A 1,003,613-nucleotide genomic window follows, 5' to 3' on the forward strand; every position below is an offset into this window, starting at 1 on the left:
TTTTCCTGACTTCTATCATCGAAATGAGATAGAATAAGCATACATAAAACTTCAGGAGACTGATTTGGTTAGAGGTAAAACGTTGTTGGAAAATATTTAAAAGAAAAACCATAATAAAATTCCCAAATTCTTTGGGATTGAGAATGTTTCCCTAAGAAGAAAACGTAGTTTATTTATTATTTTAATCCAAAATATTCTTTTATTATTAAAAAACAATTATATTGTAAAGTATACAATAGCATGAACATTTATTAAGAGGCTACATCAGCGTGTCATTATTATTTTTTCTGCGAACTTTCAACAGTGCGGCAATAGTGACAGTGACACTATATATACTATCAAAAACGAAAGCACAATATTGTGATATTAACAGTTATTATACTCATAGGAGCTCTAAATGTTGCCAAGTCAGTCAAGTTCGATTTCTTGTTATACAGTGTGTCCACGGTTGGGGTGCCCAAGAGGAAAAACTTTTTATTTTCAATTTTAGCGAAAAATGTCATTCGTGATAAAAAGTTTTGCTTGTTCTAAAACCCCATAAAACGAAATAAAATTCAAGTTTTTCAAATCCTGCTTAATTTTCTAGCCAATTTTATGTAAATCCCTATAAATTTTTGCACTAAGTTCGAAATCGTAACAATAATCTAGTGTTGCCAAGCCACAATGTAGCTTAGTAACTGTCAACTCCGATAAATAATTTGCGAATTGTCATTTTTTTCGACATTGTTAAGCGTTCAATAAAGAATTTATCTTGTGTTAAATTTCATTATTAAAATTATTGGATTAATAAATATTTAACTAATAAATAATTTGATGATTCAAGGAGAACGACAAAGTCTGGCTTCATAATCCAGAGAAGCGAAAGGGTTGTTCTCCCAAGTTATTATTGTTACAATTTCGAACTTAGTTCAGGGTTTCGAACTAAGTTCAAAACTTTATAGGAATTTACATAAAATTGGCTATTAAATTAAGCAAGATTTGAAAAACTTGAATTTTATTTCATTTTATGGGGTTTTAGTACAAGCAAAACTTTTTATCAAGAATGACATTTTTCGCTAAAATTGAAAATAAAAAAGTTTTTCTTCTTGGACACCCCATCCGTGGACACACTGTATATAATCGAATTTTAGTAATTCAAATGTGACACAAAATCTAGGCATGGGATAAAAAAGTTTTTTTTAATATTTTACATAATTATAGAGTAATTTTCACATACTAGCATATTTCTCAAATTGGGCTCTCTACCGCCACTATTTACTATATTAAGGATATGAGTGCAAATAACTCGACAAAATATTCAAAATTAAAGATGCAATCTTGGAACGCGTTTTCCGCACGCTGATGTATGTTGTCTCTTAATACTTTATTTTATCTTGTGTAAAATGTGTGCTTTTACTGAACTTTTTAGTAAATAAACCGAAAGTATCTAAATTTATTATTTAAAAACCATAGAATATGCGGATTGATTCCCTGGAAAAACTTAATAAGAAGGGCCCATAAATATTGTTCGTCCGCTATAACTTTCCCCATGAGTCACGATTCATTTTCAAACAAATTAAGTCAAAACATAAAGTGAAACGAACGTCGATGTGTATATGTAACGGACAATGATGTAAATTGGCCATTGACGTTAAAGACCGGGCATTGTCGTGAATGACCGTTTCCCCTGGGTATTAACGACCATATCCGGCCAATAACGACAATAATCTTAGCTATTGGCCAATGTTGTAAAAAAATAAACTAAAATTAGAGTTTTCATCAATAACCGGTCAATAACGACAGTGGCCAAAAGCAAATGGCCAATGTTGTTAAAATAAATAAAATAAGATATGTTGTCCTATTACTTTTTTTTATATAAGATAGCTTTTGAAGGCTAATCATTTTTATTTAAACAATATAGTGGACCATATCATCTTGTAATACTTTTTACATAAATTTACTACGAGTAATTTCAGCACGATCACAGAAATGAAGCAAATAATAAACATGGTAACCTATCTTTTAGTCTAAATTTCAACATTGACCGATTAACAACGGGCATTGTTGACATTGACCGGACAATGATGGAAATGTTATCAAGAATTTAAAATCATCATCGATGTCCAGTTTCTATGGACAATAACGTTAATATCCGGCTATTGTCGACAATGACTAATAATTCAACAGGCCATTGTCGATATTGGCCGGTTATTAACGTTATTGGCCGGATTTACGTTATTGCCCGTAACATATGTATTGTTATGATCTGCTTTCTATTACTTCTATATTAATTATTATTTATTTGATTAATTATTTAATTGTCGCAAATCATAAAAAAAATTAAGAAAAAATCTCAGGGTGCCTTTTTATAATATAAAAGAAATGTCTAAATTATCTTATGTTATACTTATCTTCTCTCGTGGTTTCAGTATCTCTTAGTTGATCCGTATCGGGATAAAAATAGGAAAAGGAAATAAATAGAAATACCATAAATAAACACATACAAATACCTTTATTATCAAAAGCAATGCTCTGTAAATTTATCATTTAAATTCTGTGGGCATAACTGTCCAAATGAAACCTTTATCATATAAATTAATCTAATTCAAAAAAATATTTATCGCTTTGTTCTTGATACCATTAATAAAACCAGCTAAACCAACAAATTTGGTATTCGCAAAATTACTTATACTTCCTATTAAATTTTTGAAATGTTGGAATCTTAAATTCATATGCTTTTACGTAAAAAAAATTAACTTCTGATTATAAAAAAATCTATCACATAGGCTATTGACTGACCTTTTTGATTCACACACAATGATGTCTCCTCTTGACCCAAACAGCTCCTCCTTGTTGATTATGTTAGGCTACCAATCAAAGCCCTCTCCGTTCTCAGCAAACAATCCAGCAGGATACCAGCAACTATTTCTCCAAAAACACAAGCCAGGCTTCCTTTGACCAGGACTCGTTCAATAAACTCCAAATCTCTCTCCTCTCTTTCTCTCAACAATAATCTCCTGAGACCCAAGTATCTTTTTTACTTGGTGTCACAAATAATTTTAATAACGATAATTCTTGTAACTTACTCTCTTGGACTTTACAGAATCAAGGAGGTATTTCTTCTATATTTGATTTGTCTCTCGTTCCACTTTTCAGCTACTCTCACTATCAATACGACCACTAGTACTTGCTTCTGAACTACCACGAAAACTTCTCTTATTCCCATTCCAAATTGCCAAACCAACCAGAGACATTTCTTCTTCCCCACTCTTTTTTTCATTCGAAAAACCCACTCATACTTTCAAAAATATTCCTACCATCATAATAATTACTTTCGGGAAATTCTACAAAATTTACTCGGGGTTAAACAAAAAGAGATTAAAATTCCAAACTTTCTTTACCTTAATTTTCTAAGAACTAATAACCTATGGCTTCTACCTTTCCCGTAATAAAAAATCGGTTTAAAATAATAATCCTAAATAACTTTCACTTCACTTTTATTTACAAATGTTTTTAATATTTTTCATGGAAAGATTCATTAAGGAGAAACCACCTTGCGTGAAAGCTAACTTTTAATAAATATTTACAAATCAATATACAGGGTGTATCAAATGTATGTGCCCGCGTTATTTTAAAAAAAATAAAAATTTTTATTCTTTGATTGATAAATTAAAACACAATAGTATATACATTTTGTATACTGTATACTACATACTACACACATCGGCGTACTATACGTTTCACTTTATGTTTGGATTTAATTTGTTTGAAAATGAATAGTGACGCATGGGAAAAGATATAGCGGACGAACAATAGGTGGCTTATTCTCCTGCTCATGCAATTTTCATAAATGTTTTAATCTAAAACATTCTTTAATTATTGAAAAGATAATTATATGTATTGTAAAGTAGACGATTCCAGGAATAGTTATTAATATTTTATTAATCCTGTTCGAAATGTTACCTTTCACTGAACATTTTAATAAATAAACCAAACGTAAGGCAATTTAAAGTTTTTCTTATTTTTAAATAATATACTCTGGGCAAATTAGGAAAAAACAAGGAGTGCTATTTACCAGATTATTTCATTCATAGGAGATTCTGACCAATAGAAAGCTACAGAAATAAAAATTAAACTGATTATTGCATTTATAGGAGATTCTGACCAATAGAAAGCTACAGAAATCTGAATTAAATCGATAATTTTTGATAATCTCCCTTCGTTAAGTATATTACGTCAGATGCCCTTCATTGCTACGAAAAAATACATTCAGTGACATTAATGACAATTAATGTTTTAAAAATTATAAAAGTGATGACTTTCAATCGTCAAATATTTATAAAAAATGTCTGTTTAATGGTACTTACATAAATAAATTACAATAAAATTTTGGTTTTGAACAGTTTTATTCATGAAATAATCGCAACAAATTGCACTCGACCTCTGAAATTAATATAGAATTTTTGCTCTCGTGACACTTTGGACATAATTTCACTCGCCTTCGGCTCGTGAAATTAAAACTGTCAAAGTGTCACTCGGGAAAAATTCAATAATTTCAGAGCTCTTGTGCAATTACTACTGATAATTTTTCATAATTTCCCGTCGTCAAGTATATTACGTCAGATGCCCTTCGTTGCTATGAAAAAATACATTCAGTGACAATAATGAAAATGTTTTAAAAATTATAAAAGTGATGACTTTCAACCGTAAAATATTTATAACAACTGTGTGTTTAATTGTACTAATTTGTACTTACATAAATAAATTAAAATAAAATTTTGGTTTTAAACAGTTTTATTCATGAAATAATCGCAACAAATGGCACTCGATCTCTCAAATTAATATATAATTTTTGCCCTCGTGACGCTATGATATAATTTAACTCGCCTTCGGCTCGTGAAATTAAAAACTGTCAAAGTGTCAGTCGGGAAAAATTCAATAATTTTAGAGCTCTTGTGCAGTTACTACTGAAAGTTTTATTGCTGGAATCGAATCTTAAGATTGCATATATTAGTAATGTAAGTATGCAAAGTCCGCAGAAACTGTGCTATTTTTTTACAATCAATTTAGAGCTCCGAAATTTTCTATTTTTTAATTATTGCTCTGTAACTCCGAAGGTTTTAACTTTAAGGAATATCCCAATTTAGGGAATAAAAATTGAGGCCTCAAAATAGTAGATCATCCGATATAAGGTCGATTGCGACCGAGCTGTTTAATGGATAAAAATTATTGGATATTATGTAATTTAATATGTCAACAATTACACGAGGACCAATTTAATATGTTAACAATTACAAAATCAACGATGACCAGGAAGGCGAAGGATTTCCTGGCTGAAGAATCTACGTACGTGGTTCAACACAACAACCATAAATATTTTTAGAGCAGCAGTGTGCAAAGTACATATTGCCATGATGGTCGCCAATATCCGACACGGATAGGCACTATAATAAGAAGAAAAATTGCAAAAAATAAGGGATGCCCCATCTAATTTTGTTCTGATTAATAAAAATAAAAAATTACTTTTTTTTATAAATTAAAAAGAAATTTCGACCCGGGTAGATATTATTTCAGATTTTTTGGACCATTCTAAACAAAAAAGGTCTTTTGTAATTTTTCTCGTAAGTTGATCGTTTTCGATTTATAAACAATATAAAACTGAAAAAAGAACGAAGGATGATGATTTTCAAGGCTCAAAAATATAAGTAAAAAATAATATTTTTGAAATTACGAAGTACCTAAATTCAAGTTCAAACCTTATTCTATTATTTCTTAATAAGTCTTTTAGACTTCTTTAATTTAGAATCATTGTTTTTTATTTGTCAATGCCCATTTTCCCATAAGAAACCTTCCTCATTAACAATTAACAAATAGTTATTAAGGTATCAAGGGTATTATAAGGATAATAACGCTTGAGGTCAATGGTGTATATGTTATAGTCAAAGCCCGAATTTCAGGCACTCATAGTTTTGACTAGGCAATCCTCAGGTCTGACTGACGGTCTTAGTCAAAGCCCGAAATAAATTACAGTTTCGGCCTTTGACTAGTCAAACCTAGGAGAGACTTAGTTGGTCAGGCAAAAGTCGAAATTTAATTTTATGAAATCGGGGTTTGACTAGTCAGCTATTAAAATATCCTAATTTGTTAGATTAGGTTTAATAGAACGTCATTTTTAACTTTAATGCTTATTATTTTTATACTGTCTTAATTAAAATAAAAATAAATAGTATTTATTATCACATGTTGAGGCATTATGGCATTTAGAGTTGCACAATAGGTACGTTATACCTTTTACACTTACATAATTTTGAAGAGCATTTCTTATTGCAGTAGCATTTTATAAAGCCTTGTCCTCCAAATTTAGAATCTTTTGTACTAATTCCTCTTAGAGACAGCTGAACGATCTTCGAAATTAAGAAAATTCTCTTTGCATTCTCTTATTTGATTTCTTCAAAAAAGTGTGTTTATTGTTTCTTATTTCGTACCAACTCTATATAAAACGTCAATTGTTTATCTTTTATGATACCCAAAATATTTCGAGCATCTCCTTTGGCTCTATCAAAGCTCGGGATAGGTATTGTTACAGTTTTTCCGATCGAAATTGAGTGCATAGTATGCACCAAGTGTGCTGTCAGAGCGCACAACATGTACCACCGTGACAGCACAGTTGGTTCATACTATGAAGGTTTTGAAATAAAAGTTCCATGCATGCGGTGTGCACCGACAGAAAAGACTAAAATAAATAAAGGAAAGGCCATTGAAGGTCTTCATGTCAAGGTTAATGCTATGAAACAATTAAATTAGAAAATAATGTCCTCCAATTTCGATCGAAAAAAATGTAACAATACCTATCCCCAGCTTTGATAGAGCCAGAGGAGATGCTCGAAATATTTTGGGTATCATACAAGATAAACAATTGACTGTTTATATAGAGTTGGTACGAAATACGGAACAATAAACACACTTTTTCCAAGAAATCAAATAAGAGAACGCAATGAGAATTTTCTTAATTTGGAAGATGTTTCTTTAGAAAAGAAACAGAAACTTAATTTGGAAAAGATTCTAAATTTAGAGGACAAGGCTTGTCCTCCAAATTTAGAATATTTTGTACTAATTTCTCTTAGATACAGCTTACGTCTGGAACATCTTCTAGGCTTCTACTGCAATAAGAAATGGTCTTCAAAATTATGTAAGTGTAAAAGGTCTAACGTATTGTGCAACTCTAAATGCCATATTGCCTCAACGTGTGATAATAAACACTATTTTTATTATTTTAATTACGACAATATAAAAATTATAAACATTAAAGTTAAAATATGACGTTTCATTAAACCCAATCTAACAAATTACATTTTAATAGGTGATCGTGGTTTGACTAGTCAAACCCCGATTTCATAAAATTAAATTTCGACCTTTGCCTGACCAACTTAGTCTCTCTTAGGTTTGACCAGTCAAAGGCCGAAACTGTAATTTATTTCGGGCTTTGACTGAGACCGTCAGTCAGACCTGAGGATTGCCTAGTCAAACCTAGGAGTTCCCTAAATTCGGAGTTTGACTATAACATATACAGGGTGTCCAGAAACTCTACCGACAAACGAAGACAGGAGATTCCTCATATAATTTTAAGACATTTTAACCCAATTCATCTAGTCCGAAAATGCTTCCCAAGGGAGCTAGAGCTCTTTGAAGATGGCGTCTTGTAATTAGTTTTTCTTAATACCTCCAGAACGCTTCAATTTAGAAAAACAAAAATTGGTACACATATTTATTTTCCAGAGATAAATCGATTTCATCCATTGTGAATTTCTAGTACCGGTCATAGCCGTCCGTTTTGGGTAGGGCAACGGTTATTTTATCGCATAACATTTTTGTCTTTAACTTTTAACCATTTTTGATACTGGATTATTATATTTTGAGATATTCTAGTACTAAAAGGTAGTTGATTTAAGTCGGTAGGACACACCGTTTTCTAGAAAAATCGATTTGAAAATTTTTCATTTTTGAATTTGTAAAAAAATTGAAAAAAATTTTCCAAAAAGTCGGTGTATTTTACCAACTTATAGCAAGAGTAACTTTTAGTACTAAAATATCTCACAATTTAATAATCTAATATAAAAAATTCTTAATAATTAAAGACAAAAAAGTTATGCGATAAAATAACTCTTCACCTACCCAAAACGGACGCATATGACCGCTACTAGAAATTCGCAATTAATGAAATCGATTCGTCTCTGGAATATAAATAAACGTACCAGTTTTCGTTTTTCTAAATGGTTTTTTTTTGAATTTTTTTTTGGAAATTCAATAAACGAAAAATTTTCAAATCGATTCTTCTAGAAAACGGTGTGTTCTACCGACTGAAAGCAAGAATACCTTTTAGTACTAGAATACCTCATAATTTAATAATTTAGTGTCAAAAATGCTTAAAAGTTAAAGACATAAAAGTTATGCGATAAAATAACCGTTGCCCTACCCAAAACGGACGCCTATGACCGGTACTAGAAATTCACAATAAATGTAATCGATTTATCTCTAGAAGATAAATATGCGTACCAATTTTCATTTTTCTAAATAAACGCGTTCTGGAGTTATTTAAGAAAAACTAATTACAAGAGGCCATCTTCAAAGAGCTCTAGCTCCCTTAGGAAGCATTTTCGGACTAGAAGAATTGGGTTAAAAGGTCTTAAATTTATCTGAGGAATCTCCTATCTTCGTTTGTCGGTAGAGTTTCTGGACACCCTGTATACCGAGGGCCTATGGCCCGAGGTATATACGTTGACTGAAAGCGTTATTATCTATAATACCCATGGTGCCTTCAACATTTAATGTCCGACTAAATTCTTTTTTATATGCAAAAAATTTGAATGAATTTTGAATTAATTAATTTTCAAATAAGTACATTTAGCAGCAATAGTCGTAACGTAATTGTGGTAACCATAGTTTTACTTAGGTTTTTATTTGTCAACTTGACAGTATTTATCTAGTTATTTAAATTTAAAGCCCAAGGGCGTTATTTTTCAAAATAACGTCCAAGTAGTCTAAGAGCTGGGAGCGCATTTTGTGCGTGATAAGTAATATGGAAAAACTATACGGGGATATGTTGAATTAGTTGTGTACACGACTTTCACCAACGGCCGGAAACCAGAGTTGGGGCCGAGGGTAGTTATAAGGGGTCAAAGTCGCGGAGCTTATTATTTTTTTTATGACGCTCATGATCGAGATAGTGCACCAAAATTTGGGAATAAGTAGGTCATGACGTACCTAAGTAAAATCTCTAGGGGCTCAACGCTGCGTGGCCGACAAAGGGGTGGGGGTAGGGGTGAATATAAAAAATATAAGGGGTTTTTTGCGACGTTCGTGATTGAGATAGTGCACCAAAATTTGGGTATAAATAGACCATGACATAGATAATTAAAATCCCCAGAGCCGGAAACCAGAATGGGGAAGGAAGGTAGTTATAAGGGGTCAAAGTTCCGTTTTTTATTATTTTTTTTGTGACACTCATGATCGAGATAGCGCGCCAAAATTTGGGAATAAGTAGGTCATGACGTAACTAAGTAAAACCTCCAGGAGTGGAACGCTGCGTGGCCGACAAAGGGGTGGGGCAGTGGTGAATATAAAAAAATGTAAGGGGATTTTTGCGACGTTCGTGATTGAGATAGTGCACCAAAATTTGGGAATAAGTAGACCATGACATAACTAAGTAATATCCCCAGAGGTGGAAACCAGAGTGGCGGACGAGGGTAGTTATAAGGGGTAAAATCGCGGTTTTTATTATTTTTTTTGTGGCGCTCATGATGGAGATAGTGCCCCAAAATTTGGGAGTAAGTAGGTTATGACGTAACTAAGTAAAATCTTCAGGGGCGGAACGCTGCTTGGGGTACAAAGGGGTGGTAGGTAAGTATAAAAATATATGGGGTTTTTTTTGCCGTTCTTGATCTAGATAGTGCACCAAAATGTGAGAATAAGTAGATCATGACATTACTAAGTAAAATCTAGGTAGGTAAGTATAAAAATATATGGGGTTTTTTTTGCCGTTCTTGATCTAGATAGTGCACCAAAATTTGAGAATAAGTAGATCATGACATTACTAAGTAAAATCTCCAGGGGCGGAACGCTGCGTGGAGGACAAATGTTGTGCCGAGTCACAAAAGAAATAATACACACTGCGACTTTGACCCCTTAAAACTACCCTCATCCCCAACTCTGGTTTCCGGCTCTGGGGATTTTCCTTAGCTAAGTCATGGTCTACTTATTCTCAAATTTTGGTGCACTATCTCAATCTAGCACGTCGCAAAAAGCCCATTATATTTTTTATATTCACGCCTACCCCCACCCCTTTGCCGGTCACTCAGCGTTCCACCTCTGGAAATTGTACTTAATTACCTCATGACCTACTTATTCCCAAATTTTCGTGCACTATCTCGATCATGAGCGTCACAAAAAAATAATATACACGGCGATTTTGACCCCTTATATCTACCCTCATGCCCAACTCTGGTTTCCGGCTCTGAGGATTTTACTTAGTTATGTCATGGTCTACTTATTCCCAAATTTTGGTGTACTCTCTCAATCACGAGCGTAGCAAAAAAACACCTCATATTTTTTGTATTCACCCCTGCCCCACCCCTTTGTCGGCCACGCAGCGTGCTACCCCTGGAGATTTTACTTAGTTACGTCATGACCTACTTATTCCCAAATTTTGGTACACTCTCTCGATCATGAGCGTCACAAAAAAAATAATAAAAACGGCGAATTTGACCCCTTATAACTACCCTCATCCCCAACTCTGGTTTCCGGCTCTGAGGATTTTACTTAGTAATGTCATGATCTACTTATTCCCAAATTTTGGTCCACTATCTCAATCAAGAACGTCGCAAAAAACCCTTTATAATTTTTTATTCACCCCTACCCCCACCCCTTTGTCGGCCACGCAGCGTTACGCCCCAAGAGATTTTACTTAGTTACGTCAAATCTACTTATTCCCAAATTTTGGTGCACTATCCCGATCATGAGCGTCATAAAAAAATAATAAAATCCGCGACCCCTTATAACTACCCTCGGCCCCAACTCTGGTTTCCGGCCGTTGGTGAAAGTCATGTACACGACTAATTCAACATATCCCCGTATAGTTTTTCCATAATATTACTTATCACGCATAAAATCCGCTTCTATCTCTCCGACTATAGGGCATTAGATCATATTATTTAACTGACTTCGAAATCATGTCGTTATTTTGTTAAATAATATACCAGTCGAACATTAACATATTTTAGAATAAAACATGGCAAAAATTCTTATCGGGACCTGATAGAAAAATGTTTAAACTTGAATTTAGATACTTGATGATTACAAAAATGATATTTTTTACTTATGTTTTTGAGCCCTGAAAATCGTCATCTTTCTTTCTTTTGTCAGTTTTAAATTGTATACAACACGAAAACGATTAACTTAAGAGAAAAATTACAAAAGACCTTTTTTGTTTAGAATTATTCAGAAAATCTGAAATAATATCTGCCCGGTCGATTTTTTTTAATTTATAAAAAAAGTCACTTTTTTTTCGGGCACCCCTTGTTTTTTGACACCCTTGTTGCATATTTTTCGAATAAAATTGGATCGGGCACCCCTTGTTTTTTGTAACTGTTAACATACTAAATTACATATCCAATAATTTTTATCCATTAAACAGCTCGGCCCCGATCGACCTTATATCGGATCCTCTACTATTTCGGGACCTCACTCAGGACCTAATTTTTATTCCTTAAACCGGGATATTCCTATAACCCGTATTCTAATAAGCGGATTCCACTGTTTATACACACTTAAGATTGGATTCCAGCAATAAAATAACTGCTAAACTAACTTCCTTGTTTTTTCCTAATTTGCCCAGCATAAGTCCCACTCTCGGTAGATCCCGCCCCTGTTGCCAAGTGAAAATTAATCCAAGCAGAGTGTAGGCACAACAACGATTTTCACGGACAAGGGCATACGCTGTAAAATGTCACCCCATTCAAGTAACCCTGGCTGCTCCTGTCAAGGTCGGCTAAAGCACTGCACGCTATAGCAACAACCTGCCCCACAACAGTCTGTATTAGGAGTTCATGAAATACATTTAATGGATAGCTGACAGGGTTTCCTATTTCCTGATTGTTTATCAATGAATGCGAGAGTTGACAATGGAATAACATTAATTTTCCAAGAGATTCGAAACAGCAACAAATTGTTGGATTTATGGTTTAATTCTTTTTTTAATTATTAAAAATTGATAATAATTGAATGGCAGGGAAATACTGTTTTGTTTATGTAAAGCTCCGATTAAAATTATATTTTTGAAGTGAACAATACTTCTAATCGTTCGGTATGGAATTTTGGCGGGTGTAAAATCGTATTGGGATGGCGTAACCTCGAAATAGGGATGGCGGTTATTGACAAAACACCGGTTTTCGGTTATACCGGTTTTTCTACCTACGGTTTAACCTGGCGGTTATAACCGGTCAAAAAAACCGGTTACTCCATAAACCCGTGTTCGGTTTTTTTATTCATAGCCAATACCCAATAGGTTACATTTACATTGCGCTTGAGTTTGCGATACTCCATTTGAATCGATATCAGTCTATATCAGTATAGAAATCAGCCATCAGTGTTTTGAAATCGGTTTCAGTCAGCTGAAAATTTCTCATTTACGAGCGGGGAGCATTTATATTTTGCCATTTTTTCTGTGAATTCAGTATTTTTTCCACTTATCCGGATTTTCACCGGTTATTACTTTAAAAAGGAAAAACCTGTTATAACCGGGTCAAAAAACAACCGAAAAACCGATTACTGCCGAGGAAAAAACCGGTTTCAAGTTATAACCGGTAGGTTTTTCCCATCCCTACTTCGAAAATCCTGACGCGAGAGGTTATCTTACGGTTACCCCTCGCGGTATAGGTAGGTACGTGACTTAAACTTAAATACACTCTGTTTCAAACATTAGAATCAGTTTGGTTGAATATTGCAAGCGGGTTTGCCATTCTGTGAATTATCATAAATAAATCCTCCGTTAAAAAGGGTAAGTTTTCATTCAAATCGCACATAAAATAACATTAAAAATGTTAAATGAAAAACCATTTTCAATTTCGTTGCAATACGAAACTACAGCCGCATCATTATTCCAGTTAAATCAGAGAGTGCAGCAAGCACCTCTACCGGTTTCGAAACTTATTAGTCTCTCATCAGGAGGCACATTGCTGCTCTCTCTGATCCAACTAAGACAAACCCCGGCGTGCAGTCACGGATTGCAACGAACGAATAGGCAGGGATGCCCTAGCGGCAACTGCTATCAAAGAACTAAGTTTTCAATCTAATAGCACATAAAACAACATCCAAAAATGTTATTCTACATCCTACCAGACTGAAAACAATGGGAACCTTCTCTGGTAACACCTCCGAGGCTTCTACAATTTGCAAGCCATAACGGATGCTGAGACTAAGGAAGATGAGGGAATTTTACAATTTATAATTCACGTCCCATTTGCTCAGCGCGGTAAAGTTCCAACGAGAATCCAACCGGAGTAAATGTAAATAAATTCGTACTCCAACCGGAGTAAATGTAAATAAAAAATGAATAACCATTTTCAATTTCGTTGCAACACGAAACTACAGCCACATCATTATTCCAGTTCAATCAGAGATGCGGCTGTAGTTTCGTGTTGCAACGAAATTGAAAATGGTTATTCATTTTTTATTTACATTTACTCCGATTGGAGTACGAAGGGAACCATTCTCGTTGGAACTTTACCGCGCTGAGCAGATGGGACGTGAATTATAAATTGTAAAATTCCCTCATCTTCCTTAGTCTCAGCATCCGTTATGGCTTGCAAATTGTAGAACCCTCGGAGGTGTTACCAGAGAAGGTTCCCATTGTTTTCAGTCTGATAGGATGTAGAATAACATTTTTGGGTGTTGTTTTATATGCCATTAGATTGAAAACTTAGTTTTTTGATAGCAGTTGCCGCTAGGGCATCCCTGTTATTTCGTTCGTTGCAATCCGTGACTGCACGCCGGGGTTTGTCTTAGATGGATCAGAGAGAGCAGCATATGTGCCTCCTGATGAGAGACTAAGTTTCGAAACCGATAGAGGTGCTTGCTGCACTCTCTGATTGAACTGGAATAATGATGCGGCTGTAGTTTCGTGTTGCAACGAAATTGAAAATGGTTATTCATTTTTTATTTACATTTACTCCGATTGGAGTACGAAGTAACCATTCTCGTTGGAACTTTACCGCGCTGAGCAGATGGGACGTGAATTATAAATTGTAAAATTCCCTCATCTTCCTTAGTCTCAGCATCTGTTATGGCTTGCAAATTGTAGAAGCCTCGGAGGTATTACCAGAGAAGGTTTCCATTGTTTTTAGTCTGGTAGGATGTAGAATAACATTTTTGGATGTTGTTTTATGTGCTATTAGATTGAAAACTTGGTTTTTTAAAAATATTACTCTACATCCCACCAGATTGAAAACAATAGGAATCTTCCCTGGGTACATCTGTGAGGCTTCTAAAATTTGCAAGCCATATCGGATGCTGAGACTAAAGAAGATGGGGGAATTTTACAATTTATAATTCACGTCCCATCTGCTCAGCGCGGTAAAGTTCCAACGAGAGTGGTTCCCTGCGTACTCTAATCAGAGTAAACATGTAAATCAAAAATGAATATCCATTTTCAATTTCGTTGTAACACGAAACTACAGCCGCATTATATTCCAGTTCAATCAGAGAGTGCAGCAAGCACCTCTACTGGTTTCGAAACTTATTAGTCTCTCTCATCAGGAGGCACATATGCTCCTCTTTCTGACCTAACCAGGACAAACCTCGGCGTGCAGTTACGAATTGCAACGAACGAAATGACAGGGATGCCCTAGCGGCAACTGCTAACAATAGTCTAAGTTTTCATTCTAATAGCCTTTAGAAGCCTCGAAGGTGTAACCAGAGAAGGTTCCCATTGTTTTCGATTTGGTAGGATGTAGAGTAATTTTTTTAATGTTATTTTATGTGATATTAGAATTAAAACTTAGTCTTTTGCTAGCAGTTGCCGCTAGGGCATCCCTGCCATTTCGTTCGTTGCAATTTGTAACTGCACGCCGGGGTTTGTCTTGGTTGGGTGAGAGAGAGCAGCATATGTGCCTCCTGATGAGAGACTAATAAGTTTCGAAACTGGTAGAGGTACTTGCTGCACTCTCTGATTGAACTAGAATATAATGCGGCTGTAGTTTCGTGTTGGAACGAAATTGAAAATGGTTATTCATTTTAGAGAAGTTAAGAAAGAGAAGTTAATTTGGATAACACATGGAGAGCCATAGAGGGAACAATGACGGATACAGTTAAAAAAGAATTAGGTTATAAACAAAAAATACAAAAGAAAAGTTGGATGACTGACGATATCCTGGCAATGTTCGAAGAAAGAAGAAAACATAAAAACCAAGGGAACCGAGACAAATATCGAGAACAACAACAACGCATAAGAAGAGAGATAAGAACGGCAAAAAATAAGTGGCTAAAGAAACAGTGTGAGGAAATGGAACAGTTACAAAAACAACATGATGACCACAACCTACATAAGAAACTAAAGGAGGTAGCTGGAATATACAGAAAAAAGAAATTTTCTAACTTAGAAAATGAACAAGGAAAAATGGCACAAGATGATAGAGAGAGGAAGCTCATATGGGAAAAATACATCAAAAATCTCTTTGCAGACGAGAGGCCTGAGATAGAAGTCGTTCAGGAACAAGTGATAGATATTAACAACCTATCTGGTCCCGAGATCACAATTGAAGAAATTACTAGAGCAATAAATACCTCGAAAGACGGGAAAGCAGTTGGACCTGATAAAATTCCTGTTCAGTTACTCAGATTGTTAAATGAAGAGGGAATTACGATACTCCAAAGATTTTTCAACCAAATCTATAAAAAAGGAAAATTCCCTGTCCAATGGTTTGTATCTACCTTTATCCCTTTGCCAAAAAAGAACAACGCAACAAAGTGTCAAGAGCACCGACTGATAAGTCTGATGAGCCATTCTTTAAAAATATTCCTCAAAGTTCTTCACTACAGAATCTCCACAAAATGCGATAAGGTTATTGGTTGCTCACAATTTGGATTTCGAAAAGGCCTGGGTACCACGGAAGCACTAGTGCAACCCAAGTACTAGCTCAGAACTGCTACGATCAAAGGAAAGATGTAATGATGTGCTTTATAGATTATGAAAAAGCCTTCGATCGAGTACAACATCATAAACTCGTACATATACTAAAACAACTCAACATAGATCAAAAAGACATTCGTTGCATAGAGGCTCTTTACTGGAATCGAACAGCTGTCGTCAAGGTGGATAATGAAACAACGCAGGCTCAAAAAATTCTCAGAGGTGTAAGACAGGGATGCATTCTCTCCCCACTACTGTTCAATCTATATTCAGAAAGTATCTTCCAGGAAGCTCTTGAGGAATGCGAAAGCGGCATCAAAGTGAATGGTACCTGGGTCAATAATATACGATATGCGGATGATTTGGTCTTAATAGCAGACAATATAGAAGACCTCCAAAACCTTCTTAATAAAATTGGAGAGCATAGCGAGAACATGGGACTTAGCATCAACATAAAAAAGACGAAGTTCCTTATAATCAGCCGTCAATTATGTCAACATCAAAATGCAAGGCTAGCATATAACAACCAAGATGTAGAGCGCGTAAGAAAGTTTAAGTACCTGGGAACCTGGCTATGTGAAGACTGGATGTCGGATATGGAAATTAAATGTCGGATAGAAAGAGCCAGAAGTGCATTCATGAAATTCAGAAACGTCTTTACGAACTCTGACTTTGACCTAAACCTAAGATTAAGATTCACAAAATGCTATATATGGTCGGTGCTCCTATATGGCATGGAAGGATGGACTTTAAAAATAAACACAATGAATAAGCTAGAGGCATTTGAGATGTGGATCTATCGACGAATCCTTAAAGTTCCCTGGACCGCAAGAATAACAAATGAAAAAAATCCTGAGAAGAATTGGTACAGAACGACAACTGATGTGCACAATTAAACAGAGAAAAACACATAATTAGAAATGAAAGATATCAATTTCTGCAAACCTTAATTGAAGGAAAGATCGAAGGAAGAAGGGGAGTGGTCAGGAAGAAAATGTCATGGCTCCGCAATGCCAAACAATGGACAGGACTAAAAAACATAGGAGACCTAATACTTACTGCAAGGGATAGAGAAAAATCGCGAACATCCATTAGTGGATTGCATAAGAAGAAGAAGAAGAAGAATTCATTTTTGAAATCCTCCTTTAGTATTCCACAGCAGTTAACAGCGATAATCCTCTACAAGTACCTGCCTAATATGTACTACCTTTCACGGCCGCTGCCGTGAAGAGTGGCAACGTTGTCAAGATGATTCTCATTTAGTAGGCATTGGGCTATCCTTGTACACTGCATCGAATATTTAAAATACGCTGTAGGTACTTGTAGGTACACTGCATACAAAAGTATTGCAATAATATAATAATGTTTAATTTGCAATACAATATAATAATGTGTAAATTGCAAAAAAAACCCACTTTGCTCACTTGCCTATGACTTTTTTTAATTTGATGCTAATTCAGCATACTAAAAATGATATATAGCATGTTTCATTAATTAGACACACTAGACCATAAATGTACTTATCATGTGAAAACAAGCTCAAATGGAAAACATGCAAAATCAAATCTCCAACAAACTTAATAGGTGAGTCAATATAGATTTTGACTTCGGAAAAAAATCAAACAAGTTAGAGCTTTTTGTAATTTGATTAAGAAATGTTTAGTAAACAACATATCAAAAAGTTCTACTCCAGAAGTGGGTGCTTCATTTTTTATGAACTGCGAAAACAAATGAATTGCGAAACTAGTTGTTTTTTAAATAGCTCCGAAAATATAAACCTTAGAAAAAAACTGACTCGACCATTGAAAAATTTAGAAAATTTTACAAAAAAAAACCTTATATAAAGATTTTTCTAAAATTAAATTTATAGCTTCTACATATAATATTTAATTTATAACGCTAAAGCCACCCTTTTCACAAACATTGGCGCACTGTAAACTAGCGTTCGGCGAAGTGCACGGTTGAGTTATTTTAATATTATTCTTGAACTAATGGATCAAATGAAATTTTACAAATTGGACATGAAAGAAGAACAATTAGGCTATCTTAGGGTTATAATAAAAAGAAATAAAATGTATGAGCATAAGTAGGGTGGGGGCGGAAAATGAGACTTACATGAATTTTGTTTAAAAATGATTCAAAATGTGTAACTAATACAATTTTAATTATAAAACTCTCAAATTTGGACAACTTACCTTTCAAGCATCTTACTAAATAATGTTTTATTAAAAAAATCACAAAATATTTAATTCAAATGATACGAGCGACACGACGTCTGAACAAATGTAATTTTTTAAAACTTCGTAGTTTTACGGAATTACTATCATTTTAAGACGGTATTACTCAAGTTTGAACAGATTTATTACAATTTTTTAGGCGTTTTTTAAAGCTTAAGATGAAATCTTTAAAATGTACTAAATCATTTTAATTTAGAGACGAAACAAATAATTTTTTTTTGAGAAAATTAAGAAAAATAAAAAATAAAATACAAAAACCGAAAATTACCACCTAGAAAAAATATTATACAAAGTGATCAAAAATTTTTTCTGTAAAACTTACCTAAAATACATTTAATAATAAGCTTCAACAATAATAAATGTTAAAATTTTTTTTGAGCTCTTATACAGTATGTCTGCGTAACTTGGAACCTATTGATAACTTTTTTATTATCAGTTTTATTACGAAAAAAACGTATTCTTTGTAAACTACTCTGCACCGTATAGAATCTAAAATGCAATCATCAGATATAAAATTTTATTAATTTTATACGAGGTATGTCAAAAAATTTCAGTACCTTTAAGTACCTTTAAGTACCTTTATATTTCACAATATCGAAAATTGTTATTTAGAAAAGTTGTTTGGAATTAAAAACTATGTTTCAATATTCAATTACATCCTTCTATTTGAAATATTGTGAACTATAAAGGCATTGAGCTATTAAGCCAAATTCATATTTTTTTACATAGGTACCTCGTATAAAATTAAAAAAGTTTGATATCTGATGTATCTGATGAAAAGTTTGATATTTGATAAGTATCTGATGTATCTCAGACTATAGAAAAAATAGAGTATTTTATGAAGACTAGCTTTTTTCGTAAAATTGAAAATAAAATAGTTATCATAATTGTAATAAACTGATAACGGATATCAGTAATTTGAGAAAAAATAAAAAATATATTGTAAATTAGAAGGACGTAGGTAAATGTGTATTAAAACATAGTTTTTAATTCCAAACAACTTTTCATAAAGGTTGTCTTTGACGAAATTCATTTTTTTGACATATTGCTTGAGTTTTAGACATCTGATGGTTAAGTTTTAGATTTTAGAGTATGCAGAGCATTTTAAGAAAAATAACTTTTTTCGTACAATTGATAATAAAAAAGTTTCCCATATTGTTCCTAGCTACGCAGACATACTGTATAAGATGTTCTGTATAAGAATTTTCAAATTGTAATGCCATATTCGGATTCAGCATAATCAAAAACAAAACAGAAACATATTTGATCAAAGTAAAATTATGAATTCAACAATATTTTTAAACTCATTTATACAAAACAATTGTTATTGATTAAACAATTAATAAACAATTAGCGGCAAAATCTGTGAGTAAAACTTTTTACTTTAACATCCTATATATAAACTAACAAAATAAGTTTTAGAAAAATAAACTTACGTGCATAGAAATCGGCCACCTAAAAATTTGGTCATTTTTGAAGTCTCGTATTTCCTAAGCCTGTTCGCCGATTTAAGTGGTTTTTTTAATATATTATAGCCTTATTCTTCAATATCGCTGTAATAATATTTATTATTGTTCAACAGGTAAGTGTTATTTTATACCGGGTGTAACAATGGTAGTGTGCTTTTTCCTCAAAGTTCGGAACACCCTGTGGAATATTCTAGCATATATAAAATATTGAAATTAAAACTCAACTGTAGCCTTAGGCTTTAATAACATTTTGCTTTTTAATTTATTCGCTTATGTTGGATAATAAAAGAGTTAGGTATTTTAACAACTAGCAACATTCTTCATCAATACAGGGTGTTTCTAAATAAGTGCGACAAACTTTAAGGGGTAATTCTGCATGAAAAAATAATGACCGTTAGGTTTATAATTATATGTTCGCATATGCTTCGTTTCAGAAATACGGGATGTTGAATTTGTTCGTACAATCTGACGATGTATTTATTGCTCTAAAACCGCATGAGATATACAAATGAAATTGGGTAGGTTTTAAGTGGTAATTATTGCGCATTTTTTGGCATACAGCTAAGAATTTTATATTCACCATTGGCGTGCGTACGGGTAATATGACCGGGTAATATGACCCGTATGCACGCCAATGGTGAATATAAAATTCCTAATTGTATGTCAAATATGCGCAATAGCTACCTCTTAAAACCCACCAAATTTCATTTGCGTATCTCAACCGGTTTTAGAGCAGTAAATAAATCGTCCGTTTGTAAAAAAAATTCAACATCCCGTATCTCGACAACGAAGCATTTGCGGACATAAGTTTATAAATAAAACGGTCATTATTTTTCATGCAGAATTTCCCCTTAAAGTTTGTCGCACTTATTTGGAAACACCCTGTATTGATGAAGAACGTTGCTAGTTGTTAAAATACCTAACTTTTTTATTATCCAACATAAGCGAATGAATCAAAAAGCAAAATGTTAAGAAAGCCAAAGGCTACAGTTGAGTTTTAATTTCAATATTTTATATACGCTAGAATATTCCACAGGGTGTTCCGAACTTTGAGGAAAAAACACACTATCATTGTTACACCAGGTATAAAATAACACTTAACTGTTTAGCAATAATATTATCACAGCGATATTGTTGAAGAATAAGGCTATATATAACACATTAAAAAAGTCACTTAAATCGGCCAACAAGTTTAGGAAATCCGAGACTTCAAAAATGACCAAATTTTTAGGAGGGCCGATTTTTATGCACGTAAGTTTATAAGCTTGTTTGAATTATTCCAAAACAATGCATATTTTCGTGCTATATTGACTCCCTTACAAACAAAATGTACCGATTAATACTAGTCTGTCCGATATGTCGGAAAAATTAACATGAAATTCTTTCATTTTTCCGACTGTATCTACACTAAGCACCAAAATTAACTCACCTCCTTAAAAATGGGACATTTTTGATGTCTTGTATTTCCTAAACCTATTGTCCGATTTCAGTAATTTTTTAATATGTTATAGCCTTATTCTTCAGGAATATCGGTGTAATAATATTGTTGCTAAATAGATAAGTGTCATTGTATACCGGGTGTAACAATGATAGTGTGTTTTTCCTCAAAGTTTGAAACACCCTGTGGAATATTCTGGCGTATATAAAATATTGAAATTAAAACTTAATTGTAGCCTTATGCTTTCTTAACATTACGCTTTTTGACTCATTAGCTTATGTTGGATAATAAAAAAGTAAGGTACTTTAACGACTAGCAACGTTCTTCATCAATACAGGGTGTTTCCAAATAAGTGCGACAAACTTTAAGGAGTAATTCTGCATGAAAAAATAATGACCGTTAGGTTTATAAACATATGTCTGCAAATACTTCTTTTCCTAGATACGGGATGTTGAATTTTTTTTTTACAAACTGACGATTTATTTATTGCTCAAAAACCGGTTGCGATATGCAAATGAAATTTGGTAGGTTTTAAGATCTAGTTATTGCGCATTTTTTAGCATACAATTAAGAATTTTATATTCACCATTGGCGTGCATATGGGTAATATGACCTGGTAATATGACCCGTATGCACGCCCATGGTGAATATAAAATTCTTAATGGTATGCCAAAAAATGACCAATAACTATCTCTTAAAACCTACCAAATTTGATTTGCATATCTCATCCCGTTTTAGAGCAATAAATAAATCGTCAGTTGGTAAGAAAAAATTCAACATCCCGTATCTCGGAAACGAAGCATTTGCGGACATATGTTTATAAAACAAATGGTCATTATTTTTTTATGCAGAATTACCCCTTAAAGTTTGTCGCACTTATTTAGAAACACCCTGTATTGATGAAGAACATGGCTAGTTGTTAAAGTACCTAACTTTTTTATTATCCAACATAAGCTAATGAATTAAAAAGCATAATGTTAATAAAGCATAAGGCTACAGTTGAGTTTTAATTTCAATATTTTATATGCGCCACAATACTCCACAGGGTGTTCCAAACTTTGAGGAAAAAACACACTCTCATTGTTACACCCGGTATACAATGACACTTATCTGTTTAGTAACAATATTATTACATCGATATCCTTGAAGAATAAGGCTATAACATATTAAAAAAATCACTAAAATCGGAAAACAAGTTTAGGAAATACGAGACTTCAAATATGTCCCATTTTTAAGGTGGTGCGTTAATTTTGGTGCTTAGTGTATTACAAACAATTTCCATGGATCTACATACAGTGCACCGATTCTAAAGGCGCTGGTGGGGGATGGCGTGTATGCGCAGTATTATAGCAGTCGGTGTATGAGAGAGAAAGTATTCAAAAAAATGAAATAACAAATTTTATATTATTTGTTTAATAAATTAAATATTATTTGTAACAAAAATAAAAAAAAATATTTGTAAACATATTGAGTAGTAATAGGCAAGCCAACGAAGCATTAAACCTAGGAATTTTGTGCATTAGGATGAATCGTTATGCAACTTTTTGCATTCGACTCGAGAGAGTGTCAGGAAATTTTATGAACTAAATTGGTCTCCGGGATATAAAAATTGAGAAAATTTAGAACTCGATAAATATTTACGGAAATTTTTCTCCTATAGTCATCACTACAATGATGATTATTACAATTAAAATCTGGTCATAATTGACGAATGAGCAATTTTAACCTAACCTTACTGTTCCTTAAAATTAAGAGCTTACCCTATAGCGTCTCTTATCTAACCTAACAAAATAGTGCACTATTCTAGCATACACACTAACGCGCACAAGCACTATGCTCTGCTTTTCACTATCACCTATCACTTAAACTAGTTCAAAAGGCTTTGTCCTCTTCAGTCTTCTGACTTGCCCAGTAGTATCGAGGAGCTGGATTGCCTCAATATTCTCGTGCATATGAAGTCGTTGCTCGTGACTTCCTGCCATCTTCTTGATGATTATATCCACAGTTTCCATTCCTAGGTCCTTATGGAGATCACTGTTTGTCACATACCAAGGAGCATCTACAATATTTCTTAGTATTTTGTTCTGGAATCTTTGTATTACTGTTATATTACTTGGTCTAGTACACCCCCAGAGTGGGCATCCATAAGTCCATACAGGTCTCAATATTTGTTTGTAAATTAGTAACTTATTATGCATCGACAATGTGGATTTTCTTCAAATTAGCCAATACATTTTTTTATATCTTATATTTAGTTCTTCCCTTTTTTTCTTAACGTGCACCTTCCAGCGTAGTTTTGCATCTAATGTTATACTCAAATACTTAGCAGTATCTGCAATTTACGGAAATGAGTTCAATTTTTATACTCGGGGGTTTTGGGGGTCGCTGAACACGAATTTCATGTCGGCGATGGTCTCCAAGGTACCTGGTGGACAGAGTGGAACTCGTCACCAGGAGTTTATTGTTATAATTATTCAAAACCAGTCAATAACCATTACTCGGGGTTTTGGGGGTCTCTGAGCACCATTCGTGTCGGCGATGGTCTCCCATGTATCTGGTGCCCAGGGTGGAACTCGTCGCCTCGAGTTTTATGTTCTAATCATTCAGAATCTGTCAATAACCATTACTTGGGAGTTTTGGATGTGGCTGAGCACGAATTTCATGACGGCGATGGTATCCGAGGCACCTGGTGTCCAGGGCGGAACTCGTCGCCTGGAAATCTGTTAGGTATACATATTCTAAAAAATAAAGTATTTGAATGAATAAATGTACTAGAGATTTATAGCTCTTGAAATTGCCTTTGAAATAGTTGGATGTGCCTGATATTATAAAAATTAACAGAGTTATTAAAAAAAAAACAGTAACACTTTTTGGAAAAATTTTTGGAGTATAAATTTTGATGCTATCAACTTCTTCTGGAGCTCATTTGATAGGCATTTCTTAGTACTTTGACAAGTATTTAGTAAGTTTTACAAAATGCATCCTTTTCCCGTTATTTAAGCTTGGATCCTTAGATTTGAGTACTCGCAGAAAAAAATATACATTCAATTACTTATAACTTACTTTGAATTATTAATATTAAATGGTTTTTCAAGTAAGGAATTTATTATATTTTTTATTACTTTCAATTTCGGTAATGAAAACTTTTTTGTAAAAACTTACAGTTTTTGAGTTATTTATGAAAAATCGCTTCCAAGCATGCATTTTTTTCACAGGAATTAAAATATTTGATCTTTAATAACTCAACTATTGATTTATTTTAATAAGCTTATATAACAAATTTTTACTTAGAATTTGTCCCTCTATCGATTTGTGGAGTTTTTTTAATAAAGTAATTTTCACCACCGAGAGGGGGTACTCCAGGCTAAAACCGCAAGTTGGCACCATGTTACTTTTGTTTCTTGAGGTATCCTCTATCCACTCACCAATTTTCGTGAAAATGAATGGAGGTTCACAGAAATCGAAGGTCATAGTTGATTTTTACCTTCAGTGACTGCACTATAGAAAGGAAATTGCAATTCAATCATTGAAATTCGAGTATTTAGCGAGCTCATAAATTATTAAGCGATATGTAGTGACCAAGTAATTAATTTAATTCATTTTAAGTACAACTATCTTTTAAGCCGGGAAGATGGAGTGGTTTTCTTGCGAAGGGTTGTAGCTCAAAAATCGAATTGCGCGTGATTTAAGAGTTTATTCTTAGAATATATAAGCTATACGAATAATATCCGCGATACGATATATTTAAATTTTTCTCAACAATTTTCTCTTAAGTTAAATCAATTAAAGGGTTGTTTGGGGTGAAGGGGATGAGCTCAAAAATCGAAACTATATCACTTCGAGAGCTCATAAAAGCTCGTAATTCTGCCGCAAAGATCGATTCAATATCCCTATTTTTAAGTAGAAGGGGAGGGGGGCTGACTCAACTTTAACATATTAAATTCCTGTCCAGTGTAACGAGCTCAAAATTTTTAATTCTCTGAATATGAAAGCTCATAAATAGCTCATAAATCAGCGCTATTTGTTTTTTAATTTTTGCAAGTGGGGAGGGGGCAGCTCAACACGGGTTCCTCTTTTCCTTTTCCCTTGGGGTGTTCACGTCAAAATCTGTTTAGGGATCCTGTCATCTGGCATTCTCTGTACATAAGCGTGCCATATTAATTGTTTTGTTTTTATTTCTCCTATTCCCTCATTTAGTATCCGATCTCTTCTTGATTTGCCTGCTACTCTTCTCCAGAAGTCCATTTCTGTTCCTCGTAACATTTTTTCTGTTCTTTGTTTCAGTGGCCAAACTTCACTGCCATATGTGATTACACTTTTAAATATGGTATTGTATATGAGTTGTTTTTTCGCTTTAGATATTGTTTAGTCTAACAGAATGCCGTTCATCATGAACATATATTAGACCAGGACGGATCTGTATGAGGTGGATGTGAGAGGTGGCTTTCGGATTTTTGCAGATAAAGTTAGGTGACACCTTCAGTAATAATAATTGACTTATGCTCCTTCTCAAATATGCCCGGAACATTAATAAAAAAATTAAAATATTTAAAAATTTCGATAAACATCGAATTCTTTCTACTTTCTTTGCTTATAACTTTAAAACGATTTATTTTAAAACAAAGTCCTAAAGAAATAAAATAAAGATAATTAAATTTTGTATTATATACGACTGATTAAAAATGTCTTAAATTATTACCCTTTCTGCAAAATAGCAATAAATACAAAATAAGGGCGCAAAATTTTTGTTCAATGTTTTTCAACCACTTTCGTTTCACTTAGTACTATCTTAATTCATTTACAACATATTTATAACATATCTAAACCGTCCACCAAATTTCATTAAAATCGACCTAATAGATTTTGCATAATAATTTTGCAATCTAAATTTAAAAAAAAAGAAAAAAAAAAAGGGGTATACATTAAAAAGGGGTATTATATACAAAAATGGTATACATTTTTATTTTTTAAAAAAGTTCAAATTTTTTAAAAATTTTCTGAACAAAAAGTAGACCATTTAAAAGTTTTCTATTGTTTTTACATATAAACAGGCGCTTTACCTATCTAAGACACCTTGCAGAATTAAAATCGGATTATTTAAGCAGCCTCAGCAATGTTTAAAAGTTATAAACATTTTTTTGGCTTATAAACAAATTAGTGCTGTGGCCAGGAGGGGGATGCAACGGCCTCCTTTATTTAGATGGACTTACACAAGTTTTTTTATGTATTTTGACCCGTAGAACACGAATTTTTTGGGTAACAGTTGATCCGGATGTCGATAAGATTGTTATAAACAAAGAATTTAAGGAATTATATAACATCGATTTTTCGCAAAATAAAACATCTTTTTTTGTATTTCTTGGGTCATTCTAAGCAGAAAATGTTTTTTTCTACAAGCGTGCAAAAATGTCTACTTTCGCGCACGCGTTTTAGTTTCACTTTTCCGCACGCGTTTTACTTTTCCGCACGCGTTCTTTTCTGCGCGCGTGTAGATATTTTAATATGGCCTTAAAATAATTATAATACATGCAATAAACTAATATTTAGATATTATTTACTATTTTATTTCAAATGTATCTTATTGTGTTCCTGTTTTAATGAAATTAACACGACAATTCGATGAAATAAAATTATTTTGACATAATACTCGAAAGTTAAATCGATAGACAATAACAGTCGTTTTGAATCATCGTCATGGAAACCAAGATCGTCGTCATGCTAACTAATTATATTGAAAGTTTGGTTTTGACAACCTTGTCAAAGAATTAATTTGTGTATGTATTTTCATATTAATTAAATTAATTGATTAAGATTTGGTCATTTTTTAAAGACTCGTAGAAAAAATATTGTTCCTAACTCTTGCAGAAAGTCTCTTTTCCGCACTACACTGTTTGCCGAACCCCCGCTTCGCGTCGTTCGGTAAACTGCAGTCGGGTGATGAAAAAAATTGGGCCTTTTTGCACTTATTAGGAAAATAACTATTACAAGTTTTTTCGTAGGATGTGTAGTTTTCGAGATAAACGCGGTTGAACTTTCAAAAAATCGAAAAATTGCAATTTTTGAACCCGAATAACTTTTGATTAAAAAATAAAATAGCAATTGTGCTAACAGCATTTGAAAGTTTAAGTCAAATTATACCTGTTTTGATTATTTGCATTGTTAAAAATTAATTTTTTTATTTTTAAACAAAGCTATTTGTTTATAAGTCAAAAAATTGTTTATAGCTTTAAAACATTGCTGAGGCCGCTTAAATAATCCGATTTTAATTCTGTAAAGTGTATTAGATAGGTAGAGCGCCTCTTTATATGTAAAAAAATTAGCCAACTTCTAAATAGTCTACTTTTTGTTCAGAAAGTTTCTAAAAAATTTGAACTTAAAAAAAATTTAGATTGCAAAAATTATGCAAAATCTATAAAGTAAATGTTAATGAAATTTGGTAGACGGTTTAAGTATGTTATAAGAATGTTCCGGGCATATTTGAGAAGGAGCATAAGTCATTTATTATTACTGATGGTGTCACCTAACTTTATCTGCAAAAATCCGAATGCCAACTCTCATATCCAAAAATAGACGTTTTTTCACAAATCAGCCCTGGTTTTTACAGCTTTTCTACCCCGTATGTTTCTGTCTGTTGAGAAATTCACACCGAGAATGCAGTACGGCTAAGATAGGGCAATACATTTCTAATGGAAAAAAAACGCACAGGGTTGTCGGTCTTCACCAGTTGTTGATTGTTCTCTCAAAAGCGTCGCGTAGGAACTGGGAGTACTGCAATCCCAGTGTAAATTTCACGTTGTTATAGCAGCAAAGGTGACCTTTTATTTGATTTTAATTTGGTCTCAATGTCTCGTTGGTATATTGTGGCATCACTGGGTTGTACTCATGTGTGTCGTTCATGTTTTCTCAATGTTGTTCTGAAGCTATTTCCTTGTGGCATTTTTATGATTAATTATTTATATGGGAAATAAGCCACAATTAAAATGAAAAAAATAATTTTATTAACGTTTCGACGCCCAAATCGGGTGCCGTTGTCAAAATACAAAATATTACTAAAATAAACTAAAGTGTTGTTGCTAAGCAAAAAAATTCTTCTAATAATTTATTTAATCTCACTCATTTATATTGGCAATTCAGACATATATTATACATTTTAAAGTAGAAGACTTTAAAATGATATTGCCAATATTTATGAGTTGCGTTCCTGGGACGACTTACTGAAAGATAGTTCATTCGATTACATGAAATTAACCCCAACTCAAGAATATCCGTCATAAAAAAATTATAGCATGTAAAAAATTATAGACATCAAGACCATTAGACGTTAGAATAAGTGAACATCAATCTTATATTAAAAATAGAGAATTTGAGAGATCTCAAATATGTCAACACGCATGGGATAATGAACATAGAGTTCAGTGGAGAGATTCAAGTATAGTCCTGAAAGAATCAGATAGTAAAAAGAGAAAAATCAAAGAAGCGGCTCTAATTATGCTAAATGAAACCAATTGTGTCGCAAATTCCTCGGTAGAATGCAGTAGGATGTGGTTACCCATACTGAAAGAGGAAGTCAATAGAAAGAAAATACCAAGATTAGTAAGTCAATAATATGGAGCTAGTACATATTTTATATTTTAGTATTACTTATATATCTAGTATTATTAATATTATTTATAATTTAAACATGTTACAAGTCAGAATTTGGTATTATTTTTTGAGAGTAAATTAATGTAAGACCAAATACTTACGATGTCGGGATAGTATCACAGGGTTTTTCCTGGTTTTCCCTTGTGATTTACTATGAAGTCTCTAACGCGAGAATTTTACTGTCGTTGCATTTGGTTGTCTTTTTAAAGACATATCACATGCTATAATTTTTTTATGACGGATATTCTTGAGTTGGGGTTAATTTCATGTAATCGAATGAACTATCTTTCAGTAAGTCGTCCCAGGAACGCAACTCATAAATATTGGCAATATCATTTTAAAGTCTTCTACTTTAAAATGTATAATATATGTCTGAATTGCCAATATAAATGAGTGAGATTAAATAAATTATTAGAAGAATTTTTTTGCTTAGCAACAACACTTTAGTTTATTTTAGTAATATTTTGTATTTTGACAACGGCACCCGATTTGGGCGTCGAAACGTTAATAAAATTATTTTTTTCATTTTAATTGTGGCTTATTTCCCATATAAATAATTAATCATGTTTTCTCAATAATCGATGTCTTTCCCCACTAACCCCAAAAACTTGAACTTCATCTCCATCTCAACTACATAGGTATACATAGTTTCATTAATTTTTTTGGTATAGTATGTGGTTAAAAAAAAGAAACACAGAAACACAAAGCATACTTTCATTTATTCTAGCATTTATTTACAAACAAAAAATTTTAACCTTCTTTAAATAATCCAGAACATAACAAATGAAATATATTATCATAGAGTTTAAATACTATAAATAATAACAAATTATTACTTAATATCCACCAGTCAGCTGACATACATTTTAATTATATCACAACTGTATATAGCATAAATAATTGTCTAAACTACATACAAAATAACAATACACATTAAATTAATAATTTTAATACTTTTTGTTTTACAGCATTACATTTTCGTGACAATGTGTCTGTCGAAATGCATTTCTAATCTAGTCAAAAACAAAATTTATCATTGGTATCCCCGGCAACAAAATTTATGTAGAAGTCATTTTTTACCCGATCCTTTATTATTCAATTCTATCATGTTCCATTATTATTTTAATACTGCATATTATAATTTGTAGTTTAACGTGGTCACTAATAATCGGCATAATAGACAAGGCGAAAACGGCGGGTTCGTTGAAATAAATATCCCCATGAGATTTTTTTACACAATCATATTCGTGAGATACCCCAGAATAAGGTTCAAGAAGTTGCCCACGCGAAAAGTGGTCCAAATTTTTTTAAACAAGTTTTTTGAAACAAATTGCAAAAATCTATATTTTCGGCCCGGACAATTTTTTTTTAATTTCTTGAACCATGCTGAACAAAAAAGGTTTTCTATAGTTTTTCTCTAAAGTTAATCGTTTTCGAGTTATAAGCAATTTAACATTGAAAAAAACGAACAATGGCGATTTTCAAGGCACAAAAGCACCAGTAAAAACTATTATTTTTCAGGTTACCAAGTGGCTAAATTAAAGTTCAAACCTTCTTCTATCCGTTACGATGAGTGTTTTGGGCTTACTTTATTTTAAACTATTGTTTTTTAATTGCTAATGCAGCGCTGATGATAGGGCGGGCGCTCGGGCTGTCGCGCGTCTGGACTATGATTATATTATCTAGCTCGGGTGTTCCCGGCGCTTTTTATACTTGTTAAATATACATACGATTTTGGTAACCATGTTTTTTAGTTTTTATAAATCAATATGATTTTTTGATGTTTATTATAATTTTTGAAGGTATAAATAACAATTAAAAAATTAATAAAGCGTTCGAAAGTTTACAAATGTGTAGCAAAATTATTTCTTTTAGTTTTTATCATTGAGATCGTTACGTGGCAGATGAAACAGGAGTAGGTATTATCAGTAGTAATTGCACAAAAGCTCTAAAATTCTATATTAATTTTAGGGATCGAGTGTAATTTGTTGCGATTATTTCATGAATAAAACTGATCAAAACCAAAATTTTATTGTAATTTATTTATGTAAGTACAAATTAGTACAATTAAACACACAGTTGTTATAAATATGTATTTGACGGTTGAAAGTAATCACTTTTATAATTTTTAAAACATTTGTCATTAATGTCACTGAATGTATTTTTTCGTAGCAACGAAGGGCATCTGACGTAATATGCTTGACGACGGGCAATTATCAAAACAGCTATCAGTTTAATTCAGATTTCTGTAGCTTTCTATTTGTCAGAATCTCCTATGAATGAAATAATCAGTAGTAATTGCACAAGAGCTCTAAAATTATTGAATTTTTCCCGAGTGACACTTTGACAGTTTTAATTTCACGAGCCAAAGGCTCATGAAATTATGACAAAGGCGAGTGAAATTATGTCAAAGTGTCACGAGGGCAAAAATTCTATATTAATTTTAGAGTTCGAGTGCAATTTGTTGCGATTATTTCATGAATAAAACTGTTCAAAACCAAAATTTTATTGTAATTTATTTATGTAAGTACAAATTAGTACAATTAAACACAAAGTTTTTATAAATATTTGACGATTGAAAGTCATCACTTTTATAATTTTTAAAACATTAATTTTCATTAATGTCACTGAATGTATTTTTTCGTAGCAACGAAGGGCATCTGACGTAATATACTTAACGACGGGCAATTATAAAAAATTATCGATTTAATTCAGATTTCTGTGTAGCTTTCTATTGGTCAGACTCTCCTATGAATGAAATAATCAGTAGTAATTGCACAAGAGCTCTGAAATTATTGAATTTTTCCCGAGTGACACTTTGACAGTTTTAATTTCACGAGCCGAAGGCGAGTGAAATTATGTCAAAGTGTCACGAGAGCAAAAATTCTATATTAATTTCAGAGATCGTGTGCAATTTGTTGCGATTATTTTATGAAAAAAACTGTTCAAAACCAAAATTTAATTGTAATTTATTTATGTAAGTACAAAGTACCATTAAACACACAGTTTTTATAAATATAATATGACGATTGAAAGTCATCACTTTTATAATTTTTAAAACATTAATTGTTATTAATGTCACTGAATGTATTTTTTCGTAGCAACGAAGGGCATCTGACGTAGTATGCTTAACGACGGGATATTATCAAAAATTATCACCTTAATTTGTATTTCTGTAGCTTTCTATTGGTCAGAATCTCCTATGAATGAAATAATTACCCAAATTTATGTTAAAAAAATCCATTACCTAATAAACTGATTCAACGATGCAAATGTACAAAAACTTGTAAAACTAAAGCATGTAATTGTAAGAAAAATAATGTTACTTGTGTACCTTTATGTGGTTGCGATGTAGATAAATGCGAAAATATGAATTTCAAATAAATTTTGATACACATTTGTCAACTTTCGAACGCTTTATTAATTTTTTAATTGTTATTTATACCTTCATAAATTATAATAAACAACAAAAAATCATATTGATTTATACAAACTAAAAAACGTGGTTACCATTACGTATGTACCTATATTTTTAACAAGTATAAAAAAGCGCCGAGAACGCCCGAGCTACATAATTGAAGACATAAGTGGATAAAGGTCATATTATGTCACATTTTTTGAGAAAATTGTTTTATTAGGTTTTTGTTCTTCTAATATGTTGTTTAACCTTTTAAAATTTTAAAATAACCTATTTTTAGCTAAATAAAAATAACAGGAAGATATTAAAGCAATATGTCCCACTAGATTTTCGAATTCTAGAGGATAAAGGTATTATGGCCAAGATCGCATTTGGTCATAATACCTTTATCCATGTGAAATGTGTAAATATGGAGAACTTTTTCTACTACTTTGAAGATCTGCTGACGAACCTCTATTTATGTAAAAAGCAAACAAACACTTCAAAACCAAAGGTTAATTTTCGTGTTACGTAAAATGGATAAGAGTGGACGAACTTGGCTTCTATATCTATAAGACATAAATACCTTAATGACTACATGCCATTTCAGCAAGTAGATTTAAGAAAAAAAAAAGGACAGCACATCTGACCACAACTGAATATAGACCAAGAAGACTGGAAAATAAAACTGGTAGTTTGAGTTTTAAAAAAGTGGGAAATTTAAGAGACAGAATAAAATTTGTTCCCGAAAAGTATAGATGGTTTTATGAAAACACGATAGTGGAAAATAAAAAAAATCCCAAAAAGAAAAGCAGAACCTACTTAAAAATATTAGGTCTGGATCCAGCGTATGAAAAAAAAGTTGATTAATAGCAAGCTGAAAATTTGTTAATAGCTTAAGGGTGTCTAGTCGGATAAACTTTGATATATGGGAACACTGGAACAGGGGCAGTTTTAATTGTGGAACAGGTTAAAAATTTGGAACGGTCAGACCACGAAAACGGCACATTTATTTTGTCCGACAGAATAGATTTAAACTCTCCGAACAGAGATTAAACTCTCATGCAAAAATCAGACTGCTATTTATCATCTGTCATAATTCCTGTCATTTGACATATTCTACATGTTCCACTGATGAAAACGCACATTTGGTAATACATAGCAGTCTGATTTTTGCATGAGAGTTTAATCTCTGTTCGGAGAGTTTAAGTCTGTTTTGTCGGACAAAATAAATGTGCCGTTCTCGTGGTGTGACCGTTCCAAATTTTTAACCTGTTCCACAATTAAAACTGCCCCTGTTCCAGTGTTCCCATATATCAAAGTTTGTCCGACTAGACACCCTTAAGCTATTAACAAATTTTCAGCTTGCTATTAATCAACTTTTTTTTCATACGCGGGATCCAGACCTATATATTTTTATTAATTTTGCAGTTTGTATTGCAATTTTTTTGACAATAAATGCCCATTTTTGATACTTAACTCTTTTATCCACTTATGTGGATAAATGTTAGGCCGTGCCTAACATTTTTTAATTATTTTTACTATGTGGATAAAGGTAATATGTACACAAAATTTAAAATATTAGGCTTAAAGTAACTATTTTTAAATTCAATTTAAAGTGTAAAAAAGTACCTTCAAATACCTGTTTAAAAAAGTGTAGCAATGCAAATTTATAAAATAAATAACTAACTTGGAACAAAAGACACTAAAATGCTCATTACTCAAAAACATTATTCTGTGACATATGACCTTTATCCACTTATGTCTTCAATTATTATTTATAATAATAATAGTCCAGACATGCGAAAGCCCGAGCGCCCGCCCTATCATAAACGCTGCATTTACAATAATTAAAAAACAATAGTTTAAAATAAAATAAGCCCAAAATACTCATCGGCAACGGATACAAGAAGGTTTGCACTTTGATATAGGGACTTGGTAACCTCAAAAATAATATTTTTACTAGTGTTTTTGGGCCTTGAAAATCGCCATTTTTCATTTTTTTAATTTTAAATTGCATATAACGGGAAAACGATCAACTCAAGAGAAAAATTACAAGAAAACTTTTTTGTCCAGAATGGTCCAAAAAACCTAAAAAAAGGCCGTGCCGAAAATACTGATTTTTGCAATTTGTTAAAAAAAAATTGTTTAAAAAAATTTGGACCACTTTTTGCGTGGACGACTTCTTGAACCTTATTCTGGGATATCTCACGAAGGCGATTATGCAAAAAAATCTCATGGGAATATTTTTTCCAACGAACCCGCCGTTTTCGCCTTGTCTAATAGGCTGAAAATGTTTAATATGTGTTTTCATAGAACATCTATCTATAATATCACTACTATTTTTCATGTAAAATATTTTATTTTATGGTAATAATTTTAACTTTAACATATTTAATAAATTTTTGTGAGACTTCTGCAATGTTATAGCAAGTATGACGATAAATAGAGTAGCTCACACTGGCTCACAGGGCGTACTTAGAAGTTGAGAAATATTCCTCAGATTGAGGCCGAGTATACAGGGTGAGGCAGATAAGCGACAAATTAGAAATATCTCGAGAACTAAAGGCAACAGAACCATGAAAATTTGAATAAAGCCGAATAAAGCCGAATTTGACATCAGCCGATTTGAGGTGCCTTTGGATATTAATAGTAAATAAGAAAGAGTCGTCTAGGGCGGTCTATTTCAAGAGATCTATGATAGACGAGGCATGAAGAAAACAAGAACTACAGCTTAATACCTGGGAATTTATACATTCTTGATATTTTGGGTTTGAAGAGTCGTGCAGGAACACAAAGAAAAAGAAATAAATTATTTTCTAGAAAATCTGTCAAGCTCTGAAGAAAAAACTACTTAGTCCGGAAATTGTCTAGAAAACTTTAAACACAATCACAAACTAAAACACCGACCAGAAAAATGATAGCACCTGGTCTCGAAGTGACGAAGAGAGAGCTAATATCTTTGCTAAGCATCGTGAGACAGTTTTCCAATCGCACAAGAGAGAGGTCGGTCACGACGGCTCAGTTGGCAAAGGCGCAGTCGATCGACAAGTTTAGTGGATTTGCGATCGACGGTTCGAGCCTCAGCCAGGTCATTAAATTAATAAAAGGACAACGTCAGCAGTATAAAATTCAATAGAATCTACGACTTGATCTGGGATAAACTGGTGTCTGATCGGCCTATGGAGGAGCGGTACGGCAAGGGATAAGGGCTTGTGTCTTGATGATACTCCTCCATAGATCCCTATCGAAGGGCGTTGACGCCTAATAACGGTGTATATATACAAGAGAGAGGTCCTAGAGGACGAAAAGAAATGTGCTACAGATATAGCATATAAACCCTACCAGATGTGTCTTTCTACCAGAAAAGATAAAATTACCGAAATCAAAGAAGTAATCAAAAACCTAAATACATATAAAAAAATCTCCTGGATACGACCCCATAACAGGACTAGTGCTTAAAGAACTACCTTAAGAAGCAATAAAGCCACTAATGTACATATTCAATGCTGTTCAATGGTTCTCTAGGAAATAATAGACACTGTTATTACAGAAAAAAAGCTAGTACCTCATTACCAATAGGGAACTTGCATAAAATTTTAAGTTCGAAAAAAATGTTATAAATCACAACAGAACATAATTTAAAACATGTATCAAAGATAAAAAAGTTTTGTTTGTCTTCCGTTTGGCCCCTAAAGACGATTAAAAATTCAAATTATACCAGCCAGCTGAAAACGCATCGTGACGTTATCCGGTTATATGTTTATATTCTGAACCAACAAAGTAAACGAAATTGTATATAATTTTAAATTAGACATTATAAACGTCAGTAGAAAATGTTATTATGTTAAATTAGTTATGTGACGTTGCAAGTGTTTTTGATCGTTTGAACTATTCACAGAAAATTTGTACTTTCAAAAAATGGTTTTATTTTCACTAGTAAACCTTCTTTCCTTTCCTTCAATAACTATATCAAACTCCAATTTCAACAAACTGGTATATTTATTACAATGACATACGATAAATGTCATTAGAATATAAATATTTTTCCTTTATTCCGCGACGACGAGCTGGCCAAATACCCAAGTAGGTGGAGGCCAATAAACTAAAAAATAAGAAGAAAAATATACCTAAATATAACCATAAATGGAACCATATAGTTAAACTATGTGACGTCACGGATCGTTTGAACTATTTTAAATACAGAAGACTTTAAACTTGTACTTCTAAGTTATTATGAGTTTTTGGAGCGTTAAATTTTGGAAATCTCATCTGAACATTATTATGTAATAAAAAAATGTGCAAGTTCCCTATTATGTTTTCGACAACAACACGGTACAATCGAACAGGTTCATAGGATTGTCAGAACCTCAGTAAATGCTCTCGAGAACAAGAAATATTGTACACCAGCCTTCCTTGATGTCTTCCAAGCTTTCGATAAGGTATGGCATACAGGGATAATATCAAAACTTAAGAGACAACTGCCGTATCCAATGTGCATGTTTCTTCAATCACATATGCCAGCAGATCGCTCCAGATCAAACTTAGAGGCCCTAACTTCTGCACATCCCATCCACTCTGGCGTATCCCAAAGAAATGTCCTTGGGATACCAACTTCAGATCGTACAACAATAATTGCACTCACACTCACATGTATTGTTTATTGGTTTGTGTAAAATGGATAATGTAAAAATATTTTGGGTTTACAATTTTTTGTATATTTCCCAATGGTATTTAAAATTTTAAATGTTACAGTACAGAAATGAATAGGTATACAAGCGAGCCAGTGCAGCTCTGTCTCTTGTATATGCCGTTCAAGTGCGTGCTGACTTATTAAATGACAAACAACCCTGCCGCAAGGCCTAGGTACATGCAAAGCTATGCAAGGACTTTACTATGTACAAAAATATAATATAAGATAAATATGAGTCGAGCATATAAACAAAAAGCAATAGATTTATTTTGTATCGGGCCTAGCTCAAAATAGTACGCACCTATCAAAATTTGTTGCCGACTTGATTAGGGAAATCAATTATTTATCTAATACTACTGAAACCATAATCTTCAGTTCTTTCTTGTTTACTTAATATGGCAAATTTATTATTTTAGATTGAAGCAGTTATATTTATTTGCAGTAGGTTTTAAATTAAATATCTTTTCTCACCCTCTAATCGATGTTAGAACGTTTAATTTGATTATGTATTACTAGTATATACGTCACTTAATCCGCTTAACTGACGTTGTGTTCATGGAATCACTGACGTTAGGTTTGTATACCCGCTTTTCATACATGTCCAGAGAAATAAGATTTTTCTCGTGACACATCTACCTCCAGGCCGAAACCAAATTTTTTGAGTAGTATGGAAATCTATATTAATAGCCTATATGTTTCCTGCAGCCGATTTTGATGATATTCATAGTTATAAACAAATAAAGATCAAAAACAGTAAATTTTCGATTTTTTCGTCTATTACCAAAAAGTTAAGCATTTTAAACAAATCTGAGAGTAAGAAACTCATAAACCGTATAAAAATCTCCATTATGGCTTCGCTGAATATGTTTATTCTTATTGGTTGCTCAGAAAATTGCAAAATAAATCATAAATTTTGAGTTTTTATAAATATTCATAACTTATGTAAAAATTAACTTAGAACCTTCTTATTGGAAGGCTGAGACTTCTGGTGCTTAAATCGTACCCTAAATTTCAATGCAATTGGTAAAATAGTTTAAAAGTGATTGAATTTGTTTATACCAAATTAATTTTCTTTGCAACACCAAAGTCATAGAATTATGAGGTTAAAGTAATAATTCGGACAGTTTATGAAAGAAGAACATTTATGCTATTAACTTAATTAAAAAAAAAATGACAAAAAGTAATTTTAAACAGTGTAAAATTATTTTGCAAAAACATGTCGATTTTTTGCTTACTAGAAAGAAAAACGATTGCCCTACGACAATTAGGGACGAAGTTAGCCCCCCTTATTTAATTCACATGTTCTTACAAAATAATTCTGCAATATTTTGAATTTTTTTTGTCATTTTTTTTAATCAAATTAAATTGCATATCGGTCAAATCTACTTAACAGTGACTATTACCCTACGACAATTAGGGACGAAGTTAGCCCCCCTTTTTTAATTCACATGTTGTTACAAAATAATTCTGCAATATTTTGAATTTTTTTTGTCATCTTTTTTAATCAAATTAAATTGCATATCGGTCAAATCTACTTAACAGTGACTATTCATTTCTGAATGCAATATAGATTTCGACACAAGGCCCCTCTTCGCTTTACTCGCCTTCCGTTGGCAGGTCTCACACATTGATATAGGTACAATTATTGAACATATCAGTTGATATGTTTGCGTATTTTCAGGCGGTTTCAGTCTTCAACCTATCCCAACCTCTATGACCAATAGCAATATGGGCCGCTTCAATTATGTCAAAAATGTCTTCAGCAGGTATATAATATTTGATGGGTTCAAGCCAACTTTTTATTTCGCAACTTTAACAATTCTAAAACGTTTTAATGTTTTCTTGGCAGACAGTTCCTTGGCATCTTTAGCTTCGGCCATCAATTTATTATACATGGTTTTGGTCACAACATTGTACTGACTTTCTTTCTTCTCGCTCTATTCCTTTTGTAAAATCTTTTCCAAAAACCGTTCTTTCCAAGTTCTTATATCTCTGCTCTCAACCTGATCTGCGACATGGACATTATCACTCATGGTGAATAATACACAGTAGTGTAATATAACCAATAAAAACGATGCAGAAAAATCAACAGTTGCACATATTAGTTTGTTACCGACCGGCCGCGGCCGCTTCGTCACTAACCCTATCCCGAACAAGCCAAATCGTATTTGTCTCTTGTTGCAACGATTTTAGCTGGCATTCGCTAGTAATTCCAGTAAAAACTAGTTTGAACTAGGTAGTATAAACTACTCTAAATGAAATTTGTTCGGGATTTCTAGATTTAACTGAATTTAGCGGTAAAATGTAGTGTTGAATAGTTAAAACTAGAATTGTCTAAAGCTCATAGTTAAAAGAAGTTTTTCCTAGTAAATTCGGGTTTTAACTGAAATCGAGTTTTAACGGTAACATAATATAAAGGTACACTCACAAGGAAAAAACGATATACATATGTGGTATTATTGTCTTGTGACACTTTATAGAAACATATTTAGTAAAGAATAAAGTTCTTTTTTATCAAAGTGTATGATTATAATGATCAAAAACTCTGAATTGGCTTTGAAATTAGTGTCCAATTCGTTTTGTTCCAATAATTGGCTCACACCAAACAATTCATTTTAACGAGATCTTCAATAGACAAGTTCTAACATCGATTATAAATGAGAAGATGATTACAGTATTATTCGATAAATGGTTTTATTAATTTTTATTATCATCTTCCACGGTTTGTAGAGTTTCCTTTTGAATATAACTTTTCGAAGTGGATTCAACGCTTGCAATTTTCTCCGTGTTTTCAGCTTCAACATCTTGTTTTTCGGACACTTCGTCATCTTCCTCTTTACTGGCATTACCTTTACCCTTTTTTTCTTTTCTCATCTTTTCCTCCATTTCTTGAAATTTAAGTGCGAGGTATCTAAAAAGTAAAAGGTAATGTTTAAAATGTAAAATTTTTAAGTAAATTTAATGAAAAAAATTCTCTTGGTAAAAGGTATATTTATTTAAAAACCCTTAAAAGGGCCACAAATAACACAGAACGTTTTCGCTCTCTAAAAAGAGTATCATTAGTGTTACAGGCAGGCGCGGATACAGAGGGGGTCAACGGGTCCATGGACCTACCTATTGTATTTAGTCTATAAGTATATGTTTATTATTTTTTCTGTCAACTGTAAACTTCAAACGATCAGTAGAACATTAAATATACACGACAACAGCTTCCAAAGAATTGGAAGAAGCCATAAAATCCAATAAAAGCAGCTTTCCCTGAAAAATAAATTGCAGGCGCATTTGTTTGGGTACCGATGGAACCATAAACAACGGATTTATCTTTCTCAATTCAAATAATATCAAAAACGATATTTTAAAACGCAAACATGTAGAAAGGTTAATCTTAACACCTACAGTTGGAAAAGGTCATGTTCTGAAGTAAGATCTCGGTCTACTAATGTTGCCGATGGTAATAATAGGCTTATGTTAACGTCATGTGTCGAACACTGCAGTCATCATCATCATCCAGCCTCAAAAGTCCACTGCTGAACATAGGCCTCCTCCCCTCGTTTCCAACCCCATCTATCCTGCGCCGCCCTCATCCAGTTTTTATTTACCTTTCTTAAGTCGTCAGTCCATCTTGTAGGCGGTCGACCGACGCTTCTCTTGTCTTCTCTTGGCCTCCATTCCAATAACCTCTTCGTCCATCGCCCATCTGTCATTCTGGCTACGTGTCCTGCCCATCTCCACTTCAACCTGGCTATCCTCTCGATGACGTCAGTCACCTTTGTTCTTCTCCTGATTTCTTCGTTTCTGATTTTGTCTCGCAGAGTTATTCCTAACATTGACCGCTCCATTCTTCTCTGCGTGACTCTTAGTTTGGTAGCCGAGGCTTTAGTTAAGGTAAGTGTTTCTGATCCGTACGTCAAGACTGAGAGGACGCACTGATCGAATACCTTTCTCTTTAGACATGTGGGTAACTCACTTTTAAAAGTTTCTCTCAGTTTTCCAAATGCTGCCCACCCAAGACCGATTCTTCTCTTCAGCTCATGAGTCTGGTTATCCCTGCCAATCGTAATTTCATGCCCCAGGTATTTATATCTATCTACGAGTTCTATTTCCTTCCCACCAATACTGATGTTCTGGTTGGGTACCAAATTTGTCATTATTTTTGTTTTTGAGATGTTTATATTTAAACCTACATTTTCTGTAGCTACAACGAGTTCTTGTACCATCTCTCTTGCCATACCTAGACCCTCAGCTACTATGACTATATCAAAGGCGAAACGTAAGTTGTTTAGGTATTCTCCATCTATTTTTATTCCCTTTGTCATCCAATCCAAACTCTTGAAAGCATGTTCTAAGACCGTATTAAAAAGTTTAGGTGACATTGGGTCTCCTTGTCTAACCCCCCGTTCTATTTTTATGCGATTACTGTTAGTATGTAATTTGACAGTGGTTGTTGCCTGTAAGTATATTTTGTGTAATAATTTTGTATACCTATAATCTAGCCTGCATTCTTTAAGCGCCTTTAATATTTTGCTAAGTTCAACTGTGTCAAAGGCTTTATGAAAATCGATAAAAACTAGAACTAGGGGTTTATTGTATTCCACTACTTTCTCTATCAGGGTTTTTATACTTTGTAGATGGTCATTTGTTCCGTAATTTTTTCGGAATCCTGCCTGTTCTCTTGGTTGATAAGTCTCTAACTTTCTTTCCATTCTCTTAACTATTATTCGCGTAAATAACTTATATAAATGGCTGAGGAGGCTAATCGGTCTGTAATTCTCTAAATTGGCTTTGTCTCCTGCTTTGTGTAATAGAATCATAGTAGCGTTGTTCCAGTCTGTTGGAATATTGGCGTTGTGAAGGCAGATATTGAAAAGTTGTTTAATTTTTTCAAGTAGTATATTTCCTCCAATTTTTAGTGCTTCTGATACTAACCATTTTCTTCAGAGCCTCTTTGATTTCTGATTTTGTTATATCGGGCATTAAATCCGATCCTTGATTTAATACCCCAGTTTTTACTGTAATTGGAGGTTGCGCATTGTCATCTTTTTTTCTTGATTTGTATAACTCTGTGTAGAACTCTTCGACTATTGTTAATATTTCATCTCTGTTTGTAGTTTCTTTTCCAGTTCTGTTTCTTAGTTTGTTGATTTCTATTTTTCCTTTTTGTACGCTTACGTTCTTCAAAACTTTCATGTTCTTATTTTGCTCTATTGCTTGTTTTGTTTTTTCTACATTGTAGTTTCTTATGTCTTTTCTTATTGACTTTGTGATAGTCTTATTTATTTGATTTAGCGCTTCTTTGCTGGAACTTGTATCTCCTTTCATCTGTCGTCTTAGTTCTATAAGGGTTTTAGTAGGTTGACTTAGTTTTTCATCTTTTTGGTTTGTTGGACAGTATTTAGTTTGAGCCTGTTGTATTGTGGTGATTATTTGCTTGTTCAGTATATTAATGTCTGTTGTTGTTGTATCTTTCAATGTATCATTAATATATTTTTCGAACTCCTGAATATTAGTTGGTTTTACCCATTTCTTAGGGTGATTCTTATTTATCATTTTGAGTCTTTCCTTTTCGATCGATATCGTTATTTTAGCTCTTACTAACCTGTGATCACTGCTTGTGCTGAACTGGTTTAACACATTTACGTCTTTAAATAATTCTTTTTTATTTGTTAAGAAATAGTCGATTTCGTTCCTTGTTTTTCCATCTGGACTTTCCCAGGTCCATCTTCTGTGTTTTTTATTTTTAAAGAAGCTGTTCATTTGATAGAGATTGTTTTCCAAACGAAAAGTTAACAGTTGTTTGCCTCTATCATTTCTGCCTTCGCTTCCAAAATTTCCCAATATTATTTCAGAGGGGTTTTCCTTTGTACCTATTTTGGCGTTGAAATCACCGCCTATTATTAAGAAGTGGCCAGGATTTTCCTTGATTGCACAGGATATTTGGTCGTAGAATATTTGGATTTCTTCATCTGAATGGCCTGTAGTAGGTGCGTATACTTGAATGAACTTTAGGATATATCTGGTGCTCATTTTGATGTTTAAGTAGACCACCCTTGTTGATATTTGGTTTATTGACACAATTCTGTTCGCAATTCTTTTGTGAACAAAGAAGCCGACTCCTCCGACTGTCGATTCCTCTTCTCCTTTGTAGTACCATAGATGGCCTGATGGGAGTGAGATAAGATTCTCTCCTTTTTTTCTAACTTCGCTGATACCCACAATATCCCAATTCACTTTTGAAAGTTCTTCCTCCATTTCTTCGAACCTTTCTTCGGTAGATAGCGACCGAGCATTATATGTGGCGATGTTGAGGTTTATATTTTTGACGCACTTTGAATAGGGTTGGTTTACACTGGTCGGGTTTGTGGCATTTAAACACCGTGCTTGCCTTGCATGTTGGTGAGTATTCATATTTATTCCCACGAGTAGCTGGGGATCGTTGTCGATTCCTGTAGAGCCCCGCGTACAGGAACAAGGCTAATTTTCAATGGGATTTTGCCCGGTGTCCCAAGAGCATCGTTAGCGGCCGCGTGACGTGCGACCATTCAGTTTTTAGCACGATAGCTTCCACCTTAACTTACGGATTTTTTGCATCTGGTTTTCTCCATATTTTGTTGGGTAAGATGGGGAGGGAAAAAGGTGTATATGGGAAGAATCTGCAGTAGAAAGAAATATAGTGACCCGTCTGCCTTCGGAAACCTAATCGCCATTCGGGGTCGGAAAAAAACAAGAGTTAGCCAAGAGAGGCTGATAGAAAAGATTAAAGACATTTCACTCAAGACAAGTTGAAGAAGAGTAAAATGTGAAGGCCCTTATGATCCGCCAGGTGCGTTTCATAAGCGTATGAGTATTGGTACGCTTTGTGTTCCCGCTCATACTTCGGGGTGTTGACTACAGACTGTATGGCTCGTCCAGCATGCCACAGCATGGAGGATAAGGTTCACGTAATTTTTACAATGTAGACACCCTAAACTCCATGGTCTGACATATGAACACTGCAGTACTGATGTAAATATATTTTCACCAGAATTAATTACGTGTGATACAGGTTCGGCAGTCCCTAATTATAACGATATCGGTTGCTTTGTGGGTAACGAAAAGTGCAGTGACGAGTTAAAATATCGTGACCTAACTGATCCTTGGATTCCAGTGAATACAGCTTTTCAAAGACATTAGAATCGGGATACTCAGGACAATTCCAGCTTATGTGGTTAAACAAATTCCCGTTGCTATCTTACAGCAAGAAAGATGAAGGTGCTTAATGCCGTGTGTGTGTTTTATTCGGACCTAAAGAGGGGGGTCAAAGCAAAATCGCGTTACAAAACGTAGTTAAATACCAAGTCACTTCGGAAACTCAAGAAAGCTTGTAAAATAATAAGGAGCCATTCTGATAATAACTGTCACGAAACGGCTCAATTAAAATGTAACAACTTTAAAAAAGTATCTCAAAGTATGACAGAAAACATTCTCTTTCAACTGAATAATGAAGTTGCAAAAACAGTAAACGAAAATCGAATGAAACTTGTTGCGATTGTAAAAGCAATGTTTTTGTGCGGCCGACAAAATATTCCTTTAAGAGGGCACATAAATGATGGTTTTATTGATTTGGAAATGGAACCGTCTGAACTAATCAATAATTCAAACGAAGGGAACTTCAGGGAACTTCTTAAATACAGAGTTGATGCAGGTGATCATATTCTGGAACACCATCTCAAAAATAATGAGCTCATAGACTGCTGTGGCACTGTTATTGAGAAAAAAAATTGTTTAAGCGGTTAAGCGAAGCAAATATTTTTCTATTTTGGTAGATGAAACAACTGACATCAGCTCCAATGAACAATTAACACTATGTGTGCGATAGGTAGACAAAGAAAAGTACTGTTTAAAAGAAGATTTTTTTAAGATTAGTAGTGGTGCAGGATTTAACTGGAGAGACAATGTCAAGCGTTATAATATGTAAACTCAGAGACTTAGGGATAGATATTTCAAATCTTCGTGGGCAATGTTACGATGGCAAAGCTAATATTCCAAGAAAGTTACGTGGTGTGCAAACTCGAATTTTAAAACAACAGCCTTTAGAATTGTATATGCACTGTGAATCAGCATTGTATATTTGGGATGAATGAATTTTCCCCTTTGAGGGAGTGTGGGCAGTATCGCTAAATCTGGAATAATAAAGCTGTACTACTCTTAAAATTCAGATATGTAAGACATTTTTTGGAAGATACTCCGACGTAGTAAGCCACCTACGGCTTGATATGAAAATGGAACACGAAAATGGTCCCACCAGAGATCAATCGTGAGTCGTATGGCTAAATCTGGATAATATAATATCTGCGGTAAGTCTGCCCCCCCCTATTATGAATTTCTAGATCCGCGCCTGGTTACAGGCTTGACATGCTTAGCCACCCAAAAATACAAAGGTTAAAAACTTTTAAATGTTGACTAAATGTCTTGTGTATATACTTAAATCAATTATGAAATCCAAAGGATGGATATAATCCCTAAGGTTAAGCCCCTGGGGCACTATATGACTCCCACGGGCACGTGGGTTGCTAGGTGAAATTTAAGTCTTCCCATTGAGAGCGGTGGATGGCAACCACGTATGAAACCATGTGTGACCATGTGTATGACCATGTATGAAAAAGGCTCATATAAAAGACGTATAATGTATGACAACGTTTAATAATTTTTTTTTCTATTTTCAATAATAAGATATTTGTTGTTTTACTGTTTAGTTTTTTTTAATTAAAGTATATGAAATGTGCACAATGCATACGTGGAAGACTGAACGGATTCATGAAGGATACTATGGGGGAGTATCAGGCAGGCTTTCGATCTAACCGTTCAGTAATAGACCAGATTTTCACGCTAAAATAATTACAAGCAAATTGCTATAAGTACAAAGCTACCCTGTATGCACTGTTCATAGATTTCAAGCAGGCATATGATCGTATAAATAGAAAAGAAATGTATCGTGCTCTGAAAGAATTAAAAATTCCCAAAAAATTGATTAGCTTGATTGAAATGACGTTGACAAAAACGAAAAGTGAAGTAGTGTGGAAAGACGTCTCAGAGGACTTCGAAATAAAGCAAGGACTCAGGCAAGGTGACCCGATGTCAACCACGTTATTCAACCTTGTTCTTGAAGTAATAATGAGGAATAGCAGCAAAAAAATGGAAGAAACCATATTTAAAAATGGACATCAATGTATAGCTTTCGCGGATGATCTAACAATATTAGCAAAATCAAAGAAATAATTGAAAAGAATTGTGAAAAAGATAGAAAAAAGGCCAATAGGTTTGGCCTAAAGATAAATGAAAAGAAAACTAAGTACATGATAATGGGGGATACACAGCAAGAAAATGAAGAGTTTATAAAAATACAAGGGGAGAAAGATTACATATACAGTTTAGACAGAGTGGAAGAGTTTATCTACCATGGTGTGAAAGTAAAGGAAAATGGACATAAAGAAATATAATCCAGAATTACAAAAGGCAACCAGAAATACGGCATGCTGAGATCCTTAATGAAGTCTAAGTTTGTTTTAAGGAAAACAAAAGAAAGAATTTACAAGACAGTGATTAGAGCTACGGTTGTATATGGAGCTGAATTATGGGTTTTAAAAAAGCAGATGAAGAAAGATTAGAAAGATGGGAGAGGAAAATTCTCCCATCAATTTCTCCCAAAAGAAGGACAAATAAAGAGTTGAAAGAGCTTGTATACAGAACCAAAAATCACCGCAATAATAAAGGCGCATAGAATAAGATGGCTGGGACATGTGCAAAGCTTGATATTGAACAGGATGATATTGAACAGGAAACCAGTCGGGAAAAAAGGAAAGGAAGACCCCGTAAAATATGGTTTGACAGCGTCCAAGCAGATTTACGTGAATTAAAAATAGATAACTGGAAAAACAAGGTATTAGACACAAGAGAATGGAGAGAAGTGGTAAGAAGAGCGCAAGAGAAATTGTAACACACGAATATGCCATGAACTTTAAAATAAGAGCTATATGTATATATTTATATAGAGTGTCCCAAAAGTAGTGGAACGGTCGAATATTTCGCGAACTAAACATCGGATCGAAAAACTGAAAAACACGTGTTCAATCATTTTCAAAAATCTATCCAATGACACCAAACACCAATCCCCACTACACCCCCTGGAGGTGGGGTGGGGGGTAACTTTAAAATCTTAAATGGAAACCCCCAGTTTTTCTTGCAAATTTGGGTTCGTTGCGTAAAAGTAGGCAACTTTTATTCAAGACGTTTTTTCGAACTGTGGATAGATGGCGCTATAATTGGGAAAAACGATTTATCCTGATACCATAGGTAAATTATAGAAACGGTCTAATATCTCACGAAATACACTTCCAAATGAGAAACCAAAACACAGATTTTTAATCTTTTCTGAAAACCTATCGAATAACACCAAACATGACCATCCAACCCACCCCCTGGATGTGGGGTGGGGGTAACTTTAAAATCTTAAATAGCAACCCCCACTTTTTATTGCAGTTTCGGATTCGTCATAAAAAATTAAGCAATATTTATTCCAAACATTTTTTAAAATTTCTGATAGGTGGCGCTAATAAATCGAATTTTTCCAATTAAGGCGCCATCTATTAACAATTCTAAAAAATGTTTCGAATAAATGTTACTTAGTTTTTCATGACGGATCCGAATCTGTAATAAAAAGTGGAGGTTGCTATTTAAGATTTTAAAGTTACCCCCCACCCCACATTCAGGGGGTGAGTTGGAGGGTCATGTTTGGTGTTATTCGATAGGTTTTCGAAAAAGATTAAAAATCTGTTTTTTAGTTTCTCATTTGGAAGTGTATTTCGTGAGATATTAGACCATTTCTATAATTTACCTATGGTATCAGGATTAATCGTTTTTCCCAATTATAGCGCCATCTATCTACAGTTCGAAAAAATGTCTTGAATAAAAGTTGCTTACTTTTATGTAACAAATTAAAATCTGCAAGAAAAACTGGGGGTTTCCATTTGAGATTTTAAAGTTACCCCCCACCCCACCTCCAGGGGGTGTAGTGGGGGTTGGTGTTTGGTGTCATTGGATAGATTTTTGAAAATGATTAAACACCTATTTTTCAGTTTTTCGATCCGATGTTTAGTTCGCGAAATATTCGACCGTTCCACTACTTTTGGGACACCCTGTATAATATATTTTTAATAGACAAATTATTATTGTAGGTATATTGTATATAGTAAAAAAAGAATGTGTGTGTACTTTGTACGCACGTAAGAAGTTATACTTACTTCTATATTATGATTCCAACAAAATCAATATATCTACTTTAAACAGTTTTTTTGTATTGTAGTTAAATATTAAATTAATATTAGAAAAAACTAAAAGAATACTAAAAAAAATATGCATTGTCCGGGATTCGAACGTGGGACCTTCCGATCTCTAGGCGAATGCTCTATCGACGAGCTACCGAAGTTACCCTTAGGTACGATTATTTCTCGGTCATAATAATGACAATCGCGGTGACACATAGATAATTGAATAAATATTTTCAATAATATTTATTACCGTACTCCCAAAGACACAAAAATTATAATAAATATATTTACTTAAAACACTAATATATTCTTTTCACGCACACCTTAGTTGCGCTACATAATTTAAAAGATTTAGCGACTAAAACCATACTGTCGTTGTGCGCATGCGCCGGGAATGTTAAAATTTCACCGTCAATCGCGCCTAAAGAAGTATAACTTCAAAAAAATGTAATTGTGTATTTCACGCCCAGGGCCTACATGACCTATTGAGCAAAAGAAATATAAATAAATGAAATATCAAGCAAAATTTGATTTTATTTTACTTGCCATTATGTAATTAGTTAGTGTAGGGTATAGTTGTGTTTGGAGGCTTTTCGTCGTTTGCGCAAATTACAAATACCCACAACTCGAAGTGGGTAAAATGGATTACTCACCGTCGGGTTATAGGTATTATGGTTTTGCTCAATCTCCGGTGAACGTGTTTATTTCGGCAATTGAGTACTTTCGTTTACCCACAACGCGTACTGGGTATTTCGCTTCGGCCAATGTCCGAATAAACTGCTTACTCCGTGACGTGGGTAATTTACGTTGTCCACATCGCAAAGTGAGTAAAAATTTCGGACATTGTCAGAATTGGGAGTTTGAGTGTAACAAACACGTGACATATTATCTAATATATCTTATATTTATACAGAGTGAGTTTTATGTATGGAAATCCTCAATTATCTCAAAAACTGCTTTCATTATTTTTATAGATTTTGATGGGTAAGGGTTCTCTAATGCGGCCAATAGATATTATAGCGGTAATAACATTGTTGTCAGATCTTCCGTTTTTCTGGAAATCTAATGAAATTTCTTATTTCAAATGTAACACTGTATATTTTTTGCGATTTGAAGTCCTTATGAAATATTGATCATTTTTCGTGTTATATTCCCTATACTTAAATTCCATAATTTCTGAGTTATTGCTACATTTCTTTAAAAAAATTTAAAGAAATTCTAAAAATAAATTTTTTTCGGCACGGATAGATATTATTTTTGGTTCTTTGGATCACTGTAATCGAAAAATCTCTTTTGTATTTTTTCTCTAAAGTTAATCGTTTTCGAGTTATAAACAATTTCAAACCCAAAAAACGGAAAATTCCGATTTTCAAGGTTCAAAAACACAAATAAAAAATATTATTTTTGAAACTACGAAGTACCTAAATTTAAGTTCAAATCTTATGTTTTCAGCTACCGATAAGTAATTTGGGTTTGTTTCATTTTAAAACATTGTTAGTTGTTAATGTAGCCAGATCGTCCGTCCTCTAATATGCGTTTTATTATCAATTAGAAAAACAATGTTTTAGAATAAATTGTACCAAAAATTCTTATCGGGAACTGATAGAAAAAGGTTTGAGCTTAAATTTTGATACTTCCATAATTTCAAAAATTATATTTTTTACTTATGTTTTTATTATGATTAATTACGAAAACGATTAATTTTAGAGAAAAATTACAAAAGACCTTTTTTGTTCCCAATGATCCAATAACCCTAAAATAATATCTATCTGAGCCAAAAAACTTAATGTTTATAATTGGTTTAAATTTATTTTTAATAAATGTAGCACTAACTCAGAACTTATGGCATTTAGATATAGGGAATATAACATGAACAATAATCAGTATTTCATAAGAACTTCAAAACGCAAAAAATATACAGGGTGTTCTAGTTGAAATAAGAAAGTTCATTAGATTTTCAGAAAAACGGAAGATCTGACAACAATGTAATTACCACTATAATATTGGCCACATTAGGGAACCCTTACAGACCAAAATCTATAAAAATCTTGCAAGCCGTTTCCGAGATGATTGAGGGTTTCCATACATAAAACTCACTCTGTACAACAAACTGTCTTGCTATAATTAAAATTTTTTGTAAACGTTGTCAATAAATTTTGAATCTTGTATATATATATATATATATATATATATATATATATATACAGGGTAAGGCAAATAAAGGGACTATTAGAAATATCTTGAGAACTAAAGGCAAGAGAATCATCAAAATTTGAATTAAGGGGTTTTGAAGAGTCATCTGTTTAATGAAAATATTTTCACCTATTTGCTACTTCCGGTTATACCGGAAGTTGCTTATAACTTCGCTTTTTTAAATGGGACACCCTTTATATTTTTACATATTTGGATTCTCTTCGATATCTTCTTTCTTAAAATATGAGGTTTTGTAATGTTATACAGGGTATTTTAAAAGATAATTACGTTTTTTTATTAATTTCGTAGCAATATTCACACCCTGTGGAATTGTAGTAGTTTGATATCTAAAACTCTACTTACGTTCAAATGATTTTTAATATAGTCTACTATTGTTAGGAATCATTAGTATAGCTAAATTTTTAATTTTAGTATACAGGATTGGTCGAAACTCGGAATGAGTATTTTCTGAGTTTTCTTAAATGGAACACCCTGTATTTTAGAAATTTAATGAAATTATATTTTATGATACTTTTTTATTTCTTAAGCATTCCCTATACCTAACTGCTTTAATTTGTGCTCAATTCTTAATCGCACCAATAATCTTAACTACGTAGGTGTTTTGATAGCTAAACCATTATTGGTAATTTCAAGGATCATCATCCAGCCTCAAAAGTCCACTGCTGAACATAGGCCTCCTCCCCTCGTTTCCAACCCCATCTATCCTGCGCCGCCCTCATCCAGTTTTTATTTACCTTTCTCAAGTCGTCAGTCCATCTTGTAGGCGGTCGATCGACGCTTCTCTTGTCTTCTCTTGGCCTCCATTCCAATAACCTCTTCGTCCATCGCCCATCTGTCATTCTGGCTACGTGTCCTGCCCATCTCCACTTCAACCTGGCTATCCTCTCGATGACGTCAGTCACCTTTGTTCTTCTCCTGATTTCTTCGTTTCTGATTTTGTCTCGCAGAGTTATTCCTAACATTGACCGCTCCATTCTTCTCTGCGTGACTCTTAGTTTGGTAGCCGAGGCTTTAGTTAAGGTAAGTGTTTCTGATCCGTACGTCAAGACTGGGAGGACACACTGATCGAATACCTTTCTCTTTAGACATGTGGGTAACTCACTTTTAAAAGTTTCTCTCAGTTTTCCAAATGCTGCCCACCCAAGACCGATTCTTCTCTTCAGCTCATGAGTCTGGTTATCCCTGCCAATCGTAATTTCATGTCCCAGGTATTTACATCTATCTACGAGTTCTATTTCCTTCCCACCAATACTGATGTTCTGGTTGGGTACCAAATTTGTCATTATTTTTGTTTTTGAGATGTTTATATTTAAACCTACATTTTCTGTAGCTACAACGAGTTCTTGTACCATCTCTCTTGCCATACCTAGATCCTCAGCTACTATGACTATATCATCGGCGAAACGTAAGTTGTTTAGGTATTCTCCATCTATTTTTATTCCCTTTGTCATCCAATCCAAACTCTTGAAAGCATGTTCTAAGACCGTATTAAAAAGTTTAGGTGACATTGGGTCTCCTTGTCTAACCCCCCGTTCTATTTTTATGCGATTACTGTTAGTATATAATTTGACAGTGGTTGTTGCCTGTAAGTATATTTTGTGTAATAATTTTGTATACCTATAATCTAGCCTGCATTCTTTAAGCGCCTGTAATATTTTGCTAAGTTCAACTGTGTCAAAGGCTTTATGAAAATCGATAAAAACTAGAACTAGGGGTTTATTGTATTCCACTACTTTCTCTATCAGGGTTTTTATACTTTGTAGATGGTCATTTGTTCCGTAATTTTTTCGGAATCCTCCCTGTTCTCTTGGTTGATAAATCTCTAACTTTCTTTCCATTCTCTTAACTATTATTCGCGTAAATAACTTATATAAATGGCTGAGGAGGCTAATCGGTCTGTAATTCTCTAAATTGGCTTTGTCTCCTGCTTTGTGTAATAGAATCATAGTAGCGTTGTTCCAGTCTGTTGGGATATTGGCGTTGTGAAGGCAGATATTGAAAAGTTGTTTAATTTTTTCAAGTAGTATATTTCCTCCAATTTTTAGTGCTTCTGATACTATTCCATCTTCACCTGGGGTTCGATTATTTTTCATTTTCTTCAGAGCCTCTTTGATTTCTGATTTTGTTATATCGGGCATTAAATCCGATCCTTGATTTAATACCCCAGTTTTTACTGTAATTGGAGGTTGCGCATTGTCATCTTTTTTTCTTGATTTGTATAACTCTGTGTAGAACTCTTCGACTATTGTTAATATTTCATCTCTGTTTGTAGTTTCTTTTCCAGTTCTGTTTCTTAGTTTGTTGATTTCTATTTTTCCTTTTTGTACGCTTACGTTCTTCAAAACTTTCATGTCCTTATTTTGCTCTATTGCTTGTTTTGTTTTTTCTACATTGTAGTTTCTTATGTCTTTTCTTATTGACTTTGTGATAGTCTTATTTATTTGATTTAGCGCTTCTTTGCTGGAACTTGTATCTCCTTTCATCTGTCGTCTTAGTTCTATAAGGGTTTTAGTAGGTTGACTTAGTTTTTCATCTTTTTGGTTTGTTGGACAGTATTTAGTTTGAGCCTGTTGTATTGTGGTGATTATTTGCTTGTTCAGTATATTAATGTCTGTTGTTGTTGTATCTTTCAATGTATCATTAATATATTTTTCGAACTCCTGAATATTAGTTGGTTTTACCCATTTCTTTGGGTGTTTCTTATTTATCATTTTGAGTCTTTCCTTTTCGATCGATATCGTTATTTTAGCTCTTACTAACCTGTGATCACTGCTTGTGCTGAACTGGTTTAACACATTTACGTCTTTAAATAATTCTTTTTAATTTGTTAAGAAATAGTCGATTTCGTTCCTTGTTTTTCCATCTGGACTTTCCCAGGACCATCTTCTATGTTTTTTCTTTTTAAAGAAGCTGTTCATTTGATAGAGATTGTTTTCCAAAAGAAAAGTTAACAGTTGTTTGCCTCTATCATTTCTGCCTTCGCTTCCAAAATTTCCCAATATTATTTCAGAGGGGTCTTCCTTGGTACCTATTTTGGCGTTGAAATCACCGCCTATTATTAAGAAGTGGCCAGGATTTTCCTTAATTGCACAGGATATTTGGTCGTAGAATATTTGGACTTCTTCATCTGAATGGCCTGTAGTAGGTGCGTATACTTGAATGAACTTTAGGATATATCTGGTGCTCATTTTGATGTTTACGTAGACCACCCTTGTTGATATTTGGTTTATTGACACAATTCTGTTCGCAATTCTTTTGTGAACAAAGAAGCCGACTCCTCCGACTGTCGATTCCTCTTCTCCTTTGTAGTACCACAGATGGCCTGATGGGAGTGAGATAAGATTCTCTCCTTTTTTTCTAACTTCGCTGATACCCACAATATCCCAATTCACTTTTGAAAGTTCTTCCTCCATTTCTTCGAACCTTTCTTCGGTAGAGAGCGACCGAGCATTATATGTGGCGATGTTGAGGTTTATATTTTTGACGCACTTTGAATAGGGTTGGTTTACACTGGTCGGGTTTGTGGCATTTAAACACCGTGCTTGCCTTGCATGTTGGTGAGTATTCATATTTATTCCCACGAGTAGCTGGGGATCGTTGTCGATTCCTGTAGAGCCCCGCGTACAGAAACAAGGCTAATTTTCAATGGGATTTCGCCCGGTGTCCCAAGAGCATCGTTAGCGGCCGCGTGACGTGCGACCATTCAGTTTTTAGCACGATAGCTTCCACCTTAACTTACGGATTTTTTGCATCTGGTTTTCTCCATATTTTGTTGGGTAAGATGGGGAGGGAAAATGTGTATATGGGAAGAATCTGTAGTAGAAAGAAATATAGTGACCCGTCTGTCTTCGGAAACCTAATCGCCATTCGGGGTCGGAAAAAAACAAGAGTTAGCCAAGAGAGGCTGATAGAAAAAAATTTAAGACATTTCACTCAAGACAAGTTGAAGAAGAGTAAAATGTGAAGGCCCTTATGATCCGCCAGGTGCGTTTCATAAGCGTATGAGTATTGGTACGCTTTGTGTTCCCGCTCATACTTCGGGGTGTTGACTACAGACTGTATGGCTCGTCCAGCATGCCATAGCATGGAGGATAAGGTTAACGTAATTTTTACAATGTAGACACCCTAAACTCCATGGTCTGACACATGTGTCAAGGATCAGTCTGGATTAATATGTATTTATTTCTAAAAAAATATTTGTGATTGAATATTTTCACGGCCAACCTAACAAAATTTTACTTATTTTTTGTTGTAATTAATGTTTAGTTTGAATCACCAATAACTCACAAATTAAAGCAGTTAGGTATAGGGAATACTTATAAAATAAAAAAGTACCATAAAATATAATTTCATTACAATACTAAAACACAGGGTGTTCCATTTAAGAAAACTCGTAAAATATTCATTCTGAGTTTCGACTAACCCTGTATACTAAAATTTCAAAATAAGCTATACTAATGATTCTTAACAATAACAGACTATACTAAAAATCACTTGAATATAAGCAGAGTTTTTAATGTCAAACTATTACAATTCTACAATGTGTGAATGTTGCTACGAAATTAATAAAAAAACGTAAATATCTCTTAAAATACCCTGTATAATATTACAAAACCTTATACTTTAAGAAAGACGACATCGAGGAGAATCCAAAAATGTAAAAGTATACAGGGTGTCCTATTAACAAAACGAAGTTCCGGTATAACCGGAAGTTGCAAAGAGATGAAAATATTTTCATTAAATAGATCATCCTTCAAAACCCCTTTATTCCAATTTTCATGATTCTGTTGCCTTTAGTTCTCGAGATATTTCTAATAGGCCAGTTATCTGCCTCACCCTATATAATTTTAGCTCTGTCCCATAGCATCTTACCATCTATTTTTGTAAGGGCTTTCATGTCAACTGTTTCTAATTAGCATTAGATATTTTTGTCCTCTTTCTGTCAGGTCGTGTTGCGGCAGCGTATGTCATTAACCTGATGACAGTTTTGTAAATTCCGTTTTTTATTTTTTTTTTCAATATTTTTATTTCTCCAGAGGGTGACAACAGCCGGTCCCAAGCTCGGATAAAATATGGAGGGTGATTGGCAAGGTTAGCTATCGTAAAAACGAATCATCATCATCAACAGCTAATCCATCCATCGTCGGATGCAAGCCTCCCTTAGGTGTGTCTATTCATATCTGTTTACTATTTTTTGGATCCATTCGTGGTCAGCCATTCGCTTGATGTTATCAGTCCATCTTGTTTGAGGTCTGCCTCTACTTCTTTTGCTTTCCCTTGGTTGCCATTCGAGAATTCGCTTTGTCCAACGGTTGTCTTCCATTCTTCCTATGTGTCCTGCTCAGTTCAATTTTAACATGGCAATTTTCTTAATCTGGATCTGGATCTGTTACTTTTGATCGTCTTATGATCTATTTATTGGACTTGCGATCACTGAGCTTAATGTTGAGCATTCTCCGTTTCATAGCCCTCTGAATCACTTGAAGTTTGTGGATTACGTAGTTGTTAAAAGCCCAAGTTTTAGTTCCGTATGTCAGAACTGGCAACATAGGCCAGGAACCGAAGCTTTTTACCTCGCAATTTTTACAGAATGGATCGATTTGATTGAAAATTTGAGAATAAGTAGTGGATAGTCCAAGGATCAAAATCTATATGATTCCGAAAGGCGCTTTTACTATGGGGCTGGTTGCCACTCCATCTCGGGGGTGGACATTTTTTATTATATTTTGACCGCAAAAGTTGATACAACCATTCATTCTAAGCAAAAAATGTTCTATACATTTTTTTGATAAAATTAATAATTTTCGATTTATTCGCTATCGAAAGTGTTAGTTTTGTATAGAAAAAATCAATGTTTTTCGATATAGGTACTCATTTACGATTCACTAAATTTTTGCCGTAGAAAATTTTTTTTTAAATCAAGTCCTTGGGAATTAAATAACCTACAATTTTATATTGAAACATTTTTTTTTGGTATCCCTGATGCTAATCTTTCTATTCTGAAGAAAATTGCATTTTTTACTAAAACTACAAAAATTCGTTATTCGTTTTTAACTCCAGTTTTTTAAAAACTAATCATTCTAAGCCAGTCAGACTTCTAGAATCTATTAATAATGCGTAAGTAAATAAGAATGAATAAGGCCAATGACTAAAAACACGGTTAACTTACATTTTTATGCTTCCTATTGGATTTCTTCTTTTTTTTTTTGTTTCAAAAAAATATATTGATTTTTTAACCGTAACTTTTTTATTATTTATTCTAGAAAGTTTGGTAAATAACAGTTTTGTAGGTTTTTATAAGATCTATAAGCCTGTTAATATTAGATCTTTTTAAAATCCTCAGTCGCAAAAAGAGGTGACTTTGAAAGGGTTGGTAAATGTTGTCTTTGCATGTAATTACAAGTTTTAATTGTCAATTTTTGCCATAGAAGAATTTTTTACAAACCAGTTTCTTGGGAATTAAATTAGCTACAATTTCATATTTAAACATTTTTTCGTATCTCTGATTCCAATCTTGCTATTTTGAAGAAAATGCCATTTTTTTCAAAACTACAAAAATTCGTTATTCGCTTTTAACTCCATTTTTTTTTAAAACTAATTATTCTAAGCCGGGGACAAACTTCTAGAACCTATTAATAATAAATAAATAAAAAAGACCAAATAAGGTTAATGACTAATTTTAATTAGGGTGGTGATTAGGGGGTTGCTTGCCATCACTTTTTCGCTGAAAAAATGGGGACTGACATTCTTTTCATTATAAGTCACTTAATTTTTAAGTCAGAGACTTTTTTATTTCTAGAGATAGATCGTTTTAAGTAGGTACTTTAAATTAGTTTAAACAAGTTGTCCTCGAAAAATGCATATTTTTCCCGTCTTTTGACTTTGAAGCTACAATATTTAGCATTTGACGAAGAAGAGCCAACATATAATAAAGTATAGTTCGATTACTATTGGTCTTAAAGAAAATTTAAAAAACGCTTTTGTTTATTTTTTCAAAAGGTACATTTTTGTTCAGTAAAGTTGTTTTGATAAAACGAAAACTTTTGGAGTTATTAGCAGAAAACTTATTAAAAACATTAATTTTTTCGATATAAAACCAACACTTTCGATAGCGAATAAGTCGAAAACTATCAATTTTATCAAAAAAATGTGTAGAACGTTTTTTGCTTAGAATGAACTTTTTTATCAACTTTTGCAATTAAAATATAATAAAAAATTTCCACCCCCGAGATGGGTGGCAACCACCCCGATGGTAAAAGCGCCTTTCGGCATGATATAGATTTTGATTCTTGGACTATCCACTACTTATTCTCAAATTTTCAAGCAAATCAATTTATTCTGTAAAAATTGCGAGGTTTTGTCCTATTTTAAGCTTCATTACTTGGACTAACACGCACTGATCGAACGTTTTTGCTTTTAGAGTATTTGGTAAGTTTGATTTAAATAAGTAATCGACCAAAATGGTGCCCGTGCTAAGGAATATCTTCTATTTAAATCAGCCTTTAGATTAAGCTTTGACAGTTCTATTTTTTGTCCTTAGTATATATGTTATAGTCAAAGCCCGAATTTCAGGCACTCCAAGGTTTGACTAGGCAATCCTCAGGTCCGACTGACGGTCTTAGTCAGAGCCCCAAATAAATTACAGTTTTGGCATTTGACTAGTCAAACCTAGGAGAGACTAAGTTGGTCAGGAAAAGGTCGAAATTTAATTTAATGAAATCGGGGTTTGACTAGTCAAACCACGATTATTATTATTATTAATCTTTATTATTTGTTATTTGTTAGATTAGGTTTAAAAAAACGTTATTTTATTCTCACATGTTCATGATTCAATAAAATTGTGTTTTGACTAGGAAAGTTTTGGGGTAGTTCTGATTTCTTTTAGTATATATAGATTTTGGGCTGCTGAATCCAAATATGAGGTTTGCGGATAAAATTTCTTGTCGGAACATTGAAAAAATCGCGAAAAAAGCGAAAAATTTCAGCTTTTTTCCGCTTTTATGCTCAAATCTCGAAAACTATTAACTTTTAGTAAATGGTATGTTAACAGAAATTAAAGTGCTTAAAATTATCTACAAATATCACTATCTACTTTTTTTTCAGACGAATCGTTTGGTCTAAAGTACAAGTTGAGAATTACCAATTTTTAACGGTCTCGGCAAAACCCACTTTTTTCATTTAAAAATTTTTATTTTTTATTAGAATGCTGTCATTTGATAAATTTTTTCTAGTTTTCTGTACAAATACTAAATGTTAGTTCATAGGTATGGTATGTCTTTTGTGACAGCTTCCATGAGTCCATTTCGTCCTAAGAGGCTGTGAATGTCTCTGCTTTTCCCTTAGAGCCACAGAAGATCAGGCACAGATGGAATCACAGTTTCAGTTGTGTGAACATTTCTTTCAGATCTGTTATCTTGATTTCTGATAAACCTCTAGGTTTTATTCTTTTAAAATGAATTATTTGAACCGCCCCCTGACTTGCATAAACCTCAGGTGCGGGTTTCTTTTTTATCCGAGGAATGAATTGCTTAGGAGCTACTTCATGCTTTGGTGCAATACAAGAAAAGCCACATATGACGTGAAAAGTGTGGTATTCGTCGATTGTATGTACGTTCAAATCAGCGTTATCGTACACCTGGTGTGTAAAGCACGGCAGTTCAATTTTGACTGACACTTCCAAGCGAACAGCTTCTGTATAGGATGAACAAAAGCCCAAAGAGGAAACTACATCAACCTATTTTCTTGAGCCGTACTTTTTGTAGAGAAAACGGCCAACACTGCAAGGAATGGTGAGACCAACTATCTGGGTCTTACTGCCGCTAAAAGACTTTGAGCAAGCGCGTTGCTTATCTGGAAGTGTTAGCAATCGCAGGCGATCCGTAGAAAATTGACCAGCCGTGCTTTACAACAAAAGGTCTACGAAAACGCTTATTTTAACCCTTTCTATGCCAGGCCTTAATTTGCATGTTGGACCTTCAATCCCAAAGGTTTTTTCATGCTTAGTGTCCCATTGCATTATGTATACGTCGCATATAAATAAACAAATAAATGACCAAAACACGTTTTTAATGATTTATTTTAACCAACTTACACGTTTTCTTTTCAAAAGTACTCATCAGAGAGCAAAACCAACTTGAAAAAATGTAACTAACTTAAAAAAATAATGTAATGTAAATTAACATTAAAAGTTTTCTTTTGTGTGGTACTCCTCAAAACATGAAACTACTCAAAGGCCGACTCCGCATCTTGCACACATGTATCTGGATTCGCTTCTTTTTTTTTCTGGTGTTTCCTGTGGCTACAAACGCTTCATCTTCTAGCAGCTACCTATAAGCGTTGCCACCAGTGCTACAATATAGCATATATCTAAAATATGTAAACAAATATATACGGCAATGGGTCCGCATGACCTGTCTTAGGTGCCAACATTTTGAGGCTTTGGGAACAATAATCTAACATTATCGGACATATTTCTATGGCATTGGGACACCAATGAGTCTAAAATTTTATAAGCAACGCATATTTTCGGCTTTGGTAAATTGAGACCATAACACCTTGAACGTATATATACGGCAGAGGGGAATAAAGACCCACTTTTTCAAAAACATATATATGCAGCGTTGGGACAGAAAGGGTTAACGTACATACAATCGAGGGATAGGTACCACACTTTTTACGTCATGGGTGGCATTTATTGTATTGCACCAAAACATGCAACAATAGCTCCTAACCAATCCATTCCTCGGCTAAAAACTAAACTCGCGCCTGAGGTTTATGGAAGTCAGAGAGCTGTTCAACTAGTACATTTTGAAAGGACAAAACCTCAAGGTTTATCAGAAATCAAGATCCGAAGGGAATGTTCACACCAACTGAAACTGTGACTCCATCTGTGCCTGATCTTCTGTGGCTCTTAGGAAAAAGCAAGACATTCTCGGTATTTTAGGATGGAATGGATTCATGGAAGCTATAAGAAGAGACATACCATATTTATGTTATGAACTAACATTTATGATTTGTACAGAAAACTAGGAGAAATTCATCAAATGACAGCCTTCTAATAAAAACTATAGTTTTGGAATGTAAAAAGTGAATTTTGCCGAAACCGTTAAAAATTGGCAATTTTCAACTTGCACTTTATACCGAACGGTTCGTCTGAAAAAAAAAAAGAATGTGTGTGTACTTTGTACGCACGTAAGAAGATATTCTTCTATTATATAATAGTTAATTTAAACGAAGTAAATATACTTAAAAGGTTATTTGTACTTATTTTATTTAAAAATCAAACTAACTTTCTTATCCACCACTTTCAAAAAAAAAAGATTATCTTCAAAAATTATATAATAATATACTTACAATCATAAAATCTAAAAAAAAATAGAAAAATAATAACTTGCTTGGGGCTTGAACCCACTTCACGTCTACCACGCCGTACGAAAGTTGACGCCCTTTCAAACTGCACCAAACTCTCGTATACGTCATGTGGGAATATACACAAACTAAACGTTTACACCATAAATTTATATGAATTTAATAAAATTATTAGTTTGATTTTTGTCGAAATAAAATACAACAAAATATAGAATAAGAAAACGATATATGAGATGAAGATTTGTAGAAAGTTTGTTCGTAATCAGATTATGTAAATTAAAGCATTGCCTACTAATAGGTAACTACATTATTTTGTTTACATTTTCCAAATAGATAGGTATTGAAACTATTAGGTATTTCCAACTGAAACATTTAGAATTACGTACCTGCAGCTTTTCAAAACTATTTCAAAAGTCACTATAATTATAAACTTGATTTTATTTCTGTCCACACATCAATAAAAACTAATATTACACAATATTTTTGTTTACCGATAACCTACACATTGAACAATTATTGACAGATCATTTCAAAATTTCAACACCCAATCAGAGCCCGTATAACAACTAATACCATACTGTCGGTGTGCGCATGCGCATGCGCGCGGATCAATAAAATTTTACCCTCAATCGATTCGCCGCTAAAGAAGAATATCTTCAAAAAGTAAATAGTAATATTTGTAGATAATTTTAAGTACTTTAATTTCTGTTAACAGACCATTTACTAAAAGTTAATAGTTTTCCAGATTTGAGCAAAAAAGCGGAAAAAAGCTGAAATTTTTCGATTTTCTCGCGATTTTTTCAATGTTCCGGCAAGAAAGTTTGTCCGCAAACCTCATATTCGGTTTCAGCGGCCCAAAATCCATATATAATGAAAGAAATCAGAACTACCCCAAAACTTTCCCACTAGGGAGCTCGTAGAGTACAAATTCACTGAATCATCAGGCATTATGGCATTTAGAGTTGCACAATAATACGTTAGACCTTTTACAGTTACATAATTTTGAAGAGCATTTCTTATTGCTGTAGCATTTTATAAAGCCTTGTCTTCCAAATTCAGAATCTTTTGTACTCATTTCTCTTAGAGGCAGCATAATGTCTGAAACATCTTCGAAATTAAGGAAATTCTCTTTGCATTCTCTTATTTGATTTCTTGAAAAAAAAATGTGTTTATTGTTCCGTATTTCGTACCAACTCTATATAAACCGTCAATTATTGTTTTATCTTGTATGATACCCAAAATATTTCGAGCATCTTCATTTGCTCTATCAAAGCTGGGGATAGGTATTGTTACAGTTTTTCCGATCGAAATTGGAAGAATTTTTTTTACTAATTATTTCGTAGCATTAGCCTGGGCATGCAGACCTTCAATGGTCTTTCCTTTATTTATTTTAATCTTTTCTGTCTGTGCACAACGCATGCATGTAATGCAACGCCCAGGCTAATGCTATGAAACAATTAAGTGAAAAAAAAATTCCTCCAATTTCGATCGGAAAAACTATAACAGTACCTATCCCCAACTTTGATAGAGCCAAAGGAGATGCTCGAAATATTTTGGGTATCATACAAGATAAAACAATTGCCAGTTTATATAGAGTTGGTACGAAATACGGAACAATACACACTTTTTTCAAGAAATCAAATAGGAGAATGCAAAGAGAATTTTCTTAATTTCGATGATATTTCAGACGTTAAGCTGTCTCTAAGAGAAATAGGTACAAAAGATTCTAAATTTGGAGGACAATGCTTTATAAAATGCTACTGCAATAAGAAATGCTCTTCAAAACGTATTGTGCAACTCTAAGTGCCATAATGCCTCAGCATGTGAGAATAAACACTATTTTTTTTATTGTGCCCCCTGATGAGAGACTAATAAGTTTCGAAACCGGTAGAGGTGCTTCCTGCACTCTCTGATTGAACTAGAATATAATGCGGCTGTAGTTTCGTGTTGCAACGAAATTGAAAATGATTATTTATTTTTTACTATTTTTTTATTTTAATTACGACAATATAAAATAATAAACTTTGAAATTAAAAAATAACGTATTATTAAACCTAATCTAACAAATTACGACATTTTAATAGCTGATCCGAGTTTGACTAGTCAAACCCTGATTTCATAAAATTAAATTTCGACCTTTGCCTGACCGACTTAGTCTCTCCTAGGTTTGACTAAGACCGTCAGTCAGACCTGAGGATTGCCTAGTCAAACCTAGGAGTACCTGAAATTCGGGCTTTGACTATAACATATATGTTAGGCACTCCTAGGTTTGACTAGGCAATCCTCAGGTCTGAGTGATGGTCTTAGTCAAAGCCCGAAATAAATTTACAGTTTCGGCCTTTGACTAGTCAAACCTAGGAGAGACTAAGTTGACCAGGCAAAGGTTAAAATTTAATTTTATGAAATCGGGGTTTGACTAGTCAAACCCCGATCAGCTATTAAAGTTTCGTAATTTGTTAGATTAGGTTTAATAAATCGTAATTTTTAACGTTTACTATTTTTATACTGTCGGAATTAAAATAAAAAAAAATTAGTGTTTATACTCACATGTTGAGGCATGTTGTTATGAAATCGGGGTTTGACTAGTCAAACCCCGATCAGCTATTAAAATTTCGTAATTTGTTAGATTAGGTTTAATAAATCGTAATTTTTAACGTTTACTATTTTTATACTGTCGGAATTAAAATAAAAGAATTACTGTTTATTCTCACATGTTGAGGCATTATGGCATTTAGAGTTGCACAATACGTTAGACCTTTTACACTTACATAATTTTAAAGATCACTACTTATTGCAGTAGCATTTTATAAAGCCTTGGCCTCAAAATTTAGAATCTTTTGTACTAATTTCTCTTAGAGACAGCTTAACGTCTGGAACATCTTCGAAATTAAGAAAATTTTCTTTGATTTCTTGAAAAAAGTGTGTTTATTGTTCTGTATTTCGTACAAACTCTATATAAACCATCAACTGTTTTATCTTATATATTATTATTATTCAAAATATTTCGAGCATCTCCTTTGGCTTTATCAAACTGGCGATATGTATTGTTACAGTTTTTTTGATCGAAATTGGAGGACATTTTTTTCTCTTAATTGTTTCATAGTATTAGCCTGGGCATGAAGACTTTCAATCGCCTTTCATTTATTTATTTTAATGTGTTCTGTCTGTACACAATGCATGCATGTAACTCTTCTTTCAAAACCTTTATAGTATGCACCAGTGTGCTGTCAGCCTACAAAATATGTACCACCTGATTTCAAATTATGCACGTATGTGCAATCTATTACCTCAATTCTGTGGCATCTACTACCTCAAAATATTTTTATTCTGTGTAAAAAATTTAATAATACTTTTAAATATTTAATGTTAAATAATTTTTTCAATTGTTATGGTATAAGTAACTTATAACTATTTATTAGCGTAAAAATTTCCTCCAATTTCGATCAGAAAAACTGTAAAAATTCCTATCCCCAGCTTTGATAGAGTCAAAGGAGATGCTCGAAACATAGCATATATAGTTGGTACGAAATACTGAACAATAAACACACTTTTTTTCAAGAAATCAAATAAGAGAATGCAAAGAGAAGTTTCTTATTTTCGAAGATGTTCCAGACGTTAAGCTGTCTCTAAGAGAAATTAGTACAAAAGATTCCAAATTTGGATGACAAGGCTCTATAAAATGCTACTGCAATAATAAATGCTCCTCAAAATTATGTAAGCGTAAAAGGTCTAACGTATTGTGCAACTCTAAATGCCATAATGCCTCAACATGTGAGAATAAACACTAATTTTTTTATTTTAATTACAATATAAAAATAATAAACAATAAAATTAAAAAATGCCGTTTTATTAAACGTAATCTAATAAATTACGACATTTTAATAGCTGATCGGGGTTTGACTATTGATGAATTTAATAAAATTAAATTTCGACCTTTGCCTGACCAACTTAGTCTCTCCTAGGTGCGACTAGTCAAAGGTAGAAATTGTAATTTATTTCGGGCTTTGACTGGGACCGTCAGTCAGACCTGAGGATTGCCTAGTCAAACCTAGGAGTGCCTGAAATTCGGGCTTTGACTATAACATATATACGACTCAGCCTTTTCTATACCTATTATTGTTGTCCAGAGTTATATTCCCAACTATATCTAGAGATTACTTGGTTAGATATTTAGTTTTTGCAAGATTTATTTTTAATTCTACATATTTCTTTTGATTTGGTATTTAGGTCTAATAGCATTTTCTACAATTCTTCTCTGTTTTTTGGTATTAGCGTAACATCATCGGCAAATATCAGATGGTTTAGGTATTCGTCGTCTATCGTCACTCATTTATTTGCCCGTTCCAAAGTTTGAAACATATTTTCTAGAGCTAAGGTAAATAGTTTGTGTGAGACAGAATTTCCTTGTCTAACCTCTCTTTGCAGGTTTTACTTTTTAAAAACGAATACTGCTCAAATAAACAATGTTATACCTCGGAGTAATATTTAAGTAGCTAATACTTTATATTTAAAATAAAACAATTTACTTACTTGTCTACTAACGGTCCAGTATAATCCTCTGGAAACTTAGGAGACAAAGGTATTATATATTTATAGAGCCTCTCGTTGAGAACATACAGCTGAGCAGTAGAAGAGCACTTAACGTTGTACCACCAGTCACATGTTAGTGCTACTTGACTAAATATTGTGCCGTTGGGACACAAGAAAGACGCTTGTCCTCCATTAAGATCACAGTAATGCCAAACCTGCAAGCATAATAAAAATTATATTAGTAAAATTTTACGTGATTTAAGTTAAAGTATTAAGAAGTCAAAAAGAGGTAGAAAAAGTACTTTCGCAGTTTACCAAATGAAGAATTTGGCAGCAAACCAGTCAAGTTAACGGAGAAAGTTAACTACTGTCATTGTTACCAAAATAACAAACAAGGAAGTTCCGACAGGTTTTGACAGGAAACGCTGGTTTCCGAGTCAGAAAGCCGACGCCGAGTCGGTGTAGCTAAATCCTTCGTATTTAAATGGGCCTTAGTATGTTCTTTAATGGTAAAATATTGCAAAACCTCTAAATTTTAAAGATCCGCTTGGATTGACATAAAATTTGAAATACACATAGCTAACAAGTCAAAGAAAAAAAGTGATATTGTGCCGATATGTACCCCGGGGGTGGTTTTCACCCTCTCTTGTGGGCGAAAAAATATTCGTCCAAAGTAAGTCCGGAAATGGATAAACTGACTAATTTTAAGTAACTTTTGTTCTATAGATTTTTTTTCACTAAGTCAATATTTTCGAGTTACTTGTCAGTGGATATGTTCATTTTTTCAACAAAATAACCACGCTTTTAGACAGTTTTTCGCAAATAACTCAAATAATAAGTATTTTGTCGAAAAGAAATTTGTAGCAAAAATATAGCCTGTAAATTTTTTTTAAAAATTGTGTAAATATCACGTCTCTGTACCTAGCAGAAGCAGAGTTATAGCTAACTGATAATTGGTTCATATTCGTCAAATTCCAAATGGAATATTTTAACGTGAAATAACCAAAAATGAAGCACATTTCGGGGAAAACTCATTTCAACTTAATTAAAGTGTTTAAAAAAAGCTTCATTTTTATTTTATAAAAAAAAATTCTAGCATCAAAAGTAAACAAGTTACGCTTAAAATAAAGTTAGTCCCTTTTTTTTGGTAAAAAAATCGGGAAAATCACCTCCTAATTAGTATATCAAATGAACTTAATCATTACGACTTCACAAGTTTCTTGACTCGTGTATGTATTGTTTTAAGGATTTGTAAGTTTCATCGGTTCAAAGTCCTTATTTTTGAAAGGGTTGTAGTTAAAATGGGTTGAACGAGTCACTGATCACGAATGTATGCAAATTAAAAACGTCAAATATTAATTAATTTTTGTCTAACAGAAAAACAGAAAAATACCTACATGATATTCAGATAAGCAATGCTGACTTTTTTTGTTTTTCGAGATTTTTGGTATCTCTAATAATTTTTAAGTTATTTTGAAAAAAGCATATTTTTCAAAATTAACATTTTTGAAAATTTTACTTTAAAACCAATTTTTTTAAAAAATAAGCGCTTTAAATCGATGAAACTTACAGATCATATAAACACAACATAGTAGAATAATTTGTGGAGCGGTAACGATTAATTTTATTTAAGTTGCTAATTAGGGGTGGTCTTCCCGATTTTTTTTGCCAAAACAAAAGGGACCAATTTTATTTTGAGCGTAACTTGCTTAAATTTAATGCTAGAAACTTTTTATAAAAACAAAAATTAAGCTTTTTTTTTAAACAATTTAAAAATGTTATAATGGGTTTTCCCCAAAAATTGCCTAATTTTTTGGGTATTTCACTTCGAAATATTCTATTTGAAATTTGGTGAATATGAATATATTTTTTATTGGTTATAACTTTAATTCTACGAGGTCCAGAGACCTAACGCGTATGGTTCATTCCACCAAGATACGCCTGTTTTGGATTATCGCGACAACGAATATTTCAGTGTGCAACATAAGAAGTACGAAAGTAAATGGCTCTAATAATTATTCCATTAAACAGCAATGTAATTTGCAATTTATTTTCGTTCTTTATATTTTGCACAATAAAATATTCGTTGTCGAAATAATCCAACACAGGCGTATGTTCGTGGAATAGGGTATACACCATGTTTTTACTTTTTTACAAGCTATAGTTTTGCTAAGAACGTTTTTTTCGATAACATACTTACTTTTTGAGTTATTTGCAAAAAATCGTCTAAAATGTAGTTATTTTGTTGAAAAATGAACATATTCACTTGCAAATAACTCGAAAAGTGTTGACTTGGCGAAGAAACTCTATAGAACAAAAGTTACTTAAAATTAGTCAGTTTATCCATTTCCGGACTTATTTTGGACATATATTTTTTTAACCCCGAAGAGGGGGTGAAAGTAACCCCCAGGGGAAAAGCACACATCGGCACAATATCAATTTTTCCTTTGATATGTAAGCTACGCGTGTGCCAAATTTCATGTCAATCCAAGCGGTTCTTTAAAATTTAGAGTAAAAACCGTGAAAGAATGGACTACCTCTCCAAAGTGCACCAGCGCGCTGACAACTATAACAGGGTATCGAGAAACTACGGAAACACGGTAATTCCTCGGAAACCGCTAGACCGATATTAATAGATTTTGGTGGGTAAGAATCTCCTAATGTGACCGATATTATAGTGGTAATTACATTGTTGTTACATCTTACGTTTTTCTGGAAATCTAATGAACTTTCTTATTTCAAGTGGAACACCATGTATATTTTTTGCGTTTTAAAGTCCTTAAGAAATACTGATTATGTTTCATATTATATTCCCTATACCTAAATGCCATAATTTCGGAATTATTGCTACATTTATTAAAAAGAAAATATTAAACAAATTTTAAAAATCACATTTTTTCGACCCGTGTAGAAATTATTTAGGTTCTTTAGATCATTGGGAGCAAAAAAGATCTTTTGTAATTTTCCTCAAAAGTTAATGGTTTCCGAGTTATAAACATTTTAAAACCGAAAAAAATCGAAAAATGACAATTATCAAAGTTCAAAAACACAAAAAAATTTTTTTGAAATTACAAAGTACCTAAATTCAAGCTCATCTTCTATCAGCTCCCTATAAGAATTTTTGACATCCACAGAGAACGACAGTTCTCACCAGTGGCGCACAACACCCTACAAGCGACACTATATATACACGAAATTTTCGATTTTCTAAACCTGACTGAATTGAAAATTGGGCCAAATCCCATCTTAAAGATTAGGAAAAGACTCGTCCATGCATATGTTACCTCTCCATTTGGGTCCAAGGGTGTGGATTTTACGGCCCTTCCCATTTAAGGCCTGTTTTTCGTTCTCGTCCCCAAAACTCCCAAAAATTTCAAAAATTTAAGCTCGACCTTTGCGGCTTCTGATAGCACAGATCATTACCTTTCCAACGCATGTTTAATTTTGAAAATCGGTTATACCATTCAAAAGTTATCGAGCTCAGAAATATGACTCAACTTTTATTTAAAAAATGGAAAATGTTTGTGGATATGTATGTATGTATGTATGTATGTATGTGTGTGGAAAAGTTACACCGATCTGAATTTTTTTTTCTGTGTTTCAAGAAGGTGTGAGGGCCGATTCAGAACCGGTCTAATTTTTGACTTCTTACTACCCGTAAGCCAGCTAGAGGACTAGGTAGATACAAAATAGCATATTTTTGGGCGTATATATCTTAGGTTAAAGGAAAGACAGGAAAACCGCAAATACACCAAATCAATAGGGTTGAGTTAAGCTTTCAAATGGCGCCTAAGCGATCAAGCTGAGACATACACACTGCTCACCATAGCCAAAAAACTGAAAAATAAACTTTGAAAATTTTGGTTTTTCGACAATTACTCAAAATTTCAACCTACGAATTGCGCCAATAACTGAGCGTTTGTAGAAGGACTCAGGACGCGTCTAACGGTGTATACCTCATATCTGGGAAAATTCGAATTTTTAAGTTATAGGCTTCATAAGTATAATCAAATCTATTTCTTATGGGAAAAACGGTTTTTCAAGCTCAATAATTCCTGTAATACGTTCAGTTATCATACTCGATCTTGGATGCGTCAGATACTACTTGTCAATACGTTTCAAATTCATGTTTAGTGATCAACATCAGGTAAACCGTTCAGAAGTTATAGAGGTCCAAAAGTATAATTAGTCCATGAACTGAAATTTTTCACTTCGCAATTTTTACAGAATGGATAGATTTGCTTGAAAATTTGACAATAAGTAGTGGATAGTCCAAGGATCAAAATCTATATGATGCCGAAAGACGCTTTTACCATGGGGTGGTTGCCACCTCATCTTGAGGGTGGAAATTTTTTATTATATTTTGACCGCAAATGCTGGTAAAAATATTAATTATAAGCAAAAAATGTTCATTATACATTTTTTTGATAAAATTAATAGTTTTCGATTTATTGGTTATCGAAGCTGTTAGTTTTATATCGAAAAAATTACCAGAGAACGGCAGTTCTCGCCAGTGGCGCAGAAATACACCCCCCTACACGCGACACTATTATATACACGAAATTTTCAATTTTCTAAATCTGACTGAATTGAAAATTGTGCCAACTCCCATCTTCAAGTTCAGAAAAAGACTCACCCATTCATATGTCAACCATCCATTTTGGTCCAAGGGTGTCGATTTTACGGCCCTTCCTATTTAGGGTCTGTTTTTCGTTCTGGTCCCCAAAACTCCCAAAAACTTCGAAAATTTAAGTCCGACCTTTGCGGCTTCTAACAGTACTGATCATTGCCTTTCCAACGCATGTCTAATTTTGAAAATTGGTTATACCATTCAAAAGTTATAGAGCTTAGAAATGTGACTTAATTTTTATTTAAAAAAGGGAAAATGTTTGTGGATATATATGTATGTGTGTTTGAAAGTTAAACCGATTTGATATTTTTCCTCTGTGTTTGAAGAGGGGGTCAGGGCCGATTTAGAACCGGTGTAGTTTGTGACTTTTGACCACCCATAAGCCAGCTATAGGACTTGGTAGGTACAAAACGGCATATGTTTGGGGGTATATATATTCGGATCAAGAAGAGCCAGGAGAACCGCAAATACATCAAATTAATAGTGTTGACTTAAGCTTTCAAATGGTGTTTAAGCCGTCAGGATCAGACATACACACAGCTCAGTATAGCCGAAAAACTGAAAAACTAAACTTTAAAAATTTTGGTTTTTCGACAATTACTCAACATTTCAACCTACGAATTGCGCCAATAACTTAGCGTTTATAGAAGGACTCCAGACGAATTTAATGGTGTATACCTCATATCCCGGAAAATTTGAATTTTTTAGGTTATAGGCTTCATAAGTATGATAAGATCTATTTCCTGTGGGAAAAACGGTTTCTCAAGCTCAATAATTCCTGTAATAGCTTCAATTATCATACCTGACCTTAGATCCATCAGATATTACTGGTCAATACGTTTCAAACTCATGTTTACTGATCAAAATCGGTTAAGCCGTTTAGAAGTTATTAAGCTACAAAAGTATAATCCAATTAACGATTATTCCCGAAATGGTTTATGTAGTTGTAGTGGTTACGACGCTAAATTTGATCTGGCAACGGGCAATCCGACTTCATTTACCGGCCATCTCAATTTTTTTTTCAATCTAATTCGAATAAAAAAAATCTAGTGTACATTCGATGGACACTAGATCATTTGGGAGATAATGCAACAAAGGTGACCATTTATAAAGCTTGACGTGTAATAGAGGAACATTGCATTCAACTTCATACATTTAATTTATAAATAACTTTGAAAAACTCCTGATACAAGAATAAAAAACCGCTAAACGCCGTAAAAATGAGTGGCGCATAAAATATTCCAGCTACAAAAGATCTGATATGAATATTACGTGGCGCGAAAATGGATTTTCATTTGATGCAAAACAAAATTCTAGTTTTATTTTAAAAGATTTTTCCATAATATTTGCTAAATTTGAAGTAAACGCGCCACAAAAGAGTTTCAAAATTCAAACTGTATCAAAGTTACTCTTTTGTGGCGCGTTTACTTCAAATTTAGCAAATATTATGGAAAAATCTTTTAAAATAAAACTAGAATTTTGTTTTGCATCAAATGAAAATCCATTTTCGCGCCACGTAATATTCATATCAGATCTTTTGTAGCTGGAATATTTTATGCGCCACTCATTTTTACGGCGTTTAGCGGTTTTTTATTCTTGTATTTTATTCTACACAAAACATTGAATTTTTTAATTGTTCATAAGCGCATATGAGAGGACGGGTGATCGCATTAACAACTAAAAACCAATGTTTTAAAATTAAATAAGACCAACTTACTTATTGGTACCTAATAAGTAATAAAATAAAGTTTGAACTTGAATTAAGACACTTTGTGGTTTCAAAAATAATATTTTTTTCTTGTATTTTTGAACCTTGAAAATCGTTATTTTTCGATTTTTTTCAGGTTTAAATTGTTCATAATTCGGAAACGATTAACTTTTGAGAAAAATTACAAAAGACCTTTTTTATTTCCAATGATCCAAAGAACCAAAAATACTGTCTATCCGGGCCTAAAAAATTGATTTTTATAATTTGATAATTTTTTTTAATAAATGTAGCAGTAACTCCGGAATTATGGCATTTAGGTATAGGAAATATAAGATGAAAAATAATCAGTATCTTGTAAGAACTTCAAAACGTAAAAAATATGCAGGGTGTTCTATTTAAAATAAGAAAGTTCATTAGATTTCTAGAAAAAACGGAAGATATGACAACAATGTAATTACCACTATAATATCGGCCGCATTAGAAGACCCTTGGACTCACCAAAATCTATAAAAATCGTTCTAGCGGTTTCCGAGAAATTACCGTGTTTATATAGATACTTTCTCGCTAACCTGTATAAGAATGACAATTCGCACACTGAGTCGGCGCTGGCTGTCTGACTCTGAAACCAGCTTGCACCATGGACGCGCCCTTACGAAGTACAATTGCTTGTTAAATATGTAATTTTCGTTAACGTAGAAGCGATCAATAATTTGTTATTCTGTATGTAATAGGCTATTAATTATGTTCAGAATAAGAGAGCGAAAAGGAACTACAACGTTAACGTGATTTTATTGTCTCGTATGGTCAATGGACCTCTATATTTAAAAAAACCGCGGAGTACTACCATGTAAATAGGTGCGTTTTTTAGAAATGAGCGAATTAGTCCCTAGGCTTAGGGTGAATTAGGGTGAGTTCTATTCTATATTGAAAATTGTTCCAGGTTAAATTTACTATCAAAATATCACTTTTTAGAGTCAAAAATACTTTTTTTACAAAAACACATTCAAAAGAAAAACAAGAATAAAACGCCAAAGAAAACAATTTTGTTTTTTGTCCCATAACTTTTTTCCTCAGTATAAGTATTGCTTCAGCGAAAAATAACTTCAGTCCTTTCTCTTTAAAATGACGTTTAGTAGAAGTCACTAGGATTTACATTTCCCGAAATAGGATTTTTCAAAATTCGCTGCTCACAGCATTTTTAGGGCCATTTTCCCCATTATTTCACAAACATTGTTCTGTAACTTTTTTCTACGGATTTCTAGGTATATAATATTATAATGGTGCATTTAGCAGAACTAGAAGTCTATGGTCTACCTTTAAAATGTTCTATTGTATGAGGTTGTGTGGCTATTTTTAAGCAAGTTATGCTTTTTCAAGGTTTTATACTACTACTAAACTTTAATGATTTTTGATATTTTTTATGACTATTGTTTAAATTTCTTATTATGACTTTTTTCTTGTACATTTAGGTATATACATTTTGCAATAAAACAGCTTATTTTCTTTACTTTAAAATGGTGTATTGCAAAAAATTCTAGGACGATTTTGAAACAAGATATCCGTGGGATACCCAAGGGTATCCGTAACTTGAGAAATATTTTAAAATTTTTTATTTTTTTTTTTCAATTAGAAGAATATAGTTGCATATTATAACATCATTTTTAATTCCAAATAACTTTTCTTAATAACACTTTTCGATATTGTGAAATATAAAGGTGCGTCACTCTTAAGCGAAATTCATATTTTTTAACATACATCGTAAGACTACAGTCAAATGCACACCGCCTACGTTTGATACTGACCAATCACAGCAAACGTAAGCTAGTGACAAAGAACTAAGGTACGATTCAGTATATTTGTGACAGTGACATTTGACATTTGATAGGATAGACGTAAAGTTTTATTTTTGTTTTTTAGGTAGAATTGGATGGAATATTTATATCACATTGTACATTTATATCGCTTGTACACATTGCAAATATCGAATATTATTATTTAATTTTTATAAAATGGTAATGTGTTGGGTACCCGAATGGTTATCATTGATATTGTAAGTACTAAAATACTTATATAAAATTGTAAATTGAGGGTATAATGACACCATATTTTTAGGAAATCTGCAGAACGGAGTAAAACTACTCATTATATTATGTTCCTGCTACTTTTATAAAGAAAATCTTCTCACCATAATCACCATATTTTCAAATAGGACTGGTGAAGATGCTGCAGAAATGCAGTACACTCAAAAAAATTTAGTTCGTAATATTGATTAACAGTGATTATTGAATGGTATTTCGTTGTCACAACAATTTAATTTGTTGTTTCAACGAACTTTTAGACATTGACGAATGTACTTGGTTATTGTCACAATGATTGAATAATAATTGTGAGAATAACTAGAGTACATTAATCAATAACACTCAATTTATTCAGCCAATAACTTAGTTTCGTATATTTAATAAATACTGTAAATTGTGGCAGCAACTCACGTTCTTGATTTCGTAGATGACAAGCAATTACCTTGGTTTATCGTGACAACGTACAAATTTCATTAAAACAATGTACAAAAGTTGTTAATATAGAGTAATATATGATTATTGAATAGATGTACACTGATTGTTGTGCCAACGAATGCATTAATCAATCTACTACTGCCTTTAATTCCCACAATCAATGCGTTAATTGTGACAATAATCGTGGTTGTTGAGACAATAAATGTTTTGCTTGACCATTTGAAATGTAACGGCTTTTCCTTATCGTGATACCCCTAGCTTCTCTGTGTTACCATTGTTTAAAAAAGAGTTCTTTGTTAAACAATGCTGTTACCTCTACCGAAGTGCCAAATAATAATTTTGCATTTTGTTTCCAAGTGTAGTCCGTAGTAGAAGGAAGATAAGGATAAGATATTACTTATTTTTTATATTTGAATAAAAGTAAGTTTTTTCTGATAAGGTAAATACGGGAGAACATTCTAATTAAAAATAAACTTGTCAGTGTCTTATGTTTGTAAGTGTTTACTTTTAATATTGTCTTGTGATGTTATTTATAAGATGAACTGAAAATGAATTTTCGAATCCTGAATGAAAAAAATAATTAGTATTTTTGAAAATTTAAACGCAGAATAAAATATTATAGTATTATCGAGGGTCTGACGTCCCTGAGAACTTCTATAATGATTATTTTAATAAGTCACAGGGGTGAAAAAGAGAAAATTTAGTATGACTTTTTTTATTTCAAATATACTATTCAAAAGAAACTTTTTGTTTATTCTAAGGGACTTTCAGCCCTCAGTAGTAATGTAGTCTTTTATTCTGCGGTTAAATTTTTCAAAAATACTTATTAGTTTTCTCAGGATTCCAAAAAAATGAATGCGTTTAAAAATAATTCGATCGAAATTTTGCCCCTGCGCTCTCAAAAATGATTAAAGTGTTATACATTTTTGAAATCACCATTTCAAACACTTTTAAATGAGCTGTCACATGATGTACTTTCCCATTAAAAAAAATCAAAGTTACGCCTGTCACCTGAAGAGGGATCGTGTAAAGTTCGAAACATTGATGTTATAATATACTTTGATAATTTTAAAAATCGACTTGTCTGAGCGTTTTGCTTATGTGCTAAAAATAAATAAGTTAATAAAGGGGGGTGGGAGTGTAACACTTACTCCAGTGCACTGTATAAGCGATATAATAATTATGAGAAATCACACAGTGTAAAGGGTGGGGGGGAGTGTAACACTTATTCCAGTGCACTGTATAAGCGATATAATAGTTATGAGAAATCACACAGTGTAAAGTCCTAAAGGTTAAGGACAAAAAAGGGGATTTAAAAAATTATTATTAATGTAAGAATAACCGTATTTATTGTACCAATGAACGGAATTAATTGTAACAATAAACGGAAATAATTGTAGAAATAAACGAAATACGTTAGGAGAAATGTTACAGGAGAAAAAACACTGTTATTGGCACAACGAATGGTCTTCGTCGGTCAATTAACGACGTTGTTGTTTCAATAAATAGTGTTCGTTGACTCAATGAACAGAGTTCGTAATATCAATAAAGTGAGATTATGGTATACATAATGAAAGTTCATTGTTTCAATAAATAGTGTTCGTTGACTCAATGAACTGAGTTCGTAATATCAATAAAGTGATATTATGGTATACATAATGAATGTTCATCCATTCAATAAACGTAATACATTGGCTCAACGAACGAAAATAATGAATTGATGAACATCGTTTTGTTGTTCCAATAAAACCAAGAATTGGACAAATTTTAAGTATTGCGTTTGTTGTCTGAATTAACATTTTTATTGATATTACGTACCTTTTTCGTTGAGTGTAAGTACTATGTAGTGTGTAAATCCTTAATTTTGTGTAGGACCTTTATAAAATTGAAAGCGATATATATGACTAACAAGGATTGTGTCTGTATAAAAAAATTGGTATCACAGGTACAATAATAATGTATTATTGTCTTTTTTTATAAGTATAAAATATTATTTGTTTTGTATTAGTATGCAAACTACAAGTAGGAGCATTAGATCTCAGAAATGTTTCCCACTGTTTTTTTTGGTTTTATTCAAATACTTAATGGATTGTATTCCAATTTGACTTGTGTGAATTGTTATCCTTGCATGGCTCATATAACACACCTTGCTCTTAAGTAGAATTAACAACATTTATGCCTTGATACGAAATATGCAATAAACATTTTTAAAATAATATAATGTGCTAAGTTTTAGTTATTAACTTTTTACATTAAAGCTAATTTTGTTATGGACATGGTGGTGGTTTATGGGGTAAATTTAGTGGTTGAATTGTTACCTTTGCCTCCCTCAAGTAATAAATCTCACACTTGTCAGAAATCAATAACTTTCACCCCTTAAATAACTAGTTTTAAATTTTACCCATATATTTTTGTATTTTGGTGGTTAGCATGTTAGATCACGTAAGCACTGATGATGATCAGTCATCCGGTCGAAAACTAGTTATGTGATGTAGCCCCCTTTTTGGGATTTTAACAAATATACCTTTTATAAAGGATTTTAGTCATTTTTAGTTTTAAATTGTCCTTTTATTATCATCATTGCTACTTTTTGGGTCTTGGCCTATTTAAGAGTAAGTACTTCTTTTTTATTTGTTCCCAATATCTAATCTTTGGTGCTTTAGTTGTGTTTAACTGGCATTTCTTCGTTTATTTTGAAACATATTTCATCTTATTCTCTCCTTTCCACATGTCCCTTCTACCTCGAGTCATCCTTTATATTATCTGTTGTTCAACGTTCTTTTGTATTTTTTTTTGGTTTATCTTCAAGCCCTCTAGACTCTAGATGCTACCTCTCATATTTGGACCCTATTTGAAGAGTGGAGATATATAATGAGGCAAGCGACAAAAAATAAATTTCTCTGATTTTGCTATTATAATGATCTATACAACAAAGCCGTTAACCTGTATTATGGGCAAAGTAATAGTCGCATTGGAAATAGTTCTAAATAAATTCAACAAATAGCGTTCACCGTTAAGTATAGTGTTCTGTTTCCTGATAAAAACTCATTTTTCTCGATTGTACATTTTTGTCGCTTGCTCTGTTATATATATCCACTCTTCATTTCTTTGTTGGTATTTATATTCTGGCTCTTATTATACTTTCTACCATATCCTAATCTGAACATTTTTTGCCCCTCTTTGAATTAATAATCATATGTTCTATCATATTGTGGGGCAGTAGGTACTGTAACTAGGTAACTCCAAATTTTTGGGGTTTTTATCAAAGTTATCTACTTTAAAAAATATCTTTCTGATGCTATTTAATTTCTGCAGTAAAATAATTATTTCTGAAGTAAAATAGTGAATTTAATAAGAAATTTATATTGTTATATTTACAATGCTATAAGTAATAAGTAGATAACAGTAAACTGTAAGCAAGCTTAAAAGATAGAAGTAATATTACCTATTTATGGGTATATGATATACTCTGTTGTAGATGATGCTGCAAGGTGTTTAGGAGAAATGTCAACTATCCAATCAAGGCATGATGAGGAAATTAATGAATTTGTCAGAGGGAAGCTAGAACAGACACATATGATACAGGAAAAAACCAAACGAAGTCTTCAACAGGAATACCTCAATAATGAGTTCAACGGATTAGATGACCAAGATTTTACCGAATTAATGAGGCAAATCAATTTTACGCTGGAAAAACTTAAAAAGGCGAAGAACATTACGAAGAAGCGAAAAATGGAGACTCAGGAGTATTTTCCTTAAAAAAAAGAACTGAATAAACATTTTTTATTAACAATTTTTGTATCTCACATGCATTTTTGATTTGTACCTGTATTGAATTTTTATTATAGTTTTATAGACTTACTTACAAGATCATTACTTAATTTAACATTACAGATTTTACTTGAATAGTAATAAATATAGTGAAATTTTATAAGATTATATATTATGTATGTTACTTAAGTTAGGTCTGAATTATAAAGCTATGTTAAGTAAGATGTAATTTGATAACTTTTATGAGTTGTATTTTTAAATTGGGATGTACTGGGCCCTAGGTGAGGTTTAGAGGGGTTTTACCTTCGCCATTGCACCAATAACGGCGCCCCCTCTTTCCCAATTTTTAATAAAGAAATTGTAAACAGCTATTTAGTATTTTTTTGATTTGCAATAATTATTTCAAGTAAACATTAATTTGCTTAATTATGTTCAGAAATAAATCTCGAAATTTGACTACTTTTATCCAAATGCTATGTCTGGTCGACTATTCTCTACGCAGTTGAGACATGGACCCTTAAAACATCAACCGTAAATAAGTTGGAAGCCTTTGAAATGTGGATCTACCGGAGAATTCTCAAAATTTCATGGACATCGCATACCTCAAACGAAGAAGTGCTGCATAGAATAGGCAAGGCAAGAGAACTTTTCAACACAGTTCACAGTTAGAAAAACATCATACCTAGGCCACATACTGAGAAATAATAAGTACCAATATGCCCAACTTATAGTGAAAGGGAAGGAGAGGACTATCGTGGCTCAGAAATATCTGACAATGGACAGGGCTAAATTTTGAACAGCTGAAGACAGAAGAGTTTGCAATTGTAGTAGGCAACCTTCATTGAGGAGACGGCACTTTAAGAAGAAGAAGTGGAAGACATATGGGAGGATATTTGGAGGGGAATTTTTGTGAAAGTGAGGATTCTTCAGGGTTCCGTGTTAAGCTCGTATTTATTGTCATTGGTGCAGGTGCTGGATCAGATAACAGCTTAACTTCAAGGGGAGGTGCTTGGTATTGAATGTACGCAGATGATGTGTTAGTAGAAAAGTGGAAGAAATACTAAAGCAGTGGAGACAAGCACTTGAAGAAAAATGATAGCATTAAATAGGACAAAAACAGAATATTCTTTTAAAGATGGTATTCCAAATATGGATCGAGTAGTCAGCTTCGATAGAAAAGAACTCAAAAGATTTTTTTAGACCCCACGTGAGAAAGCAAAGAGTAATAATTATGACTAATGTTCCAAAAATAATAAGTAATAACAAAAACAAACATTTCCTAATGCAAAAACTAAAACAATAATACCTGGATATCTAATAAAAACTACAACAAGGAACAATAATTACATTTATAATAAAACTAATAGTCAACTTAAGGGGAACGGCGCAAAATGTCGCCTGTCAAAATTTTCAATGTGTTTTAAATGTATTTTTTTTCGAATCCTGGGAAAACTGTCAAGTATTTTTGAAAAATTTAAACGCAGAATGAAAGATTACGTTATTACCGAGGGCCAAAAGTCCTTTATAATAAATAAAAAGTTACTTTTGAATGAAATAAGACGTTTTCAGGGGCGTTCGGCCCTCAGTGAAAATGCAATCTTTCATTCTTCGTTTATATTATTCAAAAATATTTAGTAATTTTCTCAGGATTCGAAAAATGAATACATTTAAAACACACTGAACATTTTTCTGCGTCAACCGCGTAACTACCAATAACAAATTTTTCAGGAGAGCAACAAAAACGTTTAATGTTAGTGTCATTAAAAATGTAATAATTTTAATTACTTGATAGTAATACAATTTAATTGTTAAAGGCTAATATTAGCAGTTCCAAATAATTTTCAGGCATGCAGATTAACGTTTACAACAATGTTACCAAGTCAACGTCAAAAATGAAAAAAGTGTAGATACGAGGTTGACGCAGAAATGGGCCGATTTTGCGTGTATGCAAACCTAAAATGCGATTATCAATACACAATTTTCATTTTAATAAATATGAAACCCGCCAAATTTTACATTAAGACAGACCCACCAACCAATCACAGAAAACGTGGGAATTCCACTACTTTGTGTTCTGTGTCACTAGCTTACGTTTGCTGTGATTGGTCGGTATCAAACGTAGGCGGTGTGCATTTTACTGTAGTCTTACATAGACACATCGTACACTATTGATAAAATTTTATATCTGATATTGCATCTCAGGTTTTAGATTATGCAGAGCATTTTATAAATAATAATTTTTTTTTTATAAAGTTAATAATAAAAAAGTTTCCATATGGTTCCAGCTTAGTGGGACCTGTTGCATGTGTATATGTCACATTTTGAGAACGTATATCTTGTTTAAAAATAGTCCTAGAATTTTTTACTAGAGACCATTTTAAAGTAAAGAAAATAGGCTTTCTTTTTTATTGTATAAGGTATATACCTAAATATACAATATAAAAAGTTATAATAAGAAATTTAAAAATAATCGAAAAATATATCAACAATCATTAAAAGTATACAATTTTCAAAAACCATATCTTGCTTAAAAATAGTCATACAGCCTTCTGCTACAATAGACCATTTTAAAGGTAATTGACAATTCTTCCTACAAAATGTACCATTGCATATACCTAAAGCTGCGTAGCAAAAAGTTACAGAATAATGTTTGCGAAGTAACAAGGAAAATGGGTCAAAATCGCTGTAAGTAGCGAAGTTTGAAAAATCATATTTTGGAAACTAAAAATTATATAGACTTCTACCAAACACCATTTTAAAGAGGAAGGATTGAAGTTTTTTTCTGTGAAGCAATGCCTAGCCTATACCTATTGTAATGTATTGGCCATATAATTATAATCCCCACTCGCGACGCTCATGTATTGTTAATTATCGCATTATATTTTAGTTAGTTACAGGTAAAAGAATTAACCAGTTGTATTTGATATGTAGTCAAATAAAGATTTGTTTTGGGTTCATCCAAGTGTTTTTGTGCCGAACATTTCATGGCGACGAAGATAAAAACGTTTTTAAAGTGTGTATAAGTGAATACAAAATGTGAAAAACGGAAAATTAGATTTATCGTTAAATTTGGAATTTAATCCCAGAATTTGTGAATGGAATGTGTTTATAAAAAGACTAGAACAATATTTCATCGCTAGAGAAATTACAGATGTTAATATTAAAAGAGCTATTTTGTTATATAGCCTTTCAGAAGAAGCTTATATCTTGTTATCCGACTTGTCCATGCCTAAAAAACCTGAAGAATGTGAATTTAATGTCATTGTAAAAAGCCTAGATAGCTACTATAACAAAACTTGTTTAGTGTGGGTAGAAAGGGTAAAGTTTTATGGTGCTTCGAAAACAAAAAATGAAAGTGTACAAAATTGGAGTGTACGTTTAAAAAAACTAGCCGGTACTTGTGAATTTGGAAATAATTTGGAAACGAAATTAACAGATATGTTTATTTCAAAATATAATGATGGAAAAGTAAAGAATACGCTATTTGCACTGAAGTGTCACGCGTGCATATAGATTTTGCCGAAACACGAAAAACTCATTTTCTTATCATTTTGGATGCTTTTTCTAAAAGGGTAGAAGTTTGTCCAATGTCTTCAGTCACCTCAATGGCTACGATTGCTAAACTTAGGGAGTGTTTTGCTCGTTATGGTTTACCGGAAGTACTTGTCAGTGATAACGGCCCGCAGCTAACATCGCAAGAATTTAAACATTTTACTTTAATTAATGGTATTAAACATATAACAATACCTCCTTTTTCAGCACATTGCAACGGTGCTGCTGAAAATAGCGTTAAAACAGTCAAGCATTTTTTGTTAAAATATATTGATCAAAGGAATATTAATTTATCATTGTCTAAATTTTTATTGACATATAGGAACACAGTGCACCTGTCGACAGGTAATTCTCCCGCTAAGATATTTTTTGGAAGGGCTTTGCGAACGCGTCTAGATTTAATTAAACCTGATGATTTACAAAACCAACAATCAAACCCAGTTGATTTAACACAAATTAGACGTAACTTGATGCAAGCGCAAGAAAATAATAAGAAATATTATAGGGGGAGGAGACAGGTAGAGTTTGTAGTGGGGGATATCGTTTTAGTTATAGATTATAGAAACACCAAGGTGTCGTGGTGCAAAGCAAAGATTTTACGAATTTTAGGTAGAAGAGCATATTTGGTAAATCCGTTAGGGAGTAAACTTACGTGGAAAAGACATTGTAATCAAATAATAGTTTTTAATAGTAATTTAGAAGGTATTACCTTTGCGGAGACGATGCACGATAGTTCAGAGGAAAATAATATTCAAAATAACGAGGAAAACGTTATCCAAGCCGCTACAAACTCAACAGGAAATCTAGGTGGGGAGCCTCAGCTAGACTCTCAAAATGATAGTGATGTTATCCAAGAGTCAGGCATCCCACATAGACGTCCAATAAGATCTAGAAAAGAACCAAAACGTTTTGGATTCGAAATATAGTATTTAGTAGTTTAGTTTTGTTGTGTTCCTAAATTTTAGGGTGGGGTGATGTAATGTATTGGCCATGTAATAAAGATTTGTTTTGGGTTCATCCAAGTGTTTTTGTGCCGAACATTTCACCTATATTCCCGTAGGAAAAAGTTATGGAGCAAAAAACAAAATTGCTATCTTTCGTGTTGTTTTCTTGCTTTTCTTTTGAATATATTTTTGCAAAAAAAATAATTTTCACTTTGAAATGTAATATTTAAATATTAAATTTAACCTGGAACAATTTTCGTTCGTAGATTTTCGTGTTTGTACCAAAAGTGCATAGAACTCACCCTAATTCGCCCTGTGCCTAGGGACTAATTCACCTCTTTCTCAAAAACGCATCCCTTTAAATGGTAGCACTCCGCGGTTTTTTCATATCTAGAGGTCCATTGACTGGTTTACTGTAAAGAGACCGAAAGCAGTAGACCGAACTCATTAGACCGAAAAGCACTTTACCGAAACCTCACTAGACCGAACAGTAGGAGACCGAAAAGCAGGAGATCAAAAAGCATTAGGTACATAATACAGGGTGCTCAAAAAGGATTGTACTCTGAGTAAGGGTAACATCAACCTCCTTTAACCCTTTATTCATAATGGTTGTTGTCATAATCATGAAATTCAAATTAGAAGCAAATAAAATTTACCCTTAATTTCTTTTTACTTGTCGCAGTAAAAGAGATAAGACAAATGTAATCACAACTAAATGTCATTTGGATGCTTATTAGAAATAGTTAAAATGGTGTTAACGTCACTCTACCCTTAATTTATTTTTACCTTCACTAATTTGTTTAACGGATGAAAATTATTTCATATCAGACTGTACAGTACAGTACTGTACTGTACACAGCCTATAAAATAATACAAAAAAACACAATAAACACACTACAAAATATTAGCATAATTTACTGCAATCTTTTTTAATTTATGTACCACTTCGGTCTAATGTTGTTCGGTCTAGCGAGGTTTCGGTAAAGTGCTTTTCGGTCTAATGAGTCCGGTCTACTGCTTTCGGTCTAATGATTTCGGACTAATTGTCATGTACTCCATTGACTATATTAAACAATAAAACTCCGTTAACGTTGTAGCTCATTTCTATAATACATAATCAATAGCCTATAAAAATAATTTTTGTGATTATTTACATATAGGGGACTGAAAGATTCACAAGCTTATATTTTTCTAAAACTTTTTTTGTTAGTTTATACAGCGTGTCTACTTAAGTTGGAAACATATAGGAAACTTTTTTATTATTAATTTTACGAAAAAAATTTATTCTTTATAAAAAGTTCTGCATGACCCAAAACCTAAGATTCAATCATCAGATATCAAATTTTCTCAATAATATACGAGGTATGTCAAAAAATATGAATTTCGGTTAAGGGTAAAGTACCTTTATTTCTCTCAATAACGAAAATTCTTAGCATAAAAAGTTGTTTGGAATTAAAAACTAAGATCAAATATGCAATTACATTCTTCTAATTGAAAAAAAAAATTTCTCAAATTTATGGATACCTAACATCTTTTTTAATTATTTCAAATATGATAACTCTTTTATTATTCATTTTACGAAAAAAAGTTATTCTTCATAAAAAGCTCTACATGGTCTAAAATCTAAGACACAACCATGATATATCAACTTTTATTAATTTTATACGAGGTGTGTCAAAAAATACGAAATTCGCTCAAGAATATAGTACCTTTATATTTCACAATATTTCAATTAGAAGGATGTAATTGCATATTAAAACATAGTTTTTAATTCTAAACAACTTTATTTAATAACCATTTTCAATATTGTGAAAAATAAAGGTACTTTACTCTTGAGTGAAATTCATATTTTTTTACATCCCTTGTATAAAATTAATAAAATATGATATCTAATGGTTGCATCTTCGGTCCTAGGATATACAGAGCTTTTTATAAAGAATACCTTTTTTTCGTAAAAGTAATAATAAAAGTTATTGTATGTGTAATAAATAAAAACGAAGTTAAGTATCAATAAATTTGAGAAAAATTTGGAAAATATTTTTTTCCAATTAGAAGCATGTAATTGCATATTTGATCTTAGTTTTTATTTCCAAATAACTTTTCATAATAAGAATTTTCGATATCGAGAGAAATAAAGGTACTTTACTCTTGAACGAAGTTCATATTTTTTGACATACCTCGTATAATATTGAAAAAATTTGATATCTGATGATTGTATCTTAGGTTTTAGAGCATGCAGAACTTTTTATAAAGAATAATTTTTTTTCGTAAAGTGAATAACAAAAAAGTTTCCCATATATTTCCAACTTAAGTAGACACGCTGTACCTATAAATAGGTACATGTTAAAGTAAAAAGTTCTACTCGCAGATTTGGCCGCTAATTGTTTAAACAATAACAATTGTTTTGTATAAATAATTTTAAAAATATCGTTGAAATCATCATTTTACTTTGATCAAATATGTTTCTATTTTGTTTTTGGTTATGCTGAATCCGAATATGGCATTACAATTTGAAAATTCTTATTCGCGGTGTGCAAGTACTTGGAAGGGGAAACGAGAAACGACCCTGCGCGAGTCGCGGAGAAATATTGCAACTATCTTAAATAATTCATATTGTCAATTGAAATTGTCAAATTGACGTATATTTCATACCTTCTGTCTCTGTCAATGAAGCAGAAAAATTATATATTGATCCACAATATTGATATGATATGCAATTATTATATAAAGGTAAATTTAATTAATTTTATTTTGTTAGCAGTACTGCATTTTAATAATTAATTTTATTTACTACATACAATTGTTCACGTTTTCATAACATAACCTGAATCTTATTTTTTCTTCTTATTATTTTTTTGGACTATGGCCTTGACAATTATCCAGTAACCAGGACTAATATAATTGGCCAATATAATTAAAAGTGCGAATTTTAGTATAGAGCGTAGAAATAGGGGTCGCTTTGCCGAACTTGCACGGTCCCAATACAGAAGCTCTTATACAGTATGTTTGCGTAGCTAGGAACCACATGGAAAACTTTTTTATTATCAATTTTACGGAAAAATGTATTCTTCATAAAATACTCTGGATAGTCAAAAATCTAAAACTCAACCATCAGATATTAAATTGTATTAATTTTATACGTCAAAAGTCATACGAGTTATGTCAAAAATATGAATTTCGTTAAAGAGTAAAGTACCTTTATGTTCCAGAATATCAAAAATGCTATAATGAAAAGTTGTTTGAAATTAAAAACTATATTTTAATATACAATTATAATCATTCTAATCGAAAAAAAATCAATTTCAATTTTTTCTCAAATTACGAATACCAATCATCATTTTATTTCAATTCTTGTAACTATTTTATTATCAATTTTACGAAAAAATGTAATTCTTCATAAAATGCTCTATCTGGTCTAAAATCTAAGATACAACCATCAGATATCAAACTTTTTCAGTTTTATACGAGGTATGTAAAAAGTATGAATTTTTCTTAAGAGGTAAGTGCCTTTATTATTCACAATATTTTAATTAGAACGATGTAATTGAACACTTAAAAATATTTTTTAATTCTAAACAACTTTTCTTAATAACAATTTTCGATATTGTGATTTATAAAGGTACTTTACTCTTGAGTGAAATTAATATTGTTTGACATACCACGTATAAAATTAACAAAATTTTATATTTGATGGTTGCATCTTAAATTATATATGATGCAAAATATTTTATGATGAATAACTTTTTTTCGTAAGACTGATAATAAGAAAGTTATCAATAGGTTCCAAGTTACGCAGACATACTGTATAAGAGCTAAAAATAAAATTTTTTTGTTGAACATTTATTATTGTTGAAGCTTATTATTAAATGTATTTTAGGTAAGTTTTACAAAAAAAAGTTTTGATCACTTTGTATAAACATTTTTTTCGCTGGTAATTTTCGGTTTTTGTATTACATTTTTTTATATTTCTTAATTTTCTCAAAAAGAAATAGTCTATTTCATTTCTAAAGTTAAATAATTTAGTGCATTTTAAAGACTACATCCTAAGCTTTAAAAAACACCTACAAAACTGTAACAGACCTGTTCAAACTTGAGTAATACCGTCTTAAGAGGGTGTTAATTCTGTAAAACTATAAAGTTTTCAAAAATTACATTTTTTGAGCCGTCGTATCATTTGAATTAAATTTTTGAGTTTTTTTTTAATGAAACGTCGTTTAGTAAGATGTTTGAAAGGTAAGTTGTGCAAAATTGAGAGATTTATAAGAAACATTGTATCAGTTACACATTTTTAAATCATTTTTAAACAAAATTCATGTAAGTCTCACTTTCAGCCCACACCGTACGCATGCCCATACATTTTATTTCTTTTTATTATAACCATAAGATAGCTTAATTATTCTTGTTTCATGTCCATTTTATAAAATTTCATTTTATTGATCATTTAAATAATTACAATCAAATAACTCAACCGTGCACTTCGCCGTACGCTAGTTTACAGTGCGCCAATGTTTGCGAAAAGGGTGACTTTAGCGTTATAAATAAAAAATTATAGAAGCTACAGATTTAATTTTAGAAAAATCTTTATATAAGGTTTTTTTTTGTAAAATTATCTGAATTTTTCAATGGTCAAGTCAGTTTTTTTCTAGAATTTATATTTTAGGAGTTATTTAAAAAAACATCTATTTTCGCAGTTCATTTGTTTAATAAAAAATGAAGCACCGACTTTCTCGAGTAGAACTTTTTGATATGTTGTTTATTAAACATTTCTTAATGAAATTACAAAAAGTTCTATCTTGTTTGATTTTTTCCGAAGTGAAAATCTATATGCACTCCCCTAATATGTGTAACGTTTTTTTTTAAACTTTAGAGCTCGAAACAATTTGGAAAATTATCAATATTCGTTAAATAAATGCAAATATGCGTTATTCATTATGCTGTTTCAGTCACCAGATAACCTTGTATTTTAATAAAAATCGTTACATATATAAATTGTTTAATCCTATGTAGAAATTTAGTTTCATATTTGATGTTCTCGTTTGAATAAATTAAAACATTTTCACGTGTTTGTACACATTGGTAAGTAGGTACTCATGTTTCGATAAAATTTGTTGTATGCATTTTGGAGGGCTTTTAACTGTAAAATTACTTTTTAAACATGTTATAAAGTTATATTATAATTATTATTCAATGTAATTGTTTGAAAAATAAATTTATTTGTTTACTATATTTTAATTATTATACCAGTAATTGAAACGCTGGAAAGCCATACTAGTTGATAAAATCAGGGAGTAATATCTTCTTGCTTTATCGTCCATATTGTGATTAAAATTACTTTATTTTATAACATCAAATTTTATACAATCTATATAAATGAACTGTATCATGATGATAGACCCGAAGAACTGGAGACTTTAAACGAAGCTAAAGGACCAGAAATACTAAAATCAGAAATACTACATGCTATAAAATTGGCAATCACCAAGAAAACCGTTGCTTCTGACAACATACCGACAGAGATGTTAAAGATCATACATGAGGAAAACATTGGAATACTGGTCAAACTTTTCAATGATGTTTATTCGTCTGGTGATATCCCTGAAGATTGATTAAAGTCCGATCCGAATTCATAACTACCAAAAAAAAAACAAAGTCCGAAAATCTGTATCGATTATAGAATGATAAGCCTTATTAGCCACACTTTGAAAATATTTCTACGTATCATCCACAGTAGAATCAGAGACAAATGTGAAGAAGACCAGGATGAAACACAATTTGGCTTCAGAAATGGACAAGGAACCCGGGACGCACTCTTTGCACTAAACGTATTATTGCAGAAATGCCGAGATCAAAGGAAAGACGTCTTTGCGGCATTTATTGACTATGTTAAGGCCTTTGATAGAGTACAGCATCACAAATTAATTAAAATATTCAAGGATAAAAGAGTTGATAATCAAGACGTACGAATCATAGAAAAATTATACTGGCGTCAAACAGCGACAGCTTGCATAAATGGTAAATCAACAGAAGTATGTAAAATTCAAAGAGGTGTCAGGCAGGGTTGTATACCGTCTCCGCTGTTATTCAATCTATATTCAGTTAAAGAAGCGCTGATAAATACAATCACATATGCAGATGATACAGTTATTTTAAGTGATGAGATGAATGGATTGCAATGCCTTTTAAATACTATTGACACAATGGGAAGAGAGATTGGCCTAAACATAAACTGTCCAAAAACCAAATACCAAAAAGCCGTTTAGCCGTTTAGCACATCAAGATTCACGGTTATATTATGTTGATGGTCATATGATTCAAAGAGTACCCAGTTTTAAATATCTTGGTTGCCATATTACTAAACAACTAGATCCAGATAAAGAGATACAATGTAGAATCGAGATAGCCCGCACATTTTTAAAAATGATGTCATTCTTTTGTAATGATAACTTGCAACTTCAACTTCGAAAGCGTATGCTTAAATGTAACATTTGGTCAGTCCTCTTATACGGTGTCGAAGCATGGACATTAAAAATATCCACCATTAATTGTTTGGAGGCCTTTGAAATGTGGCTGCACAGACGTACACTAAAAATACCATGGACGGCGATGCTGACAAATGTGGCAGTCCTTAAGAGAGCAAATACTACTCACGAGCTGCTTGATAATATCAAATGTAGAAAGATGGCCTTTTTTGGACACATAGTAAGGGGAAACCAATATATTTTTCGAATTTTTATGATGGGTAAAATCGAAGGACGCAGAGGAATTGGTAGAAAGCAGGCCCCTTGGTTGAAGAATATCAGGGAGTGGACAGGCATACAGAAAGCAGATCAACTATTTAGAATAGCTCGAGACAGAGACAGTTTCGCCATGTTAATGTTCAACGTCAAGGGGACTTGATAGGGCACGTTAAGAAGACTCTTATAAAAGCCTAATGCGGTAATGTTTGTTCGCCACAGTCCACGAGAGGCCACACGGGCGATAATTCTGCCGTGCTTAGCGAAAACGCCGTATCTGCAAAAATCTGAAAAAATTAGATTTATACATTTTTCTAACCCAAATGTGCATATCTATCTTATTTGCTTACTAAAAATGACGTAAGTTAAGCCAAAATACATTAAACACAACGCATTTTATGCCGTATCTGCAAAAATGTTCATGGATACTTAGAATAAATGCGTCATCTGAAAAATACTTAGAAAAAACGCCGTATTTAAATATCACTTGCCGCGTTTATCCTAAGCAGGCACTAGATGCGGCGTTCTGCCTAAGCATTTGACAGATTTTTACAGCATGTGTAAAATTTTTAATAAGGTTAGTTTGTTGCCATTTTTCAACGTGAACGGTTGTTTGATATAATTTTTTAAATATGTCAAATAGAAAATAGAACAAAGTTAATACTGCAGAAGGCTATTTTTTCTTTATCAATAGAAAATCTAAACACATATGTTTGAGTTGGTGATCAAGAAATAATGTGAGGTATAGCGGAGTTTCCTATGTGTATGAATATTGTTGTTGATGCGACATTGTATTATTACGTTACATCAGGCATTTTAAACAGTGCAAATTTTATAAAGTTTGTTCGAAGTAGTAATTTTGGTACGAAGTATTTTGATCGCCGTACGTCGTAGAATTTCCAAATAAAAAATGTGTTATAAAAGTACATAGTTAAATCAATGTATAATAATTAATAATTAAAAATAAACTTGATCGTAAATATTAATCGTTTCTGGAATGTTTTTAATTTTAAAATTTAAGAAACGCCCCTTAGCGGCAAACTTATTAATTCCAAAATTATTTCCAACACTTTTTTTATCCATTTTCATGACACACTTTTATAAAAAATGTTTTTTATTCTCCTTTTTCATCGTTATATTGTATTTATTATACAGTAGACTCCCTCTATAACGAGAACTGAAATGGCAGACTAATTACCTCGTTATACGCGGATCTCGTTATATCAGACAACAATTATATTGTGCATACATACCTAAATCGTTGTCTAAAATATTAACTTTCTATTATATAGTGATGCCATTGAGATCGGACGAGCTTCAGTCGCGGACCAATCAGCGTAGAGAGAACATGTCACACAAATTGTTCGAAACGCGATTGGTCCAACCACTTGGAAAATCCACTCTCCTACGTCATAATCCTTAGAACAAAGGAAAATATGGATATAAAAGGAGGTGGATTTTCCATCAAAAATCAGTTCGAGCTGTACCTCGTAATCGAAGACTCCTAGGTTCGGTACTTGTTTACCCACCTAGAATCTGACTTTTATTTCTTTACCTATTGCTATTTGTGTATATTGCAGAGAAACGAAACTCTGCCATTTATTTGAATATTTGATATTTCTTGATATATAATATTTACTTGTATATTTTTGTGTACTGTTTCCAGCGGAATCTCTGCTTGCCAGACCACGCGCTAGAAACATACCCCATTTATTTGCCATTTTATAGTTGCAATACTTTATATATTTTTTTACTTGCTGAAAAATAGTGTCCAGTGATATTCCTCCCGTAGGTCAAACACTTAGGGCTATTTTTCCCATTTTACCTGTGCATTCTTTGTGGTTTAATTCTATTTCGAAAATACGGCCCAGGTGCTCTTCCTTCCGTAAGTTAAGGAACCTCTTGGCCTATTTTCACATTTACACCTTCTACTGTTTGATCTACTGTTTGATTTCGAGAATACGGTCAGGTGTCTTTCCTTCCGTAAGTTAAGGAACCACCTCCACTTATTCTCGCATTTATCTTTTCATATTTCCATGCTGTTCTCTTTTAGGGTCCGTGTTTCCGAATGTAAGAAATCGTTTTGACTTGTTCTTATCAGAACTAACCAAAACTCCTCCTATATGCCCTGCCCAGCTTCTTTTTCAGGCATTGTTCATTTTAATATAAAAGATCAAACAGTATAAAATTTAACCTTTCGTTTTATATTTACGATATATATTTCTGTGCCAGGTATTCCTTCCGTAAGTTAAGGAATCACACAATACTTTTCTTGATTATCATTGCTTACCATTATATAAACACGCTCCAGTGGTATTCTTGCCGCAGCAAGTCACGCATCCGAGCTGTTTATTGCTTTCTGTGGACTTTCTCTGCAACTCAGGTGATATTTCCACTCCGTGGATCAGACACCCGAGCTCACAGCAACTCCAGGTCTGTGATATTTCCCTACGGGATCAAACACTCACCTGTATATTATTTTTTTCGTGTCAGAAACGCTCTGTACACACGAGATATAAGAAATTCTTGTCTTACTTGTTCGAATACGAATCATGGACACTCGAAATGTTCTCAGGTCCAACGACAAGGATCTTACTAAGTCGGAAGAGGGTCAAACTGACAAAATGGACACATCCAGCCTCACTCCGCGACACCATTCGGAGCAATATAAGTTGCTAAATATTGTTTCTTCCACAATAACGCTTCGCCATCATAAATTATAAATTTTTTTACAATATTCAGTATCGGCCAATAAATAAACAGAACAGGAAGAACTTTATTATAGGTAGGCGTGGATTTTTATTAAAGCACTACCCTCGATATCTTCAGTGGAGTCGGCCTTAACAGAAAACAGTGGAGGCATGTTGTCGGGTCGGCTAAAACCCACCAAGGGTTGTAACGCCACGGAGTATTAATTAAGTACTACCCTGGAGAACCGCACAGATGTTGGGAATTTATGTATACAGGTAGGTAGTTGGGCTATTTACTTATAGCCATTACAGCACTAAAAATAGATAAAGAATAATAAAGATACATATTTTACGATTTCATTTTTCCTCGTTATAGAAATGTTCAGTTCAATAGGAATTTTATGGGACATCTAGTGTACCTCGTTATAAGAGAAACCTCGTAATAACCGTATTCGTTATAGAGAGAGCCTACTGTATTATAAAATAAGAAAAAGCTTAGCGCAAACACAGTACTGCATTCTTCCTAAGGAGGAAGAAGTTAATTTTTATGTAGTATACTAAGAAAGAACGCAGTAACATGAGTTTTTAGAGTAAATAAAATATATTTTGCCAATCTTATGTATGGATATGAATTCTATGATATTTATTATGTATATAAAGTAGAAAACAAAAAAAATTCTAAATAGTTTTCAACGGCTAGACATTTAAACAAAAACCTATTTTACTCAAATTCGATCTCTCTGCAGATACGGCGTTTTTCCTAAGGACGGCAGAATTTACGGCGCCATAATACCCCAGGCTGTGGGTGAAAAAACGTGATATAATTTAGGAATTTTTGAAACCTATCAGGTGTTGTAAAGGACGATGCCAGGAATAACTTCTACTAAAATGTGACCAAAAATATTGTGAGCTTGTTTTCTATTGCGATTTTCATTTGTTAAATTTGCAATTTTTAAAGATTTTTAATTTTGCAGCATCCCTACAATTGCGTTATTTATTGTACAAATAATTTATTTTTTATTTTTTAAAGCTTTAAAATGAAGATCTTTCAATTCCAAACATAAAAAAAATTGTAAGGCCGGATTAACGAATTTGTTGCTTAGATATTATAAATTGTTTATCCCAAGAGGTCAAATGTCAAAGGCTATAACTTTTTGAAAAAAACCGTAGAGAGTTGGTGAAACATCCAATCTCCTTCTAAAGAGTTATATTTTCATATTCTGATGTAAATAAATGCTTAAAACATTTTTAAACCTCTAATTTTTGTGTTTGAAAATAAGGGGGCAAATTTCGTTATAAACATTTAGAACTGAAGCGGCCCTGTACATCCTATGAGTTTTTAACTTACAGATTATTGTTGCTGAAGACGAAACGAAGACTTGTAAAAAAAATAAAAAAATTCTACGACCAACGGAAGCCGAGCTAAATGTTGAGTTTGAAAATAAGGGGGTAAATTTCGTTATAAACATTTATAGCTGAAGCAGCCTTGTACATCCTATGAGTTTCTAACTTACAGATTATTATTGCTGAAGACGAAACGAAGATTTATAAAAAAAATACAAATTTTCTACAACCAACTGAAGCCGAGATAATTGTTTCTTTTTTCTTAAATCGTAGTGCCTTTATTTATAACAATTAAGAAATTATTTTACAGTCATTGACTAAAGAAAGACTTATGTTATCTTAAAATAAAAATTATTATAAAATATAGTTACATTTAATTATTAAAAATTATTTTTAAATTCGGTGCTTTTGCGAGCGGCCGAATTTTGCAAATCGCCCGGCTCGCTTCAAATCCGCGCGCTCGGAAAATTTTTACGTAACTTGTATTAAATTTTGACCGAAAACAATTTAATAATATTACCATTATAATATACAGTCTATTTACCACTATATTTATTTTTCATGATAAACTTTTATATGTGAAATCTCATTTCTGAAGAAATAATATTATAAAAATGATACATAATATATGTACTATATGAAATATAACTATATTTTTAATTTTTTCATTGTTATAAAAATATAATAATAATAATGTTACTTCTTATTATACAATATAAAACTTGTTCTTCTTGTAGTGACTATCCGTTTTGGATGTTGGCGACCATCATGGCAATTTGGCAAACCCATTTGGAAACTGAGAACCAGGAAGGAGAAGGATTACCTTGCTAGAAAATATACGTACGTCGTTCAACACAACAACTACAATTTTTTTAGAGCAGCAGTACCGATTTAGTGTGCAAGTACATATTGCCATGATGGTCGCCAACATCCAAAACGGATAGTCACTATTAGAAGAAAAAGTTTTATATTGTATAATAAGAAGTAACATTATTATTATTATATTTATATAACAATGAAAAAATTAAAAATATAGTTATATATTTCATATATACTATGTATCATTTTTGTAATATTATTTCTTCAGAAATGAGATTCCACATATAAAAGTTTATTAAGAAAAACAAATACAGTGGTAAATAGACTGTATATTATAATGGTAATATGATTAAATTGTTTTCGGTCAAAATTTAATATAAGTTACGAAAATTTTCCGAGCGCGCGGATTTGAAGCGAGCCGGGCGATTTGCAAAATTCGGCCGCTCGCAAAAGCACCGATTTTAAAAATAATTTTTAATAATTAAATGTAACTATATTTTATAATAATTTTTATTTTAAGATAATATAAGTCTTTCTTTAGTCAATGAGTGTAAAATAATTTCTTAATTGTTATAAATAAAGGCACTACGATTTAAGAAAAAAAAAAAAAATATCTCGGCTTCAGTTGGCCGTAGGAAATTTTTATTTTTTTATATATCGTCGTTTCGTCTTCAGCAACAATAATCTGTAAGTTAAAAACTCATAGGATTTACAGGGCCGCTTCAGCTCTAAATGTTTATAACGAAATTTGTCCCCTTATTTTCAAACCCAAAAATCAGAGGTTTAAAAATGTTTTACGCATCTATTTACATCAGAATATGAAAATACAACTCTTTAGAATGAGATTGGATGTTTCACCAACTCTCTACGATTTTTTTTCAAGAAGTTATAGCCTTTGACATTTGACCTCTTAGGATAAACAATTTATAATATCTAAGCAACCATTCCGTTAACCCTTAACTACCCGCGCATCAAGTTATAACATAACTACACGCGTGGCGTACTTTGTACGCCACAAGAAAATACACTTAAAAACAGCGGATTGGTTTAATTTTTTTTTGAAAAAGTACACTTATGTAGTTGGTTATTATAAACCTTATTCGGCATCAATGAATACTTGGAGTTCCTTTTCAGTAAGCCAATTGGGATTTATAACTGGAATCATGGAATAACTGGATTCCATGATAAATAAAATTACTAATAAAAAAAAATTTTAAATGTGATTTTTTACAGGAGAAAAAGTATTGTTTACAAAGAAAAATATATTTTTTGCCATAATGACTAAAAAACAATTAAAATATGTACTTATATTACGACTTATAGTAATATAATCCTGGGGTATATTGTCCACCACCGGAAACAACAAAAAATAAAATGTAAATTACGATCTTTCCAGAACGCCGATTATAACGAAACTAAAACCAAATTGTAAAGCACATTCCAGTGATAGGTTAGAAAAATAAGCAAGGTCAAAAATTAAATTTTTAAATATATTTCCAGTAGAATTCTTATATCTGGCGGACAAAGTACGCCAGCGCGTGTAGTTAAAGGTTAATCCGGCCTTACAATTTTTTTTATGTTTGGAATTAAAAGATCTTCATTTTAAAGCTTTAAAAAATAAAAAAATTATTTGTACAATAAATAACGCAATTGTAAAAAACGACCATTTTGGACCTCTCGCAGGCTGTTTTGCAATAACCAATAAACGAAATTAAACTAACCATATGTAGCTCACATTGTAGGTTTTTTAATTTACTACAACTTTCGCTTAAAAAGTTTTTCTCTAAAATCAATATCCTAAGCTGCAAACTTAAAAATCTTTAAAAATTGCAAATTTAACAAATGAAAATCGCAATAGAAAAAAAAGCTAACAATATTTTTGGTCACATTTTAGTAGAGGTTATTCCTGGCATCGTCCTTTACAACACCTGACAGGTTTCAAAAATTCCTGAATTATATCCTGAAATCGACCTGGAGTATAAGAGCAAACCCATTGGTTGACTAACTCCTTCACCATAGTATAGTTTGAAAGGAATTTATTAACAACTAATGTAAAAAGGTTATGTTTACATTTTTGTATCACGGACTCACCTTTAACGGAAGTAAGTAAGAAGTAATGGACCCTTCCATCCGTGTCGTTTTTGTTGGAAAAAGTAGATATTAAAATTTAAACTGTAAGTACGGTTTAGTATAGTTTTAAGTTCAGTGTACACTATGTGTCTGAGAGTTGTTAATTGTCATGTAGAAGTTTTTTATTAATAGGGCAGTCAATGAGGTTATTTGGCTCCGAATTCCATCCTGCTATATCAATTTACTTGATATTATCACAATAAGTAGAGAGTAGCTCAAGAAACAAAGTCTACCCTATGTTAATGTGCGCTTTTATCTTAGGGGTGGTTACCACCCCTTCTAGGGGGTCTAAAATTTTTTGGTTAAAATAACCACGGAACTGGCTAGAGAACCTAATTCTAAGCAAAAACTGATTATATACAGGGTGTTTCATTAATAATTGTCCATATAGTAACTGGAGAAACCTTAGCGCAAAATACGAAGATTTAACCTAAAACTCTTAAATAAAATGTGGTTCCTTACTGAGTTACAGGGTGTTTTATTTAAAAATTGAAAAATTATTTTTGCTCAGAATTTTAAAACTATTCGACGTATCCTTTTCATACTTGGCAGGAAGTATAGGTACTGTACAAACTACTAAATCATGTTAAACAAACGTTTCTGGCTATTACCAGTACAACGGGGGAAAGTAAATGGTTGACCATTTCCAAATTCTACGCCACTGGCGGAATTGCTATTTTAGTTCAATTATTGGATTCTCCAATACTTTTTTTTTGAAAATAATATGCTCTTCATTCGTAACGCTAAAGTCATTAGTTTTCGAGATCTTTGAAGTGAAAAATGAAACGACACGGTTATTTTGATTAATGTATTATGTTGCTTCATTTTTAATTTCAAATATCTCGAAAACTAATCATTTTATCGTTCCGAATGAAGAATATATTATTTAAATAAAAAGTACTGAAAAATCAAAAAATTACACTAAAATAGCAATTTCGTCAGTGGCATAGAATTTGGGAAGGGTCAACCAGCCACTATCCCCTATCATACGCCTCTGATAGTAGCTAGAAACGTTTATTTATCTTAATTTAGTAGAGTGTACAGTACATACACTTTCTGCCAAGTATAATAAGGATACGCCAAATAGTTTTAAAGTTCTAGGTACAAAAATAATTTTTAAATTTTAATCATATGAATCATATCATAAATTAATCAAAATAACTGTGCCGTTTCATATTTAATTTCAAATATCTCGAAAACTAATAACTTTATCGTTACCAATGAAGAGTATATTACTTACATAGAAAGTATTGGAGAATCTAAAAAGAGCACTAAAATAGTAATTCCTCCAGTGGCGTACAATTTGAGAAGGGTCAACCATTCACTATCCCCTGTCGTACGCCTCTGGTAGTCGCTAGAAACGTTTGTTTATCATAATTTAGTAAGCTGTATAGTAGTCGCACTTTCTGCCAAGTATGAAAAGATACGTCGAATAGTTTTAAAATGCTGGGCAAAAATATTTGTTAAATTTTTAGATAAAACACCCTGTAACTCAGTAAGGGACCACATTTTATTTAAGTGTTTTAGGTTAAATCTTCGTATTTTGTTTTAATGTTTCTCCAGTTACTATATGGACAATTATTAATGAAACACCCTGTATATAATAATTTTTTTTTGAAAACTCAATAATTTTTGAGTTATTCGTGGTTGAAAATTGGCCGTTTTCATTGAGAAATGACACCTTTTCGGGCGGTTTTTTGCGAATACCTTAAAAATTTTGCATCTAATTTTGCATTTTTTAGCTTATAAAAAACAAAGAGATTCGTTCGTTGATATATCTTCCACTTATATTACAAAAAGGGATATGGTAGGTAAGAAGAGTTTGTTTTTTTTTGGTGCATGCTGAAATAGGTGTATTCAACTTGAAATAAAAGAGAAACGGTCGATTTTAGTTGTATACTGCTACTAATACCTCTTGTAGTGATTGAAAAGGCCTTTAAAATGAGCAATACTAAATGTCGATTCCATTAAAAGTAGGCGAGATATGCTGCAAAAAAAATTGATGACTAATGAAATTAAAAAAAAAATATGAAGTACATTTAACTCCTTATCCAGCAGAAATTAAATGCATCGTTTTCCTTCTATAATACTTTTTATTATAGTGTTATTTCTATGTTCAAAAAGTTGGATGGGTTTAAAATGGATCTCTACATCTTTCAACTAGCACACGTATTGAAAAAAGTGCTTCTCTTTTTCCGAAGCCATTCTTAAAATCAAATTAAGTTTGACCAGTGTGTTCGTATAGTTTTTTGTATACTCTATTACTCTATTGTGTATTATTCGCAAGAAAAGCTTCAGAATATGATTCATCGGGCTATTAATCGTATGGTCTTCACATTTCTTGGAGTTTCTCTTCTTTAGGAGTAGTGGTATAAAAGGTCCTCTTTGGTAGTAAAATCACTAGTTATTAACTATACATCACACATTCCGTTCTAAACCGTAGCAACCCAAAATATTAAAATTTTACACGAGAGCCAAAACAATATATTGTTTTCACACATTTTTAAAAAATGTAAAAAGCTAAATGTATCCATGTCTGTCTGTCCTAGAGACTTTCTAAAAACAACTCCTCCGTCATTAGACCAGATTGTACTGTTTTATTGTCGTCGAAATAGTACAAGCGATATATTATTCGACGCGTTTGGCAAAGACCAAATTTATATTTCCGGTGTCATCCCGGTTATATTTGTTAGTTTGTGAATAATAATAATTTAAGCAATTAAATTGTTTATAACAAATTCCCGTCACTATCGAGGCAAAAGCAAGTTTCAAATTGAATTTGAAATAAAAAATACACTCTGAGTTTGAAACTCCGTACACTTTGATTGGAACGAAACAGCCCTAGACTATTTTGAAAAGATCATGTTGAGAGGATGCCGGAAGAAAACGGCAGAGAAACGGCCCTAGAAACTTGAAGTTAAACATGAGACACCTACATTATAGTCCAGGGTAATAAGGTTTTTCCAAGACACTTCAGCAGCCAGGGTACTGAAGCGTTTTTTCGACAGGTAATACCTATGAGAACAAATTGTAACTATTTCCTGCGTAGGATCTGGCGGCTATTTTTATTTATAAACAATTTAGTGTCAAAAACGGTCTTTTTCCTTTCTTTTTCAAATCAATCGAAAACAGTGAAACTTATGTATTTTAGTACACACATCTTCGATAGTATGGAAAAAGCTTTAAAATGACGTATTACAAAGTTTGGTATACTCATTTATTGTAAATATTATAGCGAAAAAAGTCGAAATTGTAAAAATTAGTGTGCAGCTTTGATATTTTCGTCAAATGAGGATCCTTTGGCGCTTAATATGTGACAAAAATTTCAAAGCGATTCATTGAATTGTTTAAATTTTATTCAAATTTTTTATCCCAGAGAGCTTTTCTTTGCAATAACATAATTTGGAAAAAAATTATACTAGAACCATTGTACGGACATCAAATGAAAAACATGAGCTAAATTTTCACACTGGTTTAAATAAAGTGAATAGAAAATACATTTATTAGTAATAAATAAGTAGGTACGCAAAAGTATCGTTAATTTTTCCTTATAAACTTTTATTTTATTTATTTATATAATAAATTATATACAAACTTATTTATTACAATTTTTTATCAATTATTATATACGTTACAGTTCAAGTTGATTATCCAGTTGGACTTGACTTTTCCTAGTTCGAGTCGACTCAAACGGCTGGTTTTAGTAAAAGTTGATTATAAATATAAAATGAAGATTTATATTCAACATTTACTAGTAAAAGTAGACTCCAACTAGTTAAAATATACTCTTCCCTATGCGGTTTAGTAAAAGTTGATTCACACAAACAACCGATTCTAGAAATTAAATGTTACTGTATATTATGTTCAAATCGTGATAATTATAGTCCAGGCTGTATCGTCGCCCCCGTTAGGTAAATTATTCCAGTTCGATTCTTTTGCACAAACTTACTCAAAAAGAGGTCCTTATAACGAATCCACAGGGTGCCAGGTGGTACCGTAATCGAAAAATTGTTTAAACAATTTTTTTAAAACAAATTCACAAAAAAAATTCACTTCGGACATTTTTTTTACATTATTTGGGTCATTCGGATGAAAAGAGGTCTTTTGTGATTTTTCTGTAAAATTTATTGTTCTCGAGTTATACGCGATTTAAAATTTGAAAAATGCGAAAATGACCATTTTCAAGGCTTAATAACTCAGTTAAAAATTATTATTATGAAAGTCAGAAAGTCACCAAATCAAATTTTAACGACCCCCCTACAAGATACTGAAGAAATCTTTGTCATTATTGTATTACTAAACTGTTATTTTTAATTATTAACAATGAGCGCTAGGAGCGTATTGAGGCGGGGCCTCTTCCTAACTCTTCCTAACCCTTGTGAGTAAAAGTAGATTATACAATTTATACGAGTATAATCTCACCTGCATTTTTGATGATTGTGCGTCTCTTTGTTTTGACCGTTTCAACTACTTTTTAGTCCAGGATGTAACGTCCCCCGTTAGGTAAATTATTCTGATTCGATTTTTTTGCACAAACTTACTCAAACAAATACATCCTTATAACAAATACACAGTGTCAGGCGGTACCGCGGTCGAAAAATTGTTTAACCAATTTTTGTTAACCAAATTCACAAAAATAATTCTTATCTACTCTACCTCATATTTATATAAGTTTTTATTGTGTGAAAATTGTAAATATAGATAGCAGTATACATGAAGGGTTTAAAGTGTGCCTGAAGTAATAATGTATGTTAAATGGGATTTACTTTTTTGCACTGTTTTTTAGCACACTTTCATATAATCAAATATCCTTAACTTTCGCCTTGTCATGGTGATGCCATGTGAGCAATAAATTACAAAAAAAGTGTTGACAGTTTTGTGGTTTGACAGAAGTTTGAATTTTTAAATGTCAAAGTTCTAAAAAAATGTAAAATAGGAATGTATTCCAGTGATGAAGGACTGCAGTTTTTTTATTTGTTTTTTGGTAGATGAAATATTGTATGAAACTGTGCGTGAAGTACGTTTTGCGCACTTAGGCGATGTATAGCACTCGGCTCTAAACATCGCGTGTGTGCACAAAAAGCATACTTCACGAACTGTTTTATAAATAACTAAGTATTTCATTCCGGACAAATTTTTTTAGATTATTTTGGTCATTCGGAGCAAAAAAGGTCTCTTGTGATTTTTCTCTAAAATTGATAGTTTTCGAGTTATACGCGATTTAAGATTTGAAAAATGCAAAATTTTTGACCATTGACCATTTTCAAGGTTTAATAACTCGATTAAAAACTAATATTATGAAAGTCAGAAAGTCACCTAATCAAAGTTTAAAGCCCCCCTACAAGATCCTGAAGAAATTTTTGTCATTATTTTATTACTAAGCTGATATTTTTAATTATCAACAATGAGCGCTAAAAGCGTATTGAGGCGGCCGTCAATGTGAGTGCGAGTAAGATCCTCCATTCCGACCGTCCAATGGTGCATCTCAGTCTCACTCACATTGACATCCACCTAAATACGCTCTTAGCGCTCATTGTTAATAATTAAAAATAACAGCTTAGTAATACAATAATGACAAATATTTCTTCAGTACCTTGTAGGGGGGTCCTTAAAATGTGATTTGGTGATTTTCTGACTTTCATAATAAGAATTTTTAACTGAGTTATTAAGCCTTAAAAATGGTCATTTTCAAATTTTAAATCGCGTATAACTCGAGAACAATAAATTTTACAGAAAAATCACAAAAGACCTCTTTGGCTCCGAATGACCCAAATTAATGATGTAAAAAAATGTCCGAAGTGAATTTCTTTTTGTGAATTTGTTTAAAATTGTTTAAACAATTTTTCGATTACGGTACCACCTGACACCCTGTGGATTCGTTATAAGGACCTCTTTTTGAGTAAGTTTGTGCAAAAAAATCGAACTGGAATAATTTAGCTAACGGGGGCGACGATACAGGCTGGACTATAAATATCACGATTTGAACATAATGTACAGTAACATTTAATTTCTAGAATCGGTTGTTTGTGTGAATCAACTTTTACTAAATGGCATTGGGAAGAGTATACTTTAACTAGTTGGAGTCTACTTTTACTAGTAAATGTTGAATAAAAATCTTCATTTTATATTTATAATCAACTTGTATTAAAACCAGTCGTTTGAGTCGACTCGAACTAGGAAAAGTCAACTCCAACTGGATAATCAACTTGAACTGTAACATATACAAAACATTATTTGGTAGTTATACACCTAAAACACGGTAAAAATGAAATTTTTGTGAAAAAATTTATTCAAAAAGTTTATAAGCAAAAATTGACGATACTTTTGCATAAGTATTTAATACTAATCAATTAACTTTTTATTTATTTTTTTTAAACCAATTTAAAAATTTACCTCATGTACTTTAATTTGACACCTGTAGGATGGTTCTAACATAATTTATTTCTGACTTGCGTTATTGCAAAAAACGCTCTCTGAGATAAACAATTTGAATATAATTTAAACAATTGAATAAATCGCTTTGAATTCTTGTCACATATTAATCACCAAAGAACCCTTATTTGACAAAAATTTCAAAGCCGTGCACTAACTCTTACAATAGTTATTGCGAAATTAATTTTTTGCAATTTCGACCTTTCTTCGCAATTATATTAACAATAAATGAGTAAACCAAACTTTGTAATATGCCATTTTAAAGCTTTTCCCATGCTCTCGAAGATGGGTGTACTAAAAAAACCATAAGTATCACTGTTTTCTATTGATTTGAAAACAAGGAAAAAGGCCGTTTTTTGACACTAAATTGTTTATAAATAATAAAGCCACCAGATCCTACGCAGGAAATAGTTACAATTTGTTCTTGTAGTTAAAACCTGTCAAAAAACACGCTTCACTACCCTGGCTGCTAAAGTATCACGAACAGAATATAATTTTTTATTATTACCCTGGTCTATTATAGTACTAATATCCAAATAAAAGACTAATAAAAAACGACTTACCTGGCAGTGTGTATCAGGATCTCCAAAAAATCCCTTGTATCGTTGAGTCTTGCAATTAAAGCTTGTTTGTGGAATACTGGACAAAGCTGGGTAATCAACGCCTGGTTTTCCTGGAGTACCACCTTCATCAGTATCTTCTGGATAAATCTCATTGATGCTTAAACCACCATCATTTTCGATATCGTCGATATACTCAGGAGCTACTTGCTCTTGTACCACAATGGGTTTAGATAGTTTCGACTGCTTCTTCAAAGCGTTTAAAATTTTAACTAAAGTTTTTATACTGTTGTCAATATTGTCAGGGGTAAGAGTTTTTGGTAGAGTATTTGTTGCTTGGAGATGTTTTAAAATAATAGCTAAGTTTACAGAATTCTTGGGGGGTTTTTCGTACTTTGGAGCTTCGACATATTTTGGAGTTTCTATGTATTTTGGAACTGCTTCGTATTTTGGAATATCAATATCTTTTGGATTTTCGATATATTTTGAAGATTCTATATATTTGGACCTTTCTTTGTATTTTGGAGCTTCTACATATTTGGGGGGTTCTTCATATTTTGGGGCTTCTACATATTTGGGGGGTTCTTCATATTTTGGGGCTTCTACATATTTGGGGGGTTCTTCATATTTTGGGACTTCTATATATTTGGGAGGTTCCTCGTACTTTGGAGTTACTACGTATGTTTCAGCTTCTTTATATTGTATTTGTTCATATCGTGGAATATCTTCGTATATTGGTTCTTGTTCGTATTTCGGAAAAGGTTCATACTCCTCATATTGAGGAGTGTTTAATTGATATTGGTTTTCGTACTGACTTGGTTCGTAGGAATCTGGATTTTTACTTAAAATAGGTTTTCTTTGTTCAATAATGACAACTTGTTTATTTCTGTTGTCTGGAGGGCTTGCTGGTACAATTATAAATGGCTTCTGGAATTCTTGATATGGCTTTCTTTTATAGTTTTCTTGAGGTATACTAGAATAAGGTATTTCTACAGCTATTTGTGAATTTATATAGGGTTTGTTCTGCTGAAAATTCTTTTGAGTATTATATTGGTATGTATCGCCGGGTCCAGTTGGTATATCTATATTTGTAGCAGTGTAGGTTTCTATTGTGGTTTTAGACGGTTGTATAAGTTTATGCTCGTTATAAACTTGTGGCTTTAGTAAAAACGATTGATGGCTAGAGGGACGTTTAATTTGAAAGTAGGCGGGTCGTCTGTAGCTTTGCGATAGTTTCAATTGAGCCAATTTATCGTAAATTTCGCTAAAGTTTGGAACTTTGTGTTGAGGTAATGGAACGTACTGAACTTTAACTCTCGACGGGGCAGACATCATCGGTTTAAAAGGACCTGGAATTGCATTATTGACAGAAAAAGGAGTTAACTTCAGGTTATGGTGGTATACGATATCCGAGTTTTGTTCGTTGTACACGGGGTAAACTTTTTTCGGGACAGTTGGGGGATATTTCTCATAGGTAACTTGATTTTGGTTTCCAGATTGGTAAAAGTTTACATATGGCAGAAGTCTCTTTTGGCGTTCAGTATGTGTTAGCGTAACGTTGTTTAGTTCTATCGTACTGTTGCTCGTCATTGTTGTTGCCATTCGGTGTATGTTGCTTTCTTCTGGCTTGTCATGATGGATTGTAGTTATTTGGAATGAACGCTGAAGGTCATCTGAAATATAAATTAAAATATATTAGCATATATTAGTATGTTTTGATATTATGCTTCTTAAGAAGGTCTGGAGAGAATGGGAAAAAGCTTTCTACATATATTCAATTTAGATATATACTGTGTGATATTGCATAAGAGGAAAGAGCAATATAAAGAGAAGATTTTAATGTACATCTCGACCAATCCAAGAGGGGATATAACTCGTACATGAAGTATTAGGCTGTGGAACTAGAAATGAAGCTGGATGTGATAAGCTGAGATTAGTAATAACAATATACAGTATAGTGCAAATAAAAGGAATGAAAGGAAAAGGCAATTTATGTAAATTATATTATGTAAAAGCATGAATTGGCGATGTAAAGTCACAATGACGACCTCTCATGGATTTCGTCGAATCTAAAATGGATTTCGGTGCTTTTCTTTATATTGGCCTGGTATAATGGGGTTTTTAATGTCAAATGGATGTTAAAATCGTTGTCAGTATTTTCGAAAATCAATATAATTAATAAATTTTAACACAAAAGATTTAATTAAAAGCTTACAAACCTTTTATCAAAAGTGTTCTTATGTGTGTGTTGTGTTGCAGAATATTTGGAGTAAATTTAGGACGAACACGTTCTTTTAATTCTACTGATGCTGATAGATTAATCGATGGAACTACTAACTTTTTCACTTTATTGATTTTGGAAAATACTGACAACGATTTTAACAACCATTTGACATTAAAAACCCCCATTTTGCAGGCCAATAAAAAGAAAAACACCCTCAATTTGAGTTTCGCCGAAATCCACGAGAGGTAGTCATTCTGACTTACATCGCCAATCCTACGTGTGAATTTTTTGAAATTTTTAAATTGATTGCATCCCATCTAAAACAAGAATTAAAAACAAAACAAAAAATGATGTTTTTCTTGGTAGGGGAGGGGGAAGGGGTGGAGGTTTAATGTTGCGCTAAAGCTTATTATTTTTTACTATACAACTTGAAGTTTTTACTTCTGTATAAGTTTTTTTTTATTATTTTTTAATCACATAAACCGTAAAGAAAAATAAAAAAATTGCGAGTGAGGGCATTTTGCCTATATTAACGGGGGTAATCTTTACTGTTTTATTAAATCATCCATCCTCGACACCGTAAGGTACAAGAGGATGGCTTAAGTAAGTAAGTAAGTAATGCCTGGTTGCACCAACAGATCTTAAGCTCCAGCTTAGCTAAGCTCTACTTATAGATAGGGCCTCCTTGAGTATCACTTACGTTGCACCATAATTTTAGATTCTCACCTTATTATCAATTATATCTATTATTATATTATGGTATTCTTATTGTAATATATTATAATTATATTATATTAATTCTTATGATATTCTCGACTTAAGCTTAAGATCTGTTGGTGCAACCGGGCATATCATCCATAAAATGTTATGTGATGTGTATTAATTTTTATGTATGATATATTATGTACATACTTTCCCTCTTTGTGATCACACACACACAAATACAACGACACCAAATTTTCAATTGTATGTGTTATTATGAAAATGGTGGAAGAACTTCCACCAAAATTTAGAATATAGCAATAATTTTTTTTATTCTAATACTGAAAACAAATTACATGGCAAAAATTCTGGAAACTTTACAAAAAATTTAGTGTTAGCAGATTTTATCTTTTTCATTGTTATTTAGAAATTATTTATAATATTATTTATAATATTATTTATAATTTGATTGAATCGTTTCATGTTCTACTACTTAACTTAACGTCTCTTTTAACCCTTAAACGCCCAACATTTTTTAGGTTCCATGTACTCCCAAGGGTGGGTAAAAAATGTCCACCTCGAAAATAGCTAATATATTTATTGAGAGTTGTTGAAAATGGATTAAACTTAAGAATCTTATGTTTAATAAACACAGCATCTTCTAAAATATTAATATAAATAATTTACAAACCTTACAACAAAATTACAATGTACATCAAAATTAACATACCAGTAATTCAGATTTGTCGATTTTTTCCATATTCTTTCTTTCAGCCTCCTCATTGGCGGATAATTATGTAGATTATGTAATTATACATCGATAATTATATGGAATATCTTCCTACCAACGAGAAATTATATAGAAACCTTTAGTAACAAGTTTTGCCAAGGGTGTACTTTTTATGCCCATCCATATTTAACTCAAGATGCTGCTTTTATTTTCAAAAATATTGGTAGAACCAAATTAACATTCGATAATGGGCTGTCTTTTTAACAATAAATAATTTTGAAAAAAAATTTGAGCACGTAATAAATATGTTACAAGGGAAAACGCATTAGGTGGACATTTTTTACCCACCCTTGGGCGTGTAAGGGCTAAGAGGACTCTAAAAATGTGTAAAAAATAAATGTGAAATAAAATGTTAAAAAATGTAAAATAAATAAAATAATAGCTGTTAGCTATTAGTAAATATACAGTGCGTCCATAAAGTAACGCATTAATTCATTATTAGCTAAATAAGCAACATTATTAGAAATTCCCAAAACAAAATCTATTTTTGATTTTACTTCAGAATTTTTTGGCATATAAATCATACTAGTGACGTCCAGAGGTGTAACCAGGATGATCCTAAGGGGGAGGGGGTTGCAACTACTTGATGGTCTCTGGGAGGTATTGAATAGTAATGGTGTTAAGCGTATAGAGCTCAAAATACATCCAAAGGGGGGGTTATAACCCCCAAAACCACCCCCTGGTTACGCCTATGGTGACGTCATCCATCTGGGCGATATGACGAATTCGGTGATTTTTTTAAATGAGATTGGGTCGTGTACACACATAAGAACACTTTTGATAAAAGGTTTGTAAGCTTTTAATTAAACCTTTTGTATTAAAATTTATTAATTATATTGATTTTCGAAACTACTGACAACGATTCAAACAACGATTTGACATTAAAAACCCTATTATACCAGGCCAATAAAAAGAAAAGTACCCTTAATTTTAGTTTCGCCGAAATTCATGAGAGGTCGTCATTGTAATTTTACATCGCCAATTCATGATTTTACATAATATAATTTACATAAGTGTGCTAGCTCATTTGAAAGGTAATTCAATTCTCTATTCAGTGATGTAAATATTATTATAATTATTTGCACTTGGTGTCTAAAAATTGATTTTTAATTAAATTGACTCAAAAAGAAGAATGTGTGTAATTTATTTAATTCAAGATACATTTACTGCTGTCAGGAAACAGAAATTAAATGTTTATTTAACAAATAAACATTGCGTTTCACTTCCATTAAAGTTTCAAACTGCCAATAAGCTGGTAGGTGGCAGCTTGAACATTGCATTTAAGCTAAAATAATGTTTATTTGTCAAATAAACATTTTATTTCTGTTTTTTCACAGCAGTAATATCTATTTTGAATTAAATACATTACGCACATTCTTCTTTTTGTCTCACTTAATGTATTTAAAACAATTTTTTTGGACACCCTATATAAAAAATTATGTTAATGAAATAAAATTTCAATTTTTATTCAGTTGTAATGCGAAGGCAAAACAATCTTATTTTTCTCTTAGAATAGGGAGCGCAGACCAGCAAACTGAATCGACGATTTTCGACTCTTGTTGGAGTCATCCTCGGAGAGGAGGCCTGCTGCTCTCTACTCGAAGTGACAAACCATGAAAGCTTATCCCCACATTGCAACTGACGTATATGGAGTAGGTGACTAGCGTCATCTGGGCAACTGAAAGGCAAGGTAAAGTTTTCATCTTAATAGCAACATTAATAATATTGAAAAATATTAAAAATATTACTAAAAGATTTTTAAATGAAAACTTTTTGGTCCATTTCCCTGGTAACACCTCCATGGCTTCTATAATTTGCAAGCCAGATGGATGCTGAAACAAAGAAGACAAGAGGGAATTCAAAAACTTACAATTCACGACCCCGTCTGTTCAGCTGGTAAATTCCAACAGAAAATGGACCTAGGTACTCAAAGGAGTAAAGACCAATATAAAAATAAAATAAAAATTCCATTTTTATTCAGTTGCAATGGGAAGGCAAAACAATCTTATTTTTTTCTTAGAATATGGAGCGCAGCTGCTGAATCGACGATTTTCGACTCTTGTTGGAGTCATCCTCGGAGAGACGCAGGCCTGCTGCTCTCTACTCGAAGTGACCAACCATGAAAGCTTATCCCCACATTGCAACTGACGATGACGTGTATGGAGTAGGTGACTAGCGTCATCTAGCAACTGAAATGTAAGGTAAAGTTTTCATCCTAATAGCAACATTAATAATATTGAACAATATTAAAAATATTACTAAAATATTTTTAAATAAAAACTTTTTGGTTCATTTCCTTGGTAACACCACTATGGCCTCTACAATTTGCAAGCCAGATGGATGCTGACACGAAAAAGACAAGAGGGAATTCAAAATCTTACAATTCACGACCCCGTCTATTATGTTAATGTTTATAATACTGAATAGATAACTGAATTACCTTTGAGTTAGCACACGACCCTTATTCTCATTTAAAAAAATCATCGATTGCGTCAACACGTCCAGACGGATGACGTCACGAGTATAATAGATATGTCAAAGAATCATAAATTAAAATAAAAAATCGACCTGTTTCGGGAATTTCTAATAATCTTGTTTATTTAGATAATAATGAATTTATGCGTTACTTTATGGACGCACTTTATTTAAAAAGTCAATAACAGGTTATATTAAAAAAAACAACTATTAGATGGGATAACTTTTGTTTTTTAGCAGACTCAATTTTGCGAGGCCAAGGGTTATATGATACGAGCTAAACCTTTCGGTGTAGTGACTTCAAACCAGTTTTGAATAAAGTTTTCTATAAGTTCTGACTGGTAACTTGAGGTCCGGCTTGATACTAACACGTTCAGTCTTTGCCATAAATTTTCTCTTGGATTTAGATGGGGACTACATATTTCCAAATCAAGAAATGACTTCATGGAATTCTTGGCCATATGATGGTGAATTATATTATACTGGAAGATACATTGTTGAGTACTTATCCTCTTCTAACAAATATACAGGGTGTAACAAAAAGGTAGGTCTCAAATTAAATTACATATTCTGGGACCAAAAATAGTGCGATTGAACCTAATTTACCTTGGTACAAATATGCACATAAAAAAGTTATAGCTCTATGAATTTACAAAATGAAAATCTTTTTTTTCCTATAATATATTGACAACTATCGAGATTTTTTATTAAAAATGGACATATGGCATTCTTATGGCAGAAAATCTTTAAAAGCGCTGTCATTTTTTTATATGCGCATTTGTACTAAGGTAAGTTTAGATTCAATCGAAATATTTTTGGTCCCAGAATATGTGATTTAATTTAAGGCCTGCCTTTTTGTTACACCCTGTGTACAAAAAGCTCCTTATTCGCGCTTCCTTTATTCGCATTTTCATTATTTGCAGATTGAAAAAATTCAATCAAATTCCTATATTCGCGGAGCGAATCGATACATTGGTATCCATTCGGTATCCTTTGTCAACGCGTCAGCAAGTGGACTAATAAAAAAATAAAATTGACTTTATTACAACTATGTCTAGATTGGCGTTTTTTTTGCTTCAACCTATGGACCAAGGAACAATCCAGGCCTTTAAGCTCTATTATATTAGACATTATAGACTGAATAATTATAGAATGTGATTTTGATATGATGCAATAGCATCTCTTAAAGATCACAAAGCACCAGGAAATGATGGTATAAATGGAGAATTGATAAAAAAAGGAGGAAACGTTTTACATCAAAAATTGTATGACATTATTCTCAGAGTACGGCAACAACAGAAAATGCCTAGAGAATGAAATGGAAGCGTTATAATACCCATACATAAGAAGGGAAATAAAGAGCAATTCCGAAACTACAGAGGCATATCGCTTATTAGTACAGCGTATAAGATTCTATCAATTATCTTACTAAAGAGACTCACTCCGTATTCGGAAGATATTCTAGGCGACTACCAATGCGGCTTTCGAAGTGGAAGGTCAACAATAGATCAAATATTTACCATCCGACAAATATTAGAAAAAAACTGGGAATTCAACCGAGATGTACACCAAATCTTCGTAGATTTCCAGCAAGCATATGACTCGATAAAAAGAAGCAGACTATGGCTAGCAATGCTAGAAATGGGAATACCAAGAAAATTAGTGCAGCTCACTCAAATGTGCGTGGCAGACTCATATGCACAGGTAAAGATAGGAAACAGAACATCGATGCCATTTAGTATAACATCAGGGCTTAGACAAGGAGACCCTTTATCACCATTGCTATTCAATTTGGCTTTAGAATACGCAATAAGTAAAATATCGTCTGAACTAACAGGGGGATTCGCAAATCGAGGATCAAAACTATTGTTGGCCTTTGCCGATGATCTAGATGCAGTCGCACATTCTACAAGAGACGTAAGGGAGGTGTTTTCACAGCTCGAGGAGGAAACAGGTAACCTGGGCCTTCGAATAAATGAAGAGAAGACGAAATATATGCTGGTGACCAAAAATCCAAGACCAAGAGTTAGGCAGAACGTAACTATTAATGACCACAACTTTTAAGTAGTAAAAGAGTTTAAATATCTGGGAGCAGTAATCACAGAGGACAATCACATAGAAAAAGAGGTCTCAGCAAGAATAGCTGCGGGAAATAGAGCATTATACTCCCTATCATCATTATTAAGATCTAAGCTGCTGAAAAGACAATCTAAATTAAGACTGTACATATCAATTATTCGCCCAGTTGTTACATATGGGAGTGAAACATGGACTCTACATCAGCGAGAAATAAATAAATTGCTGATATTTGAAAGGAAAGTCCTCAGAATGATATTTGGTCCTCAAAGAGATGAATTGACAGGAGAGTGGAGAAGGCGCCGCAATGCTGAATTGGTGACTCTATATGGTACTGAAAACATCGTCAGACATATAAAAGCTAATCGGATAAGATGGGCAGGTCATGTAGTAAGATCAGAGGAAGACAGAGTGCTAAAGACAGTGTTCTTCGAGAGACCAGACGGTAGAAGATCAGTGGGCCGTCCCAGAAAAAGATGGAAGGATGATGTTGAAACCGATCTATCTAGGATTGGGGTACAACAATGGCAAATCGAAGCGCAAGATCGCAGACGATGGAGGGCCATAGTGGATGCGGCGAAGACTCACCCCGAGTTGTAAAGCCAGTCAAGAAGAAGAAGAAGATTTTGATATGAATGTTATGGAATGCTGGAAGAAATTTGAAGTAGCAAAATGCATCATAAACATAAAAGAATCATTACAAGAACTGAACCCATACAAATTGGACACTGCCATTGTACATATTGAACAGCGATTGCACACATCGAAATCATGCTAAAAAATCTGTGGCCTGTTCTCTGGAAAAAACTGTGGCCTGTTCTGACTACAGGAATGAGGAGGAGTATGTGCAAGTTCGAACTTTAACTGCAAACATTGCCAAAATTGACGAATGGAATACGAAAGATGGGTTCAAACAGATAAAATCAAGTGACGTTCAGGAGTTGCTTGAATCGCAAGATGGAGGCAATTTTAAATTCACAACCCAATGAGAAAAGGCTTCAACAAGCATTAAAAACGTGACAGTTAATTTGAAAAATCTTTGAATGATTAAGGATGGTAAATGAGCTTTGTGATTTCTTTATGAAAAATGATTCATCTATGGAACAAAGTCTCATTTTTAAGAGGCATATGGCTAATCTACTGAATATCAAGTCTGAAATGGAGGAGTTTTTAAAAGCTGCTAATCAAGAGAAAATTACTAAATACTTTAAACCATGGCCTAAACCTGAGGGTAATATATTTAATTATTCAATATATGTATGGATACATAGATCTAGAGAGCGTAAGCGGCGTAACCCCTAAAGGGGTGTTTAGCCACTATATGTATGTATATATGTATGGTCAAAACTTCTACTAAACTGTTTTTTATGTATTCGCTTTTATATTTCTTTACTTGGGAACGTATCCCCTAGAACCCCGTATAAATAATTATCATTCTATATTCACGGTTTCCGTATTCGCGGAATATTTACGGAACATATACCCCGCGAATAAAGAGCTTCCACATAAAATTTTGAAAGTAGAAATTATTCTTGTGTAATAATAGAACAAAATTATCCTTATCCTGTAATTAACTTATACAAAGCATAAATTAAATCAATATGCAGTAATTGTAACAGTTGTTAAATTATTTTATATCAACAGTATTCTAAGCCAAGAAGTTTTTATTAAAATATTCATAACTATCGATTGTATCAAGAAATTATTAATAAGTAAAAGCCCACTTATATCAGATAATAGAGTAAAAGAGTAAGCTTTGAAAAAATTATAGTTTTTGCTTATTAACTTTTTTATAGGTCTGTGTAGTTTGTCTTCAATTTTAAAAATAATTGTTCTGTAGAAGAATTAACAGATATTATGATCTGGGTATTAGGAGAAAGTTCTAGAACAGAGGTAGGTGAAGTTACGAGTTTTTGAAGTTATACTTCTTTAGGCACGAGGGTGAATTTTTATTCTCCTGGGCGCATGCGCACACTGACAGTATGGTATTAGTCGCTCAAACGTTGTACGGGATCTGCTGGGTGTTAAAATCACCTGTCATTAATTATTGTTCAATATGGAGATTATGGATAAACAGATGTTTTGTATATTAGTTTTTATTGTTGTGATGGCAGAGAAAAAAGCAAGTTTATAATTATTGTGGTGACTTTTTAAATAGTTTTTAAAAGCGACAGGTACGTAATATTTGTAAATGTTTCAGTATCCTAATGAAAAATTACATAGGTAGGTACCTACCTATTTGGAAATTTTGAAATGAACCTATCAAAATAGTATGTAATGCTTTGATTTACGTAATTTGATTACCATCAAAATTTCTATCAATATTCACCTAATATATTGTTTTCTTACTCTACGTTTTGTTGTATTTTATTATTTCAATTCTGCAAAAATCAAAATAATTTGGTTAAATTGAGAACTTTCAAAAGTTTAAAGTAATTAACCAGTAATTTAAAGTAATTCAGTAATTAACTTTTTTCTATTCTCATACTATAATATATCAATTACGATGTCACTACCTGTATCATAACGAACTTCATTATGATACAGATTTTCATTATGATGCAGATTTTTAACCAATAGAATCGCGATATTGCATTTGCGATAAAGGTAGCACACGCGTGGTGACCAATGCTGCCGTACTTTGGCAAAACCTAGTAACTATGATTTAGACAATTATTCAGGAGAACAGATTTTGTAAAATTGGATTGCCTTTATTTCTAATAAAAGCTGAAACAAGACTAATGATGAAAATCTATATACTTTTTAGCGAAAATTTCGATAAAGTAAGAAAAAAGTAACCTATGTTAGTCCTTTATAACTAAATCTTACTTACTATGTTTTGCTGCGGCTAAGATTGTGTTTTTTTAGAATTAAGCAAATCGTAAAATATAGTATTTTTAGTTGCTAGCTTATGCTTAAGCATCTCAACTGACAATTATGTTCACTGAAACTGAAACAAAATATAGTAATTCGATGAAATAAAACGAAAAAATTATTTTATTATTAAATTTATTTGTTTTAAATAAACTGAAATACAATTTAAGATGTTTCTAAAGTTTTAATGAAAAGTATATGCGCTTATCATTGACAATAAACAATAAACTTAAACATGTAGCTTATACATTAATATATCCAACATAATAATAAATATATATGAAATATGTAAAAAATATAAATATATTATTATATAAATACTAAACTTATATACTAGACCTCGGATACTGTACATAAATCACGAGAATTATTGTTTGATGGTAAATATGTCCAGAATAATTTTTTTCTGTCATCACTAAACAGTGGGCAGAGCGTTTTTAAAATCTTCTCTTTTTTATCCGTGTTTATCCCTATACATTCCGAACGTGGAGCGGATGGCATATTTGGTTCAAATTTTGTCTTTAGAAAATCTGATTTGATATATACCTCATTGGACATTTTATTCTTATAAAAAAGGTTTTTAGAACCTTTACGAAACTGAACTTGTTTAATTTTATCAAATAATGGAATATTGTTGTTTTTACGTTTCTTACAACCATCTTTTTTTTTAATAAAGTCGTCCCAGGAACGCAACTCATCAATATTGGCAATATCATTTTAAAGTCGTCTACTTTAAAATGTATAATACGTGTCTGAATTGCCGATATAAATGAGTCAGATTAAATAAATTATTAGAAGAATTTTTTACTAAGCAACAACATTTTTGTTTATTTAGTATTATTTTGTATTTTGACAACTACACCCGACTTGGGCGTCGAAACGTTAATAAAATCATTTTTAGGTAAAATTGTGGCTTATTTCCCATTTAAATATACTTGATTACAACCATCTGTTCATTCTTTTTGATGATAAAGCCTCCTGCATTCTGGTTTTTACATTCGACTGTTTAACATGTGAGTCTAGAAACAGCCGTCGTTCACCAAAAGTCATTGTCCAAAAAGCAACTCTTATTTTATCTCTTTCGAGCAGATCAGTTTTTTTCTGAACAGCCCCTGCGGCATTTGTTATTACAGGGAGGTAATAAAGGATGTTTCTGAATTTGATCTATGATGCTTTTCTTCTTATATTTGTCTTTGGTTGCACAAACTTTATCTAACATATCTTCAATCACTTGTGTACAAACAGAGAGTATATCAGCTTCTTTTTTAGTACTTGCTTCCTCTAAAACCGGGCTATTGCAGATATTTTCTTGGATATTCTTCAAGAGTCCTTGGCAGGTGCAGAATCTTGAGCCTTGGTAAGATCCAGTTTTGTACTCAAACTTACAAAACCAGTTTCATGCGAATCAAATATATTTTGCAAATTAAAATATGTCTTATGCCTTTTATTTTCGTTCTCAGGTTCATAATCAGGATCCGCATCTGAGTCGTCAAAATCAGAGGGTTCTTCGGGTACATTTCGCAGAATATTATCTTGAGGAAATTTCTCAAATAATTGATCCCTTGAATGGACATTCTTTGAAGTGCCGGGAACTGGGTCTAAAGGCTCTTTTAAATTATTGTCCTCAGAACGTCCTCTAAAAACAAATACAATCCTTTTTAAATGTGCAATTTTTCTTTATACACTCACATTTAAATGATATTCCACATAAGTTTAGTGACGTCTTAAAATTCGATAATTTTATCACTATACCTAACAACCACCTTACTAACAGCTCGTTTAGTGGCAGAAAAGTTGCGCATTGGTGTGCCAAAAAACTATAGGTTTGTTTTATTTTAATTCAATTCTTGTTTTTATTATGGTTTCCATATTGAATTAATGTTGAATTTACGTTTTTAAAATGTTTACAAAAAGCAATTCACCCGTGTGTTAATAAAAAATCAATAGGTACGGCCTAGCGCAACATCGTAGACCTACAATGTTTTGACGCCATTTTTTTTATCGCCGGTTCCTTTAACCCATGCCCTGAGAATTTGATGATCTTTGCTTCTATAATAAAGAAAATATTGTGGTTTTTGAACATGCACATTTTCATATTTTCACCCTGTATATCCGTAGAGAGACCAATTTTAAATCGCAAAAAGCAACGAACGAATTACGGTTGGTCACGCATTAAAGTAGGTTCGCAACTTTTTTCCCATTTATCCGACTCTATAACCCTGTTTTCGATTTCTCTATTTACCCCCATGTACCTCATTTTAATCTGGACACTTAGTATTTCACCCATATTTTCACTCTATGCCCTGCACACTCAAGTAGAAAATGACCTATTCTTTAATCGATTTTGAAACAAATAAAAAAAAAATAAACTTTCTATTTCACCACTATCACAGATTCTAATGGATAAAAAAATTATAGGAAATCATGGCGCTTACCTTTTAACATACAATGACACTAATAATTTACTCCTATTGGAAAGATAATTAGAATTATCCATTTTACTTTAATTGTTAACTACCGAACCCAAACAAAACACTTCTGTTCTCGTTGATTAACTACTGAGCTCTGTTAATTATGCAGCAAACTCAAGAGAAAATGAAATTTGTAAAACCTAGCATATTGATATGCTACTATCAGTGGTCGTTGAAATGGTGGAAATAAACGTTGTATAAACTAGTAACTGAAAGTTGCTATCTTCTGACAAGTTCCTACGCCAAAATTTTTAGGTCAAAATAATTATTTAAAAGCTAGTATCTTCAAACCACTGGCGCCAATATATTATAAATTTTGACGAAATAATTTTCCAAAACCTAGTAACTTAAAATACTAGTTTTTACATAATGCAGATCTTAGTAAAATAAAGAAGAGCGAGGTAGTATCTTTATTTGCTATGTTCTTCTGTAGGATATCTATGCTATTCATCGACTTACTAAAAAAAGAGATCAGCTGATTGGGTTAACCTGTAGAAGGTAAAATGTAAAAAAAATATATATAATACGTAATTTTTAACGGGGATCCCAAAAATCATGTAATTTTTTAAAACCTAGTAACTCGAGTTACTATGTTTTGTTAAAGTAGGGCAGAATGGCGAGTCAAATACATACGCTTTGACAGTTCTCAATATGTAAACAAACTGTTAAACTGACAAACTACTTAATTGGTTTGCGTTACAAAATTAATAAATTTGAATATATTTTTATTGGGAATGATCATAGAAAAAATCGTGTATACAACTTGCATTTAATTATCATTATGAAGCTAGTACTCTATACCAGGGTTCACCAATTATATCCTCTGAGGGTCAGTTTCGAAAGCCTATGACACTTCCGGGGTCCAGATTAATGCTGCCTGTGTCTGATTGTTTTGATTCGGATTCTTAACAAGAAGACAAATCAGAAGGGTGCCGGGCGAAATTTTTGGGCAGAAATTTTTTAACAATTTTTTTACATTCAAAATATCACCTTTTTTGCACCCGAAAATTTAGTTTCAGCATTTTTGGTTAAACAAAAAATCTTCATGTTTCTCAAAGTTGATAGATTTCGAGTTTTAAGCGATTAAAATCTGAAAATTGCAAAAATAAGCATTTTCGAAACTTAAAAATTCATGTTTAAATTATTATTTTTGAGATTTTTAAGTGTGTAAATTGATGTTTAAAGTCGCACTATAGGTGCATATCGCACTATATGGTGCGTATCGCACTATATGATTGGCGTATTTAATTAGCACATTGGCAGTAATTAATTGAATAAATTAATAAATTATTTAATAAAACTACGTTAATAATATGTTATAAAATTTTAATAAATGTCAAGTACTTGTTGGGAATTTCTCGCATAAGTAAGTATAATTATGTATACTCACCATAAAGTGCTACGCGCGACGATTAACCATTAAAAACCAACGATCTATATTGAAATAATCCCCGATTACTTGTTAGAATCTTGAAATTGGATGTATAAGCTTCAATTTAGGCACTTGTATACTAATAATTAATTTACACATGAGTTTTCAAGCCTCAAAAATTCGTATGTGTATTTTCGCATTTTTCAGATTTTAACTCGCTTGTTGAGTCCGCGAGTCTTTACCCGTGCGTCATCATTTAAAGCATACGAAATAAGTCGGAAATTTACTGAACGCAACGGCAAATGGAAATTATTCCGATCACGGGTTATTATAAAATTTGACGTTATCAAATAAATAGAATGTCAAATTTAAGTTTTCCTTTAAAATTTTGGTGCATCATTACAGCTACCTTTGAAGTAGCTTAATAAATTATTTTATTGTCATTGACTAATAAATAAATAAACAATTTGTAAAAAAATTCAATAACATATTTTCTTTTTGATATTATATTGACTTTGGCGGAACTCTAAACACAAGCATTCAACTGTGTCAACAATGAGGTTAGCTTTGTACGTCGTCAAAATTTATCTTAAAATAACATAAACTTATCACAAAATTTCTAACTCCAATATAAAATTAGTTGTGAAAACAACTGTTTGTATACTATAAAAAACTTCAAAATGCAAAAACTCGACAGAATAACAGCAAAAAATTCAACAAACTGACACCCACAAAAGTAAACAAACCAAAACGTCAGAAATTGTACTTAAAATATGTGTAGACATCCCCAATCGTCTTTATTTGTACCTATCTCTTTTCAATACACTGAGTCTTAATCGTTCATAAAAATAACATGTGTTTTTACTTAATAACAGGCGGCAGCTGGTTTGTCATTAATTTCATGCGTGCAAGAGAATGATGCTAAATAGAAAGTGTGTGTTTTATCTCACCAGGTATTAATGACGCACGGGTAAAGACTCGCGGACTCAACTGTAACTTCGAAAACTATCAACTTTTGAGATAAATGACAAAATGCTTTTTGAGAAAAATGACTTTTTGTTCAAAATCATCCAAAAAAAACCTAAAATTACATTTTTCGGGTCAAAACATAATTTCTAATTTGTTTAAAAAAATTGTTTCCTCTGTAAAAAAAAACGTATAACCTGAATGAAGTTTGAAACGAGTTTAGTGCGACTGATTTTCATTAGGGAGTTGATATATTCATCTGTTATCTGAGAGCTGTACCGATTCTTAATAAAGTTCATTCTTGAAAAAACGGCTTCGCACCTATAAGTTGAGCCTAAGGTAGTAGAAAATTTCATGGCCAAAGATTTTCAAAATTACAAAACACTATATTCTGAATGTAATCGCGGTCCGCATAAAACTAGCCCACGGTCCGGATGCGGTCCGCGGTCCGCTAATTGGTGACCCCTGCTCTATACGAAACTCGTCGCTAGGCGGCTTGTTTCGTAATCCGCATAGTCGCTTTATAATGACCATCATTAAATCCTCGTTGCATAATATACTATTAAAATACTGTGTATAGGTAGATGATACAAAAGCGACACAAATGTAACTATGTGCTGAGCCACTACAGGGTAGTGAAAGAAAGGGCAGTTATTGAAATACGCACCATTTTAAACCTTGTTTCTGATGAATAATGACGCAACTGTAAATAGGGTTGAAAATGGGGCGGAATAAACTAAGATAATGAAATTCGGACCAATAGACATGAAAATAAAAGCTATCGCTGTAAGAATAAACGGCATATTAAATATTTAAAAATCATTTTTTTAGTACAGAAAAATTGTAAGATTAAGAATGACGCAATTGTAGATAGGGTTAAAAATGGGGGGATTAAATTAAGATAATGAAATTCGAATCAATAGGGATGAAACTAATAGCCACCATTGTAAGAATAAACGCCATAGCGATGCTGTTACTCTTTATTTACTCTTTATTTAATCACTATTTTAAATATTTAAAAGTTTTTTGACGAATAATGACGAACTGTAGGTAGGGTTCAAAATGGAATGATTAAATTAAGGTAATGAAATTCGAACCAACAGGGATAAAAATAAAAGCCATCATTACAGTGGCGTGCTGGAACTTTTCAAGCGGCCCGGTGATTTTATAGAAAAGCAGCCTCCCATCCTCATTTTACCTTCTATTATCAGGATGTTTTATTCAATGATTTTTTTTAATTTGCTATATTTTTTTCATTTAATAATATTAATAATTTAATAATTATTACATTTAACATTTAATAATATTTTACAAATAATAAATGATATGTATGACAATATGGTATGCAGTAAGGCAGAAGCCATAATTTCCTGAATAATATGATATGAATTTAATGTAATTAATATAAAATTAAAATAAAATTTTGAGAATTTTTCAATAATGTATTAAGTTGAATCATAAATCGTAAATCAATTATACAAGAGTACAAATACAAGTACAGTGCAAATTCCTACTTTAATTTGACAATATTTAAAATGTTAATACAACGCAATAATCTAAATATTCTTTTGCAATTATTTTATAAAATAATTACTTAACTCTCGATCAATAATTTCCGCATTAAAGAAGATTTTTGAGCAAATTCGTCGATTATTTTATCATTTTTAACTTCATACAAAGCTTCTTTTTCTATAGCCATTAGCATAAAAGTGATCTTATGCTAAAGTACTTCTTAACCGATTTTTTATATGTTTCAATGTTGAAAAGATTTTTTCGCAAGATACTTTGTCAATGACAGAGTTAATAACTGCTTTATATTATACTATATTTTAAATTTGGATAAGCACATTGATATAAGTTGTACTTATGCAAAAGAGCGTAACAGCAAGCTACACTTTTTAGGACCACACCATACGGAGGTGAAGTTTTCACGATATCAACATTGTCATTTGTTACTTCATGTTCATTATCACTTAGATTAATAATATCATCCTTCATATTTTCTGTAGACTGAACATACTCATCATTAACTCGATCTTCTTTAATCTCAGTATTTTTCAAAATCCTATTTTTAATAGGTACAATCCATTTATCAGCAAATTCCATGAGTTCTTCTCTAATTGCAGTCGCAGATATGGTAGGATACAAATTTCTTAATTTTTCAGTAAATGATTTAAATGCCATCAAAGGTGTACCATTTTTTATTGTATCAAAATTTCTATGATGTAGAGTGCTTATAAATATCATCATAATTATAAAATGATTTGATTTGTCTTGATTAAATCGTTTTTCAATACTTCCAATAATTCGGTCAAAAATGTGCAAAACGCTTTTCCATTTTTTATTCTGCATAGTACATATATGTTCGAAGGAAATTGGAAAACCATAAATATACTTATATGTATGAAAATAAATAATATTATCTGTAGCAATCTATTTATCCATATAGACTATGGAGTCTTATTCATTTACTTTAACTGTATTTCAAGGTTAAAAAAAAATTAATATTTTTTAAAATGTTTTATTAATATTATTAGCAAAATTAACATCCGATTAGAAATTAAAAAAATATTTTTTTTGTTATATCTAAATATTTTTCTAAAAACCTTGACCGGCCTCAAGAGGCCGCGGCCTCTCGATGATTGCACCGATTCATTTATAAGGTCACCACGCCACTGCATCATTATAAGAATAAACGCCGTACCAATGCTCCTGGACGATTATTCCTTATATAATCCCTATTGACTCCTGGACGATTACTCCTCATTTAATCCCTATTAAATAGTCTTCTTCTTAACGTGCCCTATCAAGTCCCCTTGACGTTGGCGATTAACATGGCGAAACTCTCTGTCTCGAGCTATTCTAAATAGGTGTTCTGCTTTCTTTATTCCTGTCCACTCCCGGATATTCTTCAACCAAGAGGCCTGCTTTCTACCAATTCCTCTGCGTCCTTCGATTTTACCCATCATAATAAGTTAAAGAATATTATACCGGTCTGCCCTTACTACGTGTCCACAATAGGCCATCTTTCTATATTTGATATTATCAAGCAGCTCGCGGGTAGCATTTGCTCTCTTAAGGACTGCCACATTTGTCAGCATAGCCGTCCATGGTATTTTCAGTATACGTATGTGCAGCCAAATTTCAAAGGCCAAACGGTTAATGGTGGATATTTTTGATGTCCTTGCTTCGACACCATAAAAGAGGACTGACCAAATGTAGCATTTAATCATGAACTTTCGAAGTTGAAGTTGCAAGGTATCATTACAGAAGAATGACCTCATTTTTAAAAATGTCGTGCGGGCTATCTCGATTCTACATTTTATCTCTTTATCTGGATCTAGTTGTTCAGTAATATGGCAACCAAGATATTTAAAACTGGGTACTCTTTGAATTATATGACCATCAACATATAACCGTGAATCTTGATGGACCAAACGGCTAAATACCTACCATGTATTTTGTTTTTGAACAGTTTATATTTAGGCCAAACTCTCTTCCCACTGTGTCAATGGCATTTAAAAGGTGTTGTAATCCATTTATGTCATCACTTAAAATAACTGTTTCGTCTGCATATCTGATTGTATTTATCAGAATTCCATTAACTTTCACACCCCATTCCAAATTATGCAGCGCTTCCTTAAATATTCTATCTGAATATAAATTGAATAACAGTGGGGACAGTATACAACCCTGTCTGACACCTCTTTGTATTTTGCATATTTCTGTTGATTTTCGATTTATGCAAGCTGTCGCTGTTTGACGCCAGTATAATTTTTCTATGATTCGTACATCTTGACTATCAACTCCTTTATCCTTTAATATTTTAATTAATTTGTGATGTTGTACTCGATCAAAGGCCTTCTCATAGTCAATCAATACAGCAAAGACATCATTCCTTTGATCTCGGCATTTCTGCAATAACACATTTAGTGCAAAGAGTGCGTCCCGGGTTCCCAGTCCATTTCTGAAGCCAAATTGTGTTTCATCCTGGTCTTCTTCACATTTATATCTGATTCTACTGTGAATGATACGTAGAAAGATTTTTAAAGTGTGGCTCATAAGGCTTATCATTCTATAATCGCTACAGTTTTTTGGACGTTGTTTTTTTGGTAGGGTTATGAATTCGGACTTTAACCAATCTTCAGGGCTATCACCAGTCGAATAAACATCATTGAAAAGTTTGACTAGTATTCCAATGTTTTCCTCATTTATGAGCTTTAACATTTCTTTAGGTATGTTGTAATGGGGTACTATATTAAATAGTACCCCATTTAATCCCTATTAAATAGGACCTTCAGTATGGCGTTTAAATATTTAAAAATCGTTTTTTGCTCTCCTGAGAAATTTAGCTTTTTGCAGTTACGTTACGTCATTCTTTTTCTGGACCGGCGATGTATACTTTTCCATTAGCCGGGTTTTCAATTAAAACAGACTATAACAAAATGTGTAAGTCTTTAGCGGAGGTTTATGAATAAAAGTTGAGAAACATTAAATGAAGCAATTATAGAATTCACTAAGTGAGGATTAAAATTAAAACGAAATTGTTAATTTGCGTGTATTCCAAGTTTCCACTGCGTTGAATAACAATGCTAATTCAAACGGAAACTAACTCGTGAATTCGACCGTATAATTTACTAATTATAAACCACCAATTTTAATCCTACGAATTAGATATTCATTTCTTTAAATACAAACAAATCTGTTAATAAATAGTTTTTAAATTTGTGTATACAATGAGCTAATTACATCTGGGCAGTAATAAAAAGTAGGCAGTAATAGCCCAGTAAATTAAAATAAAATCAAATTGTAATTCCGTACAGGTTTGAACAAGTTTTATATCAAAGTTTACGTGACAACAATAAATATTTTATCTACTCTATCTCATATTATGTATGAGTTTTTAGTTTGTGAAAACTGTCATTATAGATAGCAGTACGTGAAGGGTTTAAAGTGTGCGTGAAGTAATAATGTATTTTAAATAGAATTTACTTTTTTCTACGAGCGTGCAAAAAAGTCTACTTTTCCGCAAGCGTTTTAGATTGGAAAGTTTTACTTTTCCGCACTGAATTTAGATATTTTAATATGGCCTTAAAATAATTATAATACATGCAATAAACTAATATTTAGATATTATTTACTAATTTATTTCAAATATATCTAATTGTGTTCAGGTTTTAATGAAATTAACGCGACAATTCGATAAAATAAAATTATTTTAACATAATATTCGAAAATCAAATCAGTAGACAATAACAGTGGTTTTTAGTCGTCGTCATGGAAGCCAAGATCGTCGTTATGGTAACCAATTATATTGAAAGTTTGTTTTTGACAACCTTGTCAAAGAATAAATTTTTGTATTTTTGTATTAATTAAATTAATTGATTAAGAGTTTTATAAACGCTGATTTTTTAAACGCTCGTAGAAAAAATATTGTTCCTAACTCTGGCGGAAAGTTTTTTATGCACTCGACTGTTTGCCGAACTCCGCTTCGCGTCGCAATCGCGTGCGGAAAAGTATGACTTTCCGCACTAGTTACAAAAATAACTATTTCGCACTGCTTTTTGGCACAATTTCATATAATCAAAAATATCCTTAACTATCGCGTTGTCATGGTGATGGCATGTGAGCAACAAAAGTGTTGACAGTTTTGTGGTTTGAAAGAAGTTTGAATTTTCAAATGTCAAAGTTCTAAAAATTGTAGAATAGAAAAGTATTCCAGTGACGATGAGTTGCAGTTTTTTTCTTTGTTTATCGTAGATAAAATATTGTATGAAACTGTGCATGAACTCCTTTTTGTGCACTCGCCCCGCTCGTGCTCTAAACATCGAGTGCGTGCGAAAAAAGCATAGTTCACGAATTGTTTCATAAATAACTATTTTAAGAAAATATATGGTTCATAGGAGGGATCAATTTTTAAATAAATAAAAATGTGTCATTTTTGCACAAAATTTCCTTTTTTAATTGCTGTGGAAATTTATGTTTTTATGAAGGATTATCTGGAAAGATGAAGAAATGGTCTTTCATGTAAAACTTATTCATTTAAATTTGACTCATAATTTATTTAAATAATTGTAAATGAAATTGAGAAACAAATTTGCAAGAAAAATATTTGCATTATAAATAAGCAAAACTATATAACATTTTATTTTGAAGAAAAATTGCGTTGCAGTACCAGTATAAAGCAAAAAAAATAGTTGCAAAATATTCCGTAATTTATGAGATAATTAATTTGTTTATTAAATATTACTACTTTTTCAACTTCAAAAACGCGGTTGTTGCCAATGATTTTATGTATATTTTCGGTAATTGCGTTGAGAAATCAAAATTTCAATTATACTCTCCTCCAAAGTGGCGTTTGAAAATTATTGTAATTTGTTTAAAAGTTTATTTTGTTAACAACATCGCTGGGATTAAAAATTTTGAAAGGCTGTTTCGATATTCATATTCCTGGTAATTTTTCACCTATTTACAAAAGAAATAGTTTTTCCAGGACAATTTTTTGCCGAGATAACTATTCCAAATTTAAAAATTCATAATTTATTTATTTATCAATATTAATATTTAAAAGTGCGTGAATACATCTATCAAGCCTACTACTTAACAACACCATATATAGATATTGTAAAAATTGTAGAATATTTTGAAAAATACTGATATTCGTAGCGACCGTAAATGAAAACTTTTTGCCTGAAAATTGGTGGAGGAGTAGTTTGCAATAGCTCTGTTAATAATGGGTAAATTTCGATGTTTTTCTTTTAATTTGGGGTAGCGTATAAAAATAGTATCATCTGTATGATCCTTTTTGCAATGGATATTCATTAATTTGACAAAATTTTTTTTTTTTTCGATAACAAACGTGCTTTGGTTCTTCCCTATATTTTTTCTGACATCACGTTTTGGCATTGAATTAAAGTCCAATCCAATTAACATGAATATCAAATAATCTATATGTGGGACACACTCATATAGATTAATCATAAATATTGTTTGTATTTTGACAACGGCATACGAGTTGGACGTCGAAACGTTAATAAAATCATTTTTTAAAAATAGTTAATTACAAAAATGCCACAAGAAAATAGCTTCAGAACAACAACAAAAATAAGAAGAAAAACAGGCTTTTAAATTGTTGTCGATCCTTATTTCGGACCCTAGCACTTGCTTAGAATTTGTCCTTTAGTGCTGCAAGAAGGGAGTTGAAAGTTATGGATTTGATTTCGGTGTCGTCCATTAGGTGAGATCCAAGTGTACAGGTTTATTCACTATATTTTGACCCCCCTGTAAACTGCTTTACTTACAGAATTAAAAAAAATGTAAAATACAAAAGTTATTCGATTTTGAAATTATGATTTTTTGACATATATATCATACTAGTGACGTCATCCATCTGGGCGTGATGACGTAATCGACTATTTTTTTAAAATGAGAATAGGGGTCGTGTGATACCTCATTCGAAAGGTTATTGAATTCTCTATTCAGTAATATAAACATTAAGATAATTATTTGTACAGGGTGTCCAAAACTTTTTTTGAATAATTGACACAAAAAAAGAATGTACTATGTAATTTATTTAATTCAAAATATCTTCTACTGCTGTTAGAAAACAGAAATAAAAGTTTATTGCACAAATAAACATTGCTTAAATTCAATGTTCAAACTGCCAAGAGACAGATGGGTGGCAGCTTGAACTTTAAATTTAAGAGGATCGGTACGTATTTTCGGCTGCAATGCTATTCAAATGGGGATTCATTTTTTTCGAATCCTGAGAAAACTAATAAGTATTTTTGAAAAATTTAAACGCAGAATGAAAGATCACGTTATTAGCGAGGGCCGAAAGTCCCTGAGAACTTCTATAATGTTTATTTTAATAAGTTACAGGGGTGAAAAACTAAGAGAAAATTTAGTGTGATTTTTAATTTCAAATATATCATTCAAAATAAACTTTTTACTTATTCTAAGGGACTTTCGGCCCTCGGTAATAATTTAGTCTTTCATTCTGCGTTTAAATTTTTCAAAAATATTTATTGGTTTTTTCAGGATTCGAAAAAAATAAACACAATGCCGTGGTAATATTTTCCAAATCTATCTTTGTCTTACAACGCACTCAGCCGAATATAATATTGTCAGCATATATTGTCAGTCAGACACTGACAATGAGTGACAATTTTAAATTTTGAATATTTGACATTACATCGGGAATATGTTGAGTTATTGATTAAATATTATAGAAATATAGTGTATTTGATAAATAATTGGTTTAAGACGTGAATTTAATAAAAAGTTATTTATTGTGTATTATTTGTGGAAGATCCAAGCAGAGAATACATCAGGATAATATATTCTGTGATCCAAGTATTTTGTTGTTAAAGATGTTCAAAATTTAAGCGTTCCATAACAATATATTATTAAAAAATCACTTTAACACTTTTCCTCTTTTCTCGATTGAGTATTAGTCTTTGTTGTACAAATAAATTATTACAATCACTGAATACATAGTTAGTGAAAAAATTATCACATTTATTAACTGAATTAATAATTTCCAATTATAAAAATAACAGTTATCCAAGAACATTCAAAACCCATCTCTTTAAATTAATGATGACATTTTCAAGTAGAATGACATTCTAGTAATGTTTACATGTCCATACCAGTGTGAATTTTACTACACGTAATTTGCCGTGTAAAGACAGAAAAAGTAGAGATACACGTAAAATATTTGCGAATTATGTACCCATAGCCTTAAGTGAAAGGTAATGTTTATTTGTTCAATAAACATTTATTTCTATTTTCTGAGAGCAGTAGAATGTATTTTGAATTAAATAAATTACATAATATGTATGTGATTTATATCACAATGTATTATGAATAATAATAATTATACTTCTGAAAAGAAGTAAAATGTTTTCATTCTACTTCTTTTTGTGTAAATTAATTTAATTAAAATTATTTTTTGGCACCCTGTATAAATAATTATCTTAATGTTTATATTACTGAATAGAGAATTGAATGACCTTTCAAATGAGCTGGCACTCGACCCCTAGTCTCTTTAAAAAAATAGTCGATTACGTCATCACGCCCAGATGGTTGACGTCACTAGTGATATACAAGGTGTCCCAAAAGTAGTAGAACGATCGAATATTTCGCGAACTAAACATCGGATCGAAAAACTGAAAAATAAGTGTTCAATCATTTTAAAAAATCTATTTAATGACACCAAACACCAACCCCCACTACACCCCCTGGGGGTGAGGTGGGGGTAATTTTAAAATCTTAAATGGAAACCCCCAGTTTTCCTTGCAGATTTTAATTCGTTACGTAAAAGTAAGCAACTTTTATTCAAGACATTTTTTCGAACTGTGGATAGATGGCGCTATAATTGGGAAAAACGATTTATTCTGATACCATAGGTAAATTACAGAAACGGTCTAGTATCTCACGAAATGCACTTCCAAATGAGAAACTAAAAAACAGATTTTTAATATTTTTCGAAAACCTTTTGAATAACACCAAACGTGACCCTCCAACCCACCCCCTGGAAGTGGGGTGGGGGGTAACTTTAAAATCTTAAATACCAACCCCCACTTTTTATTACAGATTCGGATCCGTCATGAAAAATTAAGCAACATTGGAGAAATACGATTTTTTAGCGCCATCTATCAAAAATTTTAAAAAATGTTTCGAATAAATGTTGCTTAATTTTTTATGACAAATCCGAATCTGCAATAAAAAGTGGGGATTGCTATTTAAGATTTTATAGTTACCCCCACCCCACCTTCAGGGGGTGGGTTGGAGGGTCATGTTTGGTGTTATTCGATAGGTTTTCGAAAAAGATTAAAAACCTTTTTGTATTTTTGAAAGTGTATTTCGTGAGATATTAGACCGTTTCTATAATTTACCTATGGTATTAGGATAAATCGTTTTTCCCAATTATAGCGCCATCTATCCACAGTTTGAAAAAATGTCTTGAATAAAAGTTGCCTACTTTTACGTAACAAATCCAAATTTGCAAGAAAAACTGGGGTTTTCTATTTGAGATTTAAATTTACCCCCTACCCCACCTCCAGGGGGTGTAGTGGGGATTGGTGTTTGGTGTCATTGGATAGATTTTTTAAAATGATTGAACACGTAGTTTTCAGTTTTTCTATCAGATGTTTAGTTTGCAAAATATTCGACCGTTCCGCTACTTTTGGGACACCCTATATATGTCAAAACATTATAATTGAAAAATTGAATTACTTTTATATTTTACATTTTTTTCTAATTCTGTAAATAACGCAGTTTACAGGGGGGTCAAAATATAGTGAATAACCCTATACCGTTCTGGGATGAAGCCTATACATAAAGTTTATTATTGCCAAATCATTGATAACACAACACTGGATAAGAAGGCCTTCCATTATGATTATAATAATAGCGATTTATTTATTTGGGATATTTAGAAGATATGATTCCAGTTCTTTGAAGAAAGATTCCGTTGTATAACCGCCAGCGGTTGAGCTAGTCTCATATACCTGAACCAAATGAATAATAGAGAGGATCCATTCAGCTTTAGGGAAATGATGCGATCACTGGTAGCTCGAAAACTCAGTATACATATAGAAACAGATTTTGAAATAATGCGACATAATAACATTATTCTGTGATTTAAAAACGTTATTAAGGCGGAGATACATATGCGCTCTGCTCGGTGTGCGAGCCGCTCGCGCGCAGCGTATTCGTCAGATTAGTACGTGTTTTCAAGTGACGCACAAACGGCACGCACACGGCGCACCACGATCTAAATTCTGTCGGTTTTTCAACAAACGCTTTGATGGTTCGCAATACGTATTTGGACGGGTTTGCGAGTGGTTTGTTGGTTTTGGCGCGCATGAGTTGAATATTTGTTAGTAATGGAATGGTCGGAATTGTCGGAAGGAAATTGATGTTTACCGTGGAAAATCATTATTGTGGGATCCTCAATAAAGAACCATTTAATTTAAAGAAACAACTTAAATCCGATCTGAACGGAAATAGAAGCTGAAATAAAAAAATGTACATGCGGACCTTTTTAAAAAATGTTAGTTCATTGTTGTACTAAAAATAACATGTATTAAAAATAAGATTTACTATTTTATTTGGGCATAAGCCACAATTCGAGTTTGAAATCAAGTTTACTTGACCTTTCGACTTTCACTTCGGAAATAGTTATCAATATCAAAAAAACATTCATAAGCAGATATATATTATGTGTCACCGGAAAGCGAAATAGGTAACGCACGACTTGGAGAACCTATAGTTTTCTAACTTCGTGTCTGGTGAAGCAACGCAGTTGAAACAAGCGGATATATTATAATTGTGTCACCGGCAAGCGAAAAAGGTAAGGCACAACTTGGAAGACCCAATAGTTTTCTAACTTCGCTTCTGGTGAAGCAATAGAGTTGGAACAAGCAGATATATTATAATTGGGTCACCGGAAAGCCAAAAAGGTAACGCACAACTTGGAAGACCCAATAGTTTTCTTACTTCGCTTCTGGTGAAGCAACGGAGTTGGAACAAGCAGATATATTATAATTGGGTCACCGGAAAACGAAAGAGGTAACGCACAACTTGGAAAACCCAATAGTTTTCTAACTTCGCTTCTGGTGAAGCAACGGAGTTGGAACAAGCAGATATATTATAATTGGGTCACCGGAAAGCCAAAAAGGTAACGCACAACTTGGAAGACCCAGTAGTTTTCTAACTTCGCTTCTGGTGAAGCAACGGAGTTGGAACAAGCAGATATATTATAATTGGGTCACCGAAAAGCCAAAAAGGTAACGCACAACTTGGAAGACCCAATAGTTTTCTAACTTCGCTTCTGGTGAAGCAACTGAGTTGGAACAAGCAGATATATTATAATTATGTCACCGGAAAACGAAAAAGGTAACGCACAACTTGGAAGAGCCTATAGTTTCCTAACTTCGCTTCTGGTGAAGCAATGGAGTTGGAACAAGTAGATATGTTATAATTGTGTCGTCGGAAAGCGAAAAAGGTAACGCACATCTTGGAAGAGCCTATAGTTTCCTAACTTCGCTTCTGGTGAAGCGACTGAGTTGGAACAAGCAGATATATTATAATTGGGTCACCGGAAAGCCAAAAAGGTAACGCACAACTTGGAAGACCCAATAGTTTTCTAACTTCGCTTCTGGTGAAGCAACGGAGTTGGAACAAGCAGATATATTATAATTGGGTCACCGGAAAGCCAAAAAGCTAACGCACAACTTGGAAGACCCAATAGTTTTCTAACTTCGCTTCTGGTGAAGCAACGTATTTGGAATAAGCATATATATTATAATTGGGTCACCGGAAAACGAAAAAGGTAACGCACAACTTGGAAGAGCCTATAGTTTCCTAACTTCGCTTCTGGTGAAGCAACGGAGTTGGAACAAGTAGATATGTTATAATGGTGTCGTCGGAAAGCGAAAAAGGTAACGCACATCTTGGAAGAGCCTATAGTTTCCTAACTTCGCTTCTGGTGAAGCAACTGAGTTGGAACAAGCAGATATATTATAATTGGGTCACCGGAAAGCGAAAAAGTTAACACAGGGCTTGGAAGAACCTATAGTTCTCTAATTTCGTTTCCAGTGAAGCTACGCAGTTGAAACAAGCAGATACATTACAATTGTGTCACCGGAAAACGAAAAAGGTATCGCATGACTTGGAAGTACCTATAGTTCTCTAATTTTGTTTCTGGTTGTAGGAACAAGCAGATATATTATGGTAGGGGAGCAAAGTATGCTAAATGTGCAGTCACTCGAGCGCTTTGGGGACCTATTGGGTTGTGATTATTAGGTCCTAAAACCAAAAAAGTTAAGTAAAATTTTCCATTTTAGTGGGGACTTCCCATTTTTTAATTTAATTTTCCATTTCCAACAAACTTTTTTCCAATTATAGCGCCATCTATCCATAATTCAAAAAAATGTTTCGAATAAAAGTTGTTTATTTTTATACAAACAATCCAAATCTGCAATAAGAAACGGGGTCTACCATTTAAGATTTTAAAGTAACCCCCCACCTCACCTCCGTGGGGGGTCGTGTTTGGAACCATTCGATAGATTTTTCAAAAACATTGATAAAGTGTATTTTGCAGTTTTTCGATATGATGTTTATTTTGCTAAAGATCGCGGGATTTGTATTAAAAATTTTAAATTTACCCCCCACCCCTCTCCGTGGGGGTCAAGTTTGGTATTTTTCGATAGATTTTTGAAAAATATTGAACACGTAGTTTTTAGTTTTTCAATCTGACGTTCATTTCGCGAAATATTCGCTTTTTTTGTGAAACTTTTTGACTCACCCATTTCCGTACGCCCCGCTCAAATCGTCATATTTTTGAAATATAGACTCTTTTGCATGTACTAACTTACCTTATCTTAATCTGACAATTTCGAATATTTTAAGGATAGATTTTTTTTCGGGCCCCCCTGAACGAACTCCCCTGTGTTAAGAGCCAATATATGGTGGAGGTACATCTGCAGGGTACCACGTTTCTCCCCATATGATAATCTGACGCGCTCGAGTAACTGCAAAAATCCCCGCTTGGGCTCCCCTACCATTATATTTGTGTTGCCAGGAAGCGAAAAAGGTACTTCCCGAAATGTTCCCAAACTGTGGCTTATTCCACATAAAATAGTAAATTGCATAAGATGACACAAGAAAATAGTTTCAAAACAATACCAAAATAAGATGTAGTAGAAGTACAGGACAGAGACATGATTATCTACAATTACTAAACGTTCGTAAGTTTCCTCTGGATCCTCAAAATGAAAAATTTTAAAGGCGGAGATACATATGCGCTCTGCTCGGTGTGCGAGCCGCTCGCGCGCAGCGTATTCGTCAGATTAGTACGTGTTTTCAAGTGACGCACAAACGGCACGCACACGGCGCACCACGATCTAAATTCTGTCGGTTTTTCAACAAACGCTTTGATGGTTCGCAATACGTATTTGGACGGGTTTGCGAGTGGTTTGTTGGTTTTGGCGCGCATGAGTTGAATATTTGTTAGTAATGGAATGGTCGGAACTGTCGGAAGGAAATTGATGTTTACCGTGGAAAATCATTATTGTGGGATCCTCAATAAAGAACCATTTAATTTAAAGAAACAACTTAAATCCGATCTTAACGGAAATAGAAGCTGAAATAAAAAAATGTACATGCGGACCTTTTTAAAAAATGTTAGTTCATTGTTGTACTAAAAATAACATGTATTAAAAATAAGATTTATTATTTTATTTGGGCATAAGCCACAATTCGAGTTTGAAATCAAGTTTACTTGACCTTTCGACTTTCACTTCGGAAATAGTTATCAATATCAAAAAAACATTCATAAGCAGATATATATTATGTGTCACCGGAAAGCGAAATAGGTAACGCACGACTTGGAGAACCTATAGTTTTCTAACTTCGTGTCTGGTGAAGCAACGCAGTTGAAACAAGCGGATATATTATAATTGTGTCACCGGAAAGCGAAAAAGGTAAGGCACAACTTGGAAGACCCAATAGTTTTCTAACTTCGCTTCTGGTGAAGCAACGGAGTTGGAACAAGCAGATATATTATAATTGGGTCACCGGAAAACGAAAGAGGTAACGCACAACTTGGAAGACCCAATAGTTTTCTAACTTCGCTTCTGGTGAAGCAACGGAGTTGGAACAAGCAGATATATTATAATTGGGTCACCGGAAAGCCAAAAAGGTAACGCACAACTTGGAAGACCCAGTAGTTTTCTAACTTCGCTTCTGGTAAAGCAACGGAGTTGGAACAAGCAGATATATTATAATTGGGTCACCGGAAAACGAAAGAGGTAACGCACAACTTGGAAGAGCCTATAGTTTCCTAACTTCGCTTCTGGTGAAGCAACGGAGTTGAAACAAGTAGATATGTTATAATTGGGTCGTCGGAAAGCGAAAAAGGTAACGCACATCGTGGAAGAGCTTATAGTTTCCTAACTTCGCTTCTGGTGAAGCAACTGAGTTGGAACTAGCAGATATATTATAATTGGGTCACCGGAAAGCCAAAAAGCTAACGCACAACTTGTAAGACCCAATAGTTTTCTAACTTCGCTTCTGATGAAGCAACGGAGTTGGAACAAGCAGATATATTATAATTGGGTCACCGGAAAGCCAAAAAGCTAACGCACAACTTGTAAGACCCAATAGTTTTCTAACTTCGCTTCTGGTAAAGCAACGGAGTTGGAACAAGCAGATATATTATAATTGGGTCACCGGAAAACGAAAGAGGTAACGCACAACTTGGAAGACCCAATAGTTTTCTAACTTCGCTTCTGGTGAAGCAACGGAGTTGGAACAAGCAAATATATTATAATTATGTCACCGGAAAACGAAAAAGGTAACGCACAACTTGGAAGAGCCTATAGTTTCCTAACTTCGCTTCTGGTGAAGCAACGGAGTTGGAACAAGTAGATATGTTATAATTGGGTCGTCGGAAAGCGAAAAAGGTAACGCACATCGTGGAAGAGCTTATAGTTTCCTAACTTCGCTTCTGGTGAAGCAACTGAGTTGGAACTAGCAGATATATTATAATTGGGTCACCGGAAAGCCAAAAAGCTAACGCACAACTTGTAAGACCCAGTAGTTTTCTAACTTCGCTTCTGATGAAGCAACGGAGTTGGAACAAGCAGATATATTATAATTGGGTCACCGGAAAGCCAAAAAGGTAACGCACAACTTGGAAGACCCAATAGTTTTCTAACTTCGCTTCTGGTGAAGCAACGTAGTTGGAACAAGCATATATATTATAATTGGGTCACCGTAAAACGAAAAAGGTAACGCACAACTTGGAAGAGCCTATAGTTTCCTAACTTCGCTTCTGGTGAAGCAACGGAGTTGGAACAAGTAGATATGTTATAATTGTGTCGTCGGAAAGCGAAAAAGGTAACGCACATCTTGGAAGAGCCTATAGTTTCCTAACTTCGCTTCTGGTGAAGCAACTGAGTTGGAACAAGCAGATATATTATAATTGGGTCACCGGAAAGCGAAAAAGTTAACACAGGGCTTGGAAGAACCTATAGTTCTCTAATTTCGTTTCTAGTGAAGCTACGCAGTTGAAACAAGCAGATACATTACAATTGTGTCACCGGAAAACGAAAAAGGTATCGCATGACTTGGAAGTACCTATAGTTCTCTAATTTTGTTTCTAGTTGTAGGAACAAGCAGATATATTATGGTAGGGGAGCAAAGTATGCTAAATGTGCAGTCACTCAAGCGCTTTGGCGACCTATTGGGTTGTGATTATTAGGTCCTAAAACCAAAAAAGTTAAGTAAAATTTTCCATTTTAGTGGGGACTTCCCATTTTTTAATTTAATTTTCCATTTCCAACAATCTTTTTCCGATTATAGCGCCATCTATCCATAATTCAAAAAAATGTTTCGAATAAAAGTTGTTTATTTTTATACAAACAATCCAAATCTGCCATAAGAAACGGGGTCTACCATTTAAGATTTTAAAGTAACCCCCCCCTCACCTCCGTGGGGGGTCGTGTTTGGAACCATTCGATAGATTTTTCAAAAACATTGATAAAGTGTATTTTGCAGTTTTTCGATATGATGTTTATTTTGCGAAAGATCGCGGGATTTGTATTTAAAATTTTAAATTTACCCCCCACCCCTCTCCGTGGGGGGTCAAGTTTGGTATTTTTCGATAGATTTTTGAAAAATATTGAACACGTAGTTTTTAGTTTTTCAATCTGACGTTTATTTCGCGAAATATTCGCTTTTTTTTTGTGAAACTTTTTGACTCACCCATTTCCGTACGCCCCGCTCAAATCGTCATATTTTTGAAATATATACTCTTTTGCATGTACTTAACTTACCTTATCTTAATCTGACAATTTCGAATATTTTAAGGATAGATTTTTTTCGGGCCCCCCCGAACGAACTCCCCTGTGTTAAGAGCCAATATATGGTGGAGGTACATCTGCAGGGTACCACGTTTCTCCCCATATGATAATCTGACGCGCTCGAGTAACTGCAAAAATCCCCGCTTGGGCTCCCCTACCATTATATTTGTGTTGCCAGGAAGCGAAAAAGGTAGTTCCCGAAATGTTCCCAAACTGTGGCTTATTCCACATAAAATAGTAAATTGCATAAGATGACACAAGAAAATAGTTTCAGAACAATACCAAAATAAGATGTAGTAGAAGTACAGGACAGAGACATGATTATCTACAATTACTAAACGTTCGTAAGTTTCCTCTGGATCGTCAAAATGAAAAATTTTAACGAACAATAACCGCGCCACGAACGCGCGGCGCACACACGGCGCGGAGTTCGCGGCGCGGATATGTATTTCCGCCCTTAGATGAACCTATGAACGAATGCATCCGAACGAATCTACGAATTCATATTAGTATAATGTTGGTTCGAAATAAAAAAGAAAAAAGGGCTGGAGGATACACGTTACATAAAGTATATGAAATGAAATGTGAAAAGATTTTATTAGATCGTTAGTTGATGTAAATTAATAAAAAATATGGATTTTCCTCTAGCTCATTGTTGATTTAAAGAAATGGAAAACCCACTACAAAAAGAACTTCAAGAAAACAGACAGGAATACATAAATACATCACCAAAATACTACACTTTAATTGGACAAGAGGTAAAATTAAATGACGAATTGATTGAGAGAATGACAGAATCACTAAAAAATGGAAAAGCATGTGGTCCAATTGAAAATGCAAAATTGATCAAATTAGTAACCTTAATTTTCAACACCTACACAAATGAAGAAAACATACCAAAAAAATGGAAAAAAGGATGGATAACCCCAACACACAAAAAGGGTAACAAGGACGACTGCAAGAACTATCGCTGTATTACTGTCACCAGCAACTTTAGCAAATTATATGGAAAAAAAAACTTTAAAAACTCTAATAGAAAATGAATATGCACTTTTAGAAATCGAACAATAAGCAGGATTCCGAGCAGGAAGATCCTGCATCGACCACTCACGCTCAACCAACTCAATGGAAAAAAAGTAGCCAGAGACAGAGAAATACATCTACTATTCGTCGATCTAAGGCAGGGGTGGCCAACCTTTTTAAGTCGAGTGCCAATATGAGAACAAAAAAAATTTGGTGTGCCACTAAAATTTTTCGACATACTAATATGGATACTATATATTAATAATATACGGTACAATATGTATTTCTTATGTAAATTCCACATTTTTCCGTTTAGTCAAGATAGTGGAGGTTTAAAAAATAACGTAATAAGTAAAACATAACAACAAACTTACTTTATTGTTAATAAAAATAAAATAAAAACGTTAAACAAAAAAACTTAAATATTTTCTTATTATCTAAAATTAAAATTATTAAACAGTTACTTATTTAATGTGGTATTTGAACTTGTATTTTTTAATTAATTCATCTATATTGGGATTAATTTCGGAACTAGCCAACAGAATTAGATTTTTTAAATGCATGTCAGTTAATCGTGACCGATATTTTGATTTTATTATGTTCATAATAGAGAACATTTGCTCACAAACGTACGTTGAACCAAATCTACAACAATATCTCAGAGCAACTCGTGTAAATTAGGAAAATTGTTTGCTGGTACAAATTTCCAAAATTCAATATAATTGGGATCAGTAACAGTTGAAATAATTTCCCTATATTTGGTTTTTAGTATAGTGTGGTTCTGTAAATCAATAATTTCGATCTGTATTTCAGCTGAGTAACAATTGATATCTTGCAGAGAAATAGAAAAAGGATTTATGAAAAGGTCAACATTCATTTTGTCTTTTTGAAAATCTTCAAACCGGGTATTGAATGAACCTAGCAAAATAGATATAAGGTTTTTAAATCTGTCATAATTTGGAGTTCTACTGACCTTGTTGGCTAATTCCTGCATTAATGTGAAATGTGTCAATCTCTGTTCTCCAAAATCGTTACAAAAAAGCATAAGTTTATTCACAAAAGAAGATATATGACCAACTAGAGTAGGAAAAATACAATTTTTTCCCTGTAATCTTAAAATTAATTGATTTAAATGTCTCATAATATCAGTGAGAAAAGCTAAATCCCAAAGCCAATCTTTATCATTAAGTAACGAGCACTCACTGGGTAGTTCATTGTTTTCTTGCAAATATTTTAAGACGCACTCCTTCAAGTTCCAAAACCTTTCGAGTGCATTTCCTTTGGAGAGCCAGCGCACACTGCAATGGAGAAGTAACTCTCCATCTTGCTCCGTTTCTTCCGCGAACAGTTCTCGAAATTGTCGTCGATTCAATGCCCGAGCTCGTATTTTGTTAATGCAGCGTGTTACAGGGTCAACAACAGATGACATGTTTAGGTCCTTGGCACAAAGAGCTTCCTGGTGAATAATACAATGGTACTTAAAAACTTTTCTTCCCAAATAGTTTTCCAGTAATGTAACAAACCCCTTTAGTCTACCAACCATGCAAGGAGCTCCATCTGTACAAACACTATCTAATTTTGACCATTCAACTTTGTTGACTTCGATTACGTTTTTAAGCTGTTGAAAAATGTCCTCTTCCAGAAGCTCTTCGGCATTTTCAAAACTATCATTGGTATAACGGACAAAAAGGCTTAACTGCGCATTTTCTGTGTTGTCACAACTTTCATCCAACGCTAAAGAAAAGAATTTGCAGGATTGTAATCCACTTATAATTTGGGAAACAACATCCTGGCCCATATCATCTACACGGCGCATGACTGTATTTCGGGATAATGCAATATTATCGACCATATTTTTGATCTTTACATCTCCCACATTTTTAGCAAATATTGCCAGACTATTTTTAATTATCTCCTCTCCATCAGAGTAGGCTTTTTTCTTCCGGGCTAACAGCAGAGAAAGTTCATATGATGTTTTAACCATAGTTTCCATTTCATCACTTTTCTTCTGAAACAGTGACTGTTGGCTGGCTAGGTTTTTCTTTTTTTTTTTCAATAAAGTCGGCTCGCAAATGTGAACCAATAGGATATTTGTTGCTGAAGTCTTTATGCAGTTGTTTATAATGTCGTTCCAGGTTAAATTTTTTCGGAACTGCTACAGACAATCCACATATCAAACAAACAGGCTTTGAAGTATTACGATTAGTAAATAAAAATTGTTCTTCCCAAGCAGGTTGAAAATCGCGAATTGCAATATCATCTTCGTATTTTCGTTTTGAAGTCGAAGGCTTACTCGTGGACATATCGAACAAATACTTTTAAAATTTTAAAGAAACAATGCGCGATGACAAAATGTGCACATACAACGGGGCAGTTTAAAATAAACTAAGCAAAGGTAACGCAGTCCTATTGCACATTACGACAGCTAGGATCACGTGCACCAATCGCAGCAATATCGCTCGCCAGAGGATGCAATGATGCCGCATCTATCGTAACTTCCGTAAACCTACCAAGTTTCTTCTTATTATTTTTTGTTTTTCAAGTTTTAATTTTTTTGAAAGTTTTTTAATCCAAAACGCTACGCGTGCCACTGATAGGACTAAATCGTGCCACAGAGTGGCACGCGTGCCGCGGGTTGGCCATCCCTGATCTAAGGCATATGATACCGTACCACTGTGTAGATTATGGCAAGTCCTGGAAAAATCCCTATTGATATAACTTAAAAAAAGCAGTGCCAAAATTCTACATATAACAATATCCAAGCAAACATAAAAATCAACAACAGATTATCCGATATAATAGCTACATGTTGAATAAGGGACTACGACAGGGTGGCGGAAATTATGTTTTGGCATGGGGATACAGCTAAACGACGACTTAACACTATATACACCGCATTTTCTGACGGTCAGGCGGTGATTTCCCAGGATGAAGATGATCTAATATATGACAAACCGGCTGTTTCGAGTAAGTATACAAAAAAAATGGAGCCTATACGTAAATATAGAGACAACTAAATATATGTGTATAGGACAGAAAAATGAGTTACAACTAGAGATGATATGGTTATCGAGCCAAACTCTGATTACATGTATACCTTGGAACGGGAACTCAACAAAATGGAAGAACCGGTTTTATGATAATCTAGCTCTATATTCCGTCCTGTCTGTACTTCTTTTATTAACTGCACCACACTGTAGATTGCTAATAAACAGAGCTAAAAAAAGTTGCTACGCCAAAAATTATCACTATTAAATCAGATAATTAATTCTCCTAACCTCAACAGCTGGTTGAAAATGGACATAACCAATTACGTATTTAATAAAGCTGTAAATTTTGATGGAATGTGCTCTAAGTCATGATCACTGGATTTAAATTGAAAATCGCTCAATCGGTGAACACACACTAATTATGTTTTGAAGGATTATTGCAAGTGTTTCTGTTCTTGTTTATCGTGTTTATTATCACGCGCTGTTGTTTGGTTTACGAACTGGAGTTAGTCGATTCCATACAAGGTAAACAAAAGTTTTGAATATTGGTCGAGCATAGCACGTTTCCGGGTCCTAGTGGTAAATAAAAAATGGAAATATTTCAAATGGTGAACTAACATTGGAATTGGAAAAATGTCCTCTACATATTATTAAAATAAACATATCGCAACTCCGCTCAAAGAGTGTCATAAGTCAAAAACGCAAATTATCGAGAAAACGACGTTTAAAATTTATAGACCAGGGCGAATCTGTGAATAAACGTATATTTTTGGATGTGCGAGGTGGCATTCGGATTTTTGCAGATCAAATTAGGTGACAACTTCAACAATAATAATTGACTTATGTTCCTTCTCAAATATGCCCGGAACATTAAGAAAAAAATTAAAATACTTAAAAATTTCAAAAAACATCGATTTTATTCTAATTTCTTTGCTTATAACTTTAAAACGATTCATTTTAGAACAAAGTCGTACAGAAATAAAATAAAGATATGTAATTGAATTTTGTATGACATACGACTGGTTAAAAATGTCTTAAATTATTACCCTTTCTGCAAAATAGCAATGGATACAAAATGAGGCGGCAAAATAAGCCTGTTTTTATTCAATGTTTTTTTAACCTCTGTGGTTGCACATAGAACTTTCGTAATTCGCTTAGAAAATTCTTACAACATACCTAAATCGTCCACCAAATTTCATTAAAATCGACCAGATAGATTTTGCATAATAATTTTGTAATCTAAATTTTTTTAAAAAAGTTCAAATTTTTTAAAAACTTTCTTAACAAAAAGTAGACCATTTAGAAGTTCGCCAATGTTTTTACATATAAAGAGGCTCTCTAACTATCTAATATACTTTACATAATTACAGTCGGATTATTTAGGTGGCCTCAGTTCTAAAGTTATAAACAATTTTTTGGCTGATAAACAAATACAAAAAAAATAAATGTTTATAAGCCAAAAAATTGCTTATAATTTTAAAACAGTGCTGAGGCCGCCTAAATAGTCCGACTTTAATTCTGTAAAGTGTATTAGATAGGTAGAGCGCTTCTTTATATGTAAAAAAAATTAAGAAACTTCTAAAGGGTCCACTTTGGTTCACAAAGATTTTAAAAATCTGAACTTTTTTAAAAAAAGTTTAATTACAACATTATTATGCAAAATCTATCAGGTCGATTTTAATTAAATTTGGTAGACGGTTTACGTATGATGTAATAATTTTGTAAGCGAATTAGGTAGGTTCTAGGTGCAAACAAAGTGATTGAAAAATATTGAATAAAAACAGGCTTTTTTTGCCTCCTTACTTTGTATTTATTGCTATTTTGCAGAAAGCGTAATAATTTAAGACATTTTAAACCAGTCGTATATTATACAAAATTTAATTATCTTTATTTTATTTCCCTACTAGTTTGTTCCAAAATGAATCGTTTTAAAGTTACAAGCATTGAAAATAGAACAAAATTTATGTTTTTCAAAATTTTAAAATATTTAAATATTTTTATTATTGTTCCGGACATATTTGCAAAGGAGCATAAGTCAATTATAATTATTGAAGTTGTCACCTAACTTTATATACAACAAGCTGAAAATGCGAGCATTGTCATAACGAAAACTTTGTATATTTACGTATTTTAATTCATAATATGGAAAATTTCTATTATGAAAAGTAGTTTAGAATTAATAATTATGTTTTAATGTGCAATTATATCATTCTAATTTAAATGTTATGAACTATAAAGGTAGTTTACTCTTGATCGAAATTCATATTTTTTATATACCTCGTATAAAATTAATAAAATTTTATACAAGGTGTCCCAAAAGTAGTGGAACGGTCGAATATTTCGCGAACTAAACATCGGATCGAAAAACTGAAAAATACGTGTTCAATGACTTTCAAAAATCTATCCAATGACACCAAACACCAACCTCCACTACACCCCCTGGAGGTGGGGTGGGGGTAACTTTAAAATCTCAAATGGAAACACCTAGATTTTTTTGCAGATTTGGATTCGTTACGTAAAAGTAAGCAACTTTTATTCAAGACATTTTTTCTAACTGTGGATAGATGGCGCTATAATTGGGAAAAACGATTTATCCTGATACCATGGGTAAGTTATAGAAACGGTCTAATATCTCGAGAAATACACTTCCAAATGAGAAACCAAACAAATTTTTTTAATACTTTTCGAAAACTTATCGAATAACACTAAACATAACACTCCAACCCACCCCCTGGAGGTGGGGTGGGGGGATCTTTAAAATATTAAATAGCAACCCTCACTTTTTATTACAGATTCGGATTTGTCATGAAAACTAAGCAACATTTATTCGAAACATTTTTTAGAATTGTTGATAGATGGCGCTTTAATTGGAAAAATACGATGTATTAGCGCCATCTATCAGCATTTTTAAAAAATGTTTCGAATAAATGTTGCTTAATTTTTCATGACGAATTCGAATCTACAATAAAAAGTGGGGGTTGCTATTTAAGATTTTAAAGTTACCCCCCACCCCACTTCCAGGGGGTGGGTTGGAGGGTCATGTTTAGTGTTTATCGATAGGTTTTCGAAAAATATTAAAAGCCTGCTTTTTGTTTTCTTATTTGGAAGTGTATTTCTTGAGATATTAGACCGTTTCTATAATTTACCTATGGTATCAGGATAAATGGTTTTTCCCAATTATAGCGCCATCTATCCACAGTTCGAAAAAATGTCTTGGATAAAAGTTGCTTACTTTTACGTAACGAATGCAAATCTGCAAGAAAAACTAGGGGTTTCTATTTAAGATTTTAAAGTTACCCCCCACCCCACCTCCAGGGGGTGTAGTGGGAGTTGGTGTTTGGTGTCATTGGATAGATTTTTGAAAATTATTGAACACGTATTTTTCAGTTTTTCCATCCGATGTTTAGTTCGCGAAATATTCGACCGTTCCCCTATTTTTGGGACACCCTATAATATGATGGTTGCATCATAAATCTTAGAACATGAGGAGCTTTTTATGAAGAATAACTTTTATTTGTCAAATTAAAAATAAAAGAGTTATAAATGAAAATGTTCTTGGAATCCATAATTTGAGAAAAATCTTCAAATATTTTTTCCATTAGAAGGATGTACACAGACACTATACTGGCTAGTGATTTTAGTCAATAATTTTGCCAATTCGACAAAAAAATAATTTCTAAATAGTTAATAATTATTACTAAATAATTAGTAATTTTGCCAATTTCGGCAAAATTCTCAAAAACAAAAAAATTACCTTCTACAATCACTAGCCAGTTGTGTCGAGTTTAGGGAACGACTAGGTATACATAATATTATATTAATTTTATAGCAAATGGAACAGTCCATTTATCATAAAGATAAAGGGGAGGCCGTATTTATACTGGTATAAACGTTTTTAAAACTGTTAATAAATTATTGCTTTTAAAATATTTATACTCAAATTGTATTTTTGAACATCTTATTTATTTTATATAATAATTAAATTCACTATCAAATGTCATTGATGGTTTATTAATACTTAATTTAAAATTTAGTTTGACATTCACGAAGTGTCAAACTCAAATGTAAATAGCCTATGCTTGGCAAATCGAGATTTACAAAAAAGTAGCCTACTTCCTAATCAACCATTTGAGCTGACGTTTAGTGCGTCTGTAGGAGATAACCGGATTGTGACGTCACATTTTAGACTTTGAGGTCAATTATCTCGAAGACGGCTAGATATATCGAAATGCCGTTTTCAGATTTGGATTCAGAAGGCAAAACTACATAAGAATCCATCGATATACCTGCTCTAAGTATTGCAGGAGCGGCGACGCAATAACACACAGACTTTTGCAAATTAAAGTGGGACCGTGCAAGTTCGGCAAAGCGACCTCGATTTCTACGCTCTGTACTTTTATTCGTACTTTTAATTATATTGGCCAATTATATTAGTCCTGGTTGCTGGATAATTGTCAAGGCTATAGCCCAAAAAAATAATAAGAAGAAAAAATAAGATTTAGGTTATGTTATGCAAACGTAAACAATTGTATGTAGTAAATAAAATTAGTTATTAAAATGCAGTACTGCAAGCAAAATACAATTAATTAAATTTACCTTTATATAATAATTGCATATCATATCAATATTGTGGAGCAATATATAATTTTTCTGCTTCAATGACAGAAGGTATGAAATATACGTCAATTTGACAATTTCAATTGACAATATGAATTATTTAAGATAGTTGCAATATTTCTACGCGACTCGCGCACGGTCGTTTCTCGTTTCCCTTCCAAGTACTTGCACACCGCGAATAAAGTTTTAGTTGAAAATCCGAATGCCACCTCTCACATCCACCTCAAAACAGATCCGTTCTTTTCTATTATGACAGAACTTTTCCGGGTTTATTTCAAAAACTATTAAAATTAGAACAATAACTACTATGTTAATGGGTTACAAAGATTTTTGAAGTTCTACAAAATAGCGTATTAAGTCTACTAAACCTATTAAAAAATAATATTTTTTTTTAGTTATGACACTACAAAGATAAAATACCGAAAAATTTACGAAATATTATTTATTAAAGTGCCTTTGGCAGTACAGATTATAATATTATTATTACCTTGTAAACAGAGTTATACTTTTTAATTATCTAACTTTAAATATAAGTAACAAAATTAAATAAATAATACTGAAAAAGAAAAATAAAGGTGTCACTTTTCTTGGGCACATTCGCAGATTATTTTGAATAAAGCAATCACATAACACTGTCTTAACTTGACAAACGACAGTTTATACAGATCTGGACAAAAATAATGCCTTGCACAAGCCGATCTTTGACACTGTTTATGTTCGGTGCATCGTTGATTTTGGTTAACCATATAATGACGCTAGTGTCATCTAAGGATAAATATTTGAACCATAGACGTAACACTTTTTGAGATATGAATTCTTAGTTTTAATTAAACTGTTGATGCGATAAAACCGTTTTTATTTTGAGTTATTACACTGTTTTAGCGCAGGTGCGATATTATTTATCAATTTATTAAAACTACACACATATTCAAAAGTTACGCATTTCCAAAAATTTTTGCTAGTGTCTATTTATTAACAATTTTAAGAAACTGTTATTATTATAACGTTGACAGATATTGTTTGTTAAGAAAAGCTGTTTTTTAACAAATAAAAAAATAAAAACTAATAAATTTATAAAATAAAAAGGAAAAAATTCCTCTCATTGGCTGTATACCATAATAAAAAATTACTAAGGAAGTAAAACTTCTCTTGTAGGTAGACGGTATATAAATTTATTAAAATTTTTCTAAAAAGATCCAAGTTGGATTAAAGTGGGTACATCACTAGTACAAAACAAACGTTTTCGGACTAATCAGTCCATCATCAGGTTGAAAATTCAGATCTAAAGTAGTTAGAACTAGCTACATAGGTAGGTCGAATGACCTTACCATTATAAAAATTAAGCCATTTCGGCTACAACAATGTCGACAATAAGTCGATGTTAAAAGAATACAATTAGACTATAATAAAGTCTTCATCTTGGCTTCAAACTTATGAAGCCATGAGTTTGAAGACTTTATACATTTTAAAGTAGACGACTTTAAAATGATTTTGCCAATATTTATGAGTTGCGTTCCTGGGACGACCTTATTGAAAGATAGTTCATTCGATTACATGCAATCGTGAAAAAAACCATGAAAAAATCATAGCATGTGATCCGTCTTTAAAAAGACAACCACACGCAATGATAACAGTAAAATTTTCGTGTTAGTGATTCTATAGTAAATCTCGAGGAAATCGAGGAAAACCAGGAATTTTTTTTCCTGATTTTTCCTAACAGAAGACAGAGGGTTCGAGTTCTCTGAAAAGACCCTTTTTATTTTATGTGATTAAGATAAACATCTGAATAGAGGATAATTACCATTTCCGAAAAAATGTATTTTTAAGGAATTATTTCATGATGAATTCTGAAGGGAGTTTTTTTTGTCTGGACTATTTTGTCGGGGCTAGTTTGTGGGCGAGCTATTGTTCCGCGGCTGTTTTGTCTGCAGGCTATTTTGTCGGAACTGTTTTGTGTGCAGGATATTATGTCGGGGCTATTTTGTTGGAGCTTTTTCGACGGGGCTATTTTGACGGGGTACCCTACTGATTTTAACTGCAATCTCCTGATCTGCTTAAAAACTATGTAAATCTACTGAAAAATCTATATGATTTTGGTTATTCTGGAGGACCTTTGCCAATATTAGGAATAAAAAAAACTCTAACCTGTTGCAATTATGCTCTTGGAATATAGCCCAAAATGAAACTTATCTTCAATATTTTACAAGGTGAGGCAGTAGTATATCCATTTCCTGCTGTAACAGCTATATTGGACAGAAAATTCAGAGAATTAAAGTATAATTAAAATAATAGAGTATAATTAAAAGTAAAGAGCTCACATTTTCTTCTTTTCTCTAGCACTACAAGCTGAGGTCGGTCTTCGCTCATTTCACAATGTGTCTTTACTTGCAAAGATGCGCTATATTATGTTCTTCTGTTTGTTCAATATTTAGAGCTCGTGAATCTACTGCACTATTACCTATTGACCATATCTTTGACCTTTTCAGCAATCGATTTCTTTAGGGTTCTCTTCCAAGACCAGCCTAGCGACAGCGCGACACGCTGATTTCTGACTTTATTTTTATTATATCTCGCAAATAACATACAGTGAGCACGTAAAGGTTGGAATAAATTCATTTTCTCAAAAATAAACGATTTTGTAAAACAATCCCGAAACAAGTCAATTTTTATTTTTAAATTACGACTTTTTGGCATATATATCATACTAGTGACGTCACCCATCTGGGCGTGATGACGTCATCGATCATGTTTTTAAATGAGAATAGGGGTCGTGTGATAGGTAACTTGAAAGGTAGTTAAATTCTCTGTTCTGTAATATAAATATGAACATAATTATCAGAAAATAGGAAAAAAATATTCAGTTGACAAATAAATATTGTTTTCTGCTTAAATTCAATATTAAAGCAGCCACCTATCTGGCTCATGACAGTTTGAACATTTAATTTAAGCGAAATGCAATGATTATTTTTCAAATAAACTTTTTCTCTGTTTTCTGAGAGCAGTAAAATGTATTTTGAATTAAAAAAAATTCATACATTCTTCTTTTTATGTTAGTAAATTTATTTAAAAAAAAATTTGGACACCCTGTATAAACAATTATGTTAATGTTTATATTACTGAAAAGAGAATTGAATTACCTTTCAAATAAGCTATCACACGACCCCTATTCTCATTTAAAAAATCATCGATGACGTCATCACGCCCAGATGGGTGACGTCTCTACTATGATATATGTGCCAAAAAGTCGTAATTTAAAAATAAAAATTTACCTGTTTCGGAATTTTTTTCCAAAATCGTCCATTCTTGAGAAAATGAATTTATTACAACCTTTACGTGCTCACTGTATAATTTATAGATAATATTATTGCTATTATAACTATGATAGCTATCGTTCACCCTAGCCTTGCTCAGATTCCCAAGGTATGTGTTCGTCTTGTCCTAATAAAAAACTTATAATTATGTTCGTTTTGTCCTAACAGACTTATATGGCTTTTGGTATCTGTTCCGATGTTAACTTCTTGATGTCAAATGGTACTGCTGTTTGTGCAACTGGCGCTGGGGTCCTAGATGCTGTATTCCACCAAGCGTACAGGTGTTGGTCGGTTATTTCAGGTGTTCATTTGATCGTCATTGCTGCATCGCCGGCGACATTGGGGACTTCAGGTTCAGGAAGTCCTCCCGGTGAAGGGTTGTTCGGTAGTTTTATTGTTTATCCAAAAAAAACTTGAAATATAATGTGTATAAGACACCAAGAATAATAATTGAAAGATTTCCTTGCCATTAATCAAGAAATTAAAAGGTTGAAAAAAATTAATAGTAATTAAATAATTATTAGTAGTTAAACATTTGTGGATCATTACATGCATTGAAGATAATACAAAAATTCGACCATGTGCTATGAAAAATAAGAAGTATAAAAAGTAAGGTTAGATAGGAAGAAATGAACATAAAAAAATTGTGGATATAGGCTTAGAAAAAATTGTACAGTGATATTCACTTACCCCAATGAAGAACGTCTGTAAGAAAATAGAATAAAATAACCATGAAATCTTGGTTTTATAGTCAGAGAAATTATATGGTACCGAACTTTGCAGTTACTCGAGCGCGTCAGATTATCATATGGGGAGAAACCTGGTACCCTGCAGATGTACCTATACCATATATTGGCTCTTAACACAGGAAAGTTCGTTAAGGGGAGCTCGAAAAAAAATTTATCCTTAAAAATACTCGAAATTGTCAGATTAAGATAAGATAAGTACATGCAAATGAGTGTATATTTCAAAAGTCTGACGATTTGAGCGGGGTGTAAGGATATGGGCTAGTCAAAAAGTTACACAAAAAAGCGAATATTTCGCGAAATGAGCGTCAGATAGAAAAACTAAAAAATACGTCTTCAACACTTTTCAAAAATCTATCGGATGGTACTAAACATGACCCCCCACGGAGAGGAGTGAGGGGAAAATTTAAAATTTTAAATAAAAACCCCGCGATATTTCGCAAAATGAACATAAGATCAAAAAACTGCAGAATAAACTTTTAAAATTTTTTTGAAAAATCTATCGAATGATACTAAACACGACTCCCCACGGAGGTGGGGTGGGGGGTTACTTCAAAATCTTAAGTGATACCCCCAAATTTTTATTGCAGATTTGGATTCTTTACGTAAAAATAAGCAACTTTTATTCGAGACATTTTTTCGAATTATGGATAGATGGCGTTATAATCGGAAAAAACGATTGTTGGAAATAAAATATTAAATTAAAAAATGGAAAGCTCCCCTTAAAATGGAAAATTTTACTTAAATTTTTTTTGATTTGAGGACCTAATACAGTCAAAACCGCTTAATAGAATACCTCTTATAGGAATATCCCGCTTTAAGGAATAGAAATTTGAGGTTCCGAAACGTTTCTACTAGCCACCAACAATCGATTATTAGAATATCCCGCTTATAAGAATACTTTTGCTTGGGACGAAGGCTATTCTATTAAGCGGGTTCGATTGTAATAAGGAATTGACTTGACACGAGTTAGTTAGTGGGGGCAAATACATTAGACTATAATACATCCAACTCCCACAGAAAACTGGAAGCACGTTGCCACTAGCGCCTCTGCCTGCTTGAGTTGAACTACGTTTTCTCAACGTAAACATACAAATTTAATTTTGTTAATTTTTGGATAATTAATTAGTTAATCTTGGTAAATTTTGTTTGTATTTTTACACAAAATGGCTTATAAAATAGGTTCGGTAAAATGGATTGTCAGAAAATACCTAGGATGGCAACAAAATTAAATAAAAAGTGTATTACTTTGTTTCCATTCACCCCGATGGGAGGGTGTTTAGCTGCAATTTCTCTTTACAAGAAGGCTAATCCCAGACTGTATAGGAAATTTATTTTCTATTATTGGGGCAAAGGATACACCCGATAGTGTGAAATTTAGGTGTAACTTATAAAGGAAGCTTCAGATAGAATTAATGATATATTTAAAAGATATTTTCAAAATTATATACAAGAGAGTGTTAAAAATGTTAAATATATTTTAAAAGTAAAATGTTACTTACAAGAAACTCTCTAAAATGTATGTACCTACCTAAGAAATTGCTACAAAATTTTATAGATAAATATTTTGATCTTTTAATAAAAGCCTATGTAAATAAAATTAACGATAATAAAAAAGAAAAATTATGTAAATACAAAGTAAGAATATAAAATTAAAGAAAACAGCTCACAACTAAATTTGTATTTTAATTTAATCCTATAAAAATACCTTTCTTTTAAATGCATAGTTTGTGGTTACAACCCATACCACTAGATGGCGCTTTTTTTGCTTCCACAAAATTAATGGGAAATGTCAAGAGTTGTATGTATTATAGTCTAATGTAATTGATGGTTCTTGATACTGACATAAACGAGAATATAAAAAGTAGAATAAGAGGATGTTCCGTTTTATGACAGAGTGAAAAGAGAAATGCCCATAACAGGGCGTCAAACAAGTTTTTAACGGAAAAACAAGTTAAAACAAATACAGAAGAATATTATGAATGAATTATTGAAGAAGAGATAGAATAAAATAATTATTTCAAAATAAAATAACGCAATGTGACGTTTATAACGTTACACTTGTCAATAAAAGTTTACGTTTATCGACAAATTTCGGTACACAAACGTAGTTCAGTTATATTATGGTCGGATGGTCACTTTACTGGAATCAAATTGTAATGAACATTCTGTAAATATCTGGTATTTGAATATAGACTTTGACATAAATAATACTTTTAGTCAACATACCAATATGGAATATGCAAAATAAATTATCAATTCATATAGTGACAATGATTTTAAATCAACCCACATCGTAAAAGTCCACTTAGTAAATCATATCCAATTTATCGATCTAAAATTGAAAGGATAAATTCGTGGGTGATAAATTCTGTTTGAAACGGAATTAAGAGGTCATAATGTGCTTTAAAGCTCACAATTGATTTGTGTATTCCAGGATATTTTAATAGGCCAGGGCGGATCTGTGAAAACACGTCTCTTTTTGGATGTGAGTGGTGGCATTCCGATTATAGCAGAAAGAAAAAATTAGGTGATAACATTAAGAGTAATAATTTACTTACTCACCCTCTCAAATATCTTCTTCTTTTAATGGCGCTACAACTCTATAGCGCTTAGTAAGTCTTGGCCTGCTCAATGGCGTGTTCAGAACAATGTTTTTCCATTCTGCCCTGTCGGATGCTTTCCTTCGCCAATCCCTGGTGTTCATGGTTTTAAGCTCTTCCTCTACGTCGTCTATCCGTCTTTTATGGGACCTTCCTCTTGTTCTATTTCCATCTCTGGATTACTTTTACAGCTCGATTATCTGGCATTCTTTCTGGCCAAGTGACCGAACCCGTTTAGTCTTTATTACTTTAAAATCAATGGGAAAAACCCAAGATTTGGCTGTATACCATAGTTTAAAAAACTTATACAGAAGTAAAAACTCCAACTTGTATTCTGGTATAAAATCGTTTATTTTTTTAAATAAACGATTTTATACCAGAATACAAGTTAAAGTTTTTACTTCTGTATGACTTTTTTATTACTTTACAAATCTAACAATATCTGTACTCTGCATTAGTTCATCCAGCTCGTAGTTCATTTTATGTAATTCTATATGAAACACCGCTGCAATGAGTTGGTCCAATTATCGTCCTTAGAATTTTGGGCTCAAATATTCTCAGTTGATTTTCATCAGTGGTTGAGAGGGTCCACGTTTCACATCCATGTGACCACTGGTCTAATTACTGTTTTGTAGATTCTAAGCTTAGACTCACGATTCAGTAATTTATTTTCACTAAGCCTTTGTGTTTGAAATTTCATAAAATTGATTTGGTTGTTTAAATAGTTCGAAATCATGTCCCTTTTTTCCCTTGTCGACGACGGTGTTGTTCCTTGCTATCGAAATCCACATGTGTGGCGATAAAGAAAATGGGACGCTTACCACTTGAAATCCAAAAGATTCTACCCCTATGGCATAAGAAGAGATGCATCGAGACCACTAAAACGTGCAGACGCGAAATAGTGTCGACTTCGTCGATGATGTCCTGATTGTAAGTACCTTGTATTTTTGTTGTTACCTATATATCTCTTTTGTTTCGTTTTTTGAAATATTTACCAATCAGATTAATTTGAATAGGTATGTGTATTTATTGCGCCCATTGAGAAGGTCTACTTTCTTCCCATATTAGCTATCAGAAGGCATTAGCAGGTATTATAATTAGGATTTCTATTACTTGTTTTGATTTTATTACTTGTTTCGTGCAATACCTGCTATTAGTAAACTTACACTTTGTATTATTAAAAGCACTGATTCCCGCTAAGATTCCATGCTAGTATTTCTTGACTGGTGTTGTTGTTGTCATTTATTATTGAGCCTAAGTAAAGAAAAAGGCATATATTTGATTTTAAATACCTCTGTTCCATCTCCATCCATTCTCACCATGGCTTTGGAAATCTTAGTTATTCGTATAAGTTTAACTAACTTATTGGGTATCCTTAACATAGATAGTTGCTTTAACATTTCTTTTGTCTATCTACTCCATCAAACGCCTGTTTGAAATCGATATACAAGTTGTAAATGGGTATGTTATTTTCCACACATTTTTCATGTAGACCTCTTAACATATTATGTACTTGGTCTATAGTTGACCTCTTTGGTCTAAAACCACATTGATATTCACCAATCATTTCTTCCGAAAAGGATTCCAGGCGGCTGTATATAATTCCTGATATTATTTTTTAGACATTTAAAACTGTTATGCCTCTATAATTTTCGCGGAGTCATTTGTCTCCCCCTTTGTACATAGGAAGTATGGTTGTGATGGTTAGTTCTTCTAGGACGACAGACTCAGGAAAACACAGGTTAAAACAAAATAAATTTATTCAGTCTAATTATTTACAAAATTAAAAAAAAATTATATCTCATTCTATTCGTCACAGCGAAGTCCTCCTCCGGGCAGACGTCTGGAAAAGAAGAACAAAATGAACAATGTTATTCAAATATATACGTTTAACGGGGGCCCGCTCACTACGCGTGCCTCCGTTTACTTATGAGCCGCAAATCACTTCACTACGGTGCACCTTGCGGCTCGAGTTGGCCTGCCTATAAGTTTGCGACTCACGTCAGTACGGTGCACTTCGCTACTCAGGTCGGCCTGCCTAGCTCACCTCGCTTGGCTGGTGTTTGGAGCCCAGAACTGTCGTTTCAGGACTGTCGGATCTATAAATAAAAAAAAATAAAAATAAAATAAAAACGTTTATTGCCTAATAATATTTACATTTCATTCTAACTTAAGATATTTTATTTCTTCTTTCAGTGTTCCGCTATGTGCACCACCTCCTTTGAACTGCCTCCTTGGTCCTTGATTCTTCACTCGTTGATTGTTTCCTGGACGTCTTCTTCTGTAGGTACTTTTTCTGGCTTCGTACCTACTTTCCTGACCGGTTTGCAACCACCTGGCTATCGTCTGATCATGTGGTCGATCAGACGGTGTTTTTCTCGTAACATCCTCTGGATCCTGTTATTCTCGAGGATGTTCCTGGTCTTTAGGAGTCTTCTTGTGGCCTGGTGGAAGAAGTAGTGTGTCCTTTTCTCAGACACCTCCCTCAGTGGTGTGTACTGGAGACTGTCGGATCTCTGCTTGTGGCCTCCTTAAATATCCGTGTGCCGGTGTTGTTTCGGAGAGGTGGAACTAGGTGAGGGCATCTGCGCGATTTGAGAGAATCGCACGGTTCCAAGTGTCGATGTGTGTTTCTTGTAGCGTATCATTACATGGTTTCTACTTTCTAATCTTCTGGGATGACTTTTAGCGTCCATATGCGGTAGATTAGTTTATGGATACGCTTCCATAGCACATGTTCACCATTCTTTATCAGTAGTTCTCCAGTTACTCCATCTGTGCCAGGTGTTTTGATGTTTTTTAGATGGTCAACTAGTTGTTTTGCTGTGTGGTGAATTATTTGTTCATCTTGGTTTTGTCCTTTTTATGGGTTTAAGAGTTCGGTATACCCGCTCAAATATACCCGAAACATTCATAAAAAACATAAAATAAGTATTTAAAAAGTTCGCAAAACATAGTTTTTTTACTACTTTCCTTACTTACAACTTATGATTCATTTTGGAGCAAAGTCGTAACAAAATAAAATAAAGGTAACTGAATTTTCTACGAGATACTACTGGATAACAATGTTTTAATTTATTACTCTTGCAGCAAAATGGCAATAAATACAGAAAAGGCGAGGAAACAAGCCTTTTTTAATTTAATATTTTTCATCTACTCAGATTGCACTTAGAACCTTTACAATTCGCCTAGAAAATCTTTATAATACAGTGCTTTTCAGATAAAACTATGCACCTTAAATAACTTTTTAACCACTGATTTTTAGAAAAAACGCAAAAACCCGTCAAATAATACTCTAACGGGGAGACAAATAATACTCTTAGAGACAGCTTAACGTCTGGAACATCTTCAAAATAAAAAAAAATCTCTTTGCATTCTTTTATTTGATTTCTAGAAAAAAGTATGTTTATTGTTCCCTATTTCATGCCAACTCTATATAAACCTCCATTTGTTTTATCTAGTACGATACCCAAAATATTTCGAGCATCTCCTTTGGCTCTATCAAAGCTGGGGATTGTTACACAGACAGAAAAGATTAAAATAAATAAAGGAAAGGCGATTGAAGGTCTTCATGCCCAGGTTAATTCTATGAAACAATTTTCCTCCAATTTCGATCGAAAAACTGTAACAATACCTATCACCAGCTTTGATATAGCCAAAAGAGATGCTCGAAATATTTTGGGTATCGTACTAGATAAAATAATTAACGGTTTATATTGGGACGAGAGTTGGTAGTACGAAATACGGAACAATAAACACACTTTTTTCAAGAAATCAAATAAGAGAATACAAAGAGAATTTTGTGAATTCTCATAATTTAGAAGATGTTCCAGACGTTAAGCTGCCTCTAAGAAACGTTAGTACAAAAGATTCTAAATTTGGAAGACAAGGCTGTATAAAATGGTACTGCAATAAGAAATGCTCTTTAAAATTATGTAAGTGTAAAAGGTCTAACGTATTGTGCAATTCTAAATGCCATAATGCCTCAACACGTGAGAATAAACACAGGACAAGGCTATATAAAATGGTACTGCAATAAGAAATGCTCTTTAAAATTATGTAAGTGTAAAAGGTCTAACGTATTGTGCAATTCTAAATGCCATAATGCCTCAACACGTGAGAATAAACACTAATTTTTTTATTAAAATTACGACAATATAAAAATACAAACATTAAAATTAAAAAATGACGTTATATTAAACCTAGGGCCGGTTGTTCGAACGCTAATCAATAATAATCACTATCAAATATTTAATTACTGTCACCAAAACTGTCAGTGTCAACTTTTATTGGGTTGCTGAAAACATAATTGATTAAAATTATGAGATTAGTTAATCAATTAACATAACAATTATTAACATAATTGATTAAGTAATTTCATATTATGTTTTCAGGAACCCAAACAAAGTTGACATTGACAGTTGGTGACAGTAATTAAATATTTGATAATGATCATTGTTGATTAGCTTTCGAACAACCGGCCCCTAACAAATTACGACATTTTAATAGCTGATCGGGGTTTGACTAGTCAAACCCCGATTTCTTAAAATTAAATTTCGACCTTTGCCTGACCAACTTAGTCTCTCCTAGGTGCGACTAGTCAAAGGCCGAAACTGTAATTTATTTCGGGCTTTGACTGAGACCGTCAGTCAGACCTGAGGATTGCCTAGTCAAACCTAGGATTGCCTGAAATTCGGGCTTTGACTATAACATAATATGTACTATATACCTAGTTTGAAGGGAAACAAAACCTAAATATTTCAACATATTTGTTTATAAAAGTAAAATACTTTACTGTTTTTGTTAATAGTTATTGTTGTACAATTATTGGAATGTATCATTATTAGTGGAAGAAAGATTTAGGAACATGTTAGTTAATGTGTTGATTCTTAGTTCAATGAATATTGCAAGAAAAATTATATATTCGTAAAATATTAAATCCTTCTTCTTCTTCTTCTTCTTATTCTTCTTCTTTTTGTATAGACATGACTCTGTCTGTTTTTTTAATGTGCCTCTAGTAAGTTGTCGTTCCATCGTTTTCGTGGTCTTCCCACTGATCATCTTCCTATTGGGGAACCGTCTCTCGCTGTCCTGACTACCCTATTTGTTGTCATTTGGCTTATGTGGTCATTCCATTCTATTCTTCTGTTTCTTACCCAGTTATTAATGTTATCCACCTTGCATCTCCGTCGTATATCTGTACTTCTAGCTCTGTCCCATAGAGACTTACCATCGATTTTTTGAAGGGTTTTCATCTCCGCTGTTTCGAGCAATCTTTTTGTCCTCTCTGTGTCGGGTCGTGTTTCTGCCGCGTATGTCATTATTGATCTGATGACTGTTTTGTAAATTCTGCCTTTCATTTCTTTTCCGATATTTTTATTTCTCCATATTGTGTCATTCAGGCAACCTGCGGCTTTGTTTGCTCTATTCACTTGATCTTCCACTTCTGTTTCGGATCTTCCGTAGCTAGATAGTGTGATGCCTAGATATTTAAACTCAATCACTTGTTCTATTATCTGACCTTCCAGCTCCAATTTACATGTTATTGGATCTGCTGTTATAACCATGCATTTTGTCTTTTTTGAGGAAATTAACATGTTAAATTTTCTGGCGATTATGTTGAATTGGTGCAGCATACGTTGTAAATCATCTTCACTTTGAGAGATTAGTATTGCATCGTCCACATAGCAGATTATTTTAAGTTGTTTTTCTCCCATTTGGTATCCTTTTTAGTTCTTACTTTTTTTATTATTTCGTCCATGATCAGGTTGAACAATAAAGGACTCAAGCTTGCCGGCTTCAATTGGGTCAGTTAGGTCATCTTTCACTTTTACTTTTATTGTGTTGTTCTGATAGATGTTTTCTATTGTTTAATTATTCCTAGAGGTACCTCTCTCGAGTATAACAAGTGGATAACGTCCTTTAATGTGACCCTGTCAAATGCTTTCTTAAAGTCCACGAAACATAAATATGCCAGTTTGTTGTATTCCAACGATTTCTCTTTAACTTGCCTCATTATAAATATAGCGTCAGTGCATGACCTTCCCGACCTAAAACCTTGTTGTTCTTCTGCTAATGTTATAATTTCATCCAATTTGTTTGTTATCACTTTTGTTGTTAATTTTAATGTTGTGTTTAATAAGTTAATCCCTCTGTAATTATCCGGGTCTGATTTGTCTCCTTTTTTGAAGAGAGGTATTAGGATGCTTGATCTCCATTCTTGTGGTACTCTGTTTTGTTCTATTATTTTTTTATTAGTTTTAATAGTTGTTTAGTTAGATCTTGTCCTCCGTACTTTAGGAGTTCGTTCGATATTCTGTCCTCTCCTGGAGATTTTCTATTTTTTAATTTTCTTAATGCTTCCTTTACCTCTCCCTCCTCGATGTTTATTTCTTCGTTTGTCGTAACTTCTGGTGTTGGTGGTTCATTGTTGTCGCCTTTAGCAAATAGAGATCGGAAGTAGTCTGCCCATGTTTTCTTCTCAATGTGTTTCGCTTTTATTAATTCATTCATTTCCTTTCTTTGCCCTCTGATCATTCTCTATACTTCTTTTTGTGTTCCGTAGAAGTCGTGTTTAATCTGTTTTGAGAAACTCTGCCAGCGCTCCCTTTTTATTTGTCTCACTAAAGTGTTCGTTTCGTTTCTGATTCGTTTTCTTCTTTAATATGTTAGTATTCTTTACTTTTCTCTCTTCAAGTGATTCTGTTGCAGCGTCGATTATGTTATTTTTGAGTTTTTGCCAGCTTTCATCGATGTTATCGTTTTCTAATATTCCATTCTCAGCAATCTTCTCTGATATTCTTTTCCTGTATAAGTATTCCGTGGATTCTGTATGTAGTCCTTCGACTTTGATTTTTGTTTGTGTTGGTGCTGCCCTCTTAGGTGTGAAATATTTCATAATGATTCCTATTTAACATAATACTAGGCTATGGTCGCTACCTACATCTGCTGAGTTGAGGCATCTTACGTCGATTATTTTTGATGGATGTATATCTTTGTTGGTTACAACATAATCTATCATAGATCTTTGTCCACGGGTGTTATTGAATGTATATTTGTGTTGGTCTTTGTGGTCAAAAAATGTGTTGTTTATTCAAGTTCGTTATTTGTGCAGAAGTTTATCATCAGTTCTCCATTTTCGTTTTTAACATTTTCATTGTGTTTTTGCCTAATTCCGGGTATTACTTGGTTACCTATTCGAGCGTTAAAATCTCCCAGTATTTTCCATACTGGGGATAGTAGTACATAAAATATTTATGGGGACATAAAATAATAAATCCATACTGTATAATTGCTTAGAGCAAGACAAAGTACAGTATACCCAAATGAGCTGTCGAATGCAGCCGTATGCAAGCCAATAGGAAGTAAGAAGAAGAAGAAGAAGAAGAAGAAGAAGAAGAAGAAGAACAACTTGGCGGTTGTGGTTTCACACCATAGACATAATAAGAATAGACTAGGTAAGATATTAACCACTCTGTGAATAGAGGTGCAACGCCAATATCAAGGCCGTCATTTGTTAATATACACTTTGAGTGGTCTAGCTATCTTCGTCTGTCACCTGAGGGGGATCGCTTGGTAAAAAGAGATAGATAGACCCCTGATCGTCTGCCCGCGCGTTACACTATTTTGTTAAGTTTGCCTTGTCTAATCTTATTATATGGTCACTAAATGTCAGGTCAATAAATGTCCACACATATACCGTAAAATGGGGTTACTTTGACCGCTGGGGTGAATTTGACCGAGAACATAGAAAAATATCTATTGTGATATACTTCAGCCACCCTGTATAATTTTTAAAATTATTTTTAACGATTCAAATTTATAAATATCTAAGAATTTATTTTTTATTAAAAAACAGAATTAATATTCCAAGGGTTGTTAAATCCACCGATATAACGAAGTAAGAAAAAATGGTTTAAAAAACGGTCAAATTAACCCCACTTACTTGGGGTGAACTTGACCAAAGGCATTTTTTATTTTTTTTTCTAAGTCATGATTATTTTTTTGTAATTATAATCTAAGCTACTGAAAGTAGACGACTAAACCCATAACATATTTGCATATAGAAAAATGTAGCAAAATTTAAAATATGATTTTTATAGGATTAAAGTACAAAATCGGTCAAGGTTACCCCATTTTACGGTATTAATTAAGAACGTGCCTCTTTATTACAATTAATTTAAAAAATAACACTTTTATATTATTCCTTGACGTTAATGGAACAATTAAAAGATACGAATTTATAATTTGCCAGGAGTCTTCGGCTTCAGTGGAATTGGCATCATCGTAGGATACGAAAATATTTTTGACTTCTTGCTGTGCTTACCGCATACATACTTGCATTTTGAACAAGCTATGGTTGTTTTTGCCCACTTATTGGCCTTTTTTCTTTTAGATTTTGCTAATTTAACACATGAATTATATCGTCCCTTTCCATTTTGGGATGGTGTTGAAGGTATTCAAGGAGATTATTTATAGTCCACTGTCAAGTTTTTATAAAAGTATGAGGAAATGAATTAAATTATAGAAATGCTAATTATGCCATCTAATAGGGCAGTAGTACGCCGACAACTACTAATTATTTGAGATTTTTAGGAACAAAGGTATTTAGAAAATCGGATGTAATGCAATGTTGTGGATACTTTTTAACCCTCCTTGGTCCTTCTGGGGTTAATTAACAAATTTCTGGAGAGGGAATAGAAACGTTATTTATCTCATGTAAAAATGTGTAATTGTCATTACAACCCTACTGTGGCTAATCCCATATAAACATAATATTTAATCCAAACATGTCACAAGTTACTAGTTACTAGTTACTAGTTAAGTACTAGTAACTTTTTCTGCAAAAATCCGAATACCACCTCTCACATCCACCTCGAAACAGACCCGCCCTGGTCTTTAATTTAAAATAGGTACTTATATCGCACCCTCAGTGCAAGACTGCAGTAAGTCAAAATAAGTAAGTTTCGAGATAAAGACGATTTTGTTTATTTTCGTGCTAATATCGGTGAAATAAGACACAAGTTTTAAGAAAAATTAACATTTGATTATGATTTTGCATGCTTTTCAGCCTATATTATATTAACCAAAAATAGACATTTAAATAAAATAATATTAATGCAAAAAAAATTAGGAATTTCAAAGTTACAACACTTTTGCACGGAAAAAATTGTTAATCACTACATATTTAGTATTAGAATTTCAAAGTTACAACAGTTTTGCACGGAGAAAATTGTAAAAAGTGCAGACACATTTACTTTTACAGTAAAACCTGTGTTATCGGCCACCTGCCAAAATCGGCCACCTGTACTAACGGCCAGTTTAAAAATTCCCAAACCAATTATGTATATCTAGAATACAAAAACTGGCAATACCGGCCACCTTTATATATCGGCCAATAGTTCTGCAATTTTTAGTGGCCGTTGCTGACAGGTTTTACCGTAGTTGTTTTCCTCTTCTCTACATCATCTTGTGCCAAAATATTTTTATAAAAACTATGGTGGGCTTCTGGTATCATACCCGAATGGCATAAGTACAAATACCAAATCTTTCTTTTTGGCCATTTGAATTTTTGGCTGTTCTTTGGCAAGTTTTCTGAGAATAGATATTTTTGACCTCTCAGTATTGTCAATAAACAAGTTTTAAGATAACTGTTTTTCCTTTCATGGGAAAAAATACTTTTTGATCGTAAATAATTGTCTTAATTTATGTGGTTTTAATCCAACCTAACAAATAAATGGTCAAACGACATCGCACACATCTTATGGAAAATAAATATTATATCACACAAAGGACATAAAATTTTCATGAATAGCTTGTTCTCGAGAATCTTTGTTTATTTTCTCAGCCGTTAATGGATTACGTAAACGCGCTGTATATTAAAATTAAACACCACAGATATAGATATTAAAATAACAAATATCTTACTTTTTTCATTGCTTGTTATCAAATCCGTTGCAATGTTCCGTGCAAAACTGTTGTAACTCTCGTTACATTAGAGCTACAACAGTTTTGCACGGAACTTATGTTCAAAAACGCAAAATAGTTAAACTGTTGTTGTTGTAATATTTAGCCCATTAAGCATTTGAAAGTTAAGTTACTAAAGTTTTACAGGAAATAGATATGCATGTTTACAATCGAATTCCATGATTACTTCATTTTTATAAAATTTTGAGTTGCTGCAGTCTTGCACTGAGGGTGAATATATCCAAAATGACAAAAACATAATAATTCAATCTATTTCAATATATTCTGTCTGCTAGTAATGCCAGTTATTTTTTAAATTCCATTTTTTTCTCCTCACAGGAGCTAAAATCATGAAATTAAGCCGCTTGTCGCTTTACAATAGAATATATCAAACAACGATGGCAATAGGAATATTGTATTACGGATCAAATACAAATTAAAATACAGTCCACTGAAAATTTCGTCTTTTGAAAGTATTCGCATTATTACTAGTTTTCCACAAATTTTTGTATAGAGCCATCGAAATTCGTAATTGAGGCGTAAATTTGTAATTTGTAGTATTATAGTCACCTAGCTTAATTATATGACATTTATGGTATGACATTGTCAATGAAAAGTTTGATAAGGCCTATAATAGCATAAGCGCAAAATTCGGACCAATGCTTTTTAAATACATTAGTTTTTTTCGAATCCTGAGAAAACTAATAAATATTTTTGAAAAATTTAAATGCAGAATAAAAGATTACATTATTACCGAGGGCCGAGAGTCCCTTAGAATAAACAAAAAGTTTCTTTTAAATGAGCTATTTGAAATTAAAGACCACACTAAATTTTCTCTTTTTTTTTTCACCCCTGTAACTTATTAAAATCAATATCGAGGGGTTCGAGCGAAATCCCGATAAATACCAAAATTATTAAATCGGGCATTTTTATTTCTGCTGTAGTAAAAACACGTCTCCTACCACTGGTAAATGTTATTATTTGATATTAACATTTTTAAGCACAATAACTAATAGAAAACAAACATGGTAAAAACCGTTAACTCATATTTTTAAATAAAACCAACCCGATATATCGCACCTTTAATAAAAAAAAAGAAATAACTCAAAAAACACAGTTTGTGGGAATTTGCAGTCAAAGTTTTTAAGTTTTGCACAGTACAGGTTAAAAATTAATTTCACAAAAATCATACGGGTTAGAGAAATTCTAAAGGTTGGTGTGGAGAGTTTAATTAGTAAGCTCTTAGATTTTAGTAAATGCTAATCCTCTCGTCTATTGTTAAGGGTGCAAATGTGTTGTTCTTTTGATAGTTTATAGTTATTTCACTTTATGATTAATCATATATTCTGCGCTGATGAAATAATTCTACATGATGCTCTTTTATTGCTAAATGAACTGTCATGTAAAATAAACAATTAGGTTTGTTGCAGTTTTGATGTAAAAACTTTGAGTTAACACTGAATTAATCCTAGTTGTTTCTATATTTTCTTAAACACAAAATGAATTTTCGTTTTCTTTATAATAAAATACTGATTATTCGTTTATTTATCTTTATTAACAAAATTGCCTGTTTACAAAATTAAACTAAAACATAAGTAACACTATAATAATACAATGAAAAGATGTTAATACATTTTAAAAAATAAACCGAAAATATAAAATAGATTGTTTCAAGAAACTTGTGTGGCTACTCTCAAATATGGCACAACGTTTATCTTAGAACTATGAATTAAAAAAACGATTAAATTATTGAATTATAAAATTGGGAGTAAAAAGAAGGAATCAATCCTTTAGATAGCAATGCTTGCAAATCTTTCCGTTTGTTTGTACTCAATTTTTGTTTTTTTGTATAGGCGGGTTTGAGTGCTATTTCCGTTATTGATCCTATTTTTTTTTCGTTTGTTCCTTACATCTACCTGTTTATAAGTCTCATTATTGTATGATGTCTTATAAAAAAATATGTAGGATTATCTTTGTTCATTTGTATTGCTTTGATTTCGTTTCAGTTAACATTTTCTCCCTCAGTATTAATCGTAAAGTTATACCCCAATTCTCCTTGCAAACTTTTTAAATCATAAAATGATCGGTAATTCATCTCGTGCACAATTAAAGGTGGGTTCGATTTTCTAGCATTCCTTGTTAAAGTTACATATTGGTCTGGAGTGTAAATAGATCCAGATTTCAAGCTCTTTTTAACTTCTTTCTCAATAAGACTGTGCACACTATCGGCTTCGTTCTGACTGTGGCCCCTTATTAAAAATTTATGTGTCATTCTCTTAATTTTTAACGTGTGCACAGCGAATAAATACAGCGACGTTATATACTTATTCTTGTTTTGGCCACAGCAATTGTCTGAATAGAATATGACTTCTTTTTCACCATCGCCCTCTTCACTTATATTTTTTAAATAGGCCCATATGCAAGAACCGATTTCTATGGAGCCTCGTTTTGCATCACATTTAGATCAAAAATAAGTGTACATTTTTATATGCCTGCTTAGATTCTCTCTGTCAGTTCCGACACCGTTAAATTGTAACAGTTCAGTTTTGATTTATAATAAAATGAAGAAGACTGACCTGTATGACATTGCAGCACAACTAGCTACTCTTACATTTTGGCTGACTTTGTTTCGGTCATTTAATTTCTCAGCCCTACTCCAGTTTTTTTTCTAAATTTGATTTATATTTTTGCTCCAGGTCTTTATTTTCATTAACATTGGAATTGTTATAGGTATTACACAGATCGCATTGATCTTTTTTTTTTGGTTGGAAGAAACCGATATTAAATTCAGTCGTAAATATTTTATAATAGGTAATATATGTACCAATTTATTTATTGTTCCGCTCTTGTTCTAATTTAAAATCATTGTATAAATCTTCAATGGTTTTGCTGCCTTCTATGTATTCTCTTGAAGTAGAAGCGTGTAGGCAGTGAGTCAACCCTTGGTATAGAATTAATATGCCCCTTGATGTCGGTTATCAGTTCGGGATCATTTTTTCTGTGCTTGCCATGTGTTCCTCTTAAATTATCCATTGCAAAACCATTTGCATTAATCTTAGTCTGTATTGTAAAAATCATGCAGTCAGAAATATCTAAAGTTGATTTAAAAAATATTTTGCACACTCTAATTTTGACATCATTTATAACAAAATGGAAAGCCTGGTTGCAGCGCCTAGGATTCTCAGCGTTTGTGTACCTGTACTTATGGTAGGGGAGCAAAGTATGCTAAATGTGCAGTCACTCGAGCGCTATGGGGACCTATTGGGTTGTGATTATTAGGTCCTAAAACCAAAAAAAGTTAAGTAAAATTTTCCATTTTAGCGGGCGCTTGCCATTTTTTAATTTAATTTTCCATTTCCATTAATCGTTTTTTCCGAATATAGCGCCATCTATCCATAATTCAAAAAAATGTTTCGAATAAAAGTTGCTTATTTTTATGCAGAGAATTCAAATCTGTAATAAAAAATGGGGGCTCCCATTTAAGATTTTAAAGTAACCCCCCACCCCACCTCCGTGGGGTGTCGCGTTTGGTACCATTCGATATATTTTTCAAAAATATTAAATAAGTGTATTTTGCAGTTTTTCGATCTGATGTTTATTTTGCTAAATATCGCGGGATTTGTATTTAAAATTTAAAATTTACCCCCACCCCTCTCTACGAGGGGTCGTGTTTGGTATCTATCGATAGATTTTTGAAAAATATTGAACGTGTATTTTTTAGTTTTTCGATCTGACGTTTATTTCGCGAAATATTCGCCTTTTTCTTGTGAAACTTTGTGACTCACCAATTCCCTTACGCCCTGCTCAAATCGTCAGATTTTTTAAATATATACTGTTTTGCATGTACTTAACTTACCTTATCTTAATCTGACAATTTCGAGTATTTTTAAGGATTGATTTTTTTTTTCGGGCCCCCCTAAACGAACTCCCCTGTGTTAAGAGCCAATATATGGCAGAGGTACATCTGCAGGGTACCACGTTTCTCCCCATATGATAATCTGACGCGCTCGAGTAACTGCAAAAATCCCCGCTTGGGCTCCCCTACCATTAGGTTGAATATCATCCATACAAGAATTTATGTATGCTCTTTGCTTTAGCAAACTGCCCAATTCCCAGAACTTGTAAAAAATACCATATCTGTTTGCTGTATTGATATTCTCAGAGCACTTACGTCTGCAGTTTTCGGTACATGGCTCTTTCAGACAACGAGCGGGGATAGTTTTTTTATTTTTTTGACATAGATACGTAAGTTTACTATTATTACGTAAGATACTATTACTGTTTGATAGAAACAAGTAAAAGCCTTAGTTTATAATAAAAAAATGTGTATTTATACATATATTAAAGTAATACAAATTGAAAATTACTTCTTCCGTAGTTTCACATTTATTATTAACGGGTTTTTCATTGATATAATTATTATTCAATGAGGAATTTTTCGCTACTAATCCAAGTATTTTTGTGCTCTAGACTAGAAGACGACACTCTAAAACAAGAGTATAAATATTATACCGAATAGTTATACAAGAAGCTGATAGTCAACAAGAATCTAATTAAATTGGATTACCAAAATTAAGTACATATAAGTATCAATACGAACATCAAACCATTGCATATTAAAAGTATTACTATTACAATAATTATTGTTGATTTTATAATAAAGTGAAACAAGTCAAAAACGTGAAGGTTTCTAACTACCTATCTAATAAAATAATAGCAGAATATTGAAATAATACTTATTGTACTTTAGAAATTTTTTAAATTGTTAATTAGAAACTGCATAAAGTTGAAATAAGACGGCACATAATAAGAAATAATTTCTACTAAAATGAACTAACTCATAAATGAACTAACAAATCTTCAACTAGTTTTCTAATAAAGTGAAATAAATCTGAAAGAATACACTTTTTTAAAAAGCGATAGCAAATAATATACTTACTCGTTAGTAAAACACAGAATTATTTCGTATTGTATCACTTTCTTTGAAAATACCGGATATCTTACCACCAAACACAGCCGGAGTATAACTGAATTCCACCATTTTACGAGTACCGGTTTGTGCAAGGGCGTTAGTAAAAAAGAGCGGAAAAATCATTTATCTCTCTCATTTTCATCATTTTAACCTGGCTGTTAAACGGAACAGGTTCTTCTCGTCTAGTTATTTCACTTTATGATTAAATCTCGAAAACCATGAATTTTGAGTTATTCCGCTTTTTTATTAAAGGTGCGATATAACTTTACTGATAAAAATACTTTGTTGTAAACATATCTACTAATATGTTTGAGAATCCGGTAGAATCATTTTTCTTCTTTTTCCTGTGTAAAGTTACTAATTTTATTAGAAAAATTTCTAAGTTAAAAACTGATACTGATAATTATTTTTATCGGAGATGAAGATTACAAAATTGTTCATTTTGACAAAATATATTCATGCGAAAATCCGATAAAGAATTTTAGACTATGATAGTTTATTCAATTTCAGCACACTATTTTCCTGCGAAAACCAAGTAAAAGATGGCATACATTGACAATTCAATATAACGAAAACAAAAAAAGAGGTTAGAATGGGGCCCATATTTATAATGAAAAACAAACTCAGAGCTTCCAAAGTACCACAGCAAATCAATTGTAGTAAATTTAAATTTAAGTGTACTGAAAAGTTGTCTGAAGACTATTAACACTGTGTAGAAATTACTGGAGTCTAGTAGTAATAGTCTAGTCTAGAAAAAATTTTATTTTGAACAATACAACTGTCAAACTAATTAGGACTAGACTTGTCCCTAAAACTTTACAAAGAAAGGAACGAACATTTAGTAGGAAATGTTTTTTTCCACTAGCTTACCATAAATAAATTCCAGTGTGTCAAAAGTTTTTAAAAAAAGCTGTGTATATTCTCAGATAATATAATAAATGCTGTAGCTAACAGTGATTCTACTGAATGATATTCTAAAGAAGACAATAGCGGAAAACGGTAACCAGTTAATAAAAATATCAGAAGATATTGGTTTGAATTAAAAAAAAAACTCCTACTCTACGCCCTAAAAGGCTAAAACAAATTTCATCCCAAAAAGCAACCATATAGTCCAGAAAGACACAGCGCAACCGCTAGGAAAAATATTCTGATTCGGATTTTTTGCACAATCTTACTCAAAAAGGACTCCTTTTAACAAATTTGCATGTTGCCAGGACCAAAAGGTGGTCAAAAATTTTTGAAACGTTTTTTTTTTTGTTTTTTTCCTAAAATTATTTTTTGTGCATGGAAAAAGTTTTTTTAGGTTTTTTGGATCATTCCAAACAGAAAAGGTCTTTGCTTCACTTATTGAAAAGGTACTTTTATATAACTTTGGTAAATTGCCCGGAGTTGGTAAGTCTATTAGTCCAGAAAGCCACTGCGCATCCGCTAGGAAAAATATTCTGATTCGGATTTTTTGCACAATCTTACTCAAAAATGACTCCTTTTAACAAATTTGCATGTTGCCAGGACCAAAAGGTGGTCAAAAATTTTTTAAACGTTTTTTTTTGTTTTTTTCCTAAAATTATTTTTTTTGCATGAAAAAAAGTTTTTTTTGGGTTTTTCGGATCATTCCAAACAGAAAAGGTCTTTAGTAACTTTTCTCTAAAAATGATAGTTTTTGATATATAAGCGATTGAAAATTGAAAAATTGCGAAATCGGCCATTTTTAACCCTCAAAAACTATGTGAAAAGCTAAAAATTTAAATGTTGCCAAGGTAAGTAGATATTCTTTAAACATCGATTGATGAAATCCCGAAGAGTTTTTTGCAATACAATATTCAAAACTCCTTTGTTTTTTAATTGCTAATCAAGCGTGCGCGACACTATTTTCTACCGACAGTATGGTGCAAATGAAAGGAATAAATTCGTTATTTCGTAAACCGGCGACTTTAAGGAAAAATCCCGAAACAGGTCGATTTTTACCCTATAGGACACCCTGTATAAATAATTATGTAAATGTTAACATTACTGAATAGAGAATTGAAGAACCTTTCAAATGAGCTACCACACGACCCCTATTCTCATTTAAAAAAATCATCGATTACGTCATCACGCCCAGACGGATGACATCACTAGTATACCATATATGCCACAATATCATAATTTAAAAATAATAATCGACCTGTTTCGGGATTTTTCCTTTAAGTCACCTGTTTACGAAATAACGAATTTATTCCTTTCATTTGCACCATATTGTCGGTGGAAAATAGTGTCGCGCACGCTTGATTAGCAATTAAAAAACAAAGGAGTTTTGAATATTGTATTGCAAAAAACTCTTTGGGATTTCATCAATCGATGTTTAAGGAATATCAACCTACCTTGGCAACATTCAAATTTTCAGTTTTTCACATAGATTTTGAGGGTTAAAAATAGCCAATTTCGCAATTTTTCAATTTTTAATCGCTTATATGTCAAAAACTATCATTTTTAGAGAAAAGTCACTAAAGACCTTTTCTGTTTGGAATGATCCGAAAAACCTAAAAAAACTTTTTTTCGTGCAAAAAAAATAATTTTAGGAAAAAAACAAAAAAAAACGTTTAAAAAATTTTTGACCACCTTTTGGTCCTGGCAACATGCAAATTTGTTAAAAGGAGTCCTTTTTGAGTAATATTGTGCAAAAAATCCGAATCAGAATATTTTTCCTAGCGGATGCGCAGTTGCTTTCTGGACTAATAGTCCAATTCAATTATCCAAAAGGACAATTTACCAAAGTTATATAAAAGTACCTTTTCAATAAGTGAAGCAAAGAAAACGGATTTGATAAAGATGTGCCAAGAAAATATTTTCCAGAAGAGGTACATGCTTGAATAACAAATTTAAAAGCCGGTAATTATATCGTAGATCGAATTCCAGACGTAATGCTGGGAGAAGAATCGGAAGATGACACATTTTACCTTTTAATTTTATAAAAAGAATGCAGATTAATTTATTTTTGTTGGAATAATATACAATTAACTTTTATTTTATAATTAAACAAATTCAAAATAAAAACCAATAAAGTCAAATGTTATACTCATTCAACGAGGTAAAACCCGATAAATATTACGTTTTATTTTTTTTTGTAAATACGTTTTTATAAATTAAAATTAAAATAAACTATTCTAACTAAATATTAAATTCTCTGCCATTTGGTAATAACAAATATTTGATAAAACTTCCCATGACGATTTTAAATCTTCTTAAAACTTAATAAAATCTTTAATCGCGATTATCTGTAAACAATGGTTTTGTTAGTTATGGGGTTTTCGCTCGAACCCCTCGATTAGGGTTGGCGGTTGTTGACAAAACACCGGTTTTCGGTTATACCGGTTTTTTTACCTACGCGCTACGGTTTAATCTGGTGGTTATAACCGGTCAAAAAAAAACCGGTTATTCCAAAAACCGGTGTTCGGTTTTTCTAGTCATAGGCAATACCCAATGGGTTACATTTACATTGCGCTTTAGTTTACGAAACTTCATTCGAATCCATAGCAGTATAGAAATCAGTCATCAGTGTTGTGAAATTGGTTTCAGTCAGCTTAAAATTTCTCATTTAGGCGCAAGAGCGAAAAATTTTCCCATTTTTTTCTCTGAATTCAGTATTTTTTCCGCTTATCCGGTTTTTCGACGGTAAAAAAAACCGGTTTTAGGGTAAAACCGGTAGGTTTTTCCCATCCCTACCCTCGATATAGAAGTTTTCAGGGACTTTCGGCCCTTAGGCGAGGAAATTAACACATTCGTGTTAACACGAATATGCCCTCGTGAATAACACGAGGATATTACACATCTAACTTTTTAAAGCAAGACGGATCGTTATGAAACCTTTTGCATTCGATTCGGGAGAGCTTCAGGAAAAAGTTGACCTATTGGCATGAGGGACAAATGAAAATTGCATTGTTGTATACGGAAAATGCATTTTCTAAAGTGCATATCAAAGGAAAATAATCATGGAAATAAGTTCAATTTTCATACTCGGGGGTTTTTGAGGTCGCTGAACACGAATATCGGATCGGCGTAGCTGTAAGAGGTACCTGGTGCCTGTTATCTACGTCGCCTCCTGGAGTTTCATGCAAATTAGTTATGAAAATAGTTAGAAATAATAATAGAAATTATCCCGGGGTTTTTGCGGTAGCTGAACTTGAATGTTGCATCGAAAATGCTGTTCCAGGTATCTGGTGCCCGGTATCTACGTCGTCTCCTGGAGTTTTAAGGAGATTCGTTATAGAGTTCAACCGTGAGTAACAGTAACACTAAAGTTGGATTTATAGTTTGACGTAGCGTAGACTAGACGCAACGGAGACGGAAGAAACGGACTGGAGACGTAAGTAAATAATATGTCAATTTATAATTCGACGTAGCGGAATTTTTGCGCATGAGTAGAAACAATGATTTAATTCAACAACATAGCCTATAAATTATACGAACCCTAAACAAACTTTGTGTTTATTAATTTATACTATTATTTATTATAATATCTATATAGGTATCCGTTTTGTGTGTTACATGGATTAGGAAATACACGAAGGTATGCTTCTTGGTGTCGTGGGATTTCCAACTATTTTGTTTAATTTCCAGTCTTTAAAATGTTTTAATGTTTATTGGATTTACCTATCGTATATGTGTGGATAACCCCGAATTAGACTAATAAACAACTCATATTTATCTGAAATATTGAAACTACACTATGATATATTTTTATTAAATTAATAACTTAATTGTAACAAATAATTAACAAAATTCCAATATGTTGACAAACAACTTTTTGCAAAAGGGTTGAGGGGGCGGGTCCACTTTGAGTGACAGAACAAAATTCTTCCTTATGATTGGCCAGACGTAAGAAACGCACTGTAAATTATGAAACTAGGCCAACTCTTCCGTTACGTTACGTTTCTCTTACGTTCAGTCACCCGCTTACGTTCATTTATAAACAAGAGTACACAAAACTCGGTGTTGAACTTTTCCGATGCGTCTACGTTACGCCTACGTCTACGCTACGTCAAACTATAAATCCAACTTAAGTTATTTTTATTATATAAATAAATTTATTGGATGCATTGACTTATTTTGAATGCATATTATTTCACCCCCGAGAAGGGGTATTTCCCAATTTTTGTAAAATGAAGGGGATGTACAATGGTAAACTTTTTCTTATATGATAATAGACAATTTCAACTACCTATTCCCAAATGTTCATCCTTCCTTTATTTTTTTGGGGTCAGATCAACGAACGGTCAATACGGTTGGAATGGCCCCGTCCCATTCAAACACTGAAGCCAGATTGCGGCGAACATACAAGAGAGAGGTGGTAGAGAGAGAGACAGGGAATGCCAGAGAAAATTTGACAGGCCGTGTAATTTGAGTTGCCTATACAAACTTAAATCGGGGGAATGGACCTCATATTTTTTTAACTTGGTATCAGGGCTGATAGGCAGTATTTAAAAATTAAGTTAATAAAGTTAAAAAAATATGAGGTCCATTTCTCCGATTTAAGTTTATATAGACAACTCAAATTACACGGCCTGCCAAATTTTTCCTGGCATTCTCTCTCTCTCTTTCTAGGACCTCTCTCTTTTATGTTGGCCGCATTAAATTCGCCTCCATCAGTATTGACAGTTCGTTGGGTCAGATTGTTCTTTGATCGGGCTATTACGTAATGGTAGGGGAGCAAAGTATGCTAAATGTGCAGTCACTCGAGCGCTTTGCAGACCTATTGGGTTGTGAAGAGTAGGTCCTAAAACCAAAAAAAGTTAAGTAACATTTTCCATTTTAGTGGGCGCTTGCCACTTTTAAATTTAATTTTCCATTTCCAACAATCGTTTTTTCCTATTATAACGCCATCTATGCATAATTCAAAAAAATGTTTCAAATAAAAGTTACTTTTTATTTCGTAAGGAATCCAAATCTGCAATAAAAAATGGGGCTCCATTTAAGATTTTAAAGTAACCCTCCACCACACCTCCGTGGGGGGTCGTGTTTGGTGCCATTCGATATATTTTTTAAAAATATTAAATAAGTGTATTTTACAGTTTTTCGATCTGATGTTCATTTCGCGAAATATCGCGGGATTCGTATTTAAAATATTAAATTTACCCCCCACCCCTCTCCGTGGGAAGTCATGTTTGGTATCATTCGATAGATTTTTAAAAAATATTGAGCACATATTTTTTAGTTTTTCGATCTGTCATTCATTTCGCGAAATATTCGCCTTTTTCTTGTGAAACTTTGGGACTCACCCATTTCCTTACGCCCGGCTCAAATCGTCAGATTTTTGAGATATACACTCTTTTGCATGTACTTAACTTACCTTATCTTAATCTGACAATTTCGAGTTTTTTTAAGGATAGATTTTTTTTTTCGGGCCCCCCTTAACGAACTCCCCTGTGTTAAGAGCTAATATATGGTTTCTCCCATATGATAATCTGACGCGCTCGAGTAACTGCAAAAATCCCCGCTTGGGCTCCCCTACCATAAATAATCATTGTCAATAAAGTACATGGTGGTAGAGGTTTACATAGGCTTTACTATGATTATAAAATGAGGATAAAAATATTATGTATAAGAGAATGCTCGGAAAATATGTTTTATTCGAAATATTACCATTAACATTAAAAAGAAAACGATTCCTAAAAATGTTGTTATCTTGCATTAGTTGTTGTTTTCTGCTGTGTCAATGTCTTCTTCTTCTGTCTGGTTACTAACTTCTTTTATTTCAGTCTTGCTTTTGGGTTCTTCTCCTGTTTTGCTATAGATTTTTCCCTCTATTGATTTATAAGAGGCTTTTTGTGATTCTTCTGTTTTATTACTGGCTACTTCTTCACCTTCTGATTTGTTACTGCCTTCTTCTGCTTCTTCTAATATGGTATTAACTGCTTGAGATTTATCAGGGCAGCAATCTTCGTGGGCACAGATATGAACATGCTCATGCTTCATTTTGCAAGTAGTGATAGTTATTGTTAATGGCTGCTTATCTTCGATTAATTTAGCACATCTTTGAACCGGCTGCATAACAGTATGTATTAACACGAGAATTTAAAAATCGAGCATTAAATAGATTTATTTCTGACATTGTGACACTGACATATTTATTTAAAACTTTGGCATATGCCAAATTACTACAATCTCACGGTTTTGTTGTTGAGGTTACGTCAACAACACCAACTACTTCGTTGCAAATTTTGAACAGCCATAAGCATAACCAATTTTTGTCTAACAGGAAAACAAAAATCAAAAATATTCAGAAAAGCAAAACGTACATTTTATTACTATTTGAGATTTTTGTTATTGGGTACTAATAATTTTTAAATTATTAATAGTATATTTTACAAGAGAGAAAAAATACATATTTCTCACGAGCGCAGAAGTTTGTTGGCACGAGCCGAGGCACGAGGCGAGTGCCGCAAATCAAGCTAGAGAGAAATATGTCATTTTCTCTCGCGTTGTACACTGTACTTTTTCTATGGATGCGTTTTTGTCAAAAGTTCAAATTTCAAAATTAAATAATTTAGGTGCTTTTAGGTATATTATATGCCTAAATTGAAATAAAATACATATATACACATAGGTATTTAATATTCTTAATATTTATTTACTTTATTTATTTAAAATTATAATTCACAGTTGAATGGTCTTAAAAGGTAATTTTTGATAAGTTTTGACAAGTTTGAACACATTTTATTTGACAAAAATAATTGTGTTTTTATTATGCATGTTACCATGGAAATGGCGATCCTATTTATGTAAACCGGAGGTGAACCCGTAAGCAAAAATATTTCTAACTGCAATGGCCGACTTTTCTCACTGCCTGAGAAATTGTTCGTTTTGAATATATGTAAGTAGTGAGAGAAGTTACACATTATATAGCATCCATAGAAAAAAAAATTCAGAATTAAAAAGAAATATACTTTAAACCAAATTTTTTCGAAAATAAGCACTTTGAACCAATGAAACTTATAGATCATATAAACAATACATAAATAAAGTAACCTGTGAAGAGGGAATGATTAATTTTATTCTGGATGCTAATTAGGGGGTGATTTTTGCAATTCTTTTTACCAAAAAATAAAAGAGATCAACAATGTTTTGAGCGTAACTCACTTACTTTTAATGTTAGAAGCTTTTTTAGAAGACAAAAATAAACCTTTTTTTTAAACACTTTAAAAAAAGTTGTAATGAAATTTTCCCTAAATGTATTTTGTTTTTTGGTTATTTCACGTTGAAATATTCGATATGAAATTTGACTGATATGCACCTATTTTACGTTAGATACAACTTTGCTTTTACTGGGTGTAGAGAGTTCATACATACATACACCATTTTTTTCACTTTTTTATAAGCTACATTTTTGCTTAGAATGTTTTTTTCGATAAAATACTTACTTTTTGAGTTACTTACGAAAAACCATCCATAAACATGTTTTTTTTTTGTTAAAAATGTAAATTCACTTGCAAATAACTCGAAAAGAATTGACTCAGTGAAAAAACTCGATAGAACAAAAGTTGTTTAGAATTAGAAATTTTATCCCCGGACTAATTTTGAATGTATATTTTTTTACCCCCGAGAAGGAGATATTTCCCAATTTTTGTAAAATGGAAAAGATGTAGAATTGTTAACTTTCTCCTATACGATAATAGACAATTTCAACTAGTATATATTATGGATTAACACCCCATGTGGGATTTCGTCGCTTTCGCTTTCTAGATCCATTTTACGGGGTGGTTCAGTCCCCATGATCATTATATTTTTTCACTAATATGTCTCCATTTCTTCCGGTCTATTGTTTTCTCTTTCCATTTTGTAATTCCTCTCCCTCTTAGCTTAGGTGCTCCTCTACTTCAGTTAACCATTTCGATCTGGGCCGACCACGTCTCCGTTTTCCTCCTGATTGCCATAATATCAAAGCTTTATTTGAGCAGCAATCTTCGTTGGCACAGACATGAACATGTTCATGCTTTATTTTGCAAGCAGTGATAGTTATTGTTAATGGCTGCTTATCTTCGATTACTTTAGCACATCTTTTAACCGGCTGCATAACAGTGTGTATTAACACGAAAATTTAAAAATTGAGCATTAAATAGTTGCTTGCTTGCTTGTTTGGTTATTGGCCTTGCTTTATGCAATTTGGCCAGCTCGATCAGGTTGGCGGTCACGACGTTGACTGGCTCATGACCATGTCGGGCCCACCGAATATGTCTACTTCTTGATCTCTTTTGAAGTAAATTGGCTATGGTGATAACTTTGACTAAATATTTCCTGTTTGTACAAGGTACAATAACAAACATAATCTATTAGTAATAAGCATGAATTATAAATAAGTTGTAGCTAGTTGAGCATTATAATTTTATTCTGTTTATGCTAAGAAACCTCATAATTGCTCTGATTGATTCTTCATCTACGTTATGTAAAATTGAATATATTGTTATCGGGGTGGGAAGTCCTTTATTGGCGAAAAAATTGTAGATATCCCAGTTTGGAATGGAGTTAATAGGGCATTCAAAAAATATGTGATTAAGATTTTCTATTTTCCCACATTCGCAATAGGGATTGTCTGTCAGGTTCATCCTATGCAAGTTTTCTTTTGTTAGACAGTGCCCTGTACGTAACCTAGAATAGAATAGAAATATGCTTTATTGCCATGAAAATTTTTACAATTTTATCCACAAAGCTTATAAATAGTAAAAAAAAACAAAACAGTAACAATCCAATTTACTAAAATTACATAAATCGTCAATAAGTTAAATAAAATAAATAAATAAATCGAAGTTAAAACAGAAATAATCAATTGCAAAAATTTAAATAAATTGCAAATCCATAGTCTACCTAATAATTAATAAAAAAGGTTTAAAAGTTAAAAAGTTAAGCTGCTGCATATGACACCCAAATATAAATAAAAAAATAATAAAAATACTACTTGTGCAAAGGGTACTGTAATTTCTTAGTTATTGACTAAAATAATCTTCTACTGAATAATATGGTCTTTCAGACAGGTAGGCTTTTGTCAGTTTACGGAATTTGGGAAAAGATGGTGCAGATTTTAGTTGTAGGGGGAGATGGTTGTACATTTTTTTGCGGAATATAATATCGATTTCTTTACTAACTCCGAGGACGGGGTCGGCAAATAGACGTCAAACGTAGAATTTCTCGTGAAGTAGTGATGATTAGGTCTTGGTGGAAAGACATGTAGATGTTTACGAATTAAGCAAACAGTTTCTAAAATATACAAAGATGGAAGGGTTAAAATTCCGTGATCTTTGAAGTAACTTCTGCAGTGTGTTGTTCTTCTGAGGCCAAACAGATATCTTATAGCTCTTTTTTGTAATCTGAAAATAACATCGAATTGGGCAGCTGTACCAGAACCCCAAAAAGGAAGACCATAACGAAGATGTGACTCGAACAAAGAAAAATATGTTATTTTGGAAGATGCTAAATTGAGTTCATTCGAAACAGATCTTATAGCATAGCAGGCTGAAGAGAGTTTCTTCCGTAACAAATCGATATGGAGGGACCATTTAAGGTTGCTGTCTAAAAAAATGCCAAGAAATTTTACAGAATCAACGGTACTGATCTGGCTGTTATTAAGAGGTAAGGGTTGAAGAGCTCCTTTATAAGACAATGCTACTGTTTTATCTACGTTCAACGAGAGTAAATTTGAGTCAGACCAGGTTTTTATTGTAAGTAGATCAGAAGTTATAGTAGCATGAAGAGTTGCAATATTTGAGTTGCTCCAAGTGATACTGGTATCATCAGCAAAAAGAAAGATGTTTCCATCGATTTTTAAATTAGTGATGTCATTAATAAAGATAAGGATAAGTAGAGGACCCAATACTGAACCTTGAGGTACCCCACATACAATGTTTTTGAGACTAGAGTCTTTATCATTTGCTCTAACCAGTTGTTTCCTATCTTCCAAGTAAGATTGGAACCAATCTAAAGAAATGCCTCTAATTCCGTAGAAATTTAGTTTTTTATCAAAATGTTGTGATTTACACAATCAAAAGCTTTGGCATAGTCACAAAAAACGGTGGCAGTGCAAAGATTATTTTTCAGTGCTTGATATACCTCATGTAGTACAGAAAACATGGCATCAGTGGTGCATTTATTATTTAAATAGCCGAACTGATTTTGTGATAAAATGTTGTTTTCAACTAGAAAGGACATAAGTCGGGCTTTTATGAGTCTCTCAATAATTTTGGAGACTACCGGTAGTAGTGCAATAGGTCTATAATTGCAGGTATTAGATATTTCACCACCCTTATGAAGAGGAATAATGATGGCTGTCTTCAGGCACTCTGGAAATTTACCTTTCTCAAAAGAATCATTAATTAGTGAGGTGAGGACTTCTAACACATTTTCTGGAAGATTAGAAAAAATTTTGATCGATAGACCATCAGTACTACAGGAAGATTTGCTTTTGATACTATTAATTGTTTGGATTAGTTCAGATTTAACGACTGGTTTTATAAAGAATGAATTCGAGACCTTTCTTGAATTAGGGAGATATGAAATGGGATCTTGTTGTGGCAAAATAGTTGATGTAATATTTTTACTCACATTAACAAAGTATTCATTTAGATTTTCAGGGTCTGGAAGGGAAAATGTTTGAGCAGTGTGGGTTTTATTTCGAAGATCGTTTATTATGGACCAAGTTTCTTTTGCAACACTTTTGGAGCTTCCCAGGCGGTTCTGGTAGTAGACTTTTTTAGCTGATTTTATAAGTTTAAGATAGGTTGCTCTGTACTTGATGATATATTCAGTGATAGAGACGTTGGTAGTAAATTTCTTGATATAGAGAAGAGAACGCATATTCTTGGAAGATATTCGGATACCTTTAGTAGTCCAGGGTTTGTGATGTTTTGGCTTAATTGCAATTAAAGGAAATGCTTTATTGAAGATACAAATAAGCTTATCTAAGAATTCACTGAAATTATTATTCACGTCCATGGCAGGAAAGCGCCACTCAGAGGTTAAGCATAAATTTTGGAATTTACGAAAGTTCCGGGTGGAAAAAATCCTGCCTAAACATCGGGTTTTCGAGGACGGTTTGCTGGAGATATTAAACTTCGTATAAACTGCTTCATGATCAGATAGTCCAGCATTAATAATTGTAGAGTGGACATTAAATGGTGAGAAATCTGAGACTGTATAATCAATTATGGTAGATGAAGTTTTTGTAATCCTTGTAGGAGAATCAACGTGCATTGTTAGACCATACGATTCAAATATGTTGACCAAGGATATTCGTGTAGCACAAGCCTAATAATTGTAGTGATGTGTCTTCGATCTATGAATGAAAGAATAGCAAACCATTTATTTTTAGGAAACGTAGGTTGTACTTTTCGGTATTGATGGTCTTTGATTCTGATTAGGTTGTTCCTTTTATTTCTGAAATCATCATACACTTTAGATTTTAATATCAGTATATGTCTTGGACATCGAGGGGCATGACCATTGGCATGTTCAAATTTCTTCCTATATTAGCTAGGGGGTCAGCTTCTTCGTTACCCGAGATATTTGAATGTCCTGGTATCCATGCTAATCTGCTGTCAAAGCCATTTTCAGTTGCATGAACTATAAGTCTTTTTGTTTTAATAGGCCAAAACTCTGATATATTTTTGACTGAACAATTGCTGATATTTTCAATTGCACTGCTGGAATCCGAAAAAATGATTATTCTGAATAAGTTTTTTCTAAGTGCTAATTTAATTCCCCATAGATTCCTATAACCTCCGCCTTACATATGGAGAGGTGATTTGGTAACTTTGAGAGCTGTATTTGATGTTGATATCTGGTTTACTGATTCCAAACCCTGTTGTAAGATCTTTCTTCGATGCATCAGTGAATATAAAGGTATGGGTTGCTTTATATTTTTCTGTGTTTATTAAAAATTGTTCTTTGATCATGGGATCATTTTTTTTTAGACTCAATGGGACTGTCTTCACTATACTACACAGTGTATTATAAGGGACTTCATAACAAGGGAAGTTGTTTGACTTATAAATAATGTCCTTGAGATATGGCATGAATTCAGCCAAACCTGCTATCAAATAGGGCGTATTGTCATCATTAAATAGTATTATTTCAGACATTGTGACACTGACATATTTATTTAAAACTTTGGTATATTCCAAATTACTGCAATCTCACGGTTTTGTTGTTGAGGTTACGTCAACAACACCAACTGTATTTTTGTGATTGTAGTTTCCGCCCAATCAGGCACTGGAATACCATATTTGATTGCAGAGAAATTGAAGCAATTTTATTCCGATTTCTTCTGTTTCTAGATCATATTTGCAGTGATTATATTTGGGTGCCTTATTTAGTTTAAATTTAGTCATTGCCAGTTTTATTTCGCTTTCGATAAAATATTTAGCTTATTTTTCATTTCTATAAGTTAAGGTGGATATGCGAAGTCAAAACGACACCATTAGAAAAGGAAAATACCAAATCTGGCGATAAAGGAGTAGAGTAAACAAGGTGGAAATTTGACTGAACAGTATCCAGGCTTTGGTCAAACTTTTCACCGAATTCGTCTACCAAGGAAACCCTTTCTTAACGGAACAATGACTTCACTGACATTCGTGGACTACGATAAATCATTCGATAACATAAGCCAGCAGAAAATATTGAAAATCATTGACAGAATGCCAAATAGATAATCGCAACATAGCAATACATCAAGCGGTCGAAATAGCAACTACCAAACATCTAAAGAAAGCTATAATATTTTCTGATTCGCTCAATGCGATTACCAAAATTTAAACATGTAAAATTTCAGCTTCAGCAGGTATATGGGCCCTAAAATCAAAGAAACTTATATTGTCAACCAATGAGAATGACACCAAAATGATCCTTTCCTGGATACTTGGACACTCTAATATATTAGGCTGACAAGGCTGACATACTGGCCAATATATGAAGAGATCTGAATGTACCAATGGAATTACATCTGGATTCCCAGGATGTTCTATCAGTCATTAAAGGAAAAATTAAAAAAGAATACATACAAAGAAAAATGGAAATCTTTATTCCAGAAGAAAACTTCGCAATACAAAACATTTCAAGACTTCTTACCCGTCAAACCTTGGTTCTCAAATTTTCCACATAGAAACAGAAGATACACTATCACCATCATTAGAATGCGCACAGGCTATTTTCTAACAAAACAACATCTGTATAAAATAAATATAAAAGATAATCCTTTTTGTGAATGTGGTCGTCTCGAAGATCTAAACCACATCTTTCTTGAATGTCCACTTAATATGATTCTAACTTTGATATATATGTTATAGTCAAAGCCCGAATTTCAGGCACTCCTAGGTTTGACTAGGCAATCCTCAGGTCTGACTGACGGTCTTAGTCAAAGCCCGAAATATATTACATTATTAAAATGTGGCTTATTTCCCATTATAAATATTTAAAAATATATTACAGTTTCGGCTTTGGACTAGTCAAACCTAGGAGAGACTAAGTTGGTCAGGCAAAGGTCGAAATTTAATTTTATAAAATCGGGGTTTGACTAGTCAAACCCCGATCAGCTATTAAAATGTCGTAATTTGTTAGATTATGTTTATAGCCCAATAAATGACCGTTTTGAAGTGTAATTTCCAGGGGCAACTCCGAATTGCATGAAAATTTGGATTTAGGTTCTACTTACCCTTACTTCAAAGTTGAATTTGTGCCGTTGGTTGCTTTTACTTGGGGGGTGACATTTACCCCTTCTCGGGGGGTGAAAATCGCGTCTTTAAAATAAGGCCGGAAATGGATAAATTGACTTATTTTAAGCACATTTTGTTCAATAAAGTTTTTTACGTAAGTCAATACTTTTCGAGTTATTCGCGATTTAAAATGTTGGTTTTTCGACAAAAAAACTACGTTTCAGACCGTGCTTCCCAAATAACTCAAAAAGTAAATATTTTATTGAAAAAAATATTTTTAACAAAAGTGTAGCCTATATAAAAACGAAAAAAATGGTGTACCAGTAAAGTCTACAAATTGAGTAGAAGCAAAGTTGTAGCTCATGAAAAATACGTTCTTATTCGTCTAATTCCAAATCGAATAATTCAACGCGAAATCACCGAAAAAAGAAGCGTTTTTCGGGAAAACCTCATTAAGATTTTTAAAGTATCGTAAAAAAGCTTGTTATATGTTTTTTACAAAAGTTTACAGCATCAAAAATAAACGAGTTACACTGAAAAAAATGTTGGCCCCTTTTTTTGGTAAAAAAAAATCGTGAAAACCTCCCTCTATTTAGCACCCTGAATGAAATTAATCGTTTGGCTTTACCATCTATTTTAACTGTATGTGTATTGTTTATATGATCTGTAAGTTTGATTGGTTTGGAGTGCTTATTTTTAAAAACATTTGGTTTTATATTAAAAAAATTTTTCTAAAAATTATTGAAACATTTTTTCAAGATAACTTAGAAAGTATTAGTGATAGGAAAAATCTTAAAGAGTAAAAAAATGTAGGTTTTGCTATTATAAATATGCTAGTTTCATTTTGTTTCTCCGTAAGACAAAAATTGGTTAAGATATGGCTGTTCAAAATTTGCATACATTCGTGATTAGTGACCCATTCAAGCTTTCTCAATTATAACCCTTTCAAAAATAAACACTTTAAACCGGTGAGACTGACAGATCATATAAAAAATAGATAGGTAAGTAAATTGTTTGTAAGGCGGTAGCGATTAATTTCATTTGGGGAGCTAAACACTGCGAGATTTTCATGATTTTTTACAAAAAAAAGAGGGCCAACTTTATTTTGAGCGTAACTCGCTTATTTTTAATGCTAAAACTTTTGTTAACAATTAAAACAAAGCTTTTTGTAAACACTTTAAAAAAGTTTAATGGGTTTTTCCCGAAAACTGCTTAATTTTTCGATGATTTTACCTTGAAATATTCGATTTGGAACTAGACGAATAAGAACGTATTTTTAATGAGCTACAACTTTGTTTTTATTTGATTGATAGACTTTACTGATACACCATTTTTTTGGGTTTTTTATAAGCTACACTTCTGATAAGGATATTTTTTTCGATAAAATATTTACGTTTTGAGTTATTTGCGAAAAACCGTTTGAAAACGTAGTTTTTTTGTCGAAAAATCAACATTTTCGATGGCAAATAACTCGAAAAGTATTAACTTACGTAAAAAACTCTATAGAACGAAAGTTGCTTATAATCAGTCAATTTATCCATTGCCGGTCTTATCTTGAACGTATGTTTTTTCACCCCCTAGAAGGGGTGACTGTCACCCCCCAAGTAAAAGCAACCAACGGCACAAGTTCAACTTTGAAGTGGAGGGTAGGTAGAACCTAAATCCAAATTTTCATGCAATTCGGAGTTGCCCCTGAAAATTACACGGTATCGCCGAATTTCGCGTTCATTTACTGGGCTATTAATAAAACGTGCTTTTTTGATTCTAGTGTTTATTATTTTTGTATTGTCGTATTAAAATACTAAAATTAGAGTTTATTCTCACATGTTGAGGCATTATGGCATTTACAGTTGCACAATGCGTTAGACCTTTTACACTTACATAATTTTGAAGATAATTTTTTATTGCATTAGTATTTTATAAAGCCTTGTCCTCCAAATTTAGAATCTTTTGTACTAATTTCCCTTGGAGACAGCTTAACGTCTGGAACATCTTCGAAATTAAGAAAATTTTCTTTGCACTCTCTGATTTGATTTCTTGAAAAAAGTGTGTTTATTGTTCCGTATTTCAAACCAACTATATATAAACCGTCAATTATTTTATCTTGTATGATACTCAAAATATTTCAAGCATCTCCTTTGGCTCTTTGGGAAACTTTTTTTTAACTTAATTGTTTCATAACATTAGTCGGGGACACATTTAATCGCCTTTCCTTTATTTATTTTAATCTTTTCTGTCTGTGCACAACGCATGCATGTAACATTTCTTTTAAAACCTTCATAGTATTCACCAAGTGTGCTGTCAGCGCACAAAACGTGTACCACTTGATTACAAATTATTATCCACGTATGTGCGTCAGAGCTCTCTTTTTGGCAAATACAATAAACCACATCTGAAGAAGTTATCTGAATTGTTTGACAATTTTCTTCCTCTCCTAGTGACAACGGTCAAGGGCTTCTTTAGTATTATGGTGATCCTTAGTTTTTTCTCCGATTGCAATATCTTGCAATGCATATTTATCTTTAAAGCTAATCATGACATTGTCAAGTAATGTTTACATATCCACACCAGTGAGAATTTTACTGCACGTACCTAATTTGCCGTGTAAAGACAGAAAAAGTATTTGCGCCTTTACTCTTAAAAGTTATTCGTCGACGAATCTGAATTGGTTATGTGTACATCATTAATGTCTACCAACACACATCTCCATAAAAAATGATTACTGAAACACATTTAAAAAACTGTTTTTGTAACGAATTAATCATGTCTCAAATTTTAAATTAAATTTAATATTTTTCGGTTATTTATGTTTTCACGGTCTAATTATTTTCGACCGAGTCTCTCCTATTAACACATCGACGCATTTGTAACTGTCTCCCATTTACCACAATTAAAAACGGGTAATTAATTACATTTACAAAAATCTGTCGATATCGATTTAATTGCTATTACTGAAAAACTGACGAATTTAATTTTCTACTGGTAGTTGAGTCAATGTAGGTTATACTTCGGAAAAAATAAACAACATATTATATCAAAGTTCGACTCCAAAACTGAGTCCTTAATTTTTTAATAAACAAATTAACTGCAAAATTAGTTGTTTTTTTTAAATAACTATGAAAAGATAAATTTTAGAAAAAAGCTGACAGGGCCATTAAAAAATTCAGCAAATTTTATACAAAAATACATACATATTCATACATATAAATATTTTTCTAAAATTAAATCTACAGGTTCTATAATTTTTATTTGTAACGCGCTAGTCACCCCCACCCCTCTCACATGCATTGTCTCATTGTATGGCAGCGCTCGGCCGAGCGCGCGATTGACTAAATTTAACATAACGTTTTAATGAATTGATAAAGTTAAATTTTACAAATTATAAATGAAAGAAGAACATTAAGTTGTATTACAAAGGAAAAATATGTGCACAACTATAGTGTGGGCAGGAAGTGTGACTTATATGAATTATTTTTAATTATTTAAAAATGTGTTACCTAATAATACAATTTTACCTATAAAAATCTCAAAACACAAATTACTTTTCAAACATCGCTCTAAACGATGTTCCATTAAAAAAATCTCAAAAATGTTATTCAAATAATACGGCGGCGCGGCGTCTCAAAAATGTAATATTTAAAAACTTAACCGTAGTTTTACAGAATTACTACCACTTTTAAAATTACCCAAGTTTAAAGGACTATATTACAATTTTATAAGTGCTTTTTTTTAAAGCTTAGATAAAATTGATAAAATGCACTAAATTATTTTACTTTTAAAATAAAATAAACAACTCCTTAAAAAACAACGAAAACCGTAAAATATTAATTAAAAAAAATATATAAAAAAATATCAAATTTTTTTTTCTGTACACCTAAAATACATGTAATACTTAACAAACTTGAAAAATGATGTTGTTTTGAAGCTATTTCCTTCTGGCATTTTTGTAATCAACTATTCTAAATGGGAAATAAGCCACAATTTCGTTGTCAAAATACAAAATATTAATCATGATAAAATACAAAATACAAAATTATAAAATATTATATTAATATTTTGTATTTTGACAACGACATCCAATGCGGATGTCGAAACGTTATAAAATCATTTTTTAGTTAAATTGTGTCAACTTATCAAAAAAAGACCAAGAGGAAAAAAAGTTTTAAAAACACTGTGTTTACCTAATGCTACCACAATAATAGTTTAATTGGAACGTACACAAACATTTGGAGGGTTTAAAGAAACAAAATCCCCATAAAATTTTTATGTAAACATATTAAAAAAGAAGCCGCATCCCGATAAAAACTGGCTTATTTGAAAAATACCAAGAGGCAAAAAAGTTTTAGAAACGTTGTGTTTAACTAATGGTACCAAAATAATGAGTTAATTGGAACGTACACAAAAGTTTGGGGGGGTTTAAGAGAACAAAACCCCCCTAACATTTTTATGGGGTGGACAAATTTCACTATAATTTTGTTTTAAGATCTTCATAGATCTTCAATAAAAAATCTCTAATAGTTTTCGATATATTGAAAAAAAAAATCGATTTTCATTTTGTAACTTCAAAGGCTGTAACTTTTTTTATGAGCACATTTTTACTAAGGTAAGTTAGGTTCAATCAAACTATTTTTGACCCCAGAAAGTGTGGTTTAATTTATGACCAATCTTTTCGGGACACCCTGTATTTATAAACTAAAAAACAGTTTTAGAAAAATGTAAGCTTGTTTGATTTTTTTCGAAGCAATGCATGTTTTCGATCTACATTGACTCCACTATGGTCTGTAATTCACATTAATTTAAAAAGGAAAAAATACTTTCAGTGTACAGACTATAACTATTAATTAATTCATTTTAGAGTGTTACATTATGAATTTAATTTATTTTAGTCAAATTAAATAATTTATATTTTTGTTTACATTTAAATTTTGTTGTAAATTTTAAAATAATTTATTTAGTTTTATTATATGATTTATCGGTATATCATTATTTATTTTAATAAATAATATGCTCTTTATAGTTTGGTTTTACAATACTAGTCGAGGCATTGAAGGATTGAAGTGCCGATTTTTTTGCAGTAAGATGGATTTTAATGCGGATTGGTGCGTTGGATTCGTGAGAATGTCAGGAAATTTTGTGAACTAATGTAATGAATAAGAAATCTCAAATTGCATTTGTGCATAAGAAAAATGCATTTCAAAAATGCATTTCGGTAAATAGTGGACAAAACTGGCTCAATTTTCTTACTCGGGGGTTTTTGGGGTCGCTGAAAACGAATATGAAGTCGGCGAGAGTGTGCAAACTATCTGGTGCCTTTACGTCTTCCTTTGGATTTTTATGGTAATTTGTTAAATAATTGGCCCAAAACTGTAACACGGGGGTTTTTGGGGTCGCTGAAGATGAATATGAGGTGGCGAGAGTGTGCAAAGTACCTGGTGCCTGCAGCGGGTGTAATAAACATCTTCCTCTGGAGTATGATGGTAATTTATCATATAATTAGTTTAAACTCGTTACTCGGGGTTTTTTGGGGTAATCTATTTTCTTCGATATAACTATAGTGATCGAAAAGGGTGGTACTTTTATTATAAAAAAACATAAATTTTTATTATTATAATATACTTATTTATGGTTAAAAAAGTTCATTATACAAAATATATCGTAATTAATCTTTAAAATTGATTTTCTTCATCATTATCATCATCTTCTTCATTATTGCCTTCCTTTCTTGAGTCCAATGCAATATTTGTGCAGTCAGAGCCTGCACAATTTTCCAGGCTAAATTACAAAGTAACCCATGCTTTCTGCACCCGCATGAGTTGCCGCAATCTGACTTACGACTACAGAATATTAAATTTAAAATGTTTGGAGGACCAGGTGGCTGAGTCATTCTAACTGGAATTAATACATTATTTTGTAATTCCAATCTCCAATCGGTTGGGTTCATTGTACGGTCCTCTCCATGCAGCCAAATTTGTGTTTGTAAATATACTCTTTTTAAATGCTGGATAAATACATCAACAAATGAAAGAATTTTTCCAATGACAATTGGAGTATGTAGTGGAAAATGGCAGTAGCCATTAAATACATTCTGTATCTAGTAATTTTCTCTCAAGGCAAAACCACATCATCCACTTGCGCCTTAATTTAAACGGCTTAAATGATATGAAATTGGAATTTAGTCGTCGCGATATCTATTTTCAGTGACCCCAAAGACCCCCGAGTAACAAGTCTGGGCCAATTATTTATCAAATTACCATAATAGTCCAGAGAAAGACATTTATTACACCTGCTACAGGCACCAGGTACTTTGCACACTCTCGCCGACCTCATATTCGTTTTCAGCGACCCCAAAAACCCCCGAGTAAGAAAATTGAGTCAATTTTTCCCACTATTTATCGAAATGCATTTTTGAAATTCATTTTTGTTATGCACTTTTGTTATGTTCTTATTCATTACATTAGTTCACAAAATTTCCTGACATTCTCACGAATCCAACGCACCAAACTGCATTAAAATCCGTCTTACTGCGCAAAAATTGACAGTAAGGCCTTCTTTTTTTGGGCTTCAATGCCTCGACTATACACATTGTAACAATATTGCGAAGCGCAGTTCTGTAATAAAGATCCAAAAGGGAAATACGGATCATGAAGCTATGAAAAAGACGAGAAGACGACGGAATAATGGCTGAAACACTTGAAGAAATTAAAACAGTTCTTCTTCTTCTTTTTGGTGACAAATGTTGGAGACCATCATGAAAATCTTTATCTTTTCTGCAATGTGCGTTATCAGCATCTTGTCTTCTTGTTAATAATCATGAGCTTTGTCCTCTTAACGTTTATACTGAGTCCATATTATTGACCGTAATAGGTAATTTTGTTCATAAGAACTTGTACGCAAATACTGTGGTGACATCTGCATATCTGATGATGTTTAACCGGTACGCATTTAGTATATTGTCTTTTTCAATTTAGCGCAAAGCTTCGCTATATCTTCTTTTAGAGCAGGGATTCAAGATACTGTTTGTCTTCTTTGTCAACCATTTTACATCCTCTTTTGGATATTAGTATTTCCCAATTGGTTCCATCTTTCTCTATCTTGCGCCAAATCCACCGTTTGCCTGCCACTGCTATTATCTCTTTTGAAATATTCCCATGCTATTTGTCATCTCCTTGGTCTCCATCTCCGTGTCTACCTGTTGCGTCGAACAATTAGTTGAGATCAGGGAAGATGTTTCCCGAAACAGAAGGTTCATTACTGGCCATTCAGGATCAGGTTACACCAACCAAAAATTACCTGAAATAAATCGTCAAAGACCCTCAGGTCCAAAACGATAAAAGCCAATATGGATGTCAAGCGCAACAAACCATCCAACATCTTACAGGGAGCTGCCAGGCATTTTCAGCAACTGAATACAAGGAACTGAATGACTCAGTAGGCAAGATACTTCATCAAGAGATAGCTATCAAGCTGGGACTTCTGCAAAAGGACCATCTCCCATATTATCAATAGGTTCCTGAGAGAATGCTTGAGAATAACAACTACAAACTATACTGGGACCGCACTGTCCTCACAGATCAAACAGTGGCACATAATAGACCAGATCTCGTATTAGTTAATAAATTAACAAGACAAACAACACTTATTGGTGTGGCGATACCTAACAACAATAATCTACGTACTAAATTTACTGAAAAGATCGCTAAGTACAGAGATCTGGAAATTCAAATACGAAGACAATAAAGAATGCAAAGTACCCAGACAATACCGATTAATACGTCTACTACTGGAGTCATTCCGAAGAACCTCATCGAAAACATAAAAAAGGTCTAAATGAACATCTGTATAAGACCATGCAGAAAGTTGTACTACTCTTGACGGCCAGATGTGTACGAAACTTTTTGTGAGATACTCCAGTATACCAAGTCACCTAGTAAGCAAAACGCTCGGACAGGTCGATTTTTAAACTAACCATAGTATATTATAGCATCTACGTTTCGAACTTTACGCGATCCCTCTTCAGGTGACAGGTATAACTTTGATTTTTTAAAATGGTAAGGTACATTTAACATCTTTTGGAATACTGATTTAAAAAATGTATAATACTTTAATCCTTTTTGAGATCGTACGCGCAAAATTTCGGTCGAACTCTTTTTAAAGGCATTTATTTTTTTCGAATTCTGAGGAAACTAGTAATTATTTTTGAAAAATTTAAACGCAGAATGAAAGATTAGATTATTACCGAGGGCTGACAGTCCCTTAGAATAAACAAAAAGTTTCTTTTAAATGATACATTTGAAATTAAAAATCACACTAAATTTTCTCTTTTTTTCACCACTGTGACTTATTAAAATAAACATTATAGGAGTTCTCAGGGACTTTGGCCCACCGATAATACTGTAATATTTCATTCTGCGTTTAAATTTTTCAAAAATATTCATTAGTTTTTTAAGGATTCGAAAAAAATGATTGCATTTAGAAAGAATTCGACCGAAATTTTGCGCCTACGCTCTCAAACAGGATTAAAGTATTATACATTTTTGAAATCAGTATTTTACGAGCTTTTAAATGAGGTGTCACATGATGTACTTTCCTGTTTAAAAAAATCAAAGTTATGGCTGTCACCTGAAGAGGGATCGCGTAAAGTTCGAAACGTTGATGCTGTAATATACTATGGTTAGTTTAAAAATCGAGCTGTCCGAGCGTTTTGCTTATATTCTTAAAATAAACAAGTTAACAGGGGGGGGGGGCAACACTTATTCCACCGCACTGTATATTACTTTTGATTACGTATTTTGTTCTAACATGAATTCGTAATATAGAAATCAGTTTATTACAGTTAAGAGGAAACAGTAGCGATCAACAGGTAGCGAAAACGCGTTCCAAGATTGCGGCTGTAATTTTGAATATTTTTTCGAGATATTTGGCACACGTATTCGTAATATAATAAAGAATGGCGGTACAGACCCCAATTTGAAAAAATATTAATATGTGGAAATTACTCTGTAATTAAATACAATATTAAAAAAACGAGCCGGTACCACCATTAAGAAGAACAAAAAAATACACTTTCTTCAAATAAACTTTTTTATCCGATGCCTAGATTTTGTGTCATTTTGGAACTACTAATGAAATAAAATATTTTAGTAGTTCCAAAATTACACAAAATCCAGGCATCGGATAAAAAAGTTTATTTGAAGAAAGTGTATTTTTTTGTTCTTCTTAATGGAGGTAGAGGCTCGTTTTTTTAATATTGTATTTAATTACAGAGTACTTTCCACATATTAATATATTTTTCAAATTGGGCTCTGTACCGCCATTCTTTATTGTATTACGAATACGTGTGCCAAATATCTCGAAAAAATATTCAAAATTACAGCCGCAATCTTGGAACGCGTTTTGGCTACCTGTTGATCGCTACTGTATCACCTTAATATTTTATATTTACGCGGATACATGGAAAAATGTGCTTTTTATAGTATTTCTTAATCGACATAAAATATCTAAACCTACATCAGAATGCGCTAAAACGATAGTAAAACTAAAAATACCAAACCGTAAAGGTGTTTACCAAAGATTGATTTATCAGATGATTATATAAGATTAAAATCGGCCGCCGCTTCTCTAATAACGTAATATTGGACAGAGCATTAATAAAGCTAAAGCTATGAAATTATGTAATTTGGTAGTAGTTTGCATTATAATTACAAATATCATTTATTTCAATTTCAGAATTATAAATAATTGATTAATATGGCATTTTCGATATCCTCGTAAATTTTAATATGCATTTTTTAACATTGAATTAGATGAAAGAAATAATGATGTGCCTTGTAGATAAATAAATATTCTTAAAGCGATGTCACTTATTTATATCTGATTTAAATGGGCTTACTGGTGGAGCTATTTAATTTTTTTAATACGTTGATATCATATGATTGTACTATGGATTGCAATGGACGAGCTGGGCGCTCCCAAGAAACTAAATGCGGTAATACAATTGTGTGTAACTCCTTTGCACAAGTTAGAATAGGGGAAAATATCAAATGCTTTCTGCGTAAATTTTGGACTGAGACAGGGAGATCTGTTGTCCACCTTGTTGTTCAACCTGGCCTTAGAATATGTCATGCGAAAAATGTATCCAAAAGTCAAACCAGACATAGCTGCTCGGGGAGCAAACATTGTACTCGCCTTTGTCGATGACGTAGATACAGTGGCACAATCAACATTAGAAGTTAAGAATATTTTCTCGAACTTTGAAAGAGCTGCATTAAATATTGGTCTAAAAATGAATGACAACAAAACAAAATACATGGTAGTCTCAAAATAAGAACGACCGCGAGTAAGGCAAAATATTACTAGAAACGATCATAACTTCGAATTGGTTAAGAGTTTAAATATCTAGGAACAACAACACTAATGACAACAAAATAGATCGAGAAGTTAAGACGCAAATAATCGCAGGAAACAGATCTTCCATTGCAATAAAAACATCTACTGAAGTCCAAACTTATCTCACGAGGTCCGTAATAAGACCAGCAGTCACGTATGGAAGCGAAACATGGACGTTAAAAAAGGAGAAGTACATAAATTCCTGATGTGGGAACGTAACATCCTTCGAATCATATATGGCCCTTGCAGAGACAGATTTACAAACCAATGGAGGCGCAGATACAATAACGAGTTCTCTTCGGAAAGGAAAATATAGTCAGATAATATATAAATGCCAATATACTCAGATGGACAGGGCATCTGATACGTAGTAACGACAATCGCTTTATAAATAATATGTTTTGGGGAAGGCCAGATGAGAGAAGGTCTGTAGGACGGCTTAGAAAAAGGTGGAAATATGCCGTTAAAGAAGATCTAGAGAAATTGGGAGTGAGACAATTGGAAATAGTGGCACAGGACCGACAAAAATGAAAGGCAATAGCAAACGCGAAGACGCAACGAAGACTCACGAAGAGTTGTAACGCCATTGATAATGATGAAGTTGATATCAAAAGCTGTGTCTAAAAACAAGATATTTTTATCTTCCTGAAACCCGTTTACATTTATTTTACAAGATATTTTTATCTTCCTGAAACCCGTTTACATTTATTCCACTCCCAAAAAAACCTAATACATCATCATGTAAAGACTTTAGACTAATTAGTCTCATGAGCCACTCTCTCAAGCTACTTCTTAAGATAATTCTTAATAGAATCAAGCAGAAATGTGAAGAGACAATGGGAAACAAACAATTCGGTTTCAGAGAAGGATTGGGAGCAAGGGAAGCTTTGTTCTCAATGTTAACATTACTTCAACGATCATGGGAAGTACAGAAACCAATTTACGTCTGCTTTATAGATTTTGAGAAGGCGTTTGATAGAGTTCAACATGATAGGTTGTTTGAATATCTAGAAATGATTGGAATAGATGATAAAGATCTGAGACTTTTACAACATCTATATTGGAATCAAGAAGCTTCTATTCTGGTAGACGGCAAAGAAACAGACAAAATTTGCATTCAAAGAGGTGTCAGACAGGATTGTGTGTTATCCCCAACTTTGTTTAACGTATACTCAGAAATAATTTTTAATGAAGCCTTGGAAGGACAATGTGGAGTTCGAATCGGGGGAGAAACTATTAACAACATCAGGTATGCAGACGACACCGCGATCATGGCTGAAAATATCCAAGATCTTCAATTCCTTATTAATCGAGTCACTAGAGAATGCTCCAATAACGGACTTAACATAAATGCAACAAAGACAAAGTTACTTGTGGTTAGTAAACAAGACGTCGGCCCTATGCAACTTATTGTCAGTGATGCCGCACAAGATCGAGAACGATATCGGCAAATTGTTATGGAAGCTACCCACGCCTAAAAATTTGGGCACGGTACTTAAAGAAGAAGAAGAAACCCGTTTCAGTAAAAAGTCTTCCAGCAGGAACTTCAGAATTTTGACAGTTGAACGCTACCTACGGTAATTTCGGGGTGGGTAGATTCGTTGTGCGGTTACCACAGTAGCACCCAAGCCTGGATAAAATGTGGAAGGTGATTGGCAAGGTTAGCAACCTACCAATCGTAAAAGCGAATATTGCTGAAAGATGCAATAGATGCAAGATTGCACCACCTCGGATCCGGATTGGTAATATGAAGACGACCACGGAAAGAAATAGGGGCAAGAAAAATATTCAACACCCAGATGAGAAATAGAGAAATGTTAGTATATAAAGAGTCTAATTTCCATAATCTTATTAAAGGTTTTATTTACAACAGTTTGTGGGCGACCGGTTTCGGCGTTTACAATTTAAACGCCATCTTCAGGCCCTTCAGAAAATGAACAAAGCTAAAAAATTAATGAAGCTGTGTTAAAATACAGTTGCCCTAGGCTAAGTTTTAGGTTTAAGTTTAAACTTAAACTTAAATACTTAAACCTAAAACTTAACCTTAACCTTAACGAACTCGTGAATTAAAATGGCGATTAACAATCTCGAACATTAACGCGCTCGCTCCGATCACGCGTTAAAATATCTCAATTGTTAATCGCCCTTATTAATACACTTGTTGGTTAAATAACTATTTCCGTCGACCGTCCATTTATGATCAATTTTAACATCCTCAAAATCATTGATTGGAGACCGATCCTGCATCGATAACTATAATGTTGTATTCAATGTGGGCTCCGAATATTTTTAATATTAACAAAGTTTAATATAAGTTATAAATTGTGAATCTCAGTGATATATTGAAATAAACTGTAAGTGACAAACTCGTTTACATAATATCCAGTAAAATTAGCATTAAAGTCAGCAAATTGCAATTATTTGTTATTGTTGTCAATACACAAATCCAGTTTTACCAGCAAAATAACCGCTTTTAGTAAAGTAAAGATATTATATATAATATCTTTTTAGTAAAGATACACCTGTTTTAGCAGGTGTACAGGGTCGGACTTACTTTTCACTTAACGTTTATCGAAATGAATTCAAACATGGAATCCCACAACAGTTCTACAATACAAGACCATCAAAGTCAAAAAAACGCATCACAGTCATACTCTTTGGCAGCGTCGAGAGTGCAATTTCCTTTAAAGTCCCAAGAAATTATCTTTAGTGCCTTAGAAAACACCAAACTTCAAGACTACCTTCTCCCACTTGGAAATATAATTCAACCGAAAAATATAATCTTCTCTTCTAGATTATCTAATAATCGCATATGTATGTATTTATCCAATAAACAAATAGTGGATAATTTTATGAATAATTATGGTCAAATAGAAATACAAGGTGAAATTGTCAGAATAAGAAGGTTAGTTACACCAGCGGAACGACTTGTGCTCTCCGGCGTATGTCCTTCAATACCGCACGACTTGCTAATCAATGAGTTACAAAAAATCGGCATAGTTCCTGTCTCCCCCATGACATTCCTCAAAATTAGTGCTTCTATGCCTGAGTTCAATCACATCCTTAGTTTTCGAAGACAAATCTATATCAGTCCTCACAGTCTAACACTACCAGAGTCATTTACTCTTGTTTTTGACAACGCGATATATAGAATATTCATTTCTCAGTTTCTCAAGACAGTTTAGTTTGCTTTAGATGCAAGAAGCCAGGTCACATTGCATCACAGTGCTCCGAACCACTAGCTCAACTAAACCCCAACCAAAACAATGAAGCATCGGTATCCAGCGCAACAAATATATCTTTGCAAGCACCCAATGATACAAACCCTTCTCAGTGTGAACAAATGTCTATTTCCAATGTCCCGAAAATACCGAACAAAGAAGATGCATCAAATAAGGACAGTCACATAATTAATCAACCAAAACGTAACTTTGATGAAATTATTTCACCTGAAGCAGATCCATCTTCAAAAGAATGTAACATTTTTCCACCACCTAAAGTCCAAGCAAAATCTAAAAAAGCTAAAATTAGTTCAGCAAACACTTCTGAATGCTCATTTTCTCTCTTACTTGACCCTGCTAAAAACTTCATAGAATATCACCCTCTACCTTTCCCTCTAAACTTTGATCAACTGAACATGCTCCTAATGAATATCACGGGATCAACAGATCCTATAACCACAATTCAAGAATATACCACAGACCTATCAGCTTTGTCCCATATGCTCAGTCTAGTTTACCCCCATTTAAAGGAAAGATCCATAAAACGAAAATTCACTTCCATAAAGAAAAAAATTAATAGTTATCTTGGCAGTGAGGCGTCAGACTGGGAAAGTGACACATCTCAATTAAGCCAACATTAAGATTCAAGTTTCTACTCCAAAAGAATATTGATGGAATTTTTCATCGCCTTGTTATGCTCCTACATCTTTCTCTGAATTCCAGCATCTATACTGCAGAGCTCTTTGGTTTGTTTAAAGCCATCAAACTATGTATATATTAGAAACCTCCCTTGTTGCCCAGTCCTTTCCGACTCTCTTAGCACAGTCAAAGCTATGCAAAATATATACCATATACACCCCATTGAGAAAAGAGCCAAGGCCGAACTAATGAAAGCTCAAGAAAGTTTCAGAAGAATCCACTTTCTGTGGATACCATCCCACATGGGCATTGAAGGAAATATGAACAAGCAGATACTAGTGCGCGTAACGCTATCACTAATGATGCATCAGAAAGAGAGTGTCGGAGTGTCTCTGGCGATCTAAAAGTTCATTTCAAAAATAAAGTGTTAGTGCGTGGAATCCAATTATTGCTCCAAAGGTTTAATTGTATACAAATTGTAATTCATTTTTACCAATTTTTGATTTAATATTGTTACAAATGTTACAGAAATGTCGCTAATAACCTTCGGGTGGATGCGACTTTGTCTTTCTAAATAAAAAAAAAATAATTGATTAATGACCCCTATTAATGAATGATTTTCTATTAATTAACGATTTCATTATAGGCAACACAACATACATTGCTTGCATAAATTAATTAAACGCTCTGTGATTGGCAGTGACCTGTGGTGTAGGCAACCAAACATATACCTATTTATATTCCCACTAAAAAATTTAAAATCAAGTAGCCGCTGTTAGTACTATCTGTCATTGTATGTCATTATTTACTTTATTGTTTAAAATTCTGTGAATTTGAAAAATCAAAAGATGGATATATCTTTATTTCTGAAAAGTACGGTTGACGGAAAAGTTTTGTAACGAACTCGAGAATTAAAATGGCGATTAACAATCTCGAACATTAACGCGCTCGCTCCGATCACGCGTTAAAATATCTTAATTGTTAATCGCCCTTATTAATACACTTGTTGGTTAAATAACTATTAACTGGATGTACATCAAATGAACTTTTCAGAGCAGCCGTCTCTAAAATCCGAATAGGTATGATGACTACCGACGTCCCTCGCGGAGATGTCACTTAAAGAAGAAGATTCCTCATAGGAATGGAAGCCTCCTTAAGAGGTATGTATGTACAGTTTCTCATGACACCCTGTATACGAATGAATATTGTAAGATGGAGGTTCTTTTGAATTTATGGGAAATATTTGAATGTGGATGAGTCCATCTTTGTTAAGAGCTCTCTGATTTCAAAAACGAGTAGGACTATTATGCGTTTTTGTAGAAACAAGCCAATTATTTATGTTATAATACGTCATGTTGCTAACCAATCAAGCATTTGTAATCTATTTGTAGTTTCTTATTTGCGTTAGTTAACTTTCATATACACAAAACCATGCAGATATTAATTATGTATTGTTCGTTTACACCATCAAAACAAAAAATTCCATTGATCCATGACTTTTTTCATTCCTGCCTGCCAACTTTTCCTCGGCCTACCTCTTCTTCTTCTACCTTGCAATTTCCAGTTTTGTACTTGTTTTGGGATTCTGTCCTCACGCATTCATTGTACGTGACCAAACCAACTTAGTTTTATTTCGTTGATTTCGTCATTTATTGTATGTGTGACCTTCATTATTTCTCGTATCCATTCATTGGTGACATGTTCTCTTCTTGATCTACCTGCAGCTCTTCTCCAGATATCCAGTTCGGTGACCTCTAACATTCGTTTCATTTTTCCTTCATAGCCCATACTTCGCAGCCGTATGTTGTAATGCTTTTCACTACGGCGTTATATATCTATTTCTTGTTTTGGTTGTTTATCTGCTTGTCCCAGAGTACTGAGTTTAGGAGCGTAATTGCTTTCCTGTCCTGAGTATTTCGTTCTTTAATGGTCCCGTCCAGTGTTCCATCATTCGTGATTTTCATACCCAGGTATTTATATATAGGAGAAACAATCAGTAAATGTAAGGAATATGACACTCTGTATACGAATGTATATTGTAATATGCAGGTTCTTTTGAATTTCTGGGAAATATTTGAATGTGCATTAGTCCATCTTTGTTAAGAGCTCTCTGATTTCAAAAACGAGTAGGACTATTATGCGTTTTTCTAGAAACAAGCCAATTATTTAGGTTATAATACGTCGTGTTGGTAACCAATCAAGCATTTGTGATCTATTTTAGTCCAGGGCGCATCTGTTTTGAGATGGACGTTGAGAGGTGACTCAATTTTTTTTGCAGAAATTGCTTGAAAATAACTCAAATAATAATATTTGAGTTATCCTCCCACTCAAAATGGTCCGGAACATTGTTTAAATAATCAAAATGTCAAAATATGAAGGAAAAATTTGATTTTTTTATTGGTTTTTTGATTATAACTTTAAAACTATTCATTTTTAAGAGAAGTTGTACTGACATAATAGTGACGTATTTAAATTTCCCACAATATAGAATTCGTTAAAAATTTAAAAAATAGTCACCCTTGTTGCAAAATAGCAATACTTGCGAAAAAAAAAACATACAAAAACAAGTATTTTCATTTTACGTTTTTCAACCATTTATATTATACCCACTTATAACCCACTTAGGACCTTCATATTTTACCCAGACAAACTTTATGATATAGTAAAACAACACTGTAAATTTCAATAATATCGGTTAATAGATTTTGCAAAATAAATTTTGCAATCCAGCTTTCGCAGAAAAAATTCATTTTTTTTAATGTTGCAGGACTAAAACTAAAGCAGATGGCAAGTTGAATTTTTTTTTGCTTATAGAAGTGTACTGTACCTTTCATTTGCAATTTGCAAAATTAGAATCGATTAATTACCACGGCGTCAGGAAATTTTTTAAATAAACATTAATTTTTGGTGCTACGCGCAGGACAGCGGTGTTCGATTCACGCAAGTTGATTTCCACCAAAATGTCTTCCAATCTATATCCAATATATTATTTTCTTACTCTCTATTTTGTTGTATTTTAATATTTTAATTCCACAAAAATCAAACTAATTTTATTATTGTTTGTGAAATATTGTTTAAACAATTGCATATGTTTAAAAATAATAAAACTTTTATTCTCTAAGTTAAAATATATGAACAAAGAAAGTTTTTGCTAAAAAAAGTGTTATTTCAAAGGATAGAGTATGTGTTTCTGTTTTGCAATAAACAAATTTATTTATTTATATCGATATGTAATAAAAATTAAAATGTATCAATCAGTATCAAAGGTCACTGGAATGCCCATTCAGAGCAAACTATCCGCTGTCCTGCGCGTAGCACCAATAATTAATGTTTATTTAAAAAAATCCTGACGCCGTAGTAGTCAATCGAATTTAGTTTGGCGAATTGTAAATAAAAGGTACAGTACACTTCTATAAGAAAAAAAATCGACTTGCTATCTGCTTTATTTTTAGTCTTGTAACATTTTGAAAAAATGAATTTTTTTTGCGAAACTGGATTGCAAAATTTATTTTGCAAAATCTATTGAACCGATCTTAATTAAATTTACAGTATTGTTTTACTATATCATAGAGTTTTTTTGGGTGAAATATGAAGGTCCTTAGTGTAAAATAAATGCTTGAAACACGTAAAATGCAAATACTTGTTTTTATATGGTTTTTTCGCAATTATTGCTATTTTGCAACAAGGGTGACTATTTTTTAAATTTTTAACTAACTCTATATTGTAGGAAATTTAATTACGCAACTTTTATATAAGTACAACTTTTCTTAGAAATGAATACTTTTAAAGTTATAATCAAAAAACGAAGAAAAAAATCAAATTTTTCCTTCATTTTTTGACATTTTGATTATTTAAACAATATTCCGGACCTTTTTGAGAGGGAGGATAACTCAAATATTATTATTTGAGTTATTTTCAAGCCATTTCTGCAAAAACATTTGAGTCACCTCTCAACGTCCAAATGTACTAATATTTTTACAGATGCGCCCTGGTCTATTTGCAGTTTCTCGTTTGCGTTAGTTCACTTTCAAATACACAAAACCATGCAGATATTAGTTATGTATTGTTCGTGCCAAATCGTGCCTTTAATATTAATTTCATTTAGATCAAATTTTCCTATTACGAGTACACACCGTAATTTTGTTTATTTGTGTACGTGCATGAACGAATCTCGATTAGGGTTAATTTTTGCAATCTGACCATATTTAGGGACAAGGCTACGTTTCAAAATAAACGATCGCTGTATAATGACGACATTAATGGTTTTCCTTGTACAGAAACTTGAATAAAGATTAATTGAATTAAAGCGTTAAATGAAATTACTTTTTAGTATTAAAAAAGAGAGTAAGATCAGAGGCGGCTCTAGCCCATGTAGCGCCCGTGTGCAGTTGATGCCCTGGCCAGGGAATAGTCAATGGAATAGTCGAATAGGTACCTACCTAGTACTAGTACATAGGGTACAGAGGGTGTTATGTACTCTTATAATGTAGGTACACAAAAATCCGGATGACAATGTAGGTACCCGAATCTAATCTACGATGAACTACGTATTTTCAGTAGGTATTACTAAAAAAACCAACAACAAATTGTTCTGACTCCGCTGAAAGTCGCAATAATTGTGGTAGTAATAAAAGGAAATCTTCCTTTTAAATAATTTTAATCAAAAGAAAAGCCGCTTTGCTTTATATTTACATGTTAACTTAAATATAATACATAATCCGTTCCGTCAACGCTTATTTCGCAAAATTATCCCGCGACACATGTACAAACGCCTTTGAAAATTCCCGTCAAGTCCCAAGCAATTTGACCTTTATAGTTTCCACAACCTATTCCGAAATCATTGTCGATATGTCTTCAAACGAATCAAAAGATTGCCGCCCGTCCATTGGAGCGTTGGACGGACAGACGGGCGGGCGGCAATCTATAAATCGCGCCTAATTGCCAATGTAATTTTTCATTAATCGTTTTAAAGCCTTATTTTATGTTGAAACAAAGTAAAGGACCCGCTTTTTGGCGCTCGGCGACCCTAAGATGCCGGTACCCGTGTGTGCCGCACACCCTGCACAATAGGTAAAGCCGCCTCTGAGTGAAATCATGTTCTACTGTTGTTCTCTCAATGAGTTGCATAATGTCAATAGAAAATTAAATCTATAAGCACTTAGAGTGAGTTCGGATATTACGGTGGTATTTACATTGTTGTCAGAACTTTCGTTTTTCTGGAAATCTAATGAACTTTCTTGTGTCAAACAGAGCATTCTGTATATTGTTTGCATTTTGGAGTCCTTAAGAAATAATACTGATTGTTATTCATGGAATATTCCCTACACCTAAATGCCATAATTTTGCAGTTATTGCTAGAATTTATAAATATAAAAAAAAATTAACAAATTATAAAAATATATTTTTTCGGCTCAGGTAGTATTATTTTAGATTTTTTGAATCATTTGGAACAAAAAAGGTCTCTTGTAATCTTTCTCCAAAGTTGATAATTTCCATTAAGAATTTTTGGCAGGTATTATTGTAAAACATTGTGTTTTAGAAGTTAAGAGGAAACAGTAGCGATCAACAGGTAGCGAAAACGCGTTCCAAGATTGCGGCTGTAATTTTGAATATTTTTTCGAGATATTTGGCACACTTATTCGTAATATAATAAAGAATGGCGGTGCAGAGCCCAATTTGAAAAATATGTTAATATGTGGAAATTATTTTGTAATTAAATACAATATTAAAAAAACGAGCCTGTACCGCCATTAAGAAGAACAAAAAAATACACTTTCTTCAAATAAACTGTTTTATCCGATGCCTAGATTTTGTGTCATTTTGGAACTACTAATGAAATAAAAAATTTTAGTACTTCCAAAATGACACAAAATCGGATAAAAAAGTTTATTTGAAGAAAGTGAAAAGTTTTTGTTCTTCGTAATGGCGGTGCAGGCTCGTTTTTTAATATTGTATTTAATTACAGAGTAATTTCCACATATTAATATATTTTTCAAATTGGGCTCTGTACCGCAATTCTTTATTATATTACGAATAAGTGTGCCAAATATCTCGAAAAAATATTCAAAATTACAGTAGCAATCTTGGAACGCGTTTTTGCTACCTGTTGATCGCTACTGTATCACCTTAATGCAAGCCCGATCGCCCCCCGTTCTCTTATAAGTCCTTAACTAACAATTACTATAAAACAATGTTTTAGAATAAAACACGTCAAGTGAATAAAACTAGTCGTAATGGGAGCTGATAGAAAAGATTTGAACTTCAATTTAGATACTTTGCTATTTTAAAAATTATATTTTTTACTTGTGTTTTTGAACCTTAAATATAATTATTTTTCGTTTTTTTTCAGTTTTAGATAAAAATTATATATAACAACTGTCTGGAGATTGTGTAACGCCTCTGAATCGAAAGTAAACATAATAGATGGAGAGGCAGCGCTGAAAAATCTCTTTGAATTTACTAAAACTAAATGTTTCACAGTTGATTACTGTAATTGTTAGAGAAACATACTGCGGTCGGTCAAGCGAAACGTAGAACAGGGCTTACTGAGAAGGTATTAAAATTGCTTTCCTACGAAGGTAATTAAATACATTTACTAAGGCTGAAAATCAGTACACACATTCTAAATTGAATATAAATAAAAGTTATTATAGTCGGTCAGCTGCATGGCGGGACAGAGCCAGTCGGTCGGCCCAAATAAATGTACAAGGTTATTCAGTATATTTTGACCCCCTTGTAAACTGCTTTATTTACAGAATTAAAAAAATGGAAAATACGAAAGTAGTTCGATTTTTTAATTATGATTTTTTGACATATATATCGTACTAGTGACGTCATCCATCTGGGCGTGATGACGTAATCGAATATTTTTTTAAATGAGAATAGGGGTCGTGTGCTAGCTCATTTGAAAGGTTATTAAATTCTCTATACAGCGCTACTAATATTAAGATCATTATTTAAACACGGCGTCCAAAAAGAATTTTTGAATTATTAATTAAACAATTAATTTAATTAAAAAAATTTTTTGGACACCCTGTACAATTAATGATGTTAATATTTGTATTACTTACTGGAAATTGAATAACCTTTTAAATGAGCTAGCACTCGACCCCTATTCCCATTTAATAAAATTGTCGATTTCGTCATCACGCCCAAATGGATGACGTCACTAGTACGATAGATATGTCAAAAAATTATAATGTAAAAATTGAATAACTTTTGTATTTCACATTATTTTCTAATTCTGTAAATAAAGCAGTTTACAAGGGGGTCAAAATATAGTGAATAACCCTGTACATTCATTGGGACCGACCGACCGGCTCTGTCCCGTCATACAGCTGACCGACTATAATAACTTTTATTTATATTTAATTTAGAATGTGTGTACTGATTTTCAGCCTTAGTAAATGGATTTAAGTACCTTCTTAGAAAAACAACTTTGATAACCTCTCAGTAACTCCTGTTCTACGTTTCGCTTGATTATAGCAATTAATTAGCACATAAATAGCACTAAACTTTTCACCAAAAAAAATCAAGAAGTTTGAACTTTTTTCGGTGTTGGTGGGTGCAGCTTGCCATTAATTTGAACCCCCCACTTTGAACGCAATTTCCTGGTCAACGGTTTGAGCAACAAAATTCAGAATAGAGCAACTAATTAGCACATAAATAGCACTAAATTTTTCACCAAAAAAATCAAGAAGTTTGAACTTTTTTCGGTGTTGGTGGGTGCAGCTTGCCATTAAAGTGGACCCCCCACTTTGAACGCAATTTCCTGGTCAACGGTTTGAGCAACAAAATTCGGAGTAGAGCAACTAATTAGCACATAAATAGCACTGAATTTTTCACAAAAAAAAAACAAGAAGTTTCAACTTTTTTCGGTGTGGGTGGGTGCAGCTTGCCATTAAGCTTTTGTGAGCTTAATGGCAAGCGAGCTTTTGTGAGCAAGCGAATAACTTTTTTATTTCACATTATTTTCTAATTCTGTAAATAAATCAGTTTACAAGGGGGTCAAAATATAGTGAATAACCCTGTACATTCATTGGGACCGACCGACCGGCTCTGTCCCGTCATACAGCTGACCGAATATAATAACTTTTATTTATATTCAATTTAGAATGTGTGTACTGCTTTTCAGCCTTAGTAAATGGATTTAATTACCTTCGTAGGAAAGCAACTTTGATACCCTCTTAGTAACCCCTGTTCTACGTTTCGCTTGACCGACCGCAGTATGTTTCTCTACACAATCACAGTAATCAACTGTGAAAAATCTAGCTTTAGTAAATTTAAAGAGATTTTTCAGCGCTGCATCTTGGACTATAAACTGTCTTTCATTTTCACATAAATATGAGGCATTTGATATATACCGAAAAAGCCCTAGGCTAGGATATGTTGCTTCTGTTAAAAATCAAATTTCTAATATAAGATTTGACATAGTACAATCTGTGATATTTTTGGTAATTTATATTTTTAAAGTTATTTTTTCATGTGGTACTACTAGGCTATACGGTCAAATATTAATTTTTCTGTTTTTAATAACGATAACCCCTTAATAAAATTAAAACATAAATTCCCAGCAGGTATTATTAGTTGCAGCAACAAGTGGAAAAAAATCAGAGTAGTAGCAATATTATCATGTAATCGTCATTATAAAACGGTGGTGTATACTGAGAATTTTTGAAGCATAATAGTTATCTATGTATTTAAAACAATTTTTGTTATCGACAAAATTTATTAAAAATCTTTGAATATAACAGTATTCTGTACAAAATGTAAGAAGAAAATTGTTTATAAATATAATGGCAATGGAGAAAATCACTGTTCCCACATGGGACCAGTAGGCGCTAACCCGATAAGAGTTAATTGGCATGAAAATTGCGAAAACAGTCGATACAAAAGACTACATCAGATTTGTAGTAAATTATTTTACCCCGGCTTAAAAATCCAATAAGTTCGCTTCTTCTTCTTCTGTTTTGTGGTATAGAAACCACAAAATGATTTAATCCGTTGTACCGAATACCTCCAATTCGAGAGCCATTTCTTGCTGCTGCGGACACTCTTGCTGATGATTTCGGTGGAGTTTTATATCTTATTAGATAAGATAGATATCTTATTAGATAGATAGTTATTGTTTGGATAACAGCCCATATAAATTCCAAGTGTCTAATGTTACGACCAGATTTTCTCCACTATCATCATCATCATCATTGGCTCGACAGCCCTTTCTGGGTCTTGGCCTGTTCCAGGATTCTTCTCCACTCTGATCTGTTTCGTGCTTTTTTTCTCCAGTTTTTTATTTTTAAGGTTTTTATATCATTTTCTATTTGTTCTAAATATCTCAGCTTCGGTCTTCCTCTTGTTCTTTTTCCTACTGGCATCTGTTTGAATATTTTGTTTGGTATTTCGCCTTCTTCCATTCTTTCTACAAGTCCCATCCAACGCAGCCGTCCTATTTTAATGAATGTTATGATATCTGGATCCTGGTATATTTCGTATAGTTCAAAGTTGTACCTTCTTCGCCAAATTCCATTTTCTTTTGTGCCCTTATGTATGTGTCGCAAGATTTTTCTTTCAAAGGTGGCTAGCAATCTTTCCTCTCTTTTAGTGAGTGTCCAGGTTTCTGAGCCGTATGTGAGTACCGGTCTTATTAGGGTTTTGTATATTTGGAATTTTGTTTTCCTTGCGACGTTGTCTGATCTTAGTTGCCGAATTAAGCCATGATAACTTTTATTGGCAATATATATTCGCCTCTTCACTTCCTCTGCTACGTTATTATCAGATGTGACTAGGGATCCCAAGTATGTAAAGTTTTTTACTTCCTCAATGTTGTATTCTCCTATTGTTATATTTTGTGGCTGCCTTATTTCTGTGTTTTTACTTACCTGCATATATTTTGTTTTGTTCTGGTTGATTTTCAGGCCACTATTTTGTGCAGCTCGTTCTATTTGATTGAATGCCTCTATCATTTCTCTTCTTGATCTTGCGATTATGTCAACATCATCTGCAAATGCTAGTATTTGCACGCTTTTATTAATTATTGTTCCTCGAGCATTGACTGTTGTGTCCCTCATTATTTTCTCGAGTACAATGTTGAACAAGATGCATGATAGAGCGTCTCCCTGGCGTAGTCCCTTTTTCACATCTATTGTTTCCGTTAGTTCGTTTTGTATCCGGATTTTACTTTCTACTTTTAGAGATTCTCTTATCAGTTCTATTAGTTGTGTTGGTATATTAAATTCTTTCATTGCTTTTATTAAGAATTCTCGGTTTATATTGTCATATGCGCTTTCGAAGTCTATGAAGAGATGATGTGTGTCGATGTTATGTTCACTTGTTTTTTCAAGGATCTGTCGCAGAACAAATATCTGGTCTATTGTTGACTTCTGTCTACAGAAGCCACTTTGGTACCTGCCAACTATTTTTTCAGCGTGTGGTCTAAGTCTTTCATAAATGACGTTGGACATTATTTTGTATGCTACATTCAGCAGCGTGATTCCACGGTAGTTTCCACATTCTAACTGATTCCCTTTTTTATGTAATGGTACAATAATACCACTATTCCACTCCGCTGGTAGCTGTTTATTTGACCATATCTTTGGTATCAATACATGTATTGTTTTCTGTAGTGCGTCTCCTCCTTCCTTCAGTAATTCCGATGCTACTTGATCCGATCCCGGTGATTTATTGTTCTTTAATTTGTCTACTGCTGTTCTAATCTCGGCTATTGTTGGTGGACTCTTTTCTCTGTTGTCTGCTTGGTCTAATGGTATATCAGGGTTCGTCTCACTCCCATCTCCTTCAAGCTTTTCCGTAAAATGTTCTGTCCATCTTCTTAGTATTTCTTGCTCCATTGCTAGATTTTCTCCACTAGGTATGTAAAAATGAGCCAATACCATTTTTTGGAACGGATTCCAACTCGATAGCAAGATATATTGCTCTCCATCAAATCAGTGCCACCCATATTATTATTGTATTTTGAAACAATATTTTTGGCCTCAGAATAACAATATTATTTTTCCTCTTGTCTTGAAAACCTTTTAACGGGTCTAGTTGGTATAATCCCAAAAGTTATATAGGGCTTGAACCAGCATACTTTAAATAATAGACTGGAAAATCATACACTGTAGGAACCAAATCCCCTTTCTTCGTAAAAATCTGCATTTTGCTATGACTTGAACGTAATTAGACCTCACCAGTTGAAGTTGACGCAGTTGGAATTGCTCTGCTAGTAAGGGGTGGATCTAAGTGGTTTCTTCTATGATCGTGTCTTCAGAATGTGCCCCCGATTCTAGTATCATCCGAAAATACAATTTTCGCACCTAAAGATAACTGGTTATTATTTAGATTATCACTAAAACCAGCGTCACTTTCATCGGTCTGTCAAAATATTACCTGGAGATTATGTATATGTAAACAGTAGAAACACCGTTATTACTTTTGTTTCTCTCGAAAGCTATATCGAGATTCGAGAACTTCTTTCAAAGAAATTTCTCTAAAAATAAGAAAACTAAAAAAAGAATAGTAAAAACGACATATCCAGCAAACCGCCTAGCGGTTCCATTTGGGAGCCCACATAATTTTGGCGTAATTACGAAAAAAACCAAAAGATGAAATATTTTGAAAATATGTACAAGTGATTTATTGAAGTTTGTAGAAAATGTTTTGAAAACAAAAACGAGGATCCTGTTGCAAAAAGTAAGAAGTAAAATACTTAGACGAAACGAATGTCCATATTTTGTCACAAACAAAACCAACCGTAAATTCAAAAAGTTATTAAACTGAAAAATAAGTACAAAACTAAATTTGAGTTGTTTATTCAAGAAGGGGTAACCTTGAACTACAAATAGACCAAATCTCTCTGCAAAATTTTACCTAACAAAATGGCAAATAGGCTCCGATGGGTACGAAGTTTGGTGGCTCCATATGGTACCCGTAGGCGGGGTCTAGGACGTTTCATCGCCGCCGTTTCGATGCCGCCAGTTCGATGCCGATGCCGGCCGATTCATCGCCAGTCAATTAATCGCTATCTGATATATTTCCGAATTTTCGACAGTTACACTTATTAGTTATTTTTAGTATTAATTAGGAATTCTAGGAAATGCGAGATATGACGGCGATGAAATGGACTGGCGATGAACCGGCGGCATCGAAACGGCCGGCGATGAACCGGCGGCATCGAAACGTCCCATTCCGCCGTAGGCGTTAATGGGTCAAGAGCGAAAAGTGATACAAGAGGTAACACAGACGGGGCGGCGTACGTCGACTGAACCCCCGCTGAGATGTCGAAAGCGACGCATCTCTTACTATACTTTGATGCAGTAACACACACCAGACGCTCTTAAAATTTTCGATGCAGCGTCTTTCTGGCGACATATCCTGGAACCCATCTACCGCCAATCGGTTTTATGACTTCGACGGCATATCATAAATGCGTGTATCGTGGTGCAACACAGACGTTTGAGCTGTTTTCTAGCGAATTCTGTAGTGAGTGTTGTCAGATCATGTTTTTGTGATGGGAAATACAGATGTAGAAAAATTAATTAATGAAATTCAGATGAGACCAGCTATTTGGGATATGCGTATTGATGAATATTCAAACAGAATAATAAAAAAACAAGCCTTATTTATTATTTTATTTATTATTCTCTACAGGCCTTGTATTTAGAATTTTATATATAATTTATATATAATTGTATTTGATGTCTATGTAAAATTTGCTGAACTATGGTTCTCCACTGTATCCTATTTTTCACCTCCTCTTTCCATCGATACTATACCCTCCTGAAACTTTCTTGCCGTCTTTTTCTTGGTTTACCTCGTCTCCTAGTCCCAACTGGTCTTCTGTGCAGTACCATCTTTGGCATTGTTTCCTTATCCATCCCCTCGACATGACCTGCCCACCTGATTCTTTATGACTTTGTGTATCTTGTTACACTTGGTTCCTTGTAAAGCATCCTTAATTCTTGATTGGTGCTTCTATGCCAGCCATCTTCTGTATCTGTATTCTTTCCCCTGAAAATAGCTCTTAGTACGTTCCGTTCTCAACTCTATATCATTTTTTCTTCTGTTTTATTTAGCACCCATGTCTCACATCCGTAGGTGACTGTTGCTCTTATTACGGTTTTGTATATTCTGGTTTTCGTCTTTCTCGATACGTACTTTGGCTTTAATTTGAATAATTTTTTTGTTAATATTAATTTGTGAAACATCACTATTTCCCAATAGATGGGGTACAATAGAGGGGCATCAATTTAACACCTGTATTTGCTCAGTGGCGTACCATAGAATGGACAGCCTCTTAGCGTTATAAATAGTTTTTCTTAGGTGATATGCTTTCCCTCATAACGGTTTTATTTCTTGAACACAGCTCTTTAATACTCACTAATAACTCCTGAAAAGATTTTTTAGATATTCTTGTAAAATTAAAAAACATCTCTGGGCCTTTATTATATTAATTTCGTTAACATAATGTGTAAAAAATCCCTTATAATTTCGTTCTTTTATGATGGGATGTATCCAATATCTGCGTTTTTTTTTTACTTTAATCTAAGATAAAATAAACTTGTATTTATTACAAAAGCCAAATCGTCATAACTTTCAGACATCGTATCGTACAGCAGCCAACACGTGACTAAATTTGGCAACAACGAAATACAAATACTTTAAATCGTAGCATAGCTGCCGCTGTTACACCGCGCCATGTGTTTTACGCTGCCTCGACGTCGATTCGACGCGCGCCGCCTGGTGTGTCCTTGCAGTTACTGCTCGACGCGTAGCGGAGAGCGGTAATTACTCGAAAGCAATAATGTCACTTTGCGCTTGTAATACATACAACATTTTTTTCTACAATCACTTAATAAAATGAAACTATTTTTAAATCATTAACTTTATTATAACTATTTTATATATATTTTTTTTGGCCTTCGGGCTCATGTGCCCATTCAGCCAGTAGCAAATGTGTAACCTATTCTAACTAAACTGACTACACTATTATTCTGGAAATTAAAAGAAGAACTACGATTACCATTTTTTATATCTGTGATTATAATGTCATAACATTAACTTTTATATCTTTCAGTTCGAATGTTCAATGTGTTTGTATTGTATGGTTGTACGGTTGCTATGGACGACGAGCGTAAAATCAAACTTTACGCGCTAGAGCGATAAAGTGACGGTACTCAGTAAACGTCAACTTTTCGTTGCCATTGACAAGCGAAAAAGTCTTCTTTATCAAGTGATTGTAGAAAAATATTGTTTTGTGATTGGTACATTCGCTATGTCTGTAATATTTTCTTGCGTTTAGAATACTTAAGTTTTCGGTATATTTTTATAATAAGTATGTGCCTATAATGAAATTTATAGGCAGTAGATAAAGCTGAGCTTTGTTCCAAAAAATATTACTACGACAAAATATTTTTCTTATTAACGATATCAATCAGACACCTGAAAGGATATAAGGAAGGGGAGAAAGATTAACGTTATTATATACAGGGTGTATCATTAAGAATATCCAATCTCTGAGTTGTAGATTCTAGACCTCAAATTATTAAGATTTAACCCAAATCACTTATATAAAATGTGGTTCTTTACTGAGTTACAGGCTGGGCCGCGTTTAGGTCAATTAACGGCCTAGGCAATTCTCTAACCCTTCAAACATGTACCATTTTTGCGAAAAAAAATTAAATAAGAATACATTAAAAATGGATTTAAACTACGATGTATATATATCTATAACAGAAAAAATTGTCATTCCAGTTCGATCACATCAGACTTCTTTTCAAAAAAAAAAAATTATCGACAAATTGTTAACACGTTCTTCCGTCATACTTGATGGGAAATTATTTTTAATTACTAAAATTGGAGAAAAATCTTCTGCGTAAAAGGTATACGTATTTATAAAAAAAATAAACCTCGTTGAACCTCGTTGAATTTCGTTGAACCTTCATTGATTTTCATGAAAATTGGTGAGTAGTTAGAAGATACCTCAAGGAACAAAGGTAATATGATGCCAACTTGTGCTTTTACCGTGGTGGTGGATGCCACCCCTTGTCGAGGGTGACATTTTTTTTAATAGTACCATAAATCGTTATAGAGACAAATTCTAAGCAAAATTTTTTATGTGTATAAAGTTATTAATATAAATCACTACTTTTTGAATTGTTAAAGATCAAAGATTTTATTTTTTCGTGAAAAATGCATGTTTTAAAGCTCTTTTCCACGTATAACTCAAAAACTATAAGCTTTTACAAAATGTTATTCTTACCAAAATTGAAGATAATAAAAAGCAGAATACACTCCTCACTTAAAGAACTAAACTAATGTTAATTCAAAGTGTTATGGGTAATTGAATGTATATTTTTTTCGACGAGTACTCAAATCTAAGTACAGTAAAACCTCCGTTAACCGAAATAATTGGGGACAAGGCGGTTTCGGATAACAAGAATTTCGGTTAAAAATGAAATTGGTTTTTCTATTATTCTTGTATCAAATTACATAGTATTCTTATTCTTGGTCACAGTTGGTATTAAAAAATACTATGAGGTGATTTCGTACTGTGTTGTATATTTAATTGCGTTCTTTAGTTGTATAAAAGCAATGTTGACGATGTTGACAAATTAACATCGAATTGTTTCCATTTTGCGATAAAAATTTACTTTTATTGACGAAATTATTGAAACTGTCAGCCGTTTCGGTTAAACGATATTTCGGTTAAAAGGGTTTCGGTTAACAGAGGTTTTACTGTACAATCTTAAATAACGGGAAGACGATGTATTTTATAAAATATACATGCTGAGCACTTATCAAAATACTTCGAAGTACCTATCAAATGAGTTCCAGTAGAAGGTGATAGCATCACAATATTAAGCAAGTTATGATGAAAATAAGAGAACCCTTTAGAACTTTTTAGAAAAAGTGAAAAATAAAACATACGCCATTTCCACAAAAATTAAAATTTATAGTAATCCTTGGCAGAACTTCTTTATATTAGCATAAGTAATGATTTCAACAATTTTGACAGGTTTAGAATGCATATTATTATTTAAAAAAAAGATATAATTTAAACAAATCAGAATTTTTAAAATTAACGTAATTTTCATTTTCTTTTGATAATATCTCCAAAAATACCCAATATACGTAAAAAGTGATAAATGTAATTTTAATTTCTTCTGTATCAAATATTTTACCTTTTTACTATTTCTGTAGGGTAAAAAATACCCGAGATAGAAACGTTTGAAGCTAAAATTTTGCTGCGAGAACCATCTAACCGGGGCCATTTAACCTTTTATTTTTAAAAAAGTAAGGCATTTAAAATATTGAGTTCAACGTAGTTTAATAGCGATTAAAATTAACTTTCAAATGGTTTTTAGATGAACCTGATATCGTAAAAATTAACGGAGTTATTAAAAAAAAACAATAACTTTTTTGGAAAAATTTTTCAAAGATAAATGTTTTAAATAAACACAAAAGTGTTTTGACAAATGTTTAATAAGGTTATGTTATAAAATGCATCATTTTCCCGTTATTTAAGCTTGAATACTTAGATTTGGGTACTCGCCGAAAAAAATATATATTCAATTACGTATAATTCACTTTTAGTTAACACTAAAAGGTTTTTCCAGTAAGGAGTTTATTTAATTTTTTATTAGCTTTCATTTTGGTAATAATAACTTTTTTGTAAAATTTTATAGTTTTTGAGTTATTTATGAAAAAGCGGTTAAAAACATGCATTTTTCTCACGAAAAATTAAAATCTTTGATCTTTAATAACCCAAAAAGTTTTGATTTATTTTAATAACTTTATGTAACAATTTTTGCTTAGAATTTGCCCCTCTATCGAATTCTGGGGATATTTTTAATAAAATAATTTTCACCCCTGAGAAGGGGTAGCATCCAACCCCAGGGTAAAAGCGCAAGTTGACACCATGTCACCTTTGTTCCTTGAGATATCCTCTAACCACTCACCAATTTTCATGCAAATCGATGGAGGTTCAACGAAATCGGAGGTAATAGCTCATATCCACTTTCAGTGACTGCACTAACTCATCTTTAAATATTAAGATAAATGTGTCAATTGGTGATTTTATTGTGGTATCCAAATGACCCTTTACGTGAATGCATTCATGTATGAATGATGTATCTTCGTCGTCTTTATTTTGTATCAGATTTTCAGCTCCTTTAATGATTTCTTCATTGCTTAATTTTGGCAAATTTGTTAATAACACGAAAACGTTCATAAATAAGTCGATAAATATTCCAGACGTCTATTTATACAGGTCTCTTATCAGAGTGTCGATTATAATATAGAATGTATGGATTTTCATCTCATCACTAGCTGAAAAGTTTCGTTCATCATCGGCCCCCTCGTCAAATTGAATTTTTCTTTTTCTCTTTTTATTACTTTATGTCTTATTTGGGCACAATTTTTTGGCTTCCTTGCGGTAAAGTAATTTGAAAGAGCTTCATACTCTTTAATGACAGAAGCCAGATCCATAATTTTTATACACAAATATTTTTGTACAGTATTTTTGTAGCCTTCTCATAATGTGCCGCCCTAGACAACTGCATATATTGCCTAATGGATAAAGTGGCCCTGGTTACAGGGTGTTTTATTTAATAATTTTAAAATTATTTTTACCCAGTACTTTAATGCTGTTTGACGTTTCTTTATCATAATTGGCAGAAAGTGTAGGTACTGTATATCCTACTAAATTATGTTAAATAATCGTTTCTGGCTACTACCAGAGGCGTACAACAAGGGAAAGTGAATGGTTGACCCTTCCCAAATTCTACGCCACTGACGGAATTTCTATTTCGAAGTGAAATAGTTTCAATCTTTAATCTCATCGCCTTCACCCCCAAACAACCCTTTAATTGATTCAATTCAAAAGAAAAAGTTGAGAAAAATTAAAATATATATCGTATCGCGGATATAATTCGTATAGCGTATAAATGCTAAGAATAAACGCGCATTTCGATTACTGAGCTACAACCCTTCGCAAGAAAACCTCTCCATCTTCCCGGCTTAACAGAGAATTGTACATAAAATAAATAAAATTTATTATTCCACGACTACATAATCGTTTACTAATTTATAAGGCCGCAAAATGCGTGATTAGTGAACGATATCTAGTGACAAAATAATCAATTTTGTTCATTTTAATTACAATTATCTTGTAAGCCGCGAAGATGGGGAGGGTATATTGCTAAGGGGTTGTAGCTCAATATTGGAAATGCGCGTATTTTAAGAGTTTATTCTTAGAATTTATACGCTATACGAATTATAGCCGCGATACGATATACTTTTATTTTTCTCTTAAGTTAAATCAATTAAAGGGTTGTTTGGGAGTTAAGGGTATGAGCTCAAAAATCGAAACTATATCACTTCGAAAGATCATAAAAAGCTCGTAATTCTGCCACAAAGATCGTTTCAATATCTCTGTTTTTAAGTGGTGTCAAAATATATTAAATTCCTGCCCAGTGTATCGAGCTCAAAATTTTTATTCTACGTGATATGAAAGCTCATACCAAGCTCGTAATTTAGCGGTATTTTTGTTCATTAATTTCTGCAAGGTGGGGGACCAGTTCAACAGGGGTATATCTAATCTCACTCTAACACTCACTGTACTTAGCACATCATACACGCAGCACAAGTTAGCATGTATCTAACTTCTTCTATTCTAGGTCAAACTTATTCAATATAAGAAAACAATTTTTCTATTTTCTGTGGAACAATATTCGAAATAGGTTGAACTATAAAAAATAAACACTTTAAAAAAATTTTAAAAATAAATAATAAAAAAACAAACACAGATAATATTATTGCGTAAAATTACTTTTAATATTGAATAATCTATACAGAAATAAAAATGTAAAGCAGGTAATACTGCAATAGTAATTTACGTAACAAGTTCCGAAAGTGATATTTTACGAGACGAATAGGAAGTTTGTGAGTCTCGTAAAATCACTTTTGGATCGTGTTACGTACAATAGTTTTTCTGCAGCCGTTTTGTATGTTAAAACGAATACATTCGTTGCTGATTTGCAAAAAGGCGTTAAGTGACATTTTATTCAAAAGAGGGGTTATGTGCAAAAATGATAGTTACGATGGTTCTACCTATTCTGTAAAAAGGGGTCAAGTGTATTACTTACTGTTGTTGAGATAGTCTCATAATTTTTTGGTGCCAAGTAACATTTTTTTTAAACTGGTTGTGTAAAAAGGAGCTATGTTCCATTTAGTTAAAATATAAAAATATTACTTGGCCCCTTTTTGCAAATCAGTGACGATATATGGATAAACTTTACTTATGAACTTCTATTAAACACTTCAAAATTACTCTCGTCATTTCAATATTAGAAAAATCTACTTATGAATATTAATAACACAATTATAACAATTATTTACATTGATATTGATAGGAATATTAACAGAAGTTGCAGTATTGAAATTAGTGTTAGACGTGTCATTAGTTTTACTATTTTTTGTTTTTTGGGTTAGTAATTTGGTTGTTATAATAGTTATATTTGACAAGCGTTGTCACATCATAATAAACTACAAAGTTGATGTTATTGTCAAAGCCGTTACCTAGCTACCCAAAATCGTCCCGAAAGTAAAAAAAAGCGTTCCGAAAGTGAAAAAATTAGTTCCGAAAGTAGCTACTTTCGGTACGAGTTGTGTAAAATGGTACTTTCGATTTAATAAATCATACCGAAAGTTTAATTTTCGGGACGGCTACAGAAAAACAATTTTGTGTATACAATCCCGTCTCTATGTCTAAGACACATTATTTTTCTCAAAACCTTTAAACATGAGTATAACGCTTATAAAAATACAATTTTTTTATTTAAAATTCAGCACAAAATACACCAACTTTTTGGTTGTAATCATATGTAAACGCTCAAACTTTGTTCATATAGAATCATTATTGAATCATATAGTCACTTCCAACTCATGTCAAAATTACCCCAACTGAAAAAAATGAATTGCTGGTAAACCGTCACTTGAGGCACGAGTGAGCTTGCGAATATACCGGTGAGATATTAACTAATAAACTCCAAACAGATTTTTTCCCGTTTCTATTTTCTAATTACTTCTAATACGGTATGGTAATAATCTTGCTAATATTATGGTAATAAAGTTAATTGGAGATAATTTTAGAGAAATAGCCCGAAATATATTATTTACGTTTGTTGTAAATTGAAATATTGAAAATAGAATTTTAATTAACCATTTTGCATAATCTAAAAATCATTTGCAATCAAACTTGTCACACTAGACTAGAAGTAGTTCAACTTTTTCAGTGAACAATACCATAAAATAGTTCTAAATGTACTAATAGAATTTTGCCAGGAAATAGAGTATACAGTCATGAATACCATTTTGAGGTACCTCTCAGAAGGTTACACATTTCCAAGTCCTGACATGTTTATGTATCCAGCTGATCATCATCATTATAATCAATCAGCCCTTTGTATCCACTGCTGGATATATGCCTCTCCTATTTCCGTCCACTGTGTTCGTCCTGGGCGCTTAGAATCCAATTAGTGGTCATTCTTTTTAAGTAAAATTTAATAAACAATTTTTAGCTTGGTACAAGGTATATTAGTTTAAAACGCCCCTATAGGGCTACAAACATAGAAACAAAACGTTTTCGCTCTGTAACAAGAGCATCATCAGTGTTACAAGAACATGGTGAGCCAACCAAAAAATACAAAGGTCAAAGCCTTTCAAAAACAGACTAAAAGTCTTATATAGATGCCAACATGGCAAAATCCACAGGATGGATAAAATTCCTATGGCTACGGCCCTACTTGGCTAATTTCATCTCTTCTTGTTTCACAACGTATTATGTTTTCCATCTTGTGCGTTATTTTGCCCGTTATTAGCGCACTCATCACTATACAGTGTGACAAAGCGAAATGGAATAAATTCATTACTTCGTAAACCGGTGTTTTTTTGGAAACTCTGTATAAATTATTATGTTAATATTTATATTACTGAATATAGAATAACGTTTCAAATAAGCTAGCCCACGACCCCTTTTCTCATTTAAAAAATCATCGATTACGTGATCGCGCCTAGATGGATGACGTCACTAGTATGATATACACACATCAAAATAATCTAGGGACACCTATTTGATTAGCTTTAAATCAATGTTAAGCCGAAATAAAAAAAATAAATTTATGTTTTTAATCTTTTTTATTGTTTTGTCGATTATTGTACCAACTTGGACGGTAATGCTAATAAGAATAGCTATAAAAAATTTAACAAAACTTCAATATGCTATGCTTTGTCTATAAGATAAAAAGTAATATTTCTCTATTGGTACTTGAGTTTCGACATCTGTGTGAATTTTTATTTAGATTTACAATTGCCAGTAATGGAGAGACATCATTTAAGTCAAAGAGACTTTGCTGAGGTCCTCCTGAAGTGTCATTAGTCGTTTGTGGTTGCGGTTTCAAGAAACTGGTGATGTTGCTGAACGTCGTAGAGGCCGTACAAGGATAACCAACCAGAATGAAGATCATTTTATTAGGTTGCAGGTTTTGCGAGGTCTCACTGTAACTGAATCACAATTACAAATGAGCTTGCAAGAGACCCATCAGGTGTTTGTAAGTGGCGAAACCATTAGAAATAGACTGCATGAAGTAGGGTTAACTGCTCGAAAACCTGTAAGAGTGACTGTGTCATCCAGAGGAAACCGCGCTCGTCGACTTCATTTAACGCAAGAACACGCATATTAGGTTAGACGTGAGTGGGTCTCTATTTTGTTCATAGATGAGTCCCGATTTGGATTTGCACCAGATACAAGACGGACATGAATTTGGAGACGATCTGGCAATGCTGAACGATTGGCCAGCGTGCAGGAGGTTCATAGACAGCAAGGCGGCAGTATAATTGTATAAGGTGGCGATATTTCTGGTGGAAGAACCAATCTCGTTTGCCTGGAAGGGTTTCTAAATGCAACAGAGTTTCGCGATATTATTCCCGAACCTATTGTTGTACCCTTTGCAAAACAAGCGCACTCCAATTTCAATTAATGTAGGAGAATATACGTCCGCATACTGCCACGGTCGTGCGAACATTTCTCGAAAATAATGAAATTGAGGTTGTGCCATGTCCTGCAAAATCGTCAGATTTAAACCCAATTGAGCATGTATATGACAGTGTGCAGACGCCTTTTACAACAAAATTGTGCGTTCAAAACAAGACAGTATCTGTTTGAGAGCATTTCAATGGAGTGGAACAGAATACCGCAGCAAGACATTGACCATCTGATCATGAGTGCATAACAGACGTAGGACAGCAATCAACAACTATGGAGATCATACACGATACTCACTTAATCTAAAGACTACTTTGTTGGGAGTTGGGTGGCAACAAATTATTTTTTAATTTCTGTTTTGTTATCATTTGTTGACTTACGGAGCTCTCATTTAATTTTCTTAGGAGCTATTGCAATAAATCTAAGAAAAAATGTTTATTTTATATTCAGGACACTTGTTTATAACTTTTTTTCTAAATATTTAAAATAAATCATTTGACATCCTTCTGTAATCTCGCATTTTGTTTTTGTCCCCTAAATTATTTTGATGTGTGTATATGCCAGAGAGTCACAATTTAAAAATATCAGGATCGACAAGAAAAAATCGACCTGTTTCGGGATTTTTCCGTAAAGTCACTGGTGTACGAGATAATGAATTTATTCCATTTGGCTTTGTCACAGTGTATATAGCTAAATATCTAAATTCTAGCAAAAAATGATCGTTCTTTCCCGTGACCCTTCAAATATTTGATGTTTAATATTTTGCGGCTTAATTTTGGCGGGACAATTTCTTTCGATGATTTTTCTAGGACGGAAAATCGTCCCATATTAATTAACATTATTAACTTACTACTGTAATTAAAACTCTTCGATGGCATAGTACCATCAAAGAGTTTAATCGTGAGGAAGATTTCAATTATTTTACGTAAACCAACAAAAATCAAAGCTTAATGGTTACTAATTACTGCTTAACCAAGTCTATTACGTAAATGAAAGAGTGATGGTATTTATAGACTAGTAACGGTATTTAAAACTAATGTATATCAAAATAACTTCATGGTGTTTCCATCAATTACACTTTCTAGTTGATGATGTTGCACTGAGAGTGATGTGCCACCTACTGATTAGTAGTACTCAATTCACAGCAGGTGGCCAAATCGTATATTTAATGATTATGGAGATTGTATTGGTTTCTGCAACTATTAATTAAAAGGTAATGATTCTAAAAGTGTACAGGAGGTCGTGTAGATGGATCGTAGAGATTTTTGCATAAGGATGAGTCAAAGTATTTCTTATCATTTATTAACATTCCGCAACTAACACAAGTTTTCTGAACATTAAAGCTGACATCGGTGTCAGAGATTGACATAAAAAAAAAATGTTTCCGTTGACACACTTTTTAGCGTAGGATTGTGTTTACTCCTTGAAGGAGTGAAATTAAACAAGATTGATACCTATTTTTAATTTATTAAGCCTCTTAGACATTAGCAAAATACCAAAGAAAATAAAAACACTTATAATATAAAATCTCATTTGTGAAAAACAAGATAAAGTTTTCCACTGCTGTTTTCTTGTACTTAGCTTCACCTTTTACTCCTGGAAATTGAGATACGGAATTGTCAGCACTTGTTCACACGTTTTTCATTAATATAAATATTTTTTTCATTGAGTATGTCACGTCCAACATCGGCCTCTGAGGCAAAATTTGCCGATAATTGCATAATCACTTGACACCAAAGACTCAAACTTCAACACTAAAAACAGGCACCTGAATCAGGCAGCTAGATACTGATGGCGGCGAAGATACATATTATACAACAATTTTGATATAATCGTAAAAACTCTAATAGTCCATTAAAATGTTACATTTTTTAGGCCATACCTTGCATTTGTTAAAGGACTCAATTTTATTTTTTTAATGTGTAGGGGGCTTAGTAGAAGCTTAAGTTCAAGTTTTTGGGGTCGACACCCTTGTCCCCCGGCCGCCATCTTGGAAAAGGGTTGCAAAAGGGGTTCGCGCTATATCTTGTAAACTACCAACCCTACGGAAAATATAATACAACATAAAATATAGTAAAATAAATTTTCTACAATTTTGTTTCTATTAGTTTTTATCGTCAAATGACCAACAAAAAAGACATAAACAAAAATAAGTAACAATTTTTATTAAGTTTCCTTTTGGAGCTTATAACTTTTTTTAAGTTCATTTTACAATAAAATAACATTATAGCAATTTTGTAGAGGATTTTTCAGCGAATAATTTACACTATAAAGGTGTTTAATTCTATTTATTTATATAGGTTTAACAGGGCTCCAAACTTGACCAGATTCTCGAATGCTCATAGGGATACAATAAAAACAAAACGTTAGGCTTACTTTTCTGTCTTAATATTTTTTTATTCATACAACTTATTATGATTTTAACATTCCTATGCTATTATTAATCTGTTTTTAACCTTTCTTCCCACTATAAAACTTAGAACCCTAAGCATATATAGAAAAGGTCCAAGAAGTTGTTTGAGGACAAATTCGCCGGTCCAGAAGAAGAATGACGCAACCGCAAAATGCAAAATTCTTCAGAAGATCAAAAAAACGATCTATAAATATTTAAAATAGGGATTAAATGAAGAGTAATCGTTCAGGAGCATCGGTATGGCGTTTGTTTTTTGACAACGATGACTTTTATTTTCATTGATATTGGTTCGAATTTTATTACCTTAATTTAATTGCCCCATTTTCAACCCTATCTACAGTTGTGTCATTATGAATCTAAAACAAGGTCTAACATAGCGCGTACTTCAGTAACGACGCAACTACCCTATAGTGGCTCAGCACATTTTTACAGTTCGGTTTTTTTGTATCATCTTTACATATAGTCTGGGCTGATTATCGGAGAATAGGCCATTTTTGGGAAAAGTTATTTACCAGCATTTTTATTGCTGGAATCGAATTATAAGATCCTATATATTAATAATATAGGTATGCAAAGTCCTCAGATAGTGTGCTACTTTGTTTATAAACAAAATGGCGTCCGAAAATCGTGTTTTTTCAATTATTGCTCTAGAACTCCGAAGATTTTAACTTTACAACAAAAACACTCAAATAAAAATTCACCGTGATTAAATTCTGCATAGAGACGTGTTTTTCCCGATCTGCTCCGACGAAAATTTTCCTCGGAAAATGCGGGTTTTCCCAACAAAATCTTTAATTTTCAAATAAAGTTTTAGATAAGTAATTATTTACCAATAATTAAATAATTTGGTGACTTAAAAGCCTTCTTGGTTTAGATTATAGTTCCAGAAGCTGGTGAAAATTAAACGAATATTTTAGCAACAATTCAATTGTTAATTAATAATTTACGGTCGCAATAATAACCAAAATAATTATGATACACTGATCAAACTTTGAAATCTTATAAAGATGAGATGCCTATTTAACATTTTGTCGATAAAATATAAATTTTTTATTTTTTTGCATAATCTTTAAATGTTTAAAAAAATAGTTATAAACAAATTAACCTTTCTCAGAAATTTTTTATTATATTATAATTTTAAAAAATAGCTAAAATGCGCATTTCAAATATCTTGAAAATGAATGCTTTAAAACTTTTTTGCAACCATTTGCAAAAAAGTTATGAAACAGCAAAGTAAACATACGATTACTACGGTGTTAATAATTTTTTTTAATTCTCTCAAAGCGTAGAAGTGTGTTTAAAGTACAAGCTAATTATTTATAAAACAATATCGATTATCAGCTTAATGGTTATATTTTAATTAAAGATTATAAATATATTTTTTTTTTAATTTACACGCGCGAAAGTAGAATAATACAGTACCGTAGCTACCCGCCCACATACACAACTCGCGCGAGTTTAAGCGTGTCAGTCGCTTCGGGTGAACATTTTATCTCCGGCTCTGTATCAAGCCTACTTTCGCGTTAAAAATGACAAAAAAAAGTGTTTTTAATCTTTGATTAAAATATAACCATTGCACTAATTTTTGACATTCTTTGTGAGTAATTAGATTGTACCATAGCCTCACTTTTAAGCTTTGAAACAATTAAAACAAATTATAAACAATGGAGATATCGTATATTTATTTTGCTGTTTCCTAACTTTTTTGCAACTGGTTGGAAAATTTTTTTAAAGCATTCATTTTTAAGACCTATGAAATACGCATTTTAAGTATTTTTTAAAATTAGAATATAATAAACAATTTCTAAGAAATGTTAATTTGTTTATAACAATTTTTTTAAACATTTAAAGATTATGCAAAAAAATGAAAAATTTATATTTTGTCGACAAAATATTAAATAGGCATCATACCTTTATAATCTTTCTAAGTTTGATCAATGTCTTATGATTATTTTGGTTGTTATTGCGACTGTAAATTGTTAATTAACAATTGAATTGTTGCTAAAATATTCGTTTCATTTTAACCGGCTTCTGAATTTATAATCTATAGCAAGAAAGCTTTTATTTCACCAAGCTATATAGGGTAGGTGGGGGCAAAAGTACGCACGGGGCAAAGGTACGCACTTACATTTTTCAGTAACTTCTTATATATTGGCGACAACATCTTGTGGCATATGTTTGTACTACTCAGTAGCATTGGATGAGAAACTTTGGCGCAATCAGGGCGAACACAACAACAAAAATGAGATAAAAATTATTTTTGTACCTTTTGATCTAATTTTTCTTAAAAATTGATTGATTCTAATTCTTAATCTTTCAAACTCAGATTATTATTGGTTAGGCATGTTGAAAGTTTATTGTTAGAAGTCTTCTTCTACATGACAGTTTGAAGTTTATATGTGCATAGTTTCATATTGAGGTTAGATATGTTATTGGTTGCCGGATGGGGCAAAAGTACTCACACAAATGGGGCAAAGGTACGCACTGTGAACATTGAAATGGGGCAAACGTTCGCAGTGCGTACCTTTGCCCCCAGTGAGGTAGACTTGGCAAATGCATGTTTCAAGTCAATCCTCAAAGTGAATATCAAGTTGAGCTTGATATTCTATCAGCTAATTTTGTCTCAATTTCAAAATGTCTTAAATCCACAAAAGTACGCACATGCATACTTTTGCCCCATTGGGTACCCAAAGGTACGCATTTACATTTTTTTTTCATAAAGTTATCAACACTACAAAAATAATATTGAAAAATTTCCATTTGCCTAATATGATTACAAAATGTATCAATTTCACTTTCATCTATACTCTGTGCCAATTCAAGCATTGGGAGATTCACTAGAGATGAAAATTTAGAAAATGCGTACCTTTGCCCCCACCTATCCTAATTATTGATAAATAATTACTGGCCCAAAAAATTTATTTGAAAATTCGAGATTTTGTTGGGAAAACCCACGTTTTCCGAGGAAAATTTTCGTCGCAGCAAATTGGGAAAAACATGCCTCTATGTAGAATTAAATTGGGGTGAATTTTTATTTGAGTATTTTTGGTGTAAAGTTAAAATCTTCGGAGTTATAGAGCAATAATTGAAAAAAATACGATTTGTTGGCGCCATTTTGTGTAAAGCAATAAAATTGCCGGTAAATAACCTTTCTTTGTACTTTACTAATTACACCAACGTATTATAACTATTATTTTTTCAAAATTTAAAGTTTATGCAAAAAAAAGAAAGATTTATATTTTGTCGATAAAATATTAAACAAGCATCTCATCTTTATAATCTTTATAAGTTTGATCAACGTATCATGATTATTTTGGTTATTATTGCGATCGTAAATTGTTAATTAACAATTGAATTGTTGCTAAAATATTCGTTTAATTTTCATCAGCTTCTGGAATTACAATCTATACCAAGAAATCTTTGATGTCACTAAGTTATTTAATTATTGATTAATAATTACTTACCTAAAACTTTATTTGAAAATTATAGTTTTTGTTAGGAAAACCCGCATTTTCCGCGAAAAATTTTCGTCGGAGCAAATTGTGAAAAACATATCTCTATGCAGAATTTAATTGCGGTGAATTTTTATTTGGGTGTTTTTGTTGTAAAGTTAAAATCTTCGGAGTTATAGAGCAATAATTGAAAAAAATACGATTTGTCGGCGCCATTTTGTTTATAAGATAAGTAGCACATTATCTGCGGACTTTGCATACCTATATTATTAATATATAGGATCTTATAATTCGATTCCACCAATAAAATTGCTGGTAAATAATTTTCCATGAATTTTGCTAATTAGCCCAGAGTAATAGTAATTTAGAAGTTAATTGCGCAATAAACAGAAATTGACAAAATTTGCAGTTACGTCATTTTTCTTCCGTACCGGACTGAATATCTGCCTGCTATTACTTTTATTATTATAATTTATCCTAGGTGGCACAGCAGGCAGTCCCCCCCTACTTAACTTATTCTTACAGTTGTGCTACCTATTTGGCCACGTGCAGTGATATTAAAAATTGTGAAAAGTATTTTGAGTTTTATAGATAATATTATTGAGAGTCTTGTGGGTAAAATTTATATTTTTGTAATTAGATAGGCACTTTGTGTTTTGTTTAAGAGCGCATCATGGGTGGTGGGTATTTTATTTGTAAGGAACCTCTAGGGAAAATTATTTATCAGTGGGAAAGTCGAGCCATCATTACTCACTGTTGTCGGCGAAGGCGAGGCTGAGATACAAATGATTCGCTAAAACAGTGACAAAAAATGCATTTAATCTTTTCTCACTTCCTCCAACACAAGATGCAGCTCATTTCCACAGACTCCGAGTGTATCACCAGATTCAGTCATGGCTCGGTAAACATTGTGATCCAGAAAATTGAGGCTGGAAAAAGTATGGAAAATTTTGGATACCAATCCAAACTTCCAAGCCTCCAGTACCCTCGAGCTTATGAAATTCATCTTTAGCAGATGCAATGGAAACTGGAAGTGCACCTGGTTGCCGAAAAGCAGACCTCAAATGTTTAGCAGTGTGTCTTCATTGTGGTGGTGAAAGTTGCAGCAACATCGTGGACATCATCAACATTAATTTTTGAAGAAAATGTAGATGACGCCAACTGTCCACAAAAATTCACCTCGGATACTGATTAAAATCTTGACCCGCAGCCTGGACCACAGATCTGGTCAAGTATGGAGCGCTGTAAAGCCTAGGTAAATAAATAAAATTAAACAACTTTATAGTCAAAATTGTTCGCTGAAAAATCCTCTATAAAATCGCTATGATGTTATTTTATTGTAAATAAACAGAAAAAAGTTATATCCTCCAAAAGGAAACTTCTTACAAAATTTTCTCTTATTTTTGTTTATAACTTTTTTGTTGGTCACTTGACAATAAAAAGTAATAAATATAAAATTGTAGAAAATTGAATTTGCTACATTTTATGTGTAATTAAATTTTTTGTATGGTTGCTAGTTTAGGAGATACAGCGCGATAGCCTTTTGCACCCCTTTTTCCAAGATGGCGGCCGGGGAACAAGAGAGGCGACCCCAAAAACTTGAACTTAAGCTTCTACTGAACCATAAAATTACATAAAAAAATAAAATTGACTCCTCTAAGAAATGCAACCCTAAATGTAACATTTCAATGGACTATAAGTCGTCCGTCTCACAGACCGAATGTACACGGAAGGTTAAATACTCGTGATTTTACCAGTCGCCATTCGGCGGGGGATAAAATAAATTACCCCCTATAGTCACTGCACTCAATATTTTAACTTCCTCCTATTTTATCGTATCACCCTCAAATTTTTTCTGGATCCCTCAAATTTTTTTTCTGACTACCTCTAATTTATCTTTATTACATGGGGTGTCCGGAAAGTCCCTTTACACTAAAAATAATGTTTCAACACCCCGACAATGTTTGTAGGCGTTACGGCGCATGCGCATCGTCAAGGGCACTTGTCTGGTCACGCAGACAGACAACAATCAGCCGTGTGATGAATCACTCACGTTGAATATAACGTAAAGTTATCCTGTAGTTAAGTTATAATCCTCGAATTGGTATGATGTATCATATTTAACTTAACTACTTGCGTTATTTTTTGACAGTTCTTGAGTTTATAAGGCGACGTTAAACCTCAAGTGATGAGATAACTCTGTAGTTATGTTAAGAATTGTAAGGTTAGGTATATGTTTTGATTTGTTTTTAGATATAAATCAAGTGAATATTTATATTAGAGATTTGAACCCTATTTTCTTTGAATGCAAAATTAACGAGAGATATATAAATCAATTATATTACAATTTACGACAAACACAAGTTCATTTTCCAATTAGTATAGAATATCTAATAAGTTGTCATAAAATGGAAATATTTAAATTACTCATTAACTACTTGAGAGAAACAAATATAATCATTTAAGTGAAATAGGTGTAAATATAACAAAACTAATAAATTGAGGTAAAAATAAAATAAAAATCTGTGGCTAACGGACCCGCATTCAAGCCATTTTTTCTCTCACACACACAAGTGAATATTTAACGTAGAACGCTGATTCAGGTTGTTCCAGGATCTTGTGCGGCATTTTATTAATTTAATAAATCAAATTTAATATCAAATATAAAGCAGCACATAATTATCAAAATACATGAAAGAATTGAAAAAAAAACAACAACATATTTTTAAATAAAAAATCAGGAAAAACACAACTTCTGGTAAACCGATTCTTCCGGTTCAGGAACTCGATCTTATACATCATAAAAATAACCTACATACCAAATTTGGTTGAAGTCGGACTTTTCATTTAAAAGTTATCGTGCTATTAGTCACATATGTATCGTCGCCATTTTGAATGCCCGCCATTTTTGTAAAAGGTAAAATCTGAGATGGCCTCATATCTAATTTTGAACCTTTATATGTGGTGTTTATGTGATATAAATTATATGCTTCAATCATTAAATGCACAATTCTTATAATATTTGCACGAATCTGCCGCACTATGAAAACTTCTATAATGTTTATTATAAGTTACAGGGGTAAAAAAAGAGAAAATTTAGTGTGATTTTTAATTTCAAATATTTCATTCAAAAATAACTTTTTGTTTACTCTATGGGACTTTTTGCTCTCGGTAATAATGTAATCTTTCATGTGAATGTATTTAAAAAGCATTAGAGTCGAAAAGGAAAACAGTAAAACATGCAATATTGAAGCAAAACAACGATTCTGAAAAGATTTTAGAGACAAACTAGAAGAAGACAGCAGGAGCAACCAAAAAATGTTGTATAAAGTTATACAAGGTTAATTTAATATTCAATTTAGCAAAAAAGGACATATTCGTAATGTACGGAAAGAGTATCTACACACAGTTTATGAAAAGAAACATCAAAATCCATCAATAAGAAACGGAGATATTTTATAGCTCAAGTTTGAAATTTATATTTCATTTTTCGATATTTTAAAAAAGAGATAAATTTTGTCCAGAATACTTGTAGGACAACTTTTTTAAACTTGCCAGCTTTTGGAATATGAAAAAAAAGGTATTCAAAATGTTTATAAGGAAAAAATTGCTGCAATCAAGTCTTGCTTGCAATATTTGAAATTATTTTTACTAACTTTGTTTAAATTCTTTTAAAAGAATAACTCTCTCTCTTTCTCTCTCTCTCTCTCTCTCTTTCTCTCTCTCTCTCTCTCGTCTCTCTCTCTCTCTCTTGCTTACGCTACCAGTAGAATCATTATAAATTTACTTCTTTTGACTTGTGTTGACTATCAAGATGCAAAAGTGTCATCAAACTAATTTGAAATAAGTTTGCGGTGAAGGGGTATTTGAATTTGAATAATTTTGGGAAAATTCAGTTTCTAACAGGCCACCCTAATAAAATCCATCGCATACCTACCTAAATTTCCGAGAATTTCATCGGGAGCCAATTCGCGCAAACCCCTTTATCCGAAGAGGGCTAATTACCAACGAGCGGTATCCAGTTCATATGCAACCGTTTCATTGCTAACTCCCTTTTATAATAACGAATTGAAAGACTATTCAGTTATAACTATACAGATACGTATAACCTTTGAAGCGTATATAATATAGTCCAGGGCGCATTTGTTTTGAGATGGATGTTGAGAGGTGACTCATATTTTTTGCAGAAATTACTTGGGAATAACTCATATAATAATCCTTTTTATAATAATTCCTTAAAAGGATGGCGTTAAACACCATTTGGCTAACAAAGTAGAAGAAACGTACCTCCAAGCAGTCAGCTTAGTCGTAGAGGATTGGATAGGGCAAATAGCGGTTTCAGCTGCCTACTAACCTCCCAGTTATCCACCTAACAAAGAAGCATTCACCAACCTCTTCAAAAGTCTTGACAATAGATTCCTAGAAGGTGGTGACTACGATGCTAAACATAAACATACCAGCTGGGGATCTCGGCTTACAGCATCGGGTAGAGGCAGAATACTAGCCAACAGATCATCGAAAAATAACTGACGGCCTATATTTCTTCACTACAAAAGGTTTTACACAAGGATGCCTAGACATACAGTCAAATTTTGGTATTGCCTCTGATCATACACCAGTAATGCTACACTTAACTGGGATCTATTCCGGGATAAAACTGAAGAAATGCTAAACCTAGCTATATCCTTAAAGGATGCAAAAGAACTCGAAGATGCGGTGGAGTACTTCACAACACTGGTCCAAGTGTCCCACTGAAATCCAAAGCAAAAACGAACAAACTACCCCTTAAATGTCAGAGAGATGATTAACCAAAAGAGAAGACTGAGAAACACATGGCCAAGAATAAGGCATCCAGATGATAGACGAAGATACAGTCAAGCTGCAAGGCAGGTAAAAGAAACACTTAGAAGACTTAAAAATGAATCATTCACAGAATATCTACAAAACTTCTTCGGGACCCTCAGCCGACATTAACTATAGTCTCTGGAAAGCCACAAAACACCTAAAACAGCCACGAGATCAAATCACACCAATTAGAAAATCTGATGGTACCTGGGCCAAAACAGATGTAGAAAAGGTAGAAGTTTTCGGTAGATATTTGAAGGAAGTATTTCAACCGTTACCACCTGCAAATGGAATTAATGACGACGAACTATATGCATTCCTTGAGGAAAACGAGCAACAAATTGAGCCTATTAAAAACTTTACAAGACAAGAAACCCACGACGTTATAAAAAATCACTTAGACCTCAAGAAGTCACCTGGATATGACCTGGTTACCGGCCAAATTTTAAAAGAACTCCCGAGAAAAGCGGTCGTTATGTTGACGCAACTTTTCAACGCAGTTTTAAGACTAAAATACTTCCCTACACAATGGAAGGTAGCAGAAATCATATTAATTCATAAACAGGGAAAACAGCCACATGAACCTAGCTCCTATCGACCAATCAGTTTACTACCGTCTTATCAAAAATAATGGAAAAGTTACTGATGAAGAGATTGATGGAAACTGTCGCAGCAAAAATCTTAATCCCAGACTATCAATTTGGGTTTCGTCAGAAACCCTCGACAGTAGAATACGTGTATCGTGTTGTTAACATAATTATCAAAGCATTCGCAAATAAAAGTTACTATGAATCAGCTTTTTTGGATGTGAGCAAAACCTCGGACAAGGTGTGGATGAGCGACTCCTTCACAAATTAAAAAAACAGCTACCAACAACAATATTCTCCTTCAACGTGCTGACACGGAGATGTTTGATTGTTAACCGTCCTCTTTACGTCTGTTTTATAGACTACAATAAAGCGTTTGATAAAGTAAAACATGATTGACTCATGGAAATTCTGAAAACTAAGAGATTTAAGACTAATAACACACCTCTATTACAATCAGCGAGCAATAGTAAGAATTGGAAAAGAAACATCTGAAGAAATGGAAATAAAGAGAGGAGTCAGGCAAGGCAGCATACTATCACCTCTATTATTTAACGCTTATTCTGCAGAGGTAATGCGAGAAAAACTGGAAGATGAAACAGCCGGCATAAGAGTAAATGGAGTCTTAGTAAACAACATTAGATATGCAGATGATACCGTAATAATAGCCGATAGTTTACAAGACCAGCAAAGACTCATGAGTAAAATAGTAAGGTGTAGTAGGGAGTACGGACTCTTAATATCAAAAAGGCGAAGTTTATGAAAATTAGTAAAAACAACCATAATACTAACGAAATCTTGCTAGTAGAGGGCCAACAGATCAAAAGAGTAAAAAAGTACACTTACCTAGGAACACTTATAACAGAAAATAATGACTACACTGCAGAAATCAATGTCAGAATCGAAAAAGCACGTTTTAGTTTTACGAAAATGAAAAAGGTCCTATGTAGCAAAGATTTAACATTAGCTCTTAAAGTACGCCTATGGAGTGGAATCATGGACGTTAAATGTAGAGACAATGAGACGACTTAACGCCTTTGAAATGTGGACCTATAGAAGAATTATGAGGGTTTTCTGGGTAGATAGAGTTACGAACAACGAAGTACTGAGAAGAATAGGTAAAGAGAAGGAAGTTGAACTTAAAATTAAAGAAAGAAAACTACAGTATCTCGGACATGTGATGCGGGGCGAGAAGTATGGCATCCTGGGACTCATAATGCCAGGAAAGATACATGGCAGAAGAAGCATCGGAAGAAGACGAATTTCATGGCTGAAGAACCTGAGAGAATGGTTTGGATGCAGCTCAAAACAACTATTTAGAGCTACTGCCTCAAAAATTAAAATAGCTATGATGATTGCCAACTTCCGTAGCGGAGATTGCACCTGAAGAAGAATAACAACAATATATTTGATTCTAAAATCCTACTTATAAGAACGATACTTCAGAGTCAAATACGAAAATTAAGTAACTAAACTACGCATCATCAAATGAGGAGTCCCACTAGGGAGTGTCTTAGGCTTATTCTTATACCTACTGGTCACGGCTGATCTGCCATGTGTTGATGACACAGTCACCTCTAAGGTTGCGGATGACTCAGGTATATTAGCATTAAAAAAAATCCTGAAGTAGCAGCGACAACACTACCAACCATTCTCAACAATATAGCAATGTGGGCAAGAAAATAGCGAATTACAATAAACGAAAGTAAATCTGCACACATAACATTCACAAAATGCCATGGTGAAACGCCAAGCATCACATTTAACAATGAATGAATACCTAAAACAGACAGCGTAAAATATTTGGGAATACATCTGGACAAACATCTAACCTGACGTACTCACATGTGAAAAAAAAAAGAAAGCAGCTGGATACTAAATGGAAAAAGCTGTACTGGCTCATTGGCAGAAAATCACAATTATTATCATTGCGGAATAAATTACTGGTGTACAATATCGTTCTCAAACCAGTATGGACCTATGGAATCCAGTTATGTGGAACAGCATCTAAATCGAACATTGCTATCATCGAGAGATTCCAGTCAAAAGCCCTGCGCACTTGCGCAGTAGAGTAGATGCTCCTTGGTTTGTAACAAACCGAGACATTTATAATGATTTAGAGAGGCCAACAGTTAGTGCAGTGACCAAACATCTTAGCACAAACTACCTAAGATGCTTAGAGCAACATCCAAACACACTTAATCTGCTTGACAACAGTGAAGACACCCGAAGGCTGAAAATAAGAATACCTTTGGATCTACCATTCCAACAGCAATTGTACATATGAAATTAATATTAAATAGTGATAGTTTTATTTTTTAATATTAATGTAATAATGTAAAGTTACAAATTTTTATTTTTTTTTTAACATAAATGTAATAATGTAACAGTGCATACAGAGAGTGGATCATTGGACAAACTCTCTTTTACGACATTTTATTAATCAACATGTATGCTTATTGTAACATTTAAAAAATATATGTAACAATAATTAAGATATCCTCACACTCAAAAAGTTCCGGAACATTGTTTAAATAACCAAAATGTCAAAAAATGAAGAAAAAATTCGATTTTTTTCTTGGTTTTTTGATTATATCCTTAAAAGTGTTCATTTCCGAGAAAAGTCGCATTTTACTTTTTTCAACCATTTATGCTATACTTGGGACCTTCATGTTTCACCCAGAAGAACTTTATGATATGGTAAAACCATACTGAAAATTTCTTTAAGATCGGTTTAATGCAATTCAGAACAGCTTTCGCAAAAAATTCGAGTTTTAAAAATTTTGCAGGACTGAAAATAAAGAAGATAGCAAGTTTAATTTTTTTTACATAATATATAAGAATACTGTACCTTTCATTTGCAATTTGCAAAATTAATAATATCGGTTAATTAGCGTGGCGTCAGGAATTTTTTAAATGAACATTAATTTTTGGTGTTACGCGCAGGACAGCGGATACGTTTGCTCTGATTTTGCATCCAATGATCTTAGACCTGGATCCCGCTTACCAAAAAAAAGTTAATTAATAGCAAGCTGAAAATTTTTTAATAGCTTAACGGTGTCTAGCCGGACAAACCTTGATGTACGTGAACACTGAAACAGGGGAAGTTTTAATTGTGGAACAGTTTGAAAATTTGGAACGTCAGATTACGAAAACGTCCCATGTATCTTGTCGGACAGTACATCTAGTTGATTTGTTATCCTTTCATTAAACTCTCATGCAAAAATCAGACTGCTATTACTAATTAACATGATTCTTGTCATTTGACATATTCTCATGTGCCACTCAATAAAATGCCCATTTGGTGATAAACACCAGTCTGATTTTTGCATGAGAGTTTAATGAAATGGTAACAAATCAATTGGAAGTTCTGTCCGACAAAGTGCATGGAACGTTTTCGTAGTCTGACTTTCCAAATTTTTAACCTGTTCCACAATTAAAACTTCCCTGTTCCAGTGTGCCCATACATCAAAGTTTGTCGGGCTAGACACCGTTAAGCTATTAACAAATTTTTAGCTTGCTATTAATCAACTTTTTTGTACGCCGGATCCAGGTCTACCTGTCAAAGGGTGTATTTGTGATTTCACGCTTGTGTCACCCTTGTATGCAGCAAGGGTGACAATTTTTAAAATTTTTAACCAATCCTATCTTGCAAAAAATTTAATTACGCAACTTTCATGTTAATGCAACTTTGCTCCGAAATGAATACTTTATAGTTATAATCAAAAAACCAAGAAAAAAATCGAATTTTTTCTTCATTTTTTGTCATTTTGAATATTTAAACAATGTTCTGGGCCTTTTTGAGTAGAAGGATAACTCAATTATTATTGTATGAGTTATTTCCAAGCAATTTCTGCAAAAAAATATGCGTCACCTTTCAAGATCCATGTGTACTCATATTTATACAGATGCGCCCTGGACTAATAATAAAAGCTATAATTCAAATTCTCTGTAATTGTTAAAATTGTTTGATTAGTAAACTCAATCATTAATTTTAGATTTCAACAAAAAACGTGTTAATTAAAGATAATTAAATATTTGTTCGGTAATTAACTTCAGTTTTAATGAGAACTTGTTACATATTACATTAATTTAAAAACTTCTATAAAAACTGTGTTATTGGTAGAACCTGGATTAAATGGACTAAAAAATGGTTAAAATTTTCATGCAAAATGCACTTAAAAAGTAACAAAATGTGCCTTTATTTTATGCAATATGCATTTATATAATAATATGTACTTTAGAAAAATCATTTTGCAATTTTCAAGGCTTGAGATTGAGTGAGAAATAAAATTATATTAGGTATAACTTAGAGAGTGTTTATTTATTATTACTGTTAATAATAGAATATAAAGGAAATTGCAAGATGCCCTCGTTCCTGCTGTTACAGAGGGATTTTATGATGTTACATCATAAACTGTTCAATATTTTCCAGATAAATGCTATGCTTTCTATCAGTTAATACATACACCCAAACTTATATGGAATCACCTGATATTTCTTATTATTTCGGACGAATTTAAAAAAATGAACACACGAAGTCAAACAATGTTTATTTTAAAGCAATTTAATAATAAATAAAAACAATTACATAAAACAATAACGTATTTAACAAACAAATTGAAAGTAGTTGTTTTAAAGTCAATAGCATACAAAATTTCAATGTAAAACGAATAATGTTTAACTTGGTTTTATTTATTTTTTTTTGTATTTTGTGGTAGTCAGTGTTATCACCTCTAGTCCTTATGCAAGCTTCAGTTTGCGTGGACACGCTCCTAATCAAATTATCAACATTTTGTTGTGGTAGGTTGCTCCATCCTTTAAAAGCAGCTTGTACTACCAGTGCGGTGTTTTGTGGATTATCCTGGCGAGCTCTAATTTTTCTTTTAAGCATATCCCACAAATACTCTATAGGATTAAGCTCGGGTGAGCAAGCAGGCCACTCCAAACAAGGGATACCTTCTGCTTCAATGATGTCTGTAGTCACTCTAGTGGTATATAAAGGTCCATTATCATGCAATAAAATTAAATTTTCTTCTTACATTCCAAAACTTTATTTTTTATTAGAATGCTGTCATTTGATACATTTCTGCTAGTTTTCTGCACAAGTAATTAAAAAGAAAAAAAGTCGAAATTGTACAAATTCAGTATCACAACAGGCCAGACAGGGGGCCACGTTCTGCAAACGGTTGAAGCTCGAATTTAAATTCTTCTGGCACATATTTTACAATATTTTTACATCATTAGAAAGAATCACTGTTCTGTCTAAGTTGAACAAGATCTCCTCTAATTGATCCACCATTGTTGATGATAGGGCCATTGACTTAATCACTATTTTGGCCAGAGTTCTGTGAGCCAACATATAAGCTCGTACTGCTCTTGTGTAAGCGTGACCAGATATAATTTTTTCGCTTGATTTTGCCACATATATGGTATTGAAAAGTTCAGCCAATCCACCACCTTGCATAATGTAACCAATTGCCCCCATGAAGGACATCAATAGTGAAATCCATCGAGCCTTATAACAACATTTGACAGATCAGGATCATCGGGACGACTAACAAGAATGTCTCTTGCCTTGAGGTAGAGGGGTTGGTCAAATGTCACCAGACATGTAACTTGCTTCAAGGATTTAGTTTTCTCTACTCCGTTCAACAATTCTGTAAATATTTTATCATAATCACTTGGAGGAGCGTTGATAAATAGCTGGTAAACAATAAATGTTTATTCATATGGCATGTTTCTTGTGACAGTTTTCCTTGAATCCATTCCATCCTAAGAGGCCGGGAATATCTCTACTTTTCCCATAGAGCCACAGAAGATTAGGCACAGATGGAGTCATAGTTTCAGTTGGTGTGAACATTCCCTTCGTATCTATTATCTTGATTTCTGATTAACCTTGAGGTTTTGTCCTTTCAAAATGAATTAGTTGAACAGCTCCCTGACTTGCATAAATCTCAGGCGTGAGTTTCGTTTTTAACCGAGGAATGGATTGGTTAGGTGCTACTGCATGTTTTGGTGCAATACAAGAAATGCCACCCATGACGTGAAAAGTGTTGTATCCGTCGATTTTATGTACTTTAAAATCAGCGTTATCGTACACCTCCTGTGTAAAGCACGGCTGGTCAATTTTCTGCGGATCGCCTGCGATTGCTGATTTTTTCAGACAAATAGCTACTTTATAGGATGAACAAAACCCCAAAGAGGAAACTACATCAACCAATTTTCTTGATCCGTACTTTTTGTAGAGCAACACGGCCAACCCTACAAGGACTGGTGAGACGAATGATCTGGGCCTTACCGTCGCTACAAGAATATGAGCAAGCGCGTTGCTTTTCTTCTTCCAGTTATCATACACCCCACGTTTTTTATGAAGTACAACTTTTTCCATAAATGTACGTAGTGTTTCAGGAATTAGTTCTTCATTTCCTTCTAAAAACTTATCCGGTTGGGGGTATTCCTGTGTCTCATAAACCTGGCTCCGGGCATCATCAACAATAATGGCAGCAGCCGTCTGAACAATCCGTAGTCTTTCCTCTTTTTCATTTTTTAACGCTTGTTGGTACAAAGCGTTGTTCAAGATTTTGTAACCTGTGTCTTTGAAACAAACGACCGACTTCTTGTTTCGGGACATGGTAATAGTAATAATTATATCGCTTCCGTATTTTTTGAGTAGATGAACTTCGGTAGTCTATTTGTCAGGACGATATTTACCCTTGATTTGGCCGATCAACTCATCGAGCAAAAATTGGCACTCCCCATCCCTATTCTCTAAATAATTGTAAACATCTTGCATTGCTCTTTCAAGATCATCGGCAAATGGACCCGATTTTTTAATCTTTTTTTGAGTGATTGGGCGATTGTAGAGTTTTTTCATGCATAAACTATGATACCGGCAATCAGAGGCTACTAAGTCTGAGACAGGCAAAAGGCGTTTGATTATGGCTTTGCCATACTGATCATCACGTTCTTTTGCTCGTTTTATAACAGTTTCTTTAAATTTTAAAACTCGAACCTGATACACCATATTGCGGTAGGTTGTCTTTTTATTTTGCTGTTCTATAAACTCAAGTGTTATGACGAGACCACACATAAAACATTGAGTTTTGAATTTAAAAGTGGTGCAGTAGAACGTCTTTGAACTTGCTCCCTATCCTCCTCAACTTTCTTCAAGTAAGCGTTAATCATTTTTACATCATTGTAATTTTTACGACCTCACGCTATTAACAGCTTAATTAATCTTACTCTGTCACTAAAAAAAGAAAAAATATTGGAAATAATTCTTATTTATTTATAAGTAGTAGAAATGTATTATGTATTTATAATAATCTAGGAGAAATTTATCAAATGAGAGCATTCTAATAAAAAATAAAATGGGTTTTGCAGAGACCATTCAAAATTCGCAATTTTCAACTTACACATTAGACCGAGCGGTTCGTCTGAAAAAAAAAGTAGATAGTGATATTTGTAGAGAATTTTAAGTACTTTAATTTATGTTAACAGATCATTTACTAAAAGTTAATAGTTTTCGAGATTTAAGCAAAAAAACGAGAAAAAGCAGAAATTTTTTGCTTTTCTCGCGATTTTTTCAATGTTCCGTCACGAAATTTTGTCCGCAAACCACATATTCGGATTCAGCAGCCCAAAATCCATGTATAATGAAAGAAATCAGAACTACCCCAAAACTTTCCTATCCAAAACACAATTTTATTGAATCATATACCGTACCGGGCTGTACTATCCGATTGTCTTGTATATTTGTTTATTTTTAATAAAAACCTTTAATCTTCGCAACACTAACAAGTTTTTTAAAAAGAAATAAATATTACTCTGAAATACATGGTGATTCCATATAAGTTTGGGTGTGTGTGTATGTGTTTATATGAAGAAATCGAAAGATCTTTCAACATCACAAGATGTAATTAGCGCAAATCTAAAGTTTGACCCTAGCCAGGGATCCTCATCGATTATGTTATTTGTTGATCGAAAAACAATGCAAATATTGCAACATTTTAGTACGGGATCCGAATATAGGTCGAACTGTACCCATTTGCTTGCCGGATGAAACACTGTTTTTATTAAATTTCATACCTAGACAAATATTTCTAGCATGGGTTGCCTATCAAAATCGTGTCATAGCTATGCTTAAGAAGGGGGGGGGGGAGTAGGAGTTGAAATCAATATTTCAAGCACATTTTTTTTGAAAATATGGTAGAATTATGTTATTTCTAAATTAAATAGGCATATTCAGTACAATTCATAGACTATTCAAGGAAAAATATTGAAAAATAAGCCAACGGTGACAAATTTTTAAAGACACCTCAAAAAACAATGAATTTTGCGGTGGACATCAGAACTCATCATTAGATCATGGTAAACAAAAAATTCAAAAATATTTTATTAGCTTATGAGTTTTTCGAGGTAACGCTGTCGAGTTTTTTTAGTTTTATTGAATTTTGACGTAAAGTGATGCACACCGGAATATGTTCTTAAATCGCGCAGTAATTTACAAACGAAAATGAAAACAGCTGTTGACCGTTTCTCACTAGGCTCAAGCGCGCTGGCGCGAAGTTGCTGCAAAGCGAGTCGAAGGTAGGGAGGTAATTTTCTATATCTCGGGATCTACTCAATGGACTTTGATCTTTCTTTTTTTAATGTGTATATAATTTTTGTGTAAATTACAGATATGCAATTTGTCTAGATATTTATTAATTAATAAAGAGTCTAATTTGTTTAAACAATTTTTGAAAAAATAATTTTTCCCAAAAATCCATGTTTGTAATCATACTGTCATTACTAAGCATAGAAAAAGATAAGGTAAACTTTAATAAATAAATTATCTTTAATAAATAGTTATCTAATAAAAATTATTTATTTATTAAAGTGTCCTTTAACTTTTTCTGTGATCATTAGTTATACTATGATTTAAAAAACAGATTTTTTAAAAAAATATATTTTTTCAAGAATTGTTTAAACAAATAATTCGACTGTTTATTAAGTAATAAATTTGTCAACAAATTGCATATTTGTAATGTACGTAGAAATTGCATACAAAATAAAAAAGAAAGATCAAAATCCATTAAATTGATCCGGAGATACAGAAAATTGTATTAGTTTCAAATTGTTTTTTGGTATTTTAACTCGGTGTATTTGTAGGTTTCCCCCTAGTACCCGTTTGAAATACATTTTTGAAAATTCGTAGAGGGTGCTGTGAAGGTACAATGTTTGTGCAAATTTTTTAACAAAAAATACAAATCTCATTCTTTAAAATGGTATCAATGAGATTTCTTAATTATTATAAACAAATTAGGTGCGAATGAAAAAATAACACATTGCTAACTTTGTCCCAAATGAACCCAAGCTAAATTTTTTATTTTTTGAAAATTCGTGTTAAAATACTAGATTAACTATTTATATGGGAAATAAGCCACAATTAAATTCAAAAAATAATTTTTTTAACGTTTCGACGCCCAAATCGGGTGTTGTTGTCAAAATACAAAATACTACTAAATTAAATAAAAATGTTGTGCTAAGTAAAAAAATTCTTCTAATAATTTATTTAATCTGACTCATTTATATTGGCAATTTAGACGTATATTATATATTTTAAAGTAGAAGACTTTAAAATGATATCGCCAATATTTTTATGAGTTGCGTTACTGTGACGGCTTTATTAAAAGATAGTTCATTGTATATATTATCGTATATTATACATTTTAAAGTCTTCTTCTTTAAAATGTATAATGTAGTGAATTCCTACTGAATTGCCAATATAAATGAGTCAGATTAAATCAATTATTAGAAGAATTTTTTTACTTAGCAACAACATTTTTGTTTAATTTAGTAGTATTTTGTATTTTGACAACGACACCCGATTTGGGGGGTCGAAACGTTAATAAAATTATTTAAGTTTTGTGGCTTATTTCAAACGTTTAATTGTGGCTTATTTCCCATATAAATAGTTAATCATAAAAATGTCACAAGGATATAGCTTCAGAACAACATTAAAAAACTAGATTTTCGGATGTATAAAAATAATTTGTTTACGGAAAATATTTTTAAAGTCATTCTAAATGTTTATAAACTATAAAATTTCAAAAATTTAAGAGATAAATTTAAAACAACATCCCGATAGTTATGAAACGGAAGACATTTGACCAATGCGTTCTTCCTATTATATGACGTACGGAGCAGAAACTCTCACGCTCACAAAAACAACAGCACTGCAAATGCGAATTGCACAAAGGCGCATGAAAAGATCGATTCTTGACGTGACAAAGAAATACAAAATAAGAAACCAAGACTTAAGGAAAAGAATAGGTAACGTATGGTCCTAAAGTATGGAAAAATTTCAAAAGCATATAACTCTGACCACAATAATCTTATATTTTTATTAAATTATTCAACAATTTAACTTAACTATCCTTATTATAAATCAAAATTCAAATGACAGACAAGGGACCATTATTTTCGATTTGCCTAATAATTCCCCTGACACGTTGCATCATCCTTTGGACGACCTCGGCGTCAATTTCTCTAATTTTTGTATATATGCGGCGTCTTAACTCTTCCTGAATTTGTGCTTCCCATCCGTTATTATAGACTGTTCGACTTAATATTGCCCAGAACTCTTCAATTGAACGAGCCTGAGGTAGGTTAGGGGGATTGTCTGCTTTCGGTACAAAGGTAATGTTGTTAGTTTCGTACCAGTCACTTGTGATCCTCGCGTAATGACATGAAGCAAGATCTGGCCAAAAGACTATTTGATCATTTGCATGATGTGTGTTCACAAACTGAAGCAATTTAGAGAGACATCTTTGAATATAAATATTTGCGTTTAAGGCTTCGCCTCGAACAACACCAATGTAGGGCTGTGAGATAAAGCCAGCCTCAGAAATTGCACACCATACCAAAATTTTGTCCTCAAATTTTTTCTTACTTTTGAATTTTATTTCATCAGGTACATTTTCGTAATCGTTCGTGTAAAACCCATCGTTACCCTTCATCTCAGAGTTGGACAAAGTAAAATATTATTCATCGTCCATCACGATCAACTTGTTGACGAAATGCACTCGCCTTAACGCGCGGCAACATCTCGGAATTCTCTCTAATTGATCCTCTGTGTATTTTGGAGCTTTCCTTCTTTTCCGGTAGATAATATTGTTACTCGATAGGGTTCTGTATACTGTAGTCTTTCCAACATGAAATCTTCTGGCCAGTTTTCGCTGTGAGACCCCAATTTTGTTCTTAGCTGCTTCAATCAGTCTTGCCTCTCTTATATGGTTCAAAATCCGCGGTCGGCCACTTTTACGCAAGTTAAAACATGGTATCCCTTCTTCACATTCTCTGATTGTGCGATAAATTGTCGATTTGCTTATGTTTTGATCTCGATAAATATTAACAATATCTCGTTTCGACATTCGCCCAACCATATTATAAACACCTCGACGAATATCAATTTTATAAGACATTTTGCAGAGCACAAACCAAAATATTCTGCTTTGTTTATTAAATGTCAATAACTGATGACATTTCAATTCCATGGCCTTCTTTGTTAAATGCATTTTGCTTCTCAATCAGACCAGGTGAAATTTTTCCCAAAACTTTAGGACCATACGTTATCACTTATATGTCGTCGAACGTATAGCCAAGATTAAATGGAATTGGGCAGGTCACATAGCGAGACTGAAAGACTTAAGATGGACCAGAAAACTAATTGACTGGCGCCCAAGAGAAGAGAAACTCAGCAGAGGATGACCACCAACACGCTGCATGGACGATATTAAACGAATATCCAAGAAATGGCAACAAGACGCACAGAACATTGGAGAGTGTCGAAAAATGGGAGAGACGTATGTCCAGCAGTGGACGGAAGATGTTGAACGATGATGATGACTGTAATATTTTCTTTTCATAAAGTTAAAATCACATTTACTTTGATCAATGTAGGTTGGTTGGAGAACAAGTATTAAGCCACGGACAAACGTTGCCACCAAAAAGCTGATTCTATTATATTTTACAAAAAATAATTTGCGTTGGTCTGTAACTTCTAAATCCTTAAAAGAGCACGAGATCCTACTTTTTCTATTCTCTTTTAGGAATATGTATAATCGTATTGGTAATGTACAATTCTGTTTTGGAAAAGTGGCGAACCGGTTTAACATCTTCCGACATTGATTGATATAATAAAAATAAACCGTTGTCACTGGTAAATGTTTGGGCGGTCTGCCCGAGAGTTTGTTACAAATTTTAACAATTAACATCATTTTAACTGACATTATCTGTTATATCGCAATTGCTAAATCTTGTTTAATATGAATTTTAATAACTACATTCAACATATTGCAGTATTATATGTATATGTGATATAAATAAATAACGACGGAACAGTTATGTGTTTAACAGCATCAGTTTTCTCAATTAAATTATCGAATGATTATCATTACGTATAGTACAGTAGTTTGTTTGATTACGCAAATCCTATAATATCTATTTACATATGTAATTAGAAATATCCTTATTTTTATATAAAAAGTACTTTGTTTTTTTCAAAGTGCCTGCAGTAAGTTGCCATTCCATTTTTTCGTGGTCTTCTCACTGATCGTCTTCCTATTGGGGAACCGTCTCTCGCCGTCCTTACTACTCTATTTGTTGTCATTCGGTTTGTGTGGCCATTTGGTCATTCCATTCTACTCTTCTGTTTCTTACACATTATTAATGTTCTCCACCTTGCATCTCCGTCGTATATCTGTACTTCTAGCTCTGTCCCATAGTACGTTACCATCGATTTTTCGAAGAGATTTCATCTTCGCTGTTTGTCATGTTGTCTTCTCTGTATAGGTCATGTTTCTGCCGCGTATGTTATTATTGGTCTGATTTTGTAAATTTAGCCTTTCATCTTTTTTCCGATATTTTTATTTCTTCAGATTCTGTCATTCAGGCAACCTGCGTCTTTGTTTGCTCTATTTACTTGATCTTTCACTTCTGTTTCAAACTTTCCGTAGTTAGCTGGTGTGATGCCTAGAATATTTAAACTCCATCATTTGTTCTAGTATTTGACCCTCTAGCTCCATTTAATACCTATCTTATTGTATTTGCTGTTATAACCATGTTTTGTGTCTTTTTTTTTTGGGAAAATGAACATGTTATATTAAATTGGTGCAGCACACTGTAGCGTTCCGCTACGTTTACGAGTAGCCACTCCCGACAACCGTAATAATTAACATCGAATAACAAAAAGTTACCTTACGATCGAGGTAGGAAAATGAAAACAGAATTAGTGCTAGCTAACCAACGACTAAGAAGGTCAAATACAGACAAATATGTGTTGGAGAAAAAACGGCAGATGTCATACATAAAAGAATAGGAGATATTCAATAAATCTATTTTGGAATTGCAATTACAAAGCAAGCTAAATATATCTGTAAAGATATAATATACCTAAAATGAACGTCTGGTAAGTGATTTTATTTTAAAAATTTCTTTTGGAAATTTAGGAAACACATATATCAAAATGAATAATTTTATACCTTAAAAAGTCAAATCTAGCAAAGCTACTTTTAGAAATATATTACTTAAGTAATAATGTAATTTCATTTTGGATAAATGACCTTCCCATTTATGTGGAAGAATATGTTCGGTTATCTTTTGTAACCGGTCTGTCTCACCTTGTATCCAGGAAAAAAATTTCTAGATACCTAATGAGAACCTCTCTTTTTAGCCGTACCTAGAGAATTATAAAATAGAACCAAGCTTTTAATATCCCACAAAGACAACTTATATGGAAAATGCACTAAGAATAACATTCCTATTAATTATCTGGAACGTAAATCTTCCCTAAGATGTGTATACTCATAGAGCCGCTTACCGTCTGATAAACCGGCACGTCCATAAGCCAACACTTGGAATTAGAGCTGAAGGAATTTCATCTAGATTGGAACAAAGATAAGTGTACTTAATTAATGTTCTCATTTATAGACCGAATTGTGTTCCGCAATATATTATATATTTATTCTACATTTGTTGTTAAGCATTAGATTATTTTTTAACTTCCCTTATCATATCTTTTACTATCGGTTGTGTCTACACAACAAATAATATTTTGTCAATTTTTCATCTAAATCTCAATGCATGTAAGGGAACATAAGTACTTATAGACCTAGAGCATTGGTCTCTATAGGGTTCATTACATAATAACTTAGGTATTGTGGTAGATAATATACAAGTATATTAATACGGTATTATGAAGAATATCATCTTGTTCTGTTGACTAGCACTCACTATTGTTTTTCTGTCTCTTTATTGTTTGTATCTGAAAGAAACGTAAACTCATAGAAATCATTTAATAGTCGGAAACTTTTACGTTATCTGCTTATATCTTGGCAACCAAAATTTTAACATTACTCATATTCATTATTTATATTATTAATTAAATTTTACTATTATATATTCATCTTGCAAGCCAATGTTTTACATTATTATACATTATTTATATTTTTAGCTAGAAATTTTACATTATATATATATACATTAGTTACCAAAATCTTACTTTACATATATCTAGGTATTTTTTTTTACACAATAAAAATAAGGTATACCAATTGGGTTTGTATCATTTCACCTGCACCTGATATCTCTCAACTATATGGGTTCATATAATATTTTATTTCAGGATTAAGTTATTTGGTTTGTTTATATCTTTCTCCTTATTTCTCTCTCTCTCTCTCTCTCTCTCTCTCTCTCTCTCTCTATATCTCTCTCTCTATATATATATATATATATATATCTCTCTATATCTCTCTCTCTATATATCTCTCTCTATATCTCTCTCTCTCTCTTTTCTAGTCTCCCACACTGTTCTATCAACGAAGTAAAGGCTCTAAAAGGCATTTACTTCTGGCGCCCATCTTTGGTTTATTGATCATAGGTCAGTTCTTTTCTCTTTAGTATTTCATTACTTTTTAATTTTTCTGGTTTCCTCCATTATCACTATCTCTTTCTCCCCTAAACAACAGCACGAAAATAAGCCGATCTCCACTTCCTGAGCTTTTACGTCTCATCCTCATCCTCATAAATAATTTGTTATCTTTATTCTAATTTTAACTGGTTAAGCCGTTTCTCACTACCCCTTTCTTTTCATCAATCAAATTTTAGTACAAAAAAAAATATAACCCTACTATAAGGGTTACAAAGTGGCGAGCCCATCGTGGAGCCGTTGTTTTCATTTAGGTGGTGATTTAGTGTTAGTTACACTACATTCTCTTATTCAATTTGGTTATTGCGAATTATCACTTACAGTTTGTTGTTGTTTTGGAAAAAAAAAAAAAGAAAAAGTTGATAGTAGCAGTGTATCATTTTTTTTTTTTTGAGAGAGTATACAGGTGTAAGGGAAATTATTTTAGAATTGAGGATATAGCATGAATTGTTGGGTGGTATACGAACATAAGTTAAAAGGTAATATATAAATGTTTATTGAAGGTGACGTTAATATTTAATAAACTGAATTTTTACATTTTTATACGTTACATATTTTTTGGTATCTTATAATTATTATGATATCCTGTACTGGCACTTGTATCCACACAATTATATATTTTGGGTTATAGGTATATGTTTATTAGGTTCTGATTTCTATCTCAATTTTAGATTACTGTATGCGATTAAATTTGCGGGCTTTGTGCCAGTTGTAAAATTTTTTTTATTGAGTTTATCTATCTAACCTTCATTGGGGTGTTTTGTCTTGATACTGAAAGTTTCTTTTTTAAAATGTCCACTTTTAAAGTTGATCATTTACTGGTAAAAGAGTTAGATTACGAGCTTAAAATCCGAAGTATTGATGTTACTGAATATCCTACCGTCGAGGCTAAACGCAAAATATTGCGTGGAGCTCTGCGACAGGAGAAGGAAAATAGGAGTTTTCGGCAAATTTCTTCCTCCTGTATTCCCTTTGACAAACATAAGGAGGAGATTGAGGACACACTGAAAGACCTTACCCAGAAAATCGGGATATTCAGGGGTACAATACTGGATCCTACCTTTGCTAGATTGTCGTCTAGAGTAGCTCATTTATCTGAACGAGTAAGTCGCTTAGAGTGTGATACCGATGAACAGGAATTATACCAGAAAACCGTCGCAGTCAAAATCTTGGATATTGAAGGTGACCTCGATGCTCGGGGAAACCCAGCTGCTACCTCCACTCCAAATGCACCCATACACAATGCGTCACCCTTCCCATTTTCTAAATCTGCCCAAGTTCATAAATGGGGTATTTCTTTTTCTGGTACAGGTGATCGTGATACTGTTGTCGCTTTCTTAGAGAAAGTTGAATGTTTGCGAATCTCTAGATGTATTCCAGAGGATGACTTATTTGCAGCCTCCGCTGAGTTGTTTACCGGTCCTGCGTTCACTTGGTTTATGAATAATCGCTCTAACCTTTCTTGCTGGAAAGATCTGGTGCAAAAACTTAAAGCTGATTTCCTACCATATTCCTACCAAGATGATCTTTTGGATGACATTAAAAAGCGGAAACAACTCCAGAATGAACCCGTTACTATGTTTATCAACAACATCCTTGGGTTGTGTAGTCGTCTTGACATTCCTCTCACGGAATCCGAAAAGGTAAGAATCATCATGAAATCTTTGTTACCCTCATATCACTCTCAACTAGCTCTTGTAGAAATCCGTAGTATCGACGAACTTACGGAAAAATGTAAGCGGTTAGAAGAAACATTTTCTTGGTCTAATCAACCCTCAACTGTAGTTTCGTCTCGTCCTTTCCCGTCTTCTAGTCAGAATTCCTTTTCACGAAATCGATCATGGCAAAATAAAGTACCGAAACACAATGTATCTACCGTTACCTCCACGATCGTATGTTGGAATTGTTATACTCAGGGACATGCCTTCTCTGCATGCCCAAACCCCAGATTGCGTCCCTTTTGTTTTGGGTGTGGCCTTGAAAATACCACTAAACCCAGGTGTAGGAATTGTCAGGGAAACGGTCGTTTAGAGGATTGTACCCTGAGCCCTCCTCTGACAGTCTCTCCATCAGGGAATTCCGTAACTTCCATAAACAATACAGGACTCAACACGTCAAGCCCTCCCGTACCTTCTACCAGTCGAAAAGGGAAAGGTATTTCGTCCAAAAAGACAACAACTTCAAACAACAACCTATCTCAAGATTAAGTTATCTGAAGCAGACACCCTTTAATGTCGAATCAGATAATGATAGTGTTTCTTTCTCAGTATCTTCATTAAATCTCCCATCTCCTTGTCTCGAGCAAGAACTTAACTCTGCGTTAATTCCGTTACCTTTACCTTCTTCTTCCAGAAAAATTAAGGAAGGAGATACCTGTCTACCTTTATCTCAATTTTCTGGCAACACCATAGTGATTGATAAAACAACCTTAGATTTAAATTCTCTATTAGTTAGGAAACATAACGATAATCGTCCGTATCTCCCTATCGAAGTATTAGGTCAATCTTGTTTAGCACTTCTAGACAGTGGTTCAAACATATCTTTACTAGGTTCTTTATCTCTTCGTTTAATAGACAACGATAAAGTCAAAGTTAACCCGATTTCTTCTCTTCAAGTATCGACTGCTGATGGCACTGTACAACCCATCACGGGAAAATTCGTAACAGAAGTCTCTGTAGCGAATATACGCAGAAATGTTACTTTTTATGTTATCCCCTCAGTGCAAAATTCAATTATCCTTGGAATGGACTTTCTTAATGTTTTTAATAGCACACTTAACTGCTCTGATTTTTCTATGTCTATATCTTCATTTAATATTTCGAGCTTGAATGCCGTACAAGATTTTTCTAGTTTATCAAATGAGGAACAAAATCAGTTACAAGAAACTATCTCCAAGTTTAATTCTATCTCCTCTACGGATAAGTTAGGCCGTACTACCTTGCTTTCCCATTCTATTGAAGTGAATAATCCCACACCATTTAGGCAATACCAATATCCGATACCCCAAGCGTGGCAAAAAGATTTAGACCAAGAGATTGATGAAATGCTTAAACTTAATATCATCGAACCGTCTACCTCTTCCTATAGTAGTCCATTATGGCTCACGAAAAAAAAGAATGGATCATTTAGGGTCTGTTTTGATGGACGTAAGTTAAACAGCATCACAGTAAATCGGGATGCTTACCCGATCCCTCGAATTGATATTATCTTGAGCAAACTTCAAAACTCGAAGTTCATATCGTCTATAGATCTTTCAAAAGCTTTTTTACAAATACCTCTTAGTACTGAAAGTAGGAAATATACCGCTTTTGCCGTCAATGGTAAAGGATTGTTTCAATTTGTAACAATGCCTTTTGGGTTAGTATCTGCTCCCCAAACTATGTGTCGTCTCATGGATATAGTAATAGGTCCTCAGTTAGAGCCCTACGTGTTTTATTATCTTGATGATATCTTGGTAGTCACCCCGGATTTTTCTACTCATATCGAAATTTTGAATAAATTATTTGTCCGGTTAAAAGAGGCCAATTTAACGGTTAATCTTGATAAATGTCAATTTTGTCGACCAAGTTTGAAGTTTTTAGGCTATATGGTTGATAACCAGGGTCTTAGGACAGACCCTGAAAAGGTCGCCGCTATAAGAGATTTTCCCATCCCAAAAACTACCACCCAAGTTCGCAGAATTTTAGGCATGTGTGGATATTATCGTCGGTTTGTTCCGTCTTATTCTACCTTACTATCACCCCTTACTGATCTTCTGAAGGATAGGAAAAAAGGCCAAACGATTATTTGGACTCCTGAGGCCGATGAAGCGTTTAGGCGCGTTAAAGATGCACTAACGAGCGCTCCAGTCATGATCTCACCTAATTTTAACGAACATTTTTATCTGATGACCGATTGTTCTAACACCGCTTCTGGTGGCGTGCTATTTCAGGTGAAAGATGGCTCTGAACACCCAATAGCTTATACAAGTAAGAAACTGAATAAGGCGCAGAAAAACTATTCGACTACGGAGAAAGAACTATTAGCTATTATTCAGGGTTTAGAAGCTTTTCGTTATTATTTAGAGGGTCGTAATTTCACGATAATTACGGACCATAGTTCTTTGGTATGGCTTCACAGCATGAAAACCCCTTCTCAGAGACTTTCCCGATGGATATGTAAACTGACTGCCTATTCGTATAAGATTGTCCATCGAAAGGCAGCCGGAGTAGTGGTTGCTGATGCTCTTTCCCGTGTTTTTGATATTAATGTTTTAGATCTATCTTCATTAACTCCTGATGCGTGGTATCAAAATATGGTCGATAAGGTTACTCAAGACCCACAAAGATATCCCGATTTTAAGGTGGAGAACAATGTGCTGTACAAACACATTTTAAGTCCTGTTGAGGTATTATCGAATATGACCGAATGGAAAATAGTTGTACCTACGCCAAACAGGGAAAATATTTTGCGTATGTGTCATGACGAAGTTACTGCTGGCCATTTTGGTTTCTATAAAACTTACCACCGTATTGCTGAGTTATATTATTGGCCTGGCATGCGCAAATCCATTAAAAGGTACATCTCTAAATGCATAGTTTGTGCTACTTGTAAACCAAGTAACTTACCACAAGCTGGTCTTATGGGTTCTTTTAGAAATATTAATTTCCCTTGGCAGATGATTTCTCTCGATTTAATTGGTCCATACCCTCGTAGCTATACAGGAAATACTTATTGTCTCGTAGTAGTGGACTATTTCACCAAATTTCCTTTGGTTTGCCCTCTTCGGAAAGCCACAGTCCCAGCATTTATTAAGTATTTGGAAGAACAAGTATTTTTAGTATTTGGTGTTCCTCAAATTGTCTCCTGTGACAATGGGCCCCAATTTATCTCGAACGCTTTCAAGACTCTTATGTCCAAATATAGGGTGCAGAAGATTTTCTATAATGCTGCATATCACCCTCAAGCGAACCACTCAGAACGTGTAAATCGTAGTATTGTTACCGCTTTAAGGTCTTATACATTTGAGGACCATAGGTCGTGGGATCAATACATTCATTCTGTTGCCCAAGCCATAAGGACTTCCACTCACGAGGTCACTAAATGTTCTCCCGCGTATCTTAACTTTGGTCGAAATGTTCCTCTCTCAGGCGATTATTTTGGTTTAATTTCCGATAATGCAACTACTTTACCACAAGTTTCTGAGAATCTTCATCGACTAGAGGATCTCCAAAACCTACCCCCTATATTTGCCGATATTCGGAAGAGATTGAAATCTTCTTATTTACGTTCCCAGAAATATTATAATTTAAGGAAAAGACCGTTACGTTTTTATCCTGGAGACCGAGTCCTAAAACGAAATTTTGTGAAATCAAGTAAAAATGATGCCATAGCGGCGAAATTTTGTCAGAAGTATATTCCATGTACGGTTTTAAAAGTCATATCGCCTCTTGTCTATGAACTAAAAGACAATTCGTCCAATAAACGAATTGGTCGTTTTCATGTCAAAGATCTCCTACCTGATAAAACAGTCATGGATTCTGAGTCCTCGACCTCAGAGGATGATTAGGTATTAACTTGCGTTCTGCATTAATTTTGGAACCTTTTATCGCAGTCTGCAACTTGCTAGTTTCCTAAAAAAACTCTTATTTTTGCTATTTGGTAATTATTATTTTTACCTCTGCTCTTGATTTTACCTTTGATAGTTAAGTTGTTCACATATATTATGGACTCAGCGTTTGCACAGGGAATGTCATAACATTTGTCTGGTGTAATAAATGCATTATACAGGGTATTCCATTATTATCACTTCTCAAAATATTAGACTGTTATAGGTAAATTGCTTTTAAATATTGTCTTTTCACTTTTATTAGTAAATTTTGTTGTATATGGGTATATAGGTGTATCTAAGCATAATACGTGGGTTCGAATTCGTTGATCAAATTCCGGACTAGATCGTTAGCGGATTTCGTAATCCATGCTATATTTTGTGATGGATGTACTTTTACCTGGAGTCGCTATGTGGCGAATATGGTCGTTGACCATCTTCGGTTCTGTAGCATAGATTAAGTCTTCATCAAGTTATACAATGGATTTTTTTCTTGTACAAGGCGATAACCCAATACCTTTAATATTAATTTCGTTGATGGTTGTTATATCAATAATTTTGGAAAATACATTCATTAGCTGTTGTTTAGTGACTACTCTAATATTTGATTTTCGTTTTCTTACGCATTGGTCCACTATAGTAGTCCAGTTCGGACCTCTTCTGTCATTGATTTTAGGAACTGATCTATAAATATACGGTTTCAGATGAAATTGTTTGATTTTGGTTCTTAAATTTTAGTTTTACCTTTGAGAAATTGTAGTTAAGAACTTACTTGTGTTGATGCTTATACATGTGTTAGTATAAAAATACACTGATTATCAAACGTTTTGGTATATCGTACACTGAAATCAGCTGTAGCCTTAGGCTATAGATTTATCGGATACAGATATTAAGTTAGGTTATCTTTAGGTTACCTTTCAATGATTATTACCTGTGATTATATTAAGTCAATTCGGGAATGGATTATGAATTATACTGACGGAACCATATTTGGATGGATACGATAATGGCTATCCATTTGTGGAACTGTTTTGTTTGTCCATTTTTTGTTTTGCTGTGCATTCTTAACTACCTGGTTTATATCTGCATTGGATATATAATATATTTAACTTAGCGTATCGTACTTCACTTTATCTTATCTTATCTTATCTTACCTAAGAGAGTTATGTTACATCTCTATTTCCTTACCTTAAGTTATCTTTGATACCATGTTTTGAATCGGTTGGAGAATATCCTGGTTACTCTCGGTTGAATATGTCAACAATAAATTTTGTGTTCATCTTTGGATTAACTTAGGTGCTAATATCCAAATCGATAGTGAGTCCGATAGTGAGTAAGGCCAAATTTAATGGTTCTTTATGTAGTTGGGTGGATACTTTGTTTTAGTCAGGAATATTTTTTTCTAGTACCTTTAGTTCACTTTGATCACAATTTGGGGTTACGTGTAATCTAAGCCTTTAATGTGAACGATTTAATAAGTTTAATTGATGTAAGTAATGGTACAACAAGAATAACTATTAGTAAACTTTAAGATACCTAGTATACGGTTCATTCGTAAATAAAGTCTGGATGCAGATCATCAGACTAGTCCTTGTCTACGTTAAGGAAGGAAAAGTTCCTTTCTCGCGATCTCCGTAAACCATACCGGTTCCGGAAGCTTGGGAACTTACCTTGATGCACTCTTGTGTTGGATCCACACAAGTGTGTCATACTTTTGTGCCCGCACTCTTCCATGCTCGGAAGCATGAGAAGTGTTGCCTTTTATTTCCCTTGTGTAAATATGTGGTATAATGTGGATGTTTACCCACTTTGAGCCAAATTCAAAATTAATGTTTTAGGTTAGATTAGATTAGTTAGTTGATGTACTAATCCTATCTTTAACTTTGTGGAGTGGTTGTGACTGTAACTACAGCTACAACTGCTAGGAGCTACTACTCCTGACCCATATTAAAGTACTAACCCTGCCAAGAATAAACTTCGTTTTGGTTTTTGCCAGAATAATTTTCTGAAGGAAAATTATATCGAGTGGAGGGGGAATGTAGCGTTCCGCTACGTTTACGAGTAGCCACTCCCGACAACCGTAATAATTAACATCGAATAACAAAAAGTTACCTTACGATCGAGGTAGGAAAATGAAAACAGAATTAGTGCTAGCTAACCAACGACTTAAGAAGGTCAAATACAGACAAATATGTGTTGGAGAAAAAACGGCAGATGTCATACATAAAAGAATAGGAGATATTCAATAAATCTATTTTGGAATTGCAATTACAAAGCAAGCTAAATATATCTGTAAAGATATAATATACCTAAAATGAACGTCTGGTAAGTGATTTTATTTTAAAAATTTCTTTTGGAAATTTAGGAAACACATATATCAAAATGAATAATTTTATACCTTAAAAAGTCAAATCTAGCAAAGCTACTTTTAGAAATATATTACTTAAGTAATAATGTAATTTCATTTTGGATAAATGACCTTCCCATTTATGTGGAAGAATATGTTCGGTTATCTTTTGTAACCGGTCTGTCTCACCTTGTATCCAGGAAAAAAATTTCTAGATACCTAATGAGAACCTCTCTTTTTAGCCGTACCTAGAGAATTATAAAATAGAACCAAGCTTTTAATATCCCACAAAGACAACTTATATGGAAAATGCACTAAGAATAACATTCCTATTAATTATCTGGAACGTAAATCTTCCCTAAGATGTGTATACTCATAGAGCCGCTTACCGTCTGATAAACCGGCACGTCCATAAGCCAACACTTGGAATTAGAGCTGAAGGAATTTCATCTAGATTGGAACAAAGATAAGTGTACTTAATTAATGTTCTCATTTATAGACCGAATTGTGTTCCGCAATATATTATATATTTATTCTACATTTGTTGTTAAGCATTAGATTATTTTTTAACTTCCCTTATCATATCTTTTACTATCGGTTGTGTCTACACAACAAATAATATTTTGTCAATTTTTCATCTAAATCTCAATGCATGTAAGGGAACATAAGTACTTATAGACCTAGAGCATTGGTCTCTATAGGGTTCATTACATAATAACTTAGGTATTGTGGTAGATAATATACAAGTATATTAATACGGTATTATGAAGAATATCATCTTGTTCTGTTGACTAGCACTCACTATTGTTTTTCTGTCTCTTTATTGTTTGTATCTGAAAGAAACGTAAACTCATAGAAATCATTTAATAGTCGGAAACTTTTACGTTATCTGCTTATATCTTGGCAACCAAAATTTTAACATTACTCATATTCATTATTTATATTATTAATTAAATTTTACTATTATATATTCATCTTGCAAGCCAATGTTTTACATTATTATACATTATTTATATTTTTAGCTAGAAATTTTACATTATATATATATACATTAGTTACCAAAATCTTACTTTACATATATCTAGGTATTTTTTTTACACAATAAAAATAAGGTATACCAATTGGGTTTGTATCATTTCACCTGCACCTGATATCTCTCAACTATATGGGTTCATATAATATTTTATTTCAGGATTAAGTTATTTGGTTTGTTTATATCTTTCTCCTTATTTCTCTCTCTCTCTCTCTCTCTCTCTCTCTCTCTCTCTCTCTCTATATCTCTCTCTCTATATATATATATATATCTCTCTCTATATCTCTCTCTCTATATATCTCTCTCTATATCTCTCTCTCTCTCTTTTCTAGTCTCCCACACTGTTCTATCAACGAAGTAAAGGCTCTAAAAGGCATTTACTTCTGGCGCCCATCTTTGGTTTATTGATCATAGGTCAGTTCTTTTCTCTTTAGTATTTCATTACTTTTTAATTTTTCTGGTTTCCTCCATCATCACTATCTCTTTCTCCCCTAAACAACAGCACGAAAATAAGCCGATCTCCACTTCCTGAGCTTTTACGTCTCATCCTCATCCTCATAAATAATTTGTTATCTTTATTCTAATTTTAACTGGTTAAGCCGTTTCTCACTACCCCTTTCTTTTCATCAATCAAATTTTAGTACAAAAAAAAATATAACCCTACTATAAGGGTTACAACACGTTGTAAATCATCTTCACTTTGAGATATTAGTATTGCATCGTCTGCTTAGCAGATTATTTTAAGTTGTTTTTCTCCCATCTACTCTCTTTTTTAGTTTTTATTTTTGTGTATTATTTGATCCATGATTAGGTTGAACAATAAAGGGGCTCTCAGGGTATCTCACATTCTTATCGCATTGCCAGCTTCAAATGGGTCAGTTAGTTCATCTTCTACTTTTACTTTTATTGTGTTGTTCTGGTAGATGTTTTCGATAATTATAATTATTCTTAGTGGTACCTCCCCAGATAGCACAAGTACATTTTATGGACATCCAATGGACGTACATCTGTGTACATTGGAACGTCCAATGGACGTCCCGCTAAGGTACAATGGACATCCGACCGATGGACGTGCAAACGAACGTCCAGAGTTCGCAAAATTGGACGTCCATAGAACGTCCTCAACAAACGTACAGTGTACGTTGTTGGAGTTTTCAGTGTACGCCTTATGTACATTTAATGTACATCTGATGTACATTCAATGTACATTTGATATTTATTCAATGTACGTCTTATGGATGTTACACTCAAACTCCGAATTCGGACAATGTCCGAAATTTCTTACTCACTTTGCGATGTGGACAACATGAATTACTCACGTCACGGAATGAGCATTTTATTCGGACATTGGCCGAAGCGAAATACCCAGAACGCCTTGTGCGTATACGAAAGTACACAATTGCCGAAATAAAGACGTTCACCGGAGATTGAGCAAAACCATAATAGCCATAACCCGACGTGGGTAATTTATTTTACCCACGTCGGGTTGTGAGTATTTCTAGTTTGCGCAAACGCCGAAATCCGTTTCTCACGGTTCAGTCGTGCAGGTCGGGACATGTTACCCTCATGTAAAAAATTTAATTAATAACATCGATGTACCTGATGAACAGCTCAATGTCCGTATAGAAGCAATGATGTCATCCGGGTCCAAGCAAGGTTTCATCAGAGATGGATGCAAGAAGGACTGTTCGGACAAATCTTGCAAATGTATAACATTAAAAATAAAATGCAATTATTCTAAATATCACAGTAGTAGCACTTAAGAAGTAAAGTGAATATTTTTTGAAAAGAACAGTAATAAACATTGAAAGTGGTACATGTATGAAAAAGACTCATATAAAAAGCGTAAGTATAAGTATGTATGAAAAGGTTTAATATTTTTTTTTCTATTTTCAATAATAAGATACTTGTTGAATTTTACTGTTTAGTTTCTTTTAATTAAAATAAATGGAATTGCAAGGAAAATTTTATGTTATTTTATTTGTTATTATGGAATTAGTGTAGGGTATTGTTGTGTTTGAAGGCTTTTCGGCGTTTGCACAAATTACAAATACTCACAACCCGATGTGGGTAAAATACGTCGGGTACCCACGTCGGGTTATGGGTGTTATGGTTTTGCTCAATCTCCGGTGAACGTGTTTATTTCGGCAATTGAATAAAATTTATCTGAATAAAATGCTCACTCCGCGACGTGGTTAATTCACGCTGTCCACATCGCGAAGTGAGTAAAAATTGGACATTGTCCTAATTCGGCGTTTGAGTGTAACAACATGGACATTTTTAGCCCACTTTTCACAAAGCAATCTAGTATCTATAATTTTGTGAATACATAGCAAAAAGCCTTTATAGGAAATAGTTCTTTAATACTAAAATTTATACATTAAAATATTTCACAAAAGACGTTTTTTTTATTTTTCTTTACTATAACAACTTTATTATAATATGTAGGTACTTTATTATAGGAACTTCATTAATACACGACTGAACTTGCACGATAAACAGCAAACACAAAGGTATTATCACAGGATGTATTATATTGTATGTAATAATTTAATAAAAACGAGATTCAGTTAATGAAACCACATTAAGATGAAGTCATGAAGATGAAATACGCCGCGCCGGGCCAGTTGATAACCAGCGTTGCCAGATTTGGTACAATGATTGTACCAATTTGATACAATTTTAACAACCAAACTTTTGATACTAAGTTATTTTAAAGTAAAAACCTCAAATTTTGTGATATAAAAAATTTGCTTCAAATAACATTAAACGACACTCATTCCAGTGCACTTACAAAAATTTGTCTTAAAAAAACTTCTTGTTAATTAAAAAAATAGTTATAAAGTGACCCTATAATATTTTGTATTTTATAGTTATTTGAAGCTAATTAACACACAAATTACTCTACTTAATTATGTTTGCTGGCCTTTTATTAGTACAACTTTCGCCTCGGTAACAGTATTTAAAAAACTTAAATCTAAACTGCTCGTAAATTGTTGCAAACAATTTTTCATATTCATTATTGTTTGCTTCATATGAAAAATACCTATGCAAATCATTTATACGATAAATAGCTATATCCTTCTTTTTATTAAAAAAATCTATTTTAAAAATCATGTAATACCGATATGCTTGATGAGTTTGCCATTCTACAGGATGTTAACCTTCCGTAACTAACATAGGTTTTCTGAACATTAAAGCTAACACCGGGTTTCAGAGACCGACATAAAAATGTTTCCATTGACACACTTTCAAGCGTAGGATTGTGTTTACTTCCTGCAGGAGTAAAATTAAACATAAAATGATACCTATTTTTAAATTATTAAACCTCTTTAACATTAGCAAAGTAGGTACCAAAGAAAATAAAACAATTACATAACATCTGATTTGTCAAGAACAACCTCAATATTTCCATTGTTGTTTTCTTGTACCTAGGTTCACTTTTACTCCTGGCAATTGGGCAACCAGCCTTTTTCTGTTTCATAGACCTAGAGAAAGCGTTTGATAGAATCCAATTAAAAGATGGGATACACCTTCTATATGAGAAAAATTTACCACTGGATATCATAAAACTGATAGAAAACATATATGTAAGAAATAAAATAGAGATGAAAGTCAATGGAATAATAACAGAACCCATAGAAACAAACACAGGAATCCGGCAAGGAGATTCACTAAGCCCTCTACTGTTTAACATAATATTGGATGCAATAATAAAACAAGTGAAGAAAAAAAGAGGGTACAAAATGGGCAATAGAGAGATAAAAATACTCTGTTACGCTGATGACACCGTGTTAGTAGCAGAGTGCGAAGACGACCTACAAAGATTATTGCACGAGTTCAACATTAACGCAAAAGAAATGAATATGAAAATATCAGTCCAAAAAACAAAAAGCTTAGTAATTGCCAAAGAACCAATAAGATGCAAATTGGAGTTAGACAATCAAATTATACAACAAGTAATGACTTTCAAATATCTGGGAATTAATCTATCAGCCGACAACAATATCGAAGAAGAGGTAAAAGACCAAATAATTAAAGCCAGTAGAACGGCCGGATGCCTAAACGACACAATTTGGAAAAACAAACACCTAAGATTGGAAACAAAGGCCCGAATATATAAGTCAGTTATTAGGCCAGTTATGACTTACACGGCCGAAACAAGACCAGATACAAGCAAAACACGAAGACATCTGGAAACCAACGGAATGAAGATCTTAAGAAGGATTGCTGGAAAAGGACTACAGGATAGGGTAAGAAGTGAGGAAATCAGACGCATATGTGGAGTAGACAATATAAATACCTGGGTAAAGAACAGAAAAGAAGAGTGGAATGAGCACATAAGCAGGATGTCTGAATCAAGGATAGTAAGAATAGCCAGGGACAAGTCACCGTTAGGCAGGAGAAGTATAGGACGCCCAAGGAAAAGATGGAATGACAACTTAGGAGCAGAATGAAAGGCACCGTTGAAGAAAAACAGGCAGTACTGCCTATATAAAAGAAGAAGAAGAAGAAGAAGAAGAATTGGGTTACTAAATTTTCAGCACTTGTTTGCACGGTCTTTCGTTAATCTAATTATTTTTTTCATCGAGTAGATCATGGGCCCAACATGGGTCCAACATGGGTCTCTGAGACAAGATTTGCCGATAATTGCATAATTAGTTGACACTGAAGACTCAAACTTCAACACTAAAAACAGGCATCTAAATCAGGCAGCTACTGATGGCGGCGAAGATTCATAACGAACGATTTGGATATAATCGTAAAAACTCTAACTGGTCGGTCTCACAGACCCAATGTTAGTCACGGAAGGTTAAAGGCATACGAATGTCAATTTATATAGATTTTTCACGTTAATTTGATAGGATTCCTGCAAAGACACTGCTAAAGCGAGAACATTGCGTAGTTCGTTAAGAGTTACATTGGGGCTACAAAACTTTCTTTTATAGAGAACTTTTCTGTCAAAGAGGAAAATGACGGCACTATTCTATGTGTTGTGACTAGTGGTACCCTTCAGGGATTAATATTAGTCCCACTTTGGCCTAGGCCAAACTAGTTTATCCTGGTATTAATACGGACACTGCAGGATAAACTAGTACGGCCTAGTATAAACATTATAATATATTATGTATACTAATAATAATTAAAAATAACTCATACGTTGTTATTCGATTTTCATTTGTTTCCTAGATACGGTGTGTTAAAATTTTTCTTACAAACTGGCGATTAGTTTATAGGCTATTGATAATGTTCAAAATAAGAGAGCTAAAAGAAGCTACAACGTTAACGGGATTTTATTGTTTCATATAGTCAATGGATCTCTAAATTTGAAAAAACCGCTGAGTGCCACCATTTCAATGAGTGCGTTTTTGAGAAAGGGGTGAATTAGTCCCTAGGCACAGGATACATTAGGAAAAGTTCTATGCATTTTTGGTACAAATATGTCTACAGAAAAATTGTTCCAGATTATATTTACTACCGAAACATCCCCTCTTAAAGTCAAAAATATTTTTTTTACAAAAATATGTTCAAAAGAAAAGCAAGGAAAAAACACGAAAGACAGCAATTTTGTTTTTTGACCCATAACTTTTTTCCTTAGGGATATAGGTGTAGGCATTGCTTTAGTAAAAAATTACTCCTATCCTTCCTTTTTAAAATAAAGTTTGGTAAAAGTCTCTAGGATTTATATTTTATGAAATAGGATTTTTTTTAAATTCGCCGCTCACATCATTTTTGGGACATTTTCCCCATTATTTCGGAAACATTGTTCTGTAACTTTTTTCTACGCATCTCTAGGTATATACAATGGTACATTTGGTAGGAAGAGAAGTCAATTACCTTTAAAATGGTCTATTGTATAAGATTACGCGACTCTTTATAAGCAAGTTATGCTTTTTCAAGATTTTATACTTAATAATTTTTGATATTTTTAATGATTATTTTTTAAATTTCTCATTGTGAATTTTTTCCTTGTAAATTTAGGTATGTACATTGTAAAATAAAAAAAGGTTGTTTTCTTTACTTTAAAACGGTGTATTGCAAAAAAAATTCTAGGACTATTTTTAAACAAGATCTTCGTAGGATATCCAAGGGTATCCGTAATTTAGGAAAAATTTTAAATGTTTTTTATTTTTTTCAATTAGAAGAATATAATTGCATATTATATCATAATTTTTAATTCCAAATAACTTTTCTTAATAACACTTTTCGATATTGTGAAATATAAAGGTACTTTACTCTTGAGCCAAATTCATATTTTTTAATATACCTCGTAAACTATTGATACAAATTTATAACTGATGATTGCATCTTTGGTTTTAGAATATGCAGAGCATTTTATAAACAATATTTTTTTTCATAAAGTTAATAATATAAAAGTTGTCCATATGGTTTCAACTTAGTAGGACCTATTGCATGTGTATATGTCACATTTTGAAAAAGCATATCTTGTTTAAAAACAGCCCTAGAATTTTTTACGATACACTATTTTAAAGTAAAGAAAATAAGCTTTCTTTTTTATTGTACAATGTATATAACTAAATATACCATAAAAAACGTTATAATAAGAAATTTAAATATAATCATAAAATATATCAAAAATCATTAAAGGTATAAAATTTTGAACAACCTTATCTTGCTTAAAAATAGCCATATAGCCTTCTACAGGAGACCATTTTAAGGGTAATTAACTTTTCTTCCCATTAAATGTAACAATGAATATACTTCGTAGAAAAAAGTTACAGAACAATGTTTGAGGAGAAGTAACAAGCAAAATGGGCCAAAATCGCTGGCGAGTGGCGAAATTTGAAAAATCATGTTTTGGAAAATATAAATCATAGAGACTTCTACCAAACGCTGTTTTAAAGAGAATAGATGGAAGATTTTTTTCCGTGAAGCAATGCCTATACCCATATCCCCGTGGAAAAAAGTTCTGGGGCAAAACACAAAATTGCTATCATTTGTGTTTTTTTCTTGCTTTTCTTTTGAATATATTTTTGTAAAAAAAATATTTTTGACTTTAAAAGGTGATGTCTCGATAGTAAATTTAACCTGGAACAATTTTCCTGTAGACATGTTTGTACCAAAAGTGCATAGAACTCACCCTAATTCGCCCTGTGCCTAGGGACTAATTCACCCCTTTCTCAAAAACGCACCCCTTTAAATGATAGCACTCCGCGGGTTTTTATTATTTAGAGGTCCGTTGACCATACGAAACAATAAAACCCCGTTAACGTTGTAGTTCCTTTCTAAAATACATCATCAATAGCCTATTATTGCTCTAAAACCAGAAGTGTGCAAATTAAATTTGGTGAGTTTTAAGACGTAGTTATTGCGCATTTTTTGACATAAAATTAAGACCATTGGCGCGTGCACGGGTAATAGTCTGAATTTTTTAAAGAAAAAATAGTACGCCACTAATATATTTCAAATTAAAAATCATTTTTTGAACTCCTTGTTCACTTTGTGACCGAAAATCTATCTTCACGTTTTTTCATGCGACGCTTCGTTTTCATGCAAAAAGAAACATCTTAACCCTTACGAAGTATTCGACGAAGTTTCTTATTATGTAGAAACTTATTTCGAATACCTTGTAAGCGTTAAGATGTTTTATTTTTTGCAGGAAAACGAAGCGCCGCATGAAAAAACGTGAAGATAGATTTTTTGTCACAAAGTGAACGTGGAATTCAAAAATAGTTTTTAATTTGTAATATCTTAGTAGCGTACTATTCTTTTTTCTTTAAAAAATTTCAGACCATTATCCGTAAGCTCGCCAATGGTGAATATAAAATTCTTAATTATACGTCAAAAAATGCGCAATAACTACATCTTAAAACCAACCAAATTTCATTTTGCACAACTCAACCGGTTTTTAACACCTCGTTTGTGTATCACCCCGGTGTTCAATTCTCTATTCAGTAATATAATATAAACAATATCATTATTTATACAGGGTGACCAAAAAAATTATTTTTGAATAAAATAAATTGACGCAAAAAGAAGAATGTATGTAATTTATTTGACTGAAAATACATTGTACGTCAGTAAATAGAAAAAAATGTTTATTTCACAAATAAACATTTCTTTTCGCTTAAATTAAATCACAAACAGCCTCCCACCTACCTCTTGGCAGTTTGAACATTTAATTTAAGCGAAAAGCAATATTTAATTGCCAAAGAAACATTTTTTTTAAAAAGAATAAGTTTTCATTCTAATGGCATATAAAACAACATAATGCTATTCTACATCCCAACAGAATGAAAACAATGGGAACCTTCTCTGGTTACACCTCCGAGGCTTCTACAATTTGCAAGCCATACGGATGCTGAGACTAAGGAAGATGAGGGAATTCTACAATTTACAATTCACGTCCCATCTGCTCAGCGCGGTTAAGTTCCAACGAGAATGGTTCCCTTCATACTCCACACAGAGTAAACTGTTACTCTGTAGAGAGTAACACTCTGTAAAGAGTTACTCTGTATGGCTTGCAAATTGTAGAAGCCTCGGAGGTGTAACCAGAGAAGGTTCCCATTGTTTTCATTCTGTTGGGATGTAGAATAACATTATGTTGTTTTATATGCCATTAGAGTGAAAACTTTGTCTTTTTGCTAGCAGTTGCCGCTAGGGCATCTATGCCATTTCGTTCGTTGTAATCCGGGACTGCACGCTGGGGTTTGTTTTGGTTGGATCAGGGAGAGCAGCATATGTGCCTCCTGATGAGAGACTAATAAGTTTCGAAACCGGTAGGGGTGCTTGCAGCACTCTCTGATTGGACTAGAATATGGTTCGGCTGTGTTTTCGTTTTGCAACGAAATTGAACATGGTTATTCATTTTTAAACATTTTTTTCTATTTTCTGACGGCGATAGAATGTATTTTGAGTTAAATAAATTGCATACGTTCTTGTTTTTTCGTCAATTAATTTAATTCAAAAATAATTATTATTTTGGCCACCCTGTATAAATAATGATATCAATGTTTATATTACTGTATAGAGAATTGAACACCATTTCAAATGAGGTGTCACACGACCCCTATTCATATTTAAAAAAATCATCGATTACGTCACCACTCTCAGATGGATGACGTCAATTGTATGAAATATATGCGAAAAAATTGTAATTTGAAAATAAAAATCGACCTGTTTCGGAATTTTTCTCTAAAGTCGTCCATTTTAGAGAAAATGAATTTATTCCATAATTAAGATCCTCTCTGTATAATTGTGTAAAGTGCAATTTACTTACAACAGTTTTGCAATGCAGCTGGTGAAATATATTGATTTGGTTTAAGTCTTATTGCTTATTTTGTGGAGCACTGTAAGCTAAAGAAATGCACTTCGGTTTATTAAAACTCTAACGTTAAAACTTACCAGTTTTAAGTTTGAGAAACTAACTTTTAATCTGGTATATATTGACATGATTCTAAACTTACTTGGCTTATGCCAACTACATGTTTTCGTATTTTAAAAGTTCGCTGCTGTGTTACAGTATTTATACCTTAGATTCTTGAAGTTAATAACTGTTTGCTTCTACATTTTTACGTTTATATTATAACCAAAATAATAGATTATTTGTAATCCATGTACCTATAATTAATTTGATTTTATTTCAATGTTGCCAGTAGTTTCGGCAAAATCGTAAAAAACATTTAAATTTTTTTTTCTTCAACGCCCTGTATTTTGAGAACGGATGGTATCACCGGAAGTAGAAAATAAATGAAAATATTTTCTTTAAACAGTTCACTCTACAATACGCCTAAATTCTAATTTTCATGGTTCAGTTATCTTTATAATATAGTTCTCGAGATATTTCTAATTGGCCCTTTATCTGCCTCGCCTTGTATATTTTGTGCTCAACTGTCTTTCTTGCACAAAAAACATGGATATTTCATTGCCAAAAGTTGCCAAAAATATTGGCTATACATTATTTTGTTAAGCAACAGCTCAAGATCCTCATACCTTTTTTTTGAGATGCACGCAGTGAGCAACAGGTACCAAGGCATAAACATTAAGACCTTAAGATCTAAGTAACCATTCAGACTTATCGAAGCCTTAGGCTCTTAGAAGAATTAATTAATAACAGTCGTGATGTTACGAATGTTATTACAATGCATCTGTGAACCCTCTTGAGAGAAATACTCCACGAATTCTCTTCACGATGCCTAACGCCTGAACCACGAAAATGTGGTTCCTGGATCCAACAGATTTTGATCTTTCAGTCGTGATCTGCTTGCAGTCGGAATTAGCTTGGTTAAACTATTGAGGTTGGTCTATATTATCAGGATTGAATTCGATTTCACCGGTTTTTTAGTGTGAACTTTCATCTGATGATTTCTATCGTGTGAAGAAAGGGTGGATGAATCAGAATTCCTGATTCCCATGAGATAAAGGTCGTTTAGTGGTCGGTAAATCACGATACTGAATCATATTTGTATTTTTCGAATTGAAAACCTTGACATCGCAGGAGCAAAATAATCGTCGTCTTCATGGTTTTTTGGTTCTCTCCATACCATAGAAATGCCAAAAGGTAATTAGCTACGTGTACCTTATGTTCGTTTTCTCGGTTTACTGTAAAGAGTCCAAAATCATTAGACCGAAAGTAGTAGACCGAACTCATTAGACCGAAAAACACTTTACCGAAACCTCACTAGACCGAACAGCAGAAGACCGAAATGCAGGCGCGGATCCAAGGGGGGGTCAATGGGGTCAATTGCCCCCTCCTTGAGACTTCGCCTGGTGTCGCCTTTTTTTAACCCTTAACTACAGACATCCCAATATTAGCACGTAATTACAGATCCCCGGTATTTTTTACCGGTCATTATAAAATAAGGTCAAAATATAAAGTTAATAATAAAAAACAAAAAAAATTGCATTATGAGTTTTTCTGGAGTCTCTAGATATGGGAAAAATGGTAAAATGAGTGATTTTAATAATATAATACAAGATTTTTGAAGAATAATCTATTAAACCAGAATTTTGGTAACATTTTTGGTCTATTAAAAAAACGGCCATAAATGCTATGAACAAAAATTTAGACTTTTTTTAACAAATAAACGTAAAATAGAATCACAAAGGAAACATAAAATAGCATTTACAAAAATTTTTACATCCATGAGAAAAAATCTGCAAGGGGTAAAATTATCACAGAATTAAATGGCAATTCCATTTTTGCACAGTGGCCTCAAAATTTTTATCGTCAAATTTAACCTTCATTGAAGGTCCAGAATGACTTCCGCAGTCCATTTCTTTACGTTCTTTCTAAAAACATAAAAAATAATATGAACATTTCAGATTTACAAATATAGTACTCATATAAAAATACTTACTTAACACAGACATCCGGTAATTTTTACCGGTTAAGATTTTTGATGTGTGCTAGAACAGAAAATATTGACAATACACACTACACGCTTTAACTAGCATTGTTATACAAACTACCCGAGAGGTACAGAGACACATGAACTTGTAAGTCGTGAGGTTACCATGAAATCCATATTTTGGGAATGCCCGCCGGTAAAAAATACCGGATCTCTGTAGTTAAGGGTTAAGAAAGAGATAATTACGATTGACAATAAATAGTGAGTTTTGTGTTCTATTCACAATTGAATAACGGAATGAAACATAAAACAGAATTCCTTCTCCAAAGTACGTGTTCTCGGTCTAACTGTATGGTGTCGAGTCTTGGACTGTGAATAAAATCGATCTACTTACCTAAATCGCCTTGAGGCTTTCGAAAAGGCTATAAAAGAATTTAAAAGTATCCTGTAGGAAGAAGATTCAAAACTCCACAATACTAGAACGTATCAGCAAGACTATTGAAATTATAGAAGGCATCAAGAAGAGAAAAGTGGAGTATTTTGGACATGTAATGAGAAGTTTCAAATATAGGTTGCTAAAAAATATTATGCAAATGAGAATAGAAGGCAAACTCAGTCCAGGACGAAAAAGCACTTTGTGGTTGATTTATGGTGGCAGTGACTAAAATTAAGATAGCTATGATAGTAACCAACGTTCTGAAAGGACATGGTACATGAAGAAAAATAAAGCAACAGCCCATACCGAAAAAGAATCCTGCATACGCGAGTGACGAGAAAATTTTTATTTCATTGCCCCCTCCTTGCAAGGTTGCTGGATCCGCCGTTGCCGAAATGCAGTTCTTTTTACTTGTCGCAGTAAAAGAGATAAGACTAATTAAATGTAATTACAACTAAATGTTATTTGGATGGTTATTATAAACAGTTAAAATAGTGTTAACGTCACTCTACCCTTAATTTATTTTTACCTTCACTAATTTGTTTAACGGATGAAAATTTTTTCATATCAGACTGTACAGAGTAACAATTTACAGTACTGTATAAAATAGTACAAAAAATAAAATAAACAAAAAGACAGATTTACAAAATCTTATCATAATTGACTGCAATCATTTTTAATTTATGTACCATTTCGGTCTAATGCTGTTCGGTCTAGTGAGGTTTCGGTAAAGTGCTTTTCGGTCTAATGAGTTCGGTTTACTGCTTTCGGTCTAATGATTTCGGTCTAATTGTCGTGTACCGTTTTCTCAATAGCTCGACCCACTGAAAGCATACTTTTAGGAGCCCAAAGTTTGTCTTCGTCACCAAGCTTAGAGACAAGTAAGCGTGAGAAGCTTTCTTGATAAATTCTGTTATGTTTCGTTGATGCTTTGCCATCTTCAAATCAGCACACACGTAACAAAATAGATCAGGACTGTTTTTTTCGTCAAGTTGACGGGATTGGCAGTGTTGCTATTGAAATTTAATAAACATACTAAAATATTTTTTCTTCAAACGTCAAATAATGATGACATTACTTATCTAACTTGATCCTGTCAAAGTTTGATGTCTCCGCCGGCAGCAGTTTTTTTTCCCATTTCTTTACGGCGGAGGGAAAAATGTTGTCATGGCAACAATATGAAACATGTCACAAAGCAACAATACAAATGTCATTAACAACAATTAAACATCATTTTTATTTATAGTAATATTAAAAGTACAATTAGTTAATGAGGCATTTTCAAAATTGAAACCGTGCAAAAATGTTCCCGACTCTTGATACGCATTGGTAATTGTTGATGATACTGATGGCCGAGCACAACTTTCAGCAATCATTCCCGATGTTGGCGAATCATGAGGGTTTAAAATTTTTTGAGCATTATCGTTCTTATTTCTTATTGAATCCTCTATATATCCTTCGGCAACCGTGCTTGATTTCCAGCCCCCATGTCGTTTGAGGCATTCTAGATTTCCGCCTCCATCAATTAAAAGTGTTGCTGAAGTTCGTCGTAAAGAGTGACCCGTGTATGCGCTTGCATCGTTTAAATTTAAATAACTAGCTACTTTTTGGGCTACTGCGCTGATCGAATGTATTCCCATGACGCTTCGGTAACACTTTCCATTTTGGTACTTGATAAAAAATCGGTTTTCTGTGAAATTTTCAGGCCGCAGTGATGCATACTTTTTATACAAGTTAATGTAGTTTTGACCAATTATCGTAAAAGATCAAATTTGTCGTGTTTTACTGTCTGGGATTTTGATAATTATTACATTTTCTTTATCCTCAATGTCCACAGTCTTCATTTTTACCATTTCGTCGCATCGACAGGCGCCGGTAACCCCAATTAACAAAACAATCTGAAATATTTTTATAATTTAGTAGAGTATACTACATGCTTTGCAATATAATTTTTTTACCTTTAATCCTAAATACAACTTATCTGGCGCTTCAAACAAAAATTTATCAAACTCGTCTTTAGTGAAAACTTTAGACTTCTTTGCAGTATATCCTTCGCTTGTCTTTTTCAGAAAGGCACGTAACTTTAAAAATTTGCTTATATTCAAATTTTTTCTAATAACTAACTCGGATTTTATCATAGAGTATCGTGACCACATTGTAGAAGATTTCCATTTATTTTCATTTTCGATTATATTAAAATATGCCAGTAAAACGTCTTCGGAAACTTGCCGTACTCCTCTTGTATCGCACCACTCTTGGAAGTGCTTGTACGCTAACCGATACTTTATTCCGGACTTGGAGGGCCCCAAACGTGCTACTGCATCATTAGCCGCGGACTCAATTTCGTTTAGGTTTTCCATTTTCGCACTAAATTTGTGCTTGCGGTTGCAACAACAATAAGCTGTCTTTAATAATTGCAAACAACTGTCAAACAACTGTAACCAGAGAGACGCAAATCCCACCGACGACTTAATTATTTTAATTTCTAACATCTAGACGACTTTGATAGTTGTCACAGTTAATTTCGAGTAAAAATAGTGTATAAATTGTACTATTTATGGTTGAAAATTGCTACGTTTGAAGAAAAAATAGTATACTTTATTCGGCAAAGAAGCGACTTTTCTTGACTTGCCCTCTATTACGCGCCTCACTTCGTTCGGCGCGTAATATCGGGCGCGTCAAGAAAAAGTCATGCTTCTCCGCCTCATAAAGTAATATACTATTCTATCGATATATCAAGTATTTTAAAGAAATTATTTTAATGCAATTTACGAAATAAGAAATTACAAACAAAAATGAGAACAGCTGTTGGCCGTTTCTCACTATGTTCAAGCGTGCTAGCGCGAACCTGCTTCAAAGCGAGTCGAAGGTAGGGAGGTAGTGTTGAATATCCCTACCTTCGACTCTCTTTGCAGCAGGTTCGCGCCAGCACGATTGAACGTATTGAACAACGGTCAACAGCTGTTCTCATTTTCTTTTGTAAAATACTCCGCGATTCAAAAAGATATTCCGGTGTGCATTATTTTACGATTTGACAGACAAAAATGAAATTGAAAATAAAAGTTGACAATACTTTAAAAGCTTTTTCCTCAGAACTGCTTTTTTCAAAGGCTGTAGACGTTATAACTCAAAAACTACTTGACCGATCCACCTGGAATTTTGTATATATTTTCTTTAAACATTCCTTAAGGTAACATTGTCGATGTATTTTTTGTTTTATGCTTATTTTTTGTTTAACAAAATAAAATATGTTGATTTTTACCCTTTTAAAAAAAAAATCGTTGTTTTGCCTTACGAATGATATCAAAAAGTCAAAAGTCGATAAAACTAAAAAAACTCGACAGCGTTACCTCGAAAAACTCATAAGCTAATAAAATATTTTTGAATTTTTTGTTTACCATGCGCTAATGGTGAGTTCTGATGTCCACCGCAACATTCATTATATTTTGAGGTATCTTCAAAAATTTGCCAACCTTGACTTATTTTTCAATATTTCTTTGATTTTTTTCTTGAATAATCTATGAATTGTACTAAATATGCCTATTTAATTTAAAAATAAAATAATTCTACCATACTTTAAAAAAAATGTGCTTGAAATATTGATTTCAACCTCTAAGGCCCCCCCTTAAGCAGAGCTATGACACGATTTTGATAGGCAACCCATGCTAGAAATACATGAAATTTAATAAAAACAATGTTTTATCCGGCAAGAAGATGGGTACAAATCGACCTATATTCGGATCTTAGACTAATGCCATGGACCGCACATCGCACAAATAATTCAATACCAGAAGAACTTAACATAAAAACTAGACTCACCACAACTATCAACCAAAATATACTTAGATATTTTGGACATATACCTAAAAGAAGATAAGGCATGGAACGAATGATAGTTGAAGGCAATGTAGCGGACAAAAGATCCGGAGGAAGATCTCCAGTACGGTGGTAGGACCAAATACAGGACATGACTGGTTACTCATTCTCCGAAGCAAAACAACACGCACAGGAGAGAGATAATTGGAACGAAATAGTCAAACAAATTACATGACGCCACTACATCCTCATGGAGAAGAAAAGTGTATAATCCTACCACTTTTACATTGTTAAACATATTTTTAAGATTAAAACGAATTCCACCATTTCGTTTATATTCATCATCATGGCATCTACACTCCTAGCGGAGTGATTGCCGCCCTCTTTGGGCTCTTTCGATTCGTTTGTCGCGGTGAATCAATCCGCATTAACATTTTGGTTTTACAATTGGTTGTGTGACTTGGCATCTTTTACAATTTTCCTCCATTCGTTCCTGTTTTTGCTTCTGGTTACCCATTCTCTAACTCCCATCTTCTTAAGGTCCTCCACTATCTAGTTCTCCCATCTAGTTTTGGGTCTTCCTCGTTGTCTGCCTGATACAGGTCTCCATTTGGAAATTTTCTTGATAACGGTTTCTGGATTCCTACTTTCTATATATCCCATCCATCTGAGTCTCTGTGCCTTGATAAATCTGACGATGTCTTTTCCTTTCAGAAGTTCTCTTACTTTTACTTCGTGGTTCATGAGTTTTCTAAATTTATTATTACCTAAGTTTAGTGGTCCTGCTATCCTCCGAATTATTTTCCTTTCTAGGATACTCAATCTTTCTTCCTCTTTCTGTGTCAGACACATTACTTCAGCACCATATGTGATTACTGATCTAATTGCTGCTTTGTAAATTTTCAGTTTTGTATTCTGAGTAAGCTTCTTATCTTTGAGGCAGTTACTGTATTTCCACTAGGTTCTGTTTCCTGCCTGGATTCTTTCATTAATTTCGATACTTCTATCATTAGTTCCATTAACTGAGACTCCAAGATATTTAAAATGTTCTAACTTTTCAAATTCATATTGACCAATATTTAAGCTTATCATATTAACTGGGTTTTTTCTTGAGCATATTAGGTATTTTGTTTTATTTTGATTTATTTCTAAACCCCTTTTGGATACTTCTTTGCATAACTTCATAAATTCTTCCTTTAAACTGTTTAGGTTTCTGCTAATTAATGCTATGTCGTCAGCATACGCCACAAGTTGCGACGTCGATGTTATAATCGTACCTTTTGTTTTCGTAGCTCTTATTGTTCCTTCTATAGCGACATTATGTAAATAGTGACGTTAATAGAGAGTCGCCTTGTAGTACTCCACTTGCTATTTCTATATTTTTGGTGATTCCGTTATCTGTAATTATTGCTACAGTCGATCCTTTCATTGTCACTTTCGTAAGCTTCATAAGTTTCATTTAGTCTAGGCGCCAAATAGAAGTCACTGTGTCATTTTCAATTCTGATGGACAAACTCAACGGTTTCTTATGGATTTTGTCTGCTGATTACGAATTTCGAGGGGGGATTTCGATCCGAGTGGTCAAAAAATTGTTATAAACAATTTAATTGTTTATAAATTGTTTATAAGGCTCTGGCTCATAAACTAAAAGAGATAAAAAAAATGTTTCAAATAAAATTTGTTTCCTAATAAAAAACAAGGAAACAGCCGTTTACTAAACTTAAATCCGACAATTAGAACTCAAGATATTGTAAAATAAGTGCACAATGCAAATTGCAAATTGCAAAATAAGTATTTTTCGAATCTTTACCGATCGTAACTCGGCTTCTACGCATGCAAATAAGCCTTATAAGGTGTTATTTTAAAGCTTAATTAAGAGACTTTTAAACAAAGTTTGTTAATTTGTTTGATCTTCATTTGTTTTAAAGTTATACCCGTTTGAAATTATAATTTTCTTAAAAAAATTGTACATTAATTTGTTTATAAAGGTTTCAAGCAAACTTGAGCTATAAACATTTATACTGTAATTAACAATAATAATAAAACAACTCCAAAGGAACAATTTAAGCTTACGAAAGTGTTCGTAAGTTTATTTGTGGCTAAGATGTCGATATTTTAATGGCGCGCTATGAGGCGCAAGATTGGCTCACAGTCAAGTAAGTATGTATTCTTCGAAGCTTTATCGATCGTAACTCGGGTTCTACGCATGAAAATGAGCCAATATGTGATATCCATATAAAAATGGATCGAGTTCTTTTGCAGCATCATCATTGCATATAAAATGAGCATTTATGATGTGGCGGCATACACACAATTGACGGGACTTGATGATGCTGCAAAAGAACTAGATCCACTTTATATGGATATCATATAGATAATTAGACTCTGAAGCCTCAAAAAGTTTTAGTTTTACTGCCTACAAGAACAGACTTGTACCACCATGTAACTGTTAAAATTTCGCTAAGAACTTATGCAGATGTAAAAAAGCTGATATTCCCTGTATATCTCTATGCAGATTTGCAGATACATGAAAAAAATGGTTGTAGAAATAGTATTAATAAATAATATCAACTTACTTTTTAGTCATACTTCTGAAATATTAGTTTTTAATGTTTTTTTTCTCATTTAGTGCAAAAAATAGAAGACAATGTAAATAGAATGAAAAGTGATACGAGGTACAGTATGATGATTTAATTATAAGAATTATATGATAAAATTTTATTAGGATCTTCAAAAATGAAAAATGAAGATAACGTATGTATACATAGAAATTATAATTTGCATCGAGAAGTTAGCGCGTGAACCTTTACGCGGTGAGCCGATCTTGCGCCTCATAGCGCGCGCCATTCAAGTATCGGCATCTTGGCCAAAAATAAACTTATGAACATTTTCGTAACCTCAAATTGTTCCTTTTGAGATTTTCTATCATTATTGTTCATTAAAGTATAAATGTTTATAGCTCAAATTTGCTTGGAACCCTTATAAACAAATGAATGTACAATATTTTTAAGAAAATTGTAATTTCAAACGGGTATAACTTAAAAAAAATGAAGATCAAGTAATTTAACAAACTCTGTTTAGAAGCCTGTTAATTAAGCTTTAAAACGACGCCTTCTAAGACTTATTTGCATGCGTAGAAGCCGAGTTACGATGGATAAAGCTTCGAAAAATACTTATTTTTCAATTTGCAATTTGCATTGTGCACTAATTTTACAATATCTTGAGTTCTAATTGTTAGAATTAAGTTTAGTAAACGGTTTTTTCTTCGTTTTTTATTAAGGAACAAATTTTATTTGAAACATTTTTTTATCTCTTTTAGTTTATGAGCCAGAGCCTTATAAACAATTTATAAACAATTAAATTGTTTATAACAATGTTTTGACCACTCAGATCGAAATCCCCCTCAAAATTCGTAATCAGCAGCCAAAAATCCATAAGAAACCGTTGAGTTTGTCCATCAGAATTGAATATGACACGGTGACCCCTCTGGCGCCTAGACTAATTGGTATATCTAGGTTTTTCATGCCTTCTATTAGGTCGGGTCTTGTTAAGCTGTCAAAGGCTTGCTCTAAGTCTATGAAAAGGATGTGTAAGTCGATATCATGTTCGTGACATTTCTCAATTGACTGTCTGGTTATTTGAACTGCGTCTATTTTTGACCTTCTCTCTCTAAATCCGTGCTGGTAGTCTCCTATTTTAGTTTCAATGTGTTTCGAGAGTTTTTGTCTGATTAGTGATGTCAATATTTTGTAGCAGCTGTTTAACAGTGTTACTCCTCTATAGTTGTTACATTTTGTGGTTTCCCCTTTCTTAATAATCGGAAATATCCATCCCGTTTTCCATTATTCGGGCATTCTTTCTTCTTCCCAAATCCTTATTATTAGGTCGTATATTTTCCGTTGTAGTTCTTCTCCGCCTCGTTTTATTAGCTCATTTGGGATCTCATCTGGGCCTGCTGCTCTCTTTCGATTATATTACACAACATTTTACATGATCCTAATAATTTTACATAACAAATCCGTTAAAATGTTAACATAACCTTTTGTTGAATGTACTCGTACTTCCACGGGATAAATTATTGAAATTCTTATTACTACATATAAAATACCTTATTCATCATTTACGTCTTAATAAATCTTTACAAAAAAGCGTTCAACGTTTCCGCACTATGTTCTTAATTGTCTCAACATCATCAGAGCGGAACGGACGAATTTTTTTCTGAGTGCCGACATACAATCTACTCATTTAGTACCTTAGGCTCGTGAACTTTCTTTCCTGGTACCTCGTATTTCAAGAAAAAGTTCTTGATATGATACAGGGTTGCTCAATTTAAATAAACCAATATATTTAAATATAATATTATCTGTAATAGAATTTTTAGTGCAGTCAATGAAGTAGTACGTTCTTTAAAGGAAAAATATTGCAAAACCTCTAAATTTTAAAGAACCGCTTGGATTGACATGAAATTTGGCATAGACAAAGAAGAAAAGTGATATTGTGCCGATGTGTGCTTTTACCCTAGGGGTGAGTTTCACCCCCTTATGTGGGTGAAAAATATATGTTCCAAATAAGTCCGGAAATGGATAAAATGATTAATTCTAAACAACTTTTGTTCTATACAGTTTTTTCACCAAGTTAATAATTTTCGAGGTATTTGCGAGTGAATATGTTAATTTTTTTTACAAAATAACCACGTTTTCAGAGTGTTTTCGTAAATAACTCAAAAAGTAAATATTTGGTCGAAAAAAGTTTTTATCAAAAATATAGCACGTAAAAAAGTGAAAAACATGGTATATATGTATATTAGGTCACTATACCCAGTAAAAGCAGAGTTATAGCTAATGAAAAATAGGTTCATATTCGTCAAATTCCAAATCGAATATTTTAACGTGCCATACCCAAAAAACGAAGCACTTTTTTGGGAAAAACTCATTTTAACTTTTTTAAAGTGTTTAAAAAATGCCTTTTTTGTTTTAAAAAAAAATTTAACATCAAAAGCAAACAAGTTACGCTCAAAATAAAGTTGGTCCCTTTTTTTGGTAATAAATTGGGAAAATCACCCCCTAATTAGCATTTCAAATGAACTTAATTGTTACCACTTCACAATATTTTTACTCGCGTATGTATTGGTTATATAATCTGTCAGTTTCATCGGTTCAAAGTTCTTATTTTTGAAAGAGCTGTAGTTAAAAGGGCTTGAACGAGTCACTTATCACGAGTGTATGCAAATTTAGAAACACCGAATCTTAACCAATTTTTGTCTTACTGAAAAACAAAAAAATACGAAATATTCATAAAAGTAAAGCGGCCTTTTTTATTGTTTAAGATTTTTGGTATCTCTAACAATTTTTAAGTTATTTTAAAGAACCGCTTTTTTCAAAATTAAATTTTTTTTAAATATTATTTTAAATTTAAATTTTTTCAAAAATAAGCACTTTGGATCGATGAAACTTACAGATCATATAAACACAACATAAGTAAAGTAACTTGTGAAGCGGTAACGACTAATTTCATTTAAGTTGCTAATTGGGGAGTGATCGATCTGACTTTTTTTTTGCCAAAACAAAAGGGACCAACTTTACTTTGAGCCTAACTTGCTTACATTTGATGCTAGAATTTTTTTTTATAAAAACAGAAATAAAGCTTTTTAAACACTTTAAGAAAGTTGTAATGTGTTTTCCCCAAGAATGCTTCATTATTTGGATATTTCACATTATTATTCTATTTGGAATTCGAATATGAACCTATTTTTCATTATCTATAACTCTGCTTTTGCTAGGTATAGAGACCTAATATGTATATACACCACTTTTTCACTTTTTTATAGGCTATTGTTTTGAAGAATATTTTTTTCGACAAAATGCTTACGTTTTGAGTTATTTGCGAAAAACCGTCTAAAAACTTGGTTATTTTGTTGAAAAATGAACATATTCACTTGCAAATAACTCGAAAAGTATTGATTTGGTGAAAAAACTCTATAGAACAAAAGTTGCTTAAAATCAGGCAGTTTATCCATTTCGGGACAAATATTTTTTTCACCTCCGAGATGGGGTGAAACTCACCCCTAGGGCAAAATCACACATCGGCACCATATCACTTTTTTTTATTTGATATGTTAGCTATGCGTATGCCCAATTTCATGTCAATCCAAGCAGTTCTTTAAAATTTACAGCAAAAACCGTGAAAGAATGTACTAAAGGTGGATATGAGCTATTACCTCCGATTTCGTTAAACTTCCATCGATTTACATGAAAATTGGTGAGTGGTTAGAGGATATCTTAAGGAACAAAAGTGACATGGTGCGAACTTGCGCTTTTACCCTGGGGTGGATGCCACCCCCTCTTGGGGGTGAAAATTATTTTATTAAAAATAACCCCATAATTCGATAGAGGGACAAATTATAAGTAAAATTTGTTATATAAATTTATTAACTTAAATAAACTTTTTGAGTTATTAAAGATTCAAGATATTAATTTTTTGTGAGAAAAATGCATGTTTTACCGATTTTTCATAAATAACTCAAAAACTATAACTTTTTTGTAAAACCTAATTTAAAAAAAATTAAACCTTATTGAAAACCAAATAAACTCCTTACTAGAAAAAACTTTTAATGTTAACTAAAAGTGAGTCATAGTGATAATTGAATGAATGCTTTTTTCGGAGAGTACCCAAATCTAAGCATTCAAGCTTAATAACGGGAAAATCATGCATCTTATAACATGAACTTATTAACCATTTGTCAAAGTTTTTAGAAATATCTATCAAATGAGCCCCCGAACAAGTTGATAGCAATAAAATGTATGCTACAAAAATTTTTCAAAATTTATCTTTTAAAAATTTTTCCAAAAAATGTTATTGTGTGTTCTTTTTTTAATAACTCCGTTAATATTTATGATATCAGGTTCAACTAAAAACCATTTGAAAGTTAATTCCAAGGGATATTAAAGTGCATTAAACTTAATCTTCTAAACCCCTTACGTTTTTAAAAATAAAAGGTTAAATTGCCCCGGTTACACGGTTCTCGCATCAAAATTTAAGATTTAAACGTTTCTATCTCGGTTATTTTTTACCCTACAGAAATAGTAAAAGGGTAAAATATTTAATACAGGAAAAACTAAAACTTGGATATATATCATTTTTTGCGTATATTGAGTATTTTTGGAGTTATTATCAAAAGAAAATGAAAATTACGATAATTTTAAAAATTCTGATTTTTTTGAATTATGTTTTTTTTTTCAAAAATATGCATTCTAAACCGGTCAAAATTATTGAAATCATTATTTATGCTAATATATAGAAATTCTTTTAAACATTACTACAAATTTTAATTTTTGTTGGAATGGCTTATGTTTTATTTTTCATTTTTTCCTAAAAAATTCGAAAGGGTTCTCTTATTTTCATAATAACTTGCTTAATTTTGATGCTATTAATTTCTTCTGGAGCTCAGTTGATAGGTATTCCGAAGTACTTTGACACGTGCTTAGCAGGTATATATTATAAAATGTATCGTTTTAAAGTTATTTGCTTCGATTCGATTTGAGTACTCGTCGAAAGAAATATACATTCAATTACCCATAACTCACTTTAAAATAACATTAGTTTAGTTCTTTAAGTGAGGAGTGTAATTAGTTTTTTATTCTCTTCAATTTTGGTAATAATAACTTTTTTTGCAAAAGCTTATAGATTTTGAGTTATACGTGAAAAACAGCTTTAAAACATGCATTTCCTTACGAAAAAAAAATCTTTGATCTTTAATAACTTAAAAAGTATTGATTTATATTAATAACTTTATATAACAAATTTTGCTTAGAATTTGTTCATCTATCGATTTATGGTATTATTTTTAATAAAATAATTTTCACCCCCGAGAAGGGGTGGCATCCACCCCCAGGGTAAAAGCGCAAGTTGGCATTATATCACCTTTGTTCCTTGAGGTATCCTCTAACTACTCACCAATTTTCATGAAAATCGATTAAGGTTCAACGAAATCGGAGGTGAAAATCTTCAGTGACTGCACTAATTGTAGTAAATTCAGAATATAGTCTTTTTGCTACAAAACATGCTTACGTCATTATGACGAAGATTTCTGACGTCAGAGCATGGCCAAAATATTAGAATAAGACTTTTCATAATGGTCATGTCTCTTGTAAAGTGAAAAGATAGTTATGGTCGATTCGCTAATCTGAGACACAACTGTCTAGTGACGTTGGTAATTTTTTTGGGAAGTTAGGTTGCTAGACGTTACTGGGACTGGAAATTACTACAAAACCAAACATACCTGCTCATAGCGAATATTATTAATAGTAAACACACATAAATAACATAAACCAAAGGCCAATCAATAATTATTTATTTACACCATTATAATGTATTGATAACAAATGAGAAAATTATTTATTGTTCAAAATACACAATTTTATGAGTTTAGTATACACTACCACTATTTCCAATAATTTTTCTTTTTTTAGTGAAATATTAAGTTGATTTGAGCAGTTAATAGTGTGAGGTATATAATAGTAGGATTTTTTGTGAGTTACACCAAAATGACGCGATACGGGTGCCGTGCCGGCATCTGTTTACAACGAAAGTTTTACTTCAATAAAATTAAAAATAATATTTAGAATAATATTAAAATTAAATTATTATTTCCTTTCGCTTGTTGTAATCTTATTATTTCGAATTCTAATTATTGGATTGAAGTTTGGTAAATGCCATTACAACCAAAATGCCAAACAAATTATATTTGATTTATTTTTTATTTTTTTAGTTTACTAACTAGAGCCTTACACTCGGAAAAATGAAAGAATACGCATGAACGATCAAATCAATCACTTATTTTGTATTTGGTGTCTTTTTCTATAAAAAATAAACGTTTGTTATAGAAAAAGATAGCAAATACAAAATAAGTGGTTGATGTGATCGTTCATGGGTATTCTTTCATTTTTCCGACTGAATACGCTCTGAGCTTCGCTGGTGTCGCTCCTAGCGGATTACTAATGCAACTTTCATCGGTAATTTTTAAATTTATTATTTAATTGATACCGCTTAATATTTACAACGCAAAAAAGTAATTAAATTGTAATCGATTTTTTTAAGATTTTGCTAATCATTTTGACGTTCTATTGATGAAATATTAATTTCTTACTTCGAATACTTTCACAATTATCCTGTAGACGGCGCTAAGAATAATAGATTAATTTATAATTACATATTACGGAACATTAAAAAAACTTAAATTCAGTATTTAAAACGTAAGTATATTTAAGGTAAAAATATATACCACAGCTTTGACCAACTAATATTTTTTATAATTAATGTTTTTAATATTAATTTTAAATTAATCACTTTGAAATTTATGTCAAATTTCCAGTAAACGTTTACAGACTTGTCACTACTGGCGCTCGCGAATTTTTAAATATCCCCTCTACGTACGAGCTCACAGCGTATAAACAATTTATCCAAAATTCAATTCAATCCAATTCAATTCATAATAGCCTAAGAGCTAGATCCGAAAAATCATCGTCATAAGTAATATATGGAGTTTGGCGTGTGAAATATGTCTATTGTATATTGATAATTATGACCCCTTTCAAGCTGACACCTCAGTGGATACAGGAAGTAGCAATAACGGATGAAAGGGGAAAGTTAGTGTAGCCTTTAAAGGTTTTCACCTCCCATTTTGTTAAACCTCTATCGATTTGTATGAAAATTGGTGACTAGTTAGAACATACCTCAGGAAATAAAAATGATTTGGACCCAACTTGCACTTTTACCCTGGGGGTGGATACCACCCATGGACGTATAAATAAAGATATATCTTTATTTATACGTCCATGATACCACCCCTTCTCGGGGTTGAAAACGATTTTATTAAAAATAACCCAACAAATCGATAGAGGGACAAATTATAAGTAAAATTTGTTATATCATGTTTTTAAATTAAATCAATACTTTTTGAGTTATTAAAGATCAAAGATTTGTCTGTTTAAGAGCACATGCGTGAAGTTACGGATGATAAAAGGAACATATTAATTTTGTGTAGAAGGTCGTTCATGCTAAACCGCTTAGTTTTAGAAATATTGACGAAAAACGTAAAAAACTCCGAATTTGCAGATTTCTCCCCCTCTCCCCACCAAACCCGACGCTCAAAATGGTGTGACTTTTTTCTGAACATTATGTGGACCATATAGAACAATTTGGTGTTGGAGGATAACTTTCACTTTGGATGTCTGGGTTTGGGTCTAACTATACCATACTAATGGAGGTTTAACAAAATAGGAGGTGAAAAGCTTTAATGACTGCACTCAGTGCCGGTTTATGCACTGGGCGCTTGGGGCGGGCGCCCAGGGGCCCGGGCCCCGGAGGGGCCCGTACGGACCCCTTCCTTTTACTAATAAAAAAAGTAAAGTCCGCTAAATAATCTACTTATTTTCCAAAATAGAAAAAAAAACGACGAAATACCTACGATTTCGAAATGGTCTGATTTTAAGACTGATGACTTTATAAAAACTGCGAACTTTTAAACCAAAAAGTGATTTCTTAGAACGTTATAAAAACATGTTTGAAGATGTAGAAAAAGCTTATTATAGAAGATTAAATAAAAGCAACTTTTATAGAGCAAAACCCAATGGAGGCAAAGAAAAGAGAGATTGGCTAATATACGGCGCAAGTGTTAAAGCTGTTTATTGTTACCCATACAAATTATTTTCAATTGAAAAAATAGTTTAACTGAGTTTGGATGGACCCACTGGAAACATTTGAATATTTTGCTCAAATCTCACGAAGAAAGTAAATTTCATCTGAACTCTATGGTTACATTAATCATTGATTGGAGTTATAGACGCTGTCTTGAAATAGCAAGTAAAACGCGAAGCTAACTATTGGATAAACGTCCTAAGAAGAGTTGTCACTACTAGATTACTTGCTTCTCAAGGACTAGCTTTCCTTTGATCCAATGAGGATTTAACGAGTCATCATAAAGGAAAGTACAGTTGTCTTGTATACTTGGCTAAATTTGACTACTTCTTAGCTGAGCATTTACAACGGAATGCGAATAAATGAAAAGGTTCAGTTTGCTATCTGTCTCACCAAATTTGCAATGAATTTTTGGAAGTAATGAAATCAAAGCTTGTAGAAACTTTTGACGCTGTAAATGCTTTAGTTAAAAACTAGGGATCCATCAAACCTATTTTTTCCAGTTAAGCAATAACAGAGACGAAAAATTAGCAATTAAAAATGAAGCCAAGACACTGCAGAATAAAATCTTTGAGACAGCTCTATTGACACTGATTTTGACAAAAACTTTGGAACGAATTAATGCAAAAGCAATACGCGAACGTGAAGAAACTGTGGACTTAAACGTGCCAATTGGAGTAGAAATAATGGCTAATGACAATATATTTTGAAATTTGTTGGAGACGTAAGAAATATGTCAAGCGAAATTGAACTAGAAGCCAAAAATATTTGTTTTTCGAAGACGAGGATATATGCTACAAAGATGTTACATCAGCTGTTAGATGATTTTCTACGGTAGATAAAGAAGCAGTCAAGACGTGAATTAATACTTTATATGTGAAATATAAAAAAATATGTTGATGAAACCAAAGAGAACTTGCATAATGGAATTACCCATTCTATAACATTATGCCAAAAGTTAAATAAACATTTATAAAATTTGGTATGATCCAGGATGTAAATATTGTACCTAAAGGTAACATTTCCCAATATTTTACCTTTACTGCGAGTTTATTTCACGATACCAACTTCTAATGCATTAGGCGAGTGGTCTTTTTCGGCTTTAAAAAGAATAAAAATATATTTAACGCCAAATTTGGGTCAAGAAAATCTAGACGCATATCACTATTGTATTATAGTATAGTAAATGAAGACCTAGAGCAACTGAATTGTGATAGTATCATCTGACAGATTGCTAATGCCTAATTAAGCAAAAAAGTGATCTAATTTTTGTCATATGTACTTTTTAGAATATATTTTTTTGTTTGCCATGTGTTGTTTTGTGTAACTTTCTATTTTTTTTATACATTTTTAAATGTATTTTTTGGAATATTTTTACGTTTGCTATTCTTCTTGTTTGCTAAAAATTGTGTATGGATTTTACGGGTATAAATACATGAATGTGTTTTCTTGTAAAAAAATCTGACAACGAATAGCAATTAAGGGGCCCCCAAATATTCAGCGCCCAGGGTCCGAAGTTAGGTTAAACCGGCACTGACTGCACTAACTTTCCACTTTCATCCCTTATTGCTACTTCCTGTATGCACTGAGGTGTCAGCCTGAAAGGGGTCATAATTGTCAATATACAATAGACACATTTCACAGGAAAAACTCCATATTACTTATGACGATGATTTTTCGGCTCTAGCTCTCCGTCTATAATAATTATTTGACCACTCCTAACCTCTAAATTCAGCAGCCAAAAATACATAAAAAAAACTTGGGTAGACCCACCGGAATTAAAAATGCCACGGTGACCTACGCGCCTAGACTAATTTGTATCATAGCATTCTCTGATTATTTTAAAAATCTATATATTTATATGTAATAGGTACATATAAAACCATGCAATCAAAATTGTATTATAAAACCATATTACAAATTTATAACATAGCTTAATATATTACTTTATTCCATCATATATTTTTAAAATGCAAGGATGTTTGTCGTGATGTAATTCATAAAATATTTCCTTCCTTTTGTGTCACAAAAAGTTATTTATGAATATTTGTACGTTGTTATAAAATGTATTACTGCTCTAACAATCCTTGCATTCAGATTCACTGTAATAAATAATCTGTCGTCCTATAAAATATATTAAAATAAATTATAATAATAAATTATAATAAACTATATCATCCACTGCAGGTCACTACGCTGAGTATTTTATTGCTGTTTAAGATGCCAATTATGTATTCAAAATTTGGCATGAAGCCGAACACTAGATACAGACGCAGGCGTTTTCTTATTTTTCTTGTTTCTTGTACGAAAAAAGCTGATTGCCAAATAAAATTTGACATTTTTAATTTAAAATAAAATCAATGGGAAAATCCCAGTAGCTGGCTGCATATCATAATTAAAAAATCATACAGAAGTAAAAACTTTTGTAAAATGGTATAAAAAAGTTTATTAAAAGCCATTAAAAGTCATCCAAAAGGATTCGCAAAACGTTTTAGATCTAGATCAGATCATCTTCAGTGCCTAAAACGAAGTATTTCCCCGTTATAATGAATGCAAAATGTTAAAATTGTGACTATAAAATTATAGTTGAAGAAAAAATGTGGTAATACTTACGTTCTGCTTAGTACATGAAACTAGCAACCTTATGAAATTGGTAACATCGAGAAATATGGTTTACATGATACTTACCGTAGAGTTGGGTGACTTGAAATTGTTGGGGTGACTTGACACAACAGGCAATTATTTTTGGAACTGCTGTTGCCAGCTATTAGGTAAATGATTAAACTTCAAAATCATTTCTAAAGTATTCTACAATGATGAAATAATATACCTAATGGTCAAGAGTGGTACAAACAATTGTTTTATTTGGCTCCTAAAAAATATCGAATAAAAGGTAAGAAAACCACGATTTTTGATATGATATTAATACAGGGTGAGGCAAATAAAGGGCCTTTTAAAAATATCTCGAGAACTAAAGGCAACAGAATCATGAAAATTTGAATTAAGGAGTTTTGAAAAGTCATCTGTTTAATGAAAATATTTTCAACTATTTGCTACTTCCGTTTATACCGGAAGTTGCTTATAACTTCGTTTTTTTAAATGGACACCCTGTATATATTCACATTTTTGGATTCTCTTCGATGTCTTCTTTCTTAACATATGAGGTTTTGTAATGTTATACAGGGTATTTTATAAGATAATTACGTGTTTTTATTAATTTCGTAGCAATATTCACACCCTGTAGAATTGTAGTAGTTTGACATCTAAAACTCTACTTACGTTCAAATGATTTTTAATATAGTCTACTATTGTTAAGAATCATTAGTATAGCTAAATTTTCAATTTTAGTATACAGGGTTGGTCAAAACCCGGAATGAGTATTTTCTGAGTTTTCTTAAATGGAACACCCTGTATTTTAGTATTGTAATGAAATGATATTTTATGGTACTTTTTTATTTCTTAAGCATTCCCTATACCTAACTGCTTTAATTTGTGCTTAATTGTTAATCGCACCAACAATCTTAACTACAGTTGAGTCCGCGAGTCTTTACCCGTGCGTCATCATTTAAAGCATACGAAATAAGTCGGAAATCTATTTCACGCAACAACAACTGACAGAAAGTGGCTACTTTTCCTATTACGGGTTTTATTATAAAATTTGACGTTATCAAATATATAGAATGTCAAATGTAAGTTTTGCTTCAAAATTTTTGTGCAGAATTACAGCTACATTTGAAGTAGCTTAATAAATTCTTTTATTATTATTGATTAATAAATAAATAAACAATTTATAAAAAAATTCAATAACATATTTTATTTTTGTTATTTTATTCACTTTGACGAAAATCTAAACACAATCATTTCTTGACTATGTGAATGACGTTAATACAGGGTGTTCCTTTTAAGAAACTCAGAAAATATTCATTCCGAGTTTCGACCAACCCTGTATACTAAAATTTCAAAATTAGTTATACTAATAATTCTTAACAATAATAGACTATATTAAAAATCATTTGAACGTAAGCAGAGTTTTTAATGTCAAAATATTACAATTCTACAGGGTGTGAATATTGCTACGAAATTAATAAAAAAACGTAAATATCTCTTAAAATACCCTGTATAATATTACAAAACCTCATATTTTAAGAAAGAAGATATTGAGAAGAATCCAAAAATGTAAAAATATACAGGGCGTCTAATTAAAAAAAACGAAGTTATAAGCAACTTCCGGTATAACCGGAAGTTGCAAAGAGATGAAAACATTTTCATTTAATAGAACACTCTTCAAAACCCCTTTATTTCAATTTTCATGATTTTGTTGCCTTTAGTTCTCGAGATATTTCTAATAGGCCAGTTATCTGCCTCACCCTATATATTTAAGGTCATCGACAGGTGCTCTTATCAACAAATTACATGAACTATTTTTTTTACAAGAGTTTATTGCCTTCTTAAGGGGTTCTAAACCTTATTTTTTTTATTTTTTAAGGTTAAGTAACGGTTTTTTAAATATTTTGTTACAGATTTTGGGTGACTTGACAAAATGCCTAAAAAGTCTAAGAGAGTGTTAGGCAAGAGAAAATACCACGACTTTAGTAAAGAAGAATTAGAAGAAGCATTAACAAATATTCGTAACCGTAGATAGACGTTGGCGGAGTCTTCAAGTGGTCTCAAAAATTCGTTTGACCATGTACAATAGTATCAGATTTTTTTAAAAATTAAATTTATTTCACCCTGTACAATAGCAACATATTTTTTTAAAAGTTAAATTGGATGTCAAGTCACCTATAGGACAGCTTTACTTGCCATTTACACCGATTTTTGCTTACATTTTCAAGTCACCCAACAGGTAGGGTGACGTAAAAAACACGGTTTTTATTTTTTTTGTATTTTTTTTTGGTTTTTAAAAAAAATTAGAGAGGTTATATTATTTGCCAAAAGTGGCATAACACCATATTTTTTGTTTTGTGATATATTTATCAGTATGGCAGGTATTAATGAATTAGTGTCCAAATTGTAGTCAAATCACCCAACTCTACGGTATATGATATTTATAGCGACTCCAAGTCGATGTTAAAATATTGAATGTGTTGGGAGTGCTCAAAGGGCAACATGGTTCCCTGCTCGATAAAAACTTGTGGTTCTTGCCAGTTCAATGGACACAGACCAACAAAATAAGTGAAGGAGATGACAATCTAATTATTAGACAGAAGCGACATGACAAGACAGGTAGCCATTTTTTGGATATGAATTTAATATAAAATAGTTTTGTTTAGAATTTAGATTATTAGTTAAGCTGAATGTATACAGGGTGTAACAAAAATACAGGTCATAAATTAAATCACAATATCTGGGACCAAAAATAGTTCGAATGAACCTAACTTACCTTTGTACAAATATGCACATAAAAAAAGTTATAGCCCTTTGAAGTTACAAAATGAAAATCGATTTTTTCGAATATATCGAAAACTATTAGAGATTTTTTATTGAAAATGGATATGTGGCATTCTTATGGCAGGACCATCTTAAAGAAAAATTATAGTGAAATTTGTGCACCCCATAAAAAATTTATGGGGGTTATGTTCCCTTAAACCCCCCCAAACTTTTGTGTACGTCTCAATTAAATTATTATTGTGGTACCATTAGTTAAATTTAATATTCTTAAAACTTTTTTGCCTCTTAGTATTTTTTCGATAAGGCAGTTTTTATCTAGTTGAGGCTTATTTTTTAATATGTTTACATAAAAATTTTATGGGGGTTTTGTTCTTTTAAACCCCCCAAATGTTTGTGTGCGATCCAATTAAAATATTGCTGCGGTACCATTAGTTAAACATAGTGTTTTTAAAACTTTTTTGCCTCTTTGTATTTGTTCCAGAAGGCACATTTTATCGAGATATGGCTTCTTTTTTAATGCGGTTCAAAATATACCTAAAAATGTAAATCATTCATAAATTTTCATATTATTACCAAGTCTCCATAATCGTACTTAACCATATACAAATATGTGGTGTATTTGACAAATATTCAAAATATCTCGATAAAAACTGACTTTTAGAAAAAGTACTAAGAGCCAAAAAAGTTTTAAAAATAATGTGTTTAAGTAATGGTACTACAATAATAATTTAATTGGAACGTACACAAAAGTTTGGGGGGGTTTAAAAGAACCAAACCCCCATAAAATTTTGATAGGGTGTCCAAATTTCACTATAATTTTTTTCTAAGATGCTACGGTCATAAGAATGCCATATGTCCATTTTCAATAAAATATCTTTAATAGTTTTCGATATATTCGAAAAAATCGATTTTCATTTTGTAACTTCAAAGGGTTGTAACTTTTTTTATATGCAAATTTGTACTAAGGTAAGTTAGGTTCAATCAAACTATTTTTGGTCTCAGAATATGTGATTAAATTTATGACCTGTATTTTCGTTACACCCTGTATTAAGGTGATACAGTAGCGATCAACAGGTAGCGAAAACGCGTTCCAAGATTGCGGCTGTAATTTTGAATATTTTTTCGAGATATGTGGCACGCGTATTCGTAATATAATAAAGAATGGCGGTACAGAGCTCAATTTGAAAAATATATTAATATGTCGAAATTACTCTGCAATTAAATACAATATTAAAAAAACGAGCCTGTACCGCCATTAAGAAGAACAAAAAAATACACTTTCTTCAAATAAACTTTTTTATCCGATGCCTAGATTTTGTGTCATTTTGGAACTACTAATGAAATTTTAGTAGTTCCAAAATGACACAAAATCTAGGCATCGGATAAAAAAGTTTATTTGAAGAGAGTGTATTTTTTTGTTTTTCTTAATGGAGGTACAGGCTCGTTTTTTTAATATTGTATTTAATTACAGAGTAATTTCCACATATTAATATATTTTTCAAATTGGGCTCTGTACCGCCATTCTTTATTATATTACGAATATGTGTGCCAAATATCTCGAAAAAATATTCAAAATTACAGCCGCAATCTTGGAACGCGTTTTCGCTACCTGTTGATCGCTGCTGTTTCCTCTTAATAACTGCATTAAGAGGATCGGTACGTATTTTCGGCTGCAATGCTATTCAAATGGGGATTCATTTTTTTCAAATCCTGAGAAAACTAATAAGTATTTTTGAAAAATTTAAACGCAGAATGAAAGATTACGTTATTAGCGAGGGCCGAAAGTCCCTGAGAACTTCTATAATGTTTATTTTAATAAGTTACAGGGGTGAAAAAACCTCAGAGAAAATTTAGTGTGATTTTTAATTTCAAATATCTCATTCAAAATAAACTTTTTATTTATTCTAAGGGACTTTCGGCCCTCGGTAATAATTTAGTCTTTCATTCTGCGTTTAAATTTTTCAAAAATATTTATTGGTTTTTTCAGGATTTGAAAAAAATGAACACAATGCCGTGGTAATATTTTCCAAATCTGTCTTTGTCTTACAACGCACTCAACCGAATATAATATTGTCAGCATATATTGTCAGTCAGACACTGACAATCAGTGACAATTTTAAATATTTGACATTGCATCGGGAATATTTTGAGAAATTGATTAAATATTATTGATATATAGTGTATTTGATAAATAATTGATTTAAGACGTGAACTTAATAAAAAGTTATTTATTGTGTATTATTTGTGGAAGATCCAAGCAGAGAATACATCAGATATATCCTGTGATCCGAGTATTTGGTTGTTAGAGATGTTCAAAATTTTAAGCGTTCCAAAATAACAACATATTATTAAAAAATCACTTTAACACTTTTCCTCTTTTCTCGATTGATTATTAGTTTTTGTTGTACAAATAAATTATTACAATCACTGAAAACATAGTTAGTGAAAAAATTATCACATTTATTAACTGAATTAATAATTTGCAATTATAAAAATAACAGTTATCCAAGAACATTCAAAAGCCATCTCTTTAAATTAATTATGACATTTTCAAGTAGAATGACATTCTAGTAATGTTTACATATCCACACCAGTGTGAATTTTACTACACGTAATTTGCCGTGTAAAGACAGAAAAAGTAGGGATACACGTTAAATATTTGCGAATTATGTACCCATAGCCTTAAAGTGAAATTTAAATTATAATTTAAAAAGTCTAAAAGGCAACTCTCTGTTACAGAAAGAACTGTTGTTAATGTTAAGTTGATAAAAATATTACTCATAGTAGAGTCAATGACGTCATTGATGACAGTTTTGAAAAGAAGACGAAAGTTTAATTTAGTTTGAAATAGAAAGAGAAAGAAAAATAATTAAATGTGAACAACTTATAGACGTACAAACGTAATAGTCCAGAAAGCCACTGCGCATCCGCTAGGAAAAATATTCTAATTCGGATTTTTTGCACAATCTTGCTCAAAAAGGACTCCTTTTAACAAATTTGCATGTTGCCAGGACCAAAAGGTGGTCAAAAATTTTTTAAACGTTTTTTTTTGTTTTTTTCCTAAAATTATTTTTTTTGCATGGAAAAAAGTTTTTCTAGGTTTTTTGGATCATTCCAAACAGAAAAGGTCTTTAGTGACTTTTCTCTAAAAATGATAGTTTTTGACATATAAGCGAATAAAAATTGAAAAATTGCAAAATCGGCCATTTATAGTCCTCAAAAACTATGTGAAAACCTGAAAATTTGAATGTTGCCAAGGTAGGTAGATATTCTTTAAACATCGATTGATGAAATCCCTAAGAGTTTTTTGCAATACAATATTCAAAACTTCTGTTTTTTAATTGCTAATCAAGCGTGCGCGACACTATTTTCCATCGACAGTATGCTGCAAATGAAAGGAGTAAATTCGTTATTTCGTAAACCGGCGACTTTAAGGAAAAATCCGGTCGATTTTTATTTTTAAGTTATGATATTGTGACATATATGATATACTAGTGACGTCATCCATCTGGACGTGATGACGTAATCGATGATTTTTTTAAATGAGAATAGGGGTCGTGTGCTAGCTCATTTGAAAGGTTCTTCAATTCTCTATTCAGTAATATAAACATTTACGTAATTATTTATACAGGGTGTCCAAAAAAATTTTATTAAATTAAATTATTTGAAAAAAAAAAGAAGTAGAAGGACACCCTGTATAAATAATTATGTAAATGTTTACATTACTGAATAGAGAATTGAAGAACCTTTCAAATGAGCTACCACACGATCCCTATTCTCATTTAAAAAAATCATCGATTACGTCATCACGCCCAGACGGATGACGTCACTAGTATACCATATATGCCACAATATCATAACTTAAAAATAAAAATCGACCTGTTTCGGTATTTTTTCTTAAAGTCGCCGGTTTACGAAATAACGAATTTATTCCTTTCATTTGCACCATATTGTCGGTGGAAAATAGTGTCGAGCACGCTTGATTAGCAATTAAAAAAAATAGGAGTTTTGAATATTGTATTGCAAAAAACTCTTCGGGATTTCATCAATCGATGTTTAAAGAATATCTACCTACCTTGGCAACATTCAAATTTTCAGTTTTTCACATAGTTTTTGAGGGTTAAAAATGGCCGATTTCGCAATTTTTCAATTTTTAATCGCTTATATGTCAAAAACTATCATTTTTGGAGAAAAGTTACTAAAGACCTTTTCTGTTTGGAATGATCCAAAAAACCTAAAAAAACTTTTTTCCATGCAAAAAAAATAATTTTAGGAAAAAAACAAAAAAAAAACGTTTAAAAAAGAATGTCTGTGTACTTTGTACGCACGTAAGAAGTTATACTTCTATTATATGATTATAAACGAAATTAATATACTTTTTATTTATATTTTATTTAAATATTAAATTAATTTATACTTACTACTTCTCAAACATTTTTATTGAAACAGTGCCAAAAAACACATTAAAAATGCCACAAATGATTTCTGAACATTAATTGTCGGAAAATTTTTTAACTAAATACGTATTTTCTGAAAATAAAATTATATAATAAATATACTTACAATCATAATATGTATAAAAAAAATAAAAAAATAAAAGTTTCTATTGGGATTCGAACCAACTTACCACGCGGCTGGTATTTGCGTTGTATTGGGATTCACCCGCATTAAAACTTCGCCACAGAGACAGCTTGTCATTATGTGCGAAGATCGTCTAACTAAACAGATTAACCTTTTGACATTTTTAACTTATGTAAATCAAATTATTTTGATTTTGAATTGAAATGATTTAGAATTGAAAAAATACAACAAAACATAGAGTAAGAAGACAATATATTAGGTGAATATTGATAGAAATTTTGATGGTAATCAAATTATGTAAATAAAAGTATTACATACTACTTATGTGTTTTGGTAGGTTCAAGGTAGGTATCGGAGCCCGTATAACGACTAATAAATTTCGCAATCACTTGCGTCGTGCAAAGTGGCTATGTTCAAATATCATAACAAAATTTGATCAACTATTTATAAAACACTTACCAGTGAAAGATTCTTTAGCTTTGAATAAGCGAGATCTGCGGCACTCATACTAGGCACAGTTTGATGAGCTTTCACATTGGCATGCAACAATCATCTCTTCTATGTAAATAAGTCCAAAAATATAATATGAAAACTATTTAAAAAGGCAGTATAACCATTAACTAACTTTTTGTTTGTTGTTTCTCTTCCTACAAATTTTAAAACGCAACAAGCATACATTATAACCAAACCATGCACAGTCCCACAGCTGTGCCACAGCTGCCATATTGGATAATTTTTGTCATGTCATTTGAACATCCAATCAGAACAAAGTTATAATGCGCATGCGCCCGGTCGCTAGGTTTTCCCATATAAAATTTCACCGTCATTACGCCCGTAAAGAAGTATAACTTCAAAAATTTTTGACCACCTTTTGGTCCTGGCAACATGCAAATTTGTTAAAAGGAGTCCTTTTTGAGTAAGATTGTGCAAAAAATATGAATTAGAATATTTTTCCTAGCGGATGCGCAGTGGATTTCTGGACTATAAGATACATAGTAATGTTAAACATTTAATTTGTATAACTGGAATATTAATCGTTTTTATAAAGCATACTTATTCGGATTACACTCTAACTGCGACCGAACAAAAGTCACGTTTTGGCATAATTTAGAGTACCATTTATTTGACAGTTGCGGTGGCGATACTTCAGATTTGTTTTTATTCTTTACTAATTTGTTCTATTATATTTATTAGATTTATTGTTTACTTTAATGTAAGATTATAACTTAATTCTTGTTTTCTATTCCTAATGTTTTTATTTATTTGCATTGAATATAATTATTTCTTTTGTTGTATAATCCACTTCCGCAATAATTATGCGATTTATTTGATGTAAAATGAATTCTAGAATTTTTTGTAATTAGGCAACAGTGTCAACTTAAATCTCCGACGTAGATAATGACGTGCAACGGTATATGTATTGTACGCACTGTATATATGTACACTGATTTTTATGCTGATATTCTAAAAGTTTAATTAGGTACCAGTTGTATATGGTGATTCTATATTACGGCATGAACTAAATTTCAACATGACAAAAACATAATATTATTAAACACACAATAAAATAGTTAATTATAAAATTTATTACCAATATTTCTTAATAATTCAATATTCGATTGCAGTTGTTGCAAGTATGAAGCTAAGCGTGGTTTAATATAGATTGAGCAGTAAAATAAGGACATTAATTTCACGTAGACAATTTAATTGTTTTTCTGTTTTTTAACTGTAACAAAGTGTTATTTTACGTAACTGTGTTACAGGATAACTAAGTATTTTATGGATATCATAAATTTACTCTGTAATATGAATCACATCCGTGAAGAAAGACAGATAAATTGTCGTGCGAAAGATTATTTAATTCATGAACGTACGTAAGTAATTAATTGCTCTAAACAATTTATTCAACCTATTTTAGTTCGCTCTAACTAAACTATTTATTTAACTTCTTTTTTAGAAACAAAATTCAGATATCGAGCACTTAAATTTATTAAATCTTGCCGAAGTAAACTTTCGCTAGCAGAGCATCATCACGGTCATCTGAAAAAAGCCAAAAAATCCATTCTCATAAGCAATGTTATCACCTTCTTCTTCTTCTTATGCAATCCACCAGAGGCGTGCGGTCCATGGAAGCGGGGGAAGCACCGCTTCCCTATTATACTTCGATATAACAAAATATATTATTAACTAATATTTAATTATCAAAATTTTTTCCCTAATCCCAGAAATCTACATATTATTACCTAGGCAATAGGCATTGAAAAAGATTAAAAATTAATCGCATAGGACGGAACTCAATAGGCACACAATTCAACTATTCGGTCCACCCCTGACAGAAGCGCATCTCAAAATCGCCGCTTGTCATGCAGTTGTCCCATTTAAAAATTGGTCAGGGTTCAATGACCGCTCCCACAAGTCGCGCGAATTTTGGTACCCTTGAAGCGATCGTTCGAGCGCCTTCCAAAAGTGGGATGCTCTGACTGTTACTGCTGCTAAGGGGTGCTTAGGTACATACATTCGCTTAAAGAATATTTCGATTTAAATTTTTTGCAGAGATTTTTCCTTCTACTGATCTTTTATTTGACATTTTACATATGAAATCAATTGACATTGCATTTTGTATAAGACAAATTGATGACTTTATTAATACGATAATTAAAAAAAACGCAGCAGTTTAAAAATATTTGAGATAAAACTGAAAATATGGGGTTTAAACATGAAAGAAAGATAATGAAGATTGATAATGTCGGCAACAGAGAGACCTTTTGATAATATTCTACAACAAATGAATTTTCGCTTTCAAAATTTTAACGAATTAAAATTTGTAAAATTATATATAATCTTAATATTTCTAATTATAATTGAAGAGGTGGATTCCAAAAGGGCTTAAATCATTTTTTTCACATTTTGAGGTTTTAGTTGGATCTGATTCTAGAGCATCATTTCTAACATTGGAAAAACAATTCATGTCATAACAGCTTAAGTCAAGTATAATATACCGATTACAAATCAGTAATGTTTTCCAAAAGTGCTTTAGTCATGCCTTTTTCTCAGGGCCGTGTCGTGCTATGATGCGGTGAGGCAGTCGCATCAGGCGGCATCACAAGGGGGCGGTATAATCAGTAAAAACAAAATACAAATTGAACCATAGGGCCAAGTGTCGACCGAAAGTGTAAATATTATATACATACAACCTCTTATATTTTTCTATAAGTTCTTTGTTATTCCGACATTAAGGTATTGGATTTATGTTTTTAAAGCCATGTTTTGTCTAAGCGAAAAAATGAAAAGTTGCAGACAATCTGGCTATGACCAAATGAAAATTACTGCAAATGAAATTGCAGAAAATATTGATATAAGTTGATATTTTGATTTAAGTTGATTACGAAAAGTTTGGAAACAGTGGAAAATAAATTTGAAATACATTTTTTCATCTATATTTTAGACATCGTCTTAATGTTTTGATTGATCGATTTTTGCTTCTAGAAACTCATAAAAATTTAAATTTTTGATAGATTTTATTTAATTATAAATTTTAATTTAATTTAATAATTTATTTAATAATTTAATAATTTAATAATTTTAATTTTAATTTAATTATAATTTTAAATTGAGGGAAATATATGATACAACACTAGAAAAATGTTGCATGAATCTTCATTCAATACTATTAATAGAAAAAGAAAAAGAATTGGATATAAAGTCAAATGATCTTCTATAAGAATTTCGTGATATATCCCAAATGATACCATACTCCAAGAAATCTTTGGAAGTTTTGGACTATGTATTTATGCCAAAATAACGTAATTTCTTTATACCTAAATGTAGTTTTATTACTAAGAATTTAATTAACACTCCCTGTCTCGGTAGCTAGTGGGGAAAGAAGTTTTTCAAAATTAAAAATTATGAAAAACTTTTTACGAAGCTCCATAAGACAAACAAAACTAAAAAATTTAGCAATCATTTCAATAGAGTTCTCAGTAGCTGCTACTTTAGACTACGACTACACCAATCTGATTGACGAGTTTGCCAAAATTAAGGTCAGAAGGGTAAAATTGAAATTTTTGTAAATGTTGTTTTTTGTAAAAGTTTTGGTTCATTTTGTGTTTCATTTCGGCTCCAATGCTTTTTAGATGCATTCATTTTTTTCGAATCCTGAGAAAACCAATAAATATTTTTGAAAAATTGAAACGCAGAATGAAAGATTACATTATTACCGAGGGCCGAAAGTCCCTTAGGATGAACAAAAAGTTTTTTTTTTTAATCAAATATTTGAAATTAAAAATCACACGTAATTTTCACACAATTTTCTCTTTTTTTTTTGTCACCACTGTAACTTATTAAAATAAACATTATAGAAGTTTTCAGGTACTTTCGGTCCCCGGTAATAATGTAGTCTTTCATTCTGCGTTTAAATTTTTCAAATTAGTTCTCTCAGGATTCGAAAAAAATGAATGGCATTTAAAAAGCATTGGAGCCGAAATTTTGCGCCTATCCACTTTAGGGGCGGCATTTCGAAGACTTGCATCATATTGAATAGATGTACCGCACGTCTCTGCTTTTTCTATGCAGTTGTGTCTCCCACATGAATTTTCCAAAAGTGCTTAAGTCACTGACTAAGGTCGTTTGAATTTTCCAAAAGTGCTTAAGTCACTGACTTAAGGTCGTTTAAAAAAAAAGCTTCTTAAAAGCCATGATTTTGTGTTCAAATCTTACTTCAAATTGTCTTGAAACAAGAATTTGAACCTCCAAATTACATGACTGATTCTATTTCAAAGTAACATTTTTTAATTATATTCTTAAACATAGAAAAAATTCGTTCCTGAAAAATTTATTTTTGACTTAAAGACCTTTTGGAATCCACCTCTTCAATTCATCTAAATTTCCCACAGAGGAATTTATTTCACTACGATTAAATAATGAAAATATTTTGATATGCCAGCTTTGCATTTTAAGTTAAGTATTGTTTATGAAACAACTGACATCAGTGATAAAGATATACTCAGAAATATGGGTATTTCTTTATAACTACTGGTTTAAACAAGTCCCTGTGGGAAGTGTTCAAGTTGTGTGAATTACTACTAAATATCCCAGTCACAAGTGCATCAGTTGAACGAAGTTTTTCATTATTAAAATGCATTAAAAGTTTTACAAGAAATTTAACAAGCGAAGACAGACTTTACAAGTCCATTGAAAAAGAGTGCATTCAACAATTATCAGAAGTTGATAGGAGAATAGAGCTCAAGTATAAATAAGTGTCATATTGTTGAAAGTTGTGTGTTTTGAAAAATGCCTCGAAATTTAAAAAAAAAATTTAAATAGATCTCTTCTTTAGGAAACGAAGCCCGGAGCGAGGACTTAAGGCCCGAGCATGCAATACAGATCAATGATAGGTCACTAGTCACTAGAAATAGCGGCAATAGAGTGACTCACGCATTGATCGGGGTAGGATTTAGTGTGTGACTCCTTGTACCCAGGACGTCTCACATAAGCACTTTGCTTATAGAGAGCCCTATAGCGAATCAGAGTGCTATCAGGTGAGAAGTGGCTCGACCCTCGACCCTTAAGAAAATATTTTTATATCTTTATTGAATCGCTTCCACTTTAGAAAAAGTCACCGCACGCCACTGCAATCCACTAATGGATGTTTGCGATCACGTTTGACCATTTTTCTCTATCCCTTGCAGTGTGTATTAGGTCTCATTAATATGTTTCTTAGCCCTGTCCATTGTTTGACATTAAGGAGCCATGACATTTTCTTCCTGCCCACTCCTGTTCTTCCTTCGATCTCTCCTTCAATTAAGGTTTGCAGAAATGGGTATCTTTCGTTTCTAATTACGTGCCCCAGGTATGCCGTTTTTCACTGTTTAATTGTGCATAACAGTTGTAGCGCTGTACCAATTCTTCTCAGGATTTCTTCATTTGTTATTCGTGCGGTCCAGTGAACTTTAAGGATTCGTCGATGAATCCACATCCCAAATATCTCTACATTATTCATTGTGTTTATTTTTAAAGTCCATACTTAAATGTCATATAGGAGCACCGACCTAATATAGCATTTCGTGACTCAAGGCCGTCCGCACATGGGTCGATCGAAGACACTTCTCGAAGTTCGCGCGTCTTGCTCGTCTTATACGAACCCTGCTGCACAAGCGATTGTTCTCCGCACACTAGTCGATTCAGTTTGCTCACATCTTCCAACCAGGAAGAACGCATTTTTTATATATCAACCAAAACGACTATTTCGATCTATGAAAAGTACGGTTTTGTTACATTTTTAGTATATTTTGAATACAATGAGCATTATACTAAGGACATTTTTCTACTTCCCCAACGAATTTTATATTAAACACCTAGAAACAGAAGTTCAATGTTTTCAGAATTTTGTATTACAAACAATATATTTCCTCAAAGTTAGTAGGTAGTACTACAATCAACGAACATAATATGCACCGATCTTTAAATAAAAGTAAAATTTCATTCAGCGCAAAAAAAACAACAAAAAACGAAGGAAACCAATAAAATAAACTACCTATTTTGACTGGAAACGTGCGTCTCACTCGAACTTTCTCGTGCACTACGGATCGCAAGCGACGAGAGTCGTACAAGACGAGGAGATTTGCAATCTTAAACGCTCCGTGTACGGAGCTCAATGCCACAACGAAGGAACTTGACTGGCGGGGAGAGACCTACCTGACTGGAATCGAGTCGAGAAGTTCGAGCGTCGCCCCATGTGCGGACGGTCTTAGGCCGTCCGCACATGGGTCGATCGAAGAAACGTCTCTAAGTTCGCGCGTCTTGCTCGTCTTGTACGAACCCTGCGGCACAAGCGATTGTTCTCCGCACACTTGTCGATTCAGTTTGCTCACATCTTCCAACCAGGAAGAACGCATTTTTATATATTAACCAAAACGACTATTTCGATCTGTGAAAAGTACGGTATTGTTACATTTTTAGTACAATTTGTATACAATAAGCATTATACAATTGAGGGTATGTTTCTACTTCCCCAACGAATTTTATATTAAACACCTAGAAACAGAAGTTAAATGTTTTCAGAATTTTACATTACAAACAATATATTTATATACTCTACAAAGCTAATAATAGTATTACAATCAACGAACATAACATGCACCGATCTTTAAATAAAAGTAAAACGTCATTCAGCGCAAAAAACAACAAAAAACGAAGGAAACAAATAAAATAAACTACCTATTATGACTAAAACGTGCGTCTCACTCGAACTTTCTCGTGCACTACGGATCGCATGCGACGAGAGCCGTACAAGACGAGGAGATTTGCAATCCTAAACGCTCCGTGTACGGAGCTCAATGCCACAACGAAGGAACTTGACTGGCGGGGAGAGACCTACCTGACTGGAATCGAGTCGAGTAGTTCGAGCGTCGCCCCATGTGCGGTCGGTCTTAGACCGTCCGCACATGGGTCGATCGAAGACACGTCTCGAAGTTCGCGCGTCTTGCTCGTCTTGTACGAACCCTATGTCACAAGCGATTGCCCTCCGCACACTAGTCGATTCTATTTTTATAAATTAACGCATTTTTTATATAGTAACCAAAACGACTATTTCAATCTGTGAAGAGTACGGTATTATTACATTTTTATACAGTTGCATTATACAGTTGAGGATATTTTTCTACTTCGTCAACGAATTTTATAATAAACATCTAGAAACATAAGTTCAACGTTTTTAGAATTTTACATTACAAACAATATATTTCCACAAAGCTAATAGTACTACAATCAACGAACATAACATTCACCGATCTTTAAAAAGACTAAAATTTAATTTACGGCAAAAATCAAGAAAAACGAAGCAAACAAATAAAATAATGAGTAAACGTGCGTCTCACTCGAAATTTCTCGTTCGCTTTAGATCGCACGGAACGAGAGTCGTACAAGACGAGGAGATTTTGCGATCGTAAACGCCTCGTGTACGGAGCCCAATGCCACAACGAAGGAACTTGAGTGGCAGGGAGAGATCTACGCAATTTGAATCGAGTCGAGTGCTTCGAGCGTCGCTCCATGTGCGGACGGCCTTAGGCCGTCCGCACATGGGTCGATCGAAGACCCGTCTCGAAGTTCGCGCGTCTTGCTCGACTTGTACGAACCCTGCGGCATAAGCGATTGCTCTCCGCACACTAGTCGATTCAGTTTGCTCACATCTTTTGTATTTATCAACCCAAATGACTATTTAGATCTGTAAAAAGTACGGTATTGTTACATTTTCAGTATCATTTCTATACAATGAGCATTATACAATTGAGGGTTCTATTTCCCCAACGAATTTTATAATAAACACCTAGAAACAAAAGTTCAATGTTTTCAGAATTTTATATTACAAACAATATATTTCCACAAAGTTAGTAGATAGTACTACAATCAATAAACATAACATGCACCGATCTTTAAATAAAAGAAAAATTCCATTCAGCGCAAAAAACAACAAAAAACGAAGGAAACAAATAAATAAACTACCTATTACGACTGGAAACGTGCGTCTCACTCGAACTTTCTCATGCATTACGGATCGCAAGCGACGAGAGTCGTACAAGACGAGGAGATTTGCAATTCCAAACGCGCCGTGTACGGAGCTCAATACCACAACGAAGGAACTTTACTGGCGGGGAAAAACCTACGTGACTGGAATCGAGTCGAGTAGTTCGAGCGTCGCCCCATGTGCGGACGGTTTTAGTCTTAGGTTCAGGTCAAAGTCAGAGCTCGTAAAGACGTTTCTGAATTTTATGAATGCGCTTCTGTCCCTATCTATCCGACATTTAATTTCCATATCCGACATCCATTCTTCATACAGTCAGGTTCCCAGGTACTTAAATTTTCTTATGCGCTCTACATCTTGATTGTTATATGCTAGTCTTGCATTTGGATGTTGACATATTTGACGGCTGATTATAAGGAACTTCGTCTTTTTTATGTTAATGCTAAGTCACATGTTCTTGCTATGCATGTTTTTAAATTTTATTAAGACGGTTTTGGAGGTCTTCTATATTGGCTGCTATTAAACCGAGTCACCCGCATATCGTATATTATTGAACCAGGTAGCATTTACTTTGATGCCGCTTTCGCATTCCTGAAGGGTTTCCTGGAAGATACTTTCTGAATATAAATTTAACAGTAGTGGGGAGATAATGCATCCCTGTCTTACATCTCTGATAATTGCGTTATGATAATCTGCTATAATGAGATTGCGTTGTTTCGTTATCAACTTTGACGACAGCTGTTTGATTCTAGTAAAGGGCTTCTATGCAACGAATGTCTTTATGATATATCCCCGCTTCGCAAGAACGTAGGCTTAAGTCAAAATTTGACGAAATTGACTTACTAATGCAGATCTACTAAAAATAAAAGTTTCGATCGCGTGAATAAAGACTTATGACGTTAATAATAATAGACGTTAAGAGATGGCACCAAGTGTCTATATTGTTTGGCGCGAAAGTAGTTAAACACATAACATTTTCGTATAAATACAGAACCAAGTTAGTTAAGCCGCAGAATGTGAAGCAATTTGTGTGTTTACTTCTAGTCAAGGATGACTCTTCTTATAATTTCGATTAGTTTTTGTGAAAATTCTCTCTAAAATAAGGACCCTTTTTGTAGTGAGGTCAGTGCTTCAACAAAGTTGAAGTAAATGTTTTTCAGGAAAATAGACTCAACTCTAATATGGGTAACAAAATGATAAAATTTAACCATTTTAAAACTTTATAAATTTATCTAGTTATCACAGTTTGTATTTAGATATATTTCTAACAAAATTGAATTGGTAATTTCGTTAAAGTAACAACTTATTCGGAGTTATGCCCATAATCATATCTATAAAATTTTAAAATGCCTCTCATCTAAAATCGTCTTTTTTGCCTTAAGCCTACGTTTTAGTTTTAGTATATGTACGGGTTTATGATGTTGTATTCTATCGAACTCTTTTTCATAATCTATAAAGCATATCATTACACCTTTCTTTTGATCGTAGCAGTTCTGGGCTAGTACCTGGGATGCAACTAGTGCTTCCCTCGTACCCAGGCCTTTGCTAAATCCAAATTGTGGGCAACCGATAACCTTATCGCATTTTGTCGAGATTTTGTAGTGAAGAACTTTGAGGAGTAATTTTAGGGAATGGCTCATCAGACTTATCAGTCAGTGGTCTTTAGACTTTTTTCCGTTGTTCTTTTTTGGCAAAGGAATAAAGATTGATACAAGCCATTGGACAGGGAATTATAATCACTAGATGTCGCTTTTGCGTTCTTTTACAAATTATTTCTTATTCATTTGCTCACATGACAGTTAGATCTGGTTTCGATTTAGAGCACACTATGGGCTGTTCTGAACCGATCAAGAGATCGGAATGTGCATAAGCAGATGGTAATGGTCTCTGAAACGAAATTAAATCTTAAAGTGTCTTTTATTTACCTTCGGTTTACTCACAAATTAAGTACTAGGAATCAAAATTCGTTTGATCTTTACCTAGATAAATTGATATGTTGTGGAATGCATATAAGATAAGAATGCTATAAGAAAATATAAGAACGCTAATTTGACAGAATACAAAAAGCTAAACAGTATGATTCAATGAAAAATTAGATCAGCTAAATCAGAGTGGCATAAACAACAATGTAAAGAAATTAAGAACTAGAAAAGCTGAAAGAAGTTGCAAGACTGAATAAAAAATGTAAACCTCCAGTAATCGAAGATAATAACGGAAAAATTATAATTGATATCGAAGGTCAACTAATAGGGGAGAGTTGGATAAACGGGATAGTCGGATAAAACGGGATACCTAGCCTAGAGACCCAACTAGTGCTGCTATCAATCGAACAACGACGAAAACTGGTTCTCAGTCGCCATTTTAACATTCTCAGTTCGTTTTACCTCGATGCCATTATTTGATGAAAAGTTATTGTGTTTAGAATTGTTTGACTCTATTTTTTAGTACTTTATACTTTTAAGTACGTTGTTTTCTACATTATGTTGGCTACATATCTAAACATATAATTCCGGTGACTATTATATTTAATTAAGCACTCATTAACGAATATTCTCATGTGTAGTCTATCTAATTTTACTTTCACGTTTAGGCAGGAGTCATTTTTGTTTTGAAAAATGTCTGAATTGGACAAAATGGGACACTTATAAGTTGGATAAAATGGGATACAATTTTTTATGTCCCGTTTTATCCACCTATTTATTTGTTGGCATATAATTTTTTTTAAATAGCGATAAAGTGTGTTCTCATACTGCAGAAAAGAACAACATCTTTATATGTGACTTTTGTTGTGATATACGTACCTAGTCCTAAATAAAAGTTCTTATTTGTCATTTTGCAATAAAACATAAAAAAGGCCTATTTTTAAGCTTTCCTTCCCCCTTCAGACTACTGAAGATATTGTTTTTTCAAAGGTAAATTTTTGCTTTATTGGGCTATTACTAAAAAGTGAAGCATTCTAAACTGAAAATAAAAACTCATAAATCATATAAAAAATTTCAATATGGCGTTCGCTGAATATGTCTATCCTCATCTATTGCTTAGAAAATTGTAAAATAAGTCATACATTTTGAGATTTTATAAATGTTCATAACTTACAGTAGGAAAAATGAAATAATACCCATGAACGAACATATAAAACACGCTGTATTTTCCTGTCACCGTGTCACACAAAAAATTGGCCAGTGCAAGTACATGTAGTAATTATTGTTACATGTACTTGCACTAGACAATCTTTTTGTGACAAGGTGACAGGAAAATACAGCGTGTTTTATATGTTCGTTCATGGGTATTCTTTCATTTTTCCGACTGTATGTAAAAATTAAGTTAGAACCTTCTTACTACACGGAATGCTGAGCCTTCTTGTGCTTTAATTATATTTTAAATTTTAAAGCAATTGGTAAAAAAGTTTAAAAGTTATTTAATTTGTTTATCCCAAATTAATTTTTTTGCAACACTATAAGTCAGAAAATTATGAGGTTACAGTAATACTTTGGACAGCTCATGAAAGAAGAACATTCATACTATTAACTTAATTAAAAAAAATGACAAAAAGTAATTTTAAACAGTGTAAAATTATTTTGCAAAAACATGTCGATTTTTTGCTTACTTATAAATAATTAGAATAACTTTTTAACTGTTACCCGTAGAAAATTATTCTTTCATATTTAGAAAGACTGAATTTTTATATACATTTATAAAGAAAAACAATTGTGCTAGGACAATTAGGGACGAAGTTAGCCCCTCCCCCGTTTTTTTAATTCACATGTTCTTGCAAAATAATTTTGCAGTATTTAGAATTATGTTTTGTCATTGTTTAATTAAATTAATAGTGGAAATCTTCTTCTTTCATAAAATATCCAAAGTATTACTGTCATTTTATGACTTATAGTGTTGCACACTCAAAAAAATTTAGTTCGAAATATTGATTAACAGTGATTATTGAATAGTATTTCGTTCTCACAACAATTTAATTTGTTGTTTCAACGAACTTTTAGACATTGACGAATGTACTTGGTTATTGTCACAATGATTGAATAATAATTGTGAGAATAACTAGAGTACATTAATCAATAACACTCAATTTATTCAGCCAATAACTTAGTTTCGTATATTTAATAAATACTGTTAATTGTGGCAGCAACTCACGTTCTTGATTTCGTAGATGACAAGCAATTACCTTGGTTTATCGTGACAACGTACAGATTTCATTAAAACAATGTACAAATGTTGTTAATATAGAGTAATATATGATTATATATTGAATATATTAGGGGTAGAGGGGGCTCCTTAGCTGTGGTGAAAGCAACCTCTCTAAGAGAAGGAACTCTGAAATCAAACCCTGGTCCTCCAAGGTGGGGGTTAAGGCATCGGGCTAACTCCTCGGTACTTGTAAAAAAAATGACTGAAGTGGGGTAGAGAGGACTCCTTAGCTGTGGAGAAAGCAACCTCTCTAAGAGAAGGAACTCTGAAATCAAACCCTGGTCCTCCAAGTTGGGGGTTAAGGCATCGGGCTAACTCCTCGATACTTGTAAAAACAAGCAAATGTTAAACGACCCAATAATCAGACTCGGATGAATGGACGGATCACTCGGCAACGAAAAAAGCGACGAAAAAGGACTATGAATTTTGGAACATGGAACGTTCAAAGCCTCTCAAATAAAATGGATGAAGTTATATTAGAGCTAAAATACATGAAAATGGACATCGCAGTGGTGACAGAAACTAAGAGGAAAGGCCAAGGATCACAGAAATTGGGCTACTATGATCATTTTTATAGTGGAGTTCCAAAACACATAAGAGCTCAACAAGGAATATCGATCTTCATACGCAGAACATTAAGAAAGCACATAACATCGTGGGAAGGAATAAATGAAAGAATGATAAAGGTCAACATGAACATATATGGCTATAGAATAACTATTTTGGGAGTATATGGTGTAAACGAGGACGCACTGGTAGCTAACAAAGATGAGTTCTATGAACAGCTCAACGATGAAATCGTCAAAATAGGAAATGCCAGAGAAATTATATTATTAGGAGACCTAAATGGCAGAACAGGCAATAAAAAACAGGATGACGTAGTAGGCAGATACGGCGAGGAAGTACTCAACAATAATGGAACAAGAATAATTAACATCTGTAAACAGAACAATTTAAGAATTATGAACGGCTTCTTCCAGCATAGATGCATTCATAAATATACTCGGACCCAACCTACTATGAACCAGAAAAGTATAATTGATTATCTTTTGATAAAACAACGGAGTCGAATGAAAATTAACGATGTAAGGGTTTATAGAGGAGCAACATGCGGCAGTGACCATCATCTTCTAAAAGCGGAAGTACTGTTCTCCGGAATGAAATCTCAAAAAAATCTAAATCCACGAGAACAAGGAGGAAACAAATTGGCACCAAAAAAGAAATACAACCTAGAAAGCTTACAACAAACAAGCATAAGAACGTTATACGAAAAGCGACTGGACGAGAAACTGAAAGGACAATATACATTTATAAATACGGAACATCTTCATACACATATAACACAATGTATACACGAAGCTGCATATGAGGCATTGGGGGAGTACAAAGACAACATAAGAAATAAACCATACTGGTGGGACTTAGAAATAGCCACCGAAATAGACGATAAGAGAGAAAAGTACCGGAAATATATGAGTACACAGAAAGATTCCGATAAGGTTTTATACAAAGAAGCACAAGCAAGAGTGCGGAAAAAAATCACACAGAAGAAAAACGAAACGTGGACAAACAAATGCAATCAACTTAACGCCTATATAGGGGGGACAAGAAACACAGAGAGCTGGAAATTCCTTAAAACGTTGAGAACAGATACCAAAAGGGATATAATAACACCGATTACTCTGGAAAAGTGGGATGGCTATTTCAAGCAGTTACTAGTAGAAAATAGAGAAGATTTTATTAAAAACGAAGATCACGAAAGTTTCAATGTAATTGTCAGTGGCTCACCGATTCGGTTAAGACTGGAAGAAGTACGAAATGCATGCAAATCCCTAAAAAATAGAAAAGCGTCAGGGCCTGGCGACATAGCACCAGAACTGCTCAAATACGGTAGCAACACCCTGTATGAATACCTAAGAGATCTATTTAATAGATGTATGAATGGCGAAGTCATACCAAAAGAATGGCAATTGTCTGTAATTTCTACAATACACAAGAAAGGCAGTAAAAATATATGCGATAATTACCGGGGAATATCTGTCACAAGCACCATCAGCAGAGTTTACGGAAAAATTATCAAAAATAAAATAGAAGAAGAATACAAGGACTTAGAGGCCGAAGAGCAAGCCGGTTTCCGCGCTGGCAGATCCACCACTGACCACCTATATTGTGTAACACAGTTAATAGACAAACAAATAGCCTACAATCAAGAACTGCATTTAGTGTACGTAGACTTAAAAAAAGCATACGATACTGTACCACAAAGTAAACTTTGGGAAGCCCTCGAAAAAACTAACATCAGTCTGAACCTCATTAAAGCTGTAAAAAATCTATACCAACATAATATAGCAAAAGTTAAGCTAGGCAAGGAAATCTCGTCAGGATTTGAAGTGAATAAGGGTCTTAAACAGGGCTGCTGTCTATCGCCGACACTATTTAAAATATATTTAGAGCAAGTTTTGAAATCCTGGAAAAGGAAATGTAAGAATATGGGTATACCGCTAAATGATGATAACATGCTATACACTCTATGTTTTGCGGATGATCAGATTCTTATGGCCCAGGATTATCACGATATTGAATATATGACCCGAAAAATCATAGAAGAGTACCGGAACTGGGGTTTAGAAGTGAATACCAAGAAAACGGAATATATGTGCGTTGGAGGTATACAGCAGGATCTAGCGTTGGAAAATGAAATAACTATTAATCACTGTCAGGAATATAAATACTTGGGTCTTACAATTACACAAGATGGAACGTTGGACAAGAATATCCAAGAAAGGTGCACACAAGGAAGGAAAGCTATCGCATTATTGAACAAAATCCTATGGGACCAAAGTATTGTTAGGACTTTTAACCTTTATAAAAAATGGCAACGGTGGCAACACCGCGCGCGCCTCAGTGACACCTAAAAACTAGAATTCGGGAACTGGTTGTTGTTGAGAGTGTAGACAAGAAAACAGACTACAGACGAATACGCGAACCAAGAAGTGTATTTTATGTAATTTGTACCTCTTTCAATTAATTACAAGTATCATACAGTCCACTAGTGTTTATTTCGATTATCAGCGACAGGAAACGAGTAAATTCCAAACAAGTATCTCCAAAGAAAATAAACGTAACATCTATAACAGCATTGTTAAGAGCATTATAACATACAGCAGCGAAGTTTGGCCACTTAAAGAAAAATCCGAAAATATGCTCAGAACAACTGAAATGGACTTCTGGAGAAGATCTGCTGGTATATCAAGAATACAAAAAATCAGAAATACAAGAATATTGGAGATAATGGATGTAAAGCATACAATAATGGACGATATAAAAACAAAGCAACTAAGATGGTTTGGCCACGTACAACGTATGGAAGAAGACAGATTACCCAAGCAAGTGCTACGATGGGCACCAAAAGGACGGCGGAAGAGAGGAAGACCTAGGAAAAGCTGGATAGAAGGAATCCATAGGGAAATCGGAGAAAGAGGCTTGAACGAAGACATGTGCTACGATCGAGAGCAATGGCGATTGGGAATCGGAAGACGTCGTAGAACGTTATAAACCGATTATATATATATATATATATATATATATATATATATAACATACCTACTTTACATAACTACTTACTGCTTTATATAACATACCTACAACAATTCGTAAGTTATATCATTGTAATATTATGTTTGTACCTAACTGTTAGTTAATTTTGTAGTTTGTTCCTGATGAAGATGAAAAATTAATAAATACTCATCGAAATATCGAATTCAACAGAATTAAATGTAGTTTCAATCTAAGCCACAGACCGCATTTCCCGATAATTTCAACACTGTTTTATAGTGTTATAGAATATACTTGCACGGTCGATAAATACATCGGATTTCGAATCCAGTTCTGTATAAATGATGGGTTTCTATCAACAAATATCAAACACCTATGGCTATACAACAACAAAGTTAATGAAGCAATGGTCAAGCATCAACATCAAGCTAGCAAGTGTCACCAATAGAAGAATTTTCTTATTGAGGTGTAGAACATCAAACACGTTTCCACGACACGTTCAAGACGGCACCAAAAATCTACATTACTTATTGACAACAGGTAACAATTTTAGCATGACTAATAGGATTAACAGTTTTATGTCGAGCACTAACAAAAAAACATTATCATTAGAAATAAAAAAATTACTTGCAATAACATCTCGAGATATAATCGACTTATATGTAACATCAAATCTGAACTTTCTGAGATTCTTCCAACTGATATGATACGTGAATACGAAAATCGTCTGAAAAGAAAATTTAGATCTGAATTTGAGAAAATAAAACTTACGAATATCAACAAATTTGAACGACTATACAGCAATAACGAAAAACACAACCGTGTATTTAAAGACAACAGCAAATGGTTAAAAATATCTCTAGCATAACCATACCGGAAGAAGTCGCAAATTTCTTATCATTGGGACCTAAATTTAGTGTGCCCTGTGTTGGTAAAGCTGTCAGACTAGATAGGTTTGTTGCAGACTTAGAAAATATAGTGGATGATATTCCAGATGAATCAAAGGATGTCGTACGAGCTAGAGCAACCAATATCATAACTAATTATGTGAACCACACTACAACAAACAAACCAAACCACTTCAACAGGATGTTTGAAAAAACACGCAAGTTTTTGAAATCAAATCCAGATCTATACATTTTGCAATCAGACAAAGGTGGGTGTACGGTTGCCATGGATAAATCAGAATATATGGATAAAACTGAGATAATGCTACAGGATTCTTCCACGTACACCAAATTAAACACTGATCCAACGGTGAAAATACAAACCAAATACAACAATATTATTAAGAACCTGAAATCCATAGGTGAGATAGACGCTAATGCTGCAAAACAACTAATGATTTACAACTCGATGTTTCCAAAGTTATACTGTCTACCAAAAATCCACAAAAGCAATGTTCCTCTTCGCCCTATCATCAGCTCAATCAACTCCACTACATACAACATCTCGAAATACTTGGCAAACATTCTAACTGCCACTTTTGAATATCAAACTAATTATAATGTGAAAGATACATTTACGTTTGTAGAACTAATTAAGAATGTTACAATTCCTCAAACCTATGTACTTATATCCTTAGATGCGGTATCGCTTTTCACGAATATTCCTCTCAACTTGATCATTGAAATTTTAGAGCAAAATTGGCACTTAATTGAACCCAACACCACACTAAGTAAGAATAACTTCTTCAAACTAATCGATTTTATTTTTTCTAATGTTTACTTTTCTTTCGGGGGAACTTTTTACTCACAAATTTTTGGCACTCCCATGGGCTCTCCTATCAGCCCCATTCTAGCCACCATAGTTTGAGATCATCTATTTGATATAGTAATTCCACGACTACCGTTCAAGTTACCGTTCATATACAAATATGTGGATGATGTGATAAGTGCGATCCCCGAGGACTCTATTCAAACTACACTGGACCTCTTCAATGGATTTCACAAACACCTACAATTTACCGTTGAGGAGGAGAAAGAACAAAGTGTTCCCTTTTTAGACACTAAGGTGATAAGAACCACAGAGAACAAGATAATTTTGGATTGGTATCAGAAACCAACTGACTCTGGAAGATATATAAATTATTTCTCTCAGCACTCAAAAAGCCAAAAACACAACACTGTTGTGGCAATGAAAAACAGAATTTTACACATCAGCAATGACCTGTTCACACAAAAGAATTTAAAAATACTCTATAACATATTCTTGAACAACGGCTATCCAAGTAAAATTCTTAAGCAACTGATATATAACTCAGACTTATACGACGGGCAACGTGACAACAGACCATCAGATCCCGTGATTTACAAAAAGTTGCCCTTCATAAATGGCTTAACCAACAATATAATCAAGCTGCTGAACGGAATTCCGAAAATCAAAATAGCGAAATACAATAGCATATCCAACTATAGCTTATTCTCGAAGCTTAAAGACCAGACACCGCTTCTAAATCAGAGTCATATCATCTATCAACTTTCTTGTCTCGAATGTGATGGGCAGTATATAGGACAAACATCGCAATGGTTGAAACAAAGAATAACGCAGCACAAAAGTGATTGCAAAACACACAAAAATACTTGTGCAGCAGCACACCATTCCATAACAACAGGACACCAATTTAATTTGTCAGATATCAAGATCTTAGATTCAGAAAGCAATTATAAGAATAGATTGTTCCTCGAGATGTACCACATAAACAGTAATAAACGTTCAATTAATTACAAATCAGACACAAGTAGATTAAGCGAAATTTACTGCAATGTTTTAAAATTCTAAAAATAGCAGAATATTAAACAGATGGCTCGATATTGGAACTTTTGGCCCTTAACACATGTGAGAAAAGATACCTGATTCAGTGCCGCCCTCGACGTTCTCGTGAAACGACATGCATAGCTTTAAGTTAAATTGCTTTATATAACATACCTACAACAATTCGTAAGTTATATCATTGTAATATTATGTTTGTACCTAACTGTTAGTTAATTTTGTAGTTTGTTCCTGATGAAGATGAAAAATTAATAAATACTCATCGAAATATCGAATTCAACAGAATTAAATGTAGTTTCAATCTAAGCCACAGACCGCATTTCCCGATAATTTCAACACTGTTTTATAGTGTTATAGAATATACTTGCACGGTCGATAAATACATCGGATTTCGAATCCAGTTCTGTATAAATGATGGGTTTCTATCAACAAATATCAAACACCTATGGCTATACAACAACAAAGTTAATGAAGCAATGGTCAAGCATCAACATCAAGCTAGCAAGTGTCACCAATAGAAGAATTTTCTTATTGAGGTGTAGAACATCAAACACGTTTCCACGACACGTTCAAGACGGCACCAAAAATCTACATTACTTATTGACAACAGGTAACAATTTTAGCATGACTAATAGGATTAACAGTTTTATGTCGAGCACTAACAAAAAAACATTATCATTAGAAATAAAAATTACTTGCAATAACATCTCGAGATATAATCGACTTATATGTAACATCAAATCTGAACTTTCTGAGATTCTTCCAACTGATATGATACGTGAATACGAAAATCGTCTGAAAAGAAAATTTAGATCTGAATTTGAGAAAATAAAACTTACGAATATCAACAAATTTGAACGACTATACAGCAATAACGAAAAACACAACCGTGTATTTAAAGACAACAGCAAATGGTTTAAAAATATCTCTAGCATAACCATACCGGAAGAAGTCGCAAATTTCTTATCATTGGGACCTAAATTTAGTGTGCCCTGTGTTGGTAAAGCTGTCAGACTAGATAGGTTTGTTGCAGACTTAGAAAATATAGTGGATGATATTCCAGATGAATCAAAGGATGTCGTACGAGCTAGAGCAACCAATATCATAACTAATTATGTGAACCACACTACAACAAACAAACCAAACCACTTCAACAGGATGTTTGAAAAAACACGCAAGTTTTTGAAATCAAATCCAGATCTATACATTTTGCAATCAGACAAAGGTGGGTGTACGGTTGCCATGGATAAATCAGAATATATGGATAAAACTGAGATAATGCTACAGGATTCTTCCACGTACACCAAATTAAACACTGATCCAACGGTGAAAATACAAACCAAATACAACAATATTATTAAGAACCTGAAATCCATAGGTGAGATAGACGCTAATGCTGCAAAACAACTAATGATTTACAACTCGATGTTTCCAAAGTTATACTGTCTACCAAAAATCCACAAAAGCAATGTTCCTCTTCGCCCTATCATCAGCTCAATCAACTCCACTACATACAACATCTCGAAATACTTGGCAAACATTCTAACTGCCACTTTTGAATATCAAACTAATTATAATGTGAAAGATACATTTACGTTTGTAGAACTAATTAAGAATGTTACAATTCCTCAAACCTATGTACTTATATCCTTAGATGCGGTATCGCTTTTCACGAATATTCCTCTCAACTTGATCATTGAAATTTTAGAGCAAAATTGGCACTTAATTGAACTCAACACCACACTAAGTAAGAATAACTTCTTCAAACTAATCGATTTTATTTTTTCTAATGTTTACTTTTCTTTCGGGGGAACTTTTTACTCACAAATTTTTGGCACTCCCATGGGCTCTCCTATCAGCCCCATTCTAGCCACCATAGTTTTAGATCATCTATTTGATATAGTAATTCCACGACTACCGTTCAAGTTACCGTTCATATACAAATATGTGGATGATGTGATAAGTGCGATCCCCGAGGACTCTATTCAAACTACACTGGACCTCTTCAATGGATTTCACAAACACCTACAATTTACCGTTGAGGAGGAGAAAGAACAAAGTGTTCCCTTTTTAGACACTAAGGTGATAAGAACCACAGAGAACAAGATAATTTTGGATTGGTATCAGAAACCAACTGACTCTGGAAGATATATAAATTATTTCTCTCAGCACTCAAAAAGCCAAAAACACAACACTGTTGTGGCAATGAAAAACAGAATTTTACACATCAGCAATGACCTGTTCACACAAAAGAATTTAAAAATACTCTATAACATATTCTTGAACAACGGCTATCCAAGTAAAATTCTTAAGCAACTGATATATAACTCAGACTTATACGACGGGCAACGTGACAACAGACCATCAGATCCCGTGATTTACAAAAAGTTGCCCTTCATAAATGGCTTAACCAACAATATAATCAAGCTGCTGAACGGAATTCCGAAAATCAAAATAGCGAAATACAATAGCATATCCAACTATAGCTTATTCTCGAAGCTTAAAGACCAGACACCGCTTCTAAATCAGAGTCATATCATCTATCAACTTTCTTGTCTCGAATGTGATGGGCAGTATATAGGACAAACATCGCAATGGTTGAAACAAAGAATAACGCAGCACAAAAGTGATTGCAAAACACACAAAAATACTTTTGCAGCAGCACACCATTCCATAACAACAGGACACCAATTTAATTTGTCAGATATCAAGATCTTAGATTCAGAAAGCAATTATAAGAAAAGATTGTTCCTCGAGATGTACCACATAAACAGTAATAAACGTTCAATTAATTACAAATCAGACACAAGTAGATTAAGCGAAATTTACTGCAATGTTTTAAAATTCTAAAAATAGCAGAATATTAAACAGATGGCTCGATATTGGAACTTTTGGCCCTTAACACATGTGAGAAAAGATACCTGATTCAGTGCCGCCCTCGACGTTCTCGTGAAACGACATGCATAGCTTTAAGTTAAATTGCTTTATATAACATACCTACAACAATTCGTAAGTTATATCATTGTAATATTATGTTTGTACCTAACTGTTAGTTAATTTTGTAGTTTGTTCCTGATGAAGATGAAAAATTAATAAATACTCATCGAAATATCGAATTCAACAGAATTAAATGTAGTTTCAATCTAAGCCACAGACCGCATTTCCCGATAATTTCAACACTGTTTTATAGTGTTATAGAATATATATATATATATATATATATATATATATATATATATATATATATATATATATATATATATATATATATATATATATATATATAACAAAATTGTTTTTCTTGGGCTTAGGTTCAAAGATTAGGTTTTAAATTTGGAACTAGATTTTATTTTCCATTTATACACAATCAACGTTTCGGTGGATATCTCTCACCTTTGTCAAGATTGATTCTAAAATTACAAATGAAAGACAATACATTATTTTAGAAAAATATTAAAAACTTACCAAACACGTAAAACGACACACTAACGACGATGAACAGACACAAATTAAAAATTGAGTGTTGATATCTCATTGCTTACTGTCCAAACATATTTTATAGTTAATTACAGGAGCGTATCTTTTATGTTGTGAAGGGATACAAAGTGGAAATATGTTATTTTAAGAATTTTTTATTGATGGTGTGATTTATTATTAATTAAATTAGATTAAAATAAATTCTATTTAGGTTATCCGTGTCTTTCCTATCGTTGATTGAATTTTTGTTTCTTTTTATTTCTATTGATTCGTAAATCTCCCTCTTCTTTTTGTTCTTCTCAGTTTTTAAAATTTTTGTGTTTTCGAAGTCAAATGTATGCTTCTTCCCATTCTCGTGTTTTGTCAGTGCAGTGGTGTTGTTTTTGTCGTATTTGTGGGAACGAATTCTGGATTGAAGCAGTTGACTTGTTTGCCCAATGTAGACACCATCACAGTTTGTACAAGGTATCTCATAAACAACATGTGATTTTTTGAGTTTGGGAGTTTTGGTTTTAAGTTTGGTGAAATATTTATTTAAAAGGTTGTTTCCTTTATGAGCCACTGTTATATTATGTTGGGCTAGAAGATGCATCAGTTGTTCGGATAAACCTTTTATATATGGAAGAGTTGTATATGTAATCTTGGTTCTACTACTTTTGTTGTTGTTGGTGTTGTTATAAAATTTGTTTATTCTTGATTTAAATACCGATTCGATTAGATGTTCGGGATATGCATTACTGAGGAGGGCATTTTTTGCTTTTTTTATTGCAGTTGGTCTATATTCTGGATCTGTTAGCTTTATGGATCGATCAGCAAGACCTATAATTACCGACTTCTTCTGGGAGAATGGATGGTGAGATTTATAGTTGAGATATCGTGAAGACCATGTTTCTTTTGTGAACCACATAGTTTTAATTGTGTTATTAATACGATGTAAAGTGACATCCAGAAAATTTATTTTATTGTGCTGTTCAATCTCTATAGTAAATTTTAGCTTTGGGTGGTAGTTGTTAAAATTTTCTAAAATTTCGTTCACTTTATTTGTTGGGACAGCACATACACAGTCATCAATGTAGCGGTAGAAGAATGGTACATTAAAATCTAAGTGACTTATGACAGATTCCTCTAAATCTTCCAGAACCAGCTGGGCAATGACACTGGAAATACTCGCAGAGTAGATCTTGGGTGGATCTCACTGGAGAGATCTTGGGTTGAAAATTTAACTGACGTTGTAATACCTAATGATGTACAGGAGATTTTAAGTTTAGGAGACAACTTTGCAGTTCCTATTCATGATAAAAACGAAATTCCTGTGTCTGATATTATCTGTTCGATTGAAAATTCAATTTCTAATTTAAATGGGGATGCACAGCATCAAATAAGAACAAAATGTTGTAATATTTTAACCAATTTTAAAAACAAAAATAAATATTCATTCGAAAATAAAGCATTACATAAAAAAATTCAAAAAACAAAAGCTTTCTTAAGGGAAAATCCTAATGTAGTTGTACTAAAACCTGACAAAACTAACAAAACCGTCATAATGGAATATAATGATTACGACCACAAAATGAATGACCTCCTAAAAGACGAAACCATATACCGTCAACTTAAAAATGACCCCACTAACATTTTTCAAAAAAGAAATAATGATCTTATTGACAGATGGAACAAAAATGCTTATATATCACCAAATACAGCAAAATCACTTAAACTACACAATGCTATACCACCAAAAATTTATGGGTTACCTAAGACACACAAAAAGAATGTACCTCTACGTCCTATCGTTTCCTGCATACAATCGCCTTTCGAGAATCTTTCAAAGTTCTTGAAAAATATTATTTCTAATATCACAAATAAAAATCCATATTACATTAAAGATTCCAATGACCTTATTTCTAAAATTAAAAATATTCATATACCAAATAACTACATATTAATATCTTTAGATGTCGTTTCACTATACACTAACATCCCAATAAAGCTTGCCACTGACATCATAAAAAAGAAGTGGAATGACATAAAGAAGTACACTGATATCCCATTGCAAGAGTTCCAATCATCTGTGGAGTTAACATTAAACTCAACATACTTTTTATACAAAAACGAAATATACCAACAAATAGATGGATGTGCAATGGGTGCGAGTATTTCCAGTGTCATTGCCCAGCTGGTTCTGGAAGATTTAGAGGAATCTGTCATAAGTCACTTAGATTTTAATGTACCATTCTTCTACCGCTACATTGATGACTGTGTATGTGCTGTCCCAACAAATAAAGTGAACGAAATTTTAGAAAATTTTAACAACTACCACCCAAAGCTAAAATTTACTATAGAGATTGAACAGCACAATAAAATAAATTTTCTGGATGTCACTTTACATCGTATTAATAACACAATTAAAACTATGTGGTTCACAAAAGAAACATGGTCTTCACGATATCTCAACTATAAATCTCACCATCCATTCTCCCAGAAGAAGTCGGTAATTATAGGTCTTGCTGATCGATCCATAAAGCTAACAGATCCAGAATATAGACCAACTGCAATAAAAAAAGCAAAAAATGCCCTCCTCAGTAATGCATATCCCGAACATCTAATCGAATCGGTATTTAAATCAAGAATAAACAAATTTTATAACAACACCAACAACAACAAAAGTAGTAGAACCAAGATTACATATACAACTCTTCCATATATAAAAGGTTTATCCGAACAACTGATGCATCTTCTAGCCCAACATAACATAACAGTGGCTCATAAAGGAAACAACCTTTTAAATAAATATTTCACCAAACTTAAAACCAAAACTCCCAAACTCAAAAAATCACATGTTGTTTATGAGATACCTTGTACAAACTGTGATGGTGTCTACATTGGGCAAACAAGTCAACTGCTTCAATCCAGAATTCGTTCCCACAAATACGACAAAAACAACACCACTGCACTGACAAAACACGAGAATGGGAAGAAGCATACATTTGACTTCGAAAACACAAAAATTTTAAAAACTGAGAAGAACAAAAAGAAGAGGGAGATTTACGAATCAATAGAAATAAAAAGAAACAAAAATTCAATCAACGATAGGAAAGACACGGATAACCTAAATAGAATTTATTTTAATCTAATTTAATTAATAATAAATCACACCATCAATAAGAAATTCTTAAAATAACATATTTCCACTTTGTATCCCTTCACAACATAAAAGATACGCTCCTGTAATTAACTATAAAATATGTTTGGACAGTAAGCAATGAGATATCAACACTCAATTTTTAATTTGTGTCTGTTCATCGTCGTTAGTGTGTCGTTTTACGTGTTTGGTAAGTTTTTAATATTTTTCTAAAATAATGTATTGTCTTTCATTTGTAATTTTAGAATCAATCTTGACAAAGGTGAGAGATATCCACCGAAACGTTGATTGTGTATAAATGGAAAATAAAATCTAGTTCCAAATTTAAAACCTAATCTTTGAACCTAAGCCCAAGAAAAACAATTTTGTTATATATACTTAGTATGGTTCAAGAACATCAATAAAACTATATATATATATATATATATATATATATATATATATATATATATATATATATATATGATTATTGAATAGATGTACACTGATTGTTGTGCCAACGAATGCATTAATTAATCTACTACTGCCTTTAATTCCCACAATCAATGCGTTAATCGTGACAATAATCGTGGTTGTTGAGACAATAAATGTTTTGCTTGACCATTTGAAATGTAACGGCTTTTCCTTGAAAGTGCCGAATAATAATTGCATTTTGTTTCCAAGTGTAGTCCGTAGTAGAAGGAAGATAAGGATAAGATATTACTTATTTTTTATATTTGAATAAAAGTAAGTTTTTTCTGATAAGGTAAATACGGGAGAACATTCTAATTAAAAATAAACTTGTCAGTGTCTTATGTTTGTAAGTGTTTACTTTTAATATTGTCTTGTGATGTTATTTATAAGATGAACTGAAAATGAATTTTCGAATCCTGAATGAAAAAAAAAATAATTAGTATTTTTGAAAATTTAAACGCAGAATAAAATATTAGAGTATTATCGAGGGTCTGACGTCCCTGAGAACTTCTATAATGATTATTTTAATAAGTCACAGGGGTGAAAAATAGAAAATTTAGTATGATTTTTTTATTTCAAATATACTATTCAAAAGAAACTTTTTGTTTATTCTAAGGGACTTTCAGCCCTCAGTAATAATGTAGTCTTTTATTCTGCGGTTAAATTTTTCAAAAATACTTACTTATTAGTTTTCTCAGGATTCCAAAAAATGAATGCGTTTAAAAATAATTCGATCGAAATTTTGCCCCTGTGCTCTCAAAAATGATTAAAGTGTTATACATTTTTGAAAACACCATTTCAAACACTTTTAAATGAGCTGTCACATGATGTACTTTCCCATTAAAAATATCAAAGTTACGCCTGTCACCTGAAGAGGGATCGTGTAAAGTTCGAAACATTGATGTTATAATATACTTTGATAATTTTAAAAATCGACCTGTCTGAGCGTTTTGCTTATGTACTAAAAATAAATAAGTTAATAAGGGGGGGGGAGTGTAACACTTATTCCCGTGCACTGTATAAGCGATATAATAATTATGAGAAATCACACAGTGTAAAGTCCTAAAGGTTAAGGACAAAAAAGGGATTTAAAAAATTATTATTAATCAATTAATATGATACATTGGGCTAATGCATTCAGTAATTATTAATATAAAATACGTTCATAGCAGGAATGAACGAAACTGATTGTAAGAATGAATAGAATTGCTTGTAAGAATAACCGTATTTATTGTGCCAATGAACGGAATTAATTGTAACAATAAACGGAAATAATTGTAGAAATAAACGAAATACGTTAGGAGAAATAACACTGTTATTGGCACAACGAATGGTCTTCGTCGGTCAATTAACGACGTTGTTGTTTCAATAAATAGTGTTCGTTGACTCAATGAACTGAGTTCGTAATATCAATAAAATGATATTATGGTATACACAATGAATGTTCGTCCATTCAATAAACGTAATACATTGGCTCAACTAACGAAAATAATGAATTGATGAACATCGCTTTGTTGTTCCAATAAAACCAAGAATTGGACAAATTTTAAGAATTGCGTTTGTTGTCTGAATTAACATTTTTATTGATATTACGTACCTTTTTCGTGGAGTGCAAAAAAATAATTTGGGATATACAGATTAAATAACTTTAAAACTATTTGACCAATTGCTTTGACATTTAGTGTATGATTTAAGCACCAGAAGTCTCAGCATTCCGTGTAATAAGAAGGTTCTAAGTTAATTTTTACATAAGTTATGAATATATATAAAAACTCAAAATTTATGATTTACTTTCCAATTTTCTAAGCAATAGATGAGGATAGACATATTCAGCGAACGCCATATTGAAAAAAGCGAAAATTTACCGTTTTTGATCTTTATTTGTTTATAACTACGTATATCATCAAAATCGGCTGCAGGAAACATACACGTTATTATTATAGATGTCCATACTACTCAAAAAATTTGGTTTCGGCCCGGAGGGGGTTGTGTCACCAACATGATATTTTTTTCCTTATTTCTTTGACCTATTATAGTTAATTTAATATTAATACTCGTTCCTACAATAAGTCTTCTTTATAAAAATAATCTCAGTAATGTGCTATTTCGTGACAGTTCTCTAGAGACCCGCCCATGAACGATCTAAGTCACCTCCGATGTATATCACGCTTGCAGTTTAACCGTTTTATGATCAAACGATGATGTTGCAACGAAAGTAAAAAAGTGCATGGGCAATCGTGATCTAAATGCGAAACATGATCTGATACACTTGGTGATACCACCGGCAATGGAATAGATGTGACGCGGAAAGTTATCGCAAACACGAATATATTTGTTACCGAAGGTCTCGCATTTTTGTGAAAGTGTCGCCAGATTTAAAACCGTTCATCGAACGACTGTTAGCGTAACTGGTAGTTTGTTAACATAATTAAGACGATGCTGAAATTTACAAACACCAGCTGATTTTAAATAAGTACTGTTAAGTTTAAATATTTGCACGGCCAAATAGGATAAAAATATCTTGGTGATGAACGTTGAACCCAGCACAATTTTAGAGCTTCATTTAACATTTTGTTTTTTAACATTTAACATCATTGTTTAACATTTTATACTTTTTCTTCTCCATTACTGAAGCTTGGTTATAACTACAAGAGAGCAAATTGCTTTCTATCTTGAACGGTTCTTAGTATCGAATGTGTGTCCATACCTCTCCAGTCTCTTACGTTCTTCACCAGGAGCATTTTTGTTCTTCCTGGACTTTTTCTTCCTTCCACTTTCCCTTCCAGGTTGGGATGGTTTGGTCGTGTTCAACGTCGAGACGCTAATCACCCAATACGAAGAATTGCTGAAGTGCAGATTCCTGGAAGGAGTAGGAGAGGAAGACCAAAGAAGACGTGGGGGGAGACGATTAGGCAGGATATGTTGCTAAAGGGGGTTAATATTAATATGACCCAAGATAGAATTGTATGGAGAAATGCAATTAGGGAAGCCGACCCCACATAGGGATAAGGCAAAGAGAATGATGATGATGATGATGGTCAAGATGGTTTGTTATCCAGCAATAAAGATACTAGAATTTTTGTACGGATTCTATCTGTTTGTTATAAATTCGAATATTAATGTCGGCTTTTGGTGCAAGTGTAACAGCCATTAGTTTTGTTTTATTTGTATTTATATTCAGCCCCAAGCTATCTCCCTCTCTGGTTATGACATTCAAAAGCTGTTGCAAACCCTCAGCACTGTCCGCAAAAATAACGGTGTCGTGTGCGTATCTTAAGTTGTTTACGTATTCTCCGTTGGTTTTTAGTTTTTATTCCTTTTTCGATATTTTTCGAGGGCATCTTAAAAGATCTTTTCGGAGTATATATTAAATATTGGTGGAGAAAATACACAGCCCTGACGAACTACTCTTTTTATTGACATTTCTGCTGTTAGACGATTGTCTATTTTGATTGATGCCATTATTTGATCCCAATATATGTTTTTAATAAGGGCCACATTGCTATGGTCTATCTATACTATGTTGCGTTAGGGGTTCTATGAGTTCTGTGTGTTTCAAACAAAAGTCGATCAAACGCATTTTCGTAGTCGATAAAATAGAGAAACACGTCTTTTCGCTGATCTCGGCATTTTTTTAGTAGTATCTGGAGGCTGAATAATGCCTCCCTCATACCAAGCCCCATACGAAATTAGCATGGGGCTCCCCTGTATATACAGGGTGAGTCATGAGGAACTGTACATACTCCTACCTCGTATAGAGGCCCCTATGGGGAATAAAAAATGACCATTAAAAAGTGTCTGCTCCCATTGTTTAATAATATACAGGGCGAGTTTCACATTTTGACAGAAATTTATATTCGTCATAATTTTTGAACGGTCAGATCGATGTGTCTCTTATTTTGGTCAATCTTTACACTATTACCACCTAATCAACTGATTTATTCAAACTAGAAAAAAATCAGGTCCGGCTTTAAAAAATTAGTTCGTTTGGGTATTAGGAAAAATTTCACCCTGTATACGCTTTTTGAAAACTCTAATATTAATTTTACAAATTAGACAAGTAGGCAATTAAAATGACATATTTATTTTTTTCTCCACACGATTACTTAATTTTTTATAAAAAAATCAAATTTGACTATGAATTAAAAATTTGGTAAAGTGAACCATATATTTAAAAAAAATTAACTTTTATTACAAAAATTAATTTTTTTAAACAAATATTTGATTTATGTTAACACCCAATTAACTGAGTTATTCAAACTAGAAAAAAAAACAGGTCCGGCTTTAAAAAATTAGGTCGTTTGGGTCTTAGAAAAAATTTCACCCTGTATACGCTTTTTGAAAACTCTAATACGAATTTTACATATTAGACAAATAGGCAATTAAAATGGAATATTTATTTTTTTCCCCACACGATTACTTAATTTTTTATTAAAAAATCAAATTTGTCAAAATCGCAATTTTACCATAAAAATAAAAAAAATTAAACAACGTTTTTCTTAAAATTAAAAGTTTCACCATTTTTTTTCTTCTATAACACGTAAACTCTTTGGACTCTATAGTTAAACATAGACGTGATCAAATAGATAAATTTTATATTTTTTCACTTAATTTTTGCGATTTAACTTTGCAATTCACGAAGCTGCACCTTTTATTTTTAAAAATTCATAACTTTTACGAGAAGAAGACTGAAAGTCTACAACAATTGTCATAGTCGTCACAATGGTAAGAGATATGTGCTGTAAAAATTTCAGAATTTTTTTTTAATGGAACGGTGTAGCGAGTTAAACCGTGATTTCATCTTTTTTTTTTTCATTTTTAGGTTAAAATTCCGATTTTGACAAATTTGATTTTTTAATAAAAAATTAAGTAATCGTGTGGGGAAAAAATAAATAGGCCAATTTATTTGCCTCTTTGTCTAATTTGTAAAATTCATATTAGAGTTCTCAAAAAGCGTATACAGGGTGAAATTTTTTCTAAGACCCAAACGAACTAATTTTTTAAAGCCGGACCTGATTTTTTTCTAGTTTGAATAAATCAGTTGATTGGGTGGTAACATAAATCAAATATTTGTAAAAAAAATTAATTTTTGTAATAAAAGTTAATTTTTTTAAATCTATGGTTTACTTTACCAAACTTTTAATTCATAGTCAAATTTGATTTTTTTTAATAAAAAATTAAGTAATCGTGTGGGGAAGAAAATTAATATGCCATTTTAATTGCCTATTTGTCTAATTTCTAAAATTCATATTAGAGTTTTCAAAAAGCGTATACAGTGTGAAATTTTTTCTAAGATCAAAACAAACTAATTTTTTAAAGCCGGACCTGATTTTTTTCTTGTTTGAATAACTCAGTGGATTAGGTGGTAATATTGTAACGATTGACCAAAATAAGGGACACATCGATGTGACCGTTCAAAAATTATAACGAATATAAATTTCTGTCAAAATGCGAAACTCGCCCTGTATATTATTAAACAAGGGGAGCAGACATTTTTTAATGGTCATTTGTTATTCCCCATAGGAGCCTCTATACGAGGTAGGAGTATGTACGGTTCCTCATGACTCACCCTGTATACTCGCCTGTAAAAAATATAGAGGGTTTCCATTAAAAATAATGCTTATGAACTATGCTAGTCTTGCGCTAATCACCCTGTACATGTAAATTTATTTTGAAAAAGCGCATTTATATACAAAATCGACAGGTCTCACCGTTTTTTATAATTTTTTAAAATAAGGGAAAAATAATTGTAGGTATTCCATAATTGGTTTCTACTCTACAGAGTGGGCCAAATAAAACAGTCCACCCCGCTATTTGTCAGTATTTATTAGATTTTAAGAAAATGACGAAACAGGTCGATTTTAATCTAAGGGGAACACATTTTTACGGTACATACATATGTCATTTGTCATCCCCCTCCCTTCCACTTTCCCATCCCTTATTTTTAAATAGGGAATAGGGGTCGTGTGTTAGCTCATTTGAAAGGTTATTTAATTCTCTATTCAGTAATATAAACATTAACATAATTATTTGTCTTATAAATAATTATGTTAATAGGGTTTAATTAAATTGACACAAAAAGAAGAATGTATGTAATTTATTTAATTCCAGATACATTCTACTGCTGTCACAAAACAGAAAACAATGTTATTTGATAAATAAACAATGCTTTTCACTTAATTTCAATGTTTAAGCTGCTACCCATCTGCCGCTTGGTAGGTTGAATATTGAATTTAAGCAGCAAACAATGTTTATTTATCAAATAAAGATTCTTTTTGTTTTCTGTCAGCAGTAGAATGTATTTTAAGTTAAATAAATTACATACATTCTTCTTTTTGTGTCAATTAATTTAATTCAAACTAATTTTTCTTGGACACCCAGTATAAATGATTATGCCAATGTTAATATTACTAAATAGAGAATTGAATAACCTTTTAAATGAGCTAGCACACGACCCCTATTCCCTATTTAAAAATAAGGGATGGGGAAGTGGAAGGGAGGGGGTTGACAAATGACAGATGTATGTACCGTAAAAATGTGTTCCCCTAAATTTACCTGTTTCGTTATTTCATTAAAATTTAATAAATACTGCCAAATGTCGAGTTGAACTGTTTTCTTTGGCCCACTTTGTATATAAACTGCCAATAGGTAATATAGAAATTACGTACGTTCTAACGTACATTTATTGAAGAAACTGTATCCGTTTAAGCCCGTAATCAAATCCTGAAATTTTCGATAAGATCTGACACGGCAATTAATAGTTAATTCATTTTGCTTAACGCAAAACATTGTACATTGTACACGCTTCTCTAAATGACGTCTTTAATTATGTGTAGAAGGTGTCGACTGCCCCTGATTTCTACGAATTGATCAGTTACCGCAAAAACCAAATTTCTGTTTTCGGTAGTTAAGGATGAATGGAATTGCAATCCGTATGTATCGATTTTGTGTCTATAACATGAACATGTGGACGTTTTGGTGTTGCTGTAATTAAAATAGGTGTCAAAATATAATTGAATCACTTATAGAATTTGCTCGTACTCGTAGAAATATCTCTTGCTTGGGTATGTTTAGGAAATAGCATTTGGCCATACAATAAACTTCAGGTAGATTATTTATGACAACAATTATACATTCTACTCTTAGTCCTGGATCCCGCGTTCCAAAAAAAGTTTATTAATAGCAAGCTTAAAATTTGTTCATAGCTTATCGGTGTCGAGTCGGACAAACTTGTCTTCTTCTTCTTAACTCAGGCGAGCCTCGTTAGTCTCTGTCACTTAGTTATAAGACCTTTGTACCGCACCCTGTCCTTCTCCTTAAACTCTAATAACTTCTGTGGCCTTAACGAAGGCTAACAGTTTTCTTATTGGTAGTTTTAGGATCTCTTCTGGTTCAAACCTCATTTGACAAGTGAATTCCTGCCTTACATCACATAGCAAACTGCAATGGCATAGTATGTGTATGGCAGTATCTTCTTCCATTTCGCACTTTCTGTACCATGGTTATCTTACCAATATTCTTGATTAATTTTTTAGTCTGGATTTGCCCTTGATGGTTCTCTATTTCTTTTGATGATTCTTTATTAGGGTGGGTCGGTTCTCTAGTTTTTTTATGCCTGTAGTGAAGAAAGTTGCCAAATGGTCTAGAATGACTAGTGATACCCGACCCCCTACAAAAATTAAAAATTTAATTCTTACATCAATAAAACCTGATACTTTAAACGACTAAAAATAGCTTCAAATGCACTTAAAAAAATACATATTTCATTTAAACAACCTTAAACCCCACCGCCAGGTAAATTTGTCCAGGTCCAGAAGGACCCCTAATACCCCTAAGCACTCTATGCCTCCACCGGCTACCTTTGACTGCAATAGACCGAACTGGATTATCGAGTAGAAAAGGAGCAATGATCGCTAGTGCAGTTCTTGAAGACATTGGATTGATATCCAAAAATGACAAGTCTATGTAATAGACAAGTCTAAATTAGATCGACAAAGAAAGAGGCAACGACTTGATTTACAAAAAAAAAAAACATAAAGGATGATGCTAGTCTGTAAGCTCTCTATTTTTATGGTCGCAAAAATCAAACCCTTCACATTCAAGAACAGGGAGAATCGTCATCTAGAAAAACCACTGTCGAAGAGCATAAAGTGTTATTGAAGGAACCTGGTAGCGACTATATAGGGCACGTAACACCTCAAAATGGTACAGCAAAGACCATAGCATCAACGATTTTTAACTATTTAAAATCAGGTGTCAATTATCCAGTTGACTGCTGTTGGCTGCGATGGTACTGTCGTTAACACTGAGCTCCGTGGTGGTGTAATACATTTTATGGAATTGTGAGTACGTCATAAACGACCCTTGCAATGGAAAATATATCAACTACATACAAACGAATTGCCAATACGACATTTGGTTAGATATCTGGACGGAAATACCACAGGCCATCTATCATTCTCGTGTTCATTCGGCAAACTTATTGAAACTTATGAGCGATTACCTGTTGTGTCCTACGAAAAATTCAAAGTTGAGTTTCCTGAGGTAAATTTAAACGAACTAAGCAGCAATCAAAAATATTTATACCAGATGTGCACTGCCATGTTTTCCGAAAACTGTCCAAATAGTTTAGCGAATAACCCTCCTGGCAAATTATCTCATGGAAGATGAGACTAACTACGGCGAATCGTATCTTGAGGGCTTACATTGGAAAAAAGAATCCGCCGCCTAGTTTAAAAATTTTAACAGAGTATATTCTGCGAGTATATGCTAAGGTTTGGTTTTTAATAAAAACTGTACCAGTGTGTACATTTGGAATTCTTCACCTTTGGAAGCTAATTGAATATTCCAAATAATTAAGTGATGAACTAAAAGCTGTAGTTGACCCTGTCATCCTGTGACCCTTTTCGAAAACATCAAGAAAAGAAAAACGGCGTATTTGGGTCACATCATGCGAAACGAAAAATACCAGTTCCTTCAACTTATAATCCAGGGTAAAATTGAAGGCAAGAGAGGAATAGAACGCAAGAAAATGTCCTGGCTCCGAAACATAAGGCAATGGACAGGGATTACCGACATACAATCACTGATCCACATTGCAAGAAACAGAGAGTTAATGGAAAATGTGATCGCCAACATCCATTAGTGGATTTGCATTTGAAGAAGAAGAAGAAACCACAAAATAAGCGAAGAGCTGCTCCAAAGTGGAAAAGTACTTGATTGTTTTTAGCCAAAGCTTGTCACATACGGGGAGCTATAGTATAATGTACATATATTATAGTATATCATATCGCTGACTATAGTAATGAGCGAGCCTGCACACACGGAAGCATTAGTTTTATGTATGCAGCCTCACTCATTACTATGAGAGCGATATGATATAATATAATATTATATTATAGTAGAGCTCCCCGTGCGTAACAAGCTTTAAGGTGATACAGTAGCGATCAACAGGTAGCAAAAACGCGTTCCAAGATTGCGGCTGTAATTTTGAATATTTTTTCGAGATATTTAGCACACGTATTCGTAATATAATAGAGAATGGCGGTACAGAGCCCAATTTGAAAAATATATTAATATGTGGAAATTACTCTGTAATTAAATACAATATTAAAAAAACGAGCCTGTACCGCCATTAAGAAGAACAAAAAAATACACTTTCTTCAAATAAACTTTTTTATCCGATGCCTTGATTTTGTGTCATTTTGGAACTACTAAAATTTTTTATTTCATTAGTAGTTCCAAAATGACACAAAATCTAGGTATCGGATAAAAAAGTTTATTTGAAGAAAGTGTATTTTTTTGTTCTTCTTAATGGCGGTACGGGTTGGTTTTTTAATATTGTATTTAATTACAGAGTAATTTCCACATATTAATATATTTTTCAAATTGGGCTCTGTACCGCCATTCTTTATTATATTACGAATACGTGTGCCAAATATCTCGAAAAAATATTCAAAATTACAGCCGCAATCTTGGAACGAGTTTTCGCTACCTGTTGATCGCTACTGTTTCCTCTTAAGGGCTGGCGGTGGCCTAAATATATCTAAAAATTAAAAATATTTTTTTTAGGTAATAAGAGAAACATATTGCATTATTTCATAATACAGGGAAATTAATTTGTTGATTAAATTTTTTTTTTGTTTTTGAGGGGGCTGGCGGGGGCTCAAATAGTGACGAAAACAATTTAAAAATATTTGTACAAGATAATTTTACCAATAGCAACTTTTTCAACTACAGACGTCTTGAAATTTAAAAAAACGTATAAAAACGACCCACCCTATTCTTTATCAGCCATTTCTGAACCTCGTTTTTCGCAGCATCTTTAGTGATGCCACAGAAAGGTTCTGGGCCTTCAAAAGTTTCTCTAGAGCCTTGTTTGGCTAACATATCTGCTCGTTCGTTCCAATGCACCCCTTAATGACCCGGCATCCATATTAAAGACACTCTATTGTCTTTTGCCAGGTTCTTGAGGAGATCTTTGCAGTTTCTCACCAGTTTTGATTTGTTGAGAGGGTTCTTTACAGCCAGAATAGCCGATTGGCTATCTGTGTAAATGGTGATTCTCTTAGCTTTAGGGTCTTCATCAATGCAGGTCACCAAAGCAAAAACTTATTATAGTTGTACGTTTGGCCAAAGACTCCTGATCCAGTACCATGGGCAGTTTCAGATCCATAAGTGAATTATATTAAGTCCCCATTAATATTTGGGACTTTTTGTTCTCTAGATGGTATAATTATGTTAATCTTCTCAGTGAAGATTAGTTCTGGTGTCATCATATCTGAGTTCATCATAAAGATGGATTCCTCAAGTATAGTCCCAGTGGGTCTACCCCAAAATCCCGACAGCCAAAATCCTGACAGCCACAATCCCGACGGCCAAAATCCCGACACGCTAGAATCCCGACAGGCCAAAATCCCGACAGGCCAGATCCCGACAGGTTTGATAAGTTTCTTTTTAACATATAATTACATTTATTTCTTGTTTTTTGTTTATGGCCATCTGTTTTTTATTTTTTGTTACTAATCAAAAGTATTTTGTAATAAAAGTATTAAACAAAAGTCGGAATTTTTACTTCTGCGAGGATTGTTGCATGTCGGGATTTTGGCCTGTCGATATTCTCGCGTGTCAAGTTTCTGGCGTGTCGGTGTTTTCTGGCGTGTCGGGATTGTGGCTGTCGGGATTTTGGCTGTCGGTATTCTGGAGTGTTGGGATTTTGGCCGTCGGGATTGTGGCTGTCGGGATTTTGGCTGTCGGGATTTTGGGTGGCACCGAGTCCCAGTAGTGTTTGTGTGGCTATCCAATATATAATTCGACCTCCAAGTATTGTTTGCTTTGAGTCTCAGGATGGTCATAAAGGCTACCGCCGAAATAAATAATTCCAGCGGAGGGAGACTTGTGATAGCCTCTAATGAAGCCGTTCCTGTACTATTCAAGGCTCCGGTTATATTTAGAAGCGCTTGTATTTGTAGGGTGGTGAGAGTGGTCACACAAGATAGCAAAGCTATATATATATAAGTGACTGTCAGTCGTATCACACTTTGATGTATGGGAACACTGGAACAGGGGAAACTTTAAATTGTGGGACATGATAAACGTGTTATCCTGAAAAGTTGAGGTATGATTGTGAAAACTAACAGGTTTTTTTAAGTTTATTCAATAGTCAACGTTTTAATTTAATATATAAAAAAATATTTGTTCGACCAAAATTTTGGGCATTTTTACAAGTCCGACACATAAAACATATCAAATGATTAACAGGAATTATGTTGATGATAACTAGCAGTCTGATTTTTGCATAAAAATTTAATGAAGGGATAAAAAAAATCAATTGAAAGTTGATGGAAGAATCAGGCGAATGGAACGACCGACGAAGCTGGAAACTGGGAACCGGAAGGCGACGAACGCTATAAATAGCTGGGATAATAATATTAAATTGTTTTAAGCATATGTCGCTACTGCATCCATATCGAGTTATTTGTTGTAATTGGGTATTGGGAAGATGGATTTATTTCAGTTCGTTCAGAGACAGCCCTCTGAGGATATCTAATGAGAGCGTAAACGTATGTAAAGGCGTTCATGCGTTCTCTGAACAAATTTAAATTAGACGTTTCTTAATTCCGTTTTAGAGCGAACCCAGTCTCCGTCTTCCAATTCTTTCTTAGACATGGCTTCCTCGACTTCGTTTTTTCAAGATCTTCTCGATCGTCCTCTTCTTCATGTTCCTCTTGGGCTCCACTCTGCAACCTTGTTTATCCAAAAGTTTTCTGCTCAGCGTACGTGGCCGTACCATTTTAGTCTTCTCTCGTCTATATAGAGTGTGTCTGCGTAACTTGGATCCATATGGGAAACTTTTTTAATATCAATTTTACGAAAGAAAGTTATTCTTTATAAAATGCTCTGCATAGCCTAAAACCTAAGTCGCAATCATCAGATATCAAATTTTATTAACAGTATACGAGGTATGTCAAAAAATATGAATTTCGCTCAAGAGTAAAGTGCCTTTATATTTCACAATATCAAAAATTATTATTAAGAAAAGTTGTTTGTAATTAAAAATTATGTTTTCTTCTTCTTCTTCAGGTGCCATCTCCACTACGGAGGCTGGCAATCATCATAGCTATTTTAATTTTTGAGGCAGTAGCTCTAAATAGTTGTTTTGAGCTGCATCCAAACCATTCTCTCAGGTTTTTCAACCATGAAATGCGTCTTCTTCCGATGCTACTTCTGTCATCTATCTTTCCCTGCATTATGAGTCGTAGGGTGCCATACTTGTCGCCCCGCATCACATGTCCGAGATACTGTAGCTACTGTAACTCTATCTACCCAGGAAACCCTCATAATTCTTCTATAGGTCCACATTTCAATATGCATTTACACTCTTTTAATTGAAAAAAAAAAATTGAAAATTTTCCCCAAATCACGGACCCTCAACATCACGTTATTTATGATAGCTCCGTTATTATTGATTTTCCAAAAAAAAATGTATTCTTCATAAAACGTTCTGCATAGTCTAACAACTAAGATAAAATTATAGGATATTAAATTTTGTCAATTTTATACGAGGTATGTCAAAAAATATGAATCCCGCTGAAGAGTAAAATACCTTTATTTTTCACAATATTAAAATTTGTTATTATAAAAAGTTGTTCCGAATTAAAAACTATGTTTCAATATGCAATTGCATTCTTCTAATTGAAATATTGTGAACTATAAACGTATTTTACTCTTGAGCGAAATTCATATTTTTTGACATACCTCGTATGAAATTAAAAAAAATGATATCTTATGATTGCATCTTAGTTTTTTGACTATTCAGAAATTTTTATAAAGAATAACTTTTTTCGCAAAATTAATAATTACGGAGTTATCATAAAATAAAAATGATGTTAGGTATCCCTAATTTGATGAAAATTTTCAAAAAATTTTTTTTTCAATTAAAAGAGTGTAAATGCATATTATAACATAATTTTTAATTACAAACAACTTTTCTTAATAACAATTTTTGATATTGTGAAATATAAAGGCATATTACTCTTGAGCGAAATTCATATTTTTGGACACACCTCGTATATTATTGATAAAATTTGATATCTGATGACTGCATCTTAGGTTTTAGACTGTGCAGAGCACTTTATGGAGAATAACTTTTTTTCGTAAAATTGATATTAAAAAAGTTTCCCATATGGTTCCAAGTTACGCAGATACCCTGTATATTGCAGAGCATTTTTTCCACTTGCATTCTTCTCCTTATCTCCTCATTTGTTATTCACTCTCTTCTGGTGAGACTACAGCATCTTCTCCAGTATTCCATTTCGGTTGCCAGAATTCTCTTTTGAGTTTTTTTTGTTGATGACCCAAATTTCTGCGGCATATGTCATGATGCTTCTTACTATTGTCGGGTATATAATTTTTTTGTTTTTCCCCTGATGTTCTTATTCCAAATTACATTATGGAGTTGTCTGATGCAAGATCTTGTTTGTCCTAATCTATTTTTTATTTCTGCTTCTATTGTTCGGTTTTTCGACATTACAAAGCCAAAATATTTAAAATTCTTTGTTCCTTTTATTTCTATTTTTTCTTCTATTTTTAAGTTTTTTACGTCTTTTTTCGATATTGCTAAGTATTTCGTTTTCTTTATATTTATTTCCAGGCCCACTTTCTGTATTCCTCTTTTAGTTTTCTTACCATGTAACTGATATCCTCTTCATCTTCAGCTATCACCACCTGATCGTCTGAGAAACACAATGTGTAGAGATAATCGTCCCTTATCGGTATTCCCATACTCCTGCATTTTGTCTTCCAAGTTGTTAGTGCGTATTCTAAAAATATTTTAAATAGAGTTGGTGACGTTGGGCATCCCTGTAGTAATCCTTTTGTTGTTTTGAATTTAGCAACTACCTTGTTTCTGATTTTTATATTTACTTCATTGCCACTGCACATGTTCTTCATTGCTTGTGTTAGGTTAGGTGGTATCCCTATTTTAGTCATAGCTTTGTACAGTTCTTTCCTTCGCACGGTGTCGTATGCCTTCCTAATGTCTACAAACGCCATGTGTACATCTTTGTTCTTAGCTTTTTTCTTCTCTATTGTCTGTTGTATTGTATGGATATGATCTAGGCCTAATTTCCCTGCTGTGAAACCTGCTTGTTATTCTCTGATTTTACCTTCTATATTTTTCTCTATTTTGTTCCTGAGGATTCTGCCATACAACCTTCCCATTGTAGCGATGATGCTTATCCCCTGTAATTTTCGCAATATTTTCTGTTCCCTTTTTTGTATATCGATATTATGGAGGCTTCCCGCCATTGTTTAGGGATGTTCTCTCCATTTATTGCTCTTTCCATGATTCGGCATATCATTCTTCTTAATTTCTCTGTTCCGTAATTGATTAGTTTCGCCACAATTCCTCCTGGTTCTACAGCTTTTTTGTTCTTCATGGAGTTTATTGCTCGTTTAATCTCTTGGTCTGTTATGACTATTTTTTCTTCCTCTGTGGTCATTATCTTTGTTCGTATCGATCAATGCTGAATTCTGGTCTTTGCTCTATCAGTAGATTTTTATAGTGGTTCTCCCACTCGTCGTCTTGTATGTATTGTATAAAAGTTTTCTCGTTCCTGTTAGTTCGTAATGATTTTACAATTTTCCAGGCTTCTGAACTTCTTGTTCCTCCCATATTACGTTATATACTTCTACATGACCTTTCCCATTGTTCATTTTCTTTCTTTCGTTGTAATAGCCCTAACTTCTCTGTTCTTATCTCTATATTTGATTTCTTTCTTCAGTATGACGTAATCTATTATCGACTTAAGGTTTCTTGTTTCTTGAAACCATGTGTACTTATGAATTTCTTTATGTTTAAAAAAGCTGTTGGTTATTCTGAGTCCGTTCATCTCACATAGTTCTGAGAGTCTTTCTCCATTGTCGTTTCCAACACCTTCTCCAAATCTTCCAATTGTTTGGTCATTTTCTTTTTTCCCAACTCTACCATTCAGATCTCCTGCGATAATGATTTCTTCCTTTTTTTGATCATTATGATTTCTCCTTGTAGCCTATCCATGAAGTTTTCCTTTTCGTTGATGTTACTGTTATCTGTTGAACCATATACTCCTAATACCCCTATATCTCTGCCGAATAAGGTCATATGGAATTTTATAATTCTTTCATTTATGGGCTCCCACTATTTGAAGTTTCTTTTATACTTTTTCTTAATAAGAATTTCTACTCCTGCTTTGGCTCTTTTATCTTTATCAACTCCACTCCATATGTGTATTATATCTCCGATTTCCTCTATGCCATTTCCCTTTTTCCATCTTTCTGATTTCTATTAAGAGTTTCTTATATTTTGTGTTTCATCCTTGAATATTCCATGTTTCCATCTTGATTCTTCACTGTTTATTCTTTTGTTTTGCCTTGCTGACGTTTTCAACTAGGCTCTGAAGATCTATAGCAAAATTGAGCCCCGTATCCGTTGGGGCTCCCTCTTAAAAAGATGTGGATTATCACCAGGGGATATTTTCCGTGACTTTTCATTTTGCCATTTTTTATTCATAATCCCTTTGCTTTTTACATGTGTTCGGTTGTTTAGTCCTGAAAGCCATATCCACCATTTGGAGGGCCTCTTGTTCAGCCGCCCACTCTGGGCCAGTCACTGCATATTTAATTTTATACGAACCCTAAAATCGGGGGTCGCCAGTTCCGCCATACACACTGTACCGAAGATATTCTTCTCTGCCGTGGATACCGTTGTGGTCTTCATCCGTGACCCTGGACAAGTGGAGACCCGGGTCAGAAAACTCCTGGATTCTGCGGAGGGCAGGGATTGATTCACTTTCCCTGGTAGGACTGTCCAAATGAGTTCCTACCGGTACCCGTCTAAATATCCTCTTTCTTTTAAATACTCTTAAAATATTGTGTATTTAATTTTTTGTCCATTTGTATTTTTTGTACTCGTAATGGATTTATTCACTTTTGTTATTAACATCTCACGTCTTTAAAAAAACTATTATTCTAGTAATTTTATAAATTGTTCCGTCCTTTTATATCTACTTACATAAAACAACAATGAAACGTAAAATAAATGCACATAGTCCATTTGTCATTTTTTCTGTAATTTAATATAAACAGGTGAAGGTAAATACCGCAATAATTACTTAGAATAGTGTTTTGGGTCAAGTTTTTTTTAAGAAATATATCATTCTTTGCTGCAATAATATACATGTAAAGTAGGTACTTTCAATAACAGCGTTGTTTTTTTATTGTTAGGTTATATAATTATAACCTATATTGTACATTTCATGGTGGAATGTAATATTGAGCTCGTAATATAAAAACAAAGCAGAAATAATTGATACTGCATTAAATTTGAATAGATATAAATAATTGAAATGAAAAGTTATTACCAATAATGTAATTGGTATACTGATATCGTATAATTATCCGCGTCACGAAAAATATTACACTAGTGGATTGTTTCTAAAAGTTTATTTAATCACTATTGATTTTTAGTGATTTTACTCGTCACCATGCGACGTGGGATACAATCAATTGCCCATTTTTTTACTTCGTCTTATTTTATCTTATCTCCCTCCAATTTTTTTGATTTACTCTATTTTTTTTTCTGACCTCTCCTATTTTTTTTCTGCCCCCTTCCTATTTTTCTGGTACCCTCCAATTTCTTACGACACCCTCCAATTTTTTCTGAATCCCTCTAATTTATTTTTATTTTACATATAGATTTCAAAATCTAAAGACAATAAATAACGGCAAGTGGCACTTGCGACAAAAGTAGTACTACTTCTTATGGGCGTTATATACTATTGGAATTTTATGTCTGCTTATCACTAAAGTATCGTCGTGCTATCATGTTATATTCAACAAAACCAGCTTCGTACAACCTTTTATTACATATCGCAAATCAATTTGGCTGATTGTGTCTACAGATATACATATGTTTGAGGAATCCCTTTTGTGAAACGAGATATATGACATTTCTTAAGGCAATCGGTACATAATTCGCAAATATTTTACGGCTATCCCTAGTTTTGCCTGTCTTTACACGGCAAATTACGTGTAGTAAAATTCGCACTGGTATGGATATGTAAACATTATTATTTGACAATGTCATCATTAACTTTAAAGAGATGGCTTTTGAATGTTCTTGGATAACTGTCATTTGTATAATTGCAAATTATTAATTCAGTTTATAAATATGATAATCATTTCACTAATTATGTATTCAGCGATTGTAATAATTTATATATTTTATAATTTAATTTTATAATTTATATATAATTTATACATATACTGTACAACAAAATCTAATACTCAATCGAGAAAAGAGGAAAAGTGTTAAAGTGATTTTTTAATAATATATTGTTATTAAGGAACGCTTACAATTTTGAACATCTTTAACAACAAAATACTTGGATCACAGAATATATCCTGGTCAATTCTCTGCTTGGATCGTCCATAAATAACAAACAATTAACTTTTTAATAAGTTCACGTCTTAAATCAATTATTTATCAAATACACTATCAATATTATTTAATCAACAACTCAAAATATTCCCGATGTCATGTCAAATATTTCAAATTGTCACTGTCTTGTCATCATCTTCTATTTGACTCAGTACGTTGTATGACAAAAATAGCGAATTTTTGATTTGGAAAATATCACCACGGACATGGTGTGCATTTTTTTCAAATCCTGAAAAAATAATAAATATTTTTAAAAAATTTAAACGCAGAATGAAAGACTAAATTATTATCGAGGGCCGAAAGTCCCTTAGAATAAATAAAAAGTTTCTTTTGAATGAGATATTTGAAAGTAAAAATCACACTACATTTTCTCTTAGTTTTCACTCCTGTAACATATTAAAATAAGCATTAGAGAAGTTTTGAGGAACTTTCAGCCCTAAGAACGTAATCTTTCATTCTGCGTTTAAATTTTTCAAAAATGCTTATTAGTTTTCTCAGGATTTGAAAAAAAATGAATCCCATTTAAATAGCATTAGACCCGAAACTACGTGCCCATCCCCTTAAGCATTACATCCCATTCATGGTAAATCGTTGGTATAAAGGGATATTCAATTCTCCAATGTTATGGTAGGTATATGGCAACTATTTCGAATTAGCCGATATTGTCACTTTGTTTGATTTAGGGCCGGTTGTTCGAACGCTAATCAACAATGATCATTATCAAATATTTAATTACTGTCACCAACTGTCAATGTCTACTTTGTTTGGGTTGCTGAAAACATAATTGATTACAAATCTGAAATTACTTAATCAATTATGTTAATAATTGTTATGTTAATTGATTAACTAATCTCATAATTATAATCAATTATGTTTTCAGCAACCCAATAAAAGTTGACATTGACAGTCTTGGTGACAGTAATTAAATATTTGATAGTGATCATTGTTGATTAGCGTTCGAACAACCGGCCCATAATGTGTTAAATATAATACAGAATGTATTCATTATTTAAAAAGATATAAAAAAGAATTAAATGCCATTTATTAAACGTCATTTAATGTTTACATATCGACAAATGCCCGGACAGATTGCGTAACTTGCCGCATTAGGCTTTTATAAGATGAGATTATCTCTTAAAACTTTTAGAAAATGACAGGCAATGAAACGTGTATACAGTGATGAGCGCGCTAATAACCGACAAAATAGCGCAAAAGGTGGAAAACGTATTAAATTGGGAGATAAAAAGAAATAAAACTAGTAGAGTTGTTAAATTTATCGATAGTAACATATAAATTGACATTATATTGATTGTTTCCCATCTTTAGACGTATAGGAGGAGTATGTTAACTAAATCTGTCTTACAGTTGACAGTTTTTAATTTTTGCTAAAAAAACCTCATCAAACCTAATTTAGTGTGGAAACAGTTGTTAATTCTTGTTAATTTTTTATTTATCGTTGATAAGAAGTCGAGGTCCGCTGGGATGAACAGCCTCGGCTTCTTTTCGCAGTGAATATCTGTTGTGAATTTTGTTGTGTTTGACATTTGATTTTTTGGAAGAAAACTTAAAAAAGACAAATCTGTGATTATCGTTCGAGGTGAACGGACGACTCATCCAAAGGGTAAGGGCCAAAACTATCTATATTTCCCTGTTAATTTCTAATTTGCATCGACTGGCATAGATTTTAAATTCGTCAATCTGCCGCATAAGATGGAGGAAGAAGTTCCTCCCGATCCTCCTCCACCACCTGACCCTCCTAATAAAATCAACCAACATGAATGTCAATCTCAACCTCCAATTATTCAGAAAAGTCTTAAAGGAAAAAAACAAATGCTATTTTCGGAGACCGACATAGGTCCTTATGAAGTATTTGTCCAGGGTCAGGATAAAAATATTGGAGATTACCACGTGTTAAGTATAGCTAAATCTATTTCTGTTTTAAAAATTAAAGACATCACGAAAATCAGTAGAAAAGGTAAAAACAGGATAGGGGTATTATTTGCCACTAGAAAAGCAGCCAACGATTTCGTTGTGAGGAAAGATTGGGAAGCCCTAGGGTATGACGTGTTCATTCCATTTCATCAGATTTCTTGTAGGGGTATAGTAAGGGGAGTTAATAAAAGATTCACAGAGGAAGAAATAAAGGAGGCATCAGAAACCAACTTGGCTTTATGTAAGATATTAAGTGTAAAGCGAATGAACCGGAGAGTACAAGTGGATTCAAAGGTTGAATTTGTCTCCACGGGAACTATTAGCATAACTTTTTCAGGAAAAACTATTCCTAAAGAAATTTTCATATATCAACTACCAATGAGGGTCACACCATTCATCAGCCCTGTTCTTCAATGTGGAAATTGCTTACTTTATGGCCATTCTACGAACCAATGTAGAGGAAAAAAGAAATGTGCTAGATGCGGAACTTCTCATGAGGATTCTTCATCTAATACGTGTACAAAATATTGCATTTTCTGCAAATCTTCTGACCATGAATCAAATAGTCGTAATTGTAGAGAGAGAGTCAGACAAAAAGATATTAAGGATCTAATGTCCTTTTCTAATCTATCTTTCTATGAGGCAAGTCAGCAGGTTCCTAGGATCCATAATATTTCATCTTTAAACATAAACGATTTCCCCCCCTTACATAGCGATCAGAATAATTCTAATGGCATCATACCACAAGAGAGGAGGTCTGCAGCCTCAGCTCAATATTCAAAACCTTTTAGTCAAGTCACTCAATCTCCACCAAAAAGAAGAAGACCTTCAATACAAGAAAATACAGGTTATGATAAAATCTCCCACCAAAGACTACTTATTAATCCATCAGGTAGAAGAATAAATGAGCCTTCGACTTCAAAATTCAATCCTGCTCACTCTGATTCTCAAATCACTAACTCACAATCTTTATCCCAACTTCATTTGGATTTCAATCAGGCCATGTCTATGCTGAACCAATCTCACAGGGAGCTCGTCATGACCTTCATTGGGGACTTAATAAACTCAAAATCATACTCCATTCCTTACAATATGGCAGATCTAAAGACTAGCATAAACAAAAGTGTATCACCTTTCAATACAAATGTAAACCAGGGTCGGAGGGGAATAGAGGATCTCGAGCCTGAGGATTCGAGATCTTTTGACTCCTTGGTCTAGCAAACATACTCTTTATAATGAATCCTAACACTCCGATAACTATTATTCAGTGGAATATACGTTCGTATAACACTAATTCTGACAATCTAAAAATCCTTATAAAAAACCTTAACCCAGATATAATCCTTATTAGCGAATCTTGGCTCTCAAACCAACATGTTATAAGATGTAGAGGGTATCAAATAATCAGAAAAGATCGAGAGGATGGCTATGGCGGATTAATTACTCTTATCAAAAATAATATTGATTATAGGGAAATTCAAATTGCCAATCCAGGCTTCAATCATGATGTCCAATTCCAACTCACATTTCTCCCTAACTTTAATTTGAATATTCTTAATATATACTGTCCACAAGACAACTCTATCTCCAAATCCAACTGGTTTTCCCTTGTTAAATTACTTAATAAGCCATTTTTAATCATGGGTGATCTAAATTGTAATCATAAGGCATGGGGTAGTTCTAGAGACAGTCACAATGGTAGGATTATTTTTGATTCTTTGGAGGAACTTGAGCTAGTATTTCTCAATGATGGGTCCCCAACTAGACTGGTGGCCCCAGGAGGCAGTAAGTCGGTAGTAGATCTAACAATGGCATCAGTCGATGTGGCAGCCAGTGTGGGCAAGTGGTCCACTATTTCAGATACTGGAACTAGTGACCACTTCCCCATAATATGTCAGATAGGTGTATGTCCTCAATCTCCCCCGCATTCATGTAAAAGAAGAAATCTAAAGAAAGCTGATTGGTCTACTTATCATAACAATTTAAACAGCATTTTCTTAGCTTCTCCCAGGGAAGATTACGAATTTTTTACTAACTCCATATCATCGGTAGCTGATGAAACAATACCTTGGCTTCACCCTCCTAATAATTCCAAATACCACATTCCATGGTGGGATGACTCATGTGCTGAAGTCGTCTCTGCGAGAGTGTCTGCCTTAAAAAAATTTAAAAATATCCCCTCAATGGAAAACTATATCGAGGCTAAAAAGAATATAGCCAAATCAAGAAAATTCCTAAAATCAAAACGTAAAAATAGTTTCAGACTATTTTGCAGTAAATTAAATAGAAACACTCGTCTAAAAGTTGTGTGGGAGAAAATTAATAAGGTATCGGCTTCGAAACCTTCAATATATACACAATTGCCCTCTACTCCTATATCCCACGAAATTCTATGTTGCTTAACCCCCCTTTCTGCTGTCAATAAAGTATTGGTTAGATCTCCTCAAGCCCTAGAACCGCCATTTGCTCTCGACGAGTATCAGAACTCCCTCTCAATTAAATCTGACTCGGCTCCTGGTTTGGATCAGATTTCCTACTCAATGTTAAAAAATCTTCCCGTTGTTGGATCTTTGTTATTAATTCAACTTTTCAATGAAAGTCTTAGAACGGGTATAGTTCCTGTTCAGTGGAAACAATCAGTAATTTTACCTATAATCAAAATAGATAAAGATTGTAATAATCCGTTAAACTTTAGACCAATAGCTCTTTCTTCATGTGTAGGCAAAATGCTCGAAACTCTTATAAAGAATAGAATAGAGTGGATTGTGGAACATAATAAGATTTTTAATCCACTACAACTAGGATTTAGAAGGGGTAGAGGTTGTACGGAATGCCTTACATACCTCACCTCAACAATTCAAATAGGCTTCGCTCAAAATCAATACACTGTTGGCATATTTCTAGATATCTCTTCTGCTTATGATAATGTCAATATATCACTCTTGTATTCCAAATTATTAAAGTATAACATTCCAACCCAACTGGCTAATTTGATTTTCTGCCTTCTAAATGATAGAGAGCTATTTGTCAAAGACAAACTGGGACAAACCCATGGCCCAAGAAAATCAAGTCTGGGACTACCCCAAGGTTCCCCATTAAGCCCTATCCTCTTCAACCTATATTGTCTTTCCCTGTATAATTTAATCCCCTCTTCATGCAAACTAATTCAGTATGCAGACGATTTGGTTCTTCTGATTAGAGGGAGTGATATTAATGAATTGGTAATTAATGTAAATAAATTATTGATTCAGATGGAATCATGGTTGCTAGACCACAATTTAAATCTGTCTAAGAACAAATCTTCTGCAATATTATTTACAAAAGGAAACACGAAAATCTCTCCCCCTAACGTAATATTTTGTAACCAGAATATTGGTTGGGTGGATTCAGTCAAATACCTGGGGGTAAATATTCAAAAAAACTTAAAGTGGAATTCATATGTAAACTCAATAGAACTAAAAGTAAATCGTGGCCTGAATGTGATGAGAGCTCTTTGTGGGACTTATTGGGGAAGTGATCCAAAAACCTTACAAATTGTACACAATGGTCTGATTCAGAGCCATCTGGACTATGGCTGCCAGGTAATTTTCGATTGTCCAACTTCCTTAATTAAAAGATTGGAGAAACTAAAATACAAAAGTATCCGAATTATAACTGGATGCATGAAATCTACCCCTATTCATGCTCTCTTAAGTGAAAGTGGTCAGATCTCGCTTAAATCTAGATGGGAATGGCTTAGCTCTAAATTTATATTAAAAAATTTAATGTTAATTGGCAACCCAATTATTTCCGCTCTCGACCTGTTAGACTTGGCAATTCAAAGGAACCAAAATCATTGGAAAAACAGAAGTATTCCATTTCTAGTGCTTTTAAAAAACAAATTTAAAAGTACTTATCCCAACTTATATTTAAGTGACTTATACCCATGCCATAACTTTGAACTAGACCATCAATTATCAACAATTCCAATCATAAATATCCAATCTAATCGTTCAGATGAACTTGCCTCAGTTCAACTCCAAAAAATAATTCTAAATAAACCTAGTCACACCAAATTCTTCACGGACGGCTCGGTTGATGATGAAGGATCAGCAGGCTTTGGTGTCTTTAGCCGAGAGATCAACTATTCTTATACCAGTAAACTACCTAAGTATACCCAAATATGTACTGCTGAGATTGTCGCAATTAATCATGCCCTCCAAATTATTTTGAAAAATGGGATTAAACAAGCAATCATCTGCTCGGACTCTAAAAGTGCCTTACAGAAAATAGGCAGATCAACCTATTCTATGGAAACAGAACATTCATCGTTCATGACCAAGAGAGGCATCACTGAAGCGAAAGAAAATAACGTTAATATTAGTCTGGCATGGATTCCAGGACACTCGAATATTAAAGGGAACATGGTGGCTGATAAACTAGCTAATATAGGTAGAACCTTAAATGTAGCTGCTGATATCACTCTTCACTATTCCAACTTTCTACCAGTCATCAAGCATTCCATCTGGAATCGGTGGAAGCAAGAATGGCAGGGGAAAAATCGAAATAATTCATTTTACTCTAAAATTGTAGGTCAGATAGATAAACTCCCCTGGTACCACAATTTTGCATACCAAGACAGAAGACATATAACCACCATTATTAGAATGAGGACAGGTCATTGTGCTACTCCAGTTCACCTATTCAGGATAGGAGTAAAAGATGACCCATATTGTGACTGTGGCCGAGTTGGGTCCTTAAATCATCTGATTTTTGAGTGCCCTATAAATATGTCACCCAATTTTGACCTATATAAAGAATTAGCCAAGACAAATATCCCTACTCCCATTGAAATTTGCCTACTTATGTCCAACCTTAATCCACGTAGGATTAACCTGATCCTTAAATTCCTTAACTTAGCCAAACTTAATTTATAAATTAATCAATTCCCAAATTTGAATTAAAAAAATTAAGAAGATAAAGATATAAAAAGATATTGGACCTCCAAATGATAAAAGTCTTAACCCTTATGGTATAATATTGCCTTTCCTGTAGGGACTGTCTGGCCCTATACGAAGATGTTCCTGCTAATATATATTTAAAAAAAAAAAAATTGAGGCTTTAACATATATATTTGGAAATATTCGACTGCCCAGAGCAAGACAAGAGTATTTCCCTGGTGTAAGCTGGGCGAATTATCCCGAGGGATATAACCCAATAAAGGAAGAAGAAGAAGAAGAAGAACTAAATCTGTCACTGTGACAGGTGGCATATCTCAAACTTGTCCGATACGTATAAAGGTGGAAAGCAATCAATATAATGTCAATCTATAAGTTACTATCGCTACATTTAACACCTGCACTAGGTTAATCTCTTTTTATCTCACATCTTTTGCGTTATTTTGCCGGTTATTAGTGCGCTCATCATCGTATAGTCTCAAATTTATTTAATTTTTGACAAGTTATTTAATTATTATTGATAGATCACTACTTACTTACCTAAAATTTTAGTTGAAAATTAAAGATTTTGTTGGGGAAACCCGCATTTTGGCGAGGAAAATTTTCGTCGAACCAAATCAAGAAAAACATGTCTCTATGAAGAATTTAATTACGGTGAATTTTTATTGGAATATTTTTGGTGTAAAGTTAAAACCTTTGGAGTTATAGAGTAATAATTGAAAGAAACACGATTTGGTGGCGCCATTTTGTTTATAAAACAAACACTATCTGCGGACTTTGCATACCTATATTCTTAATATACAATAATATATACAATTTTAAGATTCGGTTCTAGCAATAAAATTGCTGGTAAATAACTTTTTCCAAAAATGCTATATTCTCCAATCTGCCCAGACTAATAGTTTTAATCACAGAGTGTAGAAAATGCAAAAACTAATAGATATTTATATTTATTTATAATTAAAAAGAATATAGAATTTAAAAATTAATCTCAATATCTGAATCTCAATAAAACAAAACTTACGATGATAAATGAAGAAGAGAAAAAAGAAAGGAATACCAATATAATAGTAAAGGAACAAGTAATAGAATAAGTATCTACTTTTCAAGATTTGGAAAATATTATTATAATAGGATAATAACAGATGAGAGAAAAACGAACATGACAATAAGTAATAGGTAAACTGAAGTAGGCTTCTAACGTGTATTAACTCTTTAAATAATACAATATTTGGGAAACCAGAATTAGACAACAAAACTAAACTCAGAGCATAGTAAATCAGATAATGACATATGGGACGGCAACATGGATTGTGCAAAAGAAACATGAGTTAATGATAAACGCGACCGAGATGAAATACATGAGAAGAATAGCTGGAGTTACGAAGTATGAAAGACTCAGAAATGAAGATATAAGGAGAGAGTAAAAGAGACTAACAAAGAAGGTACATGAAGCCAAAGTAGGAAACAAAAAAAAACAGGGAAAGCCGAGGAAGATATAGATGGACCAGATCCATGATATAGGTGAAAGGAGAGATCTCAATATAGGAGATATGAAGAATCTGGTCACCAATAGAAGCACTTGGAAGAAATTGATGAGGCGAAACCCTACATCCGATGCCCTGAAGGGCACTAACGATTATGAGAAAAAACAAGAAGAAGATACTTAATATACTGAGCTTTTAAAATCCGGTCCTGTTAGTTAATTCCCGAAAAGGTTTTTGAATTTAACTTGTTTAAATTGAGGTTTTGATGTTGTGATTTATTCGGTATGAAATTGTAATTCGCTGCTAATAATTAATAAAAGTCCTTTACTCTAATAAAGGTGATACAAAACACGTATAACAGTTGATTATTGCCCAAATTTCTCTATAAATTTTACCACAATATGCAAATTGTGAATTATTGTTGGAGCTGATGTTATTCTATATCTGTATTCTAGCAGGCGCGGATCTAGTCAAAACATGTAAAAAGCGTAATCCTCTATAGAATATAATAGAAATATGCTTTATTATCACTGAAAATTATACAATTTTATGGACAAAGCTTAACATAGAGTCACGAAAAAGATATACATAACAATAACAAACACAAATTTATAAAATTAGATAAATCGTCAATAAAAAAAATATAAACAAGTTAAAAAAGTGAAGTAAAAAAACAAAAACCAATATATTGCAAAATTGAACATACAACATAATATAATAAAACACAAACAAAGGAACTAATAAATTTAAGCTGCTGTATGTGACACCCAAATATAGATAAATACACTTTAGTTACTTGTACGTTACCGTGATTTCTTAGTTAGTCATTAAGAAACTCTTCTACTGAATAATATGGTCTTTTAGATAAATGAGCTTTTGTCATTTTACGGAACTTGAGAAAGGATGTTGCAGATTTGAGTTGTAAAGGGAGATGGTTGTATAGTTTTTTTGCGGAATATAGTATAGATTTCTTTACTAACTCAGAAGAGGGGATCGGTAAATAGACATCAAAAGTTGAATTTCTGGTGGAGTAGTCATGATGAGGCCTTGCTGGAAAGACATGCATGTGTTTAGGAATTAAGCAAACAGTTTCTAAAATATACGAAGATGGAAGGGTTAAAATTTCGTGATCTTTAAAGTAACTTCTGCAATGGGTTGTTCTTCTGAGGCCAAACAGGTATCTTATTGCTCTTTTTTGTAATTTGAAAATAACATCAAATTGGGCAGCTGTACTAGACCCCCAAAAAGGAAGACCCTATCGAAGATGAGACTCGAATAAAGAAAATATGTTATTTTAGAAGATGCTAAATTGAGTTCCTTCGAAACAGATCTTATGGCATAGCAGGCTGAGGCGAGTTTTTTACTTAACAAATCGATATGAAGGGACCATTTGAGGTTGCTGTCTAAAAGAATACCAAGAAATTTTACAGAATCAACGGTAGAGATCTGGCTGCTATTCACAAGCAGGGGTTGAAGAGCACCTTTATATGATAATGCTACCGTTTTATCCAGGTTAAAGGACAGTAAATTAGAGTCAGACCAGGTTTTTATCGTAAGAAGATCAGAAGTTATAGTTGCATGACGAGTTGCAATAGTTGAGTTGCTCCAAGTGATACTGGTATCGTCAGCAAAAAGAAAAAATTTTCCATCGATTTTTAAATTAATGATGTCATTTATAAAGATAAGAAAAAGTGGAGGACCCAATACTGAACCTTGTGGTACTCCACATACAATGTTTTTGAGACTAGAGTCAGTATCATTTGCTCTAACCAGTTGTTTCCTATTATCTAAGTAAGATTTGAACCAATTCAAATAAATACCTCGAATTCCACAGAAATTAAGTTTTTTAATCAAAATGTTGTGATTTACACAATCAAAAGCTTTGGAATAGTCACAGAAAACAGTGGCAGTATAAAGATTATTGTTTAGTGCTTGGTAAACCTCGTGAAGTACAGAAAACATGGCATCAGTTGTACATTTATTAGTTAAGAAGCCGAACTGACGTTGTGATAAAATATTGTTATCAAAGAGAAAGGACATAAGTCGGGTTTTTATGAGCCTCTCAATAATTTTGGAGAGTACCTGTAGTAGGGCAATACGTCTATAGTTGCAGGCATTAGATTTTTCGCCACCTTTATGAAGAGGAATAATAATGGCTGTCTTTAGGCACTCTGGAAATTTACCGTTTTCAAATTAATCATTAATTAGTGACACGAGGAGTTCTAACACATTATCTGTGAGATTTGAGAAGATTTTTATGGATAGTCCATCAGTACTACAAGATAATTTGCTTTTGATACTATTGATCGTTTGGATCAATTCAGATTTATAGATTGGTCTTATAAAGAATGAATTCGAGACAATTTCTGAATTAGGGAGATAGGAAATGGGATCTTGTTGAGACTGAATAGTTAATGTTATATTTTTACTCACGTTAATGAAGTATTCGTTTAGATTTTCAGGGTTTGGAAGCGCAAATGTTTGAGCTGCGTGGGTTTTATTTCGAAGATCGTTTATTATGGACCAAGTTTCTTTTGCAACACTTTTGGAGCTTCCCAGACAATTTTGATAGTTGGCTTTTTTAGCTGATTTGATGAGTTTTAGGTATGTGACTCTGTAATTGGTGATATATTGAGTGACAGAGACGTTGATAGTAAATTTCTTGATATAAAGTAGTGAACGCATATTTTTTGCTGATATGCGGATACCTTTGGTAGTCCAGGGTTTGCGACGTTTTGGCTTAATCGTAATTAAAGGAAATGCCTTATTGAAGATACAGACAAGCTTCTCCAAAAAATCACTGAAATTATAGTCCACGTCCGTAGAAGGTGTTTGTTTTAAATGTTTTAAAAAATATTATACGTAAAAAAAATGTTAAAAATAAATTATATATTAGGATGCCAAACCTGATAATAATGGCGACCTTAATATTTCTGCACTCTTATTTGCTAGTACGATCTTGATAAATACAAAAGTGAGTATACATCGGAATTATATGGTAGCTGTGTGTTTTATCAACATTTTGTTTTGTGAATCTCCCTGATTTAGAAATAAAGAAACTAAGCGGTTTTACTCCTTAACATGCGTTTTAATGGAAACAAATCTAAATTAACAGTAAAAAACAGTTAACAAAACTTTCAAAACAGAGAGGCACATAAAGTAAACAGTTATTATCGACACCTATAATATTTATTTGTCGACCAGATAAGCGGTATGCACAACTCAACATAAGCGAGACGAGATTGTTTAAAGGAGGCTCTGTGATGTTTTTGGGGTGGAATTTCCTTGAGAGTAAGTAAGGATTTGGTGTATACGTGAAGGCTCTTTGAATAGCGAAAAGTTCATTACACATATTTTTTTTTCTTTGAATACTCTGTTTTTTTTTCTCAGTATGTATAGGAAATAATTTCACCTTAGTGGTATGATAAGAATAAACCGAACCGCAGAAGTCAGTCAGAGATACTGACTTTCACCATACACTAAGAAAACACAATGAAGTATGATCTCTAAGAAGAAACAGCAATTTAGACGAATCAAAGTGAACGGTCAACAAATAGAAAGAGTAAAAACATACAGCTAGCTTGGTACGAACGTCAATGAAAATTGGGACCATTCCATAGAAATCAAATGTAGAATAGACAAAGCAAGATCTGAATTTCACAAAATGGCTAAGTTATTCAAATGTCATGATTTGCCGTTACCCATGAAAAACAGGTTACTACGATGTAATATCTTTCCTATACTGTTGTAAGAAGTTGAGTTATGGATTCTCACAGACGCCACCTGCAAGAAAATTAAGGCTTTTGAAATGTGGCTTTATCGTCGAATCCTGAAGATATTTTATACCGACCACATTACTAATGAGAGTGTTTTGCTGAGAATGCAAAAAGAAAAACGGTTGTTAATCACAATAAGAATAGACAAAATTGAATACCTCGGTTACATCATGAGGAACAGTGAAATATATGGACTGCTGCAACTAATCTTGCATGGAAAAGAATTAAAGCAAGGACCAGGAAAGCGAAGGACTTCCTGGCTGAAAAATCTATTATTGTGTATCAATTTATCAATCAAAGATAGAATAAAAACTTTATTAATTTTAATATAACGCGGGCACATAAATAGTATAAATAGTATACATAAATAGTATATTGATTTGTAACTATTTATTATAAGTGGTTTTTAAGAAGTGGGCTATCGTTAATGAGTTTTTTTCCCTGAAAGTGATATGAATAGACAATAATTGTTCAGGGTATTGGAGATTATAACGGTGCTTTGTTATGCACGAGGCCAAAAGCCACAGGTAATGATATCTTTAGAAAATAATGTAAAAGAAAGTTTGGAATTTTAATATCTTTTTGTTTAACCCCGAGTAAATTTTGTAGAATTTCCCGAAAGTAATTATTATGATGGTAGGAATATTTTTGAAAGAATGCGTGGGTTTTTTTGAAAGAAAAAAGAATGGGGAAGAAGAAATGTCTCTGATTGGTTTGGCAATTTGGAATGGGAAGGAGAGAAGGTTGAATTTTCAGATAGTTTTGGAAAGAGGAATTATTATGTGATCGGCATCGCTGAAGAGCAGTCAACGTTTTCGTGGATAGTTAAAAAGCAAGTACCAGTGGTTGTTGATAGTGGAGAGTGGAGCTGAAAAGTGGAACGAGAGACAGATCAAATTGAGAATAAATACCTCTTTGATTCTGTATTATTGTGAGAAGAAGAGGAGAGAATTTTGGAGTTGTTTGAATCGAGTACTGGTTAAAAGAGGCCTGGCTCGTTGTTTCTTTCGAGAATTAGTGCTGGTATGCTGCTGGATTGAAGCTTGAGAACGGAGAGGGCTTTGATGGGTAGCCTAACATAGTCAACAATGGAGAGCTGTTTGGGTCAAGAGGAGACATCATTGTGAGTAAAGCAAAAGGTCAGTCAATTTATGTGAAAGATTTTTTTATGTTCGGAAACTAAAATTTTGAGTAAAAGCATTTGGATTAAGATTCCAATATTTCAAAAATTAAATAGGAAGTATAAGTAATTTTTGCGAATACCTAAATTTGTTTGTTTAGGTATTTATATCAAAGTCATCGGGAACAAACGGATAAATTTTTATTTGAACTAGAATAAATTTAAGTGGTAAAAATTTCATTCGGACAGCTATGCCCACAGGTTTTAATTGATCGATTTTTAGAGTATTGAATTTGATAATCAAAAATATTTCTGTATGTTTATTTACATATTTCTATTTATTTCCCTTTCCTATTTTTCTCCCGATAAGAATCAACTAAGGGATACTGAAACCACGAGAGAAGATAAGTATAACATAATATAATTTAGATATTTTTTTGTATTTTAAAAAAGGCACCCTGAGATTTTTTCTAAATTTTTTTTTGAATGATTTGCAACAATTGGATAATTAATTGAATAATTAATTGGAGTAATCAAATAAAGACTAATTGATATGAAAGTAATAAAAAGCAGATCATAACACTATGTAGGTACGTGGTTCAACACAACAACCTCAAATCTTTTTAGAGCAGCAGTGTGCAAAGTACAGATTGCAATGATGGTCGCCAACATCCGAAACGGATAGGCACTACAAGAAGAAGAAAGTATAGTAAGATATGGCCTCCTCACATATCGCATGTCGTCAATTAAAACATAAGGTGTTAAAGAGTAAAACCGTCTAGTTTCGTTGTTATTAAAGATATAAGAGAAATAAAAAAATATGAAAAAAATATTTTTAAGAAATGCTTTTCTTTAGTCACGAGTGACTAAAATTAAACATATAAAAAAATCAACGAAAAATAAAAAAATAAAAGAAATTTAAAAATCTAACATTCGTCAAAGAAAAGCGTGGCGCGTGTTAATCGAATAAACAATAAACGATTTTCGCACCACGCTTTTCTTTAACGAATGTGTTAGATTTTTCAATTTTTTTTATTTTTTGCTTTTTAGTTGATTTTTGTATAATATGTTTAATTTTAGTCACTCGTAACTAAAGAAAAGCGTTTCTTAAAAATATTTTTTTCATATTTTTTTATTTTTTACTTTTTAGTCTTACACTTTTCAAACATTAAAATATATCGTCATGTTTCTTAAAATATATGTATAAAACATATGATGTACAAACATGAAAAGTAGTCGGAATCGGCAAAAAATTTGAAACTTTATTGTTTATTTATGAAGCATAACGTAAACAATTAACGTTTTTTTTTTATTTAAACAATATAAATACACCTAATCTACAAGATTAATCAGTATTTTTTCTTTAACCTAATTTCCCTAAAAACTGTTTGTAAACTAGATGTCACCTGGTCCATCCTAGCTTTTTTTTTACATGAAATGTCCACTTCTTTGTTGTGGCTACACAGCACAGCACTGACTCTGCTTTTCACTAATTGCTCACGTATTTGTTGTGGCTACAATACAATGCACAACACTAACTAAGCCCGGCACAACTTCACACATTACACGAGCTCGAACGGTTTAGTCCTCTTGAGCCTTCGCATCTGGGGTTCGTTGACAAGAAGCTGAAGTGCTTCATGGTTGGGATGCTTATGGAGCCTGTCTTCATGTCTCCTGGCGACTTTCTTAATTTCATTTGGAATAGATTCGATTTTAAGATCTCTACGCAAATCGTCGTTCCGAACATACCAAGGAGCACATACAATATTCCTTAATATTCGGTTCTGGAGCGTTTCTAAATTTCGGTAATTACTTTTTTTGGTACAGCCCCATAATTGTAGGCCATAGGTCCACACCGGTTTCAATATCTGTTTGTAAAGTAGTACTTTGTTCTGGATGGAAAGTTGAGAGTACCTACCTATTAGCCAATACATATTTTTGTACTTTATCTTCATCTGTTCAGTTTTCTTTTTAACGTGCTCCTTCCATTTTAGTTTGACGTCGAGATTTAAACCCAGGTATTTCGCTGTTTTTTTATTAGGAACAACGTTGTTGTTTAGGATAATTGAAAGATTATTGATTTTCTTGTTAGTGAAGTTAATATGAACTGACTTCTGTTCATTAAACTTTATACGCCATTTTTTGGACCAGCCTTCTATGCCATTAATTGCATTTTGTAAGTTAATCGTAGATTCCTCTATAGTTGCTCCTATTGTCATGACTGCTGTATCATCAGCAAATGTGGCCAGTTGGATGTTTTCCCTCTCCGGAATGTCAGATGTGTACAAAAGGTATAGTATTGGTCCAAGAACGCTACCTTGTGGAACCCCTGCATTTATTTGCTTTAACTCAGAGTACTCGTTTTCCATTTTAACTCTAAATGTTCGCTGGTGTAGGTATGACTTCAATATTTCAACGAGTTGTATAGGAAATATTTTCTGTAGCTTCATTAACAGACCGTCGTGCCATACTTTGTCAAATGCTTTTGCGATATCCAGGAATACTGCCGAACAAATTTTGTCCCCTTCCAGTGCTTTTTCTATTTCAGTTACTAGTCGATGGATCTGGTCAATTGTGGAGTGTTTATCACGAAATCCAAATTGATGAGTTAGAATAATATTTTTTTGTTCAATTATATGGTTCATTCTTCGTAGTAGTAATTTTTCAAACACCTTTAAGATTATGGATAGTCAGGAGATTGGCCTGTATGATGTTAATTCATGGTTATCTTGTCCTACTTTTGGTATCATTATAACCTCTGCAGTTTTCCAAAGGATGGGAACATATCTAAGCCTAAAGGATGCATTTATTAGTGTAGTAAGCTTTACTATGGCTTTTCTAGGTAATTTTTTTAGTATCTCACCACTGATCAGGTCAAACCCATGCGCTTTTTTTGTATTGATGTTTTTGATTAATTTTTGAACTTTTTTTGTAGTAGTCAGTTGTATGTTAACAGAATCAAAAGCTACTGGTTCATCGTCTACATGAGTTTCCCCAGGGTTTGTCTGAAATATGTTTTCTAAATAATCAGCGAACGCATCCACTTTGTCTTTGGGATTTCTTGCCCATGTTCTGTTTTCTTTTCGTAGAGGAGGTACATGCTGAACTGGCTTATTTATCTTTTTGGCTGCCTTCCAAAGGGAGTAATCGGTGCATTCATCATCAGTTAGTTCTCTCAGGTACTTACTGATTGATTCGTTTTTAATTTTCGAGATTTCCCTTTGCAGCTGTTGTGTGAGCCTATTAAGCTTATTTTTATTTTCTGTAATTCGAGTTCTTTGCCATATCTTCCGAGCCTTTCTTTTTTCCTGTATCAAGTCTCTAATTTCTTTGGGGTAATTGTTTCCTACTGTTTTTCTTTGAATTATAGGTGTGTTGTTCCACGCTGCCTGCTGGATGTTTATCATAAATAGCTCGGTTTCTTGTTCCAATTGTTCTGTAGTTTGAATAAATCCATTGAACTCAATTTTCTCATTAATTTCTGATTGGAAGTTTACCCAGTCCGTAAACTTATTGGTCAACGCGGGTTTCATTTCAGTGGTAACAGTTTGCTCACTAATTGTTAGTAGAATTGGAGAGTTGTCAGATTTAAGCTCCTCTACATCCTCTACTTTTATAAAATTTGTTGCTACACCTCTGGATATGAAAAAACAATTAACGTAAAAGTGAAATTATGTATTTACTACATATATGTATGAATTATTACATGTGTCAATTACTACAATCTGTAAAATTTTAAGTTTCTTCATTGTAAAAAATAAGAGAATTTAAGTATTTTCTGTTAAAATCGTTTTCTTATTTAAACAATTAATAAACAAAAAAAAAATGTTATTGACTATTCGTGTATTAATTGTTCCCGCGAATGCATGTCTGCAAATTTTTAGTCATTTGCATTGAAGAAAAGGCAGTCAAATTAACGTCCAAAGATTTGACCCAAACGATTGAACTCAAGAAAAGCGTTTAATTAACTAATACAACAAAACTAATTCTAATGTTCATTGTAGCACAAAACGTCTCTACTGGTGCTTTTTCTAAGACTACGATAACAACACGAATTTTTTCAATTCGAGTTTTGGTTGAAGTTTTGTTTCGTATCGTATTGAAATTTGACACGACTAAACGCCGAATTATATATAAACAAATATATGAGCGTTCAAAATTTGAAAATTTATTGTTTATTTATGAAGCATAACGTAAACAAATAACGTAAGAAGTGAAATTATGTATAGTTCATATCATTAGCTACAATCCGTAAAAGTTTTAAGTTTCTACATTGTAAGAAAACAGAAGATTTTAATCATTTTCCATTAAAATCTTTTTTATTTAAACAATTAATAAACATAAACAATTTTTTTATTGACTATTCGTGTATTGTTCCCGCGAATACATATTACTGCAAATTTTCATTTATTTGCATTGAAGAAAAGTCAGTCAAATTAACGTCTATAGATTTGATGCAAACTATTGAAGTAAAGAAAAGCGTTTAATAATTATAAATAAAATGTTCACACAATATGAGACTACAACATAATATCGATATATACTCCCATGTGTACCTTTTCCTTCCTAAAGGGCGTCCCGAATTTAACATAAGAAAAATATTTTTTTTCTTCCACCCGGTATAAGTACAGTTGAACCTCGATAAGTCGGATTAATCGGGACCGCGGCCGATCCGGGTTATTGAAAATCCGTGTTAGCCGGAGAATATGGTAAAAATTAATAAAATACGGTGTACTTACAGATAAACTCCATTATAATTCCAAAAACATGAAATACATATGCACAATACATCTAAATTACGTACAGTTGTATCAGTATTGTTCATTTCTGGGTAAATAACTCAGTAAAACTAAAAAAAATGTTTGTTTTTTCTTATGAAAATCTGCCCGGGTTAGCCGGACTTCCGGGTTATCGGGGGCCGACTTATCGGGGTTCCACTGTAGTACAAAAAACAAGTTTGAGTAAACCTTTGCACAACTGTGTAAATACTAACGAAAAATTTAAAATAATAAAAAAATATCGGAATCCGTTAATCTGTTTATGGAAAAATCAACTATGAAAATGACAATGTATATCCCTAACTACCTAACTTATGCCTTGCAGTATTATAGTTTATATAACTCAATTAGACATACTTAGTGCAATTTTGTCTTTTCCACTGATTATCTTTCGAAAAAAATAAGACAGACGCTTTGATAAATGTGAACATTTGCTCGGTAGTGAATAAAAAAGTAATTTCTTGCCGTTAACACATGGCATTAAAATAAAAACAACCATAAACAAGAGAAAGCTCAGCCTCGGGATTTATAATGTTAAGAATGATAATGGAATACAGTTAATATAAATAAATGTTCTTTTTTCTCTAGAAAAGGACAGGTTGTCAGATTAAACTAAAAGATAATTAAGTATCTCAGAAATATCTTCTTAAGTGGTGTAGGAGGTCAAAGCATTAATATAAAGGAGGATATTAAATAATTTTTTTAACTTAAGGATTTTGTTAAATTATGCTTTTTATAAATATCAACTTGCTAAAATGATTGCTTCTGGGCTTAATAGTTATTTATATACCAAGAGAATTCAGCATAATAAGTTGTTGTCATTAGAGTCAAATCTATTTCTGGGATGCCTAAAATTTATGTCATAGTTATCTAGATCTTTATTATGTTTAGATAATATACATATTTAAAATATTCCTCTAATTAAATAAAATTACCTTTAAATCTTCCTAAATTAAATTCATTTATCTTAAATCCTCCTTTTATTTAATCCTTAATATATTTAAATAATTATAAATAAAGCCTAACAAACAAATTTGCAAAACAATATTATTTGCATTATAAGCACTGTGACATGTTTTATTACAGCAAAAGTTGCATTAATTAACAGTATAAAGCAAAAAAAATGGTTGAAAAATATTGAATAGTTTAGGAGATATTTAATTTGTTTATTAAATGTTACTATTTTTTCAAACTCATACAGAAGTATATAATAGTTTATTAAAAACTTCTAAAATGTCATCCAAATGGATTGTAAAACGTTTTCGATCTAATTAGATCATCTTCAGTGCATTCTGCTAAGTAGTTGAAACTAGCACACTATTTAAAGTGGTAACCTCAAAATTAAATAACTTTAAATAGTGTGCTAGTTTCAACTACTCAACAAAATGCAATGAAGATGATCTAATTAGATCGAAAACGTTTTGCAATCCATTTGGATGACATTTTAGAAGTTTTTAATAAACTATTTTATACCAATATAGGAATTAGAGTTTTTACTTCTGTATGAGTTTTTAAACTATGGTATACAGCCATCTACTGGGATTTTCCCATTGATTTTACTATTTCTTCAATTGTAAAACCGCGGTTATTGCCGATAGAGTATACACTTTTATAAGGCCTCATTTTTTTTTTAATTTATGTACCTACATTTCCGATAAGTGCTTTGATAATTCAAGATTTAAATTAAACTTCCTCCAAAATGGCGTTTGAAAAATTATTGAGATTTGTTTATAACTTCTTTTTTAACAATCTGACGATTAAAAATTGCTGTTTCGATACTCGTGTTCCTGACAATTTTTTATACATTAAAAAAAGTTTATCTAGGATAATTTTTTGCCGAAATATAGTTCTTTTAATGTGTGAAAAATTATCAGGAACACAAATATTGAAAGGATCAAAATTTTTAATCCTCACGACGTTATTAAAAAAAAAACAAGTTATAAACAAATCAGAACACTTTTCAAACGGCATTTTGGACGGGAGTTTAATCGAAATTTTAATTTGTGAATGCATTTATCGAAAATATATGCAGTCGGTAAAATGAAAGAATACCCATGAACGAACATATAAAACACGCTGTATTTTCCTGTCACTGTGTCACACAAAAAATTGGCCAGCGCAAATACATGTAATAATTATTGTTACATGTACTTGCACTGGACAATTTTCTTTGTGATACGGTGACAGGAAAATACAGCGTGTTTTATATGTTCGTTCATGGGTATTCTCTCATTTTTCCGACTGTATGTACATAAAAACAAAAAAAATGGACCTTACAAAACTGTATGCTCTATCATTTAGCACAGTAACATTTAGTAAACAAATTAAACATTTCATAAACTGTTGCAGTTATACAACATTATACAAAAAGTAATGACTTTCAAATACCTGGGAATACTCACCGGAGGGACCGCAGACGTTCGGATATAATTAGCGTCCCTTTGCAAAGACAATGACGTCGACTTTGCAAAGTAACAAGACACTTACTCAACATACACACTACACATGACACTAATACTCATGTTGTGACTGGCCGAATGACATAAAGTCCATGCCAATATAAACAAAAAAAAATACCTGGGAATTAATCTATCAGTCGACAACAATATTAAAGAAAAGGTAAAACACCAAATAATTAAAGCCAATAGAACGGCCGTATGTCTAAACGACACAATTTGGAAAAACAAACACCTAAGAGTGGAAACAAAGGCCGGAATACACATATAAGTCAGTTATTAGATCAGTTATGACTTACACGACCGAAACAAGATCAGATACAAGCAAAACACAAAGACATCTGGAAACTAACGAAATGACGATCTTAAGAAGGATTGCTCTAAAAGGACTGCAGGACAGGGTAAGAAGTGAGGAAATTAGATGCATATGTGGGGTAGACAATATAAATACCTGGGTAAATAACAGAAAATAAGAGTGAAATTAAAACATAATAGACTAAGAGCCGCTATAGGTGAAATTTCTTAATCATTTTAGGCACGACGGGACCCTATAACTTAGGTCATCCAAATGGATTGTAAAACGTTTTCGATCTAATTAGATCATCTTCAGTGCATTCTGCTAAGTAGTTGAAACTAGCACACTATTTAAAGTGGTAACCTCAAAATTAAATAACTTTAAATAGTGTGCTAGTTTCAACTACTCAGCAAAATGCAATGAAGATGATCTAATTAGATCGAAAACGTTTTGCAATCCATTTGGATGACATTTTAGAAGTTTTTAATAAACTATTTTATATCAATATACGAATTAGAGTTTTTACTTCTGTATGAGTTTTTAAACTATGGTATACACCCATCTACTGGGATTTTCCCATTGATTTTACTATTTCTTCAATTGTAAAACCGCGGTTATTGCCGATAGAGTATACACTTTTATAAGGCCTCATTTTTTTTTTAATTTATGTACCTACATTTCCGATAAGTGCTTTGATAATTCAAGATTTAAATTAAACTTCCTCCAAAATGGCGTTTGAAAAATTATTGAGATTTGTTTATAACTTCTTTTTTAACAATCTGACGATTAAAAATTGCTGTTTCGATACTCGTGTTCCTGACAATTTTTTATACATTAAAAAAAGTTTATCTAGGGTAATTTTTTGCCGAAATATAGTTCTTTTAATGTGTGAAAAATTATCAGGAACACAAATATCGAAAGGATCAAAATTTTTAATCCTCACGACGTTATTAAAAAAAAACAAGTTATAAACAAATCAGAACAATTTTCAAACGGCATTTTGGACGGGAGTTTAATCGAAATTTTAATTTGTGAATGCATTTATCGAAAATATATACAGTCGGTAAAATGAAAGAATACCCATGAACGAACATATAAAACACGCTGTATTTTCCTGTCACTGTGTCACACAAAAAATTGGCCAGCGCAAATACATGTAATAATTATTGTTACATGTACTTGCACTGGACAATTTTCTTTGTGATACGGTGACAGGAAAATACAGCGTGTTTTATATGTTCGTTCATGGGTATTCTCTCATTTTTCCGACTGTATGTACATAAAAACAAAAAAAATGGACCTTACAAAACTGTATGCTCTATCATTTAGCACAGTAACATTTAGTAAACAAATTAAACATTTCATAAACTGTTGCAGTTATACAACATTATACAAAAAGTAATGACTTTCAAATACCTGGGAATACTCACCGGAGGGACCGCAGACGTTCGGATATAATTAGCGTCCCTTTGCAAAGACAATGACGTCGACTTTGCAAAGTAACAAGACACTTACTCAACATACACACTACACATGACACTAATACTCATGTTGTGACTGGCCGAATGACATAAAGTCCATGCCAATATAAACAAAAAAAAATACCTGGGAATTAATCTATCAGTCGACAACAATATTAAAGAAAAGGTAAAACACCAAATAATTAAAGCCAATAGAACGGCCGTATGCCTAAACGACACAATTTGGAAAAACAAACACCTAAGAGTGGAAACAAAGGCCGGAATACACATATAAGTCAGTTATTAGATCAGTTATGACTTACACGACCGAAACAAGATCAGATACAAGCAAAACACAAAGACATCTGGAAACTAACGAAATGACGATCTTAAGAAGGATTGCTCTAAAAGGACTGCAGGACAGGGTAAGAAGTGAGGAAATTAGATGCATATGTGGGGTAGACAATATAAATACCTGGGTAAATAACAGAAAATAAGAGTGAAATTAAAACATAATAGACTAAGAGCCGCTATAGGTGAAATTTCTTAATCATTTTAAGCACGACGGGACCCTATAACTTAAATAGTAGAACCTAAAAGAAAATGTTTGAGCACTGTGCCGTTACTTTTCAGTGGCACATGCGTCTACAGTGGCGCATCAAACTTTCCACTTATGGACGGGATACATAAATTAAAAAATACCCTCCCTCATTACCAGAATTTAATTTTTTTCATTTTTTTAAGTTCTACGTGATTAAGACATAATATTCATCGTAATTTTAACCCACCACCCCCTTCTCCCTGCCCCCACCATCAAAAACTTTATTTTTCGATTTTATTTTTGTTTTGGTGGGATGCAATCAATTTTAAAATTTCAAAAAATTCACATGCATAGTTAAGGCTTTTGTAAAACACGTCTATTTTTTATAGACCTGTAGGTTGAGTGTACATAACCTCAAAAAATTTTTAAAATTTGTTTTTTGGAAAAAGGTATATAACTTTTTTTTGGGGATAGCTGCAGATCTAATTTTTTCTTAGTCTTGTGTATTTTATCAAACACTATATTTATAATTTTTTTCAGATTTTTCTGTAACGCTGGCCACCTTCAAAAATCCAAAAAACTGTTTTTTAAGGGGGTTTTGGGGGATTTGAACGTGTTTTTCTGATTTTTAAATATTCTAAAGGACTCAGTTACTTCAAGTTACATAATATGGCCTATAAAAACAAAATTGATTTGATATATTATGAAGTCCATAAAATAGGGAAAATCCCCCAAAACCCCCCAAAAAACAGTTTTTCGGATTTTTGAAGATGGGGATCCTTACGAAAAAATCTGAAAAAAATTAAAAATATAGTGTTTAATAAAACACACAAGAATAAGAAAAAATTAGACCTGCAGATATTCCTCAAAAAAAGTTATACGCTTTTTTGAAAAAAAAATTTCTTTTAATTTTTTGAGGTTATGTACAATCTACCTATGGGTCTATAAAAAATAGGCATGTTTTATAAAAGCCTCAGCTATGCGTGTGAATTTTTTGAAATTTTAAAATTGATTGCACATCACCAAAGAAAATAAAATCGAAAAATGAAGTTTTTGATGGTGGGGCAAGGGGAAGGGGGTGGTGGGTTAAAATTGCGCTGAATCCTATGTGTTAATCACATAGAACCTAAAAAAATAAAAAAAAATTAATTCTGTTAGTAAGGGAGGGTAACTTTTAATGTATTTATCCCGTCCATAAGTGGAAAGTTTGATGCGCCACTGTCGACGCATGTGCCACTGAAAAGTGACGGCACAGTGTTCAAAGCTGTTCAAAGCACAGTGTTTTCTTTTAGGTTCTACTATTTAAGTTATAGGGTCCCATCGTGCATAAAATGATCAAGAAATTTCACCTATAGCGGCTTTTAGTCTATAAGGAGGATGTCTTAATCAAGGATAGTAAGAATAGCCAGGGACAAGTCACCTTTAGGCAGAAGAAGTATAGGACGCCCAAGGAAAATATGGAATGACAATTTAGGGACAAAATGAAAGGCACCGGTGAAGAAAAACAGGCAGTAGTGCCTATATGTATAAAAAAAAAAGAAAAAAAAAGAAGAAAGAGAAAAAACTGTTGAATAATTTTTAACCAATTTTTTTGCTATTTATTGGTAATATATTGCAATTTTCCTGCAAAATAAAATATTTTATGATGCTTATTATGCAAATAATAATGTTTTCCATGTTTCTTTTTCAAGCTTTCTTTATAATTTATTCAAATAAACTAAAGGTTAAATTTAATTTTTTCCGTTAGTTTTTTCCAGATTTTTACGTAAGGTGTGCCACCGTCAGAAACCCAAAAAACTAGATTTTTTTCATTTTACGAACTTTAAAATAAATCAAATCAAAGTTTCTTATAGCTTATATGACGTAACTGTATCATTTAGGGCACTCAGGAATTGAAGAAACATGTTCAAACCCCCCAAAAACGTGGGGATCTTTTTGGGGAGTTTGACATGTTTCGCTCTATTTTTGAATGTCTCAAAGGACTCATTTACTTCAAATTATATATATATATATTAATATCCTATACAAAACCCTATACATATATACAGCGTTATTAGGCTACTTCACATTATATATATCCTATTGGGACCGTGCAAGTTCGGCAAAGCGACCTCTATTTCTACGCTCTGTACTTTTATTCGCACTTTTAATTATATTGGCCAATTATATTAGTCCTGGTTGCTGGATAATTGTCAAGACCATAGTCCAAAAAAATAATAAGAAGAAAAAAATAAGATGCAGGTTATGTTTAGCAAACGTAAACAATTGTATGTAGTAAATAAAATCCGTTATTAAAATGCAGTATTGCAAGCAAAATACAATTAATTAAATTTACCTTTATATAATAATTGCATATCATATCAATATTGTGGAGCAATATATAATTTTTCTAAGTCAATGACAGAAGGTATGAAATATACGTCAATTTGACAATTTCAATTGACAATATGAATTATTTAAGATAGTTGCAATATTTCTCCGCGACTCGCGCACGGTCGTTTCTCGTTTCCCTTTCCAAGTACTTGCACACCGCGAATACAAAACCCTATACATATATACACCGTTATTAGGCGTCAACGCCCTTCGGTAGAGATCTATGGATCTATCTTGCAAGCCGCAAGCTCTTATCCCTTACCATACCGCTCCTCCACAGGCCGATCAGACACCAGTTTATTCCAGACAAGTCGTAGAATTTGTAGAATTTTATACTACTACGTTGGCTTTTTTATTTTTCAATGACCGGGCCGGGAATCGAACCTCGATTGTAAATCCGCTAGATTTGTCTATCGAGCGCCTCAGCCCACTGAGCCATCTGACGTTCAAATACCCTGATTTGATCTATTTTGAAGTCTACGGAACGGGTAAAAAACCCTAAAAATCCCTAAAAAACCAGTTAGTCATGTTTTTGACAGTGGCGCAGCTTACGGAAAATCTGGAAAAATTGGAAATATAGTTTATGATAAAACCCACATAATAAAAAATAGTCCTGCAGCCATTTCCAAAAATATGAGTGAGGTCAGCCCAAAATATGCTTTCAATTATTATTGTAGATGCTTGATGTCTTTCTATAAATAATATATTTACCCATATTTCCACATCTTACTAATTTCACATAACCACCTCTCCCAGTTTCTTTTTCAATTAAATAAAACCTCCATTGTACATACGATAATTTTTAAATAATATAATAATAATTTTTTACAATAGCCTTGAAATAAATCATATCAAACCTTTAACCTCTCCGTCTTGTTTCTCTTCTGTACCAATAAACTTCCGTTACCTGCAACAAAATGCAAGTAATATTAGATTAAGACTACGCGTGATTACCTCATTAGCATTGAATAATCATAATCATAGATAATTTCTAAACCGGCACGATTAGATACGAGAATTGGTCCATTGTGTGAGATCGCACACGTATGAAACAAATTCTGACGGGATTCTTTGCTGATTCCTATTCAAAAATGTGACCTTTAAACAAATCAGAAAGGTGCTGGGCGAAATTTTTATGCAGAAAGTGTTTAAACAAATCCAAAAATCATCTTTTTTGCTCCGAATTTTTTTTAACAATTTGGGGAATTCTAAACAAAAAAGGTCTCTTCTCATTTTTCTAAAAAATTGATAATTTTCGAGTTATAAGCGATTTAAAATCTGAAAAATGAGAAAATACGCATTTTCGAGGCTTGAAAACTTATATGTAGATTATTATTATTGAGGTTACCGAGTGTCTAAACTGATGTTTAAACATAATGAGTAATTTCAAGATCATGATGAGTAATTGGGGCATATTTCAAGATACATTGTAGTTTTTTAATTGTTAATTACAATACATATTATCGACACCCCATCGAACAAGGTTGTAACTCAGTTTTAGCGATTTTACAGAAGAGACAAAAAACGAAAACATGACTTTTTAAAAATTTGTAGCGAAATGATTAGACTATTTTACACTAATGTGATATGATATCTATATCATAATAAGGGATTACTGTGAGATATATGTTTTGTAATTTTACTAACTATTGAAAATCTTGAGTTTGATTGAGATACAACCTTGAGATTAAATATGAGTATTCGTAGAAAAAGGTTGTAAGTCGCCTAACAACCATTTTACACTCTCTGTGTTAATTATTTTTCCCGTTTAACTATTAAAAGGTTGTATGTTTTGAGTTATTTGCAGTATATCTAGGAGAAAATGAGTTTTTAAGGGAGATATAAACAAAATATCAACTAACAATTTTCACAATTTTAATTGGAAATTATAAATTTTACAATAATAAAAATATTCTACCACTATGAAAAAATCATGGTATAAAATATCTCAAATTTTTCGCATTTTTATTGCGTATCTGTAAATATTTAATTCTAGACCATTTTACTTGATTACATTAGTCTTTTACTATTAATATCTACTTCAAAATTAACATGTGTGTCCTCAAATAGGTTAAAATTTAGAATTTGTTTCTGATTTAATTCAGTTACGGATTTAGGCTTGCCTGATGTTTTGGCATATCGTATCATGGTTATCCATTGTTCTGGAGCATATACAACTTAATGTTTTCTCCGTTTTTCTATAAGGGCATGCATTGAATCACCCTCGTTTTGTGAATGTGCCATTTTGAAAAATACATGTGTAATGTTATTATTACACTGTTTCACTATATAGAAGTATGCAGCAAAAACTATTCTATAAGTATTTATTTTGTCCACCGCAACTATCAAAATGGAAAAAAGTCTTTAAATCCTTTTTTTATTTTCAGTTCGATAAATTTACTTATGAGATACACCATATGTTTAAATACTTAATAAATTAAACATACGTGCAACAAAGTTGTAACTCATTTAACAACCTTGTTAATCGTCAAGTATAAAGAAAGTAATTATTTAACATAGGGAGTATCCAGTGTTACTGCCTTTTTCACGCTAAAATGGCACACGTAAGTTAAAATACAACTTTTTTCAATGGAGTATTAGCCAAACTATTGAGAATTAAACTATGTCGTTTATATTGACGTGTGCGCAATTTTTTGCTGAATTCGCCTGTGTTGAAATCTGAAAATAGATGTAACTTGAGTTACAACCTTGTTCGATGGGGGTCTCGTTATGATACGTAATTATGCGAAAAATTCCCAACAAATACCTGACGTGTGTATTAAAATCTTATAATTTAGTACTAACATAGGTTTTTTAAATAATTTTTTTTCTTTATTCAATGAATAATTGGCAATATGCAAACTAAGTACGCCAATCATATAGTGCGACAGAGACGCACAGAGACGCATATATTGGACGCGCCTAATTAATAATTAAAACACAACGGCCGAATTTGAAAAAAATACCGATTACCCGTCAGAATTTTGAAATTGAATGTTTAAACTTCAATTTAGGCACCTCAAAACCATAAAAAAATAATAATTTACATATTAGTTTTTAAGCATCAAAAAATGCGTATTTTCGCATTTTTCAGATTTTAAAGCACGTATAGCTCGAAAAGACAAAAATGACAAACTATTTTTGTTTGAACTGGCCAGAAAAATTTAAAAAAATATTTTTTTACGGCCGTGCTAAAACAGCCACTTTCCCGCACTAGTGGAGGAAAGTAAAATATCTTGTAATATGGCTTTATAATATATTAAAATACATGCAATAAACTAATATTTAGATATTATTTATTAATTTTATTTCAAATTTATGTTATGTTGTTCATGTTTTATCGTAGGGGAGCAAAGTATGCTAAATGTGCAGTCACTCGAGCGCTTTGGGACCTATTGGGTTGTGAAGAGTAGGTCCTAAAACCAGAAAAAGCTAAGTAAAGTTTTCCATTTGAGTGGGGACTTATCCATTTTTAATTTAATTTTCCATTTCCAACGATCGTTTTTTTATATTATAGCGCCATCTATTCACAATTCGAAAAAATATCTCGAATAAAAGTTACTTATTATTACATAAGGGATCCAAATCTGCAATAAAAAATGGGGGCTCCCATTTAAGATTTTAAAGTAACCCCCACCCCACCTCCGTGGGGGGTCGTGTTTGGTGTCATACGATAGATTTTTGAAAAATATTGAGTAAGTGTTTTTTAGCTTTTCGATCTGTTATTCATTTAGTTAAATATTAGCTTTTTTCTTGTGAAACTTTGGGACTCACCCATTTCCTTACGCTCCGCTAAAATCATCAGATTTTTGAAATATACACTGTTTTGCATGTACTTAACTTACCTTATCTTAATTTGACGATTTCGAGATTTTCTAAGGATAGATTTTTTGTCGGCCCCCCCTTAACGAACTCCCCTGCATGATGTGCCAATATATGGTAGAGGTACATTTTCAGGGTACAAGGTTTCTCCCCATCTGACGCGCTTGAGTAACTGCAAAAATCGCCGCTTGGGCTCCCCTACCATTAGTACCCTTTCAGACTAAGACACTGGTGTCTTAGACCGGTGTCCGCCACCGTGCAGGAAAGCATTGTTTTAAATAAAGGACTACAGATGAGCCATTTTTGAGTGTCTGACTAATTTTAGTGGCTCATGCTTTTCTGCAAGTGAACACCGATGGTGGACACCGTTGTCAGACACCAGTGACTTAGTCTGAAAGGCCACTTATTAAATCTTCTAGAGATTTTTCACCACAAGAAACCCTTGATGAAGCTAAGTTTCTTGCTAGTTTAAACGACGTATCTGAATAATTTAAGGAGAAAGGAAAAAGGAAGAAGAAAGCCATATTTGACGAACTATGTGAGGATGAAGTTGTCAACCGTTCCCAAGAACTTAGTCAAAAGTCCAATGCTAGAAACCACTGACAGATTGGTAGTAGAGTTAAGTACTAGATTCAAAGCTTTGGAAAATGTCAATGAAAAGTTTGGATTTTTGAATGGATATCGAATTAACGAAATGGACATCTCTGATCTTAAGGTGAAGGCAGGCCTACAAGAAAGATATGAACAAAAAATACTTTGTATTTGAAATTGAAAGTTTCAAGAACCATGCTTTGGCAGTAGATCCTAACTTAAAAAGGATGCAAATGCTTCAACAACTCTTGACATAATTTTGAAAAATAAACTTGATGAGGGTTATCCCAATATTACAACAGGACTACAAATATTTCTAACTATCCCAGTATCAGTTGTTTCGGGAGAAAGAAGTTTTAGCAAATTAAAAATAGTAAAAAAATATCTAAGAAATTCAATGGAGCAACAAAGGCTCACTGATTTAAGCATCATAGCTATAGAGCACAAACGTGCATCTTCCATTAGTTTTGATGACGTAATACAAGTATTTGCTTCTAAAAAAGCCATAAAATACAATTACCTTTGTAAGGTGGTTTATGAGTAAAGAAAGTTAGTACACCTCGCCCTGTTTTTTGTGGATTTGCCGTAATGAAGTATATAGTAATGTTGCAAATTTGTAATAACTAAGTATATTTTTGAAACACAAAATATACAATTAAATTCATTCCTTCCAATAAAACTGTATGTATAAATACTATTTTTTATTTACCAACACCTATGCTAGGATTTACATCCATTTTTTCAATAAAGGGGGTGGCAAGTTTAAACTTTCCCCCTTACGGTGTAGCCTAGATCCGGCTCTGTGAAATGGTCCTAAAATTAAATTAACGCAATGATTTCATTCATAGGAGATTCTGACCAATAGAAAGCTACAGAAATCTAAATTAAATCGATAATTTTTGATAATTTCCCGTCGTCAAGTATATTACGTCAGATGCCCTTCATTGCTACGAAAAAATACATTCAGTGACATTAATGACAATTAATGTTTTAAAAATTATAAAAGTGATGACTTTCAACCATCAAATTAATATTTATAACAACTGTTTGTTTAATTGTACTAATTTGTACTTAGATAAATAAATTACAATAAAATTTGGCTTTGAACAGTTTTATTTATGAAATAATCGCAACAAATTGCACTCGATCTCTAAAATTAATATAGAATTTTTGCTTTCGTGACACTTTGACATAATTTCACTCGCCTTCGGCTCGTGAAATTAAAACTGTCAAAGTGTCACTCAGGAAAAATTCAATAATTTTAGAGCTCTTGTGCAATTACTACTGATTATTTCATTCATAGGAGATTCTGACCAATAGAAAGCTACAGACATGCAAAATTAAGGTGAAAATTCCACACCTGTAATTTTGAACCAATCAAAATACGTTATTTTGACAGATCACCATGGCAACGGAGGTATTTTATCGGAAATTTTTTGCTCGTGGGGTACCCAACAGCGAATTATAGTGGAAATTTTTTGACGTTTACAATAACAGAACATTTTTGACAGACTGGTTTTTATTTGTTTACATAATTTAGTTTTGATTCATTTTCTATCACTTGTAGTTACTCAAAACTTATGTAAAATTGAAGAATATACTATTTTCTATCTTGAAATGGTATTCCCATGCAACTACAATGAGTAGAAATTACGAATTTGAAAGCCTAAATAATGGCTGACAAAGCTATGGCGCGCTATTAATCTGTTCATGCAGCTTTGGATTTTCAAATGCAAATTTGGTGTGGAATTTTCTTACCGAATACCACGCGAAGTCAAATTAATATCCGGAAATTTTTTTTTGATCATGAATATTTTTAGAAAATTTCCCTCGTCTGCGACTCGGGAAATTTTCAAAATATTCATGATCTCAAAAAAATTTCCGGAAATAATTTGACCTCTAGTGGTATTACTAGTGATAATTTTTGATAATCTCCCGTCGTTAAGCATATTACGTCAGATGCACTTCGTTGCTACGAAAAAATACATTCAGTGACATTAATGACAAATGTTTTAAAAATTATAAAAGTGATGACTTTCAACCGTCAAATACATATTTATAACAACTGTGTGTTTAATTTCACTAATTGGTACTTATATATATAAATTACAATAAAATTTTGGATTTGAACAGTTTTATTCATGAAATAATCGCAACAAATTGCACTCGAACTCTAAAATTAATATAGATTTTTTGCCCTCGTGACAATTTGACATAATTTCACTCGCCTTCGGCTCGTGAAATTAAAACTGCCAAAGTGACACTCGGGAAAAATTCAATAATTTTAGAGCTCTTGTGCAATTACTACTGATAATTTCCCATAACTACCAGTTTCATCTCTCTTTATTTCACAACGTATTATGTTTTCCAATATGTTGCCGATTATTAACGCACTAATTACTGTATTCTTCTACTAATTAAAATAAAAAGTCTTAGAAAAAGTATAGTATTCTACTAACATATCGCATACCTATTTCAATAGTGCCACAAGTGCATAACACAATAATTCCGAGAAATGAGCAAAACGTTCTGTAGCAAACGCATTATGCCCTGTAAATAATTTATTTTGAGAATGACTGGTTTCAAAATTACAATTTAGGTAGCAAATTATACAGTTATTCGCTGGATCTTAAAACAATTTTAACTAAACTCAAATTTATAAATTGATACCTAGAATATACGGCGGCAATATAACCAAAAAATCAACTAGTTATTACAAATAATATTTTTATTATTGTTATTACAAGTGTATACAAACATGTTTTTAATTGTTGTTAACCAAGTTCCTATAAAATTTATGATGAAAAGGTATTATTAAGTTTTTACCGCACAGTTCCAAAAGATGTTTCTTGGTTTTTGCAGATGTTGAGGGTGGCATATATAAATTACAATAAAATTTTGGTTTTGAACAGTTTTATTCATAAAATAATCGCAACAAATTGCACTCGAACTCTAAAATTAATATAGAATTTTAGAGCTCTTGTGCAATTGTACTACTGATTATTTTTTGATGATTTTAACTTCAAATCGTATAGTAAGATATTTGATCACTTGTTTAATTCTGTCCAATCAGATTAAAATTATACTGAGAATTATCTACTGTAGAAAATTACCGATAGAATTTTTTTAAGTAGATTGTTTCTGTTTAATGGCAACCAGTTTGACAACTGTCACATTTAACAAAATATCCATAATATACGTATTAAAAAATAATCTTACGAATATCACACGACAGTAAGAATAAATAAGAAAATAATGCTTCATTTTTACTCAAATTTGTTGTCATTGGGCAATAGCCACTCGAGCCCTGCGGGCTTTCGTGTCTATTGCCAGACAACAAATTTTCGAAAAACTGTCGCATTATTTTCAATTTATTCTCACACTCTTGTGATATTATACCCGATAATTCGTTGAAATATAATTGTTTTGATATAATATTCAAAAGTCAAATCATTAGACAATAACAATGATTTTAAATCGTCGACATGGAAATCAATTTAATTTGATTGAAAATTGGGTTTTGACAAACTTGCCAGAAAACCTCTTGAACAGTTCAAGGATCATTGCATCAGTGATTCATTCGCAAAATGTAACGAATTGCTCGTTTACATTTAATATTACCAAGCAAAAAGTAAAGACGTTCTTGTTGTTCCAAATGATTAAACTTGCATACCTTTTTGTATTACGTATTGTTGTATGTTGTATTTACTCGTAAATAAAAATTAATATTTGTTGAGGCTTTTTTCCAAACGTACAGCCGTAGAAAAAATATTGTTCCTAACTCATGCGGAAAGTGTCTTTCCCGCACTCGACTGCTTATGCGAACTCCGCTATCGCGTCGTTTGGGTCAACGGCAGTCACGTGCGGGAAAATATCACTTTCCGCACTAGTTAGAAAAATAACTATTCCGTTGCAAAAAATGTGATCTTGTGAATTTATTTAAAAAAATTGCTTAAACAATTTCTGTCCAAAAATGTCTGATTTTTTTTACAGGAATCTGCAAAGAAACCGAATCAGAATTATTTTTCACACGGCAGCGACCTCACATTATGGACTAATAGATAATTATTTCTAAACCAGCAGGATTTAATACGAAAATACCGTCTTAGTGTATCTGTGGGAGTGTTGAAATACGGTTTCGAATTACAAGGTTTCTGGTAAAAAAACGTATCAACACCTCCCTCGATTGCGGATATTAACAAAAATGGACATTATTAGAATGTGGACAAGGTTGACTTTAATAATAATTATGAAAATTGTTCCTGTTGGGCAAGGAATTGTTAAATTCCAATTAGGTACGTTCGAAGACAGCATGCACGAATTGTTACATTAACATGTGCAATTATTATTTATCGAGTGCTTAGTTGTTTATTTTACAACAAAAAATCTATATACTCTATATTCCGTCTAACATACTTACCGTTGCACGTCATCCGCGTCATAGCCCGTGACGTCACATGATACCAACACGAAATATTAAGGCGGTAAGTGTGTTCTTTTTTAGAATTATTTTGGTGAGTTCACTGGAATTACAGCCACTAGACATATTTTATTATATACGCGTAGAAATAATATTTGAAGATATCTGTTAATGTTAGCTTAAAGAAATACACAATAATACGTTTCATCTAATTTGTATAAATGGATTATAAAGCGTTTTTATGAAGCACATTTGTTCGGAACACACTGTAACTGTAATCGAACGAAGGTGATATTTTGGCATAAATTGGTAACATTTATTTGACAGTTGCGGTGATGACACTTCATATTTGTTTTTATTCTTTACTATATAGTATATAGTAGTACTATATATTAACGTAAGATTATAACTTAATTCTTGTTTTCTATTTCAAAAGTTTTTATTTATTTACTTTGAATATTAATTTGTTTTGTTGCATAATCCACTTAGTCAAAAATTATGTGATATATTTTATTTAAAATGACTTTAAGAATTTTTTGTAATTGGGCAACAATGTCAACTTAGATCTCTGACGTATATAATGACGTGCAACGGTAAATATATTAGACGAACTGTATACAGGTGTAATATCTGTAATATCAAAGTCACTGGGGAGGATTTTATTTGCAAAATCCACAAGGAAAAAAGTTTTCCTGTATCTGGCTGTACAGCATACATCACAAAAAATTTAAGTAAAATCATTTATAAAAGGTATATAATTTATTAAAATTCCCTAAAAAGAGCTATATCACATATGCAGAACGTTTTCGATCTGACTACATATCATCATCAGTGTTGAACAGGATGCTCACATGCTAATCCACCAAAATTAAAAATATATGGGTAAAAACCCTTTAAAATTATACAGTAATGGAAACATTGTCTAAAGTTGTTATAAATAACATGGATGTTGTAAATATTACATGATTAGGCCTCGGGCACCATTTGGTTCCCACTTGAGTTGGACACGTTCAAAGGTTCAGCTACCTCATATCTTGAACGGTCGATGGCAACTCGCGCAACAAAGTTGTACAAAGTACAGGGCCTTTAACACTAAAAACACCGGAATAAATCGACTCTTAAATACAGCACCTAGAGATTTACAACTTTCTGCATTGTGCTCAGGATGATGTCAGGAAAAAGTCTACTATTCAAGAATTGGTGGAAATGCATCCAAAAGTGCATAAACATGTCAAAATAAGCATATTATGGGTCAGTTACTGGTTTATATTACATATACATTTATACATATACATATTATATTATACACTAACGCCCGGTTTCATAATCAACTTAAAGTGAACATTAACTAAAGTTCACTTTAACGTTGACATTTACCCATATGAACTGCATTGATAAAGGTACCAACTTAAAATTTAAAGTCCACATTAACTGATTATGAAACCGAGCGTAAGCTTCAAAATTAACGCACCACCTAAAAATGGGACATTTTTGATGTCTCTATTTCCTAAACCTGTTGTCGGATTTTAGTGATTTTTATAATAATATGTTATAGCTTTATTTTTCAAAAATATCTATGTAATACTATTCTTCCTAAAAAGATAAGTGACATTGTATACCGGGTGTAACAATGATAATGTGATTTTCCTCAAAGTTTGGAACACCCTGTGGAATATTCTAGCGCATATAAAATATTGAAATTAAAACTCAATTGTAGCCTTAGGCCTTCTTAACATTTTGCTTTTTGACTCATTCGCTTATGTTGGATAATAAAAACGTTAGGTACTTTAACAGCTAGCAACGTTTTCCATCAATATAGGGTGTTTCTAAATAAGTGCGACAAACTTTAAGGGGTAATTCTGCATGAAAAAATAATGACCGTTCGCTTTATAAACATATGTCTGCAAATGCTTCGTTTCCGAGATACGGGATGTTGAATTTTTTCTTACAAACTGACGATTTATTTATTGCTCTAAAACCGGTTGAGATATGCAAATGAAATTTAGTAGGTTTTGAGAGGTGGCTATTGCGCATTTTTTGACATACAATTAAGAATTTTATATTCACCGTTGGCGTGCATACGGGTAATATGACTGGGTAATATGGTAGGTTCACAATGGTGAATATAAAATTCTTAATTGTATGTCAAAAAATGCGCAACAACTACATCTTAAAACCTACTAAATTGCATTTGAATATCTCAACCGGTTTGAAAACCATAAATAAATCGTCAGTTTGTAAGAAAAAATTCAACATCCTGTATCTCGGAAACGAAGCATTTGCGGACATATGTTTATAAAGCAAACGGTCATTATTGTTTCATGAAGAATTACCCCTTAAAGTTTGTCGCACTTATTTAGAAACACCCTGTATTGATGAAAAACGTTGCTAGTTGTTAAAGTACCTAACTTTTTTATTATCCAACATAAGCGAATGAATCAAAAATCAAAAAGTTAAGAAAGCCAAAGGCTACAGTCAAGTTTTAATTTTGTTATTTTATATACTCTAGAATATTCCACAGGATGTTCCAAACTTTGAGGAAAAAACACACTATCATTTTTACACCCGGTATACAATGACACTTATCTGTTTAGCAACAATATTATCACGTCGATATTCTTGAAGAATAAAGCTATAACATATTAAAAAATTACTAACATCAGACAACAGGTTTAGGATGTAACGTTACAAACGTCACATCTTTGATATTTTATTTTTAAATAATTATTTTATTTTATTTTCTTAAATATTTCATTAAGGCTATGGGTACATAATTCGCAAATATTTTACGGCTATCCCTACCTTTTCTGTCTTTACATGGCAAATTACGTGTAGTAAAATTCACACTGGTATGGATATGTAAATATTACTAGAATGTCATTCTACTTGACAATGTCATAACTAACTTAAAGAGATGGCTTTTGAATGTTCTTGGATAACTGTTATTTTTTGTATAATTGCAAATTATTAATTCAGTGAATAAATATGATAATTTTTTCACTAACTATGTATTCAGTGATTGTAATAGTTTATATGTACCTACAACAAAAACTAATACCCAATCGAGAAAAGAGAAAAAGTGTTGAAGTGATTTTTGAATAATATATTGTTACTATGGAACGCTTACAATTTTGAACATCTTTAACAACAAAATACTTGGATCACAGAATATATCTTGATGTATTCTCTGCTTCTATCTTCCATAAATAATACACAATAAATAACTTTTTATAAAGTTCACGTCTTAAATCAATTATTTATCAAATACACTATATATCAATATTATTTAATAAACAACTCAAAATATTCCCGATTCATGTTAAATATTTAAAATTGTCACTGATTATCAGTGTCTGACTGACATTATCCTGACAATATTCTATTCGACTGAGTGCGTTGTATGACAAAGATAGATATGGAAAATATTACCACGGATTGTGTTCATTTTTTTCGAATCCTGAAAAAACCAATAAATATTTTTGAAAAACGTAAACGCAGAATAAAAGACTAAATTATTACCGAGGGCCGAAAGTCCATTAGAATAAATAAAAAGTTTATTTTGAATGAGGTATTTGAAATTAAAAATAAGACTAAATTTTTTTATAGTTTTTCACCCCTGTAACTTATTATAATAAACATTATAGAAGTTCTCAGGGACTTTCGGCCCTCGCTAATAACGTAATCTTTCATTCTGCGTTAAAATTTTTCAAAAATACGTATTAGTTTTCTCAGGATTCGAGAAAAATGAATCCCTATTTGAATAGCATTGCAGCCGAAAATACGTACCGATCCTCTTAACAATAATTTTCTTCTATTTGTTTTACCAGTTTTCTTCGTTTTGGCGCCCTCTTTTATTATCCTCTTTTATTACGCTCTTTTATTATCTTCTATTTACTATATCTCTTTTCATCTAAAATCTAAATCATCGATTGAACATACTGAACGTACCCCGTTACATTCTTACTCTGTAAGTATCTGTCTCAATACGGAACATGCCCGCCACCTATGTCGCACTGTCATGAAAGTGTCACTTTATCCCTACTCGCTGACACAAAATCCAAACGGAAGGGAAAAATAAATCTATTTAAAGAGATGGGCCCATAAGGCCCTATCTATTTCCAGACATTCACTCTCTTGGGGTAAGAAATCATTATTGATTTTTTTTGTAATCACAGTTCAACATCTAACAGTCTTTCTAATAATTTTTTATATCTAACCTTCAAATGTTAAGCCATGTGTTTAGTTTCTATATTTTACATTCTCATCTATTAAATATTTCTTTCTAGTTTACATGTATGCACGTTTAGTAATCAAAATTTTAACTATTCACCTCATTTAATTCCATTTAATCTACCCCTTGCCATCTGCTACTGTTTGAATACTTTTTGGCAAAGGGTACCTTTTCTTCTTGATGTCAAAACTTATACACGCATTGTTCTTCTAGTTTTTGGGAATAAGATCACCGTTCTCCCTCCGGGAGTTTCAACAACCCTCAAATCGCCGGCGATAGAACAACGAGGACATGGCATCCATACTGCAACCACAACAACTAGACTGCAACGACCAACATCTGTAGGCCTGGTGGAGTACAGCCTTTAGAACCCCAGAGCCCGTTGCAGAACCAGCAGCAGTACCATACGACATCAAGAAGTTACCATCAGCTGCCAAAAGCCATAAGGATAATCCAGAATTGTTAGTTTTTGGCAAGAATTTGAATACATTTCTTAATGCAATTTACTAAGTCATATTTTTATTATATCTTTATTGAACAATAAACATGATTAGTTAAAAATAATGTTTTGTTTGCTTCCATGCTAAATTTCCAGAGTTCATATCTAAGGTTACGACAAGACGAACACACACCTGAGTGACTGAGCTAAGCTAAGGGTGTAACGATGGCTATCTTGGTTGGTTGAAGTAGTATTTTCGAATATTATTTCAATTAACTGGGTAGTCCATCGCTTAACTCGTTTCAAGGAAATACGAGACATTTTTAATGTGTCGTATTTTAGAAAATACGAGACATTTTAATTTAATTTTGATGCTTAGTGTATATTATAGACTTTGTTACTCGAGGTTTTTTGGGGTCGATGAACACGACTACGTCATCAGAACCGACATACGGAGCACCTGGTGCCCAGTGTCACTTGTCACGTCATTTGAAGTTTCGAGGGTTTTCTGCATTAAATTGATGCAAATAGATTACTCGGGCGATTTTTGGGGTTGCTGAAAACGAATAAGCCGTCAGTGTAATAATAATACTCAGGTATTTATTAAATATTATATTTAATAAAAGTATAAGATTTACAATCTCCACGTTACATGTTTATATCCTAACCTGCTAACCTATATCTAACTTCATTGTGCCAAGTCAAGCCTCTTCTTCTTTATCATGGCCTATTACTACATCTCCCCCTTTTTCCTTTTTTTTTTTACAAAACAGTGATCTTTAATCGAACAAAACTGTGCTAATAAAAAATACAATCAGAGTAAACTATACTAATATAAAATATAATCAGAATACTTAGTACGTGATTGTCTCAAGCTCATGTGAGTATCACACTGTACTGAACTGCTAGAACTTGAGCTTCACTACAACTAGGTGTGTCATCATTGTCATCACTTAAATTCTGAGTTTGCCTAATATCATGATCAATTTTTGACTTGCGCAAGTGATAGCTGTTTTTTCTTAAGATGTTTTTACCATTATCAATTAAATAAGACCTTGGAGCCTCATGTTTATTGACAATAACAGCCGGACTCCATTGATTATTGTCCTTGTTTACCACATTTTCACCTTGCTTATATTCGGGCCTATTTCTTGTCTTGCTATCATAATATTCCTTATAAGTATTATTTCTTTCTTCTAATTTTGACCTAACTTCTTTGATATTATCATTTTGCTTTTCACCAAATGGTAATTTAGTTTTAAGTTTTTTGCCAAATAAAAGTTCAGCTGGTGACCTCTTGAGATCAGTAACAGGAGTATTACGATAGTTCATTAGAGCAACCCACATGTCATCTGATTTTTAATAATATTTTTAGATATCTGTACAAACCTCTCAGCTAAACCATTCGATCGAGGGTAATGGGGGCTACTAGTTTGAAATTTAAACTCAAATTTATCTGCAAACTTTTTGCATTCTTACGATCCAAAAGCCATATTATCAGCTATAATTACATCTGGTATAACATGTGTTGCAAATATCTGCTTGAGTGCATTTATAACATCAGACGATTGTTTTCCCCTTATAGGGATTATTTCTAGTAACTTCGTTAAATAATCAGCAACAACCAAATAAGCTTTGCCACCATGTTCCATAATATCAGCACCCAACTTTTGAAATGGCAATTCCGGGATATCATGAGATATTAATGGCTCTTTACTATTTGCATATCTATACTTTTCACAAATTTTACAACTCTGTATCTCATTCGCAATATCCACACTCATCCCTGGCCAAAATAAGACATCTTTTGCTCAATCTCTTGAACGATTTATACCAAAATGACCTTCATGTACAATTTGAAGCATCTCTTTTCGCAAAACTTTAGGTACAACAATTAGTCATATTAGTGTCATATTCACAGCTCTGTATCAACTTTTTTAGATCACTAAGATAACTATCAAAAGGTTCATCTGCAGCTTGAATCCTTTTATTAAATACAAAACGTTCATATGTTTATATCCTAACCTGCTAACCTATATCTAATTTATTTTGCCAAGTCAAGCCTCTTCTTCTTTATCATGGCCTATTACTACAATCAGAACCTACACCCGGAGCACCTGGTGTCTTGGGTTACGCCATCGTCTGGAGTTACGAGGGATTTCGGCACTAAATTGATGCAAACAGATTACATGAGTGGTTTTTGGGGTTACTGAACACGAATTCGCCATCAGAACTGACCCCCTGGTGCACCTGGTGCCAACAGTCACTGCTAAGGCACGTCATCTTCTGGAGTTTCGCAGGTTTTCGGCCTTGAATGCATGCAAATATATTGCTAGGAGGTTTTGGGGACGCTGGATACGAATACGCCATCAGAATCGAATCCGGGACCACCTGGTGTCTAAGGTCACTGCTTATGCATGTAATCTTCTGGGGCGTGGAGGGTTTTTGGGCACCAGGTGCACCGGGGTTCAGTTCTGATGGTATATTCTTATTCAGCGGCCCCAAAAGCTCCCGAGTAATCTGTTTTTATTAATTTAGTGCCTAAAACCAGATGACGTGCCTTAGCAGTGAATCTGGCAACCAGGTATTCCGGTGGTCGGTTCTGATGGCGTACTCATCTTCAGCTTCCCCAAAAACCTCTGAGTTGTAAAATCTGGTCCTTAGTACACTTATTTTGATATGTTTTCCACATGAATTTCCACCCATTTTTCTATAGTAGAGTTTTTTCCTGACATCATCCTGAACATAATGCAAAAAAGTCTCTAGGTGCTGTATTTAAAAATAGATTTATTTTGTGTTAAATGCCCTGGTCTAATTGTAGTATGTGGAATAAATGGATCCGGTTAAGACCTACGAATATTAATGAATTTTTGACTTAAAAGATGAAACGTCAAATAGAGAATAATTTTATAATTTGTGATTTAAAAAAACAAAAACCTGTAATGGCACATATTATACATATTTTCCAACTAAGTAACTAATCATTGCGGTAACTTTAATTTATCAACAACAGCAATATAAAATAAAAAATGAAAACCCTCCACCACTGCACAACTGCAAATTATTTTTTGACCGGATCTAAAACAAAACTTGCGGAACGTCCTTGCTTGTTGCGTCGTAGGCCGTCGCACTTGCGGAAAGAAGAAGAAATAAACGACGAACCTTCCGTTAACGATGACATTAGCATTGGAGAAAGTGGCCGCATAATATTTTTTGATAGCCGGAATAGGAATTTAAAATGCTGGAAATGTAAATAGATATGATGGCGCTTGATGATACATACTAAATTTGGATTATTTAAAACATTTAGGGACAGACAGGCGGTTTCACATTTTTTGATTATTTTCTTAATTGGGAGATCTTGATAACAAAATTGTGTAAGAGCTTTTTTATTTAAAGAATAAGTTGCATCCATCTAATGTTATTTTAGCGGCCGGTTTGTACAATATAATGTCTTATTAAAAAAAAACAAAAAAAATTTTTTTGTGGAGATTTTTTGACAAGATGATAAAGTAGCTATTACTCCGGTCAACTTACGCATCCGAGGCTACAAAAATTACCATCAAGCTGAAAATTGGCAGGATTGTTCAAAATACCATCATAAATGAAATCTAAAAAGTCCTCAAAAATCCGACCCGTGCTAAAAATTTTACGCGGGGTCAAATGTCACCAAATATGGTTTTTAGCGATTTTCAGCGAAACGGTAAGTTTTATCGTAAAATTAGTTCTAACAAAAAATATAGATTAGATAATTATCTATAAAAAATTCCTTATTACTTTTTTTCCTGAGAGCCACCGTTTTTGAGATATAACGATTCAAAAAGTGGTAATCGTCATAATATGCGCACACGTTTCCACACCACCTTTGAGGTAGTGTACTTAGCGCGTTTTTTTTAACGTGGTTTCCCCAGTAGGCCTTTTCCACGGATCTGTTATGATTCTGTTTAATTTAAATCTATTTAATAATTGATATTGGCAATGGTTAAAAATGATAAAAGTTATATAAAGCGGTATAAATTAAAAAAAAGGGAAATTTATCAAGTTGGTTCATAATTTTCTAATACTTCTGCTTCCCTTGTTCTTTTTCTCATTGTTCTTCTTCCTCTTCTTCATCTTCTAGTTCTTCTTCTTCTTGTTCTTCTTCTTCTTCTTCTTCTTCTTCTTCTTGTTCTTCTTCTTCTTCTTGTTCATCCTGGGTGCAAGTAAATTGTCCCAATAATGACACATCGCATGGCTCCTCGATAGAAGCAAATGAATCCTCAATTGTTGGTGATTCAACATTGGAGCAAGACCGGTTTTGACAATTAGTGCATGCTACCGAACAAAACCGTTCAACTTTTTTGCAACCACATTTAGCGCTACATCCCTTTTTACAGTTGCAAAAAATTGTGTTCAGGATTTTTTCCGGCGCAGGGGGAGTAAAGTTTGAATTGGTTCTAATGAACTGTCGACTAATTTCCATCCCCAGTCTTTTGGATCTAGCTGATAACCAAGCCACACTTGAACTTGGTAATATACCCGAAAAAGATGTTGATGAGCAGCCGCTGAGGTTGGAGGAAGACAAGATAACTGATAACTTGTTTTTTGTTTCGAGTACTTTTAAAAAAACATGCATATCGAAACTTATCTAAGCACGTAGTTTTCTTAGGCGCTCCATACATAGAGAGAAGAAAGCTAATTCCGTTGGAAATAACTTCTTGTGGAGTGGAATTAGTTTTTTAAAAACTTCAGCACATTCAAGTAAATCTTGTTTTTCAAACATTTTAAAAACAGTCGTTTTACCCCTCCTGAAAAATGCAGATGTCGTATCACAGCCAGTTATTGCGTGTAAAAATAGTATATGATTTTGACATTTTGCAAAAGTAGATAAATTTTTCGATGAATATATTTCCAATTGGTGTTGATCTTTTCCAGGTTTAAAAAAAAAATAGTTTTTTCGATTGGAGTTCTACCAGTGAGTAATACGAGCAAGTCTACATCTTCATCTACAACAATAGTTGTATTTGTTAAATTGAATTGCTCTATGGCTGTTTCAATTATCATTACGTCAGCATCATTATTAGCTTGTTTTACCGATATATTTTCAGCAATAAACTTATCTCTCAGCATTGAAATGAACCCAGATTTGCTGTGAGTATTTGCAAGAAATTTCTGTTGAGTGGTAAATACTGTCATAGATTGATCAAATAAAATATTAGAAGATGAAGATGTTGCTGAAGTTCTACGACGTTGTTCTGCAGCTTTAATATTTCTCGTAAAATCATTATAGCCATCAAATACGACAGTAACTCTGGGACCAAAATGACGCCGTACATACTAAACGTATTTATGTAAGATAACGTTGAATGTTTCTTTGCTATCCCACACAATGCGATGTAATAGATATCATCCATCAATGATGTATGTCGTGTTTATGTTGTTAATATTAATATTTACTAATATTAATATTATTAATATTAATATTTAGAAAGCGGAATATATGCAAAGTGCATATAGATGCATATATTGCATATTTTCAGACAACAATCACAACATTGCATATTTAAGCGAAACACTATTTATTTTGCATATTTTAAAAATAAATTATATAAAAGTTTAAAATTTTCCTCCCTTAGTTGGAATTTTATAACTTCGATATGAAGGAGCTCGTTATTTATCTATCTATCGCTCATCTGGACTTTCCCATTACTACCTGAATTTAACAATTATGGGTGTTCCCAGAAAAATATTATTTTATTAGCGTAGCAAGTCGTAGGTACCTACCTGCTTTTAAGGGTCTAATAATTATTTTGTCAGTTTCCGGCCAACATTTGTTTAAAGTAAACGTTGTATCGTATTTAGTGTTTTTGAAGTGATTGGTATATATTAAATTTAAATATGTCTACCATTCAAAAAAGTGCTTGGATAAAGTGTTTTCCCGAGTTAAAGCTAAGTGGAGACAAAGTATTTTGCAAGGCCTGTTCAAAAATCGTAAGTTACATTCATTTTCACATTTCATTTTTTAAATGAGGAACTGACAAACAAAAGCATCATGTCCCACAAAAGAAATTTTTCTGGAAAGAGTGTTTTTTTCGACAAATTCGCTTTTACTTCTATAAAGACGGACATAGAGAGAAGCATCAAAATACAAAAATCCATCAAATTGTAGACAATTCCGCTTTTGTTCTTCAGCTTAAGTAACGTACTTTGTTCTTTAAGTAACGTACAAATTGCTAAAGAACTTACTTATGTTCATAAAAGTTAATTTTAGTTATTTACCAGATCTAATAAAGTCATTAGAACAAAGGAATTTACAATTAAGTGATTCGGTTAATCTTGTTAACACTTTTTCTGCTCATTGTCAAAAAATTCCCGGAAATACAGGGATTATAATTAGAAAAAAATTAAAAAATGTTTTAGAAAAAAATGAGGGCTTTAATTGTTTGAGGAAATTTGTACGTATTTTTAAAGGCAACTTTTCTGAAGATCTTACGACTTAATATATTGTTTTATTTTTGAGTATTTTTAATATGCATTTGCATATTTAGACAAATTTAGAAAAAATACCTGCATATTTGTAGTAAAAGTAATGCATATATATGCCCATATTTTGGTAATGTTGTGTTGCATATATTCCGCTCTCTATTAATATTTATAATAAAGTTGTCTACAAAAAAGTTGTCTTTCATTATTATGTTCAAACCCTTCTGAGAAAAGAATAGGTAGGGTGATTAGATTAGCCGACGAACGTGTTTATTCCGACAAAACCCATCTTTATAAATTGAACTAAGGCGCATAAATAAAAAGAATTATTATAAGTTAATACTTTGTCATATCAATTTACTATTTTTGTTGGGATTAAGCCGTAAAATTCACATAATTCTTATTATTTTCGCGTTACATTCACTTTGTAAAGATTTTTTTGTTGGCACTGTAATATAATATAGCTTATACATTGCATCCCTCGGTAGACCGCAAGCTGTATAGTAGAAATATATTCATATTTATAATCTTATATTAATATGTGTAATATAAGTTAAGTTGACCCATAGAATATTATGTTTACTTGTATTACAGATTCAGTGATGTATATAGGGTGAGGCAGATAACTGGCCTATTAGAAATATCTCGAGAACTAAAGGCAACAGAATCATGAAAATTGGAATAAACGGGTTTTGAAGGATGATCTATTACACGAAAATATTTTCATCTCTTATAACTTCTTTTTTTTTTAAATGGGGCATCCTGTATATTTTTACATTTTTGGATTCTTTCCGATGTCTTCTTTCTTAAAATATGAGGTTTTGTAATATTATACAGGGTATTTTAAAAGATAATTACGTTTTGTTATTAATTTCGTAGCAATATTCACACCCTGTAAAATTGTAGTAGTTTGACATCTAAAACTCTACTTACGTTCAAATCACTTTTAATGTACTCTACTATTGTTAAGAATCATTAGTATAGCTAAATTTTAAATTTTAGTATACAGGGTTGGTCGAAACTTGGAATGAGTATTTTCTGAGTTTTCTTAAATAGAATACCCTGTATTTTTGTATTGTATTGAAATGATATTTTATAGTACTTTTTTATTTCTTAAGCATTCCCTATACCTAACTGCTTTAATTTGTGAGTTATTGGTGATTCAATCTAAACATTAATTGCAACAAAAAATAAATAAAATTTTATTAGGTTAGCCGTGAAAATACTCAATCTCAAATAATTTTTCAGAAATAAATACATATTAATCCAGACTGGTTCTTAAAATTACCAATAATGGTTTAGCTATCAAAATACCTACGTAGTTAAGATTGTTAGTGCGATTAACCATTAAGCACAAATTAAAGCAGTTAGGTATAGGGAATGCTTAAGAAATAGAAAAGTACAATAAAATATCATTTCATTACAATACTAAAATACAGGGTGTTCTATTTAAGAAAACTCAGAAAATACTCATTCCGAGTTTCGTCCAACCCTGTATACTAAACTTAAAAATTTAGCTATACTAATGATTCTTAACAATAGTAGAGTATATTAAAAATCATTTAAACGTAAGTATAGTTTTAGATGTCAAACTACTACCATTCTACAGGGTGTTAATTTTGCTACGAAATTAATAAAAAAACGTAATTATCTTTTAAAATACCCTGTATAATATTACAAAACCTCATATTTTAAGAAAGAAGACATCGAAGAGAATCCAAAAATGTAAAAATGTACAGGGTGTCCCATTTAAAAAAACGAAGTTATAAGCAACTTCCGGTATAACCGGAAGTTGCAAAGAGATGAAAATATTTTCATTTAATAGATCATCCTTCAAAACCCCCTTATTTAAATTTTCATGATTCTGTTGCCTTTAGTTCTTGAGATATTTTTAATAGGCCCTTAATTTGCCTCACTCTGTATACCTGGTGTACTCTAATACATATTATATTATGACGATTAGAAGTCTTTCAAATCTTTGAATCGTTGTATCTCAAAATATTCGTTCGTTTGTCATTCGTTTACTAGCAGTGGAAGTATACGGATGTATGTTTTGATTTGTTTTGTTGTGTTTGCAAGTTTTGTTATTTGTTTTGATTTATGTGTTGTGAATACTAGCTGTAAGTGTTTCAATTTTTATTACCATCATCACATCGACCTAGTTAATTTTTGCACATCTAACCTTGAAAATGACGTACACTTGTGAACATTGTCTTACACAATATTCTGACTCGGATAAATACAACCAGTTAAGATGTAATGGAGATTGCCAAAGAAACTTCTGTATGAAATGTACAAAATTAAACAAGACCATCACTAAAGCCCTATTGGACCAAAAGTCTTCTCACCTTAGATTCTTTTGTACCGTATGTGACTCTCCAAGTTTAAATTATTTAAATGACAAAATTACAAATTTATCAAAAAATCAAATACCTTTGGAGAACTTTGAGGCCTTAATTCAAGTTACTAAAAAACTAAATGACAATTTGCCTGTTTTCATCGAGACTTATGACCTATTAACTAAAAATGACGGCAAACTGGACTATCTTACGAAAAAAATTGACGAGATCCACAAACTAAACAACCTGCTGAATCCTGAGAAGGTTTTAAAATCTGTAAGGCAGATGGAACACGACATTTTTAATATATCGTCAGTTTTTTTCGGCTCTTCTTCAGATGAGACTATCAAGGTTGAAATCCAAGACACAAATTCAACTGAGATTAAGTTGGGATTAGAAAGGCTCTCTTCAAATATCGGTGAAATGTCAAATCAAATGAGCAGTCTTACAAAAAATCTATCTAATATACCAACTAAAAAAGAGATATTGAAGAAAAATACATCTTATGCCACCGCAAGTACCCAAACTGAAGAGCCCCGATATCTCGAACCAAGTCCAGAGCAAAAGCCAAAAATTACAGAAGATAAATGTCACTTTGTAGTTATTAGTAACTTGACCCCAACGTACACCCCTATACAAGTTGTGCACTATATCAAAGAGAGGCTAGGCATTAAGGAATACATTAGATGTTACACACTCCTTAAAGATGCCGACACGGCAACTGGCTCTTCGTTCAAAATAGGTATAAAATCTAGAACAGCTATTAACCTATTATTTAATAAGGAAATTTGGCCACCTGGTGTTAACATCAAATGGTCTATAGAATCATCCAATTCTGAACCAACGCTTTCATCTGAGTCACATAAGAATCCGAAGAATCTCAGAAGTCCTGTCACCTTGGAAAATCCAATTACCAATTCTCGCAAGAACAAAGATGAAGTAGAAAACACAAACATAAGTACAGACAAGCAGGCCATCGAAGTTTGTAAATCTAAGAATCCGTTCCATTCGCCTGTAAATTTCATTAAGAAGGATACTTTAGAACCTTCGATAAATCTGGATCCTTTGACCCCACCAAGAGTTAGATTAACCAATAACTCGAATAGTCGATATCTTCTAGCCAGATTAAGGGAACCGGATATCTTAAAAGCCATTAAACTTCATCTTGCTTATCTACACGACCAACCAGCTTCAGTGTTTTACGATGGATTTACCAATACAAGCGTTAAACTCTTTTTGGCTTCCGAGGGACTTCCCACTAAGACTGAAGATCTACGACGAATTCTGCTGGAATTTAACAATGCCTATGGGATTGGTCCAGATGAGGTGGAAGCTGATCTTGATGCTTACAGATCCTTTCTCACTTCTGAAAGAATTATTCACCTGCAGAAATCAAGGGAATGTCACCGAAATTACTATTCCGCTGCCTCTCCAAAACGAAATTTTTAAACATCACGACGTGTTCTGAGGGACTAGAATCCTCAAATTGTTTTAGTGATAACAACTTTAGCATGGTTCTGATTAATATTCGTTCTATAAGGTACAAAACTGATGAATTATTTTTGTTCCTAGAGGAATTAGGATTTCCCCCGGTAGTTGCGGTTACAGAGCACTGGCTTGAAGTCAACGAGCCTTTTTTTGTAGAAAAATACACCACAATTGCTAGGTATGATCGTCCAAGCTCAGCTTACGGAGGCACCCTAATTCTATCTACGAGCAATGATTTTTCTTCGGTAACAAAATATGACTTTCTGCTAAGTGAAGCCTTCTTTGAGTTTTCGTTAATTTACAATAAGAATCTTAATCTTTATATTATTTGCATTTATAGATCACCTAACTCTTCCGTGGAACTATTTTTTCAGAACCTGCTAAATTTGTTAGATGACCTGCCCCATAAAAGTAGAAAAATTTTATGCGGGGACTTTAACATTGATTATGCTGCTGCTAGTGCTACACAAATATCCTTGGTCAACATATTTGAATCGTATGGTCTAACAATGCACGTTGATTCTCCTACAAGGATTACAAAAACTTCATCTACCATAATTGATTATACTGTCTCAGATTTTTCACCCCTTGATGTCCACTCTACAATTATTAATGCTGGACTATCTAATCATGAAGCAGTTTATACGAAGTTTAATATCTTGAGCAAACCCTCCTCGAAAACCCGACGTTTAGGCAGGATTCTTTCCACCCGGAACTTTCGTAATTTCCAAAATTTATGCTTAACTTCTGAGTGGCACTTTCCTGCTATGGACGTGGATAATAATTTCAGTACTTTTTTGGATAAGCTTGTCCCTATCTTCAATAAAGCATTTCCTTTAATTGCAATTAAGCCAAAACATCGCAAACCCTGGACTACTAAAGGTATCCGAATATCTTCCAAGAATATGCGTTCTCTTCTCTATATCAGAAAATTTACTACCAACGGTTCTATCACTGAATATATCACCAAGTACAGGGCAACCTATCTTAAACTTATAAAATCAGCTAAAAAAGACTACTACCATAACCGTTTGGGAAGCTCAAAAAGTGTTGCAAAAGAAACTTGGTCCATAATAAACGATCTTCGAAATAAAACCCACACTGCTAAAACAATTTCCCTTCCAGACCCTGAAAATCTAAATGAATACTTTGTTAATGTGAGTAAAAATATTACATCAACTATTTTGCCACAACAAGATCCCATTGCTTATCTCCCTAATTCAAGAAAGGTCTCGAATTCATTCTTTATAAAACCAGTCGGTAAATCTGAACTGATCCAAACAATCAATAGTATCAAAAGCAAATCCTCCTGTAGTACTGATGGTCTATCGATAAAATTTTTTTCTAATCTCCCAGAAAATGTGTTAGAAGTCCTCATCTCACTAATTAATGATTCCTTTGAGAAAGGTAAATTTCCAGAGTGCCTGAAAACAGCCATCATTATTCCTCTTCATAAGGGTGGTGAAATATCTGATACCTGCAATTATAGACCTATTGCACTACTACCGGTACTCTCCAAAATTATTGAGAGACTCATAAAAGCCCGACTTATGTCCTTTCTAGTTGAAAACAACATTTTATCACAAAATCAGTTCGGCTTTTTAAATAATAAATGCACCACTGATGCCATCTTTTCTGTACTACATGAGGTTTATCAAGCACTGAACAATAATCTTCACACTGCCACCGTTTTTTGTGACTACGCCAAAGCTTTTGATTGTGTAAATCATAACATTTTGATAAGAAAACTAAATTTCTACGGAATTCGAGGTATTTCTTTAGATTGGTTCCAATCTTACTTGGATGATAGGAAACAGCTGGTTAGAGCAAATGATACAGACTCTAGTCTCAAAAACATTGTATGTGGGGTACCTCAAGGTTCAGTATTGGGTCCTCTACTTTTCCTTATCTTTATTAATGACATCACTAGTTTAAAAATCGATGGAAAAATCTTTCTTTTTGCTGATGATACCAGTATCACTTGGAGCAACTCAAATATTGCAACTATTCATGCTACTATAACTTCTGATCTACTTACAATAAAAACCTGGTCTGACTCTAATTTACTCTCGTTTAACGTAGATAAAACAGTAGCATTGTCTTATAAAGGAGTCCTTCAACCCTTACCTCTTAATAACAGCCAGATCAGTACCGTTGATTCTGTGAAATTTCTTGGTATTTTTTTAGACAGCAACCTTAAATGGTCCCACCATATCGATTTGTTAAGGAAGAAACTATCCTCAGCTTGCTATGCTATAAGATCTGTTTCGAATGAACTAAATTTAGCATCTTCCAAAATAACATATTTTTCTTTGTTCGAGTCACATCTTCGTTATGGTCTTCCTTTTTGGGGTTCTGGTACAGCTGCCCAATTCGATGTTATTTTCAAATTACAAAAAAGAGGAATTAGATATCTGTTTGGCCTCAGAAGAACAACACATTGCAGAAGTTACTTCAAAGATCACAGAATTTTAACCCTTCCATCTTTGTATATTTTAGAAACTGTTTGCTTAATTCGTAAACATCTACATGTCTTTCCACCAAGACCTAATCATGACTACTTCACGAGAAATTCTACGTTTGACGTCTATATGCCGACCCCGTCCTCTGAGTTAGTAAAGAAATCTATATTATATTCCGCAAAAAAACTTTACAATCATCTCCCTCTACAACTTAAATCTGCAGCATCTTTCCCCAAATTCCGTAAACTGACAAAAGCCTACCTATCTGAAAGACCATATTATTCAGTAGAAGATTTTCTTAATCAATAACTAAGAAATTACAGTACCCTTTGCACAAGTAGTATTTTTATTATCATTTTTTTTTGTCTATATTTGGGTGTCATATGCAGCAGCTTAACTTTTAAACTTATTAATTACTAGGTAGACTATGCATTTGCAATTTACTTAAATTTTGCAATTGACTACTTCTGTTTAACTTCATTATTATTGTTATTATTGTAAATATATTGACGATTTATGTAATTTTAGTAAATTGGATTGTTATTGTTTTGTTGTCTTGACTTTTTATAAGCTTTGTCGATAAAATTGTACAATTTTTCATGACAATAAAGCATATTTCTATTCTATTCTATAAAAACAGTGGCTCTTAGGAAAAAAACTATTAAGATATTTTTTATAGATAATTATCTAACCTACATTTTTTGTTAAAACTAATTTTCCGATAAAACTTACCGTTTCGCTGAAAATCGCTAAAAACCATATTTCGTGACATTTGACCCCGCGTAAATTTTTTAGCACGGGTCGGATTTATGAGGACTTTTTAGATTTCATTTATGATGGTATTTTGAACAATCCTGCCAATTTTCAGCTTGATGGTAATTATTGTAGCCTCACTCCTATTTTTGAATCTAAGTAGACCGGTCTATATCTATTCTGAATAGACTAAGAGCTAGTGAACCCTACGACTAACGGTCCTCCTGTAAGGCTAGAAATTCATAGCACACCAAGGCTAAAAACCATGACCTGGCAGGCCTCAGCGGTGCACGTGTATCTACCAGGTGAATCGAAAAGTGCAAATTTAGGGGGTAAAATAAACTTTCTCCTGTAAGGTTTAAATTGAAGTATGTGTTTGAGTAAGTCATTTAGAAGAAATGTGTAAAATGACAGGCGATTCTGAAGAGCATAAGACCTTGCCAGGCGAGGGGAAAGATTAGGGGTTTTTCCTAAAATTATTCTTTTTGCATCGAACAAATTTTTTTAGGCTTTTTGAATCATTCCAAACAGAAAACGTTTTTAGTGATTTTTCTCTTAAGTTAATAATTTTTCTTATATAAGTGATTCAAAATTTTAAAAATTCGGCGAAAACGGCCATTTTTAACCCTAAGTCGGACATTTATCTAAAAATTTCAATGTTACCAAGGTACGTAGATATTGTTTAAACATTGATTGATGAAATCCCGAAGAGTTTTTTGCAATAAAATATCGAAAACCCCTTTGTTTTTTTTAATTGCTAATCAAGCGGGTGCGACACTGTAGTATAAGTGAGGACGTTTGAGTTTGCATAAATTCATTATCTCGAGAATGGGCAAATTTCAAGAGAAATCCTCAGACAGGTCGATTTTTATTTTTGAATTATGACTTTTTGGCATATATATAATACTAGTGACGTCATCCATCTGGGCGTGATGACGTAATCGACGATTTTTTTAAATAAGAGTAAGGGTTGTGTGATAGGTCATTTGAAAGGTTATTTAATTCTCCATTCAGTAATATAAACATTAATATAATTATTTATACAGGGTGTACAAAAAAATTTTTTCTTCTGTTTGTCAAATTTAATCAAAATTAATTTAATAAAAAAAAATTTTTGTACACTCTGTATAAATAATTATGTTAATGTTTATATTAGTGAATAGAGAATTAAATAACCTTTCAAATGAGCTACACACAACTCCTACTCTCATTTAAAAAAATCATTGATTACGTCATCACGCTCAGATGGATGACGTCACTAGTATTATATATATGCCAAAAAGTCCTAATTTAAAAATAAAAATCGACCTGCCAGAGGATTTCTCTTGAAATTTGCCCATTCTCGAGATAATGAATTTATGCCAACTCAAACGTCCTCACTTATTCTACAGTGTCGCGCCCGCTTGATTAGCAGTTAAAAAACAAAGGCGTTTCCGACATTGTGTTGCAAAAAACTCTTTGGGATTTCATCAATCAATGTTTAAAGAATATCTACCTACCTTGGCAACTTTGAAATTATTAGATAAATGTCCGATTTAGGGTTAAAAATGGCCGATTTCGCAATTTTCTAAATTTTCAATCGCTTATATAACAAAAACTATTAACTTAAGAGAAAAATCACTAAAGACCTTTTCTGTTTGGAATGATTCAAAAAATCTAAAAAAAATTTGTTCGATGCAAAAAGAATAATTTTAGGAAAAACCCCTAATCTTTCCCCTCGCTTGGCAAGGTCTTATGCTCTTCAGAATCGCCTGCCATTGTACACATTTCTTCTAAATGACTTACTCAAACACATACTTAAATTTAAACCTTACAGGAGAAAGTTTATTTTACCCCCTAAATTTGCACTTTTCGATTCACCTGGTAGATACACGTGCACCGCTGATGCCTTCCAAGTCATGGTTTTTAGCCTTGGTGTACTATGAATTATCACTAGAAAAATTTCTAGCCTTGCAGGACGACCGCTAGTCGGAGAATTCACTAGCTCTTAGACTAGAAAACCTTGTCCGCATTTGAATTAGTTGTGAATAAAAACCGATTTTCCAAGAAAGGGTGTCCAGAAACTCTACCGACAAACGAAGACAAGAGATTCTTCAGATAATTTTAAGATAATTTAACCCAATTCACTTAGTCCGAAAATGCTTCCTAAGGGAGCTAGAGCCTTTGAAGACGGCGTCTTGTAATTAGTTTTTCTTAAATACCTCCAGAACGCTTCTATTTAGAAAAACAAAAATTGGTACGCGTATTTATCTTCAAGACATAAATCTAATCCATCCATTGCAAATTTCTAGTACCGATCATAGGCGTCCGTTTTGGGTAGGGCAACGGTTATTTTATCGGATAACTGTTTTATCTTTAACTAATATGCATTTCTGACACTGGATTATTAAATTGTGAAGTATTCTAGTACTAAAAAGTACTCTTGTTTTAAATCGGTAGGACACACCGTTTTCTACAAAAATCGATTAGAAAATTTTTCGCTTTTTGAATTAAAAAGAAATTCAAAAAAAAACTGTTTAGAAAGACGAAAACTGGTACATTTATTTATATTCCACAGATAAATCGATTTCATTAATTGCGAATTTCTAGTACTGGTCACAGGCGTCCGTTTTGGGTAGGTCAACAGTTATTTTATAGCATAACTTTTTTTGCGAAAAATTCTGCAAAAATTCTTTTTCGCAGAAATTGCGAAATTCCAAAAACGAAAAACCCTCAAATCGATTTTTCCAGAAAACGGTGTGTCCTACCGACTTAAAGCAAGAGTACCTTTTAGTACTAGAATACCTCACGATTTAATAATCCGGTGTCAAAAATGCATAAAAGTTAAGGACAAAAAAGTTATGCGATAAAATACCCGTTGCTCTACCCAAAATGAACGCCTATGACTGGTACTAGAAATTTTAAATGGATGGAATCGATTCATCTCTGAAAAGTAAATACGCATTCCAATTTTCGTTTTTCTAAATAGAAGCGTTCTGGAGGTATTTAAGAAAAACTAATTTCATGACGCCATCTTCAAAGAGCTCTAGCTCCCTTAAGAAGCATTTTCGGACTAGGTGAATTGGGTTAAATTGTCTTAAAATTATCTGAGGAATCTCCTGTTATCGTTTGTAGGTAGAGTTTCTGGACACCCTGTATATTAATTAAAATTTTTCAATTTCGATGGCATAGTAAACAGATGTGGTATGTGCGGTAAAACAAATTTTTCATTACAGAAATTTTAAAGCTTGGGTCCCTAGAGTTCTAAGCCATTATTTTAAAACTTTTATATTTCTTTAAAAGTCCAGTGGAACCCTGATAAGTCGGTCCCCGATAACCCGGAAGGGCGGCTAACCCTGACCTGATTTTTATCAGACAAACCTTATTTTATATATAAAGATTTTTTAATATAATATTATTTGAGAGATAATGGGTATTTGTGTAATTTGAACTACATATGAAGAGTGGATATATATAACGGGCCAAGTGACAAAAAAACAATATTTCCATTTTTTCCATTATAATGGTCTATGAAACAATGCCGATGACCTGTATAATGGGCCAAGTGACAGTTGCATTCGAAACAGGTCTAAATAAATTCAACAGATAGTGTGCGCCGTTAAGTATAGTGTTCCGTTTCCTGATAAAAACTCATTTTTCTCGATTGCGTATTTTTGTCACTTGACCCGCTATATATCTTCATTCTTCATATACGATAGTAAAAATGACTCATGGCACACGACGTTCATTGTCGTGTTATCGGAAACAACAGGCGCCTGTAGTATCCTTTATTTATTTCAGACTGTCTTAGCATTGTTTAAAAAAGACTAAAAGACTATAAAAAATTATTTTTTAAACAATGGTCTAGTCTTCATTGTTATTAAATTCCATAACATCGTTGCGATTGAGACCGTATTGTGTATAGTACAGTCGTATTGTTGGCTTCCGTTTTGTAATCGTTCGTAAATCTATTCAGATTTTGTGTCTGCGTGTTTTTTTGTCTACTTAATGGCAACATAACTTAAAAATGTTATCGTGACAATGGAAAAGAAACTAGAAGCATTAGGTAGCAAATCTTTAAAAACAATTATTGCAGTATTATATGGTGTCGGTACATCTACAGTATCGGATTGGAGGAAAAATAGAACTAAAATCGAAGAATTTTGTTTCAAAATGATAAGAAAAGATAGTTTGGACAATCGGTGCAAAGCTAATAAAGCTAAAAATGAGACTCTCGACGACACTCTGTATGTGTGGATTTGTGCGGAACGCGAAGGTGGTTTACCAATGTCTGGACCAATTATTCAACAATCAGCACTCAAGCTGAATAAAATGTTACCTGATTGTGAACCAAATTTCACTGCGGGTCAAGGTTGGCTGGATAGATGGAAAAAACGTCATGGAATGCGCCAACTATTTGTAAGTATACCGTATTTTATTAATTTTTACCATTTTCTTCGGCTAACCCAAATTTTCGATAACCCGTATCGGCCGCGGTCCCGATTAATCCGAGTTAACGACGTTCCACTGTATACTAGTTTCTTTACTACTGTTTATTAACAATTTTAAACAAATACAGTGCATTTTGAATGTTTAGTATAGAATTATTTACCCATAGGTATGCACTTACCATTTCTGTGCACTTCTTCTCAAATTTGTATGTGTCAGGCGCCGAAACATACTGAGTACTTTCCGAACGTCGTTATAAGGTATGTGAATGTCGTGATAATGTTAGGTGTTTCAGAATGGTTCTTAGTTTTACAGAAAAAATTTTTAGGGTGGAGTACTATTTTCGAACGGTCCAAGCTTAAAATCAACAATGGTTTCAGCAGGACGGGACAACCTGTCACACTGCCAGGGAGTCTCTTCGAATACTTCGCGATCATTTTGGGAGTTGCCACTCACCAGAACTAACGCTGCCAGATACGTACATATGGGGAATGCTGAAGGAGTCAGACAGATTCACGGTCTGCCATTTCGGAAATGCGGACTGACAGTAACTATTTTTTCGTGTCAGAGGCAGTGGCGGATTTATAAACTTGCCTTGGGAGGGGAAATTTGCCTTAGGGGGAACTTTCAATGAAAAACCAACAAAAAGACATGAAAAAAGATAAACTTAGATTACACAAAACATAAATAATAACTTATAGTCATTAAGTTAATTTCATTTTCTTAACTAGCGTGTTTATTGGGTTGATTTTGTCTTTCTGTTGTTTCGGTTTTATGTCAGCTAATATAATTTATTTCAACAATTTTTTTTCTTTAATTTTGGACATTATTAGGATGGGAAATTGCCTCATTTTCTCACCCCGTAGATCTGCCACTGGCCAGAGGGCATCTTTAACATCTGTTTTATCGGGAACTTGCGTCGTCGTGAATAATGTTTCCAAGACTATATCATGTATACTAGATATATAAATAATCATAAACATTTCAATATTCATTTCAGTAGGTACTATTTTACCGCATAGTGTATAAATAATCGTTTGTGGTTTTCTTACCCTTACCTGGATTTCAATAAGCAAAAATTCGTCAAAAGTGAAGTGCATAAAAATATATGAATAGTAAAAACAATGTATTATATTTGACGTATTTAATCGAATAATTTACCATATTTATGCGCATATTTAAACCATTTCTTATGCATAAAAAGCAAAACTTTAATGACAACTTAGACGACGGCAGGAGCATTTAATGGCAAAAAGTGACATCTACTACATTCGTACAATTAAGTTCAAGAATACTGAATACTACTACACTCACCGGCACAAAATTCCGCCTCCCAAAATTTTTGATTAAGTTTGACAATGTATAACTTTATTATTTTTGCTCCGATTTACAAGATTCTTGCACCAGTTTGTAGATACATGTATTGTAGCCCAGTAAATGAACGGGAAATACGGCGATGCCGTGTAATTTTCAGGGGCAACTACGAATTACATGAAAATTTGGTTTTAGGTTCTACTTACCCTCCATTTCAAAGTTGAAATTGTGCCGTTGGTTGCTTTTACTTGGGGGGTGACAGTCACCCCTTCTCGGGGATGAAAAAACATATGTTCAAGATAATACCGGAGATGGATAAATTGACTGATTTTAAGCAACTTTTGTTATATAGAGTTTTTTATGTAAGTCAATACTTTTTGAGTTATTTGCGATTGAAAATGTTTATTTTTCGTCAAAAACACTACGTTTTCAGACGGTTTTTCGCATATAACTCAAAAAGTAAATATCTGATCGAAAAAACATCCTGAGTAAAAGTGTAGCTTATAAAAAACCGAAAAAAAAAATGGTGTATCAGTAAAGTCTATCAATGGAGTAAAAACAAAGTTGTAGCTCATGAAAAATACGTTCTTATTCGTCTCATTCCAAATCGAATATTTCAAGGTGAAATCACCGAAAAATTAAGCACTTTTCGGGAAAAATCCATTCAAACTTTTTTAAAGTGTTTATAAAAAGATTTATTTAAATTGTTTTTAAAAACTATTTGCATTAAAAATAAGCGAGTTACGCTCAAAATAAAGTTAGCCCTCTTTTTTTTTGGTAAAAAAATCATGAAAATCTCCCCGTGTTTAGCTTCCCAAATGAAATTAATCGTTACCGCTTTACAAACAATTTACTTACTTATCTATTATTTATATGATCTGTCAGTCTCACCGGTTTAAATAGCTTATTATAGTTGAAAAACTTGAGCGGGTCACTAATCATGAGTGTATGCAAATTTTGAACAGCCATATCTTAACCAATTTTTGTCTTACGGGAAAACAAAATGAAACTAGCATATTTATAATAGCAAAACCTACATTTTTTTACTCTTTAAGATTTTTTCTTATCACTAATACTTTTGTTTTTTACTTTTGTTTAAGTTATTTTGAAAAAGGAAATTTTTCAAAAATTTTTTTTATTATAAAACAAATTTTTTTCAAAAATAAGCACTTCAAAGCAATCAAACTTACAGATCATTAAAACAATACATATACAGTTAAAATAAATGGTAAAGCAGTAACGAATAATTTTATTTAGGGTGCTAAACAGAGGGAAGTTTTCACGACTTTGTTTATCAAAAACGGGGCCAACTTTTTTTTCAGTGTAAGTCGTCTATTTTTGATGATAGAAACTTTTGTAAAAAACAAATATAAAGCTTTTTTTAGATACTTTAAAAATTTGTATAAGGTTTTTTCGAAAAGTGCTTAATTTTTTGGTGATTTCACGTTGAATTATTCGATTTGGAATTAGACGAATAAGAACGTATTTTTCATGAGCTACAACGTTGCTTTTACTCAATTTATAGACTTCACTGATAAATCGTTTTTTTCATTTTTTATAAGCTACACTTTTGCTAAGAATATTTTTTCGATTAAATATTTACTTTTTGGCGAAAACGGTCTGAAAACGTAGTTTTTTTTGTCGAAAAATCAACATTTGCAATCGCGAATAATTCGAAAAGTATTGACTTACGTAAAAAACTTTATAGGACGAAAGTTGCTTATAATCTGTCAATTTATCCATTTCCGGGCTTATTTTAAGCACGCGTTTTTCACCCCCCGTGAAGGGGTGACTGTCACCCCCCAAGTAAAAGCAACCAACGGCACAATTTCAACTTTGAAGTGGAGGGTAAGGAGAACCTAAATCCAAATTTTCATGCAATTCGGAGCTGCCCCTGAAAATTACACTCCAAAACGTTCATTGATATTGTTCGGTATTATTCCGGTAACACAAAATTTTTGCTTGCTTGGCATTATACAGGGGTAAATGTAAGCGTTGTATTTTCTCCTAACTTTAAAACATTCCGTGGAAAAATGGAAGAGTTGATTTTGTTTCATAGTCCTGTTATATTATCCCGGAGGCGTCGCTAAAATTTTGTTTTTTGAATTATCCGAATATCTCTTATCTTGTAAGAGCTGTACCATTTTTTGTAAATAAAAACACTGATTGACGCATAAAATAGAGGTTGGATTGATAAGATTAGAATGGCCCGCATGCAGCCCAGATCTCAATCCTATTGAGTATTTATAGGATGACTTAAAAAAAGCTATTCGCCGTCATCCTAGGCCTTCAGAAAATTTGGTACAGTTATGGCCCTGGTAGAGGGATATCGGACTATTTCCCAGGCAAGGATAAGACATCTTTATTCGATGCCAAAAAGATTGCGAGCAGTCGTTGCTGCAAGAGGTGGACATACCCGCTATTGAATTGTTTTGTTTTGTTGGCAATTTTATTTTGTTTTGTTAATTTTAGTGCGTTTGATATATTTAATTAAAACCCTTCAAAGCAATGTTTTTATTTACAGCTCTTACAAAGAAAAGAGCTATTCGGATAATTCAAAAGACAAAACCTTGGTAATACCTTCAGGATGATACAAAAGGAGTAAGAAAAAAACAAAATTAGCCCTCCAATTTTTCCATAGAATTTTTTAAAGTTAGGAGAAAATACAACGTTTCCTTCCACCCCCGTATAATGCCGTCTAAGAAAAAAGTTTTTGTTACCGGAATAATAAAAAACGACATCAATTATAAGTTATAATTTATAGTACAAATTATAAAGTTATAGGTTGTCAAACTTAATAAAAAAATTTGGGTGGCGGAATTTTGTGCCGGTGAGTGTATAATTCAAGAACAATGAGATAAGGGCACATACTATAATATCAATTATGATGTCAATTATATCATGAATATCAATTATCACTACCTGTATCATAATGAACTTCATTATGATACAGATTTTTATTAAGATACAGATTTTTAACCAATAGAATCGCGATATGGCATTTGCGATAAAGATGGTACACGCGCAGGGACCAATGGCGAGTCAAATACATACGCTTTGACAGTTCTCAATATGTAAACGAACCGTCAAACTGACAAACTACTGAATTTATTTGTGTTACAAAATTAATAAACTTGAATATAATTTTTGTTGAGAATGATCATAGAAAAAACAGTGTATACAACTTGCATTTAATTATCATTATGAAGCTCGTACTCTATACGAAACTCGTCGCATACGGCTCGTTTCGTAGCCCTCATACTCGCTTCATAATGACCATCATTAAATGCTCGTTGCATAATATACTATTAATATTTATTGCAGTTACCACATTTCGGCTGTTATCAAAGCTAAACCGTTATGCGGTGCTGTTACAATATTTGCGCACAACAAAGATTAGGTCAAAAGAGTAAATTTTGTCTATATCCAAACAACTCCATACAACTCATTTTTAAAAAAAGTGTACAGGGTGTCCCAAATTGGTATGTTTTGCAGTGTATACCGAAAACTAGAGGAGATAGAAAAAAAGTAGTTAAGATGTCATGACTTCTTTTTTCATTAAAGTAACGATTGCCCAATCAAATCATCAATAGCTCCTCACATTATCGAGATACTGGGCGATTATTGAAAAATGTCGAAAACGACAGGGTTACAGATCTTCTTTATTAAGAAAGTTTTAAAAAACTTTATAGGAACTTTTGATAGATATATTATGGACGGATTCAGTGGCGTACAAAAAACTTTTTAGGGGGTCTCGCTAAGGAAATATAAACCATAATTATGTTTTTTTTAATGGGACACCCGGTATACACTGCAAAACATCTTTCATACGACATCTGTCATATGTACCAACGATTTAATGATTTTCAATCTGCGATTTGACATAGTAGCCCCTTATTGATGTTTCTTAAACCTTGCAATGTTTGTAAAGGTTATTTGGCAGATATTCTGACCAGTTCTTATAAGAATTATTTTATTTCGACCCTTTTATCCTGCTATAATAAGAAATAGCTTTTTCTAGATTCTAGACCCTGTTGACTGCCGCTCTAAATAATTCCGCACTACTGCATTCGAACCATACCCATAACTTCTTTTTTTTTCTTTGGAGTTGTATGACTACGGGCCCTTCAAGGCACATTCGCCGATTCACCAATTTGCTCATTTATTTTACAATATATTTTCCTATACCTATCTATCTATTTAATATTTTCTATCCTACCTATCCTACATAATTTATAAGGATAAAACTTTAAGTTCTTAAGCCATGATATTATTTGTCTTCCCACATTTCGCTTTCCTCGGATTTGCCTTCCATAATAAGTTGTAATAATGAGTACTTTTGCATTCTCATCATATGTCCTAAGTAGGTACACAAGTTTTAATCTTTTGATAGTTAATATTATTTCTGCTTCATTTCCTATCCTTTTCGTCATTTTCACGTTTTTTTTTGAATCTATGATATTCGTAGGATTCTTCTGTAACACCAAAATTCAAAGGCGCCCAACTTATTCAGATCGCGTTGTTTTAATGTCCACGCTAAAGCCATAAAGTCTAAGCCATAAAGGATAGAGAAAACTTTTTAAGTTTAATGAATGATGCACGTACTATTCCAATACGTGTCTTAATTTCTTTGTTTTGGTCTACATTTGATGCTCTCGGTACCTATCCAGCGATATAAGTTTTTTAAAATCGGTTGTTAAATGACTGAACAATTAATTTTTAAAATGAGAGATGCAATGTGGAAATCACATAACATAATATCAATTTGCTTAGTTGTGATATTTCGTTATGTGATATCCACGTTGCACCTCTCATTCTAAAATTAATTACTCAGTCATTTGACAACCGCTTTTAAAAAACTTTATATGGCTGGATAGGTGAATGATCGTTCTTTCAATTTCCAAAAAAATACTGGGTTTCATTAAAAAAAGTCAACAAAGTCTTTTTCAAAAATCCGCCATTTTTTTTTTCGTAATTGAATGCGATATAAAACAACTCAATCCATTTAAACAAAACTTTTACTAAAATAAAACATTTCAGCGAAAACCGTATATTTCTATCTTGAGTAGTTTAGAAGTTATAGGCAGTTAAAATGGGGGAAATATAAGTGGACACCCGGTACAATATTATATTTTAAGTTAAAAGTAATTTTCGTTAAAGTTAATGATACATTTAAATTATTTGTAAAGTGTTTGAAGGCGGTTTCTCTAAATAGCTACACAAAACAAAACGGTTGGCTATCTAATTTATGGATTTAGTACAAATAGTTAATTACGTTAACACACTGTGAAACAGACTAACAAACTAATTTTTGGATTGTAAACTATTAGGTATATACACCACACTGCTTCATTAAAATTTTGATTATTCAGAATTTTGTGTACACCAATAAATAAAATAAAATATTTTAATAATTGGTTTTAAGAGTACAACGCCGGTCCGAAACAAGAATGACGTAACTGTAAAAAGGCAAATTTCTCAAGAGAGCAAAAAACTGTTTTTTAAATAATTAAAATAGGGATAAAAAAATGAGGGGAAATCGTCCAGGAGCATCGGTATGGCGTTTATTCATACAATGATGGCTTTTATTTTTATCCCTATCGGTTAGAATTTCATTCTCTTAATTTAATCCCTCCATTTTTAACCCTATCTACAGTTGCGTCTTTATTCATCTAAAATTTTTTAAATATTTAAAATAGTGATTAAATAAAGAGTAACCGTTCAGGGGCATAGGTATGACGTTTATGCTTACAATGACGGCTTTTAGGATCATTCTTATTGGGTCGAATTTCATTATCTTAATTTAATCTTCCTATTTTTAACCCTATTTACAGTTGCGTCATCCTTGATCTTAAAATTTTTCTATACAAAAAAAAATATTTAGTATGCCGTTTATTCTTAAAGCGATGGCTTTTATTTTCATCACTATTGGTCCGAATTTCATGATCTTAATTTAATCCTCCCCATTTTCAACCCTATTTACAGTTGCGTCATTATTTATCTGAAAAACGGTATAAAATGGCGCGTATTTCAATAACGACGCAACTACCCTGTAGTGGCGCAGCACATAGTTACAGTTCTGTTGCTTTTGTATCATCTGTACTAGTTCAGAGAAATAAGGAAAAAAATATCCTGTTGGTGATACAACCCCCTCCAGGCCGAAACCAAATTTTTTGAGTAGTATGGACATCTATATTAATAACCTATATGTTTCCTGCAGCCGATTTTGATGATATACATAGTTATAAACAAATGAAAATCAAAAAACGGTAAATTTTCGCTTTTTTCGTCTATAACCAAAAAGTTAAGTCTTTTAAACAAATTTGAGAGTCAAAAAGTCATAAATCGTATAAAAAACTTAAATATAGCGTTCGCTGAATAAGTCTATCCTTATTGATTGCTTAGAAAATTGCAAAATAAATCATATATTTTGTGTTTTTATAAATATTCATAACTTATGTAAAAATTAACTTAAACGTTCTTATTACATGGAATGCTGAGACTTCTGGTGCTTAAATCATACCCTAAATTTCAAAGCAATTGGTCAAATAGTTTAAATGGTATTTAATTTGTTTATCCCAAATTAATTTTTTTTCAACGCTATAAGTCAGAAAATGATGAAGTAAGTTACAGTAATACTTTGTATAGTTTATGAAAGAAGAAGATTTATTCTATTAATTTAATTTAAAAAATGACAAAAAATAATTCTAAATACTGCAAAATTATTTTGCAAAAACATGTGAAATAAAAAAGGGGGGGGCTAACTTCGTCCCTAATCGTCCTAGGACAATTGTTTTTCTTTCTAAATGTGTATAAAAATTCAGTCTTTGCAAATATGAAAAAATAATTTTTCTACGGGTAACGGTTAAAAAGTTATACTAATTGTTTTTAAGTAAGCAAAAAATCGACGTGTTTTTGCAAAATAATTTTACACTGTTTAAAATTACTTTTTGTCATTTTTTTTAATTAAGTCAATAGTATAGATGTTCTTCTTCCATACACTGTCAGAAGTCTTAGTGTAACCTCATAATTTTCTGACTTATAGTGTTGCAAAAAAAATTAATTTGGAATAATCAAATTAAATAACTTTTAAGCTATTTGACCAATCGCTTTGAAATTCAAAATATAATTTAAGCACCAGAAGTCTCAGCAATTCGTGTAATAAGAAGGTTCTAAGTAAATTTTTACATAAGTTATGAATATTTATAAAAACTCAAAATTTATGATTTATTTTGCAATTTTCTAAGCAACCAATAAGGATAGACTAGACATATTCAGCGAAAGCCATATTGAAATTTTTAGACGATTTATGAGTTTCTTGCTCTTAAATTTGTTTAAAATTCTTAATTTTTTGGTTATAGACGAAAAAAGCGAAAATTTACCGTTTTTTGATCTTCATTTGTTTATAACTATGTATATCATCAAAATCGGCTGCAGGAAACATAAAGGTTATTAATATAGATGTCGATACTACTCAAAAAATTTTAGTCTAGGCGCCAGAGTGGTCACCGTGTCATATTCAATTCTGATGGACAAACTCAACGGTTTCTTATAGATTTTTGGCTGCTGATTACGAATTTCGAGGGGGGATTTCGATCTGAGTGGTCAAAAAATTGTTATAAACAATTTAATTGTTTATAAATTGTTTATAAGGCTCTGGCTCATGAACTAAAAGAGATAATAATAATAATAATAATAATAATAATAATAATATTTATTCATCCTTTAAGACATACAATGTATAGGACATGTCATTAGTTTTACAAACAAACAAACAATAAAATTAATACATTTATAAATTTTATAAACATTTGAAGGTAGATAGAATTAATAACATTCAGGTAATATTTCTGTCCGAAACAAACTCTTCCACAGTATAATAACATTTGGTAAGCAATAAGCTTTTAATGGATTTCTTAAAGAAATATTTATTCATTGTTCTATATTTTTTTGGTAAAACGTTAAACAATCTAATGCTCATATACTTTACTGACATTTCAAATTTACTCGATCTATGACCAGGTACACTCAGCAAATCGCCACCTCGCGTCGAATAATTGTGGAAACTAGAATTTCTGTCATACGTATGAATATTATCAACAGCATATAGTAACATTCTGAAGATATAAATACATGGAAAACTTAAAATATTATTCTTAATAAATATGGGCTTACAGCTCTCAAGAGGTCTAATTCCAAACATTTTTCGTATTATACGTTTTTGTGTTATAAATATTCTGTCACTGTTGACTGCATTCCCCCATAAAACTATGTTGTAACAAAGTCTACTATAAACAAGGCTATAGTATACATTTAACAGCGCAGAGATGGGCATAATATTTTTAATACGGGATAATGCATAGTACGACTTATTAAGGGACTTACTGAGCATGTCTATGTGAACTGACCATTTTAATTTTGAGTCGAGATGGATACCTAAAAATGTTGTATGATTTGAGGAATCCAGTAGTACATTGTTAAAACTTAGGTGTAGTACAGGATTTACAGAATTTAAGTTATTAAAATATATTACTTTTGTTTTGTCTACATTTAAAATTAGGTTATTAGATCGACACCAGTCATTAAATCGAGCTAAAAAACTATTGCAAGTAGATGCCAATTTCTCATAGGTATGTGCTGAGACCACAAGAGAAGTATCATCCGCAAATAACGTCAGGTCTAAAGCATCAAACTGGTTAGATGCATCGTTAATAAACAACAAAAAAATTAGGGGTCCTAATACAGAGCCCTGTGGAACTCCCAGATTAATAAAATGTTCCTTCGAAATAGATTCATTGATTTTAACACAAATTATCCTATCTGATAGATAATTGATTAGCCAGTCTAAAAATATACCTCTAAAACCAATATTATACAGTTTATTGCTAACAAAACGGCTATCAAGACAATCAAAGGCACGGGTTAGATCAAAAAAGAGACCTGCCACATATTCACCTGCATCCAAAGATCTGTAGACCCTTTCACAAAATCTGCAGGCAGCAGACTGAGTGGATCTACCGGTACGGAAGCCATGTTGACAATCACTTACAATTTTAAATCTACCCAAAAACTCAGACATACGGTTATACACAATTCTCTCAAATACTTTGGAAAGTACACACAATAAGAAAATAGGTCTATAATTTGAAATGTCTTCCGGATCGTCTTTTTTGTAAATAGGAATAACGATTGCTTTTTTTAGAATACTTGGAAAGACTCCTTTACCTATTGATAAATTTATCAAATATGCAATGTGGTTTATTATATCAGATGACATAGCCTTTAATACTCTTATCGAGATAGAATCAGGTCCAGTGCTTTTTTTATTTTTTAAATTATTGATCACATTCATTACCTCATTACCAACAACAGGTCTAAAGAAAAAACTGTTTTTAAGAATAGTAGAAGATGTGCAACTATTAGATCGAGAATTCCCAAAATGATTTGACAGTTTCTCTTCGGTTACTGTAGCAAAATAATCACAAAAAACTTCAGACAACTGCTTAGAATCAGTACAACTTTCACCATCTATATTTAATGCTATGTTTCTTTGGATAGACTTCCTGCCAGTTTCCTTGTTAACAAGATTCCATACAGTTTTATTTTTATTACTTGAATTATTTATCAATTTATCATGGAATTTTAATTTAGATTTTTGTAATAGTTCCGCGTGGTCTTTCTTAATTTTTTTATAATTTGCAAGAGAATTGGCATCTTTTAGTTCTTTATCAAGCCAGTAAGCATTTTTTAAATGAACACTAGACTGCTTAACTTCCGGAGTAATCCATTTTTTATTGCAAGGCTGCTTACTGATATTATACCGTTTTACTGGACAGCAATAATCTAACACATGTATTAAACTACTTATAAAATTTTCAAAGGATTTATCAACATTATCGGTTAAATAAATATCGTCAAAGTCAGTTACAGATAGCACAGAAGAAATTTGTTTAAGGTTGTTGTCAGACAAGTCTCTAAAATATTTATAATTAGGCTGGTTATTCGATTTAGTACAGCTACTATTTATGTCTACTACAAATTCCAAACTAATTGCTCTATGGTCACTTAAATGCGCTTCAAAAACATTAGAATTGCATTGAAGTATATTAGCTGTATTGGTTATAATATAATCAATCTTACTGATAGAAGTTTGGTTCAAACAATTTGTCGCTACCCTTGTGGGAACCATAGAGGTTATGCTAAGATTGTAGCTCATTAGAACATCGTTAAAAAGAATTTTAAATAAAGTATTTTCTAAATAATCAATGTTTAAGTCACCACATATAAAAATATCGTCAACATACATATTACAGAGTTCAATCGTATAGGAAAACTGCTTCAAAAACAAATAAAAGTCTCCACTGGGAGGCCTGTAGATACTGATGACTGCAACTTTTCTTTCACAAAACATTATTTTTACCGCACTGCACTCATAATGCATCTCCACAGCTAACTGGCACACATTGATGATCTGATATTCATACCCACATTTCACATACAAAACCGATCCGCCATGCTCATGGATAGGTCGACAATAACTGGTTACAAGATCGTAACCCGGAGTTACCATTAGAGATATTTCATCCTGCTTACACCAGTGCTCCGCAATACTGACGACAATGGGATTTTCTTGATCAAGCAGAATTTCCAACCTTTCAAGTTTGTTTCTAATGGACGCTGTATTTAATTGAATAATTTTAAAAATTGCTGTATGTTTTGTTTCATTGTCGATAGATACTTCTACTCGATTTGCTCTTTCTTTTTCCTCAATTGAAAAAAATTTCGTATACAGGCTTTGTTTGGCCAAATCGAGGCATCCAACGCCTTATTGTAGTTTGCTTTCGAGATTTCCACTTTGAAAGAAGAATATATATCAGGACGACGAGATGGAAGAGCTGAGCAGCTGGCTTCTGACAGGTTTTTTGATAAAAATGATTGAAGGTCTTCTGCAGATGTTTGCGGTTTCAGATTAAATACGTGTAAAGCAACTGTTTGATCAATTCCTTCTACATTAGAATTTCCAGAATAGTTACCCACTAATAAGTTTTTTTTGGGTGTTCTTTTTTTGTAAGTCACTTTCTGCCAATCCGTAGGAATGTTACTGCTTATTTGCATGTTGGCATCTCCAGTCTTTTCGGTTCGACTAGATGCAGGTATTATATTTTGCGCTCGGTTTATGGCTTCGCTGACATCTTTAGCGCTAATTGAATTGTTTTCCTTATATTTCTCCTGGCCTATTGTTGACTCTGGTGAATTGAAGACTTGTTTATTGTTATCAGTTTTGTGTTTAGATTTTTTAAATAAAGAATAGTCAGTTTTTTCCGGAACTTGTTTTGTTTCTAATTGTTTCAATGAGTCAATTTGTGTATTTAATAGGAATATTTTTTCCTTTAGTTCTGATATTAAGAGATCTTTTTGTTTGATAATATATTTAAAGATGTGTATATCTACCTTATTTTCTGTCGACGCAGCTAAGTTTTCGATGGCATCGAAAAATTTGTCATCACAGTCGCCGTTTGCTTTATCTTCGGTTTTTTCACAACATTTAGTAAAAACTTTGTCAAAAATTTGTAACTCCAGTTTTTTGGCACAACTGGGATGATAACAGCTATCACATATTATACACTTTACCGGTGAAACAACTTTAGATTTACATTTTCTGCAAACTATATTACTACTGATATCGGCAGTGTTATTTGAACGTGCTTCTCCTGCCATGGCTACTGACTTAAAAAAAATGTTTCAAATAAAATTTGTTCCTTAATAAAAAACGAAGAAAAAATCGTTTACTAAACTTAAATCTAACAATTAGAACTCAAGATATTGTAAAATTAGTGCAAAATGCAAATTGCAAATTGCGAAATAAGTATTTTTCGAAGCTTTATCGATCGTAACTCGGCTTTTACGCATGCAAATAAGTCTTAGGAGGTGCCATTTTAAATCTTGATTAACAGGCTTCCAAACAAAGTTTGTTAAATTACTTGATCTTTATTTATTTTAAAGTTATACCCGTTTGAAGTTACAATTTTCTTAAAAATATTGTACATTCATTCGTTTATAAGGGTTTTAAGCAAATTTGAGCTATAAACATTTATACTTTAATGAAGAATAATGATAGAAAAACTTAAAAGGAACAATTTGAGGTTATAAAAATGTTCATAAGTTTATGTTTGGCCAAGATGTCGATATTTTAATGGCGCGCGCTATGAGACGCAAGATCGGCTTACCGCGTAAAGGTTCACGCGCTAACTTCTCGATGCAAATTATAATTTCTATGTATACATACGTTATCTTCATTTTTCATTTTTGAAGATCCTAATAAAATTTTATCATATAATTCTTATAATTAAATCATCATACTGTACCTCGTATCACCTTTCATTCTATTTACATTGTCTTCTATTTTTTGCACTAAATGAGAAAAAAACATTAAAAACTAATATTTCAGAAGTATAACTAAAAATTAAGTTGATATTATTTATTAATACTATTTTTACAAACATTTTTTCATGCATCTGCAAATCTGCATAGAGATATACAGGGAATATCAGCTTTTTTACATCTGCATAAGTTCTTAGCGAAATTTTAACAGTTACATGGTGGTACAAGTCTGTTCTTATAGGCAGTAAAACTAAAACTTTTTGAGGCTTCAGAGTCTAATTATCTATATGATATCCATATAAAGTGGATCTAGTTCTTTTGCAGCATCATCAAGGCCCGTCAATTGTGTGTATGCCGCCACATCATAAATGCTCGTTTTATATGCAATGATGATGCTGCAAAAGAACTCGATCCATTTTTATATGGATATCACATATTAGCTAATTTTCATGCGTAGTAGCCGAGTTACGATCGATAATGCGTCGAAGAATACATACTTACTTGACTGTGAGCCAATCTTGCGCCTCCTAGCGCGCCATTAAAATATCGACATCTTAGCCAAAAATAAACTTACGAACATTTTCGTAAGCTCAAATTGTTCCCTTTGAGTTTTTTTATCATTATTGTTAATTAAAGTATAAATGTTTATAGCTCAAGTTTGCTTGAAACCTTTATAAACAAATTAATGTACAATTTTTTTAAGAAAATTATAACTTCAAACGGGTATAACTTTAAAACAAATGAAGATCAAATAATTTATCAAACTTTGTTTAGAAGCCTCTTAATTAAGCTTTAAAAGGACACCTTATAAGGCTCATTTGCATGCGTAGAAGCCGAGTTACGATCGGTAAAGCTTCGAAAAATACTTATTATGCAATTTGCAATTTGCATTGTGCACGAATTTTACAATATCTTGAGTTCTAATTGTCAGATTTAAGTTTAGTAAACGGTTATTTCCTCGTTTTTTATTAGGGAACAAATTTTATTGGAAACATTTTTTTTATCTCTTTTAATTTATGAGCCAGAGCCTTATAAACAATTTATAAACAATTAAATTGTTTATAACAATTTTTTGACCACTCGGATCGAAATCCCCCCTCGAAATTTTTAATCAGCAGCCCAAAATCCATAAGAAACCGTTGAGTTTGTCCATCAGAATTAAAAATGACACGGTGACCTCTATTTGGCGCCTAGACTATTTGGTTTCGGCGTGGAGGGGGATGTGTCACGAGAAAAATCTCTGGACTATACACAGTATTCTAGAAGTTATTTACGCAATAAATTAATAGAAATTGACAAAATTTGCAGCTATTTCATTCTTGTTCCAGACCGGCGTAGGTGTTTTCCAGAAAATCACATCCTTCATTATAATTTGGTACAAATGGAGGTGAACTATTTTTAATTTTGTCTGTGATGGTTTCCAAAGAGTTGGTTTAAAGCGTCGTTTAAACACAACGATAAGTCACAGCAACTAGTTGTGATGACAAGTTGAAACGCTGTTTAGACGCTGCGATTCAATGCGATACCACCTTCAACCCAACTCCAACTTTGATAAGTTGTGCGATGCACCGTTTACACACAATGATAAGTTGCAACAACTCGATTGACCTTGATAAGTTGTTTGATTTATCGCTGTGTTTAAACGACCCTTAAGGATCGTTTAAACACAGCGATAAATCAAACAACTTATCAAGGTCAATCGAGTTGTTGCAACTTATCATTGTGTGTAAACGGTGCATCGCACGACTTATCAAAGTTGGAGTTGGGTTGAGGTTGGTATCGGATTGCATCATCACAAGGATCGAGTTGTTTTAATTTATCGTCGTGTCTAAACGGTACAGCGATTTATCATTGGACTTGGGTTGCATCAATTTAGGAAAATCTTACAGAATTAGAATTTATTTACATATCCAATTAAATAATGTACAGGGTGATTGATTAGTGGGGTAAAGCTACGTAGATCCGTTATAGTAATAAATAGCAATAAAAGTTAATAACAAAAATTGTAACCAACTTTGAGATTCACATTTATAAAATTAATTAGAATGTTACATAGGGTGTTCGATAACATAGTGGCAGACCAAACTTAATTTTTTTTTATTGGAACAACCTGTATTTTATTTTATATTCAAAATCTTCTTAACTTCGCCATTACAAATGTATAAAGGATTGTTATGTTATACAGGGTATTTTACAAAGTTATAACCAATTTTATATGAAAATTGTAACAAGTTAACTCATTGTATAAATAAAAATAAGCACAAAAGCAATGGATTATTGATGCCATTTTTTTATTTATTATCAAAATTTTCATAAATTATTATTCTTCTTCTTTTTGTATAGACATGGCTGTCTGTTTTTTCAATGTGCCTCTAGTAAGTTGTCGTTCCATCGTTTTCGTGGTCTTACCACTGATCGTCTGCCTATTGGGAAACCGTCTCTCGCTGTCCTGACTACTCTGTTGTCATTCGGCTTATGTGGTCATTCCATTCTATTGTTCTGTTTCTTACCCTGTCTTCTGTCGTATATCTGCACTTTTAGCTCTGTCCCATAGAGTCTCACCATCGATTTTTCGAAGGGTTTTCATCTCCGCTGTTTCGAGCAATCTTTTTGTCCTCTCTGTGTCGGGTCGTGTTTCTGCCGCGTATGTCATTATTGTTCTGATTACTGTTTTGTAAATTCTGCCTTTCATATCTTTCCAATATTTTTATTTCTCCATATTGTGTCATCCAGGCAACCTGAATTCAGGCAAATCTTTCATTATGCGTTTAAATTTCTCAAAAATACTATTAGTTTTCTCAGGATTCCATAGTTCTACATTCTACAGTGTGGCAAAACCAAATGGAATAGATTCATTATTTCGTAAACCTACGACTAAAAAATCCGGAAACAGGTCGATTTTTATATTTAAATTATGATTTTTTGGCATTTACATACTAGTGACGTTATCCATCTCGAAGCTAAAATAAAAAATATACATGCGGACCAATGTAAAAAAGGTCATTTCATTGTTGTCTTCTTACCGGCGTGAGAAATACAAAATAAGATTTACTATTTTATTTGGACATAAGCCACAATTCGAGTTTGAAATCAAGTTTACTTGACGTTTCAACTTTCACTTCGGAAATCGTTATCAATATAAAAAAAAAACATTCATAAATTAAAAATTTAACTTTGTTTCTGGTGAAGCAACGAAGTTGGAACAAGCAGAATATTATAATTGTCACCGGAAAGCGAAAAAGGTAACGCACAACTTGAAAGAACTTATATATTTCTAACTTCGTTTCTGGTGAAGCAACGCAGTTGGAACAAGCAGATATATTATAATTGTGTCACCGGAAAGCAAATATGGTAACGCACAACTTGGAAGAACCTATAATTTTCTAACTTCGTTTCTGGTGAAGCAACGCAGTTGGAACAAGCAGATAATATTATAACTGTGTCAGCGGAAAGCGAAAAAGGTAGTCCCTGAAAACTATAGGTTCTTCCAAGTTGTGAGTTACCTTTTTCGCTTACTGGTGACACAATTATAATATATCTGCTTGTTCCAACCCTGTTGCCTCACCAGAAGCGAAGTTAGAAAACTATAGGGTCTTCCAAGTTGTGAGTTACCTTTTCAATTTCCGGTGACACAATTATAATATATCTGGTTGTTCCATCCCTGTTGCTTCACCAGAAGCGAAGTTAGAAAACTATAGATTCTTCCAAGTTGTGCGTTACCTTTTTCGCTTTCTGGTGACACAACTATAATACATCTGCTTGTTCCAACTCCGTTGCTTCACCAGAAGCGAAGTTAGAAAACTATAGGCTCTTCCAAGTTGTGAGTTACCTTTTTCACTTCCCGGTGACACAATTATAATATATCTGGTTGTTCCAACCCTGTTGCTTCACCAGAAGCAAAGTTAGAAAACCATAGGTTCTTCCAAGTTGTGCGTTACCTTTTTCGCTTTCTGGTGACACAATTATAATACATCTGCTTGTTCCAACTCCATTGCTTCACCAGAAACGAAGTTAGAAAACTATAGATTCATCCAAGTTGTGCGTTAGGTTTTTTGCTTCCCGGTGACACAATTATAATATATCTGCTTGTTCCCACTCCGTTTCTTCACCAGAAGCGAAGTTAGAAAACTATAGGCTCTTCCAAGTTGTGAGGTACCTTTTTCGCTTTCCGGTGACACAATTATAATATATCTGTTTGTTCCAACTGCGTTGCTTCACCAGAAACGAAGCTAGAAATCTATAGGTTCTTTCAAGTTGTGCGTTACCTTTTTCGCTTTCCGGTGACAATTATAATATTATATCTGCTTTTTCCAACTGTGTTGCTTCACCAGAAACAAAGTTTAATTTTTAATTTATGAATGTTTTTTTTGATATTTTCAACTCAGGCGCGCCAAAACCAACAAACCACTCGGAAACCCGTCCAAATACGTATTGCGAACCATCAAAGCTTTTGTTGAAAAACCGATAGAAGTTAGATTGTGGTGCGCCGTGTGCGTGCCGTTTGTGCGCCACTTGAAAACACGTACTAATCTGACGAATATGTTGCGCGCGAGCGGCTTGCACACCGAGCAGAGCGCATATGTATACCTCCCTTTACGATGAATTCTCTAATATTTTCTGCGAGTTAGGAAGTACCACGTTTTCAATGAGGAGTTATCTAAAAAAAAAAAGAAATTAACTATCTATGCCTGCCGCGTGGAAAAGAACTAAACTCTCGTCTCGCGTAACTACCAGCTTCCACTCTGGTTTAGCACTTCTTTGCTCTTTGCTCGTACTCTTTCTTCGCTCCATTCTGTGCACTTCTTTGCTCTTTGCTCGTGCTCTTTGCTCGCACTCTTTCTTCGCTCCACTCTGAACGTACGCATAGGGAACGTTGTATACAAATGAAAGTATGGTAATGGTACTTTTTAATAGTGATATAAAATACAGGGTATCCCATTTAAATTTTACTGAAAAAATAATGTACTTGAGTTTTAACTCACCCTTTAGATCTCTTCGGGAGGTTTTGGAAATAGTTTTAAGATTTTTTGCGTTTAGATTGTTTAGGGATATTGCAGATAAATGAGTCGGTTTTTGGATTGTCTTTGGATTGTCGGTAATTTCAGCAGACGATGTAATATGTGTTTTTAGCAAGTGTGAATTGTCTATATTATATAAGGATATTGATGTTTCTGATATCATAGTATTTTGGATGTTATCTATATATTGCTAATGATGTTGTTCTGGAAGAAGAAGACGAAGAGCTTATATTATTTGGAGATATGATTTTGATGGGGTTTGTCTCCATAGATTCATCATGATTCTCTTTGCCTTAACCCTATGCGGGGTCGGCTTCCCTAATTGCATTTCTCCACACAATTCTATCTTGGGTCATATCAATGTTAATCCCCTTTACCAACATGTCCTGCCTTATAGTTTCCCCCCAGTTCTTCTTTGGTCTTCCTCTCCTACTCCTTCCAGGAATCTGCACTTTAGCTATTCTTCGTATTGGGTGATTAACATCTCGACGTTGAACATGACCAAACCATCTTAACCTATGCTCTCTCATTTTGGCATTAATTGGTGCCACATCTAGACTTCCCCTAATATACTCATTTCTAATTTTATCCTTCTTTGTCACTCCACTCATCCATCTAAGCATTCTCATTTCCGCCACATGCATTCGTTGTTCCTCTTTCTTTTTCACTGCCCAACATTCAGTTCCGTACAGCATAGCCGGTCTTACGGCTGTTTTATAGAATTTTCCCTTCAGCTTCATTGGAATTTTTCTGTCACACAACACACTACTCGCCTCTTTCCACTTCATCGGACCAGCCCTAATTATACTGCATGCATCTTCATCTATTTCTCCATTACTCTGTAATATCGATCCTAGGTACTTAAAACTATTGCTTTTCACAATCATTTCCATAGATTGGTCTCTTCCATAAGTTAGTTTCTTCCATAGGTTAACCATAGATTGATGTATCTATATTAGGTTCATGAGGTGTACTGTACATAATCATGATTTTGAATTGTTATATCAGTGCATCTGAATTCTTGATGACCAATGGTTTTGTATTCGGAGCAGCTGAAATCGCCTATTTAAAGACATAGCCGGAAATAAATATTACCATGAATACGGTAAAAGGGTCAGGAGTTGCTTTACTTTTCAAAGGTGGAATGAACAATTGGTTTGTAAAATTTAAAACATAGCTGTACTTGCTTACATACCTACTCGAAGAAAAGTCATTTTGCAAACGACGTGGATACCAAGCTTTTGTAATTCTTGTTCAATTATTTCTTTCAGAATTGTAGGGCATGCATTAGAAATTATAAGTCTCTGAGCTGGAGACTTCTTCTGAAAACCGAAGACCGAAAAACAAAACTCGAACAAAATATACTCGCTTAATGGAAACAAGAGTTTAAATTTGGTTTCAATTTTCTTTTTATTATTCTAGTTCTAATAGAAAATACATTCAAAATATAAACTTAACTGTCCTTTTAGTTTAAAATCGCCTTAAAAACATATTACCAACGTACATTACACGATTACATTTAACGTAAGTACTGTTCAAAAGAACGAACAACTTAACCCAAAATATCTAAATAAACACGCCCACAACAAAAATAAAACTAGTTTTTAATGATTTTCAAGATGTGATCATTTTATTCATTCATTTTATTTTTAATACCCGGAGCAGTGACACTTCAGGAAATCATAATATTTGATTTATACTTAAACTTTGATGGAGAAACCACGTAAGACAACATAGAAAATTCTACTGATTACACAAGTAGATCTAAAAACCTTCCTAATTTCGTCTGTCATAACCGAGACCATAAATTTGAACGGGCTACTTTGTAATTTATTTAAATTTGAAATAAATCGTGACATGATTTAGCATTTAACTGACCAAATTGTTTGGGTAAAAGTCTTTATTTATAAGAAGAAAGTGATCTTCCATCTATCAAATATTGATAGGCAAGTGGAAAGTTAAAACTCAAACGGACATATTTAAAATACTCATTTTTATTTCGCTAACATTCATCTCACGTTTTTAAACTAAAAAAAATTAAAAACTTTTTGTTTGATTGGTTAATCTTTTCTGTAGATTAAAAAATGAAAATTGATCGCGTAACTCAGTAATTGCCAGCGTCAGTCCTAAATTTGGACGAAGAAGGTCGGTCCTCAGCTAACTTCCTATAAAAAACATACGAAATACGAATATTTTTACGAAATCTACTAGGCCTGGATCCTTCGTACCAAAATAAAGTTTATTAATAGTAAGCTGAAAATTTGTTAATAGCTTAACGATGTTTATTCGGACCAACTTTGATGTATTGGAACACCGAACAGGGATTTTAATTGTGGAATTTGTCATCCTGACAAGTTTATGATTGTGAAAACTGGTAGTATGGGACTGCATATAGATTTTCACTTCGGAAAAAATCAAACAATATAGAACTTTTTGTAATTTCATTAAGAAATATTTAATAAACAACATATCAAAAAGTTCTACTCGAGAAGTGGGTGCTTCATTTTTTATTAAACAAATTAACTACGAAGTTTGATATTTTTTTAAATAACTCCAAAAATATAAATTTTAGAACAAAACTGACTTGATGTTGTTCTGAAGCTGTTTTCTTGTGGCATTTTTACAATTTTAACTATTTAGAATGGGAAATAAGCCACAATATTATTAAAAAATGATTTTTATTAACGTTTCGACGCCCAAATCGGGTGCCGTTGTCAAAAAAAAAATTGTCAAAAAACTGACTTGACCATTGAAAAATTCAGAAAATTTTACAAAAAAAAACCTTATATAAAGAATTTTCTAAAATTAAATCTGTATCTTCTATAATTTTTTATTTATAACGCTAAAGTCACCCTTCTCACAAACATTGGCGCACTGTAAACTAGCTTACGGCGAAAAGCACGGTTGAGTTATTTTAATGTAATTCTTTAACTAATGCATCAAATGAAATTTTGCAAATTGAACCTAAAAGAAGAATAATTAAGCTATCTTATGGTTATAATAAAAAGAAATAAAATGTATGGGCATAAGTACGGTGGGGCAGTGCCGCACCAGCACGTGGTAGCGCCTGTGTGCAAAACATTTAATGGCGCCCAAAATGAACAATTATATATTGTAACCAAAAAAAATAACTAAAAGTTCTTACACATGCAACAGGAAAATAAAGTAAGTTAAAATAATTAAGTAAAAATATATCTTTGGTATAACTCATTCAATGGATAACAACTGGATCCAATTATCTATTCAGTAATATAAACATTAACATCATTAATTATACAGGGGGCCAAAAAATAATTTTTGAATTAAAATAATTGACGCAAAAAGAAGAACGTATGTAATTTATTTTTTCTACGAGCGTGCAAAAATGTCTACTTTTCCGCATGCGTTTTAGTTTAGAAAGTTTTACTTTTCCGCATTACTTGTCGGCACTGAATTTAGATATTTTAATATGGCCTTAAAATAATATTATTTAATAATTTATTTCAAATGTATCTTATTGTGTTCATGTTTTAATGAAATTAACGTGACAATTCTATGAAATAAAATTATTTTGACATAATATTCGAAAGTCAAATCAGTAGACAATAACAAGATCATCGTCATGCTAACCAATTATATTGAAAGTTTGATTTTGACAACCTTGTCAAAGAATTAATTTGTGTATGTATTTTCATATTAATTCAATTAATTGATTAAGATTTGGTCATTTTTTAAACGCTCGTAGAAAAAATATTGTTCTTAACTCTTGCGGAAAGTCTCTTTTCCGCACTCGACTACTTGCCGAACGATGCGAAGCGTCAAACTGCAATCGCGTGCGGAAAAGTATGACTTTCCGCACTTGTTAGGAAAATAACTATAACTCAAAATACATTTTACCGATGCCACATATAATAAAAAAAATGTTTATTTTTTTACCGCCACGCACCTGCCTTTTGACAATTTGAACAATTAATTTAAGCGAAAAGCAGTGCTTATTTGTCAAATAAACATTTTTTTTCTCTTTTCTGACAGCAGCAAAATGTATTTAAGTTAAATACATTACATGTATTCTTTTTTTGCGGCAATTAATTTAATTCAAAAATTATTCTTTTTTGCCATCCGGTATAAATATTGATGTTAACGTTTATATTACTGAATTGAGAATTGAATCACCTTTCAACAAATGAGCTACCACACGACCCCTATTCCCATTTAAAAAAAATCATCGATACCGTCAATACGCCCAAATCAATGACGTCACTATTATGTACTATACGTCAAAAAATCATAATTTAAAAATAAAAATCGAACTGTCAGAGCTTTAACTCTGAAAATAATTAAGTCATGAGATAATGGACCGTTTCCACACTTTACGAATGTATGTAGTTTCGTAATAAATTTCAGCAAAATTGTTGTAACTTATTTTTAATGTACGTTTGATTGCCACCGTTCTCTTTTGTGTTCAGTCTTACAAAATTGATTAAAATTTATTCGAAACATTGAATATTTCTGCGTATTTTACGTGTTTTTAAATATTTATAAATGTTGATTAGTGCTAATTGTCCAAGCAACTGTTATTTAAACCACTTACACCTTACACCTTGAAATACTTCCATAAAACCACCTCCTTTCAATAATAAATAACTTGAGTTTATTAGAATTAATCAAACTACCTTAACAACAAGATATTATAAGACATTTAATTATGGAGCGACAGTATTAACTCTTACAACCGTTCATCGATCGGAATAAGTAGTCAAGCTCGTGCAATATAGAGCTTAATAAGGCCCCACTTAACAGGCGGATGGCCGATCCCCACAAGGTGTTTTAGATAAACCCATAATAGGGGAGTGCATTTAGATTCTCACTTCGGAAAAAATCAAACAAGATAAAAACTTTTTGTAATTTCATTAAGAAATGTTTAATAAACAACATATCAAAAAGTTCTACTCGAGAAGTGGGTGCTTCATTTTTTATTAAATAAATGAACTACGAAGTTTGATATTTTTTTAAATAACTCCGAAAATATAAATTTTAGAACAAAACTGACTTGACCATTGAAAAATTCAGAAAATTTTACAAAAAAAACCTTATATAAAGATTTTTCTAAAATTAAATCTCTAGCTTCTGTAATTTTTTATTTATAACGCTAAAGTCACCCTTCTCACACGCATTGGCTCACTGTAAACTAGCGTTGGAAGAAGTGCACGCTTGAGTTTTTTTCAATGTAATTCTTTAACTAATGGATCAAAAGGAATTTTGCAAATTGGACATGAAAGAAGATGAAATAAGCTATCTTATGGTTGTAATAAAAAGAAATAAAATGTATGGACATATGTACGGTGTGGGCGGAAAATGAGACTTACATGAATTTTGTTTAAAAATGATTTAAAAATGTGTAACTAATACAATTTTACTTATAAAGCTCTCAAATTTGCACAACTTACCTCTCAATCATCTTACTAAACGATGTTTTATTCAAAAAAAGTCTCAAAAATTTAATTTAAACAATACGCTGTCTCAAAAAATGTAATTTTTGAAAACTTCGTAGTTCTACAGAATTCCCACCACTTTAAAACGGTATTACTCAAGTTTGAATAAATCTAATACAATTTTTTTGATATTTTTTTTTAAAGCCTAGGATGTAATCTTTAAAAAACAATTTCTTTTTGAGAAAACTAAGAAAGATAACAAAAATGTAATACAAAACCTGAAAATTACCAGCTGAAAAAATGTATATACAGAGTGTTCAAAACTTTTTTCTGTAAAACTTACCTAAAATTAATTTAATAGTAAGCTTCAACAATAATAAATGTTCAACAAAAAAATTTTTTTTTAGTTCTTATACAGTATGTCTGCGTAACATGGAACCTATTGATAACTTTTTTAATATCAGTTTTACGAAAAAAAGTTATTCTTTATAAAATACTCTGCATCGTATATAACATGAGATGCAACGATCAAATATCAAATTTTCTTAATTTTGTACGAGGTATGTCAAAAAATATGAATTTCATTCAAGAGTAAAGTACCTTTATATTTCACAATATCGAAAATTTTTATAAAGAAAAGTTGTTTCGAATTAAAAACTATGTTCCAATATGTCATTATATCCTTCTAATCGAAAATTTGTTTTTTTAATATTGTTTCAAATTAATTATACCAAACATCATTAAATTTTCATTTATTATTTATGATAACTGAGTTATAATTAATTTTATGAAGAAAGTTATTCGTCATAAATAGATGTGCATGGTCTAACACTTAATATGCAAATATAAAATATTATATTTTATCAATATTATACGAGGTATTATGTAAAAAAATTGCATAAAAGTGTAATTGCATATTGACACATCGTTTTTAATTCTGAACAACTTTCCATAATAACAATTTTCAGTATTATGAAAAATATAGGTATTTTACTCCTAACTGAAATTTTTATTTATTGACATATCTTGTACAAAATTAATAAAAATTGATATTTTATGATTGCATTTAAAGTTTTAGAATATGCAGAGCATTTTATTAAGAATAACTTTTTATTTATGATCCCATTGCAACAATTTTTTGAATATTGAAGAGATAGATTTTGAATAATTTGTTCTTTCTTTCTAATACATTTTAATTTTTAATATTATTGTGAAAATTATTTGTTTATCTTTTTTTTTAAGAATGAAATTCCATATTTGTTTGATTGGATTCTACTTGTTTTTTATTTAAATATCCGCCATTTTGGATCCGCCATTTTGAAATTTAAATTTTTAATCTTTAATTCAGATTCAACAACCTGTTAAAAATAAAGACAATAAATGTTTTAGAAAAATGTTCTTTTTTATGTTCTTTTTAGAAAATTCGCATTTTGGATCCGCCATTTTATAGTTTATAATGTTAACATTTAAGTTAGGTTTATCAAAGCTCTCAAAAATAAATATATGTAGAAATAAATAGCTTTTGTAAAGAAATTATGATTTTACAACTATTTTTTAAGTTATCCGCCATTTTGGATCTGCCATTTTATAATTTAAATTATCAAAATTTGATTCAGGTTCAGCAACCTCTCAAAAATATACACATGTATGTAAACAAACACGTTTTATAAAAAAAATTCGGATTTTACAACTGCTTTTTAAGGAATTTTAGGAAAAAATCGGCCATTTTGAATCCGGCATTTTGAATTTGCAAATTGTAATGTCAGATTCGGGTTCAGCATAATCAAAACTAAAATAGAAACATTTTTTATCAAAGGTAATACCACGAGTCCTCTAAATTTTATCGATAAATTTTTTTGTTTTCACGAAAACTTCTTTATTTGGTAAAATTACGAAAACAAACCGAATGATAAAATCACGAGTCCGAAGGACGAGTGATTTTATCCATTTCGGTTTGTTTGAGTGATTTTACCCTAAATAAAGAAGGTTAAGTATGAAAATGAAAAATTTTTTCAAGCAAAATTTAGAGGACGAGTGGTATTTGAAAAGATTATTTTGTGAACCAATATCGAATCCTTTTATGTGATAACACTGGTTTGTTGAAATCGGCAACAAAATAGAAGAATTAGTTCTGTGTTCTGTGTACGGTTTACATCGGTTCTGTTTGACGTTTATGAAAAGTTTAGAAATATTTATTTTGAAAATAAAATCTGTAGAAAATCTGAGTATATCGTGGTTAGTGTTTTTAAAAGATCTATGTACCAGGGCTGTTCATAAATTAAGTTAGTAAACACAGGTATGTAGGTATTATGTGAAATTTAGGGTACCTTAAGTTTTATCAGGGAAGAGACTGTTTTATCAAGGAAGAGGCTGTTTTATCAGTATTACACTCAATGATTGGCTAGAACGATGCGTGGTGATTGGCTGAAAAAGCAAAAACGTCAGAATTTGACAGGTGAAAAAAATAATCAAAATAAAATGTTGAATTCACCCATATTCTTAACATTATTTATACAAAACAATTGTTATTGTTTAAACAATTAATAAACAATTAGCGGCGAAATTTGTGAGTAGAACTTTTTACTTACACATAAACATATTTATAAACTAACAAAAAAAGTTTTAGAAAAATATAACCTTGTTTGATTTTTTCTGAAACATTGTATCTTCTCGTTCTAATTGCACTCCCCTATAATAGGCGAGCGGCACACCCCTAATTTGAGGCTTAGAAATCGAAAAAGCGACCATGATGGATGAATGACAAATTTTGGTCATTCTTTATATTTTCGAGGTCGCTGCATCCGAATATGAAGTTTATTTTTACCTAGAATTGGTGGAACATGTTCAAAAATCAAATTTTATGCAAAAATGCGAAAAATCAATCTTGATGGTTTTTCATATTTATCTCGCTGTATCTTTGGTCGCGGTAAATATTTTATTTTGAAAATTTTACTGTGTCATCTTTGAAGTATTTAGATAACAACGAGCTTTTTCGAAAAGGTTGAAACAAATTAAAAGAGGAGTTGTTAATTTTTAAACATTTGGTCGTCAGATTTCGTTAGTTTCATGTTTACTTAAAGAAGTTGAGTGACAAACTGTTTAGTTTATAATTTTATCCAACACATCAATATAAAATTCATGAAGAAGTTTTATGGAAAATTTTAAGTCAAAATATGAAATAGGAAAAAGTTATGTGACGTTATATACGAGTGGCACTCCCAAAAACACTTATTTCTCAAAATACTGACCACGGTGTGGTGAATAGCTAATTTTGGCCATACAGTATGATTCTAATGGTGCTGAAAACGAAAATGAGGTTTCTATTGAAATTTAATTGGGAGAACATTGTCAAAATCGCAATTTTACCTTAAAAAAATGGAATCACGTTTTTCTTAAAATTAAAAGTTTCGCCATTTCTTTCTATAAAACGTTTTATTATTTGTACCCTATATTTTAACACAAACTTGATTAAAAAGGTGAATTTCAAATTTTGTCACTCAAATTTTGCGATTAGACTTTGCAATTTAGGAATCTGCACCTTTTACCTTAAATAATTCATAACTTTTATTACAATAAGAAAGATTAAAACAGATACCATTGTCTTCAGAAAGGCAAGAGAAATATACTGTAAAAATTTTAGAAAAAAATATTAAAACAAAACAGAGTTGTAGCGAGTTAAACGCAGAAAAATGTAATTAAATTTTTTATTTATTTTTAGGGCAAAATTGCGATTGTGCCAATGTTTCCCCATGTAAAATTAAAAATAAACCTAATTTTCGTATTCAGCATCAACAAAAACATACAGTATGACCAAAATTAGCCATTTACCACACCGTGGTCATCACACCACACAGTATCTCGGAAAATAAGCATTTTTTGGGGTGTGCTTCTCGTATATAAAGTCACATAACTTTTTTACTGTTACATATTTTGACTTAATATTTTCGAGAAAACTTCTTCATGAATTATGTTTTATTGCTGTGTTGGTTAATATTATAAACTAAAAGGTTTGTCACTCAACTTTTTTAATTGAACATGAAACTAACGAAATCTGACGACAAAATGTTTAAAAATTAACGACTTCTCTTTTAATTTGTTTAAACATTTTGGCCAAAGTTCTTTATTATCCAAATACTTCAAACATAACACAGTAAAATATTCAAAACGAAACATTTACAGGGACCAAAGATACAGCGAGGTAAATTTGAAAAATCATCCAAATTAATTTTTCGCATTTTTGCATAAAATTTGATTTTTGAAAATGTTCCACCAACTCTAGATAAAAATAAATTTCATATTCAGATTCAGCGACCTCGAAAACATAAAGAATCACCAAAATTGGTCATTCACCTTAAAGTTGATTTTTGTGGTCGGTATAATGTAATTTTAGGGGTTGCTGTCGCTCGCCTATAATACGTTATAGCTATCGATCAAATTTGGTACCAAAATATTTGTAGAAAAAATATGCAAAAGTTCCCTAAAAGCCCAGTAAATGACCGATATGGAGTGTAATCTACAGGGTCAAGTCCGAATTGCATGAAAATTTGGATTTAGGTTGTACTTACCCCCACTTCAAAGTTGAACATGTATCGTTGGATACTTTTACTGGGGGGTGACAGTAACCCCTTCTCGGGGGTGAAAAAACGCGCGTTTAAAATAAGTTCGGAAAAGAACCAATTGCCTAATTCTAAGCAACTTTCGTTCTATAGAGTTTTTTCACTGAGTCAATACTTTTCGAGTTATTTGCGATTAAAAATGTTTAATTTTCGACAAAAAAAATACGTATTCACACGGTTTTCGCAAATAACTCAAAAAGTAAATATTTTATCGAAAAAAACTATTCCTAATAAAAATGTAGCATATAAAAATACGATACATGATGTATAAAGCTTTGATATTGCTTCCTTAAAACTAGCTTTGCTGTATATATTAAATAACAATGGAGACAATACGCAACTCTGTCTAACACCTCTTTTGATTTCTATGGTTTCCGTTTCGACATTTTCAATTTTAACCTTTGCTTTTTGATTCCAGTACAGATTGACAATAACCCGTAGATCTCGACTATCGTCATTCTTTTCTTTTAAAGTTTTACGAGCGATTCGATTTGCTTCGCGTTCAAGATATCGAAAAAAGTTATTTGGAAAAGATGTTCCAAATATTTTTATAACCCCACATACCAAATTTTATGACAAAATTCACACTTTTAGTGTTTTTTCAGTTGTTGTAGTCAGGATCCTAAATCCAAAAATTGGCTGTCCCGAGATGCATCTCGAGACAGCCAAAAACGGTTTTTTTCAATTTTTTGACCATCTTATTCCGCTAGCCTTTAAGCCATTGACTTCTACCGTCCTAATTTAAAATCCGTTCAATATGTGAACGGTTAAAATATAGTCATCGTGAAAATATTTTTATTTTATTTCATTGTATATTATCAAAATATGTTTCAAGTAAATTATTAGTCTGCAATTATGTGAAATCAACTATAAATATTTCACAAAACCGCACGAAATGAAAATATGATATCTTCTCTGCAACACAATCAGACTATTTTAGGGTTCAGGTTTCTAAACGAGAACACACGATGGGTGTTGCTAAGGAGTCCTGAAGGTTGACGTACCTAAAGAATATACACTCTAAATAAGCAATTTTATGTAATTATATATTATGTCGAGAACTACAGTTCTCGACAAAAGTAGTAGAACACTTTCGAGCAGCTATAACTTTTTGAAAAAGACATTTCTAAGTAATTTTAATAGACATAATATTTATATATGCAGTAAAACCTAATTACGTTAACCGAAATAATTGTGGGGAGGCCGTTTCGGATAACAAGAATTTCGGTTAAAAATAACATTGTTTTTGTATCCTTCTTGTATCAAATGACATATGCCCGATTTCACCAACGATACCTAAACAGTTGCCTTATTAAGTCATTCTTATCGATAGGAACTTCTTAAGTCAATACTTAGGAACAATCGCATTTCACAACTAAAACAACTGCTTATCTAGGAAATGCTTTCCTAGGTATTACCTAGGGTACGTTTGAACTATTTTTGATAAATAAAAAGAAGAATAAGATGACATTTTCTTACTTTTTCGATTATTTGTCATTATTGTTTGTTTGCCAATTTGGTTTTATTCAGTTTTCTACTGTTATAGTAGTTATTTTATTTAGTAGGTAGTTAGTTATTTGTGCATTAAGTTTGTATATAATAAATATAGTCTTGTGTGTTATTTGTATAATATGTACAGTGAAATGGAGGAAAAGAAAAGAGTTGTAAATTTTACATATTATGACGAAAAATTGAAGTTAGTTGAATTTTTAATTAATGAAATAATTTTAAAATAAATAATATGTTGAAAATTGCTTTTTATTATTAATTTTTTAATGACACACTTTTAGTTATATCGTGAATGGGTTTTTGAAACACAACACTAGTTTGTTAGATAGTAGGTAGACTACATAATTTTGTCAACAGACCTGTAAAAAACTCCAAAGGATTTTCTATATTTTCTATATTTTCCAACACATATTATATTAATAATATAAAAGAAAATACAAAATTACAACTAATATACCTAATATTACAGAATAACGTGTGTGTTTATGTTTTATTGGCACTGGTTTAAGCAACCAACTGGCCAGTCAATGTGTTTTGAATTCTCTCTTTTACAAAATATATGCTTAGTATCTAAATTTAAAACTATTAGTACTACTGTTTTTTTTTTACTCTGTTTTTTTTATTATTTTTTTTATTATATTTTTTAACATTTTTTTTATTACATTTTTTATTTTTTTTTTATTTTTATTTTTTTTTTATTTTTTTTTTTATTTTTTTTTTTTAGTTTTTTTTTTTTTTTTTTTTTTTATCGCGCTAAGACCTAAACCCGATTCAACCTCGCGGAGGTTTAGATCTTAGTAACTTTTTATTTTATTTAATTATTTTTTTTTTATTTTTTTTTTCTTTTTTTCTCAGAGCTTTAATTTTAAACAATTAACATGGTTGTACAAAATTTTATAAACATCTAGATTGTTTGATTGTAAAAGGTATATAAGATTAAAAGGAAATTGTACATTAACTTGAACTAGATTGGCAAAAAAGTTTGATATTTCAATAAAATGTAAAGGACATTCTAACAGCATATGTTGTAGATCAGCTAGCTCTCCACATAAACATTCATCATTATCTACAAGTCCTATTTCTCTTTTGTAGACTGGAGTCAGACAGTGATTACTTCTTATTCGACAAATAGTTTTGATAAAGCCTTTGTTGGAAACTTGATTAAACCATGTCTTGATGGGAAGTGTAGGCTGGATTTTTTTGTAATAATTTCCTTTGTCTGAATTATTGTATTGTTCCTGCCATTTCGTCCGTTTGATAGATCTCATAATAGAAATTATGTCTCCCATAGGAAGTTGATAAGTATGCAGAGTGGATTCCTTCGTTGTTGCTTTTTTAGCCAGATCATCTACTATTTCGTTGTTTTTTATACCAATGTGTGCTTTTATCCAACACAATATTATATTTTTGCCCGATTTCAAAGCTTCACTGTTCATTGCTATGATGTCACTGATGATATAATTTTCTGCAAAATTATGTACATTATATTTCAATGTCTTTACAATGCTTTGGCAGTCTGTAAATATAACATAATTGAGTTCTGTTTGATTAATACATATTTTGTATGCTTCTTTGATTGCAATGAGTTCAGCTGTGAAAATTGTCATTTTATCAGGTAATCTGTTGTTTATTTTTATACTTTTTTGTGGGTAATATATAGCATATCCAACTTTTCCTTCCATTTTTGAACCATCCGTATATAATTTCTGATAATTCCCCCAGTTTTTTTGTACACACTGAAGGTGGTCTATTTTAGTAAGGAAGTCTGTCGCACGAATATTACTTAAATGACAGTTAACTGGAGATAAATAATCTTCATAATTTAGCTTTCGAGACGAGCTTTGTTCAATTTGGTGTATGTCGCCAATGGAATTAGAAACGTTGAGGAAGCTTTCCACAACTAAAAGCAGTTTCTTTTTTTCCCAGTAATAATGAGTTAGGTATGAGGTGGTTAAATGAACAATTTTATTTAATAGCAGTTTATCGTTAACCGCTGTTTTAACTATAAATTTCTCACTTAGGTATTCCCTGCGTAATGAAAGTGGAGGTTCATTAAGCTCACATTCCATGACCAATATAGGTGTGCTACGAAGATAACCAGTGCATAACCTAAGTGCCTTATTTTTGATCCTCTCGATTTTTTGGAGTACAGAGTTTGATGCTGAGCCATAAAAAATAGATCCATAGTCTAAGATTTATCTTATCAAATTTCTGTATAGTAATATTAATATGTTTGGATCAGCTCCCCAGTTACTGACACTTACAGTCTTCATGATATTCATTGCATTTTCCATTCTTCGTAATATGTAATTTGTGTGTTCTTTCCAATTTAATTTGGAGTCTAAAAATACGCCAAGAAATTTTATTGAAGTTTTATAAGGAATACTAGTATTATCAAATTGTAGATGGCTTTGAGGAACATATCGTTTTTTAGTAAAGGTAACAATGGTTGATTTACTCTCTGATATTGTTAAGTTATTATCGGTAGCCCATTTTTTTATAATATTCAATGTCGATTTAAGGTAGTTATTACATCTATCTATTGACTTATTTTCTGCATATATCGCAACATCATCAGCGTACTGTAGGATTTTTATGTGTTGAGGAAGTTTAGTTTCTAAGTCAGCAGTATACAGTATATATAATATAGGACTTAGGATGCTACCCTGCGGTAGTCCCAAAGATGTGTATCGGGAGTTAGATTGATCTCCATTTAATCTAACGTGAACTGCTCGATTAATGTATAAGTTAATGATGTTCCATGTTACTATCTCGGGTATTCCTATTTCCAACATTTTCGCGTATAGTATGTGAAGATTAACGTTGTCGTAAGCCCCTTTTATATCTAAGAACAAAGCACTAACTGCTTTCTTATAAGTAAAGGAACTATAAATGTCTATTAAAAAGTGGCAGAGGCTATCTTGTGTGGATTTACCTTTTCTAAAACCAAACTGACTTCTTGGTAATAGGTCGTTCTTTTCTAGCCAAAATTCCAGACGGTTTTTAATAAGTCTCTCATATGTTTTTAGTATACAGGAAGCCAGACCGATTGGACGGTAAGAATCCCAATTCTTTGATGATTTTCCTGGTTTTAAAACCGGGATAATAGTGTAAACGTGCCAATCGTCAGGAATCTTTATGCGGCGCATCCAAATTTCATTATATATATTTAGTAGTGCAGCCTTACCAATTCTTGAAAGATTTGATAGCATCGAGTAATGGATATTATCGGCACCTGGTGCTGAATTTGAGTTTTTCTTCAACGCAAAGTTTAGTTCAGTGGCAGAAAATGGTTTGACTAGGAAACGGATTGGTTCTGGATAGTCGTACAGAGCATTTAGTTGTAAATCAGGAATTACTAATTCTGCAGACGGCGGTGTGATATTTTGATGGAACTCTTCTATCCACGAAGCTTCCGACAGAATAACAGGGACTTTGTTCTTTGTTTTTCTATTTTTTATTCGGTTAACTTTTGACCATACATCTTTAATAGGGACTGACCTATTTAGGGATCCGACATAATCTCTCCAGCTATTTCTTTTAGTTTGTTTAGTGATCTTCTTGACATGTGCATCATCTTTTTTATACTTAAGTAGATTTTCATGGTTTGGATTTTCTTTGAATATACAAAAACTTTCCTGTCTTCTTCTGACTGCTTCTTCACATTCTAAATCCCACCAGTATTTTCCTCTGGAAGTCGGTTTTTTTATTTTAAATTTGGGGATGCAGTAGGATGCAGTTGTATTTATATTGTGCAAAATTTGTTCATAAGAATTTATATCTTTAAATTGAGAGAATACATCTTCCGAATACTGTTCATATAATTTCCAGTCGGCATTCTTTAAATTCCACTTTTGTGAATATGGATTATATGTATGAGTTGGTTGATCCTCTAACTCTACTCTTATAGGTGTATGGTCTGAACCAAATAGGTCTTGAAGTGTTTTCCAAGTGATCAGGTGGTTTAAGTCAGGAGTACAAATGGTCAGGTCTATTGCCGATTTCGAGAAGTTCCTAAAGAAAGTAGGAGAGCCATCATTTTTGAATATTAAATTATTATCGTCTATACAGTCCATCAAGATTTTACCTTTCATATCTGTTTGGTTGTCTAGGCCCCAGGCAATGTGGTGAGCATTAAGGTCACCTCCTATTATAAATGGTCTTTCTATAGATGTTATGAAATTGTTCCATTGTTGTAACAATAACTTGGTTCCTGGGGGAACATACATAGATATAAATGTGACAGTATATGACTTAAACTTTATTTTTATTGCTACTTTATTGACGTTTATTAAATCTACTTTCATGGTGACTTCCTCGTAATATAGGTTTGAATTTATTAAAATTGCTGAGCCACCGCCAACAGTTACTGAAAAGCGGTCGTCTCTGACAATATTGTACCCGTGAAAGTTATAATACTTTTCTGGTTTAAATCTAGTTTCTGATAATAATGCGATATCAACTTTCTGGTCTTCTAATAGGTGGATAAGGTTTTCTCTATTAGAGTTAGCCGATCTACAATTCCATTGACAAATTACCAATCTATTCATTATTATATAAGAGAGAACTTAAAACTGATTGAATTGAATTTACTAGAACTGATTTTTCTGGAATTTCAAAATTTTTGTGATTTATATTAGAGATAATACTTGTAACTATATTTGATATTAATTCTGTTAATTCTTTTGATGGTTCATGTATTTTAGATCCTTGTTCTGGATTAAATGTAGATTGATACGAAGAAGAGGTGATAATACCACCAGGTCTGTTGGACATGGGGTTTAACTTTATTATTTTTTGATGTTCCATTGTTACTTGGTCTGGTGAGGAAGAGATAGGTCGTTTGTATTTTGGTGGTTTTATTATTGTATATCTATTTGAAACTGAAGGTAGAGCGAACTGATTGGAAGATGTTTGAGACGTGGACAATTGAGTAAAGGAATATGAAGAGGATGGTGCATTCATATTTGGAGTTTGATGAGAATTTATTGAGGAATTATTGGCTGCTATAGATGCATAAGTTATCTTAGGAAAGAGTTTAATTGTTTCCTTAAAAGATAAGCTGTTTTCAGACATATAATGTTTTATTTTCTTTTGGCGATCAAATTCTGGGCATATCTCCCATTCATTAGTGAAGTGTTCACCTTCACAGGATAGACATTTTTTGTTAAACGATGATAAAGAACAAGAATCGGAAAGGTGAGATTCATGACACTTAAAACAGCGAGGATTACTTTTACACTGCTTACTCATGTGCCCATACCTATAGCAGTGGTAACAGATAATTACCTTTTGCTGGTATTTTTCAACAGTGTGTAAGACATGATTAATTACTACATACTTTGGTATATTCTGGCATTTAAAAGACACAATAACTGATTTTGTTGGATTAAATATTACTTTGTCATCTGCTACTATTTTTCTTGTTATTCGTTTCACATACTCAACCGAGAATTTGCAATGGTGATCAAATTCCTTTATTCTATTTTTAAGATATTCTTCCGATATATCTGAATCTATATCCCTTACTACACCTAGTTTAAACAATTGAAATTTTGGAATGTATGCGGTCAGATTTTTTTGAATAAGGAATTTGGAAGTAACTAAAGCATTTGCGCTACTATAATTTTTAAATGAGACCCTAACTCGGTTGCGTCCGATTGAGTCAATTTTTTTTATATAATTGTCAATTTCTGGATGTAACGTAAATAGGATCTCGCCTATTTTAACAGCGTTTAATTTTCCTGTAAAATTTAAACTGGAGTTTTCAATGAAAATGTAAAAAGGTCCTAAATCAATTTTTTCGTATAAATAAACAGGCCTGGTTTTTTCTGGTTGATCTGAGTTTACTAAAGTATTTTGTTTTTCATTAATATTGTTAAGATTAATACTACTACTTATCTTATTTTGAGGCTGGTTGGGTAGAAATCCGTTTAAATCTTGTAAATCACAGCTACTGTCCATCGAATTCTCAATATCAGGCGGTTCGCCTCCACTAGATGACTCCATAGAGGAGTTTTCAAGTAACGTTTAACTTATGAACACTTTCAAAATGTAAACTAAATAAGGAAAAGTTTAACAAAACTAAACAAACTAAATTAGAACGGTATAAATCAAATAATCCGCCAAAAATTAATATTTTTCGGAGAGATTTCCAAATTTAAATTAACTTTGACAATTATTTTTGATTACAGAATAACAGAAAAATTAAGGTAAGAAGCAAATTATTGACAAACGTCACAAGTACATTAGTCAAAATTGTAAAAATATAACCTGACTGTCAACGATAAGTAATACCTAAAGTTTAGGGAGATCGAAATCCGTATCCTAACGTAAGGTAATACTTAAGCGGTTTAGGCAATTCTTATCGTATGGTGAAATCCGTTTTAGAGTTAGGAAGTACCTAAACCCACTTAGGTAATTCTTAAATATTTAGGTATCGTTGGTGAAATCGGGCAATAGTGTTCTTGGTCAAAATTGGCATTAAAAAATACTATGAGGGGATTTCGTAATGTTTTCTTTAACATGTAAATAATATAAAGTAATAACATTAAGGAAAATGACCATTATTACCCGATTTCACCAACGATACCTAAATATTTAAGAATTACCTAAGTGGGTTTAGGTACTTCCTAACTCTAAAACGGATTTCACCATACGATAAGAATTGCCTAAACCGCTTAAGCATTACCTTACGTTAGGATACGGATTTCGATCTCCCTAAACTTTAGGTATTACTTATCGTTGACAGTCGGGTTATATTTTTACAATTTTGACTAATGTACTTGTGACGTTTGTCAATAATCTGCTCTTACCTTAATTTTTCTGTTATTCTGTAATATTAGGTATATTATTAGTTGTAATTTTGTATTTTCTTTTATATTAATAATATAATATGTGTTGGAAAATATAGAAAATCCTTTGGAGTTTTTTACAGGTCTGTTGACAAAATTATGTAGTCTACCTACTACCTAACAAACTAGTGTTGTGTTTCAAAAACCCATTCATGATATAACTAAAAGTGTGTCATTAAAAAATTAATAATAAAAAGCAATTTTCAACATATTATATATTTTAAAATTATTTCAATAATGACAATTCAACTAACTTCAATTTTTCGTCCTATGTGAAATTTACAACTCTTTTCTTTTCCTCCATTTCACTGTACATATACAAACAACATACAATACTGTATTTATTATATACAAACTTAATGCACAAATAACTAACTACTAAATAAAATAAGTATAACAGTACAAAACTGAATAAAACCAAATTGGCAAACAAACAATAATGACAAATAAACGAAAAAGTATGAAAATGTCATCTTATTCTTCTTTTTATTTATCAAAAATAGTTCAAATGTACCCTAGGTAATACCTAAGAAAGCATTTCCTAGATAAGCAGTTCTTTTAGTTGTGAAATGCGATTGTTCCTAAGTATTGACTTAAGAAGTTCCTAACGATAAGAATTACTTAATAAGGCAACTGTTTAGGTATCGTTGGTGAAATCGGGCATTAGTGTTACAACTCTGTAACATATCGTTAAAACTATTTCTTAATTAATTTTCCCTTCTGTAAAAGTCTTATTAGTATCATGTAGTATATAATGTAAATAATCTCAATTCACGGCTCCCTTATTACTACTTCAGATTTTGACAATCTCGCTTCATCATCATTCTCTTTGTCTTATCCCTATGCGGGGTCGGCTTCCCTAATTGCATTTCTCCACACAAATCTATCTTGGGTCATATCAATGTCAATCCCCTTTACCAACATGTCCTGCCTTATCGTCTCCCCCAGGTCTTCTTTGGTCTTCGTCTCCTACTCCTTCCAAGAAACTGCACTTCAGCTATTCTTCGTATTGGGTGACTAACGTCTCAACGTTGAACATGACCTAACTATCTTAACCTATGCTCTCTCATTTTGGCATCAATTGGTGCCACACCTAGACTTCCCCTAATATACTTATTTCTAATTGTATCCTTCTTTGTCACTCCACTCATCCATCTAAGGATTCTCATTTCTTCCACATGCATTCGTTGTTCCTCTGTTCCTCTTTCTTTTTCAATGCCCAACATTCAGTTCCGTACATCATAGCCGGTCTTATGGTTGTTTTATAGAATTTTCCCTTTAGGTTCATTGGAATTTTCCTGTATCACAACACACCACACGCTTCTTTCCACTTCATCCATCCAGCCCTAATTCTACTGCATGCATCTCCATCTATTTCTCCATTACTCTGTAATACCGATCCTAGGTACTTAAAACTATTGCGTTTCACAATCATTTCACCATCCAAAGATACCATTTTTTTTTGTAGTAACTCCATCTTCAAATGAACATTCCAAATACTCTGTTTTTGCCCTACTAAGTTTTAAACATTTTTCTGGTAGACTATCATGATTACGCCTTCCTGGAAAGACATGTAGGTGTTTATGAATTAAGCAAACAGTTTGAAGTAAGAAGGGACCATTTGAGGTTGCTGTCCAAAAATCTAAATGAATACTTCGTTAATGTGCGTAAAAATCAATCAACATCAACTATTTTGCCACAACAAAATCTCGTTTTCTATCTTACTAATTCAAGAAAGGTATCGAATTAGTATGTGGGGTACCACAAAGTTCAGTATTAGGGTATCTACTTTTCCTTATCTTTATAAATGACATCAACATTGCGACACTTAATTATTGCAACTCTTCATGCAACTATACCTTCTGATCTACTTACAACAAAAACCTGGTCTGACTCTAATTTACTTCCTTTTAATGTGGATAAGACAGTAGCATTATCTTATAACAGTACCGTTGATTCTGTAAAATTTCTTGTTGACAGTTATATTGTACCTACTTATTAGTTTTAGTTCTAATAAATGATGTTGGTTAGTTACATAAATAAATTAAGTAAGAAAAAATGGCTTGTTATTTTAAGGAAGGTCGAAAAACCATATGTATAACATGGGAGTAAAGTGCCTTTTCCTCTCTTGAATGATTGCTGCCCGACGCCGACGCGTAGCGTACACAAATATCTATTTGTATAACAAGGGAGGAAAGTGCTACTTTTCCTCCCGAGAATGAAGTTTACTGCCCGACGCGTAGCGGACGGCAGTAATCATTCAAGGGAGGAAAAGGCACTTTACTCCAATGTTATGCATATGGTTTTTCCACCTTCCTCAAATTAATAATAAGTCATTTTTCATTTTGACTTAATTTATTTATGTAACTAACCAACAAAATTTATTAAAACTAAAACTAACAACTAACAAGTAGGTATAATATATCTGTCAACTGTCAAATATAAGTCAAATTATTAATGTAAACATTGTTAAATCAAAATAACAATTTACTGTTTTTACCATTCCGCAAAATACAGGGTGTTTTATAAATAAACGTTAAAATGTAATAGAAAATATAGTAGAATAATATAGTAGAATAATATAGTAGAATAATATAGTAGAAATATAGTAGAATAATATAGAAAATACGTAATATAAAATATAGAAGTCAGAAGTCATAAAAGCAATACAACAAGCCAAAAACAATAAAGCACCTGGACCAGACCAAATCCCTGTTGAGCTACTTAAACTTTTGGATGAGGAAAACATTACCTACTTGACTACTTTCTTTAACAAAATTTACAACGAAGGAAAAATACCAGATGATTGGTTGGAGTCACTGTTTATAACATTACCAAAGAAAAGCAGGCCCACCAAATGCAGCGATTTTAGACTAATCAGTTTGATGAGTCACAGACTTAAGATACTTCTACGTATTATACAAAACCGAGTATTCCTTCTGTGCGAAACTAGAATGGGTAATAAGCAATTTGGATTTAGAAATGGTCTAGGCACTAGAGAAGCACTATTTTGTATGCGCGTTCTATTACAAAAAAGTTGTGAATTCCGAAAGAACGTTTATGTTTGTTTCATCGACTTCGAGAAGGCATTCGACCGAGTACAACATGATACACTTTTTGATTGCCTGCAGGCAGCAGGACTTGACCACTACGATATAAGACTGCTGAAATACTTATATTACAATCAAGTAGCCTCTATCCAAATTGGAGACAGTCGTACTGAAAAACTGCCGATAAAACGTGGAGTACGACAAGGTTGTGTTTTATCACCCACCCTTTTTAATCTGTACTCTGAAGAAATCTTTAGGGAGGCTTTGGATGACAGACAAGAGGGAGTAAGGCTAGGCGGAGAATAGAATAGAATAGAAATATGCTTTATTGCCACTGAAAATTTTTACAATTTTATGGACAAAGCTTACATACAGTCAAAAGAAAAACATAATATAAATAACAAATAACAACTACAATTTACTAAAATTAGATAAATCGTCAACAATGTACAGTATAAGATATAAAAGCCAAGACAAAAACAATTTATTGCAAAACATATATAAATTGCAAATTGAACATACAACAAATAAAATAAAATAGGTACAACATAAGGAACTGACAAGTTTATGCTACTGCGCATGGAACCCAATTTTCTTAGTTATTCATTAAGAAATTCTTCTATTGAATAATATGGTCTTTTGGATAGATAGGCTTTTGTCATTTTTCGGAACTTAGGGAAAGATGTTGCAGATTTAAGTTGTAACGGAAGATGATTGTACAGTTTCTTTGCGGAATATAATATAGATTTCTTTACTAACTCAGTGGATGGAATCGGTAAATAAATATCAAAGATTGAATTTCTGGTGGAGTAAAGATGATTGGGCCTTGATGGAAAGACATGAAGGTGTTTACGAATTAAACAAACCGTTTCTAGAATATATAAAGATGGAAGTATTAAAATTTCGTGATCTCTGAAGTAACTTTTGCAATGTGTAGATCTTCTGAGGCCAAACAAATATCTTATTGCTCTTTTTTGCAATCTAAAAATGACATCAAATTGAGCAGCTGTACTAGAACCCCAAAAAGGAAGACCATATCGAAGATGAGACTCGAACAACGAAAAATATGTTATTTTAGAAGATGCTAAATTGAGTTCCCTTGAGACAGATCGTATTGCATAGCAAGCTGAGGCGAGTTTCTTACTTAACGAATCGATATGAAGGGACCATTTGAGGTTGCTGTCTAAAAAAATACCAAGAAATTTTACAGAATCAACGGTACTGATCTGGCTGTTATGAAGTGGCAAAGGTTGAAGAGCTCCTTTATAGGATAATGCTACTGTTTTATTTACGTTAAAAGAGAGTAAATTAGAGTCAGACCAGGTCTTTATCGTCAGTAGATCCGAAGTTATAGTTTCATGAAGAGATGCAATAGTTGAGTTGCTCCAAGTGATACTGGTATCATCAGCAAAAAGAAAAATTTTCCCATTGATTTTTAAATTAGTAATGTCATTTATAAAGATAAGGAACAGTATAGGACCCAATACTGAACCTTGTGGTACTCCACAGACGATGTTTTTGAGACTAGAGTCAGTATCATTTGCTCTAACTAGTTGTTTCCGATTATTCAAGTAGGATTGGAACCAATTCAAAGAAATACCTCGAATTCCATAGAAATTTAGTTGTGTAATCAAGATGTCGTGATTTACGCAATCAAAAGCTTTGGAATAGTCGCAGAAAACAGTGGCAGTATAAAGATTATTGTTTAGTGCTTGGTAAACCTCATGTAGTACAGAAAACATGGCATCAGTGGTACATTTATTTGTTAAAAAGCCGAACTGATTTTGTGATAAAATGTTGTTATCAACGATAAAGGACATAAGTCGAGTTTTAATGAGTCTCTCAATAATTTTGGAGAGTACCGGTAGTAAGGCAATAGGTCTATAGTTGCAGGCATCAGATTTTTCGCCACCCTTATGAAGAGGAATAATAATGGCTGTCTTTAGGCACTCTGGAAATTTACCTTTTTCGAAGGAATCATTAATTAGTGAGAGGAGGATTTCCAACACATTTTCTGTGAGATTAGAGAAAATTTTTATAGATAGTCCATCAGTACTACAGGATGACTTGCTTTTGATACAATTGATTGTTTGGATAAGTTCAGAGTTATCGACTGGTCGTAAAAAGAATGAATTCGAGACCTGTCTTGAATTAGGAAGATAGGAAATAGGATCTTGTTGCGGCAAAATTGTTGATGTTATATTTTTACTCACATTAACGAAGTAGTCGTTTAGACTTTCAGGATTTGGAAGGGAAAATGATTGAGCTGTGTGAGTTTTATTTCGAAGATCGTTTATTATAGATCAAGTCTCTTTTGCAGCACTTTTAGAGCTTCCCAGACGATTTTGATAATAGGCTTTTTTAGCTGACCTGACAAGTTTTAGATATGTTGTCCTGTACTTCATAATATATTCAGTGACAGCAACATTGGTAGTAAATTTCTTGATGTATAGTAGTGAACGCATATTCTTAGCTGATATGCGAATACCTTTCGTAACCCAAGGTTTCCGATGTTTTGGCTTAATAGGAATTAAAGGAAATGCCTTATTGAAGATGTGGAGAAGCTTATCTAGAAAAACACTGAAATTATAGTCCACGTCTATAGAAGGAAATTGCCACTCAGAAGTTAAGCATAAATTTTGGAATTTACGAAAATTCCGGGCGGAAAAAATCCTACCTAAACGTCTGGTTTTTGAGGAGGGTTTGCTGAAGATGTTAAACTTCGTATACACTGCTTCATGATCAGATAGTCCCGCATTAATAACTGTAGAACAGACATCAAGGGGTGAGAAATCTGAGACAATATAATCGATTATGGTAGATGTAGTTTTTGTAATCCTTGTAGGAGAATCAACGTGCATTGAGAGACCATACGATTCAAATATGTTTGCCAGGGACACTTGGGTAGCACTAGCAGCAGCATAATTAATGTTAAAATCACCGCATAGAATTTTTCTGCTTTTATGAGGGAGGTCATCTAACAAATTTAGCAGGTTCTGAAAAAATAGTTCCACGGTAGAATCAGGTGATCTATAAATGCAAATAATGTAAAGATTAAGATTTTTATTATAAACTAAGGAAAACTCAAAGAAGGATTCACTTAACAAAAAGTCATATTTTGTTACCAGAGAAAAATCATTATTTCTAGAGAGAATCAGGGTGCCTCCATGAGCCGAACTTGGACGATCATACCTGGCAATTGTGGTATATTTTTCTACAAAAAAAAGGCTCGTTAACTTCAAGCCAGTGCTCTGTAACCGCAACTATCGGAGGAAATCCTAATTCCTCCAGAAACAAAAATCATTCATCAGTTTTATTTCTTATAGAACGAATATTAATCAGAACCATGCCAAAGTTGTCATCACTAAAATAATTTGAGGTTTCTAGTCCCTCAGAACACGTCGTGTTGTTTAAAAATTTCGCTTTGGAGAGCCAGTGGAATAATAACTTCGGTGACATTCCCTTGACTTTTGTAGGTGTATAATTCGTTCCGAAGTTAGATAGGACCTATAAGCGGCAAGATCAGCTTCCACTTCAGCTGGACCAATTCCATAGGCATGGTTAAATTCTAGAAGAACTTTTCGTAGTTCTTCAGTCTTAGTAGGGAATCCTTCGGAAGCCAAAAAGAGTTTCACGCTGGTGTTGGTATATCCGTCATAAAATACAGAAGCAGGCTGATCGTGAAGAAAAGCAAGATGTAGTTTAATTGCCTTTAAGATGTCTGGTTCCCTTAATCTTGCAAGAAGATATCGACTGTTTGAGTTATTAGTTAGTCTAACTCTTGGTGGTGTTAAAGGATCCAAATTTATGGATGGTTCCAAAGTATCTTTCTTAACAAAATTGATATGGGAACGGAAAGGCTCTTGAGATTTGCAAATTGTGATGGCCTGCTTGTCTGTAAATATATTGGTGTCTTCAACTTCATTTTTGTTGTTGCTTGGAATGGTAATTGGGTTTTCCAAGCTAACCTGGCTTCTGATGTACTTCGGATTCATATTTTCTTCAGATGAAGTCTTTGGTTCAGAGTGTGGTGATTCTATAGACCATTTAATGTTGACACCAGGTGGCCAAATTTCCTTATTAAATAATAAGTCGATAGATGGTTTGGATTTTATGCCTATTTTGAATGAGGAACCAGTTGCTGTGTTGGCGTCTTTAGGGAGAGCGTAACATCTAATATAATCCTTGATATCTAGCCTCTCTTTAATGTAGTGTACTATTTGTATAGGGGTGTATGCTGCGGTTAAGTTACTGATAACAACAAAATGACACTTATCTTCTGAAACTTTTGACTTTCTTTCTGGACAGGTTTGGAAATGTTGAGGGCCTTCAGTTTGGGTGCTTGAAGTGACATACACTATCTTTTTTTTAGGTACCTCTTTTTCAGTTTGTATAGCAGGTAGTTTGCTGGAAAGATTACTTATCTGATTAGATATTTCGCTGATGTTTTCAGATAGCCTTTGTAATCCCAATTTTATCTCGGATGAATTTGAGTCTTCAACTTGAACCTTAATAGTATCATCGGAACAGCCGAAAAAAACTGACGATATATTGAAGATATCTTGTTGCATTTGCCGTACCGATTTTAAAAGATGTTCAGGATTCATTAGGCTATTTAATTTATGGATCTCGTCAATTTTTTTTGTAAGGTAATCCAATTTGCCATCTTTTTTTGTTAATAAATCGTATGTCTCTATAAAAACGGGCAAATTATCAGTCAATTTTTTAGTTAGTTGAATTAAGGCATTCAAGTTCTCATGAGGTATCTGATTTTTTGATAGATTTGTTATTTTTTCATTTAAATATCTGAGGCTAGGCGAATCACATAGTTTACAGAAAAATCTTAGATTTGAATTTTTTGGGTCCAGGAGAGTTTTGGTGATGGTCTTGTTGTATCCAGAACAGTGCATACAGAAATTTTGCTGACATTCCCCAAAACAACGAAGCTTATTATATTTGTCATTTTCGGGGAATTCATGTAAACAATTCTCACATTGGTAGTTTGCCATAGTTATGGTCAAGGTCAATTTGCAATATTTAACTGGGTCGTTGATAAACAAAACATAAAATAAATTAAACAAAGCTGGTGCAAAACTTACAGTTTCGTTCACTCCAATAACAATAACAAAATAACAATAACATACTCGTGTATGTCGACCGCTAAACAGAACAAAAACAAAACGTGTTAACACACCGACGATTCAAATACGAATCAGAAGTAATCAACAATATTAGATACGCTGACGATACAGCCATTCTTGCTAAAAATTTACAAGATCTTCAGACACTACTAAATCTAGTCAGTGAAGCAAGCTATCGGAGAGGCCTTAAAATCAACATTTCAAAAACAAAGTGGATGGCAGTTGGAAAGATTAATATAGATCAAGGTCAGCTTTCTCTTGATGGAGAGGAGTTAGAACGGGTAAATCATTTCAAGTACCTTGGCAGCTGGTTAAATGTAAATTGTGACTCTGATGAAGAGATAATAACTAGGATCGAAATATCACGGAAGGCTTTTATGACCTGGAAACCAGTTTTATGTAATAGAAACATGTCGATGAATATTCGAAAGAAGGTGCTGAAATGTTATGTGTGGTCTATCCTATTGTATGGTTGTGAGACATGGACGTTAAAAACCACAATGCTAAACAAAATAGAAGCATTCGAATTGTGGTGCTATCGACGAATCCTAAAGATATCGTGGGTTTCGCACACTTCCAATGAAGATGTTCTTCAAATGATGAATTCGTAACGTCTGCTCATAAGCATCATAAAGAGGAGAAAAACAGAATACTTCGGCCATATAATTAGAGGACCTAAATACCATCTGTTTCGCCTTATAATACAAGGAAAAGTGGAGCGAAAGAGATGGATTGGTCGAAAGAAACTTTCATGGCTGCGTAATATTAGACAACGGTGTGGCTGCACAGTAGAAGAATTATTTCGCGCAGCAGCCGATAGAGAGAGATTTCAGGAAATTGTAAACATGATGGCGGCCAACGTCTGAATACAGACACGGCACCTAAAGAAGAAGAATAGAAAATAGATATTGTACATTGCGTCAATAAGTTATATTTTATGAATGAAATACCATGACGTCACTTTTACTATTCCTCCCTAGGGAGGAAAAGTACAACTTTACTCCCTACAATCAGGTCCGGAAAAGTATACTTTCGGTAGAGGTAGGTAAAAAAAATATTTATAACAAAAGTCGCCTCGGGAAACCCTTGAAATTATTTTCATAATTGTAGGTCCACCGCTAGAGAGCGTAATTGAATATCAAAAATTAAAAACTCAAAATTTTACAAAATTTTCCTAATAAAAGGGCACTAGAAATCCAATCATCTGATTCTTCGTAAAATTCTGCGCATATTTCATTTCACAAGTTTAAGTCTAACTTTGCAAATAAGAGGTGGGGGTGAGTGGGAACCTTCTTCTGAAAAAATGGCTGCAAGTTCGGTTCTTCTAAATGGAATTTTGCATACTTGGTCTTGTTGAAAACAGATCTTTTTCGTCAATGTAAGTGTCTTATTTTCGAAATAGCCTAATAAGTAATATGCAAGCTAGGAGGCGTTATTTAATTATTTTCACAATTCTAGTTTTCTTTGGAAAATATTAACCCTGCTGTCCCGTTCGAGTCAACTATACAAAAATGTACTGTTCGGGTCAATATGACCCAACTATGGTTTAAGCTCCTTAATCGAAATAAAATAAGCTAATGATGATAAATAAAACTTTATTAACAAGAAATTATGGTTAATTAAACAAAAATTATGTTGTTAATGTAAATTAAACCTTATTAACAAAAATAAAAGGCATTTTTTCTTTCAAAAAAGCCTAGTAACAAATATCTACAAAAATTTAATTTAGTTTACAACTGGGACGGTAATAAAACGAATGGATTTTACAAACATATTTGTGATATATACAACATAATAATTATTCTTGTTATCGTTTTTAGGGCAAGTTTACAGCATGCTCGTTTAGCAGGCGGAGTTAGATTGTCCATAGACGGTTCACTAACATTTCCATCTGGTCTACTTGTTCCTGCTCGTGTCCTTTTTACCAGTTCGTGAGAGCCTTTAGTTATTGGTATATTTTTTCTGGAAATGATGACTGGTTTCACTAGTTTTTTACCAATTCCTCAAGAAAAATTCGCCGTTTTCCCAATTTATTGGTATTCCATTGGATATTTATTGGTTTATGCCCATAACACGAACGCGTTGTAGGCAGAAATGTCCAGCAGATTAGAAAAAACAATTATTGGCAAGCGATTTATCTCTTCTCACATGTATACGTGCTAACAAGCTAATCTAGAGTATCCACTGCTCCCTTATTGGAATTCAAATCTAAAATAATTTGGGGCTTTTTCATTTGATGAAAATGATGCATGATGCATCGATTCATGATGCAAAGTACTCATAAGAACAACATTTTTATTATTTTTAGGAATATTGTCAACAACAGTGGTATCTTGCATGAAGCAAAAAATATGAGCTATGAACTTCTTTATTCGCGATTTTTGCTGAAAGCTCCGGTTTATTTTACTTATAATCCCCGGCATTGTATCTACTTTGCTTTAGAAGAAATTGTCCTAAATTTTACGATGTAAAAAAGTTATTACATGTAATATTGTGGCCTTCCAAATCTCTACTCAAATCACACATCACACGCATTCCTGTACAGATCTACAATTTTAGAGCATAAGAAGTTTTACTGTTCATAATTACACAAAACCCAAACTTTTGTGCCATATTTCGCTGGCTAGCTTGGAATGTACCATTTGAAGGGAAAGGGGCCTCTAAAGGCAACTAGTTGCTTATCGACGGTAACATTTTCATCAGGGTTAAAAAATTTTGGTACATTTTCTACCTAGGTTTCATAAATTTCACGTATTGTAGCAAGTTTATCAAAACATCTCCTATCCTGTCTAGTAGTTTTGTTATCAAAACGTATTACTTGCAAACTTTTTGTAACTACATATATCAAGCGACATTGTTGATTGAAATATACTACGACTCGTTTCTTCATTCCATAAACTTTTAGTTGATTCACTATGGGACATATAAACTCGAGCTAAAGATAAAAGACCAATCTATGCTTCGAAACCAACTTTATTCATGTCTTTCCAGTTGGTTCCAAAGACTTGTTCGTCCATGTTGATCATATTTATAATTTGGTTTGCAACATCGTCCAGCTATAACTACAGTTTATTTTAAGTTTTAGCTTGCAGGAACCTGTTTTTATTTACAGACGTATCCGGCTGACAAACACACAGGTACTGCCAATATAAAATACTGCCAGCTAAACACACATACGCAGGTAATTTTTAACGGTTTAAATACGCGGGTCGCATTGACCCGAACGTAACCTAGGTAACAATTTCATTTTTATCAAAAAAATCAGGAAGTTGATTGTTTAGCTCATATGCTATTGAAAGACCTCATATTAGGTAATAAAGTCACGAAACACCAAATCGTTACGCCGCGTAATAATTTGTAAAATAAGAAATAAATTATTTTTTGGGTCAAATAGACCCGAACAGGACAGCAGGGTTAAATACAAATATGCATTTTTAATCCTGTATTACAAAATATTAGACCAAATTAGCAACATAATACCGAAAACCGCATGTCGATAACTTTTTTTTATCTCGAGATATGTTAAGAAATGTGTAAATTTTAAAAATAACTGTTACTATCACTGGTAAATGAGGTTAAGGAAAAGTAGTGTGCTATGGAAAAAACAAATAAACGTTTTCCAGATGTAAACGTATATAATTAATTAAAACAAAAATAAGAAAAACAACACTATAAAATATAACAAAGAAATAAAATCAACTACTTAGTTAGTCTTAGTGACTGCCTAAATGTTCAAATTGTTGCCCATCATATTCGATTCAAGCATTTACTCTTTCAAGAGTAGGTTGAATAGCAACAGATTTAACTGTTTTGGACTTTTATTTATGGGGACGGATTAAAGACCTTGTTTTTGCCGCTAGGCCCACTACTCGAGAAAACTTGATCTATAATCTAGTGCATACGAAACGCCATTCAAAGCATTGCGAAAGTAGAAATTGAGACTGTTGTTCAATTTACTCTTGAAAGAGTAAATACTTGCATCGAAAATGATAGGCAACAATTTGAACATTTAGGTCGTCACTAAGTAAGTAGTTGCATTTTTATTCCTTTGTTATATTTTATAGTGTTGTCTTATTGTTGTTTTAATTAATTATATACGTTTACATTTGGAAAATGTTTCTTTGTTTTTCCATAGCACACTACTTTTTTTAACTTCGTTTACCGGTGACATTAATAGTTGTTGAAAATTTATAAGTTTCTTAAGATATCTCGAGATAGAAAAAAGGTATCGGCATGCGGTTTTCAGAATTATGTTGCTAATTTGGTCTAATTTTGTAATACAGGATTAAAAATGCATACTTGCATTTAATATTTTCCAAAGAAAACTAGATTTCTTAAAATAATTAAATAACGCCTGCTAGCTTGCATATTATTTATTATGCTATTTCGAAAATAAAACGATTGCATTGACGAAAAAGAGCTATTCTTAACAAAACCAAGTATTTAAAATTCGATTGAGCAGAACCGGACTTTCGGAATCTACATTCCGAAACGTACATACTTAGCAGAATCGACATGCGGTTTTCGGTATTATGTTGCTAATTTGGTCTGATTTTGTAATAAAGGATTAAAAATAAATAAATAACGCCTACTAGCCAGCATATTACTCATTAGGCTATTTTGAAAATAAGACACTTACATTGACGAAAAAGAGCTGTTAATTTATTTAGAAGAACAGCCATTTTTTCATAAAAAGGTTCCCACTCACCCCCACCTCTTATTTGCAAAGGAAGACTTAAACTTGTGAAATCAAATATTCGCAAAATTTTATGAAGAATACCATGATTGGATTTTTAGTGCCCTTTAATTAGGTAAATTTTGCAAAATTTTGATTTTTTAATTATTGATTTTAACTATTTATAATGGGAAATAAGCCACAATATTATTAAAAAATGATTTTTATTAACGTTTCGACGCCCAAATCGGGTGCCGTTGTCAAAATACAAAATACTACTAACATAAACAAAAATGTTGTTGATTATGTTAGTAGTATTTTGTATTTTGACAACGGCACCCGATTTGGGCATCGAAACGTTAATAAAAATCATTTTTTAATAATATTGTGGGTTATTTCCCATTATAAATAGTTAAAATTGTAAAAATACCACAAGAAAATAGCTTCAGAACAACATTAATTATTGATATTCAATTACTCCCTCTAGCGGTGGACCTACAATTATGAAAATAATTTCCAGGCTTTTCTCGAGGCAACTTTTGTTATAAATATTTTTTTCTCAAAGTTGTACTATAAACGGTTCCTGAGATATGGCCGAGAGCCATTCTTATTGGGACACCCGGTATAAGTACCTAAAGTATTTTTATTTATATTTGGGTGGCATATCCAACAGCTTAAACTTATTCAGTTCCTAATGTTGTATTTAATTTGTAGTATGTTCAATTTGAAATTTATTTAAAATTTGCAATAACATATTGTTTTTGTTTTACAATAATTATAATTTATTTTGTAATATTGACCTATTGACGATTTATCCAATTTCAGTAAATTGTTTTTGATATTGGTATTTTCTGACTCTATGTAAGCTTTGTCCATAAAATTGTAAAATTTTCAGTGACAATAAAGCATATTTCTATTCTAAAATTCATTGGTTTTAATTTTATCAAAAACAAAATAATATCAAGTTGCCTTTGGAAACAAAGTTTGTTTAGGTACTTTATCTACTATGAGATTTATTTGTTTTGAGTTTTCGCTTTAAGGTGTGATATAAATAATTAGAAATAAGAAAAAGTTTTTACAAGTCGGTTGGGCGGGTACCCAAAGCAGAAATAATGAATCATTAGAACAATAACGGAGTGCGACAGTGCGAGCAGAAAATACTATGTTTGAATTTACCCAAAAGTGGAAGATCACGTGCATTTACTGCACAAAGTTCACAAAATATTTGTGGGAAGAACAAAAAACCAGGTTGGAATATAAATTAGAAGATTGGCGCGTCAATACAAATCATCTAATAGTAGGACATCGTTGGAATTGAGGAGGAATGGTCTTAAATATCGTGATAAAAGTATCGTCTTACAAAAGAGACTTGGTAATTGCACCAAATATTCGCAAGCACAACTCCGTGGTATACCAAGATACAGTCGACAACTGAAGCAAGTACACTTTGGCAATGAAAAAATGATCGGTAGTTACAGGAGGGACCGCAGTCGTTCGGATACAATTAGCGTCGCTTTGTAAAGATAATTAAGTCAACTTTTCGAAGTAACAAGACATTTACTCAACACAGACTACACACCACACTAGGTATCTGATTGCAAAGTCTTAGAAAGAAAAGCTTAGCAGCGCTAAGTGTGTGAATATTAATTGTATTTTGCTTCTGCATTAAACCCGTTTTTCGCGAAATGCAGAGTAAATCAATAACCATGCAAATGGCCATTATTTGTTGAGGGATTTAGTTAAAAAAAAATTCATTAGAAAAAAAAACGGTAAATATTTTGTGCCATAACTTCTAGGATATACTATTAAAATATTTCTAGTGGAGACAAATCTGATGGCCGATTCGGCCATTAGATGCATAATTTGGAGGAGCACCATTCTGTTGAAAAGACGAAATATCATCATAGTATCGATCATTTTCCATAATATCAGTCAAGGCAGGATCAATCAGTATTCCAGTAATTACTGTAAATATGTTTCACCAGTTGCTGTCCTCGCAAAATAATTATGTTTGGCTCTTTTATTGCAGCACAATCTTTTAGACCAGGGCGCGTCTGTAAAAATATTAGTACATTTGGATGTTGAGAGGTGACTCATATCTTTTTGCAGAAATTGCTTGAAAGTAACTCATATAATAATATTTGAGATATCCTCCCACTCAAAGAGGTCCGGAACATTGTTTAAATAATCAAAATGTCAAAAAATGAAGGAAAAATTCGATTTTTTTCTTTGTTTTTTTATTATAACTTTAAAAGTATTTATTTCCGAGAAAAAGTTCTACGGGCATAAAAGTTGTGTAATTAAATGTCCTACAATATAGGATGGATTAAAAATTTTAAAAATTGTCACCTTTGTTGCAACATAGCAATAATTGCGAAAAAAAAACATAAAAAACAAGTATTCGCATTATACGTTTCTCAACCATTTATGCTATACTTAGGACTGTCATATTTCACACAGAAAAAATATATGGTATAGTCAAACAATACTGTAACTTTCATTAAGATCGGTTTAATAGATTTTACAAAATAAATTTTGAAATCCAGCTTTCGTAAAAAAAAATTCATTTTTTAAAAAGGTTGCACGACTGAAAATAAAGCAGGCAGCAAGTTGAGTATGTTTTTACTTGTAGAAGAATACTGTACCTTTAATTTGCAATTTACAAAATTAGAATATGTTAACTACCACGACGTCAAGAATTTTTTTAAATAAACATTAATTTTCGGTGCTACGCGCAGAACAGCGGATACGTTTGCTGTGATTGGGCATTCCAATGACCTTTGATAATAATGATTGATACATTTAATTTTTATTAAATTTCGATATAAATAAATAAATGTGTTTATTGCAAAATAAAAACACATACTCCGTCCTTTGAAATAACACTTTTATTAGCAAAAACTTTCTTTGTTCATATATTTCAACTTAGAGAATAAAAGTTTATTATTTTTAAACCTATGCAATTGTTTAAACAATATTTCACAAACAATAATCAAATTAGTTTGATTTTTGTGGAACTAAAATATTAAAATACAACAAAATATAAGGCAAGAAACTAATATTTTATATAAAGATTGGAAGAAATTTTGGTGAAAATCAACTTGTGTGAATCGAACACCGCTGTCCTGCGCGTAGCACCAAAAATTAATATTTATTTAAAAAAAATTCTGACGCCGTGGCAGATAACCGATTTTAATTTTGCAAATTGCAAATGAAAGTGATAGTATTCTTCTATATGTAAAAAAAGTTTAACTTGCTATCTACTTTATTTTTAGTCCTGCAACTTTTTGAAACAATGAATTTTTTTTGCGATAGCTGGATTTCAAAATTTATTTTGCAAAATCTATTCAACTGATCTTAATGAAAATTACAATATTGTTTTACTATATCATAGAGTTTTTCTGGTTAAAATATGAAGGTCCTAAGTATAGCATAAATGGTTGAAAAACGTAAAATGAAAATACTTCTTTTTTATAGTTTTTTTTTCGCAATCATTGCTATTTTGCAACAAGGGTGACAATTTTTAAAATTTTTAGCCAATTCTATATTACAGGAAATTTTTTACGCAACTTTATTGTTTGTCGAACTTTCCAAGCAATTCCAAGCAATTTCTGCAAAAAAATATGAGTAACCTCGCAACGTCCATCTCAAAACAGATGCGCCCTGGACTATTTGCACTACCTACAATTTACAACTCAATATTTTCTATTTTTTCTAATTACACCAAATATTTTAACTATCAAATTTGTAACAGTAAATTATCAGTAGTAATTACACGAGAGCTCTAAAATTATCGATTTGTATCCCAAGTTACATTTTGACAGTTTTCATTTCACGACCCGAACGCGAAGGTGAGTGAAATTATGTCAAATTGTCACAAGGGCAAAACAAATCGATAATTTTTAAGAGCTCGAGAGTAATTCGGTAACATTATTACATGAATAAAACTGTCTTTTTAAACCATTTTAACTAATATGTTATTGATATCTTCGCCTGAATATTTACTAAACCTGTTTCTTGTTGTTGTCTGTGACAAGTTGTAAAACATTAATTGTCATTAATGTCACTGGATGTTCATTTTTTTGAAACAACGAAGGGCATCTGACGTAATACTTGACGACGGGAAATTATTAAAATTTATCGCTGTAATTTTTATTTCTGGTGCCTTCTATTGGTCAGAATCTCTATGAATGAAATAATCGTTTTTAATATTATGTAGCTTGTTTATTTTTGTAACTGGGACAACAAATCCTATTAATATACAAAAAATTAGATATTAATTTAGATTTAGACTTTTTTAATATCACATATAATATGTAGATTTCTAATAATATGTAGATACCTAATCCACTGGCTTATCATCATCCAATTATCAAATGATTTTTGTGTTTAATAATTAAAAGTAATTAATAACCAGGTGTATATTAATTAAGATTGTCGTGACTAATAAAGATCAACAGCTGGTATAAAAATACTAGGATTAAATCATCAATTATTAAATTTCAAGCGGACCGATTATAGAATAAATATAAATTAAAAAAAAATTCGTAGACATTATAAACAGTAATTAATAGTTATTTATGATATAAGTGTTAAAAGTACACGTTTAAGGCACGCATGTGAAAGTTTGCAGAATGAGCGAAAGCGATTTCTGCAATTCACATGAGTGCCTTAAAAATGTACTTTTTAACACGTATATCATACAATATTTTTTCTACACACGTAATTACAGGACAATATCTACAAAAACTTTTACTTAAACTTGACTGACATTCCAATTTTATATTTTTTTGACATTACATCAATATTTTTTTGGCATATACGGTCAATACGAACTGCAGTGCCTTAAAAATTTTTTAAAGCACTAGTGCCTTAAAGTATAGTCGGTTCGCTAAACTCAGACGCAACTGGCTAGATATTTTAGTCGATAATTTTTTTGTTTTTTGCCAATTTTGCAAAAATTGGCAAAATAACTAACTATTTAGTGATTATTAACTATTTAGTTATTATTTTTTGCTAATTTTACTAAAATTGGCAAAATTACCGACTAAAATATCTAGAAAGTTGCGTCTGAGTTTAGCGAACAGACTATAGCATTTTTAACGCTCGCATGGAGTGCTAAAAATTGCATTTTTAACACGGTTGTAGAAAAAGATTATACAAGATACCAGGACGAAAACAAAAGAGAGATTAAAGAGATTCTCTTTCTTTTTTTGTTGTAGACCATTAACCACCATAGTTATAGTGTTAACCAAATAAAATCAATAAACAAATCTTCTTTCTTAACAAAGTCAAAATACCTTCAAAAAAAGGTAACACCGTCTCTAAGATAGGTAAAAAACTAAAAAATAGTTGGGGTTTGCTTAGTAAAAAATTTTTGTAACGCCATCTTTTTTCAAGATTCTTCTTCTTAAAGTTCCCTCTCCTATCGGAGGTTGGATATCATAATGGCTATGGTCACTTTGTTGGCTGCTGCTCTGAATAGTTGTAATGAACTACAGTTAAACCATTCTCTAAGGTTCTTCAGGCAGGAAATGCGTCTTCCTCCTATGCTTCTTCTTCCTTGGATCCTTCCTTGCTTAATAATTCTCTGCAACTCATATTTTTCTCCTCTGGTAATGTGACCCAAATATTCCAGTTTTCTAGTTTTTATACTTTTCATAATGTCTAACTCCTTATTTAAACGTCGTAGCACTTCAACATTGGTAATCCTTTGAACCCACTGAATTTTCAATATTCTTCTGTAACACCACATTTCGAACGCTTCTATTCTTCTTACGTGTTGTCTCTTCAATTTCCAAGCTTCCATTCCGTATAGCAATATAGAAAATATGTAGCATCTTTAGTGCTGCCAATACCCGTTCCAGTGCACAATGGACAACCTCTGGAAGGCCAACACCAACGTCATTGCGTACGATTTTTGGACAAACACCCGAAATGATAATTGCTGCTTTGTTACCAGCTTTATCAGTACCTAAACTTAAGTCAACTTATCACATCGACTAATTTGCATTGTAACTGAAGGAGCTGGGTAAAACTGAACCAAATGAGATCAAGCGTTCCGCTGTAAAAACCAACACATGAAGATGGGGCCAGCTTGATGAAAATGACACCTAATGCACATGTGGCCAACATGACATGTGCTACCTGCTTCAGTGCTGCCAATGTCCATTCCAGTGCACAATAGACAACCTGTAAAAGCCAACAGCAACGTAATAAGTTGCGTACGATTTTGGGACGAACAACTGAAATGATAATTTATGCTTTGTTACCAGCTTTATCAGTACATAAACTTAACTCAACTCAACACATTTACTAGTTTGAACTGTAACTGAAGGGCATGGGCAAAACTGAACCAAATGAGATCAGGCGTTCCGCTCTAAAGACCAATAGATCCAGATGGGACCAGCTTGATGAAAATGACACCTGATGTACATGTGGCTGGCCAACGAGAGGACAGGTACTACCTGCTTTAGTGCTGCTAATGCATGTTCCAGTGTACAATGGAAGGCCAACTGGAAGGCACACTGTGGAAGGCCAACACCAACGTAATAAGCTGCGTACTATTTTGGGACGAACACCTGAAATGATAACTGATGCTTTGCTACCAGTTTTATCAGAACATAAACTTATATTCGATACACTCTGTATTCGCGATACATTCGACTATGATCAATAAGTCGCACAATACAAACTTCACCTACTCTCGAAGATTATAGATTTTTCCGAAGGTTACATATTTAAAAATTGTAATATACATAAAATGTATGAAAAGAAAATATGTTTCTTTAGATTCAGTCTGAGTGAAATGAAAATAAAGATGTGTATTTGAAATATCCGGAAAAAGTATCTGGAGAGTTTTGAAACAGATTGAATTTAAAAAGAAAATCAATAGAAACTCTATGTGCGACAGAGCAGGTCTCGTTAACAAAAGAATATAATTCTTTAGAAATCATATGTATACACCGTTCTTAGGCGTCAACGCCCTTCGGTAGGGATCTATGGAGGAGTATCACCAAGCCGGAAGCCCTTATCCCTTCCCGTACCGCTCCTCCATAGGCCGATCAGACGCCAGTTTACTCCAGACCAAGCCGTAGACTCTATTGAGTTTTATACTACGGCGTTGGCCTTTTATAAATTTCATGACCTAGCTGAGGCTCGAACAAGCGACCGCAAATCGCAAATCCACTAAACTTGTCGATCGACTGAGCCCCAGCTAACTGGACCGTCAAGACCGACTCTTAAGAAATCATAACAATTAAAAAAAAACTCTTTATTTTTGTATTGGAATGAAACTTACATTTTTTGCTGATCCATAATGGTATAATCAAGCAAGTTTAAAACAAGAGACAAGGGAACCATAAAGCCGGGTTTACATATTCGAGCCAAACTGTATGCGAAAACTGTATTCATATATAGTACGTTCTTTAACGGAAAAATATTGCAAAACCTCAAAATTTTAAAAAACTGCTTGGATTGACATGAAATTTGGGATACACATAGCTAATAAGTCAAAGAAAAAAAAGTGATATTGTGCCGATGCGTGCTTTTGCCCTAGGGGTGAGTTTAACCCCCTTTTGAGGGTGAAAAATATATGTTCGAAATAAGTCCGGACATGGATAAAATGACTAATTCTAAGCAACTTTTGTTCTATAAAGTTTTTTCACCAAAATAATACTTTTCGAGTTATTTGCGAGTGGATAAGTTAATTTTTCTACAAAATAACCACGGTTTCAGACGATTTTTCGCAAATAACTCAAAAAGTAAATATTTGGCTGGGAAAGAAATTCTTATCAAAAATATAGCACGTAAAAAAGTGAAAAACAGGGTGTATATATTAGGTCACTATACCTAGTAAAAACAGTAGTTTCATATTGGTCAAATTCCAAATCGAATATTTTAACGTGCCATAACCAAAAAACGAAGCACTTTTTTGGGAAAAACTCATGTTAACTTTTTTAAAAAAGTGTTTAAAAAATGCTTATTTTTGTTTAAAAAAAATATTTAGCATCAAAAGTAGACAAGTTACGCTCAAAATAAAGTTGGTCCCTTTTTTGGTAAAAAATCTGGAAAATCAACCCCTAAGTAGCATTTCAAATGAACTTAATTGGTACCACTTTACAAGTTTTTTACTCGCGTCGTATTAATTATATTATCTGTAAGTTTCATCGGTTTAAAGTCCTTATTTTTGAAAAAGCTGTAGTTAAAAGGGCTTGAACGAGTCACTTATCACGAGTGTATGCAAATTTAGAAACACCGAATCTTAGCAAATTTTTATCTTACAGAAAAACAAAAAAATACAAACTATTCAGAAAAGTAAATCTGACTTTTTTATGGTTTAAGATTTTTCGTGTCTCTAACAGTTTTTAAGTTATTTTGAAAAAAAGCATTTTTAAAAAATTTATTTTTTAAAAAATTTTACTTTAAAACCACATTTTTTCAAAAATAAGCACTTTGAATCGATGAAACTTACAGATCATATTATAGACACAACATAAGTAAAGTAACTTGTGAAGCGGTAATGATTAATTTCATTTAAGTTGCTAATTGGGGGGTGTTCTTCCTGATTTTTTTTTGTCAAAACAAAAGGGACCAACTTTATTGTGAGCGTAACTTGCTTACATTTGATGCTAGAAACTTTTTTTATAACAACAGAAATAAAGATTTTTTTAAACACTTTAAAAAAGTTGTAATGTGTTTTCACCAAGAGTGTTTCATTATTTGGATATTTCACAATATTTCACATTGAAATATTATATTTGGAATATTTCGAATATTAACATATTTTTCATTAGCTATAACTCTGCTTATGCTAGGTATAGAGACCTAATATATACACCATTTTTTTAATTTTTGATAGGGTATAGTTTTGCTAGGAATATTTTTTCGACAAAATGCTTACGTTTTAAGTTAGTTGCGAAAAACCGTCTAAAAACGTGGTTATTTTGTTGAAAAATGAACATATTCACTTGCAAATAACTCGAAAAGTATTGATTTGGTGAAAAAACTCTATGGAACAAAAGTTGCTTAAAATTAGTCAGTTTATCCATTTCGGTACTTATCTTGGACATATATTTTTTCACCCCCGACATGGGGTGAAACTTACCCCCATATCAAAAGCACACATCGGCACCATATCACTTTTTTTCTTTGACATGTTAGCTATTTGTATGCCAAATTTCATGTCAACCCAAGCGGTTCTTTAAAATTCACAGCAAAAACCGTGAAATAATGTACTAATATAGTTTGTACGGCAGAACGAACCGCTTACGAGCTTTATGTACTTTATGCACTATGTACTTTGTATACTTTATGTACTTCAGTGCTGGCCAGCATCAGCTTTTGCTTCAGGTTTAATGTCCTATATTTGTGACATGTTTTGCAAGGGACGACGTTTATTCTCACTTTTCGATATTCGATTTCGTCTTGGAGTCGACATGGATTCTTGGAGTGGGAGAGCCAGTTTACTTCAAGACCAGCAAGAAGCGTTACAACCTGACTTGACATTGACAAGTACGACCTAGCGGAAATAACGTCAAAACGATATTTTTTTCTCCAAACCAAAATTATCATTCAACCTGTAGTCATACCCGGAAACAACAGAAACAGAAAGGATATAATTTCTTAAGCAAATAAGAAATGAATACAACATTAAATAAGTTTTAACAGGATAACCCTAATTCGTAAATGTTTGGCAAATGCGATACCAGATGCTAAATGATTTATTTTGGAATAATAAAACCTGATAATTATTTCGTGACATGGAATTTAAAAACTCCCAAGCTTTAATGCTGTCATAAATTTTACAGAAAATTTCAGATAAGATTTTCGCCAGTTTTATGAAGACGATGACAGATGTTAGGCTTTGGAGTATGCGTTATAAACAAACATCTTCATAGTTTGATTTATTGTTGAACATATATAATATCTTTGTTTTATTTAACATGATCAGTGTTAGTATTAAGTAGTATTTATTTTTATATTTTATTTTCTATTGCGTACAACAAATAATGTATTGACATATTGCACTATAAGAATTAATGGTATTTATTAACATTTTTCTGAGAAATCTACGTATTAATATTTTTTGGTTTAGCCCTGTTTTTGTTTTTTTTTTTTATTTTTATGCGATTTTAATCCTTTTTATAAGTATACTTATTTTTAATATAAATAAATTAAAATAAATGCGAGGTGATACGAGGTATTATATGATAGTTTATTTGAAAGAATAATATGATAAAATTTTATTAGGATATTCAAAAATAAAAAATGAAGATACGTAGAACGTATATTTATATATGTACAAATATTTTCAACCGTACTGTGTTAAATAGTATTTTTTGAATAACTGCGATTCGGTCAGATGAAAGAAAATTCTATTTGTTTTAAGTCTCAATATTTCGTCACTATTTGGTGACCTCTTCAGGAGAAAACTGTAAATTTATTAATATTAGATATGGACAAAAGTTAAATATTTCATTACTTACAACTATAAGAGTAATAATTATTATATTATCTTGAACATTGATTTGGAAAATGACAGATTTTATTTTGACATATTTGGGAGATATGGTAACTACACTACCATTTATTTTAATAAAATGTTGTCTAATATTGAAATTTTTTATTGAGTAGGTCAAAGTAAACAAGAAAAATATCATATTTACGAAATTTTAAGATGGAAAGGTAATAGAAAACTATGACAGGACCTGCAGTATATTAAATTGATTTATAAAATGTAATTGATGGTACATAATGAGTTAGTGTAAGACTGGTATTTAGAACTTGGATAAAAATAAGGTAGATTAATTATTAGAAGATTAATTGAGTAATTTGTTTATTTAAATGTTATGTATTACTTAGAATATTACAGTAGATATTACTCAAATGGTTAGTGTCAGTCTTATAATCAATTGATTCTGGAGTTTTGTTAATATGTACCATCTCAAGGAAGAGTCGCTTTTTATAATTGTCAACTTGTTCCAATATTTTTACATTATTAAAATTAAATTAATGTCCTATATTAAGTGGTGATCTACTAAGGCACAACAATTTTTTATTATATTGCAGCCACTTTTATGCCGAATAACACGTTATTTAAGCCATTGTTTATTTTGACCAATATACCAAACTTGACATCCAATGCAATTTATTTTGTAAATTATGTTGCTCGTGTGTTTGGAGTATTAGCATTAGTTTTTGGGAAAAACCTTGAATTTAGAAGTGGATTAATACAGCGTGTCTACTTGAGTTGGAAACATATGGGAAACTTTTTTATTATTAATTTTACGAAAAAAAGTTATTCTTTATAAAAAGTTCTGCATGCCCCAAAAACCTAAGATTCAATTATCAGATATCAAATTTTCTCAATATTATACGAGGTATGTCAAAAAATATGAATTTCGGCTAAGGGTAAAGTACCTTTATTTCTCTCAATATCGAAAATTCTTATTATGAAAAGTTGTTTGGAAATAAAAACCAAGCTCAAATATGTAATTACATGCTTCTAATTGGAAAAAAATATTTTATAAAATTTTCCCAAATTTATTGATACTAACTTCGTTTTTATTCATTACACATACGATAACTCTTTTATTATTACTTTTACGAAAAAAAGGTATTCTTTATAAAAATCTCTGTATGTCCTAAGACCGAAGATTCAACCAACAGATATGACATTTTATTAATTTTATACGAGTTATGTCAAAAAATATGAATTTCACTCAAGAGTAAAGTACCTTTATTTTTCACAATATTGAAAACGGTTATTAAAAAAGTTGTTTAGAATTAAAAACTATGTGTCAATATGCAATTGCATCCTTCTAATTGAAATACTGTGAAATATACAGGTGCTATAATATTGAGCGAATTTCATATTTTTTGACACACCTCGTATAAAATTGTGTTAGTTATTTCACATGGCAGAATTTTTTTGCATAGTGGTGCTTAAAACAGTTTTGTTTACATCAGTTACGGGTACAGGTGGCGTATTATACATTTTATCTGTTTAAAATAATATCAAGCGTGCTACATTGTCCACTTCGAAGAGAGTCTTTCCAAATATAAAAGGCATTTTGAACAATTACCCTTTGTTTTTATGATACAAAATACGTAATGTTAACGTTCTAACGGTTTTTTTGTCCAGTCATACATTATTCGGCTAACAAGTAGTGTTTCTGCAAAGTTTCTCAGTGAGTTTATTTATTAGTTTAATAATTGCATTTCTTCATTAATGAAGGTAAGTGTTTCGTTTTAGTTATCTGTAGTTAGATTTTTATTATCAATCTTATTATACCTAATACATATTTGCAAAATTTCAAACAAAACATTAACACAGAGAAGTAAAGACATGGTTTATTAATATTTTGCGAAAAACACTCATAAAAATATAAATTAGTTATGTCTGATAAGTAGACAATTCTTTAATTTTTTTAACAGTTTTTTAATTCTGACTTCACCTACAGAAACTTAATTTTATGGTAGGTATATGTACATGTACAGTGTGAGCCAAAATGGCAACGGCAATTGAGAACTGTTTTATTATAAATCTCTTAGAAATATTTCTTCCTGATAAAAGTTGGTGCATAAGATAATTTCAGTTTTGGCAATAAAACATTTAATTTTCATACACATAATATTCTCATAATAAACTCAAAGTTTAAAATATTGAAATATTTACAACACAAAAATTAGAGTGTCATAATAGTATATTATGCAACGAGCATTTAATGATGGTCATTATTAAGCGAGTATGAGGGATACGAAACGAGCCGCCTAGCGGCGAGTTTCGTATAGAGTACGAGCTTCATTGATAATGATAATTAAATGCAAGATGTATACACGATCTGTTCTATGATCATTCACAACAAAAAATATATTCAAATTTATTAATTTTGTAACGCAAACAAATTAAGTAATTTGTCAGTTTCTTTACATATTGAGAACTATCAAAGCCATCAAAGTATGTATTTGACTCGCCTTTGGTCACTGCGCGAGCGCCACCTTCATCGCGAAAGCCATATCGCAATTCTATTGTCTACAAATATGTATCGTAATGAAAATTTGTATCATAATTAAGTTCATTATGATACAGGTAGTGAAATTATAATTGATATACTAGGTGTCCACTTATATTTTCCCCCATTTAACTGCCTATAATCTCTAAACGGCTCAAGATGGAAATATGCGGTTTTCCCTGAAATGTTTTATTTTAGTAAAAGTTTTGTTTGAATGGATTGAATTTTTTTATGTCGTTTTCAATTACGAAGAAAGGCGGATTTTTGAAAAAGAAAACGTTTTTTCTTTAAAAAAAGACTTTTTTAATGGACTACCCAGTATACTTTTTCGTAAATTGAAAGAACGGTCATTCACCTATCCATCGATATAATTTTTTCAACCAACAGATATGACATTTTATTAATTTTATACGAGTTATGTCAAAAAATATGAATTTCACTCAAGAGTAAAGTACCTTTATTTTTCACAATATTGAAAACGGTTATTAAAAAAGTTGTTTAGAATTAAAAACTATGTGTCAATATGCAATTGCATCCTTCTAATTGAAATACTGTGAAATATAAAGGTGCTATAATATTGAGCGAATTTCATATTTTTTGACACACCTCGTATAAAATTAATAAAAGTTGATATATCATGGTTGTGTCTTAGATTTTAGACCATGCAAAGTTTTTTATGAAGAATAACTTTTTTTCGTAAAATGAATAATAAACGAGTTATGATATTTGTAATAATTAAAAACGATGTTGGGTATTGGGTATCCATAAATTTGAGAAAAATATTTTTTTTTTCAATAAGAAGCATGTAATTGCATATTTTATCTTAGTTTTTGATTCCAAACAACTTTTTATAATAAGAATTTTCGATATTGAGAGAAATAAAGGTACTTTACCCTTAGCCGAAATTCATATTTTTTGAAATACCTCGTATAATATTGAGAAAATTTGATATCTGATAATTGAATCTTAGGTTTTGGGGCATGCAGAACTTTTTTTAAAGAATAACTTTTTTTCGTAAAATTAATAATTAAAAAGTTTCCCATATGTTTCCAACTCAAGTAGACACGCTGTATATAAACAAATTACTCAATTAATGTCCTAATAATTAATCTACCTTATTTTTATTCAAGTTCTAAATACCAGTCTTACACTAACTCATTACGTACTATCAATTACAATTTATAAATAAATTTAACATACTGCAGCTCCTTTCTTAGTTTTCTATTACCTTTCCATCTTAAAATTTCGTAAATAGGTACTTTCTCTTGTTTACTTTGACCTATTTACTAAAATTTTTTAATATTTGACAACATTCTATTAAAATAAAATGTATTGTAGTTACCGTAACTCCCAAATATGCCAAAATAATATCTGTCATTTTCCAAATCAATGTTCGAGATAATGGTAAAGAAATTTAAATAATTACTCTAGTAATAATATTACTATAAGTATTATTACTATAAGTAATGAAATAATTGTAAGTAATCAAATATTTAATTTTGTCCATATCTAATATTAATAAATTTACAGTTTTCTCCTAAAGAAGTCACCAAATAGTGACGAAATATTGAGACTTGAAACAAATAGAGTTTTTTTTTCATCTGACCGAATCGCCGTTATTCACAAATTACTACATAATGTATATCGACGCTTGAAAGGTAAAATGTATAATACGCCATTTTTGGTAAAATAGACTTTATATACCATAAGATTCAGTGAATTTTTCTACGTATGTATAAATGGGATTTAGGCTGTTTGAACTACTTTTTTGGCGTATTAAACATTTTATTTTTGGGGTGGTTTTAAAAGCAGCTATGTCTTATGCGCCAGATTTTAATACAAAAATATGTTAACAGTCGTATAATACACCCACCACGTTTGATTCTAGCAAATAAGTCAATTTCACTTTCAGGTATTAGAGCCTAAAGGCCGTGTTAGTTATTTCACATGGCAGAATTTTTTTGCATAGTGGTGCTTAAAACAGTTTTGTTTACATCAGTTACGGGTACAGGTGGCGTATTATACATTTTATCTGTTTAAAATAATATCAAGCGTGCTACATTGTCCACTTCGAAGATAGTCTTTCCAAATATAAAAGGCATTTTGAACAATTACCCTTTGTTTTTATGATACAAAATACGTAATGTTAACGTTCTAACGGTTTTTTTGTCCAGTCATACATTATTCGGCTAACAAGTAGTGTTTCTGCAAAGTTTCTCAGTGAGTTTATTTATTAGTTTAATAATTGCATTTCTTCATTAATGAAGGTAAGTGTTTCGTTTTAGTTATCTGTAGTTAGATTTTTATTATCAATCTTATTATACCTAATACATATTTGCAAAATTTCAAACAAAACATTAACACAGAGAAGTAAAGACATGGTTTATTAATATTTTGCGAAAAACACTCATAAAAATATAAATTAGTTATGTCTGATAAGTAGACAATTCTTTAATTTTTTTAACAGTTTTTTAATTCTGACTTCACCTACAGAAACTTAATTTTATGGTAGGTATATGTACATGTACAGTGTGAGCCAAAATGGCAACGGCAATTGAGAACTGTTTTATTATAAATCTCTTAGAAATATTTCTTCCTGATAAAAGTTGGTGCATAAGATAATTTCAGTTTTGGCAATAAAACATTTAATTTTCATACACATAATATTCTCATAATAAACTCAAAGTTTAAAATATTGAAATATTTACAACACAAAAATTAGAGTGTCATAATAGTATATTATGCAACGAGCATTTAATGATGGTCATTATTAAGCGAGTATGAGGGATACGAAACGAGCCGCCTAGCGGCGAGTTTCGTATAGAGTACGAGCTTCATTGATAATGATAATTAAATGCAAGATGTATACACGATCTGTTCTATGATCATTCACAACAAAAAATATATTCAAATTTATTAATTTTGTAACGCAAACAAATTAAGTAATTTGTCAGTTTCTTTACATATTGAGAACTATCAAAGCCATCAAAGTATGTATTTGACTCGCCTTTGGTCACTGCGCGAGCGCCACCTTCATCGCGAAAGCCATATCGCAATTCTATTGTCTACAAATATGTATCGTAATGAAAATTTGTATCATAATTAAGTTCATTATGATACAGGTAGTGAAATTATAATTGATATACTAGGTGTCCACTTATATTTTCCCCCATTTAACTGCCTATAATCTCTAAACGGCTCAAGATGGAAATATGCGGTTTTCCCTGAAATGTTTTATTTTAGTAAAAGTTTTGTTTGAATGGATTGAATTTTTTTATGTCGTTTTCAATTACGAAGAAAGGCGGATTTTTGAAAAAGAAAACGTTTTTTCTTTAAAAAAAGACTTTTTTAATGGACTACCCAGTATACTTTTTCGTAAATTGAAAGAACGGTCATTCACCTATCCATCGATATAATTTTTTTTTAAATCGGTTGTCAAATGACGGAGTAATTAATTTTTAAAATGAGAGATGCAACGTGAAAATCACATAACTAAATAAGATTTGATTACTGTATAATAAATTAAGCAAATTTGATATTCTGTTATGTGATTTTCATGTTGCATCTCTCATTTTAAAAATTAATTACTCAGTCATTTGACAACCCACTTTAAAAACTTAATATCGCTGGATAGGTGAATGGCCGTTTTTTCAATTTCAAAAAAAATATACTGGGTGTTTCATTAAAAAAGTCAACGTTTTTTTTTAAATCCGCCTTTAAAAAAAAAACGATATAAAAAATTCAATCCATTCAAACAAAACATTTACTAAATTAAAACATTTCAGCGAAAACCACATATTTCTATCTTGAGCCGTTTAGAAGTTATAGGCATTTAAAATGAGGAAAATATAAGTGGACACCCGGTATTATAGTATGAGAATAGAAAAAAGATATAAAAATGCTCTTTGTTTCTTGTCATTACTCTGGTCAGAGCCAATCCTCTGAATTTTCAGCGAAAATTTTGTTTTCGTTTTTAAATTCCCAAAGTTTGTTCGTTCGTGCGTTGCCGCTCCTGCGATACTTAGAGCCGATCTACTGATGAAGTCCTATTATATAAAACCATCTTCGAGATAACCGACCTCAGAGTCAACTTGCATCTCGGGACAGCAATTTAGGGTCTGTTAGCAATTTTAGATAGCGAGAGAATCCTACAATCGAGACACTGCTAGAAACGCATTAAACCTAATATACGTAATAATGCAAATGAAAATTTCATACTATTTCAAACTATATCGCGTGACTTCCTATTCCTTAATTTCTGTCCCGAGATGCAAGTCTTTGTTTTGTTTGATACATAAACGTCAAGTTGAAGTGTGAAATAAGTAAATTTTATTTATTAATGTGATGTAGGTAATGTTAAATTGCAGCTTACTATTTTTTTATTTGAGGTGTCTATCCAATGATATCTTTTATGCTAGTATACAGTGATGAGCGCTCTAATAACCGGCAAAATAACGCAAAAGATGGAAACATATTAAGACGTGAGATAAAAAGAGGTGAAACTAGTAGAGGTGGGAACTTTAGCGATAAAAACCTATAAATTTACATTAAATTGATCGCCTCCCACCTTTAAACGTATCAGAAGAGTGTGTCAACTACAACTGTCACTGTCACAGTGGTAATTACCAAACTCGTCCGATACGTCTAAAGGTGGGAAACCATCAACACAATACAAATTTATAGGTGCCTATCGCTAAATTTCTCACCTCTGATAGTTTTATCTCTTTTTATCTCACAACTTAATATTATGTTTTCCACCTTTTGCGTTATTTTGCGGGTTATTAGCGCGCTCATCACTGTATACCGTGTGTCTACTTAAGTTGAACAAATATATTATTATAATGGAAAACTTTCTTATTTTAATTTTATAAAAAAAAGTTATTCTTCAAAAAAAGCTCTTCATGATCTAAAACCTAAGATACAATTATATCAAGTTTTATCAATTTTATACGAGGTATGTCAAAAAATATGAATTTCGCTCAAGATTAAAGTTTTTTATCGTTTCCATTATTGCAATTGGAAGGATATAATTGCACATTAAAACATAGTTTTTAATTCTAAATAACTTTCCATAATAGCATTTTTCCGTCTTATGAATTTAACTACGTAAATAAACAAAGTTTTCGTTATGATAATGCTCACATTTTCAGCTTGTTATTTATATAATATATATTATTATTAATCAAATATTATTTGAATGTATATTATAATATATTTTTATACAGTGAGGACGTTTGAGTTGGAATAAATTCATTATCTCGAAAAGAGGCGAATTTGGAGAGAAATCTTGAGACAGGTCGATTTTTGTTTTTAAATTATGACTTTTTGGCGTATATATCATATTAGTGACATCATCCATCTGGACGTGATGACGTAATTGATGATTTTTTTAAATGAGAGTAGGGGTCGTGTAATAGCTCATTTAAAAGGTTTATAAATTCTCTATTCTCTATTCTCTATTTTTCTCTATTATTAGTGTCATTTTGAAAAAAATATAATAACTTGTTTGAGAAGCTTGTTTTTATTTTCAAAGCATTTTTATTGCAGATAAAAATGTCGCGAGCAGATCGCATTATGAAAAAACTTCAAGACAGAAAGAGCATTATAGATCTTCAAACAAGCTGTTCTTCATCCACAAAGGCTATCCAGGCCACTGATGTAGTTGCTCAAAATGCGGGAAGGCCTTCAGAGTCGCAATCTTGCAGTCGGGGTTTTAACTATCGAAAACTAACTAATGTACCAATATCCCCTAGCAAAGCAGTAATTAATTATGAACTAAATCCACAGAAGATCACGAAATTATATTCAGCAGCTGGTCCTTTCAATGTTCAATCCTGGATTGAACAACATAATTTTAGTACTTCCAACCGCACTTCTGATTATTTAGAACAAAGCCAATCTGTACCTGATTGTTCCTCTGAACTAAATTATCCGGCTTCACCAATTTATACAGATTTACAACCAATTCAAAACAGTGAATCTGCCGTAGTTGCCCCTGTCATTGAGTCTGAAGTTTCTCCTAAAAATTCACTATTGACTAATGAATTTTTACCTATAATTTCTCAAGAAATAGAAATTCAGATTCACTCAAATAACAATCAATATTTGGATATTGACCCCCCACCAGTTGACCAGCAAAAGTACTTCAATACAAATACAAGTTTGTTGCAAGATGTTCAAAATTCAACAGTTCTTGAAGAAACCGTGGGTATAGAGTTGTGTAGTGGTAATGCCGGAGACGTTTCAGCTGATGATAGCAAGGTAGCTAACTTTCGTAGCTGTAAAAGTGTTTTGAAATCGGCCTATACAGACTTCTTAGATGAAGAAGAAAGGATTTTAGAGTACGACTGCGATTCAAGTTCTTGGGAAGGTTCGTCTGAGGAAGAAGATAGTACAGATGAAACAACATCCAAAAAGATACTGAAAAGGAAAGAGAAGAAAAGAAAAGCGGTTGTTGCTGAAAATGGAACAGTGGGAGAATCAGCATATAAGAAAAAACGGCCTAATAAAGCGAGTGAAAGGCAACAATTATATCGAAGTGGCAAGAAATATAAGAAGAAAAATGGTATAGAAGTTCCAGCAAAAGAAATAGGACCAAATCCATGTCAACTAAAGAAATGTACTAATCGCTGCGACGATATATCTGAGGAAAGAAGATTGAATATATTTAATTACTTTTGGTCACTATCTCCACAGCGACGTCGCGATTGGCTTGTTTCGATGTCAAAGAAAGAATCTGTGAAGAGAAAGAGAGTAAAACATGAAAGCAGAAAATCCAATACATTTCTCTATTTTATTAATGAAGGTGAAGGACAACGTCAAGTTTGTCTGAAGTTTTTATTATCTACTTTAAATGTTTCACAAAGATATGTTTATTACACACTCTCTAATGCTTGTTATGGTTTGGGTAAAGAGGATATGCGAGGAAAAACTATCCCTCCAAATAAAACAAAGGATGAAGTCTTGAATTCTCTAAGAGACTTCATTACAAGTTTGCCAGCAGTGCCGTCACACTATGCAAGAAAAGACTCCACGAAACTTTATTTGCCCAATGAATTTAAGAATATTACAAATCTTTATAATCTATATAAGAAAAGAGAAATAGAAAGAGGTATAGATGTTGTGTCAGAGAGGTTATTTAGAAAAATATTTACGGAAGAATTCAATATCGGAATTCATATTCCCAAGAAAGACAAATGTGTCAAGTGTGTTGGTTTCGAAAATAACCCTAGACCGGAAACTGTTGTAGAAAAGCATGAACATGACAAAGAAAAGGTTGAAAGCAAGAAAAGATTTGAATATCATCAAAAAATTCACGAAAAAAATAGAAGTGTCTTGTGCGTCTCGTTCGACTTACAGAAAGTTTTAAATACACCGTACGGGGAAAGTATGCTACTTTATTACTCCAGAAAATTGGCAGTGTATAACTTTACTTTCTATGAAAGTACAACACGGAAAGGCCACTGTTATTATTGGAATGAAAGCTTAGGAAAGAGAGGAGCTAATGAAATAGCTACATGTCTAGTATCTTACATGAAAAAAATTGATGATCGTGGGACAATCACGAAGCTATTGCTTTATTGTGATTCATGCCCAGGTCAAAATAAGAACCGTACTGTTTTGGCCTCTCTCCACTACAACTTGATGTCCTGCAAAAATGTAAATGTGATTCAGATTAATTATCTTCTGCCAGGTCACACTTACATGCCAGTTGACAGCATGCATTCTGTCATAGAAAAAAGCATAGCTAAGCATATTATTTGGGCACCTTCACAATGGCCAACTGTGTTTGAGTTAGCTCGTCACATTCCTGAACCTTATGAAGTTCATCCCATGCTCCATAAAGATTTTACGTCATGGGATGATATATCAGACAAATATTTTAAAGGAAATCTTGCAGGGAAAATAAGTAAAATTAGAGTCGCTACATTCAAGAAGTCTGAACCAAATAAGATGTATGCAAAGTTTTCGATGGCGTCAGATGCTCAAGAAGAGATCATACAAATCAGCGGTAAAGTAAAGAATCCACCAAATTGCAACTTATATCCAAATCCTTTGTTAATTTCCAAAGCAAAATATAACGATCTGGATAAATTGTGCCAATCGAATGTCATACCCTTGCAAAATCATAATGAATATTCAAATCTACCTAGAGGTAATAGTGTAAAGGATGTCCTTCCAGAGACTGACGAAGAAGATTGAGTTCAACCTTAATATTGCTGATGTGTTTTTTATTGTTTTTGTCATGAACCTCACTTGTTTTTTTTTTGTAAAAATAAATTATTTTCTAGTAACTTGAACTATTTCTTTTTGTTTTTTAATGTAAAATGTCTAGAACATCTAATAATTTTGCAATAAATATAATAAAATGATATATTAGAATTTAAACCGAGAATGACTTATATTCTTGTAATTTGCACAAAAGACACTTCTAATAGCTTCCACCCATCAGATAAATGTATTATAAAACATTTCACCTTCTCATAAAATTACTCATATTTGGTAAATTAGCCGTTTTCAGCTACCTGGTTATATAACGCATTATGCTTATAATACATTTCTCCTGATTGCATTCAAGAATCACTTTGTATAATGCGCCTTTAATTTTAAAACTAGATAATATTTCTTTTAGAAATTTATACCATGAAAGCATTTTACTATAAAACATTTATATTCCTAAGATTTGTCAAGATAGTAAGCTTACAACTAAAATTATGATTTTTTTTATAAAATTTCAAACTTTAAACGGCTCTCCTGTAAAATTCGTAATTGGCGTATTAGCAGTTTTACCTTTCAAGCGTCGATATGTATATAAATTATAATTTGTATCGAGAGGTTAGAATTTCAAACCGGTATAATTTTAACAAAAATAAAGATAAAGTAATTTAACATACTTTGTACGGAAGTGTATGCGTTAAGCTTTAAAATAATTTCTTGTAAGCCTCATTTGCATCCGTAGAGACCGAAATATGACCGAAAAAGCTTAAAAAAATACTTATTTTACAATTTTCAATTTGCACTATGCACTAATTTTACAATATATTGAGTTATAATCGCTGGATTTAAGTTTAGTAAACACCATTTTCTTTGTTTTTTATTAAGAAACAAATTTTATTTGAACCATTATTTTTTATCTCTTTTAGTTTATGCGCCAGAGCCTTATAAACAATTTATAAACAATTAAATTGTTTATAACAATATTTTGACCACCCGGATCGAAATCCACTCTCGAAATTCGTAATCAGCAGCCAAAAATCCATAAGAAACCGTTGAGTTTACCCATCAGAATTGAAAAGGCCACGGTAAAATAGCTGGCGCCTAGACTATCTAAATTATTCTCCTTTCAAAATATGGTTTTTTTGCCGATTTCTCTGAAAGTATTGAGCGATCTAAAAGCGTTGAGTGACTCTTAAAGTACCGAAGATTATACAGGCATTTTGTCTATTAACACGAATGAAAACGACGAAGAAATTAAATTTGTATACAGGGTGGTCCTTAAGTAATTGTACAAAAAGTAATAATAGATTCTACACTCTGAAATATTACGATTTAGCACAACTTACTTTAATAAAATGTTGATATTACGAAAGATACAGGGTGGTAAATTTAAACTTTTTTGTTATTTATTATTGAATATTTCCTGACAGGTATGAGACAACAACATGAAATTTGGTATGTGGGGATTTTTTGGGTCGATAAAACTAAATTCCCCACCAAAAATTATGTATTGCCCAGAGGGCACCACATACGCCTTTCAGCACTCATTTATTACGATCATTTTTTTTACCCCTCAATCTGTATAATTTTGACATTAAAATTTTTATTCTCTTATTAGTTTTACTTAAAAACGTATACCCTTTTCATCTCCCTAAACTCAACCGTTTTCGAGATAAACGCATTTTAAATCTGCGATACACCATCATCTTTAGCATAATATCATTGTAGTTACACCCGAAAAATAACTTAAAACCATAAAATTATCCAAAAATTTATCGCAAACTTCTTTAACTGGAATTTGCGATGCAATGACATAAATTTGAGAACTGGCACAATTATTATGGTTTTAAGTTATTTTTCGGGTGTAACTACAATGATATTATGCTAAAAATGATGGTGTATCGCAGATTTAAAATGCGTTTATCTCGAAAACAGTGGAGTTTAGGGAGATGAAAGAAGTATACCTTTTTTAAATAAAACTAGTAGGAGAATAAAAATTTTAATGTCAAAATTTCAGAGTGAGGGATAAAAAAAATTGAGTAATAAATGAGTGCTGAAGGGCGTATGTGGCGTCCTCTGGGCAATACATAATTTTTGGTCGGGAATTTAGTTTTCTAGACCCAAAAAACCCCCACGTACCAAATTTTATGTTGTTATCTCATACCTGTCAGGAAATAATCAATAATAAATAAAAAAAAGTTTAATTTTACCACCCTGTATCTTTCTTAATATCAACATTTTATTAAAGTAAGTTGGGCTAAATCGTAATATTTTAGAGTGTAGAATCTACTTAAGTACTTTCTATGGGAAGTAAGCCACAATTTTACTAAAAAATGAATTTATTAACGTTTCGAATCCCAAATCGGGTTTCGTTGTCAAAATACAAAATACTATTAAAATAAACAAAAATGTTGTTGCTAAGTAAAAAAAATTCTTCTAATAATTTATTTAATCTGACTCATTTGTATTGGCAATTCAGACGTATATTATACATTTTAAAGATGAGGACTTTAAAATGATATCGCCAATATTTATGAGTTGCGTTCCTGGGACGACTTTACTAAAAGATAGTTCATTCGATTACATGAAATCAATCTCAACTCAAGAATATCCGTCGCAAAAAAAATCATAGCATGTGATCTGTCTTTAAAAAGACAACCAAATGCAACAATGACAGTAAAATTCTCGCGTTAGAGATTCCATAGTAAATCACGAGGGAAAACCAGGAAAAAACCTCGTGATACTATCCCGACATCGTAAGTATTTGGTCTTATATTTAATTTACCTTCAAAAAACTAATACCAAATTCTGACTTTAATATGTTTAAATTATAAATAATATTAATAATACATAGATATACAATAAGTAATACTAAAATATAAAATTTGTACTAACTCGATATGTTATTGACTTACTAATCGTGGTATTTTCTTTCTATTGACTTCTTCTTTCAGTATGGGTAACCACATCCTACTGCATTCTACCGAGGAATTTGCGACACAATTGGTTTCACTTAGCATAATTAGAGCCGCTTCTTCGGTTTTTTTTTTTTTATTATCTGATTATTTAAGGACTATACTTGAATCTCTCCATTGAACTCTATGTTCATTATCCCATGCGTGTTGGCATATTTGAGATCTATCAAATTCTCTATTTTTAATATAAGACTGATGTTCACTTATTCTAACGTTTAATGGTCTTGATGTTTCACCTAAATAAAATTGTTCGCATTCACAAGGTATTTTATAAATGCAATTCTTTGTTCTTTCTTGTTCATTGTTAGGTTTAGTTTTAGATAGAATAGATCTCAATGTGTTTGTTATTTTGAATGTTGATGAAATGTTGAATTTATTTCCTATTGTTTTAAGTTTCTCGGATAGTCGTTTTATATATGGTATTGTTATTTTCCTCGTATTATTTCTTGTGAATGTTGTAGGATCCTGTTCTAAGTTGTTCTGTTCCATTCGATCCAATCCTCTCAATTCCTTATTTATAAACGATAAAGGATAATCATTTTTTAATAAAACAGATGTTAACAATTGTTTTTCTTCTAAAAATGAATTTTCGTTAGAACAAGTAATTTTGGCTCTATCATATAAGGATGTAATGATTCCTTTTTAACGTTGATGTTGTGATTTGATTTGTAATTGAGATATCTGTTGGTGTGTGTTGGTTTTCTATACACTTGAGTCTCATATCCAGTATCCTTCTTTGAGACTAAAACATCGAGGAAAGGTAAAGTGTTATTGTATTCCTTTCCTATTGTAAATTATATTGTCTCTTCCTGATCGTTTATAATATTCAGGAATGTATCCAACAATTCTGATCTATGAGGCCATATTGACAACACATCATCTACATATCTCCACCATACTGTGGGTTTTAAATTTTGTTTAGAAATGATATTAGTTTCGAAATCCTCCATAAATATATTAGCCAATAATGGAGATAAAGAAGAGCCCATTGCTAGACCAAAATTTTGTTTATAGAATTCATTATTTTGTTGAAAATAGGTATTATTAGTACATAATGTCAACAACTCCATTATAGCTGATACATTTAGTTTTGTCCTAGTTGTCAATGTATTATCATTTTCTAACTTTGTTTTAATTATGTTTAAAGTTTTATCTAATGGCACATTTGTAAATAAACTGTTTATGTCAAAACTTACTAAAATATTATTTGGATTAAATTCAATATTTGTTAATTTGTTTAAAAAATGTTGTGTATTTTTTATAAATGTGTCATTATTATTTGCAAATGGTTTTATAATATTTAATAAAAATTTTGATAGCTCACTACAAGGAGAATTGATGGTACTACAAATGAAATATTACAAATTCGAAACCTTAATAAATTCATTTTTTAGTAAAATTGTGGGTTATTTCCCATAGAATGTACTTAATTATAAAAATTCCACAAAGTAGAATCTACTGTTTCTTTTTGTACAATTACTTAAGAACCACCCTGTATAAGCATAGAAGTAACTCAGTATGATACCAGAAGTTCAGCGATCTAATCCTGACTAGAATATTTCAACTGAAAATAAAATGAAAGATAGACACACATAAATATATTATGATACCTCAAGAAGAATATTCAAGGGACTCTCAAAACATTGTTCCGATATATTTTTTAAGACTAGTAACATCTAATAATACTAAATAACTCTATTGTTTGTGTATTATGCTATTTACATACTGCTAAACACTATTGAGGATAAAATAAATTATAATGAAATTCTTTCAATACAAAGCATTATTGAGTGAGCTGCTATCTGACTAATCTCTCAAACTTGTCAATCATTGCTTTGTATTTTGGAGGTAAAGGACACACAATTAATGTTTAATTGAAACACTTGTCAAGTAATAGCAATACAAGACATAGCGATACTACAATTAAAAATCAGATTAATACATTCTCAATGTCAATGTTCGTATCAGGTAACTATAATAATATGTGTAAATAAGGAAGAAATTTCTGAATTACTAACCTTGCTCGAAGTTGAAATTGGTTCAATATTGAAAGGTTAGAAGAAAAAGTATTGGCAGGAATGTGCATATACAGACACCTACTAATTATAATGAGAAATATGATTAAGTAATTTTCTCTATATTTTCTAATTTCTGAATTATAAATAATGAGAAAATTAAAAATTTAGGAAATTTTGCATATTGTTATGGATACTGAATAATTTTCTTATAAACATAAATATTTACAGGGTGAGGTATAACTATTGAGACATTTACGAAACTCGAGACATTTGAACCAAAATATGTCCGTTAGGCCAAATATGCCTAAGGTGCTTCTAAACTGGCAATATCTTTAATGCAATATGTGGCTCCAATATTGATAACAATGGTCCAGACAACATTGAATTCAGCAGATGGCTGGCAACATATATATCTCAGAAACATTTGGGGGTTTTGTTCCTTTAAACACCCCCAAACTTGTGTGTACGTTCCAATTAAATTATTATTGTGGTACCATTAGTGAAACACAGTGTTTTAAAACTTTTTTGCCTCTTAGTACTTTTTCGAACAGTGAGTTTTTATTGAGATATTTTGAATATTTGTCAAATGCACCACATATTTGTATGTATACAGAGTGAGTTTTATGTATGGAAACTCTCAATTAGCTCGAAAACGGCTTGCACGATTTTATAGATTTTGGTGGGTAGAGGTTTTCTAATGCGGCCGATATTATAGTGATAATTACATTGTTTTCAGATTTTCCGTTATTCTTAAAACCTAATTAACTTTCTTATTTCAAATAGAACACATTATATATTTTTTGCTTTTTAAGGTCCTTAAGAAATACTGATTATTTTTTATGTTATATTCCCTATACCTAAAGGCCATAATTTCGGAGTTATTTAACATAAATTTATTTAAAATAAAATTAAACAAATTAGTCCTGTCGCCAGGGGGGGTACAACGGCCTCGTTAATTCAGATGGACTTACTCAAGTTTTTTTTATGTATTTTGACCCGTAGAACACGAATTTTTTTGGTAACAGTTGATCCGGATGTCGATAAGATTGTTATAGACCAAGAACTTGAGGAATCAAATAACAGCGATTTTTGGCAAAACAAAACAATATTTTGTATTTTTTGGGCCATTTTAAGTAAAAAATATTTCTACAAGTTTTTTCGTAGGATGCACAGTTTTCGAGATAAACGCGGTTGAACTTTAAAAAAATCGAAAAATTGCAATTTTTGAACCCGAATAACTTTTGATTAAAAAATAAAATAGCAAGTCTGCTTACCGCATTTGAAAGTTTAAGTCAAATTATATCGGTTTTGATTATTTGCATTGGTAAAAATTTATTTTTTTATTGTTTAACAAAGCTATAAACACGTAGGGTTTCCCGTGCTTTTACATGCGTTTTAACGCATGTAACGTAGAAATAGTCTTGATTGCACTAGTACCTATTCTACCTACTCGTTCGATTTTAAATGAGAAATCATAGAAACATCACTCACGCACTAGTTGTTTGTAGCTTTGTTTAGCAATAACACAATAAATTTTTAGCAATGCAAATAATCAAAACCGACATAATTTGACTTGAACTTTCAAAGGCGCTAAGCAGAATTGCTATTTTATTTTTTAATCAAAAGTTATTCGGGTTTAAAAATTGCAGTTTTTCGATTTTTTGAAAGTTCAACCGCGTTTATCTCGAAAACTGTGCATCCTACTAAAAAACTTGTAGAAATATTTTTTGCTTAAAATGACCCAAAAAATACAAAATATTGTTTTGTTTTGCCAAAAATCGCTGTTATTTGATTCCTCAAGTTCTTGGTCTATAACAATCTTATCGACATCCGGATCAACTGTTACCCAAAAAATTCGTGTTCTACGGGTCAAAATACATAAAAAAAATTTGGGTAAGTCCATCTGAATTAACGAGGCCGTTGTACCCCCCCTGGCGACAGGACTAAATTATAAAGATCAATTTTTTCGGCCCGGGTAGACATTATTTTACGATTAGACCTGGATCCTGCGTAAGAAAAAAAATTTGACTAATAGCAAGCTGAAAATTTGTTAATAGCTTAACGGTGTCTAGTCGGACAAACTTTGATGCACGGGAACACTGGAACAGGGTAAGTTTTAATTGTGGTGTCGTCCTGACAAGTTAATGATTGTGAAAAATAGCAAGTTGTTTTTAAGTTTATTCAATAGCCAACGTTATTTAATATATGAAAAAATGTTTGTCCGACAAAAATGTTGGGCATTTTAACGACTCCGACAGTAGAACATGTCACACCACAGGAATTATGCTGGTGATATAGCAGTCTGATTTTTGCATGAGAGTTTAATGAAAGGTTAAAAAATAAATTGGAAGTTCTGTCCGACAAAATGAATGGGAAGTTTTCATAGTCCGACATTCTAAACATGTAAGATATACACAAAATGCTGGTGATAAATAGCTTTCCTGGTTGCTGGTGATAAAAACGAAATTTAAAATAAATTATTCCTTACAAAGAATGAATGTTGTCGGAAAAAGATAAGGGGTAGATTACGTAGTCGGACAATTTAAAAAAAATTTGAAATTTCAATAACGGGTGATTATTCTATGTCAAAAGTACCTACAATCCATTACAATGGATATCTTTCGATTTATTTCAACATCATTTAGGTACCTCACTATAATACATTCTAGTCCGTCCCACCTTGACTTTACAGTATAGGGAACATAGGCAATGCCTTCAATGATTTCAACCCCTACGGTCCCCCTTAAGGATAGCTACGACACGATTTTGATAGGCAACCCATGCTAGAAATATTTGTCTATGTATGAAATTTAATAAAAACAATGTTTCATCCGGCAAGCAGATGGGTACAGATCGACCTTTATTCGGATCTTGACTATAATTTATAATCTCCACAACATAAAATTAACCGCAAAAAGAAAAGAAAATTCATTGAATTAAGACCTGGATCACGCTGTGTCCATTCAATTGCTGCATTGGGCCCTCTTCATATCCAATGTTATGGATATTGTTGAATATAGAGGCAGATCGCTTTGTAAAAATAGTAAAAATGTTTTCTTCTGTTTAAATCAATGGGAAGGAAATCCTGGCCTACTAAATATCTACTGACAATTCCAGTCCAAATGTTTAGTTTAAAATTACTCTGAGAGTAACGCACTTTATTACTATTCACGTAAGCCCAAAAATGAGTATTGTGATGATTAGTGACTCCACACCTTGTATCCTTGAAGATCATATGCAGCAACTATTCCTCAACTGTTCTCTACACATTTTTTAAGACATGCCCCTAATTGAGCACCTACCACCCTTATAATAATTATTGTTTCTGGGTGCTCATCAGTACGGACTAGAATAGTCGTCGTTTTGCAGTCGATTTTTGCGCAACCACTGTTACCACGCACTTGTTTTTGTTTCTCAATTTCTCTTACATAGCAATAAACTTACTAGGAATATGCCCCTGACCGATAAGTTTTTCTTGGGATACTTATCTGCATAATGCCTTGCTGCCGCTGCACCCTTCCTTAGACACTCACCTAAAACAAAATATTAATATTAAAAAATAAAGAAAAAGATAGCCACAATCAATATGTCCATAGTTTTTATTCTTACCCAATAATAAATGCATATCTACAGAATATTTCAGAAAAAGTTTAAAAGAAACGTAAAACGTAAACTATAATTGTTATTATAATCTATTGTGATTTAATTTCATTTAAAAACAATAATGAGAGATGAGAGATCCTAAAACTACTAATAAGAAAACTGTAGGCCTTCGTTGAAGTCACAGGACGCATTGGAGTTTAAGACCATCGGTACATAATTTGCAAATATTTTACGGCTATCCCTACTTTTTCTGTCTTCACACGGCAAATTACGTGTAGTAAAATTCACACTTGTATGGATATGTAAACATTACTATTAGAACGTCATTCTACTTGACAATATCATTAACCTTAAAGAGGTGTCTTTTGAATATTCTTGGATAACTGTTATTTGTATAATTGCAAATTATTAATTCAGTTAATAAATGTGATAATTTTTTCACTAACTATGTATTCAGTGATTGTAATAATTTATATGTACAACAAAACTAATACTCAATCGGGAAAAGAGGAAAAGTGTTAAAGTCTTTTTTTAATAATATATTGTTACTATGGAACGCTTACAATTTTGAACATCTTTAACAACAAATTACTTGGATCATGTCTTAATCTATTATTTATCAAATACATAATATATCAACATTATTTAATCAACAACTCAAAATATTCCCGGTGCCATATCCAATATTTATAATGGTCACTGATTGTCACTGTGTGACTGACAATATGCTGACAATATTCTATTCGACTGAGTGCGTTGTAAGGCAAAGATAGATTTTGAAAATATTACCACGGACATTGTGTTCATTTTTTTCGAATCCTGAAAAAACCAATAAAATTTTTGAAAAATTTAAACGCAGAATGAAAGACTAAATTATTACCGAGGGCCAAAAGTCCCTTAGAATAAATAAAAAGTTTATTTTGAATGAGATATTTGAAATTAAAAATCACACTAAATTTTGTCTTAGTTTTTCACCCCTTTAACTTATTAAAATAAATATTATAGAAGTTCTCAGGGACTTTCGGCCCTCGCTAATAACGTTATTTTTCATTCTGCGTTTACATTTTTTAAAAATACTTATTAGTTTTCTCAGGATTCGAAAAAAATTAATCCCCATTTGAATAGCATTGCAGCTGGAAATACGTACCCATCCCCGACCAAGTGCCAGAGACTAACAAGTCTTGCCCTGATTTTAGAAGAAAAAGACGAAGAAGAAGAACACCTTACAACACCCCTTTAACATCGGGGCTATAACCAGATCAAGACCTCAACACCGACACCCTTCAAGATCGACTCGTAAGTAAATCTACGCTGTAAATAAAGAACCTTCTCTTAATCGACAAAAAACAATGTATTTACAGATAGTCGAAGCAATAAAGCACCGAAGCTCCGAAAAAAAAACGACAAGACGGATCTTAATAATTCGATTCGTGAATGCGCCAGGAAACTTTGTGACCCCTAGCCATAAGATAATATTGAAAAACTGCATACAAAAATGCATTCTTAAAGGGAATCTCAACCAGACAATAAAAAAATTCATAACTCGTCAATTATCGGCGGAAATTAGTTCAACTTTTTTACGCAGGGGTTTTTGGGATCGCTGAAAACCAATATGACGCCGTAAGTCATCTCTGGAGTACCTGGTGCCCAGAGTACCTCGTCTTGTGGAGTTTTCGGCAAATTCATTAAAAATTAGTTAAAAGTCATTACTTGGGGGGTTTTTGGTGTCGCATACGACGAATATGACATCGGAAGTGATCTCCGAAGTACCTGGTTTCCAGTACTATTTACCTCGTGTTGTGGAGTTTTCGGCAAAAAATTTATTAAAAAATTAGTCCAAAATCATTACTTGTAGGGTTTTTGGGGTCGCTAATGACGAATATGATATCGGAAGTGATTTCCGAAATACCTGGTGCCTAGGGTACCTATTGTTTACATCGTCTGCTGGCAAATTATCGTCTGCAGTTTTCGGCAAATTCATTAAAAAATTTGTCAAAAAACAATATTTGGGGGTTTTTGGGTCGCTGACGACGAATATGACATCGGAAGTGATCTACGGAGTACCTGGTACCCAGGGTACCTACTGTTTACCTCGTCTGCTGGAGTTTTTGGCAGATTCATTAAAAAATTAGTCAAAAATCAATATTTGGGGGTTTTTGGGTCGCTGACGACGAATATGACATCAGAAGTGATTTATGGAGTACCTGGTAACCAAGGTACCTACTGTTTACCTCGTCTTCTGGAGTTTTCGGCAAATTTATTAAAACATTAGTCAAAATTCATTACTCGGGCATTTTTGGGGACTTACGACGAATGTGATATCGGATGTGATCTCCGGAATACCTGGTGCCCAGGGTACCCACTGTTTATCTCGTGACTAATGATTTTTGACTAATTTTTTAATGTATTTGCCGAAAACTCCACAACATGAGGTAAACAGTAGGTACCCTGGGAACCAGGTACTCCGGAGGTCACTTCCAATGTCATATTTGTCGTTAGCGACCCCAAAAACACACGTGTAAAGATTTTTTACTAATTTTTTAATGAATTTGCCGAAAACTCCACAAAACGAGGAAAACAGTAGCCGGAGATCATTTGCGACATCATATTCGTTTACAGCGACCCCAAAAACCCCCCGAGTAACAAAATTGAACTCATTTCCGCCGATAATTGACGAGTTCTGAATTTTTTTATTGTCTGTTTGAGATGCACTTTAAGAATGCATTTTTTTATTGAGTTTTTCAATATTATCTCATGGCTAGGGGTCACAAAGTTTCCTGGCGCATTCACGAATCGAATGCAAAAATAATTATTAAGATCCGTCTTGTCGTTTTTTTCCAAGGTAAGGCCGATTTGAGTGCTATATCGCTTCGCTTAAGATATTGTTTAGAGATCTTTACAAGCTATATATAATATATAGACTTTGGGCCCATACTTAAAAAAATTATTACCTCACACATGAGACTTTTTTTATTCAGTTTGTTTTCATGTCGAATTGGACAACTTTTCCAATACGGAGAATTTTCGGGAGGGGGGCGTTTTGTAAATATAGAGGTTTCTAAAGTATGATGAGTCCGACAACCGGAGTACCCTAAAAAATTTGGAGGAAAATATTACCAGTGAATTATAAGTATTTCTTATCAAACAACCCTGCAAAAGAGATCATCATTTATGACTCCATAATGCGCGAGGGAGGGGGGGCACGCATCATAAAGAGTCATAAAATTTATACCTTGACAGCTGATTTTTGTGGGATTGTTTGATAAAAGTATTTTTACAATTAACTGGTAATATTTTTCGACAAATTTTTAAGGGTACTTCAGTAGTCGGACGCACCAAAGTTTAGTTACATTACGAAATGCCCCCTCCCGAAAATTTTGACATAAATAACTGAATAAAAAAAGTCTTATGAATTTATTCTTTAAAAATATAAAACATTAAGTGTGTAATATAGCAGAACAAAATAGTTCAAGAACTATTTAAAATAAATACATATTTTTATATAGCGAGGTTGTTGTCATCATAGATCAATATACTTAATCATTGTGGCTTCTTCATGGAATGTCGAATATAAATTCCAAGGATATAATATTCTCAATTTCTTGGTTTAAATTCTCATAACCTAGATTTCAAGGTTATGGCCACTTCGTCTTCCGTATCTTATTTTCACGATAATAAGATAGGTAGTCAAACAATTTCTTCATTTTTATTTACTGATACACTTTTGTTTTCAACAGACGCCAGCTGGTGAACGTGGGGGAAAGTATAAAATAATATATCAGACATAAACACATGTTTTCCTTGTAATATAATAGTAATAAAACATGGTATTTGTATTATAATTAGAGAATAATATACGCTTATGCGTTTTTATTTTAATTTATTGTTTAAAACAAAGAAAATTAACAAAAACAGTTTTATCGTTAGATTTATTATATTCATACATAATCATAATATACAGGATGTCCAGAACCTTTCCTTAGAAACGAAGACCGGAGATTACTCAGATAATAATCATAGGACAATTTAATCCAATTCAGTTCGTCCGAAAATGTTTCCTAAAATTAGTTTAATAAATACCCCCAGAATATTTAGAAAAACGGGAACTGGTAGGCTTATTTATATTCCAGAGATAAATCGATTTCATCAATTAATGCGAATTTCTAGTACCGGTCATAGGCGTCCATTTTGGATAAGTCAACGTTTATTTAACCCGGCACCTGCTCACAGCACCCCTTAAAAATTTTCTTTGATCTACTTGTTTATAAACAAAATAATGTGTTGAGTAACACAAGAATATAGAGAAACATGTTTTATTAACTTATTAGCTACTATATTATAAAAGTTAAAAAATAAAATGAAAAAGGTGTTATAAGCAAATTGGCAAGTACCAAGCCATAATAAAAAATGAAGTGAAGTAAAATATCTAAAAAAATTAAGATTTAATGAGTATAGAGTCTATGTTAATAATTTAAATCAGTTATTTCAATAAAAAATGTAAATTTGACCTGTTTGTCAAAAACAAAAAAAAAAAATAAAACTTAAAGTGCCAGATGATGACACCCTAATTCGACTTTAGAGCTACAGGTTTAGAATGAGACTAAATAACTACTTCAAACGCAAACAGATCTATGCTATATAATATTATAGAAAGCTACTATGACATAGAAATATCTTTATAGAAATATATTTGACAAAAATGTGTTATGTGGTGCTGGTGGCACCCCACGTGGCAGGTGCCGGGTTAATTGCATAACTTTCTTATCTTTAACTTGTAGGCATTTTGACACTAGATAATTACATTGTGAGGTATTCTAGTACTAAAAGGTACTCTTGCTAATTCAAAAATAGTTATTTTTCTACAACCACTATTCAAAGTGCACTTTTCTGCACGGTTTTATGTTAGCAAACTTGATATTTTCTCACAGTATAAGATATTTGACATTAGTGTGCAGAAAAGTGACGTTTCTGTGCCGCAAAGTGACGTTTCTGTGCCGCAAAGTTCTTTTCTGCACAGTTGACTACCTCATTCTGAGTAACGTTATATTCTGTTTACATCCGTAGACTACCGCATTCTGAGTAACGTTATATTCTGTTTACATCCGTGGTTAAACTTTAGACAAATATATAACCTATAAGACAATTATTATATTTAACTATAGCATAGAAACTAAATTATGGATGTTACAACTGTTTTATTTTACAATTTTATTCTTATTAAACATTTTATAATTATCAAATAACCAATAAGGATTTAACAACCTGTGCAAGAGACGTCGAATGAAGTAGGTTTTGTGTAAATCCGTGACTGCATAAATATAATGTCAATAATGTGTAATAATTGTTTAAATTTAAACAAATTAAGGCAGTGCATTCATTTTTTAACTGATTTCTGTGCAATTTATTTAGGTATAAGGAATTTAAATTTTTTTTTTTTTTTTTTTTTTTTTTTTTTTTATTTACACAAATAAATCCGCATCAACCACTAAGGGTTATTAGCGGGGGGACATACACAAACAGTAAGATACATATTATTATATAAAAATGCTTTACAATCTGGTGTATTGTTTAGTCATTTTGAGATAATTTAATAAGGAGTTTAGGTTTGAAGTCAGTACACTTTTAATATTGTCACTAAGAGCACACGCGATCCTTTCTTTCTGGTACACTGGACACTCGATAATTATATGTTTCACTGTCAGTTGCGTGTTGCAATTGGTACACATCGGAGCGGCCTCCTTGTTGAAGATATGCTTGTGTGTTAGTAACGTATGTCCTATTCGGAGTCGGTTGATGATGACTTGGTCTTTTCTATTACTTGGTAACATGAGTTTAGTTCCTACTTGACTTAGGCATTCTTTTAGTTTGTTGTTAGTCTGATCCCAAGTAGTTTGCCACGTTCTGTGGACATGACCTTTGATATTTACTTTGTGATCAGTCCAAGGTATTTGATCTGTGATAGAAATACTTTGGTCGGTAGTTGCATTGCTTGCTAGAGAGTCTACTTCCTCGTTGCCAATTATTCCCATATGGGAAGGTACCCAGATGAAGAAAATATCTTTCTGTTGATTCTGTAGATAAGATAATTCTTCTTTGATTTTGAGAAGAATAGCGTGAGTTGTATATAGCTGTTTTATCCCAAGTAATGCGCTCATTGAATCGGTGATAATCACAAATTTGCTTTCATGGATAGAACCACATTTTTTCATTGCCTGGTGAATTGCTGTAAGTTCTCCGGTATATATACAACAATTTGTTGGGATTCGTACGGTAGACTTGATGTTTCCGCAGATATAAGCTGCAGCATGTCCTTCATCACATTTGGAAGCATCAGTGAAGATTCGATGAGTTGTTGGGTATTTGGAAATTAAATTTTTAAAAGCTTGCTGGATAAGGAAAGGATGTGTGGAATGTTTAGGGAGATCTTTTAGAGACATATCTATTTTTGGAGGTTTGATCATCCAGGGAGGAAAATTTACATGAATGGGTATAGTGAGACTGAACTGTTCTAAATTAAAACCAATACGTTTTGTTCGCTCAGGAAATGGTAGCATATTTCTTGCAATGTTTTCGTAATGATCAGAAGATATATTTGTTCTGTAGAATATTGTTGAGTAGGTTACGTTGCTTTTGTTTGCTGAAATTCTGGCAACGTAATTCAGTGATAGAAGTTGCCTTCGTTGGCTTAAAGGGAGTTCATTAGCCAGAACTTGTAAACTACTTACTGGACTAGTTCTTGTGGCACCTAAAACCAATCTCAAGCACGTATTTTGAATGTAGTCAAGTTTTTTTAAAGATGTTTTGTTAGCAGTATCGTAGCATAAACAGCCGTAGTCTAATTTACTTCTTATTAATGATCTATATAGATTAAGTAAAGTTGTTGTATCAGCCCCCCAAGAGGTATTTGACAGCATTTTTAGTAGGTTAATTCTGGATTGGCAAGAACGTTGCAGATTCGTTACGTGGTTTTTCCATTTTAAGTCACGTTCAAAAGAAAGTCCTAAGAAATTTATTTCTTCTGACTGCTTCAGCATAACTCCGTTAAGTGTTAATTGAATATTAGGATAGTCTTTCCTTTTGCTAAAAATTAAATAACGTGTTTTTTCGCCAGAAAATATAAAACCCGTGTTTTGCGACCAGTTTTCAATTGTATGTAAGGCCGTTTGCAATATATGTGATCCCAGAGTTACATTATTTGTTTTTAGATAAATGACTAAGTCGTCTGCATATAGGCTAGTAAATACAGGCAGCTTTATTTGATGTATAATACTATTTATTGCAATCAGAAAGAGTGTAGGACTTAGAGTAGATCCTTGTGGAGTGCCATTTTGCAGTACTCGTCTGGAAGATGTGAATCCATTGGCTCTAACTCGAAAAGTTCGTGTTTCTAGAAAATTTTTAATAAACGACAACATATGCCCTTGGACATTCCATTCTTGAAGTGTTTTTAGTATAAGATGTCTCCATGTTGTGTCAAAAGCTTTTCTTATGTCAAAAAATACGGCAATAAGTTTTTGATTGTGCAGAAAAGATTCATGTACAGCTGATTCAAGGGTTATTAGATTGTCTGTTGTGGATCTACCCGTACGAAATCCACTTTGTCTGATACTTATTAGGTTATTGTTTTCGAGATACCATTTAAGACGAAAATTAAGGATTTTTTCTAAAAGTTTGCAGGTACAGCAAGTAAGTGAGATTGGACGATAGGAATTTGGATCGTCTTTTGGTTTATTATATTTAAGGATTGGAATTATAGTTGCTTGCGACCATAGATCAGGAAAGTCGTGCTGAATGAAAATATTATTAAAAATATCAACTAATATTAGTTTTGTATTTAGAGGAAGATTTCGTAAGAAAAAAGGGTGGATATCATCAGGTCCTGGCGTCGAATTTTTTGCGCTTAAACAAAATTCTAATTCTTGAAGACTTATGGGTTTGTTTATTGGATTGTCGCTCTCGGTGATTTGTATATTTGACGATTCCATTAGATTTTTATATTCTAAAAAAGATATGCTATAGTTGGAATCACTAGAATTAAGTTCATATATATCTGCTAGTATTTCTGGAATAGCTACCTTGTTTGAATGCATTTGGTTATTGTATGATAGCGTATCTATGCCTCGGAAGTATTTTGTTCCTTGTATTCTGCGTACTTTGTTCCATATGTCGCCTATGGGAGTGGAAGGATTTATTGAAGCCACATACTTTTTCCAACTGTCTCGTTTTCCTTTCTTGATCAATTGTCTGCTTTTTGCTCTGAGATTTTTAAAAATTATAAGGTTATCGATAGTTTTATGTTTCTTATAAACGTTGAAAGCGTGTTTAGACAAAGTAAGTGCTTGCGCAATTTCGTTATTCCACCAAGGAACTGGCTGCCTTTTACTAGATTTTGTTTTTCCCACTGCGATTGTTGCTGCAGAAATAATAATATTATTAAATAGTTCCAGATTTTCGTTTGCGGTATTGGTTAAATTAAAGTTGTTTGTTTGTCCTTCTATAAGTGTTCGATACAAATCCCAGTCAGCTGACTTTATTTTCCATGTTTGGTGAATTGGAAAAGTCAATATATCATTAGTATCTATGTTTATTGTGATAGGGAAATGATCACTATCATATAAATACCCCAATGTGTCCCAGTATAATAAAGTAGCTAGCGACGGACTGCATAAAGAGAGATCTATAGCTGAAAATGTACCATTGTATGAATTCAACCTAGTAGATTTGCCAGTGTTCAGTAACACTAAATTTAAATTGTCGATGAGATTGTTTAAGAGATTACCACATTTGTCGGTTTTGTTACTTCCCCAGGTACTGTTGTGACAGTTAAAATCGCCTAATATTATTTTTGGGTGTGGAATTTGTTTTAAAACATTGCTTAGTTCAGTTATATCTAAATCAGTAGGATGAGGTAAGTATACGTTGCAAATATTAATTTTCATTTTGTGGGTGACTGACACTGCAACTATTTCCAGGTTTGTTTGCAGTTGTATTTCGGTTGACTCTATGTCATCCCTTACGAAAATTGCTGTTCCACCGCTTGAATGATCTGTAACTCGGTTTCTTAGAAAAGGAACATAATTTTTTAATGTTACATTTTGATGTTTGAAATGGGTTTCTTCTATGCATATGACTAAAGGAAGATAATCGTTTATAAGAAGCTTGATGGATTCTATATGGGTAAAATAACCATTGAGGTTCCACTGTAATATGAATGTATTATTGGCCATTTTAACTATTTACTTGAGAACTTGATTCGTAGTCAGTTTCGTCAGTAGAAGAAAGACTGCTTAGAAGTAGTTTCTTCTTCAATCTGGTAATATTGTTTTTTAAACTTTTATTTTGTGTTTGAGAATATATAAAGTTTAGAATTTCTTTGATTTCATCGCTTTCATTTGAATAATTTTTAGCAATAAGTTCAGGATGTTTTGAGTGAAGGGAATTTGACAGAAAATCACATATTTCATGAAAAGAAAGTGTGAAGGCAGGGATTCTATTTTCAATTTTTTCTTTAATTTCATTGAGAATATCTGGAATAGAATCTTGAGTTTTAGGCTTTTTATTTTTTTGTTTTTCAGTAGTGGGAGGAGGTAGGTCATTTTCAAGGATTTCGGGAGAAGTGGAAATTTGTCTTTTAGTAACATGAATAGCTTCAGAGATTTTTCTATCGCTTTCAATTACTGAATCTTGGGATATTTGTGGTTGTGACGAAATCTGTAGTTCTTTGTATGTTTGTAAGGAAGTGGTTTGGTCGTTTGTGGCTGATGTTAATTCGTGATTTTTTGTGATGTTAAGTTTCGGTTCCTTTAATGTCTGGGTACCTTCTTCGTGTTCTTTCCGTGGTTGTTCTTCTGGCTGGCTATATTCTTTATTGGCAGAGTTGAGTACGTTCACTGGATGGTCAGTTTCCGTTTGATTAATTGGACTACTTAATGATGATAAAGAAGGACAGTCAGAATCTTGATGTCCGACCGTCTTGCATCTGGAGCAGTTTAAACCGTCTATGGAAATGTATATTCTATATGATGTATTGTCGAATGAAATTAGGAATGAGTCAGGAATCGATGCATTTTCTAAAGGACTTATGAAGATTTGCCTTCTAAAGCTAAGCACGTGGCTGTATTCCGGGTCTTGCATGCCTACTCGTAGAAACGTCATGTTGGAGACGGATTTTATACCCATAGTTTTTAGATGGTCTTCAATTATGCTATTAGGTATAGTCGGACATACACTTGATATGATTAATCTCTGGGCAGGAGTTATTAATCTTCTTACTTCAATTTGGTTGCCGTCAATAATTACATGTTTGTGGGAGCTAAGAAATTGGTCAACTATATATTTAGACGAGAGGTAGATGCAGATGCGGTTGTTTGCGATTCTGGATGCCCAAATAACGTTTTTGGGCTGTACTATTGATCCAACAGCTTTTACATATTCGAAAACTTGTATTCCTTGTATGGTTGAAAGTATGATACCTTGGTCTTTTGAAGGATGTTTAAAACTGTTTAATGCATGAGAGTAAGAGATATGTGACATAGTCGGTGTATTTCGTGAAGTAGTAGCTAATTCCGGTTCAGCCATCGTCCCGTTGAAAATTTACATGCATTGGAACAGCGGATCTGAAGCCGGACCTGGCCTCTTAACAAAATTAGACGGCAGCCTAATTACTTGAATCAGCAAAAAGTTGTTGTCGATAATCGATAATTTGGATTGAAATCGATAAAATATTGCCTTTTAACTTCTGATTTTATGGTTAGATATAAATAATGCAATTTTGTACTCACAGAATCGTTGGTTTTTTAACACACTGTCACATTTAAACTTTATCTTGCAAACAATGTAAAAATTAAATTATATTTCAACTTTTAACTACTTGAATTTATAAATTTGTCAGGACCGATATAAAGCTGTAAGATTTGCTTGCTATCAGGACCGGACCGGAATTTAAATTGATTAGTAGGTATTAATTAAATACAGTTTAAAATTTATCACATAGGTACCTATTATAATTAATCGTCGTTTGGAAATTGTGATTTTTATTTTTAGGAAAAACTGTGCTTGTAGAAAAAGTATAGTGTGAAACACGTGCAGAAAGGTAATTTCTCACTCGTTTGAATTGCGGCACTCGCTTGCGCTCGTACCGCAACTTTTCAAACTCGTGAGAAATTAGTACCTTTCTGCACTTGTTGCACAATATACTATTTCCTAACTAGTGCGGAAAGCGATACTTTCTCTTATAAATTAGTAAATAATATCTAAATATTAATTTATTGCATGTATTATAATAAATTATAATGCCATATTACAAGGTATTTTACTTTCCCGCAAGCCGTGCGGGAAAGAGCAACTTTCGGAAACGAAATGCGTTCGTGAAAGTGGCTTTTTTAGCACGGCCGTAGAAAAACTATTTTTCTAGAAAAGGGTGATAACGGTTTGCAATTTGCAAAGCCATACAGATGCTGAGACTAAGGAAGATGAGGGAATTTTACAATTTATAATTCAAGTCCCACGTAGAAGCCTCGGAGGTGTAAACAGAGAAGGTTCCCATTGTTTTCAGTCTGGTGGGATGTAGAGTAGCATTCTGTTATTTTATATGCCATTAGAGTGAAAACTTAGTCTTTTGCTAGCAGTTGCCGCTAGGGCATCTATGCCATTTCGTTCGTTGCAATCCGGGACTGCACGCCGGGGTTTGTTTTGGTTGGATCAGAGAGAGCAGCATATGTGCCTCCTGATGAGAGACTAATAAGTTTCGAAACCGGAGAGGTGCTTGCTGCACTCTCTGATTGGACTAGAATATGGTGCGGCTGTATTTTCGTTTTACAACGAAATTGAAAATGGTTATTCATTTTTTAACAGATTAACGGAGTCCGCTAATTTTTTTTATTATTTTAGATTTTTCTTTAGTAATTTATACAATTGTGCAACTGTTTACTCAAACTTTTTTGTGTACTTATTCGGATGGAAGAAATGAATTGTTTTTCTTATGTTAAGTTTGAGACACCCTTTAGGGAGTATTATAGCCCAAGAGCCTGCGGCCGCTGAGCATTCCATATTTTCCATTTTCCAGCAATCCGAATATTTTTTTTAATCTATTCCGGATAGAAAATCTAGTATACATTCGATGGGCACAAAGAATTAAATTTAAAAAATGAATATTTTGATGGCTGGTATATGAACTTTGATCGCCCTATCACAAGTTCCGTGTTGTAACCACTAATCCATTTGGGCGATACTGTATGCATTTATAACGCTTTTACGTGTAATTGAGAAACATTACATTTAGGTTCATACATTAAATTTACAAATAAAAAACTTTGAAAACTCCTTATACAAGAATAAAAAACAGCAATACGCCGTAAAAATGAGTGGTACACAAAATATTCTAGCTACAAAAAAACTGATATGAATATTAGGTGGCGCAAAAATGGATCCTTAAAAAGGATCCTAAAAAAGGGCCCCATACTGTAAACCTTATCAAAGGTACTCATTTGTGGCGCGAGTTACAGTACAATGACCACTATCATCCAGTATATTCTACCAAGCGAATTCAACAGGAGGGTACCGCCGTCAGTGTTGAACATTCTGGACTTAATTGCGACGTACTGGAACAGCAATATCAGCAATTGTAAAAATTATAAAGACCATAGAAATATCAATGTTATTTTACTGTGATTAAATAATAAATTAAAGTCTGATTAATAAACGTTACACATATTTTTTTAAAGTCGGACTTTAAATTATTGAATTGTAAGTAAAATCTTTGTTAGTCGAAATAAAAGTTTGAATCTGTGTGTTCAGTTTTTAAAAAGTGTTTTCTCAAAAAACATTCATAATTCGTGCATCACTTTAAAAACTATAATTTTATTTTACATCAAAATGAAAATCCATTTTTTTGGCACGTAATATACTTTTTCTACGGCCGTGCTAAAAAAACCACTTTCACGCACGCATTTCGTTTCCGAAAGTTGCACTTTCCCACACGGAGTGCAAGGAAATAAATTTTCCAGCACGGCGTGCGGAAAAGTAAAATACCTTGTAATATGGCATTATAATATATTATAATACATAGTCCAGAAAGCCACTGCACATCCGCTAGGAAAAATATTCTAATTCGGATTTTTTGCACAATCTTACTTAAAAAGGACTCCTTTTAACAAATTTGCATGTTGCCACGACCAAAAGGTCATCAAAAATTTTTTAAACGTTTTTTTTTTGTTTTTTTCCTAAAATTATTTTTTTTTGCATGGAAAAAAGTTTTTTAGGTTTTTTGGATCATTCCAAACAGAAAAGGTTTTTAGTAACTTTTTTCTAAAATTGATAGTTTTTGACATATAAGCGATTAAAAATTGAAAAATTGCGAAATCGGCCATTTTTAACCCTCAAACACTATGTGAAAAACTAAAAATTTGAATGTTGCCAAGGTAGGTAGTTATTATTTAAACATCGATTGATGAAATCCCGAAGAGTTTTTTGCTATACAATATTCAAAACTCCTTTGTTTTTTAATTGCTAATCAAGCGTGCGCGACACTATTTTCCACCGACAGTATGGTGCAAATGAAAGGAATAAATTCGTTATTTCGTAAACCGGCGACTTTAAGGAAAAATCCCGAAACAGGTCGATTTTTATTTTTAAGTTATGATATTGTGGCATATATGGTATACTAGTGACGTCATCCGTCTGAGCGTGATGACGTAATCGATGATTTTTTTAAATGAGAATAGGGGTCGTGTGATAGCTCATTTGAAAGGTTCTTCAATTCTCTATTTAGTAATTTAATTATTTACATAATTATTTATACAGGATGTCCTTCTACTTCTTTTTTTGTCAAATAATTTAATTTAATAAAAATTTTTTGGACACCCTGTATAAATAATTATGTAAATGATTATATTACTGAATAGAGAATTGAAGAACCTTTCAAATGAGCTAGCACACGACCCCTATTCTCATTTAAAAAAATCATCGATTACGCCATCACGTCTAGATGGATGACGTCACTAGTATACCATATATGCCACAATATCATAACTTAAAAATAAAAATAGACCTCTTTCGGGATTTTTCCTTAAAGTCGCCGGTTTACGAAATAACGAATTTATTCCTTTCATTTTCACCATACTGTCGGTGGAAAATAGTGTCGCGCACGCTTGATTAGCAATTAAAAAACAAAGGAGTTCTGAATACCGTATTGCAAAAAACTCTTCGGGATTTCATCAACCGATGTTTAAGAAATATCTACCTACCTTGGCAACATTCAAATTTTCAGTTTTTCACATAGTTTTTGAGGGTTAAAAATGGCCGATTTCGCAATTTTTCCATTTTTAATCGCTTATATGTCAAAAACTTTCAATTTTAGAGAAAAGTCACTAAACACCTTTTCTGTTTGGAATGATCCAAAAAACCTAAAACAACTTTTTTCCATGCAAAAAAAAATAATTTTAGGAAAAAACAAAAAAAAAAACGTTTAAAAAATTTTTGACCACTTTTGGTTCTGGCAACATGCAAATTTGTTAAAAGGAGTCCTTTTTAAGTAAGATTGTGCAAAAAATCCGAATTAGAATATTTTCCCTAGCGGATGCGCAGTGGCTTTCTGGACTAACATGCAATAAACTAATATTTAGATTATTTACTAATTTATTTCAAATTTATCTTATTGTCTTCATGTTTTGATGAAATTAGCGAGATTATTTCATTCATAGGAGATTCTGACCAATAGAAAGCTACATAATTCTAAATTAAATCGATAATTTTTGATAATTTCCCGTCGTCAAGTATATTAGGTCAAATGCCCTTCGTTGCTACGAAAAAATACATTCTGTGACATTAATGACAATTAATGTTTTAAAAATTATAAAAGTGATGACTTTCAACCGCCAAATTAATATTTATAACAACTGTGTGTTTAGTTGTACTAATTTGTACTTACATATAAATAAATTACAATAAAATTTTGGTTTTGAACAGTTTTATTCATGAAATAATCGCAACAAATTGCACCCGATCTCTAAAATTAATATAGAATTTTGACCTCGTGACACTTTGACATAATTTCACTCGCCTTCGGCTCGTGAAATTAAAACTGTCAAAGTGTCACTCGGGTAAAATTCAATAATTTTAGAGCTCTTGTGCAATTACTACTAGTGATGAGCAAAACAAGAACAAGACCAAGACCAGGCTAGTCTTGGTCTTGGTCTTGTTCTTGCAAGCTTGGTCTTGGTCTTGCCGCTAAAAGGCAGTCTTGGTCTTGGTCTTGGTCTTACACTAGCCGATCTTGTTCTTGGTCTTGGTCTTGCTGCAAGAGTCTTGCTAGTCTTGCTTTTTTGGTAGTAATAATTTGAACCAAACCATTTCGAATAAAATGTACATTGAAATAAATAAAGATGTGAAGAATGAAACTATATTTTTTGCTTTAAAATTTAAAATCTTAAAAGAATGTAGAATGTAGTTTCAAGCGGATACCAATTTTAACATTATACATTCACCTAATGACCTAATTATTTCTCTCTATATAAAGAGATTAGAGTATATTTTTATAATGGTAATGTTTATCAGTAGGAAAAACCTGCATTTACAACCCTTGTTGCAATTGCCGGCCTTCGGTTGTGTCACGTTGTGTTTTGCATGCTGTCGATACCTGCCGCCTGCCTTCAGACCACGTCTTGAGTCTGAATTACTGTTTATTGCCCCTGTATTTTAATAAAATGTTAAAGAAAAAGAGCTTCTTAAAGGTGCCACAAATGGTCGGGGACCTTCAATTCACGGATTTTACGAAAAGGGATAAACGGTTTATAGTTGTTAACAGATAATGATCTGCTCCTTTCACTCGAACACTGTAGTATTTATCCTACGAGGGTCAAATTTAAGAACATAAATTAAATTTTTTTAAGAGAACACACAAATCAAATATTTTTTACTCTATTTAATAATTATTTAATATAATTAACTTTTTTTATAAACTAACTAAAACATACTTTTTAGTAAATACTTACATATTTACCATACCTATTTATAGACCTAACACTATAACATAATAACTAAACCTAATGGGGAGTTATAAACGCTTAATTCTGTAATTTGTTATCTTGCAGTTCTTTAATTTTATTTAAACTACATTGCTCTCGTAACACGAATTATTCGCACTTTCATTTTCACATATTTTTGGATTGAATACCCATTATGACATTTAAAAAGTTGAAAATATTCGGATGTGGGTAGTAAAAACTAGAATTTAAAACACACTGAAATGATGCGCATGCATTTCAAGTGCGGCACATACTATTTGTAGTACTGGCTCTTTCTGGGGAAAACCTAAAATGAAATCAGTAAAATTCTTTACGCGTTTGTTATCCAGGATTTTCACAAATAATTCAACTACCAACTTTCGTTGATTGTAAAAAATTAATCCAAAAAATTATTTTAAAAATTTCCCAGTACCGGAATTTTTGTCATTATATTCAGAAACTGAACCTAAGCTTTGGATTTTGCGATACCAAGCTTGACGCATTGTGAATCCCATTTCAAAATCTATTATGATATTTTTGTATTAATTTTAAATTTAACGACCTACATTTTTCCTCGATTATGCGAAAAGAATTGAAATAAGTGTCAGTATTTTTATTAGACAAAAAAGCGAAAACTACTGGTACATAAAAACCGTTTTTAATTGCATTTTTTTTAATGGATTACCCTATCTATAATTACATTTTTTTATCTTACAAGTAATTTCAATTGTCCTTGACCTGTCGCCGTTTGAAAACTTGCCTTCTGGACACTTTGAAGGTTGAGAAAATGCAAACCGTTTGACTTAATCAAAACGACTTAAAAATATAACCAAAATATTATGTATTTAAAAAATTCGATATTGTTTAAAGTTTCTTACAATGTCAGTATATATTATTGAACTAAAAAAATAAAGTTAAATAATAAAAACCAATTTTTCTCAAAAAAGTGCAAGAGTCTTGCAGGTTGGTCTTGGTCTTGCGTGGTCTTGCAAGGTTCGGTCTTGGTCTTGGTCTTGTTCTTGCAAGCTTGGTCTTGGTCTTGGTCTTGCAACCTAAAGGCGGTCCGCAAGACCAAGACCAGTCTCGCTCATCACTAATTACTACTGATAATTCGATGAATTAAAATTACTTTGACATAATATTTAAAAGTCAGATCAGTAGACAATTACAATGGTTTTGAATCGTCGTCATGGAAACCAATATCGTCGTCGTGGTAACCCATTATATTGAAAGTTTGGTTTTGACAACTTTGTCAAAGCATTAATTTGTGTATTTTCACTTCTAAATAAAAATTGATATAACTCTATTTTTTGTGGCTTTTCTCCAAACGTACGGCCCCAGAAAAAATATTGCTTGTAACTCATGCGGAAAGTGTCTTCCCCGCACTCGACTGCTTGTCCGAACTCCGCTATGGCGTCGTTCGTGTCAACGGCAGTCTCGTGCGTGAAAGTATCACTTTCCGCACTAGTTAGGAAAATAACTATAGGTTTGTTCCAACTCGAGACAAAACCGTTCTTGAATTGTTACGCGCATGCGCAATAACGAATAATTGTGCGCTGTAACACATTTTTCGTTACTGCGCATACTCGTAACCGTTCAAGAACGGATTTGTATCGAGTTGGAACAAACCTTATATCAGCTCTTTTGTAGCTGAAATATTGTCATTTTTACGGCGTTTAGCGGGTTTTTATTCTGGTAATTTTTAAATATTTCCTCGGAGTAAATATTGTGAAGTAGTGGGATAATATGTCGAACACCTCTTTTGATCCCCATTTTGTTAAGCAGTGTGTTTAATTTTAATAACTTCTTTATTAAATTTATTAAACACAAAATCAAAGATAATAAATTAGAGATTTGCAATAATCTGTGAGATAAATAAACATTTAGCTTGCGTTTTTTGCAAGTTTCACTCTGTGTTAATATTTTAATCACCTACTTAAACAATCCCAGCGCCGCAAATTTTGCAAATGTGAAAATATCTAATATAATAATGCTTTCATTGTCTCATTACTTAAGTATAATTCGAAAACAATTAAACTAAAAATGGTTATTTAATTTTGAATGAAGAGTGTTTAGTAACAAACCTCCATGGGAATTGTAGTGAATAGCTTTTCAAATGAATCGCACGGTTATTTTCGTTTCCAAAACATCTTCATTTCTCGAGTGGTTATTAAGATGAACAATAGATCGCCTTATAACAAAATTTCTACATAAAAATATGCAAATAACAGTTGTTCAGTTCGGGGAAACAAAGGTAAAATCATAAATATCTACTTGAATATTAAAATATAAATGTAAAAGTTCAACAGTTGAGCACATTGCTATTTCCCATCGAATACACGATGAAAAATAGAAAAGTTTTAAGTCAATTAATAAATTAGAGTTCATATAAAAAGGGCGTTAGAAATGAATAACAAATGTTTATAAAAATTATATAAACGTAGAAAAACTTACTAGTATCGGAAAAAACTTTAAACTCAGCTGGTGGATTAATGGATGTAGGAAATATAAAAATAATGATAACACCAGGTATTACAAATACAAAGCATACTGAAAAACGCTATTATTATGTAACGGACAAAGGAACAAAGGAACCTGGATTTCAAACAATATTTGAAGAAATACCTTTGTTAAAATGAAAACAATTAGCTACAGTCATTTAAATTGTGGGGTTACAGATGGATGCAGGGGCGTAACAGAGGCCCCCGCAGCATGCAGCTTGCGGGGGGCCCCAATATATCAGGGGCCCCATCTTGTCGTCTAACATATATGTAAAAATATGTCATTGATATATTTTTTAAGCATGCATACGCAACGTTTTTCAGCACTGCCTGGAAATCTTCAAAAACTTCCCTCGATTCGATTTACAAACAATGCAGAAAAACGTCCAACCAAAATCGCTTACTCTAAAAACGTTATCGGTGACTAGGTGATCTTCCAGATTACAAACTGTGCTTGGTGTAAAGCAGAACTGCATGACCATTTTATAAATATTTTCTAAAATAATATTAACTACCACAGATCGTGAGTAGAGAATGACAACTAATAATTATGGAACAGTTTGAATTTGTCTTCCCATCTATTTTACAAAATAAAGTACTACTTTTACATTACAACTGTAAGGAATTTTGTCAAATTTTTAGACAAAACTATACGTCATTTTTACAAAAATCTAGATTTTTGCTACTAATTGTGGCTTTCCCTGTACTTTTAAAATCAAAAGCTTTGGTAGAATTAAGAAACATTTTGTTGAATTATAGGCATGTTTTTCGGAAATCTCGATGTAGTCATTGAACAAATTCAAGCTGGATTTATAAGCTTGTACAAAGTGAACAACGATTTTAAAGTCTTATATCCTAGAAGTGGATATCTTTTCAAATCGGATCCAGAAGTATTTGCAGAAGTCAGTAAATTAGTTGCTGCGTACCCGTCATTTTTGGAGTATGCGTACCCGTCAAGTAATGAGTTTTTGGAGCAACTGCAATTTGCTAGAAAATCATTGAGGACACAGTTGGAATCGGCGAACTCTATTTATGATGCAGCCAAAATTATTCTTATAGACTTTCATTGCACTAGTGCTTGCATCTGGCATACCAGAAGTGTGTCATGCGTACATTTTGTTTTCAACTTTACCCGTCACGACCACTAGTTCAGAGAGATATTTTTCTGATCTTAAATGAATAAAACCATATCTTTGTAGTACAATGTCAGAAGTTCTCTAGCGCTATAAGTATTGAAAACGAAGTTGCCCATCAGATGGATATTAATGAAATAATTGTAGATATATTCGCTGAGAGTAGTGCACGAAGAAAGTTGTTCATCCCATAGAATAATACTATGTAATATTGTAATAATTTTAAGAGTGTAGCCGCAAAATTTCGGACTAAGGTTTTTTAAATGCATTCATTTTTTTCGAATCCTGAGAAAACGAATAAATATTTTTGAAAACTTTATACGCAGAATGAAAGATTACATTATTACCGAGGGCTGAAAGTCCCTTAAAATAAACAAAAAGTTTCTTTTGAATGGGATATTTGAAATTAAATATCATACTAAATTTTCTTTTTTTTTTTTCACCGTTGTAACTTACTGAATTAAACATTATTGAAGTTTTCGGTGACTTTCGGCTCTCGGTAATAATGTAATCTTTCATTCTGCGTTTTAATTTTTCAAAAATAGTTACTAGTTTTCTCAGGATTAAAAAAAAATGAATGCATTTAAAAAACATTGGCACGAACTTTGGCGGCTACGCTCTTAATTTTTGTTCCATTTTATTCTATACCAATAAAGTTGTTGTAAATGATAGTTCTATACCAATAAAGTTGTAATAACAGTGCACAAATACACTATATGTATATAGTCCAGAAAGCCACTGCGCATCCGCTAGGAAAATTATTCTAATTCGGATTTTTTGCACAATCTTACTCAAAAAGGACTCCTTTTAACAAATTTCCATGTTGCCAGGACCAAAAGGTGGTCAAAAATTTTTTAAACGTTTTTTTTTTTGTTTTTTTCCTAAAATTAGTTTTATTGCATGGAAAAAAGTTTTTTTAGGTTTTTTGGATCATTCCAAACAGAAAAGGTCTTTAGTAACTTTTTTCTAAAAATGATAGTTTTTGACATATAAGCGATTAAAAATTGAAAAATTGCGAAATCGGCCATTTTTAACCCTCAAAGACTATGTGGAAAACTGAAAATTTGAATGTTGCCAAGGTAGGTAGATATTCTTTAAACATCGATTGATGAAATCCCGAAGAGTTTTTTGCAATACAATATTCAAAACTCCTTTGTTTTTTAATTGCGAATCAAGCGTGCGCGACACTATTTTCCACCGACAGTATGGTGCAAATGAAAGGAATAAAATCGTTATTTCGAAAATCGGCGACTTTAAGGAAAAATCCCGAAACAGGTCGATTTTTATTTTTAAGTTATGATATTGTGGCATATATGGTATACTAGTGACATCATCCGTCTGGGCGTGATGACGTAATCGATGATTTTTTTAAATGAGAATAGGGGTCGTGTGGTAGCTCGTTTGAAAGGTTCTTCAATTCTCCATCAAGTAATGTAAACATTTACATAATTTTTTATACAGGGTGTCCTTCTACTTCTTTTTTGTCAAATAATTAAATTTAATAAAAAATTTTTGGACACCCTGTATAAATAATTATGTAAATGTTTATATTACTGAATAGAGAATTGAAGAACCTTTCAAATGAGCTAGCACACGACCCCTATTCTCATTTAAAAAAATCATCGATTACGTCATCACGTCCAGATGGATGACGACACTAGTATACCATATATGCCACAATATCATATTTTAAAATTAAAAATCGACCTGTTTCGGGTTTTTGTCTTAAAGTCGCCGGTTTACGAAATAACGAATTTATTCCTTTCATTTACACCATACTGTCGGTGGAAAATAGTGTCGTGCACGCTTGATTAGCAATTAAAAAACAAATGAGTGAGTACCTACCTTGGCAACATTCAAATTTTCAGCTTTTCACATAGTTTTTGAGGGTTAAAAATGGCCGATTTCGCAATTTTTCAATTTTTAATCGCTTATATGTCAAAAACTACCATTTTTAGAGAAAAGTCACTAAAGACCTTTTCTCTTTGGAATGATCCAAAAAACCTAAAAAAAACTTTTTTCCGTGCAAAAAAAAATAATTTTAGGAAAAAAACAAAAAAAAAACGTTTAAAAAATTTTTGACCACTTTTTGGTCCTGGCAACATGCAAATTTGTTAAAAGGAGTCCTTTTTGAGTAAGATTGTGCAAAGAATCCGAATTAGAATATTTTTCCTAGCGGATGCGCAGTGGCTTTCTGGACTAATACGTTTTTGTTACACAAGTCGCATTTAGTAATTTTTTAAAAGGGTCCCCATTTTCAATTCTGCGGAAGGGCCCCGACGGAGTTTGTTACGCCACTGGATGGATGCTTAGAATAGCATGGACTCAGGAGAAAACAAATATGAAAAATCACGAAAAATGGGCAAATAATACAAAATAACAAACACAATAAAAATAAGAAACTTACAATATCTGGGACCCATAATGACGGGACAACGATATGAAATGCTAAAATTGATAATAGAGTCGTTCAGAGGAAAAGTAGTATAAATGCATATAACTTTTTCGGTAAATGAAAGATTTTGCATACTAACCAACTAAAAGATCTCAGGTATACTTACTGAGCCAGTTGTGACGCATTCTCGACAAGAATTTGTTGAAATTTATATGGGATGCCGAATTGCAATGATTGAACTTCGTTGTTCTAGACGGAGAGGCAACGCTGAAAAATCTCTTTGAATTTACTGAAGCTAAATTTTTAACAGTCGATTACTGTGATTGTGTAGAGAAACATACTGCGGTCGGTCAAGCGAAACGTAGAACAGGGGTTACTGAGAGGGTATCAAAGTTGCTTTCCTACGAAGGTAATTAAATCCATTTACTAAGGCTGAAAATCAGTACACACATTCTAAATTAAATATAAATAAAAGTTATTATAGTCGGTCAGCTGTATGACGGGACAGAGCCGGTCGGTCGGCCCCAAAGAATGTAAAGGGTTGTTCACTATATCTTGACCCCCTTGTAAACTGCTTTATTTACAGAATTAGAAAAAAATGTAAAATACAAAAGTTATTCGATTTTTTAATTACGATTTTTTGACATATACATCGTACTCGTGAGGTCATCCATCTGGGCGTGATGACGTAACCGACTATTTTTTTTAAATGAGAATAGGGGTCGTGTGCCAACTCATTTGAAAAGGTATTCAATTCTCTATACAGTACTATAAACATTAAGATCATTATTGATACAGGGTGTCCAAAAAATTTTTTGAATTATTAATTAAACATTTAATTTAATTAAAAAATTTTTTTTTGGAAACCTTGTATAATTAATCATGTTAATGTTTATTTTACTGAGTAGGGAGTTGAATAACCTTTCAAATGAGCTAGCAGTCGACCCCTATCCCCATTTAAAAAAATAGTCGATGAATATGACGTCACTAGTATGATATATATGTCAAAAAATCATTATTTAAAAATATAATAACTTTTGTATTTTACATTTTTTTCTTATTCTGTAAATAAAGCAGTTTACAAGGGGGTCAAAATATAGTGAATAACCCTGTACATTCACTAGGGGCCGACCGACCGGCTCTGTCCCGTCATACAGCTGACCGACTATAATAATTTTATTTATATTTAATTTAGAATGTGTGTACTGATTTTCAGCCTTAGTAAATGGATTTAATTACCTTAGCACCTAGGAATCAACTTTGATACCCTCTCAGTAACCCCTGTTCTACGTTTCGCTTGACCGACCGCAGTATGTTTCTCTACACAATCACAGTAATCAACTGTGAAAAACCTAGCTTTAGTAAATTTAAAGAGATTTTTCAGCGCTGCCTCTTGGACTATTCTTTTGTAATTAGAAAAATATTATTTCACCAACAAATGTTTGTAAGTTATAACACCTTTCCTCTGAGCGGCTAAATACAGAGATAAAAGGAGAAAGAAGTAGGATGAAGGAGAATGTCATGGTTGAACAATTTAAGGGACTGGTTTAGATTTTTAGAATCCTAAGCCGGCTAATATTTATAGGTACATCGTCAATAAGGCCAGATAATTTTCGGCGCAGAAATTTGAAAAAATAAGCTGGAATAAAGATTACCTCAAAAAAAATACGAATCTATAAAATGCAAGCTTATTATTCCTACCTATGCGTTCTCGAACCATCCATGCTGACGACGAGTACGATAACGGTGAGGATTTTCATCATTAAAATAATGAAAGTGATGGAGATTAATAAGTTCGTAATTATGGTAAGTGTACTCATTGGAAAACAAAACATACTCATACACATCTTCATCGGATGCTGTTTTATCCATAATGCATAAACAAAAATCAATTCTTTGTTGGTAGGTTTTTACTAGTGAGCCATTAACCCTAAATTCATTATTATAATTGTCTATGACTGATTGTCTATGACAGAATAGTAGTTTATAGTTATTTATGATATAAGTGTTAAAAGTACACGTTTAAGGCACGCATGTGAAAGTTTGTAGAATGAGCTAAGCGAGTTCTGCAATTCACATGAGTGCCTTAAAAATGTACTTTTTAACACGCATATCATACAATAGTTTTTCTACAAACGTAATTACAGGACAATATCTACAGAAACTTTTACTTGACATTCCATTTTGATATTTTTTTGACATTACATCAAAATTGCCTATACGGTCAATACGAACTGCAGTGCCATAAAAATTTTAAAGCACTAGTGCCTTAAAGTAGCATTTTTAACGCACGTATGGAATGCTAAAAATTGCAATTTTTAACACGGTTGTAGAAAAACATATTTATGCCCATATTTAAAGCGTTTGTTAGGCATAAAAATCCCAACTATCTTGATGATATAGAAAACGACAGGAACCAAGAATTTCACGTAGCTGTGGATTCCTGTCCATTGACGAATATTACGCAGCCTTGGCATATTTTTACGTGCTAATCCCCTCTTACCCTCCATTTTTCCTTCGCGTACCAGTTGCTTAAAGTGTATCGTTCTCCTCGTAATATGTACCCTAAGTATACAGTCTTCTTATTTTTTACATATTTAAAAAGTAAATTAGAGATAAATTTTCATATTTCCAGGTTTCTATAATCGTACTTAGCCATTTACAAATATGTGGTGGACTTGACAAATATTCAAAATATCTGGATAAAAACTGGATTTTCGAAAAAGTACAGTTCGAGGCAAAAAGATTTAAACACATTGTGTTTAACTAATGGTACCACAATCATAATTTAATTGAACGTACACAAAAGTTTGGGTGGGTTGAAGGGAACAAAATCCACATAAAATTTTTAAGGGTTGCACAAATAAATTTCAGTATTATTTTTTTAAGATGTTCCTGCCATAAGAATGCCACATGTCCATTATCAATAAAAAAATATCTAACAGTTTTCGATACATTGAAAAAATCGATTTTAATTTTGTAATTTCAAAGAGCTGTAACTTCTTTATGTTCACATTTGTACTAAGGTAAGTTAAGTTCAATCGAACTATTTTTGCTCTTAGAATATGTAATTTAATTTATGACCTGTATTTTTGTTACACTCTGTATATAAATAAACGGTGAGTAAACGAACAACATATCATATGCTGATGACACGGTGATCATTGATCATGTTCAATAGCATAAACAAATTATAACAGATAGTGGAAAGGGTGAATGCAGTCAATGAGGATTCAGGTCTGGACCTTCAACATTACAAAGAAAAAATGGATACTAATAAGCCTGCGAAGCAAAAAGCAACAACAGGCTTGACGAATAAACAGCATATTAATTTACCATGTAAAATCTTATGTATACCTTGGTGAATTGGAACGGGTCACAGAAATTTAGGCGAGAATAGAACAAGATAGAGCAACATTTAACAACATGAAAAATCTACTCACAGGCAAGGATTTGTCTCTTCCTCTAGAAGTCTGGTTGAAAGCTATATTTTTCTAATAATAATAGATTATGGTACGGAGGCTTCCTCACTGACAGAGATGCTCATGGAAAAGCTAGAAGCATTCGAAATGTGAGTATACACAAATCATACTTTTGAATATGTGGCACAAGTCGTCAAAATTGTGTTGTTGGATTTCTTCTGTATCAGTGTCGCTTCAACCTGCTCACCTCTAGCTTTTATATAATTTTATTCGAAATAATTTTCTTCGCATGCAATAAAGAGATATTCCACATAATCCACATGTGCCCATCTTTACTCTATCACTCCGCATGCACTCACCTTCGGTTTTGTGCTGCAAATCCATATTTGCGATTTTTGAAGTCAACAAGTAGTGAAGCAATTGTTAGTCCTAGATCCCGCGTACCAAAAAAGTTGATAAATAGCAAGCTGAAAATTTGGTAATAGCTTACGGTATCCAGTCGGACAAACTTTGATGTATGGGAACACTGGAACAGGGAAAGTTTTAATTGTGAATCAGGTTAAAAATTTCTAACGCCCGACCACGAAAACGTTCCATGTATTTTGTCGGACAGAACTTCCAATTGATTTTTTACCATTTCATTAAACTCTTATGTAAAAAATCAGACTGGTGTTTATCACCAACTGGGCATTTTAATAATTGGAACGTGAAGATCATGTCAGATGACAGTGATCGTGTTGGTTAGTAATAGCAGTCTGATTTTTGTATGAGAGTTTAACGAAAGGGTAACAAATCAATGGCACCTATGTACGCCGTTGCTCCCGCCTGGCGGCGCTAGTGTAGTTGAAGGTCAAAGTTTTGACTATTCGTGAAGTTTGTATATGGTGTTTTTGATTACGATTTAATAAATAATAAATTATGGCCGAAATATACGGATCTTGGAGACTGTTTGTGCGTTGAAAAACGAATTGAGAAGGGATGCGAGAGTTACTGGAAAAAGGAAACACTTATCGAATGATAAACTATATTAATCATCGCCTCAATGTTTTATTTCTATAGCTCAGAGGGTATTTATTTGGTATTGATTAACTCCCCACACGAGTCTGACAACCGTGTATAATATGATTTGTGCGATCTGCCTTACTTTTTTTATCAATTTTAAATTCACAATTAAGTGCCCTCAGCATTAATTTTTGTGTTTATCTTATTTAAAAATGTGATATTTTCAAAATATGGCTGCCATGACAGTTGCGCATTTGGTGTAAATTTGGTTTAAGCATGAGGTGAGCGCAGTTGATTCTGCAATGTTGTCTTATTTAAAAAAAATTATAATTCCTTATGGAAATATAGAATGTGTTAATTTAATTAAGTATAATTATTTGGGTGTTTGTCTACGTCAAAGGCGACCTTAAATTTAAGGTGAAATCATGATACTATAAATAAAGAGATAGTATGTTCCCGTAGCTCAAATACGTCCGAGTTCGCGCATTGATTACGTAACTGGAGACCGGAAGTTGAATTTGAATTATTGTTAAAGTTAAATGGGATTTGTATGCATTATGTGATGAAATTATTCAATTAGCAAAATAACATTAAACTTCAATGTATTCGAAAATAATTTAGTGTCGAGATTCCAGTCAAAATAACTGTCAAAGATAAAATATAAAATACAATCGCGAACAATTCAAAGTAATCGGACATTACGAATGATTACGAACCATTACGAACTTGCCGATCTCCAGTTACGTCACGACTTCCGGATGTGCAATATATTATCTTGTTATTTATAGTATCATGGGTGAAATTAGAAAAAATTAGGGTTAGGTTTGATCAGGTTATGTTTTAGTCACTAAAGAATATTTGAATGGTACTAGGTCACTTTAATTTTCAGTTATTAAGTTATTTATATTATTTTCGATTAGGTTAGGTTTGCTCAGGTTATGTTTTAATCATTTTAAAGCATATTTTAAAGATAATATATCACTAAAATGTTCAGTTATTAACTTTTTTATATTATTTTCGATGACGCTAGGTTAGGTTTGGTCAGGTTATGTTTTAGTCACTAAAAAATATTGAGAACTTGAGAAATATTTAAAATTAGTATTTCACATTTTTTTATATATGATTACTTCAAATATAAATTTTTTTACATGTTCACTCCATAAAAAGCGATTGTAGATGTGGCAACAGTGTGAATGTATATAAAATTCCATATCTTAATCCGTGCGTTTATAATAAATTTTGATCTGAATTTTATAGTGAAGTATTCTATTTTTTACAGTCGAATCTGGGGGTAATACTTAATCTGTTTCAACAAAATGTTTATTGCAGATACGTGCATTTATTCTCGGCACATATTTATCCCTTCTTATTGCTACAATCCACTTTTTTCTCATCAGAATATCTTTGGGAAACCTGTGTCCTGATGTTCTCGATGAGCACAAATGCACAGCACAACATTGAGGGATTTTATTTTCTCAAGTTTAATTCACACAGCGGAACAAATATGCAATATTTACTTGGAAATAGATTGATTTGAAGTATTGACGTAAGTTGACATGATCTCCAACTACACGAGCGCCACCTACGTTGAGCTTTCCAGATTAGCTGCCATTGGATGGTCTGTCCGACAAAATACATAGGACGTTTTCGTAATCAGACATGCCAAATTTTTAAACTGTTCCACAATTACAATTTCCTCTGTTCCAGTGTTCCCGTACATCAAAGTTTGTCCGACTAGACACCGTTAACCTATTAATAAATTTGCAGATTGCTAAATCAACTTTTTTTGGTACGCGGGAACCAGGCCTATATTATATTTTATTGTTCGCATTGGAAAATTTTTATTTAAGCGCCGGAATATTTTAGATTTCTTTTTAAATCTGCATATTTATCTTTGTTTGTGCCCAACTGCCGGGTTTTAAACAGGCAATTTATTATAAGAATAAAAAGGCCAAGGCCATCTACTACTACCTAATGAAATTTAATGTTATATACTAATGAAAAATGTCTAATTACGATCAATTTCCACTTGATTAGTTACTTCTCGGGTTCTTAATTTTTACGGATATTCTTTCATGAGACTTTTTTTTAGAAAATGATGTAGATTCAACAATCAACAATAGGTTATTAACAATAAATTATATAAGATATACTGGGAGGCATAAGTTAGGGATATAGAAAATTATGCTCATTTTCATAGATGGTATTTTCCACATTCTCCTGTAGCACCACATCTCGAATGTCTCAATGTTTTTGATGTTTATCCTTTTCAGTATCCATGCTTCCATGCCGTACAACAGTATGGAGAAAACATAGCACCTTAATATTCTCGTTCTTAATTTCAAATTTATGTCCCGGCAGCAGAGGAACTTTTTCATTTTGATGAATGATTGTATCGCTATTTCTATTCGCCTATTAATTTCTCTTGTATGGTCATTAGTATCAGTAAATATTTGTAGGACGTAACTCTTTCCACTTGCTTATTATTTATTCTTAAATTCACATTATTCACTACATTTATCTTTAAGTTTGTTGATTTCTTTTTGCAATTTTCTCTTTTTTTCCTCAATGCTTTTATGCTTTTTTTTCTTCTATAGCTTTTATAATTTTCTTCTCTTCTTCTTCTTCTTCTTCTTCTTCTCCTTCGTCCGACTAGGGTTACTCCTAGTTGTCTGCCTCGTATTCTGTTTGAGTTATTGATTGCACATTGTCTTTCCACCTTTTCGACGGCCTTTTAAAGGGTCGTCTGCTAAAGGGGTTGTTGTTTTTACAAATGTTCGCTAACATATCTGGTCCAATTCGGTTTACATGTTCGTTCCACCTATTATCCACCTTTATCCACCTATTAATATTTTGAATTTTGCATTGTTCGCGTATACTCCTGTTGCTTTGTCTGTCTCTTAATGATATGCCCGCTATTGGTCTTAATACTTTCTTGTATAGGTCCTTGTCTCCGATGCATATGTTAGGATTGGTCTTACTGTTGTCTTGTATACTTTTATTTTGCTTTCCGTGGTCAGATATTTGTTTCTCCATATGGTTTCTCGGAGCCAACCACTTACTCTTGCTGCTTTTGCTGCTTGCCTTGTGGTCTGTTTTTATATTAATTTTCTCGTTCTTCTATTTTGTAATATCCCATCGGATAGCATTAGAGATTTCTTTGGTAAGGGTATTTATTTCTTGTGTGTCAACATTTCCTTGATTTTTCAGTAATCTACTTATAGGACTGAATCCCGCGTACCAAGAAAAACGTAATTAATAGCAAGCTGAAAATTTGTTAATAACTTAATGGTGTTTTGTCGGACAAACTTTGATTGTAACGTTTCAATCAGCCGACTTAACCCTACACCAAGCTCCGCTTGGTATTTGTCCCTCGTACTATATATTTCTATAAGCGACCCTACTATCGCCAAATTAATTTGTCAAATTCTTCTAAGGTATTTAAACCAATACAAATTTCTACCCGAGCTTTTTCCATTGCCATGTAAAAAAGTGACAATATCGCATAAATTATTGTGTTGGTGCTTAGGCCGTTAAACATACAGGTAAGTTTGATTATCTAGTTTTAAGTCTCAGTTTTTTTACTGATTTCTTTTGCACAGCAGATACCTACTTTCCTCCTTGAAATAAAGCATAAAACTTTTCTAATTTTATTTCTTTTTATTGGTATATAATATATTACTTTATTTCTTGTACATAGTTATAATATTTTATTTCTTTGTGTTTCTATTTACTTTTTTTATATAATGCCACACTGTGATCAGAGATTTTGTTGAGATCGTATTTCTTTGGATACTCAGCTCTATTTCTGATCAGGCTTTTCTTTTGGGAGAAAACTAATCTTTGTATGAATTTCTCTAGCCCCTACCTTGGGAATAAAGCTGCAGGCGAACATTACATGGGGAAGCAAACTGTAGCTGGAGAAAACTATCTTGGAGAGCAGAACGCGACAGCGAGATCTCGCAACAGCCCACAGTATCCAACTACTGAGCTACTGATGCATCAGAAGAATGGCTTCAACAAGATAGCCCTAGAATTCCCACAACTACTGACAGCAACAGAAAGTTCTGCAGAGATTGGAGACCTCCCATAAGAACTGTGTGACTCCGACAAGAGGACTTAAAGCTGAGTACCTTTTTTACCTTTATAACTTTTATACCGGTGACCAGCAGGGTGTCTGTCACAGTTTCAGAAAACTATTTTGGTTGCCTGTACATAATAGAATGATTTTTGTTAATTTTTTTTTGTCTGAATCAATAGTGTATATGAAATGATTTGGTGAACTTTTTATTTCCTGTACCTTTCTGGGATGGGTGTGAGGGAAGAATGAACAGGGAACGAACCCAGGGCTGAGCAGTCGGGCAGAGCACCATTCTGATGGATGGAACGGTGGACGTTTTTCTTTTGAATATCCTAAGGGATGTTCGATGCATTCCTCCCCTCGTTTCTCCCAGCAGTGTGGTGTTTATTAATGCCCTGGTCTTGCTATGATCAGGACGTTACATGATGTATGAGAACACTGTAACAAGGGAAGTTTTAATTATGGAACGTGATTTTAACTGTGGAACGTGTCATCCTGACAAATTTATGATTGTGAAAACTAGCAGGTTGGCTTTATATAGTATATCAAAAAATTTTTGTCCGACAAATATGTTCGGCATTGGGTACTAAGTACGACACGTACAACATGTCAAATCACATGAATTATATTGGTGCGAAATAGCAGTCTGATTCTTGCATGAGAGTTTAATGAAAGGGTAACATTTCTGTCCGACAAAATACATGGGACGTTTCCGTAATATGACATTCGAAACCTGTCACCTGTTCCAAAATTAAAACATTTCCTATTCCAGTGTTCCCATACATCACAATTTTTCCGACTAGACACCGTTAAGCTATTAACAAATTTTCAGCTTGCTACTAATCAACTTTTTGAAGTTATACTTCTTTAGGCCCGATGGGAGTGAAATTTAATATGCGCGAATTCATCAAAAACCTTGTTCCCGACGCAGACGCATTATACCTTTGCTCTGATTGAGTATTCAAATGACATGACAATAATTGTTCAATATGGGGTTATGGATAAACAAATATTGTATATTATTATTGTTGTGAGGACACAGACAAAAGCAAGTTTATAATTGTAGTAACTTTTTAAATACTTTTTAAAAGCAACAGGTACGTACTTAATTCTAAATGTTTCAGTATTGTATAAAGAAATTACATAGGTAGGTACTTAACTATTTGGAAAATGTACGTACCTATCTATTTATAGTAGGTAATGCTTTGATTTAGATAATTTGATTACCAACAAAATTTCTACCACTCTTCATCTAATATACCCATTGTTTTCTTACTCTATGTTTTGTTGTATTTTAATATTATAATTCCTTTTGTGAACACACACACACACACACACACACACACACACACACACACACACACACCCACGCACACACACACACATACACACACACACACACATACACACACACACACACACACACACACACACACACACACACACACACACACACACACACACACACACACACACACACACACACACACACACACACACACACACACACACACACACACACACACACACACACACACACACACACACACACACACACACACACACACACACACACACACACACACACACACACACACACACACACACACACACACACACACACACACACACACACACACACACACACACACACACACATACACGGCGCCGCATTTGTTGTGGCATCTGTGCTTCAGACTGCAAAGTGGCATCATCAAGTCTACGTACGTTAGGTTGATTCTAATTAGGTCTGGATCAGTAATATATTTCTAATTTTGTTATACCCTCCTTCTAAACAAAACTACAGGGAAAACTATGATAACATTACTTGTGGCATCAGATGCCACATGTACCTTGAGATGTCATAAATACCACACTTGACACACCATGACTTAATACTTGAATTATTATGCCCGACATTTTTGGGATAATAAAAAACTTAAATTACAGAACAAATTCTTGTTTTTTTAACTTTGTCAGTTATTTGCAAACAATTTGCATAAAATCTATGTTATTAATTTATTGTCATTATTATTTATTAGTCGCTTATTGCGGCTCTAATAGTTTTTCAAATAAAACTTTATATCCGTAAATTTTCTCATTTCTAATACTGGATATTTTGATTTGCACTATTCACATTTTTGTTTTCCTGGTAGTACTTCCTTCTTCAAATCAAATTTAAAGAAAGCCATTACGGATTTTATTTGTTCGGGCATCCATGGGGTTTTTGAGGTGTTTTAAGAGTTTTTACTGACTGCGTTTCTTTTTTTCTTTTTTTTTAACTTGTGTTTCTTTTTTTGCAGATATTTATTTCTACAATTTTGTTTAATCTATTATTATTTTTTCTAATTCATATCACTCACACCTCTTCTATTGCCGATGATTTTCTCTTTTCTTGATTCTTGTACACCTGGTCTTTAATGTTTGACAATTGAACTAAAAGGTGATGCGAAAAAACTTACTTCTTTACTTACTTAATCAGTAGACTCATTGATACCTTTCGGTGTTGGGCCATTCATTCAATCTTAATCAGTGTCTTAATCTTCTGAGGTGTCGGGAGTTTCGTCTAACTCTCAATGAACTTCCTCCATTCTTTCCTATTGGTGGCCATTTGTGTTGCTTCTTGTCAAGTTTTTCTCTTACTTTCTAGTATTTGCGAGATGTGACTATTCCATTCTTTAATGCTTCGTCGTCTTCTGTTCTTCGCTATTGGTTTTGCTTGCCACACTCTTGATGCCACACTCAAAGAGTACCCATGAACGATCACATCAATCACTTTCCTTGTATTTGCTGTCCTTGTCTATAACAAACGTTTGTTATTTATAGAAAAAGACAGAAAATACAAAATAAGTGCTTGATGTGATCGTTCATGGGTATTCTTTCATTTTTCCGACTGTATGTATTATACATAAGAAACACATATGTTCGGATTATCCGTGCTTCTCAATTATCCGTGCTTTTCAATTATCCGTGCCACCTCCGGTCCCAAGGAGCACGGATAATCGGAATTCTACTGTAATTACTGCATTTGTCCATTGTCTGGGTATTACTTTTATTTTCCATATTAGGTTCTATATGCATAGTAATTTTTTTATGAAAACAAATTAAACAAATTATAAAAATTAATTTTTTTTTACTTCTATATATTTCATCATTTCTGGTGCTACTTCATCGCTTCCTGGTACTTCTCTAATCTTTATCTTTCTTATTGCTTCTTCCAGTTCTTCTTTTTCTAAAGTTTCTTGATTTTCCGTGTTTCTCATGGACCCTCTATTGATCTGGCTTTCTTTTTCCATAGTATTCCCTTGCTTTCCATTCAGTATCAGCTCGAAGTGTTCCCTCCATCTTTCCATTATTTTTTTATCGTTTATTATTGTTCCTTCCTTGTTCATTATTTGTTTCACCTTTGTTTCTTTGTTGCTTTTTAGGTTCTTCAGTGTTCTATAAAATAACTTTACAGTTTCTGTGCTGTTTTTTCTATTATTTTTTCGAATTTTTCCCAACTTTTCTTTTCCTCTTCCTTCACTATCTCTTTCATTTTTGTTCTTTGTCTCTTATAATTTTCATATTTTTTTGTGTTTTGTCTTGTACGTATTGTTTTTATAATTTCTTCTTTTCTTTTATTTATCTTTTCACTTCATCATTCCACCAAGATGTTCGTTTCTCTCTGTTATTGTTTCTTGTAGTCCCACATATTGCATTAGCTGATTTTATCATCGCATTTTTAAATCTTTCCCATTCTTCTTCTATTATTTCTGTTGTTTCGTGTTCATTTTCCATCTCTTTCTCTAGCTCCTCTGTGTATATTATTTTCGTTGATTCGTTGATTCTTCCCTTAGTTTATAATTTTTTTATTATTTCTTTGTGTTTTCTGTTTATGCTCTCATTCCTTTTTATTTCTTTTCTTTTGCTTTTGAATGTGGTTTCCAGTATATAGTGGTCACTGCCAATTTCATAACACCTTTTCACCCTTACGTCTCTTATCCAGTTCTTCTGCTTTTCGCACTATAGTATAGTCCATAATTGATTGTTCTTCTCTTGATTTGACTTTTCTTGTGATCTTGTGTATACTTTTATGCCGGAAGTGTGTGTTCATAATCACCAGGTTATTGTCTAGACCTAGACAGAATTTGAGTGGTAATTTCCAGTTTTGTTTATTTTTTCCTCCCCATAAGGTCCAATGACATTGTTCCCTTTTTCTGCTTCTTTTCCCACTCTACTGTTCATGTCTCCTGTGATCATAATTTTCTCTGTAGGTACAAATATTTATCACTTCTGGGAACTTATCCCAGAACTCATTATTTTCGGTTTTTGTTTCGTCTTCATCTGGTCCATAGCATATATTAGTTTTGTATTGGTTTCCTCTATATCCATATCTACGTCTACTCTTAGTATATGTTCGTTGTAATATATCCAATTTTTTACTTTGTTGATAATATTCATCTTTATTATGCACGCTACTCTTGCCTGAGCTCTCTTCGTTTCTACCACTTTACTGTATATTAGTAACATTCCTTTTTCTAATATTATTGATCCTCTTCCTTCCTTCTTTGTCTCTGTTAAAGCTACTGTTTCAATGTTCTTATTTCTAGTTTCTTCCCGCAGTTCTATTGCCTTTCCATCTATACCTCTTACTTTCCATGATGCCATTTTCAGAATTGTTTTGTTTTTTTCTGTGCTTAACTTGTACTTTGTTTTTCCTTCCTTTTGTGTTATTATCTTTAGATCTGTTCATGTCCCTGTACTGTGCCTGTTTTGTTTCTCGTTCCGTCTTTGTGTTTTCTTCGGTTCCATGACATCTCGTAACGCGACAGTTCGTAACCGGACAAATGGTAACGGACAATTCGTAATAGCGACAGTTCGTATCGGCGACACTTCATAACGGCGACAGTTCGTAACTATACAAATTTGTAACGTCCAAATTGAATTATTCTGCTTATTTTTGTTAACGTTGAAACTAACTGTTAAACAGTTATAAATGAAATTATGTTTATCAAAGGTAATACCACGAGTCCTCTAAATTTATCAAGCAAAATTTAGAGGACAAGTGGTATTTGAAAAGATTATTTTGTGAACCAATATGTATTATTAGTAAATACGGGCATCTGTGAAATATTTTTAAGACAACTAGGATCAATGTCTTAAGTAGGTTATAGATAAATTATTTTATGATTTAAAAATGAACGAATTTATTTATTATATTGTTAATACATAAAAAACTGTTTAAATCGAAAATGAACAATTATTATAAAACACAATTTTTATAACTAATATGAGATTTTCCAATGTCGTTCGTAATTAAGGTATGTACGTATTATGTGAAATTTAGGGTACCTTAAGTTTTATCAGGGACGAGACTGTTTTATCAAGGAAGAGGCTGTTTTATCAGTATTACACTCAATGATTGGCTAGAAAGACGCATGGTGATTGGCTGAGAAAGCAAAAACGTCAGAATTTGACGGGTGAAAAAAATAATCAATTTAATAAATCAGTATCAGAATAAACATTTTTAAAATTGAAGCGTTTATTTGAAAAACAATACATGTCCATTTTAAGAAAATTCGATTTTATGTATTCTTCTCATAGAATAGTAGTTTCTTTATCCATCCGACACATTTAGTTTTGTAAAAATCTATGATGTCCGGAGTAAACTACATAGAACATTTGGATGTTTCTATAGAAAACAACAGATGTCTGGGAAGTTTTTCTGATTTGCCAAAATTTTAATTTTTGGACAAGTGTTGTTTTTCACAGTATCTTAATGGAGATGGTACAAAGAACGAGTGAAGAAAGAGGACTTAACCTCAACATAAATAAAACAAAATGGATGCTGGTCAGCCAAATTCAAAAACCTGCCAGACAATTAAAAATAAAAAACCAACTAATTAAACACGTTGACTCGTATATATACCTTGGAACAGTCGTCAACTCCAAATGGGATCAAACAACCATAATACGATCTAGAATTGAAATGCCAGAGCAACATTTAACAACATTAATAATATATTCACCCGATCCGACATATCTCTCCTACTAAAAATATGGCTGCAAAAGTGCTATTTATTTCCAGTCTTGCTGTATGGCGCAGAGGTATGGACACTGACGGAAACATTAATGAGAAAGCTGGAGGCATTCGAAATGTGGGTGTATCGACGTATCCTCAAAATATCCGGGACGACTCATACCACAAACGTAGAGGTACTGCACCGAATGGGAAAACAAAAAGAAATCTCTTTCACAATTAAGAAACAGAAACTTGAATACCTCGGCCATATTGTGAGACATGATAAATATTATATACTCCAACTAATAATACAGGGTAAAATAGAAAGCAAACGCGGACCCGGAAGAAGAAGACACTCATGACTTCAAAACTTACACCAATGGTTTGGACTAACATCGATCGAGTTATTCAGAAACGCCGGAAACAAAATTAAAATTGCTATGATGATAGCCAACGTCCGCAACGGACAAGGCAAGTGAAGAAGAAGAAAAGTTGTTTTCCTTTACAAAATGTTTACTTAAAAAGTTGGGAATGTCTAAAGACGGTTGCCGGCTTAAAGCTTTCATTAATTACTTCATTAGTCCTTTGTCTAGGTATATGTAAATTTAAAGAACAATGAGAGGGATAAACTTTTAAAAATATTGTTAAAAGTTTGTATGTATTTAAATATTTGTTTGTTATTAAGGACTTTTAATATATTATTCTGAAACACGAAATATAAAATGTATTAAACATGTTCATCCCGGTACTGATTCATTAAATTGATAAACATTCAATTATAACTGTAATAACAGTTAGTTTTCACGTTAACAAACATAAACAGAATAATTCAATTTGGACGTTTACGAATTGTCCGTTACGAACTTGTATAGTTACGAACTGTCGCCGTTATGAAGTGTCGCTGTTACGAACTGTCGCCATTACGAGTTGTCCGTTACCACTTGTCCGGTTACGAATTGTCGCGTTACGAGATGTCTGGTCACGGTTTTCTTCAGCTAGTTTTATGAATTAGCTGGTTCTGCATTGTTTGTTACTTTTTCTATTCTGCTTGTTTTTTGGTTCCATTTCCATTTAATGCCTTCAATAACTATGAAACCATAGCCAATTTTTGTCCATTTTCCATTAGTCTTTCATTTGTTGCTATCTTCCTAAGGTTTCTTTGTACTTAGGTATTTCTATATTTTTTACTGTTAGGTCACATTCTAAAATTAAATACTCTATGTTGCGTGTAGTTCATTAGTTTACCCTTGGCTTTCAGTATTTTCATTTTATATTTCATTTATTTCAAAGTTATCAAAAATGAGATATTAAAAATAATACAATAAAGGTTAGGATATCTCGAAAACGACGTGACACAACAATTTTGACCCATTTCACATTCAGTGCACCAACAACCAAAACATTCGAGAATATAATATATTAGAGCTTCAGTTGCCCCTGGTTGACCTGTGATATTTTTGAAGTTTACGTACATTGTCATGATAACATCACACACACTACATTATCTTTATAACGGCCACAACAACAACAACAAAAAACTAACAAAGTATAAATCGATATAATTCCGCAAATTAGGTACACACCTCTAGCTTCTGATAGCTCGTACCTAATGGCATCATGTTCCAAAGGAGTGTAAATTATTTCATGCACATATTATTTTAATCGTAGGGGGCAGCACTATATACGCAGCGAGAATGATGCCATAACAAATACATGTGTGTGAATGTACAACGATATCATCTTATGGCGTCATACACACCAAAATATTACAAAATATTAAAATGACGCCATCTGTGACAATATAATGCCGTAGATGCTAAAAATCGACTTAAAATTTTATGGCATCGCGTGTATGATGCCACAAAGCTCGCAGATGCCATAACGTAGCAAAATGCACACACATGATGCCATAATAAATGTAATACAAACACACACACACACACACACACACACACACACACACACACACACACACACACACACACACACACACACACACACACACACACACACACACACACACACACACACACACACACACACACACACACACACACACACACACACACACACACACACACACACACACACACACACACACACACACACACACACACACACACACACACACACACACACACACACACACACACACACACACAAAAATCAAACTAATTTGATTAAATTTAGAACTGTCAAACAGTAAAACGTTCAGTTAGCCTACCTTCCCACATGACAAGTACGTGAAAGTGGTCAAGACGGGTGTAGGGTGTGTGTAAGTGGATTTCATGTCTAAGCACGCGGGTTCGAATCTCAATGCAAGTTTTATTTTTTTTATACATTTTATGATTGTGAATATATTTGTTATATAATTTTTTTCAGAAAATGCGTATTTAATTAAAATTTTTGGCAACAATTATTGTTCAGAAATAATTTCTTTGGTGCATTTTTTAATGTGTTTGTGTGTGTTTTATTCTTTTATTTTTTTTAATTTTTGGTATCTATTGTTTTAATAATAAAAATGTTTGGAAAGTGGTAAGTATTAAAATTAGTTTAATATTTAAATAAAATATAAATAAACTGTTTAATGTATATATATTAATTTCGTTGGAATCATATAAAAGAAGTATAACTTCTTACGTGCTTACAAAGTAATATACAATCACATTCTTTTTTTATTGGTACGCGGGATCCAAGCCTGTCAGTACCTATTTGATTACTCTCAAGGTAATCTCCAATTGTGATCTTTAACGCAACAAAAAGTGCCTGATAACAATCTACCGAAATTCACGCATTTTATCTGTAATTTTAGATCCAATTCGTAACACTAAAAGTTACCTCATATTGTACTTAGTTAAAAAACAATAATGTCCCCAAAGAATACCTATTCATTTTTTCAGTAATTACTACATACCTCCATGTGAATTAGAAATAAAAGCAAGTCCATTACAGCAACAAATTAGCATTTTTTGTTTGTTTATGGAGTTTCAGCAATCTGTCATTGCAACCCATAATCAAGGCTGCTCGTAGAAATAGCCGGTTTGTCATTAAAAATTATTCATAACCTACTGAACTGATTTATTTGTAAATTGGACAAGCATTTGGATTAGTTATTAACTTTAACAACATTCATGGTTTTATTCTGTTTTTAATATATCGCAAAATTACTAAATTACGGACTTGTAAAATTCATCTGCGATTATATTTACTGAAAATGGCAGAATTTTAAATTATATAACATAATTATATAGTTATTATAATACTTACTATGTTTAAATCAGTATTTAAATTGGGTTATAAATATAATATTGGATATTTTATTTCGAATATTAACTTTATGCGAGTATTCATATTCTGTTAATTTTTGACAATAGATAACAGATATGTTTTCTTTATTCGCGATTAAAAACAAAGTATCTGACCTCTGGTGGAATAAATTTAAACTACTATAAGTGGTATAAACAAACCAGAAAATTGTAGATTTGAATGGAAATTTATCACTTTTTAAAAAAATTTATTAAATTTCAGCATTATAAGTAGGCATTAAAATATTTTTGAAGATATTCTTCTATAGCGGCGAATCGATTGAGGGTAAAATTTGATTGATCCGCGCGCATGCGCACACCGACAGTATGGTATTAGTTGTTATACGGGCTCTGATTGGGTGTTGAAATTTTGAAATGATCTGTCAATAATTGTTCAATATGGAGGTTATCCGTAAACAAAAATATTGTATAATATTAGTTTTTATTGATATGTGGACAGAAATAAAATCAAATTTATAATTATAGTGACTTTTTAAATAGTTTTGAAAAGCCGCAGGTACGTAATTCTAAATGTTTTAGTTGGAAATACCTAATAGTTTCAATACCTATCTATTTGGAAAATGTAAACAAAATAATGTAGTTACCTATTAGTAGGCAATGCTTTAATTTACATAATCTGATTACGAACAGTTTTTCTACAAATCTTCATCTCATATATCGTTTTCTTACTCTATATTTTGTTGTATTTTATTTCGACAAAATCAAACTAATAATTTTATTAAATTCATATAAATTTATGGTGTAAACGTTTAGTTTGTGTATATTCCCACATGACGTATACGAGAGTTTGGTGCAGTTTGAAATGGCGTCAACTTTCGTACGGCGCGGTAGACGTGAAGTGGGTTCAAGCCCCAAGCAAGTTATTATTTTTTTATTTTTTTTTATAGATTTTATGATTGTAAGTATATTATTATATAATTTTTGAAGATATTCTTCTTTTTTGAAAGTGGTAGATAAGAAAGTTAGTTTGATTTTTAAATAAAATAAGTACAAATAAACTTTTAAGTATATTTACTTCGTTTAAATTACCTATTGTATAATAGAAGAATATCTTCTTACGTGCGTACAAAGTACACACACATTCTTTTTTCTACAAACGTGTTAAAAATGCAACTTTTAGCACTCCATAGGAGCGTTAACAATGTAACTTTTTTGCACGATTGATCATTTTTGACTGTTTACCGTGACAGATGTTACGTCAGCAGGTGACATTTACTAGCAACTCGACGGTAAGTAATCCAACTCGACGGTAAGTACTCCAACTCGACGGTAAGTAATTCACTTACCGTCGAGTTAAAAAATCTCTTAATTTTAATTTATTTTTTGAAAGAATAAAGAAAACTAACGAATTATTTATTAATATTGAAACTTATGGTACAATTTGTTAAATTATTTAATGAAATCCCACTTGTTTGGGCTGTGGTTTCACTTCTAACAGAAACTCCTGCAGAATCGCATACATTAGTAGTATTACTAGTATTGCACAATATTTTTTCGGCAAAATCTATTTTATTTTGAAGAGAATCTTCTACATAGCTTTCTGCCACTGTCGATGAACGCCAACCTCCATGAGGCTTTAATCCGAAGACATCAACACCTTTATTAGCCAAAAGCGTTGCTGATGTTCTCTTGAACGAATGGCCAGTATAGTTCTCGGGATTAGGCAAATTTAAGAATTTTGCAATTTGAGAAGGCCAGCCCCCGATTGTCCCTTTCCCTAGTACTTGAGCACAACATTTTCCTTTGGCGTATCTTAAGAACAAATGATTTGATTTTACTTGTAATGGACGAAGTTTTATATACTTTTGCAGAATTTCTAAATATGGAATTTTATCGTCTGGTTTATTAACGACTGTAAAAGTACGCTTGATGTTCGTTTTTGTATTGGGTACTTTTACAATCATTAAACCATCGGTTTGTTGGAAGTCATTCATAGTAATATTATATAATTCTTCTCTTCTACAGGCACCAGATATTCCCAATATCATTGCGACCTACAAATTATGAAAAAATCTTCATTAGAGTATTTCTTTTACCTAAACTAGCTTATATTACCTTGTGAACTAGAAATTCTTCATCAGGTGCTTCCATCAGAAATTTTTCAAATTGCTCCCGTGTAAAAATGCTCGCTTTCTTAGGCCTATAGCCAACATTATTTCTCTTCAAATACGCGATCAAAGTTGAAAACTTGGAAATATTAATGCCATCATAAAGAAAAACGGTGGATTTAATCATTGAATATTCTGCCCAGAGGCTTCCAGGAGCCTTCAACTGCATATGTCTTTGAACGAAATATGCCAATAGAGTCTTTTCTTCGATTCTTAAATTCTTGCCTTTGCACCATTTTTTAAAACTTTGGTAGGTATTTTGATAACGGATTTTGGATTTTTCGGGAATAATTGCGGAACACCCTTCTTCCCAAGCCCGTTCAATTTCTTCAAATTCACTTTCGCTCATATTTTAATTTATAATAATCAAAATTGTACTTAAAATTATTGACAACTAAATAAAAACTCAATTCTCCATTGTTGTTATGCGCCCTAGTTACTACCTAACAACCAAAGTATCTATCTTGATAAAATGAATGAAACTAGTCAATATGACGAAAATGTTTAATTTTATAATTTATAATGGTATCAATCGTGCAAAAAACGTTATAAGCATGTCGAACGTTAAGGGTAACCGATCTCAGACAATAATTGTCTTCGATCGGTATAAAACCCTTACCGTTCTCCATACTTAATATACTATTTTATATTTCATTTATTAACATTACCTAATATTAACAGTACAATTTGCGAAATTTGAAAAAGGTTTTTTAAGGTTTTTTAAAATTTAATTTAAACTGTATTATTGAATTTTTAACACGTTTTTAGAAAAAAATTATTAAAATTTGTTATAATATACAACAATAAAAGTAGATGTTATTCTATAGTTTTTATGATTTGCGTATTGACAGTATAGACAGTTTTGATATAATGTCAAGAAAAATATAAAAATGGAATGTCAGTCAAGTCCAAGTAAGTTTTTGTAGGTATTGTCCTGTTATTTAGAATGAATAAATTATAATTGTTGATATATAAGACGTTTATAGAAAAAATATTGTAAGATATACGTGTTAAAAGTACATTTTTAAGGCACTCATGTGAATTGCACCTTCACATGCGTGCCTTAAAATTGTATTTTTAACAATTATATCATAAATAACTATTAAATCAAATAGGTATTGTTCTGTTCCTCAATTGAATGTTTGTTTATATCGGCCATTTTCCTGCATTCGACCTGCCCTCTATATTCAGTTTTAATCATGAATAGGCGAGGAAATAAAACATTACACCTTTAACTTTTTTAAAGTGAGACGGATCTTGAAACATTTTGAATTCGATTCGAGATAGCTTCAGGAAAATTCTTGTATCCTTGGCATGAGGGACAAATGAAAATTGCATTGCTGTAGGCGGAAAATGCATTTTACAAAGTGCATTTCAAACTATTTGAAAAATAAAAAATCACAACTCGGAAAATAATCATCGAAATGAGTTTTATTGTCATACTCGGGGGGTTTTTGAGGTCGCTGAACAAGAATATCGAGTCGGCGAAGCTCTTAGAGGTACCTGGTGCCCGGTTTCCTGGTATGCACGTCGTCTCCTGGAGTGTTATGGAAATTAATTATGAAAATAGTTGCAACTTGTTATCCTGAGGTTTTTGAGATTGTTGAACACGAATATTGCACGTATGAGGTACTGAGTGCCCGATATCATCTCCTGGAGTTTTATGGCAATTCGAAATAAAATTCAACAGTGAGTAACGATAACAGTTTTTTTTTAGTAGGTATTAATAAGAATTTTTTTAGATTACCAGAGAACGCCATTTCTCGTCAGTGGCGCACAACCCCAACAACAATACCCCTACAAGCGACATTATATATACACGAAATTTTAGATTTTCTAAATCTGACTGAATTGAAAATTGGACCAAATCCCATCTTAAAGTTTAGGAAAAGACTCACCCATCCATATGTCAACTCTTCATTTTGGTCCAAGGGTGTGGATTTTACGGCCCTTTCCATTTAGGGTCTATTTTTCGTTCTCGTAATTACCTTTACCTTTCCAACGGATGTCTAATTTTGAAACTCGGTTATACCATTCAAAAGTTACCGAGCTCAGAAATATGACTCAATTTTTATTTAAAAAGGGGAAAATGTTTGTGGATATGATTGTATGTATGTATGTATGTGTGTGGAAAAGTTACACCGATCTGAATTTTTTTTATGTGTTTTAAGAGGGTGTGAGGGCCGATTCACAACCGGTGTAATTTTTGACTTCTGACTGGTGTCAGCAAGCCAGCTAGAGGGCTAGGGAGATACAAAATAGCATACTTTTTGGGCGTTTTTCTTTCCTAGTTTTTCGAGCAGGGAAGCATGTTGCCCTTTAAGCATGTACTATTTTAATCCTCCAACATCGACTGGTATTCACCATATTTTATTGGGTTGTGAACCTATTGCGTTGTGTAACCTATTGGTTGTGAAGGGAAGGTCCTAAAAACCAAAAGAAAGTTAAGTTTTTCATAAAGTGGGGAACTATCCCTTTTTTTAATTTTTCTTTTCCAACAATCGTTTTTCCGATTATAGCGCCATTATATCCCTAATTCGAAAAAATGTTTCGAATAAAAGTTGCTTATTTTTACGTAAGCAATCCAAATCTGCAATAATAAATGGGGGACTCTTATTTAAGATTTTAAAGTAACCCCCCACCCCACCTCCGTGGGGGAAGTTTAAAATTTTAAATTTACCCCCCACCCCTCTTCGTGGGGGATCGTGTTTGGTATCACTCGATATATTTTTGAAAAATATTGAACAAGTAGGTATTTTTTAGTTTTTCGATCTGACGTTCATTTCGCGAAATATTCGTTTTTTTGTGAAACTTTGTGACTTGCCCATTTCCTTACTCCCCGCTCAAATCGTCAGATTTTTGAAATATACACTCTTTTGCATGTACTTAATTTACCTTATCTTCGATTTTTTCTAAGGAAAGATTTTTTTCGGACCCCCTTAACAAACTCCCATGTATAACGAGCCAATATATAATATGGTATTGAAGAGAAATGCAAAGAGATCGAGGACCTCCAAAAAAGATACGATCTATTTAACCTACATAAGAAAGTCAAAGAAATGGCTGGACTAAGAAAGCAAAATCTCACTGGTGCACTTCTGGATAGACACGGGGTTGCTATAACAGAGACGGATGAGAAAGTACAACGTTGGGCAGAATACATCGATGAACTGTTCGATGATGAAAGAGAGTACCTGGAACACATAGAACTTACTTCAGGAGAAATAGGTCCAGATATTACAAAAGAAGAAATAATACATGCGTTAAAAACAATGAAGAACAGGAAAAGCCCAGGACCTGACATGCTTCCTATCGACCTTTTAAGGAATTATAGATGAGCAGCATATTGGTGTTTTAGTAGTGCTGTTGACCAAAATTTATAGCTCGGGCACATTACCCAAAGAATGATTGACGTCGATCTTTATTAGCCTCTCTAAAAAGAAAAACGCAAGAGAATGCGGCGACTACTAGTTTGATGTCCCATGTGCTAAAGTTGCTACTGAAAGTCATCCATAACCGAATATATCATAAACTGGACATAGACATTAATGATACGAAGTTTGGGTTTCACAAAGGGCTGTGAATTCGTCAAGCTCTTTTTTCAATTAACATACTTATACAAAAGTGCCTGGACGTCAATCAAGATATATATGCGTGTTTTATTGACTATAATAAAGCATTCGACAAAGTACGACATAAGCAATTTTAATGCATGTCATGGAATCAAAGAAGTTGGACTACAATGGCCTCAGGAATATATCGAGTTTATACTAAAAACAACGAGCAAAAGTACGTGTTAACGACCAGCTGTCAGAGGAAATTGAAATCAAACGTGGAGTGAGACAGGGATGCGTATTGTCGCCAATTCTTTTTAATGCCTACTCAGAAGAGACCTTGAAAAAACTCTTGATGGTGAAACAGCTGGAATAAACGTAAATTGAGTTCCCATTAACAATATTAGATATGCGGATGACACTGTCATCTTAGCTGAAAATATTGGGGATCTTCAGAGGCTGGTAACCAGAATAGCAGAGTTTGGACAAGAATACGGGCTAACAATGAATGTCAAGAAGACAAAGTTTATGAGAATATCGAAAACTCAAAGAGATAACGAAAATCATTTCATAAACGGATCCAATATCGAACGAGTCGACCAATTGGCATACCTTGGAACAATGATCAACTCCACAGGAGATTACTTACAGGAAATCAAAATCAGAATAGAAAAGGCTAGGGCAAATTTTAACAAAATGAGAAAAGTGCTCTGCACAAGAGATTTACAGTTGGAGCTAAGAGTTAGGTTAGCTAGTTGCTACGTTTTCTCGACTTTGTTTTATGGAATGGAAGCTTGGACCTTGAATGCTGCATCAATGAAAAAACTAGAATCATTCGAGCTGTGGGTGTACTACAGAAGAATTCTGAAAATATCGTGGACAGAACACATCACAAAAAAAGACGTTCTGAGAAAGATGAATAAAGAAATGGAAATCCTAAATACCATGAAAACAAGAAAATTAAAATATCTCGGACATATTACACGTGGAGAGAGATACAGCTTGCTCCAATTGATTATGCAGGGAAAGATTCAAGAAAAGAGAAGCATAGGGAGACGCAGAATATCGTGGCTGCGCAACCTGAGAAAGTGGTACGGATGTACATCAAATGAACTTTTTAGAGCAGCCGTCTCTAAAATACGAATAGCTATGATGATTGCCGACCTCCGCCGCGGAGATGGCACTTAAAGAAGAAGATATATGGTACAGGTACATTTACAGGGTACAAGGTTTCTCCCCATGTGATAATCTGACGCGCTCGAGTAACTGCAAAAATCACCGCTTGGGCTCTCCTAATAAAGTAGGTGCCTGCTAGTAGTGGGATGCGGGCCACAATACATTGGCTTATAGGGTAGTCCTTACAGTAGGGATCCTGGCCTATACAGAAACATGCAAGTAGGTGTCGGGTGTGGGGTAATACTGCCCTTTGGTTATGCATTGCTGATGTGTTCGCTAAATCCATGATAAAATCGCCTTTCAGCATCATAGAGATTTTAATCCTTGGACTATCCACTACTTAAATTTTCAAACAAATCGATCTATTTTGTAAAAATTCCGAAGTAAAAAACCTTTGATTCCTGCACTCTAAGGAAAGATTGTAAAATTTAGGTGTCCAAAGTTACAAATTTTAAAATGTAGGTACATTATATTAAATAAAAACTAATCTTAAATTGCATAAAAAATAACAAAAGATTTCCAAGATATAAATAGAGAAAATATTTAATATTTGGCAAGTGTTACAAATACAGCTAAAATAGCTGAATTTTTTTGTCTATTTCTAGCTGTGCTAAGTACAAAAAAAAAGTCATGCGACACATACAAGTTTGTATCACGCAATCTGGTCAAATAGGCAGAATCGATTGACATATAGCCCTGCAGAGGGTAATTTAAAGGAACATTATAGTTGACGTAGAAAATTGGTTTGTTTGGGCAGCTTTAACGCGGACAAATAATAATGAGCTTATAATGGATTTAAAACGAAATTACACCTATTACCGACAGGCTGCGGTACATAAATCAAAGATGAAAATACAACAGGTATTTGCGCTGTCATTTTGTGTGATGTTTTCATTGCTGCTGCATATAAGGAGACAAAAATAGTGACATTTAATTAACACAAAATAAATAAACTAATTTAAAAATATCGTTGAAAGCTCACTAAGTGATTTGTTAGATGATCACTAGATTTAGACAAATATGCGAATAAAAAGGTATAAAACATGCGCATAAATATGAAGTATTTTACGTAAAAATATGCATGTTTATCTAGAAAATATGCAGGTAATAAAAAAAATATTGACAATATTTTTTTATTTACAAAAATGTCTACAGTATCTTCACATGTTACATTAATTAAAATGTATGTATGTATTTTACAAACTAAGTTTATGTAATTAAATGTTTAAGAATTTGAACAAACACATAATATTAGTTCGAATTGTGGTAACAATAATATCAAATACTCAAAATTTTCTAACATAACCTTATGGCTTCCATCTGAGTAGATATATTTGTAAATAGAAAAACTTCTTTGCTTTCGACATTAACTGATTAACGAGCATTTTTCAAATTTACGATAATAGTTGGATCTAAATTAAGTGGTTCGGGACATGCCGCAGCTAGTACTTGAACCACTTCAGAAAGAACCTGGTAAACAATGTTTTTCTCCATGGTTGCTTTGTATTTTTGGAAAATTTCGTTCCAATATTACCTTTAACGTTTTAACACAATGATTCAAATTATTTTATTAAAAACTAGCTAACCCAGCGAACTTCGTAGCTCCTTATATTTTCATAATTCAGTAACAAAAAATTAAGAAACCCGAAAAAATACTCAAAAATATTATTTATGGAAAAAGTTGAAACAATTTAGTATTTTTTGATAAACGATGACGTTTTTCCGGCGTGTAAAAAATCATCAATGTGCAAAACCTGTAGACTAAGAGCTGAACTAGGCTGTATTTGCTAACCATTTTAGGCACCGTTAGAGTCTGTAACCTGGATAGTCGAACCTAAAGTAAAACATAATCTATGCAGTCAATTTTCAGTGGCACATGCGTCGACGAACTCTGGCTCCAAATGCCGAAAACTTTGTCTTGAACCTTTAAAAGCTTATATTGTTTATACACTGCGGAATTATTTTCGTACTTAAGGGTTTTTGGCACCGCTGATTACGAATCTGATTTATTTTGAAACACAAAATGGCGGATCCAATATTTGGGAAAAGAGGTCGCTTTAATTAAGGTAATTTATTGGTATCCAATCTTAAGTCAACTTATATCTTACATTAAGACATACTTGAGTCATACATGATTCAGTTTTCCCTGAGCTATGAATAAGAATATATCCGGTATGATTTTTATACCTGCGTATTACGATTCTACGATAATATTACAAAACAACTGTAAACACGAAGATCTCTAGATAGGGACTTTTTTTACCCCATGGTCATGTTTTCAGCATTTGGCACCACTGTGACATGGTTCAATATAAAACTTTCCAAAATGTCTCCAATCCCAGAAATCTGTGACCATATTTTATTATTTCTACCGTAGGACTCTAAAAGTACTACATTCCGATACCAAAAATTTGAATACTAAGAGATTATAAAACAAAATTAAATATTGGGATTTCCAAGCTATTTGTTACATGAATATAAAAATATATCTAACTATATATAACCAAAATTTCAAATGATATGCACTTTATCCCGGCATTGGTCGCTAGGTAGGTTAGTAAGCGAGTGGTAGCGCGTGAGATTTTCTCTCACATATCCAACTTTTGCCATTTTTTTACAAAATAAAATTTTTAGAGCAGATTTTAAATTTTTTTTATTAACTAATAATAAGAACATAATAATATGATAAGATTAAAATAAGATAAGAATTAAACCAATATAAATCAATATCCGTATCTTCATAATTTACGGCACCGCACTTTACACAAGTATATCAAGAATGCTCTGGACAAATTGGTTGATGACAAGCGTTACGTTTTTTTTACTTTTCTATTTTTGCGGCGAGGCAAAATGAACAAAACTGAATATCCGATGGTTCGGGTTGTAATAAGTTCGGTAATGTTATTTTGGCAATTCTTGCAATAGAATGCCGAAGGCTCAAAGTTAAGTTTAGAATTGTCGAACGATTTATAAGATGAGGTTTCATCAACGGTAAAGCCTATTCCTATACACGACGTCTTATCATTATTATCTTTATATACAATGTGACTGTTGATGCCGCCAATATTTAACGTTGAAAAATATATTATGGTAAGTGGTCATCTACAACTAACCAGTGAAACAGAATATAGGGTTTTCATTTCTTCGACCACATCAACGGCGCCTTTTATTACACTATAAAAGGAAAAGGTTTTAAGTGGAAAAATAAAATTAATTTTTATACACAGTTGGTTACGCGGGTAGTCGCGCGATGAGAGAATGTCTCCTTTGGAGCGCAATCTGGTGATACTAAGTCAACTAAGTCACTATCTGAGCGAACGAGTCTCTTAGATTGTCGCGGGAGGATAGTTAGGAGACTAGAAAGAACTACAGAGCGTATAATTTCCCAGAAAAAAGATGTGCACAATTTTCTGAAACCGTAAGAGAAAATTTCATATAGCGATCACTGCCGGGTTATAGACACTCTTGTAAAATATACAAAATTTGACATTTTTGCTTTTTAAGCATAATATGCAAAATATGCAATTTGCATATTTGCCCAAGTCTAGTGATCACAATTTTTTCGCTGAAATATTTCCAAGATATCTACATTGGGCATCTACATTGATCGCTTTAAAATAATTATTATTTATAAAATATTATGGTATGTATGATACTCTTCTGATGAACTAAATAACTCTATGGATACACAGTATCTACTACAGCAATCAACAACTCCAAACCAAACTTTCAAACAAATACGTTCCTAGATAATATATTCACACACTACACACCACACATAAAAAAATCAGAAAAATCACAGGAGAGCATAAAAAACTATAAGAATACAAAAAAACTAATAATAATCTCAAAAAAAATACTTAACACACACACACAAGCATATACACATACATATTGTTCGTCCGCTATAACTTTTCCCATGCGTCACGATTCATTTTCAAACAAATTATGTCAAAGATAAAGTGAAACGAACGTCGATGTGTATATACATTTTGTATACTGTATTGTATACTATATACTACACACATCGGCGTACGTTTCACTTTATGTTTTGACTTAATTTGTTTGAAAATGAATTGTGACGCACGGGAAAAGTTACATCGGACGAACTATATATACCGTACACCACACCCCATGAACGCTCACTATACAATATAAAACAAATCGTACCGCGTACCACATCAAAATTCCAGTACTAAAACTACTTACAAATATACATATCACCTACACCTACACTTACTCCAGGGAAATAAGCAAGAAATAGACCATGTTCGGGACACTCAAAGATCCAGGTAGCTGACAACTTTCTTAGTTATTGTAGACCTATAATTGGATGAAAATCTACCATTTTCCTACCTAGAGTTCCAGTGGCGTGCTGGAACGTTTCAAGCGGCCCGGTGATTTTATAGAAAAGCGGCCTCCCATCCTCATTTTACCTTCTGTTTTGAGAATTTTTTAGTTGAATTTTAGTAAATCAATAATACAAGATAGTACAAATTCAAGTATAGTGCAAATACTTTAATTTAACAATATTTAAAATAACACTTAAACGCAATAATCTAAACATTATTTTGCAATTAGTTTATAAAATAGTTACATAGCTCTCGATCAATAATTTCCGCATCAAAATAGACTTTTGAGCAAATTCGTACGTTATTTCATCATTTTTAAGCTCATACAAAGCTAACACTTTTTTTTCTATAACTATTAGCATAAATGTTTCCAAGTGATCTTGTGTTAAAGTAGGTACTTCTTAACCAATTTTTTATGTATTTCAACGTTTACAAGCTTTTTTAGCAAGATATTTGTGTCACTAAAAGAGTGAATAAATGCTTATATATGTACAATATTTGTACTATATTTAAATTTGGATAAGCCCACTAATATACGTTTTACTTATGCAAAACAGCGTAACAGCAAGCTATACAATCTTTACAATTTTTAGTACCACACGGAGGTGAATTTTCACGATATTAACAACACTTTCATGTGTTACTTCATGCTCATTATCACTTAGATTAATAATATCATCCTTCGTATTTTCTGTAGACTGAACATATTCATCACTAAATAATTTCAGTATTTTGCAAAATCCTATTTTTTAATACAATCAATTTATCAGAAAATCCAGAATTTCTTCTCTAATTGCAGTCGCAGATAATATGATATGATAATGTTTTTTTAATTTTTGCAGTAAATGATTTAAATGACGTTAAAGGTACATATACCATTTTTCATTTTATCAAAATTTCTAAGATGTAGAGTGCTTATATTATCATAAAATGATTTGTCTTGATCAAATCGTCATGACCAAAACAAATCGTTTTTCGATACTTCCAATAATTCGGTCAAAAATTTGCAAGACGTTTTTCCATTTTTTATTCTGCAGAGTACATATTTTAGATTTAGATGTTTGAAGAAAATTGGAAAATCATAAATATACTACTTGTATGTATAAAAATAAATATTATCTGTAACAATAATTTATGTACAATATAATTTATATAGCAATAATTTATGTAAATAATTGTTTTCGAAATTAAAAAATATTTTTTTCTGTTACATCTTAAATTTTTTGTGAAAAAACCTATTTGACCGGCCTCAAGAGGCCGCGGCCTCTCGGTGATTGCACCGATTCATTTATATGGCCAGCACGCCACTGTAGAGTTCGCGTCCGTATTTTAATTATTAACAATTTAGTGCAAAAAGCATAGTTCAAATAGCAAACATTGCTCTATAGCATTCTTTCCCTAAGTTAATACTTTTCGAGTTATTTGTAAGTAAATATATTTATATGTTCATTGTTTCAACAAAAAACACCGTTTTAGACCGTTTTTTGCAAATAACTCAAAAACAAAGTATTTTATCGAAAAAAGCATTCTCAACAAAAATATAGCTTCTAAAAAAGGGGGAAAAAGTGGTGTATGTATGAACTCACTAGACCCAGCAGATGCAAAGTTATAGCTAATGAAAATTAGGTTCATATTATCCTTCAAATTTCAAAGCGAATATTTCAACGTGAAATAATAAAAAAATGATGCACTTTTTGGGGGAAACTCATAACTAATTTTTTTAAGTGTTATGTTTATTTTCTCAAAATGATTCTAGCATCAAAAGTAAGCAAATTACGCTCAAAATAAAATTAGTTCCTTTTCTTTGGTCAAAAAAACTCGGGAAATTACCCCTAATTAGCATATTAAATTAATCATCGTAACTGCTTCACAAGTAACTTTTCCTATGTATTATTTATATGATGTGTAAGTTTCATCGGTTCAAAGAGCTTTTTTAAATTTAATTTTAAAGTAAATTTTTTCAATTCAATTTCAAAATTTTCAATTTTGACAACCTTTTTTTTTAAATAACTTAATTTATTAGTGATACCAAAACTCACAATGAGTAAAAAAATGTAGGTTTTGCATTTATGAATATTTGTGATGTTTTGTTTTTCTGTAAGGGAAAAATTGGTTAATATGTATATACCTGTTCAAAATTTGCATACACTCGTGATTATTGACTAGTTTAAGCTCTTTCAACCACGGCCCTTTCAAAAATAAGCACTTAAACCGATGAAACTTACAGATCATATTATAAACAATACATACACGAGTAAATCAACTTGTAAAGTGGTAACGATTAATTTCGTTTGGGATTCTAAGTAGGGGGTGATTTTTACAATTTTTTGGGAAAAAAGGGGACCAACTTTATTTTGAGCATAACTTCCTTACTTTTCATAATAGAAACTTTTTGAAAACCAAAAATAAAGCATTTTTTACCCATTTTAAAAAAGTTATAATGAGTTTTCTCCGAAAAGTGCTTCATCTTTTTGGCTATTTCACGCTGAAATATTCGATCTGGAATTTTGCAAGTGTGAACCTATTTTTCATTAGTTACAACTCTTCTTTTACTAAGTCTAGTGATCTCATGCATACACCATATTTTTCTACCTTTTTATGGGCTATATTTTGCTAGGAATATTTTTTCGATAAAATACTTACTTCTTGAGTTAGTTGCAAAAAACGGTCTAAAAACGTGTTGTTTTCTGTTGAAAAATGAACATATTTACTCGCAAATAACTCGAAAAGTATTAACTTGGTGAAAAAATGCTATAGAACAAAAACTTCTTAGAACAGTTTATCCATTTCCGGACTTATTTTGAACGTATATTTTTTCACCCCCGAGAAGGGGTGAAGCTCACCCCCATGGCAAAAGCACACATCGGCACAATATCGCTTTAGTTATTTGACATGTTAGCTATGTGTATGCGAAATTTCATGTCAATCTAAGTGGTTATTTAAAATTTATAGGCTTTGCAATATTTTACCGTTAGTGAACGGACTATCCAGACAATTATTAAACATACCACTTCATAGTTTGTTTCTGCGTAACATTGTAAATTACCATACATACGAAATAATTTAAAGTTATTGTGAGTTGCAAATCGATTTAGAGAGAACAAACCTGAGTACAGACCGCTGATTTATCAAGGCAAGCTCACATATCCTAAATAAACATATACACGCATATTTTATGCCAGCCACATACTACATAGTTTGTTGGGTAGACAAAGAACAATTTTCACGTGTGCAGTCAACGTAATTAAATTACAAGATGAATTTATTCAAAATTAGTTTCATACGAGTGATCTCTAATAAAAAAATCGGTGTACACACATAATATATACATTCAAACAAATTTCTGCTTTAGTAATTCTGAGCTACAAAACTAGTGGAGCACTGGACTGGATTACATGTTGATAAAACCATATTATCAATAATATGAGTTATTTTGTTAAAGTGAGATTTGCATATGCAATGTTCATCCGTGGGTCAGGCGAATTGTTTTTATATTAATTACACTAGAAGTACATACATCGGTGAGTTAATTCGACGGACATGATATTCATTCGGAGTTTTAAATATTTCGTTGCACTACGTCGAAATTTTTATATTTTTTTATAGCAGTTTTGTCTTAATATAATATGTGTGTGGAGAGAGAGAGAGAGAGAGAGAGAGAGAGAGAGAGAGAGAGAGAGAGAGAGAATTAGAGAATTAGAAAAATAATATTTTTGAAGTAAAACCTGCTTTAGCTAATATGTGCATTTTTTGATTGGGAAAAACATTGAATTCGAGACCATCATCGCTTCGCTGAAATAAATTCTGTACGTATATATATTATGTGCATGTATAAATATAAATAGTATAGGACGCACGCAACGCGCATATAATATAGGTAAAATCAAAGTCAAACGATATGGATCGTACGCAATTTTTCGCTTGTTGCCATATTTTAAATCTAAAAAAAATATAAATAGGGAATAATCAGATGTTCTTGCATGCCATTCCTTTTACAGCGAGCATTTCATTGGCTAGAAGTACTGACGAGTATAAATATATTACGTCATTATTATGTTTGGTGAGATGGTAAATAGTAACTGAGGCCTATCATAATATTGGAGGTTAAATATACTGTCTAATTATTGTTTTGATATTATATTTTATTTATTTAGTTTATATTTTAATGGCAGTTTCTTTTTTCACCAACTTTATTTTCCCTTCCCACGGCCCGGATAGCTCAAGATGTAGAATATCTGACTTCCACGCAGGTAGGCCAGGGTTAGAATCCCATTGATACGATCAAAAGCTATACGATCAAGATACGAATGTCATGATACGATCAAGAATGTCATGATCAATGTCAAATTCAAGGTCGGTATCGTTAAGCCGTGGAAAAATCTCAAATTTCTATTTCAATAGTGTCAATACCTTGGAATCTATAACCCAATAACCTTGACCATGATTTTCAAGGTTATATTCAAACGTAGATACCTATATCCACTAGAGCACACACTTATTCGTGACATGGTGATCTCTGCGAACTAAAATGGGCACTACAAATTGGAAAAAGCGGCGGAGAATGGACCAGGACCCAGGAGCCGAACAGGCATCCCAGTGAAATGACACAAGTGTTAAAATGTAAGTGAGAATGTAAGTCTAACTTTATAAAAAAATGCTTCCTTTCGATTTTTTTTATTAAATAAATTATTATTGAATTTATTTTAAAAATTTCTATTCGATATCCATTCTTAGTATGGTTATTTTTGAATATTTTGTATACTATTGTTAAATTTTTATTATCCAATTGTTTTTATTATTGTCCTTTAGTGAGTATATATATACATTTCACCGATTTTGTTTTAAATTTTGTATAATATGAATCTGAATTAATAGTTTTTTTGTGATAAATGATATACAGTGATGAGCGCGCTAATAACCGGCAAAATAACGAAAAAAAAAAGGAAAACATACATTGCGAATCAAAAAGAGATGAAACTAGTGGAGGTGGAAATTATCGTTATAATCGTATAAATAATTAACATTACATTACATAGTTTCCCACCTTTAGACGTCAGTAACATACGTCTAAAGGTGGGAAATTATGTAATGCAATGTTAATTTTTACGTTTATAACGATAATTTTCGCCTCTACTAGTTTCATCTCTCTTTGTTTCGCAATGTAATGTGTTTTCGATCTTTTGCGTTATTTTACTGGTTATTAGCACGCTCATCACTGTATAAATGATTTTTTTAATAAATAATGATTAGTGATGACATAATATGTTGATATAAGAGCTCTAAGATAAACATTGCAATAAGCAAGTGTCATATATTTAACGAGCCGGCCCAATGTGTCGAGATAGGAGTTTTAAGAAGAATTATATAGATTAGAGAAGGAACTAACAGTATTATTAGCTGAATATTATGAGACAATTTGAGACAATAAGAAACCCACTGCTCTTGTCAAATTAAGAAGGTACTAAGTGATTTGTAGAAGCTTGAAAGCTTCTGTGTTTTCAAGGGTACCTATTTTATTCATGATTATTCATGATTAAACAATGGATCCAGGTCCAGGAAGAAGAAGAACATCCTGGTTAAAAAACCTCAGAACCTGGTTCAACACAACATCTGTGCAGCTTTTCCGCGTTGCTGCAGATAAGGTGAAGCTTGCCATGATGATCGCCAACATTCGTCACGGATAGGCACATCAAGAAGAAGAAACAATGGATACAAAACAAGGGATTGTGGTCGTGATATATATATATAAAAGTAATAAGGTCTTTAATAGTATAAGGTGAGCATAAACATTTTTGTAAAAGGGAATTAGGAATATATCGTCAGATATTCTTCTTCTCTTCTTAGGATTTCCTTTTTTTAAACGGCGGAGATATAGTATAAATATAAACACTCTGTATAAAACATATTTTAAGTTTAATTCTAATAAGATGTTATTAACCTTTAAGGTACTGATCTGAAATCCAACGATATAAAGACAATATTAGTTTATAGTTAGATCAAAATTTTATTTTAACATTTAATGTTTAGTGAACTTGAACTCTATTTGTTCTTATTTAGATTGGTATAAGTATAAAATATGCCGAGGAATCAGTATTGGGATATATAGATAGATAGATAGTAAAACTAGGTATCTGTAGGTCGACGCGTTATGATTCATTGTTATTATTGTGTTCATTTGCTGTCTGCTGCTCCGATAAATAAAAGTATAATGTTAGCAGATAATGTTAGCAGACCTAAAGAGCTATTTGCGATCCAACCCTTCAGTTCTTCGTGACAACGCCAGTTTCTGCTAGCCGCAACGTATACGCGGCTTGAAAACAAGTCATGCGGTTTGGCAGTCTATGCTGGGCACTCATTCAGTACACGTTGACCGCGCGATCGATTTCAACGTAGATAGTAGATACAGAGCTGTTTATTTCTGGCGTGAATTGACCCCGATAAACTACTCAAATGTGTGTTGAAGGGAAACTTGGCTTGACTTGTGGCGTGCACGCAACTTGAAAACAAACAAATGTGCACAGAGCCTAAGACCAAATACTTATACTATTTCGGGATAGTATCATGAGTTTTTTCTCATGATTTACTATGGAATCACTAACATGAGAATTTTATGGTTATGATTACATGTGGTTGTCTTTTCAAAGATAAATCACATCCTACCGTTTTTCTGACGTGTATTCTAAAGTTGATTTCACGGAATAAAATTACCTAGCTTCTAATAAAGTTGTCTGAGGAGAGCAACAGAAAAAATTTTTATGATTTATATAAACATAATATATAGGTACTATAATTTTGTTGTATATCAAACAAGATGATTTTAATTGAGACAACAGTACTAAAATAAAATGTAGAAGTCAGTGAAATCTGATCAATTGTTTAATTCCTATTATAGACCATAAACCTATTATAAATAGACCTATTAAGTAATTTAAAATATTATTAGTTATCCCATAATTATGATAAATGAATGAATATGACCGGATTTTAGAACTAAAAGCTGTGTTACAAATAAAGATCTTGTGCCAATCTCATCTGATCAGGTGCCACTGATATAATAGTTTGCGGAATATTTTTATTTACTAGATTCGAATTTTTACGTTCATTCAATATTTTTTTCATTTATAATCAGATCTGAAGATTGATGTAGGTAGTCGCCTTGTATAAAGTATGCCAATAGTGTACAATTTCACTAATAATAGGAGGTTGTATTATTATTTGTGTACAGAAAATGATACATTTCTCTAAACTCATTTTATTTTCCGCAATTGGTAATTTAATCTTGTTCTTCACGAACTGATATTTTCAACTTTCGATTCAAAGTATTCATATTTCTAGAGACCGCAAAAACCAACAACTCTGTATTGATCCTATTACACGTTTAGTTTTTTTACTTAATAATCGATTTAACCAATATCTATTATGTTTAAAAACTTATTTTATACTTATAATTATACGAAATATTAATATTAATAATACAAATCTAATTAATACCTATTATACCTATTATTATGTCTACCACTGGAGTCGTTCCAAAGAACCTCCTTGAAAGCATAAAAAAGCTGGGTCTAAATGAACATCTTTACGAGACCATGCAGAAAGCTGTGCTACTCGCAACGGCCAGATGTGTACGAAAATTTTTGGGAGATACACCTGCATACCAAGTCACCTAGGGCTCGATAACACGGAAAGAGTCCCACCAGAACTCAGTCCTTTTGATACCATAGGTATCTGGGATGAGTCAATTTTCCCCTTAAAGGCAGTGTGAGTCGTATGGCTAAATCTGGGTAAATAATAATATAAATATAATAATAATAAAATCTTAACGCTACAAGTTTAATATACAGGGCAGCGAAAAAGTATGGAAATTTCTCTAAAATGAATGAATATACACTGCTCGTCAGCGAAAACGGGTCATTTTGATGTCTCGAATTTCCTAAACCTGTTGTCCGATTTTAAGTGATTTTTTTAATATGTTATAGCCTTATTCTTTAGCAATATCGCTGTAATAATATATTGTTATAGACAGGTAAATTGTCATTGTATACCAGGTGTACCAATCAAATTGTGTTTTTTTTTTCTCAAAGTTCACCACACCCTGTGGACTATTCTAGCATTTATAATATACCGAAATTAAAACCCGACTATAGCCTCAGTTAACATTCTGTGTTTTAATTCATTCGCTTATGTTGGATAATAAAAAAGTTAGGTACTTTAACAACTAGCCATGTTCTTCATCAATACAGGGTGTGTTTAAATAAGTGCGAGAAACTTTAAAGGATAGTTCTGCATAAAAAAAATAATGACCGTTTACTTTATAAATATTTCGTTTCCGAGATACGGGATGTTGAATTTTTGCTTACATAATGGCAATTTATTTATTGCTCTAAAACCGGTTGAGATATGCAAATGAAATTTGGCAGGTTTTAAGAGGTAGTTATTGCGCATTTTTTGACATGCAAGGTATAGAGACGAATATAGAAAGCGGAAAGAATTCTACAATATGCAATCACATATGTTCTTATGGTGGATTTCAGTATATTTTTGAAATTACCCTTAAAAATACAATCTCGTTTCGTTTTGATTCAGAGCCGGGCAAGCATTTACACTGATGAAGTTCAAAACAACAAAAGTGATAATAAACAAATTGAATGAAATTATAACATTAGCAGAAGAACGACAAGGTTTTAGGTCGGGAAGGTCATGCACTGACGCTATATTTAAAATGAGGCAAGTTCAAGAGAAATCGTTGGAATACAACAAACCGGCATATTTATGTTTCGTGGACCTTAATTAAGAAAGCATTTGACAGGGTCACATTAAAGGACGTTATACACTTGTTATACTCGAGAGAGGTACCTCTGGGAATAATAAAAACGATAGAAAACATCTACCAGAACAACACAATAAAAGTAAAAGTGGAAGATGAACTAACTGACCCAATTGAAGCCGGCAATGGGATAAGACAGGGGGATTCATTGAGTCTTTTATTGTTCAACCTGATCATGAACGAAATAATAAAAAAAGTAAGAACTAAAAAAGGATACCAAATGAGAGAAAAACACGTTAAAATAATCTGCTATGCGGACGATGCAATACTAACCTCTCAAAGTGAAGATGATTTACAACGTATGCTGCCATTCAAAATAATCGCCAGAAAATTTAACATGTTAATTTCCTCAAAAAAGACAAAATGCATGGTTATAACAGCAGATCCAATAAGACGTAAATTGGAGCTGGAAGGTCATATAATAGAACAAGTGATGGAGTTTAAATATCTATGTATCATACTATCTAGCTACGAAAGGCTCGAAACAGAAGTGGAAGATCAAGTGAATAGAGCAAACAGAGCCGCAGGTTGCCTGAATGACACAAAGTGGAGAAATAAAAATATCGGAAAAGAAATGAAAGGTATAATTTACAAAACAGTTATCAGACCAATAATGACATACGCGGCAGAAACACGACCCGACACAGAGAGGACAAAAAGATTGCTCGAAACAGCGGAGATGAAAACCCTTCGAAAAATCGATGGTAAGACTCTATGGGACAGAGCTAGAAGTACAGATATACGATGGAGATGCAAGGTGGATAACATTAATAACTGGGTAAGAAACAGAAGAATAGAATGGAATGACCAAATAAGCCGAATGACAACAAATAGGGTAGTCAAGACAGCGAGAAACGGTTCCCCAATAGGAAGACGATCAGTGGGAAGACCACGAAAACGATGGAACAACAACTTACTAGAGGCACATTGAAAAAACAGACATAGTCATGTCTATGCAAAAAGAAGAAGAGGAAGAAGAAGAAGAAGAAGAAGAAGAAGAAGAAGAAGAAGAAGTTCAAAATAGAAACAGCTGTCTGTAGATTCTTCCTTGCCTCTGAATCGAAATGAAACAATATTGTCTTCTAATTCACTTCTATCTTTACTCAGATTGTGAGTAATAAGAACGTACCTTTTCCTAGACGACTGAAAGCGGAATGTGATTGCATATTGTAGACTCCTATCGACTCGTCCATCTCTAATTGAATTAGTAAGACGTGTTTATGAGTGCTTGTAATTTTTATCAAATTTTGTGATTATTACGGATATAATTAAAAAGCTTGTAAAGCGCCAAAGAAACCATAAAGTGACAAAGTGAAATTGTACATAAAGTGAGCCAAGAAAACAAGCAGAATAGTTTGTAAGTACAATTTCCTATATTTACATGATTGCAAATTAAAGAACTATAAAAACCAGAAACTAATTAGTTTTGATAAGGTGACTTGATTTTGAGCCATCGAGGCGGGCTCGCCACTTTTTCGCAAACCGAACTGTTACAAAATAACGATTGGACTATTACGTAACGGGAGTGAATATAAGTAAGTGAAAATAATCTGTATATGTGTACAATTTCTTAATTTATTGGGAAAGAACAAAAATATCACATGAAAATTAACGAACTATAAAAACAGGAACTAGTTGGGTTTGATAAGGTGACGTGCTTCTGAGCTTTTGAGGCGGGCTCGGCACTTTTTCGCAAACCGAACAGTTACAAAATAACGATTGGACTATTAAGTAACGGGAGTGAATAATACATGCACGCTGCGCCACAAAAAAATGGCTTCGAATTTGTTAACAACGGTAAAAATAATGGATAGATACAAAGTGGATTCGGACGACGACACATCTGAAGACCATAGAAACCGGAACAGAGCAGAAGAGGAAGAATTGTTCCGAAAAAGTAAAAAAGTGTCTAGATCGCCTAACAAAACCCGTAACGAAGATAATAAGCTCGATCAAATTATTAAAATGATGCATGACTTAACCAAAGAAACAAAAAATTTAACAACGGAAGTACAAGAGATAAAGAATGAACAGAGAAAGTACTGGGAGGAATGAAACGACCTGAAAACAGAATTGGAGAAAGTTAAACAAGAAAACCAAACTAAACACAAGGAGAAGGAAGAAATGAAAAAAGAGCTAAACGGTATGAAAATACGTGTACAAAGACTAGAAAAGGAAAGGAAAATAAATAATGTTGTAATGCAAGACTTGCCAATAGATACAATCGATAGAAACGCAAAATCGATAGAAAAATAAATGAATATCACTATTCAAATCGAAGAAGCTATCAAACTGGGAGAAAAAACATGTTTGGTCAAACTACAGAACAAGTTTGAAAAAGAAAAGATCATGCAAAATAAAGCTAAACTAAAACGCATAAAAGACTATAAAGCGTATATAAATAATGACATAACAAAAGAAGAACTACAAACACAGAAAAAAATAATAATAAGACAAGTCGCAAATGAAGAAATTAGTAAGGGTAAAAGTGTTACAGTAAAATATAATAAATTAATAATAGATGGAAAAACACACAAATGGAATCAATATAGCAACCAACTAGAAGAAGACCAGGGAAACCCAAAAAACTAACAGAAGATGAAAATACACAAGCAAAAGCACAAATCACGACAGACAAAGCACAGAAAAAGGAATTTAGCAAGGACGAAAATAGAAATAGAGCAAAAACGAAAGATAAACATGAAATGGACATAAGAGAGAACATATTTATAGGTGCATAGAATGTAAGAACCCTACACGAAACTGGCAAATTGGAGCAGGTAAGCCAAGAGATTGATAAGTACAAATTAGACATTGTCGGACTAAGCGAAACAAGATGGAATGGTAGTGGATCAACCCGAGTAGGTGACCAACAACTAATGATATATTCTGGGAACACGGATGTAAATGACAAACACGAAAAGGAAGTGGCAATACTGCTAGCCCAAAAGGGGAAAAAGGCTCTAGTAGAGTGGGAACCGGTGTCAGAAAGGATTATTTGGGCGAGACTGAAGGCAAGATATTATAACATAATAGTAATAAATGTATATGCTCCCACAAATAAAAACGACGAAAATGAGAAGGAAGAATTTTACGAGCAACTACAAACAAAGTTTAATAGGATTAATAATAAATATAGAAGAGATATAAAAATAGTAATCGAAAACTTTAGTGCAAAAATAGGAAATGATAATAAAGGACATGAACATGTGATGGGAAAGGAGGGAATCGGAGAGAGAAATGACAATGGAAATCGATTAATCGAATTTTGTGAGCAAAACGAGCTTTTAATACGCGAAAGTATCTTTAAACATAAGCGGATCCATAAGGAAACATGGAAATCACATGGAGGTAGACACAAGAACCAAATAGACCACATAATAATTGAATATAAATAGCGAAGCTGGCTGCAAGATGTCAGGAGCTTAAGAGGTGCTGATATGGGATCAGACCACATGTTAATCAAAGCGAGACTAAAAATGAAATTAGCCAGAGATAAAAACCAAAAAATCAGCAGAAGGAACAAGTACAACGTTGATGCCCTAAAACAAGAATTTAGGTATAAGAAATAAATTTAGTGAGAAACTGGCAATTAGCCGAACAGTATCACAACAAACTGGAGAGTCAGTCGAAGAAACATGGAAATATTTTAAAGAAGTGATGATGAATACAGCAAAAGCAACCATCGGATTAAAAAGAAGACAAAATAAAAAATGGATTACCAAAGATACTCTACTACTGATAGAAGAAAGAAAAAAAATCAAAGAAATTCTACAAAACGAAGGATCGGAAGAAGAGAGAGAGAAATACAAGGCAAAAAACGCAGAAGTAAAAAAACAAGCCAGAAAAGATAAAAGAAACTATATAAATGAGATGCTAAATATATCGGAAGAAGCAGCGAAAGAAAACGACTTACGAACACAATTTACAATCATACGAAACTTAACAGGAAAAGCACAACGAAATATACGAGAAGTAAAGGATAAACAAGGAAATAGAATAAAAAATGAGAAAGAAATAATACAAAGATGGAAGGAATACTTCGAAGAGATATATGCTAAGCATGAAATACCTCAAATCATAGAAGATGAAGTAGAATCACCAGAGCTAGAAGTGAATACTGGAGAAATTACAAGGGATGAAATTGGAAACACCCTAAAACTACTAAAAAATGGCAAAGCCGCAGGAATCGACAATATACCGATTGACATAATAAAAGCAGACAGTAGAGATGCTACATACACTTTTGAATAAAATATGGACGGACGAAGAATTGCCAAAGGAGTGGAAAGAGGGATTGATTTTAAAAATACCCAAAAAAGGAGACCTGAGCAAATGCAACAACTGGCGTACAATAACACTACTAGGTGCCACATCCAAAGTGCTGACCAAAATCATATTGGAAAGATTGAAGCCGGAACTAGATAAAAAACTGAGAAACAACCAAGCAGGCTTCCGTTCCAACAATTCCACTATTGATCACATTTGCACCCTTAGAATTATCTTCGAACAAACAAATGAATGGAATAAAGATATACATAGATGTAAGTTTTATCGACTTTGAAAAGGCCTTTGACCGTGTAAATAGGGCACAGATGTGGAAAATCCTTAGATTATATGGGATACCACTAAAAATCATAAACTTTATTAAACTCTTCTACGAAGGATACAAAGCCAAACTAGAATATTCAGGTGAAGTAACAGAAGAAATATCCATAGAAAGTGGAGTCAAACAGGGTTGTGTATTATCCCCTACCCTATTCCTTATTATGATAGATTGGGTAATGAGAAAAGTAATCGACGATCGAGCAGGCATCAGGTGGAACCTTTTCAAACAGTTAGAAGATCTCGAATTTGCAAATGACATCTGCCTGATAACTGAACACCGAAATCATATGCAAGTAAAAATTAACAAATTGGCACAGTACTCCGACACGATCGGAATTCGAATAAACACAGAAAAAACTAAACTTCTAAAAAATAATAACCATCCAAATAATAAAATAATGATAAACGGTAAAGAAGTAGAAGAGGTAGACAAGTTCACATATCTGGGATCTGTCATGGAAAGGAGCGGGGGGTGCAAAAACGATATACAGACGAGAATAACAAAGGCGCAACACGCATTCAACGCTTTAAATAGAATTTGGCAAACAAACGAAATATCGGAAACAACAAAAATTAAAATCTTTAATAGTTGAATTAAAAGTATACTGCTCTATGTAGGAGAAACATGGAAACAGTACGAAAATACAACTAAAAAACTACAAACATTTGTAAACAAATCTCTAAGAAAAATCCTGAAAATATATTGGCCAAACAAAATAACTAATACAGAACTATGGGAAAGGACAAAGCAAACTAACAAATCTACTACAGTCAAGGAAAAAAAATGGAAATGGATCGGCCACACTTTGAGGAAAGACCAAAGCAGCATAGCAAGACAAGCACTTGAATACCAACCAGAGGGGAAAAAAATAGGGGCAGACCAGACAACAGCTGGAAAAGAACCACAACGAGAGAACTCAAAAAAATTGGATTAAGATGGGGCGAAGTCAAAAAGAGAGCAAAAGATAGAAGAGAGTGGAGGGAATTAGTTCACAATTTATCCAGAAAATAAAAACAAAAGAAGATGCGCTGTCCCGGCCAGACAGCAATCTTAAACTTTTGGCCAAGAAACGCATAAGCGCCCAATACTCCACAAGGAGGGATGGAACGAGAGAGAGAGAGATCGTACCTTTTCCTAGACGAATGAAAGCGGAATGTGATTGCATATTGTAGACTCCTATCGTCTTTCTATATTCGTCGTCTCTATGCCTTGTAAATTGTGGAAGGCAGATTTAGAATGTTAACAGGAAAAGGTTCTAATACGAAAAGTTTCAGATTTAAATTAGTGTCTATTATTATATTTAATAATGGGTTCTGTATCTGGGACGTTCGTATTTTTTTATATAAAGTTTTTTTTGGACAATTTTCTAAATTTTTCAATGGTCAAGTCAGTTTTTTTTTTAATTTATATTTTCCTAGATATTTATTATATAAAAAATTAAGCACCCACTTTTGGAGTAGAACTTTTTGATATATCTATTGATGAAATTATAAAATGTTCTATCTTGTTTAATTTTTTCCGTAAGTTAAAACTCCATTGACTCCACTAAATATATTTTTCCAATATTTGCATGCCTGAAGTGAATTTTAAAATCAGGTAAATCTTTATGATTTCCTGGAAATGACTGCTTTTACAGCTCTCGCCCTGTGGCTGTCGTGCCTTAAATTAATTACAGCTTTTGTTTCACCTACAGAATATCCCTTCTTTGTAAATAGGCAAACGTCCTAGCTTAATGAATTTAGTTGTTCTCTTTGAAATTTGTTAATTAGATTTTATAAAAAAACTGACCTAAAAAAGGCGTATTAAAAACGTTGTAGAAAGGATCAAACAATAACGTAATTAATAGCTAAATTTCTGCGTTTAATAAGCTATCTCTTTTTTAATCTAAAAGATAACCTCACAATTACCTTAAGGTAAGCTACAAATAACTGAAAAATATCAGTGTAATACGTGACATAAAATGACTGTGTAAAAGTCTAATCGACACCTGATATGTTGAACATTCTATGTCCACTTGTATAACCTTCATTTTGGTCTAAAAACTTTTATCCTATCTTACGTAAATATAAAGCTATTTAACAAAATAACCTCATTGTAAGTGCAAATTTCGAATCACTTGGTGAAAAAAACATTGTATTCAATGTTACAATGTTAAAAAATTTTATTATTTTTATAATATGAATATTTTTAATGAAAACATTGTAACATCTAAATCATTTACGACCAAACTAACTTCTACTAATAAAATTAAAGTATCTGATCTACACTGAAGGTACATCGACAACAGAAATTTCTACATGCACCAAAGATATATCATTAGATACGTCTGCTAAGAAAAAACAATACCCAAATAAGAAAAATCTTGGAAGAAGGAAACAAAGGGATCCCAGTGTTTGCAATGCAAAATAAATGTCTTGAAGAAACTGAGGAACTCTGGCCAAGGATATATTATAAAAACTGAAAAATTAACGAAAATGAAAGACCTGGGTGTAACGATAAATGTAACAGAAAATGTAAATAGAAATTATCTGAAAACGAATGACTCAAATTATTTAATCATTTTTGGGCAATAGCTGATCATGACAAACAGAGCGAATATTTATATAGATATAATATATTATGTCCTCAGACAAGAGAGGAAGGTTGCAAAGTTAAAAAAAAAAACACCAACTTCAAATTTGTACTAAAACATTTTTTGACACTTAGAACAGATATGTGGTTAACTACGCTTTTCAAAACCATTGATAGTCTGGAAGGTGGAGGGCGTATATCTGGAGATATAAGTGGTCGCCATAAGAACAGAGCAAATGCTGTAGACAAAAATGCACAGGAACACCATATGATTTAAAAGAACTTAATCAAAATGATATCTTGGGCTTTAAATCAATGTTAAACAAAATACCGAATTGGGATTTAGATATTTAAATGCCAAGTTTTCTGGTCGAAAGTACAATATATGAAAATATGTAGAGAACCAAAACGTGTTCTCAGTTTTTAGTACAACCTTATTTCTGATCAATATAAACCTAGAACACAAACCAAAATTGAGTAAAATAGGGTTTTCAAACTGGAAGATCGCATGAAGCAAGGCTTTTGAGAAATTGCTAGAATATAATAGACCACTATTTCTGTATCTGATTGACTTGAAGACAGCATTTGACCAAATAAGACTCACATTAAACAAAATACACTGGCTATTTTTTCTGAAAACGTCCCTTAATATATGTCGTACCATTATGTTACTTTTAACCCTTATCCGGGCAAGGTGGGTCCAACGAGCCCAAGAGACCAATTTTTTTATCATAAACTGTTAAAAAAAATTTTATTGAATTTTATGCATCACTGAATTTGTTTAGAAGTATGTTGTTTCCTTCAACATAGCCATGAGCTATTCAAAATATGCATTATCTTATCATTTTTGAAATTATTGCGTAGAAAGGATTTTGTCCCGTAAAGGGGCAACACGGGCCTGTCGGACCCTATTTGTATTTATACCTAAAGTCTAAATCTTTGTTACAGAAGTTAATCTGGCAGTCAGGTAATGTTTTTGTGGATTATCTAAATGACTTTAATGATTCCGGAAATCCAATAATAAAGTCTAAACGTGTTACAATGTAAACATCTCTTTGATGTGAATATTAATTAACTGGAAGAGTCAACCACAACCGACAGGACGTATGCGACCCTGCGCCATAATAAAAAGCAAAGTGCACAAAGTAATGTTAGTCCCTGGTCAAAGTGTAGATGATCCTGTTGATTCCTTTTGTTCGTTTGTGGACGAAAAAATTGTGAACGAAATAGTGAAGTGTACAAATAAAGAATCCTAAAAAGTCCTAGGGATAGAGAGCTGGAAATATTGCGACTCTACAGAGCTACATGCCTTGGACTACTACTTTGGACTACTACTAACTGCAGGGCACCTGAGTTCCAACATCCATAATGTGGATATACTTTGGAGTAAGTTTTATGGACCTTCTATATTTAAAGCTACCATGGTATTAAAACGATTCAAAAACTTGCTAAGATTTGTTCGATTTGACGATAAGGACACGAGGTCTGGACGAAGAAGGAACGAAAAATTTGCAGCAATACGCGATGTGTGGAATTAAGTCAACCAAAACTTTCAGAAATACTATTTACTAGAAAAAAACATAACGGTACATGAGCGACTTGTTCCGTATCGAGGTAGGTGTCCTTTCAAGTACCTATATGCCTTTAAAGCCAGATAATTATGGCATGAAAATATGGTTTGCCTGTGACTAGGAAACATAGAGATCAGTAACAGGCTTCGTTCCGATGTCCGAAAGAATAATAATGTTGCAGTTATGGACAACCCATGGAAAAATGAACCTAATCCAGATTTATGCGGCAACTGCTGACAAAAATGAAGAAGAAATAGAAAACTTTTATAGCGAACTCCAGAAAACATTACATCTCACAGCATCTAGAGACATAACAGTGATCATGGGTGATTTCAACGCAAAAATTGGCGAAGGAAAATGCTACCCTAATGTAGGATCATATGGGCTTGGCGAACGAAACGACAGAGGAGATCGCCTAATAGAATTTTGCCAGGAGCATAATGTTATAGCCGCAAATACATTCTTTAAATTACCTAAGCGACGCCTGTATACATGGAAATCACCAGCTGACAAAGAGCACAAAATTGTCAGAAATCAAATTGACTACATCCTAATAAAGCACAGATATCGAAACTCAATTCAGGCAGTAAAGGAATATCCAGGAGCAGACGTATCCTCTGATCACAGTCTTCTTATTGCTAGGTTTCAACTTCAACTAAAAAAGACGCAAAAAAGCCGCAACAACAATAAACTTAACATACAGAAACTAAAGTCAGAAGAAACAAAAGAAAATCTGAAACACGAAATCAACACAAATCTAGACAGAAACCCAGGAAATAATTGCAACGTAGGACAGCAGTGGCAATTCTTCAAAACCTCTATATTAGAACCAAGTAAGAAAGTACTTACTACAACCAAATGTAAGAAAGAAGAATGGATGACGGAGGAAATTCTAGAGTTGATGAATGAAAGAAGAAAAAACAAAACCATTAATAAGACCCGCTATAAACAGCTTCAAAACCAAATAAGAAGAAAAATTAGGGAGGCTAAAGAAACCTACTTCTCTGAAAAATGTAAATAAATAGAAGAACTGCAAAACACATATGACAACTTCAACCTACATAAAAAAGTCAAAGAACTAGCCGGAATAGGAAATAGAAGAACCTCAAATATATTGCTCGACAAAAATGGAAATATTATAATGGAGACAAAACGAAAACTACGACGATGGAAAGAGTATATCGAGGAACTATTTCATGACCAGAGAGAAGCTAGTACATCCGTAGATAGCCAAACGGGAGATGTAGGCCCAGAGATAACCAAAGCAGAGGTTAGTCAGGCAATAAACTCTATGAAAACCAATAAATCTGCTGGTCCAGATGAATTGCCTAGCGAGCTGATAAAGTTGGTCAACGAGAAAAACCTGGACATAATAGTAGAACTGTTCAACGCTATCTATACTACAGGAATCATCCCTAGAGAAATGTTGACATCAGCCTTTGTGTGTTTGCCAAAGAAGGTGAATGCAAAAGAATGCAGTGACTACCGAACCATAAGCTTAATGTCACATACCTTGAAAATTCTATTGAAAATTATCCACGCCAGAATACACTCTAAACTGGAGCTGGATATTAGTGACACTCAATATGGGTTCCGCAATGGCATGGGTACCAGAGAGGCATTATTCTCCTTCAACGTGCTGACACAGAGATGTTTGGATGTTAACCATCCTCTTTACGTCTGTTTTATAGACTACAATAAGGCGTTTGATAAAGTAAAACATGATCGACTCATGGAAATCCTAAAAAAATAAAAAATCTAGATGAAAGAGATTTAAGACTAAAAACACACCTCTATTACAATCAGCGAGCAATAGTAAGAATTGAAAAAGAAACATCTGAAGAAATGGAAATAAAGAGAGGAGTCAGACAAGGCTGCATACTATCACCTCTATTATTTAACGCTTATTCTGAAGAGGTAATGCGAGAAACTCTGGAAGATGAAACAGTCGGCATAAGAGTAAATAGAGTCTTAGTTAACAACATCAGATATGCAGATGATACAGTAATAATAGCCGATAGTTTACAACACCTGCAAAGACTCATGAGTAAAATAGTAAGGTGTAGTAGGGAGTACGGACTCTCTCTCAATATCAAAAAGACGAAGTTTATGAAAATTAGTAAAAACAACCATAATACTAACGAAATCTTGATAGTAGAGGGCCAGCAGATCGAAAGAGTAAAAAAGTACACTTACCTAGGAACACTTATAACAGAAAATAATGACTACACTGCAGAAATAAAAGTCAGAATCGAAAAAGCACGTTCTAATTTTATAAAAATGAAAAAGGTCCTATGTAGCAAAGATTTAATATTAGCTCTTAAAGTACGCCTAACAAAATGTTACGTCTACAGTGTTCTATACTATGGAGTGGAATCATGGACGTTAAATGTAGAGACAATGAGACGACTTAACGCCTTTGAAATGTGGACCTATAGAAAAATTATGAGGGTTTCCTGGGTAGATAGAGTTACAAACAATGAAGTACTGAGAAGAATAGGTAAAGAAAAGGAAGTTGAACTTACAATTAAAGAAAAGAAGCTACAGTATCTCGGACATGTGATGCGGGGCGAGAAGTATGGCATCCTACGACTCATAATGCAGGGAAAGATAGATGGCAGAAGAAGCATCGGAAGAAGACGAATTTCATGGTTGAAGAACCTGAGAGAGTGGTTTGGATGCAGCTCGAAACAACTATTTAGAGCTACTGCCTCAAAAATTAAAATAGCTATGATGATTGCCAACCTCCGTAGCGGAGATGGCACCTGAAGAAGAAGGAAACATATTACCCTTTAGGTGGAATACCATATACAGGAAAAAACGGAAATACAGTAGCCAAAGCTCTGGCATCTCAAGTTGTAAAGCAACTCGTTGAGCCTTATAATTCCAAGAGGAATGTGACTTGCGATAACTATTTCACTGATCTTGCTATTGCACATGAATTACTGGCAAATTCACTAATTCTTGTGGGGACGGTGAAAAAAAAATAAGAGATTTGTTCCTCGGGAATTTCTAGCATCTCTTGTTTCTTACGTTCCGAAAAAACAAAGAAGTGTACTGGTCCCGTCTACCATGCATCACAATGCTTACTGTGTAGATGATGTTGACAAAAAACAGATATGATACTCTATTATAATAGTACAAAATGTGGTGTCGATACGCTAGACCAAATGGTTCATAAATATATATGCAAAAGACAAACTAACCGTTGGCTTTTGCATTTTTTATGAATATTTTAAACGTGGCTGGGGTAGCCTCATTTATTATTTGGACAAATTTACATCCAAAATGGAACGAAAACAAAAATGAAAAGGGAAGATCGTTTCTTATAACGACAGCAGAACAACTAGTGTTGCCTGAAATTTTGAGAAGAAAATCAAGGGGACTACATCGGAAAACAAAACAGTGTATTGAAAAATGCTTACAGGAAGTTAAACCACACAATAAAAAGCCAAAACAAGGTAAAGCCTCCAGTTTTAATAAGGAAAGGTGTCACATGTGCCCAACAAAAAAGGACAGGAAACATAAACAAATTTGTGAAATATGCAGTAGACATATTATGTGTAACGATCACTGTATAATTAAAAAAGTTTGTAAGTATTGAAATAAAGAAAAATAAATGACTAATCTCTGGTTTTCTTTATTTTTATTGTTTTTTAACCTAATACTTAATAATAATTTAATTTGTCATATCAATTTGCTGTTTAGTCCCAACTAAAATAGTAAATTAATATGACAAAGTATTAATTTGTAAAAGTAAAACAATAATATTCTTCTGACATAAGCATTTTATTCATTTTGTAAAGATTGTTTTTGTCGGTATTTTATATTGTCCTTTTCATGAGCATTTTTCAGTGCGTAACAAATGATAAGAAAAAGGGTAAGTCCGTGATAAAACATATTTATGACATTTATTCTAACATGACATTTTAGTTAAATCTGACATTGTCACATTTTATTTTCAATTTGGAATAAAAACAAATCAAATGTGTTTCTTGCATTTATAAAATGGTATTTTCTTTGATTTGTATAGTCTTATAAATTATACAGATTATATTTGTAATATTATTATCTAATTAAAAAATAATAATTTTTTTTATTATGGCGCCATCTATCGACAACTAGAATAACTAGAATAAATGTTGTAAATGTCTGTAATCTCGGAGGTGCCTTTTTTTCTGTCACATACAATTTAATGCGTTAGAAAGAAATCGAAAAACTGTGACGCACTGAAAGATGATCATGAGAAAAAAATACATGAGCTGCTAATTACCATAATCTTTTCTCAGATGGGTTTTCACACGATACTGAAAGGCAACAACACCGTAATCTTTTTCCAGGGTATGCGTAAACATCAACCCCTCTTTTCAAGTAAAATTGCCTGGTAGATTTACAAAAGAGTTTTTATTTATTTATTAATTAAGTCTTTATTTTTCTTGCATTTCATTATTTTGTGCAAATCCTTCGTGTAGATCGCACCCTCGAGGTAGACCGCATGCTATAGTAGCACCTTTTTTTAATCTAGACAATTTAAATTTAACTTTAATAAAAAATCAAAAAAGAATATTGCATCGAGTTTCATGGTTACGTAAGTAAAATGTGTTTCCCGGATAAGGGTTAAGCTATCTCCCTTATGTTAATATAGAGTACGTAATGTATATTACGTACATATTACCTACATTGTATATATTTAGATACATAAATACATACATTGTATTATATTGAGATAATTGTGGCAACTGAGCTCTCTCGATGACAATATGGTTGTTAGCATTAAGGGGCATTAACCTCAAAATTGACAAATCATTTCGGACACAAATAAATGTCAAAATATGAAAATATAGTAGCTAAATATATTTGGCCTAAGGGAATGGGAAAACTGTTTAGTTTTCAAATTAGTTTTTAAATAAAAAATATTTTAAAAACTAAAGTAAAGTTATTAACTCACTAATCACAAACTTTGTTTTTGATTTATTTATGGACAGCCTTGCTTCAAAACTTACTCATTCTATTCATTCTAACAGCTCTATTGCACCAAAAACTCGTACTCTAACAAAAGTTTCAACTAAGACAGGTTAGCGCAGTTGCCACAATTCTCTCAATATATATTCCCTATGTCCAGCTAAACGATTTTCGTACTGTATTAAACAATAATGACTCTTTTTATATTAATATTAATTTCGACACAACGCCCATATACTATGTATTATTATTTTCGATTAGATTATTTTACGGCATATTTGATTATTTAGACCTGAGGCAGATTAGAATTCAAGCATTAAAGCTAAAATTTCAATTAAACCCTCCACGCGCAAGCTAGAATAGTTACAACGCATCAATAAATAAAATTATGTTATTCCCTTGTAGAAATCTCATCAGTTAAAAAACATTTTTAACATAATTTTCTACTCAAATTAGTTCATTGCAGTGGATAAGGTACAGTTAAATAATATGATGGGTGCACGATTTTTTTTTGGTGATTGTTAGATATGTCTTTTCTCAATACCTATTGATTTATTTCATTTTTTTGGGCACTATATACCTAATACATGTTTTTGAGGATTATTGGCGACTTAGCGATTTTCCTACTTAGCGATATCTGTATCTGTCAAACGCAACGAACACCGTTTATTATTGCCATCATTATTGCTTATTATATTAATGGCATTATTAGTGCTAATTATTGTTTTTTTTTGCCAAAAATGTCTTGACTTGTTGAAACGGCACGAATTGTTGCGCTTGTGGAAGACGGTCACGCTCAACGGCATGTCGCAAGAACTGTTAGCGTAAGCCCTTATTCAAGTTCTCTATTCTTATAAATAAATAGGTTAAAGCAGAAAATTTTTGGTAAACCTTTTCAGCTTCGGGTATAAAATCGACCTTTACCGGAAAAGCGCACCCACCTACACTGTATTACATTAATAATTAAAAATAAATTTTAAATTTCGCTATATAAATTATATAAACCTTTACATTGTCCTCACCTCCAAGTTAGAAAAAGATCTAAAACATTTTAATTTTAACGAATGTAATATTTTTGCTAAGTATCACGAAAAAGAGAAATAACATAAATTAAAATCTGTCCGTTTTAAATAAATTACTATTTGAAAAAGATCAAAGACTCTGAAATAATTAAAATTTCTGCTCTCGAAAAGTTATTACTTCCGTGTATTCGAAAAGCTAGATGTTATTCTTGTTGGCGCTCTTATTAAAACTTACTTTAATAAAGGGTGTCTACACTTATTAATTTACCTCGTTTTGTAATAAAAACTACTCAGCAATAGATGCAAGTGATTTATAAGGAGATACATTTAGTTGAATTTAATCTAATCTAATTTAATTAAATATCAAATATATTATTTTGAATATGTCTAACCTTAAAATATTTTAAAAAATCCATATTAGATATTGTTTTGATATACATACACTGTGTCCGTAGTCCTTAAAGTATGGAACAAATTATTTTTTAGCTAAACAGAGCATTTTAAGAAATAATACTGAAACACGTCGATTTACGATTTTAATTTACCGTATTTTAAAATAATATTCTAATATACAGGGTGAATTACTTTCGAGTAATGACGTCACCGTCATTTTTTTTAAATAGAACACCCCCATTTTGTCTCAATTTTCGGATTACTCTAGATGAGCTGATTCCAAAAATGTATCACATGTTGATTCAAATTGGTACAGGGTGGACAAAAATACAATAGTTTTGTGTGTGTTCATAAGGTAGCGCGTTAGTTAAATTAACAATATTATCAAAAATACTTATTGCCTAGCAGACAGAATATGATGAAATACATGACTTTATAAATGTTCGAACTGCAGCCCTTGCTGTATTTGACAGTAACCCAAACGTTGTACAAATTCTTGTTGAACCTTTTTTACTGTGTCTTGAGAAATATTGTTTATTGCTGTCCGAATTCTCTGTTTTAATTCTTGAATATTTGCTGGTTTCATTTGATACACAACATTCTTCAGATGGCCCCACATAAAATAATCCAAAGAATTGAAATCTGGTGACCTCGCTATCCATTCAATAGGTCCACGTCTACCAATCCACCCGCCTACTATGTTTTTTTTTAAATTGATAAGAAATAATTTCTTTCATATTCTGTCCGCTAGACAATAAGTATTTTTGATATTGTTAATTTAACTAACGCGTTACTTTATGAGCACACACAGAACTATTGTATTTTTGTCCACCCTGTACCAATTTGAATCAACATGTGATACATTTTTGGAATCAGCTCAGCTAGAGCAGTGGTGCTCAGACTTATACTGCGTGGGATCTACCGCATAAACTACAAGCGTCCAGCGATCGACTGCTAGTAAAAAAAAACAATTTTGAAAAGAAAAAACTTCATTGCACATTTCTATTTGATAAAAAGTTGTAACTTCAGAGAGTTGTAATTTTAAAGTCATGTTTTTCATCATAATTTTATTTGAATGTCGATGCATGGCACATAATATCGTCCACAAGTTTTTCATATGATAGTACGTAATATTACCGAGGGCCAAACGCAAGATTGATGAGAGATGTTCGTCAGTTAGCAGATTACGATACTTTAATTTCACTACCTACATTTGGGAAAATGGAGACTCATACAAGTACGTTGATGCAAAGAATGCTGTGAACTGCAGAGATACTTACCTCAAAGATGGATATTTGTCAGACGATATGAAAGATCAAAATGTATCGGTCGCTTTAAACTTAAATTGTATATCAGGAATTATTTTCAGTACCTCATTTTGGACGGAAACGATCTCCGTATTGAGAGTAATGGATACTTCAATGACAAATTGTTCCACGTATTCAGAAGAAAATGGATTAAAGGGGTGATACACACGCGAGAAAGTACGCGAACTTATGGCTCGACGACCTTTTTCGCGCGTGTATTACAGCAAGTACGCGTACTTTAAGGCGGCACACATAGTGGAAGCGGGTTCCTGCTTACGGGCAAACCGCGCGGTTTTCGCGCGCGTGTATGGTAACAGAGTGAAGACGGGTAAAAGCGAGAGAGATCGTTCATATTTGGCAATTGCGTCTACTACTTGTAGCAAAATGTCTTCCGATGACGATATAATTGCTTTGGATTCTGTTTTGACTAAACTGAAAAGAAAGAGAGTTGGTGTACATGTACATCCTATTAATCGAGAAAGATTAATTTATGGAGAATATCATCATCTATTTCAAAAATTAAAAGATAATGAACGATTCTTCCAGTATATGAGAATGGCTCAAGAGACTTTTAAATATATTTTGGAGAAAGTGGAGTATCGTTAAAACCAATATTAAACGCTCAACTTACAGTCAACCAACAAAATATCGAAAGAGTTGAGCAATATACATATCTGGGTACGAATTTAAATAGCCAATGGGACTACTCAACAGAAATTAAACAGATTTTACAGAATTACACGATTTTTTGAGTCATGCCATTTTAGACATATCTCAAGAGTGTTAATATAAAGCTATTTACAAAGAGGCAGGATGGTTGTGTAGATATTTCGTATATAAAAATAAAATTTTTAGTCAGTAAAATTATTGCAGGTTGTTATACAAACATATTCATATCACCACAATTTTCTGAGTCATGCCATGTCAGGTATGCTTAAAAAACACTAATGTTAAACCGTTTATAACGTGGCAGGATAACCTCAAAGATATTTAATACATAAAAATTAATTTTTACATCGTTAAAAGAATCGTACGGTATTAAATATTATTTTCCTGAGTAATGTCTCAGATTTTTACACACCTTTCAAATCTAATACCAAACTGTAACCTATTTATTTTAAGCGATTAGATCATATTTGTATCTAAGTAAACGTAATAAAAGTAATAGGAAGAAAATCAATAATTTTACAATTAATTGATTATAGTAGGGATTGTACCTATTATACAGGGTGTCCAGAAACTCTTCTAACAATCAAAGCCCGGAGATTCCTCAGATAATTTAAAGAAAATTTAACTCAATTCACTTCGTCCGAAAATGCTTCCCAAGGAAGCTAGAGCTCTTTAAAAATGGCGTATTTTAATTAGTTTTTTTAAATAGCTCCAGAACACTTCTATTAAGAAAAACGAAAACTGGTACACCTATTTATCTTCCAGAGATAAATCGAATCCATTATTTGTCAATTTTTGGTACCGGTTATAGGCGTCCGTTTAGGGTGGGGAAACGGATATTTTATCGCATAACTTTTCTGTGTTTAACTTTTAAGCATTTTTGACACTGGATTATTAAACTATGGGGTATTCTTGTACTAAAAGATACTCTTGCTTTAAGTCGGTATGATACGCCGTGTTCTAGAAAAATCGAATTGAAAAATTTTTCGGTTTTTGAATTTGAAAAAAAAAACTATTTAGCAAAACGAAAACTGGTACGTTTATTTCTCTTCCAGAGATGAATATTTTATCAATTGTCAATTTCTAGTATCGGTCATAGGCGTCCGTCTTGGGTAGATCAACGAAATCTCATAACTTGCTTTAATTGTTAAGCATTTTAGACAGTAGAGTATTCAATTATGAAATCAATGGAAAAATTCCAATAGTTGGCTGTATACCATAGTTTAAAAAAAACTCATACATAAGTAAAAACTTTAAGTTGTATACTGGTATAAAATGGTTTATTAAAAAACTTTTTTTTAATAAACCATTTTATACCCGTATAAAACTTGAAGATTTTACTTCTGTATAAGTTTTTTTTTATTAAATTATGAGGTATTCTAGTACTTAAAATTACTCTTGCTTTAAGTCGGTAAATACACCGTTTTTTTTTATTTTTTCAAATTTTTCTTAAAATCAAAATACGAAAAATTTTGAAATTGATTTTTCTAGAAAACGGTGCATCCTACCGACTTAAAGCAAGAGTACCGTTTAGTAATAGAATACCTCACAATTTAATAATATAGTGTCAAAAATGCTTAAAAGTTAAAGACAAAAAAGTTATGCGATAAAATAACCGTTGCCCTATCCAAAATGGACTCCTATGACCGGTACTAGAGATTCGCAATTGATGGAATCGATTTATCTCTGGAAGATAAAAAGGCGGACCAGTTTTTGTCTATCGAAATGGAAGCGTTCTGGAAATAAAAAAAATCTATTTACAAGGCATCATCTTCAAAGGGCTCTAGCTCCCTTAGGAAACATTTTTGGATTATGTGAATTGTGTTAATTTGTCTTAAAATTATCTTAGGAATCTTAAAATTATATACAGGGTGTTCCACTTAAAAAAAAACATAAGTTTGTGTCACCCTGTAAATACGGGTAGCCCTGTATATTAAAAAATATTTTAAAATTATGATCCTCTCTTTGCCCACGTTTTACCTAAATAACTTTTTTTCGTATCTCTTACAACAAACGAGTAATTGGACTTTGTCACACTAATGCCCCACCCTGTATACGAAATAACTATAAAACCATCCTGCCTCTTTGTAAATAGACTTATATTAAGATTCTTGAAACATATGCAAAATGGCATGACTCAGAACATCGTGGAATTTTTCACGAATTTTCTCACAAATCTAGGACTCCTGCCGTCTTAGAAAAACCATTTAACCTTCCTGCCGAGTACCGAAAAAGTATTTATTGCATTTGAGTATTATAACTTTTTAAAGGCAGGACTCAGAAAATCATGGAATCACGGTAAAAATTTTGCGCATAATTTTTCAAGGGATAAGTATACTTACTTAAACAGTAGGAGACATCAAGCCAACATTTTTTTGATCATTTCGAAATAAATATGTTTAATTTATTTAGCTGGCAGGACCCAGAAAATCATGAAAATTTCATTATTTTCCTTACATGTTTGTATACATATTATATACTGCGTTAGCCCGTTTGCAACCCTCCTGCCCAAAAAGTTTTCTTCATAAAATCCATAGTATTCTGTCATTTTACGGATATGGCAGGACTCAGAAATTCATCGCAAAACCCTATTTTTATTTTTTGGGAAAATCTAATTTTTACAGGAAAATGTCAGAGGAAATTGGTGGATATTTCCACAAATTGTAAGTACCTCGTCTGCCCTTCCACTATTGCAAAGGGTAGGACTTGGCAAAATCGTGGCTGAACTTCTGTATAATATCTCCCGGTCTATTATGTGGTCATTCCATTCTACTCTTCTGTTGCGTAGACAGTTATTAATGTTCTCCACCTTGCACCCCCATCGTATATCTATAGTTCTAGCTTTGTCCCATAACGTCTTACCATCGAGTTTTCGGGTAAGGGTATTTTCGTTTCTGCTGTTTCGATCATTATTTTTGTACTCTCTATATCAGGTCGTGTTTCTAGCCACGTATGTCATTATTGGTCTGATGACTGCTTTGTAAATTGTGCCTTCATTTCTTTTCCGATATTTGTATTTCTTCATATTGTTTAATTCAAGCAACCTCCGTCTCAGTTTGCTCTATTTACTTGAGTTTCCACTTCTGTTTCAAGCTTTATGTAGCTTGGTAATATGATGGAGAGATATTTCAACTCCATCACTTATTCTATAATCTGATCCTCCAGCTCGGATCCTTCAAAACTCGGAGGGGAAGTTATTATCGCTTGGATCAAAGGCAATTCAGGGATAAAGGGAAATATAATAGAAGATGCCTTGGCAAAAGAAGCATTATCAAGTGGAGAAAACATAGACATCAACATTCTACCGGTATCAGATATAGATAAATGTAGTAAACATTGGCTCAAATTAAAATGGCAAGCCAATTATACGGAATCAGGAAGAAAGTCATCCTTTAAACATTGGCAACCCACACTTCTTCAAAAAAGGTGGTTTTCTTAAGTCCAACCGAAATTTTATTAAAATTATTAATAGGCTAAGGTCAAATCATGTTCTAACACCTGCAAGAATGCACAAAATTAATCTATCAGACACTCCAAACTGTACTTGTGGTAAATATGGAGATTTAACACATATCTTATTAGAATGTGAAAACCAACAGGGAAATATTGCATATTTTTATGAAGGCTTACGAAAACTAAATGTATGTTTCCCATTTCACTTAAATGAACTAATTTTCTCTGGAAACGTAGAAATATTTAATTGTATTTATCGGTTAATTAAAAAATGTAAATATAAACTTTAAACAATATAATGTACTAACCATAGAATTAAGATGAAACTTGTAAGCAATCTGCAAACACACCAATAATGTAACGAATCTTATAATACGAAAAAAAAAGAAACAAAAAAGAAACAAAAAAAAAAAAGAAAAAAAAATGAATAAAAAAAATTAACATAAAAAAACAAAATAAAATAAATTTAAGATTTATATACACATTATATACCATATCAAAAAAAAGTAATATAATGAAATTAAAAAAAACGACTAAAAACAAAAAATGAAAAAGAAAAAAAAAATAAAAAAACAGTAATAGTCAAAACAAGTCAAACTTTTTAATATAATTTACTACTAACTCGAACTCTGATTGTAGATCTGTGAATACAAATTCCAAAATAGTCTGGTCAATTGGCTATGCCAAGGCCATAAAAACAAAAAAAAAGATCCTCCACTCTAATTTACATCTTAGATTTGCTAATATAACCATGTATTTTGTTTTTTGGGGGGGTATTATTATTTCATCCATAATCAGGTTGAAAAACAGAGGACTCGGGGATCTCAATGTCAGTTTCAATTGGGCTAATTAGGTCTTCTTCTATTTTTACATTTATTTTGTTATTCTGGTGGATATTTTTGATTATTTTAGATATTCCTATAGGTACCTCCCTTGCGTACAATAGATGGATAACGTCCTTTAAATTAGCCATTTAAAAGTTTTTTTAAGGCCCACTAAACACAAATGTGACGGTTTGTTATATTCTAATGATTTCTCTTGAACTTGCCTCATTAGAAATGTAGAGTGGGTGCATGATCTTCTCGACGTTAAACCTTGTTGTTCTTCTGCTAATGTTTTAATAATTTCGTTCATTTTGTTTGTTATCACTAGGCCGCGGATTATATGTAAGTTACATATTTTTACATATATTACATATTTATAGATTTTTTAAAAAAAGTGCATATTTAAGTGGTAAGTACATATTATATTTACATATTTTCTTCACTTTACTCTGCAATGGAAATCCCGAAAACCATTAAGATGTAATTATGCAGGGCCTGTCCGTTTATTTCTAGCATTAGCTGGGAAGTTTTTAATCAATGTTTCCAGGTATTACTATTTACCTGAGATCTTAACAATTCTTAATCTCCGCAAATTGACTTGACCGACTTGGATGTGGGGCCTGGAATTAACCAGAAATAGTCATAAAATGAACTATTATTTATTTTTCATTTATAATTTGAATGGACTTACAGCTCCAGGAACGAATCAGTATAGCTTTCTTGGACTTCAGTTCAGCGCTGCTTTTAGTTCGGTGTAAACTGTTTAATAAATTGTTAAGAAAATGTCGAAAGTGAAATTTAATATGCTGAATATGCTGTGGATTAAACCGTACGCAAAACTTCAAATGGAAGGTGAAAATGTGTTCTGCACGGCATGTTAAAAAGAATGTGTGTACTTTGTACTCACGTAAGAAGTTATACTTCTATTATATAATTTCAACGAAATCAATATACTTTAAACAGTTTCTCTACTACTTTCCAAAAATTTTTATTAAAACAATACCAAAAATAAAAAAAAAATAAAAGAATAAAACACACACAAACACATTGAAAAATGCCACAAATGATTTCTGAACAAAAATTGTTGCCAACAATTTTAATTAAATACGTATTTTCTGAAAAAAAATTATATAATACTATACTTACAATCATAAAATCTATAAAAAAAAATAAAAAAATGATATAATTTGCATTGGGCTTGAACCTACTTCCCGTGTATCCCGCCGTACGAGAGTCGAAGCGATTTCAAACTGCACCACCTTCGCGTATACGTCATGTGGGAATATACACAAACTGAACAACTTTTTGACATTTTGTTTATATGAATTTTTATTAGTTTGATTTTTGTCGAATTAAAATACAACAATATATAGAGTAAGAAAACGATACATTAGATGAAAATTTGTAGAAAGTTTGTTCGTAATCAGATTATGTAAATTAAAGCATTGCCTACTAGGGGTATAGCACAGCAAGCACTATGTAAGTACATTATTTTTTTACATTTTCCAAATAGGTATGAAGATAATTTTTTATTGGAATACAACTGAAACATTTAGAATTACGTACCTGTGGCTTTTCAAAACTATTTAAAAAGTCACTATAATTATAAATTTGATTTTATTTCTGTCCTCACAACAATAAAAACTAATATATTATATAACATTTTTGTTTACGGATAACCTCCATATTGAACAATTATTGGCAGATCATTTCAACACACAATCAGAGCCCGTATAAAGAATAATACCAAACTGTCGGTGTGCGCATGCGCGCAGATCAATATAAATTCACCCTCAATCTCAATCGCGCCTAAAGAAGTATAACTTCAAAAATTGTAAGTAACTTTTAATGAAACAAAAGTTTGCATTTCGTTTATTTTTAATTCGCGTATTTATTAAACATACAACACTCTAAATATTTATTCAATTTCTCCTTGCTTCAGATTAACGTCGATACAAAATTTCACGTTCATCAGCATGTCAAAACAGCCAAACACACTGCAAATACAGAAAGGATTAGAAATGGGGAAAAAGTCAACAATCATTGAAAAAGTGTTTTAATTCGGGTTCATTAAGCAACGATAAAACACCATTTAATGAAGATCTGTGCAAGGCAATGGTTGCTTCTAACATTCCATTATAAAAAATTGGATAACGTTAATCTAAGATCATTTTTGGAAAAATAGTGCAAGTTTAATATCCCGGATGAATCCACGTTGAGGAAATCAAGTGTCGACTCTATATAAATCAACAATGATCCAAATACGGAAAGTCATACGTGACACGTGATAATTAATTTATGTTATTGTGGACGAAACTACAGACGCCTGTGGAAGATATATGGTTCATTTGCTAATTGGTGCATTAGAGGAACATGGTCCAGGAAACTCATATTTAATATCTTCAAAAAAACTTGAAAAAGCCAACAATTTGACCGTTACACGATTCATTCAAGACACTTTGACAAACTTCTTTTTGCCAGATGCCATTCCATTAAATAAATTTGTGATTTTCTTATCGGATGCTGCCCCATATATGGTTAAGGTGGGGCAGAATTTAAAAATATTTTATCAGAATCTTTTTCATATTACTTGTTTAGTTCATGGAGTTAACAGAGTTACAGAGATTATCAGAACTAAATTTCCTCTTGTGAACGAATTAATTAGCAATGTAAAGGGCTCCTTTGCGAGTTCAAATATATAAAGAGAGGCTTCGTGACGTACGGCTACCTCCTCAACCTGTATTAACTCGATGGGGGACTTGGCTAAGTGCAGCTATTTTTTACGCTGAAAATTATGATAGAATTAAGGACGTAATAAACGACATGACTCTTCACAAGCTGTCATATCATCAAAAGCAGTTTTAGATAATGAGGAGGTACATAAAAGTATGATATTTATTAAAACGAATTATAGTTTTATCCCGGAAACAATTACGTTACTAGAAAAGAAGTCGCAACTTCTAGTTGATTCTGTGGAACTAATTGAAAATTTTCAGAAGGAATGCCAAAAAGTAAAAGGCGACATTGGTACAAAAGTTTTGGGGAAGCTTAAGCAGGTTTTAGAAAATAATGAAGGTTTCAAAATTATCCAGAATGTGTCATCCATTTTTAGAGGCAACTTTGATATAGAAACGTGTATTGATGGAAACCTGTGGCCAAAATTAAAATATGCCCTATTACCGTCTCTTTATAGAAACATATGGTTTCTGATAAAAGACAAACCTTTACCCTAGAAAATTTTGAAAAATATTTAGTTGTAAATTCCTTTTATAATATCAATTTTTAATATATATATATATATATATATATATTGTTGTGATCTTGATTATTGATATGAGATAATATTTTTATATGTCATTTAATTTAATCAATGCATTAATAATAATCTAATTAATTTACCAGATCACATATCAATATGTTTTCAATCTCAGGGCTTTTTATAAAATTAATTACTTACATACGTGGCTTCTAAGTATTTCTTAATGGTTCCTAATCGGGATAGGAAAGAAAAGAGTAAAATAATAACACATATGGGTTACAATGGTAATCAAAATATTGTTTATTTTATTTAAATGGCAATCACTGCTTAATATTTGCTATATCTTATTTTTCTTAAACATAACATTTACACATGGGAATCTTATTTTCTTTTGATTTCCAATTGAAAGTTTTTATTAACATTTAACTATTATGATTTATTAGCAACAATTCTATTTAAGTTTGATGAAACTTTTCTGATATTATTGATTATGTTTCTTCAATTTTAAATGTGGTATTTACTACGAAAAAACCCATACATTCATGTCCAAACAAATGAGACTGACCTTTTTCTGGTGCACTGAGAATGTCTTCACACAAGACCCGTTTCCTGCTATTCTTGGCTGCAATCCAAACCTCGTCCTGGCTTCCAGTAATGTTCTCCTCTGAAACTAGCTCGTATAGCTCTCGTTTCCTGCTTCTGTCGTGATGCTGTGTTCTACCTTTTTCGAAACTGCAATCAGCTACCGGGAACTCTTGGCTCAAGGAGGTTCTTTTACTCTCAACCTGGCCTACCTCTCGTTCTACGATAGATACTCCACACTCACGGAACTACACAGGCTTTCTCACTCTCCGTACACTACCGTCTACTACTCGACTTCACTTCTCGACAGCTCAAAACATTCTGATCTCTATTTGTCATTCATTCCCCTCCTTTCTAAATATCCCTTCCAGATTCACAAATCAAAATTCCACCACCAACTCTCATTCGCAGTATTCCTCAAAACCAATTTTTAAACTTTCTAAATATGCTTAATGGATTTCAAAGAAAATAGTTAATTCCCATTCTAAAATTACTTTCTACTAATTACAACATTTAATGATCTATTATCTACTTTCACTAAGTCTTCTTTAGCATCGGCTAATGATTGAACCTTCCGCGAACAACGATAATGACCTATTTTCGATTTCACTTTAGTTTTATTTTAAGCGCATTGTTCCGAGTATCGTTTTAATCACTTCTTAAAATTAAATATAACAATTTGTTGTATACAGGTTGTTCTAAATTTATATGCCCGTGGTTGAGAAAATTGAAAATATTTTATATTAAATTGAATTTTGTCTATAATTATCAAAATTTAATTTTCATATCAAATAGAAATATAACAAATCCCCGCCTTGTATTCGATAAAATTTATCTGCATTTTTAAATAAATTTTCTCGAGGCAAAACCAACTCCCTGTATATTTCCTTACTTTAATCTACGTCTTATATCCTAACTTACTATCTACTTCATGTAATTCTGTCTTTTATTCGTGATATTTGTATACATCGTGAATATTATAAATTCCTCGGATCTTTTCCGAGTTCCTGTGCCTCAACTCATAACTATTTATCCCATTTTCATTATTCACGATGTACGGGCCTTCGAAAACAGGCATCAACTTTGCGCAAATGCCACCAGGAAGATTTGATACTCGTAATGCCCTCACGAGTACTTTTTCACCCTTTTGGAAAGTCACTGGTCTTCTTTTTCTATTTTGTTCCTGTCTTTGGATATATTTTTCGTTGCTTCGCCGTAATCTTCTCTGTACGGTTTCAATCACCTGTTGATATTCTTTTGGCTCTTGGTCTTCCCATGGCCTTATCGGCATTACACCCTTCATGATGTATTCTGGGGTCTCCTTTGTTACTGTGCTCGGAATTGTATTTAGATACCTTTCTATTTCCGCCATTTTCCTGTCCCAGTGGCGATGTTGACCATCTGTTGCAATGCGAAGAAATTTCGTCACTTCCTGTATGAATCGTTCCGAAGGATTACTCTGTGGATGCCTGATGCTGACAAAATTTGTCTCTATTCCTCGTTCTCGAAGTTGTCCCTTGAAACGATCATTTCGGAAATACGTTGCATTGTCCAGTAGAATCTTTTTTGGTGTTCCTACTATGGCTATAAAATTGTCGATTTTTCTTAATATTTCCTCCCCCTTTGTGGTGCGGCAACTATATAATTTTACGTATTTTGAAAACACATCCACCATTACCAGAATATGTTTGTTCCTTTTAGTGGTCATAATTAGATCGCTTAACATATCTATTGCTACAATGTCTAGTTTGTTTCGGGCTTCAATATTTTTGGCAACATTTTCGTTTTTGAAATTCCGACTCTTATATTTTTGACATACATCGCACTTCTGGGTAATTTCCTTTGCAATGCGGTAATCCTGTCGGCTGATGTAATTTTCCCTAAAAACGAGCCAAACTTTTCTGCTACCGATATGCCCATTGTCCTCATGTAATTTCTTTATTATCTTTTCGGCCAATGTCTGTGTCACTAAATATAGTTCCTTTCCGTCTATTCTCTTAAAATATATGTCATTTTCTACTTCCGCTCTTCTTTTCTCTCTTTCCTCTAGGTCTTCTTGGTTTGTCCTTATCTCATTTAACGAATATATCCCTTCTTCTTGTATTAATCTATTTAGTCCCACCTGTAGAGTAATTGTTTCCTTTTTTCCCGTGTCCTCATCCCGTGTTAGAGCGTCGGCTATTATGTTGTCTTTTCCTTTTATATATCGGAACTCAAAATCATACTCCTGTAATAATAGAATGCCTCTATGTATTCTATTATTTACTAATCTATTCTTCATGATATGTACTAAAGCTGCATGGTCTGTTTCGATTGTGAATTTTGCTCCCAATAAGTAAAACCTCAATTTGTTTACGCAATATAGTACACTGGCAAACTCCAATTCTGTAACACTATATTTTCTCTCATGTGTTTTAGTCACTCGCGATATGAAACATATCGGCACTTCTTGGTCGTTTTGTATTTGAGACAGAACTCCTGCAAATTTTTGTATGGACGCATCAGTTCGGAGTATAAAAGGTAAATTGTAAATGGGGTGGTATATTTTCGTTCCTTTTGCGAATTCTCGTTTTAATGTTTCGAAAGCTTCCTCCTGTTCTTCTTTCCAATTCCATTTTATTCCTTTTTTAAGCAACTTTATCAGAGGGATTTCCTTTTGGCTCAAATCGGGAATCAGCTTTTTAAAATAATTTATCGTGCCAAGAAAACCTCTCAATGTTTTCAAATTCGTTGGTCTTGGGTATTCATCTATGAGCTTGACTCTGTCTTCGGCTAATCTTACTGTTTTGGTGTCCAATTGAAAACCCAAATAAATGACTTCTTTTTGAAAAAATTGACATTTTTCAATGTTTAATTTCAATCCCGCTGTGTCCAATTCTTTCAGAATTATTTCTATGTGTTCCAGATGACTCTGAGTATCTTGTGAAAAAATTAATAAATCATCGATATAATGAACTATGAAATCTTCATGGCGATTCAAAATGGTATGTAGAGCTCGGACGAGTGCAGCACAAGCACTCTGCAATCCAAATGGCACTACCTTAAACCGGTAGACAATACCATCAATAGAAAAAGCGGTGTAGTTTCTACACTTTTCAGCTAACGGTATCAACCAAAAACTGTGTTTTAAGTCAATTTTCGAAAATATGTGTGACCCGGTGATTCTTCCAAAAATGGCCTCGATGTTTAGAGGTGATTCATATTGTGATACAGTGTGCTGGTTGATATTCCTGGCATCTAAACATAATCTCAATTCTCCATTGCTTTTCTTTACTATCACAATCGGGTTAACATACGGTGAATCACATCTTTCGATGATTTGATCTTCCAACATTTTATTTATTTCTTCTTTCACCTCTTGTCGATACTTGTATGGAATCGGGTAAGTCTTTGATCGAAAATTTCCCAAGTTTTTCACCTCAAATGAATGTTCGTACTTTTTCGCCACTCTGTTTTCCTCATTGATCAAATTTTCGTAGTTTCTTAACATCAACCGCAATTCTTTTTCTTTCCCTTCTCCACATATCAATTTTCTGTCTTTTTTTTCAGATTCTTCACACATGTTTACCGTGCATTCTGCATCCTCGTTTGCATATACCTCCTCTTCAAATACTACTGTTTCAATCATATTCTTTTCACTTTCATTTTTTAGCTTTATTTCTTCTTCTCCTGAGCTCGTCTCTTCTTTTGAGGAATCCCAGGTTTCCTTTGTTTCTGATACTCTCAAACTTTCTTCTTCTGGGCTCAACTCTTCTTTTGAGGAGCCACAGGTTTCATTTTCTTTTATCCTTTTCCGACCTTTTCTCCTTTTTTTTCTTTGTCCTTGCTTCGCTGCCAAATTCATTTCCACTGTTTGTTCTTTACCTGATTCGTCCGTATTTTGTTTCTCATGTTCCTTGTCCTGTTCTTTTTCTTTTTCTTCTGTTAGCTTCATCGTATTATTTTTAAAATCTATCACTACATGTTTTTCTGCCAATTCGTCCACTCCTACTATCATGTCATGTGACATGTTTGGCATTATTACACATTGTAGTGCATACATTTTCTTGCCCAGTCGTACCATTACTCGTATGCCTTCATTTATAGTTGCCAATGTCCGTTTGTTTGCGCCCACTAAATTTACCCTAGGTATTTTATAAATTAAATTCGTTAAGTTAACTTCTTCTATTAGTTTTCTGTTGACCAATGTTATTTCAGATCCAGTGTCTATCATAATTTTAATTGGTTTCTCGTTGATAAATCCATCCACAAATTTTAAATTAACTCCATTTTTCTTTTCGTTGTTTCCTGCCAATTTAATAAACTCCTTGGGGTGACAAAAGATTCCTGTTTGATTTTTGGTTTTTAGTGAGCGCCGTCGTGAAAAGACGCCGGTTGCTCATCGTTGTTTATATTTTCGTCATAATGTCTCTCTCCGTCATATTCATCTTTCTGGGTATTATTTACTTCTCTTCTATTTTCTCTTGGTCTGTCGGATCTGTTTCGGTTTTCTCGATATCCCTGTTCATTTTGTCTACCATTATTTCTGTTTTCTTGATTTGAGCGTGTGGTGTTTCTATTCTGGTATTCTCGATTTCTGTCCTCATTCCATTGCCTATTTCTTTGTTCATAATTTCCTCTTCCGTTGTCTCTATTTTCGTTTTCCCTTCTGGGATTAAAATCTCGTCTTGTATAGTCCCTCCTATTTTGATTTCTATCTCTGTAATCTTGTGTTTCTCGGGGCCTGTAATCTTCTCGCGACCTTCTTGATTTTCTTTCTCTTAGACGTGATTCTCTTATTTGTAGGAATTGGCATAAACTATCTATGTCTTTGTAATTTTGCAATGTGATATGGTCTTCCAGCGTTTCCTCGAAATGTCTTGCAATCAGTTCGACTAATTGTTCCGATGAGTAATTATATTGTAAATGTTTTGCATTATTGTAAATTTGCAAAGCATATGTCCTTTCTGATACACCCATCCTATCATTGTATCTCCCATTTTGCAATTCCTTGTTAATTTCCAATTGTTGGACCTTTCCCCAGAAATAATTCAAAAATTTTTGTTCAAATTGTTGCCAATTGCCGAATTCTTCTTCTTTGCTATCGAACCATAGGCTTGCTTCATATTTGAGATGGTTTCTGATAGTTTCTTTTGCTGTTTCGAAATTTCCGATGTGCTGTATTTTCTTTTTCAGGCTATTTATGAACGGCACTGGGTGTAATCTTCTTACATCCCCGCCAAACCTTATCTTCACGTCATCTGTGCTATGTATAACCATTTCTCTTCTTTCTCCGACATTTTGTTGCGTCCGGTTTTCGGTGACTTGTTTTTCTATTTCTGTGATTCTTTTTTCCACTTCTTCTCTGTCTACTTGAATAGCATTTTCTAACTTATTTTCCAAATTTTCTAGTTCCTTTTTCTGGCCATTCGTTAACTCCTCCATTTTGTTTTGAATTATCATTTCTTGTTCTTTCATGTGGTCCTTCATTCTAATTTCTTGTTCTTGCATGTGATCTTTAATTTTCATTTCTTGCTGTTCTATCTCGTTTTTCATTGTTGTCAAACATCCTTTTATTTCCTTTTCATACTTTTCTATGCGTTCCTCTATTTTCTTATTGTTCTCTTCTATTGCTTGTTTTGTTTCCTTTTGATTGTCATCCATTTTTTTCTGTGTTTCATCCATTTTTTGATCCACTTTATCCATTTTCTTTGATGTTTCTTCCTGATTTTTATCCATTGTCCTTTTCGCTTCATCCATTGCTAGTTTTGTTTCCTCCTGATTTTTATCCATTGCTAGTTTTGTTTCCTCCTGATTTTTATCCATTGTCCTTTTTGCTTCATCCATTGCTAGTTTTGTTTCTCTTTGATTGTCATCCAGTTTTTGTGACTGGAGTTGCATCAGTTGTAATATTTTATCTATTCCTGATAATTCTTGCTGTTCTGATGCCATGATTGTCGTGTCTAAAATGTCTTCTTGGTCTGAATTATTCTCTTGATTTGAATGTTCTTTTTGTTTTTTGTTGTCTTTGCTTTGGCTTCTTGTCACAGACATTTGTTTTCAAGAAGTACTGTCCCCGCCAAATATGAAATTTTACTAGTATGTTACCAAGACGACTTTTTCTCACCCAAATATTATAAATTGTCAATAAATATATCAAATGTAATATCGTAAAAATAAAATATTTAATCAGTTATGTAAAATTTGTACCTAAAGAGATCTAAAATTTTATGTTATCAAATGTAAGTATCTCACTTTTTACCACAGGCATATAAATTTTCAAATACCGGCTTTACTCTTTCTATCCTTCAAATTTGCCACTAGAAATACTTTACAATGCCCCACGTTGGGCGCCAGTTGTTGTGATCTTGATTATTGATATGAGATAATATTTTTATATGTCATTTAATTTAATCAATGCATTAATAATAATCTAATTAATTTACCAGATCACATATCAATATGTTTTCAATCTCAGGGCTTTTTATAAAATTAATTACTTACATACGTGGCTTCTAAGTATTTCTTAATGGTTCCTAATCGGGATAGGAAAGAAAAGAGTAAAATAATAACACATATGGGTTACAATGGTAATCAAAATATTGTTTATTTTATTTAAATGGCAATCACTGCTTAATATTTGCTATATCTTATTTTTCTTAAACATAACATTTACACATGGGAATCTTATTTTCTTTTGATTTCCAATTGAAAGTTTTTATTAACATTTAACTATTATGATTTATTAGCAACAATTCTATTTAAGTTTGATGAAACTTTTCTGATATTATTGATTATGTTTCTTCAATTTTAAATGTGGTATTTACTACGAAAAAACCCATACATTCATGTCCAAACAAATGAGACTGACCTTTTTCTGGTGCACTGAGAATGTCTTCACACAAGACCCGTTTCCTGCTATTCTTGGCTGCAATCCAAACCTCGTCCTGGCTTCCAGTAATGTTCTCCTCTGAAACTAGCTCGTATAGCTCTCGTTTCCTGCTTCTGTCGTGATGCTGTGTTCTACCTTTTTCGAAACTGCAATCAGCTACCGGGAACTCTTGGCTCAAGGAGGTTCTTTTACTCTCAACCTGGCCTACCTCTCGTTCTACGATAGATACTCCACACTCACGGAACTACACAGGCTTTCTCACTCTCCGTACACTACCGTCTACTACTCGACTTCACTTCTCGACAGCTCAAAACATTCTGATCTCTATTTGTCATTCATTCCCCTCCTTTCTAAATATCCCTTCCAGATTCACAAATCAAAATTCCACCACCAACTCTCATTCGCAGTATTCCTCAAAACCAATTTTTAAACTTTCTAAATATGCTTAATGGATTTCAAAGAAAATAGTTAATTCCCATTCTAAAATTACTTTCTACTAATTACAACATTTAATGATCTATTATCTACTTTCACTAAGTCTTCTTTAGCATCGGCTAATGATTGAACCTTCCGCGAACAACGATAATGACCTATTTTCGATTTCACTTTAGTTTTATTTTAAGCGCATTGTTCCGAGTATCGTTTTAATCACTTCTTAAAATTAAATATAACAATTTGTTGTATACAGGTTGTTCTAAATTTATATGCCCGTGGTTGAGAAAATTGAAAATATTTTATATTAAATTGAATTTTGTCTATAATTATCAAAATTTAATTTTCATATCAAATAGAAATATAACAATATATATATATATATATATATATATATATATATATATATATATATATATATATATATATATATATATATGGTATAATATGTAAAAATAAAGTTGCTGGGTATTAATGTTGTTTGTTTTTAACTCATTAGTAGAATAGTTATATCAATTATATAATTATTGCTTTAATTTAATTAATACATATTTTCGACGAATCCTTACATATATTTAAAAAAATCTTTACATATATAATCTTTACATATATAATTTTCATACATATAATCCGGCCTTTAGTTATCACTTCGGTTTTTAATTTAAATATTGTGTTTAGTAAATTAATTCCTCTGGATACGATTTGTCTCCCTTTTTAAGGGAGGTATTAGGATAGTTGATCTCCATTCTTGTGATATTCTGTTTTGTTCTATTATTTTTTGAATTACATAGTTTTAATAGTTGTTTGGTCAGATCTTGTCCTACGTACTTTAGGATTTCATTCGATATTCTGTCCTCTCCTAGAGATTTTCTATTTTTTAATTTCCTTAATGCTTCCTTTATGTCTTACTCCTCAATGTTTATTTCTTCGTTTGTCGTCACTTCAGGTTTTGTTGGTTCGTTATCGCCACTTTTAGCAAATAGAGTTCGAAAGTTGTATGCCATGTTTCCTTTTGAATGTGTTTCGTTTTTATTAGTTTGTTTATTTGTTCACTTGTATTATTAGTTTACTAATCAAAATACCGGGAGAATGTGTCATCTTTTAATCAATAATTGACATATTGTTCAAGCTGGCTTCCGAACAAATAATTCATGTATAGACCAGATCTGCTCGCTCAGAATGATAATCGAGCAGTCAGTGGAATGGCAAAGTAAACTATATCTGAACTTCATTGACTTTAGGAAAGCGTTCGATATCTTAGACAAAGAAATTGTGGGAAATAGTAGAAAGTTAGGGTATACCGGACAAATTCTTAAGAACGATGAAGTTGTTTTATGAAAACACCACAGCAAAGGATTATACGGCAGGAATTTAACAAAACCAATCGGCATTAACAGCGGTATAAAGCAGGGTTGTATACTGTCTCCGACACTGATTATTATTGTCATGCACTGGCTTATGAGAAAAAGCAGCAACGGTATAACTGGGATACCTTTGGCCAATTAGAAGATTTTGAATAGGCAGATGATGTATGCCTACTTTATGCAAAGAGACAGAGCATGCTGAAAAAAGTGAGAAATTAGCCAAACAAGGTAAAACAGTGGGTATAGAGTTAAATATGAATAAAACTGAATTAATGAAGATTAAGACACCGAGGTAAATAGACATACAAATAGAAAACCAAGAGCTGAAATCAGTGGAAAGAGTCAGTTATCTAGGAAGCATGCTAAACACCACCGAAGGCGCAGATTATCAATAAGCATACTGAACACGACCAAAGGAGCAGAGGAGGACATTCAAACACGAATTGGCAAAGCACAGACAGCATACTACATAATATGTTAAATATTATATGGAATAGTAATGTAAAGGCAGTACATACTTTTATACGGATCACAAACTTGGACAATAACAAAACACAACACTGGAAAGATTCAATCCTTCGTCAATAAATGCTTAAGAAAAATTTTGGTCCAACCGGATCACAAACTCAAACTTATGGAAAAATCTAAACAAGAACCAATACATAAAGAAATAAGACAGAGAACATGGAAATGATTGGGCCATACTCTGCGGAAACCGGACACATACATAACAAAATAAGCATGGGAATTCCAAATTCCAGGAAAACGGAAACAGGGGAGGCCGATAAATACATGGAAGAAAACAATTAATAAAGAAGCTAAAACGTCGGCTTAATCTGGAAAGAAATCAGAAGAAAAGCACAATATCGGCAAAAATGGAGAGTGACAGTATATGCCCTATGTTCCAGTGGCAACGCAGAGAATAATAAGTAAGTATAGATTTAAATTGTGTTTATGGTATTGTATGGTATGGTATAGTATGGTACATCGGAGATTGTTGTGTTTAGTTTATAATATTAGTTTCAGTTGTATAGGTGTCGGGATAATTTATGTTGATATTATCTATCGTATACGTACATAAAAATATATAAATATTTGATAATAAAATAACTCACCTGTAAAAATCATTAAGGCCAAAATATATTTCCACATATTGACTCTGGCGAATACTAGAGAAATTACACAATTATTATCGGAGTACACAACACAAAAAAAAATCCCAATATCGTTATAAACACAAAAATAAGATTATAAATTCACACAACTTGTCATTTTTTCAGCGCACGACAGACGAAAGTTTTCAATTCACTTGCCAATCCACGGTGCCATCCGGTAGTACGATTGTTTACCAGCGGTTCTTTCAACTACTGTCATGGTACTGGCGTGCTCTAATAGCGAAGAACATAGACGGCACGCGGTACCGTTTCCTTCACTTCTGGAAAGTACGCACTTCTTAACGTGAGAGACTGTCAGCATTGAATTGCATCTAAGTGGTACTTAATTAGGGAGTGTTTTACGGTTTATTGTTTACATGTCAAGAGCTGAATAAAGTTGATGAGATCTAGATTGATGTAAGATGCAGGTGAGAACGATACACGTAAAGAAACATGAAAAGTTTTTTTGCTTAATATTTTTACATGGTGCTATTAAGATTTCCATAGAAATCTTGAGAGTATGTAAATTGTATTATTGATAACTTACTTTTATTATGCAACTCATTCTTTTATCGTTCTATATTTCCGCAACCTAACAGATTACATACAAAGTTGGTAATTGATCACACGAATTTGATAGAACACTTTGTTGAAAATGATAGCATGACAATATTTTTTCGTACTTTCAGAACGACGGCTACCATTATAACTCTCTTTTTATTCACTGCTGCCTTAAATAGCATGCTTGTATCAACACCATATCAATCTCACAAGTTCTTTAACCATGGAGTTCTTCTTCGTCCTGGACTGCGTTTCCCTGCTATTTTCCGTTGCATAACATTTTGTAGCAACGTATAATAATTTGGGACCTCTCATTACATACCCTTAATACTCCAGATTTCTCTTTTTGATGCTTTTTATAATATCAGTAGTCTTGCTGAGACGTTCTCAATGAAGGAAATGGCTGACTTGAAAATGACTATCAACCAAATGGCACACAAAATTGAAAAGCTAGGTACCAATGAAAAACCAAATAAAACTCCACCGTAAACCATAAAAAAGTCCATTTCAACTCAAACTGATCCTGCAGAAACCCAAGAGCCTTTAGTGTCTTCTCCTTCAAAGGTAAATACTGTACCACCTACCAAATATACTGTAAAAGAAAACTGGCATTATGTGGTTGTATCAAAAATTCCACCTCCTTATACTGCTAAACAGATTGCACACTATGTCGAGGAGAAACTTGGTACCACCGATTTTATTCGATGCTTCCCATTGCTGAGGGATACGGATAGATCAGACTCTGACTTTAAGATCGGTGTGCAAAATCAAAGTTTCATCAAGTTGCTGAAAGATCCAAGTTTGTGGCCGCCTGGTACTGTAGTAGACAACCTTAATGATAATCCTCTAGCGCATGCGAATTCGGCTTCAACGACCATAAAAGTAGCGGCTCCAGCATCCAGTACTCCTTACACGACACCATCAACACCTACTAAGGAGGGCATATCCATTCAGATTGGTTCAGATAGGGATGCCATTATTGCAAGTAAGTCCTTTAATAAACAAAATTCAAATATTGTGCTTACGGAGAAAACTATGAAAAAGGATGATGGACTTATGGACTTATGGATGTATGGACCCGATGACTCCATCTATAGTGCGGCTATCTCGTACTGCGGATGTGGAAAATAGTCGTTACTTGTTAGCTAGACTGAGGGAACTTGGAATTTTGAATCCTCTTCGACTCTTCCTTGCCTATCTCCATGATCAGCCCTCAAGTACGTGTTACGATGGGCGCACCAACACCACCATTAAGTTGATGCTGGCTTCAGAGGGACTTCCTACTGACGTGGATTCCCTGCGTAAGCTGTATCACAGATTCCATGAGGCTTATGGTATTAGTACTGCTGAAGTTGAAGCAGATCTTTCGGCTTTTGGAACCTTCTTTTCCACTGAGACACGCCTCCGACTCCAGAAAATTAGGGAATGTCAGAATAAATATTTTTCGAGTAATTACCCATCTAGCAAAAATTTTTTTTAAATAAATTGACGCGTACAGAAGATCAAGCGCCTTCTGACAATTTGGACGATAGCAAGCTAAGTTTATTTCTTATTAACATTCAGTCCTTAAGACACAAAACTGATGAATTACTTCTATTACTAGAAGAGCTAAATTTTCCTGAGATTGTTGCCATAACTGAACATTGGTTAGATGTTGATGAACCTGTGTTTATTAAAAATTACACTATTATATCCAGATTTAACAGGAGTAGATTATCTCATGGGGGTACTTTCATTATGTCTACACAAAATGACTTTTCAGCAGTGACCAAATTTGATAATTTATTAATTGAAAAAGTTTTTGAATTCTCCATAATTCATCAGAAATCTTCTGAACTCTATATTATTTGTATTTATAGAACTCCCGATGCGGATGTGCAGATTTTCTTACAACAACTACTTAGCTTGCTAGAATCTATTCCTTCAAAAAGTAAATTAATTCTATGTGGCGATCTAAATATTGACTACTACAGTATGTGTGCTGCTCAAGAATCTCTTCATTCTATCTTTGATTCCTTTGGTATAGGTATGCATGTAAATTCCCCAACCAGAATAACTAAAACTAGCTCTAGTATTATTGACTATGTCGTATCGTCTTTAGCTCCAAATTCTACTGACTGTACTGTTTTCAACTCAGGTTTATCTGATCATGAAGCAGTATTGACTACATTTTGGTTAAAATCAAAAAATAGTAGTGAAAACACGCAACGAAAATTGTTCCGCGTCTTTGGAGAACAAAATTTTCTAACATTTAAACACCTATGTCAAACAACTGACTGGGAATTCCGCTCTGCTGATGTCGACATCGAGTTTTCTAGATTCATAAAGTTATTGTCTGGTCTGGCATACGAATCCTTTCCTCTTAGGCCCATCAAAACTAAACATCGTAAACCCTGGTCAACTAGAGGTCTACGTATATCTGCAAAGAACATGCGCTCATTATCGTACCTAAAAAAATTCTCGGACAACATATCCTTCCATGATTACGTTAGGCTTTACAAGAAAATTTACCATAAATCCATAAAGGCCGCCAAGGAAATTTATTAAAATGCGAGGCTGGCTAAATCAGGTAATGTTGCTAAGGAAACGTGGTCTATCGTAAATGAACTGAGAGATAAGACTTCTTCTCCCACCACAATCCCGACTTCTCCTGAGACCCTGAACAATTACTTTGTAAATGTGGCAAAAAAATTAACAAATACTATACCTCCTTCTCAGGATCCGATTTCATATCTATCTCATAGGAATGTAAATAGTTTCTTTTTTACACCCATAGTATTAGGTGAACTACGCTCTACAATAAATGACATTAAAAATAAATCGTCATCTGGGACTGATGGCCTCACTCTTAAAATGTTTTCTGCTCTACCTGATTGCACTTTAAACCATCTTACTACCATAATAAACAGGTCATTCGAAACTGGGGTTTTTCCAAGCTGCCTTAAGACAGCGATAATTATTCCTATACACAAAGGAGGCGATAAAGATCTTGCTTCGAATTATCGCCCTATTGCACTCCTGCCCACGTTGTCGAAGATAATTGAAAGTCTGGTAAAAAAAAGAATCTTATCTTTTCTGTTAAAATACAAATTGCTTACTCCACATCAATTTGGATTCCTGAGTGACAAATGCACGAATGATGCTATGTTCTTCCTTTTCGATCATGTTTACTCCAGTCTAAACAACCATCACTCTACAGCAACAATTTTCTGTGATTTCTCTAAAGCATTCGATTGTGTAAACCATAACATCTTGACTGACAAATTACAGCACTATGGATTTAGGGGAAAGGCTCTTAAATGGCTTAAATCATATCTTAATAAAAGAAGTCAGTTTGTAAGGGTTGACACGAAGACGTCTTCTTGCATGCCATTAGAATGTGGGGTTCCTCAGGGTTCAGTTCTAGGCCCTATATTGTTTCTGATATACATAAATGACATCTCTAGTCTGAACATTAAAGGTAAAATATGTCTCTTTGCAGATGATACTAGTATTACTTGGAGTAACACGGATATTATGGATCTTCGCAATACCATAGCTATAGACCTAGTCACCATTAAATCGTGGTGCGATTCGAATCTCCTGTTATTTACCGTTTCTAAAACCAAAGTCCTACCTTACAATAGTATGATGCAACCTTTAGTACTTAATAACAATAGTCTAGAGGTAGTTGAATCGGTGAAGTTCTTAGGGCTTATTGTGGATAAGTCTCTAAAATGGAACTTGCACATTGATGCCTTACACAGAAAATTAAGTTCTGCTTGTTTTGCGCTAAGATCACTTGCTACGGAAATGAATTTGTCAACATCTAGGACCGTTTATTATGCCCTTTTTGAGTCTCACCTTCGGTACGCCCTTCCATTCTGGGGTACGTGTTGTGCGACTCAGTTTGAGCGTATTTTTAAACTACAAAAGAGAGCTCTTCGTTACTCCCTGAGACTCAATAGCAGAGTTCATTGCCAAGAATTCTTTAAAAAATTTAAAATATTAACTCTTCCTTCTTTGTTTGTTTTTGAATCCGTTTGTTTAATCCGCAAACATGCATCAGAAGGTCCAGAGAGACCCAGTCAAAACTATCCCCTTAGAAACGTGGAGCATAATCTTTATCTGCCAACCCCACGGTCTGAGCTGGTTAAGTGCTCTATACTATACAATTCGAGAAAAATGTACAATCACCTGCCATCTAACATCAAATCTATTGCAGCATTTCCCGCTTTTCGCAAGGCCTTGAGAGCTTATTTGCTGGAGAGAGCTTTTTATACAGTGAATGACTTTTTTATAAACGATTTGAATTCAGCAAATTGACTTGCAGGATTATTACTTTCGAGTACTTTTATACATATTTGCAGCGGCATAGAACTTTTGATTTACTTTCCCTTTCCCTTTTCCTCGTTCGCCTTCTTTTTGCTCTGACGTTGTATACATATTGTTTGCAAAATTTTTAATTTTTAATTTTTTAATGTGTACTTAATAACTATAAAATTATATTAAGTAGTATAACTCACGCCATTTACTTGGTGTCTGTTTCTGTTTTGTTTGTAGTTTTTTATTATTTTTTGTTTTTTATTGTATTTTTTTATTTTGTATAAGCTTTGTCCACAAATTGGTAAAATTTTTTGACAATAAAGCATACCTTACTTACTTACTTCTAGTATTCTGGAGTTTCGAATCTTCTCCTCCCAAGAAACTTTTAAAATTCTTCTATAGCACCACATTTCGAAAGTCTCAAGGAGATTTAGATCGATTTTATTTGAAGTCCAAGACTCGACACAATAAATTGAGGCCATGAGTGGCCTAACTGATTTTAACATTATTTTACATAACCAAAGAAAATGATCAGAAGCTATCAACGTCCGATTGTTTTTTTAGTAATTGTATGTTGACCAATAATGATTCTTGGTCATCATAAAACTATTAAAACCATCGGACATTGTTAGCTTCTGATCATTTTCTTTGATTATGTAAAGTACTGTTAAAATCAGTTAGGCCACTCTGGCTCTCATAGCCTCAATTAACCCTGGAAGATCACACCTATTTTTTTTTAATAAACCGCACACATGGATATCAGATACCCAATGATTTTTTGTGAAGAAATAAAAAAAAGTAATTATTTTATGATTTACAGAGACTCTCTAATACTAATCACTATTGAATACATAAGAATAATTAAATCAATAATTTTATTTTCTCTCTCTTAATTGTAGTAACACAAAAGCAAAAATTATTAAAAATACCTAAAAATAATTAAAGAGTATTTTCTAAAAAACCGGAAACATAATTCAAAGTATTTTAATTTAATTGAACAACAAAATGATCTTTCTAACTAAAATATAACACCTTTTGATTATAGAACTCATATTCATTCTTAGCCAGGTATTTCAGTTTCACTCATTTTAGTAACTATTTTCATAAGACAGTGTGGCTCTATGCTCCATGCATTATGCTTTATAGCAAGCCGAGCATGCACGCTTTGCTTTTCCATCTTTGCCTTTGCAGAAATAACACCTAGATTGCTTTACTAAATTTGTGGGATGTTGTGTTGTTAGGTCATTAACTTGAACGCACACTTGATCGCAAACCTCACACATGGGTGCTACATACCCTAGCCTGTATTCAATAAATTCTCGTGATTGGAAATATTGCTCAAATGAGACCGCAACTACACACCCCTCCTTGGTAGACTAGAGACTGAATTTACATAAAGCAGCATTACCATTGAAATCGCGATGGGTATCTCACACCCAAGTGTGAGCTTCCAGGGTTAAGACCGAGAACAGTTTATTATAATTATAATAAACTGTTAAATTAATATTATAATTTTATGTCTGAGTTACATAATACCTTGGACATCCTTCTAAAAGCAACTTTGGACTGCTTTATTCTTCCAGCAGGTTAACTGTCGATCTGTTCTGGGAAGGATCACCAAGATTGGCTTACTGTTTTTGATACATAGACAATAAAAGTATGAACGCGCGAGTCTGGTGCGTAACGTGTTGATTTGTAAAGGTGTATTCTTGCCACAAGTAGGACCATTTTCTCATTATTTTATGTTTTGATATGTTTATTTGTTCATCCGTAGTTAATTCGCAATTTATCTGTTCCCCATTCTCATTTAAAAAATCAGATAGGCTCATCGATTACGTCATCAAGTCCAGATGGATGACGTCACTAGTATGATATAATTAACTATTTTAAATAGCAAATAAGCCACAATTTTACTAAAAAATGATTAATATCAATTTGTATTTTGACAACGACGTTCGATTTGGACGTATGTCAAATTTAATCATACTTTAAAAGTTTTTTTTTTTTTTTTTTTTTTTTTTTTTTTTTTTATTTTGGCTTAGACTTACCGTCATACTGCCAGACACATAAGGAATACAAGTTATCAAGTTATACAAAACAGGTTTAAAACAAAGATAACAACTAAAAGGTATTAAGTAACACTAAGCTTAACAGCTAAAACTACTAACTACCAAAGGTATTAATTAAAAATGTTTAAGGGAATTATAATGATAATTTGCTGTCTTTTAAAAAGTTAATTAAAGAGTTGTATACATCTACAGAACCAAGTGATAATAAATATAGTATATTCCAAGGAGTTGCTACTTTACATTTTAATAAATCATTTATTAATTTAGATGAGTAAATTGTATTTTTAGAACAACCAAAAAATATATGATCTAAATCACTTTCCTCTTCACAATGCTCACATTTATCATTATCCAAAACCTGTATTTTAAATAAATGTTTTGGATAACATGCGTGCCCGAATCGTACTCTAATAATAGAAGTTATGTACTTTCTAGAAGCTCTACAAGACTTGTACCAAGGAAATTTGGGAATATCGGGCTGAATTAACGAGTATCTATTTTGATTCACAAAAGAGTATTCCTTCCACTGGTAGCTCCACTCCCGATGCAGTGTTGACTTGAAAGAGATTATACTATCAGTCAGTGTTATTTTATGTAGAATACTGGTATCGGATGAAACGCTTTCTTTGGCTAATAAGTCGACATACTCATTATGTTCAAAACCTGCGTGTGCTTTAATCCAGATAAAATGTACATTGATTCCTTTGGTTAAAAGATTTTGTTTAATATGTTTAATTTTATAAATGTATGGGCAGTCTTGGATGTTTGGGGGTCCATATTTACCAAGAGATTTCAATACTGCTAAGGAGTCAGACAAAATTATAATATGGGCGAAATCAAATTCAGCTACATATAGTAAAGCTTCATATATTGCAATAGCCTCTGCTGTATAAATCGAAGTCTCCGGTTTCAGTTTGAATTTCTTTTCTATATGTCCCGATGGTATAAAAAAGGCGCATCCAGTTCCATCTGCAGATTTAGACGCATCTGTATATAGAGCTATTGACTCATTGTAACTATTCGTTATGGATAAAAGAATATTTTTATTTAAATATATGTTTTCACTATAATTTGGTACAATAATATCTGTAGGAGAAAAGAAAGAAGAGTACGCGTAGTTTTTGAATAAGTCGTTCGTTTTATCTATATTTTTTAAGAGTACTATATTTTGATTATAAGCTTCACACAGTAAGGGAGATTTCTTTTTTTGCCAATATTTATTGGTTAGATCATGGCAACTTAAAGTCACTATTTTTTGGTATAGAAGAGGGTTAATTAAGTATACTTTCATTAAATATTTTTTGGACAAAAAACTTCGTCTTAGATTTAAAGGAGGTTCCAAGGCTTCCAAATATAAAGCTTGTACTGGAGTGGATCTCATAGCTCCTAGACATATTCGTAAGGCTGAATTCTGTAAAACGTTGATTTTGTTTAGTAGTGCATTACTTGCTGATCCATACAAAACACTGCCGTAATCGAAAATAGATCGTATGTAAGCTTTATAAAATAATAAACTTACTTCAACATCCGATCCCCACCAAGTTCTATTAATTGATTTAGGAAAGTTTATTCCCTTATTACACCTGTTCAACATGTCGTCAATATGTAACTTCCAGGTCAATTTTTGGTCGAGTATCATTCCAAGATATTTAATTTTATTTTTAAAAGAAAATTTATGCCCACCTAAGGTGATTGTGCTAATATTAGGAAAGTTATGTCTGGTAAATAAACAAACTTGTGATTTACTGCATGATAATTCAAAGCCATTTTCAATAAACCATTTTTTATGGAGACCATAGACACTATTCAAGTTTTCAATGGATTGCTGATATTTCTTGTGTTCTGTGTACAAACAGAAATCGTCAGCATATTGTACAACATTAAATGCAATATTGTTAATAGTGATGTTGTGTAGATCTGCTGTGTAAATGTTAAATAAAATAGGGCTCAAAACGGAGCCCTGAGGTAATCCTTTATTATTAAGTCTAGGGCCTATAAGAGTATGATTATTTTTTAAATAAATTATTCTATTTTTATACAGGTTTACAATGTTAGAAGCAAACTGTGATGGAATATTAAAAAATGTAATCATCTTTTCTTGGAGAATTGAAAGAGAGACAGAGTCATAAGCACCTTCGATGTCTAAAAATAAAGCGGGCACATAACTGTTCCTGGAAAAACTGTTCTGAATGTCTACCACAAGAGTTGTTAAGGAATCTAAAGTTCCATAACCTTTTTTAAAACCATGTTGGTTAGCGGGTAAAGGATTTTGATCCCTTAGCCACCAATCCAACCTAATCTTAACCATCCGTTCGAGAGTCTTCAATATACATGATAATAATGATATCGGTCGGTAAGCTTCAGCTAATTTAGGGTCTTTCCCCGGTTTGGGAATAGGAACGACTATAATACGCTTAAAATCTATTATGCTGTTGCCTTCAATAATTATCTGGTCAAATATATTTAAAAGTAATTGTTTTGCGTTATCTGGTAAATGTTGTATCATAGGATATTTGATTGCATCGTATCCTGGTGAGGTACTAACGCGATTATCAAGGGCAAATTCTAATTCAGTTCTCGAAAAAGGTGTAAGGAGAAAATGATTCTGATCAGATGGAAGCGTTTTAGAATTAATAACATCTAACTGGTTATTTACGTAAGGTGGAGCTATTTTATCGAAAAAATCGTCTACCCATGAATTACTTAGAGGTAATGAAAAATTAACTTTTTTCCTATTCATTTTTCTTGCTTGATTCCAAATAAGACTAGATGGAGTTTGTTTATTTAATTTTGAACACCATGCAACCCAACTTTGTTTGGCCTTTAATTTCAGGAATTTTTTGACACGAGCATTTACTTCTTTGCATTTACAAAAATTTTCAGGAGAAGAATTGTTTTTATAGTTTATTAATGCCTTCTTTCTTTCTGCAACGGATTGATCACATTCCGAATCCCACCACGGAGGGGGAGTTCGTTTGCATTTAAATGGTTTATATTCAGAAATAGATTGTTTAGAAGCTTCATTAATACAGTCAATAAGGAAATTATATTTTTCTTGGGTATTTAAGGATGTGTGAGGTTTTTCGTTTAATAAGGTATCAACAAGCTGAGAGTATAATGACCAATTTGCTTTTTTAATGTTCCACTTAGTACTGGGATAAATGGTATTAGCATTACTTCCCAAGACATCGATCACAACCTTTATAACGAAATGATTTGATCCCAAGGTATCAAGATCTACAGACCACGAAGTTTTATCAAAAAGGGATGGTGAGCAAAACGTGACATCAATCATGGAATCTGAGTTTCCTGGACTCGTTTGGCAAGTTGGTTGTCCATTATTCATTACTACATAATCTAAATTCTGAATTGTCTCCACAATTTGATGGCCTATATTATCATTTTTATATGAGCCCCACAAAGAATTATGTGCATTCATATCTCCTCCAATGATACAAGGGTGTTTTAGTTGAGAAAATAACTTATCCCAATCTTCGGTTTTGGTTTTAGTTTTTGGGCACCTATATACAGAGAGTAAACTTAAATAACTTTGTTTATAGTTGATTTTAATACCACAAGCAAGCAAGTCTTGAATATAATTTTTTTTAATTGTTATGCGCTCAAAAGGAATACCAGTTTTAATTAAAATAGCAACTCCAGAATAGCCGTCATCGCGATCTTCGCGTATCACATTATAACCTCTATAAATATATACAACATCCCGTTTAAACCAAGTTTCACTTATTAAAGCTATGTCAATATCTTCGGTTATTAAAAAGTTAATAAGGCTGTTTTTGTTAGCAACAGCTGATCGAGCATTCCATTGTATTATTTTGAGTTTAGATTTGTTCGTCATTAGATGAGTTATTTTTTAAAATATTATCTAGAACATTATTAATACCTTTGGCTAACAAATTCATGTCAAGTGATTTTGCCTCTTCTAAACAATTAATATTTTGAATAAAACTTGAGAAAAGAAGTACTAAGGAATCTACTAACTTATTTTTATCATTGTCTGTATTAGGAAAACTTTCCTTATTTAAGGGAGGTAAAGGTTGAGACGGTCCAAATCTGAAAGGGATGAGATATGGTGTAGGATCTTCGGAAGTTGGAGATGATACTTTTCTTTTTTTATTTGCACTATACTCAGTGCTTGATGTACTACAGCTTGGTTGGCTAAAACTTTTGGGTTTCTGTAGGTGAGGCCTCAATGGCTTGAAATAAGGAGATGTACTAACTTCAGAGGAGTTAGTTAATTTTGGAAATTCTTTGTCTGAATTTGACAATATTTCAAATCTGTTATTAGAAATAAGACCAGAAAATGATGAGTCACTCAAATTTTTTGCCTCCAAATATGAGATTTTATGTTCAATCATGATATTTTTTATTTTTTTTTGATGTTCGAAAAAAGGACAGTTTTTAGAGATCGATATATGCTTATCAGTTTTACAGTGTATGCAATACTTTTTTGTTTCATCACATGTATGTATGTCATTTTTAATTTGTCCACATTGTATACAGTATTCCTGTGTACCTTTACACTGTCTAGAAATATGTCCATATTTGAGGCATTTATAACATTGCGTCACTTTACCCAACAATTTTTCCACTTGGAAAAATACATAATTTATCACAACATAGTTTGGCAAACAATTGCCTTCAAAAGTAATTATAACATTACGTCTAGGGACGTATTCTGTATTTCCATCCTTTTCTACTTTCCTGTGCATTCTTTTAATATCAATAATTGGTGAACTAGAGCTCATATATTTTTTCAAATAGTCAATATTATATTTGGTATCAACATCGCGTATCAGTCCTTTGATTTCCAAGAGGTGATTTGGAATGTACGCTTTTAAATTATCGTCCTTTAAGTGACTATTATTGACTAAATTGTTTGCATCCAAAATAGATTTGAGGATTACTTTAACACGGTTTCTTCCTATACTTTTAATTTGCTTAATATTATTAATCTTTAATTTTTGATGTAAAATATCTGCAACAACCATTGGATGCAAACGGGAAATATTCTGATCATTGGTCTTCTCAACATAAACACAACAATTTTGAAAGTCGTAACTATTACAATTAATATTAAAAAGTTTTACCTCCCTTGTAGCAGAAGAATTTGTGGTGATAGTTCCTGTATCCATGTCTTGATTACTATCACTAATAACTTCAGCAGTATTTAGTTCGCACACTGGCGTCTTTTTTATATTCTCCCCCATCTGGGGAGAATATTTTCACTTTTGTATCACTATTCTACAATATGTAAATGTTTTTACCCACGATGAAATTTAAATGTTTTAATTGTCACAAAAACTGCGAGCTGAATGTCAATATTTAGGTACGTTTAACCATGGCCAAATTTTAAACTGTTCACACAAAAGTTAAACACCGTGAAAAGAAGCCTAGGCTGTTTAACCCATAGGACTGAAACTTCTTATCAATGATAATTAAAACCACTATAAAATTAATTTAAGTTAAACTACTAAAAAATTAATTTTTTCTGGAGCTATTTTAGATGCAACCGTATTTGACGTTTATTAATGTACTTTAAAAGTTAAAATCGACAATTTTCGGGATTTTTCTTTAAAGTCACCGGATTACGAAATAACGAATTTATTCCTTTCATTTGCACCATACCGTATATATTATATTCGTATTCAATATTCTTATTCAATATACAGGGTGTAACAAAAATACAGGTCATAAATTAAATCACGTATTCTGGGACCAAAAATAGTTCGAATGAACCTAACTTACCTTAGTACAAATATGCACATAAAAAAGTTACAGCCCGTTGAAGTTACAAAATGAAAATCTATTTTTTCGAATATATCGAAAACTATTAGAGATTTTTTATTAAAAATAGACATGTGGCATTTTTATGACAGGAATATCTTAAAGAAAAATTATAGTGAAATTTGTGCACCCCATAAAAATTTTATGGGGGTTTTGATCCCTTAAACCCCCCCCAAACTTTTGTGTACGTTTCAATTAAATTATTATTGTGATACCATTAATTAAATTCAATATTTTTAAAACTTTTTTGGCTCTTAGTATTTTTTCGACAAGGCAGTTTCTATCGAGTTGCGGCTTCTTTTCTAATATGTTTACATACAGATTTTATGGGGGTTTTGTTCCTTTAAACCCCCCAAATGATTGTGTACGTTCCAACTAAACTATTACTGCGATACCATTAGTTAAACACAGTATTTTTAAAACTTTTTTGGTTCTGTGTATTTTTTCGATAAGGCACCTTTTATCGAGATGTGGCTTTTTTTAATATAGTTCAAAATATACCTAAATACTAAATATGTAAATCATAAATAAATTTTCCTATTATTATCAAGTCTCCATAATCGTACTTAGCCATATACAAATATGTGGTGGATTTGACAAATATGCAAAATATCTCGATAAAAACTGACTTTTGGAAAAAGTACTAAGAGGCAAAAAAAAATATTAAAACGTTGTGTCTAATTAATGGTACTACAATAATAATTAAATTAGAACGTACACAAAAGTTTGGGGGGTTTAAAAGAACAAAACCCCCATAAAATTTTTATGGGATGTTTAAATTTCACTATAATTTTTTCTTAAGATACTGCTGCCATAAGAATGCTACATGTCCATTTTAAATAAAAAATCTCTAATAGTTTTCGATATATTGGAAAAAATCGATTTTAATTTTGTAACTTCAAAGGGCTGTAACTTTTTTTGTGTGCACATTTGTACTAAGGTAAGTTAGGTTCAATCGAACTATTTTTGGTCCCAGAATATGTGATTCAATTTAGGACCTGTATTTTCGTTACACCCTGTATATTAATATTATTGCGATAAATATTAATATTCCTTATTTTCATTACTATAGAAATCACTTAAAACCCTTACGGGCGTTTTTCTAAAAGTTACATTTTATGTAAAATAATTCCTTCTGATACTAGACAACTCCTTTTCGCAGAAACAAACTAAAACAAAAAAAGCACGATCCCCCTCCGTGGCTCAGTGGTAAGAGGGCCTGCCTTTGGATCGAAAAAATCCGAAAGGTTGTGGGTTCGAATCTCACCAGGGTCAGAAATTTTTCAGTTATTATAAATTAATAAATGAATATAGTTTCTGTCCTTGTGGGATCGATACTCACCGGAGGGACCGCAGACGTTCGGATACAATTAGCGTCTCTTTGCAAAGACAATGACGTCGACTTTGCAAAGTAACAAGGCACTTACTCAACACATACACTACACATGACACTAGGTACCTAACTGTTCAAAATTACCGTACCTACCATGCCAATGGCCATTAGTTGTCGAGGCATTAGCTAAACAAAAAAAAAGCACGAGATTTTTAATTATGTTTATCGAAAAAAAAGTCAAAATACATAAACCATCGATCATGATTAGCCTTACCTGTAAACGATAGAAAGTAAAACAATGACAGTTATTTATTGTGAACGAATTCTGCGTCTAGTATAACAAACTGCATACAACTTTCCTTACATGGCAAACGTATTCCCATTCCTTATAAACAATACTTTTGCGTGAAATGCATATGCTAATAGAAGACATATATCTTTTAGTACTTTCTTTGTCAATGCAGTAGGTATACAGAGTGAGTTTTATGTATGGAAACACTCAATTATCTCGAAAACGGCTTGCACGATTTTTATAGATTTTGGTAGGTAGAGGTTTTCTAATGCGTTTGATATTATAGTGCTAATTACATTGTTGTCAGATCTTCTGTTTTTCTGCAAATCTAATGAACTTTCTTATTTCAAAAGGAACATCCTATATATTTTTTGCGTTTTGAAGTCCCTAAGAAATTCTGAATATTTTTCATGTTATATTCCCTATACCTAAATGCCATAATCTCGGAGTTATTGCTACATTTATTTAAAAAAAAAAATATTTTAAAAATTTAAACAAATTATAAAAATCAATTTTCTCAGCCCAGGTGGATATTATTTTAGGTTATTTGGATCTTTGGGAACAAAAAAGGTCTTTTGTAATTTTTCTCTAAAGTTAATCGTTTTCGAGTAATCAACAATTTAAAACTGAAAAAAAATCGAATAATGACGATTCTTAAGGTTCTAAAACACAAGTAAAAAATATAATTTTTGAAATTATAAAGTACCTAAATTCAAGCCCAACTCTTCTTCTGATAGCTTGCCATAAGATTTTTTGTCTCTTTTTATTCTAAAACATTGATTTTTAATTTTAATGAAGTGCATATGAGAGGACGGACGATCGGGCTGCATTAACATTTAAAATTACAATGTTTTAAAATGAAACAATCTTAAATTACTTATCGGTATCTGATAAAATAAGGCTTGAGGTTGAATTTGGGTTTTTCGCAGTTTTAAAAATAAAATTTTTGAACTCACCCTGTATTCGATATAAAAAAAAAATTAGCAATATCAACCATTTTTATAAATTTTGACAATCAACAAAAAATAGAATATGTGTGTACTTTGTACGCACTTAAGAAGTTATACTTCTATTATATGATTTCAACGAAATAAATATACTTTCAACAGGTTATTTGTATTTTAAGATTTAACTAATTTTTACTTACTACTTTCCAAAAATTTTTACTAAAACAATACTAAAAATAATAAAAAAAGTTAAGTAACACACGGAATTGAACCAGGGACCTCTTGATCTCTGGTCGAACGCGCTACCACCGAGCTAAACCTCCTTTGCTTTTACAGCTTACAAGATTTCTCATACGTACTGACAAATTCAATAGACCAAGTTAGTGAGGTATAAAAATACTTTAAAATTTAAAGTAAATATTATACACTAAGCACCAAAATTAACGCACCACCTTAAAAATGGGACATTTTTGATGTCTTGTATTTTCTGATATTCCTGTTATAACCTGTTATTCGATTTTAGTTATTTTTTTAATATGTTATAGCTTTATTCTTCAAGAATATCGATGTAATAATATTGTTGCTAAACAAATAAGTGTCATTGTATACCGGGTGTAACAATGATAGTGTGTATTTTCCTATAAGTTTGGAACACCATGTGGAATATTCTGGCGCATATATAATATTGAAATTAAAACTCAACTGTAGCCTTATGCTTTCTTAATATTATGCTTTTTGATTCATTAGCTTATGTTGGATAATAAAAAAGTTAGGTACAACTAGCCATGTTCTTCATCAATACAGGGTGTTTCTAAATAAGTGCGACAAACTTTAAGAGGTAATTCTGCATAAAAAATAATGACCATTTGCTTTATAAACATATGTCCGCAAATGCTTCGTTTTCAAGATACGGGATGTTAAATTTTTTCTTACAAACTGACGATTTATTTATTGCTCTAAAACCGGATGAGATATGCAAATGAAATTTGGTAGGTTTTAAGACGTAGTTATTGAGCATTTTTTGACATACAATTAAGAATTTTATATTCACCATTGGCGTGCATACGGGTCATATTACCCGCTCATATTACGCGTATGCACGCCAATGGTGAATATAAAATTCTTAATGTTACGCCAAAAAATGCACAATAACTACTTCTTAAAACCCACCAAATTTTATTTGCATATCACAACCGGTTTTAGAGCAATAAATAAATCGTCAGTTTGTAAGAAAAAATTCCACATCCCGTATATAGGACACGAAGTATTTGCGGACATATGTTTATAAAGCAAACGGTCATTATTTGTTCATGCAGAATTACTCGTTACAGTTTGTCGCACTTATTTAGAAACACCCTGTATTGATGAAGAACGTTGCTAGTTGTTAAAGTACCTAACTTTTTTATTATCCAACATAAGCTAATGAATCAAAAAGCATAATATTAAGAAAGCATAAGGCTACAGTTGAGCTTTAATTTCAATATTTTATATACGTCAGAATAGTCCACAGGGTGTTCCAAACTTTGAGGAAAAAACACACTATCATTGTTACACCCGGTAAACAATGACACTTATCTGTTTAGCAACAATATTATTACACCGATATTCTTAAAGAGTAAAGATACAACATATTAAAAAACTCACTAAAATCGGACAACAGGTTTAGGAAACACAAGCCATCAAAAATGTCCCATTTTTAAGGTGGTGCGTTAATTTTGGTGCTTAGTGTACTTACTATTATTATAAAATATTTTATTCCCGAGGAAGACAAATCCAAAGACACAAAAATTATAATAAATAATACATTTACTAAAAACACTAATATATTGTTTTAATGACTTATTTGCGCTGATAAATACATAATTTGAAACATTAGCAACGAACTACATACTGTCTGTCTGCGCATGCGCCAGGCAAGTATAAAATTTCACCCTCGATCGTAAAGAAGTATAACTTCAAAAATGTGGCACCAATAAACCATTGCTGTTGTGCTTATTTTTGTTTATACAGGGAGCTGAACTTATTACGATTTTCACCCGTGTTGAGCTGGCCCCCCCCACTTGCAAAAATTAAAAAACAAATAGCCCTGATTTATGAGCTATTTATGAGCTCTCATATTCCGCAAACTAAAAATTTTGAGCTCGTTCCACTGAGCAGGAATTTAATACCCTAGTGGGGGGGGCTGAGTCAGCCCCCCCCACTACTTAAAAATAGGAATATTGAATCGGTTTTTGCGGCAGAATTACGAGCTATTTATGAGCTCTTGAAATTATATAGTTTCGATTTTTGAGCTCATCCCCTTCACCCCCAAACAACCCTTTAATTGATTTAACTTAAGAGAAAGATGCTGAGAAATCTTAAAATATATCGTATTGCGGATATAATTCCTATAGCTTATATACTCTAAGAATAAACTATTAAATCAAGGACATTTCGTTTATTGAGCTACAACCCCTTCGCAAGAAAACCACCCTATCTTCCCGGCTTAAGAGAAAGTTGTACTTAAAATGCGTTAAACTAATTATTTGGCGACTACATATCATTTAATAATTTATAAGCTTCCAAATTACGCGCATTTAGATCAGTAAATTGCAATTTATTTTGTATAGTGCAGTCACTGAAGGTAAAAATCAACGATTACCTTCAATTTCGGTGAACCTTCATCGATTTTCACGAAAATTGGTCAGTGGTTAGAGGATACGTCAAAAAACAAAGGTGACATGGTACCACCTTGCGCCTTAACCCTGAGGGTGGATACCGCCCCTTCTCGGGGGTGAAAATTATTTTATAAAAAATAACTGCACAAATCAATAAAAGAACAAATTAAAAGCAAAATTTGTTATATAAAATTAATAAAATAAGTCAATACTTTTTAAGTTATTAAAGATCAAAGATTTTAATTATTTGTGAAAAAAATGCATGTTTTGAAGAGGTTTTTTGTAAATCACTGAAAAACTGTAAGTTTTTACAAAAAAGTTAGTAGTAGTTTAATTCGTATAGCTTATATTCTAAGAATAAACTCTAAAATCACGCGCCTTTCGATTATTGAACTACAACCCCTTCGCAAGAAAACCATCCCATATTCCCGGCTTAAGAGAGGGTTGTACTTAAAATAATTTAAATTAATTATTTGTCGACTATATATTATTTAATAATTTATGAGCTCGCAAAATATAGGCATCTCAATTATTGAACTGCCATTTTCTTTCTATAGTGCAGTCACTGAAGGTAAAAATCAACTATGACCTTCGATTTCGGTAAATCTCCATTCATTTTCACGAAAATTGGTGAGCGGATTTTGATACTATCAACTTTTTCTGGATCTTATTTTTGATGGGTATTTCTAAGTACTTTGACAAGTATTTAGTACCTAAGTGTTATAAAATGCATCTTTTTCCCGTTATTTAAGCTTGAACCCTTAGATTTGAACAGTCGCGGAAAAAAATATACATTTAATTACCAATAACTTACTTTAAATTAACATTAAAGGTTTTTCAAGTAAGCAATTTATTATATTTTTTATTAGCTTCAATTTTCGTGATGAAAACTTTTTTGTAAAAACTTACACTTTTTGAGTCATTTATGAAAAATCGCTCTAAAGCATGCATTTTCTTTCCAAAAATTAAAATATTTGATCTTTAATAACTCAAAAAGTATTGATTTATTTTAATCACATTATATAACAAATTTTGCTTACAATTTGTCCCTCTCTCGATTTGTGGGGTTATTTTTAATAAAGTAATTTTCACTCCCGAGAAGGGGTGACATATACCCCAGGCTAAAACCCCAAGTTGTTATTGTCAATTCGTGAAAATAAATGGAGATTTACCGAAATCGAAGGTAATAGTTGATTTTTACCTTCAGTGACTGCACTATAGAAAGAAAATGGCAATTCAATAATTGAGACGCGTATATTTTGCAAGCTAATAAATTATTAAACGATATGTAGTCGCCAAATAATCAATTTAAATTATTTTAAGAACAACTCTCTCTTAAGCCGGGAAAATGGGGTCGTTTTCTTGCGAAGGGGTTGTAGCTATATAATCGAAAGGTGCGTGATTTAAGAGTTTATTCTTAGAATATAAGCTATACGAATTAAACTACTATTAACTTTTTTGTAAAAACTTACAGTTTTTCAGTGATTTAAAAAAAACCTCTTCAAAACATGCATTTTTTTCACAAATAATTAAAATCTTTGATCTTTAATAACTTAAAAAGTATTGACTTATTTTATTAACTTTATATAATAAATTTTGCTTTTAATTTGTTCTTTTATTGATTTGTGCAGTTATTTTTAATAAATTAATTTTCACCCCCGAGAAGGGGCGGTATCCACCCTCAGGGTAAAGGCGCAAGGTGGTACCATGTCACCTTTGTTTCTTGACGTATCCTCTAACCACTGACCAATTTTCGTGAAAATCGATGAAGGTTCACCGAACTTGAAGGTAATCGTTGATTTTTACCTTCAGTGACTGCACTATACAAAATAAATTGCAATTTACTGATCTAAATGCGCGTAATTTGGAAGCTTATAAATTATTAAATGATATGTAGTCGCCAAATAATTAGTTTAACGCATTTTAAGTACAACTTTCTCTTAAGCCGGGAAGATAGGGTGGTTTTCTTGCGAAGGGGTTGTAGCTCAATAATCGAAATGCCCTTGATTTATTAGTTTATTCTGAGAGTATATAAGCTATAGGAATTATATCCGCAATACGATATATTTCAAGTTTTCTCAGCATCTTTCTCTTAAGTTAAATCAATTAAAGGGTTGTTTGGGGGTGAAGGGGATGAGCTCAAAAATCGAAACTATATAATTTCAAGAGCTCATAAATAGCTCGTAATTCTGCCGCAAAAACCGATTCAATATTCCTATTTTTAAGTAGTGGGGGGGGCTGACTCAGCCCCCCCCACTAGGGTACTAAATTCCTGCTCAGTGGAACGAGCTCAAAATTTTTAGTTCGCGGAATATGAGAGCTCATAAATAGCTCATAAATCAGGGCTATTTGTTTTTTAATTTTTGCAAGTGGGGGGGGCCAGCTCAACACGGGTACGATTTTCATAGAACATTGGTTATAACTTTGTAAATACCTGTATAACATAACAAGCCTTTATATTTTTGTGATGGGGAAGTTAAGAAGATTTCGAATATAAAATTAAATATGGGGTGTTCCTTTCAAAAAAAAAAACAAAAGTTTGGTCTGCCACTATCTTATCGAACACCCGGTAACATTCTAACGAATTTTGTAATATGAAGCGCAAAAATAGCTACAATTTTTATTATTAACTTTTATTGCTATCTATTACTATAGCCACAGAATAAATAACCACACAGAAACGAAACTCCTGACGAAAACGCTAACACAATTTCCATGCTCATGTGTCAACGTAACTGGTGCAACTTCACTTTTGCGACTGAGTGACAGTTGCTTACAGTTAAATTGTATATTTTTATATGTTTTATTTTATATTTTATTTATATTTTATAGTTAAATTTTATATTTCATGTTTAATTAATAACTACTTGTCAAAAATATTACCTAATTTGAAATGGTCTGTTCCTTAGAACATCAAATTCTATTCTGTAACTGGTGCACAAGGTCAAATATTTCGGTCCCTACAAAATCAATGGAAACGACAGTCAGATTCGCTTTTGTGTTGTTATTTATTCTGTGCTATTGCGGATCTACTAAGCTTTTTCACACTGTAACCTCGGAAACCTTTTTTTTTGGATGGTGCTAGAAAGGTCACCAATACAGACACTGCGACGGCAGCCAGATGGTAGGTGGAAAGCGAGTCGTGGGTTCGAAACTAGCTTTTGAAACGTGGAAGGGAGTCAATAGAAGAAATAGGTAAAGATAAGACAAGACAAGGTAGATAAGAAAAGAGAGAGAAACAGATAAAAAGATAGATAGGTAAAATTACCTAAGATAAGAGAAGAGATACAGGGTGCCACTTAACTTTTTGGGGTTGAAAGGGGAAAATTAAGAAACCTTAGAAACGAAAACAGGTAGGTAAGGAAAGATAATGAGGTTCTGAGACCAAATACAAGAAAAGATGTAGACAGTTAATTAGTTAATATTTAGCTGTAATTTCTTTTATCAGGGAACTTATTAATAGTAGATAAATAAAACTAGTGAAATAAATAAAAAACAATATATTAACAAATGGCTCACCAGAAGGGTGAGTCCAAAAAGAACACAAGAAATAAAGAGAAAACAATGTATATACACCCATCAAAACTGCACCAACAATTAATGTGTTGTGGTGTACAGTTAGAAATAAACAAAAATTATGATGGAATAAATACAAGTAATATATTATAACAAAAACATGCAAAATAAAAAACACAGTAAAGAGAGCCTGGTTATGAATTAAAAAAACAAATCAAGCATCTATAATGAGAAATCTCTCTTTACTGGTTTAGGGCTTATCTCGAGATAACGGATATGGTAACCTTAATGATCGATAGAAAATATAACGTACAAAGATATAATAAAATTGAATGCAAAGCATACAAAGTTAACAAACGTTTACTGTTCAAAAATCAAAAACCACCCCGCACTTGGTTTCATAAACAAAAAGCCAATCGCACAGCTATTAATGGATTAGTGAATGTTTGTAGGTACTTCGTTTTGACAATGAAAAGTTTTATTAATGAATAAAAAATTGTATTGATGAAATCGCTGATGAGATTCATCGGAGGTTAGCCTTAACCACAGATGAAGATATGTTGAGGTAGATAGCCGTTAGATTGCTCTATTTTTGGAAATAATTTTAGGTAGGATTATTAAGACACTTACAGTTGCTCTGCCTCTTAATCTGCACTGACTCTATATTATTTACTTTACTTAGTAACCAAACACTGAAGTTATTTGGTAATTGAATCTAAACGGATGTTAGATCCAATTACAGATACGGTAAGAGAGTGAATATCACTCAGATAAGATATACGGTTGATCAGATATACGGTACTCTAGAGACACACGTCTGTACTTCTAGCCATTCAGCCGCTAAGTCCCCTTCGCAATCTTTGCGATGCTTTTTCTCTAAAAAAAGTGGGAGTATATCCCCTCTCAAACAAAATTGCATTTCTCAAAAGGAACCGACCTATTTGCGTTTTTAAGTAAAGTAACGTTATTTGAGTTGTAAAGTGTTAAAAAAAATAGATCCTTTGAAGTAGGGTCGCGCTTCAAACAGACCGCAAGAGGAAGCAACGAACCTAACGGGGGTTTTCGAAAGGGAAAGTTAATTGAAATATTACCGAAACCGAAAGTAACCATAAAAATATTGCAATACCCTGGCCGCTTTGAATAAAGTGACATACCTAACGGAATGTAGGTAGTAAACTTTGGAGAGGTTTCTTAACGGAAACTTACTGTTCTCATACTAACAGATAACAATAACACCATAAATAGGATGCTTTGGGTCTATTTCCAAAACATTGTGTACCGGCAAAAATGCAATAAAGAATGGTTCCGTTTATAATAATGGACTCCAGTTATTTGCGTTGGTCATACCGACACGAATTGTGCCAGTACCGTTATGATAGCCAATTTTATCTAAGGGTAGTTATTTACGGAAACGGCCATAGGCGTACCCGTAATGAGTACTAGTGGGTTTAAAATTTAATCCAACGGGTAAATTAATTATTAACTAATCCTAGTTACAATCCTATAAAAAAATGTTACAACACTAATCAATCACCCTGATTTTGTATTTACCTGTACAGGTGTGCTGCGCAGTCACGAACGCAACCTGTATCAGCAGCCACATAACCGGTACGGTGTTCGAGGAAGCATAGGGAACAATATATGAAAGAATCAGCCGTCTTAAAATGGTTTCTCTAAAACGTTGCTGGCTCTTAGACCATAAGGCTTTTCTCATGACACTGATTTATCCAGGTAGCTGATAATATTTTTAGTTATTGTAGCCCTATAGAAAGAAAAATTACCTGTTTCCTGTCTAGAGTTCAGAGCAGTTTTTTAATTAGTAACAATTTAGGGCAAAATACGCGATTTTTTCAATTTTTTGCACCCCATTAAAAAGCTAAATAGTTGACATAAAATTACAAAATTTTATTTTTTAGAACATTAAAAAAGCTAAAGGTAGAAAGGCTTAGGACTAAGTAAAGTAAGTAAGTAAAAAAGCTTCAAATGCCAATTTTTGAAAGTTAAAAAGTCAATTAGTTGTGTATTGGGGTACTTAACAAACCCTCAAAAATTTAAGACCGATCCATTAATTAGTTTAAAAGTTTATTATATTTGTTTATCCCAGAGACGTATTTTTTGCAATTCATAAGACAGAAAATAATGAAGATTGGGCAATTCTGCGGATGTCAAGTGAAAGTAGAAGACTTATTATTCTAGCAATATATAAAAAATAAAAAAAATACTTATTATAGTCAAAAGGCATAATGCCAAATTTTTAAAATATTTTAGTTTATAAACATTTAGAATAACTTTAAAAATATTGTCCATAGAAAAAATCATTTTACATATTCGCAAAGCTGGCATTTTAACACAAACACAAATTTTTAAACAACAAAAATTGGCCTTTGTCAATTTGGGCCAAAGTTAGTCATGTTTTTTAATTCGTAGCTAATTTGTTGATACTATAGGGGAGTGCAATTAGAACGAAAATATGCATTGTTTTGGAAAAATTCAAACAAGCTTATATTTTTCTAAAACTTTTTTTGTTAGTTTATATACTTGTTAAAGTAAAAAGTTCTACTCGCAGATTTGACGGCTAATAATTGTTTATTAATTGTTTAAACCATAAAAATTGTTTTGTATAAATAATTTTTAAAATATCGTTAAATTCTTTATTTTACTTTGATCAAATGTGTTTCTATTTTGTGTTTGATTATGCTGAATCCGAATATGGCATTGCAATTTGAAAATTGTTATACAGAATCTCCGCTACGCGTCGGACAGTAAACTTCATTCTCGGTGGATAAAGTAGCACTTTCCTCCCTTGTTATACAAATAGCTATTTCCTAACTAGTGCGAAAAAAAGATTAATTATTGTTTCCACGGCTGTGTCAAAACAGCCACTTCCCCGCACGCATTTCGTTTCCGAAAGTTGCACTTTCGTGCATCAGTGCGGGATAGTAAATTTTTAAAGGAGAATACCTTGTAATATGGCTTTAAAATATATTATAATACTTGCAATAAACTAATATTTAGATATTATTTACTAATTTATTTCAATATTTTTTTCTTATTGTATTCATGTTTTAATGAAATTAACGCGATAATTCGTTGAAATAGAATTATTTTGACATAATATTCAAAAGTCAAATCAGTAGACAATAACAATGGTTTTGAATAGTCGTCACAGTAACCAATTTTATTGATAGTTTGATTTTGACAACCTTGTCAAAGAACGTATTAATTTGTGTATTTTCACTCCTAAATAAAAATTTATATAACTCCTATAATATATCTAAAATGTTTATACCCGTATGCACGCCAATGGTGAATATAAAATTCCTAATTGTATGCCAAAAAATGCGCAATAACTACCTCTTAACATCTACCAAATTTCATTTGCATATCACAAAACCGTTTTAGAGCAATAAATAAATCGTCAGTTTTTAAGAACCATTTTCCACACCCCCTATCTCGGAAACGAAGCATTTGCGGGCATACGTTTATAAAGCAAACTGTCATTATTTTATCATGCAGAATTACCGCTTAAAGCTTGCCGTACTTATTTAAAAACACCATGTATTGACGAAAAACAGGGGTAGTTGTTAAAGTGCCTAACTTTTTTATTATCTAACATAAGCGAATGAATCAAAAAACACAATGTTAAGAAAACCTGAGGCTATAGTAGGGTTTTAATTTCAGTATTTTATAAAAGCTAGAACATTCCACAGGGTGTTCCAAAATTTGAGAAAAAAACACAGTTTGATTCGTACACCCTGTATACAATGACAGTGTACTTGTCTAGCAACAATATTACCACAGTAATATTGTTAAAGAATAATTCTAAAACATATTAAAAAAATTATTTAAATCGGACATCAGGTTTAGGAAATACAAGACATTAAGGATGACCCATTTTTTGGGGTGCCCGTTTTTTGTGCCGGTGAGTGTATTAATATACATAAGTGTGTGTTAATATTAATATACAAGTGTTAATGTACGGGCATTTCAATATTTCCTTTCTACTAATTTTTAATCCTGTTAATCCATTTCTTAGTATAACTTTCACTATCTGTTTCTGAAGAAGTACATATATAACATAATTGTTCAATACTTCAGACACATACGTAATTCCATCATTTATTATATTATTACTTCATAAATACAAACGACACTGGTCACACTCGATGATCTTCAAGAATTCACCGCTAAGATTTCCCGATGTACATGTACAGCTTTCATTTAATGATTGGTGCTAGTAGCCAACAATGGCTGATTATAGAGACCGTCATATAATTTAACGGATATGTTCTCATTTGTTGTTAAATCCTGATATTCACAATAATTGTTGTCTTAAATTGATCCAATGCACAATTAAGTCACGATAGGAGAGCTCGAAAGAATCCATTTAACAAGGCAGTCAATTTTTAAAACTGATGCAGGACAGAAACATAATAGTCCAGGGCGGATCTGTTTTGAGATGGACGTTGATAGGTGACTCTAATTTTTTTGCAGAAATTGCTTGGAATTAACCCATATAATAATAATTGAGTGTTCCTCCCACTCAAAAAAAACATTGTTTAAATAATCAAAATGTCAAAAAATGAAGGAAGAATTCGATTTTTTTTCTTCGTTTTTGATTATAAATTTAAAAGTATTCACTTACGAGAAAGTTGCACTACAATAAAAGTTGCGTAATTAAATTTCCTATCATACAAGATTGGTTAAAATTTTTTAAAATTGTTACCCTTGTTGCAAAATAGCAATAATTGCGAAAAAAACATAAAAAATAAGTATTCGCATTTTACGTTTTTCAACCATTTTTGCTACACTTAGGACCTTTATATTTCACCCAGAAAGACTTTATGATATGTTAAAACAATACTGCAAATTCAGTTGAGATCGGTTTCATAGATTTTGCAAAATAAATTTTGCAATCCAGCTTTCGCAAAAAAAATTCATTTTTTCAAAATGTTGCAGCACTCAAAAATTAATATTTATTTAAAAAAGTTCCTGACGCCGTGGTAGTTAACTGATTTTAATTTTGCAAATTGCAAATAAAAGGTACAGTATTCTTTTATATGCAAAAAAATTCAACTTGCTGTCTTCTTTATTTTCAGTGCTGCAACATTTTGAAAAAATGAATTTTTTTTGCGAAAGCTGGATTGAAAAATTTATTTTGCAAAATCTATTAAACCGATATTAATGAAATTTACAGTATTGTTTTACCATATCATAAATCTGGGTGAAATATGAAGGTCCTAAATGTAGCATAAATGGTTGAAAAACGTAAAATGCGTATACTTGTTTTTTTATGGTTTTTCTAAATTATTGCTATTTTCCAACAAGGGTGACAATTTTTAAAATTTTCAGTTAATCCTATATTGTAGAAAATTTAATTACGCAACTTTTATGTCGGTACAAATTGTCTCGAAAATGAATACTTTTAAAGTTATAATCAAAAAACCAAGAAAAAAAGAAAAAAAAATCGAATTTTTCCTTCATTTTTTGACATTTTGATTATTTAAACAATGTTCCGGACCTTCTTGAGTGGGAGGATACCACACATATTATTATATGAGTTATTTTCAAGCAATTTCTGCAAAAAAATATGAGTCACCTCTCAACATCCAAATGTACTAATCTAATCTAAAATAAATCTCCTAAATTGAAAATGTCCAAAGTTCACCTTAGGTGTATATGCCTGGAACCCTCGTACCAAAAAAAGTTTAATACCAAACTAAAAGTTTTTTTATAGCTTAACGGTGTCTAGTCGGACAAACTTTGATTTACGGGAACACCGGAACAGGGGAAGTTTTAATTATGGAACGTGATTTTAATTGTGGAACGTGTCACCCTAACAAGTTTATGATTGTGAAAACTAGCAGGTTGATTTTAAGTCTATTCAATAGCAAACTTTATATAAAATATGAAAAATGTTTGTGCGAAAAATATTTTTTTTGCATTTTATAAGTCCGACACGTAAAACATGTCAAATGACAGGAATTATGTTGGTGGTAAATAGCAGTCTAATTTTTGCATGAGAGTTTAATGAGTTCAATTCTATGAGTTGTTGATAAAGTCACTTAAACGACTTAAAAAAGAAGATATAACTATTATTATGGGTGACTTCAATGCGAAAATTGGTGAAGGGAGAAGCGGTGAATTCATCGGTGATTTTGGTCTAGGACAGAGAAATGAAAGGGGAGACAGATTAAAACTGTTTGTAGAAGAAGAAGAATTTGCAATACTAAACACATTCTTCAAACTACCACCAAGACGCTTGTACACCTGGGTCTCCCCGCAAGATCAACCAGGAAACGTAATACGGAATCAAATTGACTACATAATGGTGAACAAAAGATTCCGTAATGGATGCCTATCGGTTAAGGGTTACCCCGGTGCTGACGTATCATCAGATCATGTTTCTGTTGTTGGTAAATTTAGGTTCAGATTCAAGAAGGTTGCAAAAAAGAACAGCAACAAAAAGTGCGATATGAGAATACTAAAAGATAAGAAAACAAAAGAGACAGTCGCACATATTCTTTCAGAGAAGCTAATTAATATGGAGCAAACATATAATGCCGAAGAATCACTCCAAAATATATGTGAAACCTTTAACAGCATCAGAGAAGAACATCTAATAGAAAAGAAAGAGATGAGAAAAAGTTGGATGAACGACAATATACTACAACTTATGGAAGAAAGAAGAAAATCAAAAAACAACAAAATAATGTACAACACGATTCAGAGACAAATAAGAACTGAAATAAGAAAGGCCAAAGAAAATTGGTTAAAATCACAGTGTGAAGAGATAGAGTCGTTAGAGCAAAAATATGATACGTTTAACATGCATTAAAAGGTGAAACAGGCAGCTGGTCTTCAGAAATCCAACAGAGCTAGCAAATTGCGAGACCAACAGGGGAATATCCTCACAGACAGAAATCAAGAAATCAACATATGGACAAAATACATACAGGAACTCTTTGATGATACTAGATCCGAGCAACCTCCATCCTACATATGTGATGACCACTTACCAATCACATCAGATGAAGTGGAAAGAGCAATATCACAACTAAAAGATGGCAAAGCTCCTGGACCTGACAATGCATATGCTGAACTCATAAAACTATTTAACACCGACGGTACTCAACGCCTAACCAAAATATTTAACGACATATATTTAAGCGGAGTAATACCAAAAACATGGAAAGGATATATAGACTGTGCGAAGAAAAAATCAGCCGAACACAGTTTGGTTTTCGAAATGCAGTGGGTACAAGAGAGGCTCTATTTAGTATACAAGTGCTATTTCAACGATGTAGAGACGTAAATTGCGATATTTATGCATGTTTCATTGATTACCATAAAGCGTTCGATACAGTAAAGCACGACAAGCTGATGGAGATATTAACCAATATTGGAATTAACCCCTGTGATTTAAGGATTATCAGCAATCTGTACTGGAATCAAACATCCTCTATCCGGACAGAGGCAGGAGAATCCGACGATATCAAAATCAAACGTGGGATCCGTCAGGGATGTATACTATCCCCACTGCTGTTTAACATCTACTCTGAGGAAATCTTTCAAGAAGCAGTGGATGATGTTGAGGCCGGAATTCCAATTAACGGAGACTGTATCAATAACATAAGATACGCAGATGACACTGTGGTATTCGCTGACAGTTCTTAAGCCCTGGAGGAGTTAATGAACAGAATCGCGGAGATCAGTCAGAGATACGGACTTTCACTAAACACTAAGAAAACAAAATGTATGATTATCTCTAAGAACAAACAGCAATTTGGACGAATCAGTGTGAATGGTCAAAAAATAGAAAGAGTAAAAACATATACCTACCTTGGTACGAACGTCAATGAAAATTGGGACCATTCTATAGAAATCAAATGTAGGATAGAGAAAGGAAGATATGCATTTCAAAAAATGTCAAAGTTGTTCAAATGTCATGATTTGTCGATACCCATAAAAGTCAGATTACTACGATGTTATATCTTTCCTATACTGTTGTACGGAGTTGAGTCGTGGACTCTCAGGGACGCTACCTGCAAGAAAATTGAGGGTTTTGAGATGTGGCTTTATCGTCGAATCCTGAAGATATCTTATACCGACCACATTACTAATGAGGGTGTTTTGCTGAGAATGCAAAAAGAAAAAGAGCTGTTAATCAGAATAAAAACAGCCAAAATCGAATACCTCGGTCACATCATGAGGAACAGTGAAAGATATGGACTGCTGCAACTGGTCTTACAGGGAAAAGTAGAGAGAAAGCGGGGACCAGGAAGGCGAAGGATTTCGTGGCTGAAAAATCTACGTACGTGGTTCAACACAACCACTACAAATCTTTTCAGAGCAGCAGTGTGCAAAGTACAGATTGCCATGATGGTCGCCAACATCCGAAACGGATAGGCACTACAAGAAGAAGAAGAGTTTAATGAAAGGGTAACAAATAAATTGGAAGTTCTGTAAAACAAAATACATGGGACGTTTTCGTAGTCTGACGTTCGAAACCTGTAACCTGTCCACAATTAAAACTTCCCCTGTTTCAGTGTTCCCGTACATCCAAGTTTGTCCGACTAGAAACCGTTGAGCTATTAACAAATTTTCAGCTTGCTTTTAATAAACTTTTTTTGGTACGCGATATCAAGGCCTAATATAGCGGTTAATAAAATAGAAAACATAAATAACAATACAGGAAATAGATAAATAGGTTTCGGACAATGTTTTGCATACAAAAATATATAAACAAGCAATTTTTCTTCCTAGCTCCTAGGTTTTCACCCAACCTGACCGGAAGTCGATATTTGAAACTCTTCTTGAACTTCGCGTCCACTGATATACGATTTCACTAATTTTGGGTCATTTTGGTCAAATTTTCGGTCATAACTTTTTAACCAGAAATTTCATCAAAACCGAGACTAAAAATATTCGAGCTCGTCTTTCAAAAAGTGTCGATTGATATATAACATGCACTAGTTCTGCGATTATAATGTGGCACTTTTGGTTACAAATTTTTAACCGGAAGAAATATAAAAATCCCGAAGTGTGTAGATATATGCCCTCGTTTTGCTATGGTGTGTCAAATAATATATCGCTTATAATATTTCGGCGACTTTAAAATAGTACTTCCGATTGTAATTCTGGAACCGGAAGTCCGGGGTAAAATTTCTCACCTTTAATCTCTCCGTCTCTTCAATCCTGACCTCCCGAAGGGAGTGTAGTGGTCGACGTGATGTCGTCTCCAAAGATCTCTGTCTCTGGTCATTTCTTTTAACTCATGCATAGATCTTTTGCATATTAAGGTAATTTGATCGGTAAATCTTGTTGGGAGCTTCCTCGAGATCTTCGGTCTTCCACCTTTCCTTGTATAATGAGTCTTTCCATGTTTTCTGTGTTTGCTCTCATAACATGTCCAAACTATATGCCAGGGAAATAAGGCAAAAATATACCATGTTCGGGACACTTAAGCAGCCAGGTTGCAAATGGGTTTTTGGGTGCTATATACCTAATACATTATAAATACAAAAATCACCGTCACAGTTCGGACGAGAATTTTAGTTATTAACAAATAAGTGTCAAAAATGACAGTTTTTTGTTTAAATCGCCACAGGTAAAAATTGGGTAATTCAATATCTTATTTATAGTATCTGTTAGATTTTCTAACATAAAGCTAATTATCATTTCTACTTATATAAGAATCTTAATAAAATTCGTTGAATCATTGATAATTTCAAACGAACACTTCTGCCCTTTGTAGCTTCCAAAATTAACCAATTCCGAGAAAACATTTGCTTGTCCCGTGGCCTCCCATTTCAGTCGGCGATACAAGGACCCGTGCACTACGAAAACATTCTAGGTTAAGATATATCCGGTTCCCAGGGTTTGGATCGAAATTAAGAACAATTCTTTCAACTTGACAATGTGTGAAGCTGTCTTGCTGTCGGATTTATGTATCCTTAAACCAATAAAGGCCTTTGTCGTTACTGGACTAAATTAAACCTTCTGTTTATTTCTGAACGTAAATTAGACACGCATAGGACATTGATGAATGAGTTCCACTTCTTTTTGGGGACCCAAAGGAAAAAGGAATTCTTATGCCTAAGTCGTTTTTAGTCTCTCGTCTCTCAATCTCAATGACTTATTCGTCAACTACCGAGCTAATCGGTCGCGTCTCTCGCTCAACTCTGAAAGTATTCACGTCTCGTATTTTCCTATCGCATTACACGGTTTTTCACGCGAATCTTCTCTCACTTGTTACTAATCACATGTTTCACTCTTAAATCGCGGTTCACTTTACTGTCAATTGCACATAGCAAATTTATGTATGTTTTTTTTGTTGTAGTAAAAACAATAATAATTATTTTGTACGATACTTGTAAATATTAGTGTTTGTGTTAAATAAACTAATTATCTCACACGTATTTTAATCATTTCAACACCGATTTACACCTTGCTTCGACTCGACAAAGAATATCAGAGTCTAATTATATCAACCACTATAGAAGCTGGTTCCCCTCTTGTGTGAAGGACAGGAGATATTCACCAGGTCCTTTTACCACAGGTGAAGCGTCCTACACAGAATTTGGTACCCCTGGTGGGACGATTCAAAGAATCGTCTGCATACCCAGAAGCAAGGCTCGCGGTGTTGAAATTGAATCGAATCGTTATCGGCTGTTCCGGTGATCGTATTACCTCTACTTGGACCGTTGCTGTCCCGCTGATCGCCTCCACCTTGGACCGTTGCTGTCCCGCTGACCGCCTCTACCTTGGACCGTTGCTGTCCCGCTGATCGACTCCACCTTGGACCATTGCTGTCCCGCTGACCGTCTCCACCTTGGACCGTTGCTGTTCCGCTGATCGCCTCCACCTTGGACCGTTGCTGTCCCGCTGACCGCCTCTACCTTGGACCGTTGCTGTCCCGCTGATCGACTCCACCTTGGACCATTGCTGTCCCGCTGACCGTTTCCACCTTGGACCGTTGCTGTCCCGCTGATCGCCTCCACCTTGGACCGTCGCTGTCCCGCTGACCGCCTCCACCTTGGACCGTTGCGGTTCCACTGATCGACCCCACCTTGCACCATTGCTCTCACGCTGATTGCCATCCAACTTGGACCGTCGCTGTCCCGCTGACCGCCTCCACCTTGGACCGTTTGCTGTCCCGCTGACCGCCTCCAACTTGGACCGTTGCTGTCCCGCTGATCGCCTCCACCTCGGCCTGGTGCTGCTCCCGCTGCCCGCCGCCACGCTGACACCGTCCCATTCTTCCAGAACAACGCTTTCTTGACGCATACTAAGGTAACATCGCAATAATAAAAAAAACTTTATGAACTTTTATTTTATTTCCTTAAATATTACTCCACATATTATCTTTCACTCAATAAGTTTGTGTACGCATGTGCTTTAAAGGACAATTTATTTGTTTACTCTTTATTTTTTATATATATCTGCTCATCTCTTTTTTAAATATTTTGCATAATTTTTATTTCTTTTTACACTACATACTCACTTTACTCACTCTATTTTCAACCACGATCTCTCTTTGTGTAATACCGTTAAAATCACAATATTTACAGATTGTCACTGGACAATCAATATTTTAATTTTTTTTAAATTTTGGTATATTTTAATTATGGACGCACTGAAGAGGGAGATTGGTACATGCAAATCATCACTTGAACGAAATTTGAATTGGATAAGCAATTTTCTCGATAGTCAAACTGAAACATTTGAACTAAGTCATAGAAGAATTCACTTAATTAATGCATTTAATAATTATAATGATATTTGTAATAAGATAGACACTCACAAAAATGCTGATTTGCACACAGAAAATAGAGAAGAAGTTGAAAATAAATACTTCTCTGCTATGTCTCGAATTGACGGTAAATTGGCGCAATTTTCGAAAGTTAATTCTTCTTCTTCGGTACCTTCTCAGTATCAACACGGTAATCATGCTAACTCCAACGTACGCTTACCACCTGTTTCTGTTCCTATATATCATGGCGAGCCCAGTAAATGGGTCTCATTTTACCAATTGTTTTCCTCAATTATAAAGGATAATCACACACTCACCAAAGCTCAAAAGCTAATTTATTTGAAATCTTCCCTCCGCGGAGAACCCTTAAATTTAATTGATTCGCTTGACGTAACTAACGAAAACTTTGATCTCGCTATTGACATACTCGAAAAGAAGTACGACAACAGTCTTGCTATTATCAATTCTCACATCAATCTTATCATAGATTTCCCTACACTCACAAGGAGCAACTATCGGTCACTAAGTGATTTTACAAACGATTTAAAAAGAAATATTGACTCCTTAAAGGCTCTACAAGCTCCCGTCGAATCGTGGGATTATCTCTTAATTAATTTAATAACAAGAAAGCTCGATTTTGCCACCAAACGATATTATGGGGAAAGAAGAGATAGAAATTACACTCCCACAATTGTCGAACTTTTTGAGATCCTCAATGAACGCTGCAACATTCTCGCAGACCTCACAAATATCCCAGAATCAAAAAGGGACAAATCACACGCTAAATCTAACTCCACTTCTCTTCTCTCAAATACATCTCCACCTCTCTCCTCTAGTAATCATATCAAATGCAATTACTGTAATAATTCAGCGCAAAAAATATATTCCTGTAGGCAATTCGCTGCCCTCTCTCACTCAGAAAAATATAATTTTTTAAAATCGCGAGACATGTGCTCTAACTGTCTTGGTACAAAACACACTCATGCTCAGTGTACTTCTCGCGGTTGTTTTATTTGTTCTAAAAACCATCACACCCTTCTGCACCAAAACTCGTATGCAGAAAACATTAAACGTACTCGTTCTTCTCACGCTTCTCACCACGAAGATAATCGCAATGCAAGCACACATGTAAATTCTGCTAGATTTACACCCTATGCAGAAACCGCTCAACAGAATAGTAACAGAAATACACGTTATAATGCTTCTCGTTTTAATAATGATGCAAATTCGCAAGCACAAGTTGCTGATGCTCGCAGTCTCTCACCCCGCACCACAAATGCCATAAATTCCACTAACTCACTCCACGCAAATATTGCTCAGCCATCTTATTTTAATGACTCTCAAGAAGATGAATGTAACCCTAACGTAGCTCTAACCGTTACAAATAAACCTTTTACACACTCTTCGACTCTTTTACCCACCGCTCAAGTAATTTTAATTGACAAATCTGGAAATGCCATATTTGCTAAGGCAATCCTTGACTCTGGTAGTCAAAATTCTTTTATAACGGAAAATCTCGCTAATAAAATTAATCCCGAAATTTCTGGCAATGAACTAAAAGTTTGTGGCATTGCCCAAAGTTCTCACACTTCGAAATCAATGGCAAAAATCATGCTTTACACACCTGGTTTCGAACGTAATGTCAATTTAAACTGTGCAATAATTCCAAAGATTTCTTGCCAGCTACCGCAATTAGATATCAACCCTGATTTTCTTAAAATTCCAAAAGATCTCAGCCTGGCTGATAAATATTTTTATATGGAATCAAATATTGAAATTCTGATAGGAGCAGATGCTTACTACGAAATCCTCTTACCGGGTATCGTAAAATTAGGAAAAAATCTACCCACACTCTTCAATACAATATTTGGATGGGTAATCGCCGGTAATATTCCAAACGCAGCCCATTCTAAACAACAAAACATTTCTTTATTTTCTCACTCTACAAATGTGTATTTTGACAAAATCAATTTAACCCATAAAACACCATCCGAGAATTTGAATATTGACGAATCATTTCCTATCCCAAGAAAACGTCTAAAATCTCATTTTAAAAGGCATTAACAAAAATGAAAATATTTCTTCCCTTTTTAGGAAACACAGTTCAATAACCGACCTTACCCTCAAAATATTACCGCTAGCATTGCATAACTAGACAATGCCTCTATCTACTCAAGTACCCAAGTCACCCGCACTTTCACTTGTTGACAATAAATTTGAAAAATAAAAACACCACAACAGTTCACTCAGGGCAAAACGCCTATAATTTATGACACATTTACAGTTACCCGCGACAACTGATTTGTAAATTTAGGTCAAAACCCTTTTGTACAAAATAGTATATACACTAAGAAAAATGAAAAAAAAAAACAAGTTTTGTTTATTATTGTAAAGAATTATCTCTTGATTTTTCGCAATTTATTTGTAAATATAATTTTTAAATAACTCACAACTGAAGATAAAGTTTCCCATAATCTCTTCTTCTCTCAAGCAAATTTACTAAAAACCGCACTCTCTCTCTCCCTCTCTCGCTCTCTCTCTCTCTTTCGATCTCTCTCTCCCAATCGCTATCTCTCTCCATCGCTCTCTCTTTCTCTATCTTGCTCTTAACATTTATTTTTCCTCCTCTGGCGCGGGGGGCAATTTATGTTAGATTTTCTAACATAAAGCTAATTATCATTTCTACTTATATAAGAATCTTAATAAAATTCGTTGAATCATTGATAATTTCAAACGAACACTTCTGCCCTTTGTAGCTTCCAAAATTAACCAATTCCGAGAAAACATTTGCTTGTCCCGTGGCCTCCCATTTCAGTCGGCGATACAAGGACCCGTGCACTACGAAAACATTCTAGGTTAAGATATATCCGGTTCCCAGGGTTTGGATCGAAATTAAGAACAATTCTTTCAACTTGACAATGTGTGAAGCTGTCTTGCTGTCGGATTTATGTATCCTTAAACCAATAAAGGCCTTTGTCGTTACTGGACTAAATTAAACCTTCTGTTTATTTCTGAACGTAAATTAGACACGCATAGGACATTGATGAATGAGTTCCACTTCTTTTTGGGGACCCAAAGGAAAAAGGAATTCTTATGCCTAAGTCGTTTTTAGTCTCTCGTCTCTCAATCTCAATGACTTATTCGTCAACTACCGAGCTAATCGGTCGCGTCTCTCGCTCAACTCTGAAAGTATTCACGTCTCGTATTTTCCTATCGCATTACACGGTTTTTCACGCGAATCTTCTCTCACTTGTTACTAATCACATGTTTCACTCTTAAATCGCGGTTCACTTTACTGTCAATTGCACATAGCAAATTTATGTATGTTTTTTTTTGTTGTAGTAAAAACAATAATAATTATTTTGTACGATACTTGTAAATATTAGTGTTTGTGTTAAATAAACTAATTATCTCACACGTATTTTAATCATTTCAACACCGATTTACACCTTGCTTCGACTCGACAAAGAATATCAGAGTCTAATTATATCAACCACTATAGAAGCTGGTTCCCCTCTTGTGTGAAGGACAGGAGATATTCACCAGGTCCTTTTACCACAGGTGAAGCGTCCTACACAGTATCCTTTTTTAGTAGATGAGCAAAGGTTTAAAATAGCAGTTTTTGAATCTTGGTACGATCATTTGTTGCTTCGGAAATTTCAAAATAAAACTAAAATTTCGAAAATAAAAAATTTGCTATAACTTTTGCGAAAATCACCTTAAGACTTTCATATTGCACGAAAAGTTAAGTCAAACAGTCCATACAATGCATAAAAAATTTAAAATGATTCGTCAATTAGTTTTTTATTCAATTTGTTTACCCCAAAGAGCAATATTATTTTTCAGAAAATAATCATGATATAGCGATTCTGGGGACACCACATGAAAGAAGAATAGTTATGTTTTCAAAGTATTTAAAAAAAATCATTAAAAAGTCATTTCTATCATTCCGAAAAAAATTTTACTAAAGAAGAATCATTTTTGGCTTATAAACAATTTGAATAACTTTGTTAATATTGACTGTAGACTAAAACTACTTTGGGATTTGAAAAGCTGGTACTTTTACACGAATACTAGAAAAAAAATCTTTTCGCCTAGGTTAATTACGGTCAAAGTTATCCACTTTTTTCAATTTAATTCACAGCTAATTTGTTTATACATATAGTCGGTTCGCTAAATAGCGCGATCAAAGAACAATCTGACCCAAAAAAAAATAAAGGAAGTTTGAAAATTTGGAAATAGGTAGTTGAAATTGTCTATTATTATATCAAAAAAAGTTTACAATTCTACATCCCCTCCATTTTACAAAAATGGAGGGGAATATCCCCCTCTCGAAGATAAAAAAATACATTCAATATAAGACCGGAATTGGATAAAATGACTAATTCTAAACAACTTTTCTTCTATAGAGTTTTTTCATTAAGTCAATACTTTTCGAGTTATTTGCGAGTGAATATGTTCATGTTTAACAAAATAAAACATATTTTTGGACGGTTTTTCGGAGATAACCCAAATAGTAAGGATATTAGCGAAAAAAAAATTTCTTAGCAAAAATATAACCCATAAAAAATTGAAAAAAATGGTGTTGTATACATGAGGTCTGTAGACCCAGTAGAAGCAGAGTTGCAGCTAATGAAATGTAGGTTCTTCTTCGTCAAATTCCAAATCGAATAATATTTCAATGTGAAATAACCCAAAGACGGAGCACTTTTAGGGGAAAATTTATTTTAAATTATTTAAAGCGGATGGCCCAGATGGATAACGTCACTAGTATGATATATATGCGAAAAAATCGTAATGCGAATAAAAATCGACCTGTTTTGCGATTTATCTCAAAGAGCGCCCATTCTCGAGAAAATGAATTTATTCCAACCTAAACGTCCTCACTGTATGTATTTTTTAATTTATGTAAATAATAAAACATACAGTTGGTGCATTTTTAATGTCAACCGTTTAACAAATTAGATTAAATGTGGAAATTGTTTATTAAAATGAATAATGAAGTGTTGATAATCATACTTTCTACAAATATAGTTTACCGCAAGAAACGATTAATCCCTTGCGTGTAAAATATTATATAAATAATAAATAATGAGTTATACAACTTTATGGAAACGTGAGCAGTACAAGGTTTACATTAATAATATTATGTAGAGTTAAGTAATTGCACTTTTTATTGTATTCGTTGCATTATCTCGCTCTCATTTGAATCAACGACTCAAATAAAAAAAAAAGGTAAATTGTTAGTTTTATAAAATATAACGTTCAAAACTAATATTTTTAGTTTTATATGCATAAGTGTGTGTATATTTACATCTAAATCTTAAGTATACTTTCTTATTCATCATCTGTTAGCCATTATCCCTATGCTGGGTCGGCTTCCTTAATTGCATTTCTTCATAAGGTTGTATCTTGGTTCATATCAACATCAATCTCCTTTACAGACATGCCCTGCCTAAGCGTCTCTCCCCAGGTCTTCTATGGTCTTCCTCTCCTGCTTCTTCCAGAAACTCGCAGTTCAGCAATTCTTCATATTGGGTGATTACTGTCTCGACGTTGAATATGACCAAACCATCTTAACCTATGCTCCTTCGTCAATTGGTGCTACCCCTAGACTTCCCCTAATATACTCATTCCTAATTTTATTCTTTTTTGTTACTCCAGTCATCCATCTAAGCATTCTCATTACAGCCACATTCGCTGTTCCTCTTTATTTTTAACTGTCCAGCATTCGGTTCCGTACATCATAGCCGGTCGTATGGCTGTTTTATAGAATTTTCCCTTGAGTTTCATTGGAATTTTTCTGTCATAACACACCACTCGCTTTCTTCCATTTCATTCATCCAACCCTAATTACACTGCATGCATCTCCCCATTACTCTATAATGCTGGGGCCACAGTAACGTTAACGTCTAATGTCCATTAGGGTGGAACGAAAAATTCGAAGTTATTATTTTTTATGGGGCTAGTGCGAAAAAGTTGTGTTTTGATGTATAATAAAACTGAAAGAAATCTTTTTTGTATTGGACCCTATCTTCAGGTTCTATATTAAATTTAAATTTTTGGGAATAACAAAAAAAAAATAAAATTTTAAAAATATATTTTTTATCAGTTCTTTGAATCTAAATAATTGTTTTATGATACAATATACATTTTAAGATTGGTAGTCTGATTTTTTGTTAAAAAACGGCATAATATTTCTAGACTACAACCTTGAACGAATAAAGCCATCCCTTGATTCTGGTGCACAAACAGCAGCTGATGTTTCAGTTACTAACAGTTACTTAACAGTTCTTTTCACGGATTTTGTATGACAAGGGCAGTTTAAGACCTCTATGTTGTTGTAATTCCCAGAATCAGTCATACCCCTTACATCTTCATTGGAAATATGTTTTAGCAAACGAGGAGCCGTAACTTTGAATCCAGAAATAGAAATTAAGTCATTATAATCTGCAGCACTAAAATTTAATGTTGGTATTTTGAATCTCCGGATCTTTTTTCTTCCTGACTTTCTCTAGCTTTCGGCACTCTGCGTAGTCCTAGCTCCCGTATATGTTTTCGTTTATCTTTCGTCATACCGAGTAATACATTTTCGGAATGGGCAAAATAAGCATTCCTTTGGATAACTGCATCGACAATTTTTCTTTGGTCAACTGGTAGAAATCGTGAATAAAGGATCATTCGCCATAAATGTTTTGAACCATCAGAACAGCTAGGCTACAGTTTTATATAAAACCAAACTGGTGCATACACTTTTTGGATGAAACTTACTAACATAATTAATTGGGAGCTGGGACATTCAATCCCAACATACAATCGAAGCAACCGATTAACAACTGTCAGCCACCTTGCGTGTGATATTTTCCCAGGTTTTTTAAGGCTCAAATCATTAAAACATTTTCCCGCAGCAACTGCTTGACTGATTTGATACAAGTACTTCTGATCGGTAATAAGGTCTGTTGTTTCTAATATTATTGATATGTTGTTTTCTATTGCGACAAAATCGACAACAGCCTTCTCTTCACAGCGTTCCAGAAGATGCCCTATTGGCCCTGAAAAACCAAGTGGTCCACTGGTGCGTCCATTTAACTGTTGAATTAAATAACGTAGAGGTAGCTCATTGCAATGAAATAAGCATACTAAATAGCCATTGAAGTGAAGAAACGCAGTATTTGTGAAGTATACGGTTGTACTGTAACTGTTGACAAAGGAGCAATGAATTCTTCTTCATGATCATCTGCATCAGAAGAATTTGAGTCAGACAAGCTGTTACTTATGGAAGGATTAGAGGAATCAACGGTACATGCTTTAAGAACAATTTCGTCAGTATTGTATTTTTGAGAACTTGCCTTTGCCTTCATGGTTCTTTCCATTTTCTTCCTTATTGCTGCAGATGCTGCAATATACACTAGTCCAATTGCAATTTTTCGACAGGATCGTTGATCTTGAAGAAAAATTCGGTCATTTTGTGGTTTTTTCTTGATTTTGTCACAAGTACACACACACACACACACACACAGTTCCAGTCATGCTGCACTTGCAGCATGACTGGAACATTCAACAACATCAACTTTTTACACTCCTTTAGAAACTGTCAAATCTTTTGATGCTTGCTGAGTTTTTGTGTACCTATCGCTTAAGATTTTGATACTCTGTATAAATATTTTTAATCGTCTGTATCTTGAATGCACTTATGCAATAGTGTTGGAATAGAAGCTTTTATTCATATTTGTTCTACTTTCGTTGCAACGGTATTCAAGACGTCGGCTATAGATGGATCTTTATTATTGTTTGTGGACTTAAGTTCATTACGAATAAAGAGAAAGCACTTCAGAATGTCACACTTAGTTGGTAAAGCACGATCATTGAAATTTGATCAGAGCCATATTGATTTTTTCGACAAAAATAATTTTTTTTTATTTTCATTTTTCAAATCCAATATGGAACCTCAAGATATTTTTTTATTTCAAAATGCTCTCGCACCAATTGTTTTCATCACTTGACACAACTTTTAACCGATAGCCACAAGAACTTTTCTTTTCTTTTATTTTTTTGACCTTTTTCGTTCCACCCTAATGTCCATTATCGTATTAATTAACACACCAAAAATGATGGAATAAACTGCACGTTAAAGTGACTGGCCACACTTATTTTAGCGCGTAGTCAGTAGAAAACGCGTTGTTAATCCAATAGTTTTAAGATGGAAGTCGAAGCTGCTACCCTGTTATAATTTATGAGTGCTAATAATTATTCTTTTATGAATTTATTATTTTATAAACGGATCAAGTAAAAACCAAGATTCAAAAGAAGATGGTGGATGATAAAAATGGACAGAAAATGAACACGGTAATGAGATCAAATGCAAACCAGCTTGTTTTATATACGTCATTCGTTCTCATGCCAGATTTTAACAATTTTTATATTTATTTAAAGGTCCTATAGTATCCCATAAATGTGTCTTTTTTCTTTTCTTAATCTTCTACGGTCGCTGAAAAAGATAATGATTGCACAATTCGACGCCAAGCGTCACAACGAACACCACCACTCCATTTTCATAGAACAGTATGTACCTATTTCACAAAACAAATTACTCTGCTCTGCTGTAAGCTAGAACTTGTTAAAACAGTGCAATGTAGCCACAACAACGCGATAAGGCTCGGCGCAAATTGAACCTAAGCGAGACACAACCTGCGCCGGCGGAACGGGTGACCCGTGCATTTATTTTTCTAACGTGCCGCATATTGAACACAACCCAACCCAACTGTTGGCTATCGACGTGGCGAATAGAGACTGGAAACTGCAGTTTACTTCAAGCAGCAGCGAGAAGCGGAACTACCTGACTTGACAATGGCAAGTGAGATCTTGCCGAAACGTCGTCAAAATAATGGTTTTTATCAAAACCAAAATTATTCAACGCGGAGTCAAACCCGGAAAACAACAGAAAGCATATATATATATATATATATATATATATATATATATATATATATATATATATATATCATAAAGGAGTACGACCGTCAATTCCAATATAACAAAGGAGCACTCGTAAGTGTAGGGTTTTATCGGTCAAGTGGGTGAAAAAAGAGACAAAGAATTCAGCTACTTCATCTATTTATTGAAGACGTTTCGTCTACTGCTCAGTAGACATCATCAGTTCATCTACAAAAAGAGTGGTATAAGAGACAACATCCAAAAGAGAGGTAAACAAGCACTAGCGTTACCTTAAAAAGACATGTAGCAAACGATAAGATGTACATAGTAAAAAAACCTTATCCATGAACCAACGTAATGTAAAAGTATATAACATTTAAGTGTATAGTTAATATTTAAAAAACTTTAGTACAGCCAAAGACAAGACCATGTGGTAACAGTCATATATAAAAAACAAGTGGAAAAAAGCCGGCTTGCTTTTTTTGAAGTCAAGAATGAACCAAGAAAAAACCAGATTCACTTCCAAAAACTTAGTAGTATTTAAGCATACTTCATTTTAACTTTAGGTAACATCATTAAATGAGTAGAATGCTAATATGCAACTTTAAAAATTTAAGGTCAAATAGTTACCAGCAGGTCATCCTAGCCCAACCGACACACAAAAGAAAATGGAGTTTGAATTATCAGGTGTAAACTGACATCTCGCCAAGAGGCAGGCAACCTTTAAAAAATTATAACAAAGAGTGACTGACAACTGCAGTGCAGCGCGGTAAAATTTAAATTGATGTAATTAAAACAGTTATAAAAGTGTTTAAAAAGTGAAAGTAATATCAAGAAGTAATCAAGGGATGTACCTTATACCTCGTAGACAAGAATCACAGTTTATTTTAAACAAGTGAGGGCACTTCACACAATTATATGGAAAAGTGCCTACGTTAGTACTGGTAATCCAGTTAACTAACTAATATATAAGATAGTACAATAGTATAACTCCCATATATCGCAGCTCAAAAAGCAAGAAAAAAATATATGCAATAATTTAAGAAAATTTATAAATCAGTTTAGCAAATTGTAATTTATAATTAATATCAATAATGCAACATTTTATCCTATGGCAAAATTTTAAATTGTACATCTAATAAGTAAACTGTTATTATCAAAAAAAAAAAGTGGGAAAAGCTTGAAAAAACCACCAAAAACTTTTTTACAATAAAATATTTTATTGTAAAAAAGTTTTTGGTGGTTTTTTCAAGCTTTTCCCACTTTTTTTTTTTGATAATAACAGTTTACTTATTAGATGTACAATTTAAAATTTTGCCATAGGATAAAATGTTGCATTATTGATATTAATTATAAATTACAATTTGCTAAACTGATTTATAAATTTTCTTAAATTATTGCATATATTTTTTTCTTGCTTTTTGAGCTGCGATATATGGGAGTTATACTATTGTACTATCTTATATATTAGTTAGTTAACTGGATTACCAGTACTAACGTAGGCCCTTTTCCATATAATTGTGTGAAGTGCCCTCACTTGTTTAAAATAAACTGTGATTCTTGTCTACGAGGTATAAGGTACATCCCTTGATTACTTCTTGATATTACTTTCACTTTTTAAACACTTTTATAACTGTTTTAATTACATCAATTTAAATTTTACCGCGCTGCACTGCAGTTGTCAGTCACTCTTTGTTATAATTTTTTAAAGGTTGCCTGCCTCTTGGCGAGATGTCAGTTTACACCTGATAATTCAAACTCCATTTTCTTTTGTGTGTCGGTTGGGCTAGGATGACCTGCTGGTAACTATTTGACCTTAAATTTTTAAAGTTGCATATTAGCATTCTACTCATTTAATGATGTTACCTAAAGTTAAAATGAAGTATGCTTAAATACTACTAAGTTTTTGGAAGTGAATCTGGTTTTTTCTTGGTTCATTCTTGACTTCAAAAAAAGCAAGCCGGCTTTTTTCCACTTGTTTTTTATATATGACTGTTACCACATGGTCTTGTCTTTGGCTGTACTAAAGTTTTTTAAATATTAACTATACACTTAAATGTTATATACTTTTACATTACGTTGGTTCATGGATAAGGTTTTTTTACTATGTACATCTTATCGTTTGCTACATGTCTTTTTAAGGTAACGCTAGTGCTTGTTTACCTCTCTTTTGGATGTTGTCTCTTATACCACTCTTTTTGTAGATGAACTGATGATGTCTACTGAGCAGTAGACGAAACGTCTTCAATAAATAGATGAAGTAGCTGAATTCTTTGTCTCTTTTTTCACCCACTTGACCGATAAAACCCTACACTTACGAGTGCTCCTTTGTTATATATATATATATATATATATATATATATATATATATATATATATATATATATATATATATATGCAAAAAGAATAAAGCTTCTAGCAAAGCTTGCTATTGCTTTTATGAATTAAAAAAAAATGAAAATAGCAAGCTTTGCTAGAAGCTTTATTCTTTTTGCACATTCCGATAGCTCAGAGGATAGGAGACGGTATTATTAAATCGTCTTCGTTCCCTGCCATCAAAAGAGATGGCGCCTCTGTAAGCTGCCACTAGAGTGGCGAAATTTTTGGAGACGTTCAGAGAAACTTCCGTGATTTAATTTGTAGTACCAGCTCGACTGACTGATGAGAGGGAGACCTTGAAATATCGATATATCAGTCTATTGGTACCAGTTAAATCGCGGAAGTTTTGACGAATTTGTGCTCCAATGCCATGTATTATGGCGTTTTAATTCATATATATATATATATAAGTCGGTGGCCGGTTAAGTCGGTGGCCACTACAATTCACTCCTTAATTTGAATTTGTTTTGGAATTACTCTTTTCTTTAACTCTTTTCCGTTGTAAGATAGTTTTTGTCCTTCAAAGTTTATTAAAATAACGAAAATGAACAATTTTCCTGCCGTGTGACATACGCAGCCTACAGCGTCTATTGGAGAAAACAGCCTTACACATTGTTTTGTAGAGTTTGTAAAATTTGTATTCACTGTTACCAGTGCAACTCTAAAGTATATGAGGTGAAAAATACCTTGTGAATAATACTAACTCTGTTTTAGATGAGGCTGCAAGGTGTTTGGAAGAAACTTCAATTATCAAATCAAGGCATGAGGAGGAAATTAATGAGTTTGTCAGAAGGAAGCTAGAACTGACAATCGTGATTAAGGAAAACACCAAAAGAAGTATTGTAATTTAAAGAACAATGGAAAAATTTTAGAAAAAGGCAAAGAAATTACAAAGAAGCGAAAAATTGAGAAGCAGGAGCCTTTTCGCTCAAATAAAAAGAGAAACTGAGTAAACATTGAATTTGATATTAAGATAGTTTTTTAGCTCACAAATATTTTTTGTTTTGTATCTGTATTAAATTTTTATTATACAGTACTTAGAACCCCAATTATCCGTGCTCCTCGGGGGGCCGGACGTGGCACGGATAATTGAAAAGCACGGATAATCTGATCATTAATTTCTTATATAATATGATACATATGTATATACAGTCGGAAAAATTAAAGAATACCCATGAACGATCACATCAATCACTTATTTTGTATTTGCTGTCTTTTTCTATAACGAACGTTTGTCATTTATAGAAAACGACAGCAAATACAAAATAAGTGATTGATGTGATCGTTCATAGGTATTCTTTCATTTTTCCGACTGTACATGATATGTACCTATCAAAAAAAAGATAACAGAAAAAATAAATCTTTCATTATGAGTCTCCTTTTCTGTATATAGAGTTTCTGTCGAGTGATTTATAGTGACACTATTTTGATAAAACCTCAAAAATTCAATTTGAGTAAACATAGCACGGATAATCTGCACACGGATCAGGGTTCTACTGTAGTTGTATAGGCTAATTTACAAGAATGTTAGTTTGTTTTTATAGATTTTACTTGATTTATAATATTGTGAAATTTCTTATAGGATTATATTTATGTATGCATACTTAAACTGCATAAACTGTTCAAAAACAAAATACATGGTATTTAGCGTTTGGCCCATCAAGATTCACGGTTATATGTTGATGGTCATATAATTCAAAGAGTACCCAGTTTTAAATATCTTGGTTGCTATATTACTGAACAACTAGATCCAGATAAAGAGATAAAATGTAGAATCGAGATAGCCCGCACGACATTTTTAAAAATGAGGTCATTTTTCTGTAATGATACCTTGCAACTTCAACTTCGAAAGCGCATGATTAAATGCTACATTTGGTCAGTCCTCTTGTATGGTGTCGAAGCATGGACATTAAAAATATCCACCATTAACCGTTTGGAGGCCTTTGAAATGTGGCTGCACAGACGTATTCTGAAAATACCATGGACGGATATGCTGACAAATGTGGCAGTCCTTAAGAGAGCAAATGCTACCCGCGAGCTGCTTGATAACATCAAATATAGAAAGATGGCCTATTTTGGACACGTAGTAAGGGGAGACCGGTATAATATTCTTCAACTTATTATGATGGGTAAAATCGAAGGACGCAGAGAAATTGGTGGAAAGCAGGCCTCTTGGTTGAAGAATATCCGGGAGTGGACAGGAATAAAGAAAGCAGAACACCTATTTAGAGTAGCTCGAGACAGAGACAGTTTCGCCATGTTAATCGCCAACGTCAAGGGGACTTGATAAGGCACGTTAAGAAGAAGATGCATACTTAATTTAGGTCTGAATTTTAAAGAATTGTTAAGTAATGATGTGATTTTATAGACAGCATTATATACTAGAGTTGTACTTTTAAAATCAAAATATACTGGGTCCCAGGCGGGGCTTAGAGGGGGTTTTACCTTTGGCCTTGCACCAATAAGAGCCTCCCCTCCTTTGATTTCCCAGATTTTTAATAAAGAATAAAAAATTTAAACATTAGGTATTTAGTGTTTTATTTAGTTTGTATTTCTAGTAAACATTTTTTATTATCGTATATTTATGGTGAAAACAAAATTTAGTGTAAGGTTCTAGAAATTAAAGTCATTTTGAATTTATGCAAGGCAGGTCCACAACAGCAATTTTTATTTTAAGACAGCTAATGGAAAAACTTGAGAAAGAGAAAATGAAAGACTTGCACATAGTATTTATTAATCGTGAGAAACATACGCCAAAGTTACTGGAAACCTACTGGTACTAAGTAAGAAAGGAATGCCGGCTGAATATGTGAGTGCTGCTAGACATGTATGAGATGGTAACAATCAGAGTTAGAGCAACTAAAACAGAATATTCTTTTAAAGATGGTATTACAAATCCACATAGAGTAGTTTTTTTATGGCATAGACTTGGGTGTCAATTAGCCAGTCACAACTTTTTTGTTTTCTATTCATACATAAAGAAGGCAATGAGGTCCTTCGAGTTCCAGAGCAAACTCTTCCACAGCTCTCTACTCAGTTCAAAAGCTGCAGGTGGCACATAGAGTAGTTAGCTGCGATAAACAAGAGCTCTACAAGATGATAGTTTTATGTATGTAGGATCGATATTACTGAGCAATGAGAAAGTACATGGAGATACAAGTAATAGACCTGGATACCATGTATGAACAAAAAATTGATTAATAGCAAGCTGAAAATTTGTTAATGGCTTAACGGTGTCTAGTCGGACAAACTTTGGTGTACAGGAACACTGGAACAGGAGAAGTTTTAATTGTGGAACAGTTTAAAAATTTGGAACGTCAGATTACGAAAACGTCCCATGTATTTTGTTCGAAAAAACATCCAATTAATTTGTTAACCTTTCGTTAAACTCTCATGCAAAAATCAAACTGGTGTTTATCACCAACTGGGCATTTTAATGAGTGGAACACGAAGAACATGTCAAATTACAGGAATCATGTTAGTTAGTAATAGCAATCTGATTTTTGCATGAGAGTTTAATGAAAGGGTAACAAATCAATTGGATGTTTTGTCGGACAAAATACATGGGACGTTTTCGTAATCTGGCGTTTTAAATTTTTAAACTGTTCCGCAATTAAAACTTCCCCTGTTCCAGTGTTCCCGTACATCAAAGTTTGTCCGACTAGATACCGTTAAGCCATTAACAAATTTTTAGCTTGCTATTAATCAAGTTTTTTTTTCATACGCGGGATCCAGGGCTAAATGGATGAAATGAGAAGGGGTAAGTGTAGTACTGTGTGATAGAAAGGTACCAATAAAACTCAAAAGTAAGTTCTATAGGACTGCATTAAGACTAGTTATGATGTATGGTACTGAATGTTTGGCAGTAAAACATTGGGATGAACAGAAATTGTATACAGTATAACCCCGATTATCCGTGCTCCTCGGGACCGAAGAGTGGCACGGATAATTGAAATGCACGGATAATCCGAACATGTATTTCTTATGTATAATAATATGTACGTATACACATACATATGTACCTACCATAAAAAATAACAGAAAAAAATAAATCTTTCATTATGCGTCTCTCTTTCATCATATAGAGTTTCCGTCAAGTGGTTTACGATGACGATATTTTCATAAAACCTCACGCAACTTGAGTAATAGAAAATCATAACCCGGATAATCGGGGTTCTACTGTATTGGTGAGATGTGAATGCTTTGTTATTTTGTTGGCCGAGTGGAGTATCTGGAAAAGATAAAGTTAGGAATGAGTATATAAGAGGAAATTGGGTGTGGATTCTATTGGAAACAAAATAAGAAACAGGTTAAGGTGGTTACGTTATGAGCAACACAGAGATGAGGACCATCCCATACAAATAGCAGAGAGATGCTTAATCCCTGGAAGAAATAGACGAGGAAGACTGAAAAAGACGTGGTGGGCGACAGTTAATCAGGATATGGGTGTAAAAGGTATTCACTTTGATATGATACAAAAAAGTTTGAAGGAAAATAAATAGAAAGCCGACAAGAGGTAAGGTAAAGACAAGAGGTAAGGCAAAGAGAGTAATAATAATATTCTAGAAATAAAAGTAATAAAACCCTCTAACTAAACAAAACCTACTTAAATAATAAAAAATGTAAAAAAACAAAAATATTGGATTTAAAGTTACACATTCGCATATAAGTAGGATACTTTTACCTACATACCACCAAAGGATAAAGGAAAAAATTTTTAAAAAATGAATAACCACTTTCAATTTCGTTGCAAAACGAAAATACAGCCGAACCATATTCTAGTCCAATCAAAGAGTGCTGCAAGCACCTCTACCGGTTTCGAAACTTATTAGTCTCTCATCAGGAGGCACATATGCTGCTCTCCCCGATCCAACCAAAACAAACCCCAGCGTGCAGTCCCGGATTGCAACGAACGAAATGGCATAGATGCCCTAGCGGCAACTGCTAGCAAAAATACTAAGTTTTCACTCTAATGGCATATAAAACAACATAATGCTATTCTACATCCCACCAGAATGAAAACAAGAAAGAAAAAAATTTTATTGTACATACTTAATAATTTTACATAATTATATTTACTGTCAACTTGTCAACCCAAACAAAACAATTAAAAACACTAGAATAATATTTTCTCTCTTTACAATGTGTTACAAACAAAGATAACAGATTAGAAAAAGCATATTTAGGTTGTAATCGGAGCAGCGAGACCGGAACATACCGAAGCGGCTATGTCAAAATCAGATGACGATGACTGCCAATCACAGCAAACGTCCGTGTTGAGTTTAGTGTAGTCTCTTCTAGAACCGTCTATATTCCTTAGAATACGATCGAATCATGCGATCGAATAATACGATCATGCACGTAGTCCCAATGCTGGATTACCAACCAACTGGAAAAAGAAAACAAGGCAGACCAATGACATCCTGGAAAAGAAATATTACCAGAGAGCTAGAAGACAATGGGTTAACATGGCAAGAGGGGAAAGCCTTGGCCAGAAACAGAGATGAATGGAGGGGGACTGTAGAGGCCCTATGTTCCAAATGGAATCAAGAGGAGTAAAGTAGTAGTCAGTGAGCACTTCAAGACCCTTTTTTAAAAAAGTATAAGGTAATTGATTGAAAAGGTATAATCAATTAATGATTTTGCCTTTTTTTGCTGTTTTTTTAGCAACAAATTAATTAAAAAAACATTAGAAGGCGCCATTTTAATTACGTAGATAAATAAATAAACAGATACTTTTTTAATAATAGGTAAGCGAAAATTCGAAAAAATCGTATTTTTTGTACTAAATTGTTAATAATTAAAAAACAAATCCGAAATTTCTGCAGAGCACTTAATATTACTTGAATTAACTATAGGCATATGTATATTAATTGAATAACTCGCCAAATACCTAGCTGTACCTACCTATTTATTCAAATACCTAATCAAATACCTATCGGTTGCAGAATACTGAACATAAATTTTGCATTCTTTCAGCAATGCAAATAAAACATCTATAACATGATCTAATTTCAATACTTTTGAATAAAACGCTGGAGTAGATATAATATATAGGTACATAAAAAAGAATGTGTGTGTACTTTGTACGCACGTAAGAAGTTATACTTCTATTATATGATTTCAACAAAATAAATACACAAAAAAAAAACAAAAAAAAAGAATCGTCCGTGTCCGGATTTGAACCCGGGACCTCCGCTATCTGTAGTCGAATGCTCCACCAATAACCCATTAGGGCTTTGTGTACAGGACTTCTCGAACTTATTACAAACCACGGTGACAAATAGATCAAGTGAAGTAAAATATAAAAATGTTTAATAATCTTACTCCCGAAGAAGACAAATCCAAAGACATAAAAATTATAATAAATATATTTAGGTAGATACTAAAAACACTAACATATTCTTTTTAAACCTTATTTGCGCTGATGCATACATAACTTAGATAGCAACTAACAACATACAACATACTGTCTGTGTGTGCACGTGCCCAGAATAATAAAAATTCATCGCGCCGAAAGAAGTATAACTTCAAAAATAATCCACAAAATTTGGAGTGTCATCATCACCTTTACACAAAGCACCAAAGTCACTTTTATTACCGATCATTACAAGAACCCCATCTTCATCTTCTTCTTCCTCTTTACAAACAATTCTGCTTGTTTATTGGCGGATTGATACCTGTATGGAAGGTTGTCACTCCATCTTTTGCGCGGTCGGCCTATACTTCTTCTACCGACTGGTGATTAATCTCTTGCTATTTTGACCACACGTGTCTTCTCCATTCTGCTTATGTGGTTATTCCATTCTTTTTTTTTTATTTAGTATCCATTGGTTTATACATTGTACGCTACATTTTCTTTTAATATCTTCATCCCTCTTTCGATCCTCCTCCTCCTAAGTGCCTTCTCTATTGAGGTTGGCGATCAATATGACAAATTTCTTTCTGTTCTGGGCTTGATGGATTAAGTCATTCCCTGTTGTGTGGGTCCAATCTCTAATGTTTCGGAGCCAGAATTTTTTCTTTCTTCCTTTACCCCTATATCTTTAGATCACGTAGGGTATTTCCTGTAATTCTTCTCAGTACTCTTATGGCTGTTGTTTATAGTAGTCTTTGTGTTGTAGCTGTATCTGGTCTTGTTTGTGACGCAGATGTCATTATTGGTCTTACATTGGCTTTATAAATTCTTTACTTCATATCAGTGTTATTGTTTTGTCATATAGTGTTATTAAGGCATCCTGGCAGTCTATTTGCGTTTTGTGTTTGATTTCTCACTTATTAGCCTAGGTATCCATAGCTAAACAGTGTAATTCCAAGGTATTTTAGTTGCATTACTTGTTCAATACTGATGCCATCAATTTTTAATATACATCTGATTGGTCCTTGACTGATTACTATTGTTTTAGTTTTCTGAGATGAAATTTTCATGTTGAATTATTGTGTTTTTATGTTAAAACTGTGGACTAATCTTTGTAGACTATCTTCATCGTGAGCTATCAGTATTGCGTCGTCTGCGTAACAAAGTATTCTTACTTCTGTGTTTCCCATTCTGTATCCTCTTCCTTTGTTGACGCTTTTGATGATTTGATTCGTGATTAAATTGAAGAGCGTAGGGCTCAATGAGTCCTATTACACCTGTGTCTATAGGTTTTGAAAGTTGCCCATCAATTCTAGCTTCCATTGTGTTTTTCTGGTAGATGCTTTAAATCTCTATTATACAGAAGATAGATCTTTAAGTCTTCTGTCTAATGCCTTCTTTAAGTCAATCTGTCATAGAAATGCAGGTCTATTATTATACTCTAGTGATTTCTCTGTTAATTTGCTTCATAACGAATAAAATTCATCTATATTGCTCGTCCGCTATACCTTTTCCCATGCGTCACGATTCATTTTCAACGAACGTCGATGTGTATAATATACATTTTGTATACTCTATACTATACAGTGTGTCAATTTGTAAAGTTGCCACCCCCTATAATTTGGTCCCTATAGAAAATCTAAAAATATGCAAAAACACGTCAAATTTATTTGTGAGGGGGACATTTTGTAGACCAGTTTTCAACTAAATTACATCAACCCTCTAGCGGAGGCCGACACTACCCCTAAATTATTTAATGGAAAGGGGGTTGAGTGATACCTCATTTTAGAGGTCATTCAATTACCTTTTTAAAAATACCACATACCTTATATTTCTTTTCAATACTTTTGGAAAAATCTTGGACTCAATACTCTAAAAAAGTTTTGGAGTTCTGAACTCGATACTTAATATATTTGCGGCTTTACTTGATTTTTCCAAAAATACTCCAAAAAAATACTCTAAGTACTCCAATACCCAAAAAAAATTCAATTTGGAGTTCAATACTCCAAAAAAATTTTGGAGTTCTGAACTCGATACTTAATATCTGTATGGTTTCACTTGATTTTTCCATAAGTATTAAAAATAAATATAACGTATGTGGTATTTTTGAAAAGTTAATCGAACGATCTTTAAAATGAGGTATCACTCAACCCCCTTTCCATTAAAGATTTTGGGGTTGTGTCCGCCCCCGTTAAAGGGTTTATGTAATTTAGTTAAAAAGTGGTATATATAATGTCCCCCTCACAAATAAATTTGACGTGTTTTTGTATATTTTTAGATTTTCTATAGAGATCAAATTATAGGGGGTGGCAACTTTTCAAATTGACACCCTATATATTACACACATTGGCATACGTGTCACTTTATGTTTTGACTTAATTTGTTTGAAAATGAATCGTGGCGCATGGGAAAAGTTATAGCTGACGAACACGATCTTCCAGTACGAAAAGCCTGTTGTTAATTTGCTAAACTTATCCTCTCACTCATTAGTTCTTGTAAAATTTTAGTTGAAAGTTATATCTAAGTATATCTCACAAATACATAGGTACACCTGGTTCCAAAAAAAACTGATACGACTCTTGAAGCGTATTTTGTAGAAAATTGAGCAGTGTATTTTGAAGGATAAATACTTAATATTTACATACTGTCAATGTCACTGCCAAATCTTAAAATTTGTCAGATAGCTTATTCTGTTCCACGGTTATTAGACTTTATTATTAATCTTTATTATTAATACTTTCTCCGCAACTGAGAGTATCTTATCAACTGGGTTTTTTTTTAAACAATAGATGATAAAATAAAAATATTGACAGTTCAAAAATGTGAACATTATTGCATTGTGTGTGGCCTAAGTTTGGGCTGAAAACTGAAATGTATTACATTTTTACAAAATTTTGGAATATGTTTAATTACGTAGACCAATTTTAACAGTTGTTTTCAATACAGATTTCAATCCTCTACAAATAGTTTCTAATGTCTTTTGATGTCAAATAATTAGGGAAGCTGGAATTTAACAGTTTAGAATTTTACATTGAGTTAATGCAAAATTGTGACGCATGTCAAAATTCTCAATGTATTTTAATTGTATTCATTTTCTTCGAATCCTGAGAAAACTAATAAATATTTTTGAAAAATTTAAACTCAGAATGAAAGACTACATTATTACCGAGGGCTGAAAGTCCCTGAAAACTTCTATAATATTTATTTTAATAAGTTACAGGGCTGAATTGAATATTAATTTGTTTTGTTGTATAATCCACGTTTACAATAATTATGTGATCTATTTGATGTAAAAACTATCAGTTAGATAGTTAATATAAAAGTTTAGATAGATTTAAAATAATATAAACATTTAGACCTTAATAATTAGTACAATTTATGAATTAACGTAATATGTAATCAGTTGTTTGTTGTTTGTTTATTTTATTATTTGTATGTCATAATAAATATAATGTCAGATCAATCAAATACACTGCTCAACATGATCAAATCTTACCAAGAGTCGTATCAGTTTTTTTAGGAACCGGCTGTACCTCTGTAGATTTCTGGCTGTTTTATCTCCTTTTATATCACACAAAATTTAAGTAAAATCCTTTATAAAAAGTATTTTAATTAAAATTCCTTAAAAAGGGCTACATCACAAAAGCAGAACCAGTTTTCGATCTGATTAGAGACCATCATCTGTGCTGACAGGATGCTGACAGCTCGGCTCGCTTGACGAATTGTTTCTTGCGAGCCAAGCTTCAAGCCGAGCCAAGCTGAACTCGAAACGAGCCGAGCTTTCCTAACGAGCCTATCAATATTTTACCGAATACTCTAATACTTTCTCTAATTCATTTATTTCTACTACGACTGATACTTATGTGTGAGAATAAGTAAATCAGACCACAAAAATATGTATTTTCAATATACAGTGTGTTCATAAATTACTACGAATGTTACATTTTATATTCATTATTATGTGTTCGAGCTCAACTCGGCTCGGCTCGAACAAACCACGAGTCGAGCCGACACGAGCCACGAGCTCAACGTTTAAGCTGAGCTTCTATCACGAACTCGGCTCGAAATTTCGAAGCCGAGTTTCGGCTCGGCTCGAGTGCATCCATACTGAAGAGCAAATAATCAACTATTTTCAATGGGAAATAAGCCACAATTTTACCAAAAAAAAAAAAGATTTTATTAACGTTTCGAAGCCCAAATCGGGTTTCGTTGTCAAAATTCAAAATACTACTAAAATAAACAAAAAGGTTGCTAAGTAAAAAAATTCTTCTAATAATTTATTTAATCTGACTCATTTATATTGGCAATTCAGACGTATATTATACATTTTAAAGTAGAAGACTTTAAAATGATATCGCAAATATTTATGAGTTGCGTTCCTGGGCGACTTTGCTAAAAGATAGTTCATTCGATTACATGAAATCAATCCCAACTCAAGAATATCCGTCAAAAAAAATCGTAATTAAATAATTAAAACGAAATTAGAAAATGATAGTATATTGACAACTAGGACAAGACTAAATGTATCAGCTATAATGGAGTTATTGACATTATGTACTAATAATACCTATTTTCGACTAAATAATGAATTCTATAAACAAAATTTTGATCTAGCAATGGGTTCTTCTTTATCTCCATTATTGGCTAATATAGGTATTTATGGAGGATTTCGAAACTAACATCATTTCTAAACAAAATTTTAAACCCACAGTATGGTGGAGATATGTAGATGATGTGTTTTCAATATGGCCTCATAGATCAGAATTGTTGGATACATTCTTGAATATTATAAACGATCAAGAAGAGACAATAAAATTTACAATGAAAAAGGAATACAATAACACTTTGCCTTTCCTCGATGTTTTAGTCTCAAAGAAGGATACTGGATACGAGACGCAAGTGTATAGAAAACACACCAACAGATATCTCAATTACAAATCAAATCACAACATCAACGTTAAAAAGGGAATCATTAAATCCTTTGATTGTTAGATATATGATAGAGCCAAAATTACTTGTTCTAACGAAAATTAATTTTTAGAAGAAAAATAATTGTTAACATATGTTTTATTAAAAAATGATTATCCTTTATCGTTTATAAATTGGGAATTGTCAAGATTGGACCGAATGGAACAGAACAACATAGAACGGGATCCTACAACATTCACAAGAAATAATACGAGGAAAATATCAATACCATATATAACAGATGAAGTGCGTCGACTAAAGCGTTTTAAGCCTACAGACTTATTAAACAGATTTAAATAAAATTAATTAACATTTACCACTACATTATTAAATTTGTTTGTTAATTATATGTTAAAGGAAGCCTCTCACTGGAGAGAATTCCTACATGTCATTTGTTCTTCTAATAATTGTCATAAAATTTACTTTTGTTACGAGTGATAACAGATTGTAAATTAAATGGAGCTTAAAAATATATATATATATATATATATATATATATATATATTGAGAAGTATATATATATATTCAGAAGTATATTGGTAGATAATTCCTACCCTTCATCCCTTATCAATAAATTTCTTTTTTCCCAAAGTTACGGTTCTTCTCTGAACGACATACCCAATGGTGACCAACTTAGATCAATATCGAATAATACTGTTAACATCACAATTCTGCCTACTACTAATCTTGGGACTCCTGTTTCCCAGTTTTCTTCACTTCCTTATTTTCCTCAGGTTACTGATAAACTTATTAAACTATATAAAAATAATAATATTCCTGTTAAGATTGCAATTAAGAACGCAAGATCAGTCAGAAATTTGTTCTCTAAGACTAAAACACCCTTGTCCCATTTGGAACAGGTTAATGTGGTCTACCACATACCTTGTGCTGAATGTGACGCATGTTATGTAGGGCAAACAAAGCGAGCTTTAAAATCACGTTTAATTTCACACCGTAGTGATATCAATTTGAAAAAACCAACTTGTGCCTTAGCCCAACATGCAATAGATACAAAACATAAGGTGGACTTTGATGAAGCCAAGATCCTTTGCAATGAACGCAACCTGTCGAAAAGACAGTTCTTAGAGATGTGTTTCATATTAAAAACCTCTAATGTACTTAACAAGAGAACTGACATCAGTAACTTGAGTCAAATATACCATGCATTGATTTTGCAGAATTAGTTGGTATTATTACACTCAAATTATTATATTGTAAAAAAGTTTTTGTGGTTTTCAGGCTTTTCCCACTTCTTTTAATATTGATCTTGCGGAATCAGTAGATGTTATTACACTTAAATTATTTTATTGTAAAAAAGTTTTTGGTGGTTTTTTCAAGCTTTTCCCACTTTTTTTTTTTTGATAATAACAGTTACTTAATAGATTGAACAATTTAAAATTTTCCATAGGATAAAATTTTGCATTATTGATATTAATTATAAATTACAATTTGCTAAACTGATTTATAAATTTTCTTAAATTATTGCATATTTTTTCTTGCATTTTGAGCTGCGATATATGGGAGTTATACTATTGTACTATCTTATATATTCGTTAGTAACTGGATGACCAGTACTAACGTAGGCACTTTTCCATATAATTGTGTGAAGTGCCCTCACTTGTTTAAAATAAACTGTGATTCTTGTCTACGAGGTATAAGGTACATCCCTTGATTACTTCTTGATATTACTTTCACTTTTTAAACACTTTTATAACTGTTTTAAATACATCAATTTAAATTTTACCGCGCTGCGCTGCAGTTGTCAGTCACTCTTTGTTATAAAATTTTTTAAAGGTTGCCTGCCTCTTGGCGAGATGTCAGTTTACACCTGATAATTCAAACTCCATTTTCTTTTGTGTGTCCGTTGGGCTAGGATGACCTGCTGGTAACTATTCAACTTTAAATTTTCGAAGTTGCATATTAGCACTATATTCATTTAATGATGTTGCCTAAGGTTAAAATGAAGTATGCTTAAACACTACTAAATTTTTGGAAGTGTGAATCTGGTTTTTTCTTGGTTCATTCTTGACTTTGGAAAAAAAAGCAAGCCAGCTTTTTTCCACTTGTTTTTTATATGTGACTGTTACCACATGGTCTTGTCTTTGGCTGTACTAAAGTTTTTAAATATTAACTATACACTTAAATGTTACATACTTATACATTACATTGGTTCATGGATAAGGTTTTTTTTACTATGTACATCTTATCTTTTGCTACATGTCTTTTTAAGGTAACGCTAGTGCTTTTTTACCTCTCTTTTGGATGTTGTTTCTTATAACACTCTTTTTGTAGATGAACTGATGATGTCTACTGAGCAGTAGACGAAACGTCTTCAATAAATAGATGAAGTAGCTGAATTCTTTGTCTCTTTTTTCACCCACTTGACCGATAAAACCCTACACTTACGAGTGCTCCTTTGTTATATATATATATATATATATATATATATATATATATATATATATATATATATATATATATATATATATATATAACAGGACTATCCGAGAAACTTAAAACAATAGGAAATAAATTCAACATTTCAACAACATTCAAAACAACAAACACATTGAGATCTATTCTATCTAAAACTAAACCTAAGAATGAACAAGAAAGAACAAAGAATTGCATTTATAAAATTCCTTGTGAATGCAAACAATTTTATTTAGGTGAAACATCAAGACCATTAAACGTTAGAACAAGTGAACATCAGTCTTATATTAAAAATAGAGAATTTGATAGATCTCAAATATATCAACACGCATGGGATATCAGAGGCGGCTTTACCTATTGTGCAGGGTGTGCGGTGCACACGGGCGCCGGGAAGTTGGGGGCGCCGAGCGCCAAAGAGCGGGTACTTCTTTACTTTGTTTCAACATAAAATATAAATTTTAAATATAAGGCAGAATATGAATCAGTAACTGACGCCAAAATACATTTTAAAGTAAACTTTTACTATTAGATACCGCAATTACTAAATTTGACGAACGCGTCGAACTTTTAAAGCAAAATAACACTTTTTCGTTCCTTCAAAAATGAAAACACGGGAAGGATTTAGATGTATACCTTCGATTTCATGATAAAGTTAAAGTGGACTTTAAATTTAAAGTTGGTACCTTAACAATGCAAATGTTATAGTTAAAGAAAACATTTAATTTAAAGTCCCCTTTAACTTTATTATGAAATCGAGCGTTAGATATAAAAAGACCATATTGTTCTAATTTAGAAAATAAATTGTTGACTTTTCAGACGTAGATAGGTTTGAGGACTTTATTGAAATACAATTATTACCAATCTTTATCGATGATTCTACTACACCTTTGGATATTTTAAATTCTTCTTCTTGAAGTAGCATCTCAGCGACGGAGGTCGGCAATCATCATAGCTATTCGGAATTTAGAGCCGGCTGCTCTGAAAAGTTCATTTGATGTACTTCCGTACCATTCTCTCAGGTTGCGCAGCCACGATATTCTTCGTCTCTCTATGCTTCTTTTTCCTTGAATTTTTTCCTGCATAATCAACTGGAGCAAGTTGTATCTCTCTCCACTTGTAATATGTCCAAGATATTCCAATTTTCTTGTTTTGATATTTTCATTTCTTTATTCGTCTTTCTCAGAACCTCTTTGTTTGTCACGTGTTCTGTCCACGATATTTTCAGAATTCTTCTGTACACCCACAGCTCGAATGGTTCTAGTTTTTCACTGATGCAGATTTCAAAATTCAAGCTTCATTTTAAATTACTTGTATACAAATAAATTACTTTCAGTATTCCCAAATTTGTTCACTACTCTTAGAATTTACCTCACATTACTAGTGACAGTATGGCTATGTACTAGTACTAGGTAGGTACCTATTCGACTATTCCATTTTAACTGCGCATCTACCAAAGGGCGCCAGGGCATCGACTGCACACGGGCGCTACATGGGCTAGAGCCGCCTCTGGGGATAATGAACATAGAGTTCAGTGGAGAGATTCAAGTATAGTCCTGAAAGAATCAGATAGTAAAAAAAAAAAATCAAAGAAGCGGCTCTAATTATGCTAAATGAAACCAGTATGCAGTAGGATGTGGTTACCCATACTGAAAGAGGAAATCATTAGAAAGAAAATACCACGATTAGTAAGTCAATAATACATCGAGTTAGTACAAATTTTATATTTTAGTATTACTTATTGTATATCTATGTATTATTAATATTATTTATAATTTAAACATATTAAAGTCAGAATTTGGTATTAGTTTTTTGAAAGTAAATTAAATATAAGACCAAATACTTACGATGTCGGGATAGTATCACGAAGTTTTTTCCTGGTTTTCCCTCGTGATTTACTATGGAATCTCTAACGCGAGAATTTTACTGTCATCTTTGCATTTGGTTGTCTTTTTAAAGACAAATCACATGCTAGGTTTTTTTTTGTGACGGATATTCTTGAGTTGGGGTTGATTTCATGTAATCGAATGAACTATCTTTTAGTAAAGTCGTCCCAAGAACGCAACTCATAAATATTGGCGATATCATTTTAAAGTCTTCTACTTTGAGTAAAATTAAATAAATTATTAGAAGAAGTTTTTTACTTAGCAACAACATTTTTGTTTATTTTAGTAGTATTTTGTATTTTGACAACGAAACCCGATTTGGGCTTCGAAACGTTAATAAAATCATTTTTTTGGTAAAATTATGGCCTATTTCCGATATTGAAAATAGTTGATTATAAAAATGCCACATGGAAATAGCTTCAGAACAACATGAAGAGCAAATCTTAACGAAAAATGAACAACTACCACCGAGCCTTAGTTTTCATTATTTTGATTCTACGGTGATTTGAACGTGACCGATGGTTTTGTTATGTTAATCATGACACAACGTAGGACAAAAGCCACGGAATTATCTGGATTACTCAAATTGTAGTCAATTTTTACAATATTGGTTTGAAAAAGGTTGTAAATGTGAATGTCGAATATTACATGTTTCTTAAAATCACGTAGTAATAATTCCTAACAATATTATAAATATATTTTAATTGTGTAATTCACACAATAACGAAAACGTGTCCGCTTGTATGGAAGCCTTGCATTTTAACCCAAAGGCGACCCACATTTATTAGAAAGGAAAATATAGTACCTACTTGTAAAGTTATCTTCACGTTTTCTATTCCGACCAAAGAATCATGATCTATAACAATTATTTACGATTACGATTTTTATAACAATGCGCATTATTTTTTTTTATCGATTGAGGTAAGTCACGTAGTTCAGCCCACCCATTTCCTTAAAAACTATGATACATTTTAATCAGCATGAATAAGCCATCCGATTCCTATGCAAATTGCCACAAGCCTACAGCTAAATAATTTAAAACAATAGGGGTGGTCTCAACTCAACAACGAGTGGGTTTATATTTCTCTGATATATAATATTATAAGCAGAAAAATGAATATCATATTTAAATATGATTATGTAGTAGGTGCAAAATGAAAATAATAAATACCTACCACAGGAAACATCAATTTTGTTGACTTAAATATGTGACTTTTTCAATTTTTGGCCTCTGAATTCAAAAATAATCGCAGATTTTGTCTAACATGTCAACTTTGTAAGATATAGAATATTCCGAAAAATCATAACAATTCTGCGTATAAAGAATAAAAAAATAAGAAAAAAAAATTTTTAAGAAACGTTTTTCTTTAGTTACGACTGACTAAAATTAAAAATATTATAAAAAAAAATCAACGAAAACGCAAAAAATAAAAAAAATTTAAAAAATTTAACACATTCGTCAAAGAAAAGCGTGGCGCGTCTTCATCGAATAAACGGTTTTCGCCCCACGCTTTTCTTTAACGAATGTGTTAGAGTTTTTCATTTTTTTTTAATTTTTTGCTTTTTAGTTTATTTTTTAATAATATTTTTAATTTTAGTCACTCGTGACTAAAGAAAAGCGTTTCTTAAAAAATTTTTTTTCATATTTTTTATTTTTTACTTTTTAGTCTTACACTTTTCAAACATTAAAATATGTATACCGTCATGTTTCTTAAAATATGTATAAAACATATGATGTACAAACATGAAAAGTAGTCGGAATCGGCAAAAAATTTGAAACTTTATTGTTTATTTATGAAGCATAACGTAAACAATTAACGTAAAAAATGAAATTAGGTATAGTTCATATCACTAGCTACAACACGTAAAAGTTTCAAGTTTTTACGTTGTAAAAAACAAGAGCATTTTCCATTAAAATCGTTTTTTTTTATTTAAACAATTAATAAACATAAAAAAAATGTTTACTAATTATTCGTGTATTGTTCCCGCGAATGCGTATGTCTGCAAATTTTCATTCATTTGCAATGGAGAAAAGGCACTCAAATTAACGTCTAAAGATTTGAAGCAAACAATTGAACTAAATAAAAGCGTTTAAAAAAATAACGTAAAAACTTGCTAAATTAGAACAAGGTCTTTAGAGAAAAAATACATCGATTTTTAAATGCAGCGCCAATCAACTTGCAACTTTTTGCATTATGTTCAGGCAGACGTTAGGAAAAAATTGTGCAATAGAAAAATGGATGTAAGTGCATAATTACATTTTAAAGGGCATACAATGCATCCAAAAGTGCATAATCATGTGAAAATCAGTATATTAGGGGCTGTATTTTGTTAATCGGAGGGTTATTTAATTCACTGAACATGATTACGCAATCAAAACCGATCCCGAAGCACTTCGTGCCCATGGTTACTGCTAAGGCACATCATCTGGAGTTTCGAGGGTTTTCGGCAATCAATTGATGCAAACAGATTACTTGGAGGCTTTAGGAATCGATGTACACGAATACGCCATCAAAATCGACCCCCGGAACACCTTGTAGCCAGGGTCACTGTTGTTGAGGCACGTCATCTTCTGGAGTTCCGATGGTTTTCGGTACTAATTTGATACAAACAGATTACTCGGGGGCTTTTTTAGTTGATAATTATTTCGGTGTAATATTTATCTTATCACCAACATCACCGACCTTATGGCTGTGACACAATGGCTGTGTACGTCATCACGCCCAGATGGATAACTTCACCATTATGATACTTATGCCACAACACAAACTAATAATTTAAATAAATTTCGGCCTGTTTCGAGATTTGTCTCCAAAATCGCTCATTCTCTAAAAAATTAATTTATTCCATAATTTTGCACCTAACTGTATGAATGTGGAACTTTCAATCTACCAGTAAGAGGAAAGCCAACAAAACATAAAAATTTAAATCGTTTCTTTTTCTACTTCAATAACAGTATTTCTGAAAGTCATTTCGTCATTAAAAGAGCTCTACCATTGTAATATTTGATTAAATGTGGGACAGACAAAGGCACAGACATAAACTTAACGAAGAATAAATATGAATATTTTAATATAGCACATAATTAGGACTTACGATGTATTGTTAAACTTCTGAACTTTAGAAACACTTATACATTCATAAATATGTAACTTCTCACATAACCGGTGCTTACAAAAAAAAACAACAATGACGTGTATAATAAGTTTAATTATACTCTTTTCCTAATTGTAGATAAGTCTTGCATGATTATTCTTCAGTCGATTTCCTGGGTGAAATAAAACGAGCGAACCGCATCCCACAATTTCTCTTTCCGTAGACATTTCAAGTGTGAATTTTGTTTAAAGCTATCTTAACGGAGATCAAACATGTGGGTAATTAACAGCTAAAATGTGTTATTTTTGGTTATTACGCCGGTTTCTTCCGTCAATTTACTTTGATTTAGGATATGCTTCGGAGAATAAAATATACATAAAAATGTACATTTCTATTTAAGAAACAAATTATTTTAGATAGTTTAATATTTTTTTTCTACGCCCGTTTAATAACATGCTCATTATTCACTATTGTTGAATATATGATAACACCCATTACATTACCCGTGAGTAACAGCTCATTCAGTGGCGTAACAAAATCTGCCGCCCCGCCCCCCCCCGGCCCCCTTGAAAAATTACTAAATGCGACATATGTCACAAGAACTTATATGTGTGTTATAGCTAAGTAAATGAACGTGAAATACGGCGATATCGTGTAATTTTCAATTTCACCACCGAAGTGGTCCAGTCAATACTACTTTTCGAGTTATTTACGAGTGAAAATCTTCAACATTTTTCAACAAAAAACCACGTTTTCAGGTAGGTTTTCGCATATAACTCAAAAAGTTAGTAACTATTTGTAAATAAGTAGCAAAAATGTAGCTTATACAAAAATGTAAATACAAATTTGTAGCTCATGAAGAATTGTTCTTATTTGTCAAATTCCAAATCGAATATTTCAACATGAAATAACCAAGAAATGAGGCACTTTTCGGGGAAATCTCGTTAAAAATTTTTAGTGTTTAATAGTTATTTATGATATAAGTGTTAAAAGTACACGTTTAAGGCACGCATGTGAAAGTTTGCAGAATGAGCGATAGCGAGTTCTGCAATTCACATGAGTGCCTTAAAAATGTACTTTTTAACACGCATATCATACAATATTTTTTCTACAAACGTAATTACAGGACAATATCTACAAAATATTTTACTTGAACTTGACTGACATTCCATTTTTATATTTTTTTGACATTACATCAGAATTGTCTATACGGTCAATACGAACTGCAGTGCCTTAAAAATATTTTAAAGCACTAGTGCCTTAAAGTAACATTTTTAACGCACGTATGAAGTGCTAAAAATTGCATTTTTAACACGGTTGTAGAAAAAATAAGTTTTAGGTATTTTTACTTTTTATAAAAATTTCTATCATCAAAACTAAGCGAGTTAGGTACGCTCAAAATACACTTAAAGTCTTTTTTGGTAAACAAAAATTGTGAAAATCTCCCCCTATTTAGCACCTCAAATGAAACTAATCATTACCGCTTTAAAAATTACTTTACTTTTTTTAATGACCTGTAAGTTTCACCTATTCAAAATGCTTATTTTTGAATGGGTTTTATTTGAAAGGGCTCTAACGAATCACTAATTACGAATGTATGCAAATTGTGAACAGCCATATCTTAAACAATTTTTGTTTTCCGGAAAAACAAAATAAAACTAAAATATTTATAAAAGAGTAAAACCTACATTTCTTTACTCTTTGAGATTTTTCGTATCACTAATACAGGGCGGATCCAATACCGTGGGGGCATGTGCGGATCTAGAAATTCATAATAGGGGGGTCAGACGTACCGCAAATATTTTATTGTCCAGATTTAGCCATAAGTATAAAACACTTACTCTAAGGATAAAATTCAGTCATCTCAGATACCTATGCTATCAAAGGAATTGAGCTCTGGCTGACAGAAAAAAATAGTAAATAATAAAAAAAATCATTATAGACTAAATAAAATAGGGGGGTCCATGGACCCGTTGATCCACCTCTGTTTCCGCGCCTGCGTGGGGGGGGGGCATGAACTTTTTTATGATATAGGTATGATATAATTATGCACAGCTTAGGTTACCTTACACTTTACCTCGTTCAGCACAACCTTCACTGCCGTTCAGCACAAAAATAAAAACATTTTTCTCGTAGGAAGCAAGATATGTGTTTAAAACAAAAACATTTGAACTGTAAATTTTAAATTTATATTATTGTAAATTCTCGAGGGGGCTCTCTGAGTCTCCCTCAGAGACGAACTGCAATGCCTTAAAAAAATTTTAAGGCACTAGTGCCTTAAAGTAGCATTTTTAACGCACGTATGGAGTGCTAAAAATTGCATTTTTAACATGGTTGTAGAAAAAATTATTTAAAAAACACAATAATAATAATTGTTGTAATAATTTATATAAATAAAATTATTAACTTCGAAAAATTTCTAAAGGATTTGTAACTGTAACAATGGGTCAGTATATTTTTTACTTTTATACCTTGTTTACTATTATGCATTTTGACGTTTCTCATTTTCAATGACAGTGACATTAGCGTATTTGCTGTGTTTATTGGAATTTAAAACTTATTCTTCATCTTTAAGTTCCATCTTCTATCGAAGGTTGGAAGTCATCAAGGCAATGCGGACCCTATTGACTGCCGCTCTAAACAGCTGTGCACTAAGTAGACTAAACCTTATGCCAGACTTAGTCGAAGGCCTTAGCTACGTCTAAAAATAATGTAGAACAGACTTTCTCTTCTTCTAATGATTTTTCAATTATGTTAGTAATTCTGTGAACCTGATCAATCGTAGAATGTTTATTTATATAGCCAAATTGGTGGTTAAAAATCATTTTTTTCTCTTCTATTATTGTTTTCATTTTTTTTAGCAGAAGTTTCTCAAAACGCTTTGACAGCACTGGTAAAAATGATAATGGTCTATATAGACATTTCATTTAGTGATTAACCTGGTTTTAGTATCATTATAACCGCAGCTATTTTCCATAAATTTGAAACATATCTCAATCTACTAGGGCAGTCCGATAAGTACTTACCCAGCAAACAGACCGACGTGTTAATTACGTGAATTTTTGGTACATTTGTTACCAATATACGTAAATTGCTTACGTGAATTTCACGTGAAAATTTGGTTGGAATGTCACATTGAAAATACGTCTTTAAATTACGTGAATAACTCGTCTTCAATAGACGTGTTATTTACCTTAAATAGCAATAAAATATTTCGGGAAATCCACGTTGCAAGTACGTGTTGACTGACGTATCTTTTAGGAAATATATATATATTAGTATTCACGTGAAAGATACGTCCTCGGTTGACGCAAATAATTCGACCTTAATTAACTTATGAATCACGTAATTATTATCCTCATATGATATAAATAAAACAGGCATATAAAGTATTAACAATGTATTTATTTAGTAGAATTTAGAGACTTTAAAACATTTGTCTTATATAATTCTTAGGCCCGGTCTTTTCACCTCCGAATAAATATTTATTAGGAAGTTTATCCGGCAGATTACATGTAAATCTGTCAAATAAACCTCCGAATAACTTTTATTCGGAGGTGAAAAGACCGGGCCTTATACAAAAAAATGAACCAAAAATGGTACCGACCTAAAGACACATTAAAAAATTTGCCATCACAACACAGGTCACTTTTTATTTCGAGGAGGAAGGAGGACACTTTCTTGTTTTTTCTAATTGCATCATCGGCACTTCAACCCTCGAGCACTGAGGTAAACGTTAATACGAAAGACATTATTATAAATAAACCCGCTTAAAATAAAGCGAGGGAAATAAAGCTCTTCACGTTTAACTTTCACTTTTTGTTGTGAGAAATGTGAGAGGTGAGAAGCTGATATTAGAGGTTATGATCATCGATTATAAAAATCGATTATTTTTAAATTACAGTTAAACTATTCTACTTACTTTAAATTAGTACTACGTATTTTCTTTTTGTTTTTAAATTTCTTCTACTATTAACTAATTGGTCTTACTAAAAATCTATTTCAATACCAGAATAATATAAAAAAATAATCCTATCGAAACGTATCTATTATTCGGTAAATCGATTAATTTAATTTTCGAACCAACTATGTTAGTCCGTACCGTGGTCACGTGATAGTATTTAAAGGAGAAGAAAGGCTTGGTAGTATGTCATCACCGCGCGCGATTTGAAAATTAGACTCAATATCATTTTAACTCCTGTGAAATTTTTAAAGAAAAAAATAGCAACAATAGCTTTAAATCAAGGTTGGATTGTAATAGTTATGCTAAATGATTTTAAAAGCGAAATCATAAACTTTTTGTTTAAATATTGGTATTATTTACATTACTTTTACGTGAAATATATCTAATTTTTCGACGTCCATGAAATACAGTGAGTAAAATTCAAGCGATGCGCATTTAAACAACACGGTTGTAAAATTTTGTTTTCCAAAATATTTCTCAAAATTGAACCAAAGGGAGTTATTTCTGTTTCGTGATTATTACGTGAAATAAACGTACTTTTGCGATGTAACCGATATTCACACCTATTATAAAAAACATGTACTATATTCGTCATTATGATTTTATATTATTCTAATGTCAAAGATGTATAAAGGAAGCACTAATATATAGGTGAATGATTTGGCACTGAAATACGTTTTTTTCCCGTCATAAATCACCGAGTTACGTATTCGTTGAAATTTGCCGTAAATTTAACGTAATCATCACGTAACTGGGCTCAAACCTGTTTGCTGGGTAGCCTCTCCGACCGATGGCGCCACTATCGCAAATAAAGTGTACTGTCATTTTATGTTTTCGTAGACGGCTAATGTCAAAATTTCAACCAAATCGAAATTATAGTATTGTTGTGATTGCGTGTGAAAGTCTTCTTTATGAAGATTTATGAAGGCACTTGCCTTCATAAATCTTCTAGTTATAATACGAAAAGAGACATGGTAGGTGAAAATAGTTTGTTTTTTGGTACATTCTCAAATTGGTGTATTCAACTTGAAATAACAGGGAAACTGTCAACTTTAGGTGTATAATGCTACGAATACCTTTTGTAGTGCTTGAAAAGACCTTTATATTATATTAGAGGTCCATTACATTAAAACTAAGCGAGATATGCTACAAACAAAATTGATAACTAATGTATTTTTAGAAAATTTCCGCAGATTTTAATAAAATGGAAAAAGAGCATATCAGTCGGTGATTCGGGTCTTGTTTTGGAAGGGAAATCACGCAGCGAAATCAAAGAGCGCTTGGATGCTGTGTACGGTGACTCTTCTCCTTCGATGGCAATTGTCAAAAAATTGGTTTAATGAGTTTCAACGTGGACGTACGTCGGTTTTTGATAAGCCACGCGTAGGTGCCCCGAAAATGGCTACCACGGAGAATACCGTGACAAAAATCCACGATCTTGTATTGGCAGACCGCCGACTGAAGTTGCGCGACATAACTGACACAGTACGCATCTCAAAAGATCACGTAGGTCATATCCTGCATGAAATTTTGGGCATGAAAAAGCTGTCGGCGCGATGGATGCCCCGTTTGCTCACTTCAGGCAATAAGCGCAACCGTAAGACCACTTCAGAGCAGTGTTTGATAATATTTAAGTGTGATCCAAAGGAGTTTTTACGTCGTTTCATAACCGTCGACGAAACATGGATTCACTGGTATAATCCAGAAACCAAGGAAGAGTCGAAAGAGTGGAAAACCCGGCGAACGTTCTCCGAAGAAGGCGAAGACTGTCCAATCAGCCGGAAAGGTGATGACCAGCATTTTCTGGGATTCACAAGGTGTGATCTACATCGACTACTTGGAGAAGGGCAAAACGATCACAGCCGTTTTGGCTGTGATCGTTTTAAAGAAAAAACGAGTCCATTTGGCAAAGAAAAGAGTGCTCTTCCAACGTGACAACGCACCGGCTCACACCTCCGCCGTCACCATGGCCAAATTGGTCGAATTGGGCTACGAACTGTTGCTCCATCCACAGTATTCTCCAGATTTGGCTCCGTGCGACTACTATTTGTTTTCAAACTTGAAAAAGACAGTCACTTGGCAAATGAGGAAGTCATCGCCGCCACGGAAGCCTATTTTGTGGACCTCGAGAAAAGGTATTTTTCAGACGGGTTAAAAAAGTTGGAGCATCGCTGGGACAAGTATATCGAGCTAAAAGGAGACTATGTAGAGAAATAAATTGCGACATTTCCAAAATTTTCCTTTTTCTTTTGTAGGCTAAGTACTTATCGGATTACCTAAATGCAGTATTGATGATGTTGGTCAATTTGATTGCTTTACAAGGCAGGTTTCTTAATTCTCCAATAGTTAGATCATATCCTGGTGCCTTATTAGGATTTATGTTGACTTTTATTTCATCAGCTACTTCCTTCGGGGATGTTGGTCTGATTTTCTTCTGTCAGAATAGGCTCTATTGATATTTCGTCATTATTTTAATCATTATTCAATATTTTTGAAAAATCTATCGTATGGCACCAAACACGACCCCCAGGGAGGTGGGGTGGTGGGTTACTTTAAAATATTAAATAGAAGCCCCCATTTTTTTATTGCAGATTTGGATTTCTTTCCTTTAACTTTTATTCGAAACATTTTTTCGAATTATGGGTAGATGGCGCTATAATCGGAAAAAACAATTGCTGGAAATTGAAAATTAAATTAAAAATGGAAAGTCCCTACTAAAATAGAAAACTTTACTAACTTTTTTTGGTTTTAGGATTTACTCTTCAGAACCCAATAGGTAACCATAACGATCGAGTGCACATTAAGCATACTTTGCTCCCCTACTATTGCGCTATAGTCCAGTCCTCAGATATCCAATCTCTAAAAATCATACGAACAGCTGGATTTTGCTGAGAATGTCAATATTGGGACCCCAAAAAAATACAAAAAGTTTGTCAATCATACCCCCGGGTTTTCCCCGAAAACATCGATTTACCAAGAATCTGTAAGGCGCAGAAGAAAATGTTTTAAACAAGAAATGTAGCTGAGATCATTTTCAACAAAAATGTTTATTAGTACTTTTTGTGTAAAATGAACTCTTCTCTCAGAAATAACACTTGAAGCGACCGGCGAGTTTAAATGTTAGTTATAGACTAAGAGCCGGTATATGTGAAATTTTTTGGCATGATTTTAGGCATGATCATTTTAGGCATGATAAGACCTATAACTTAAATAGTAGAACCTAAAAGAAAACGAATGAACACTGTGCCGACTCATTTTAGTGGCACATGCGTCGACAGTGGCGCATCAGACTTTCCACTTACGGACGAGATAAATAAATTAAAAGGTACCCTTGCTTATTCCCAGAATTCAATTTTTTTCATTTTTATAAGTTCTATGTGATTAAAAAATAAGATTCAGCTTAATTTTAACCCACCACTTCCTTCCCCTTCCCTCTTCCCCCACGTCTACATGAATAGACCTGCTACGATTGAGGCATTTTAGACCCGAGAAGATTTTCAAATAAAATTAATTGTAATAAATGATGGTTTTGCTTGTTTTTGATTCAGAGGGATGCACACCCGCTGGACAGGCTGTTTCTACCATTGCAGGCGTCATCAGCAGCGTTCGTTAGCGTGCACTCCTCTGAATCGAAAAACAGCCGGACCATCAATTTAAAGGGAATCTGAAAGATAATTAAAAATCCCCATTAGGACGCGATACAACGACATCTCTTAACAAATTAAAGAGTCTCAGATGCAGAATCCACCAAAAATGGTAAATAGTTATTTAAATCTGAGACTATTCGTGTTGAAAGTTCTTTATGAGTGAAACTCTTTTAAAAGACGAATGAAAACGGAATGTGATCGTTTCCTTTTTGTTTTCTATATTCGTCGTCTGCGGTCTTATTAATTGAAAAAGTCGCAGATTAAGGATGTACCAGAAAGAACTTTCAACACGAATAGTCTCAGATTTAAATAACTATTTTCCATTTTTGGTGGATTCTGCATCTGAGATTCTTCAATTTGAAAATTAATTGTTTTCATTGGTTTTTCTTTTGCAAAAAAGTACCTCTAATTAAATCACCCATTTTTATTTTTATCTTTGAACAAATTTGGTTTAAATACATAAAACATAATATCTATACTTCTTGTATTCTTGCGACTTATTATTGTCCTATCTTGCATGTGCAATAAGAACTTCGTGCAAAAATGTGTGTTGTGAACTGGAAACACATGTACCTACTGAGTTTCCAAATGAAACAACGAATTTATAAAAAAAACTGTATCAGCCTACGGATGTTAAGTAATAGACGTAGTTGGTTTAATTCCGATGAATAATGCATGTTGGCAATATATTTCTTAAGATAAATACCAAGGTTTCAGAGTGTAACAAGAGATACATTATGGAAAAATCCTTTTAAGAAAATGAATCGAAGTGATAATCGTTATCAAGTTACGTAAAAATAATATAAACACAATTACAGTAAAACCTGTCAAGAACGGCAACTAAAGAACTATTGGCCGTTATAAATAGGTGGTCGCTATTGCCACGTTTTGTAGTCCCCGAATTCATAAAATTCCAATTATAAAAGATAATTGGAACTTTTTTTATTTTATTTTTATACACCAGTCAACGGGAGCAAGAATAGGATATTACCTCTGAATTCTATCCTACTGCATGGTTTTTAATGAAATTTTGGGCCTAGCCTCTGCTTATCTCCTAATTCAAAGTCTACCCTATGCCGATGTGTGCTGTTATCTTGGGGGTGGTTCCCAAACCTTCTTATGGGTCGAAAAAATTTTGGTTAAGTTGCCATAAAGTCATCGAAATGTAAACTCAAATTTTTTTGCATCCCACATGTTGGGAATTTAAATACCTTACCTTAGGGCATTATTCCTGTTGCCTTTTGCCCATCACAAGGCATAAGGCATTTCTAGTAAATATGCATCTGTAAAGCATACATTTTATATTTGAAGGGTTATTACCCCTATATTTCTTTGGTGGCTCAGCTAGCATCCAGACTGTGAGTATAACCACTTGTTTTAAACCTTAGTCAGAATTTAAATATCAATTTTACATTAATAAAATAGGTTATACTTACTTTTAGGTCTTACACTGATGATGATTTTGTAATAAAATCGAAAACGTTTTGTTCTGATGTAGCCCTTTAGGGATTTTAATAAATTTTATATCTTTTACAAAGGATTTATTCCAATTTTTTTATTATAGTGTTATTTCTATGTTCAAAAAGTTCGACAGGTTTAAAATGAATGGTTTTTGAAAAAAAAAAGATCAAATTATACAGCGCATTTTTAAATTTTCTTAAAAATCTTCTTTTTCTCCATGCAACTTGAAAATGATAAGAGATACAATAATGAAAAATTAAAAGGAAATTTATATCTGAAAAATCCCTACATTTTTGTGACATATCTTTTTTTCGTATCTCTTATCTTTTTCGAGTTACATGGAGGAAAAGGAAGATTTTTAAGAAAATTTAAAAATGCGCTCTATAATTTATTCTTATTTTTTCAAAAACCGTTCATTTAATCCAGTCCAACTTTTTGAACATAGAAACAACACTATAAATAGTAAAAAGTATCGTAGAATCAAAAAGATGTATTTAAGTTCTGATGGATGAGAGGTTAAATACACATCTCATTTCTTCTTAAAATACATTAGTCATCAAGTTTTTTGTAGAATATCTCGCTTAGTTTGAATGTGATCGACATTTAGTATTGCTCATTTTAAAGGTCTTTTCAAGCCCTACCAAAGTTATTAGTATCATTATACACTTAAAATCGACAGTTTCTCTGTTATTTAAAGTTGAAAAAACCGATTTGAGCATGCAGCAAAAAACAAACCCTTCTTACCTACTATACCCCTCTTTCTATTTTAACTAGAAGATTTATGAAGTAACAAATCTCTTTGTTTTTTTTTTATAACCTACAGAAATATTTTATATAGCTTTTTTGTTAGATGCATAGTTTTTAAGGTATTCGCAAAAATCCGTCCGAAAAGGTGTAGATAATTTTTCAATGAATATGGCCAATTTTCAACCACGAATAACTCAAAAAGTATTATATTTTAGACCCTAGCTATTTTAGTCAAAACATTTTTCACCCCTGAGAAGGGGTGAGAACCACCCCCAAGGGTAGACTTTGTTTCTTGAGCTATTCCCTACTTACTGTGAAAATATCAAGTAAATCGATGTAGTAGGATGGAATTCGAACCAAATACCCTCATTGACTGCCCTAATACATAAACAGAAACTTCTAAAACTATAATATACAGATGTGGTAATCTGAAAACTGTAAAATATCGCATAATTCGTGCAAAAATAATAGTATGAGGTTGTTCTTTTAACAGAATGTTCTGCAACAAATAGCAAAAACACTTCATATAAAAACTCTTTAACGTTGCAAACGGAGAAAAAAGACGTATCAGAAGAGAAAAAAAGCATGTTTGTCGACTTATAAAGGAGAGCTTGAATACTGAAAACGTTAAATGAGGTACAGAGTTTATTTGATAAAAATGAAACAAAAAATACTACAACTGCCTAAATAGTGGCCGCCAATAATTTAAGTCAAGAAAAAAGTTGTAGTACTTTGGGCTAATTAGCAAAATTCATGGAAAAGTTATTTACCAGCAATTTTATTGCTGGAATCGAATTATAAGATCCTATATATTAATAATATAGGTATGCAAAGTCTGCAGATAGTGTGCTACTTTTTTTATAAACAAAATGGCGCCGACAAATCGTATTTTTTTTTCAATTATTTCTCTATAACTCCGAATATTTTAACTTTACAACAAAAATACTCAACCAAAAATTCACCACAATTAAATTCTGCATAGAGATATGTTTTTCACCATTTGTTCCGACGAAAATTTTCCTCAGAAAATGCGGGTTTTCCTAACAAAAACACTAATATTCAAATAAAGTTTTAGGTAAGTAATTATTAATCAATAATTAAATAACTTAATGACATCAAAGCTTTCTTGCTATAGTCGGCGCACACAGTGGAGGCGGTTTCCGCTAGCGGGCAACGCTAGCGGGACCCGCTTTTAAACGTTTTCAAAAAGAATGCACGTCTTTAAATGTACACGAACATAGTCAAAGCAGGTCCGCGCGGGCCAACCGCCTCAACCTGCCTGACCGCTTTTGCTAGAATGAGAATTTAGTTTTTTCCGCGCGGTTTTAATGTTTACTGCAATGATAATTTAGTTTATTCGCTCTTTTATAATAAGAATTAATAGTTCTCCATGGATTCATTTTATAAATAATTGTACATTATAATAAACAAAAGTAATAAAGTCAATCTTATTGAAACCGTAATTTTGTGTGACTTTAACAAAATATATTATTTTACAACAAAATAAATTTACAACAAAACTACTTACCTCAATGTTATAACAAGCCTTTCTTCCGGAAGAAGAGCCTGCTTATGTAAATTACACCAGTTTTTAATTAAACGATACTCCTTCTTCTTCTTAAAGTGCCTATCCGTTCCGGATGTTGGCGATCATCATGGCTATCTTGACTTTGTCTACCGCAGCGCGGAACAGTTCAGTGGTAGTGGTATTATACCACTTTTGTAAATTTTGAAGCCAGGAAATGCGTCTTCTTCCCGGTCCTCTTTTACCATTTACATACCTTCCCTTGGAGAATCAGTTGGAGAAGGCCGTAACGTTCTTGATTTCTCATTACATGTCTTAGATGTTCTAATTTTTTTGTTTTGATGGTTATGAGAAATTCACACTCTTTCCCCATTCTACGCAGGAATTCCACGTTAGTAATTCGGTCAACGCAGGATATACGTAAGATGCTCCTGTAACACCACATTTCGAAAGCTTCGAGCCGATTCATAGATGTAACAGTTAAAGCTTCCATTCCGTAGAGCAGAACTGTGAATATATAGCATTTCAACAGACGGTATTTTGTTTTTAATGATATGTCTCGACTGTTGAAAATGGGTCTCATTCTAAAGTATGCTGCTTTCGCTTTTATTATTCGCTGTTTAATTTCTGAGTAGTCCCATTCGCTATTTAAATTCGTACCCAGATATGTATATTCTCAACTCTTTCGATATTCTCTTGGTTGACTGTAAGTTGAGCGTTTAATATTGTTTTTAACGATACTCCACTGTCTCCAAAATATATTTAAAAGTCCTTTGAGTCATTCTCATATACTGGAAGAATCGTTCATTATCTTTTTATTTTTGAAATAGATGATGATATTCTCCATAAATTAATCTTTCTCGATTAATAGGATGTATATCAAATCTCTTTCTTTTCAGTTTAGTCAAAACAGAATCTAAAGCAATTATATCATCATCGGAAGACGACATTTTGCTACAAGTAGTAGACGCAACTGCCAGATTTGAACAATCTCTCTCGCTTTTACCCGTCTTCACTGTGTTACCATACACGCGCGCGAGAACCGCGCGGTTTGCCCGCTAGCGGAAACCGCTTTCACTATGTGTGCCGCCATAGATTGTAATTCCAGAAGCCGGTGAATATTAAACGAATATTTTAGCAACAATTCAATTGTTAATAAACAATTTACGATCGCAATAATAACCAAAATAATCATGATACATTGATCAAACTTATAAAGATGAGATGCTTATTTAATATTTTATCGACAAAATATAAATTTTTCTTTTTTTTGCATAATCTTTAAATTAAAAAAAATAGTTATAATACGCTGTTCTAATTAGTAAAGTACAAAGAAAGGTTATTTACCAGCAATTTTATTGCTGAAATCGAATTATAAGATCCTATATATTATTATTATAGGTATGCAAAGTCCGCAGATAGTGTGCTACTTTTTTTTATAAACAAAATGGCGCCGACAAACCTTTTTTTTTCAATTATTGCTCTAGAACTCTTAAGATTTAACTTTAACTCTTAACTTTACACCAAAAACACTCAAATAAAAATTCACCCCAATTTAATTCTACATAGAAGCATGTTTTTTCGATTTGCTCCGACGAAAATTTTCCTCGGAAAATGTGGGTTTTTCCAACAAAATCTCGAATTTTCAAATAAATTTTTTTGGCCAATAATTATTTATCAATAATTATATAGCTTGGTGAAATAAAAGTTTTCTTGGTATAGATTATAAATTCAGAAGCCGGTGAAAATGAAACGAATATTTTAGCAACAATTCAATTGTTAATTAACAATTTACAGTCGCAATAACAACCAAAATAATCATGAGACCTTGATCAAACTTAGAAAGATTATAAAGGTGTGATGCCTATTTAATATTTTGTCGACAAAATATAAATTTTTCATTTTTTCCATAATCTTTAAATGTTTAAAAAAATTGTTATAAAAAAATTAACATTTCTCAGAAATTGTTTATTATATTCTAATTCTATAAAATACTTAAAATGCGTATTTCATAGGTCTTGAAAATGAATGTTTTAAAAAATTTTTCCAACCATTTGCAAAAATGTTATGAAACAGCAAAATAAATATACGATAGCTCCGTTGTTTATAATTTGCTTTAATTGTTTCAAAGCTTAAAGTGAGTCTATGGTACAATCTAATTACTCACAAAGAATGTCAAAAATTAGTGCAATGGTTATATTTTAATCAAAGATTAAAAATACTTTTTTTGTAATTTTTAGCGCAAAAGTAGGCCTGATACAGAGTCGGAGCTAAAATGTTCACTCGAAGCGACTGACACGCAGCATACATTATTTATTAAAGTGTACGTCTCGCGCGGCCGGTCGTCGCTCCGAGTGAAAATTTTAGCTACAGTGCTGTATTATTCTACTTTCGCGCGTGTAAATTACAAAAAAATATATTTATAATATTTAATTAAAATATAACCATTAAATTTATAATTGATATTTTTTTGTAACTAATTAGCTTGTACATTATACTCACTTCTACGCTTTGAAAGAATTAAAAAAATATATATAAACACCGTAGTAATCGTATGTTTATTTTGCTGTTTCATAACTTTTTTGTAAATGGTTGCAAAAAAGTTTTAAAGCATTCATTTTCAAGATATTTGAAATGCGCATTTAGCTATTTTTTAAAATTACAATATAATAAAAACTTTCTGAGAAACGTTAATTTGTTTATAACTATTTTTTTTAAGATTTAAAGATTATGCAAAAAATAAAAAAAACTATATTTTGTCGACAAAATGTTAAATAGGCATCTCATCTTTATAAGATTTCAAAGTTTGATCAGTGTATCATAATTCTTTTGGTTATTATTGCGACCGTAAATTATTAATTTACAATTGAATTGTTGCTAAAATATTCGTTTAATTTTCATCAGCTTCTGGAACTATAATCTAAACCAAGAAGGCTTTTAAGTCACCAAATTATTTAAATATTGGTAGATGATTACTTATCTAAAACTTTATTTGAAAATTAAAGATTTTGTTGGTAAAACCCGCATTTTCCGAGGAAAATTTTCATCGGAGCAGATCGGGAAAACAGGTCTCTATGCAGAATTTAATCACGGTGAATTTTTATTTGGGAGTTTTTGTTGTAAAATTAAAATCTTCGGAGTTATAGAGCAATAATTGAAAAAAACACGATTTTCGGGCGCCATTTTGTTTATAAAAAAAGTAGCACACTATCTGATAGACCGGGCAGTATCGTCACCCCCGCTAGCTAAATTACTCCGATTCGATTTTTTTGCACAAACTTACTCAAAAAGAGGTTCTTATAACATATCCACAGGGTGCCGGGGCGGTGCCGTGGTCGAAAAATTGTTTAAACAATTTTTTTTAAACAAATTCACAAAAATAATTTTTTCATTTCGGACAAATTTTTTTAGATAAATTGGCTTATTCTGAGCAAAAAAGATCTCTTGTCATTTTTTTCTAAAATTGATTGTTGTTGAATTATATGCGATTAAATATTTGAAAAATGCGAAAATGGCCATTTTCAAGGCTTAATAACTCGATTAAACATTATGATTGTGAAATTCAAAAAGTCACCAAATCAAGTCTACAATCCCGTCTTCAAGGTCCTGAAGAGATTTTTGTTATTATTTTATTAGAAAGCTGTTATTTTTAATTATTAACAGTTAGCGCTATAATCCAGTATGTATCGTCGCCCCCGTTAATGAAATTATTCTGATTCCATTTTTTTGCAGAAACTTACTCAAAACGAGGTCCTTATAACATATCCATAGGGTGCCGGGCGGTGGCGTGGTCGAAAAATTGTTTAAAAAATTTTTTAAACAAATTCACAAAAATAATTTTTTCACTTCGAACAATTTTTTTTAAAGATAATTTGGGACATTCTGAGCAAAAATTGTCTCTTGTGATTTTTTTCTAAAATTGATTGTTGTCGAATTATACGCGATTTATAATTTGAAAAATGCGAAAATTAGGCTATTGATTATATTCAAAATAATATAGCGAATATGGACTACAACGTTAACAGGGTTTTATTATTTCATATGGTCAATGGACATCTATATATGAAAAAACCGCGGAGTGCTACCATTTAAAGGGGTGCGTTTTTGAGAAATGGGTGAATTAGTCCCTGGGCACAAGTTACATTAGGGTGAGTTCTATGCACTTTTGGTACAAACACGTCTACATAAAAATTGTTCCTGGTTAAATTTTCTATCTAAATATCACTATTTAAAGTCAATGATACTTTTTTTTACAAAAATATATTCAAAAGAAAAAGCACAAAGAAACCCAAAAGAAAGAAATTTTGTTTCCTGTCCCATAACTTTTGTCCACGAGGATATAGGTATAGACATTGCTTTACAGAAAAAAAACCTACATATTTCTTCTTTAAAATGTTGTTTAGTAGAGGTAATTAGGATTTACAGTTTTCGAAATATGATTTTTCAAATTTCGCCACTCACAGCAAGTTTGGGCAATTTTCCTTGTTATTTCGCAAATATTGTTCTGTAACTTTTTTCTACGTAACTTTAGGTATATGCAATGGTACACGTAATAGGAATAGAAATCAATTACCTTTAAAATGCTCTACTGCATAACGTTGTACGACTTTAAAAAAATGGTTTTTCAAGGTTTTATAATTTTAAAGATTTTTTATAATATAATATAAAAATAAAATAATATTATTATATAATATATTATATATTATATAATATTATATTATATATAGTATATATAATATAATATTATATTATATAATATATGATATATTATATAATACCTAATAAAAAAAATTATTATTTTTTACATTTTTTACGATTATTTTTGAAATTTCTCATTATAACTTTTTTTCTTGTACATGAATGTACTATATATTGCTCAATAAAGAGGACTTACTTTATGTTCTTTAAAATGGTGTATAATCTATATTTAAATATGTAATGGAAACCGAGTGATTCTTTGATATTTTTTTACCTGTATTATTAAAATTATTTCTTTTACAAAAATTACATAAACATTAGTCTTAGAAAACATCACTTTAGTTAAAATTATTTAAACGTTGACATTTAAAAATTTTCAAAATCAAAGTCCATCTCTTCGTTAGCATTCTTCAATATCTTCCTCTGACACCTCATATATCTATATCCCTTAGTTCCCACAATTAGTACCCATGCACATGCACCCTTTGCAGAATATTGAACAACTAATTTCTATCTTTCTACAACCGCAGTTTTTTGTACATCCGTTGGTACATTTACATGCTATTTTTTCAAGCAAAACTTGTGGTGCAGGAGCTTTGACCGTAAATGTTGAAATTAATCCATATTTTGAAGTCTGCCCGGCCTAGTCAAGTGGATCCAAAGTATTACCTATAAAAAATAAGATTCAATCATAACACACAATCACATAAAAAAGTTATAATGAGGAATTTAAAAAATAATCCTAAAATCAAAAATCGTTGCAAGTACTTATTACATTTTGAAAAAGCATATCTTATTCAAAAATGATCCTAGAATTTTTTATAATGCACCATTTTAAAGTAAACAGAATAAGCTTTATTTTTTATTATATAATATGTACCTAAATTTAGAAAAAAAAAGTTATAATGGGAGATTTAAAAAATAATCGTAAAAAATATAATAAGTCGTTAAAAGTATAGTCTTAAAAAAGATAACCTCTTTAAAATAAGTCGTACAACATTATACAGTAGAATATTTTAAAGGTAATTGATTTCTATTCCTCTTACATGTACCATTGCATATGCCTAAAGTTACATAGAAAACAGTTACAGAACAATATTTGCGAAATAACAAAGAAAATTGCCCAAAATTGCTGTGAGTGGCGAACTTTTAAAAATGATATTTCGAAAACTGTAAATCCTAATGACCTCTACTAAACATTATTTTAAAGACAAAATATGTAAGTTTTTTTTTCGTGAAGCAATACCTATACCTATATCCTCGTGGACAAAAGTTATGGGACAAATAACAAAATTTCTTTCTTTTGGGTTCCTTTGTGCTATTTCTTTTGAATATATTTTTGTAAAAAAAAGTATCTTTGACTTTAAAAAGTTATACTTAGATAGGAAATTTAACCAGGAACAATTTTTATGTAGACGTGTTTGTACCAAAAGTGCATAGAACTCACCCTAATGTAACCTGTGCCCAGGGACTAATTCACCCATTTCTCAAAAACGCACCCCTTTAAATGGTAGCACTCCGCGGTTTTTTCATATATAGAGATTCATTGCCCATATGAAATAATAAAACCCCGTTAACGTTGTAGTTCCTTTCTACAGTACATAATAAATAACCTAAATGGCCATATAACTCGACAACAATCAATTTTAGAGAAAAATCACCTTTTTTGCTCAGAATAACCCAAATTATTTAAAACAAATCGTTATAATGAGGAATTTAAAAAATAATCCTAAAATCAAAAATCGTTGCAAGTACTTATTACATTTTGAAAAAGCATATCTTATTCAAAAATGATCCTAGAATTTTTTATAATGCACCATTTTAAAGTAAACAGAATAAGCTTTATTTTTTATTATATAATATATACCTAAATTTAGAAAAAAAAAGTTATAATGGGAGATTTAAAAAATAATCGTAAAAAATATAATAAGTCGTTAAAAGTATAGTCTTGAAAAAGATAACCTCTTTAAAATAAGTCGTACAACATTATACAGTAGAATATTTTAAAGGTAATTGATTTCTATTCCTCTTACATGTACCATTGCATATGCCTAAAGTTACGTAGAAAACAGTTACAGAACAATATTTGCGAAATAACAAAGAAAATTGCCCAAAATTGCTGTGAGTGGCGAACTTTTAAAAATCATATTTCGAAAACTGTAAATCCTAATGACCTCTACTAAACATTATTTTAAAGACAAAATATGTAAGTTTTTTTTTCGTGAAGCAATACCTATACCTATATCCTCGTGGACAAAAGTTATGGGACAAATAACAAAATTTCTTTCTTTTGGGTTCCTTTGTGCTATTTCTTTTGAATATATTTTTGTAAAAAAAAGTATCTTTGACTTTAAAAAGTTATACTTAGATAGGAAATTTAACCAGGAACAATTTTTATGTAGACGTGTTTGTACCAAAAGTGCATAGAACTCACCCTAATGTAACCTGTGCCCAGGGACTAATTCACCTATTTCTCAAAAACGCACCCCTTTAAATGGTAGCACTCCGCGGTTTTTTCATATATAGAGATTCATTGCCCATATGAAATAATAAAACCCCGTTAACGTTGTAGTTCCTTTCTACAGTACATAATAAATAACCTAAATGGCCATATAACTCGACAACAATCAATTTTAGAGAAAAATCACCTTTTTTGCTCAGAATAACCCAAATTATTTAAAACAAATCGTTCGCAATAAAAGAAATATTTCTGTGAATTTGTTTAAAAAAATTGTTTAAACAATTGTTTAAACAATTTTTCGACCACGGCACCGCCCGGCACCCTGTGGATATGTTATAAGGACCTCGTTTTGAGTAAGTTTCTGCAAAAAAATGGAATCGGAATAATTTCACTAACGGGGGCGACATATACATCCTGGACTACAGCGCTAATTGTTAATAATTAAAAATAACAGCTTTGTAATAAAATAATGACAAAGATCTTTTCAGAACCTTGAAGAAGGGGTTTGAAACTTGATTTGGTCACTTTTTGAATTTCATAATAATAATGTTTAATCGGGTTATTAAGCCTTGAAAATGGCCATTTTCGCATTTTTCAAATTTCTAATCGCATATAACTCGACAACAATCAATTTTAGAAAAAAATGACAAGAGACCTTTTTTGCTCAGAATAAGCCAATTTATCTAAGAAATTTTTGTTCGAAATGAAGAAATTATTTTTGTTAATTTGTTTAAAAAAAATTGTTTAAACAATTTTTCGACCACGGCACCGCTCGGCACCCTGTGGATATGTTATAAGGACCTCTTTTTGAATAAATTTGTGCAAAAAAATCGAATCGAAATAATTTCGCTAGCGGGGGTGACGATACTGCCCGGTCTATGAGGACTTTGCGTACCTATATTATTAATATAGGATCTTATAATTCGATTCCAGCAATAAAATTGCTGGTAAATAACTTTTCCCAAAAATGGCCTATTCTCCGATAATCAGCCCAGACTATAGTGATATTAAGAGCGTCCGCGCAAAATTTCGGGCCAATGCTTGTTAAGTTTTTTTTTATTAACATCCAAGATTTTTTACAATCTGTTTTACAATGAAAACAATAAGTAAAATTGTTTGTCTTTACAATGACAGAGAGATGTAAGGTCCAGTGACGAAAGCATCACGACACACATTAGCTTTTTACCGGTGAGATGGGTACATAAAAAACTAAAACTAAAACGAAAACTAAAACTGGCACAGAACACAATGACTGGACGCTGTTGAAGGCGTAGCTTCCTCTGCTGTTGGCTCTGTCAGGATCGGTTAGGTAGGTCTAAGGGATCATATCGCTTCAATATATTCGCTTGTTGGTTGTTGAGAAGATTGTGTGTCAGTTTGTTAGGATGTACCCGCAACCTATTTTGATATTGTTCAGAAGATTTTTTGCACTCTTCAGAGACTGATAGTACCTGAAGATCTCTATGTATTGCGTCATTATGGATGTACCAAGGGCCGTTAGCGATTGTTCTTAGAGTTTTGGATTGAAATCTTTATATTTTCATAATATCAGATTTGCTATCTGATCCCCAGAGCTGTGAACCATATGTCCAAATGGGTTTTATTATTATTTTGTATATAAGCAGCTTGTTATCGATCGATAGGTGAGAGTTTTTTCCCAACATCCAGTAAAGTTTTCTGTATAAAATTCCCAGTTGAAGCCTTTTCGTCCATATATGTTTGGTCCAAGTTAGTCGTTTGTCAAGATGAATACCTAGATGTAGTGATATTAAGAGCGTCCGAGCAAAATTTCGGGCCAATGCTTGTTAAATGCATTCATTTTTTTGGTTCCTAAAAACACTAATATTTTTTAAAAATTTAAACGCTGAATGAAGGATTACAGTATTACCCAGGGGCGGAAAGTCCCTTAGAATAACCAAAAAGTTTTTTTTAATGAGATATTTAAAGCTAAAAATCACACTCAATTTTCTCTTATTTTTTTCGTCCCTGTAAGTTATTAAAATAAACGATATAGAATTGTTCAAGGACTGTCGGCCCTTGGTAATAATATACTCATGGACAACAATATTGCATATTTTATTTTCAATCGCTAATATTTGTTCATTTTTTATCTTTGAAATGTTAAGTATTTTTTTTTTATTTATTTATTTATCTATTTATTTTATTTATTTATTTATTTGATGTATTTTAATTGATTAGAGATAAATAAATGGTTAAACATATTTTTTATAACTGAATATGCAGTAATGTAACAAATTAGCAAACACTGCATAGTATGGAAAGTGCGCTTTGGCGACTTGAGAATTCTTATTTTGTTAAATTGTCAGTTAGAATATGTCAGTTGGAGAGTTTTTTTTTCGATTCTGCAGTTTTCTTGCTGATATGCCACATTTACGTTAAGTAGAATTGTTACTTTAAGAAATGAAGGTTACAGACAAGAAGATATTGCGTGGGTAGCGAATATCCATCAGTCGACTGTTTCTCGTATAGTAAAGCGATACAATGAGACTGTAGAATACAAATGGCGACCTAGTCAAGGACGAAAAAGATGTACAACGCCAAGAGATCACCAATATTTAAGACTTCAATCTTTGCGAAATCGTACACTTACAGATTCTTATCTCAAAAACAAGTTACTGATCACAAGACAAGTTAATGTAAGTGCCAAAACTGTGACTAAAAGACTTAAAGAGCTTGGTTTGAATCAAAGGTTGACTTTGGAAGAGCCCACGTTAACTGGAACGAACATCAATGGAGAAGAGTTCTTTTCACAAATGAAACGAGGATACAATTATGGAAGCCAGATGGACGTGATCGAGTATCCAGAAGGTCTGGGGAACGTTTCGCAGAATGTAATCTTGTACATGTTAGTTTTGGTGGCGGTTCCATAATGCTATGGGGTGGCATTATGGAACCGTACGTTTGACTTTGTGTTTTGACTTAATTTGATTGAAAATGAATCGTACCGCATGGGAAAAGTTATAGCGGACGGACTATATTTTACTACTGCCCGGTGTAGATGCTGTTAATTTCTCGCAATGCAGTTCTTCGATGCGCAAGCCGTCTAAAGGTACGTATCCATACAAGGGTAAACCTCGTCGGTGTAGTAGCTCCACTTAGTGGATACGTCGGTGATCGCCGCTTGGCTCGTACACTCTTCGTTCCAACCGGTTTGCGGTTTATATGTAAGGGAGCGCATGCTGTATCCATTTGAGCAGCTACACCGAGCGGGGTTCACCCTTGTATGGATACGTACCTTAATGATCGCACTCGGCTCAATGAAACGTAAGCTTTGCAGGCTCAATGCAGGCTTTTAAGCCTGTCCGCAAACACTTTCGGGCCCAAGTTCACGACAGCGCAGCGTAGTCAACAGTCGAGCCTTGGGTTTTATGGACAGTCGAAGCCCACGACAATACTAAGGGCAGCATTCGTCCCTCTGCGGTGCCATAACCTTTTTTCGCTGAAAACTGGATAGAAATCGGACAGAAACTGGATAAATTTGAAACTTTATTGTTTATATATGAAGCATAACGTAAACAAATAACGAAAAAAGTAAAATTATGTATAGTTCATATAATTAGCTTCAATCTGTAAAAGTTTCAAGTTTCTACATTGTAAAAACATGAGAATTTAAGCTTTTCCATTAAAATCGTTTTTTTTATTTAAACAATTCGTAAACATAAAAAAAATTTGATCGACTATTCGTGTATTGTTAAAGCGAATCCATATGTCTGCAAAATTTCATTCATTTCCATTGAAGAAAAGGCAGTCAAATTAACGTCTAAAGATTTGACACAAACGATTGAACTAAATAAAAGCGTTTAAAAAAGCGTTTAATAAAAAATGAATGCATTTAAAAAGCATTGTGCCGAAATTTTGCGCCTACGGTCTTAACACGAATATTCTAGTTCGTGATAGATGGACAAAGTCGGTTCTTGATAGATGGACACAAAATTTCAGCGATCGTCTCAATTTAGACTGTGTTGAAGAAGGCGACAACATAAAAAATTAAACATACATTACCAACTACACACTGAAGTACCAAATAGAGAAGAAGTGTCAAATGCCATCCAAAAAAATAATAATAGAGCTCCAGGATTCAACGGAATCTGCTCTAAAATGTATCAGGAAAGTGGTGACCCTCTTTAGGCAGTAATCAATAAACTAAATTTCTTTTTAGTGGTACTTTTATGTACTACTAAATGAAATAATATTTTATTTCCTTTGCTTAAATAGAGCGATAAATTTGACTGCAAGAACTGTAGAGCCGTTACTCTGTTAATATCTACATATAACATATTCGGCGACATATTGTACCCTCGGAGATCGCTGAGAAAATTTACGCTCAAAATAACAAAATTCAGTTTGGCAACACTGTCTTAATGTTGATAGTAATATATCTCTTTTAAGATAAACAGAACTCTAATTTACTCCAGACAAATTAATATATTTTTTTGCCAACAAAAATCAGATTTTACAACCAAATAATGTTTCAAATATGATGTGCAAAATAATTTTTAATTGGGTTCTGCTAATGAGCTTGCTTTTTTTGTCATTAAACTAGAAAAAACTTTTAATTTCACTCATTAAATCATTATCGACGTAATTATTTTAACTGTACTAATATCCATCCACTAATTCGGAATGATTAATGGGTTGGTAAAACATTTTATCTGTAGCGGCTTCTGGAATGTAGCGACTTATAGTCCGTCCGCTATAACTTTTCCCATGCGGTACGATTCATTTTCAATCCAATTAAGTCAAAACAGAAAGTGAAACGTACGCCGATGTGTGTAGTATATAGTATACAGTATACAAAATGTATATACACATCGACGTTCGTTTCAATTTATGTTTTGACTTAATTTGATTGAAAATTTTTTGCTCAATTAGAAATCCAATGAAATCAATTAATTTGTGGTCATCTGATTGAATACAACCAATAAAACCAACATTATACTGAAAACAGATCCCATGGGCTGTTTTCACTCAATCATGTAGCTATGGATACCTACATTTGGTTTCATTTCGATTTTGACATTTCAAATATTCAATATTTCAAAATGTCACGATTTGGTTGTAATACTGATGAGAATATTAATGAAATTATCGAATCAAATATACCAAAGAATACTGTTTACAGTAAAAAATTTGTATGGAAAGCGTTTATGGACTTTTGCAATGATAGAAAATATGAATTCCAGCAAAAAAATTTCTATCCGAATAACCCTCGAACATTGATAAATGCTCAAAAATTTTTTAACAACTTTCTCAAGCTTGTTGCTTACGGCGTCGGTCTGTTTCCAAGCAACAAGCTTTCGAAATCTGTTATAAAATTTTTTCGAACAATTATCAATGTCCTTGGGTTATTACTACTGAAAATTAATCGTACCGCATGGGAAAAGTTATAGCGGACGGACTATATATATTCTTACCTATAAAGACATATTTTAGAGGATACTAATTTTTCAATTAGTCTCAAATTTCAAACAGTATTTGAAAGTTAAGCAACTCTTGGAACAATTTCCAAGATTCCTTTTTGATGAATCAAATAATGTACTTATGGTATATATGTTTTATAGCGTATACATCAACAAAGGGCAATTAAAACTTCCAGATTCAGACTGTAAACTGTAAATGACAATAGCCTCTCAAGTTTGTAGCGAAAATTATTTTAGTTCGGTAATTAGACTTCCGAAATTAATTAAACTGTGTGCATAGCTAAAGTTTACCTAAATTCGTCGAATGTACTCCAATGGTTAATACAGCTGAGAAACTGCATTTGTAGTAGGTTAGAGAATTCCAACTTTTGAAACAAACGTGAAATTCTGATAATTAGACTAGATCTTTGTTTTCAATACAATCGTTAAAATAAACTTGACTCTATTCTTTAATAAAATCTTCGTTATAAATCAGATACTACATAATTATGGTCACGGTAACTGCGAAATTTAAATAGGTATCTCAGGAGTTGTCTATATTATTCTAAATAAGATCCGTAAACTTGTATAATATTGATATGAACTTATGAAAGGGTATTATTTACATTTTAAGTCTTAGTAACACTGAGTGTCGGTTAATATTTCCGGTAATGTAAAATTGTTTGAATAATCCTCTTCAGACATTTTCGTTTTATAGTCCATTCTTTCACGGTTTTTGCCCTAAATTTTAAAGAACCGCTCGGATTGACATGAAATTTGGCATACGTATAGCTTACATGTCAAAGAAAAAAAGTGATATGGTGCCGATGTGTGCTTTTACCCTGGGGGTGACTTTCACCCCCTCTTGGGGGTGAAAAAATATGTGTCCAAAATAAGTCCGGAAATAGGTAAACTGACTAATTTTAAGTAACTTTTGTTCTATAGAGCTTTTTCGCCAAGTCAACACTTTTTGAGTTATTTGCGAGTGGATATGTTCATTTTTCAACAAAATAACCACATTTTTAGACGGTTTTCGCAAATAACTCAAATAGTAAATATTTTGTCGAAAAAAACGTTCTTAGCAAAATTATAGCCTATAAAAAATAAAACAAAATGGTGTACGCGTTAGGTCTCTGGATCTCGTAGAACCAGAGTTATAGCCAATGAAAAATAGATTCATACTCACCAAATCTCAAATAGAATATTTCGTCGTGAAATATCCAAAAAATTAAGCACTTTTTGGGAAAAACCCATTATAACTTTTTTAAAGTGTTTAAAAAAAGCTTTCTTTCTGTTTTTATAGAAAGTTTCTGGCATTAAATTTAAGCAAGTTACGCTCAAAATAATGTTGGTAACTTTTGTTTTTGCAAAAAAAAAATCGGGAAGACCACCCCTAATTAGCAACTTAAATGAAATTAATCGTTACCGCTCTACAAATTATTTTACTTATGTTGTGTTTATACGATCTGTAAGTTTCATCGATTTAAAGTGCTTATTTTTGAAAAAATTTGGTTTCAAAATAAAATTTTTAAAAATTTAAATTTTGAAAAATATCCTTTTTTTCAAAATATCTTGGAGATACCAAAAATCTCGAAAAACAAAAAAAGTCAGATTTGCTTTCCTGAACATCAAATATTTTTTTGTTTTTCTGTTAGACAAAAATTGATTAAAATTTGGTGTTTCTAAATTTGCATACATTCGTGATCAGTGACTCGTTCAACCCCTTTTAACTACAGCCCTTTCAATAATAAGGACTTTGAACCAATGAAACTTACAGATCATATAAACAATATATACACGAGTCAAGAAACTTGTGAAGTCGTAACGATTAAGTTCATTTAAGATACTAATTAGGGGGTGATTTTCTCGATTTTTTACCAAAACCAAAAGGAACTAACTTTATTTTGAGCGTAACTTGTTTAATTTTGATGCTAGAATTTTTTTTATAAAACAAAAATGAAGCTTTTTTTAAACACTTTAAATAAGTTGTAATGAGTTTTCCCCGAAATGTGCTTCATTTTTGGTTATTTCACGTTAAAGTATTCCATTTGGAATTTGACAAATATGAACCTATTTTTCATTAGCTATAACTCTGCTTCTACTAGGTGTAGAGACGTGATATATACACCATTTTTCAAATTTTTTACAGGCTATATTTTTGCTAAGAATGTTTTTTCGACAAAATACTTACTATTTGAGTTATTCGCGAAAAACCGTCTAAAAGCGTGGTTATTTTGTTGAAAAAATGAACATATTCACTGCCAAATAACTCTGAAAGTATTGACTTAGTGAAAAAACTCTATATAGCAAAAGTTACTTAAAATTAGCCAGTTTATCCATTTCCTGACTTTCTTTGGACGAATATTTTTTTCACCCCCAAGAGGGGGTGAAAACCACCCCCAGGGCAAAAGCACATATCGGCACAATATCACTTTTTTTCTTTGACTTGTTAGCTATGTGTATGCCAAATTTCATGTCAATCCAAGCGGTTCTTTAAAATTTAGAGGTTTTGCAATATTTTACCGTTAAAGAACGGACTATTAGAGCGTGTATTCCCTATTACATATTACTCGTAATCCATTTGTGTCACTAAAGCGCTGGTTTCCTCGAAAGCGGTACCGACAAACTGCGATAGTAGCACTGCGAACGTCAGATTACGGTGAAAAATTCAAGGTTCTTCACTGCGGCAATGGAATGTGCAAACTCGGCAAGCGGTGGCTTCCAACGCATCCTTGGAAACCATCGCTATGGTACAGTTTTTTATGACGTCATTCATCGCAGTGTTACGGTCGCAGTTTTTCGGCACCGCTTTCGAAGAAACCAGCGCTTAAGACTCGTTATTTACCGATTACAAAAAAAAGCGATAACACAGAATGCAGTAGTTACAGAGGGATAGAATTACCGTATATAAAATCCTATCAAAATCCAGAGAATAGTAAAACAGCAAAGAAAATGGGACTGTATATAATAGTCTGGGCTGATTATCGGAGAATAGGCCATTTTTGGGAAAAGTTATTTACCAGCAATTTGATTGCTGGAATCGAGGCTTATGAGTATATATATTAATAATATAGATATGCAAAGTCCGCAGATAGTGTGCTACTTTTTTTATAAACAAAATGGCGCCCGAAAATCGTGTTTTTTTCAATTATTGCTTTATAACTCCGAAGATTTTAACTTTAGGTACAACAAAAACACTTAAATAAAAATTCACCGCAATTAAATTTTGCATAGAGATATGTTTCCTCCGATCTGCTCCGACGAAAATTTTTCTCGGAAAATCCGGGTTTTTCCAACAAAATCTTTAATTTTTAAATAAAGTTTTAGATAAGTAGGTAATTATCTAACAATAATTAAATATTTTGGTGACTTAAAAGCCTTCTTGGTTTGGATTATAGTTCCAGAAGCTGGTGAAAATTGAACGAATATTTTAGCAACAATTCAATTTTTAATTAATAATTTACGGTCTCAATAACAACCAAAATAATTATGATACACTGATCAAACTTTGAAACCTTATAAAGATGAGATGTCTATTTAACATTTTGTCGACAAAATAAAAATTTTCTATTTTTTTGCATATTATGATCTGCATAAAGATTAATAATCTTTTTGCAAAGATTATTAATCTTCAAATGTTTAAAATAAATAGTTATAAACAAATTAACGTTTATCAGAAAGTTTTTATTACAGGGTGTCTGCGTAACTTGGAACCATATAGGAAACTTTTTTAATATCAATTTTACGAAAAAAAGTTATTCTTTATAAAATGCTCTGCATAGCCTAAAACCCAAGACGCAATCATCAGATATTAAATTTTAATAACAGTATACGAGGTATGTCAAAAAATATGAATTTCGCTCAAGAGTAAAGTGCCTTTATATTTCAAAATATCGAAAATTGTCATTGAGAAAAGTTGTTTGTAATTAAAAATTATGTTATAATCTGCATTTACAATCCTCTAAGTAAAAAAAAAATTTTTGAAAATTTTCCTCAAATCACGGACCCTCAATATCACTTTATTTTGATAGCTCCGTTATTATTGATTTTGCGAAAAAAATGTGTTCTTCATAAAACGTTCTGCATAGTCTAACAACTAAGATAAAATTATAGGATATTAAATTTTATACAATTTTATACGAGGTATGTCAAGAAATATGAATTTCGCTGATGAGTAAAGTACCTTTATTTTTCACAATATTAACATTTGTTATTATAAAAAGTTGTTCAGAATTAAAAACTATGTTTCAATATGCAATTGCATTCTTCTAGTTGAAATATTGTGAACTATAAAGGTATTTTACTCTTGAGCGAAATTCATATTTTTTGACATACCTCGTATAAAATTAAAAAAAATGATATCTTATGATTGCATCTTAGTTTTTTGACTATTCAAAAATTTTTATAAAGAATAACTTTTTTTCGCAAAATTAATAATTACGATAAAATAAAAATAATGTTGGGTATCCCTAATTTGATGAAAATTTTCAATTTTTTTTTTGATTAAAAGAGTGTAAATGCATATTATAACATAATTTTTAATTACAAACAACTTTTCTTAATAACAATTTTTGATATTGTGAAATATAAAGGCACATTACTCTTGAGCGAAATTCATATTTTTGGACACACCTCGTATATCATTGATAAAATTTGATATGTGATGACTGCATCTTGGATTTTAGACTATGCAGAGCACTTTATAAGGAATAACTTTTTTTCGTAAAATTGATATTAAAAAAGTTTCCCATATGGTTCCAAGTTACGCAGACACCCTGTATAATCTAATTTTAAAAAATAGTTAAAATGAGTATTTCAAATGTCTTGAAAATGAATGTTTTAATACTTTTTTACAACCATTTGCAAAAAAGTTATGAAACAGCAAAATAAACATACGATTGCGGCGTTGTTTATAATTTTTTTTTAATTTTTCAAAGCGTAAAAGTGAGTTTAAAGTACAAGCTAATTACTTACAAAAAATATCAATTATTAGTTTAATGGTTATACTTTAATTAAAGATTTTAAATATTTTTTTTTGTAATTTACACGCGCGAAAGTAGACTAATACAGTACCGTAGCTATGTATTATGTATTATACCCGTCCACATACACAACTCGCGCGAGTTTAAAGCGTGTCAGTCGCTTCGAGTGAACATCTCCGGCTCTGTATCAAGCCGACTTTCGCGTTAAAAATTACAAAAAAAAGTATTTTTAATCTTTGATTAAAATAGAACCATTGAACTAATATTTGATATTCTTTGTGAGTAATTAGACTGTACCACAGACTCACTTTTAAGCTTTGAAACAATTAAAACAAATTATAAATAACGGAGCAATCGTATATTTATTTTGCTGTTTCATAACTTTTTTGCAAATGGTTGGAAAATTTTATTGAAGCATTCATTTTCAAGACCTTTGAAATACGCATTTTAAGTATTTTTTAAAATTAGAATATAATATTCAATTTCTGAGAAATGTTAATTTTTCTATGGATGCTATACAATGTGCAACTTCTCTCACTACTTACATACATTCAAAACGAACAATTTCTCAGGGTGTGAGAAAAGTCGGCCATTGCAGTGAGAAATATTTTTTCTCACGGGTTCCATACGTAGAATCGCGGTTTCCATGGTAACATGCACAATACAAACACAAATATATTTGTCAAATAAAATGTGTCAAATCAAAACTTACGAGGAATTACCTTTCAAAACTGTTCAAATATAACTGGTAACTATAATTTTAAATAAATAAAAGTATATAAATATTAAGAATATTAAATACCTACATAATATGTATATATAATATGTATTTTATTTCAATTTTGGCATATAATCTACATAACAGCATCTAAATTATTTAATTTTGAAGATTGAACTATTGACAAAAACGCATCCATAGAAAAAGTACAGTGTACAACACGTGAGAAAACGACATATTTCTCCCTCGCTTGATTTGCGAACTTCTGCGCTCGTGAGAAATATGTCTTTTTTCTCTCTTGTTGTACAATATACTATTATTTATAACTATTTGTTTTAAACATTTAAAGATTATGCAAAAAAATAAAAAATTTATATTTTGTCGACAAAATATTAAATAGGCATGACATCTTTATAATGTTTCTAAATTTGATCAATGTCTCATGAATATTTTGGTATTTATTGCGACTGTAAATTGTTAATTAACAATCGAATTGCTGCTAAAATATTAATTTAATTTTCACCGGCTTCTGCAATCATAATCTATACCAAGAAAGCTTTTATTACACCAAGTTATTTAATTATTGATAGATAATTACTTGCCCAAAAAATTTATTTGAAAATTCGAGATTTTGTTGGGAAAACCCACATTTTTCGAGGAAAATTTTCGTCGGAGCAAATCAGGAAAAACATGTCTATATGTAGAATTAAATTGGGGTGAATTTTTATTTGAGTGTTTTTGGTGTAAAGTTAAAATCTTCGGAGTTATAGACCAATAATTGAAAAAAACACGATTTGGGGGCGCCATTTTGTTAATAAAAAAAAGTAGCACGCTATCTGAGGACTTTGCATACGTATATTATTAATATATAGGATCATAATATTCGATTCCAGCAATGAAATTGCTGGTAAATAACCTTTCTTTGTACTTTACTAATTAGACCAGCGTATTATAACTATTTTTTTTCAAAATTTATAAATTATGCAAAAAAACGAATAATTTATATTTTGTCGATAAAATATTAAATAAGCACCTCATCTTTATAATCTTTATAAGTTTGATCAATGTATCATGAATATTTTGGTTATTAATGCGATCGTAAATTGTTAATTTACAATTGAATTGATGCTAAAATATTCGTTTAATTTTCACCGGCTTCTGGAATTACAATCTATACCAAGAAAGCTTTGATGTCACTAAGTTATTTAATTATTGATTAATAACTACTTACCTAAAACTTTATTTGAAAATTAGAGTTTTTGTTGGGAAACCCGCATTTTCCGAGGAAAATTTTCAACGGAGCAAATCGGGAAAACCTATCTCTATGCAGAATTTAATTACGGTGAATTTTTATTTGGGTGTTTTTGTTGTAATGTTAAAATCTTTGGAGTTATAGAGCAATAATTGAAAAAAATACGATTTGTCGGCGCCATTTTGTTTATAAAAAAAGTAGCACACTATCTGCGGACTTTACATACCTATATTATTAATATATAGGATCTTATAATTCGATTCCAGCAATAAAATTGCTGGTAAATAACTTTTCCATGAATTTTGCTAATTAGCCCAGAGTATAAATGAAACTTAGACAAAATGTATGAAATGGACAGATGGTCAGTTCAAAAATGGAGAAAAGTTTATTAAAGTAGAAGTAGAGGGAGGAAAATCATATGAATTCGAAATGGTAGAATGATATACAGTCTTACTTGCCAGCAGCATCTTACGAACTGGGTACAAAGAGCGAGTGAAGAAAGAGGACTTAACATCAACGTAAATAAAACAAAATGGACTCTGGTGAGCAAAACTCAAAAGTCTCCCAAACAATTGAAAATAAAAATCCAATTAATTCAACACGTAGACTCATATGTATACCTTGGAACAGTCGTCAACTCGAAATGGAATTAAATAACCGAAATACGATCTAGAGTTGAAAAGGCCAGAGCAACATTTAACAACATGAGAAATATATTCTTCACCCATTGCGACATGATCTCTCCCACTAAAAATACATCTGCTAAAATAGTATGTATTTCCAGTATTGCTGTATGGCGTAGAGGCCTGGACAATAACGAAAGCTTATAACCCCAGGATGGTATTAAAGGTGAGAAATTTAACATCGGACTTCCGGTTTTAGAGTTGCAAGTAGAAGTACGCTTTTAAAGTCACCGAAATACTATAAGCGATATATTATTCGACGTACCTAAGCAAGATAAGGAGAAATGTGTACTTGTGGTTTTTATATAATATCCGCCTAACGGCCGGTTTCACAAAGTAAAGTTAACTTGTGGTTAAGAGCTAACCAGAGGTTACCCCGAAATATGCGTTTCACAATATCAGGTCAACGGCGAAGTTGTGGTTAACTGATAGAATTTTAACCAGATGTTGGAGTGATGGTTAAGCCCTTAACCAGAGGTTATCCTAACCTAATTTCGTTTTTTTTTTTTGACAGAACAGGATGTAGAGTGTATACACGTAAATTATTAATTCTGATATGAATTTATATGATGTACTTAAATGCGTTTAGCATTTCAGCGGCCAAAAATTTTTCAATGTTTAAATGATTTGCTTCCTGGGGTAATAATTATTAATACACCTAGTCTCTTGCTTGCTACATGTTTTTATATTAACAATTTAATTTTAACGATTTTGGCGAAAGACCTTAAAACAAATATTATTTTTAAACAAAACTTAAATTGTTTAATGTGCATGTAATATACAGCGTGTGTACTTTTGTTGGCCACGTATGGGAAGCATTTTTAATATTAATTTTATGAAAAAAAGATACTTAAAAAAAGTTCTGGATACTAATCTATATGGTCCAAAAGCTAAGATGCAACATACAACCATCATAATATTTCAAATTTTATTAATCCCATAAGAGGTATGTTAAAATATATGAATTTTTAAAGCAAGATAGCAAGAATCCACATCAAAAATATGATTATGCAAATGAAAAATTAAACCACAAGTCTCGCAGTAAATATCCTACTAACCACACATAATATGCACACATTTATTTTTCCTTAATCAGCAAAATAAACTCTACAACTAAATATAAAATCCCTAAAAAAATATTTACAACAATAAATAGTTCTAAAGTAATATAAAAATTTATTGATTTATTGATTATTTATTGATATAAATATCCTAATAAAAATCAATCAAAACACATCTGGCTGATCAGCTGATCTGATAATTGTCCATAAAAATGATATTTCTGGTGATCATTGTCCATAATTTCCTACCAACATAAGAAAAATAGAACAAAACTTACGGTCAACTAATCATGATTGAATCTGTGGTTGTGAAACAGCAACTGTCAGTTAGACTGTGGGTAAAGGTTAGTTGACCGCTAGGGTTAACCACAGATTGTGAAACTGGCCGTAAATTGTTCTAACTGGAAATGTCATATTAAACAGGTAAATAGGGAGAAGTGTACTTTTGAAGTGTGTAAATTAAATACTTCCTAGCTGAGCGCTTTCGGCTTATAAAGCCATCTTCAGAGCTATGGTCAAAATGTTCAAAATACCACTAAAGAGAGATGGAGCCCATGTATGATATAAAAATATTTCTATTTTTTATGCAGTTTTTTAATTTATGGAAAAAATTGGAAAAAACCTTGTCTAATTGTTGAAAAATGCTCAACCTAGCTATTGTTATAAGGTGGGAAAAGTTAAAAACATCTATTACAAGCACAAAGGACTTTCACACGAAAAATTACATTACATAAAACGAATATTTGATCATGGTAAGGTCAAGAAACCTTCCGTTTAAACAATGTTGACTAGGTTCCGTTTAAACAATGATGATCGAAAGTTTAGCAAAAATTACTCAACATTAGTGAAATCGTATATCAATCGACGCAAAGTTACACTTCTTCTTCTTCTTCTTCTTCTACTACTTTTTCCCCTTTATAAGCAATTCTGTTTGTTCATTGGCGGATTGATACCTCTATAGAAGGTTGGCACTCCATCTTTTGCGCGGTCGGCCGATAATTCTTCTGCCGATTGGTGATTTATCTCGTGCTATTTTGACCACACGTGTCTTCCCCATTCTGGTTATGTGGTTGTTCCATTCTTTTTTTCTATTTAGTGTCCATTCGTTTATACACTGTGTGTTACATTGTCTTCTAATATCTTCGTTCCTCTTTCGATCTCTCAGTGTATTTCCTGTAATTCTTCTCAGTACTCTCATCTCTGCCGTTTCCAGTAGTCTTTGTGTTGTGGCTGTATCGGGTCTTGTTTCTGATGCATATGTCATTATTGGTCTTACACTGGCTTTATAAATTCTTGACTTCATCTCAGTGTTAATATATCGGTTTCGCCATATAGTGTTATTAAGGCATCCTGCCAATCTATTTGCTTTTTGTACTTGATTTCTCACTTCTTTGTCTAGGTCTCCGTAACTTGACAATGTAATTCCAAGGTATTTTACTTCCATTACTTGTTCAATACTGATACCATCAATTTCTATTTTGCATCTGATTGGTTCTTTACTTATTACTATTGTTTTGGTTTTCTGAGATGAAATTGTCATATGTATCGAATTCTTTTGCTCTTATGTTAAATCTGTGGACTAATCTTTGCAGACTTTCTTCATCTTGGGCTATCAGTATTGCGTCGTCTGCATAGGCGTAACCAGGATGATCCTAAGGGGGGGGTTACAACTACCTGAAAGGGGGGGGTTACAACTACTGGAAGGTCTCTGAGGGCTATTGTGTTAAGCGTATAGAGCTCAAAGTACATCCCAATGGGGGGGGGGTTACAACCCCCAAAACCCCCCCCGGTTACGCCTATGGTCGTCTGCGTGGCAGAGTATTTTTACTTCTTTGTTTCCCATTCTATATCCTCTTCTTTTGTTGACGTTTTTGATGATTTCATCCATGATTAAATTGAAAAGCGTAGGACTCAATGAGTCTCCCTGTCTTATTCCGCTGCCTATATCTATAGGTTCTGTAAGTTGTCCACCTATTCTGACTTCCATTTTGTTGTTCTGGTAGATGTTCACAATAGTTTTTAAGATATCTAGAGGGATTTCTCTATTATACAGAAAATGGATTACATCTTTGAGTCTTACTCTGTCAAATGCTTTCTTTAAGTCAATCAGACATAGAAATGCTGGTCTATTATACTCTAGTGATTTATAAGTAATTTACTTTATGACGAATATTGCATCTGTACACGATCTTCCAGTACGAAAACCCTGTTGTTCATCTGCTAAACTAATCCTCTGATTCATTACGTCTTGTAAGATTTTAGTTGCAAGTTTTAGGGTAGTATTTAACAAGTTGATACCTCTGTAGTTTTCTATCTGCTTTTTATCTCCTTTTTAGAATAGTAGAATTAGTTCGCTCGTTCTCCTTCGTCCGGTATTTTATTGTGTTTTATGATTTTTTTTAGTTACAACTAAAGAAAGCAAAGTTACACGAAGAGTTCAAATATCGACTTCCGATTCTACATTCGATCAGTTTAAGGAAAACCTAGGACTTACGAAATCCAATTCCTTGTTATATATAAAATGCGTGAAAAGAAAGATTATGTTTCTCTAGAAACGGTGCCAAAAGAATTAAAAGACAGAAATACATTCGAAATTTCCAGGGCCAGCCTCTGGAGAGTTTTCAAACAGATTGGGTTTAGGTTTAAAATGGAAGACGATAGAAAAGTTCAGTTGTTTATTTAGACAAAACGTGGATTTTTGCTTAAGGTGGAATTAAAGAGATTTGGCGGAACGACAGTGTAAAATCCATAAAACACGCCAAGAGTGAGGGAAAAGAAAATATTGTATTGCATGTGGGTTTAAAACATGGTTTTAATGACAAAGCAGATCTTGTATTTCGTCAAAATCAAAATCGGCTAATTATCAGTAGTAATTACACGAGAGTTCTAAAAATATCGTTTTGTATATCGAGTGACATTTTGACAGTTTTAATTTCACGACTCGAAGGGGACTGAAATTATGTTACGAGGGCAAAACAAATCGTGAATTTATAAGGGCTCGAGAGTAATTCGGTAAGATTATTTCATGAATAAAACTGTCTATTTAAATAATTTTAACTAATATTTTATTGATATCTTCGCCTGAATATGTTCTCTGAACATGTTTCTTGTTATTCTCTGTGACAAGTTGTAAAACATAAATTGCCATTAATGTCACTGAATGTATGTTTGCGTAGCAACGAAGGGCATCTAACGCAATAAGGGAATCTGACGACGAGAAATTATCGAAAACAATTATCAGTAGTAATTACACGAGAGCTCTAAAATTATCGATTTGTATCAAGAGTGACACTTTGACAGTTTTAATTTCACGACCACGAGGGCAAAACAAATCGATAATTCGAGGTGAAGAGTAATTCGGTAAGATTATTTCATGAACAAAACTGTCTTTTTAAATCATTTAGAATAATATTTTATTGATGTCTTCGCCTGAATATTTGCTAAACCTGTATCTTGTTGTTCTCTGCGACAAGTTGTAAAACATTAATTGTCATTAATGCCACTGAATGTATTTTTGCGTAGCAACGAAGGGCATCTGGCGTAAAATTCTTGACGACGGGAGATTATCAAAAATTATCGCTGTAATTTTTATTCTTGTAGGTTACTATTGGTTATAATCTCTATGAATGAAATAATCGCAGCAATTTTTATTTCTGTAGCTTTCTATTGGCCAGAATCGCTATTAATGAAATAATCAGTAGTAATTCCGCGAGAGCTCTAAAATTATCGATGGTTATCCTGAGTGACACTTTGACAGTTTTAATTTCACGACCCGAGGGGAGTGAAATTATGTCAAAGTGTTACGAGGGCAAAACAAATCGCTAATTTTTAAGAGCTCGAGAGTAATTCGGTAAGATTATATGTATATTATGAGTAAAACTGTCTTTGTAAATCATTTCAACTAATATTTTATTAATATCTGCATGTTAATATTTACTAAACCTGTTTCTTGGTATTCTCTGTGACAAGCTGTAAAACATTAATTGTCATTAATGTCACTGAATGTCTTTTTGCCTAGCAACAAAGGGCATCTGACGTAAAATATTTGACGATTGCAAATTATTAAAAATTATCGGCTTTAATATCACAAGAGAGTGAGAATAAATTGAAAATAATGCGACAGTTTTTCGAAAATTTGTTGTCTGGCAATAGACACGAGAGCCCGCAGGGCTCGTGTAGCTACCCAAGTAGCACCGGACGAGTTTATTAAGTCTTTTAAGGATGCTTTAAAACTATAGAATAAAACTAAAATTAAAACCATTTGGTTTTTAAGTAAACTTTAAGGTTGCAATAAAACCGCTTTCAGCATAAAAGGGCCCACTCTGAAAGAGGTCAATAAAACCAAAAATAAAAACCTTCTTAAAACTTTGTTTTCTTAAGCAACTGGTTTTAAAGCTGCTGTGAAGGTGCTTTTAAAACCATGTTAAAAGACACTTTAAGTGCAGTCAGTTTTATAGCAAACTTAAAAAGGTTTCGTAAATGGAGACTTTTAAAGAAGATTTACCATATTAAATGATTCTTTACACCCATATACTCCATATAGGCCAACAAATTTTTACATGTGTTATGATAGGTACATACGCATTTGTAATCATAAAGTAATAAAAAGTACTTGGTTATTTCGGTCTGTCAAGGTAGAAAAACACTTGCGCACCCAACTTTATTGATAATGTTAACAAAAAGAGGTCTAAATAACTCAAGCGCCCTAAAATTTCTGACTTTTGACGATTAAAGAATAAAAATAATAAAAAAAATTAATTCCGAAAAATAATAATTTGAAAGAAAATTAATTTTATCTACAATTTTAATGTTTAAATGTTAAAATAAATCGAATTTATGTCTTTAAGTCGCTTATTTATAATTTTTATGTAAGCCTTATATTGTAATCTATCATGGCTTTCAGCATCTCCAGAAAGCAATATGGTCGACATCCAAATAAAATTATTTTGGTCTATCGACAGAGAATTGATAAGATCAAATGGTTTTATTTTATACCTTGCCAAGAGCATATATCCTACATAAAAGCAAGGTTGCCTTGGAATTAAAACCGTTTAGTTTTAATGCTGCTGTCAATAATGCCACTCGGTTTTAATGTGAATCTAACCTAAAATCGAGGCGTCGCGCTTCGTAGTGCTTTGTGTGTTGTATTTTTTTTAAATGACCAGTTCGTTTATATTTTAAGTACTTGCGACACATTTCTTCCATACTAACTGTAATTCCACTTTTTTACAACACACTACACCACTGTTTCGCTCTAAAACAAATGGCCGACCATTTTGGACATGAAAAAGGGGGAATGGGTTTAGTTTTAGTGTTTCTAATAAGAATCATAGTTTAGTCTATACGAAAATCAAATTGATTCAGTTAAGAGCGTTTGGTTTTAATATCGCCTACTAATTGCTTTTAAGAAAGCAACTTTAAAGACAACTACAAAAATAGTTTTAAGGCATATGTTTTACTGACATAATAGTCTTGAGATCAAGTAGTTTTAATAATCAAGGTTTTATTAGTCATATTAGGAGAATCTTTAAAACTGCTTTAAAACTAAAAGGTAACAAACAAAAATCTAATAAAACCAAACAGTCCGGAAGTTCTTTATAAAACTGATTAGTTTTAAAGTGAACTGAGAATAAACCATTTTAAAACTACAATAAGACAAATTATCTATTAAGATAAATTAGTCTTATTTGATACTCTTATTAGATACTTTAAAACTAATGACAAATGCTTAACAGTTTTAAAGTTCTGGCAGTATATCAACAAGGTAACTTTAAAACCATTATCTTCTTATTTACCACAATAAAACCTTTATAAACCTAAAATAAAACTAAAATATTTTTATTGTGCTACTTGGGTATTGCCCAATGACAACAAATTTGAGTAAAAATGAAGCATTATTTTCTTATTTATTCTTACTGTATTGTGATATTCGTAAGATTATTTTTTAATACGTATATTATGGATATTTTCTTAAATGTGACAGTTGTCAAAACTAGGAAACTGGTTGCCATTAAAGAGAAACAATCTAAAATAAAAATGTATACCATTTTTATTCAGTTGCAATGCGAAGGCAAAACAATCTTACTTTTCAATTAGAATACGGAGTGCAGTCCAGTCCCTTGAATCGCGATTTTCGGCTCTTATTGGAGCCTTTATCGGAAGGAACGTAGGCACTGTTCTCCATATTTTAACTGATTCGTATCGAGAGGTTTTCCCACCCATTGCAACTAAGGTGATGATAGTAGGTGGCTAGCGCCATCTGGCATTGAAAGACGAAGTAGTTTTCAATCCTAATAGTAAATTATTAATATTGAAAATATTAAAAATATTACTAAAAGATTTTTAAATTGAAAACTTATTGGTACACTTTCCTGGTGACACCTCCAAAACTTCTACAATTTGCAAGTCAAATGGATGCTGCAGTGAAGACGAGAGGGAAGGAATTCTACACTATGCAATTCACATCCCCCGTCTGCAGCTGGTAAAGTTCCAACGGAAAAATGCACCTAGTTACTCTACGGAGTAATACGACTATAAAATAAAAATGTATACCATTTTTATTTAGTTGCAATGCGAAGGCAAAACAATCTTACTTTTCAATTAGAATACGGAGTGCAGTCCAGTCCCTTGAATCGCGATTTTCGGCTCTTATTGGAGCCTTCATCGGAAGGAACGTAGGCACTGTGCTCCATATTTTAACTGATTCGTATCGAGAGGTTTTCCCACCCATTGCAACTGAAGTGATGATAGTAGGTGGCTAGCGCCATCTGGCATTGAAAGACGAAGTAGTTTTCAATCCTAATAGTAAATTATTAATATTGAAAATATTAAAAATATTACTAAAAGATTTTTAAATTGAAAACTTATTGGTACACTTTCCTGGTGACACCTCCAAGACTTCTACAATTTGCAAGTCAAATGGATGCTGCAGTGAAGACGAGAGGGAAGGAATTCTACACTATATAATTCACATCCCCCGTCTGCAGCTGGTAAAGTTCCAATGGAAAAATGCACCCAGTTACTCTACGGAGTAATACGACTATAAAGTAAAAATGTATACCATTTTTATTCAGTTGCAATGCGAAGGCAAAACAATCTTACTTTTAAATTAGAATACGGAGTGCAGTCCAGTCCCTTGAATCGCGATTTTCGGCTCTTATTGGAGCCTTCATCGGAAGGAACGTAGGCACTATATTCACGTAGGCACCGTATTCTAATTGAAAAGTAAGATTGTTTTGCCTTCTCATTGCAACTGAATAAAAAGGTATACATTTTTATTTTATAGTCGTATTACTCCGTAGAGTAACTAGGTGCATTTTTCCGTTGGAACTTTACCAGCTGCAGACGGGGGATGTGAATTGCATAGTGTAGAATTCCTTCCCTCTCGTCTTCACTGCAGCATCCATTTGACTTGCAAATTGTAGAAGTCTTGGAGGTGTCACCAGGAAAGTGTACCAATAAGTTTTCAATTTAAAAATCTTTTAGTAATATTTTTAATATTTTCAATATTAATAATTTACTATTAGGATTGAAAACTACTTCGTCTTTCAATGCCAGATGGCGCTAGCCACCTACTATCATCACTTCAGTTGCAATGGATGGGAAAACCTCTCGATACGAATAAGTTAAAATATGGAGAACAGTGCCTACGTTCCTTCCGATGAAGGCTGCAATAAGATCCGAAAATCGCGATTCAAGGGACTGGACTGCACTCCGTATTCTAATTGAAAAGTAAGATTGTTTTGCCTTCGCATTGCAACTGAATAAAAATGGTATACATTTTTTTTTATAGTCGTATTACTCCGTAGAGTAACTAGGTGCATTTTTCCGTTGGAACTTTACCAGCTGAAGACGGGGGATGTGAATTGCATAGTGTAGAATTCCTTCCCTCTCGTCTTCACTGCAGCATCCATTTGACTTGCAAATTGTAGAAGTCTTGGAGGTGTCACCAGGAAAGTGTACCAATAAGTTTTCAATTTAAAAATCTTTTAGTAATATTTTTAATATTTTCAATATTTTCAATATTAATAATTTACTATTAGGATTGAAAACTATTTCGTCTTTCAATGCCAGATGGCGCTAGCCACCTACTATCATCACTTCAGTTGCAATGGGTGGGAAAACCTCTCGATACGAATCAGTTAAAATATGGAGAACAGTGCCTACGTTCCTTTCGATGAAGGCTCCAATAAGAGCCGAAAATCGCGATTCAAGGGACTGGACTGCACTCCGTATTCTAATTGAAAAGTAAGATTGTTTTGCCTTCGCATTGCAACTGAATAAAAATGGTATTTTATAGTCGTATTACTCCGTAGAGTAACTAGGTGCATTTTTCCGTTGGAACTTTACCAGCTGCAGACGGGGGATGTGAATTGCATAGTGTAGAATTCCTTCCCTCTCGTCTTCACTGCAGCATCCATTTGACTTGCAAATTGTAGAAGTCTTGGAGGTGCCACCAGGAAAATGTACCAATAAGAAACAATTTACTTATAAAAATTCTATCGGTAATTTTCTACAGTAGTTAATTCTCAGTATAATTTTAATCTGATTGGACAGAATTAAACACGTGATCAAATATCTTACTATACGATTGGAAGTTAAAATCATCAAAATATAATCGCTGTAATTTTTTTATTGTTCAGAATCTCTATGGATGAAATATTCGCTGTAAGTTTTATTTGTGTAGCTTTCTATTGGTCAGAATATCTATGAATGAAATAATCATGATAACATACATAAGGAGATGTTTGTTAAAATGGTTGAACAAAAAACGGCTTCCAAGCTTACATTATGAACAATTTATTATAGTTTTGGATACTGTCCCATACCATTGAGAAATGTTAAATAAGCAACCAAAAATTTCTGGGCAGTACATAAAATAAAAGAATGAAAATATTTTAATATATAATTAACGCATAAAAAGATTTTATTTCGTCAGGATTATTTCACGTCGGAATTAATACAATTAACCAAAAGGAATAAAAAACAAAAAATATTTATAGTAGACGAGATTAAGCATAGTTTTGGACATAATGTGTTAATTAACTATTTAGATGGGAAATAAGCCACAATTAAATTGAATTAAATTGAAAAATAATTTTATTAACGTTTCGACGCCCAAATCGGCTGTCGTTGTCAAAATACAAAGTACTACTAAATTAAACAAGAATGTTGTTGCTAAGTAAAAAATTCTTCTAATAATTTATTTAATCTGACTTATTTATATCGACAATTCAGACACGTATTATACATTTTAAAGTAGAGTACTTTAAAATGATATTGCCAATATTTATGAGTTGCGTTCCTGGGACGATTTTACTGAAAGATAGTTCATTCGATTACATGAAATCTAAATAGTTGATTATAAAAATGCCACAAGGAAATAGCTTCAGAACAATAATGTGTTAAGACTGCACCCTTAACATTTTGAATTTAATCGCATTTAACATATTTGTATTAGTATTGCACAATAAAAAAAAGATGGATGAAATCGGTAGTCATTCTCAGGTTATACAGTAATCAAGGGAAATAGGGATTCGTTTTTTGAAGCACTCTAGATTCAAATAGTTATTTTCTACAGGTATGTTGATGAAATTCTGTTAGTAAATAAGCAAATAATACAAAAACATAATTAACACAGAGAAAAAAGAAAAAAGGATTTACATTTTTACTTTGCAATTAACGCACAACGTGCAAAGTGTGCACCTATAAACATATCAAAAGCAGATACTACTGTGTGTAGATGGAAAAACAAATTAAAACCCGTTCTAGCATTTGAATAAATAATTAAATTACATATTTTTCACTCAACGAGTAAATTAACAAATGTGTCGTTTATGTAAAAAATAGAATGAAAAAATAACCCTGGATTTTTAAATAGTTTGGACTTGGAGGGCAGAGATGAAACAACTTAAAATGCAAAGAGTTTAAATGGATTGATAGATTAAAAAATTAACGAGTTTTCAAATAATTGGACAATGATAAGCTCAAAATGATATTGTAATGTTTAGTTTTTGAAGCTAAGATTCTATATCTTGAACTAATGCTACTTTTCCATCAGTTATAACTAGAGACGAGGTGTATTTAGACAACCAGCACTAAAAACAACAAAATTAACCTAAATTAACGCTACAACTAATTATTTTAACACGGGAACAGTCGCGCTCTTTTCTGTCATATTATTATGATCTAGCTAGATTTTATCTAACAATACATATTCAAAAAAAAAAATGTTCACTTTATAGTACTTTTTTACTTGTTATTTTAAAAATTTCTATTTCTAACATGAGGAATACACGAAAATGGAACAAACGCTAAAATAAAATTTACAAAGAAATGAACCAAACACTAAATAGTCCGGGGCGCATCTGTTTTGAGATGGACGTTGAGAGGTGACTCAAATTTTTTTGCAGAAATTGCTTAGAATTAACTCATATAATATTAATTGAGTTATCCTCCCACTCAAAAAGGTCCGGAACATTGTTTAAGTTTAAATAATCAAAATGTCAAAATATGAAGGAAAAATTCGATTTTTTTTTGGTTTTTTGATTATAACTTTAAAAATATTCATTTCTGAAAAAATTTTCACTAACATAAAAGTTGCGTAATTAAATTTCCTACAACATAAAATTGGTTAGAAATTTAAAAAATAGTTACCCATGCTGCAAAATAGCAATAATTGCGAAGAAAACCATACAAAAACAAGTATTTGCCTTTTACGTTTTTCAACCATTTATGCTACATTTAGGACCTTCATATTTTACTCAGAAAAACTTTATGATATAGTTAAACAACACTCTAAATTTCATTAAGAATGGTTTAATAGATTTTGTAAAATAAATTTTGAAATCCAGCTTTAGCAAAAAAAAATCATTTTTTTAAAATGTTGCAGGACTGAAAATAAAGCAGATAGCAAATTGAGTTTTTTTTTGCTTATAGAAGTGTACTGTACCTTTCATTTTCAATTTGCAAAATAAAAATCGATTAATTACCACGGCGTCAGGAAAGTTTTAAAATAAACATTAATTTTTGGTGCTACGCGCAGGACAGCGGTGTTCGATTCACACTAGTTGATTTCCACCAAAATTTCTTCCAATGTTTATCTAATATATTATTTTCTTACTCTATATTTGGTTGTATTTTAATATTTTAATTCCACAAAAATCAAACTAATTTTATTATTGTTTGTGAAATATTGTTTAAATAGTTGCATATGTTTAAAAATAATAAAATTTTATTCTCTAAGTTAAAATATATGAACAAAGAAAGTTTTTGCTACAAAAAGTGTTATTTCAAAGGATAGAGTATGGGTTTTTATTTTGCAATAAACAAATTTATTTAATTAAATCGAAATGTAATAAAAATTAAAATGTATCGATCATTATCAAAGGTCATTGGAGTGCCCAATCAGAGCAAACTATCCGCTGTCCTGCGCGTAGCACCAATAATTAATGTTTATTAAAAAAATTCCTGACTGCGTGGTAGTTAATTGATTTTAGTTTTGCAAATTGCAAATGAAAGGTATATTACACTTCTAAAGCAAACAAAATTTCAACTTGCTATCTGCTTTATTTTCAGTCCTGTAACATTTTTAAAAAATGAATTTTTTTTGCGAAAGCTGGATTGCAAAATTTATTTTGCAAAATCTATTAAACCGATCTTAATGAAATTTACAGTATTGTTTAACTGTATCATAAAATTTTTCTGGGTGAAATATGAAGGTCAGAAGTAAGCATAAATGGTTGAATAACGTAAAATGCAAATACTTGTTTTTGTATGGTTTTTTCGCAATTATTGCTATTTTGCAACAAGGGTGACTATTTTTTAAATTATTAACCAATTTTATGTTGTAGGAAATTTAATTCCGCAACTTTAATGTTAGTACAGCTTTTCTCGAAAATGAATTCTTTTAAAGTTATAATCAAAAAACGAAGAAAAGAATCGAGTTTTTCCTTCATTTTTTGACATTTTGAATATTTAAACAATGTTCCGGACCTTTTTGAGAGGAAGGATAACTCAAATATAATTATTTAAGTTATTTCCAAGTAATTTCTGCGAAAAAATTTGAGTCACCTCTCAACGTCCAAATGTACTAATATTTTTACAGTTGCGCCCTGGTCTAAAAATATAACCACAGTATGTAATTCCGCTAGTACGTCGGGCAACATTTTGCGCAAAGTACCTACAACTGTAAATTTATGGTTAATTTAGAGATCGTTTAGATATGTATAGATATCTGAGTACAAAAAGAATCTTCGACACAATACTCGAAGATTATACCTACTAGAAAAGTGTACTTCAAAATTTTGACCGACGTTATCAGTCGCGTCGTTAGATTTTATCTAGCAAAAGTCAAATTTACTAATATTTAGTTATGCTGCCAGGTACGCTTGGACATGTGCATTACTACACTCTTCTTTGAGGCACTTATGAATAGAAAACTATGTTGCAAAATTTTTCATTAAGTAACGGGAAAGGATAAAATGAGAAAATGTTTTCTAAGAACGCGACCGATCTCGGGTTAATAGATTTAATTATATGTATATTGATATTGGCACAACTTTAGTATATTACTCAACGAGCATGTAATGATGGCCTGTTACGCACGATGACGAAGTTTGTGACACGAGCCGAAGGCGAGTGTCGTAATTCATCAGAGTGAATAATAGCCATTACATGTTAGTAGAATACTATACTTTTTCAAAGACTTTTTATTTTAATTAGTAAATAAATAGTAGTGATGAGTGCGCTAATAATCAGCAACATACCGGAAAACATAATACGTCGTGCAATAAAGAGAGATGAAACTAGTAGTTGTGGTAAATTATAAATATAAACCCATAAATTCACATTATATTGATAGTTTCCCTTTTTTAGACGTACCTATCGGAGTCAAACTGTCACACGAGAAATTTATAAAATTCTCCTGTCACAGTGGCTGTTGCCGAATTCCTCAGATACGTCTAAATGTGGGAAACTATCAATATAATATAAATTTATAGGTTCATATTGATAATTTCCCACCTCTACAGGTTTCATCTATTTTTATTTCAAAACGTATTATGTTTTCAGCCTTGTGCGTTATTTTGCCGGTTTTTGGTGCATTCATCACTGTGTAATTATCAACTACTCTTTATTAAAATAATTATAATTTACAAAAATAAATGTTGTTTACCAATAGTACGCAGCTGAATAATTGGTTGCCTACTATTAGTAGGCGTATTCGCTGTGTTCAAGTACTTTATTATCAGGCCCGGTCTGGAACGAGGACCATGGGGTCCTCTCACGGCAACAATAGTTAGAAGAAACATATCTAGTAAAACGAATGAAATAAATAGGTTTTCAAATTTCGCCCATTGACTTGCCAAATTTCTGGCCATATATCTGGATTTGCAATCAAAATTACCATCAGATATTTCTTTGAATACGGTAATGACGTTAGTTAATTTGTCCGTGGCAATTTCCCCGCTCCTTAAAACACTTTCATCAATTATCGATGACAGAGCCTTATGTTTACTCCACCACCTAGTGGCTCCTATTTTTTGCAGTCTATAAAGTTTGTCGTGGGCGGTAAGATGAACTCAGATGAAACATTCGTTTGTAAGATGAACTCAGAAAAACTGCAGATTCCTCTACCAATCCAAATAAGTTTTCTGCTTGAAGCAACTTTACTGTCGAGTCAGCTACTACTAAGTTTAAGACGTGAGTCATACAGTGAGTATAAATCATATTTTCATTTGCCTTTTTGAAGTGAGCCTGTAAGCCATTGTAACACCCTTTCATATTACTTGCCCCGTCGAATGAACACGCAACTATATTTGATGCTTGAATTCCGTACTTTGCTAATTCCGATGTTATTCGCTCGTACAATGCTTGTCCACTAGAGTCATCAATAACAGTCATCTCTAGTAGTCTTTCATAAACCTTTCCTTAAACAAAGTAGCGTACGCATATAGCTAATTGGTCCATCACTGCCACATCTTGGGTAGAGTCTACCATCACGCTGTAAATAATACTATCTTTGAGGTCTTTCAATATGATATTACGTCCAATTGTAGCAATCGTTTTAATTAGCTTGTTTATAAACGATTTGGACAAAAATGTGATCAAAGAGCCTCGCCCGTACTGTCTTTTGGTTGACTTTCCGACAAGTTTTCTTTTCTCAATTGTTTTTTGCTTATGTTTCTTACTCTCCTCAATGCACTGTTTCACATGGTTTTGTAAAATGACGTCATAGTTTGCAACCATCATGGCAAGTTCGAGAAAATTGCCATGATTTTCTACAGAGTCAAGTGAGTAGGCCCCTTCTGCTTTGTCCCCTCTGTAAGCAATGCCTTGTCTACCCAGAAATAAAACTATGTCAATCAAACGTTGAACAACTAATCTTCTTGTGTGAACTTCTCTTTCTCGTTGTTTAGATTGGTTCCCCGCTAGAAGACTCTCAATATCACGCGCAGCGGCGCGGCGCTGTCGAGTCACTACCGCTGAGCGCTGAGCTTAAGCCGAACGGTGCGGCGCGGTGGGATCGGTGACTACCTCGATCACCGAGCGACTTACTATTACTTTTTTATTATACCTAGGTAACCTAGGGGTTACCCTTAGCTGTAATTTAATAAAAAGTAGGTTATTGTTTATTTAAAATTGTTTTTGCTGTATTACGTCGCTGTGAAACAGTAAAACAAAATAATTTTTTATAATAAAAAAACTTTTGTTTACTTGAATTTTTTGGCTTTTGGAGGCCCCCTTGAGCCGGAGGCCCTCGGCGATCGCCGACCAGCCGCCCTGGCCAGACCGGGCCTGTTTATTATTATTATACACTGATGAGCGTGCTAATAACCGGCAAAATAACGCAATAGGTGGAAAACATAGTAAGTTGCGAAATAAAAAGAGATGAAACAAGTAGGGTGGAAATTATCGATATAAGCGTATAAATTTAGACGTTTCAGAGGAGTATGGCAACTGTAACTGTGGCAGGAGATTTTCATAAAATTTTCCTTTCACAGACCTCTCAAGGTGGGAAACTATGTAAAATAATGTTAATTTATACGTTTATATTGATAATTTCCACCTCTACTAGTTTCATCTCTTTTTATATTTTCCCAATGTATTATGTTTTCCATCTTTTGCGTTATTTTGCCGGTTATTAGCGCACTCATTTCTGTATAGATGGTTATTAAACGGTCGTAGAAAAAATCTATAATCATCTTTAACCCGGGAGCAGTCGCACTCACTTTAATTACGTCGTTAGTCGCGCGTAGAGAAAAAATCTCACAGTACAAATTTAAATACGAATTTAAAACAAATTTCTATTTTATAATATTTTATTTACTTGTTATGTTAAAAATATCTATTTCTAAAAATTTTAAAGCTAATTGGTTTTCACCAAAGCCATAAATTCCACAAAAAAAAATTTAAAAAATTAAAAAAAAATTAAAAATAAATTTCTACTCATTACTACGATCCTCCTCGAGGCACTTACGAGTGGAAAGCAATGTTGCAAAATTTTTTATTAAGTTATCACGGAAAAGGATAAAATGTGAGATTTTTTCTCACGGCGCGACTGCTCCCGTGTTAACAAAGGGTAAAACTATTACATATGTTATAAAACTTTCATATACTTTTTTAAAATTATGTGTTCTTGTTGTATCTATGCCATTCGATAAATAAATAATTACATAATGTTTACCAAAAGTTCACATGTTCACAAAACATAAGATAAGAACAAATGTATGTGTGCTTTTGTCCTGGGGATGGGTGTCACCCCTTCTCGGGGATGAAAAGATATACGTTCAAGATAAGTCCGGAAATGGATAAACTGTCTAATTCTAAGTAACTTTTATTATATTATAGCATTTTTTCACTAAGTTCATACTTTTCGAGTTATTTGCGAGTAAATATATTCATTTTTTAACAAAAAAACACGTTTTTAGTCGGTTTTTTGCAAATAACTCAAAAAGTAAGTATTTTGCCGAAAAAAACATTCTTACCAAAAATATAGTCTGTAAAAAAGTGAAAAAAATGGTGTATCTATTAGGTCTCTAGACCTAGCAGAAGCAGAGTTAATGAATAATAGGTTCATATTCGTCAAAATCCAAATCGAATATATTTTAACGTGAAATAACCAAAAAACTAACACTTTTTGGGGAAAACTCATTACAACTTTTTTAAAGTTAAACAAAGCTTTATTTTTGTTTTGCAAAAAAAAAATTCTGACATCAAAAGTAAGCAAGTTACGGTCAAAATAAAGTTAATCCCTTTTTTTTGGTAAAAGATCGGGAAAATCACCCCCTATTTAGCATATCGTCGACCTAATATGTAAACTGCGTAACTCCATTTATCCAAATTTTACAGAAGGCGCAAAAAAATTATCTCTCCAAAGACTAATGCGAACACTACGTATCTTCCATTTTAAAAGATGGGATGGTAAAACGGAATTATTTTATAGACACACAAATACACATATTACTAACATTTTGTATATTGTTTAATAAGTATTTAATATTACTTACCACCAACTTTTTCTTGTAGTGTGGGATGCCAATAGAGAGTTGTTACGATTTTTTCGTACTAAATTTGGTGACAAGGGAGAAACGGTGTATACGAAAAGGTCGCTATTTACCCATCTGGTAAAAATATGCATGTGCTACCTTTTTTAAACGAGAAGTAGAGACTTTTTGAAACAGCTAACAGTAATAACTCATTACAGAAAACTATGGAGTTACGCAGTTTACAGATTAGGACGACGATATAAAATGAACTTAATCGTTACCACTTCACGAGTTGCTTTACTCGTGTATGTATTGTTTATATGATCTGTTAGTTTCATCGATTCAAAGTCCTTATTTTTGAAAGGACTGTGCTTGAACGAGTCACTAATCACGAGCGTATGCAAATTAAAAACAATAAAATATTAACCAATTTTTGTCTTACAGAAAAACAAAAAATCCAAAATATTCAGAAAATCAAAGCCGGATTTTTTTACTGTTTGAGATTGTTGTTATGACTAATAATTTTTAAGTTATCTAAAAGAAGCATTTTTTTTCAAAATTAAAAATTTTACTTTACAACCAAATTTTTTCACAAGTAAGCACTTTTAACCGTTGAAACTTACAGATTCTATTCTTCTTCTTGATGTGCCTATCCGTGACGAATGTTGGCGATCATCATGGCAATCTTCACCTTATCTACAGCAATGCGAAGAAGTTGTACAGATGTTGTGTTGAACCAGATTCTGGGGTTCTTTAAGCAGGATGTTCTTCTTCTTAGTGGACCTCGCTTTCCAAATATTTTTCCTTGCAGGATGGCTTGTAGGAGGCCCTATCTGGATTCATTTCGCATAATGTGTCCAAAGTATTCCAACTTTCGAGATTTGATGGTTGTTAGTACTTCTCGGTTTTTCCCCATTCTTCTAAGGACCTCCTCATTTGTGACCCAATCAGTCCATGGGATTTTAAGAATTCTTCGATATAGCCATATCTCAAATTCTTCCAGTTTTCGGCACATATCTTCGTTCAAAGTCCATGATTCAACACCATAAAAAGGAACAGAGAACACGTAGCGTCTCAGTATTCTTACTTTTATACCAAGAGAAAGGTTGTGGCTCTTGAAAATGGCCCCCATACGGTTGAAGATTGATCTAGCTTTTCCGATGCGCGCTCTTATCTCTTGGTTGTTGGTGCATTCTTCATTTATTATGGTGCCGAGGTAGTTGTAGTGACTCACTCTTTCTACAGGGGTTTGGTTGATGTAGAGTTGACCTTCTGTTATCTTTTTCTTGCTTACGATCATAAGCTTTGTCTTCTTTACGTTTATAGTGTTGACTGTAATACGTGATTTTGTTCATGAGGACTTGGTTGTCCGCAAATACTATGGTGTCACCTGCATACCTGATGTTATTTAGCCGGTACATTGTCATGTCGGTTGTCGGTGTTCATTGTCAACTCTGACTTTTGCAGTCTGATTCCAGTAAAGGTTTCTAATTATTTTTAGATCTTGGTTGTTAATTCCGTATTTGCATCATCTTGGCGTGTTGTACTCTATCAAACCCTTTCTCGTAATCAACCAGACGTGCGTATACGTCGCAATTGACGTCTCTGTATCTCTGGAATAAGACATATTGAAAACAAAGCCTCTCTCGTACCAACAGCATTTATGAACCCGAACTGGTTGAGCGAAATTTTATTTTCACATAGCTTGTAAATTCTCGTATGGATTACCTTTAGGAACAATTTCAGATGACTCATCAGGTTTATCGTACGACATTCTTCGCATTTTTGGCTCCTGTTTTTTTTGAAGTGCAATAAACTCAGACATCAGCCATGCTGTTGGTATTTCTCCAGGGTTATATATGTTGTTGAAGATTATATAAACACAACATAAATAAAGCAACTTATGAAGCAGTAGCGATTAATTTCATTGAAGATGCTAATTAGGGGATAATTTTCCAGATTTTTTTGCCAAAAGAAAAGAGGACAACTTTCCTTTGAGCTTAACTTGTTTACATTTTTTTTTATTAAACACAAGCTTTGTTTAGACTACTGAAATCTGGTCATCAGTTGACCAATTATCAGTTCTTCTTTAACTTATATTACTACATGATACATAATCTAAGATCTTAACCCTATGGTGTCCTCTTATTTTTTTTAACAAGTATGAAATTTTAAAACTAAAACTAACACACAATACAACACTATGCTCTGCTTTTACACTAACACTTTACACTAACTTAAATGGTTTTCTTCGTTTGAGTCTTCTTTCTAGCCCAGTATTATCGAGGAGCTGGATGGCCTCGATGTTTACATGACTATGGAGCCGTTGTTCGTGACTACCTGCCATCTTCTTGATAACTTTGTCTACATCTTCCATCTCAAGATCCTTGTGGAGGTCGACATTTCGGATATACCAAGGAGCATCAACGATGTTCCGTAATACTTTATTCTGGAATCTCTGGATAATCTGAATATTACTTGAATTGGCACAGCCCCAGAGTTGGCAACCATACATCCATACTGGTGTAAGTATTTGTTTGTATAAAAGTATTTTGTTATATGTGGACAATGCAGAGTTTCTTCTCATCAGCCAATACATTTTTTTGTAACGGATACCTAATTCTTCCCTTTTCTTTTTAATGTGGACTTTCCAGCGTAGCCTTGCATCAAGTGTGATACCTAAATATTTTGCAGAAGATGCGTATGGTATTTGGGCATCATTTATTCTAATTGGAATGTTTTCGATTTTTTTATTTGTAAAATTGACATGAATAGATTTAGATTCATTTAATTTGATTTTCCATTTTTTAGTCCAGTTGTGTATTTTATTGATTGCCAACTGTAATTTCTCTGCTGCTTCTTCGCTGGTATCACCTACTGCTAAGATAGCGGTGTCATCTGCAAATGTGGCTATAGTATCATTTTCCGTTTCAGGTATATCGTATGTGTATAACAGGTAGAGAACAGGACCAATACGCTTCCTTGAGGGACTCCTGCTCTGATTTCTTTTAGATCAGTGTACACGTCTTCTTGCTTAATTCTGAAATATCTGTCAGATATATATGATTGTAAAATTTCTGAATATTGTTTAGGCATAAGAATTTTGAGTTTGTAGACTAAACCTTCATGCCAAACTTTGTCGAAGGCCTTACATTGTTTACATTTGATGCTAAAAACTTAAAAAAAAATAAAGCTCTTTTTAAACACTTTAAAAAAGTTGTAATAAAATTTACCCAAAAAGTACTTTATTTTTTGGTTATTTTAGGTTGAAATATTCTATTTGGAATTTGACGAACACTTTAAAAAAGTTGTAATAAGATTTACCCAAAAAGTACTTTGTTTTTTGGTTATTTTAGGTTGAAATATTCTATTTGGAATTTGACGAATATGAACCTATTTTTAATTAGCTATAGCTCTGCTTCTGCTAGGTCTAGAGACCTCGTACGTACACAATTTTTTTCAGTCTTTTCTAGGGTATATTTTTGCTAAGAATGTGTTTTCGATAAAATGCTAAATTTTTAAGTTATTTGCGAAAACCCGTTTAAAGAAGAATGTTTTTTTGTTAAAAAATGAACATATTCACTCGCAAATAACTCGAAAAATATTAACTTAGTGAAAAAACTTTATAGAATAAAAGTTGCTTAGAATTAGTCAATTTATCGAATTCCGGAATGAACGTATATGTATTCATTCCCCAGAAGGGGGCTACCACCCCCTGGGCAAAAGCACATATCGGCACACTATCACTTTTTTTCTTTGACACGTTAGCTGTATGTGTTAATGACTCAAACAAAGAGGTTCTTTAAAATTTGGAGCAAAAACCATGATTCAATGTATTATATTGTTGAAGAAAAATTCGAGATATTGTATTTTAACGTTTCAAATTCCACTTCGAATCTTATTTAATGTAAAAATTGTAAAGAAATGTTACAGCTTCTCTAAACTACTGCTAATATTCGTGGTATGTATGTATATCAAACAACATAATGTTTGATGTACACATCACCACATTTCAGTTTACGTTGTTACACAAATAGCTATACAGGTGCTTGGTAAACTGTACCCAAAGTTAATTAGATTTTTACCCTATTTCCGACTGCAAACGGTAACTCTATATTTTGTAAACGATAAACAACTTCTATAAAACCATTCGAATTAGAAGAAATCCAATTACGAAGGACAAATATTTAAAAGAGTGTATTACGTTTCCGCAAGTCCTCAGGGTAATTAAAACTATAGGTATAAAAAAATATAGATATAGTCTAGGAGCCATTTAAGTCACCGTGGCCTTTTCAATCCTGATCTTGTGATGTAAATTTTCGTTACTTTAACTATCAATATACTATAGTTGTTACTTTCGGTATTTCGGTACTTTTAGTTTTCAGGTGAATAGAGTATAATATTTCGACACCCCCGTCGAACAAGGTTGTTACTCGTATAGTATAGTTGATCCAAAAGATGGCATAACCCAGACATCCAAAGTGGAAGTTATCCTTCAACACCAAATTGTTGTATATGGTCCACACAATGTCCAGAAAAAAGTCACACCATTTTGAGCGTCGGGTTTGGGGGAGAGAGGGATATTTCTAAAACTATGCGGATTATCATGAACAACTTTCTATACCAATTTGTTCTACATTAAATTTGAAATAAAAAAGGCCCTACGCATAATCTTTCTAAAATGAATGATTCCAAAGTTACGGAGGTAGTATAGTATAACTGGTCCAAAAAAAGGCCTAACCCAAACATCCAAAGTAAAAGTTTTCCTCCAACACCAAAAATGTTCTATATGGTCCACATATTGTTCAGTAAAAAGTTACACCATTTTGAGCGTCCGGTTTGGGCGAGCTGGGAGAGAAACCGGTAAATTAGTAGTTTTTTTAAGTTTTTCGTCAATATTTCTAAAACTATGCTTTAGCGTAAACAATGTTATACACAAAAATATTCTACATGAAATTTGAAACAAAAAATGTTCTATACATAATTGTTCTAAAATCAACGGTTCCAGAGTTACGGAGGGTGAAAAGTCGAGGTTTTCGATATTTTTTATATTTTTTGGGCAATATTTATGATATAACTATACCAAAAACCCAGACATCCAAAGTGAAAGTTATCCTCCAACACCAAATTGTTATATGTGGTTCACATAATGTTCAGAAAAAAGTCACACTATTTTGAGCGTCGGGTTTGGGGGGGAGAGGGGGGCGAAATCGGTAAATATAAAAAGTATCGAAAAACTCCACTTTTCACCCTCCGTAACTCTGGAACCGTTGATTTTGTAACAATTATGTATTTTGCCACTTGGCAACGTGGCATTGGAACGCAAATAAAGTGTTTAAATTTACTCCTGCATTTTCCCCGAATATCGCGTGGTGTAGTGAAATTTAAATACAAAGCAAGTGCGAAACGTAAATTATAAAAGTGAAGACGTTCTATTGGGACAAAAAAGTGGAAATAGACAAACATAAACAGAACAGCGTTTTTTTATAAGGTAACGATTTTGGGTGATAAATAATAAACATTGGAACACTACAAAAAGCTAAGCGGTCAAGCAGATAAGAAAACCAGTATACCAGAGGTGAAGTTCTGCTCGAATTTTAAGCAGTGTTGCCGGATTTAAAATAAAAAGAACAATCTACAGTAAATAAAAATAAGAATACTTTCGAAAAATAAGAATATTTCTGGTGCGTGGATAAGTGGACACACCTCCACGTGGTTGAAACGGGTGTGGCTCATTTTACGCTACGTAACAAAATAGTAAAATTCTAATCTCTGAGATTGGATAAAAGCAAAATCTTACTAACCGTCGAAGTGAGAAAGATTCTAACGCTAGCCTAGAGATTTAGAAAAATAATCCATAGTCGAAAAAAAGATGGAGGAAATGATGAAAAATATGAGTGAAAAATTAGATTGTATGGATAATAGAGGCATAAGAATAGAACAAAAACTAAATGAAGTGCAAAATGATTTACAGCTCATGAAACTGGAAATCGCAGAATTAAAAGCTGAAAATATAGCATTAAAATCAGAAAATAAAGTACACGAAAAAAGAATAGAAGATCTAGAAAGAGAGGTAAGAAAGAAAAATATTATAGTATACGGTATAACAGAGAAAGAAGGTGAACAAGAAAATGATATGATAAAAAGTATACAAAATATGGCAATTAAAATCCAAGTTCCACTAAATGAACACACAGACATAATAGACATAAAACGCGTTGGTATACAAAGAGATCCCCTAAGACAGTTACCGAGACCTATACTACTGGAACTTAAAAGCGGTTCCAAAAAACTGAAATATTGAACCAATCGAAAAGACTAAAAGGAACAGACATTTACCTAAGTGAAGATTATTCCAAGGAGATACAAGACCAGAGAAAAATACTGAAACAACACTTAAATGAAGCAAGAGAAAAGGGTCAGAAGGCATCGCTAAATTATAATAAGCTAAAAATAAACGACAAAACATATACTGTGGAGAGCTTAGGATACAAGAGGACACAAAGCGAAATGATGAATACTAAAACACCTCAAGGAAAACCCAGAGGAAGAACATATACGGAAAGATCACCAGGAGATGACGAAAATGAATCAGAAAATATGGCGAAAATAACCAAGACTGCACATAATTCCGGCACAAAGCCAAAAAACTGAGATTGTATGTAAAAGTAGCACATAGTAAAGAACAAACGACTAGTATCACTAAAACATACCGGCAAACGAATATGGAAAACGCATTGATGGAATGTAAAGAGACTGTAAAGAAAATGAATGAAAACCTGAAAACGAAACTAGCACGGAAAAAGAACAACGAATCAAACATAAGAAAAAGAGATAGAAAAAGAAAAACCAAGAAGAAAAATAGAGTAAAAGTAGGAACCTGGAACGTTCAAACATTATTGAGATCAGGAAAAATGGAAGAGGTAGCAAGAGAAATGCAAAGATACAGAATAGACATACTAGCACTACAAGAAGTACGATGGAAGGAAGAAGGAAATATCAAAAAGAAAAACTACACAATATACTACTCGGGAGAAAACAAGCAAGGAAAAAACGGTACAGAATTCATGGTTAACAGTAAGATTAGGGACAAAGTTATAGAATTTAAAGCGATAAATGGACGAATGTCGTATATAAAAGTAGAAAACAAACAAGCCAATATGACAATCATAAACATATATGCACCCACAGAAAATGCACCAGAAAATGATAAAATTGAACTGTATGAACAACTGGAAGAATTATATGAAACATTACCCAGAAATGATATAGTACTAATGGTTGGTGACTTCAATGCAAAAGTAGGCAAAGAAAACCAGTATAAGGAAGTAGCAGGGAAAGAAACTATTCATGACGAGACAAACGACAACGGAAGAAAATTATGCCAACTAGCAGCAATAACAAACAGTTACATTATAAGTACAAACTTCATGCAGAGAAGGGAGCATAAAGTAACATGGTTGATACCTGGCACAACAGATGGCAATCAGATAGATCACATACTAATATCCAAAAAATGGAAAGCAATAATGCACGATGTCAGATCATATAGAGGAGCAAACGCGGACACAGACCATTTTCTAGTAATAGGAGAAATCAAAATGAAGATAATTAAAGCAGAGAGAACAAGACAAAACAAAAGAAGATGTAATCTGGAGAAGTTAAAAGTACAGGAACTAAGAGAACAATATGTGACAACCCTAAAGGAAAACCTAACACAAGCAAATAACACAGAGGACATATGGAAAAATATAAAAGAATCCATTTTGAATTCAGCTGAAGAGGTGCTAGGACAGAGGGAAATAAAAAGAAGGAAAGAGTGGTTTGATGCAGAATGCGAAAACAAAATCAAACAGAAAAACCAAGCAAGAGATAAATGGATATCAACTAAAGAAGTGCATCATCGAAACGAATATAAAGAAAAAAAGAAAGCAGCCGATAATTGTTGCAAGAACAAAAAAAACTATGGATCGAAGAGCTGTTAAAGGAACTAGAAATGAATAGTAAAGACAGCGCCAAACTTTTTGGATACCTAAAAGCTCAACAAAGAAAAGGCAGACCAGTAGTTAAAATTGACAATAGATCATGGGAAACACACTTCACAGAACTATATAGATGCAAAGAAAGCCCGGAAGAGGAGGTAGGCGCAATGGAAGACATTAGAGATAATGAAATAGGGATGCCAACACATGATGAATATTTAGCCATCATTCAAAAAATGAAACAGAAAAGAACACCAGGCCCAGATGAAATTCCCAATGAACTAATTAAAAACGGAGGGGAAAAGTTATTAACAAGCATCTATAACCTAATAGTTAGATTATGGGAAGCAGAAGAAATGCCCGAGGATTGGAAAGAAGGCAGAATTATACCAATATTTAAGAAAGGAGAAGTAACAAACTGTAGCAATTATAGAGCAATATCTCTACTGAGTACAACATATAAAATTCTAACAGCCCTCATCAAACAAAAACTTAATCAATTCACAGAGAAAAAAATTGGGGACTACCAGCAAGGATTCAGAGAAGGCAGATCCACTACAGATGCTATCCACATAGTTACACAAACAATCGAAAAATGCCACGAACACAACATAGAACTCCACATCCTCTTCGTAGACTTCAGACAAGCCTTTGACTGTATTGGAAGAAACAAATTATTTATTGAAATGAAAAATCAAGATAGGGTAAATGCACCAGTTTTTGGCCATGTGCTAGTTATTGGCCTACTAATATGTTTTGATTAGAATTAGGAAAATGTTGGTATTTTGTTAATTCTAACTACTCTTTTTAAGTTTGGAAACTTGTCTCCTAGAGTATGACACATCTAGTTTCAAGGTAACCATTACATTTTGGTCAGTATTCTATGTTGAACGAGACACTGTTGTGTGCCGCTAGTTTGCAACCGAAATTTTGTTATTTACCTAGAGAAACCTGCGTTGGTCGGTAAGTACTATATACTGCAATTCACTTTCTACTTTATATTTTATGTTTTTGTGAGAATATAGTGTATGTCCTGCTTCAAACTGCATAACGAATATAACGTTATTTATTCAAATAACGTAAATTTTAAGGTGGCCAACTACTAATGCATGAAATTATCAATGTATCAGTTATTGGCCTCGATGGCCAATAACTGAAACATTAGATTTTGTAAGAATCTAGTGATTGACATATGTTAATAACTAGTGTTTTATGTGTGGCCAATAACTAATTATTATACATTGTTTTAGAAAATATGCGAAAACGATCTAAAACTGAAAACAATTATAAAAAAATATTCTGAAGACGATGTTAAAAAAGCGTTAGAGTTAGTTAAAAATGGTATGAGTGAGCGAGAAGCCTTAAGAAGTTTTAATATTCCCAGAGACACCATAAGTTACCGGAAAAATGAAAAATTTCATAACAAGATAACGCATGGACCAGATCCATTTCTTTCGAAGGATGAAGAGGAACAACTGAAACGCTGGATTTTTCATTGTCAAAATAGAGGATTTCCTGTTCGTGTTGACGACATTAAGGACTCCGTTAAATCATTTTTAGAGAGTAACCCTAGAGGTAATCCATTTGTTGAAAATAGACCAAGTAGAACATGGCTATCAGCATTTCTAAAGCGCAATCCCAACATTTCGCTAAGGACTTCAGAGGGAGTGACATTAGCAAGTTCAAACATTAATCAAATAGATATTACCAAATTAATGGTTTGACAACATAAAATCTTAACTAGATAAAAAAGAATTTCAGACGTTCTTCAAGACCCAAAAAGAATCTTCAATGGTGAAAAGACATGCTTTTATTTATGTCCCAAAAATAAATACGTTTTGGCTGTAAGGGTTCCAGAAACGTCTATGAAATTGAATATAACCCAAAGGTTAACTTAACAGTTATGTTCACATTTTCTGCAATAGGCAATATTTTACCTCCTATGATAATTTATCCCCATAAAAGATTTCCAAATGATATATTAAGTGCTGTGCCGAATTCTTGGGGTATTGGTTTAACAGAAAATGGTTGGATGGACAACAAAAACTTTTATGAATATATTGGAAATATATTTAACCCTTATTTAGATCGAAATAATATTACACGTCTGGTGATACTTTTTGTTGATGGGCATAAAACCCATTTAACTGTACAAGTCACCTTTGTACAGATTTGAAAACTATTTTAGTAGGTGGCTTTATATCCTAATGCCACGAGATTAATGAAACCAGCGGATGTGACTGCATTTAAGCCTCCAAAAACATTTTGGAACAAACCTGTGCTTCAGTTTAGGAGAGACAACCCCCCAAAAAGTGTTAACGAAAGTACAGTTTGCCCCTGTTTTAAAATCTGCTATAGATAGGTTATATCCAGATGTTATGAGAAGTGGGTGTTTAGGGCATGCGGTATATTTCCTTGGAATTCTTCTGCTCTTGACTATTCAAAATGTCTTGGGAAAGAATTTGAAACTGAAGATAATCTGGATGAGCGCAATGATTTACCAACACTTATTGATCCAAATACAACAATTTCTTATAAACAATGTTGTGAAATAGTTGGCAAAAATTAAAAAAAGGTTTAAAAGTGTACTTTATTATTGAAAAATATAAAAAAAGACAAAAAAAAGCATTGAAAGTGTGTTCTCCTCTAAACCAGGAAAGTAGAAGTAACAATACTGAGGTTTTTGAGCCACCACTACCTGAATTTGTCAAAGTTCCCCTACACCAGAATTTCATTCTCAGACAAAATCATCAAGCTCTGTAAATAACCAAGATAATATTGACATTTTTAAGCATTCACCTACACCAGAAGCGGATTTGAGATTATGTCCGAAAATATTTCTCGCTCACACTAAATCTCCAAGCCCTGAGAAAAAAATTGTACGCAAACGGAAATTATTTGATGATAATACAAATCAGTCCTCAACAAAAATTACAATTTTGTCAAATAATTTATTATCAAATATTCCTTCACACTTCGAAAATATAAACTTGGTATCAAACGTTCTTCTGCGTTTTAAAAATACATACAAACTTGGTATCAAACATTCGATCACATTTTAAAAAGCAAAAAGTTTCTAAAGGTGTGTGTTATCTATATGTGTACTATGTTACAGAGTGTAAGGAAGGCATTATAGATGCCAAGTGTGTCTTAGAACGTAATATCATGTAACTTGCATAACAAGATTCTATGGCGACACAGATCAAGTATATGTTTGCTAATCTTGTCAGAATAAAAAATAAAAATTTACTTTGAATTATCTTTTTTTTGTGTCCACACTCATCACAAAATTCTTGCTTACCCAAACACCTACCTATCTACCTATTTTAACTTACGAATTATTTGGTAACATATCACTTTAAAAAATGATGGCCAATCACTAACACATATGGTGTCAATAACTGAAACAGGGTGGCCAATAACTGGTTCATTTGCACATTTACAAAAGAACACATATAAAATATTTTTAGACTTGAAAGACTAACATAATAAAATTTTGCAATATGTAGAAATAATAATAAATTTCCATGATGTTAAAAATGGTTATAATAGGCCACAGTGACAAAACATGTCATAGATATATTGACGTGCTCTCCTTAAGAGGCCAATAACTGGTGCTTTTACCCTATACCAGCAAAATTAATCAGATTAACAAAAATGACCATGGATGGAGCTCGAGCCAAAGTAACAGCAGAAGAAGGTAGCACAAAATCAATTGCAATAGAAACAGGAGTGCGACAAGGCGACTCCCTGTCAACCACATTATTCAACATAGCACTAGAAGGAACAGTCAAGGCCAGCAAAATTAAAGGAACTATAGCCCACTCCTCAACACAAATAGTTGCATATGCAGATGATTTAGTTCTTATGGGAAGAGACAAGGAAAGATTAAAAGAAGCAGTAACAATCCTGGCAAAAGAAGCACGGAAAAGAGGTCTAGAAATTAACGAAGGAAAAACAAAATATCTACTCTGCTCTAGAAGAGAAGATAACAGGATGAGAGAAATCAAAATAGAAAACTACACTTTTGAAAGAGTCCAACAATTTAAATATTTGGGAGTAATAGTGAATGGCCAAAACAAGAGAAGTGAAGAAGTAACGGAACGAATACTAACAGGCAACAAAACATACTGGAGAGATCATAGGCTTATGAAGGACAAGAACTTATCCAGAAATACAAAACTGAAAATATACAGAGTTGCAATCAGACCAGTAGTTACGTACGCAGCTGAGACAATGTGCCTCACGGAAAAAGATGAAGAAAAATTGAGAATATTCGAAAGGAAAATCCTCAGACGCATTATGGGCCCGATAAGAATGGACAACGGAGAAATGAGAAGAAGAATGAACCATGAACTAAGAGACATAATGAAGGGAGAAGATATAGTTAGATTTATTAAATCACAGAGGCTAGATGGCTGGGACACATAGAAAGAAGGAAAAACGACCGACTGATTAAGAAGATCACCAAATGGAAACCGGCAACTGAAGGACCAAGAGGAAGACCCAGAGAGAGATGGGAGGACCAGGTCATGAGAGATATCAAAATTCTGTAAGTGAGAAACTGGAGGGAACTATGCACATATCGAAATGAGTGGAAGAAAATAGTAACGAAAGCCAAGTCATATAACAAACTTTGACAACATACAAGTGGAATGCGGAGTGATTCACCGCAATAAGCGAATCTGAGAGCTCTAAGTAAGAGCGGCAAACATTCCACCTGGAATGAAAAGCCCTGATGATGATGATGATATGTATAGAACCTTTTTTGTTTTAAATTTTATGTAGAACATTTTTCCATACGCTACAGCATAGTTTTAAAAATATTGACGAAAAACCTAAAAAAACTACTAATTTACCTACTTCCCCCCATCTCCCCCCCCCCAAACCGGACGCTCAAAATGGTGTAACTTTTTACTGAACAATATGTGCACCATATAGAACATTTTGGTGTTGAAGGAAAACTTTTACTTTGGATGTCTGGGTTAGGCCTTTTTTGGACCCATTATACAATACTACCTCCGTAACTTTGGAACCGTTCATTTTAGAAGGGTTATGCATAGGGCCTTTTTTATTTCAAATTTAATGTAGAACAATTTTGTGTAGAAGGTTGTTCATGCTAAACCGCTTAGTTTTAGAAATATTGACGAAAAACGTAAAAAACTACGACTTTGCAGATTTCTCCCCCCTCTCCCCCCCAAACCCGACGCTCAAAATGGTGTGACTTTTTTCTGAACATTATGTGGACCATATAGAACAATTTGGTGTTGGAGGATAAGTTTCACTTTGGATGTCTGGGTTTGGGTCTAACTATACCATACTATAAGAGATTACTGTGAGATGTATGTTTTGTAATTTTAATAACTATTGAAAATCTTGAGTTTGATTGAGATACAACCTTGAGATTAAATATGAGTATTCGTAGAAAAAGGTTGTAAGTTGCCTAACAACCATTTTACACTCTCTGTGTTAATTATTTTTCCCGTTTAACTATTATGTAAAAGGTTGTATGTTTTGAATTATTTGCAGTATAGCTAGGAGAAAATATTTAAATAAGGGATATTTAAACAAAATATCAAAATAACAGTTTTCACAATTTTAATTGGAAATTATAAATTTTACAATAACAAAAATATTCTATCACTATGAAAAACTCATGGTATAAAATATCTCAAATTTTTCGCATTTTTATTGAGTATCTGTAAATATTTAATTCTAGACCATTTTACTTGATTACTTTAGTCTTTGACTATTAATACAGTCGAACCCGCTTATTAGAGTACCGGTTATAGGAATATCCCGGTTTAAGAAATAGGAATTTGAGGTCCCGAAACGTTTCTATTTACTCCTTAATAAATTTATCCGCTTATAGGAATACGTTTTAATTAATTATCGCTTTAATTAATATCGCTTAATCGAATATTATTCAAGTGGACGAACAGCTTTTTATTCATATTTTCCAAAAAAATTAAAATTATGTCTGGGTTATTATATTTTTCAGATAATTTCAGTTGGGCCCTTTTACGAAATACAACAGGCCATAAAATACCCACTTTCACTTGTCTCACAAAACTTGTAAAAATGTCTATTGCGACCTACCTCGTTACAGTTATAAATTTTATTGGTTAATGGTTTATTGACTTCGACAATACAATGGCAGACAAGAATAGAAATGTTCTCTTTTATTGATAACCGCCCTGTCCATAAACCCGACATGAGTTTGAATATTTTAACAATCCGTTTTTTGCCTGCCAATCTGCCAATTCATCAAAACACAGAATTCGATAAAATAAAGGACGAATATTTTTAAGAGTTGTTTATTTTGACGAAAATTTTTTGCTCAATTAGAAATCCAATGAAATCAATTAATTTGTGGTCATCTGATTGAATACAACCAATAAAACCAACATTATACTGAAAACAGATCCCATGGGCTGTTTTCACTCAATCATGTAGCTATGGATACCTACATTTCGTTTCATTTCGATTTTGATATTTCAAATATTCAATATTTCAAAATGTCACGATTTGATTGTAATACTGATGAGAATATTAATGAAATTATCGAATCAAATATACCAAAGAATACTGTTTACAGTAAAAAATTTTCTATCCGAATAACCCTCGAACATTGATAAATGCTCAAAAAATTTTTAACAAGTTTCCGAAGCTTGTTGCTTACAGGCAACAGACCTCCGCCTACGGCGTCGGTCTGTTTCCAAGCAACAAGCTTTCGAAATCTGTTATAAAATTTTTTCGAACAATTATCAATGTCCTTGGGTTATTACTACTGATAATTTATCGGTTTTCGAAGATACTGAAGATTTAGAACAAAACAATGAAACCACCCAACTCAATATTAAAGCGAAAGATGAGGCAAAAGATGAAGATTTTTTCGATTTTGTAGATATTCCATCCAATTTGGCAAGTCCTAACCGTTTGTAATATTATAAGAAGATTTCTGGAGGGCCAATTCAATGTAATTTTTTCTAATTTGTATAACTTAAAAATTTTTCAAAAAAAATGAGAAGTAATTTTGGCGTATGCATTTTAAATAAGATAATATATACATGTTTGCATATTGCACACATGCCATGCTTATTAATAGATTTATGCACAGAAAATGTAATTTGGTTTTTTAATAAAATAAGTTACACTGCTGTATCATTGACACAAAAGGAACTAAAACCATATAAATATAATGTAAATGTAGGTACATACATAGTATGTACTATTATTATGTAGGTCTATTCAGTAGGTACACTACTTATTTCTACCAGCCATCAATGATCGGGTATTAGAATATCCCGGTTATAGGAATATTTTTGCTTGGCACGAAGGCTATTCCAATAAGCGGGTTCGACTGTATCTACATCAAAATTAACATGTGTGTCCTTAAATATGTTAAAATTTAGAATTTGGTTCTGATTTAATTCAGTTACGGATTTAGGCTTGCCTGATGCTTTGGCATATCGTATCATGGTTATCCATTGGTCTGGAGCATATGCGACTTAATGTTTTTTCCGTTTTTCTATAAGGGCATGCATTGAATCACCCTCGTTTTGTGAATGTGCTATTTCGAAAAATACATGTGTAATGTTAATATTACACTGTTTCACTATATAGAAGTATGTAGCAAAAACTATTCTATATTTATTTTGTCCACCGCAACTATCAAAATGGAAAAAGTCTTTAAATCCTTTTTTGCACGATTGATCATTTTTGACTGTTTACCATGACAGATTTTACGTCAGTAGGTGACATTTACTAGCAACTCGACGGTAAGTAATCCAACTCGACGGTAAGTACTCCAACTCGACGGTAAGTAATTCACTTACCGTCGAGTTAAAAAATCTCTTAATTTTAATTTATTTTTTGAAGGAATAAAGAAAACTAACGAATTATTTATTAATATTGAAACTTATGGTACAATTTGTTAAATTATTTAATGAAATCCCACTTGCTTGGGCTGTGGTTTCACTTCTAACAGAAACTCCTGCAGAATCGCATACATTAGTAGTATCCAACATTTTTTCTCTTCAAATACGCGATCAAAGTTGAAAACTTGGAAATATCAATGCCATCATAAAGAAAAACGGTGGATTTAATCATTGAATATTCTGCCCAGAGGCTTCCAGGAGCTTTCAACTGCATATGTCTTTGAACGAAATATGCCAATAGAGTCTTTTCTTCGATTCTTAAATTCTTGCCTTCGCACCATTTTTTAAAACTTTGGTAGGTATTTTGATAACGGATTTTGGATTTTTCGGGAATAATTGCGGAACACCCTTCTTCCCAAGCCCGTTCAATTTCTTCAAATTCACTTTCGCTCATATTTTAATTTATAATAATCAAAATTGTACTTAAAATTATTGACAACTAAATAAAAACTCAATTCTCCATTGTTGTTATGCACCCTAGTTACTACCTAACAACCAAAGTATTTATCTTGATAAAATGAATAAAACTAGTCAATATGACGAAAATGTTTAATTTTATAATTTATAATGGTATCAATCGTGCAAAAAACGTTATAAGCATGTCGAACGTTAAGGGCAGCCGACCTCAGACAATAATTGGAGTCGTCGCTCCGCTCCTCCTCCAAACAATTGTCTTCGATCGGTATAAAACCCTTACCGTTCTCCATACTTAATATACTATTTTTATTTTCATTTCGATAAATTGACTTATTAGCCCGATCAAAGAACAATCTGACCCCAAAAAAAAAAAATAAAGAAAGGACAAACATTTGGAAATAGGTAGTTAAAATTGTCTATTATTATATAAGAAAAAGTTTACAATTCTACATCCCCTCCATTTTTGTAAAATACCCCCCTCTCTAAGGTGAAAAATATACATTCAAAATAAGACCGGAATTAGATAAAATGAGTAATTCTAAACAACTTTTGTTCTATAGAGTTCTTTCACTAAGTCAATACTTTTCGAGTTATTTATCAGTGAATATATTCATGTTTAACAAAATAAAACGTGTTTTTGGACGGTTTTTCGGAGATAACTCAAAAAGTAAGTATTTAAGCGAAAAAAATATTCTTAGCAAAATTATAGCTTATAAAAAATTAAAAAATATATATACATGAGGTGTGTAGACCCAAAATAAGCAGAGTTGCAGCTAATGAAAAGTAGGTTCTTCTTCGTCAAATTCCAAATCTAATATTTCAATGTGCAATAACCCAAAAACGGAGCACTTTTTGGGGAAAATTCATTTTAACTTTTATAAAGTGTTTAAAAAAGGTTTATTTTTGTTTTCTTTTAAACTTGTAACATTAACCCTATAGTGCGCAATTTTTTGTATTGTAATAAAAAAAATATTTTTAATTGCATTAAGGTATAAACTTATGCCTAAAAATGGTAAAAAAAATCTAACTTTCAAAAAAACTTTAATTTTTTTAAAAATCTTGTTGTATCATATGTGATACATAGCGGAAATTTTTACAAAACAAATTTCAATTGATTATTATTAAGTATAATATGTTATAATAACTAAATAACTAAATTGAATGGAATTTATGAAAACAATTATTATTTTTGTTCAGGCAAAGATGTAGTCCACATTTTGAATATTGAATATACGAAAAAGAAGTACACTTTGGCATCTTGCATCTCTGTCTTGTGTCTTTGTACAATGGTCAATGTGAGTGACCATCAAGCCTAACGTCTTTTGGAGGAATATACGTTGTTGTTGCTGACCTTTTCTTTTTTTTTGCTATTTCTTTTTCAAGATCTGATGGCCTTTCTCTCTTCACCAAACGATTACTTCCAACGTTGCATAAGCAATATGCTACTTCAGCCCGAAATTCGGCAAGTCTCATACAGTTCTCTGCCTCGTTTTTTCTGCAACATCGACGGTAAAGAAGCCAAGAATTTACAAGCGTCATATCAAGAAGATGATAGAATAACCTCATATACCACTTTTTTGATTTAATTTTGATTTTGTAGCGCCCAATGAGGCTATCCATAAGATCCACCCCTCCCATATGTTGGTTATATTCCTGAACCAACTTAGGGCATTCAATATTGATTTTTTACTTTCTTTTTCTGTCAAACCTATCAACATTTCCTTTCGGCAATTCTCCAGCATATGTTGACAACAAGCAAACAGTCTTGTTGTCTCTCCAGGCGACTGACGATATTTCCACGCTTTCAAAGTCACACACATACTCAACTGAAGTCCCACGATCCATTTTTTTGCTTCATCTTCACATGGCAACTTGGAATACGGTTTCGTCTAACAGTGCCTAGGGAATATATACCTTTGTTAGCAAGATAATGGAATAAAGGCAATGACGTATAATAGTTATCAAAGTAAACAACAAAATTCTGATTTTCCGGAATAATCCTAGATAATCTGACAACTACATTGGCACTTGCTCCTAGGTCTGGTTCATTTACCCCACGATTCCTTTTATCGTTTTCTGTACCAGTGTATATTTCGAAATTGTAGGAATATCCACTAACACCGCATAAAACGAAAAGTTTGTATCCCCACTTGTGGGGTTTGGCAGGCATGTATTGTTTCATATAGTGTCTTCCTTTTGAGGCGCACATCTGCTCATCTACTGAAAGCTTTTGTTCCAATGGTATGCTTTGAAATTTCTTATTCAAATGATCGACAAGGGGCCGTAATTTATGAAGACGATCTCGATCCACATCATTTTGATCCAAACTCATATTGTCGTTGAAATGTATACATTTCCTGATAAATTCGAATCTTTTCTCACTCATTACGTTTTTTATTTGCGGATAGCCTAGGGAATTGGACCAATAACTACGACAATTAGGCATGTGAACTAGGGACATATAAATGCAAATTACTAGGTATTGATTTATATCTGCGGTGGTCAGTCCAGCAGGTTTACTCGGATCCTTTTGAATAACATAGGTATTGGACTCTGATACAATTTTTTCGATCAACTCATTGTCAAAAAAGTACTTGAAAAAAGCATACGGTGTTGACAAATCCATTATAGCATTAGGAAGGTTGGTATTTCCTCTAAAAGTCTTCGCTACTTCATCAATGGATAGGTTTTTTTCTTCCACACTATATTTTTGATTCGAGTAGTGATTGGCTCAACCTCCACATCGACATCGACGATAGTTGGCTCCTCAATAGGTTCTATTGGTTGGTCTGGAAACTCTGTGACAGTAACCCCATCTTCAAACTCTACTGGTAAGCTTTGAATATCAATAATCTCATCAGGATCTAAGTTGATCTCATCTCTAAAACATTCTTCAGAGTCGCTATTGTCCAAGTCGTCATCACTGTTCCAAAAACTTGCTGCCAACTCCTCTAATTCACGCTCCGACAAAGGTTTTTTACCATACATAATGACCCTGTAACAAACGCAATGTATCAGATGTGACACAACCATAAAAAGGGACAAATTTTGAAGAAATTACTCGTAAAAATATAAATTAGCTCGATCTATATTCATAATACTTACCTTCTAAACAAAGTTCATGCAGCCAAAATAAAAGAATTACGAAAAAACGAATAAAAACCAACCAAAATCTGAAGAGCTACAACACGTGCTCAACGCGAATAGGCACTTGCCAGACAACTAACAAAATTCACGCGCGAACTAAAACGATTGCCGGGTATGCAGCCTTATTTCCTAGTACGTAAGGACGTATCAGACTTGATACGAAGCACAGCGACGGCTTTAAACACACACAATTTAAGGAAATGATTATTTAAATAGGTTGTAGCAGATCTGCTACATTGCGCAGTATAGGGTTAAAAGTAAGTGAGTTACGCTCAAAATATTGTTGGTTCTTTTTATTTTTTGGTAAAAAAATCGCGAAATCACCCCCTAATTAGCATCACAAATAAATTTTATCATTACCACTTCACAAGTTACTTTGCTTATGTATTCTTTATATGATCTGTAAGTTTCATCGGTTCAAAGTGCTTATTTTTGAAAAAGCTGTAGTTAAAATGGCTTAAACGAGTAACTAATCACGAGTTTAGGCAAATTTTGAACAGCCACAGCATAACCAATTTTTGTCTAATAAGAAAAAAAAACGCAAAAATATTCAAACAAGCAAAACGTACATTTTATTACTCTTTAAGATTTTTGGTATAGTCGGTTCGCTAAATTCAGACGCAACTGGCTAGATATTTTAGTCGATAATTTTTTTGTTTCTTGCCAATTTTACAAAAATTGGCAAAATTACTAACTATTTGGTGATTATTAACTATTTAGTAATTATTTTTTGCCAATTTTACTAAAATTGGCAAAATTACCGACTAAAATATCTAGAAAGTTGCGTCTGAGTTTAGCGAACAGACTATATTACTAATAATTGTTAAGTTAATTCCATGAACAATTCCATTTTTTTTTCAAAAATTTTTTTTTATTTTAAACCCTATTGTTTTCAAAAATGAGCACTTTGAACCAATAAAACTTATAGATAATATGAATAATACCTAAGTAAAGTAACTTGCGAAGCGGTATCGATTAATTTTATTTGGGAAGCTAATTTGGGTAATAATAAGTTTGTTATATTAACAGATAGCAAAAGTTCGGTAGACACAATAGTACAAACTAAATTATCAAGCACTTCATCAGTAGTAATTATAAAAATTTTAGAAACAATCCAGTTACTTACGAATACAGGTAAACAAATTTCTTTGGTTTGGATTAAGGCTCATTATGGAATTAACGGAAATGAAATAGTGGATAGACTTGCCAAGGATGCTACTACAACAGGGGAAACGATAGAAGAACCATTAATGCCAGTCACTGATCTACGACAATGGTTTAAGAAAAAACAAATGGAGCAATGGCAACTGGAATATGATATCTCTCTTAAAGGTGTACGATTTCATGATATCCAACCAAAAATTTATAGAAAACCGTGGTTTAACGACATTACAAATCGGCACTTCATTAAAACCTTAAATAGAGCAAGGAACAAACATGGTTTATATCCAGTTCACAAAAATAAACTAGGGTTGGCCACTTCTCAAAACTGCACATGCGGGGAGTTGGGTACTTTAGAGCATGTGATTTTCGATTGCGCAAACTTCCAGATGCTGAATCAACAGTTATATAAGAATCTACAAACAGTAGGAGTTACTCTCCCCACCAATTTAAATTCCATTTTATGTACACGAAATATAAATTTGTATAAAATTGTTTATAACCACTTAAAAAATATGAAAATTGATATTTAAAAAAAAATAAATATATATAAAAAAAAATTAAAAAAATATATATATATAAAACAAAACAAAAAAAAGAAAAAAAAATAATAAAAAAAATAAATAAATATTAAAAAACAATAAAAAAACAAAATAAAAAAAACAAAAAATCACAAAGAAGGCCTAAACCTCCGCGAGGATGAATCGGGTTTAGGTCTTAGCGCGAAAGAAAAAAAAAGAAGAAAAAAAAATTAATATCAATTAGTGGTTTAGTATAAGTATTTAGTAATAGTGTTTTATTAGTATGTATTTTTAATGTAATGTATGTAATATATGTTTGTGATTATTAAAATATAATGTATATCAGTTAAAATTAGGAAATTGTGTCTATGAAAATAAAAAAAAAATTTGAGCTGGCCAATTGGTTCAAACCAAGGTCATAAATCTAAACACATACACACACACACTAATTTGGGGGTGATATTCCCGATTTTTGTACCAAAAAATAAAAGGGACCAACAATATTTTGAGTGTAACTCACTTATTTTTAATGTAATAAGTTTTTTTAAAAAACAAAAAAAAAACTTTTTTTAAACACTTTAAAAAAGTTGTAATCAATTTTCCCCGAAAAGTGCTCTGTTTTTTGGTTATTTCACATTGAAATATTTGATTTGGAATTTGGCGAAGAAAAACCTAGTTTTCATTACAGCTCTGCTTCTATTTGGTCTGCAGACCTCACGCGTACCTACACCATTTTTTTCATTTTTTTATAAGCTATATTTTTACTATTTTTTTTTTGCTAGAATACTTACTTTTTGAGTTATCTGCGAAAAACCGTCCAAAAACATGTTTTTTTTTTTGTTAAAAATGAACATATTCACTCGCAAATAACTCGAAAAGTATTGACTTAGTGAAAAAACTCTATTGAACAAAAGTTGCTTAGAATTAGTCATTTTATCCAATTCCGGGCCTATTTTAAACGTATATTTTTTCACTCCCGAGAAAATATTTTTGACTCTGTATTTCCCAATTTTTGTAAAATGGAGGGAATGTAGAATTGTAAACATTTTCTTATATAATAATAGACAATTTCAACTACCTATTTCCAAATTTTCATCCTTCCTTTATTTTTTTGGAGGTTTTCGTAAAATTTTGTGTTCCCTGATCGGGCTATTAAATGAAGTTAGTGGGTGGATGACTTCGGCGTAGGTATTGTTTTGTATATGGCAGCATTTATAAATGTGTGTCAAAGAAAAGTCTACAAACTAGGAAGGACAGTCTTATAGTCCTGTCGCCAGGGAGGGTACAACGGCCTCCTTTATTCAGATGGACTTACCCAAGTTTTTTTCATGTATTTTGACCCGTAGAATACGAATGTTTTGGGTAACAGTTGATCCGGATGTCGATAAGTTTGTTATAAACAAAGAAGTTGAGGAATTACATAACAGCGATTTCTCGCAAAACAAAACATTTTTTTGTATTTTTTTGGTCATTCTAAGCAAAAAATGTTCTGGAAAGTTTTTTCGTAGGATGCATAGTTTTCGAGATAAGCGCGGTTGAACTTCCAAAAAATCGAAAAATTGCAATTTTTGAACCGGAATAACTTTTGATTAAAACATAAAATAGCAATTCTCCTTACCGCATTTGAAAGTTCAAGTCAAATTATATCGGTTTTGATTATTTGCATTGCTAAAAATTAATTTGTTTATTCTTAAACAAAGCTATAAACAGTAATAAACACCTAGTGCGTGAGTGACGTTTTCAATGATTTCTCATTTAAAATCGAACAAGTAGGTAGAGTAGGTACAAGTGCAAGCGATGCAATATCTACGTAGGATGTATTAAAACGCATGTATTAGGTACGGGAAACACTATGTGTTTACAGCTTTGTTTACCAATAAAAAAATAAATTTTTAGCAATGCAAATAATCAAAACCGATATAATTTGACTTGAACTTTTAAATACTGTAAGCAGAATTGCTATTTTATTTTTAAATCAAAAGTTATTCGGGTTCAAAAATTGCAACTTTTCGATTTTTTTAAATTGTAACAGTGGTTATCTCGAAAACTATGCATCCTACGAAAAAACTTGTAGGAACATTTTTTGCTTAGAATGACCCAAAAAATACAAAAAAATGTTTTGTTTTGCGAGAAATCGCTGTTATGTAATTCCTCAAGTTCTTTGTTTATAACAATCTTATCGACATCCGGATCAACTGTTACTCAAAAAATTCGTGTTCTACGGGTCAAAAGACATAAAAAAAACTTGGGTAAGTCCATCTGAATAAAGGAGGCCGTTGTACCGCCCCTGGCGATAGGACTATTAATTTTTGGGGTCATTTTTATCAAATAAAATTTAATAATGTTGTTCTGAAGCTATTTCCTTGTGGCATTTTTATAATCAACTATTTCCAATGGGAATAAGCCACAATTTTACCAAAAAAATGATTTTATTAACGTTTCGAAGCCCAAATCGGGTTTCGTTGTATATACACCGTTCTTAGGCGTCAACGCCCTTCGGTAGGGATCTATGGGGGAATATCACCGAGCCGTAAGCCCTTATCCCTTGCCGTACTGCTCCCTCATAGGTCGATCAGATGCCCGCATATTCAGGTCTAAGCGCCAGATTCATATTTAGAATTTTTATACTGACGCGTTAGCCTTTTTGTTTTCCGATGGCCTGGGCTGGGCTTGAACTCTCGTACCTCACGGCGAAGTGAAGTGCGGGTCAGCCGCTAGTCGCACTGAGCTATCCGATCGAGCGGGTTTCGTTGTCAAAATACAAAATACTACTAGAATAAACAAAAATGTTGTTGCTAAGTAAAAAAATGAATCAGATTAAATAAATTATTAGAAGAATTTTTTTTACTTAGCAACAACATTTTTGTTTATTCTAGTAGTATTTTGTATTTTGACAACGAAACCCGATTTGGGCTTCGAAACGTTAATAAAATCATTTTTTTGGTAAAATTTTGGCTTATTCCCATTAGAAAAATTTTAATAATTCTCAAGAAGATTAACAAATAACAATTGTTCATTTTTATCATCACGTAACTGTTTTGTCGCTTCGGAATCTGAGTCACTCATTTTTACCCATGTACCTACAATTCTAATAATTTGGTACGTAAAAATGTGAATTCACAAATCACAAGCAGATGGAAAACTAGTTTCATCACGATTGGTGAACTAGTTTCTAGTACACCAATCGTGATGGTGTACTAGAAACTAGTTTCATCAGACTCGGCTGGCGCTACGCTGTGTAGTAGATACTTTAGGTCAGTAGTTGGTACTTTTGTTGTGTAGTATGTTCTTCTCAACAAAAGCACTTACTTTTATGTAAAAGAAAATGTTACAAAGTAGATACTATTTGCTGAAGCAATAACATCTACTACGTTTTATGCATTCCACCCAATGGTAATAGTTTCCTGTACCTACTTATTATCAACCTTATATATAAAAATCAATTGCTGTTCGTTAGGCTCGCTAAAACTCAGGAATGGCTGGACCGAATTGGCTAATTTTGATGTTGAAGTATTTGTGAAAGTTCAGGGAAGTATACGGTTTTATATAGTTATTTTAGTAGCCGTCAAAATATTTACAGCTATATGTATAAAATGCTCTTTTCAGTGTTTGTTGTCATACTCCTTCGAAACGGTTTTACAGATTTTTATGAAATTTTACACCTATATTCGGCAGGATTGAGAATAGGTTGTTATCTAGTTTTCATACCCAAACGTCACAAGGGGGATTGCCAATGACGCCATAACTCACATAATAATGACGTGAAAAATACGAAATTAAGTACGTATACTCCTTGTTTCCGAGCGGAACCGTACTAATTTTTTTCTCTAGCGCAATCGGTGGCCGAAATACAATATCTCAAGCCGTAGAAATATTCTGAGGACGGAAAAAGATCGAGTGACACATTTCATAGGAGAGAAGTGGAACAGTTTAACTTTGGGACTCAAATTGGGCAAAATATAAATTCTTTAATTTTGCGAAATTTTCAAAAAATATCTCTAAACGGAACTTTTCTGACGAACCGTAAGCAGGAGAAACAATTTTAAGCACACGAAAAGAACAAGCAGCAAATTATAAAATTTTATTTAATTTTAATTAATTGTGTTAAATTTTATTTAATTTAGGTATTTTATTTATTTTCGTTTATTTTATTTTATTTCACTTTTTAATTCCATTAATTTATTTTATTTTATTTCATTTAATTATTTTTTTTATATTTATTAGATTTTATTTATTATTATCTAATTTCATTAATTTTATTTAATTTTAGTCAGTTTTATTTATTTTTATTCAACTTCATTTACTTTTTTATTTAATTTTGTTTAGTTTTATTTAATTTTATTAAATTTTATTTCATTTTATTTCATTTTATTTAATGTTATTTAATTTTAATTTAATTTTATTTTATTTAATCAACTCCTATAGAGTTGAAACCACCCCGAACCCAATCATAAATACAGGGTTGTTTTGAATGTAGACAAAACAAAGCTGTTATATTCATTACAAGATAAACAAATTTAATATTGTAACTGTTGTACTACAAACTTTATTTTGTTACTTCTAACTAAACTTTATTACCTTAAACATCATGTGTAATTAATTAAAAATTATAATAGAACCTCATTCACATCGAGCATTTTTTGTTTATTAATTACGAATTCCCTTTGTTTATTTCAAGTTTATTTTATTTGGACCTTGCAAATTCGGAGAAGCGACACCTGGTTTCATAGCTCGGCAAATTTTTCGCACTTTTAATTATATTGGCCAATCATATTGATCCTGGTTGCATGATAATTGTCAAGGCCGCAGCCCAAAAAAAATTATAAGAAGAAAAAGTAGGATTTAGGTTATGTTATTAAGAGGTAAACAATTGTATGTAGTAAATAAAATTAGTCATTAAAATGCGGTACTGCAAGCAAAATACAATTAATTAAATATACTTGTATATAGTAATTGCATATCATATCAATATTGTGAACAATATATCATTTTTTTTTCAATGACAGTAGGTATGAAACATACGTCAATTTGACAATTTTAATTGACAATATGAATTATTTAAGAAAGTTGCAAGACTTCTCCGCTATTCGCGCACGATCGTTTCTCGTATCTCCTCCAAGTACTTGCACACCGCGAATACAAAAGTTTCTTTTTATCTATTGAGGCAGTACGAAGTCTGCCGGGTCAGCTAGTTTTTAATAAACATAGTCCAAACTTGGATAACTGTGATTTTATTAAACATAATAAAAACTTCTTTATTTTCACAAATCCGACTCATTATCAGTTTTAAAAAGTTTCTCTAGTCAACTAGACAAAAATTCTGTTAACGTAAATCCCTACATCAAATAATTAAAAATACTAAGACTATATGATAACTGGAAACTTCAATGGAATCAATATTATATAAATTCTCCGACAAAGTACACTCTTTTATATCTGAAAATCCCGACAGATTATTATTGGCATAAAAATTTAGATTTTGCAAGACACGATATTGTTACTATCTCTCGACTAAAATTTGGCCATGCCTGTTAGCCCGCACATTTATATAAAATCAATGTAATATAGTCCGATTTGTATGAAAATTGAAATACAATAAGTGACTTGGATTATATATGTTTTGCATGTGACAAATATGTAACACAAAGAAATCTATTGAATATGCAGCTATTGCAAGAAAAAGTTTATCCCCTATATAATCTGTACTGGCTTTGAATAAACCGTCAATATTTATGATTCTTCTAGATTATGTTAAGTCGTATAAATTGAAATTTTAGATTAGGTCTAGCTTTGCTACCTTTGCCTTATCTCCCTGGTAATAATACCCCACATCCTACTTAGTCTGTGGTTAGTCACCCTGAACAACCTAAGTGCGAAATTTTTTTCCCTTCCCTACCCTTGATTGCTCAATTGGATTCGTAATGGTCTTAGTTTATGGTAGGTTTGGTTTGGCATTGACTTTAAGAAATATTGCTGGCTAAATGGGCGCAGTTCCCAAAGGCCATAAAAGAAGAAAAAAAATCCTGCCAAATCATATCTTCCATATGCCCAATTTCCTTTTTTTCTCGTCTTGTGTCATTAATGTCTATAGTGGGGTAAAATTGTAACACTTCCATTTTGTAAGAATAAATGTTTTTGCAAATACAGGGTTTTTCTAAATTCATGCGACAAACTTCAGGAGGTGACTGCTCGTATGAAATCAATATGGGTTCTTCCTATAACAAAATTTCCTCAGCCCAACCCTTAAGGGTGATATCACCCATAAAAGGTGGTAACTAAAATTGAGTTTTTATTTTTTTTTAAATTTCAGTAAAGCTAGAAACTTAAAATTCTGTAATTTTCGTGCACTCGCAAAGGACTAACCACGTGTATTTTTTCAATATTCCTGTTACATTATACGGGGGTGAAATTAGCAACCCTTAATATATTTCATATCAAAACTTTTTTTTCGAGACGAAGTTGTATGAAATAAAATTTAATTTAAAATCCTTGTTTTATTTAAAACTTTTTTTTATTCTTAAACTTTTTTCCCAAAACCAGTAGCTGCAGAGAAAAAAAAAATAAACATCATAATAGCTGCAGAGAAAAAAAATAAACATCATATTTTATAATTTTTTTAATAAGTTGAGTGGAAAACAGTAAAGATGTAAAAATACATGAACGTAGCCTACGTGTCATGGATTGCCGTACACGTTCAAAGATTTGAGGTGTATTTCTTATGGTGTCACACGCTATTTGAATACGATTCTTCAAATCGTTGATATCAACTATGGGTGTCGTGTAGACTAATGATTTAAGGTAACCCCAAAAACAGAAATCACAAGGATTTAACTCTGGAGATCGAGGAGGCCAATGTTGGGGCCCTCCTCGGCCAATCCAACGGTTGGGATATGTTACATCTAAATGTTGCCTAGCAGTCCGACAGAAGTGTACTGGAGCACCATCGTGCATGAACCACATGTTTTGTCTGATATTCAGTGCGATGTCTTCAACTAGTTCAGGGAGATCATTTTGTAGAAAACTGGTGTAAGAAATTCCATTTAATGGCTGAGCCAGAAAATGTGGCCCAATTAAGTTATCCCCTACTATACCAATCCATACGTTCACTGAAAAAATAATTTGAAAATGGTGCTCTATAATCTCATGGGGATTCTCGTCTGCCCATACGTGATTATTGTGAAAATTTATGATAGCTACTCTTGAAAAATGTGCCTCGTCCGTAAACAATACATTATTTAAGAATTGAGGATTTTGTCGCATTTCGCGTGTTAACCATTCACAAAATCTAGCTCGTTGAGGAAAATCTCTAGGTAAAAGAGCTTGAACCCGTTGAATGTGGTAAGGATATAACTGCTGCTCTTTTAAAACTCGCCACACAGATGAATTGCTGATATTTAAGGTGTTGGCAATTATTCTAGTGCTTGTTTCCGGGTGTACATCAATTTCATCTAAAATTGCTTGTTCTACCATTACATTTCTAACTGTCCGTAAACGACCAGTACTGTTTGAATTTCTTTTTAACATTCCAGTTTCGGATAAGCGGTTGTGAATACGTGCAAATACGGAATGATGAGGCGTTATTCGTTGCGGATATTTTTCAGCATAAAGACGTCTAGCTTGTCGACAATTACCATTTGCCATACCATACACAAAATGCATGTCGGCCATTTCAGCGTTTGTATACATGTTACAAAATAAACAATACACAAATAATGCAAAAATAACAACCTACAAACTTACAAGTAAACTTCGATTGGTAACTACCAACAACAGTGTTTGACATCAGTCTACTAAAATTTGAATAAACATTAAGTAAACACGGTAAATGTCGAAGTGACAGTAGCCTACTATTCTAAAACTTTGTAATTAAAAACATTAAGGTCGAGGTGGTCATTTCCAGCATTTATTATGAATCGTATCACATTTTACATCTTTACTGTTTTCCACTCAATTTATTAAAAAAATTATAAATTATGATGTTTATTTTTTTTCTCTGCAGCTATTGGTTTTGGGAAAAAAATTTAAGAATAAAAAAAAGTTTTAAATAAAACAAGGATTTTAAGTTAAATTTTATTTCATACAACTTCGTCTCGAAAAAAAAGTTTTGATATGAAATAAGTAAGGGTTGCTAATTTCACCCCCGTATAATGTAACAGGAATATTGAAAAAATACACGTGGTTAGTCCTTTGCGAGTGCACGAAAATTACAGAATTTCAAGTTTCTAGCTTTACTGAAATTAAAAAAAAAATAAAAACTCAATTTTAGTTACCACTTTTTATGGGTGATATCACCCTTAAGGGTTGGGCTGAGGAAATTTTGTTATAGGAAGAACCCATATTAATTTTATACGAGCAATCACCTCCTGAAGTTTGTCGCATGAATTTAGAAACAACCTGTATATTACACTTGGGTTTTTCATTTGAAATTTTATCGAAATGTAACCAAACAGCACTTGTTTATTGAAAATCCATTTTGATATTAGATAATTTTAAAAGTCGAAGCATGTCCAAGAGCAAACACCAATAATTAAATGCAGAATGAAGCCCCTCATTTCTAGTTCTCAGTTCCCATTAACTTAAGAGTGTACGCGCAAATATTTTACGGATATCCCTGTTTTTCTGTCTTTACACGGCAAATTACGTGTAGTAAAATTCTCACTGGTATGGACATGTAAACATTACTTGACAATGTCATCATTAACTTTAAAGATATGGCTGTTGAATGTTCTTGTATAACTGTTACTATGAAATCGTAATGAAAATGTGGAACAAGGAGAGGAAGCCTATGTGAATGAAATTAGGACGAAAGAACCTGATGAAAAGGGAGTCGAATAAATAAGGGAAAAAACAAAAAAAGTTGAATTTCTAAAAAAACTGAGATTACGCAATGGATACAGGGATATTTGATACATAATAAAAAAAATTAAGATTCTATGAACAGAGCTAGAAGTACAGATATACGACGGAGATGCAAGGTGGATAGCATTAATAACTGGGTAAGAAACAGAAGAATAGAATGGAATGACCACATAAGCCAAATGACAACAAATAGGGTAGTCAGGACAGCGAGAGACGGTTCCCCAATAGGAAGACGATTAGTGGGAAGACCACGAAAACGATGGAACGACAACTTACTAGAGGCATATTGAAAAAACAGACAGAGTCATGTCTATACAAAAAGAAGAAGAAGAGAAGAAGAATAAAAACATTAAAAACGTGAATGAATCTAAAAGTTGTGAATTTTATAACATGTTTAAAGATATTTTACAAGAAACCAAAAAATAATGCTTCATTCAAGAATTTTCCAGTCTCTTCCAGTACCTTGCTACGGCATCAGTCCTCAAAGCTTAGTCAAGAGGTAATCTAAGCATTAGAAAAAAATTATTAGGGTACAAAGGCCTTTGATTATTGTAAAATATAATACATTCATGGGTGGCACGAATAGAATGGATGAAGATGTGGCACGATACAGAATTGGCATCAGAAGTGACAGGTGGTATTGGCCTCTTTTCACTTGGTTTTTGGATGTATGCCTACATAATTCGTGGATACTTCATATAAGTTCTCAAAGGAAAGAAAAAAAAAATAGCTAATATAGTTTTCCGCCGAGAAATAGCACAGATGAATATGCGGAAATATGAAGTTCCACCCAGTCGTCTTTGTAAGCCTGCAGTACGCAGGAATAGTCTGCCAATGCATAGAGTGTCCGGCAATCTACGATATGACAAACTTGATCATATTGTTGTTTAAGTCTCTAACGGTAAAGACGCAGGTGCGCTGGAGAAGGGTGTTTATCTGTGATACGTACACATTTAGTGCAGTCACTGAAGGTTTTCACCTCCGATTTCGTTGAACCTCAATCCATTTTCATGACAATTGGTGAGTAGTTAGAGAATACCTCAAGAAATAAAGGTGACATGATGCCAACTTGCGCTTTTACCCTGGGGGTGGATGCTACTCCTTCTCGGGGGTGAAAATTATTTTATTAAAAATAATAACATAAATCGATAGAGCGATAAATTCTAAACAAAATTTGTTATATAAAATTATTAATATAAATCAGTACTTTTTGAATTATTAAAGATCAAATCTTTGATTTTTTCGTAAAAAATGCATGTTTTAAAGCTGTTTTTCACGTATAAATCAAAAACTATAAGCTTTTGCCAAACATTTTTTATTACCAAAATTGAAGATAATAAATGACTGAATACACTCCTCACTTAAAGAACTAAACTTATGTTTGGATGAGTACTCAAATCTAGGTATTCAAGCTTAAATAACCTGCTAAGCACTCAGCAAAGCGCTTCAAAATATCTATCAAATGAGCTCTAAGAGAAGTTACTAGCGTCAAACTTAACCAAGTTATGATGAAAATAATATAACCCTTTCGATTTTTTCAGAAAAAAGTGAAAAATTAAGCATACGCCATTTCCACAAATTTCAAGAATTTTGACTTGTTTAGAATGCATATTTTTGAAAAAAAGATATAAATAAATCAGATCAATAAAAAAATCAGAATTTTTAAAATTATCGTAATTTTCATTTTCTTTTGATAATAACTCCAAAAATACTCAATATTCGTAAAACACTATATACAACCAAATTTTAGTTTTTTCTGAATTAAATATTTTACTTTTTTACTATTTCTGTATGGTAAAAAATATCCGAGATAGAAACGTTTAAACTGAAATTTTTCTGCGAGAAGCCATGTATCCGGGGCAATTTAACCTTTTGTTTTAAAAAAAGTAAGGAGTTTAAAAGATTAAGTTTAACGCGGTTTAATAGCCCTTGGAATAAGCTTTCAAACGGATTTTAGGTGAACCTGATATCGTAAAAATTAACGAAGTTATTAAAAAAACATTTTTTGGATACATTTTTAAAAGATAAATTTTAAAAACATTTTTTAGCATAAGTTTTAATGCTATTGACTCGTTCGGGTACTCATTTGATAGATATTTCTAAGTATTTTCCCGTTATTTAATCTTGAATAGTTAGATTTGGGACTCACAAAAAAAATATACATTCAATTATCTATAACTCACTTCTAATTAACATCAAAAGGTTTTTATAGTAATGATTTATTTAATTTTTTATCAGCTTCAATTTTGATAATTATAATTTTTTTGTGAAAACTCATAGTTTTTGAGTTATTTATGAAAAATCGGTTAAAAACATGAATTTTTCTCACGAAAAATTAAAATCTTTATGGCATTTTTGCCGGGGAGATCCTTTCGGACAGTTCCGGCGCCATTTACATCTTTAACCCTGTTTCAAGTAACTAGTGCCGATGTACACTAGCCCAGGGGGACCGACGGCTTTACGTGCTCTCCGAGGCACGGTGAGACGGCTCTCACGGTGATTTATTTTAATAAATTTATATAACAAATTTTGCTTAAAATTTGTCCCTCTATCTAATTATGGGTTATTTTTAATAAAATAATTTTCACCCCCGAGAAGGGGTATCCTCCACCCCCAGGGTAAAAGCGCAAGTTAGCACCATGTCACCTTTGTTCCTTGAAATATCCTCTCTAAGCACTCACCAATTTTCATGCAAATCGATGGAGGTTGAACGAAATCGGAGGTAATCGCTCATATCCACCTTCAGTAACTGCACTAATTGTAAAAAAATGTGATTTAGGACTTTGTATTGAGTGTTTTGACATTTTTCATACACAGTAGTAAATACATAATGTATATGTAGGTAAGCTCCCTGTGTAACCATATGATCACAGGGGTTTTTTCTTATGTTTTTAAAAAAAACTTAATAAAAACATATTTTTTTCTAAGATATTATTTCCTAATTTATTTGAAATTTATCTTATTGTGTTCATGTTTTAATGAAATTAGCGCGATTATATAATTCATAGGAGATTCTTACCAATAGAAAGCTACAGAAATCTGAATTAAATCGATAATTTTTGATAATCTCCCGTCGTTAAGTATATTACGTCAGATGCCCTTCGTTGCTACGAAAGAATACATTCAGTGACATTAATGAAAATTAATGTTTTAAAAATTATAAAAGTGATGACTTTCAATCGTCAAATATTTATAAAAACTGTGTGTTTAATAGTACTTACATAAATAAATTACAATAAAATTTTGGTTTTGAACAGTTTTATTCATGAAATAATCGCAACAAATTGCACTCGACCTCTGAAATTAATATAGAATTTTTACTCTCGTGACACTTTGACATAATTTCACTCGCCTTCGGCTCGTGAAATTAAAACTGTCAAAGTGTCATTCGGGAAAAATTCAATAATTTCAGAGCTCTTGTGCAATTACTACTGATAATTCGATGAAATAAAATTATTTTGACATAATATTTAAAAGTCAGATTAGTAGACAATAACAATTGTTTTAAATCGTCATCGTGGTAACCCATTATATTGAAAGTTTGGTTTTAACAACCTTATCAAAGAATTAATTTATGTATTTTCACTCCTAAATAAAAATTGATATAACTCTATTTTTTGTGGCTTTTTTCCAAACGTACCGCCCTAGAAAAAATATTGTTCCTAACTCATGCGGAAAGTGTCTTCCCCACACTCGACTGCTTGCCCGATTCGGGTCAACGGTAGTCTCGTGCGTGAAAGTATCACTTTCCGCACTAGTTAGGAAAATAACTATTTTCATTTATTTAGACTCATTCCATTCCACTGTAGTTATATTTATGAAAAAATATATTTATCAATACTGTGGTAGAAAATGGGTTTGAAAATGAAGATATTCTTAGAAGAAGTAAGAAACTGGAGTACCAGAAGTACAAAAAATAAAAATAACATATTAGAATTCCGGATAGATATATTTTTAAGAATAGCGTAGAACAAACTAGATCGCGTTACCTATCAAGTGCACAGAGTTAATTCCAAACAATAATATGAATTTCAATGATGAAGCCGTAATGATGCAGGGGCAGCAGCGTAGGTAATATATTCCTGTTATATTAAACTTTTAGACTCCTGGGAAATTACAGAAAACCTCAAATCGAATTTGTCGAATTCACGGACAGAATCATAAAATATAGTAGATGCGTTAGTTAGTTATTCATTCGTCGCCAGGTGTAATCATTTTAGGTTCAGTTCGCTCGCTCGGTACATTTGCAGATGAGTTTGTCTCTTAATCCAGGAACGTGTTCAACTCAATTTGTGTGTAGTATATTAATGGGTTATAGATGTAAGCTAGACAAACAAACTAGAACAGATTAACAGCGTTGTACAACAAAATCGGATCTAAAACTATATTTACCAGGTTGTGCGATTTTAAAGTATAAAATGAGCTTAAACAAATAAATCTGGAAATGTTTGAATTAAGCAAAAAAATTTATAAAAACTTTATTCAAAGCATATAAATAAAATGAGTTTTTTTATTCTTTATTTTTTTATCGTTTTTATTATAATTGAAGACCCAAGTGGATAAATAGTTTGGTAAAAATCAATATTTTACAAACATTGATTTACTAAGAATCTGTATGCCGTAGAAAAAACATTTCATCCAAAACCATCTAAAACGTTTAAATGTGCTTGTTTTCGATTGAACTTGGTGTCCCAATAAGAATGGCTCTCGGCCATATCTCAGGAACCGTTTATAGTACAGCTTTGAGAAAAAAATATTTATAACCAAAGTTGCCTCGGAAAAAGCCTGGAAATTATTTTTATAATTGTAGGTCCACCACTAGAGGGCGTAATTGAATATTAAAAATTAAAAAATCAAAATTTTACAAAATTTGCTTAATGAAAGGGCACTGGAAATCCAATCATCGTATTCTTCATAAAATTCTGCGTATATTTGATTTTACAAGTTTAAGTCTACCTTTGCAAATAAGAGCTGGGTGTGAGTGGGAACCTTCTTATGAAAAAATGGCTGTAAGTCCGGTTCCGCTAAATCGAATTTTGCATACTTGGTCTTGTTGAAAACAGCTCTTTTTCGTCAATGTGTCTTATTTTCGAAATAGCCTAGTAAGTAATATGTAAGCTAGGAGGCGTTATTTAATTATTTTCAGAAATCTAGTTTTCTTTGGAAAATATTAAATACAAGTATGCATTTTTAATCATGTATTACAAAATTAGACCAAATTAGAAACATAATATCGAAAACCACATATCGATACCTTTTTTCTATTTGGAGATATCTTAAGAAATGTGTAAATTTTAAACATAACTGTTACTGTCACCGGTAAACGAGGTGAAGGAAAAGTAGTGTGCTGTGGAATATAACAAATAAACATTTTCCAGATGTAAACGTATATAATTAATTAAAACAACAATAAGACAAACAACACTATAAAATATAACAAAGAAATAAAAGCAACTACTAACTTAGTCTTAGTGACTGCCTAAATGTTCAAATTGTTGCCCGTCATTTTGGATGCAAGCGTTTACTCTTTCAAGAGTCAGAGCCGGCCCGTGGGTAATATTTCACCCGTGCGAATTACTATTGTGGCGCCCCCCCACTCGCTTCGCTCATTCTGCAAACTTTCACATGCGTTCCTTCAACGTGTACTTTTAACACTTATATCATAAATAACTATTAAATTAATAAGAATTGAACTTGAAAATGAATTAAACTTAAAAATAACAATGTTGAGCTTTGGACATAAAGTGTTAGGCCTTGTAAGGCAATGAGACATGACATTGTGTTATCATGTTATAGGCTAAGTTGAACGCAGTTAACTTTCCTAGCTTTTCTCTGGGCAAATTCATTTACAGTTGCATTAACATCAACATCCTCGAGCACTGCAAACTCAATTGACATCAAAGCTAGTCCCACCAATCTGTCTTGCGACAATGAAGACCTCAAATAATTTTTTATTATTTTCAACTTGGAGAAACTCCTTTCTCCACTCGCGACAGACACTGGGAGAGTAAGAAGGATTCGCAGTGCTACACACAAGTTAGGAAAGTTCCCTACAAATCCGTTGTCTGCTAAGTAGCTCAATATGCCTTTGATTTTGCCTTTGTCTTATTTTTCGACATTGTGACCATCAATGTCACTATGCTGGCCATCAGTAAGAGCAATGTGTAGGTCCTAGCAGCCTTGAATGTAGAAACCTAAACAGTTGGTGATAGTATTGAAGCTGATCAAATCTGTCTCCCAGAGAAGAGATACATTGATCCAAGACCGCGTAGAAGAATTTAGTTTTGAACACGATCTCAGGATCAAGAACTGTTTTATCACTTGATTCATAACAAAACATTTTCTTCTTTTTTCTCGGCCACAGTTCACTTTCTTTAGGGAATGCTGGGCCAACTTCAATCATTTCGACCACTTCCCTGCAATCGACTAATATTCTGTTGAATCCTTCATCACTCCTTGTTTCTTGAAAAAATTGCTTCGTTGAAGAAATCAAAGCAAGAGAGTTTGCTATGTCCATGTCAACCTCTTGAAGTTTCTTGCTTATGAGGTTTATATTAAACAGACTCATATGCCACGTTACTAAGCAGCAGATGAATCGGAAGTCTTTCAACTTTTTGGCCAAACTTGTAGTTATATTTCTTGCATATGCATCTAGCCTTTTTTGGTCTTGACTAAATTCAAAAAGCACGTTGCACACAATGCAGAGAGCAAGGCGACGCACCGCGCCAGTCCCCCGTGCGTCGCTCAGTAGAAGAAATGGCGCTGGGTGCGCAGTATTCCACCACACATACAATTATGTCTTTTTGTCTATAATAAAATTAAAACTGACTAAGGCTTTGTGAAATATTACTAATTCATCATAAATGAATGAATAATTGGCTTAAAAATTGACATAATTTAAATAATTGATCGCTTTTTAATTTTTTTTGGCTAGGGGGAAATTCGCCCCAAACCCTTGGCGCCCTGTGCGGGCGCACGGCTCGCACGGCCCTCGGGCCGACTCTGTCAAGAGTAGATTAAATTAAATAGTAACAGATTTAACTGTTTTAGACTTTTATTTGTAAGGACGCATTAAAGACCTTGTTTTTGCCGCTATTCAAAGCATTGCAAAGCCATTCAAAGCATTGCGAAAGCAGAAATTAAGACTGCTGAACAGTTGTTTAAAATTTACACGTTTCTTAAGATATCTCGAGATAGAAAAAAGGTATCGACATGCGGATTTTGGCATTATGTTGCTATTTCGGTCTAATTTTGTAAAACAGGATTAAAAATGCATAGTTGTTTTTAATATTCTCCAAAGAAAACTAGATTTCCGAAAATAATTAAATAACGCCTACTAGCTGGCATATTACTTATTAGGCTGTTTCGAAAATAAGATTATTACATTGACGAAAAAGAGCTGTTTTCAACAAGACCAAGTATGCAAAATTTGATTTAGCAGAACCGGACTTACCGCCATTTTTTCATAAGAAGGTTTCCACTCACCCCCACATCTTATTTCAAAAGGTAGACTTAAATTTGTGAAATCAAATACGCGCAGAATTTTATGAAGAATACGATGATTGGATTTCCAGTGCCCTTTCATTAGGTAAATTTTGTAAAATTTTGATTTTTTAATTTTTTAAATTCAATTACGCCCTCTATCGTTGGACCTACAATTATGAAAATAATTTTCAGGCTTTTCCCGAGGCAACGTTTGTTATAAATATTTTTTCTCAAAACTGTACTATAAACGGTTCCTGAGATATGGCCGAGAGCCATTCTTATTGGGACACCCGGTACAAGTACGTTTTTCGAAATTACACAATCACAGCTAGAACCATCATTATCATTGCTTCGACATCCAGTGGCGTACTGATAGATCAGCGGGCCATTTTACTCACGATTTTTGCTCCGAATTTTAAAGAACCGTTTGGATTGACATGAAATTTGGCATAAACATAGCTAAAATATCAAAGAAAAAAAGTGATAATGTGCCGATGTGTGATTTTGTCACACGTTCAAGATAAGTCCGGAATTGGATAAACTAACTAATTCTAAGCAACTTTAGTTCCATAGATTGTTTTCACTAAGTCAATATTTTTCAGTTATTTGCAAGTGAATATTTTCATTTTTCAACAAAATAAAACTACGTTTCTAGACGGTTCTCGGAAATAACTCAAAAAATCCTCTGTAGACCCAGCAGGAGCAGTAGTTTATATCATCAAAAGTAAACAAGGTACGCTCCAAACAAAGTTGGTCCCTTTTCTTGGTAAAAAAAAATCGTAAAAATCACCACCTAACTAGCATCTCAAATGAAACTGATGGTTACCGCTTCATAAGTTGCTTGACTTGCCTATGTAGCGCTATACAGTGGATTCATAAAGTGTGGAAACGGTCTATTATCTTATGAATTAATTATTTTCAGAGTTAAAGCTCTGACAGGTCGATTTTTATTTTTAAATTATGATTTTTTGACGGATATCCCATAATAGTGACGTCATCGATTTGGGCGTGATGGTTTTTTTTAAATGGGAATAGGGGTCGTCTGGTAGCTCATTTAAAAGGTGATTCAATTCTCTATTCAGTAATATAAACATTAACATCATTATTTATACTGGGTGGCCAAAAAATAACTTTTGAATTAAATTAATTGCCAATCACAATTGGCAGGTATCACAAATTGTTTAATCTCGTTTCTTGTAAATAGGCACAATTTTATACCTAAGTTACAGTCTTGTGATAGTTTTACCTGCTTCCAAATTAATTTTACTAGCCTACGTATACAATAGATCAGATTTTTTACTCCATGTTTTAAAACTTCAGAAGCTATGCTATCTGATCTAGGAGCTATGTTTTCTTTCAGTATCTGTATTACTTTGATGACTTCTTACTCTATTGGAATGTTTCAATCTTTCTCTCATTTATCGTTCATGCCTTCGAGAAAATATAAAATCGACTGTCCAAAATAGGTGTGTGTCTAATTTTGCTTAGGCGGCGGTTACATCGGATGCGAGTTTTTGATTGATTGAAACTTGATTCGTACGAATTCGTACTAGTTTAAGTCGTAAGACAGATTGGTTACATTAGATGTGACCTCAGACAAAAAAACGTAGTAGATATATCAGAGTTTTTACATTGAGGTTTGCAGTTATTAACAATGAATGACATTGCGAAGTATTACTTTTTCGAAACACCGTTATTATTAATTTTGGTTTTATTAGCATACTCCAGAGTTTAAGTTTATGATTTTTTAAGTAAACACTTCTTTAGGGACGTTGTGCACTTTTTGGATAGGGGAAAAAGCATTGAATTCGCGACCGTCATCGCGACCGTCATTCCTTATGCTATATATTATGTGCATGTATATATAAATGGTTTAGGTGTATTTAAATTTAAAATAAATGTAAAACCATTGTAAAACCTTTCTTAAGATGGGGAAAAATGATTTATTTCGCGACCGTCATCGCGACCGTCATCTCTTCGGCGAAATAAATTTTGTACGTAATATAATGTGTATGTATATATAAATTGTATAGAAGTATTTATACTTAAAATAAATGTAAAACATATTTTAAGATGGGGAAAAATGATTTATTTCGCGACCGTCATAGCGACCGTCCTATCTTCGGCGAAATAAATTTTGTACGTAGGTATGTATATTATGTGTATGTATATATAAATTGTATAGAAGTATTTAAATTTAAATGTTCGGTCAGGCCATGGACTTCGGGGGGTACGAGGTTTGCAGCGCAGTATATCGTGCCCCCAGTTGTACATGCTATGGCATGCTGGACGAGCCATACAGCCTGTAGTCACTACCCCGATGTATGAGCGGGAACACAATATGCATAAATACTCATACGCTCATGAATCGCACCTGGCGAGTCATGAGGGCCTTCACATTTCACTCTTCTTCAACTGGTCTTAAGTGAAATGTTCTTTGATCTATCCTATCAGCCTCCCTTGGCTAACTCTTGTTTTCTTCCGACCCCGAATGGCTATTAGGTTTCCGAGGGCAGACGGGTCACTATTTTATTCACACTATCTATTATTTCCTCTTAAACTCGCCAACACGCATGGCAAGCGCGGCGTTTTAAATTGCCATTTTCCCTCGAAAAATGAAATGTCAGATAATAAAGGAAGATTACCCCAGGTGAGTAGGGTTCAAAACCCAGAGTCTCACACTGATCTATCAGTCTGTCCCACGGATTCTGGGGGGGACAAAGTTCTGACACAACCTGAGAAAAACACAAAGCGATTTAAGATGAAAGTTGCAACGCTTAACGTTAGATCCCTGATGTCGGAAGACAGATTACTGGAATTAGAAAACGAACTACAGAACATTAAATGGGACGTAGTCGGACTCAGTGAGGTAAGAAGACGAGGAGAGTCTCTCGAAACACTAAACTCTGGTCACCTACTTTACTATATGGGAAGTGAACACATCTCTGTAGGAGGAGTAGGCATCATAATACACAAGAAACTCTCCAAAAATGTGGTGTTAGTAAAAGCAATATCTGAGAGAGTAATTTATATAAATATACAGTTAAATAAAAAATGTACTGTTAAGTTCATACAAGTCTATTCACCAACATCAACCCATCGTGACGAAGAGGTAGAACAATTTTACGAAGATATATTAGAAGCCATAAGAGAAAATAATGCCCACTACACTGTCATAGGTGGTGATTTCAACGCAAAAATGGGAACACAGTTAGATGCATCGGAAATATCTCTGGGAAATTTCGGAAGTCCGGGTAGAAATGAGAGAGGTGAAATGCTTTTGTCATTTCTACTAGAGAATAATCTTTATCAAATGAATAGCTTTTTCTACAAAAAGCTACACAGACGCTGGACATGGAGGAGCCCAGACGGCAATACCCGCAACGAAATAGATTATTTTATTACAGATAAAAAATTTATATTTAGAGATGTGACCGTTCTTAATAGATTCTCGACAAACACTGACCATAGGATGGTTAGAGCTACCATTGAGATACCAACTCATTTAGATAGAAGCCATATATTAAAAAAGAAATACTTTCACTGGACACGCCCACAAGACGAAACAGCATTTGGAGACTACATTAATAACACTCTTGATCACACCATAATATCAAACGATGTCGATGAGTTGAACAAACAAATAGTTGATACACTTAAACTGGCACAAGCACGTTTTTGCCCAAAGACCAAACGAGATGAAAAGATCACTTTAGAAACACAACACAAAATAACAGAAAGAAGACAGTTAAAAAGTGAAAGGGACATTGATCCACAAACCATTAGGGCACTCAATAAAGACATATCGAAAGCTGTGAGAAGAGATATTAGGAAATTTAAACATGAAAAAATAGTACAGACTATAGAGCAAAACCGGAGCATGAAGGTAATGAGACGAAAAATGACGACAAGTAGAAAAGAAATTTTCCAGCTTAGGGATAAAAATGGTGAGATAACAACAGACAGACAGAAAATACTAGGAATAGTCGAAGAGTTCTACACTATATTATACACAAACCAAGTTAACAATGTCATAAATCCAGAAAATAGACACACGGTACAAAACCAGGGATCTGAGGATATTCCAGAAATTAGTCAAGATGAGATACAATATGCACTCCAAAAAATGAAAAACAACAAGGCTCCGGGAGATGATGGAATAGTTACAGAAGCTATAAAACTTGGCGGAACTTCTCTTCTGAAAAAAATACAAGACCTCTTCAATCTCTGCTTGTATAGCCAAAAAATTCCTATAGCTTGGAATAACTCAATTACAATTCTTATGCATAAGAAGGGTGACAACATGAACCTAGAGAATTACAGGCCAATTTCTCTACTCAACCATTTATACAAACTGTACACCAGAATAATAACCAATCGATTGGAAGCAAAATTTGAGCTGTACCAACCAAAAGAACAGGCTGGTTTTCGCCCCAACTACGGTACAAATGACCACCTACAGTGCCTCAAAGTCTTGATTGAAAAATCAATTGAATATAATAGACCTCTAGTTCTAACGTTTATAGACTTCCATAAAGCGTTTGATACTATCGAATTACCCGCACTACTTAAGGCATTGGAAGAGTGTCGAATTGATCATAGGTACACCAATATTATAGAAAATATATACAGAAATGCTACAACAACTATAAATCTGCACGGTCCTACCAATAAGATATATATCAGGAGAGGTATTCGACAGGGAGATACTATGTCGCCTAAGTTGTTCATTACTGTACTTGAACATGCTTTGAAATCACTGGAATGGGAAAATAAAGGAATAAATATCGATGGTGAGATGCTCAGTCATCTACGATTCGCAGATGATATTGTTCTGATTTCAGATGACCTAAAAACTGCCAATGATATGTTGAATGAACTCCGCAATGCAGCACGTAAAGTAGGTCTAAATATTAATTACCAAAAGACCAAAATGATGACGAATTTAGTTCCGAGCCATCCTTTAAAGGTAGAAGACGTCGAAATTGAAGTTGTTGACAGCTACATATACCTTGGACATACGGTAAAAATTAGCAGAGACAATCAAACTGCTGAGCTGCTAAGAAGAATAACTCTGGGATGGGCAGCATATGGAAGACTACGTGATATTTTTAAAGGTGATATACCTATCAGCTTAAAAAGAAGAGCCTTTAATCAATGTGTCCTGCCTGTTCTTACATATGGCGCAGAGACACTTACCCTAACAAGGACATCTGCACGAAAACTACAAGTGACGCAACGTAGAATGGAAAGATCATTGTTGGGCATAACGTTAAGAGATAGGGTAAGAAACGAAGAAATTCGTAGAAGAAGTGGTGTAGAAGACATAATAAAACACATAGCCAAAATTAAATGGAAGTGGGCAGGACACGTCGCTAGAATGAAAGATGATAGGTGGACCAAAAAAATCTTGGAATGGAGACCGAGAGCGGATAGACGAAACCCGGGAAGACCACCCACAAGATGGACTGACGACATAAAGAGGATTTGTACCAACTGGATTGCAGCAGCGCAGGATAGATCTGAATGGAAGTTTTTCGAGGAGGCCTATGTTCAGCAGTGGACGACTATGGGCTGATGATGATGATTTAAATTTAAAACCTATTTTTGGATGGGGAAAAAGGATTTATCTGGCGACCGTCATTGCGACCATCATGGCGGCCGTCATCGGTTAGTCGAAATAAATTTTGTATGTATACATGTTATATTCTTCTTCAGCCTGTTTGCATCCACTCCTAGACAAAGGTCTCCCCATCAGTTCTCCATTCTTCTCTGTTTTGTGCTATTTGGTGCCAGTTTCTCCCGATTTTAGCTTTGATGTCGTCTAGTCATCGTTTTGTGGTCTTCCTCTACTACGATTGTCCTTACGTGGTCTCCAATGTACAATGTTTCTCGTCCACGTTTCGATGTTCTTTCGTGCCACGTGTCCTACCCAGGTCCATTTCAGTTGCGCAGTTCTTCCAATTACATCTTCCACTTTCGTCCTGCTTCGCACGTCCTCATTTTGTATATGTTGCCGCAGAGATACCCCTAACGTAGCTCGTTCGATCTGTGTCGTTCTCAATCTATTGGCTGATACCTATGTAAGAATACCACTGTTGAATAATACCCTTTTCTTTAGATTTATTGGTATCTTTTTGTCCTTCAACGTATCACTGAGCCTGGCTACTGCTGCCCAAGTCATTCGGATTGTTCTAGTTATTTCTGCCGTTCGATTCTGGTTGACTAGTTTGATCGTGTGACCTAGGTATATATACTTTTCGACACTTTCGATATCACTTCCATCTAAGTCGATTGTGTTATATTGATTTGTCAACACTTTCGTTTTATTTGTTTTTGTCCTCTGTCTAAGCATTTGAGGAGTATTCTATATCTAGAATCAATCCTTGCTTTATTCATTCCTTCTAATATGGCCCAGAGTTCTATGAAATGGAATGCCTTATTGTAATCCACAAATGCCAAATGAAGAGGTTCATTGTATTCTTTGCACTTTTCGATAAGTGTTGTTATTGTCTGTAGGTATTTTATGGTACTATGTCAACAGGCTGGTAACTATCGAATTTAGTTGATGGCCTGTTAGTAATTATTTTGGTAAGCAGTCTGTACGGATGAGGCAACAGGCTTATTGGTTTGAAGTTTTCGCGTTTGTGATTCCTACATATTAGGTGTATGTATATATAAATAGTATAGGACGTACGCAACGCGTGTATAATATAGGTATAGAACTTCTTTTTGGAGAGAGAAAAAGCATTAAATTCGCAACCGTCATCGCTACAGCGAGATATTAGTAATTTATATACTATAGCTTGAGAAGCAAGCGCATAATGGGCCATACTGTCCCTACTCCAATCAGTATAAGTGATTAGTGTTTAAAGTATTTGTAAGTGAAAAATTCTGTAGAGATTTTGTGAACTTTCTGGATGGGAAAAAAAAAGCATTGAATTCGTGACCGTCATCGCTTCGCCAAAATAAATTCTTTACGTATTTACGTTTATGTATTATGTGTATGTACTCGTATATATAAATAGTATAGGATGCACCCAATGCTTATATAATGTAGGTACATCACGTCTCTTTGGATGGGAAAAAGCATTGAACTCGTGATCGTTATCGACACGGCAGATATTAGTAATTTATATAGGTACTATAAGTTGAATTGCGTGTAAGTTCGACCGAATTTATACTGGTTTTTAGGGGGATAGAGTGTGTACGCGAATGGACTTGCTTCGTAAGAAGTTTTCACTTCTGTCGGCACTCCCACGAGTGCCCTAATTTTTTTTTTTATTCAAATCTCGGTTGTTGTATTGTTTACTTTTTGGTCCCATATAGATTGCCTCTCTTGAACTAATATTATTGATTTTTCAACATCCATTTTGTAACTATAATCAGCCAAACACCACAAAACTATGAAATACAATCGAGTTCTCGTACAAATGATCGCAGAAAAAACAAATTATGTGGGTCGTATCAGAAAATCATATATGAGTTCGTAGGAATACGTAAAAAATATTTGTAAGTAATGTAACCGTGCATATAACATTGTACGCATTTATTTCGTTCTGATGATTTCGTAAGTATTCTTACGAATTCGTACGATCGGTTTTTTGTAAGAAATCGCATCCAATGTAACCGCCGCCTTATGCGAGGAAGTCTCCAACTCTGAAAAAGTGAGAATCAACCGAGGACATGGCATTGGACAGCAGCTATGTCATTTCTGAATCAAAGCTACATATTATAAAGGTTTCATAAGGTTTCATTTTTTTATATGATGGACGTCTTTAGATGTTCTACGAAAATATCAGTTGCCAGCTGGTGTAGGGGAGAGTACTGTACGTTGGGACACTTTTCCAAAAAAGGCATATATTAATATTTTTTCTCAATAAATTAAATATATATTGACGCATACCTGTTTCCAATAGTATCTAGTACATATCCATAATTATTTAAGTTTCTATTTTTATTATGAATGCCTGAAAATTGATTTTTTTAAACTTAATTTTTGTCCCAAGGTACAACACCATCCCTTACCTTGGGACCCAGAGGCATGTACCATGAGACAAGAGGGTAAAAACGCAAAAAAATCAACACAAGTAAAAACAAATTATCTTTAATATAAATTTTCTGGATTATAAGCTTAAAGCTAACCTAACCTAATCTACAAGGAAAAATTTCCTGTAGCTGGCTCTATACCATTAATTACAAGTAAAATTTAATACAAAATTTTTGGCTTGGTAAAAGGTACATTAGTTTAAAATGCCCCTACAGGACTACAAACATAGAAACAAAACGTTTTCGCTCTGTAACAAGAGCATCATCCGTGTTACAAGAACATGGTGAGCCAACCAAAAAATACAAAGGTCAAAGCCTTTCAAAAACAGAGTATTTATATAAGACTTTTAGTCTGTTTTGAAAGGCTTTGACCTTTGTATTTTTTGGTTGGCTCACCATGTTCTTGTAACACTGATGATGATCTTGTTTCAGAGCCAAAACGTTTTGTTTCTATGTTTGTAGCCCTATAGGGGCTTTTTAAACTAATATACCTTTTACCAAGCCAACATTTTTTTATTAAATTTTACTTGTAACCTAATCTATTCCACATTATAATTTGTAAAGTCTACCGTAAAAAGCATAAAATTTGTTTGCCTAGAAGTAGACCCAACACGGACTGGCGCATGTAATATTTTGAATAAATCGTTCATCGAGAGTACGTATGTTTGTTCAGAATAATTGTATACAAAGGCTATAGCGGGATAAGATGGTCAAAATTGCACCAGGCTCGATTCAGTTTTGGGTTTAGCCATTCGAAAATGTATAATTGAAAACTCACTCAGCCAAATTTTCAAGTCCCTAGGTGCTCCGGGGGGTCCGCTATGGAAAAAAACGTGTTTTTTTGAAAACATTTTTTTCCAGACGCTGTATTGCTGCAAAAAATCTGAAAAAATTAATGAATACGTATCTTAACAACACAAAGCTGCCTGATTTTTTTCAGATTTTTAGCTTTAAAACTGAGCGCAGGAAAATTTTTTGAAATTTTCAAAAAGGTTTTAGGTTATGTTGTAAATTTTTCGCCAACTTTAAAATATTGTTGTTTTGTGTATTTTTTTTCCATTCTTTCGAATGGCATAAGCCATATTATCATTTTCGACGTGGAAAATACCTAAAAATCGCAAAAACTGGTTTTTTTGGCATTTTCTGAAATTTTTGACTCATAAACTCAACAACATACAGCTAAATTAATCATCATTTACATTTTTATATGTATTGTTACATTTACAATCAAAATCAGCAATTAGAACTTATTTTTTTCCTACAGCATGCTCAAAAACCCCGTTTTTCTGCGTTTTTACTAAATAGCCTCAGAAATCAGTAAAAAAAATAATTTTTTTAACGTTTAAAAAATTAAAATTTTGTTGTTCTCGATAGAATGTAATACAATTAATACTTAAATAAATTATTTTTTTGTTTTGGACGATTTTTTGAATTTCATATATAATAATATCGTCCCATTAAGGGTACCCTGCCATAGGCTTATAAAAAAAATCAATAAATTAATTTTTTTAACATTTTAACGTTTAAAAAATAAAATTTTTGTAGTATTCGATAGAAAATGTTGCCCATTTATAAAAATGCTTGTTGCGGTTGTGATTTTCAAAGCGCGCTAAGGTTAAAAAAAGCTCGGTATTTTGGTGCCGTACGCAAGGAAGCGCTTCTAGCCACGTTTTTGGAAAAACCTCAGGATACATCAGTCCTCAAGTACCCGCCGTCGAAGCCACTAACTACTTACGTAATAAAAATATTTTTAAAATAATAAAATAAGAAAATCTACGGTTTCGTTTTGATTAAAAAATAACAGGATCCCAGGAGCTAGGTGCTTTAGAAAAAAACGTGTTTTTTTGAAAAAAATTATTTTTAGACGCTGTATTGCTGCAAAAAATCTGAAAAAATTAATGAAAGCGTATCTTAACAATACAAAGCACCCTGATTTTTTTCAGATTTTTAGCTTCAAAATTGAGCACAGGAAAATTTTTTGAAATTTTTAAAAAAATTTAGGTTATGTTGGAAATTTTTCGCCAACTTTAAAATATTGTTATTTTGTGAATTTTTTACATTCTTTCGAATGGCATAGGCATCATTATCATTTTCGACGTGGAAAATACATAAAGTTTTTTTTCTGAAGTTTTTGACTCATAACCTCAACAACATACAGCTAAATTAATCATAATTTACCTTTTTGTATGTATTTTTATCTTTACCATCAAAATCAGCTAATAAAACTTATTTTTTTACTAAATAGCCTCAAAATCAGTCAAAAAATAATTTTTTCAACGTTTAAAAAATTAAACTTTTGTTGTTATCGATAGAATGTAATACAATTAATACTTAAACAAGTGATTTATTTGCACGATTATTTGAATTTCATATACAGTGCTAGTCAAAAGTTCGTACCACCCTCGTAACTTTTGAACGGTTATACCTATAATAGTGAAATTTGGAAGGAGGAAATAAACGGACGTAGGCTTCTTAACTAATCATGACAGGTGACGTAATAGTGACAGATGACGTTACAGAGCCACTGTGACCAACAATTTTAAATGGGACCTTATGGCAAGTGATACCTCGTTTGAAAGGTATTCAAAATTTCTATTTAGCTATACTAACTTTGTTTGACTTTAAGCTCATTTTGATGAATAAATGAAATAAATATAAAATTGTAGTTTCGCATTTAATTAATAAAAATTCAAAATTCCGCCTATGGCTGCTTATCAAAACTACCAGAGAATTGAAAAACGTCAACTTTTTGACAAAAAAACCATAGGCGGACATTTGAATTTTTATTAATTAAATGCGAAACTACAATATTATATTTATTTAATTTATTCACCAAAATCAAAATCAACTTAAACCCAAAAAATTAGTATGACTGAATAGGCATTCTGAATACCTTTCAAGCGAGGTATCACTTGCCATAAGGTCCCATTTAAAATTATTGGTCACAGTGGCTCTGCAACGTCATCTGTCACTATTACGTCACCTGTCATGACTAGTAAAGAAGTCTACGTCCGTTTATTTCCTCCATCCAAATTTCATTATTATAGGTATAACCATTCAAAAGTTACGAGGGGGGGTACGGACTTTTGACTAGCACTGTATAATAATATCGTCCCATTACGGGTATCCTGCCATATAAAAAAATATACGGCTTATAAAAAAATCAATAAATTAATTTTTTAACGTTTAAAAAATAAAATTTCTGTAGTGTTCGATACAAAAAAACCTCTCCTCAAGTACTGCCGTCGAAGTCACTAACTACTTACGTAATAAAAATCGTGTTATTAAACGTTAATGAGGAATTATTATATAAATAAATTACTAAATTATTTGAATTATTTAATTGCTTAAATAGTGCAACCTAAAGAGTGCAGTGTTTAAAGGGATTAATAAATGAATTGTTAAAAAGTTACTACGTACTCATGAAATTACAAAATTCAAATTCAAATTAATATACAGTATGATGCAAAGGAAAGGAATAAATTCGTTATTTATTAAACTGCCGACTCTAAGGAAAAATCCCGAAAGAGGTCGGTTTTTTAATTGTGATTTTTTGGCATATATATCATACTAGTAGTGACGTCATCCATCTGGGCGCGATGACGTAATCGATGAATTTTTTTTTAATTAGAATTACGGTTATTTGAAAAACCATAGTAGTAAAGAACTTTGGTTTGTATAATGGTATACAATGTTATTAAAAAACTTTTAAAAAAGTCATCCAAGAACATCCAGAATGTTTTCGATCTAGTCAAATCATCTTCAGTGACATTCTGTGTAGTAATTGAAACTAGCCCACTAGCTTGATATATAGTTTTTAAAATTACATAATTTTATTAAAATAAAATTTTTATTAAAATTATACTTTTGGAATGATAAGTCAAGACGAGTGACACATACCGAATTCCGTCTTGACCTCGAACTCGTTGTGACAAGTACCCCTTCAGTTTTTCGAGCAGGGAAGCCATGCTGCTTTTGAGCTTTAGTAAAATCCATTAATATCGACATTGTGCCGCATTTCAAAAGTATAATTTTAATGTTGTTCTGAAGCTATTTCCTTTGGCATTTTTATGATTAACTATTTATATGGGAAATTTTAATAAACAATTATGTAATTTTAAAGACTACATAATAATATATCAACTAGCGGGCTATAGTTTCAGTAACTAAACAGAATGTCACTGAAGCTGATCTGACTAGATAGAAAATGTTCTGATATTTTTCTATAATCTATTTGGATGACTTTTTTAAAAGTTTTTTAATAGAATTTTATACCATTATAAAACCGAAGTTTTTTATTTCTGTGTAAGTTTTTTAACTATGGTACACAGCCAATCACTGGGACTTTACTATAATTTGGTTATTCGAAAGGTTATTCAATTCTCTATTCAGTAGTATAAACATTACCATTATTAGAAAGGACTAAGTTTTCAATCTAATAGCACATAAAATAACATCAAAAATATCACTCTACATCCCACCAGATTGAAAACAATGGAAACATTACCCTTATTATTTATACAGAGTGACTAATTTTTTTTTAAATAAATTAATTTACAAAAAAAGATAATGTATGTAATTTATTTAATTCAAAATATATTTTACTTTTAGAAAACGAAAAAAAATGTTTATTCGAAAAATAAACATTGCTTTTCGCTTAAATAAAATGTTCAAACTTCCAAGAGGCAGGTGGCTAGCAGGAGCTGGCTTGAACATTGAATTTAAGTGAAAAGCAATGTTTATATCTCAAACATTTTTTTCTGTTTTCTAACAGCAGTAAAATATATTTTGAAGTAAATACATTACTTAAATTCTTCTTTTTATGTCAATTAATTTAATTCAAATTTTTTTGGTCACCCTGTATAAATAATTATGTTAGTGTTTATATTAATGAATAGAGAACTGAATATCCTTTGAAATGAGTTGCCACACGACCCATATTCTCATTTAAAAAAATCATCGATTACGTCATCACGCCCAGATGGATGACGTCACTCGTATCACACTCAACCCGTTTCGGTATTTTCCAAAAGTCGCCAGTTTACGAAATAACGAATTTATTTCTTTCTTTGCACCATGCTGTATATTAATTTGAATTTTGTAATTTCATGATTGTGTAGTAACTTTTTAATAATTAATTTATTAATCCCTTTAAACACTGCACTCTTTAGGTTGCACTATTTAGTCAATTAAGTAGTTCAAATAATTTAACAATTATTTATTTAAATAATAATTCCTCATTAACGTTTAATAAAAATATTTTTCTTATTTTTTTTTTATTTTTTAATCAAAACGAAACCGTCGATTTTCTTATTTTATTATTTTAAAAATATTTTTATTACGTAAGTAGTTAGTGGCTTCGACGGCGGGTACTTGAGGACTGGTTTTTCCTGAGTTTTTTCCAAAAACGTGGCTAGAAGCGCTTTCTTGCATACGGCACCAAAGTGCCGAGCTTTTTTAACCTTAGCGCGCTTTGAAAATCACAACCGCAACAAGCATTTTTATAAAGGGGCAACATTTCCTATCGAATACTACAAAAATTTTATTTTTAAACGTTAAAAAAGATAATTTATTGATTTTTTTTATAAGCCTATGGCAGGGTACCCTTAATGGGACGATATTATTATACAGTATGTCCCTGTAAGTTGTATCCATATGGAAAACTTTTTTATTATTAATTTTACGAAAAAAAGTTATTCTTCATAAAAAGCTCTGCATGGTCCAAAACCTAAGATTCAACCATCAGATATAAAATTTTATAAATATTATACGAGGTATGTCAAAAAGTTTGAATTTCACTCAAGAGTAAAGTAGCTTTATTTTCACAATATTGAAAATTGCTATTATGAAAAGTTGTTTGGAATTAAAAACTATATTCTAATATGCAATTTCATCCTTCTAATTGAATTTTTTTGTTTTTGAAAAATTATGGATAACTAACATTATTTTCAGTAATTTTAATTCTAATAACTCTTTTATTATTAATTTTACGAAAAAAGTGATTCTTAATAAAAAGTTCTGCATGGTCTAAAATACTCTAAAACCTAAAATACAACCATCTTATGTCAATTTTATACGAGGTATATCAAAAAAGATCAATTTAGATCAAAAGTAAAGTACCTTTTTAGTTCAAAATATTTCAATTAGAAGGATGTAATTACGTACTTAAACATGGTTTTTAATTCTTAATAACTATTCATAATAACAATTTTCGATATTGTGAAAAATAAAGGTATTTTACTCTTGAGCCAAATTCATATTTTTTGACATACCTTGTATAAAATTCATAAAATTTGACATAAGATGGTTGTATTTTAGGTTTCAGACCATGCAGAACTTTTTATTAAGAATCACTTTTTTTCGTAAAATTAATAATAAAAGAGTTATCAGAATTGAAATAACTGAAAATGTTAGTTATCCATAATTTTTCAAAAATTTTTTTTTCAATTAGAAGGATGTAATTGCATATTAGAATATAGTTTTTAATTCCAAACAACTTTTCATAATAGCAATTTTCAATATTGTGAAAAATAAAGCTACTTTATTCTTGAGTGAAATTCAAACTTTTTGACATACCTCGTATAATATTCATAAAATTTTATATCTGATGGTTGAATCTTAGGTTTTGGAACATGCAGAGCTTTTTATGAAGAATAACTTTTTTTCGTAAAATGAATAATAAAAAAGTTTTCCGTATGGATACAACTTACAGGGACATACTGTATATGAAATTCAAACAATCGTGCAAAACAAAAAAATAATTTATTTAAGTAATAATTGTTTTACATTCTATCGAGAACAACAAAATTTTAATTTTTTAAACGTTAAAAGAATTATTTTTTTTACTGATTTCTGAGGCTATTTAGTAAAAACGCCGAAAACGGGGTTTTTGAGCATGCTGTAGGAAAAAAAATAAGTTCCAATAGCTGATTTTGATTGTAAATGTAACAATACATATAAAAATGTAAATGATGATTAATTTAGCTGTATGTTGTTGAGTTTATGAGTCAAAAACTTCAGAAAATGCCAAAAAAAAAACAGTTTTTTCGATTTTTAGGTATTTTCAACGTCGAAAATGATAATGATGCCTATGCCACTCGAAAGAATGAAAAAAAAAAATACACAAAATAACAATATTTTAAAGTTGGCGAAAAATTTACAACATAACCTAAATTTTTTTTGAAAATTTCAAAAAACTTTCCTGCGCTCAATTTTGAAGCTAAATATCTGAAAAAAATCAGGCAGCTTTGTGTTGTTAAGATACGTATTCATTAATTTTTTTAAATTTTTTGCAGCAATACAGCGTTTGGAAAAAAATGTTTTCAAAAAAACACTTTTTTTTCCATAGCGGACCCCCCGGTGCACCTAGGGACTTGAAAATTTGGCTGAGTGAGTTTTGAATTATATATTTTTGAATGGCTAAACCCAAAACTGAATCGAGCTTGGTGCAATTTTGACCATCTTATCCCGCTATAGCCTTTATTTTCTGAAAAACTCTTTGCCATTTTAAGGTAGCGCACCTCTAACGTATCACCATATAATTTTAAAATTTCCACAACCTAAAAATGTTCTTTCTTTTTACCGACAACGCGAACTAATACATATCCGCCTTCTAGTATGTTTTCTATTTCAAGATCCTTTTCTTCTTCTATGTTGACCGACTCTGTGGCCCCAAATTCAACATCTTCAAGTGAATCGCTGCTTAAATACAGTGCTTTATCTTCCTCTGAATTGCTTGACTCTTCTTTCTCGAACACTTCACGTTTTATTTTTTTGCGGTCTTTACTTTCGATTTTTATCTTCTTCGCTGCTTCTTCGTTCTCTATCTTTTCTTTGTCTGGAGTGACAGTCAACACACGACACTGGCCAGGTTTAGGTCTGCCACGCCTTAACTGTCTTGATCCAGCTTTCGGAAATGGCCATCTGCTCCGGACTATCCAAATTTGTCACAGTAGTAGATTCAGCAGTTGAGGAACTAGGAACGCTGGGATCTGCAGTTGGTTTGGGATGGTCAGTTACAGAGGAGCTTAAAAAATCGCAATCTTGGAAAATATTTTTATTAAAGGCGTATGTGCCAAGGGTTAAGCAATTCCTACACATTCGCAGACATCATAAATAGTCATTGGTTTGGGAAAATTTTTTAGTAACCAGTCAGCACAAGCGGAATTTTAATATTTTTTAAGAGGGCCAAATACTGCCCTATCTTATGGTTGGAGCTTATGACTACTATGAGGTGGACACGTCAAAAGAACTATTCCGGATTTCTTCGCCAAATTCAAAACATCAACTGTAATATGACTTTTATGGTTATCGAGTATTAACAATACTTTTTGATCCATTGTAGGTCTGGTATGATTAATGAAATGCTTGAGGAATTCTAAAAAAAATTCTGAGTTGGACCATCCAGAAGGGTGAGCAAAACCAATGCTTCCTGGAGGTGATCCTTTAGCATGTGTTCTTTAAAAAACACCCTTGGGAACACAAAAGCGGGAGGAATAGAATTACATATTGGGTTTACGTCTGCGATCATTGTTACGTTGATCTGATGCCTCTTTACCCTGACGTCATGTGTCCTACTTTTTCATTCCTTTTATGTCTATGACATTGTTCGGATTATGGACAGTTAACATTCCAGTTTCGTCTATGTTATACACACTCTCTGGAGTAAAATGTTCTCTGTCCATCAAACCTTTGAGTTTGGCAAAAAAGGAAACGTTGTACCTATTGAAACTAGTGGACCGGGATAAACTTGTTGCCTGTGGTTTGCGCAGAGAAAGAGCATCCTTGTGATGATTCATAAATTCATAATACCAATTTTTTCCTGCCAAACCATTTTCAATCCAGAATTCAGGAACTTAATTTCTGTTTACCTGAGCAAAATCATTTGCTAAAATACGAAATTGTTTTCTGCTAAGTCCATAATGTATTTATGAAGATTGTTGAAGATAGTTTTTCTGCGTATTTTCTTCTTCAGGAGTAAATACACGATTGATATCGTAATTGGCTTTACATTAGAAAACTTCGTTATTACCTGCCTTGTGTATTTTTAAATGCCTTGATAACGTCGATTTTGAAAATTTACACTCCACAGCAGCCTGACGAATTGACCAGTTGTTTTCCAAAACCAAAACTGCTGCTCTTTCAACATAAGCACCCTCGACTTTAACTCGCTTGACTCCTTGTTTACTTCTAATAGGCATCTAAAAATAAAAATTTATCTTCGGTACCGCACCTCCGGACAGTCCCAAGGTACGGTACATAACAATGTCCAAAGGTACAGGATATGACACATTTACAAAATAATCCTATTTATAATTTAGAGGTTAAGTTTTTATCAATTTCTATTTTATACATTCGTACTTCACATAGGTATATATTATGTAGGTATCACAAATAGAGCCAAATAATATAAAATACTACTTACTTTATTTTTCTGATAATATACAATTCTTTAAAATATTTTACTTTTGCAACAGCAAAACAACACTTTATTAATGACAGCCAAAGTTAACGGCAAGTTGGAAGGAATCTGCTGACAGATGAACCACAGAATAGAGAGGTTGTTATAAGTTTAATATTCTCACCAATAGATGGCAGTTTATGTGTGTCCCAAAGTACATGCCGTCCCAAGGTACAGTACTCTCCCCTACTTAAAGAAAAGAGGCAGAAATTGTCATTTTTATTAGATTCGCTTCTATTTGATTGAGAGTACGCTAAGCTCATACTGACTGAAAAGTTTCGTATAAGGCAAATTAGGCCAATAATAAATTCACTAAGAAATTCATGAAGTAAAATTGGAATTATCCAAAGTACCATTTGATATCCAATATTGCAAGAAAAGGAACATAAAATGTAATAGTGTTACGTTTGCTTCTATTGAATAGCTATGTTCCCCAAACACAGAATTGGATAAGCTAAAATTCATGCTGAACATGTTCTGAATTAACGAAACATGATAAAAGAAAATTCTAATTTATCAAAAAATAATAATTTTCTTATTTAGGATTTATCTAAAAATCATTTAAGTTTATATCAGGATATTTAAATGTACAGTTAAAAAAAACTTAAACTATACGCATGATTGCCAATTTTCATAACCGAATGAACTTTAAAAAACTGTAATATATCTTAGAAATGATATTAAATAATTCATTTCCTTCTCTGCTGTCAAGAAATAAAGAAAACAAGTGAATAGACTAGGTGCTGGATTAATAATATTCCTCCTTGATCATTACGCCTTCCTAACTAAAATTCTTATTATTGTTTAGAAATATTTAATCGAACTTCGTGTTTAATAAAATCGAAAAAAAATGAGAAATGTCATGAAATAAAATTACAGTAAGAGATCACAACATATCGTTGCAGGGTATATAGATTATATTTTTTAAATCCAAATGACTGATTTAGAATAGAATAGAATAGAATAGAATAGAAATACGCTTTATTGTCATTGAAACTTGCACAATTTTATGGACAAAGCTTACAAAGAGTTATAAAAACAAAACAAAGACAAACAGAATGTACTAAAATTGCATAAATCGTCAATATGAATAAAAAATATAATGAAGTAAAACAAAAACAATTTATTGCAAAATTTAAATAAATTGCAAATTGCATAATCTACCTTAGTAACAGTGTTTAATAAGTTAAACTGCTGCATATGACACCCAAATATGTGTAGATAAAAAATATTACCTGTACATAAGGGTACTGTAGGAATCAGCAGAAGAAGCATCAGAAGAAGAGGAATTTCATGACTGAAGAACCTGAGAGAATGGTTTGGATGCAGCTCAAAACAATTATTTAGAGCTACTGCCTCAAAAATTAAAATAGCTATGATGATTGCCAACCTCTGTAGCGGAGATGGCACCTGAAGAAGAAGAAGAAGGGTACTGTAATTTCTTAGTTAATGATTAAGAAATTCTTCTACTGAATAATATTTCAGTATAAATGCTTCAGATAAATAGGCTTTTGTCATTTTAAGGAATTTACCGAAAGATGTTGCAGATTTAAGTTGTAGAGGGAGATGGTTGTATAGTTTTTTTGCGAAATTTAATGTAGATTTCTTTACTAACTCAGAGGACGGGATTGGTAAATATACGTCAAAGGAGAATTTGTGGTGGAATAGTCATGATTAGGTCTTGCTGGAAAGACATGTAGATGTTTACGAATTATTTAAACAGTTTCTAAAATATATAAAAAAGTAGTGTTAAAAGCCCGTGATCTTTGAACTAGCTTCTGCAATGTGTTGTTCTTCTAAGGCCAAACAGTTATATTAAGTCAAGCGTCCACAGACCCGCATCGTACGCATCGTACGCAACGGATTTTAGTTTGACAATCGATAATGCGATCCGTACGATGCGGATCAGTGGACGCGGTTACATAAGTTTCTGTACAAGGCAAACTAAAATCCGTTGCGTACGATGCGTCCGATGCGTACGATGCGGGTCTGTGGACGCTTGCCTTTATTGCTCTTTATTGTGATTTGAAAATAACATCGGATTGTACAGCTGTACCAGAACCGCAAAAAGGAAGACCATATAAAAGATGCCACTCGAACAAATAAAAATATATTATCTTGGAAGATGCTAAATTGATACCCGTGTTGAGCTGCCCCCCCCCCCCACTTGCAAAAATTAAAAAACAAATACCCCTGATTTATGAGCTATTTATGAGCTCTCATATTCCGCAAACTAAAAATTTTGAGCTCGTTCCACTGAGCAGGAAATTAATACCCTAGTGGGGGGGGGGCTGAGTCAGCCCCCCCACTACTTAAAAATAGGAATATTAAATCGGTTTTTGCGGCAGAATTACGAGCTATTTATGAGCTCTTGAAATTATATAGTTTCGATTTTTGAGCTCATCCCCTTCACCCCCAAACAACCCTTTCATTGATTTAACTTAAGAGAAAGATGCTGAGAAAACTTAAAATATATCGTATTGCGGATATAATTCCTATAGCTTATATACTCTAAGAATAAACTATTAAATCAAGGGCATTTCGATTATTGAGCTACAACCCCTTCGCAAGAAAACCACCCTATCTTCCCGGCTTAAGAGAAAGTTGTACTTAAAATGCGTTAAACTAATTATTTGGCGACTACATATCATTTAATAATTTATAAGCTTCCAAATTACGCGCATTTAGATCAGTAAATTGCAATTTCTTTTGTATAGTGCAGTCACTGAAGGTAAAAATCAACGATTACCTTCAATTTCGGTGAACCTTCATCGATTTTCACGAAAATTGGTCAGTGGTTAGAGGATACGTCAAGAAACAAAGGTGACATGGTACCACCTTGCGCCTTTACCCTGAGGGTGGATACCGCCCCTTCTCGGGGGTGAAAATTATTTTATAAAAAATAACTGCACAAATCAATAAAAGAACAAATTAAAAGCAAACTTTATTATACAAAGTTAATAAAATAAGTCAATACTTTTTAAGTTATTAAAGATCAAAGATTTTAATTATTTGTGAAAAAAATGCATGTTTTGAAGAGGTTTTTTGTAAATCACTGAAAAACTGTAAGTTTTTACAAAAAAGTTAATAGTAGTTTAATTCGTATAGCTTATATTCTAAGAATAAACTCTAAAATCACGCGCCTTTCGATTATTGAACTACAACCCCTTCGCAAGAAAACCATCCCTTATTCCCGGCTTAAGAGAGGGTTGTACTTAAAATAATTTAAATTAATTATTTGTCGACTATACATTGTTTAATAATTTATGAGCTCGCAAAATATACGCATCTCAATTATTGAATTGCCATTTTCTTTCTATAGTGCAGTCACTGATGGTAAAAATCAACTATGACCTTCGATTTCGGTAAATCTCCATTCATTTTCACGAAAATTGGTGAGCGGATTTTGATACTATCAACTTTTTCTGGATCTTATTTTTGATGGGTATTTCTAAGTACTTTGACAAGTATTTAGTACCTAAGTGTTATAAAATGCATCTTTTTCCCGTTATTTAAGCTTGAACCCTTAGATTTGAACAGTCGCGGAAAAAAATATATATTTAATTACTAATAACTTACTTTAAATTAACATTAAAGGTTTTTCAAGTAAGCAATTTATTATATTCTTTATTCGCTTCAATTTTAGTGATGAAAACTTTTTTGTAAAAACTTACAGTTTTTGAGTCATTTATGAAAAATCGCTCTAAAGCATGCATTTTCTTTCTAAAAATTAAAATATTTGATCTTTAATAACTCAAAAAGTATTGATTTATTTTAATCACATTATATAACAAATTTTGCTTACAATTTGTCCCTCTCTCGATTTGTGGGGTTATTTTTAATAAAGTAATTTTCACTCCCGAGAAGGGGTGACATATACCCCAGGCTAAAACCCCAAGTTGTTATTGTCAATTCGTGAAAATAAATGGAGATTTACCGAAATCGAAGGTAATAGTTGATTTTTACCTTCAGTGACTGCACTATAGAAAGAAAATGGCAATTGAGTAATTGAGATGCGTATATTTTGCAAGCTAATAAATTATTAAACGATATGTAGTCGCCAAATAATCAATTTAAATTATTTTAAGAACAACTCTCTCTTAAGCCGGGAAAATGGGGTCGTTTTCTTGCGAAGGGGTTGTAGCTATGTAATCGAAAGGTGCGTGATTTAAGAGTTTATTCTTAATAAGCTATGCAAATTAAACTACTATTAACTTTTTTGTAAAAACTTACAGTTTTTCAGTGATTTACAAAAAACCTCTTCAAAACATGCATTTTTTTCACAAATAATTAAAATCTTTGATCTTTAATAACTTAAAAAGTATTGACTTATTTTATTAACTTTATATAATAAATTTTGCTTTTAATTTGTTCATTTATTGATTTGTGCAGTTATTTTTTATAAAATAATTTTCACCCCCGAGGAGGGGCGGTATCCACCCTCAGGGTAAAGGCGCAAGGTGGTACCATGTCACCTTTGTTTCTTGACGTATCCTCTAACCACTGACTAATTTTCGTGAAAATCGATGAAGGTTCACCGAACTTGAAGGTAATCGTTGATTTTTACCTTCAGTGACTGCACTATACAAAATAAATTGCAATTTACTGATCTAAATGCGCGTAATTTGAAAGCTTATAAACTATTAAATGATATGTAGTCGCCAAATAATTAGTTTAACGCATTTTAAATACAACTTTCTCTTAAGCCGGGAAGATAGGGTGGTTTTCTTGCGAAGGGGTTGCAGCTCAATAATCGAAATGCCCTTGATTTAATAGTTTATTCTTAGAGTATATAAGCTATAGGAATTATATCCGCAATACGATATATTTTAAGTTTTCTCAGCATCTTTCTCTTAAGTTAAATCAATTAAAGGGTTGTTTGGGGGTGAAGGGGATGAGCTCAAAAATCGAAACTATATAATTTCAAGAGCTCATAAATAGCTCGTAATTCTGCCGCAAAAACCGATTCAATATTCCTATTTTTAAGTAGTGGGGGGGGGCTGACTCAGCCTCCCCCCCACTAGGGTATTAAATTCCTGCTCAGTGGAACGAGCTCAAAATTTTTAGTTTGCGGAATATGAGAGCTCATAAATAGCTCATAAATCAAGGCTATTTGTTTTTTAATTTTTGCAAGTGGAGGGGGCCAGCTCAACACGGCTTAAATTGATTTTATTCGATCTTATAGCATAGCAAGATGAAGATAGTTTTTTTCTTAACAAATCGATATGAAGGGTTGCTGTCTAAAAAATACCAACAAATTTTACAGAATCGACGATAGTTATCTGGCTGTTATTTAGAGGTAATGGTTGAAGAGCTCCTTTATAAGATAATGCTGCTGTTTTATCTATGTTAAAAGAGAGTAAATTAGATTCGAACCAGGTTTTTATTGTAAGTAGATTAAACGTTATAGTAGCATAAATAGTTGCAATATTTGAGATGCTCCAAGTGATGCTGGTATCATCAGCAAAAAAAAATTCATCGATTTTTAAACTAGTGATGTCATTAATAAAGGTAAGCAAAAGTATCACATACACTGTTTTTGAGACTAGAGTCTGTATCATTTGCTCTAACCAGTTGTTTCCTATTATTATCCAAGTAAGATTGGAATCAATTCAAAGAAATACCTCGAATTCCGTAGAAATTTAGTTTTTTTTATCAAAATGTCTTGATTTACATAATCAAAAGCTTTGGCATAGTAAAAAAAAAACAGTGGCAGTGTGAAGATTATTGTTCAGTGCTTGATAAACCTCATGTAGTACAGAAAACATAGCATCAGTGGTTTTTCAATATTACTCCTTGATCATCCTCATCTTCCTAACTAAATTTCTTATTATTGTTTAGAAATATTTAATTTTACTTCGTGTTTAATGAAATCGTGAACAAATGAGAAATGCCATGAAATAAAATTACAGTAGATCACAACATATCGTTGCAGGTTATACATATATATTTTTTAAAACCAGAAGATTGATTTAGAATAGAATAGAATAGAATAGAATAGAAATATGCTTTATTATCATTAAAAATTGTACAATTTTATAGCCAAAGCTTACAAAGAGTCATAAAAACAAAACAATAACAAACACAATTAAAAAAGCTAATTTTAGATACCCTTGTTAGCATTTATGGATATACACAAAAACAAGAAATGAGCAGTCTCAGTTGACTACTTAACTTTGCCAGAAAATCAAAATATATTAAAAATAGATAAAAAAAATTAACTAATATAGTCAAAAATCCTAATGCCAAATTTTTGAAATTTTGTAGTTTGTAAACATTTAAAATAACTTTAAAAATATTGTCCGTAGAAAAATATTTTTACATATTCGAAAAGCTGGTATTCTACACGAATTTTTAAATGTATGTAGTTCAAATGGTGACTAGTCGTGATAAGTGAAGGAAGAGCTGAGAGCCGACAAATGCACGAGTTCAAAAACTAAAAAAGCAACTTAAAACTATTATCATTCTCTATATTTCGGGATCTACTCAATGGATTTCGATCTTTCTTTATTTAATTTGTATGTACTTTTTGTGTACATTACAAATATGGAATTTGTCTAGACATCTATTAATTAATAAAGAGTCTAGTTTGTTTAAACAGTTTTTGAAAAAATAATTTTTTCCCAAAAATTCTTTTTTTTATCATCATTATTATTCATAGAAAAAGTTAACGTATACTTTAATAAATAAATGATCTTCAATAAATAATTATTTAATAAAAACAATTTATTTATGAAAGTGTACTTAAACTTTTTCTATGATCATTAATGATATTATGATTAAAAATGTTGATTTTTGGAACACAACAATTTTCAAGAATTGTGTAAATGACTTAGACTGTTTATTAATTCACAAGGAAAAGTTTTCCTGCAGTTGCCTGTATACCATGTAATACAAAAACAGCAAATCCTGTATAAAAGGTATATTTAAAATCCCTAAAAAGGGCTACATCACAAATACATAACTAGTTTTCGACTAGTTTACCAGTCATCATCAGTGCTTACCTAAAATGAATATAACCTGATAAAATAATGCAAAGATTTAAATTTTGACTACGGTTAAAAAAGCTGTCGGTTATACTCACGTAAAGTTGATACATCTTAACCACCAAAATACAGTTTTACAAAAATATGAGGGTCAGAGCCCTATAAACATGGTCCGTTAAGGAAACATCAGTTTAAAATACCAAATAAAGTATGGATGTTTTAAATATTCTCAAAATGCCCCAGGTAACATCTGAGCTGTAGTGTGACTTGATTACATGGTGGAAGACAGGCAGCAAGTGACAGTGACAAAGAGTTGGATGTAGACCTCCGAACGTTGACCACCTTCTCAATCTGTCATCACCAACTTAACACTCATCTATAACAATATCAATCTTAATTTTCTTTCTGGGTCCCGTTCCTGTTCTTCTCTCATTAATTCCCTCACAAACACCCCATACCCCCAGTTCCTACTGTCATCATCCCACGACGGTTTTGGTTTCTGGACCCTTAGAGATCCGGGTGGCCTGCAGGGGCTTTCAGAATTGGTCGCCTAAGTTTGAGCTTGTACTCTCTTAACGATACATTCTCCTAGATTATTTAAGACATTTCACACTTCAGTTACCCCCATTGTGATTTTCTTTTTAAACTTATATAAATACTAACAACTGTCAATAAATCTGTGTAATGAGGTTTGCCTACCTCCACTGACAGTATACGTAAACACAATATTTAATTACAAAATCTAATTTACTGAGTTTTGAATGACAATTTTCACAATGGAGTGTGTTGTTACATCATTTTTAGTTTAAACATCTATATACCATAGTCTTTAAATATGACAGGCTAATTTTTTAACTTCCTGTGGAACTGTCATTTCTGTCCTGTCAACGTTCGGACGTCTACATCCAACTCTTTGTCTCTGTCACTTGCTGCCTGTCTTCCACCATGTAATCAGAGGTGGGATTTCGAACACCCGATACGCATCGTATCCGCCATGTTTTACCATAGCGCCTTACGGGAAAACATGGCGGATACGATTCGTATCGAGTGTTCGTAATCCCTATGCAAGTCACACTACAGCTCAGAGCCCGGATTACGTACACTCGATACGCATCGTATCCGCCATGTTTTACCGTAGCGCCTTATGGGAAAACATGGCGGATACGATTCGTATCGAGTGTTCGTAATCCGGGCCCAGATGTTACCTGGGCCATTTTGAGAATATTTAAAACATCCATGCATTATTTGGCATTTTAAACTGATATTTCCTTAACGGACCATGTTTATAGGGCTCTGACCCTCATATTTTTGTAAAACTGTATTTTGGCGGTTAGGATGTATCAACTTTACGTGAGTATAACCGACAGCTTTTTTAACCGTAGTCAAAATTTCAATATTCGCATTATTTTATCTGGTTATATTCATTTTAGGTAAGCACTGATGATGACTGGTAAACCAGTCGAAAACTAGTTATGTATTTGTGATGTAGCCCTTTTTAGGGATTTTAAATATACCTTTTATACAGGATTTGCTGTTTTTGTTTATTAATTAATATTTTTTTAAACAAATTGCATATTTGTAATGTACGTAGAAATTACATACAAATTAAAAAAAAGAAAGATCAAAATCCATTAAGGGGATATGTACGTATTTTCGGCTGCAATGCTATTCAAATGGGGATTCATTTTTTTCGAATCCTGAGAAAACTAATAGGTATTTTTGAAAAATTTAAACGCAGATTGACAGATTACCTTTTTACCGAGGGCCGAAAGTCCCTGAAAACTTCTATAATGGTTATTTTAATAAATTACAGGGGTAAAAACTAAGAAAAAGTGTAGTGTGATATTTATTTCAAATATCTTATTTAAAATAAAAAACTTTTTATTTATTTTAAGGGACTTTCGGCCCTCGATAATAATTTAGTCTTTCATTCTGCGTTTTAAGTTTTTAAAAATATTTATTAGTTTTTTCAGGATTCGAAAAAATGGACACAATGTCCGTGGTGATATTTTCCAAATCTAACATTTGATATCTTTGTCATACAACGTACTGAGTCAAATAGAATATGATGACAAGACAGTGACATTTTTAAATATTTGACATGGCATCGGGAATATTTTGAGTTTGTTGATTAAATAATATTGATAGTGTATTTGATAAATAATTGATTTAAGACATGAATTTAATAAAAAGTTATTATAGCCATTTCCTAATGGGCCAAAAGATAATAGCCATTTCCTATTTATTACTACTGACACTCTGACAGTACCTACGTATCAATAGGGCTTTTCAGCAATTGGCATTTGTTTCGACCTTGTGTCAAATGTCGTATAATCCGTGTATAACATTAATATACACGGATTATACATCATATGACAGAAGCTCGAAACAAATGACTGTTGTTGAAAAGCCCTATGATCCACACATCGACGTACGTTTTTACTTTCACTTTATTTTTTGATTTGATTGGTTGAAAATTAATCGTGACGGATGGGAAATGTTAGAGTGGAAGAATTATAGTTAATATTGGACATGTTTTCATCAATGTTAGTCCGACGTGATTGAAGTTTAGCATAAATGAATGTTGTGAGTTGTGATAAAATCACTTAGCATAATAAATTTATCGTGAATTATGTTTAATAGAGAGAAAGGTTTTTGGAATATAAACGAGTTCATAAATATCCTCAAGCGAAATATGTTTAAATATATGTTTCGGGTAATTGAATTTTGTTTATAAGTACCTTCAATAATATCAAATTATAGATTATATTTATCGTAAAATTATACATTCAGTGATTCTTAAATCCTGTCGAAAATAAATTGTACTTTGTCTTTAAAGTCTCCCTTAAATTAATAATTTTTTGGGTAATTGAACCTGATATATTATATTTCAGTGACTTAATGTTGTTTTGAAGCTATTTCCTTGTGGAATTTTTATAATCAACTATTATCAATCGGAAATAAGCCACAATTTTACAAAAAAAAATGATTTTATTAATGTTTCGAAGCCCAAATCGGGTTTCGTTGTCAAAATACAAAATACTACTAAAATAAACAAGAATGTTGTTGCTAAGTAAAAAAATTCTTCTAATAATTTATTTAATCTAACTCATTTATATTGGCATTTCAGACGTATATTATAAATTTTAAAGTAGAAGGCTTTAAAATGATATCGCCAATATTTATGAGTTGTGTTCCTCGGACGACTTTACTAAAAGATAGTTCATTCTATTACAAGAAATCAATCTCAACCCAAGAATATCCGTCACAAAAAAAGCATAGCATGTGATCTGTCTTTAAAAAGACAACCAAATGCAACGATGAGAGTAATATTCTCGCGTTAGAGATTCCATAGTAAATCACGAGGGAAAATCAGGAAAAAATCTCGTGATACTGTCCCGACATCGTAAGTACGTGGTCTTACATTTAATTTACTTTCAGAAAACTAATACCAAATTCTGACTTTCATCATCATTCTCTTTGCCTTATCCCTATGCGGGGTCTGCTTCCCTAATTGCATTTCTCCACACAATTCTATCTTGGGTCATATCAATGTTAATCCCCTTTACCAACATGTCCTGCCTTCTCCCCCCAGGTCTTCTTTGGTCTTCCTCTCCTACTCCTTCCAGGAATCTGCACTTCAGCTATTCTTCGTATTGGGTGATTAAAGTCTCGACGTTGAACATGACCAAACCATCTTAACCTATGCTCTCTCATTTTGGCATCAATTGGTGCCACACCTAGACTTCCCCTAATATACTCATTTCTAATTTTATCCTTCTTTGTCACTCCACTCATCCATCTAAGTATTCTCATTTCCGCCACATGAATTCGTTGTTCCTCTTTCTTTTTCACTGCCCAACATTCAGTTCCGTACATCATAGCCGGTCTTATGGCTGTTTTATAGAATTTTCCCTTCAGCTTCATTGGAATTTTTCTGTCACACAACACACCACTCTCTTATTTTAAAAACTCATATTTAAATTAGTATTTTGAGATTGCCAGATACCTAAATTGAAGAATAAACATTCATCTTCAAGATTCTGAAGAGTGATCGCGTCTAACTTTAATTTATACCGGTGTTTTTTAATTGTTAAATATGCGTGTCTATCCGATTTTTTTGCCGGTGCGGCGAGCTGTATTTCAACAATCTGCTATTTTCCACCGAAAAATATTTTTTCTGCATTCTTTGGGATATTCTAAATAAAATAAGTCTCTAGACATTTTTCTAAAAAGTTAATAGTTTTAAAGTTATAAGCGATTTAAAATCCGAAAAATGCCAAAAAACGCATTTTTGGATTTTAAATCGCTTATAACTTTAAAACTGTCAACTTTTGAGAAAAATGCCAAGAAACTTATTGTATATGGAATGTTCCAAAGAATCTACAAAAAATATTTTTCGGAGGAAAATTAGAGATTTTTTAAATGGAGCGCGCCGCACCGGCAAAATAGTCGGATGGATATGCATAGTTAACAATTAAAAAACAACGGTTTAAATTAAGGTTAGACGCAATCACTCTTTACATTCTTAAAGCTGAATATTTAAACTTCAATTCAAGTATCTGGCGACCTCAAAAATACTAATTTAAATATGAGTTTTTAGGCCTCGAAAATGCGTATTTTCGCATTTTTCAGATGTTAAATTGCCTATAACTCGAAAACTATCAATTTTTGAGAAAATTTAAAAGATACCTTTCTTGTTTAGAATGACCCAAGAAACTTAAAAATATATGTTCCGGAGCAAAAAAACGTGATCTTTTGTCTTTGTTTAAAAAAATTGTTTGAACAATTTCTGCCCAAAAATTCCGCCCGGCACCCTTCAGATTTTTTTAAAGAGGACATTTTTGAATAGGAATCCTCAAAGAAACCGAATCAGAAATTTTTCCAGACGGGAGCGGTCTCAACATATGGACTAAAATGAACATTCCAAATACTCTGTTTTTGTCCTACTAAGTTTTAAACCTTTTTCCTCCAGGGCTTGTCTCCACTGTTCCAGTTTTTGTTCTAAGTCTCTTTCACTATTTTCTATTAACACTACATCATCAGCATAGATTAGGCACCATGGAATGCTACCCTGTAGTTTCGCTGTTATCTGGTCCAAAACTAATGAGAATAAATAAGGACTAAGCACCGAGCCTTGATGCAATCCTACTTTCACCTGAAATTTATCAGTCTCTCCCACACCTGTCCTAACACTAGTCGTTACTCCCTCATACATATCTCTCACAATCTTTACATATTCGCCAGGGACTCCTTTCTTGTTGAGTGCCCACCACAGAATCTCTCGAGGGACTCTATCATATGCTTTCTCAAGATCAATGAATAACATACGAGCGTTGGTCTCTTTATTCCTGTATTTTTCCATCAGTTGCCTTACAATCAAAATTGCATCTGTTGTTGACCTGCCCTGCATAAAGCCTAATTGATTATCGGATATTTCGGTTTGTTCACATATCCGTCTATCAATTACTCTCTCCCATATTTTCATGGTGTGGCTAAGTAGTTTTATAGCCCTGTAGTTTGTACATTGTTGTATGTCTCCCTTGTTTTTGTAGACAGGTACTAATATACTGCTTCTCCATTAGTCTGGCATTTGTCCAACTTCCATTATTCTATTAAATAGACCTGCTAGCCAACTTATTCCTGTCTCTCCCAATGCTCTCCATACTTCCCCAGGAATATCATCTGGTCCGACTGCTTTTCCTTTCTTAATTTTTTGAAGCGCTTAAGCCACTTCCTCGTTTGTTATTCTGGTAACCATTGCTGTTACTGTCTCCGTTAACTCCACAGGCTGTCTGTCAAATTCTTCATTTAATAAACTGTCAAAATACTTTCTCCATCTCTTTTTGACATCCTTTTCGTGAATAAGTTTTTTATTTTATTTTTTTTTATTTTATTTTATTATATATATTAATACCAAGTTCTGACTTTAATATGTTTAAATTATAAATAATATTAATAATACATAGATATACATTAAGTAATACTAAAATATAAAATGTGTACTAACTCGACATGTTATTTACTTAATAATCTGGTATTTTCTTTCTATTGACTTCCTCTTTTAGTATGTTTTATTTAGCATACCTACGTAATTAGAGTCGCTTCTTTGATTTTTTTCTTTTAACTATCTGTTTCTTTCAGGACTATGCTTTAATCTCTTCACTGAACTCTATGTTCATTATCCCATGCTTGTTGACATATTTGAGATCTATCAAATTCTCTATTTTTAATATAAGACTGATGTTCACTTATTCTAACGTTAAATAGTCTTATGGTTGCAATTATTTAATTGCAATTCTTTGTTCCTTCTTGTTCATTGTTAGGTTTAGTTTTAGATAGAATAGAACTCAATGTGTTCGTTGTTTTAAATGTTGTTGAAATGTTGAATTTATTTCCTAGTGTTTTAAGTTTCTCGGATAGTCCTTTCATATAATATGTTATTGATATTTTCCTCGTATTATTTCTTGTGAATGTTGTAGGATCACTTTATTCTTTATTCCTTTATCTTTTATAAATAAGGAATTGTCAAGATTGGATCGAATGGAACAGAACCACTTAGAACGGGATCCTACAACATTCACAAGAAATAATACGAGAAAAATATCAATACCATATATAAAAGGACTATCCGAGAAACTTAAAACAATAGGAAATAAATTCAACATTTCAACAACATTCAAAACAACAAACACATTGAGACCTATTCTATCTAAAACTAAACTTAACAATGAACAAGAAAGAACAAAGAATTGCATTTATAAAATACCTTGCGAATGCGAACAATTTTATTTAGGTGAAACATCTAGACCATTAAACGTTAGAATAAGTGAACGTGAACATTAGTCTTATATTAAAAATAGAGAATTTGATAGATCCCAAATAGGTCAACACGCATGGGATAATGAACATAGAGTTTAGTGGAGAGATTCAAGTATAGTCCTGAAAGAATCAGATAGTAAAAAGAGAAAAATCACAGAAGCGGCTCTAATTATGCTAAATGAAACCAATTGTGTCGCAAATTCCTCGGTAGAATGCAGTAGGATGTGGTTACCCATACTAAAAGAGGAAGTCAATAGAAAGAAAATACCACGATTAGTAAGTCAATAACATATCGAGTTAGTACAAATTTTATATTTTAGTATTACTTAATGTATACCTATGTATTATTAATATTATTTTAATTTAAACATATTAAAGTCAAAATTTGGTATTAGTTTTTTGAAAGTAAATTAAATGTAAGGCCAAATACTTATGATGTCGGGATAGTATCACGAGGTTTTTTCCTGGTTCTCCCTCGTGATTTACTATGGAATCTCTAACGCGAGAATTTTACTGTCATCGTTGCATTTGGTTGTCTTTTTAAAGACAGACCATATGCTATGATTTTTTTGTGACGGATATTCTTGAGTTGGGATTGATTTCATGTAATCGAATGAACTCTCTTTTAGTAAAGTCGTCCGAGGAACACAACTCATAAATATTGGCGATATCATTTTAAAGTCTTCTACTTTAAAATGTATAATACACGTCTGAATTGCCAATATAAATGAGTCAGATTACATAAATTATTAGAAGAATTTTTTTACTTAGCAACAATATTTTTGTTTATTTTAGTAGTATTTTGTATTTTGACAACGAAACCCGATTTGGGCTTCGAAACGTTAATAAATTCATTTTTTTGGTAAAATTGTGGCTTATTTCCCATTGAAAATAGTTGATTATCAGTGACTTAATCATTAAAAAGGAGGACAAGTGCCATTTTGTGAGATTATTTAATGCAACAATGTTGAGAGATAAGTCTCTACTCATAAGTATTTATGTTTATTAAGTATTAAATAAGTTTTTCTCAAGACACCTCAAGAACCACGTGTTTGATGAGCTTTTCCGATAATATTTGGCGTATTTCACATGTTTTTGAAATTGGCTTGAAACTTTTTTCCTCTTAACTATTTTGCTCCCTATTCATGTTCATTCATGATAATTATTCATGTTCATTCGATTCCCCTTCTTGTGCAAGAGGATTACTTGTGCGTTGTGCACTGACTCTGGAATTTGTTTATAATTCCGTTCGCAATTTGTTAAGAGCACGAAATGAGGGTCAATGCCATAAAACGGCCGTAAGTGTCGTAAAATCATAGGCGGAGGTTCCTGAGGTATTTATTAATGTGTTTAAAATCAAAATGTTTATCAATATTCTATTTTGAATAAAATAACGTTTTTAATAATTATTTACTTAGCAAAAAAAAAAATTAAAACGTTCAACGCTAATGTTTGATAATTTAACCGTTACAAATTTTGTAAATAAGATTATCTTTAGAGATCTCTTTGCATATTTCAATACTAAACCTTCAATGTACATTATTTAATATTAAGACGTGACTTATGAAGAAACTTAAAATTTTGACTTCTGTACAAGTACAATAATATGCAATACCTTTGGAATTCATACCTGAAGCTGAAGAAAGGTATAGAGATACCGTCTTTGGCGCTTTGGCCTCGCCTCTTAGTTTATATTCGAAACTTGAATTGAAAGGGTGTTATTAGGAACGAAAACAATTTTTTTGTTTAGTACGTTTTTGACCGCATTTAATCGAATATTAATTTCTTTTGCGAATTTTGTGCAGTGCGTGAGTAGTGTTTTTGAAGTTATACTTCTTTACGATCGTGAGTGAAATTTTTTAATTCCCTGGCGCAGGCGCATACAGACAGTATGTAGTTCGTTGCTAATCTTTCAAGATAGGTATGTATATATCAGCGCAAATAAGTCATTAAAAGAATATATTAGTGTTTTTAGTAAATGTATTATTTATTATAATTTTTGTGTCTTTGGATTTGTCTTCGTCGGTAGTAAGATAATAAAATATCTAGGTATAACATTTTTATACTTCACTTGATCTATTTGTCACCGTGTTGTGTAATTATATCCGAGACGTTACTGGTTACTTACAAGGGGCTCGATAGCTTGGTTAGTAGAGCATTGAACCAGAGATCGAGAGGTCCCGGATGATTCATATTTTTTTTTAATTTTTGGTTGTTTTAATAAAAAATTTTTGAAAGTGGTAGGTAAGAAAGTTAGTTTAATACTTAAATAAAATACAACTAATCTGTTAAGTATATTATTTATTTCGTTGAAATTATATAATACGTACGTACAAAGTACACACACATTCTTTTTTCCATATTCCTACAAACATATACTTACCTTTCGTTCGTGCTTGTTTTTGTTATTGCTTGCGATGGCTTCATCATCATCAACGTCATCAAGTTTTACACCGGTGCTATTGCGTACAGTCAGTAAGTCTGTCTATTCACCAAGAGAGAAGACTATTGTTCTGAACGTTCACGATGCTCTGGTTTTTCAGAATCCCACAAACACTGTTCGGAACATAATCGAGAGTTGTGCCAACACGACGCTCGTAGCAGCGTTAACAATATATAGGTTCCTATCAGAAAGAAAAAAACAAGGTATAACTAACCTAAACACAAATGAACACTTGAAGAGGGGAAAAAGCCTGTTGAAATTAATGAATTTGCCAAAAATATTATTCGAAGGAAAATTCACGGATTTTTTTTCAAAAAGGAAATACCCAACCTTAACAAAATTTTACAAGAAGTTAAAGACGATCCTGATTTGCCTAATATCGGACGAACCAAACTGTGGGAAGTTTTAAAAGAATTAAATTTCCGGTGGTAGAAATCAGACCGAAAATCAGTTTTGATTGACCGCGAAGAGATAATATGTTGGAGAAGACATTATCTAAGATCCATACGAAAATTTCGGGCTGAAGGAAGGCCAATCTACTATCAGGACGAAACTTGGGTAAATGCAGGTCATACTCTAACAAAAATTTGGTCAGATAAAAATATATTAAGCTCCAGGCAAGCGTTTATAGAAGGTTGGTCTACTAGTATTTCCCCACCCTCTGGTAACGATAGTAGATTAATAATTTCTCACCTTGGCAGTGAAAAAGGATTTCTTAGGGACGGTTTGTTGGAATTTCAATCCAAAAGCACAAAAGATTATCACGAGGAGATGACAGCTGATGTTTTCGAAGAGTATTTTGAGCAGATGATTGAACATATACCACCAAATTCAATTATAGTATTAGACAATGCACCTTATCATTCAAGACTAGTAGAAAGACTTCCAACGACTGCGTGGAAGAAACAAGATGTCCTTGACTGCCTGAGGAATAAGTCTCTGACTTACGAAGATGGAATGGTTAAAGCGGAACTTTTAAAAATTGCCCGGCAACACAAATCTAAGTACAAGAAATATGTAGTTGACAAAATGGCGGAAAGGCGAAACATCACAGTCCTTAGACTTCCACCCTACCACTGTGAAATAAATCCAATTAAACTCATTTGGGCCCAAAATGAAAGGTTATGTGGCTAGAAAAAAATACATCATATAAAATACAAGCTGTGCGTGAATTGTTATATGAGTCTTTAGGACATATTACAGAACAAAACTGGCGAGATGCAGTAAGACATGTAATGGAAGAAGAACAAAAAATGTGGGATCTTGACAACATAATTGATGCGACTGTAGAGATACAACCGATAATTATTAACCTGCAAGACGACTCGGATTCCGAAGATGATCCTGTTTATTTTGAATTTGAATAGTTTTGTAATCGTAATTTAGTTTAGTCATATAGTCGAAAAAAAAGTGAGTTACCTGGAAAGTTTTCCGGGAGTTTTAAAAATTGGTTATTTTGTGGATTTTATGCTCTTTTTGAATTTCAACTTTGCTACGTCGTATCTCCGCCGCTCGCGCCGCCATATTGAAAATGTGGCGCCAAATAACAGTTTTTTTGGGAATACATCCTTTCCGACGCATTTTACGAAAAAATCATTTATGCACAAAATGAAACTAGAAAAAATGTCCTACTAAATTTCGGTCTGCGATATCTCGATCGATGCTTAGGACGAAGTCGTTCCTGGTATATCAGGAACTGCAAAACGAAGGAGATTGCTCTAAATTTGTAAATTAATAAATACATCATATGTGGATTAGGCCTACAGGGGAAACCACAATAAAAAAAAACGCGCCGCTTACTCTACCAATGAGTTTTTTTTTCAAAACGTCTATTGAAATATATTTTGCAGCGCTCGTACGCCAAATACGATTAATTTTATGAAAAAATTAAAATTATGTAAATTGTGGGAAATTTTTTCTAGTTTAATTTTTTACATAAATGTTTTTTCGTAAAATGCGTCAAAAAGAAGATATTCCCAAAACACTGTTATTAGGCGCCATTTTTTAAACATGGCGGCGGAGATACAAGATAGCAAGGATACAAGGTAGCATATAAGGTACCGAAATCCATTAAATTACCAATTTTCAAAACTCCCGGAAAACTTTCCAGGTAAAACTACCAAATGATTGGACTAATTTGTATAATTTAAAAATAGGTATTAATTAAATAAATGTACATATGTTTTACAAATTGCAAGTAACTTTTTATTTTTGAATTGTTTATTTTTGAATAAAATATAGAAATTTTATTAAAACAAAAATACAATTTACCTACGTAGTTACCGTTTAAAAAATATATTTATTTAGTTTAAATAAAAAATGTTTTAATTATATACTCTACGGCCCTGGTCAATCATCTGCACCCAAAATATACCTACATAATCCGATTTAACTTTTACAGGTCTATTGTATTCCTTCAGATACAAGGTGGGTTAGTCGAAAACATCTTAAACTGCCAGTTTTAGGTTGGATTCCGTTATTATAAATCATTTTGCCTACCCTCTCTGTATTTAAGCCCACTAATGAGGGTTAAACTTGTACGTGCCTGTACTGAGCTCTTAAGAAATTGCGGACAGAGTTTAAGACATCTGTTAAGTAGGATCTTTATTGCTTCTAGAGTCATTTCTCCACCTATTTTGATCGTCACGGTTGTCAGCTTAACATTCCCGGACGATGCGATGTAAAGATTGCCGTCGAGGCGCAAGCCGAGACAAGGCAATACAGAGTCCGGGAATGTGGCTTTTCCTACAAGGTATACATACTATTTTTCCGAAAATCGAACATTTAAATTATATTAAAAGAAACATGTTAAAATTTTCAAATAGACATATTATTATTTTGACTCAAATATTCGTGATGCCACCAAATTTAGGTTTTGTAACTATAGAAACAAAAATATTGAATTATCAAATTTGACTCAATATTTTTGGTGTTTTCTGGTGTTTTATGTGATTGTAATCATTTTAAAAAGTAAAATTACCTAATTTAATCATGAGTTATGATAAGTGTTCGATTCCTGGTACCCCTCCAGAACTGATGGAAGGAGTGAATAATGCTTCATTAGATTTATGGCCAACAAAATCCAGAGATAAATATAACTATTCATACAAGTTACTATCGTAAGAATAAAAATGCAAGTTCTTTCTCAGAAAATGTTATCAATATAAAGTTGTTTTTTAATAAATTTGTTCTGAATCTGCTCTAAGGAAAAAATATTTTCTTACAGTAAGTAATAGCACATTGTGTACCTAGGAGGAAAAGCTTAACATTCCCGGACGATGTAAAGATTGCCGTCGAGGGCAAGCCGAGACAAGGCAATACAGAGCCCGGCATTGTGGCTTTTCCTACAAGGTATACATACTATTTTTCCGAAAATCGAACATTTAAATTATATTATAATAAACATGTTAAAATTTATAAAGAGACCTTTATTATTATTTTGACTTAAATGTTCGTGATGCCACCAAATAGCGGTTTTGTAACTATAGAAACAAAAATATTGAATTGTCAAATTTGACGCATTTGCTAATTTTTGGCAGTATTTGTGATGTTTTCTGGTGTTCTCTATGATTGTTATCATTTAAAAAATCAAAATTACCTAATTTAATCATGAGTGATGATAAGTGTTCGATTCCTGGGACTCCTCTAGAACTGATGGAAGTAGTGCCAAATATTGCCAACAAAATCCACAGACAAATATAACTATTCATACAACCGTTTCATGGACTATCGTAAGAAGAATGCAAGTTCTTTCTCAGAAAATGTTGTAATGGCATACTTCTTGGAGCTTGGTTCCAAGATAAAATCTTCAACTTTGTCTGCTGTAAGGAAAACATATTTCCTTACAGTACGGAAATAACATTTCCGTTCAGTAATTTTTCTTTTCCAGACAACGGCTAAGTATAAGGAAATATGGAACATTTCTTTAAAAAATGCCAAAACTCCTGACCGATTTTCGGAAAAAAAATGTTTTTAACAATTTTATTACAAACATTTAGAATGAACATTTCACTTCTTTTTCATGTGCCATGTCCTTTCAGAACGTTGGTTACCATCATAGCTATCCTAATTTTATTCACTGCCTCCATAAATAGCATGCTTGTATCAACACCATACCAATCTCGCAAGTTTTTTAACCATGAGGTTCTTGTTCGTCCTGGACCGGGTTTGCCTGCTATTTTTCCTTGCATAATGTTTTGTAGTAACCTATATTTCGGACCTCTCATTACATGTCCGAAGTACTCCAGCTTTCTCTGCTTGATGCTTTTTATGATCTCAGTAGTCTTGCTGAGACGTTCTAGTATTGTGGAGTTTCGAAACTTCTCCACCCAGGAAAATTTTAAAATACTTCTATAGCACCATATTTCGAAAGCCTCAAGGCGATTTAGATCGATTTTATTCACAGTCCAGGACTCGACACCAAAGAGTAAGACCGAGAACACGTAGCAGCGAAGTAGGCGGATCCTCAATGCCAATTTTAGGTCTCTGTTACATAACACCTTGAACATCCTTCTAAAAGCGGCTCTAGCCTGCTCTATCCTAGATCTAATTTCGCCGTGACTTTCTGCGTTACAATTTAGTTGCTGTCCAAGGTAAACGATTTTATCAACTTGCTCAAGTTTGGTATTATTTACATATATAGGCGGTTTTATATGCTGCTGTTTACTTATTACGAGTACTTTGGTTTTCCGTATGTTCGGATCCAGACCTGCCTTCCTACAACTCTCAATGACACTATCAAGTAGGGTTTGCAGATCTTCTTGACTAGAAGCTAGGAGTACTGTATCGTCCGCATATCGCAAATTATTGATGACTTCACCGTTCACAAGTATTCCTTCTTGTTTTTCAGAAAGAGCTTTTCTGAAAATTCTTTCGGAGTAAACGTTGAAAAGCAGTGGTGACAAGAGGCATCCCTGTCGTACTCCTCTTTTAATATTAAGAGCCTGTGATTCCACACCATCTACTAAAACTGATGTTGTTTGATTCCAATATAAATTTGCAATTATTCGAACATCTCTACCGTCCAAGCCTATGTATATTAGAGCTTCGATCAATATAGAGTGCTTAACACGATCAAATGCCATTTGGAAGTCAATAAAACAACAGTATATGTGTACAGATATATCTCTACATCTTTGAGTAAGTACGTTCATTCCAAACAATGCCTCTCTCGTTCCAAACCCGTTACGGAAACCAAACTGTGTGTCATCCAGGTATTCCTCGCATTTATTGTAGATACGACCATGTATTACCTTCAGAAAAATTTTCAATAAATGGTTTAACAAACTGATGGTGCTATAATCAGCACAGATTTTTGCTGTTGTCTTCTTAGGTAGAGCTATAAACAGTGAATTAGACCAGCCATTAGGAAGTTGTCCGCTGGTATAAATGGTATTGAAAAACGAAGTTGTAGCCTCTAAAACATTGCTATCATTTATAAGCTTGTATATTTCAGTTCGAATTTTATCAGGACCAGTCGCTCTGCCATCTTTTGATGATTGTATGGCTTTTATTACCTCAGAGCGTGTTATTAGGGGTCCGCGCAGTTAGTAATATCGGGTGGTGAATTACTCCTATCGTCTTCGAATAGGTTCGTAACGTAATTTTCCCATTCTTTAAGTTTGTCCTCTACTTCAAATATTACTTTACCATGTTCATCTTGTAGCAATGCAGTTTGTTTCTTATTGAAGATACCAGCCGCTTCTTTCACTTTTTTATACATGTTAAACCTGTCATATTTATTTTCAAGTTGTTCAATGTCTTGACACTGTTTGGCTAGATGTTTCTTTTTGTATGCTGTTATATAGTGTTTCGATGGTTTTCGCTTATCGCCGTTGTTCCATCAAATCCAATATGTCTTTTTTCATCCAAGCCTGCTTTTTTAGCTTTGACCTGCCTTGTAAATTTCTCACACAGATTTCTTTTTCTGTTGTTACGATTTTATTTAAGTCCTCATCTACATTCTCACCGATATTTTCCCAAGTTAAATTTTCGTTCAGTTGTCTTTGAACTGATTCCTTAACTTTCTCGTCTTGTAATTGGGCTGTATCGATATTTTTGCGAGACTTCTTTTTGATCACTTTTTAATTTTAATTGGGTTACTGCTATTATGGGATTGTGATCAGACCCAATGTCAGCACCTGTATAAGTTTTAACTGATTTGATGCAGTTTCTAAATCGATTTTTTATTAGAATGAAGTCGATTTGGTTCCTAATAATTTTGTCCTCTGATTCTGCATTTGACTTCCAGGTGTAGAGTCTTGTCGGTGGTAGTTTAAAGTGAGTATTCGATATAATGAAATCGTGTTCTTGAGAGAACTGAACAAGTCTATCTCCACGTTCGTTTCTGTTTCCCAACCATAATCCCCCACAATGTTCAAACAGCGTCCTTTGCCGACTTTAGCGTTAAAATCTTCGAGGATTATGGTATTTTCTGCTGCTTTGACAAGATCTAGAGCATCAGTAAGATCTTTGTAAAATGCTTCTAATTTGTCTTCATCACTGGATGATGTTGGAGCATAGACCTGAATTACATTGGTAATGAACGGCTTTGAACTAAATTTTACTAGCATTACTCTGTCAGATATGGGGATATTAGTTAATACTGATTGAGCTAAGTGTTTTGCTACTACGATTGCAACTCCATTATAGTGATTGGCATCGGTACTTCCGGCATGGTACATTTGATATCCATCTACGTCACATACTCCTGATCCCGGCCACCGCATTTCACTTCTTCCCAGGATGCTGATTTGCATTCTTTTCATTTATTTTATATCATTATATATTTTACCTGACTCAAACATGCTTCTGACGTTCCATGTGGCTATTTTGCAAGGATTTCGCATATTAACGACCTGAGAGGCCCTGCAGTCTTGAGATTGTCCTCTCTTGCCAAATCTTGGGTTCCGAGATCCATGATCATTAATGTTTTGACTTAAATTATTTACAGCCATGATAGTTAAAACTAGGAGTGCCAAAAGGCCTTTAATGCAGTAGTTCTCCTTTGCTTCCTGCCTCCTTATGCCGTTGACTAATTTCTAGTTCTTCCTCCTTTAGAATAAATTTCTCAATTCCAGGACAAAAAGTGCCCTACCACTTACCAACTCGTCCGCCCGAAGCCGTTGATCAGTAAGTGGGGGGATTGCTTATACCGGCAATAACTTGGACGCCAGAGTAACATTTCACGACCAAAAATTTTTACAAGAAATTTGTTCAAAATGACTGCAATTCAGTTCCATAAAATAGTATCTACATGGCTAATAAATGAATACATTTTGAACAATTATTGTAAAAAGTTTTAATAATGAAATGTTCGTTATACATAAATGTTTGTAACAAAATTGCTAAACAATTGTTTTTTCAATCCGGTTTTCTTGCTTTTGTATTTATTTCCCCATAAACTACTCATGTGTTATTCATTTTTGAGATCAGTGCAAAGAGGAGAATCCAAATATCAAATAAAAAAATATAGCAGTAATTTAAAAAATAATAAGGGATGGTACGGGGTAGGAGGGTGCCTTTCCCAGCAAGCTTAAATATGGCATAATATCACCCCCTTCAAATATTATTTGACGTGTTTTTGCACTTTTGCTAAAAATCAATTATTCAAAAGATATTTAAGGTCGATAGTATTATCCGAAAAGCCCTATATAAAAAAGCCAGTAGTATAAGGTTTAAAAAACTATGTATTTATATTATTAAATCTTATCTTCTGTTCTTTTTGTAAAAATGTAATAGTAATACATTTTAAAATAACTTTTATCTGTACTATCGATATCAGTGCCCCCTAACGAATAATTAAAAATTAGAAGAGCCAAACAAGTTTTTATAAAAGCGTATGTTCCTTTCAGACATATCTGGCAAACAAAATCATATTCAGTTTGTTACTAAAAAATCGTCGAACTTTTTCGAACCTGTTTTAAAAACAGAAACCCCAAGAGTAATAAATGCTCACCAAAAAATAATCCTTTGGATCCGATTGAAACGTATCTGACTAATTAGAATATATTTTTGTGATTATATTTAAAACGGAAGTCACGCAAACTTCTGTCCTGTTTTTATCCGAAAACAACTTCTGTAGTAATTAACAACGCAGCAATGTTGTGGTTGCATACAAATTGCAAAGCTATAGTGTGGTGGAAATAGGATTCTGAGTTTGATCGTGGAAAATTGTGTACGTTTGTGGAAAAACTAACTTTATTATTTAAGAATTTTCTTTTTTATTATTGTTGGTTAAGCGTCTAGATAAGCTAGAGTACTACACAGGTGGTATATTTGAAGATATTAATAACTATTAAAGGCAGCGCAGAATCATATTAGAAGATGTAGCAACTGATGTGATTAGAAGTTAAAAGCGTGAAAAAATACGGTCGGACTGGTACGACGAGGAATGTGCACAAGCAATTAAAAGAAAAATCAAACATATACAAGGCTTCAAAGGCGAAGAACGAGATAAGTGGAGGAAGAGTATAGACAGCTATTAAAAAGAAGAAAGAGTAGAAAACCAACTGAAAGACCTAGGGAACCATAACACACAAATGAAAACGCCAAACTTCTACAAGAAAGATAACCAGAACATATAGAAAATCAAATCTAGACTATCAATATTTAGAAACAGAACAGGAGAAATCATTGGTGAACAGGACCAGATACCACAGAGACGGGCAGAAAATTTGGAGGGTAGACTAAACATAAGAAGTGATATATGAGGTTGCAAGAAGTAGAAATCTAGCTCGAAGGTATGGAAGACAACAGAGAGAAATATAACATTCCATCAGAGAAAAAGACAGCAAAGCAATAGAAAAATTGAAAGAAAACAAAGCTCTTGGAGCACATAGCATTCTTTCTGACTTTTTAAAATATGGTGCGAAAAATCTGCCTGTTGCATAATTAGGCTAGTAGAACTGATTTGAAGAGCGACTACGAACTCCCCCACGCTACCTAGATTTTAATGGATTTAGTTTTATAGTAGGATCAAAAGCGACTACAAACTGCCCAACGCTACCTAGGTCATCATCCAGCCTCAAAAGTCCACTGCTAAGCATAGGCCTCCTCCTCTCGTTTCCAACCCCATCTATCCTGCGCCGCTCTCATCCAGTTTTTGTTTACCTTTTTTAAGTCGTCAGTCCATCTTGTAGGCGGTCGACCGACGCTTCTCTTATCTTCTCTTGGCCTCCATTCCAATAACCTCTTCGTCCATCGCCCATCTGTCATTCTGGCTATGTGTCCTCCCCATCTCCACTTTAACCTGTCTATCCTCTCGATGACGTCAGTCACCTTTGTACTTCTCCTGATTTCTTCGTTTCTGATTTTGTCTCGCAGAGTTATTCCTAACATTGATCGCTCCATTCTTCTCTGCGTGACTCTTAGTTTGGTAGCCGAGGCTTTAGTTAAGGTAAGTGTTTCTGATCTGTACGTCAAGACTGGGAGGACGCACTGATCAAATACCTTTCTCTTTAGGCATGTGGGCAACTCACTTTTAAAAGTTTCTCTCAGTTTTCCAAATGCTGCCCACCCAAGACCGATTCTTCTTTTCAGCTCATGAGTCTAGTTATCCCTGCCAATCGTAATTTCATGTCCCAGGTATTTATATCTATCTACGAGTTCTATTTCCTTCCCACCAATACTGATGTTCTGGTTGGGTACCAAATTTGTCATTATTTTTGTTTTTGAGATGTTTATATTTAAACCTAAATTTTCTGTAGCCACAACGAGTTCTTGTACCATCTCTCTTGCCATACCTAGATCCTCAGCTACTATGACTATATCATCGGCGAAACGTAAGTTGTTTAGGTATTCTCCATCTATTTTTATTCCCTTTGTCATCCAATCCAAACTCTTGAAAGCATGTTCTAAGACCGTATTAAAAATTTTAGGTGACATTGAATCTCCTTGTCTAACCCCCCGTTATATTTTTATGCGATTACTGTTGGTATGTAATTTGACAGTAGTTGTTGCCTGTAAGTATATTTTGTGTAAAAATTTTGTATACCTATAATCTAGCCTGCATTCTTTAAGCGCCTGTAATATTTTGCTAAGTTCAACTGTGTCAAAGGCTTTATGAAAATCGATAAAAACTAGAACTAGGGGTTTATTGTATTCCACTACTTTCTCTATCAGGGTTTTTATACTTTGTAGATGGTCATTTGTTCCGTAATTTTTTCGAAATCCTGCCTGTTCTCTTGGTTGATAAGTCTCTAACTTTCTTTCCATTCTCTTAACTATTATTCGCGTAAATAACTTATATAAATGGCTGAGGAGGTTAATCGGTCTGTAATTCTCTAAATTGGCTTTTTCTCCTGCTTTGTGTAATAGAATCATAGTAGCGTTATTCCAGTCTGCTGGAATATCGGCGTTGTGAAGGCAGATATTGAAAAGTAGTTTAATTTTTTCAAGTAGTATATTTCCTCCAATTTTTAGTGCTTCTGATACTATTCCATCTTCACCTGGGGTTCGATTATTTTTCATTTTCTTCAGAGCCTCTTTGATTTCTGATTTTGTTATATCGGGCATTAAATCCGATCCTTGATTTAATACCCCAGTTTTTACTGTAATTGGAGGTTGCGTATTGTCATCTTTTTTTCTTGATTTGTATAACTTCTTATCTTTCAAAAATCGGCATTTTGAAGGTTTTTCAATGTTCTAAAAAACTGAATTTTGTAATTTTATGTCAACTATTTAGCTTTTGAATGGAGTGCAAAAAATTGAAAAAATACCGATTTTTGCACTAAATTGTTAATAACGAAAAAACGGACGCGAACTTTAGGCAGGAAACAGGTAAGTTTTCTTCCTATAGGTCTACAATAACTAAAAAAGTAGTCAGCTACCTGGATCTTTGAGTGTTCCGAGAAAATCCTTATTACTCTGGGCTACATGTGTTTGGCCGCCGATAGAATTAGTTTTATAAAAATAAAATACATTTCGTGAAAATACGATATATGTTATATTTGTATCTTGTAACTTAATTTTGTAGTTCCTGATGAAAACATTTGTAACACTCCATAAATGTAGTTTAAATTCAAGCTGCAGACCGCTATCCCGATAATATGTGGACACTATTCCGTAGTGTTGTATGCATTTAATTGTGTGGTCTTTATTAAATATTATTAGTTGCTGAAGGTGTGTATTGTGTCAATATAATATTTTGCAAGCTTTTTCATGCTTTTACATATAGAATCTTCTCAAAACAGCTGCATACGAATACGATGTTCTTAAAATCTAAAATAAAAATATAAGTATCAATTTCCATGGTATCTCATTAGCAAAAAATATGTATAATGTGATAAAAATCACCAGTGGGAAAAATGGATTTCTGTTTAAGAAGCACATAAGAAAACGGGGGTATAAACTAATTAGTGTTGGCCAAATGCAAGACCAAGACGAGACTTAGACAGTCTTGGTCTTGATCTTGCAACAGTACACCTGGTCTTGGTCTTGGTATTGCGCTCCAGGTCTTGGTTTTGGTCTTGGTCTTGCAGCAAGAGTCTTGCAAGTCTCGCAGTTGCCCATTAGTCTATTACATATCTCGTAACAACGTAACAGAGTAGGTAAATTTTAAGCTCGTAGGTAAATTATTTATTCGTTAACAATATCGCTGTAATATTACTGTTGCTAGAAGGTAAATTGTCGTTGCACCTATAGGTACCGGATACCGTGCCGGTACCAATGAGTGTACCAATCAAATTGTGTTTTTTTCTCAAAGTTCGCATCATCTTTTTGAATACCCTAGCATTTATAAAGTACTGAAATTAAAACCCTACTACAGTCTGATATTTTCTTAACATTCTATTTTTTTATTCATTCGCTTGGATAACAACAAAGTTAGGTATTTTAAAGATGAAATAGTTTTTCAACGGAAACTTGGAACTTTACCAAGCTGCAGACGGGGGATGTGAATTGCATAGTGTAGAATTCCTTCCCTTTGTCTTCACTGCAGCATCCATTTGGCTTGCGAATTGTAGAAGTCTTGGAGGTGTCACCAGGGAAATGTACCAATAAGTTTTCAATTTAAAAATCTTTAAGTAATATTTTTAATATTTTCAATATTATTAATTTTGCTATTAGGATTGAAAACTACTTCATCTTTCAATTGTCAGATGACGCTAGTCACCTAATACCTTCACTTCGGTAGCAATGGGTGGGAAAACTCTCGGCTCTTGTCAGTTAGGGTATGGAGAACAGTGCCTACGTTCTTTCCGATGAGGCTCCAATAAGAGCCGAAAATCGCGATTCAGAGGACTGGACTGCGCTCCGTATTCTAATTGAAAAGTATGATTGTTTTTCCCTTCGCATTGCAACTGAATAAAAATGGTATACATTTTTATTTTAGGTAACTAGCCAGGTTTTTCATCAATACAGGCTGTTTTAAAATAAGTATGCCAAATTTTAAGGGGTAATTCTAAACAAACCGATTACACGTAAGTATGCGCACCATTGGTGAATATTAAAATCTTAATTGTATGTCAAAAATGCGTAATAACTACCTCTTAAAATCTACCAAATTTAATTCGCATATCTCAACCGGTTTTAGAGCAATAAATAAATCGTCAGTTTTTAAGAACAATTTTAACATCCCCTATTTCGTAAACGAAGCATTTGCGAACATACGTTTAAAATAAAACTGTCATTACTTTCTCGTGCAGAGTAATTATTACCCCTTAAAGTTTGCCATACTTATTTAAAAACACCCTGTATTTTTCAAAAACATGGCTAGCTAAAAAATTAGCCTTAGTTTTTAATTAGGGTGGGTTTAAAGGGCTTGAATAAGGGGGTGTTTGCTCGTAAATAAAGGTTTTAAACAGCTATATCTCGCTAACTGTTCACTGTAATGAAAATCTATGCACAAGGAAATTTTAGTTATTAAAAAAGCTACAATTTAGTAGTACATGCTTTTTTCGTATCTCCAGTATTTTCGGAGATATTTTGAAATAAATGGTGAAAGATGGGAAATTCCAAAAAATTAATTTTTCTTTAAACTCCAATTTTTCTAAAATTAGGCCTTTTAAATAGGTCAAACTTCTTGGGTGTATTTATAATACAGTCGAACCCGCTTATTAGAATACCGGTTAAAGGAATATCCCGGCTAAAGGCATAAAAATTTGAGGTCCCAAAACGTTTTTACTATGCACATATGATCGGTTATTAGAATATCCCTGTTATAGGAATACTTTTGCTTGGCACGAACGCCATTCCAATAAGAGGGTTCGACTGTATAAATATAAAAGCAATTACAGGAAGGTGAAGACCAATTTTTAATTAGGAGGGTAGTTAGGGGGTTGTTTTTACTGATTTTTTTCATAGAGAAAAGCAGGTGCTTTTTTTGATCATAAGTCGCTTAATTTTCAGGCTAGAAACTTTTTATTATTATTTTTTGAGAGGCCTAGCTGTATACTTGAAAAAAGCTTGTTTTTTTCGAAAAATTCAAAATTTTTCCGTTATTTTACTTTGAATATTTCAAATTATGCATTTGACGAAAAAAGCTAATTTTAACATGCCGTATCTGGGTTTGTATTGGCCTTAAAGATATTACAGAAAAATAATTTGGTTTCTGTTACTAAAAGATACAATTTTAATATCTACAGTATTTTTGATTTAATGCATATTTTTCGAGGTATTCTCAAAAAACCCTCTAAAAAAGTCCATTTTTTCATCGAAAAACTGTTTCTTTCAAGCGCGAATAACTCGAACAATATTAGTTTTATGAAGAAAATGTAAAAAACATTTTTTCTTAGAATTACTAGTTATATCGATTTACATGGTTAAAATGTAATAAAAAATTCCCACCCCCGAGATGGGGTGGCAACCACCCCCAAAGTTTTAGCGTACAGCGGCATGATATAGAAAATGATTCTTGGACTATTCCCTACCTTCTGTGAAAATTTCAAGTAAATCCATGCTGGACGAAAAAATTGCGAGCCAAAATGCTTCATTTCCTCGACTAGTAGGCCATAGGGCAAGCTCATTGTAAAACCACTTGTGTTCTTGAGGGACGTATTGCAAAAGTTTCTTTAGGTCATTAATTTTTTCTTGATGAATTGGTACCTTTGATTCATGCGTTTTCCTTGCTAATGAGGAAGGGGAAGATGGTTCAGCAATAGACAGTGGATTGGATAAATAATTTGAAGGTTTTTCTAAGAAATCCACCTATGAAATCAGGTACAGCAACCTCCTCTTTTTTAAATCTTTCGCAAGTAAATTCATGGTAGGAAGAAAAAGTAAACATTTCCTTTTTTTGTTTTTTTTTTCAATTTTACTTTCTTTTGGAACAGTATGTTTTCAACAGTGCTTTTATTTATGAAAAGCCCCTTGTCATCGACATGAGGCTTTTCATAAGCAAACGATGTGAGAACATATGGGTTATCATTTTCTAATCTATCATTTTCTAAGTTAAACTAAAATTTGAAAAAAAGTGACATGAGGCCTTTCATAAATAAGCGATTCAAATAGGTAAAAGAAAATAGGAACCATTTGAAAATATTTCTAAATGGTATAATCTTATAAAAGATTATTAAATTAAATATTTAGGTGATTAAACCGTAAATAAAAAAAAATAAAAACTCTTGCAGTCGGTAGTATCTATCAAAGTAAAAATAAACATCTCAACATCCAGCAATTTTTTTCAGGATTAATTAAAATATTTCTATAAAAAAAGTGATACCCAAAAATACAACTACATATATTCACTGTTTAGATTTATTTTTTTATAATAATTATTAATATAAATTGTAGATGGCTAACATGCAGTTCTCCTTTGGGTCTATATCGGTATTTTGTACAAACTAATAAAATGTTTAAAAAAGATCTTAATGGACAACCAAATATATAATAAAAAATATACCATCAAAAATTTCCAGTAATCATTCTTACATCGGGAAGACCCAGCAAGAAATCTAAGATCATATTAGATTTTTGAAATCAAAGAAAAATGCCATTCAACCATTTGTTTTTTGTAAGTTGGAAAAAATATAATTAATCCCAAAGAGATATATGTATTTATTTTCACGATATCAGGTATACATTTTTTATATACACACGCCCAAACTTATATGGAATCATCTGATATTTCTTACTATTCCGTGCGAATTTAAAAAAACGAACACATGAAGTTAAACAATATTTATTTTGATGCAATTTAATAACAAATACATAACAATTAAATAAAACAATAAAGTATTTAACAAACAAATTGAAAGCAGTTGTTAAGTCAATAGCGTACAAAATTTCAATGTAAAACGAATAATCTTTAACTTGTTTTTATAAATTTTTTTTTGTATTTTGTGGTAGTCAGTGTTATCACCTCTAGTCCTTATGCAAGCTTCAGTTTGCTTGGGCATGCTCCTAATCAAATTATCAACATTTTGTTGTGGTAGATTGTTCCATCCTTTAAAAGCAGCTTGTACTAGCCGTGCGGTGTTTTGTGGATTATCCCGGCGAGCTCTAATTTTTCTTTTAAGCGTATCCCACAAATACTCTACAGGATTAAGCTCGGGTGAGCAAGCAGGCCACTCCAAACAAGGGATACCTTCTGCTTAAATGATGTCTGTAGTCACTCTAATGGTATGTAGAGGTCAATTATCATGCAATAAAATTAAATTTTCTCCTGTTGCACCTCTCCAGAGCCTGACTACAGGTTATCAACATACCTGTGAGCAGTTAAAGTTGATTGGATGAAAATTTAAAGGAGTTTTTTTACGGATCACAATTCCTCTCCAGAACATTACACTTCCCCTTGTATATTTGTGAACAGATCTGACAGTTCTCGTTCTTGCTTGTCTTCCTCGACCTCTAAGTACACGATTTCGTAGGTCATCTGATTTTCCAAATGATTACATTAAATCCTGACTATTTTTGAAAATAGCACATTTCGTCAATTCCCAATGTTTCAGTTTTGGTGGTGAAGACACCAATTTACGCGATCGATCTTGTGCTGCCTGGATAACTCGGGAACCTATAACTGTCTCCTGCTGTATACTTCTTGGTACGAGCTCTTCTTCTTATCGTTTCAACTGAAACAGTTACACCTGTAGCTTTCAAAAGCTGCCTTTGGAGCTGCAGGTGAGACATGGTTGGGTATCTTCCAGCTGATTGGACACTTAAATGATCATGGAGAGCCGTTATTACTTTTGGCGACTTTCCCTTGATTTATTTTTGAGCTTTCCTAGTTCTTTTTCCCTAGCATATGTTTTGGACAGAACGCCCTGTATTACGCCTAGCTATGCAGCTATGTCCATCTGAGAACATTACTTTCTCCACAAGACCAATATTCTTTCCTCGTTGTAAGTTTTATAACCCCACATAAAGCATATTTTCGTTTTTGGACGCAAAAGTTAGTTTACTTATTTTCGTTCAACTTGCAACTCAAGCAAATAATCTATACCGTACCGGGCTGTACTACCCGATTGTCTTATATGTATATTTGTTAATTTTCAATAAAAAGCTTTAATCTTCGCAACAATAACACGTTTTTTTTAAAGAAATAAATATTACTTTGAAATACATGGTGATTCCATATAAGTTTGGGTGTGTGTACAGGGTGTCCCAAAAAGGTTGGTCATAAGTTATACCACACATTCTGGGGTCAAAAATAGTTCGATTGAACCTAACTTACCTTAGTACAAATGTGCTCATAAAAAAAGTTACAGCCCTTTGAAGTTACAAAATGAAAATCGATTTTTTTCAATATATCGAAAACTATTAGAGATTTTATATTGAAAATGGACATGGGGCATTCTTATGGCATGAACATCTTAAAACAAAAATTATAGTGAAATTTGTCCACCCCATAAAAATTTTATGGGGGTTTTGTTCCCTTAAGCCCCTCCCCCCCCCAAACTTTTGTGTACTTTCCAATTAATTCATTATTGTGGTACCATTAGTTAAACACAACGTTTTTAAAACTTTTTTGCCTCTGAGTATTTTTTTGGACGGGGTCGAGTTCGCTCCCAATGGTAAGAATTTTACCTGAACTAAAAAAGGTAGAGTCCGAATTGGCTCCCATAGACAAAATTTATTTTACCTAAACATGTCGAAAATATCACCCAGCGTTGTCACTTCTTTCAAATTTTCTCTTTTTGTTAGAAACAGGTACCTTCCTAGAAATATCTATGGGAAAGGAGGAAGACCTAACCCTTCGGTCCTAACTTAACTTTCGGGTATTAGAGTGTAGAGCGCAAACCGGCCGATTTCAGGTAAGAGCGCAAAACGGTCGAGCGCATACCGGCCGACACCGATAATTTGTGTTAAAATTGCCACATATGCCAATTTTGAACTAAAACAAACTCTAAAAGTATTTGTCTAAAAGTATAGTTTTCCTATAAAAAGTCTATATCACTATGTAAATTTCCTAAGCAGTATAAATATTACACGATTTGGCAACAATGTCTAATGTTTCCGCGATTATATGAGAGCCTACCCGCATTCATGCGGGAGCCAATTCGTACCCTTCTAAAATATACCTGAACGAAGCGGAGCGAACTCGACTTCACCCATTTTTTTGATAAGTCACTTTTTATCGAGATGTGGCTTCTTTTTCAAAATATACCCAAAAATGTACATTATAAATAAATTTTCAGATTATTAACAGCTCTCTATAATCGTACTTAACCATAATATACAAATATGTGGTGGATTCGAAAAATATTCAAAATATCTCGATAAACACTGGTTTATCGAAAAAGTACTAAGAGGCAGAAAAGTTTTAAAACTATTGTGTTTATCTTATAGTGTAACAATAATAATTTAATTGGAATGCACACAAAAGTTTGGGGGGGTTTAAGGGAACAAAACCCCCATAAAATTTTTATGGGGTGCACAAATTTCACTTTAATTTTTTTTTAAGATGCTACTACTATAAGAATGCCACATGTCCATTTTCAATAAAAAATCTCTAGGAGTTTTCGATATATGAAAAAAAATCGATTTTCAGTGTGTAACTTCAAAGGGCTGTAACTTTTTTTGTGTGCACTATTGTATATAGGTAAGTGAGGTTCAATCAACCTATTTTTGACCCCAGAATCTGTGGTATAATTTATGACCAATCTTTTCGGGACACCCTGTATATTTTATAAGAAGAATCAATTTCTGTTATATTTAGTTATTCAGTTTTTTCCAAATTACATTATAAAAAGTGGTTTGTATTAATTAAAAATATATGTTTTTTTTCTTTAAACTTATAGATACTTATATTAGTTTGAGAATCGGCAAAAAATCGTTGCTTCAACCTATATTTGTAATATTTATGTAGATATTAACCCTTAAATGCATCGTGTTGCCGTTCGGCAACATAGGTAAACGATTGAATGAAATGTCTATTCTGATTCGAATTTGAAGTAACTGTATAGCGTTGCCTTTAGTCTACATAGTGTTAATATTAAATAGTTTGGCACTTTTTGTACAGATGTCATAAACATGCACTTCGACCCATTGAATTGTTTGGCAGCCAACCTGTAACGTCGTGTATTATTTGACGAAGTTTGTGAGTCTTATCTAGTTAGAATATTAGTGATTTATTATTGAAAAAATATCCTAGTTAGTAGGTAAGGTATATACTTTTTACTTTTATTATGCTCCCTTGTTGTTTTTCCCGCATTCATGAGAAAAATGAAAAACATTCTTTGTTGCCGTTTTGCTACAGTGCGCACTCAAGAATCCCTGACACAAAATATTTACATCTGATTCTTTATTACAGAATACATCGTCAGAATTATTTGTCGGAAAAGGATCTGCAGGAATATTGGGCAAATTTCACTGGACTGATTAGTGAAGATGAAAGTGATTTCTCCGACACAGATAGTATTGCAGACCCTGAATTTGAACCTAACTATGGCGACGAATCTGATGAAGAAACGTGCAATGGGGCTAAAGATATGGCAGAGGAGATAGACACAACAGAAAATATGGAAATGCTAGAAAGTGAGCAAATCATCCACGAGAATGAAAGCTTGCCATCTACCGATCTTGGAGCATCCGGTAATGTAGTTGTTCGTTTGGCTCGCATTATTCCATAGCATCAAAATTTCCGTCTTTATCATGATAATTATTATACAGGTGTACCGCTGCTTGTATATAAAGCCAAAAGGGGAATATTATCATTGGGAACAGTTCAAAGGCAACGGATACCATATTGCAAATTACCAACACATACGGATATGAAGAATTTCCTCGTGGTGATAGTCATGAATATACTGCTACGGATGACGGCGTAGATATCTCATCTACAATATGGAAAGATAATAGAAAGTCGTCTTGCTTTCCACTTTTGCAGGTATATCTCCTATATACAAAATATAACGCTTTCATAAGACTGCGAAAAATCTACCGAAGTAGACTGTCCCTTTGTAATTAAAGAATATAACCGCCATATGGGAGGGGTTGATCTCATGGACAGTCATATTGGAAGATAAAAAATTTCTATAAAAAGTAGGAAATGGTACCTCCGGCTATTTTATCACTTACTTGATTTAACAGTTGCCAATAAGAGCGACGGTTGCTAAGAACCCACAGGCAAAGCTTTTAACACAAGCGACTTTTCGCACAGAACTTGCAGAGTGTCTGTACAAGATGAGGAAACCACAGCAAAAAGAGGGAGACCAAATACATTGGAAGCTGACATCCAAGAAAAGAAAAAGAGAAGACCAGCTCAGTACGTTCCCCCAAAGATATTAGTAGGGACCAATACCAATATGGATACTGGCCGACTATAGAAGATAACAAACAACGGTGTAAATATCCCAATTGTAAGCGATACAAACAAAATGTCAGAAATGTGGTGTGGCACTGAGTTTCAATAAAAATAATATTTGTTTTTATAATTTTCATGTAAATTAACAATGTAGATTTTATATCCTAACTTGACCTTGTATGCACAATGTAGAATTTTGGCAACAAACCTGTTATTGTCAAAAACAAGTGTTTAAAATTAAACTTTTTTTTTTTTATTATTTTTTCAATATTACTAAGCTTCCGCTAAAGGCCTTTTTTGATATTTGACATCAATTAAAAAAATCATGCATTTAAGGGTTAAGTCGTCATTTTGTTTACTTATTAACTATTTGTATGTTACATACAAATATACATGAAGATGACATGCACCGACTTAGCCAGTTGTCTCCAATAGACGCCGTAGGCTGCGTACAGCGTGTATTGGAGACCATCGACGAAGGAAAAGCAGCACAGATACTACCTAAAAGCATTAATACTGCATGGCATACAAGATGCATTAATATCTACAAAAAAGAATAAAATCTACGAAATAGATTTGTTGACTAACTGAAAATGCATCGGATAGAGAAGGTAACTAAAAATAATTGAGGGGTCTAGAAGCAAACCCAGCAATCTCCACTTTGACAAATTTTTCAGGAAATAGAATTTTCAAAATGGAGATTGCCGGTGTTGCCGCATTAGCGTCTGGAATAAACTGGCGTCTGATCGGCCTATGGAGGTACGGCAAGGGATAAAGGCTTGCGGCTTGGTGGTACTCCTCCATAGATCCCTACCGAAGGGCGCTGACGCCTAAAAAACGATGTTTATATACAGTATGTCCCTGTAAGTTGTATCCATATGGAAAACTTTTTTATTATTAATTTTACGAAAAAAAGTTATTCTTATAAAAAGCTCTGCATGGTCCAAAACCTAAGATTTAACCATCAAATATCAAATTTTTTGAATGTTATACGAGGTATGTCAAAAAGTTTGAATTTCACTCAAGAGTAAAGTAGCTTTATTTTTCGTAATATTGGAAATTACTATTATTAAAAGTTGTTTTGAATTAAAAACTATATTCTAATATGCAATTACACCCTTCTAATTGAAAAAAAAAATTTTTTTTTGAGAAATCGATACCTATTATTATTTTTTCAGTTATTTCAATTCTGATAACTCTTTTATGATTAATTTTACGAAAAAAAGTGATTCTTAATAAAAAGTTCTGGATGGTCCAGAATTTAAAATACAACCATCTTATATTAAATTTTATCAATTTTATACGAGGTATGTCAAAAAAGATAAATTTTGATCAAAAGTAAAGTATCTTTATAGTTCAGAATATTTCAATTAGAAGGATGTAATTACATACTAAAACATAGTTTTTAATTCTAAATAACTTTTCCTAATAACAATTTTCGATATTGTGAAAAATAAACGTATTTTACTCTTGAGCGAAATTCATATTTTTTGACATACCTCGTATAAAATTGATAAAATTTGACAATGATGGTTGTATTTTAGATTTTAGACCATGCAGAACTTTTTATTAAGAATCAATTTTTTTCGTAAAATTAATAATAAAAGAGTTATCTGAATTAAAATAACTGAAAATAATGTTAGTTATCCATAATTAAAAAAAAAAATCAGTTGAAAGGATGTAATTGCATACTAGAATACAGTTTTTAATTCCAAACAACTTTTCATAATGGCAATTTTCAATATTTTGAAAAATAAAACTACTTTACTCTTGAGTGAAATTCAAACTTTTTGACATACCTCGTATAATATTCAAAAAATTTGATATTTGATGGTTAAATCTTAGGTTTTGGACCATGCAGAGCTTTTTATAAGGAATAATTTTTTTTTGTAAAATTAATATTAAAAAAGTTTTCCATATGGATATAACTTACAGGGACATACTGTATATGCACAAGATATTGAAGGTTTTGCTACACAATATTTTGTAAAGTTGTAGAGAAGAACACAAAGATTTAGATGGCAGCAAAAATTCAATTTGGGGAAAATATGGAGATTGTTGATTTTGCTTCTATATCCGTCAATTATTATCCATATATTTTATCTTTTTACGTTTACTTACTGCCGTCAAAGTTGTCATGGAGAAATTTACAAATACTGCTTGGACTGCGAGAGGTTTGTGAGCTCTTATCATCATAATTAGCAACATTTTTTGCACTGGTTTAGAACTTTCGTCCCAGTTAAACATGTAGCAGGCATCTTCAACATCTGTGCTCTAAAAATTGGTGTCACTGTATTGAAGGAAGAACCTCAAAAGAAATATTTTTTGGTACCCCATTTTGCTTATTAAAGTACGCCTCAGCGTGTTTAAATTCAACTTTCGAAAACATGCGTGTTCTAAAGGTACCATGGCAACATAAACAGTTCTAAATATTGCTCTGACCTGTCCAGGGTAATAAGGTTTTTTCCATGACACTCGAACAGCCAGGGTACTGAAGCGTTTTTTCGACAGGTAATACCTACAAGAGCAAATTGTAACTATTTCCTGCGTAAGATCTGGCGGCCATTTTTATTTATAAACAATTAAGTGTCAAAAATGGCATTTTTCACTTTTTTAAAAATCAATGGAAAACAGGGAAACATGGATTTTCAGTACAAATATCTTCGAGATTATGGAAAAAGCTTTAAAATGACGTGTTACTAAGTTTGATATACTCATTTACTGTTACATACTATAATTGCGAAAAAAGGTCGAAATTGCAAAAAAAATTATTTTCGCAATAACTGTTGTAAAAATTAGTGTACAGCTTTGAAATTTTTGTCAAATAAGGGTTCTTTGGTGCTTAATATGTGATAAAAACGGCAAAGCGATTCATTCAATTGTTTCAATTTTCTTCAAATTGTTTATCCCAGAGAGCATTTTTTTGCAATAACATAAGTCAGAAGAAAATGACGTTAGAACCATTCCACAGGTGTCAAAAGAAAGAACATGAGCTATATTTTCAACTTGGTTTAAAAAAAGTGAATAAAAAATGCATTAATTGGTAATAAATAATTATGCAAAAGTATCGTAAATCTTTCCTTATAAACTTTTTATTTTGTTAAGAAATTATACATATTAATTACAATTTTTTATCAATTATGATTATGATATAAATAACATTACTTGGTAGTTGTGCACTTAAAACAGGGTAAAAAAGTTAATTTTTTTGGAAAAAGTTATTCAAAAAGTTTATAAAGAAAAATTGACGATACTTTTACATAATTATTTATTACTAATAAATGTATTTTTTATTCACTTTTTTTATTACATATTAAGCACCAAAGAACCTTTATTTGACAAAAATTTCAAAGCTGTACACTAATTTTTACAACAGTTATTGCGAAAATAATTTTTTTTCAATTCCGACTTTTTTCGCAATAATATTAACAATAAATGAATATATCAAACTTTGTAATACGTCATTTTAAAGCTTTTTCTATAATCTCAAAGATATTTGTACTAAAAAAATCATAAGTTTCACTGTTTTCCGTTGATTTGAAAAAAAAAGGGAAAATGCCATTTTTTGACAGTTAATTGTTTATAAATAAAAATGGCCTCCAGATCCTACGCAGGAAATAGTTATAATTTGTTCCTATAGGTATTACCTGTCGAAAAAACGCTTCATTACCCTGGCTGCTGAAGTGTCACGAACAGGGTATATCTTTGTCTTATTACCCTGGCCAAGGAGTACATACCTTGTAACGCCGAATAAATAAAATATTACCAATAAGTGTTTGAAAAGCTTTATTCAAATTAACTCTTCTAAAATTGGGAAATAAGCCACAATTTAACTTGAAAAAATAATTTTTCTACGGCCGTGCTCAAACAGCCACTTTCCCGCATGCATTTTGTTTCCGAAAGTTGCACTTTCCCGCACGGCGTGCGTGAAAGTAAATTTTCCCGGACGGCGTGTGGGAAAGTAGAATACTTTTTAATATGGTATTATAATATACTATAATACATGCAATAAACAAATATTTAGATATTATTTACTAATTTATTGCAAATCTATGTTATTGTGTTCATGTTTTAATGATATTAACGCGATTATTTCATTCATAGGAGATTCTGACCAATAGAAAGCCACAGAAATAAAAATTAAACTGATTATTTTTTGATGATTTTAACTTCCAATCGTATAGGAAGATATTTGATCACGTGTTTCTGTCCAATCAGATTAAAATTATACTGAGAATTATCTACTGTAGAAAATTACCGATAGAATTTTTTTAAGTAGATTGTTTCTGTTTAATTGCAACCAGTTTCCTAGTTTTGATAACTATCACATTTAAGAAAATATCTATAATATACGTATTAAAAAATAATCATAACAATATTACACGACAGTAAGAATAAATAAGAAAATAATGCCTCATTTTTACTCAAATGTGTTGTCATTTGGCAATGGCCACTCGAGCCCTGCGGGCTCGAGTGTCTATTGCCAGACAACAAATTTTCGAAAAACTGTCGCATTATTTTCAATTTATTCTGACTCTCTTGTGATATTATACCCGACTATTTCACTAGACTGTTTTTAACTGATAAAACGGCATAGCAATGCTTCGTTTCCTACTGACAAAACTCCTTAACGACGTCACGACGTGAAATCTCAGCGACAAAATTATGACAGATAATAAATAAAGATAAATAAATAAATAAAGAAATAAAGATTATATTTCGTTGATATGGTGCATTAATTGTCTCGTGAAATAATCTTGTCGAATATCATTCGAGAGAAAATTATTTCCGGCAAAATTTTCTCCTGGTTTCATTCAAGTTCGTTGCCTTTTGGTAATTTTCGCTTATGAAATTTTGACAAAATCACTCGACTGACGTCTCGTGATTTAAGTCACAATTTAATTCGCGAAAATCGCCAGGCAACAAACTTTTATACCAGTCGAAAATATTGCCGGCAAAATTTTCTCTCTTGTGATATTATATAAGATAATTTTTGGTAATATCCCGTCGTCAAGTATATTACGTCAGATGCCCTTCGTTGCTACGAAAAAATACATTCAGTGACATTAATGACAATTCATATTTTAAAAATTGTAAAAGTGATGACTTTCAACCGTCAAATATTTATAACAACTGTGTGTTTAATTGTACCGTGAAATGGGGTGAGATTGATCAATTTTAACTTTATTTGATTTATATTTTAAACGTTTTTGTGACTGTTCTATATTTAAACACTTCACGTGTTATATTAGTATCTAAAGAGTAGTGATTTAATACTAGTTTTGTTTTAATTATTAAGAAAATCCACTTATCTCATAAAAAAAGGGTGATCAATCTTAGACCCGTGACTGGGGTGAGATTGATCATGATGATTTTATAGCATGAAACAGTAGTGCTTTTAAATAGAATATGATCAATCTTAACCCTGACTAATTCGGTCAGACAGTTTTTCGAATTTTTACAAAGGGGTGAGATTGATCATGCGGGGTGAGAATGATCACACTATTTTTATTGTACTCTTCTTTATTTATACAAAAAAAAACATATTTTAACAATTAAAAATGTAATTCAGAACAATTTATAAAAAAAGAAAATTTGATTTAACATTCTTTTATATTAATTTCTCCGCGAAAATTATGTTTTTGTATCCTATCAGAAATCGTCTCAAGTGTCGGATCTGGTAGTAAGGCAACTACTTCCTTGAAGGGAACAGTGGATATGTAATTTTCAATTACTTTGAAAATCTTCCTCGATCCTGCTGATTTAAGGCCGAAAAACTTTTGACGAACATTCTCAAATCCATTGCACTTAGAGGATATCCCCAATCTGCACACGTTAAAATGCTATTTATAATGGCTACTTCTTCTTCATATGTGAATACAGATTGTCCACCTATTTTCTTAATCTTCCTTCCATGGTATTTGTTATTCAAAGTCCCGTAGGACAATTTGTATTTTTTTGCGGCTTTTCTTAGCGATAATCCATTTTCCAATACATCTTGCAACGCCTGATTAACATGTTCTTCATTAAAATTGCCATACGTTCCACTGCCTAATTGCCTTTTGTACGTTCTTCCCATTTTGATTGATATTCTTAAATCTGTAACAAAAATTATAAATTAATTTCTGAAACGTACGTAACGTGGGGTTAGATTGATCACTTGATCAATGTCACCCCATTCAATATTATCCGCCATCTTAAAAAAGCTGGCGTTAGTTAAAATGCTAGATACCTAAAATTATTATTACAAAACCATACAAAATAATTTTATAACACTAGAAATAGCGAACTTACCTCTGTTCTTCCTCTACCATCAAAAGTACACAAACTATAAAAATAGGACAAAAATTATGGTTAATTTCAAAGCCACAGAACTTCTTCCCAATGCCAATTGCAAACTAACAACGACGTGAACTGATCATAGTCAAGATCCAAGAAATGAATAGCGCCACGCCCAGAAACAATTTTACATTGTTGCCGGTTGTATCTACATATATGTGATACAACAACAAATGATCAATGTCACCCCGGGAGATCAATCTCACCCCATTTTACGGTACTAATTTGTACTTACATAAATAAATTACAATAAAATTTTGGTTTAGAACAGTTTTATTCATGAAATAATCGCAACAAATTGCACTCGATCTCTAAAATTATTATCGAATTTTTGCCCTCGGTACACTTGGATATAATTTCACTCCCCTTCGGGTCGTGAAATAAAACTGCCAAAGTGTCACTTGGGAAAAATTCGATAATTTTAGAGCTCTTCTGCAATTACTACTGATAATTCGAAGAAATAAAATTATTTTGACATAATATTTAAAAGTCAAATCAGTAGACAATTACAATGGTTTTGAATGGTCGTCATGGAAACCAATATCGTCGTCGTGGTAACCTATTATATTGAAAGTTGGGTTTTGACAACCTGGTCAAAGAATTAATTTGTGTATTTTCACTTCTAAATAAAAATTGACATGACTCTATTTTTGTGGTTTTTCTCCAAACGTACGGCCCTAGAAAAAATATTGTTCCTAACTCATGCGGAAAGTGTCTTCCCCGCACTCGACTGCTTCCCGAACTCCAAGCCTAGGACAGTACATATCCTTGTCGTATTCCTAGTCTTATAGTAGGGAGTCAATATAGATCTAAAATTTGCATCGTTTCAGAAAAAATCAAACAATTTTTTCTATTTTTCTTATTAATCTAATTTTCTAAAACCTTTTTTGTTGGTTTATAAAATATGCTATAGCAAAAAGTTCTACTCAAAGAATTGGCTGCTAATTGCTTATTACTTGTTTAAACATTAAAGCTGTTTTGTATCAGTAGGGGAGCAAAGTATGCTAAATGTGCAGTCACTCGAGTGTTATGGGGACCTATTGGATTGTGAAGAGTAGGTCCTAAAACCAAAACAAGTTAAAAAGTTTTCCATTTTAGTGGGGACTTTACATTTTTAATTTACTTTTCCATTTCCAACAATCGTTATCCATAATTCGAAAAATTGTCTCAAATAAAAGTTATTTATTTTTACGTAAGGAATCCAAATCTGCAATAAAAAATGGAGGCTCCCATTTAAGATTATAAAGTAAACCCCCACCCTACCTCCGTGGGGGGTCGTGTTTAGTGTCATTCAATAGATTTTTCAAAAATGTTGAATAAGTGTATTTTTCTGTTTTTCGATCTGATGTTCATTTCGCGAAATATCGCGGGATTCGTATTTAAAATATTAAATTTACCCCCACCCCTCTCTCCGTGGGAAGTCGTGTTTGGTATCATTCGATAGATTTTTGAAAAATATTGAGCACGCATTTTTTAGTTTTTTATCTGTCATTTATTTCGCGAAATATTCGCTTTTTTCTTTTGAAATTTTGGGACTCGGCCATTTCCTTACGGCCCTCTCAAATCGTCAGATTTTTTAAATATACACTGTTTTGCATGTACTTAACTTACCTTTTCTGACGATTTCGAGTTTTTCTAAGGATAGATTTTTTTTCGGCCCCTCCTTAACGAACTTCCCTGCATTAAGAGCCAATATATGGTAGAGGTACATTTTCAAGGTACAAGGTTTCTCCCCATGTAATAATCTGACGCGCTCGAGTAACTGCAAAAATCCCCGCTTGGCCTCCCCTACCATAAAAATATCGGGGAATTCATCATTTTACGTTGATCAAAAATGTTTGTTGTGTGTGAGTCCTTGTGGGATCGGTACTCATCGGAGGGGACGCAGACGTTCGGATACGCAGACGTTCGGAGCGTCTCTTTGCAAAGACAATGACGTCGACTTTGTAAAGTAACAAGACACTTACTCAACACACACACACACACACACACACACACACACACACACACACACACACACACACACACACACACACACACACACACACACACACACACACACACACACACACACACACACACACACACACACACACACACACACACACACACACACACACACACACACACACACACACACACACACACACACACACACACACACACACACACACACACACACACACACACACACACACACACACACACACACACACACACACACACACACACACACACACACACACACACACACACACACACACACACACACACACACACACACACACACACACACACACACACACACACACACACACACACACACACACACACACACACACACACACACACACACACACACACACACACACACACACACACACACACACACACACACACACACACACACACACACACACACACACACACACACACACACACACACACACACACACACACACACACACACACACACACACACACACACACACACACACACACACACACACACACACACACACACACACACACACACACACACACACACACACACACACACACACACACACACACACACACACACACACACACACACACACACACACACACACACACACACACACACACACACACACACACACACACACACACACACACACACACACACACACACACACACACACACACACACACACACACACACACACACACACACACACACACACACACACACACACACACACACACACACACACACACACACACACACACACACACACACACACACACACACACACACACACACACACACACACACACACACACACACACACACACACACACACACACACACACACACACACACACACACACACACACACACACACACACACACACACACACACACACACACACTACACATGACACTAGGTGCCTAACTGCAAAAATTTTTTTAATTATGCTGAATTAGAATTTGACGTTACCATTAGAAAATTAAAAAACAAACAATTTCTTTGAACGATTATACAGTATGTCTGCGTAACTTGGAACCATATGGGAAACTTTTTTATTATCAATTTTAAGAAAAAAAAAATTTTTTTTATAAATTTCGCAGATGACACAGACCTTTTTGCAAATAGTCAGAGCTAGTTGATCTTATACGACTGGTCGCAAAAGAAAGTCAAGTATTTGGTCTGCAATTAAACATATCAAAGACGAAGATCACACATAACCACAATTTACCGGTAGGAGCATATGCTTTACCGGTTTGAGGTTATGAGCTTATACTTATATTTGGGATTATTGATCAGAAAGACAGAATCACTACGGGAAGAGATTAAACGTACATGTGCTCTAGCAAAAGTTTCCACGGCAAAAATGACAAACATATGGAAGGAATGTCAAATTTAAAGAGCGTTAAAGATGATGTTGATCAACTGTTTAAAATTCCCGTACTACCTACTGAGCCAAAAGTTAGCCAACGACTCTTCAGTAAAGTCCATCTCCAACAATAAAAATACTTTGGATATGATATGAGAGCAAACACAGAAAACATGGTAAGACTCATAGACCTGGATCCGCGTACCAAAAAAGTTGATTAATAGCAAGCTGAAAATTTGTATAAATTTGTAAGATAGCTTAATGGTGCCTAGTCGGATAATCTTTGATATATGGGAACACTGGAACAGGGGAAGTTTTAATTGTGGAACATGTTAAAATTTTGGAACGTCAGACTGAGAAAAACGTTCCATGTATTTTGTTGGACAGAACTTTCAATTGATTTGTTACTATTTCATTAAACTCTCATGCAAAAATTAGACTGGTGTTTATCACCAACTGGACATTTTAATGAGTGGAACACGAAGAACGTGTCAAATGACAGGAATCGTGTTGTTTAATAATAGCCAGGCGCGGATACAGAGGGGGGTCAACGGGTCCATGAACCCCCTATTGCATTAGTCTCTTATATTTTTACAGTTTTACAATTAACCCGACTTCAGCAAAGGAACATTACTGCTATAAATGATCAATTTGTGTAACTATTTTATGCAAAATGCTTTATTTGAATTATTAACTTATGCAATTATTATTTTATGCGTTTGTTGCAACTGAATATATGGAACGGCATGACTCAGTAGGTAAGATCATTCATTAAGAGATAGCTATCAAAGTGGTATGCTTGAGAATGACAATTACAAAACTGGGATTACAGACCAAACAGTGTCAAATAATGGAACATATTTCAGATTAGTTCATAAATTCACGAGACAAAAAACACTAATTGATGTGGTTATACCTAACAAAAATAATCTGCGTGTCAAATATAACGAAAATATCGCCAACTACGTAGATTTGGAAGTACCAGACAGTACCTATTATTCTCTCTACTACTGGAATCATTCCGATGAACATTCTAGAAACCATAAAATAGTTGGGTCTGAATCATCATCTCTATAGGTAGACCACATTAAAAGCTGTATCACTTTTTAAACAATACACGAAAATTTTTGGGAGATACTTCAGCATAACCAAGTCACCTAGGACTCGACAGCACGGAAAGAGCGCCACTAGAGCTCAATCCTTTTGACACCGTACGTATCTGGGATGAATGAATTTTCCCCTTAGAGGAAGTAAGAGCCGTGTGAGTTATAAAATGGTCAAAAACGGATATACAAAGTCTTCAGAAAACAAGAACACTTCTCGCAAAGGCACAAAAATATCATCCACTCAGTGCAGCAGAAAGAATAACATTACCGCGGCACTACCATCTACTTTAAATAGCGCAATTTACGCAGTAGATGAAACAGCGCTGCTTAAACTGATGGAACAAGCAATGAGCATAAACCATCTTTCTAAGCCAGAAAAATGCGAACCTGGATGAGTAAATCTCTGCATGGGCGACATCTCAATGAGATCAGCCAAAAATATGTCGGCAATATATTGTCGAACTATTGGCTGAGTTCAGGATATTTGCTGAAACAGAAGGTTTCCTACTGGCTATTCAAGATCAGGTTATTCCAACTAAAAATTACCAGAAATATGTAGTCAAAAACGCTCAAGTCCACAATGACAAAAATGCCGATATGGATGTCAAACAAAAAGAAACTATCCAACATCTTACAGCGGGCTACCAGCTGATAGTCGATACCGATTATAAAGAACGCCATGAATCAGTAGGAAATATTATGTACCAGGAATTAGCCAATAAACTGGGACTTCTCCAAACCGACAATCTTCCTTGATATCAATACGTCGCTGACAGAATGCTTGAAAACGATAATTACACTATACTGGAACCGCACTGCGCTCAGAGCTTTAGAGGGAACGTGAGCCATGTGGCTAAATCTGGATAATGATAATAATATTTCGGTAAATCTAGCCCCCCTATTATACTCCAGGCTGTGGGTGAAAAATAGGTCGATTTCAGGATATAATTCAGGAATTTTTGAAACCTATCAGGTGTTGTAAAGGACGATGCCAGGAATAACTTATACTAAAATGTGACCAAAAATATTGTGAGCTATTTTTATTGCGATTTTCGTTTTTTAAATTTGAAATTTTTAAAGATTTTTAATTTTGCAGCTTAGGATATTGATTCTAGAGAAAAACTTTTTAATAGAAAGTTGTAGTAAATTAAAAAACGTACAATTTGAGCTACGGTAAGTTTAATTTCGTTTATTGGTTATTGCAAAACAGCCTGCGAAAGTCCAAAATGGCCGTTTTTTACAATTGCGTTATTTATTGTACAAATAATTTTTTTATTTTTTAAAGCTTTAAAATGAAGATCTTTCAATTCCAAACATAAAAAAAATTGTAAGACCGGATCAACGAATTTGTTGCTTAGATATTATAAATTGTTTATCCCAAGAGGTCAAATATCGAAGGCTACAACTTTTTGAAAAAAAATCATAGAAAGTTGGTGAAACATCCAATCTCCTTCTAAAGAGTTATATTTTCATATTCTGATGTAAACAAATGCGTAAAACATTTTTAAACCTCTAATTTTTGGGTTTGAAAATAAGGGGGCTAATTTCGTTAAAAACATTTAGAGCTGAAGCGGCCCTGTACATCCTATGAGTTTTTAAATTACAGATTATTGTTGCTGAAGACGAAACAAAGATTTATAAAGAAATAAAAAATTTCTACGACCAACTGAAGTCGAGCTAAATGTTGGGTTTGAAAATAAGGGGGCAAATTTCGTTATAAACATTTAGAGCTGAAGCGGCCCTGTACATCCTATGAGTTTCTAACTTATAGATTATTGTTGCTGAAGACGAAACGAAGATTTATAAAAAATAAAAATTTTCTACAACCAACTGAAGCCGAGATAATTGTTTCTTTTTTCTTAAATCGTATTAAATCGTAGTGCCTTTATTTATAACAATTAAGAAATTATTTTACAGTCATTGACTAAAGAAAGACTTGTATTATATTAAAATAAAAATTATTATAAAATATAATTACATTTAATTATTAAAAATTATTTTTAAAATCGGTGCTTTTGCGAGCGGCCGAATTTTGCAAATCGCCCGGTTCGCTTCAAATCCGCGCGCTCGGAAAATTTTTACGTAACTTGTATTAAATTATGACAAAAAACAATTTAATAATATTACCATTATAATATACAGTCGATTTACCACTAGTCTAAGAGCTGGGAGCGGATTTTGTGCGTGATAAGTAATATGGAAAAACTATATGGGGATATGTTGAACTAGTTGTGTACATTACTCTCCCCAACGGCCGGAAACCAGAGTTGGGGCCGAGGGTAGATATAAGGGGTCAAAGTCCCGGTTTTTATTATTTTTTTTGTGACGCTTTTGATAGAGATAGTGCACCAAAATTTGGGAATTAGTAGGTCATGACGTAACTAATTTAAATCTCCAGGGGCGGAACGCTGCGTGGCCGACAAAGGGGTGGGGGAAGGGTTGAATATTAAAATTATAATTGGGTTTTTGTGACGTTCCTGATCGAAATAGTGCACCAAAATTTGGGATTAAGTAGACCATGACATAACTAAGTAAAATCCCCAGAGCCGGAAAACAGATTGGGGGACGAGGGTAGTTATAGGAGGTTAAAGTCGCGGTTTTTATTATTTTTTTTGTTACGCTTATGATCGAGATAGTGCACCAAAATTTGGGAATTAGTAGGTCATGACGTAACTAATTTAAATCTCCAGGGGCGGAACGCTGCGTGGCCGACAATGGGGTGGGGGAGGGGTGAATATAAAAATTATAATTGAGTTTTTTGTGACGTTCCTGATCGAGATAGTGCACCAAAATTTGGGAATAAGTAGACCATGACATAACTAAGTTAAATCCTTAGAGCCGGAAACCAGAGTGGGGGACGAGGGTAGTTATAAGGGGTCAAAGTCGCGGTTTTTTCTATTTTTTTTTTCTGACGCTAATGATCGAGATAGTGCACCAAAATTTGGGGATAACTAGTTCATGACGTAACTAAGTAAAATCTCTATGGACGAACGCTGCGTGTCCGACAAAGGGGTGGGGCTGCAGGGGTGAATATATAAATTATAAGTGGTTTTTTGTGACATTTGTGATCGAGTTGGTGCCCCAAAATTTGGGAATAATTAGATTATGGCATAACTAAGTAAAATCTCCAGGGGCGGAACACTGTGTGGGGGACAAATGGGTGGGGGCAGAGGTGAATGTAAAAATTATAGGGGTTTTTTTGTGACGTTCGTGATGGATATGGTACGCCAAAATTTGGCAATAGTAGATCATGACATAACTAACTAAAATCTCCAGGGGCGGAACGCTGCTTGGGTATAAAGGGGTGGTGGGTACGGTTGAATATACAAATATAGGGGTTTTTGTGACCTTCGTTAACGAGATAGTGTACCAAAATTTGGGAATAAGTAGATCATGAAAAAACTAAATAAAATCTCCAGGGGGCGGACAAGGGTGAATACGCAAAATTTTTGGGTGATGCTCGTCAACGAGAATATGTCCGTAACTTGCACAATTCATTTATTGTAGAATCAAAATCCAAAAGAGCGGACAGCTAGGTGGGGTCAGCTAGTTTTGTTAAAAACGGTGTCACAATATTTTCATAAATAATGTAGAGAAAAACTTAATTTTTTTATATTTTTCAAAATAACATTATAACATTGATTTATGCAAATAATTATAATTATTGTTCTCGAAAATTTATTATTAATTGATAAAAACAATGATGAAATTAGAAAAAATTCATGGTTTTTCATTGGAAAATGTAATTTTATTTACATCTACAAGTACTAAGAGGCTACATCAGTGTGTAATTAATATTAATTCGAGCGAAAGTTTTGCCGCACTGTTTTTCGAAAGTTTTGCGAACCTTTGGCAACAGTGCCTCGGAAGTAGGTGACACTATCAAAGACGAAAGTACAATATTGTAATTAGTCATTGTGATAACGGTGACTATTTCTCTATGTTGCTAAATGTTGTCAGTTAAGTTCAATTTCTTGTTATAGATAAACGATTTTAGTATGTAGTTCCAATGTGACACAAAATCTAGGCATGGAATAAAAAGTTTATTCGAAGATAGTGTAATTTTTTGTTTTTCTTTTATTTAATTATACTTAGAGTAATTTCCACATACTAACATATTTTTCAAATTGTTCTGTGTACCGCTATTCTTTAATATAGTACGTATATGTGTGTCAAATAACCCGACAAAATATTCAAAACAAAAGCTGCAATCTTGGAAGGCGTTTTTCGTCTTGATGACGCGCTGATGTAGCCTTTTAACATATATAAAAATTTACTTAAAGATATACTTTATACAATACATCTAAATTACATTAGTCATCATCACCGCTAATATTATTATCATCAGACTCGTTATTATCATCATTTTCATCACTTTCACACTCAAAATCATCCATCTCATTTTCAGACTCATCATCCCCTATAACAATATCTCGAATAGATTCTGGCAACTGTGGGCCTTTAAACCAATTAAATTTATAGGAATTATCATCAGCCAGTTTCCATCCATAATCAGTAGGAATGAGTACTGTTGGAACTGATTTATGAGCATTTAGCCAAATATTTGTTATATATTGTGCTATATAAAAGTGCTCATATAATTCAACTTTACAAGGTGGGAAACTTGAGGCATCAAAGTTTTTTAGTTTTTTCTTACAAAATGGTTCATCGACATCATTCATCTTATATTGACGGTTAAATAATTTATATCGCATAGAATTCACATCCCGATCAACAATCTTTTTTGTGGGAGCTAAACCATATAGTTGACAAATAAAAGTTTCTATAACTCTAAAAACCTCATCTGGATCTTGATCAATATTTCCAAGGGAATAAAATGCTTTTTGGTATCTTTCTGACTTAACTAATACATTGAATGGCCTTTTTTTCCCTCTTCTATATAAACTAGGGTTATAATCGCAACCTGTTAGGGCGTGAAAACCTGCTAAAGCTTTGCATAATATTTCGCCATACTGTTTATAAATTTGACAAACATCAATGAACTTTTTTTTTCCTGCTACTCCACTTTCAATCCAAATTTTTGAGTTACTTTTTAAATTATGCATATTGCTTAATAAAATTATGAGTATATCAGTATCTGAGCATTTTACTGTAATATTGGAATCTTTTTGAATTTGACAAATGTGAAAAACAATTTTGGTGTCAGCCTCTTCGTGGGCAGGACAGCTGAAATGAGGTACCACAACTTTTTCAACATTCCCAACAGCATTAACTAAAAATGTATGGCATTCGTAGAAATTAACGACAAGTTTTTTTTGTCCAATAAAGGGTGCTACCTCATTTTTTCCCCAAAATGTTAAGAAAAAGTTCACCAATGCTTCTTTGAATTTATTATTACGCAATTCTTTCAAGAAATCTACAGGACGTTTTTGATTTGGACCTGTAATATTGAAACTGCGCTCAGCTTCATTGTTACCCCTTAAATTTCTTTCATAATTTTTGATTGAATGCTTAAAGTATTGATCAAAGAGTAAATGAATTTCTAAAGCAGTAGTATTGGTTATTTTTTTTAAAAATTTTTTGGCTATGTTACCAAATGTTTGGGGTATGTCGACAAGGCAATGAAGAATATAAAAACCGTCGATTACGTCAATCTCAGAACAGGAAGGTATTGTACCATTTGAGATATGTAGACACTCAACTAACAAAGATTTTTTGGTCTTGCAAATTGTTCCATCCATTTGGCACATAGACATTGGAACCGGTGTTATTGGATAGGTCAGAGCTTTTTCTACATCTGTATTATTAGTTAACGATATGCAAAGTAACCGACCAAACAAGTCTCTTTGAAGTCTAACTTCATGCACCTTGTTGTTTACAATAATTTTCTTTTTTACATGAGCTGATGCAAAATTCAGAATCTTATTTTTTGCAATAGGTTGTTCAAGTCGGCTTTCAGATGTTGCACACTCCTTAATAAAAGTTTCTCTCAAATTTTTACCATTTAGTTCGATATTTAAAAGAAAATCTCTTACGTCACATGTTGTTGCTTTTCAGGTTGCTATATTGAATAAACTTTTATGGTCTATTTCAGTGTGTTTGAAGGGATTCATGTTTTCGTTAATAGTTCTTATAGAAGCTTTAACTTGCTTGTTTGATATAATTATTTTACTTTTTTCCAAATCAGAAGTTACATCTTGACATTTTTTTAAACCTGTAAAATCTAACACGTGAGAAACGATTGTTGTACGAATGCAACTACTTTTAGCCCAACGCTGTCTAGCTGATATAGAATTAGTAAAATGTGTTACTCCAGTTAAACGACGTGCAGCATCAGCATTTACTGTCTGTTCTAACGTTAAGTCAACGGGTATTCTCGAAAAAATATTTTTTGTTCTTTTAATGCCAAACATTCCCTTGTCGAATTCTACAGCAAGTTTTGGATGGGTTTTATCTAAATTTAATAAGTTATCATGATATTTACAAAGCCAGCGGGAATAATTTTGATGATTGAACAGAAAAAAGATGTCATTTAATTTTGGAATTATATATTTATATGTATCAAAATCTCCGGTACGAATACTGCGCGAAAAAATTAAATAATTTTGTATTAAGTTCATTAAAATTATATAAAATTGAGCGGTATAGCCATGGTCACCAGCCACAGTTTTCTCCTTGTACGCTATGTATTTTTTAATAAGTTTGGATTAATCTTCATTCTCAAAAGTAAGGAGAGATACCTTTTCAATAAAAATTGTATCAAGCAACTCACGAATGGAATCATCAATTGTTATTTCATTATCTGTCAGAAACTGATCAAAATGCAACATATGGAACGTAAGATATAGTATAGGGTATAAACGCTTACATCTATTAAAATGTTTTCCAGAGATAAAGCCGTTCACTGAGCCACTAGCTAAAAGTTCTGCTTCAACCATCAAAGTAGTAAGCCCACATTCGTCTATAAATTTTCCTATAGCGTGAAAATATGCCATCATAATGTGAAAATCGCCCAAGCGAATGAAAACGTTGTCAAATAAAGGTTTTTCAATATTTTGTATTTGCAAAGCCATTTTAGCAATAGCTAAATCATAGGAGACTTGCATGTAATTTTGCTTGCACTCTGAAGCTATTTGTTGAGCTTGTCTTAATGTTAAGTATACGACAGATTGATTTGTTGGAGAAAGATTTATGGGTGTTAAATAACTTACTCTTTGCTGGGTACTATCATCACTAATAATTTTGCTATTAAAACCAACCCATAAAGGTGTATTTGGTATTTCAAGAAAATGAGATAATAACCATAAAAAGTCAATTTTTTTCATGTAGTTGGCATTACTAGAAGTAATATTCCGTAATGGACTTTCTAGTGGTAACAAGGTATCTTTGAAAATCAGAGCTTTGTTATAATTTTGAATTTCAGGAGCAATTGCATCAAAAGTTCTTCGCCTCTTACACAAAGGAGATAAATTTCCTTTATTTGCCGCAGAATTCATCTCATGGCCTTCCTCGATATTTTGGTACAAAATTCCAACAGTATCGTGCAATGTATCTTTCCCATTAAGAGTTTCTACATACCTATCATAATTATCAAACGCTATACCCGTGCAATAGTCTGGTAATAAAACTGTATTTAAAGGACATATCACTGACTTATCATTTGCATAAAAAGTAGCTTCCGTTTCTAGTTCTTCAATAGTGTGATAACTACAACAATGACCATATCTATTACATATGTCAACTACTTTACGACTACTAGTTATGCTTTTTAAAGTCATACCTAATGTTATATGTTTAGAAGTTTTAATTTTACCGTCAGAAGCAGCATAGATTATATCGCAGGCTATAGAATAAATTTTTCTCATACAATTTTCGCTTTTAAGCCTTCTTGAATCATTATTAGTTATTATACATCGCAAAAGACTAATCAAATTCTCGGGAATGTCATCTATATCGCACTCACCGGCAATCAGGTGACTTGTCTCTAATTTTCTAGGCAGACGTTTTTTGTTAATAGATAAAATAGATTTTCTAACCCTAGTGCCGACGCGAGTTTGTTCTTCCAAATCGGTAATTTCGCCAAAAGTGCTATCATTTATGTTACAACTCATTCGAGAAGCTATAAGTTTTTTCTTGAAAATTGTTATAATTTGTATCTGATTACCAAACCGGTTAATAAATTTATCTAACAAATGATGTTGAAAAAAATTACTGTCAAAGTCAACTTGATTTTCTTTTGCAAGATTACTTAATATTGTTAAATACTTATCCGTCAACACTTTCAAAGAATAAGAATTTTTGTTTTCAATTACATTAATTTCAACGTAATCACATATTTTTTCAAATGCTTTTTTGTGCAGATCTCTCACGTCATGCCATACTGTTCGCTCATTAGTAGGTCCATTAAATTGATAAACATACACTTGCTTACATTGAAAATGATAATAATAATACGAGCCTATAGAACTAATTTTGTTAAGCATTAGAGTATCATTTAATCCTTTCGCAACATTAGTAATAGTATTAAGAAGTGACTGGTCTGATGACTTATGTAATGGTACACGATGACATTTTTTACTCCTCTTTCTTCTTTTATCGCAAAACAAGCATCCCTCGTCTTCTTCGATATGACTTTCCGTTGCATGTTCGGTTGTTGTAAAGTCGATTGATGAATCTATTAATGAATAAAAAAAAAATAAGTAATAATTGTTACAAATTTACTCAATTTGCACGGAAAAAATGATATACTATACCTACTATGAAACATCCGCCAGGTCAATAGATTTCAAAATAATTGTTTTAAACGAATACTTAAAAAAATTAAATGGTTTGGAATTTTGTTCAAACAATTATTCCGTATGTCTAACAGAAATTATATTTTTTATAAAAATTATAAATTTATGTACCTACAGCTTCGGTCACTGTTTTATTTACACCTTCATTTTTACATGTATTTTAAATAATTTTTCGAGTTATTTATTTACCTTTTATTAATTTTAATCAACCTATTCTGGGTTTGCTACTGGTACCTAATTAATGTCACTTTGACGTAAAAAGCTCGTGTAAACGAGACAAAAATTCAAAAAACCAGCTATTAATCTTATGAAAAAGTGTAAACTCTGCAATGGCAGCAGTTATACAATTCTCAAGACAAGCCTTATTTTTTTAATTAATTTGGATCTCAAATAATCAATCAACTATATTGAAAGTACAATTGATTTCGATACTGTGTATATTGCAGTAGGTACATATTGCATATATATTATCCAATAATTACTTACCGGTATTTAAATTTTCCTCTGAAGATCCAGTTTTATTGTTGTAAGCTTCTACAATGGCCTTGTCAATCGATGTAAAAAACTTTTTACAATTACCATGATGACCACTTACATTATTCACCGAATCCGGCAAAATAATTTCTTGATATTTGAGTTTACACGCTTTTCTAATATCCAATATATCTCTGCAATATTTTAAAGAATCTTCATTGAACAAAATAATTCTATCATTTTCGTTACAAGCAATTTTTAGAACACACGAAGCAATAACGTTTTCATCCATTTTTGAATACAACAATACAACCGTTCACTCAAAAATCACAGGCGTTACATAGGCGTTACATGCAAGGATATCAAATATCGTTATTTGGATATCAAATTCAACGCTCCAAGAGATTCGTGTCGGAACTAACCCAAGCGGATGATGACGCAGGAAATTCAAAATTTAATTTCGGTAGGAAATTTTAAATATAGCTTTAACTATTTAAATATAATGTTGTCCAGTTGGAATTTTTTTTAAATTGGTAATTTTTTAGGAAAAATAACCCCCACCTAGCTCTGTGCCCTTCTGGATTTTGATCATAGACATTTAAATTAATCAATTGTGCAAATTGCAGACATATTCTCGAGGACGATCATCACTCAAAAGTTTTGCATATTGACCCATTTGGTCCCCCATGCAGCATTACGTCTCTAGAGATTTTGCTAAGTTACGTCATGATTTACTTATTCCCAAATTTTGGTGCACTATCCCGATCACGAACGCCACAAAAACCTCTTATAAATTTAATACACACTCCTGCCCTTACCCCTTTGTTCCCCACACAGCGTTCCGCCCGTATATATTTTGTTTAGCTACGTCATGACCTATTTATTCCCAAATGTTGGTGCACTATTTCTATCAAGAACGTCACAAAAAACTCCTTATAATTTATATATTCACCCCTGCCCCTGCCCCTACCCCATTGTCCACAAAAGCAGCATTCTGCACCTGGGTATTTTACTTAGTTACGTCATGAACTAGTTATTCCAAAATTTTGGTACATTTTCTCGATTATAAGCGTCAGAAAAAAATAGTAAAAGCCGCGAATTTGATCCTTTATAACTACCCTCGTCCCCCCTCTAGTTTCCGGCTCTGGGGATTTTACTTAGTAATGTGATGGTCTACTTATTCCCAAATTTTAGTGCACTATCTCGATCAGGAACGTCACAAAAAACCCCTTATAATTTTTATATTCACCCCTGTCTCCACCCCTTTGTCGGCCCCGCAGCGTTCCGCCCCTGGAGATTTTAATTAGTTACGTCATGACCTACTTATTCCCTAATTATGGTGCACTACCTCGATCATGAGCGTCACAAAAAACCCCTTATAATTTTTATATTCACCCCTGTCTTCACCCCTTTGTCGGCCACGCCGCGTTCCGCCCCTGGAGATTTTAATTGGTTAGGTCATGACCTACTTATTCCCAAATTTTGGTGCACTATCTCGATCATGAGCGTCAGAAAAAAAATAATAAAAACCGCGACTTTGACCCCTTATAACTACCCTCGTTCCCCACTCTGGTTTTCGGCTTTGGGGATTTTACTTAGTTAGGTCATGGTCTATTTATTCCCAAATTTTGGTGCACTATTTTGATCAGGAACGTCACAAAAAACCCCTTTTAATTTTTATATTCACCCCTGTCCTCACCCCTTTGTCGGCCACGCAGCGTTCCGCCCCTGGAGATTTTCATTCTTTACACCATGGTCTACTTATTCCCAAATTTTGGTGCACTATCTCGATCATGAACGTCACAAAAAAAATAATAAAAACCGCGACTTTGACCCCTTATAACTACCCTCGTCCCCCACTCTGGTTTCCGGCTCTAAGGATTTAACTTAGTTATGTCATGGTCCACTTATTCCCAAATTTTGGTGCACTATCTCGATCAGGAACGTCACAAAAAACTCAATTATAATTTTTATATTCACCCCTCCCCCACCCCATTGTCGGCCACGCAGCGTTCCGCCCCTGGAGATTTAAATTAGTTACGTCATGACCTACTAATTCCCAAATTTTGGTGCACTATCTCGATCATAAGCGTAACAAAAAAAATAATAAAAACCGCGACTTTAACCTCCTATAACTACCCTCGTCCCCCAATCTGTTTTCCGGCTCTGGGGATTTTACTTAGTTATGTCATGGTCTACTTAATCCCAAATTTTGGTGCACTATTTCGATCAGGAACGTCACAAAAACCCAATTATAATTTTTATATTCAACCCTTCCCCCACCCCTTTGTCGGCCACGCAGCGTTCCGCCCCTGGAGATTTTAATTAGTTACGTCATGACCTACTTATTCCCAAATTTTGGTGCACTATCTCTATCAAGAGCGTCACAAAAAAAATAATAAAAACCGGGACTTTGACCCCTTATATCTACCCTCGGCCCCAACTCTGGTTTCCGGCCGTTGGGGAAAGTAATGTACACAACTAGTTTAACATATCCCCATATAGTTTTTCCATATTACTTATCACGCACAAAATCCGCTTCTATCTCTCCGACTACACTGTATTTGTTTTTCTTGATAAACTTTTATATGTGAAATCTCATTTCTGGAGAAATAATATTACAAAAATGATACATATATAATATGAAATATATAACTATATTTTTAATTTTTGCATTGTTATATAAATATAATAATAATAATGTTACTTCTTATTATACAATATAAAACTGTTTCTTCATGTAGTGACTATCCGTTTTGGATATTGGCGACCATCATGGCAATCTGTACTTTGCACACTGCTGCTCTAAAAAGATTTGTAGTTGTTGTGTTGAACCTCGTACGTAAATTTTCTAGCAAGGTAATCCTTCGCCTTCCTGGTTCTCAGTTTCCAAATGGGGTTTGCCAAATTGCCATGATGGTCGCCGACATCCAAAACGGATAGTCACTACAAGAAGAAAAAGTTTTATATTGTATAATAAGAAGTGACATTAATATATTTCATATATATATGTATCATTTTTGTAATATTATTTCTTCAGAAATGAGATTTCACATATAAAAGTTTATCAAGAAAAACAAATACAGTGGTAAATAGACTGTATATTATAATGGCAATATTATTAAATTGTTTTCGGTCAAAATTTAATACAAGTTACGTAAAAATTTTCCCAGCGCGCGGATTTGAAGCGAGCCGGGCGATTTGCAAAATTCGGCTGCTCGCAAAAGCACCGATTTTAAAAATAATTTTGAATAATTAAATGTAACTATATTTTATAATAATTTTTATTTTAAGATAATATAAGTCTTTCTTTAGTCAATGACTGTAAAATAATTTCTTAATTGTTATAAATAAAGGCACTACGATTTAAGAAAGGAGAAACAATTATCTCGGCTTCAGTTGGTTGTAGAAAATTTTTATTTTTTTATGAATCTTAGTTAAGTCTTCAGCAATAATAACCTGTAAGTTAGAAACTCATAGGATGTACGGGGCCGCTTCAGCTCTAAATGTTTATAATGAAATTTGCCCTCTTATTTTCAAACCCAACATTTAGCTAGGCTTCAGTTGGTCGTAGAAATTTTTTATTTTTTTATAAATCTTCGTTTCGTCTTCAGCAACAGTAATCTGTAAGTTAAAAACTCATAGGATGTACAGGGCCGCTTCAGCTCTAAATGTTTTTAACGAAATTTGCCCCCTTATTTTCAAACCCAAAAATTAGAGGTTTAAAAATGTTTTACGCATTTATTTACATCAGAATATGAAAATATAACTCTTTAGAAGGAGATTGGATATTTCACCAACTCTCTACGATTTTTTTTCAAAAAGTTAGAGCCTTTGACATTTGACCTCTTGGGATAAATCATTTATAATATCTAAGCAACAAATTCGTTAATCCGGCCTTACAATTCTTTTTTAGGTTTGGAATTGAAAGATCTTCATTTTAGAGCTTTAAAAAATAAAAAAAAAATTATTTGTACAATAAATAACGCAATTGTTAAACACGGCCATTTTGGACTTTCGCAGGCTGTTTTGCAATAACCAATAAACGAAATTAAACTTACCGTAGCTCAAATTGTACGTTTTTTAATTTACTACAACTTTCTATTAAAAAGTTTTTCTCTAGAATCAATATCCTAAGCTGCAAAATTAAAAATCTTTAAAAATTTCAAATTTAAAAAACGAAAATCGCAATAAAAATAGCTCACAATATTTTTGGTCACATTTTAGTATAAGTTATTCCTGGCATCGTCCTTTACAACACCTGATAGGTTTCAAAAAATCCTGAATTATATCACGTTTTTTCACCCACAGCTTGGGGTATTATGAATGTCTAGATCCGCAGTCTGATTTTTGCATGAGAGTTTAATGAAAGGGTAACAAATCAATTGGATGTTCTGTCCGATAAAATACATGGGAACTTTTTGGTAATTTGACGCTCCAAATTTTCAAACTGTTCCACAATTAAAACTTCCCCTGTTCCAGTTTTCCCGTACATAGTTTTTCCGACTAGACATTGTTAAGCTATTAACAAATTTTCAGCTTGCTATTAATCAACTTTTTTTTGGTACTCGGGATCCAGGCCTATCATTATACGGAAAGGTGGAAGGCCGAAGATCACGAGAAAGATCCCCAACAAGATGGATCGATCAAATTACAGGAATATGCAAAAAACCTATGTATAAGTTAAAAGAAATGACCATGTAGACAAGACGACAATGGCGGGTTCGTTACAAAAAATATTCCCATGAACTTTTTTTGCATCATCACATTCGTGGGACATCCCAGAATAAGGTTCAAGAAGTCGCCCACGTGAAAAGTAAGCCAAATTTTTTTTAACAATTTTTTTTAATCAAATTTAAAAAATCAATAATTTTGACCCGTACAAATTTTTGTTCGGTTTTTTGGACCATTCTGGACAAAAAAGGTCTCTTGTAATTTTTCTTTGTTGATCGTTTTCGAGTTATAAACAATTTAAAATTGAAATAAAAAAATATAAACAAAAAAAAGTTTAGGAAATGATTTTCTTTAGTTACGAGTTCCTAAAATTAAAAATATTATAAAAAATCAACCAAAAAGCAAAAAATAAAAAAAATTGAAAAAATCTACCATATTCGTTAAAGAAAAGCGTGGCGTGTCTTCATCGAATAAACGGTTTTCGCCCCACTAGTCCAGAGAAATAAGGTTTTTCTCGTGACACATCCCCCTCCAGGCCGAAACCAAATTTTTTGAGTAGTATGGACATCTCTATTATTAACCTATATGTTTCCTGCAGCCGATTTTGATGATATACATAGTTATAAACAAATGAAGATCGAAAAACGGTAAATTATCGCTTTTTTCGTCTATTACCAAAAAGTTAAGCACTTTAAACAAATTTGAGAGTAAGAAACTCATAAATCGTATAAAAAACTTCAATATGGCATTCGCTGAATATGTCCAACCTTATTGGTTTCTTAGAAAATTGCAAAATAAATCATAAATATTGAGTTTTTATAAATATTCGTAACTTGGTAAAAATTAACCTAGAATCTTCTTATTACGCGGAATGCCGAGACTTCTTGTACTTAAATTATGTTTTAAATTTAATATAGTTTAAAAGTTATTTAATTTATTTTTCCCAATTCATTTTTTTTGCAACACTATAAGTCAGAAAATTATGAGGTTACAATAATACTTCGGACAGTTTATGAAAGAAGAACATTTATACTATTACCTTAATTAAAAATAAATAACAAAAAATAATTTTACACAGTGTAAAATTATTTTGCAAAAACATGTCCATTTTTTGATTACTTATAAACAATTAGAATGACTTTTTAACCGTTACCCGTAGAAAAATTATTTTTTCATATTTAGAAAGACCGAATTTTTATACACATTTAGAAAGAAAAACAACTGTTCTAGGACATTTAGGGACAAAGTTAGCCCCCCCATTTTTTTAATTCACATGTTTTTGCAAAATTATTTTGCAATATCTATAATTATTTTTTGTCATTTTTTTTAAATTTTATTAATACTGTAAATTTTCTTCTTTCATAAACTATCCAAGATATTACTGTGACTTCATCATTTTCTGACTTACAGTGTTGCAAAAAAAATTAATTTTGGAAAAACAAATTAAATAACTTTTAAACTATTTGACCAATTGCTTTGGAATTTAGGGTGTAATTTAAGCACCATAAGTCTCAGCATTCCATGTAATAAGAAGGTTCTAAGTTAATTTTTACATAAGTTATGAATATTTATAAAAACTCAAAATTTATGATTTATTTGGCAATTTTCTAAGTAACCAATAAGGATAGACATATTCAGCGAACGCCATATTGAAGTTTTTTATACGGTTTATGAGTTTATTACTCTCAAATTTGTTTAAAATGCCCAATTTTTTAGTAAGAGACGAAAAAACGAAAATTTACCGTTTTTTGATCTTCATTTGTTTATAACTATGTATATCATCAAAATCGGCTGCAGGAAACATATATAGGTTATTATTATAGATGACCATATTACTCGAAAAATTTGGTTTCAGCCTGGAGGGGGATGTGTCACCAACACGATATTTTTTTTCCTTATTTCTCTGAACTACACGCTTTTCTTGTCCCAGCGTGGGGTGAAAACCGTTTATTCGATGAAGACGCGCCACGCTTTTCTTTAACGAATATGGTAGATTTTTTCAATTTTTTTTATTTTTTGCTTTTTAGTTGATTTTTTATAATATTTTTAATTTTAGGCACTCGTAAATAAAGAAAAGCGTTTCCTAAAAATTTTTTTTTTCATATTTTTTTATTTTTTACTTTTTAGTCTTACACTTTTCAAACATTAAAATTTATCGTCATGTTTATTAAAATATGTATAAAACATATGATGTAGGTACAAACATGAAAAGTAGTCGGAATCGGCAAAAAAAAATTTACGTAAACAATTAACGTAAAGAGTAAAACTATGTATAGTTCATATAACTAGCTACAATCTGTAAAATTTCAAGTTTTTTCATTGTAAAAAAACAAGAGATTTTAATCATTGTCCGTTAAAATCGTTTTTTATTTAGACAATTAATAAACATAAACAATTTTTTTATTGATTATTCGTGTATTGTTTCCGCTAATGCATATGTCTGCAAATTTTTAGTCATTTGAATTTATTAAAAAGTAGTCAAATTAACGTCCAAAGATTTGACCCAAACGATTGAACTAAAAAAAAACGTTTAATTAATACGCCAAAACGAATGCGTTAATGTTAATTGTAGCACAGAACCTCTCTACCGGTGGTTTTTCCAAGATTACGATAAAAACAGGAATTTTTTTAATTCGAGGTTTGGTTGAACGATGCCTTAGTGTGAAAACCTCGTATCTCATTGTACAGAAAATTTTACATGAGTGACTTTAAACTGAATTTCTGCATACTCTAACCAAAAATATATATGAACAATGTATGTGTAATGATCTAAACATACTCAGAATCAAAAATATGTAAACATAGTTTTTTTTGTTTTAAGTTATAATATGCAGAAATTAAGTTTAAAGTGTCTCCTGTAAAATTTCCTGTGAAATGAGATACGAGATTTTCACACAAAGCTATCGTTTTGTTTCGTATCATATTGAAATTTGACACGAATAATAGGGGAGCAAAGTATGCTAAATTTGCATTCATTCGAGCATAATGGGGACCTATTGGGTTGTGATTATTAGGTCCTAAAACCAAAAAAAGTTAAGTAAAATTTTCCATTTTAGTGGGAACTTTCCACTTTTTAATTTAATTTTCCATTTCCAACAATGTTTTTTTCCGATTATAGCGCCATCTATCCATAGCTTGAAAAAGTCTCGAATAAAAGTTGCCTATTTTTACGTAAAGAATCCAAATCTGCAATAAAAATTTGTGGCTTCCATTTAAGATTTTAAAGTAACCCCACCAACCCCACCTCCGTGGGAGGTCATGTTTGATACCATTCGATAGATTTTTCAAAAACATAATGAAATTGTATTTTGCAGTTTTTCGATCTGATGTTTATTTTGCGAAGTATCGCGGGTTTGAATTTAAAATTTTAAATTCCCCCCCCCCCATGTTTGGTATCTTTCAATCGATTTTTGAAAAATATTGAAGACGTATTTTTTAGATTTTCGATCTGACGTTCATTTCGCGAAATATTCACTTTTTTTGTGAAACTTTTTAATTCACGCATTTCCTTACGCCCCGCTCAAATCGTCAGATTTTTGAAATATACACTATATGCATTTACTTAACTTACCTTATTTTAGTCTGACAATTTCAAGTATTTTTAAGGATAGATTTTTTTTGGGCCCCCCATAACGAACTTCCCTGTGTTAAGAGCCAATATATGACAGTTTCATGCCAACTTCATTGTTTGTCTATGAAGCATAACGTAAACAATTAACGTAAAAAGTGGAAATTATGTATAGTTCATATCATTGCTACAAAAGGTAAAAGTTTCAAGTTTCTAAATTTTAAAAAACAAGAGAATTTAAGCATTTTCCATTAAAATCGTTTTTTTTTATTTAAACAATTAATAAACATAAAAAAAATTATTCACTATTCGTGTATTGTTCCCGCGAATACATATGTCTGCAAATTTCCGTTCATTTGCATTGAAGAAAAGGCAGTCAAATTAACGTCTAAAGATTTGATGCAAACTATTAAACTAGATGAAAGCGTTTAAAAAACGAAAAATGGCGATTTTCAAGGCTTAATAAATTGTGGTTAAAAGTTATTATTATGAAAGTCAGAAAGTGACTAAATCAAAGTTTAAAGCCCCCTTCCCCCCTACAAGATCACGAAGAAATTTTGTCATAATTTTATTACTAAGCTGTTATTTTTAAGTAATAATAATGAGCGCCAGCACGTATTAAGCGGCCGTCTATGGTGAGTGCGAGAGAGATGCCATTCTGGCAGTCCAATTACTCGCACTCACATTTACAGCCGCGTCAATACGCTCTTACAGCTTATTGTTAATAATTAAAAATAACAGCTTAGTAATAAATTAATGACACAAATTTCTTCAGGATCATGTGGGGGGGCTTTAAACTTTGATTTAGTCACTTTTTGACTTTCATATTGATAATTTTTAACCTAGTTATTAAGTCTTAAAAATGGCCACTTTTGCGTTTTTCAAATTTTAAATTAATTGCTTATAACTCGAAAACCATCAACTTTAGAGAAAAATTACAAGAGACCTTTTTTGTCCAGAACCGTCTAAAAAACCTAAAAAAAATTGTCCAGACCAAAAATAACAATTTTTGCAATTTGATTAAAAAAAATTGTTAAAAAAATTTGGACCACTTTTCTCGTGGGCCGACGTCTTGAACCTTATTCTGGGGTGTATTACAAATGTGATTATGCAAAAAAATCTCATGGGAATATTTTTTCCAACGAACCCGCCGTTTTTACCTTGTCTAATGCATGATCTTTGAAGACTGACAATACACGATATCACGTCGACCACTACACTCCCTCCGGGGCGTCAGGATAGAAGAGAGAGAACCTGCCATAGTTAGATCCTAACTCTTTATTTTCTGGATATTTGTGCATTTCCTGTTGTGTTTCTTGTTTCGACTGTCTTCCTCTTCCATTTACTCTGCGAATCTCTGTAAAAGAACTCTGTGAACACAATTAGTACAAATCACGGTACAAATCTATTCTATAGAATGTAAAATAAAATGTATACTGTACCTTGGTTTTAAGCAAATGGCCGAAATAGCAAAAGGTAAATATTTCCAGAAACATTGCAATAAAATAGAGGAATTGCACCAAAAACTTCAACGATAACACGTCAATCTACAAAAATTTAAAAGATCGTATAGAGTGAGCACGTAAAGGTTGGAATAAATTAATTTTCTCCAGAATGGACGATTTTGGAAAAAAATCCCGAAACGGGTCAATTTTTAGTTTTCAATTGCGACTTTTTGGCATATGTATCAAACTAGTGATGTCACCCATCTGGGCGTGATGACGTCACCTATAATTTTTTTAAATAAGAATATGGGTCGTCTGATAGCTCATTTGAAAGGCAATTCAATTCTCTACTTAGTGATATAAACAATAACATAATTATTTATACAGGGTGTCCAAAAAATGTAGTGTGCCTATTCGTGGCTGAGTTTTAGTAAGTGCACAGCACAAGTCATTAGCAACATTAAGTTTATTCCGATACTTTGTTTTAATTGCCACAAGTATTGAAAATCGCGCAAATAGTTATTTGAAAAAGGCAAATATAAATGAAGAGCTTCCCGTGATACAGTAAAATACACATTTTATTTAAAAATATGATACAGTAAGATAGTTAATATTTTAACCAAAATGAAGGTTTGTCCATTATATCAAAGTTGTATTTGGCAGAAAGCATCTTCTTGAAGTGATTCAGGTAGGGAGTCTATGTTGAAATGGAATAGCTCAGTTGACATTCTGTAAATACTATAGTTACAAGTGTTTGGGAAGTATTTCTGGAACTTTACAATTAGGCTCTCCAAATGGTTAGATATTTGGATTTTCAAACTTGATCCTTCATAAATGTCCTTGCAGCGTGTTTCTTCTGAGATTGGCTCTACTTTAGTAAAATTTGAATAATTTTAGGGGTTTGCTGATATTTTACGCCCTCCAAAGTTGCAATTTCTCAATATACACCTTAATCGCATCACGATGAGTAACTATGAGTTTCCACCCTGCAGTTTTAGGTTAAGGCTGTTCAACGAGTCAAAGATGTCTGACAAATAAGCCAATATTACTTGTGTACAATGTTTTTTGAAGGCCACGCTTAGTTCATTTTGCTTTTGATGTTCGAAGAAGGTGATTACTTTATCTCGAAGGTTAAATAATAATCTTGCCAACATGTTCCCTTTTGAGAGCCATCGTACTTCTGTATAAAATAGCAGTGTTTTGTGATCACTTTCTAAATCTTCAAAAAGTTTGTAGGTACTTCACTATTTTAACACACAACTTTAAGACAGCAATGAGTTTATTTGGAAGGATTTTCGCTGCCAACGCTTGTCGATGTGTAAAACAATGTATCCCAATAACATCAGCATTTTTCTCTATTCATGTATTCTCTATATTTAATTACGAAAAAAAGTCGAAATTTCAAAGAAATTTCATTTCGCAATAACTATTGTAAAAATTATTGTACAGCTTTGAAGTTTTTGTCAGATGAGGGTTATTTGGTGCTTAATATGTGACAAAAATTTCAAAGGGATTCGTTCAATTGTTTAAATATTATTCAAATTGTTTATCCCAGAGAGCTTTTTTGCAATAACATAGGTCAGAAAAAAATGATGTTAGAACCATTCTACAGGTGTCAAATGAAAGACCATGAGCTAAATTTTCAAATTAGTTTAAAAAAAACACTAAAAATGCATTTATTGCTAATAAATAATTATGCAAAAGTATCCTCCATTTTTCCTTATAAACTTTTTATTTTTTATATAATAAATTACACCTATTTATTACAGTTTTTATCAATTATTAAATACATAACATTACTTGGTAAAAACAGTAAAAAGAGACTTTTTTGAAAAAAATTATTCAAAAAGTTGATAAACTTTTTGCAAGATATATTTGACAATACTTTTTCTTAAGTATTTATTAGTAACAAATGCATTTTTTATTTACTTTTTTTAAACCAATTTGAAAAATTATCTCATGCTTTTTCATTTGACATCTGTAGGATGGTTCTAACATTATTTTTTTCTGACTTATGTTACTGCAAAGAAAGCTCTCTGGGATAAACAATTTGAATAAATTTAAACAATTGAATGAATCGCTTTGAAATTTTTGTCACATACTAAGTACCAAAGAACCCTCATTTGAAAAAAATTTCAAAGCTGTACACTAATTTTTACAACAGTTATTGCGAAATTAATTTTTTTGCAATCTCGACATTTTTCTCAATTTTATATTAACAATAAATGAGTACAAATATCAAACTTTGTAATATTCAATTTTAAAGCTTTTTCCATGCTCTCGAAGATGTTTTTACTAAAAAAACCATAAGCTTCACTCTCTTCCATTGATTTGAAAAAAAAAAAGAAAATAGGCCGTTTTTTACACTAAACTGTTTATAAATAAAAATGGCCGCCAGATCCTAGGCAGGAAATAGTTGTAATTTATTTTTATGGTTATTACCTGTCAAAAAAATGATTCAGTACCCTGGCTGTTAAGGTGTCATGAACAGGGTATATTTTTGTCTTATTACTCTAGCCTATTAAGTTTATAGCAGTTTTTATTAAGATAGTGATAATCTTACCACAGTCAATTCAAATCCAATAAAACAAATTTCGATAACACTTTTAAAGAATTCTAAAAATAGTATGTTTGAGAATACCACTTCTATATAATAAATAAACCTGAAAAAAAAATAAAATTGGGTAAATGTTTATTTTGACTTAGGAAAGGTTTAAAAATTATTATAAGTTTTTTGTACGTTTGTGTTTTTACTATTATTCTGGTTGTTATTGTTTTAATGATTTAATACACATGTATGTGCTATTGTTTTATAGAATCAAATATTTTTTAAAATATTTTTTCTACAACCGTGTTAAAAAGGCAATTTCTAGCACTCCATACGAGCGCTAAAAATGCTACTTTAAGGCACTAGTGCTTTAAAATATTTTTAAGGCACTGCAGTTCGTATTGATCATATAGGCAATTTTGATGTAATGTCAAACAAATATAAAAATGGAATGTCAGTCAAGTTCAAGTAAAAGTTTTTGTAGATATTGTCCTGTAATTACGTTTGTAGAAAAAATATTGTATGATATGCGTGTTAAAAAGTACATTTTTAAGGCACTCATGTGAATTGCAGAACTCGCTATCGCTCATTCTACAAACTTTCACATGCGTGCCTTAAACGTGTACTTTTAACACTTATATCATAAATAACTAATTAATGCATGGCTGTCATAAAATAAAGTATAACACCTTTCAAATAATTTAGAAAACCGTATTTTAATCCTATTACAAAGTCATTTGTATTTAAGTAGTATTGTTTAATTTCGAGACATGAACATACTGAATAGTAGGTATAATAATTAAAAGTACAATAGATTAAAATTTATTAATTTCTACCTGGGCCGAAAACTTAACCACACCACAGTCAAATACAAATGACTTTGTAATAATTTAAAAATGTGCAATTAATATAATTTTTCTTATAAAACCCTCAATTTTGCACAACTTACCTTTCAAGCATTGTACTAAATGATGTTTCATTCAAAAAAAATCTCAAAAATTTAATTCAAATGATATGACGTCTTAAATTTTTGAAATCTTCGTAGTTTTATATAATTACCACCAATTTAAGACGGTATTACTCAAGTTTGAACAGATCTATTACAGTCTTATAAGTGCTTTTTTAAAGGTTGGGATGTAATCTTTAAAATGCACTAAATTATTTTACTTTAGAAATGAAATAGACTATTTCTATTTGAGAAAATTAAGAAAGATAATAAAACTGTAATACAATATATTCAATACAATACATTACAATACATTCCGTGGAAATATTTTTTCAGAACCTGCTAAATTTGTTAGATGACCTGCCCCATAAAAGTAGAAAAATTTTATGCGGGGACTTTAACATTGATTATGCTGCTGCTTGTGCTACACAAATATCCTTGGTTAACATATTTGAATCGTATGGTCTAACAATGCACGTTGATTCTCCTACAAGGATTACAAAAACTTCATCTACCATAATTGATTATACAGTCTCAGATTTCTCACCCCTTGATGTCCACTCTACAATTATTAATGCTGGACTATCTGATCATGAAGCAGTTTATACGAAGTTTAATATCTCCAGAAAACCCTCCTCGAAAACCCGACGTTTATGTAGGATTTTTTCCACCCGGAACTTTCGTAAATTCCAAAATTTATGCTTAACCTCTGAGTGGCTCTTTCCTGCCATGGACGTGGATAATAATTTCAGTGAATTCTTAGATAAGCTTATCTGTATCTTCAATAAAGCATTTCCTTTAATTGCAGTTAAGCCAAAACATCACAAACCCTGGACTACTAAAGGTATCCGAATATCTTCCAAGAATATGCGTTCTCTTCTCTATATCAAGAAATTTACTACCAACGTCTCTATCACTGAATATATCACCAAGTACAGGGCAACCTATCGTAAACTTATAAAATCAGCTAAAAAATCTACTACCAGCACCGTCTGGGAAGCTCAAAAAGTGTTGCAAAAGAAACTTGGTCCATAATAAACGATCTTCGAAATAAAACCCACACTGCTCAAACATTTTCCCTTCCAGATCCTGAAAATCTAAATGAATAATTTGATCTAAATGAATAATGAACGATTTTATAGAAAAGCTTGTCTCTATCTTCAATAAGCCATTTCCTTTAATTTCAATTAAGCCAAAACATCACAAACCCTGGGCTACAAAAGGTATTCGCATATCAGCCAAAAATATGCGCTCACTATTGTATATCAAGAAATTTGCTACCAACGTCTCTGTCACTCAATATATCACCAAGTACAGGGTAACCTATCTAAAACTCATCAAATCAGATAAAAAAGCCTACTATCAAAAACGTATGGAAAGCTCTAAAAGTGTTCCAAAAGAAACTTGGTCCATAATAAACGATCTTCGAAATAGAACTCACGCAGTTCAAACATTTGCCCTTCCAGACCCGGAAAATCTAAACGAATATTTCGTTAATGTGAGTAAAAATATAACTTCTACTATTTTGCCACAAAAAGATCCCATTTCCTATCTCCCCAATCCAGGAGTGTTCTCGAATTCATTCTTTTTAAGACCAATTTATATATCTGAACTGATCCAAACTATCAATAGTATCAAATGCAAATCATCCTGTAGTACTGATGGACTATCCATAAAAATCTTCTCAAATCTTACAGAAAATATGTTGGAAAACCTCGTCTCACTAATTAATGATTCCTTTGAAAGAGGCAAATTCCCAGAGTGCCTAAAGATAGCCATTATTATTCCCCTTCATAAGGGTGGTGAAAAATCTAATGCTTGCAACTATAGACCTATTGCCTTACTACCGGTACTTTCAAAAATTATTGAGAGACTCATAAAAACCCGTCTTATGTCCTTTCTCATTGACAACAACATCTTATCCCAAAATCAGTTCGGCTTTTTAACTAATAAATGTACCACTGATGCCTGGTTTTCTGTGTTTCATGAGGTTTACCAAGCACTAAACAATAATCTTTATACTGCCACTGTTTTCTGTGACTATGCCAAAGCTTTTGATTGTGTAAATCACGACATTTTGTTTAAAAAACTAAATTTTTATGGGATTCGAGGTATTTCTTTGAATTGGTTCCAATCTTACTTAAATAATAGGAAACAACTAGTTAGAGCAAATGATACTGACTCTAGTCTCAAAAACATTGTATGTGGAGTACCACAAGGTTCAGTATTGGGTCCTCTACTGTTCCTTATCTTTATAAATGACATCACTAACTTAAAAATCGATGGAAAAATTTTTCTTTTTGCTGATGATACCAGTATCACTTGGAGCAACTCAACTATTGCATCTCTTCATGCAACTATAACTTCTGATTTGCTTACGATAAAAACCTGGTCTGACTCTAATTTACTCTCTTTTAACGTGGATAAGACAGTATCATTATCCTATAAAAGTGCTCTTCAACCCCTGCTTGTTAATAACAGCCAGATCTCTACCGTTGATTCTGTAAAATTTCTTGGTATTTTTTTAGACAGCAACCTCAAATGGTCCCTTCATATCGATGTGTTAAGTAAGAAACTCGCCTCAGCCTGCTATGCTATAAGATCTGTTTCGAAAGAACTCAATTTAGCATCTTCTAAACTAACATATTTTTCTTTGTTCGAGTCTCATCTTCGATATGGTCTTCCTTTTTGGGGTTCTAGTACAGCTGCCCAATTAGATGTTATTTTAAAATTACAAAAAAGAGCAATAAGGTATCTGTTTGGCCTCAGAAGAACAACACATTGCAGAAGTTACTTCAAAGATCACGGCATTTTAGCCCTTACATCTTTATATATTTTAGAAACTGTTTGCTTAATTCGTAAACACATGCATGTCTTTCCAGCAAGGCCTCGTCATGACCAGGGATGGGCGGTGTCGATAATGTCATGTCGACAATTCGATTGTCGACATGTCGACAATCATGTCGATGTCGAGTGATTTAAAGTTGTTGCCAATGTCGACAATGTCGAGTATGTCGACAATTAGCAAACGATCAGAATGACGTTCCGTGCGCACTAATTTGAAATTTTAGGTTAATCTGGCTGCGCTGACTTATTGAAAAAGTATGCATTAATGTTTCAACAAGTTGCAAAGAGACCAAATAATCTCAAACTTTTGAAACTTTTAACCTCACTATTAACTTGCGATTGTCAAATTCATAGGATATTCCATAATTGTTTGATTGCAGGTTTTTCAAGTGTAAATGAATTTTAAATAGATTCATATAGAGACAATTTATTATGTGCAAACCTCATGATAGAGTAATGCAATGTAATGAATCTAAAATATTACCATATAGATGCAAAACCAGAAAAAACCAGCAAAACAAATTTTCATAGATTTTTAATTTTCTATCGTTACTCGTAAACTCGTAACATTTACAGAAAGGTTTAAAAAAATTAAAAAGAAACGTAAACCTAAACGTCAGTAAACGAGGTAAGATTCAAAACCACAATCAAACATATCTCAGTACATTGAAACCTTACCTTGTTTCCTAACATTTCGTTTACTTTTTTTTAAATTTTACTAACTCTTTATTATAATAATTATAGTATAATAATTACTGAAACAGTGTTGAATCTCTTCGTGCTTTGGCAGAGACTGTGCTGAGAAATTTGGCTAGTGCAGTGCTTATCTTCTCCTCTTCATACTCTTGTAATATGTCCATATAGTCGGTGATTTTCTTTGATTTTTTGGCTGGTCTAGCTTGAGATGTAGCGAATAAATTTCTTTTATTCGTGCTTGTGTAGCTTGTGCTGGAGGAAGTTGGAGTACTTAAGTTAGTCAAATTACTACTCTCAGTATCAGTAGTTGATAACATCATATTTTCAACAATACTATGAGTGCCTTGAATTGCTACACCATTGTTTTCTTCCAATTCCAATAAGGCGGCATCGGTATCTAATGAATTTTCTATAATTCCATCTAGCATGTTTTCAGGTGAAGTTCCAGTCACAATAGCTAGCGAACCATCTTCCATAACTTCGTAACTACCGTTCGTTGTATTCTAAAATTCAAAATAAAAAGAAACTCTAAGGTGACTAAATATGAAGGGCGGATCTACGGACACCCTGTATACAGAAGTTGGCATAGATACAGCGTTTTGTACTTAATTCAATAGGCCAATCCGTTTTTTGCCGTAAAATACTAAACTTGGTGTTTTTTAAATGGGACACCCTGTATATAGAGATGCAACAACGTGAAAACCTCAGAATACAAATTCTGGGGTGAAAACTGATGCAATTTATGTCCCCTTCCGAATTCGAATTAAATAGTAATCAAGAAATCTACAATAATATATAGTGCGTTATTTTCACTTCTTGCCGTTAGATGGCTATACGGTTTTTGACGCCATGTTTTCTCCAATATACTACTACCGAAATGGTGATCCATGCGTTGTTGAGTTATGCGGCTCCGAACACATTTTACGATTCATTTTTATATTATAGATAAATGTAATTTCAAAAAGTTCCCCCCAAAATTTTTTCTAGATCCGCCCCTGCTAAATATGTAGTAGAACATACGTCCTATATACTCACTTGTGGATTAACTGTAGGTGTAAAACCTGTGTCTGAGCCAGTATTTTCGTATATCGAAACATGCGACATTTCATTATTGGATTGATTACCATTGCCACGATCTAACTTGCAGACGTTTCTTAAAATGAAAGTACGGGACGGGGTTAGTTATCAGCCGATACAAATATCAATTTCAGAGAATAAATCTCTATAGCTATCCAGCTAAAATTAATTAAAATATTTCTTCTTACCTGTGACTTTGAAATCTTGCTGCAGCTGTATTTTTTATCACATTTCCACATACACAACATTTAGCCGCGTGCTTTCCTTCCATCTTTAATACTTTGAATGATAATATATCATAGTTTTTATTCAGTTTTCTGCCACTCATTTTGATTCTGATCAGATCAATCAGATCACATTCAAAGTTTACAACTGAATAATTTCATAACATAACCTCACTTTTTTCCATTATGGACACGTTGCTGACATTGTCGACATTGTCGACATTGTTGACACGTTCTCGACATTGTCGACACGTCTGTGTCGACAATTAAAGTCGACGTGTCGATGCCCATCTCTGGTCATGACTACTCCACCAGAAATTCAAATTTTGATGTCTATTTACCGATCCCGTCCTCTGAGTTAGTAAAGAAATCTATATTATATTCCGCAAAAAACTATACAACCATCTTCCTTTACAACTCAAATCTGCAACATCTTTCCCCAAGTTCCGTAAAATGACAAAAGCTCATCTATCTAAAAGACCTTATTATTCAGTAGAAGAGTTTCTTATTGACTAACTAAGAAATTACAGTAATGTACAAGTAACCAAACTTATCTATATTTGGGTGTCACATGCAGCAGCTTAAACTTATTAGTTCCTATGTCTATAAATAGTTTACTTTGTTGTATATTCACTTCGCAATTTCTATAAATTGTTGCAATATATCGATATTGTTTTTTTTTTCTTTACTTTATTAACTTATATTTTGTATTTATGTATTTTTTTTATATTGACGATTTATCAAATTTCAGAAAATTGTATTTGTTATTGTTATTGTTAGATGTTATTTATTTATTTTTTCTGACTTTAATTAAGCTTTGTCCATAAAATTTGTATTTTCAGTGACAATAAAGCATATTTCTATTCTATTCTATAATACTTTGTTAATGTGAGTAAAAATATTACATCAACTATTTTGCCACAACAAGATCCCATTTCATATCTCCTTAATTCAAGAAATAACCATTCTCATTCTTTATAAAACCAGTCGATAAATCTGAACTGATCCAAACAATCAATAGTATCAAAAGCAAATCTTCCTGTAGTACTGATGGTCTATCGATAAAAATTTTTTCTAATCTTCCAGAAAATATGTTAAAAGTCCTCATCTCACTAATTAATGATTCTTTTGAGAAAGGTAAATTTCCAGGGTGCCTGAAGACAGCCATCATTATTCCTCTTCATAAGGGTGGTGAAATATCTAATACCTGCAATTATAGACCTATTGCACTACTACCGGTACTCTCCAAAATTATTGAGAGACTCATAAAAGCCCGACTTATGTCCTTTCTAGTTGAAAACAACATTTTATCACAAAATCAGTTCGGCTTTTTAAATAATAAATGCACCACTGATGCATCCGTTTTTCACCGAATCTTCACACTGCCACCGTTTTTTGTGACTACGCCAAAGCTTTTGATTGTGTAAATCACATTTTGATAAAAAAACTAAATTTCTACGAAATTCGAGGCATTTCTTTAGATTGGTTCCAATCTTACTTGGATGATAGGAAACAACTGGTTAGAGCAAATGATACAGACTCTAGTCTCAAAAACATTGTATGTGGGGTACCTCAAGGTTCAGTATTGGGTCCTCTACTTTTCCTTATCTTTATTAATTACATCACTAATTTAAAAATTGATGGAAAAATCTTTCTTTTTGCTGATGATACCAGTATCACTTGGAGCAACTCAAATATTGCAACTCTTCATGCTACTGTAACTTCTGATCTACTTACAATAAAAACCTGGTCTGACTCAAATTTACTGTCGTTTAACGTAGATAAAACGGTAGCATTGTCTTATAAAGGAGCTCTTCAACCCTTACCTCTTAATAACAGCCAGATCAGTACCGTTGATTCTGTAAAATTTCTTGGTATTTTTTTAGACAGCAACCTTAAATGGTCCCTCCATATCGATTTGTTACGGAAGAAACTCTCTTCAACTTGCTATGCTATAAGATCTGTTTCGAATGAACTCAATTTAGCATCTTCCAAAATAACATATTTTTCTTTGTTCGAGTCACATCTTCGTTATGGTCTTCCTTTTTGGGGTTCTGGTACAGCTGCCCAATTCGATGTTATTTTCAAATTACAAAAAAGAGCAATAAGATATCTGTTTGGCCTCAGAAGAACAACACATTGCAGAAGTTACTTCAAAGGTCACGGAATTTTAACCCTTCCATCTTTGTATATTTTAGAAACTGTTTTCTTATTCGTAAACATCTACATGTCTTTCCACCAAGACCTAATCATGACTACTTCACGAGAAATTCTACGTTTGACGTCTATTTGCCGACCCCGTCCTCTGAGTTAGTACAGAAATCTATATTATATTTCGCAAAAAAAATGTACAACCATCTCCCCCTACAACTAAAAGAAATTACAGTACCCTTTGCACAAGTAGTATTTTTATTACTTTTTTATCTATATTTGGGTGTCACATGCAGCAGCTTAACTTTTTAACTTTTAAACCTTTTTTGTTAATTATTAGGTAGATTATGCATTTGCAATTTATTAAAATTTTTGCAATTGATTATTTCTGTTTTAACTTCATTATTATTATTATTATTATTATTATTGTTTAAATATATTGACGATTTATGTAATTTTAGTAAATTGGATTGTTACTGTTTTGTTTTTTTGACTATTTATAAGCTTTGTCGATAAAATTGTAAAATTTTTCATGACAATAAAGCATATTTCTATTCTATTCTATTCTAACTTTTATTTATTTATCCATAAGTGGATAGTTTGATGCGTCACTGTGGACGCATGTGGTATTAAGGTGATACAGTAGCGATCAACAGGTAGCAAAAACGCGTTCCAAGATTGCGGCGGTAATTTTGAATATTTTTTCGAGATATTTTGCACACGTATTCGTAATATAATAAAGAATGGCGGTACAGAGCCCAATTTGAAAAATATATTAATATGTGGAAATTACTCTGTAATTAAATACAATATTAAAAAAACGAGCCTGTACCGCCATTAAGAAGAACAAAAATACACTTTTTTCAAATAAACTTTTTTATCCGATGACTAGATTTTGTGTCATTTTGGAACTACTAAAATTTTTTATTTCATTAGTAGTTCCAAAATGACACAAAATCTAGGGTCTTAGAAAAAATTTCACCCTGTACACGCTTTTTGAAAACTCTAATATGAATTTTACAGATTAGACAAATAGGCAATTAAAATGGCATATTTATTCTTTTCCGAACACGATTACTTAATTTTTTATAAAAAAATCAAATTTCACTATGAATTAAAAGTTTGGTAAAGTGAACCATGTATTTAAAAAAAAAATAACTTTTATTACAAAAATTAATTTTTTTGCACAAATAAGTAATTTATGTTACCGTCCAATTAACTGATTTATTCAAACTAGAGAAAAATCAGGTCCGGATTTAAAAAATTAGTTCGTTTTGGTCTTAGAAAAAATTTCACCCTGTATATGCTTTTTGAAAACTCTAATATGAATTTTACAAATAAGATAAATAGGCATTTAAAATGGCATATTTATTTTTTTTCCCACACGATTACTTAATTTTTTATTAAAGAATCAAATTTGTCAAAATCGGAATTTTAACCTAAAAATGAAAAAAAAAATGAACTCACGGTTTAACTCGCTATAACTCTGTTCCATTTTAATATTTTTTTTCTGAAATTTTTACAGCACATACATCTTACCATTGTGAAGACTATGAAAATTGTTGTAGACTTTCAGTCTCCTTCTTGTAAAAGTTGCAAACTTGTAAATCGCAAAAATTAGGTGGAAAATTTTAAAATTTATCAATTTGATCACGTCTATGTTAAACTATAGAGTGCAAAAGAAGTGTTATGGGAAGTTTTAGATGTAGACGTGTTATAGAAAAAAAAAAATTGTAAAACTTTTAATTTTAAGAAAAACGTTGCTTTTGTAAATTAATTTTTGTAAAAAAAGTTAATTTTTTTAAATCTATGCAAAAACTTTGCCAAACTTTTTATGCATAGTCAAATTTGATTTTTTAATAAAAAAATAAGTAATCGTGTGGGGAAAAAATAAATAAGCCATTTTAATTGCCTATTTGTCTTATTTGTAAAATTCATATTAGAGTTTCCAAAAAACGCATACAAGGTGAAATTTTTCCTAAGACCCAAACAAACTAATTTTTTAAATCCGGGCCTGATTTTTTTCTAGTTTGAATAAATCAGTTGATTGGGTGATAACATAAATTAAATATTTGTTCGAAAAAAATTCATTTTTGTAATAAAAGTTATTTTTATTTTAATCTATGGTTCACTTTACCAAACTTTTAATTATTTATAGTCAAATTTGATTTTTTTTATAAAAAATTAAGTAATCGTGTAGGGAAAAAAATAAATATGCCATTTTATTTGCCTATTTGTCTAATTTGTAAAAATCATATTAGAGGTTTCAAAAAGCGTATACAGGGTGAAATTTTTTCTAAGACAAAAACGAACTTATTTTTTAAATCCGGGCCTGATTTTTTTCTTGTTTGAATAAATCAGTTAATTGGTGGTAACATAAATTAAATATTTGTTCAAAAAAAATTAATTTTGGTAATAAAAGTTAATTTTGTTAAATCTATGGTTCACTTTACCAAACTTTTAATTCATAATCAAATTTGATTTTTTTATAAAAAATTAAGCAATCGTGTGCGGAAAAAAATAAATATGTTATTTTAATTGCCTATTTGTCTAATTTGTAAAATTCATATTAGAGTTTTCAAAAAGCTTATACAGGGTGCAATTTTTTCTAAGACCAAAACGAACTAATTTTTTTAAAGCCTGACCTGATTTTTTTCAAGTTTGAATAAATCAGTTGATTAGGTGGCAATAGTGTAACGATTGACCAAAATAAGAGACACATCGATCTGACCGTTCAAAAATTATGACGAATAAAAATTTCTGTCAAAATGCGAAACTCGCCCTGTATATTATTAAACAATGGGAGCAGACACATTTTAATGGTCATTTGTTATTTCCCATAGGGGCCTCTATACGAGGTAGGAGTATGTACAGTTCCTCATGACTCGCCCTGTATAATTGTAATATAGCCCTTTAAACTTGAGTAATATCCTCTTAAAGGCTGATTCTCACTATCGTACAAGGCAAGTGCTCGGCATGGGCAAGGCATCGGCTCGGTAAGATACATTTACATAAAATCTTATAAACTTCACGGGATTAAATTCACACTATGCGTGCCAGGCACCGGCAAGCGACGGGCTTTGCATGCGATGTTCTTTTCGAAACAATCTTTGCCTAGCATGTGCCGTGAAGGTCACGACCGTGTGAATACCTTACCACCAAGCAATCTGCAATCTTGGTTGTTTAAAATCAGTTTTATAAAGACGATAGAGAAAAGAAGTATTTTGTTTTTGAGGAGGTCCCTCAATATACGCCAATTTTTCTTCTTCTTTTGGCATTATAATTCGGGATGGGTCTTTGTCTGTCTGGCTATGTCCTTCCATTCGGATTTCTCTTGTGTACTTTTTCTTCATTGTCTTATGTTCATGATTTCCATGTCGTTTTCCACGTCATCCATCCCTCTCATTCTGGCCCTTTCTTTTTTTTTTGCCTTCCTATTGGCTTCCATTGTAATATTTTCTTTGCTGTTTATTCATTGACTTTTCTCTGCACATGTCCCAGCCATGACAGTCTTTGACTTTTCACAAATTGTACAATATCGTAACCTTCATTCAATTCATTAACCTCGTTGTTTCTACTGATCCTCCATGTGCCGTCTTCCACTTGCACCGGGCCATATACTTTTCTCAGTATTTTTCTCTCGAATATACTGAGTTGGGCTTCATCCCTTTTCGTCATTGCTCAGGTTTCACAACCATACAGGTCTAATCAATGTTCCGTAGATAGTCATTTTAGTTCTTTTGTCTAATAATTTCAATGTCATCAATCTTTTAATAGCATAGTATGTACGATTCCCCTCTGGAAATACGTGCATTAATTTTGATCCTTACGGAATTCTTCTGTGGCCAGATATGTGAAGGCATCCACACTCCACACGTTCAAGAGTATAGTTGTCTATTGTGATAATTTTCATTGTCAGGTGTTCTTTTGACGGTCATGTAATTCGTTTTTGCTTCGTTTATTTAAAGCTCCCTTTTTTTGTGCTTCAGGATCAATGTTTTTGAACGCTTCAGTTAGTCGTGTTAAAGTGTAGAACTGCATCGTCTGCATTTGCAGTAATTTGTACTGTCTTGGTGTTTCATTGGTTTTTCTGATGAGTGACTCAAGAACTAGGTTAAATATTTAGTATAGTTAGTACTGTATATGAATATATAGTACTTTCTCAAACCAGGAAAAAGAAACATTTTCCAACAAATATATTCCACTGAAAGTATCATAGATAAAACAGCTGCAGATCATATTTTATTTTTGCATACCTTCAGTGGCTATGATGCAACATGTGCACTCTTTAACCAAGGAAAAATGAAATCCCTTAATGTACACCGAAAACATCCTGATTTGAACGAGGTTATTGGAGTATTTAAAAATCCAAACGTTGATCCAGAGATCATTGCTAAAACAGGAGAACGTTTCCTTCTTCAATCAGACGGTTACATTGATGTGAAAAATAAGATAAACATGTCTTTAAACGAATATAGATATATATGCTTTACAGAATCAGCATATAAAAGTAAATTTAACATTGCGTCGCTACCACCAATAGAAGCAACAGCACGACAACAGTCATTCCGAACCTATCACCAGGTTCAGCAGTGGTACGATAATGAAAAAAATGCAGAACAATGGGGATGGAAAAGAAACACAAGTGGACTAATTCTTGTTACGATGCTGCAACCACCCGCTCCAGAATGGTAATTGATACTTATTTCTTGTAAGTGTAAAAAGGATGTCAGAAAGCATGTGGATGCAGAAAAGCTGGATAAAAATGCTCCATTATATGCACAAATTGTAGTGGTACTTGTAATAATTCTCAAATTGCATCATATAATGACGTCGAGGAGGAAAAAACGACGACTATTTTTGAAAAAGCTTTCGATGAAATCGAAAACGAAGAGGCATGTGATGAGTCTGATAGTCACATCGTAGATGATGCGGATGAAATTTCGGTCTGCGATATCTCGATGAATGCTCAGGATAAAGTTGTAACACCTGGTCCATCAGTAACAGCAAAACGAAGGAGATTGCGCTAAATTTCTAAATTAATAAATGCATCATATATGTATTAGGCCTACAGGGGAAACCATAATAAAAAACTCGCCGCTTTCTCTACATCCAGGTGGTGTGGAATGAGTTTTTTAAACGTCTATTGAAATATACTTTGCGGCACTCGTACGCCAAAACTATTGATTATATGAAAATACTTATAAATAAATAAATTGTAGGAAATTTTTTCTAGTTTAATTTTGTACATAAATATTTTTTTCGTGAAATGCGTCGGAGATATTCCCAAAAAACTGTTATTAGGCGCCATTTTTTCAATATGGCGGCGCGAGCGGCAGAGATACGAGGTAGCAAAATTGAAATTCGAAAATAGCATACCGAAATCCATAAAATTAGCAATTTTCAAAACTCCCGGAAAACTTTTCAGGTAAAACCAGAGAACAACAACCACAGAGAAACGACACGCCTTTGATCTTTCGTGGCTAAGCCGCCAATGACACATAAAGCAACTTAAAGTAACCAGAGCGACCAGGAAACCAAAAGTCAGTGGGTATATCACACAATATAAATTCGTAAATAAAATTAAGCATTTATGTTGACTTTCAATAAATATAAAATATTGCATCTTTGGTGGTGAGTATAAATGACCAAAAATATTTTCTTCCTTGTGGAATGCCTTGAAATGAATAAATAAATTACTGGTATCCAATTCTTGACTTGTTATTGCAAATTTTTTACAAGTATTGCAGTAGTGAATTTCAAGGCATTTCTTCAATAAATATCCACAAACATAACTGAATGCGTTCACAACACACAGATTTTCTTTTCTGTAGTCATTGTTTGGAAGCACTAGTGCTTTTTGACACTTGACACCTTTGTCTTCTTTATGTATGAATTTAGCTGTGTCTGTAGATTTTATATTTAGCAAAAATTATTCACTTAAATCATCCTTACAATTCATTGCTTCTGAATGGAAATAATTTTGACAGAACAGCTTACGAAATGCTCTTTTAAACTCAATGGCAGTTGGGTTTACAGTATTCCCACTCTGCTGTCTAACACTGCCAAAAAATTTTCAATACAGTCGGTATTAAGACGTCGAGTTTTCAAATATTTGAAATTTGGTTTTGTAAGATTTCGCCATAATTTTAACAAACTGTTAATAGTTATTCTCCAAGGTAGATAAGTATTTAATTTTTTCATAATTTAATGTAAGTTTGTTTATTTGCAACCGTGTTTTTGCAATTTTGAAGTCTTGTTCTGCTATAATTTTAAGATTTTCCCAATTATCGCCCCAATTATGTCTCCAGCAATTTTTAGTTTGAATAGTATTTTGTCTGCGTCGTTTAAATCAGAAATTGTCGTGTATAGAACTCTTTATATATTTTTATTTCGTAAAAATAGGATATCTTGGAGTGCGATGACACCCGGACAACATCTGTTTTGACTTGGTTTGCCCTTCAGAGACTTGCGTCCGTTATGAAATACATGCACTGACACCAAATTTATTATTTTTATTTTGAAATATCCCTTGCTTGGCAGAGCGAAGTTTAATTTTTTATGCATTACGTTACGTAGGGGTAATGTATACAAGGAAATGAATCATTTTCGTCATGATTTATTATCAATAATATTTAATCAAGTCAAATTAAGACTATTAGATACCTAATAACTAATATGTAAAAATTAAAAAGCAATAACAATTACCTGTTATTATTCTTAGGAAATCTAAATAAACTTATTCCTCTTCCTGTCGCAGAGGAACATCCGAGAACCACACACAAATAACCAGACATTTTAACTATTATAATTATTATATAAATGCTCAAACAAACTTGTTAAGTCGAGTATTTACCATACACGCCTACGGACTATCGTAAAACAACCAGAGGGACAGAATTAGCTGGAATTAGCAAGTGTTGGGAACAGTGGCGTGCGGTGACTTTTTCTAAAGGGGAAGCGATTCAATAAGGATATAAAAATATTTTCTTAAGGGTTGAGGGTCGAGCCACTTCCCACCTGATAACACTCTGATGCGCTATAGGGGCTCTCTATCAGCAAAGTGCTTATGTGAGACGTCCTGGGTACAAGGAGTCACACACTAAATCCTAGCTCGATCAATGCGTGAGGCACTCTATTGCCGCTATTTCTAGTGACTATAGTGACCTATCATTGATCTGTATTGCTTGCTCGGGCCTTAGGTCCTCGCTCCGGGCTTCGTTTCCTAAAGAAGAGATCTATTTAAATGTTTTTTTTTTAATTCCAAGGCATTTTCCACAACACACAACTTTCAACAATATGACACTTATTTATACTTGAGCTCTATTCTCCTATCAACTTCTGATAATTGTTGAATTCGGTCTTTTTCAATGGACTTGTAAAGTCTGTCTTCGCTTGTTGAATTTCTTGTAAAACTTTTAATGCATTTTAATACTGAAAAACTTCGTTCAACTGATGCACTTGTGACTGGGATAGTTTGTAGTAATTCACACAACTTGAACACTTCACACAGGGACTTTTTTAAACCAGTAGTTATAAGAAATACCCAGATTTCTGAGTATATCTTTATCACTAATGTGAGTTGTTTCATAAACAACACTTATAATGCAAAGCTGGCATATCAAAATATTTTCATTATTTAATCGTAGTGAAATAAATTCCTCTGTGGGAAATTTTGATGAATTATAATTAGAAATATTAAATAAGAATATATTATATAATTCTACAAATTTTAATTCGTTAAAATTTTGAAAGCAAAAATTCATTTTTTGTAGAATGTTATCAAAAGGTCTCTCTGTTGTCGACATTATCAATCTTCATTCTTTTTCTTTCATGTTCAAACCCCATATTTTCAGTTTTATCCCAAATATTTTTAAACTGCTCTCGTTTTTTAATTATCGTATTAATAAAGTCATCAATTTTTCTTATACAAAATGTAATGTCAATTGACTTCATCTGTAAAATGTCAAATAAAAGATCAGTAAAAGGAAAAATCTCTGCAAAAAAATTAAATCAAAATATTCTTTAAGCGAATGTATGTACCTAAGCAGACTAAGCACCCCTTAGAAGCAGTAACAGTCAGAGCATCCCACTCTTGGAAGGCGATCGAACAATCGCTTCTGCAGGGTACCAAAATTCGCGAGACTAGTGGGTGCGGTCATTGAAGCCTGACCAATTTTTATACGGGACAACTGCATGACAAGCGGCGATTTTGAGATGCGCTTCTGTCAGGGGTGGACCGAATAGTTGAATTGTGTGCATAGTGCATATTGAGTTCCTTCCTATGCGATTAATTTTTAATATTTTTCAATGCCTATTGCCTAGGTAATAATATGTAGATTACTGGGATTGGGGAAAATTTTTGATAATTAAATATTAGTTAATAATATATTTTGTTATATCGAAGTATATAATAGGGAAGCGGTGCTTCCCCCGCTTCCATGGACCGCACGCCTCTGGTTGCGAACACTTAAAGCAACCAGGTTCGCGCATGCGTCTACAAAAACGGTACACGTTTTAAGTACGGTCGTGTCGTTTCTCTGTGGTTGTTGCTCTCTGGTAAAACTACCAAATGATTGGACTTCGATGCATCTTGATGGAAATGGAAGATAAAAACCTTAGAACAATGTCCTATACATAGAACCTAGGTCTAGATTATAGTTAAACCAAGCTTCTATTTAAAAAGTTTGCTTATTTCAGTAAGCATTAAAACAATAATAAATATATAAAACATCCCACCAAAAAGAAACTTACCGGATTATATCCTGATGATATATAATGTTCCTTGACATATGTCTTTCAATCATGGGATGTTTAGGATCTAGCCGTCTGATATTTTCATTAAGAATGTCTAATTGGCAACAAGCAACATCAGCGAGTATATAATACACACAGTCTATGGATATATCTAATGTTGAACTAGTACCCTCCACTACTATTTGAAAAATAGCAACTAGGTAATAAAGCAATGGATCTTTCAAATTGAATGGCGTCCAGCTAACCATTGGTAAAAAATTTGGTTCTTCTTGAAACAAAAGTATACAGATTTGAAGCAATACAAAGCAAGATATTACTAATCGGCTGGTCGTTCCAAATCTGGATCTAATAATTGCCCCTCGGGCTACGGCTTTATGCAATTCATCTAAAAAATGTAAAGTGTAAAATAAGCTATTAACACTTGCACATCTCGGAAATTTGGTGCAATCGAATCGAGATGCTACCAGTGGCGGCTGGTCAGAGGAGGCAAGGGAGGCTTAGCCTCCCCATAAATTTTTTACACGTGCTACACTGTTTTGTTTACTTTGCTATTTTGCTTCGCGTTAGAGATATCGGAAAAAGTTATTTGAACAAGTTATTCCAAATAATATTCTAACCCCACATATCAAATTTCATCGCAAAATTCGCACTTTTAATTTTTTCATTATTTGTAGTCAGGATTCTAAAATCGCGAGGAGGCTGCTGGGCGGAAAATCTCACTTGCTAATGCTCCGCGCAGCCCCGCAGCGTTTAAGCATGGTAGTTTAAGGAGACCCGGTCGCATATTTACAGATGCTAGCGTGTGTAGACACCAGGGTGTTGAAATTAGTTAGGGTTTGGAAAAACAGTACATTTACAGATGCTAGCGCGTGTTGACACCACGGTGTGCCGCGGTGTTGAAATCAGTTAGGGTTTGGAGAAACAGTACGTTTACAGATGCTAGCGTATGTTGACACTATGGTGTTGAAATCAGTTAGGGTTTGGAAAAACAGTACATTTACAAATACTAACAGATTTGGACACCAGAGTGTTGAAACTAGCTTTATGCATGCATAGATTCTAACGGCTATTGACATTGAATTTATATAACTACTGGTGTGGAAAAATATTTTTTCTACAACCACTATTCAAAGTGCACTTTTCTGCACGGTTTTATGTTAGCAAACTTGATATTTTCTCACAGTATAAGATATTTGACATTAGTGTGCAGAAAAGTGACGTTTCTGTGCCGCAAAGTGACGTTTCTGTGCCGCAAAGTTCTTTTCTGCACAGTTGACTACCTCATTCTGAGTAACGTTATATTCTGTTTACATCCGTGGACTACCGCATTCTGAGTAACGTTATATTCTGTTTACATCCGTGGTTAAACTTTAGACAAATATATAACCTATAAGACAATTATTTTATTTAACTATAGCATAGAAACTAAATTATGGATGTTACAACTGTTTTATTTTACAATTTTATTCTTATTAAACATTTTATAATTATCAAATAACCAATAAGGTTTTAGCAACCTGTGCAAGAGACGTCGAATGAAGTAGGTTTTGTGTAAATCCGTGACTGAATAAATATAATGTCAATAATGTGTAATAATTGTTAAAATTTAAACAAATTAAGGCAGTGCATTAATTTTTTAACTGATTTCTGTGCAATTTATTTAGGTATAAGGAATTTAAATTGATTAGTAGGTATTAATTAAATACAGTTTAAAATTTATCACATAGGTACCTATTATAATTAATCGTCGTTTGGAAATTGTGATTTTTATTTTTAGGAAAAACTGTGCTTGTAGAAAAAGTATAGTGTGAAACACGTGCAGAAAGGTAATTTCTCACTCGTTTGAATTGCGGCACTCGCTTGCGCTCGTACCGCAACTTTTCAAACTCGTGAGAAATTAGTACCTTTCTGCACTTGTTGCACAATATACTATTTTACGTTGTTAGGATATAAGCAATAATATATTAACACAAAAGAACATCATGAAAATAATGTTGTTTTGAAGCTATTTCTTTGTGGCATTTTTATAATTAACTATTTTGATGGGAAATAAGCCACAATTAAATTGAAAAAAATAATCTTTGTTAACGTTTCGACGCCCAAATCGGGTGTCGTTGTCAAAATACAAAATACTACTAAATTAACAAAAATTTTGTTTCTTAGTAAAAAATTCTTGTAATAATTTATTTAATCTGACACATTTATATTGGCAATTCAGACATATATTATACACTTTAAAGTATTTTTACTAAGCAATAACATTTTTGTTTAATTTAGTAGGATTTTGTATTTTGACAACAACACCCGATTTGGGAGTCGAAGCGGTAATAAAATTATTTTTTTCAATTACATTGTGGATTATTTGCCATCTAAATAGTTAGTTTTAAAAAATAATATTAGATTAATGAGCAGATCCATGTCCTTTAGCGTTAGGTTGGTTCTCTGTGATGTTTCTCATCAGGTTTCTGCTTCTTTTTTTTTCCCTTTTGTTGCATCGGTTTTGGAAAAACAGTACGTTTACAGATGCTAGCGTGTGTTCACACTAGGGTATTGAAATCAGTTATAGGTCTGGATCCCGCGTATGAAAAAAAAGTTGATTAATAGCAAGCTGAAAATTTGTTAATAGCTTAAGGGTGTCTAGTCGGATAAACTTTGATATATGGGAACACTGGAACAGGGGAAGTTTTAATTGTGGAACAAGTTAAAAATTTGGAACGGTCACACCACGAAAACAGCACATTTATTTTGTCTGACAGAACAGACTTAAACTCTCCGAACAGAGATTAAACTCTCATGCAAAAATTAGACTGCTATTTATCACCAAATGGGCGTTTTAATGAGTGGAACATGTAGAATATGTCAAATGACAGGAATTATGACAGGTGATAAATAGCAGTCTGATTTTTGCATGAGAGTTTAATCTCTGTTCGGAGAGTTTAAGTCTATTCTGTCGGACAAAATAAATGTGCCGTTTCCGTGGTGTGACCGTTCCAACTTTTTAACCTGTTCCACAATTAAAACTGCCCCTGTTCCAGTGTTCCCATATATCAAAGTTTATCCGACTAGACACCCTTAAGCTATTAACAAATTTTCAGCTTGCTATTAATCAACTTTTTTTTCATACGCGGGATCCAGACCTATTAGGGTTTAGAAAAAATACTAAAAATAAAAACAAATTATCAACATTATAAAGGAATGCTTATAATAGCAATATAAATGAAACCAAATAACACAAACAATATTTTCATGATAAAAGTAGAGGAATAAAAACTTTAACTGCCCATATCTCAAAAGGTTGGCTTTGTAACATACCTTCTTCTTCCACTTAGGTCTTCAATTAATATCTTCAATTAATATCGATAAAAGTCTAAATATTTTATCTACCTTATTGACTAATGTAATTAAATTTGTTTATTAACTAATTTTTCATACTAATTTATGTAAACTGTTATATTCTCCCAATATTTTTTCGCAAACCAGCAACGCAATAGCCGCCATGCCAGTTGCATTTAAAAGCAGTCTCAATAGAAGCTAGCATCTATTCATGTATGTCAATACATATCTATGCATGTATGCCTAGTGTCAACACACACTAGCATCTGTAAACATACTGTTTTTCCAAAACCGAGGCAACAAAAGGAAAAAAGAAGCAGAAACCTGATGAGAAAAATCACAGAGAACCAACTTAACGCTGAAGGGCATGCATCTGCTCATTAACCTAATATTTTTTATGTTGTTCTTTTATGTTAATAAATATATTATTGTTTATATCCCAACAACGTTTAATTTTATTTGTTCATACCTAAATCACTTAAATATTTTTCCACAGCAGTAGATAATATAAGTAAATATATAAAATCAATCAATAGCCGTTAACATCGATGCATGTATAAAAACTAAAAAAGCAACTGCTTTCAACACTTTGGTATCCAAATCTGTTAGTATTTGTAAATGTACTGTTTTTCCAAACCCTAACTGATTTCAACACCCTAGTGTGAACACACGCTAGCATCTGTAAACGTACTGTTTTTTCAAAACCGAGGCAACAAAAAGGGAAAACAGAAGCAGAAACCTGATGAGAAATCACAGAGAACCAACCTAACGCTAAAGGGCATGGATCTGCTCATTAAGCTAATATTATTTTTTTAAATTAACTATTTAGATGGGAAATAATCCACAATTAAATTGAAAAAAATAATTTTATTAACGCTTCGACGCCCAAATCGGGTGTCGTTGTCAAAATACAAAATCCTACTAAATTAAACAAAAATATTGTTGCTTAGTAAAAAATACTTTAAAATGTATAATATACGTCTGAATTGCCAATATAAATGAGTCAGATTAAATAAATTATTACAAGAATTTTTTACTAAGCAACAACATTTTTGTTTAATTTAGTAGAATTTTGTATTTTGACAACGACACCCGATTTGGGCAAACGTTATTAAAATTATTTTTTTCAATTTAATTGTGGCTTATTTCACATCTAAATAGTTAGTTATAAAAATGCCACAAGGAAATAGCCTTAGAACAACATTATTTTTTATGTTGTTTTTATTTGTGCTAATATATTATTGTTTATATCCCAACAACGTTTAATTATTTATTAATACCTAAATCACTTAAATATTTTTTCACAGCTGTAGGTATATAAAATCAGTGTCAATAGCCGTTAGCATCCATGCATGTATAACCACTAAAAAAGCTAGCTGCTTTCAACACTATGGTGTCCAAATCTGTTAGTATTTGTAAATGTACTGTTTTTCCAAACCGTAACTGATTTCAACACCCTAGTGTCAACACACGCTAGCATCTGTAAACGTACCGTTTTTCCAAACCCTAACTGATTTCAACACCGTGGTGTCAACACGCGCTAGCATCTGTAATTGTACTGTTTTTCCAAACCCTAACTGATTTCAACACCCTGGTGTCTACACACGCTAGCATCTGTAAATATGCGACCCGGTCTCCTTAGAGCTGCATTATCGCTTAACGCACACGCTGCCCGGAGATTGGGCAAGGGCGGCTAATCAGCCAGCAGCCTCCTCTGCGATTTTAGGATCCCGACTACAAATAATGAAAAAACTAAAAGTGCGAATTTTGTGATGAAATTTGGTATGTGGGATTAGAATAATATTTGGAACAACTTGTTCAAATAACTTTTTCCGATATCTGTAATGCAAAGCAAAATATCGGTAATTTACCGTGTTTTTGGATTCGCAGTAGGCCGCTTTTAGAATTAAAAAAATTCAGTTGAGTATCTTAAAAAATGTGAACCTTCGACCTGAAGACTGCAAAACGTAAAATCTGTAATTATTTTGATATGCATATCTACTTACAGAGATAGAATTGTTAACAAATAAACTACGCAAACTTTGGTAATACACTTTTACAATTAGACTAACTATTTTTAAAATGATATGATACTATGAAATTGTGAATTATGATGATACAGTAAAACCTGCCATATCCGGATCAATGTGGCGACAGACCGATCCGGATATGAAAAAATCCGGATATCAAGACCACTACTTTTTTTGTAGCCTCTGAAACGTTTTCTTCTTCACACATTCCAGTAATCAACGCCGTCGATACCTTTCGTCGATAGACACGTTTTATAGATACTATAATACATTATTTCGCCATATTTTAGTGCGGTGTTTAACAACAGGACTGTCTTTCTCGGTAGATTTCGGTAGATTCGGACGGCGCAGAACCGTCCGGATATGAGGAGGTCCGGATATGACAGGTCCGGATATGGCAGGTTGTACTGTATTATAAAATGTAAATAAAAAATGGTCAAAAAAAATGGGGCCTTAAATTAGACTTTTTTGGCGGATTTTTTTTTTGGTAATGCAAATTTGTCTAGATATTTTACAGTTAAGTATAGCCTCCCCTATTGTAGAAATCACGAGCCGCCACTGGATGCTACTCTCTATGACATAATCTCAAACAATATTTATTAAAGGACCCCGCAACACTCCTTGTGGAAAAGTGGCCCGGTAAAATTTAAAGAAAGTTCGGTCAATTATATAGTTCTCAGTGCGTAGATTAAAAAATCCAGGAGACCTAGGTGTGAAAAACTATTATTCTGAATCCACAACCTTCTGAAGTTGCGTCTGAGAAGCTCTAAAAGTGTTGCAAAAGAAATTTGGTCCATAATAAACACTATTCGTAATAAAACTCACACAGCTCAAACATTTTCCCTTCCAGACCCAGAAAATCTAAATGAATACTTTGTTAATGTGAGTAAAAAAATATAACATCAACTATTGTGTCACAACAAACTCTCATTTCCTATCTCCCTAGTTCAGGAAAGGTCTCGAATTCATTCTTTATAAGACCGGTTGATAAATCTGAACTGATTCAGACAATCAATAGTATCAAAAGCAAATCTTCCTGTAGTAACGATGGACTATCCATAAACATTTTCTCAAATCTCCCAGACAGTGTGTTGGGAGTCCTCATCTCTCTAATTAATGATTCTGTTGAGAAAGGTAAATTTCCAGAGTGCCTAAAGACGGCCATCATTATTCCTCTTCATAAGGGTGGTGAACAATCAAATGCCTGCAATCGTAGACCTATTGCATTACTACCGGTACTCTCCAAAATTATTGAGAGACTCATAAAAGCCCGATGTCCTTTCTCGTTGATAACAATATTTTTTCACAAAATCAGTTCGGCTTTTTAAATAATAAATGTATCACAGGTGCCATGTTTTCTGTACTACATGAGGTTTATCAAGCATTAAACAAGAATCTGCACACTGCCACTGTTTTTTGTGATTATGCCAAAGCTTTTGATTGTGTGAATCACGACATTTTGATAAAAAAACTAGATTTCTACGGAATTCGAGGTATTTCTTCGAACTGGTTTCAATCTTACTTGGATAATAGGAAACAACTGGTTAGAGCATATGCTACAGACTCTAGTCTCAAAAATATTGTATGTGGGGTACCACAAGGATCAGTATTGGGTCCTCTACTTTTCCTTATCTTTATTAATGACATCACTAGCTTAAAAATCGATGGAAAAGTTTTTCTTTTTGCTGATGATACCAGTATCACTTGGAGCAACTCAAATATCGCAACTCTTCATGCTATTATAACTTCTGATCTACTTACAATAAAATCCTGGTCCGATTCAAATTTACTCTCTTTTAACGTAGATAAAACAGTAGCATTGTCCTATAAAGGAGCTCTTCAACCCTTACCTCTTCATAACAGCCAGATCAGTATCGTTGATTCTGTAAATTTTTTGGTATTTTTTTAGATAGCAATCTAAAATGGTCCCTTCATATTGATGTGTTAAGCAAGAAACTATCCTCAGCTTGCTTTGCAATAAGATCTGTTTCGAAGGAAATCAATTTAGCCTCTTCCAAAATAACATATTTTTCTTTGTTCGAATCACATCTTCGATATGGTCTTCCTTTTTGGGGTTCTGGTACGGCTGCCCAATCTGATGTTATTTTTAAATTACAAAAAAGAGCAATAGGATATCTGTTTGGCCTCAGAAGAACAACACATTGCAGAAGCTACTTCAAAGATCACAGGATTCTAACACTACCTTCTTTATATATTTTAGAAACTGTTTGCTTAATTCGTAAACATCTACATGTCTTTCCAGCAAGACCTAGATATGACTATTCCACCAGAAATTCTACCTTTGACATCTATTTACCGATCCCGTCCAGTGAGTTAGTAAATAAATCTATATTATATTCTGCAAAAAACTTTACAACCATCTCCCTCTAGAACTTAACTCTGCAACATCTTTCCCCAAGTTCCGTAAAGTGACTAAAGCATATTTATCTGAAAGACTATATTATTGAACAGCAGAGTTTCTTAACCAATAGCTAAGAAAGTACAGTATTCTTATTTATACACATATGTCCAAAAGTTTGGAATATTGGAATATTTCGTCTTTTTATTGATTTTTATATATAAACTTTTCTGAATAGTTAAACATCATTTTGTTTCAATTCTTAACAATAATAAATAAATCTCAAAACCAGATAAACGATATGCAAAAAAATTATTTATTCTCTTGGAGTGAACAACTTAGAAAGTACAACTTACATTTAAAAATAAATTAGTAAAGAAAAAAATCATTTTTTAATAAAACTAATAATTACTATTTCCTACATTGGCCTGATACATGCCTGTAGGCCAGTGATTCTCAACCTGTGGAGCGCGCCTCCCTAGGGGGGCGCGCTTTTAGCAATAGGGGGGCGTGAAAATATTAAAAAAAACAGCTATGTAAAACATTGACTAATTTACTAAAATCAAAGCAAAACAAAATTCTGACAAACAAAAAAATAAAATACCCATGAACAAGGAGCTATACATAGTTCTGAGCACTGAATACTAAATCAACAACTTTAATGTAAATTAGTGACTTCCTTGGGCCTGTTTTGCAGAGCAAAGCTTATCGAAACAGGGTGTAATACATATTAGAAATAGACGCTCTCAGTTCTTTCTCTATATTTAGCTGCGATCTATATTTGGTCTTTAAAGCAGCCATCGCGGAAAATCCTGTTTCGCAAAGGTAGGATGGTGAAAACGGTAATAGTATACGGAACGCTCTGATTTTCAGTGCAGAAAACTCATCATTTACCCCTGCCCAAAATTCAAAGAGAGCTCTAATATTAAACTGTTTCTTGATTTGGGCATTTGCTGTGAAGTCTATGAAGGTTTCTTCTTCTGCAGTAGAGAGCTCTTCGGGTGTAATTTGAAACGGATTCCCGACCCACTCATAACTATTAGGTACGTATTAATTGGTCGTCGGCAAAAAAATATCTTGTTTTGTCAGCATTGCTAAAAGATTTTCAATGGTTACAAAAACAACTTTCACGTGTTGTTCTTCAGCCTGGTAAGTTTTAAAACATTCATCCACATTTTCAAATATTTCTAGGTTTTTTGCTTTAAATTTCTGCTCCACAATTTCAATTTTCTACAGAAAGCGGTAACTTTATCATTCGTATCAAATATATGTGTACTGACCCCTTGAAGTTGTAAGTTCAAAATATTTAGTTTCTCGAATATATCAACCAAGTAACTCAATTTCATCAAAAATAAACCATCGTGAAACATCTAGGCTTGCGGCCTCTTTTCTTCTTCTAGAAAAATGGCGATTTCATGTCTTAATTCAAAACACGTTGTAAAAATTTCCCACGTAATAACCAGCTTGCCTCACAATAAAATAATAATGCTGAATGTACTGCATCCATGTCTTTGCAAAGTACGGAAAAGATTCTAGTTTTCAAAGGTCTCATTTTTATGTAGATAATTAACTATTTTTACAACCGTAGTTAGCACAATTTTCAAGCCAGAGCTTCTCTGTTGATCATACAGTGTCTCTATTTTTATATAGTCTCATTTATACAGTGCTAGTCCAAAGTCCGTACCCCCCCTCGTAACTTTTGAACGGTTATACTTATAATAGTGAAATTTGGAGGAAGGAAATGAACTGACGTATGCTTCTTAACTAGTCATGACAGGTGACGTAAAAGTGACAGATGACTTTACAGCGCCACTGTGACAGATAATTTTAAATGGTACCCTATGGTAAGCGATACCTCGTTTGATAGGTATTGAAAATACCCATTCAGCTATACTAATTTTGTTTGAGTTTAAACTCATTTGTATGAATAAATGAAATAATATAAAATTGTAGTTTCGCATTTAATTAATAAAAATTCAAACCTCCGCCTATTGTTACTTGTCAAAAAGGTTGACGTTGACGTAAAAACTACTAGAGAGCTGAAAAATGTCAACTTTTTTGACAAAATAACCATGGGCGGACATTTGAATTTTTAATAATTAAATGCGAAACTACAAAGTTATATTTATTTCATTTATTCACCAAAATCAAAATCAAATTAAACCCAAAAAAATTAGTATGACTGAATAGGTATTATCAATACCTTTCAAATGAGGTGTCACTTGCCATAAGGTCCCATTTAAAATGATCTGTCACAGTGGCGCTGTAAAGTCATCTGTCACTATTACGTCACCTGTCATGACTAGTTAAGAAGCGTACGTCCGTTTATTTCCTCCCTCCAAATTTCACTATTATATGTATAACCGTTCAAAAGATACGAGGGGGGGTACGGACTTTTGACTAGCACTGTATAATCATTTAACATAGCAAATAATTCAAGCGACTTTGCTATCAATTCTGTTGGTTTGCAGAAGAGTACTACTGATCTGCCATCACAAAATCGAACATAGGCAATAAAATGAGCATATTTATTGCTACTGTTGCCTCATCAAGCTAAATCGAAAACAGCTTTTCACGCAACTTCCTGATTAGCTGATCCTGTACATATTCAGCTATATCACCAATTCGGCGGGCAACAGTATCATTTGATAGAGGTATACACCCCAATTTTTTAGCAAAATTATCTCCAAACACAGTTTCTACAATTTTGATGGCAGTTGGTAATATAAGATCTTCACCAATAGTGTTAGACTTTGTAGATCTGGCTATTTAATATCAGACTTTATAAGAGGCAAGTAAAGCTATTTCATTCACAGTCAAAGTTTTTATTAAAACTAATTTTTGCTTTTCACGCCATTTTAATTTTAACTCGAAGAATTCTCGGGGTTTGTTAATGTACTCACTATGAAGCGTTTCCCAATGTCTTTTTAGTTTATTAGGTCTCATGCTGCTCAAGGTATATTATTATTGCATAGATATTGAACGGGGGGGGGGGGGCGCGGTGAAAATAATTATGGAAAATTGGGGCGCAAATGGTAAAACGTTGAGAAACGCTGCTGTAGGCGATTTGGCATGCTGCCGATTAACTGGTTGAGCTGGGCTTGCGGAATTCTCTCCCATTCTTCACGAGCAGCATCTTTTAGTTCGCGAAGTGTAATAGGGGGATTGTTTCGCTTTTTGATGCGTGTCTTGAGAATGTCCCAAGCATGTTCAATAACGTTCATATCGGGGGAATTCAAGGGCCACTGTAATGTAGATATTCCTTCTTCTTCCAGAAAATTTTGTACTGCTGCTGTGCGATGAGGAGGTGCGTTGTCATGCATAAACACAAATTCATCACCTACTGCCTTTCGGAATAGACGTACGACAGGATTTAAAACTTCCTCGATGTACACAGCACCAGTGACACTTCTCTCCAGAACCCGCAGTGGCGTCCGTGTACCACTCATAATACCACCCCAAACCATAATACTGCCACCTTCAAACGGGACACGCGGTTGGGCTGTTTCTAGTCGGGCTTCTCGTCCTGGGGCCCTCCAAACCAGTGTTCTTCGCGAATCAGATACCAAGCCAATTTTTGACTCATCAGAGAACATCACGTTATTCCAGTTAGGACCATATTGCACCATTTCTGTAGCCCATTGCAACCTTACTATTTTGTGTTGGTAGGTTAGTTTAGGAACATGTAAGGGCCTTCTACGATACAAATTTACCGCATTTAGTCGGCGTGTTATTGTTTGCCGTGAAATATTCAGTCCTTGCAGCCTAGAGATTTCTCTGGATATACCACTTGTGGATTCCAGACGATTTCTTCGAGCTATCAATGTTATCTGCCGATCTTGTGCTGCTGTTGTACATCGACTTCTACCACTTCTGGGACGATCCTTGACGTCATTTGTCTCTTGGATTTTTTTTAATTTCAGATACAGCACTCTGAGTAACATCAACAATATTCGCGATATCACTTTGGCTAAAGCCCTGTTGTAACAAAGCAATTACTCTAGATCTGTCAAAGTGAGATATCACGTTTCTAGGCATTTTTAAACGGCTCAATTCAAATTTAAACACAGACTGAAATAATGTGTAAATACGCTAATCAGTTGAATGTGACCAAAATGGGCAAAATGATACAAAAACGATTCAAAGTTTTTATCATTTTTATGTAAAAACGCTCTAAAATGAATATCAATAACAGTTTTGAAACCACCATAGGCGTAGATATATTATCTGTACGTATTCCAAACTTTTGGACATGTGTGTAAGTATAATCTTAATCTATATTTGAGTGTCATATGCAGCAGCTTAACTTACTTATTATTTTCCTTAAGGTAGATTATGCAATTTGCAATTTTTTTAAATTTTGCAATAGATTGTTACTGTTTTTTTTTGTTTCTCTTCATTATTTTTATTTACATAGACGATTTATATCATTTTAGTAAATTGTATTTATGATTCTTTTAAGCTTTGTCTATAAAATTGTTAAATTTTCCATGACAATAAAGCATATTTCTATTCTATTCTAAGTTATTGGGTTCAGCTGCTTGGTTTACGTTAAGTGCACTAATTCACGGTCAAGTGATCTAAAATATATATTATTTAAAGAAGAGAGCCTCATTTTCTTCATACATATTTGCGTGTTGCATTATGAATTCGTGGTCAAAAATAGATGCAACATATTTTAGTCTTTAGAAAACTGAAGAAGTGCGAAAGAAAATGTGCTGTTAGAGCGACATAAGAATTATCATATTTTCATGAATACTTCACACTTATCCAATACCAGAATAGCTGCAATTCTGCCTTATCGTTAGAAAACTACTGAACAATGGCGGATCTACGGGATGGAGGGAAATAGGGAAATTTCACCCTGTAATGCGCACCAGAGTAAAAGAAAAAATTGTTGAAATATATAAAATACATTAGCCGATATGAAGCTCAAGCTACAGACAGACAAATTCAACCCAATAAACTTAATAGTTAGGAGAATCAAAGAAACTTATTGTATACAGTGATGAGCGAGCTAATAACCGGCAAAATAACACAAAAGATGGAAAACGTATTAAGTTGTGAGATAAAAAGGAATAAAACTAGTAGAGTTGTTAAATTTAGCGACAGTAACATATAAATTGACATTATATTGATTGTTTCCTACCTTTTAGACGTATCGCACGAATTTGGAAACTATCATCGTCACAGTGACAGTTTTAGTTGACATACTCCTCTGATACGTGTAAAGGTGGAAAACAATCAATAAAATGTAAATTTATTGGTTAATATCGCTAAATTTCTCAACTCGACTAGTTTTATTTCTTTTTACCTCACAACTAATACACGTTTTCATCTTTTGTGCTATTTTGCCGGTTATTAGCGCGCTCATCACTGTATAAGTTATTATACAATGCGTCCATAAAGTAACGCATAATTTCATTATTTCGTAAACCGGCGACTTTAAGGAAAAATCCCGAAACAAGTCGATTTTTATTTTTAAAATACGTCAGTGACGTAAAAGTGACTAAAAAGTGACGTCAGCTATTTGGGCTTGATTACGTAATCGATGATTTTTTTAAATGAGAATAGGGGTCATGTGATAGCTCATTTGAAAAGGTTTTCAATTATATATTCACAAATATAAATATTAACATAATTATTTATACAGGGTGCTCAAAAATTTTTTTAATTAAATTAATTGAGACAAAAATAAGAATGTACGTAATTTATTTAATTTCAAATTCGTTTTACTGTTGTCAGAAAACAACAAAAAACATGTTTATTTGACAAATAAATATTGCTTTTCGCTTAAATTCAATGTTAGAACTGCCACCCATCTGCCTCTTGGAAATTTGTACATTACGTTTAAGCGAAAAACAATGTTTATTTTTAAATAAAACATTTTTATGTTTTCTAAGAGCAGTAAAACGTATTTAGAATTAAACAAATTACATAGATTCATCTTTTTGTGTCATTAATTTAATTAAAAAAAAAACATTTTTTGGACACCCAGTATAAATAATTTTGTTTATATTAGGTTTATATTAGTGAATAGAGAATTAAATACCCTTTCAAATGAGCTATCACATATCCCCCATTCTTCATCCATGCCCAGATGGATGACGTCACTAGTATGATATATATGCAAAAAAATCGTAATTGAAAAATATATATTTTTCCTTAAGGTCGCCGGTTTATGAAATACTGAATTTTTGCGTTACTATATGGACGCACTGTATAGGTAGTAGTCGTATTTATTTTATCTAGTTTGAAGCGCCTTCAGAAAACTCAGAAGCAACCGCAACAAGTGCTGCTAGGGTAGCACAAGACGTCTCACGTTTTCATACATGCAGAACATAAACCTGATGTCAGCAACAGCACCATTTGATTTAAAGAAAAACATGCGGAAGCATTTAAAAAAATTCTACTTACCATGCAGAAATTCTTTTAAGATTAAAAAAATCATCAAATACAAGAAGCTATAGCACAAATAGATTCGATCCAATGTTTTGCGCAAAAACCTTATTTGAACTGGTTATCGTTGTTATTACTGACTACCATGCACTTTTTTGAGTGAATTTTATGGCCTTGGCCGAGCCAATTAGCCAGACATTTTGTTATTTTAAAAACAAACAAATTTGATTTTTCAATCAGAGGAATTTTTTCTGTATTTCTAACTCTAAATACATAACAAACTAACATTATTATCTACAATTATTATCTAAATAATACTCTATTTTGGTTGTTCATTTTTTTTGTAAATTTTTATTTTTTTTTGTATTTTTTTTGCATTTTTTTATATCGTTAATTTGTTTTTTTTATTAATTTTTTTATTGTTATTTTTTATAAATTGTTTTTTTTTGTACTACGCTAAGACGTAAACCCGATTCATCCTCGCGGAGGTTTACATCTTCTTAGTTTTTTTTTTTGCTTTTTTTTTCTTTTTTTATTTTTTCTGTTTTTTTTTCTTTTTTTTTTCTTTTTCTCTTTTTTTTTGTTCTTTTCTTTTTTCAATTATAATATACAATAATTACTTAAATCTACAGGATTATTTAAAACAAAATAACAACAAAACAAACATGTTTGTTTTGTTTTAACAAACATGCCTGCTTTGTTTTAACAAAATTTCTTAAATACAGGGTAAATTTTATTGCTACAATCTATATTTACAATTTTTGATATGTTCGTAAATTGTTTTTAATATATTAATATCTTCAGAAAATATCAAATTGTTCAGGTAGACGGGAAGTGGAATTTTTAATATATTAAGATTATCATAAAATTTGTTTATATTTACTGATTGATGTGAACATTCGAGGAGAATATGTAGTAGATTACCTACTTTTCCACACTCACAGTTAGGTGACTATGTGAGACCCAGACTGTACATATGAAGGGGGGTAAGAGCATGATTACATCTCAATCTATTTATAACTCTTATAAAATGGCGATTTGATACAGAATGAAACCATCTTTTAATGGGAATTTCAGGTCGCATTTGTTTGTAATTACTACCAGTTCTCGTGTTTCGATAATACCTTTGCCAATTTTCTTTTTGGTGTCATCTACTAATAATATCAATACCCGAAATGGATAGTAAGTTCATGGGAAGTTCTTCGCCTATTTCTAGGGCGGATTTGGCTAGCCTGTCTTCTATTTCGTTACCCCTAATGCCTGCGTGTCCCCTTATCCATGATATAATGATGTTTTTTCCTAAATTTGCAATTTTATTATAAAGAGTCATAATTTCCAGTTCTATATGATTGAGTTGTTGGTACTTATGTACGTTAGTTAGTCTATCAACGACACTCTTACTGTCTGTAAATATTATGCAGCTATAGGGTTCGTTACTAAATATGTGTCTTAAAGCAAAAAGTATCGCTATCATTTCAGCGGTGTATATCGATGATTCAAAAGGCAATTTGAATAATTTTTTAAATCCACTTTGAACATTGATTATTGCACATCCTACTTTGTTTTGTACTTTGGATCCATCTGTATAGTAAAACTGATAATGTGGCCATTTATGAAGTATAAATGATTGAAAAACGGCTGGATTTAAATTAATATCCATAAAAAAAGTATTAATTTGTTTTGAGAAAATTTCTTCTAATACATGGGAATACATAGGTGAAACTTGATTTTCATAAGTATAGAAAGTACTTCGGTATTGAGATATTTTCAAGTAACTATCTACAAGAAGGGGACATTTTTTCTTTGTCCAATATTTATGAGTTAGATCTAAAATTGATAACTTATGTATATCCTGCAGATAGTTTGTATTTTTTCCTATGGTTCTAGTAATAAATTTATCACTTAAAAACTGTCGTCGAAATTCCAGGGGTGGTTCTATCGCCTCAACTTCCATTATATTAACGGGTGTAGACTTCAAATATCCAAGACAAAGTCGAAGACATTTATTTTTTTGTATTTCTAATTTATTCAAATGTGTGTTTGCAACAGTTCCATACAGATGACAACTGTAATCGAAAATAGGACGAATCATAGTACGGTAAAATAAAAGTGCTATATTTGGATCGGCACCCCAATTAGTTCTACAAAAGGCTCGTAGAATATTCATTGCATTTTCAGACTTTTTTATGATATGATGCATGTGATCCTTCCATAGAAGTTTTCTATCCAAATAAGTACCGAGATATTTTATACAATTTTTAATAGGATATTGAATTTGACCTACTGCCAAATGACCTTGTGGAATTTGACGATTTCTGGAGAAAATGCAAATTTCTGTTTTAGATTCTGATATTGCTAAACCAATATTTTGATAGTGATTAAGAACAGCCTTAATTGAGACATTAAAATTATTTTTACATATATCCAATGATTTGTGGGATGTGTAAACTACTACATCATCAGCATATTGAATAATCTTTGTTGTGCTATTAATACAATTTTCTAAATCAATATTATATAAAATATATAACATTGGACTTAATATGCTACCCTGTGGTAGTCCTATATTTGTAAGACGTGAAGTGGAGATGGAATTGTTGATTTTTAAAACCGTCCATCTATTAGTGTACAGCAGGGGTGGGCAAAAGCCGGCCCGCGGGCTGGATCTGGCCCTTTTGCTTACTTTATCCGGCCCGTTGAGAAACCCGGAAGCAATTTTTTTTAGAGTATAGGCGCAGTGCTTTTTAAATGCATTCATTTTTTTCGAATCCTGAAAAAACTAATACGTATTTTTGGAAAAATTTATAAGCTGAATGAAATATTAAATTATTGCCGAGGGCCGAAAGTCCCTGAAAACTTCTATGTTTATTTTAATAAGTCACAGGGGTGAAAAAAAGAGAAAATTTAATGTAGTTTTTCATTTCAAATATCTTATTCAAAAGAAACTGTGTGTTTATTCTAAGGGATTTTCGGCCCTCGGTAATAATGTAACCTTTCATCCTGCGTTTAAATTTTTCAAAAATATTTTTTAGTTTTCTCAGGATTCGAAAAAAAGGAATGCATTTAAAAAGTATTGGTCAGAAATTTTGCGCCTACGCTCTTCATCACTTTTACGCGATTTTGTTTTAATCAACAGTATTAGTGTTCGTAGTGTTCAATGAAATGAATCTCTATCTTCTGCTTTTCTTAAAAGTATCTATGTTTAACCCGCTCCAGGCGGGAATATTTTTCGGCTAGGGTATTTGTCGTCTACTAGGACCCTTTTCTTTCGATTTTACCTTTCATAATCAGCGGCTGCAACAACTTCCCCTTCAAGTATGTGCCCCTTCTCCTTGCTGTCTTTCTCCTTTTAACGATTTCTCATCATTTCGTTCGTAATATTATCGGCCCATGGTATTTTCAAAATTCTCCTAAAAAGCCACATCTCAAAAGCTTCCAGCTTTCTCATTAAGTCAGCATTAACAATCCAATAAACGAGAATAGATTGGACACACCATTTTAATTATTATCCCGGTTTTTTATAGGGTTCTCTGCCTTCCGGTTTCCAGTTTCCAGCTTCGTTCGTCCGTCGTTGCGTTCGCCAGGGTGAAGGTTCCTTTTGGACATTACCTTCTGAATGCCACAGAGCTAGGATTGTTTCGGCCCTCCTCTCTTCTTTCCCTTCAATTTGTCAATTTGTTTTGGCAGCCTGTCGTCGTCCATTCTTTCTACATGACCATACCAGATCAGTTGTCTCCTTTAAATTTCGTCGATGATGGTTGACTTGACATAACGTTTTACAATTCGATATCAGATTTGCAGATTGAATCTTTGGTTACTTAGAAATTTCCTTATCTTCATAAAGGTTGCTCTTGAATTTCTAAATTTTAATTTTTATCTGGATCCTTGTTATGGCTTAATATAATGGACCACATTAAAAATTTCGTAATTTTACTGGGAACAAATGGTTCGCATGTACACCCACACTCAACTAAGACAATTTATTATTAGTATTATCTATTATTAACAGTCAAATGTCTCTGTCCAAATTCTTTAAAATTATACTTATAGTATTGTTGTCAAAACAATTTCTTGGGCAGAGAAAAACATCGACCAAAAACATTAGCGTGTGCGCAGCGTACATACGGGGTATGGTATAGGTCTCCGGCCCGAGAGACATTTTGAAAATTTCATTTTGGCCCGCGCTTAGAAGTATTTGCCCACCCCTGGTGTACAGTGTCCTCAGAAATCTAGCTAAGTTGATGGGAAAACCAATGTCTACTAGTTTTTTATACATAATGTCCAAATTAACGGTATCGAATGCAGAAGAGACATCTAGAAAAGCAGCCATAGTATACGCATTATCAGTAAAGTTTATTAGTATAGATGAGACTAAGGAAGTTATCGCATCTTGAGTTGATTTTGATTTTCTAAATCCATACTGCGATTTTGGGAAAATATATTCTTGCTCTAACCAGTGTTCAATTCTATTTTTTATTAATCTTTCTAACGTCTTTAGGAAGCAAGAAGCTAGCGATATTGGTCTATATGAACTATAAGAATTTTCTGGTTTTCCAGGTTTTTTAATAGGTATTAGAATATATTCCTTCCAACTCTCTGGAATTTGTGACGTGTCATTCCAAATTTCATTAAAAATATGTAATAATGATATTTTATATTGAAGTGGTATATGGTATATCATGGAATATGAAATATTGTCTTTTCCTGGAGCACTGCTATTTTGTTGACTAAGTACTCGATCTAACTCCCACAATTTAAATGGTTGTTCTAAGCCAAACTTATCCCTTGAAACTGTTTCGCTGTATTCTGGAAAATATTGGGAAGGTACCCACTGAGGAGATATTTTATTATGAAATTCATCTAGCCAGCTTGAATTTGGATTTATTGGAAACTTGTTGGACTGTTTGCGGTTTTTAAAGGCGTTTACTTTCTTCCATACTTCACTGATTTTTGTTTTGGAGTTAAGGCTTTCGCAGTACTCTATCCAATTCTGTTTTTTCTTTTGCTTGAAGAGTTTTTTTTGCGACAGCATCAAGTTTCTTAAATTCAAATAAATTATTCCTTGTAGGGTTTTGTTTATATTTTCCGTATGCAATTTTACGGTTATCAGCAGCAGTTTTACAACTTTCGCACCACCATTGGTTTGAAATTTGTCTCTTATGTATGACGTTAGATGAAAACTTCGGTATTGCTAAATTGGCTGCTTTATTGATGTTTGCTATTAACTGTTGATAATTACCGGGAGAATTTTCAGCTTCTAGTACAGAGGTGTATAAGTCCCAATCGGCCTTGTTAAGATTCCAGATCTTGTGAAAGTTTTCAGTTGGAGATGAAGTTGTATTATCTGTTTCCATGTTTATGATAATCGGAAGATGACTGGATCCATGAGGATCTTGTAAGACACTCCACGTTAAAAAATTTGAAATATCTTGAGTACAAAATGTTAAGTCAATAGCAGATGGACTGTTACTAGTTGCTAATGTGGGCGACCCATCATTCAGACATATCAAATTACAATGATCAATACTTTCTAAAAGTTTTTTACCATAATTGTCTTCAATTTCACAGCCCCATGCGATACTGTGGGCATTAAAATCGCCACCCATAATAAAAGGCTTAGGAATATCTGTAAAGAATTCCAACCATTGTCTTTCAGATATCTGGGTTTTTGGTTCAATGTATACTGAGACAATAATAAGAGGATTTTTGTTTCGAAAAATTTGAACTGATATACATTTATGAGTGAAAGGATGTCTATTTTTAAGATTTATTTCTTCACATCTTATGTTTGATTTTAATAAAATGGCAGTTCCACCATACCCGTCTGCACGATCTGATCTAAAGCAATTATAACCTTTAAAATTATAATAGTATTTTGATTTAAACCAGGTTTCTGAGAGTAATGCTATGGAAATTTGATTTTGATATAGCAGATATTCTAAATTTACTTTATTAGCTACTGCTGAACGACAATTCCATTGCAGCATATTCATATTTGTGATGTCTGCGAATTTGAAGACAAGGGTTGGTTTACATGATTACTAATTAATTGAACTATTTCTGACTCTGATACATTAAAATTGTTTGTATGTTTTATATTATTTATAATATTGAGAACTACTTCTAAAACTAAACTTATTGTTGAATTTAATTCCTCTGATTGTGATTTTACTCCAACTGAGTTTTTTAAATAATGTTGACTATTAAAAATTCCTCCCGAGACAAAAGATGAGTTTGGTTGAGAAAGAATTTCTTGTCTTGAAATTTCAATGGGATTAGGGCTAATTGGCCTGTGCCTTTTGTTTGGGCTTGAAGATGTAGGAGAAGAAAACATGTAATTAGTAAAATTATTTTTATACGATTTGGGTTGTAAATTCTGGGTCTGCGAAAATTGGGGTTGAGAAGAATGAGACTGTATTATGCTAGATGGGGTAAGTCCAGATTGAATCCGTTGGGGATAATTTGTCGAGGAAATTACACTATTTTCCATGGCAGAGGTATTAAGAGCGACTATGTTGGCGTATGTATTTTTTGGGACCTGTTTATTTGCATCAAAGAAATTAACATTGGAAGAGCTCATGGTTTCCTTCACAATTTTTTGCCTTTTAAATTCTGGACAAGAAGATAAATTAGTTGTAAGGTGATTTCCTTGACAGCTAAAGCAACGTGGTAGGTAGTCAGTACTAGTACAATCTTTTGTGGTGTGGGATTCCTGACATTTACTACATCTCGGTCTACTTCTACACTGACCACCTAGGTGGCCGAAACGGAGGCAGTTATAACACAATAATACCTTTTGTTTGTAGGGTCCGACTTCCTTAATAACCTTATTAATAGAAACATATTTTGGCAAAATTTGAGATTTAAAAGTGACAATGCAAGACTTAGTGGCTACATATTCTATTGACTTACCTTCACCTGTAATTTTTTCTACTTTACGGTTTATTCTTTTGACGTTAGAAACTTCAAAATTGCAATGTTGATCAAATGGTTTTATTTTATCTTTTATATACGCATCCGAAAAGTATTGTTCAATATCTCTAATGACGCCCTGTCTATGAAGAATAAATTTTGGAATGTACAATACAAAGTTATTTTTAACAAAAATGTTATCGTTTTTATGAGTTATTAGAAAATTCGCTGATTTATAATCTTTTAATTTGATTCTAATCCTATTCCGACCTATAGAATCAATACTAATAATTTTGTTATCTATTTGCGGGAAGTTAGAGAGAATTATATCTCCGATTTTGAGAGTATTTAATTTGCCTTTGAATTCAGCTGTATTATTTTCAACATAAATATGGTATGGCCCTAAATCAGTACTTACATACAAAAATTCCTCTCTTTCTTTTGACATAATATTGTCGATTTTATCATTTGTTGACAAATTTTGATTAATTAATAAATTATTATCAGTACTTACCGGATTATTTTCATTGCAAATATTATTTTTATTAAAGGTTGTCACCTGTCCGACTAGATAAATATCCATACTTACATCTTTAATTAAACTTATCTTTTTTTGAGGTATATCTGGGGGTACAGGGTCAGGGGGTTTCCCCCCGACTTGCAGGTCCATTTAATTGGTTTTGAACACTCTATCCAAACTTCCTTATATACCAACAAATTTGAACAACTATTTTAAGACACAATTTTAATCGGATACTGTTTAATTTGGTTTTACTCTTGCCGATAAACACGTCTGAATCGTAGGTGAACTACAGTAGAACTTTAATGAAAAAAAAACGCTAAAAACTAATATTTTCTTGGGAGAAATTTAAAATATTGGTTTTCACTTTTGACGTTTTTTTGACATCCCTACCATGCACTTCCTTTGTTTTTTTTTCGTATTGAGAAGTCTATGTTTGTGAGAAACCACCTAAGCTATTTGCAAAAACTACTGCTTCCCTTAATTTTCCGATTTTCCGTTAAAAACTACCGAGTTTATTGATAGCCCGATCAAAGAACACAAAATTTTACGAAAACCTCAAAAAAAAGGAAGAATGAAAATTTTCGGATACGTAGTTGAAAGTATCTATTATTATATAAGAAAAAAAGAAAAATTTCCCAATTTTTGTAAAATGGAGGAGATGTAGAATTGTAAACTTTTTCTTATATAATAATAGACAATTTAAACTACCTAATCCCAAATTTTCATCCTTTCTTTATTTTTTTGGGGCTCAGATTGTTCTTTGATCGGGCTATGAGTCGAATTTTTCTCTTTGTAGTTTCAGTTTCATGTCAGCTAGTGTATTTTTTTGTTTCAACAATTTTTCCTTTAATTCTAGACCGTTTTACGGGAGGAATTCCCCTATTCCCCCTCCCCCCGTAGATTCACCACTGTTCAGATATTTTCTAAAGATAAGGCGGAACTGCAGCTATGCTTGTATTGTATAAGTGTGAAGCATTCATGAAAACATGATAATTCTTACGTAGCTCTAGCAGCACATTTTCTATCGCACTTCTTCAGTTTTCTGAAAACTTTCCTGAGGTTTTCTGGAGATTAAAATACGATGCATCTTTTTTTGACCACTAATACAACACTGTGGCATGACCAAAGCCCTTTTGTGTTTTGCAATAGAAAACAAGCAATGTTCCTTTTCAGCTATAGAAAAACAGATTCTACATACGCACTTCACCTACTAAATAATAATCATTCTTTTAATGAACTGTTTCAAATTATTCATATTATTCAAAATAAAAACCTTAACCTATCTTTATTAGAATCTATGGAAGTTAGGAAATTGAAAAATACAGATATAATTCTGAATAACCAATCTTAGGCAAATAGATCCCCACTCGTCAACCTATTCAGTTACAGACTGTAAAATGCAGACACATGGTAAAATAAATCACTTGAGAAAGGCACTCTGCCGAAACAGCTGTAGTCACATAGTTATAATACATTTTGTGGAAGTATAGAAAACATTAAGTATACATAACAATGCAACATCACAAGTAAAAACAGAAGGAAAAACAGAAAAGATAAAACTGCAAGGATTAGACAAGGAGAATCTCACCCAAACTATTTACCTTAGCTCTAGAAGATATGTTTCGAACTTTAGAATGGGCAAATAAAGGAGTGACGATAGACGACGAATACCTAAGCTGTCTGAGATTTGCAGATGATGTTACGCTAACAGCAAAATGCAGAGAAGAATTGCAGGAAATACCTAACCAACGAATCTCTAGATATAAACGGAAATATAACTCTTCTTCTTCAAGTGCCATCTTCGTTCCGAAGGTTGGCGATCATCAGGGCTATATGTATTTTCGAAACTGCTGACCGAAACAATTCGTTGTTGCTACAGCTATACAATTCCCGTAGATTCTTTAGCCAGGAGTTTCATCTTCTTCCTATGGACCTTTTTCCTGCTATCTTCCCCTGCATAATTATTCGAAGCAGTTCATATCTTTCGCCTCTTGTAATGTGTCCCAAGTATTGCAGTTTTCGTTTTTTGATCGTAAATATGACTTCCTTTTCTTTATTCATTCTTCTCAAGACCTCGACGTTTGTGACTCTCCCCGTCCATGATATTCTCAAGATTCTACGATACATCCACAGATCAAATGCCTCTAATTTTTTGGTATCAATCTTTTTCAGCGTCCATGACTCGATTCCGTAGAACAACACAGAAACTACGTAACATCTCATCAGGCGAAGTTTCATTTCAAGGCTCAAATCTCTTCCACAGAACACTCTCTTCATTTTAGTGAATATGGATCTGGCTTTTTCTATTCTTATTTTGATTTCTGCTGAGCTATCGTTGTCTTTATTTATTAAAGTGCCTAAATATTTGTATTTGCTAACTCGATCAAATATTTCATGTAAATATCAATTTTGGACATTTCGTGTTGATTTCGATATAACCATAAATTTAGTTTTCTTTATGTTCAAAGATAGTCCATATTCTTCGCTGCAGTCTGTTATCTTATTCACTAATGTCTGTAGCTCTTCAAGTGTTTCTGCTATCAGAACGGTGTCGTCGGCAAATCTCAGATTGTTTAATCTAGCAACATTTATTTTAACACCTATGGATTGCTCAGAGAGTGTTCTATTCATTACGTCTTCGGAATAGAGATTAAACAGGGTTGGTGACAGTATACACCCTTGTCTCACACCTCGCTTTATTTCAATTTCCTTAGTGGTATTATTCTTTACTCTCACTACTGCTTTCTGATTGTAGTACATATTTGCTATTAGTCGGATATCTCGATTATCTAAATTCTTTTCTGCCAGGAGTCTGATTAGATGATCATGCCGCACTTTATCAAAGGCATTGTTATAATCTATGAAACACATGAATACATCTTGATTTATGTCAAGACATCTTTGAGACATAACGTTCAGTGCAAACACCGCCTCTCTTGTTCCGAGTCCATTTCGGAATCCAAACTGGGTATCATTGATATCCATTTCCACTTTTCCGTGTACTCTAGGGTACATAACTCTAGGATCTGTTATATAGGAAATATAACTCTGGACAACAATAATATAGAAAAAGTTGAGTCGTATATACAGGGTGTGGCAGATAAAGGGCCTATTAAAAGTATCTCGAGAACTTAAGGTAAGAAAATTATGAAAATCGGAATACAGGGGTTTTGAGGTGTGAACTATTTAATGAAAATATTTTGGTCTCTTTGCTACTTCCGGTTATACCGGAAGTTGGTTGAAACTTCGTTTTTTTTAATGGGACACCCTATATATCTTTACATTTTTGGATTCTCCTTGATTTCTTCTTTCTTAAAATATAAGTTTTTGTAATATTATATAGGGTAGGTTAAAAGATAATTATGTTTTTTTATTAATTTCGTAGCAAAATTCACACCCTGTAGAATTATAGTAGTTTGACATAATAAATTCTGTTTATGTTCAAATGATTTTTAATATAGTCTACTATGTTGAGAATTATTGGTATAGTTAAATTTTTCCTTTTTTGTATACAGGGTTGGTCGAAACTCAGAATGAGTATTTTCTGAGTTTTCTTAAATGGAACACCCTGTATTTTAGTATTGTAATGAAATGTTATTTTAGGATATTTTTTAATTTCTTAGGCAATCCCTATACCTAACTGCTTCAATTTGTGAGTTATTGGTGATTCAAGCCAAACATTAATTGCAATACAAAATACCTGAAATTTTATTAGGTTGGCCGTAAAAATATTCAATCACAAATAATTTTTCGGAAATAAATACATACTAATCGAGACTGATACTTAAAATTGCCAATAATGGTTGAGCTATCAAAATATCTACGTAGTTAATATTGTTGGTGCGATTAACGATTAAGCACAAATTAAAGCAGTTGGGTATAGGGAATGCTTAAGAAATTAAAAAGTACCATAAAATACCATTTCATTACAATACTAAAATATACTGTGTTCCATTTAAGAAAACTCAGAAAATACACATTCCGAGTTTCGACCCACCTTGTATACTACAACAAGAATAAAAAACCGCTAAACGCCGTAAAAATGAGTGGCGCATAAAATATTCCAGCTACAAAAGATCTGATATGAATATTACGTGGCGCGAAAATGGATTTTCATTTGATGCAAAACAAAATTCTAGTTTTATTTTAAAAGATATTTCCATAATATTTGCTAAATTTGAAGTAAACGCGCCACAAAAGAGTAACTTTGATACAGTTTGAATTTTGAAACTCTTTTGTGGCGCGTTTACTTCAAATTTAGCAAATATTATGGAAAAATCTTTTAAAATAAAACTAGAATTTTGTTTTGCATCAAATGAAAATCCATTTTCGCGCCACGTAATATTCATATCAGATCTTTTGTAGCTGGAATATTTTATGCGCCACTCATTTTTACGGCGTTTAGCGGTTTTTTATTCTTGTATCAGGAGTTTTTCAAAGTTATTTATAAATTAAATGTATGAAGTTGAATGCAATGTTCCTCTATTACACGTCAAGCTTTATAAATGGTCACCTTTGTTGCATTATCTCCCAAATGATCTAGTGTCCATCGAATGTACACTAGATTTTTTTTTATTCGAAATAGATTGAAAAAAAATTGAGATGGCCGGTAAATGAAGTCGGATAGCCCGTTGCCAGATCAAATTTAGCGTCGTAACCACTACAACTACATAAACCATTTCGGGAATAATCGTAAATTGGATTATACTTTTGTAGCTTAAAAACTTCTAAACGGCTTAACCAATTTTGATCAGTAAACATGAGTTTGAGACGTATTGACCAGTAGTATCTGATGGATCTAAGGTCAAGTATGAAAATTGAAGCTACTACAGGAATTATTGAGCTTGAGAAACCGTTTTTCCCACAGGAAATAGATTTTATCATACTTATGAAGCCTATAACCTAAAAAATTCAAATTTTCCGGGATATGAGGTATACACCGTTAAATTCGTCTGGTGTACTTCTATAAACGCTAAGTTATTGGCGCAATTTGTAGGTTGAAATGTTGAGTAATTGTCGAAAAACCAAAATTTTCAAAGTTTAGTTTTTCAGTTTTTCGGCTATACTGAGCCGTGTGTATGTCTGATTCTGACGGATTATACACCATTTGAAAGCTTAAGTCAACACTATTAATTTGATGTATTTGCGGTTCTCCTGGCTCTTCTTGATCCGAATATATATACCCCCAAAACATATGCCGTTTTGTACCTACCAAGTCCTATAGCTGGCTTATGGGTGGTCAAAAGTCACAAACTACACCGGTTCTAAATCGGCCCTGACCCCCTCTTCAAACATAGAGGAAAAATATCAAATCGGTTTAACTTTCAAACACACATACATATATATCCACAAACATTTTCCCTTTTTTAAATAAAAATTAAGTCACATTTCTAAGCTCTATAACTTTTGAGTAGTATAACCGATTTTCAAAATTAGACATGCGTTGGAAAGGTAATGATCAGTACTGTTAGAAGCCGCAAAGGTCGGACTTAAATTTTTGAAGTTTTTGGGAGTTTTGGGGGCCAGAACGAAAAACAGACCTAAATAGGAAGGGCCGTAAAATCGACACCCTTGGACCAAAATGGATGGTTGACATATGAATGGGTGAGTCTTTTTCTGAACTTGAAGATGGGAGTTGGCACAATTTTCAATTCAGTCAGATTTAGAAAATTGAAAATTTCGTGTATATAATAGTGTCGCGTGTAGGGGGGCGTATTTCTGCGCCACTGGCGAGAACTGCCGTTCTCTGGTAATTTTTTCGATACAAAACTAACAGCTTCGATAACCAATAAATCGAAAACTATTAATTTTATCAAAAAAAATGTATAATGAACATTTTTTGCTTATAATTAATATTTTTACCAGCATTTGCGGTCAAAATATAATAAAAAATTTCCACCCTCGAGATGAGGTGGCAACAACCCCATGGTAAAAGCGTCTTTCGGCATCATATAGATTTTGATCCTTGGACTATCCACTACTTATTGTCAAATTTTCAAGCAAATCTATCCATTCTGTAAAAATTGCGAAGTGAAAAATTTCAGTTCCTGGACTAATTATACTTTTGGAGCTCTATAACTTCTGAACGGTTTACCTGATGTTGATCACTAAACATGAATTTGAAACATATTGACAAGTAGAATCTGACCAGCATCCAAGATCGAGTATGATAACTGAACGTATTACAGGAATTATTGAGCTTGAAAAACCGTTTTTCCCGTAAGAAATAGATTTGATTATACTTATGAAGCCTATAACTTAAAAATTCGAATTTTCCCAGATATGAGGTATACACCGTTAGACGCGTCCTGAGTCCTTCTACAAACGCTCAGTTATTGGTGCAATTCGTAGGTTGAAATTTTGAGTAATTGTCGAAAAAACAAAATTTTCAAAGTTTAATTTTTCAGTTTTTTGGCTATGGCGAGCAGTGTGTATGTCTCAGCTTGATCGCTTAGGCGCCACTTGAAAGCTTAACTCAACCCTATTGATTTGGTGTATTTGCGGTTTTCCTGTCTTTCCTTGAACCTAAGATATATACGCCCAAAAAATATGCTATTTTGTATCTACCTAGTCCTCTAGCTGGCTTACGGGTAGTCAGAAGTCAAAAATTAGACCGGTTCTGAATCGGCCCTCACACCTTCTTGAAACACAGAAAAAAAAATTCAGATCGGTGTAACTTTTCCACACACATACATACATACATACATACATACATACATATCCACAAACATTTTCCATTTTTTAAATAAAAATTGAGTCATATTTCTGAGCTCGATAACTTTTGAATGGTATAACCTATTTTCAAAATTAAACATGCGTTGGAAAGGTAATGATCTGTGCTATCAGAAGCCGCAAAGGTCGGGCTTAAATTTTTGAAATTTTTGGGATTTTTGGGGACGAGAACGAAAAACAGGCTTTAAATGGGAAGGGCCGTAAAATCCACAACCTTGGACCAAAATGGAGAGGTAACATATGGATGGACGAGTCTTTTCCTAAACTTTAAGATGGGATTTGGCCCAATTTTCAATTCAGTCAGGTTTAGAAAATCGAAAATTTCGTGTATATATAGTGTCGCTTGTAGGGGTGTTGTGCGCCACTGGTGAGAACTGTCGTTCTCTGTGGATATCCATACCAGTGTGAATTTTACTACACGTATTTTGCCGTGTAAATACAGAAAAAGTAGGGATACACGTAAAATGTTTGCGAATTATGTACCCATATAGACTAAGAGCCGCTATAGGTGAAATTTCTTAATCATTTTAGGCACGACGGGACCCTATAACTTAAATAGTAGAACCTAAAAGAAAACGTTTGAGCACTGTGCCGTCACTTTTCAGTGGCATATGCGTCTACAGTGGCGCATCAAACTTTCCACTTATGGACGGAATACATAAATTAAAAAATACCCTCCCTCATTATCAGAATTTCATTTTTTTCATTTTTTTCAGTTCTATGTGTTAAAGACATAATATTTATCGTAATTTTAACCCACCACCCCCTTCTCCCTGCCCCCACCATCAAAAACTTTATTTTTCGATTTTATTTTTTTTTTGGTGGGATGTAAAATTTAAAAAAAATTCACACCCATAGTTAAGGCTTTTATAAAACACGTCTATTTTTTATAGACCTGTACGTTGAGTGTACATAACCTCAAAAAAATTTTAAATTTTGTTTTTTTTTTGGAAAAAAGTATATAACTTTTTTTGGGGAGAGCTGCAGATCTAATTTTTTCTTAGTCTTGTGTATTTTATCAAACACTATATTTCTAATTTTTTTCAGATTTATCTGTAACGCTGGTCACCTTCAAAAATCCAAAAAACTGTTTTTAAGGGGGTTTTGGGGGGTTTGAAGGTGTTTTTCTGATTTTTAAATATTCTAAAGGACTCAGTTACTTCAAGTTACATATAACCTATAAAAAAAATTGATTTGATATATTATGAAATCTATAAAATAGGGAAAATCCCCTAAAACCCCCCAAAAACAGTTTTTCGGATTTTTGAAGGTGGGGAGCCTTACGGAAAAATCTAAAAAAAATTAAAAATATAGTGTTTGATGAAATACACAAGATTAAGGAAAAATTAGACCTGAAGCTATTCCTCAAAAAAAGTTATACGCTTTTTTGAAAGAAAAAATTTCTTTTAATTTTTTGAGGTTATGTACACTCTACCTATGGGTCTATAAAAAATAGGCATGTTTTATAAAAGCCTCAGCTATGCGTGTGAATTTTTTGAAATTTTAAAATTAATTGCATCCCACCAAAAAAAATAAAAACTAAAAATGAAATTTTTGATGGTGGGGGCAGGGGGAAGGGGGTGGTGGATTAAAATTACGCTGAATCCTATGTGTTAATCACATAGAACTTGAAAAAAATAAAAAAAATTAATTCTGTTAGTAAGGGAGGGTAACTTTTAATTTATTTATCCCGTCCATAAGTGGAAAGTTTAATGCGCCACTGTCGACGCTTGTGCCACTGAAAAGTGACGGCACAGTGTTCAAACGTTTTCTTTTAGGTTCTACTATTTAAGTTATAGGGTCCCATCGTGCCTAAAATGATTAAGAAATTTCACCTATAGCGGCTCTTAGTCTAATAGCCTTAAGTAACGGTCGAATCCATCAATTATTACACATAAATTATGTACCGCAGCTTTGCAGTCTTTACAAATGTGCTTTGAGTATTCCATACAGATGAATTTCTGACAAATTTCACTGTTGGACCACGTGATCCTTGTACATTTATCATTTTACAAAGGCTTACATCTTGTTTTACTTGCTGATGCCTCATCTACTGTGTCGAAACCTAATTCTGCTTTTCTTGTTGAAAGTATTTTCTTGGAGCTCATTTTGCAAAGTATGTATTGTGTTCTTCGTTTGACGTTTCCTTTCACAGCCAGTATTTGAAAGTAGGCGAAGGTATTATTTTCTTCTAAGTATCGTATTTTTCTTTATTATTCTTCTTCTTCTTTTTGTATAGACATGACTCTGTCTGCTTTTTCAATGTGCCTCTAGTAAGTTGTCGTTCCATCGTTTTCGTGGTCTTCCCACTGATCGTCTTCATATTGTTGAACCGTCTCTCGCTGTCCTGACTACCCTATTTGTTGTCATTCGGCTTATGTGATTCCATTCTATTCTTCTGCTTCTTACCCAGTTATTAATGTTATCCACCTTGCATCTCCGTCGTGTATCTGTACTTCTAGCTCTGTGCCATAGAGTCTTACCATCGATTTCTCGAAGGGTTTAATCTCCGCTGTTTCGAGCAATATTTTTGTCCTCTCTGTGTCGAGTCGTGTTTCTGCCGCGTATGTCAATATTGGTCTGATGACTGTTTTGTAAATTCTGCCTTTCATTTCTTTTATTTTTTTCATATTGTGTCATTCAGGCAACCTGCGTCTCTGTTTGCTCTATTCACTTGATCTTCCACTTCTGTTTCGAGTCTTCCGTAGCTAGATAGTGTGATGCCTAGGTATTTAAACTACATCACTTGTTCTATTATCTGACCTTCCAGCTCCAATTTACATCTTATTGGATCTGCTGTGATAACCATGCATTTTGTCTTTTTTGAGGAATTTAACATGTTAAATTTTCTGGCAGTTATGTTGAATTGGTGCAGCATACGTTGTAAATCATCTTCAGTTTGAGAGATTAGTATTGCATCGTCCGCATAGCAGATTACTTTAAGTTGTTTTTCTCCCATTTGGTATCCTTTTTTAGTTCTTACTTTTTTTATTATTTCGTCCATGATCAGGTTGAACAATAAAGGCCTCAAGGAATCCCCCTGTCTTATCCCATTGCCGGCTTTAATTGGGTCAGTTAGTTCATCGTCCACTTTTACTTTTATTGTGTTGTTCTGGTAGATGTTTTCTATCGTTTTAATTATCCCCAGAGGTACCTCTCTCGAGTATAACAAGTGGATAACGTCCTTTAATGTGACCCTGTCAAATGTCTCCTTAAGGTCCACGAAACATAAATATGCCGGTTTGTTGTATTTCAACGATTTCTCTTGAACTTGCCTCATTATAAATATAGCGTCAGTGCATGACCTTCCCGACCTAAAACCTTGTTGTTCTTCTGCTAATGTAGTAATTTCACTCAATTTGTTTTTTATCACTTTTGTTGTTAATTTTAATGTTGTGTTTAATAAGTTTAATAATTACCCTCTGTAATTCTCCGGGTCTAATTTATCTCCTTTTTTGAAGAGAGGTATTAGGATGCTTGATCTCCATTATTGGAGTTTGTTCGTAACCGCCGACCAGTTCACATCGTTCTAGAACACTGGTTTTCGGCAAAATAATTACGTAGGTATTCTGAGTTTTACTATACTATTAGTACAGTTTAGTGAATAAAAAGTGGATTGACAACAATAAACAGTGTTATAAATTTGAAGAAAAACTTCTGAAGTAAATTGAAATTAATAATTATTGTATTGACACCAACATACTATCAAAACTGCTATCCTATCAAAATGTCGGATTGTCATGCTTGCGGGAAGACGATACCAGCTAATGACAGCAGTTCTCTCGTCTGTTTACAATGTATACGGCCGTGGCACGGAGTTTGTGCCGAACCGCAGCCTACTGATGGAGATCCTACTACACTTCGCAGTGGGAAATGTTCTCGATGTATTTCGCCAAGCGGTGATATTGAAACCTCCCACTTTAATGCTATAATGGCCCAGTTTACAATCCTTAGTAGCGCTTTAACTGATTGCAAAACGCAAATTAATAATTTAACAGATTTAGTAAGCGCTCAGTCACAAACAATAAGTACATGTGTTGCTGACATTTCAGACTTACGCAAAGAAAATCAAAGCCTTAATAACAATTTAAAGGCTTTAGAAAATAAGGTTATTAAACTGGAAAGCAAAAATGTGCCAACTACGAGTGAAAGCGTATTTCAAGAGTCATATGAAAGTTTAAAAGATCTGAAAATATAATAATAACGGGCGTACCAGAAAGCAATAATACCGAAGATGATATTTCTAAAGCATCCAAGATCTTAGAAAATGTAATACCAACAAACCACTTTCAGATCAAATCAGCTGCTCGATAGGGAAAAATAGATTTAAACAAACCTCGAGTGTTCCGCATCACCTTAAATTCACGGGATCAGGTATTGTCAATATTAAAAAATAAATATAAGGTTCCAAAAGATAAGTATCCCAGGGTAAACATTATATCGGACTCCACACCCCAACAATTACAGTTTATATCCGAGGTCAGAAATGAGCTCACAAGAAGAAAAGATCAAGGTGAAGAAAACCTAACAATAAAATATGTTAAGGGACAACCAACCATTGTTATTGATGGCAACTATACTAGGCCCGACTGAACTGGCCCGACTATAATCTCAACACAATCTGACCGTCCAAAACGCAATCAGGAAGAAGACAGTTCCCCTATTCATAATACAAAAAAGGGTAATAAATTGGCTAATTCATCAAAAAACTAAAAACAATTATTTTTTGGAACTGTCACGGTTATTCAAATCTAGAAAATAAGAGACCACTTTGATTTTGATTTGTTATGCGTCAGTGAAACCTGGCTTGTGTCAAATTCAATATGTTTAAACGAACAGTATAAAATAATTTCCATACCTGCTGTCAAAGAAAAGTCGTTAGGTAGACCAAGTGGGGGTCTCTGTGTTGTATATAAAAAAACTTTAGATCTAATTGTTCTCCATCAGTGTTCATGGTGGTTGTTTATGTTACTAGATGCACCTTGTGAAAAATATACAGTGCTAGTCAAAAGTCCGTACCCCCCTTGTATCTTTTCAACGGTTATAACTATAATAGTGAAATTTGGAGGGAGGAAATAAACGGATGTAAGCTTCTTAACTAGTCATGACAGGTGACGTAATAGTGACAGATGACCTTACAGCGCCACTGTGACAGATAATTTTAAATGGGACCCTATGGCAAGTGATACCTCGTTTGAAAGGTATTGAAAATACCTATTCAGTCATACTAATATTGTTTGAATTTAAGCTAATTTTGATGAATAAATGAAATAAATATAAAATTATAGTTTCGCATTTAATTAATACAAATCCAAATTTCCGCCTATGATTACTTGTCAAAAAGGTTGACGTTGACGTAAAAACTATTAGAGAATTGAAAAACGTGAACTATTTTGACAAAAAAACCATAGGCGGACATTTGAATTTTTATCAATTAAATGCGAAACTACAATTTTATATTTATTTAATTTATTCACCAAAATTAGAATCAACTTAAACTCAAAAAAATTAGTATGATTGAATAGGTATTTTGAATACCTTTCAAACGAGGCATCACTTGCCATAGGGTCCCATTTAAAATTATCGGTCACAGAGGCTCTGTAACGTCATCTGTCACTATTACGTCACCTGTCATGACCAATTAAGAAGCTTACGTCCGTTTATTTCCTCCCTCCAAATTCCGTTCAAAAGATAAGAGGGGGGTACGGACTTTTGACTAGCACTTATAATGGGATTTATCTCATTATTTAGATCTTTTAGAAATCCTTAAATTAACTAAAGTATTCGTTAGATATTTATTTATAAAACAATAAATATTACGCCTATTTGTTATAATAATTTCAAAGTAGAACACCTTAGTTAAAGTCCACGTTTTGCTTACTCAACAAGGTTGTGATTATTCATTTTGACACACTAACGAGAATATATACAAACATATTTACAAAACGAAGTATTTGATAAATATGGGAACACGATCAGATTTGAGTTATTAGTGGGTCAGTCGAATTAGTTAGTTAGGCTTGGGAGGTTGCTGCCGATAGAGCAGAATAATGTCACTCATCAACTGAATACATTTATATGGTATTACTTCAAACAAAATAAAGAAGTTATGAGTACATAGTGCCTTCCTGTTAAACAAACCCCATCACCAGAGCAGTTCAATATACAGATACCACCATATGGCGACCTGAGAGACGGACTGGACTTCTGAGGCAGTAGAAAACAGGAACAAAGATGGCAAAGAACTGGAGGAAACGAAGAAAATTTGGGGTAAAGTACCAATCCTCATATTAATTGGTATCGTTAGATGGAGAATTGTATAAGGAATGGGACGGACTATATGGAGCTGGAGAGGCCAACGACAGGGGAGTCCAAATGGTAGACGTCGACATGGACGAAGGTTTGGAGACTTGGGACCACGCCCAAACGTCAAGAGGACAAATGGAAAGAAATGGACAATGCCTAGTGGACAAATGTGTACCTAATCGTGAGTAACTTTTAGCTATTTTTTTTAAATTGCATATACAGTCTCACAGATATGAATTTTTTATTAATATAATATAAATATAATCATTTAAGAAGAACTAGAATTATTAATTTTCACTTAAATATAATTAAATTAGGTTAAATTTTTTTCGTATATTATTAAGTTTTAGGAGTATTTCACTAATTTAGAAGATTTTTTTTAAGAATTACATATATCATATATAGATAATCTTAATCGATAGTTTTATTTTAATAGAAATATAACAATTCTTATATTTTATATCGTAAGAAATAATATAATTATTTTTAGCCATACGAGTACGTAAATAAGTTTATTTTGATTTATGTATTTCTGCTTTTTCTGCACATTTTGCATAAGGAAGTTATTTTGTTTAGAACAGTATTTACTATTTTTAAACTAAGTACTTCGAGTATAATATTATGATGATATGACGTGTTTGACATTGAAAATTGAAACGAATGAACTACATAGGAATTCGCTAAACGACAAATTTTTATGAAGAAAGTTTATTATGATAAATAAAATCAACCTGAAAATATAAGATATTAGTATTCGAACAATATGTTTATAAATAAGGAAAGATAAAAGAAAGTATTTTAAGATGATGGAGAAATTGGAAAATCCAGCATAAAGGACTTATATTGGAGACGGAAATGTCTCAATCAATGGAAATTTTTGTTGAGAAATGCACGTAAATGCAAAGATTTTACTTATGATAAATATGACAAGATAAAGGAACATACCCTGAAAAGGAAAAATTAAAAATGACTACGGAAAAGAAATAATTTTTTATACAAGGTGATTATACCACGTACATAGGACTAATAAAATTCGTCCTCGTGAGAGAGCCCACAACTACTGCCATAATGGCATATGGAGTTTTTATTGAGTAAACGAATTTCCTCGTGAGAGAGTGAATTATTTATATACAATGATTTTGTGACGAAAAGAAAGTCAGTTAAGAAATGATGATGAACTGATATAAGAAGAAATATAAAGACAAAACAAGTTATAAAAATATGTTGAAGTAACGGAGTTTATAAAAAAGACAAAAGAAGATTAAATATTAAGATTTAAAAAGTTACCCTAGAGAAAGACAAGTATTAAGGATAATTTGAAGAAGATTAATGTCAAAAGATCTGGAAAAATAGAATAATTGAAGAGAATTTTGTACCTACAGTACAAAAAGTTACAGTACCTACAGTAAAAAGTACTATTTAATATATAAAATAACTTTAAATTTCTATGATATAGATATACTTAATTTATTCGAATGAGGTCATGTAAGACTGTATTTCAATTAAAGAAATAGAGATTATTTTTGTAACGTAAAAGTGACTATTCGCGTGAAGAAACTGAACTTTTATTTAGTTAGTAACAAAAATTTAGATTAACTATTTAGCCTTTGTAGGTTTTTCTCATTAGTAGTTTTTATGTAATTATTTTAATGGACGTCCAGACTTAATATTAATTAGGTACTCAGCAATTGCAAGCTGAAATTTTCTTTATGCATAGGGAGATTTTCATGATATTTCAGGAGATTTTCATTAGTAGGAGATTTTCATGATATATTTTTTTAACAGAATATGGTCTATTTTTATTAACACTTTCTTTCGATTTTTTTTCATAATTGAATGCTGAATTTTTTTTTGATGCCGACTTTTTTATTTCAATTTTTTAAATATCGGTCGAATTTTAGTATAAATATTTTATAATAAAGTACAATTAAAGACAATTTAGACAATAAAAACCAACTCTTGTCAAGGAAAATGTACAAAATGAAAATTAGAAGATATTAGCATACCCATTTCGTGTTTTGAAACTAACTGGATCTCACCTAGACTGAGTATATCAGATCAGACAGGAATTTCGGGATGCAAGATGTAGAAGATTTTTTTAAGCGCACAACTATCCATTTTGTCTTTTTGGAACAAACCTTCTCACGACTAAGGACGTGCAAAAGGACCGGAAGCAAATGCAAGGATATAAAGTTGCGAAAAACTACCCACCAAGTAGGTAAGGGTTAGAAAATGAAGAATTTATGAAGCAAATGATATATAAATGAAGAACTATGAAAATAATACAAATATAGGAAGGAAGATATATGAAATATGAAGTAATTGATGTAATGAAGAAATATGAATAATAATAAGAAGAAGAATTATATTTAATAGTACACTATGAAGAAAGTACTAGGTATAAAGAAAATGAAGAAATATGTAGTTATTGTGAAGTACCAGACAAGAAGAAGAATAAGAAAAAGAGATAATTTCTAATAGAAGAATATTAAAAATTGGAGAACATCAAAAGATTTGTCTTAATGGTCTAGTAAAGAAGTAAAATTAACAAGTAAGTTCAAATGAAGGAGTTGTAATTTTTTTTAACCTCTGAAATTAAAGTAAAGTATAAAATACAATTTCTAAGTATAGATTTTCGCGAGTCACAAGAAAAGAATTAACTAAGAATAGACGATGTTTGATAATTAGTGAAATAAATTGTATATATTTGTAAATTTTGTTTATATATTTTTTTTGTAAAAATTTGTATAAATCTATACATATAACGTAGTCAGTTGATGATGATAATAAGAATATTTAATGATAAAATTGTGGCTTATTTCCCATAAAAAATACGTAATTATAAAAATGCCACAAGGAAATAGCTTCAGAACAACGATAATAAGAAAATTTTCTTCTCTTCGGGGAGGAAAAAGGAAGCACGGTACATGGCTCAGAAAATTTTCTTTTCTAAGGGGGATGATATAATGGGATTTATCTCATTATTTAGATCTTTTAGAAATCCTTAAATTAACTAAAGTATTCGTTAGATATTTATTTATAAAACAATAAATATTACGCCTATTTGTTATAATAATTTCAAAGTAGAACACCTTAGTTAAAGTCCACGTTTTGCTTACTCAACAAGGTTGTGATTATTCATTTTGACACACTAACGAGAATATATACAAACATATTTACAAAACGAAGTATTTGATAAATATGGGAACACGATCAGATTTGAGTTATTAGTGGGTCAGTCGAATTAGTTAGTTAGGCTTGGGAGGTTGCTGCCGATAGAGCAGAATAATGTCACTCATCAACTGAATACATTTATACGGTATTAGTTTAACCAAATAAAGAAGTTATGAGTACATAGTGCCTTCCTGTTAAACAAACCCCATCACCAGAGCAGTTCAATATACAGATACCACCATACACTGTATAGTATGTAACTTATATTTTAAGCCGTCATTTGATATTGAACATATGTTAAATCTGTTCCAATGTACCCTGAATGAGATAATAAATAATTACTCTGACTGCGCTATCATAATTGGAGGTGATTTTAATAGCCGTCTCGGGACGTTGGGTTCTATTCCGGATGAAATAATTAGTAATACAAGTTTATATGAAACTAGGTTAAGCCGCGATATTATTAAAAACAAAAGGGGCACAACTCTACTTGATTTTATGAATAACAATTCCTTCAACCTGCTTAACGGCAGAACTTCTAGCGATCGTCCAGCGAAATTTACATGTATCACACCTCAAGGTTGCAGCACTGTCGACCTGGTGTGGGTAAATAGTCTTTACCTTTCAAACGTTTTTGATTTGGAAGTTGGTGATGACGATTATTTATCAGATCATTTTCCGGTTTGTCTGAAACTTCATCAACAATATTCTATTGCTATACGCTGTGAGCTCGTACGTAGAGGGGATATTTATAAATTCGTGAGCGCCAGTAGTGACAAGTCTGTAAACGTTTACCGGAAATTTGACATAAATGTCAAAGTGATTAATTTTAAATTAAAATTAAAAACATTGATTATAAAAAATATTAGTTGATCAAAGCTGTGGTATATATTTTTACCTTAAATATACTTACGTTTTAAATACTGAATTTGCGTTTTTTAATGTTCTGTAATATGTAATTATAAATTAATCTTGGCGCCATCTACACGATAATTGTGAAAGTATCTGAAGTAAGAAATTAATATTTCATCAATAGAACGTCAAAATGATTAGCAAAATCTTAAAAAAATCTATTACAATTTAATTACTTTTTAGCGTTGTAAATATTAAGCGATAACAATTAAATAATAAATTTAAAAATTACCGGTGAAAGTTGAATTACTAACCGCTAGGAGCGACACCAGCGAAGCTCAGAGCGTATAGATAATGTGAGCGCTCCTAGTTCATTCACTAAAAAATTATTATAGGGCTTTTCATTCACAGTCATTTGTTTCGAGCTTCTGTCAAATGTCGTATAATCCGTGTATATTAATATTATACACAGATTATACAACTTATGACAGAAGCTCGAAACAAATGACAATCGATGAAAAGCCCTATTGTGGGATGATGATAAAGCATTATCGTTTAAATTGTGCATGCGGTCGTCCCCTAATGTCAGATTTATTAATGACGTACAACTTTCATATGACAATTTTTACAGAACTATTGTAGAATGTTGTGAAAGTTTAGATTTAATTAAACAGGTAACTATAAAAACCAATGATAGTAGAAGGAGTTTAAATAAACCCTGGTTTGATCTAGATTGTATTAATGGAAAAACAAATTTAAAATTACTATTAAGCGAATGTAGGAAACAAAACTTTACCGCAAATGTTAGAGCCAACTATATTGAACGGAAAAAAGAGTATAAAAAATTAATTAAGTACAAAAAAGGAACATACGAAACCAAGATAATTACCAAATTATCTAACGTAAACGATTCAAAGGAATTTTGGCTAACGGTAAAGCAGGCGCGTGGCTATAACAAACGTTTTTCACTAAGCATTGAAATTTGGGAAAACTTTTACAATCAGTTGTACGCCAACCGCCTAACTGACAGCTCTGTCTTTATAGATGTCCGTCATCCTTACTTAGATGCAACAATTACGACTTCTGAAGTGTACGCAGCACTTAACAAGTGCAAAATTAAAAAATCTCCCGGCTTGGACATTATTCCTTATGAAGTATATAAAAGTCTTCCTCATAATTGGGTGCTTTATATGTCATCTCTGTTTAATAAGATTTTGGAAACCGGAACCATTACTAAAAGTTGATGTAAAATTCTTCTTTCGATGCTTCATAAAAGTGGACCTCCTGATGAACCCACAAATTATAGAGGTCTGGCACTATTAAACTGCTCACTTAAAATTTTTACCAGCATACTTCAGTCTAGACTTTCATCTTGGTGCGAGGAATACCATATTCTACCTGAATCTCAAGCGGGTTTCAGACCAGGCCGCGGTTGTATTGACAATGTTTACACCTTGAGCTCTGTTATTCAGTTTCACATAAGGCATAAAAACGTAAGCTATTCTCCATCTTTGTTGACTTTAAAAGAGCATTTGACTCAATAAACCACGCATTACTCTGGCAAAAATTATACCGTTCTGGTGTGACATCTAGGATCCTACAAATCGTTAAAAATTTATATCAAACTGCTTATTTTAAAGTAAATGCTTCAAATGGTTTGTCTAGGTCATTTGATGTTACAGCTGGTGTACTACAGGGTGAAACTTTAAGCCCATTACTTTTTTCCTTATTTATTGCGTATATTGAAACATTCTCCTACGGAAATGGTGCTCGAGGTGTAAGCATTGATTCAAAAAATGAAATTCTGCTACTCCTGTATGCTGATGACCTAGTTATATTAGCTGACTCTGAAGCGGATGTTGGAAGAAAACTAAAATTACTTGAATCCTACACTAAATCCAACGATCTCACTGTTAATACCACAAAAACAAAAATACTCATATTTTCAAAAGGTGGCAACGCCACAAACAACATTAATTTTTTTTACAACAATAATCCAGTGATCTCAACCAATGCATACAACTATTTGGGAGTGACATTTACTAAATCATCACTTTTTCGCGAAATGTCGTATACAACCATCGATAAAGCCAAGCAAGCAGTTGGATCAATTCTTCCAATTTTAACATCTAGTAAATTAGACTCGTGGTCACCAAGAATCAAACTCTTTGAGTCACTGGCATTGAGTGTGATGTCAAACTGCGCTCCCGTTTGGGCACTTAGATACACTGAAGCTCTCGAAAAAGTACAAACTACTTATTTAAAACGAATTCTGTTACTCCCAAAAAACACCCCTGATTATGCAACGCGGTTAGAAACGGGACGTGTAAAATATTCGTATAATCTTTTTAAAATGACTTTGAGTTGGTTACAAAAATTTTGCTTATGGACGATAAACGTTATCCTAAACTTTGTTACAATCAACAACTACGATTAGTAGGTTTAGCAGATGAAGCATATAATTGGGCACCACAGGTTAAAGGTATGTTTGATTTCATTGATTGTACAGATATATGGATTAATCTCAGTCTTACTTCGCTTAATAAAAATAAAAAAATGTTACTGCTAAAATTTTATAACAAATTGCATGAAATGGACATAACTTTATTTCAGAGGTCTTCTTTTCTGTCTTTCTACCCTACATTTAAAGTATATAGAACCCCAAACCCTTACCTATTACTTAAACTGCCAATACAGGTCACGCGGACTATAACCCAACTGAGACTGTGTAATAAATTTCGAATTTCATTCACCTATAAGGGATGTTACTATTCTATCGATCCAGATAATATTTGCACTGCCTGTAACACAAGACAACTCGAAACTATTGATCACCTTCTATTTAACTGTCCTATCTATAGCACTATGAAACCAGTAGTTATTTGTTTTCAAAGCATGGATTCACTATTAAATGCTCTTGATAATCTCACTCCCAACAACGCTAAAATCATTGCAGGGTACATATGGAACATTTTAAAACTCAGAGCGTTTATCTTGAATGAATAATTTTTCTCATATAAATTCCATTGTGCAATTCTATATTTACCGTTTATTTATATATATATGTTTACATTTTTTTTGTTTGTAATTTTTGTATCACTATTATTGGTCTCTTTGTAATGTAATTTTGTCATGTGTGTATTACTTATTTATTACCTATTTATTTTGTCATACTATCTCTGCATGTCACTATACGTATTTGTTCAAAAATTTTTATTATATTATTGTCGAACAAACCTCTTGCTATGGACTTATTGTATTCCAAGAAGCAATAAATATTATTATTATTATTTAGCCATACGGCTCACACTCCCTCTAAGGGGAAAATTGACTCATCCCAGATACCTACGGTATCAAAAGGATTGAGCTCTGGTGGGACTCTTTCCGTGTTATCGAGCCCTAGGTGACTTGGAATGCAGGTGTATCTCCCAGAAATTTTCGTACGCATCTGGCCGTCGCGAGTAGTACAGCTTTCTGCATGGTCTTATAAAGATGTTCATTCAGACCCAGTTTTTTTATGCTTTCGAGGAGGGTCTTCGGAATGACTCCAGTAGTAGATATAATAATCGGTATCGTCTGGGTACTTTGCATTCTCCATTGCCTTCGTATTTGAATTTCTAGATCTCTGTACTTGGCGATCTTTTCAGTAAATTTACTACGTAGATTATTGTTGTTAGGTATCGCCACATCAATTAGTGTTGTTTGTCTTGTTAATTTATTAACTAGTACGAGATCTAGTCTATTATGTGCCACTGTTTGGTCTGTGAGCACAGTGCGGTCCCAGTATAGCTTGTAGTTGCCATCCTCAAGCATACTCTCAGGGACGTATTGATAATACGGGAGATGCTCTGTTTGGAGAAGTCCCAGCTTGATAGCTATCTCTTGATGAAGGATTTTTCCCACTGCGTCATGCCGTTCCTTGTATTCAGTTGCAGCAAATGCCTGGCAGCCCCCTGTAAGATGTTGGATGGTTTCTTGGGCTTGACATCCATATCGGCATCTGTCGTTTTGAACCTGAGGGTCTTTGATGATATATTTCAGGTAATTTCTGGTTGGTATAACCTGATCCTGAATGGCCAGTAATGAACCCTCCGTCTCAGGGAACATCTTTCCTGATGTCAACCAGTAGTTCGACGCTATATTGTCGACAGAATCTTGGCTGACCTCATTGGGATGTCGCCCGTGCAGAGGTTTACCCATCCAGGCGCGCACTTTTTCGTCCTTAGTAAGGTGGTTTATGCGCATTTCTGGTTCCCTCAGTTTGATCGGTGTTGTGTCATCTACTGCGCAGATAGCGCGATGTAGAGTAGATGTATCAGCCTGCATCTGAAAATAAGTTCTTAAATTAGCAATTTGTTTATCTAATTGCTCACCTATATCCATAAGTCCTCTTCCTCCTAGATTCCGTGGTAATGTTGTTCTTTCTACTGCACTTTTAGGATGGTGTTTTTGTGCCTCTGTGAGGTGTGTTCGTACTTTTCGCTGAAGAGCTTCTATCTGTGTTTTTGTCCACTTAACAATACCAAATGAGTAGCTAAGCGCGGAACATGCGTAGGTGTTTAGTGCCTTAAACAAATTTCTACTGTTAAGGTGTGAGCGAAGCAGCTGTTTTACCCTTCGTATAAACTCAGTAGTTATCTCTGTTTTCATTTGTTTATGGTCAATTTTCCGCGCTTGCTTTACTCCAAGATATTATTTTTCCAAGATCTTATTACAAGATATTATTACTCAGATTTAGCCATACGGCTCACACTCCCTCTAAGGGGAAAATTGACTCATCCCAGATACCTACGGTATCAAAAGGATTGAGCTCTGGTGGGACTCTTTCCGTGTTATCGAGCCCTAGGTGACTTGGAATGCAGGTGTATCTCCCAGAAATTTTCGTACGCATCTGGCCGTCGCGAGTAGTACAGCTTTCTGCATGGTCTTATAAAGATGTTCATTCAGACCCAGCTTTTTTATGCTTTCGAGGAGGGTCTTCGGAATGACTCCAGTAGTAGACATAATAATCGGTATCGTCTGGGTACTTTGCATTCTCCATTGCCTTCGTATTTGAATTTCTAGATCTCTGTACTTGGCGATCTTTTCAGTAAATTTACTACGTAGATTATTGTTGTTAGGTATCGCCACATCAATTAGTGTTGTTTGTCTTGTTAATTTATTAACTAGTACGAGATCTGGTCTGTTATGTGCCACTGTTTGGTCTGTGAGCACAGTGCGGTCCCAGTATAGCTTGTAGTTGCCATCCTCAAGCATACTCTCAGGGACGTATTGATAATACGGGAGATGGTCTGTTTGGAGAAGTCCCAGCTTGATAGCTATCTCTTGATGAAGGATTTTTCCCACTGCGTCATGCCGTTCCTTGTATTCAGTTGCAGCAAATGCCTGGCAGCCCCCTGTAAGATGTTGGATGGTTTCTTGGGCTTGACATCCATATCGGCATCTGTCGTTTTGAATCTGAGGGTCTTTGATGATATATTTCAGGTAATTTCTGGTTGGTATAACCTGATCCTGAATGGCCAGTAATGAACCCTCCGTCTCAGGGAACATCTTTCCTGATGTCAACCAGTAGTTCGACGCTATATTGTCGACATAATCTTGGCTGACCTCATTGGGATGTCGCCCGTGCAGAGGTTTACCCATCCAGGCGCGCACTTTTTCGTCCTTAGTAAGGTGGTTTATGCGCATTTCTGGTTCCCTCAGTTTGATCGGTGTTGTGTCATCTACTGCGCAGATAGCGCGATGTAGAGTAGATGTCTCAGCCTGCATCTGAAAATAAGTTCTTAAATTAGCAATTTGTTTATCTAATTGCTCACCTATATCCATAAGTCCTCTTCCTCCTAGATTCCGTGGTAATGTTGTTCTTTCTACTGCACTTTTAGGATGGTGTTTTTGTGCCTTTGTGAGGTGTGTTCGTACTTTTCGCTGAAGAGCCTCTATATCTGTTTTTCTCCACTTAATAATACCAAATGAGTAGCTAAGCGCGGAACATGCGTAGGTGTTTAGTGCCTTAAACAAATTTCTACTGTTAAGGTGTGAGCGAAGCAGCTGTTTTACCCTTCGTATAAACTCAGTAGTTATCTCTGTTTTCATTTGTTTATGGTCAATTTTCCTCGCTTGCTTTACTCCAAGATATTTATACATATCGTTTTCACCCATGGCCTCGATGTTCTGGCCATTTTGCATATCGAATCCTCCGGGCTGTACTTTTCCTCTGACTATATTTAAAATACGACACTTATCTAGTCCGAAGTGCATATTAATATCATTAGAAAAAGTTTCTACAGTTTTTAGCATCTCGTCGAGTTGGTTTCGAGTGGAAGCCATTAATTTCAAATCATCCATGTACAATAAATGATTAAGCTTCGCCACCACATTGTTGTTATTTTTGATGCTAAAACCTGCATCTGAGGAGTTAAATAGCTGAGATAGTGGGTTCATAGCTAGACAGAACCACAGAGGACTCAACGAATCTCCTTGAAACAGGCCCCGGCTGATTACGATATTTTCAGTTTCGATGTTACTTTCACCAGGTATTTGAAGGTGAATTCTAGTTTTCCACTCTGTCATTATATGTTGTAAAAAGGTCACTATATTATCATCGACTTTATATATTCTCAAAATATCTATAAGCCATTCATGCGGCACTGAATCAAAGGCCTTCTTGTAATCAATAAAAGCAGTAAATAGATTCCTCTTTTTGGAATATGCTTGATTAGAAATGACTGAGTCGATGATAAGTTGTTCTTTGCAACCCATGGAACCCTTAGCGCATCCTTTCTGTTGAGGCTCTATGATATTGTTCAGAGCACAGTGTTGGTAGATACGCCGGGCTACACAGGATGTGACCAATTTATACAAAGTTGGAAGGCAAGTAATTGGGCGGTATTTTGCTGGATCTTGGGTGTTATTTTGATCCTTCGGTATTAAATAAGTGGTTCCCTGAGTTAGGAATGATGGAATATCCTGCGGATTAGAAATAACATGATTAATTAGTGTTGATAAGCATTCATGAGCACTCGAGAACTTCTTGAGCCAAAAGTTTTGAATTCCGTCTGGTCCAGGAGATTTCCAGTTATGAAGCTCTTTGATGATATTTGAGACTTCTTCAGTGGTGAAGGGTTCGTAGAGAGTAGTAGTGTAGTGTTGGCAGTTCTGTGCCGTATCTTCTATCCATCCAGCATTGTTGTTAAGAGCAGCTGGTGTGGAAAGTTGATTTCCCCAAAACTCATGAATTTCTTCTTGGCTTGGGTAAGACTTATCGAGATTCTCTACGGTGGAATTGAGTTTCCGATAGAACTATATTATTACTTATTATTATTATTATCCAGATTTAGCCATACGGCTCACACTCCCTCTAAGGGGAAAATTGACTCATCCCAGATACCTACGGTATCAAAAGGATTGAGCTCTGGTGGGACTCTTTCCGTGTTATCGAGCCCTAGGTGACTTGGAATGCAGGTGTATCTCCCAGAAATGTTCGTACGCATCTGGCCGTCGCGAGTAGTACAGCTTTCTGCATGGTCTTATAAAGATGTTCATTCAGACCCAGCTTTTTTATGCTTTCGAGGAGGGTCTTCGGAATGACTCCAGTAGTAGACATAATAATCGGTATCGTCTGGGTACTTTGCATTCTCCATTGCCTCCGTATTTGAATTTCTAGATCTCTGTACTTGGCGATCTTTTCAGTAAATTTACTACGTAGATTATTGTTGTTAGGTATCGCCACATCAATTAGTGTTGTTTGTCTTGTTAATTTATTAACTAGTACGAGATCTGGTCTATTATGTGCCACTGTTTGGTCTGTGAGCACAGTGCGGTCCCAGTATAGCTTGTAGTTGCCATCCTCAAGCATACTCTCAGGGACGTATTGATAATACGGGAGATGGTCTGTTTGGAGAAGTCCCAGCTTGATAGCTATCTCTTGATGAAGGATTTTTCCCACTGCGTCATGCCGTTCCTTGTATTCAGTTGCAGCAAATGCCTGGCAGCCCCCTGTAAGATGTTGGATGGTTTCTTGGGCTTGACATCCATATCGGCATCTGTCGTTTTGAACCTGAGGGTCTTTGATGATATATTTCAGGTAATTTCTGGTTGGTATAACCTGATCCTGAATGGCCAGTAATGAACCCTCCGTCTCAGGGAACATCTTTCCTGATGTCAACCAGTAGTTCGACGCTATATTGTCGACATAATCTTGGCTGACTTCATTGGGATGTCGCCCGTGCAGAGGTTTACCCATCCAGGCGAGCACTTTTTCGTCCTTAGTAAGGTGGTTTATGCGCATTTCTGGTTCCCTCAGTTTGATCGGTGTTGTGTCATCTACTGCGCAGATAGCGCGATGTAGAGTAGATGTCTCAGCCTGCATCTGAAAATAAGTTCTTAAATTAGCAATTTGTTTATCTAATTGCTCACCTATATCCATAAGTCCTCTTCCTCCTAGATTCCGTGGTAATGTTGTTCTTTCTACTGCACTTTTAGGATGGTGTTTTTGTGCCTTTGTGAGGTGTGTTCGTACTTTTCGCTGGAGAGCTTCTATATCTGTTTTTGTCCACTTTACAATACCAAATGAGTAGCTAAGCGCGGAACATGCGTAGGTGTTTAGTGCCTTAAACAAATTTGTACTGTTAAGGTGTGAGCGAAGCAGCTTTGTTATTATTATTATTATTATTATTATTATTATTGTGGTATTCTGTTTTGTTCTATTATTATTTGTATTAGTTTTAATAGTTGTTTAGTTAGATCTTGTCCTCCTTACTTTACGAGTTCGTTCGATATTCTATCCTCTCCTGGAGATTTTCTATTTTTTAGTTTTCTTAATGCTTCCTTTACCTCTTCCTCCTCGATGTTTATTTCTTCGTTTGTCGTAACTTCAGGTGTTGGTGGTTCATTATCGTCGCCTTTAGCAAATAGAGATCGGAAGTAGTCTGCTCATGTTTCCTTCTGATTGTGTTTCGCTTTTATTAATTCGTTCATCTCCTTTCTTTGCCCTCTGATCATTCTCCATACTTCTTTTTGTGTTCCGTAGAAGTCGTGTTCCATATGTTTTGAGAAACTCTGCCAGTGCTCCCTTTTTATTTGCCTCACTAAAGTATTCGTTTCGTTTCTGATTCGTTTGTAGTGGTTGTATGTCTGTTGTGTTTGTTTTGTTCTGTATTGTAAAAAGGCTTTCTTGTTTTCTTCGAATTTTATCTTAACTTCCTCTCCAAATCACGGGGTTTTCTTCTTTAATATGTAAGTATTCGTTACTTTTCTCTCTCCAAGTGATTCTGTTGCAGCGTCGATTATGTTATCTTTGAGTTTTTGCCAGCTTTCATCGGTGTTATCGTTTTCTAATATTCCATTCTCAGCAATCTTCTCTGATATTCTTTTCCTGTATAAGTATTCCGTGGATTTCGTATGTAGTCATTCGACTTTGATTTTTGTTTGTGTTGGTGCTGCCCTCTTAGGTGTGAAATATTTCATAATTATTCCTATTTTACATAATACTAGGCTATGGTCGCTACATCTGCTGAGTTGAAGCATCTTACGTCGATTATTTTTGATGGATGTATATCTCTGTTGGTTACAACATAATCTATCATAGATCTTTGTCCACGGGTGTTATTGAATGTATATTTGTGTTGGCCTTTGTGGTCTTCTTTGTGGTTTATTTATTATTGGTGGAATATATTATGTAATTATTGATCGCTGTTACAATTAAGGAGGGAAAAAATATTACCATCGGCCATCGTCTGGTGTACCTGGTAACATTGTAAGAAGCATAAACCTTGTCTACTGTATCTAGACCTTATCTAGACCTCCTTTTGTATGGTTATAGAATGTTATAATAGAAAAAATCGCGCGTATATCTGAAATACACATGCAAAATTATCAGCAACGTAGTACCATCGCCTGACAGGTTATGTGGCCACTAGAAACTGGAAGGTTGCTTTAGCATTAGTAATGTAGTAAGAATAGTCAAGATGATAAAAATGCAGCGCAACCTAGGTGATATCTATTGTACTAAATCTATTACCCTTGTATCTACCACATACGTGCGACCGGTGGAAGGTTTTAATACCAACCTGGAATATTGGAGTCATCAATGTTCTTAATATAAAGCCTAAGTTCTTCCAGTATATTTCTGGTTTTATATAAGAGAAAAATCTTGCAGAGGAAGTTGCTCTCATTAATAAAGAATATCAAATTATCCAATAAAGTGCTGAAGTCATTGTTTGTAAATAGCGCAATCAGAGCAGATATAAATTGAATTATTGCAATTGAAAAATAAAATATTTTTCCGATGAGACTTGAAGAAGCTGGATTGCTGATTTCGGGATATATCCCGAATATATTTAAAATGCATCTCTCCCGTTCAAACGCTTTCGAAAAATCTGGTTGATACTGAAAAATAATAATTGTAAAATATTTCATTTCATGTCCAATAGTTTAATAGGTTAAACTTGTCTAGTACACTGAAAAGCATAATACAGGGTGTAACGAAAATACAGGTCATAAATTTAATCACATTTTCTGGGACCAAAAATAGTTTGATTGAACCTAACTTACCTTAGTACAAATGTGCATATAAAAAAAGTTACAACCCTTTGAAATTACAAAATGAAAATCGATTTTTTCCAATATATCGAAAACTATTAAAGATTTTTTATTGAAAATGGACATATGGCATTTTTATGACAGTAGCATCTTAAGAAAAAATTATAGTGAAATTTGGATACCCTATAAAAATTTTATGGGGGTTTAGTTCCTTTAAACCCCCCAAACTTTTGTGTACGTTCCAACTAAATTGTTATTGTAGTACCATCACTTAAACACAGTATTTCTAAAACTTTTTTGGCTCTCAGTACTTTTCGAAAATTCAGTTTTTATCAAGATATTTTGAATATTTGTCAAATCCACCACATATTTGTATATGGTTAAGTACGATTATGGAGACTTGGTAAAATTATGAAAATTTATGTATGATTTACATTTTTAGGTATATTTTGAACCGTATTAAAAAAGAAGCCATATCTCGATAAAAGTTGCCTTCTCGAAAAAATACAAAGAGGCAAAAAAGTTTTAAAAACATTTTGTTTAACTAATGGTATCGCAGTAATAGTTTAATTGGAGCGTACGCAAACATTTGGGGGGTTTAAAGGAACAAAACCCCCATAAAATTTTTATGTAAACATATTAAAAAAGAAGCCGCAACTCGATAAAAACTGCCTTATCGAAAAAATACTAGGAGCCAAAAAAGTTTTAAAAATATTGAATTTAACTAATAATACCACAATAATAATTTAATTGGAACGTACAGAAAAGTTTGGGGGGGTTTAAGGGAACAAAACCCCCATAAAATTTTTATGGGGAGCACAAATTTCACTATAATTTTTATTTAAGATGCTCCTGTCGTAAGAATGCTACATATCCATTTTCAATAAAAAATCTCTAATAGTTTTTGATATATTCGAACAAATCGATTTTCATTTTGTAACTTCAAAGGGCTATAACTTTTTTTATGTGCATATTTGTACTAAGGTAAGTTAGGTTCATTCGAACTATTTTTGGTCCCAGAATATGTGATTTAATTTATGACCTGTATTTTTGTTACACCCTGTATAATTATTATTATTATTATTATTATTAAAGAAGGAAAAGGAGCCGAGGTCTAGGACCTATATAGCTCCATTTTACTAAAAAGAACTATGCAAAAAGAAACCTAAACTTAAGACTACATACGACTTATAAATTAATTTAATTTAAGAAAAGAAAAATTATTGTTCCCGTGGTACAGAACTAAAAGAGTCATATTTATTTTTGAAGCAATTTACAGATACAGCCCCGACGACGTCGTGTGGAAGTGAGTTCCAGGTATAAAATATTCTATTGGATATAGAGTTCTCACGACATTTACTGTGAAACTGTTGTCTGGCTAATTTGTATGGATGACCCCGCAATCTAAGGTCGTTACTCAAAGGGAAGAGATGTGATAGATCTATCCCAAACCTTCCCTGTAACGCTCTATAAGCAATTATTAAATCCCCACGAAGTCGTCGGTCCATAAATGTAGGATAATTTAAGTAGGTTAACCGTTCTTCGTAGGAAGGACGACGACGGCCATAAGGAATTCTTGTTGCCCATCTTTGCACAGATTCAAGTCGATCAGAATCCCTTTGCCAGTCGACATTCCACACGGGTCCGGCAAACTCTAAAATAGGTCTTACATATACACTAAAGAGAGCAACAAAATTTTTTGGCGATATCTTAGAGAAAGTCTTAGATAATAAGTAAACTGATGTTCTAGCTTTATTGCATACCGACTGGATATGTTCAGACCAAGATAATGTTTCCGTCACAAGTACACCCAAGTCTTTTTGCTGCGAAACAGTTTTTAGAGAAACATTTGAAAGTACATACCGATTCCTTGGATTGTTTTTACCTAAATGTAGAACTGCACACTTGGATGTGTTTAATTGCAAGCACCAATCGTCTACCCACTTAGCAACCTCTTGAAGGTCGGTCTGTAATTGATTGTAACCAGAAAAGGGATTTGCATATAACTTTGTGTCATCAGCGAAAAGCGACATGTTACTTTTAAGGTGAATTGGCAGATCAGCAACGTACACTAGGAACAAAATCGGCCCCAACACTGAACCCTGCGGAACGCCACTGTATACACTAAACATTGAGGAATAACAGTCACCAACGCGTACACAAAATTTACGGTTTATTAAAAATCCTTTAATCCACTCAAGTAAGTTTCCTCTAATACCGTTATGTTCAAGCTTAAATAGTAGTCTCTTATGAGGAACTCGATCAAAAGCCTTAGCAAAGTCTAAATATATAATATCGACAGGTTGATTACTGTCCAAACAAAGAGACCAGTCATTAACACATGTTAACATATTAGTAACAACCGATCTTCCAGGTACAAAACCGTGCTGGGAAATAGGAATTCTATTATTGTTTAAGAGAAAGTTCATAACCGATTCGCGAATAACTGATTCCATCAATTTAGCCGCAATGGATGTTAGACTAATTGGTCTATAATTGTCAGGATCTAACTTGTCACCTTTTTTATAAATTGGAGTAACACTAGAGATTTTCCAGCCATCAGGTAAAGTGTGTGACAAAAATGAGGTTTTCATTATAAAACTTAACGGATGGATAATCGAGTTTGCACACTTCTTAAATAAAATTGCGGCGAAACCGTCTAATCCGGGAGCGGAAAAGGATTTTAAACACAAAATTTTTTGTTTAAGAATCTCTGGATCAAAGTCTATGTCACTAATATCGTAGTTACTTCTTGTAGAAACAACACGTAAAGTATTCGGAAGAGCCTCCTCGATTGTAAACACTTCTTGAAATTTTTTGGCAAAAATAGTAGCAACTTCCATTTTCACTGAGGTTGGTTCGCCTGTTTCGGTTTTTAAAATAGGTAACGAAACTTTAGATAAAATAGAATTTCTGACATATTTATAAAGAGGTTTTTTGTTCTTATTTGAGGACAGTTGGTTTTCAAAATTTTGTTTAGATTTAAAAATAGTTGATGTTAAGTTATTAGAAAAAGTTCGATGATTGAGGTAGTCAGCATTCGTTTTACTTCGTAAATACTTTTTCCATAATGACTTTTTAAATTTTATCATTTCAAATATTTCTGCACTTATCCATGGCTTATTAGGATTACATCTACGTTGCACATAATGAGAGTTCGTGCGCATGGATTCATTCAGAAAATTTTCAAAAATTTCCCACTGTTTGTTAACATCCTTACCATTCAACATATCTGCCCAATCTGCAGTAGATACATCTAAGTTTACATGATGATAGTTTATTCTTTTATATGTCATTAGCATATTATTTTGTAATATTTCCGACTTGAGGATCTGTATGGAAGTTGAAATAACTGCGTGGTCCGACTTTCCAATTGGAGATGTAACCGAAATATTAGTTAAAAGATTAACATCAGAGGTTAAAGTAAGATCTGGCTGAGAAGGTTGTTGGTTCAGACGAAAACGAGTCGGTTCATTGATTATTTGTTCTAATCCAGAATTTTCTAAGAAATTAATAAAAAGCTGAGATTGAGTATCATGAGGGTGATTGATCAGCGGCCAAGAAATGTTGCTTAGATTGAAATCACCAAAAACAATTAAGGTTTTATGTTTGGCTATGAGCGTTTCCAATTGACTGTATAATTCTTGATCACTTTGAACTGAACTGTAACCAGGTCTATATATACAAGCTATAGCAAAATTTATTTTTAACTTTTTAGAAGAAAAATTAAGCGTCAACCCTTCATAATGGTGATCAGAGAAGTTTTCACAAACAATGTTAAATTGGCAGAAGTCAGATTCCTTTGCATATATGCAACATCCGCCTCCTATTCTCCCTATGCGGTCTGCTCTAAAAATTTTGTACCCAGGTATATTTACCATAGAGTCCAAAATATTTTTGTGCAACCAAGATTCGGATACTAAGAACAGTGAAGGTTTTTCGCATTGCATAAAAGTAATGGTATCTAAAAATTTCGCTTGCAGAGAATTAGCTCCGTTCAATCGGGATTGACCACAACGAAGCGCAATGGACATTTTAGTATTACATACTACAAAATCATATACTGTCGGAAAAATGAAGGAATACCCATAAACGATCATATTAATCAATTATTTTGTATTTGCTGTCTTTTTCTATAAATGACAAACGTTTTCTACAGAAAAAGATAGCAAATACAAAATAAGTGATTGATGTGATCGTTCATGGGTATTTTTTCATTTTTCCGACTGTAACTAGTCCAGAAAGCCACTGCGCATCCGTTAGGAAGAATATTCTGATTCGGATTTTTTGCACAATCTTACTCAAAATGAACCCCTTTTAACAAATTTGCATGTTGCCAGGCCCAAAAGTGAGTCCAAAATTTTTTAAACGTTTTTTTTTGTTTTTTCCTAATTTTTTTTGTGCAACATTGGATTATTTGCAATTTTGGATCATTCCAAACAGAAAAGTTGATAGTTTTTGACATAAGCAAATAAAAATTTAAAAATTGCGAAATCGGCCATTTTTAACCCTCATAAACTATGTGAAAAACTGAAAAATATTCTGATTCAGTTTTTTTTACCATCTTGTTTAAAAAGGTCTCCTTTTAACAAATTTTCATGTTGCCAGGATCAAAAAGCAGTCAAAAACTTTTTTAAATATTTTTTTTTGTTTTTTCCTAAAACTAATTTTTTGCACCGGATAATTTTTTTTAGGTTTTTTTGGATCTCTCCAAATAGAAAAAATTTCAAGTGACTTTTCTCTAAATGTGATAGTTTTTTAGATATAAGCGATTGAAAATTTAGAAATTGCAAAATCGGCCATTTTTAACCCTAAAAAACTATGTGAAAACCGAAAATTTCAATGTTACCAAGGTACAAAGATAATCCATGAGCATCGATTGATGAAATCCCGAAGAGCTTTATGCAATAAAATATCGAAAACGCCTTTGTTTTTTTTTTGCTAATCAAGCGGGCGCAACACTATTTTCAACCGTTGCATGTAGATGTAATCGGAAAACATTTGAAGTTTAAAATATATTGTTTAAAAAAATTTTTGACCCATTTTGGACTCTGGCAACATGCAAATTTGTTAATGGGGAACCTTTTCAAGCAAGATGATAAAAAAATTGAATCAGAGTATTTTTGAGCACATATTTATCACGCATATTACACTATACATGCAACGGTTGAAAATAGTGTCGCGCCCGCTTGATTTGCAATTAAAAACAAAGGGGTTTTCGATATTGTATTGCAAAAAGCTCTCCGGAATATTATCAATCGATGTTTAAAGAATATCCACCTCCCTTGGCAACATTGATATTTTCAGTTTTTCACATAGTTTATGAGGGTTAAAAATGGCCGACTCCGCAATTTTTAAATTTTTAATCGCTTATATGTCAAAAACTAGCAACTTTAGAGAAAAGTCACTATACACCAGTTAATAGGGAAAAAAATAATCGATTTCACGTAAAAATGTTAAGCAGGGTTTTGAAGGTTTTAAACGATAGATGAGGGATAAATGATGATAATTTCGTGAAGACGTACAGCTAATTTTTCTTCTTCTTTTTTTAAACAGTTACAAAGAATGAAAAACTCAGTTTTTTGACCATAAATTCTTTCTTGTGCACTTTAGAGAAAAATGTTTCAAATAAATATTATAGACCTTAAAAAGTTCTTTAATCTGGTGGGACAAATATTGAAATATGTAAACAATTGACCGAGATAATTGTAAAAAACTCTCATTTTTGCACTAATTTATAAATGTTACTAACTGTATTTTTTGCACAATGATATTTAATTTAACTACTTTATATTATGCCAATTAAAAGGTTATTTTAGTGTGCTAAATTTCAACCAGATTGACCAAATAGTTTATGAGTTATTCAATTTGTTTATCCCAGAGAGCAATTGTTTAAACAACTGTTCTTACCCTAGCAGTGACTCTAGAGATAGTTTACAAATCCCAATCGATTACTTGAGACTTTAATTTTAAGATATATTGAAAGTCTTTTAAGATTTTATCAAAATTGTTATTAAAAAAACCGTCTGAAAAAGATCCTACTTTTTAGGTTATAAACAATTGGAATAACTTTGACAGTTTTTAAGATACACGCTTGTATGTAGGCTCAATGAAAATTTGGTGAAAAAATACACATTAAAATTGTAAAAAGAATTTTATATGACCAATAGAAATCAAGTTAGAATTTTTTTTCAATAAATCATATTTCCATTGTTTATAAACATTAAGAGCTGAAAATTGAATGAGTTGTTTAAGAAAATCTATATTTTATGACCCACTTCATATATTGCATATTATGCAGTGAAAAAATAAAAAGTCATGACCCGTTAAACTGATGGTACTCGTGAAACATCGCCAACGAATGTGAAGGTGAGAATAGCTTAGTTTTATTTTTTAGAATGGAATCCCAATTTAAAATAATTTACAATTAATTCAACTTTTATGTGCAGAGCTCAACAAATCTGGGTACCGATCTAAAGTAGCAGATGAAGATGCAGACGTACATATTAATAGTGCAGGCATCTCTTTACGACCATACATATGAACCTGACAAGATCGTTGTAATAATTTGTAATGATACCGATATATTCATAATATTGACGCAACTCTCTGCTCCGGACAATAACATATATTTTGAAAAAAAAAGGCGAAAAAGGACAATCTATCTATCTATTATAGTTGTAAAAGGTTTAAACATTCTCATATAAGAAAATACGTTGGGTTCTTATATATTTTTACTGGGTGTGATACAACTTTTTAGATCTGATAAATATTTTTTATGACGAGAAGGCTAACAAGGACGGCATCATGAAAAACGGATATGATATCATTGTTGCTTTGTATTCTGCTGAAATTGATGTTACATATAAAAAAAACACAATAACATATTGACATTAAATAATTTACGATTTTTACAATTTATAAGAAATACAGGGAAAAAAATTTGCGTTTATCATCAATTACAACACTGGTTAGGTAAAAAACTGGATGCTACCCATACCCAATATGGATAGAAAAAAACTGATATGGATTTTGAACCCATTTACACCTTAGATTGTTTGACTCCTGAAGTGATATTAAAACAAATAACATGTAAATGTTCGACGGGTTGCAAAAGTACAAGATGTGGCTGTAAAAAATATGGTATACATTGTACGGATCTTTATACAAACTGTGCAGTGGAAGAAGAGTAGAAAAAATCTTGCAATCGCGCTGCAGTGGTTCTTGACGATGTCGACTCAGATTTTGTAGACGATGAACTAACTGTAACTTGGCGAGAAGTTTAGAAGTTGTAGATGTTCACTAGAATACTCAAATTAAAATTCATAAACAATGTTTTATTTTTTATTTTTATACTTATTAGATGCCTACCTAGACAAATATTAATAGCTTCTTTCAATTAAATCATAATAAAACAAAAATTAATTTTTTAAAAACTATTAAGGACTTTTACATACTTTTTAATTATTGCAATTAAAATAAATAAATAATGTATTGTACTAATTTAAAATTATTTTATACTTATATAAAAAATATACTTTATTTAATAAAATTTAAAGAATTTTTACGAAATACTTTTAAAATTCAATACTTTTATAGTATAATTGAATCAATTTATTTTCACGGGATTTTCCAATTTTCCCGGAAGGTGAAATTTGCACAATTTTTACTATTTTCTTGAGCTACCCCAGTTAAAAAAAGAAGGTTGCGCGTGCTATGGAAGGTGATAATTTATTGCAGTTTTTTTTTTCCAAAAAAGGAAGCAAAGATCTAACAGTTCCCACCTTCACTTTAGTTGTTGGTGTTTCACGAGTACCGTCAGTTAACGACACCGTTATAATAATAAGTTTTTATTATTTCACTGCCTATACACTGGATCATAAAATACAGATTCCCATAAATAAAATATGTTCAATTTTCAGCTCTTAATGTTTATAAACAAGGCAAAATTGATTTATTAAAAAAATACTAACTTGATTCCTATTACTCATAAAAAATTATTTTTTCTTTTTTAATATTTATTTTTTCATCACCTTTTCATTGAGCCTACATGCAAGCGTGTGACATAAAAATTCAAAGTTATTCTAATTGTTTATAACCTAAAAAGTAGGGCCTTTTTCAAACGGTTTTTTTAATAACAATTTTAATAAAATGTTAAATTTTTTTAATATATCTTAAAAATAGAGTCTCGAATAACTGATTGCGATTTGCTAAATATCTCTAGAGTCACTGTTAAGGCAAGGACAGTTGTATAAACAATTGCTCTCTTGGATAAACAAATTGAATAACTTATAAACTCTTTCGTCGATCTGGTTGAAATTTGGTACATTTAAATAGCCCATTAAATAGCATAATTTAAAGTAGTTAAATTATATATCATTATGCAAAAAGTAAAATTATTATTATTTATAAATTAGTGCAAAAATGAGGGTTTTTGCAATTATCTCGGTCAATTGTTCATATATTTCAATATGTGTCCCATCAAATTAAAGAACTTTCTAAGGTCTACAATATTTATTCGAAACAGTTTTCTCTAAAATGAACAAAAAACGTGTTATCGTCAAAAAACTGAGTTTTTCATTATTTGTAACTGTTTAAAAAAAAGAAGAAGAAAAAGTATCTGTACGTCTTCACGGAATTATCATCAGTTACCATTCATTTACCGTTTAGCACCTTCAAAACCCTGCTTAACATTTTTTCATGTTTTTTTACCTATTAACTGGGGTACTAAGACCTTTTCTGTTTGGAATGATCCAAAAAACCTAAAAAACTTTGTTCGATGTAAAAAAAATAAATTTAGGGAAAAAGCAAAAAAAACGTTTAAAACATTTTTGATCCACTTTTGGACTTAGCAACATGCAAATGTGTTAAAAGGGGTCCTTTTTGAGTAAGATTGTGCAAAAAATTCGAATCGGAATATTTTTCCTGGCGGATGCACAGTGGCTTTCTGGACTAAACCGAGAATTCCAATAAGCAACGTGATACGGTTGTGGGACTTCGATATTGAAAGCGCCTTCGACAATATTCCAAAGAATGTAATATTACACAAACTCATTGATAATAATAATACAGGCAATATTTACACGTTCAGAGGTAACTTTTTAAATCACGGTAAATTTAAAGTTACAATAAACAAAAATGGGTCACATGATCTCGAACAACTCAGTGGTGTAACTCAAGGCTCTGTTTTAAGCCCAACTTTGTTTAATTTAGCAGTTAATGGCGTCTAAGTTCATCAACTGGTAAAAGCTCTACTGTACGCTGATGATCTACTCATTTACTGTAGTGAAGCGTTCGTAGAGTTCTTATAGATGAGTATATTAGCTTAGTATATCGATAATCGATACGGCATACATGTAAAGCACTCAAGACTGCGTCCAGCTCAACGGTATCAAAGGCCTTATAGAAGTCCACAAAGACAAGGACAAGTGGCCTATTTCACGCAATGGATTTTTCAATTGCCTTCTTAACACTTTGAAGCTGGTAATTTGTTCCGAATCTACTAAGAAAACCATCCTGTTCTATTGGTTAATAAAAGTCTTTGTTTTCCAGTCTAGCGGTGATTTTTTTGTGAAAAGTGACAAGTGAAAACTTCCATACCTAAGACATAATCAATGTAAATTTAGAATAAGACAGATGGACTCATTGAGGCCTATGCTTGTCAATTTAATCATGGATGGCATTATCAGCAGTGTCAACAAAGGAAGAGGAAGAGAACAAAGAAGTAAAAATACTCGGTTACCCAGACGACGCAAAATTGATAGTCCAAGATTAAGATAGTATGCAAAGACTAGTCCACAGATTTAATATAAGGACAAAAGAATTTAATATAACAGTATCAACTAAACTCTTAGAAAACTAAAACAATAGTAAACAACAAAGAATCAATCACATTTAAAATAAAAATAGATGACATCAGTATTGAACAAGTAATACCTTGAAATTACACTGTCCAGCTATGAAGAACTAGAAAAAGAAGTTAGAAATCAAGTACAAAAAGCAATTAGAATTAGCCTTAATAACATGACATGAAGAAACCGACATATTAATACTGAGATGAAGTCAAAAATTGATAAAGATAGTATAAGACAAATAATGACATATGGATCAGAAACAAGGCTCGGCACAGCTACAACGCAAAGACTACTGCAAACGGTAGAGATGAGAGTACTGAGAAGAATTACAGAAAATACTCTGAGTGATCGAAAGAGAAGTGAAAAGATTAGAAGAAAATGCAACGTACAGAGTATAAACGAATGGATACTAAACAGAAAAAAGAATTCTCACAATAAAACACTGAAAAACGTTTGTTTTTCTATACTTTCACAAAATTTATTACAACTATGTTATTACTACAGCTGTTTCGGCAAAGTGCCTTTCTCAAGTGATATATTTTACAATGTGTTTGCCTTTTTAAGTCTTTAACTGAAGAGGTTGAGGAGTGGAGAGCTGTTTGTCTCGAGTTGGTCATTCAGAATTATATCTGTATTTTTCAATTTATTAATTTCTATTGATTCTAAAAGTGATAGCTTAAGGCCTTTATTTTGAATATGTAGAATTTGAAACTCTTCATTGAAAGAATGATTATGATCTAGAAGGTGAAGTGCGTATGTAGAAGTGTCTGTTTTTCTATTGTTGAAAGCCCTTTTGTGTTCTGCTATCCGTTTGTCAAAAGTTCTGCCAGTTTGACCGATGTAAGTTTTCGGACAGTCACCACAAGTTAGTTTGTACACACCACTCTGTAGTTGCTTTCTCTTTCGGCTTTTATTGTTTTTAATATGTTTGCTTAAGTTGTTGTTAGTTCTGAAAGCTGGTGTTATTCTTTTCTTTTTTATGTATCTGGCTATTTTTGTTGTTATTTTGCCAGTATATGTGAGAGAGCAGAAGGTACTGGGTTCTTTCTGTGGTGGTGGATACACTAATTTCAAGGCTTTCTTATGTGGAGTTTTTGGTTTAAAATGTTGTTAACTGTTTGTTCGTTATAGCCATTGTTTACTGCTATTTGTCTAATGATATTTAGTTCTGTCTCGAAGTTATTTTTTGTTATAGGAATTTCTGTCAGTCTATGTATCATGCTATGGTAGGCTGCTAATTTGTGTTGTGTAGGATGGGATGATGAATTGTGTATAGTTGTGTCAGTATGGGTAGGTTTATGATATACGGAGAACTCATGTTTGTTGTGTAGTCTGGTAATCATTACATCTAGAAAGTTTATGAAATTATTCTGTTCTGTTTCTATTGTGAACTCAATATTACTATGAAGTGAATTAATGTATGATAGAAATTGGTCAAGTTGTCTGTTAGTTCCTGTAAAGCAGACTAGTATGTCATCCACGTATCTCCACCAATATAAGAACTGTTTAAATAAGGTGTGTTTAGAAATTGTTGTTTCAAGTTGGTTCATAAATATATCTGATAGTAATGGGCTTAGAGGATTACCCATAATAAGTCCTGCACTGTTGTTTGTGTAAATTTGATTATTGAATTCAAAATAGTCTTGATTTATGCAAATTTCAAGAAGGTGTAAAATTTCAGATGCAATGATCGGATTTGTACTATTATGTTCTAAAAGGTTTTTAACTAAAACAAAAGTTTCTGTAGGAGGAACACTAGGAAAAAGATTTTTTACGTTAAATGAAATTAGTCTGGAGTTGTTGGGCAATTGAAAATGTTGTATTTTATTAACTAGTTCTAGTGTATTTTTTACGGTAAATTTAGGTGAAAATTTAGTGTATTCTGTAATAATATCTGACAGTTTTTTTGAAAGTTTATATGACGGAGCAGTATAAAAAGAAACTACAGGTCTTATTGGGTGGTCAGGTTTGTGTAGTTTAATAAAAGAGTATAATTTAGGGGATTGTGGGTTCATAATATTAAGGTATTTCTGTTCTGTTGGATTTAGTATTGATTTTGAATTTTCAATGGCTAGTTTAATTTGTTTTCGGTATTTTTCTGTGGGGTAAAACGAACAAAGAGTTAACAACATTTTAAACCAAAAACTCCATAAGAAAGCCTTGAAATTAGTGTATCCACCACCACAGAAAGAACCCAGTACCTTCTGCTCTCTCACATATACTGGCAAAATAACAACAAAAATAGCCAGATACATAAAAAAGAAAGGAATAACACCAGCTTTCAGAACTAACAACAACTTAAGCAAACGTATTAAAAACAATAAAAGCCGAAAGAGAAAGCAACTACAGAGTGGTGTGTACAAACTAACTTGTGGTGACTGTCCGAAAACTTACATCGGTCAAACTGGCAGAACTTTTGACAAACGGATAGCAGAACACAAAGGGCTTTCAACAATAGAAAAACAGACACTTCTACATACGCACTTCACCTTCTAGATCATAATCATTCTTTCAATGAAGAGTTTCAAATTCTACATATTCAAAATAAAGGCCTTAAGCTATCACTTTTAGAATCAATGCAAATTAATAAATTGAAAAATACAGATATAATTCTGAACGACCAACTTGAGACAAACAGCTCCCCACTCCTCAACCTCTTCAGTTAAAGACTTAAAAAGGCAAACACATTGTAAAATATATCACTTGAGAAAGGCACTTTGCCGAAACAGCTGTAGTAATAGTTGTAATAAATTTTGTGAAAGTATAGAAAAACAAACGTTTTTCAGTGTTTTATTGTGAGATAAAATGAACTTCCATCAAGTAACGGTCGAATCCATCAATTATTTAAAGGAAGCCAATACAGGGCTATTGACCATATTGTTTTCAAGATTGCTTTTAAAACGAACAAACAGTTAACAACATTTTAAACCAAAAACTCCATAAGAAAGCCTTGAAATTAGTGTATCCACCACCACAGAAAAAACCCAGTACCTTCTGCTCTCTCACATAAACTGGCAAAATAACAACAAAAATAGCCAGATACATAAAAAAGAAAGGAATAACACCAGCTTTCAGAACTAACAACAACTTAAGCAAACATATTAAAAACAATAAAAGCCGAAAGAGAAAGCAACTACAGAGTGGTGTGTACAAACTAACTTGTGGTGACTGTCCGAAAACTTACATCGGTCAAACTGGCAGAACTTTTGACAAACGGATAGCAGAACACAAAAGGGCTTTCAACAATAGAAAAACAGACACTTCTACATACGCACTTCACCTTCTAGATCATAATCATTCTTTCAATGAAGAGTTTCAAATTCTACATATTCAAAATAAAGGCCTTAAGCTATCACTTTTAGAATCAATGGAAATTAATAAATTGAAAAATACAGATATAATTCTGAATGACCAACTTGAGACAAACAGCTCCCCACTCCTCAACCTCTTCAGTTAAAGACTTAAAAAGGCAAACACATTGTAAAATATATCACTTGAGAAAGGCACTTTGCCGAAACAGCTGTAGTAATAGTTGTAATAAATTTTGTGAAAGTTTAGAAAAACAAACGTTTTTCAGTGTTTTATTGTGAGATAAAATGAACTTCCATCAAGTAACGGTCGAATCCATCAATTATTTAAAGGAAGCCAATACAGGGCTATTGACCATATTGTTTTCAAGATTGCTTTTAAAACGAACAAACAGTTAACAACATTTTAAACCAAAAACTCCATAAGAAAGCCTTGAAATTAGTGTATCCACCACCACAGAAAAAACCCAGTACCTTCTGCTCTCTCACATATACTGGCAAAATAACAACAAAAATAGCCAGATACATAAAAAAGAAAGGAATAACACCAGCTTTCAGAACTAACAACAACTTAAGCAAACATATTAAAAACAATAAAAGCCGAAAGAGAAAGCAACTACAGAGTGGTGTGTACAAACTAACTTGTGGTGACTGTCCGAAAACTTACATCGGTCAAACTGGCAGAACTTTTGACAAACGGATAGCAGAACACAAAAGGGCTTTCAACAATAGAAAAACAGACACTTCTACATACGCACTTCACCTTCTAGATCATAATCATTCTTTCAATGAAGAGTTTCAAATTCTACATATTCAAAATAAAGGCCTTAAGCTATCACGTTTAGAATCAATGGAAATTAATAAATTGAAAAATACAGATATAATTCTGAATGACCAACTCGAGACAAACAGCTCCCGACTCCTCAACCTCTTCAGTTAAAGACTTAAAAAGGCAAACGTAATAAATTTTGTGGAAGTATAGAAAAACAAACGTTTTTCAGTGTTTTATTGTGAGATAAAATGAACTTCCATCAAGTAACGGTCGAATCCATCAATTATAGAAAAAAGAATAGAATGACCTTATACATGACAAATAGCAAGAAATAAATCACCAATCGGTAGAAGAATTATACTGACCTAACGATACTTTATAAGTAATTCTAACGAGAAGAATTACGTATAAAGAGGAAGAGAAAAAAGAAGGAGAATAAACAGGATAGCTTAACGAGTGAAGTTTGTCGCAAAATTTTAGTTGATTTTGCAATTTACCAGAGTCTGCATTATTTAAATAAGGAAAATTTAACGTTTTTTGAAAAATGAAACTAATTTAAGCATACAAATATTTGAAAAATGTCTCTCGTCAAAGATATGATACTTTTTATATTTACCACTACATTCTTACCATTTTGAAATAAACCGTTTGCTATTTCTCAGACTGACATCTATAGAATAAAAGAATATCGCAATCTTTTTATTAATATCTAGATATCTTTTTGTCGTAGCTTTAGGGCAATAGGGCAAATAAGTAGGTTGGGTATTTCATTATTAATCAAACGAATTCTGCATAATAATATTATGCAGAAATAACTACCTATTTTATGGAAAGCATAAGGGAAGATCAAATATGAGTATACAATTTGCAATAAAAATCAAGCTTTAGTTTAAAAACAGGGAAATTATTTTAATAAGTACAATTTAATATTCACAAGGTCAATCGATATGTCTCCAAGAAAATATACAATGAAAAATATACTGTACTTTTTATGTGGATTATCAATTAGTTTTAATTTTTTTTTAGTTCTTTAATACGGACAGTGCGTCAAATGTATAAGCAAGTGTTGTGAACACTATACAGGGTGCGCCAAACCTCTGGTTTTCTTTGATTACGGCTAAACTATGAGATATACAAAAAAATGTTTAAAACAAAACTAATGTGTATCAAAGAGGTCTATAATTTAAAATTATTTTCAATTATACAGGGTGAGTCAGAACGACGGTATGAACCAAAGTTGTATTTTTTTAAATGGAACATCCTATATATTAAATCATTTTTGAATATATTATTTAAAAATATGGAAAATTTGTATAAGTTCTTATAGGCCTAAAGTTAATAATTTTCGAAATATTTACATTTTTATTGAGAAAAATGGTAATATTTATAGGGTTGTGGATTATGTTTCCAAGGAAATAAAAATTTAGATGATAGGTCAAAGTTTTTAAAATATAGTGTTATTTTTAAATAATTTAATATTTTTTAGTTTTAGCCATAAAATATACAGTGTGATCACTATTTGCAAATACAAAATTTTCTCATTTTTTTTTAAATGGGACACCCTGTATATTAGTTTTGCGTTTTGTAGTAAATATTACAACCTTTCTTTTGGTATAAGGTTGTATGTACCTAGCATGTTTCGTTTTGTAGATATTTAAAAAAACTATAGATTTTACGTTTTTGCGGATTTTTTATTTAAAAATTTTTTTGCAAAAAAATAATTATAATCTGGTTTTAGAAACATACACTAAAATATAAAATATGAAAACAAAAACGTAATTAAAGATTACAATAAATCGTATGCTAGTACAATTCAATTGAATTTAATAACTTTAAATTATTTTACAAAAAATATTTTACCATATTAATGAATGCATAAATTAGTTACTAAATTAAATAAGCAACCAAATTTTAAATCAACCGTAGTAATTCTTCTACAGCAGCAACTTTCCTGTACCAAATTAATTGTTAGTTATATTGTATTTACGAGTAAGATCAGTTAATAACTTTTTTATTTACCTACATCTTGAGAACGTATAAAGTATGCTTTGAAACAAATGAACTTTATGGAAGTATATTAAGAAGTAAATAGTATCTATGTACCTACTAGTGTCACAAAAGCTGGTAATAATTTCTAATGGTTTCGCCCAAAACAAATGTCATATCCCAAAATTTTTCGGTTAAAAAATTAAAATTTAAAATATAAAAAATTGTTACAAAAATTTGAACTACAAAAGTATTACCAGCTTTTGTGACACCAGTAAATACTATTTATATTAATAAATAATTTGCCTGATACATTTAGCATTCAGCTGTTTTAAAGCATACTTTATAATAATTTTTATATTCTCAAGATGTATGATGTATGTAAGTAAATTTAAAAGGTAAATTAAAAGTTTAACTAAATACAATTTAACTAACAATTAATTTGGTACAGGAAAGTTGCTGTAGTAGAAAAATTACTACGGTTGATTTAAAATTTGGTTGTTTATTTAATTTAGTAACTAATTTATGCATTCATTAAAATGGTAAAATATTTTTTGTAAAATAATTTAAAGTTATTAAATTCAATTGAATTGTACTAGCATACGATTTATTTTAATCTTTAATTACGTTTTTATTTTCATATTTTTATTTTAGTGTATATTTCTAAAACCAGATTATAATTATTTTTTTTTGCAAAAAAATTTTTAAATAAAAAATCCGCAAAAACGTAAAATCTATAGTTTTTTTAAAAATATCTACAAAACGAAACATGCTAGGTACATACAACCTTATACCAAAAGAAAGGTTGTAATATTTACTACAAAATGCAAAACTAATATACAGGGTGTCCCATTAAAAAAAATAGAAAATTTTGTATTTGCAAATAGTGATCACACTGTATATTTTATGGCTAAAAGTAAAAAATATTAAATTATTTGAAAATAACACTATATTTTAAAAATTTTGACCAATCGCTTAAATTTTTATTTCTTTGGAAACATAATCCACAACCCTATAAATATTACCATTTTTTTCAATAAAAATGTAAATATTTCAAAAATTATTAACTTTAGGCCTATAAGACCTTATACAAATTTTTCATATTTTTAAATAATATATTCAAAAATGATTTAATATATAGGGTGTTCCATTTACAAAAATAAAACTTTAGTTCATACCGTCGTTCTGACTCACCTTGTATAATTGTATAATCAAAAATAATTTTAGAATATAGACCTCTTTGATACACATTAGTTTTGTTATAAACATTTTTTTGTATATCTCATAGTTTAACCGTAATCAAAGAAAACCAGAGGTTTGGCGCACCCTGTATGTATTTTGCAAAGTAGAATAGGAAAAAATGCAACGTCTATAGACGTTCTGTCCGTCAACGTGTTAATACAGGATGATTGATTAGTGGGGTAAAGCTCAATAACTCCGCTATAGTAATAGATAGCAATAAAAGTTAATAACAAAAATTTCAGCCACCTTTGAGCTTCACATTACAAAATTAGTTACAAGTTACAGGGTGTTCGATAACACAGTGGCAAACCAAACTTATGTTTTTTTTTTTAATGGAACACCCTATATTTTATTTTAAATTCGAAACTCTGTTAACTTATCCGTCACAAAAATATAAAAGTTTGTTATGTTATACAGGGTATTTACAAAGTTATAACCAATTTTATATGAAAATCGTAACAAGTTCAACTCCCTGTATAAATAAAAATAAGCAAAACACCAATGGTTTATTAATGCCATATTTTTTACGTATTGTCAAAATGTTTAAGAATGATTGATATTGCTAATTTTCTTTATATAAAATACAGGGTGAGTCAAAGCGCAAGTAGGTACATTATTTTCTCAGTAATTTTAAATGGAACACCCTGTATTTTATATCACTATTGAAAAGTACCATTACCGTACTTTAATTTTTAGATAACATTCCATATGTCTAAATTTATTAGTTTTCGAGATATTTTCATTTTTCAATGGACCAGTAGCGTGGCCACCCAAATCACCAGAATTTAATAAATTGGACTGATTTTTTTTGGGGTTACGTTAATAATGAAGTTTATAAAATACATCCAACAACAAGGGATGAGATGGAAAATAGAATACAAAGTGTATTTCGATGTGTTAATTTACAAATGCTTCATAGAGTAAGTAGCTCATTTAATAATCGTTTTAGGCGTGCATAAATGTGTTAGGAGGTAATTTTGGACACCTTATGTAATTAAATCTTAAAAATATTTTATTAAAAGTAGCTTCTACTTTTTTCAAACACGTTTGTCGGAATTACAAAAAGTCGGAATTGCAAAAAAAATTATTTTTGCAATAACTGTTGTAAAAATTAGTGTGCAGCTTTGTAATTTTTGTCACATAAGGGTTCTTTGGTGCTTAATGTGTGATAAAAATTTCAAAGCGATTCATTCAATTGATTAAATTTTATTGAAATTGTTTTTCACAGAGAGCATTTTTTTGCAATAACATAAGTCAGAAGAAAATGACGTTAGAACCATTCCATAGGCGGAAAATGAAAGAGCATGAGCTAAATTTTACAATATAGGTTGTAAATACAAACTTGGTTTAAAAAAAGTTTGCAATAAAAAATGCATTTATTAGTAGTAAATAAATATGCAAAAGTATGGTAAATCGTTCCTTATAAATTTTTATTTTGTTATATAAGAAACTATACATATTTATTACAATTTTTTATCAAGCATGATATAGATAACATTACTTGGTAGTTGTGCACTTAAAACAGGGTAAAAAAGTTAATTTTTTTGGAAAAAGTTATTCAAAAAATGTGTAAAGAAAAATTGACGATACTTTTACATAATTATTTATTACTAATACATGCATTTACTTACTCACTTTTTTAAACCATGTTGAAAATCTAGCTCCTGCTCTTTCATTTGACACCTGTGGAATGGTTCTAAGGTCATTTTTTTCTGACTTATGTTATTGCAAAAAAAATGCTCTCTGGGATAAACAATTTGAATAAAATTTAAACAATTGAACGAATCGCTTTCAATTGTTTATCACATATTAAGCACCAATGAACCCTCATTTGACAAAAATTTAAAAGATGTACACTAATTTTTACAACAGTTATTGAGATATTTTTTTGCAATTTCGACCTTTTTTCTCAATTATATTAACAATAAATGAGTGTATCAAACTTCGTAATACGTCATTTTAAAGATTTTTCCATAATCTCGAAGATATTTGTACTATAAAAATCATAAGTTTCACTGTTTTCCGTTGATTTGGAAAAAAGTGGAAAATGCGATTTTTTGACAGTTAATTGTTTATAAATAAAAATGGCCGCCAGATCCTACGCAGGAAATAGTTATAATTTGTTTCTATAGGTATTACCTGTCGAAAAAACGCTTAAGTACGCTGGCTGCTGACGTGTCACGAACAGGGTATATTTTTGTCTTATTACCCTGGTCTGTAGTGAAAGTTATGTCGATTCACGAGTCCATTATTATGGAAAGTATACTCATCAGTGAACAAAATTTTATCAAAAAATTGTTGATCTGCTTCCGTTTTGTCTAGAAACCATAAACAAAACTCTAACCTACGTTCAAAATCAGTTCCATACAAATGCTGTTGCATTTGAATATGGTCTGGGTGATATTAATTTATATTTTTTAAGAATTCTGCGTATACTAGTTTGGCTTACTTCATAACTGATTGAATAACTTCTAATTCGGTATTTTCATCTTCAGTTATGGGATTTATCAATTTTCGTTTAGTATAAACAACACTGCCAGTTTCACGAAACCTTTTTAGGACTCTTTCAAATACTTACGAGGATGACGTTTTAAGTGAAATTTCTCAGCATAGACTCTTGATACTAAAAAACTGTTTTGATCACATTTCTTTGCCACTGCCATTTCTATTAATTGAAAGCAATACAGTTAATAGTTTGACTATTAGTTTGACAGCTAGGTACCTTTTGTTTTTTCATGGCATTCTTTATAATGTATAATGAGCTAAGTAATTAACGACATTTAATGTTCCAGGTAATATAGTCCAGGGTAATAAGGTTTTTTCCATGACACTCGAGCAGCCAGGGTACTGAAGCGTTTTTTCGACAGGTAATACCTATGAGAACAAATTGTGACTATTTCCTGCGTAGGATCTGGCGGCCATTTTTATTTATAAACAATTTAATGTCGAAAAACGGCATTTTTTCCGATTTTTTTCAAATCAATGGAAAACAGTGCACCTTCTGGTTACATTAGAACAAAAATCTTCGAGAGCATAGAAAAACCTTTAAAATGACGTATTACAAAGGTTGATACACTTATTTATTGTTAATATAATTGAGAAAAAAGGTCTAAATTTCAAAAAAATTAATTTTGCAATAACTATTGTAAAAACTAGTGTACAACTTTGAATTTTTTGTCAAATGAGGGTTAATTTAGTGCTTAATACGTGACAAAAATTTCAAAGCGATTCATTTAATTGTTTATATTTTATTCAAATTGTTTATCCCAGAGAGCTTTTTTTTGCAATAACCTAAGTCAGAAAAACAGAATGTTAGAACCACTCTGCAGGTGTCAAATGTAAGAGCATAAGCTAAACTTTCAAACCTGTTTAAAAAATGTTAATAAAGAGTGCACTTATTAGTAATAAATAATTATGAAAAATTATCGTTAATTTTTCCTTATAAACAATTTGAATAACTTTCTTGTTATGGCCGGTACAAACATTTTTTTTGCACATTCTAAAAGATGGCATTTGGCATTTTTATACGAACTTAGGAAAAAATAAGTTAGCCTAGGTCAATTAGGGCCAAAGTTAGCAACATTTTTTTAAAAATCCACAGCTAATTTGTTTATGATAAATAAGAATCGAAAATAGCGCTCTTCCACTTTTAAAGACACGAAGTATTGAGAAAAAATTTTGGATTTATTTGCTCTTTAAGGGAGTCGTCAATAAAGCTTCAAAAATGAAGTAGAAGCATAAAATCCGTGCGACCTAAAATTGAAATATCAACTTCAAAATCCTACAATTTTTTGTAACTTGGGAACCAACCAATGGATTTTAATGTTTTTTTTTAATTTCTATGTACTTTTAGCGTACTTTACAAATATGGAGTCTGTTGATTTATAAATTATTTAATAAACAATTTAATTTGTTTAAAAAATTTTTTTTCAAAAAAAAAATTTTTACCGTATTTTAGGTGAACAACTACAATGTTATGTATGTAATAATTGATAAAAAATTGTAATAAATATATTATTACTACACTCACCGGCACAAAATTCGGCCACCCAAAATTTTTGATTAAGTTTAATAGTTTATAACTTTATTATTTGTGCTCCGATTTTTAAGATTCTTGCACCAATTTGTATTGCGTGGCATTATACAGGGGTGAATGGAAGCGTTGTATTTTCTACTAACTTTAAAAAATTCTGTGGAAAAACGGAAGGGCTCATTTTGTGTCATAGTCCTGTCATATTATCCCAGAGACATCACTAAAATTTTGTTTTTTGAATTATCCGAATATCTCTTTTCGTGTAAGAGCTGTACCATTTTTTGTAAATAAAAACACTGATTGACTCATAAAATAGAGGTTGGATTGATAAGATTAGAATGGCCCGCATGCAGCCCAGATCTCAATCCTCTTAAGCATTTATGGGATGAATTAAAAAGAGCTATTCGCCGTTATCCCAGGCCTCCAGAAAATTTGGTACAGTTATGGCCTTGGTAGAGGAATATCGGACTATTCCCCAGGTAATATTATTTTTTATTCATATAAATATAAAATCTAAGACATAACAATGATTTGATAAACAATGAATCAAAAAAATTACTGCAACTGTAAGCAAACTTATAGAGTAAAAGTCACACTTTTATAGAAATTTTTCTTTTATTATAATAATATACAGTGCTAGTCAAAAGTCCGTACCCCCCTCGTATCTTTTGAACGGTTATACCTATAATAGTGAAATTTGGAGGGAGGAAATAAACGGACGTAAGCTTCTTAATTAGTCATGACAGGTGACGTAATGGTGACAGATGACGTTACAGAGCCACTGTGACCGATAATTTTAAATGGGACCTTATGACAAGTGATACCTTGTTTGAAAGGTATTGAAAATGCATATTCATTCATACTAATTTCGTTTGAGTTTAAGCTAATTTTAATGATTAAATGAAATAAATATAAACTTGTAGTTTCGCATTTAATTAATTAAAATTCAAAATTCCGCCTATATTACTTGTCAAAAAGGTTCACGTTGACGTAAAAACTACTAGAGAATTAAAAAACGTCAACTTTTTTAACAAAAAAAACCATAGGCGGACATTTGAATTTTTATTAATTAAATGCGAAACTACAATATTATATTTATTTACTTTATTCACCAAAATCAAAATCAACTTAAACCAAAAAAAAAATAGTATGACTGAATAACTATTTTAAATACCTTTCAAACGAGGTATCACTTGCCATAAGGTCCCATTTAAAATTATCGGTCACAGTGGCTCTGTAACGTCATCTGTCACTATTACGTCACCTGTCATAACTAGTTAAGAAGCTTAAGTCCGTTTATTTCCTCCCTCCAAATTTCACTATTATGGGTATAACCGTTCAAAAGATACGAGGGGGGGTACGGACTTTTGACTAGCACTGTATACAGAGAGGGCTAAATTATGGAATAAATTCATTTTCTCTAAAATTGACGACTTTGAAGAAAAATCCCGAAACAGGTCGATTTTTATTTTTAAATTACAATTTTTTTGGCATATATTTTATACTAGTGTCGTCATCCATCTGAGCTTGATGACGTAATCGATGATTTTTTTAAATGGGAATAGGGGTCATGTGACACCTCATTTGAAAGGGTGTTCAATTGTCTATTCAGTAATATAAACAATTATATCCTTATTTATACAGGGTGACCAAAATAATAATTTTTGGATTAAATTAATTGACGCAAAAAGAAGAATGTATGTAATTTATTTAACTCAAAATACATTGTACTGCTGCCAGTAAATAAAAAAAATTATTTCACAAATAAACATTTCTTTTCGCTTAAATTAAATCACAGACAACCTCTTTGAAGTTTTAACATTTAATTTGAGCGAAAATCAATGTTTATTTGCCAACTAAACATTTTTTCAATTTTCTGACAGCGACAGAAAGTATTTTGAGATAAATAAACTGTATACATTCTTCTTTTTTCGTCAATTAATTTAATTCAAAAATTATTTTTTTGGCTACCCTGTATTAATAATGATATTAATGTTTATATTACTGAATAGAGAATTGAACACCCTTTCAAATGGGGTGTCACACGACCCCTATTCCTATTTAAAAAAATCATAGATTACGTCATCACGCTCTGGTGGATGACGTCACTAATATGAAATATATGCCAAAACATTGTAATTTAAAAATAAAAATCGACCTGTTTCGGGATTTGTTCACAATCCTCCATTTTAGAGAAAATAAATTTTTTCCATAATTTAGCCCCTCCCTGTATATATTATAATATATTCATAACAATTTTTTATCAATTATTATATACATAACATTACTTGGTAGTAGTGCACTAAAACACGGTAAAAAATTAAATAAATTGTTTTTTTTTTGTTTAAATAAATTAAATTGGTTATTATAATTTATATCAACAGACTCCATACTTGTAAAGTACGCTAAAAGTACATACAAATTAAAAAAAACATTAAAATTGGTTGGTTCCCAAGATACAAAAAGCTGTAGGATTTTGAAGTTAATATTTCAATTTTAGGTCGCATGGATTTACATACTTCATTTCTAAAGCTTTATTGACGACTTCCTTGAAAAGCAAATAGAGCAAAACAATTTTTATGAATACTTCATGTCTTTAAAAGTGAAAAAGCGCTATTTTCGATCCTTATTTTTTATAAACAAATTAGCTGTAAATTTTTAAAAAAATGTTGCTAACTTTGGCCCTAATTGACCTAGGCTAAATTATTTTTTTTTAAAGTTCGTGTAAAAATACCATCTTGTAGAATATGTAAAAAAATGTTTGTGCCGACCATAACAAAAAAGCTATTCAAATTGTTTATAAGGAAAAATTGACGAGACTATTGCATAATTATTTATTACTAATAAATGCACTTTTTATTAACTTTTTTTAAACAAGGTTGAAAGTTTAGCTTATGATCTTTTATTTGCCACCTGCAGAATGGTTCTAACATTTTGTTTTTCTGACTTATTTTATTGCAAAAAAAAGCTCTCTGGGATAAACAATTTGAATAAAATATAAACAATTGAATAAATCGCTTCGAAATTTTTGTCACATATTACGCACTACAGAACCCTTATTTGACAAAAATTTCAAAGCTGTATACTAATTTTTACAATAGTTATTGCAAAATTAATTTTTTTGCAATTTAGACCTTTTTTCTCGATTATATTAACAATAAATAAGTTTATCAATCTGTGTAATACGTCATTTTAAATATTTTTCCATGCTCACGAAGATGTTTGTACTAATGTAACCACAAGGTACACTGTTTTCCATTGATTTGAGAAAAAACGGAAAAAATGCCGTTTTTCGACATTAAATTGTTTATAAATAAAAATGGCCGCCAGATCCTACGCAGGAAATAGTTACAATTTGTTCTCATATGTATTACCTGTCGAAAAAACGCTTCAGTGTCCTGGCTGCTCGAGTGTCACGAACAGGGTATATTTTTGCCTTATTACCCTGGCCTAATACCTAACATAATGCAAATAGATCTGAAGATACTAGATATTAATATAAAATTTTATAATAGATTGATCATAATAATTGTTACATCATTCAAATACAGGGTGTTTTGTTTAGAGTAGAACTCTATGTAATAAAGTGTAATTAATTAATTTCAAGAATAGTGCATTTTCAAATAACGCTAATAAATCGAAAATTATCAAAGATAGGTATAGGTAGGGTTACCATACGTCCGGATTTCGTCCGGACAGTCCGGATTTAAAAGACATGTCCGGATTGGCGTCCGGATATGAGAAATGTCCTGATTTCTTTCTTTACTAAAAAAATGGAAAAAACTTGGCCCAACGGTGGGAAATTTCATTCTGCGCTAAATCAAATGGTTAAGGCTACAAGGTGATCCTACCTGGAAAGATGGAAGTGAGCGCTTTAACTATAGTCAGCGTTGTACCGAATTCTGTCAATGTGGATGAATTATTTGATGAGCGCTTGTCACTTCTCCAAGATATAAAAAAGCTGAAACATAAATGGACTTTACTACCTAAAGAAGAAACCCCAAACACTTATGACAAATGAAAAGAAATATTTGAAGCATTTTCTAAACTTTACGAATATTTTTAAAATAGTAGAATTCATCTTTTGTCTGCTTGGTACTTCGGCTCCTACTGAACGTATCTTTTCGATGATGAATTTTATGTGGACGGCCGAAAGAGGAAGATTATCTCTGCCTGTTGTAAAGGAGCTTCTCAATATTAAAGCAAATTCTCTAATGTCATGTTTCGAATTCGATGACAAAATAAAAAATGACAAGCCACTTTTGAGAAAAATTATGTCTTCTGAAAAGTATGAAAGAAGAACAGATGAAGAACATCCTATCCCTGGGCCCAGTACAGACTAAGCATTTCGCATATATGTACAATGTAGAGGTAGCAACACATTTTGAGGGTGTCAAATGTAGAGTCAAATTCACATTTTACATTTTCTACAACCCCTTGGACTACCCCTGTCCGGATTTGGCCTTAATAAATTATGGTAACCCTAGGTATAGGGATTGTTTAATAAAGTAATACTATTTTTTGATTTGAACTCAAAATTAAAGTAAAATACAGGGTACCCCATTTAAGTTAAGAAAGTAATTATACAAAATATTGTACAGCACTGACACTTCAGATTGCGAACACTCTGTAGATTAGTTTCAAAAGGTAATTATTCTGATGTAAAGGAGGGACAGTTGGCAATTAACTGACAAAAAGACGTTAATTAAAATTCATGCGATAATGTGTAATTAATTAATTTCCCGAATAGTACATTTTCAGAAAAACCCAAATAAATCTAAACCTGTCAAAAATAGTTATTGGGACCGTGCAAGTTCGGAAAAGCGACACCTGGTTTCTTCGCTCTGCACTTTTATTCGCACATTTAATTATATTGGCCAATCATATGGTCCTGGTTACTAGATAATTGTCAAGGCCATAGTCCAAAAAAAAATAATAAAAAGAAAAAATAAGATTTAGGTTATGTTATTAAAACGTCAACAATCGTATGTAGTAAGTAAAATTAGTTATTAAAATGCAGTACTGCAAGCAAAATACAATTAATTAAATTTACCTTTATATAATAATTGCATATCATATCAATATTGTGAAGCAATATATAATTTTTCTTTTTAAATGACAATAGGTATGAAATTTACGTCAATTTGACAATTTCAATTGACAATATAAATTATTTAAGAAAGTTGCAATATTTCTCCGCTATTCGCGCACGATCGTTTCGCGTATACCTTCCGAGTACTTACACACCGCGAATAGGGAATGTTGAATAAAAAAACATTATTTTGTTCAGTAGAATTCAAAATTAAAGTGAAATATAGGTTTTTCTTTTTAAAAATATATAACTTTATATCATTACGCTAAATTGGGACACCCTGTATATGTTTCACAAATTTTAATTTGTAGCCGGTACTGACCTACGTATTCCTATGAAAGGAATTTTAACATATTTAGCCGTTTCCCCGGTAGGCTCCGTCCAGTTGAGCATGGCTCACCCTGTATATTCGGATGTTGTGTGCTCTATTTCAATTGTTGCTGTTTGGTGCCAATATAGTTCGGAGATAATTCGCAGGTATTGCTCGTCAATTCCAGTTGTTCTTAGAATTTCGATCATCTTTTGATGGTTAAAAAATATAAAATTAAAATATAAGAAATGTTAATGAACTTGAATCAGAATTCGCTATCAGAATACCACGCATTCGCTATCAGAACCGACTACCGGAACACCTGGTGCCCACGATCACTGCTAAGGAACGTCATCTTCTGGAGTTTGGAAGGTTTACGGCATTGAATGCTTGCAAATAAATTACTAGGAGGTTTTTGGGGTTGCTGAATACGAATACGCCATCAGAACTGGCTATCTGCTGCCCAAGCTCACTGCTAATATATGTTATCTTCTGAAGTTTGAAGGGTTTTGAGAACCAGGTGCACCGTGGGATCGATTATGATGGCGTAATCGTATTCATCAACCCCAAAAACTCCCAAGTAATAATATATATTTGCATCAATTTAGCGCTGAAAACCTCCTAAACTCCAGATGACGTGCCTTAGCAGTGAACCTGGGCACCAGGTACTCCGGTAGTCGGTTCTGATGGCGCATTCGTCTTCAGCGACCCCAAAAACCCCGAAAAACAAAATCTGACCCTTAACCCTTAAACGCCCAACCATATATGTAGGTTCCATGTATTCCTAAGGGTGGGTAAAAATGTCGACCTCGAAAATAGCTAGTATATTTATTGAGATTTGTTACAGAGATGTTAGAAATGGATTAAACTTAAGAATCTTATGCTTAATAAGCATTTTCTAAAATATTAATATAAACGATGTAAAAACCTTACAACAAAATTACGATGTACATCAAAATTAACATACCAGTAAAAGCCAGTAATTCAGATTTGTCGATTTTGTCTACATGCTTCCTTTCTGAATCCTCATTGGTGTGGCAGATAATTATGTCGTTTTGTACCTAATTATACGTTGAAAATTATGGGGATTATGTTCCTGCCAACGAGAAATTATATAAAAACCTTTAGTAATAAGTTTTACCAAGGGTGAACATTTTGTGCCCACCCAAGATATTACTTTCATTTTTAAAAATATCGGTAGAACCATATTAACCTTCGATAAAGGGTCGTTCTTTTAACAATAAATAATTTTTGAAAAATTTTGAAACACTTGGGCGTTTAAAGGTTAATACACATATACTGACATGTTTATCCACTTTTGGATGCATTTTATGCACTTCAAAATGCAACTATGCATTGCCACCCATTTTTCTATAGCAGACTTTTTTCTTGACGTCATCCTGAACATAATGCAAAATGTTGCAAGTTTCTAGGTGCTCTATTTAGTTTTGCTAAATGCCCTGGTCTATGAGCAATTTCTGTGACTAGTTTCAACTACGATACAGTGTAACCTGATGATGGTCAGATACGACCAAAAACATTCATTTTGTGATGTATTTACTAATCGAATTTCGATAATTTAAAAAAAAACATGTTTTAATAAAATTCATGTACTATTTACACGGGACGTCTTTTACTTCTTCAATAAGTTTTTAACTGTGGTACATAGCCAAACTAAAGGGATTTCTCTTTTAATGTTAATTTAACAGTCTACCTTCAGTTTTTCTAAAGGCTCGACAGGGTGTTTCATTAAGAATGTCCAATCTCTGAGTTGTAGATTTTAGACTTCAAAATATTAAGATTACTTAAGATATAAATCACTTAAATAAAATATTGCTCCTTACTGAGTTACAGGGTGTTTTATTTAAAAATTATTTTTACCCAGTACTTTAAAACCCTAGTATCGTGTCATAGTATCATGCTTTAAAACTATTTGACATATCCTTTTCATTGTTGGCAGAAAGTGTGGCTACTATTATACACCCGACTAAATTATGATAAATAAACGTTTCTAGCTACTACCAGAGGGGTACGACAGGGGATAGTGAATGGTTGGCCCTTCCCAAATTCTACGCCACTGGGGGAATTACTATTTTAGTGCAATGTTTTGACTCTCCAATACTTTATATATAAATAATCTGCTTTTCTGTGGTAAAGATAAAGTCATTAGTTTTCGAGATATTTGAAGTTAAAAAGGAAACGGCACAGTTATTTTGATTAATGTATTGTGTTGCTTCATTTTCAATTTCAAGTATCTCGAAAAGTAATGATTTTATTGTTACGAATGAGGAGTATATTATTTACATAGAAAGTATTGTAAAATCTAAAAATTACACGAAAACAGCAATTCTGCCAGTGGTGTAGAATTTGGGAAGGGTCAACCAGTCACTTTCCCCTATCGTAAACCACAGGTAGTAGCCAGAAACGATTATTTTACATAATTTAGTAGGGTGTACAGTACCTATACTTTCTGCCAAGTATGATATGGATACCTCAAATAGTTGTAAAGTATTGGGTACAAATAGTTTTTAAATATTAAACATATGAATCATATCATAAATTAATCAAAATAACTGTGCCGTTTCATTTTTAACTTCAAATATCTCGAAAATCAATGGGTGCGGTCGGACGATCACAGCGGCTGGATAGCTGGCTAAGCGATATCTGTCAGACGACACCGCTGAAAGTCAGTCGCTCAGAGATTTACTAAGCTTTCCCTATTAGCGCTGGAGACAACCACTAAGCTGCTTTGTGCTGACAGTCAGCCGCTGTGGTCGTCCGAACGCACCCAATGACTTTATCGTTATCAATGATGAGTATATTGTTTACATAGAAAGTATTGGAAAGTCTAAAAATTTCTCTAAAATTTTAAGTAAGAATTAGTAATTCCCCCAGTGACGTGGAATTTGGGAAGGGTCAACCATACACTATCCCCTGTCGTACGCCTCTGGTAGTAGCTAGAGACGTATATTTATCATAATTTAGTAGGGTGTGTAGTAGCCACACTTTCTGCCAACAATGACAAGGATATGTCAAATAGTTTTACAGTACTGGGTAAAAATAATTTTTAAATAAAACACCCTGTAACTCAGTAAGGAGCAATATTTTATTTAAGTGATATTTGCATTATATAAGCATTGCATCGCGATGTTTTCCCTTAAATAGGCGGGATTGTTGATATTTGTTTCAGAGTTGTGACTGCATAGCTTCACTGAGGATGCATAGATGCTGAAATAGCTATATGGAGATGGTGGTCTAACTCTGAGTCAAATAAAAAAAAACTGCCTTTATCTTTTTCATCTTTACTCAGATTTGAGTACCTGAAACTGTCTTTCGGTCCTTTCCCTAGACGAAAAGAATGTAAATACGTGGCCAAAGTGTCCTTTATTTGCTTTCTTCTATATTCGTCGTCTCTTGTTCTTAAATATTGTAAAAGCCGGAGATAAAGGATGCATCCAGAAAGCAGTTTCTTAAGGAAAAGTTTTGGATTTAAAATGTGGTTTGTTATTTTTATTTAAATTATTCTAATTGTATAAAAGGAGCCAACTTTGTATCTAGGGCTTTTCGTCTTTCTCGTATTACGAGAGATGTCACTGTTTTGCGTCTCAAAAGGTGAAAGCATTGCATCGCAATGTTTTCCCTTAAATAGGCGGGATTGTTAATATTTATTTCAGAGTTGTGACTGCATAGCTTCACTGAGGATGAATAGATGCTGAAATAGCTATATGGAGATGGTGGTCCAACTCTGAGTCAAATAAAAACAAAAACTGCTTTAAGTGATTTAGGTTAAATTTTAATATTTTGAGTTCTAGAATCTACAATTAAGAGATTGGACATTCATAATAAATTATCCTGTATATATACATTTTCCATTACCTCGGTCTAATAAACAGCAGCGTTTGGATTACATCCCTTCTGTTATTTAAATTAAATACCATTAGTGTTTATGAATTATCTTGCATATTCCTAAACATTAGGATTTCTCCCAAAAAGATCCCCAAAACATAGAGTACACAGATTTTAATAACAAACGCTTAACAGGATTACTCTGTTTCTGTTCTGGTGAACTCTGCCAAAAAGTAAAGAGTTAAATAAATATATGAACGTGTACGTTAAAGGAGAGCGACGAACATTATAATTAGTTAACGAAAAGTTTTGATACGTAATTTATTGGGAAGTAAAAGCGAGCTATAGAAAGTTGCTTTACAAGCTAATTGCTTGTTAGCCTCATGGGTTCATTTAGTTTGCAGAACACGTATTTATGCTTGTATATTTAGAGGGCACTAATTAATAATCGAGAAAGGTTTGGTAAAAAGCAGTCTGTAACTATTTACAGAAATTTCCAAATTACAGTATGCGGAAAATTAGACAGTACTGAAATAAATATTGAAATCAAAAATGAATAACCATTTTCAATTTCGTTGCAACATGAAACTACAGCCGCATCATTATTCCAGTTCAAGCAGAGAGGGCAGCAAGCACCTCTACCGGTTTTGAAACTTATTAATCTCTCATCTGGAGGCACACATGCTGCTCTCTCTGACCCAACCAGAACAAACCCCGGCGTGCAATTACGGATTGCAACGAACGAAATGGCAGGGATGACATAGCGGCAACTGCTAGCAGAAGACTAAGTTTTCAATCTAATATCACATAAAATAACCCTAAAAATATTACTCTACATCCCACCAGATTGAAAACAATGGGAACCTTCTGTGGTTACACCTCTAAGGCTTCTAAAATTTGCAAGCCATAATGGATGCTGAGACTAAAGAAGAAGAGGGAATTTTACAATTTATAATTCATGTCCCATCTGCTCAAAGTGGTAAAGTTCCAACGAGAATGGTTGAAATGTTGAATATTGAAATGTTTATGATTATTTATATATTTAGTATAAATGATACAGCCTTACAAACAATATTCACGACGACGTTCCCGATAAAACATAAAAATATCCTCTGGCACGAAAAAATCTTTAATTCTAGTCCGAAATTCAGAAATTTCAGATGGTATACACTCCCACTATTTCCAATAATTCTTCCTTTTTTAATGAAATATTTGAGCAGTTAATAGTGTGAGTTAGGAATTTTTGTGTTGTATGTCTCCTATTCTGAATGCATCAAAATGAATCTCGGCTGAGCGAAATCAGTATACCTCGGTATGAAAATCACGAATGACGGAATACTGGACGGAGCCATTAAAGAACAAAATATTTAGGACAGGAAAGCAATTATAGACCAGGGCGTATCTGTAAGAATATTAGTACATTTGGACGTTGAGAGGTGACTCAAATTTTTTTGCAGAAATTGCTTGAAAATAACTCAAACAATAATATTTGAGTTATCCTCCCACTCAAAATGGTACGGAACATTGTTTAAATAATCAAAATGTCAAAAAATAAAGGAAAAATTCGATTTTTTTCTTCGTTTTTTGATTATAACTTTAAAAGTATTAATTTTCGAGAAAAGTTGTATTGACATAAAAGTTGGGTAATTAAATTTCCTACAATGTAGAATTGGTTAAGAATTTAAAAAATAGTCACCCTTGTTGCAAAAGAGCAATAATTGCGAAAAAACCATACAAAAACAAGTATTTGCATTTTACGTTTTTCAACCAGTTATGCTACACTTAGGACCTTCATATTTCACCCAAAAAAACTTTAAGACACAATAAAATAATACTGTAAATTTCATTAAGATCAGTTTAATAGATTTTGCAAAATAAATTTTGCAATCCAGCTTTCGCAAAAAAATTCATTTTTTTCAAAATGTTACAGGACTGAAAATAAAGCAGATAGCATGTTGAATTTTTTTGCTTATAGAAGTGTACTGTACCTTTCATTTGCAATTTGCAAAACTAAAATCAATTAACTACCACGGCGTCATGAATTTTTTTAAATAAACATTAATTATTGGTGCTACGCGCAGGACAGCGGATATTTTGCTCTGATTGGGCATTCCAATGACCTTTGATAATGATTGACACATATTAATTTTTATTACATTTTCATATAAAAAAATAAATTTATTTATTGCAAAATAAAAACACATACTCTATCCTTTGAAATAACACTTTTTTTTAGCAAAAACTATCTTTGTTCATATATTGTACCTTAGAGAATAAAAGTTTATTATTTTTAAATATATGCAATTGTTTAAACAATATTTCACAAACAATAATAAAATTAGTTTGATTTTTGTGGAATTAAAATATTAAAATACAACAAAATATAGAGTAAGAAAATAATATATTAGACAAAGATTGGAAGAAATTTTGGTGGAAATCAACTTGTGTGAATCGGACACCGCTATCCTGCGCGAAGCACCCAAAATTAATGATTATTTAAAAAATTTTCTGACGCCGAGGTAATTACTCGATTTTAATTTTGCAAATTGCAAATGAAAGGCACAGTACACTTCTATAAGCGAAAAAAAAATTCAACTTACATCTGCTTCATTTTCAGTCCTGCCACATTTAAAAAAAATGAATTTTTTTTACAAACGCTGGAGTGCAAAATTTATTTTGCAAAATGTATTAAACCGATCTTAATAAAATTTACAGTGTTGTTGAAAATAAATTGTTGAAAAACGTAAAATGCCAATACTTGTTTTTGTATAGTTTTTTTTTTTGAAATTATTGCTATTTTGCAACAAGGGTGACTACTTTTTAAATTTTTAACCAACTCTATATTGTAGGAAATTTAATTACGCAACTTTTATGTTAGTACAACTTTTCTCAGAAATGAATAGTTGTAAAATTATAATCAAAAAACCAATAAAAAAATCGAAATTTCCTTCATATTTTGACATTTTGATTATTTAAACAATGTTCCGGACTATTTTGAGTGGGAGGATAACTCAAATATTATTACTTGAGTTATTTTCAAGCAATTTCGGCAAAAAAATTTGAGTCACCTCTCAACGTCCATCTCAAAACAGATGCGCCCTGGACTATTACGCTTCTAACTCAGTACTCTGGGACAAGCAGATAAACAATGCCAACAAGAAAAAGATCTATACCGCCGTAGTGAAAAGCATAGAGGTACATATAACATGCTGCGAAGTATGGCCTATTAAGGAAAAATCGAAACAAATGTTCGAAGGGTTACCGAAAAGGATTTTTAGAGAAGAGCTGCAGAAAGATCAAGAAGAGAACATATCACCAATGAACGGATACGAGAAATAATAAAGGTAACGCATACAATAAATGACGAAATCAACGAAATACGAAAAGTTGGTTTGGTCACGTACTACGTACAAAGAATGCGTGAGGATAGAATCCCAAAATAAGTACAAAACTGGAAACCGCAAGGTAGCGGTGGAGACCGGAAGAAGGTGGAGACCGAGCAAAATTGGTACGCAGAAATAAATAAAGCCATGAATGAAAGAGGTCTGCAAGTAGATCAATGTGCGGAGAAAGAGGAATGGCGAATGGGTATCGGAAGACGGAGAACGTTATAAACCGATAGTATGTGTGTGTGTGTGTGTGTGTGTGTGTGTGTGTGTGTGTGTGTGTGTGTGTGTGTGTGTGTGTGTGTGTGTGTGTGTGTGTGTGTGTGTGTGTGTGTGTGTGTGTGTGTGTGTGTGTGTGTGTGTGTGTGTGTGTGTGTGTGTGTGTGTGTGTGTGTGTGTGTGTGTGTGTGTGTGTGTGTGTGTGTGTGTGTGTGTGTGTGTGTGTGTGTGTGTGTGTGTGTGTGTGTGTGTGTGTGTGTGTGTGTGTGTGTGTGTGTGTGTGTGTGTGTGTGTGTGTGTGTGTGTGTGTGTGTGTGTGTGTGTGTGTGTGTGTGTGTGTGTGTGTGTGTGTGTGTGTGTGTGTGTGTGTGTGTGTGTGTGTGTGTGTGTGTGTGTGTGTGTGTGTGTGTGTGTGTGTGTGTGTGTGTGTGTGTGTGTGTGTGTGTGTGTGTGTGTGTGTGTGTGTGTGTGTGTGTGTGTGTGTGTGTGTGTGTGTGTGTGTGTGTGTGTGTGTGTGTGTGTGTGTGTGTGTGTGTGTGTGTGTGTGTGTGTGTGTGTGTGTGTGTGTGTGTGTGTGTGTGTGTGTGTGTGTGTGTGTGTGTGTGTGTGTGTGTGTGTGTGTGTGTGTGTGTGTGTGTGTGTGTGTGTGTGTGTGTGTGTGTGTGTGTGTGTGTGTGTGTGTGTGTGTGTGTGTGTGTGTGTGTGTGTGTGTGTGTGTGTGTGTGTGTGTGTGTGTGTGTGTGTGTGTGTGTGTGTGTGTGTGTGTGTGTGTGTGTGTGTGTGTGTGTGTGTGTGTGTGTGTGTGTGTGTGTGTGTGTGTGTGTGTGTGTGTGTGTGTGTGTGTGTGTGTGTGTGTGTGTGTGTGTGTGTGTGTGTGTGTGTGTGTGTGTGTGTGTGTGTGTGTGTGTGTGTGTGTGTGTGTGTGTGTGTGTGTGTGTGTGTGTGTGTGTGTGTGTGTGTGTGTGTGTGTGTGTGTGTGTGTGTGTGTGTGTGTGTGTGTGTGTGTGTGTGTGTGTGTGTGTGTGTGTGTGTGTGTGTGTGTGTGTGTGTGTGTGTGTGTGTGTGTGTGTGTGTGTGTGTGTGTGTGTGTGTGTGTGTGTGTGTGTGTGTGTGTGTGTGTGTGTGTGTGTGTGTGTGTGTGTGTGTGTGTGTGTGTGTGTGTGTGTGTGTGTGTGTGTGTGTGTGTGTGTGTGTGTGTGTGTGTGTGTGTGTGTGTGTGTGTGTGTGTGTGTGTGTGTGTGTGTGTGTGTGTGTGTGTGTGTGTGTGTGTGTGTGTGTGTGTGTGTGTGTGTGTGTGTGTGTGTGTGTGTGTGTGTGTGTGTGTGTGTGTGTGTGTGTGTGTGTGTGTGTGTGTGTGTGTGTGTGTGTGTGTGTGTGTGTGTGTGTGTGTGTGTGTGTGTGTGTGTGTGTGTGTGTGTGTGTGTGTGTGTGTGTGTGTGTGTGTGTGTGTGTGTGTGTGTGTGTGTGTGTGTGTGTGTGTGTGTGTGTGTGTGTGTGTGTGTGTGTGTGTGTGTGTGTGTGTGTGTGTGTGTGTGTGTGTGTGTGTGTGTGTGTGTGTGTGTGTGTGTGTGTGTGTGTGTGTGTGTGTGTGTGTGTGTGTGTGTGTGTGTGTGTGTGTGTGTGTGTGTGTGTGTGTGTGTGTGTGTGTGTGTGTGTGTGTGTGTGTGTGTGTGTGTGTGTGTGTGTGTGTGTGTGTGTGTGTGTGTGTGTGTGTGTGTGTGTGTGTGTGTGTGTGTGTGTGTGTGTGTGTGTGTGTGTGTGTGTGTGTGTGTGTGTGTGTGTGTGTGTGTGTGTGTGTGTGTGTGTGTGTGTGTGTGTGTGTGTGTGTGTGTGTGTGTGTGTGTGTGTGTGTGTGTGTGTGTGTGTGTGTGTGTGTGTGTGTGTGTGTGTGTGTGTGTGTGTGTGTGTGTGTGTGTGTGTGTGTGTGTGTGTGTGTGTGTGTGTGTGTGTGTGTGTGTGTGTGTGTGTGTGTGTGTGTGTGTGTGTGTGTGTGTGTGTGTGTGTGTGTGTGTGTGTGTGTGTGTGTGTGTGTGTGTGTGTGTGTGTGTGTGTGTGTGTGTGTGTGTGTGTGTGTGTGTGTGTGTGTGTGTGTGTGTGTGTGTGTGTGTGTGTGTGTGTGTGTGTGTGTGTGTGTGTGTGTGTGTGTGTGTGTGTGTGTGTGTGTGTGTGTGTGTGTGTGTGTGTGTGTGTGTGTGTGTGTGTGTGTGTGTGTGTGTGTGTGTGTGTGTGTGTGTGTGTGTGTGTGTGTGTGTGTGTGTGTGTGTGTGTGTGTGTGTGTGTGTGTGTGTGTGTGTGTGTGTGTGTGTGTGTGTGTGTGTGTGTGTGTGTGTGTGTGCCAACAACAAGTGTGCCCACACACACACACACACACACACACACACACACACACACACACACACACACACACACACACACACACACACACACACACACACACACTACGGATTTTAGTAATTATTTTAAGTTACATTTTGACAGACTAGACGTGGCTGGAAATTACTACACAACCAAACACACGTGGTCTTAGCCAATAGTGTTAATAGTAAACAGACATGAATAACATAAATCTTAAGCAAATCAATAATTATTTATTTACACCATAATAATATGATGTATTAATCACAATGAGAAAATTATTTATTGTAATAATTACAAAATAAAAATATGTTGAGCGGATTCGACTGCAATGATAAGAATTTGTTTTATATAATTGTAATAAAAATACTAGTCGATCTAGACGGTCCAGTTAGCTGAGGCGCAGTCGATCGACAAGTTTAGTGGATTTGCGATTTGCGATCGCTGGTTCGAGCCTCAGCTAGGTCATGAAATTAATAGAAGGCCAACGCCGTACTATAAAACTCAATAGAGTCTACGGCTTGGTCTGGAATAAACTGGCGTCTGATCGGCCTATGGAGGAGCGGTACGGCAAGGGATAAGGGCTTGCGGCTTGGTGATACTCCTCCATAGATCCCTACCGAAGGGCGTTGACGCCTAAGAACGGTGTATATGTTATAGTCAAAGCCCGAATTTCAGGCACTCCTAGGTTTGACTAGGCAATCCTCAGGTCTGACTGACGGTCTTAGTCAAAGCCCGAAATAAATTACAATTTCGGCCTTTGACTAGTCAAACCTAGGAGAGACTAAGTTGGTCAGGCAAAGGTCGAAATTAAATTTTATGAAATCGGGGTTTGACTAGTCAAACCCCGATCAGCTATTAAAATGTCGTAATTTGTTAGATTTGTTAGATCTTAAGCTCCAGCTTAGCTAAGCTCTGCTTGTAGATAGGACCACCGGAAGTATCACTTACGTTGCACCATAATTTTGGATTCTTACCTTGTTATCAAGTATATCTATTATTATATTATAATATTCCTATTATATTGTATTGTAATTATATTACATTCATTCTTATGATATTCTCGGCTTAAGCCTAAGATCTGTTGGTGCAACCAGGCATAGTAGAGTTGCACAATACGTTAGCGTTAGACCTTTTACACTTACGTAATTTGGAAGAGCATTTTTATTGCAGTAGCATTTTATAAATCCTTGTCCTCCAAATTTAGAATCTTTTGTACTAATTTCTTTTAGAGACAGAGACAGCTTAACGTCTGGAACATCTTCGAAATTATGCTCTTAATTGATTTCTTGAAAAAAGTGTGTTTATTATTCCGTATTTCGTACCAACTCTATATAAACCGTCAATTGTTTTATCTTGTATGATACAAATATTTCAAGCATCTACTTTGGCTCTATCAAAGCTGGGGATTAGGTATTGTTACAGTTTTTCCGATCAAAATTGGAGGACATTTTTTTTCACTTAATTGTTTCATAGCATTATAGGCTGGTCATGAAGACCTTCAATCACATTTCCTTTATTTTAATCTTTTCTGTCTGTGCACAACACATGTCTGTACCGCCTTATTACAATTTTTGCGCGTATATGCGTCAGAGCCTTATTTTTGGCAAATACAACAAACCACATCTGAAGAAGTAATCTCAAGTGTTTGACAATTTTCTTCCTCCACTAGTGACGACGCGACGGTCCAGGGCATTCGTTAGTACTATGGTGATTCTTACTTTTAATACTTTTTTATACGATTTTGATACTTTTTGATACGATTTTAAATTTGCTCTACTGTTGACTTCCCCTAAAGATTAGAGTAATAAAATTCTGGGTAGCTCGACATGCAAGGTCAAATGCTATCCCGACTGGACTAGGTATATAATGGTAGGGGAGCCCAAGCGGGGATTTTTGCAGTTACACGAGCGCGTCAGATTATCACATGGAGAGAAACCTTGTACCCTGTAAATGTATCTCTATCATATATATTGGTTCTTAATACAGGGGAGTTCGTTAAGGGGAGTCTGAAAAAAAATATATCCTTAGAAAAACTCGAAATCGTCAGATTAAGATAAGATAAGTTAAGTATATCCAAAAGAGTTAAAATTTAAAAAATCTGAAGGTTTTAGCGGGGCGTAAGGAAATGGTTGAGTCACAATATTTCACAAAAAAAGCGAATATTTCGCGAAATGAACGTCAGATACGTCTAAAAGATACGAAAAAATAAGTTGGTACGAAATACGGAATATAAACAAACTTTTTTCAAGATATCAAATAAGAGAATGCAAAGAGAAATAAATTTCCTAATTTCGAAGATGTTCCAGACGTTAAGCTGTCTCTGTCTCTAAAAGAAATTAGTACAAAAGATTCTAAATTTGAAGGACAAGGATTTATAAAATGCTACTGCAATAAAAATGCTCTTAAAAATTACGTAAGTGTAAAAGGTCTAACTATCAAACAAGACGTGATAAAAACAACAGATGTAAATGACAAATGGAACGTGATACAAGAAACGTTAGTAGAGGCAGGAAAGAAGATATTACCCACAAAAATAATAAAAAACAGAGATGGATGACTTCAGAAATCCTAGAGCTAATGGAGGAAAGAAGGAGACATAAAGGCAGGAGTAAGGCAAAATACAAGGAAATCCAGACATTAATAGGAAAGAAAATAAAAGAGGCCAAATCCACCTGGCTGGCAAATCAATGTAGTGAAATAGAAGAATATTCTAAAAAGTATGATAGCTTTAACATGCACAGGAAAATAAAGGAAATCACAAATACACAGCGAAAAAAGAGAGATGGCCTTCTTAAAGACATAAATGGAAAAATTATTATAGAAGTCAAAGAGAAATTAAAAAAGTGGAAGACATACATAACAGATCTGTTTGAGGATAATAGACAAGAACCGGAAGAAATCGACAGCGAAACGGGACCAGAGATCATAATGGAGGAAATCGAACAAGCAATACGAAACGCAAAAAACGGAAAAACTGTAGGTCCAGACAAAATACCTGCGGAATTACTGAAATGTCTAGGTCTAGACGATGAAACTCTACCGGTACTACTGGATCTGTTTAATGAAGTATATAAAACCGGAAAAATCCCTCAGAAATGGTTGGTGTCCACCTTTGTAACAATACCAAAAACAATATACGCCAAAGATTGTTCGGACTATAGGACAATAATATCACTAATAAGCCATACCCTCAAAATATTTCTAAATGTGATTCATGGAAGATTATACAGAAAGCTAGAATATGATATGGATGATACTAGAGTTGCACAAGTTTGACTTGAATGTTTGAACTTGACTTGAGTTTGACTTAATTTCAAGTCAAACTCAAGTCAATCCTTCTGACAAATATTTCAAGTCAAGTCAAACTGGTCAATCGTACAGGTTTGAAAATTCAAACTGTTTGTCAAACTAGTTTGAAAGAGTTTGAAAAATAATTTATTTAGTAGATATACTTTTTTGTCGAGATTGACATGTTAGTTGCCAATTAAGATAAGAAAATTAATAATACAATGAGTGCCACATAAAAGTAACTTAATACGGGAAGCGATTATAATCAAAATAGGGTCGTAAATTTAAATTTCTTGAAAATGATTCCTGAATGCTTAAACTGCTTGCTGGCAAGTTTCGTTTTATCCATATAACTTTTTTATATCTGAGTGTTACTAGATTAAAACAAAGAATTCGTTGGATAGTTTTTTTATCATACAAAGTGTAATTTAATCTACTTTGGGAGCGTTCAGGTTCAAGTATTACGTAACGCAAGTTGGGGGGGGGGGGTCATGTAAAACGTTACGGCGCGTTACACGGGGAGGGGGTAGGATGGTTCGAACAGCGCATTACGTAATAGTGATGTAACAAATGTCATTTTTTGAACATTCGCGAATACGAATGCGAATCCGAATATCTAATAACGACATTCGCGAATGCGGATGCGAATGCGGATGCGAATGCGAATGCTCAGTTTTTTTAATTTGTTTTTAATTTTGAAATTTTTTCTAAATTTGTAATGAGAAGTTAATTGAGATTTAGTGTAAATCAATCTGAACCTTAAGCTTTATTACATTATGCCAAATAATAAAACAACGTGAAGGCTGATAATCTGATTATACGAGGTTAAGTTACCTTTTTTTAATAAAAAAGATGAGAAAGAGAATAGATTTTAATTTTATTAATCTAACTTTATTTTCAAATTATTATTTCTCTTCTCTGATATTCATATTCGCAAAACATTGGCACAAATTTTGCGAATGCGAACGCGAATGCGAATATGCAAAAAGATGCGGATATTCCCGAATGCGAATACGAATACGAATATTCGTTACATCACTATTACGTAACATTGTTTTTTTAACTTAAATAAAAAAAAAACTACCGAATCACAATCTTCCACCTTTTCAACTTTCGTTTATATTTTACATAGAACCCCTGGATTGTATTATATTGCCCCCTCACCTCCGTTCATGTTACAATAGGATAAAATAGTATTCAAGTGAAAAAATCTTAAAATTTGTATTTAGCAGTCAAGCACAGTAACATGTGTCTCAATGGACAGCTCAAAATAAAATGATTTGGAATTTTTATGACTTTCTTTTATTAAAAAAGGCATTTAAGGGCCAGTTAGAAAAACATCTGGTACATACCAATCTGCTAGTTCACTCGAAAATACAATACAAACGTATTGCTGTATATTTGTTGGTATTTCTTTAAAATTCAAAACTAACCATTGGGTTATTAGACCTGGATCCTGCGTACCAAAAAAAGTTGATTAATAGCAAGCCGAAAATTTGTTAATAGCTTAACGGTGCCTAGTTGGACAAACTTAGATGTACGGGAACACTGGAACGGTGGAAATTTTAATTGTGGAACAATTTAATAATTTGGAACATCAGATTACGAAAACGTCCCATGTATTTTGTCGGACATAACATCCAATTGATTTATTACCCTTTCATTAAACTCTCATGCAAAAATCAGACTGCTATTACTAACCAACATGATTCCTGTCATTTGACATATTCTTCATGTTCCACTCATTAAAATGCCCAGTTGATGATAAACACCAGTCTGATTTTTGCATGAGAGTTTAATGAAAGGGTAACAAATCAATTGGATGTTAATCAATCGGAAGTTCTATCCGACAAAATACATGGAACGTTTACGTAGTCTGTCGTTTCAAATTTTTAACCTGTTCCACAATTAAAACTTTCCCTGTTCCAGTGTTTCCATATATGAAAGTTTGTCTGACTAGACACCGTTAATCTGTTAACAAATTTTCAACTTGCTATTAATCAACTTTTTTTTGGTACGCGGGATCCAGGTCTATATGGTTTTACCTACATTTATCTACAATTTAAATGTCTTTCGGAGACAGGCTACAAATGTTGGGTTTAAATTTTTTAAAAATTAATGTATAAATATGCATTAATAGTATGGTATAACTTATAACTAGTCCCAAACCCAGACATCCAAAGTGAAAGGTATCCTCCAACACCAAATTGTTCTATATGATCCACATAATGTTAAGAAAAAAGTCACACACACCATTTTCAGCGTCGGGTTTGGGGGGAGAGGGGGAAGAAATCGGTAAATTCGGAGATTTTTACGTTTTTCGTCAATATTTCTAAAACTATGCGGTTTCTAAAGGATTCTACATAAAATTTAAAACAAAAAGGTCCTATACATATTTGTTATAAAATCAGAGGTTCCAGAGTTACGGAGGGTGAAAAGTGGAAGTTTTCGATACTTTTTATATTTTTTGGGGAATTTATAATATTATTACTGATGAAAGAAATTTTTTTTAACAGGATTGTGTTTTGTAAATAAAATTTGCTATTTCAGTGGCATGTTAGTGATAAGCCCTCGAAGAAACGTCAACCTCACCACCCAAAATCATCATCAATTGCCCAAATTGGAAGTGTTGATTATATAACAATTATATATAGGACCTTTTTTGTTTTAAATTTTATGTAGAACAATTTTGTATAGAACATTGTTTACGCTAAAGTATAGTTTTAGAAATATTGACGAAAAACGTAAAAAAAATACTAATTTACCGATTTCTCCCCAATCTCCCCTCCAACCCGGACGCTCAAAATGGTGTAACTTTTTACTGCACAATATGTGGACCATATAGAACAATTTGGTGTTGGAGTAAGACTCTTTCTTTGGATGTTTGGGTTAGGCCTTTTTTTGACCAGTTATACTATACTACCTTCGTAACTTTGGAACCGTTCATTTTAGAATGATTATGCAATGGGCCTTTTTTATTTCAAATTGAATGTAGAACATTTTTGTATAAAAGGTTGCTCATGCTAAATCGCATAGTTTTAAAAATATTGACGAAAAACGTAAAAAACTACGAATTTACCGATTTCTCCCCCCTCTTCCCTTCAAACCCTACGCTCAAAATGGTGTGACTTTTTTCTGAACATTATGTGGACCATATAGAACATTTGGTGTTGGATGATAACTTTCACTTTGGATGTCTGGTTTATGCCATTATTTGGATCAATTGTATCATACTATAAAACGCTATAAGCTTTCTTAATAATTATTATCCTAACTGGCGCGCTTATTGGGTTTTATTTGTCTGTCTGCGGTTTAAATATCATATCAGTCAATACATTTCTGTTTATTGAAATTTGTCAAAATTTTTTGGACCTTGTTGGGATTGGGGGATTTCCCCTACCCCTCCCCCACCCCATTACTCCCCCCCGTTGATCCGCCACTGAACAAATAAACACGTTGCGTAATATTCAAACTTTTCAAACTGTTTGAAGATGTTTGAATTCAAGTCAAACCTAAAGATATCGAAATCAAGTCAAGTCAAACTTTTTTATACAAAAAGTTTGATTTTCAAGTCAAGTCAAGTTTGTTGAGTAAAATCAAACTAGTTTGACTTGATGCATCTCTAGATGATACCCAATTTGGGTTCCGCAAAGAACTTGGAACAAGAGAGACATTGTTTGCGTTTAATGTCCTCTCTCAGAGATATGAACCTGGATATATATTCCTGTTTCATCGACTTCGAAAAAGCATTCGACAGGGTCCGACATGAAAAACTAATAGAATTATTGAAAAACAGAGATATAGACAGACGAGATTTACGAATTATCATCAATCTGTATTGGAATCAAAAGGCCAATATAAAGATAGAAGAACAGGAGTCCGAGAATATTGATATAAAGAGAGGAGTAAGACAGGGTTGTGTTCTGTCGCCGCTACTGTTTAACCTGTACAGTGAAGCCATATTTCAGGAAGCGATAGCGGAGTTAAGTGATGGAATCTCTATAAACGGAAGAATAGTAAATAACATAAGATTCGCTGATGACACCGTTATAATGGCAGACACCCTGGAATCACTACAAGAATTGCTAAATAGAATTAACGATTATTGCATTCGGTACGGACTAAAAATAAACAAGAAAAAAACTAAATTTATGATTGTCTCAAAAACAGAACATGGAAATGAAAGATAGAGCAAACCCAAATAGTAAAAGTTAAGACATACAAATATCTGAGAACCTGGGTTGATGACAAAAATGACCAAAGCAAAGAAATAAAGTCCGAATTGAAACTGCAAGGCAAGCATTTATAAAAATGAAGACACTGCTTACAAACAAAGACCTTCAGTTGCCTCTCAGATTGAGGGCTCTAAGATGCTACATATTTTCTATATGTATTGCTATAAGGAATGGAAGCTTGGACATTGAAGAGACAACACATAAGAAGAATAGAAGCGTTCGAAATGTGGTGTTACAGAAGAATATTGAAAATTCAGTGGGTTCAAAGGATTACCAATGTTGAAAGTGCTACGACATTTAAATAAGGAGTTAGAAATTATGAAAAGTATAAAAACTAGAAAACTGGAATATTTCGGTCACATTACCAGAGGAGAAAAATATGAGTTGCTAAGAATTATTATGCAAGGAAGGATCCAAGGAAGAAGAGGCATAGGAAGAAGACGCATCTCCTGGCTGAGGAACCTTAGAGAATGGTTTAACTGTAGTTCATTACAACTATTCAGAGCAGCAGCCAACAAAGTGACCATCGCCATTATGATATCCAACCTCCGATAGGAGAGGGAACTTTAAGAAGAAGAAAAGGTCTAACGCTAACGTATTGTGCAACTCTAAATGCCATAATGCCTCAACATGTGAGAATAAACACTAATTTTTTCATTTTAATTATGACAATATAAAAATAATAAACATTAAAATTAAAAAATGACGTTTTATTAAACCTAATCTAACAAATTACGATATTTTAATAGCTGATCGGGGTTTGACTAGTCAAACCCCGATTTCATAAAATTAAATTTCGACCTTTGCCTGACCAACGTAGTCTCTCCTAGGTTTGACTAGTCAAAGGCCGAAACAGTAATTTATTTCGGGCTTTGACTAAGACCGTCAGTCAGACCTGAGGATTGCCTAGTCAAACCTAGGAGTGCCTGAGATTCGGGCTTTGACTATAACATATATATATATATATATATATATATATATATATATATATATATATATATATATATATATATATATATATATATATATATATACGTTATTCAAAAAATCACTATATATATATATATATATATATATATATATAGATATATATATAATAAAAATACTCTAGTTGCATCTGAAAATTTATTGCATAGTCTTTAGCATTACAATAATTTAACTATCCTAAGTTTAATGAAATATATCTATCACAAAAGTGTTGGAAAACATTTCACAGTACTTAATGTGTAAAAGACAAAAATTAAATTTATTCAACTAGACGTATGTCATTATATTTTTATGCATTTTAACTCAAAAATAATATTTTAATATTTAGTAGTCCACAGCATATCGGCCTTTTTGGAAGATGATTACAAAAGTCTTAAAAATGGTTTTAACTGCTTCGTTTAAGCGAGTCTACCACTTTCTGAAAAATTTCAGATTGCAGGTTGTACGCGTTTCAGCACGCCCCATGCCTAAACCTGTAGCTCTAACGCGGTTAGGTTTTGTGATTGCAAAATTGTAAAAATATTAATTTTAATCAAGATATTTATTATACGTTAAAATAAAATAAATTATTTTTGTCGGACAAAAAAGAGGGCGAGATCGTAGAGTCCGACACCCGCACGATGTCACGGTGTCACTATTTAATTAATAGAGATTGCCGATCTCTTGTCCGACAAATTTACAGCCTCGTTTCGTTAGTCCGACAACGTAAATATAGTCTGGGCAGATTATCGGAGAATAGGCCATTTTTGGGAAAAGTTATTTACCAGCAATTTTATTGCTGGGATCGAATCTTATGATTTTATATATTAATAATATAGGTATTCAAAGTCCGCAGATAGTGTGCTACTTTTTTTATAAACAAAATGGCGCCCGCAAATCGTGTTTTTCACAATTATTGCTCTATAACTCCAAAGATTTTAACTTTGAACCATAAACACGCAAATCAAAATTCACTAGAGTAATTAAATTCTACATACATTCATGTTTTTCCCGATTCACTGCGACGAAAGTTTTTCTCGGAAAATGCTGTTTTTTTAAACAAAATCTTTAATTTTCAACTACAATTTTAGGTAAGTAATTATTTACCAATAATTAAATAACTTGATAAGATAAAAGCCCTTTTGGTATAAATATCCAAAAGCCGATGGAAATTGAATGAACAGTTTATCAACAATTTATTATAACAAAAATTTTTAATTTGCTCAAAGATTTTTAAAAAAATTATACAGCTTTCAAATGAGAATATTTGTATTTTAAACGTTAAAAGTTACACTACTTGTAGTAAGTTTATCTAAAAGAAGTCTACTGCTGAAAAAATGATTACTTTTATTTTCTTATAAATAAATTAATTTATTATAATAAAAAAAAGCAACTTTTACATTTAATAATGCGTTAGTTAGGTGGCTCTACTCGAGTTACTAGGGAACAAACGAAATGAAGAAAATTGCTCCATGGGGAGCCGAGAGAATGCATTTTTTTAACATACCTACACAAATTTTGAACTTTAAGTTTCCATTTTCTCCAACCTAATTTTTGATTGGAATTTTGGTATTATTGTTATTTTTCACTCGTAATACCGATAGTCTTTATAATTATAATATATGTTATGAGCCTTTTAAAAATATGAAAATTTGTCCGGAGAAAGAGGACCGAAATAAAAAAGGTGATGGTGATGATGAAAACTATCATCCTACTGTTTATATCTTCGCCGTACATGCCAGTCAGCTTTGACCGTGTGTATCTCAGGAAATACTCATCACAATTAAACGTTTTTTCTTTTAAAAGAAGCATCCTGCCGCGTTCTTTCCAATACCGTTTTCATGATTCAATTTGAGTTAATATTTTGCCGAGATATTCTATTTGTTTATAAGCCAAAAAATTGTTTATAATTTTAAAATATTCCTTAGGCGTCTTCAATAGTCCAATTTCAATTGTGTAATGTATGTACATTAGATAGGTATAGTGTAATATAGGTAATATACATAGGTAAATCATAGCTATTCTTATGTGTCATAATTATTATGGTTATTATAGCGACCGTAAATTGTTAATTAACAATTAATTGTTTCTAAACTGTTTATTCAATTTCCATCGGCATCTGCAAATATAATTTATACCAAAAGGGCTTTTAGGTCACCAAGTTATTTAATTATTGATAAATAATTACTTACCTAAAATTTTAGTTGAAAATTAAAGATTTTGTTGGAAAAACCCTCGTTTTTCGAGGAAAATTTTCGTCAAAATAAATAGTGAAAAACATGTCTCTATGCAAAATTTAATTACGGTGAATTTTTATTTGGGTATTTTTGGTGTAAAGTTAAAATCTTTGGAGTTATAGAGCAATAATTGAAAAGAACACGATGTAGGGGCGCCCTTTTGTTTATAAAAAAAGTAGCACACTACCTGCGAACTTTGCCTTACCTATTTTAGTAATATATAGAGTCATAAAATCCGATTCCAGCAATAAATAATTGCTGGTAAATAAATTTTCCTTGTATTTTGCTAATTAGCCCAGAGTAATATGTTAATGACGCTAGTTATAGTACAACGACCTCTACCATCCAGTATATTCTACCACGTGGAATCAACACGAGGTACCGCCGCGTTTCAGCGTTGAAGATTCTGGAATTAATTGCGACGTATTGGAACAGCAATTCAGCAATAATAAAAATTATAAAAGGCCATGTAAAAATCAATATTTTTCAGTCTGATAAAAAATAGTAAAAAGGAGTCTCATTTAAATGTTAAAGTAAAGTCTGATTTTAATTTATTGTGTTGTTACTAAAATCTTTGTAAGTCGAAAATAAAAGTTTAAATTGTGAGTTCAGTTTTTAAAAAAGTGTTTTTCCCAAGAACATTCATAATTCGCTGGATGCGGAAACGCGTCCAACCTGCACTCTGAAATTTTTCAAAAAGTGGTAGACTCGCGCAAACGAAGCAGTTAAAACCATTTTTAAGACTTTTGTAATCATCTTCCACAAAGGACGATGTACTGTGGACTATTATAGCTTATATAATATACAGTTCTAAATGAACCGCGTGTTAAACGATATTTATAATTATATCTGCAACCCTAATTGAATACCATATTTTATATATTGCACAGGTACTTCACTTTGGAGTTGAACATTTAAAACTCCACTGGAAAATGCATCAGAAAACATATCAAAGTGTAGCAAACCTTGTACATCTAAAACAAATATTAACTGTTTGTTAACTATTAACTTTTTGTTATAAAAACATGTTTTCATACAGTCTCCCTTAAAATTTTTGCCATTACTTGATGAGTTGTTTATACAAAGCAGGGAGTTTAAATATATATAATATAATATAATCTACAGTATGGTGCAAATGAAAGGAATAAATTCGTTATTAATAAACCGGCGACTTATAGGAAAAATCCTAAAATAGGTCGATTTTTATTTTTAAATTATGATTTATTGGCTTATATGGCATACTAGTGACGTCATCCATCTGGACGTGATGACGTAATCAATGATTTTTTTAATGAGAATAGGGGTCGTGTGTTAGCTCATTTGAAAGATTATTCAATTCGCTATTCAGTAATATAAACATTTACATAATTATTTATACAGGGTGTCCAAAAATCTTTCTTAATTAAATTTATTTGACAAAAAAAAAAGAATATATTTAATTTATTTAATTTAAAATAAATTTTGCTGATACCCGAAAACAGAAAAAAAAATATTTTACAAATAAGCATTGCTTTACGATTAAATTCAATGTTCAAGCTAGCTCCCGCCATCCACCTGCCTCTTGGAAGTTTGAACATTTAATTTAATCGAAAAGGAATGTTTATTTGTGATATAAACATATTTTTCTGATTTGTGACAGCAGTAAAATTTATTTAGAATTAAATAAATTACAGACATTCTTCTTTTTTTGTCAAGTAATTTAATTTAATAAATTTTTTTGGACACCCTGTGTAAATAATTATGTAAATGTTTATATTACTGAATAGAGATTTGAATAACCTTTCAAATGAGCTAGCACACAACCCCTATTCTTATTTAAAAAAAAATCATAGATTACGTCACCAGCCACGTCCAGATAAATAACGTCACTAGTATGTCATATATGCCAAGACACCATAATTTAAAATTGAAAATCTACCTGTTTCAGAATTTTTCTTTAAGTCGCCGGCTTACGGAAAAACGAATAATTTATTCCTTTCATTTGCACCATACTGTATATCTATATTTATGAAATTCTAGCATCATGAATAAATTAGATGATATTCTGCATTTTCTGAGAACATTTCAAATTTATGTGACGTCAGCGTTTAGCGTATCACCGCCATCTTGATTTTTTTTTAACGACAACCTAGGTCGAGTGATATTCGCTCCGTGCGTGACCATGGTGGGGATACACGAAACTATGCCAGCGCCCGTAGTGGCGAAATGTGACAACTTTGGCGAATAATGATTGAATAATAATTTTTTTTCAATAGATATTTCGCTTACCTTATTATTGCCGTTTTGATTTTTGTTATTTATATTTATATTTTCATACTGATTTTCTTTCTTTCTATCCCCACAAGGACATACATAAGTTCACTTGGCATCAAGAGACAAGACAACTACGATCGATTATAGACTATATTATAATAAAACAAAAATCAGAATGGAAAATCCAAGACACAAGAGTATATAGAGGTGTAGAATGCGGATCTGACCATTACCTACTAATATCTCGAATCCAAATCCTCTTTAAATATGCAATAAATGAAACATCGAAAGAGGAAAGGGAAGAAATAATCAAAGAACCCAAATACAAACTAACTGGGCTATATGACGACAGCACCAGGTTCCTATACCAGAACTGGATCAAAAACTTGATCAAATTGACCTGACAGGTAGCACCCATATAATATACAACAAAATAACACTTGCGATTAAGGAAGCAGCCAGTGAAGCATTAGGCATGAAGGAGATAACAAATACCAAGGAAAATAACAACATAGTCTGGGGCAATGAACTTTAACAACAGAAACAAATAAAACAACAGAAATATCATAAATAGTTAAAATCACAAAACTCATATGATAAAACTCAATACCGCCAAGAATTAATCAAATATAAAAAAATGTTAACAAAAAATAAGAACAATACCTGGGAGCAGAGATGTAGGGAAGTGGAATGTCATCTAAGTGGAAGCAGATCCTCAGAAGCTTGGAGGTTCATTCGAAATCTAAGAAATGAAAACAGAAATAATACAAACCTTCAAATAATTGATTTAAAGAAATGGAAAACCCACTACAAAGAAGAACTTCAAGAACATAGACAGGAATACATAAATCAATCACCAAAACACTACAATTTAAATGGTCAAGTCGTAGAATTAAATGACGAATTCGTTGAGAGAATGATTAAATCATTAAAAAATAAAAAAGCATGTCGTCCAGAAGGAATCCCAGCGGAACTTATAACAAATGGAACTGCAAAATTGATCAAACTTATAACCATAATTTTCAACAACTACACAAATGGAGAAAACATACCAGAAAATTGGAAAACAGGATGGATAATCCCAATACACAAAAAGGGTAACCAGGAAGACTGCCAGAACTATCGCTGTATTACTGAAATCAGCACATTTAGCAGATTATATGGGAAAACTCTAAAAACTCTAATAGAAAATGAATAGGCACCTTTAGAGATCGAACAACAAGCAGGATTCCAAGCAGGAAGATCCTGTATCGACCACATCTATACGATCAACCAACTCAACGAAAAAAAAAAGTAGCCAGAGATAGAGAAATACATCTACTATTCGTCGATCTAACTAAGGCATATGATACCGTACCACTTTGTAAATTATGGCAAGTCCTGTAAAATCCCCTATTAATATAACTTTAATAAAAGCAGTGCAACAATTCTATAACAATATCCAAGCAAACATAAAAATCAACAGCAGATTATCCAATAGCTTCATGGTGAATAAGGGACTACGACAGGGATGCAGCTTATCCCCAACACTGTTTAAAATCTATATAAATCAGGTCTTGAATAAGTGGCGGAAATCGTGTTCTGGAATGGTGATACAGCTAAACGACGACTCAACACTATACACACTGCATTTTGCTGACGATCAGGTGGTGATTGCCCAGGATAAAGATGATCTAATATTTATGACAAACTGGCTGTTTCGTGAATACAAAAAATGGGGCCTATGCGTTACTAATACCTATAAAGAAAACCAAATATATATGTATAGGAGGACAGAAAAGTGAGTTAAAACTAGAGGATTATAAGGTTATCGAGCCAAGATCTGATTATGTATACCTTGGAACGAGAATCCAAAAAAGTGGAAGGACAGAATTTGAAATACAGGAAAGAATTATGAAAGGAAAGAAGGTAATATGAGCTTTGAACTCACTACTTTGGTCAAAAACCATATCAAAAGAAAAGAAAACCATATCAAAAGAAAAGAAAACAAAGCTTTATAATAGCATCTTTAAAAGCGTGGTACTCTATGGATGTGAAACCTGGCAACTGAATAAGCGAACAGAACAGAAGTTGCTCGCACTGGAAATGAACTTCTGGCGAAGATCGGCCTGCATCTCCAGACTGTCACATATAACGAATAAACGGGTGCGAGATATTATGAATAGAAAAACAAACATAATTGAAGAAGTCCAACAAAAACAACTTTGTTGGTATGGCCATGTACAAAGAATGGAGGAACATCGACTCCCAAAGCCAATAATGGAATGGCAACCCCCGAAGAGAAGGAAAAGGGGCAGACCGAAAACAACCTGGATAAGTGGAATCCAGAAAGCCATGTCTGAGAGAGATCTCCGACCAGGAGATTGGACAGATCGACGCGGCTGGAGAATAGGAACCGGAAGGCGCAGGACGCTATAAACCGGTGTTATATATATACTTTCTTTCCTTCCCTGATCTGGTGGTATATTGCTATTGTCATCTATTTCCATTTTGTGTTAGACACACCCCATAACATTAATACCCACATAACAATTTCATGTTCTTAGTAGATTCATAGAACATACTTTTCAGAAAAAGTATATACTGAGAATGTGCGTAATTATCATTGCGAATGTGCAGAGCAGATACTGAGTATATACTACATTACAGTACTTAAACGTTCTATGTATATACTTAGAATGTACTACCGCACTTCTTTTCAGTATATACCAAGAATGTTCTTTTTAGAACATTCCAAGGACGTGCTATAAACCTTCTATGTGTATACTTAGAACATACTACCGCACATCTTTTTAGTTTATACCAAGAAGGTACTTTTTAGAATATTCCAAGGAAGTGCTATAAACCTTCTATTTATATACTAAGAACGTACTACCGCACATCTTTGTATGGGAAGAATATTATATTTTTAAGAATATTCTAAGAAAGTGCTATCAAGTGCTATATTGCTTATAAGTATGTTTTCAGCATCACCTAATCTCATCTTAGGTTCTACTGGTTCTACCAAATATCTATATTTTAATTGCAAATGAGAATGTAGTTAGTACCTACATTCTACAATATTACTTAAAAAGTAAGTACATATTTATAAATTTTAGTTATTTATATAAATCATTATATAATATTTAGCTAAACTAAACTATGCATAATAAGTAACTAAAATTTATATAATACTTATATGTACTTACCTATTTAAGTAATATTGAGTTATCAAAATAGATTATATGCATTTTGAAGCACCGCAAACAAAATAAACAGATTATGTATGTTCTTTAGTCCTAGTACTACATCATTCGCCTTCATCCTTAACACTGTATAGATCCATAGATGATACAAATAATGAAATAATGCCTTACTTAATGCCTTTCCTTTTTCATATTTTACGGTTTTTTCCTATCCCTGATCCATTCAGGTAAGAATAGAAATGGTCAGAATATGATGGGAGGGGGGGGGTTATGAATGTATTGTGGAATAACAAAATCGGTGGTCAGTGTTGCCAAACGGAGAGAAATTTCCCTTTTTGCGGGAATTTTCAACATAAAAGGTGATAAAGGGAAAAAGTTAACTCAAAAGGGAATTATTGTTCCAGTCCAAATTGTAAAATATTAAGAAAAAATCAAAATATTTGAAAATAATTCAACATATCTTCTCAGATTTTGTAAACAGGAGGGAAGTTTTTTTTATAAAAGTGGGAATTTTTAAGGTAAGTTGACGGAAAAAGCTTACTCGACGGTTGGCAACGCCAAAGCCTTTGGTTGCTTTGGTTGTGCAGTTTGGCACGTTTTGGTTCTGCGAAATGGCCTATTGAATTGAATGTACCTAAATTCAAATTCCAAGGATGTAAAAATACTAATGATTCATGATAAACTCGAAATGGTAAAGTCATTTCAATTATGAAAACGAATTTTTAATAGTATATATGTAAACGTTAATACAATTAATGTTTAAACTTTTTTACCCTACAACAATTTTGAAATGAAATTCGTCCAATACTACCTACATACATAAATTTTATTAATTATGTATTCTAAAAAATAATAAGTTGATAATCTATAAGGCTAATATTATACTTCCTATACATACAAATTATTTTTAAGATATTTTAAGATAAGTATCTACTTATAAGTATGTGTTAAGAATATTCGATAAAGGTATATTCTAAGAATAAACTTTTACGAATATTCCGAGATCCTACGTACACGAATATACTTAGTATATTCGGTACGAGAATATACTTTGAAGTATATGCAAAGAACATGAAATTTAGAATGTTTTTTAAGGTAGATGCTATGCTTGTACTACACATATACTAAAAAGAATATACTCCGACGAATGTTGGTAGTATATGCTTAGAACATGATGCGAACATCATTGTTATGTGGGTAGTTCAATAGACCCAGCTATTGTTAAAATCTGGTATTAATAATTCACACTGCCTAATTGCTTTCGATGTACACTTAATGTTAACAACAACGACTAAACTATAACGAAAAAGTGAAACAAAAAACTCCTAAAATTGATATTTTCTTCAGAGAACTTCCAAATATCGGCTTTTTAATTTGACGTTTATTTGACACTCGAACTTATTGTTTGTGTAATAAATGTTATCAAAAATGGTAAATAAATATTACATTAACGTCAAATATGTCATATGTGTATCATATGTTTAACGCCAAATTGTGTCCGCCAAAAATTTCAGGCGACTACGCTAGGTGTTGCGTCAGTCATGCGCGGAGCGAATAGGTATCAAAGAAAAGCTTATTTTTTCCTATTTTCAGCAATCCTAAAAAAGTATCATACCACTTATGAAAACTGTAACTGAATATTTACAACAGGTAAATCTTCGAACTTTGAATTGGCCATCGCATAGCCCAGATCTTAATCCGATCGAACATTTGTGAGACATAATTGGCAGAAGACTACGAACGCGTTTGCCACCTCCTCATTTTTTTATAGAACCTTACAAGAGGTAGGATCAGTAACTCTCGAGATTTGAAATGATATTGATCAAGACCAAATAGCATACCTCATTTGTAATATAAAAGTAAGAAAGCCTGGCTACAATTGAGTTTTAATTTCAATATTTTATATCTTCTTCTTCACGTGCTATATCAGAATTATCCGACGTTGGCGATCACCATTGCGAAGGCTTCTCGATCTTCTGCAATAGCCTAAGATAGGTACGATATAAGGTCGATTTGCGCCGATCTGTTTATTGGATAAAAATTATTGGATACGTAATTTAGCATGTTAACAATTACGAAAAATAAGAGTTGCCCGATCTAATCTTGTTATGACTATAATTAATTAATAATTAAAAAATTACTTTTTTTTATAAATTCTAAAAAAAATTTTTAACCTGGGCAGATATTATTTCAGATTTTTTGGCCCATTCTAAACAAAAAAGGCCTTTCGTAATTTTTCTCTAAAGTTGATCGTTTTCTAGTTATAAACAATTTAAAACTGAAAAAAGAACGAAATATGACGATTTTCAAGGCTCAAAAACATAAGTAAAAAATATCATTTTTGAAATCACGAAGTATCTGAATTCAAGTTCAAACCTTATTCTATCAGTTCTTGATAAGTCTTTTGGACTTATTTCATTCTGAAACATTGTTTTTTAGTTATTAATGCTCGTCTATCCATAAGAAACCGTCCTCATTAACAATTAAAAAAATATGTTTTAGAATAAAACATGCCTAAAATTCTTATCGATACTTGATAGAAAAAGGTTTGAGCTTGAATTTATATACTTGATGATTACAAAAATTATATTTTTTACTTGTGTTTTTGAGCCTTGAAAATTGTCATCTTTCGTTCTTTTTCAGTTTTAAATTGTTTATAACTCGAGAACGATCAATCTTAGAGAAAAATTACAAAAGATCTTTCTTGTTTAGGATGATTCAAAAAATCTGAAATAATAGGGAGTTTTTGTGCACACAAATACGTAAACGTAACGCATCTTTTTGACATATGAGGGGTGTAAAATCAAAGTCGGCAATCTCCCATTTGCATAATTTTGGGAAACCGCGAAAAACTGTAGAAACTAACAAAATTAACTTAAAACAATAAAAGTGATGAAGAATTGTAAAAAATTTTGTTTGTGATCGGATGTCCAGAACGAAGAGCTTAAGAAATTATTCCTTTTCTTTTTTTTAATATTTTAGTTTGGAGGTTGTCGTTTTTGTTTGCAATGTTTGGAGATTGACGGATATGAAAATGATCTATAAGGATATTGCCAGGTTTGAAACTAATAAAACATCAGAGAGCCGGTTACTTAGTCAAGAAAAATATATTGTATATTGAACAATAATATATAAAAGCAATTATTATTGATATGCATATTTACTTAAACCAAAATATCCGGGATTTCGGGTATATATTCACAGGTTTCGACAGACTCTAGCTCTGGATCAGGATTCTCCACGTTGTCTTATTCGCTTCCTTGCCTTTGTTGGTGTAACAGGAGACGCATTAACTTCCATGATAAAAAATTAATACTTTTTTGTAAATAAAACTAATTTCTTAGGCACAATTAGAAAAAGCACAAAAACAATGTAACGACTCCCAAAACTAAAACAAATTGTAATAGCACGATATTACGGCAAATCTAACGATGTGTTGATCACGTGCGGGCGCTACTTGGTTCTTATTGGCCGCAGCGGAGGTTGCCGTGTTTGGTACGCACTCAGCTATGAATATTGCCGCTTTTGATCCCAACATGAATTTTTCACTGCGATTTTTATACAATTAACACCTCTTTTGGTTCTTATAAATAGTTTTATCTAACAGATAATAAAAAAACACAACAGATGGCGTCCCTAACTCAAAACATGAAAAATTGGAGATTGCCGCCTTTGATTTTACACCCCTCATATACGCTTGCGCATTAATGGTTAAACTCCCGTATCGCGATACGTATTACCTAAGGTTACGGGCTGGTACGTTAGGTTCATACGCATCCCTATCGAGCCGAATGTCACCGAATGCACACGAGGATCTTGCCCGATTACCTACCAAATGAACATTTCATCAGCGTACTACCCGTTTATAAACATTTTAAGGTTATATTGGTTATTAATTTAGTCTATTTGAGTAAAATTATTCTGTGTTTGTAATTGGAAATTGGCACTTCATAATAGATTTAAAATTTTATTGTTTTCAAGTTGTCTATTAATAAAGCAAAACAAACAAATCTTGTATTAATTTAAGAAATACAGTGATCACCACAATTAATAACTAGATAAACAAATGACCTAGTTTCAGTAAAATTTTCAAATAAATATTACCACACTATTTACATTATACCTACTGGAATTCTGATGTAGGTATACAATAATTTACAACTAAAAAGTAGGTATAAACAAAAATAAAAAAATTTTAACCTAAGGAAAAATAATATTTTTATATTTAAATACAAGCAATTAGAACCATACAATTTCATCATTTATTTATCTTTTTTTACATTTGTATATTAATTGTATATTGTGTGAACATTGTTTTATTTTTTTGAATGTCAACGGAATTTAAAAATGACTTTACGATTTGCTTTACGTTACGTTAAGGCAGTTACAAAAACTACCTATTTTAACATTCATCCTCTACGACACGTTAGTTGCTTTACGTATACGGAGATGCGTACGTTACGTAGCAACAAAAACTCCCTATTATCTGCGGGGGTCGAATTTTTTTTAAATTCATAAAAAATGTAATTTTTTAATTAATAATTAATTATAGTTATAACAAGACTAGATCGGGCAACCCTTGTTTTTTTTAATTTTTAACATACTAAATTACATGTCCAATAATTTTTATATATTAAACATATCGGTGCAAATCGACCTTATATCGGATCCTCTACTAATATGTAATAATTGTCCTGCATTTGATACCTGAGTTCATTCACGAATGTTTTTCAAGCAAGAAACTTGTTTTATTCTTACACCTCTACGGCAATCTAATTTGCCTTTAAGGATCAGTTATAATATTTTATATCGACTTCTCCTCACTATATGTCCCAGATAAGACATTTTTCGATGTTTAACCGTCTTTAGCAATTCTCTATCTTTGTTGACCCTCATTAGTAGGTAATTCTTCATTAGTCTTCCTTGCTGTGCAAGGTATCTTCAGTATCCGTCTATGGATCCACATTTCCAATGCTTCAATTCTGTTCATGATCGATACTTTTAGCGTCCACACTTCTGCACTATACAAAAGTACGGACCAAACATAGCACTTAACCCTTACTTGTCTTAGTTCTAAACTGAAGTTCTAGATGAAAACATCTAATAACACACTTTCGCATGAATATCTTAAATCAAAAAGAGAAAAGAAGCAAGAATAGATGACAGATAAAATATTGCAGATGATGGAAAAGCGAAGGAAAATAAAAGGTAGAAATGACAATGAATACAAAAAGTTGCATAGGAGTATACTAAGGGAAATAAAAGGGGCAAAAGAAGCATGGCTGATAATAAAAACTCGTAACTAAATAAATTACGAAATAAAAACTCGTATTGAAATAGCCAGAGGCTCTTTTAACAGTCTTAGGAAAATTCTGTGCAACTTGTCTTAAAGTATCAATATAAGCATAGGAATTCTTAGATGTTACGTCTTTAGTGTCCTTCTCTACGGAGGAGGGAGCTGGAGCCTGACAGAAGATGCCATAAAACGGTTAGAGGCGTTTGAAATGTGGTGCTACCGATGTATGTTGAGGGTCTCATATATACACCACACAACTAATATAATTATTCTCCAGAGGCTAAGAAAAGACAAAGAAATAATTAACACCGTAAAGAACAGAAAATTGGCTTACTTCGGCCACATTATACGTAATGAAAAATACCGACTGCTACTGTTGATTCTAAAAGGCAAGATTGAGGGCAGGAGAGCGGCTGGACGTAGACGTATATCCTGGCTGGCCAATCTTAGAAAGTGGACTGGTCTAACGTCAACTGATCTATTTCGAGCTGCCGTAAATATAATAAGATGGGTCAATGTGGTCGCCAACATCTCCAGAAGATAGGCACTTTTAGAAGAAGTTCTAAACTGAGATGATTATCGCAAAGAAATGACTTCATTTTCATAAAAGTAGTTTTAGTATATGCTAGGCTAGAATATTCCACAGTATGTGGAACTTTAAGGAATGAGTGTTCTGAACTTTAAGGTATAACACACTATGATTGATACACCCGGTATAAAATGACATTTACCTGTATATTAGCAACAATATTATTACATCGATTTTGTTACATATTAAGGATATCTTCTTCTTCTTTCTCGTAACTCCTTATGCCCCTCAAGGGCGTCGGAGGTTTTATTCATCATCTATCCATATCTTCCATTTCTTGCGGTCCTTTGCTAACTCTTTCATTTGTTGAAGTGTTTTTCCTTTTTCCTGTCCAATTTCTATAATCTGATCGATCCATCTCTTCCTTGGCCTCCCTTTCCTTCTTTTACCATATCTTTTTGATTCCATCACCTGCTTTGGTAGTCTTCCATGGTCCATTCTGTTAATGTGTCCATACCATTTTAATTTTCTTCTTTTGATCTTGGTTATTATCGATTTTCAGTCTTTGTCTAATATCTTCATTTCTTATTCTGTCCAATTTCGTTTTTCTTGCTATTTTTCTCAGCTGCTTCATCTCCGCTGCGTTTATTGTACTGTCTATTTTTGCATTGTTTACCCATGTCTCACTTGCATATATTAAAGTTGGTACAGATATTGCATTGTATACCTTTAGTTTTATTTCTTTATCTATTTCTTCCTTTCCAAATATTGTTTTATTTAGTGCATAGTAAATCTTATTTGCTTTTTTCGCCCTGTATGAGATTTCTTGATCTAGCTTTCCATCCTCTGATAGTATTACTCCCAGGTATTCAAACGTCGAGACTGTTTCTATTATTTCGTTTTTGCACCTAAATATCGTTTGGTTTATTTCTTCCCTTTTCTTTTGGGCTACTATCATGGTCTTCGTTTTCTTTACAGATACCTCCATTTTCAAATTTTCTATTTCTTGCACCCAGATATCGATTAATTTTTACATTTTCTCTTTATTGTCTGCTATTATTACTAGGTCATCTGCATATAGTAATCCCTCCATGCTCACTGGTATTAAATCCCTGTACCCTATTGTTGACTGTAATTGCTTGGACTTTCTTTTAGCGCTCTTCATTACTTCATCCATTACTAATATAAACAAAACTGTGCTAAGACTAGGTATGGCAAGAGAGATGGTACAAGAACTCGTTGTAGCTACAGAAAATGTTGGTTTAAATATAAACATCTCAAAAACAAAAATAATGACAAATTTGGTACCCAACCAGAACATCAGTATTGGTGGGAAGGAAATAGAACTCGTAGATAGATATAAATACCTGGGACATGAAATTACGATTGGCAGGGATAACCAGACTCATGAGCTGAAGAGAAGAATCGGTCTTGGGTGGGCAGCATTTGGAAAACTGAGAGAAACTTTTAAAAGTGAGTTACCCACATGTCTAAAGAGAAAGGTATTCGATCAGTGCGTCCTCCCAGTCTTGGCGTACGGATCAGAAACACTTACCTTAACTAAAGCCTCGGCTACCAAACTAAGAGTCACGCAGAGAAGAATGGAGCGGTCAATGTTAGGAATAACTCTGCGAGACAAAATCAGAAACGAAGAAATCAGGAGAAGAACAAAGGTGACTGACGTCATCGAGAGGATAGCCAGGTTGAAGTGGAGATGGGCAGGACACGTAGCCAGAATGACAGATGGGCGATGGACGAAGAGGTTATTGGAATGGAGGCCAAGAGAAGACAAGAGAAGCGTCGGTCGACCGCCTACAAGATGGACTGACGACTTAAGAAAGGTAAATAAAAACTGGATGAGGGCGGCGCAGGATAGATGGGGTTGGAAACGAGGGGAGGAGGCCTATGTTCAGCAGTGGACTTTTGAGGCTGGATGATGATGATGTGCTAAGACTGTCCCCTTGTTTTATTCCTCTCCTTAGGTTTATTATTGGCGATCTGTTTTCGTTTATTTGTACTTTAGCAAGTACGTTTTTATATGTACTTTTTACCACGCTTACTATCTTTTGCGGGATTTGCAGGTCTTCCATTACTGATCATATTACTTCTCTATTTATAGAATTAAAAGCAGCTTAAAAGCAGTGTAGACTTTATGTGCCACTGATGATAAGCATATGACCCTATAGTTATCACATTCCACTTCATCTCCTTTCTTGTGTATTGGTATCAAAAAATTTTCTTCCCAATATTTCGGTATCTTTTCTGTTCTCCATGCTTCCCTCATTATTTCCAGTAGCCAAAACTTGCCACGTTTTCCCACGTACTTCATCATCTCCAGATCTATGTCATCTGCAACTCCCGCTTTTCCAATCTTTATTCTTGCCAATCCTTCTTCAATATCTTTGATATGAATTTCGTCTACTCGATTGTCCCTACCCTCTTCTCTTTCCTGCTGTCCTCTCTCCCCATTTTGTTGGTTGCTTGCCTCGAATTTTTCTTTATAGTGCTTATTCCATATGGTTAGTATGTCCTGTATGTTTGTTTTCAATTCATTTCGCTCATTTCTAATTCCTCTTATTTGTTTCCTTTTTGTTCCTTTCATGCTTCTTATTTTATTCCAAAACTGTTTATTGTTATTCCCAAAACCTTCATTCAATTATTCACCGAATTCCTTCCAGCTCTTCTTCTTCGCATCTTTTACTAGTTCTTTCACTATATTTCTCTGTCTTCTGTATTCGTCTCTGTCTTTCTCTTCATTTGTGTTTATGGATCGCTTCCACATTTCTTTCTTCTTTTTTACTGCTTGCTTTATTTCCTTATTCCACCATCCAGTTCTTTTATTTTTCTTCCCATTCTTTCTTTTTCCACATACTTGTTTTGCAGTGTTCCATAACGTGTCTCTCACTTTTTTCCATCTCTCTTCCATATTCCATATTTCGTCATTGTTTTCATGCTGTTTCAGTATTTTATCTGTCTCTTGGTAAAACTTCCTCACTTCCATGTTTTTCGTCGTATGTATTGCTATTCTTGTATATTGACTATTATTTCCATTAGTTTCATGTTTATCTCTGCTGTCACTAGTCTGTGTTGGGTATTTCTATTAAAATACTATACCATATTTATAATATGGTGTATCACTGATATAAATGCTGAAAAATATTCACGTACTGTTCCAAAATATCGATGAAAATTGTGAAAATAACGCATTAAAACGTTGAGAACTTGTGAAAATAAATCTGTAACTGACTCCATAAGTCACCGAGTGTTGTCAATTCAGTTTTATTTTCTTGCTTTTGCACTAATAATACCACTAAGCAACACTACGTTTAAATCGGGGCGTATTTGAGACAGTAAATATTTTTAAACTTTTTTGGGACATATGTATCCCGAGGGGGCTGAAAGGGTTCAAGAACTGTGCTTTGCATCGTAATTAAACAAAACAAAATAATTTCTACTACTTCTTATAGATCTAACATAAATAATAGCTTACTTGTATGTATATAGTAAAATCTGCTGATGCCTGATATTTACACAGGCGAACGGGTTCTTCTGTAAGTTGCATTAAAATGCGTAATGCAACACTGCAACGTTTATCCCAATTATACCAAGGGCATTCGTAAAGGGCAAAAAATATTTTCTCGGACTAAAAATTATTAAAATTAACACCAAATGTCTAATCTTTTGGATATTTATAATCTACATTGTAATGTGATGAGCGTGATTGTTTAGATCAGGCCTGTCCAACATACGGCCCCCGGGGCACAATGCGGCCCGCGTAGGCCCTTCATCCGGCCCGCGAGTCCCTTCTCACCGAACCCACACCCACGCAGAGCCACAGAGCTCACGCACATCCAGTGATGCCACAGCTACCGATTTTTCGGTAGATCTACCTGAAATGTCCAAAAACCTGTAAAATCTACCGTTCTACCGAAATCTCCTTTTTTCTACCGCAAAAACAAAATTATTACAAAATTTCTTTAGCGGATAGATTTGGCAACAGAGTTTGGTTAATTTTCAAGAATTTTTGAATCACTTTACTTAAATAGATTGTAACACGTGCGAGCCAGGCAGCAGATATCAGATACGGATTTACTAATACTTTTATGACCACTGACCAGTCCTTTGTGCTTTTATAAATACGATTTTGGGGGTAAAATGTATCTACCTGAATGAGTGAATAGTGAAGGATTGTGGCTTATTTTGATATAGAAGATAATTCCAAACTAAAAATAGTATTTACTATTAAAACCTTAAACAGGAGAAACTTCTGTACCTGTACCTTTTAACTTTATTATTTATACTCGCGTATAAATACGGCTAACGGTAAACGTGCAGATAGAGTTCCAGTTCGGAAACAACGCGAAGATCAGCGAATACTTAAGGGCGATACAAGCAATTATAACGGACTTAGTGAAGATTCTTTTGGCGATTTGGTTCATTTGTGTTGCAGTGTTGATTTGTGTTTGTTGCAGAATATGATGTCATCAGAAAAAAAAACGTAAAGTTGACAAAGAATGTCGAATATTTAAAAACAGTTGGACTGACACCTTTTTTGTCATAGAACAAAATGGTAACATACTGTGCCTCATATGTCATGAAAAAATATCAGTTTGCAAGGAGTACAATATAAAGCGGCATTATTTCACAAAACACGCTTCTAAATACGATGAATACCAAGGTCAAATTAGAATCGATCGAGTAAATTCGTTGAAAAAAAATATGATCGGTCAACAGGCGATGTTCAGAATACCAACAGAAAACTCCGAGACAGCCACAAAAATTAGCTTCATGATAGCAGAAGCCATTGCCAAGCGAAGCAAACTCCTATCAGACGGAGAATTTGTCAAGGAATGCTTGGAGATGTTTGCATCGGTAGCGTGTCCGGAGCAAGAAGCATTAGTTAAAAATATAAGCTTGTCACATCAAACCATAGCAAGAAGAATTGATGACATGACCAAAGATATTGAATCGTCTTTAAAAACGCAATTGAAGAAATGTGTTTTTTACAGTTTCGCACTCGACGAAAGTACTGATGTCTCAGATACCGCACAGTTGGCAGTTTTTGTAAGAGGGGTAACAGAAGACTATACCGTGATCGAGGAATTGCTTGATTTGCGTTCAATGAAAGATACAACCACCGGAAAAGATATCTACGAAGAAGTAAAGAGTTGCATAGAAAAATATGAACTACGAATCGAAAATCTTTGCGAATTGACTACAGACGGTGCGCCAGCAATGACAGGAAGAACAAGTGGTTTTGCAGCTTTAATGCGCAAGAACGTCACAAATACAATCATACAGCATCATTGTATTATTCATCAAGAACAGCTGTGTGCAAAAGTACTTGAATTGAAACACGTGATGGATAAAGTAGTGCAGACAGTTAATTTTATACGTGCAAGAGGACTGAATCACAGACAGTTCCAGGCTTTTCTGTCTGATGTCGGTTCAGATCACGAAGACATCGTGTACTTCAGTAGCGTTCGCTGGCTCAGTAGAGCATCCACACTTAAACGATTCTATTCGTTGCTCGACGAAGTAAAGATTTTTCTTGAAAACAAAGGTCAAGAAATTGATTTCCTAACTGATGAGCAGTGGTTGGCTGATCTGGCCTTCCTGGTTGACATTACTAAGTACCTCTCTGATCTTAACTTAAAACTGCAAGGAAAAGATCAATTATGCACGCAGTTATATGAACACATTCAAGCTTTCACAAAGAAGCTCATATTGTTAGAAAAACAACTGGAACAAAAACAGTTGGTTCATTGGGAGACTCTATCTGAAATCAAGAAATGTTGGACTTAGCCAAGTACGTGTCATTGTTGCAAAGATTGAGGAATGAGTTTGAAGAGAGATTCGTAGACTTCAAATTACAAATTCCTAACATGAAAGTGTTCCAAAATCCGTTTGAAATTGAAATTGATGGTGCTGTGCTGAACTTAGAGATGGAATTGATTGAACTGCAAAGTGACTCTCTTCTAAAAACGGCATATAAAAGTTGCCTTCCGAACGGATTAATTGAGTTTTATAAAAAATATATTAATCGGAACCAATACCCAAACCTTACCAAATTAGCTCTTCAACAAATATATTTATTTGGTAGTACATATATTTGCGAGCAGCTTTTTTCTCGCATGAAATATAATAAATCGAAAACGAGATCATCTTTATCAGACAATCATCTGACAGGCATTCTGCGCATAGCTACTTCTAAAATACCAGCTGATATAGATACACTGTGCAAACAGAAAAAATGTCAAACATCTCATTAGTAATAAGGTTTTTAGAGTGATAAGTAAAACTAAGGTTTTCTTCCTTAATAACGTAGGGACGTAGACAATATTCTTGTATATTTTTATTAACTGTTGTTTTTTTGTTAAATATTTCATTGATTTCAATTTGTTATTGATTGATTTTCTTTTGTTTGTATATAAAAAATACCTAGGTATTTGAAATAAAGATATCTAACTTATTTACTTTTTTTTCTAGGTACTTATATTATAAGTACCTACTTCCTATTTAACCTACTTATCTACTTAAGTTACTGTTTTTTACTAAAAAAAGGTAGTTTATCTTTCAATACTTGCTGCCCATACTTAAAGTATCACTTTTTTGCAATGTAATAGCAAAAAAAGCAAAAAATAAAGACTACCGAAATTTGACGATTTCTACCTAAAAAAATCTACCGCAATTTGATGGATTCTACCTGAAAATTAGCAGCAGCCTACCGAAATTTTGTCCAAGACCTGTGGCAACACTGCGCACATCCATCCATCCAATAGTCAGTCGGCCCGCTACAGTTACAAAATTACAAATCCGGCCCTCCACAAAATTATGTTGGACAGGCCTGGTTTAGATCATGCAGCGGAACCAAATCTCTACATCTACCATTGGTGGTACATAGCATTGTTTGCGGTGGTACACAAAGGACACAAAAATTAAAATAGTAGTACTTAGTAAGTCTTGATAATACAATCTAAAAATATAAGTGATACCAAAAATAATAAAAAGAACTGTAGGTGGTACATGACTCATAAAGATTGATAACCGCTGGTTTAGATCTTTATATTTAGACATTTCAATAAAAGTATATTATATAAGTAATATATTTTGATACGCGCCCGATGAAACAAGACGAGAACAAATATGTACTTCCGGTTTTTATATTACTTCCGGTTAAAAAGTGATAACCGAAAGTAGGTACCACATTATAGTCGTAGAAATATTACATGTGATATATCAGTCGACGCGTATTGAAAAGTCCAGCTCGAATATTTAGTTCCCGTTTAGATATCATTTCTGATTAAAAAGTTACGTCAGGTAGTCTAACAAAAATTAGTCAAAATTAGTAAAATCTTATATCAATCAACGCAAATACGAAGAGTTCAAATATCAACTTCCGATTCTACTTCCGGTTACGTTAGATGAAAACCTAGAGCTTGCTAAGTCCAATTTCTTGTTTGAAAAAATAATTAAATATAACAAGCAAAACTTGTGAAAAGTCTATATACTCACCTCATCCTTTAGTTTCTGAGTAGAGTTAAGAAAAGTGAATGTTCTAACCACAATACTTCCCGTAATTATCAATATACGGAAATTGCCACTCGGATCAATTTTCTACAAAAATTAATAAAGAATGTTTTACAGTGGGCGATCAAATTATTAGTGCCACCTAGTAAAATTTCATTTTTACTGAAATCGTCATCAGTTGGGTGAACCGTCAATCGTGAACACGTCATCTGAAGGTTCGAGAAATATCGGCACTAAACTGATGCAAACAGATTACCTGGAGGTTTTTGGGGTAAATGAGCACGTATACGCCATCAGAACCAACCCCCGGAGCACATTGTGCTCAGTGTCAGTGCTCAATGATTTTCGGCATTAAATTGATGCAAATAGATTAATCGGGCAATTTGTGGGGTTTCTGAAAACAAATACGCCGTCAGAACTGACACCTATAGCATCTGGTGCCAAGGGTCGCGTCTCATCCTCTGGATTTTCTAGAGATTTCTGCACTAAATGGATGCAAACAGATTACACGAGGGATTTTTGCGGTTACTGAACACCAATACGCCATAATAACTACCCCTCAAGCACCCTGGTGCTCGCGGTCACTGCTAAGGAACGTAATCTTGTGGATTTTCAAAGTTTTCGGCCTTGAATGCATGCCATTAGATTAGTAGGTGGTTCTTTGGGTTGGTGAATGGGAATACGGCATCAGAACCGACCCCCGGACCACCTGGTACCCAAACTCACTGCTAATTTATGCTATTGTGACGAATTACCGACGGCATGTAACAGGTTCCGTCTCGATAGCGCATCACGTGAGGAAACATCTGGAACAATGATTCAGCGAACAAGTGTTATGGACGATTTTTCGAGACTGATCGACGGTCAAGGTCAATGATTACTAGTGATGGGCGCTTCCGTTTTTCTGCAACGATCGAGAATAACGGCTAGTAGAGTATATAACGATAAGAATTTTGTAAACAGAGTTAGTGTATAATATAAATTCGTCTGTAACTTGTATAAATAAATTCGTATAAAGGGCGTCGGATTGTTTTAAATAAAAGGGTTCTAGGTCAATTGCTCGAATGCAATTGCTCGAATGCAATTGCTCGAAAATAGATGGCTCGACATGAAAATTGCTCGAAATAAAAATTGCTCGAATAAAATAAAATAAAATAAAATAAAAAAGAGAAGTATATATCTAAAATATTTATTCACAATAATCCACAAAATATCCACAAAAATCCAATACATACCCAATAAAGAAACATTGGTAATGGGTAAGCATGTTAATGGGTATTTAATGATTATAATCTTTCCCTAATACCTCGAGAATAATTATAATACCTAATTATTAAAGACCGGATTATATGTTCCTGTTTTGACTGAAATATGTGCATATATATGTCTGAAATATGAGTAAAATATGTTGAAAATATTCCCTAAAAGTTTAAAATATGTTCCAAATATATGGAATATGTGAAAAACATTTTAAAGTAACAAGAAAATATGCATTACAAAATGTATAAAAGTTTTATTAAATAACGGTAAGTACATATATTGACAAAATTAACCTAAATATACGAATGTATACCTATCTAGTACCTATTACTATTACACGTTTCTACATTTTATTCCTTCTTATAAAAACAATTCACAATCAAATGTTTTTAAATATTTTCAATAGTAAAATTATGTCGCCTATCCGTTAGTAGTAATTTGTATGTTGAAAATCTTTGTTCAACATCAACTGATGTGATTGGTGCAAATTTTATAACGTTAACAATCTCCGCATTTAAATTGGTATTGACATCAAAATCGCCCCAAAAATTATTTTTTTTTGCTTCCTGTAATAATAATTTTAAATCACTATTTTTCTGTAAAGTTTCAATCCATTTTTTATTTATTGACTGTCCAATTTTTCCAGAAACTTCTTCAGCGTTTTCCTTAAATTTCTGAATTAAATTAAGGGACTCTTTTAGTGGAAACGATTCAGTTTCATGATTGAGGATGGTTTTATAAACAAATTCATAATTCGATTTAATAAAACAAAGCTCATTGTGCAGTGATCTGTTTTCTAAAATTGATTTGCATTTTAAAATCGCACCAATATTTGTTTCTTCAAAACATAAAATTAGTTCTTTTATATGGAGAAAATGTTCCGCATAAAAACAGGCAGCTTTTAAATATGTTCCCCAACTTGTGATTATAGGCTCCGGTGGCAAAGGAGTATTTGGTAATTTTTCTTTATATATCTGAATCCTTAAAGACGATTTTAAAAATATTTTCTTCACGTTGCTAATTAAACTATTAAATGTAGGAAATGAATTTCGAACGCCACTCTGTCTAAACCATGCGACAAAAACCCGTCACATGAATTAAATTGGGATATAAAACTTTTAGTTGTTGGCCAGATTTGACCATGTATGACGCAGCATCGGAAACCATAAGCAAGATTTTGTTAGCTGGAACAATGTCGGGAAGGAAAAAGTTCATGAATGCATTATTTATAAACCTAACCATTGTTACATGGTTAACTGTGTCAAGCTGTTTACAGCGAAAAATATGTCAAAATATGCCAAAATATGTTAAAAATATGCCAAAATATGTTAAAAATATGCCAAAATATGTCAAACGGTCGAAAATATGTTCAAACCATCAAAATATGTTAAAAAACCGAAAATATTCTAAATATGTAAAATTAAATTAGTGTCAAACGCCTTTAATTATCATAATTCGTCCACATCCTGAAGCGTTTGATTGTATCTTTGATGGTTATCGATATGCAAAAAACATATAATCCGGTCTTTACTAATTATCATAATGAGAGAAAATCAAAACCGTTATTTTTCTTATTATTTTAAAAGTTCAAAGATAGTTTAGATTTGTAATAAATACTTTTTCAGCATAAATTAATATACTATTATATATGTGACATATCACCTAATTTGTCCTAATTCAAGAATCTTTCTTATGTCTATATTTTGTATTATTTTGAATAAATATTTTAGATATATAATTTTCTTTTTTATTCGAACAATTTGTATTTCGAGCAATTTTCATGTCGAGCAATTGATTTTAGAGCAATTGCATTCGAGCAATTGACCGGTTACCAAATAAAAGTGACTTTCAAAGACTTTTGAACCTTATTCGTCGGGAATAATCGGAGTGCGTTAATTGTTCTGTATTCGGAAAGACTTTTAAAAGACTTTTGAACTTTATTCGTCGAGAAGAATTAAAGTGCGTTAATTATTCGGTATTCGGAAAGGCTTTTAAAAGACATTGTGAAAAGTACATGTGTGCCGACCAAAGATGTTGCTAGAAGAACTTTCCGTGAAACGGCTCCGTGAACAATTAGAAGAGTACGAGTTAGATGCCAGTGGGTCCAAGAAAGTCCTGAAAGCACGACTCGAGGAGGTCCTCAAGAAGAATGGAGAAGACCCAAAAACGTTCCACTTCCAGTCAGCAGAACAAGAAATCTTATCGAAATTCGAAAGTGTTTCTCAAAAGATCGATGAAACTTCTATAAAGAACAACGAAAAACTTGAAGAAGTTTGTAGACAGAACAACGAGAAACTTGAAGAAGTTTCTAGAACATTCGATAAGATGCAGAAAAGTGTAGACGACAATAAAGAAATGCTGGAAAAGAAAATCAAAGAATTAGAGAGCATGATAACCGTTACAAAAGTAAAACCGTCAGTTAATGCAGTAACTTTAGATCCTGTAGTGAAAGATGAACTACCGAGAAACGAAACGTCGCATAATATGAGATTCAAATTACCACCATTTGATGGAAAGTCCTCTTGGTCCATATACCTTAGACAATTCGAAGCTATTGCGAACGCCAATCATTGGACGGAACAAGAAAAGGCTGTTTCCTTGACTGCTGCTCTACGAGGTGATGCTGCAGACATATTAAGGTCAATTCCTAAGGGCCAAGGGCTAAAAAATGTTACCAGACCTTGTTCACTCGTCTAGAAAAACGCTATGGAGATGCTCATTTACAACAAGTATACAAAGCACAACTGCGAAGTAGAAGTCAACGAGCAAGTGAGAATTTGCATGAATTTGAAGCAGATGTGGCTCGTATGGTGCGGTTGGCTTATCCAGAGGTGCCAGACAGCGTTTTAAAAGAAATTGCAGTAGACACCTTCGTCAATGGGCTGAAAGATAGTGAACTACAGAAATCCTTACGACTAACAAGACCGAAAATTTTAGATGAAGCACTTGCTATTGCCTTGGAACACGAAACGGCTAGTCAAACTGCACGAAGCCATAGAGTAAGAACAATTGAAAAAAGTGCCGAACACAAAGATGAACGTCTGGAGGAAATAATACGGAGAGTATTTCGTAACGAGATGCCAAAGGGACGCGAGCCTAGATGTTGGAATTGCGGCGATGTAGGCCACATTCGTCGTAATTGTAAGAAGACCGTCCAGTAGTCGGAAAACTAGAGCGGGTCGACACCAAGGGGCAACTGCGGACCTCGAGAACTAGAGCCCCCATAGTAACTGTCAACCTTACGTCCTCCGGTGGAATCCACAACTTATACATCGAAGGTCGTATCAATAATAGATCTAGATCGTTTTTGGTGGATACAGGTGCAACAAGAACTATCGCACGTCCAGACGTAGTACGAGGCCATCATAAGTTATCACCTGCAACAGTAAAGCTTAGAACAGCGACTGGTGAGCTAATTTATACATATGGCGAGGCTAATATGTCAGTATCCATTGGCCAGACCACCGTTGAACATCAAGTATTAATTGCCGAGATCTCCGACGAGTTCATAATGGGGATGGACGTACTAAGAAAAGTGACAAGCTTTGATCGCAGCGTGTGTTCCCGTAGCTTCAATTTGCTCAATGAATACCAATCAGAAAGCATCGAAGTCAAAGTATCCAAAAGACCTTGTCGAGATGATCATTTAAAGATGCCAAGATCTTGATCATGAACGAACGGAAAAAGTGACGTCTATGCTGATAGAGTATCAAGATGTTTTTGCTATTGATAAGAAGGATAAGAGCAAAACAAGCATAGTAACTCGTAAAATAAAAACCGGAGACGCTCGGCCAATCAGACAACGGCCTAGATGACTTCCATTTGTGAAAAGAGATTATCAAGGATACGGACAAACAAGGGGTAATTGAACCATCGAACAGTCCATGGACATCACCAGTAGTTCTGGTAAAGAAGAAAGATGGTTCAACGCGTTTTTGTATCGAGTACCGCCAGCTCAATGCGGTAACAAAAAAAGATAGTTATCCTTTGCCGAGAATAGACGATACACTGGATACTCTCTCCGGTTCTCGTTGGTTCTCCACACTCGATTTAAAAAGTGAATATTGGCAAGTAGACATGGAGCCAGCCGATCGGGAGAAAACCACATTTTCGATAGGATCAGGGCTTTGGCAGTTCACGACTATGCCGTTTGGTTTATGTAACGCTCCTGCCACATTTGAAAGATTAATGGAGGCAGTTTTAAGAGGTCTAACATGGAAAAAATGCCTGGTATACTTGGATGATGTAATTGTGGTTGGAAGGTCCTTTGATGAACATGCCAGGAATCTAATAGAAGTCTTTCAACGATTGAAGGCAGTGAACTTGAAGTTAAGTCCGAAGAAATGTCACATGTTTCGACGAGAAGTTAACTACTTGGGACATATTGTACCGAGTAATGGTGTAACAGCTGATCCTGAAAAGATTGAAGCAATTAAAGATTGGCCAGTGCCAAAAGATAACCGTGAAATTAGAAGTTTCCTTGGCCTATGTACATATTACCGACGATTTGTCAAAGGATTTGCCTATATCTCCAAGCCCCTAACAAAGTTGACGGAAGAGGGCAAAGAATATACATGGAGTGAAGAGTGCCAAAAAGCTTTCGAACAACTACAAATGGCTCTGATCAATGCACCGATATTAAGCTACCCGGGACAGACAGGAAAATTTGTTTTGGATACCGATGCTAGCAACAGTGCTATAGGAGCTGTTCTTTCACAAATCCAGGGTGGACAGGAAAAAGTCATCGCTTATTTCAGCAAAGTAATGTCGAATCCAGAAAGAAACTATTGCGTTACTAGAAGAGAACTTTTGGGTGTAGTGAAGGCTTGCGAACATTTCCATAAATACTTGTACGGCAGAAAGTTCCTTCTTCGAACAGATCACGCTGCTCTAAAATGGCTCATACAATTCCGTAATCCAGAGGGCCAGATGGCAAGATGGTTAGAACGATTGCAAGAATATGATTATGAGATAGAACACAGGGCCGGAAGAGTTCGTTCAAATGCTGATGCCCTTTTTAGACGACCATGCAGTGCAAATTGTAATCACTGTGCCAAATTAGAGGAACGATTTTGCCCCGTGAGACGAACCACCGTAGTTAATGAGCAATGGCAGCCCCAACAGTTACAAGACGCCCAAGAAGATGATCCATGTATAAAAAGAGTATTGGATTGGATGCGGCAAGGTGAGAGACCCAGTTGGCAAGACATTAGTGCATGTAGTCCGGAAGTCAAGGCCGACTGGAGCCAATGGAATTGCCTGGGACTAAAAGATGATCTTCTGTACAGAACCTTTGAGAGTGATGATGGTAAGGAATCCAAGCTTCAGTTGATTGTACCTAAAAGTAAAGTGTCAGAAGTATTGCGACAGTTGCATGACGGTGCATCAGGTGGACATTTTGGTATTAAGAAGACTCTACAAAAGGTTCGAAAACGGTTCTATTGGGTAAACTGTAAAGATGATGTACGAAGATGGTGCCGAAAATGTGAACTGTGTGCATTTATTAATGGTCCAGTTGGCAAAAAGAAAGCACCCATGAGACAGTACAACGTTGGCAGTCCTATGGAAAGGGTAGCAATCGACATTGCAGGTCCATTTTCAGAAACCGATGCTGGAAATAAATACATCCTGGTAGCCATGGATTATTTTACGAAATGGACTGAGGCCTATGCATTACCAAATCAGGAAGCTGCTACCGTTGCAGAGGTACTTGTTAAAGAATTCTTCAGCCGATTTGGTGTTCCCTTGGAGAACCACTCCGAACAAGGTTCTGCATCCTCAGATAGAATGGTCGAGAGGATGAACCGAACGATGGGTAAACACTTGTCCAAAGTTTTATCTGAACAACAGCGAGATTGGGACCAACACATTCATTTATTCCTGATGGCCTACCGCTCGGCCGTAAATGAAACTACAGGTCAAACACCAACCTGCCTGATGTTGGGTCGTGAAGTTCGTTTGCTCTGTGACCTAGAGTTTGGCTGCAGACCTTCCGAAAAACATGTTGCAGGCGAAGAATACGTCGACCGTCTGAAGTTACGAATGAACAGCATTCATGAACTTGCCCGACAACACATCCAGATAGCCAGTGACAGAATGAAAGATCAATATGGTTCTCGATGCAAGAATGAAAGCTTCGAAGTAGGTGATCTTGTCTGGCTTTATAATCCACAACGTCGTCGAGGATTGTGTCCTAAACTGCAAAGACAATGGGAAGGTCCGTATGAAGTTAAGAAGAAAATAAATGACGTAATGTACAGAATAAAGAAGTTGCCAAACGGTAAACCCAAAGTTATTCACATAAATCGTCTGGCACAATATGCTGGCTCAAACGAAACAGAAGAAGCACGAGTCCTTCAACAGGAGATGAAAGATGCCGCACAACCAAGTTTTAAGAAGTTTGTCAAATTACGCAGAGAGAAAAAGTGCTAGATTCGGCGTGACCACAGAAATTCAGCAAGATCTGTTTAGTGTTCCAGAAGACGTCTCTCTAGCCCACTGTGTTGCCCAAGATCTCGAGATGACTAAAGGAATCTCCTCCGTATTCAATAGAAAGTTCGACCGCCTGGACGAGTTAAGAAATCAGCAGCCTAAAATTGGGAGAATGCTGCGATTAGAAGATGGTTCTCGATCTTTGCTTTATATGGTGACCTAGGGATGGGAAAAACCTACCGGTTTAAACGTAAAACCGGTTTTTTTACTTCGCAATAACCAGTTTTACTGGTTGTTTTTTTTTTGTTCCGGTTATAACCGGTTTTTCTTTTTAAAGTAAAAACCGGTTATTAGGTTTTTACGGTGATTAGGATTAGGTTAGGCATTATTTTGGATCCCAATCATAATTATTATTCTCATGTAATTATTCCAAACAAAACCATAATTCAAATTTTATTTTATTTTATAAAATACAGAAGCAAACTGAAAGTGCAATCTCACATCAGCCAGAAACAATTATTAAGTTTTATTATAATATTTCCTTGAAAAGGTATTTGTCATAATATTTACATAAGAAGTGATCTGGTTGCATTAGACGCAAACATCATTTATTTTTCACACTTACCTTTTGACATTGAAAGTGGGTGAATGACTTTTTCTGATTACCAAAAATAATGCTCTGACTATGAATATCGAATTACTGGTTACGAATACAAATCTCCAAGAATTTCGCTACGTTTTCAAAACGATACACTCATACAGGAAGTATTAAATGAGTTAAAATTATTAAAACTATTCTACAAATATACAAACGTGTTAAAAGTAATACATGTTCTTTCGATAGTACTAATTTTGATCGTATTGATATCGAGTCGAATGGAGTATCGCAAACTAAAATGTATTGTAAATGTAACTTTGTAACCTATTGGAATAAGAAACCGAAAACCGGTTTTTCCAAATACCGGTTTTTTGGCCGGTTATAACCGCCAGGTTAAACCGTAAGCAAAAAAACCGGTATAACCGAAAACCGGTGTTTTGTCAAAAACCGCCATCCCTATGGTGACCAGGAAGTGTTATACAGACACGCCAAGCTACGAGAATATATGGCGTGCTCTAACTAATTTGGAGAAAATCGTGTGTAATTATGACATCAAAAATTTGGCTTTACCAAAAATAGGCCATGTAGTAGAAGATCTGGATTGGAAGATTGTGAGAAGCATGCTTGAAATGATCTTCAGAGAAACCGGCGTATGAATTACTGTGTGTTGCATTAACCCAATGATGTAGTACCCTTCAAAGACAGTAGACTGTTACTTCTTCTTGAGGGGTGTATGCAGAGCTGGAGAATCCTGTAGATTCCGCCATCCTGGGCCTTCATCTAGAGTTGCTGATCGGGAAACTCAGATCTTAAGAAGGGCAGTGTGACAAATTACCTACGGCATGTAACAGGTTCCGTCTCGATAGCGCATCACGTGAGGAAACATCTGGAACAATTTAGCGAACGAGTGGGATGGACGATTTTTCGCGACTGATCGGTCAAGGTCAATGATTACTAGTGATGGGCGCTTCCGTTTTTCTGGAACGATCGAGAATAACGGCTAGTAGAGTATATAACGATACGAATTTTGTAAATAGAGTTAGTGTATAATATAAATTCGTCTGTAACTTGTATAAATAAATTCGTATAAATGAACCGATAGTATTATTTTAACAGTAATCACGCTACACTATCTTCTGAAGTTTGGAGGGTTTTTGAACATCAGGTACACCGGGGGTCGGTTTTGGATACGTATTCTTGTTCAGCGACCCCAAGAATGCCCAAGTAGTCTGTTTGCATTAATTTAGTTCCTAAAACCCTCGAAACTTCAGACGACGTACCTTAGCAGTGAACCTGGGCACCAGGTACTCCGGTTGGCAGTTCTGATGACGTATTTGTCTTTAGCGACCCCAATAACCCCCTGATTAACAAAATCTGGCCCTTAAGACACTTATTTTGATATGTTGATGCAACTATGCATGCAACATGGTGATGCGACTATACATTTCCACCCATTTTTCTATAGTAGACTTTTTTCCTGACATCCTGAACATAATGCAAAAAGTGGTAAGTCTCTAGGTGCTGTATTTAAAAATCGATTTATTTTGTGCTAAATACCCTGCTCTACTGGTAGACTCTACATTGTCGAAGGAACAATGCGGCAGGACCAGTATCAGTATTTCAAACAAAAATGCTTCCCCAGGTCTAGGAGTGGTTTCCAAATAATCGTTTTACGTTTATGCATGACTCGGCGCCTTGTTACAAAGCAAAACCTGTTAAAAATTCCTTGCTGACAACCAGATGAAGGTGCTCGACTGGTCTGGCAATTCGCCAAATCTGAGTCCAATAGAAAATCTTTTGGAAACTTATGAAGAAATAAATTTTTGATGAAATTATAACCACAAAGCGTCAATTGATCGAGCGCTTAATAGCAGTATGGCACAAGAGTGGAGCAATTCAACAACATTGTCAGAAATGTATAGAAAGTATGCTAAGAAGGTGCCAGGCAGTCATCGCTGTAAAGGGTGACACTGCCAAGTATTAGGCTTAAGGCATATTTTACGTGTTTTCATGTAATTACTCGTCTCTTTTTTAACGTTTGTAATTTTTATAAGGCTCTAAATTACAATGAAATAGAATTAAGCACAAAGAAAACTAAAATTTTATGGGATGGCTCTAATAATTTTATCGCCCACTGTACATAAGATTGTTTGCCACTGAATGAAAGACTTTTTCTAGTCAATAACGGCTACATGTAGATGCAAAGTGTAAAAGTATAGATTCAGTGTGAAAAGCATGCGTCAGCCTGTGAACTCTAAAACTAAAACCTTAAAGTAGGTTGTGTTTGAACCTCATGGGATGGCACGAGTGATAGTTAATATGTTACCGGCCATATCTTATATATCAAGAGGTCCTCAAAATACGATCACAATCTCGATAGACCCGGATATCCAAGAAATGAATGCTGTTGTTTCTCTCAAGTTCATAAGTGAACTGAAGATGTGGGTCACAAGCATTAAAAAATGATAAGGTGATCTAAACCTTATCAGGTATCAAAATTGTCTCCTAAGGAGTCATTGCCCAATTCTTCCAGGTGTTTGGTGTGAGAGAGACTGCCCCTTCCCCCTTTCCACCACATGGTTAAATATCGACCTATAGTTTAGATATCGCGGTATAATGGTTCAATAGCATTTTCGAATGAATTCTCGACATGTTTTCCATTACCTAACATTTCATTTTGAAATAAAAATACAATGATATTTTTTACGTATGTTTTTGGCATTTAATTTACTGGTTTATTGTGAAAGACTGGTATGGTGTAAAGGGATTGCATCCAGAGACATGTTAACAATAGACCAGGCTAGTTAAATGCCACTCAATGTATGGGGGTGTAACGCCAATATCAAGTACGGTGGTCTAGTTATCTTTATCTGTCGTGCGATTGTGAGCGTATCTACCAAGAGGTGGGAGTCATGGAACGACACAAACACAGAGGCGGCGTCCATCATATGTTATAGTTTATTTTTTAACCAGGAGGAGTAAACTATAAAGACAGATTCACACCCAAGAAAGTCACTAGAATAATAGCCAAATAGATCTTCTTTTTTGGTTGATCTAGTCGGCCCTCAACGATAATCCATAAATATTATATTAAATTAATACGTCGCTAAAAAGTCCCAAAAACAACTGCTTTTTATGTAAAAGCAGACTAACAATCTAAAAATTAAAGGAATAACACCGAAAACGCATAAATCGCCGATAAAACTTAATTAACCTATGAAATATCACTAGTGTCAAAATTTGATAAAATGTCATTAGTGTCAAAATTTTATAACAGTGGAGTAAACTTGCCTGCGGTTGGACCAATTATAAACAAGCAATACAGCGCGGTAAATTTGAATCACTCCTCTTGATTAAAAAACAAACCATAGAGAGATAAAGCTTAGCGCCGCTAGAGAGAGTTAGATAGATAGACCACAGACCCGAACTGCTGCACGTTACGCTATTTTTTGGACCTGGCCTAATCTATTATATCTATGATTGCATCCCCTTTCACTGTTGTGCATCTGTCTCCAATCAAGTGACTCCAGCTGTGGGATTACATTGTTTCTTGATAATACCAAGGGTTATATTGTCAAGGGTTATGCTTCAAAACTATATGGTCGCCAAAAAGGAAGCAAAAGTAGCAGTAGCAAAAGCTAAAGCAGAAGCGTATTCAAACCTATACTATCAACTTGATACCAGGAAAGGCGAAGCAAAGAAATATAGAATAGCCAAACAGAGAGCAAAGAAAGCAAGAGAAATCAGATTGAATGTATCTGAGATGAAAATAATAAAATACTAATTCACGAAAAGGATGTCAAAAAGAGATGGAGAAAGTATTTTGGCAGTTTATTAAATGAAGAATTTGACACACAGCCTGTGGAGTTAACGGAGACAGTAACAGCAATGATTACCAGAATAACAAACGAGGAAGTGGCCCAAACGCTTCAAAATATTAAGAAAGGAAAAGCAGTCGGACCAGATGATATTCCTGGGAAAGTATGGAGAGCATTGAGAGAGACAGGAATAAGTTGGCTAGCAGGTATATTTAATAGAGTTATGGAAGTTAGACAAATGCCAGACGAATGAAGAAGCAGTGCAACTGTCTACAAAAACAAGGGAGACATACAACAATGTACAACCTGTCTACAAACAGGTTGCAGTGCAACCTGTCTACAAAAACAAGGGAGACATACAAGAATGTACAAACCACAGGGCTATAAAACTACTTAGCCACACCATGAAAATATGGGAGAGAGTAATTGATAGACGGATACGCGAAGAAACCGAAATATCCGATAATAAATTTGGCTTTATGCAGGGCAGATTAACAACAGATGCAATTTTCATTGTAAGGCAAAAAATACAGGAATAAAGAGACCAACTATTCGTTGTACTTAAAAGTATATAATAGAGTTCCTAGAGAGATTCTGTGGTGGGTACTCAATACAGAAGGAGTCCCTGGCGAATATGTAAAGATTGTGAGAGATATGTATGAGGGAGTAACGACTAGTGTTAGGACAGGTGTAGAAGAGACTGATAAATTTCAGTTGAAAGTAGGATTGCACCAAGGCTCGGTGTTAGTCCTTATTTATTCTCATTAGTTTTGGACCAGATAACAGCGTAAATACAGTGTAGCATTCCATGGTGCCTAATGTATGCTGATGATGTAGTGTTACTAGGAAATAGTGAAAGAGACTTAGAACAAAACCTGGAACAGTGGAGACAAGCTCTGGAGGAAACAGGTTTAAAACTTAGTAGAACAAAAGCAGAGTATTTATAATTTTCATTTAAAGATGGAGTTACTACAAATAAAATGGTATCTTTGGATGGTGAAATAATTGTGAAAAGCAATAGTTTTAAGTACCTAGGATCGGTATTCCAGAGTAATCGAGAAAAAGATGGAGATGCATGTAGTAGAATTAGGGCTGGATAGATGAAGTGGAAAGAAGCGAGTGGTGTGTTGTGTGACAGAAAAATTCAAATGAAGCTGAAGGACCAATTCTATAAAACAGCCATAAAACCGGCTATGATGTACAGAACTGAATGTTGGGTAGTGAAAAAAAAGAGGAACAACGAATGCATGTGGCGGAAATGAGAATGCTTAGATGGATGAGTGGAGTGACAAAGAAAGATAAAATTAGAAATAAATATATTAGGGAAAGTCTATAGGTGTGACACCAATTGATGCCAAAATGAGAGAAGAATAGCTGAAGTGCAGATTGTTGGAAGGAGTAGGAGAGGAAGACCAAAGAGGACCTATGGGGAGACGATAAGGCAGGACATGTTGGTAAAGGGGATTGACATTGATATGATACAAGATAGAATTGTGTGAGGAAATGCAATTAGGGAAGCCGACCCGCATAGGGATAGGGCAAAGAGAATGATGATCAAGGGTTATGTTGTGAGAAGGAATTCACCCCTTTTCCAATCTGCTTTTCTTTGATTGCTGTTTTATAGACAGAATATGTTGATCTATATTCCCACTTTTTTTATAGCGGCAATAGTTATCATTCCGCTTCAGAGACAACCACCATCCTGTTACATACGTTTCACCCTTTTTGGGATCTTCAGAGGCCTGTGGTTAATGCAGACCAAAATACACTTGCAGAAGGGTGAAACGTACCTATAACCCAGTAAATGAACGGAAAATATGGCGATACCGTGTAATTTTAAAGGTCAACTCCGAATTGTATGAAAATTTGGCTTTAGGTTTTACTTATCCTCCACTTCAAAGTAGAATCGTTGGTTGATTTTACTTAGTGAATGACCCCTTCTTGATGAAATCGATAAACTGACTAATTTTAAGCAATTTTAGTTTTATAGAGTTTTTTACGGTCAATATTTTTCGAGTTATTTGCGATTGAAAATGTTTATTTTTCGACAAAAAAAAACATGTTTTCAGGCGTTTTTTCGCAAATAACCCAAAAACTAACTATTTTATCGAAAAAAAATATTCTTAGCAAAAATGTAGCATAGAAACAAACGAAAAAAGTTGCGTACTCGCAAAGTCCTTAGACTCGGCATAAGCAAAGTTGTAGCTCATCAAAAATACGTTTTTATTCGTCAAATTCCAAATCGAATGTTTCGACGTGAAATAATCAAAAAATGAAGCACTTTTAGGGACAAGCCCACTAAACCTTTAAAGCGTTTAAAAAAGGCTTTATTTTTATTAAAGTTTATAGCATTAAAACTAAGCGAGTTACGCTCAAAACAATATTGGCCCCTTTTTTGTTAAAATAAAATCGTGAAAATCTCCCCCTGTTCAGCCCTCAAATAAAATTAATCATTAACTCTTTACAAACAATTTATTTAATTTGTAATTTTTATGTGATCTGTAAGTTTCTCCCGTTTAAAGTACTCATTTTTGAAAGGGTTATAGTTTAAAGGGCTTGAACGAGTCACTAATCACGAGTGTATGCAAACTTTGAACATCCATATCTTAACAAATTTTTGTCTTCCAGGAAAACAAAATGAAACATTGTTTTACTCTTTGAGATTTTTCGTATTACTAATACTTTTTAAGTTATTTTGAAAAAAGAATACTTTTTCAAAATTTTTAGAAAACATTTGTTTGCTACTAAACCAAATTTCTTCAAAAATAAATACTTCGAACCCGTCAAACTTACAGATCGTATAAACGGTACACATACATATAAACTAAAAGATGAAGCGACAACGATTAATTTTATTTAGGGTGCTAAAGTGGGGGAGATTTTTACGATTTTTTTAACCAAAAAAAGAAGAGGTCAGTTTTATTTTGAACGTAACTTGTTTGGTGTTGTTGCTAGAAACTTTTGTAAAAAATAAAAATAAAGCTATTTTATTTTAGCATTAAGCACTTTAAATGCTAATAAGTTTTTCCTGAAAATTGCTTAATTTTTTGAATATTTCACGTTGAAATATTCGATTTGGAATTTGACGAATAAGAAGGTATATTTCATGAGCTACAACTTTGTTTTTTCTGGGTTCGTAGACTTCATTAATACACAATTTTTTGCGTTTCTTCATATGCTACCTTTTTGCTAGGAATATTTTTATCGATAAAATATTTACTTTTAAAGTTTTTCCGAAAAACCACCTGTTGTTTTTTTGTCGAAAAATCAACATTTTTAATCGCAAATAACTCGAAAAATATTGACTTACGTGAAAAAACTCTATAGAACTAAAATTGCTTAGAATTAGTCAATTTATCCATTTCCGGACTTACTTTAGATGCGCGTTTTTCACCCCCGTGAAGGGGTGAATGTCACCTCCCGAGTAAAAGCAACCAACGGCACAAATTCAACTTTGAAGTGAAGGGTAAGTAGAACCTAAATTCAAATTTTCATGCATATCGGAATTGACTGAAAATTGCACTCCAAAACGGTCATTTACTGGGCTACTAAGGCCGCACCGACATTGGATTCGTATTTCTCCGATCCGATCCGATCCGACGCGTCGGTTTGAAAACAAACTCATGGTATTAAATAGCTGCACCTACATTGGATCCGTAAATCGCCCAATAACGGGCGATGGATGGGAGAAGCTACAGCAGAGAAGCAGTTCGACGTCAATCGATATCGGGTCTAGGACTTTTCATCGCCGCCAGTTCATCGCCGCCGTTTCGATGCCGCCAGTTCATCGCCGGCCGATTCATCGCCAGTCAGTTAATCGCTATCTGATATATTTCCGAACTGTCGACAGTTACATTTTTATTATTTATTTTTAGTATTAATTAGGAATTCTAGGAAATGCCAGATATGACCATTCCCGTAGCCATACTTAATATTTTAATAAACTTTTATAATATAAAATATATTATAATGATAATTTTTTAAATTTCACGGTCAACATTTCCAACCAAGAGAAACTGTTTCTTAAATTCGAAAAGAACCCAAAATTTCTGTATAAAAATTTAGGGGAAGTAGAACAGTAAATATAATAATAGTTCTTTTTAATTGTCATAAGTTTTGAACTAAATTTAACGTCGTGTCGTGTCATCTCCCATAATACAAAATCAACTGACTAACTGGCGATGAATCGGACGGCGATGAAAGGACTGGCGATGAACCGGCGGCATCGAAACGGCGGCGATGAACCGGCGGCGATGAACCGGCGGCGATGAAACGTCCCATTCCGATCGATATCGGATTGGAGAAAAACGGATCCAATGTAGGTGCGGCCTAAGTGGATGGTGGTTGCCTCTGAAACAGAATGAAATATTAGCTGTTTCATTTTTTCTTAGTTTTACTCCTATACAGTGACGAGCTCGCTAATAACCGGCAAAATAGCACAAAAGATAGGAAACGTATTAAGTTGTGAGATAATAAGAAATGAAACTAGTCGAGTTGGGAAATTTAGCGATGTTAACCTATACATTTACATTATATTGACTGTTTCCCACCTTTACACGTATCAGAGGAGTATGTCAACTAAAACTGTCACTGTGACAGTGGTAGTTTCCAAACTCGTGCGATGCGTCTAAAGGTGCGAAACAATCCATATAATGTAAATGTATAGGTTAACATCGCTAAATTTCCCAACTCGACTAGTTTTATTTCTTTTTATCTCACAACTTAATACACGTTTTCCATCTTTTGTGCTATTTTGCCGGTTATTAGCGCGCTCATCACTGTATACGTACAAGGAATCAAGATTCGATGGAATTTTACCTAGATGAATTGACGGGTTTTTTAATCTTAGATTCTCCCATAGTTAGCTTTATTCATCGTTCGTTTTAAGGTATTTATCGTCCTGTAAAATTTTAAGGTTTTTTAAATACTTACAACTAATATGAAGTAAGCTGCAAACACCTGAAATATTATTGACGTCATATAGAAAAAGCCCAAAAACAGATAAAAGCTTATACTACCATGAAGTAAAGAAGTTGACAATCTGTAACGAAACATTTGATTAAAATTTATGTATCTGCAAAATGTTTATTTAATTGTAGACGTATTAGACCAGCCTGTATCGTCGCCCCGTTAGATAAATTATTCTGATTTGTTTTTTTTGCACAAACTTACTCAAAAAGAGGTCCTTATAACAAATCCACAGGGTGGATTTTTTTAACATATTAAAAAAAAATCACTTCGTACTATTTTTTTAGATTTTTTTAGTCATTATGAGCAAAAAAGGTCTCTTGTAATTTTTCTCTAAAATTGATTGTTGTCGAGTTATACGCGATTTAAAATTTGAAAACGCTCGGTTTAAAATTATTATTATGAAAGTCAGAAGGTCACTAAATCAAAGTTTGAAGCCCCCCTACATGATCTATTGAGGCAGCCGTCAATGTGAGTGCGAGTAAGATGCGCCATTGGACTGCCGAAATGGTGCATCTCTTTCGCACTCACATTGACGACCGCCTCAATAAGCTGTTAGCGCTCATTGTTATTAATTAAAAATAACAGCTTAGTAATAAATGAATGACACAAATTTCCTCATGTAGGGGGGGGGGGTTAAACTTTGATTTAGTCACTTTCTGACTTTCATAATAATAATTTTTAACCGAGTTATTAAGCCTTGAAAATAGCCATTTTCGCGTTTTTCAAATTTTAAATCGCATATAACTCGACAACAATCAATTTTAGAGAAAAATCACAAGAGTCGTTTTTGGCTCATATTGACTCAAAAAATCTAAAAAAAAATTGTACGAAGTGAAAAAATTAATTTTGTTGAATTTGTTTAAAAAAATTGTTGAAACAATTTTGTTGGGCATATCCACATCCTGTGGATTTGTTATAAGGACCTCTTTTTAGTAAGTTTGTGCAAAAAAATCGAATCGGAATAATTTACCGACCGGGGGCGACGACACAGCCTGGTCTATATTGTAAATATGTTTAAAAATTTGAGAAAAACATATAATTCTTTATGATTAAAACTAATAAGTTCTTGAGACCTAAGAAGATATGGATTTCTGATTTCTCCTTATTTCTTTAATAATTTGGTGAGGTCTTTTTCATAGTGAGGTTTAAACTTATTATAATTTCTAATACAGATCATCCCAACCCCTTTTTTCAGTACGTCACAGATTATCTAATTCTCTCTAACGCATTACAATTGAAAGTGACAGAAAAAAACGTACATCTGTGAATATTATACATTGAACTTAGAAAATTATATATTCCTTGACGAGTATTTGCATATTAAAACGACTTATACTTCGTGACCAGACATCTCATAATGCGACAAGTCGTAACCGGACAAGTGGTAACGGACAACTCGTAACGGCAACAATTCGTAACAGCGACACTTCGTAACGTCGCGTCGGCAGTTCGTAAATATACAAATTCGTAACGGACAATTCGTAACGTCAAAATTGAATTATTCTGTTTAATTTTTGATAACATAGAAACTACATTACTGTTATTACAGTTATAATTGAAATTATGTTTATCAATTTAAATAATCAGTACAGGGATAAACATGTTTTACACATTTTATATTTCGTGTTTTAGAATAATATTAAAATTCTTTAAACACAAATAAATATTTAAATGCATACAGACTTTTAACAACATCTTTAAAAATTTATCTTTCTTATTGCATATACCTAGACAAAAGAATAATGAAATAATTCGTGAAATCTTTAAGCCGACAACCGTTTTTAGACATTCCCAACTTTCTAAGTAAACACTTTTTAAAGAAAAGATTATAATAATTATTGTCCCTTATTAAATGCCTTAAAAATGTTTATCCTGATACTGATTCGTTAAATTAATAAACATAATTTCATTTATAACTGTAATAAGAGTTAGTTTCCACGTTAACAAAAATACACAGAATAATTACGAATTCCGTTACGAATGTGTATAGTTACGAACTGTCGCCGTTACGAAGTGTCGCCGTTACGAACTGTCGCTGTTACGAATTGTCCGTTACCATTTTCCGGTTACGAACTGTCGCATTACGAGATGTTATGGAACCCTTACACTTATAGGTGTATAATTGGTTAGCGATTACAATACTCTAAATAGATAACCAATCAATGACGCGAATAAAGATAATTTAACACAAAAGTAATCGATCGTGACAGTATTTTCACAAAATCAGATGGAAAAATGACAATTGTAATTTCTAGGTTAGTATTTTTTAGGGATGTAAATATAAATATTTTATGTCATTGGTATATTCGGACATTGTATAGTGAAATTTGATTATATACTAATTTATTTATTTTTACATTAAAAATTTTTAAATATTAATATTTTGACAAATATTTGTATAAATATTGATGTTTATATAAATATAAATATACATATTCTGACAACTGTTAGATTTAACTAAAATGTCATGTACCTAATGATTTGCGACATTCATAAAATCCTATATGAAGTCAAAATTAATGACCAACTGAAAAAAGGGTTTGGGATCCACTGTACATTAATTTTCAATTCGATTCAATTCGAGTCTCTTATCATTCTCTCATGGGTGTTTCTGGGTCTACCCGTCATCAGAGAGACTTGTAAGTAGACAACTGAATCAAAAGGTCCTTTCTGAGGATTGAGTAGACCTGGACGACGCATCTCTTGGTTGAAAATTTTAAAACAGTGGAGTGGAAAAACTAGAGTAAAACTCTTCAGATCCGCTGTAGACTGAGTAAAATGGTCCATGATGATTGCTAATGTCCACGAGTCCCATGAAGAAGAAGAAGAAGAAGAGAAGTGGGTTTTAACCCGCGAGCAGTCGCGTCGTTAGAAAAAAACATTTTATCATTTTTCGCGATAATTTGATGAAAACTTTTGCAACATAACTTTCCACTCGTAAGTGCCTCGAGGAGAAGCTTTAATAATTGTTAGAATTAATATGTCTAACATAGCAAGTAAATAAAAATGCTATAAAATAAAAATTTGCTATAAATTCGTATTTAAATTCGTATTGTGAGATAAAATCTAACACGCGACTGTTCACGTTACAGAAGTGAGCGCGACTGCTCCCGGGTTAACTAACTATTTTCAATTTTACAACTGATCGTTTTTTTTTTTTTCAACTTACTTTTTCATCAAAACTGACCTTAGATTAAGCACTGTTACTTACTTTCTTAAATTAATGTGGTGGCGAACACACGCCACTATTTTGTAGTAACGCAATTCTGGATTTAACTCGTCTTTCAAATTTCGAATACGTTCGTTCAGAATGAAATACTGGAACCTAGTTTTATCGTTAGTCGTCATTATAGCTGTTGGTAAATGTGTAGCAAAGTACACCAAAGTATACAGGCAAATGTGAAAAAATATTAACCAGGCTGGTTGGAATTCTGGCTTTATATATGTTTTTGCAAACATGTAATTGAACGTGTATTTCTCGCTTCCTTCAACGGGAATAAGGACAGTTATACAAATGAAGCTTTGTAATAATGCCAGACCAAATTCTATTTTTGTTGCTAATATTTCTTTCTGTATACGTTGCTGACATTTCTGGCTGCTCATTGTTATTGGTACACTATATTTATCGAACATTCTCCCCTGTTTTAAAAATCTGACGTATAACTTGTCGGCCACACAGCAAAAAAGTATCTAAAATTAAACAAGAATAAAAAGTAAAATAGGAAAAGGACACAAATATCAATAATTAGCGGCTAATATTAAAATTATTAATGTAGGTGTTTTTACACCAACAATTTTAAATATGCATAGTACTCCATAGAAAAGAGGAATTGGTCCAAAGAAATATTCATGGCTCCGAAACCTTCGTCAATGGACTGGCTTATCAGCAGATCAATTGTTACATGCCGCACAAGATCAAGAACGATATCGGCAAATTGTTATGGAAGCTACCCACGCCTAAAAATTTGGGCACGGTACTTAAAGAAGAAGATAGTACTCCAATGTTATCAAGCTTACAAAAAGTTCATCATTTTCCAGCATCTCAAATACTCGATTCCTGGATATATGTCTCCCCAAGTTCGGACCTAATTATAGCGCCCTAACTTTTTCTTTACACAATATATTCCGCTAACTTTGGCTATGTTATCTCTCTCTATCTCCTATATTATGGTTTTGTAATTGTTTATGCCCTCTTATTCTTTTATTTTTGTCTATTTTATGACGTGGCAACATGGTAGTTTTATACCAATATATCCACATATCATCATACGATAAAGTCAGTCGCCAAGCAGCAGTTGCCCAAGAAAGTTTCGTAAAGTATACGCGTCAAACACCACGGCCGAATCATATGGGTGAGACAATCCCTCTTAGCGTGCATATCTCATCAAAGTGTCGTGTCGTGTTTATCAAAACTTTAGACAGTTCAAAGTGTAACGGACGTTCTTATATTTTACTGTTTAATTTAGTGTCTTAGAGCGAATAAAGTCAATATCTTTCACACGTTGTAATCACTTAACCAGCATCTTATCCAAGTTATTTATCGTGTCAAATTCAGTAAAATTCATGGTCCTTCGAGCCGGATTCATTGTCTTCCGAGTCAGATTAAGTGTTCAACGTGAAAGAAGAAGATAAAGACTTTATCAAACGGGCCTTTTAAGTGCATACAGGCAATATAGAATTGGGCGACTGCAGTTCTTTAACGTTGCGAGCGGCTAAGACACGATCCAGATGTTTAAGTGTATTTCGTACCTCAAAAAGTCGAGTGTGTAAATAAAGACTTGTTTTGTTTATCTGTTGCGGTTTTGACGAAAATTGATGACAGCTAAAAACTGGTGAGAATTCCTTAATTTATGACCATATTTTTCCTTGTTTTGTTTGTATAGTCAACGAAGGCATTTGAATGAACGTTTGGTGGGTAATTTTGAATAAATTACAAGCATTTTATTTAATAACTATTTAAACGATTTTACGGGTTATTTGAACAAATTACATTTAGCATTTCATTTTTATTAATCATTTGCGGATTTATTTTGAATAAATTATATTGCCATTTTTTTGAATAATCATTTTTGCAGGTTATTTTGAACAAATTACATTTAGCATTTCATTTATTAATCATTTGCGGATTTATTTTGAATAAATTATATTGTCATTTTATCGAATACTCATTTTTGGGTTTTTTATTTTGAATAAATTACTTTAGCAATTTGTTAAACAATCATTTGCGATATGGAAGGTCTTAATCGTAGACGAGGTTTTCAGAAGGCCAAGGTTACAATTTTTGGCAAATATATTTCTCCATTACATGATAAAATAAAAAAGGGTGACATCATTTTTGAATTAGAAGTTTTACAGACAATTGAAATGCTGAATAGTATCGAGAGCTTAGTTGAATTTAATGAAATTCAGGATCAAATCGGAACTTTCGTCCAAGTAGATGAATTAGCTACGGAAATTCTTGAGCGGGAAGAATTTTATAACAAACATTCTTCTTTAGTAGCGATTGCGCGGAAAATCATCCGCGACTATGGGGGCGATAAAGCTAGTGAGCGCTCTAAAATTCATACGCGGGTCACTGTATCGAGCTCAAACCGATAGCTCCCAAGATGAATACTTGGTTAGAGTATGCAAATATTTTTGAGTGATTGGTCAACAAGAATGAGTACTTAGATGATATTAGGCGCTATCATTATTTACGAAGTTCTCTACAAGGCGGCGCGGCTCAAGTTATACGAACTTTAGAATTCACTGCGGAAAATTACGCGATTGCGTGAAAATTAATCAGGGAAAGATACGACAATATTAGACTATTAATATCTAATCACGTTAATGCACTATTCAATATAGAACTGATAAATAAAAAGTCATCTAGTAGATTGCGGCAACTAGTTGACATTTTTTCAAAAAATTTGACACATCTACTTTACGCGCATGGGAGAACAGCAAAACGAGCAACGAAATACCTAGTTTCGACGATTTTAAGGCGTTTTTAAAATCAAGAGCGGACCTCTTAGAATCAATTGAGACAAATCAAGCGGAAAACAGAATACGCGAAATAATTCGCAAGCGGGCGCATATCCGCGAATACAAAATATTCGCAGAATACTCGCGGTCTATACTCATCGCAGGATGAAACGATACGAAACGCAGGAAACAATACAGATAGTGCGAGATGTTGCCCTATGTGCAAAGGGGAACATGCTATCTATCAATGCGGCGAATTTTTAAGGCTTTCGTCGAAGGAAAGATTCTATAAAGTACGAAAGATGAACCTGTGCACGAATTGTCTCAAGCTGGGACACTACTACAAGTGTTGTAGACAATCAACATGTAAACGGTGTTCTTCTAAGCACCACACGTATTTGCACCCCGATAGGTCAAGCGAGCGAAACACACCTTCAATGCAACAACCTGTAGTATACTCGAGGGAAAATCAAGCGGTAGATGATATACAAGGCACTCTAAACACTACCAATTTGACAGCTTCTGCTGTTAGCAACAAGGCCAGCCCAGAACAAAGCATATTATCTACAGTATTGGTCAATATTGTCGATGGCCAAGGCAACTCATACGCGTTACGAGCGCTGCTGGACTACGGCTTGCAGAGTTCATTCATCACGGAAAATTTATGCGATAGACTTCAAATTAAACGAAGCAGAGTAGACATTCTGTCTTAGGAATAAACAACGCGTCATCTCCCGTTCGTTTCAGGTGCGCAATAAACGTACAATCCCGTAGCAACACGAACTTTTGTACAATGCTAAACTGTTTCATAATTCCGGAAATTACAGGCTTCATACCAGCGGCTAAAATAGGATTTAGCGATCTAGGAATACCCAGCCATTTGCAGCTAGCGGATGATTACTTCTATGAACCACAATGGGTCGAATTATTAATAGGAAGTGATCTGTTCTGGAAATTACTTGGCACGAACAGAATCAGTATAGGGAAGAACAAACCATTTACGCAGGAAACTTCATTTGGTTGGATCATAGCAGGGCCGTACTTTACCCGAAATAACTCAATAGAAAATAGAACAACCAATAGTAATTTTGCCAACATTATGGAAGTCACAGAGCAGTTAGGTAAGTTCTGGGAGCTAGAAGAGGTTATTAGCGAGAAACCGGCCCTCTCAAGCGAAGAAGTTGCGTGCGAGAAACATTTCGAGAATACCGTAAGACGCGATGCGGCGGGAAAATTCATAGTATCCTTACCCTTCAAGGAACCGATAAGTTCACTTGGAGATTCTTTTCGGCAAGCGTAATATCGTTTTGTAAATCTCGAGCGAAAATTAAATAAAGACGCTAATTTAAAAACTTTTTATAGCACATTTATTGAGGAATATAAAGAATTAGGTCATATGAAAAGTTTGTGTAAAGTTTCGAAAGCAGTAACAGACTAGCGAAAAGAGCACATTTAATGATGTTCCATGTTACAATCTCAGGTATTCCTATTTATAACATTTTCGCGTATAGTATGTGAAGACTAACGCTGTCTTAAGCCCCTTTTAAATCTAAGAACAAACCACTAACTGCTTTCTTATAAGTACAGGAACTATAAATGTCTATTTAAAAGTGGCAGAGGCTATATTGTGTGGATTTACCTTCTCTAAAACCAAACTGACTTTTTGGTTATACATAGGTCGTTCTTTTCAAACCAAAATTCCGGACGGTTTTTAATAAGCCTCTCATATTTTTAAGTATACAGGAAGCCAGACCGATTGGACGGTAAGAATCCCAATTCTTTGATGATTTTCCTGGTTTTAAAACCGGGATAATAGTGTAAACGTGCCAATCTTCAGGAATCTTTATGCGGCGCATCCAAATTTCAAATATATTTCAAAAATCTAACGATGTGATCGCGGCGTAAGGAAAAGGTCACAGTTTCACAAAAAAGCGAATATTTCGCGAAATTAACGTCAGATCTAAAAACTAAAAAATACATGATCAATGTTTTTCAAAAATATGTCGAATGATATTAAACACGACCCATCACGTAGAGGGGTGGGGGGAAATTTAAAATTTTAAATACGAACCCCGCGATATTTCGCGAAATGAACGTCAGATCGAAAAACTGAAAAATACACGTAATTATTCAATATTTTTGAAAAATCTATCGAATGACACCAAACATGACCCAAAACGAGGGTGGGGTGGATAGTTACTTTAAAATCTTAAATAGAAACCTTCATTTTTTATTGCACGTTTGGATTCATTACGTAAAAATAATTAACTTTTATTCGAGTCATTTTTCGAATTATGATAGATGGCGCTATAATCGGAAAAAACGATTGCTGGAAATGGAAAATTAAATTAAAAAATGGAAAGTCTCCCAATTTATGGAAAACTTAACTTAACTTTTTTTGGTTTTAGTAAGTACATACTCTTCACAACCCAATAGGTTTCCATAACACTCGAGTAACTGCAAACTTAGCATACTTTCCTCCCCTACTATTAGGCTAATTTTGTAAACTGTACAAGATTTTGTAGAAGTCTTTCGAATATCTTTTTTATTTTATGTGTGTCCCTTATTATTTCTGTCCATAATTTTTATAATTTTTTGAACACCCAGCGTTGGTCTTACACATTTTATGCCTCTGTTGTTTTCAATGACTTGCTCTATTGGGTTCTCGTTCCATTTTTGTATGTCATGTTTTATTTGTTTTCTAATTGTATTATTAAATTCCACGTATACTTGAGTATACGTCTACTTTAAAGTAGAGTATTTTAAAATGATATTGCCAATATTGATGGGTTGCGTTCCTGCGACGACTTTACTAAAACAATACTCAACACAACTCAAGAATATCCGCCACAAAAATCATAGCATGTGATCTGTCTTTAAAAAGACAACCAAATGCAACGGTGGCAGTAAATGTAAGCCCAAATACTTACGATGTCGGGATAGTATCACGAGGTTTTTCCTAGTTTCCGTGCCAACGTTGCATTTGGTTGTCTTTTTAAAGACAGATCACATGCGATTTTTAAAGACATATAATTTTTGTGGGGGATATTCTTGAGTTGGGTTGATTTCATGTAATCAAATGAACTATCTTTTAGTAAAATCGTCCCAGGAACGCAACTCATCAATATTGGCAATATCTAAGTCTTCTACTTACTTTAAAATGTATAATCCATGTCTGAATTACCGATATAAATGAGTCAGATTAAATAAATTATTAGGAGAATTTTTTACCAAGCAACATTTTTGTTTAATTTAGTATTATTTTGTATTTTGACAAAGACACTCGACTTGGGCGTCGAAACGTTAATAAAAATTTTTTGGTAAAATTGTGGCTTATTTCCCATTGAAAATAGTTGTCTATATTAAAGATTGGATTGTAGTATGTAATTAAACAGTATTGAACTATCAACTATATTCTAGTAGAAGTAAATTAAATATTCTAGTAACTTATTTGACTTACCGCTTGTCTCATGACCGCATAACTTATTTGATGTAGAATGTACTTATGGTTTTGCAAGAGAAATATAATGTTCCATATGCTGATCACCTGGACCACGATTAGCGCAATGTATTTTATCTTATTGGCAATGAGTAGTAAAAATTGTCCGAAATTGTAAATAATAGGCATAAAGTTTGAAGAAAACTTATCTGCAAAAAGATACAGGGTGAGTTATGAGGAACTGCAAATACTCCTTCCTCGTATGGAGGCCTCTGTGCCTGATACTCCAGGGAAAAAGGCAATAATATACCATGTTCGGGACACTGAAATATCCAGGTTACAAATGTGTTTTTGTTTGGTACTATACAGGGTGTCCAGAAACTCTACCGACAAACGAAGACAGGAGATTCCTCAGATAATTTTAAGACAATTCAACTAAATTTAACTAGTCCGAAAATGCTTCCTAAGGGAGCTAGAGCTCTTTGAAGATGGCGTCTTTTTATTAGTTTTTCTTAAATAGCTCCAGAACGCTTTTAGCTAGAAAAACGAAAATTCGTTCGCGTATTTATCTTCCAAAAATAAATTGATTTCATCCATTTTGACTTTCTAGTACCGGTCAAAGGCGTCCGTTTTGGGTGGGGCAATGGTTATTTTATCGCATAACTTTTTGTCTTTAACTGTTAAGCATATCTGATACTGGATTATTAAATTGTGAGGTATTCTAGTACTAAATGGCACTCTTGCTTTAAGTCGATAGGACACACCGTTTTCTAGAAAAATCGATTTGAAAATTTTTCGTTCCCTAAATTTGACAAAAAAAATTGAAAACATTTTTCAAAAAAAAACGATGTATTTTACCAACTTAAAGCAAGAGTAACTTTTAGTGCTAGAATACCTCATAATTTAATAATCTAGTGTCAAAAATTCTTAAAAATTAAAGACAAAAAGTTTGAAATAACTATTGACCTACTCAAAACGGACGCATATGAACGGTACTAGACATTCGCAATTAATGAAATCGATTCATCTCTGGAATATAAATAAACGTACCAGTTTTACTTTTTCTAAATAGTTTTTTTTTAATTTTTTTTTGATATTCAAAAAATGAAAAATTTTCAAATCGATTTTTCTAGAAAACGGTGTATTCTATCGACTTAAAGTAAGATTAGCGTTTAGTACTATAATGCCTTATATTTTATTAATTCAGACTCAAAAATGCTTAAAAATTATAAACAAAAAAGTTATGCGATAATATAACTGTTGCCCTACCCAAAATGGACGCCTATGACCCGTACTAGAAATTTACAATTTATGTAATCGATTTATCTCTAGAAGATAAATATGTATACCAATTTTCGTTTTTCTAAATAGAAGCGTTCTGGAGATATTTAAGAAAATCTAATTACCAAACGCTATCTTCAAATAGCTCTATCTCCTTTAGGAAGCATTTTCGAAAGGGTTAAATTGTCTTAAAATTATTTGAGAAATCTGCTGTATCCGTTTGTTGGTAGAATTTCTGGACACCCTGTATAATTTAATTGATTATAAATACAAAAATGCCCGTAACAGTCCGGAGGCATATAACAATTTAGGCTCAATATTTAGTATTAACAAATTAGGCTCAAAAATGGCAGGTTTTTCATTTAAATCGCTACAGGCAAAAATAGTGTAATTATAGTTATTTATGTACCAAGTCAGTTCAATACATATAAAAAATAAAAAAAGTCATTTTTAACATTGCAAAAACATTTTACTAAAGTAGAGTCATTTTTGGCTTATAAATAATTTGAATAACTTTGTTAATATTGACTGTAGATATACAGTTACACTTATCAAAAATGGCAGGTTTTTCATTTAAATCGCTACAGGCAAAAATGGTGTAATTATAGTTATTTATGTACCAAGTCAGTTCAATACATATAAAAAATAAAAAAAATTTGGCTTATAAATAATTTGAATAACTTTGTTAATATTGACTGTAGATATACAGTAACACTTTTAGTTATACATTTTTACAATACACTTTTATATTATTTGTAAAGTTGATATTTTTACACGAATTTGTACAAAAAAAATCGCTTAAATAAATTAGGGTAAAAGTTAGCCACTTTTTTATTTAAATCACAGCTAATTTTTATAACAATTAAGCAACCTAACTACCGCCATTTCGAAGTTTCAGGTATACAGTGCTTCCATAGAGTAACGCATAAATTCATTATTAGCTAAATAAACAACATTATTAGAAATTTCTGAAACAGGTCTATTTTTAGTTTTACGTTACGATTTTTTACTTATATATCATACTAGTGACGTCATCCATCAGGGTGTAATGACGTAATCAATGATTTTTTAAATAAGAATAGGGGTCATGTGATAGCTCATTTAAAAAGGTATTTAATTCTCTATTCAGTAATATAAACACTTACATAATTATTTATAAAGGGCGTCCAAAAATTGTTTTTTAATTAAATTAATTGAGACAAAAAGAAGAATATATGTAATTTATTTACTTCAAAATACGTTTTACTGTTGTCAAAAAAACATGGAAAATGTTTATTTGGCAAATAAATATTGGTTTTCGCTTAAATTCAATGTTAAACTTGCCACCACCTGCTTTTTGGCAGTTTGAACATTTCATTTAAACGAAAATCAATGTTTATTTTTCAAATAAGAATTTTCTGTTTTTTACAGTAGTAAAATATATTTATTTGGATTCAATTTAAAAAAAAATTGGACGCCCTGTAGAAATAGTTAGGTTAATATTTATATTACTAAATAGAGAATTAAATACACTTTTAAATGAGTTATCACATGACTCCTATTCTCATTTAAAAATCATCGATTACGTCATCACGCCCAGATGAATGACGTTAGAGGGCAACAGATGGATAGTAGAAAAGAATGGAAAGAGACACATGTGTAAATTTTGTAGCAGTAAAGAAAATGATTGAGATCATCATTGAAAATAAAGCAGGTTGGATTAGTAGCACAAGTATATCCGTCCAGTGATCAAGAAGATAGAAGATAAAGAAAGACGGATTTACCAACGACAAAGGTAAGAGGAAAATCAGGGGCGTCAATTGCCCCCTCCCCTGACCCTGAAAATGACTGAAATTTACAAAAAATAGATCAGTTTTGTATTATGTTTGCATATAAATGTATTGTATATATTATAATGCTTGCCCCCCTCTATCAAAATTTCAAATGACGCTCATGAGGAAAATATATTGTAAGCTGAAGGTATAGTGAATACCTTTTGATAAGAGGCGAATTGGTGAGTCAGATTGTGGGTAAGGAAGAAATGGCCGACTGGGGGTGATGCCGTTCAGGGAGCGATAAAGACCGAAAAAAATTCATAAAAACCCAAACATTATGACCAAACAAAGAGGAAAAGGGAAAGGCCTCCTAGTTGACGGTCTGTGGATAAATGAAGTAGTGCTTCGGAAGCGATTTCGGTCTTAGAGCGGCTATTTCATGTCATTCTGGACGACAGAAGAGATTCTGGTTTAGCAGGTAGGCCGTCGGAGTAGCCTTGGCGGTAAGAGGGCATTTTAAAATACTTCGGGAACTTTTTTATAGAATATATAATATGTTATAGTCAAGGACCGAATTTCAGGTAATCCTAGGTTTGACTAGGCAATCCTCAGGTCTGACTGACGGTCTTAGTCAAAGCCCGAAATAAATTACAGTTTCGGCTTTTGACTAGTCAAACCTAGGAGAGACTACGTTGGTCAGGCAAAGATCGAAATTTACTTTTATGAAATCGGGATTTGACTAGTCAAACCCCGATCAGCTATTAAAATGTCGTAATTTGTTAAATTGGGTTTAATAGAACGTCATTTTTTATTTATGATGTTTATTATTTTTATATCGTCGTAATTAAAATAAAAAAATTAGTGTTTATTCTCACATGTTGAGGCATTATGGCAATTTAGAGTTGCACAATACCTTAGACCTTTTACACTTACATGGTTTTGAAGAGCACTTCTAGACCAGGGCGCATCTGTAAAAATATTAGTACATTTGGACGTTGAGAGATGACTCAAATTTTTTTTCAGAAATTGCTTAAAAATAACTCAAATAATAATATTTGAGCTTTCCTCCCTCTCAAAAAGGTCCGGAACATTGTTTAAATAATCAAAATGTCAAAAAATGAAGGAAAAATTCGATTTTTTTCTTCGTTTTTTGATTATAACTTTAAAAGCATTCATTTCCGAGAAAGTTGTACTAACATACAAGTTGCGTAATTCATTTTTCTACAATATGTTGCAAAACCATGTTCTACACCCATGTTGCAAAATAGCAATAATTGCGAAAAAACCATACAAAAACAAGTATTGGCATTTTACCCTTTTCAACCATTTATGCTACACCTAGGACCTTCATATTTTACATAAAAAAACTTTATGATACAGTAAAATAATATTGTAAATTGCATTAAGATTGGTTTCATAGATTTTGCAAAATAAATTTTGCAATCCAGCTTTCGCAAAAAAAATTATTTTTTTCAATATGTTACAGGACTGAAAATAAAGCAGATATCAAATTGAAATTTTTCTTGCTTATAGAAGTTTACCGTACCTTTCATTTGCAATTTGCAAAACTAAAATCGATTAACTACCACGGCGTCAGGAATTTTTTTAAATAAACATTAATTACTGGTGCTACGCGCATGACAGCGGATAGTTTGCTCTGATTGGGCATTCCAATGACCTTTAATAATGATTGATACATTTTATTTTTTATTACATTTCGATATAAATAAATAAATTTGTTTATTGCAAAATAAAAACACATACTCTATCCTTTGAAATAACACTTTTTTTAGCAAAAACTTTCTTTGTTCTTATATTTTAACTTAGAGAATAAAAGTTTATTAGTTTTAAACATATGCAATTATTTAAACAATATTTCACAAACAATAATAAAATTAGTTTGATTTTTGTGGAATTAAAATATTAAAATTAAAATACAACAAAATATAGAGTAAGAAAATAATATATTAGATAAAGATTGGAAGAAATTTTGGTGGAAATCAACTTGTGTGAATCGAACACCGCTGTCCTGCGCGTAGCACCAAAAATTATTGTTTATTTAAAAAATTTCCTGACGCAGTGGCAATTCTTCGATTTTAATTTTGCAAATTGCAAATGAAAGGTACAGTACACTTCTATAAGCAAAAAAAAATTCAACTGGCTATCTGCTTTATTTTCAGTCCTGCAACATTTTGAAAAAATGAATTTTTTTCGCGAAAGTTGGATTGCAAAATTTATTTTGCAAAATCTATTGAACCGATCTTAATGCAATTTACAGTATTATTTTAATGAATCATATAATTTTTCTGTGTGAAATATAAAGGTCCTAAATGTAGCATAAATGGTTAAAAAACGTAAAATGCGAATACTTGTTTTTGTATGGTTTTTCGCAGTTATTGCTATTTTGCAACAAGGGTGACTTTTGTTTTAATTTTTAACCAATTCTAAATTGTAGGAAATTTAATTACGCAACTTTTATGTCAGTGCAACTTTTCTCAGAAATGAACAGTTTTAAAGTTATAATCAAAAAACCAATAAAAAAATCGAATTTTTCCTTCATATTTTGACATTTTGATTATTTAAACAATGTTCCGGACCATTTTGAGTGGAAGGATAACTGAAATATTATTATTTGAGTTATTTTCAAGCAATTTCTGCAAAAAAAATTTAGTCACCTCTCAACGTCCATCTCAAAACAGATGCGCCCTGGACTATTCTTATTGCAGTGGTATTTTATAAATCCTTGTCCTCCAAAATAATCTTTTGTATTAATTTCTCTTAGAGACAGCTTAACGTCTGGAACATCTTCGAAATTAGGGAAATTCTCTTTGCATTCTCTTATTTGATTTCTTGAAAAAAGTGTGTTTATTGTTCCGTATTTCGTACCAACTCTACATTATATAAACCGTCAATTATTGTTTAATATAAGTATGCTATTTAGGGTGGCAGTGAATAAAATTAAGATAGCTATGATGATAACCAACGTTCTGAAAGGACATGGTACATGAAGAAGAAGAATTATTGTTTTATCTTGTATGATACCCAAAATATTTCGAGCATCTCCTTGGCACGCGTTCGAGCATGCGTTGTGCACAGACAGAAAAGATTAATATACATAAAGGAAATGCGATTGAAGGTCTTCATGCCCAGGCTAGTGCTATGACAAAATTAAGTGAAAAAAAATGTCCTCCAATTTCGATCGGACAAACTGTAGCAATACCTCTATCTTCAGCTTTGATAGAGCCAAAGAGGATGCTCGAAATATTTTGAGTAGCATACAAGATAAGACACTTGACGGTTTATATAGAGTTGGTACGAAATACGGAACAATAAACACACTTTTTTCAAGGAATCAAATAAGAGAATGCAAAGAGAAATTTCCTAATTTCAAAGATGTTCCAGACGTTAAGCTGTCTCTGTCTCTAAGAGAAATTAGTACTACTAAATTTGGAGAATTTATAAAATTCTACTACAATAAGAAATAAGTGCTCTTTCAAATTACGTAAATGTAAAAGGTCTAACGTATTGTGCAACTCTAAATGTCATAATGCCTCAAAATGTGAGAATAAACACTATTTTTTTTTATTTTAATTACGACAATTTACGACAACAAATTACGACATTTTAATAGCTGATCGGGGTTTGACTAGTCAAACCCCGATTTCATAAAATTAAATTTCGACCTTTGCCTGACCAACTTAGTCTCTCCTAAGTTTGACTAGTCAAAGGCCGAAACTGTAATTTATTTCGGGCTTTGACTAAGACCGTCAGTCAGACCTGAGGATTTTCTAGTCAAACCTAGGATTGCCTGAAATTCGGGCTTTGACTATAACATAATATATAAATATATATATCTAACTTTTTATAGCAAATAGCATTTGCTAGGCCATGTATGAAAAGTTCTTTTCTAGGCCATGTATGAAAATAGGCTAGGCCATGTATGAAAAGATAAAAAAACATTTTCATCAATATGTTCTAAAAATTATGTATTGAGAGTATTTACTTACCAGAAGGAATCAACCCGAAAGGATTCATTGTGGACGATGTAATGTCATATTTGAAAAAATACTATCATAAAATAAGTCATTAAAGCCTAATGAAATTCGTAATGAATATACATAACATTAAGCGTATTTAATTAAAATAATAATGATTTTCTGTTTAAAAAAGTTTTCTTTATTAAAATCATAGGGCAAGTCTATAAAATAATGGATATCATTAAAAATCTGCTAAAGAAATGCCGACTCTAAAATTCGAATATTTAAGATAAAAAGAAAAGAATGTCCTAAAATGTATAATGTTTTACAAACTGGAACATGAAGTAAAACCACTTCTAGATAAATGGTATATTTACTAAAATTTTTTTAAAAATCCCAATGGATTGAATAAAATGTGTTCATCAGAACGTTTTCGAACCTATCGGTCCATCATCAGTGAATTTGAAATACTTGCAAAATAGCTCCAGAACCAAACAATAGTTGTGATTATAAATCAATCTACATTTTGTTAAAATAATATTGTAAATGCTAAACGCCGATGTTCATGGATATAATCTCTGGGAGCATGGTGATGCTCTACCCGAAGACCCAATCAACCATCTTAGATCAACGATGAACATCGGCGTTTAGCCTTTACAATATTATTTTAACAAAATATAGATTGATTTATAATCACAACCGTTGTTTGGTTCTGGGGCTATTTTGCAAGTATTTCAAATTCACTGATGATGGACCGATAGGTTCGAAAACGTTCTGATGAACACATTTTATTCAATCCATTGGGATTTTAAAAAAAAAATTAGTAAATATACCTTTTACATAGAAGTGGTTTTACTTCATGTTCCAGTTTGTTTAACTATAAGGTATACAGCCAACCCAGGGAACTACCCCCTTTTAGTTTGTATAATGTTTTATTTTTAATAGTCTTTTTCTAGTTATTAATCGAGGAAATGAAGCTAAAAAAATGGCAAAACCTCGCAATTTTTTCGTTCAGCATCGATTTGTACAAAAATTTGGAATTAGGCTCATTATACCCGCTAGTTCATTTTATATATTGAACCGTTGTACGCTCTTGTTTTTTAAGGGTGAAAACTACCTCTAATTCTAAAAAATTATAAAATAACATTTTAAACTTTAATATTGTCAATATTTTGTTCTTATTAGTTACATAATGGTTTTTTTATGCTTTAAGATACACTATCATAATATTTCAACCCTTAAAACTATCCTTGTTGGAGCTATATATAAAAAATTTACTTATCCTAAAAGAATAATTTCGGCTTGCATCGATTTACATAAAAATTTGGGATTAGGATGACCTCACAATGTACTTCATATTCTATTAAGGGCGTTGATTATTTTTAGGGGTGTAAGCTACCCCTTATTTTCAAAAATTATATAAAAATATTGTAAACTTTATTATGGGTAAAATTTGGTTTTGATTGGTTAAATAATGATTGTTTTATACTTTAGGATATAATATCATAATTTTTCAACCCTTAAAAACCACCCTTAATAACATTGCAGTTTTTATAAAAAGATATTTTTATAGCTCTATACAGAAAAATAGTAGAATTAAAGAATTACAAAAACATTTATTTACACAAAAATACGAGTTTACAAATATGTACAAAAACGAATACAAATAGGTTTTTAGTCATCTTCCAGTATAAGAACCGGTTCTGTGATATTATACAAACATTGAAAATTATCCATAAGCGGGCTATCCGAATTTTTTGAAAAAAAAATCGTTTTGAAAACATAGCTCCTTCATTTTTGGCGATAAAAAGTTTTTCAAAAATGACTTTGTAGGATTTTTAAAGAGATATAAGACTGTGTAAACTAAATTCCGTAAGATCCCTTAGTTTTTAATTAGGGTGGGTTTAAAGGGCTCGAATATGGGGGTGTTTGCTCGTAAATAGAGGTTTTAAACAGCTATATCTCGCTAACTGTTCAATGTAATGAAAATCCATGCAAAAGAGAATTTTAGATATTAAAAAGCTACAATTTAGTAGTCCATAATTTTTTTCGTATCTCCAGTATTTTCGGAGATATTTTGACGTAAGAGGTAAAAAATTTGAAATTCCAAAAAATTAATTTTTCTTTAAACTCCAATTTTTCTAAAATTAGGCCTTTTAAATATGTCAAACTTTTTGGGTGTATTGAAAATATAAATATAAAAGGAACTACAGAAAGGTAAAGACCAATTTTTAATTAGGAGGGTAGCTAGGGGGTTGTTTTCACTGATTTTTTCATAGAGAAAAGTAAGTACCGACATTTTTTTGATCATAAGTCGCTTAATTTTCAGGCTAGAAACTTTTTATTAATATTTTTTGAGAGATCTAACTACATACTTAAAAAGATTATTTAAGTTTTCCTCGAAATGTGCAAAGTTTTTTCGTTATTTTACTTTGAATATTTAAAATTATGCATTTGACGAAAAAAGCTAACTTTAACATACCGTATCTCGGTTTGTGTAGGTCATAAAGATATTACAGAAAAATTATTTGGTTTGTGTTACTAAAAGATATAATTTTGATATCTACAGTTTTTTTGATTAAATGCATATTTTTCGAGGTATTCTCAAAAAACTCTCTAAAAAAGTATATTTTTTCATCGAAAAACTGTTACTTTCAAACGCGAATAACTCGAAAAATATTAGTTTTACGAAGAAAATGTAAAAACATTTTTTTCTTAGAATTACTTTTTATATCGATTTACATGGCTAAAATGTAATAAAAAATTCCCGCCCCCGAGATGGGGTGGCAAGCACCCCCGAAGTTTTAGCGTACAGCGGCATGATATAGAAAATAATCCTTGGACTATTCCCTACCTTCTGTGAAAATTTCAAGTAAATCAATGCTGGACGAAAAAATTGCGAGCCATTTCCTCGACTATGCATGTTAGCATATTAGGATCATATCATATTCCATAATGTACATATTCCATAATAGCATAATATAGGTACTGTATGCAAACTCTTTTCTTTTTATTATTAAAATCTTCTACTTTTTCTTTATAAGCAATTGCAATTCTGCTTGTTCATTGGCGGATTGATGCCTCTATGGAAGGTTGTCACTAAATATTTTGAACGGTCGGCCAATACTTCTTCTACCGATTGGTGATTTATCTCTCGCTATTTTGACCACACGTGTCTCCGCCATTCTGTTTATGTGGCTATTTAGTGTCCATTTGTTTATATATGTTACAGTTCAAGTTGATTATCCAGTTGGAGTTGACTCCAACTAGTTGGAGTCGACTCTAACGGCTGGTTTCAGTAAAAGTTGATTATAAATATAAAATGAAGATTTATATTCAACATTTACTAGTAAAAGTAGACTCCGACTAGGAAAAGTATACTCTTCCCAATGCCATTTAGTAAAAGTTGATTCTGATTCACACAAACAGCCGATTCTAGAAATTAAATGTTACTGAATATGTTCAAATTAGTCTAGACTGTATCGTCGCCCCCGTTAGGTAAATTACTCCGATTCGAATTTTTTGCACAAACTTACTCAAAAAGAGGTCCTTATAACAAATCTACTGGGTGCCGGGCAGTACCTTGATCGATAAATTGTTTTAACAATTTTTTTTAGACAAATTCACAAAAATAATTTTTTCACTTCGAACATTTTTTTCAGATCATTTGGGTTATTCTGAGCAAAAAAGGTATTTTGTGATTTTTCTCTAAAATTGATTGTTGTCGAGTTATACGCGATTTAAAATTTGAAAAATGCGAAAATAGCCATTTTCAAGGCTTACTAACTCGGTTAAAATCCATTATTATGAAAGTCAAAAAGTGACCAAATCAAAGTTTATAGCCCCCTCTACAAGATCCAGCAGAAATTTTTGTCACTATTTTATTACTAAGCTTTATCTTTAATTATTAACAATGAGCGCTAAGTGCGTATTAGGCGGCCGTCAATGGTGAGTGCTAAAGAGTTGCACCATTCCGGCCGTCCAATGGTGAATCTCACTCGCACTCACATTGACGGCCGCCTCAATACACACTTAGCGCCCATTGTTGATAATTAAAAATTATGTCTTATTAATGAAATAATGACAACAATTTCTTCAGGATCTTATAGAGGTAGCTTTAATCTTTGACTTTTTTTAATTTCTGACTTTGATAATAATATATAATATCGTATGGCATTTTTGCATTTCGGACAGTTCCGGCGCCAATTACATCTTTAACCCTGTTTCAAGTAACTAGTGTCGATGTACACTAGCCCAGGGGGACCGATGGCTTAACGTGCTCTCCGAGGCACGGTGAGACGGCTCGTGTCATTATTGGAAATGAAAATGGTTTGTCTTTGGCAGGGCTCGAACCAACGTGCACTGGCGTATGAGGCCAGCGATTATGCCATTACTCCACTATCTCTTTACGCCGTTACTCGCTCGACTTTCACTATAATTATCTTTAACCGAGTTATTAAACCTAAAAAATGGTTATTTTGGCCTTTTTTCAAAATTTAAGTCGCTAAAAAATTTGTACGAAGTGAAAAAATTATTTTTGCGAATTTGTTTAAAATCTTTGTTTATCGCCAAACGTCACTAAAATCATCCATTATTGTACTCATTTGCCCTCATTTTCGGCAGTAAAGTAACACTTTGTTGTATTGAAAGAAGAATGTTACTTTACCTGCCGCGATTATTAATCAAATTAACCGAGATTGAATGTAAGTGGTCAATGGCAGCAATCGATTATTTATTTGAGTGAAATTAAAATGTATTTAGTTTAATTATTAAAAATATTGTACAAAATTTATCTTATTATTAATAAAATTTATGTCAAAAAGTAAAATTCTGCAGTGTTTCGCAATTATATTCACACAAAATAAATCAAAACTTTACAGATTTAGTAATTAGGTAGGTATACAATATGCAAAAGTCATCTGTCATTACTGTCATACGAATTTTAACGACCCCCCTACAAGATACTGAAGAAATTTTTGTTATTATTTTATTACTAAGCGGTTATTTTTAATTATTAACAATGAGCGCTAGGAGCGTATTGACGCAGCTATCAATGTGAGTGCGAGTGAGATGCACCATTGCACCATTTTGACATTTAAAAATTCAAACTTCTGTCAAACCACAAAACTGTCAAAACTTTTTTTGTAATTTATTGCTCACATGTTATCACCATGACAAGGCGAAAGTTCTTCTTCTTGTGGTGCTTTCTCCTTTAGTGGAGGTTAGCGACTACACTGGCAAATCTGTCTCTGTCCAATGCGGCTCTAAACAAAGATGTTGAATCAAGGCCGGTCCAGTCTCTGATATTTCTAAGCCATGAAATCTGGCGCCTACCGGGACCCCGTTTTCCTTCAATCTTACCCTGGATTACCAGTTGCGTGAGGCGGTACTTTTTTTCTCATTATGTGTCCCAGGTAGCTAACTTTTCTGACTTTAATGACTTTAGCAGTTCCCTATCTGTACCTATTCTCCTCAGAACATATTCATTGGTGGTGTGGGTTATCCAAGGTATTTTCAAGTCTCTTCTATCAAGCCAGAGTTCAAAGGCGTCCAACTTGTTCATCAGTGTTGTGTTGTGTCCAGGCCTCCGTTCCATACAAAAGTATTGACCACACATAGCAATGCAGAAAACGACATCTAAGGCTGATATTAATGCTACTGTTACAAAATTAGCTTTTCATTTTGATAAACCCCTGTCGGGCTACCTCTATTCTCGCTCTTGACTTCTTGTTTATAATCAAGTTGATTATAAATATGTATTCAAGTATTTCACATATTTATTGGATGAGGTAAATTTTGTTCCTTGATATTCTTATAACTTTGGTTTTCGCAGTATTGATCTTCATCCCCATTTTTTCACAACTCTCAGTAACCCTATCCAACAGTATCTGCAGACTATGGTCCGAATCAGTCATTAATACTGTGTCATCTGCATACCGGATGTTATTTACTCTCTGCCCGTTTATCCTGATTCCTTCTGAAGAGTGCGATAAAGAGTTTGCAAATATTACCTCAGAGTAGACGTTAAAAGTATGGGTGATAGCACACAACCCTGTCTAACACCTCGTTGTATTTCAATTGGCCTTAACGTATTACCATTGGTCTTTATGATTGCTGTCTAATTCCAATAAATAGCCTCTATAATTTTAGAATCTCTTTTGTCGACTCCGATGTCGTTCAATCTTTATATCAAGGTCTTGTGCTTCACCTTATCGAACGCTTTCTCAAAATCTATGAAACAGATAAAAAGGTCTGCTTGCTGATCTTTGTGCCAGAGTTTGAAGACAGAATATTGCTTCTCGTGTCCCCATGCCTTTCCTGAATCCAAATTGTTCTTGACCGGTGACCTCATCACATTTTTTATAATATATTCTGTTCTGTGTGATACGCAAGAAAAGCTTCAGAATGTTATTTAATAGACTTATAAGGCGGAAGTCCTGGCATAATTTGGCGTTCTTCTTTTTAGGCAGTGGTATGAAGACTGATTCAAGCCATATTTTAGGGATAGTCCCTGTATTGTAAAGATTATTAAATAGTCCAAGAAGAAGGTCTAAGTTTTCCTCGTTGATTAACTTCAATAGCTCAGCTGGTATTTCATCTTTTGCTACAGATTTGTTGTTTTTTAGTTGACGTCCATTAAATCCAATATTTCCTCTGTCATCCATCTTTGCTTCCGTGGTCGCTGTTTTGTGAGCATTTCAGTTGCCGTTGCAAGGGCGTGTCTGATTTCCTCCCGAAGGCGAAAGTTAAGGATGTTTAATTATATGAAAGTGTGCTAAAAAACAGTGCGAAAAAGTAAAACCGATTTAAAATACATTGTTACTTCAGACACATTTTAAACCCTTCATGTACTGCTATCTATATTTACAATTTTCACACAATAAAACCTTTACATTTTACATAATATGAGATAGAGTAGATAAAAATTATTTTTGTGAATTTGGTTAACAAAAATTGATTAAACAATTTTTCGACCGCGGTACCGCGTGACACCCTGTGTATTTGTTATCAGGATTGTTATACGGATATATTTCTTTGAGTAAGTTTGTGCAAAAAATCGAATCAGAATAATTTACCTAACGGGGGCGACGTTACAGACTATACTAATAAGTAGTTGAAACGGTCAAAACAAAGAAACGCACACTCATCAAAAATGCACTTGAGATTCTCGTATAATCAACATTTACTGAATCGATCCAGGAAGAGTCAACTCCAACTAGTAAAAGTTGATTTAAATTTTTAAAATCAACTTTTACTGCTCGTTTCAGTTGGAGTTGACTCCAACTAGTTGGAGTCAACTCTAACTGAAAATCAACTTGAACTGTAACATATACACTTTACGTTATATTTGCTTCCAATGTCTTCACTCCTCTTTCGATCTCTCAGCGTATTTCCTGTAATTCTTGTCAGTACTTTCATCTCTGCCGGTTTCAGTAGTATTTGTGTTGTGGCTGTATCGCGTCTTGTTTCTGATGTGTCATTAATACACTGGCTTTATAAATTCTTGACTTCATCTTAGTGTTATTATGTTGGCTTCGTCATATAGTATTACTAAGGTATCCTGCCAGTATATTTGCTTTTTGTACTTGATTTTTCACTTCTTTATGTTGTTCTGAAGCTATTTCCTTGTGGCATTTTTATGATTAATTATTTATATGGGAAATAAGCCACAATTAAAATGAAAAAAATAATTTTATTTACGTTTCGACGCCCAAATCGGGTGCCGTTGTCAAAATACAAAATATTAATTAATAAAATTATTAAATTGTTAATAAAATTATTTTTTTCATTTTAATTGTGGCTTATTTCCCATATAAATAATTTTTTTCACTTCTTTGTCCAGGTCTACGTAGCTGGACAATGTAATTCCAAGCTATTGTATTTCCATTACTTGATCAATACTCATGCCATCAATTTCTATTTTACTTCTGATTGGATCTTTACTGATTACTATTGTTTTAGTTTTCTGAGATGAAATTGTCACATTGAATTTTTTTGCTTTTATGCTAAATCTGTGAACTAATCTTTGCAGAATATCTTCATTTTGGGCTATTAATATTGCGTAGGCTGCATAACAGAGTATTTTTACTTCTTTGTTTCCCATTCTGTATCGTTTTCCTTTATTGACGCTTTTGATTATTTCATCCATGATTAAATTGAAGACCATAGGACTCAAGAAGTCTCCCTGTCTTATTCCTCTGCCTATGTCTATAGGTCCTGTAAATTGTCCATCTATTCTGACTTCCATTTTGTTGTTTTGGTAGATATTTTCAATGGTTTTCATGATATCTAGGGGGATTTCTCTAATATATAGATTATATCTGACTCTGTCAAATGCTTTCTTCAAGTCAATCAGACAAAAATGCTGGTCTATGATACTCTAGTGATTTCTCAGTAGTTTGCTGTATGACGAATATTGCATCTGTACACGATCTTCCAGTACGAAAACCCTGTTGTTTATATGCTAAATTATTTCTCTGATTCATTAGTCCTCGTAAAATTTTAGTTGTAAGTTTTAGGGTAGTATTTAACAAGTTAATACCCGTGGCGAACCAAGGGGATGTCACGGGGGTCATGACCCTCCCCCCCCCAAGACGAAAATAAATATCAATTCAATAATAAATAAAAAGAAAAACTGCGAGCCGTCAAACAAAAAAAATAGGCCCATCCAAAAAATAATTGAAAACCCACTTATCCTAGGGGTGGTAAGACTAAGTGACCTTGCATCAGAGAAAAGTAATTAAATCACCCTCAAAATCGATTATCCCCCTTGTGGTAACCTTGTGGTTACCCCTCGCGGTATAGGTACGTTACTTATTAATTTATTAAAGTTATATAGTCACTTAAACAAATTATAGGTTATATAGGTACCTACGTTGTATTAAAATGATATTTTTAAAATTGAATAAAAGAATTATATATTGTTTAAACAAATTATGTTATAGTCAAATAATAATTATTATATTTGTATTTATATAAGCAAAGCATACGTAGTCCAAAGAAATAAGATTTTTCTCCTGACACATCCCCCTCCAGGCCGAAACTATTTTTTGAGTAGTATGGACATCTATAATAATAACCTATATTATGTTTCCTGCAGCCGATTTTGATGATATACATAGTTATAAACAAATGAAAATCATAAAACGGTAAATTTTCGCTTTTTTCGTCTATTACTAAAAAGTAAAGCCTTCTAAACAAATTTTAGAATAATAAATTCATAAATCATATATCGATGCTTAAGATGTGATACCGCGTATCTGCAAAAACCCCTTTTTACAGGAGACGCAAAAAACGTTCTGTTGTGTGAGAATTAAATATTTTAATACTATTTTATATATTTTTCATCATCATATATAATTTCTTTTAATATTTTGTATATCATTTCTTTTAATATAATCTCATTAACAAAAAGCTGCAGATACGTAGAATCACTATTGTTTAATTGTTGGTTAGAGGAGGATTACGTGTAATCACTACCAAATGTAAATATTGCAATTTGTTATTTGTGTGGGAGAAAGAAATTTATTGACTTAAAATATTTATTTAAAAAATGCAGAAAACACAAAAATCAATAAAACAACAAATACGTTGTTAATTCTTCTGTTTACTCTCGTGAGGCAAGGTGTCGTAGAAACCATGGCAGTCTTTAGGAATTACACTTTTAAGTTGCTGTAAGTGATTATATTTTGTGTTGGTTATTTTGATAGGAGCGTTACGTAATGGTTTAAACTGGCCTAGTTGTGAAACATTGGTTTTTGCACTTCTAGGTTTTCTTGTAGGTAGATCTATAAACTCACCACAATAATCTAATTTTACTTGGATGATTCCATCAGGCGTATACTTGATGACTTTAATATCAGTTACGGTTGGATCGTTCACTTTTCGACCTGGTCTAATGGAAGGGTATACTAAAGTTTCGGAAAAATTTTTGATAAAGTCATAAGTGACCTCTTTTGTCTGGTATGGTGTTTGTTTCCTCGACTCCTTTGTGAGTCTGATATAATCACTTGGAAGATAAATAGACTTATATTTTACTGTCTTTTCTATTTGAGCGTGAACGGAATCGGCCTCCATTTGTGTGTGGCCACGCTCAAGATACTTTTGGTAGGTAATAACATTGTTTTCGACACTAAAAGATAGAAGCGCATTTGACAATGTAGCATTCCTATTCTGATAGGTGCAACCATCGCTCCAAATAATAATAGGAATATTTACAGGACAGAGGTCTAACAAGTAATCAGTGATACAAGTTGCAAAGGTATTGGCGGATAGGTCAGCTTCTGTTTCTCTAAACCAGTAGCATCTTACATGATGAGTATTAACATTAAATATGGTAAAGTTGTGACAGCAAAGTTTTGTTTTATAGTATAAAGCCGATGCATTTAACATGGGACATACTTTTACTGCCTGAAGATCTTGTGTTAGGACAATGCATTGTTTTACATGCCCTGCCTGTTTGTCGTTCTCCTTTTCTTGCCTTGCTTTTTCTTTGTTGTTAATGTGCTTCTTATAGACATTCTCATCTAGATTATTTGTTTCATAACTGCAGCATGTATCACAACGATCTTTTTTTGGTATGTGGAAGGAAATATGTTTTTCTTTTACTATTAAATCAAAAGTGTATCTTGAAACTGGTTTCAATTCCTTATTTTGTTCACGGCACATTCTGGAATATTCCTGGTATACTTTGCTCATATTGTCTCCAAAAATAGGCTCAATATATAATTTACTTGTAGATTTGCGACAATAGTGAGCAGGGAGTTTCGGAAGAGAATCTAAAAAATTACGCAATACATCTTTGGCGCTGTTACTGGACTTATTGCATTGAGTTTCTTTTTGGATCTCTGCTATTTTTCTCTTCTCTCTTCTTCTCTCATTATTTACCTCTGTTGCTGCTATCATTCCATGCTTTGTTTCTGATGTCAAACAGTTAAATACATAATGTTCTGTAAGAGCAAACGTTGACAAAAATAACTTTTTGCAAACAGTCAAAATCTTGCCATCTAATGTTTTAAGTGTGTAGGTTAATGTATTTTTCCTCCTTGATTCTTCAGTCTCTTTCTTTGTATTTCTGTTTTTTTCTTTTTTGCAAACCAGAGAAGCGATATAGATTTTTTTCTGGTCCCATGTGAGATTGTTCCAAAAGTTGTTGAAAAGTTCTTTTCGGTCCTCTTCATTTAAATCTTGACACTGCCTTACTGTGGATTTTTTACATACGGAGGATAAGCAGACTGGTCCCATTTGTTTTTCATTTCTAGGTGTTCCTCTTTTCGCTGTCTTTCCAATCCTTGTCCAGCCAATATATTTTTTTCCGTGTTGTCTTAGTCTTTTATTTTTAATATCGTGCCATTCGTTGATATCTGCTATTTTTTTTCGAGCTTTTTTATTTTCGTTGTTACCGTCATTATCGGCTCTTGCTACTGGTTCTTCCCCTTCTTGTTGTTTGCCTTCTTCCGAACTAGTTGAGTAATCTGACTTATTTTCGTTTTCTGGCAACCACGATTCATCAATCTGATCAGCAATTACAGACGATGAGCTCGACATCACTTCATTTAAAATACCTTCGTGGTTTAGTGCAACGTCATTTCTTAATTCTTCTAGATGTGTTTTGTCCCTGGAGAGCTCATTTGTCGAAATTTCATTGGAAACCGTTTCTAATATTGCTTCACAATCTAAATCTTCCCCTTCTTGTTGTTTGCCTTCTTCCGAACTAGTTGAGTAATCTGACTTATTTTCGTTTTCTGGCAACCACGATTCATCAATCTGATCAGCAATTACAGACGATGAGCTCGACATCACTTCATTTAAAATACCTTCGTGGTTTAGTGCAACGTCATTTCTTAATTCTTCTAGATGTGTTTTGTCCCTGGAGAGCTCATTTGTCGAAATTTCATTGGAAACCGTTTCTAATATTGCGTCACAATCTAAACGTTCATTGTCAATATTCCTTAGCCAGTTACTCACTTTTTCAAAATCAGATTCCTTTGGCAATCCATCAGTAACATTGTTTATGTCTGTCGAAAACGTTTCGTTTGTTACTGCAGACTCCCCCAATAAAAGCAGATTGGCTGCGGCAACCTCTTGTTCCAAAGATAATAATGTAGGTCCCAGCTCATCCGCATCGGTATTTTCCAATACTGTGGCTTCTTCATTGTTTGTTTTTATGGCACACTTAATGGTGTCCTTGATATTATTGTTTAAAACGTGAACTATTACGTCATTTCTTGCATTTGTTACCATTTGACGACCTCTAGAGGTACTCATTTTAATCTGGAACAAAACAGTAATCTAAAATATTTAATCGAATTATAATGAAATAAATTTAAAATAAACAGAAGTCTTTGGACAATAATTTACTATTTATAAAAAATATTATACTCGTATATTGCTTTAGTGATTTCAGGTATCTGAAGGTATACCTATTTATCAAAAAAGTGGTTACTGTGATATCGCGTATCTGTTTTCCTGTTCTAACGCCGAAGTTTATTGATTTATGATGCAAATAACAAAGGTTTTTAAATAATACCACAATTCGACAACATCTGTCTGCAACTTTGAACATATTTTATGATGCTTTTTGTTTCTTTATAAATAAATTATGGTTTTGTAAGTACATACCTTTATCAACACAATGTTACCACAGCACGTTACTATGTCAACTAATTCAGATACGCGCTGTCACATTAAAAGATATTCAGGTTACCTATACCAGATGTCACTACTAATCACGTTACTCATTCAAACTGTATAGGTCAAATTAGCGCTTTCACCACAATATGACAGAGTATTTTTTACATGCAATAAGCAATAAATCTCATTTTGTCAAAAATTGCAGATACGCGGTATCACATCTTAAGCATCGATATGGCGTTCGCTGAATATGTACATATATCCTTATTTGTTGCTTAGAAAATTGCAAAATAAATCATAAATTGTGAGTTTTATAGATGTTCATAACTTACGTAAAAATTAAGTTAAAATCTTCTTAATACACGGAATGCTGAGCCTTCTTGTGCTTATATTATATTTTAAATTTCAAAGCAATTTGTCAAATAGTTTAAAAGTTATTTAATTTGTTTTTCCCAAATTATTTTTTTTTGCAACACTATAAGTCAGAAAATTATGAGGTACAGTAACACTTCGGACAGTTTATGAAAGAAGAACATTTATACTATTAACTTAAAAAAATGACATAAAGTAATTTTAAACAGTGTAAAATTATTTTGCAAAAACATGTAGATTTTTTGCTTACTTAAAAACAATTAGAATAACTTTTTAACTGTTACCCGTAGAAAAATTATTTTTTCATATTTATAAAGACTGATTATTTATACACATTTAGAAAGAAAAACAATTGTCCTAGGAAAATTAGGGACGAAGTTAGCCCCCCCCCCCTTTTTTTTTAATTCACATGTTCTTGCAAAATAATTTTGTAATATTTAGAATTATTTTTTGTCATTTTTTTAATTAAATTAATAGTGTAAATCTTCTTCTTTCATAAACTGTCCAAAGTATTACTGTAACTTCATCATTTTCTGACTTATAGCGTTGCAAAAAAAATTAATTTGGGATAAACAAATTAAATACCTTTTAAACTATTTGACCAATTGCTTTGAAATTTAGGGTATGCTTTAAGCACCAGAAGTCTCAGCATTCTGTTTAGTAAGAAGGTTCTAGGTTAATGTTTACATAAGTTATGAATATTTTTAAAAACTCAATATTTATTATTTATTTTGCAATTTTCTAAGCAACCAATAAGGATAGACATATTCAGCGAACGCCATATTGAAGTTTTTCATACGCTTTATGAGCTTCTTACTCTCAAATTTTTTAAAATGCTTAACTTTTTGGTTATAGATGAAAAAGGCCAAAATTTACCGTTTTTTGATCTTCATTTGTTTATACCTATGTATATCATTAAAATATAGGTTATTATTATAGATGTCAATACTACTCAAAAAATGTGGTTTCAGCCTGGAGGTGTCACCAACAGGATATCTTTTTTCCTTATTTCTCTGAACTAACGTTATAAGCAAAGCATACGTAAAAATATTGGTTACTTTATTAAGAAAAATAATTTAAATCTTTATGTAAAATATTTACTTGGTTTACATGTAAGACGTTTATTATTTAAAAAATTTGAAATAAAAATTATTAAGAAATTTGTGGGACTCCTTTCTTATTTATTGCCCACCACAGAATATCTCGAGGAACTCTACCATATGCTTTCTCAAGATTAACGTATACCATATGAGTGTTTGTTTCTGTATTAATGTATGTTTCCATCAACTGCCTTATAATAAAAATTGCATATGTGGTACATCCTGTCCTGCATAAAGCCAAATTGATTATCGGATATTTCGGTTTCTTCACGTATCCGTCTATCATTTACCTACTCTTTCCCATATTTTCATGGTGTGGCTATGTAGTTTTATGGCCCTGTAGTTTGTACATTGTTGTATATTTTCCTTGTTTTTGTAAAATTGTACTAATATACTGCTTCTCCATTCGTCTGACATTTGTTCAAGTTCCATAATTCTATTGAATAAACCTGTTAGCGAAATTGCTCCTGTTACTCTGGGCTAATTAGCAAAATACAAGGAAAAGTTATTTACCAGCAATTTTATTGCTGGAATCGAATCTTATGATTGTATATATTAATAATATAGGTATGCAAAGTCGGCAGATAGTGTGCTACTTTTTTATAAACAAAATGGCGCCCGAAAATCGTGTTTTTTTTAATTTTTGCTCTATAACTCCAGAGATTTTACCTTTATACCAAAAACACTCAAATAAAAATTCACCGTAATTAAATTCTGCATAGAGGCGTGTTTCTCCCGATTTTCTTTGACGAAAATTTTCCCCGGAAAATGCGGGTTTTCCAACAAAATCTTTAATTTTTGACTAATATTTCAGATAAGTAATTGTTTATCAATAATTAAATAACTTGGTAATATAAAGGCTCTTTTTGTATAGATTATAATTTCAGAATCGGATTGAATGAACAGTTTAGCAACAATTGAATTGTTAATTAAAAATTTACGGTCGCTCTAATAACCACAATAATTACGATTTATAATAATAACTATGATTTTTGTATAAAAAGACACTGTACCTATCTAATTCACTTTACAGAATTAAAATTTGACTATTTAAGTATTTTTTCGTATAATGCATAATTTTCGAGATAAACGCGGTTGAACTTTAAAAAATCGAAAAAGTGCAATTTTTGAACCCGAATAACTTTTGATTAAAAAATAAAATAGCAATTCTGCTTACTGCATTTGAAAATTCGATTTAAATTCTATCGGTTTTGATTATTTTCATTGCTAAAAATTAAGTTTTTATTTATTAAACGAAGCCATAAACACATAGTGTTTCCGTGACCAATACATGCGTTTTAATGTACGTAATCTACGTATAAATTGTGTGTATGCGCGCCTACTCGTTCGATTTCAAATGAGAAATGCATTGAAAACATCATTCAATCACTATGTGTTTATAGCTTTGTTTAACAATACAAAAATTTAATTTTTGGCAATGAAAGTAATCAAAACAGATAGAATTTGACTTGAACTTTCAAATGCGGTAAGCAGAATAGCTATTTTATTTTTCAATCAAAAGTTATTCGGGTTCAAAAATTGCAATTTTTCGATTTTTTGAAAGTTCAACCGCGTTTATGTCGAAAACTATGCATCGTACGAAAAAACTTGTGAAAACATTTTTTGCTTAGAATGACCCAAAAAATACAAAAAAATGTTTTGTTTTGCGAAAAATCGCTGTTATGCGATTCCTCAAGTTCTTTGTTTATAACAATCTTATCGACATCAGGATAGACTGTTACCCAAAAAATTCGTGTTCTACGGGTCAAAATACATAAAAAAAACTTGGGTAAGTCCATCTGAATTAAGGAGGCCGTTGTACCCCCACTGGCGACAGGACTAATTAGGTTGGAGAAAATGTAATCTCAAAGTTCAAAATCGGTATACGTTAAAAAAATGCATTTTCTCGGCTTCCCATGGAGCAATTTTCTTCATTCTTTTTTTGTTCCTAAGTAACTCGAGTAGAGCCATCTAACTAATGCATTGTTAAATGTCAAACTTTCTTTTTTTTTGTTATAATAAATTAATTTATTTATTATAACAAAATTTTTTAATTTGTTTAAATAAAGATTGTTTAAATAATTATACAGCTTTTAAATGAGAATATTTGTGTTTTTAATGTTAAAAGGTACACTTGTATTAAGTTTAGCTAAAAAAAGTCTACAACTGGAAAAAATATGTAGTTTTTATTTCTTATAAATAAATTAATCTATTATAACAAAACAAAAGCAAGTTTGACATTTAATAATACGTTAGTTAGATAGTTCTACTCGTGTTACTTGGGAATAAAAAAAGAATTAAGAAAAGTGCTCCATGGGAAGCCGAGAAAATGCATTTTTTTAACGTATACCGATTTTGAACTTGGAGATTACATTTTCTCCAACCTAATTTTTGATTGAAATTTTGCTATTTTTGGCAATTTTCACTCGTAATATCGATAGTTTTTATTATAATAATATGTGTTATGAGTATTTTAAAGATATGAAAATTGGTGTGGAGAAAGATGACAAAAATAGAAAGGTGCCGTATATCTTTGCCGTAAATGCCAGTCACATTTGACCGGTTGTATCTCAGGAACTACTCATCAAAATTCAACGTTTTTTCTTTTAAAAGAAGCGTCCTGCCGCTTTTTTTTCAATACCGTTTTCATGATTTAATTTAATTTAAAATTTCCCGAGATATTCTATTTGTTTATAAGCCAAAAGATTGTTTATAATTTTAAAATATTCCTGAGGTCGCTTAAATAGTCAAATTTCAACTCTGTAAAGTACATTAGATAGGTACAGTGTCTTTTTATACAAAAATCATAGTTATTCTTACGTATCGTATTTATTGTGGTTATTATAGCGATCGTAAATTTTTAATTACCAGTTCAATTGTTGCTAAACTGTTTATTCAGTTTCCATCCGCTTCTGGAATTATAGTCTATACGAAATGAGCTTTTATATTACCAAGTTATTTAATTAATGATAAACAATTACTTCTCTAAAATTTTAGTTGAAAATTAAATACTTTGTTAGAAAAACCCGCTTTTTCCGGGGAAAATTTTCATCGAAGTAAATCGGGAAAAACACGTCCTATGCAGAATTTAATTACGGTAAATTTTTATTTGGGTGTCTTTGTGTAAAATTAAAATCTTTGGAGTTATAGAGCAAAAATTGAAAAAAACACGATTTTAGTGCGCCATTTGGTTTATAAAAAGAGTAGCACACTATCTGCGGACTTTGCGTACCTATATTATTCATATATGTATAAAATCATAAGATTCGATTCCAGCAATAACATTGCTGGTAAATAACTTTTCCCAAAAATGGCCTCTTCTCCGATAATCTGACCAGACTATGTCTCTTCTAAAGCTATCCGCACTTCCCCAGGAATATCACCTGGTCCAACTGCTTTTCCCTTCTTTATTTTTTAAAGTGCTTGAACCACTTCCTCATTTGTTATTTTGGTAACCATTGCTGTTAGTGTCTCCATCAACTCAACTGGTTTTCTGTCAAATTCTTCATTTAATAGACTGTCATAGTACCTTTTCCGTCTCTTTTTGGCCTCCTTTTCATGACTTACTTCACAATGAGGAGGATAATGATAGTTACTTGTAATTTTCGTTGGCCTAACAAAATTTTCATTGTCGAAAATTTACGAAATACCTATGGTAGGGGAGCCCAAGCGGGGATTTTTGAACTTGGGCTCCCCTACCAGCACTCGAGCGCGTCAGATTATTACATGGGGAGAAACCTTGTACCCTATAAATGTACCCCTACCAGATATTGGATCTTAATACATGAAAATAGGGAAATTCGTTAAGGGGGGACCGAAAAAAAAATCATTCCTTAGAAAAACTAGAAGTCGTTAGATTAAGATAAGGTAAGTTAAGTACATGCAAAACAGTGTATATTTCAAAAATCTGACGATTTGAGCGGGGCGTAAGGAAATGGGCGAGTCCCAAAATTTCACAAGAAAAAAGCGAATATTTCGCGAAACGAATGACAGATCCAAGAACTAAACAATACGTACTCAATATTTTTCAAAAATCTATCGAATGATACTAAACACAAGTTCCCACGGAGAGGGGTGGGGGGTAAATTCAATATTTTAAATACGAATCCCGCAATATTTCGCGAAATTAAAATCAGATCGAAAAACTGAAAAATACACTTACTCAATATTTTTGAAAAATCTATCGAATGGCACCAAACACGACCTCCCACTGAGGTGGGATTGGCAGTTACTTTAAGATCTTAAATGGGAGCCCCATTTTTTATTGCAGATTTGGATTCCTTACGTAAAAATAAGTAACTTTTATTCGAGTCATTTTTTCGAATTATGGATAGATGACGCTATAGTCTAAAAAAACGATTGTTGGAAATGGAAAACTAATTTAAAAATGGACACACTAAAATGGAAAACTTTACTTAACTTTTTTTGGTTTTAGGACCTACTCTTCACAACCCAATAGGTCCCCAAAGCGCTCGTGTGACTGCACATTTAGCATACTTTGCTCCCCTACCACTACAGCTACAAATAAATCCCTCTAGACTACAATATATACTTTATTTTCCTATTAATAAATCAAATTTATTTATTGAAATCAGGATATATTTATTATGTTCAAATAATAATAATGTATTTAAAATGAAACAAGCTAATTTGTTATGAAACTGATATTTTTAACAAAATATTAAAGTTGAAATTAATATTTTAATATAAAAACAACTGCAGATTAATGGAAGTTTTATTAACATTTTAAATTTATTGCTTTCAAAAGTAAAATTATGATTACTGAAATTTTCCATAATAAAATGTATTACAGTTTCGATTGTACGTTGTAGACTGCATGTGAATATCATCTTTTTACTTTTAGATTTTTATATTTTAATAAAATTGGATTTGGCATCATACAAGAAATCCTCGCCCTTTTAACGGTAGGCGGCCAGCAGATTAAGGCAAGAAACATGAAACGTAAATCACGTTTCATGGAAATAAAACACTGCTAAACAAATTTTCGTCCGGCCATTTATGAAACTTTCCGAAAATAAAAATGTGTTATGAGCATGAATCACACTCGTTTCATTGGTAGGCGGACTTCAAGATTTGTTTAGCCGTGTTTAATTTTCATGAAACGTTTTTTACGTTTCATGTTTCATGTTTTTCGTTTCATGTTTCGTTAGTGTGCGGCTTGCCTAAGAGAGTAAAAATATATACTTACTTGGGAACGGTATTCACAGAAAATAACGACTACATCGCACCTCGGCAACAACACTGTCATAAGTCAAAAATAGGCATTTTGAGGAAATCCCGTATGAAGATCATCCTTACTATCCAACATTCGATTATTTCTATAAATTGAACAATAATTTTGTTATTTTTTCTTCGATACTATTAATTTAGGTTATTTTGTCAATTAGTATTCTATATTGTAGAAAGAAACTAACTTATTAATTATTAACAAATTTGTCTGTGTTGCTGAAAACCCAAAGATGGATATGATATAACAATGTGCCACTGTTGCTGATCATAGTGGTTATAAATTGCACAGAAATTTCGGTTCAACGTGAAAATTATGATAGGTTACAATGATTGTTATGATTTTTTTATACATTTATTTAAAGAAACAACGCAAACGTAATTACATAAGAACATAAAATAAATCTGCTTATTGCCTATTGCAAAATAGGTACTCGTTAGAAACATGTACCTATTTAGATTTTTAACATTAATTTTAAAGTAACTACTGGTTTTTGACGCCTTTCTTTGATGATTGTTGCATGTTGCTCTTGTACAAACTGAGAGGAGGGTCTATTTTGCATCCTGAAGATCGATAAAATCATGATATTTTAAAATGATGTGATTTTTTTGCATGAAAAGCTCAAGGCATCTATTTTATTTTGGAAAAGTTTCGGTGGTGCGTTATAGAGCTGTTTTAATTCAATATTATCAGGATTTAAGCCAATGGAATTTCTACTGTTTGTTTTCCGAATTAAAATTTTTTTGAAGTTGCTATCACTGTAAGAAGTTTTATAATAAACGGTAAGCAGTTCATCTCTAAGTACTTGTAATGTTGCAATGTTGGACCACAAAACTTTTTCTCCGTCAGAATTTAAAACAAAATTCGTTCCCATTTTCTCCTGCAAATGTTTTACATCAAAAAAATATGTAAAGTTCGTTTCTGTTATTTTGTATGGAGTACCAGTTTTGTTTGCATTAGAAATTACAGGAATCCACTGTGAAGGAGTGTAAATAGGACCAGATCTTAGCACACTTTTCTTCTGTTTTTCAATCAGGGAGTGCATCAAAGGGACCGACAACAAAAAACTTTAAAGTGATCGAAGGAATATCGAGTTTGCTTACTACATAAAGAAGTAACGAGGTTATAAATTTGTTTTTCTTTTGGCCATAGCAATTGTCGCAGTATAATATAACAGGAAGGCCTTTAGAGCATTCATTTTTAAGAAATGAGTACAAACATGATCCTATCCCGTTAGATCCACGGTTACCTTCTCCTTCGTGCCAAACATAGCAGAAACCATTCAGTAATCCTAAGTCAAATATAGTAAAGTTATAGGTACTTAGCTTTGATTTATAGTAAAAGGAGTTGATGTCACCACAAGGTGTCTGGAGAACTGTCTGTAAATCAAAACAGACAGTAATACACTCACCTGCTTTGCTTTTTTGCTTATGTTTATGTTTTTTAATACGTGATAGATCTTTTTCCTTTAAATGACGATCATTATTTTCCTGTAATGGGATCTTACTCTTCGCATTTTTATACTCTTCACACGTACCGCACTGATCTTTTTTAGGATGGAAAAATGAGATATTAAATTCATTCCTAAAAATTTGTGAGAACATGGTGACATTCTCATAACTTTTATTTTCTTACATACAAATTGTTTTAAAATCTCTATAGATATCAGCTAAAGTTTTTCCTCCATCTATAAACTCCTTGCTTGTTTGGGCTCGAAGGCAATGAGATTCAATGGGTGGTATCGAATTTATATGCTCTCCAATTCCTTCCTTTATGTCATCTGAGACTTTTACCTGATGCCCATGCTTTCCCCTTTTATCGTTTTCTAAAATTCCATTTTTTGTTTTATCTACTACTGTACGACAAATTAAAAAAAACAGCGTTTATAACTAACTGAAATCACACCACAAACGTGGCTCTCAGAATAATGTGACAGTGTTGTTGTCAAGACCTACCACTATTAGTAAATAATAGTAGTATAGCGCACTTAATTTGAAAAAAAAAATATCTAAATATTTCTGCAACACTATCATAAGTGAGTTGTTACAGTGTTGCTGAATAGAGTTGTACAAAAATAGTTATTGCTATACGAAAGTTGTGATGCTGACGACAGTTTAAACAAAATACCCATTTAATGCACCGAACATAAAAAAATCACTGAATTTCGACTTATGACAGTGTTGTTGCCGAGGATATACTGCAGAAATAAGAATGAGAATAGAAAAAGCACGTGCATTCGTTGCACGTTGAGAATGAAAAAGATTTTATGCAGCAAAAATTTGACATTGGCCCTCAGACTAAGACTAATTAAATGATATGTACACAGTGTGCTTTACTACGGAGCAGAATCATGGACATTAAATCAAAATGCAATAAATCGACTTAAAGCGTTTAAAATGTGGACATTTAGAAGAGTGTTAAGGATTTCATGGTTAGATAGAGTCACGAATATGAAAGTGTTAAGGAGAATTGTCAGAGAGAGGGAAATTGAAAACGCAATAAAAGAAAGCAAATTGCCATATCTCGGACATGTGATGAGAGGCGAAATATATAACATCTTGAGACTCATAATTCAAGGAAAATTAGAGGGTAGGAGAAGCGTAGGAAGGAGACGCGTTCCCTGGTTGAGGAACTTGAGAGAATGGTTTCAGAACGAAGCAGAAATCTTCATGATAAAAACAATTCAACAGACATACTCTCGATTCAGGAATACATGATAGCCAGAATTAGATTAGCCAGATTATTCTTCTTCATGTACCATGTCCTTTCAGAACGTTGGTTACCATCATAGCTATCTTAATTTTATTCACTGCCACCCTAAATAGCATGCTTGTATCAACACCATACCAATCTCGCAAGTTCTTCAACCACGAGGTTCTTCTTCGTCCTGGACTGCGTTTGCCTGCTATTTTTTCTTGCCTGATATTTTGTAGCAACCTATATTTGGGACCTTTCATTAAATGTCCGAAATACTCCAGCTTTCTCTGCTTGATGCTTTTTATGATCTCTCAGTAGTCTTGCTGAGACGTTCTAGTATTGTGGAGTTTCGAACTTTCTCCACCTAGGAAACTTTTAAAATTCTTCTATAACAGCACATTTCGAAAGCCTCAAGGCGATTTAGATGTATTTTGTTCATAGTCCAGGACTCGACATCTTAAAGCAAGACCGAGAACACGTAGCAGCGAAGTAGGCGGATCCTCAATGCCAATTTTATGTCTCTGTTACGTGACACCTTGAACATCCTTCTAAAAGAGTCTCTAGCCTGCTCTATCCTAGATATAATTTCGCCGTGACTTTCTACTTTATATATTTTTATGACTTTCTACTTACTTTCTACGTTACAATTTAATTGCTGTCCAAGGTAAACGATTTTATCAACTTGCTCATGTTTGGTATTATTTACATATATAGACGGTTTTATATGCTCTTGTTTACTTAGGAGTTAGGAGTACTGTATCTCCTAAATACTTACCTTTACTAAATTATTGATGACTTCACCGTTCACAAGTATTTCTTCTTGTTTCTCAGAAAGTGCTTTTTTGAAAATTCTTTCGGAGTAAACGTTGAAAAGCAGGGTAACAAGAAGCACCCCTGCGGTACTCCTCTTTTAATATTAAGAGCCTGTGATTGCACACCATCTACTAAAACTGATGTTGTTTGATTCCAATATAAATTTACAATTATTCGAACATCTTTGCCGTCCAAGCCAATGTCTTTTAGAGCTTCGATCAATTAAGAGTGCTTAACACGATCAAATGCCTTTTGGAAGTCAATAAAACAACAGTATATGTCTACAGATATATCTTGACATCTGTGAGCAAGTACGTTCATTCCAAACGTAGGCGTAGGTTCATTCAGCCAGATTATGCCAGAAAATTACAACGGCCTTTATAATGTAGGCGCCAAATAGAGGTCACCGTGGCCTTTTCAATTCTGATGGGCAAACTCAACGATTTCTTATTATACAGGGTGTCTGCGTAACTTGGAACCATATGGGAAACTTTTTTAATATCAATTTTACGAAAAAAAGTCATTCTTTATAAAGTGCTCTGCATAGTCTAAAACCTAAGATGCAATCATCAGATATCAAATTTTGTCAACAGTATACGAGGTATGTCAAAAAATATGAATTTCGCTCAAGAGCAAACTACCTTTATATTTCAAAATATAAAAAATTTTATAATGAAAAGTTATTTGTAATTAAAAACCATATTCAAATATGCAATAACAGCCTTCTACTTAAAAAAATCCCGGAAATTTTTATAAAATACCGATTCCGAACACCATTTTTATTTATTAGACATGTAATAACCCTTTTATTAATAATTTTAGGAAAAAAAGTTATTCTTCATAAAAATCTGTGCATGGTCTAAACCTCAAGATGCAACCAATCAGTTATCCAAGTTTGTTAATTTTATACGAGGTGTGTCAAATAATATGAATTTAGAAAGAATTTTAGAAAGAATGAATCAGTTATCCAAGTTTGTTAATTTTATACGAGGTGTGTCAAATAATATGAATTTAGAAAGAATTTAGAAATTCTTGGATAACTGATTCTAAATCCTTTCTAAATTCATATTATTTGACACACCTCGTATAAAATTAACAAACTTGGATAACTGATTGGTTGCATCTTCAGGTTTAGACCATGCACAGATTTTTATGAAGAATAACTTTTTTTCCTAAAATTATTAATAAATGTCTAATAAATAAAAATGATGTTCGGAAACGGTAATTTAGGAAAATTTCAGAAAAATTTTTTTTTTCAAGTAGAGGGCTGTTATTGCATATTTGAATATGGTTTTTAATTACAAATAACTTTTCATAATAAAATTTTTTGATATTTTGAAATATAAAGGTAGTTTGCTCTTGAGCAAAATTCATATTTTTTGACATACCTCGTATACTGTTGACAAAATTTGATATGTGATGATTGCATCTTAGGTGTTAGACTATGCAGAGCACTTTATAAAGAATTACTTTTTTTCGTAAAATTGATATTAAAAAAGTTTCCCATATGGTTCCAAGTTAAGCAGACACCCTGTATGTATTTTTGGTTGCTGATTACGAATTTCGAGGGCGGATTTCGATCCGAGTGGTCAAAAAATTGTTATTAACAATTTAATTGTTTATAAGGCTCTGGCTCATAAACTAAAAGAGACAGAAAAAAAATTTCAAATAAAATCCTTAATAAAAAACAAAGAAATCGGCGTTTACTATACTTAAATACAATAGTCCTGTCGCCAGGGAGGGTACAACGGCCTTCTTAATTCAGATGGACTTACCCAAGTTTTTTTTATGTATTTTGGCCCGTAGAATACGAATTTTTTGGGTAACAGTTGATCCGGATGTCGATAAGATTGTTATAAACCAAGAAGTTGAGGAATTACATAACAGCGATGTCTCGCAAAACAAAACATTTTTTTGTATTTTTTGGGACATTCTAACCAAAAAATGTTCTTACAAGTTTTTTCGTAGGATGCATTGTTTTCGAGATAAACGCGGTTGAACTTTCAAAAAATCGAAAAATTGCAATTTTTGAACCCGAATAACCTTTGAATAAAAAATAAAATAGCAATTCTGCTTACCGCCTTTAAAAGTTTGGGTCAAATTATATCTGTTTTGAATATTTGCATTGCTAAAAATTTATTTTTTGACTGTTAAAAAAAGCTATACACATAGTTTTTCCCGTGCCTAATAAATGCGTTTTAATGCATGCTACGTAGAAATAGCCCCGCTTGCACTTTTACCTCTTCTACCTACTCGTTCGATTTTAAATGAGAAATCATTGAAAACATCACTCAAGCACTAGGTGTTTATAGCTTTTTTTAACAATAAAATAATAAATTTTTAGCAATACAAATAATTAAAACCGATATAATTTGACTTGAACTTTCAAATGCGGTAAGCAGAATTGCTATTTTATTTTTTAATCAAAAGTTATTTGGGTTCAAAAATTGCAATTTTTCGATTTTTTGAAAGTTCAACCGCGTTTATCTCAAAAACTATGCATCCTACGAAAAAATTTGTAAGAACATTTTTTGGTTAGAATGGCCCAAAAAATACAAAAAAATGTTTTGTTTTGCGAGAAATCGCTGTTATGTGATTCCTCAACTTCTTGGGTTATAACAATCTTATCGACATCCGGATCAACTGTTACCCAAAAAATTCGTGTTCTACAGGTCAAAATACATAAAAAAACTTGGGTAAGTCCATCTGAATACAGGAGGCCGTTGTACCCCCCTGGCGACAGGACTACAACGCTGTAAAGCTCTAGTTTCGTTGTATATCAGTTTTAACGTGTATCGAGTATTTTTGGAGTTATTATCAAAAGAAAATTTAATCTACGAAAATTTGAAAAATTCTGTTTTTTTTTACATCATACATATATTAATTTCTTCAAAAATATGTATTTTAAAACGGTCAAAATGTTTGAAGTCATTAGTTACTTATACCAAAGTAAAGAAAGCCTCATGGCCCATAGGGATTACTATAAATTGTTGATTTTTGTGGAAATGGCGTATGTTTTATTTTTCACTATTTCCTAAAAAATTCGAATGGGTCGTCTTTTTTTTATTGTAACTTGCTTAATTTTGAAGATATCAACTTCATCCGTAGCTCACTTGTTAAGTATTTCTGAGTACTTTGACATGCGTATATTATTGTTATTAAGGTACCGAGGGTATTATAAGGACAATAACGCTTGAGGTCAATGGTGTATAGACCGAGGGCCTTCGGCCCGAGGTAGGTATATACGTTGACCGACAGCATTATTATTATAATACCCGTGGTGCCTTCAACGTTTAATGTCCGACTAAATTATTCTTTATATGCAAAAAATTTGAATGAATTTTGAATTAATTAGTTTTCAAATAGGTACATTTACCAGAAATATTCGTAACTTAATTGTGGTAACCATAGTTTTACGAGTTTTATTTGTCAACTTGACAGTATTTAACTCGTTATTTAAATTTAATAGGCCCTAGGGCGTTATTTTTCAATAACACGCCCTTTTGAGTTATATCGTACTTAATAGACTTCGAAATAATGTCATTATTTGTCAAATAATAGACCAGTCGGACATTAAATATATTTTATAAAATACATCGTTTCCCGTCCCGTTAATTAGGCTTGAATAGTTAGATTTGAGTTGAAAAAAATACATTTAGTTACCTATACCTCACTTGGAATTAACATTGAAAGGATTTTCAAACCTGCAATTTTGGCAATGATAACTTTTTTGTAAACACTTATAGTTTGTGAGTGGATTACGAAAAACCGCTTTAAAACATGCATTTTTTTCACGAAAAATTAAAATCTTTGATCTTTAATAACTCAAAAAGTATTGATTTATTTTAGTAACTTTATATAAGATTTTGATTATAATTTGTCCCTCTATCGATTTGTGGAGGTATTTTTAATAAAATAATTTTCACCCCCGAGATGGGTTGGTAGTCACCTTCAGTGTAAAAGTGCACGGTGGCACCATGTCACCTTTGTTTCTTGAGGTATCCTCTAATCACTCACCAGTTTTCGTGAAAATCGATGGTGGTTCACCGAAATCGAAGGTAATAGTTGATTTTTATCTTCAGTGACTGCACTATACAAAAGAAATTGCAATTTAATGATCTAAATGCGCGTATTTTGCAAACTCATAAATTAGTAAACGATATGTAGTCGATAAATAATTAACTACATTCATATTAAGTACAACTCTGTCTTAAGCCGGGAGGATGGAGTTGTTTTAGAATACAATATACAGGGTGTCCCAGATTAATTTACCCACGCTATATCTCTTAAACGAATAAAGATTTTCGAATGGGACAAAAGGTGGTATATTCTACTTGTAATACACTTTATTATGGCGTACAAAAAAACATCCTCTAAATAATCATCCCTTAGTTACAACCCCTAACTTTAATTTTTTTAATAGCACCCTGTATATTTTTTTTTATTTTGGATGTGGTCTTCTATCGTCTATTCAACACATTTTTTGAAAATAAAATTGGTTCGTAAATAACCAAGAAAATATCAGTTTAGTTTTGTTAATTATGTGTCCCAGACTAATTTAGCAAGGCTATATTTCATAAACGAATAGAGATTTTCGAATGGGACAAAAACTGATCTATTACATTTGTAATACACTTTAATGGGGCGTAGAAAAAAAATATCCCCTAAATATCCCCTGTAAGTTAGGGATGAATATTTAGGGGATGAATTTTTTCTACGCCATATGAAAGTGTATTACAAATGGAATAGATCAGTTTTTGTGCCATTCGAAAATCTCTATTCGTTTAAGAAATATAGCCTGGATAAATTAGTCTCGGACACACAATTTAACAAAAATAAACTGATAGTTTCTAGGTTATTTACGAACCGATTTTATTTTAAAAAAATGTGTTGAATAGACGATATAAGACCACATCCAAAACTATAAAAAATATACAGGGTGTTATTAAAAAAATTAAAGTTAGGGGTTGTAACTATGGGATGATTATTTAGGGGATGATTTTTTGTACGCCATATTAAATTGAATTACAAGTAGAATATACCACCTTTTGTCTCATTCGAAAATCTCTATTCGTTTAAGAGATATAGCGTGGGTAAATTAGTCTGGGACACCCTGTATAAGCTTACGAGCTATACGACTTATATCCGCGTTACGATATATTTTAATTTTTCTCAGCATTTTTCTCTAAGTTTAATCAATTAAAGGGTTGTTTTTGGGTAAAGGGTATGAGCCATATATCACTTCGAAACTATTGAAGTGATACTATATCAAAAATCGAAACTATATCACTTCGAAAGCTCATAAATAGCTCGTAATTCTGTCGCAAAGATCGATTCAATATCCTTAATATCTCTAATATCCCTATTTTCAAAAGAATAGAACCCCTGTTGAGCTGTCCTCCCCCACTTGCAAAAATTAAAAAACAAATAGCGCTATTTATGAGCTTTCATATTCCGGAAAATAAAAAGTTTGAGCTCGTTACACTGGACATGAATTTGATATTTTATTGGGTGGACTGACAATACTGTTTTATTATTATTTCGTGCAAATAATTATGTTAACATAAAATTTTCAAATATTTTGGTTTAATTTTGTATATATTTATTTACTAATAAAATTGTTTTATGTTAGTTCCATTTAGCGCGCCTGTGAGTATATTGTCGCAATATTGATATTAGATAGTGTCAAATACTGCCGACGCACTGTTGCCAAAGTTTCGCAGAACTTTCGAAAAAGGGTATGATATTATCTCCCGAATTAATATTGATGTCGCGCTAATGTGGCCTCTTAATTTCTAAAACATTTTTCAAGTGAAAAATAAACCCCCTGATATCAACTAGTAATATACAACCACATTTTTCCTCTACAAAGTCTCCCTGGAATAGAGCGCTGTAAACGGAAAGTATGAAAAATACTTTGTGAGTAAAACCCATTTCGACGGCTTTAATGAACAGAATTCAAGGCGTCGACGTAGCTAAAATCGCCCTACTTTCCAGTATGTTCAAGACACTTATTCCCACGAGAACATTTATCTAAATAGTCATCAGAGCTAATGCTTTCAATCCTATTAGTAGTTTCAACCGACCGATTTAGGAATGACTTTATTAGTGATGAAACATTTTATGTCAATTATTTTAAAGTATACTACGAGGCATAGAAAATTATGCTCATTTTCATAGTTGATTTTTTCGTGAACAGATTAACGAATTCCGCTAATTTTTTTTGTTGTTTTAGATTTTTCTTTAGTATTGCAAGTACCTACAGTTATGCAAAGGTTTACTAAAACTTACTTTTTTTACCGGGTGGAACAAATGAAATGTTTTTCATATGTTAAGTTTAAGACACCCTGTAGTGAGGACGAGGTACGAATATGAGTATAGGTTCATTGAAATCGTATTGTAGTCTTATGTTTTGGAACACTTTGTTTTGTCCCTGATATCTTTAAAAGCAAATAAAATAGATGGTTTTTTAATATAACATGTATTTCAACCGAAACAAAAGTTTGAGACACCCTCTAGATAGGAAAAGGTACAAAGGATTATACATCGATATTATGTTGTAGGCTCATATGTTGTAAACATTTTATTTTTTTAATTTCTCTGATATCTTTAATTACAAAGAAACTAGACGGTTTTACTCTTTAATACCTACATATGTTTTAACTGACGACATGTGATACGTGAGGATGCTATGTCTTATCATACCACGTCTATCATATCTCAACGTACCATGAAATTATTTCCTATACATAGTGCGAAAGGAAGAGATTGTCCAAAGAAAAAAATCTTTGTAATATACCTCTAGCTACCAAATCCGTACTTACTCTTAAGGAAATTCCACAGAGCCTCCATTAAACAATCTCGTCTCTCTTATGTTGCGCTGTGCATAGTGTGCATACCGCTTACCTGGTCGACAAATAAATCTTATAGATGTCGATAAAAACTAATTACATTATGTGCCTTTCTGTTTTTAAAGTTTTGTTAACTGCTATTTTTTATTGTTAATGTAGTTTTTTTTCCGCTAAAACACATGTTAAGGAGTAAAACCACCTATTGTTTTTGTTTCTAAAGATATCAGGGAGATTCAAAAACAAAATGTTCACAAAACATAAGACTACCATACGATTCTAATGTATACTCACATTTGTATCTCATCCTCCCCACAAACAGGGTGCCTCAAACTTAACATAAGAAAAACATTTCATTTGTTCCACCCGGTATAAATATAAAAAGGAAATTTGAGTAAACCTTTACACAACTGTGCAAATACCAAAGAAAAATCTAAAATAATAAAAAAAATTAGCGGAATTCGTTAATCTGTTCACGAAAAAATCAGCTATGAAAATGAGCATAATTTTCTATATCCCTAAATTATGCCTCGCAGTATATATCTCATGTTTGTTAATTTTTAAACTTAGAAAACAACTATATGCACGTAAATCCCTAAAAATAATAATATATCCAGGAGCGGACATGGACTCCGGCTATAATACTGTTATTAGCAAGAATTTAAATTCGATTAAAGGGGATACGGAAAAAATTGATTAGACACGAGACTGTGGAACAAAATGTTCTACATTAAATTTGAAACGAAAAAGGTCATATGCATAATTTTCTAAAATCAACGGTTCCGGAGTTACGGAGGGTGTAAAGTGGAGGTTTTCCATATTTTTTATATTGTTTGGACATAAAATTATGGAAAATATAATTTGCTACTTCAATGGCCGGTGGTATGTTACTGATACGCCCTTAAAGGAACGTCAACCTCACCAAGAGGCTTCTTCAGGCCTAGTTCATAAAAATATCTGGTACGGAGAAAACCAATCTGAACTTTCTACGAATAATGTCGCATAAATATTTTTCCAACAGTAAAATTTTCGTTTCAAATTTAATGTAGCACATTTTTTATAGAATATTGTTCACGCTAAACCGCTCAGGTTTAGAAACATTGACAAAAAACGTGAAAAACTACTAATTTACCGACTTCTCTCCTCTCCTTTCACCTAAATTTTTTACTGAACAATATGTGGTCCATATTAAAGCCATATTTGGTGTTGAATGATAACTTTTACTTTGGATTGCTGGGTTGCTTTGTTTTGAAACCAGGAGGAGTAAACTAAAAGGACAGATTCACACCCTAGAAAGTCACTAGAAAATCACCAAATGTATCTTCTTTTTTGGTTGATCATATCGGCCTTCGACGGTAATCCATAAATATTAAATTATACTAATAAAGTAATAAGTCGCTAAATAGTTCTAAAAATAACTGTATTTTATATAAAAGCATACAAAAAATCTAAAAATTAAAGGAATCTCGCAGGAAACACAAAAAATCGCTGATATAACTTAAATAACCTAGGAAATGCCAAAAGGGTCAAAATTTCGTAAATGTCATTAGTATCAACATTTCAAACAGTGGAGTAAACTTGCCTGAGGTTTGACCAATTATAAATAAGCATTACGTCCCTGTAAATTTGAATTACTCCTGCTGGTTTATAAACAGACCATTGTAGTAATTATATTGAATTTCAGGTAAACACCTACGACTGTCGTGGTCGTGGGGACAGAGATGTTAGTATATTTATAAATCTATGCAGCTTTTTTCATTTAAAACAAAAAGAAATAAACGGAACCAGATCGCCAATAATAAACCTAAGGAGAGGAATAAAACAAGGGGACAGTCTCAGTCCAGTTTTATTTTTATTAGTAATGGATAGAGTAATGAAGAGCGCTAAAAGAAGGTCAAGGCAATTACAGTCAACAATAGGATACAGAAATTATTAATACTACTACTATTAATAGGACATTACTATTAATAATGTACCAGTGAGAATGGTGGGATTACTATATGCAGATGACCTAGTAATAATAGCAGACTATAAAGAGAAAATGCAAAAATTAATCGATATCTTGGTGGAAGAAAGAGAAAATTTGAAAATAGAGGTAAATATAAAGAAAACGAAGACCATGATAGTAACCCAAAAGAAAAGGGAAGAAATAAACCAAACGATATTTAGGTGCAAAAACGAAATAATAGAAACAGTCTTGACGTTTGAATACCTGGGAGAAATAATATCAGAGGATGGAAAGCTAGATCAAGAAATCTCATACAGGACGAAAAAAGCAAATAAGATCTACTATGCACTAAATAAAACAATATTTGGAAAGGAGGAAATAGATAAAGAAATAAAACTGAAGGTATACAATGCAATATCTGTACCAACTTTAATTATGCAAGTGAGACATGGGTGAACAATGCAAAACTAGACAATAGAATTAACGCAGCGGAGATGAAGCAGCTGAGAAAAATAGCAGGAAAAACGAAATTGGACAGAATAAGAAATGTAAATATTAGACAAAGACTTAAACAGGAATCGTTAATAACCAAGATCCAAAAAAGAAAATTTAAATGGTATGGACACATTAACAGAATGGAACAGGGAAGACTACCAAAGCAGGTGATGGAATCAAAAAGAAATGGTAAAAGAAGAAAACGGAGGTCAAGGAAAAGATGGATCGATGAGATTATAGTAATTGGACAGGAAAAAGGAAAAACATCAACAAATGAAAGAGTTAGCAAAGGACCGCAAGAAATGGAAGATATGTATAGAGGATGAATAAAACCTCCGACGCCCCTGAGGGGCATAAGGAGTTTCGAGAAAGAAGAAGAAATGTAATTTTCATTTCGTGTATCGATAGGTTTACTAACAGTAAACTGATAGTTTCATTCGGTAGAACGTAAGTTGTCTAACCACGTTGTGCACAGACTTTTATGTTGTACGTATGTAGTGTATGTGTGGTCAGTTCAATTAACATCGCCAACAACTACATTGTCGCTACGGGCACAATTTTGTAATTACTCATTAGTCAAGACAAACATTTACAAATCCGACAAATGACAAGAACAGCTTGGCTGGATTTAATTACTCCGATAATTACGTTTTAAAACTAAGAAATTACTACCTATTCAAAAAATAATGGTTTTTAGTTAAACTTAAAACTACTTCATCTTTCAAACTAATGTAAATTATCGATTGGAAAAATGAGTCGGTAAAATAGGCCTGGATCACAAGTACTAAAAGAAAGTTTGTTACTAGCAAGCTGAAAATTTGTCAATAGCTTAACAACTTTTAGTCGGACAAACTTTGATGTAGGAGAACACTGGAACAGGGGAAGTTTAAATTGTGGAACAGGTTATGTATTTTGGAAAACGATGTATTTTGTCGGACAGAACTTCCAATTGATTTGTTACCGGTTCATTAAACTCTCATGCAAAAATCAGACTGCTATTTACCACCAATACCATTCCTGTCATTTGACATGTTCTACGTGTCGGACTTATTAAAATGCTCAGCATATTTGTCGGACAAACATTTTTTTATATTATATAAAGTTTGCTATTGAATAAACTTAAAAACAACCTGCTAGTTTTCACAATCATACACTTGTCAGGATGACACTGTCGTGTTGCAGGGTTGTCATGTCAAGTTGTCGTATTGGATCCTCAATGGAACGGAAGGGTAGCCAACTATCGGAACTTAGGAAAACACTGACTCTAACTTATAACTTTATTTTAATAGCATACAATTTTAACATGCATACACGTAAAGTTACGAAGATGTTGTTTCGCGGGGTAGTCTTTCAGGCACGGGCTTCTTATATTTTCCTATAATTTTGACTTTGAAAGTAAACGGTACGTGAGTACCCAAGCGGTACGGGAGGTTACCCAAACAAGCTCCGTCAATCAACCTTCGCTTTGTTTGTGATTGTAGAAACAACATCTTCTGTAACGACCTAATTATGGTTAAATTATATGCATTTTTCTTTAGATACATATTATATTATACAGCAAGGGTTTTTTCCCTTACTGTACAACACGTTCCACAATTAAAACTTCGCCTGTTTCAGTGTTCCCATACATCAAAGTTTGTCCGACTAGACACCGTTAAGCTATTAATAAATGTTCAGCTTGCTATTAAGGTCGCTGCGTATAAAAATAATAATATCGTATGGCATTTTTGGCGGGGACATCCTTTCGGACAGTTCCGGCGCCATTTACATCTTTAACCCTGTTTTAAGTAACTAGTGCAGATGTACACTAGCCCAGGGGGACCGACGGCTTAACGTGCTCTCCGAGGCACGGTGAGACGGCTCGTGTCATTATTGGAAATGAAAATGGTTTGTCTTTGGCAGGGCTCGAACCCACGTGCACTGGCGTATGAGGCCAGCGATTATGCCGTTACTCCACGGCCGCTCACTATTATCATGCACGTAGCGTTTCCAGCACGTAGCGTTTAGTTTCCGAAAAATATGATTTTACTGAATGGAAACGTGAGGTGTCCGATACGATACGTTCCAGAAAGTGTGAATTGTTCATATTTAAAACCATTAAATCATATTTTTTGGAAACTAAACGCTACGTGCTGGAAACGCTACGTGCATGATAATATACAGCTACCTTTAATCAACTTTTTTGGTACGCGGGAATCAGGCCTAAAAGTTGAATCTTCGGAAAACTGTAATAGGCGGGTGGCTTTTGTTGAAAAAGTTCGCTTTTATACCCAAAAGCTGAAACTTGTTTTTAATCGATAGATTATGATGCCAATCGTTTACTGAAAGTTTTCCACTGGAAGCTATACAGACAGTGCGTTCTTGAAATGAAGTAACGCATAAATTCATTATTTCGTAAACCGGCGACTTTAAGAAAAAATCCCGAAACAGGTCAATTTTTATTTTTTAATTACGATTTTTTGGAATATATATCATACTAGTGACGTCATCCATCTGGGCGTGATGCCGTAATCAATGATTTTTTTTAATGAGAATATGGGTCATGTGATAGTTCATTTGAAAGAGTATTCAATTCTCTATTCACTAATATAAATATTAACATAATTATTTATGCATAAACTTGACCTATGCATTTTTTTTCTAAACACATATGGCAAAATAAAATTTTAAACTGAGTTTACTTGTTTGTTTTCTGACAAAAGGTTAAAGATTAAATATAATTAAAAATCTTTGAAAACCAAAAAAAAATTTTGGGGGGCTTGGTTAGGGTTAACATTTTGAGCTCAAATTTGAAATTGAGGTTAAAAACAGCCGGGGAGATCAAAAAAAGAGAAAAGAAAAATAATTAAGAAAACTTTAAAAAACCCAAAAAAAAATTTTGGGGGGCTTGAGACAAGGGTTAGGGTTAACATTTTGGACTGAAATTTAAAATTAAGTGTTTATAGGCTACACATCGCCAGAAAACAACCGGGAGATCAACATTTTTAAACTTTGGTCTTTTCGGAACACCCTAATATAATACTAAGAGAAAATAACCCTACATTAACCAATAACATAACGGACTGGACTAGTTTTAGACAGGAGTTAAATGCCAGAATTGAGCTTAATGTACCAATCAAAACAACTAATGAAAAACTTGATGAAGAAACAGAGACACTAACCCATAGGCGTAACCAGGGGGGGCTTGGGGGTTATAACCCCCCCATTGGAATGGACTTTGAGCTCTATACGCTTAACACCATACCCCTCAGAGACCTTCCAGTAGTTGTAACCCCCCTTTCCAGTATTTGTAACCCCCCCTTAGGATCATCCTGGTTACGCCTATGCACTAACCATAAATATACAACAAACAGCATGGAATAATACCAAACAAATTATAAGAAAAATTAAAGGTCAAAACTATCCCAAAGAAATCCGAGAAGTGGTGCAAAGAAAAAGAAAAGCCAGGAAAACATGGCAAAAAAGCAGAACTGCAGAAAATAAAAATGTTTAAATAACCTCACCCAGCGGTTGAGAAGGGAAATAGATTTAATCAAAAATGAACCAGTAAATCAATACTTACACGATCTGGCAGATGACCAAACCACTGACTACTTGTTGTGAAAATGTACAAAAAGAATACATAGATCCACTTAACAGATTCCGCCGATCAGAAAAGAAAATGGAACATGGCACGTGATGGAAAACAAAAAGCACATCTGTTCGCTTTATACTCGGAGAATGTATACCAAAATAACGAAATGGGAAATAATAATCAAGTCAAAAACGGTGATGAGAGTACTGAAATTAAAGTGAACAATACTGATCAAAGTGATCAAGGCATAATAAAGCCTACTACTCCTAAAGAAGTAAGCAACGTAATCAAAAACAATATCAATTCCAAAAATGCCCCAGGATTTGACTTAATAAATAGCAGGATAAATACTACAACAATATGCGTAATCTTTCAAAGCTTCCTGTTGTAGGTTGTCGTCTTTTAGGGAAACGTTCATGATAAATTCTTACTGAGTATAACGCATTTTTATTGCACTCCCCCAATATCCAGATCATATCTACCATTTCATTACCTAACAGTAAAATTCATCCTAAATATTTAATAACACAATACACATCCAATTATGGTGACCTGTCAGTTTACAATACACAAACAATTTTATTATGGTGAACTGTCAGTTTTAGACAATTCAGTCATGGCTTACTTAAAATCAGGAACAATTTAGACACTTAATTAAAAATTTGCTCTGAAAAATGAAAATATCTATAACACTACGGTAATGGTACTTTTCGAAAGTGACATAAAATACAGGGTATTCTATTTAAAATTACTGAGAAAATAATGTACTTGCGTTTTGACTCACCCTGTATTCGATATAAAGAAAATTAGCAATATCAATCATTTTTGAAAATTTTGACAATAAATACAAAAATTGCATTAGTAAACCATTAGTTAACTTTTATTGCTATCTATTACTATACCGGATCTACTGAGCTTTATCACACTAATCGATAGTATTATTTATCTATACATACCCTGTATGTATAGATGAATAATACAATCGTTATCTAATGGACTATCTTCTTATGGGATTTCATATGACCACACAAAAAGATGCTTATCGATTTTTTTATCCACAATTTATAGATTTCGAACAAAATAGCTCAAAAAAAAGCTGATCCTCTAACAAATTTAAAAAATATAAGTGAATTAAAAGACAATTTATGTTTCATTTCGACTCAGAGGCAAGGTACAATCTACAGACAGCTGTTTCCGCTTAGAATTTCATCAGTGTAGATGCGTGCCCGCCTCTGAATCGAAACGAAACAAGACTATCCTTTTAAGGGAATTTCAAAAATAGATTGAAATCCACCAATAAGACGCTGCTGCGACATCTACTAAAGAAAATATTATTGTATCTATCCCTGATACAGAATCCATTATTAAATATAGTAATAGACACTAATTTAAATCTGAAACTTTCATTATTAGAACCTCCTTCTGTTAACATCCTAAATCCCTGTATTTTACAATGGAAAAGGTACGAAGAAAGGTTCTTAGTACTCACAATCTGAGTAAAGATAGAGTGAGTGAGTCAGAGGCGTGCGGTCCATGGAAGCGGGGGAAGCACCGCTTCCCTATACTTCCATATAAGAAAATACATATATTATTAATTAGTATTTAATTATCAACAATGTTTTCCCTAATCTAAGTAATCTATTATGTAACTAATAGGCATTGAAACATTATTAAAATTTGATCACATACGAACGGTCTCAAATAAGCACACAATTCAACGATTTAGTCTGGTCCTGACGGAAGCGCATCTCAAAATCGCTGCTTGTCATTCATTTGTTCTTCTTCCTCCTCCTTTATTGGGCTATATCCCTCGGGATAATTCGCCCAGCTTACACTGAATTATCCCTAGGGATATAACCCAATAAAGGAGGAAGAAGAACAAATGCATGACAAGCAGCGATTTTGAGATGCGCTTCCATCAGGACCGGACTGAATCATGCATTTGTTCCGTTCAAAAATTGGTCAGGGTTTAATAACCTCACTCGCTAGTCATGTTCCTTTCACGCGAATTTTGATACGCCTGGAAGCGCTCGTCCGACCGCTTCCGATTCAAAAACGAGATGCGGAGTCTGTTACTGCTGCTATAAGGGGTAGGTATTTAGGTACAAATGGCTCGATTTCAATTTTTTGCTTAATATTTTTACTAATATTTTATTTGACATTTTGAGATTTTTCCTTTTACTGATATTTTATAGTACCTACGACATTTTACAGACGAAGTCAAGTGACATTGCATTTTGTATAAGACAGTTTGATGACTTATGATGATTAAAAAATGAGCTGTTTAAAAATATTTGTGATAAAGCTGAAAATATGGGCTTCGAACCTAAAAGAAAAATAATGATGATTTATATTGTCGGCGAAAGAGAGACCTATCGACGATTATACATCGAAATTTTTGATAATATTCTACAACAAATGAATTATCACTTTGAAAATTTTAAAGAAATAAAATATGTAGAATTATGTAATTTTAATATGTCTAATTATAATTCATTAAAATCTCCCACAGAGGTATGTACCTATTTAATTCAGTACGATTAAATTATGATTTTTTTTTGATAATCTAGCAGTTAAATGTCATTTATAAAACACCTGAAATTAGTGATAAAGAAATACTTAGGAATCGGTTGAATTTTTTGAATACTACTGGTTTAAATCAGTCTCTGTGTGAAGTGGGCAAGTTGTGTGAATTAAGTAGTAGGTACTAACTATCCTAGCTACAAGTGCATCAGTTGAACGAAGTTTTTCAGTATTAAAACGCATCAAAAGTTTTACAATAAATTTTACAAGTGAAGACA

At 32.8% G+C, this 1,003,613-nt stretch overlaps 3 protein-coding genes across 3 annotated transcripts; all 3 read right to left on the reverse strand.

The window, feature by feature from the left end:
- Positions 1-29,647: 29,647 nt before the first annotated feature.
- Positions 29,648-564,427, reverse strand: LOC114331257 (titin). The gene is made up of 4 exons (XM_050658285.1): positions 564,129-564,427; positions 103,283-104,952; positions 65,453-65,667; positions 29,648-39,948 (listed from the first exon to the last, which is right to left on the reverse strand). Exons 1-4 carry the CDS (start codon positions 564,163-564,165, stop codon positions 39,735-39,737), a joined length of 2,136 nt encoding a protein of 711 aa, XP_050514242.1. The 5' UTR covers positions 564,166-564,427; the 3' UTR covers positions 29,648-39,734.
- Positions 564,428-773,149: 208,722 nt separating this feature from the next.
- Positions 773,150-774,054, reverse strand: LOC126889737 (uncharacterized). The gene is made up of 2 exons (XM_050658286.1): positions 773,812-774,054; positions 773,150-773,616 (listed from the first exon to the last, which is right to left on the reverse strand). The coding sequence occupies exon 2, from the start codon at positions 773,594-773,596 to the stop codon at positions 773,249-773,251; it is 348 nt and encodes a 115-aa protein (XP_050514243.1). The 5' UTR covers positions 773,597-773,616; positions 773,812-774,054; the 3' UTR covers positions 773,150-773,248.
- Positions 774,055-974,608: 200,554 nt separating this feature from the next.
- LOC126889738 (uncharacterized) lies at positions 974,609-977,947 on the reverse strand. Its single transcript, XM_050658287.1, has 2 exons — positions 977,706-977,947; positions 974,609-977,357 (listed from the first exon to the last, which is right to left on the reverse strand). Exon 2 carries the CDS (start codon positions 977,349-977,351, stop codon positions 974,679-974,681), a length of 2,673 nt encoding a protein of 890 aa, XP_050514244.1. The 5' UTR covers positions 977,352-977,357; positions 977,706-977,947; the 3' UTR covers positions 974,609-974,678.
- Positions 977,948-1,003,613: the final 25,666 nt, after the last annotated feature.

This window comes from Diabrotica virgifera, chromosome 8, assembly GCF_917563875.1.
Source record: "Diabrotica virgifera virgifera chromosome 8, PGI_DIABVI_V3a".
NCBI lineage: Eukaryota > Metazoa > Arthropoda > Insecta > Coleoptera > Chrysomelidae > Diabrotica > Diabrotica virgifera.

What these genes read in the sequence shown, in the direction of transcription:
- LOC114331257 (XM_050658285.1), bottom strand. Translation starts at nt 564,165, where the DNA reads ATGTGGAAATATATTTTGGCCTTAATGATTTTTACAG. An exon ending in GGCCTTAATGATTTTTACAG is followed by an intron (nt 104,953 to 564,128) that starts GTGAGTTATTTT and finishes TTTATATTTCAG; the next exon opens with ATGACCTTCAGCGTTCATTC. An exon ending in ATCCTGATACACACTGCCAG is followed by an intron (nt 65,668 to 103,282) that starts GTAAGTCGTTTT and finishes TTATGCTTGCAG; the next exon opens with GTTTGGCATTACTGTGATCT.
- LOC126889737 (XM_050658286.1), bottom strand. Translation starts at nt 773,596, where the DNA reads ATGGGAAGAACGTACAAAAGGCAATTAGGCAGTGGAACGTATGGCAAT.
- LOC126889738 (XM_050658287.1), bottom strand. Translation starts at nt 977,351, where the DNA reads ATGAGTACCTCTAGAGGTCGTCAAATGGTAACAAATGCAAGAAATGAC.